This window comes from Eublepharis macularius, chromosome 3 (genome assembly GCF_028583425.1).
Source record: "Eublepharis macularius isolate TG4126 chromosome 3, MPM_Emac_v1.0, whole genome shotgun sequence".
Classification (NCBI taxonomy): Eukaryota; Metazoa; Chordata; class Lepidosauria; order Squamata; family Eublepharidae; genus Eublepharis; species Eublepharis macularius.
The window spans coordinates 77,578,975-78,732,407 of NC_072792.1; the positions used below are offsets into that span (position 1 = coordinate 77,578,975).

Below are 1,153,433 nucleotides of genomic sequence, written 5' to 3' on the forward strand. Positions count from 1 at the left end.
TGTTACCCATATCATAGAGAATAATTTGTTTTTTTTTTTTAAATCACTTGTGATTCAAATCATACTTGTATAGACTGAATTTCTTTTTTTTTTTTGTAAAATTTTTATTGGGTTAGAACATTAATATTTTTACATTACATTGCATTCAATTATCCCCTAATTTTTCGTTTCTAACCCCCTCCCTTTCCCCCCCTTTTGTTGACTTCCAACAGCTTTCCCACCCTCTGTCCCTTTTCCCTTACTTCTATTAATTTCCTCTATCTAAAACAAATATATATTCTCCATTATATTAAGCAGTACATCTTTACCTCTTTTACTTACTATACATCCAAACTATACTTCTTTAGATAAACAATTTATCCCATTTTCCAGTTTTGAATATTTCTGTATATCATAAACCATAAAAATTTCCCACATTTAAATCAAACAATTTGATTTGTTCTCTCTATATTAATCATTTCTTCTTTTTATAATATTTCTATATAACTCATCACATAGTCAGTCATTTTAACTCTTCTATACATTCAGTTTGGTGCATATAAGTCTTATCAAGTAAAAAAAAATATTGTTAATTACTCAATCCTCATATTTAAACCGTTAATTATTCTCTATCAATATTCTATCAATTAACCTTTACATATCTATATATATCTCAATCAATTAATTAATCTAACTGCTTATAAATTCACATTTCTCTTCCTCCCCCGGTAAAGTCACCCCTCTCTTTTATACTTTTATTGTACTTCAGTAGTTCTCAAACTGCCACAGTTTTCCTCCCACCTCCCACTTCTTCTCCAGATATTGTTTCAGCTTCTCCCAATCTGTGTTAAACTGCCCTGAGTCCAGATCTCTCAGTTTTCTTGTCATCTTGTCCATTTCAGCCATATACAGCAATTTGTAGATCCAATCTTCAATAGTTGGCACTTCTTGTACTTTCCATTTCTGCGCATACAAAAGTCTAGCTGCTGCAGTCATATAAAATATCAACGTCCTATGGTGGGCTGGGATTCCCTCCATTCCCAAGTTTAGCAGCAGGAGTTCTGGGTTCTTATTTATTTGAAACTGTAAAATTTCACTCATTTCTCTTATTATTTCCCCCCAGAACTGCCTAGCTACCTCACACGACCACCACATATGATAGAGGGAGCCCTCATGCTTTCTACATTTCCAGCATTTATTAGAAGTGTTCAAGTTTCCTAGCGCGATCTTCTTTGGTGTCATGTACCAACGATAAATCATTTTGAAAATGTTCTCTTTAATATTAATACATGTCGTTGTCTTCATTGTAGTTTTCCACAAGTATTCCCATGCCTCCATTGTTATTTCTTTATTAAAATTTATAGCCCATTTCACCATTTGTGTTTTAACTGTCTCATCCTCGGTATACCATTTCAACAGTACTTGGTATACCTTGGATATTCTTTTCTTGTCCTCTTTAAAAAGGGTCTGCTCTAGTTCCGAATTCTCTGTTCGTATACCTCCCTTTACAGAGTCCGAGTTATACAAATCTCTGATCTGTCTATACTGGAACCAATCGTAGTTCGGTGATAGTTCCTCTTGCGTCTTTATTCTAAGTTTAGACACTTCAGTTTTAGTTATTTCTTTGTACGTTAAACATTGTTGTTCATTATCAACAGCTCTCGGATCTATCACCTCGTATGGAACCACCCACAAAGGGGTTCCTTCTTGTAGGTAAATTCTGTACTTCTTCCAGATTGTATATAAACTTCTCCTTACAAAATGATGCAGGAACATCGAGTTGACCTTTACTTTGTCATGCCATAGGTATGCGTGCCATCCAAAAATTTTTTTATATCCCTCTAGGGCTAATAGTTTCTTATTCTTTAATGTCATCCACTCTTTTAACCAAACTAGGCAGATTGCATCATGGTAAAGTCTCAGGTTGGGCAGTTGCATTCCGCCTCTTTCCTTTGCATCTTGTAAAACTTTTACTTTCACTCGAGGCTTCTTGCCTGCCCAAACAAAATCTGATATTTTCCTCTGCCATTTTTCAAATTGTTTAGAGTCTCTGATGATTGGTATTGTCTGTAGCAAAAACATTACTCTTGGTAACACATTCATCTTAACTGCTGCAATCCTGCCCAACCATGACAAATTCAGTCTATTCCATTTGATCAAGTCTCTCTCTATCTGAGTCCATAATTTTTCATAATTATTCTTGAACAAATCTATATTTTTTGCAGTCAGCTCAACTCCCAAATATTTCACCTTACTAGTTACTTCACAGTCCGTTGTTTCCATTAACAATTGTTGTTTCTGCTTAGTCATGTTTTTACATAATATCTTTGACTTCTTTTTGTTAATGAAGAAACCTGCCAAATCACCAAACTCCTTGATCTTGTCTATCACTTTTGGCATGTTCTCCAATGGATCTTCTACAATTAACATTATGTCATCTGCAAATGCTCTAACCTTGTATGAATAGTCCTTTATTTTTATTCCTCGTATTTCCTCGTCTTGTCGTATTTGTATCATCAGAATCTCCAATACTAAAATGAACAACAATGGAGATAACGGGCAACCTTGTCTTGTTCCTTTACTAATCGTCAATTTCTTGGTCAGTTCATCATTCACTACAATTGCTGCAGTCTGGTCTCTATAAATTTCTTTAATTGCTCTGATGAATCTTTCTCCCAATTGTAGCTTTTCCATAGTGGCAAACAAAAAATCCCAGTTTAAATTGTCAAACGCTTTTTCAGCGTCTACAAAGAAGAAACCAACCTCTTTGTCACAACGCTTGTCATAATATTCAATAGCATTAATCACTGTCCTTAAATTGTCTCTTATTTGTCTATCTGGCAAAAAGCCTGCTTGTTCCTCCTCTATGACTTCCGAGAGCCACCCCTTCAGTCTCTCCGCCAATATCTTCGTAAAAATTTTATAATCATTGTTAAGTAGTGATATAGGTCTGTAATTTTTCACGTTAGTCAGATCTTGGCCCTCTTTTGGGATCAATGATATATTCGCTTCGCTCCAAGTGTCTGGAATTCTTTGATCCCTAAAAACTCCGTTCATCACCTCTTTTAGGAATGGTGCCAGTTCGTTGGCCATTGTCTTATAAAATTTAGCCGTAAGTCCATCTGGCCCTGGCGCCTTTCCTAGATTTGCGGATTGTATTGCCTTACTTATTTCCTCATCAGTTACTTCACTATTCAACTTATTTCTCCAAGCTTCCGAGATCTCTGGAAGTTTGGTTTTCTCCAAATATGATGCTATTGATTCTTTGGTTACTTCTTTTTTATTATACAGCTTAGCATAAAATTTATAAAAGGCTCTACTAATGGTAGTCTGCTCCAGGTACGTTTTATTTTCTTCACAGATTTTATTTATTATTTTCTTTTCCCTTTTCTTCTTCAATTGCCATGCCAAATATTTCCCAGGTTTATTAGCACCCTCAAAAGCTTTTTGATTCAGTCTTTTAAGGTTCCACTCCAATTCTTTATTACTCATTGCTGTTAACTGTTCTTGAAGAATTTTAATTTCCTGATGTATTTTCTTTTTCCCTGGTCTCTTTTTTAACTGTATTTCTTTGGCCTTTATTTTCTCCTCAATCTCTTGTCTTTTCTCCTCTTTCTTTTTCCTTGCTCTGCCATTTAAGTCCATTAGTATGCCCCTTACAACCGCCTTGTACGCGTCCCAAACTTTACTGGTTGGTACTTCTTTATTCACGTTATATTGTATAAAAAACTTTGTCTCTCTTCTCAATATTTCCATATTTTCACTTTCCTGTAGCAAGTCCTCATTTATTCTCCAGGCTTTCCTTTTTCTCCTTTTTCCAAATTTCCACATAATTGGATTGTGATCTGAGCCTACCATCGGCATTATTTCTACCTCCTTAGTCCATAACGCTAAGTCCTTTGAGGCCCAGATCATATCAATTCTTGATAATGTAAGATGCCTTGCAGAATAAAAAGTAAACTGTTTGGTTTTAGGATATTCTCTCCTCCATACATCTTCGAGAGTCTCTTGTTGAATCAACTCAAAAAAAAGCTTTGGCAATAGTCCTCTTTTCTTTTGTGCTGTTGTAGTCTTTTTATCTAGTTCCAAATCTGTCACTCCATTAAAATCTCCAGCAAGAATTATCTGGTCATATACAAGATCGTCTAAATGCTTCCTTAAATCCTCAAAGAAGCTTTCCTTTGCACCGTTAGGTGCATAAAGTCCGACTACCAACACTCTCTTTAAATTCCAATTACATTCCACCGCTACAAATCTAGCTTCCACATCTCTCATAACAAATTTTGGCTGCAGCTCCTCTTTTATATACAACACCACTCCTCTTTTTTTCTTGTTAGAGGCCGCTACAAATTCTTTGCCCAATTTTCCAGATTTTAAATATTTTACATCCTGTTTTCTAATATGGGTCTCCTGCAAACAAACAATATCACATTTTTGTTTTAGTAGCCAATGAAAAATATTTTTCCTCTTATTCGGTGAGTTTAGTCCATTTACATTCCAAGATAATACATTACACTCCATATTCATGGTTTTGTTGGTAAGTCTTTTTCATTGTCCTTGATAAATCTCTCCATCTCCCGCTCAGATCTGATGCGTTTTTTTGCCCCTCCAAACTCAAAGGACACTCCTTCCGGTAACTCCCATCTGTATCTGATATTCATGTCCTTCAAAGTTTGAATTAGCACTCTATATTTTTTCCTGTCCAGTAACACTGATCTGGGCAGTTCCTTCATTATGATAATCGTCTTGCCATCAATCTCCAATGGATCTTGAAATTGTTTTGTCACAATCCTCTCTTTCATGTTCCTAGTTGTAAACTGCACAATCACATCCCTTGGTAGTTTCCTCTGGGTTGCAATTCTCGAGTTCACACGGTACGCCACATCTAGGATAGCCACAATTTCCTCCTCCTCCTTCCCCAGGTAATCAGCCAACACCTCAGTCATCTGTTCTTGCGCTGACTTCCCTTCCACTTCTGGCAGACCACGAAAACGAAGCTGCTTCTCCATGTGTTTAGTTTCTGCAACTGACATCCTCCCCTTCACCAGTCTCATCTCTGTTTGTTGCGTTTCTATTAAATTCTCCATCGCGTCTTCTACTGTTTTAACTCTCTGCTGCGTTCCTTGTAATTCACTACTAATCGTTTCCACGCCTTTTTTCACTTCTGACAGTTCCGACTTTACTGTCTGTGTAACTTCTTTGACCTCTTTAATAAGCTCCAATTTCGTGTCCTTAAGTTCTTTCATCATGTCTATAAGCTTTTTGTCCAAATTTTCTATTGCCGATTGCCACTCTTTTTTCGACATCGTGGGGCTTGCTTTAGCTCGCTCCCACGAATCTGCTCTCTTCCTTAGCTCCGTGGCGTATGTTTAAACGTTTTCCTTTTTTTTCAAATGTCCCAATCTTTGCCAAAATTAATTTTTTGTATCCAAAATGTCGGGCGTCTTTTCTCTATGGTTTCTCTATGTTATTGTAATCCAAGATGGCCTACTTCCTCTTCCGCTGAAGCCGCGACCCTTCCCTTTTCAAAAATGGCGATTCCCTACTTCCTGTCCGTCGGCAAGGGCCGCTTCCCTCCAGCCACTCTATTGTTGTTACGCACTTCCTGTCTCCCGTCTTCCCACAGCAGGTCTCGCGATGGTGTCTTTTTCCCACAGCTCCAAAACCACAGGTATTCAAAACAATAGTCCGATTTTTGCAATAACTTCTTTAAATTTAGTCTCTTTTAAAATACAACTCCTGCCGAGTCTTCACCTCCTTTTCACTAATCTGTTGCAGTTTAAAAATCTACTTTCTTTCCTCTCTGTTTTTATCAATCCGTCCCGTTTCAAGAGATAGCGATCTTTACCTTCTCTTCAACTTTCTCGGGTTGTAATCGCTGTTTCGATCTTAAATTCTCCTCTCGACTTCCCTCCCCGATCGAAGCTTGGGTATGTAGGTCTTATGCCAGCCGAATTGGCCCCAGAACTGCCGCAGAGATTATAGCCGACCCGTCGCAAGGTGGGACCTCAAGGATTGGGGGGGAGACTCCTTGAGTAGAGCCCCCCCTCATCCGAGATCTAGCTCACCCTAGGGTCTTGAGCGTTCTTTGCCTGCTCCCCGCCTGAGAGCAGTCGGCCGCGGGTTATTTTCACCCCTCCGGCCGGTTAAAACGGCAGTCCGGTCAGCTCCGCAAATGGAGCTGCGTTAGACCTCCATGAATCCCAAACCGGAAGTCGTATAGACTGAATTTCTGCTATGTTCACAGAAGACTGTGTCACATTCCCTGAATGAGCAGGAATTCTAGTTACAGGTCCCATCACTAACTTATGCTTGGTAAATAGACTGTGGAAATAGAACCTACGTGCTTCCAGAGTGCACATTTAGTCTTGTCCATGCAACTGGTGATCCCCCTTTCTGCCAGTGTGCATCGGCAACAGTATTTCTTTAGAGAAACAACATCTGTAAAATTAAAGACAAATATTTGTAACTGGAAGAGGAAAAACATTCTTTTTTGTGCATAGATTGGGGTAGTATTTTTCTGTTTTGCAGGAGCACATCAGCATTCATGGAATAAGACGAATTAAAGCATGTATACCTCACCTTTCTCCCTGGCACACACATCCAAATTTAAAACATACGCAACACAGTCAAACCCTAAATAACTGTGCCTCCCCTCCTAAAAAAATGCCTGCAGCTTATATCCTATTAAAAGTCCTCACTAACAAAATGGCCTTGCTGTCCTGCTGAGGTCCAGGAGTCAAAGAGTCCAGGAGTCAAGGCAGAGTCAAGTTATTGCAGAGGGAGCCAACAGTGGATCATGGATTTTATTCCAGTATGGTTTTGAATGTACAACTTCCATACATACTCAGTTCTTTGCTAGTGAGGAGAAGAGATGGTAAGTTCTTCTTTTCACCAGTTCAAGCGGGAGTGCATCCTTGGCTCAGTTCTCTTCTGGTGTGTGCGTACCACCCAGGGAGGCAATCAAGAGGAGTGAGTCTTAGCTGCCTTAAAAGAGGCCTGGGTTATCCCACACCAACAAAACCCAAAGACATGGACAATGGTGTGTGTGGGGGGGACTGAGTCCCCTGCCCTGAGTCCCCAGTCTCAATCCTCCACTGCCCTTGCCTGTTCTGGATTTCCTCCAGCAACAGCATGTGCACACTGCGAGCTTCCAGTCTCCACCAGTCTTTGGAGAAAGAAGAGGGTGGTTGGAGCTGGTCCTCTCCAGTCCACCAAAGATGGGGTTGAAAAGTGAAGAAGTAGCATGGCTTCTCTTTTCTTTCCCTCCTCCTGGTTGCTTGGAAGTATGTTATGGTAAGATGGGGGGGGGGGGCTTCAAATCTCAGAGAAAATGATCCACTGCTGCAATACATTAATTGTATAAATAACAAGCCTAGCATTTGTATTCCTAGGTTAGGCTGTGGTTTACAGAATCAATTCTATTGTTGCTGTGTGATTATTCACTGGTGTTGCCAGGGCTCATTTCGAGGGGGAACATGCAAGAATGCAGTTCCAGCAGTTCCCCAAAGGGGTCACATGTCAGGTGACCCTGCCCACCTGACTCTCAGTTAGTTTGGGCCTGTTTCAGCCTGGATTGGGGCTGAAACGGCTCGGATTGCACCTCTGATGGGTGGTGGATCACTCTCTCTCTCAGTAGTGGCCCAATCCTGACCATTTTGGGCCCCTTTTTGGCCATTTTCAGCTCCTTTTTGCCATTTTGGGCCCAATTTCGGCCCTGAATGGCCAAAATTGGGCCCAAAACAGCCAGGACAGGTGATGTCAGGGGGTGTGGCATATGCAAATCAGTTATGCTAATGACACACTTCTGGTTATCTCAAGGGGTATGGCATATGCTAATGAGTTATGCTACTGAGTTCCTCCATCTCTTTTTCTACGAAATGACCCCTGGGTGTTACTGAACATGAGGAAGTATACCATTCATTCTGTCAGGATGGGAGAAATGTTATACTTTTTATGCGGTTTTTTTTTTGCAAAGCATTTTAAAAGGGTTATGCCTTGTGGATAGATAGGGAGGGGCTGGTGACTACCATAGGCATGAATGATTTCAAGATGCACAGCAAGAGAAGTGATGGCAGAAAGCTACTTGCTTCATTCCACTCGTGCTGAATGAGATCCAGGACAAGGATTCTCATACCCCACTCCTCAATTCATGGCTATGACTTAGTTGCAGAGTATCTACTTTGCTTGTAGGTTCAGTTCCAGCACCTCCACAGTGAAAAAGAAGACCTCTATCCATACTGGAGGCCCACTGTCTCTGTCTGAGTAGACAATAGGAAGAAGAAATGGCACAATATCGTTTCTGGCTGGAAAACTGGAAATAACGTTACCTTGCCTCACAATACAATTGGGAAGCTCCCAAACTCTGTTGCAAAAATCATAGAGATTGGGAGGATTTCCTATAACATAGTGTAGCATTTTGTCACTCATCTGGTTTTTAGCCAGAAATAATGTAGCAGCATTGCGCCACACCAATTCTGCAGATCTCTGCCCCCATCCTGATCTTCTTACTGAGGCTGGAAACCCTAGCTCTAGTTAATGCCAGGCAGGGGAACTCTAATTAATGGCATCAACAGGGGCACAACCAATAGGTGATAGCCAGAAGACCATAATTGGTGCACAAAGACACATGGAAAGTTGGGCTGCCTGTCTCCCAATGGGAGCAGGGGATCCCCTGTTCCCAGACTTCCCCCTTGCCACCATTCACCTGGCCGGCATAGGGGAAGGTGTGGGGAATGGTCCCAGGAGGCAAAATAGCTCCTGTCAAGCCTGCAACGCATGTGCTTCCAGCAGGGTGCAATGAAATAACTTCTAGAAGTTATATCATTATGCTGGGCATGGGAATACTCCTGTACTTTGCTTCGGGGCAATCCTTAAAGAATTGATCTGGAGTGAGGCTTGAGAGCATTCCTGTGGCCAATGCAATGACATCACTCCTGGAAGTGATATAATTGCATTGGCACTGGGAGTGCACATGCACTATGTACACGTGCAAAGATTACTGGGGAGACCCCCTCTCCCGTCTGAAGGATAAGAGGACCTGGCAACCCTAATGGGAAGAGATGGTCCCTTTGATAGGTTTCAAGCCATAAAGCTTTCAAAGTTATAATCAGCACATTGAGTTGAACTTGGAACCAAACTGGGAGCCTATTCAACTGTTTTAAAAGAGGCAATATATTAAACTATCTTCCAGATTGTTTTCAAGGGCAGTCCGACATATTTATTTTATTTTATTTTACTTTTATTTTATTTTATTTATAGTCCACTCTCCCTGCAAGCAGGCTCAGAGCAGATTCACAACATGTAAATACATATAATAAAAACATATGATAAAACATTGGTAGTAATCATATAAAACTGCACTAAAATACTGTGCTAAATCATCTACGGCGGCCACATTGCACTCCACATCTCGAAACATCCTCAAGGTATACACGGCAGGGTGGCTAGGATTACTAGATGTGAGCCCTCAGCCGAGGTGCCCACTGAGCTTGGCCCCAGAGCCTGGCAGCAGCCCTGGAATCGGATGCTGAGGTTAGAGCCCTAGCCCAGCACACCCAGAAGCCTGACCACCAGATCAGGCATTGATATTGATACTAATAATAATCAGTGTGAACCCTCAGCCAAGGTGCCCACAGAGCTTGGCCTCAGAGCCTGGCAGCAGCCCTGGAACCAGAGGCTGGGGCTAGAGCCCTAGCCCAGCACACCCAGAAGTCTGACCAGACCAGGCACTGATACCAATAATAGTAATAGTAAGGGTGAGCCCTCAGCCGAGGTGCCCACTGAGGTTGGCCCCAGGGCCTGGCAGCAGCCCTGGAACTGGAGACTGAGGCTAGAGCCCTAGCCCAGCACACCCAGAAGTCTGACCAGACCAGGCACTGATACCAATAATAGTAATAGTAAGGGTGAGCCCTCAGCCGAGGTGCCCACTGAGGTTGGCCCCAGGGCCTGGCAGCAGCCCTGGAACCAGAGGGGATAGCTCCCTATCCCACCCACCACACACAGAAAAAAGCCCCGCTCCAATGCACTTTCCCTCTCTCTTTCCCAAAAGGCTATCAAGAGCTCTGTTCCACTCCACTGCTTGCTGAAAGCGAAAGCCAGAACTGGGAGTGCAGTGCCCTTTTAAAAAGCAGAGGTCTGATTGAGAAACACAGGAGGTCTGTGGTTGGCAGTCAGAACTGCCTAACAGGGTTTGCAGGGATGAGATTGGAGTTCCCATGGCCTCAGAACACCCCCCTCCCTCCCCCCTGATGTCTGCTCCCATGTTACTGATTGTAACCGATTTTGCAGCTGCATGCTTGGAAGGAAGACCTGCCCATCAAGCTAAGTTGGGCTTTGATTGGGGTGTCTGGGGTGATAGAGGGAGTGCAGACAGCGTTCAGGCAGTCCTTCCCTCCGTTGCCGAGGCAATTGATTGAAGGGGCCTGAATGTCTAGTTTCCCAAACGGCGGCCGAGCACAACGAACAAGGCTTACAACTGGTGCCTCACGAACAGCCCATTCGCGAGCAGCTGAGCGGCCTGTTCGTGGTTTTTTTCTGTTCATAATACTGTTCATGCCCATGTCTACTCATGAACAGCTTGTTTGCGAACAGCAGATTGGGCTGTTCGTGGCTTTTTTTTGTCTGTATTGCTGTTCGTGCCCATCTCTAGTTATCACTAACAATTAAACCAACATACGTACAATATGAATGCTCTGAAGTGGTCTTTACTCCGAAAAAGGGTTTTCCCAGTATCCAGGATTCTGTTATGCTTTAAGCGCTACTCCATTGTTCTTCTGGCAAGCATGGTGAGCATTGGAATGCTAGTAATGGATTAGGCCATGCATTTAAAAGTTAAACCGTTTTCCCTGGACAAAAAAAAAATGGTTGTTGTTATATCTTTCATTACAGGCATAAAGTAATATTTTAAGAATAGCTTGGATCCTATGGATTGGATCCAGGCTAAATTTTCAATCAGCTAAATGGAATTTCCTGCCTTCCAACTCCCAATGGAGCTCACTGATCTCCATACAATGCTGCTCCTGGGGGATAGGAGACCCTGAGGAAACATAGGAATAGTTTTTTAAAAAATTGAGGAAAACCCCAAAGAAAGAAACATTTTTCTTACAATGAAACTAACCTGGCCATGCTTCATGGTTGGATTCCTATAATGTTGTGCTAGGGCTTTTTCAGTCCTGGCCCCTACCTTGCGGAACTCTCTGCCTGTGAAAGCCCAGTCTCAGCAAGATCTGTTATCATTTCACCAGCCCTGTAAGATGGAGATGCTCTGCCAGGCTTATGGTGGTTGAGACAGACAAATCTCCCAAGCAGCCCCTCCCAGCAGAGGAGGGGGAGATATGCCCCAACTATATCATTATTATTAGTGCCTGATCTTGTCAGGTATCTGGAAGTGCTGCTGGGCTAGGGCTCTACCCACTCCCTCTGGTTCCAGGGCTGCTGCCAGACCCTAGGGCCAAGCTCAGTGGGCACCATGGCTGAGGGCTCACATTATTATCACTGCCTGATCTGGTCAGGTCTCTGGGAGTGCTGGGCTAGTGCTCTACCCCTCCCTCTGGTTACAGGGCTGCTGCCAGGCCCTGGGGCCAAGCTCACTGGGCACTCACAGTGTTCTCTCCTTTTCTGTCCTCCTTAATTCTAGTTTCGTGGCACAATGAGTCTTCCGGTTGTGGTGACCACCACGCGTGGTCGTGGGGTGAAGTGCAAAGGCAGTCTTCCTGGTTTACTTGTGGAAAGCAGTACTGGGTGTGACTCGGGGGCAGCAGAGAGTACTCCCATTCCCCCAGATTCATCTGTGGGGGCTGTGGAGAAGGCCAAAGATGTCTTTCTGCTGGGAGGAGAAGATCTCTCAACATTTTGAGGAGGGGGTGGGTGACGGATCCCTGGTTTGTGTTTTATGCAACATCCCTCCCATCCTCATCCCAAACTCTCAGTGGTGTCCCCACCTGCAGTGCACCCCTCACTCCGTTGTCCGTGGCCAGCTCTGCAGCACAGCCTGTAACCGTTCGTCCTCCTTCCCCTGGGACAGTTAGTGGTCCACATTTCAATGCCTCCATATGGAGGCCCTTTTGGGCCCTTCCTAATGACCCCTGTGTGGTGCAGTGCCGTGCCTGTGATGTCCTGGTGCGCAGGGGCAAAAACCCGAAGCACCTGTCATTGACAGCCCTCAGCAGGCACCTGAAGACGCACGACCCGAGCCTGTGGTCTCTGTCCTCACCCAGCAAAACATCCATTGGGGGGAGAAAGGGGATGACCAGCTCTTCTGAGCGGGCATCAGTGGGAGGGTCACCGGAATCCACCCCACGCAAGAATCCTTGCCCTGAGGGTGACGCTGGTGGGAGCGGAGTGCTCAGGCAGGCTGCGCTTGCGGACGTTGTCCCCTCGGGGTCTGGGACAGCGTAGCTTAGAACGGTGAAGTTGAGGTCTCAGGTTGTGGGCCTTCGCATCTTGGCAGAGATGATTGCCCTATGTGGCTTGTTCATATCCATTGTGGAGTGCGTCAGCTTCCCCAGGCTACTAAAGCATCTTGCCCCTTGGTTCTCCATGCTGTCGCCATGCACCCTTGCCCGTTGAGTCCTGTGGGTATCTTGAATGAGGGCTGGCACATTTGGGTCAGGTTTAGCCAGGCCCTCTCCCACTGCTAACAGGCTTCTGAGGCCTTGCTAGGCCTTACTGGCACAGCCAGATCATCATGAAACTTCCTTTCTGCCAAGGCAGGAAAGTGGGTGATGCTGGTAGAAGCCTCCTTTGGGCACTTGTGCAACAGCTCAGGAGCTGTTGCACATGTAATTGAGCTGCATGGTGGCCCTATCCATTGCAAACACTGTGCCCTCTGAGCAGAGGGGAATGGGTCCCTTGACTCATGTCCTTTCCTCAAAGGCAGGAAGGTGGCCAATGTCAGCTGCTGCTGCTGCCCCGTTTCTTTCTCTCCCTCCCTGGAACCACTCTGAACCGTCTAAGCAACCTCTCCTGTCCCATCCATCCCCTCCTTTCTGCGAAGGCAGGAAGGCAGTTGGTGTCTGGCGGTGCCGCCCAAACTGTTATGAGTAGTGCCCATATTGCCTGCACAGGTGAGGTGTCTCGGAACGGTGTGGAACTGCTCTGGCCTGCCTCATTTCTTGGGGCTGCTGGTCCCTCTTTCTTCCTCTCACTCAGTGGAAACATTCTGACCCTTATGAATGACCTCTCCTGTCCTGCCCATCCCTTTCTTTTCACGAAGGTAGGATGGTGGGTCATGTCAGCTGCCGCTTCACAAGGGTCTATTATGTTACTCCTTGGTCACAAGGGACCATTCAGCTGTGATTGCACAGCTGAGCCTGCCAGGCCCAGCGGCCGCAGGCATCAACCACCTTGCTGCGTAATGGATAATCTGTCCACCTTCAACCCGGAGGCCTGGTGGGTGGGCACATAGGGGGTGCCACTGGAGAGTGGCCAGACCTCCCACCCCCTGAGGGGAGGCAGCCCGCCACGTCCTCCCCAAGTCCACCTGGCCCAGTAGCCACAGGTTGCTGTGTAAGCGGATAATCTGTCCGTCTCCAACCCTGAGGCCTGACGGGCGGGCACATGGGGGGGTCCCACTGGCGAGCAGCCAGACACCCAGCCCCTGAGAGGGGAGGTGGCCCACCACCACTTCTGCGAGGCCGCCAGGTCCGGCAGCCACAGTCCTCACCCACCTTGCTGCGTAAGCGGATAATCTGTCCACCTCCAACCCAGAAGCCTGGTGGGTGGGCACAAGGGGGGTGCCACTGGAGAGTGGCCAGACCCCCCACCCCCTGAGGGGAGGCAGCCTGCCACTGCCTCCCCAAGTCCACCAGGCCCAGTAGCCGCAGGTTGCTGTGTAAGCAGATAATCTGTCCGTCTCCAGCCCTGAGGCCTGACGGGCGGGCACATGGGGGGTCCCACTGGCGAGCAGCCAGACACCCAGCCCCTGAGAGGGGAGGCAGCCCACCACCGCCTCCCTGAGCCCACTAGGCCTAGCGGTCGCAGTCATTAAATACCTTGCTGCATAAGCAGATAATCTGTCCACTTCCTACCTGGAGGTCTAGTGGGCAGGCACATGGGGGTGCCGCTGGTGAGTGGCCAGACCCCCCACCCCTGAGAGAGGAGGCAGCCTTCCACTGCCTCCCTGAGCCCGCCAGGCCCGGGAGCCGCAGTCATCAACCACCTTGCTGCATAAGTGGTAAGTGTCCACCTCCAACTCAGAGGTCTGGCGGGCATGAGATGGGAGGTGGCGCACCTTCAGGACCACTGCACAGGGCCAGTGAACTGGGGAGGGTGGCACCATTTGTGTTGAACGGGACTTTCCTGGGGGGCGTCAAATTTGGGAATGTATAACTCTGACAGCCATATTGCAATCTTGACCAAATTTGGGTGATGGCTGGAGAAGAGCCTGCTGCACATTCGCTGTGAATATGGGCTCTCTAAGTGCTAAGGGGGCCACTCTGGTGCCGTTTGTTAACAAGTTTGTTAACGGGACATGTTCGGTCCCATTCTTCTGTTCGTGTTCATCATCGGGAACGAACGACGAACAGCCTGTTCAGGGTTTTTTTCCTGTTCGTGCCCATGTCTCTTCGTGAGGCCCCATTCTAAATGAACAGGTGGTTGTTGCAAGCCTCGTTTGTTGCTCTTCGTTGCTGTTCGTCAAACCAGACTGTCTGGTATCTGTAATCAATTCCCTTGGCAACTTAGGCAGGGATTGTCTGAACTCTGTCTGAACTTCTGCTGTTGCCCTGGAAACCCCAATCTAAGCCCAATTTTGCGTGATAGGCAGATCTTCCTTTCAAGTGTGGAACACCAAATTTGTTACAAGGGAGCAAAGAGCAGGGGGAGGAGGGCTCTCACCTCTGGCTTAGTTTGCAGACAGTGGAGAGGGAGAGAGTTGCTGTTGGTATTTTGATAGAGTGCATTGGAGCTTGAATTTTCTTTTTGTGTGTTGGGATAGGAACTTACCCCTTCAATTTCCAGGGCTGCTGCCAGGCTCTGGGCCAAGCTATTATTTATTATTGGTACTTTTCCTGCTGCTTGCTCAGGTAAGGTTTCTGGGAGTGGTGCGGTAGGGATCTACCCCTTCAAGTTCCAGGGCTGCTGCCAGGCTCTGCTGCCAAGCTATTATTTATGATTGGTACCTTTCCTGGTGCCTGCTCAGGTCCGGTTTCTCGAAGTGGTGCAGTAGGGATCTTGACTTGGATGATGGCTGGAGGAGAGCCTGCTGGCCCCATGAACAGCCAACCACAAACATGTTCGTGAACAGGGTCATGTTCATGGTTGTTCGCAAGGCCCTGTTCGTGGATGGCAACAAACAACGAACATCATGTTTGTTTGTTTTTTCTGTTCATGCCCATCTCTAGTGATAACACACTTCATTTTTTCTTATCACAAATTGTACCTGTTGTTTTGCTTCTTAGATAGGAGCAATAAAAGCACACAGTAATCACTCATGGAAAGCAAATACTTCTTTTTGTTTTCCAAGAATGAACTACATCTGTAGTCTGAAATACTGTATTTGTCTAGGCTGTATTTCACCAAGGCCTCTTGCTGAGAATTGGCTATGGTATATGAAGAAAAAAAAACCCCTGATGATCATTTTCTCTGCTCTGAGCTTTTAGTTTTTCCTTTATTTTCACCAGTTCAAAATATCCCTTTGGCTTTTGTGTAGTAAAAGCATTAAATAGGAAAAAAGTACTCTCCTCTTATTAAAGTTTATTTAAACAATTATATATTTGGGTTCTCAAGGAGCACTATCACATATTTGATTTTTTATTCAAGTTTCCTTAAAATAGCAGCAGTTGGGTTTACTCTAAGGAGGAACAAGGTGTGAAGAGCAGTCCCCTCTACACTTTTCACTTCCCCAAACTTTCAGTGACAGTATGTTAAGGCCCTTTTTGATGCAACCGTTTTTACACTGCAAAGGGTTTAAGCAGCTGCTTTAAATCTTCCTCTCCATCCCTGCAAAAAGCAGGAACTAGTGCTGCTTCTTTTCACTAAGAATTGGATCTTGTCCTTGTTAAACTTTAATCTCTTTATTGTATTATGTCAAGAACACATTTCAAAATAGCTTTGCTGCAATGATCATGCCGTCTGCAATGTTTAGGAATGCCAGGCTTCTTTCGATAGTGGAAGGCTGGTGTCCCTTCTGGGAACACGGGGAGTAATACCAGAATGTTGCTGGCAAGTCCCCCTCCCACAGCAAGGTAAGTCTTTCTGTAGTTGCCAAAGGGACTGGAAATCCTATGCCCCCCCCCCACATAACTTCACCCACAGCCTCCTAGCAACAATAACAATGATGGTAACACCTACATTGTCACCAAAGCATTTGTGATTCTTTTGTTAAAATGTTTCATTTGCTGGCCAAATACCAAAAGGAAGTCTATTTATTTATTTATTTATTTATTTATTTATTTATTTATTTATTTATTTATTTATTTATTTATTTATTTATTTATTTATTTATTATCACATATCTAGACCGCCCTCCCCATCAGATGGGCTCAGGGCGGTTTAACAGCAGCTTAAAACAATAAAAACATTATAAAAACATTAAAACATCATATCAAACAATTAAAATTGGTGGGTATAAAATATTAAAATACAGCATTGTCCTGCATGGGTGGTAGAAGGTCTTCAGTGGTATGGCCGGCGAGAGGACAGCCTAGCCCCCACCAAATGCCTGGTGGAACATCTCCGTCTTGCAGGCCCGGCGGAAAGATAAGAAATCCTGCCGGGCCCTAGTTTCCTCAGACAGAGTTCCACCAGGTCGGAGCCAGAACTGAGAAGGCCCAGGCTCTGGCAGAGGCCAGGCGGATCTCCCTGGGGCCAGGGACCATCAGCAAGTTCTTAGTAGCTGATTGAAGCCGCCTCCGGGGAACATATGGGGAGAGGCGGTCCCGAAGGTATGCTGGGCCCAGTCCGCATAGGGCTTTATAGGTCAACACCAAAACCTTGAACCGGACCCGGTACTCAACCGGTAACCAGTGCAGCTGACGGAGGATAGGTGGTTATATGAGCCATGATTGGTGCTCTGGCAACCACCCGTGCAGCTGCATTCTGAACCAGCTGCAGTTTCCGGATCAAGCCCAAGGGAAGCCCTGCATAGAGTGAGTTGCAGTAGTCTAATCTGGAGGTGACTGTTGCCTGGATCATTGTTGTAATGTCATGGGTCGATAAGTAAGGGACAAGTTGTCGAGCCTGTCTTAAATAGAAGAAAGAGAATCTAACAACCGCTGCGACCTGTGCCTCCATAGACAGGGAAGCATCCAGGACCACCCCCAGGCTCCTCACTCTCGACACCAGTGTAAGTGGCGCTCCGTCGAGAGCAGGGAGCCAGAGTCCTGCACCCATGGACTTTAGACCCACATGCAGGACCTCCGTCTTCAAGGGATTCAATCTCAGCCGACTCTGCTTCAACCATCCAGTCACAGCTCCGAAGGCACGTTCCAGGACATCTGGGGCAGAGCCAGGCCGGCCGTCCATCATCAGATACAGTTGGGTGTCATCTGCGTATTGATGGCACCCAAGTCCAAAACTCCGTACCAGCTGGGCTAGGGGGCACATATATACGGTAAATAGCAGGGGGGAGAGTATTGCCCTTTGAGGGACACTGCACACCAACGGGTGGCGGGATGACAACTTCTCCCCTAGTGCCACCCTCTGTCCCCGACCATGGAGAAAAGAGACAAACCACTGCAGAGCTGTCCCTCGAATCCCCACATCGGCAAGGCGGTGGACCAACAGGTCATGATCGACAGTGTCGAATGCTGCTGATAGATCTAACAATATCAGCAGCGCCGACCTGCCTTGATCCAGCTGTCTACGGAGATCGTCCATCAGGGCAACCAGCAATGTCTCTGTCCCATGTCCCAGACGGAAGCCCGACTGGAAAGGATCTAGGGATGAGGAATCATTCAGGAAGACCTGCAGCTGCTCTACCACCACCCGTTCAATCACCTTACCCAAGAATGGGAGGTTCGAAACTGAGCGGTAACTGACCGGGTCGGTAGGGTCCAAAGATGGTTTTTTCAGGAGAAGCCTAACCACAGCTTCCTTCAATGCTTCCGGGAAGATCCCGGAGCTCAGAGACATGTTGACAATGGCCTCCAGGGCATCCCGTAGCCCATCTACGCTGGCCTTCACCGGCCACGAAGGGCACGGGTCCAAGGAGCATGTGGTAGGCCTAACTGCTCGCAGGATCCTGTCAATCTCATCCCCAGAGAGTGGACTGAAATGGTCTAATATCATCACAGAAGGCGGCCATGGGGCCTCCAGTTCACACACTGTATCAACTGTGGCTGGGAGATCACGGCAGAGAGACAAGATTTTATCAGCAAAAAAGCTCCCAAAAGCCTCACAGTTAATATTCGAATTTGAATTTTGATGTTCCCCTCCTGATAAGGAGACCAAAGACCGAACCACATTGAACAGTTTTGCTGGGCGTGAGCTAGCTGATGCAATGGAGGCTGCATAGAACTTTTTCTTTGTAGCCTTCACTGCCATCTCATAGGCCTTCATAAACATCCTATAAGATGCTCTTGCCTCTTCGTCACGAGTTCGCCGCCACACTCGCTCTAGACGTCTCACCTCTTGCTTCTTCCGATGTAGCTCTTCTGTATACCAGGGAGCTAGTTTGGTACGGGGGCGGAGAAGGCGACGGGGGGTGATTTCATCGATGGCTTCGGAAAGACGGACTTGCCAGTCTTCCACCAGCTCATCCAATGAGCTGCCAGGGAGCATCGTATCCCGCAGAACATTCTGGAAACCAATTGGATCCATAAGTCTCCACGGGCGAGCATAAATAAGCTCACCGCCCTTGCATGGGGGAGGTGATATCTGCTCCATGAGGCATTAAAAGTGCATGCTTCTGCTAATTTTCCATTTACCTGCTAGTAGCCATCTTTTTCATCAAGAATGGTAAGCCACCTATTCCCCGCCAAACTCTTCATGACGTCCTCAGCAGTGGGAATTGAGACAAGTTGCTTCATCACTGTTTTATCAAGATCATGTGGATTAAGGGAAATTTGTAGTGATCTGTTTTTCTTTTGTGTGATCATTAGGCTGCTGACACAAGGAGTGGGCCGTGAGGGGTTTTAGAGTCAGCAGGACAGCTTCGAGACGGGATTTATTTATTTATTTATTTTATCATATTTATATTCCGCCCTCCCCGCAAGCAGGCTCAGGGCGGATAACAGCATTAAAAACATTTAAAACATTTCATTAAACATTATCAAAAACATTAAAAGCATTATATAAAGATATTAAAAATAGCAGCATTTTTTTTTTGGCGATTACAGAAAGTGCAGCAGTGCAATTGAAACATGGCAGCAGCTTCAGAACAGTGGTGGGCAGCTCTCATAGGGAGGGGAGTAGATGTTATATCCTCCAGCCAGTGGAAGCCTAGCCTCAGCCATAAGCCTGGCGGAACAACTCTGTCTTACAGGCCCGGCGGAAAGATAGTAAATCCTGCCAGGCCCTGGTCTCCGTAGATTGGATAAACATATGGAGCAGAGGTCCATCAGTGGCTATTAGCCATAAGGTATAGATGGAACTCTCTGTCTAGGGCAGTGATGCTTTGTATTCTTGGTGCTTGGAGGGGCAATTAGTGGGAGGGTTTCTAGTGTCCCTTCACCACTAGCAGACCTCCTGATGACACTTGGTTTTTTGGCCACTGTGTGACAGAGAGTATTGGACTGCATGGGCCATTGGCCTGATCCAACATGGCTTCTCTTATGTTCTTATGTTCTTAAACCTTGCTTACAGTTATATGGTTCTCTTACTATAACATTGTGTTTGTAATATGGTGGCTAAACTATCAGACTAAACTGGAGAGACCTGGATTCATGTTCCTGCTCTGCCATCAAACTCATTTTGTAGCCTTGGCCTAGATATTGTCCCTTAGCTCTCGATCTAACTTGCTTCATGGGGTTGCTGTCAAGATAAATTTAAGGGAAGAAAGTAGAGCCATGTGAACTCCTCTGAACGCACTGGATGAATGGTGGTATAAAAGTGTGAAAGAGATAATGTAATATAGTTCAGTTAAGTAGGCTCTGAATATGAATATGAATTTCATTTTAAATTCTTTTGGTAGGGTTGCCAGCTCCAGGTTGGGAAATTCCTGGAGATTTGGTGGGTGGAGTCTGGAAAGGATGGGGTTTGGGGAGGACAGTATGTAATACCATAGAGTTCACCCATTCTGTGTATAATGCCATAGAGTCCACCCTTCAAAGCAGCCATTTTCTCCAGGGGAACTCCTCTCTGTGGCCTGGAGATCAATGATAATTCCAGGAGCTCTCTAGCCATCACCTGGTGTTTGGCAATCATATCTTTTGATGTAAAATGTGTTTTATTCAGGAATATTTAAAATAGTTTTGATATGTAGAGTGTGTGCGTGGAACACATTTTCATTTTTTAAGTTGTCTGTCATTCCCTAATACTATATTTTAATCGTGTCTATTGGACTTCTATTTAACATTTTTGAGGTAAATTTCTGAATTATTTAGTAGTGGTGTTGACTGTAATTCCATTAAAAATGTGCTTCTACTTAAGAACATCTCATCTATGGAACATGGGCATAATTTTAGACAGGAAAGAGTACCCAAAGCTTCTGAATAGTATCTGAAGTACTTTTGGAATAAAATGTTTAAACAGCTAGAAAGCCCAGATTCTTATTTAATGTATGTGATAGTCCTCTCTATTTATATGTCTCTATATATGCATCATTCTTCTTTGTTATATTTTGATGAATTCAGGATCATGTACCATATTTATAATGTCTAAATATTGGATTTTGTCGTATGCTACGTTGAACTAGAGCCACTGACCTAAAACACTGACTTTCCTGGGATATTCCATCTAATAAAAGTTTAGGCTTTGCAACAAATTAAAAAAAAAACCTAACATCATCCTTGTGAGTAGAATATTCCATTATAATCCTCTAAATCTAAACTGTCCATGCATAACTTCAAGTCCTTTGGTTCTTGTTTAAAATTGATAGCTCCTGTATTAGTAGTTTTAATGGATTAGGATAAAGTTTGACATTGTGTGGTATGATTTACTAAAGAAAGAACAAGTACATATACAATCCAACCTGAGTTATTCAAAACTCTTAGTGAACTTTATCGGTTTTACATTCATTTTACAGTCCAGAATCAGTGTTAGAATGTAAATATTCAATTTTCACCCTGCATGCACCAATCTCTATATAATAAATATGAACATAACCACATCATATTGTGATTTCTCTTTAAACAGCTTTTCATTAAAATTATTGGTATTCTGAAAGCTTACCTATTGTCAGATTTTACTATGATATAGATCTATTAATAATTTTTATTAATACAACTTTTAAGTGATAAACATGTTGGTTACTGTAGAATGCGGCTCTCCCAGCGCGGCAGAATGCCGTTGAAGCTGGGAGCCGCCGTTTGAAGCCCCGCCCAGTGGAATGGAGACGGTCTCCCTTCCCAGGCATCCGGGGCTTTGCTGGGGGGCGGAGCCAGGAGCCGTTTGCTGGCTGCTCCGCCCTTCCCCAGCTCCAGTCTCTTCGATCACTTGGTGAAACAAGAGCTCTTTGCTCTGCCTTCCTTTGAGTGGTGAAGCTGAAGGGAGGAATGTGCTGAACAAGCATTGATGGCGGCAGTGGAGGCAGTTGGAAAGTGGCGATAGCAGTCAGCTCTTGGAGGCTGTCGGAGGCAGCTGGCACCTGCAGCTGCAGTGCACAATACTGGCCAGGGCTTCAGGGCCTTTTGGGGCTAGAGTAATTGAGCGGTTTAATTGAATAGGCTGGTTGGGCACTGGGGTGGCGGGCAGCTAGGCTGTATCAGAGGGACTTTGGCCCAACTTGGGTGTGGTCGCTCCCCTTAATAGTTGTCTTGGAGAGAGTGGGTGGTGAGAGCCCTCTCCCCCCTGCCCCCACTTACACATAAACCACTCTTCCTGCCATAAGCCTGTTTGTTTCCATTTAGCCTCCCCTCTGACCCCCGGCAAGAAGTAAAATAAAGTAACTTAAAAACAGAGCCTGTGTTCTTCACTTTGGCTTACTGGTAAAGCGGCACCTAAGCCTATATTCTTGTGGGCCATAAAAGAGGGCCTGGTGGCCTGTCTCTGCCTGACAGCCATTCTGGTAGCAGTCAGATTTGCTCAGGGCTGTGCTCAGCACCATCTTGTGGTGGAGAATTACTGGTGGCCTGTCTCTGCCTGGCAGCCATTCTGTTGGCAGGCAGATTTGCTCAGGGCTGTGCTCGGTGCCATCTTGTGGTGGAGAATTACTGGTGGCCTGTCTCTGCCTGACAGCCATTCTGTTGGCAGGCAGATTTTCTCGGGGCCGTGCTCGGTGCCATCTTGTGTGGCAGCTTGGTACTGCTCCTTGCAATTGCTACTTTTGCAGGGGCTTAGTGCTACTTGTCAGGGCTAGCATTAACAGTTGGTTAAGGGGTAAAGCTGTGAGCCAGTCCAACACGTTATTAACGGCTGCTGTGTCATCATTTGGGAATGTTTATGCCGCCAAGAAAAGGGGGTGGCCCATCAATGGGGAAGTGGCCTGTAAAAAGGCCAGTGCCGCGGAACCCTACTCGGGCTCTGTCTTCCTCAGACGAGGATGATGGCCCAAGCAGGCAGGAACTTATGGAGCTCTTGAGAGGGCTAGGAGTGGTACAGCATCAGCTGTTGCACCGTTCAGCCACGCAAGGGTGCTAAAACAATTACAAGGGCTGATTTTAATAAGGATTTTGCCTCTTGTCTTTCTGCCCTGGATGGAGTATCAAGAGTGGTGGCAAGTGATGGAGGCAGCAGCCAGGACCATCCAACATCAACTGAGAGTGTAGCTGACATTGATCAGGAATGGTCAGCTGACAGTGGGCAAGTTGCCATAGCAGTGGAACAACCCATGCCTGATGGTAAAGATCCTTTGCCCAAGCGGAGTGCCACTTGGCCCTGGGGTTCTTTGGAGCAGGTAGCTGCTACCGGCGCTCCTGCATCTTCTGTTTTGGAGACATGTCCCATGCTTGGTTGGCCTTCTGCAGGCCCAACTATTTGGCCTAGTTATGCCAGTGGCTCCTTGCACCTGCAGCAGGCGCAAGTACTGCCTGTATCGGGCTGTGCTACCAGTTGGGATGGATAGGCCTTCCCTCTGTCTGTGACTGGGTGGCCTTTTGGTTATGGCAAGCAGATGGGCCTGGCCCCTTATGGACCCCAGGGATATGGCACGGTTCCTTATAGGACACTTTCCCCGGGAGATATGGCATTGCCTGCAGGGGCGGGGGGAGAATCTACAAAGGGGTAGTACGTGGATGTCTTTACCCTTCTCTTCAGGGAACTGGAGAAGAAGGATATAGATGATCTGTATGATAGGGATAAGGAGAAGATCCACTGCAGGCAGATTGACAGGAACTGGACTCATTGGTTGTCTGGGTTCCTGTTTTATGCAGGGGTATTGGCTAGGGCACAGCCAGGTAGGGCTCTCCCCCTTTTCCAATACATGAATATTATATACAGGGGGTACACGGACTTTGAGGGGACGGCTTGGTTGATACAGCTGTGGGTGCAGGTCATGGCCCTTGCCAAGTCCAACCTCAGAAATAGGAGCGAGAGTGGTCATATGATTATTCTGCCCTCTCAGGGTTCAAGTTCCCGCACTTCTGCGGTGCAGCAGGTTTAATTACGGCTGCTTTGTTGGGACTTCACGTCCGAGGAGCTTTGCAACAAGAAAGTGGGCAAGTATATGCATGACTGCCCTGCACGCATGGGAACCCACCCATAATCTGCCTGCCCCAAAGGAAGACAGAGCAGGAAACACTTTGGGGGCAGTGGTGGCCAACAAGGGCCTGGAAAAGGGGCCCAGCCCAGTAAAGCTGAGGGTACTTGAATGGTTTCTTCAGGTCACCCCAAGGCACAGGGATGCTGACTATTTGTCCATTGTTTAGACGACTTTATGATGTCTGGGCCAGGTGGCTTGGGGCAGTGTGCCAGGCTTTTGGCAGGGTTCATGGGGTTTTCTGAGGAACTGGGGGTTCCTTTAACTCATGAGACAACCGAGAGACCATCTGTTGTCATAACGTTCTTGGGAATAGAACTAGACACAGTTCAACAGACCTTAAGGTTGCGCTTAGAGACGGTGGTAGATCTTGGGATCGATTGGAGGGCTGCTTGAGTGGAGCCAAGATATCTCTCCTTGAGTTGCAGCAATTAGTTGGCCATTTAAACTTTGCCTGTAAGGCAGTTGTGCCTGGGAGGGCTTTCCTCAGGTGGCTGTGCGATGCTATGAGGGCCTTATGGTTGCCCCATCAGCGTTTAAGAATTAATAAGGGCATGCGGGATGACCTGTTGGTGGGGAAGGAATTCCTTGACACCTTTAATGGAGTGACTTTTTGGAGGTAGGAGCTTTTGCTAGAAGCCGAACTTCAAGTCACCTCTGATGCCTCCTGGTCTACAGGCTTTGGAGTCGTTTTTAGGGGGCGTTGGTGTGCTGACCAATGGCCCGCAGATTGGGTAGCCCAGGGATTGTCCAAAGACCTTACGTTTTTGGAGTTTTTTCCCTTGTTAATGGCTGTGTGGCTTTGGGGATTACAATTGGCGGACCAAGCTGTCCACTTTTGGTGTGACAACTTGGCTGTAGTGCACGTGGTTAACACCATGGCATCTAGATCCCCCAGGGTGATGAGGCTGGTAAGGGCCTTTACTTTGAAATGTTTGCAGATGAACATTTTGTTCAGGGCCAGACACGTTCCAGGTGTTAACAATGGTGTGGCAGACGCTTTGTCTCGCCAACAGATGGAACGATTCTGGCAGCTTGCCCCCTGGGCTGACAGGCAGCCAGCAAGAATGCCCCTGGAGCTGTGGGAGCTTGGACGGCGAAAGTAAATAGAGCAATCCAGCTGTCCATTGCCCCCAGTACACGCCGGGCCTATGACCGTGCAGTAGGGCAGCGTTATCAGTTTAGGGTGTCGGTGGGGCTCCAGCAGTCGTGGCCCATCCCGCCTGAGCACCTGATGCACTTTTGTGTAGTGCAACGGGGACGGGGTCTTGCTGTCAAGTCTATCAGGGGACAGCTGGCCGCTTTGGCCTTTGCCAGCAAAGCACGTGGCTTACCTGAATTCACGGGTGTTTTCAGGATTTGTAAGATGCTGGAAGGCTGGGCCAGGGAAATAAAAATGCCAAGTGACCCGAGGCAGCCCATCTCCCCATCAGTGCTGAAGGGGCTGGGGTCAGCGTGGGCGGAAGTCTGCACATCCGTTTTTGAATGGAAGCTTTTCCACGCTGCTGCCTTAACGGCATTTTTTGGGGCCCTACGAGTAAGTGAGCTGGTGGCCTCATCACGTACAGATGCATCTGGACGGGCCTTGAAGGCCTAGGACATTAAATTTGTGGGGGACAAAGTCTCTATTGGGATCAGACGATCCAAATCAGACCAGCGGCAGCAGGGGACCACCTTGGTTTTGGGCCCCTGCTCTGAGCAGGAGCTGTGCCCTGTTAAGGCCCTCAAGGAATATGTCACGCTTCGTGGGGATGCCCAAGGGGGCTTGTTCCTCCACGAAGATCAAGCCCCTTTGACTAAATATCAATTCTGGGCTGTGACGGAGAGGGTGCTTAAGAAAATTGGTTTGTCAGGGGTCAAATTTGGCACCCACTTCTTCCGGATTGGGGCGGCCTTGACAGCAGCTGCTATGGGATACCCTCAGCAGGCGATCCAGAGAGTGAGCAGGTGGTGGTCAAGGGCGTTTCGGTCCTATGTCCGGCCCCTGCCTCAGTTTTAAATGGCAAACTACTTGTTCTTTCCTCAGGTGCCGTGTCGGGCCATGAGAGGAAGAGAATCCTGATTTGTGGCCACAGCATGGTGTTCTGGGTAGCCAATCAAGCCAAGAGAATGCCGGTTGGATCCCAGCTGGGCCTGAGCGCTGTGGCCACTGTGGAGTGGCAGGGCAGGCATGGTCTCAGATGGCCCGGCCTGCTGCCTCTCCTGTTTAGGGGACGGATAAAGCCTCCCCCACACATTGTGGTCATTCACCTGGGGGGTAATGACCTTGGGCTGGTACAGGGCACGGCCCTGTCGATGCAGATAGCTGAGGACCTTGAATACATAAGCAGCCGATGGCTGGGTGTGCTTATAGTATGGTCAGAGATGCTACAATGACGGGTTTGGCGGGAGGCCTTTGACACCAGGGCAATAGAGAGGGCCCGACGTAAGGCTAACCATGCCATTAAGAGGTCTTTGGGGCAAGGCTTGGGGATTTATTTGCCACATCCCAAGATTAGGGCTGAGTTTGCCCACCTCTACAGAGGCGACGGTGTCCACCTGGCACCTGAGGGCAATGATATTTTCCTAGATGACCTGCGGCAAGGGCTTCGAGTGGCTCTAGGCCCCCTGTGGGGCGCAAGGGTCTAAGCAGAGGTTTTACCCTTGCGGTGGCAGGAGATTTTGGGAATAGGGTGCGGGCCGGTGAGATCCTGTGGCATTTCCCCATGCGTGGGGTGCAGGGTCTGCCCGGACGGCGGGATGCTTTTGACGGCTCTTTGCTAGGAGGGCAGGTGCCTGAGGGGATCCCCAGGAGCAAGGCCTAACCTCATGCTAGTTGGCCGGGGCATAAAGGGTGCTTGAGGGGGGATCCAAGGCCTGGCCGCCGGGTTCTAGCCATTCATGAGATGGCCTATACCTGGGGCAGTGGGGCTCGCCCAGACAGGCAAGGTGGTGGTCAGTGGTATGACCCCAGGGCTTGACCTGTACTGCTTAGTTAGCTCTTGCTGTGCATTACATTTATGGTCATTTTAATAAACGGCCCTTTATTCCAAGCCTGTTTCTGTCTCTTCCTTCCGTCTGGGGTTTCAAAGGGTGTTTGCAAAAGAAAACAGTGTTTTTTCTGTAGCTTTGTGTTTGATTTCTACAGCCAAAGTCCTCTTATGCTTCACGTTAGGGAACCTAGCAGCCCCACCTTATTCAGACAGATGCCCTTGACTGTTCTGGTTTTACCAGCAACATTTTGTACATGGATGACAGGCAGGAGGGGCCAGATGCTAGATTCTTTAATGCAGAGTTGGCCAAACTACAACCCATAGGCCACTGCCAGCTTGTGTATATCTTTTCATTTATTGTATGAAGAGATTTAAAAAATGCAAGTAAACTAGATACTGCAGTAGTCGGTGTCAGCTCTGTGACTCTGACCACACACTCTGAAGCAAACAGAACTGTTTGAAGTGAGGAGCCAGTGTCATGCATGCCTAGGATTGCTAGCCCAGTGCTGGCAACCTGTAGGATTTTTAGCGGATTGTAAGATGCAAATAGGTGTTGCTCCAATGCTGTGAAGCCACCTCTATTTCAAACCCAGAAGTGATGTCATCACATCAGTGTGACACTTTAGGATTCCCATGAAACTCCATGGTAAAACCATGGTAAAACTTCTAGGTTCATGCTGGTTCATTCTAGTGTTGAAGCACTAGAACAACACCTGTTCCTTCCCTTTTCCCCACCACCAATCTACTGAATGGCACTAGACAACCAGGGCTGCCAGGTGTGGGAGGTTTCTCTTTGTAGTGGGAGACAGGATTTCCAACCTCCAGGTGGGGCCTGGGGTTTGACCAGAATTACACTTGATATCCAGACTACAGAGATCAGTTCCCTAGAAAGAATGGCTGCTTTGGAGGGTGGGTTGTATAGCAATATACCCTGCTGAGATCCCTCCTCAGACTATGCTCCCAGATCTCTGAAATTTCTCAACCTGGAGTTGGCAATCCTAATGGGAGACCTGGCAGCCCTTTGCATGTCCCAAATGCTTGTCTTCAAAGGGAAGACTCCCTTTACAGGACTCAGAGCAGCTAAAAAATGAGAAGCTATTTCTCTTTGATTTCTCTTTATGGGTAAATCAATGCACCTTTCTTGTACTTTCAGCTTTGGCAGTTGTTTTATATTATTCACTACAGGATGGCACTCTAGCAGGAGGTCAAGAAGGTTTGGGAAGACCAGGCCTTTTTTCCTGCCGGAATGCGCCAGAACAGAGTTCTTGCAGCTCTGCAAAGTAGCCACATGTTCAGGTGGCCCTGACCGGCTTGTGAAGGAAAGGAGCTCTTTCACCTCACTTTTCAGGTGGTTGGGGGAAGTTCCCCCCACTAGCTAAAGAGCAAGGGGTTCAAAGAGCTCCTTTCTGCTTGGCAAGCGGTGGCAAAGGAGCTCTTTAATCCCCACTCTTCAGCTGGTCAGGGGAAGCCCCAAATGGGCTTTAAACTTCAGTTGCGAGGAGGACAATTTCCATCCTTCCAGCTGAAGCCAGGGAAGCCCCAAATGGGCTTTGAACTTCTGCTGAAAGGAGAGGGATTACCTCCTCCCAGCTGAAGCCTTCCTTCCTCCCTCCTTTCCTTCATTTCTCTTTCCGTCTTTCCATGTCTTTCCTTCTTTCTTTCCCTTCCTTTCCTTCTTTCTTCCTTTCCTTCTTTCTTTCCTTCCTTCTTTCCATGTCTTTCCTTCCTTCTTCCCTCCTCCCTCCTTCCTTCCCTCCCTCCCTCCCTTTCTTTCTAGGGGATCCCTCATTCCCAGCTTCTTCTTTCTACCATCACTCACCTGGCCAGCAGGCAGAAAAACACAGGGAATGGGCACAGGAACTCCAGAGCATGCTCCTGCATGCGCCAGAACACTTCCTTGTTGCACTGAGAATGATGTCTTTCCCAGCATGACAAGGAAATGAAGGGCTCCAAGTGAAGTTTATTTGAGGAAAGGTAAGTTCCCCCTGTGGGCCTGTTACCAGAACTGCTTTTTGTTATAAGGGGAAATTAGCTTTAGCAGTCTGTAACTAAAATTAGCGCGGATCTGACCTATATATACCGAGGTCCCGATTCCAGACACTCTAGTGACAAAGAGGCAGACTACAAATAGGTTCAAACACGTATATTCGCTAACAATGTGGCGTAAGCCTAAACTTGCACAAGCATACAAGAGAACATACAAGATCTAAGAAATACAGAGTGGGAAATACAGAGACTTTCGCATTAGCTGGTTCCCAACGATGGTGGGGAATACTCACAATCCTCGAGCGAAGCAGAGACACAACAGCGAGGGGGGCCCAATGCCAGCACTGGGACCACAGACGGACAGCAAGGGATTCTGGATAGGATGGCACGCGCCTGGCTGGGACAGGACGGGAATGGCACGAGCACCATGCGGTCTGCGAGACCGGCTCAAATACCCCAAAACGTACCCTGGGGCTGGTGCTGTACTTGGTGGTTCTCACAGATTAAAACAAAGGCTCTAATGGGTTACTGAATGGCTTGGATGGGCCACTTTGGTAATCTGATTGTGATAAGTGACACCTCAGGAAGAGGGGACAAAAGAGGGAGGGGGAAATCCGAGTGGGCTGAATGGATGTTCCAGCGGACAGGGCTTGTCCAGATGTCATCAGCTCTGGAATGCGGAGGTTTCTTTGAGATGCATTCTCTAAGTGCTTGGGATGGTCGGCACTTAGTTCCTTCTCCGGGGCGGCTCCTAAGATATGCAGAGCGGGGCGAGGTACTCTCGCTGCGGACGTGGTGTGCCCGCTTCACCGAAATGGCTTCCCAAAGCAGTCTTTTCCTCTGGGTCTTCTGGCTGCCTAAGAACATGGATGCCGGCTGGGCATAGCTGGGGCTGGATAGCAGGCTGCCCGGTAGTGAGGGCAAGCTCGGGGACCGGCCCGCGGGAGGCTCCAGGCGGGAACTGACCAGGGAGCGCCTAGCCAGGCTCGCTGGAGGTTTCCCCGGCAGGCGCCCAGCTGCTAGCAGCGGCTTGGGCCCATACAAGGCAGGCTTCCATGGAGGCAGCGGGAACAGCACGTAAAACACAGTCCAAAGCAGGGAACAGGCACGGTCCGTGGTAGATGGTCATGCAGGCACGGGGCACACTTGTAATAAAGTCCAAACACACACTGGGAAGTCCAGATATGAGTCTGGGCAGGGTTGCCCAGGAAAAGAGTCCTTTGTGCAGTTAACCAAACATGGAGTCAGGGAACTACACAGTCTATTGCAGCAGCAAGGTAATTAACACACAGGCAGGAAACTGACACGTGTAACAGAACACACGTGCAGGGCAATCTTTGTGTAGTAGTAAAACAGCAATGCAGGAAACTTTAACACAGTTCATGGCAGGCCTTAAAGCAGGAGAGGGGGCCTACTTGGCAACAGGCCCCTCCACAACCTCCCTGTCCCCCAGTTTGGGCTCCAGGGTATCTCACAACCCTAAGCTTGATTCATTTCTGGTTTTGATTGCAAAATGTTTATTTTAGATTAGATTATTTTTAGATTAGTTTCCTTTTTTAAAAAAAATAATCCAAATTTAATACAAGAAATGATAAAACTGTACTGTACAAACAAGAAAGGGATTAAAACTAAGCCATAAAAGACATTATCAAAACCACTCTTGGCAAATTGTTAAAAACCCAAGAATTACAATAAACGAGCATTTAAACTTTGTTGCATTGGGGTTGCTATGGCAGGAATTAATCTAGATAGATGATTAAGGGAAATACATGAGCAGGAAATGGTACAGCTCTAGTATTTTGTTTCCTTTTTGAAAGCCAGCTCACTACCTCAAATGGCTCTCTTAGGGCCAAGCTACAAGTGACGAAGGACACTTGAACAGCAAGTGTATTTTTCCCTGTTCACTTGCCCTCCACTCAATCCACTTGCTGTTCAAGTGTCATTTGTCACTTGTAGCTTGGCCCCAAGCCACCTTCTGAGAATGGTAGAATATTCTCTGAAACTTGAAATTTTGGATAATGCACGTTGCTCTTTTCCTACCTCTTGGGATCCCATTCCTGTGGTGGGCCTGGGGGATCCCCTGCTCCTAGCCTCCACCCTCCACCTCTCACTTGGTTGGTGGTGGGGGGGGAAGGCACAGGAATAGATTGAACATTTCCCACCCCCCTGAATGTGCTCCCACATGTTCTGGATTGCTTCCACACTGTGCTGAGAAAGATGTCATTCCTAGCATGGCACAGAAGTGTAGGGTTGTGCTTAGGCCTGACTGGGTAAAAATCAGCCCCCAACACTATATTGGGGGTCAATTTTTACCCAATCAGCTACTGGTATTCCCAGCATGCCACCTCCCAGCGATCTTTCCCATCCCCCAGTTTGCTCTAGGCAACTTGGCAATCCTACCTACCTCTATCATTGCCCTGCTAGGATTTAGACTGGCTATGAACATTATTGCCATCTTGTGAAAGGTCCACATCAGGTTGCCAGCTCTGGGATCGGAAATTCCTGGAGATTTGGAGGGTGGAACACGAGAAGGGTGGAGTTTGGGGAGGGACCTCAGCAGTATATAATGCCATAGAGCCCATCTTCCAAAACAACCATTTCCTCCAGGCGAATTAATCTCTGTGGCCTGGAGATTAGTTGCAATTCCAGTTCTCCAGCCAGCACTGGAGGTCGGCAAACCTAGTCCACATGTATATATTGTAGATGTTCAAAAGGACAGAAAATCAATAAAATGTTCCTGAAAAATGTGTACTGTTGAATTTTCTGTATAATGTGAAAATTTTATCAGCTCACTTATAGAAGAGTTGGCTATCTTGTAGATATTTTGTTTCCATTGAGAGGCATACATGGTCATGCCAAGGAAAGCAGTTGAGATTTTAGAACCAAAGTGGGAGCATTTCATTAATAATTATATCTAGCAGAACCACTCAGGCTGACTTGCAATGCAATTCTTACCCAGGGCATCTTCCCTCAGTCATGGAATGAAGCCTCGGTCATTGTGATCCCCAAAAAAGGTAAAGATGTCACCCTCCCATCATCCTATCATCCAATTTCTTTGCTGAATCAGGATGCTAAAATCTTTACAGCTATATTGGCCAACAGATTAAACAAAATCATTAATCATTACGTTCACCCTGACCAAACCGGCTTCATTCCACACAGAAACATGGCAGACAATGTGCGTAAATCTCTTAATATAATCAATCATTGCATTACCTATCAAATGGAGGCTCTCTTGTTGTCACTTGATGCAGAAAAAGCATTTGACAGCTTGGAAACTAATTACCTTCTGAGACTCCTGTCAAAAATGGGTTTTGGCCAAACTTTTATATGATCAATCAGCTTACTTTATGCCAACCCTACGGCCCAGTTAAAAATAAATGGTATAAATTCAAAGGATATTAAACTTACAAGAGGGACCAGGCAGGGCTGCCCCTTGTCACCACTACTGTTCGCCCTTGCCATAGAACCTCTGGCGGAATCCATAAGACAATCAGCTGAGATCAAAGGCATTAGAATAAAAAGTCATGAATATAAAATTTCTCTCTTTGCTGATGATATGGTTCTGTATATCTCTCACCCTTCTGCTTCATTACCTCCCTTGGAAGACAAGTTACATACCTTTGGACAACTATCAGGTCTTAAAATTAATAAATCTAAATCTGAAATTTACCCTATTAATTTAGCCCCAGACAAACAAGCTCAGATAGCCTCCAATTATGAATACCAATGGATCAGCAAGAACTGGGTTTATTTAGGAATCACGATCCCTGTCAACCTAGCAAATTTAAAGGAAGCTAATTTTAAAACCCTAGAACTCAAAGTTATAGGTGAATTTAAAGAATGGAGCAAGTTGACTTTATCCTGGGCTGAAAGAATACAACTGGTCAAAACCATGATTTTACCACTTTTCTTATTTAATTTTTGTATGCTGCCTATTAATCTCACTGATCAAGATATCCGAAAGTGGCAATCTCTTATAAATAAATTTATTTGGGCTAATAAACGTCCTAGAATTAATTTTTCAACCATGAAACGTTCAACCAAAAAGGGTGGCTTGGCTATTCCAGACCTAAAATGTTATTATATGGCAGCGCAGCTAGCAAACATAGTGCTTCTTTTGCATTCCTCAGATAGTTCAGACTGCACATATGCTGAAACTGCACATATTCTTCCCTATGATATAAAGGATATAATTTGGACAGCCCCTAAACACAGGCCTACCCAAACTCTTGCCAATCCATTTTTGAAATCTACTATATCTGTATGGGACAGGGTAAGAAACTATCTAGCTCCTACACCCTCACCCCTATCATCCTTCCTGGACCAATCATGGTTTCTACCAGGTCAGGATTTAATTTCATTTCAGCAATGGAAGGTAATTAAGAAATCTAGGATCATTGACATCACCAAACATGGGGCCATCCTAACTAAGGAGCAAATAGAAGAGGATACAGAGGTTGTGGTCCCTTGGTATCAATACTTACAATTATCTCACCTTATAGGCAGCAAACTATTTGTCGACTCCTTGAAACGGGAGTTAACAGATTTTGAACGTTTATTTAAAAAAATACAACCTCATCGTAAAGGCCTCATAGCTAGCATCTATGCTAATTTAAACTCACAGAATGATCAATCCTCATTAAGGTACCAATTGAAATGGAATAGGGACTGCAGTACCCCCTTAACAGAGGAGCAATGGTCCACAATATGGTCTGGCAAGCCCCTAAATTCAAACGCAATCAACATCAAAATGTCTTCTTTTAAATTGTTGTCGAGATGGTACATGACTCCTCAATTGCTACACCAAATTAATCCCAATTTAACACCGCTCTGTTGGAAAAAGTGCGGTCAAATTGGTGACTATATCCATTTGTGGTGGTCTTGCCCCAAGATCCAATCATTCTGGGACTTAATTTCAAGGAAAATTAAGGAGATTACAGATTATGAACTGCTCATGACTCCAGAATCAATTTTGCTGGGTCTTTGGGAAGATCCTGTCATACCAAAGGTGCGGAAAAATTTAATATTTATGTTACTTGCTGCTGAAAAAATGCTTCTAGCAGCACACTGGAAATCAGACAAGCTTCCGAAGCTACAACAGTGGGTTCAGAAAGTATGGGATATTTTTATTATGGAAAAAATAGCAGACCACCTTCATTCTATTGATAAACCACAGTATCAGTCATCATTCTTTACGCAATGGTTGCCCTTTTTGAATTACTTACACAATACTAATCAACTGCCTAATGCTGACATCAATACTTTTAGCTTCTTAGCTATATTATGAGAATATCTCCTCACTGTTCCCCCTTGCACTGTTTTTGTAGTCTATTACATTGGCTTTGTTATAGTTATTGGCCATTCCAAGGTTTGTTTCTTGTGTTATTGTTATGTGTATTTATGAATATTGTAAATTGTAAAATGAAAAATAAATAGTTAAAATAATAATAATAAATATATCAAGGTTGTTGTGTTTTCTGATAATGTTTGATGCTGATAGAATGCCTCCTGAGCATCTCTTTTTCCCTAGAGCCAGCTGTAAACTTCCAGGCTGCCTGAAAGTAGCCTTCATGGTCTATGCCATATCAACTATTCTGCACATTTATGCTACGATTGGAAATGGAAATAATTCTGAATGGAACAGTGAACTCATACTTTAACAATATCATCCACTTGATACAAAGGCTTCCTGACTCATACCAATGCTGATTTCTCAACACCCACCACCCCTCTGCATACCCCACCCCGTTCAATCATGCATGTCTTTGTCATTCACCAGCTATTATCATTTGGCTTCTATAATCACTCCACTTTCCATGATATAAGGACAGATGGGCTCACAGTCTTGCTGTATCTGAAGAAGTGAGCTGTGGCTCACAAAAGCTCTACTCTATCACATTTTTGTTTAGTCTTACAAGTGCTATTGGACTCTTCCAGATTGGAGAGTTAGTAAAGTGGATGAACAATGTATACCACTCAATACAATTTACATGCAAGCAGAATGGGATGCAGATTAACTTCCTAGTATTTAGAACAACTTTCGGAACGTTATTAGTTAAAGCTTCTACCAAGAGCACTGACAAGAATTCCCTCTTGTATTTTCATTCATACCAACCTAAAAAATTGAGGTGTAGTCTCCCTTATAGTCAGTTTCAACAGATTAAGAGGCATTCCACCTTTGGAATAGATTATAAGAGAGACAATCATATATTGTTTAACCAGTTTAAAAATTGGGGATACCTGCAAGATGTTGTCAGCAGCGTGGTGGATCGTGGTTCCCACATAAATGTTTATTTATTTATTTATTTAATCGTATTTATATTCCGCCCTCCCCACAAGCAGGCTCAGGGCGGATAACAACATTAAAACATTTAAAACATTTCATAAAAAACATTTAAAACATTGTACAAATATATTAAAATAGCAGCACTCTTTTCTTGATGGCGGCAATACCGTTGATTACAAAAAGTGCAACAGTGCAGTTGAACATAGCAGCAGCTTAAGAACAGTGGTGAGCAGCTCTCATAGCATAAATAACAATAGAGATAGTGGGCTGGGCAGCACAGGCAGGATAGTCTAGGTCCGGTCCGAGGTCAGTGCATGAGTTCAAAGCCCAGTAGGAGTTCCAAGGCCAATGTCCAGAATCCAAAAGCTGAGTGAAGGCACGGTCCAGAGGTCATATAGTATGGCAAGGCAAGGCAAGGCAAGGCAAGGCAAGACAGAGTGGGGCACGGCACGGCAAGGCAAGGCAAGGCAAGTGGTCACAGTCAGAGCAGAATGCTGACATGTTGCTTCCACGTTCCCTGGTTGTCTGTGGTAGGCTTTTATAGATAGGCTGGGCTCCTGGAGGACGGGGGATGTGCCACAAGATTGGAGAAGAGCAAATGTTATCCCAAACTTTAAGAAAGGGAAGAAGAATGACCTGGGAAACTACAGGCTGGTCAGTCTGACTTCTGTTGCTGGGAAGATATTAGAAAAGATTTTAAAGGGATCCATCTGTAAGCATCTGAAGGACCGCTCAGTGATCCGGGGAAGTCAGCATGGTTTTGTCCCTAACAGATCTTGCCAGACTAACCTGGTTTCCTTCTTTGATTGAGTGTCCAGCTTACTGGATCGGGGGGACTCTGTTGACGTGATTTATCTGGATTTCAATAAAGCTTTTGATAAGGTACCCCATGACATTCTGATGGGCAAACTGGAAGACTGTGGACTGGACTATAGGACAGTTCGGTGGATAGGGAACTGGTTAGAGGACCGCACTCAAAGAGTGGTGGTCAACGGCATTTCATCAGATTGGAGGGAGGTGTCCAGTGGGGTGCTGCAGGGCTCGGTTTTGGACCCGGTACTTTTCAATATTTTTATCAATCATCTGGATGAAGGAGTGGAAGGGCTGCTCATTAAATTTGCTGATGATACCAAATTGGGAGGAGTAGCAAACACCTAAGAAGATAGAATTAAAATTCAATAAGACCTGAATACTCTGGAGAAGTGGGCAGCTGTGAATAGGATGCAATTCAAGTGCACAGTATTACATCTGGGCCACAAAAATGGGAAGCACAAATACTGGATGGGGGATACAATTCTGGGCAGTAGTATATGTGAAAGGGATCTTGGGGTAAGAGTGGGCTGTAAACTAAATATGAGAAGTCAGTGTGATGCAGTGGCAAAAAAGCCTAATCCAATCTTGGGTTGTATCAAAGGGGCCATAGCATCGAAATCGCAGGAGGTCATAGTCCCTCTCTATACTGCCTTGGTCAGACTGCACCTGGAGTATTGTGTGCAGTTCTGGAGGCCTCACTTCAAAAAGGATGTGGACAAAATCAAGGGATCTGGAGACTGAGCCCTACGATGAAGGCTGAGGGCCTTGGGAATGTTCAGTATGGAGAAGAGGAGATTGAAGGGGGACATGATTGCTCTCTTTAAATATTTGAAAGGCTGTCATTTGGAGGAGGGCAAGGAGCTGTTCCAGTTGGCAGCAGAGGGTAGGACCTGAAGCAATGGGCTCAAATTACATGCACAAAGGTACCGGCTGGATATTAAGAAAAACTTTTTCACGGTCAGAGTAGTTCAAAAGTGGAATCAGCTGCCTAGGGACGTGGTGAGCTCTCCTTAACTGGCAGTTTTCAAGAAGAGGCTGGATGAATATTTGTCAGAGATGCTTTAGGCTGATCCTGCACTGGGCAGGGGGTTGGACTGGATGGTCTGTATGGTCCCTTCCAACTCTATGATTCTATGATTCTATGATAGAACAAAAACTTAGTCATACACAACTTCTTTTATTTCTGTGAAAACAGACTAATGTAGCTGCCCCCAGGGCTCATTTCAAGGGGGAATGCACAAGAACATAGTTCCGGCAGTTCCCCAAAGAGGTCATATATCAGGTGGCCCTGCCCACCTGACTCTTGGCCATTTTGGGCCCATTTCACCATGGATTGGGGCTGAAATGGCCCGGATCGGGCCTGTGATGGGTGGTGGATCACTCTCCCGCTTATCAGTGGCCTGATTCTGACCATTTTGGGCCCCCTTTCAGCCCTTTTCAGCCCCTTTTTGCCATTTTGGGTCCAATTTCAGCCCTGAATGGTCAGGATTGGGTCCAAAACAGGCAGAATAGGTGATGTCAGGGTTGTGGCATATGCAAATCAGTTATACTAATGACACACTTCTGGCGATGCAAGAGGCGTGGCATATGCTAATGAGTTATGCTAATGAGTTATACTAATGAATTCCACCAGCTCTTGTTCTACAAAATGAACCCTGGATGCCCCTCTATAATATTTTATTGTAATTGCATTAAACTGATACTGTTTTATATTGTTATTTCTGCCAAGGCTAGTTTAATCTAATCTTCCTTTTAATAAATTTTAAAACTCTTAACTAAATCATTACATATTTTGAGAGAACAGGTCACCTTGACATTTTATTTTCCATAATCCCTATATCCAGTGAACATGGTTTTGTATTTTTGTTCTCTTAAAGGGAAAGCTGCATTCGTTGTTACTTTAGATTGGTTTTTACTGTGGTTTGGAAGAGGTTCTAATATTTTATTATGGTAAAATGTGCCTGAGAGACTTCTAGTGAGGGGTAGGATATAATGTTTAAATAAAACCCAAAGCTTCTACAATCAATTGCACAAACACTCATGGAATACTTTATACAGTATAATAATAAATATATTCTATAGCAGTTATTATGCTTATATAAGAAAATGCACATGCTGTTGCACAAGGAGAACAATATAGAATCATTTTGGTATATTGTTTCTTTTTATGTAAAAATAAAGTAGCATTGTATCTCAAAAGATGATCTAAACAAAAAAATAAATGGATGTTTTAAATGTTTGTTGTGAGATAGTTCAGAACTCAAGAACACAAAAACTTTATTCATACAATAAAAGTTCTGTAATGTTCCATTTTAATAAAACTGTTCATTAACTGATCAAAAACTTCTTCAAATGGACTGTTTCGTAAAAGCAATTTTAGCACCTCTTTATTATCCCGCATTCCCCTGCATTTTCCACAAATGCTATTCTTTTGGGGGAGTTTCTCCTGAACAATATGCCTTATAGTACAGGGAGTTGCAGAAAGAAAAGGGTTTGGGTGAAATTATCACCTTAGTTATGTGAACTGAGCTTTAGCTCATAATGCTTGTTCTATTCATGCAAGAGAATTGTTGGGGTAATTGGGTAGTTCCCCTTCTTAGTACAGCTTTCTCTGACAAATGGTATAGCGCCCAATAGGGGTGTGCAAGGAAAAAACTTTCGGCTTTCTTGTTTCGGGATTACCCGAAACAAGATTCTCTACCGTCATTAGCCGAAAGCCGAAACAAGAATCTCTTTCGGGATTCGGGATTCGGCATTATTTCGGCATTCTTTCGGGATTCTTTCGGGTTTTTTTGCTGGGAAAATGCCTCCGTCTTTCAGGACGCCTGGAGGAGGCATTTTCCCACCAAATAAGCCCAAAATTGGTGGGGACCTTCCTCTAACCCTTCTCTAACAACTACCCAAGTTTCAGACAGATTGGACTTTGGGGGGCCATGTTATGGCCCCCCAAAGCAGGTCCCCCCATCCTCCCCATAAGAAAGCAAAGGAGCAGCATATTGTTAGCATGCTGCTGCTGATCTCTCTTCATTATTTCCTATGGGGAAAAAATGAAGAGGCAGGCTTCCTTTGCCAGGGGTGGCATTTTGCATGCAAAATGCCCCCCAGCCCTCAGGGGCCCTTCTACCACCCCTCCTCCCACCCCCCACCAAGGCTCAGCCTGCTCCCACTTGGGGGGGCCATTTCATGGCCTCCCCAAGTAGGTGCTCTAATCTCTACCACTGACAGCTGGGGGAGGCTTGTGTTGCCAGGGGTGGCATTTTGCATGCAAAATTTCAGAAAAAGATGGCAAAGGAGGGCCAGCAACTGATAGAGGCATGGAAGCCCACACCAGGACAGTAGCAGGGGCCTACTTGGGCACAAGGGACAACCAGTGCTCTCATCCCCCATAGTCCACTCCTTACAGCCCCACACAAACCCAGTTCCCCCACCCCAGCTGCCACACACAGACCCAAATCCTCCACTCAGCCCGTCTCAGAACCAAAACCACCCTCAGCTGCCCCACACCCAGTACCCCAGGAACAGGCTGGCCAGCCTGCCCCATTGTTCCCTATGCTGGGAACCAACCTCCCATCAAAGAAGGGAACACAGACACACAATCATTAAGTTTAAAAAACCTTTATTTTCTCATTTTCAAATTACAAGTGGTCAACAAATCACAACATATTACACTTATTGTCCCTCATAGCACAACACAACACAATTAACTACACATCAGAGAATCTTAAACACAATTTTTCTTTTGAAATGGACAAACAGTAAAGTTTTGAACATTACAGCAGGTTACATAGTGAGCGGGCACAACAGGGCATGGAAACAGAAGATGATCATAACTACCAGCCTAATACAACTCTCCCTCCATAACATGACTAAATGGGGGGGGAACCACTGCAACAGGGTCCAGCAGAACCTATGTCATTTCCTGTGGCTGTGCTTTCAGTTCAGACACACAAAGCTGAACTGGGCACTTCCAAGGCACTGGACAATGGTATTTCTGGAGCAGTTCTGCAGAGGTCTCCCCCCACCCCCACACCAGCCTCAGAATTTACCTGGGAACATCTGTGAGAGATCATCATTGGCCGGTGCCCATCCACCACTCTACCCGCAACCCCCAACCATGCAAACCCAACATTAACATCAAATTTTTTTTTTTTAAACATGAACATTCAATCAACTTTTAAAAAACATAATCACAACATTTTTTTTTGGTTTTTTTTTCCTTTTTTTTACATGAACAGAACATCAACTTTTAAAAAACATAATCACAACATTTTTTTGGGTTTTTTTTTTTCATGAACATTCAATCAACTTTTAAAAAACATAATCACAACATTTTTTTTTGGTTTTTTTTCCTTTTTTTTACATGAACGGAACATCAACTTTCAAAAAACAGTACAACAATTCTTCTACAATTTTTTTTACAAGGAGTTCATCTGATAAAAACACCTAAGCAATCCCTATCTAACCTGTTTCTCCCTCCAGTAGCAATCCATGTTTCTGGGGCATTATTTCTCATAATAAATTTGGTCCCACAGGGTATGTCTCAGTGATGGGAGATGTTTTGAATACCCTGGGGGGGGGCTTTCAAATTGCTGGGTGTTTTCCCTTTGCCACTGGTTCCTAACCACCCTCCCTCTACTGGCCGGTTTTAACTGTATATACAGGGTTTTATACAGGGGAGAGCGCGATTCCAAAGGATTGGACTCATAGAGGATGCAGGCCACAAGTTGGGCTCACCTCAGTCACTCTGGAAGTCCAGTCCTGAGAAATCGAAGAGGCGAGAGTTGACCTTCAGGAAGGTCAACTGCTCGACTCTCCATGGGAGAAGGCGAGTGCGATGTGGGCCGACAATGTCGCCCGCATGTGAAAAGACGCGCTCGCTCTCCACGCTCGTCGGAGGGCATGAGAGCAGCCGCTGCGCCTCGAGGGAGAGGTCCGGCCAGACCGACTCCTTCCTGGCCCAGTAGCTGAGCGGATCGGTGGAGAGCGACTCGCAGGGCTCCGCGAGGTAGTCCCTGACCATCGCCTCCGCCGGATCCTCTCTCACGGTCCTCACGACCCCAGAGGGGACGAGGGCCCACCGGAGCATCTCCATCTCCATCGGCACTCCGGTGGTGGCCTCGGGGGGGGCCTGCGCAGAGGGGGCGTCAGAGGGACCCGCACGGCAGGGCCCCTCTTGCGTCCCCCCTGTCGACAGGCGTCCCCTCTTGGCCTGCCTGCGCCTCACCCAAGAGCAGAGCCCGTCTCTGGCTTGGGTGAGGTTCCCGTCCCGCTCGGCGAAAGTGCCCTTTATGCGCGGGTCACACATGGTCGCCAACATGTATGACTCTTCCTTAGTGAGAGGAGTTAGCCTGGCAGCTATGCCCTGCTGCAGCCTTCTCACTAATGCGCGCACCGCTGGAACAAGGTCAGCACGGGGCGCGACCCGGTCTGCAAGGGTGGCCAGATTCCTCTGGAGCGTGTGTACCAGGGGAATGACCAGACCGAGGGTCGCCGTGTCTGACGAGACCGCCACAGTGAAGTCCTTGAAGGGCTTCAGGACCTCCACTGTCTGGGTGATGGTGAGCCAATCCTCCCGGTTGAACTCACCCACCTGACTCGCACCGCGGTGCTCGGAGAGCCACGCGTGGAGTGCGGCCTGCTGCTCCACCAAGCGCTCAAGCATGGCGCAGGTGGAGTTCCAGCGAGTGCTGACGTCAGTGATCAGAGCGTGCTCTGGCACACCTGTCCTGACCTGTGTCTGGCGCAGTTCGTGCGTGGCCTTCACGCTGCGCGAGAAGTGACCCGTGAGCCTCCGACATTTCTGGACAAGTAACTGGAGTTCACGGGTCCGGGTATCCACGGGTTCCTTCGAGGAGCCCAACCCCAGCGCATCTCTCACCACTAGGTGAAGCTTGTGAGCGGCACAGTAGACGCTCTCTCGGCTCACTAGATGCGCCGCTGCCCTCATGTTCTTGCCACCGTCCGTCACCATGCATCCCACGGTGGCGGGTCCCTGGCCTATCCACTCGTCCAACTGTCTCCTTAAGGTGGCAGCGATGTTCTCCGCCGTGTGGGACACGTCGAGCACCTCGGCGTGAAGCAAGGCCTTGCAGTAGCCGGCCTGGCGGTCTCGCATCCTTCCCTGTCTAGCTGTGCTAGGCACCTCCCCCCGGCCCCCACCCAGAACCGACTCGGGTTCCCACCAGTGAGCAGTAAGCGAGAGGTACGCTTGCTGCACACTTGGGCAGGTCCAGATGTCCGATGTGAAGTGCACAGTTCTCCCGGCAACCCGGGACAGCTGTGCCTTCACATGATCCCTGGCAGCCCTGTAAAACGAGGGCACCACCGATCTGCTCAACGACGTGCGAGCAGGGACGGCGTACCAGGGAAAGCAATCTTGGAGCAGCCCTGAGAAGCCGAAGTCTTCAACTACGGAATACGGTTGCCCATCCACTGCTATCATGTTGACGATGTGGCGCGTGATGCGCCTGCTCGCCCTCCGGATCCCCTCTCTGGGCACACTAGCGCCCTGCATACCAAGCATCTCCGGGAGAGAGGCTTGGCGTCCCTTTCCTGCAGGTACCCTTGGGGGGAGAGCACCAGAGGAGCCTGCCTCCTTCTGGCTAGCTGGCGGCCGTGCGGCGCCACTCGAACCCTCCTCCCGAAGAAGCACCGCCTGGTGGTGCCTCTTCATATGGTACCTCATCCCAGACGTGGAGAGATGCCACACATCTTTGCCACGGCTGACGCGCTGCCTACAATGCAGGCACAGGGCTGCTCGGGGATCCTCCGTTGTCTGGAAGTGCTTCCAGATTTCGGAGGAAAAGGGCATCCCACGCTTCCCAGGAGAAGCGCGTTCGGGACCACCCTGCGGCACCTCCTGTGAGGTGCTCTGGCCGGACACACCGTGTCCCACTCTCGGCCGGGCAGGTGGGGATGGACGAGGCTGAAGGGGCAGAGATGTGGGCTCTTCCACCACAGTCTCTGCCTCTTCCTCCCGCGTCCTCTCCTCCTGCACAGCCGCGAGAGGCCTGCTGCTGGCCTCAGAGGAAACTGGGGTGGACCGCCCCAGGGGGGGTCTCACGGGCAGTTCCTCCAACATCCTCCGGGTTCCTGGGGTGAGCGGGAGCGCAGGGAAAGTCATGTGCTCCGCGCCCATCCCAGGAGACACCACATGCTGCCCCTCCTCCAGCAGCTGGCTCGCAACCACTGGAGGAGGAGGAGCCTCAGCAGCAGGCCCCTGCCCAGTGCCAGCCCCTGCCTCACGCACCCGGGTTGGGGGTGGCCCTCCAGCAGCTGCCTCAGGAAAGAGAGTCTTGCGAACCCTCTTCCTGTCACCAGAAGCCAGGCTGGTGAACGGCAGCAGCGCAGGGGAGGGCCTCCTCCGCTCAGATGGAGGGGCTGCCGCAGCAGTCCCCCTCCCCCTCCCCTCCTCCCCTCTAGATTTCTCCCTAGCCTTTCCCCCGGGGCCCCTCTCTGCTTTCCTCTCTGACATACTTTCCCCTCCCAAATTCAACCCTAACTAATCAGAAAAGATTTAGAAAACAAAGGTCAACTTTGTTTTCAAGACCTAACTAACCTGCTATAAATCTGTGCTTCTAGTGGCTCTGAGACTTGGAGATGAACAATCAAGTGCCTTTTTAAGCAACCCTATTTATGTCAGGGAACCTGAGCCTGCCAATCAGCTGAATTCCTCTGGAATTGAGCTGGCCCTAAACCCCAATAACAGGTGACAAAGCCTTAAACACTCACACACTAGTATGCCCGGGCCGGCCTGGCACCACCACGGGTGCCAGAGATGGGCAGTGGAACCCTAGTTATGGGGGCACTAATGGGAAGCCTATTGACAGCTATTACAAATTTTTATATATATATATATATATATATATAGAATTCAAACCTAACACTCACTCACTAATGCTTTCCCTGCTGAGTCCCTATTTAGTTTTTTAAAAAAAACTAGGCTCGGTTTCCCTAATAATTATGTTGAGGGCAATTATCCACTGATCACCTACCAACTGGCCTACCTACCTAAGAGACACTATTTAGCGGGACCGATGTATCTGTGGTATGTCGGTGTGGGGTGTGGATGTGGTGTTTTGAAGATGAGCCTCCCCCCTCCCAAGCTAGCAAGAACCCACCCCCAAGGCCACCCAAATGTGAACCCGGACTCGCTCACAGTAACACCAGTCCTGCAGTCCAGCGATGTTCTGGCGGTCTTGCAGCTGGTCCTCCTCTCCTCCACGATGCTGTCAAGAAAATTGGAAATGTTAGCAGAGTCAACACCACACGCCGCACACGCAACCCCAAAATTCAAGGCCCCGTTGCACAAGCCAAGTCAGCCCCCCCCTTAAAGGCTAGGGCCAACCAGCAGCAAAACAAAACACATCCACCCAGCAGAGCTTCTGGCCTGTGCAGGCCAGAAGCTGGCACACTCATTTTTTAGTCCTGTGAAACAGCAGTTCATGCCCACCCCACACTCAAACTTGAAAAATGAAACATGAAAGAAAGCAGGCACTGCGATCAATGCTGGCCCCCCTAACCCCCAAACAATATCCTCTTGCCCAACCAGAAAATGCCCCCCCCCCGGCCCAAGCCATAAAGACAGAGCCAAAGCATATGCTCGCAGGTAGGCACAGCAGCAGACATAAGCTCAAAAACCAAATTTAACAACAACCCTACCAGTCCACCAGTGCAGATGTCCAGCAATGTTGATCCCCCACGCAGAGATCTGCAGGCCGATGTCCACCAAGTGCAGTCCAGTCCAGAAGAGGTCCACCAACGATAAACAACCTGAATGTGAAGCAAAACAGTGAGTGCCAGGCCAGCAAACGGGAAGGGTTACCAAAGCCGGAGCAGCAGGCCTGTGTGTGGGCCGAAGGCTGGCACAGTTGATCAGGACGGAGCCTGTTGGGAATCCTTGCAAGCAGGGGACCAGACACAGAAACGCAAGCCACACCATTCCAGATTGTGGAGCACAACTGTGAGTGCCAGGCCAGCAACCAAAAAGGGTTACCTTGGCCAAAGCAGCATACCTGTGTGTGGCCCACAGGCTGGCACAGTTGATCAGGACGGAGCCTGTTGGGAATCCTTGCAAGCAGGGGACCAGACACAGAAAAGCAAGCCACACCATTCCAGATTGTGAAGCACAACTGTGAGAGCCAGCCAGAAGAAAGGCTTCTGGCCTGTGTAGGCCCGAAGCTGGCACACTCTGGTTTTAATCTTAAAACAGTGGATCAAGCTTAAAGAAGGCAAGCACAACAACCAATGCTGACCCCCCCCCCCCCACCATCAAACATTGTCTGCCCAACCTGTCCCCCAGGCCATACCTGTGTGTGGCCCACAGGCTGGCACAGTTGATCAGGACGGAGCCTGTTGGGAATCCTTGCAAGCAGGGGACCAGACACAGAAAAGCAAGCCACACCATTCCAGATTGTGAAGCACAACTGTGAGAGCCAGCCAGAAGAAAGGCTTCTGGCCTGTGTAGGCCCGAAGCTGGCACACTCTGGTTTTAATCTTAAAACAGTGGATCAAGCTTAAAGAAGGCAAGCACAACAACCAATGCTGAACCCCCCCCCCCCACCATCAAACATTGTCTGCCCAACCTGTCCCCCAGGCCATACCTGTGTGTGGTCCACAGGCTGGCACAGTTGATCAGGACGGAGCCTGTTGGGAATCCTTGCAAGCAGGGGACCAGACACAGAAAAGCAAGCCACACCATTCCAGATTGTGAAGCACAACTGTGAGAGCCAGCCAGAAGAAAGGCTTCTGGCCTGTGTAGGCCCAAAGCTGGCACACTCTTGTTTTAATCTTAAAACAGTGGATCAAGCTTAAAGAAGGCAAGCACAACAACCAATGCTGAACCCCCCCCCCCCCACCATCAAACATTGTCTGCCCAACCTGTCCCCCAGGCCATACCTGTGTGTGGCCCACAGGCTGGCACAGTTGATCAGGACGGAGCCTGTTGGGAATCCTTGCAAGCAGGGGACCAGACACAGAAAAGCAAGCCACACCATTCCAGATTGTGAAGCACAACTGTGAGAGCCAGCCAGAAGAAAGGCTTCTGGCCTGTGTAGGCCCGAAGCTGGCACACTCTGGTTTTAATCTTAAAACAGTGGATCAAGCTTAAAGAAGGCAAGCACAACAACCAATGCTGAACCCCCCCACCCCACCATCAAACATTGTCTGCCCAACCTGTCCCCCAGGCCATACCTGTGTGTGGCCCACAGGCTGGCACAGTTGATCAGGACGGAGCCTGTTGGGAATCCTTGCAAGCAGGGGACCAGACACAGAAAAGCAAGCCACACCATTCCAGATTGTGAAGCACAACTGTGAGAGCCAGCCAGAAGAAAGGCTTCTGGCCTGTGTAGGCCCGAAGCTGGCACACTCTGGTTTTAATCTTAAAACAGTGGATCAAGCTTAAAGAAGGCAAGCACAACAACCAATGCTGAACCCCCCCACCCCACCATCAAACATTGTCTGCCCAACCTGTCCCCCAGGCCATACCTGTGTGTGGCCCACAGGCTGGCACAGTTGATCAGGACGGAGCCTGTTGGGAATCCTTGCAAGCAGGGGACCAGACACAGAAAAGCAAGCCACACCATTCCAGATTGTGAAGCACAACTGTGAGAGCCAGCCAGAAGAAAGGCTTCTGGCCTGTGTAGGCCCAAAGCTGGCACACTCTTGTTTTAATCTTAAAACAGTGGATCAAGCTTAAAGAAGGCAAGCACAACAACCAATGCTGAACCCCCCCCCCCACCATCAAACATTGTCTGCCCAACCTGTCCCCCAGGCCATACCTGTGTGTGGCCCACAGGCTGGCACAGTTGATCAGGACGGAGCCTGTTGGGAATCCTTGCAAGCAGGGGACCAGACACAGAAAGGCAAGCCACACCATTCCAGATTGTGAAGCACAACTGTGAGAGCCAGCCAGAAGAAAGGCTTCTGGCCTGTGTAGGCCCAAAGCTGGCACACTCTTGTTTTAATCTTAAAACAGTGGATCAAGCTTAAAGAAGGCAAGCACAACAACCAATGCTGAACCCCCCCCCCCCCACCATCAAACATTGTCTGCCCAACCTGTCCCCCAGGCCATACCTGTGTGTGGCCCACAGGCTGGCACAGTTGATCAGGACGGAGCCTGTTGGGAATCCTTGCAAGCAGGGGACCAGACACAGAAAGGCAAGCCACACCATTCCAGATTGTGAAGCACAACTGTGAGAGCCAGCCAGAAGAAAGGCTTCTGGCCTGTGTAGGCCCAAAGCTGGCACACTCTTGTTTTAATCTTAAAACAGTGGATCAAGCTTAAAGAAGGCAAGCACAACAACCAATGCTGAAACCCCCCCCCCCACCATCAAACATTGTCTGCCCAACCTGTCCCCCAGGCCATACCTGTGTGTGGCCCACAGGCTGGCACAGTTGATCAGGACGGAGCCTGTTGGGAATCCTTGCAAGCAGGGGACCAGACACAGAAAGGCAAGCCACACCATTCCAGATTGTGAAGCACAACTGTGAGAGCCAGCCAGAAGAAAGGCTTCTGGCCTGTGTAGGCCCAAAGCTGGCACACTCTTGTTTTAATCTTAAAACAGTGGATCAAGCTTAAAGAAGGCAAGCACAACAACCAATGCTGAACCCCCCCCCCCCACCATCAAACATTGTCTGCCCAACCTGTCCCCCAGGCCATACCTGTGTGTGGCCCACAGGCTGGCACAGTTGATCAGGACGGAGCCTGTTGGGAATCCTTGCAAGCAGGGGACCAGACACAGAAAGGCAAGCCACACCATTCCAGATTGTGAAGCACAACTGTGAGAGCCAGCCAGAAGAAAGGCTTCTGGCCTGTGTAGGCCCAAAGCTGGCACACTCTTGTTTTAATCTTAAAACAGTGGATCAAGCTTAAAGAAGGCAAGCACAACAACCAATGCTGAACCCCCCCCCCCCACCATCAAACATTGTCTGCCCAACCTGTCCCCCAGGCCATACCTGTGTGTGGCCCACAGGCTGGCACAGTTGATCAGGACGGAGCCTGTTGGGAATCCTTGCAAGCAGGGGACCAGACACAGAAAAGCAAGCCACACCATTCCAGATTGTGAAGCACAACTGTGAGAGCCAGCCAGAAGAAAGGCTTCTGGCCTGTGTAGGCCCAAAGCTGGCACACTCTGGTTTTAATCTTAAAACAGTGGATCAAGCTTAAAGAAGGCAAGCACAACAACCAATGCTGAACCCCCCCCCCCCACCATCAAACATTGTCTGCCCAACCTGTCCCCCAGGCCATACCTGTGTGTGGCCCACAGGCTGGCACAGTTGATCAGGACGGAGCCTGTTGGGAATCCTTGCAAGCAGGGGACCAGACACAGAAAAGCAAGCCACACCATTCCAGATTGTGGAGCACAACTGTGAGAGCCAGCCAGAAGAAAGGCTTCTGGCCTGTGTAGGCCCAAAGCTGGCACACTCTTGTTTTAATCTTAAAACAGTGGATCAAGCTTAAAGAAGGCAAGCACAACAACCAATGCTGAAACCCCCACCCCACCATCAAACATTGTCTGCCCAACCTGTCCCCCAGGCCATGCCAAGAATAAACTGCAACACCTTTTTGCAGAGGCAGGCCACAGCAGCACATTGCCCAGCATCAAAAAAATTTACAAAAATTTTAAAAAGGCCTACCAGGTGTCCTCTCAGGATGTCCAGCACAGTTGATCCTCCAGGCAGATGTCCTCCAGGCTCCAGGTGCAGTCTCTCTTCTTCTCCTCTCTCGGTCACAGCTCAGCAGCAGCAGCAACAGAAGTGTTCCAGACAGTCTTGCTCCAAATTTAAATCCCCTGCTGCAGCCTCAGCCAAAGATTTAAATCTATTGGCTGGCATGAGAATGCAGCAGTGGGATTGGTGACTCCTAAAGTCCCCAGTCCCCTGCCTTTCCCCACCCACACTCCAAGAGCCACCCTCCTCCTGCTCCCCTTCCCCTACCTGTTAGTTTTGGCGGGAATCTCTGCTGCTTTGCAAATGCAAAGTGCAATGCAATGCTTGCACCTTGCATTTGCAAGGCAAAGCAGGATTCCCTATCCTCCTTTGCAAGAGGGGTGGGGGGTGACAGAAGGAGTGAGTGATTCACTCCTTCTCCCCCCCTCCCCTCTTCTAAGAGCCTGCAGGAAGCCTTTGCTTCCAGCAGGATTTTGCTAGCCGCTTGCTAAGGCAAACGGCTAGCAAAATCAAAATGGCGATTCTCGAATGCCGAAAGAATGCCGAAAGAATCCCGAAACGTTTCGGGTTTTTCTTTCGGCAATCCCGAAACGTTTCGGCATTCCCCGAAACGTTTCGGGATTCTTGAAGAATGCCGAAACACTTTTGTTTCGGCATTCTTTCGGCATTCTGAATGCCGAAACGCACATCCCTAGCGCCCAATACTCACTGGTGGCTTTTCTGAGATTCTCAGGCAATTCTGGATGGAAGGGAAGCCATTAAAACTCATATCTGTGATTTTGCTGCATGGAAGGCTTGAGTCCAACTCATTGTTTTAATTAACACTACTATAGGAGAAACTCTCATATCTGGAGGGGTGACAGGGCACACAGCCCTCTTTCCTAGTCAGGGCATACAGATGGGGGCACATACAGTCATTGTGTCAGTCTTTGAAACTGCTGTGTTCCTTGATTAAATAAAATGTGGTGGAATGAGTGGGATGTGGGCACAGGCAGCATCTATGGCCTAGTGCAATGCCTTCTTGCATTTTGTAGGTCAGAAGAGCATTCTGTTAGTCTTTTAAGGATCTCATGTGGTTTCTGTGCCTGTAGCATCCTAAATTTTAAAAGAAACAAGAATGAACACGTGTTCTTGCATACCAATAATAAATATATCTAATTGTAAACATGGCCAAATCCATGGATACTTAAATCCAGAGACTGGAGACATGAACAGACCTGACAAATCTGAAACACGCCACAGGTGTGCAGAAAAATCATTAATAAATGAATGTCCTCTGCAGTGGCCATTGTGTATGTTGCAATTACAACAACATTGCTAGCCTTCAAGCTTTGGTTTCTGTCAGTAAAAGGTAGGCCCCTTCCAGGTTCCTTTGGCCTTTGAAGGGGCACTTTGAGGCCAGGTCGGCAGGCCAGTGTGATATGGTGGTAGAACGTCAGACTAGGACTTCTCCCCCCTGTGCTTCCACCCAGCAGCCAAACCGCTGCTGGAAAGCACAAAAGCACAGGCCGTTCCTAAGCAGAGTGAAGCTCAGGTTCTGCTTCCTTGCCTCCCCCACACCCCAATTTCCACCCAGCAGCTAGTCTCCTCAGCCAGCATCACATTCTCCACCTCAAGGCAGCAGTGCGCTTACTCAAATTCCCGTGCAATCTCTTTCCCTCTTGCAATTGTCCTCCTTTTCAAGTTAACAGCCAGAGTGAGAGATGGAGCCTGCCTGAGCTGGATAAATGACAGAGGTAGGATGGGAATGCATGTTGATATCCTTCAACTCTCACTTTCTCCTTAATCAGCACAAGAAGATCCAGACAGGTTCCACCCCTGCTAAATCTCCATATGGGAGAATTATTAAAAGTTCAAAACATGAACACCTTTCCTGAAGGCAGTAGGGGTGTGCGCTTTGGGTATCCAATTCGGGTAAAATACCTGAATCGAGCCAGATTCGGAAATACCAAATCAAAGCTCCCCGAAGCATTTGTAATGCTTCGGGAAGCTTCGGGGAGCGGGGGTTAAGTTTAAAGGGCCCTTTGGCAAGTGGCAGGGCCGTTTAAACTTTTCCATTCCCCACTCTTAGCTTCCCACCCCCACTTACCTGGCACCAGCTGGAGAAGGAGGCCCTCCTGCCTCCCTGTTGGCCTCTAGTGGCGGTGGCGGCCCTCTCTGCCAGCCAGCCATGCTGGCTACGGCTGTGCGGCTGTGACAACAGCAGGGAAGGCCCTCTCTGCTGGCCAACTGACAGCCACGTCTGTGTGGCGATGGCGGCAAGGAAGGCCCTCTCTGCCAGGCAGCTGCACCAGCCATGGCTGCATGGCAGCAGCAGGGGAGGCCTTCTCTGCTTGCCAGCTGGCCAGCACGGCATTGGCAGTTAGATCCTGACCAGGTAAGTGGAGTTGGGGTGGGGGATGGGGTTAAAGGGTGGGGTGGGAGTTTAAGGGTGGGGGTGGGCCTCCCCCTCCCCCACCTGTGAATATGCAGGCTTAGGGTTATGCTCTGTAAGTTTGTGTGGGGAAAATGCTGTTTTGGGCTAATTTTGACCCCCACTGACCCCAGGAGGGAAGAAGTGGTGGTGGGAAGATTTTCTGGTGGGACATCTCCCACCACAATGCTATAGAGACTTGGCGACCCTCAAAGAAGAGAAGGAAACAGAAGGGAAAAGAGAGAGTCTAGGTAGACTTCCAGGAAATGGAAAGAAGAAGTAGTGCAAAAGAGGAAAATTAGATGCCCGGATAAGTCCTTGTGGGTTCCTTGCTTGTAACAATACTAAAAGTATTATCTAAAATTACAAAACAACTTCCATTAATCAGCAAGCTGTCACCCCCACCCTTCCTTGTTCATTATAAAGATGATTTGACTGTGCTTTAAACGTGTGGTTTGCTTTTCTGTGACTGCTCTACTGGGATGGTCTGTTTGCTTTCCTTGTCTTCTCTTTTGCTCAGTGACTCTAGCTACTTGGAAGCAAGAGCAGTTCTCAAACACTGCAGTTTTCTTTGATTTTGATTTGTATTATAAAAAGAATGTTTTCAAGTCAAAGAGAAGGGGAAAAGATGTGTAATATAATTCATGTGATGTATTTAGTTTGGATTTTATTTCTGCTTGCTAATGTGAGTTTTGTTCAATTGTTGTTGTGAGTTTAAATGCAGACCTCTGAGAGCCAAGCTACAAGTGACACCTGAAACAGGTTGGACACTTGTCAGCTTCCCTCAAGTTTTGATGGGAAATGTAGGTGTCCTGGTCTTGCAGCTGTAATGGAGAGCCAAGCTGTAAAACCAGGACGCCTACATTTCCCATCAAAACTTAAGGGAAGCTGACAAGTGTCCAACCTGTGTCAGGCATCACTTGTAGCTTGGCTCTGAGAAGAGAAGGAAGGGGGCTGGATGGGTGAATGGAATCTGCTGTGCCCTAGGGGGCAGAGTGAACTGTAGTTTTTAGAAAGTGTGCTGAGAGAAAGTTTTTCAGTCCTCTTGTATATTTTAGAGAGAGGTTATTTGAGGTAGGTCAGGCAACCTATGTGTAGCTTGAACTGTCTGTGTGCCCCTGAGAGAGTCTGTCTGTTTCTCAGAGAAAGGATTCTGGCTAAATCAAGCAAGCAGAGTGGTTGCTTGGGAGTCTAATTCTGTCTAAGTCAGCCAAACTGTGTGTGCATCTTGGGTAGTCTGTATATCTGAGAGAGAAATTATTCTATATGTGTGTGCCTGTATATCTGAGTGAGAGATTGATCTATCTAGTTCAGGCAAGCTGTGTGGGAAGGCCTGAGTGAATCTATATCTCTGTGGACTATAAATCTGTGGACTATAAATCGAATGTTATTATTATTTATTATTAGATGAAAATTTGTTCTATTAGTGAAGATCTGTGTAGAAAATTAATCTGTATGACTGAACATAAATATATAACTGTCTTTGTAACCACCAAGCTTAAGAACTATTCTGAATACGCTTGCAACCATCACACTGGTGTACTTACAAACAAATTCTACTTTTTTAAAAAGTTCCTTTTTTTACCTCCCAACCACTATCATGTGCTGAGCTGACCATTGTGTCAAACTACCACCTATAACAAAGCCTTCCTGTAGTACTAGCTGAGCAGAAAAGTTCTACGGCGAAAGCCTTTGGTCACAATGAAAATCTTTTGAGGAGGCAGCAATATATAGGTCACATAGACAGAAATGGGAAGGTTTTCTTGAGGTATAAATCTGGGTAAAGTAGAGAACACCTGAAGCTTTGTGTGAGTGGAAATAAAAAAGAGTGTTGATTGTGACCAGGGCCCTTCTAAGGTATAAATTTAAGGTAATGCAAGGCAAGGCAAGGTAAGGAGCAGCTATACTAAGGTTCAAAGGCAAAGGTTTAAAACAGTTGTATGGTTTAAAAAAGTATACAATACTAAGAAAACCATTACAAGACATAGAGCAAAATGTGTGAAATGTAGCTTCCAATTTGACATCTAATGCATTATGAGGAGGACAAGAGAGGTTCCATAGTTTCCCCCTGCACCAAATATGGAAACATTTTTGATGATACAGGACTGTCAGGCTCAGGCGTGCCCCGCCCCTCACACGTCTCTTTCTGCCATGGTGGTGCTCACTCGCTGCCTGCCTGACTTCTACTTCTTGGCCTTTGGGTCTACTCCACCACTGTTGGCCCACTAGCCCCTCTTAGCTGCAGGGATATTGTCTCCTGAAGGTTTCAGAAGCAGGGTGATTGGGCCCTGGGTACTTCCCAGGGGCCTCTCTACAACCCTGAGTAGACTAACCTCCACTCAAACAAACAAACAAACAAACAAACAAACAAACAAACAAACAAACAAACAAACAAACAAACAAACAAACAAACAAACAAACAAACAAACAAACAAACAAACATCCGCCCCTTGTGGGTGGACCTCCCTTTTATCCCCTCACCATTCCCAGGCACCACCTCCTAGCCCCACCCCCAACAGCTTAGCTGCTGCCCTGGCTGCCTTAGGTAGCCACAGCTGTGCCTGTTTTACCCCCAGCCTCTCCTGGCCCCTTTCCATCCCCTCTAGCCTGTTTGCTGGGTTGTTGGGCTGTAGTTCTTCCCATGCCTGCCACTGGGTTGGGGTGCGGCCCTGTGCCACCGGTGCTGCCCATGATCTGCTGCCTGTGGTGGCGTGGGCTGACCATCTCTGCCCCACGTGCCCTCTTTCTCCAGCTAGGCTGAGCTGCTCTAAGGGCCTGGATGGGAAGCGGGCAGTGGCTAGGACCCAGGAGCTGCCATCTAGCTTGCCTCCTGCTGACAAGTGCTCATCAGCACCTGGGCCATCTTTGGCATCCCAGTTCTCTGTTCGTGCCTTTGCTGCCTCTCTCCTCCTTGCTGCTGCTTGTTAACTCCTTGTCGGGTGAGTGCCAAGGGTGGCAAGGCTGGATGGTGGGGCTGCCAGTCTGGGTTCTGGGTGTGGCTCTGGGAGGTTTCCCAAGTCCGGCCTGGTTGCCGGACAAGGACAAATAATGTTTGAGTCCATGAACTCAGCTGTAAGCAGTCTGTGTGCTAAGCTGATATATATATATAACAGCAGCATTACAGATTCTTTGGAAAGTACAACAGGACAGATATCATTGCACACACAGAAATTCAAGGAGGGAGGCCCCATGGAAATAAGGAGCAAAAATGAAAGGCAAGGATAATCATAGGCCATGGTTAGAGCAGATGAATATATCTGAAAAAGACTGAAGGAAAACTAAAGAAAAGTAAGAAAATGGAGGGTAGGAATAGCCAAGCTGACATGCAAGTGTGTGGGTTTATGAGCAGATACTTTAAATATATATGATGGTTGATTACATTTCAAAATGAACAAACTCAAGGTTATATTAAAATAAATGACTGATGCTTATAAGGAACATCTATAAACTGCATGGCAAGTAATATAAGCCATGCATTTAAATGTTTATTTTGAGGAGAATTCAACAAAGAAGTATACAAAGTTAGTAATCATAAATAAAAAGGTGGTTATTCTTTTAGACCAACTATAAGTAATTTATCATGTAAGTATCTTAATACAAAAGTAAAGCAGTAATATTGTGGGAACACTGTCGAAGTGATTTACCTGGATTTCAGTAAAACTTTTGATAAGGTTCCCCATGACATTCCAATGGGTAAACTGGAAGACTGAGGACTGGACTATAGGACAGTTCAGTGGATAGGGAACAGGTTAGAGGACTGCACCCAGAGGGGTGGTCAATGGCGTTTCATCAGATTGGAGGGAGGTGTCCAGTCAGGTGCCACAGAGCTCAGTTTTGGGCCTGGTAGTTTTCAATATTTTTAACAATGATCTGGATGAAGGGGTAAACAGGCTACTCATTAAATCTGCTGATGATACCAAATTGGGAGGAGTGGCAAGAAGATAGAATTAAAATTCAACAAGATCTGAATACTCTGGAGAAGTGGGTGGTTGTGAACAGGATGCAATTCAACATAGATAAGTTCACATAGTATTACATCTGGGCCACAAAAATGTGAAGCACAAATACAGGATGGGGGATACACTTCTGGGTAGTAGTGTATACGAAAGAGATCTTGGGGTAAGAGTAGACTGTAAACTAAATATGAGCAGTCAGTGTGATACAGTGGCAAAAAAGGCAAACTCAGTCTTGGGTTGTATCAAAAGGGTCATTGCATCAAAATTGCAGGAGGTTATAGTCCCTCTCTATACTGCCTTGGTCAGGCTGCACCTGGAGTACTGTGTGCAGTTCTGGAGGCCTCACTTCAAAAAGGATGTGGACAAAATCAAGAGGGTGCAGAAGAGACTGATTAGGCTGATTAGGAGTCTGGAGGTTGAGCCCTACGAGGAAAGGCTTAGGGCCTTGGGAATGTTCAGTTTGGAGAAGAGGAGATTGAGGGGGGACATGATTGCTCTCTTTAAATATTTGAAAGGCTGTCATTTGGAGGAGGGCAAGGAGCTGTTCCAGTTGGCAGCAGAGGATAGGACTCGAAGCAAGGGGCTTAAATTACATGCAGAAAGGTACCAGCTGGATATTAGGAAAAACTTTTTCATGGTCAGAGTAGTTCAAAGGTGGAATCAGCTTCCTAGGAAGGTGGTGTGAGCTCCCCTTCACTAGCAGTTTACCAGATGAGGCTGGATGAATATTTGTTAGGGATGCTTTAGGCTTATCCTGCATTGGGCAGGGGGTCTGGATGGCTCCTTCCAACTCTGTGATTCTGTGAACTTTTTGTGGTTCTAAGAATTCTTAGTAGAAACTTATTTTAAAGTTTGCAGAATAAGTATTTTAATATTTGATTGTCACCTTTTATTTATGGTGCTTTCAGTGAGCTAGATGAAATGCACTGTCAGGAAGATTAGTTTTATTTAGCATCAGTAGATCTTTCAAGATGAATATGAATTATAAAGAGGCTGAATAAAATGTTGATCCCACACACTCTCGATTTTCCCTGCTTCACTATGCTTTTTACAATCATGATCTGGTTTTTTTTTTATCCCCAAGTTCACAGAAAAAGTTGCCTTCTGTCCTTTTGATTCACATATATATTTTAGTCATTTTGTTTGGAGTATTGCAATCATACTAATATTCAGTTCATCTCTCTGAGCCACCATATAGATGATACTGTCCTTGCAAGGTATTAATCCTCCCTCCAGTACAATGTCATCTGTCAAAGTTGCTTGAATATTTGTTTTCCATGTGTACATATGCTTGTAAGCTAACACAGCTTCAAATAATATATATAAAAGGCAAACTAGTAGGGTTGCCAGCCTCCAGGTGGTGGTTGAAAATCTCCCAGAATTACAACTGGTCTCCAGCTGATGGAGATCAGCTCCCCTGGAGAAAATGGCAGTCTTGGAAGGCGGACTCTATGGCATTATAGCCAGCTGAAGTTCTTCTCCCTCCCAAACCCTGCCCACTCCAGGCTCCCCCCTCCCCCCCAAATCTCCAGGAATTTCCCAATCAGGAGCTGGCAACACTACAAACCAGAGATACAAATTTTAGACAGTATCAGTTTTCACTATCAACACAGTGGATAGATAGGATTCTTCCTGTGAATGGAAGATGTGTTAAATAATTCCTCTGATGTTTCATATGGTGCAATACAATTAATACAACCTTTATTTGTAGCTTTTTCCTACCTTTGAAACATCAAAGGTGAGGAACAAATAATTTTAGGTGTAAATCATTTTGCAAATATTAATGGGGATAGGTATGAAACTTGAATTTGTTTCTTCTCATTCAGTGCATAAATCAATGCATCCTGCCAGCTAGAACATTAGCTAGGTTAGACTTTCCACTCTCAAAATATTTGTACAGCTGTGTAATACTCTGAGCAAGCTACTGCATATTTCATCTACAATTAAACCAGGATCTGACATTTACAGTGTTCATGTTTCCTCTGTGAGTTCCCAGATCCCTCTGCAACATACACTGGGCATCTCTAGCTGCTAATAAAATGCATTTTCCCCGTGATGGGTAAGGGGCGGGAGGATATTTGTTTATTTCATTCCCTTCTAGTCTTTCTTTAAGGCAGCAATAGGAGGCTAGGTGTTTTTACAAAGCAAGACCACAAAGCATCATATGAATGTTTCTGTGCTCCCTGAATATATTTACATTGATATGTAGTGTGACATTAATTTTGTATGTGTATATAAATGAATTAGTCATTCCTATAGCGTCTGGAGGCATCTCATGCTTCTCTGTTCCATAACAAGTAGCTTGCTGACAGTAATGAATGTCAGTGTCCCCAATTTAATTTTATGCATTTTGAAAACAGGAGTTTAAACAGACTCACTCGCACATGGTAGCTCTGGAGTGATTTATTGTCACACTCTGCTGAATGACTTGTATACCATTGCCCCTTTAAGTATTTGGCAAGAGGCATAAATGACCTAGATATTTCAGACCTAGGCCTGTTGTGAATGGGAGTAATTAGAGCACTGTATCTTCTCCCAGACCTTACAATATTGTTCTGTATTGCTGCATGTCAGTCATTCAGTTTACAAAGTCATTGTGAAGTTGGGGTGCATGAGTTTCCATTTTCCTGAAGGGAAGCTGGATTACAATCACAAGACACACATACACAAAAAGAAGGTTAAATTGCAAAGGAATAAAATTTAAAAGTAGAAACTCCCTGTCAATAGGGGGGGCAGGGGAGGAATCCATCAACAGCTACCATAATTGATGGTGTCAATTTTAAACTTTCCACATTTCTTAGCAGTTTAACGTAAGTTATATTGAATCCTGCTCATGTGAATTCTTGTCATTACATTTGCTTGTCCGAGTCATTTTGATAATTGCCTGAAAGTAGAGATCCCATTCCTTCGGTGGGGATGGAAGATCCTCCATTTTCACCCTCCACCTTCCTCCTCCGCTTACTTGGCCAGTGGGGGAGGAAAGCACAGGAACGGGCCTTCCAGACACACACCTGGGGCAGCACAACGACATCACTGACATCATCGCATCACCCTGAGAGCGCTCCTGCACTTCTCCGCAGTCAAAATTGGGCCCCAAATTGGCGTACTGAGAAGTGCAGGAGCACTCCTGCATCTGCGTGGTGACATCACCGGAAATGATGTCACTACACAGCCACAGAATCATGTGCAACATTCCAAGGCAAAGAAGGAGATAAGAGCCAGGGCTCCCCTCTCCCACCAGGAGGGAAAGGGTACATGTAACCCTACCTGAAAGGAAAAAGTTAGAGAATATGCTTTCCATGAAAACGAACAAGAAATTTTTTCCTCCTATTTCTCAGATTGAAGTGATTTTGTCTAACTTTAGGTAGAGTAGGTTCACATGTTAAACATTTAGATTAGAGCTGGGCATGGACTGAAAAACGGACCAAAATTTGACACAGACTGGTCCACTTTGGGGTTCGCTAACAGGTGGGTCATGGGATGTACATTTTTCATCGATGCGATGACTTTTGGGCCGGTACATCTATCTGTTGGTCTGTGAAACCAGACATCCCAGTGCCAAGGAATCAGTTCCCTAGGCAACATTGGGGATTGGCCTGCAGACCTTGCGCTGCCTTTGGAACACACCAATCTTAGCCGTGAAAATCTTGATAGGCAGCTCTGGCTGCCAACCAGAGAGCTCCCATTATTCTCTATTAGAGCAAGCAGTATATATAACACCCAGCACTGACCTGCATTTCACTTTCCAGCTGGTTACTGAGGAAGGAACTACTTGTTGCGGGAGGGTTTTTTGGGGGGTGGGGATTGCACAAGAGGGAAGCTTGGTGCTTGTGCTGCAGCAGGGCTCTGGGAGCAAGCTTACTGGGTTTCCTCAGCTGATGGCTCACTTTTCTGTCTCATTTTTTTCTTTCAATTGTTATTTGATTGTGGGGTGGTGGGCTAGGACTCTGCCCCAACCCAGTCTCAGGGCTGCAGTCAAGCTCTGGGACCAAGCTTATTGGGCTCCTTGAGGGCTCACTCTTCTGTCTCATTTTTTCCCCTTACAATTCTTATTTGATTGTGGGGTATCGGGCTAGCTGCAAGCCAATGCAAGTCAATTGGCATTTGTGGCTCCTATTCTATCTACTGGAAGTTTCCTCGGGGTGGCTGCTTTGGGGGTCTGTAACTCAGACCTCCGAAATGCAATCTTGGCCAAACTTGGAGGGTGGCTGGAGGAGAGCCTGCTGAAGACTCGCTACATATCTGAGTGCAAAAGTGGCAGTCCTAGGGGCCCCAGAAGTGACAGACCACTGACTGACGAACCAGCTTGCGAACAGGAGTGGGTCTGTGAAAAGTTTGTGGTCCATGGTCTGTAAAATGCGATGGACAACGGATCGACAGTCTGATGTTTTTCCTGGTACATGCCCATGTCCAAGTTAGATAGTACAGTACGTGTACCATAGCAAATCCTATAAGGCTGAGATAGCTATCTATCCCTTTTGGACTTACATGACATGACTTACATGACAGACTTACATACATGGAGCAGAGATCAGGGTGCATAGAACTGCAGCCTCAATCCATTAATCAATTAACACTTAAGTAATTAATTTACTGATTTCTTAAAAATTGTCTAGGGCTGTCAACCTCCAGACTGGGTCTGGAGATCTCCCAGAATTACAGCTGATCCTCATACTACATAAATCAGTTTCCATGGAGAAAATGGCTACCTTGGAGGGTAAATTCTACGGCATTATGCCCTGATGAGATCTCTTGCCTTCAGAAACCTCACTCTCTCTAGACTCCACCCCCCCCCCCCAACCTCCAGGAATTCTCCAACCTGGAGTTGACAGCCCTAGTAATAGCCCTAGTTTATCTCTTTTGGCTACGTTAGGTTACCTTTAATTAGCAGTTGAATCAGCTATTCAGAGAGGTCAGCAGGCTAGATTCTGTGGACTATGCTGTTAAGTCTGATCTAAACAGGAAGACCTTTAGCACTAATGCATTTGAGAACATTCCAAAGATAGAGTGATGTTTCATGGGAGAAATTTCACATGGGTTTATGACAATAGCAGACCTTTCACTGACTCAGATGTCATTTCCATTAACCATACATGTTCAGCATGTGGTGTTATGGGCACACAGTATTTGTGTCTTTGGAGCCCTGTAGGAGTTATCTATCATTCTAGGTAAGCAAATACATGGTGGAAGAATTTTATTGATGATGTTGACTGCTAGCTTGTACCTATATATTTTTCAAAATGTATGCATAAAATTAACCCAGTAATACTCGTACAATGACAAACATTTGGACGTTATTATATAGACCAGTGATAAATAGTTTAAGGAAAAATAAAATGTAGTATTTTCATTATCACGGAGAGCAAAGAAACAGACACACAGACCTTTGTTAAGGTCTATTTAAACATAAGCAAAGATATGGCATCGGCTGTGAGAAATGAGCTGTAATCTGAAAGTAAAGTAAAATAAATGATCGAGCCACTGACTTGATTTTCCTGTTTATTTGGAAACTAACCTTTGAAAGTAAATAATAGTTTATGACTAGGCTACATGCCAAATACCTTCCTGTCAAAGAACTTTCCAAGTGGTCTATTATTCTTACATAGTGAGAAAAATGATCATGGGATCTGGTAAGCCCATTATAGGGTGTGCACAAAATTTATTACAACATATATTAGGCATTATCCTTGGGTTGCAAGTGGAAATGCAGACTATTGTATTCTATCAGTCTATTGCAACTCAACTATTTATTGGAGTATGTTGGTCAAAAGTTTAAAGCCTTTATGATTTAGTACTTTCCTACAAACACAGAGTATGAAAAGAGTCTCAACTATCAGTAAAGAAAGATTTTCAGTAGTATATTTTGTGCAATTCTGAGATCCGGGTTAATACAGGTAAGGCAAAGGTGATAGAAGTGGATGAGATTTTGTGAACAAGGAAGAGGAAGTGTGGATGCATTCAAATATTTGGATGTTGCCAGTATGCTATGGCGGATTAAAAAAAAAAAAAAGCACTAAGAGGAAAATCTGCAATTGGACAGACTGGCAGCCCAGATGTTTTCTTGGTGGTAAGTTAAACAGAGTTTACTGGGACTCAGCCTGAGCAGTCTGTCATCTTGACCTTTAGGTATTGACTTCCTACATAAGGGATTTCTCTTACTTACATTGACTGAAGACACTATGAAGGAATTAGGGTTGTCAGGTCCCCTTACCCTCCCAGCAGGAGAGGGGGGGGGGGAACCTGGCATTTGCTTTGAGTCAACTATCTCATGCGCACATTCCTTGCCGGTGTGATGATGTCACTCCTGGAATTGACTTAAGGATAAGCCATTGTTGCAGCTGGCAGGAGTGTACCCGCTGCATGCTGGCCTGTGAGGTTTTTTGTCTCCTGGGCCCATTCTCTGGGCCTTCCCCCCCACCAGCCAGGTGAGTGGCAGTGAGGGGGCAGAGGCTGGGAGCAGGGAAACCAAATATTATTGTTTAATGGACAGTGATTGTTCTATTCTATTAAGTAGCCTGTCATAAAATTATAATTTGCTCATAGATTTCTCCTTAGAAATTTAAAATTAGTGGTTTTATGAGCTCAGTGAAGGTCATGGAGAAAAAAACCCTTACGATAAACTGTTGCATTGACTTCATTGTATCTGACTTCTACTAAGTGTGTGCCCCCCCCCATCATAAGCAATCAGTTGTTCAAAGGTACTCTCACTATGTAAGCACTAAAAATCGCAATGCTTTCTACATTCAGCATGCATTAAAAGATGAAAGTTTACACCATCATTTAATTATAAGAAAATAAACTTTTTGTATTCAGATGCATACTTCGAAGTAGAATCTTGTTTAGAACTAGAGTGACAGTAGCCATCCCACGCAGTACATTAAGCATGCTAGACTGATTAATATCTATTGGTTAATGGTAGCAAAGAGACGAAAGGGGAACCACAGTAATCAGTATCTACAGTGTGCCAGTTATGCATTTTATAGCATAAATGCCTTGCTGTATACTTTGTAAAGAATCAGATTTGAAAGATCCTTATGTATTATTTAAACAAGAGTCTTTTACTGCAAATCTAACGCAAGTCAGAGTATTCAGGAGAAACAAAAATCCATACATAGTAAAGAAAAATCTAGAGTAGCCGCTTCCTAATATATTCCCAAGCGGCCCAATTAACTTCATAGGATGGCACTAGACTTTCTTCCCTATCAATACATATGTTGGTATATTCTGAATTACACAGCAACCTTGTTTATATCAAAATCCTCAAACATAATAACAATTCCTTGTCATACAGGTCATGTTAATAGTTCAAAGAGAAAATCATCATCAACCAAATATAACACTGACTTTTAAGTAATGCATAAAATGAAACATAGGTCAAAGCATTTTTATCTTTGATTAACTTGTGTGCTTTGTGGAATTTGTATAGTCATAGAATGTCAATATGTGATTTGCTGGTTGACATATGTTTGAAAAAGAGAGCAAGAGACAGATAAAAGTTCATTTGTGTTTTGACAGGGCAAATTTCAATACAAGAATCCTCCACCATTAACAAAATACTTTTTAGAGGGATTCCTAGGGGCATTATCCTTAGTACTAAATAGAGCCTTGTCCTGTTGATGTATGTATGGCAGGTTCATACCAAGGAACATCTTTTTTATAGGAAGAATCAAATATGGCAGATCATATATGGTCTCTGCTCTTTAAGTTGTCTAACCCTTATTTAAGTGTCTTCCACACTGGGACAGAATGTAGTGGTTTCCCCATTGTTGGTGTGGCTGCAGATAAAATACAGCAGCAATGGGGTTCCACATGGCAGGTTTCCCCACAGTCTCCCTGCCTCAGTTCCCCAGATGTGGCACCAATATATCATTGGACTTATAGATGTAGCAGGGTCTATGAATTCCAAGCTTTTTTTAAAAAAAAAAACTCTAGCCCCTTCTCCTACAGAAATACATCTTTTCTGTTATGTCTCCTCAAGGAAAGGGCTAGAGACTTACTTAAATAAAATGTAAGTTGGGAATTCAGAGAAACTACTACAACTATTGATACTATCTGGGTGATGGTGGGAGGTGGGCATTGCCTCCTGCCTCGCTCCTGATCCCAGCTGGGTGAAGGCAGGTGACAGGCATTGCTCCCTGCTCCATGCCTGATCCCAGCTGGATGGAGATGGGGCGGGCATTGCCACCAGCTCCAGTCCTGATCCCAGCTGGGTGCTCCATGCCTGCTCCTGGCCTGGGTTTCCTGCCATGATGTGCTCTTCTGAGCTGCCTCTGCTGGGCTTCCCTCCATGGCAGAGCCCTCTGGAGGTGCACCAGAGTAGGGAGTTGTCTAGAACATGGTTAGCCTTTTATACAGTAGGATGTGATAGCAATAAATTCCTGTTATAATTATTGGCTAATCTGCTTGGTTAGTCTGTCTGCACAAACTGTTGTGTGGGATGTGATACTCCAATACAACACATCTGATCTTTGCAAGCCATATACCATATGCTTAAAATATCAGCATATATTTTATTCCCCAAATACTGTTTTTGTATGTTAGTAGTCGAGTTCATTGCCAATCAGCTATTTGACTGAGAATGTTCTATGGGTCAGCTGAGCAGTAGCTAAACTGATTAAGACAATCTGAGAGATAATGACACAAAGGACTGGGGATGTAATCAAGGAAGAAAGGTACAGAAGCACCTTTTGAATCCACTGCATCTAGAACACAATGTAGGACTGAAAAAACCTTAAAATCATTCCTGAAGAATTTCCCCCTCTCCAAACCCCTCTTAATACTTGTTTCAAATTCTTAGTCATATCCAGCTGGAAGAAGCATTCTGGTGAACTTGGGAGTTCGCACAGTGTTGTGCCATTGGTTGGTCCTGCGAAAAGATGTTACATGTTGTGTTCTTAGTTCTGGTGATTTTACTATTTCTGGACAAGCATGACTGTAAACAATTTCTTTCTAATTGTATGATACCTAATTCAGCCAATAAAGAACAGTAAAAGAGCCATACTTAGAGAAGTGGAGGACTGAAATTTGACCATTGCTGAAATGGTTGTGCATAACTAGCCTGTTATCACATGTGCTCTCTTTCATGTGCAGACACTTTAATTTGGATTTGGATCACTAACCCAGAGCTGTGACCAATTTGGGGGAATTTAAGCTCAATATCGGGGAAAACTACTTCCTGTTTCTGCAGACCAGCTAGCTTAAAAATTGGCACACTCACCAATTGGAAGAACAGAATGTGTAGTTCATCGACATTCTTCTGTGCAGTCCCACATGGTACTGCGCATGCGTGCAGGCCAGCTGCTCAGAAAAATCTTTATAGCTTTTTAAAAGCTCCTTTAGGGGCTTCTTCTCCTGACTCACGCAGCAACCCATTTTCCTGCCAAAATGGGCATGTGATGAAGGAGGAGCGACCCCTCTTCCCTCCAATTCTCCTCTGAATCGCCGCGAGGAGAGGATCTTAGCTTTTGTGCTCCGTTTGTTTCTTGGTTTACCTGACTGTTTTTCGGCTTCTTGCACTTTGGATCATTTACTAACTTCTCTTTCTGTTTCTGGACTTGATTTTTGTGAGTTTTTGGCATTGATTATTATTGGATCAGCTTGACTTCTCTTACGGATTGCGGACTAAACTTGGCATTTTTGTTCCTGGCTTTTCGAGTCTCCTCCTAGGCCACTATGGTGGAGGCAAAGGCTCTATTTAAAACATGTGTTTGATGTGGCACTAAAATGATGCCTTCTGACCTGCATGACTTCTGCCTTCTCTGCCTCAGTGAAGGGCATAATGTGGCAGTGTGCTCTGTTTGCTGCCAATTTACACCTATGGTGTGCAACAAAAGATCGGTCCATCTCAAAGCAGCACTATGGCAGAAGGTTTTTGCTGCTAAAATACTGCTCCTATCTGAGCAGCTGTCTTAAACTTTGGCTGAAGGTAATAGTCCATCTTCAACTCCTGATCATGTTTGAGGGCAGGGCTGATCTCCTCCATTGCATCTGTGGAACGGTTGGAACCAGTAAGGGCGAAGCCTCCAGAAAAAAACGTGCCAGAGGCACTGAGCAGACCCTCAGGTCCGCCCGCAAAGAAGCTAAAGAAATCCAAGCATCTGACCTGAAGTCAAGGTTGAAGGACTGTTCTCAATCAGAGTTGAAGTCTCACTCGGAGTCAAGCAAGTCGGAGGTGAGGGAACATTCTAAGTCTAGCAAATTGGCAACACCCTTGGAACCAAGAGCAGCCTCAGAGTCAAGGGGACCTCAATTCTCCAGCAATACAGAAGTTATCCTGATTCTTCCAAGGATGCCTTCACCACATCTCCAGTCTCTGGAGAGATCAATGTCGGAGGGTGAATGCCAAGATGTCCAACCCATTGCAACCCATCGGTGGGAGTCGAGTAGGGAACTGATGCCCCAGCCCCAGTTTAGACACTCCCATTCTGACTCCTCGATCCCATCTGATTGGAGTCAACATGGTTCTGACAGTAGATGCCCTAGGGAACCATGTATGTTGACGGCAGAGAAACACAGGCATGCCTACTGCATCCCTCTACCTTATCACTGTTATTGATTGGAGGCTTTGCATTTCTTGGATCCGAAACCGTCAACCTCTGTGGGGAGATCCTGGCTGCCCCCACTGTCTCCAGTTCAACTAGGAGCCGACTATGACTCTGAAGACAAAGATGATCTGAGACCCACCTTGTCAGAGGTCAGTTCTGATGTTGCACCAGCAGCGGATTCCCCCTTTGAGGATCTTCACATCTATGTGGAGCAGATGGCTCACATGGCAACTGCACTGGAACTAGATGTGTCAACAGCTACATCAGTGACTAAGGGCAAATTGTTAAGCAGGCTCAATAATGACACCCCTGCATCTGTGGCTTTCCCCATTTTGGAGAGCCTAGATCAAATCATTTTGAAAGTTTGTAAGAGATCTGCTGAGTTGCCAACCACCTCAAAAAGAGTTGAATCCATGTACAAAATTAAGCAAGATACATGGCTTTCTCTATTCAAACATCCTCAGCCATTCTTGCTGGTAACTGAGGCGGTCCAGCACAACAAAGCAACCACACATTCAGTGCTCCCAGATAAGGAGGGCAAGAAAATTTATGCACTTGGCAGGAGGCAATACCATCTCAGCTTTGAATCTAAGAATTGGCAACTATCAGACCATTATGGGAGGCTACCAGCTGTACCTATGGGAAAAGTTGACTGACTATATCAGAGAAATTCCTCAAGATAAGAAAATGATGATAGAGCTACTCCAAACTGAGGCTATCGGGTTGTCCAAGCAGCAAATGAATACTGGAAGACATTCTGTAGAGACATCTGTCAAGGGCATGGGTGGCACTGTTCTCATTCATCGCTACTGTTGGCTTCGATCCACTAGGTTGCCTCCTGAGACCAAAACCAAGGTGGAAGAGATGCGCTTTGAGGGAACTTCCCTATTTGCTTCTATGACTGATGAGTTTTTCTCACAGAAGAAGAAAAATCGACAGACTTGCTAAGTCACTAGGAATCTTACCTGCTGACCTTCAGTTCAAGCCCAGGTACTTCCCTCGTCACCAGTACCAGCACTACCAGCCCTATGACAGATCCTATTAACCAGCACAGCAATATCACGGGTCAGCAGAAAAGACGACCATCTTACAAGTCAAAAAAGCAACAACAACATCAGAGGAAGGGCAATCAGGGTCCTTCCAAGCAGTTCTGACATTTTGCTGCCACCTCTAAGCCCAATCATTTCTTCACTGATCATCTGTCCCCATACTTGAAGGAGTGGAAGTCAATAACAACTGACTCTTGGGTCTTAGCCATAGTTGAATTTGGCTATGGGTTAGAGTTCATGGCACCTCCTAATTGCATTCTGCCCTCGGCAGCTGTCAACAATGTCTTGCTTGAACTGCAAATTGCTCTCCTTAGCAAAGGAGTGATTGTACAGACGGAAGAGGCAGACCTCTCCCCAGGGTTTTTCTCAAGTTCTTCCTGGTTCCCAAAAAAGATGGAAGCCTCAGACCTTTTCTTGATCTGAGGGGTGTTTGAGGACAGCAAAATTTAAAATGGTGACAGTAGGGGCAGTCCTAGCCCTATTGAACCCTGGTGAGTGGTTTGCAGTCCTTGATCTCAAGGATGCCTACTTCCATGTGGCTATCAGAAAGGAGCATAGGAAGTATCTTTCAAATACTTGAATAGAGTCTACCAATACACAGTATTGCTATTTGGGCTATCTACTGTGCCTCGGGTATTTACAAAATGTGTGGCACCTGTTGTAACCTATCTCAGAGAACAGGGTTGCTCTATTTTTCTATACTTTCATGATTGGCTTATTTCAGCATCATCAAGGGAGGAGCTACAAAGAGATGTTTCCCTGGTAGTAGATACCTGCTCACAATTGGGATACATTATTAACTTTGACAAATCAAGATTGGAACCATGTCAATGGGTAAATTACATTGGAGCAGTCCAATTACATTGGAGCAGTCCAATTCAAGGGACGCCAGGGCTTACTTGCTGCCTGATGGGGCTCAGACTATCAAGGCTTTGGTGTCTATGTTTTCTAAGACTCATTTTCAACCAGCATGGAGGATTCAAAGATCGTTGGGTCACATGGTGGCATCTACAGCTGTGGTACCCTATGCATGACTGAATATGTGCACCTTGCAAAATTGGTTTGTAAGGAGGTATCAGGCCACCTTACACTCCCCCAGTCGTAATTCTCTATACCCAGACAGGTAGTCAGATTTTTGGGATGGTGGTCCCTTGATTCCAATCTAGTGCAGGGTATGCCATTCAGCACATCTCCTTATCAGGCGTCAATAACTACTGATGCCTCCTCATAAGGTTGGGGAGCACATTGTGGATCTGTGTCTATACAGGATTTCTGGTCCCCTGAGGATGAAACACTACATTTCAATGTCTTGAAACTCAGTCATCACTTTGCTCTTGTCTCTTTTACAGTGATGCTGCATGGCAAGAATGTCCATATTCATACTGACAATACAACAGCCATGTACTACATAAACAAGCAAGGAGGGACTGCTTCCCGGGCTTGGTGTGCAAAGGCTACAGAGGTCTGGAAATGGGCAATTGCCATCAAGGTCTTGCTCCATGCTATCCATATTGTAGGATCAGACAACACTAGAGTGGATGCTTTGAGCAGGGCCTTAGACACCAATCATGATTGGATGCTGAATGATTCGTGTCTCAGACACATTTTTGCCCAATGGGGTGTACCGGAGGTGGATTTGTTTGCCTTGTTCTATTCCAGAGCTGGAAGTGACCCCCTGTCTCTGGGAGACACCAGATTACTTGTTTGGACAAACTGTTTTACCTTTTCCTACCCATTCCTCTGATTCCCAGGGTACTCAGAAAAATCCTGTCAGACAAGATGGATTATATACTAATAGCCCCCTTTTAGCCCAGACAGATCTGGTTCCCAAGGTTGTTGAGTCTAGCAGGGTAGAATTACATATGCCTGCCAGTGACACAGGACATCTTGACTTATGGGGAGTTGTACCACCACAAACCCAGGTCCCTGCATCTGATGGTGTGGCGCATCCATGCAGGGATCTAATGCTATAATTAGAGGTACAGAGGGTATTGTTTAATGCCAGGAGGCCTTCTACTAGGAGGTCATATAAGGCTGAATGTAAGCATTTTTGCTGTTGGGCTCAATCTCAAAATTTATCACCCATTAACTGTTCTCTGAACAGTGTTATGGAATACTTCTGTGGGTTGAAATATGAGGGTTTAGCTGTTATTTCATTGAAAGTTCACCTGGTGGCCATCTCTGCTTTCCATGCCCCTATAGAGGGCAAAACTGTCTTTTCACTTGGAACTAGTCGACAGTTCCTTAAGGAGATGTATAATCTGTATCCCCCTATATCAGATCAGTCCCACAGTGGTTATCATCATTGGTATTAGCTCAGTTAATGTTACCACCTTTTGAGCCATTGGCAACGTGCTCATTGGAACTACTATCACTTAAGGTGAGCTTTCTAGTAGCCGTAACTTCTGCCAGGTATGTGAGCGAACTGGCTGCACTAAGATTGGATCCCCCATTCTTAAAGTTCCATGGTACAAAGGCGATTCTTTGACCTAGCATACACTTTCTACCCAAAGTCATATCACCTTTCCATTTGAATCAGAAAATCTCTCTGCCTGTTTTCTTTTCTAAACCCAAGACAAGGGCAGAAAGAGCACTTCACTCCCTAGATTTAAGGAGAGCTTTGGCTTTTTACTTACACAGAATACAAGACTTTTGCATTGACAATAGTTTATTTATTTGTTATGGGGATCTAAGAAGGGCAAGGCTGCTTCTTTACAGACGATTGTAAAGTGGATTGTATTGGCAATCAGAAGGGCATATCAGCAAACTAGTGTACAATGCCCTTTACAGATTAAGGCCCATTCCACTAGGGCTCAAGCTTCTTCCGCAGCATTTCTAAGGAGAGTACCAGTGTCCCAGATCTGTAAGGCAGCCACATAGTCCTCTTCAGATAATTTTGTACAGCACTACACTGTTGATGTAGACACAACACGAGATGTGGCAGTGGCTCAAGCTGTATTGCAATCTTTGTTCACCTGAGAACATAGAACAGTAGAATCACTCCCTTCTTAGGAAGTTGAATACTTACAATGTATTTATGTGTATAGTTTTTGATTGACTATACCAGTTTATGCTTATACAGAAAGATGCATGAAGGTGCATATATATATGGGTAATCTCCCATGTGGAACTGCACAGAACAACAATGAAAACAGGGTTGTACATACCTGTAAGTTAACTATTGTTCATTGAGTTCTTCTGTGCAGGCACACATACCCCCCCTTGTGCCCTGCTGTGAACTCTCTGGTACTAGTCAGTTGTATCTTGCAGCGGCTCAGGAGAACTGGAGGGAAGAGGGTCGCTCCTCCTTTATCATGTGCCCATTTTGGCAGGAAAATGTGTTGCTACATGAATCGGGAGAAGCAGCTTCTGAAGGAGTTTTATAAAAGCTATAAAGATTTTTCCGAGCAGCTGGCCTGTGCGCATGCGCAGTCCCATGTGGGACTCCACAGAAGAACTTGATGAACAATAGTTACAGGTATGAACAACCCTGTTTTGGGGGATCTTTCCATGGATAGACACTAGCAAGATCCAAGTGTCTCTGTTTGGCTACCAGTAACCATGAAACAACCAAGTCTTTTTCAAAAACAAGGTTTATGTTATTTAAGGAAATATAGGGGTAGAGGAATTGAAAGTCACTTAGATGTAAGAATAATAAAATGGTTGTGTCCAGAAGAACCTTTGTCTGAAGAGTTAAAGGGAAGAAGAGAAAGAGAAAGCTGAGCCACTGGCTGAGCAGGATTTCTGTGTCAGAAAATAATCATGAGGAGGCAGGGGAGAGCAGGAGAATTTAAAGAAGGGGAAAGGAAAGAGACAGAGTTTTGAGAGATAAGAAATGAAAAGCTCATGCCAACAAAAAAAGGAGTTTACCTATCCTGTCTGCTGAGCTGGGTCTGTTTAACCAAAGGGCAGTGATGCAGAATCTGAACCTCAGTGAGATCTAACAGCACCCATGAAGGCTGCCACAGGGGAGGGGGGTGAGCTGCTAGATTGTTCTGGAGGGTAGCAGTTCTGTCCAGAGAAAACAAAAGAGTAGAAAGGAACTTGCCCTGACCTGGATAGTCCAAGTGAGCCTGATCTTGTCAGATCTCAGAAGCTAAGCAGGGTAGGCCTTGGTTAGTAATTGGATGGAAGACCTCCAACGAAGACCAGGATTGCAGAGGCAGGCAATGGCAAACCACCTCTGTTAGTCTCTTGCCATGAAAATCCCACCAGGGGTCACCACAAGTCAGCTATGATGTGAGGGCCCTCTCCGCCACCAGTAAGGATCTTACTCAGAGTTCCCAAAGGTCCCAAGAAAATATTGAAAGAAGATGTTTCTTCATGGCAAGAAAACATCCCAAAGTTCCCAAAGAAAAATTGGTTGGCAGCCTCTGAGCAAGCAGAGGGGGTGAGACTACCAAAATTTTGGTTGGCAGAGTAGTGATAGTTCTAGGAGCTAGCATATTTATTAAAAAAAACCAAAACAAATCCAGTTACCTATGTATATGTTGCATTTTTATCTAAGGAGCTCAGGGTAGTTTTTATGGTTTCTACCCCTCTTCCCTGTTTTCTTCTTATTGCACCCCTGTGGTAACATATTAGGCTGGGAGAAAATGACTCACTCAAGGTCACCAAATGAGCTTTATAGCTAAGCAAGGGTTTAAACATAGGTCTTCCTGGTCATAGTCCAACCATCTAATTGACTTTCTACTCACTGCACAAATTATCACAACACACAAAATATGAGCAGCCCTATTTTAAAGAGCTCTCTTCCTTGCCTCTTTTATTTACTATATAATACCCCAAGACTCATATTGTATAAGGTAACAGAATCCAAGTCACCCTTTGCTGTCTTTTATGATTACTGATGAATAGAATGTCACAAAGTTATGGCTGTTGTTTCCCTTTAGTGACTGGAAGTTTTCCTGTATGAAAAAGCATAAGTATATTCTATAAGGGAGCATTCCTTCAAATAAGCAGAAAGGTGGTGCTGTGTGTGAACATTATGCATTTCTTCTTAGAACCCAGGGAGAAAAGTGGATTTTATGTGGTTTCAACAAGTAATATGTCTCCATGACAAGTCCATAGCAAGAAATCAAGCAAATGAAAATGTCAGTTTGCAGAAACTGTCAAAACTGGTGTCACCTCATTTAGATTTTTTGCTTATTTAATAAACCATAGGTAACCCTATGATGTAGGATCACATCAATCTAACAGGGAAAAGGTTCATTTAGTATTCATTCAGTGTTGGCAGACATCCTAGAACATCATAATGGGAAGATGACACAAATTAGACATCGTGGAGTTGGTGGAGTAATTTCTAGTGACCATACAAGAGGTATTGAACTTCCTCTGGGTACATCCTTCCTCTGGGTACATCCTTCCATGGTGAAACATAATAGCCCTGTTCACCATTTACAGTGAACATGTATACAATATGTGTATAATGTACATTTAACTTTTTAAAATATGTGTGCATTGAGCAAGTCTCATATTACATTCAATGAATGTACAAAAGAACATGTGATACAAACCTCACATTTATTCAGGTACTGGTCCCTGGTTTCGACTGCAAAGTGAATACATTGGCTCTTTTTTACAGACAGACAGATATATGCACATGCAGAATCTTCATGCATTCATTGTAACATGGGAACAGGTCTACTGTGTACAGTGTTTAGACACGGATGTCAGGGGCAGTTCCTAAGTTATGAATGGCACTTTCTCTAATAGCTGTGCTAAGAGGAATGATTCCTGACGAGATGGGCACAAACAGCAATACGAACAAAAAAAAGCCACAAACAGCCCAATCTGCTGTTCGTGAACAAGCTGTTCATAAGACCCCATTCTAAATGAACAGGTTGTCGTTGCAAGCCTTGTTCGTTGCTGTTCATTGCCGTTTGTGAAGCCAGACTGTCTGGCACCTTGCAATCAATTCCCTTAGCAACTTAGGCAGGGATCGACTGAACTCTGTCTGAACTCCTGCTGTTGCCCTGGAAACCCCAATCTAACGCCAATTTCGTTTGATAGGCAGGTCTTCCTTTCAAGTGTGGAGCTCCAAATTTGTTACAAGGGAGCAAAGAGCAAGGGGAGGGGGGCTCCCAGCTCTGGCTTAGTTTGCAGACAGTGGAGAGGGAGAGAGTTGCTGTTGCCATTTTGATAGAGAGAGTGCATTGGAGCTTGAATTTTTGTGTGTGGTGGGATAGGGATCTACCCCTTCAATTTCCAGGGCTGCTGCAAGGCTCTGGGCCAAGCTATTATTTATTATTGGTACCTTTCCTGGTGCCTGCTCAGGTCAGGTTTCTGGGAGTGGTGCAGTAGGGATCTTGACTTGGATGATGGCTGGAGGAGAGCTTGCTGGCCCTCACAAACAGCCAACCATGAACAAGTTTGTGAACAGGGCCATGTTCGTGGTTGTTCATGAGTCCCTGTTCATGGATGGCAACGAACATCATTTTTCTGTTCGTGCTCATCTGTACTCCTGACTACTGTGACTGTCCATTTATTTATTATTATTTTATTGGCCAGTTTGTCCCAGGATTGCATACGTTGGAGTAGTTAAAACTGTGAGTGCGCGCAAACACACACACACACACACATAGAAGAGACAAGACACCACAGATCTGTGACTGGACACATCTGACACATCCTCAACAATATGGGGCCATGGTGGTATAAATCTTTCTCCCACCTAACTTCCCTGAGAGAAATCAGCAAATCAGGAGAGCCAGTTTCTCTTTGGGAAACAGTTAGAGCCTAGTGCTGCAGTACAGTGGCCTCCTTTTAAATCACTCTATACAACTAAAGAAAGGTTGATAATCTGTAGATTGATGGTTACTCATCAGCATCATGTCTAGTTGTGTCCTCAATCTACCACTATCCTCCTAACAATCTGGTAGCCAGATTAGTTAACTTTTTTTTGCCTGCTGGATTTCCCTCAGTGGGAATCCTCAGTGGATTTGCTGACCATATCCTGAAGGTGAGAGAGTTTCTTCCCAAGTTCATACTAACTTAATACCCTCTTGCTTGAAAGCATTACCTCAGGATCATCAATCTCCATGGTTTTTGCCAGAGATAGAGAAATATGGTTGTCCTTCTATCTCCTGAAGCCATATCTGTGTTTAAATTCTATATATTTGAAGTAGAAACCATGTTGTTATATATTACTGAAAGAGACTAATCGGAGTTCATACTTATTGATTGTGCAAGCAAGTCTATGTTGTTACTGACAGAGCTTTATCTTTGTGTAGTTTATTTCTTTGGTTCACTAAATAAGGGTTATTGGGGGTTTTGACTTTAGTTATGACTTTTTGAATGCTCAGGTGTTTTGTTATTTTTGTTGCTTTGTTTTATTTTTACTATTTGAATTAAATTATCTGGTCAATAATTCACAGCTATTTCAATATGAATGGGATCTGATCTGAACGTTTTAACATTTGGACCAACAGAAAGGTCCACTATTTCTAATATGGATGTTTTTTCCTTAATGGATGTTAACAAAAAGGGAAATAAATGGAAATGCTTTATATATATAAAGTTTAATTATGACTTCCTCCTTATTTGTGTTCGAGTGTACCTTAAGCCTGCATGTAACAAATATTTGGGATGTTTTAGAAATCTTTATATATATATATATATATATGAATGAATATATTTTTTTAAAAAAAGAAATCATCTTTAAATGTTTACCTGTTGACTAAAGTAAATCATAAATATGGCAAATTTTAATTAATTTTTACGAAGGATTTAACCTGAAAATTTAATTTTTGTTAGTGAAGTGTGAAATAGAGTAGTAGTTATTATTGCATTAAGTATAAGCCTTTAAATTTCACTGACACTTCACTTTGTGATATAGTGCAGCCAGTTGTGTAATCCCTGCTTGAAAAGTCTTTCTGTGGCTTTGCTAACTCCATGGGGAGCCATTTGTCTGTTTTGGCTGAGAATGTGAAAGTAGTTTACTCACTTGATGATCTGAGGGCCAAGCTACAAGTGACAAATGACACTTGAACGGCAAGTGTATTTCTCCCTGTTCACTTGCCCTCCACTCAATCCACTTGCCAGGCAAGTGTCTTTCGTCATGTGTAGCTTGGCCCTGAGAGTACAAAGAACTATCCCATGATTATACCCCTCCCCCCGTAATCACATTATGCTATTCAATTATATTATATTAAAGTAGTGCTCATACAATGAGTAGTTCTCTCTTTCCATTATTCTGTTTATTCTGTTTCTTAAAGGTTCACAGAAGTGGGTGACATAAATCTAGCAACTTAAACATGCAGTTCTAGCAAGTTAAACATGCATAACACTCTGGCCATAAACTGAGAGAGGATTTCAGCCTCTGTTGCCACAGCAAACATAGTAGATGGAATTTATGTGCATGCTTCCTTTTTACTGTTAGTCCAAGCTTTAAAAAATAAAGCACAAATTGTAGACAAGCTTAAGTTTAGTGGGTAAATCTGCTTTCATGTATATATTATATATGCTTGGTAGTTCAATATTTTTCAATACAAAATAATCATTTGGGGAACACTCATGTGGTTTGAAGAGCCATACCTACTACTTCACAAGCTGCTGTTTTTTTTCTGATGCCATTTTGAAGGGCATGATACTAGCATATGTGCATAGAGTAAAGTCACTATGACTCCCACTGTTCTTTGCATGCACACTGTAAACAAGAGCAGGATGGTATGATGAGGATACAGTGGTGGTGAAATTTTTCCTTGTCTCTGTACCTCACTATAGTGTGCTTTCTGGTACTTGTCTTGTGCTTTCTACTCTAGCTTTCCTAGTCTGCTATGCATGGTTGTGACCTTCATATCAGTGAAGCCCTAACTCTGAGTCCCACTCATGCTATCACATGACTCTGTTTGCAGCTCAGTGAACTCCTACGTCTGTAATGTTGTTGTTTTTTTAGAAAATTTTTATTAGGTGAAAATATTAATATACAACTTTCAAATAGCATCTCATTATCCTTTCCCTCACCCTTTCCCTCCCCCCCTTTTCCAAGACTTCCAACAGCTTTCCAACCCTATAGCCTAATCTATTCCCAATCTTTCCCCTTTTTCTATAACTCCTTATCTCATGTTTACTTACTCTTTTATTCAACTAAGCCCTATCTATTAACTTCAAAAATATTGTTATAAACTTAAAATCTATTATCTATTACTTTATATTAGCTCCACATATATTTAAATTTAAACTAACTAACAGTCGGATAAAATATCTACTTTAGTAATTCTAACAATATCTGTTAACTCTAAGTCCACTTACATTTGGGCTAACAATTAGCTAATACTTCACTTCATATGGTAAAGACTCCATCTCTTCTAATAACAAATCCATTCTAATAATTTTCAAATTGCCATAATTCCCCCTTTACGTCCCACTTCTTTTCTAAATATGTTTTCAATCTTCCCCAGTCCGTAAAAAATTCCGCTGGATTCTGATCTCTCAGCTTCCTTGTCATTTTATCCATTTCCGCCATGTACAGCAATTTATGCATCCAATCTTCAATAGTTGGTATTTCTTGCACCTTCCATTTTTGCGCATATAAAAGTCTTGCTGCTGTCGTCATATAACGTCTGTAATGGTTGACGACCAGTACCCTAAAGGAATCTCATAAAAATGTAGGAACACCTATTGAACATGTGCAGCTTGCCAGACAACATTGTCTGGGGAATATTGTCTGAAAGAGTGTTAGCTTGTCCAGTCTGACATAGGTCCTTTCCACATGGTCATTTTGCAGCACTCCAATTTCCATTCTGTTTCCCATTATCTCCACAGTTCCACATATGCAAGGCAGTCATAGGACGCAGAATCGAATATTGTTCGTCTTTCCCCCAAGTTTTCTCCTTGCAGACATACAACGACTTTTTCTTGAAGCTGCCTCTAAGTTGTTGCTGATGCCTCCAATGTGTGTGCAAAAGTCTTAGTCCCTAACTGTATCACTCCCTTCCCTTTCTTTTCCTGGGCACTGATTGGTTGGCTGACTGCTGGTAACCACTCCCACTCTTCTCAGCTCTCTGAACTCCTTTTCTGCCATTTTTATCCTTAAAGCAAGGTAAGATTTGTAACGCCTCTGCTTTGTTTGCTCCCCCCCCGGGTGTGCATTCTATTTTTATTTTTTAAAAAACTGTGAAAGAACTGTAATGTTGCGGCTTCATTTGCTTCCTCCCTCCTGGCTTTAAAAGCCAGGAAAGGGTTAAACGGCTGATGATCTGTTTGCTTCCTCCCTCCCAGCTATACACACTCATTTTTTTTAAGCCAGGAAAGAGCCCTAACACTGTTGCTTCATTAGCTTCCTCTCTTGTGGCTTTAAAAGTGTTAGCTTCCTCCCTCCCAGCTATGCACACACTGGCATATTTCAGGATTCTCCTAATGCCAAAGAGAAAAAAACAAAGATATGTGTGAATAGCCAGAGAGGGAGAGAGCATTTTGCACAGCCATTTGACAAATGAAGCAGGGTAGCACTCTTCCCTAGCTTTAAAAAAAATGAGAAAGTGTGTTTATAGCGGGTCAGAGGAAGCCAAGCAGCCTTTTAACCCTCTCCTTGTTTTTAAAACCAGGAGAGAGGAAATAAGTGAAGCATCAACCTTTTAACCCTTTTAAAGCTAGGAGGGAGGATGAAAATGAAGCAGCAATATTACAACTCTTTCCTGGCCTTAAAAAAAATGAGAGTGGAGCAAACTAGACATGGGCACGATCCAAAAAAAAATTCCGATCTAGCCGTTCATGGATCTAGGCTGCCACCGAACACAGGTTCCCGGTTCTAACCGATTAAGTCTCGTTTCCAATCTGAAATCGGGAAGCGGGGAGGCCAGCGCCCAGAGCAACCATAGTCAGGCTGTTGAGCGCGCGCACGTGCACACGCTCTGAGTCCTGAGTCGCCCCTGCCCACACAGCAAGCCAGCTGTCCTGGTGCACTGCGGAGCTGGCAGCAGCGCAAGTGGCTCGGAGGCTGCCCACACCATTCACCTGCCCCGCAAGACAAGGGGCAGCCAGCTTGCCCGCACTCGTCTTGTCCTGGCGAAAGGCGAACGGCACAGGAGGCCTCCCAGCCTCCCGCACTGCCTTTTGCCTTTCCCCAGGACAAGGGGCGGCTGGCTTGCCCACGCACCCCTTGTCCTGGGGAAAGACGAATGGCGCAGGTGGCCTCTCAGCCTCCTGCGCTGCCTTTTGCCTTTCCCCAGGACAAGGGGTGGCTGGCTTGCCCACGCGCCCCTTGTCCTGGGGAAAGGCGAATGGCGTAGGTGGCCTCCCAGCCACCCACACTGCCTTTTGCCTTTCCTTTGTGCCCACCCCCTTCCCCCTCCCTCCCCTGGGTTGCTGCTCCGTGTTTGGAAGGAAGCCTGCTAATCAAGGAAAGCTGGGCTTCCATTCGTGTTTTGAGGGCGACAGAAGGAGGGCAAACATAGCTCATTTCCTGACTCCATTGCCCCGGGAATTAATTACTAGTGCCAGAGTGTCTGCAATTCTGAACAGAATCTGACCCATCCGATCAAGTCCCGAACTAGCAAACTCCCGACGGCTGGATTGGTTGCCATGGACAGAACCGATTAGCTGAGTCACGATGGCGAAAATGCCAAAATTGGGGTTTTTTTGAAATCGTAATTCAGATCATGCCCATCTCTAGAGCAAACACAAAAAGTAGAAGTCCACCACCAATTGCCTCTACAGTGGGAATGGGACAGCCCAAACAGCAAATACAGGGGTAGGGAGGACAGATAATGGGCTCCAACATTGCAACATTATGACACATGCACACATTTATTTTTTAAAAAGTGGTGTTGGCTCCAGCCCCCCAAATGCAGCAGTTTGAAACAGACACATCTCAACTGGTCAGTAGGCACCAAATTGTCTTGAGGTCATGCAGTGCAGAATGCTGAGAGCCCAAGCTGATTCCATGCAGATCAGTGTGAATATATAGAGGTGATGGCTTAAAGTGTGCTGTGCGGAAAGGGCCATAGTTCCTAAAGTGTTGGATTAGAGGGTTGGTTAGAGTGGAACAGTCATCTTAGAATCCCTGCTCTGCCATGGATCCAGGTGACCTTGGGCTTATGACTCTTTTCTCAGCCTAACTTCCCTCAATGGGTTGTTCTTTTGAGGACAGAGTGAAGGAGGGGAGAGTGATGTGATAAGCCACTTTTCAACTCCATTAGGGATAAAAACAAGATATAAACAAAATAAATAAATATTCCAGGCAGTGGTCAGAAATGGGAAGAGAAAGATGGAGGTGAGGGCTGGTAGCAGCCTTTTTTAACATGCTGCTGGATTTACTAGACATTGATTGAAAAGAAAAATAAAATTAGCAATGTATCTTAAATTTTCTCCTTATCAATGTCCAGTTTGGTATTGTGGTCAGAATTTTAGAGTTTGGATCTATCTGAACCCAAACCCAGAACTTAGAGCCAGTCCTGGCCTGAGAAGCAACTTCCAAAAGCTCTCACTTTGGTTCATGTATGTCTATTCTCTGTGAGAGCTGGCAGAAGTCTGCAAGAGCCCCCTTTTTACACAAACCAGGCAGGGGCCATAAAAGAACATTAAATTGAGGAAAAGTATTCAGCTTTGACACATAAGACTGACAGAAAGAGGCCCAAGCCATGATATAAGGGCTAAAGTTCCCCTTTAACCTATTTGGCCACTCATAACAGGACATTTTTCAGGCTTCATGAGGTATGCTGAATCATGCTGACTCTTCAATAAGAGCATCTATACAGTGAAAGTCATGTGGGCAGAGACTGGCTCAAAAACAAGGGCTATTCTAGGCACAAGGACAAGGAACACCTGAAGATCCAAAAGAGAGCAAAAGTACTGTTGGGCCATATATGGCAGCAGGATCACGGCACCACCCATGTCAGAGTGTTACTAACCAATCAGCTGTCAGAATGCTATTAACCAATCAGCCATCAACCAATCAGAAAGCTGAGGACTACTCTATAAAAAGTCTGACCAAGGAGCTAGTCCTCGCCACTCCTTGGGAAGACACAAGTCTTTTGTGTCTGCTAACTGGTGGCCATTGAACTTCCCCTTGGGAACCCACAGAGACCCACTTTGGTCCAGGGGTTTTCCAGGAGGTAAGTCAGAAAGGCTTTTCTGTAGGGATTTAGTTACTTTGCTATAAGGTTTTAATGTACTATTTGCTTCTAAGTTAAAGATTTATAAATGAATACATAAGTATAGGTTAAGGATTAAGCAGTTAGGATTTTAAGGGGATTTATACTATAGAATTGATAGAAGATTTGCTTAAAGGGTTTATATTATAAAAGTTAAGTACTCTGTTAATTCTCTATATATAGGATAAGGTCCATAGGTTAAGATTTTGTTAACTGCACGCTTGTATTTCTGTACAATTATTGGTCTGGCTCTATTTCTGTAACATTCAAGGGCAGATAGACCCGATGCGACTGGTCTTGAGACTAGATGTACCATTTGTCAGTCAAAATAAACCTTGATGCCTGTTGAAATCTTCCCTGTTCAGAGGTGATTATTTATGTCACTAGGACAGACTAGCAAGAGGGAAAGCGGGGCTAGACTAAGGGTTATTCCATCCACACCTTATAAGCCTTGGTAAGTGGCTCATCAGAACAAACGAACCGAGGCGTTGTTGAGGGGGAGACCCAGCAGGAGAGAGAAGGAGGGCTTCTCCCCCCATTCTCATAACAGGTATCTTTCTGGGAATGGGGAAGCATTAATGTTTTACACAATGAATAGGCAATGAAGAATCACAGGGGAAGTACTGAATTATTTCATGATACAGTGAAAGTTTCTTTATGAACTCTATTAGTGCTATATGAATTCGAATAATGCAAAGCTTTGACACAAAACATTATTTCCATTTAAGAGAGTAACATAAATATTCTGTTTAGTGATGCTGAATAATTTAACAGTAGTAAGGTAGTATTTCTTGCAGATAAATCAGAGGAGAAAAAGCAGGGTTGACAGCTTTTCTGAGAAAATTATGAAAATTGAGCTAATCATTCCAGAGTTAGAATGGGGGCTTGAAAGCACAAGAGAAGCTTGTATAATTGTAATGTTAATTAGAAACTGGCTTCACATTTTAAAATATTACAAATATTTCCAATTTCATGATTTCAATGCATTTTTGAATACTAGGGTTATAGATTTGCAGTCCTGTCTCAAGGCTTTTAAATTAAAAGTTTGCATTAAATACAAAGCATGTTTCTGTGTATCCATTAACTGACCTAGATTATACTTTTTTTTTTCAAATAGAATTGTTCAGAAGGGCATTTTTATAAAGAAGATATATTATAACGGAAAGGTTCAGGAGATAAAGAAGATATATTATAACGGAAAGGTTCAGGAGATGTTTAAATGAAGACAACAAGTCTGTAGTTTACTACTCTGCATAATGTATGCTATTTTATTTATTTAATTAATTTTATTTACACCATTTATTATCTATCTTTCTCACTGACACTCAAGATGGATCACACAGTGTGAGTTAATACATTCAGTTTCAAGGATATTTCAATAAAAACGTAATGAGTATATAAATACAAATTTGCAAAGATTTAACCAGCAGAAAGACAACACATAGAGCTGAAGAAATGCTTAACAGAGCATTAGCAGTTCTAGGACTGAAATATTAAACAGTATTAAATTACTGAATAGGACTATACAAAGCAACAGCTAGTACATAGTAGCACGTAGTAGTATAGTCTATGGTCCCTATCTCATTACTGGTCCATCTCTTTTAAACCACTACCTTACAGAACAGCCCTCTTATCTGAGTAAAAGGTTATCTGTTGCTGTACTCATCATCTTGTTCTCAATGCATTGTTTTTATACTGATATAATACTATGTAATATATAGCAGCAGGTAGTCCTTTAAGTATCCTGGTACCAAAATATTTACAGCTTTAAAATTAATTAATTTATTTGACTCATGATCAAAAAATAATTAGGGGCCATTGTAACTTAAATGCATTAGAAGTAGTTATCCCCCCTGTGCTCTTCCACAACAGCTTCACTCTTCTGAACAGGGTCTTCTGCAGGTGCCACCCTGCACATGGGTAAAATCAACAGCAGCCTGTACATGGATTTTCTCTGTGGTGGTTCTTACACTGTGGAAAGACCTGCCTGAGGAGGTCAGGAGAGCCCCCACTCTCCCGACTTTCTGCAAACAATACAAAACCGAATTATTCAAAAAGGGTTTTTTTTACTCAGGAGGGCTGTATTGTAGGGAGGGTGTTCAGCTAATCAGTTAGGAACCATAGACCTCACCACTATGTTGCACTGGATTCCTGCTAATGCTATGTCTTTGTGAACTTGTATCTGTTTACCCTATGGCATTGTTTATGGAAATGTTTTTGATATCAACTGTACTAATCTCACACTGTGTAATCCACCTTGAGTCTCAGTGAGAAAGATGGACTGTAAATGACATAAATAAAATAAATTTGGTAGCTGAATCACCCAGTAAAAAGATATTTTTTCTCAATATATAATAATTAATCCTTAGGCAATTAAATTGTAAAAAATATAAAATTTACAGTTTATTGAGGTAGATTCCATTCACAACAATATGATGGAGGGGAGGGGGGGAGTCCTGGTCTAAAACATTACGAGCCCTAAACCATGGCCAACTAATTCAGTATTAAGGCTGCAAGCAGGTGTGTGGATGAGGCCTTCAGGGTAAGAGCTCTGAGAAGTGCATGCTTTCCTTTCGAAGGCCGTGAGGCAAGAAAGACACTATTTCAAAAGAAACAGAGAAAGAGGAGGAGTCAGAACAAAGAGAAGCAGCTTACTTAACAAGAGAGTGACATACATGCAGAAAGACATGCAATGTCCTCTATTAGAGTTGTCAATCCCCCAGAGGGGGTGAGGAATAGCCTGTTCCCAGCCTGCTTCCCCAACCACCACTCACTTGGCCAGCGGTGGGAAAAGGCAGGGGAATGGGCTTCCCAAGATGCGCTCCTAGCATGACAAGATGATGTCACTCCCAGGAGTTACATCACTGCACAGGTCCTGGGAGCACTCTTGTGCTTCACACTGGGCCACTTTAGGCCCCCAACAGACCAATTCTTTAATGATCAGCCCCAGCGCAAAGCACAGGAGTGCTCCCAGCACTTGCATGATGACATCAGTCCTGGAAGTGACATCACTTCCAGGACTGGGTCGTGGAGCGATCGAGCTGGGGACCCAGCTCCCAGCCCTTGATGGGATACAATTGAAACCTTCGCCGATGATGAGGAGCCTGGGTGTGACCTTGGATGCCATACTTTCAATGGAGGCCCAGGTCACGACCGTTGCCAGGTCTGCCTTTTTTCATCTTCAACAGGCCAGGCAACTGGTGCCCTATCTTTCACCCTGGTACCTGGCCACAGTAATCCACGCAATGGTCACCTCCAGGCTAGACTACTGCAACTCACTCTACACTGGGCTGCCCTTGGGCCTGACCCAGAAGTTACAGCTGGTCCAGAATGCAGCGGCATGTGTCCTTACTGGAACGCCAATCTGAGCGTGCATTCATCCTGTGCTGTGCCAGCTGCACTAGCTGCCAGTGGATTTCTGGATATGGTTCAAGGTGTTAACCTTGGTGTTTAAAGCCCTTCATGGACTGGGACCTGCATACCTGTGGGACCGCCTCTTCCATTACATCCCCTGCAGGGTGTTGTGCTCTGCAGACAAGCAACTCCTGGTGGTCCCCAGCCCGAAGGACATCCATCTGGCCTCAACCAGGGCCAGGGCTTTTTCTTTCCTGGCTCCAGCCTGGTGGAACGCTCTCCTGCTGGAGATCCAGGCCCTGCAGGACCTGTTACAGTTCTGCAGGGCCTGTAAAACAGAGATGTTCCGCTGGGCCTTTGGCTGAGTACCAGCGGGTGTCCTCCTCCTTCCATCTAAGACCACCACTTTTTCTGGGGCTGCCCTCGGCCATCTGCTATGCCCGTATACAGACTCCCAATATTTGTTTAAATAGCCTGCTCCTGGACTATTTTAATGACTTTTAAAAAATTATTATTGATTTTATGTTTTTGTGACGTTTAATGTATTTTTTTAATGTTGTTAGCTGCCCTGAGCCCGTGGGGAGGGCGGGGTATAAATCAAACAAACAAATAAATAAATTACTGTGCTGCACCAGGAGTGCAAGCATGCTATGCGCATGCATGAGGATGTCCAAAAAGTGACTGCTGGTCCCCCCCTCCCACAAGAGGATACGGGAACCTGGCAACCTTACCCCCCATTATCCAAGGCATGCCTATTGTGACAAAATGGACTGAAGGAACAGGTGAAAGAAAGGCCTCTGCTGGGACTAGGAGAAGTTCTTATCTTGGAGGAATGTGGAAAAATCCCTACTGTAAGTAAAAATGCAAAAATGGCTAGTGAAGGTGGCCAAATAGTGTTAACATTAAAAGGTGAAATCACTGATAATAGTATTGTTTAGAGAAAAAGTGGGGAGGTGGTAGTGATAGACATTTCCCTTGTTGCTATTTTAATTTTAACTCAAGACACCTGACACATTTCCTTACTATTATTATATTCCATACTCAATACAGAAGGAGAATTACTACCTGGCAATATAATAATGTATTACTTTATCTCATTTTATCTCATTACTGCTGACAGCTCTACATATTATTGCATTTTTTCTTGTTCATCCTTTCCTTACAGCATATACCAGTTATGGTGCAATTTTCTAATTACCAAGAATTTGGTAAAGCTTATTCTCCTTCAGTTAAGAGTAAACCATTTATTACCTGATGGCAATTATAAGGAACAGCAGAGAAAGCATTAAAAAGGCAGGATAATTTTCTTTTGCTATTACTTTTACTCAGCTTAGAATGGGGGGAAAATCTTGTATCAAATTGACAGAACTATGTAATAGAAAATTAAGGTAACCCTCAGTTTGTATTTGAAATCTTAGAACATACTTAGTATGAGCACAGTGGAGTGTTGGCTGTAGGAATTCAACTCCTGGCCTTCCCCAGCACCTTACAGTCTTCTGTTCTGTTCCAGAAACAACACTGTAGTGAAGGCCTGCATTGGGAAGGCGGGGATATATAGTTGCCAATTGTTACTTGGGAAATTCCTGGAGATTTGGGGATGGAACCTGGGAAGGACAGGGTTTAAGGAGGGGAGAGATCTCAGGAAATTACAATGCCACAGAGCCAAGCCTCCAAAGCAACCATTTTTTTCCAGGGTAACTGATCTTTGTAATGTGGAGATCAGATGTATCCCAGGAGATCTCCAGACCCTTCTAGGAGGTTGGCAACCTTAGTAGAGAGAACCAGTGAAAATGCCACCAGTGGGTGGAAGTTCTATTCACCAGCATAAAACATAATTAAGATTCAAATGTCTGATTTTGGATTTCTAATCAAACATAGAAAAACTAGGTTGTGATTTCTATGTTTTAAAATCCTTTTTAAAAGACAACTTTTTCAATAAAAAATCGTTTCAGTGTTGCTTTGCAAGAAAGATCTGTAAAATTTCTTTGTTTCTTAATACATTCATTGATTCAGAACAGAATGTACAAAAAAAGTTACCTCTTTTCCTATGTTCAGCCATGGCAGCCTCACTCATCTGAATATGACTTTCTGCAGATGCCACCCTGCAAATGGGCAAAATCAACAGCTGCCCACACACATGCATTCTATGTAGTGACCCTCACCTTATGTAAATGCCTTCTTGAAGAGTTCAGGAATGGTTCTAGTCTCCTGGCTTTCTGCAAACTGTGCTAAACCAAATCATTCAGAAAGGCTTTCTTACACCGGAAATAGGGTGTGCTGTAAGGAAATCATTCAAAGAGATGCTTCCTTAAAGGAATAAATAGTGTTGACTTTAGTCTGTTACTATTGTTTATTATGTCATGTCAAATTGCTTATGTTTGTTTCAACGTTGTTTCAGGACTGTGCCTGATTTCTGCTTGTTTTCAAGTTTCTGCAATCTTCTGCAAACTTTGCTGTATTGTTTATTGAATGCCCCAGCTGTTGATCATATTGTATTACACTGTGTAATCTGCCATGAGTCTCAGTGAGAAAGGTGGACTATAAATAATGCAGACAAACAAAATTTGAAGGCTCTGAGCCTTCATATGGATGTCTACATGTGTGTGCATTGTTCAAACCACAGCAACTACAGCATAGGCTAGTTCTAAATTTGTATCCTGTTACATGTGCAGGAGAACATATCTGTTTAAAAATTTGCAACGAGATTTAGAATGCTGAAGATCTGATAATGGCAAACAGTTGGGTCAAGATGGAAAAGAGACTGAGTTGTTTGCATGCAACCAAATACCCAGTAATTAAGAACATTATTCCATTGCTGATGCGGACATGCTTCTGGAAATACATGTAGAGTAATTTAATAGAAACCCTGGTATGGAAGTTCCACATTTAGCACCTCCATATGAGTGCCATACAAGCCCACTAGTGATCTCTGCATGCTTCCAAGTAGCTCAACGGAGCTGCCATAAAATATATATTTAGGGAAATGTGGAAACTACTGAGAAATTCTATTTTTATTAGTTCTGCTCATTGTCCTTTCCTTGACATTCATCTAGTGTATTAAGAAGGAATCTCCAGTTTGGTCTTGAAACTTAATTTCAGATGCATTTTTTGACAACACTAACTATAGAACATACATAGGAGTTGGTTCCTCATAACTTCCCTAACAGCAGCCTCTATTAATCCCAGGAAGCACTGTCAGAAAACTCCTGTATATGAAACACACTAGCCCTGTACATATGATTCCTCCACATGTTAGGTGAATGTGCCAAGAAGGAGTGTGGGCAGAAATGCACTGGCCCTCCATCCCACCTCTGATCACTGGCTTGCACTACACAAGCCAGGAGATGTCTGCATGTGTGCTTCCTCCCCATGACTGGTAACCTCCAAATCACATCACAAGATCATGAGAAGGGAGCGGTCAAGTGTAAAGGGCTTATGTAACACTGGAGGGGTATAAGAAAGAGTGGTAATGCGCTTTGTTTGCCAGCAGATCCTCTTCAGGTGAAAGAGAAGTAGATGATGCTTCCTGGTGATGATCTGCTTAATCAACTGTAATCCATATACTTGATTTTAAAGTACAAATTAAATGTGCTGTGGTGTTTTTTTTAACAGCAATATTTCTGATTTCCCTTAGCAGTTTATTTAAACTGCTTCTTTGTTTAGGACTTTAGTTTCATCAGTGTTAATAAAATGCATCGTATTTTTATAGAATTCAGAAAGCAGACACTGCATTAATTTTTTTCTGACCATTTGGTAGAATTTTGTGGAAACAAAATAGAAAAATGTGTTTAAAATACTAATACCAGAGCCTTTCAATAACACCTGCATATTTCATCTGTTGTTTGTGTCAGCACTGAAGGTTTGGCTGCCATCCAGGAGTTTAATTAGCACTTATTTGCCTAATCTTCTATAACAGATAATATTATTACTGAATTCAGGGGCTCTGAATCCCATTAAACACAAAATAGGCTTAATAATGAGTACCACCTAGTATTGTATAAGGTTTGCCTATATCTCCCGTATAATATTTATTCTGTTGCAGAATAGAAAAAAACAAGAGTTCAGAGTGAAATTCCCGCAGTGGCTCAGTATTTAGAAGGGCGGCGGGGGGGGGGGAGGAATGATGTAAGAATGTAAAATAAAATGAAATTGAAATGGGGATTAAAGGAAAAAACAGAGAGAAGAGCACAAAAGCAATTTTCTGGACAGATGTTAATTTATTAGGCAAAATATATTGGACTAGTAACAAAGTCTATTGTAGGAAAAAATACAATGGGCTCTAGAAAAGGGAGGGTAGGCAGGTGGGCATTGTCTCCTCCTCTGCTCCTGATCCTAGCTGGGTGAAGGTGGTCGAGAATTGACACCTGCTCCACTCCAGATCCCAGCCAGCTGAAGGGGGTGGGGGTGGGAATTGCCACCCTGCTCTGCACCTAATTCCGGCCACGCCTGATTCCAGCAGGGAAAAATGGGTGGCCATTGCCACCTGCTTCACTCCTGATCCTGGGAGGGTGAAAGGAGGCTGGGCATTGCCTCTTTCTCTATGCCTCATCCGAAACAGGTGAAGGTGAGGGGTGGGCAATGCTGCCTGCTCTGCTCCCGATCCTCGCAGGGTGAAGAGGTGTTGGACATTGCCTTCTGCTCAATGCCTAATCCCGGCTGGGTGAAGGCAGGGCGGCAGGCATTGGCACCTGCTCCGCTCCTGATCCCGGCCGAGTGAAGATGGGGGGCATGCATTGCCACCTGCTCTGTGCCGGATCGCAGCCAGGTGAAGGGGGCAGGCATTGCCACCTGCTCTGCTCTTTTTCCCAGCTGAATGAAGGGGGAACAGGCATTATCTCCTGCTCTGCGCCTGGTTCAATCCGGGTGAACAGGGAGGGGGACATTGCTGCCTGCTCTACGTCGGATCTCGTCAAGGTGAAGGCATTTCTGCCTGCTCCACTCCTGATCCCAGCAAGATGAAGAGGGGTTGAACATTGCCACTTGCACCTTGCCTGATTCCAGCTAGGTGAAGCTGAGGGGGTGGACATTGCTACCTGCTCTGCTCCTGATCCCAGCTTGGCGAAGGCAGTGGAGCGGACATTGCCACCAACTCCTCACCTGATCCCAGCTGAGTGAAGGCAGGGGGCAGGAATCAGCACCTGCTCTGCTCTTGATCCCAGCTAGGTGAAGCTTCACTTTGTATCTAGGTACCTATTATGGTTGGTTACTGCTAAATACTTTATTGATTGAGAAACTGGAGATGGAGAATTTTGCTGTCTCAGAATGCTCTTGAAAAAGCTTCTTGACACAGAACTGCTAGCCCCTGTTGAGTGATTCTTAGTGGCCTTGGACCTTCTCCTCCTTTTGACTTCGTTGCCCTTCAGCATTCTCCCAGAGAGCTTCACTGTCTCCAAGTGTAGATTGTGCACCTAGAAAGGAAGAAGAATAGATTACATCATATAAATTGTGTTGATACATAAAGGATTCACTTCAGGACACCAAGTCTTTAATGTTGTATTATCAGCACTTACGGCTGGGCAGTAGAAGAGCAATTCCTGACTGCATCATCTGTGTATATTATTGTATATTATTATGAATTGTTGTTGTGACTGAAGATATTATTGGACACGAACCATATATTACTGAGAATTATTTATTTATTGTTATTTATTGCACCTTGCACTTTATAATTGCATATATAAATATAAAAACACTGAATATTATTGTTTTTGCACAGTGCACTTTTGTTGAAAAGGTTGTAAGTTCTTGCAGCAGGAGATCTGTGCTCCTCTTTCCTGTGCTTTCTGCAGTGTTTCCCCCTGTTTGTTTTTCTTGGATCTACTCTTGATCCCAGCTGGGTGAAGGCAGGGGGCAGGCATTGCCACCTGCTCCACTTCTGATCACCAGGTGATGATGGGGAGGGTGAGCATCGACACCTGCTCTGCTCCTAAGGTTGCCAGGCCCCCTCGATCTCCCAGCAGGAGATTGAGACCTGGCTCTTACCTGGAGGGGGGGGTTGCACGCACGCGGAGTGCGGATCGGGTGTTTGGGTGCGGATCGGGCCCGTTGTGGGCTCCTGCGGAGCGCAGGAACCCCGATCCAGGCCAAAACAGGCCTGATCCTGGCGGTTGCTGTGCGCGGAGGCACGCAGCACCGCAGGGGGGCGTGCATCGAAGATGCGCACCCCCCCCCGCTGGCCAGGTAGGGAGGGGCAGGGGTGGCAGGGTGGGGGTGGGGGATCCCCCGCCCCCACCGGGGGTCTGGAAGCCCTATCTGCTCCTGATCCCAGTTTGGCGAAAGCAGGGGGAAGACATTGCCACCTGCTCCACACCTGATCCCAGCTGGGTGAGGGTGGGTGCATCTGCTTCTGATCTCAGCTGGGTGGTGGTGGGATGAACATTGCCACCTGCTCTGCTCCTGATCCCGGCTGGGTGAAGGTGGGGAGCAGGCATTGTCACCTGCTCAGCACCTGGTCCCGGCCTGGACTTCCTTCTGCGGCATACTCTAGGAGGGATGGGCTGCCACTTCAGGGCTTCCCTCCACAGCAGCACCCTCTAGATGCACATCAGGGTAGAAAGTGAGTTGTCTGGAACACAGCCTTTTATATAGTAGGATATTTTTACATTTTACCAATTTTATTTTGTTTGAACAAAGTACTCATATCTATGGCACAATTCCAAAGTCAATAGGTCTATGGTGGACTAAAAGCATTGAAGAATTACTATGGTAGTTCTTAGTGTTTTCTGTTTCTTTGGATTTTTGTTATTTATTAGAGGGGCCAAATTATGATCACAAAAGGCCATTGAAGAGATGATTGAGTGGTAGAGGTGAGAGATGAACTGACTATAACCTAGAAGATATGCTTCAACCATCTGATAATTGTGGCTTCAAGCTCTGTTGTGTATTTCACATAGGTGATTGCTTGTATTACACGGTGAACTTAATTTCATCAGTGGAATGGAACTTCATTATATCCCATTCCTTATTGCCCAAAATTTATCACTGCAATGTTGCTCTTGAAGGGATAGCATAAGGGGTGGGCCTAGAGGGCTACAGTAGGAAAGGGCTACAGTAGGAAACATTCTCCCTTATGTTAGTAAAATTTTTCACAATATTCGAATCCCAGGTGTACTCAGTATTGTCAATGATAAATAATGATAACTAATAAGTAGCTAATTATCATGTAATTCATAGAAAGTATGTATCTATCTAGACATATTACTGCATTTTTATTCTGTTCTTCTTCTAAGAAGTTCAATGTAGCATACATGAAGTGTAGTAAATTAGGCTGGAGAGACTCCTGGCCTAAGCCAAGAACTCAGTGAGCATTATAGATGTGTAATAATTTGAACCTCAGTCTTCCCAGTTACCTTGCAGCAATATAACTTCTATACTACACTAATTCTTAAGGTTGTTGGGGAGATGGCTGTGATGGCTTTGACTATAAGCACAAGTAGTGGAATGCTTAGGAATGTGGTTTGATAATTCACATTCTGAACAGCTGTTTAAATTAGCCATATTTGTGGCACATGTAATGCACCATCCGCAAATGTTTGAACAAACAGATTTCTCACATCCACAGTGTTGGAGGAATTACGTTTGTTCTTATAAATATCCCTAATCATGTTTGAACACAGGTCCTTTTGAAAGTATCATTTAGTGATGCTACAAATACAGTAATTGTATTTGAAATATGTTGCTTTCCCAAAGTATTACTTACATTACCAGAAATATGCCATATGTTTTCATTAGTCAAAAGGAATAGAACATACATAACAATATAGCCGGAATGTGTTTTCATGAGCAGCTGAGATTAATGAAATGTAGTCATTTTCTAATGATTCTCACACAACAAAAGAACTAAATTAACTAAAGTTAAATTAATCACAAGGTTATTTATTCAGTTATAATACTTTGTACAATCTAGGAATATAACCATACCCTATGACAATTTGGTTTAAACTTGATTGAAAACATAGTCCAATATTCTAAGTCCTGGGGGATCTATTTATAGGATGAATTATATGTCCCTGTACAAAAGCAAAGGGCCATTTTTAAACTAACCTAGCGTTACACTCTCAGACATTTTAGAGGAAATAACAAAGTGATAATAAGCTACCATCATTCCAAATGTTTAAAAAAATGTACCTCCAAGCATTTGTAAGTGATTCACATGTATTCCTCCCTGTTCACTTGCCATTCACTTGCTCTCTACTTGATCAAGTGGAGAGCAAGTGAATGGCAAGTGAACAGGGAGTAATATACGTGAGGACCAAGCTGCAAGTGACGAATGACACTTGAACAGCAAGTGTATTTCTCCCTGTTCACTTGCCCTCCACTCAATCCACTTGCTGTTCAAGTGTCATTCGTCACTTATAGCTTGGCCCTGAGTCTATTCACTTGCCAGGCAAGTGTAATTTGTCACTTGTAGCTTGGCTTCTAGTTTACCAGTCGAGTGTAACACAACAGTGTATTTAAGTATATGACTTCCCATATAGAACTTTTGAATCCAGTGATATATTAGTACAGATTTATTTTTGTTTACTTCATTTATACCCTATCTTTATTCCCAATGGGACTCAAAGTGGCTTGCATTGTTTTCTTGTCCTCCATTTTATCCTCACAACATTACTGTGATATAGGTTAGGTTGAGAGCATGTGACTAGTTCAATGTTTTATGCAATTTTCCATGGCAGAGGAGGGATTCAAACCTGGATCTTCAATTGTAGAGTGACACTCTAACCACTACACCACACCAATACTGTTTTTAGTAACGAAATCAGATGATTTGGAATACAAGTAGAATGCAAAGCTCTTCTACTACATGGGAATATTTGAGTTATAGACATTTAAGTTGCTTGAGTTACAAATATATAAGACTGAATTCCATCTCCAGGAAATAGGAGGCAGGCAGACATTTTCTGTTTCTCAAAGCACATGTCTGACTGATGGGGAAAAAAATCAAACAAGACAATGTTAGCTAGCTATGAAGAAGAACGTGCTATCAAGTTGCAAGTGACTCATGGTGACCCCAACCACTGGACATTCCAGTCAAGAAGAGAACAGAAGTGGTTTGCCACTGCAGACTGGATGCAAGTCGACCTGGAGACCAGAAAGTTACCAAGTCAAGAGTCATAGGGGATGACTGACTGAACGGCCTCCAAGCCCCAGAGAGAAGCGGAGATAACAAGCCTTTCTGAGGAGATTCCCAGCTTAATCCCATCAATGCCCTTCCATGCTTCCCCCTCACCCTACCTAACCTAACCTATCCAAAACTCACCAGGTCATCAAACTATATTTTTACCTATAGCACACCCCAAGATTGTCATATCACATCTCTCTCAATTTATTGTATTACTTCCAGACAAGCCATTAAGGTATTTTTTCTGGAAGCAAGGTGTCAGCTTTTTCCCAGGGCATGTTTTGCCCTATAACTGGCCTGTCCAGCCACATGCTTAGTGTGTGTGTGTTGGTACCTACTCATGCACCTTCACTCCATTGGGCTTCTTTTCTCTGTGAAACATTGGTTGTTTTGCTGCTCCTCTGCCAACTTCCTCCCACTTTCCTCTGAGACTGGTAAATATCACCCTTTACCTGAAACTGCTTTCCTATTTCCTCACTGTTTTATTAGTTAGCTCTGTGTGTATGCTGTGTGTGTTTTCTTTATGTTTGCCTTTTTATTGCTCTCTTAATAAAGAAACCTTTGCGCCCCCCCCCCCCCAGTTGGAATAAGAGGCAGACACAAGGCTTGGGTAATAAAGGGCCACTTTTATTTAGGCAACAACATGAACTGCAACAGCTAAAAAACCCTGGCAAGGGCCTAACCAGCGGTATAGGTCAAGCCCTAGAATCAGTCCCCTGGACCCCGCCTTGACCTGTCTGGGTGAGACCCGCTGCCCTGGATGCGAGCCATCCGCATGCATGACTGGGATCTGGCTGGCCTGGCAGATGGTTTCTTCCTTAAAGCTCCAAGCACCTCAACCACGGAGCTTGAGGGAAGGACTTGTCCAGGAGATCCCACCAGGCAGCATGCCCTCTCAACTGGCCACCACCAAGCATGCCAGCCGATCCTGACAGGCCCCTAATATCCCCACCAATGGGGATGTGCCAAGGGTACTCACCATCCCGCTAACATCCCCCCAACTAAATCCCGCCAATGCTAAGGCCGAGCCTCTGCTCGGTACAACATATATATACATGTTGTTGCCCTCCACTGAAAGGTGGCCCCCATTGCCTCGGTAGAGGTTGGCCAAGTGGGCCTTAATCCTGAGATGGGGAAGATAAATGCCCAACACATTCCCCCAGCTAACTAAACATCTCCAACCAAATAGGTAAGATGCTAGGCCACTGCTTGTTAATCCACGGTAAGTCAGCCTGTGCCTGCAAAGCAAGGGCCATACCGTTTACAAGCCCAGGTCATTACCTCCCAGGTGAATAACCAATATGACAGGTGCAGGACCACTCTTCCCTTCAAACAGCAAAGGCAGAAGCTGCAGCCACCGTAGGCCCCAGCGGCCCTGCCACTCAACCGTGGCCCACTTGCTTAGCCCAAGCTGGGACCCGATGGCCGTCCTCTTGGCTTGGTGGGCCACCCAAAAAACCATGTTGTGTCCGTATATAAGGATCTGCAGCCTTCCCAGCGAAACACAGCACCTACAGAAAAAACAAGTCAGTTGAAGTTCCCAGCACCCAGTGGGCGAATGTAGACCAATAAGCCTTGAACCTCCACTGGCCCACCCACTGAATAACCTAATAACACATGGCTGCAGCTATCAAGGCTGCCCTAGTCCGGAAGGAATGGGTGCCACTTTTAATGTTCTGCAGACTCAATCCTGTCAGAGCTCATTCAATGACTGCTCCACACTGGTGCCTAGTCAAGGTGGGGGGGGGGCCTCCATCAATGTGACAAAACTATAACTCCCTGTCTTCCCCTCAAAGTGCAATATACTACTTCAGTGCTGACACTGGGCACCACTCTATATCTGCACATGGTGGAGATCCCAATTACCCCCCTCATTGTGTCTCCTTGAATGCTAATTCCCCCAACTCGCAAAGAGACATCCCATTTGGGATAAATTGCAGCAGCAATGGGACTTCCACATGGCAGGTCTCCCCACAGTCTAGCCAGGAAGTAAGAAAGCCCTTAAACTTAGATTTGAATTAAATCTGAAAAGTATGCTCTTAAATAGCCTACCAACTAATGTTAGAAAAGAACAGGGAGACTTTTTTGATTACACGGTGATGGTAGCAAAGGTACTGTTTGCAGCAAAATGGAAAACAGATATCTGCCCTGATGTGTTAGAGTGGAGACATAAGATTTATGAATATGCATCAAAGGCTAAATTGAGTGCCTAATTACATAATAGACTGATAGCTGAATTTTGGAGAAAATAGAAGGACTTTTTAAATTATTTAGGCAGAAATTAATTGATATAGAAGTTTGCATAACTAAAACTAGCCAAGAAGAGGGAAGGACGGAAGGAAAGGGAAGGAGAATTATGATGTATCTATGCTTAGATATAATCAATTTAAAATATTTTTTGTTTATTAGGTCAATGTAACTTTAAATGTATCGCTTGTCTAACTTTTAAAACCATTCTATAGATACGGTTTTTACAAAATAGTACAAGTCTCAACACAATTTCCAATCTAGTTTCTGTATAATTTTTTATTAGCACTTTTTATTTTTACATCTTATCTTTTTAAATAAGGAAACGTAATATAAAGATAAAACAGGGAACTGATTAATCAAAAAGTTGATAATATAGTTTGTGTAAGTATAAGTAACCAAGGAGTGGGAAGGAGAGCCATTATACAATGATATTTAGTTATGACAAATTCTGAATGTATTTTTATATTAGTTCAATCTAATTTTAAAGCAGTACTTGTATAAGTCTTAAATGAATTCCAAATGTACTGTTTACACAAGTTTGTATAAGTGTCAATTCAGTTTCAGATGTAGTCTTTGTATAATCTTTAACTATGTACTGTCTATTTTCATATCTTTTTTTAAAATAAAATTTCTATCAAAAAAGAAAGAAAGAAAAAGAAACAAAGCCCTTAACAGACTGGGGCCAACAATACTGCACTACAGGACCACCTTTCCCACTATGTCCCCACAGGACATAGTGGTCTGCAGATAAACAATTACTTGTACACTGAAGATAAACAATTACTGGTCATCCCTGGCCCGAGGGACGTTCATCTGGCCTCAGCCAGGGCCAGGGCCTTCTTGGCTCTGACCCTGGCCTGGTGGAACGCACTCCTGTTGGCAATCTGGGCCTTGCGGAATTTGTTACATTTCTCCAGAGCCTGTAAGACAGAGTTGTTCCACTGGGCCTTTGGTTGGGAGCCAATGTTCTGACCCCTCTTTTGACCATCACACCTCTCTCTGTCCTGCATGCTCTACCATGACTGTAGTCTGTAGTTTTATACTTATTTATAGTGGCTAGTGTAATTGTTGATGACATTGACTAGAATTGGATTACAAGTTTTCTGTTTCCTTTATGTGTTTTAACTATATTTATTGTTATTTAATGTTGTTGTTAGCTGCTCTGAGCCTGTTCATGGGGAGGGCAGAAAATAAATAAATAAATATGTCTCTGTGTGTATGTGCCGTCAAGTCACCTCCAACCTATGGTGGCCCTATGAATGAAAGACTTCCAGAATGTCCTATCATTAACAGACTTGCTCAGATCTTGCAAACTGGAGGACATCGCTTCTTTTATTGAGTCAAGCCATCTTGTTTTAGGTCTTCCTCTTTTCCTACTGCCTTCTACTTTTCCTAGCATTATTGACTTTTCCAGAGAATCTTGTCTTCTCATAATGTGACCAACGTACGATAGCCTTAGTTTTGTTAATTTAGCTTCTATGGAGAATTCAGGCTTGATTTGATCTAGTACCCACTTAGTTGTCTTTTTGGCTGTTCATGGAATCCTCAGAACTCTCCTCCAGCACCACATTTCAAATGAATCAGTTTCCTTCCTGTCAGCTTTCTTCACTGTTCAACTTTCATATTCATACATCGTAATGGAGAATACCATTGTTTGAATTATCTTGATCTTGGTTTCCAGAGAGACATCTTTATCTTTAGAGATCTTATCTAGTTCCCTCATAGCTGCTCTTCCAAGTCTCAATCTCCTTCTGATTTCCTCATTGCCGTCTCCCTGTTGATTGATAATTGAGGCAAGGAATAGAAAATATTGGACAATTTCAATTTCCTCATTGTCAACTTTAAAATTCTGTAACTCCTCAGTAGTCATTACTTTTGTCTTCTTGAAGTTGAGAAGTAATCCTGCTTTTGCGCTTTCTCTTTTAACCTTCATCAGTAGTTGTTTCAAGTCTTCACTATTTTCTGCCAGTAACGTAGTGTCATCTGCATATCTCAAATTGTTAATTTTTATTCCCTCTTCTTCTAGATATAATCCAGCTTTCCTTATGATATGCTCTGCATAGAGTTAGAACAGGTGGGGAGATAATATGCATCCTTGTCTGACACCTTTGCCAATTGGAAATCATTCTGTTTCCCAGTATTCTGTCCTGACAGTAGCCTCTTGTCCAGAGTACAGGTTGTGCATCAAAACAATGAGATGTTTTGGCACCCCCATTTCTTTTAACACTTTTCATAGCTTTTCATGATCCACACGATCAAAAACTTTGCTGTGATCTATAAAGCATGCTGATTTTCTTCTGAAATTCCCTAAATGTTCCAAAAATGGTAAGAGTCTATGCTGTAGAATCTTGATCATCACTTTGCTTGCAAGAGGAATTAATGCAATAGTCTGATAGTTGCTGCACTCTTTGGCATCTCCTTTTTTTGGAATTGGAATGTAGACTGAGCATTTCTAGTCTGAGGGCCATTGTTTTGTTTTCAATATTTGTTGACAGATTCTTGATGGACTCCATTTCTGTAGCTTGAAATAGCTCTGTTGGTATTCCGTCTACTCCAAGTGCTTTGTTTCTCCCAGTTGCTTTGAGTGCAGCTTTTACTTCACTTTCTAAGATTTCTGGTTCTTCCTCAAAGCACTCTTCTTCAAAAATATCTATCATCCTTCCATTTCTTCTGTATAGTTCTTCAGTGTATTGTTTCCATCTTTCCTTTATTTTGTCCTGATCAGATACTGTATTTCTGTGTTGATCTTTCAGCATCTCAAGCCATGGCTTGAATTTCTCTTTGACTTCCCAGATCTTGTGGAACAGATCTCTTATTCTTCCTTTTTTGTTGTTCTCTTCTGTTTCTTTGCACTGGTTATTATAATAGATTTCTTTGTCTCTGCGTGTAGATTGCTGAAAAGCTGCATTTAGAATTCTGACTCTATTTTTGTCACCTTTTCCTTTTGCTTCTTGTCTATCTTTAGCAATTTTAAGAGTTTCCTCAGTTGTCCATTTAGGCTTCTCCTTTCTTTTGGCTACATTCTTCACACATTCTTCTTCTTATTATTATTTATATTTATATTCTGCCATCCCCACAAGTGGGCTTAGGGTGGGTTACAACAGAAGATAAAATATACAAGATAAAATCACAGCTTTCTAATAAAACACCTGCTCACCGTATAAAAACCATATAACATCTGATGGAGGTGGAGGTGCGGCTTAACCGTGCGTGGTTGCTCATATATGGGGGTAGATGGCCAAAACTCCCTACAGACATAGAGGAGACCAAGAGAGAGGTTCATTTGGTGGAAACCCTGATGGCCTCAACCATATGCCTGGTGGAACATCTCTGTCTTACAGGCCTGCCTGAAGGAGACAAGATCTTTGTGGGCCTAGGTGTCCTCAGACAGAGAGTTCCACCAGGTCGGGGCCAGAACTGAAAAGGCCCTGGCCCTGGTTGAGGCCAATCAAGCCTCCCTGGGGCCAGGGACCACCAGTAGGTGTTTACCGGCTGATCTCAGCACCCTCTGGGGAGTGTATGGGAAGGGAGTGTATGGGAAGAGACGTTCCCTCAGGTATGCTCGTCCCAGTCCGTTTAGGGCTTTATAGGTTAATACCAAAACTTTGAACCTGATCCAGAACTCCACAGGAAGCCAGTGTAGCTGCTGCAGAACTGGAGTTACATATGTCCTGAAAGGCACACCCATCAAGACATGGGCAGCAGCGTTCTGGACCCACTGTAATTTCCGGGTCAGACTCAAGGGAAGCCCTGAATAGAGCAAGTTACAGTAATCCAATCTGGAGCTGACCATTGCATGGATCACTGTTTCCAGGTCATGAGTCAAGAGCTAGGGAGCAAGCTGCCAGGCCTGCCAAAGATGGAAAAAAGCAGACCAGGCAACTGCTGCGACCTGGTTCTCCATTGATAAAGAGGAGTCCAGCATCACACCAAGACTTCTGACTGGTGAAACGGGCACAAGTGGTGCACCATCGAAGGCTGGAAGCTGGATTCCCCCCTCCAATGCCCCATGACCTAAGTAAAGGACCTCCGTCTTCGTGGAATTTAACTTCAGTCTGCTGTGCTTCATCCAATCAGACACGGCATCCAAAGCTCTAATCAGGGCTTCTAGAGCCAAGCCAGGCCAGCCATCCAACAACAGATAAAACTGGGTGTCATCAGCATACTGGTGGCAACCCAGTCTGAAACTCCGTGCCAGCTGGGCAAGGGGGAGCATATACAGATTGAACAACAATGGGGAGAGACTCACCCCTTGGAGGATGCCACATACCAATGGTTGGCATGCGGACACCCTCTCCCCTAGCGCCACCCTATGTCCCCGACTGTGGAGAAAAGAGACAAGCCACTTTAAGGCAGTCCCTCGTATCCCTACATCAGCAAGGTGGTGGGTCAACAATTTATAGTCAACCATGTTGAATGCCGCTGAATGATCCAATAACACCAGCAGCGCCGACCCGCCTCGATCCAGATGTCTACGAAGAACGTCTGTGAGGGTGACCAACACTGTCTCAGTCTCATGGCCCGGGTAGAAGCCAGACTGGAATGGGTCCAGGACTGATGCATCTTCCAAGAAAGCCTGCAGCTGCTCCACCACCGCCCGTTCAATCACCTTACCCAGAAATGGGAGGTTCAAGTATGGACGGTAACTGAACGGGTCAGTGGGTCCAAAGTTGTTTTTTTCAGGAGAGGTTTCACCATGGCCTCCTTTAACGCCCGGGGAAAAAACCCAGAGCTCAAAGATAAGTTGATAATGGCCTCCAGCCCTCAGTCCATCCACGCTGGCTTTCACCAGCCATGAAGGGCAAGGGTCCAAGGAGCATGTAGTGGGCCTCACCCACTGCAGGATCCTGCCAACATCCTCCTGGGAGATCAGACTGAAGTGATCTAAGATCGGCTCAGCCAAGGGGTCTCCAGTTCCCTTACTGTATCAACCTTGATAGTATCTCTTGTTTCAGCCCATAGTTCTTCTAGTTCATGATCAATTAAATTTAATATTGCAAATCTATTTTTACCTGGAATTTGAATTCTTCGGGAATATCCTTTAGATTGTATTTTGGCACTATGATTCATTTAGTGTTTCTCTTCAGGTTTATTCTAATTTTTGATATTAGCAACTCATGATCTGTACCACACTCAGCTTCTGGTCTTGTTTTAGCAGACAGAGTATAATTTCTTCATCTTCTGCTTCCAATTATGTAATCTCTTTGGTTCTTGCATTGGTTACCCCGTGATTTCCACATGTACAATCATCTGTTTGGCTGCCTGAAGCATGTGTTAGCAATGAACAGGTTGTTGCCTTCACAAAAATTTTTGAGCCACTCTCCTGCTTCCTTTCGTAATCCTAGTCCAAATTTTTCACAATGTTTCATTCTGCCTTGTCTCCAACTTTAGAATTCCTATCAACTATGATTATCACTATATCTTGTTTAGGTGTGTGATCAATTTCATCTTGTACACTTTGTAAGGATGCCAAGCAACTCTCGATTAAGGACTTCACTTTGAATAGTAAAAGTTCTTTATTGATAAGCTGCCAGTGTCATACACTTACGCCACCTTTGCCAGGAATAATAGTTATATGAAAACATCAAGCAATTATAGGTTCAAAAGCATGGTTAACTTCCAAGCCCCCTCCCCCCAGTCTAACATCATCTAGCAGACATTGGGAACACAGTTAGGCAGGAAAGTCAGAGGAAGGAGGGATGGGGGTTTCCAAGGTTGTGCCAGTGTCTTTCCCAGGTTAAGGCGAGAAGTTTAGAGAACTAGACAGATAACACCAAGAGTAAACACTCCCCTCACATACTTTCCCATCGTTGGTCCTAGAAGCAAGGTTAAGAGCTTTTGACAAGTCAAACAACTGAGTCATAACATAAAGTACAGGAATCATTAAACCACAAGCACAGTCACAGGCGGGACTAAGTCTGACCATGATAGGTGATGCCAGGCACCTGACATCCTGCCCCCCTGAAACTCACCCCCCCCCAGCTTCTCAGGATATTTTTTTTATGGAAGGCCCAAACCAATTTGCCAGCCCGAACCTCAGTAAATTCAACCCACTTTGAAAAAGTGGCTTTTTAAAAAATATTTCCATTGAATCAGATAATACAAAAAAACCCTCTTCCACTTAGAGTCCAGGATCAATTCCACTATGGGGCTGCTCTTTGACCATAATTGGAGGGGGGTTGCCGGCTCTGGGTGCCACTTGTCCAGTCCAGGAGCTCTCTTGAGGAGACTAAAGCAGAACACAGGATGCACATTTTTTAGATTTTTAGGTAAATCAAGTTCTACAGTTATCAGACGTGTTACTTTAAAAGACCCGAAGTATTTCCAACCCAGCTTTTTACTTGACTGCTCCCTCTTCAAGTTTTTTGTGGAGACATAAACAGCATAGGCAGGAGAGGCAACCAAAGCAGCACAGAGCCACGCCCCAGTCTGCAGGCCAGCTAGAAGGCAGTAGCCTGGTTTCAAATTCCAAAGGGGGGGGATTTCTTGTCTTCCTGACTCTTATAATCCAGTTTGGCTTTTTTCCAGCATTTGCCTCACCAGTTCCCATTGAGTTATAATTTTAGTCCACCAATGCTTCAACTCTCACCCCTCCAGTTTAGACCCAGTGTCAAGCAATGGCATCGCTTTTCCCTCAAAGCCTTGTGTCACTTGGAATGGGGAGGCTCCAAAGGAAGCATATGGCAGGAAGTCGACCCAGTCATCTTGTTGATAGTTAATATAGCACCTCAGGAATTGCTCCAATATCTGATTTGTACGTTCTGTTTGTCAATCAGTTTCTGGATGGTACCCAGAACTAAGCCCCTGCTCGATCCCTGTCACTTTCATAAGCTCCAGAAGTTGGCAACGAACTGGCTGCCCTTGTCTGATATTATCTTATTTGGAAAACCACATTTTGCATGAAGAGATTATGCATTTTGCATGAACTGAGCTTGCTTAGAAAACAAATCCACACCCACAAGGATAACAGTTTTCCCCTTGCTAGGGGGAAGGTCAGTGATAAAGCCCATTGAAATTGTAGACCAGGGGTGAGTGGAGTTTCCAATGGCTGCAGCAACCCAGTCCCCCCTTCTTTCCCACTAAGTAGACTTGGCAAGTGGTCATATATTGGGAAATGTCTTCTCATACCTGGCCACCAAAACTGCCTCTGGGTTAAGCGTAAAGTCTTTAAAAATCCAAAGTGACCTGCCAATTTGTTATCATGGCATTTCTCCAAGACTTCTCCATGAAGGGCTTCTGGAACATACAGTTTACCATTTCTGTACCAACACCGATCTTCCCCCTTCACAAGGGATTCATGTGAAGTTCCTTCCCCCTCCTTTTCTGGTTCCACTTTAACTTTATCCGGCTAGGGATTGGATGGGGTGGAGTGGAGCTCTTGTGCTTGCCATTGCATCATTATTGCCCCGCCCGGTTGGGCTGGTGTGAATATAGTGTCAATAACTTCCTCCCTCTGACTTTCATGTTGTGAGAGGCGGGATAAAGTGTCGGCAAGAAAGTTTGATTTCCCTGGGAGGTGCTTCAGTGTGAATTGAAACTTTGAGGAAAAACTCTGCCCACCGGAGTTGCTTTGCTCCCAGCTTTTGGGGCAATTGGAGAGCCTCTAGGTTTTTATGATCAGCCCACACCTCAAAAGGTACCTTAGCCCCCTCCAACTAGTGATGCCAAGTGGAAAGTGCCAGTTAGATGGATGCCACTTCCTTGTCCCATACTGACCAGTGTCTCTCAATCTCTGAAAACTTTCGGAAGCCATAAGTGCAGGGGTGCAGTTTCCCTTCTGAGTCTTCTTGTAGGATCACCCTTTCCATTGCTATGTCACTGGCATCTACTTGCAAAATGAACTTTTAATTCTCTCCAGGGTGTCTCAAAATAGGTTCAGAAGTAAATAGAGCTTTTAATCTCTCAAAAGCCTGTTGACATTCATCAATCCAAGTTATTTTAGTACTTGGTTTCACCCCTCAGATCAGTTAATGGCAGTGCAGTCTGGGCAAAATTCTTAATGAATGGTCTGTAGAAGTTTGCAAGCCCAAGAATGATTGCAGTTAATGCTGCATTTTTGGGGCTTCCTACCCCAATATGTCTCAGACTTACTCCAAGACCCTTCTGTTACCTGAATTGGTCTCCTTGTGAGTAAGAGAGCGAGGAGGGAATTAGCAGCAAAGTAGATGGCTATACAAGAGGGGTAACTGCAGGACATACTCCATCAATGTTTGCGGGGTCCTTTCCTCAAAATAGCAGACAAGACTGGTGCTTTTAGGTTCAAAGAGCAATATTTTATTAAAGAGGAAAATGCACACAGAGAGAAGCAATAATAAAATGGTTACACACACACAGAGAGAGAGAGTCCTAGGAAGCTAGGCAGAAGGTGCAATAGAGTGAGGGAAGAGGAAGTATATTTACTGATCAGAGGAGCAGCATGGTCCACAGAGGAAGAGAATTGCTTCAAATGTCCCGCATTCTTGGCCAGGAGAGAGAGGTTTAGAGAAGTGACCCCAAGGGTACAACACTCAGATCTGGAGGTGCAGTGTGCACAGTTTGAATGGGGTAAGAGCCCTGGTTCTTATAGGGCAAAACGTGCCCTGAGGCTGGGGAGTCCCTCAGTCTGCAGAACAAAGACCGTAAAGGTCAGTCTTTGGGAATTACAAAGGTTTGATTACCTTGACTGTTCGCTGCCAGGGTGTATGAAAGAAAATGCAAAGTCTCTCCTGCTGCCTCACAAAAGGGGCAGTTTGCTAATAAAGACCACCAGAGCTAAATTGATGAATGTAGGTATTATGAGTATAGGGTCCCAGAGAGAAATAAACTTATCAGTTGAGTGATTCTTGATCTTAGGGCGGGAATGTAATCATGGAAGGAGGGTACTGGAATGTGCTAAGTATGATGACTCAACGAGACCCTGTCTTATCACAGCTCACATCCATAGCTGGGAAGGCAGTAAATCAAATCACCCCAGTGCTCTGCATTCAGCATGAATATTCCTTCCATGCTTGAACTCCCAGGCAGGTCTCAGCAACTCTCTTGCTAGAATTCCCCTGCTGCAGATCAAGCTGCATTTAATCCAGCTTAATACACAGGCCTATGATTTTATATCATAGGCCTGTGTATTAAATATGGCAGAGGCTGGAGCCGATTGCTTATACTTCCTTGAGACTCTATAACCCAGAAAGTCCAAGTCTTCTTTGTGAAACTCACACTTAGATAATTTGGCATACATCCTGTTCTTATAAAGGGTGCTTCACATGTGAGTCATAATCATTAGAATAAATCAACATGTCATCAAGATAAATAACCACCCCTTTGTATAGGTATTTATGCAAAACTTCAACCAGATTCATGAAGACTCCAGGTGCCCCCTGGCAGCCAAACTGCATGACTAGGTATTCAAACTGTCCCAAAGGAGTGTTAACAGTCTTCCACTCATCCCCCTCCTTAATATGTACTTGGGAATAAGCATCTGTCAGATCCAGCTTGGTAAAGATTTCCCCTTAGCTACTACTCCAAGTAGGTCTCGACCGAGGGGGTGGGGGTAAACATTCATCATGGAGCCTGCATTGATTCTTTGATAGTCTATGCAGAGATGTAAGCCCCCATCTTGTGGGTGGTAAGTCATCCTGAAGGGAGGTATATAAATGGAATATTGTTGTTGTTGTTGTTATTGTTATCTTTTTGCAAAACAGGACTGGGGCAGCATGGGGGGAGCTCACTGGTTGAATGAAACCTCTCTTCAGGTTTTTGTCAATAAACTTGTGAAGCTCTACCCTTTCAGCTGGGCTAGAGCCAAAACCCTTGGGAAGGGTTTACCTGGGGATCATCTCAGTGGCACAGTGAGGGGGGAGTTCATCAGCCTCCTTTTCCTCACCCTACTCAAATCCTGATTCTCAGGGGGGATTTCTTTGATTTCCTCCCTTGCAAGACACACAGTTTCAGGCATGGGGGGGGGGGGTTCCCCGCTTCAAGTCCCACACATGTTTCTGACACTCTTCCACTGGGAAACACAGTCAGCCCATCTTCCACTGTATGTATGGGTTGTGATCATAGAGCCAACGGACCCCCAGTACCACTGGGAACTTCAAGGTGGGGCTTACTATAAAAGCTCTCTCCTCCTAGTGGCTCCCCATCCCCATTGGTGTTAACTCAGTCTCATAATTGAGGGGTGTCCCTTTTATGAGGGATCCGTCCATTTGCTCAAACCTGAGAGGCTCTGGCAGCTTCGTCAGGTCAAGCTCCAAACCATTTACTAAAGCTGGGGCTATTAAATCTTGGCTGCATCCAGAGTCAATTAAGGCTCTAACTCTGATTTTCCCTTGAGGAGTCCTTCCCCCAGGAACAGACTGTCTACACAGTTGTTTCCACCGACAATCACACATTTCTTTCCCCCTCTTGGCTGATGCCATTTGAGGGGTCCATCCAAGCAGGGCATCCTCCAGCCAGTCTATATAACTGGCATCCCATCTGGGAAAACTGATGTGGGATCACACCCCCTCCTCAACCAATGTGTGCATGTCGGGCCCATGCAGGTGTGCAGGGTCTTCAAATTTTTCCTCGGGCTTCACAATAGCATCAGTCTCCTGGTTCCCATCTGCTGCCATGGCATGGGGTCAGGGTTCTACGGTTCCTCAGGTCTGAGGAGAGATGATTCCTGGCAATCTGTAAGGATGCCAAGCAACTATCAAATAAGGACTTCATTTTGAGTAGTAAAAGTTCTTTATTGATAAGCTGCCAGTATTGTACACTTACACCATCTTTGCCAGGAATAATGGTTATATGAAAACATCAAGCAATTATAGGTTCAAAAGCATGGTTAACTTCCAAGGCCACTCCCCGCAGTCTAATGTCATCTAGCAGGTATTGGGAATGCTGTTACGCAGGAAAGTCAGAGGAAGGAGGGATGGAGCTTTTCAAGGTCATACCAGTATCTTTCCCAGACTAAGGCAAGAGGTTCAAAGGAGTAGACAGATAACATTGAGAGTAAACTCCCTTTGCATACTTTCCCATCATGGGAAAGTATGCGAGTCTGAGAGCGGAACTACAAGTGACAAAAGGCACAGGTTGGACACTTGTCAGCTTCTCTCAAATTTTGATGGGAAATGTAGGCATCCTAGTCTTGCAGCTTGGCTCTCTGACTGCTGTCCAATGGACTTTTCAACTGTCACGTGTCCAACATTCCGCCAAGCTGCCTACATTTCCCATCAAAACTTGAGGGAAGCTGACAAGTGTCCAATCTGTGCCTTTTGTCACTTGTAGTTCCACTCTGAGCATGATAGGTGATGTCAGGCACCTGACACACTTGCATAAATGTTTTCTATTTCTTCCTCCTCAGCACCTGTAGTTGGAGCATAAACTTGGATGATGTTTATGTTAACAGGCCTTCCCTGAAGTCTGATTGATATTACTCAGTCAGACTTTGTGTTGTAGTGCTTGACTGCTTGTGCTATGTCTCACCTCAGTATTACAGCACCACCATTTCTTTTGAGTTTGTCATTTCTGCAGTAAAACACTTTGTGGTTTTCTGACTGAAATTGTCCTGAGTCAGTCCATATTAGTTCACTCACACCCAGGATTGCAATGTCTAACCGTTCCATTTCTTGTTTTACTATTTCTAGCTTACCTGGCTGCATACTTCACACAATAGGAACTCCATGTTCCTATTGTATGTGTCGGACATCTGTGGACATTCCTTTTGCATCTAAATAAATAAATAAATAAATAAATAAATAAATAAATAAATAAATAAATAAATAAATAAATAAATAAATAAATAAATAAATAAATAAATAAATAAATAAAATCCACTGGACCACTTCAGGATGTTTAACTGTGACTAGGCTCTTGCTGTGTATGCCATTCAGAATTGAAAGGAAATCTAGTATATATATATATAGAGAGAGAGAGAGAGAGATCAGCTTAATTTCTCCATCTTAAAAAATATAGTGACAATAATAAGTCCTCAATTACTGCATTGTTCTAAAACATGAAAACAACCAAACTCAGCAAATGGGATATGTTGCCAAACTCTGCTTTGAAGCTGCTCCTTCAAGTTTTCTGTTGTGTTTGATAGTTATACTAATAGCTGGGATCCGAACCAATACTGTCAAATACTGCATGTATTTTGGTCTCATATTGGCAGAAACCAAAATGAATGGGAAATAAAAGATTGCCAACGGAATGTTATCAGGAAGAAATCTTCAAAGCTATTAACAGCAAACAAGCCAAGAAATTTGATGTGGTTATGTCAAAATATGATAAGAGATTAATTTGCTGGAAGTCATAGATTATTTGAACAATATTAATTTTTCTTCAAGTTATAGAGATCTAAATGCTAATTGTGTTTTTGAGCAATATTTGACCAAATTACTATTCCATGCCTTGTGGAAGATATAAGATAATGCTGTTGGCATATTAGTATAACAAATATGTCAAGATCTCTGTGAATGAAAAGTTGGCCTTCAGTCATTAGAAGATATTGTATTTAGCACCTTAAGACTGGCTTATTGTAGGCCTGATGCCTGGACTGTCCTCTTTCAGTGATTTCAATGAGATCTACTCTTTGTTGTCAGTCAATGTAAATCAGTTAACACATTGTGTCTGAGACCCAATAAGTTAGAATAAACTTTAGAGAGCAACAGTTTTGGAGATAATGGGACCTCCTTTGTTCCAGTTTTATTGCATTTTCCTTTTCGTCAGTTCTGATGGGGAAAAGATTTTGTTGTGTTCAATTCAGTGTTCCATGTAGTAAAAAAAAATAAAAATCTTTGCTTGGAATGCTTAGAAAAGATATTGAAATCATAATACTTTTGTAATACTTTATATACCTTTCTGGTACGGCTGCATTTACAAAGTTAAGTAGATTTCTGACTGCCCCAGCCTTAAGTAGAATTGGGAAGCTGCCATGCAGAAATAGTCAAAAGAAGTAAGGGTTGGAGCTCTTTGCAACCCCAGCCGGAATGAAGAGACAGGCACAGGCTTCGAACTAAATGGCTGTTTATTAAAATGACCATTAAACATAAAATACGGCAAGGGACAACTAAGTGGTACAGGTCAAGCCATGGGGTCAACTCCGGACCTCCGCCTTGACCTGCCTGGGTGAGCCCCAAAGCCCCAAGTGTAGGCCATCCCTAGAATGGCTGCAACCCGGCCAGCCAGGCAATGGATCCCCCCATCAAGCACCTAACGCCTCAGCCGTACAGCATGAGGGAAGGCATTGTGCCTGGGGATCCCCGCAGGCTTCTGCCTGTGCTATGGTAGCCGCCACCAGTATACTGCACTAATGGCAGACCCTGTCCCCCACTCATGGGGAAGCGCCACTGGGTGCTCACCGGCCCGCACCCTATTCCCCAAATTCTCCTGCCACCACAAGGGTCAAGCCTCAGCTTAGACCCTCATGCTCCACATATGGCATAGAGCCAACCGAAGACTTTGCCGCAGGTCATCCAACAATATGTCATTGCCCTCAGTCGACAGGTGTACACCATCGCCTCTGAAGAGGTGGGCAAATTCGGCCCTAATTCTAGGATGTGGCAAATAAATGCCCAAACCATCCCCCAAGGACTTTTTAATGGGTGGTTAGCCTTATGCTGGTCCCTCTCAATTGCCCTAGGATCTAAGGCTTCCCACCAAACCCGTATTTGTAGCACCTCTGACCAAAATATAAGCACTCCTGGCCATCACCTGCTTATAACCCACAGGTTTTCAGCTACTTGCATTGACAGGGCTTTACCCTGCATTAGCCCCAGGTCATTACCACTGAGGTGGATGATCACAAGATGTGGGGGAGGACCCTTCCTTCCACTAAACAAGAACAGCAGCAGGCCTGGCCATCTAAGGCCATGCTGGCCCTGCCACTCCACAGTGGCAACAGCACTCAAACCCAGTTGGGATCCAATCGGCATTCTCCTGGCTTGGTAGGCCACCCAGAACACCATGCTGTGGCCACAAATCAGGATCCTCTTCCTCCCTTGGCCCGACACGGCACCTGAAGAAAGAGCAATTAGCATGACCATCTATAACTGAAGCAGGGGGCGGATATAGCTCTGAAACGCCCCTGACCACCACCTGCCCACTCACTGTATTGCCCAGTGAGGGTACCCCTTAGCTGCTGCCATAGAGGCAGCCCCAATCCTAAACGAATAGGTGCTGAATTTGACCCCCGACAAACCAAATTTCTTAAGTGCCCTCTCTGTCACAGCCCAAAACTGATACCAAGTTAATGGAGTCTGATCTTTGTGGCGGAATAAGACACCCTGTTCTTCCCCACAAAGTGTGACATACTCCCTAAGGGCCTTAACAGGCCACAGATCCTGCTCCATGCATGAGCCCAAAAGAAAAGTACTCCCACGCTGCGCTGATCCATTTTGGACCACCGAATACAAAGGAAGACCTTATCGCCAACAGATTTAATAACTTGGGCTGACAAGGCCCGTCCAGAAGCATCCTTACGAGACAAGGACACCAGCTCACTGACCCGCAAGGCCCCAAAGAATGCCATCAAGGAAGCACCATGAAAGAGCTTCCTTTCAAACACCGATGAGCACACATTCCCCCCATGCAGCCCCCAACCCCTTCAATACAGAAGGGGAAATGGGCTGCCTGGGGTCCCTCGGCTTCCTAACTTCCCTAGCCCAGCCCTCTAGCATCTTTCTAATCCTGAAAACACCCGTGAATTCAGGTTAGCCATGAGCTTTGCTTGCAAAGGCTAAAGCGGCCAGCTCCCCCCTAATGGGACTTTACAGAAAGACCCCTCCCACGCTGCACCACCCAAAAGTGCATCAGGTGCTCAGGCAGGATGGGCCATGCCTGCTGGAGCCCGGCCGATGCCCTAAACTCATAGAGCTGCCCTACCGCACGGTCGTAGGCTCTGTGTGTGCTGGAGGCAATGGACAGTTGGATCACTCTATTCACTTCTGCCGTCCAAGCAGCCAAAGCTCCTGGGGCATCCTTGCCAGCTGCCTGTCAGCCCAAGGGGCAAGTTGCCAGAATCATTCCATCTGTTGGTGAGACAAGGTATCTGCCACTCCATTATTAACACCTGGAACATGTCTGGCCCTAAATAAAATGTTTAATTGTAAACATTTCAAAGTAAAAGCCCTTACTAGCCTCATCACCCTTGGGGATCTAGAGGACAGACTGTTGACCACATGCACCACCACCAAGTTGTCACACCAAAAGTGGACAGCCTGTTTAGCCAATTGTGGTCCCCAAAGCCATATGGCCACTACCAAGGGAAAGAACTCCAAAAACATAAGGTCTTTGGACAATCCCTGGGCTACCCAATCTGCTGGTCCTTGGTCAGCACACCAATGCCCCCTAAAAAATACTCCGAAGCCAGTAGACCCAGAGGTATCCAAGGTGACTTGGAGCTCTGCTTCTAACAACAGATCCTCCCTCCAAAAAGTCACCCCATTAAAGGTGTCCAAGAATTCCTTCCACACCAATAAGTCTTCCCGCATACCTTTATTAATTCATAACCGATGATGGGGCAACCTCAGGGTCCCCATAGCATCACACAACTGCCTAAGAAAAGTCCTCCCAGGGGCAACCACCTTACAGTCAAAATTCAAATGGCTACCTAATTGCTGCAACTCAAGAAGAGATACCTTGTCTCTACTCAAGCAGTCCTCTAACCAGGACCAAGATCTACCACTTTCTCTAAGGGTAGCCTTAAGGTCTGCTGTACCATGTCCAGTTCTATTCTTAAGAACGTTAGGACAACAGACGGTCCCTCAGTTTTTTCATGAGCTAAAGGAACCCCCAGTTCCTCAGCCAGCTCCATGAACCCTGCCAATAGCCTGGCACACTGCCCAGTGCCAGCTGGCCCAGACATCATAAAGTCATCTAAATAATGGACGGTGTCAGGGCAAGCACAGCATCGACGCAACTCCCATTCCAAAAAGGAACTGAAGTGCTCAAATGCCGAGCAAGATATGGAGCACCCCATGGGAAGGGCCCTGTCCATATAGAACTTGACCTCAGATGAAAACCCCAGGAGCTCAAAGTCTTCTGGGTGAACAGGGAGCAGGCGAAAGGCAGACTTAATATCACACTTTGCCATCTCAGCTCCCACCCCACACCGGTGCACAACCTTGACCGCTTGGTCAAAGGAAGTGTACTGCACTGTGCAGAGTTCATCAGAAATGCCATCATTCACCGATCCCCCTTTGTGGAAAGACAAGTGGTGGATGAGGCGAAACTCTCCAGGCACCTTTTTTGGCACCACCCAAAAGGGGAGACCTTCAGGGAAGGGACAGGAGGGGCGTCAAATGGCCCCAAGACCCTGTCCTTGGCACATTCCTTTGAAATTTTTTGCTGGATGACCTCTTCCATGCCAGCCACCGATTTAAGGTTGGCTGCCATGAAAGGTGTCCGGGGGCCCTGAAAAGGGATCCTAAACCCAAACTTAAAACCTGAAAGTAAATAGTCAGCATCCCTGTGCTCAAGTACCCTCAGCTTTACTGGACTGGGCTTCTTTACTAGCCCCTTTATGGCCGCCTCCCCCCCCCCCAAATCGTTTTCTACCCTGCTTTGCTTTGGGGAAAGCTGAATATGGGTGGGTTCCAGCACATGCAGGACACTCGTGCCTATACTTGCATGCTTCTCTGTTGCAAACCCCTTTAGACGTGAAGTCCCAAAAGAGCAGCCATAATTGAACCAGCTGCCCCGCAGAGGTGCGGGAACCTGACTCCTGAGAGGGGCAGAATATCATATGACCACTGTCAGTCCTGTCCCCAAGGTTGGATTTGGCAGGAGCCATGACCTGCACCCATAGCTGTATAAGAATTTGATCCCAGGGGAGGCTTGGATTCAAGGCTGCATGCATGCGGAACTCCTCGTCATACCGCAGCCACACTGCCCCCTCAAAATCAGTGTAGCCCCTATAGATGATGTTCATGTATTGGAAAAGGGGGAGAGCCCTATCTGTCTGCACCCTAGCCAATACCCCTGCATAAACCAGGACTCCGGGCAACCAATGGTCCCCATGTCCTATCAATCCACTTGCGGTGAATCTTTTCCTTGTCCCTATCATCTAGGTCATCTTTATCCTTCTTCTCCAACTCCCTGAAGAGAACGGTAAAGACGTCCACATATTTGCCTTTTATAATCTTAGCCCAGGTGGCCTGCGTTAAGTGGTCGTCCAAAGGCAACGCCATGTCCCCCGGGGGCAATGCCCTATATGGAACCGTGCCATATACAGATAATCCAAAAGGGGCTGAACCCAGCTGAGAGCCATACCCATGGTTTTACCATAGAATTTCTGGCAATTCCTAGCTCTTACCTGTTGTTACTTCTGGTAATAACCTCCAGTAATGAGACTGCATTTTTAAATTAAAAAAATGCTTCTCCTGCTGTCCCCCCAATCATAAAGAGATACAACATATTTCTCCAGTAGGGTTGCCAGCCTCCGGGTAGTGGCTGGAGATCTCCCAGAATTACAACCAATCTCCAGGTCACAAAGATCAGTTCACCTGGAGAAAATGGCTACTTTGGGGGGTGGACTCTATGGAATTATGCCATGCCAAGGTCCTCCCCGCACCCCCAACTGCACTTTCTCCAGGTTTCTCCAGGTTTCAACCCTCATATCTCCAGGAATTTCCCAACTTGGAGCTGGTAACCCTAGTTGCTCAGAAGCCTCAACAGCCCCCTATGTATTATTGGTTGGGAAGTTCCTATTGATAAAGCCTAATGAAGGCCTAAGTAGCCCCTTCATGCCTATCTCCATATCACAGCAGCTGGAAAAAATGGGTCAAATAGAAAGAGATGGAGGAAAACAGGCCTAAAGATGGGCCTAAAAATATTTATGATTTTTCTAAGGGATTTGGCTCAATTTAAAATAAATTTGTTGTTTTGGATGTCCTTCCCTTGAAACTTTCCAGCATGGCTAACAAGAAATATGGGGGAAAGTAATGACACTGATTGACAGTAGAGGGAGCTCATTGCCAGTAGTTGGCATGAAACGAGAATAAATGTATTAATTGAATATAGGTCAATCAATAGTGAAATGCACTCTTACCCCACCTTCAGTGTTGTTATCCCTTTGAAGACCAGTTCATGGAAGCAAGAAAACAGTTGGGGACAGCTGTTTTCTTAATAATTTGTGAAGTTCTTGGAACCATAGGGCTTGCCATTGTTGGAACTCGATTTGCTACAAGATAGAGCTGCAAGGGTAGGATGAAACCTAATTCACAAATAAACATTACACTTGTGAAAGCTAAATATTCCAAAGAATGCAGACTGTACATTGCTTATTCTTTTATTTATTATTAAGCTTAATGGTGAATAATGATCACTCAAAATTTAAGAGAGAGAAAAGCTTAACTGCCAAGACCACCTGAGTTTTGTTGCTGTTGTTGTTTACTGTGGTAAATTTGCAAATGACAAGCTGAACAATTCAAAATGGCAAAGGTTATCTTGTATGAGATGTAGCAAGACCTTTTCCTTCCCCTTTTGAATTTTTGTGATCATTTGATTTGTGAGAGAGGGGGGAAATGAGATACTTTGATAGAGAAAAAATATATCATAAAGGTATAAAGCATAAGTGTGTTTCCCCTATAGACAGTAATGAATATTTTACCAAAAGTAACATGGGAAATTTAGTTGTGTTCTGAGAAGTTGTGTTAAATCTGAAAAATAGATTCAATCAATGGTGAAATAGAAGGATTTTAAATCTGTTTGAAGTGCAAATCTCAGTGCGACCCTAGCTATCCAGTCTCTTACTAAGTCTTTGTAATATAAAATGTCACGTCATCCAAGAAACACTGATAATCATGTGAAAAACTGTAAAAAAATATTAAACCTCCAATTAATGTTGAACTTAAAAGTCTCATAATCACAAAAGAACACAGCCCTGTCCTAGTTCCTACACAATCCTTAATGGAGCCAAGTTTGAAAAACTGAAAATAGGAACATTCTTGGAGAAAGTGATTCTTGGAATCATATGATTAAACTAATGGGCCACAAACTATTTGTCTACTATATGCATGAAATAATCCACAGTGAACTTTAATCCCATGAGAGTTTCATGCAGTGTAGCACACAGAATATTTTTCTCTCTAAATACCCTACCTTTACTTGGTGTGCTTTGCAAGTAAATCGGTTGCTTGCCTTATTTTTTTCCATTTTGTATGAAGTTTGAACCAAGACCTATGAAAGCAAAATGCCAAAGATAACAGCCAAAGAAAATTCTATACAAAAGTAAATATTTACAATTTCTTTGGTATATAGATACCATTTGATTTAGTACCTATTCTTGTGTGCCCCAAATAAATGCTCCTTCTACCTCTTCTTTCTTTCACTGCTAATATTATAACCTCTCTTTTCTTTTGAACTTTGCTAAGAAAATGCCATTGTTGTTAGTATTCCTGACTGCTTCATCCCACTTTCCATCTGTCTCTCCTTCCTCTCTTTACCTATCATGGTAAGCTTATCCTTTGTCATATAGCTGAAAGAGGAAGGCATTCATTTTATGGTTGCTAAGCAACTCGAATATGATTTATAATCATTACTTTTGCGTTAACATAGCACTCTTCCAAAATGCAAATAGTTGTACACAAAGCTTTGCAAATCACGTATGCTTTCTGCTTATTCAAGATTTGCTCAGACTTCTTGACCAAGATACACCCTTGATGATCCATCCTACACTTCTTGACCCCCCTCTCAACTCTCAGGAGTAGCTTTATAGTCATTGTGGAAGGTCTTTTGCACTCTGCAAAAGACAAAGAAGCTGGACGATAACTTGCAATTCTTAAGATCCTGTCTTTTATCTCTAATCTTTAGAACCACCTGCACTGTAAGGCATTGATATTATATTCATATAACTGAATGTATTGTAGGAAAAGATGTAAACTAAGATTGAAATATAGCAGCTAGCCTGAAGCCACTGAATTAATTCCCAGCTATCTCAAGGTAATCAGCATAGAAAATTTATTACCTTATGAGGCTGACTACCAACCTAAATTTTAGGATTTCCAGGCAGGGTTGCCTGGCAACTAGGGGTGGAACCACATGAGACACATGGGTGTGTGTTGGATCCTACAAGGATCCCTGTGAAATGTAGTCTTTAAAAAAAAACAAAAACAGCCAGTGTGATTCTCAGTCGGGGAGAATCGTGTTCTCTCTCTCTCTCTCTCTCTCTCTCTCTCTCTCAGAAATCCTCTGAGAGCTCAGAATGGGGGTGGGGTGGGGAATGACATAACAAGAGGCAGTGTGAGAGAATCACAGTCCCTCCCATTCTTCTTCTCCCAGCAGGGAATCGCCTTACAGATTCCTCCCCCCGCCCCCCGGCTCTGAGCTACTGAAGGAAAATCTAAGTGAGTGGATTTTTAAAAGAGAGAATCTCTCCAGTCAAGTGACTGTTCTTTGTAAGAAAATCCACTTGGCTCAGTTTTCCTCCAGGAGCTTGGAGAGGGGAGAAGGTAAGACTAGCATGAGAGTTGTAGAGGCAACCTCATGTACTTACAGGAAGTTTTTACTGGAAGTTTTTACCAGAAGTGACAAAGGGTAGCTCTAGCAATTGCTATAAACTGTATGGTAAGACAATATTATTTCTGATAATTCCTAGAGTCCCCCCAGTAGGGTAGCGCTAGGAATTACTGGAAACTATGGTAAAAATATAGAGTTTTCAGATTCCTAGTGGAACCCTTGATCACTTCAAGTAAGAACTTTTGGTAAATACATGGGGCTTCATTAAAACAAACAAACAAACAAAAAACACCTTTCTCCCACCACTGCTGTGAGCCATGGGGGGCAATGTGACCTGGGAGGGATTCCCCCCACCACTACCAAGTGCGTGGAAGCCCTAATGAATGCTCTAATCTGTCCTGTCTTAGACCAATGTTAAAGCTATAGTATTAGAACTATGAGAAGGCCTTAGGAACATTGTTAAAGGACACAAAACTCCAAAAGTTGATCAACTGGGATGGCAAGGAGGATGACCAGACTGTGTATACACCATCTCAATTAATATGGCAGGGTATAAATATATAATATATTTATATTATATATTTTATATCCTTTATATATTATATATATAAAGGATATAAAATATATTATATATTATATATATAAAGGATATATTTTATATATCCTTTATATATATAATATATAATATTATATATTTATATCCTTTATATCATTATCCCATTAGTATTCCTTCAATTAACCATCACAAGTATCTAGAGAAGATGGGAGGACCAGTCCTTTACTGCCCTACCATCTTCAAGCCAGTTTGGTGTAGTGGTTAAGAGTGCTGGACTTTAATCTGGAGAACCAGGTTTGATTCCCCACTCCTCCACTTGAAGCTAGCTGGGTGACCTTGGGTCAGTCACACCTTCTAGGAGCTTTCTCACCCCCACCTTATTGTGGGGATAATAATAGCATACTTTGTAAACCACTCTGAGTGGGCATTAAGTTGTCCTGAAGGGCAGTATATAAATCGAATGTTGTTATTATTATTATTAAGCACAACAAATTACTTTTTAGTTGTTATGTTTCAGTCATTATATGCATACAGAATAAATATGCCACACACAATCTTCTCTGTTCACTCAATAACCATTTCTTCGGAAAGGGACAACACATAATAATTATAATAACAACAATATTTGACTTATATACCGCTCTTCAGGACAAATTAATGCCCCACACAGAGCAGTTTACAAAGTATGTTATTATTATCCCCACAACAAACATCCTGTGAGGTAGGTGGGGCTGAGAGAGCTCCTAGAAGCTGTGACTGACCCAAGGTCACTCAGCTGGCTTCAAGTGGAGGAGTGGGGAATCAAACCTGGTTCTCCAGATTAGAGGCCTGTCGCTCTTAACCACTATACCAAACTGGCTCTCATGGATTTTCAGTTTTAGTACACACATGCCAGACCCTATTGGTACATGTGTACTGAGCTGAAAACCCACACATTGCCACTTTCAGAAGAAATGGCATGTTCATCCCATATGCATGGTCAACATAATGACTGAAAAAGGCTACTGGGGTTTGCCATTTATGACAAAAATCAGTGGCTCATTTCCATAGATGGAGTTCTGAATACTGGGTAGGTTTGTATAGCAAGTGGTATATTCTGGTTCCATTCATGATTCAAACTCCTTGCACAGTATAAGAATAGTATCAAAATAAGAAAAAAGCCAATGATGTTGTATGCTTGCATGTTTTTCGTTCATTTGATTCAACATATTTCTATCTAATGATAGAGAAGAATAATCAGAAGCAGGAATATTTATTCATGTGTTTAGAGGTTAAGTGGTTGGGATGTGAAATGGTACTCTGCTGGTTCAAATCCCAATATTGCCATGAGCTCTGCAGGTGACCTTGGGTAAACTACTCCTCTCAGCCCCACTTCCCCAGCTATATTGTGGCAATAATAACAACACTGATCTTGTTCACTGCTCTGAGTGGAGCACTAATCTGTTTGGAAGAGCAGCTTATAAGCCCAGTTGTTATTATTATATTATTGCTGGGCTTTATGACATATTTGAAGGACCTTGTTGTGACTATCTTTGTGGATAACATCTTTATTTTCACACATCTCCTCCCATATTATAAGATGAGGAACTCTGAAATGGGAGACCTTACCCAAGACCTTTTCCCTATACAAAGTATATAACAAAAATACATATTTTAACAATGTATAATAATGCAGAGAGTAGAAAAGCTATGGGGAAACAGGTTCACAAGCTCATCCCCCAAGGACAGTATAAATAATCACAGTTCAAAAGCTGTTTCAGTCCTCTGGTTTAACATTAAAATATATATTGCACATTCTTTACCTTAGTGCCTGTGAGGTATTGTAAAGGTACACAGAGATCAAGCAGAATGAAGCATCATTCTGTAACATTCCCTCTCAAAGGAACACCCAGGTTATAAGGTTGTTCTACTAACAGTTCTAACTTCATTGGCATCCTTTATAAAATGACTGTACAAGGCCATCTATAATAGCTTTATTGTTAGACTTTCTGTAGAAGTGCCAGCTTTAATAGCATCTGGCTTCAGTTTGTCTTGACACAGCTTCTCCAGACAGGTGCTCAATATACTGATTATGTGGCATGCCAATGGGTGACAGAGATGAACAGCCAAAGATATAGGAGTCCACATTATTTATTATTTATTTATTTAGAATATTACTATGCTGCCTCTTCAGAGTCCTGCCTGAGGTAGCTTTCTACGGTATATAAAAAGGCCATTAAAATATGTCATTAGACATAAACAATATAAAAACTGTTCATAAAACAGAAGTAGACCATTACATTGCTATTAAGATAGAACCTCTAATTAATAGTCGGGGTAAAAAGATTTGTTTTAGCCTAGTGCCTAAAAGAAAAGAAAATAGGTGACAAGCGAGCTTCCAAAGATCGCACGATTGTGACCCGGCGGATTGTGGCCAGCCATGGCCAACAAACCAGCGGTCGGGAGAGGCCTGGTTCAGGGCATTCAGGCTCGGTTTGGGAAGCCAGACACTCAGGCGCCAGCAATCTATTCCCCTGGCAAGGGAGCCAGGGGAATGCCAGAGCTCTGTCTGCCCTCCTTCTGTCGCCCTGGAAACCCAAATGGAAGCCCAGCTTTCCTTGATCAGCAGGGCTTCCTTCCAACCACGGAGCTGCGAAGCAGTTACAAGTTGGAAGAAAACACCCAGGGGAGGGAGGGGGAAGGGGGTTTTCTGTAGCCACGGGCACTCCAATCTCATCCCTGCAAACCCTGATAGGCAGCTCTGATGGCCTTGGGACCCTTGCTTATAAATAGCCATGGTCTCCCAGGCTGGGTTTCACTTTCTGCGAGCAGTGGAGTGGGACAGAGCTCTTGCTTGCCACTTGCTAGCCTTTGGGGAGAGAGACTGAGAGTACAATTGAGCAGGGCTTTGGGGGATAGGGATCTATCTCCTCTGGTTCCAAGGCTGCTGCCTGGCTCTGGGGCCAAGCTCAGTGGGCACCTCAGCTAAGGGCTCACAATAGTGCCTGATCTGGTCAGGTCTGTGGGAGCGGTGGGCTAGGGCTCTAGTCCCCCCTTCCCTCTGGTGCCAGGGCTGCTGCCAGGCCCTGGGGCCAAGCTCGGTGGGTAACTTGGCTGAGGGCTCACCAAATGATTCATATCATTATCACAATCCTAATCATTTTAATTATGATTCTTATTATTGCTATTATTATTCTTGGTCACTGTACCTCTTCTGCCCAGGCATCTTGGTGTGCTGGGCTATGGCTGTAGCCCCAGCCTCTGGTTCCAGTGCTTCTGCCAGACCCTGTTGCCAAGCTCGGTGAACACTTCAGCTGAGGGCTCACATTGATTATTATTAATCAGTGCCTGATCTGTTCAGGTCTGTGGGAGCGGTGGGCTACGGCTATAGTCCCTCCTTCCCTCTGGTGCCAGGGCTGCTGCCAGGCCCTGGGGCCAAGCTCGGTGATCACTGCGGCAGAGGGCACACAGGGTCATCTCCTTTCCTGTCCTCCTTAATTCTAGTTTTGTGGCACAATGAGTCTTCCTCTTGTGTTGGCTGCCAAGGGTGGTTGTGGGGTGAAGTGCAAAGGCAGTCCTCCTGGTTCAGTTGTGGAAAGCAGTATTGGGTGTGGCTCGGGGGACGCAGGGAGTCCTCACGCTCCCACCAATTCTCCTATGCGGGCTGTGGAGGCCCAAGAGGTCTTTGCGCAGGGGGAAGAGAATCTCTCTCAACATTTTGAGGAGGGGTGGGTGGGCAATGTACCCCTGCAGGAATGATATGTGTGTTATGAAAGATCCCTCCCGTTCCCATCCCAAACTCTCGGTGGTGTCCCCTCTTGCAGTCCACCCCTCATGCCGTCGTCTGTGTCCAGCCCCGCAGCACAGCCTGTAACCATTTGTCCTCCTTCCCCTGGGACAGTTAGCGGTCAACGTTACAACTCCTCTGTATGGAGGCACTTTCGGGCCCTTCCTGATGACCGTGTGGTGCGGTGCCGTGCCTGTGATGTCCTGGTGCACAGGGGCAAAAACCCGAAGCACCTGTTTTCGACAGCCTTAAGAGGCACCAGAAGAGGCACCACTCGAGCCTGTCTCTCTCCTCACCCAGTGAAACATCCATTGGGGGGAGAAAGGGTGCCACCAGCTCTTGTGAGTGGGTCAGTGGGAGGATCAGTTTGCCCTGAGGGTGATGCTGGTGAGAGCAGAGCGCTCCGGCAGACCGCGCTGGCGGAGGTTGTCCCCTCGGGGTCTGGGACAGCGCCACTTACAACCTTGAGGTTGATGGCTCAGGAGGCGGCTGCTGCCACACTGTTCCTCAGTGGGAACCTTGGGTGAGGACCCGCAGCGGCTGGGGGATCAGGCCAACTCCCCTTGCCTGCCAGGCCTGGCAGCCGCTGGCAGTACCCACCTTTCTGGCATCGCAGGGAATATCAGCGCGCTCCTTTTCGGCCTGGCTGGTGGACACATGGGGGATACCACTGGCAAGCGTCCAGACCCCCCACCCCCTGAGGGGAGGCAGCTCTCCACCACCTCACCGTGCCCTCCAGGCCCGGCAGCTGCTGGCAGTACCCACTGTTCCTTTCTTGCTGGGAATACCAGTGCTCTCCACATTGGCCTGGTGGGCGGGCACATGTGGGGTGCCGCTGGCGAGCAGCCAGACCCCCTGCCCCCTGAGGGGAGGCAGTTCATCACCGTCTCCCCATGCCCTCCAGGCTCGGTGGCCGCCGGCAGTACCCACCGTTCCTTTCTCGCTGGGAATACCAGCGCGCTCCACTTTGGCCTGGTGGGCAGGCACATGGGGGGTGCCGTCGTCAAGCAGCCAGACCCCTTGATGTCTCCTCATGCCCCTCAGGACCGGCGGCCGCCAGCATCAGCCACCATTTGTGTATCGCTGGGAATAGCAATGCGCCGCATCATGCCCTCCCCAAACCATGAACCACAATCCAGTTCGGCAACGGGAGATGGTCGTTGCGGTTCTCTAACTCGGGATCGTCATCCACACCGAACAACGATCCGCTGGTTCATTATTTTTCGGTTCATGCCCATGTCTAATGCCAAGCAACATCCACTGACGGCATCTAGTTAAAGGTGCAGGTATTCCTTTTACCATTTTGCATTTTTTTTTACATTCCCCAATGCATTTTTTCCAGGTGTGTAGAAAGAATTTTCTTGTCCATTCATGGTTCAAGTCTCCAGATTTATGTATCCACAGATAAGGACCACTTGGCTATTAGTATACAAGATAATTTCCACTATAAGCAAATGTTTTCTGAAAATGTCGAGGCACAGAACAAGGTCTTCCCAAGCATACAGCAGCAAGCAATAGAAATCAAAGACATAGACCAGAGCAGCCCTGAAATGGAGTAAAAGTTGCAGGTCTAATTTTTATTCTCTTTGCCCACATTCAGACAGCTCACCCCTGTCTCCCATGGCCAGGGAAATTTGTAAAACTGAATTAAAAATATGACTGGGATCCTTAAAATGCCAGCCCCAAATATTCCTGAAGAGTTCCAGAATTTTTGGAGACCTGATTGCCGTTATTCCTGAAAACCTGAATAATGTTCCATATGCCAGAATATATCTGAAAAAAACATTTCTGGACATATATTTGGATCAGAAATATCCAGAGTGCACACCCTTGCATTTACATTTACACCATACAATGTAATAACTCAATAACTGGCAGTTGTTTTGAATTTCAAAAGATTTCTTTTTTTAAAAAACCCGAGAGCATATATAAATAAATGTCATTGGTCAAGAGATGGCCTGAAGGCTTTGGGTGCACTAGAGTGGCCGTGCCAAGCACCCCCACCAACTGGGTCATAGAAGTGTTTACCCAGAACCACTAACCAGCTAGCTCCACAAGTACACCCAGAGCCACTAACAACCTAGTGATACTGAGATGTTAGCTGGCCAGGTGGCAGGGTTACCAGGTCGCTTAAGTCCCCTGGTGGGACACTGGGATGCTGGCACATACCCTGCACCAGCTTCTGAGTTCTCTGTTCCATGCACATGCTGTGTGCGCATGCTCCCAGCATGCGTGATGATATCACTTCTGGGAAGTGATGCCATCATGCGGGTCAAAGGGTGGCCCAGGAGTGCGCACGTGCTCCCCAAATGGCTGAATCACCCCCTCCCCGTGGGCCCAATTCATCCTGAAACTGGCCCATTGCAGGGTGCGGGAGAGCACCGTGATGGGGCACAGGGGCACACCACACTGCCCAGGGATGCACCCCCACTGGACAGGTAAGTAGGGGTGGGGGAGGAGGTGGGAGCAGGGGATCCCCTGCCCCCAGCAGGGGAATGGCAAGCCTATCAGATGGGCATGCTCTGAGTCGCTGGCTTGTCAGTGAACAAGTTCACATTTAGCTGGAGCTGCTAACAAGGATTGCCAAATGTCTGGTTTTTTTATGGACAGTCCAGTATTTTTCTTGGACTGTCTGGAGGAAATGGACTCAAAATACTGGACACCCGATGGAGAGGAAGGAGAAGAGGAGGAAGGGAAGGGAAAGATGAAAAAGAGGAGGGACTTGCATCAAGTGCAGGAATCTGGCCCACTTGCACTGTGGAACAGGTGGAACTTGTCCTGGGGGGCACTACTTGCAGGATGGGCTCACAGTGTCCCTGTCTCTTTGCTCCCCGTCAAGGTGCATGCCCCCAAGCCAGCTCCCCTGCCCCCACCAGCTCCCGTCTACATGGCCTCACTGCTGAGAGACTTGGGGGTTGGGGCCTGCGTGGCCTGGCGTGATGACGTCACTTCCGGAAGTCATATCATTGTGCTTGGCCAAGGAGCATGTGTGCATGATGAATTCTATTACAGTGAATTTCAGGGGCTCCTGTGTCCAATATTTTTTGTGAAACCATCTGGCAACTTTACTGCTAGCTACCCAGGTGACCCAGCAGTGGTACTCTGGGGCTACCTACTTTTGGTGCCCTGGTGCTCTTTTCCCTCTGTGTCCATGCCACAAAAGTGTCATCAGAGGCAGTGCATTAAGAAAAAAAAACACCTTTGCTTAGTGAAACCATTGTCTATTGTGAAACAATACATAGTACATAGTGTAGAATGGAATAGTTTGATTTAAAATACTATTACATAACTCAAGGGTCTGAGGGAGGCAGGAATTTTTTGGCCTGGGTCTAAGGTTACCAGATCCACACTGGGAAATATCTTGAGATTTTAGGGGTAGAGACTGGAGAAGGTGAGGTTTGGGAAGGGGAAAGACCTCAGTTGTTAATGATGCCATACAGTCTATACTCCAAAGCAACCTTTTTCTCCAAGGGAACTGATCTCTGGAGTCTGAAGATCAGTTGCAATTCCAGGAGATTTCCAGGCCTCAAGTTCAAAAGGGTCTTTCTTTCTTTCTTTCTTTCTTTCTTTCTTTCTTTCTTTCTTTCTTTCTTTCTTTCTTTCTTTCTTTCTTTCTTTCTTTCTTTCTTTCAATTATTCAAATTGTCTCAATTTTATGCCTTTTAAAAAGTTGCCATTTAAATTATTTTGTTATGACTAAGAGTCTTTATGGTCTCTTCAAGGACCTGATTAGTATTGTCTCTATCATCCTCTCATGTAAAAAACTTGAAATCTCAACCAATTAAAATAGAAGTTAAAAAACCATCTGTCTACACAATATTTAAAAGAAACAGTCATATAAAGTATGTCTTAAAGGTATATATATATAAACATGTATCAAGTATGCCATTTATTTCTCAAAGTTTGTTAAATTCTCCAAATCTGTGCTTTAACTTCAATCTAATAAGAATTTATTCATGACAGCTATTTTTGAGTCCTATTTGAGTACTAGAGTATTTCTATCCAGTCCCTACAAAAATGCCACTCAGAAGTCACATGTTTTATGAAACGCCTTGTATCTCAAAATGGCGTATGCTGCCACTGGCAAACCACAGCCCATCAAACCTTCACAATGTGGGAAACGGTCCAGTTTATTCATGTACATAACAATTTCACATGATCTTCACAGCTGTATAGGACCCGTTTGTAGCTGTGAGAAATGAGCAACCCATCTCCAGTGTTATTAAATTTGCAAGTCCTCATTTCTCTGTTAAAACTCAGTTGTCCCACTTTCCATTTCCTGGTTAATTATGAACAAACCTCAACTAACTTAATATTATTTTTCTAATATTTCTTTGAGGGGAAGAAAAATGTTATATCTAGACATCTTATTGAATTCTTACTATATGTGTAAGGGATGCACGAGCTTAATAATTCTGTAGTTTGCTTTCTTTTAGCAGAGTAAGAGATAATTGTCTGGATTTGTCAGGTCTCAAATACATTAGGCCTGGGAATTTTAGAGGAGCCAAAAGGAGTTTTGCATCTAATTTCCACTAGTCTTCTTGATGATGTTTCAGTACTGAACTCCATTAACCTCTTTGAAAATCCAAGCCCAATTTTCAGATGCTCTGTTTATAACCAAACCATTTTTACTATGCATTACAGTATGTTTTGATTGAAACAGCAAGTCTTATAATTTGTTTCTTGTAAAGATAAAGCATTTATCATTAACTCCATCTGTTGAGGTTACTTTACCAATTCACTGTATTTACCCCATGGCATGTAGTTTATGAGTCAACTGTGTAAAATTATCCACAAACACAGAACACTTTTGTTAGGACAGACAATACAATGATTGTTAAAAGAGAAGGGAGGGAAACGGCACAGATTTAACAAGGGTTGTCAGCCTACACGTGGTGCCTGGAGATCTCCCGGAACTACAACTCATTTCCAGACTGCAGAGGTCAGTTCCTCTGGAGGAAATGGCAGTTTTGAAGGATGCATTTTGAACCTGAATAAATTGTTTTGAAACCTGAGTAAACTGTTTAAATGATGCTTTGCTAGAATTGCATTATTGTGGTTCAGCTCCTTTTTCTTGGCCTTTAGAAGTTAAATATTTGAAAGGGATAGTTATCATGGGCTGATTTATTATTTTATTGATTTAAAACATTTATTAACTGCCTTTCTACCTTGGAGGAACTTGAGACAGCTTATAAATAAATAAAATAACAACAATAATAAATAAAACAAAGTTTATTTCCATCTTGCCTCTAAAATATAAGCTTGTAAATGCATAGACACACAAGCACAGAAGTGTCATTCTTTTCATTTTGTTTGCCAATGAAGCTTATTTTAAATTGTTGACAATAAATAGATTCTAGAACAATGAGTATTTCTAGTGTATAAGAAACATGTCCCTTCTTGGCTTTATAATAGTGGCTGTGGGGGCTTGTGTTTCAGCTGGTAAAGCTTGTATGAAATAGAAATATGTGCAAGTCTGTCTTTGTTTTTATCTATGAAATGGTAGAAAGTACACCATCCATCATCAGCTCTGTGCTAGGCCTTGTATTTGTTACCTTGATTTTGTTTTACTCCTTAGACAAGAGTTCCCCAGTATGGTACCTGTGGGTGCCATGTCATTTGCCAGCACTTTCCTGGCAGCTCCCAAGTGATTTAGAATATGAGTAGGACCAGGTGGGGCTTCTCCCCAGCAGGGATTTTGATTGGCCATTAGAGAACTGATTGGCTGTGCAGATTTTTTTTAAACTGCTTTGGCAGCAGCTGTCATCAGAGCACAAGGATCTTTAGATGACCGAATATAAAGCTGTAAGTATGCAAGAAAATATTTTTAAATAATATGTTCATTTTAAAAGGCATCCTGTAAGCAGAGCTTCCGCTGGAAATTTTGAAGAGTTACTACTAATTAGTCATTATCACTCAACTCCCCAACATTTTGTGCTTACTTCCTCATCCTATGACAGCTATTTTGTGGTTGGCTCTTTTGACAGCCATTTTGAGGTTGTGCCAAAATTCCAAAGATGTGGTTTTTATTTATTTATTTATTTATTTATTTATTTATTTATTTTGACTTATATCCAGCTCTCTCCACGAATGGGCTCAGGGTGGCTCACATCATCATTAAAACACAATAAATTAATAGTCAAATTTAAAAACAGATTTAAAAACTTATATTAAAGTACTCTGGCGCCATAATACATAGGTTACTTTGGATACTAATAAAAGACCTGCATAGGTCATAGCTGTGGGTAAAACGCACAGCTGAGGGCAGTCATAGAAGAGGTAGCAATCTTAAATAGGATAAGGGGGGACACCCGCTGGTCCTCAACCAAAGGCCTGGCAGAACATCTCCGTTTTACAGGCCTTGCAGAACTGTAATAGGTCCCGCAGGGCCTGGATCTCCAGCGGGAGAGTGTTCCACCAGGCTGGGGTCAGGGCAGAAAAGGCCCTGGCCCTGGTGGAGGCCAGCCGAATGTCCCTAGGGCCGGGGACCACCGGGAGTTGTTTATCTGCAGAGCGTGTGAGAATTCCAGAGATTCCCACAAGTCCAAAAAGGAAAGGGACTTCTTCAAAGCATCAGGCTTTGTTCCTTCTTTGCACATCCCCTCTCTTGTCCTGAGCTTCCTAAGCAGAAAAAAAGTGTTTGCCATCTACAGCTCATGCTTCACTAAAGTGCTGCCCTTGTTTGTCCTTGCTAGATCTTTGCAGATCATTTGAGGGTTGGGGCAAAGACACGTTGTGGGGGGAGGACATGATGGTAGGAAAATCCATACCAGATGTCTGGTAGCTCTAGGAATCACCAGAGTTTCCGGCAATTTCTAGAGCTACATACTATCACTTTTGACTATTCTCTGGAAGTTATGACATTACACCCTCAGTGCCACAGTCCCTTCCCCCACTTCTGCTCCAGGTAGCAATGGGCAACAGTAGTTCCCCACCCCGACTGGGGATTTGGCAACCATACTTGAAGGGCTTGCAGTTAGTTTTGTGAAATGAAGGGTTGCCAGGTCTGGGTTGGGAAATTCCTAGAGATTTGGGGGTGGGAGTTATCTTAACTATTATTTCTTTGAGTGGCAGATTTTCCTTTTTTTTCTTTTATGGAGCAACACTACGTTTTTCTTTGGTGACCATGCTTATCACATTGAAAAGCATACTGGTACTTATGGTTCTGAAAGTTGTCCAGTTCCTTCTGGATTTTTCCTATTACTTTTGTCATATCTCATTAGGCTGAATGCATTCAGATTGTCTGGCTAAAATCTTCTCAATGCTAGGACCTTTACATAGTTGCAAATAGAGATGTATTAACTGTGGTATGTTTCTCACAATGAAATTGTACTGATGCAGAATGAAGAGAAAAACTTGGGGAGGGGGAGGTTAGGGGGGAATACCCTTCAACCTTTTCCCTGGTTCTGAGTAGCTGAAGTTGAAGAGTGATGGTAGTGGCTTCTTCAATAACTCATTTTTTTGACACAATATGTACTCAAGCAAAATGGCTGAAGCAGGAGTGGATGAGAAGCAAAAATAGCCCTGGAGGAAGTCACGTTGAGAGGCCTCTGTGGTGCAAAAGCTAGCACTGCATAGGTCACTCAGCTCAGTGGTGCAAACAATGGGCAGTAGCTCACCCACTGCTTCCTTCTGAAAACGAACAGCAGAAAAACCCAACTGGTGATTTAATACCAATTAACCATTGCTTGATGAAGGGTCTAAATTGTGCAACCCCTGAGGTGTTGGTTGAAGCTTGGTTCTGCTTGCTCTTGGCTGTCAGGGGCCCCATAGGGCAGTGGCCCATCAAGACATTTCCCTATAAATGAAATGGCCAATTCACTCCTGGGCTGCAGCTACCAGCCACCATCTCCCAAAAGAAGCTTCTTTTCTCAAAGAAAACTAAGCCTTTTCCAGGCTGTAGTCCCATACTCACATGCTTGAAAGTGAATTCTATTGATTACCGAAGGGCTTCTGGTTAAATTATTTATTTATTCTTTTTTTAAAAAATATATCCCACCTTTCTATATTAAAAAAAAAACAGCCAAAGGAGCTAGAAAATACAAAACATCCCAACAGAAGACAAGCTATCAGTTATAAACAAAAGTAGTCAGTTGGCAACAAAACGTTTGGCAAATTAGGAATAGGATACTTGCTCTTATTCCTGCTGTTATACTTACTAAGCAGAGATGGATGTGTTCAAAACAGCATCCATTTATTAATGAGAAGTTACAGGGGTGGAAGTGATGGGGATAATAAGGAAGCTCATGTATAGATATGGGTACAAAACGGAAAAAAAACAAAATGAGAGTTTTGTGTTTCATCGTGATCTACGAATTGCAAATCATTAAATTTCATGAAAATGACATGTTTGCCAAAATGATTCATTAGTTTCGTGATTCATCAGAACCCGGGGCATTTTAATGGCCCCTTTCATACCCGGAGATGCCAAACTCACAGGGAGACTTCAGCAGGCTCTCCTCCACCTACTCTCCTATTTTGCAATACATTGATCGGGAAGGTCAACGGGAACAGTGGGAAGTTAAGTGCTGCCAGAGTGCATGACTGAAACGGGGTCCAGGAGTTGCTGGATTGGAGGAGGACAAAGGACTGGCCATGGTGTGGAGCCCCAGATAATGGCTGTATAGGGCAGAATGGAAGCTCTCCAGATAGCCAGGAGAGCTGCCAATCAAGGGTAAGTGGACTATGATTGAGGTTTCCAATGGCAACAAAAAGTCTGGGCCCATTGTTGCCTAGAGAATCAATGGATCAGCTCCACCCTGTCTGCAATTACAAATCGTTCATGAAGCTAACGACACAAACCAAAAAGTCATGAACTTTGTGATAATTTCGTGATAACTACAGCCCCACAAAACACTGTTTCGCAATACATGAAACGGCCCATTTCGTGACGAAATTTGCTTCGGATTTCAATGCATGCCCATGTCTACTCATGTAGTCTACAGTTATAACTAACAAACAAAACTAAGGAGCAGGGACTCTACCCCATGAGACCAAGTCAAGACACTCAAACATTGGAGAGGAAACAGACTAGTCCATTGTAAGGTATGCATTAAATAGACTGCCTCTCTTGTGCATCTGAGGGGAGCATAGAGTTGAGCAGTGGAAAAGTTCAGTCCTTCATGGCAAGTTCTCCTAGGTGGGAAAAAATGCATAGGCTTGGAAAATAAATGCACTCTGCTCATTCACTCAATTATTTTGGTACCAAAGCTTCTTAAAAAATGTTACCTTCTGAATGGTGAAGGAATGCTTTCCCATTATAAACCAAAGACCTCCTGGCATGTGTTACTTTATAACATGGGAAATGAATTCTTGAGCTGGGTGCTTAGTGAGATCTGGATCAAACTTGGACCTGCTGTGATCATATCCTCCTTTCTCTCATAAGCTTTAGTCATTTGACTAAGGTGTTTAGTAGTGAGTTTCTGGAGGGACACATGTGGAAGGTGTTTGGCCTACAGGGGATATGTTTACAGTTGGAAACACAGTTGGAAAAGGAGAAGTTGCATTAAGTTGGCACCTGCATAGGGATCAGTGTTCCCATTTTATACTACTGGAAAAATGTTTTTAGAATTTTTTCCAGATGTTGCTGTTTTCAGCAATGTTGCAAGGGAAGAAGGTGAGGTCAAAATAAGAATTGACTCAACCTACTGTTGATTCAGGGTCCAGCTACTTTTCACCACCTTGGGAAGGAATGGCTTGAATACTAAGCAGCAGCAAAAATCTTTAGTTGTCTGTACAGTGTGTTAGGGGAAGGTGATGAAGCTGAGCACACATTAATAATAATAACAACAACAATGACGACAACACTCAATTTATATACTGTTCTTCAGGACAACTTAACACCCATTCAGAGCGGTTTACAAAGTATGTCATTATTATCCCCACAACAATAATCATCCTGTGAGGTGGGTGGGGCTGAGAGAGCTCCTATAAGCTGTGACTGACTTACGGTCACCCAGCTGGCTTCAAGTGGAGGAGCAGGGAATCAAACCAAGTTCTCCAGATTAGAGTCCCATGCTCTTAACCACTACACCAAACTGGTTCTCAGTTACCAATATTAATGAACACTGTGAGGATAAACAAAGCCAGCAATAAATTGTTGGCTATGTTTGGAGCCAGAGTGGTATTGTCTGAAACTATGGTAGCTTCATTTTTTTTTAAAGTGTGTCTCTTAGGAAAATAAATCATGGTGTTTATCAGCTGTGTAAATAAACAAGTTAAAACTCATTTGGTTGTCCTGTGTTTTAGCTCCAAACTGTGTGTGATATTTTTTAAAAAATTTCCTTTTTCTGAAGTCGCACAGAAAAGACATTTTTTAAAGTTCCCAGGAGCCTAGTTGGATGTGGGGCAATGGCACAGGGAGAGGGAAATTCCTACCTATCTACTCCTCACCATTTTCTAAAGCTGAAACAGCAGGGGGGGAGTAATTTGCCCACTATGCACAGAATCCACCATGTGCAGTGGGACTGGGTAACCCAACTAATTAAAAAAGAAATATGCAGTTTGGGTCTTACTTGGGAGTAGGGCCTTATTTGGGAGTCTCCCAGGCACCTGGTGGGGAGAGGGCAGTACTCACTGTTGTTCTTTCCTTTGGGTGCGAATGCTCCCAGCCTGCTCATGATGACATCACACTGACTGCAGGACTACTCTTGTGTTTTGCTGGACCAAAACCAGCCCTGCACCCCTGCAGCTAGTGTGATGATGTCACTTCCAGAAGTGACATTGTTGCTCCCAGCTGGGTGCATACTCACCACACATTTGTCCTGGTTGCCTGCTGGTAGCAGGAGATCACTGGCCAGCTTGCCACCTCCTGCTGATGATCAGCGGGCATGGGAATAAACCACCAGGAGTTTGTCCACCATGAGCAGGCACCTGGGAACTCTATTAGGGACAAGTGCTGGTACAAAATGCTTTTCTATGCATGTTCTTCTTAGTTCATTCTCATCATTTTAATTCTGTTTTTCCAGCTTAACAGAACATATTTTAGCAATAATATTAGACATAGCCATATGAATTATCATTTTTCCAATTACAAGAAATATGTATTTTTTGTTGTTTTCGGGAAACTAAAAAAACAAAACAAAACAAAACATGTTATTTGGAGTAATCGTTTCAGTGTTTTTCATGTGATAGTACTCCTGCATCAGTACTTGTTTATTCACAAGATCTCTTGAATCTCTTGCTTCATTTATTTCATTTTTCAAGGAGATTGTTCTTATTAAATCTGAACTTGTCAAAATCATTTCCCCCCTTCACAGAGTGTCTATCACCTTCCTATTCTCTACATTTCTTTCCTGTTGGTCAGCAGATCACAATCTAAAAAAGATTAACCTTACCCGTCTCCTCAACCTTTCTCTTCAACATTCAAGACCAGAACTATGCTCCTTATCCATAACAAGAACTTGTAGTTCACCTGTTTTTTTTTACAATATAACCCTTCAAACAAGTACTAAGATATTTGAAGTTTCACATTTTCAGCTGTGTTAGTTTTCGACCTCTTGCCCTTCTTTGCTCCAAACTACCTTTCTGATTTGATAGTCTATAGTCATCCACACTCATACAATGTTATTATGTTTGACCTTCCTGTTTTCCCTACCATACGATAATAGGAATTGCCACAACCCCCTTCATTCAGTGAAACTGACTGCCAGTATGGTTTTCTCTTGTCTTTTTATATACTCTTCTTTCAGTAACAATAGTTTTGGCTGTTACACAGAAGCAGGAGAAACACAGCAGATTTCCCTTGCATTTTTCTTTACCTTGCTTCTGTATAATATACAGAATTGCCCTGCTTTATTGCTTACATTCTGCTGAAGAATTGTATTACCTGTTATTTGGTAATGCCAGCACATAATGTGTATGTACACGTGCATGCACGCACGCACACACGCACACACACACACACACACACACACACACACCATGATGGATTCAATTCTTCAAGTCTTCAGAAGGAGATTTCCCCTATCTTTTATTTTCACTGCAACCTCTTGTGATCTCCAAAACTACGTTCCCTATAGTTGGGTGACACCTATAGTGAAATGTCACTTGGGGCAATTTTAGTGCAAGTATTGTCAGGTTATGATTTTGAAGCTTTTAGCACTGAACTACCCGTGGTGCAGAGGGGTAAGCTGCAGTATTGCAGCCCAAGTTCTGCTCACGACCTGAGTTCGATCTTGGCGGAAGCCAGGTTCAGGTAGCCAGCTCAAGGTTGACTCAGCCTTCCATCCTTCTGAGGTTGGTAAAATGAGTACCCAGTTTCTTGAGGGTAAAGTGTAGATGACTGGGTAAGGCAATGGCAAACCACCCCGTAACAAAAGTCTGCTAAGAAAACATTGTGATGTAATTGCCCCCCCCCCATGGGTCAGTAATGACTCGGTGCTTGCACAGGGGACTACCTTTACCTATAGCACTGAACTACTGACAGAATGTGTCATAAAAGGTTATTGACTCTATATAATACATTTTTAGAATTACAGTAGTTTATTAAGTTATTTTTGGCATTAATGAATGTTGTGTTATTGCTGCAGGTGTAATTGTAAGCTTCCTTATGAAATACAGTGCCCTGTTTCTGCCACAGTTAAATTCCCTTTAGAATTTATAAATACTCAACATTGTCATCATGGAAAATGAAAAAAATCATCTTGTATATTTGGGATGCCCTGATCTATTTGGGATGCCCAGACAAGCCCAGTCTTGTCAGATCTCAGAAGCTAAGCAGCATTAGCCTTGGTTAGTAACTGGATGGGAGACCAACAGTGAAGACCAGGGTTGCAAGGACAGGCAATGACAAACCACTTCCATTGGTCTGTTGCCATGAAAACTCCAGCAGGGGTGGCCATGAGTCAGCGGTTACTTGATAGTACTTCCACCACCATATTTTGAGCACTTCCCTTAAATACACACAGAGCAGTTAATACATCATAAAAGATGTCATGTAATGTTTGTAGTTTCCTGGCAACCACCATACAGTAAATCTGACAAAGAGAGAAACCATTTTGGCATTAAATGAACACACTTATGTATTTGTTGAAGGTTACTCCATCCTTATAAATGTTTGAGTGTTGTGAATGGTGCAAGTATGGTCAGTGCACAAGTGCAATCCTGGTGTGCACTCCATTTCCTCTCCCATAACTTGTGGCACCTGCGGGCAAAGGAGCAGGATGCATCCCTGTCTATCAATGTTCCACTGACATGACTGGTTCTCCCACATTTTTGACAGTTGCCAGATGAAGGTTTACATGTAATGGGAAAAACGGGAGAAACATCAGTTCTTAAATGAATAGTGCTTTTTAAGGCAAAGGATTTTGCATTGCTGCACTTTTAAAACCATTTCAACATTAGGCCTTCAGCCAATTTCAACTTTCATTTTTACTAGAGGCTTCTGTGCTTCAGAAGCAGTGTCTCTAAACATTCAACTTATCTTTGGGTGTTTGTACTTCTTCCGTCTTTCCTCTCCTGACACAGAGAGACAGCACACTATGCACCTTAGATAAATTAGTATTTTATATTATCATTGACCCTTTTAGTTCCTAGCTTTGACCACCCAGATCTGTCCTTGGTTTCATAAACTCCATACCACAGAACCCCACCCTCTCCACTGATCCCACCTTCAATTAGGTCTTTCCTTTATTAGTTTCTCTGCCCCTTGGTGGGGTATACCCATTTCCTGATTTCTGCTTTCCAAAAACTGGCAACTAAATACAAACACTTTACATTGATATCAGAGACAGCAGGAACCATACTAGATGCTAGTAGGATTGATAGGCTCAATATATATGTTACCAGATGTACCATGCAACTCCAATCTAAAGCTTTCAAAAAGTCATATACAGTCATATAATGATTAGTACCATCACAGAAGATGATGTTCAAATATCATGAGAGAGTAGTGCAGTTATAACCTTTGCCTTTGTAGGCTCTATGAGCTCACTGAGAAACAGCGAGACAATGAAAGTTAAATAAAATTAACAACAGCCCCCAACACACAGAACTATATAAGATTTATAGAGCTAAACAATGGTATAACAGTGAACAGAAATCTGTGAGTGTTTTCTTTTAGTCCACATTGAAGACAACAGGAACCCAGTGGCACCTCAAGAGTGAATATAATTTATTTCAGCATATACTGTGGTGAATCAGAGTTCTGATGAAGCGAGTTCTAGCTCACATGAAAGCTTTATGCTGGAATAAATGTTACATATCTGAGGAGCTACTGTTTTGTTTTGGGGCTGCAGATTTCACATGGCAACCCATCTCAAATAGAGATGGGCATGAAATGGGAAAAAACAAAACTAGCGTTTTGTGTTTCGTTGCATTCCATGAATCACAAATCATGAACTTTCACAAAATTGTCCTGTTTCATAAAACAATTTGTTAGTTTTGTGATTCATCACAACCCAGGGCACTTCAATGGCCCCCTTCATACCCAGAGATGTCAAACTCGCAGGGAGACTTCAGCAGGCTCTCCTCCACCCACCCTCACCCAACAAGCCAGCGAGAACAAATGCTCTAAATAAGAAAAGAAACAAAGAAAATTAAAGGAAAAAAGGTAGGCCTCAGTAAAGCTAGCCCCCAGAGCTGGACAGTGCTCTGAGACTGGGATTGGTGGGGTGGAGGAAAGAAGGCACCCTCACCCAACGACCTTCTCAGCAAGGCCAAGAGCTGAAAATAAAGCTTTTCAGCCTCTTTTAAAGCAGGAGCAAATCCAGCCAAAAGCTTCCAATTCCACTCTCTCCAAATCCCAGCACCAGGTCCTCTCTCCCCCTCTGTCTACTGGAACTGAAAAGCATGAGGCAGAGTGATGTGCCTTATATAAGAAGTGCTCACATAGAGCAGAACAGGAGATCTCTGGCTGGCAGACAGACCTGCCTAACAGGGTTTGGAGGGATGAGATTGGTGTTCCCATAGCTACAGAAGGCCCATCTCCTCAGTTGCCTAGGGAATTAACCCCCCACTCCTGCTCCTTGCTGTATAGGGCAGAATGGAAGCTCTCCAGTTGGCAGGAAGAACTGCCTATCAAGGTTATGAGAGCTAAGATTGGGGTTTCCAGTGGCAACAAAATGTCTGCAGACGTTCTGGGCCTATTTTGCCTAGGGAATTAATGGATTGGTGCCAGCCTGTCTGGCATCATAAATGACTCACGAATCAAACAAATCGGCCCCAAAAGTCATGAACTTCATGAAAACTGCAGCCCACAAAACACGTTTTGTGAAAATCAGTCCAATTCATCACAAAATTTGTTTCGTATTTCAATTCGTGTCCATGTCTAATCTGGAATTAGCACTTTTAGTTTCTGACTGAAAAGGTGGGGAGGCTCCACTACCCTTATGCTGGGAAAGAGCCACCCTGTCAGGAAACTGGCAGTTGATCCTGAGGCATGCCTCTCTGCTCAAAGGAACAAACTTAACACCACGGAAACCCGGCTTCAATTTGCAATCTGAAAAATATAACTCTGCAATAACAATATGATTCAAATAAGAATACTAGTCAAAATAAATTTGATCCTTTCCTCCTTTTAGCAATTAACTCACATACAGAGTTTTATGTGGTAGTGGAGAGTGCCTTCAAGTCATAGCTGACTTATGGTGACCCTGGCAAGAGGCTAACTGAGGTGGTTTGCCACTGCCTGCCTTTGCAACCTTGGTCTTCGCTGGAGGTCTTCCATTCATTTCCTAACCAAGGCTAACCTTGCTGAGCAGCTGAGATCTGAGAAGATCAGGCTTACCTGGGCTTCAATTTGCAATCTGATAAGGTGATAAAATAGGGATCACATTCCCCTGGTGAGGGAGGGTGATCCCCCATTCCTAGTCCCCATCCCCTGCCACCTCTCACCTGGCTGGTAGGGAAGAGGCACAGGAATAGGTCAGGAAACCTTGGGAGCCATTTCTGGCATTATGTGGAAACACAGGTCCATGCCAGGACTGATTTGATAAAAACACTAGGTAAGTACTCCCATCACCCCCCCCCCACACACACACACACACAACCTCCATCCCCCTGGTTTGAGCCCTGGAGGACCTGGCAACCCTATAATAAGAGTCCAGGAAATCTTATGCTGCTCCTCAGCAGACTCCTTTTGCTGCTAACCTCCATTCATAGACTCCTCTCCTCCTGGGCTAAACCATGTCATTCCTTAGGGTTACACTATACACCCCTGGGAGTTTATTTATTTATTCTAAGATCTAGGCTTGTGGCCTAAAATCCTAAGCAGTTCCATCATCAAAAAATTGCCCTGTCTGTCTGGTGTCCTGTCTTTGGAAGAAATGTAGAAACCAGAATAGTCAATGTGTGGGGAGATCAGAAAACACTAGTTTGTTGCAGAGAAGTACAGCTGTAGAAATGCAGCTGGGCATGGCCTAGAGGAGCCCCAGAGCGTAGAAAGGAAGAGATTGTCGTGGCTGCCAGATCGACTTCAGCTGGAGGTAGGGACTTGGCTTCCAAGTTCCTTAGGCCTCAAATGTGGACAAAAGGTGGCAGTTGACATCCTTGTCTTCCAGCCTAAGTACTCCCTAAGGTGTGGCCTTGTGGGTCAGCTGGGATCTGGGGAAAGATCCAGTGCTGCTGTGTCCCACAGGCACATTCTGGCCATTGGCAGGATTTTTTTTCATTGAACAACACTGCTTTTGAAATTCTCCCACATTTCAAAAGGAACTTGTTATGTGACACCGAGCATGGCTCTTTGTGCGTGGATGTTTTAATGGTGGTATTGGAGGAGAGTGCCCTCAAGTCAGAGGTGACTTATGGCAACCCCTCATGGAGTTTTCATGGCAAGAGACTAACAAACTATCCTGGATTATCCAGGTCAGAGCAGATGGTTTAATACTCACTGAATAATTAATGTTAAACATATGGAATTGTAGTTTACTCTTTAGCTGTGGATGCCTTGATCAATATATAGAGGACAAGTACCTTAGGAAATAATGCATGTCCATCTGTTGCTTGAAAATTGTGCCTTCTGATTGTCTTCTTAATTTTAAATGGGGTTGGATCCAATCAGATTTCCCATGGCTAAAAAGGGAGGACCACCCAAAAAGGCTATGCTGGAGAATATGGGACTGCCATAGACAACAACCATGTGAGACGAATGCTGTAGTAAGGAGAAAAATTGGACAAGATTTCTGTATTTTATATAAAAGATATTTATGCATGTTTATTTCAGTAACTGGACAGCCTCTTTCAAGATCTGACCTTGTCCAAGCAGATCAAACTGAAGTATCTTGAGTAACAGTGGAGAACGTTAGTTTCAGCCTGTCTACCAAGGAATGTAAGAGATCGTGCAGAGCAAATCTGTGTATGTATAAACATGCTTATTGCTGTATATGCGCGCATTCACAATCAGCAAACCATAAACATTTTTAACCTAAAAAAAATAAAACTAGGTGAGTAGTAGGGTTGTCAACTCTAGGCTGGGGGATTCCTGGAGATTTGGGGGTGGAGCCTGGAAAGAGTAGGGTTCAGGGAGGAGACCTCAGCAGAGATTAGTGGCATAGAGTCTACTTTCCAAAGCAGCCCTTTTCTCCAAGGGAACTAATCTATGTAATTTGGAAATCAGACGTAATTTCAGAAGAACTCCAGGCCCTACCAGGAGGTTGGCAACCTTACTCAATACATCAACCCTTCTTGATCTCCAGACCTGCATGAAAACTGTGCTGATATTGTATTCATGTTGACAGATACAAAGTGGTGACTTTTTAAAAGCGTATATCAATAATGTATCCATTCAGTTCACACTGTGAACCATGTAAGCAGATAACAAGTAGGATGGCATACATGAGAAAATGACATTGACCATCTATTAAACTTTTCCATAAAATATATTCACACAATATATGTAGGATATCAATTCAATTAACTTCTTCATGAATGCCTAAATATTTAATTAGTTTTATTTCAGAATAATTTAAGATATTTAATAATTTAAGAATATTTAAGATCATAGCTTTTACCCCAAATACCCAGAGGGTATCATCTTTCTTCTGTCTGATCCCAATCATGAAGAAATAGAAAGTTTTCTTATCTTGAATTTTCCCATACATCAAGACCAAACACAATAATTTGCAGGAAGCTTTTTCCACAATAGCTGACATTGAACGGTAGAGCATGCTTTTTCTGCAATCTCACTAAGGGTTTTGTTGTTGTTGTTATTGTTGTTGTTGTTGTTGCATTTTAAGTACAGTTTGATTGCCCAGGGACAAATATGTTTTATTTTGATTTGTTGCTTTGTGACATGCCACAAAACTTTGGGATAGTGGAGGCCATCTGTCTAAATGAATAAATAAGAAGATTTGACATTCCATGTTGAGTATAGTTCATTCATACAATGCATCCTTTGTCCCAAATGTTGTCTCTAGCTAAGACAAAAGGGATAGGAAATAGTTTTCCTAAGATCGTGGAAAAGGAAGGCCCTCAAAATACAGCATAACTAAAAAAACAAAATAGGAAGCCTAAACATAATAAATGGGATCCCACACTATGTTGATTTCCCCCCAGCCAAAATTCCTTAAAACAGTCTCTGCAAGCAAGCATCATGACTTTGATTTTAGCCTTGACAAGCACAAGCAGTTAATGTAGTTCCTGGAAAGTTAGTTAAGAATCTCCTTGGTAGTGGTGGAAAGTGCCATCAAGTTGTAGTTGACTTATGGCAACCCTTGCTGGGGCTTTCAAGGCAAGAGACTAACAGAGGTGGCTTGCCATTGCCTGCCTCTGCATCCTTGATCTTGTCTGGAGGTCTCCCATCCAATTACTAACCGAGGTTGACCCTGCTTATCTTCTGAGGCGTGATGAGATGAGGCTTGCTTGGGCTATCTAGATAGGGGCAAATATCTCCTTGCCTTTCTGCATTTATCAGACAACAGTATTTCACTTTAGCTGAAGGGAGAATGCAGACCACCAAGATCTTTAAGCTGAGCTAGAGAGGAGATGAGGAAAGAGTCCTTAATCATCTCTACTTTAGCTGATGATGGTATAACTTCTCCTTCTAATGTTGTTATGGGGAATGGAATTTCCTTTTCTGAAGTTCTCCTTTTTTTAGATAAAACTGCTGATTCTTCTTATTGTCTTTTTCTCTTTCAAAAGAAGAATTGCTGTTTGATTTTTCTTTCTAGTTTTCTGTTACACCTCTATGCACCCTTTTGTAAGTTGCAGGGTTTTTTTATGTTACACATCACACAGTGGTCTAGTAGGAAGGTAGGAAAGTTTGGAAAGATATTGCCTGCCTCTGAGCATCTGCAGAATGAAATTATGAAATTTTACTCTCTTTGAATTTCTCTTTTTCAAAACAATATACTAAAAGTACCATTCTCCTTAGTAGCCAGACTTTTCTAGTAGTTGTTTGGGACAAAACACATAGCTTTGTTAAAATCAACCAAACAGAGACTTGCTGAGGAGCAGGCATGTTGTTCAGGTTGTCACTGTAACAAATGGAGGGAATAATTCACTATGGCAACAGTCTCTTCCCATCAGCTGCTACTGTGGAGGCTGTTGTTTGTGGAAGTATTAATTAGGGAAATGTATGATTTCTCTGCATAAAAAATAATATCTTTTTCATTTAGCAGTTTTTTAGAGATTGCAAATAGAGTGAGCAAAATTTTTACTTCTCCAGCAATCATTAGCCTGTATCCTACCTAGGGATCCCAGATCCCTGGTGGGGGATCCCCCGCCCCTGCTTCCCACACCCTGTCCCCACTTACCAGAGCAGCGGGGGGGCACACACCTTCCTTGTGTACTCCCCCGCAGTGCGGTGCGCTCTTGTGCACCGCAGCCACCGGGATCGGGCCCGTTTTGGCACAGATCGGGTCCACTGTGGAGCACGGGAGCACTCCTGTGCTCTGCAGCTCTCAAAATGGGCCCGATCTATGGCAAATTGGGCCCATTTTCAGCAGCTGCAGAGCACAGGACTGCTCTTGCGCTCTGCATTGCCCCCAAACAGGCCCATTTTGATGCAGATCTGGCCTGTTTTGAGGCGCTGCAGAGTGCAGGAATGCTCCTGCACTCAGCAGTGCCCAAAATGGGCCCATTCTGCCACGGATCTGGCCCATTTTGAGGTGCTGCCGAGTGCAGGAACGCTCCTGCGCTCCGCGGCACCCCAAATGGGCCTGTTCTGCCAGGCCTGTTTCAGTGTGGATTGGGCTCGTTTTGAGGTGCTGTGGAGTGCAGGAATGCTCCTGCATTCAGCTGCACCCAAAATGGGCTCGTTCTGCTGAGGATCTGGCCCATTTTGAGGTGCTGTGGAGTGCAGGAATGCTCCTGTGCTCCACAGCACCTCAAAAACAGCTCTGCGGCTCTGCGCACACTCACCCCCTCTCTCCAAAAGTAAGTGCTGGGCCCCTGTCCCCCGCCGGGAGATTGAGGGGGCCTGACAACCCTAATCCAACCACACCTCTAAGCAAATCACCATCAGGAGCAAGGCAGAGAATGCATATTACTTCCATTCTGGAAGTAATATCTCTCTATTGGCTGCCCTTCAGTTACTGGGCTCAGTTCAAAGTTTTGGCTATCACATTCAAAGCCCTTCATGGCCTTGGCCCCTCATATCTGTGGGACCACCTCTCTCTCTATGCTCCACCACAGCAAGTTCACTCATCTAAACAGGGCTTTCTGAAGATGCAAATGGGCAAAATCAGTTGTTGCCCATACATGTACATTCTTTGTGGTGGCCCCCAGCTTATGGAATGGCTTGCCTGAAGAAGACAGGAAAGCTCCTACTCTCTCATCTTTCTGCAAAGTATGCAAAACTGAATTAGTTAGAAGGGCTTTTCACTTAGGTAAAATAGGCCTATGCTGTAAGAAATGGATCAAACTAATGTTTTGGTAAAGGGATAGGGCATGTAGACTATACTACTGGTTACTATCTGTTGATGTAGATATGCTCCTAGTGGGAGTTTCTGCATCATGTCAAATTACTTATGTTTTGTTTCTGTAGTGTTTCATATCTGTATATCTGTTGTTCTAAGCTAGTTTGCCATACCCTATTGTTTTCTTTGTTGTTGATCGTATTGACTTACTCTGTGTTACCCTCCTTGGGTTTCAATGAGAAAGGCAGACTATAAACAACATAAAATAAATAAATAAATAAATTTTGGAACCTTCTAATAACTTCAATGACTCGTCCTCCAATGGAAGAGCCACTTACTTCTTCTTACTGGCAGAAAAACTTTGGAGTAGAGCATAACAAAGAGTCAAAATAAGCAATTGGTAAGGCCGTGAAGAAGCGGTTGTGGCAAAATTGGAAAAACCAAGGCTAGCGAACCCATTCAGGAAAAACCAAGGCTAGCGAACCCGTTGCCAATCTCCCACTGGGAGCTCCCTTCGGGGCAGCACGGCAGGACGATTTCACTGCATAATGTGTCATGGGTTGAATGTTTACCCTGAAAATAAGAAGAATAAAGATGGATTGAAAAGAATGAAGATGTGGATTCTTTAAGTGTACATTGATTTGGATAATCCTTGCCTGTGGCATAAGCAGTTTTGCAACAATTGGGTCTGTTTGGGAGTTGTCCCCTTCGTTTGGCATTTACATACAGACCTCCCCCTGATATACTGTGTCCTAGGAAATGATAGCCAGAAGCATGGGAATAGAGCAAGAGGGAGTAATTAGATCTACCTATCCTGGAGAATGGGTCCAGTCTGTAGGAGAGAAATGTCAAACGTCCTGTGTCGTCAGCCCAGAGAGAGAGAGAGAGAGAGAGAGAGAGAGAGAGAGAGAGAGAGAGAGAGATGCGGAACAGCACTTGTGGATCCAGGAAAGAGAGCATGAAGAGAGATTTGGGGGGGGGGGGGTGACCCTAAGGGAGAAGCCTGGAAGCTTGCACGACTTGAATGGGGCCAGGACCCTACCTTTATAGGTAAAATGTGCCCTAAGACACAGGAGAGTTCTCCTGGCAGTTAGGACAAAGAATCTAATGGTCGGTTCCTGGGTGTAACAAAGGATTCAAGTCCTTTGGTTGATGGCTGTCAGGGTGCATGCAAGCAGATGCAAAACTAGTTCCAGCACTGCACAAAAGGGACAGTTTTCTTGATGAAGTACCAGAGCCAGGTTAAGTGTTTTTAGGGAGGGGATACAATATGCCAGGAACGACTGTACATGCTTATGAATGCCAATTGATTAATTCCTCGATCACGGATAGGAAATCTCATCATGGGAAGAGGGACAGGAATGTGTTAAGTGGGGGTGACTCAGCGAGACCTTTATTGCTCTGGACCTTCTGGCGCATAGGTGGACAGCGAGACCAGTCTCATCACAATGCTTCTGCATTCCAATGTGGCATTCCGTACACACCTGGTTCTCCAGGGCAGGATCTGGCAACGACAGGGGCTCTCTGATTGGCAGTGCTGCAGCCATTTTAAACCCCAGAGGCTTGTATACTTTTAATATCATGAGCAGTCATATAAAAACTGCTATTAAAATGGCGGAGGCCAGGCTGACTGCTCACAGTGGGGGACAGTGAGGTACTTATTCCCTGTGCGTGTGCATAGTGTGTGCATGCTCCTGCACTCCCCAGTCTTAGAGAAATCAGGGTATGTCTGAAACAGAGCTGAGTGAAAACTGCCCCTTTGAAGGGTAGTTTTCACTTTCAGCACACAGTCACCATGACTCTGTATTGGGAAATGAGAGAGACATAGGTGGAACAGTGACTCCTCCCTCCTCCGTTGTGCTCATTTTCCAATGGGGCAAAGCAAGGGTTCATGGTGCATGCATGCTGAAAATGAAAACTTCTCCCCAGGGGCTGTTTTCACTCAGCTCTGTTTCTGTGTGCACCAGAATTTCTCTGTGAAGGGGGAGCAAATGCATATGCTTCTCCCTACCCCTGTGTCTCCCCCCTCCAGTGGCCAAGTGAGTGGATCCAGATGTGGCAGGTTGGGACAGGGGGACAGCAAACCTAGTTCCAAGGTCATACTTTGCCTAGGGTGCCAGAAAATTTTGGGCTGACCCTGTATGGGTCATGGCACCAAATAAATTTACATGTTGTGGTTCACCATTAAGGTTGCCAGGTCCCTTTAGTCCCCCAGTAGGGGACTGGGAACCCGGCACTCACCCTCTGTGGTGATTGGCATCCCTTCTTGTGTACACACACGCTCCCAGTGTGGGTGATGACATCACTTTTGGGAAGTGACATCATCATGCTGGTCAAAGGGCAGCTTGGCAGGCGCTCCTGCACTCACCAAAGGGCTGAATTCCCCCCCCCCCCAGCAATTCATGAACAGGTAAGTAGGGTCAGGGGGGAGAAGGTGAGAACAGGAGATCCTCTGCCCTGGGCAGGGGATTGGTAGCCCTATTCACCATATCCAAAAGGTTGGAAACCACTTGCTTAATACATGGCAGAAGTTCCGTTGGGGAGTATGATCTGACATCAAATTTTTCAACTTCTCTATTTTCTGTTCAGTTGTATGTGTATGTGATGGTTGTATGGTGGCAAATTAACTCCTTGATCTCTTTCTAGATTTTTAACCCTATCCTAGCTCCCTAGAAAGGGCAAAATAAAAGGAATTTAGATGTCCTGTATCTTAATGGAAACTCTGAGATTCTTGTTAGCTTCTTAGCTTACTGATTCCAGAAACTGAACAGTCGCTTGATTATTGGGACAGATTGCAGCAACAGACCCAGGAGTTAATAGCTCAATTTTCTACTTCTCTGAAACAAAATTTCCCTTGAAAACAGTGTATGAATTTCTGAAGAATGGCAGAGTCCCTCAGAATGGTTAAATATTTGGTTCACTGGGTCCTATCAGCAGGTACAGCCTGCAGGGAGCTTGTTTATCCAGCAGAACGATCTCATTATGAGGACAGTGATGTACTGTGGGGTTTACTTCATCCCCTGAAGCTATTCAGGGAAACAAATGGGCAAATGATATTCATCTTATTCTTTGCTTTGTGCTATTATCAATTGCAATAACTGGTTGCATATTAAAATGGAGATTACACTACAGCCACTTTATTGAGTGTAGCTGTGAAGCTTTATGCTTTTGAATAATTCAAGTGTTTTTGCCAGTTTTTAAAAAATAAAAAGAAAGTATGATCGACAGCAAGAAGGCATGGTAATGGAAACCTACACACAGAGAGGTCCGATACTGGGAAATGTATTATTTTGTCATCATTGTGACTATTTATTCCATGAATGAAACTAGGATAGAGGTGGGGGGGGGGGTGAAACTACTTTAAAAAAAGAAGACAGAGCTTTAACTGCTACTTTACCTGGTAGGGTTTTGTTATTGTTGTTGCTTATATGTACTTATATCCTTTCCATCTCAGTTATTAATGAGCATATTGAACTGTACTAGATGTAGCAGTGATCACCAAAGAATGGTTTCCATTCTTCTGTTAATTCATGTATTATTATACTTTGAGCACTGTTTTTCTGCTAGAAACAATGTCTGGGGAAAACAGATTTTTCGAAAAGAAATCTCAAGCAATCTTACTTTGCAGATGCATTATCAAGTAGCACCAATTAGACAGAATCAAGTTAGAGACCCACAAAAAAGCCTGAGAGGCCTAAACAAACGTGTTCTTTCTTACATTCCACTCCAATACATTCTATGCCTTTTCCCAATGGCAATCTTCAGAATTCTCACAGTCAGAGATTGACAGTTCAGTACTTTTTCTATGCTGATGACTAGTCTACAAGTAGAAGAGAAGACTAGAAACAAGCAGGAGTGGTACAATGTTTCAGAATCTGGATTTATCAAAGACTAGCTGCAGGTTTTTTAGAGAAAAACCACGAGCCCTTCCATCACAGTTTCTATTCCTTTTTTCAGTTGCAGCCACTTGTTTTCATCGCCCAGTTGTGGTTTTACATGGTCTCCCATCCAACGAATTAAAGGAATAGCCAATTTTCTGTTAATTGTGACAAGAAATAGAAAATGGATGTGAGATTCTTCCCTGTAGACTTGAACAAATAAAAAGTAAAAGGTATTGCTATTACCAGGGGGATAGATACTGGTTGCTTGTGCTTGTGGCAGGTAAGAGTTTTTGTTTTTATAGGCAGGCTCTAATTTATGGGAACAGTTCATCACAAGTGCATTGCTGTCTTGTATATCCAAAGATGTTCTAAAGGAGTAGGATGTGAAATTGTCTTGATTATGAACTTTTCACATGTTTTCAGCCCAAATCTCCTATGGTTATATGGATTGTTCCTTAGTCTTATAATGGAAAAGATAATACTATATATTTCTTTTAAAAAATGCTGGATTAAAATTCCAGTCCTTAGGGAAAAAAATCACCACTCCTAAGGCCATATTGTAACTCCTGTCACTTAAGTGACAAAGGCACAGGTAGCCTGACTTTGCGCAAGCCTGGTTTACAGAGGAGACTTGACAAGCCTCATCATTCCTATATTCTTGAGGCTCTGTTAGTTAACAGTTCTTCTAATCCAGGAGAATTTTGTAGTCACCAGAGGGTGTTCCAGCTCTTTCATGTTGCATAGTGAAACCCATTAATCTCCTACTTCTCCTACTTTACAATGGTTATTTTTTCTTAATTCATCATTTCTCATCCTGCATTGGACCCCTACAACTTATGATTGTGCTGTTTAACTGGCCATATGTAATTGTGATGAATCACCTTCCTACAGCTTTTCATGCTAATTATATCATTTGCAATTGATCAGAAATACCATGAAAGAAATCTGAGATTTTGTGGGATTCCAGAAATATTTGGGGACTTGGTCTTAGAGAACAGATTTTGAAAGTTAATACAAAATTATTTGAAAGTACAAGGTGACTTGCTGGAGATTGAGCAAATTTTTAAAATTAATTCTTAGTACAGTAGTCAGAATAAGGTACCTCAAGATATATTGGTCACTAAACTTTTCTGCAGCCTTTCATGCTAACTATATTGTTTGCAAATGGTCAAAAGTACCATGAAAGAGACTTATTTCCTTCTTTAATTCCAACTACCACAGAAATTTTCTTGTTGCACTGCCAGTTCAAACTGGTGAGATATTGCCTAGAAAACACACACCAGTGTTTGCTCTTAAGAAGCTGTCAGTTAACATATCAAAGCCACACATCACTTGGCTGAACTATGATGTTAAGTTATAAGGTGGCCAACTTGGGCTTGGTAAATTCCTGGAGAGTCAGGGAGGGTGCCTGGGGAGTAGGGGTGCCATTCCCCACTCAGGGCAGGGGATCCCCTGCTCCCATCCTTCCCCCCATGCCCACTTACTTGGTCGGCAGGGGGACATGCTCCCCAAGGCGCCCCCCAGGTGGCGCAGCACACTCCCACACTCCCAGCAGCAAGATTTGGGCTGAAACACGCCCATCAGGGGCCTGTTTGGGGCTTAATTGTGCCCTGCAGCAGGCTGATCTGGCCCCTTGATGAGCACGGGAGTGCGTCCGGGCTGCCCTTTGACCCACATAATGACATCACTTCCCGTGCTTATCAAGGGGCCAGATCAGCTTGCTGCGGGGCACGATTAAGCCACATGAAGTGATGTCATTGCACAAGCCGGGAGCATGCATGCAATGACCTGGTCCCACAGTGAAGTAGGTGCCAGGCTCACAGTCTCCTGCCAGGGAAGTTAAGGGACCTGGCAACCCTACAGGGGAGGCTGGAGTTTGGGGAGAGGAGGGAGCCAAATGGGAGATATGATGCCTTAGAGTCCATCTTCCAAAGCTGCCATTTCCTGCAGGGGAACTGATCTCTGTAGTCTGGAGATGCTGGTAACCCTAGCTACTGTGCATATGAGCAACCCCAATTGTTCCTCCTTTATGTGAGAACAATTACATTAATACTCATCCTTGTCTATATTTAATTGCTTCAAAACAGTTACAGTTAAAATCTCTTTTAAGAGAAATACTAGACTCCATTTTGACCCCACATTAGTTTGTAAGAACTCTCCTCACCTTAAGATCTAACCTAAAGTTACCAGTCTTAGGTAACAAGACTTGCTTTCTACTGTAACAGCCTCTGAGGCAGGGTAATTCTTTAATTTATCTTTAATATATTTAATTAATGCCATTCAATGATTATTATACCTTCTAATGTAGTTGGTCTATATTTTACAGGCATTTTAATCAAATATTTAAAAATAACTCATCTAAAAGTAGTAAAGCGCAGAATTAATTCTATACTTATTACTGAAATTAAGTAGGTAAGGCCATTCTACAGTTAGGGTCATTTAGGGTTGCCTACTCAGAGGGGGGGCATTCCTGGAGATTTTGGGGGGGGGTTAGGGTTAGGGTTAGGGGGGAGGTTAAGGAGTACAAGGTACAATGCCATGAAGCCCACCCTCCAAAGCAATAATTTTCTCCAGAGGAACTGATTTCTGTCATCTGGATATCAGTTAAATATTTTTATGTGGAGCATGGGGTACGAATGTTTTAAAGAAAGTAAATATTTAATAAAAGCAGTATGAAGTATGTTGTTTTTAATCAATACCTCTAGCATAGAGACTTCAAAAGCAGAATTCCAGAATTTAAACAATGACTGCGCTCTGCATTCAGCAGTGTGCAACTCTGTAACCTATTTCTTCTTTTCTTTTCTCTTTTAGCTGATGGATGCACTGATTGGTCAGTGGATTACAAGAAATATCAAGTCTTAGTAGGAGAACCTGTTCGTATAAAATGTGCATTGTTTTATGGATATATAAGAGCAAATTACACCTTAGCACAAAGTGCTGGACTCAGTTTGATGTGGTATAAAAGCTCTGGACCTGGAGACTTTGAAGAACCTATAGCTTTTGATGGAAATAGAATGAGCAAAGAGGAAGATGCCATTTGGTTTCGTCCAACAGTAGCACAAGACAGTGGACTTTATGCATGTGTCATAAGGTATGTGGTTTAATTTGTTTTGGTAAAGAGAATCTATGTAAATATACTACAACATGCAATGAATTCAGTCATGGAACAGTGTCTTCATTTTAATCTCGATTTCTGAAAGTTTTGTGAATAACCAATGTTTTTATTCATATTTGATTTGTAGTTTGAGTGAAAATAATTTTATATAAGTATCAAAACACTTACTGTTAACCAGTACTATTGTTTTTTATTAAAGCCTCCCACTGTGCTAACAAGGAATTTGCTTTGAGTATATTATCTTTGAAAGGTTATCTTTCTGAGAAGTCATATAGCCGAATTCATGGCTCTCCTGTCCACCAAGGAACTAAAGACTTTGTACTTTATTGCTCTGCCTCCTGAATATGTTGCCCTTGTTTAGATAGCCCAAGCAAGCCTGATCTTGTTGAGTTGCAGAAACTAAGCAGGGTCTGTCTTGGTTAGTAATTGGTATGGGAAACCTTCAAAGAAAACCTGGGTTGTAGAAGCAAGCACTGGCAAACAACCTCTGTTAGTCTCTTGCTTTGAAAACCCCAGGAGGAGATTGCCAAAATTCAGCTATGCCTTGATTGCATTTTCAGCCACCATCACTGGATATGTTTTAGCACATTTTGATTTTTCTTTCTACAAGTATTCTACTGTTATTTTATTTGAGTGCTGCAATAATAGCCAAATACGACATAAGAGTATGTATGGAAAAGATGCCACAAGGAAAGTCTGGCTAAAGGAAGCAATTTGTTTCAGTCCTGCTTAGCTCAAGCTCATTAGAGGGTCAGCCATGATTAGTACTTGAATGGGAGACCACCAAGGAAGGCTGGTGTTGCTACACAGAGGAAGGCAATGGCAAGCCACCTCTGCTTGTCTCTTGACTGACATACCCTGTAGATTGGGTTGTAGGGTTGCCAGCCTCCCAGGGAGTGGGGTGGGGCTTAAGATCTCCTGGAATTGCAGCTCATCTCCAGCCAACAGAGATCAATTTCCCTGGAGGATAGACTCTATGTCATTATAACCTGTTGAGGTCTTTCCCTTCCACAAACTGAATTGTCTTCAGGCTCCAGCCCCAAATCACCAGGCATTTCCCAAGCATGTGTTGGCACTTGTGATTTGATGGCATATTCTTCTTCTTATATCATTTTCCAGATGAATCCTGCAAAAGGCTCTGAAATTAATTTAGGACCTTTCTATATTTCACAAATACTCCCAAACTCCCGTACAGCACATCACTTCTCACAGTTCTTGCTTTTGAAATGCATATTCCTCTATTTCACTTGCTTCTGTATAAGTAAAATGATTCATACTTAAATATACTTTCCTGCCTATGGAGAAAACAGAGACCATCTGGACTCTCACTTAGATTTTGAAAATTACCAGAGAATATAGAATTAAATTTAGAGAGAGGTTAAATGATGCAAATACAAAATGCAGGAAGTGCCTTGCAGAGAAAATGCACAGTTTATTGCTAAATGGGATGTAACATTTTGTTTATTGCCCTATGCAGAAAGAATGTTAAAGCTCTGATAGCTCTTCATCGATATCTAGCTGAAAATATGTTTCAGTTACCTGCATTCTGCAGGAACCGTAATAAATTTCAGCCTTGCAAGTGTGACTGGGAAGTCAGCACACTTGTTTTGAAGATAGCTTATTTCATAACTAGAGAAAGTCCACACAGGCCAGGCAATGACTTTAACACATTAGTGAAATGATTGCCACAATTTCATTTTTCTATGCAGCTTCCTATTCCCAGTAGCAATCTGTGCTTTATCATGGATTCCATTTTTATAGTGATAAGTATTTTTTCTTGTTATTATATTCACTTCCAAATAAAGAATATACATGAATGGACTCTAAAGGTGAATAAAGTCAAGTACACATCCTAATGGCATAGACTGGAGTTATGTTAAAAGAACAGCATTTAGAACCAATTTATGCACAGTGTTATCTGTGATCTCACAATTTGTTCCCTCTGCTGAAAGTGCTGCCTAATGCAGACAATACATGTAACAATCTGTAGTAATTTTAGATAAATACTTGAGCTTTTCCATCAACCACTGTGACATTAACAGCTTCAGGCTTTTTTGCTTATGTAATTCAAGCTTTCAGCCAATGCATTGTCTGTGAACTACCAGATTATCAATAGTGGGATTGCAAGACATAATTAAGGAAATTAACATGTTGAGTGAGCTGTATTAGTAGTTACTGTTATGGATATACTGAACTGCTGGCCTCTCTGCATTTTTAAGCTACTTGTATTTACTGGCCATAAGCTGGCAACTAAGCTCTTCTCTAGAGCATTATAGGAATTGTAAATTACCCAGATATCTTCCCTCTAACATTAGTGATGTTTTAGGTGGCTTTGTCATGCCTGCCAGTCTGATCACTTTGCAAGAGAGTCTAACAATTTGAAATACAACAGTCTCCCAGTCACTGTCTGCAATATATGTACTACATAGTGGCTCGGCATGTGTGTGTGTGTGTGTGTGTGTGTGTGTGTGTGTGTGTGTGTGGCTGCAATATCTATTTCACTGGGTTTGTATGTTGGAAGCATCACCTAACATTCCTGCTCAAGGAATAAGATCCGATAAGGTTGCAGTATTATTGAAATTGATGCTGTACATTTGGTGATGTGGAGATGTCAAGAAACATGGCCTCTACCCTTATTTTTTCCTCCCACTGACTTTCCAGCATTCCTCTCATTGGGGAGGGAGAAATTAGCCTCCTCAAGTCACTGAGGGCCAAACCACCATGAGACAAAGTGCACTTGAATTACACTTGAATTACACTCAAATACACTTGAATTACAAAATACACTTGAATTACCCGTGTAATTCGAGCATATTTTGTCTCATGCGGTAAGACCCTGAGATTTTAGAGAATCCTGGATCAGAAGGTTACATGGGATGAAATTTCCAAATTGTTTCTCCTCTTATAATTTCTTATGGGTTCTCAGTTTATAGTGTGGATCTCTAGGTTTCAATCTGCCAACCATAGCTCCAAATGTGTAGCAATGCTTATACAGCCATGAGTCCTCTCATTGCTGTATCGTTTGTCTGGTGCCGTGTGTATAACAAAGATGTGCTTTGGAATTAGTGTAGCCCTAATCTTCTTTGCCATAAATGCTGTAAAAATCTTTCTAGCAGGCAACAAATCCTGGATTTATGACTGAGACTGAGTGCTAGCAATCAAAAAGAGGAAGCAGCATTATGAGGACTGTAACTTTCCCTAATAACCCTTACAGCATTGACTTTGAGGAGACTGCAAAGTGTTCACATTCACTGTGAAAACCATTTATTTTTACGAGTCTTTTCTTTGTATGAAATAATCGAGATAAACAGTTTTTCATATATTGAAGTATGTTTGCATTAGCAAATTGTACATTACAACCTTGAGAAGATCATATTTGAAAATAAAGGCTTGTGTGCATTCAGTTTGACTAAATAAAATACTGCTAAATAAACATATTTCCCTAGGAATTTTTAGGTTGCTTGAACAACCTTTTATGTTTTCAGTATGCTTCTAGCATCATATTTTATTTTCAATCTCACAAACTTTTAAAAAATAGATAGATATAACAACTCATCAGTTCTTTGCTGTTAAGGAAAAATAAACTTTCCTGAAGCTAGACAATCACCCTCGGTAAAGTCATGATCAGTGCATTCTTAAGCAGAGTTACTCCAGTCTAAGCCCACTGAAATCAATGCAGTGTATATTTCCTGGATACTCATGCTTGAAGTGGGCATGCTTCACTATGCAGGACTATGTATCATTCAGTTTAAGCAATGGTCTTCATAAAATCATGATTAATTTCTACCTGTAGCAATCAACTTTGCCTCATTTCTCTTGCTTTCTGAGAATATTTGCTGCCATTAGCATGGAATTAAGTAGTGGTGTTAGAAATTGTTTTGGGACAGAGGGTTAGATCCAGCACAAGGACTGTACAAGGATTGCTAAATTTCCTAGCTTCCCCCCACCTAGCTTCCCCCCACGCAGGATATTACATCACATAGGTCCTGTGTTTCCATAAATCAACTTTCTTGGGATCGGACATAGGAGGGGGAGGCTGGGTAGATTAGCAACTATTAGGATCTTCAACTGATGTATCATGTGATCCAGCTCAGAAAGCATAATGGGTTCTCAAGAGAATGTGTGTCATAAAAAAGGAAAATTGCAAGGAAGTTCATTCAGCAGTTCAGGAAGTTCATTCAAGCCACAGCTACCCACATTTATGGACAAGGGCACTTTACCTATAGGATGGCATCCAGTGTCTACTCAAAGATTTAAGTGAGACATTCTTGAAGCATTTTTGGTTGGTTGAGAAATTACTATGTTAATATCTTCACATCTGTATTAAATTTTAGCATTAAAGTACCAAGTACTAAGTACTAAATACTAAACAACTAACAGTGCAATCCTAAACAGAGTTAGACCCATTTACTTCAATTATTTACAAGGGTATAATTCTGTTTTGGATTGTGCTGTAAAGCATCTTTAGTACTGATGTACTAAAATGTTTCAGATTACATTTATTCATTGTAGGGATACTATTTTCACACTAAGGTTATATGTATATATTTATTATTTATATATGTGTATATATTTATTATTTATATTCCACTTTTCTCCCCAGTGTAAACCCAAAGTAGGCTTGTATCATCATTCTCCCCTCCTCCATTTTATCCTCACAACAATTTAAAATTTAATATTAATTGTAATTAACTGTGTTGGACCGGAACCATCGGGTTAAAAATAAACAAAAAGAGTTTTCTGCTAAACATTAGGAAAAATATTTAGTTCCAGTGATTCCTCATAGTTAGAGTGGTTCCTCAGTGGAACAAGCTTCTCCTTCTTTGAAGGTTTTTATGAAGAGACTAGATGGCGATCTGTCAGCAATGCTGATTCTATGACTCAGTGTGAATTTAGGCAGATTGTAAGAGGGAGGGCAGGAAGGAATGAGCCAGTTCTTGGCCATTGTGCCCCTTTCTTATATGCCAGGGTATTGTCTATTGAATATTTATCAGAGATGCTTTAGGCTGATCCTGCACTGGGCAGGGGGTTGGACTAGATGGTCTGTATGGCCCGTTCCAACTCTATGATTCTATGATTCTAATCTTAAAAATTCTCCCTGATGCCTAGCAGGACATCACAAAACCATGGTTTAATTAATTAAACTATGGTTACAGTAATTATCTGAATGCAGGCTACTTCACTAAATGGCTACAGTACATCTTGGTGTAGTGGTTAAGAGTGCAGGACTCTAATTTGGAGAACCAGGTTTGATCCCCCACTCCTCCACTTGAAGCCAGCTGGGTGACCTTGGGTCAGTCACAGCTTCTAGGAGCTCTCTCAGCCCCACCCACCTCATAGGGTGTTTTGTTGTGGGGATAATAATGACATACTTTGTAAACCGTTCTGAGTGGGTGTTAAGTCATCCTGTATATAAATCAAATGTTATTATTGTGGTGGTGGTGGTGGTGGTGGTTATTAAGCAGAGCTATATATTTCAAAGACCATTGATTTCAGTAGACTAAGAAGGGTGTACAGGATTGCTGTTGTTTTGAGTGTGTCAGACCAGGATCTCAAGTTAATTTATTAGCACAGTTAGCCTTAATTGCTATATATACATGAATATATCTGAATATAAAAATTCTGGTTTAATTAATTAATTAATTTTGGTTGTTATGTGGTAATGCTCTATCAGACTACAGAGAGGAGGCTGTAAAACCAGCATTTGTTGATGCAAATCAGGATTTAAGTGATTGTCTGTATGATGAATCTTGGTTTCATAAAGTAACCATAATTTCTTGTACTGTCTGAACTTTCTCTAGCCTTGTTTAGGCATTCATCTGAACATTTGAGAATGGCTAACCTCCATGAATTCAATATTCACATTTGGTATGCATACATGTATACTGTGGTCAAACAAGTTCAGCTGAAGGGGGGGGGGGCGGAGCAGGCTTATATGCCTTAAGCTCCACCCACCCCAGCAATTCCTGGATGCCAGGGAATGGCACAATCTGCCTTCTCTTCTAACAGGACTGCAAATGCAGTCCCCGTCCAAGCCGCTCTGTTTCTAACTGGGAAGGGGCCATCTTATTTTCATAAAGTGTTCACTTTATAGGTTCTCTACAGTTTTATAATATAAAAATAGCAGAGATGTAACAGATGTCATGAGCTTCTCAGAAAAATTTTAACTCATGAGATTTCGATATTTTATCTATGCATCTGTCTTTTTTATGCGAAACAAAGCATGAATGTAAAATTTTAAAGGATCCGGGAAATTATAGGCCAGTCAGTCTAACATCAATACCCAGTAAGTTGGTGGAAATCATTATTAAAGAGAGAATTAGTAGGCACATTGATGAACAAAAGCTATTGCGGAAGACTCAGCATGGGTTCTGTAAGGGAAGATCTTGTCTCACAAACCTGTTAAGAGTTCTTTTGAGGGAGTGAACAAACATGTGGACAAAGGGGAACCAATAGATGTTGTCTACCTTGACTTCCAGAAAGCTTTTGATAAAGTTTCTCGTCAAAGGCTGCTAAGTAAGCTCAATAGTCATGGGGTAAAAGGACAAGCCCTCTTGTGAATCAAAAACTGGCTAATGAACAGGAAACAGAGAGTGGATATAAATGGGCAATATTCACAGTGGAGGGTGGTGAGCAGTGGGGTACTGCAGGGCTCAGTATAGGGTCCAGTGCTTTTTAACTTGTTCATTAATGATTTGGAGTTGGGAGTAAGATGTAAAGTGGCAAAGTTTGCAGATGACACTAACCAGGGAGGATTGTGAGTAGAGATGGGCACGAACCGAAATACAAATCAAAATTAAGCACGAACCAGGCCAGTTCATGGTTCATCAGATTCCATTTCTGACGAACCGTCATGAACTTTAGGCTGGTTCATTTGGTTCATTTTTTTGGTTCGTCACTGCAGACAGCCTGGTGCCAATCAATCAGTTTCCTAGGCAACAGGGGATGAACTTCCTGCAGACCTTCTGCTGACATGGAAGTGAACTTCTGCTGGCCTGGAAGTGAACTTCTGCTGACTCAGAAGTGATGATTTTCTGACCTGGATGTGACGTTTTCACGAACCAAACGAACTGGTTCGCGAACCAGGGGAAGGTTCATGAAAGTTCATGGTTCGTGAAATTTGATGAACCACAAACCACATGGTTCGTTTTTTTCCAGTTTGTCAGGGCTTGCTGCGGCTGCCACTGGGCGTGGCACTGGGCAGTCTGCTCCTGACGTCACAGGGGGGCCAGGGACTCTGCAGGACCCTGCTCTGTGGAAGGAGGGGCGGTATACCTCACCCAGACTCCCTCTCAGTCCACTCGCTGGCCTGCTCAACCTGGCCTGCTTACCCTCTGCATCCTCCTTCATCTCCTCCTTCCAGAACTCTCCTCCAAGCCACCACCCTTGCATCCTACTGCTCTCACTCCACATCATCACTCCTCACTCACACCCACCACCTCAGAGCTCTTCCTAGCCACCTTATATAGGGCTTCCTTTCCCCGCCCTGCCCTCCTTCTAGGCTTGTTCCCTCTCCTGACTTGGCCCAGCTGTGCCTTCCCTCAGGTGTTTCCCTCCTACCACTAATCCCTTCTTGGCTTCCTTGCCTTGCTGGCAGGGTGGGGTTGAATGCGAGCCATCCCCAGCTGAGGTCTCCTTGGCCTTGCTCACGAGGAGCTGCCCCAGCCGGCTTCTGTGCTGCTGAGCCTGCCTGGCCTTGCTCGCGAGGAGCTGCCCTGGCCAGCTTGTGTGCTGCTGAGCCAGTTTGGCCTTGCTCGCGAGGAGCTGCCCTGGCCAGCTTCTGTGCTGCCTGTTCATTGATGCTGGGAGGGGTTACCCATCTCCTCCCCCAGAATGCCTGTGGCAGCTCCACCTGGAGGGGCTTGGCTCCTAGCACCTCCTGAGCCAGGCTGCTGTCCTCTAGCCAGGGTGTGGCTCTGGGCTGTGGTGGCTGCTTCTCCTCCTTGGAAGGTAAGGGCTCTGTCTGGGCTGTTGCTGTGTCCCTGTTCCCCTTGCCTTGGCCCTTTTCCTCTAGCCTGCTTAGCCCCCTTTCTCCCCCATGGTGGGTGGGACTAGCTGGCTTCTCCCTGCTCCCTCCAGCCTTCTGAGGCTTTGGCCTTTTGCCCCTTCCCCCTGGAGTAGGCAGGGTCTGGCTCTGTTTGCCAGACAGAGCAGCTGAACTGCTGTCTCCCGGCTGCCCCCTGCCGCTGTCTGCCAGCAAGTCCGGGGGCTGGGCTGCTGACCCCGGACACAGTTCATGCCCATCTCTAATTGTGAGGCCATCCAAAGGGCTTCAAGCATAGACAGCTTCAATAGGGGATTGGGTAAACATATGGAGCAGAGGTCCATCAGTGTCTATCAGCCACAAGGTATAGATGGAACTCTCTGTCTAGGGCAGTGATGCTCTGTATTCTTGTTGTTGGTGGGGGGGAGCAAGTGTCCCTTCCCCACTGGCAGACATCCTGATGACACCTGATTTTTTGGCTACTGTGTGACACAGAGTGTTGGAGTGGATGGGCCATCAGCCTGATCCAACATGACTTCTCTTATGTTCTTATGTTATTAGTTGATATCTTAGTATCCTTGTCTAATGGAAAAGCACTTTAGAATGGTAAAACTTTGAGAGAATTTTGTATCTAGGGCTTTAAGGCAATGTGATCCATTTATTTTTCTTTGCCAATTTAATAGGTGGTAAATACCAGCATGATGAAGGTGGAACTGGGAGATGATGGCAGCAAGGATCAAGGTGGTATAGACCTGATTAGAAAGCTTTAAAGTGGGGATGGCAAAGCTCCTAAGACTTGCCTCAGTGATATTTGATTCTTCCCAGATTTATTGAACACTTCTCTTATTAAAGTGCAGTATTTTTGAGCTTTTTCCAAGAAAGAATAAAGAAGCCAAGCCCAAGAAGATCTCCTGTTAGCCTCATCCTTTCTCAGAATAACAAACACCTGGGTAGTGTGGGGAAACTGGTGAGAAGGCTGGCTGGAGACATTTGAACCCTTGAAGTCCATATTCTTAAGGAATATAATAAATCATTCATATTTAAGGCCTGGAGAGTGTTGGATTTTGTAGTCTCTAATGGCTCTGAGTTAATGAATAACACAGGGAATATAAAATACTATAAGCAAATTATATTCCTTGGCATGTTCAAGAGCACTGAAACTAAGAACAAGGCCTATAAGGCTGTTCCAGTGTCAGACAGCCCTCACCAGTACCGGTTACTCCCTTGCAAATGTTTGAGAGGACATAATTGTGGTGATAGAAACCCCATTCCAGGCTGGGCTGAGCTTCTGGGAGAGTGGAATTTGCCTTACTTTGCAAGCAGTCCAGGGTGTCTGAACTCAAGTGGTCCATTTTCACACTTACAGTTTTGAAATTTGTGCCATTGCTATTGTAAAAGAAGATTTGCTAGCAACATATGAAGCAGTTTTATCAGGATTCAGCAACCAGAAATTTAGAAAATTTATGCTAGACAGTATAACTCACTCAGATATTTGATGCCTAGTGAAAGACCACACTCTGCCATACACATAAGGTGTTGCAGTTGCTTTGCACTTGCTACCATACACGTGTAATTTACATGGTGTTCTGTTTTGAACAGAAACAATTAAGTAAGGTCTTTTCCACATGGGACTTTTTCATCGGTTCTGGCCCCATACTATATCGATTTATCTCCAGAGTGGAGATACCCCAATTCAGTCTCCAAACTGCTTCCCAGACTTTTTTGCATTCTACATGGAGAAAGGCTGCAACTGCTGCAGAACTGATCTATCTTGGCTTTTCTGCAGCTTTTCTCCCTCCACACATACCCCAATGTTTGTTTTTTCCCAGCAAAGTCAAACTGGGGCTTATTTGAAGTGCAGAATACTTTCTTCAGTGTGAGGCCTGGACTGGCCATACCCTTCCACCTCTCTTTTATTCTTCTGCATCCTGATTGGTTAAACAGCAACTAATTAAGTTTTTTTCTTGTTTTTCAAAAAATTAAATGGCAATGTTGCAATGTTGATACCATTAAAAAAGCCAAAAAAAAAAAGTCCCTTTGTTAGTTTCCTCAACAATTAACTGAAGAAACCTAGGAGTCCTCAGCCCATGGACTCAGGAAACTAACAATGGACTGAGGAAACTGATGAGTCCTCAGAGCCTGAAGCAGAAAGCATTTTTCGAGTGCAGAAATAAAAAACAGACACCAGTTCAGTTCAGCTTCCTCAAAGTGTAAAATTAAAGGATCAAAGCAATATGGGACCAGAACTGATGAATAAAGCGGATCCAATCCTCATGCGGTGAATATGCAGAAAGCCTGTTGTAAAGTTCACCGTGTGGAAAAGGCCTACATCAAAACTACAGTTTTGTGTTTAAAGCCCTCTGATTACATAAATCCAATGAGCAAAATAGAAGGTTTTGCACAACACACACACAACAACAATTCCCAGAAACACTTTAATAAACAGAGACATGTTGGGAATCATATGTGATCTGAACATGAACTGTTCAGTATTAAACAAAGAGAACTGATATCTGTTTAGACGTTAACCATAATCTTGCAATAATGTGGGTCCAATATATGTTAAACAAATATACAACCCTGAAGTAGTTGTGGCCATTGTCTGGAGGTGCTTCTGTATCTTAACTTCTGCACTGTTGACCACTTTGCTGTCTAATCTCACTTTTAAATACCTCTTCTTTAGAGAACAAAGTTGAGATGTTTGCTGTTAAAAGAACAGGAAAAAAATAAAACAAGTCCTCTACGTAGTGGTATGAAAGGTTATGTAGCTTCTCTGCTACATAGTTAATTGCAGGAATTGATTCTAGTGAGTCATGAGAAGTTATTTTAAATAGGCAATTAGCAACTTCCTTTTAAAACTGCTCCATCTGTTAATAAGAGTTTTTTTTTAAATCCTTAAAAGTAAGAAAAGAAAAACAATATTACTTGTTTTTGATGTAATAGAAACTATCACAGCTTTATGAAGTAAAAAAAAAAAACCTAAGCAGCAGGTTTATAGTCCCCCCCAACAAAAATATTACTTGGGATGTTTTAGCTAATTGCTTATCTGAGGGTATGACATTCCCTTGTCCTTAAACCACAGAAATGGCATCAGAGACATGTTTGAAACTTTGAAAATAACTAGTTAGTTTATTTATATTAGAGAGGATAGGTTAGGTGAAGTCAGGAGTTGAAACTTTTTGAGGTAAAATTCAACAAATATATATCTAGTTTACTGAGGCAAAGTTCAGAACATGAACAGTCTTCAGTAGTAGGCCATCGCCGAGAGAGGGAGGAGAGCTAGGAGGCAAGGCAACAAAATACACCAGAAAACCATAACGGAGTTAAAAGAGGCCACAACTTTATTGATTTTCAGCTCACGGAGCATTGGTGCTGCGTATAGCACTGATCCGAACATCGGCTGACCCCCCATGCCGCTCAGGCACCAGCTGAGAAGGGGAAACCATGGGATGACAGTTAGTGGGATACCACATGGGTGTGCACCCGTGTGGATCCCCTGACACCTGGGAGTGAGGCAGACTTGATAGAAAGCTGGGGCCCAGTGCAGGCTCTGCAGAGGTTTAGCTGCTTTGAGTTCATTTTGCTTTCTTTTCATCCCTCTGTGAGTGTGTGTGTGTGAGAAAGAGAGAGAGAGAGATCTGGGGTTCAGCACGGGCTCTACAGAGGAGGTTTAGCTGCTTTGAGTTAATTCTGCTTTCTTTTCATTCCTCTGTGAGAGAGAAAGAGAGAGAGCAAGCTGGGGCCCAGCGCGGGTTCTGCAGAGGAGGGTAAGCTGCTTTGAGTTCATTCTGCTTTCACTTCATTCAGGGGTTTCTGTGTATGTGTGTGCTGCTTTGAGTTCATTCTGTTTTATTTTCATTTGGTGTGGGTGAGGCTGTGTGTGTATGTGTGCTGCTTTGAGTTAATTCTGCTTTCTTTTCATGGGGGAGGGGAGCTGTGTGTGTGTGCTGCTTTGAATTCATTCTGCTTTCTGTTCATGGGAGTGTGGGGGGCTGTGTGTGTGCTGCTTTGAGTTCATTCTTTCTTTTCATGGGGGTGGGTGGGGCTGTGCATATGTGTGTGTCTTGCTTTCATTCTTTTGTTGACTGAAGTTGACATTGTTATGGTTCCCACAGCTTTTGAATGCAGATTGCTTCTGTGTTAGTTAAATATATCAGTTATGGCTATTTGTATTAATTAAAATATCAGTTATGGTTTTTCCAGTTTTATGCTAGAATCACTGTGTCCAAGTCACACAAGGCTTTCATCAATATATTCATCAGCATATAGGTATTCTTATGTCTTAACAGCTGTAACTCAAATGGTTCTCCCCACTCTCAGCTGATTAACATCACTGAAATTGCAGTGGACATATGGGAGTTAAGGAAGTTTTTATGAATATTGTTTGTCTGGGACGTTGGGATATTTATGAGCATTTCACAATGTTACAACAGCTTAGCCATTAGTAAGGTAGAGTTGGCAGGCAACAAGGGAAAAAAGCCATTTTAAACAAAGTATAAATCTAATGCAGCTAAAGTTGAGTATCTAATGTTGAATTGCTCTAGTAAAGCAAAACCCTCCCTGAAAATTTGAAAATTCAATATTCATTAGATTAGGAATTTCAGACTGTGGAATTTTGAGAAAAAATTTTGAAGTTTTTTTTCTATGCTGACAAAGGGAATCTGTTAGAATTTAGATGTATGAGATGGGTTTTGGATTTTTAGAGGACCCCTCCTTCTTGCATATTTTAAAATATGATTCCAAAGAAATGAAATGTTTGGGAAAGGGAATGGAAGATTTCACTTTTGGTAGTGGATACAGAAAGGAAAAAAAACCTTTTCTCATAATAGTGTAATTCCCCAAGCTTACTAACATTTATCTTATCGTAATGCATTGTGCTGGGTTCCAGGAAGTGGCATCACTTCCAGGAGTGATGTCATCACACATTTCTGGGAGTGTGCACATGCGCTTTGCATGCATACATGTGATAATAGAGAGTTCCACCACCTCTTTTCCCAGAAAAAAGCCCTGGTTAACTGTGTGTACTTTCTGGTTAAAAGGATTTCAAATCTACCATTTTTATATACTAGATATGTGCTTCTTATGTTGCAAAAGAAATTGTGTTCTCCTGTGTTTCCTGGTCAAGAAGCTGCTTAGTTTATTACAATGTTTTTAAATCTGATTTTTGGTAACAATGAGAAATCCTGTTCTTTCACTCAGATAGTTTAGTTTACCTCTGTTAAGTATTGCAATGCCTTATCTAAAATGGCTCTGTTGATGGTGTTGGCAAAACAAGTAATACAGAGCTTTTTCTTTAGCTTTTCTCAACCGATCTTTAGTTGACATTTCAGTTATTTCAGAAATAATTCCAAGCAGAATGAACATTTTTTTACTATATTCTGAGAGCCCATTGAATTAAAAATTGCATCAAAGTTCCAGTTCTAGTACGTATTGCCAACCATCTTATTTCTGGTTCTGCTATTAGTGAATTCTCTCTGTTGCTATTTGAAAGAATGGAGATTCTTCCCTTCAAGGACCTGACCAATTTGAATGTTTTGACTATAGTAAAATAAGCCCTCTTTTTACCCCTAAGTGGTATTTACTCAGCTGGACCAGGCATTAAACTGCTAGACCTCAATGAGGAGTTCACCTTTTTATTCCATACCCCTACCATGTATAAGGATTATTTTTCACTATGGCTAATAGATTGGGCGCCAGAGTTCTTCCATGGTAACCTTCAACACAGCCTCTCTGTTTCAATCTCTTAAATTACTTGTTCTAAATTAAGGATCTTGTACGTATATAGATGAAAACCTTGGACACCTCACATATTAGAGAGTAATTCAGACCCAGGCAGACATCTCTCTGCCTTCCCTCTGTACTGGGGTAGTTGTAGAGATTCTGGGGCCCTGGTCAAAATTCAAGAAACACTGAGCAGGAAGTGCAAACAGACTGTGCTGCTGCTGTGACTCCCAAGCCTCTAGAACCATAGCAACCCCCACAGCTAATCCCCCATGGCAGATTCCTGAATCACTGCTAGTTCTACTGGTGTGCCAACTGGAGTTCCACAACCTTCTTGTGCAGAATAAAATATTAACCAAATGGGCTTAATCCATCCTCAGTTAAATATCGCTGTTCTCTTTCTTTCAGTGGGATTACAGGGGTTTGTGAGCTCATTTCGGGCCAAAATAGGCCTGCTACAAAGTGGAGGAGCACTCTCAGGGTGTCAGGACAATGTCACTCCCAGTAGTGACATTGTCATGCTGCTCCAGTAGCATGCCTGGAAGGCCCATTCCCAGGCCTTCCTCCTCAGCCGGCCAGGTAAGTGGAGGTAGGGGGTGGAGGGTGAAAGCGGAAGAGCCCCTACTCCCACTGGGGATGGGATCCCTACTCTTACCTGACCTGTCTCCTCTTTCTGCCATGTTTTCCTAATAAGGGCACAAAGCTGCATTCCTTGGTACCTATTTTTATGAACCAAAGGAACAGATAGGACCCAGAGTATTATTATCCAATTGCTCTTTTATCCATTATTGGATAGGATAAGGTTAAAGTTGAAATAATGGATAAAAAAGTCAGAAATTTTGAGGGAAGAACAAGGTGGGTTTTCTCAAGGAAACTCGGCAGTAGACCATTGTTTGGTTTTATCCCACATGATAGAGAAGTAGATTACTTCTGTAAATAATCATTTGTATGTAGCTTTTATGGACCTACATTCAGCCTTTGACAGGATTTGGTGGACTCAGTTGTGGCAGAAATTGAAGGAAAGTATGATCAGTAGACGTTCATTATGGCTACTGATCAGATTATATCAACGTACTAAAGTTAAAATAAGATGCAATATGGAAGGCCAGACTAGGGACTCTATTCAGTAGATTTCAGTAGATTTGTAGGTTGTTCTGTAGGAATTCCTTTTGGTGCTTTTGAAACATGAGGAAGAGAGGTACTCTGGCTCACATGGTTCTTAAATGCTCTCTATTTAGTGAAGAGAGAGACAGATGGATAACTCTGTTGTTAGACAAGGATGAGTTTATGAATAATTACAAAAGGTTATCTTTTATTTTGTGAAATATTTACACAAATATTACTAAGTACTTGGATTCCTAGTTGTCAGTAACCCAGCATAAAATAAAAGTTTATAACTTTATAATTAGGATAGGCTTTGAAGTAACCCTACCACCAAATCAGTGTTAGGTTAAGGCCAACAAAGCTGTAACAGAGAGGAAAGGAACAGTTAGGCTTAAATGTTAATAGAAATTAGCTGTTTACAATTATTTGAGTTTCAGCTATTTTTACTCTATAACTCTTCATTCTCTAGCAATAGATGCATCAATGGGATTAGTTTTGCATACACTCATTGTCAATTATATTTTGCAATAAAGCCCTGAAAGGATCGTTTGCAATAGGTTCTCCAGTGTTCAATGTCACCCCCCCCAAAAAATATAATATAGTCCTAATTTTACGACATTAACTATTATAAAATTAACTATTATAAAATTAACTATTATAAAATTAACTATTTTAACAACTCTTTCAGCATAAGCAATACATTCAGTTGGTTTCTTTTGTAGGAATTGGGACCTTCAGATTTGTAGGAGTGGAGATGAAATGAGGAAAACCTATTCTTTGCAGTAATTCTTACAGCTGTAGCACAGACCCATCAACTGCCATTGTCAAAGTAGTCCTTCTCAATCATTGCACGGCGTTCATGAGAAAAAGCTGTGAGGAATGTCAAGATGAAAAGGAATTTTGATTCCTCAACTTAGCTTCAGTTTAGTACCCAGGAAAGATTGTTAGAAATTTCTGATGGCTTTGAATGTCTCTGTTTGCAGTTTAAACAAACTGTTGTGTTTGGGCTCTTCAGAAGATAAGAAGGAAATCAGAGCAGAGATTTTTGAGAACTGAAACTTAATGTGAAAGAGAAAAGTGTTTTGTAAAGATCTGATAATGGGATAGTGATGACTTTTGTAGACAAAGAGGATGGTTTCAACAGCAGTTAAGATATCTTTGTAACGTGAAGAAAAAAGTTAAGAGGAAAACTTGTAGTATATGTCAAGGTTGGTGTGAAAAAGGAATCCTTTGACAATGGATGGAAAAGATTAGATTGACAATGCTGTAGCTTGTAGAAGAAGCACTCAACAGCAAATTTTAGGGATAAGCAGAGATATTTTTCTTGGTTTCAGATTCAATTTGTTTTATATATTAATTCTTTTGATCAGATGTTTAAAATTTTAACACCATGCATTCAGAATATCATACCAGAATTCCCTTCCTAACCACAGTGGAATGATTTCACCAGCCAGTAACTTCTATAGCTATGGTTTGCAACTGAAAAGTGGATTGCAGCTCTTCTGTACATGGGTTGCAAGGAAGAAAAGGATACAATCCTTTTTGGAGAGAGATACTAGTAATGAGTAGAGATGGGCACGAACAGAATAAAAACCCCAATATGATGTTAGTTGTTCGTTGCCATCCATGAACAGGGACTCACGAACAACCACGAACATGGCCCTGTTCACAAACATGTTCGTTGTTGGCTGTTCCTGGGGGCCAGCAGGCTGTCCTCCAGCCATCATCCAAGTCAAGATGCACCACTCCCAGAAACCTTACCTGAGCAGGCACCAGGAAAGGTACCAATAATAAATAATAGCTTGGCCCAGAGCCTGGCAGCGGCCCTGGAACTTGAAGGGGTAGTTTCCTATCACACCACACACAAAGAAAATTCAAGCTCCAATGCACTCTATCAAAATGCCAACAGCAACTGTCTCTCCATTGTTTGCAAAGTCAGAGCTGGGAGCCCCCCTCTCCCCTGGTCTTTGCTTCCTTGTTTGGAGCTCCACACTTGAAAGGAAGACTTGCCTATCAAGCTAAATTGGGCTTAGATTGGAGTTTCCAGGGCAACAGCAGGAGTTCAGAGTTCAGACAATCCCTGCCTAAGTTGCCAAGGGAATTGATTGCAGGTTCCAGACTGTCTGGCTTGACGAACAGCAACGAACGAGTCTTGCAATGACCATCTGTTCGTTTAGAATGGGGCCTCACAAACAGATTGTTCGCAAACAGCAGATTGGGCTGTTCGTGGCTTTTTTTAGTTCGTATTGCTGTTTGTGCCCATCTCTAGTAATGAGTAAGCTATCTGCTGGCACTGAGCAATTTGTGAACTGTTTGATTGGTGTTCTAAGTATTCTATAGTGATATAAATGATAGTATAGAGACATTTCATTATATTTATCAGTGTTAGGGAATTGGTACTTTGAAGACTTACTCTAAAATCACTTGACCTTAGTTCTAGAACAGGAAGTTTTAATGATGTCTTACTTGCTGTATTATTAAAATTGTTTTAAGCTGTTCCTCATGCTGGTAATGCTTATCTGTACACCCAGAAATATTACACATCCCAACATTCCAGAGGAATCAGGAAGGTGTGACTTCCATAAAAATTTCACAGCGAGTCATTCCACCTGAAGGCGTTAAAAATGTTCATCAGTGTTGTTACATTTTTTTTTAATTTTTGTGACATTCTACGAGAACTTTTTTTTAGTTGAAATGTGCATAATGAATTAAATAGTATAATACTGGTATTGAGAAGGTGACTGGGAAATTAAGGAAAATGTGTATTTTGAAGAAATAATTTTATAGTTGAAATACATTCATGTATTCAGGTAGTAGCATCACTGTTTAGACATTTCTTGTGTGGAGCTATAAAGGGAAAATGTCCATTATTATTATATTATTATATCCATTATTCTTATAATGATTGTCCATTAATAAATCTGAGTTTAATCCATATGCTGTTACCTCACATCTTCAATAACATGGTTTTACAAAGATAGTAGGTGTCTTTGGTGTCTTGGAACATTGGTGTCTTGGAAAAATAAGAGGCTGTGTGGCTGGTTACTGCTATAGAGCTGATTAATTGCTAGTTTTTAGATTTTTCAGGGAAAACTGGCCATTTTTCCTTCTCTGTCCTAATAGCCTTCTGTAAATCTATTCTGTCCACAGCACCATCTAATGCAATTAAGTCTGCAGCATGCTGAAAACTATAGATTTTTTTCATCATACCATTCCCTCCCATCTCTCTCTCTCTCTCTCTCTCTCTCTCTCTCTCTGAATTAGTTTATCCAATCTGATAATAATTTGGGGGAAATTATGATGCTTGCACACTGATTTGTAACAATTTAGGGTCTGATTAGACCTTATGTTATGCACCATCCCAACTCATGTTTAACATGTAACCTGGGAATCACTTTAAAAATAATGTGTATTTGAGTATTTAGGGGGAGAGATTTTCTTCTGTGTGTGGTGGGGAAGCAGGAGGGGCTTCATCATTCCCCCCTTTGACCCTGTGGGCTTTCGCTAGCATAAAAGAGCTTGGAGGGGGCAAGGCTGTTTATCTCACTGCCAATTTCATGTGTCTTCCCAGGAGACATGTGAAACCAGCACTGAGACAAACAGTCCACCCCACAGCTCTTTTCTGCTAGCAAAAATGCACAAGGTGGAAGGAAGGGAATGATGAACCCTTCCTGCTGCAGTGCTGTGTTCAGGAGACAATTTAGCCCTCACATTTTTAAGGTGAGTACCGGATCACAAATTAAACGTGTTTAACATATCATCTCATCAGACTTTTGCTTTACCCTTCTGAAATAGTATTATATTTCTTTGTTTTAGAAAAGTTGTCCAGAATATTCAAGATTTTAAAACTTTCATTGAATTTATTACCATTCTGCTGGCCTAGTTGTTGAATAAAATGAGCTGGCAAGAGAAACAGCCTTCATGGGCCACTACCCACTGGATCCAGAATTTATAACATTAATAATCAAAACCTTCTGCAGCTGCATCCTCCTCACTGCATTGACAGAGCAGAATAAACGGGGGACTGGTCATCTTGTCTTTGTGAAAGTCATTTAAATTCCTGTGAGGTTGGAAGTCATTTTTTGGCTGAAAAGCAGAATAAAAATATAATAATAAAAGGCTACAGAGAATCAGACTTGTTAACCAGGAGAATTGCTGATAAGGCAACAAATGTTTGTTTGTTTTCCCCCAAAATGTGTAATTGTTATTACAGTTAAGAGGTGGACTCACTGAGGATGAAACACTTTGTTCTGTACTGAACACAGTGGTGCCCTGCAGCTACTAGGTTTCCATAAGCAGTAGGGACAGTGCGGATCAGCTTCTTTCTTCACTCAGATGCAGCGTATGAAACAAAACTGACACCTGTAGTTGCAAAGAAAAGCCTTCATTTGCCACATACTGACAGTAGTAGTAACTTGGCAGTCAAACCACATTGTCTTTGGAGCAACCAGTCTCCCTGTAATACAGCTTCAGTTATTGCCTTCTTTGTTTCAGGGTCCTTTGCTGCTGATTTTGACTCATTTTAATAGCTATTGCCCCCAGTTTTTATAGTCCAGGGACTAAGAATGATGGAATTAGCCCTTCTCTTTTACAGTTGGATAAGTACATTTGAAGTGGTTATTTAATATTTAATGTTAGTATTTTGTAATATGGACAGATTTTTAATCCAGCTCCTTTTAAAGACTTTTCTAAGACTCAAGGTACTTAAATGACCATACAAGAAGCTTTGAAGCTTTCTGATTTTTCCCCCTCATTCATTCTGCCAAATCTCCATGTAGGATCCATAGGCTCTAACCCCCTAGGCTGTAACAAGCTACTACATGATTTAATGCAGTACGAATGTTGCTTGATCTTCAAACTGCAGAGTGTGCATCCAAAAAATAATATATTTCTAAGAAAAATGTTTTCCTTTTTCAGTCTGTGAACTGTGGCAGGTCCGTGAAAAGTTCATGGTCTGTGGTCGATGAAATGCAATGGATCATGGACCAATGGTCCGTGGTTTTTTTCCTAGTCCGTTCCCACCTCTAATCATGAGTACTGGCTCCTTTTTTTTTTAAAGAAACAAAGTACTAGCAGTGGATAGATCAAGGGTTATATTGGGTAGGAAAGTGAAATGGATGAGCAGAAAACATTCTCTGTCTGGACAATAAGAAGGCTTTTGTGATTTCATGCTTGTGGTGCTAAAAGAAGATCCAGGTGCAGAATATCCTACTGGGAAGTGTGCTGCAAATTCAGCAGATGACAGGGATTGGAGGCAGAACCTACTATCAAAAGTGGAAAGCTTGAGATATGCTTTTTATGTGTTATTGCATGAACTTCAGTGATGGAATTTTGTTATTGTCCAAATTATTTAGAAGTTTAGGATCTGAAATGTGGTTGGGTCAGGAGTGGAAGATCTTGTTTATCATTAGTAGTTTTGAATTTGCAGTAAGTGGAGGATGACATGTACCTACAGGAAATTCCATATATGGGCATGCCAGATAAAGTCACTGAGAACAACAGAAAGACCTAGGTGGGTGACTAACAGTGCAGTCCTAAGAAGAGTTACTCCAGCCTACGCCAATTAAAATCGATGGTCTTAGACTGGAGTAACTTTCTTTAGGATTGCACTATAAATTAGCTGTGTGGCAAGCTGGCTAGTTCTAGTGTGATGAAAGCTGAAGAGTGGCTTGATGGCCTTACTCGGGGTTATGATTAAATTGCTAGAGAAAACTGATTTGTGAAGGAAGCTCTAGAAACTCAGATTAATGTCCTGCAAACTTGATTCATTGCTTAAAGCCATGGAGACCACAGCTTAAACAAAGGGACAGTGACTGCTGTTCTCCTGGGATGTTCAGAAACTTAAGAGAAGAGTGCATTATGAAATTCCGGAGCAGAAAATAAACACAAAAATCGCTGGTTCAAGTCATTTACATGATTTTCTGAAATGGTAACAAATCTGGGATTCTTGAGAATCCCCTTGTGATATATGTCCCCTTCTTTCTCCCCTCTCTCCCCTCCTCTTCTGTATTTGACCAGTTCGGATCATGCATCTGACGAAGAGAACTTGATTCTCGAAAGCTTATGCTACAATAAAATTGGTTAGTCTTAAAGGTGCTACTGGACTCTTTTTAATTGAGAATTATGAAAAATCCATATTTTTTCATGAGAGCCAGTTTAACGTGCTGGTGAAGAGTGGCAGAACTCCAATTTGAAGAACCAGGTTTGATTCCCCACTCCTCTGCTTGAAGCCAGCTGGATGACCTTGGGTCAGTCACAGCTTCTTGGAGCTCTCTCAGAGTCTCTCTAAACAAGACAAAGTACACATGGAGGCTCAAGTGAAGAGAAGTGCAATGCTAGCCAGGAAACGTAGGCGTTTAAAAGATGGAGGCGAAGGCTTTGTCAATTTTCCTCTCTACAGAGCCAACAAAGAAGATCACTGCTCAGAGGGGTTGTTTATTTCCTCTCCACCTCCCTGAAGGGGTTCTTTACATTAGAGGGAAGGAAGACTATGTACTGTGTAAATTTGGTACCATTCTTTGTAAACAGCTGTGCAGACCCTCATGTACATTCTCCATTGAAAATAATACCCTCTGACTCTGGAACCCCCCAAACCCACATGGATTTGAATCTTGAATTGGTAATGTCCTGCCCAGAGATAACCAATCATGGCAAAAGATTCATCCTGAAGCCCTGATCCAAAATTATAATATTTTTTTTCCTCAGCACACAGCCCTAGCACTTAGGCAATTCTGTTTTAGGGGCCCCTGAGAAGAATTCCTATCTTGCAGAGATACCTTGATGGATTTTATTCCTGCACCTCTGAAGCCTGGGGCCAGGAAATCTTGGGGCACATGTGGAGCAAATCACAAAGATGGAGTACAAGCTCTTTTCCCCTGCTGGGCAGTAGTTCATCATGTTGTGAATGCTTATACCACATTTATTATGGTAATGGAAGTTCAACTCTAAAGGAAGATTAGAATCTAAAAGAAAGCATGTTTGCTTTCAACTTTTGTTGAATTATTGAAAAAATGAGAATGCTAATTGGAGTAATAAAAATAATCCAGTTCCTGGAATGTGCATACAAAAGCCTGATACAATCTGGGTTGGACCATACAGAGGATATCTGCAGGGCTTGATAAAACCAACCAGCTACCACTTACTTTTATGAGGGCTACATAACAGGCATTGCAGGGATATCTGTGCTTCCTTTCCATATCCCTAAGTTCTTCCTGACTGGTCCCTGTATAACTCTCCTGCTGCAAGCCTAGTGCCTTGAGAAATTATGGTGCATTGGGAAATGGGCATATGTGGATATGGAAGGAATGTTCCTGCAATGGCCTCTCACACTTCCTGTGCACACATAGATGGAAGAGCGAAACAGAACACAATATGTGGGAAACTTCCATGCATAGAAGTTATGCTTGTAGTCAAATTAGATCAAGTCCAATGTAATTAAACAATCCTATAAAGTTATTTGAAGTTTTGACATGCAAACATTTATAAAAAAATGACCCGAATAAGACAAATTTTTTCCAGTTAATTTATATATAGTGCACAATGATATACATTCAGTAATAGTTCCATTTCTATAGAACAATCTGATATATTTTGCGAAGCTTACAAGCCTTTTTTGAGTTTCTGACAAAATGAATCACACTGACAGAATCAGGTCAAAGATTCTTCTTTTAATGTTACTTTTTTTGTTACTCTTGTGGCCATAATAACCGTGCCGCAATTGCTTTTTGCAATTTTGCCTTACTTAAAAAGAAAGTGTTTTTAGTGGCATTCCTCCTGAGGCTTCTTAAAGCTTTTGCATTTTTGTTTACATATTGCCACATATGAATGAATTTGATAACTAATTTAAGTGCAGTTGTTTCCTTGAGTTCATGTTTACATTGTAAGAATTGTTTTCCTTTTCCTTTTTCTGTAGTTTCAAGTACTATTTTGCCAAGGTTATTTACTTTTGGATCCCTGATTTCTACTATGTTTAGACTGTCAAAGTTGGATTAGTAGATAATGGTGTCCTTAACAAGTTTTCTCAGGAATAATTAAGTTGAATATTTGTTTTGAAAAAGACATTATTTTATAAAATAATTGTTTTGAGAATTGTTTCTGAAAATGAATATTAATTTTAGAGTCCTTGATGGGTAAATACTAGGGGTGTGCGCTTCATGTTTCCAATTTGAATAAAATACCCGAATTGGACCCTATTTGTAAAGATTCGGGATTCGCTAATCGGGGCCAACATGGTGGCCTTGATTTGGAAATCCCGAATCAAAGCTTCCCCGAAGCATTCAGGTTGCTTCAGGAAGCTTTGGGGTGAGTTTAAAGGGCCCCTTTCCTGCCACTTGCAAGTGGTAGATCCCTTTAAACTATCAGCTGGCAGGCAGCAGGGGGGATCCCCCCGGCACCTGCCAGCTGATAGTTTAAAGGGCCCTTTCCTGCTGCATGCAAGAGCAGGGCCCTTTAAACACCCCAAACCCCGAGCCCCCCCCCACTTCCCTTGTCTCTGCTGCTGTGGTGGTGGAGGCCGCAGCCCGGCAGCAGTGGCTCTGGCATTCTCTGTGACTCTGTGGGGCCATGCGGTGGTGGAGGAGGCTGAAAAGGCTCTTCCTGCCCCTCAAATGGAAGAGGAGCCTTCTCTGCCACCCTGCAGGCCCATGTGGCCTTCTCTGCTACTCTACAGGCCTGTGCGGTGGAGGAGGAGGCTGAAAAAGCCCTTCCTGCCCCTCAAATGGCCACCACAGTGGCCATTTGAGGGGCAGGAAGGGCCGGAGGAGGAGGCTCTGGCCTTCTCCACCACCCTGCAGGCCTGTGCAGCAGTAGAGGAGGCTGAAAAGGCCTTCCCCACTGCCCTGTGGTGCTGTGAACTGACAGATCTGGCCTTCCCGGCCACCCTGTGGGCTGCTGCAGGCCCAGAAGAGGCAGCACAGCAGTGGCAATGGTGGCAGCTCTAGCCCTCCCTGCAGCTGCTCTGGGCCCGGAGGAGGTGGCACGGAGGAGGCAGCAGCTCTGGCCTTTTCCACCCGGCCAGGTAAGTGAGTTGGCGGGGATGGGGGGGGCTTAGTGGGGAGTGAGGGAGTGGGGGTGAGTGGGGGTGCTGTGAGAAAACCCAGCCGCCTGAATCACTTTGTAATACTCTGAATCTTTACGGTGCATTCCAAAGTGATTCAAGTACCTGAATCCGAAGCAGCTTGCCGCTTCAGGTTTTGGATATTTCGGAACATTTTTCCTGTTTTGGGTAAACCTGAAGCAGGAAATCTGAATATTTTCAGGGTGCACACACCTAGTAAATACTGCAAATGGTCACAAATGTAATTTTGCATTTTTTTTCTCAGCCAGTCATCTTAATCTTGTGTCCTTGTTTCCTTAATCAGAGAAATGCAACATATAAATGTTTGAAGGAATAAATAAACCAGTTGCCGAGCCCATCAGAAAATGTTTTCCTCCAGCTAAAATCCACTAATTCACGTCATTAGTGTTAAATTTGTCAGCATCCTTTGCTCCATATTCTGAAATGGAAACACTAGACAAAATTCATGGGTTTATTCATTACAGTATATCGGTAACAATATGAACTGTGCATTAAACTCAACCCCTCCCCCATTCTGCTAGCTGCCTAACAGGGTGCTCATTGGATTTGCCAGCAACTGGGCAGCCCACTATGGCTCCATGCTAGACATGCCCACAGGCCATGCTGGCTTTTTTTCATCTGCACCAAACTTGTTTAGAGATGTTTGTAATTAAGCCCCTCACTCCACACTGTAAATTGAAAAGGTTCAATCACTTATGTATAGCACCAAGGGATTAACCCCTACCAGACATTTGGCACCAGGCATCTGTGGATCATTTGGCTGCCTCCTCCTTGGATGCCTCATGTTGCTTGTCAGCCTAATTAAGCAACAAGAACCTCACCTGCACTTCTGCCAACACCAGTTAAGGCCTCACCATCTCTGCAGGATAAGGCCTGTTCATAAAACCCAACCCCATGGCAAGAAATGTGAAGCAAGTGGGAAAAGGACCCTTCTACCAGCCAATCGGATAGTGACCCTAAAATAGTCCTGCTTGACCCCAGAATGGCCAGCTAATCCCATATTGTTGCTGCAGAGAGGCAACAAAAAAACATAGCAAACTATGGGGGAACAGCTTTAAGTAGCCCTCTGTTTTCAGCCCTTTCATAGGCTATATTGCACGAGGCAGCCTTTCCTTTTTCCCTAACCAACGTGTCTGGTTAGGGAAATATACTGAGGAGGAGTTACTGTCCGTTTCTTGATGTCCATTTTATTTGCAGCACTGTTGAGATTCATTTAACAACTCAAAGTGTGAAATATGAAACAAAATTAGGCATTAATACACCTGCAAATTACTGTTTTGTTTCACTAAATCAGCTTCTGGAACAGTGAACCAAATCCAGGAAACCAAATTGTAATGACACCATCATACCAAAAAGTTTGTATGTTTCATTTTGTTTAGGTTCTTACTTCTCAGCAATGGCAGCAGTAGGCAAGCACTGGACCCAGGTAGCAGCATCTTATTTTCCTTAATGGCATTCACTGATCAGATCCCAAGAAAAGAGAGCCCTTATGTTGCTAATTCACTCTGTGAGTAAGAAGGGGGAATGAGCATAATGTGCATGAGTGCATCTTCCCCCCCACCCCATCACTTCCCGGGAAATGGCACTGTCTCCTTGCCAATCAGGTCCTCACAACAGGGGAGACCCCTCCCCACCTATCAGCTTTGAAAACGTTTGGAAGGGGAAATGTGCAGACTTCAATCACAGGCTGCAGTTCTAAAGACATTTCTCTGGGAGTAAGCTCTATTGAATAACATGAGACTTACATTTGAGCAGACTTGTTTATAATTGCTTCTCTCCCATCCTGCAAGCCATTTGCCTACTTGGCCCTTTCAAAACCAACAATGCCTGCCCACAGCAGAAGGAAAACTTAAGGAAAATACACAGGTCTGTTTAGGGGCGTGGGTGGGATTCAGACAATCATGCTGCCTGCTTGACAGCACTTGGGTAAGGGGATTGGTGGTGATTAATACAAGAATACCCCCTCATTGACAGAACAAAACTGCAAAGCACAAGAAAACATGGCACCAACATGCCAGAGAAGGATGCAAAGATAATAATTTATTGGCACTACAGAAAAAGAAAAAAAGGAATGTCCAGGGAAGCAGACCCCCCTCCCCCTGGACTTAATCAATTTATATGCCACCCTTCAGGACAACTTAATGCCCCCTCAGAGTAGTTTACAAAGTATGTTATTATTACCCCACAACAATCACTGTGTGGTGGGTGGGGTTAAGAGAGCTCCAGAGAACTGTGACTAGCCCAAGGTCACCCAGCTGGCTTCAAGTGGAGGAGTGGGGAATCAAACCCAGCTCTCCAGATTAGAGTCCTGTGCTCTTAACCACTACACCAAACTGGCATTTGCAAACGGCCAGAAAAGTGCTGCTTGCTTTCAAACTTCCCGCCCTACTGCTTTTTTCCCCCAATGGGAGGAGGAAGGTTCCCTCCTCCCCCTCCGATAGTGGGAAAAAACAGTGAGTGAGACGTTTGAAAGCCACCCGTTTTCATGCTGTTTGCAAGCAACATCGAAAGGGGCACTTTCAAACCCCACACCACTTGCTTCAGCTGATGGCAGGGGAGCCCCCCTCATCAGCTGAAGCAAGCAGTGAGAAACTTAAAGTGCCCCTTTTCATGTTGCTTGCATGAAAAGGTTTGAAACTTAAAGCCACCCTTTTTGTGCTGCTTGCAAGCGGCTCAAAAAGGGTGGCTTTCAAATGCTTCACTGCTTTCTTCACCTATCAGGAGAAAAAAAACATGGGGTGGCAGGGTAGGAAGTCTAAAGATTCCATGTGCTCCCAAATCTTTACAGAGCATACCAAGGTGATCTAAACACCCGAATCCCGAAGCAGGAAACCTGAATATTTGGGGGGTGCACACCCCTAGTTATAACCATGCCATAGGATCAGGAGCATCACACTTATGTTCAAAAATGGAGGAAATGGGGGTCAGGACCCATCCCATTACATCTCTTTCTGTTATATATTTTGTTTCAGCTAGATAATTTCCATCCTAGCTGCACAGAAACATTTTGTCTATAGCTGTAATTGTCTTATGTCTTAATAATTTCTTCTTGAGGAATGGAATGGAACTGTGCAGGTTTTATGACAAATATCTTGATTATTTGAATCATAATTATGATAGCCATGTGTTAGAGGTTTATAATAGCTGGAATTGCGATTTAACATCATCGTTATCATAAAGTAATTAAACCGCTTGTGCCTCATCAGTCTCTAAAGTATAGTTTGTACCGTTGTCTTTTCTCCATATCTGATCTTTTTTTCACAACTAGTCTTACTTGTCCACATTAAACTTCTTGGTATGATGTTTCAAATGTTAAAAACAAAGAAGGAAGTTTCTTTTACCCTGATTTTTAAAAAAATATTATTAAATCTTTTTAATAATTGTATATTTTATATCTATTTTATATATAATATTATATATTATTATATCTATTTTTATAGAAAACATAACAAATAGGCAAGGAGCACTTATCCCTGTCCTCCCTGTCTCTTTACCTTGTGATGTTTTATTGTTCGAAGATTTTTAAAAATCCAGCTATGACTCTTATTCTGGAAGCTAAATGCTACCAACAATGTAACTTAATGAAGTAAGGAAAGTATAGTAAAATAGTAAAGAGTTAACTGGAACCTAATTATGGGATGGAGGAAAATTCCACCCCCTAGACTGTTTTCTTACTTTCTTCTTCTCGGTTGGTTCATTGTTGGTTGAGAATAAAGCAGAGTGTTACACTCAGCAGTTCCTGTGATTAAAGCAATTTATTGTATTACCACGGAGAAAAAGATGGGTTTGTATACTTCACCCATACACCCCCCCAAGATAGATCCATTTCCAATTTACACACAAATAGGAAGATATATAACTGAAAACACTGCCTTTTCATCTAGTTTGTCTCTTAAAGCAATTCTCAAGAATTAAAGAGAAATATACTCCTAGAAAGAACAAGTCCCAACAGCTAGATAACCAAGAATTGGAATTTTATTTATCCCATCCATCCTCCAAGGAGCTTAGGGTGATGTATCTGCATTTCCTTTCTTCTTTTTTAATCCTTGCAACATCCCTTTGAGGTAACTTAGACTGAGAGCCTCTCTAAATGAGACAAATTACACAAGGATGCTCAAGTGAAGCGAGGTGCAATGTTAGCTTGGAACCCAAGTTCTTAAAAGGACAGATTGGAAGGCTTTGTCAATTTCCCTCTCTACAGAGCCTGCAAATATCACTCCTCAGAGGGTTTGTTTATTTCCTCTTTAGCTCCCCTAAGGCTCTATCAGTTTCACCTCCCATTCTGGGAGCTGAAGAAGAAATAAACAAACCCCCAAGAGGAGCGATATTTGCAGGCTCTTTAGAGAGAGAAATTGACAAAGCCTTTTGATCTGTCCCTTTAACTACTTGGCTTCCCAGGTAACATTGTGCCTTGCTTCGCTTGAGCATCCTCTTGTAATTCATCTCATTTAGAGAGGCTCTGAGAAGAATCATCTGGACCACAATTACCCAGTAGGCTTTATGACTGAATGGGGATTTGAACCCTAGTCCCTTTGGTCCCAGTCTAACACTCTAACTGCCATGCCAGATTTTCAGCAAAAAACTAGGAGACAAACTTGTTTTAAAAGTTACTGTTTTTCCCTTCTAAACCTGATGTAAATCTCCCTAGTGCTCCCCTGATTGGTGATATTGTCAAAAGAAATAAATGACAGGAAAAGGGAAAATTCTCAACAGTCTAGGCTCAGCTAGAGACACAAAGCCTGGATCCTGGCTACAATCCTCACCCCCTGCAACACAACTATAGATGGGAGAAGGGCACCTGGAGAAAGCACTTTCATACTGTCTACTGCCACTGCTGTGGCATGTCTGTGGGCTTCACAGCCAAAGTGAATGTGAAGATGATTTGAAGATGAATCGCTTGAAGCCTGACTGTTTTGCACAGGTTGAAAAACCTTGAATTGTTGGCAGCAACTATCTATATTGAAGCAGGAACTTCCTGGCAAATTTTATTAGATAAAACTATGTTGAAAGGGCATAAATTGAAGGAGGAGAATTAGAGAGAGGATATAAAGCTTATCAAGATTCAGGGAAGAGTTAGCTACCCAGAATTTCCAGTGATCATGTGACAATATAATAAGAAACATCTTAATTCCTATCTATTGTAGGAACTTGAGAAAAAAGTCATATTAACATAAGTCCGCATCAAGTTTTCAAAATGTAAGCAAAAGGAACGTAGATGCATACTTTAAAAAAAATTAATATCTTGTGAGAACATTTGTCGTGTCAACAACAACAAAAATGGTTTTACACCCAGGGAAAATAGCTCCTTTAACCTATAACTTAAGCTGCTGAAACTGAGCCATTTGTCATCTTTTTTAAAAAAGCTGTAAAAGCTTGTATCAATCACCCAAGAGATCATCCATACCAAATGTCATAGCACTAGGACAAATTGTCTTGATTTTATAAGGGATGAGATTTTGTTTGGTTTTAACTGCAAATGCAACATGACTTAAATGTAGAGGTGTTCCTGCAGCTCTGTAATAAAGGGTGAAATGATCTGCATACTTGGTAAGCTCATTTGAGCACAATGCATTTTAATAAGGGCAAATGTGAGATCATGTATCTGAAAACAAAGATTAATTACAAGATAGAGGGGCTTTATCTATCCTTGAAAGCCACTACTCTAAAACGGATTCATAAGTCATGGTAGATAACCGATTAAACATGACCTTCTTGTAAGTTGTTATAGCTATGGTTAAAATAATCCATAAAATAGAATCAGCAAACAGAAGTAAGGCAGTATCACCTTTACATGGAACCATCAAACAGCTGCCAATGGAATAAACTCTCAAATTCTCTTTTTAATAAGTTTTTGTAAAGGTTCTAGGGAAAGAGATCTATGCTGGAATAGTTTTAAATAAGTGTGTATGTAAAAGGGAGAAAAAATGTAAAGTAGGCAAGAGCAGACCCAAAGTGGAAAAAAGGTTGTATGGCCAACTTTTGCAAAGGGAGTAGATTTATACTACTGGAAGAGATTTAATATTTATTGGACTGTTAAAACCATAATAGTGATTTTTGGTGTGACATGTATTGTCGAAGGCTTTCACGGCCGGAGAACGATGGTTGAAAGACGGATATGTGAGCCGCACTTTCTCAATGAGGAAATTAATAATCTAAACCACGCACTTCAGGCAAATGGCTACTCCAGAAATGAAATCCGAAGAGCAATCAAACCCAGGATGAATCAAACAACCAAAGAAAAACAGTCTCCCACAGGAAAAGTGTTTTTGCCATATATCAAAGGAATTACTGATCAGATGGGAAAGCTTATGAAAAAGCATAACCTTCAAGCAGTATTCAGACCCACCCGAAAAATACAACAGATGCTACGATCAGCAAAAGACAGTAGAGACCCCCTAACCTCTGCAGGAGTATACCGTATACCCTGCAGCTGTGGACAAGTTTACATCGGGACCACAAAGTGTAGCATCCAGACAAGAATAAAAGAACATGAAAGACACTGCAGACTTGGACAACCTGAAAAATCAGCAGTGGCTGAACATAGCCTAACTCAAACAGGGCACAGTATCTTATTCCAGGACACCAAAATACTGGACAACACTTCCAACTACTTTGTCAGACTGCACAGGGAAGCCATTGAAATTCACAAGCATAAGCAAAACTTCAACAGGAAAGAAGAATGAACCGAGCATGGTTGCCAGTTCTGAAAAACACCAGGCTAACAAAACACTACACCCGACAATAGTCCTGCAGATAAGATTAGCACATCAAGTACCAATCCATATGCAAAAGAACCTCCTCAGGATACAGTGAAGCCTCCCGCCATTAGCATTCCACACCCTGGGAAACTCTTACAGGATGACTCAGCTCAACCCCACCCCTCCTGAGTAGATACAAATAACCTACATCTTTTCCACACTGTGACACTGAGAGATCTCTGTCTTTTGGTGCTACACCTCTGAAGATGCCAGCCACAGCTGCTGGCGAAACGTCAGGAACTACAATGCCAAGACCACGGCAATACAGCCCGGAAAACCCACAACAACCATTTGGTGTGACAGTTAAGAAACTTAAATATTTTTCCCCAATCAGATTAATTAAAAATCCTGAAAATATTTTTTGAATTAGAAAATTGGCGACTTGCTAAAGAGAACAATATAGACAAATACTGAAGCTTGCCTTTTTGGTGTCATCCTTACAAGTTGTCAATTACACAGACCCCAATTTCTTGATAACCCTTCTTCATTTCAGTGATACCTGAAATATCAGCATGATTAGAATGAGACTGCTAAAATGGAATTGCACAAGTCCAAGAATAGATGATGGTTCCAACATCAAAAGGGAAGAGACATTTCTGGCAACATTTCTGATTACGTGAAAAGTTCAAGTGTGAATTAAGTAATATAACATTTGTATAGGTTTTTAGTTTTTATAGTTTTAAAATTTATTTCAAATAATAAACACAAACAAGACGTTTTCTTACTGTCTTTTGCCACCAATAGACGCCCCTATTTCCTGGAAATTACTAAACAATACCCAAGATCTAGCTCTTTATTGTTGAAATTTTGTTTAATTTACCAATCTTCAGTATACAATATATTCAGCCTGCCAGAGTTTTTTTTTTCTGGCAGTACATGGCAGTATGCAGTACCAGCACCTCTTTTAGCCAGCAGACTTGGATGCCCAAGGCAGTGAACATCATTAGTACCAGCAACTCTTTGGGGGGGGGGCGAGGGGACTCAAACACAGCAGACTTCAAAATACAGTTATAAGGGGGAACCCACAAGGACTTGCTAGGGGCACCTCATTTCCCCCATATCTCTGTCCTCATGCTAATTTCTCTTTGCCACCTCCTGGCAAACCAAATATCCTCACTCTTCCTTTTCTCCTCCCCACCCACTCACCAATCTCTTATCTGCTCCTCCATCTTCTACAATTTTATTTATTTACTTCATTTATACACCACTTTCTCCAAAATGGGGATCCAAAAAGTTTACATCATTTTAAAAAAATTATTTAAAACATTAATTAGCCATGTTTCACCAAAAAGGAGCTCAAGGCTGCTTAAAATATAAAACATAAACAAACAAATATATTTTTAAAAAACTATTAAAAGCACAGATTAAGAAACACAGAAAAAACATTATAAAGTGTTAATAAAACATTCTTCAGCTGCCTCCTGAAGATAGAAAGTGAGGGGGCCAAACTCACCTCCCTGTGGAGTTAGTTCTACAACTGTAGGACTGATTAGGGTGCAGAAGCTCCCGGGTTTAATCCTCAGCATGTTCAGTTAAAAGGATCAGTTAATGGGTGATAGACAGACCTCTATCCAAGTCCCTAAAGAGCTGCTGCCAGTCTGGGTAGACAGTAATGACCTTGATGGACCAAGGTCTGGTTCAGTATAAGGCAGCTTCATCAATATTCATATTTGTACTCCTAGATTGCCATCAGTTTTCTTTAGGAGTAAGAAGAGATGTTCCTGCTGAGCTGGTTAGAGCTAGATAGTAGTTAATATTGTAAAGAAACAAATGTCACTTTAACTGATATTTTCCTTTGTTGTATAGCCTTAAGATGGGCCAAGCACACCTCTCTGAGGAGATTGTTCCACAAACAATCGGAAAAGACCCTCTCCTCTATATCTACCAATTGAGCTTCTTTGGGTGATGGGACAGTCAGGAGAGACTCTCCCTGTCATCTGAACTCCTGAGCAAGAACATACAGGAGGATATACTCCTTCATTACCTTGGTCCCAAGCCATGTATGGCTTTAAAGGATAAAACCAACGGCTTGAATTGGGCTCAGATCAGGAGCCAATGTAGTTTTTGTAATATTGTGATCATATGTTCTCGGCAGCTGGACCAGACCACCTGTCCAGCAGCAGCATTCTGCAGTAGCTGCAGCTTTCAAAAGGTCTTTAAGGGTAGCCCCAAATAGAATCCCTTTGGTTAGATCTGACTGAGCCAGGATGAGGTACAGCTGACACATTTGCCGAAGCTGGGCAAAAAAATCTGAGTCATCACAACCTTCTTTTTAAGGTGACTGCTGTGTCAAGCGGTACTCCTAAGCAGCAGATCTGATTTTTTCAGGAGGAGTGTAATCCCATCCAAGATAGGAAAGATAGCAGGTAGCTGGTCTCACCTGTGCAAAGATCTTGTCTACATCCTTGGGCTCCACAAGCTGAAAGGTATCCATATACATTGGATAAACCAATAGCAGAGATGCATCACATGACTATGATCTAACTCAGAGTGGAGCTTGGTGATTTTGTCTACAAAATAAGCAGCAAATTGATCACAGCAAGCCATCATGCAGTAAGAGTTCAGTTCTGTGGGGCCATAATATAAAAGTCCAGAGAAATATTGCCTTTTTCCTACCATCACTGCCATATAATAGGTTTAGACTGTAATAAGCTGTGTTTAATCAGTCTCACTCTGAGTTTTCAGCCAGCAGTACTCTAGTGATCGCCCCTCCTATTTCATTGCTGTCAGTTTCCCTGTGAACCAAGGAGAGTGCTTGGGTCTCTTTGGGGGGAAAGGACATTTAGCAGGATTGTGTCAATAGCCCAGGCCACTTCCCTATTCCAGGGAGTGATCAGAAGCCAGGGTACAGAAATCCCTAAGTGCAGACAGGAAGGCATCAGGATCCATCAAGTGCCTAGGCAGACCAACCTAATAGGTCCACCGCCCCTCCATTTTATCCTCAGAACAACCCTGTGAGCAGAGGTAGACTGGGAGTAAAAGGCCCCTCCCTCAGCCCACCATAGCCCCACTCCTAAAGGAGGAGGGGAAAGAAAAAGAGACAGTCTGCCTGACCAATTAACTGGGCACCTCTTTCCTCACCTAGCATGGGGCTTGGGTGGACTGGGAGCTAAGGGCCAAGCTACACGTGACGAATGACACTTGAACAGCAAGTGTATTTCTCCCTGTTCACTTGCCCTCCACTCAATCCACTTGCCGTTCAAGTGTCATTCGTCATGTATAGCTTGGCCCTAATTCTCTTACCTTGAGCAAGCCAGATCTCACATCCCTTATTTCATGTCAGTGTATGGTGGGCCAGACATCACTTCATGCAGGCTCAGGTGGGCCATACCAGTGTGGCCTTCCTAGCCTAGCCAACCTTGCATGGGCCGAGTCAGGTGCTGTTATGCCAGAGAAATGTAAAATGCCTTTAATTAGGCATCAGGATTTCCCATCAAAACGTGAGGGAAGCTGACAAGTGTCCAACCTGTGTCAGGCGTCACTTGTAGCTTGGCTCTCAATGCATGAGCACACATGGACTCACAGGGTTAGGAGTGAACAGTGAGTTTCCATGGCAGAATGATGATTTGAGGTCCTAGTATGAAACTCTAATCACTATACCACACTGGCTTTTGTGAGGTGGCAGCTATTGAACAGTAGCAAACAGCCAGGACTCCTTAGTGGGTCATGAAAGTTGGGTGGTAGCATATCACCTGGTCTGGCCTCAGTGAGTCCTCCCTCAAAGGTCACAACAGCCCTGGAAAAGGTCCCCCCAATCTGGCAAAATTATTCTGGTTGCCTAGCAACAGTAGTTGAAGGTAGCTGTTTCTTTAAGTTACAGGGTCTCCTTTTATCATTTTGGGTTTTTTTAAAACACACACACACAAACATATCACATTTTTCTGCAAACCTGTCTTGTTAGTTCATGGCTCCAGTCTCCAGATTTGAGTATCCTAAAATTTGGCTAATTTGAGAATTAGATATATTGATGTTTATTATGATTATTGAACTTGAATATCTATGAAACATTTGCCTATACTTCCAGGTATTTAATGCTTACATTTTGATTCATGCACTGTAATTATCCTCTAACTCAAAAATCTCAAGTCTTTGCAAAGATGGAGTATTTTGTACTACAGAGATTAATGTCAATATAGTAGACTCATGTGAACATTATTTAAAACTACAGTCTTCGTCATCTAAATAGTGCACAATGGGATATCTATAGCTCTCAGACAGTCTCCTATCCATATTTCATACAGTGTTAGACATTATTTGCTTTAGCAGTAGAACAAGTGATAGGTGAATTCCCTTCTGCTTGACTTGTTTTCTTTCATCCTCCTGTTCTTAGACCAAGGTTTTGAACAATAAAACTAGAAAGCTAAATAAAGCCCATATCTACAAACACCTCCTTTCGACACTTCTCTGCAGTCTGTAGAAATCCAGCAACAAAATAAGTATGTTTAGGATCAGAAAGAATCCTCAAGGAGGAATTGAACCTTTTGCTCTAGTGTATCTAGAGGAAACATAGTCCATTTATCAAGGCATGGCATAATCCATTTTAGCCTAAACTCAATCACATAAGGACATTGCAAGAGAATATGTACAAGAGAGTCAACTGAATGGAGGCGGGGGGAAGGAATCTTTAACAGGCGACCTAGCAATACCATTGAAAAAGGGCAGTTGAATCATGACTCAGAACTGGCATTTTTTAAATGAGCTTTTTCAAAAAGTATTTTAAAACGATTATTTCCCAAATTTCCCTCTGGGTATGTAATTACAATGGTGACACGTACAAGTGGATATGCATATTGGTCCCATAACTTTACAGTTGGACTGTATCTGCCCAGTATCGACCTTACTGCACTAGTGAATGTCAGAGAGCTACTTGGAAATTTAACAACCCTGATTTTGAAATAAATACACATTGGAACAAGTGAGATTTTTATTTTTTTTTATTTTAAACATTTTTAGGCCTCCTTTCCACCCAGCTTAGAGTCCCCAAGGAGGTGAACAATAAAAACATCAAAACAAGTGCAAAACACATACAGAACAAATAAAAACATAAGACACATGAACAGGAATGTCAGTGAGAATCAGCGAGGGAATGCCAAACAAAACAGTGAAGTCTTCACTCACTGGTGGAAGACAATCTCCTTGGGGAGAGAATTTGATAGTTTTGGTGCCATGATCAAGAAGGCCCTTTCTCAGGTTGCCACCCATCTAGCAAGGCACTGGAAGCAGGACTCTCAAAATGAATGTAGTGGTCAGAAAGGTTCATAGGAAAGTAGGCAGTCTTGAGGGTCTGCTGGTCTCAAGTTGTATAAGGCTTAACTAGCCCACAAGTAAATTGAGAGCCAGTGTAGGTGGAACAAGATGAAAATGAAATGGTCCTTACAACCTACCCTGGCCACAGCATCCAGCAACAATTGTAGCTTCCAGCCCCACACAGGGCACACAACAGTAGTTTAGTCTGTAGGTTACCAGCACATGTACTACAATAGCAAGAACTTTTTTGCCCAGGAAAGACTACAGGTGGCTCAACAATTGAAGCTGGTGAGACAACTGAAAGCTGGTGAAGCTGGCCATCACTGCAAACAGCAGGAAGTCCGGATACAGCAATACTCAGCTGTGAAACTACTCCTTAAGGGAGAGTGCAAGCACATACAGAACAGGAGACTCCTCAGTTCCTGGGTCAATCCTTTCTCCCACCAATGGCACCTTCATTTTGTAAGGATTATGTTTCAGTTTGTTAGCTGTCATTCATAACAAAACTGCCTCCAGGCATTGGCTCATGGCTCCCCTGGAATGTGTTGCAAGTGACAGATAAGCCTGAGTATTATCCACATTGGGATGAAAACCGATCCCAGCTCTCCAGATGACCCTTACAAGCACCTTCATGTAGATGTTAAAAAGCATGTGAGACAAAATGGAATCTTGCAGGACCCCAGAGGCCAAAAGGCTGAGTAGCAGTCCCCCAGCATTACCATCTTAAACCTACCTTCTAGGTAGGTTCAAAACCACTGCAGAATGGAACCTCCCAGTCCTAACCCTGAAAGTTGGTCTAGAATGATATTATAATCAATAGTATGAAAAGCCACTATGAGTTCTATAGGAATCAACGGGGTTCTGTTCCCACCTCCATCTCCCACCAGGGTGACTACAGCTATTTCAGTCCCATAGGCAGGCCTAAAACTAAGCTTAGAAGTATCCAAACAATCTGCTTCATCCAGGAATCATTGGAACTGTGGATGAGTCAACAGCTACAGAAAACCATTTTGCAAGAAACAACCGAAATCAAAATACTGAATACTCATAATGCAAAGGATTCCTTGGTTGGGCTGTGTAATAATGTAATCACTGAGATTATTAGAACCTGTCTTCATCACTAGCTTTGAGAGTAAGGAATTAACATAAAACAACTTCTTCACATGCACTTTTTAAAAAACTGGTTTTGGGTCCTTACTAATGTGCAGAATACTGACCACAGTTGCACAAAAACTTGTTTTACATATTTGAGACTTGCTATGCACTGTGCATCACTATATTTGGCAAATAGAGGGGACAATCCTGTCCCTTTTGACCCACTCCACTGAGCTAAATCTAATGAGCTTTATCCAGTCTAAAGAATTTTCCATTGCAGGCAGACTTACTAAGAGCCAAGCTACAAGTGACGCCTTACACAGGTTGGACACTTGTCAGCTTCCCTCAAGTTTTGATGGGAAATGTAGGCGTCCTGGTTTTACAGCTTGGCTCTCCATACACACACACACACACACACAGACACACATATACATATATATACATATATATATTTATATATTTTATATATATTGTATATATATATACAATATATATATATATATATATATTTGTATTCTGCCCTCCCCACACCAGCAGGCTCAGGGTGGATCACATTTATATGCATTAAAATTACAGCCACAGTTTAAAGCATAATAAATACCGTATAAAATATTTAAAACAACCACAAGTGGCACAAACAGTTCATTAATCCATTTCCAACCATCATTGAGAGATAATTTAAGAGGAAGGAAACTTCTTTTCTGGAGGTGGATGTTCTAATAGGGAGGGCTCCGTTCTACCCTATTTCGACTGGCGGGGGCCCTACCCAGCATCAACCAAATGCCTGCCTGGTGGAACAGCTCTGTCTTACAGGTCTGGTGGAATGATAATAAATTGGGCCAGGCGCTGGTCTCGTTAGACAGAGCATTCTTCCAGGTTGGAGCCAGGACCGAAAAGGCCCTGCCTCTGGTCGATGCTAGGCGGGCCTCCCTAGGGCCAGGGATCACTACTAGTTGTTTATCACTAGACCAAAGCATCCTCTGAGGCACATATGAAGGGAGGCGGTCCCAAAGATACGCAGGTCCCAGTCTGCATAGGGCTTTATAGGTTAATACCAAAACCTTGAATCTGATTTGGTACTCTACAGGTAACCAATGCAGCTGGCACAATAGCGGTGCAATGTGTGCACTTCTCAGCACTCTGGTGATGACATGCACCACTGCATTTTGGATCAGCTGCAACTGCTGGATCAGATTTAGGGGAAGCTCTGCATAGAGCATGTTACAGTAGTCTAATCTAGAGGTGACCATTGCCTGAATCACTGTAGTGAAGTCATGGGTTGAGAGATAAGGGGCATCACTACTGGCTTTCACCAGCCACGACAGACACAGTTTCAGGATGCATGTGGTGGGCCTCACTACCTGCAGAATCCTGTCCACCTCCTCCCCCGAGAGTGTGCTGAAATGATCGAATATTGGCCAAGGGGCTTCTAGTTCACATACCGTATCAACTGTGGCTGGCAAGTTGTGACGGAGAGACAAGATGTTGTCAACAAAAACACTCGCAAAAGCCTCATAGCTAATGTCTGGACTCGAATTTTGATGGTCTCCCCCTGATAGGGAGACCAATGAGCGTACCACATTAAACAGTTTTGCTGGGCATGAGCTAGCTGATGAAATGGAAGCTGAGTAAAATTCCTTTTTCACAGCTTTCACTACCACCTCATAGGATTTCATAAACAACCTATAGGATGTCCTTGCCTCCTCATCCCGAAATTGTCGCCACACGCTGAAGCCATCTTAGCTCCCATTTTTTCTGCCTCAGCTCCTCTGTATACCAAGGGGCTCAGTAACTATGGGGCCAAAGAGGGTGACGGGGTGATTTCATCAATGGCTTCAGAGAGCTGGACTTACCAGTCCTCCACCAGCTCATCCAACAAACTGCCATGGAGCATCAGATCCCACAGAGCATTCTGGAAGCCAATCGAATCCGTAAGTTTCCGCGGGCAAGCATAAATTTGCTCGCTGCCCTTACAGGGGGGTGGCATGCCTAAACGAGCCTTCAGGACAAAGTGGTCTGACCATGGCACTGACTCTACCACATCCAGAACCACACCCAGCCCTGCCCCGAAGATCAGATCCAGCATGTGGTCTGCTTTATGCATAGTGGACGATACAAATTGGGTAATTCCTAATGTTTACATGGCCGACACCAGGTCCACAGCCTGAATGGAGGTAGCATTGTCAACATGGACACTGAAGTCCCCCAGCACAATCAGCCTGGGATGCTCCAAGGCCCACCCCTCCACCACCTCCAACAGGTGTGACAGGGTATCTGCTGGTGTGCTGGGCAGTCAGTACACCAAGCAGATAGCCAAACTTTCCTCGGCACTCCACACCAGTCCCATACAATCAACGCCAGGTATCTCAGGGGCAGGGAGCGGGCTGAAGGAGAAAGCATCTCAAGTAAGGATTGCCACCCCTCCCCCGACCTCCTGTTTGAGATTAATGGAGGACCAAGTACCCTGGGGGGGGTCAGTTCTCCCAGAGCAACCGTTTCACCTTCCCTCACCCAGGTCTCAGTCACGCACACCAGGTCCATATCAGCTGCTGCAAAAATATCTTGCAGAATTTCAGTCTTATTATTACGGACCTGGTGTTGCACAACATCAGTGTCGAAGGGGGACTTAATTTCCTAGCTCCAATGCCTGCGTGTCTCAGGATGGAATGTAGGTTAGAAAGGCACCGAGCCTCTCCATATCTCCATGACTTTCTCCACTTAAATTTAAACTGCATCCCACCGCTGTATCTCCCACGGCCCCAGATAACTATTGTCATTATTATGACAATAATGACAATTACTAAGTATAAGCCTGGCTGGATAAGTGAAGCCTGCTCATCCAGTGATGTTGATAAAATGTTTGCTAGACAGTATTGTAACATTGCATCCAGGTGTTCTGAAGACCATGAACTTTTATGGAAGAGAAAAACTAAATTCTTTTGCTGAAGAGGATCCCATTCCCTACTCAGCCTTGGTCACAAGTGATTAATTTGAAATAAAATAATAATATGTTTTGTAAAAATTTCCATGAGCATTATTTAAATTATTATTCAGAATAACCACTGGTCTCTTTGCTCTACTGTTGGCACAACAGTGTATGAGAAGGTACTAGATTCTGATTTAAACAGGATTACTTCAATCTCTTGACTAGAGCCCAGTGGGTACACAAAGACACATCACTGAAAACAAGCTACAGCATCGGAACTGAGCTGTCCTATATTACTTTGTTAGCTATACTTCCTTTGGGTTTCATAGGAGAAGAATATTAATTGTTTTTCAGTCATAATCTCATGTGGAAACCATTTTATTAAATGTTAAAGTGTAATGGCATCTCCACAAATTTTCACAGAAATTGCCTTAGCACAGATAATGAGGATACATAGGGCAACCCCATAAGTAATTAATACACATTGTTGCAATATTTTTGTTTATATCATCATTTTGATATTCAGAATATGCATGGCAGGAGAATTTGTGTTTGTTTTGATAAAAACCTTGACCTGACTTCTACAAATAATGAAGTTTGAATCTATACTGAATCTATCTATAAAAAAAGAAGCCAGAAGGCAAGAAATTTTATGCAAATACAAAGGAGTACAAGAGGGGCAGCTGTTGCCTAATTTGTTATTATAGCTGCAACAGTTTGCACTGTCAAAGAGAAGTCAATTTTCTCCACATATGTAGTGGAGACAACTACCGCAATAGGGAAAAAATGGGGGGGGGGGAATTGGGAAAACAATTGGGAAAAAAATTCAGTTGGTGGAAGTATATTAAAAACCTGTTTGTGCTACCACAGAATAAATATGCCCCCTAAAGTATCCATTTCTTGACAAATTGAGTAAATCTGGCCTAAATTCCCCTTAAGAAAAAAGTACTGCTAAACTGTAACTACTATATGATTCACAGGATATATTAATAGGGGTAAAAAATGAATTATTGGACAAAATGGCCAGCAGGGGAAGGGTTAAGCTATATTTCCTCAGCTTCTGGTAGTTGAGTTAACATTCCATAGTCCTTGGGTCAGAAAATGTTTTGCATTGTACATGATGCCCTTTAAAAGCCTGGCTCTTACTCTGCCTGTTTGTTCTTTTCTTTTTAGTGTACATTTTTTTAGTTGTTTGTGATACACGATCATCATTAACCTTTTTCTTCTGAGGATTCTGTTTCTCCCTTGACTCGTTTTCTAGAAATATGAAATTCTGTTTAACCTGTTGTTTTATTTGTGGGCACAGAGGAATAGAATAACAAATGCATGTAGATAGTTCAGTAAAGAGATCTGATTCTGACCTCTTGACTCTGAACAAACATTTTATCATCATGGGCAAAGGTTCCAAGGCAAAGGTACATGCTAAGCACTTTAATGCTGAAACTCAATATTAATCAAGTAAGATCTATACCAGTTATACAGTCCCAATTGTATTGAGAGATACAACAAACATGATTCCATAAAGGAATGCATGCATACTTATCCTCTCAACTAGAGGATAAAGATAAAAAATAGATAACGGCAGTTTTCATTCAGCTGTTCACAGTATGTTGAATGTGTTCATGACACCCAAGCAGAAACAACAAGGGTTTTTTCCAGCAGGATCTCCCTGGATCTGAGATCCGGCACTTCTGAAAAAAGATTAAGTGACTGGTGGCCCCGCCCCCAGTGCCCAAGACCCATGGGCTGCCTCCCTGGGTGGAGCTTCTCCTGGGCTGCCTGCTTCCCCGAACTTTCCCTCTCTCTCTCCCTCCCTCTTTCTTTCCTTCTTTCCTTGCTTCTTTCTTTCTTTCCCTCCCTCCCTTTCTCTATCCATATTTTTTCTTCTTCCCTTTCTTTACCTTCCTTCCTGAGGTGCCACCACCACCTGGCTGGCTGAAAGGCAGGGTGGGGGGAGAATAAAGGAAGAGAAAGCTGCCCTCCTGCTGCTCTTCCTGCCGCTGCTGTGCCAAGCAAGGGGCGAGAGAAGGAAGGAGGTGTGTGGCTGGCTGGAGGTGGCAGTGAAGGAGCAGTTTGGTGGGCCACTCCCTCCTCAGCCGCCCTGCAGGGAAAGGGCCCCCATCCTGCCCCCCAACTTCATGGTGGTGCTAGTGGAGGTGCCTGCTGAGGGGAAAAGGAGGAGCGCCCGAGGGGACAACCGCTGCTGCCACCCCTGGTGGAGCCAGGCAAAGAGCCCAGCAGTGGGAGCCACAGCAGGTGAGGCAGCAGCACACCAATAACAGCTGCATAGAGTGAGACAGTGGTAAAGGTGAGTCTCAGGGCTTCTTCGCTACCTGCACGGGGCAGGTGAGGCAGCCACCTGGGCTGGCCCTAGTCGAGGTTAACAGGGCAGACAGCCACTTCCCTCCTTCTCCCTGGCCCAGTCTTTGGGGGTGAAGGAGCCCCTCAGAAGGCTCCCGTGTAGAGGCCAGTGGTGAGCCATGGCACTGCAGCTCACGGCCGGATCTTGTTTGTCCAGCCAGCTGATCCCACAGGGGAAGGAGGGGGTTGTTCTATGAGCCTCCCTCTTCCAAAGAGATCTGTGAGCCCCCATCTTCTTGGTATAGGGGGTTGTTCTATGAGCCCCCCTCTTGGGGTGGTGGGGTTTTAGGAGAGAGGACGTAAGAGAACAAATGGTCACAAATTAGACATTAAAAGTGAAAACACTCAGAAACCTGGAATTAAAAAGGATGAAATGTTTCAGCAGAGATCAGTTCATCAGAGATCAGAGATCAGAGCTGGTGTCAACCTCTCTAAGTGTGGAGCTTCACTGGTCAAAGGGAGGTGCTTTTAAAAGATCTTTACTTCCCGGCTTGTTTTTTTTTTTTTTTGGTATTCTGCTGACTCTTTTTCTTCCATGCAGTCTTTTGCATAGCATGACTTAAATGGTCAAGAGACTGACAGTATGTCATGTTAAATTGCTTCTGTTTTGTTTTGGCTGTGTATCAGCTTTCTGCATGTTTTCAAATTTATGCAGTCCATACCCTATTGTATTATTGAATGTCCCAGCCGTAGATCATATTGACTTACACTGTAATCCGCCTTGAGTCTCAGTGAGAAAAGCATACCATAAATAACATAAATAAGCAAATAAACTGGACATTACCTAGTCCCACAAACCTAGGAAAACAGAAGAATCTGGATTTCAGACTGTTTAATGCCACTGCTTTAAACAGTGGACTTCTACCCCACCCCATCCCCAAAGCAGGGTAGCTTGCAATACTTTAATTATCACTCTCATTTATCTACCAGCAAAACCGCAGCACCGGAAAAGCAATCATAAGCAAAACCTACTTCGCTTCTGAGATCTAAGATCAGGCTAGCCTGGCTATATACTGCCCCAGTTAAATCTTATAACTGTTAATAGATCTTTCATCCACACATTTCTCTAATCATTTTTAAAGTCCTTAAGGACTCTCTAGCAGTTTCCACTTCATGTGGCAGTGAACTCCATATACTACAGATGCACTCTTTAATATCTAGAGGCGTTAGCCGTGTTAGTCTGTAGTTGCAAAATAGTAAAGAGTCCAGTAGCACCTTTAAGACTAACCAACTGTATTGAGGCATAAGCTTTTGAGAACCACATGCATAAGTGGGTGTCATTAAAATATTGATGGCACCCAATGCCAATGCCTCAGACAATCTAATTAAAAACTCTTTTAATCAAATGGAGTCTGGTTTTGGAAAAGGCATGACTAAACTTGCAATTTGCTGCTCACAAAGTAGATTTCTGTCTCACAACATTGCACTGCTTAGAGGAAATATTGCTTCCAGGTAAGAGGTGGGGAAGCAAGCAGGCCTGAATTGAGGGAGCACTTGGGGGGGGGGTGTTGCACCCTGCACGAGGTCACTTCCAGGAAGCGAGGTCATAGTGTGTTTCGGGCGGCACGTGCATGCTTTATGTGCGCACATATGATAACAGAGAGATCCACCACCTCTTTTCTCAGAAAAAAAGCCCTGAAAAAAACTAATGAGGCATAGTAACTATAGGAGTGAGAGAACCACAGATTCAAATCTCTGCTCTGTTACCTAGTTCACTGAATAGCAATGGTCAAAATAACTATGAGTCTTACCCTACTGATGGGCAAGTAGAAGCAGCTACCACAAGATAATCTTTCCTCCCTTTCCCAATCAGTTTCTACCTCTGCTAAGATTCAAAGGACTGTCATGGACAAAGATGTATCATCTTGCTGTTATGCAAAGATATTACTATGAACTAATTTATTATTATGAGAGATTGTAAGGTATTGCAATGATTGTAGGAATGTAAAGCATGATACTTCACTTTAAATAATAACCATCTTGTATTGACACTAACTAATGAATCCCTTTATATTTGAGTTGAAACTTGGCTGTGTGATTCTATAATCCAATCAATGGTACATGTTTGGAAACATAATGGGAATCCCCTGAGTATATAGAATCCCCTGTCTTGTCTGCAAATGACCTGATTTGTACTGTTCATGATCTGTTCAAGCCACCCAGTTTACTATTAGATATACTTACTTATATTACCTTCATCACATTGCCACAGAAGCACTACTTATGAGCTAAACATTTTTATAAACCTAGATGTTCTTATTGTAGAAGAAACCATGACAGTCATTCTCATGTTATCATCAAACAATATGTAGATTTGGTGATACAGACATGGTTTATTTTTTGCTTCTGTTCTTTACGTTGTTGCTATGTTATAGCTATAAATATGATCACTACATAATCTCTGGTAATATCACTTACTGTAACACGTACGACTTCTGCACATACCCAGGGGCCACTTTGCAGCGTGGAGTGGAGGTGAGACAATCTGGAGGGGTTGCACCCCACTCACCTCAAGGCCATTCTGACTGTTCAGTGGCTCACAGAGAGCCTTGGAAGGCATGCTCTTCCACCCATGCTTATTGCCATGGCTGTGGTGTGTTCAGGGCTTTCAGCCAGTTCCCTCAGTTTCACCCAGGTTCCCAGTCATTGGCTTTCCTGGAGAGGTGGGAGGGCAGAGATGACTAGTGTTCAGACTGGCCTGTGCTCAAGCCTGGGGCTTAGTCAGCTGTGACTTCTCCACCCTCCATTTATCTTTTGGAGCACACGAGTGCAAAACATTTCTGCTCGGTTTACTGGTTAATTGCACAACTTTTTTTGTGGGCAGCTTGAGACACTGGACCAGATCTATTTGGGAGATAGTGTCTGCAGGCTGTCTCATCCCATTTTGGGGGTTCCCTTAAGGGATCTTGGGGAGAAGCCAATTGGGAATGTGCCTTGCTTGGGGACCATTGTTTCACTTTACTTCCAAGTGACAGGGGAACCACAGAATAGCTTTCACCTAGGTGGGATCACATCTCCTACAATCCTGTGGTTGTCTCCCAGCAAGCAGGCTGGGAAGCATGCCATTAGATGCCAGTAGGTTGTTCATTGCTTGGATCCATGCCCTATGCTGTGCCAATGCTCCAATGACTATAATCAATAAAGTTGTGGCCATGTTTCATTCCAATACTGTGTGGTGGTTGTTTTCTTCTCCTTTACCTCCTGCCTCCCCTCCCCCACACCACCCTTGGGACCACAAAGGACATAGTGTCAAGCCAAGCTTCATTACAGCCACTTCCACAGTATTGTATATATTGTCAGACAACAGATCGATGTATCAGTTTTAGTTCTCCAGTATCTTCCTTAGCATTGATTTATCAGGTTAGTGCAATCATTACCATTTTGAGAATAGGTTGGCAACTCCTCCTGCCTTTTAACATATAATAAGTTTGACAGATTGTTTCATTGTAATCCTTACTAACGAAGGAGTATAGCACTACCAGCTTTTCATATACATGTACATGTATTGTCGAAGGCTTTCACGGCCGGAGAACGATGGTTGTTGTGGGTTTTCCAGGCTATATTGCTGTGGTCTTGGCATTGTAGTTCCTGACGTTTCGCCAGCAGCTGTGGCTGGCATCTTCAGAGGTGTAGCACCAAAAGACAGAGATCTCTCAGTGTCACAGTGTGGAAAAGATGTAGGTCATTTGTATCTACTCAGGAGGGGTGGGGTTGAGCTGAGTCATCCTGTAAGAGTTTCCCAGGGTGTGGAATGCTAATGGTGGGAGGCTTCACTGTATCCTGAGGAGGTTCTTTCGCATATGGATTGGTGCTTAATGTGCTAATCTTCTCTGCAGGGCTATTGTCGGGTATAGAGTGTTTTGTTAGCCTGGTGTTTTTCAGAACTGGAAACCATGCTCTGTTCATTCTTAAGGTTTCTTCTTTCCTGTTGAAGTTTTGCTTATGCTTGTGAATTTCAATGGCTTCTTTTTGCAGTCTGACAAAGTAGTTGGAAGTGTTGTCCAGTATTTTGGTGTCCTGGAATAAGATACTGTGCCCTGTTTGAGTTAGGCTATGTTCAGCCACTGCTGATTTTTCAGGTTGTCCAAGTCTGCAGTGTCTTTCATGTTCTTTTATTCTTGTCTGGATGCTACGCTTTGTGGTCCCGATGTAAACTTGTCCACAGCTGCAGGGTATACGGTATACTCCTGCAGAGGTGAGGGGGTCTCTACTGTCTTTTGCTGATCGTAGCATCTGTTGTATTTTTCGGGTGGGTCTGAATACTGCTTGAAGGTTATGCTTTTTCATAAGCTTTCCCATCTGATCAGTAATTCCTTTGATATATGGCAAAAACACTTTTCCTGTAGGAGACTGTTTTTCCTTGGTTGTTTGATTCATCCTGGGTTTGATTGCTCTTCAAATTTCATTTCTGGGGTAGCCATTTGCCTGAAGTGCGTGGTTTAGATGATTAATTTCCTTTTTTTTTAATAAAATGTTTTTATTGGATTAGATTATAATATCATTCAACACATACATTACCCCCTTGTAAGTCTATTTCTAACCCCCTCCCTTTCCTCCCCCCTTTTTAGTTGACTTCCAACAGTTTTCCAACCCTTAGTCTATCTTATTACTTAATTACTTAGTATCTCATATATTCTATTAAACACACACTTAATACTCTTTTCTCTAAGCTTGTTAAATCTCTACTAAAAATATCTCTGTAATACAAGTTTCCCTTTAAATACCTCAGTTAAACCATATATTCTACAAGATAATGCTAGCATAATAATATATATTAGCAATCAAGATATTAAAAATATAACATTATATCCATTTTACTTTCCTTTTACTTAAACTCTTTACTTTCCACGATCATCCTGATTCTGATATTGGCTTAGACTCTAATATTCTATTACACACCCATCTTTTACTATTTCTTATTCTAAGCTTATTTTAAGTCTATAAGGTAAGTGTTATACTCAAATATCCATTATATACTCTTTACTTAAGCTATATATTGTAAATAATATCTAACTAGCTTAATCTTATATATCCATAGTAAAACATCTATTATTTAATACTCTATAATTTTTAATTTTATCATAACCCCAATGGTAGCTTAGATTTTAATAATTAAATTCCCCCTTTCCCGGTAAAGTCACTTCTCTCTTCTTCTATTACATTTCAGTAATTCTCGATCTGCCACAGTTCCCCTTTCATGTCCCATTTTTTTTCTAGATATTGTTTCAATTTCTCCCAATCTGCATTAAATTGTCCTGGATCAAGATCTTTAAGTTTTCTTGTCATTTTGTCCATCTCCGCTATTTCATCTTCCTCTTTCCCCAGGTATCCAGCCAAAACTTCTGTAATTTGTTCTTGGGCAGATTTTCCCTCAATTTCCGGCAAACCACGAAATCTCAGTTGTTTCTCCATATGTTTACTTTCTGCAACAGCCATTCTGCCTCTCATCGCCCTCATCTCAGTTCGTTGCGTGTCTGCTAAGGTATCCATTGCATTTTCTACTACATTAACCCTTTGCTGTGTGGCTTGCAAGTCGTTTTGTATTTTTTCCATACCTTTCGTCAGTTCCGCCAGTTCCTTCTTAAGTGTCTCTTTAAACTCTTTCGCCATCTCTTGTATCATATCTTTAACTTCTTTGTTTCCTTCTGAAACTTTTTTATCCAAACTTTCAATTGCTGCTTGCCACTCCTTTTTCGACATTGTGGGGCTAGCTTTACCTCGCTCCCACGAGTTCGCTCTTTTTCTTAACTCCGTGGTGTTTAACTTTATATACTTTTACTTTTGAAAGTCCCGAATTTAATTTATTTCTTAAAAAACACGTTTACACAGTCCAAAATGTCGGGCGTCTTTTCTCTATAGTTGAAATATACTTCTAATCCAAGATGGCCTACTTCCTCTTCCGCTGAAGTCACGACCTTTCCCTTCTTCAAAATGGTGTTCATCTACTTCCTGTCACATAGAAAAGGCCGCTTCTCTCCAGCTTCTCTATCGTTCTGATGTACTTCCTGTTCCTCTGCCACACACAGCAATTCTCGCGATGTTGAGACTTTCCCACAGTCCACTATCTCTTTCTCTCCGCAGGTATGTAAACAATAATCAACTTTCTCTACTAACTCCGTTATGCATAGTCCTTTTTAAAAAAATTTTCTTGCCGGAATTTCCCCTCCTTGTAATCAATCTGTGGCAGTTTTTAAATTCGCTTTAGTACTTTATTTCTTAAAGTAATCTGTCCCGTTTCAAGAGATAGTAATCTTTACCTTCTTAGTCGTTTTCATGGGTTGTAATCACTGTTTCTGTATTCAATTCACTTCAAGTCCCCTTGTCCCTGTATGAAGCTTGGGCATGCAGGTCTTATGCCAACCAAATTGGCTCCAAAACTGCTGTAGAGATCTTGGCAAAACCTTTCTTCAGGTGGGACTTCAAGGGACGGGAGAGAGTCCGTTGCGCAGGACCCCCCCTCACCCGAGATCAATGCGCCCTCAGGTTCTTGAGCGTTCTACGCCTGTTCTCCGCCTGAGAACAGTTGGCTACAGGCAAATCCTCGCCCCTCTAGCCTCCAAAACAGCAGCCCGGACAGCTCAGCTCTTAGAGCTGCGTTAGACCTTCATGGATCCCAAACCGGAAGAGATGATTAATTTCCTCATTGAGAAAGTGCGGCTCACATATCCGTCTTGCACGATCCACTAATGTTTTCATTATGCCTCTTTTCTGTCGGGGGTGGTGATTGCAGTTTTTGTGTAAGTACCGATCAGTGTGAGTTGGTTTCCTGTAGACCTTGTGACCTAACTGAAAGTTTGCTTTGCGGATGACCCAGGTATCCAGGAATGGGAGTTTTCCCTCCATTTCTTTCTCCATTGTGAATTGTATGTTCAGGTGGATGTTGTTGAGATGATTCAAAACCCCCATCAATTCTTCCTCCCCATGGCTCCAAATGATAAATGTATCATCCACAAACCAAAACCATACACTAGGTTTGTGGTGTGCTGATTCTAGAGCTGTTTTTTCAAAATGTTCCATGTAGAAGTTTGCTATAACTGGGCTGAGAGGGCTCCCTATGGCCACCCCATCCATCTGTTCATAGAATTCGTTATCCCATTGGAAGTAACTGGTTGTCAGACAATGATGGAATAAGGCTGTTACATCCTCTGGGAAAATCTGATTAATAAGTGCAATAGTGTCTTTTACTGGAACCTTGGTAAACAGAGATACAACATCAAAACTGACAAGTATGTCTTGTGGACTGAGTTTCAGAGAACTGATTTTGTTGATGAAATCTTCTGAATCTTTGATGTAAGACGAGGTTTTCCCGATGTGGTCCTGCAGGAGATCGGCCAGATGTCTAGCCACCCAGCCCCTCTACCAATTCCAAGCTCCTTGTGCACCAGAGATGGGGAGCCTTGGACTAAAGTCACAAACTGGGGTCCAAGTTTCTTGCACACACCCAGGAGGGAAGCCTTGGGCCCAAAACAAAAAGTTCTACCTTCCCGCAACCACAGGCAGGGAAGACTTGTGCACCTAGGCACACAGGCCGTGGGCCCAAAACAAAACTTACCACCTCCTGCAACACAGGCAAGGTGGTCTGTGCACCCAGGCACTTCAGGCTGTGGGCCCAAAACAAAACTGGCAAGGCGGTCTGCACTCCCAGGCACTGCAGGCCGTGGGCCCAAAACAAACTTACCAGCTCCTGCAACACAGGCAAGGCGGTCTGCACTCCCAGGCACTGCAGGCCGTGGGTCCAAAACAAACTTACCAGCTCCTGCAACACAGGCAAGGTGGTCTGTGCACCCAGGAACCTCAGGCTGTGGGCCCAAAACAAAACTTACCACCTCCTGCAACACAGGCAAGGCAGTCTGCGCACCCAGGCACTTCAGGCCATGGTCCCAAAACAAAACCTCCAAGCTTCTTGCACACACTTGGTGGGGAAGCCTTGGAGTAAGTACATGTGGGGTCCCAAGCTTCTTGCACAAACTTGGTGTGGAATCCTTGAGCCCTGCCTCAAATTCCAACTTCCTGCACCACAGGCAAGGAAGACTTGCACTCCCAGGCACAAGTCCTTGGGGCCAAAACAAAACAATTCCAAGCTTCTTTGCACACACTTGGTGGGGAAGCATTGGATCAAATACCATGGAAATGCATAGGACCACTTAGCCTCTGAAGTACATGCTGTGTGTAAGCTGTAGGTCCTATCCTGCAACAATGGTAAACCAACAAAATCTCATTAGTATCCGGTGAGAGCTGGATAGGCCATTCATCCCATATCACGGGTCATCGCCAACCCCAACAACTGCACCTAAAAAGAAAAAAACACAACCAGTAACTGCCTTAAACAATCAGGCCATAAATCTTAAACAATAACAGTCCACTCCATCATTGCGGCAAAGGCTCTTTGCCTGCCTGTGGCTGGATATCCCCAGTGCCAACTGTACTGCACCTTGTGCCCTGACCTAAATGCCTACATGCTGTGAAGGTGTGAGGATCTGCACAAACTGGGCACACATGGAGAAACGTGCAAATCTTCCCAGAGCAGGTCCCCTGTGAGGCGAACTCCCACCAGAGTGTCCGTGGCTATGCTGACTGCTCACTTGGCCATGCCCTGTGAACCAAGGTCATAACCACGTGGTGAATGACCAGGACATGAGGTGGAGGACCACACCTCCCCTCAAACCATCAGGCCACCACTTGCCTGGGCACCACTACTTGCCTGGGTGCTGCAAGCCTGTGTGAGCCTGTAAGGAAAAGGGTCATGCCCTGTGAAACAAGGTCATACCACCCAGATGAATGACCTGAATGTGAGGTGGGGGATGCTCCTCCCCTCCAGCTCATGAGGCCACCTTGCCTTTGTGTGCAAGGCTGCGTGCGTCTACATCAAAAGGGCCATGCCCCGCAGCCAAGGTCATTACTGCACAGATGAAATACCAGAACGTGAGGCGGAGGATTGCTCCTTCCTTCAAGCACACTGGGCCACCACTGGGCCATGCCCTTGAGAAGTCCAGCTCATTACCCCCAGGTGAAGGACCAGGAGTGAGGCAAAGGACCCCACTTCCCATCAAACAGTAGTAGCAGCCCAGCCATAATTCCTACAGAACAATCCAGCCTAGTGACTGCTGGCCAGTTGATCATAGGTTCACTGTGTGCTGGGGGCAATGATGCCCGGTTGCAAAGCAACCATTGCCCTCCCCGCAAGCATAGGTCAGAGAAAATCCAAGGGACAAGCTGCACCATTTCCTCTGCAGGTGAGACCGGGCGCTGCCTAGAAACATAATCGCCAGGACCAGTCTCCAGGACCAGTCTCAAAACCTATGCCGCTTGGATGAAAGAGGGTTAGGTATGAGCTCCACTACCTAATCGTCCACATGAAGTGGGCTGAGGGGTCATCTAGTTCCCTCCCCCACAATCCACCTGCCACGAGGATTGGAAAATTCCAAGCATATACAGTCTATAGTAAGACCCCCATTCTGACTAGTCAGTGGGCCACTGCTCAGCCCACCAGCACCCTTGAACTGAACCCAGAAGCCACTGGGCCCCAAGGCAGTGGAAACTCCAAGAAAACTCCCACTTCTATGAGCCAACACCCTGGAGACCAGATTCGATGCCCTGCCAGCTGCTGTAGCTCCCATAAAGTAGGCCAGCTAGCAGCCGCCTGGCCCAGGAGCTGTAAACCTTCTTAAGTCTCACTTAGTAGTTTCTTTCCTCAAGTCTGTCTCATCCTTCTTTTCCACTTCCTGAAGAGGAGGGTTAACCCCCAACATACTGCTCCCTTTATGACTGTGCCCCTGATGCTTAGCCAAGTAATAACCCAGTGGCCAAACTGCAAAACCCAAAGGCTAGACCCAAGATGATATAATCCAGGAGTCTAATCATGGGAGCCTAGACACTGTTGCCTGACTCCCAGAGCCCCCATAGACAAGCTTTTGTTCAAATAAAACTTTCAAACCTTTAAACATGGTGTGCTGATGGAATTATCACACTGGCAACGAGGATAAAGCTACTGTGACCATGGCAATGTATGGTGTTGTTGCCAAGTAGCCCCGCTCTCCTGCATCAAGGCCTGCCATGAACTGTGTTTGAGTTTCCTGCGGTGCTGTCTTTCTGCTACACTACAGACTGCTACACTACAGACTGCTACACTTACAGACTTTTAATACACGTGTCTATTCCCTGCCTGTTTGGACTCTGCTTCACGTATCAGTTTCCTGCCTGTTTATTATCTACCACGGACTGTGCCTGTATCCTATCTCTGCAATGGACTGGGTTGTACATGCTGTTTCCTGCCTCCATGGAAGCCTACCTCACCTGGGCTCCAAGCCACGCTGTTAGCAGCCAGGTGCCACCCCCTGGCCAGTTCCCATCTGGAGACTCCCGCAGGCCGGTCACCCAGCTTGCCCTCGCTACCGGGCAGCCTGCTAGCAAGCCCCAGCTATGCCCAGCCGGCAGCCATGTTCCCAGGCAGCCAGAAGACCCAGAGAAGCAGCCTGCTGAGAGAAGCCATTCCAGAGAAGCGAGCAGACCACGTCTGGAGCGGCGAACCTCGCCCTGCTCTGCATATCTTAACAGCCGCCCCGGAGAAGAAGCTAAGTGCTGACCATCACAAGCACTTAGAGAATGCATCTCAAAGCAGCCTCTGCATTCCAGAGCTGATGACGTCGGGACAAGCCCTGTCCGTTGGAACATCCATTCAACATGCCCGGATCTCCGCCTCCCTCCTTTGTCCCCTCATCCCAAGGTGTCACAATAATATAATCAGATTCCTAAAGTGGCCCATCTAGGGTAGTTGTAGAGCCATTAAAACCTTTGTTTCGCCTGTGAGAACCATTAGAAACTGCACCAGCCCCAGGGTATGTTTTGGGGTATTTAAGCTGGTCTCCCAGGCCACATGGTGCACATGCCATTCCTCTCCTGATCCCAGCCAGGCGCGTGCCATTCCTATCCAGACTCCTTGCTGTCACTCTACTTCGGATCTAGTGCAGGCATTAGACCACCTCGCTGCTACGTCTTTGCTCTTCTTCAGGATGGTGAGTATACCCAACTTCATCGCTCGCAAGTGGGCTACCCCGCTAATGCAACCGTCTCTATTTTCCTACTCTGTTTTCCTAGCTCTTGTGTGTAACCTTGTATGCGTGTGCTAGTTCAGGCATATGCCACATTATTTAGAAAACACGTTGTATCTTTATTTAGTCTGCCTCTTTATTGCATGAGCATCTGTAGAGGGACCCTGGTATATATTGGTTAAAAGATCCACACTAAATTTAGTTCCAGACTGCTAGCTAATTCCCCATTCAAAAAGAGCAGTTCTGGTAACAGTGTGATGCTGGAGTTTGATGGAGTCAGTGACTGGTCTGAGTATGTGGAGAGGCTGGAACACTATTTTCTGGCAAATAAGATTGAAAATACAGACCAGCAGCAATCTAACTTTTTGACTGTTCGTGGCCAAAAGACCTATTCTCTGCTGAGGAAGTTGCTGGCACCACAAAAGTCAGGTGAGAAAACTTTAAAAGAATTATGCAGTTTGGTACAGCAGCATGTAAGCCCACAGCCTTCACCAGTGGTACAGACCCTTAGGTTCCATAGGCTCCAACAGAAACCTGGAGAAACAATTGCTGACTTTGTGGCAGAATTGCGTCTTCTAGCAGAATTCTGTGAGTTTGGAAATGTCCTTGATCAAATGCTACGTAATCGTCTTGTGGTAGGAGTACATGATCAGGCAATACAAGTACACCTCTTAGAGAAAAAGACCTTGATTTTAAGGCAGCAGTGGACATTGCTTTGGCCGTGGAAATGGCATCCCACTGAGCTCAGGAGTTACAGAAGAATGGGAAAGAGGATACAGCCAACCTGCATCGAGTAGCTGCACGCGGCTCCAGGATTTCACTAAAATCATGGCTTCACTTCCCAGCTAGGGGCCAGCAACAGGAAGTCTCTACCCCAAACACTACAGAGTGCTGTTTTCGTTATGATACCCTACATAACCCTGACCATTGTCAGTTTCGGGACACAATTTGCTGGCAATGCCATTGCAGAGGGCATTTAACATGTTGCTGCACAACTCAGCTGCAGCCCCATAGCCTACCAAGGTGGCAGAAGTTTCAACAGAGGACTGGCAACCTTGAGGAACTATGACAGGAGGAAGGTGAGGAAGACACCGATGGAATTTATGCTGTGTATACCTTGGGAGCTGGTTGCTCACCAACAATACGGGTCCAAATAACCATTACAAGTCGTATTCTTGACATGGAAGTGGACACTGGGGCAGCATTCTCCATAATCGGGCCGGATGCCTTTGCTAGCTTATGGGCGCCAGCCACCCCACCACCTTTACAACCAGCCAGAGTGAGGCTCCAAACATATGCAGGAGAGGCTGCATGTGGTATTGCAAAGACGCAGGAAAGTGGGACTTAAACTACATAGGTGTTCTTTTATGGACTCCTCTATACAGTACTTAGGACATATTATTGATGCAGAAGGCCTCCACCCAGTCAGTGATAAAGTGCAGGCAATTGCAGAGGCCCCCAAACCGACATCTGTTTCAGAGCTGAAAGCATTTGGGGGCCTTTTAAACTATTATCATAGATTTTTGCCCAACTTGTCCACAGTATTGGCCCCTTTGCATGAGTTGTTATAGAAGAATGTTCCATGGAAGTGGGCAAGGGCTCAAGACATAGCATTTCAAACTTCAAAGACTTTGCTGTAAACTCCAGAGTTCTAACACATTTTGATCCTAGATTACTGATCATGTTGGCTTGTGATGCCTCCCAGTATGGAGTGTGGGAAGTTTTGTCACATGTATACCCAGACCCATTGGGTTTGCATCCCGCACCATGTTTCCAGTGGAAAAAAAATTATTCTCAGCTCGACAAAGAGGCTTTAGGAGTTGTTTTTGGAGTAAAAAAAGTTCCACCACTATTTGTATGGCCAGGCGTTCACCATCCTTACAGACCATAAACCATTACTCACATTTTTGGGTGAACACAAACCAATCCCTGCAATAGCCTCCAGCAAGTTGCAGCGGTGGGCTCTAACATTATTGGGCTACCAGCATGAGATTCAATTTCAGCAGGGTGGACTACATTCTAATGCTGATGCATACAGTAGACTTCCCTTACCTGATTTCCCAGCACAGGTACCTGACCCAGAAGATATGATCCTGCTTTTAGATGTGTTCAGTGGCACGCCTGTGATGGCAGAGCACATCAGCTGTGAAACCCATAGAGATGTGCAGTTAGCACCTATTGTGGATTGGGTGCAGCATGGTTGGCCTACCCACATCCGGGAGGAGACCTTGCAGCCATTTTTTCAAAGATGATTGGAACTAGGATTTCATGCTAGATGCCTCATGTGGGGAGCAGGGTGGTAGTTCCCTGTAAACTGAGAGGGCAAGTTTTGAACCAGCTTCATGACACACACACTGATATTTCCAGGATGAAAGGAGTTGTCCGTGGGTTGGTTTGGTGGCCCGGCCTGGATTGGGACATTAGCATTTGGTGGGATCCTGTACTCATCAGGACAGTCGTCCAGTCCTACCAGCTGCACCAATCCATCCTTGGCAATGGCTAGTTCAACCCTGGGCTAGGCTACATGTTGACTTTGAGGGCCCGATTAGGGGCAAAATGCTGATGGTGGTGGTGGACACCCATACTAAATGGTTGGAGGTACAAGTAATGTCTTCCATCACGGCTGAGGCCACAGTGGTACAGCTGAGACAAATATTTGCCACTTTTGGCTTACCAGAAATCTTAGTCACTGACAATGCCCTGACTTTCACAGGAGCCACATTCAGGAAGTTTATGGAATGCAATGGTATTCAGCACGTCCGCACTGCCCCCTATCATCCCTCTTCTAATGGGTTGGCAGAACGAGCAGTGCAGTCAGTGAAACTGGGATTGCAACGCATGGGGCACGTACCTTTAGGAACTCAGCTAGCCAGATTCCTCTTGCGGTACCGAGTAACTCCCCACACCACAACTAGGGTCTCCCCAGCAGAGCTTATGTTTGGTCGGTCCCTCCACTCACATTTAGATTTTTTGTGACCAACAGTAGGCACTAAAGTGTGTCATGGCCAAGCGTCTATGCATCATGGATGGCCCCCTTGACCTCTTCCCTGCGCTTTTCAGCTGGGAGACCATGTCTGGGTATTGGCTTTTGGGAAACGGAGCCGATGGGAGTCAGGGGTGATAAGGGGGCAAACAGGGCCAGTATCCTTTCAAGTAGAGCTGGCTTCAGGACAGATAATTAAAAGACACCTGGATCAGATCCACAGAATATCATCACAGCATCAGGAACACCAGGGGGTGGCAGTAGCAATGCAGGATGGACCAACATGGAGGGGCGGTGGGGAGGTCTCAGACGTAGCAGAGGAAGGGACAAATCCACCACAGGGAATTATCAACAATCACCAGCAGTTGCAGAAGAGCCTCAAACATCAGGAGTGACTGAGGATCAGCCCCCCCAGGTGAGAGAGGTCAAGAACTGCCACAGACAAACTCTGAGATGACTGGCCCCAGGAGGTCTTGGAGATTACAAAGAAAACCAGATAGATTAACGTTTTAGATTGAGTCTTAAAGGTAGAGGGGTGTTATATCGTGGAAGGATGTGAATTTGGTGATGTTCCCTTATTGAACTGTTTTCCCTTATTGAACTGTTTAGTATTTTTCCCCTGATCCCTCAAGGCCGAAAAGCCTGTGTAGTCATTTGGTTTCATTTTCCATTCATGTTGTGAGCTGTTTGTTCTCTACTAGCAGCGGCCAGGGAAGGCCCTGCTTTTGTTCAAATAAAACTTTCAAACCTTTAAACATGGTGTGCTGATGGAATTATCACACAATGTACTATAAAATGACTGTTTTTAAAACTTCAAAGCCCATTTCATCATCCTCAAAGGATGAGTCTTGCCCTTAGCAGAGCTACTACCACCCATTTTTTTGGGGGGGGGGAGGTGGCATGATAGAAATATACAGTAATGTAATGTAATGTAAAATGACTGTTTTTAAAGCTTCAAAGCCCAATAGGAATACAGCACCCCCAAAATGGCAGTCCAAACACTGTAGGCTGCAGAGGCCTCTATAAAATGGCTGCCAGTGCCAGTAGGCTAAGCAGCCCACTGTGTGATACACTCAAAATGGCCACTCCCAGCACAGGATAAGCTGCAAAAGCCCCACTAAAATGGCCACTACTGCCAGTAAGCAGGAAGCAAATCAGGCCACACAAAACCCACACTCAAAATGGCCACCACTGGAGCTGTGCATATTGTAGATACCTTCACAACATGGCCACCATTGCCAGGAGGCTAAGCAGGCCATCAGGTGCTATTAAATAGTGGGTTCAGACACGAGGTGATTCAATAGCTCTTTATTTAGCAGGAACACAACACACACTGACAGACTGAACAGAAGTCCTCAATATATATACAGCAGCTCCACCCCCAGAATAACTGATAGCCAATGAGAATACATATTTTAGAATACCATCATCTGCATAAACTATATACACTGTTTGAAGTAGACAGGCCACTGATTGGTCTTTATTATAGAGGACCGATTGGCTGCTGTCATGAGAAAGTAACCAGTGATATTGCAGGGATTATGGACCAATGAGAATGCAGGCTTTGGGAGCCTTGACTGAACCTCAAGCTCAACACAGTATAGTGCATTACAATCAATACAGTAACTACTTTAGAGGCCTTGCTCGGCCCAGTACACAACAGGTGCCCCTCTCAAAATGGCCACCCCCAGCACAGGATAAGCTGCAAAAGCCTCACAAAAATAGCTCCTACTTCCAGTAAGCAGGAGGCGAATCAGGCCACACAAATTCCACATTCAAAATGGTCACCCTCAGAGCTGTGCATATTGTAGATGCCTTCACAACATGGCAGTCACTGTCAGGAGGCTAAGCAGGCCACCAAGTGCCACTCTCAAAATGGCCACACCCGGCTGAATAAACTGCCAAGCTCTCCCACAAAATGGCCCCTGCTGCCTGAAGGCCTTAGGCTGAGCTATTGCTGCTAGAAATACTTCTTCCCAAGTAAGTGTAAATGGGGGGGGGGGGCTACCAACATCCACACAGCTAGGCCAGTAGCAATAGTGTATGAAGAAATCCTCCCCTTAGATGGCTGCAATTCACCCCTGCGGCCTACAGCAAAGGCCTTGCTGCTGCTGCTGGAAGTACTCCTCTCAACTCCTTCGGGCCAGGGATCACCAGCAAATTCTTATCTGCTGAATGAAGCACTCTATGGGGTACATACGGGGAGAGATGGTCCCTCAGATATGCTGGCCCCAGTCCATTTCGGGCTTTAAAGGTCAACACCAACACCTTGAAACGGACCCGGAACTCAACGGGAAGCCAGTGAAGCTGCTGCAAAACTGGTGTAATATGTGTCCTGAGTGGAATGTCCATCAGGATCCGAACAGCAGCATTCTGGACCCATTGTAGTTTCCGGGTCAGACCCAAGGGTAGCCCTGCATAGAGGGAGTTATAGTAATCTAGCCTAGAGGTGACCATTGCGTGGATCACTGTGGTTAGGTCCTGGACTGAAAGATAGGAGGCAAGTTGCCTAGCCTGCCGTAATTGTAAAAAAGCAGTCCGGGCTGCAGACATGACCTGAGCCTCCATAGATAAGGAGGAATCCAGGATCATGCCAAGACTCCTGACTGACGAGACGGGCACCAACAGGGGCCCCTCAGAGGCGGGAAGACAAATCCTCATAGTAGAGAGAACTTAATGTGGCTTTGTAGAGAGGGACTTTCTTTTGGGACGTGTACTCCCCTTTGTTCTTAGGAGTTATTTAGATTAGAGGAAGGACTGTGTTTCTGTGCAATTTCAGTGCCTTTAAGTGCAAAAACAGCTGTCCTAGATCCTTCAATTGCCTCCCCCCCTTGATTGAAAATAGGCTACAAAAATCAGGAGAACAGAAAAAAAACTAAAACATTTTGACTGCGACCCAGCAATGCCCCAACAGAAAATTAACCAATACCAATAAAAATTTCACTCAACAGCCCCAAATACAAAAACACAATGAAAATTTTCTAGATGCTTGCTCCTAATACATACCACAGAAACATGCAATGTTGTAGTGGAGAAGAGTGTCTCCTGGGGAAGAAGGATGTCAGTAATGAATGTTCCTAATGTTAGGAGTATACTATAAGTTCCACTGTGGAATCCTGTGTAACCTTGTTGTTACTCTGAAAATGCATACTGTCTGTCAGACAACAGAAGCTCTCCTTGTGCAGATCAAGAATTTACATTACTGTTTTCTGTCTCAAAAATAAAAATTACCTTAAATATCCTTGTTAGAATCCTCAGTTGAGCAATACTAGTTTTGAATTTCTTTTGAATTTGTCCCTAGCTTACTCTTTTTTAAGAAGGGTTATCAAGTAATGAGAAGGCAAATCAAACTGTTTTTAGGCTGTATGAATGCCCTTGATCTTTGTCAGTGCACTTTCTGGTTCAAGTGCTTTATTAGCATGGATGGAGCTTGCTATATGAAGAAACTCTTCATTGCAAGGAGGAAAGGCCAACTGTTCCTTACCCTTCCTTATGTTATCTAAATTATATAGCATACACTTTCCAAATATGTAACAAAAATTAGACAAATCTGAGAAAGTATAAAGCTGTGGTAAGAGTCCTGTTTTCATAGTTTTATTTTACCCATGTAAAAGCAAACCTAGGAACTTACTGCTGTATTTTGAATATCATGTAAGTAGTTTTAGTCGTTTTTTCTCTCATATATTTGAAATAGTGGAGCTCCATCCCAACATAGTTTTTCATGCCTTCTGTAGACAGAACACTGACTTCTGCAAACCATGGTTTGCAAACTAGGAGCCAGTCTTTGACTACATCCACAAATCATTGGATATTGTACTATAGCAATTGGCTTTTGTTCTGTGGGAAAGTCAGTTCTATTGAGAATTATTACTACAATGAAGTGATAGTGAAATAACTAATGTGTGTGGATGCAGCCATTGACTGGTGCTCTTTTTTCACCTCTCCATGCTAAAATCCCTCACCTTTTTTTTGGTCAAACTTAACCATGGTGTAACACAGTATCTGCCCCAATGCGAACAAATGTTGCAACTGTATTGGCATGTGTGAAGCTAGTGTTCCAGGCAAATAAGATACTTAGACATGTATTTTGGGAGAAAATTGGCCACAACTTTATTGATTACAGCCATTGGACCATTGGTGCAGCGTAGGTCATGAATCCACAGCATTGAATGACCTGCCTGCCATTCAATGGTATTCCTCCTGGCCCACCTGCAGGACATCATAGTATGGCAGGTGGTGTAGTGCATGACCCAGGCTCAGCCATAGTGATTCCCTTCTACCTAAGGTGAAACTTTCCAACAGCTCCTGAGCTGAGAACATAAATTTTGGATTCATTCAGATTCCTTTAGAGTACTCTGAAATGGGTGAAAATCCACCCCAGTGCCTTGAAACCTGCCCAGAAAATTGTGGGAAGCATACCCTAGCCAAAGCTGGCAACCATGTGCTAATCTCAAGCCCAGCAGTCAGGCTGTGTCTCCCCACTGTCAAGGAACAAACCTTGCCTGGTCTGTTTCTTGGCTTTCCAAACTTTTGATTCAAATTTCTAGGTCTGGTTAAGCATAGAAGTCTGTCTCTGAAAAAGTGCAATCAGCATGACTGGCAGTTTTCAGAGGTGGAACCAAAACACGCAGGTGCAAAATGAAGCCTGTTGCTACAAAATGATGTCAATACATGTTCAGTTGTGCTCTGGATTTGACTACCAAAACAGGTGTCGGGCCAGGACTTTACTTTTGGACTTTGGGCTTTGGAGTTCTGTTTGTACTTTGTGCTTTTTAACCTGACAAGGTAACAGATGTGTCAGAGGACCAAAGTCTGTCTAGTACTTTAGGACAGTTATCTTCCTTTCCTAGGACTGTTATTTTCCTTTCCTGTTTGCACACTTGTATGTTTGTAATCTTTTCCACTTTTCATAATAAACCTTACTGAATGGTGTTCTTTTGGAGTCTAAGGGCCAAGCTACACATGACGAATGACACTTGAACGGCAAGAGGATTGAGTGGAGGGCAAGTGAACAGGGAGAAATACACTTGCCATTCAAGTGTCATTTGTCATGTGTAGCTTGGCCCTGAGTGCTTCAACCTCAGTACCTTGGCCTATTTCCCATAGCTACCCAAGTAATTCTTTTGTGGAACTCAAGGCTGACTTCTTGTTTAACAGTGGTAGGGCTTGAGATTTGTCTCTTGGTCGCATGCTGAGAGTTAACCAGAGACACTAGTGATAGTGACCATTACCCTGGATAGTGAGAATACACTCCCTAGTTTTAAGAGCTTCTGACCTCACGCTCAGGCTACTTGTGAATACAGAGGGACGTGACTAGAGGTGGGCAGCAACAGGAAAAAAATGAACATGATGTTCATTGTTCGTTCCCATCCATGAACAGGGAATCATGAACAACCACGAACATGACCCTGTTCACGAACATGTTTGTGGTTGGCTGTTCATGGGAGGGAGGGGGGAGACTTGGAAGGGAAGAAGGTTCCCATGCCGTTTGCAAATGGTGTGGGGAACCTCCTTCCCTTCAAAGTCTCCCTCATTCCAGCCGATTGGAGGGGGTGGGGGGAGACTTGGAAGGGAAGAAAGTTCCCCATGCCATTTGCAAACGGTGTGGGGATCCTGCTTCCCTTAAAGTCTCCCTCCTTACAGATGGCTAGAGGGAGGGGGGAGAATCTGAAGGGAAGAAGGTTCCTCATGACTTTTGCAAACTGCATGGGGAACCTCCTTCCCTTCAAAGCCTCCCTCCTTCCAGATGGCTAGAGGGAGGGAGAGGAGACTCTGAAGGGAAGAAGGTTCCCCATGCCATTTGCAAACGGCATGGGGAACCTTCTTCCCTTCAAAGTCTCCCTCCTTCCAGCTGGCTAGAGAGAGGGGGCAGCAGGGAGCAGGGCATTTTACCCTGCTGTGTAGCAGCAGAGAGGAAGGCATTTTACCCTGGTAGGCTGCATTCAGCCACTTGTCAGGGGTTTCCCTGACAAGCAACTGAGTGGGAGATTTAAATGTCCCTCTTCCTGTGCTGCGCAGCAGCAGGGAGAGGGAAATTTAAACCACGGCAGGCTGCACTCAGCTGCTTGTCAGGGGTTTCCCCTGTGTAGCAGCAGGGAGAAGGGCATTCCACCCTGGCAGGCTGCACTCAGCCACTTGTCAGGGGTTTCCCTGACAAGCAGCTGAGTGGGGGATTTAAATGTCCCTCTTCCTGTGCTGCGCAGCAGCAGGGAGAGGGAAATTTAAACCCCAGCAGGCTGCAATCAGCTGCTTGTCAGGGGTTTCCCTGACAAGCAGCTGAGTGGGGGATTTAAATGTCCCTCTTCCTGCACTGCAGAGCAGCAGGGAGAGGGAAATTTAAACCCCAGCAGGCTGCAATCAGCCCTTGTCTGAGTTTTCCCTGACAAGCGGCTGAGTTGGGGGTGCCCCTGGGCTTAGATTGGGGTTTCCAGGGCAACAGGAGTTCAGACAGAGCTCAGAAAGTCCATGCCTACTGTTGCCAAGGGAATTGATTGAAAGGCACCAGTCTGTCTGGCTTGACAAATGGCTGATGGACACCACGAACAGGGCTTGGAACGAACACATGTTCATTGGGAACAGGGCCTCACGAACAGCTTGCTCACAGCTGATTGGGCTGTTTGTGGCTTTTTTTTTGGTTTGTATTGCTGCTCGTGCCCACCTCTAGCCTTGACACCCCCAACACCATGCACCCTGATAGGGTGCTTGGCAGAGCATGGAGGTCTGGGAGACCTCCCTGCCTTGCTTCCTATAATGTCTGCCACCAAACTGCTAAGGCAGTCAGCCCTCCACTTCTCCTTGTCTCCCAGCTGCAATGTGGCCTGCTGGTGAGTCAGGCGAGCCCTCTCTATTGCTAAGGAAAGCACTGTATGGTATATATATGTGTGTATGTAATTAACTGTGTACAGGCTACATACATATGGAAGAGCAAGATGCAACCCCCTCCCCCGTGTGTAGACTATACACAGTTGTATAACAAGTGTACACTCTTCAAATTTTCTTTCAACCATGGTTTGAAAACTGTTTTCAAATGTTAATTTACAAGTAAACCATGGCTAAGATTAACCATGGTTACTGCTAGTGTACATAAAACAAATGTTTTATAGAAAGATAAACATAAATAGGTATTGTGAAATTCTGAATAATTCACATGGAACATATTTAATGGTAGTCTGGTCTATATCCAAGTCATGTTACGTAAGTCTGAAGAATTTAAGTAAGGTAGCCAATTCAATTAATACCTGTGACCCAGTAATCAGATAGCATGGGAAACATTTTAAAAGGATCTTTTAATATCCATCCATATTTCATGGCATTTCCCCCCTGGTTTCACTGTTAGTTTGTGACCGCAATACTTGCAACACTGTTGAAAATATTTCTTTTTTATGGTCAAAGTTTCTCATAAAATATGTCATAGTACTGAAGTGCGAGCTAGCCCCTTTCAAATGATTTGGTTTCAACATAGCAAAAATATATCCTCTTAAAAATTGTGATTTAGGAGGTAAATCACTTTTGCAAGTGTATCACCTGTTTCTGGATTTGGCAATGGCTTGTTATTGTAGATAAAGCCCAAAAATGCAATCCTGATTCTTCAAAAGAAAGTCCTACCTCACCAACCTGAATTCTTTGAGAATGTTAACAAGCACGTGGATGAAGATAATCATTAAGTCAAATCTGTGAGTCTTCTGCTAATAGATCTGGATCTTTCTCTTTTTCCCCTCCACCAAGCAGTCATTTCTGACCCTGAGAAAGTTGATTCTCAGATCAATTACTTTTTCTTTTACAGAGTGCTAATATTGTAGCAGCAGAGGTGTGATGGTTGAGCAGCTGCCATCTAAGTGTGCAAAACTGTAATTGTACAAACTAGACACATCCAAACAGCTTGCTGAACAAGCAGACCATGAGCTGAGGTAGTGTGAGTGTTCAAATGTGTCTAATTAGGATCATTGTTTGGATTTGTTTATAAAAGATCTGTAATAGAGGATGAGTCAAGAAAGCCAAGTTTGCCAATGTGACCAAATTAGCCAGGATGGTGGAAACCAAAGCTGATTATGAATCTCTGCACTGGTGTGAATGAACAATGTAAGACAGATAAGCTTCAGTGGTTTGTGTCCAACTAACTGCCATCATAACACACAAAATTTCCCTTTGTTCCATTCATTCCAGAAGACCCCTGTCCTCACTGGAAAGGTGATACCTGGAGTTGGGGAATCCATGAGAACAAAAACAAAATATGGGTGGAGTGTGTGTGTGTGGATACAATAAGAATGGGCATGAAAACAAAAACAAAAAAATTATTCTTGTTCCATACATTTCAATGGTGCTATGTATAGTTTTAATTATACATTTGTGCAGATGTTAAAATGCGTGTTTTATTCTCAGAGCCATTATTGTATCCTATATCATCTCATTTATACATAATATATAATAATTATAATAGTAACATTGATTTATATACCACCCTTCAGGACAACTTAATGCCCAATCAGAGCGGTTTACAAAGTATGCTATTATTATCCCCACAACAAACACCCTGTGAGGTGGGTGGGGCTGAGACACCCAAGGTCACCCAGCTGACTTCAAGTGGAGGAGTGGGAAATCAAACCCGGTTCTCCAGATTAGAGTCTTGCGCTCTTAATCACTATACCAAACTGGTGTATATGACTTCACATAAGTGTTTCTGTGTAGTAATTTCCAAGATGTCTATTTTGTTTGAATCTCTTACAATGTCATCACTGCTACAATCCAACACAGAGGTAAGCATTCTTTAATCTATTTAAATCAATGGGCTTAAATACACCTCTCTGACGGATTGTGGCTCATATATTTCAAAGATAGCAGTAAGTTTACTGTCTTATGGAATGTGGTCGAACTATTCTGTTTAATGTCATGTGGTGGACAGCTAGTTTCAATTTTTAACCTTAAATTTAAATCAAATGGTAAATGGAACAAAGATCTTCCTTTGTCTTCTGTGATATTGTTGGATGGCTGCAATGATTGTATATGTAGAGCTTTTCTGTTTTTGTTTTTGTTTTTAATCTAGGGTTTTTCCTCACTAGTGTTTGTTCTGTTTTAGCAGCACTATTGCTTAGCTGAGTTTTCATAGTCTTCCTCCCTCTATAGTTTTCCACCCACCACATTGGTTTATTTTCTTACAGATGTGCAATTTGATTGGGTTTTCTGAGTGAGGATGCTGTCTTTACCAGTTGTGGCACAAAACCACTCCCTTTTTCATTTCTTTTTTTTTAATGTGCATGTGCTGTATCAATATAAGGACCTGCCACTATTAGAGGGGCTAGGCCTTGCCCACGTTCTTGCTATGCCTGTGTGAGAATTGCCATATAGTTCCTGTGGAGGAACACCTTCCACTCTAAGGTTCAACCCCATATTTGGGTGTTGGGGCTGCAAGCTGGTTTAAAAATATTTTCTGTTGAAAAATGGCAGGCAAACAGAGAAGAATCAATTGCTCACCTATCTTCTCAATTGCTTTCAAGTAGTGGTTACTAGGAGTGTGACCATGGATCCAGGTTTCAAGGATACAAAAAAAAAATGGTATCCCTGAAATCCAGGTCTGATTCTCTAATCTAATTAGTGTATCCTGAATTTATCTGGCCATTATTCTTTATGGGGAAAACTATCTGGGAAGGAAAGGGGTGTCATTTTTCAAGCAAACTCCATCAAATTTTCAGGGAACCTACTCCTTCCTGTCCACTAAAGACCTCCCTTCAAGTTTCAGGAAGATTGGACCCTATGATCCAATTCTTTGGGCTTCTGAATAAGCTGTCCCCAGCCACTTGACATTTTTTTTTCCAATGGAGGAAACATTTCCAAGACTTTCCAGGCAAAGAGAAACCTTAACTAAAGGCAGCTGCTGGCCAAAAGCCAGTCTCAAATGCAAGTCTCACTCTCATGAAAGCTGAACCAACAAAGCCCAACAGAACCAAAGTGAAAGAGGGGAATGAATGTCCAGCCCAATGTCCCAAATCCCAATGTCAAACCAGGGAATCCCAAAGTAAAATAAGAGAATCCCAAAGTGGAGCAAGGGGAGGGGTGAGGCTCACTGGAACCATGAAGTTTTACAAGGGCTGGTGATGGCTTGAAGGGCTCTTTTGCAGCTCTGGCAGGGGTGGAGGGGTGAGATGGTATGGGAATCCACTCTGCCTGCTGCCTCCTACCCCCTGGCAGCCTTATGCTGCTCTGCCACGGTACGGAGTTTGCCTCCACTTTACACTGCTTTACATTCACTTTTGTCTCTTCCCTCTTGCTTGCTGCCGCTCTGCCTCTGCTGTGGATACCAAATAATCCAGCCCAGATGAGTTTGACTCCCTGGATCTGATCTGGGATTCTCCAATGTGATTGAGCGTAGCCATATTATGCCGTATCAGCATATATCTATCTATTTAGCCAGATCACAAATCCCAGATCACACACCCCTAGTGGGCATGTAATGTTTAGTCATGTAAATGTCTCTAGCAGACAAAGAACAATGAAGTAGGCCAGTGGGCTGTCCTGCTACAGCCCCCACCAGAATTGAAAGTAATAACAAACCCGGCTCCAAATCTATAAAATATAAACTTGACATTAAAAAGAAACATAGTAAGGAGGGGGGAGCTGTATATCAAGGCACAGGCACATCTTATAGATATATATATCACTATCAGGGAGCATTTAAAAATAAAATTCAAAGATTTGCCTACAGAAGGGAAAAAATTCTTTATTCCATGTGGGGAAAGGGGGTGGTTGGCACATATGAAGAGACTCAAGCACAAAGGGAAAGAGCAAAGGCTGGATGGCCTGAAACAGCAATGAGCACTTCTGTGCCTTCTCATATATATCGCCTGCTTTTGTTTTGGTTTCTATTGAAGGAAACCTGTAAGTGCAAGGAAGACAATATATGGATTTATATGAATTGTTGTTTTAATGTGTTTTTATTCTGTAATTTATATTATGTTTTATGTAATGTTTGGTATTGTTGTAATCCACCCAGAGCCTGCTTGCGGGGAGGGAGGACTATAAATTGAAATAAATAAATAAATAGTCATGGCAAATATATATTTTTTTTCAAGGTACAGAAAGAAAAAGATACCAATTGCCACAAGCACATAAGAAGAGTAATGATTTACTTCTGTGCCTTCTTATAGAGATATTTTGCTTTCAAGCAAGTCTTTAAAAAAATCATTACTTGCAAATTTGTCTGCACAAGGGATAAAATTCTTTACTATTGAAACATGGGAAAAGAAAGCATAGTATGGGGTTGTTCCAGTTCAGTCAGTGGAAAGTGGGCAGGAAGTGGAAGGAATCAACAAAAGCACTGGAAACATCACACATGGGAGTAAACTCAAAATCAGTTGTTAGAAAAAGATGAGGATACAAGCGGTCCCTAATGACCCAGAAAAGAAAGGATAAATGTGAGGCAAAAACTAATGGCTAAAGAGAATATGTGGAAGCAGGGATGTCCTGAAGCAATTTGGGAACAGTACCAATGCAGTAATGCCATGTGTATGACTTTGTTGTGATTTTATATTTATATCAGTTTAAGTGGCTTAGAAACACGACTAATATACATGATTCATAATAAAACATTCCCTGTATTTGTTATATTTATAAATGCCTTTAAAATTTACATTTTAAGTGTTTGAAATTTATATCAAGGCATCTGAGTTCTGCTGTTTTCTTTTTGGTGTTTATGCATGTGTGTGCAATTTAAAACTCTGGCCCATCAAGGAATCTTGTTCAATGTAGTCTCTAGTTGGGTATTCTGGTGGACAGGTCAATTGGAATTCTTTGCGTAATGGAAAACAGGAACACAGGAACCTGTTTTATATTTATAACAGTGCAAGACTTAGACATAAAGCAGCTGATAGTATGGTTGGCCATGGTCTCCTTAAAAGGTTGTGGTATATTAATAATTCTTATGCATTTAGATATCCCATATTTCCATTTAAAATTTGATATAACCTGAATATTAACAATGAAAGAGCTATAAATGATTTGTTAGCTAAAGAATAGCTAAAGAATGAAAACCTATAATTTTGAAAGTTGGCCATGTTTTAGAATCTACTTTCATAATTCAATATGGGGGCCCATCTGGAGCTTCCAGGGTCTTCCCCTGCCCCTGCCACTTCTTTTGGTCCTTTAGGGCAGCCCTGCAGGGTGGGACTAGCCAACCCCCTCCAGCTGGCATAACCTGGTCACCGCACTTGTGTCTCCCTCAGCATACCTGTGACCAGGCTGCATCCTTGGCTGTCAAGAAGGGTGGCCACCTGCTCCACCAGAAGTGGGGAAGTGCCTGAAGCAGCTGTGGTGTGACAGCAGCGCTTGGGGCCCTGCTCACCAGCTGCTCCACTGTTCCCACCTCCAGTGATGGTAGAGAAGTTTTCCAGGGAGCTGTGGCCTGGCCACGACACCTGGGGCTCTGCTCGCCAGCTGGTTCCCCAGCCTCCTTCCCAAGCCTCAGCCTTACTTTGGTGGCATTGCCAGGGCCTCTGGGGCTGCGCCTATCAGCTGCACACACTGCCACTGCCACCTGCCTGAGCTCCTGCACCATTGCCTACTGCAGCTCTGGCTCCATCATCCCAGTGGAGGCCCCCAACATAAGCAGCAGTAAGTCTGGGTGTGGGGCAGGTCCTGTGTCTCCAGGCAATACATTGAATCATGTTTTTTTTTCTTTCATAAAGGGCCTGAATTCTGAAACATATACTAAAATATATATATATATAAGTTGTTTAAACTAATTGCTCACATTAGGATAGATATATCAGGAAATCTCCTACCAGCAATATGCTTCCCACTGCTGTTCCTTTGGGTGGTGGGAGAAAATTTTAAAAAATCATTATTGTCACATGTGGCATGAGATCATATCACTCTAGGAATAGCCAAAAACTATGGTTTTGCCCTAGATATTGCAGTGACTTTTAGAGTGAAACTCTGAACTATGGAAAAAATTTATTCCTCAGCTAGCCATATTTAATACTTCTGTTATTAACAATCCATATACCACTATAAATATGAAGGGACTTCCTAGCTACAACCACATGAGATAGGTTACATCTGTTTGCAATATACAAATGAAACTCAATTACTTAGCCCAAATCCAATAAGTAAGGTGAGACTTCAGCTTTGACACCTTGAATCACAAGTCCAACATTCTGCATATGGATATTTATTACCATTGTTTGCAAATCTCTGCTGATTGATGATGCTAGAATTGAATTTGGTTTTTGTTGCTAGCTATTAATTGTTTCAGTGATGACTGTTCATCACTGTTGGCTGTTTTATTGTTTATGTAAAGGATACTGGAAGTCTTTGGGCTGAGAATGGTTGCAGCATACATAGTTTTTGAATTAATAAAACAGATAATTAATAAATCCTGACACACAATGGTATTGTACAGAGATGATTTTGATATTTTAATCCTCTTAACCAAGCTGGTTTTGGAGAATCATTTGGAGCTGTAAGGTGCAGAGGTGTTAGCTGGCCAAGTGGGATGGAAGAGTCCACAGTCAAACTAAAATAGGTAGGCAGAGGATCAAAAGTAGACAATGAATTTATAGGGTATGACAGAAGTGTAAGGATTGGGCATTGGCGAGGTCAAATAGACAGAAGCAAGGGCCATTAGAACTGGTAGACTTAATTCAATGTTCAGACTGAAAGCTCATTCTGGAGGCAGTAGCTTTATGCCTTTATTTTATTGAATATTTTAGTCATCTGTTTCCAGCATTCTTATTGGATCTTTTTAGGCAGAAGGTGTTTTCCCTGTTGGCTCTCTTAAGTGATGTGCTGTGGTATGGATGAGGTTGTGCCAGCAGATCTCAAAGACTGACAGCTCAGAGAAAGACTCTCTCGGTCAAATTCTAAAGTTTCAAGGCCTGCAACATGTAAAACTGAATTTAGTTTCCCTCACTGGTGTGTTATGGTTTTGTTTAGAAATAGAACATGTCCTGCTTTCTTTGTAGGAGATTGCTTATCTTTTTCCCCTTCCAAGGCAAATAATAGCTGGGGGCATGTAATTTGCATTGAGGCAAAGAAAGACTATGTTTTGTAAAATGATCCTACATCAATGTTTTTTTTCTCATAAAGAAAAACAATCCTTTCTCATCAGTGATATGTTTTATTTTACCCCATTTGGGGAATGTGTGTGCCTTTACCTTTTGGAGGTGAAGTTTTAACCTCTGGCTCTGTCTTTTCTAGACTGCAAAGCAGCTTGTCTACCTATAGGAAGGCCTGGACTTCTGCCTGCACAATCCCCCTCCTCTAATCTAAAGAGCCCCTGAGTTTCAAGCAGATTGAACAAAGAGGTTTAATTTTACAGATTCCTGAAGTAGGTGCCTCTTGTCAAAGGCACACTTTTCTCTACTGATTCCTATAGGGGAGAATGGTAGTCAATAAGCAGCCTAGCAGGAGAGCTCCAGCAGCCAGCAACATAAAAAAAAAACTTGTCAGTATTCATTATATTTTCCTATTCTTAAGTGTTTGACTGGTGATGTTTCCCCCCCTGAAAACTATGTGTTTGCCATCCTTCCTTGTTGTTGTCTGTTGTTTCTTTTCTTTCACAAAGTGAGGAAGGCTTCCTATGCAGGGAAGTACATCTGGAATTATTCATGAAAAAAATTCCAGTACAGTTTTGGTTTGGTTATTTTGTAATGCACATCCCTACTATTCAGCTACCTTTAAATATACATATGTATCTGATGCCTTGGGGACTGTATTTGGGTGTAAAGGTGGCATATAAGTTTTGAATGAATTTGAACAAATGAAGAAACGACATCTGCTTAGTCCCTCACACACATCAGAATGTATTTGTTCTTTTGCATATTCCAGAACATGTGTGTGCATTAGACCCCAATGAAATTTTTTCAGTATTGTATATTTGATATTTTAAAATTCTTACTTCCTCTTCCCTTTGACAAACATCCATTAACATTCTGAAGAGTCTCAATTTCTGTTTGTCTTTCAAAATACATGGCTGCTTTTTAATAAAAAAAATCAAAAGCACTACTTGGCATGCACTTCATAGATGCAAACCCATATGTATAAGGTAAAGGCCTTGGTCACCTTTAAATAAGAATACAAATAGTCATAAGAGGAAGTAAACACACTTTGTTATATTTAACAGTGTCCAGTTAGCTTAGTATTTGCAAATAGTGTCTCCCCTCTCAGTCAGGCAATCATTTAAAACAATCATTCAAAATTCAAACAGTGTTCATTTTTCCTCTCATATTAAACCAGGAATGTCTTTCAAATGTTATTGCTTCTTCAGCACTTGTGATGGAATTATAATAGATAATAATTCCTTGTGCATTTAGCATGCAAACACATGCATATTTTCAATGCAGACACGCTGATGTCACATAAAATTTATTCAAAGTATAACAGAAGTATATAGATCATTTAACAAATATATTACTTGCTGACTTTAATGCACTTTCATATGAGTCTGTGTTATAAAATTGGGGATGACATTTGCATTTTTGTTTAATTGCTATTGAGTGAACATAAAAAGACAAGGGAGCCAAGAGAGCTTATTAAAAAGGGAATGAGAGTAAGTGATAAAGCCACAATATTATTGCAGAGGTACAATCATAAGTCTGTTACCCTTTCCATCACAAACCCTTATTTCTCAGCACTTTCATAAATGCTATAGGAGTATTCTAGACTAGAACCTACTAAAATCTTGTTTTTCAGGTACTATACTTAAACTACTCCTTCAGTGTTTCATGTTACTGTATGTGTAAAAGGGAACAAAACAAAACAAAAAACCCAAGATGCTAAAAGGAGCACCTGTAGCTTTAACAAGATGCCCTCAATGACTGTTGCTAGGCAACCATAACAGGTATTATTGGTTTGGTTTCTGTCAGTAAAAGGCAGGGGGAAGGAGCAGGGTCCTTTCTGTGGCTGTCTTGGCTTTTGAGGGAGGACCCACTAGGGCCAGACCGAGTAGTAACCACTAGGCAATTTGTTGCTGTGATTTACCCAGACCTGGCTGCTTGCTACTGTTCAACAGTAACCCCCCCCCCCAAGTATAGTGTAGTGGTTAGAGTTTCAGAGTATGATATGGGAGACACAGGTTTGAACCACCATTCTGTGGTGGAAGCTTAAAAGGAGACTTTGATCCAGTCACTCATTCTCAGCCTAACCTGTCTCTCAGTGTTGTTGTGAGAATAGTATGAAGGCAAGGAGATTTATGTAAGCTGCTTTGGGTCCCCTTTGTGGAGAAAGGCAGTATATAAATGAAGAAAATTAATGAATATAAATGAAGATGTGAGGTAGATAAAAGGTAAGTTGTTTAGTGGGTTTGAAGGACAGAAAGACGTAGGAAAAGGATGTAGGAGGCTACCAGGAGGAAAGAAAGAGGAAATAGTGTAGTAGAGAAGATACATGGAAAAATGAATTATCCTCCCCTCATGTCCTTATAACAACAACAACATTCAATTTATATACCACCCTTCAGGATGACTTAACACCCACTCAGAGCAGTTTACAAAGTATGTTATTATTATCCCCACAACAAAACACCCTGTGAGGTGGGTGTGGCTGAGAGAGCTAGAAGCTGTGACTAACCCAAGGTCACCCAGCTGTCTTCAAGTGGAGGAGTGAAGAATCAAACCTGGGTCACCTTGCAGGTTCCTTACCAAGCAACTGGGACAAGCTCAGCTGGAACCATACAATTGGGCCATATGGCAGAGGCTGCCGGGGGTAGGGGGAGAGGAAAGGTGAAGATGGGAGGGCAGACTGCTGAGGGCACAGGAAGGATGAGTATAAAATGGAGGAGAGGAGAATGATGTACATTGCTTTGGGTCCCCTTTATGGAGAAAGGCAGGGTATAAATGCAGTCAGTAAATATCGCTTAATAATAATAGTAATAACATTTGATTTACATACCGCCCTTCAGGACAACTTCATGCCCACTCAGAGCGGTTTACAAAGTATGCCATTATTATCCCCACAACAAAACACCCTGTGAGGTGGGTGGGGCTGAGAGAGCTCCAGAGAGCCATGACTAACCCAAGGTCACCCAGCTGGCTTCAAGTGGAGGAGTGGGGAATCAAACCTGGCTCTCCAGATTAGAGTCACGTGCTGTTAAGAGCAGGCAGATAAAAGGTTGGTTAGTGAAGTGGGTGGGAAACAGAAAAAGAAGCAGGGAAAGGTGAGGATATGGGACTGCCAGGAGGAGGGAAAGAGAAAATAGTGTGGAGACAATGATGCAGGGAAAACTGAGGTGCCCCTCACAAGTCCATGCAAGTTTCTCAACACACAACTGGGCTTGACCTGGCAGCTAGCACTGTGCATGTTGGCTCGACTTTTTCAAGGGAGAGGCCTGCCCTGGGGGTGAAGGTGGGGGAAAGGAGTGAAAACTGAAAACTGAAGGAGGGGAGATGAAGGTAGGTTGGCTAGTGGATGAGAAGGAGAAAAAGAAGCAGGAAAAGTTAGAGGCTATGGGGGCTTTCATGGAAATAGTGAGGAAGAAGAAAATGAGAAGCCCCCCACAATCTTTGTGGGTCCCCCACGTGTCAGTGTATAAACTTGAAATATAGCTTGTATAAGTGATACATGCCCTGCCTCTGATAATGCAAGTAATTCTATAAATTCTGAGCAAGTGCCAACAGCATTGACCGGCTGCCTAGTGTGATGATGAATATTTAAAACTGTGCAAATGCAAAAGTGGTGTATAATCTTGACATACAGTTAATTTTAAATTGTAACCATATCAATAATTTGACAGTATAGGGAACCAAGTCAAAAGAAAAATGGGCATTAGGAGCAGGTTAAGCTAAATTTCCAAGCATGATGTTTGCAAGGATTGCAGCATCACTTCTGCTAATATTATTAGCAAAGCATTGAAATTATAGAATCCCATAAACAAAAGAGTACAATCCAGAGAAAGGTGAGCGCTCATAGGTTTTGCTCATGCATGCTACTACATTTCTTTGCTATGGGGGAAACTTGCACTATGCAGAAATATAAAGGTGGATCTTTGTTTCTTCTGTTGAAATGAATATGGAAGCCATTATACGTAATAAAGGTGTCCATGCAGCAGAACTTCCATGTCAGGAGATATTTGCTGTATTGGGATGTAATTCTTGTAGGAGCATATACTTTTATTCTGTCTCAGAAGAAGAATTTCAGGAAAAGGGAAGTACTGACATATAAGATTTGCATTTTTCATGAATAATTCCAGACCTCCTTAGTTACTTTCATATACATAATGAATATCTTCTCATTGCAGGTCAGTTTAACATATCTGCTGATAGAGATTTTTGATGGGGAACAAATTAAAACACTTAAATGTATCAAATATGTTAACTCCTCAAAACATTTGCTTTGCTCTGATTATAAAACTGGTGAGATATCTGTATGCCCCTCTTTTTGTTACTGCTCCCTCCTTTGTATTATTTAACAAGAGCAATTTGATTTTAAAATGGTTTTCTTTAAATATAGATAGAGCAGCTTAACTCCACAGCCAATTTCTGTCATGCTGAATCATTGTCAGTATAATGTAGCTCTTCCCCTGAGATATGTCTATATGAAATGCTTTGTGTCCTTTAAAAAACTACATATATGCAGATCTTTTTGATATCTATTTCTTATTCCTAAACCTATCAATAACAAACCACTTAATCACTCATCACTATTATAATTATGGCTTTTTAAAATAAAGACCATTTGTATCTTCTCCTGGAATGCTAGAATACCAAATTAATACATTATTGTATCTAAGGAAGATTAATTTTATGCGTTCAGATGCACATATTTGTCAGGCACTAAACTAGAGATGGGCATGAACCAGAAAAAACCAAACCATCAAATTTCACGAACCACGAACTTTCACGAACCTACCCCTGGTTCATGAACTGATTTGTTTGGTTCGTGAAAACGTCATATCCAGGTCAGAAAACCATCACTTCTGGGTCAGCAGAAAGTTACTTCCGGGCCAGCAGAAGTTCACTTCCAGGTCAGCAGAAAGTCTGCAGGAAGTCCATCTCCTGTTGCCTATGAAAGTGATTGAGTGGCACTGGGCTGTCTGCAGTGACGAACCAAAAAATGAACCAAACGAACCAGCCTAAAAGTTCGTCGTTGTTCATCAGCAATGGGATCTGACGAACCGTGGTTCACGAACCACAAATCGGCCTGGTTCGTACTTAATTTTGGTTCGTATTTCAGTTCATGTCCATCTCTACAGTAAACTGTACCTGTGGCCCCTTGACCTCATACCCCAAGATCGATCAGACCCTAAAATAATCTTATTCACACTTTTCATTCACCCAAGGTTTGCCAAATCTGTTAGCTACATGCAAAGACTGCCAGCATAGAGAGCTCTGTTGATGATGGAAATTAGCACTTTACACAGCCCATCTCTTGCCCCCTCCTGTGTAGAGCTGATGATGCCATGGTGTTTCTGGCCCTTCTCCCTCTGAGGCGGACATCTTGAGTTTGGAAAGAGTGATTCCCACCATCCAATCAGGGAGGCAGGAACAAATTTTTCTTCCTCTTCCTGTTTGGCGTGTGGGACACCGTCTCTTCAGTTCTCTGCCTGCCTCCAGGGAGAGCAGTCTAGAAGCAGGCTTGCTCTGCTACATTCTAACTGCTATGACAGCTTTTCTCTTCAGTCTTAAATATTCATTTTGATTTTTTCCCCAACCTTTGTTTTTTGCTTCCTCTAATTTCTTCCTTTTGTATTTCTGACTCTGTTGACTTAAACCTTCATCTTTCCTCCGTATCTTCTTGCTGTCCTCTCCTGTCTCTTAAAACTCTCCCTGGCCAAATGAGATGATCATGGCAGCCATTTGGAGCAGCTGATGGATGCCAGGAATTCCAAGGACAGCTTCCTAGATGATGGAGAGGAATGCTACCCAGCAGTTGCATCAAATGCAGCAGGGATTGATGGATCTGGTGCCAACATGCCTCCATGGATTGTACATGCTCCTGGCAACAAGTTGAGACCAACATGCTTTCATGGCTTGTGCTATCTCCCAGCTACAAGTCAGTCTTAGGGCCGCAGAAGAGCTTCAAACGGCCCATCCCACTGAGTGGGAACTGGAAGCAACTGGGTGCTCCTGCTCTGCAGCTGGATCAGTGTTTAACCTCAGCTCATGCTTTTGGCAGGAAAAGACGCCAGGAATCTCCTCAGGTCCAGCGCGACAGTGAATACGCCCATGCCAATCTCTTTGCTGGAGATGCCACACCAGGCTATTTCCCTTCAGATCTAGCCCTGCCTTTATAACATGATCCTCCCCATTGTATGGGTAATGTACAAAGGACACAAACCTGCCTGTGTCTATTGAATCTTTTAACTTACTAAGACTAACCATGAGGGAGGAAATATATAATCTCTGCTGGGCTAAAACCTCTATTAATAGTGGTGTGACATTTACTTCCTCCTCTCCTTCCTCCACACCCAGAATGAATGTGAGGCAACATTAAAGGGGGGGGGCACTGACTGGCCATCTCTCATCATCTGAGAGATAATCCTCAGTCATTTCATTTGCAACACACTCTACTAAGGGCCAGACAGGATTCCAAGTGACTATCCTGAGGTTACTCTAGATAGCCCTTTAATAAGGGTAGTTCTTTCTCCCAAGATCAAACAGACAGTTCTCCACAAACGGAGAGAGAACTGACCTTGATACCAAGATCTCTAAGGACAACTACTTCTTTACCATCAAGCCTGGGTCAACACACGAACGGACACCTGGACCTTAGAAATAGTCTCACAAGGCTATTCCATACAATGCAAAAGCTACCCACCAGAACATTTTCATCATCTCTCCTCTACACAAAATCATAGCCCAAAAGGCAATCCAACACTTTCTGGGCATTCAAGCAGTGGAGCATGTTCCCCACAACAAAAGAGGACATGGGTGTCTAAATCTACTTCACAGTCCCCCAAAAAGAATGAGGACTGGAGGGTGTTATTTACACCTCAAGTTTTTGAACACGTTTATCTAATTACATCACTTTCAGATGGAGACTGTGCTCAGTCACAGAGGCCATTCAACCAGAAGAATACATGACATCTACAGATCTCATGGAGATGTATCTCCATTTACCAATTCTGGCAGCCCATCAACAATACTTAAGATTTTGCATGAGTAAAAATCAATCAGCTGTTCTGAGCGGTCCTTGTTGGCCTGTCCACTGCACCAAGAATGTTCACAAAGCTCCTGATCAACATCATATGTCTCAGAGAGAAAAGTATTTATTTTCACTTGTACCTAGATGATCACCTGATCAGTTCAAGCTCAAGAGAAAATCTCACCACAACACTCAATTCACCATTCAGTTCCTATGTGGTGGAACACTTGGGTACGATCATAGTCACCAAAAGGACTTTATCTATCTCTCACCTAAGAAAAGATCAGGAAGACCAAACAGCTGGCCGAGACCATCATCAAAGTGTGAAATCAATTCCCAGAACACTGCCCAAACTGATGAGTTTACTAATGGCCAGCAATGATGCAATACCTTGGGGTCATCTGCATGCAAGACCACTTCAGACTTTCCTCAGACCTCAGAGACCCAGTTTGGTGTAGTAGATAAGACCAGCAGGACTCTTATCTGGAGAACTGGGTTTGATTCCCCACTCATCCACTTGTAGCCAGCTGGGTGACTTTGGGTCAGTCACAGCTCTCCAGAGCTCTCTCAGCACCACCCACCTCACCTCACAGGGTGATTGTTATGCGGATAGTAATGACATACTTTGTAAACCGCTCTGAGTGGGTGTTAAGTGGTCCTGAAGGGTGGTGTATAAATCTAATGTTGTTTTATTGTTATCATCGTTGTCATCATCATCGTCGTCATTGTTATTGTTATATTGTCATAGACAAGGCATATAAGCAAGGGGGATCCAAGTCCTCAACGTGGTACAAGGGCGCAGCAAGAGTACTTACCTGGGAGGAAGGTCAACTAGCCTCAATCAAAACTGAACACATCAAAGGCATATCCCATGTCCAGGCAGACTGACTGAGTAGGTAGACCATTCGACAGGGGAAATAGTCCCTCAAGAAAGATCTCATCCAGTGGATAACGTCGCACTTCGCAACACCTCTCGTGGACCTGTTTGCACCCCAACACAGCCATTAACTATCAAGGTACATGACAAGGTTTTTCCAACCACAAGCAGAAGGGACAGATGCCTTAACATTGCAATGGCCATCAGGCCTCCTCTGTGCATTACCACCCTTACCAATAATATCCAAACTCCTGAGAAAGATCAGGGAACAGGAAGTGAAGTACTAGTGATTGCCTCATGGTGGCCCCGCAGACCATGCTTTTCCACACTCCAACAGATAGCAATATCTCCATCCTACTGACCTCTCCAGTCATGTTACAGCAGGGACCAATTTGGCACTCTCATCTAGACTAGGGCCGATTCCAGATGGCCCTCTGCAATCCGAAACGTTGCGCGTTGTCGCGCGTCATCGCGCGGAAAACGCGAAATATCACGTTTTCTCGCGTGAGTTTTGCGCGACCTCGCGCGAGGTCGCGCAAAACTCGCACGAGAAAACGTGATATTTCGCGTTTTCCACGCGATGACGCGCGACAACGCGCGACAACGCGCAACGTTTTGGATTGCAGAGGGCCGTCTGGAATCGGCCTAGCTCTGATTAACCATGTGGAAATAAGATGGGATATTCCCCAGAGGTAACTGACACTCTCCTAGCATCCAGAAAACAGTTCACAGTCAGAAAGCCCTCACTCAGAGGGGCAGGAGGAAAGCACTGGAAATTTTACACCTTTGTTGAATTCGATGCTAGGATTCTGCCAAAATGGACTTATGACCAGTCTCAAACTAGCTACACTTAAGAAACAGGTTGCAGCTCCAACTGCCTCTAACAGAAAGACTAAAGCTATCTAACCATCTGTATGTCAAGTGTTTTCTCAGAGGAGCAACACTTAAGAGTCTCCCTCCAGTCCTCTGTCTCCCCATGTGGAGACCACACTGTTTTATCAGCCCTGACCAAATATCTATTTGAACTGGTCAAGGACATTCCCCGAGAAGCCTGAGAATGAAGACCATCTTCCTCATTGCAGTCGTGTCTGCCAGAAGAAACTTGGGAGGTCTTTAGATGACATTCTGGAGTAGGTCCCATGAATATTTGGAGGATCTTGCTTACAAAATGCTACCCCAGCCCCCTGGATAGCCCCCCAGAAGGTTTTCTCATAGAGAATACTGGAGATTGGAGGGCGCTTGGGGCACCTTTGGGGGGGTAGGGAGGGGCTTGGCCTACACAGAGAGGGTTTAGAACTTCATGTGTGCCATATCAATCTGTTCCAGGGCCAGGGAGTATATCCTTGAGCTCTGGTATAGATGTTGCATTTGCACACATTCCCTGCATACAGTTGTAAGCATTCTCTCTCTTGAAATATGGCTTAGGATATTTCAGGCTAAAGTTGCTGACTACAGAGAAAGTTTCAGGAACAGTTGCAGCTTCAAGTTCTTGATCCTGTAGACCTAGTTGAAGATCTATAAGCATTTACTTAAACACAATTTACTAGCAACCAGTATTAGATAAGGTTGCCAACCTCAAGGTTGTGGCTGAAGATCTCCAACAATAACAACTGTTCTCCAGGCCACAGAGATCAGGTCCCCTGGAGAAAATGACTGTTTTGGAGGGTGGACTTTATGGCATTATACCCTATTAAGGCCCTTCCCCTCTCCAAACGCTGCCCTCTCCAGGTTCCACACCCCAAATAATCAGGAATTTCCCAACCCAGAGCTGGCATCTCTAGTATTAGATATTAAATGTATATTTCATATTTGACATACTTACCTGTTCAATATCTTGAAGAGAATAGGAAGATTGGCCTTCAGCAGAATGATTAGCCTTGTAGCTAAGGAAATCTTGAGACAATTTTATTTCATGCCCCTAGGTTCTCAGTTTCAACAATGTGCTTCTTTAAAGTAATACACTGGAGTGTTCATCTTATCAAAAATGAGATTGGCCAAGACCACAGAAAGTTGTGATCACTTTCATCTTCAGCACACACTAGCAATGTGCACAGGGGAAAGAAAAATCAGTAAATCCAACTGGAAAAAATACTGAACCAAATTGATTCTCCGATTCAGTATTAGAGAACAAATTTGGTAACTGTTTGCTATAGGAAACTCAATTCAATTTTTTCTGGTGGCCTGGGGGGTATTTTTGACCATATTTCACCACATTTTCAGGGGCCCTACTCCTGACTCCTCTAAAGACACTAGGAGTTTCAAGGAGATTGGCCCTCAGGGGGTGCTTTTTATAGCCCTCCTAAAAGGTGCCCCAGCCACCTCCAATCTCCAGTATTCTTTATGGGAAAACTATCTTGGGGGCTATCCAGGGGGCTGGAGGTAGCATTTTGTAAGCAAAATCCTCCAGATATTCATGAGACCTACTCCTAAATGTCATCTAAAGACCTCCCAAGTTTCAAGAAGATTGGACCCTGGGGTCCAAGTCTGTGGGCCCCTAAACAAGGAGTCTCCAGCCACTCCATTTGTTCCTATTGTGGGGGGAAAGTCCAAGCTGACTGCCACTACAGAAACACATGGTGGAAGGCTGCTATGGTCAGAGGCACACTCCCAAATACAAGCTCCACACCAGACAGTCAACAGAATCAAAATGAGCCCCCCTCAAAAAAAACTATGGCACCACCTGAGCAGGCTGACCAGCTACTCTCCATTGTTCCCAATGATGAGAACTTTTACAAGTTCTTTCCCAGGGGCACAGCCGAGGGGGGAAAGTCCAAGCTGACTCCCACTGCAGAAACACATGGAGCAAGGGTGCTATGGTCAGAGGCACACCAAGTAGTACCCAGCTACAAGCACAAGGCAATAGCAAGCAAGTACAGTTGTATAAGATGGATTCCACACTTATGGCCTCAGGCTGAAAGTGATAGTGAGGTACTTGAGAAACCCAAGTAATCCTCTCTCTGCAGCAGCCTTCATCATTGGCCCCCTCTCACCTCTCCAATGAGGAAAGTTAACATTAGAACAACACATTAAATACATTCTATTACACAACAGCATTATGTAGTTTCATTTTGGGTGTTTCCATGGGTTTCCTTCTGTGACACATGGTGTATCATACTCTACTTTCCCTAACATTCCTCTACTTTCCTCTTACTCTTTTCACCCCAGTGGCAAGGGAACAACATTTCTGGGTGGTGCAGTTGCCTCAGGAAAGAGGGCCTTGAGATTGCCTCCCCAGAAGAACAGCAAAATGAACACTAACTATAATAATTAAAAGTCAAATCAAAGCACCCCTCACACAAAAGCCAAAACAAACTGCACCCTCTGAAACACAGCAATCCCCCAGCTTTTAAAATGCAAACTGAATTTTTTCCCCCTTCCTCCCCATCCTTCCTAGACACAAAGCCAATCCCCTGCCCCCAAAGACAGAATAAACCCAGTGAGTCAATGACTCTCAAAGCAGGCAGCATCAGAAGGTTTATAGGTGCAGAAGTCCTCCAGGTGCAGCAGCAGAAATCCACTCACTGGGCAGCAGGATCGAGTCATAGTTCATGTAGAGTTCAAAGCAGGTCAGACCACAGAAAGTGCATTCATAGCAAGCAGCAGGCAGGGACTCAGATCTCTCCAGGCAGCCAGAGCACACAAAATAGAGGCAGCTCTGAGGCAAACCTGCCTTAACTCCTTGCATGGCAGTTTTAAAAAAGTACTTTCCTTCTAGGAAATTTCATTGGCGAAAGAAGGAGAGCTCCTGCAAAGATTGGCCACTCCCTCCCTCCTCCCTTCCTCTTTTCCTCTTCCTTCTGCCTCTGCCTCACTCCCCCCTCCCTTCTCCCCCCTCTCATCTGGTAAAAATAGGCAGAAAACAGTGTTTATTTTCTATTCCTTGGCAAAGGAACAGCCCAGCCACTACTGATGTTTACCAAATTAAACCAAATTAATTGGGTAAACTTGAGTTTGGGAATACCGAATCTGATTCAATATTCCTGTTTGAGTTCGGTAACACCGAATTTTACCAAATCAGATAAAATTTATTTTTAAAGGAATACCAAACTTTAATTGCACATCCCTAATATATAAACATTCCAGATATTTGTTTGGTGGAACTCAGATGAAAACCAACAGTGGCACAAACCTTCAAGTAATGTAAACTAAAGTAATTTGTTTCAGAAGCAAGAAGCATATTCCCAAATTATTCACAATTCAAACAGTTCACTTGATGTTCCTATTAACAAACAGCAGGCTAGGCAGCTACAAGGGTCGGAGAGAGAGAGATACCTCACATCTATATGTGACTCATTTTGAAATGTAAATGTTTTATTTGGCAAAAACACATGTATTTAATAAATAATAAATAATATGCTGTTAAATCTACCTTTTATCATTATTTAATGTACCATTTTATTAATGTGTTTTTATCTGTATGTTGTAATCTGCCCTGAGCCCGTCCACAGGGAGGGTGGACTATAAATTTAATAAACAGTAATAATAATAATAATAGAGAGGACAGGTGGCAGCAGCAGTGGAAGGGGGAAGTTGCTAGAAAGTATTTGGGAAGAAGCATGCACAGTCAACTTTTTTTGCATGATCAAAGTCATATGTGAATTGTTCAAATACAAACAAACTCTATTTTGAACTTTGTGGATTGCAATGTGCAGACAGCCTGTAAACTGAACCATGTGTGTAACTGAATCTCTTTCTTCCTGTTTGCATGCTTTCTACACAAAAAGGCTATGACTAGTTTCTATAATCCTCTGTGAAATCATGTGTAGGTAGTAGATCAAAAATAGATTTATCCCATGGAAGTGGAAGATCCTTAGTTATGGTATTTATGATTCTTCAGAAAAAAACTGTGAGACTGAACAGAATAAAAATTACTTTGCTTGTGTGAGGTATTGAATCATCCTAACCTTAATTTATACTTGGGAGCAGATTAAAAATCAAGCTTATATTATAAAAATTGCTAGTGACAAGATAAATTTAAAAGGATGGATTCTCAGTAAAATATTATCATACTGTGAATGTTATTGTCCCTTTTGCTTAAATCTCAATGCATTTTCTCATAGACCAAAAGCAGGACCCTGTGGACGTGTTTGTTATTTCAAGTGAGGTCCCCCTCCCCACATTTCTGGCAGTGAAAAGGGACCTTAGTGCAAATGAAAATTTGTTCCTGTAAAATAAAAACAACAGCTCAGAGGCAGAACATCACATACTATTTGTCATTAGAACTGAATATTGTCATAACTAAAGCAAATGTTGACTAAGCCATAAGTGCATTTCCCTATTTCTTTTCAGCAAGAGCTAATGAAAACTTCAGGTTTGCATTAAGTTTTCAGTTTCTTCACTGTAACTTTCAGATTACCATTTAAAACTGATTAGAGCAATTGTCAGAAGTCTGTGCATACATTAGATAAGCATAACAAAACATTTTTTAAAGAGAGAGGAATATCTCCATCCCTCAATAAATGTCTTCTTTTCCATTTATCAGACATTAACTGCTTGGATTTCAACAAGCCCTGTGAAACCATTTATCATAGGGAAATTACTGGTTACGTTTCAGCCAACCAGTACAGGAACTTTGAGTTTTAGAGTGGTTCTAGATGATGGACATGCACTCATTTGTGCCCTGCTTATCTGCCATGTGTGCCTATTATATTCTGTATTATATTCTGGACCTCTAAGAATGTGTAAAGAAATATCCCTGTAGCTGTCTAACTGTGTAGCTGTGAATCTCTTATCTTGCAGGTGGCTACTTTCATTTTCTCGACTGGCATGGGAAAGTGTCCTTGAAGTGCTGGTCGGAGCCATATCTCCCTGAGACATGAAATGAGCTCATCCTTGTCTTCCCCTCCCTTACCCCATCCAATCTTCTAGGCCCTGCATGCCTAAATTCTAACAGTCCTTATCCCAGGGCAGGAACCTTGCCCTATAACTAACATTGCTTTTCCCCTTTACATCACTTCTGCAAATGCTGTTGTCTGAGTGGACTGATACTGATGGATCTCTAATAAAGAAACTTTAACTGGACTCTTGAAATGTCTGCAGTGAAGTAACTGGGGATCTAACTGGCAGAGCCTGACATTGCTCTTCACAGTCACCCAGCAGCTGAGGGAAATGGCTTCTTGTTTTTAAAAGGACAGCTTTTAAAAAAAGGAGTGCATGGAGAAGAGTTATTTTGCAAGTTTTGCTGCATCATGTGGAGCAGCAAAATCAACAAAATAATTCCTCCATGCTGTTTTTGTGCAGGAAAATGGCTTGGGGGGTGGGGGGGAGCAGGGGTTCTCCCTCCCCTCCTAGTACTTTTCTGAGTTTTCCTTTTTTTAAAAGAAGCTGTTTCCCTCAGCTGCTGTATGATTGCTCTGAGTACATTAAAATGAGTGCATGCCCATGCAGAAACACATAATCTACAGCCACCCTTAGATTACCTGTCTACCACCAAAACAGGAGACCTGTCTAATAGGGCAAGGAAGACAAATTTTAGGAAACAGCAGGGGTCCAACTAAATTACTTAAGGCAAAATTCAAGAAGCCCATTGAAAGAGCTGTTGCAGCCACAAAGTCCAAGTACACACTAAAGATCTTCATATGGCTGGCCCTGTAGCTCCATCATTTCTTGGTGCAGTAGTGGGGGCCATTCCTGGTTATACTTAATTACAAGACCTAGGCTTTTCTCAGAAGTTGTCTGTGCTAGAACTGGAAGGTCTGTTACTGCCAGACAGCACACTCCCACTTAGGATCATTGCTATCTTTGTTGCTGTGGGCTTAGGAGGTGACTTTGGGAAGCCCTGTTTTTATGGGCAAACTGAAACATGGGATAGTGAGTGCTGTGTACCTGGATCTCAGCAGGGTTGACTGGTATGACTACTCCCCCTAAAGTTGTGAGCCCCATATTTGGCCTAGAGTACTGGTACATGTAGATGTGTGTAACTCCACAGCTCCACATTCAGGGTTCTTTTTGGAATGCAAAAATGACTCAACCTCCTCTTCTAAATGTGTCCTTTGTCAGGGACTCCAGGCTGCTTTACATGCAGTACATGGACTAGCTGAAGGAGCCAGTTTGAGAAGGGCAGGAGATTCCCAAGTGGACAAGCATGTCTGTCTATAGAAACTTAGCTCTATATTTAGCACAGCTGGCTGCATACCACCAAGAGCCACAGATAACCAGGCTTCCTGTTGCCCAGCAACTAGCCTTAATGCTTTCAGCTCACATGAGTGGGAGGGAACAGGAGGCCAGACTTATTGCTGGATTGATGGGGTGAAACCAGAAGCCCTTTCCGGGAATCTAGAGGGAGAGTGGGTGTATAGTTGTAAGGCCTAATTAAGACCTCTCTTGCCATCACTAAAAGCCAAAACAAGAAAGAAAGCTGACAGTCAGGTGAGCAGTACATCAGGAAGGAGGAGAAGCTGGGTGTAAAACCTCTGTTCCCTTCACTGCTGAGTCCCAAAGGTGGAGCCATGCTATTTGGGAATATCTTAGCCATGTTATAGCAGGAAGAGAAATGTGATATCTTGATTTCATTAAGACTTTTTATAAGATTCCACATGATATTCTGGTTGACAAGTTGGTAAAATGTGGCTTAGATCCTATTAGGTGGATTTATAACTGGTTGACAGATTGTACTGAAAGAATGGTTGTAAATAGTTCCTCATCCTCATGGAGAGGAGTGACAAGTGGAGAGCCTCAGGGATCTGTCCTGGGCCCTCTGTTGTTCAACATCTTTATAAATGAGTTGGATGGAGTGGAGATGATGCTCATTAGATTTGTAGATGATACTAAATTGGGAGGGGTCGCAAACATAGTACAAGATAGAATCAAGATTCAAGGTGATCTTGACAGGCTGGAAAACTGGGCTAAACCTAACAAAATGAAATGTAAATTAACAAGATAAATGTAAAGTTCTGCATTTAGGTAGGAAACATCAAAGGCATAGGATGGGGGAGACCAGTCTTGGTGGTACTACATGCGAAAAGGTGATGGTATTGCTTTACTCTTCTCTGATTAGACCTCACTTGGAGTACTGTGTTTTGGGCACCACACTTTAAGAAGAATGTTGACAAGTTTAAATGTGTTCAAAGGAAGGCAACAAAGATGCTGAGAGGTTTGGAGACCAAGTCATGAGGAAAGGTTGAAGAAGCTGGGTATTTTTAGCCTGGAGAAGAGGCAACTGTGAGGTGATATGATAGCCATCTTCAGATATTTGAAGCGTTTTCACATAGAGTATGGATTGGAGTTGTTTTCTGTTGCCCCAGAGGATTGGACCAGAAACAATGGGTTAAAATTAAAGCAAAGGAGGTTTTGGTTGAACATTAGGAAGAACTTCCTGACAGAGCAGTTCCTCAGTGGAAAGGCTTCCCTGGGAAATGGTGGGTTCTCCTTTCTTGGAGATATTTAAGAAGAGGCTAGATGATCCCCTGACAGTTATGATGATTCTCTGACTTAATATGAATGAACACAGATCAGGAGAGGGATACCTTTAATAATTGGGATGGTTGTGAACTCGCTGACACAATGGTTGCCGAAAAATAACATTTCTTTGCTGCTTTCATTTCCACTTAATAGGTCCTCCAGTGGGTTCTGTAGCATGCCCTATATGTTTCCACGTGAGTTTTTCACCAGTGTCTTTCTAGACATCTTCCAACCCTCTCTAAGTCAGCCAGCTTCATGGTAAACTATGGGGCTGGCTTCCATCCCAAGGGCCGGAGCAGTTGGTAAGAAGCAATTGAGACAATAGCTTCAAGGAGCTTCATGTTCCACACTCCTATAGCAGCTTCTGTGGAGCATGTATCTGGAATTCTAAAATCCCCCAAGGCATTTTGGAATCTAGAAGGGTCCATAAGCATTTGTGGGCAAATCATTTTTAACAATAACAACAAACAACAACAACAACATTCAATTTATATACCACCCTTCAGGATGACTTAACACCCACTCAGAGCAGTTTACAAAGTATGTTACTATTCTCCCCACAACAAAACACCCTGTGATGTGGGTGGGGCTGAGAGAATGCCAGAGAGCAGTGACTAGCCCAAGGTCACCCAGCTGGCTTCAAGTGGAGGAGTGGGGAATCAAACCCGGTTCTCCAGATTAAAGTCTTGCGCTCTTAACCACTACACCAAACTGGCCCCTATTAACAGGAACCCCCCCCCTCCATTTGGGGGGTGTTGGGGCTATATTCACTTTTGCCTTTAGCAGATGATGGTCTGACCATGGTTCAGGCCAACTCTTCAATATTGAAGCAAGATTTTTCCTTAAAAGCTCAGTGCAAAATAAGGTGTGGCCTCTTTCATGTGTAGGACCTTTCACAATTTGAGAGAGGCCCAGGGTTACCAGGGAAGCTATAAATCCCTGAGCTGGACCTGACTTTGAACATTCTCCCAGAACAATAAGTCTAGGTATTTCCAACACCATGTCTGCTAGCAGCTCTGCCAACTCAGAGTGGGTGCTTAGTGGGGAGCTGGGTGGTCTATACACAAACAGGATACCCAATTTATCTTTAATTCCCAGAAACAGGAACATACAGTCAATATCAGCTGTAGCTTGTACTGGAGATCTGTGGAAGTTGAAGGATTCATTGAGGATAACATCAACCCCTCCTCCCTGGCTACTATAGCAAGGTTGGTATAGGATCGCATACAGGGCCAGTGCCAGAGTTTCTGGCGCCTGATGCCAGGGGCAGCTTCAGGGCTGTTGCTTCCCCAACATGCACAGAAAGCACACAAATGCTCGCACCCAGACTGCATGATGACGTCACTGCGTGTGATGTCATCACGCAGCATGCAGCTGTGAGCCGGCCCGATTGGCATGGCAGGTAGCGGGGATGGCACATGGGTGGCCTCCCAGCCCTCCCGCTCAGTTGCCCCGTGCTGCCCCAGCCGTCTGCTGAGCCTGGCCCACAGCTGCGTGCAGGTGGGGGTGGTGGCAGCATGAGACAACTGAGCAGAAGGGCTGGGAGGCTGCCCACTCAGACTGCCCTGCACTGCCGCTGCCAGCACACGCTGCTAGCCGGCCGCAGCAGCTGCTGGCCGGGTGTGACAGGTGCCCGGGGCAGCATGTGGGCTGCTTCCCAGACCTTCCACTCAGCCACCAGCGCTGCTGCCACCAGCTCCATGGCACATGCTCCTGCCCCTGGTCCCCTCTCTGGCACCTCTGTGCTCAAGGTGGCTGCCGCACCTGCCTCCGACGCACCAGCCCTGATCGCATAGCCAGGGGAAGTTAGTTTGGACAGATGCACCTTATCATTTTCCTGCAGCCATATCTCTGTTAAGCAAGCTAAATCAATATTCTCTTCCTGCAACATCCCAGCAATGCATGCAACCTTGTTCCTAACAGATCTGGTATTGCATAGGATTAGTGTAGCAGAGTGGGTGGATATAACCCCATTGTCAGCAGGTGGAATCCTAGAGAGGTTGGATAAGCAGCGAGCATTACTGCTTGATGCTGGGCACCTTTGGTAAGTCCCACTCCCATATCTACTAGGTCCCAACTGCACTTGAATAGTAAATTTGCCAGACATTTTCTACTAAGCAAGAAAATACTAAGAAAGAAATTCAGGATTACACTCCAGAACCATATATTGGAATATTAAACATACTGGTGGTCTCAACTCAGACAACAGTCTAGGGCTGCAATCATGGTATATTTAGACAAGCAGTGTTGATCAGTGGTTACAACCATCCAAGAAGCAGTTCATAGTATAGTGAAGTTCTCCTCGTGTCTTCTTTTGTCCTGCAACTTGTGTAGCCGATGACTGCTCCCCCAGCTTGGTTTAGCCATGAGATGTCTGTTTTCCATTTTGCTGCAAATAATACTCTTGCTGCTGTCACTATGTAACAGAAAAGATCTCCCTGGTTTTCTTAACATTAATTGGTAGGATATTTAAGAGCATATTTTTTGGATTTAATTCAAACCTAAATTTGAGAATCTTCTGCATCTCTTCATGTATCTTTATCCAACATTTTTGCATTTTCTTGCAGGTCCACCACATATAAAATGTTGCATCCATGCTCTGACATTTCCAACAGTCTCCACTGTAACTCTTACTAATTCTTGTAATGTCTTTGGGATTAGTGTACCATCTAAAGAACATTTTATACCAATTTTCTCTCAGTAACTGACAGTCTGTAAATTTTATGTCCTTAGTCCATACATTTTCCCATATGTTCAGTGGGATAGTTTTTCTGAAGTTTTCAGAATTTTTTGGATGTTGTTGAAATGTTGTTGAAATCCCCCAAAGCTATTTGCCACTAAAACATTTTTGATGACAATCTGTTTTGGAAATTGTTCTCTTCTTCAGTATGAAAAACAGGGCGTACACTTACTCTGCATAACTTGGTTTCAGTTATACTCAGGGCTTTTTTTCTGGGAAAAGAGATGGTGGAATTCTCTATGAGTTCATGTCCACGTGCAAAGCATGTGCTGCCCAAAACACACAATGATGTCACTTCCGGGAAGTGACATCACTCCCCGGAAGTGCCCCCCTCTCCCTGGAAGTGCCGGCTCTTCCTCTCACTGCCACAGTGAAGAGGGCTGAGGGAGTTCATAGATGTCTTAAACCTTTTCAGAAACCACTCCTTCTAAAGTGGCTACCAACCCTCACAAAGGATCACAAAACGAGCAGAATCCAGGTCACCCACTGACATCTCAGGGCCTTATCCATACTTGGGAATACCAAGCATTTTGGAAAAGAAAACTCTGAATTGATTGACGAGGCCTGAAAATGCTTTAGGAGGAAGGACTTTAGAGAGTTAGTTAGGTAAGAGTGACAGAGTTGCAGATTTTAACTTTAAATCTTTGTTTAGGAAGTTTTGTCACAGTAGGCCTGACAATTTTCTTTTTAGGTTATTTTGTAGATCTGCAAACATGCATTTTTACACTGCTGTTTTCAGCCTTGAAGGATAATTTGTGAATGGAGTGGAGAGTGCCATCAAGTCATAGCCAACTTATGGCAACCCCTGGCAGCAAGAGACTAACAGAGGTGGTTTGCCATTGCCTGCCTCTGCAAGCCTGGTCTTCATTTGAAGTCTCCTGTCCAATTACTAACCAAGGCTGACCCTGCTTAGCTTCTGAGTTCTTGAATTTGCTATCATTCAAAGAAGGGGAAAGGAGGAAAGGTGTTGTTGTTTTAAGGTTGGTTAAAGCAAAAGAGACCAAAAAAAAGTTCTTCTGCAATTACATCAGTTCCTAGATGTTATTCTAAGACTTTCATTTCTCAGATTCTAATGTGTATCATAGCTTTGTCAGGTGGACTCTATGGTATACCATGGACTCTTCCTTTCAAAGCTGCCTTTTTCTCCAGGGGAACTGATCTTTAGTAGTCTGGATACCAGTTATAATTCTGAGAGAACTCCAGGCCCAACCTTGATATTGATAAACCTACTGGGGTTGCCAACCTTCAGGTGGGGCCAGGAGATCTCCTGTAATTACAACTGAGTTTCCAGATGACAGATATCAGCTCCCATGGAGAAAATAGCTGCTTTGGAGGGTAGACTGTATGGCATTTTATCCTACTGAGTTCTCTCCAAGACCTTCCCTCTCTAGCTTCACCCTCCCAAATCTGCAGGAATTTCCCATCCAAGAGTTGGCAACCCTACTCTACATGAAACTGTTTCTAAGAGGCTCACAGATTTTAAAATCACAATGCCCAACATGTTCAGTGCACATTGCTTCAAAACTTCAGGGATTAGCAGGGAAAGGATGGGATGGATGTGAATGAATGCCATCTGGAATTACTATGTTTGCATGCAAATTCTAGAAGATGGAAAACCATGAGAGGCAGAGCCTCTATTCCTTATTTTACCCTGATTTAAAACTAAAATGATCTCAATCAGTTAAGGTGCAGTTCTTAACTGGTTGGTTCTTATAAAGCAATTTCATGTGCTAGAACAGTAGCACCTTTAAGACTAACCAATTTTATTGTAGCATAAGCTTTCGAGAATCACTGTTCTCTTCGTCAGATGCATGGAGGGCCAACAGAAACTGGCCAAATATATAGTAGCAAAATCAAAAAGAGTCCAGCAGCACCTCCAAGACCAACCAATTCCACTGCAGCTACTACAGACTAACACGGCAAACTCCTTTGAACCTTTACAGAAGCAAACTGATCCCCACATCAAAAGGAGCTGTTTGCATCTCCATATCAAAGGAGTTGTTTGCATCTCCCCTCTCCTCCCCCCTCCCCTTTCCTCCTCTATATTTGACCAGTTTCTTCTTGCCCTCCATGCATCTGACGAAGAGAACTGTGATTCTCGAAAGCTTATGCTACAATAAAATTGGTTAGTCTTAAAGGTGCTACTGGACTCTTTTTGATTTCCCTACTACAGACTAACACGGCTAACTCCTCTGGATCTATGTGCTAGAACCACATTGTTGCTGCTGCAGGTCTCCCTGACTTTGGCTGTCTTCTGACAAAGCATATGTTACTCTTTCAGCAAACATATTTCTCTTCTCCAAAGTTCCTCTGCTCTTTCAGGTGGCTTGGTTTTCTAAATTTTAAACCTCCCTCCCCGCCTCCAAGCCATCAAATGGGACTTCTTTGGGCTAGCTAAAGCTAGGCTGCCCGAAGTTCCTCTGCTCTTTCAGGTGGCTTGGTTTTTTAAATTTTAACGCCCCCCCCCCGCCAGCCAATAGGACTACTCCAGGCTAGCTAAAGCAGGCCTGCCTGAAGCTCCTCTGCCATGGAAAGGCTGTTCTTTAAAGAAGTTAAGGGCGGACTCATTTTTGGCTTCCCCGGGAATTCTCTTGCTGCTTTGCTGCCCTGCTACAGGCTGAGTTATCAAAGAAGGAAGAAGCAGCTACTCCCTGGCAAACTACTGCACAGGGCCTACTGCTGTTTTTTTCACCAGGAGGCAAAAAGAGCCTGAGCTGCACAGGGGGAGGAAGCAGAATGAGGTGGGTGGGGTTACCAGACACGTGATCTCTTTGGAGATCACGTGATCTCTTTGAAGAACTCCTGGAATGGCGTTCTGGAGCATTCCTGCTCAAAAAAAGGCCTGGTTATACTAAATTAACCAGGAGTTTTTTTTAAAAGTATTTGAATTGAACCCTGATCCAAAAACACCAATTCACATATACACTCTGACAGTACTTTGCTATACACTTGGGGATAACTAAAACAGTGCATCCTGTTATATTTGCAGACTTGTACCATTTATAGAAAAGCTTTCACAGAACATCTGTGCAGTAGTTCAGAGAAACTCCATGTACTTTAAGGAACTGGAATTGTTGCTTCAGGACTTTTATAATAAGCCTTGCTTTTTCTTTTAATGCATGGCCAGGATATTATATAACTTCATTTTATTCATTTGAGCCTCAGGCAAGCGCTGCTACTTAGTACAGTATGTTGTCATAAACTGCTCTAGCATTTCCTTTATTGAAAAGCTTGAATTGGATTAAGACATGGGAACATGCCAATGCAATATTGATTTTCAGGTTTGATTCTGATTTTAATGAGATCTAAAATGAGACAGAGTTATGTAATACTGAGGCAAAACTCTCTTTCCTGGCTTATTTAGTTGGTAAGATTCTCCTTCCTTCACATTCACAGTATGATCTATTATTCCTCATCTATGAAAAGGCTCATTTTCTTTTCAAATATGTCAGCTGAATCACAGACAAATAGGACTTTTAAAGGCAAGCAACTAATTCTAAATAGTTACTCCAGTCTGAGCCCACTGAAGTCAATCGTCAGACTAAAGTAACTCTGCTTAGGATTTCACTTTAAAAGGAGAAATGTAAGTTAGTTGATGGGCACGGCTTGGCTACCAGTAACAAGTCCTGTGGGAGATGACAGAGTTTAAACATTCCATCCCCTTCACATGCTGTGTAGCCAGGTCAATCTGGGACTCATAAAGTATGCTCATTTTGTTTGAATGAAATATACAATTTAAAAGTTACTGCTTATGAGAACTGAAGAATGCAGTGAACTAGATCTCTGTTTTCTAGCACAATTTATTTGGATAAGCTAATTAAAAAAAGTATCTTGTGGAATGTTTATGTGCTATTGTAAGTACAGTGTTAATGGAATATATTTTCTTGCACTATGCATCTTTTTCTTAAAAAAATGATTTACCTGTAAATGGGGAAAAAAACTAAATAAGTCCCTTTATCTCATAGAATAAGCAAATAGTTTAAACAATCAGTTATCCTGGAGTCATCATAGTAATTATTTTATTTATTTATATTTTTTCATTCAGCTATATGATAAATCTGAAGAAGAAAAATCTGAAGTTAGATGGTATCTGAAGAAGTAAGCTGTGGCTCACAAAAGCTCATACCATACCACAAATTTTGTTAATCTTATAGGTGCTACAGGACTCTTGCTCTTTTCTACTGCTACAGACAGACTAACACAGCTAGCCATCATGATAAATTCAGTAATTGAATATTATTAACAGTTCTAAAAGGTTTTTATGTGACTCCAAAAGCTATCAGCATAGGCAGCAGGTAGACAACTGGCTTGGTCAAGCAGTTGAAGTGTTGGACTAGGATCTGGGAGACCCCCGATCTCCCCCATGCCATGAAGTTCTCCTTGGGCCAGTCACTTTATCTCGGCCTAATCCATTTCATAGGGTTGTTGTGAGGGTCACAGACCAACGTGGTCTTCTGAATGCCTTCAAGAGAGGGTGGAATGAAAATGTACTCAGTGAATAAATAACATATATGACTTCACAGAAAACCACATTTCTTGTAGCTTTCTCACCTCATATCTGTAGGTGGAGACAACCACAGTTTGGTTTCCAACTAAGGAAGGGTTGTTGAATCTTGTAATCAGAGGTCAATGAAATCAGACTTTTCCTTGGATCCTATATGCATTTGATTGGATTTTGTAGTCATTTGTATCCTGCAGAATGCTATAACACACCTATGTACATTGTAGCTCACCTCCATGTGACCTTTTGGGCACCTTTTGAAATAGAACATAGAAAACTTTTGAATATGTAATTATTGTTTCAGAAATCAAATGTGCTGTATTCAAATTGTTTAACATTGGTTGGAGTTCTTAATTACAAAAATTAAGTTTTATCAATACTGGACTTTGTGTATTGTGCACTGATAAAGAATAGATACTGTGTCATGGTAATCCAAATTCTGCAATTTGTATAGAGCAAATAAATAGGGTGTGCAATGAGAAAATTTCCATCTAAGCTTTGAACCCAGGGTTATTGTTTTTTTCTGGATGAAGAGTTGCTGGTTTGGATATAATAATTTGAAGTGGGTTTTTGATGTTGTCCTTGCTATGAGTTTTTGACCAGTTCTTTGCAATGAGGGCTTCCACCCTTCTTTACGGCAGCTGTTTTGCAGTTAATGATACCAAAATTGCACAGAACACAGTCCTCCCTCTAAACCATTTACCTTCTACTTTGAGCACACGTAACAATAGTGTTTGGTGTTTATGGACTCTGAATAATGCTTTGGGGGGGGGTCGGCTAACTGTTTGGTTTGGATGAAGGAATGGATACTGTTAAAAATAGATGATTACTGGACCTGGAAGGGCATGATCTAAAATTTGGGTGGCATGGGTATCTATGGTATGACAAAGTTAAAGCCAATGCAGAGTATGGTGCGACAAAGTTAAAGCCAATGCAATCATTATGTAAGGTGTGCAATCCTGAGAGTATGGAATAAATACAAACTTAGGTTTTGTTCGAAAATACCTCTCTGGCTGTCGTCACAAGAAGCTCATTTTAGAAGGGAAATTGTTAGTCCACCTAAATGATTAACTTAGCAGGATTTATTGGAATTCTCTCAGGACCAAGCTAAAATTAAATCAAGAAAGGACTTAGCAGCAGAGGGGCTTGCCTGTCAGTGGTTTCCATATATACAAATTCTGGAGAGATTTAAATTAGACAAGAGTCATTATGATTCTGAGAAATCTAAAACTGAATTTGAAATAGCCCTTTGTACAAATGATGAACATGTTATTTCTAAAATGTATAAACTTTTGTTGAGGTTTGAGATGGAAGAAGAGCCGGTAAAAGAATGTATGATTAAATGGGCGAAAAATTATGGACACAATATATTAATGGAGCAATGGGAAAATATGTGGACAAGAGTGCTGAAATTTACATTAAGCTCCAGTATTAAAGAACATTTTTACAAAATGATGTATCATTGGTATATGACTCCTGAAAAATTGGCTAGAATGTATAAGGGAGCGTCAAATGTATGTTGGAAATGTGCCAAACAAGAAGGGACATTTTTTCATATGTGGTGGACATGTGGGAAACAAGACTCTTGAGCAGTTATTTTCACTCTTAACCCAAAATCACATTGACTATTACCCCCCACACACCCAAACAATCAATCCACTTAGTTTTTCCTCAGTTACATTACACACACACACACACACAATGACAACAGGCACTGAAGAAGGCAAATGTTGACGGGTTCACACTATAGTGGAAAACTGGCTGGCAAAGTGGTAGCAGAGCAATGATGGCATTAAAAATAATTCTGCTTCATATTCATATTTTTCTTAAGTTATGATAATGAGAACAAATTATTACATTTGCATCTTGTTGCTGCTATATTTCCTTGAGCTGTTTCATTTCCTTTTGATGCTCAGCATAGTGCTGAAAAATGGAATATTCTCGCATTAATTGCAACCAATCTCCATTGACCAAGTGCAGGGGGGCAGGTATGATTGTCTGACCCTCTCCTCCTACCCTCTAAACAGACCTGTGTTTTTTCCATAAGTTTTCCCTTTGTGGTGGACAGGCAGGACTGTTTTTTAAAGAGCAGAATAAGCCAATGGCTGTAAGGGTTCTTGACTTAAGCTTGATACGGAGAATTTGTTTTTAAATAATGTTTTGGCAGATGCTGGATAGGGGGAATCAATCCTAAACAGGTCTACTCAGATATAAGTTCCATTTTATTAAATAGCACTTAGTCCCAGGGAAGTCTCTTTAGAACTGCAGTCTATGGTTTAAGTCTTTCAGGGCTTTTATCAAGTTTGATTGACTGAACAGACCACTTGTACCTTCCAGCGGAACGTTTCCTCACAGTGACTGTCTATCCAAGTGCCCAGATTTGTGAGGGGGAGACCACCACCTGGGCAGCACCACACACACAAAAAATGCATTCATGAGCACATTCCCCTTTCATATCCAATGGAGTTAATTAGATAAGGGCTTTCTCCCCTTAGGATCCAATTGGTAGAACTCTGTTAAGGAAAACAAGATACTGTCCCCCCACCCCCAGAGGCTGCTTGCCTGCTGCCACCACTGTACAATATGAACCAAAATGAAATGGAAGAGCTTTTTGGTGGAAGGTTGCCTTTATAACTTGATTTCCTGGATTTGGTTCACCATTCCAGAAGCTTCTTTATTGAAACAAAACAGCAATTTCCAGGTGTATTTCTGGCTGATTTGCTTTGTTTTGCATACCCCTACAAGCAAATTAGCAAAATGTCTAGTATTTTGGATTATTCTCATTATGTTATTCAGTAGGAAGAGCAAGGAGCCATGCTGGACATTGAGATCATCCCCTATCTGCTCCCCAATATTATATAGCTACAACTGGTTTCAAAGATTTCAGCAACCACTACTACAATTTATGTATATCATCAAAACCATAAGTAATGAGATATCCATGAAGATTATATCTGTCTTCAGCACTATATTGTATGTTTTTTTCTCTTCACTTCTATAGAAGCAATTTATACAGACCTTCATAAAAGCATACAATTATTTAAAACCTGAGACTATAAAGAGAGCTAGGTTTTGGTGTTATGTAGATAATATGCAACTGGATTTCTATGCTTTTAGATGATGATTATTGCATGCATATACATTTTTAAAAAATAATTAATGGAAGTTTATTCTAGCAGCAATAATGTCAATAAAAGACCAGTTCCAACAAAACATTTCCCCCTACATCTAGTCTATGTGCAAATACTCCTGACAACTCATGCATGTGGATGCACCAAGAATATGTTAACAACTCACATACCACCAGCAGCAATTTCAACAACTGAAGTTGCTGTTTGCCCCATACCGACAATGAAGATCTGATACAATGGCTTTTGTTCAACTAAGTTAGTTGTATTAATAAATCTGCACATTTAACTCCATATTAAGTTGTTTCACCAAACCTACTCCATGCTGATTAACCAGTCTCAGGTGAGATATAGAAATTTGTTTCCTTTTCTCCTCCTTACAAGTACCCCCCCTCACTGACTCAAGTACAGTAGTTATACAGTGTACCATATTCACTGCTTGCCCTGATTTTAATATACTGAGAAAATTCAGGCAGCTCCGCCCTTTTGGGCAGAGTCTTAGAGGATAGTAAGTGAAAATTGCTCAGTCCAGACCAGTATGTAATATGAGATTAGATTTGAGGCCCAACATCAAGGGGGTGAGGGATGAGAGCAAGGCAATAGAAGACACAAGACAACTTGTTGGAATTAAACAGACCATAACTTTATTCGTTTACAGCTTATGCAGCCTTGATACTGCATAGAGCATGCCAGCCGATTATCTCATCACCCTCTTAGCCCACCTGTGAGGGGGGCACTGTGAGATGACAGTAGGCGGCATTCCACATGAGCACACACCTCTGCATGGAGCCCCTGCCACTGGGGGCTCTAACAGCCTGTCAGGTGCTTAGCATCACCTATCATACCCAGCAACATTCCGCTGCTATAACTGTAGTCTAATGCTTTATGTTATGGTTATGGTTAAATGCTGAGGCTATTCTTTGACTGGGCTACAAATGTTACTTTTGGACCCACAATGTGAAACTATGCAAGGGAGGTGTTTGTTCCTGCTGTTATCTGTATGCTTCTCAGAACTGCACCAGGTCCCTCTCTCCTGGGAAGAGGCACCTGCACAGACACCATGGCCATACATCATTTCTGCTGTTTTCCCGCTTAGATGTTTTTGCGCTGAGCTTAACTAACCATTAGACTGGGGGAGGGGGGGATTTTAGAATTTGCCTGCGCTTTGGAAGCCTATATATATTTGATGCTTGCAGGTAAACATTATTCTTGGCAAAGATGGAATAAGCTCATGATACTAGCAGCTTTTTAATAAAGTTCTTTTACTGCCTTCAGTGAAGTCTTTGAGAGTTGTTTGGCAGATCATTACACAGCCCCTGACTGGCCATGTCCCTGCTGTGCATCACCTCCAAGAACCCTTAAGGGGATCCCCATTTATGAGGAAATGGGGCTTGGAGGTGTGTTCCCCCCCTAAAGGATTCATGCCCAATGCCAAAACTGCCACAAGACCCACAAAATGACTGCCACTAATGCTCCTAAAGCTGTAACAAATGCCCAAGCCTGTCCTGAATGTCCCATAACTCTAACCATGTTCCTAGCTAGACAGATGCACTCTGTTGAGATGGAAATGCCATCAGCCTATATGAAGCATCTGGATGATGGATCATGGTGCCCCCAACTGCTTCCAGAGCACCCTACAGACTTGGCCACCTTTTCCTGGGCTACATCCAACCCATCTGGGCAAGCTGCCCCAGCCCTGGCACATCTCTCAGCAATCTGACTACAAGAGTTCCATCCCTGTGATGCTTCCAAGAAGAGACTCCTTGTCAACCAACACAGATTGTGTTAAGCCCAATTCCTGCCAGTGGCCCAAGCCATTCTCCCCCAGCTGGATAACCACAGCATCTGTGGGGAGGGAGGAGACTGTCAAGCATGATGAAGAATCATCAGCATCAAAAAGTTCTAGAGCATCCTTTGATGTCGAGCCATGACATGGTGATGGCATCTTCCCATCCCAGATGTCCCAGGAAATTGTGGGGGGGGGGGGTCTGGTGTGTGGTTCATGTCAGAGGGCCAGGCAGACAAACTTCTCCAACTGGAAACGGAGGCATCTATGATGCTCTGATGCTTGCTACATGTCAGGCTAAAATGAGACGTCAGCAGACAAACAGACCAACCCATATGAGGCGTGCGTAATTAAAATAGCAGGTGAGCCAGTAATATTACAATGATTGACTCAGTTTTAGCAAGCAAAATGATCCGCCACAACAATCCCTAGTATATGGTTGGCTTCATGCTATTGCCTTCTAAGAATGCTGCTGCCTATGGCTGTTTAGTGTGGAAACACACCATGCTTTATTGCCTCATTGCTATTGAAACAGACCCTAGAAGGCCCCTCAGACTTGATCCCCCCCCCACCCCTTTACTGCTCAGGAATTGAAAATCAGGAAGACTGCATCAAACCCCAGCTGGGCATCTCATTTAACCTTTATAGTATGTTCTCCCAACCACAGACTAGGATCCCAAACTAAGACTAACTGTGCAATCTGAGGAATACTTTCCTGGGAGTAAGCCTCATTGAATAGGCCCAAGTAGACTTTTTAGTTTGTTTCCAGATGTTGGTCCGGAATCCCAATCTGCTTGCTGTTCCATCCAGTTCCAATGAAACAAGGAATTTTGAGTTGTTGGGAATTTGAAAATACTCAAGTAAGAAGCATTGGAAGAAGATCTTGTTAGTTCAGCTCCTTCCATGGCTAGCTCCCATAATTTCAAGCCATGCTTTGATTTACATCTGAATACCCCAAAATGAAATAGTATGCATGAAGTTCTCCACTGGCCACAGGAGAAACAGGGGGATGCCCAATGCCATGCAGCTGTGCATACTCATTCACTGTTTGATATACAGTTCCATCCTTCAGATGAAACATCTGCCATTCTTGATACAGTTACGGAAATTACACAATGCTTTAACAGCAATGACATACCCATGACAACAAATATTGTCAAGACAGAAGAAAATTCCCAGAGTGAGGACATAATTTGGTGGGTGCTGAAGGACACTGTAAGGCCTAACTGTCCAGAATTGTGATAAGGATCCTAAGCATTCACCACCTACAACTTTTGGGAAGTGCAACTGGTACTTAAATGTTTCTTATTCACCAAGTCCCTTGCAGCTGGAGAATCCCCTACAGGAACAGCTATTTAAAGCATGTTGATGAATTGCCCACCGACTCACTTACAGAAATATTCTTCAGTGAATGAGAATGTGCTTCAAGTGACTCTGAATCTTAAACCGAACTGGCCTCATAAGTAGTATAAAAGCTCCCACAGACAATGATGGTGAAAATCAATTTGACCCCCTACTCTCACAAAAGGTTATTGAAACTAAGTTGATAAATAACCAACAGTAGAGGGAAAGGCATAGAACCTAGGCTGTGTTCTCAATAGCAAGGAGCCAGAACACACTGCCATCCATGCATTGGCAATATATTGTAGCTTAAGGTGAACTTCAATTGTTGTAAACCACTTTGGGAGTCAGTTGGAGCTAACTGAGTATCATGCATCCCTCGCTGTGTGTACTAGCCAACCTGCCAATAGCTACTGGGAGCTAATACAGCATATGAAATAATATTTCGTTGAGTTGTACCACTGCCTCAGAGAGGACAGACCAACAAACACCAAGGTTGACCTACAAAACAAGATTTGTTAGCCATGCCTGGCAGGCTAGCTAAAAGGTTTCTATGCAAGCTACAGTTTTATGACTGGCTTGCCAACCTCCAGGTGGTGGCTGGAGAGTTCCCAGAATGACCACTGATCTCCAGACCACAGTATTGCCCCCCCCCGATAAAATGGCTGCTTTGGAGGTTGGGTTCTATGACATTATACCCTGCTGATGTTTCCCTTCTCCAGCCTCTGTCACCCAAATCTTCAGGAATTTGCCAATTGTGAGCTGGCAACATGATTTCTGGCATGACTCTCCAATGGGTAATCAGATGAGTTCCTGGGAGCCCACCAGTATCAAATAGGAGACCTAGGAAAAGATTGGGGTGGAGGAGTGGAGAAAATCTGTCCTACCTTTAACGTTCTGTTCCAGGACAGAATAAAACTAGATAAGTACCCAGAAGGGAGATAGTGCATGGTTGGGATATTTTGCATAGTTCAGAAGCTTCTTAAAAGAGAGGATTGGTGACCTCTGCCCCAAAGGGATGCTGGAATGCAACCAAGCCATAAATCTCCTGAAGAGGACAGCAGGCGCAGCCCTTTCCTTCCACTAAACTCGCTGCTCACAGTGGCACTCCAGAGACCAAATGACAAGGGCACTTGGAACTGAGAGCCCATAAACATCCCCAAGACTGTGGGTGCCACAATGGGCCACTTCCATGGTCTTTCCCTTGCCTCCTTTGCTCATACTCCTGGATTCCCATGCGGCCACCTGATACGGCCAGCCCTGAAGTTTTCCTCAGCAAAGACTGCCCCCCCTCATGGTGCCTCATTCCTCCATGTGCCGAAGCAGCCACTTTCCCATTCAAAGCTAGCCTGCTCTGCCCTTTCATGATTTTGCCTCCTCTGGGGCCATTAGGCAGGGCACCCCAAGCCAAAAATGTGCCCCTGGCTGGCTCTTCCTACGGGCATCTTCCACTGAACTCACGCCTTCCTTCTGCCTTGCTTCACTTGCCTCCACCAACTAGAAGGTAGGTTGCTCAGGCCCTGATAAGAAGCAGAGCCTCCCCCCACCCCCCACTGGACCAACTGCTAGTGCAGTGGCACCAAGCCTGCCTCTCCACCAGATGGACCTCTGCTCACAACGGTCTCCATGGGTCAAGGCAGCCAATGCCACCTGTGATAGGACTGGAGCAAATCTGGGATGGAAGGGGAGGGAGAAAGAGAGGGAGGGAGAAAGAGAGGGAGGGAGCAAGCAAGAAAGAGGGAGTGAGCACACAAGCATGGAAACTGGCTGAGAGCAAAATGCTGAGGAGGGCTCAGCTGGACCCTGAATATAGACCTAGCCAGAGGACCAGTGGGAAAATTACACCTTCCTGGTCCACCAGCTGAAGAGTGCTTTCCAGTACAAGCCCTAAAAGCCTGGTGCTGATTGGCTGGCTGGGCATTTGACTCACTGGCCATCTGTGAGGTCTCGAGGGAGCTGCTGAGAGCTCACAGGCCCCATAGTATAATGGCTGCTGCCAGGCTCCATACCCCATCACCCCCATGAACTAGGCCTCAGGGTTTTAATAAGTACTTTACTCACTGTTATCTGATCTACACTGTGCCCATTGGATGCAAACTAATTAGGAGCTAACCTATATAATTAAATCAAATGTCTAACCCAACTCATCCCCCCAAAAGTTGCAGTGCAAAGTAGGAAAATAAAAAAATTTCCAAGGTATATTCACTAATCAAAACTGAAATTCCTGCTCAACTCCCGAAGGCATAATTATTCACCCACTATTCATTCACTGTGCAGTATTCAAGGAGGGGCAAGATGGGAGCTCTGTTCACAAATTACAATCCACGTACAATCTATATTGCGTGAAAAAAACACTTGATTGTTTTTTGAATGCATGTTGAATAATTCTCATGTTACAAACCACACATGTACAGCTGAATATGTAATACAAACCCCACATGTATCCACATACTGGTCTCCAGTTTTATTCATAAAGTGAATACATAACTCTTACAAGGAGATATACATATGTCCTTGCAGGATTTATGTGTGTTCATTGTATCATGTAAACAAGGCTAGCATAGCAATGCATAGACACTATGGAAGATAGAGCACTGTGCCACATAATTACGCATCTACCACCTTATTATTGAAAGGGTTGCCAATCTACAGGTGGGGTCTGGAAATCTGTCAGGCTCCCCCAGGCCCACCTCTCCAACCTGCTGCTCCACTGTGTTGCTCCTGCTACTCACCCCAGGGGGTCACTTCTTTTGGCCTCAGAGCAAGGGTAGAGTAGTTGGTTGTGTCAATGAGTTCCCCTTCCTACCTGGGTTGTGCGTGCCTGTCTGCAATCTGGGCCACTCCAACACTCTTCATCCCCGGCCTCGTGAGCTCCTTTATACCCCCCTTGAGTCCTTTCCCCTCCCTCTCTCACCTATCCCCTCCATGTGCCTGTTGGCTGCCCCCCCGCCCCCTGGCCGCCCTGAGGGGCCCACAGGGGCTTTTTGCTCAATGGTCAGCTTGGCTGCTTCTCTCTCCCTTCTGTGTCCTGCTTCCTCGCTTGGCTCCAAGATGTGGTCCTCAGGCTGTGCACCAATGCCAAGTCACCATCCCAGGTGGGCTCGGCTCATCCTCAAGGCCACTGGACTCCTCGGTGGTTGATTCACTGCATCTCTGGTGGTGGTGTCTTCAGGGCGGCTCCAACCCCTTCTCATTGGTGTTGGGCTGTTACCAGCATCTATGGGCCATCTCCCGCCTCCTCAAGCATTGCATTCACGGGGCTGACACTGCCTGTCTCTTTGGTGACTTTGGTCACCCTGCTCAGGTTGTTCAGTACCCAGCATGGTCTCCCATGCTCAGCCATGGCAGCGGCCTGGCTGGTAAGCAGGAAGGGTGGATCGGGTTTTGATGGGTGGAGGGCATCCTGGTCGAGTCTGGTGCAGGCCACCACGTCGGACAAAATGTAACAGAGCTACAATTAATCTCCAGACCAGAGTTGAGTTCCCCTGGTGGAAAATGGAAGCTTTGGAAGATGGATTCCATGGCATTATGCTCCACTGAGATAAATCCCCTCCCAAAAACCTGCCCTCATCAGGCTTTATCCCCAAACCTCCAGGGATTTCCCAGCCCAGAGTTATCAACGCTAGTTATTGTCTGGGCCTTCAAATAATTCCTGCATTAACTTTAATATCTCATTTCTTCAAAGGAGACATATGCAAATTTGCCTACATGCCTGTGAGAGGGAAATTACGTTTCTTTTAGCCATTGTGATTATGGGAACTTCTGCTAATGGAATGCCAGTGGTATACATGAAGGCATATTGTATTCTGTTGCAGTCGTGTTCCTGAGCAAATTCTGGACTGTTGGAAAAATAGAGATTCTATCAATCTGGTCCCCCTCCCCCCATTATTTCAGTTAATGCAGATAGACATTAAACTAGAGAGAACAACACCTGGGCGCTTTTTCTTTTCACTGACTCAGATTTTGTATTTTTGAGTTAAATTCAAAATCTTCACTTAATACTCCTTTAACATAATCTCCCTCAGAATCCTAGAAGTAAAACAAGCACGAAGTATATGTCGGAGCATCGCCTAACATTATAGATACCATTCTGAGACAACTTGTCTTCATTATCCTTCCATAACTTTAATGAACTAAGGTTTGTCCGGATTAATTGCTCTCTCTAATTTATAAACATGGGAAGTTAATAGGCTTGTTGAGCTGCTGCTGCATTAGTAATAGTAAAATATTGAAAAGGGCACTGGCTGTGAGGTTAGCACCAGTTTTGTGGGACACAATGAAAATCCCACAGGGAAATTCCATTTCAGTTTTAGCCACTTGAATTAGAACCTCCAATTTGCAGAAAGAAAATTACTCATAATGATTCTTAATTTATTAAACGCTACATGTTATAACCATGCGAGTCACAAAACTGAGCAAATAGCACAGAGAATAGTGCTCATATCTTTCACTCTTCCTTTCAGGAATCTTTTGTAGCATTTTGACATGATATGAACATTACATGTTAGGATGGACTTACAAAGGTGTAATGTTTAGAGATTTGGATACAGTAGACTCCACTGTATATGTAGAAGTACTTCCACTCATGGAGAAGGATGTAGCAATTTCCCCCCACCTGTACTTCCAAATAATCCCAACATGTTCCACACGATTGGGAATTCTCCCAGAACAGCCTTTTTAAGCGTAGGAAAAAGTGGCAAAATCAGTGACTCTCCATGCTTAAGCATCCTGTTGTTTCACAAGGTTTCCTGCCTTTTCATTTCCATATTACTATCAACATTATGCTTCTCAATCTGTTTGCTTTTGACCTTCATTATTGGAACTCCATTGATCTCCACCAGAGGTGGGCATGTACCGAATTGTGAACCAAAGTTTGTCATGAACTGGGACAGTTTGCGGTTTGCAAACCAGTGGTTTGTGGGAGCTCATTTCTCATGAACTCTGATGAATTTTAGCGCAGTTCATTTGGTTCATATTTTGGTTCGTCACTGCAGACATACTGGCACCAATCAATCAGTTTCCTAGGCAACGGGAAGGTGGATTTTCTACAGACCTTCTCCTGATCTGGAAGTGATGTTTTCATGAACCAAACGAACCATTGCCTACTGTGTTGACTGTATCAAAAATATTTCCTTTCTTGTATTGCTCTATGGCAGCAGTTAAGGAAACAGAATACAGTTCAATGGCAGAGTATATGTTTTGCCTACAGAAACTTCTGGTTTAGTCTCTGGCATCTCCAGAATGCCAAATATCTGCCCAAGTCCCTGGAGAGCCGCTGCTAGTCAGAGCAGATTATAATAAGCTATACTGGGTCAATGGTATAAGGTTATATTCACGTGGTCAACAAATGATAGTGAACTCCTAATGTTATCCTGGAAGGTTCAATAACATCCTGATGAGTTCAGAAAGACATAATTGATCCTTAAAATTGATTCATTAAAGTATGTGAAGATTAGCTCATCATGACAATGTTTGCATGCTCATTCCAAAATCCAAAGAATTCCATTTGTGTATAGAACCTGCTTTGAGGAGTTCTATTGAGAAGGTAATCTATAATTATTGAAATAAATACACACTGTCTAAGCCTTTTCAGGACAGTCTAAGTTGATGAAAAATGGTCTGTTGACAAATATAGGCTTAGATCGTAATCTCCTTTTCCATTAGCACTAGGTAATTCTGGGAGGGCAATTTTTGATTAATTCCGCTCACTGCAGCCTCCATCTTGACCTCCATAGTGTTCCTGAGGTTCATAAGGTACACTTTCAGGGGCTGTAGAAGACTGCAGTGGGAGAGGGGAAAGCTGTCATTTGTGCTGCATAAGATCCAAGCCATAATTTTTGTTTAATAAAATCTAAATATATATTTTTGAAGGGCATAGATGCTTCAAAATTTAAAGACATTATTATTTTTGAAAGAACTTAGTAAAAGTCCACCTGATGAGATTTATATTAGATAGTTATGAATATATGAGCAAATTTCTTATTTATTCAACATTGGAAATATGATCTTCTAATTTTGCAAAAGATTTTTAATTTTTTTTCACCTAAATTCCTCTTGTGTGTAGATAGGCTTCCCATCTCCACACCAGAGATGGGGGAAAACCCACCCTCACCTGCTGCCCCCCTCATCCCTGCTCACCTGTCCAGCAAGGGGGAAAGACACTGGGGGAAGAAGTGTGCTAACAGAATGTAAGTACTCTATTGCCCCACCCCAAGCCCTCTAGATCCCTGCTTTGGCTCCTGGGACCTTTGACAACTCTGTGTGGATTTCATTACTACTAAATGAGTGTACACAGGTATATTTTCAGGGTTTTTTTTAATAAAGAAGAAAAAGATTTAATACAAGGAATGATAAAACCATAAAATATAAACAAGAAAGGGATTAAAATTAAACCATAAAAGAAATGATCAAAACAACTTTTGGCAAATTGTTTAAAACCCAAGAATTACAATAAACAAGCATTTAAACTTTGTTGCATTGGGGGGATTACTTCTTTGGCATTTAAACGTCTAAAACTGGTTTCCATTTTTCATCATATTCAAATAAAGGGACTACCATATGCAAGTTCCCAAAAAAACAGATTGTACATTATCCTTCAGTTTTTTTTCAAAAACTGGGAATGGGGGAATACTTGTTCCTTAATTTTCAAACCTGTCTGGAAGAGGACAGCATGATTATGGATATAAATCATAGCTGCTAGTCATGATCAACTTTCATGTCAGCATGTGGATACCTAAGACTTCTCATCTGCAAAAGTTTTTTCAGTGCATAAGTCAGACAGAAAGCAGATGCATCACAGGACTGCAAAACCTCCGGGGAGGTGGGGGGGAACTCAGTGGGAAAATATTGCTCACTCTTTCTTTGGTTCAAGTACAAGAAGTGGATTATGTGTCTGAAATTAAGCAATATTGTATGCATAGAGGGCTGATACACATACTTCTTAAAAAGTTTAAGACCCAGCGGGAGAATTTGGACAGCAGGAAAAAAGTTCTTTGGCATTGTGCTAATGCATGATGTCATTTCCAGTGCAAAACTAGAATGGCATACTTTGTAAACCGCTTTGAGTGGGTGTTAAGTCATCCTGAAGGGTGGTATATAAATCAAATATTATTATTATTAAAATTGGAAATAACATAATCAGTAGGGCAATGCTCTAGAATTCACCCAAAATTCCACGCTTAAATCATAAATCTCTCATCCCCTCCCCCAGTCTGTTCAACAGCATTGGGGACCTGCTCCTCCAGTCTAAGATGCATGGTACACTAGTATAAACATCCACATTTGCTGTACCCCACATTTCACATCCTTCAATTTATTTTTAAGGATTTACGTAAAATCCCACTACTGATACAGTGTTACAGGATTTTGTACATATGAACTGCTCATAAATATCTCATTGTCATTTAGGTAAACTAAGCATTTAGTGCTTTTATAAACAAAAGTTAATACATATTTTAAAAGTATTAAGCTTGCACTATATTTGTGTATTTTAGTTGAATTAGTTGTTGAGAATAAAATGCTACTACCTGGGAAAAAAGCAGTTGCTGAGCATTCTTTTTCCAAGATATGTCTGCTGAAGAGAAATTGCCTCAGGTAGTCTCTGTCACTGTGCAGTGCTCATGCTCATCTTCAGAATCCGACTTCAGTACTGATTTCCTTTTAATGGGAAGAAGTATTGATAGTTTATGAGAGAAAGTTGGACCACCACAAAATAGACAGCAAAATATGGGAAAATAACATTGTCCTGAAAATGTCATGGTGTGTCGCTCACTTCCATGCAGTAATTTCATGCTCAGTAAAATCCTGAAAAGTAAAATATGTACTTCAGCATCTGTTGCAGTTGCAACAGAAACGTTGTGACCTGAATAATATTTCTCAAATTTAGCATTGCAATGTGCTTCACATATTAGCATATGAAGTATGCACTATAGCATTTTAAGACATTTGAATGTAGATTATTCTTCCTGGCAACAGTCTTTTATGGACATCTTCAGACATTTTCAAACTTTTTTAAAAGAACGAATACATTGTCAAACTGAAATAATTTCCTCTTCGCTTATATGAAAAGTGGAGGTACATCAAATTCTGCTAAATGCTTCTTATGGGATGTGAAGGTAGAATTTTTTTTAAAAAAATATTTCACCAGGAAAAAAATGCACACACAACACAACTAGTATACCAGGTGTCCAGTGTCAGGAACCCCCTCCTGCCCAGACTCACCTGGAGGGCCCCTTCTGGGGGCCAAAGAGACATCCTCCAAGGGGTCCAGAGCTGCTGGAGATGGGTTTGCCAAGGCTGCGGGAGCCAGGAAGCAGGTGGGGCTGAACGGAGGCCAGTCCACCGGGCCCGACACGCTCCCAGGAGAAGGGAGCTGGTGGCAAGAGTCTCAGCCCACCTGGCAGCCAGCCGGGAGCAGGAGGTGGCAGGCACAGCAGCACGAGGCCTCACACATGCCGGGCCATGGGAGGCAGCACGGGAGGTGGACCTAGAGTGGCTGAGGGACCAAGCAGCCCGCCATCTAACCCAGGACCAAAAGCAACAAAAGGATGAACGGAGGCCAGCCCACGGGGCCCGACACACTCCTAGGAGAAGGGGAGCTGGTGGCAAGAGTCCCAGCCTGCCCAGTGGCTAGCTGGGAGCAGGAGGTGGCGGGCACAGTGATGTGAGGCCTCATGCAGCCGGGCCACAGGAGACAGCACGGGAGGTAGCCCCAGCTGGCGGACTGAGGCAGGCAGGGCCAAGCCAGCTGACACCTATTTGGCTGAGAAGAGAGCCTGCCCCCCTGACACAGCCCAAGGGAAGCCCCGACGCAGTACCAAGTGGCTCAGGGGCAGCCAAGCCAGCAAGAGGAACATGGGGCTGACAGCGGACACCCCAGCCAGCCGAGATGGGAGGCCTGGAGCCACATGTGCTGCAGCAACACCAGGTGACTTATTGCCGCTGGCTAGGCCCCACCAGCCCGACACTACAGGAGGGTGGGGCCAGGCAAGGGAGGGATCATGGGACAGGAGAGGATAAGGGCAGCTCTCCCAGTGGCGGGGGCCGTCCATCACACAAGGAGGGAGGCAACAGGGCAGGGCATAGGGCAGAACCAGGAGGGGGTGGGGCGAGCAATGAGGGTGGCCCCATATAAGCGGGCAAGGCAGGAGGTCCAGGCTGATTCCGACGCCTCCAAAGACAAATCCCACACTGGGTTTGATGAATCACTCTTTGATTTTATTATTCATCAGATGCTTGAGGGACCTTATAATGAGCCAGACTTTCTGTACAGCACATTTAAAATACCACCCAGATGTCTTTCTCAGACTTAGTTCAGAAATAATTCTAGTTGGTTGAACCTGTATCCTTATTTAGACATGATTATCAGGCCGAACTATGCTTACTCCCTCTCATTTACTGCACAAACCCACAATACTTAGAATTTATAGTTGATCCCTAAAACAGAATGTACAATGCATTAGACAAACACTCATTTTTTCTCTCTGGACTGGTTCTGAGTTTTGGGGCCTTTGGCAAAATGTCTATGATGCCTCTTCCATTATGTGCCTCATTCCTCACCACATCCACTACCCACCATTTGTAGGGAATCTCTCATCAGCCAGTTATTTGTTTTCCCCAATGTGAGGGGCAGGCACTTTTGCCCCTTTCTGCTAAGCAAGCAAGCAGCAGGGTCCAGGAGCTTCTCTCAGATCCCAGAGGGAGACAGCAGGGAAGCAAGGAGAGGTGTTGTTGTAGTTTGCTGTCCAGCCAAGAGGATGAATGAGAGTCAGTGGGGAGCAGAGGCTTACCTGAGATGGGAAAAAGATGATGGCCAGAGTGTGTGATTCCCCAGATAGTGTGTAGAGGACAATGTGATGCTCATGGAGTAGTGGCTGATAGAAGAGTGGGCAAAAAGATGAATGACTGGTGCTAGCCAGGTGTCATCAGGCACAGTAGCTTTTTTATTTATTTATAACAACAACAACAACAACAACAACATTCGATTTATATACCACCCTTCAGGATAATTTAATGCCCAGTCAGATTGGTTTGCAAAGTATGTCATTCATTCATTCATTCATTCATTCATTCATTCATTCATTCATTCATTCATTCATTCATTTATATCCCGCCTCCCCATGAACAGGCTCAGGGCAGCTAACAGCATCAGTAAACAACAATAAATACAAGGTTAAAACACATACTATTATAAAAGTGAATCACAACCACTGTAATTCAATTTCCAGTTTCAGACATTGTCAATAATTACACAGGCCACTATAAAAGGGTATAAAAACTACAGATTTCAACCATGGTATAGCATCCAGGGCAGGACAGAGCAAGGGGTGGTGGTCAAAGAGGGGACAAAACATCAGCTCTTAACCAAAGCCCCCATGGAACAATTGTGTCTTACAGGCCCTGTCTGTCCTTTCCCCCTAGTGGCATATAGAGAAGAGTAGGAGCTTCATGAGCCAGGGAAAGGGTGGGACAGAGAAGTCCCAGTCATCCAAAGGGACCCAATTGTTGGCACTTCCCAGAAGGAGAGATTGGTTTCCTCTCTTACAATATGAAAGTGATAGAGGCAGTGAGCCAGGGTCAATGTAGGAATGAATAATTCCTGGAGATTTGAGAGGTGGAGACGGGAAAATTGGTTTGAGAAAGGGAGGGACTGCAGTGGGATATAATGTCAGAGAATCCACCACAAATGTCTGTGATTAGGAAGCTATGATTTCAGAAGACCAGGTGAGCTTGAGGTAAGTTTTATTTCTCCTGTTTCAACTTTCCACAACACATGCATTTACGTCAAAAGTGCCTTGGAGAATACAAAATTGGCAAATAAAGGTATGCATGAAGGCCCCTAGAGGGAGAGAGTCCTGAGAACCCTTAATGCTCCCCCCTCCCCAGAACACTGTCATACATACAACTGTTAAGCCAAACTGTCCATTGTCCTCAGCAAGAGTGTTGGAACAGTATGCTGAATAGATTGGTGCAAGATCACATTACTGGTTCATTTTAAAACAAGACATTTCTTATTTCTGGAGAGGAAGTTCTGTTGTTCTATATTTCAGTTTAAATGACAAACTGTAGAACAAGTTATATGTGGAAATCTAGGGGAACTTTCTCTGTGCACACTCCTACAACAAACAGATGTTAATTACCAGTATCTGAAAGGGCAAGTAACAGAATAAATTCTGTGTTCACTGCAAGAGACACTTCTATCAGATTGGAGGTCAAAAGGCACTATCAGGGGCGGTGCGCCTATTGAGGCCAGGTAGGCGGTGGCCGCAGGCGCGGGGTGCCGGAGGGAGCACTGGAAGAGGCGCGGGGGGGGAGAGCGCGCCCCCCAAAGCAGAAGCCTCCTATTCCTCCCACCCCGCGCCGCCGCCGCCACCAGCACAAGCCCCCGGTCAGGAGCAGCCACCGCGGGCAGGCATCTGCTGCGGCGGAGGCAACCGAGTGGGAGAGCTCGGAGGCCGCCCGCCACAGCGATCGGGCCGGCGGTGGCGTGTGCGCTCCCGTGATGATGTCACGCATGATGTCATCACACAGGCAGGTGCGTGCGTGCTCGTGCGCACGGGGGGGGGGGCGCTTGGCCGGCCAGCCGCGAGTGCGGCAAACCCTAGTGCCGCCCCTGGGCACTATACCAATGTATTCTTGAGGATGAACAACCTGCTGTTGTACCCGCACAAATAAAAGAAAACCAAAACTGAAAAATACTTTCCTGTGTATATTTTCTATTTTTAAGACATCAACAGCACAGAACTAAGAGAAGCAGGATTATCTTTTCCAGTTTTAGGTGCTTTTGCCTGGAGCATTTGGAAATTCAAACCTCAGGGTACAATGCTTAAATAGTTGAACAGTATTTTGTTTTCACATGCAGGTATAGGGAGAGTAAGGCTACTATTCATACTTAATAAATCTCACTAGATTTGGTCCTACAGATCCTGAATGTAGGACACAAGTGGAAGCAGTTCTCTCCCTGTCTTCCCTTTTCCACCGCAGCCTGCTAAGGCTTATGAAATGACCTTGCCAGAAGTTGGGAAACTCTTGTGGACAAAAAGGAGTACATGGGGAGCTGTAGTGAGAAAGACTTGAAGCAACAGAAACTCCACTGGTGACGGAGCTGATTCTCCTCTCTGCAGCTCCTGTCCATGCCATGTGGGGTTTTGTCCATGAAAGTTCCAAAATTTCCAGAAGTGCTTTATAAAAAAACATAGGAGGCTGCTCTGGAAATGGGATGATGGGAAACCCCCAGCCTATTGTACTTAATGGGACCTACTTGAATGTAAACATGGAGAGGATTGATCTACATTGCATTCCTATGCATACATTCTTATGTGAAAACCATATTGAAACTTATGGGATTTATCTCCAAGTAAATGTGCATAAGATCAGGCTGTACAGTGAACAACCTAATGGCCTTGGTCTCTAAAAATGCTGCAATTAAATGGCATCCAAAGAACTAAAAAGCTCTAGACTGATTTGAATTAAATACTATAGGAGAAGATCTTTTCAATTACAGTTCTGTTTGAAAAACTTTAAATCTGACAAAGAGCTTCGTTAATGCTCCAGTTCATGGTGTGATGCTTCAGATTCCCGTTTGGAGCTAGAATATTTTGCACTAACCGGAATCATTCAGCCCTGGGAGCAGCTGTAATAGCATTTGTCAGCAGGATGGTTATGGGTTTTTCTTGTTAATGCATGCAGCTCTTAACAATGATACTGCCTTTGCAGGAAGCTGTTCTCCCATGCAAAAGAAATATGGGAATTCTAAGGCAGGATGTTACTAGCTGATAATGAGGAATAAAAAAATAATTAAATGACTGCAAATGATCTGTAATACAAGGATAGATCTACTTCCTTTTTATTCTACCTAAGATTCTTGTGAAAGTTAGAAAGCATTTACTTTGCTGGCTTTACTAAACCATTGTCTGTATTTGTTGTATTGCAGAAACTCTACTTACTGTATGAAAGTATCCATTTCACTGACAGTGGGTGAAAATGACACTGGCCTCTGCTACAATTCGAAGATGAAATACTTTGAAAAAGCTGAACTTAGTAAAACCAAGGAAATCTCATGCCCTGACATACAGGATTTTTTAATACCATACAGGGATCCTGAAATCCTGTGGTATAAGGTAAGAAATATGAAAGGCTTTGGTTTGTCTCCAACAAAATATTATGGTCATGTTTGACCATATTTTCAGTCATTGGAATGTTTTCCTTGAATATTATATATAACAGTGAGATTTAAAATACTGTAATAAGAAAAGGCTAGCATGATACATGACAGAGGAAAGCAATAGAATATTAACTGGGGAAAGACCTATGTTAGGTAATGATTAAAAAGTGAAATTGACCCCCACCATATACACACTTTCATATACCTTCAGTTTTATAAAGAGTTGCTGTTTATATTTTACAGAAACTTAGTGAACCACTCGTATCTTCACATATGTAATGATATATAAAGTAGTAAGAATGACACTTTTGGCTGGCTCTCTACAGTGAGTAAAGTAGATTGTTTAATCTAGACATCAATGTGCTGAGCTGTATGTAAGTCAATGAAAGTTCTCCTGTATTTGAGAAATTTAATATAAGATAGAGCCCAGGTACTATCTGCAGAGAGCTATGTTATAGTGGCCTTGGCCTGCAGAATAGCCCTTCATGCATCCTAGTTGTAGCCTAGAGCTTTGCAATTGGGACTTTTTGAATAATGAAGTTTTGCAGTTCAGTTTGATCCAACCTCAATGCAAGCAGTAACCAGACCTTACTTGAAAGCTGAACTTACTGTGAAATAAGCATGATTTTGTGATTACATGCAAATGCAAACATGAGCTGCATTTATAGTTCTTATTGCAATTGAATCCTGCTGCAAGCATGTTCACAACAACATCCAAGTCTAAAGCCCAGGTTGCCTCACAAACACTCCTCACCACTGTGGGCCTTAATGGGAGCAATGTCTAAAGACGGCTTGGACATCACAAGTAAAAGTTTAGTTCCTTTTTAATCAGGCTCATCCAGAATAGTGATTGCAATCTTTTTTCATAAGCACTATCTGTAATGACAAAAATGACACATTAGACAATTTTGTAACTTTTTCTGCTTATTTATGTAGGAAATTCATAGGCTATGTCTCCAGAGGCTAACAAATTAAAAATCACAGAACATAAAACAGAATCATTTCAAACATCAATAAAGGTCATATAACAGAAGGACCATATAACAGCATAAACAGAGGTTAAAACCAGTTCTCATAACACAGTGATCGTCATAAAAGCAGCAGGCTATAAAACCAAACCAGCTAAAGTTAAAGTCTAGATAAATAAATGTTTTGGTCTGGAATTAAATGCCAGTATAGTAGGAAGCAGATAAGTTTCAAAGAGAGAGAGTTTTCCAAAGTGAGGCACCAGCACTGAGAAGCCACTGGCCCCAATTCAAAGGGGCCTGAGTTTGCGGGTCACTCACGAGCAAAGGGAAGGCAGTTTGATTCCTTCCCTTTCCCGGCTGCTGTCCCCAACGCAGCTCTCAGGGCTGCGCGGGGAACAGTTTAATTTAAAAGAACCCAGCCAGCCAATCAGAATGGCTGGCTGGGTAAGGGAGGGCAGGGATTCAGTCCCCAACTTAAGAGAAGAGGTTTTCTCTTAGGTCCTCCCTTTTTGCTTTTAAAGGGGAGCAGCTGGGCAAGAGGCAGTTGGGCACCGAACGGTGATCCCTCCTACCCACCACGTTTTGTTAGGTTTTGAATAGTGTTCATGTTATAATTACAGTTGTTAATTCAAGCTGTTGAATAAAGGCCCTGGCTTGTGATAAGCTGTATTCATGTCACAACTTTGGGTGATAGTGGGTTAATTGTTGGAACACTTGTTATGCTGTGGTTGGTTTCTGTAATTATGCCTTGTCATAACCTTCTTTGTGGTTTGGGCATTGGGCATAGATCCCCTTTAGGGAAACGGCCTGCATGCACAGTTTCCCCATAGATGGGGGTCCCCGTGAGGGATCTTCAACCAGGCATGGACAGTGGCAAGCCCAGCTTGGAGGCTGCCAGAGCATGCCTGCTTCCAGGTGGCAGGGGAATCATGCAGAGGCTGCCGCCCTTTTTGAGGGTCCCAATAACTGTCATCCCATGGTTTCCCTTTCAGCAGGCAGGCTGAAGGGTGACGAGTCATTGGCTGGCAGGCAGGTCAGCTCATGCTGGGATCTGCGCCCTACACTGGGCCAATGTTCCTGTCACTGTAACCAATAAAGTTGTGGCCTTTTTTTCTTCCACACAATGTATTGTGTGTATATGTTAACTGCCAAGCACCCTAAGCCCTTAGAGCTGGCCCCGCAAAGCCTTATCTCATCCTTGTGGGCAGGAATACAGAGACCCAGGCTTAGGGGTACCTCCTGCCCCCAGCTCCTGTTGCCTTTTGTTGATCTGGCAGCTGGCAGGAGGAAAAAAAATGTTGTTGCTGTGACATCATGACATCAGTTCTGGAGAAAAACTAGAAGAGATGTCACACAGTTCTTGGAATTCCTGAAAACTCTGGTTTTATAGTAAAGATTCTGGGAATTCTTAGAACATTATGGCATCACTTCCAGGTTTTCCCCAGAAGCACAGACTGTTCCCCCTCCACATGTCTCATCTGCTAGATGGCAATTCTAGCAGGGCTTGAGAGGAAGATAGGCTGGATAATATGGGGAAAGGTAGCCTTTCAATTTCCCTATTCTCAAGGATACAAATAGGAATCAACATTTTTAATTTTGTGTGTAAAGAAACGGGCCTCCAGCACAGGTCTTTCAGTCCATAGGTGATATGATCCCTGTATATAACCCCTGATAACAGCATAGCCATCACCTTTTGGACCAGTTAAGTTTCCATGCAATTTTCTTCTCCTCAGCATCCAGTTCAGAAGTTTTTCTCTGTTCAGCTCATGCTACCCAATCAGATTCCTTAGAGTAACCTGTCAGTCAAAAGCTCTCTGTTTAACCCTTCACAGTCCTTCAGCTGTTTGTACAGCACTTCTAAGCTTTTAAAAATTGCAGTCCGTCACACTGGCATATCAGCTATAGCAGTTAATAGGTCCAACGTGCCACTGAGGAAACCCGACCCTATGAACTAAGGCCAGGATCTAGCAGCACTTCCAAACTACAAACATGTTCTTTCTTTTCTGCATATTTCTGGTGGTGGTAGTATTTCCCATGATTGTCCCTGGCCCAGAAAAAAAAAAGAAATTACAGCTGTTGGGACAAGCTGTTCATGAGGCGTCATTGTAAACGAACAAGTGGTCGTCACAAGCCTTGTTCATTGCGTTCATCTGCTGTTTGTGAAGCCAGACAGTCGGGCACCTTCAATCAATTCCCTTGGCAATGGAGGCAGGGACTGCCTGAACTCTGTCTGCATTCCTTCTGTTGCCCTGGAAACCCCAATCAAAGCCCAACTTAGCTTGATGGGCAGGTCTTCCTTCCAAGTGTTGAGCTCCAAATTGGTTATAATTGGTTACATGGGAGCAGAGATCAGGGAGGAGGGAGGGGACAGGGTGTATTCTGTAGCCATAGGCACTCCAATCTCATCCCTGCAAACCCTATTAGACAGTTCTGACTGCCAACCACAGACCTCCTGCTTTTCTTTATGGGACCTCTGGTTATAAAAGGAAGCGTGCTCCAAGCTCTGGCTTTCAGTTTCAGCAAGCAGTGGAGTGGGAGAGAGCTGTTGCTAGCATTTTGGGAGAAAGACAAGGAGAGTGCATTGGAGCTTGAATTTTTTTGTGTGTGGTGGGATAGGGATCTATCTCCTCTATTTCCCGGGGGGGGGGGGCTGCCAAGCCCTGGGGCCAAGCTCAGTGGGCACCTCAGCTGAGGGCTCATTCTGATTACTATCAGTGCCTGATCTGGTCAGGTTCCTGGGAGTGCTGGGCTAGGGCTCTACCCCCTCCTTCTCATTCCAGGCTGCTGCCAGGCCCTGGGGTTAAGCTCAATGGGCACCTCGGCTGAGGGCTCACAATGATTACTATCAATGCCTGATCTGGTCAGGTTTCTGGGAGTGCCGAGCTAGGGAACTACCCCCTTCCTCTGGTTCCAGGGCTGCTGCCTGGCTCTGGGGCTAAGCTCAACAGGCCCCTCATGTTAGGGCTCACACTGATTACTATCAGTGCGTGATCTGGTCAGGTTTGGGGGAGTGCCGGGCTAGGACTCTACCCCCTGCCTCTGGTTCCAGGGCTGCTGCCTAGCTCTGGGGCCACGCTCAATGGGCACCTCGGCTGAGGGCTCACACTGATTACTATCAGTGCCTGATCTGGTCAGGTTTCTGGGAGTGCTTGGCTAGGGCTCTACCCCATCCCTCTGGTTTCAGGGCAGCTGCTTGGCTCTGGGGCCAAACTCAGTGGGCACCTTGGCTGAGGGCTCACATTGATTACTATCAGTGCCTGATCTGGTCAGATTTCTGGGAGTGCTGGGGTAGTGCTCTGGGAGCGCTGGGGTAGTACCTGAACTGTACTATCACACTGATTACTATCAGTACCTGAACTGGTCAGGTTTCTGGGAGTGCCGAGCTAGAGCTCTACTCCCACCCTCTGGTTCCAGGGCTGCTGCCAGGCTCTGGGGCCAAACTCAGTGGGCACCTCGGCTGAGGGTTCACACTGATTACTATCAGTGCCTGATCTGGTCAGGTTTCTGGGAGTGCCGGGCTAGGGCTCTATCCTGTCCCTCTTGTTCTAGGGCTGCTTCCAGACCCTGGGCCCAAGCTCAGTGGGCACCTCGGTTAAGGGCTCACACTGATTACTATCAGTGCCTAATCTGGTCAGGTTTCTGGGAGTACCGGGCTAGGGAACTACCCTCTTCCTCTGGTTCCAGGGCTGCTGCCTGGCTCTGGGGCCAAGCTCAACAGGCACCTCACCTGAGGGCCTACAGTTTCTCTCCATCTCATTCCTCCTTAATTCTTGTTTGCTTGCACAACAATGCTTCAGGTGGGGTCCAAGGGTGGTCAAGGGGGGAAGTGCAAAGATTGTCCCCGTTGCCACTTGGGAAGCAGTACTGGGCAGGGCTTGGGGGCAGCAGAACCTCCTGCTCCCCAAGATGCAGCTGTGGGGGCTCTGGAGGAGGCTGAAGAGCTCTTGCTGCTGGGAGAAGAGGCTATCCTTAAACATTTTGAGAAGGAGGAGGTCCAGGGGTCCATGGAGGAATGGTTTGGGTTTGATGAAACATCCATCCCGTCCCCATCCCAAAATCTCGGTGCTGTCCCTGCCTGCAGTCCATCCCTCACTCCATCTTCTAGTGCCAGCTCTGCAGTGCAGCCTGTAACCCTTCGTCTTCCTCCCCCTGGAAGTTAGTGGGCCATGATTCAAGCTCTCTGTATGGAGGCACTTTGTGGCCCTTCCAAATGACCCCTATGTGGTGCAGGGCCGTGCCTGTGATGGGCTGGTGCACAGGGGCAATGACCCAAAGTTCCTGGCATCAATGGTCCTGAGTAGGCACCTGAAGTTGCACCACCTGAGCCTGTGGTCTCCGTCCTCGGCCAGCGAAACATCTGGTGAGAGTAGAAAGAGGACTGCCAGCTCTTCTGACCAGGGATCAGTGGGAGGGTCACCAGAATCCACTGCAAGCAAGAAGCCTTGCCCCGAGGGTGCTGCTGGTGGGAGCGGAATGGTCAGGCAGGCCAGCCTTACGGAGGTGGTTCCCTTGGGGTCGGGGACAGTGATACTGAAAAGGGTGAGGTTGAGGGCTCAGGAGGCGGGCATTCATGACATGGCAGAGATGATTGCCCTACAAGGATTCCCCCTATCCATTGTGGAGGGCATGGCCTTCCACAGGCTGCTTCAGCATTTTGCCCCATGGTTCTCCATGCCGTCACAGTGCACCGTTGGGTGTTGTATCCTGCCTGCCCTCTACCAGTCTGTGCGAGGCATGGTGCTCAGGGAGTTGTTAGCTGCCAAAGGCCATACTGTACACTTCACGGCAAACCTCTGGAGTGGCTGCCATCATGGCTACATCATGGCTACAGTGATGCATCTTGGCATCACTGCCCACTGGTGGCAACCAGAGGACCTCTGCTACCCCAGTCCAAGAACTGGCACCTGAAAACAGATGGCATTCTTGACACCGGGATACAGGGTAGTTCTTCTCCAGGACTGGGGGATGGATGATGTTCATACTGGGAAGAAGATTGCGGAGCCCACCGAGCCCCCCCCATTCCAACCCCTTGGAGTATTGGGTGAGTAAACCTGCCGTATGGCCGGACCTGTCCATCATGGCAACCAGCATCCTGTCCTGCCCTCCCACCAGCATGCAGAGCAAGTGGGTGTTCTTCCACCTGGGAGACCTCTGTCCCCGCTGCGCTCATCTGCACCTGGACCTGGTGGACATGTTGACCTTCATTAAGGTCAACCTCAACCTGCTGGGATATCTGTCTGTGGACCTTGACGTAGCTGGGCTCTGAGCCACCATGGTCTACTGTGGTTCTAGGCCAAGCCCCTCTGCTGTGTGCTCAAGATCTGTGTCCCACTGCCTGGCTCCAGGGCCAAAGCTACTTGTTGATATGACCTATCCCGCGACAGCTCAGGTCAGGTATTTGTGAGTGGTGAGATACTGCTCTAGCCCTCCTCAGTTCTTGGGGCTGCTTCCAAGGTCCAGTGCCAAGCTCTGTGGGTTTCTTGGCTCATGGCTCGCAAATGAAGGGGTCTTCCCAGTCCTGCTCATCGATGTGGCCGGTAACCCTTTGTCCTCCTCTCCCTGACAAATTCCTGGTCCCTCTTTCAACCTCTCCCTGTCCGGAACCACTCAGATACCTCCCAACCTCTCCTGTCCTGCCTATCCCATCCTTTCCATGAAGGCAGGAAGGTTGGTCATGTCAGCTGCTGCCACTGTTCCGCAACTCAGTGGGGTCTCAGCTCATGGTTTGCAAATGAAGGGGTCTTCCCAGTCGTGCTCCGCAATTTGGCTGGTAACCCTTTATCTTCGTCTCCCTGACAAGTTCCCAGTCCCTCTTTTAACCTCTCCCTCTCTGGATGGTGCCAAAATGACCCTTCCCCACGACTTGTCCTGCCCATCGCATCCTCTCCCTGACAAGTTCCTGGTCCTTCTTTCAACCTTGCCCTCTCTTGATGGAACCACTACGACCCTTCTCCTGCCCATCCTGCCCTTTCCGCAAAGGCAGGAAGGTGGGTCATGTCTGCAGCTGCCACTTTTTAGTACTAGCCCCCCTTAGTTCTTGGGGCTTCTGGTCCCTCTTTCAACCTCTCCCTGTCCAGAACCACTCCTACCCTTCCCAAACTTTCCTGTCCTGCCCATCCTGCCCTTTCTGTGAAGGCAGGAGGTGGGTCATGTCTGCAGCCACCACTTTTGGGCATGAGGGACAGCTCAAAAGCTGTTGCAGATATGGTTGTGCCACATAGTGCCCCCTATCCAGGACACCTGCTGTCCCCTCTGAGCAGGGGCGAATGGGTCCCAGCCACAATTCCCGTCCTTTCCACAAAGGCAGGAAGGTGGGTGCTGCTGGTGGCAGCCTACACTACTTTTTAGTAGTGTCTGTACTGCCTACACAGGTAAGGTGTCTCTGAGTGGTGTGGATTCTATGGAACTGCCATCTTCTGTAGGGTGCAGAATAGACTGCCACGTCTGTGATGGCAGGCTGGTTGGTGATGCAGGGGAGAGCCCACAGCTCCCCACATGGGCACCTACCTGTCTGCCCACAATCCCCTTTCCTTGGGAAACCACTGCTTTCCCCACTACGGGGCGGGGGAGGGGAAGGCATTCTCCACTGCCTCAATGGCCAGTATGTGAGCCTCCACTTCTACATGTTAGGGGCGAGCTTCACCTCCCACCCTCGGTTCTTTCCTTCCAAATTTCTAATGACAGGATAAACCAGATATTTATTCAATCCACCTGTCTCCCCAATATCCCTGTACACTTTATCTGTCTCTCCTATCAATCCAATAGATGCACTCCTCTATCCTATACACCTATCCCATACAGCTATACACCTGTCCATCGAGAAACCTATCTATCCCATGTACCTAACTATCCAATACTCCATGTCCAGCTGGTGTGTTTGGGCGGCAACAGCCTCTGCACTACGTGAGGCGTGGAGAACAACACTGGCCCCAATGCCATGATGTCCCCATCTGGTGGATGTATGTTGGTGTCTCTGACCCACCAGGGTGTGTGTTTGTGTGTGCAAGGCCTCTGCATATGACATCATGTCTTGCTGGATGGTTTTCTTTGCAGACTGTTGCTGGGTCATTTGGTTATGCGGTGGCCGCCGACATGACCCACCTTAATGCCTTGACATCACACATCTCCCTGGCGTCCAGAAAGTAGCTTCTTTGAGGCCTGGCGGATGGGCACATAGGGGATGCTGCCAGCGAGTGGCCAATCCCTTTGCCCCCTAGAGTGGAGGCAGCCCACCACCACCTCTCAGAGCCTGCCAGGCCCGGTGGCTGCCAACATAGCCCATGTTAATGCCTTGGCAGAAAGTAGTTTCTGGGAGGCCTGGCAGGTGGGCACATATTTGATGCTGCCGGCGAGCAGCCAAACCCCCCACCCACTAGAGGGGAGGCTGCCTGCCACCGCCTCCCCAAACCCACCAGGCCCAGCAGCCACTGACATAATCCACATTAATGCCTTGGCAGAAAGTAGCCTCTGGGAGGCCTGATGGGTGGGCACATGGGGGGTGCTGTCAGTGAGTGACCAACCCCCCACCCCCTAGAGGGGAGACAGCCTGCCACCACCTCCCCGAGCCCACCAGGCCCAGCGGCCGCCAACCTGACCCAATTTACTTCCATCCAAAAAGTAGCCTCTGGGAGGCCTGGCCGGCAGGCACGTAAGGGATCATGGAGCAAGTGGCCAAACCCCCCTCCCCCTAGAGGGGAGGTGGCCCACCTTCAAATCCACCACTTGTACATGGGGCCAAAGTCAACTGGTGGCTCCAATTGTATCAAATGGGAGTTTCCTGGGGGCGTCAGATTTGGGAATGTATAACTCCATGATCCATATTGCAATCTTGACCAAACTGGGGTGATGGCTGGAGGAGAGCCTTCTGAACACTGAAAATGGGCTCTGTAAGTCTGAAGGGGGCTGTTTTTGGGAGCAAAAATGGGAAGGAGAAGCCAGCCAGCTTTATAATAGTTTTAACTTTTTAAAATATTAAAGTGATTTAATATTCTTATTTATATACAAAGGCTGAGTGTGATTTCCAATATTTTTGTAATGTCATAACATTGTATTAAATTTATGACATCTAGCATTTTGCAGGATATATATTATGGCATATTGTCCGTTATACGGAATTTACAAATTAAATTATGACAATTAAATACTTTTCCACTGGATTCTTTTGCTTCTTTTCTCCACATTACTTATATCTTTCATTTGTTCTCCTTAGCAATTGCTACTAATACTGCTACTTTCCCCTCTTGGAATACTGCATCTTTCGTTAACAGCTCCATAATTAACAGACATTCATCCGGTGACTTTTTCTTACTGATGACAGGGAAAACTTCAACAGTTGAATTTTTTGCTTGCCAAGTAGCAAAGGGACAGGGAAAGTAATTGTCATTACTAATGTTCAATACATTTTAAAGTGTAATCCTTTCTTTTTTAATACCGAAGCTCAAGTGCAATGTTAATGTACAAGTAACTTTCCAATGTCTCAAGGGAATGAAAGCTCTGACTAGTATCTAAGCAGTTGTCATGGGAATGAATTGGTTGAGGTTTTTCTATCTAATGCAAAAACAATTGAACTTTATGGTGTCTCAGCATATCTTAGAATCCATTAGTATTGCAAGGTATTTCCTAAGACATTTTCAAACCTTACATAATAAGCCAAGTTAGGAGAGCTCCATCAGAGAAAGAGCTGCCAAAGCTAATTTCACAATGCTTTTGAACACTTGCTCCTTACTTAATCTGCATTTCTGTTTTATGGGGTGCCTTTCCATAGGCCACTAGCTATCCTTCCCATGTTTATCAAACTACTTAGGGCCCAGTATCAGAATGATATGAGAAAATTTGAAAACATCTGTCTCTACTTTTTGGTCATGCTTGTTCTTCATGGAGTTCAGGGTGGTATTCATGGTTCTCCACATTTTGGCCTCACAAAGGTAGGTCAGACTGAGAGAAGATTACCATGACCAGTCCAGGGTCATCTGGTGAGCTTCATGGCTGCATCAGTCTCCCAGAGCCTAGCCTGACATATTTACCACTATATCACACTGTCTACTTTCTCACCATATGCATGTTGGGGAAGATCTGCATATAATAAATGTGTGAGACAAAATTTGCTCCATAATTCTTCTTATATATGAGCTTCCCTCATATATAATACTATTCTACTACTATATAATACTATTCTACTACTCATATATAATACTATTCTAATACTATTTGCTGTGGCTATTTGAACATTAAGCAAATACATCATTGTGCTCATTAGAGATTTATTTTTATGTGCAGCCACATGAGAACCAAATGCTTTCAGCATATGTGAAGATGACCCCAAATAGCTTTTTCTAGACATATAATGATATTTATCCTGACTTAAAAGTCCTTAAGATTAGTAAGACTAATAGAGCTCAGAGGCACCCTAGTAGGTGGCTGAAGACCATGAAGCAGCAGGGAAAATGGGTAGAGTTGCCACATCTCCAGCTATTGTGGGAGACTTCACACCAGAAACCTGTGCTTCCTGCTGCTGCTTCCTTGGGTGGCAGGAGAAAATAGTTTTAAAATCACTGTTGTTGTGCATGATGTGACATCACTTCCAGGGAAAACCTTGAAGTGACATCACATTGGTCTAGGAATCACTGGAAAATCGACAGTAAAATTACTGAGTTTCTGTGATACCTAGAGTGCGATGACAGCCCTTCCCATGTCTCTACCCACCCTGCCTATTTCCTGACGAGTACCAGCCATCACCTGGCAACCGTAACTATGTATAGAATGTAAGCAAAGAAAAACTTGAGCTGAGTGTGATCAAACACAGGGTAGAGGATTTATATGATGTGACCTAGTGATACAGTAGACTAGTTCAAAGTTTAATAATGTCACATTGAGATGGCCAAGTCTATATTTATGGGAAACCAGAGAGTTACCTAAATGTATTTTAAAAATAACCTCAGAATTGAGTGACAAATAGAATTTTACTGAAGGAACTAAAATTGCCATTTAAAAAAAAAACACTTAGGATGAGATGTTTGTAAATTTATTTAATTGTAGCATGGATACCTTTTCTCCATTGCAGAACTGAGGTGATTGTTTGGAATTATAAACTGGTGAATTGATTTAGTGTTAGGAACTTGGTGGAAAGATACATATTGAAGGCAAAGTAACAAACCCAGTTAACTAAAAGTGAAGCTTGTTCTGTGCCTGTGGTGAAAAATGAAATTTCTGTCTGTATGGTGCCTTCGCAGTGTCATTTAATAGAGGTGTTCTGAATAGTGTGCAGTCTGCTTCAGACAGAGCCCCAAAGAGACCTTATGGAACCTTCAGTGACCTGCTGTGATTTATTTGCTAAGCACTTTGTGGATAATGTCACTTGTGTTTGCCTCTCCTTAGATGTTATTTTAGATACAGCACCATTGCTAGATGTTACTGGGGAATTATATTGCCCTATTGCTTGAATAAATTTCAAGCATTGTTACCTAAGAATGTCAATAGAGTGCTTGGAGAGACATAGCCTACCACTTGCCTGCCTAACTCTTGCTCTTTTTGGTTTATAGTATTTTACAGGAGGGAGAATGGAATGTAGTTACTCATTAGGTTCATGAGGTGCATAGGCAGTAAGATTGGGTTTGGCTGCCTTGCTAACAGCCTTCTCCTTCTGGATGATACTCATGGTCAGGAATCTACTCCAGAGTAGGTTTTACCCTCAGTTTTAGATAGAGTCCAACTTTCTTTGACAGGCACCATGAAAAGCATGCTGTAATACTGTAGAAATGAGTGTCATCAGGGACAACTACATTTGGCCTGTAAACTGGTGGAAAATGGGACAAATGAGTCTCCAGGGTGACCACGCTACAGAGTTTAGGTCCCATAAATGAAAATACCCTCTCCCAAATTGCTACTAGTTTGATCTCAGAAGGCATGGACACCCAAAGTAGGGCCTCAGAAGATTACCATAGTGGTTGGGTAATAGGGTTGCCAGTCCCCACTGGGGACAGGAGATCCTCCCTCCCACCCTCCACCCTCTGCCCCCGCTTACCTGGCCAGTGGAGGAAAAGGCAGGGGAACACACTTCCTGTGGTGCATTCCAAGGCTGCGTGGCACACTCCCACACACTACAGTGGGCCAATTTCAGCCTGTTTGGGATGAAACAGGCCCATTTGGGGCCTAAACTGGCCTGCTGTGAAGCATAGAAGCTCTCTAGGGCCCTCCCAGCAGCACTCCCATGCTCTGCAGTGGACTGAATCAGGTCCATTTGGGGCTGAAATTGGCCCACTGCAAAGTGCGGGAGCACTCCAGGGCCCGTTGTGCCGCCTTGCAGTGCTCTGTGCTCTGCAGTGGGCCAATTTTGGCCCCAAACAGGCCCAATTCAGCCCACTGTGGAGCGTGGGGGCACTGCTGGGAGGGCCCTGGAGAGCTCCTGAACTTCACAGCAGGCTAATTCAATTCTTTCTTTATCACTGTCAATGGCCAGAGAAAAATTGGATGAAAAACAACTAGACTATAACATATAAAATATAACAAAAATATAACAAATCTAGATGCTGATACACAACCTTAAAACAAACACTAACTTACAAAATTAAAAGAAGTCCACCAGGACCAATCAGAACTAAAAACGTAATAGTGCAATGCTAACCAAAAGGCCAGTGTATGCCAACTAACATCTTGCATTTAGATCACGACTTACAATACTGCATGCCAATTTAGGTCCAAACAGGCTTGATTCAGCTCTAAACAGGCCGAAATCAGCCCACTGTGGAGTGCTCCCAGGGGTAGCACGAGGTCCCTGCATGATGACATCACTTCCACAAAGGTGCATGCTAGGTCTCCTGCCTCCCGCTCAGATGGTATGGGGACCTGGCAACTCTATTGGGTCAGTTCATAAAGGAGTAGGTACTTCTTATAAGTTGGTTCCAAACCTTATAGGGCTTTAAAAGGTCAACACCAGTACCTTGAATTGTACCTGGAAACCTATTGGGAGCCAGTGCAGATAGGCCAATACTAGAGTGATATGGTATATTGCCCATGGCTCAAAAGGATTCCAACAAGCAATATCTGTGAACAAAAAGATGCAGCTTTATTCAGCAACTAATAATAACAAAAATACTACTAACAATCCTCCACCTACTCAATAACCTCCATAAGGAGTCTCAACAACCAGTCCTCTCCTCAGGATGTGGGTGTGAGCTTCAAAAACCAGGCAGTCTTCCAAGTAGGCAGGCCAGTCTTCAGCCAGGCTACTCTCCTTTGAAAGAAAGAAAGAAAGCCAGCTTTCTCTGTCTGTCTCAAGTTTTTCACCCTTATGTAGCCACCTTTACTATCACCAGGTGATTGCAATTTACAATGCTGTGAAGAAGTTGCCCTGAGACTGCTATTCATGTGGAGAAGGGCTGCGTAGCTCACCACCTATCTCCTCGTTATCGCAATGGTCTTCCAGCATTTTCCGCTACATATGGCCAGTCTCTATAATCCACTCTAGTCAACATATTGGCTGCAGTGTTATGTGCCACTTGAAGTTTCTGAACACTTTTCATAGCAGTAATATCTATTTTTGATGTATCTAGTGCATGCACTCCAGTGGCCAGATCTTTTCTGCACAGGAAAGGCCACAGCAAGCTAACCAGTTGAAACTTGAAAAGGCGCTCCAGGTACCTCTTCCGTTTCTGAGAGAAAACAGGTCATGACTGTTATGACATATTATTCTTAGATATACTCACCCTGCACCTACTCTGTTTTCTTCTAGGCAACTAGGTTAAGGTTATTCTGTCCTCACTTTTTAATGATAGATTTGCCATGTTGATGTTAGCTGATCCTGTTATTTTGTTGTCATCATGTGCTTTCATCCCTGCTGGTATGGCTTTGTATATTGGTGCTATTGCTAGAAGTTTGGTTTTTTTTAAGTTAGCAAACTTGAAGGTTTAACTGTAATGTTGAGTAAAATGTTTAAAACGAATAATGTCTTGGGTTAAATTGCTAAGTGTTGGATTTAATCACAATGAATTAGTCACTGACATGTTGTAATTGTCTTTACACAGGAATGCCAAGTGAGAACCTGGAGACCAAGTATTCTGTTCAAAAAGGACACTCTTATTATGCGGGAGGTCAGAGAAGATGATATTGGAAATTATACTTGTGAATTAAAGTATGGACTGTTTGTTGTCAGAAGAACTACAGAATTAACAGTTACAGGTAATCACTGGTTTCCTGCATATTTTTTCAAATGATAAAAAAAAAATCACTGGGTACTTGCCTCATGGATGGTCAAATGTTATGTGCTGTTTTCTTTGTGGTGGATGTGCCAAAATAATGGTTTCATTTCAAATGGTGATTCTGCAACTTTCTAAATCACATTTGGACTTGCATGTTTTTAAGACTAGCAATTAGGTCACTATCTAATGTGAAGTAAAGGGACTTTAGGATCAATGTGTTTGTGTATGAGAAGTGAAGTAGAACTGAAACCTTCTATAATAGGCATTATGGAGGAATACTGTGTGTTTTAAACATTTGCCTCCTATTAACAAAATTGAGCATTGGAGAAATGGGGAATAGCTTAAAAGTTTTGTTTCTGGAGAACCAGAAGAAATTACCCTTAAAAAAAAATATAACATTATTTATAGTCTGCCTTTCTCACTCAAACTCAAGGCAGATTGCACAGCGTAGTCAATATAATCAGACATTTAAAAAACCACTGCAATAGGATATGGTTCAGTACCCAGCATGAGGTGCTTTGGATTTCACTGACTTGATAATATATTACTAGTGGGGGACCTACAAGGACAGGGTATCTCATTTTCTCCTCTATCACTATTTGCTTTCCCCCTTCCTGAAAGCTCCCATGGCTTCTCCCCTTTTCTGTTTATTTCTCCCCTTCCCACCCACCAGCCAACCTACTTATGTCTCTCCCCTCACCCCCAACACAGTCTTTCCTTCCTTCCTTCACCCTGGTGGCCACTATTCATAAAAACTGGCCCAATTGCGTGGTGCCAACCACCAGGCTGGCCCCAGTTGCACCAACTGCCAGGCAAGGTCTAGTTTTACGGGTACTAAACTAAGCCTACCTTTATAAGTGAGCAGTGTATATCCTAAGCATCCGCAACTTTCGATGTGGATGTAATTGAACTTTTGATGCAGATGCAATTGTAGTTGTGTTTGTGTGTTTTCTTGCATTTTCTTGCACTGTTTTTTGGGGTGGGGGAGGGGCAGTTTTTCAGCACTGTTTTGCAATGCTCTGAGCAAGACATACAATGCTTTTTAAAATCAGTAGCCATTGCTGTTTTATCTCAAAAATTCAGGTCTGTGCTAGGCCTAAAGAGAAACCTGGAAATAGATGCATGTTTTGCTAAATTTTGCCTGAATCTTCCAGATAAGTTTTTATGACCACAGTTTCCATAAACCAATAGAGCTGCTTGTTCCATATAATCAGCATTTAATTTCAATTGACCTGCAACTAGAACAGTGGCAGCATTAGCAAAAAAAACGTAGGGGAAGAAAGAGAGGTAGCAAAGTCATTCTAAGACAATGACCTCCATTCACATCTTTACTAATGTATGGATTGCAGGAATCTGACTACAAGCAGAAGCCAATACAGAGCTGAAGGCAATGCTGAAACAAAGCATTGCCTTTCATCACGGCATATTAAACGACACAAAACTATTCAGTAGGTACACAATAGTATAGTCACACATTCCCTGTCCCAGCATCACTCTACTGCCCTCTTATCTGTGTGACATTACTACTGCATTTACAACATTTGTACATCAGCAACACTACATCAGTAAATTCCTCTTGCTTGCCAATATCACAATTATATCTGACCTAAGTTTTTCATCCTGTAAAGAAACTGAAACCTACTCTGATATGTAAGAGAAAAGCAATTTCCATAGAACATTTACTTACTTATACTTTTCTCAACATCTCTCTCCTCATATCTCTATTGCAAGGTAACTTTTAATTAAAAGACCAGTAACATCCAGGGCTTTTTTTCTGCCTGAACAAGCCAGAACTCCATTCCAGCAGTTCTCCAAAGGGATCACGTGATCATGTTCTCTCCCTCTCAACCAGCCTTCACCCTGCGTGTTCATGAATGATGCTGTGTCTTCTGCTGCATATCGTCCCTTTGAACTCTCCCCAGTAGTTATTTTAAATCTCCTGTAATTCTCCTCTTTTAATTTTCATACCTCTTTATTGACTTAATTAAAAAGGATGTATAGTCTCCACAGGCCAGATGAAGGGGTGGGGAGTGTTAAAATGTAAAGAGCCCTTTCTCTGTAAGATCTGAATTGACTGGAGCTTTGTGGCACAAAGTAGCACATGGGCAATAAAGGGGTTAACGATGTAGTTGGACCTGTGCAGTATGGGAGTCATAGGCAATAAGGATTCTGGGAGGTGTAGTAAAACACTGTGCAGTTTCCTGTAATGGCTGGTCCCCAACTGAGGAGCTGCTTTTAAAAATATATTTTTAGTTTGTTTAAAAATACACAGGTCAGTTCTGCCCTTCTTTTTTCCCCCTTTCCTATATTCACTTTCTTGAATTCTAGTACACTAGCAAATAAGCTTTCCTGCTGGGTGAAGTTCTTGTGTTCTTTATATTTTGCAGAAGTAATTGCATGCTTGTGACATTTTTACTATTCCTTCCATTACTCTTTACTGGTGTTGGTAGATTTGTAATGACTAATTTTTCATATGTGTACCAAGTGAAATTACAAGTGCAGACTTGAAAATTCATTGGGGTGTTATTTCTTGTTTAAGTTTAGGCTTCATTGAGGGACATTCAGTTTTATTTTGTGTACAGTTCCAGAGGCATTATATTTGCCTTTTTAAAAAACCAATCTGTTCATGGTGTTTATTTCATTTCCATGGTCAGTCATTTTGCATACTCCAAGTCTTGTTTGTCACCATGTTTTTGCACCATCAAAATGTTAACATAAATGTTTTTAAGGCAAGAGATGTGGTTTGCCATTCCATGCCTTTATGAAACAACCCTGGAGGGATCACCTACTTAGCTTCCGAGATCTAAGATTAGGCTAGCCTGGGTTGTCCTAGCCTGGGCTCAGGTGGTATACTGCCCCACTTAACTCTTATGATCTCAAGCCTATGCTTGGTCTCCCCTTGCTCATCCCTGATTTAGATTGGGGTTGTGCAGGGAGAAGAAAGAGTTCTGGCCCTTCTAGCCCAGTTTGCTTTCGCGAATCGAAGCTGTGTTCCCTGTGCTGTGGTAGCATTTTAAAAGAAAAAAGATGCTTCGTTTTCCCTTTAAAATGCTTAAAACAGTACAAGAAGCCCAGTTACAAGAAGTGTGAATATACCTTTCATCCACACATTTCTCTAATCATTTTTAAAGTCCATAACACCCTCTAACAGTTGCCACTTCATGTGGCAGTGAATTCCATATATTACAGATGCACTCTTTAATATCCAGAGGAGTTAGCCATGTTAGTCTGTAGTTGCAAAATAGTAAAAACTCCAGTAGCACCTTTAAGACTAACCAACTTTATTGAGGCATAAGCTTTTAAGAACCACATACATAAGTGGGTGTCATCAAAATATTGATGGCACCCAATACCAATGCCTCAGACAATCTAATTCAAATCAAATGGATTCTGGTTTTGGAAAAGGCGTGCTCAAAACTTGCAAGTTGCTGCTCACAAAGTAGATTTCTGGCTCACAACACTGCACTGCTTAGAGGAAACATTGCTGGCAGGTAAGGGGCGGGGAGGCAAGCAGGCCCAAACCAAAGGGGTGCTCCTGGGGGTGGCTCTACCCTGCACAATGACATCACTTCCTGGAAGTGATGTCATCGTGTGGTCCCACAAGCGCATGTGATCCCAGTGAGTTCCACCACTTCTTTTCCCAGAAAAAAAGCCCTGATACCACAGACTACTAGATCCCCATTTTACGAGAAATACTTCGGATATTGTAGGCTACTGGTCCAAATCAATAGGTATCATGCACGTGCAGAGCAAAGATCAAGCCAATAGACTGACCTTGGGCCCCCAGAGCAACACTCCTCTCAGGAATGTTGTTCCTCATCAGGGCCCTTCTCAGTGGCCCTTTCTTCTATTATTATTATTTCTTCTATTATTTATAAAGCTGGAGAAAAAAATGTAGGGACAGTGGAACACTGAAGCATGATATGACCCTGTGCTGGCAATTCTCCAAGCTTTGAGCAGACTAACCATCATTTCAGCGTGCCTTAAGCATGATTGTTCAGCAGTTTGCAATTAATGTACAGATTTGTACAGCAGTGAAATAACCTAGGACTGTTCTCAGTACCGGTGTGCAATGAGCTAAACTAGTGACAGTGATCAGTTTTGCTGAAATACTTGGAAATAAAGAACAATTAGTTAGTTGTTTTATTTTTTCAGGGTTCCAGAATTGCTATGTATAATGATATAAATGAAACGTTTCTTTTGTTTTTGTTTTATGTAAAATGGCACAGAGTATGTTTAAATTCTTTGCCACAGCTTAAAGGGATACATATCTCTTCTTGTTTATCTTCACAACCTTTTCAATTAGGTACCATGGTTCCTGTTTTATTAACGAGTCAGGAGAATGTGTCACACATTTTCTTAAGCTAGGTCTCCTTTTTCTGAATCCCATATTTTATTAATTTAACTATCTGTGTATGATGTATAGGTGTATGTGTGAAAAATTTATCATCCAGGCTTTCCAATACAGGTAGAGACTGTGTCAAGACAGCTCAACCTGGAATTCCTTGTAAGAAGCCTAACTCTTGCAATTGCAGCTTCTTTGATGCCTATAGGTAGACATGGGCACGAACCGCATTACGAACTTCAAAACCCCATGAAATTGGTGATCACGCGATTGTGATCCAGCAGATCGTGATTGTCCATGGCCAACGAACCAGCATTCGGAAGAAGCCTGGTTGGGTGCATTTGGCCGTGGTTCGGGAAGCCAGACAGTCAGATGCCATCAATCAATTCCCCTGGAAACGGAGCCGGGGAATGCATGAACTCTGTCTGTGCTCCTTCTGTCGCCCTGGAAACCCGAATGGAAGCCCAGCTTACCTTGATCAGTAGGTCTTCCTTCCAACCATGGAGCTGCAAAGTGGTTACAAGTTGGGAGAAGAAACCCATGGGAGGGAGGGGGGAGGGGTGTTCTGTAGCCACGGGCACTCCAATCTCATCCCTGCAAACCCTGAGAGGCAGCTCCGACGGCCAAACACAGACCTCCTGCATTGCTCTATGGGACCTCAGCTTATAAAAAGCACTGCGATCACAGTTCTGGTTTCACTTTCAGTGAGCAGTGGAGTGGGACGGAGCTCTTGCTTGCTACTTGCTAGCCTTTGGGGAGAGACAGAGAGAGTATAATTGAGCTGGGATTTTTCGGATAGGCATCTATCTCCTCTGGTGCCAGGGCTGCTGCCAGGCCCTGGGGCCAAGCTCAGTGGGCACCTTGGCTGAGGGCTCACCGTATTATTACTAGTGCCTGATTGGGTCAGGCCTCTGGGAGTGGTGGACTAGGGCTCTAGTCCCTCCCTCTGGCGCCAGGGCTGCTGCCAGGCCCTGGGGCCAAGCTCAGTGGGCACCTCGGCTGAGGGCTCACCAAATTATTATTATTATTATCACAATAATCATTTTAATTATTATTATTACTATTATTATTATTATTAGTGTCTGTGCCTGTTCTGTCCAGGCATCTTGGTGTGCTGGGCTATGGCTGTAGCCCCAGCCTCTGGTTCCAGTGCTGCTGCCAGGCCCTGGGTCCAAGCTCAGTGGGCACCTCAGCTGAGGGCTCACACAGTATTATTAGTGCCTGATCTGGTCAGGTCTGTGGGAGTGGTGGGCTAGGGCTCTAGTCCCTCCCTCCCTCTGGTGCCAGGGCTGCTGCCTGGTTCTGGGGCCAAGCTCAGTGGGCACCTCGGCGCAGGGCTCACAATATTATTTCCAGTGCTTGATCTGGTGGTCAGGCATCTTGGTGTGCTGAACTAGGGCTCTAGCCTCAGCCTCTGGTTCCAGGGCTGCTGCCAGGCCCTGGGGCCAAGTTCAGTGGGCACTGCAGCGGACGGCACACAGAGTCATCTCCTTTCCTGTCCTCCTTAATTCTAGTTTGGTGGCACAATGAGTCTTCCTCTTGTGTTGGCCGGGGTGACGTGCGATGGCAGTCCTCCTGGTTCACTTGTGGAAAGCAGTATTGGGTGTGGCTCAGGGGCAGCGGAGAGTCCTCCTACTCCCCCCAATACAACTGTGGGGGCTGTGGAGGAGGCCAAAGAGGTCTTTCCACAGGGGGAGAGAATCTCTCTCAACATTTTGAGGAGGGGTGGGTGGGCAATGGATCCCTGGAGGAATGGTTTGTGTGTTATGAAATATCCCTCCCGTCCCCATCCCAAACTCTCAGTGGTGTCCCCGCCTGCAATCCACCCCTCACCCCATCATCTGTGGCCATCTCTGCAGTGCAACCTGTAACCATTTGTCCTCCTTCCCCTGGGACAGTTAGCGGTCCACATTTCAACGCCTCCGTATGGAGGCACTTTTGGGCCCTTCCTGATAACCCCCGTGTGGTGCGGTGCCATGCCTGTGATGTCATGGTGTGCATGGGCAAAAAACCAAAGCACTGTCTTCAACGGCCCTGACTTGGCACCTGAAGAAGCACCACCCAAGCCTGTCTCCCTCCTCACCCAGTGAAACATCCGTTGGGGGGAGAAAGGGGGCGAACAGCTCTTCTGAGCGGGGGTCAGTGGGAGGGTAACTTTGCCCTGAGGGTGATGCTGGTGGGAGCAGAGTGCCCCGTCAGGTCGTGCTCATGGAGGTTGTCCCCTCGGGGTCTGGGACAGTGCCACTTAGAACCTTGAGGCTGATGGGTCAGGAGGCAGGCCTTCACATCTTGGCAGAGATGATTGCCCTACATGGCTTGCCCCTATCCATCATGGAGTGCATGGGCTTCTGCAGGCTACTAAAACATTTCACCCGTTGGTTCTCCATGCTGTTGCCATGCACCCTTGCCCATCGAGTCCTGTGGGTATCTTGAATGAGGGCTGGCACATTTGGGTCAGATTTAGCCAGGTCCAGTCCCACTGCTAACAGGCTTCTGAGACCTTGATAGGTCTTCCTGGCACAGCCTGATCATCATGTCACCTCCTTTCTGCGAAGGCAGGAAAGTGGGTGATGCTGGAGGCAGTCTCCTTTGGGCACTTATGCAACAGCTCAGCTGTTGCTCATATAGTTGAGCCGCATGGTGCCCCTATCCATCACAAACACTATGCCCTCTGAGCAGGGGGGAATGGGTCCCTCGACTCATGTCGTTCCCACAAAGGCAGGAAGGTGGCTGATGTCAGCTGCTGCTGCTGCTGTCCCGTTTCTGTCTCCCCCTCTCTGGAACCACTCTGACCCGTCCAAGCAATGTCTCCTGTCCTGCCCATCCCCTACTTTTCACGAAGGCAGGACGGCGGGTCATGTCAGCTGCTGCTTCATGAGGGACTATCCTGTTACTGCTCCCTCCTTGGTTACACAGCTTAGTTGTGATCACACAGCCAATTGTATCATATAGGGATACAGTCGGTTGCACAGCGTGGCAGCTCCCTGTCAGTGGGACTGATGGGACCCTTTCAGCTGGGTGGGAATGTTTCCCGCAACTCCCATCCTTTCCGTCAAGGCAGGAAGGTGGGTGCTGTTGGCTGCTGCCATATTACTACTCAGTGGGACCCTTGAGTAAGGACCTGAGACTGCTGGGGGATCTTCCCCCTCCCCCTCCTCATGTCAGACAAAACAAGACAGAGAGACAGATAGAAAGATGTATTGAAAAACAAAAACAAAACCATTGGAAAAAGTGGACACAAGCATACATATAGATGAAGATAGAGAAAGGAATGTAGAAAACAATATAGTTATAGAAAGAGAAAAAAAGACAGCTAGAGATGGAAAGAAATAGTAAAGGGCAGATATACGTAGAAAGAGATATATTCAGATAAATAGTAGTGGAATCACATAGGAAGAAACAGAGAGAGACAGAAAGTTGCAAATAGACAGTGAGAGGGAGATACAGAGAAACAGATAGAAAGGGGCACACAGATGTCAACTGTTCTAGAACTAGAACCAGAATGCAAATGCAACAAAGAGATATAGAATCGAACAGAACACGACACATGTATGGAGAAAAGGATTGAAAATCAAAATCAGAGAAAGAGACAAAAGTTTCAGAATGTATAAGTAGAATGAACAGTACACTAGAATATATGCGTACACCGTAGAGAATGTCTATTAACAGTGAGAGAATGGTATATATTGGGAGAATTGTATGTAGAAAACGATAGAGATTGAAATAGAAAGAGAGGGGACATCACCCCCCGCCCCCGGCCATCGGTGGGAATAAATGCGTGTTCCTGTGAGGCCAAGCGGCTGCTGGGGGATCTTCCCACTCCCCCTCCACATGACATGTCCTCTCACTCCCATCCTTTCTGGCAAGGCAGGAAGGTGGGTGCTGTTGGCTGCTGCCATATTACTACTCAGTGGGACCCTCGGCTGAGGACCCGCGGCTGCTGGGGGATCTTCCCACTCCCCCTTCAAATAGAAGGAAATAGGAAGGGGCAGATATACATAGAAAGATATAGATTCTTTCCATAGATAGTGGTGGAAACACATAGGAAGAAACAGAGAGATAGAAAGTTGCAAATAGTGAAAGGGAGATACAGAGAAACAGATAGAAAGCGGTACACAAATATCAACCGTTCTAGAAGCAGAAATACAATGCGAATGCATCAAGGAGATATAGAATTGAACAGAACATGCCACATCCATGGAGAAAAGGATTGAAAATCAAAAACAGAGAAAGAGACAAACATTACAGAATGTATAAGTATAATGAAAAATACACTAGAATGTATGTAAAAACATTAGTGTATGCTAACAGTTAGAGAATGGTATATGGTTGGAGAACTGTATGTAGAAACAGATAGAGATTGAAATAGAAAGAGAGGGGATTTCACCTGCCTTCCGGCCCTCGCCGGGAATAAACGCGTGCTCCTGTGAGGCCATGCGGTTACAGGGGGATCTTCCCACTTACCCCCCACATGACATGTTCTGTCCCTCCCATCCTTTCCGGCAAGGCAGGAAGGTGGGTACTCTCAGCTGCTGCAGCACTGTTCCTCAGTGGGACCCTCAGGTAAGGACCTGTGGTTGCTGGGGGATCAAGCCTCCGTCCGAATGACATGTCCTCTTCCTCCCACGCCAGCGTGCTCCTCTTTGGCCTGGCAGGTGGGCACATGGGGGGTGCCACAGGCAAACGGCCAGACCTCCTGCCCCCTAAAGGGGAGGTGGCTCATCGCTGCCTCACCATTCCCGCCAGGCCCAGTGGCCTCTGTCATCACCCTCCTTCCGGCCTGCGCCGGGAATACCAGTGCACTCCTGCGAGACCAGGCGGTTGCAGGGGGATCTTCCCACTTACCCCCCACATGACAGGTCCTCTCCCATCCTTTCCGGCAAGGCAGGAAGGTGGGCATTGTCGGCTGCTGCCACACTGTTCCTTAGTGGGACCCTCGGGTGAGGACCCGCGGTTACGGGGGGATCAGGCACCTGTTTGAATGACATGTCCTCTCCCTCCCACACCGGGAATACCAGCACGCTGCTCTTTGGCCTGGCAGGCGGGTACATGGGGGGTGCCACCAGTGAATGGCCAGACCCCCCGCCCCCTGAGGTGAGGTGGCTTGTCTCCACCTCCTCGTGCCCGCCAGGCCCAGTGGCTTCCGGCAGTACCCACCGTCCAGCCTGCACCAGGAATAACAGTGCGCTCCTCTTTGGCCTGGCGTGCGGGCACATGGGGGATGCCACCAGTGAGCGGCAAGACCCCTGCCCCCTATAGGGGAGATGGCTCATCACCGCCTCCCCGAGCCCGCCAGGCCCGGCAGCTGCTGTCAGCATCCACCTTCTGTACACTGGGCCGACGTCAACCGGTGGCTCTAATTGTATCGAGTGGGAGTTTCCTGGGGGCCTTGGATTGGAGAGGGTATAACTCCAAGATCCCTTTTGCAATCTTGTCCAAACTTGGGTGATGGCTGTAGGGGAGCCTGCAAAACAGTCCCTGGGAATATGGGCTCTCTAAGTGCAACGGGGGCTGTTATGAGCCCCGCAAACCAGTTCGGCAACAGAAAATGTTCGTTGCGGTTCGCAATGTCTACCTATAAGTCTTTTCTTTGTTGTTCAAACCGGCTTCTAGAAACTTGAACTGATTGACTCCTGTATGTCAGACATCTGGCTTGCTACTTACTTGTAGAATAAACCATTTCACATTAATTCCTAGGCTTCTATACTTTCCATGTTGTTGGGTCATATAAAGTAGTTGTTTCTAGGCAACTAAGATAAATTCAAAAGGGAATTGGCTAGGTTTTTTAAATTGTTGATGAATTTATGGTAATTAAATTAAACTTGAATGTTTACAGACAGTATGCATCTGAATACCATATGCTGGAGAAAAAAAATAAGGAGAAGCCATCACTTTCATGAACTGCTTGTGAACCTTCAAGAGACATATGGCTTGCAATTAGGGTTGCCAATCCAAGTTGGAAAATTCCTGGTGATTTGGGAGAGGAGTTTGGGGAGAAGAAAGACCTCAGCATGGTATAATGCCATAGATTCCACCCTCCAAAACAGCCATTTTCTCCAGGAGACTGATCTCTGTAGCCTGGAGATCAGTTGTAATTCTGGATCTTCAGGCCCCACCTGGAGGGTGGTAACTCTATTTGCAATGGTTGGAAATTACTGCATTAAAAGAGGCTATTGTCTTATCAAGCAGATCTCGAGTTCTCATAACTCTGAAGGGATAATTCATTCTTCTATATAATTGCAGTCTGAGTAATATAAGTGGTTAGAGTATGACAAATATATTTACACTAGCAACCAAGTCCATTGTATAAACAATGGGCTCTAGAAAATCTGGTGTCATGGCTACATGCTCGACCTTCCATGCTGAGATTTCCGTTGCCCCTGCCCCTGCTTAGGCCAGCGTCTGCAGCAGGGAGGGTGATGGCGTGGCAAAGGCAGCTGTTCCCTCAGCCGCTGCCTCCCTCAGGGTGGCCTGTGCTGTCCCTGGCGCTGTGTAGGCTGGCATCTGAGGCCCCAGAGAGACCAGCGTGGCTCCCCTGGCTGCTCCAGCAGCCCCTCAGGTCAGCGCATCTTCTCCCTGCACCTGGACTGGCAGCCAAGGCCCAGGAGGGACCAGCACAGCTCCATTGGCTGTTCCAGTGGTGGCCCATGCTCGAGCATCTTCCCACTGTGCCCTGGCTGAGTCCCTGGGTGTGGACTCTATCTCTGGGTTCTCACAGCCAGGTAAGTCCGTTGCCGATGACTAACTTTTTATCCCTGCGAGTGCGCCTGTTCGGGGATAAAAATGTAAGTTGTTGTTGGCAACACGGATTGCCTTTTATATCTTAGGATATAGCAATAATATAATAATTAAGTGCTGTCAAGTTATAGCTGACTTATGGCAACCCCTCATGGTGTTTCCAAAGCAAGAAGTGATCAGAGCTGGTTTGCCATTGCCTTCCTCTGCAAAGCAACCCTAGTCTTCCTCAGTAGTCTCCTATTCAAGTATTAACCATGACTGACCCTGCTTTGCTTCTAGGCTCTGCTGAGCTCATGCTATATTTTAGGCTGCTATATTGTTCTACAACAGGATAAATGGGGGGCTGAGCATTGATGTAAATATATTTTTAAAGAAACATCTCCACAACAAACCATCATTTTCTTTCATTAAAACCACCTATTGTTTATATTCTTTTCTTATTGTCTAATTTCAGTTTCGTCTTTAAAAAAATAGGTCAAATGCCTGTCTCATAGTGTTCTTGGGTATATGGCTAAATTCAGAATGCTGTACAGTGTATTAACATATCTTTGGTGCAGGAAAAATGGTATCCAATTCTCCCAGTGATAATACGTTGCTACTCATCTGCAGCAGCACACTATGAAGGCATCTTTAATGTAAATATATTGAAAGCATAATAAAATTCAGATTGCCTTGAAATCTTCTTAGCTGATAATAAATTACACTATTAGGGCAGAGGAATATTGCTTTCTCACTAAAGAAACAGTAGTCATAACTGTAAATGGGAAAGATAAAGTGTGATGACTTGTAACAATATGACTTCAGCTAGATACAGTTGTATTTAACTTGTATGAGTTTTAAAGGATCACTTTCCATTTATTACACATTATGTTGTCTAAATGCTCTGCATTAAATGTCATAGAAGTTTACACACTTTCATAAAGGAAACAGAAAAACTGTAAATCCCGGTCTTGTGAAAAGAAATCTCTCTTTTCTATAACAATAGCATTTTCTACATAGCTATCAAATAATGCTATTAATTGAAAAGTATTTATGTGGTTATGTGGTAACTTAATTCTATATTTCTAATTACATATTGTGAGTGCATGACACTTATTTGCAGGCTAAGTTACAAACATTATACTCAGGTTGAAAAATATAATAGTAATGAAAGTGATGTAGCAGGATAGCCAAAATCATCACCCATGTTTCTGCCCCCAACCACCCCTGTGTGCCACCCACCCACCCACCCCCACTGGTTGGCATGGCCTGGCAACCCTAATTTAATCTGAAAACATGGTTTTCATCTGGGTTCTAGTTGTGATTAGAGACATCTCTCATATTTTGCACAATAAAGGATCAAAGTGTCCCTCTCCCCTTAGCAACAGCTCACTGCAAGAGCGCACTGATTCTCCCTGGCCTTGGTTAATTAAAGTTTCCTGGTCTGGCTGACAATTTTAGCCTTCGCCTAACCTCTAGGAGTGTGCATAATGGAATGAAAATTCTCAGCTCAAAATAGTTGTTGTGAGACTATACCATGATTCTTCAGAACAGTAACACGAATCTGGAATTCTTAGGCACTACAAAAAACACCTGAAAAAATCCATGTTTTTCCATCTTTGGGTACTGACCATCAGGCACCTTATTTTTCTTTGATTCTTTTGAATTTTCCAGGCAGTGGCATTTTTCTCTTCTGTTCAGATCCTTGCAAGGGATCAAGGTGAGTGCTCTCAGCCAACCACGTTTGAAGATAATCCCCTAAGAACAAATTTCCTTGGAATTCAGCACAAACTATTCCACATACTGCTCCAAATTTGCAACAAATATGGAAAACAAAACAATGGTCCACAGACTGAAAACTCTCAGTCTACATTCCAATTTCAAAAAAGGAGGGATGCCAAAGAGTGCAGCAACTATTGAACTATTATGTTAATTTCCCATGCAAGCAAAATGATGCTCAGAATTCTACAGCAAAGACTCTTACCATATATGGAATAAGAAATGCCAGGTCTTCAAGCTGGATTCAGGAAAAGAAGAGGCACTAGAGATCGCATCACAAATTTATGGTGGCTAATGGAGCGTACCAGGGAATTTCAGAAAAAAAATCAGCCTGTGTTTTATAGATTACAGCAAAGCTTTTGATTGTGTGGATCATGAAACCCTATGGATAGTATTAAAGAAATGAGGGTGCTACAACCTCTGATTGTTTGATGCGCAACCTGTGCTCTGTACAAGAGGCTACTGTCAGGACAGAATATGGGGAAACAGAATGGTTTCCAATTGGCAAAGGTGTCAGACAAGGATGAATATTATCTCCCTACCTGTTCAACCTCTCTGCATAGCATATCATAAGGAAAGCTGGATTAGATCTAGAAGAAGTTGAAGTAAAAATTGGCAGAAAGAACATTAACAATTTGAGATATGCAGATGACACCATGTTACTGACAGGTAATAGTGAAGACTCGAAACAACTACTGATGTTCACTTGCCCTCCACTCAATCCACTTGCCGTTCAAGTGTCATTCGTCATGTGTAGCTTGGCCCTGAGACTTGGAAGGAGCTAAATAAGATCCTTAAAGATAAAGATATCTCTCTGGAACCAAGATCAACATAATCCAAACAATGGTATTCTCCATTATGATGTATGGATATGAAAGTTGAACAGTGAAGAAAGCTGACAGGAAGAAAATTGATTCTTTTGAAATGTGGTGCTGGAGAAAAATTTTGCAGATACCATGAACAGCCAAAAAGAAAACTAAGTGATACTAGATCAAATCAAGCCTGATTTCTCCCTAGAGGCTAAAATAACAAAACTGAGGCTATTGTACTCTGGTCACCTTATGAGAAGACAAGATTCTTTAGAAAGGTCAATGCTAGTAAAAGTAGAAGGCAGTAGGAAAAGAGGAAGATTTAAAATGAGATGACTTGACTTAATAAAAGAAGTGACATCCTCCAGTTTGTAAGATCTGAGCAAGTCTGTTAATGATAGGATGTTTTGGAAGTCTTTCATTCATGAGTTGCCATTGGTCAGAGGCCACTTGATGACACATAGCACACACACAACTTCCTACTTTTTTTTTACCATCAGGAAAAAGGCTGAGGGGAACAAGAGCCCCCTGTTCCTCTACCCATGCCACCACTAATCAGCAAAATTATTTTCTATGGCCTTTAAAGCAACAGTTTTGGAGCTGACATGTGACTCTAATACAAGCAGAGAATCCAGAGACAACTCATAAAAAACTCATGTCGCTTACCCCTCAGGTTCCTCCCCCCCTTGCCACTGCATCTTCGTCCACCTTCTTCTCCTCCAGGCATCCCTTAAATAGGCATATTACTAATTACTAATTAAGGTACCCTTACAGTGATGCCTAGCATGAAGACATGTGTCTTACAACAACCAGATAATTGATTCATCACATGCAATCACACATGCACTCACAAAACCTGTTCTATTTTTTTTCTTAAATGTGAACTATTTTTAAAGATTGTAGGGATGAGACAGAGCAGGGAGGAAGGGAGGTTTTCTGCAAAGGGTTGTAAAAGAAAAATAAACATTAACAAGGAAGGATGGTAAAGAGAGTTTTCAATGGAGAGGTAAAATTTTATTGTCAGTCAGTGACTGTTACATGAAAAAATGGATGTGCACATGAATGTTTTTTAAAATGCTGTTGGCTGGTGCACCCCCTTCAGATAGGAATCAGTGGAGAAAAGTGACCCTGAATCAAAAGGCACCTGTTTCATTGAGCTGTAAAGTCAAACTCCATGATCCATTCTGCTTGAAATTTATCACATTGTTAGATTAGAGGGAGAACTGTGTTATGTGCAGTGCCATTATATTTTAAACGACTTCCCCAGACCCTTAAATTGGTTCCCCATTGAAAATAATGGTCCCGAAAATCTGGAAACTGCCCAAACTGGTTTGAATTTCAAAAACATGAATTTGAAACCCAAACCACTAATGTCATAACCAAAAAATCAGCAGCCACAGTTAAGGTTCCCTCCCAATCCTAAATCCAAAATTATAACCTTAGATCCAAAGTTATAATGAAATTTTTCTCAATGTACACTCCCCAGTAACCTATCTAGTTCCTTTCTTCCTGAACCCAGCCTGCTTTTCTCTGCCCATTTGCTGCCACCTTGAAGTCTGGTTATTATTCTCTTAATTTTTTACCTATCCAGCAATATCTCTTTTTGAGGTGCCCCTTTCTGCACTTCACTTTGACAAACACCTAGTAATCCTGTAGGTTCTCTGTTCACAAGGTGCTCATTCTGCTTCTTCTTTGGCAGCCTATAGCTATGCATTGATAGAAATGAAACATGGCTATTGTCACTAGTGCTTGTAAGGTCACATTACTTGTTATTTTTATTTATTTAGAAAATGTGTGTGTTGCCTCTCTGGCCCTGGTTGAGGCAGCTCTAGAACTAGGGTTCTACCAAAAGTTCATTTGCAAACATTTTCTGCAAGGAAGAAGATTTTTTAGTGACAAAATATGTACCAGCCTGCCCTGAATGTGCACTACTTGTTTTTATATTGATTTGTTAGTCTTTCAATCCGCTGCTCCATGACACCATTTGTGTTATTTTGTTTTGTTTTTGTCTCCTCTTCCTAGGAGATACAGTGATGTAATTGTGTACTCAGTGAGGTGTGAGTTCATGACAACATCACTGGGGGCAAACAAAGCTACAGCAGAATGTAATTACATTAATTTACTCTCATGCTAGATTGAAATGTTATTGGATATTGTGCTATTATAATAATTAATCTCGTAGAATTTCCTGAATTGCTTGGTCAAAAATTCCATCCTTTAAAGTCTTCTTGCTTTTAAGGCTTTCTTGGATTTGCTGATTAACCACACTGGAATCATCTTAGACCTGGAAGTACTTTCTCCAATTTGTACTATACATTCTACTGGGGTTTCCATTATTATGGATTTTAATTAATTTTCAACCATCCTGAAGGGATCTGACCCCTTTCCCCTCCCCTTTCACTCCCTTTTCCCCTCCCCTTTCTCTTCTGGGCCTAGTATTTCCACAACTGGAAATTCTGGGATGGAGTACAGACATAATGGCAGTTCTAACTTCTGTCCAAAAATATACTTTCTCTTGTTTACCATAAAATTTGCTTTCTGTCTTCTTTTATTTATTCCTACCTCTCAGATGACAACATTTAAAGATACTTTTGTTATGATAGTATAGGGTACAGCTGTTTGAAATTCTTACTCAAGTATTAGGTATACTTGTAGAAATTAAATATATTTATAACTTTTAAATTCCACAAATATGCCAAGTAGTACTTTTGAAATGCAAAACAAATTATAAACAATGCTTTCATGAATCAAAGCTCACTTTATCAGAAGGTGCTGGTTGACTTGAATTTTGTTCTACAACTGCAGACTAGAATGGTTACCCACTGGAAATGCTATTCTTTCAGAAAATTTTGTGTCAGAACTGAGTAGCCATCATGTACTAATATTCTCTGTGAATAGAATGTCAAAAAGTCAAGTCAGAAATTATTGAGATGGGATCCTGAGGTTAAAGCTAATAATTCATGTGTGTAATGCACATGGTAACCTTTAAAAATAAAAACTGTTATTTGTATACCACTCTTCTGGAGATGTTAGTGCCCATTCAGAGCAGTGAACTAAGTCAGTGTTAAGATCTCCACAATGCATCTGGGGAACTGGGGCTGAGAGGAGTGGCTTACCCGAGGCTACCAGGTGAGTTCATGGCAGTAGTGAGATTTGAACCAACAAAGTCATAAGGGCCATCAAGATGGCTAACATTAAATTATACATAATAAAAACCACATTTTAAAACAATAAAAAAATCAACAGTTAAACTAAAGTTAAAAACTAGAGGTGGGCATGGAACAAGAAAAAACCATGGACCATTGGTCCGTGGTCATTTGTGTTTCACAGACCACGAACCACGAACTTTTCACAGACCCACTCCTGTTCACGGATGGTTTGTCAATCCATGGTCCATCACTACCAGGGGCCCTAGGGTGGTCCCCTTCACATGCAGAGATGCCAAACTCAAGAGTCTTCAGCAGGCTCTCCTCCAGCAACCTTCCAATTCTGGTGAAGATTGGATTTCAGATGTCTGAGTTATAGACATCAAAACAGCTGCTTTCAGGAAAGTTCCATTAGATAGAATAGGAGCTGCAAATTCCAATTAATTGCATTGGCTCCATTGAGATATATTATAGCACCAAAAAGTTGCAATGAAAACGTAGAATGGAGTTAGAGAATCTTCCTCTGAGAATGGAAAGTGCTCTGTAGAGGTGCTGTTCTCTGTTATTTCAGCACAAGCTTAGATGCACTGCTCTGCTTTGGGCCTGGTATGAAGGCCCCCAGAGTGGAATGACAGTCCTTGGGAGCAGCTAAACTGCTCTGGAGCTGGAATGCCAGCCATTAAACCAGATTGGAATGACAGTCTCTGGGAACAGATCAAAGGGAATGGGTAAAAGTTGGATCCAGATGATTTTAAATGGATCCTCGTGAATTCATATGATTTTTATAATGAAACAAAACATGTCCTAGTCTACAGACAGCACCAAAACAATCATGCACCCACTGATCTGTGGTGCCGCCACAACACAAAACATGCTTCAAAAGCAAAGATCCTCATGGATCCTCTTGATTTTTTCATGGGGCAACCCAAAATCCACCACACAATCCCGTATCATGTCTATTGCCACAAATTGCGCCCCCAAAAACCATGCACTCGCCATTTCATTGCACCACCACAGCGCATAAACATGCTTCAAAACCACAGATTCTCATGGTCTAATGACAAGGAATTCCCAAAGGGGGGGGGGTTCAGATCCTCCTGGAATGAACCCAGCTATGCATAATGGGTCCCTCTGCTGGGACTAGGGGACGGGAGAACCCATGAGAAAGGAGGTTAAAATTCCCCTTTTGTTGGGGGTGCGTTCTCACTTGGCAAGGACAGGGGGTGGTCCAGAGCCCTGACCCACCCAGGCACCTTCCCAGCCAGGGCATGTGCTCTAAATAATGATACTGTTAATAAGTATAATATATAAAAATATTCTATGAGTCCTCACAGGCTTCGCCCCTGAGCCTGGCTGTGGAACAGAAGCAGCCAGAATCTCAAGCAAAAGCTTCAAATACCTCCCTCTGTGACTGAAAAATCCACCCTGCAGTTTCTCTTGGTATTACTGCCTGTTGGAAACTGAAACCACTTGCCTGAGAGGTGGGGGAGGATTTACTCTTTCTGCTCTCATAAAGAAGATCAAGAGCTCTTTGTTTGACAACCAGAGAAGGTCTGTGGACATCCCCTCCATTGTCTAGGGAATTGATTGATTGCGTCCAGGAAGTCTGGATTCACGGACCACTGGACCACTCAAAAAGCCATCATGAAAAATGCACGTCCTACAAGCTGCCTGTTCCCAAATGCCAAACCAGGCCAGTGTATATCAAATTTTGGTCTATTTTTCAGTCTGTGCCCACCTCTGCTAAAAACACATGAAGATATTAAACAACAATTAAACCAGTTAAACCAGTTAAAAACTTTGGGCATGAAGAAGGGATCAGTACGGGAATGCCAAACAACAAAATCATTATCCACTGGTGGAAAATGGCAACAGAAGCAAAATCTTCATGGGAACAGAGTTCCAGAGTTTTAGTGCCATAATTGAGAAGACCCTCTCCTGGGTCACCACCCACCTAATCTCAGAAAGTGAGGGTATCTGAAGCACAGCCTCTAAATATGACCACAGTAGCCACATAGGTTCATAAAGGTGTAGGCGGTCCATCAGGTATGTTGGTCCCAAACCAAATAGTGAAGTTACAAATGGGTGCACTGATTTCTCTTCAAAGATAAATCAAAGAAAATGAAAGAGAAATCGATCTTTAAAAAAGGTAAAAAGAGAATAACTGGATCAATGGCTGTATGTACAGAAATGAATTTTGGTTCCATCCACAGAGGGTGAGGATGAAAGAGGGGCCATCTGGGAACTTGTCAGGGAGAGGACGCGATGGGAAGGACAGGTCTTGGGGAAGGGTCGTATTGGTGCCATCCAGAGAGAGAGGGAGAGGTTGAAAGAGGGACTGTCCGGGAACTTGTCAGGGAGAGGAAGCGATGGGCAGGTCAAGTTGTGATGGAGCGTTGTATTGGTTCCATCCAGAGAGGGAGAGGTTGAAAGAGGGAAGGGGAACTTGTCTGGGAGAGGAGGACAAAGGGGTTACCAGCCGTGGAAGAAGCCCCGAGAACTGAGGGGGGCTAGAGGAGCCCTCTGTAGAGGAGCTTGGCTTAAAACCACAGTAGATTTGGGGTGGCTCAGAGACCAGGTGGGTCCAGGTCCACGGAGGAATACCCAAGTAGGTTGAGGTTGACCTTCAAAAAGGTCACCATGCCCACCAGGTCCGGGTACAAATGTGCGCGTCGGGGACAGAGGAGGGCTCCCAGGTGGGAGAACATCCACGTGCTCTGCATGCTGGTGGGAGGGCAGGACAGGATGATGGTTGCCACAATGGACAGGTCTTGCCATACAGCAGATTTATTTGCCCAATACTCCAAGGGGTTGGAGTGGGGTGGGCTCCGTGGGCTTCGTGAGGTAGTCTCGCACAATAGCCCCCGCCGAGTCCTCCACTGCGAGAGACGCGCCCAGTGTGCTGCAGCCAACCACACAGCCCAATGAAGTGGCCCAGAGATCAAGTGAGGCTGTTCGGGTGGGTCTCTCCTGCCATGGCTCTCTTCCCACCTCCTCCTCTTTCTCCGCTGCCTGCCTCTCGCCCCTGCCTGGTTCCCTCTGTCCTTCCGTCTCTTTCTGGAAATGGAGCACTGCTGTGCAGAGTTCCTCTTTCCAGTGCTGCATCAGACCCGCCCGCATGGCAATGCTGCCCTTGATCCAGGGGTCACAGAGGGAGGCCATTTGATACAGCACCTCATGCCACACAGAATGCAAGCGCTCGGTCATGCATGCCTGCATCCTCCTCACAAACTCCTGGACCCTGGGGAGCAGCTTTTTCTCATGCTCGAGCTCCTTGTCCAGGAACTGGTCAAGCCGGTGGATCAGGGGGATGACCTGACCAGGGTGGCCTCATATGAGCCCAAGAGCTTGGTGGCCTCCTTAAAGGGTTTCAGCATCTGGGACATCTGGGCAAGGACTCTTCATTCCATGGAGCTGAGACTGAGCTCCTCTCCCCTCCTCAGAATGTCTGTAGATGACAGGATGTCCTGCAACGGGCCCTTCTGCTCTACCAGACAACTTATCATGTCATAGGGCAGTGATGGTGAACCTTTTTGAGCCTGAGTGCCCAAACTGCCAACACAAAACCAACTTGTTTATTTCAAAGTGCCAGCACTGCAATTAAACCTAGATACTGAGGTTTTAGTTAAGAAAAAACTCATACAGTTGTCCCAACTAAATAGCATCTCTCTCTCTCTCTCTCTCTCTCTCTCTCGCGCGCGCTCTCACTCTCTCGCTCTCGCTCTCGCTCACTCAGGAGCCACGAATGAAAGTAAAGCAAGTTAAATCAAAGCAGTTTGCCCTTCTTTAGACCAGAAGCCCTGCTTGCAAGCACTCTCTCTCTCTCCCTCACTCAAGAGCCACGACTGAAAGTAAAGCAAGTTAAATCAAAGCAGTTTGCCCTTCTTTAGACCAGAAGCCCTGCTTGCAAGCACTCTCTCTCTCTCCCTCACTCAAGAGCCACGACTGAAAGTAAAGCAAGTTAAATCAAAGCAGTTTGCCCTTCTTTAGACCAGCAGCCCTGCTTGCAAGCAGTCTCTCTCTCCCTCTCTCTCTCACTCACTCAAGAGCTATGACTGAAAGTAAAGCAAATTAAATCAAAGCAGTTTGACCTTCTTTAGACCAGCAGCCCTGCTTGCAAGCAATCTCTCTCTCTCTCTTTCTCTCTCTCTCACTCACTCACTCACTCCCTCAAGAGCCACGACTGAAAGTAAAACAAGTTAAATCAAAGCAGCTTACTCTTATTTAGAAAGCCAGCCCCAGCAGCCTCGCTGCTGCCTCCACTTCTTGCTGCTAAAGAGACGGGCAGCAGGGAGGCAGCCTTGAGGAAAAGGAATCATGTGGGCAGGGCCAAAACCCATGTGATCTCTGCTCAGAGCTAGTGGAACACCATTCCAGGCATTCCCCCTTCAAATGAGCCCTGGACCTAGCGATCGGCAACTTGGCTCGCGTGCCCACAGAGAGGACTCTGTGTGCCAGCTGTGGAACACATGCCATAGGTTCACCATCGCTGTCCTAGGGGGAGTTCCAGCGGGTGGGCAGGTCCTGAAAGAGTTGGTGCTCGGGGTACCCCTCCCCCTGCCTCTGGAACAGCTTGTGGGAAGAGTTAATGCTGCAGGAGAAGTGGGAAGTGATGTGGTGGAAGCTGTCCAGCAGATTGCGCATCTACAACATTCCCTTGTCCCAGCTGTCCCTTGGCTTGCTCCCCATTCCGAGCATGTCATCACCAGGTGCAGCTTGTGCACCATGGGAGGTGCCTCTTTCAGGGCTGCCAACATGTTGCTTCCCGCATCCATCACCATGAAGCCATGGACAAACCCTTCCCCCCCGGCCATCCACTCCCTCAGTACCACCTTTATGGTGGTGGCAATGTTCTTCCCAGTATGAACCTCATCCATCCCCCAGGCCTGGAGAAGAACTGCCCTGTAGCCCAGTGTCAAGCATGGCACCTTTTTGCAGTGCCAGTTCTTGGCCTGGGGCCGTGGAGGTCCTCTGGTTGCTACCAATGGGCGGTGATGGCAAGATAGCTATGATGGCAGCCACTCCAGAGGGCAGACGTGAAGTGTATTGTATGGCCTTTGTCGGCCGACAGCTCCCTGAGCACCATGACTCGCACAGACTGGTAGAGGGCAGGCAGGACTTGATGTCCAATGGTGCGCCGTGATGGCATGGAGAACCATGGGGGAAAGTGCTGAAGCAGCCTTTGGAAGCACACGCTCTCCACAATGGATAAGGGGAATCCTTGCAGGGCAATCATCTCTGTCACGACATGAATGCCCGCCTCTTGACCCCTTGACCTCACCCTTTTCAACGGCAGTATACCCGGCTCCGATGGAACAACCTCCCCAAGGGCAGCCTGCCTGACCATTCTGCAACCAGCAGCAGCACCCTCAGGGTAAAGGTTCTTGCTTGGGGTGGATTACGGTGACCCTCCCACTGATCCTGGCTCAGAGGAGCTGGTAGCCCTCTGTCAACCCTCGCCAGATGTTTCGCTGGCCAAAGATCAAATGGTGCGTCTTCAGGTGCTTAGTCAGAACCGTCGATGACAGGTGCTTTGGGTCATTGCCCCTGCACACTAGGCCATCATAGACCCAGTACCGCACCACACGGGGGTCATTCGGGCCCGAATGTGCCTCCATTCAGAGAGTTTGAACCGTGGCCCCCTAACTGTTCCAGGGGAGAGGATGAAGGGTTACTCACTACGTTGCTGAGCTGGCAATGGAAGGCTGAGTGAGGGGTGGACTGCAGGCAGGGACAGCACTGTGAGTTTTTGATGGGGACGGGATGGATGTTTCGTTGAACCCCAACCATTCTTCCATGGATCCCTCCTCTTCCTCCTCCTCTTCAAACAGTTTAAAGAGTTCCTCTTCCCCCGGCAGCAAGAACTGTTTGGCCTCCTGCACTGCACCCACAGGTGATTTTTGGGGAGTGGGAGTCTCTACTGCCCCAGAGTCCTGCCCAGTACTGCTTCCCATGGGATAACTGGGACAATCTTTGCACTTCCCCCCACAACCACCCTTGGCCCCTGCCCGAAGCCTCATTGTGCCAGCAAACAAGAATTAAGGAGAGGAAAAAAAGAAGAGAACACTGTGAGCCCTCAGCCGAGGTGCCCACTGAGCTTGGCCCCAGGACCGGGCAGCAGCCCTGGAACCAGAAGGAGGGGCTAGAGCCCTAACACAGCACTCTCAGATATCTGACCAGATCAAGCACTAATCATAATGTGAGCCCTCAGCCGAGATGCCCACTGAGCTCCTGGCAGCAGCCCTGGAACCAGAGGGAGGGGCTAGAGCCCTAGCCCAAGCACTCCCAGAGACCTGAACAGATCAGGCACTGATAATAATAATAATAATCAATGTGAGCCCTCAGCTGAGGTGTCCACTGAGCTTGGCCCCAGGGCCTTGCAGCAGCCGTGGAACCAAGGGGGATAGATCCCTGTCCCACCCACCACACACAGATAAAATCCAAACTCCAACGCACTCTCCCTGTCTCTCTCCCAAAAGGGTAGCAACAGCTCTGAAACTGAAAGCCAAAACTGGGAGCACAGTGCCCTTTTATAACCAGAGGTCTCATAGAGAAAAGCAGGAGGTCTGTGGTTGGCTGTCAGAACTGCCTAACAGGGTTTGCAGGGATGAGATTGGAGTGCCCATGGCTACAGAACACCCCTGTCCCCCCTCCCTCCCCCCTGGTCTCTGCTCCCATGTAACCAATTATAACCAATTTGGAGCTCCACACTTGGAAGGAAGACCTGCCCATCAAGCTAAGTTGGGCTTAGATTGGGGTTTCCAGGGCAACAGGAGGAGTGCAGACAGAGTTTAGGCAGTCCCTGCCTGCATTGCCAAGGGAATTGATTGAAGGCGCCTGACTGTCTAGCTTCACGAACAGCGGATGAATGCAAGAAACCAGGCTTGTGATGACCACTTGATTGTTTACAATGGTGCCTCACGAACGGTTTGTTCACGAACAGATGAATGGGCTGTTCATGGGGTTTTTTTGTTCATATTGCTGTTCATGCTCATGTCTACTTACGACAGCAAATTGCATAGAGGAGAGCAAGTCCAAACCAACAGCAAAGTGTTTCCTATTGCTGTAATTTTTCATCATTTAGTAAACATCTACTGATCATTATTAGTATTGCCACCCACCCACCCCCAATCTTGCTAAAGTCTTTGTTAGTGGGTGGTGAAGCCAAAATATTCTGGTCAATGGCAACTTAAAAAAAAAAGATTTATATGAAAAAAATGAGATAGCATAGTTTGTCTCTTTAGAGAGAGAATATCCTAAGCAATTTTTCTAGTTGTTGAATCTCTATGATCTGTCATTTTTATTTCCTAATTTGCAGTCACTTAGAAAACATTGTCCAATAGAAAACCAAGGTATGATCACCAGAAGTCAGGTGAGGGAAAAAGTGACTTAAGAGAAGTATGTAGTTGGATATTACTGAACCAATAAAATGTCCAATTTTTCCATTATTGGTTTGGAAAATTAGCTATGTCTGACGTAGCAAAAGGCTTCCCAATAGTTTTCTAACTCCAATAACTTTCATGGGGTAGGTCAGCAAAATCTGGAACCAAGATGGGAGGCTTATTCTCAGTTCTCTGCCAACAGTTTGATCATTTCAGGTGGGTAGCTTTGTTTGCCTGTAGTAGAAAAGAAAGATTCGAGTCCAGTAGCACCTTAAAGACCAACTAGATTTCCAGGGTATGAGCTTTGGGAGTCACAGGTCCTTGACAACTACTGTACTGGAATCTTGTTAGCGGTTTGTTTTTGATCCCTGTGAAATGGGAGGGAGGGAGGAAACAGAGGCTAGTCTCCCTGCCAGCCTGTTCAAACGAAGGGATTAGGAGAACTGCCCTTAGCCACTCAGGCTTTCTTATGCAGCAGTTTCCCTCCAAATTCTCCTCCTTTGCTGCTGGCTGCAAAAAAAAGTCTTGGGTTGCTTTGGAGGGCCCTGCCTATACCTTGGTGCAATCCTTGGCCTGGAAATTGGATTCCTGTACTGGACCCTTGGCTGGACTACAGATTGGTTTGATTAATTTTCATTGTTAGTAGCTAGTAGTATTCTCTGGGGTGGGGGAAGGTAAGTAGCATCATAGAAATCATAGGGTTGGAAGGAATTTCTAGGATCATCAACCACCTGCACAATGCAGGAAATTCACAAATACAAAAGTAGCTTTGTTTGTTGTTCATATTTCTATTGTTCTAATTTTAACTGTTGTTCATTTATTATGCCCAATAGGAAACAATGAGAGGAGTATGGTTAGGAACATCTTTTCAGGAGTTATACAACCCTTTTTTTCCAATTCATTTGAAAGATGGGGAATTATTAGTAGACAGGGAGGACTAGGATTCCTGAAATTTCAGTGCCATTTGGTAGGGGGGGGGGGAAGCACTCTGGAAAACCCTTCATTTCCCTCCTTTTCATCCCATAGGAAGAAATGTCTGACCCTGATTTAATATTAATGAAAATTTTCTCCCACATGATTCTCCAACATAATGAAAACAGTCCCAACATTTGATTAAAACAATAGTTATTCTCTTTCTGAAATTAGGATATGGAATTAAAATGGTAATTTTTCAAGCACACACTCCTATTACTTAATCTCAAAAGAATAGGCAACAATTTGGTGAGTAGTCTACCTAGTTGGATAGGAGGACTCCTATGGGGATTATAAGCAGGAGGAAGGGATTCAGGACTCTGTGGGACCAGCCTAGCGGCAGTCCCAAAACACAAACCTGTGAGACAGGCATGGTCTTGCACTAGCCAGTTGGAGAGAGGCCACTCAGCATTTGGAGCTGTGACTTGGGGCAATAGGGTGCCACTAGAGATATATAGTGGGACTGCCCAGATAGTGGAGTGGGCTTTAAAAGCAGGAGCCTACTGGGGATGGGGACAAAGGCTTGAGGCGAGAGATGCAGGGCATAGGGTTGCCAGGTCCCTAGGGGGGCAAACTGGGGGAAGGGGTCATGAGGGGGAGTTGTACAGGGGTATGTACCTCACATATGCACACATTGCATGTGTGCATGCTGCGGAGTGCCCTACATCATGTTTGTGCTCTGGAGTGCTTTACGTCGTTCCTGGTTTTATGTGGGCACATGTGGGGACGCTCTGGAACTCATGGGAGCCCGTTTTGTTCCCAGCATGGCGTTCTCACACTTTCTTCCCTCTTCTGGCCAGGTAAGAGGCGGCTTGGAAAAGAGGCTGGGGGCAGGGGATCCCCATCTCCACCAGGGGAATGGTAAGCCTAGCAGAGCATGGGTGGTATAATTGCAAGGAGTAAAATGGCTTTTGTTGGAAACTTGCTGACATCCAGTGCATTACTGGGGAAGTTCTAGAGGACATGAACCTACTGCCCTCCCACAAACAGGCATTAATATTTATGTCTAGGTTTTCTGTTGAAGGTTATCTTAAATTAAGCATACTTAGCACCTGAAAATGAATAGCTCTATTTAAAGAGTGGCCACAATTCTGTGCTTATAAAAAACCTCCACAAACCATGAGAGTTCATGTCAGACCAACGAATGTGAGAAATTATTTTAAATCCCTAATTTAGGGTTTGTGTATGATAAGGGTAATAGTTATTTATGTTATCTATTAAGATAATTTTAAGCTAAGGGTTATAGTTAATGTCTTGTGCTTATTTATTTATGGTCAATGTTCAATTGATGGGTATTATATATTAGAATTGTTTAATGTTATCGGAAGTTTAGGAGTATTTTATGTTACAATATTTTCAGTTATGGTTAGGGTATATTTTGTGTGTTACACCTGTGTGTGCGTGTGCTGTCAAGTTGCAATCAACTTATGTGACCTCTGTAAGGAGCTTCCAAGGCAAGTAAGAATCAGAGATGGTTTGCCGGTGCCTTTCTCTGCAGAGTCTTCCTTGATGGTCACCCATCCATGTATTAACTCTGTTTAACTTCTGAAATCTGACAAAATCAGACTATACCATCCACCTTCCCTCCCGTGTTACACCTAAGGCTATAATATGTTAGTGTTATTTTATCAGCTAGTATTAGAACTATTTCATGTTATGTGTAATGACTCTTATGCGTTGTGGGTTATTGCAGAGATTCTCAAGCTAGGACTGGGATCCCTGGGGTTTTGTGAACTTAGAGGTCTGCAAGTCCTTTATAAGCAAAGAGAGAGAGGTCTTCTTCTTAGCTATCTGGCTAATGTAAAAATAGAACTCAATTTTCTAGGAACAAGAACCTGGCTGCCTAGTTAAGGAGTAGGACTGCTACTCTTCTTTTAAAGGATGGTGGCTCCTAAAACTATTGTTTTTTGCAGTTACCTAGGTTGCAAACCATTTTACAGCCAGGACAAACAAAGTACTGATTTCTGGGATCTATTAGTTCAGCCCTAGGAATTTTAACTGGTTTAGCACCCCCAAGGAGGTACAATTGCCATGCAGTCATCATAGTTACTTCTGGCTTTAAAAGTTAAAATCATAGCTGCCTGTTGTGAAGAGTGCATGATTTCTCCATGGCAAATCTCAACAGAAAATCTAGCCTGAAGGAAATCTGGGTCTGAAGGAAATCTACCCTAGGGGAAATCTGGACCACTATTGGCTTTCTGTGATAGTTTCAGGGACTCAGACACTACCTTATCTGAGAATGATTAAAAAATCAAAGTTAATTTGTACAAGAAATCAGTCTGTCATTGCTAATTACCTCAGGAAGGTAGCCAAATTGCCATTTCTGATGGCTTAGCTAGGAGATATCTTACAATGTCTGTTGATGCCTCACAAACACTGTACGCTGACCATGCTATCATCTGGGAAGCAAAACTCCAGGTAGGATTTCATATCTCACAAGATACTTTCCAGTCTTTACCTCATGGAATTTTATCTGGCTTTAATCTCCTTGAATAATATGCTCTGTGCCTGATTTAATATGTAGTCCTTCTTCAAAACGTTTTACTCATTCTCTGGGTTTACAAAGGATTGGGGGGGGGGGGCACAGTTCTATTTTCTCCTATATTCTATGGTGTCATATGACCCCAGACTTCTAGAGGGGAGGGGTCTTGTATAATATTTTCATGTATAAGATCAGTACAGTAAACCCAGGACAGCAATCATCGTGTTTCTCTTCTCCCTTTAAAACTGGTGTAGCTTTACACATCCATTCCCATCTGTGATCTAGCATTTAGTATTGTTTTTTACATTCCACTCTCCGGCTTCTATAACTCTCCCTTTGTTTCTCCATTCCTAGGAGCATTGTTCTTGGAGAAAGTTGTTTCCCTTTCCCCACCCCCATGAGTAGCCTTACAATGGCCATTTCAAAAGCTTTCTTTTGAAAAAGACACTCTTCACTCCAGATATTCCAATGGGGTTAGATACCGTACAAGCAGATTTGTGCCATCTTTATCTACAATGTTTAATCCCATCTCAGGGACTGGAAACGTGATGTAATGGAAATAGTAATAAACGTCTCTCAGACAATGTATCAAACAAATATGCGTTATATAGTTACACCCAACAGAAAGGTCCAGTGGACTTGCATAATTGGTTTTTCACTAAATGAACACTGTTTTTCATAATGTGAATGTCTTATTCACTCCTTGCAATACTGACACTATGAAGTCGATGAAAGTTAAGAATATTTTTAACAAGTAATTATCTTCTACCTTGTAACTCATTTTTAGCAAGAGATTTAGGCTTTTTTTTCTTCCTTGTTTGACAGATAAGTGAGAAAACTGGAAAAGCATTTACTTGTGATCTTGCCTAAATATTCTTTGTATGAAAGGGAGGGGAAGTTATGCCAACTTATCCTCATGCTAGGAATGCCATCTCCCCACCAGGATGGAGGATCCTCTGTTCCCAGCCTCTGCCTCCACTTACCTGGCTGGTGGGGGAGAAAGCATCGGAGGGGAAGACATGCATGTAAAGCATGCATACACTTCTGCATCATACCTAAATTTCTGACATTAAACTATGGGTTGTGCTGGGGGCCAATTTTTAGTACCCATGGTGCCACCCATGACTTCTGCATCATGCTGGAAAATGATGTAATTTTCTGCTGCAATGGGTAGGTGCAGGAGTGTGCATATGCAAAGTGCATGCACAAGGGGTAGGTACCACAGAACACTCCCTTTTTATTATTTACTAGTCCCCTGATGTCTGAGTGTAGGAGAATAAGAAGAAGGGCATCTGATACAGACCTCATGGATTAGGCAGGTTTATATGGAGGAGGCAATCTTTAAGCACCCTCATCGCAAGCCATTCAGAAACCACACCATTGCAGCCATAGGATTATGGCCATGACATTTAAGCCTGAGACTAAATAGTTCACTGGCCTAACATTGCTGAAATACCCGTACCATTTATTTATTTATTTATTTATTTATTTATTTATTTTTGTTTGTTTGTTTGTTTGTTTGTTTGTTTGTTTGTTTTTTGCTTCATTTATTATTTGCTTCACTTTTTCCTCTAGTGGGGACCTGAAGTGGCTTACAACATTTTCCCCTTCTCCATTTATCTACATAATAACCTGTTAGGTAGGGTAGGCTGAGAGTGTGTGACTGGCACAAGGTCACCTAGCAATCTTCCACAGTAGCGTGGTAATTTGAACATGGCTCTCCCTGACACTCTAACCATGACACCTCACTGGATCTTTGTAGAGGATTTTAGGACTCAGCTGTTAATACATCATTTTATATAATGAGTTCTGAATCAATATACATTTGCAATGATTCTGAAATGTCAATACGTTTGAGGGAATTCCTTGCTTCAGTGTCAGGAGAGTATTGCATGTATATAGTTCCTTAATTGTACATATCTCAGATTATGGTTTTCCACTAGCACTCCATTTAATGATTTATATGCTCCTATAATACCTATAGCAGTTTAGTGTGATATGAGATTAGGGTTGCCAACTTCCAGGTGGTGGCTGGAGATCTGGAATTCGACTGCTTTCCAGGCTACACAGATAAATTCCCCTGGAGAAAATGGTAGCTTTGGAGGCTGGACTCTATGGCATTATATGTTGCTGAGTTCCCTCCCACCCACAAACCCCTCCTTCCCCAGGCTCTACTCCTCAAATCTCCAGGAATTTCTCAACCCAGAGCTGTAGTTGGTACAATCTGAAGACAACTTGTAGAGGAGCAGAAATCCCACAATGAGCTACATTTCTTCCTCTTTGTCTTTCTCCCCATCACTACCTCTTCCACCTCTTTTCCCTCCCCCATTACTTCTCTCTCCCTAACCCTATTTTCTTCTTACCACCTCCCTTGCCATTACTTCCTCTCTCTTATCTTACAACTGCCTCCTCCAACTGTACCATCCTCCTATTGCTGTTTCCTATCTGTCAGTATCACCTTTCTCCCTCATCTCTTTTCCTAACACTATTACTGGCACTTTCTTCTCTCTCCTGTCACTTTATGCTGCCACATTGTTGGAGTTACTTGGTATTGCCTTCAGACTAGTGGTGGAGATCATGCAACATATCATTGAGATTTTCACCCTTCAGATTTCTTTGCAAACTTTGGCGTTCCCTCCGGATTGTATAGTAATCTGTTCTACATGGCCCTGTTGTGCAGATTTTTCACCTGTACTTGGGGGGAGGCATGTTCAGAATTAGAATTATAGATTCATTCCACAGATGGGATGAGGATAGTAGATTGCTGAAGCTGTTTATTGTACAGCCAAGTGTTGCAAAATACTATATATATATATAGTATAGTATAGTATAGTATAGTATAGTATAGTATAGTATAGTATAGTATCGTATCGTATCGTATCGTATCGTATCGTATCGTATCGTATCGTATCGTATCGTATCGTATCGTATCGTATCGTATCGTATCGTATCGTATCGTATCGTATCTTTGGCTAATAACCTGGCTAACAACCTGTTCATTGAGCAAAATTCTCAAAATATTAAATAAATCCCGTCTTAAGGTACCCAGGATGCTTATTAACTAACCTTCATAAATGTAGTTAAATGACATTTGATGTTAATGGTTCCTATTATAGCAGCAGAATTAGAAAATTTTATTTTAGTTTTATGTTTCTCTAGAGTATATTAAACGCAACAGCAGTGTCCTTTCAGGATCATTTATTATTTCCCCTCCCCTTTGTAGAAAACTTCAGATAATTGGTTTATACAGAGTGCAGACTGTTCCTAAGAGAGTAATAGGACTCAGTATTCTAATAAACAAAGTATGTAACATGAGCTCATCCGAAGATTAGTCTTTACTTTTTGCATTGTTGCTTAGCATATACTTTTGTTCTGCAAACCTGAAAGGAGAATATGCCATAAATATGCAAATGCATGGATTAAACAAACTTCTAAATCTTAGAAGATAGATAAAGTTGAACAATATGAAAGCATGATTAAATGCATTCATTAAGTTTTGTACTTACGCTCTAGCACAAATGAAAGTGTTAGATGTATTGTCAAAGGCTTTCACGGCCGGAGAACGATGGATGTTGTGGGTTTTCCGGGCTGTATTGCCGTGGTCTTGACATTGTAGTTCCTGACGTTTCGCCAGCAGCTGTGGCTGGCATCTTCAGAGGTGTAGCACCAAAAGACAGAGATCTCTCAGTGTCACAGTGTGGAAAAGATGTAGGTCATTTGTACCTACTCAGGAGGGGTGGGGTTGAGCTGAGTCATCCTGTAAGAGTTTCCCAGGGTGTGGAATGCTAATGGCGGGAGGCTTCACTGTACCCTGAGGAGGTTCTTTTGCATATGGATTGGTACTTGATGTGCTAATCTTCTCTGCAGGGCTATTGTTGGGGATAGAATGTTTTGTTAGCCTGGTGTTTTTCAGAACTGGAAACCATGCTCTGTTCATTCTTAAGGTTTCTTCTTTCTTGTTGAAGTTTTGCTTATGCTTGTGAATTTCAATGGCTTCCCTGTGCAGTCTGACAAAGTAGTTGGAAGTGTTGTCCAGTATTTTGGTGTCCTGGAATAAGATACTGTGCCCTGTTTGCGTTAGGCTATGTTCAGCCACTGCTGATTTTTCAGGTTGTCCAAGTCTGCAGTGTCTTTCATGTTCTTTTATTCTTGTCTGGATGCTATGCTTTGTGGTCCCGATGTAAACTTGTCCACAGCTGCAGGGTATACGGTATACTCCTGCAGAGGTGAGGGGGTCTCTACTGTCTTTTGCTGATCGTAGCATCTGTTGTATTTTTCGGGTGGGTCTGAATACTGCTTGAAGGTTATGCTTTTTCATAAGCTTTCCCATCTGATCAGTAATTCCTTTGATATATGGCAAAAACACTTTTCCTGTAGGAGACTGTTTTTCCTTGGTTGTTTGATTCATCCTGGATTTGATTGCTCTTCGGATTTCATTTCTGGAGTAGCCATTTGCCTGAAGTGCGTGGTTTAGATGATTAATTTCCTCATTGAGAAAGTGCGGCTCACATATCCGTCTTGCACGATCCACTAATGTTTTCATTATGCCTCTTTTCTGTAGGGGGTGGTGATTGGAGTTTTTGTGTAAGTACCGATCAGTGTGAGTTGGTTTCCTGTAGACCTTGTGACCTAACTGAAAGTTTGCTTTGCGGATGACCCAGGTATCCAGGAATGGGAGTTTTCCCTCGATTTCTTTCTCCATGGTGAATTGTATGTTCAGGTGGATGTTGTTGAGATGATTCAAAAACCCCATCAATTCTTCCTCCCCATGGCTCCAAATGATAAATGTATCATCCACAAACCGGAACCATACACTAGGTTTGTGGTGTGCTGATTCTAGAGCTGTTTTTTCAAAATGTTCCATGTAGAAGTTTGCTATAACTGGGCTGAGTGGGCTCCCCATGACCACCCCATCCATCTGTTCATAGAATTCGTTGTCTCATTGGAAGTAACTGGTTGTCAGACAATGGTGGAATAAGGCTGTTACATCCTCTGGGAAAATCTGATTAATAAGTGCAATAGTGTCTTTTACTGGAACCTTGGTAAACAGGGATACAACATCAAAACTGACAAGTATGTCTTGTGGATTGAGTTTCAGAGAACCTTTTGAATATAAAGACTTTAAAAAGCCCAAAATTTGGAGATCTGATGCAGCATCACGAGGTTTTATTCAGACACAACATGAGGATCTTTCCAAATGTATTAGTGTTACTTAATGAAATTAAAATAGCACTGCTATCCCTGTTTCACTGACATAGCTAAGGTATATTAGACCAATTTGCTAATTAAAAATAGTACTTTAGGGAGGTTTAGCCAAACTTGAAATGCATAACTGACTTGCAGAATCCATTGCTAGAGAATGTTGTAGAAGACACTAGCATATGGTTGTAAAAAACAGCAAACAAATGTGTATTCTAAAGTCAGCTAATGAGACTTCTTTCTTACTAATTAATATCAGAAAACTAAGACTGGGAGTTCCGTATTAGAGCCCATGTACTGTTACCAGATTACAAACAAGCTATCTTCTCCATAATAACAAATAAATTTGTGGCACCTAAAGATTAACACCTTTATTGTGGCGTAAGATGTCAAAGACCACCTTAACAGATGCATGGACTACTTTGTTCAGTGTGTAGAGATTGTACTCATCACTCGTTGCTGGCAGATAGTGTAGAGGGCCAAGGAATAATTACCTTAATGAGTTCAGTGAGGCATAATTTAGAGGGTGGGAGAGATTTCCTCAGAACTAGCGTGAGCTGAGAGAAACAACACAGTTAACCTAAATCAGAAAGGAAGTCACCTAGTGATCTATAGACAACTAGAACATTTAAAAAAAATAAGATATCCTTATTCATTTGTTCTCTGAAATGTTCTGGAACACACACACACACTGAATATACATGCATCAGAGAAAGTAGTATCTGGCTTATGATGCGTATGCTTCATAACTTTCTTAGTTTTTAAGGTAGGGCTGCAAAGGGGGGTAAGCAGGGGGACTGGCACTTAAAAAAAAAAAGCACTGCCAACAGCATCAAAGCCAAGGCAGATAACCCATGTGGAAGTCATTAGACACTTGATACTTTACTACATTTAGCCTGAGGTAAACCCTTGCCTATCCTGAGATACTGCTAAGCCCATCAACTAAGCCACCATTGGAGCAAGGCAAGACCCTCACCCTTATTTTCAAGCTTTGGTCTAATTTCTTCTCATCCTTCCTTGGCTGACAAGTTAGTATTAGAACAACAAATCACTGTTAATATTATCAACAAGCAATTTAATATTTCCCAGTGATTTATCAGAGTAGTGAAAGGGTGATTTTTCCCTCCCTCCAACCTTTAAATGTGTGTGGTGATGTATATTATTCTTTATTAGTAGCTATAAATGTGGAATCGTGATTCCAAACAAACAATACTGTAGCTTATGTGTGTGACTGTAAATTGCATTTGTGATTTTTAATAGAACTGGCTTTACACAGTTAAACTCTCCGCCCTATAATTGGAAGTGATTTAATTACATTTTAAACACTGTTCTAGCTCTCTGTTTTGGGATGTGTGATATTTGGCCTTTTGTAAGGTCAACTTTGCTACTGCAGGCATTAAGCTCCATGTTATATGACCAACAACCTAATCTTCTAAAAAGACGTGTCAGTAAAATCAATACTAGTGATCTCAGAGTTTCCCCCCCTCAGAACCACTGTACAAACAATGCCCTGTTTTGCTTCCTGTTTTGTGCTACTTAAAGGTATAAGTGTAAACTGAGATAGATTTCTTATTAATTGCCCCAGACTTACCTGGGGCCCAGTTTGCATCAGATCTGCAGGGTGGGGGCATCATGGCACATGGCAGCCTTCATTGTTGACCACAGTCTGGCAGCTCTTGGGAGCCCCTGTAAGGCTGCTTTGGCATACTAGTGTTTGAAATGCTTGGCTGTCCAATGAGAGTTGGGGCAGCTGGGCTTGGGGATGAGACACTGCCAGCAAACTGAGAGAGCAAAGGCTTTCCTCTAGTCCACCAGCTGATATTGGGCCCAGATCCTTTTGGGAGAAACAGGCCCTGTGAGCCCACTGTTCTAATGCATCTGATGAAGAGAGCTGCGGCTTTCAAAAGCATATGCTACAATAAAGTTAGTCATACAGGTGCTACTGGACTCTTTACTATTTTGCTACTACAGACTAACATGGCTAACTCCTCTGGATCACTGTTCTCATACTGGAGGTCCTTTTAAAGGAGCCTCGGTGGTCAGGCATTGCAGTGACAAGCCCAGCTTGAGGGCTGTCAGGGCATTCTCACTCTCAGGTGGTGGGGAACCTCTGTAGAGGTTTACACCCATGAGGAATTCTACATCCTGCCACCCTGATATCCCCCTTCAGCAAGTAGGCTTGGGGGGGGGTCATCAGTCATCATATGGGCCAGCTGATGCTTGGATCCACACCCTATGCTGCTCCAAGGCTCCATAAACCAATAAAGTGATGATCTTTTCATTTTCTAACAGTTCAGTCTCTGGATCTTGTTTTGTCACCTTGTCCTTGCCTCTCCCTTCGCCATAATACTTAATATTGTGAAATTAAGTTTTTGTGAACTAGAATTCACTTCATCAGCTGTAAGAAACATATCCTATATATATAAATATATATATATATATATATAAATACAAAATAACAAAATTAGATACATAGCTCTAAGAAAAAAGTTTAGAGGCACAGGCTGTGCAGAGTGGATGCTATAGTGGGAATTTCCAGGGGCTCGTACAAAGAATAGAGAGGAGTTTCCATAAACTTTCATAGATAAAAGAGGAGGGCATTTTTGGTAGGATTAGCTGGAAAAATATTAGGAAAGCTGCCCCTGTTTTTTCTACACAATTATGAAGGCTTGTATAGATAAGCTGTATCAATGCAGAGGTTTATAAACTAGTGAATGATATTAAGAAAATGAAGAGTGGGGGTTTTATTTCTGCCTCACTACTATAGTTCATCCATAGTGGATTTGATTGGCAGTAGGTTCAGCCAAAAGGAAGCACTACATCACATGCTGCGTGGTTAATTTATTTAATAAACTGCTATAGGAGGTGACCATTCACAAAATCTCAGTTGACGTCTGAATCCCAGTTGTTGTGAGCATCTGTGAGGGGGTGGCTGTAGCCTTTATTTTCTGCTGATAGAATTTCCAGAAACCTCTGACTGGCCAGTGTGGAAAACAGGACATTGGACAGCACTTTGTTTTGATCCAACCAGCTCTTATTTTATTCTTTTGAAAGTTATGGTGTATGTGACAAAGGAAGCTTTGACATACTAGGGGTGTGCATAACAAGGGGGAAAAAGAGCCAAAAATACACACAGAACTCACTCCTTGGCTTGTTAAAGCAGCTTTCAGAATGGTTGTTGGGGGTTTTCCGGGCTGTATTGCCGTGGTCTTGGCATTGTAGTTCCTGACGTTTCGCCAGCAGCTGTGGCTGGCATCTTCATCTCTGAAGATGCCAGCCACAGCTGCTGGCGAAACGTCAGGAACTACAATGCCAAGACCACGGCAATACAGCCCGGAAAACCCCCAACAACCATCGTTCTCCGGCCGTGAAAGCCTTCGACAATACAGCTTTCAGAATGCTGAACCAAATCCGGGAAACTAAATTCTAACTAGTCCCTCCTGCCAAAAAGTTTGTGTGTTGCATTTTGGTAGGCACTATACTTTCTTCTCTGAGCAGCCTCTTGTTTTTCCAAACAGCATTCACCAATCAGATCTCAAAAGGAGAGATACCTGTTGATGGGAAGGGGGAATGAGACCAGTGCGGTGAGAGTGCATCTCCCCAACCACTCCCTGGAGTTACCCAGGAAATGGCTTTCTCTTCCTCCTTGCCAATTGGGTCCTCACGAGGGGACACCCCTCCTCTCAGCTTTGGAAACATTTGGAATGAAGACTGCAACCATAGGCTGCAATTTGAAAGACACTTCCCTGGGAGTAAGCACTATTGAATAATATGGGACTTACATCTGAGTAGACCTGTTCCATAGTCTTTCAGTGCTCTCTTGCTTTTTCTGAATCAAATAGCAAATGGGTACCTATTCCCCTCTTTCAAAAAAAAAATCCTGCCTGCCCCCATAGCAAAAGGAAAACTTATGGAGGAAAACATAGGTGTGTGTGTGTGGGGGGGGGGGGATTCAGCCAATAATTCTGCCTGCCTTGCCTGCACTTGCGTGATAGAGAAAATTGGCAGTTAGAATGCCCTGTTTTGCAGTGGAACAAAACTACAAAGAACAAGGAAACACGAAACCAACAGGCAACAGAAGAATGCAATAAGTTCTTGGAACTACAGAAAAAGAAAAATGTGAATATGTAGAAAGACGTTTGTAATGTTATTGCATTGCACTGCTTGGAGTGCTTTTATACTTGGGAACGCCCTGCGCCCGCTGCTGCACCCTTCAGTGCTCACCTTCTATGGGTCTGTTGTTGTTGTTGTTGTTGTGTGTGAGTGTGTGTTATTGTACTTGAGTAAAATCTCAGTTGATCAATGGTTTAGACTAGAGAAGAACTAACAGTTGATGTTGTTTTTGATTAAGCATGAAAACAGCTGCCCTAGAGTCCAACACCCCCCCCCCCAACTAAAACGGAAATGGAAACTTTTTTTGGTGCACACCAATAGTTCATACCCTTGAAATCTAGTTGGTCTCTAAGGTGCTACTGGACCTAAATCTTGCTCTTCTACTGTAGACCAACATGGCTACTCACCTGAAACTAGTGAATGTAGTAGTTGCCTTATCTCCATTTTTATAGAGGCATTACAAATACCATTCAGTGATCCATACTTCCTCTGCACCTTCAAATATGCTACTGAATTATTAAAGTGTGCAGAAAGAAAGGAGACTGCAGTTTTCCTGGTATTCTGTACTTATCCAGAAGCAGTTTGCTTCCGGGTCTCAGCCTGTGCTGGAAACAAACAGTTGGGCTAAGCCCTAGTGAAATTTTGCCACAAACTGAATAAATTGGTGTGAAGGTTCACAGTCATACAGAAATATTCTAGAGGTGTGTAGCCATGTTAGTCTGTTGTGACAAAACCAAAAAGGAATCTTGTGCTGCCATAACAGATAACACTATCATCTGCTAATGTGCCTCCTCTGCATGAAGGATACAAACCAACGAAAATTTTCCTTCCCCATTAATCACCTTTATGTTGTTCAGAGCTTGTTTTTGGGTGAGTAGAAATATTTTAAAGTGTTTTTTCTGTTGAGTACTTTTTGAGACATACTGATGTTAATTTATAGTGCACTTCAGTATTCCAACTAGGTCCCTCAGCTGAGGAGTCTTTCCGATTCTGCTTGCTCTTTTTTGCTTGTTTGTTTTTTGTACTGTATCCTATTGCAATTTGCACACTGTATATTTGTATCCTAACACAAATTGTGTATCCTAACACAATTTGTTAGTCTTATAGGTGCTGCTGGACTCTTGATCTTTTCTACTCATAAATTAAGTAAAATCTATTCTTTAATAAATCTCTCTCTTTCCCTTTACCATTTCTTACCTAATGAGCAATTATTCTATTAATGGTGTCAGGAAGCCAAGCAATCTGCTTTGGTATGATAGTTGGTTTGAATCAGGGTTATGGAAGGGACTAGATGTCAGCTCCGCCCCTGGGGCACGGGATTCCCCACCCCCCACCTGCGATCCCTGACCCTGATTACCAGACCAGTAGGAGGAAAAGCACTGGGGTGGAGGGGAGCACGTGCACTTCTGTATTCCCCTGTCACACTGGAAAGTGATGCCATTTTCTGTCACAATATGGGAGCTGCAGGGAACACCAAAGCCCCCTCCCCTAGCTTTAGCCCATGAAGGACCTGGCAACCCTAGGGCAGATGGAATCTTTGTTCAGGAAGCAATGATGGCTCTTGGCAACCTTGTTTTAAGGTGCCACAGGGCTCTTCTGATTTTGGCTTCAATATACTCAGACCTAGTGTGTATAATATATTTTTCAGGTTATGTGTGCAGTAGTTGCTTGACAAGTTTGTGTACACTTCTTTCTGCCTTGACATTTTGAGCATTGCAATGCAGCCACAATTTTTAAAAGTCACTTTTCACTGGTGTGTTTTTCCTGATGTCTGGTGTTTTTTTCATATGTGACTTGTTAAGTTAATCAATCAAACTAGCAATCAAGTTGTTAATGCCCTGTTGTTCTATAGTTTTCTCAATGGTTTGATACTCAGAGACCATGCAGAACCAAATTGACAGCATGAATTGCTATTCTGTAATTTGTACTCAGGGACAATATGTGGCCCTAGCTTTGTACCACATCCAAATGTTTGACATAAAAAATCAAAGAATGGTCAGCCTCATATAAAAAAACTGGTAGTTAGTATCAGTTAAACAAGTGAACAATTAAATCACACAAAGGAAGAGTCTATATGATTTTCATGGCATTGGCAGTGTGATTACCAAATAGTTCCCTGTTGTGCTTAGAAATGTCACCTGGATGATACAGAGTGCTGTCTATATAGCTTATTGGTTTTACTTAGCTTGTCCTTGTGATAATCCTTATGTTTTTATTTTATGAATCAAGTATCATAATCATATTACCAGCATTTTAGTTGCATATGGTAATTATAATAATCAGGGTGTGTAAAGACAATATTAAATAAGGGTAAGTACATTATTTAAAGAAAATATGCAAATATTTCCAGCACAATCCTAAAAACACTTTCCTGGAAATAATCATCACTGAATAGACATGAGTAGGATTCTAACTAACTCTGTAACCTTAAAGAATCACACTCTTCTAAACCCATTGACTTTAGTGGACTTAGCAGGGCTTAATGCTGCTTAGCACAGCAGTGTAAGTAGACTTCCTTAGGATGATGTTGTAGATTTATTTAATGGTTTAACTTCCCTTTTCTTTTTTTTTCTCTAAATGTAAATGTAGGGAAGTCCATCCCCCCCCCCCCCGAGTGTTCTTTCTTTTCTTTCTTTTTTTAAGGAAAAAGACCTTTCAGGAAAGTATTTTGAGAAATAATTTAATATTTTACAAATGTATTCTGATATTTCATTTTTGGTGTCCTGAGTATAGGATAACAAAACAATATCACCATATTATTTTGCTTGTCCTCTGTTTGGTGGTTGATAACATGATAATTGTTTGAATACAGAAAGAAATTGGAACCAACAGTGGCATTTTTCATTCCCATTGTATATTTTTTTCTTTATTTGGTATATTTAATTCATATAAATAACTGCATTAATTTTAAAATATGAGATATTAAATCATGAAAACAAGACTGGAGAGTGGTAGACATCAATGGATTTCGTCATATTGTTTTGCCTTTTTCATGGGTATCAGAAATGAGAGCTGAAATATAAAACTCTGTCAATTTCTTTTTTGTCAAAACCTCTACCCTGTCCCCTGCAGTTCACTATCACTTTTAAATAAGGTAATGGAATGTATGTGTTGATTCAGAGGGAAAATACAGACAAAATGAACTCTTTAAGAGATGAAAATGGCAAGTTATACAAGCTTTTGTATAACAATAAATGCAGCACAAGTTTTGTTATATTGCATGTTAGTATTTATGTTTTATTGTTACCCTTCTCAGCTTTATGACTAGATCAGCCAATCTAGTGCACAGAACATTTAATTTGAAATGGTAACACCTGAATGTGCATAAATGAACAGCCATATTCCTTCTCCAGGATGCCTACCAGGGAAAATCCTTGGGTCGAAGTCTGGTCAATGATAGGATTGTTGCTGAAGGGGACTCTGGAGAAGCCCTATACTGTGGGCTGTTTGTCAGCAGTGAAACTCCTGCTGCTACTCTCAATAACTACCAGGCATTTGAAGGGTTTGTGTGAAGAAACACAAGTTGATTGAATTTTTAAATAATGAATTTATAGTGTCAAATATTCCTGCATACTAGCAGAAAGTCTAACGTGATTTAACATCAAACCCTACATGGAAAAATTACACCTTGGTTTTGATCACCACACACTAAGTGGATACCTTGCTTTTATAAATTAGTTTATTTTATAGAAACTACATATTTCTACTCATAAAAATGGGATGTATTCTGTTAAATTAGATGCTAAATTACACTTACTCTTTTAAAAACATTATAAAACCTGGGCATCAAAAATGTTAGATATTTATTAAGAATATTTTAGTTCTTTCCTCGTGCTTCAGTCAAGGCTTTTATGTGATTTATAGTGGTTTGTTTTGTTCCCTGGAGATTTAGTTGTCTCTCATCTGGATATGGAAATTAACTTTCATTTTCAAAATGTAAAAAAAAATCCATGAGATATGAAGCATTTCAATGTCCAGTGATACATAAGAACAATCATGCAAATAGCACAACAACTGGTGGCTTTTAAATGACAGTTTACAACTGGGTCCATAGACCAAATTTTTGCAGAACAGGAGAGCCATTATGTTACATCTTGGATATAATATACCTTAAGAACACAGAATATTCTGTCGAAGGCAAATGTATCTTTCTCACAGTTTTGCATTGTCAACTTTTGTTTTTATTTTAGCAAGATATTATTTAGTAATATATTGGATTAGTACAGGGCTTTTTTTCTGGGAAAAGAGGTGGTGGAACTCAGTGGGTTGCCAGCACAGGGGGCAACTCCTGGTGAGAAGTGGTGCCCCCGGTACCACATGCGCACGTGCAAATTGTGCGCACGCTCCCAGGACTGCACAATGACATCCCTTTGGGTCAGCTGGAACAAGGGGAGTTTTTTAAAGTTTAAATCGCCCTCGGTGAAAATGGTCACATGGTCGATGGCCCCGCCCCCTGAACTCCAGACAGAGGGGAGTTTAGATTGCCCTCCATGCCGCTGCAGCACAGAGGGCAATCCAAACTGCCCTCTGTCTGGAGATCAGGGGGTGGGGCCATCGGCCATGTGACCATTTTCAAAAAAGCCCTGGATTAGCAGAATGTAAGCCCAAGCATAGGCTACATAAAAGCTAAACTTTTACATGTTATAGCTGAACAATGAGGGGGAGGGAAAGGAAGGGAGAGCAGGGAAATTATAAACTATGGATGATGATTAACAATATACATTTATAGACTTCCGGTTTGGGATTCATGGAGGTCTAACGCAGCTCCACTTGCGGAGCTGACCGGACTGCCGTTTTAACCGGCCGGTGGGGTGAAAATAGCCCGCGGCCGACTGCTCTCAGGCGGGGAGCAGGCAAAGAACGCTCAAGACCCTAGGGTGAGCTAGATCTCGGACGAGGGGGGGCTCTACACAACGGGTCCCCTCCCGATCCTTGAGGTCCCACCTTGCGACGGGTCGGCTATAATCTCTGCGGCAGTTTTGGGGCCAATTCGGCTGGCATAAGACCTACATACCCAAGCTTTGATTGGGGGAAGAAGCTGAGAGGAGAACTTAAAATCGAAACAGCGATTACAACCCGAGAAAAGTGAAGAGAAGGTAAAGATCATTATCTTCTGATACGGGACAGATTGATAAAAACAGAGAGGAAAAAAAGTAGATCTTTAAACTGCAACAGACTAGTGAAAAGGAGGGGAAGACTCGGCAGGAATTGTATTTGAAAAGAGACTAAGCTTAAAGAAGTTATTAAAGAAATTGGACTATTGTTTTGAATACCAGTGGCTTTGGAGCTGTGAGAAAAAGACACCATCGCGAGATCTGCTGTGGGAAGACGGGAGACAGGAAGTGCGTAATAACAATAGAGTGGCTGGAGAGAAGCGGCCCTTGCTGGAGGGCAGCAAGTAGGGAATCGCCATTTTTGAAAGGGGAAGGGTCGCGGCTTCAGCGGAAGAGGAAGTAGGCCATCTTGGATTACAAAATCATAGAGAAACCATAGAGAAAAGACGCCCGACATTTTGGACTCTTTAAAATTTAATTTTTACAAGAGGACCGGGATATTTAAAATAGAAAAACGTTAAATTTTACGCCACGGAGTTAAGGAAGAGAGCGGATTCGTGGGAGCGAGCTAAAGCAAGCCCCACGATGTCAAAAAAAGAGTGGCAATCGGCAATAGAAAACCTGGATAAAAACTTGGACAAAAAACTCTTAGATATGATTAAAGAACTCAAGGACACGAAATTGGAGCTGATAAAAGAGGTTAAAGAGGTTACACAGACAGTAAAATCGGAGCTGTCAGAAGTGAAAAAAGGTATGGAAACAATACGAAGTGAATTACAAGGAACGCAGCAGAGAGTTAAAACAGTAGAAGACGCGATGGAGAATTTAGCAGACACGCAACAAACAGAGATGAGATTGGTGAAGGGGAGAATGTCAGTTGCAGAAACTAAACATATGGAGAAGCAGCTACGTTTTCGTTGACAAGAAAACTGAGAGATCTGGACTCAGGGCAGTTCAACACAGACTGGGAGAAGCTGAAACAATACCTGGAGAAGAAATGGGAGGTGGGAGGAAAACTGTGGCAGTTTGAGAACTACTGAAGCATTGAAGTAGAGGGGGGAGACTTTACCGGGGGGAGAAGAGATAAATGCGAATTAATAAGCAGTCAGATTAATAGATTGATATATATATAGATATATATAGGTTAACAAACAGAACATAGAGAAAATAATTAACTATAAGGACTAAATATAAGGATTGATTAATTAACAATATTTTCCTTCTTTCTGGTACCAAACTGAATGTCTGAAGATATAGATGGGTCAAATTGATTGACTATGTGAGGAGAGATATACAGAATTATTATAAAAAGATAGGATGAGTAATATATAGAGAATAAGTCAAATTGTTTGATATAAACGAATGTATGATCTATATGGTTTATGATATATAGAAATATTTGAAATTGAAAAATGGGATAAATTGTTTATCTAAGATGGAAACAAAGACTTACAGTTTGGGCATACAATGTTAAAAATAGTTAAGGATGTACTGCTTAGAATAGTGGAGAATATATATTTGTTTTAGATAGAGGAAGCTAATAAAAGTAAGGGAAAGGGGACAAAGGGTTGGAAAGCTGTTGGAAGTCAACAAAAAGGGGGGGAAAGGGAGGGGGTTAGAGATGAAAAAATTGGGGAAAATTGAATGTAAATGTGAAAATAATTGATTCTAACCCAATAAAAATTTTTCAAAAAAAAAAAACAATATACATTTATAGTCATTTACTTTTAATTATTGTATTTGTATCTTGTCTTTCTTCCAAGGAACTCAACTAGTATACATTGTTCTCCTCTCCTCCAATAATCCTCACAACAATCCTGTGAGGTGGGTGAGGTTGAAGAGAGTGACTTAGTTTCATTCAGGTGGTACTGAAGGGAACTTCATAGTACTGAGGGGATTAGAACGTAGATCTCCCCGATCTTAGTCCAACTCCATAACCACTACAGCATGCAGCTGTAGTGTATATCATGCAATGTATAGGAAGAGTTACGAGAGTGCCAAATAAGGCACATATAACACCGATCTTACGCGAGCTCCATTGGTTGCCAGTGGAGTACCAGATCAGATTCAAGGTTCTGGTATTGACCTATAAGGCCCTGTGCGGACTGGGTCCAGTATATCTACAGGACCATCTCTCCCCATATATTCCCTGCAGAACACTCTGATCAGGGGACAAACAGCTGTTGGTGGCCTGTCTAGGGTTGCCAGGCTCCCTCAATCTCCCAGCGGGAGATTGGGGCCTGGCTCTTACCTGTGGGGGGGGGGTGCATGCACAAAGCGCACATGTGTGCGCTCCTCCAAGCGTGATGACGTCACTTTGAAGTGACGTCATCACGCAGCCCCCTGGCTTGCACCGTTGGGGGCTGCTGCAGAGCGCAGGAATGCTCCTGCACTTCGCAGCAGCCCAAAACAGGCCCGATCCGCACCAAAATAGGCACAGATTGGGCCCATTTTGGTGCAGATCGGGCCCGTTGTGGGCCCCTGCGGAGCACAGGAACGCTCCTGCGCTCCACAGGGGCCCACAATGGGCCCAATCCGCACCAAAATGGTTGCGGCTCGGGCCCGTTTTTGCGTGGATTGGGTCCATTTTGGTGCGGATTGGGCCCGTTGTGGGCCCCTGCGGAGCGCAGGAACACTCCCATGCTCCGCAGTGGCCCCGATCCAGGCCAAAATAGGCATCCTGGCAGCGGCTGTGCGCGGGGGTGCACAGCACCGCAGGGGGGCACGCATGGAAGGTGCACCTCCCCCCCGCTGGCCAGGTAAGTAGGGGCAGGGGTGGGAGGGTCTGGCAGCCCTAGGCCTGCCTAGCCTCAACTAGAGCCAGGGCCTTTTTGGTCCTGGCTCCCACTTGGTGGAAAGCTCTGTCTGCCGAGATCAGGGCCTGGCAGGACCTACTATCCTTCCGCTGGGCCTGCAAGACAGAGTTGTTCCACCAGGCATATGGCTGAGGCTGGGCCTCTGCCAGCCGAAAAAGGGGTGTATAAAATCTTAAATCCTCCCTGTGAAGGCTTGTCCACCATCCTGTTTTAAATGTGTATTAATAGAAATACACTGCTGTTTTAATGATGTTTTAATGTAGATGAATTTTTATTGTATTTTAATATGTTGTTATCCGCCCTGAGTCTGCCCGCGGGGAGGGCAGAATAGAAATTGGAAATAAATAAATAAATAAATTCACTCATAATTATCCTTGCCCTTGTTACCATTATGTTGAAATGCTTTAGTTTCATAGATTGTTGAACATACCCAATATGGTTTGCAGACTCAGAAGGGAAAAAAAGAATTTGATTAACAGGAAAAAAAAACCTTACCAGGCATAGATCATTGGTTCATAACTGATCCTAGTTGATAGTGACCAAAAGTGCAGACAAAGCAGGCAGAACTTTCACCATTGCTTTCTAGTTAGCTCTGAATATGTGCTGTGTGTGTTTTGTATGCTGTTGATCTTTGTTATTTTCAATAAAACTTCCCTTTTTGGTTGAAACATCTGTCTGGTCATTGAAAGAGTTCTCTAGCTGGGACAATCCTCATATACATTTGTGGAAATCCCTCAGTTACTCCCTCTTGCTGCGTTCTACTTGCGCAAATTCCTACCAACTCGCAATGATACTTTCCCTTTGGGTAACAATGCCTATGGGGGAGGGCCCAGACCAGATATCCAGTGTTTGGGGGCTTTCCTGAACTGTCCCCCAATATACCGGACGGTCCGGACAAAAACTGGACACCTAGCAACCGAATTCTGGACCCAGGTATTGTCAGGCTTCTTGCCTGACAATGAGAATTTCTGTTCTTTTCCCTGGAGGCTCATTTGTCATTGTAAATCAGGAACTACTTTACACAGTTCATTTTGAGGCATGCTTTCAAACTGAGCCCGAGTACTGTATGTAGTCAACCAGTTGAATTTTCATGTGGCAAATGGGTCCTTTGGATGCAAACATTGAAACAAAACCATTCAGACATTTAAAATACAAATATATAAAAATATTTAAAACAATTAGATAAAACAGCCCTTCAGTAATCTAATCTAGATATTACCAGAGCATGCCATCACTGTAGCAAGATCTTTGGTGGTAAAAAGTGTCCCTGGCCATCGCTACCAGCTGTTTATACAGCAGAAGGCCTGGGTCCAGCAGCACCCCATCTGTTCCTTTAGGGGAAATGCCACTATAACCCCAACAGGAGATGTTTCTGTTCCAGGGTCAGAGCTTCCTCCCACCAGTAGCACCTTCATTTTGTTTGGATTAAGCATCTCTGCCATGTAATCTTGCATTCTGACTAGTACATCAACAAGCCCATGATCAGTCCCACCCATGCTGTTGGAATATACATACCAATATTTGGGATAGATAAGTGGCTCCCATGTAACTCATTGCATACTTTGGCATCTAATTACGCAGTTAATTCAGTTTAACCCTGACTTGTATCTTAGGGAGGAAAGTATCATATGGTTTCAGTGACTAATATTCAATAGGCAAAACTCAGTTCTCCGTTCCTTCCTAAACTTACTGTGACCTACTTATCTGTTTCTGTAGTAAAAGCATAGCATAGCTGAACTAGTTACTGGGTTTTATTTAGTTTTTTTAGTTTGAAAAAGACCTTTTCTACCTTTTCTAGTCCCCACCCCCAACCATAATGATGAACAAGTAATAATCATCTATTTTTGTTTATACAGATCCCCTTCTTTCTGAGATAAAGAATATGAAAATGATTTGGCCTCTGAATTCTTATAGTTGAGGACATAAGCCCAACACATGTTGGGTCACAGTTAAAGCACCAGACTTGTAGTCGGATATGCATTGGGGGAACGCACCTTAAAAAGAGCTTGTATGGTACTAAGAGAGAACTCTGCAAGGGGGGAGAAGCGGATCCCGGTTTCCCTCCTACCCTGCTTTCACCAGTGGAAAGGGGGGGGGGAGGTTGACTCTTCCCTCTGGCCTCATGTGTCATTGCTAGGGCACATGCACATAGAGCTAGAGAAAGGGGGCAAAAGCCCCCCCTTATGTTGGTTGAAGTGGAATGGGAAAGGAAACAGAAGTTCCTTCTTCTCCCTCAGAATACTCTCTCATGTTGTCAAGTCAAAAAGAGTCCAGTAGCACCTTTAAGACTAACCAATTTTATTGTAGCATAAGCTTTCAAGAATCAAGTTCTCTTCCACAGTCTACCACAGACTAACACAGCTAACTCCTCTGCATCTATGACCATGTTGTCAAGTGAATAAGTTATTTTAAAGTCAAATTTCCATAATGTATGTCTGACCTAGAATCTAGCCATGCACCCATGACACAAGTCGTGTCAGGTGCATCGTTTAATTTGGCTCTCGGTGTTTTGCATACAGAAAGCTCCATGTTCAGTCCCTGGTATTTACACTTAAAAAGTCTTTGGTAACAGATGTTGGGAAAGATTTTCTGTGCCTAGAGAAACTCTGGAGAGATGCTATCAGTCATAGTAAACTATTCTGAGTCAGATGGTCTCATGTTATAAGGCAGCTTCCTATGTTCAAAATGTCTAAATATCACTATAGTATGGAGTACATAAACATATTGATCAAAGTGAAGAGGTGTATATATGCAATGTTAAGACTATTTTTCAGTTAGCCTGCTGAGCTTAGAATAATTAAAGGCTGAAATTGAAGAACCGCTCATTAAACAAGCAGATCCTACTTATAGTCTCTCCCATTGGTAATTGGCACCAATTTGCTTTTAAACTTTCCCCCCTTATGTTCAAGTAAAGGATGCAAACAGGTGTCAAGGTTAATTACTGTGGTCAGCACGCAGTACTCAAAAGAAGAAAGTCTTATTGTGGCTAAAATGCACGGACGTTTATTCAGTCTGTGCTACTTGCATTATTAAACTTTTGCAGTTTCAATATAGGCAGTTTTAAAAGTAATACACTATTGCTAATTTTTTTTTAAAAAAATCTGAGAAACATTTAGCATAGTCTGTGATTAATGCTGATTTTGACAGTGATTTCAAGGCATATCAAAATGCAGCTTAATAAACTGGATATGCTTTCAATAAACTTGCATGTGCCACTAAATTACCTTAGAACAAACTGAGCTGAGAAGATCCTGGGATTGATTTTGTTTGAAAAGTTAAAGCAGCACATATGCTGATAGTACAGTTGGATGGTAGGCGGATGGCTGTATCTGTTCCTGAATTTTCTGGGTAGATGGAGCCCAACTATCCACCCACCCTAGCTGTGATACTGCTTTATGTTTCAGTAATACTGATAATGTTTGTTTTATGACATTCCTTGTACAGATTTTTAATGCAACTATTTTCAAGTTCTGCTGCAACACCCCCTTCTCCTCAGTATCTTCAAGTAACTTGAAGTGCTGCAATGGAGAGCTCTTTTCAACATGCTTAAGTGTCTAAATATAAAGGCCATTTAGAAACAGAAACTAAGGAGTTTCACCAATTGGTTTCATCCAAACAAGGGTGTATAGAAAATATTGCCCTTTGCAATATTATAAAACAGATGGACATTTCAGCTGAAAAAGATTTGGCTGATTCCCATCAATTGGGAATGGCATCCAGCGGACATTGGATTATACTTCCTTATTATATGAGATCAGGAAGATTAGAAGATGGCATTGGCATTTAGTCAGCTCCATCCAGGGATGTGAGAACCTATCCTCTATAGTCCACAGGCGTACCTGCGTTGCGTTGGTACATTTTGACTATAGAAGAAGGGAGATGACCCCTGATAGACCTATTGAACATTATCCTTGTGCACGCTGTAGTATTTGCTGTTTGGCAGCTGCAGGAAGTGTATTCAGATGTACAGACACAGGCACTCAATTTAAACTAAAATCCTTTCCCACCTGTAGTACACAGGGAGTTGTATATGTACTGAAACGTGGATGCCCAAAATTATATGTGGGGAGTGCCATCAGACCCATACAGGCAAGGATACAGGAACACATACCTTAAATTAAAAATTTAAGGTATTAAAAATTAAAAATAAGGTGCTCCAATGGTAACACATTTTGTTGAGCACCACTCTAGGGGAACAAATTTAGATATACAGTCCTTGAAGTAGTGAGATCTGGTCCCAAATAAGCTGTACAGCAATATTTACTTCAGAAAGAAGCACAATGGATTTTCCAGAATGCACTCCTACCTCCTGAATAATGAACTGGATTTTGCCAGTTTTATATAATAATAAGAGAGTCTAGTCAGCATTATATCTTTAACAACAGGTATATTTGGAGCTATGTCTTTAAGAGTAGTCTGTGGCTAATTGGGAAGACATTTAAATGTTGCACTATTAGTCATATTAGTTCTTGCTGGAGATTCATGAGTGTGAGACCATTTGGGTCGGGATGAGTAAATGGACATATTTATAATGCAATGTCATTCTTGATATGGTGGACAAGCAGTAAGTGTTGTTGCTATATATTTACTTTATTATTACAGGATGTGTACTGTTCCAGCAGCAAGCTGGCTATATTAATCAATATGTACCAGACTAGAATGTATGCCTATAGTTTTAAGAGAAGTGCATCTGGGGAGTTTTAGTGCCTTACCCCACAGGTTCAGTTCCTGGGGCATTCAAAGCCCACCAAAACTTGTTAAGGCCATTTCCTCTTTTGTTCATTCACACCTCAGCAGGGAGAGGAGCAAGTCATCTCTCTTTTTTCACCACATTCATTGGGTCTACAAAGCTCCATCAAGTGCCTTTATGCATGAAAGATGCATTCTCTCCTTTCATTATTTAGAAGAATAGTGAGTAGAGATTCCTTATTGTATGAAGAAGTTAAATAAAACCATTTAAGTTTGTAACCAGTGCGTATGCATTGACACTTGATGACAAAGGGTTGGGATTCCCTCCTCGCGTCAGAATAGGATGTATATATACTCTTTTTGCCCTTGAAAAAGTGAAATTGATTGAACAGGTTAAGTGAGCTGGCGTCCCTGTTGGGCACTTAGGGGGTCCGTCCCCCTGGGATGCAGTATCTGACGTGTCAAAAGACAAACACAAAAAAGGACATTAGCAACTACTATGAATTTAATGTACTTACCTGGCTTGTCCAAACTTTATCTGCACTCATCACTTTAAGATCTTATCCTGATGACTCTACAAGAGATAAAGAAGATGGACTATTACAATCAGTTTCCTTTAATGCAGGGGGTGGCTGCTCTTTGCTTATTGCTATTTCCAGAGGTGCCTCTCCTTCTTTTTATGCTTCTTGGGCCTTTTCCTTTGACCTTTTCCAAGGTGCAGTCTGTTACCTGAGCCATGTTTCCCTTCTGAGGTATGTGTCAGGTCTGCAAGGTTTTGAGGCTTCTGTTGGTGCACTTCAAGGCATGGCCTCACCCTTGCTTCTTTCCCTAAAGGGATGTTAATAGTGATGACATAGCTAACAAATCAAATCCAAGGGCAGGAGATGAAGGTAGATATATGCATGCACATTTGTGCAAAATTGTACGAGTTTGCCAGTTTATGTGAATTGTGGTTGGAAAAGAGCACATAGTTTAAACATCAAAGGTATATAAATCCCTTGAATATGGTTCAGTCAGTTCTCCTTAACTGTGTGTGAAACATGTGAAATTCACAGGAGAAATTCTATTTTCAAATCCATTTTTTCAGTACATAACAGTGGATTTTTGTGCAAAATTGATATTCTTGTTAGATTTATGTCACTTGCACGGCTATTCCCTCAATAATACATTGTCCATGTAAAAAAGAACCCTCTGGATCTTTCGAACCATGCTCATTTGAAGAAAACTTGCACTACCTCAGAGCTTTTCTGCCAGAGGTGGCCCAACTATATATGCCACTAGGTAACCAGCATATATCCCACTAGGTATCCATATATTCCATTAGAGCATAGGGCTCACCAGGGCCAACAAAAAGGCTGGAACTCAGCTACTCTTTGCTGAGCTACTCGTCCTTGAGCTATGGTGCAGCCAAACCATGCTGCTGCTGCCGCCGCTGCCATGGACATGTAATCCTATGGTGCTAGCTTTGCTTGTGCATCTTGATGTGCCACAGTCTATTTCTTTTGGAATCAGGAGGAAGGACAAACATATAGAAAAGAAGAAGCTGAAGAAAAATCTTCCAATAACAAGCTGGATGGAGAACCAGGAAGCTGGTTGCTGCCTTCATACCAGATAAGAGTGGGAGCAGGTGCCAGAGAGAGAGAGAGAGAGAGAGAGAGACTGGTGGCTGGACAGAAGAGGGCTCTTGATACCTAGCTGAGGCCTGCATTGGCAGCATGAGGAAAGAGGGAGGCCAAGGGCAGATAGGTTCCTGCCACTGCGTCTGTTGTTTCGATTGGAGAACAGAACATACCCTGGGTCCATTCTGTGTTCTGAATATTTTTTCATGCATTTCATCAAAAAGGTTCTTGTGACACCTGAATAAATCAATGTGGTGTAGATTAATGTGGTATAGATTCAATTCAGCTGACCTACCTCACAGGGTTGTTGATGATGATGTAAGGTACATTTTGTCCCCATTGGAGAAAAAGGTAGGGTATAAATAGGGCTGCCAGGCCAAGTCCAGCAACCAATGGGAAGGTGGGGGAGGGACAGCATAAAATATTTTTAAAGGATCAAGCTTAGTTGACAGCATGTCACTTCTGGGATACATCCAAGAAGTGACTATGGGTAGCTCTAGGTTTGCCACAGAGTTTCTGGCAATTCCTAGAGCTACCATTGTTGGAAATGACGTGCTGGTGACTAGGCCAAAGCCTTTTTTAAATTTATTTTTCTCCTCCAGATGCTTGGAGCAGTGGGTAATATAAAAATTACTTGGAGATTGTCTTCCATAAGCAATCAAATGGTAAGCATAGGTATATATGAAGTAATAAATAAATACTAGACCAATGGCCATTTCCTCCAGAGAAATTGTAGTCTGGATATCTGATGTAATTCCAGGAGAATGCCAAGTCCTACCTTGATATTGGTAACTGTGATTCACCTCCCTTCCCTGTGCCCCTTCTATAAATTCCAGCAATTTGTCTCAGCTTTGCATGATGGATAGAGAATTTCTGCTGCTTCCACTGGAACAGAACGTTCTCTGAGTCCATTGTATAATCTGAATATCTTTTCAGTGAAATGTCATGCACTTCACTTACATCAAGAAGACTCCTGTGACATCTGGATAAATTAGATTCAATTGAAAATTGCATATTTTGGGGAACAGGCCAGGCTCAGAATACTATTCCAACTTTAATGGAACTGCAGATTTTGAACCTAGTGCAGCAGCAAACCAACCTTCAACTAGTCCCTGTAACAGACAACTTTGAATATTCCCACAGAGACGGGAATTTCATGAACGGGCTCAAAATTTAAATTATATCAGATGCTCACAAAAAGCTTTGGCGTGTTCTTATGTTAAGGAAATTTAAAGCACTAAATGGAATACATGCCTTTCTTCTAAGTACATTTTTAATTATGTCAAGCAAGAAAGAGCAAGTCCTGTCTTCTTCTCTTTTTTTGCTGTGTTACTGGCAGCCTGTTTTAACTAATGTCACGAATCATCAATAGTATCAAAAGGTGAATAATTAACATTTAACTGCCATATAAAAGGTAAGATCTAGAGAAAGAAAAGAACTGTATTACAAGTTTTACAAGTGATTATAAAAGCATTTCTTATTCAGCTGGAGATATTCTTTGTTGTTCAAAGAATTAATAATTTTTGACTATCATAATTCAAAGATAGATTGTTTTTTTAAAAAATCAGTAATAATGAAGAACCATGTTCCAGAAATATACCAGCAGCATGTACCATGTTATCTAAAGTCTAACAAACATTCTGTAACATGAGCTTCAATAAGCAAAGATGCTTCAGATGTGTGCATACATGGATCTACCACCTGCTTAAAAAAAGGCAGGAACTATTATACAAAGTGAGATTTTTTAAAAAATAAAGAACACTAAATAGAAACAACATTGAACTTAAATAACTATCCTTTTTTTTAATAATTTTTTTTATTTTTCATAACTACAAAACACTACACAGCACTACACAAGACTATCACAAGGAAAGGGGAGAGGGAAGGGACAAAGGGGGGTGGAAGAAGAAAAAAAGAAAAAGGGGGGGGAATGAACTACAAACACTAAACACTACACTTCGATGTTTCCCTTCATACTGTCATAATACAAAAATAGCTCCATAGGATAATGATGGAGTGGTTAATCATACAGAGAATAAACATTTCAAATTCTGATTAAACTTTCCTCCCCCTTCTAGGTCCCGGACGCAGTTCTCTCTGTGCAACCGCTGTTGCGGTGCTCTCCTCCTCCTCCCCCCCCTCCGGCTCCTCCTTTTCTTCGTTCTCGGTGCAGCAGAGTTCTGGGTTTTTATTCTCAAAATCCTTTAGTTGATCTTCTGATAATATCTTATAGGCCTGATCTTTATATCTGAACCATATTCCTTCCGGGAATAACCATTTGTACTTTATTCCATGGTCCCTCAGAAGAGCTGCAAACTTTTTATATTTAAAACGCCGTTTCCGGACTAGAAATGGAACGTCCTTCAAAATCTTGACTTTCAAACCCATAAAGTCCAAATCCGCATTGTATGAGTTATATAGGATGGTGTCCCGAATCTTTTTAAATGAAAAGTCAATAATGATCTCACGAGGCAACTGTCGCTTTGTTGCATATTTTGAAGAAGCCCGACGGACCTCCAAAATGGCGCTTTTAACCTCTTCTTTAGTCGTCCTCGCGGGTATCGCCAATAGTTCCGAGACCACCTCCCACAGATCCTCTTTTTCCTCCTCTTTCACGTTTTGGAGACGCAAAATTGTCTGCGTTCGTTCCATCTGTAGCCCGATCAGCTGGTTCTCAACCAGCTTCAGCTCCTTTTTTGTAGCCTTCACAAGTGACGCACTTTCCAGAGCAGACTTCTCTGCCCCCCCCGCTGCTGCCTTAATGGTTTTCACTTCGCTTTCAATTAAGCCCACCCTTTGATCAGTTTCGTTCAGCTTGTCAACAAAGGGTTTTATGGCTTCCACCACTGCCCTGCGCACCAACTCTTCGAGCGACTCCCCCTTCAAGGTAGCCGAGATTGACTTACCGAGAGCGGGACTTTGCTTCTTTGCTGCCATTTGGGGGGGGGGGCGCCAACAAAATTCTGGAACTCAACGAAGGGGAAGAACGAGTCTTCTTCAGATCAACCTCTCCTTCACAAACGCTTGTAGAACAGAAGGGATTCGCTTGTTTACAGGCTTCCGCCTGTTTCTTTTATTTGCCGTTTCTCGTTGCCCGGCGGCACTCGAGGCGCCGCGCACGTCTGCCGGCCTCCATAGGGACAAACGGGCAATTCCCCCCCGCATTGATTTCGGGGAGTTCTTCCCGCCGCGTCCCGGACCCTGGCTCCCTCCCTGGGAGTCCTGGGGGCTAATCCTTGCGGATCAGCCGCCCGGTCAGGGTGCCCGGTCGTTTCCTCCCGGACCAGCCGAGAGGAGCGTCCGGCATGGCTGAGAAAACGAAACCGAATCTGAGAAAACGAAACCGAATCGAACTTAAATAACTATCCCATAGACACAGACCCATCGACTGGGGCTCAAGTTGCATTAACCACATCTGAGATACTTAAAAGTTTTTAGTGATTTAATTAGACTGAGTCATCAAAAGAAATTATGTCACATCTGCTGATGAACCCCAGTTCAACAGCCTCATACTCCATCAACCTTATAGACATATTTTGCTAGGCTAGTATATAACAATGTTTCTTTCCCCTGCCATATTACACATAGGGGACTTTGAATTTTGCCTGGAAACAAATGGGCAGCTAGTGAGATCTTTCAGCACAAGGGTGATACAAGTATCCAGCTCTTAATAATAACCAGACTGCTGCATTTTGGAACAATTGTTCTGACATATTTTCAAAGTAAACACCATGTAAAACTCATTGCAGTAATCTAACCTTAATGTGGTGACAGAGCATGGATCATGGTGGCCAAATATCACTTTTCATGGAAGAGCTGTTGCTGGCATATCAGCTGAAGCTGGTAATAGATGCTGCATGCCTCAGAGGAAACTTGAACCTCCAACTGTAGGCACGCCAGGAGGATACAATAGCACCCCCCATCTACAAACTTGCTATTTCAGGGGGATTGTAGCACACTCCAGGGCAGGCTGTCTCCATAATCCTCAAGCAGCTTCGTCTCGCATCCATAGGACCTCAGTATTAATTGGATTCAGCTTCAGTTTAATGGCCTTCATTCATCCTTTCTCCAACCACCTTCCTTCCTTCCACACCCAAGTCAGCTGTCAAGAAGAAATAGCACTGGATGTTATCTGTATATTGGTTACACCTCACTCCAAATCCCCCGGTGATCTCTCCCAGCAGTTTCATGTTCAGCATCAGTGGGGACGTGATGGATCCCTGAGTTTTCAGATATATATGCACAGGTATCACACCTAATAAAGGCTCGCAAGCCTCTTTTTGATTTTTTGAAACTATTTTTATGCTATACCCTATTGATTATATCCAAATCTTATTTTTAATCAACTTCACCATCGTTGCGAAAGTACAGAAGTCATGCCCTTCACCTACAGTATTTCAAAACCGATGTTTTGCAGTGAGTGAAAGTACAAAGTGCAGATTTGTATTCACTGGCTCATTTTAACTGGTTAGTAAAACCATGGCTTCTCTTAGCCCAGACCATTATTTTTCCCACAGACAACCAATAAATCCTGTCTTAAATGCTGTCATTTGTTCCCCCTCCTCCTCACTAGAGATTTTGCTGCTTTAGATCCTCCCTTGAGAATCCAAGAGATTCCTAAGGAGAAGCCTAGCTGCATCACCAACCCACTTACCAGCAACTAGTAAGGTTAGGGAAGTTTCTCTTGAGAAGGTTAGCTGCTCTTAGAATGGCAATTGGCTTATGCTGCTTGGAGGCTAGCCAATGAAACTGCAAGTCTTTACCTCTTTCATCTTAAAAAATGAGGAAAGAACCTCCTGTTGATGACAGTACAACATGAAAGGTGGCCATGGAGCAAAGAGTATGTTCATTTTTAGCCACTTGCCAGGAGGCTGTTAATACATATAAACACAGAGTATTGTTGGTTGTTGTGGGTTTTCCGGGCTGTATTGCCATGGTCTTGGCATTGTAGTTCCTGACGTTTCGCCAGCAGCTGTGGCTGGCATCTTCAGAGGTGTAGCACCAAAAGACAGAGATCTCTCAGTGTCTCAGTCACTGAGAGATCTCTGTCTTTTGGTGCTACACCTCTGAAGATGCCAGCCACTGCTGCTGGCGAAACGTCAGGAACTACAATGCCAAGACCACAGCAATACAGCCCAGAAAACCCACAACAACCATTGTTCTCCGGCCGTGAAAGCCTTCGACAATACACAGAGTATTGTGTTTATATGTATTGTGAAACCATAGTTAAGACTAATTGTGGTTGATCAACTAACTTTGTATCTTGACTTCACATTCTGGTTTGAGATACCTGAATAGTTAGTATGATGGTGAGAGTTTAGTCAGTTAACAATAAATAGTTTAATTAAACTATGATTTCATACTATGCCTGAACCCCAAGTTGTTGTCTTTAATTGAAATAACTGACAATTTTCATGACAATAATTTAAGAAAAGTACACTAAAATGTGTACTAAAATGTACTGTCCAGATTGCAGACTCACACTGGCAGCAGGCATGGGACAACTCCCAAGTTGTCTGAGCAGGGCAAAGCACAGTTCCAAAGTTCAGGCACCAATTGGGCAACACTCACAGCTTCAAGTCCAAAGGGGTATTTCAGAAACACATCCACATGAACAGGCCAAGGTCAGAGACAAGAGACTCAGTTCCAAACAGCAGCAAGGTCAGCAGTAAGCAGACTCGTTGCTTCCACACAGCCACTCCCTCTTCGGCTGCTTTTAAGCCTCACAGTGCTCAGCTGCTTGTGCTATAGTAAGCACCTGCCAGCTGTCTCAGTCCTGCTCCTGCGAGCACTCATCATCACTAATGATGCTGGGCTGGTGCTGTGCTGCTAGCCTGGCACTGCACCTTCAGGCTTGGAGGGCTCTCCTAGCCATCCTCTGACCGCGTTCCCAAGGCTCTGGTGATGGAGGGGGAGAGCTGGCCTGCACCTGGCTCTCTGCTGCTGGCCCAGGGCTGGGAAGCTGAGGAACCGATGTGCTGGGACCTGGCTGTGGATCTATGTCTGAGCCTTCAGAGACTGCCTCCTCCTGCAGTGCCTCTGCCCCTGGCTGTGGATCTGGGTCAGGTTCGCCAGCTGCCTCTCCCTCAGAAGAGTCCTCTGAGTCTCTCTGCTCCGCTGGGCCAGGTTGGTCCATGACATGTACACAATGAATATATTATTTTATCCAGTATAAAGCGATGTCATGAGTGAATAAACTAGGGAGAGGTTTTGTTTTTTAATTAAAGCCTGATACAGATTTTTACAACATTGACCATCTGAAAAGATTATGATTAAAATTGGAGAGTGATGCTAAAATTTATACCCTAGTCAAGTCATTAAGAAGAAATATACTACCGCTGAATCTCAAATGTTTTTTAAACACTAGACTTCATTAAACAGTATGAACAATGCTTCATATTTAGAAAGTAGAGAGCAATGAAGTCTTGGGCCTCGTGTCTTGTCGCCTCAGCCCAAGACAGATATTGCTTGTAAAACCAGAATAGGCTTAGAAGCCTCCTTTCTGTGATGTGGAATGTTCACTTTGCACCCTATTGGAGACCCGTGCTAGAGATGCAAGTGGTACATAAAAAGGGAAGTTGTTTCTCATAGAGGACAGAGAAAACGTCCTTGGCATTTGTTCCCAGGTTTTTTTTGAAGTTTTAGATTGTACACATATAACATATTCTGTACAGTATCTTTTCTCGTGTATCTGACACTATCTTATGGAGAATTAATGCTGATAATTAATATTCATATTTCCAATCTGGTGTGATCTTATTGTTTTCTCTTTCCTATAGGTAAAGGCATCTGTGAGGCATTACAGAATAAATGTTAAACCTTGAATTTAATTTGGAAAATGAATCTTTGCCTCTCCTTTTCCATTTGTCACTCCCTCTCCCAAGCTCTGAGTATACACCTTCTAAACTTCTCATGCAAGGTATTCTGGATAATCATTGCTGCTCAAATGGAGTTGATACATTTAAAACTCCCCACTCCACACTTTGGACTTCTTATATGAATTAGAGTATAAAGATATGAATAATTGTTTTAATGAAAATTTCACTTCTCACCACTTTTCTGAGAGTTCATTGTGGATGTAATTAGTCTGCCACAGTCATCTCCCTGTGAGCCTGTAGATAAGGCATAAAAATATTTCTTTCACTATAATCCTTCTGCACAAAGATGATAGGGAAAGCACAAATGAATTTAATACCATTAATGTTCTCTGTGAACTGGAACCTTTTTAAATCATAAACTATCATATACCTGTCTTAGTCAAATGTTGATGCTGTTTCACAATACGTAAATGTATTTTTTAAAAGCTACAGATACCTAATAGAAGCCCCTAGAGAGAAAAATTGTAGGTTTTATAGGAGTCATCCCTTTCCATAGCATTAACTTGAAGAAGCTATTTCTAGCTAGTTTCGTGTAGTGGTTAAGAGCTCAGGACTCTAATCTGGAGAACCAGGTTTGATTCCCCACTCCTCCACTTGAAGCCAGCTGGATGACCTTGGGTCAGTCACAGCTTCTAGGACCTCTCTCAGCCCCATCCACCTCACAGGGTGTTTTGTTGTGGGGATAATAATAACATACTTTGTAAACTGCTCTGAGTGGGTGTTAAGTCATCCTGAATGATGGTATATAAATCAAATGTTATTATTCTTTAACCTTTTTGTAAAATCTAGCATCAAATAAAATGGTAGTTTCTCTTTCCATGATTCTCTTTCCATACATAATGTCTAGGAGTTCAGGTGGGGAAACTCCTTCAAATTTTGTACCTTTGAGTTCATATTTCAGCAAAAACATGCACAGAATCTTTCATATTCTGTCTGGTTAACCTGTTGTGTACCTCCATTGTTTTGTGTGCATTTATTATTTTAAATGCTTCCTGACAGCTTATTTTCTGGAGTAGCATTTTGCCATAGGATTGGATCATATGTAGCATGAGCTCAAGATGTTCACAAAGGCAGATCTTTACCTCCCTCCTTCTTCCCCTGGTAACCCCCTAAAATCCCTGACTAGACAAGACCCTTGTACCATTTTGTCCATGAGTTTATCCTCTCGCAAGGTATTGGTGAGGTCCAGTGGAAGATGCTAGAGAAGGAGAAGTCTTCTTGAACACATTGCACTCATATTTTCATAGTGTTCAAGCCACAGTATTTTTCAGTGGCTGCTTGGATATGCATGTGACCAGGTTCCCAACCATCTCACTAGCATTTTGACTTTTCAGAAGCACATATGGAGTAGTTTGGAGTTTGATTTATATACCATCATTCAGGATGACTTAACACCCACTCAGTGTTAGCATGGTATTTTTTAGCAATATTGAATATTTAAGTAAGATAACCTTCTTTGTTACTATTCTAAAAATGTGCTACACAACTACTAACATTTGCTTAATCTTTTTGATATTTTGAGATGATAGATCTAACTAAACACAACATGTAGGGCTGTTTGCGGGCAGGCACCACAGAGAGGCAGCATGAGAACACAATAATGCATCAAGTGAGTGTTTGAAAATAGTAATTTGCGTGCCTTGTCAAGAAATAAGTAATGGCTATTGACTTAGAATGAAAGTCAATCTTACGACGAGGGAGCAATAGTATGAGCATTGAGGCTGTCATTACTATCCAAATCGAATATGGGATGGCAGTTCGCTTTCCAACAAAATACATAATTTTCCTGTTGTTGGAGTTGTTGTCACCAGTTTTGAGAACAGTCAGAAAGCCAGGCTGCTTATGTTTTTAGCTAGCATTAATGTTACCTGCTAGCTATTTTCCCAGGTAGGTGTTAACACTAATATGCTTTCAAGAAGGCAATAAGAAAATTCAGTGATTGTACTCTATTTCTCCTGGTAAAAATTCATATGTGCAAAAGTGAGGCTTTTGCTAAAACGGGTGATTCAGTGTTTCTTTTATTATAGGCAAACAATGCAGATAAAGTATAGTGATGGAATATACCAGCACTATGGAAGAACTTTTACAATGGCTGTACTACAGAATAGCATAGCCTTCCAGTACTTTCACACCTGCTTCCCAAATTATTGGACTGAAGCCTGCTGCAGCTGGTGTTGTTTGATATGAGGAAGGGTTTTCTAAAGATCTGTTAATAACTATGTTTGCTGCATTTAATGGATGTGACTGACTCAGATACAGCCCTGATCTTCACAAAAGCAATATTATTTGGCACAACTATGCTCAAATCATTACAAAAAGTGTGTTATACAAGAATCTGAATTTGATAATTCAGTTAATAGTCAAATATTTTCATCTGGAGTGGATATTGTATCTCTAGGTGTTAGTTCTCAGTTTTAGGCAGTCTTTTATACAGTGGATGAGACTGCATTATTTTCTTTGGTTTCCCTTTTTATACAGGTTCTGCTGCTAAATTTTGGCATTCTTTTGGCAAACAAAAACATAGACAAACAATACCATGTGCTTAATGTTATACAGTTTAAGAATACAAGCTTTGATGTTTCTTTTCATACTTGTAATTTTAAAGATTTGTATTTAGAACAAAACTATGACTATGTTGCCTGAATATTTTTCTGTGACCTATTGTATTTTCATCCAAAGAATCAAAAAAGCAAACTGTGAAATTTTCACTAAACAGAACTTATTTTGTGTCAGGCTATGGATGACAGGATATGGTAAACAGGTCTCTGTACCATTGCAACAAGAAGTCCAGCTCTTGGTTAAATGGTTTATATTCAGAAATCCAATCTTTCCATATATATGTCCATAGAATTACTCAGAGGCAAGAAAACATCCAAGCAGTACATGCTTCCTTGATAGGAATAGAAACTTGAGAAAAGTACAGCTCTAAATACTCAAATATTTCCCCCCTCCCAAACCACAGCTTCACGTGGGAAAGAGTCTGGAAACTTCTGCTGGAGTTTATACATCAAGCTAGACAAGACAAAGAGGCAAAAAAGATAAGCAACATTTCAGACAGTACAAGGTCACTTCAGTGAGCTTTGAAGAAAGAGATAATACAGCTGTTTTCTCAGGCTGCCAGAGAGAAAAACGAAAGTGATGGTTAGAGCATCTGCAAAATGAAATCAAGGCACAGTATTAGCAGTGATTCACCACATAGAGCAATGGAATGAATGTAGGGTTACAGTCATGACATTTTGATAATCATTCCTATATAACAAATATAACCCAGTTGCTGGAATCAAGAGTGAGTTCATGGTGTAGAGTGTCCTTTCTTAAAGTACCCCACTTTGTACTCACACATCTTGGTATAAGCAAAACTGTATTTATTGTAACAGATAAACAGGAATTGTAATTCTAGATATAGAACCCCCCTCTCCCTGGAAAGGCCCAGAGTCCCAATATTAATGATGAGCTATCAAGCCAGGGCCTTACTAAGGCTATCAGTTCCCCTGTGGGGGCAAGGGAATCCCCCACTCCCAGCCTGTTCCCCCTGCCGTCACTCACCTGGCTGGGGGGGGAGGCCAGGAAAGTGCCTAGGAGGAAGAAACCTCCCGGGACAGTGCGGAGCAGGCATGCTCCTGCCAGGCACAACAATGTCACTTCCTCAAGTGATGTTCTCACTCCTAGTGGGCATGCTTCTACTCTTTACAGGGGCCCCAATTGGTCCCTGTGAAGCATGGAAGCAAGCTTGCTGCTGGGCACAATGATGATACATGTAGAAGTAATGTCATCAAACCCCACTGGAAGTATATGTGCATGAGAAGATTCACAAGATAAGTGCCAGGTCCCCCACATCCTGCTTGGAGGGTAAGGAAATCTGGCAACCCTAGGCCTTACTCACAGTCTCCTAAGAGTGCTGATCTCACATAATGTCCATGGTTACCCTGCAGCTTCTTCTTGCAGAATCTGTAATGCATAGGGTTGACAGTCCTCCGCTGGGGGTGGGGAATCCCCCGCTCCCCTGCTCCCACCCTCCACCCCCTGCCCCCACTTACCGGGCTGGCAGGAGAGACATGAGCCACCCGGGCACACTCCTGGGCAATGCAGTACACTCCTGTGGGCCCAATCCAGCCCAGATCAGGCATGAATCAGGCCCAAATCGGCCTGGAATGGGCCACTGTGGAGTGTGAGAGTGCTCCTGTGTGCCGGAGCGGCCCAGATTGGGCACACACTCCACACCAGCCTGTTCCAGGCTGATTCAGGCCCAATCCCGGGGCAGCCATGGCCCAGGCAATGATGTCACTTTCCGGAAGTGATGTCATTGTGCAGGCCTGGGAGATAGGTACTGAGGTCCCCACCTCCCGATGGGAGTACAGGGGCACCTGGCTACCCTGTGTACAACAGTTCCAAGCCACACATTTTAAAAGATCTCAGGGCCAGTTTCCTCCCAAGGAGTGAGTTCAGCCAGCAGGAGAGCCCGCACCAGAAACAAGCTGAATTCTTTTAAAAGGCAATCTGAGAGCCTTTTCCCTGTCCAGGAAGTATATTCAGCAAAGAGAGACCTGGAGAGTAGGCCTGCACTAGGAAAAATAGGATCAGCTCCAAAGTCTTGAATGAGAGTACAGTAGAACTTTCTTTCATTGTAGCTCCTGCCTGCAGCTTCTTCGAGGCCATACCAGCAATATAACAGTTAATTGAAGCAAACACAAGGGCTTCTGAAAGGCTCCCCTGCTCTCCTTTCCCAGTTCAAAATAAAGAGACCTCATGCTCCACAACCCAACAAGGTTACCATGAACAAAGTAGCTACACACATACACACATACACTATTCACAGCATCTAAATTAAATAGTTGCTTTTCTCCATGCAATAGCCTACATTCCCTAAGCTCTACAGAGGGGTACATCCTGGTGAATTGTGATCAGCATCCACCCAGCAGAATTATTTCATCAAACCTTCTAGTAAAAGGGCAATTATTTTAAATGCTGGTCTATATCTGCTTGTTTAACTAAGCTGTCCCTTTTGAGGGTGGGCTACGCTAGGCAACCACTTCAGGTGCTTACCTGCCAGATCCACCCTGGCTGCAAATTCAGCAGGTGGTTATTTACTAGCCTTGTTTTCCCCAGCCTACATAGTCCTTCTGTGCCGAGGGGTGCCAAGCTTCATCCACCTTCCCTGATAGAGCTTCAGGCACTTACTATGTTTGAGCATTGCCACTTAGCGCCCAGGGCACTGCCACCCAACATGTTCAGAAGACACCCCCATTACTGATGTTTGCCGATTAACCTTACTTATCCTGAGCAACTTACCCTATTCCTGCCCCACCTACTTGTGGCCAAACAGTATTTAAACCAGGCCTATTTAAGTGACCCCAACAAGGTGGCAGCACAGAGCAGATGAAAATACCAATATATCATGGACAACCATGAGGACCCAAAAAATCCCTGCTTGGTCCCTAAAGGTAGCCATGCTGTGACAAACTAACTAATCAAAGCAATATCTACACAATAAAGAGAACCTTTCAATTACAATCTAAGTGGTTTTTATTCATATGTAAATAACAAACTCTAGAGCTCATATGATAAGCATGAGGCATGCAAAATAGCAATTTTCCAAGGGCAAAACAAAGTCTTAACAGTAGAGCAGGCACTGTGATGTATGTTATATATTTTACATATGTTATACATATGTTATACAAATAATAACTAAATTTCAAGTGCAAAGTGCTTGTAAATATCATAAGTTTAGTGCTTGTAAACATCATAACAAGTTGTAGATATACATCTACAATGTACAAAGTGCCAGTGCCTGTTCATAAAATGACCATGCCTCTCAGTATTATGCAAAAGTATACAGCATATAGGTAATATAACCATAATATATAATACACATTATACAATCAAAGAGGTATATATCAATGGAAAAATAATTTGTCAATGAAATATTCCATCAGGGATATGTCCTTCATAGTCCTTCTGATTGTAACTGCTATGGGTGAGCTCCCAAAGTCTTCCCCAAATACACATTGTGACCACTATTGGGAATAGCTCCAGCTATGTCATATCTCTCAAGAGACTGTCAATCTTCCAGTCTTGAGGCCAGCAGTGTGCAACTACTGTTCTTAAAAAGCCATGCCCTTTAGCTGTGTCAGATTGAACCTGAATGTCCTGTCCTAGCAGCCTCCTTTCCCTCCAAATAGAATTTGGCTCACCCGGCTGCAGCGGCCTTTGGAGCCAGCCTTTGCAGCCCCACCCGGAGGGAGAGACAGGCTTCCTTCCCGGGCATACGGGGCTTTGGCCGGGGGTGCAGCCAGGAGCCTTTTACAGGCAGCTCTGCTTTCCCTGGCCGCAGTTGCTTCGCACGCTCGGCCTGAGCAAAGCACATCTCAAGCTTTCTCAGCCAAGCTCCTCTGGGGCTGGTTTTACTGAAGGCCCTCAGGGCTCGGCAGTAGTAGCTGCCTTGGAGAAGCTGTGAATTTCCCCTGCTTGCTACCTTCAAACTTCAAGAGGAGAGCCAGGGCCTGGCACCAGGCTCACTGGTTTGACAGAGACTTTTTCATATTTACATTTTGGGCCTGTTGTCAGGAGGGCTAAAGCAGAGTTATACACAGCCCTTGCAGGCCTCTGGCCTACCAAGGCTCCTCTCCCCCCAACACTGTTTTCTTTGTTGGGAGAGAATACTTCAGCAGCAGCAATAGGCTTTGCTGTAGGCCACAGGGGTGAGTTGCAGCCATCTGAGAGGTGGATTAATTCATACTTTATTGCTACTGGCCTAGCAGGGTGGATGCTGGTAGCCACCCGCCTTCCTCCCATCTAGGCTTTTCCCTCCCTCGCCGTTTACACTTACTTGGGAGGGAGTATTTCTAGCAGCAATAGCTCGGCCTCGACCTTCAGGCAGCTGTTACCGGAAATGGTCTCCTTGCAATAAATATGATTTATGGTGGAATTAGCTAACAAGGAAGATGGCTATACGAGAGGCGGTAACTGGGATCTGTCAACTTTGTATACCAGGTCCCTTCCTAAATTAGAACAAGTGAGTCTGGTGCTTAATATCAAACAATAACTTTTTATTGAACACAAGAACTTCATACACACCAATTACTGGGGGAAATAATTACACACACAGAGTCTTAGGAAATGTAGCCAGAAATTGGGGATAGCGAGAGGGAGTAAATATATCTACCTATCCTGGAGAAGGGGGTCCAGTCCACAGTGAGGAGAGATAGACAGAAGCTTTAAATGTCCAGCATCCTCGGCAAGGCAAGAGGCTTAGAGCAAACCTCAAGGGAAGAGCGCTTGTTGATCTGGAAACATGTTCAATTTGCATGGCGTCAGAGCTCTACCTTTATAGGTAAAATGTGCCCTGAGGTGGAGGAGAGTCCTCCTAGCAGTTGGGACAAAGACTCCAATGGTCAGTTCCTAGATTAAACAAAAGGCTTGAGTACTTTGATTGATGGCTGCCGGTGTGTGTGACTGCAGATGCAAAAACTAGTTCCAGCGCTGCACAAAAAGGACAGTTTTCCTGATGCAGTACACCGGAGCTAGATTGAGTGTTTTTTTCAGGAGGGGATACATTGTGCCAGGAATGACTGTCTATACTTATGAATGTCATTTGATTAGCTCCTCAATCATGGACAGGAGATCTCATCACAGAAGGAGGGAAAGGAATGTACTCAGTGGGGGTGACTCTGCGAGTCCTTTGTTGCTCTGGGCACCAGTGGGGCCGGAGAGATAGTAAATCCAATCAAGCTGCAATCACTCCACATTCCAGGGCAGCATTACTTGCATGCCTGGTTCTCCTGGGTGGGATGTAGCAACGGCAGAGGTTCTCTGGTGGCTATACAGTAGCCATTTTAAACTCCAGAGGCTTGTACACTTTTAATATTACACACAGCTATATGAAAACTGCTGTACAACTGGCGAAGGCTGGGCTGACTGCTTACACAGCAGGGACTATTTTGCAGGAGGGCTTGGCAGCTTATTCAGTTGGATGCAGCCATTCTGAGAGTGGCACCCAGTGACCTTAGCCTCCTGGCAGTACAGCCATGTTGTGAAGGCATCTGCAATATGCACAGCACCAAGAGCAGCCATTTTGAGTGTGGCATTTGTGTGGCCTGATTTGCCTCCTGACAATAGCAGTCATTTTGGTGGGGTTTGTGTAGCTACCTGCAGACTAGGGTTGCCAGTCTCCAGGTGGTGACTGGAGATCTTCTGGAATTACACTTGATCTCCAGGTGACAGAGATCAGTTCACCTGGAGAAAATGGCTGCTTTGCAGGATGGACTCTATGGCATTATACCCACTGAGGCCCCTCCCTTCTCTATATCAGACCTCTCTAGGCTCCACCCCCCAAATCTTCAGGAATTTCCCAACCCACACCTGGCAACCCTATTGCAGACTCATCCTTTGAGGATGATAAAGAGGCCAAAGGGATGAAAAAAATACTGGGCTATCCATTTCTATCAGTTGGGATGGCTGAAGCAGGGTTAGGCCCAGCCCCTGCAGGCCTCCAGCCTATCTAAGCCTCCTTCACCCCATTGTTTCACTTTATTTAGAGAGAGTACTTACGACAACAGCAGCGAAGGCCTGTCTGAGGCCGGGGGGTGGGGGGGAGGCTTGCAGTCATCTGAAGGGTGGCTTGCTTCACAGATTATTGCTACTGGCTTAGCAAGGATTTACAGTCCCAGGGTCGTGGCTGGTTAAACCACCTGCCCCCCCACTCAATTTTGCAGCATTTGTAGGCCAAAAGGGTTGCTTTTAGTTTTTGTCACTCTCGCCACTCACGCCACCTAATGGCATGCTGTGTTATTGCATCTGCTGAAACCTGCAAAGCTGTCATGCAGGGCACAGTAGTCTAAGATGTGACCTGATCTTTCTACCAGATTCACACAATTGATGGCCGGTAGTGGATCTGGCCTAGGCTGCTGTAATCCGGTCATGTTCAGGTGACAGTGGACCTGACTGACAAGATTACCAGGTCATCAAGAGAGGTGGTGGGTGATGGCAGCAGTAGCCATGTGCCAATGGCATCAACTGAGGGAGTTGTGGATGTTGAGCAGGAGTGGCCAAGGGACAGTGAGCAGGTTGCTATAGCAGTCAAACCGGCAGTATCTCTGGGTAAGTCAGCTCTGCCGCAGCCAGTTTGCAACTGGCCTTGAGGTCTGGGTTTGCAGCTTCTACATCTTTATTCTCATCTCCCATGCAGGGTTGACCCTCAGCGGGTCTACCTGCTTGACTTGGTTTCACCACTGAGTCACCAACATGCCCAGGTCACACATGTCAGACAGTGGCTTGCTAAAAGTTGCAGTCCAGACTACCTCTTGCAATGAGACAAGGATCCATTGATTTCAAAAGATTTACTGAATATAAACAACCATTATAGTCCACTATCCAAGATACTAGGATCTTGGCTGATACACGAGTATTGTTACGAATGACAGGCAAAGGCTAAGGTACAGAATAGCAAACCCCTGTAGGCCTCATCCTCCCCCACAGTTCTCAAAACAAACGGCCCAAGGCTGAGAAAATGAAAGCTTCCCAAGACTGGAAAGATTGTAGTCATAACATTCCTCTTCTCTAAGATATCTTCTACTGAACTGCTTGTCACCTGCAAAAGAAGCACTTAAAACACAGGCAGGACTAAAATGGAGTCTCTTTGGTTTGAACATACATGAAACACAGTCAGAACATGACATTCTGCCCCCTCTAAAATGTCCCTCCCCCAGGTTTGAGAGGGTACAGGGTGTGAAATGCTTTTAACAATCTAGGAGCATGAACATGAATAGATTTCACCCATTCATCATACCCAGAGTCAAAGTCTTTCCATCTGATAAGGTAAAACAACTTATTGCGTTTGACTTTAGAGTCCAAAATTTGTTGTACTTCGTAATGAATTTGATCATCAATTAAGGTAGGTATGGGAGGAGCGCGGGTGTGGCAATGATTTGCTGGGGGGACCTTTTTCAATAAGCTGATGTGGAAAGTAGGATGGACATGACGTAGATTCTTTGGTAAATCAAGTGCTACAGTCACTTTGTTGATTACTTTACGATCAGGGAAAGGTCCTAAAAATTTTAACGCCAATTTACGGCTTGTCTGTGCAATTTTCAAATTTTTAGTGGACAAATAGACAAGATCTCCAGGATGCAATTCCCACTCAGCCACACGATGGCGATCGGCGTATTTCTTATAATCCTGCTTAGCTCTGTCAAGATGTTTTTGAATAAGAGTCCATTGCTGTGCTGCCTCCCCCCACCATTCTGAAACATCTTTAGAAGCTGTAGCGGGGGGAAGAGCTTCAAAAGGAAATGGTTTAAAGTCATAGCCATAAACTACTTTGAAAGGTGTTTCTCCGGTAGAAGTATGCACACTGTTGTAGGAAAATTCTGCTAAAGGCAATAAGTCAATCCAATTGTCTTGTTGGAAATTGATGTAGCAGCAGAGAAATTGTTCTAATATTTGATTAGTTTTTTCCAATTGCCCGTCGGTTTGCGGATGATGGACAGAGCTTAAACCTTGTTCAATGCCCATAAGTTGAAGAAGCTCCCGCCAGAAGTTGGCAACGAACTGTCCGCCGCGGTCTGATATCACCTTCGATGGAAAAGAATGGAGTTTTACAATATATTTCAAAAAAATGTCTGCTAACTTTTTTGCTGAAGGCATAGTGGTACAAGGAATGAAATGGGCTTGCTTTGAAAACAGATCCACTACAACCAAAATGCAGGTGTGATTTTTGGAGGGGGGAAGATCTGTGATGAAATCCATAGAAATGATTTCCCACGGTCTATGTGGGGTTTCAAGGGGTTGTAAAAGTCCAGGAGGCTTGCCTTTTCGTGTTTTGGCGCTGAGGCAAATGGGGCAGGAAGCCACATATTGTGAAACGTCTTTGCGCAAGCCTGGCCACCAAAATTGCCTTTGTACTAAATGGAACGTTTTTAAATATCCGTAATGGCCGGCGGTTGGGGCATCATTACAGCGTTGCAACACTTCTTTTTTTAAACTGGCTGGTACATAAAATCGATCACCCCAAAGCCATTCCCCTTGCACAGATTGAATTAGTTTCTCTTTGGGCACATTCTCTCCCCCCTTTTCCACTTCACTTTTCAGTTTTTGTCTCCACCCCTGATCTGATTGAGGAGGTTGCGTTGTGCGGCTGTGCGTCATGACCACTCCTCCTAATTGCGTAGGTGAGAAGATGGTGTCCACTGTCTCCTCCCTCCTGCTTCTGAGTTGGGGCATGCGCGATAGGGCGTCCGCAAGGAAATTCATTTTACTGGGCAGGAATTTGAGGGTGAAATTGAATTTTGAAAAGTATTCCGCCCATCTCAATTGTTTGGCATTTAATCTCCGAGGACTACGTAAAGCTTCTAAATTTTTGTGATCAGTCCAAACTTCAAAAGGATGGCGAGCCCCTTCTAGCCAATGTCTCCAAGAGGAGAGCGCCGCCTTTACAGCAAAAGCTTCCTTTTCCCAAACATTCCAATTTCTCTCTGATTCAGAAAATTTTCAAGAAAGATAAGCACAAGGTCTAAGAATATTGTCCTCCCCCCGCTGTAGGAGGACACCCCCAATCGCCTCATCGCTGGCGTCCACCTGTACTATGAATGGGCGATTTTCATTGGGGTGTTGCAGCACTGGTTCGGATATGAATTGCTGCCTTAAGAGATCAAAAGCTAATTGCCATTGTGGTGTCCACAGTAGTTTAGCGTGTGGCTTTTTTGCTTGTTCCCCTTTGTTTTTTGTTTTTAATACTTCCGTGAGGGGAAGAGTTATTTGGGCAAAGTTTTGTATAAATTCTCTGTAGAAGTTGGCAAACCCCAGAAAGGATTGCAGTTCTTTATGGTTTGTGGGGGTTTGCCATTCTTGGACTGCTTTCACTTTGCCCGGATCCATTTTTAGCCCATCTTTTGAAATGCAGTATCCTAAATAATTGAGTTTTCCATTCAGCCCCCTCCCTTATACGAACGTGGAAGTAGGCATCTTTTAAGTCCAATTTTGTGAAGATCTTACCTTGTGCCACGACGTTGAGTAGATCTCTGATGAGAGGTATGGGATAGGCGTTTGTGGAGGAGACTGCATTCAGTCCTCTGAAGTCGGTGCACAGTCTTAATCCTCCATCTTTCTTTTTTACAAATAGTACTGGAGCGGCATGAGGACTATTTGCTGGTCGGATGAATCCTCTTTGTAGATTAGTGTCAATGAATTTGCGGAGCTCCTCTCTTTCTATTGGGCTCATTGGATATAGTCTGCCTTTGGGTAAGGTGGCTCCAGGAATGATTTCTACTGCACAATCTGTCCTCCTATGTGGAGGTAAAGTGTTAGCCTCCTCTTCTGTGAAGGCTTGCAAATAAGCTTTGTATTCCTTAGGTATTTGATTAATTTCTTCTTGGGTTAAGAATGCTTGTTCCATAAGGGTAGGATTGTTACCCCAATTTTGGTTCCAACGATGATTTTTGTAGCTATCGTGTTTAAAAATAATGCTTCCAGCTGTCCAGTCTATGTCTGGGTTGTGGTCCCACAACCATCTGCTCCCCAAAATCAGAGGGTACTTAGCTGTAGAGCTAATTACAAATGATCTTGTTTCCCAATGCTGACCCATGCCTGTGATTACAGGTATTGTTTCAGTGGTGACTGGGTTCATATTAGTACCATCCATTTGTTCAAAAATAACTGGAGTTTCGAGTTCTTTCATTGGGAGTACTAATCCATTTACTAGAGCAGGGGCAATAATGTCTCTGGAGCATCCAGAATCAATGAGAGCTTGTACAAAAATATGAGTTTTTCTTTCAGGATTAACCAAGGTAACAGGCATGGATAATATGGACCCTCGAGGTCTTTCCACTGTGGGAACTGATTGGGGCTTGATCTGCCGTTTGGGTCCGTTTACGACAGATCCATCTCGTTTCCCGAACTGGGGCTCTCGGGCCCTTCTTTGCTGATTTGAGCAGTTGGATCAAGGTCCATAATTTCTTCCAGTTCTAATTCTTTTTCGGGAGGATTTCTTTGGGAAGCACCTTGCCCCCTTGTAGTCCGTAGAGTTGGCATTGGGCGGTATGGCAGGGGAGGGGTGGTAGAGGCTGTTCGCCGTGGTGGGAACGGAGTTCTTTGCACAGGCCTGAGTGGGCATTGTGCAGTGAAGTGACTGCCTTGGCCACAATGTAGGCATAGTCCTTGTTGCCATCTAGCATCTCTCGCTTCTCTGGCTGCGTATCCTGTTCCCCTTCCCCCTCTTACAATTATTGGAGTCTGCCGGTGCCCTGTCGCTTGCTGTTGCTCTACGAGCCGTACTTCCTGCATGCACTTTTCTACCTCACATGCCAATGGAATCCAACCCAAGAGTGTAGGGGGATTATCTTGCATAAGCGCTCGGTCCAGCAATTTGGAATTCATGCCTTGTTTGAACAAAATTATTTTGGTAGATTCCTCACACCTTGGACATTTGGCGGCTAGTTGTCGGAATTTAGTAACATAGTCTCTGGCTGACATACTGCCTTGTCTAATGGTTTGTAATTCCGTTCGAGCTCTGCTCTCCTCTAAGGGATCCTCATATTGGGCTCAGAGTGCGGCTACCAATCCCTGTAAGGAATCTAATTCTGGGGCCCCCAATTCATACAATGCTACATACCATTCCTCCGCCTTTCCTTGCAGCCGGGACCCCAGGTGTTCAATTTGACTAGCTTTGTCCTCAAACAAGTGTCCCCAACGATTGAAGAATTGTAGCGCTTGTACGAGAAAAAATCCCAACTTCGCAGGGTCCCCATCGAATGTAGCTTCTAGCTTTACGCATCCCATCGGTAACTCTTGAGGTCTAGCGACTGGTGACGGGAGTGGGTAGTACGGTAAAGGTGCTGGCCCCTGTCTCGGCTGTAGATCAGGTCTGCGCGGGATGGGTTGCATTGGAAGTTGTTGGGGTCTTGGCTGTGGGGGCCTCTGTGGTCTCAGAGGCGGAGGACCCTGTGGCCTTGGCAATGGTCCTTGCGGTCTCGGGGCCGGAGGACCTCGTGGAAGTGGAGGAGGGCCTTGCAGACGCAAAGGTGGAGGACTTTGCGGTACTTGTCCTGGCACTGGACCTCGTGGAAGAGGTTGAAGAGGCGGCTGTTCTTGTGGTTGAAGAGGTTGAAGAGGCGGTTCCCTGTGGCTGCAGAGGTTGGCGGTTCCTGTGGCTGGAGAGGAGTTTGATCTGGCAGACCTCCTCCTCCTTCGTCTCCCAGTGGGCCTTCTGGTACCTCTTCTTGGAGATCCTGGGGTTGTTCAGGTGGTGGTATCACTGGTTCTTGCTGATCATCAGCTGGCAAGACCGGTTGCTCTTCCTGAGGGGGAATCGGGTCTGGTGCTGGATGCATTCCAGGTAAAAGTCTTTGAAGAGCTGCCACCCCTCGACTGATCGAAACTCTGGTGTGCTCTTCTTGCAGGGGCTCTTCTCCCGAGCCTTTTACGACCAGCACTGACAACAAATGAACCGCATGTGCTAAACTCTCTTCCATGCTACTGATTCTTTCTTCCAGTCTTTGCACATGTCTTGGAGCGGAGGTATCCACATCCTCCTCTGGTGAATCCCAGGGCTGTTCGGTTGGAAATTGTGTAGTCTCTATATATTCCGCACAGGAAGCGGCAGCTCGTGGCCACGGCCGAACCTCTCCCATTCCGGTGGCCCCTTCTCCTTCCTCCGATATGCTTGCCAGGATTCCTTTCGCTAGTCCCATTATTGCTGAAATTCCAGCATCCACAGCTAAAGTTCAGCTTTGTAACTGCTGCCAACTTTGATCACTCGATTTGTGTTGCCCCGTCCACGGGGTGACTTCTGCGTAGTCCCAACTCATCAGATCGCGACGGGAAGTTTCCCATACTTGAGTACTTTCAGAACCTCTTAGGTCCCACTGTATTTGGTCGGATTCTCTATTCCAGTAATACCACGGTTGACTACTGGACACTTCCACTGACGAACCGACCACTCGATTCCCATCCATTTGCGATCTGGAAAACACCGTACTCACTCTCCTCTCCCTCGTCTCTCTCAGCCTCGAACCCCACTGCCTCGGTGTAGGTAGCGATATCAGGGGTTCCGCCGCCACCCTTGGTCGAGCTCCCGCTCCTTCAGGCACGAGGGTATACACCGTTGTATGGCTTGACACCATTCCCCCTGGAACGGGTTGATTTGTAGGTTCCAGTCCTTCCGAGTTGGAGGCATAAGAATCAAACAAAGGGTCCCTGTTGGACGCGGCCTTGGTATCCGTCTCCCCCGGCTTAGGCATTGGAACAGATGTGATTCGTAACAAAATGATGTGCCCAAGGGGGTTGTACTAGTGGGGATAGCCAGGCCTACCCTTTTTCTGCAGTAAGGTGGCCTTATGCTTATGCCCCTCAATGGGGCCCTGTTCCTTATGGTTCCCCCATGTATGGCATGGTTCCATATAGGGCATTGCTGTTTGGGGACACGGTGTTTCCTATGGGGGATCACTTAACACAGGCAACCTGGGACAAGATTATAAAATGGAATATGTGGACATCTTCACTCTTCTCTTAAGGGAGCTGGAGAAGAAGGATAAAGATGATCTGGATAAGAGGGACAAGGAAAAGATTAGGCGGAGATGGATTGACTGGACTTGGTCCCATTGGTTGCCCAGCTTTCTTATTTATGCAGGGGTATTGGCGAGGGTGCAGCCCTGGAGGGTTCTCCCCCTCTTCCAGTACATGAACATCATTTACAGGGGATAAACTGATTTTGAAGGGGTGGCTTGGCTGCAGTATGATGAAGAATTTCGCATGTGGGTGGCCTTGAACCCAAGCCTTCCAGGAGACCAAATCCACCAGTAGCTGTGGCTACAGGTGATGGTCCCTGCCAAATCTAATCTTGGTGATAGGTTGGACAGTGGTCACCTGATTTTCTGGGCTTCACAAGCATCAGGTACTCGCACTCCTGCGGGGCAGCAGTTTCAATTCCGGCTGTTTTGTGGGGACTTTACGTCCAAGGGGGTATGCAACAGGAAGGCCTGTAAATACAAGCATGAGTGCCCTTCCTGTGCTGGTGTGCACCCGTATCCAGCTTGCCCCAAGGCCAAGCAGGGCAGTAGACGCTCTGGGGGTGGTGGCGGTCAGCAGTCAGCTGGAAAAGGGCTCAGCCCAGTACAGCTGAGGGTATTTGAGCGCTTGCTGCAAGCTTCCCCAAGGCATCGTGATGCCACATTCATTTTTTAGTTTTAAGTTTGGCTTCCATATTCCCTTTTAGGGCCCTAGGACACCTTTCATGGCAGCCAACCTTCGATCGGTGGCTGGCATGGAAGAGGTGGTACGGACTAAAATCCTAAAGGAATTCTTTTGGCTACAAGAATAGTCTTTGCACATTCTTCCTTGATAATATGTCTGGTTTCAGCCCATAGTTCTTCTGGTTCGTGATCAATTAAACTTAGTATTGTAAATCTATTCCTTACATGGGCCATTTCCACATGCTGTTAGAGACAGCCCACTCACTGAACTCTGGCCTTTTTTCCCCTCATATGTCTCTGATTCCAAAGTGGAAGTAGGCAATTTGGCTTCTGTTTCTTTCGGTGTCTCTTCTGAGAACAGAATTTCCCACAGTCTCCTGTGCCAGCTAAAAGACACCAGAGTTCAGTGAGTGGGCCATCTCTTTAACAGCGTGTGGAAATGGCCATTGACTTTACATTCTTCAGGAATATCCTTTAAATTGTATTTCGGTACTTTGGTCACATTATGAGAAGACAAGTTTCTCTGGAAAAGACAATAATGCTAGAAAAAGTAGAAGGCAGTAGGGAAAAATGAAGACCTAAAATGAGATGGCTTGATTCAATAAAAGAAGTGACACCCTCCAGTTTGCAAGATCTGAGCAAGTCTGTTAATGATAGGCTGTTTTGGAGGTCTTTCATTCATAGGGTTGCCATAGGTCAGAGGTGACTTGATGGCACATAACACACAGACACACACAACACATAAATGGCATTTTACAGTGTAAGTTCATATTGCAAGGAACCTATAAATTGGGGTAGAGGGTAAAGATTAGTATAAGCAGATGTAGTTCTGTTCTTATACTCTTTTAGCAACAGAGTCTAATGGGAAAGATTTATATATGTGTTTAACCACCCCAGTTTTAATCAATGGGGATTCAAAAGTGCTTAACTTTAGTTGGATTATGCTCATTGCAATTAAATGTGTTCACAGTCAAGAGTATTTTGTTTTAGCATCATACTTTTCCTAAACATCTGGAGCACTGACAACCATATGGCTGTTCAGAGCTACAGCAACTATCCAACTGCTGTTTCTACAGCGGCTAATTTTAAATATTTTAGAAGAATTTTGTCTTCAACGGGCTTTTTGCAATGTTTTATTCTATTTGAATAAGGTTTTATTATTCTCCACATAAAATGATTAATGCATACTGTAATTCCTTTTCCTTTAACAAAAGCTAGGTATTTCTGCAATGTTTAACTACATAGATCAATATTGGTATATGAATTATTGCATTAATCATAAAGTATTATAATAGAGAGTGCTCTGTATTAGTCTACTCATTAATTTTAGAAATATACTTCATTAATGCTTTTTGTTAAATGCCTCTTTTGTATCTGCAAAAGTGCACTGGGTGGAAAGCAGGGATGGACAAAGCCTCTTCTTCCTCTGAGAACATGTTCACAAACCTATCCTTTCCCCACAAAAAAAAAAAAACAATTTTGAAGGTGAGTCACACTTAAAATGTGAATTCTGTTGGGGCCTGCCTATTAACATGTGTTTAGTGCACGTGTATCAAGTTTTGGGAGTGTTCTCCCTGATCATTATATAAACTAATAAATAACCGTTGGCTATCTCAAGCATAGCTTACAAAAGACAGAACATTACATTTTGAGAGCTAACATAAATGCCAGAAGAGAGAGACTGGGTTTTTTAAGTGGTTTTGCTTGTGTTCTAACCTGTATTTTCATGTGGAGATTATTTGGGTGCTTACACTTAACAGTGCCATCTTAAGCAAAATTACACACTTCTAAGTTCACTGAAGCCAACAAGTTTAAAAAAGTGTAACTCGGCTTAGCTAGGATGGTACTGTTGGTATTTTATCACTTCCTTGAACAGGCAAGTTTGTATGCATTTCTCCAACCATAAGTTTGTTCATACGCATGAAAACAAACAATATTACTGTAGCCTATTCCACTGGTATTTATTTTTGTCTCTTTGTTTAAGGTATTTTTATCCCATCTCTCAAGGCAGCTAGCAATGTAAAGCAATGTATATGAATCAGGCAGTTTCAATTCCCATTGATTTTAAGCATTTTCATAAATCTTCTTTTGAAGCTAATGTGATTTAAGAGTGCTTGTTCGACCAGCTGTAACATGTAGGGGAGTATATAACAGGAAAAAATGAGCAGAAATTGCTTGCAGAACTCCCAGGTTTTTCTCTTTAAAGTAGCTTCCAGACTTCTGAACCAAAACCAGGAAACTAAATTGAAATGAGTCCCTCCAACTAAAAAGTTTGTATATTTTGTTTTGTTTCATACTTTCCAGCAGCAAGTAGGAACTGGGCAGGCTGGACTTGGAATCATTCTACTTGCCTGCCTGCATTTGTGCAATGGAGAAGATGCCAAAATAAATAAGTTAGGTTACTTTGAACACGGCATGCTTGCCTCTGTTTTAGAGACTCGAATAGGGAGCAGATGGAATGAAGGAGGCTGGTTCATCACTGGTGATACTGTTGACTGGCTACTGATTTTCAAAATGGTTCCACTGTTCTGCTGCATCTGGAAGCCAGCCTCTTTCACTGACCTTGATAAGTTTCATGGTGAGAAACTGAATTAGCACCTTTTGATAAATGTGAGCTACTTCGGCAGACAATTACTGTATAAAATATGAGATATAAGCATAGTAAAGAATAGAATTAATTTACCACATCATCAACCCAAGAAAAGCTGTTTTTTTACCCCTCTTATAAAGAAGGCAGGAGAAATCAATCTAGGTAGATAAATAAATTGAAGGCAAATTGGTTTGGCACTGGATCTTCATAGGAAATTCACAGATTGTCTGTCTGTAAAATGTCTGTTTTATTGAGATCCAGAGTAAATGATTTGTGCTTAGGGGGCTCAATTCACACCTCTGTGGTTTTACCTTTTGTGAAACAGATGTTTAGCTAAATAGTAAAAATTCCAGTAGCACCTTTAAGACTAACCAACTTTATTGTAGCATAAGCTTTCGAGAAGCACAGTTCTCTTTGTCAGATGCAGATGAACTGTGGTTCTCAAAAGCTTATGCTACAAAAAAGTTGGTTAGTCTTAAAGGTGCTACTGGACTCTTTACTATTTTGCGACGACAGACTAACACGACTAACTCTTATAGATGTTTTGCTGGAAATGTAAATAATAAGTGGTTTGTAGTTTGGAGGCTTGAACACTAGCTCTAGCTGTTGACTCTGTTAAGCATTTTGTAACAGTGGCCCTCCAATTTTTTATACAAATAGCTAGACTCAAATTATTCTTTATATACACCGTGTGACCACCACAGGGCCTCCATGGAACAGCTGCAAATTCCTTAAGGAAATTCAATTTGGAAGCACCACAGCAACGCTATTTGGATTGGTACTATGGCATAGGACTTTAATCTGGAGAACTGGGTTTGATTCCCCACTCCTCCACTTGAAGCCAGCTGGGCAACCTTGGGTCAGTCACAGCTTCTTGGAGCTCTCTCAGCCCTGCCTACATCACAGGGTGATTGTTATGAGGATAATAATAACATACTTTGTAAACCGCTCTGAGTGGTATTAAATTATCTTGAAGGGTGGTATATACATTGAATGTTGTTGTTGCTGTTGTCATTATTCAGAGGGAGGAGGCTTTCCTGCCTTTCTCTTGCACAACATCTTTACCCAAAACAGGCCCAGGGGTGTTTGCACAAGTGGGGGGCTGCATATGTACTGAATGCTTGATGTAAGCCCATGATCTAGTTCTTTAAGCCTTAAGGATTACTTGGGTTCCTGAGCAGGTCATTTCATCTTATGACTTTTTCACCATTGTGAAGATAAATATGACAAAATCCTTTGCACAAAAATGTTATAAAATGTTATCTATTCTAATAATGTGGGGGGGGGGGTGACTACTATCTCCTTTGGGAGCCATTATCATGGAAATGTCCCACCTAAAGATCTTAAATGGGAGATTTTCTAGCTTGAGGGTTATTTTTCTGTAATGACAGATCTTTCTAGGAACTTCCACTATGGAAATGATCTTCAGGATGCAACAGTTGTCACTACCACAGGAGGCTAACTACATGATAGTAACATCTATTGTGACTATTGCTTATCATACTAAGTGAAGAAAGTTAGGTAAGAGGCTTCATAATCATGTGTTCTCTTCGAGTAAAGGCTGTTGCACTTTGCTTTTTATATACTATAAAAATATAATGGGTTTAAGAAGACATGTAAGGCAGAAGAAAAGAGTGGATAATATTTGCATTTTATAGATGGATTTAAATTCAGCTAGGAAATATATTTCTGAATCAGAATTTTAGACCTAGTTCTCAAAAATGTTACCTGAGATTATAAACTGGTGTCTGGACCATGCTGTTCTATACTCCCATTGGGGGCTCATAGGCTAGTATTGTTTTATGAAAAAAACAATCTCTGCACATAGCAAAAAAGGAGAAAAATGTTAGTCTGCCATTGGCTTTAGCAAATAAGTTTCCATCTTCATTCTGAAACAGAACTCCATGCACAGTTTTATGTTTCAACTCCATTCTGTAAGAACTAGGAAAATTCTAGAGTTCTGAGTTCCTGATGTAATCACTAGATTCTTTCCCCCCAGTCAGAACTTGGAATACAAATAGCTTCAGTTCTTCTGTATCAGTGTCTTGTTCATGCTTCTGTCTTGATTGCTTGTGAAGGCAAGGATTCTTTTCTCTTAACCAGATATTGGGTCACAGGGTCATGATAGAAAGTCATTTTGTATCTTCTATGTGAGAGAGACTGTTTTTGCAGGTTAGTGATAAATTGTTCCTCTTGTTACTTAAATCATAGATATATAGCATTAAAGTGCTGTATAGCTTACCATTCAACTGAGCACCTGGAGGGTCCATTAAATGTAAACACAATGGAACAAAAAACCCTGATGTATTTTGCAGTAGCAGATCTATCAAAGCTACCAATTTTTGACATTTCATCCACCATGGATAGAATTAGGAACAGGGGAAATAGCTTAGCCATTCCAGCTGATCTTTGCTCACACTTATATCTATCCAGCCATATACTTCTTACTGTATCACTGTAGCTTAAGGGAGATATAGCAGTAACAATTTCTCATTGTTCTACAGTTACTCATAGCAATAGTTATGGTAGTTCCAATCAAGTAGGTGAAGGTAGTTGTAAGCAAAGATGGCAAAACGAAGGCATGCTGAGTAGAAATGGGCACGAACAGCAATATGAACAAAAAAAGGCCACGAATAGCCCAATCTGCTGTTCACGAACAAGCTGTTCGTGAGGCCCCATTCTAAACGATCAGGTGGTCGTTGCAAGCCTTGTTCGTTGCTGTTCATCAAGCCAGACAGTCTGGCACCTGCAATCAATTCCCTTGGCAACTTAGGCAGGGATTGTCTGAACTCTGTCTGAACTCCTGTTGTTGCCCTGGAAACCCTAATCTAAGCCCAATTTAGCTTGATAGGCAGGTCTTCTTTTCAAGTGTGGAGCTCCAAATTTGTTACAACAAGGGAGCAAAGACCAGGGGGGAGGGGGACTCCCAGCTCTGACTTTGCAGAGAGTAGAGAGGGAGAGAGACAGTCGCTGTTGGCATTTTGATAGAGAGAGTGCATCAGAGCTTGAATTTTCTTTGTGTGTGGTGGGATAGGGATCTATCCCTTCAAGTTCCAGGGCTGCTACTGGGCTCTGGGCCAAGCGATTATTTATTATTGGTACCTTTCCTGCTGCCTGCTCAGGTAAGGTTTCTGGGAGTGGTGTGGTAGGGATCTACCTCTTCAAGTTCCAGGGCTGCTGCCATGCTCTGGGGCCGAGCTATTATTTATTATTGGTACCTTTCCTGGTGCATGCTCAGGTAAGGTTTCTGGGAGTGGTGCAGTAGGGATCTTGACTTGGATGATGGCTGGAGGAGAGCCTGCTGGCCCCCATGAACAACCAACCGCAAATATGTTCGTGAACAGGGCCATGTTCATGGTTATTCGTGAGTCCCTGTTTGTGGATGGCAACGAACAACAAACATCATGTTCGGTTTTTTTTCTTCTGTCCTTGCCCATCTCTAATGCTGAGTTCTGAGATATAATGGAAACGGATACCAGAAAATTTTCTTTTGTTGGTTTCTGCCCCCCCTCCCACTTTTAGAAATGATCACTTTTACCCTTTGTGAGTTGCTCCCATATCAACTCTGCTTTTAGAATCTAATTGCTTCTGCTTGCAGAGAGAATGATAGCTGGAAGTTTTGGGGTCACATCTACTTGAACTTTCAGTTGAACTCCTGAGTTCTTTTTGTAGGAAGTGCTTTAGTAGTGGTTGTAATGATTTATTTCCAGAACACCTTCACATAGTGAAAAGTATTGATCCCGTGCTTAGTGGCATATATTAACATCTCCTTGAAATCATACATGGTGTATGTTTCTTTTAACACTGTGTATTTCATATGAGCTAACAGGCTGTTTTTCTCCCCTCAGGATTTTAGACTGTTAAACAGGTCTTGTGACCTTCACTTCTGGTCCTGATTTGCAGTAAACAGTTTATTGAGTGTTGTTAAGAGAAATTTTTGTAATTCCTCTTTATTCAGTTTTTCCCTGAAATCCAACGATTTGTTTCTTCCCTAGTTTTCAGTAATTTGGAGTCTGTCTCTAATCAGTTCTATCTTGATCAGAGTTTTGAAGAGAAGTGAGGCAGTAAGGGAAGTTCTGCAAAAATTGAGAACTTTACTCTGTAGATGCTCAGAGGCAGTTATGTCTCCCCAAACCTTCCTGTCTTCCAGCTAGAGCACCACCCTGTGATGGGTAATATAACATAATTGCATAATTGATTTCTCTTCAAAGAGAAATGAAAGAGAAATCCCTCTTTTAAAAGAGAAAATAAGAGGACAAGAGGACTCAGTGGCTTATACAAAGTGAATTTTGGAAAAAGCAATTCCCCTCCTCATAACAAAGCTAATTTTATTCCTATCCACAATGAGAAACAGTGTATATACCATGTTGTTGATGGATTTATTAAAACAAATATATTAATTAATTAATTCATTCATTCATACTCTGCCTTTCTCCCCAGTAGGAACCCAAAGCAGTTATATTTTTCTTCTCTCCTTCATTTTATCTTCGCATCAACCCTGTGATGTAGGTTAGGCTAAGGTCACCCAGCAATCTTTCATGGCAGAGTGGGGATTTGAACCCAAGTCTCCTTGTCTTGTGCTCTAACCACTATATCACCCTAGCTCTCAGGAACAGTAATAAAATAGCCTCATGAAAATCATAAATGGCTATAATCTGAAGCTGAAAATACAGACAGCAGCAATAGAGAGGCTTCAAATCTCAGTTCATTGAGATGAAACCTGGAATTTATTTTAGTTTACTTATAAGTTATTTTAGAAGAGAATAAAATATGGGCATTGACTTCCTATATTGCCAGTACAAAAGGTTATAGTTGTGTCTAGGCTTTAGCTCTTTTATAAATGGATAAAAACTAGACATAGATCCTTCCCTGTGAATTCTTAACCTGTGAAAATAATACAAGGCAGTTATATACTCACTACTGAACAGGACAGAAGTATTTAATTAAATGCACATATTAAATTCTTAATAATAATTTTTGTTCATTAATACCACTTTTCTAAAGCCTCTGCTGGAATTAATCAAAGCTGGATTAACCGATTTGCCTCCCTGCCTCTGCCCAAATATATTATTCCATATCCATTTCCATACATGTGGTGAAAAATGAACTGATTTGTTTTTTAATGACCTTGGCATTTGATTTTTACCTTGAAATATATTCCACTTGTGAAGATGATTCAAACTGTGCTACATCAACCTTTCTGGCTTCTAGGGAGTAAACAGTCATTTCCATTGCGAATAGAAAGACAACCCTTGATAGCTGGGATGTTAACCTCCTTTTGTTTTGTAAAGGAGAGGATATTTTCTGCCCCACTTGTCTATGCTGTCTCCATCTTCCTGGCTTCTAGCAAGTAAAATGTTGCTTCCATTGCGAATAGCACAAGGATGTTCTGGAGATATCTGGGCCAGAATGTTCTGATTCCCTTCATTTTGGCAGTGCAGTTCCCATGATCATCCTGAAACTAGTGGCCCATTTTGAAACTCCTAGCTTTATTTTCTGATTACTTATATTACCTGCAACAAACAGACACATATCTTTTTATTATTATAGATGCCTTCTGCAGCACACTGAATGAGGTATAACTATGCAAATACCTGCTTTGCTGGGAATGTGCATCCGTGGAAACTCCATACAAGTCAAGCAAATGACATAATGTTTTAAATGTTACAGTCACAATATGGTACACTGATGTGGGAAGGAGTCCGTTGAGATATGCATTTAAGAGGCATAGATAGCAAATTGCATCTCTAGAATTAGACTCCTAGTTCTTCTAGATAATTCCTTTTTTCTAATACATGTTGGCTGTTCATTAGATTTTCAATAGTGAAGGTGTTCAGTTTAACAGTCATTATAATGTATTCATGTATAGACCAGTATTGAACTTAATTTATACATTACAGCTACTAAGAATGGGAGTAGCATTCACTAAACACAGGTGGCTTTTGTTAACAGCTATTCAAACTTCCTATTGTTCCACAAATAGAAGGCAAAATTCCATTCTAATTAGAATAGTAAGCATACTAAAGGGTGTTGAACCATCACTACTTCTGCTAATGTTAGAGGTGCTGTGTGAATTAGCCTTATAAGGTTTCTACTTTTGTTGAGAGAAGCATAGATAAATATTTGGGTCAGGAGAATAGTCTTCCTCCTTTCCAAGTGCTTACGATCTTCTGTAGGGCATTATTGTACTCCCCTTTCTTCAAGGAACTCAAGGTTCTCCTTGTCCCATAGTATTCTCACAACAACCCTATGGTGTAGGTGAGGCTGAGTCAGAATGTCTAGCCAAGGTCACCCAATTAGCTTCATAGCAGGATGTACGATTTCAGCCTAGCTTCCTTAGATGCTAATTCAATACTCTTACCTAGAGATGGGCATGATCGGCATTACGATAGAAAAATACCCACGATAATGGAGCTCGCGCGATCGGGACCCGGCGGATCGGTTCCGTTCACAGTGACGGATCCAGTGTTCGGGGGGGGGGGGGCTTCATCAGGGCTTTATTGGGGCCATCGGAATCTGATTGGGGATCCAGGCACTCAGGTGCCAGTAATCTATTCCCGGGGAAACGGAGCCAGGGGAATGCCTGAGCTGTGTTTGCCCTCTTTCTGTCGCCCTGGAAACCCGAATGGAAGCCCAGCTTTCCTTGATCAGCAGGGCTTCCTTCCAACCATGGAGCAGGAACGCACTCACCAGTTGGGAGAAGAGACCCAGGGGAGGGAGGGGGAAGGGGGTGCTCTGTAGCCATGGGAACTCCAATTTCATCCCTGCAAACCATGATAGGCAGCTCTGACAGCCAAACACAGTCCTCCTGCCCGCCCTATCCTTATCTGTCTTGTTTGTCAAAACAAACTATGGGGATCCTGATGTTTGTGTGAGTGTGCGTATAGGAAAGAACAGAAAAGGGGGAGGTGGCACGATGAGAGTCGAGCCGCCTTCCGTCCCAGATTTGTACTAATTTTGCACTTGGTGAAGGGATTTCTTTGTTTTGTTTTGGTTTTTGGTTTTGAATCCACATCCATAACACACACACACCCCAATTCCTTATCCCTCCCCTTTGTCTTGGCACAGAATTTTTGTTTTGCTTATTAATATATGTGTAAAAAGGAGAAATGGTCTGAGGAGAGACCAGGTCTAAGGAGTAAAAGAAGGTGTTTATGTAATTAAGGAGGAGAGAAACTTGTTTTGTGATTTGGAATAGGGAAAATCAGGGGTTAAAAAAACTTTGTGTCTCAGTACTTGTTGCTTGAGCTAGGGAGAGAAACGGGCAGCGTGCAGTCTGGAAAGCACATGGAAGTTTCATACTGCAGCTTGAGGTTAACTTTTTAGCAAAAGAAATTTAAGGCAAGAAACTTGATAATATTTCCCCTAGGAAGGAAAAGCAAATAGTTGTGAGTGAAAAGGTGCCTCCCTGAGAAAAATATAAGCAAAGTGATTGGGAGAGGAAGGGGTTAAGAGAGAGAGAAAACAAAAACCCCTGGCTTTGAGAACGGCTATCACCTGAAGCTGTTTTGCGCTCCTCTCTGAGTGAATTCAGTGCATTGAAAGAGTTAACACTGAAAAGAGAGATCTCTCTCCTCCTCGCTTCTCAGCCCAGCGACTGCATCCCTTTTGCAAGCAGTTGAGAATGAGAAGGGGGAGAAGTTAATGTGCAAAAGAAAATACAGCCGTCTTTAAACTCTTAGCTGGTTGGAACTCTAATTAGACAGGTGGTACAAATGATTTGGCTTTTTCATGACTAGAAGGGTAATAGTTGGTAAATAGAGGGCTCAGAGGAGCTGAGCAGGATTGTTTGCACGCGCCCGGTGGCCGCCGCCACCCACCTTCCCACATAGCTGGGAATAGCAGAGCGCCCCGCTTTGGCCTCCCCGATCCCCGATCCACGGATCAGAAACGGGAGATGACCGGTGTGGATCGGTGATTTGGGGTCATCGCCGGCGCAGATCCACGATCAGCTTTTGTTATTTTTTTTTTGGATCGTGCCCACCTCTACTCTTACCCCATTACACAACACTCCCCATATCTCTTGGTTTTAAATTTAAGCAAAGGAGAGAGTTTTTTCAAGCAGTCTCTTAAATTTTCAAGAGTTTTTTTCTGCATTGTTCGTAATATCCTAGATAGTTTACTGTTCTCCTTGTTCTCTAATTTTGTAATCTTAGTTCTATTGCATTGTTCATTGGTTGTCTTATTGTGTCTCATTGTGGTTTTTTATATCATGTAATCCACCTTAAATCTCAGTAACAAAAAGGAGTATAAGTATTTTGTTTAAGTTCCTTATAAAACTTTAATTATATCACTACACTTAAGTTAAAGTGCTGGCCTCTATGCAGATAGTGAAATCCATGAAATTGTGCCAGCCACAAAGGGGAAGAAGATTCCACATATCTGGGGAACCTCCAAGTACAAAGGAAAAAAAAAGACTTTTCCTCCTGCCCTCAAGTTGTCCATAGATGAAATGAGAGATGGGATACTACTGAATTTGCTAAGCTGATGCTTTCTAATAATCAACAAGATCTCACTTCTTTGAAGCCCATTTCAAAAATAATGGAACTTGAATTCCACTATGGAATTTTACTAGATTTCAGATTTATGGCAAATGTTTGAGTTCTGTTTCATACACATTGTTGTTAATTTTTCCTGCAATGCTTGTTGGATGCCTGCTGTCACAATACAGATCAGAACTTTGAAAAACTTAAGGTGACGGTTGGAAACATTGAAGGCTAGATTCCATAGTTCATTTGGCTCATCTACTACTGTCTGACAGGAAAAGGGGTGGTGTGGTGGAGGAAGAAATGTTACAAGAGAAAGATGGAATAGTATAACAATGTGGTACTTTTTGTGGTACAACTCCTCTCAATTAGCCCATGCCAAATAAATGGTGTGAAAAAGGATTGCTTACATGGTTACTGTCTGTAGTAAAAATATACAGGATTATTAAATGCCAGATGTGAATTGTTGGACACATTTTAGACACTTCATATTTCAGTGTTGCAGATAACAGGAATCTGAAACCCTTGGGAAACAAATGACAATAACAAGTGATATAAAACCACCATTCTTCAGGAACTCAGGCAAGCTATTTTTATCTTTCTGTCAGTAAATAAATTTGAAAAGTGTTGTATTCTCTTACTTGCCTGCTATAGGTATAAAACGGGTAATATTTCTGAGGGTAGCCAAGGTTTGTGGCTAAAAATGCGACCCAGAATCCCTCTTGGTTGAGTTTGCAATACATGGATACTATTAAGGGTCTAATGGAGAGAAGGCCTCAGATTTAGGTATTCCCTCCTTTGATATCTTCCAGGAATGAGTAAACCTGGAAGTCTTGTGTTAATTTAAGTAATATATTACTTACTTTTTACGCAAAAGGAAGGAGAAAGTAAGCCTAAATTCTGTTGTCAGCTTCAGCTATGTAGAATCCTAGCATCTTTTAGGGCTGCCAATCCCCTGGTTGGAATGGGGAATCCCTCGCTCCCAGACTCCACCCTTTGTCACCAATCACCTGGCCAGCAGGGGGAAAAGACATGGGGAATGGGCCCAGGAGCTCTGGAGAGTGGTCCTGCACACTACGTAGCCTTCCTTGTTGTTGCACTGAGAATGACATCATTTCCGGCATGACAAAGGAAGTGAAGGCTTCTGCACAGGGCTATTTTACTTAAATGACATCATTGCTGGCACAACAAGGAAGGCTCTGGAGCACATGCTACACATGTGTGCGAGGTAAGGACTAGAGATGGACACGATCTGCATTATGATTGAAAAAAACCCACGATAATGGTGATCATGCAATCGTGACCCAGCGGATCATGATCGTCCATGGCCAACGATCCAGTGATCGGTAGGGGGGCTGGATCGGGGCTGGATCGTGCTCGCATTGGGAAGCCAGACACTCAGGTGCCAGTAATCTATTCCCAGGGCAACAGAGCCAGGGGAATGCCTGAGCTCTGTTTGCCCTCCTTCTGTCGCCCTGGAAACCCGAATGGAAGCCCAGCTTTCCTTGATCAGCAGGGCTTCCTTCCAACCATGGAGCAGCCAAGCAGTCACCAGTTGGGAGAAAACACCCAGGGGAGGGAGGGGGAAGGGGTTGTTCTGTAGCCATGGGCACTCCAATCTCATCCCTGCATCCCTGATAGGCAGCTCTGATGGCCAAACACAGACCTGTGTTGCTGAATGGGACCTTAGGGGAGGCGGCTCGTCACCACCACCCCGTGCCTGCCAGGCCCGGTGGCCACCGCCACCACCCACCTTCCCACATAGCTGGGAATAGCAGCGCGGCCCGCTTTGGCCTCCACAATCCACGATCCATGATCCACGGCTCAGGAACGGGAGATGATCGGTGTGGATCGTTAATTCGGGATCGTCGCTGGCGCCAATCCATGATCAGCTGGATTGTTAATTTTTTTGGGATCGTGCCCATCTCTAGTAAGGACTCTGGGAATGTCCCCCCCCCCCCACCCACAAATTTCCATCCCCTAGTTTTAAGGCTGGGCAACATGGCAACCCTAGCATTTTTATAGAAATATTTATTAAGTATTTTAAGACAATATATACATCTGTAGTATGCATGAAAACAATAATAGTATATATAGTTCAAATACTCAAATTCAGTGTTAAAATATGTAATTATGGTTATCTTTGATAAGCAAATAGGTCTTATAGCTTTTTCTTAACCATTCAATTTTCCATAGAGCAGAACTTGCTTTCCAAACATTAGCAGGAGTCTGTTTTGCTGCAACTAAGCATATAGTATTGAACTGTGAAAAGGTATAGGATATATAGTTTTTATGTGGTTCAGCAAAAACATGGTAAAATTTAAAAGATAAGTGAATGTTAGCCCAATAGGGACCCTTGTATGTATAGACCAATAATACATATGAAGGGACTGAGTCTGGAAGGAAAAGCAAACCTTTAATGCAATAAAGTGGGGAGAAACATTACAAGTTTTTCTCGAAAAAGCTGGGTTACACACAAGGTTTATATATGTTTTGAGGTTCTGCTGGAGTGTATCAGAGAAGCTAATGATTACATGATTTTCCTATTCAGTGGTTAATAGTTCAACTACAAAGTATTGTTCCATTGCTTTGAAAATACATTAACTATGAGGTTTACAAAGTCCTATTAATACATCAACTGCAAGGTCTCGCTTCATTGGTCTGGAGGAAAAACATTTTATAAAAACTTGCTATTCCCTTTTATCTATGACTTTTCATATGAAGGTCAATCTGAACCTGCCATGGACCAATTAGCACATTTCTTCTATCCAGATGCCTTTATACCTTTTATAGAACCAAACTCATATCCATCATGAACATCTACCCTTTCAATAACAATTTCTGGTTTTTAGTAGAATTTTACTGTATTGCATTATCACTACACATATGAATAGCCCTTAGTTCTCACTGCCCAGAGCCCCTGAGGACGGTCGGTTTATAAATAATAATAATAATAATAATAATAATAATAATAATAATAATAATAATAATAATAATAATAATAGTTCAAAACCAGCATTTTGCATTGTTAGCTTTATGTATAGGTGAGGTGAAAGAAATGCTTAATACACCATCAAGTCCACTTATGTGACCCAATGTGACTCAATTACAGTGACGGACATTGACATGATCCTGGTATCTGTGAAGGCAGCTACTTGTGCACTGTATCCTTGCCCATCTTGACTGCTAAAATCATGTAAGGACTGTATCCTTGCCCATCTTGGCTGCTAAAATTGTAAGTGAGCCCTTGATGTCTATCATAAATCAGACACTAACTCAAGGCATCTTCACTTGACTACTCAAAGAGGTGGTTATCCGCCCACTTCTTAAGAAAACCATTCCCAGATAAAAATGATATGGCCAGCTATCACCCAGTCTCTAATCTGCCCTTCTTGGGTAAAGTGATTAAGAGAGCCCTTGCTAACCAACACCAGGTCTTCTTGAATAACTCTTGTGCTCTGGACCTTTTCCAGTCTGGATTCAGCCTGGGCTATGGGACAGAGACAGCTCTGGTGGTTTTAGTTGATGACCTCCATCTGAAAGTATCCAAAACAATGGTTCTTTATTCATTCTCCTGGATCTATCTGCAGTCTTTGATATGGTGGATTATACCATATCATAGGCATAGGAGGAAAAAGTAAACATCAGGGGATGCGTCTTTGACTGCTTCATGCCATTCCTCATGGAAGGGATTCGAAGGGTTGCTGTTGGAGAACAGCTATCTTCAGTCTGTAAATTATCTTACGTGATTCCACAGGCAATTCTCATTCTTTTTGTTATTCAACTCTGTGTAAATACTTTAGGAGAAATCAATTGTAGTTATGGAACTGCAGATGACACCCAGCTCTATATCTCACTATCTAAATCCCCTGGTTATGCAGTAGAGATCTTGAATCTCTGCCTGACTGCTGTCGTCAAATGGCTGAAGGCAAAAAACTTGAAATTGAAACCAGACAAGATGGAAGTAATGCTAGTTGGGAGAGTAGGGATGTCCCAATCTCTAACAAGCTTCCATTAAAAGATACTACTTTCCCTCAAAGCATACTCTTTTTATTCTGCAGCTATTTTAAATAACTACCAATTCTATTTCCAGTCATGAATATAGATCCCTATTCTTCACTAATTTTAATTATGTAGAAATCAGGATGGATTAAATAACAACACTGCTAGGAAAGAAAAGGGCATAAAAGAACCTGAAGGAAGAGAAAGAGATGGGGCTACATGGGGATAAGATAAAGGAAGAGGGGTTAAGATAAAGGAGATAACAGAGGAGAGGGCAAAGGGGACAAATACAGCTGGTAGACAAACAAGAAGCTATGTATGTTGTGAAGAAAGCACATGGATCCTGGTAGCAGTACAGAAAAGAAAAACTCAGCTCATTGAAAAACTAAGAGAGGGGGCTAGCCTAGAATAGCTTTGCCATACATAAGCTCCAGAAAGTGCTGGAAATACTCTACCTTATTCTAAGCTTCTGTGCCCACTACCTGACTGGTGCAGACTCACATCAGTACCCCTAGGCAGGTATAAGCCTTGCTTACCAAAACATGTCTTCTAGCTGCCTGCGTGCCTGAAACTTAAATCAGAGATGCCATTCATGTTAATCGGGGCTACTGCACTGCCTGATAGCATTTTTCAGCACAGAAGTGCATTTACATGAAAGCTTAGATACAATTTTTGCAAGGCAGCATGAACATGATTCATGAAGCTCTAAAGCTGACTTGGGCCTGTGAATTTGATCTCCCCTCCTTTGGTGGCACTGCCATTTAATATTTGTTAGACCAAGCAATGACCTTTGGAATAGGGTGATCAATACACTGAAACTAATCAGCTCTATATTGTTAGCAGTCAGACCCTCCCTCATACTGAAAGGGCAGTTTATGAATATGGCAATATCATAAACCCCATCTCCTCATGTGCCATGAGCACAAGACATGCTGCCTGGCTAAACAGAACAATTCCCAACCCAGCGGAGTTGGAAAATTAATGAAACGTGAGTCATGAAGCAAGACTGGCTAGCTGACCCACACTCTGGAGATGTGCAGAGTCTTAAGACAAAAGAGGTCTTCCATGAGTTCCTGGGTTAATCTCATCCACGCCCTTCTGATCTTCCCCCTTCCCCCTTCCTAATCAGAATTATTCAGGGACCTGATAACTCTTCCCTTCCACTAATCATAGGTAATCAATCACTTTTTACCTGTAGTTCTGCCCAGATATGCTCAATCAAGCCTTTCCCAAATTATTGTCTCATCTCTGGAGACAGCCATTAAGCCATTGTTCTTGGGGCAGAAGACATGATCCTACCTCAGAGTAAGTTTCACAGTATAATTGGACTGCCCTGCCATGTGCTCAGTGTGTGTCCTGGGATGCTGTGCACACCCTCAGACAAGTGTCTGAGCCTTCTTCTTCTTGCCATGAAGCACTGGTCACTCAAGCTGGTACTTTCTACGGATGTCCTGTATCTGCTAGTCTGGTAAATATCGCCCAATCCTGAATCTCTCTCTTCCCTCCTATTTTCTTAGCTCTGTGTGTATGCTCTGTGTTTCTCCTGTGTATTTGCTTTCTACTGCCCCTTTAATAAAAACCATTCCTGTTGAACACCTGCTATTAGAGAGTCCTCTAAGGGAATGATCATGGTATACATTGGTGGAGATCCTGCTAGTTACCCCTTCTTGCTGCTGCCCCTTGTCTGCTAATTCCTCCAATTTACAAGGAGATCCCGATTTATGTTAACAATATCACTTTAATTAAGCATCCATAAACCATCATCTCTGTTTTAGGCCATTGTCTGGATGCAGTACTCAAGAGGATAAGGGATAACAAGCTGAAATTGATTCCAGATAACACAGTGGCAGTGATGGTTATGCAAACTGATAGTCTGAAGGAGCTCTGCTCCCAGTGTTGGATGGAGTAATCCTGTCTGTGGCAAATCACATGAAAAGTTAAGAGGTATTATCAGACTCAGAACTGATGATGAGTAGACTAAACATTGCTGTTGCCAAGAATACCTGCTATCATTTACAGTAGGTATGCAATTTTACTCCTTTTTTACCTGTCAGCCAACCTAGCTGTAGTGACCCATGCCTTCAGAGACCTTTTTCCTCAGTGGAAACCTGATGCATTTACACCAGCCCTCCCCTCACCCTGAGTAGTTGGGAATGAAAACTAGCAGGAGACCTGGCAACGCGACCCTAAATCTTTTTGTTAGTCTTCTTTCTTTTACATTAGTGACTGTAGCGCACACACAGTATTGAAAAAATGACTACAGATGCTGGCTGGTATTTGAGAAGGAAAATTTTGAAATGCTACTGTTAAGAGCTGTTTTATATATCAGTCATCAACTACATCAAAGTGATGTAGAATCAGCAAGACATGGAATGGAAAAATATACAAAATCCAGTAACAGAAACTTGTGTTCGAACAAAGTTAGAACAAATTTGTTCTAACTTGTGTTAGAACAAATATATTCCAAAAGGAATATATTTCTAAGTTTAACATTTAGAAATATATGAGGGATACAGACTGAAAAGTTTCCATTTCAGTTTCGAATTTGGGGTTTCCAAATGAACTATGTTCTGTTTTTTTCCAGATGAGGCATTACTTGCTTGGATCTAATATGTTTGGGTTTTTTTGTTATCATGAGTTTCAACTAGAGATGGGCACAAACAGAAAAAAAAACGAACATGATGTTCGTTCTTCATTGCCATCCATGAACAGGGACTCACAAACAACCATGAACATGGCCCTGTTCACGAACATGTTCGTGGTTGGCTGTTCATGGGGGCCAGCAGGCTCTCCTCCAGCCATCATCCAAGTCAAGATCCCTACCGCACCACTCCCAGAAATCTTACCTCAGCAGGCAGCAGGAAAGGTGCCAATAATAAATAATAGCTTGGCCCAGAGCCAGGCAGCAGCCCTGGAACTTGAAGGGGTAGATCCCTATCCACCACACACAAAGAAAATTCAAGCTCCAATGCACTCTATCAAAATGCCGACAGCAACTGTCTCTCCACTGTCTGCGAAGTCAGAGCTGGGAGCCCCCCTCCCCCCTGATCTTTGCTCCTTTGTTGTAACAAATTTGGAGCTCCACTCCTGAAAGGAAGACCTGCCTATCAAGCTAAATTGGGCTTAGATAGGGGTTTCCAAGGCAACAGCAGGAGTTCAGACAGAGTTCAGACAATCCCTGCCTAAGTTGCCAAGGGAATTGATTGCAGGTGCCAGACTGACTGGCTTGACGAACAGCAACGAATGAGGCTTTCAATGACCACCTGTTTGTTTAGAATGGGGCCTCACAAACAGCTTGTTCGTGAAGAGCAGATTGGGCTGTTCGTGGCTTTTTTTGGTTTGTATTGCTGTTCATGCCCATCTCTAGTTTCAACCATGTTCTTTGCAATGAGGGCTTCCAGGCAGCTGTATTTGCACTTAACAGCACCATAATTGCACAGAATACAGACTCCCTCTAAACCAATGATTACTGAGTTTTTCCTTAGTTATGATACACACACAACAATGGACCCTGAAGAAAGTGAGTATTGGCAAGTATACACTGTGGTGGGAAACTGGCTGGCAAAAGGATAGTGGGATGGTGGCAGCATGTTTACTTTTTTCTTTTCCTGTGGTACCTGTAAATTATTACCTTTGCATCCTGCTGTATTGTGTTGGTGTTGTTTCCTTGTGTTATTTCCACTTCTATCACAATGGGAGGCAAATCTTTCCTTTCGACACTCAGCATTCCACTGTAAATTGGAGTGTTCTCGCATTAATCACCATTAGTCCACCATCCAAGTGCAGGCAGGCAACATTATTATCTGACACCCCCTTCACACACACCTAAACAGGCCTATGTTTTTTTCCATAAGTTTTCTTTTTGCTGTTAGCAGGCAGGGTTGTTTTTGAAAGGGGAAAGTAGGCAAATGACGCATAGGCTGCTTGACTTATGCTTGACAATGGAATATTTGTTTTTAAATACTGTTTTAGTAAATGCTGATTGGGAGGCAAAACAATCCTAAACAGTTCTACTCAGATGCAATTCCTATGCTAGTCAGTAATGTTTACTCCCAGGAAAGTGTCTTTAGAATTGCAGCCTATGAGTGAAGTCTTCCAGGGCTTTTATCAAGTTTGATTTATTTGACAGACCACTTGCACCACTTGCAGCACTTTTACTCATAGCAACCAACTGTCCAAGTGCCATGATGGGGGTGGGAGAAACAGATCAGTACCTGGGTAGCACTGCACAACAAACCAAGATGCACTGGCCAAATAGGTGTACTCTGATGTAAATCTCATGTTATTCAATAGTGCTTAAACTCAGGGAATTGTATTTAGAATTGCAGCCTATGATTGTAGTCTGCACATAACCCCATTCCAAGCATTTCCAAAGCTGATAGGCAGGGAGTGGTCTCCCCTTGTGAGAACCTATTTGGCAAGGAGACAATGCCATTTCCTGGGTAGCATTGGGAAAAAGATGCACTCATGCGCATTGTACACATTCCTCATTCTCATCAACAGAGTTCATTAATAAAGTAAGGGATTTCTCCCCTTGGGATCCAACTGGTGAATGTTGTTAAGGAAAACAAGATGCTGTCCTGCAAGCCCAGTGCCTGCCTACTTCTGCTGCCACTGTGAAGTAAAAGCCAAAACAAAACACACAAATGTTTTGGTAGGAAGGTATCATTATAATTTGGTTTCCCAGAATTGGTTCATCATTCCAGAAGCTGCGTTAACGAAATAAAACAGTAATTTCTGGGTGTATTTTCACTTTGTTTCTTTTGCACACACCTACATTGTACTGCTACAGAAAATTATGTTAACCTCTGTCTCACAATAAAGTTTTATTCTGCAGTTCCACAACCTTTATAAAAAGCTGAGTTCTCTGCTTACCTCAGGAGGTAAGATTGTTCAAAGACAGAGACCACAATGTGAGCTCACTGAGTTATGGAAATATATAACTTAGGAAAATTTTCTTGTTTGATCGCTGACTGACAACTGAAGTCTCTTTGAATCTCTGCTGGTTTCCAAAAATTTGCTTGCTATTTCATGAACTCTCTGATACCTAATAATAATGGCTTATGAGTGTTAGCATTTGTTGATGTATCACATCTCATGGAGAAAGATATTTTCTGTTGAGCTGAAGACTGCTCTTCTGAATGCAGTTTAGTTTACTGCAGCGAAGATATCACTAACAATGTTCTTTTGTTGTTAGATTTATTAGTGATAGGCAATGCTCAAATGTTTTGACTGTTGTCTTCAGAAGAACATACATATTTGTCTCATATCAAAAACAATCAACCCTGCTTGTCACACTTGAAAACAGCTAATTTAAATATCTATTTTTAAATCTTTTCCTTTCTCTCTTTCCATTCTTCCTCATCTTAACACTAATGCATATATTATAGCTGCTGAAAGCTCCATTTTACACAGTTCCATGTAGCAGCTGTCATATTGTGGTAAGCAATTAGTGTGTAAGTGTTCTTTACACAGATTGAGCACTTGGTTTAGAACAAACAAAATGAAGTACTACTTCATGCAAATTCAAAGGCAATACTTATATCACTATATTTGACAGTGAGTGGCTAGCTTCTGTGAAAATAATGAAACCTGCACAATTGGGCCTGCCCTGACTACTGCTTAGGGTTTTATATGGGGGGGAAATCTGAAATTGGGGAAAAAGGCGTTAATCTCCCCCCATGTGTAGTTGTTGCATTTTCCCATACAAATTTTCTCTTATACACTCCTTGTCTTGTACTTCTGCCTAGTCTGAATCTTTGGAGGAAATAGTCAGCTCAAAAGAGAGGAAGAGAAAGAGAGAGTGTTTGAAGTGGTTGTTGTGTGATTGTTAGAGGGGAGAGAGGAAAACGGGAATGGCTAGTCTTCTCTGATCCTCCATTAATCAAGTACTATTAGTCAACTAATATTTCATTTATCTATTTAAAGAATTTTTATGCTGCTTTTCCACCAAAGTAGAATTCACAAGGCAATGAATGTAAAAAAAATTGAACATTAAAACAGCCAATAACAGTTATTGTGGATGTAAAGAAACTCATTTACTCAATTTGTTTCTTTTTTAGTTTAAACGTTTTGGTTGAGGCTTTTGAGACTTTTTTCTTTGGGGAAACAAAGGCTGGTTGGCGCTGTCTTTTCCTGCTGGATAAGAGACTTTGAGCCACAGGTGCAATCATATAACAGCTTTCAAGGACAATGCTTGATGGAGCCTGGCACCAGCTTCCTGGCTTGCTAGTACATAGCATTATGGGGGTGGGGTGATGAGTTCTTTCCCTCCTCCCTTACCTGCGAGGACAGGCTATGGCTGGGCTTGTCATCAGAGGGTTTAGGTCCTTTTGATTGGCTAAGAGTTTAGGCTGGCTGCAGGAGGTTGGTCTTGAAAAGAGTTGTTTCTCAGTCCAATCCCACCTTCTCCTGCCCTTTGGGAATACACCTTCCTGAAGAACCTTTTTGCTTCTGCTCCTGAATGCTATGCAACTTGTGGATTCCTACGCTAGCAACTTTTGTGATTTTGTCTTTTGGATTTCTGGACTTAAAAACTAAAGCTTCCATTTGGACTCTGAAACTTGCTGCAGGTGACATCTGTAACAAGTTTAGGGATTTATAGTATATGTAGCCTAACTAAACAACCTGTTATCGATATTTTCTTTGCTTCTCTATACACTTATATGTTTTAATAATTTTAATAATAATAATAATAATAATAATAATAATAGCATTCAATTTATGTACCACTCTTCAAGACAACTTAATGCCCACTCAGAGTGGTTTACAAAGTGTGTTATTATCATCCTCATGACAACGCTGTGAGGTGGGTGGGGCTGAGAGAGCTCTGAGAGAGCTGTGACTGACCCAAGGTCACCCAGCTGGCTTCAATGGAGGAGTGAGGAATCAGACCCAGTTCTCCAGTTTAGAGTCCTGTCACTCTTAATCGCTACATCAAACTGGGTTTTTTGTTTGCTGTTGCAATTTACTTTAATAAATGTCTTTTTCTATATCAGTGTGATTAAGAGTTGTGGCTTCGATGTATTGTCAAAGGCTTTCACGGCCGGAGAACGATGGCTGTTGTGGGTTTTCCGGGCTGAATTGCCATTACAAATGACCTTGAAAGATCATAAGTGAGCAGTTCCCCTCCCTTTTTTTTTTGTTCAGGAGAAATCTGATGAATCAACCTAATTAAAACCAAGCCATGAATTAACTATCCATTTTTATGCCACCAATTATGCTCTATGCTTATCCCTCCCTTTATCTCCATTAAAATCACCAGAGATGTTGTTAAAAGGAGGGAGGATGTGTGTGTTTTGCCTCTAGTTGCCAGCTCTATCCTTTCTGTTTCATTGCCCCTCTGTTCCAGGATCTAAATTGCTTTAGACAGGAAATGTAATGGGTTCCTTTTAAGCAAGAGGTCGCAATAGCGCAATTAACATATTTTTTTTAAAAAAATGAGGGAAACTTTTGACAGGAGTCTGCAGAGGTTTGCAGGATTCCGGTTTGTGGGTGGGAACAACTGTTCTCAGGAAGCACCAACCAAGAAAGGAGGAGTGGCTGAGTGGGCATTCTTCAAAGAAGTGTTTCTAAGCATTCTCATGCATACAAAAATAGCGCGAAAGAAGCTTTTCCAAGCAGGAAAAGCATTAAAAAGCCATTCTTAATTGAAGCACAACAATGATGAGAGAATGATGGGATTGAATGGAACAATTGTGAGAACATGTAAACAGCGGGGAGTATAGCGCCACAGTAGTGATATAGTGGCAATAATATAAGGATATGTGGATTCATCCCAGGAATTACATGGTTCCTAAAACCTACTCCAGTCAACATTCTGGCCACAATATTCTGTAGCAACTATAAGTTCAGGAAGTCTCCAATTACAGCGACATGCAGAGCATACTATTAGCCCCTACAGCTAAAAAGATCTGCCAATTTCCAGAAGAAATTCTGAACTCCATTATTTGAAGAAAAGGATTTTAAATTTTAAAAAAGATAAGATAAGGGTAAAAGAAAACAAAAAAATTGAAAGGTTGGTATCTTGTAAGATTTCTTTATAAGATCTCAGCAGTCATTTTAGATTGCCTAGGGAACTCTGTTAAATGCATAATGGCTGCAGCAACTTCACTTTAACATATCAAGATAGCTTGTGGAGAAATTTTGACTTGTGGATAAGATTCTCTGCACAAATTGTTCACTTCCTTTCATGCTGCATGGCATACTGTTCCTAAGGATCCCCTGACCTTAAATAGTAACTGTGCGGTGGGGATGATTTGGGAACAGGCTGAGGGAGGTATGACAGAGAGTAGCATTACAGCATACTTGCCAGGCATTGAGATGGAACTAGGGTCATGGATCAGCCTATGAGCACAGTGAGCTTCCATAAGAGAGTTATCATTAATTAAAAATATTAAGGGGAACCTATGAATGGTGATTTGTCCCAGGTCAGCATATACACACTCTTAGGGACAGCTCCGCTGAACAATGTTCCACTTGTGTGTACATAAATAGCAAAAACATAGCAGCTGAACCCTTGGAGTTTTGGGGAATGGGGTAGGCGACATGCAATGCCCCAACATCACTTCTAGTCATGTAACTGGAAGTGATGTCATATTGCTATAATGTTCTAACAAGCACCCAAATCAAGATTTGCAGATTGCTAGAGCATTGCAGTGATGCGTGATAACACTTTAATTGCAACGTTGTAGTGGTAGCACTTCCTTCCCCTATTTTCCCCCCACTGCTGCAATGGACAGCTGCAGTCAGCTGTAAGCAGGAAGGACATGGTCCTTCTTCTCAGGTGCCCAATCTTCTTAGTAATAGTGGAGTAACATTTGAGTTGCAAGCATTTTTTTAAAAGTTGAATGAATTAAATAAGATAGAAATGGTCTCCATTGGGGAACTCATAGGTAGTCATGCCATAGCAACAAACCCAATTTGGCTGGAGGTCCGTTCTGTAGTTTTTCATCCACTGCTGTATTTGTGTATATTTATGTTTGAATGCATATTTTATATAAAATGCATATTTTAAAATTCAAGAACATTTTTACATTACTTCAGAGGACAAAATATCAAAAGTAGGTCAAGCCATTTTCTGGAAAATATTGTTATTCTACTATAGAACTTCATACCAATATGCATGTATTTTGAAACTAATGTTATTTTTGTTGTATTAGTCTGCCAGGAAACGCCACATTCGAAGCAGACCTACTGCTGTAACAGTATTAAGTCTTAGTCACAGGAAAAACTGTTGTCCTTTCAGAGTTCTATAGGCCCATGGAGCATTGTTAAAACAAGCAAATGTTATATGTTAATCTTTATTGGCCTGTGAATTTAATCATGCATAACCATGAAGAGTTGTTGTTTAATTAAGTGGCTCCCTGTCCGTTACTTATAATTTTCTCAAAGGAGCAGCAGTAAAAAGGTCAACATCTTCTGACAGTCTTGCTGTCTGTTCAGTTTAGCACATTCACTGATTGTAGATGCATGTTGTGCTAAATGTAAACATGTCTGCATGTTGAAGACGAGACTGGCAACCTGAAAGACTAAACCAACATATAGTAAGATAGTATTTCACTTCAAAATACCCTGGGTGTACTCCATTAGAAACCCTTTCCCACTGTAGTTGCTTGCTACACTAGCCTGAGGCATCTGATTATGCTTCTATTGGGTAAACAGAAGCTCTATGAAGGAGTTTGGGGATTGTTAAGAAAGTAGTCTTTTACTTTCTAGCATTAATTTAACCTTGTACCAGTCAAGAATTTGCCATAAGAGTATTTCCTCATGTATAGAAGCAGAACCAAGTACACTGGATCCATTCATTATTGAAGACATTTACTGCATCATGGTAGCCACTTGGTACAGGTCCTCATTGCATCATTAATGTATGGCAGTTTTGAACATGTGTGGTCGTCATCCTCTTTTTACATCCTTTCTCTATACTCTGGAGTAGAGATGGGCACGATCCGCATTACAATCCAAAAAAACCCACGATAATGGCAATCGCACGATCATGACTCAGCGGATCATGATCGGCCATGGCCAACGATCCAGTGATCGGTAGGGGGGCTGGATCGGGGCTGGATCGTGCTCACATCGGGAAGCCAGACACTCAGGCGCCAGTAATCTATTCCCGGGGCAACGGAGCCAGGGGAATGCCTGAGCTGTGTTTCCCCTCCTTCTGTTGCCCTGGAAACCCGAATGGAAGCCCAGCTTTCCTTGATCAGCAGGGCTTCCTTCCAACCACGGAGCAGCCAAGCAGTCACTAGTTGGGAGAAGACACCCAGGGGAGGGAGGGGGAAGGGAGTGTTCTGTAGCCATGGGCACTCCAATCTCATCCCTGCAAACCCTGATAGGCAGCTCTGACGGCCAAACACAAACATAGATGCCGCCGGCATCACCCACCGTTCTTTTCTCGCCAGCACGCTCCTTTTTGGCCTGGCGACCGGGCACATGGGGGGTGCTGCTGGCGAGCGGCCAGACCCCCTGCCCCCTGAGGGGAGGCGACTCGTCGCCATCTCCCCGTGCCCGCTGGGCCCGGTGGCCCCCGCCAACACCCACCTTCCCACATAGCTGGGAATAGCAGTGCGCCCCGCTTTGGCCTCCACAATCCACGGATCAGGAACGGGAGATGATCGGTGTGGATTGTTTAGTTGGGATCGTCACCGGCGCCGATCCACGATCAGCTGGATCGGCAATTTTTTTGGGATCGTGCCCATCTCTACTCTGGAGGCTGAGTACTGCTGACATAGGAAGTGTGGGGCCATTCTAGGTGATCTCTGCTGTCAGGCAGATACGCATGGAAGCAAGGATTATAACAGAAAAATAATCTGTACACACTTACCTGGGAGCAAGCCCTATGAACACAGTGCGAATTACTGAATAAACAATCACAGGGATCCATAGAGAATTTAGAACCCTAACGTAATTGTAACTTCTCTCAGTGTACAATTTTACTCAGATTTCAAATTTATAACAATAATTAGTGATTTAAAATGTGCATGCATTACTTGTGATCAATGTAGATAATTGTCAGGGTAGGGGGCATTCCTATTAATTCAGTGTCATTTTGTCTAGATTACACTGTCACATTGGCTATATTTTTAATGGGAAAATTCAGATGCCAGTTTTTCTATTTTTTTATTAACAGACCTTAGAAAGATACAGTTTTTCTGTCTCTCTAACATACTTTACCTGTCCTCAGAAAGTAGAAACTTTGGAGAAGGAACAGATAACTTGGTAGAGAATGTTTAGCCTTAAATCCAGAAGGCAGAGAAGCCTTTAAAGCCCCAGTAATATATCTATATAAGTGCTGTGCTGCTCTGATGACTCCTGAAGGATGGGGTTTACAGTTTGATTACTCTCAGCCATTAAAAAGGAGCAGCTGTAGTGCTGAATAGCAATGTGCTAATGAAGCTTTCAAAGTGGTGATCAAAACTAGATTCTGCTGTTTAAATTGTGTCCTTCTTTGGAGATAACTAAGTGTGCTGGTTCAGCAAAATGTGCATATTAAAGCAGATGAATTACACGTTCCAGCAGACTCTTTAGGACCTTTTCAAAATGTTACACTAGCTAATCTTCATCACATATGGCTTGTCAGTGGTGAAATGTCAGTAAGTAATTAAACTGTATTTTTTTACCCTGATTGATGTAGTTAAGCTAGCTTCTGCATGTCAGAGATTGTCTCTATAGAGATGTGTGCAACTTACACACACACACATATATATATATATATTCTTAGAAGACTATGACCAATGGAAAGTTATACAGTATGGTAGATCTGTGTCAAGGGACAATTACCTAAACCAAAAATTTGAAACATTCAGTGTCTTGTCTGACCTTTTTGGTAGAGAAAGTTTACAGATATAAGCATTCATGTCTGTCAGAATTTAGACGTCACTGTTTCGGTAGAACAATCTTAGGGTCACTCCAGTTATCAGAGCGGTGAGACATTTCAGGGGTTAATGCTTACCAGGATTGGTTCCCTTGAATGGATGGTGTGTTGTATTCTTCAGGTTATATGGTATTACCACATGTGCTCCCTTTCACATGTTTCCCTAGATACGTGTGGACACTCTAACTTGGGTTTAGGACACTCACCAAGAACTACCACCAATTTGGGGGAATTAGGTGTCAGGGGGAAACCTCTTTCTGCTTCTTTCTCCTTGCTAGCTTGACATGACACACTTGTCAGTTAGGAGGATAACATGTGATTTAGGGATCTTTCACCTGGATAGTGGGCAAGCAAGCTCAAAGTGCCTCTAATAGGCTACCAGTAACCACAAAACAACTAGATCTTTTCCAAAGCAAGGTTTAAAATTTGAATGAGCTAGGAAGGGGGTTTCCCAGAAATTTAACAAAAAGGTGATTGCCTCTAGGTAGAATGGTCAAAAAGGCTGGCAGGGTGGAAGCTTCACCCATGCCTGTAATAGGTCAATAGGAGACATTCAGACAGGGTCAGTACAAGTAATCAAGCCCATCTGGATGCTTGATAGTAATCAGATTTTGTGCCCAGGACGACTTATCCTTGTAGATGAGATTAAATTGATATATCTAGATGGGTACAAGCCCCTGTAGCAATGGGTAGGCATGTAGATGCCCCATCAGTGAATCAGTCTTCCACCCAAAGTTATAGCCATTCATTAGCATAGGCTGAGGAGAGCCTTGGCCTTACCTTCTCCAAAGTATGGCATTGGTAGATCCTGAAATGGCTGCCACAATTATGGCATTGCTAGATCCTGAAATGGCTGCTGTGGAGGGGGGGGGGGTTAAACTATTCCCTCATGTGAACGCAGATGCTGCTGCCACACTTATTATTATGGTATGGATTTGCTCTGGTAACACCACTGTGTGATACACTAAACTTTTGCTATGTGCTGCTTTAAAAAAAAAAAATTAAATTATTTACATGTAATAGATGTAGATGAGATGATTGTGTTTTTTAAGGTGTTTTTAATGATGTGTATATTTGTATTCTGTTATCTGCCCTGAGCCTGCAAAAGCGGAGAGGGCGGAATATAAATACAATAAATTAAATTAAATTAAAATTAATCTAGCCAAGATGGAGTCAGAGCAAATAGGACACATCTTGGTAAGGGTATCCCTGTAACAATGAGTGTGACTATTTAAATTTAGTTTTTTCATTAAAAAAAGCAGTTGCTACTGGCCAGGTTTCACAACCCAGAAGTTTATATGTGATCTGATACTGCAGTGAGAAAGTAAAAGCCTTTTATGTAAATAAAGGTATATTAAAATGATTGCATAGACAATGAAAAAAGGAGAGTCAAAAATGCAGCAGTACATTCTGATGTACATACTGGTGAGTGGACAGATCAAATTCAGTGACAGAGAATTATGTAAGTTCCATGCATTTGATGAAGTGAGCTCTGGCTGGTACTGCTACATTTTACCAGTATCCCTTAACAAAGACATGAGATGCGAGTATGTTAGTTACATAGCTTATTAATGGCTGCTGTACATCAGTTAATCATCCCTGAATTAGTGCACATTGGCGCTAAAAGGAAAATACCATAGCTACCAGCATTTTGGGCAAACTCACCCCGGTACAAATTTAGCTTGCTTCACCTACATGCAACACAGTACAAAGAGGTACTAACCCTCATTCCCCACCCTCTATGATCCTGTGGGAAAATTGGTTTCATCTCCAGTGTAGATGCACAAGCAGTTTATATAGCAGAAGGAAACCAAGACAAATGATGGACTATCTTGAGAGGAGTCTAGGGCTGCCAGGTTCCCCAGTGGGGGCAGGAGATCCCCCTGTTCAAGCCTCTGCCCCCATTATCACTCACCTAGCCAGTGCAGGGGGTGGCGGGAAAGGCCTAGGAAACAAGCTTGGGAGGCAAAAACCCTCCTGGGCCAGCATGCAGTTTCCAAATTGGCCCCTGTGAAGCATGGGAGCATGCCCACCAATGGGCACAACGGCATCACTTCTGGAAGTGATGTCATCACGCCTGCTGGGAGTGTGTGTATGATTTGTGTGCACATGAGGAAATCAACCAGGGCAAGTGTCAGGTCCCTAAGAGGACCTGGCAACCCTAGAGGATTCCCCACCACCTTACCTTCCATCCTTAGACAGCTTGGGACGCTTGCCAGTCATTCCTATTATATATTGTAGCAACTCATACCATTCTTGCCAAAACAAGTTATGGTCTAACCAGCCCAAAGGCATTTAGAAAATACCACCACTCCTGTAGAAAATGTGGAACAGTTTAAAGGGGGGGGGAACCCCTCCCCAGGCCATTTGAAGGTGGTCCAAAATTTCCTGCTTGGCCCCTCAAAAGATGACCAGTTATTCCCACATTATCTACAAGGAGGCTGAGCAGGCAAGTTTACAGCAAAGGCCCCCAGGGTGAGGATACTAGCTTCTCCAGCAGCACCTTTATGATTGGCTACTCCACATAAGGCAGGAAATGGCTCATCAGAAGCCAAAAGTGCTCTCGTGCCTTATTTAAAAGTGAGAGTAGCACAAAGTAGTGCTGCAGCATATAGGGTGGGAACTAAATTCTGTCCGTTTCTAAGGGGTTTAATTGTTTTTTTTATAGAATTAGTTCTCTGAATTAAACTAGATGAGTTCCTAAAATTAATTCTAGAATTGTGGTATGCACAATTTGCTTGAGCTTGGAGTTAATGAAGAAATTCAAAATCTGGGAAAGAAATTCAGATTATTTATTTGCTATTTAAAAGTATTTTGAATTTTCCAAATGCCTAAAAGAATAGAAAAGGAATGAGTATCATGGAGAAAATAATACTCCTTGTAATTGTTTGAGAAGAAATCATAGAAAACAGGTCAGTAGGAAGAATGTGCATTAGCACTCCCTCCCCATTTTTACTATATTTCTCATGTCATATATTTCTTTAATCATCTTAGTTCCAATTCTCTGCAACCCTGATGATTAAAAGCCTTGCTGTACAGCAATAATCTTCTTCCCAAAGTTGGTATTGTTTTACTCGCAAACAATAATACCATGGAACCAGGAGAGTAGAGATAGGAGGAGAATGTTAAACAAAGATAAAGTCTCCAATCCATTTACCATTTGTAAAAAAAAAAATGTCTCATTATTTCTCCTCTCTTTGTTCCATGGCAGGGTAAAAGCTAAGTGTAAAAGGCTATCCATTAGCCACTGCAGTTACTTAGCTGATCCTACTAGGCTGGCTCTAGCAGTACCTTTTACTTACGTCATAAAAGTCATGGCCCTCTCTTAAGCAAGTTGAACTACTCTGCCACTCCTGAAACTCTGCCCTAATTCTCCCTACACCTACCAAACACATATATAAATAATATAAAATTCAACAATTAATATGAAATATTTAATAACAGCCACAAGGACTTAACTTGCAGGAAGTCACTTGATTTTCCCATTTCCCCTTCCCCACTCTTTATTCTCTCTTGCTTCGCTGGGCTATCCCCATATCCCCTTTCCTTGCTTCCCTCTCTCTACTTCCAGCCAAGCTTTCTTTTATCTGTTCCCAGTTTTTAGCTTTATTTATTTAGGGTTGCCAACTCTGGGTTTGGAAATTCCTGAAGATTCGGGGGGAGGGGACCTGCAGAGGGCAAGGTTTGGGGAAGAAGGAGACCTTAGCAGAGTATAATACCATAGAATCCACCCTCTAAACCAGCCACATTTTCCAGGGGAATTGATCCATGTTACCTGGAAAACAGTAAGATATAGAGCTAGGTGACATCCATCCAATTCCAAAGCTTTAAGGTTTGGTTAAATAACATAGGGAAGAAAATTTCCAGTTTGAGTGGTAGGACTCCAATCTGAAGAACCAGGTTTGATTCCCCACTCCTCTGCTTGAAGCCAGCTGGGTGACCTTGGGTCAGTCACAGCTTCTTGGAGCTCTCACAGCCTCACCCACCTCATAGGGTAATTGTTGTGGGGATAATAATAACACACTTTGTAAACTGCTCTGAGTGGGCACTAAGTTGTCCTGAAGGATGGTATATAAATTGAATATCATCATTATTATTATTGCTCCATGTGGAACCCTACAAGGTAATTCCCATCCTGAAGTTTCCAACAGCAACTTTATGAGTATGTTCCATGAGTGATGGTTTAAGCCAGTCCAAGGAACATCCCTTGAAGCATTACTTATGCCTCCAAACTTGTTAACAAGATGGCATGATCTACCATGTCAAAGGCTGCAGATAGATCCTGGAGGAGGAACAAAGAACAATGGCCTTTGTCTACAATCAGAGGTCATCCACTAAAGCCACCACAGCCTTCTCTGTCCCATAGACCGCCTGAAACCAGACTGAAATGGGTTCATAGCACAAGAGTTAACCAAGAAGACCGGGAGTTGGTCTGTTACAACTCTCTCAGTGCCTAGAATTGCAGATTAGAGACTGGCAATAATTGGCCACATCATTTTTGTCTAGGGACTTTTTTAAAGTAGTGGGCAGATAGACATCTCTTTGAGCAGGATCTTGTCAATGTCCATCACTGCAATGGTCAAAATGGTCCATAAGCAGACCAGATGCTGTATTGAGCCTCAATTTTGCCTCACCTCTATTATAGCTATGCATGTAAGCAAAAAAATGTATACAAAATCAACCAGATGCCTTCGATCCTTCTACACAGCTCTTGTCTACAAAGAGTCATTTTGTGTGACACAACTGCTAGTTCAAAACAGTAAGGTGTATTTAAAGCAGGTAGCCAAACATAAAACGTATATATTAGTTGATGGATCTATAGTTACTGAAGTCCTGAAATGGGGGGTTATACTTACAGTATCATATATCTAATTCCCAACTGGATCAAATGTGCGGTCACTTAAATCAGCATGTTGGGGACACTTGAGAACAAAACGGATGTTTCTGGAAACTTGGGAGACCATCAGCGTATGCAGAAAAATCTGAAAACCATCAAGAATATATTAAGAGGTTTAAACTCCCCCCCTCAACCCCCCCCCACACTGCCTTCTCTGAACATGCATGGCTTACCTCCATCATTGCTGCCCACAGAGAGTCTGCTGAGATTTTATGAGGCTTCTGGGTTTTGGAGGGAGAAGGCAAGTGCCTAAGCACCCCCCCCCCCAAACCTAGGCAGCATCAGGTCACCCCTGCAGGCCCTCCCTGAAAAGAAAATGGCTGGGGCACAGGAAAGTTCTGGGAGTGGTGTGGCCCGCTCTGTCTGCCAGCTGTGAGCCACAGGAGGAGGCTGGCAGGCAGAGAAATATGAAGCTGCTGTTGTGCAACTATCATAGGGCTGGCCAGGCAGCTGCTGTGATGCAGCAACCTAGGGGCAGGTCCAGCCAGGAAACCAGCAAATATAAGTAAAAGGGAAGGGTGAGGGGGAAAGAGTAAAAGGGGAAAGTAGGTGGTTGAGTGAGGGGAGAAAGAGTAACAGAGAAGGGTGGAAGGCTAGGTGGAAGGGAGGAAAGTGTTACAAGGCAAGTGCAGGTAGGAGAAGCCACCACTGTGGCATAGCTAAAGTGGGCTGGAGGATTAGAATAACTGAAATAGGGAAGAACACTGATGGTGGGGGGACAGAGAGCCTGGTGAGGCTTCCTCAGACTTCTCCCCTCTGGATATTGTAATCCCCCCATGAATAATATTTGTATTTATTTACAAAATGTATATATTAGTTGATGGATCTACAGCTATTGAAGTAGTATATCGTGAAGTGGAAGATTATATTTTTGAATACTCTCCTGTATAAATATAAAACCACTACAGTATGGAGAAAGCTGGGCTAGGACCTTTCTCCCTCATGTTAGTTTTCACCTTGGAGGGAACTTAATGCTAGAAACCATTAAAAAAGGCATCTCACCTTACAGTTAGGTATGCATGAATGCCTATCATTTCTGCTTGTGTCCTGCTCATTGGTGCAAGCAGGGATCCAATTTTGCTTTGAGCAGTTCAGCTGTTTTTTAGTAGCTTGAGCCTCTTTGGTTATCTTTTGTACGGAACAATGCAGTGGGTGGTATAGTATTTCATGCATTCCCACTCACATCCTAATGGAAGTCTTATCCCACATAGACCTATCATTGTTGGTCATTGCCCAGCAGCCAAGAGTATAAACAGTGAGCAAGTTAATCAGTCAGCAAGTGTTGTTGTTTTTTAAAGTCTTATGGTTTGACATTTAACTCTGTTATTGCTGAGGATATTTCACACATGCACATTTTTGTACAGCCTATGAAATTCGTAATCCTTGTGTCATTTAATTACCTGATTCAAGCATCTATAACTCTAGGGAAGAATTGATTTTATCTACTGTGCAGATGCAAAAACAGTTTGCAAAGCAGAAGGAAATACACTAAAATATACTACAGCCTACTGCACCACCACAAAGCTGTTGGGCAGCTGCTAGAGGCAGATGGTGGTGAAGTGAGCCAACTTTTGGCTCACAAGTTTGCCTGCCCAAGCTGTTTGCTGCAAAGTTCTGGTATCCCTACTTAGAGACTGATGTTAACTTATCTCTGCTCTCTCAGGCCTGTAATATTTTATGCCATAATTCTTGTAGATTTTTGCCTCTGATGCTCATGTGAATATGGAAACAAGTTGAATTGCTGATATTATGACATGAAGAAATATTCCTAACTCTGTGTTAATTGTGGCACACAAGACAGTTTCCTTTCAACCCATATCTAGTTGCTATGTGTGATGTGGCAATCAACCCCCGAGTTTCACTTTTCTCCAGGGCTTTGAACCAATCCTGGTAAATTTGCCCTAAGGAAAGCTCCAGAGACTGGTCAGTCAATCAGAGCCCTGCATGAGAGAGGGTGAGCCAGCTCTCTTCAGGTAAGGAGGATTGATACTTCTTTATCTCAGCTAGGAAGTTTGTAGCCTGGGATGAAGACATAAGGTGACTCGTGCTTTTCTTTTTTGTTCAGTTAGGATTGGTGGGGCAAAGTAGGGTAAGATCCTTGATTAAATGAAGTAAACGAGCGCCCTTTTTGAAGTGCCCACTAAATTCTAACTGTTTTGTACTGCTTTTGAGGCCAGGTTATATAACAGTTATTAGAGCTGCCTTGAACCTGAGTAGAAGTCACTGTCAGCAATAATTTTTCACTGAGGAGCCCTATCTGGAAGTAAAGGAATTATTGACTTCCCTCAGAGAGAGAGACAGAGAGACAGAGAAAGAGAGAGAGAACTTATGCACAGGATCAACTAGTAACTTCCTAGTAGAGAAAACATAACCTTTGGGGAGGGAAGCTGAGAGTAGACATGGGCATGAAGCAAAAAAAAATTAATGAACCTGTGGTTCATGGTTCAGTGCCACTGACGAACCTGAACAAACGAACCGTAACAAACAGTTCCCGTTACTGAACTGGTTCGCGGTTCATGGTTCGTGGGCATTGGAACAGCCCCTGTTGTGCTTAGAGAGCCCATATTCACAGGGAGTGTTTAGCAGGTTCTCCTCCAGCCAGCAGCCAAGATTGGTCAAGTTTGCAATAGGGATCTTGGAATTATACCCTCTTCAATCCGAGGCCCCCAGGAAACTCCCACTCGATACAATTAGAGCCACCAGTTGACGTTGACCCAGTGTACAAGGGGTTGGCCGTCAGAACTGCCTATCAGGGTTTGCAGGGATGAGATTGGAGTGCCCATGGCTGCAGAACACCCCCCTTCCCCCTCCCTCCCCCTGGGTGTCTTCTCCCATGTAACCAATTGTAAGCAATTTGCAGCTCCATGGTTGGAAGGAAGGCCTGCCGATCAAGGTAAGCTGGGCTTTGATTCATGTTTCCAGGGTGACAGAAGGAGTGCAGACAGAGTTCGGGCATTCCCCCAGCTCTGTTTCCAAGGGAATTGATTAATGGTGCCTGACTGTCTGGCTTCACAAACCGCGGGCAAACGCAACGAACCGGGCTTCCAATGAATACTGGTTCATTGGCCATGGACCCTCATGAACTGCCAGATCGTGAACAGACGATCAGGCGGTTTGTGGGTTTTTTGGTTCGTGATGCAGTTCGTGCCTATGTCTAGCTGACAGCCAGTTGAACATCTGTATTTATTATTCATTCTGCATGGTATCTTGAACATAATTTTAGGTGGGTAGCCCAGGTTGGTCTGCAGTAGAACAGCAAAATTATACTTCAGAATAGAGCTCTGACTCTCAAAAACTTACACCTGGAAAATCTTGTTTGTTTCTAGATGCCACTGGAGTCAAATCCTGCTGTATCTGAAACAGTTTCTATAACTTTTTTTCTGTAAATATATATTTGCTAGTTTTGTGTGGTAAAAATAATTATGGGGAAAAGGTTTCTAATTAATTCACTATCAAGTATTGTATTATTGGGATCAGAAATAAAATACTTTTAGGGAACACAAAGCTACAGTCTACCATCCAGTAAACAAAGGCTTGTGTCCCCTTTAATTGATATTTCAGCATTGGAGATTTGGCCTGAACTGTGGTCAAATCATCATCTACTGAAGGCAGACGTGGAGATTGCCCCCAAACCCCACAAAATTTGGGGGAGGGGGGTCCAGTAAAAATGATTTGCCCACAAAGGTTCATGAATCCTTCTAGATTTCAAAATGTCTTGGGGAAATTCCAGACTCATGGTCTATAGAAGCTGCTGTAAGAGCATGGAACAATAATCTCCTTGAAGCTATTGACACCATTAGAGGTGTGCTATTCAGGTTTCCAATTCGGGATAAATACCCAAATTGGACATGATTTGTAAAGATTTGGGACTTTCAAATCGGGCCCAGCATTGTGGGCCCAATTTGGGAATCACAAGTCAAAGCTTTCCAAAGCTATTTGAGTTGCTTTGGAAAGCTTTGGGCACATTTAAACCCCACACCAGTGCTCCACCAGTCAGCTGGAGCAAGAGTGAGAGGTTTAAACTTTAAAGCACCCCCCTGGCTTCTTGCAAGTGGTGTGGGGGTGCTTTAAGTTTGCGCCCTTGCTCCAGCTGACTGGTGGACTCTGTCAGTCAACTGGAGCAAGGGCAGGGGATTAAACTTGCAAGCAGTGTGAGGGGTGCTTTAAAGTTTGTGACCTTACTCCAGCTGACTGACTGGTGGGCTCTGCCAGTCAGCTGGAGCAAGGGCAGGGGTTTAAAGTTTAAAGTGCCACTTGCAAGCAGTGCCTGCGGCAGCCTCCTCCACTGCTCAGCTTGTTGTCATGATGGCAGTGGTGGGCCCTCCCACTGCCCAGCTGGTTGTCTTGGTGGTGGTGCCTACAGCAGCCTCCTCCACTGCCCAGCTGGTCCTCTCAGGGCTCCCAGCTGCCTCCCGGCTTGCCAGCCAGGTAAATCACAGGGGTTAGGTTGGGTGGGGTGGGGTGGGGAGCTGGGCTGAGACAAAACTTCCCCTGGCTTTTTCCGTTCAGTAAACCCGAATCGGGGAACCCGTACACCCCCCCTAGACTCCATTTCTGCTTATCGCCCCCTCTGGTCCTTGGGGTGGAAGCCAGCCCCGTAGTTTACCATGCATCTGGGTAATTTTAAAAAGGTTGGAAGATACCTAGAAAGATGCTGGATGAAAACTTGCCCAGAAACTGATAGAGCATACTACAGAACCCATTGGAGGACCTATGAAGTGGAAATGAAAGCAGCAAAGAAATGTTATTTCTCAGTAACCATTGAATTAGCTTGTTCACAATCATTCCAATTCCTGGGGAGGATTCTTGAATGATATATGTAATATAAGATATATGTAATATATGTAATATAAGTTATATGTAATAACTTATATGTAATATAAGTTATCTTATGTAATATAAGATATATGTAATATAAGTTATATGCTGACACTTGTAAAACGAAGATAAAAATTGGCTGAAATATTGTGATATGTGATATTAAAAGAATGATTATGTATATGTAATAATTGTTTTCCCGTTGGTCTTAGGACCTATATTTCTGGAAGTGTTACATCGGGAAAAGCCAGTTTTTTTCACTGATCTAGATACTAGCTGTAATATAGACGAGATGGTAGAAATGCTTAATACACCATCTGGCTCATATATGGACTGCCTTGAACCAGGTACAATGACAGAGTTTAACAGGGTCTTGACATCTATGAAAGCCACTACTTGTGTGCTGGTTCCCTGACCATCTTGGCTGTTAAAATCAAATAAGAACTACATAAGTGAACCACTGATGTTTAAAGTAAATCAATCACTAATTCAGGGCATCATCCCCCAGCCGGTAAAACAGATGGTTATCTGCCCACTAATTAAAAACCCATTCCTAGATAAAAATGATGTGGCCAATTATCATCCATTCTCTAATCTGCCCTTTCTGGGCAAAGTGATTGAGAGAGCAGTAGCTGACCAACTCCAAGCCTTCTTGTATAACTCTAGCACTCTGGACCCTTTTCAGTCTGGACTCAGACCAGGTCATGGGACAGAGACAGCACAAGTAGCTTTAGTGGATGATCTCTGTCTGAATATAGATAATGCCGTGCCTTCTTATTGCTCCTCCTGGATTTATCTGCAGCCTTTGACACAGTAGATCATGCTATCCTGTTGAGGTATTTTGAGGCAGAAGTGGATATCAAAGGATGTGTCTTGGACTAGTTTAAATCATTTCACATGGAACAGATTTAAAGGGTTGCCACTGGAGATCAGCAAACTCCAGAATGGGAATTAACTTGTGGGGTTTTGCAGGGCATAAGTCTATCTCCCATGTTATTCAACCTCTATGTAAAGCCTTTAGAAGATATAATTTGCAGCTATGGAGTGGAATGTCATCAATTTGCAGATGACACCGAACTCTATATCTTACTATCCAAGTCCTCACAGGATGCTGTAGAAATCTTGGATTGCTGCCTGACAGCTGTGGTCAAATGGCTGATTGAGATTAAACACAGACAAAATGGAAGTGATGCTCGTGGGGAAGGCAGAGATCTTGAAGGACATTGTACTTCCCACTTTTGATACAGATTGTCTGACCCTTGCAGACTTGCTTAAGAGTTAGTGGTTATACTGAATCCAGCACTACTACTAGAAAATCAATTTAAGGCAGCCACAAAAAATGCTTTCTATAACCTCACTCTAGACTGGAAGATGGCTTCCTACAATGACATGACCAATCTGGCCACCTGGATCCATGCTATGATAACCTCAAGACTTGACTGTTGTTATATATATACGTCTCCCATCTAAGTTAACTAGGAGACTCCAGTTGGTACAAAATGCTACAGCTCGGTTGTTATCAGGAGTGAGCAGGAGTGTGAATATCACTCCCATCCTGAAGTCACTCCAATGGTTAACTATCAATTACCATGCTCAGTTCAAAGTACTGGCTATCATATACAATGTTCTTCATGGCCTTGGTCTGGCATACCTACGGGGGTCACCTGTATCCCTATGTTCCTCCATGGCAGCTTTGCTTATCTGAACAGGGTCTCCTACACATGGGCAAAATCAACAGCTGCCCGTACACATGCATTCTCTGTTGTGGCCCCTGCACTATGGAATGGCCTACCTGGGGAAGTCGGAAGAGCCCCCACTTTCCTGGCTTTCTGCAAATGATGCAAAACTGAATTATGTAAAAGGGGTTTTTACTTAGATAGGAGGGATGTATTGTACAGAAGAGGTCTCAAAGAGATACTTCACTAATGAGTTAGGGAACATAGACTTCACCACTATGTTGCCTTACATATTATCGGTTGCTTTTAGTATGACACTCCTGGGCGGTTCTATATCATCTATTGTCCTAGAATTGTTTATGCTCTGTTTTAGCATTTCTTCAACTCTGTATCAGATTTTTGCTAATGTTATGTTTTTTGTAAACTTGCATTTATTTACCCTGTGGCATTGTTTATGGAAATGTCCTTGATACTGATTGTACTAATCTCACACTGTGTAATCTGCCTTGAGTCTCAGTGAGAAAGGTGTACTATAAATTACATATATAAATAACTAACTAAATAAAATTCTGGTGGCTGGGGGTACACAGAAGGAGGAAAGGCAAGAACACAGGAATAATAAGGCTGCATTCAGTTTAAAGAGGAAGTTTACCTCAGAGGTCTCCCCATTCAGTTCTCCTCCTTCTCTTTCCTTAATCAAAACAGGGCAACACCGTAGAATAAAAATCAGTGGCATCCCAAGCTGCACGGTCACAGTATACCACAAAAGAAGTGACAGCCAGGTGATAACCATTGTAGTTGACTCCCACGTGGATCAAACAAATCTGCACAACAGTGGCACCCAGTATGGTTGCCAACTCCGGGAACAAAAATTCCTGGAGATTTGGGAATGGATCATGAGAAGAACAGGTTTTGGGGAGCAGAGGGCCCTCAGCAGGGTATAATGCCCCTCTCTAATGCAGCCATTTTCTCCAGTGGAACTGATTTCTTAGTTTGGAAAGCAGTGGTAAATCCAGGAGATCTCCAGGCCCCACCTGGAGGTTGGCAACAGTAGCTCCCAGCACTAGGTTGTAAATGTCTGCAAAATACAAAAAAGATAAAGTGACATCTTGGTTAAAAATAAAAGTTCCAAAAGCAAAGAGATATGTCTTGTATGTGAAAAAAGTAGTTTGGGCAGCATTTTGATTTGCTAAAGCAGCAAAAAAAGCTCCAGAAAAAGAGTAGCACCAACCAATAGCACAATTAAAAAGGTAAAGTCAAGAGAAATGGACTGGAAGAAAAATGGAAACAACTGGGTAGGGGATATAGAACATGGCAGTGAGGCGATAGGAGGGGAAGAGAAAACAAAGGCAGAGACAGTGTAGAGGGAATGGGCTAAGTGTAAAATGCGGGCCGTTTTCACATGGCCAAATATAGCACAAATTTTATGGAATGAATCGCTTACCTGCAATCCGCCTCATTGTGCCTCGTTGTGCTCCCAGCAGTTCACACTTGCTTCAGAAATCGCACAACAGTGGGCAGTACTTGTTCATGTCGCAGTTGATGTCAGAGCCATACTGCCTGCTTTCTCCGCCTTTTTTAAAAAAAAAAAAGTAACAAAGATTTGCGCTATTTCGAAAATTCATTAGGCAAGTTCTGAGCACTCTCGTCCTTCCGCACCACAGTGCTTCCTGGAGATGTCTGCCTGCTCCCTTCCAATGGCTGCAGCGGGCAGAGGCTCCCCCCTGCCTGGTGACCTCCTTCCCCTGCCAGCACATCCCACTCTGCTCTGGCTCCATGCCGTCCTGTTCATAGATCTCCCAGCAGCTGCCTGCCAGCCCTGCAAGATATTTTTTCTGGCTTGTAAGTGCTCCTAACCTCCCTCATTTGCATGGCTAATGCAAATTTTGATGGAGGGTAATCACAGATACAGCCACACCACAGTGCTTCCTGGAGATGTCCACTTGCTCCCTTCCCACCCCCAATGGCTGCAGTGGGCAGGCTGGCCAGAGGCTCTCCCCCACCTGGTGACCTTCTCCTTCCCCTGCCAGCACATCCCATTCTGCTCCGGCTCCATGCCGTCCTGTTCAGAGCTCTCCCAGCAGCTGCCCACCAGCCCCACAGCCCTGACTCCCTTGAACAATCACAACAGCACAAATCACTTCCCTTTAAAAAAAAAAAACCTGGTCAGCTTTGTTTGTTCAGAGAAACATCACAATAGCACAACTGGTTTACCTTTTCTTTTAAAAGAAAAAAGAAAAAAAAGAGGACGTCGCTGGGAGTCCGCAAAGGCTAGGGGGACCACTGGACTTGTGCAGGAAAATCTCTCTCAGTGGTTCTGGACAAGAAAACGGGGGAAGGACTAAGTGGGAAGTCTCTGATGAAGCATTTCCAATAGCTTTTAATGGTCTTCAGTCGTTCCCACAAACAGCTAAAAAAGCATCATGAAACAGAATAAAGGGAACTCCACGATTGCAGGATGATTCAGGTATTCACGGGTTTTAGCAGAAGAATAGTGAAAGTACGCACGAGTTTTGCACTACAATAAGGCTGTGTGGAAATGGCCATGGCTGCAAAGAGACAATTTCAAAAAGAGATGTGATAGCAGAAAGGAGGTTAGGGGAAACAGGAAACAGTGACAGGATACAGCAAGGGTGGGGGCAGGGATGAGTCCTGCCATGAGGGAATGATGCAATTTCCCCTGTATGCAATTTCTCATCAGCCTCCACTTATGTTTTCATTCAGATCTGATTCAATTTACATGCAACAATCTGTTTCCCTTGTTTTGAAGAAGTCTCTCTCAAACTTTTTGAAAAAATAAGTAATTTCTGAGTTTGTACTTCCAATAATTTATTTTATTGATTAAAAAAATTGCTTTCAGATCAACAGTACATTATGTTTTTAAAGATAGCTGTTGGAAGTCTTAACTGGTAAATGAAGAGACTAAGTTGTTTATCAGAGCATTGTTCTGTTCAAAATCCTTTACAAAATATAACTATTGTATTCTTGTATAGGTTAACAAAAAGAATTGTTCACTTTTTGTTCAAGATTTAAAGATTTCTACTGTCCTCTGAGATAAATAGAAAGGCATGTTTTGCACTTTTATAGTTTATAAATTTAATAAAATTCTTCTTCTTCCATAACTATAAATAAATAACCATTTACAATTATTACTAGAGCATACCAGAGAATTTCAGAAGAAAATCAGTTTGCATTTTATGAATTATAGCAAACGTTTAAAAGTGTGGCTCATGAAAAGTTATGGATAGTTGTAAAAGAAATGGGCATGACACAACATCTGATTGTTTTGATATGCAACCTGTACCCTGGACTAGAGGCTACTGTTAGGACTGAATATGGGGAAACAGAATGGTTCTAATTGGCAAAAGTATTAGATAAGGATGTATACTATCTCCCTATCTGTCCAATCTATATCACAAAGAAAGCTGGATTAGATTTAGGTGAAGGCAGAGTGAAAATTGGTGAAATGAACATTAACAAGTTGGTATATTCAAATGAAACCCATTACTGGCAAAAATTGTAAAGAACTGATTACCAATGAAAGTTAAAGAAGAAAATGCCAAAGCAGGATTACAGATGAACATCAAGAAGACAAAAGTAATGATTATTGATGATTTACACAATTTTAAGACTGACAATGAAGAAATTGAAATTATTGCAGTTTTTCTATTCCTCGACTCAAACAAAGATACCCTGCACACAAGAAATCAGAAGAAGATTCTGATACTACCCCCATCTTGCAACACATATGATTTTCAAAGGTTAATATATATTCTACTAATAAAGGACTGATAATGTAGGAATGGGAGAGTGTTTCAAATATTTGCTGGTTTAATTTAAACTTTGATGAGTCATGTGGGTTTTTCAGTGGAGGGATGAAATTTTGGTTGCCAAACATGTTTAATTTACAGATGGAGTTTAACAGAAAATATAGACTTCTTTAATATTTAGTGTTTGGTTATTAAGTACCTGTTTTTTCATATCAGCATATCAGGACAAATAATAACTCAGCATTATCAGTCTTGAAGTGATTATGAATTTAGGACATGAACTACAAGAATTGAAATGATTCAGTTTAGACAGAATTGCAGTTATCTTGGGATTTGCTATCCTCTAAATAATTCATTGTTATCTGCAAGCATTACTGTTGTTTTACCGGACTCTTATTTCACAAACGCTGTGTGTTCTAGGTAAGGGAATGTTGGGGCCATTATTCTTTTTGAACGCTTTGAACATTCACCAAGCATAATTTTTTAAAAGTTGCTTGTTTTCTTCTAACCAGGAGCCTGTGTTATTATTATTCTTTTGTTATGTTGATGACATATAATGTCAATGGATGACTCAAACTCTAGTGGGTGCTAATCGTTAATATTGCCTAGTAACACACTCTCCTTCCTAAGACCAGAGCAGTGAAAATGTGTTTCAAAGGCAGGCACAAGACAATTAAATTTGAATCATCTAAAAGTTGGTGAAACTGATGAACTCATTTTAAAAAACAGTTAAGTGGGAAGAATTGTATATTACCTGAACAGAGGGGAATCATAAAAGAAGTTAAAATATATTGGTGTGTGTATCTCTAGTTACAGGTATTATTTTCACATCACAGAAGGTCCCTCCCCACAAGTTGCATGTTCTCCCTGGTATCTGTGAATTAGAACCAACTGTGAACTAGAACCCAATAGATTTGCAGAATGGTGCAATACCTTCCTATACTAGCTTCATCAGCCCGCATACAGGATCAGCTTCAGCACAAAAAGTAAACTACGTTGTATCATTAGTCCACATAGTTCTTAATTAATTGCTTTCCTGGAATGTGTGACTATGGGGAAGTGACTTCCATTCCACAAAGAGAACTGGGCCTACCTGACAGTATGTTGATATATGAAGTTCTAATAGCCTGGCAGTGTTACTGTGGAGGGCTTGTCCTTTGGTATGTCTCCCTCCACCTTGCTTTTGGCCACTTTTATGGTTGGTTCAAAGGAATCAATATGCTGCTGTGTGCTTTAGTCAGAGGCAAACAGCTTGTGTTGTGATGTTTACAAACATGAAATAATCAATTTGCAATTATCTAGCAATGAAAAGTTCTATTTCTTAATTTTTATGTCATGAAAAACAATCACTATTGCTGCTTCTTGAGTAAGAAAAAGGGCTATTTGCCAGCTTTTCAGTGGTGTGATATTCTGTTATCAGAAGAAAATGCACACTTTGAACATAATCGCACTTGTAGTTTTATGCAAAGAAATCCAGGAAGTAGAGCACAACAGTGATAGACCATGAGATATGAATCAAACTGCATCAGCTCCTTCCTTGATGTTCTGTAGCAGTACGCACTCCCACATTCTAAACCATATGAAATTCACAGTGAATATTTCATTGTTACTACATGTAGCTACTTTTTCTGTCTTGCTCCAGTTCCCTGTCCTTGGGACAGAAATGCTTCTCACTAGAGGTGGGTACAGACCAAATAACAGACCTAATTTTTACACGAATTTGCCCTATTCGGCATCGATGAACAGGCGGGCTGTGGGATACACATTTTTCATGGAAGGGTGGCTGAAGGAGAGCCTGCTGAAGACATGCGGTGAGTTTGGCATCTCTGTATGTGAAGGGACATTCCCATGGCCCCTGGAAGTGATGGACCACGGGCAGATGAACTGGTCCATGAACAAGGCAGTCTGTGGAAAAGTTCATGGGCTGTGGTCCATGAAACGCGACAGAACACAGGCTGATGGTCTGTGGATTTTTCCTAGTCCATGCCTATCTCAACTTCTCACAATCCTATTCTTACTGTCAAAATGGCTTTTACATTTCCTGTGCAGTTACCCTGCTTAGCAGTTTGATCTTTATTGAATATGACATTAAGACTTTTACCCTATAATTTCATTTAGGTCCCTCGTTCCTCTTTATATTTACAGCTCACCTTCCCTTTACAACTGCTTCATAACACTCTTCAGGCATAAAGTAATGAGCAGCTTTGACTTTGTAGCACAGGAAAGGTGAATAGGTTTTCACTGTGGCTGCCTTGTCCCTCTTTGGCTGGTAATTCTGTGTGTAACTGTGTGTGTATGAGAGAGAACAAAAACATTTTAAAGTACCATTGTAAATCTTCTCCTTTCAAGTAGCCTTATCTTTTTCTGTCTTTGCATTAGTTCCCATTGAATATGACTCTTTGGATTCTTGAATTATGCTTTGACATTTAAGTTTTAAAAAATATTTCCCAACAAGTATTTCATTTAAAATATGTTGTCAGAATTTATTGATTTACTGAAATTTCCACTGGCACATGATCAATAATGTCAGAGAAGTACATACTAATCGCACTGTGGTTGGTATATAGGATTCTTTCTCTTTTCTCAATGATCAATAGCACAATGAGTCGATTTAAGTTTGTGTTTTCTACTATAAGTTACTCACAAGGGTCCATGAATAAAATTGATATGAATGGTTTCTTGATTCATTTGGAGACAGGGAGAAGAGAAATTCTTTTATGACATCTGCAAAATTTATACAAAAGTATAGTTTAACCAGACTGAATATACAATTCTTAGTAACCTTTTCATACATTTTCACTCCATTGTTTTGATGGCCTTATTCAAAAACAAACTAATTATGTTGAAACCTACAGACAACAAAAACGTGATGGCCTGCTGGGAGGATGTAATGCTGTGGATGGGGCAGGCAGATAAGTGAATTGAGGACTATGCAGTAGTTCATTTTTAGAACTTTAGATAGTACACTGAGGGATGTAGAAATAAGATTAATGCTTACCATTTGGGGTCTAGGTTATGGATGAGCAGGTGGATCTGCCCAGGCTAGAGATGGGGCTTGTTTTACCCTTTCTAAGCAGGTAAAGATCCCTGGATGCACTTCTCAACTAGAGATGGGCACAAACCAAAATACGAACCAAAATTCATGACGAACCAGGCTGGTTCCTGGTTTATGGACCAGCAGTTCGTCAGATCCTATTTCTGCGAACTGCCATGAACTTTAGGCTGGTTCGTTTGGTTCATTTTTCAGTTCATTACTGCAGACAGCCTGGTGCTGATCAGTTTCCTAGACAACAAGGGATGGACTTCCTGCAGACCTTCTGCTGACCTTCTGCTGACCTGAAAGTGACCTTCTACTGACCCGGAAGTGACATTTTCACAAACCAAAACAAACCAATTCATGAACTGGGACAGGTTTGTGAAAGTTCGTGAAAAGTGAAACGTGATGAACCATGAACCACATGGTTTGGTTTTTTTCTTGTTCGTGCCCATCTCTATTCTCAACCCACATGACGTTTTGAGAAGCAGGCTGCCACTGTGATCAAGAAAACTTTCTATCACAGGTTTTTCCATTCGAAGTGTATTATGACAAATTAGCTAGCAGCCATAGCATTGCCAGATTTTGAACTGAACAGTCTGATAGTTGAGCTTTCTGTGTGGAAAATGAATTGAGAAAATACAGGATGTATAAATGTCCAATGTTTTCTAATTACTTTCTTAATAGGAAGGGTTGCTATAGTCAGTCACATGTTGACCTACAGTTTATTTTCAATGCCAATTACTCTCCAAGAGATGCCTAGTTTGGAGGAACCAAAGAGGGTTTGAGAGCACATATAAGGGAGTTCTGCTCAGGCCACTGGTATAGCATCTACCAGGCTTGAGTTCCATATTTGCAAATACTGGTTGATTGCTAATAATAATAACATTCGATTTAAATACTGCCCTTCAGGACAAGTTAATGCCCACTCAGAGTGGTTTACAAAGTATGTCGTTATTATCCCCACAACAAAACACCCTGTGAGGAGGGTGGGGCTGAGAGAGCTCTAGAAAGCTGTGACTAGCCCAAGGTCACTCCGCTGGCTTCAAGTGGAGGAGTGGGGAATCAAACCCGGCTCTCCAGATTAGAGTCCTGTGCTCTTAACCACTACACCAAACTGGCTCTAATAATTGCTAATTGGTTATAGCTTCAAAATACAGGAATTAATGAGAGGATCATGGTTTTGCTGCATTAGGAAGAAAAGAAAGGCACCAAGTATCAATAGTGAAGGGTGGAGAATCTGCTGAGACAAGGGTTATTTCTGTTCTCCACTTTATAAATGTTCAGGTCATTAAATATATAATAAATTCTGGAATGAGTACTTTTATTTGTTATGTTGGGGCCTGAGATGAAGATCAGCAGTAAAAAAGAATATATATAATTTTAAAGATTTAAAACACCTTGTGAAATAAGGAAGTTGGCTTACAAAAAAGGATAGAGAAAATGTGAGAGGTGGTACTCTGCTTTATATATTGGTACTGCAGAGAACAAAAGGATTGTAAAAGCAGGATTCCCAGACTTATCCGGGAGCCAGTTTGCAGGCTGCTGGAGGGGGTGCACTCCCATCCCCTCCTTGTGGCAAATCTTGTTCGCCATGGCATACAGTAAGCCTCAAGCATGGGATCTTCCACCTGCATTTGTTACTGCCACTGCACATTGAAGGGCTTCTGGCCAGTTCCTGCAGGTTTCATTCAGGTGCTTAATCATGGGCTGTCCTGGTGAGGTGGTGGTGCAGAGCTGGCCGGCACTCAGATGGGCCTGCTGTTGAACCTGGGACCACTTTGGTTGTAACACATACCTGTTCTAAATACTGCTGGTATATTTTCTGTTTGCCTGATTGCACAGGTATGCTTTTATCAGGAGGTTTGTTCTGAAAATCTTTCCTATTTTTTTCTCTCATAGTATATAATAATTTTCTCTCACAATGTATAATAATTTGTATTTGCATATGTCACTTTCCACATCAGAGTGTTTTTAAGCTAACGTTGCATATGTAAGGTAAAATATTATATAGAGTAAAATATTTCCACTGGAGATGGATTGTTATCGTGTGTACAAAAACATTATTCATGAAGTGTTTTTGAAAGGATGGGTCCCCCCCCCCCCATTTTTTACTCTAGGTTACCTTTTGAGAAATATTATACTGGATCCAGCACTGCTGATAGAGAACCAAGTAAACGTAGCTACAAAACAAACAAACAAACCCCCACCTTTTCCAACATAGACTAGACTGGAAGATGGCCTTGACATAGTTGATCTGGCCACCTGGATTCACACCATGTTATCATCAAGACTAAACTACTGTAATACACTTTACATAGGTCTCCCTTCTAAGTCAACTCCAGCTGGTGCAGAATGCTGTACCATGCTCAATTATTATCAGGAGCTAGGTGGAGCATGGAATTATTCCCATTCAGCAGCCACTGTATTGGCTACCCATCAGTTACTGGACTTAGTTCAAGACTTTGGCCATCACATACAAAATCCTTGATGATCTCGGCCCCTCATAGCTGCAGGACCACCTCTTCCCCTATGGTCTACCATGGCGGCTTTGCTCATCTGAACAGGGCCTTCTGCAGGTATAATCCTGGGCAAAATCAACAGCTGCCTGCAAACACACATTCTCTGTAGTGGCCCCACCTGTAAATGAGTTGTCTGTAGATCAGAAAATCTTCTGCTGGAATTAAATTGTGTTAATTTTTAAGGTACCACAAACTCCTGGTGGTTTTTCTCTTATGTAGTGTTTGAGAGACGGTTCTTTGCAACTTAATGTTCCACTTTGTTTTTTCTAAAGAGCTAAAATTTGCACCCTTATCATGTTTGCTTTTTAAGACTGTTTGAGGCATATGAGACAGTAGACTGGGCTACGTCCAGTTTTGCATTGAGACTCATTGGTTTGTAAGATTATCCATGTCCATACCTTTGTGAAATATTCATCAGAGCCTTGAAAAGGATCACTAAATCAGTATTTCCCAACCAGGGTTTCTTTGGACATCATCGGGGGTTCCCCAAGAATCCCTTCCCCTCCCCTTGTAAGTTTGGTGCTTTGGCCCCCAATGCTCAGTTCACTTAGCTTTGGGTAAGGCAGTGTGCTGCTACTGTCCAACTCCCGAGTTGTATTACACCAACTTGCTACAGAATTCCAGTGAATAAAATTCCTGCAAATCTGTCCTCGGAGTTCATGTTTGAGAAATGAGTCTAGGAATTTTGTGCATGTGTGTGTGAGAGAGAGAGTGAGTGAGTGATAGAGAAAGAAAAAGAACTGATCAAAAGCAGCAAGGAAAAAAATTCTAGTATTTCTTCAAGTTCTACTCTTCACTTCTCACCCACGAAATTCAACATCATCCCTCCTCTATCCCACAAGATTCCAGCTCCATAGCAAGAAATCATGAAAGCAGTCTCTGTTTGTTTGAGTGTGGTGGAAACAGCTGTAAAGCTTCCCCAAAGCCAAGCCTGTGGCAACTTACCACAGGACACATGGTTTTATACATTTCTAGATTTCTCTATCTCTGCGTTTGCTCAGTTTTGCTAGTATTGTCTTTGACTTCAGCTTCACAGTAAGGGGGTGGAACCAGGCAAGCTCAGTGTTTTAAAATATTGGAACTTGGGACTGTAAGGTTTAGTTTAATTGATATACAAAAACTCTATGCAGCTATAATTGTACCTTATACAGTTGTGGAGAGGATACAAGATTGATTTTCTTCCCTTGGGGTAGTGCATGTTTAACTGCATTTTATCCTTAGTGTTATTCTCCGGTAAAAGCAATACTACAAATGGCTTAATATCATTTATCTCCATGAACCTTGGTCCATTTGTGTTAAGTATCGATGAGGGAATGAAAGTCTATAAAATTTAAAAAGACCAAGATCCATAAAATTCAAGAACCCCAAATAACTACATTTATTTAGCTAGTTATTTAAATATTTATACCCTGCCCATGTGGTAAATAGGGTAACTGGCACATGGATATCCACTATGCTTTGTGGCTGAATTAGGGGTGTGCAGTGGGAAAATATTTGGAAAACAATCCAGAATAACCCCAAACCCGAAGCGGCAAGCTGCTTCAAGTTCGCGTTGTTGGAAGTTGCTTCAGTATGCTTCGAAATGATTTGGAGCATACCGAAGTGAGATTCCCACCTCCTCCCTGAGCTCCCCTTCCCCCTTCCCCCAACCCCACTTACCTTCCAAAGGCTGGAGCAGGCCTTCTGCCACTGGCAGCAGAGAAGGCTGCAGCTGATGCCTGTACCACCCATGCTAGTGTTCAGCCTCTGTGGTGGGCCTCTGTGGTGGCTGGCAGGGCGGCAGTGAACGCTGGCACCTGCGCCACCAGAAGGATGGTCCAGGTAAGTGGCATGGTGGTGGGAAGGCAGGAGGGTGGGCACCCTTTAAAAAGGCCCTGAAGCTTCCCAATTTGCTTTGGGAAGCTTTGATCTGGTATTTCCAAATCAGGCCATCATACTGGCCCTGATTCGGAAATACCAAATCTTTATTAATCGAGCCCAGTTAGGGTTTTTTTTCCCAAACCAGGAACCTGAAGCACACACCCCTAGGCTGAATGTAACTTTGAATTTGAGTCTGCCCAGTTCCTGTCTGGCATTTTATGCACTACTATACTAACAGTCATAAATTTAAGAATAGTGGAGGTAGCCTGATAGCACTATTGTTGCATTCAGAATAAACATTGGCATGGACCAGGAAAAAACCATGGACTGTCAGTCCATGGTCCATCAATTTACATAGCTCATGGACCATTCACGGAACCGCCCCAGTTCACAGACTGGTTTGTCAGTCCATGTTCCATCACTTCTGGGGGCCCTGGGACTGCCCCCTTCACACTCACAGATGCCAAACTTGCAGTGAGTCTTCAGTAGGCTCTCCTCCAGCCACCCTCCAAGTTTGCAGTACAACACAAGAGGGGAAAGTCACGGAGTGAGCAAAACAGAAAAGATCAGAAATGATAGCAATTGCTATAAATCTTAAAGTGCACCATGCAAAAACAAAAGAATCAGTGGCATACATTTATACTAATAAAGTATATACTAATAAAGTATATCAGGGTGCATAATATACAGAAGGTGACAATTCAATATGCAATTCACATCCAACAATAATTATGTAATACAATTACAAAATCCTGAGAACAGATCACGTTGCCGAGAAGTACTCTTTTACTACTCTGCTGAAAATGAGGCTGGAACATCCACAATAGTTTCTCAATCAGAATTATCGTATCACAAGTAGTCCTTTTCTCTTCTCTATTGGTAAGTGTAACATTGCAACTCCCAAATGGGAGAATGCAGGAGGACCATCCAGCAAAGAGGAGAAGGGGTCTGCACCTGCTGATAATCACTCGACAGGGGGCTAGCTGCTCTCTTGTTTTGGCAATCTTTCTCAACAGCATTCAGAAACAGCAAGAATCTCTCTACAATATGTAATTCATAAGATCATCACACGATCTGATAATGTCATTCATAAATAAAACATAAACATCGTTACTTACGTCTCCAGTTAGTCAGTTGGCAACTTTCTACAGTGAACAACCATAATAGGCTCCCAGATACAGTCAAGAGGCAAGGGCTACATACAAGGAGCACTTAAATGCATAATTAGTGATTCCACAATCAAGTGCATTGACAAATTTAAAGATACAATTCTACAGACCGGCACAGTGACCAATTGAAAGGTATAGTGAATGTTCACAGATAACAAGACAGATCTAAAGATAGATTCAAACCTCTGGGGGTGACTATATTGAGTTCCAGATCCAGAAAGACTCCCTTCTCACAAGTTCGCAAGATAGAGAGCCAGTTTTGTGTAGTGGTTAAGAGTGTGGGACTCTAATCTGGAGAACCAGGTTTTATTATCACAACAACAAAACACCCTGTGAGGTGGGTGGGGCTCAGAGAGCTCCTAGAAGCTGTGACTGACCCAAGGTCACCCAGCTGGCTTCAAGTGGAGGAGTGGGGAATCAAACTCGGTTCTTCAGATTAGAGTCCCGCGCTCCTGACCACTACGCCAAAGTGGCTGTTATACTGTTCTGAATGAGGGAGGCCTTCTCCACCCAAGGGGGAAGGAGAGTTTGGTTGCCTTTGTGGGAGGAGCGGTGTGTGCCTGACTACAGCCCTGAGACTGAGTTCTGGCAGAGGCCTATCCCAATGCCACAAATAAGAATTGAAAGAGGGGAAAGGAAACAGAAGAGTGAGCCATCAGCTGAAAAAATCCAACAAGCTTTGTCCCAGAGCCTGACTGCAGCCCTGAGACTGGGTTGGGGCAGAGCCCTAACCCAACACCACAAATAAGAGTTGAACAGGGAAAAAAGATACAGAAGAGTGAGCCCTTAGCCGAGGAAACCCAATAAGCTTGGTCCCAGAGCCTGACTGCAGCCCTGAGACTGGGTTGGGGCAGAGCCCTGTCTCAATACCACAAATAAGAATTGAAAGGGAGGGGGAAGGAGACAGAAGAGTCTTCCTCAGCCAAGGAAACCCTATAAGCTTGGTTCCAGAGCCTGACTGCAGCCCTGAAACTGGAGTAGGGCAGAGCCCTTAAAGAGTTAGAATGTTTATAATACTGTTCTGAATGTTTATTATGTAACTATTTAATACTGCCAACCGTGCCTGGGGCTCGCCCTTTTTAGGCAGGTGGCAGCCCTCTGCCCCGCTGAAGGGATGGAGGCAGAGTCCTTCCCCCCCTCATCCGGGGTTCAGCCTCGTGGGCGGAGTCTTGCAGCGTTTGCTGGCTCCTCTGCCCTTGTCGGCTTCAGTTGCGCCTCATGCTCGGCCCACCCACCTCACCCTAGCAGTGCGGGTCTAGCTGGCCGCCAATTTTGGAGCCAGGTAGGAATTTTCTCTCTCTCAGCCCCTGATTGGCCCTGGGGCTAGAGTTTTTTCACCTACCTCGTACTGTGTGGTTGGAGTTAATTGGCCTGGGGGGCTGAGTTAATGTCACGGGTGGCAGGATGTTAGTTAGGGAACAATCTGTAGCGGGCCGGTGAGCACCCTTGGCACCTCCCCATTGGTGGGGAATTGGGGTCTGCCAGAAGTGGCTGGCTGCCGTACGGCCCAGTTGCGTGGTTGGACGCCCTGGGTGGGGAACCCCTGTACAAGCCAGTCTCCCCCCGCTGCCGTATGGCTGGGTGGGGGAGCTTTGCAGGGGTGAACCACTTCGCCTGGCCAGTCCGGGTCCCAGCCACTTAATGATGGCTCACACCCGGGACAGCGGGTGTCTCGCCCAGACAGGTCAGGGTGGGGTACGGAGCGACCCCAGGGCCTGACCTGTACCTCTAGTTAGGCCCTTGCCATAATTGAAGTTTGCTTGTTGTTCATTTAAATAAAGCGGCCCATTTTTATTACCCAAGATACTGTCTCTGTCTCTTATTCCCAATAGTGGGGCAAATTGTAACTATAGAATTTTGTAACTTTACAATTTTGTATTGTACAGGAATGAAGTTTGTAAGTAGAAAGGTTTGTAAAAAATAAAAATCTATTTTCCTTAAAAAAAAATTCCTAAGATTTTCCTATACCACCCCACAATCCAATAAGAATTAAAAGGGGGGGGGGAAGGAGACAGAAGAGTGAGCCCTCAAGGAGCCCAATGAGCTTGCATCCAGAGCCTGACTGTAGCTCTGAGACCAGATTGGGACACAGCACTTGGCTATCCCACCGCCCCATAAGCAAATAAGAATTGAAAAAAAAGGAGAAACACGAGTGAGCCCTCAGCTGAGTAAAACCAATAAGCTTGCACCCAGAGCCTGACTACAGCTCTGAGACTGGGTTGGGGTACAGCCCTAGGCTAACCCACCACTCCACAAGCAAATAAGAATTGAAAGAAAAAAAGTAGAAACCAAAATGAGCCCTCAGCTGAGGAAAACCAATAAGCTTGCTCCCACTCAGAGCCTTGCTGCAACACAAGCCCTAAGCCTCCCTCTGGAGTATTCTGAAAAAAAATCCCGCAACAAGCCGTTCTTCCAAGCTGGTAACCAACTGGAAAGTGAAACCGTGGCTCCATGCTGTGTCTTATATACTAAACGCTCACATAGAGAATAATGGGAGTTTTCTAGTTGGGAGCCAGAGCTGCCTATCAAGGTTTTCAGGATAAGATTGGTGTGTTTCAACAGCAGCAGAAGGTCTGCAGGTGGCTCCTACATTGCCTAGGGAATTGATTTCTCTGCACCGGGATATCTGGTTTCATGTACCAACAGACAAATGGACTGGCCAAAGATCACGTCCATGAAAAAAGGCGCATCCCACAACCTGCCGGGTCACAAACACCGAACTGGCCCTGTCTGTGTAAAATTTTGGTACATTTTTCAGTCCGTGTCCACCTCTAATTCAGAATAATGCAATTTTTTTTTTCTTGGGCAGGGGGGCAAAAGACAGGAAAAATGCTTCACCTTTTTCTTATAATATAAGTTGACTTATGTGTGTATATGTGAATACCAGCTTTTTACAAATATTTTTTTCTTGATGATAATTTAGCAGTAATTGAATCAACTTTTTCTAGTCTGTAGATGTTTTCAAAGGTAGGAGTTCTTCAAGATTTGAAAAATTAATTTAGAGATCCCTCCAAGGGGATCTTCTAAATTTAGAAACATTGGTCTAAAACATCTAATAGGGTTATTTTTATACAATTGTAAGATATAAGGTGAAACATTCCCTGTATAAGGATTATTTACTTCACTACTACACATTCGTGCTATGATTTTCAGGCTTTTACCCAGCACCTTGTTTAACATGGGCCCTCAGCCCATGGGTTGATTGTGATCTTTTTTTTTATTGTTCAACCTCTACACAAGAAAACTGTCTCTATTTTCTAAGAGAACAGCATTTTGTGAAAGCCTGTCTATGTATGTTATACTCAGATTTGATATTAACCATTTCCCAATTAACTTTTTCTTGTGAAAATATCAAGTAAATAGTTCGTCTAGATGTGTTTCTGATTAAGACAATTCTAATTTTGAATCTGCTTGCTTCATAAACATTTCCATTGTTACCATGGTTATGTGTGGGCATTTGACTAGCTTCTCAGCAAGATCCATCAAATGAAAATGCCTGAAGGTATTATGAATTTGCACTGAGGACATAGCAATGTCACTATATTGTAGAACAGTTTAATGGCTGTTATTTACTCTACCAGAAGGATATATAATTAGCACAAGATAAATTAGAGAGAAACTTGAAAAATTGCAGCTGATGTCAATATATGAAATGTATGCCTTAGAAAGTTTCTTCAGCCAAGGCTGACCCTGCTTAGTTTCCAAGATCTGACAAGATCAGGCTTGCCTGGGCTATCCAGGTCATAGTTTCTGGATACTTCCGTGCAATATAAATGTTATAAAAGGATTCTCTTGTTATATAACATTTATATTGCACGGAAGTATCCAGAAACTATGACCTGGATAGCCCAGGCAAGCCTGATCTTGACAGATCTTGGAAACTAAGCAGGGTCAGCCTTGGCTGGTAATTGGATGGCAGACCTTCCAAAGAAGACTAACCATTGTCTGCCTCTGCATAACCATTGTTATGCAGAGGCAGGCAATGGTAAACCACCGGTTTTAGTCTCTTGCCTTGAAAACCTCAAGAGGAGTTGCTATAAGTCAGCTATGACTTGACAGCACTTTCCACCACCATAAACTGCTTAAGCTATTTCTCTCTGCAAATTTTCTTTTATCCTCATTTCCTAGGCATGCACACTTCCAGATGAAATTTTTTAAGTGAGAATAGTAGGGTATGAGCTTTTGTAAGTCACAGCCTAAGTCCATTATTTTATTGTTTCAGTATATATATGCTACACTCATTGTAAAAAGGCAATTCTATTTGCATGTCTCTTCAGCCAATGGACTCTTGAGAGGAAAGAAACTGAAAATGTATTGTACTGAAGAACAAGCATAAATGTGGTGATTTAGGCTTTTGCCTACAAAGAGCAAAAGACATTAGACTCCAGAGTATATTTTAATTCAATGGCTTCAGTCAAGATATGGCGACAAAGCTATGGCTAAAAGCAGGCATAGAGAATTAGGATCTGAAGAATTTCTAAATCAAAATCTAGGGAACAAATAGCAGAGTTTCAACCAATTTGGATAAAACGTTCCGAAGAAAAGTTTTCTAACACAACTCAATTTTTTCAACATAACTAAAGAAGCAGGGAAACTACATGGAATAGACAGAATACATTGATATATTGTACATTATTACCTTAAAATTAATCAAGAAGACTTAAATTATTCATCAATCATTTTTGTTCTAGCTATACTGAACATATAGTACAGCCCAGGAAAGACCTGGATCAAGTGTAACATTGCTAAAGCTCTGCCTGTTTTATCCTGTGATATTGCATAATCTGGATTTTAACATTTTGGAATATAGTTCAACACATCAAATGTATATGCTGACCCAATGAATCTCATGGATCTGTGGGCCAAGCTACAAGTGACGAATAACACTTGAATGGCAAGTGGATTGAGTGGAGGGCAAGTGAACAGGGAGAAATACACTTGCCGTTCAAGTGTCATTCGTCACTTGTAGCTTGGCCCTCAGTTGTATCCTTCTTGTCTGCTTTTCCAGAAAACTCTTGTTTATTGTGTTCTTTATCTTATGTTTCTTCTGCTTATAACAAGAGTATTCGTATTTATTTATTTATTTCAAATTTCTATTCCACCCTCCCTGCGAGCAGGCTCAGGGTGAATAACAACATATTAAAATACAATAAAAAATTCACCTACATTAAAACAATAGTGTATTAATACACATTTAAAACAGGATGGTGGACAGCCTTCACAGGGAGGGTTAAAATTTTATACACCCCTTTTTTCAGGCTAGCAGAGGCCCAGCCGCAGCCATATGCCTGGCGAAACAACTCTGTCTTGCAGGCCCGGCAAAAGGATAGTAGGTCCTGCTGGGCCCTGATTTCAGCAGACAGAATGTTCCACCAGGTGGGAGCCAGGACCGAAAAGGCCCTGGCTCTAGTTGAGGCTAGGCAGGCCTCCTTGGGGCTAGGGACCACCAACAGCTGTTTGCCCCCTGATCAGTGTCCTCCGGGGAATACATGGGGAGAGACGGTCCCGTTGATATGCTGGTCCCAGTCCGCACAGGGCCTTATAGGTCAATACTAGAACCTTGAATCTGATCCAGTACTCCGTTGGCAACCAATGCAGCTTGCATAAGAATGGTGTTATGTGTGCCTTATTTGGCACTCTCATAATAACATGCACCGCTGCATTTTGTACCAGCTGTAGTCTCCAGGTCAGGCTCAAGGGCAGCCCCTCGTAGAGTGAGTTACAGTAATCTAGCCTAGAGATGACCATTGCTTGGATCACTGTAGTTAAGTCACGGGTTGACAGGTAAGGGACAAGTTGCCTGGTCTGCTGCAGATGGAAAAGAGGACCTGACAACCACTGTGACCTGTGCTTCCATTTTCAGGGAGGCATCCAAGATCACCCCCAGACTCTTAACCCTCGGAACTGGCACTAATGATGCCCCATCAAGGGCCGGGAGCCAGAGTCCTGAACCTAATCCCCGCAGCTCAAGTACAGGACCACCATCTTTGTCGGGTTCAGTTTCAGCCGGCTCGGCTTCAACCAACCAGTCACGGTTGCAAAAGCATATTCCAGGACATCTGCGGCTGAGTCGGGCCGGCTATCCATCATCGGATAAACTGGGTGTCATCTGCATATTGATGACACCCAAGTCCGAAACTTCGCACCAACTGGGCAAGGGGATGCATATAGATGTTAAACAATAATGGGGAGAGTATTGCTCCCTGTGGGACCCCGCACACCACCCTCTGATCCCAACCGTGGAGAAAAGAGACAAACCACTGTAAGGCAGTCCCTCGTATCCCCACATCAGTGAGGCTGTGAGTCAGAAGATCGTAGTCGACTGTATTGAATGCTGCCAACATATCCAATAATATCAGCAGCGCCAAGCCACCTTGATCCAGATGTCTACAAAGATTGTCTGTGAGGGCAACCAGCAACTTCTCTGTCCTATGTCCTGGATGGAACCCAGACTGGAAGGGGTCTAGGGCTGAGACATCCTTCAGGAAGCCTAGCAGCTGTTCCACCACCGCCTGCTCAATCACCTTTCCCAGAAATAGGAGGTTCGAAACCGGGCAGTAATTGACCAGTTCAGTGGGGTCCAGCGATGGTTTCTTTAAAAGAGGCCTCACCACAGCTTCTTTTAATGGCCCAGAAAACCCCCCAGAGCCTAAGGATAGGTTAACTATGGCCTCCAGCAAGGACTGCAGCCCCTTGGCACTGGCCTTTACCAGCCATGATGGGCATGGGTCCAAGGGACATGTGGTGGGCCTAACTGATCGCAGGGTCCTGTCAATCTCCTCCCCAAAGAGTGGGCTGAAATGATCAAATATTGGCCCCGAAGGCAGCCAAGGGGTCTCTAGCTCATTCACTGAATCAACTGTGGCTGGCAAGTCACGGTGGAGAGACAAGAGTTTATCAGCAAAAAAGCTCCCAAAAGCCTCACAGCTAATATCTGAATTCAAAATTTGATGGCCTCCCTCTGGCAAAGAGACCAATGACTGAACCACATTAAACAATTTTGCCGGGTGTGAGCTAGCTGACGGGATGGAGACTGCATAAAACTCTTTCTTCACAGCCTTCACTGCCACCTCATAGGGTTTCATAAATGTCCCATAAGATGATCTTGCCTCTTCGTCCCAAGATCGTCGCTGCACTAGCTCAAGTCATCTTAGCTCCCGCTTCTTCTGTCAGAGCTCCTCTGTATACCAGGGAGCCCATCTTGCACGGGGGCAAAGAGGGCAATGGGGGGCAATTTCAGCGATGGCTTCAGAGAGCCGGCACTGCCAGTCCTCCACCAGCTCATCTAATGAACCGCCATGGAGCACTGGATCCTGCAAAGTATTCTGGAACCCAATTGGGTCCATAATTCTCCGCGGGCAAGCATAAATCAGCTCACCGCCCTTGCGAGGGGGGGGTATCCCCAGCCGAGCCTTCAGGACCAAGTGGTCTGACCATGGCACCGGTCATGGTGTGTGTGTGCGCGCACACGCACGTAAATGACAAACAGTACCTATATTCTATAAAACCAGGTGAGCTAAACTTCCAGTAAATAGTAAAAGCCAATACTGGACGAGCTAATCTTCCAATAGGCAGCAAAAGGCACAATTATTTTTAAATCCCCAACTTGGACATCTTCATGCTCAAGTGTAAATTCTACAGAGATCATGTTGGCACTGGCCTCTTATTTAACCATCATATTTCATATATTGACACATTTCTTATGTTATGGAAACAACATGGTCACCAGCTTCACTGTTACTTGTTTGTTTTTTTTGCAAAATATAGGGCACTGGTTGTTACCTTTAAAGCACTTTATGAGCTGTGACTCACATATCTTATGGACCACCTTCCTGATATCATCCCATGCATCAATTCATTTTATGGTGTCCTCTGTATGCTCATCAGGGCCAGGGCCAGCAGCAACCATCAGACAACTTGCTACAACACAACTTGCATGACTCACCCTCGACTAGCTGCTTGCTACTGTTCAACTTAAAGAAACAGCAATAAGCTAGAGATATGATCAACATTTTTCTATTATAAATATAGATTCTCTGTGATTTAAAGTGACTCAGTGCACAAAATATTAATGAATACAAACATTTATACAACATATACAATACAACATATACAATACAGTGGTTTTTCCACTGTAGATTTTGAATACTGATACTAAGGGTGCTTCTCCCTTTTTTCTGTGCTACTGTTCAGCAGCAGCTGTACCACAACAGCAAGTGCTGTATAGCGGTTAGAGGATCAGGGTAAGAACCTGAACCTCCATTCTGCCCCAGAAACTCAGTGGGAAACTCAGCTGGCTGGCTTGACGCCTACCCGAGACAAGGGTGGCAGCACTCAGCCAATTGGTTAGGCAGGCTGTCTCTGCCTTCCACCTGCTTCCCTCCCCCTTTGGAAGGGAAGGTCAAGGTCAAGCAGACTGCCTCTTCCTTCTCTCCCTCCTTCCTTTGGGAAATGGGGGCAGGGTGAGCTGAGGGGAGCAGAAAAACCTTTTTCCAGGATTTTTCACTCCCAGTTCACCACTGATCACAGGGTTGTTTCCAGGAAAAAATGGAGGATAAGAGAATGATATAAGCAGCTTTGAGTATCCATTGTGGAGAAGACAGTATATAAATGAAGTAAACAAATATAAAGATGGGGTATGGATAAAAGATAGGTGGATGGGTGAGTGGGGAAGAAGAAAAGGGAAATATGATAATATGCTTTTTGCCATAAAGTAGGAAAGGAGAGCAACATGGGGAAGGGATAGAAGGGGGAATGAAGTGCCCCTCACATATTCTTGCAGGTTCCCCTGATAACCCATAGAACATTATACCGCATCAGAAGGACATCTATTCTTGGGGAAGCAAAATTACTCCCTCCTCCCAAAAAAAAGAGCAAGTGAGTCTGGCCCAGTAACTGCCACTGACACCTGGACAATAGTTTTCCCAGAAAGAAGCTGCCAGGGAGAGGGGAGAAGGAAAACAGAAGATGGGTGAGGGGAAGAGTTAAAGGTAGGTTGGCTCGCAGGCAGGAAGGATGCTGAAAAACGGGAGAAGCTATGAGGACTTTTAGGGAAGGGAAAGAAGAAAATAGTGGAAGAGGGGAATTGAGATGCCCCCTGCCAGTCCTTGTAGATTCTTGTAAATATACAATGCCCATTTTATTCAAATAAGGAAGAACTGTGGCTCAGTGGTAGAGCTTCTGCTTGGCATGCAGAAGTTTCAGTCCCCAGCAGCTCCAGCAAAAAGAATCAGGTGGGAAGTGGGAGGTAATGCACAAGCGCTTAGCAAGCCTCTATCAATCTGAATAGACGATACTGACCTTGATGGAACAATGGCCTGATTCAGTATTAGGCAGCTTCATGTGTTCAAATAATGCCAAGCATTTAACTTGCTTTTCTGGAAAACAGCAAGCTCTAAACACCTGTTTCTTTTTCAGTCTCTTGTTATGTTATGCATATTTTCAGCCAAAGAGAAAGATTAATGTCTATGAATATTAGCTTTATTGTGCCTTCCTGGCATTTGGCTTGTAAGTTAAATACATTTTCCCTCTCTTTGCCCATTTACTTATTTAAGAGATTGCCATCTGATCATAAATATATTCCTATAACACCTTTTCAAGTCACAGATAAGCTGATAAAGCAATTACCACATTCTAATCATTTATCATTTTGGGGGGACTCAGAGGAAAATTAATTATTTAAAACATGGGTCATCTTTACAGAACATCAGAGAAGTAATTGTAAATTGTGTTCTGGGTTGTGTGAATGAGTCATGTATTTTTTTCCCCAAAAAACACATTTTCTTTGAGAAATACTTTGTATTCCACATACAATTTCTGAAGGCGGAAGGGATTTCTGTTGTGGAGGTTCTCCCCTCCTGTTGCATCTCCCTTCCTGCTGCATCCCAAAATGTGTCTCAAATGTGTCTGTTGGGAAGGGGGGGGCAGGAGTACCTTGGTGGAGAGTTGGAAGACTGATGTGGGAGGGAAAATGGAAGAAATCACCACCCTCTGTTCATAGAAATTTTGAGCAGAATGCAAGCTAGACATTCCAGCAACCTGTATTTGAGCAATACAGTTATTTGGCATGATGGTCCTGAATAATAACCAGTAACATGATTGCAACAGAAAGATACTTTCTGTATTGCTAAGATTTTGCCTCCATTGGACAGAATTGATGCTTGTGAAAATTCTTCTTCTTCTTCTTCTTCTTCTTCTTCTTCTTCAAGTAGAACAAGAACAATATTTTGAAACCTGGATTTAATTTAGATTGCAGACTAAAATGTGCAGTGTCTCCTCTGTACATTCAGGGCACTTGGAAGTACCCATTGATTTCAATGAGATTTTTAAAAACCCATGGAAATCTCTTTCTTGAAATCAATGGGATTTCAAAGTGCTTTAGTTTTGCTGGATCATTCCTTTAATGTTTATTTAAAGGCAGCAAGTGTCCTTTCATACCATTGTTTTTCATTTAAATAAACCGTTTTGTGTAATTGCTTCCAATCACTGCTCTCATGGATAGAAATGAAAACAAATGTGGTGTGAATGTTTAATTGGGCAGCCACTTTTTTTGGACAAGATAGCTGTTTCCAGGAATAAAATCTTGTTTAATTAAATTCTAGAATCAGGCATGTGTTTACATAAATTGCTTTATGCACAATTTTTAACCTGAATTGATTTCTCCCCTTCTCTTCTAATTCTTTTGTTTTGAAAAAGAAATTGCTAACACAAAGATTAGAAGAAACAGGCTTGAATTGTTTTAATGGTTTGGGCCACAATTCTCCTTCAAAATTAAATTATTTTATCTCCACCTTTGTTGATATTGACATCTTTGTAAATGACAAAATGAAATAAACTTCTTTCACTTTGATTTGTGTACTATAATATGGCCACCATAGAATCACAGGTACCTCCAGTGTCATCTAGACAAACCCTTGCATAACGCTGGAAATTCACAACTACCTCTCCTCCCACACACCCCCAGTGATCCCAGCTCCATGACCAGAAGATGGCAAAACACCATCAGGATTCCAGCCAACCTGGCCTGAAGAAAATTGTGGTGATCAGCATTACCCTGGGCATGTAAGAAGGGGCCATGAGACCTAAACACTGGTGTAACCCTTCCTTCCTTCTCTCTCATGATCTGCCTAAGTTCACAGAATCAGTATTTCTGTCAGATGGCCATATAGCCTCTGCTTAAAAATCTCCAAAGAAGGAGAGCCCACCACCTCCCAAGGAAGTCTGTTCTACTGAGGGACTGCTCTAACTGTCAGGAAGTTCTTTCTAATGTTTAGCCTAAAACTCTTTTGATTTAATTTCTGGTCCGACCTTCTGTGGCAATGAAAAAAACCACAACTCCACACCATCCTCTATATGACAGCCCTTCAAGTACTTGAAGATGGTTATATCATCTCTCAGTTGTCTTCTCTCCAGGCTAAACATACCCAGCTCCTTCAACCTTTCCTCAGAGGACTTGGTCTCCAGACTTCTCACCATCTTCGTTTCCCTCCTCTGTACATGTTCCAGCTTGTCTATGTTCCTTCTGAAATTGTGGTGCCCAAAATGAACACAATACTCTAGGTGAGGTCTAACCATAGTAGAGTTGAGCGATACCATCACGTCGCATGATCTAGTCATCTGTTGATACAGCCCAAAATCGCATTTGCCTTTTTAGCTACCACATTGCTGACTCATGATCAGTGTATGGTCTATAATAATAATAATATTTGGTTTATATATCGCCCTTCAGGACAACTTAACGCTGACTCAGAGTGGTTTACACAATAATTCTGTAGTATTTTACTATTCCTTAAAAAGAACACACTGAATGAAAAGCCACCAGCGTCTGTCTTAGATTACTCTCTGTCTATGGTTCCAAACAAAATGAGTTTGAAAGAAGGGCTTGCAAGGCTGTCTTTTATGTAAACCAAAATATTTTAATTAAGCCACTTGTATTAAAGACTAAAAGCATAAAATTGCCCCAAAGCAGGTCAGCTGCCTTAAATGCCTGTTTGCATGACCAGCGGATGCAATAGTTATCAAGTGAATAACACATTATTGAGAAGTACATTATTCTAGATGATCCTGGAAAAGCCTGCTTTAGGTATAGGTATGCATTTAAGAAGCTATAAGTGTCTAGCTGGCTTTTAAATATCTCATCATTAAACTTCTGGTGAGAGGTACACCTCTGACATTTTAGGTTCAGTACCGGGGTGGTGGTGGAAAATGCCATCAAATCATAAATGACTTAAGGCAATCTCCTGTTGAGGTTTTCAAGGCAAAAAACTAACAGAGGCGATTTGTCATTGCCTGCTTTGCATAGCAACCCCAGTCTTCTTTGGAAGTCTCCCATCCAATTACTATCCAAAGCCACTTCTATGATCCAACAAGATCAGATTTGCCTGGGCTATCCAGGTTAGGCCACCAGGTACTGTACACAAATAAATACAATTACAGAATCTCTACTTCCATTTTAAGCCTTTATTAAAACCTGATTATTCATTATTCTTATTATTAGCTCAATCATCGGAAAATCATACCATCCATTATAACAACATACATCATTAAAGGAGAGCAATTACATGAGTCCAAGAAAGTACCTTACCCAAAGATAAGCAGGTCATGGACAAAGAACCCTTTCTAGGGTTGCCAGTCCCACAGTGGGGGGATCCCTGGCTCCCAGCCTCTGCCCCCACCACCACTTACCTGGCCAGCAGGGGCAAAAGATGGGGGAATGGGCCTCCCAGGGCATGCTTCTGGTGTGGCATGATGACATAATTCCCATGAGTGACATCATTGTACAGGCCCCAAGAGCACTCCCACACTTCTCACCGGGCCAATTTGGGCCTGGTGTGAGGAAATTCCGAAGGTGAGTGCCGGAGGGTAAGGGGACCCATCCTGCCAGGAGGGTAAAGGGACCTGGCAATCCTACCGCCTTCTAAGAAGCTCCCGATCAATTCAGCTTCTCATAGTATTTTTAAAAATGTTCATTTTTGCAACATTTTATCTTAACAAAGTCTAAGTAAAATGAGTGATTACAAGCTTTACAGACCTACAAATATCTTTTGGCCCTCAACCAATACACCCTTCCCTGAATTATATATTTACTTCTGTGATGTTGGACATTCTTGTAATTCTCAAGACACTGTCTGAACCTGGGCTGCAAAAAATAATATCTGTTGATTTGGGTTAGATGGCTCACCTAATCTACACAAGGTCATACAACTGTATTACTTTTTTCCATGTCTTGCTCCAAGGTTGTTCTGTTCTAGGCCTCCAGACTCCTTTCTTGGCATGTCTATCTAAAGGGCCAGGATAGCCCTGTTTTTATCTATAAAGATATCTTCTGTGATTTTCTTGATCAAATTCAGTAACAGTCCCCCTATATTTCTAGCTATATCTGTAACAGCATATTTTACTGATGGCTATGAGTATTGAGAATATATTTGTCCAGAAAAATTGACCTGTAATAAAACTTTCATGTTAAACTGCTACTGATAGAGATCCTTATGATATGAAAAATATGGTTGTGTGAGAATCTGTTCTACAGTTAAGATTAAATACTAGTCTTTTGATGGTTTGAGTTCCTTAATAGATTCTGCTTTCTGCCCCTGTCTTAGCACTGCTTACCTTCCAACTCTCCCCCTCTCTGTGCAGGAAAAGGAGTTACTTTGGTAGTGGCTATAGGGTTACTTCAGAGACACCTATGTATGATAAACACATATCATACAAAATTAGTGACAAGTCTTAGTTTCCATGTACTCTCCATCGTTCATAAAATGCAGCGATTATCTCACAACTTACTGTTTGTGGATAGCTATAATCTCTCCCAGTGTTTTTGTAAACCTCAACTTGTTATAGGATATGCAGCAGGCATGATGGTGTCACTTTGGGGTAGACAGAACCTCTCTGCACCAAACAGTGAGTTGAGCAAGCTAATGATAGATTTACTAAAAGGGGGAAAAAAGCATGATTCTCATTTAAGTATCTCCTCATGGTTTATCACCACATCTGAAGCACTAATAGTTTGATTGCATTTTCTCTGAATTCGTCAATTCTGTCTCTGTTGCCCATTGAAATATAAATTGTTTACTAGGATAGCTAGGTTGGATATTATGTTAGTTATTCCTGAACAAATGGAAATCAATACCCTTAGCTGACAGGATAGCTTATATAACCATTCAAAATTAAAGACAAATGTCATTTCTTTGTTTTCTGTCACTCTCAGTTAAATTCTTTTAAACTCTGAATTTTATTTTGGTTTCTTTTATTGATTCAACTTCTGTTGCTTTGTTTACAAAATATTTCTCTAAGGGCTTTTATTTCTATGTTATACACTTCAGTTCCTTTTAAAGGCATGGTTTTTACATGTTGAGTTTCAAATGATTATTCCTTGAAGGAAGAAGGGAAGTTAATACCAATATTGTGTAGTGGTTAGAGTGTCAGACTAGGATCTGGGATACACAGTTTTGAATCCACTCTGCCATGGAAGGTTGCTGGCCAGTCATGCACTGTCAGCCTAACCTACCTCAAAGTGTTGTGAGGATAAAATGTAGGGGAGAATGAGGTAATCCACTTGGATCACTATTGGGGAGAAAGGTACAGTATAAATGAATTGATTAAATAAATGAAGTAATTCAAAGTATTTTTGGCTCTTTCTCTTCAGACAAAATGCATGATGGATTTTGAAGGAAGTCAGCTTAGAAGAGTAAGAAAAAAAACGTAGGAGGTTAGGCACATTTCTTTGGACTTTTCATTTTTACATTTTTAGAAACAAACAAACATCCAAATAGAAGATGCCCTATATGGCTTGGCTTCTCGATTTTGGGACTGGCTTCTCGATTTTGGGATTGAATGAGAACTGCAACTCAAAGCCCAAGTTATTGTCACAGCAATGTGCAATGGGGGATGGAATTTTTCCTGTCTGTTATTGGGATGTGGTATACCATATTGCGTTAGATCACTAGATTAGATGGCTGATGTTCCATGTATGAATAGCCACCCAAAACTGTTGTAAATTTATATGAAATATTGAAATCAATATGGTTACAACTATTATCAATTGATAACGACCTCTAATTTGCAACATGTGCAGAACAGACATTTCATAAGGAATTATGAAATTTCACAAACAACTTTATTTTGCGACCCATTAGTAATGTTATGTGTGAGCATGTTTTCCCATATACAATTCAAGGATTTATTGTTTAACTGTCATGCACAAGAGAAATTGTACAATTATAGCATTTTGTTAGCCTGTCATATAGGAAAAAAGAGGGTTTCAACTCAATTATTACTGTTAAATGGCCAGACAAAGTACATGGGGGTGGGGGCAGGGATTAATCTGAGTCCTGACATGCTAATGTTGTCAGGTCAGCAAACACTTTGCCTTTAGATAAAGAGAAAAATAGAGCCATTTCATTGTTTCAAAAGATAACAAAAATACTTTTTAACAGCCAACCCGCTGAGACTAACTGGATCATTTGTTTAAATGGTTCTATTAATATGCCTTTATATGGTGCCATAGAAAAATCATAGTGAGTTCCTTTTGAAGCGCTGGAATAAGCAATTGCTGAAGTAACTCTTTAAGATTGCACTGTGAGAGTTGTCTACAGTGGACCCATAAACCTCAAGAGGAGGAAAGAAGCAGGCCTCAAGAGACAGTTTTCAGCATAAACTTCTGTTATTCAGTGCTTCAGTCTTGAGTTACAGTGCAATCAATGCACTGGCAGACATATAAGCAGAATGTCCCATCCCCATTGTTATGTTAACAAAATGACTCTTAATTATACAGCAGAAACAAAATTATACAGATACACAAACCCCATTGATACGAATGCTTTCCATCATTGTTCCTCTGTGCAGTGACTGGAGTTGTCGGCTGCCACTATAGCAACAGGCCTAGACAGATGCATTCATTCTTATGGTTGGCATGGTTACAAACAGGTAGGAAAGGAGTGAGAAGGGAACTTAAGGCTGCAAAAGAGCAAGGAAGAGCGCAAAGTGACTATTTGTGATTGGAGGGAAAGTAGAGCTAAGACAAAATGAAGGGCGAGACAAATTTGACCACCAATGTGCCAAATGAATATTAGAGACACTGAAACAGGAACAAAGAGATATGTTGTAAGTTTCCCTCATATTTCAGTACATGCTGATATTAAAAAAATGTAAAAAACTGCTTTGATTTTCCAGGATACATGCAGATGTTTTTAATTTGATTATTCCTTTCCTAAACATGTTTGTGGTTGTTTGCTACTTTGCTTTCTGGAAAATGAAGATACTCTTATTTTTAATTCAAGTGTGTTGCTAATATATTATGCTGACTGTGACCTAGCATTTACATAGCATTTACCTCATGACACATTTCTCATAATCCTACAAATGACAGGCATCAGCTTCTTGTGACAGTTAAAGCTGCATTTGCACACAATGTTAGATGATTATAAAGCCAGCTTAAAGCTGACGAAAACTGGCCAGATTTAACTAAATTAAGAGGTGCCCCAAATATGTTTAGAAAGAAATGTATACACTCCAAAGCTACGCAGTTTGTTCATTTGAATTTTTGCAATTGATACCTCACAAATACTTGGAAAAACAGTAGCAAAATAAAAACATTATAGTTCATTTTTAAATGTTAGAAAAACATTTGTTCAAACTTTTATTGAAGATGGGAGGTTGGGCTAACATGAGTCAGGGTGTTTCAGCGACCCAAAGTGTGAATTTATGGTTTCAGTGTTGCATGGCTGTGCGTTTTTCCATCTATGATATATTTTGGTGTCTAAGGTAACTGATGATACTGTTCTGTCATCTTATGTGAACTTGTGCTTAGTGTTTCTAAGCAGCTCTTCTCTATGAGGAAATTGCCAGTTTTGTTTGCATTTGTCTTGGGCTGGTCCAGTAGCATGGTCAGAGTCCATTCCAAAGTCCAAATAGCAAGGTCAGACAATCCAAAGATTGGCTATCAGCAAGGTTCAAGTGCTCAGCAAAGACAGAGTCAAGGCATGGTCCAAAGGTCACAAGAGGAAGGCACAGTTCAAGGGCATGGTCACAGCACTAGCAGGATTCTAACACATTGCTTCCACTCCTCCTGGTCTTCGGTGGCTGGGTTTTATAGTGAGGCTGGGCTTGTAGCCAGCTGCTTGGGTGCTATCCTGTGGTCACTCCTCATCACTCTCCACAAGCAGCTGGCATCTGGCCAGGAGGCGTGCGCTTTGCCACCTTTCCTGCAGCCTTTGTCTGCGGCGCTCTCTGGGTGAAGCTGGGGGTTTGGACATCCTTGACTGTGCTTCACCAGTGGTGTTGGAGCTAGAGGGTGTTGGTGCTTCTGGTTCAGCTGCTGGTTGTGGATGCTGATCAGCCAGCAGCTGTTCTTCCTGATCCCTATGCTCTGCTGAGTCAGGGCTAGCTATACAAGGATCCTCTCCTCTTGATAAGTCACAGCTGGCTATACAGGGCTCTCCTCCTGAGGAGTCCTCACTATCACTAAGCCCCATGACCGCTTTGCATGCAAACACGTTTTTCTTCTTTTTGACATATACAAGGGTTGGAGATAAAAAAAATATTTAGTCTATGGAATCCTATGAAATATGTAAAAGTAAAGCCTGTTGAATTTTTGGGGGGTGTAAACTGCAAAATGATATTAAGGAAAATCAGGTTTGGAAGGAGTGGGTGAGGACACACAAGAAAATTCTATGAAAATATCTACCCTTGGATTTGGGGCATAAATCTACAGCAATTGGAAGAGGTGGAGTTTTGCTAAATCAGACACTTAGTGGAGCTTGTTGAGTTCCTGTTGTAGCACTCTTTGTCTACAGGGTTTTAGGTATGAATGTTAATTGATGACAAATTAGGTTTTGTATGCTGTGGCCTAGCATGAATTTAGCTTGCCTGATTGTTTGCTGTGACAGGCAGTCTTCTGCGTTTGTCCTCAGGCTCCCACCACAACTCTTTACTACAGTGGGAACAAAAATGATCGGTGGTGATTTTGTAATGTCATTTCTGATAATACCAGGAACTGAAGTCACAATGCACTAGGAATCTTTCAAATCTCTACGGCTTTTACCATAGAGATTTGGAGATCACTAGAGCACCATGATGCCATTTCTGCTTCCACTGGAGTGAAGAATCTGGCTAGCAACCCTAGATGGATTGCATCTTCCCTGCTGCCTCCTTGGAGTCATCTGAGCCACAAAAAGATACAGATGACTCTGTGGTGAGAAAGACTTCAGGGAGAATCTAATCCACATGGAGCAGGTTTTAGGTTTTGGTGAAGGTAAATCACACCACTAGCACGTGTCTAGGTATAAATGTTTATGTACACGCTAAGATTGCATAGGGAACTGGACTTCCGGTTTGGGATCCATGGAGGTCTAACGCAGCTCTAAGTGCAGAGCTGACCAGGCTGCCATTTCAGCGGCCGGAGGGGCACAAATAGCCCCCAGCCACCTGCTCTCAGGCGGAGAACAGGCAAAGAACGCTCAAAGACCTCAGGGCGCGTCGATCTCGGGCAAGGGGGGGTTCTGCGCTAAGGATTCTCTCTCGTCCCTTGAGGTCCCACCCTAAGACAGGTCGGCTAAAATCTCTGCGGCAGAACCGGGGCCAGTGCGGCTGGCATAAGACCTACATGCCCAAGCTTCAACAGGGGAAAAGTAGGTGGAAAAGAAATTGAGATCGAAGCAGTGATTACAACCCAGAAAGACGCTTGAAAAGGTAAAGATCACTATCTCTCGAATTGGGATGGATTGCTTAAAGTAACGAACTTTTAAAGTGAAATGTTAAACTGCAACAGACGGAATATAATGAGGGGAAGACTCGGCAAGAAATAGTTTAGAAAAAGGACTAAGTTAAATGAAGCTATTAAAGAAACTGGACAATTGTTTTTCATACCTGGGGTCAGAGAGTGATAGCAGGCTGTGAGAAAATTTCTATCATCGCGAGAGCTGCAGTGGAGAGACGGGAAACAGGAAGTGCGTCACAGTGATAGAGCTGCTGGAGAGAGACGGCCCTTATTGGAGACAGGAAGAAGGGAATCGCCATTTTTGAAAAGGGAAGGACTTTGACTTCAACAGGAGAGGAAGTAGGACATCTTGGATTGCAAAAAGACTACAGAAAAACCATAGAGAAAAGACGCCCGACATTTTGGACTTCTTGAAACATCCTTTGCTTTTTTTAAGAATCGGGACAGTCAAATTAATTTAGAGGGACATAAATTTAAACGCCACGGAGCTAAGGAAACGTGCAGACTCGTGGGAGCGAGGTAAATCAAGCCCCACGATGTTGAAAAAAGAGTGGCAAACGGCTATTGAGAACCTGGATAAAAAATTTCTGGAAATGTTAAAGGAATTGAAGGAGACAAAACAGGAGTTGGTGAGGGAAGTCAAAGATGTTAAAGAGACAGTAAAAAATGAATTGGCAGAAGTAAAGAAGGGAATGGAAACAATACAAAATGACTTGCAAGCAGCGCAGCAAAAAGTCAATGCAGTCGAGAAGGTGGTGGAGAATCTTACAGAGACGCAACGAACGGATATGAGAGCGATGAGGGGAAGGATGGCAGTTGCGGAGAGTAAGTACATGGAGAAGCAGCTGAGGTTTCGAGGTTTGCCGGAAATAGATGGAAAGACAGCACAAGAACAGGTTACAGAGGTGTTAGCTGAATACCTGGGAAAGGAGGAGGAGGAGGTTGTAGCTATCCTTGATGTGGTGTATCGAATAAATTCCAGATTGGCGACCCAGAGGAAACTACCAAGGGATGTGATTGTGCAATTTACGACAAGGAATTCAAGAGAAATGATAGTGAGTAAGCAGTTTCAAGATCCATTGATAGTTGATGGCAAGACGGTTATCATCATGAAAGAGTTACCCAGATCGGTGCTGCTTGATCGGAAAAAATATAAAGTCTTAGTTCAGAATTTGAAGGACATGAAAGTAAGATACAGATGGGAATTACCGGAGGGGATATCCTTCGAATTCGGAGGAGTGAAAAAGCGCATCAGATCTGAATTTGAGATGGAAAAGTTTATGAGAGACAATGAAAAAGACTTACCAACAACAAGGCTATGAATATGGAGTGTAAAGTACTATCTTGGAATGTAAATGGACTTAATTCACCTAATAAGAGAAAAAGTATTTTCCACTGGCTATTAAAACAAAAATGTGATATTGTGTGCTTGCAAGAGACCCATATTAGAAATCAGGATGTAAAATATCTTAAATTGGGCAAGTTGGGCAATGAGTTTGTAGCGGCCTCAAAAAAGAAAAAAAGGGGAGTGGTATTATACATAAGAGAGGAGCTACAGCCAAAGCTAATGATTAGAGATGCGGAAGCCAGATTTATAGCAGTGGAATGTACATGGAATTTAAAGAAAGTGTTGGTGATTGGAATTTATGCACCAAATGGAGCAAAAGAGAGCTTCTTTGAGGATTTAAGGAAGCATTTAGATGAACTCTCTTATGATCAGATAATCCTTGCAGGAGACTTCAATGGAGTTACAAATTTAGAACAAGACAAAAAATCAGTAACTGCACAAAAGAAAAGAGGACTATTACCAAAGACTTTCTTTGCATTAATGCAACAGGAAACTCTGGAAGATGTGTGGAGAATGCAGAATCCCACAGGTAGACATTATACATTTTTCTCCGCAAGGCATTCTACCCTATCACGAATCGATATGATCTGGGCCTCAAAGGACTTAGTGCTTTGGACTAAGGATGTAGAAATAATGCCCATGGTAGGCTCAGATCATAACCCAGTAATGTGGAAGTTTGGAAAAAGAATTAAGAGGAAAGGATGGAGAATAAATGAGGACTTGTTACAAGAGGGAGAAAATATGGAGATGTTGAGAAGGGAAACTAAATTCTTCATACAGCATAACATGAATCGAGAAGTACCAACTAACAAGGTATGGGATACATATAAAGCAGTAATTAGAGGCATACTAATGGAATTAAATGGAAAAGCTCGAAAGAAAAGAGAGGAGAAGAGGCAGGAGATTATGGAAAAAATAAAAGCAAAAGAAATACAATTAAAGAAAAGACCAGGGAAAAAGAAAATCTATCAAGATATTAAAATCCTTCAAGAGCAGTTGACGGCAATGAATAATAAAGAATTGGAATGGAATCTTAAAAGAATGAATCAAAAGTCGTTTGAAGGTGCAAATAAACCTGGGAAATATTTGGCATGGCAATTGAAGAAGAGAAAGGAGAAAAAGACAATTAATAAAATATGTGAGGACAATAAAGTGCATCTGGAACAGATTGCTATAAGTAGAGCTTTCTATAAATTTTATGCTAAATTGTATGACAAAAAAGAAGTGAATAAAGATTCAATAGCGACATATTTGGGGAAAATTAAGCTTCCAGTAATTTCGGACAATTGGAAAGCTAAATTGAACAGTGAAGTAACAGAGGAAGAGATAAGGAAAGCAATACAGTCAACAAATTTGGGGAAGGCGCCGGGACCTGATGGACTTACAGCTAAATTTTACAAGGTAATGGTCAATGAGCTGGCATCATTTCTAAAAGAAGTGATCAATGGTGTTTTGAGAGATCAAAGAATTCCAGATACCTGGAGTGAAGCTAATATATCATTGATCCCTAAAGAAGGACAGGACTTGACTAATGTTAAAAACTATAGACCTATTTCCTTACTTAACAATGACTACAAGATCTTTGCTAAGGTCTTGGCAGAGAGACTAAAGGGATGGCTATCCAAAGTTATTGGGGAAGAACAAGCAGGTTTTTTACCAAACAGACAAATCAGAGACAACCTAAGGACAGTTATAAATGCTATTGAATACTACGATAGGCGTTGTGATAAGGAGGTTGGTTTCTTCTTTGTAGATGCTGAAAAAGCATTTGACAATTTGAACTGGGACTTTATGTTTGCCACTATGGAACAGCTACAAATGGGAGAAAGATTCATAAGAGCAGTGAAAGAAATTTACAGAGACCAGAGTGCAGCAATTGTGGTGAATGACGAGTTGACTAAAAAACTGACTATTGGCAAAGGTACTAGACAAGGTTGCCTGTTGTCTCCACTGTTGTTTATTTTGGTTTTGGAAATTTTAATGATACAGATTCGAGAAGACAATGCAATCCGTGGAATAAAGATAAAAGACTTTTCCTACAAGGTCAGAGCATTTGCAGATGATATAATGTTAATTGTGGAAGATCCAATTGAAAACATGCCTAAGGTAATAGAAAAAATTAAAGAATGTGGAGACTTGGCAGGTTTTTATGTAAACAAAAAGAAATCAAAGATATTATGCAAAAATATGACTAAGTTAAAACAGCAGCAATTGATGGAACTAATAGACTGTGAAGTAACAAATAAGGTGAAATATCTGGGAGTTGAACTGACTGCAAAAAATATAGATCTATTCAAGAATAATTATGAGAAATTATGGACTCAAATAGAGCAGGATTTGATTAAATGGAATAGATTGAACTTGTCATGGTTGGGAAGAATTGCAGTAGTTAAGATGAATGTGTTGCCAAGAGTGATGTTTCTGTTACAGACAATAACAATCATTAGGGACTCTAAGCAGTTTGACAAATGGCAGAGGAAAATATCGGAGTTTGTGTGGGCAGGCAGGAAGCCTCGAGTGAAAATGAAAGTATTACAGGATGCAAAGGAAAGAGGTGGAATGCAATTGCCCAATTTGAGACTTTACTACGATGCAATTTGTTTGGTATGGTTGAAAGATTGGATGAAGCTGAAAAATCGCAAACTGCTGGCCTTAGAGGGATATAAAAAATTATTTGGATGGCATGAATATTTATGGTATGACAAAGTAAAAGCAGATTCTATGTTTTTGCACCATTACATTCGGAGAAGCCTCTTCTCAACTTGGAAGAAGTACAAAGACTACTTGCAAGAAGGAATCCTCTCCTGGGTGGTTCCATATGAAGTAATAGATCCGAGAACGGTTGATAATGAACAACAGTGCTTAACGTACAAGGAGATAACGCGAATAGAACTTTCTAAAATAAGAATAAGGACGCAAGAAGAGTTGTCTCCAAATTATGACTGGTTTCAATATAGACAAGTTAGAGATCTTTACTACTCGGACTGTGTGAAGGGAGGGATAAGAATGGAGAACTCAGATTTAGAGAAAGCAATTCTACAAGAAGAAAAAAAGGAAATCTCTAAGATATACAAAGTACTGTTAAAATGGTATACGGAAGATGAAGTAGTTAAAGTGCAAATGGTGAAGTGGGCTATAAATTTTAATAAAGAAATAACAATGGAGGGGTGGGAATATTTGTGGGAAAATACATTGAAGATTACGACATGCACCAGTATCAAAGAGAATCTCTACAAAATGATTTATCGTTGGTATTTGACACCAAAGAAAATTGCGCTAGGGAACTTGAATACATCTAATAAATGCTGGAAATGTAAAAAGCATGAGGGATCTCTGTATCACATGTGGTGGACTTGTGAGGTAGCTAGGCAGTACTGGGGGGAAATAATAAGAGTAATGAGTGAGATTTTACAATTTCAAGTTAATAAGAACCCAGAACTCCTGCTACTGAACTTGGGAATGGAAGATATTCCAGCACAACACAGGACATTGTTATTTTACATGACAGCAGCAGCTAGACTCTTATATGCGCAGAAATGGAAAGTACAAGAAGTGCCAACTATCGAGGACTGGATTTACAAATTGCTGTACATGGCGGAGATGGATAAAATGACAAGAAAATTGAGAGACCTTGACCCGGGACAGTTTAACACGGACTGGGAGAGGCTGAAACGATATTTGGTGAAAAAATGGGAGGTGGGAGGACTGTGGCAGTTTGATAATTACTGAAATATAACAAAAGGAGAGGGGAGTGACTATACCGGGGGGAGAGAGTAAGGTGAAAAAATTCTAAGCAATTATTTTATTTGATTAGTATGAATAGTTGGGTATTAATAGTGTTACTATTATAAGGATTATAAGGATAGAACTTAATTAATTTTTTTAAAGTAAGCAGATAACTGTACAATGGAGAATTAATATACATTAGCATACATAATATAGGTCTAATTGATAGACTTTTGTTGAATGTGTACATGAATGGTTTGTTGTGTAGTATTATAATGGAGAAATTAATTAATCAAAAAGGACAAGACATGCAAAAGAAAGTAAAGAGTAACACAGAGTATAAGTCACATTGATTGATTTATAATAAATGTATGCAATGTTTATAGAAGTATGTGAAGTTATGCATAAAGAGGGACAAATTGTTTGTCCCATTTTGAAGTACTTAGAAAGAGTAAGATAGAGTACAGAATACCAAAATGATTATTATTATTATTATTGAAAAAGATAAGTTAAGATTGTCATACTTTTACCCATTTGGGAAGGAAATTAGAGATAGCACTATGTTACTATAGAAAAGCTTAGAAGAGTTTGAAAGTATATTATAATAAGTACAATAAGTTTGAAATGAGTAGAGGAAGAATAGACAAGGGGTTGGAAAACTGTTGGAAGTCAACAAAAGGGGGGGAAGGGAGGGGGTTAGAATTGGAAAATTTAAGGGAATGTGATTGTAATAAATTTTATATGTGTCTAATCCAATAAAAAATTTTATAAAAAAAAAAAGATTGCATAGGGAACTAGGGGAACTGAGCTGGATCCAAATAGAAACTGTCATGGAATTTGGAAAGTTAACCCTTTTCTAAGAATCTTACAGGCCCTATATGGCTCACAAATGGAGTATCTGAAGGACTGTCTTCTCCCATGGATTCCTGCCTGAGAGTTAAGATCACAAGAAAAGGCCTTCTTGACTGTCCCATCAGCCAAAGAAGCTTATTTATGCCCCCAAGTTTCAAGTGAATTGGATCAACAGGCCCCCAGACTAGGTGCTCCTAGCCAGCCTTTTTGACTTCATTGCTTCCTATGGGGAGGAAATGTCAAGCTTTCTCCTTGGCAAAACCACCCCTCCAATTGCCAAATGCATATGAGCAACCACTGGCCAAAAACCTCCAAATGCAAACACAACCAACAAGCTCAAGAAAACCAATGTCACACCAGAGAATTCGAGCTGAACCTTAAGCTTATGTAGCAAGCCCAACACAGCCAATGCCAAATCAGAGAATCCAAGGCCCTCCCCGCAATGTAAGCAAGTAGCAATCCGAACAGAACTGATATCAAACTACAGAAGCCGAATCCACAGCCAATGTAGCAAGCCCAACAGAGCCAATGTCAAACCAGAGAATCTAAACCAAGCCAACCTGGCAAGCCAGTACTAAGGTAGCCAGCCACACCTGGCAAGAAACTGACACACATGCACATGTACACACACTAACATCACTTCCCTAAGAAAGACCTCTGAAAGCAAGAGAAAGGGGGTTGCAGTACCTGAGGTCTCCCAACTCTGCAGTCTGCAGCCTATACTATCACTGGCTGCAGGAAAAGCCTCAGGAGCAGCAGTTGCCCTTCATCACTGGCGCTCCTGTTCCACCTCTATAAAAAAGAAACACAACACCAAGAAATCATTCATGAGCTTCATTTTAGGCACTTCTATGGGTTCTGCTTGTTTTAATTGACATACTTGTCTACTTTCTTAGCAATTATGTTTGTGGATTTATTTTGTTTTTTAGACAACAAAAATATTTTTGACTGTGTACTTATTTTTTCTGCACAGAATCGTGCTGAGAGGTGGTGAGGCCCACCAACATCCCCCCTATAAGACGCAGCAACAATTGATTCAATTGAGATTTTATATACTACCAATCAAATTAGGTAACTTCCTTACACTTCCCTTCTACCTCTGAAAGCGGGATCACAAGTGACACCTGACACAGGTTGGACACTAGTCAACTTCCCTCAAGTTTTGATGGGAAATGTAGGCATCCTAGTCTTGCAGCTTGGCTCTCTGACTGCTGTCCAATGGACTTTTCAACTGTCACTTGTCCAACATTCTGCCAAGCTGCCTACATTTCCCATCAAAACTTGAGGGAAGCTGGCAAGTGTCCAACCTGTGTCAGGCGTCACTTGTGGTCCCGCTCTGAGTTTTAAGTATTTGGAATATCATTTTCCCCCAGCTCCTCAACACAGACTGAGATAATGCAGCACAAAGACATGGTCACTTCATTCACTCTCAAAAGACAAAGCTGTGTAGCAGAGTAGCAAGTTGACCTTCAGGAAGACCAATTGCTCAACACTCCAGAGAAGCAGATAGGAATGGCACAAGATGACAATGTCACCAAGGACTTTCTTCCTCCACATTCATCTCAAAAGACAGCTCAGACTGCTCCTCCTCCTCCAGATCCTGCCCAGTGCCGGCACCCATTTCAGATTCCTCTGCAGTCTCAATGAAAAAAGGTGTTGTGAGGCCTCCATTACAGCACCCTAACCAGAGGAGGCCTTTACACAGGTAGAGGAAAGCCACAGCCCCCAGGGTCTCACTGCACTCAGCTCCTATCGCGTATTCTGTCCCCCTGGACTAGTTCACCAAAGTAAGGTAGATGGTACATTAGGCTGCTCTGCACTATGAGCACTAACCAACCTGCTCTTGAACCTGATTCATTAACCTGTTGCCCTTGACTCTTTTCCTCTTCAGCACTAACCTAAAATTGCCTTCTCCCCCCCCCCCCAAATAAAACCATCTAGCTTTTCTTAAAACTACACCTAGGCTTGCTTCAATTGAAATCTTTTAAAATACCTACTTCTGGCTAGGGGTATGCACCAAAAAAAGATGTGGGTTTTGCACTTTGGGTTTCCTGAAGCAGGAAAAAAATGTTGGGAAAACCTGAATCCGCCACTTCGGCTTCAAGTAATTAAACTTCAGTATTATTAGGTAAGATTTGACCATTATTTCCAATGGGAAACACCATTCCCTGATATCTGGGGGCCTGGGAGGGCATTTTCTTAACTAATAATACCAAACTTGCTGGGGACTGTCTCCTAACTCTCCTCTCACAACCACCCAAGTTTCAGAAATATTATTCTCTATGGGGAAAACTAGGAAGGCTTTCTAGGTGGCTGGGGGTAGCATTTTGCAAGCAAAATGCACCAATTTTGCAGGGAACCTACTACTACCTGTCCTCCCCAAGCTTCAGAAATATTGGACTCTGGGGGGCATGTTATGCCCCCCCAAAGAAGGTGCCTCTATCCAACTTCCCTCCAAAAAGAAAAAAAAAACCCTGCAAGTTTAGTGACTCTCCTACCAGTCTCCAGGTGCAGGTCCAGAAGTCAGCACAGCAGGTCCAGTAGTATGTCCAGACAGGACAGCTAAGTCACAGCCCAGACCACAGAGACAGAGGCAAGATGGCAGGAAGCAGACACCAGTCTCATATCTTCAGGCCAGGGCAAAATGGAGGCTGGCTAAAAGGCAAGCCTCCAATTTAAATCGCTGCAGCTTTTCCAAAAAGGCAACCTCCTTCAAGAGAGAATCCCAGAGAAGGAGAGCTGCTGCAGGGATTGGACACTTTCTGCCTCCCCCCTCCTTTCCCTGATCCCCCTCCCTCCTCCCCTTCTGCCTCTCTCTCTCTCATAAGAACATAAACAAAGCCATGTTGGATCAGGCCAGTGGCCCATCCAGTCCAACATTCTGTCACACACAGTGGCTAGAAATCCAGTGCCATCTAAAGGACTGTCAGTGAGGCCAGGACACCAGAAGCCCTCCCACTGCCTTCCTTCTAGCACCAAGACAACAGAGCACCACCTCCCCACAAAGAGAATACCATCTATCTCCTGTGGCTAATAGCCACTGATGGACCTCTGCTCCATATATTTGTCCAGTCCCCTCTTGAAGCTGGCAATGCTTGTAGCTGCCACCACCTCCTGTGGCAATGAATTCCATGTGTTTATCACCCTTTGTGTAAAGTAGTATTTTCTTCTATCTGTTCTAACCCGACTGCTCAATAATTTCATAGAGTGCCCACGAGTTCTTGTATTGTGAGAAAGGGAGAAAAACATCTTTCTCTACCTTCTCTAACCCGTGCATTATCTTGTAAACCTCTATCATGTCTCCCCTCAGTCGTCTTTTCTCCAGGCTAAAGAGCCCCAAGCGCCTCAATCTTTCCTCATAGGGAAAGTGTTCCAACCCTTTAATCATTTTAGTTGCCCTTCTCTGTACTTTTTCCAGTGCTATGATATCTTTTTTAAGGTGTGGCGACCAGAACTGTACACAGTACTCCAAATGAGGCCTCACCATCGATTTATACAGAGGCATTATGATACCGGCTGATTTGTTTTCAATCCTCTCTCTCTCTCTCACACACACACACACACACACACACTCACTCACTCAGAGCCAAGATACAAGTGGCGCCTGACATGAGTTGGACATGTGTCAGTTTCCCTCAAATTTTATTGAAATCTTTTATAGAGTGTAATCTGCCCTGAACCTGCCTGTGCAGGGAGGGCAGAATAGAAATTTAAACAAACAAACAAATTTTGATAGGAAGTGTAGGCATCCTGGTCTTGCAGCTTGGCTCTCTGCGTAAAAGCCAATTAAATTGAAGTTTGCAGAGTGGTCAGTCTAACACAATTGGAATGGGAAGGAGTGCAGACATCAGGCCCTCAGCGGGCATCCCTCTTCCCCTCTGCTGAATGGGGGATGGTTTCAGCACCCCATGCCCCCCCAAACCAGGGCAGCACAGCAGCTGGCTAGAGCGTTCACCCCTTGCTCCCCCCTCCCTCTCTGCACTGTGGCTCCTGGCCCAGCTCAGCCTGGTTGGAGCAGCACTGCCTCTTCCCCCACACCACCACTTGCCTGGCCCCCTTGCACAGGACATGCCTAGTCTCCATGGCATGGTGTGGTTTCATGCCACAGCCTGGCAACCACCTTGCCCTACCAGGCCAAGAGATACTGGAAGCACTGCCAGGCCATGGCCTGAAGCTGCATCGCTCTGCGGGGGCCAGGCTGGGGGAGATGGTGATGCACCAGCCTGCCCTGTCCACCGCAGCGCGGCCCGGAGCAGCCAGGTGCACCTGTTTGGCCAGGCTGAGCTGGACCCAGAGCCGTGTTATGGGGAGGGTGGGGAGTGCAAGGGGTGAACACTCTGGCTAGCTGCTGCACTGCCCTGGAATAGCCAGGCATGCATGCTCAGCCAGGTGGTGGGGAAGGGAAGCACTAACCCCAACCCAGCCATCAGCAGCACTGGGAATGCAGCCCTGATTAAACATGAGGAAAATAGACTCAAAGTCAGCTTCCAGAAAAAGATTAGGATAAAAGTGGTCTCAAAAGAAGCAGAACAAAATCAAAAGGATACCAAAAAGCCTAAAGTGAAAACTAAAGGGGGGAAATATATGCAGAAATCAGGGGATAAATCAAAGCAGTATGGTGACAGAACCAATGGAAAAAACCTGTGCAGAAAACCCCACAGTATGTCCAAGGAAGCATCGTGCATTCTTGACAGATGGTGCTGCTGGTGTGAAAATCTTCCATCTATTAGGGAAGATGCCTGTGACAAGCACCTTTCAAAGATATCCATGTGGAGCTGCTGCCATGTGAAAGTATTTCTTAGCTGCCTTAACATTTGAAGTAGCTCTTTGTTTAAAGAATTGTTCTCTCCATAATGTTTCTTTGTTATTTTACAGTTGGCTCCCTTGCCTCTCTTCACCTCACAAATTCTGATTAATTTTTGCACACCTGCTACCATAGTGACACATTCTGCCTACCAGTCTATCACTGGTGATGGCTCCCTGCCTTTGTCAGCTAATTGCCTATAAAATGGCATGATGGGAGCACCTCAGCTAAATGAGCAAGATGCATCTTATTTAATAATAGCTTGACTGATAGAATTGTCTTCCATCAAAAAATGAAAGCGTTTTTGCAGTCAAGATTTCTAGATTTTTAAATGAGAAAGGCTTAAAAAACTGAAGGAGCAATGGAGGTTTAACAATAAAATTGTATAACTTCTAGGAAGTAAAAAAAAATCAGCATATCAACAGGAGACCAAAGTTAAAGCTCTTAATTTTCCAGATCAATAGTTTCAAGAAGTTTAACTCTCCTCCCTTCGTACACATAACACCTTCTTATCCTTGAAACATGAGTCTCTTCTCCTGTGCATTGCCTGTCCTCAATTGCATGTAATATTATTAAGTTGTATCACAGTTGAATTATTAACCCCTCAAGCTGTGGATGTTGCCTTGGGGAAGATTACACAAAAGGCACAGGGGAAAAGATGAGGAGAAAGTCTTTGAGCTCCTGGCTCTATGTTTGTGTGTGTGCATGAGTTCCATGTCAGACAGAGTAAATCTCAAATATTTTTCCATGTTTTGTTTAAAACTATGATTCAACGTTCTGAATGTAATGGGATTTAATTATAAGTTATGAACTCATTGTGTGCCTTTTATATTATGTATCATGAAGAGGAGTCCGCATAGAATGTTCATAACCATCAGATGACTTTACTGTAACCACAAAGGTATGTTAGGGGAAAACCTTTAGTTGAACTGCTAGGAAGAATGAGACTGAACTGGAACTGGAAAGTGAAACTGTTCTTGCTGAGAGGCTGAATTCCAGCACTTCATAACAGGGATGTGCACTTCAGGTCCAGGATTTGGCTTTTTAACCTGGATTGTGCCTGATTCGGGAAGTTTCGGCATTCCCAAATCAGCCTCAGCATTGCTGAAGCAATTCGGGAATGCCAAAGTGAAGCTTACCAAAGTACTTTGAGACCACATCCCTGCACATATGTGACCATGCATGTTCAAACTGACTGGGATTAGCTTGCTTGCTTGTACAGGGAGTGGGAATAGGGATCTTTGCCTAATGGGGTGGCAGTAAGTAACTATGAGGAACATGATTCAGTAGGAAAAGGACAACTGTAACATTTAAAGGTTTAAAGATAAATATGGAGTTTATTATTGGGTACAATATTAGGAAGGGGGAAGGGAGGAACTTATCCTGAGATATTAAAACAAAGTATAAGCAAGAGCACATTTCCTAACAACACCCAGAAAATATCAAACAGAGATATTCCAGTTTGGAGTAAGAATTACCTTTAAGCTTAATGTGTAAATGTGGGGGGTGGGGTGGAAATGGGGAACAGAAGAGAAATGAGTGTCAAGTATTTATAACTAGTAGAGAGAAGTAGAATGCCAGCTCTCTCTGTGGATCAGTATGAATTGGAAAATAAGGGGAGACATAAGATAGGGAGCAAAGATATACCTTTCCTATTCTGCATAGAAATCAGGAGGAAGAAGGAAGGATCCACTGCTTTGTAGCTTGTTGCAGTCTCTAGGAGGCCCAGAGGAAAAGTAAATGATTTCAGCAAGAGTAGATCAACTGTGAGATGGGGTAGCATGTAGAATCTAGAAACCAAAGTTTGGGGACTGAGAGGTGGTTTCTATGCACCTTTAGTTGCATTGAGAAAGGAGGACAGTGTCCTTGCTGTGCTAGGATTGGGTCCAGGCTAGAAACTTTGAATCAGATTGGAAGATTTGAATTTTAGGGGAGTGGGTAGGTAGAGAGATCTCCAAATATGGGCATGATTTGAAAGTATGGAAAAGTCAGCCTGGAGTGATTAGCTTACCTGGCGGGTGGCCAGCTCAGGCCTGTTGGACAAAGGCTAGGTAGTGGCTGGATTGATTCACCTGAGTAGCAAGCCTGATTAACAAAGGCTAGGTGTTGGCTGATGCCCTGGCCTCACTTATGATTAGGTTTTCAGGGAGCTCTGCATTATAAGGCAGATTCCTGAATGGTCCTAGGAGTTTAATTATTGCCAGCAAACTCTAATCTTTAAACATGGCCTGAATTTTGATGATCCTCAGGAAGACAAAGAATAGAACTATTGTTAAGGGAATGTCCAGTTCCACAGATGATCCCAGCTGCATTCCTGTTAGTGAATCAGCTTTTCTGTTCCTGCAGCCTGTTCTTAATGTCTCAGTTTGATATCAAACATAACGGTACTCCCGGAGCACGTGCAGCATGCTTATCCAGGTGATGCCATTTGCCTCCCTGCATGGAGGAAGAGAAGGCTGCCGTGTTCCCGAGCATCCGGGTAATTTTAGTGGGGTGGGGCCTGGTCCTATATAGGCCAGCTCCACCTTCCACTCCTCAGCAGTCGCTGATGAAAGCTCGACCCATCCACTTCACCCTTCTTTGCAGTACAGGATTAGCTGGTCACTGTTTTTACAGGGCCAGGTAGGAATTTTTTCACCCCTTTCCTGATTGGCTCCATAGGGATGGGTGTTTTCGCCTACCTTGTTCTGCTATTTAGAGAATTTGTACTATTTTTGTTGAAGCAGTTGTTGAGGTTCCTGGCAGGTTAGTTTGGGTAGGCAGAGCGGGCCGGTGAACACCCGGTGGCACCTCCCCATTGGTGGGGAATGGGGGTCTGTCTCGGATCAGCTGGCGAGCTGTACGGCAGCCAGCTGAGAGGGCAGACTGCCCATGGGACCCCCTGTACAAGTCCTTCCCTCAGGCTTCATGGCTTGGGGTGTATGGAGCTTTAAAGAGGGAACCATTTATCTGGCCGGCCGGGTTACAGCCATGCACTTGGATGGCTCATGCCTGGGGCAGTGGGTACTCGTCCAGGCAGGTTGAGGAGGAGGCCTAGTTGACCCCTTGGCTCAACCTGTACTGCTAGTTATACCCCTTGCCATTCTTAAGTTATTGTTGGTCAATAAATGGCCGTTTTCACCCAAGCCTTGTGTCCATCTCTTCATTCTGAATTCAATTCAATAATCCATCACACTGAATCAATACAGGAAACAATGTTGTTTCCTGTATTGATTCAGTGTGATGGATTTTTGAATTGTATATATGTATATATTTGAATTTTGTAATTCATTGAGCACTTCTTATAAAACTGATTGTGAAATTATTGATTGTTTATTAGGCATTATTAGGTATCATTAGGATCATTTCCCCATATGTGTGTTTTGTATTTTCTTTAGCTCTTCCTGGGGAAGCCTCTTGGTTGTTTTTTAGCCTGCAGAAGAGGCAACTGAGAGGTAATATAATAACCCTCTTCATAGAGGATGGAGAAGAGTTATTTTCTGTTTCCCCAGAGGGTTGGACCAGAAACAATGGGTTGAAATTAAAGCAGAAGAACTTTTTAGCTAAACATTAGAAAGAACTTTCTGACAGAGTGATTCCTTAGTGGAACAGGGTTCCTTAGGACATGCTGGGCTCTCCTTCCTTGGAGATATTTAACAAGAGGCTCAATGGCCACATAATGGCTATGATGATTCTATGACTTACTATAAATTTAGGCAACTCGTGAGAGGGAAGGCATGAAGGGATAAGCTAGTGTTAGGCTCTCATGGCCCTTTCTTTTATATCCAGAGTAACACTGATCACCACTTTGGGGTCAAGAAGCTATTTTCCTCCAGGCCTCCAGGCCTCCTGGAGGCTTTTTGGTTTGTCTGGGCATAGAACGTGGGTCACTGGGGGAGGTGAGGGGGAATAGCTGTGAATTTCCTGCATTGTACAGGGGGTTGGACTAGATGAATCTTGGTATACCTTCCAGCTCGATGTTTCTATGATTGCCAGATAATACAGTGGAAGAGCAAGAGACCAGTAGCACCTATAAGACTAACAAAATTAGTGGTAGGGTGTGTGCTTTCATGAGCCACAGTTCACTTCTTCAGATACCAGATAATACAGGGAGAGGATTCTTTGTCTTCCAACCTGGTGGAGCTTGATTTAATTAGTCCTGATTTGCACCTTGCCCTTTCCAATTTCTCTTGCAAAAACACAAAGTAAGAAAACTGTCTTCCAGTTTTCATACTGGCACTGGATAGAGCTAGCACAAAGCAATGCTTAAGAATATCGTTGGGGAACTGTGTTCTGCTGCACGAAAAGATCATGTACATTAATTTGATCAGCTAATGTTACTTGCATTTCCAACTACTTTTGAAAGTGTGTTCATGAGATTGTTCAAGAGAAACTGAACACATAACCTGAGAAAGTATGTCTGGTATTTTAAGGAGCTATAATGTTTTTATTGTATAGTGCTTATCATTCCACCAGTACATCTTATGTTTTACAATTTTCACAACTTTCAAAATGAGAGATGCTTTATAGGCATATTAATATTTTATGAAAATCTCTATTTGTCTTTATAAAAACATTATACAGGATACATGCAGGATATTCATAGTTCTCAAAGGACCTATATTCAGTGGTTCTATAGAATTTACAGTACTCAAAGTTACAAGAAAATTGCCTCCTTTTAGTTTTATTTTAGAGTCTAACACTCATCTGTAGTATTTTCCTTCTTTAGATCAGTGAAATAATCTTTTTAAACTTATCTTTTTTTCAGAAAGGGCTTCCCTTTAAACTTTGTTTTCTTTTAATTTACCTTTCATCACTTTGTATAATTCATAAGATAATATGGACCTTATATGAAGTCCACAAACTTTAAGAACATAAGAACTTTTTTATTCCATCTTGGACAGCGACCATTAAATGTTCCAGGGAAACTAACAAATAGTAAGAACGTGAGATAGCATTCTGTATGTTTTTCCTTAACCAATTGATACTCAGGGCCAAGCTACAAGTGACGAATGACACTTGAACGGCAAGTGGATTGAGTGGAGGGCAAGTGAACAGGGAGAAATACACTTGCCGTTCAAGTGTCATTCATCACTTGTAGCTTGGCCCTCAGAGATATACTACTTCCAGACATGGAGTTTCTATTCTTTGCTAGTTTGCTATAATGATAATGTTTTGCATTGTATTTTAAAAGTGGCAAGATATCCTGGGAGCTAAATAAATAAATAAAATATAGTAGACAATCATAAATATATAATAGCTGTGAAATTGTCCAATGCATTTTTTTTTACATTTTTAAGCTGTATTCAACTATTTGGAAAGGTTGGGTATAAATGTTTTAAAGAATTAAGAAAAATAAATCTTTGCTAGTACAAACATTAAACATCATATGACAATGAACTTCCACATTAGCTGCTCAAGAAAATTCATTCTTCCTTATGAGGAGATGTATGACAGTTCAGTAAAACAATTATATTAAAAACTACTTCTTAAAAATAGCTAAAACTATATTTTTTCAAAGTGGAGCTTGAATAAAATAATCTCATGATAAAAGAAGCAAAATTAAAAGAACTGAGAATACACTGATAGAAAAAGAGCCTTAGAAAGTGAAAAGTTCTTCCCCAGGTGTGTAAAAAGGTACATTTTGGACTTTCCCAAGCATACCATTCCTTAGAAGGTATGCCACATTATGAAATGACCTGCTCTTTTGTCTGGTAGAACTTACTGTGCAAAGCATAAGAATATAACCTCACATTGCAACTTCGAAGGAAGTTGATTTTGGAGCAGGCCCTTCCTGCGGTAGGCTAGGAATAGACTTCAGTGGCTTTCAGAGTAATGACTAGTATTTTAAATTGGGTACAGAAAGAAATAGGTAACTTTTGCTGCTGTTATGATGATTCTCCCTGTAATCAGTCTTGTAACTAGATGGGTGACAGGATTCTGCGCTAGACTCAGGGCCAAGCTACACATGACGAATGACACTTGAATGGCAAGTGTATTTCTCCCTGTTCACTTGCCCTCCACTCAATCCACTTGCCGTTCAACTGTCATTCGTCATGTGTAGCTTGGCCCACAGTTACTTCCAGAATACAAGCAAAACAGCAGTTTTAGAATGTGTGCCTAGTATTCAATGAGAGTGTGATTTTTTTTGTCTTTATATCACATAGACTACCAAGCAACATAATTTATTGTTATTCTTTACACAGAACCATCAACCGGTAATTTACAGAGTACAAGAAGACAGGTTTCTGCTGCAAGGATTTTAAAGTTGATATAATGAAGTTCTTGCAGTCACACATGCTTAGATGGTATTTCATTAGGAAAGGGAGAGTAAAAGTTTGTGCCAAAGGATTCATGGGAAATGTGAGTTTTAAGAATGAAGGAAGAAAGAGAAGTCATATTTATGTCTTGTTTGGGTTAAGTCATCCCCATTTAGCCTTGTCATTTTCCTTTTTGTTTCTCTGAACAAGGCATTGTAATCTGCTTAATTGATTATTCCAAAGTTCCTGTGTTTGGTAGTAAGGATAAAAGATTTCTCTCTGTTCAATTTCTCTGCAGTATAGATCAAAGAAAGGAATATTCTTAGTGTAATCGTTGTTAAGAAAGTAAAGCACACTTTGCTGTAACAAAGGAAGTGCCATGTAGGTGGGAAGAAGAGACAAACTTCTGTCACACCTTTGTTTGCTTAAGAAAAATCACCATTAATATGTACAGTAGTAACTTCCATTTTGTTGAAATACAAATGGCAGTGGGTAGCTATATTAAATTTACAGTCAAAGGATCTCATGCTTTTCTTGCATACAGACTGTTGTAAAAAATAATCAGCATTTTGTGATGTGAAGATGCCATTTGAGTTCAGCTGTTTGTTTTCTTTCCGTGAACAAGAAATTGTTGGTAGGAGATTTCTTGTATCAGTTACGATCTCTCAAACAAACCAATGACTAATGATAAACATTTAGACATTTTTTGTCCAATTGCTGCCAGCACAAAATATCTGAGTAAGATTAATTGATTAGAGTTGTGACATTTCTTCTGGAATATTTCTCATAAAATAATGGTCAGTCACATGGCTCAGATTTTGTGCCACTAAAAATAATATTGCTGTAGTGAGGATGACCGGACTCAAGCTACAGAGGAAGGAGGTAATTTAGAAGGCAATACCTCCAGCTTTGTCTTGGGTTGGGACCATATCTAGTTGGGCCATAGTAATTAGGAAGTGGAGATGTTTTGCTCACTGTAATAATGAGAAAAAATGAGCTGGATTGGACAGTTTAGTATTCCTCTGCTCTGGGTTTCTCACAGTGCAATCCTAAGCAGAGTTACACCTTTCTAGTTTTACTGCATGTCTTTTATCGCATCTGCCACGAAAATTACCTCCCTGCTAGATTTTGTTTCTAGAAAGTAAGTGGTGTACACAAACAATAGGCTCAGGCAGTGCATCATCAAAGAATTGTGGGACAGTGAAGCTTTTGAGTATTTCCCCAAGTGAGCTTGTCATGCACTGTAGAGGGGCCTCCATAGTCATTGTTGCAGCCAACTTGGATCATTGCCATTGCATTCATGCATTATGTGCATATGTGTATTCAGAAATAGTCTGTCCCTGTTTCCATATAGTCAAATCTTAGTTCTGTTATAAGTTCAGGTGGCACAGGTTCATATTCAGGCTCTGGATTAGAAAGGTTCTTGTTTATCTGATAGAGAGGTACTGCAGTGCAGTTAAGTAACCTTGGTTGCTAGATTAAATGGCTTTAGCGGGATCCCACACCCACTCAGCCACTCCCACTCACCCACCCACCCACCTATGACACACGCTTTGAATGCAAAGCTACATCTTGCTTTTAGGAATGCATAAACTGTCTATAGGTGTGACAGACTCTTCACTTCCTGGGGAGGTATGGTTGATCAGCAAATAGTATCTCGGTATGTCTTCAGATGATGAGTTGGCATAGGAAATTAAACAGGGTCTCTGCTTTCTTTTACTAGGTTCACAGAAATATGGTTCATATTGAGGAGAAATGTCACATCTGAAGTGTGAATTATACTTCCTTGACTGAGCAAGGATATCCTGTTCACATTGGACTCTTAAGCTTCCCAAGTATTCTCTGGTGCTTAGCAATGCTATAGAAAGCAAAGGGGCTGTTGCTATATTACCACTTAATGTTATTGTCTTTAGAGCATCATCAAACCAGCACCCCAGAATGCACAGGGTTTTGTTTTTTTTCATCACTAACTCCAGATCTAGTTCAGAACATTTCTTCCAAATGGGTCTCAAATGGTTTTCCTACTTAAACATTTTCAAAATACAATTACTGTGATCTATCTAAATTATGGCCAGTTACTCAGAAGCGGAAACTATGTTAGTGCCCCAACCCCACCCCACTCCTAATTTCTAGGTTATCTGGATTTCAGGGATCTCCCAAAAAAATCTGGGATCCCTGAAATCTAGGTAAGATTCTCTAGTCTGGTTCAGCAAGATTAGAAAATCTCAAAATTATTAAGCCATTATTCCATATGGGGAAAATTGTCAAGGTAGATATGGGACATTTTTCAAGAAAATTCCACCAAATTTGCAGGGAACCTGATTCTGATTGTCCTCTAAAGATATGCCAAGTTTCAGGAACATTGGACCCTGGAGTCCAATTCTGTGGGCCCCTGAAGAAGGTGCCTGCAGCCACTCTCCATTGTTTCCTACAGTGGGGAAAAAAAACCTAAGCTGGCTCTCAGGCAGAAACATACAGAGATAAGGCTGCCAGTGGCCAAAGGTACACTATCAAATGTAACCTCAACCCAGTAGAACCAAAGTGAAGCAAAAGGGCCAACATCAAACTAGAGAATCTTGTCAAGCCAGTGAATTCCACCAAAACTAAACTGAAGCAAGGGGTACTGTTGCAACTTAGCCCAAAAGAACCAGTGTCACTCTCAGAATCCAGGCAGAACAATCGGCAAATAAACGAACAGCAACTGTCTAGAACACTAACACCAAAGTTCAAACAAACAGTTTGGCAAAAGCCAAAGCACAACTCCCAACAACAGCAGTTTTTAAAATATTAACAGTAAGACAAAACTTGTCCCTCCCCCCCCACTTCCTACCCTCTTTTCTCTCACATACCAAACCAACCCCCCTCCCCCAAAAGGCAGGAAAAAACAGTGTACCACTCTCAAACCTGTTCAGCACGTAGCAAAGGTCTCTTAGCAGCACAACATAAGACAGGCAGCAAATCCACTGGTAAATCCATTCCCAAAGTCAAAGAGAAGTGAGTAAGGCAGGCAAGATAGCCAGCAGCACTCAGTAGCAGTCTCTCTCCAAGACCAAACCACACAAAATATAGGTGGTTTTCTGCTAGCATAAGGCAGTTCCACCAGTGGAAGGGAGACAACTCTTACCAATTCCCCTCTTGTGCAGACCCTCACATTGTCCCAGAGAGTCCCCAGGAAGCCCTAAGTACTGCAATGGGATATGTTGTTCCATTAATGATTCTTTTCTGGCAGTATTTTGGATCCAATATCCTTTTTCTTCACCATTTGCAACATTGTGGTCAAACTACTACAAGGTAAACTCACCAAACGTTACAGAGGCTGACAGTATGCAAACATTTTCTTCCATGTTCATTTATGGAATGAAAAAACTCTACCAATTACCATGATTATCACTGGTGTCAAGTATTCAAGCTGTACTCTTTTCAAAATGAAACAAATGCCTTTTTCATACAACTGGGGGATGTTAGTTATTAATTTGTTTACATACCTAAATATTGAGGGAGTTCAGGAATTCAGGTCATTTTAGAGTGCCTGTTGAAGACTACATCAACACTTAATCCAATGCTTATAAACAAAATTATTTTGCAGAATGCCGTAGTTATATTACCTGTTTACAATATACTGCTGTATTACTTGACACAGTTCAGTAACAGAATCCAAACATCTCATGATGTAAAACAGCCAGCCCTCAAGTACATCATAACTTATCTTTAATATTAGTTCAACTTCTAAAGGGCAATATTAATTAATGTCTAGTTGTTACACTGCTCTGTTTAATTAACTGTTAGTATGTTTTAAATCTAAGGCTCAATCTGCATGTGCAGCAGAATAAGGTGGTAAAATGAATTGTACTACTTCAGAGCACAGTTGGGGCAGGTTATTTTTGAAAACTTTGCATTTCAAAATGCAATTTGTTCCTTTACTCTGCAGTAGGACCAACCATTCTAACAACCCAAGAGTCCTCCTCATTATTCTGTGGAGTGTGTAGACCCAAATATGTCTTGAAATAGCCCAGAAGAAAGCCAAGCTGAGCATTTCATTCCCATTGTTGCCATCACTAGCTGAATCTGAACTGAGCAGCCTGGTCTGTGAGCACCAATAGGACTCAACTTGGCTTGCTCCTGGCTGCCTGAAGCTGACCAGGACAGCATCCCACTGGGAACTTTTCCAGTAAATTGAAGGTCTAATCTGTCAGTGTACATGTGTGTGTGTGTGTATACCCACATATCTACACACACACACACACACACACACACACACACATGCATACATACTTACATACATACACACATAAAAGGTAAATGTTCCCTTTACCTGTGCAAGCACCGAGTCATTACTGACCCATGGGGGACGTCGAATCACGACGTTTTCTTGGCAGACTTTTTATGGGGTGGTTTGCCATTGCCTTCCCCAGTCATCTACACTTTACCCCCAGGAAACTGGGTACTCATTTTACCGACCTCACAAGGATGGAAGGCTGAGTCGACCTTCAGCCAGCTACCTGAACCCAGCTTCCACCAGGATCAAACTCAGGTCATGAGCAGAGCTCGGGCTGTGGTACTGCAGCTTACCACTCTGTGCCACAGGGCTGCTACATACACACATACATGCCATATATTGAATCAGACCACTAGTCCATAAAGGTAAGTATTGTCTACTCAGACTGGCAGCTGCTCTTTAAGGTCTCAGGCAAGTGGTCTTTCACATAATCTGCTATATGATCCTTTTAACTGGAGATGCCAGAGAATGAATCTGGGACCTTCTGCATGCTGAGCACATGCTCACCACTGAGCCACCAGGAGTGTACAAAACAAAACAAACAAGTCAGAAATACACCCAGAAATCGCTGTTACATTTCAGCAGCTTCTGAAAAGGTGACCTAAATCTGGAGAACAAAATTATAATGACACTCTCCTCTCCAAAAGTTTGTGTGCTTCATTTCATTTCAGTTCTTACCTCTCATTGGCGGCGGCGGCAGCAGCAGGCAAGCAGTGAGCTTGCCTTGCATAGCAGCTGTTGTATCTTGAACACCATGACACACTAGCTCTATATACAATAAACAGGTTTTTATTCAGCTTCTACTCTGGCTCAGCCTGCATTTTTAGTCAGCCTCTCAGTCAAGCCTCAGTAGCCACCTATTTGTTGCAAGAGCCCTGAAGTGCCAAGACTGAAGAACATGAAAAGCAGAAAGCTATCCCCTAGAGGTGACTTGTACATATTACAACAACCCCCATAAGTTTTTATTGAACTCCCAAACCAGAATACTCTAATGACAATATTAACAACAATAACAACATTTGATTTATATACCGCCCTTCAGGACAACTTAATGCCCACTCAGAGCAGTTTACAAAGTATGCTATTATTATCCCCACAACAAAACAACCTGTGAGGTGAGTGGGGCTGAGAGAGCTCCAGAGAACTGTGACTAGCCCAAGGTCACCCAGCTGGCTTCAAGTGGAGGAGTGGGGAATCATACCCAGCTCTCCAGATTAGAGTCCCATGCTCTTAACTACTACACCAAACATGAAGAACTTTATACAACATCATAATCCCTTAAATACGTAGGAACAACTGTCTGATGTGTAGAACTTTGCATTGGCCTCTGAACAGGTGTTGTTGTTCCCAATGGGTCTGCAGTTGTGGGAGACAGAATGATCAGAGTCTTCCTCGTTCTGTACAACAGGAGACACATTTTAGTTTGAATTCTCAGTGTTAATTGCCAGGCTCCCAAAGAGATGTGCAGTTGGACTTCCTAAGTCCAAAAGAGACACTGGATAGTTTGGGCCCCTGGCTTGCTGTTTGGATGCAATGTTAGGGACAACTGAGGACAAGAGAACTCGACTCCACAATTGATCTGCATGTCTTTGCACTATCTATCCTTCTTGTAAGGTGACAGAATAGGTCACTGGGCATGTCACTGTTTGTACTGTAGCAGGTATCCACAGTGGACCCAAGCCAAAGTTTTTAACAGAAACTGCATCTCCCATCAGAAAAACAGTCCCCTCACTTGTCTATCATGTTGGCATTTCTGTTATTGTTTTTGATATTGTGTCCTGTTTTATACCAGTGTAACATATCAAACCTGGACCTCAATTTCTGTGACATCAACATTTCAGTTTCAGATAGATTTGTAGTAGAATGTGGTGAAATCCTATAATTGAACAAATAATGAGCAAGCTTGCAACCAGTATTCTGGAAATGCCCTCCTTAAAGGACTGCATTGCACATTCCACTAGTCTATTTGATGCTGGGTGATATGGTGCAGATGTAACATGCTGAATGCTATTTTATTCCATAAATCTTTAGAATTGTTGACTAGTAAAGGAACTTGCACTATCCATTACAAGCATTTCAGGCAGTCCATCCATAACTGCTCAATGGTAGCTTCGCTAGTTGATGTAGATATAGGATACATCTCCACCCATTTAGAATGCGCATCCACCAATATAAGGAACATCTTACCATGAATGAGAACAGCATAGTCTATATGTAATTGCCTCCAAGGTTCATCAGGGCACTCCCAAGGATGAAGGGGAACCACAGTAGGCATTTTATGGCTTTATTAGCACAGCTCATATGCCTGTACCATACATTCAGTTCATTTATCCATTCCTGGCCACCACAGGTAAACTTCTAGCTAAACTGTTCATCTTTGTGATTCCAGGATGAGCCTGGTGCAGATCTCATAATATGGTCTCCTGTCCCAGTTTTTGAATTGTTACACAGGCACCACACATTACTCATCCATCATACACGCTCAATTCATATCAATGTTGGTAGAATAATATATGTCCTTTGTCTTTCAAAATATGTGGATATCTCCTCAAAATAAATTCCCTGACTTTGGCTAATATGGAATCTGTATCAGTCCATGTCTCTATCTGTCTGACTGTCACAGGCAGAGAGGCAAGCCAAAATATGAGTAAGAAACAATCATCATACTTTACAGTTATAGGCACTTCAAGTAATCTTAGGAGGCTCAAAGCATGTGCTTGGCCCAGTTTTTTTCTAGCTGCCTACATAAATTCAAATTCAAATTGATTATATGGTCAAAGACCAGCATAAAAGAAATACTACAAAATCACAGAGTTAATACATATTACATTCATGGGCTCGCAAAGTGACAGCCCAATTTTGGATCCTTGGCAAAGGCATCTATGGTTCTACTTTTATCTCATTAGGTAAGGAAATTAGAGGTTTGTGGTCCATGCAAAGTGTAAAATTTCACCCATAAATATATCTATGGAATTTTTGAATTCCAAACATAACAGCTAACCTTTCTGGATCCACCTGTCAATAATAGTGCTCAGCCGGGGACGAATTTTGTAAATGTCCATGTGTTGTGGTCCTTGTGGTTAATATGTCATCCAAGTGAACTACATGAAGAATCCCTTGAAGTAATCCTTCCATGATCCTTTGAAAGTTCGGTGGAGCAGAAGAGACTCCAAAAGGTAAGCGATAATACCTGTAGAGAGCTTTGTGTGTATTGATTGCAACATATTCCTTCGAGTCTTCATCTAGAACAAGTTATTGATAGGCATGAGTCATATCTAATGTTGTAAACAACCGACCTCCTATTAATGCTGTAAAAAGATCTTCTGTTTTGGGACCAGGATATTGTTACAGCTGTGCTACCCTGTTAACAGTCAATTTGTAATCTCCACATAAACACATTGAGCCATCTGGTTTTAACACAGGTAAAATCAGAGCTTCGTATTCTGAAAACTTTACAGGCTCTTTAATACCTGTTTTTAATAATATTTCCAATTAAATTCCTACTTTTTGTCTCTTTGCAAAAAGAACCAATCTAAGTTCAAAATAACAAGGCGTACTGTTTGGTTTTATATATATATTCTTGCCACCATGTCTTTCATAGTATCTAATTCTTTCAGGAAAACCTCTTGGTACATAGATAAAATATTTTCCAAGAAAAATCTTTTCTCCAGATTGAAAACCTGGTCCTCAAAGCTTAAACTGAGATCAGCTAACCATTCATTTTCTAGTAAACTGTGGCCACTGCCTGAAACCACTGCCAGTGGTTACAATTTTATGTTACTTTTATAGGACATAATGACCTCAATATCACTTAGTAACTTAAGTGTTTCTCTTCTATATGTTTTCAATTTAATTGTACTAGGTTTCAGTAATGGTGTCTCCCCCTCCTGCAATAAATACCTCAAATGATGGTTGAATCATAAGAAAAAGCTGATGGGGTCTGAAAGCAGCTTTTTTCAGCTGATGGAAGGGGAATCTTCCTCCTGTCAACTGAAAATAGCTGCAGCCTTTGAAAGCAAGAACAGTTTTCTTGTGCGGCAAGAAAAGTGTTGCTGCTTTCAAACGCCCCCTTTTTTCATCTGAGGGAACGGGGAGGAGGGAGTCCCTCCTCCCCCTCCCCTCAAGCAGCAACACTTTTTTGCTGCACAAGAAAAGTGTTTCTGCTTTCAAATCCCAGCAGCTTTTTTCAGCTGATGGGGGACCCCCCCTCCCATCAGCTTTAAATGGCAGGTGTTTGAAAGGAACACTTTTCTTGCCACTTTCAAGTGGCAAGAAAAGTGTTGCTCCTTCCCCAAAACTTCCTGAAGTGATACAAATTGCTTTGGGAAGCTTTGCTTCAGGATTCCCAAATCGGCTCAGAAATGCTGGCACCGATTCGAGAACCCTGGATCTTTCCAAGGGCCCAATTTGGGTTAAAAACACAAATCAGAAACCTGAAGCACACACCCCTACATATGAGGTATTTCCCCCCCCCCATCACTTTTGCAATTGCATTGTCTCTATGCCATGCAGGTCTTCACAAGGGGAGACCCTCCTATCATCTTTGGAAACATTTGGAAGAGAGAATGTGCAGATGTCAGTCATAAGCTGATATTCTAAAGCTATTGAGTAACATGAGACTTACATTTAAGTAGACATTTTTAGGATCTCAGGATCTCTTCCTCTCTATCTTGCAAGCCATTTGGCTACTCAGCCCTTTCAAAAACAATCTTTCCTGCCCACACAGGAAGAACACAGCTCTGTTTAGACAGGAGGTGGGGGAGTTTAGACAATCATACTGCTTGCCTGCCCACCTGCCTGCCTGCACTTGGGTGATGGAGATTGGTGACAATTAATGTGAGAACATCCCCTCATATGGAAACAAAATGGCAAAGAACAGAGAAACAGAAACAGAAACAAAAAATAGCAAAACGCAAAGATAATAATTTATTAGTACTTTAGAAAAAGAATGGAGAAATCAAAAGAATATCACAAAGACCTCTATATTTGCTTTATTGCTTTATTGACTATGCCAAAGCCTTCGATTGTGTCAATCATAGCAAGCTCTGGCTTGCATTGAAGCAGATTGGAGTACCAGCCCATATCATCAGACTGATAAGATCACTGTACACTGACCAAGAAGCGACAGTACGAACTAGATATGGAGACACAGATTGGTTTAAGATCAGAAAAGGCACCAGACAAGGCTGTGTTCTCTCCCCATTCCTCTTCAACTTATACGCAGAAGTAATCATGAGGAAGCTCAACCTGAATGAGATGAACATTGGGGTAAAGGTTGGTGGCAGAACAATCAGCAACCTGCGATATGCAGATGACACTACACTGCTAGCAGAGAAGGTTAAAGTTCTGAAGACTTTGATTATGAAACTAAAGACAACAAGTGAAGTATTGGGGCTTCAGCTGAACATCAAAAAACCAAAGATCATGATCAACACTAACAAACGAGTCCATATCAAGATAAACAATGATGAGATCGACGTGGTTGACAACTTTGTCTTCCTAGGTTCACAAATCAATAACAGGGGTGACTGGACACCTGAAGTAAAACGGTGAATCACACTTGGACGCTCAGCAATGGTCAGCATGGATTCAATCTGGAAATGCAAAGATGTCACAATAAGCACCAAGCACCGACTGGTCACAGCCATTGTGTTTCCTATAACAACCTACGGATGTGAGACATGGACCTTAACAAAAATGGACAGGAGAAAAATTGACTCATTCAAACTGTGGTGTTGGAGACGACTCCTGAGGATCCCTTGGACAGCAAAAGAAACAAACCAAGCTGTCTTGGAACGCATAAAACCTGACATGTCTCTGGAGGGGGAGATTACAAAGCAGAAGCTCAGCTATTTCGGGCATGTAATGTGGGCCAACTCACTAGAAACATCAATGATGCTAGGAATGGTGAGTGGAATGAGGAAGAGAGGAAGACCAAAAACCCGCTGGCTGGATACTATCATGAAAGACACTGGATTGAACATGAAGGAATTGAAAGAAGCAGTCAGAGATAGAAAGGCCTGGAGGGATACGATCTACAGAGTAGCCAAGGATCGGACACGATTAAATGGCTAGGATTGGATTGGATAGAAGAAAAAGAAGGGAACATAAAGCAGGATTGTTTTTAATGTCTCTGCTGCCTACTACCCCTTTGCCTGCCAGTTTCCCACCGTATAGTGTGTATTTGCTGACATGTGCCATCTTCAGGGATTGTTTTGTGTGTAGTGTAACAGGAAAAACTTGGTGGTTCTATGGTTTAGAAAGAAGATTGTGTTCTGTACAATTTTCTTGAAATTGAGTGTAAAAATAGCCTTCCCAAAGAGACTGGAAGCCCTCGTTGCAAAGAATAGGGCCAATAATCATGATAATGAAAAAAACAAATGGATTAGATCTGTGCTTGCAATGCCCTGCCTGGAAAAATGCAATAACAGGACATAGTTCCTTTGGAAATCCCGGCTCTAAAACTGAAATGCAATTTTTTTTTCAACACACATCCCTGTGAGCCACAGCCCCTCCCTAAGCCTAATTAATTTTCACTAGAAAAAGACTACAGTGATTGAGAGAGAGCCTCCCTTCTTTATGTTTATAGGTCTTATCCACCCCTTTTCATAGTGTCTTTTCCCCATATTAAGTAGTTTAATCCTCTTTAGGAAGCAAAGCAGTCAACAGTGTGGGTTTACAAGGAATCCCAAGAATCTACAGCATAAAAGAGACTATGGTGTGTCTTGTAGTTATTGGATTTCATTCTTCTGTGATACAAAATTAAGAAGTTCTCTCCTGTAAATTGGAGTTTTGTCAATCCGGTAGACTAAAACATCTTTGGTGTAATTCCTACAAAAGTATTTATGACGGCTTGCCTTACCTGGAAATATATTCCACTGAAACTCCCTGAGGTTTGCTTCTAAGTAATCTGTTCTGGACTAGGGTGCTTGGTGGCATTTTTGGAAGGTTTTTTTTTCTTTATAGTTTCTTGTTTAAGTCCTAAATATATATGTTGACATGAAGGGACTATCTTTTGTTTCCATGGAAACAAACAGCCATTGGCTATTATATGAGGAGCTCTTAGTATCATAACCATAGAGACCAATCTCTGAGGGAGGACATGATAAAGACCTTCAGTTCATCTTTCAGTTTTGTTTTTGCAAAGCCCATTTATAAGGTGCTTTATCTACAGCTCAGAATTTCTTTATATTATTCTATTCATTTATTGCCTGTCACAAAGACCATATAAGGTTGCTGACATTTAATGATGTTACAAAATGAATGTAATCTGCTCATAATCTATTTCAGAAACTCTGAAGCCAATCAAGCAAATTGTATTTAAAATATGTGTTATTGTATTCCTTTCCAACCTGTTGATGAATGAATGACAGTATTATGCTCTCTTGCTTTCTGATGAGGGCATAATCATCTGAAGTATGTCTCATCTAGTTAAAACTATTCAGCTCATCTGCTTAACCTTTTAAAAGTTTAATACAGTGTGACTGGTGATAAGAAATCAATCCTCTAACTCAAGATGAGATCTGACAGTTTAAAACATTTAACAAGATGCCTAAGGCCTCTATATTCAAATGTCTCTTTGAGCACCTTCAGACAATGTTCTTCATAGGTATGAAAGGCATTTTAACAGACCTTATATAGAGAAAGTAGAGTCATGCTTTCCTAAGTGCCTAGGTTATATGGCAGGTTACACATTCATATTGTAAGTCTGCAAGTGAACTGGAAGATAATGTGAAATGCTGGCAGGAAGATTAGTTTCGAACTGATTTTAAAAACTTTCGGTCATGGGAATGGTCCAGTAAGAAAAGCAGTGAAATATATCCAAGCTGCCATAAGATTTCCAAGAATTAGAAAATAACAGATTTCTGCAGCTTTGGAAGCTAATGACTAGAAAACTTGCATTAAATAATTGCTTTCAGTTGTTTTATTTTTAGTTCCTTTTTCAGCTCTTGTGAAAAGCTTTTTTTCCCCTCCCTGAGAGATGACAGGCTTGAGATCCCCCCTCCTATGCCCTACTGCTATGGTGACAAATGAAAACTTAGAGGTATGACTGTTTTGGAAATGATCAAGCAGCAAGATTTCATTAGAAACTACTGTAGTTGGTCTTAAGAATGAGGGGAATCAGCAGGACCACTAATTGTTGTCAGACGTTAAACAAACCGCTCTCAGTGATGTTCGTGAGCTATCCTGCCTAGTTCCTGCCATCCTCCTCGCTTCTGTGGAGTGTAATGGAAAACTGTTTATTTTTGGAAGCCAGAATCAGGCTCTAATTTGGGGTGACTATTAAATATAGACAAAATGGAGTTGGTTTTTTCAATTTAAAATCCTAGCTTATGGGGATTTTGGCTATTTGCTATAGTGATTAAAAGGAACCTTCGCATCCAGAGGCAGGGGTCTTGTCTGTTAGCTCTCCAGAACAACTAGTTGGCCACTTTGTGATAAAGGATGCAGGAGTAGATGGATCACTATTGAGGGGAGGGGATGTGGCTCAGTGGTAGTGTTGTAAATTTTAAGTTTAAACCAATGCTTGGGACAAAGTTCAGAGTTTGGTTTTAGGTTTTTGGGTAAACCTTAAAAAAATACATTTTTTTATTGTTCTGACTAACATAGTTTTCAGCCTTTTAAATGCAGGCTAGGTAGGATAAGTGATGCCTTGCATACTTTTTATTTATAAGCTCATGTTATTTATAATCTCATTATTCTAGTGTTTCCAGCATAATTGTGGTTCTTGTTTATTTAATCTGCTCAATGATAGTTAGTTATTTTAAATAAAGTTCTTAAAATACAGCATTGAGTGATCATTGACTGTGATACAAAGTTTTCACCAGGACTTGGAGTAAATAAACTTATGATTTCTTTTCAGTCAGAAGACTGGTACCTATACAGAATGATCATTGATGAGACTGACCATTCTGCACATGGCATCACTGTTTAGTGGGAAGTAAGTTGCTTTAAACAGTCAAAGAGACTTTTAGTTTCCATCTGCCCATTTTAAGTAATGCCCCCCATGGGTGGGAGTAACTCTAACAGTAGATAATCTGCTTGGCATGCAGAGGATCCCAGGTTCAACCCCCATAATCACCAGTTAAAAGGCTCAAGTAATAGGCAATGTGAAAGACCTCTGCCTGAGACTTGAGAGGGACACTATCAGTCTGAGTAAACAGTAGTGACCTTGATGAACTAGGGGTGTGCACCCGAAAAATATTCAGGTTTCCCACTTCAGGTTTAACTGAAGCAGGAAAACAATCCGGAATGACCCAAATCCCGAAGCAGCAAGCTGCTTCGGGATGCAGGTGTTTAAAAGTTTCGATATGCTCCATAAAGATTTAGAGCACACTGAAGCTTAAAGTCACCCTTCTCATGCCATTCAGAGTGGCAGGAAATGAGAGACTTTCAAATGCCCCATGCTGGTTTCACCTGATGTGCTTCAGCTGACAGGCGGGGAATCCCCATCTGTCAGCTGAAGTAATGCCCCAGGGGGAAGTGCCAGTTTCCATGCTGCTCACAAGCAATTGACACAGAAATGGGCGCTTTAAACTTGCTTCAGCTGACAGGTGGAGAAGCACCGCCCATCAGCTGAAGTAGCATTCAGGGGAAGCACCTGTTTCCATGCCACTTGCAAGTGAGTGACGCGGAAACAGGCACTTTAAACTTGCTTCAGCTGGCAGGTGGGGAAGCTCCACCTGTCAGTTGAAGCAGCACCCCAGGGGAAGCACCTGTTTTCTTGTCACTCACAAGTGAGCGACATGGAAACAAGTTCTTTAAACTTGCTTCAGCTGACAGACAGGGAAGCTTCACCTGTCAACTGAAGCAAGCCCCACAGGAAGTGCCCGTTTCTCTGCTCCCCCTTGACCTGAAGCTTCTTGAAGTGATCCGAATTACTTCTGAAAGCTTTGATTCAGTATTTCTGAATCGGGCCCGCAATGCTGGGGCTGATTGGGAAATCCCGAATCTTTACAGATTTAGCCTGATTTGGGTGTTTATTCCAAATCAGAATACTGAATCGCACAGCCCTATGATGAACCAATGATCTGATTCAGTATAAGGCAGCTTCATGAGTTCATGTGATCCAACAGGGCTCTCTGTATCTTCTTAAACCATGGCCAGATTTTTTTTGTGATATCTGAATATGGCTTATCTTTGTTCTGCCTGCCATTGTTTTCTGCTGTGAGCTTTACTGTCTTCTGGTTTCATTAAATATGTTGTATATTTGATAAACATTTATTGTTTTAATTACTGTTGTGAGCTATTTTGAGAGTTTTACAGTAGAGCAGTATATATTTTAAGTAAATAAGCATTATGTACTAAATTTCACAGTCCATGAATCCATGTATATTTTAATATACCAGGAAGCTTAGAAAAAGGCAATAGTAAAGGGATATTAACATTGGCGTATAATAATTGCCCTAAGTTTTAGATGTAAAATAATCATAAACATAACCATTGTGCTGTGTTGTGATTCTCTAAGAATTATGTACTATACTTTTTCAGCACCAAATGTTTGACAACTTCAGCTTGCTGGCAGTAAATAGATAAGTGACTAATTATATTACATCCAGTGCATCTGTAATGTGTTACAACATGAACTGGAAGACTAGTTCCTGGCAATGCATTTTGGCTTCCAGAACCAGGTCACTAGAAGTCAGTGGATGGATAGAGAAAGAAGGGCAATAGTATTTAATTGACTGAACTTGAATTTTGCTGAAAAAAATTAAGCCTTTTATCTAGAGGAAAGATGCTAGGGTAATAAGCTACAGTAGATCTGTCATGATTAATCAAGGAGTTGTAGAGGGAAAGTATGGGAATGATTGCATGTTCTTTTTAAAATGGTTTATTAAATCTCATATTAAAAATACTAAACAAAAATTACATGTTACATATACCCATATTCAGCAGTCATAAAACCATAGTACTGAGAAAACAGGAGATTGATATCATCTTTACATCATTGTCTACATATTTAAATATTTTCATAATATGGCAATCTCTATTTTGCTGCAATTATTAAATTAATGAACATTTCCACATCTAATTCCCTAGAAGATTTCTCCAGATAGCCAAAAGTTACTAATTCATTAATATAAAGATTAACATATTTTCAAAGCAAAGCTTCAAACTGTTGTAGTTATTTTATTATTTCTAGCTCCTTAAAATCTAACAAAAATGCTAAAGGCAATATAATAAAAATAAACTTGGATTGAAAATGGGTGTTTAAACACCCATTTTCATTTATCGTGGTGAACATTAGAAAGCCTCAGTATGTACAACAACAACAACAACAAAAAGCACATGGGAATTATCCATCTGTTTTTAGCTTGCTTCTTAAGTTAAACTGTTAAATCATGATGGTTGTTGGGGGTTTTCCGGGCTGTATTGCCGTGGTCTTGGCATTGTAGTTCCTGACGTTTCGCCAGCAGCTGTGGCTGGCATCTTCAGAGGTGTAGCACCAAAAGATAGAGATCTCTCAGTGTCACAGTGTGAAAAAGATGTAGGTCATTTGTATCTACTCAGGAGGGGTGGGGTTGAGCTGAGTCATTCTGTAAGAGTTTCCCAGGGTGTGGAATGCTAATGGCGGGAGGCTTCACTGAATCCTGAGGAGGTTCTTTTGCATATGGATTGGTGCTTGATGTGCTAATCTTCTCTGCAGGGCTATTGTCGGGTGTGGAGTGTTTTGTTGGCCTGGTGTTTTTCAGAACTGGAGCCCATGCTCTGTTCATTCTTAAGGTTTCTTCTTTCCTGTTGAAGTTTTGCTTATGCTTGTGAATTTCAATGGCTTCCCTGTGCAGTCTGACAAAGTAGTTGGAAGTGTTGTCCAGTATTTTGGTGTCCTGGAATAAGATACTGTGCCCTGTTTGAGTTAGGCTATGTTCAGCCACTGCTGATTTTTCAGGCTGTCCAAGTCTGCAGTGTCTTTCATGTTCTTTTATCCTTGTCTGGATGCTACGCTTTGTGGTCCCGATGTAAACTTGTCCACAGCTGCAGGGTATACGGTATACTCCTGCAGAGGTGAGGGGGTCTCTGCTGTCTTTTGCTGATCGTAGCATCTGTTGTATTTTTCGGGTGGGTCTGAATACTGCTTGAAGGTTATGCTTTTCCATAAGCTTTCCCATCTGATCAGTAATTCCTTTGATATATGGCAAAAACACTTTTCCTGTAGGTGACTGTTTTTCCTTGGTTGTTTGATTCATCCTGGGTTTGATTGCTCTTCGGATTTCATTTCTGGAGTAGCCATTTGCCTGAAGTGCGTGGTTTAGATGATTAATTTCCTCATTGAGAAAGCGCGGCTCACATATCCGTCTTGCACGATCCACTAATGTTTTCATTATGCCTCTTTTCTGTCGGGGGTGGTGATTGGAGTTTTTGTGTAAGTAACGATCAGTGTGAGTTGGTTTCCTGTAGACCTTGTGACCTAACTGAAAGTTTGCTTTGCGGATGACCAAGGTATCCAGGAATGAGAGTTTTCCCTCAGGAGTATACCGTATACCCTGCAGCTGTGGACAAGTTTACATCGGGACCACAAAGCGTAGCATCCAGACAAGGATAAAAGAACATGAAAGACACTGCAGACTTGGACAGCCTGAAAAATCAGCAGTGGCTGAACATAGCCTAACTCAAACAGGGCACAGTATCTTATTCCAGGACACCAAAATACTGGACAACACTTCCAACTACTTTGTCAGACTGCACAGGGAAGCCATTGAAATTCACAAGCATAAGCAAAACTTCAACAGGAAAGAAGAAACCTTAAGAATGAACAGAGCATGGGCTCCAGTTCTGAAAAACACCAGGCCAACAAAACACTCCACACCCGACAATAGCCCTGCAGAGAAGATTAGCACATCAAGCACCAATCCATATGCAAAAGAACCTCCTCAGGATTCAGTGAAGCCTCCCGCCATTAGCATTCCACACCCTGGGAAACTCTTACAGAATGACTCAGCTCAACCCCACCCCTCCTGAGTAGATACAAATGACCTACATCTTTTTCACACTGTGACACTGAGAGATCTCTATCTTTTGGTGCTACACCTCTGAAGATGCCAGCCACAGCTGCTGGCGAAACGTCAGGAACTACAATGCCAAGACCACGGCAATACAGCCCGGAAAACCCCCAACAACCATCGTTCTCCGGCCGGGAAAGCCTTCGACAATACATGTTAAATCATGGTTGTTAAAAATGTGCCTTAATTGTCTGAACTTGTACAGTGACAAGAGTATTACAGGCATCAGATTGTGACCTTTAACTAAACAAGCATTTCTTGTAATTGTAATTGCCTTGGGCTAGTGGATTCTACTATTACATTCATTTCCACAATAATTGTACACCTACTTGAAAGGACATGTCATGCATCATGAGTATCCACTTAAAATAGATCAGTACGAATATAGCTAATTAAATCACACGGAAAAGTGCATTCAAATAAAGTTGAGCATTTAAATAGACTACAAAATCCTTGAAATACACAGTAGTGTATTGTACTGTAGATCCAAATGTAGTGCAAATTTAAACTTTTTTGCACATTTAAGTATCTTATTTTTTTTAAAAAAAACCCTATTATTCTTAAGAAAAGTTGGACCCTTCCTCACCTCCCTTCATCCAGAATTTTTGCAACAACTGCATCAAACATCAAAAACATAGTCTAAGAGAACTGAGCTTGTGACAGTTGTGGAGACTATCAGGTTTTCTAGTTTGTTTGTGGAAAACAGTAAAGGAAGTCTGGAAGGGCGTTCTTGACATTTGTCCAGGGCCCCAAAATATGTATTACAATATCACCCCTGGTTTCAGTGGACATAGAAGACACAACTGTCAGAATTTTTCCCAATCTTGTTGAGCCTGTGAGGACTTTTGGACTTGCCAAGCCCAAATAACTGCCATAGGTTATTGATACCTGTGAGTAGTGAGGGATGTAGAAGGCTTGGGAGTGTCTCTTTCTTCATGCTCTCACCTTTTGTTGCTGCAATAACCACAGGCCACTAGGTGTAGTTGTAGCACTGTTTAATTCACAGGCCAACTCTGTTTACTGCAAAGATCTTCCACCCAAAATAAAACAGCCTGTTGAGGTTATTGACTGTGAGCCCCTCCCATCTTGCTAAAGCCTCTTTTATTTGTTACCTGCCCCCTGGCCAAGACTGCCTTCTTCCTCAATAACCTCATTCAATTGATTTATTTCATTTTCCTGATTTTTAGACCCCCTTGAAATGAAGCTCAAATTGGTTTACGACATTAAAATCACAATAAATATTATATATTAAAAACTAACCCCCCCCCCACAATTAAGGGTGGGGGGCCACAAATAGTAACTCAACCATGATACATCACAGCTGGTTAAAGACCTGGTTAAAGACTGCTGAAACAGTTCTGCCTTGTATGCCCTGTGGAACCTAGAGAGGTCAGTTATTCCACAGAGGGGCAACTATTCCCTCATTGCCCCAGAGAATCCTTTCTTGCCTTATTCTGGCTCCCTAGCTAATGGTTAGATTTCATTAGCTCTGGAGCATGGATTAATTCTTTAGGCTCTCTTACTGATATAAATCTCCCCCCCTTGCAAGGTCGGTTTCCGGTTGGAGTTGTGGTGGCTTCACTTCTGACTCATTTCTCTTGCCCATCAGGATCTCCCCGCCCCCCCCCCCAGGGCCAATCACGGAATGCTGAGAAAGCATCTTCTTACAATGAATTTAAGCAGCTTTTTCTGAATGGGTGCTCTTGACAGACACAAAAGTAACGCCTCCCAGGTTTTTATGATGCACCTCCTACTCTAATGAGAAGTGGCTCTTTGCCAATCTGGTTATTGTGGTAATACACTTTATCAAAGAAGCAAATGGGAACCAGGAAGCCCATTGATAGGTGCCATAGCTCCTATTGATGCCACTTTGGAGATTACGGTTTTGTAGCTTTAAATGAACAACTGTGAAGCTTCTTCACGATCTACTCTCTCTTTAGCCCCCTTCTTGCTTCAGCTTCTTCTCTCCTCTACCATTTCTTTGCCCTCAAGTTCCACTTTCTCACTGTACTCTTGTACCCTTATTTTAGCTTCTCCCTGACCCTTAGTGGCTCTATATCCTAGGGGCTATTTCCCAGTCCTTAGCCTACCTACTGTGGAGGTTTTAATCCCAAATTCCCATTCCTTTGGAGAAGGAAGCCTCCCTGAGCAACTGCACATTCTGTGCCACTACACCAGCCCAGCCAATCAGAGGCTTTACTGATGTACGCAGATTATAAAGCTGATAAATTATATCAATCACTTGAGTTGCATTTATCTGCTTGAGAGACAAGATTGCAGCCAAGTCCTGTGCAGAGGTAGTGGAGGATCTTGGGTTGGTGTTTATGGTCCGAAGTGGAATACTTGTAAGGATTATGAACAGAACTGTATTAGCTCTGAAACAATGTTTATCTTCATTCTTGAGTGTTTCTACAAAATGCTCTTTCTCTAGAGGTCCCACAATCAATGACACCTTGAGTGCATTCTAAGTATATATGCCATGAAGCCATGACACATGCGCTACCACCTGAGATATGGGTTTCCTGGTTTGAGTTTGTATCGAACTGGGGGGGGGGGGCACAGCGATTAGCTACAGATGTAGTACCCTAAGTTGCACCATGGAAGGAAGTATGTGAAGGGATATTTATTTTTCATTACCATTGAGTTCAGTGAAAGAGTTTCACTCCTTTGGAATGCCCAGTTCAGGCTCCTGTGCCAGCACAGAAATGCCAGTGGTTTATACAGATGTGACATCAGTGAGGTATCATGCAATATATCTCCACATTTAATTGGTGGTGTGGATTAGTGCCATCCTAAACTGTTTCAAAAATGGCCTTATTATTGTATTCTTAAGGATATTGACAGAATTTTAATAGGTACTGAGGTTTCACTTGTAGCAATATATTCTATTGGTTTAGAGAATTTATATGCTGCCTCCCCAGAGACCTGGTCTATTTAAGTACATAGATATGAATGCATCTAAATTTTTTTTGTACCTATATTCTTTTGGTACTTTACTTTCACAATGATGAAGCAGTGGAAACTGTTGGAAATACAATGTCTTGTGTACAGAGAAGGCAGAAGACCCAGAATACCTGCAGGGGGCAGCAAATCTGACAGATAGACAGCAAAATAAGATCCTTCTTTCCCCCTCTCCTCTGTCCTTCTTGCATGTCTCCAGATTGATATTCTTAGGCCACTTCCTGCTTCTTCCTGGAAGTCCCTCTCTCCCAGTTTACTAAGGTAGGTAGTATCTCTTCTGTGTCTCTGCTTTTTATCAAAGTTTTAGTTCTTGGATAAACTCTCTTCATTCACTCCTTAATCAGACTCAAGATCATTCCTAAGATATACCAGAGCCTACAGAAACCACAGAAAGCAGGGTGTGAGTAAAGAGCAATATAAAAATCAATTAATATTTAGTTTTCCTTACCAACCTAGTACTTAAATTAACCTTTTGAAAGTTACTAGTTCCAATTTGGGCATTCATTAATTCTTTTCTTGCTAAATTAGTTCTGAGTGTATTTTACCCCAGTAATTCACCAGAAGTAGCTTGTTCCATTTTTCTGTTTTCTTTGTTTGGCTGCAATCATCAATAAGCCATATGTCTTGAAGGGAGTCTGAGTAATGGTTAAATGATATGAAGCTGGTGCCTATGAAAATGTATAAATTTCTTGTGTCTTGCTACCACAAATATAAAATAAATGTTAAGGTAGAGGTAGAATTCAGATATGCTGTAGACATTTGAAACACATAAAAGCTAATTTCAGTGACAACATGTTAATGAAATGTCGGTGGCTCCTTTTGCTTTCTCCGAGGAAATTAAAGTATGTTTTTTATCCCCTTCGGATACGTGATTCCTTTGAAAATATCAAGAATATGTTGAAATTTGATTTTTGAAGCGGTCTTTTCTTACCTTCTGTTCCTTGCTTTGCTTACTACTACCATTTACCATCCTTGGAAGCATGTCAGATGGTGGTTGGACTATTCAGTTATTATTTAAAGTTACTTTAATGTGCTGTGCTCTATTTAGGGTTGCCAGGTCCCCTTACTCTCTGGGCAGGAGGCTGGAGACCTGGCACTTACCTTTTTAGAAATCTTTGCGTGTGTGCAAAGTGCACATGTGCGTTCACAAGCTGTGCAATGACATCACTTTTGGGAAGTGATGTCATTGTGCAAGACACATGCTGCCCCTGGGAGTGCTCCTGTGGTCTGCAGCAGGCCAATTTTGGCCCATTTTGGGCCGAGTCAGACCTGTTTGGGGCTGAATTTGATCTGTTGTGGAATGCAGGAGCACTGCTGGGGCAGTGCGGCAGGCCGTGGAATGCTCCTGCACTCCGCAGCAGGCCGATTTTGGCCTGTTTGGGGCTGAATCAGGCCCATTTGGGACAAAAATCAGCCTGATGCAGAGTGCAGGAATGCTGCTGGGGTAGCCTTCAATGGCTCCTGTGCAAACTGAAGTACTATTGTTTGTTACATTTCAGATTATTCTGTCACTTGATGGTAACTCTGCACATTTATTTGAGCATTTGTTTTTAAGTGAAATATGTAGAAATTGTGCTGAAATTTCAATGTGGTTAATAGGGCAATACAATGGCAAAAGGTAGGATGGGAACAGGCCTTGCTGGGGCTGGATGTAGGCTTACAAGTTGTAGCATTTAAAGCCTCAGGTTTCTCCAGCTCCCCTTTTACTGATCAATGAGTTGCATTCTGTTCCTTTTCCTGCACAGCTGTGTATCTCTTTCTGTAACATCTCCCTTATACAGAAAAGGCATCAATAGTAACACAAGGAAAGGGTTTCTTTTCCTTTCTTGTCCTGTAATACTGAAGGAGTCTATCAAAGCAAGTGGAGTAGTAATTAATTGACAGGTAGGAATAAAGAAAAATAAGGAAAAATCTTTATTACACAAATTTGCTTCTCTCTCTCTCTCTCTCTCTCTCTCTCTCTCGGTGTCTCAGCTGAGTCACTTCCTGTAGCTATTCCCTCTGTGTCCCTGAGTTATTCCCCCTAACTCACTGAGGGCCAAGCTACACATGACGAATGACACTTGAACAGCAAGTGTATTTCTCCCTGTTCACTTGCCCTCCACTCAATCCACTTGCCATTCAAGTGTCATTCGTCATGTGTAGCTTGGCCCTGAGTTCCACATATATTGATACCATATTGATTACCCCCATGTCATGGGACTGAAAGATTGTTTAAGATCCTTCAAGAAAACAAGAAAGACATTTCAATGAAATGAAATATAGGGAATGATGTCAGGAGTTGTGTGTGTCAGGTGCCTCATCCTTTTTGTCTCTTCCGCATCAAACTCAAATAAAAAAAAATGCATTTGCACATCACTCAGGTACATGAGACTATCCAGTAGCCTTTCTGTATCTTTTAAATTTGGTGGGTAACTAAATATAGATGCTATACTAGGATCTGGTATACTTGTTGTAATGCTAATATGGGGACAGCAACATGAAATAGGAGTGCTCATCTCCTGTCTGTTAAGTAGCCCAGAAATAGATCATGCAAATTATGCTGATGCTGCAGCTCATACCCACACTACATTAAAACATCAAGTTTTCCCAAGACTGATACTAATGTGGGAGGAGCCTAGGGTTGCTAGCCCCCTGCCCCCAGCCCATGTCCCCTGCTGCCACTCAGCTGGTTGGTGGAGGAAGAAATGGCAAGAAGTGGGGGGACTTATCAGCTGCAGGATGCACTTGCTGGCAATGTAATAACATCACTGGTGACATGCTTACATCACTTCCTGTGTACCCAGAAGTGATGCCATCACCTCTCCTTATGAAATACTAGTATTTGGGCAAAAGCTATGGAGTTTTCACCCAAATGCCAAGGCAGTTCTGGTGGGGCAGTGACATAATGATGTCACTTCTAGATGTGACATCAGCATGTTGCTGATGGCATCATTATGTCACCAACAAGTGCACCATGCAGCTGGTAAGTCCCACCCCCCATCCCTGCAGTTGTCCCCTGCCATTTGTCCGGAGGTACCTGACAACCCTAGAGGAGCTGCAAGGTAGACTGCTTCTTAGTTTACCTCAACAGTACAAAAAGATATAACATAGCATTAATTCTCATGCCAGCCAGGTAACATGAGTATCAACTGTAAATGGGAAATCATTTTTTAGGATTATTCATGATTAAAATGACTTAAGGGTTTAAGCAGATTCCACTGTTCGGGAGAGAATGGGTCAGGGTTTAGCAACAGCTAAAGGTGAATAAATACACATGTGCCCTGATGATTGTTCATGCTGGCACTCAGTATGTACTCAGAGGATCACCAGGGCTAATCTGCTGGTGAAAGGAAAGCCTGAAAAATCAGTATAGTGGTGGCAGTAACTGAAGAAGATATAGTCAAGGGGAAAGGGAAGTGTGCCCTTTATTTATATCCCACATACATTAAACGATGGATAGTCAACTAAATTGCCTTATATTTCAGGAAACTTGTGGAGGACATCTCATTTTCCCCTCCTCCACTATTCCCTTGTTCATTTCCCTGAAAGTCCCTCCTGCCAATCCTCTTCAGTCTTCCCTCCAACAGCCAGCCTCTCCTTAGGAAAATGGTCTTGTGGTGTGTAGTTTATAATTTAAATAAAGAAAATTTTAGAAAAAAAGAAAAGAAAACGGGCCAAGCTGCACAGTACTGTCTGAGACTAGTCCAGTTACACAGTGGAGAACTCTCAAGGACTTGTGGATGGTACTTCACTTCCCATTGTAACCACTCCCACACTCTTTCTTTCCTCCTGGCAGCCCCATGTCCTCACCTTTCCCTGCTTCCTTTTCTCCCCCACCCAACCAATCTACATTTTCTCTACCTTCATCTTCAGCTATATTTATTATTTATTTACTTCATTTATATATGAATGCAGATTACATCATTCTTCTCTCCTATGAGTGTGTGTGTGACTTGCCCAAAGTCACCCAACAATCTTCCACAGCAGAGTGGGAAGTCTATTCTGAAACTCTAACCACTACCTTGGCTTTTATGTGGTGGCTGCTATTTAACAGAAGGAAGCAGTTGGGCCTAGGTGTATAATGTAAGTCACATGGTAGCAAGTCATCCAGTGGGACAGGCCTTGCACCGATGAATCCTCTCTCAAACGCCAAAACAATACTAGGAAGGGCCTATCTCTAGCTGCCTGCCTTTTCCAGGAAAACCAAGGCTTGAATACTGTTGAGGTTGCCTAGCAACAGGCAATGCCTGTTTTATTAAAACTACAGGCACTCCTTTTAACATGGGGAGGGTAACACCCCCATAAATTTTCCCCTTAGATTTCAGATTTTTCAGCAAACCTAGGCTTTTCTCAGGTTTTTAGAAAGATATACCTTATTTGTTTGTGGCTCCAGTTTCCAGATTTAAGTATCTTCAGATACGGCTGAATTAGATAGATTGAATAATAATGAGTGTGCATACTATCATAGGTAGTAGTATTATATCCCACTCTTCTCAAGCCTTTTCCTCGGCTTTTACATTTTCTTTTCTTTCCCCTTTCCCTTTTTTGTTCTAAATTTTCTCATTGATATTATATTGGTTAAATACATCAAATTATTTCTCAAATCCAGTATAACATTAATTTTGTACTTGTTACATATTTATGGATTTTTTTTAAAGAGAGAGCAAGTTCCAGTGTTGTATAGTTGTTAGAATGCCAAACTGGCATCCAAGCTCAAACCCGTACTCTCTTATGAAGCTCCCTGGGTGTCCTTAGGCAAATAACTTTCCTTTTGCCTAGCCTATTTCACAGGGTAGTGGTGGTGAAAAAATTATGGTTGGGAGAACATGTATGCTGCCCTGAGTTCCTCGAAGAAAGGATGAGATTAATTTAAGATAAAGAGACTCTCTTCAACTTCCCCTTTTTCACAGCCTCACCAGATGAATGCTGATTTACAAAAAGACACAGAGGATAAATGGAACTTCATGTAACATATAGTTTGATTGTATCCCATTGATATAAGCAGGACCTACTTTTGAATAAACATATTGAAGATAAGATTGAGACTGTCTTTTTGCTCATGGGAACCCTCTAGACTACACTGAGTTGGGTTAACTCCCTGACAAATACATTTCTATCTACATTTTCAATAGAATCAAGATTTATTCTATTCAGACTGTTAAATACAGATGCATCTCTGGGGCCAAGTTCTTTTAGACAGATGCTTGTAGAAAAAAGATTAAAATCATCCATGTGGAAATGCTCTTGTATTCATCATATTTACTTATATTCTTTCACCTACACAAAAGCCTTTTCTCCTAATAATCCAATAGCCAGGTCCCAAAGCTGTCTTCTGACTTACGATTTACTGCTTCTATCAATGCCCATCTCAGAAACTATCAAGCAAATATCCCCAAGGAACAACCTGTATAGCAGCCATAGTATGACAGGTTCCTATGATAACAGAACCTTTCAGATTCCCTCAGCAACAACCTTATTTCAGTGGCTGGCATACATAAAGGCAGTGAGATGTGTAGTACAGCCCATTTTTAAGAACTAAAACTTTTAAAAAACATTATTAGAGAGTTTTTATTAAACCAATGGAACTTTATACTGTGTTTTAGTTTTCAAGGTTTTTAAAAACAGATCCGGGGCAGCGGGTCTCGCCTAGACAGGTCAAGGCAGGGTCCAGGGGTGACCCCAGGAATTGAACTGTACTGCTAGTTAGGCCTTTGCCAAGTTTGGTTCGTTTACATTTAATGTTGTTGCCAAAATAAAAAGTGACCCTTTAGTACCCAAGACTCATGTCTGCCTCTTTATTCTGACTTGTGGGGGGGGACCTGTTTAGGATTGTACTGTAACAATGCAATCCAACACATTATAATTTCTTCTTTATAAATTATATGCATTTGGTATTTACTTCTATTACCACCACACCAACCGTGTCACCCAGTTTACAAACAGTAGATATAGCCACCACTAACTTACATGGGACATAGATCATAAAATCAGTCTGCCCTTAATCCAGATGATGTAAACTCCCTTTCCTCTGTGCCATTTTATGCTTGAAAGTTGATTACATGATGTAAGCATTGGTTAATTTGGGGAAATGGTCATTGCCTTGTTGACTGTATGGTTACATTTCTAAGTGAGAGCTTGCATACGTTTCCTAAATAATATTGCAGTCATGAATCTTCCTTCTCTGTAACTGTTAGAGATATCTGGCTGTACAGTTCATTTCTTTGATCTTGGCAGGAAGACAGATACTGGATATGACTGGAAAGCAGAAATAGAGAAGAAAATTTAGCAGCAGAAGCTTTATTGGGATTTCTCAAGAGCTGCAAGCGCTTGCTTGCCAGATGAAGTGGATTAATTGGGATGAATATCACAATTAATTCAGACCTCTGAACATTTTCAGGCTTATCAACAGAATTGTCAAGGTTTCTAAGTAATTAACTTCATCACACCAGCTTACAAAAAGAGGTCACGTTGGGACAAAACACACACTGTAGTCAAGTCCTTTAACAAATACTAGCAGCCTGAATGAAATAACAGGTGAAAGGATATCCAACCATTGATCTAATTGACAGTGCAATAGTAAACATGTAAGCTCCATTTTATTCAGTGGAGCTTACTCTAAGGTAAGTATGGTTGGATCAAAGCCTAAGATTCATTGAAAATGCCCAGAGCTGTTTATTTTGATATTGTTTCTTATAAAGAAAATAACTATTCTGAGACTTGTAAGTGGTAAATGTTAAGACTACATTACACCGATTGCAGTTTAAAAGAGGGAAATTCTCCCATCACAATCATGATCTTTGGCTATAGAGATTTTGAAGGGTATTTCTTACAGAGGTTCAAATAGTTCCTTGAAAAGCTGGAACCATCTCCCAGAGACATAATGCTGATGCTGTAGAACACTACATGTGTGTCTATCTATGTGAGTGTTTAAAAAAGAATCAGAAAGAGGCTCTACTGGAAAGTGCATATGTTTCCCTTTCTCCATGTAGGGGGGACTTTGAAACCCTTTTTTAACTAGATCAATGTTTTCAAGTAGGGTTGCTGTTCCCCTGGTGGAGTGGGGGAACCACTGTTCCCAGCGTCCCCCCCTCACCTGGCCAGCAGAGGAACAGGTGTGGAAATGGGCCTCCTGCTCACAGCATGGTACAATGACATCACTCCCGGGAGTGATGTCATTGTGCAGTACCTAGGAATGCTCCCAGGATTCGTGCTGGATCTGTTTGACCCAGCATGACGCCCGGAAGCATTTCTGGGGCTTGCATTTTATTTATTTTATTCAATTTATACCCTGCCCTCCCCACAGATGGGCTCAGGGCGACTAACAGCATTAAAAATACATTAAAATCACAAAAAACATAAAACCAATACTAATTTTAAAAAGATCATTAAATGATAATGTCACTCTTGGAAAGTGTTCTGGGAGTGCACACGTGCGCAAGTGAGAAGTGAGAAGGTGCAGGTAAGTGCCAGGTCTCCCCCCCCCCCGCATTGGGTGGGTAAAGGGACCTGGCAACCCTATTCCCAACCAATGTGTCAGGATCCAAAAGTGGGTTGTGAAGCCTCTGAAAGTGGACCCCAAGCCAGCTATCCCTAATGATGGCTCCAGCCCTTTGCACGCTTCTCACCTCTCCTTTTCTAGCATCTCACAATCTTGCCTTTGCACATTAATGGGTGGGAGGTTACCTGGAAACTAGTAACATTATGATAGTGTGTGAAAGAAGAGGGGGAAGGATGGAAGGTAGTTGGAGTTGTCCAGTCCATGGGAAACTGAGAGGAGGAGAGAAAGAGGAGCGTGGAAGCATAGGCTCTACCTTGACATTGCTCCTTAGAAGCCCAACCTCTTTCCCCACCCCCTAAATAGTCTCACTGCCCTCTACCTACTGTGGGAGATATACTGCACTGATCCACTTGCCACCCTCCACTTCGCCGACATCTTCCCACATTTCCTCAACTGGGCATCACTCACCAGGCTCCTTCTTGGGCCAGCCCTGGATGGGTCAAAATTTAAAGTAAATTTGGACTTGTGGGTTACAGCAATACAAACAAAAAAAAAGCCATGAACAGCCCAATCTGCTGTTCAAGAACAAGCTGTTTGGAGGCCCCATTCTAAACGAACAGGTGGTCATTGCAAGCCTCATTCATTGCTGTTCATCAAGCCAGACAGTCTGGCACCTGTAATCAATTCCCTTGGCAACTTAGGCAGGGATTGTCTGAACTCCTGCTGTTGCCCTGGAAATGCCAATCTAAGCCCAATTTAGCTTGATAGGTAGGTCTTCCTTTCAAGTGTGGAGCTCCAAATGTGATGCAAGGGAACAAAGACCAGGGGGAGGGGGGCTCCCAGCTCTGGTCTTGGAGAGGGAGAGACACCTGCTGTTGGCATTTTGATGGAGCTTGAATTTTCTTTGTGTGTGGTGGGACAGGGATCTGCCCCTTCAATTTCCAGGGCTGCTGTCAGGTTCTGGGTCAAGATATTATTTATTATTGGTACCTTTCCTGCTGCCTGCTCAGGTAAGGTTTCTGGGAGTGATGCGGTAGGGATCTACCCCTTCAAGTTCCAGGGCTGCTGCCAGGCTCTGGGCCAAGCTATTATTTATTATTGGTACCTTTCCTGGTGCCTGCTCAGGTCAGGTTTCTGGGAGTGGTGCAGTAGGGATCTTGACTTGGATGATGGCTGGAGGAGAGCCTGCTGGCCCCCACGAACAGCCAACCATGAACAAGTTTGTGAACAGGGCCATGTTCGTGGTTGCTCGTGAGTCCCTATTCGTGGATGGCAATGAACAAAGAACACCATGTTCGGGGTTTTTTTTCTGTTCGTGCCCATCTCTAGTTACTATACCAAAAAAGTTGGGAATCACTGAGATAGATGAAACTATAATTTCTTGTGTGCGTATCCATATAGGTACACACTATTTTAAAGAGAAAAATAATTCTGCTATTTTAAATCCCTTTTTCTTTAAATAGTATTTGCAACAAATCCTTGCTTTGCTTCTGCTTCATCTCCCTCCTCCTGATTCTTTCTCCAGCAAGCCAAAAACTCTCACCCCATTTAACTCTATGATTCTATGAAAGACTGTTGGAAAAAAGACAACAGAAACAGGAGAACAAACGGCAGAAAAAAAGATGGAATGGAATGATGATAGTCATAGAATAGAAATATATGCTCCCCCTCAGACTTCAAAAGTAATTGACAGGTTTGGCTGTTTTTCTTCTGTACAATAGTACAAAAGAAACAATTCAAAACCCTGCAGTTCAAGTCAAGCAGACAAACCTGGAATTTCTTTTGTGTCTCTAAAACAGAGCTTCTGTCAACAAGAACTTCCTTAAGACATTTTAGGGATAGGAATGTTTGGAATGCAAATAGAAAGCGAAACATTATTTAATATATTCATTTTCTATTAACTATTGTGTTTTTCTGTTAGCACTTTGTCTACTGTGAAGCTTTGTTTTTCTCTAAAAAAACCAATTCAAAGCTGTAATTTCAGTGTTTGAGACTTGACCTTTTGTGTATTTTTAAATCATATTAATATTGTTTTCTTTAGAACCGCAAGGACTTTTCAGTGCAATTGGGAATAAATTGGTGATTGTATAACCACCAGTTCCGGTAGTATTTTTGCAGAACAGAGCAAGTGCTTATAGTTCATAATCTTTTCCTGTTGCCAAGTAACTGCAGAAGGAGATGCACATACAATGAAAGTAGATTAAAAGCATTCTCCATATTGATTGGATTTCTATAGCTGATAGCTTTTAAAGGGAGCCAATCTCTATTGCTATTGGCAACATTCCCCTTTCCCCCTCCCTTTGGGGATTTCCATTTTGTAGTAACAGTTCTTTTTAAAAAAACACTACATTGGATTTCTTCTTCATACACCACTCTTACAATAGAGAAGTACAGAGAGGCGCTGAAAGCAACTATTCCCAATGGACTGAGATGTCAAACATGTTTTGATAAAGATTGTAGAGGGTTAAAGTCTCCTTTGATTGGCCGACCATTTTGATAAACCATGTGGGTATGCTTTGGGGGGTATAAAATAGCCCATGTGGAGGGCCCATGCTTATTATAAATGTTGAGGGGCATGTGATGCAATTTATCGTGTATCTTGATCAACTAGTTGCAAAGGAGTAGCTCATCTGTTTCTCCTGGGATTTATGCTAACTTTCCAGGATTGGACACAGAAAATTGGTGCCTTGTTTTGATGCTTGGATGCTTAAAAAAAGAAGCCTGTCAGCTAACTATATGATTTTTTTTCATTATCTGCTTCTTAAGTAGACTGTCAACCTTCTACCTGCCTGCCTTTGTTTCTATGGCTAATAACTGCACACTACAAGTCTCCACAATGACTCTGATTTGCTGAATTGTGGCAAAATATGGACATTCGCAGGCAGCATAGTTAATCAGCTTTACTGTGTGTAGAACTGTAATTGTGGTCTGTAGGCAGTATTTATGCAACTGATCAGAAGTTGATCATGAGCCTTATAACTTCAGATTCTTCAGTTGCTGTGTTTTGGGTCACACTGAGAGCTATCAAAGCAGCTACGCCCATGGCAACGAAAGATGCTGCTGCTAAATGTCTGTGAGTGAAGAGGGAGGTCTGGCAGAGCTCATAACTAGGAATATACCAACTCTGTATCTAAGGATGATAATCAGTAGGTCAGCCTTGATGGTGAGTGAGATATTAAAGTAATTAATACTAGACTCAGCCACCTTAAAATATGCAGTAAGTATTCGCTGAGGGATATAAGGATTTTTTTGGTCAGGTCTGTTATGTGTCACTACTAGAGAATTTCTTCTCATAATTTGCTTTATACACAGTTGACAGAAATAACAGTCTTCCTTACTGAAGCTAACCAGGTGCTGTTTAAATAAAGACTATGTCATGATAATGATAATTAGAATCATTCATTGTGGCCATTAACACTTTAAGGAACATTCAAAAGTTTTCTTTTTATCTAGGTGGAGAACGTATTAGTGATGCTGTTCTATCTTGGCTTCAAATGGGGTGTAGAGAACAGAGGAGCTTCAGGCTTTCCTCCCACAACATTCTTGCCCATGGAAATAGTGCCAATGGGCTCTGTTTACTCTTCTGCTGGCACCATGTGTCCATTCTGTCGCCAGATGAAGAGTCAAACAAATCCTCCCCCAGCACTTTTTTTAAAATAAACAACTTTTATTAATTATAAACAGAAACAATAACAATAAACATTAAATTGCAAATACATGGAGTAATATATTGGTTATACAAACTTGCAGGTTTTGAAGAAAAACATTTAAAACACTTGCTTACTATAATTTGTAGTTCATATACCACAAGAATAAGTCACAGTATATTGGTATAGTTGGTTTAGTTCATAGTGCTAGACTTTCAATATATCTTGGTATAGATGGTTGGGAGGAAGTGTTTCAGTTTCGTCAATGAAATTTAAGAAAGACCACCATTTTTCATAATAGTTAGATGTCGAGGAATTAGCTGATAAGCTGTCTGTTATTTTATCTATAATGAGCTGATTCCACAATCTGGAGTACCAGTGGTTCAAGGATGGTGGAGACTGGTTTTTCCAAAAATATGCTATTGATGATTTTGCTATGGCAAGTAGATTAGTAATTAAATCTCGTTGAGGCATTGGCACGTTTACCCCTTGCCATAGATTCAAAAAAATTAATTGGGGCTCCAGGGGTATGTCGTAGTTCGTTATTAATTTTATTTGCTTTAATATCTCCTCCCAGAATGTTTTGATTTTGGGGCACTGCCACCAAAGGTGGGCAAATGTGCCTATACTTCCGCATTTTTTCCAACACGGGTGAGTATTTTGATGTGATGACAGATAGCTTTTTAGGGGTTAGGTACCAATGTGTTAAAATTTTAAATGATTGTAATTTTATATTTATTGCTTTTGAGTTTAGAGTGGGAGATGGCCAGATTTCTTTCCATTGATATTGAGAGATTTGCAAATCACAATCCTGTTGCCAGTTTTTTTGATATGCATATTGTTTTGGCTTGTGAAGCTGTATAATGATTTTATATATTTTTGAGATCAGCCCTCTTTTATGGTGAATATTCGTGTCTAAAAGTTCTTCAAAATGTGTTTTTGGAGCCAGTGTTGTCTTTTAGGTGTATTTTTAAAATCATGTTGGTTAGTTGTAGGTATGTAAACTAGGGGATGGAAGTGTTCGGTTTCTTTTCTAGGTCAGTTTTTGTTACAAGGCCCATGGTTGATGTTATGTCTAAAAGGCGTATATTTCTTAAGAATGCCCATTGCTTACTATTTAGAAAGTTGCATCCTGGTGGAAACCATTCTTGGAAGAGAATAGTCGAGTACCGTGACACTGGTGGGAACAGTTTGTCTTTGTAATGATCCCATAATTTTAATAGGCCTGTCCAAAATGTGTTATTGTCAGTTTGAATAGGTCTGAGGCGCTTTTTGCACCATAATATTTTGTGGATCGACAAAGGGGAGTGTACTGTTTCTAATACTTGTGACCAGATTGTTTCCTCCTTAGATCTTAGAATTTGTAGTATGATGGAAAGGTGGATTGAGAGTACATACAATTCAATGTCTGGATATTTAAAACCTCCATTATGAGGGCATTGTCGCGGTATATGGAAAGCAATTCTGGGTCGCTTGTGATTCCATAAAATGTTATTAAAGGTTGTTTGCCATTGTCTCAGCGTTTTTTGTGGTATCGATACAGGGATGGTGCGAAATAGAAAAATCATTTTGGGAAGTAAAAAAGATTTGATCAAGTGATATCTGGAGTCCCAATTATGCTGTTGTTTACTCCATGTCTGTATTAGTTTCTTTATTTCTTGAATTGTTTGCATATGGTTATATTTCAGTAGGTGGTCCAAATTAGCTGGGATGTTAGTTCCCAAATAAGGAAGAAATTTAGTGTTCCATTGGAATTTGAAGTTTGAAGAGAGCTTGATTTTATTTGCTTGCGAGAGATTGATTAGCATAAGCATTGATTTTTGTATGTTGACCGTCAAGCCTGAGATATGTGAAAATGCATCAAGAGTTTTTTGTAACTGTGGTAATGAAGTATCTGGTTGTGTGATGTAAAGAAGCATATCGTCTGCAAACATGCTTAGTTTGTATGATTTAGATGCAATTTTGACACCATGAATTAGTGGATCATTTCGTATTTCGTTAGCCAAAGGCTCTAGTGCTGTCGCAAATAAAAGTGGCGACAGTGGGCACCCTTGTCTAGTTCCCCTTGTAAGATTTATTTCCAACGATGATGTATTATTTACCTGTACTTTAGCTGTAGCTTGTGAATAAATGACTTGAAGGGCTTGGCAGAATCTGGGACCGAAGTTCATATGTTGCAGCAAGTAGTGTAGGTATGTTGTTTCCAGGGTATCGAAGGCTTTTTCTATGTCCAATGATGCTAGTATTAAATCTGATTTTTTGTGTTTATAAGTAGAAATTATGTTTAGGGTTTTGTGGATATTGTCCGTTATGTCTCTCCCGGTGATAAAACCGGACTGATCCGGATGAATATAATCTTTTATTATTGAGTTGAGTCGTTGGGTCATAACGGCTGTAAAAAATTTATAATCTTGATTGAGAAGTGAAATGGGACGGTATGAAGCTGGATTAATGTGGTTCCTACCTGGTTTCGGAATAACGATTATATTTACTTCTTTCCATGAGGAGGGTTGATTGTTGGTATTTAATAGATAATTGCATGCTTCAGTTAACGGTTGGATTATGGTTGTGCAAATTTTTTTATAAAATTCCGGGGGGAAACCATCGGGACCTGCTGATTTGTTGTTTTTTAAACCCTTAATGGTTGATTGTAATTCCATGTGAGAAATTGGGTTATTTAACAGATGACGGTGTTCTTCTTTTAGTTGTTTGACATGCTTTGAGTTAGCTAAGAATTTTTGTATTTCATTAATAGGGGGGTTAGATAAGGTATACAGTTTAGCGGAGAAATCCTTAAAGCAACGTGTAATGTCTGTTGATTTGTGAAATATGTTTCCTTTTTTGTCTTGAATTGCTTTAATAATGTTAGATGTCTTTTTATCTTTTACTTTTCATGCTAGTAGTTTTAGCTGTTTATGTGAATGAAACCAAAATTTTTGTTTTAGGTACAATAAATTTTTTTTGGATTTGGTTAGTTTCTATGATCTCTAGAAGTTTGCGTTCGTGTAATAATTTGCGGTAAATCTTGTTGCTTCCTGTTTTTTTTGTGTTGTTTTTCCAGAGAAGAGATATTGTCCAATATTGACTTTTTTGTAGTTGTTTTGCTTTGTTTACATGGGCTGAAATGGATATCAATTGCCCTCTTAGGACTGCTTTGAGAGCATCCCATCTAATGTGGGGGAGTATCTCCAGTGAGTTGTTAATTTGTAGTTAGTCTGTAATAGACTTTTCAATTTCCTTGAAGGTGAGTTCTTTTTGTAATAGTGATTTGTTAAATGTCCAATGTCTTTCAGGCCTGGTTTGGGGGTTTAAAGAGAGTACGCATGAAATCCAAGTGTGGTCTGAAGTAGTGATATTGCCAATTTGTGTACTAATTACATTGTTTTTTATGTTTTCAGTTGTTAAAATGTAGTCAATTCTTGTGTATGTTCTGTGTCTAGATGAGTAATAGGTATACTCTTTTTCAGTTGGATGCATTGTGCGCCAAATATCCAGTAAGTGGTATTTTTTCAGTATAGATGGTAATTTTGTGTCCTGTTTTTTCCCACTTTTTAGATGTTTATAGTTTGATTTATCTAACTTGTAATTGCTGACATAATTAAAGTCCCCTCCTATAATTGTTTCTCCCTGTTGGAATGTGGTCAGTTTAGTAAGAGTATCTTCAAGAAATTCTAATTGATTGGAGTTTGGGGCGTATATTGAGCCTAGGGTTATTGGTTGGTTATCAATTGTGCCTTTTATGAATATGAATCTTCCCACAGGGTCTATTAAAGTAGATTCATGTTGATAGTTAACTGATTTAGATATTATTATCAAAACTCCCTGGGATTTTGATGATCCTTTGGCATTGTGTTGTTGTTGGATCCATTTTGCTTTTAATAATGTATTATTAGAAGAATGGAAGTGGGTTTCTTGAAAGAGAGCTATATTGACTTTTTGCTGTGCCAAAACATTCAAGATTTTCTTTCGTTTAATATTGTTGTTAAGGCCTCTTACGTTGTAAGATAGTATTTTAATATTGGTTTGCATAATTAGATGAAGTAATTTCAATATATATTATAATATACCTTGATTATATAAATTTAGGTTTCGTCTGACAGATACAAATTTGTTTAAAGAGATGTAGGTGGCTTTCTTTTTCTTTGTTTGTGGTTGGGTTTGTGCAAAGAAATAGGATGCTAGATCTTAGCACTTACAATTGTTAGTATTAAATGAACTTATGTTGCTTAATGACACACAGGGTATTTCAAAAATGCTTTAGAAAACTCAAAACTATTAACTTTGTATATAGTAGTTAACAGTAGTTATAAACTAACAATGTATATATGTATATAAGTTATAAGATCAAAGTACACATTCTATAATTAAAAATAACTATATATCAACTCAATATATGGATAACAATCTCCAATCTTAATATTATGTTTGTATAGTATATAGTTATTTAGCACTTTGTTATAACACTCCTCAAATAACAGTAAACCTTAATTCAGCAAGTAAACTTAATAGAATAAAGATAACAGTTACAAAGCTGTTCAAAAATGCTGGGGAAAACTCAAACTGATAGTATTAACTTTGTATGTTTACCATTTTTATAGATTTATAATTTTTATCAAAGTAAATATATATGTGTGTGTGTAGTATATATATATATATATTGTTTTTTGTTTTATTTAATTTTTATTATTATTATTTTCTTTTTTGTCACAAGGCTTTAAATTAATATATAAGTAACATTTTATAATATATATGTTACACTATTATTTAATGCAATGTAATACTCCACTGATAACAATAAACCTTTAACTCAACAAATAAACTTAATGAAATATGTTATTTATTATTACTTTTTATATTGATAAACTATATTTTTTCTTGTTTCCCCTCTTTCCCACCCTCTACCCCCACTCCCTTCTCCCCCAAAGACAAAGACTATTATATAATGCTATTAAATTCTTGATACAAACTAATTAAACCTCCCCATACCCTCCCACCACCCCCTCTCCTTCTCCTTCCCCTTCCCCTTCCCCTTCCTCTCTTTTAAAATCCCTCACTATTATTTAATTAAGGATATTCTTTTAACTAAGGCTTCACAACGTGTAATACAGAAAGTGAAATCAACTATTGTAACTTCTAACAGATAAATTGAACAGTTTAATATGTGCTGCCCCAGCTCCTATAGTTGGTGTGTTAAACTTCACTCACCAACTATTGGAGTTCTACCCCAAAACAAGCAGGAGCTGGGCTTAAATATATTGCTTTTTATCTTAGCAAGCTCTATAAATAAGTCTTGAAAATGAAAGGCTAAACTAAAGAGGGCACAGTTCCCCCTTTCCCTAAAACCTGGCATAGAACGCTAACAAAAATTATAGTAACTAGCATAACATTTCTAGTGATGCAGAAGAAGTTTATATAAAAGTTCTTCTTTTCCTTTTATTTTTTCAGTTGTACCTAACAGGAATTTTGCTTCCTTTGCTTGGTGAAAATTCCTGTGGCATCTTCCTTTTTTGTGATGTCTTATCTATATCCATGGAGATTTCCAATTTCAGATCAAGCAAGAGGGAAGATCCTGAGTCTGAATCTGTTGCAGTATAATGTTTTCCTTGATAGTAGACAGACAGCTTGGTGTAGTTTATCCATCTATATTGAATCTTTGCTTTCTGAAGAGCTTCAGTTGTTGTTTTAAGCTCTTTTCTTTTGTTCAAGACTTCTCCAGGTAAGTCAGTAAAGACTTGTATCGGTTTGTTATTAAGCAGGATGAAGCCTTTATTTTTTGCTTCTAGTAATATCTTTTTACAGATTTTTTGGTCAGCAAACTCTGCTAAAATATCTTTAGGTTTTGATCTTTGCTTCTTTGAGCCCACACGCTAGGCCTTGACAATTAGCGGAGCTTCTCCCTCCTCAGAGGCAATAGCATTTGCTAGCCATGAAGCTAGCCATGATGTTAGGTTTTCATTTAAAGTTAATGATTCTTCTATGCCCCTGAAACGGAGGTTTCGCTGCCGAGAGTTGATCTCAAGAAGCAGAACTCTCTCTTGGAGGTTTGTGTTTGCATTTTGCAGCTCTTTTATATTGCTGCAAGCTGAGTTGCAAAGTTCCAGTGCTTCCTCCGCTTTACTGTTTGTGTTTCTTGTGTTTCTTGCTTGATTTCTGATAGCTGATCGTTTATAGGACGTAGGAGGAGATCTATTTCATCAAGCATACTGATTTTAAGAATTTTTAGTTGTGGAGAAAGATCTATTTCTGGGTGGCAAGAATCAGCATTAGTGTTTCTATTTGTTCCGTCTGCCATTTTGGCACCTTCTTTGTCTGCTGCTTCTTGTAAGGTTGTTTGGCTTGGATACAAAAAGAATTCTTGCAGTTTTTTAGCTGGTTTACTTGATTGCTTTTTGTCTGAGTCTTGCTTGCCCATAATTTCTAGGATTGAGATAAAGTTATGCTGCTTACCGCCAGGAAGTTGGGCTAGGGAGGATTGAAGCTCTCTAGAATATACCCGACTCCATTACTGCCAAAGCCATGCCCCTCCAGCACCTTTTTCAGTGATGAAAATGCCACAGGAAAGCTCAAAGTTCTCCGTCCCCTACATCCTATTTCCAGCCAAATGGGCAAACAAAGAGCTTTTTAAAGGTAAGACTCCTCTAGAATGTATAATCATGCAACCAGTTGAGACATGTGAATTTTGTATCAGGAATATTAGTCCTGAATCAGTTCCTATCCTGGCTAGAGAAGCACTGATAGGCAAATCTGAGGCTTTTACTGCTTGGAGCAATCTGTGAGTTTTTAAAGGAGGAGAAAGTTTTGGATGGTGCCACATCTGCTGATGATCTGATCATGAGTTTTTCCCAATAGCAATTAAAAATGGTTCTACTGTTGCTGCTTGTTATCATTAAATCTAATGATACTGCTTATATTTGGAGAATTGAATGAAAAATGTATGAAGAAATGTATCATCCAGCATATCTAAGAAATAGGATTAAATCCTGGAAACCTACACAAGCACATGTTCCTTATTGGAGACCATCATATTTACAGTAAGTTTCAAGTGAATAACCATGGTAGCCTGTAATAGGATTACAAAATTTGAGGCCAGAAGCACCAACAAAATTTTCCCAGATTATCACTTCATAAAATACAAAGTTTATCTTTTAAGGTACTACTGAACAAAAATGTTGTTATATTTATTATTAGAATCAGATTTGGAAGTGACATCTCTCCCTGAAAGCCAGAGCTGGGAGCTCCCCTCCCCCTTGGTCTTTTCCTCTTGTAACAAATTGGAGCTCCAGTCCACACTTGGAAGGAAGACCTGCCTATCGAGCTAAATTGGGCTTAGATTGGGGTTTCCAGGGCAACAGCAGGAGTTCAGACAGAGTTCAGACAATACCTGCCTGAGTTGCCATGGGAATTGATTGCAGGTTCCAGACTGTCTGGCTTGACGAACAGCAATGAACAGCAATGAACGAGGCTTGCAATGACCACCTGTTCATTTAGAATGGGGTCTCATGAACAGCTTGTTCGCGAACAGCAGGTTGGGCTGTTTGTGGTTTTTTTAAAATTCATATTGCTGTTTGTGCCCATCTCTAATCAGGAGGTTACAGGATGATCTTAACAGGCTGGAAAACTGGGCTAAAACAAACAAAATGAATCTCAACATTGATAAATACAAAGTTCTGCATTTAGGTAGGAAAAATCAAATGCATAATTATAGGATGGAGGAGACTTGTCTTGGCAGTAGTATTTGCTAAAAGGATCTAGAGTTCTTAATAGACCATATGCTGAACATGAGTCAGCAGTGTGATGTGGTAGCCAAAAAGGCAAATGCGATTTGGGGCATTATCAACACAAGCATAATGTCCAGGTCGCTCAACTCTGCTCTGGTTAGATCTTACCTAGAGTAATGTGTTCAGTTTTGGGCACCACAATTTCAGAAGGATATATACAAGTTGGGACATGTCCAGAGGAGGGCAATGAAGATGGTGAAGGGTCTGGAGATCAAGTCTTATGAGGAAAAGTTGAAGGAGCTTGGTATGTTTAGCTTGGAGAGGAGACAACTGAGAAGTGATATGATAACCATCTTCAAGTACTTGAAGGGCTGTCATATAGAGGTTGGCAGAGTTGTTTTCCACTGCCCCAGAAGGTCAGACCAGAACCAATGAGTTGAAATTAAATCAAAAGAGGTTTTGGCTAAACATTAAGAAGAACTTCCTGACCGTTAGAACAGTCCCTCAGTGGAACAGGCTTCCTCGGGAGGTGGTGGGCTCTCATTCTTTGGAGGATTTTAAGCAGAGGCTAGATGGCCATCTGACTGCAATGCTTATTCTGTGAACCTAGGCAGATCATGAGAGGGAGGCAGATCATGAGAGGGAGCGCTTAGGTATTATGGCCCCTTCTAACATGCTTGGGAACGGACTTCAACGTTGGGGTCAGTTAGCAATTTTCCCCAGTCTAGTTTGGCTAGGGATCCTGATGGAGTTTTGCCATCTTCTAGGCATGGAGTAAGGGTCACTGCGCAGGGGAGGTATTTGGGAATATTCTGCATTTTGCAGGGGGTTCGAATAGATGGCTCTACAGGTCCCTTTCAACCCTGTGATTCTATGATTCTATGAGGTCCAATCCCAGAGAAACCTACCAGACCTATCTATATAAGTAAATAGGGTGACTAAACAGGCAACCACTTATAAACCAATTAACAATCAACTAGTTACATTTCTAAAAAAAATGTATGTACAGTAGTTATAGAAGGCTGAAATAGAAAATTGCCTGCTTTCTTTCATTCCTCCAACAATCTGATTCAAAGTAGTTAGACATTAATTATTTCTCAGTCAGTTTCATTTTAAATGTACCAAAACTGATATATACTAGGGATGCTTGTACACCTGCCAGTTTGGATCACATTCAGTTTTGCCAATAGCAATCAAACAACCAATGGGCTGTTTGGAAGTTTGCAACTAGCTGTTCGCAGCCATTAAAAACTGACTCTCAGCTGAAGAGGAATCAGCTTCCTATCAGCTTCCAATCTCCAGGTGAATTTTTTTTCCTGTGTACTCAACAAGGTTTTTAGGGGGAGGGTCATGGCAATCTTCTGATCGCCCATTTTGGTAAAATTGCTGCATTTCGGACTTGCTGAGAGAGCAGATTTAGTGGGTGGGGGATCAGAAATTCAGATTCTTTCCCTTCGCTTCTCTCATCCCAAACTGTCAGCTTGTACTGTCAAGAAAAGGAGGAGATCACTGGTGAAGGACATTGGAGTGGGAGGCTTGAAAGGAAAGAGAGAGAAAGAGACGTTGCATACCGCTGTCAGCCATAGATGGCAATGATGAGGGAAAGAGTGAGTTCTTCCCAAGTTTGGCTATCCAATGTGGACCAAAGAATTCAGAGCAAACACTGTAATACTGTATACTATATCAAAGGTTATAATTATGAGGTGCCAAAATTCATATTTCTGACCTCAGATGCACAAACTCAGCCAAGTATCTCTAACCCCTAAGAAACAGATTTTTTTGGTTACTGATGTAAGGAGCATATTGCAGTGAAACTTTAAAGAACTGCCTTTTCTCTGTTGTATAAAGAAACACTCCATGCTCTTTATACTCGAATTTTAACTGTCCATGTCTGTGTAAATTGCAGAAGTCCTTGTGGGCTCTGCATGGTCCCACAACCCTCACTCAAAATTATATAGTCCAGCAAGAGAAGTGTTCATCTGTTTTTCTCTGCACTGCAGTCATGCTTTAGTGTAGCAATTCGACATGCAGCTCTGCTACTTCCATTTAATCCTGTTGTTGCTAGTCAGTGATAGAAAGCAAGATACACAATAAATCCAGAAGAAACAGAAAGAGCCAAGTGTTTCACTCACAGACATTTCACGGATAAGAATTTACAACAGGCAGATAAGCAAAAAGGCAACCCAAAGCTCCAGCTAAGAATAAGGTGTATGGAAAGGCCTTTGCTTTCAACAGTGATTGATGTGAGTATTTTGTACCCACTCCAGACTTTTTTATGTATCAATGCAGTAGAGAGGCATGATCTTGGCTTTTAAAGCAGGTTTCTGTTAGAGAAATACAGTCTGCTACAGTGTCCTTGTAGCAGACCCAAGACCAAAGAATGTGGCTGGTTTCAAAGGAAAGTTGAACTCTAATTCCACAGTTACGTTGTTGATTACCCTTTTTATTGGGAAGGGCCCTAGGTACTTTAGTCCTAATTTTTTTTTAGGACTAAAGTACCTAGGGCCCTTCCCAATAAAAGGACGGCAAGAGTCCCAGAGGTAGGCGGGCCAGGCATCTCTGAAGTGCCTGCGACCCAGCCTTTGACGATTCCCGTCACAGCAAGCATTTTGTATTGCAGCACTTGGGTCTGATTTTGGAGGGCACTCCAACGCTCCAAACCCACCGGGGCCTCTAAGTCACTGCCCCAGGTTCCAACCAAACCTGCATCGGCATAGTCCCAGCTCATTAACTCCGTCCGGGGTGCAGTCCAATCCAGCCACATTCTTTGGTCTTGGGTCTGCTACAAGGACACCGTAGCAGACTGTATTTCTCTAACAGAAACCTGCTTTAAAAGCCAAGATCATGCCTCTCTACTGCATTGATACATAAAAAAGTCTGGAGTGGGTACAAAATACTCACATCAATCACTGTTGAAAGCAGGCGGGGAACACTCCACCAAACAACCCGCAGCCTCATCCCAGCAATATTGGGGAAGGGTGCTGATTCTTGCAGCTCCCACGGTGAAAGTGGATGCCTGGCCGGTTTCCCAAACCGGAGTTTCTGTTGTCCCCAGGTTTTCCAACACTGGGGCTAGACTCGCATCAATCATGGAGCGGGAAAACATGGTTCCACGACGTCTTTCCCTGCTGTCTCGGGGTTGTGGACCCCACTGCTGAGGCGTTGGCACAGATGTCAAGGGGGCGAAGCCTCGTCCCGCGCTGACTCTTTGTCCTGCTCCTTCCCGGCTCGCTCTTGCCTGCTCAGTCCCATCGTCAGGCAGCGTTATGGGCCCCACACCCTCCATTCCAGGATCAGATGGGTCTGTCAGAGTAAATCCGGTATCCATCATTCCTAGGTGAGGGGTCGGGGGAGTAGGGATTCTCAACAAAAGAGAGAGAAAACCTGGGGACAACAGAAACTCCGGTTTGGGAAACCAGCCAGGTGTCCACTTTCACCGCGGGATGAGGCTGCGGGTTGTTTGGTGGAGTGTTCCCTGCCTGGAGAGGGGGGTAGTTTCCAGGATTGGACTGCACCCCGGATGGAGCTAATGAGCTGGGACTATGCCGATGTAGGTTCGGTTGGAACCTGGGGCAGTGACTTAGGGGCCCCGGTGGGTGAGGAGCGTTGGAGTGCCCTCCAAGATCAGGCCCAAGTGCTGCAATACGAAATGCTTGCTGTGACGGGAATTGTCAAAGGCTGGGTCGCATGCGCTTCAGAGATGCCTGGCCCGCCCGCCTCTGGGACTCTTGCTACAACGGGCCCACAGGTTGCGGGCACCGGCTTTACAGAAGAAGAGGTGGAGTGGGCCGAGTGTGGGCAATGAGCTTGGGAGGAAAGTTTGCTCCAGCAAGCAGGATGGGATGCTGAAGAAGACCTGAGAGGTCAGGAGGAATCCTGCTACCAGGCGTTGGAGGCTCAAATGGAAGTGATGTTTGAAGACCTGGTGCAGGCCACCTATCTCATAGGTCTGATGGTCCAGGGGCCTACGGGAGATGCGAATGCAACACAAGGAGACACCGCAGGGACGACGGGCCCTCAAGGCCCTGCCGATACGGCCAGTCCGGCGCCCATCAGGGCACCAGCAGCTCCCCGCCCACTCCTCGCCCTGCCGGCCCCGCCGGTACCCATCCCGCCACCCGCCCTGCAGGCGCCCATTCCACTGCCACCTCCACCTAGCCTCATCGCTCCTGCCACTCCCGCACCAGCAGTTCCTGCCGGGCCAGCAGGCCCTGCAGTTCCGCCCGCAGGCCCTGCTGTCCCAGCACTGTGTGGGCCGATAATTCCAGCAGGAGCTGTAGCACCAGCTGCGCCAGTGAGCCCTCGCCCTGCCGCGCCAGCTGCTCCAGTGCAACCAGCCCCTCAACTTCCTGCACCTCGCCAGCAGCAGCCAAGGGCTCAACTTCCACCTGGGGGAGTGGGGCCACTGATGCCGGCCCTCTGAGGACTCCCAGGGCCCCGGCCTCAGGCCCCGCTCAGACCTCAACCTCAGCCCCAGCCACTACCTGGCCCCCGGGGATTGCCGCAGAGACCCGCGCCGAGAGCGGGAGCGCCCTTCCAACCACACCAGCCTGCTCTGCCATGGGCTCGGGGCCCAGCGCCACAACTGCCACCTCGTCAACCGGCCCAACCCCTCGAAGCGCTAGCCATGGGGGGGGGTGGAGCTGCCCCTAGGATGGATAAAGCTGGAAGCTACGTTTAACGGAGAGCCTCATAAGCTGGGATTTTTTGTAGTGCAGGCCTTGCAGTTCTTCAATCAGTGGGGACACCTGTTCCCTATGGAGGAAAGCCGAGTAGCCCACTTAGCGGCCTGCTTGGAGGGGATAGTGGCAGAGTGGTATGTGACTCTCTATGATAGGGAGCCCCTGGAACTGAGAAATTTACAAGCCTTCATTGCAGCGCTGAGAACACAGTCCAAAGACCCACTGGAAAGCGAGTGGGCCCGCACCGAACTCCACACCTTTCGGCAAGGATCGCAGTCTGTGAGAGAGAGAGTATGTGGCCAAATTCCAACAACTAGCTGCAAAGTGCCTGCATTACGAGGAAGGGGTGAAAGTGGAACTATTCCATAATGGAATGAACCCTAGACTGTTAGACGGGGCGCTAATGCAGGACAACCCTCCAACGCTCCTAGGCTGGATTCAACTGGTGTGTGAGGTGGAAAACTGCACCAAGGTAGTCCGCCTGGTTGAGCAACAGCAGGCCACAGGTTCTCGCCATCCCCCTCAAACCCCAGGAAGAGGACAGGGTGCCACCGCGAAGAGGGGGGCCAGAGAGACGAGATGGAGACAAGGACTGTGTTTGCAATGCTGTAGCAGTGGACATTTTGCCGCACAGTGCCCCCTTCGAGCTTTCGTTCAGCCAAGGGCCTCTACGGCCTTTGGAATATGGACACCTGTATCCTGAGCATAGTCTTTCAATAAACCTTTTTGAATCAAGAGACCTTGTGCTTCTTGCAGAAGCGGGGGAGACAAACTCAGATAACTGGGTTTCCATAGTTTGACAATTACTTTGTGAAAAAAAATATTTTATCACTATCGCCATCTCCTTTGTGGCCTGCTGCATCTATTTTGTCTACGAGGCTCAAAAGGTTGTCTTCAAGACATGGACAGATTATCCCAATGGAAGACATAAGTTTGAATAGAACTGATGTTGTGTAGGCTTGTAAAAAGCCACTCACCTGGTAGTGTGCAGGGGGAATGAGCATCATGTCCATAACAACAACAGCAACATCAATATTTGGTTTATATACCACCCTTCAGGACAACTTAACGCCCACTCAGAGTGGTTTACAAAGTATGTTATTATTATCCTCACAACAAAACACCCTGTGAAGTGGGTGGGGCTGAGAGCGCTCCTAGAAGCTGTGACTGACCCAAGGACACTTAGCTGGCTTCAAGTGGAGGAGTGGGGAATCAAACACAGTTCTCTAGATTAGAGTCCCTCGCTCTTAACTACCAAACCAAACTGGCTCCATAGAAAATGATCAGGCAGAGAAAACTTTCTAAATTGTTGGTTGGTTGGTTGGTTGGTTGGTTGGTTGGTTGGTTGGTTGGTTGGTTGGTTGGTTGGTTGGTTGGTTGGTTGGTTTATAGTCTGCCTTTCTCATTGAGACTCAAGATGGACAACACAGTGTCAGTCAATGTGATAAATGGCTGGAAAAAATCAATAAACAATACAATAGGGTATACATGTCAGAAATTTGAAAAACAAGCAGAAATTTGCTACAGAAATCTGAAACAATGCTGAAACAAACATAGGCAACTTACCATGACATATTAAATGTTGTGGGAACTTCCCAATAGGAGTATGATTGCAGCAACAGACAGTAAATAGTAGTATACCCTACAGTTCCTGTCTCTTTACCAAAGTACATCTCTGAACCACTTCCTTACAGCCCAGTCCTATTACCTGTGTAAAAAAGCCTCCTGAATAATTCAGTTTTGCATTGTTTGTGGAAAGCAAAGACAGTGGGAGCTGCCTGACTTCTTCAGGCAGGCCATTCCATAAAGCGGGGGCCACTACAGATAATGTGCATGTACGGGCAGCTATACAGAAGGCTCTGATTATCTCATTTTTTTAAAAAAAGTAGGTTATTTCTCTCACAATTAATACCTATATGAATGATTAAGCAGGTTACTAAACTAGTCACCATTGTGGATTCATTATATTTGCAAGTTAGACTTATGCCAGAGAGACAGCTTGGTGTGTGTGTGTGTGGTGGGGGGGGGCGTTAATGATAAGTTTGCTTACATTCTGACTGATCTTGTTGAATGCTTTAACCCAGACTGAAAATGTGTTTCTAAAAATAATATTTCCTAGTACTAATATAGTTTTCTAGATGATTATATACTAGCAAAAGAAAACTACGCTACAGAAAAAGAAAAAGAAAAAAATAGAACTGCTGCTTTTCATTTAGATAAAACAAAATAGTTTGTAATCCAATTTAGGTTCTTCATGACAGAAAAAAAGATGCATGTAATACTTTGCAACCATCATTCCCTGTATTAGTATGTAGATAGCAAAAATGTGTAATGGACAGGAAGGAGAGAGTATCCACCAAATGTAATACCCCTTAATCTGCAGAATATTAGGATCAGAACACACTCTTATCCCAAACAAACAGGGGCCAAAGGCCTGCATCCCTTGTGGTTTTTTAGGGAATACTGGGCATTCAGTGGCACAGGTTGGCCAGGGCTGGGAGACAGATGAGATGAAAGTGGTCTCACATTCAACCTGTGTGGGAAACAAAGTGGGTCTGATCTCTGCAGCATTGAGGGAGACTTCCCTGACATTGCTGAAAGGATCTGGGGGCTGCTTCACAAAATATATAATTATTTTTCCCTCCCAAGGATCTTATAGACTGTAAAAGAGATTCATCCCATTGCAGTTTAAAAGATTACAAGGTATGGGGAAATTGACCATGGTGGAGTCGACCATATAGCTAAACTAGATGGTTGCCTACTGTGTCAGACATTGTTTTGTTGTTGCCATCAAGTCACAGGCTACTTATGGTGCTCTTGTAGGGTTTTCAAAGCAAGAGACATTCAGAGGTGTCTGTCTCTGTCTGCCTCTGCATAGCAACCATGGCCTTCTTTGGTGGTCTCTCATCCAAATACTGACCAGGACCACCCTGATGAGATGGGGCTACCTGCACTATCCAGGTCAGTGCCAGGCTTTAAGAGATGGCAGATTAGAAGGAAATAAATTTATTCTCTTTATTAAAATATATGACTATTTTCTCTTATACATGAAAGTATCAAATATTATACCTGTAAAACAGTGCATTGTTGCCATATCAGAAGCTGTTACATGATTTATTTCATATAGTAGAGCATGGCTATGTATGTAAATACAGTTTAAAAGTGTTACAGCATAACTTCATTCTTTGTATTGAATGCTGGGGATGTCATAGTTCACCTAGGTTCCAAAAACCTTTAAGCATGCCTTGAAGTTGTTCTTGGAGGTCATTCACCACATATGCCCATTGCAGTTTAAAAGATCACAAGGTAAGAATTGCTTTGGGAATGACACGTCTCTTTCCTGTCAGGAACTTTTATGGAAAGGATGTTCTCTTCATGGCTTCAAAGAATTCACTGGTGAATTTTTCTCAAGTCTTAGCTTGTTTGGACCGAATAAAAAGTTGAGATTTTAATAGAGTTCAATATAGGATTATGAGTATGTGGCTCACTGTATTGTGTAAAACTTTCAGAAATGGGAGATTGTAAACTGAGAAACTGTTCTGGATGACTCCAATTATACCTGATTCAGATATAGGCAAGCAGGAAAAGCTCTGAGCATCTAATTAGCTTCCCTGCATCAAATCATTTCACTCTTGGTCAGAGGTAAACCATAGATAACATCTTTGGTTAGTTACTGGGTATAGTACACAAATAATACAATTATGGAGACTCTTATTCCTTTTTATTCTTTTATTATTGCAACATGCTTTCTTAGTATACGTAAAGATAAAAGGGTCACAGGCAAGGAGCCCCTTCAAAGAAGAAACTATCAGTTTATATGTATAGATATATTGTCGAAGGCTTTCACGGCCAGAGAACCATGGTTGTTGTGGATTTTCCGGGCTGTATAGCCGTGGTCTTGGCATTGTAGTTCCTGACATTTTGCCAGCAGCTGTGGCTGGCATCTTCAGAGGTGTAGCACCAAAAGACAGTGTGGAAAAGATGTTGGCAGGTCATTTATATCTACTCAGGAGGGGTGGGGTTGACCCTCTTCAAGATTGTTTTATTCTAGGCCTCTGTCTAGACTCTCTTTATGGCTTGTCTAGTTATGGCGCCAGGCTAGCCCTGTTTCTGTATGTGTTGGTGTCTTGAACAACTTCCTTGGTCATATCCAGCAGCTGCTCCCCTATAATTCTAGCCATTTATTTTATTATATTTTATTTTATTTATTTCCACCCTGGCCCTGGTTGAGGCAATGTGAACCTCCTTGGTGCTAGGGATCACCAGTACCTGTTTATTTGCTGATTGGATCAGCCTCCAAGGAATATAGGGTGAGAGATGGTCCCATAGGTATGTTGGTCCCTGTCTACTCAGGGCTTTGAAGGTCAAAACCAGAACCTTGAACCTGACCCGGAATTCCACTGGGAGCCTGTGTAGCTAGTGCAGAGCAGGTGTAATATGTGACTGGAATGGAGTTCCAGTAATATGTGACTGGAATGTGGTGGTCAAGACACGCGCCACCACATTCTGGACCTGCTGTAATTTCCAGAACAGGCACAAGGGTAGTCAAGCATAGAGCGAGTTACAGTAATCCAATCTGGAGGTAACTGTTGCATGGATCACTGTTGCTTGATCACTGGCCAACAGATAGGGGTCAAGCTTCCTGGCCTGACAAAGGTAAAAGAGCGCAGACCTAGAAACTACCGTAAGCTGGGCCTCCATTGACAAGGAGGTATCCAGAATCATACCCAGACTCCTTACCATTGGTGCTGGCTCAAGAAGTGCTCAACTGAGGCCTGGGAGCCGGATCTCCATTTCTGACGGCCTGTGGCCCAGATGCAGGACCTCCATCTTTGTAGGATTCAACTTCAGCTGACTCTGTTTTAACCACCCAGTCATGGCCTCCAAAGCCCTGGACAGATTATCTAGGGTGGAGTCTGGTCATCTGGCCATCAACAGACAAAGCTGGGCATTGTCAGCATACTGATGACAGCCCAACCTGAAACTCTGCACCAGCTGGGTGAGGGGGCACATATAGATGTTAAACACCATCAGGGAGTGTATTGCCCCCTGACGGATGCCACACACCAAAGGATGGCATGGTGATAACTGCTCCCCAAGCAATAATGTCTGTCTCCGACTGTGGAGAAAGTAGACTAGCCACTGCAAGGCTGTCCCTTGTGTTCTCACATCGGTGATGCGGTGGGTCAGAAGATTGTAATCGACCACGTCGAATACTGCTCTGAGGTCCAGCAGTTCAAGCAGAGCCAACCTGCATCGATCCAGGTGTCTGTGGAGATCGTCTGTGATGGCAACCAATGCCATCTCTGTTTCATTATGAGGGCAGGACCAGACTGGAATGGATCTAGGATAGAGGAATCCTTCAGGAATACCTGCAGTTGTTCCGCCACTGTCTGCTCCATCACCTTACCCAGAAATGGGAGGCTAGGAACTGGGAAGTAACTGACTGGGACAGTGGGATCCAAAGATGGTTTCTTCAAGAGAGGCCTCACCACCACTTCCTTTAATATCAGATCAACAGCTGACCTGCCCTAGCTTACATGGCCAGTCCTCCGCCGCGTTCCTCACTCTGGCCCCAAGCCTCTGGCTGCAGATTCCAGACCTCTCACCTCTGGTCTCCAGCTCAGCCCAACAGCCAACCCACCCCAGCTCACTCCAGCATGGCCTCCCACCAGCCTGCCAGCAATGGGTCCTGCTGCCTTGCCGCGTCCAGCCACCCAAGCCCCAAAGCTACCAAAGAACCCTTGGGAAGCTCCGGCATCAGACAACCGTGGCGGTGGATAAGGTCTCAGTCTGTGTTTGCGTCTAGGCTGATAAGTAGCGTCTGTGTCAGAATAGAGTTGAAGCAGAATGGGGTTGAAACGCCATGCAGCTGACTCAGAAGCTGAAACCTGTCGTCAGCTGGTGCAGTTCCAATAACAGCTGCTGTGTTTAGTATAGTAGATAAACACCAAGAGATTCCACAGTTCCACAGTTTCAAACACTGGCAGTTCACACAGTTCTTAATAGATGGTAGTCAGATGACAATCATCAATCTGTGTGCTGATATAAAATTGATGTAAAGTTGATATAGGGCAATAAAATCAATTTGAATGGTCAGAGCAGCTTACTAACACTCCCTCCTGCTCTGCCATCTTCCTGGCAACCTCTCCTGGCCACCATCCTCTTCAGTGCTTCAGATCACCAGCTCCCAAACCTCTAGTACAGCATGAAAGGGTCCCTGGCCTCCAGCATCTGGCCAGTTGGGTAACCAGCAGCAGCCAGCACCAGGACCATCTCCCCACCCCACAGTGCGTTCAATCCTTCCACTCCTCAGAGCAGGTAGGAAAATTCCCCTCTTATCTTCATTTACTTTCTTAGCAATACTGCAAACTTGGCTCATGACAATAGGCTGCATTCATATGAAGATAAAAGAAGAGCATGAGGTACTTGTATGGGGATTTCTTGAGAAAGAATTAGGCACATGAATTTTAATATGTGGAATATGTAATACTGTTTTTCCTCCCAAAGTATCACATTCAATGAAGTCATGAAAGAATTTTGCAGAGTTCATCTTGGTTCTGTTTCCTACAGTGGAAGTAGCCATTCTTTCTGTAACAGACAGAAGCATTTGGGTAAAGGGAAGAATAGAACTGGTTTGCACCAACTTAAAGTGAACAATTAGGCATCATTGCTCCAGAACCATCCCTAGAATATAGTGGACCAGGGTGACTGTTCTGCACCTTGTGCTGTCGGGAGCCTCACTGTTTCCTGAAGAAACTGCCATTAATCTAAGCAGAAGGATCTGTGCAGGATCCACTGCCTAGGTGACTGACATTTGTTTGCTTGGGGCTGCATCCATCCCCTGGGGTCAGGCCCCACATGAACCTCACACCCAGATAACTGGTGGTGAGTGACTTGGGACCTGAAAGAGACCTGAAAACCATATGAGGCTGGGGAGCCAGTGGGTGATAGGTGACTAGTGATAGCTACTAAAGACAAGCAAGTGTATGAAGGGCAGGCTTTCTACTGCTAAGCAAATAAATGCTGAGTTAGATTGTCAGGTTTGTATTACAGTATACGAGTCGATGCTATCCAAGAATGCTGTAGAACCAGCCTAACATAGAAAGCTATGCGATATATAATCACGAAGAAAAGATATGGAATGGAATAGAAAAGAATAAAGTGGTGGAACACCAATGATATTGGGCACAATAGATATTGTAAGGTTAAGGATGGGCCTTGAACAGAGTACCATGGTGATACATGGGGTACCCTGTGCCAGTTGTCTTTGCTTGTATAAAACAGGAATAAGACCTGCTTTACAAATCAATGTGATTGATAATGGTCACTCTTTCAGGTGAGAATGACAAAAGTTGCCTCACCAACCTTTTGGAGTTCTTTGTGAAAGTGAACAAGCACATAGATAACAGTCATCTGGTAGCCATTATATACTTTCAAAAAGCTTTTGACAAGGTATCTCTGCAAAGACTTCTTGATAAGCTTAGCAGTCATGGAATAAAAGGATGGGTTCTCCTATGAATTACAAATTGATTAAATCACAGGAATATATGGACAGAGAGTAGGAATAAATAGACAGTTCTCACAATGGAAGGGACTAAGCAGTGGGGTCCCACATTAATTCTCCCTCCTGAATAATTTGGTTTTGCACAGTTTGCAGAAAGTCAGGAGACTGAGACCTTTCCTGACCTCCTCATGGAGGCCATTCCATAAGGTGAATGCACATGTATGAACAGCTGTTGATTTTGCCCAACTGCAGGATGGCACCAGCAGAAGACCCTGTTCAGATGAGGAAAGTTGCCATAGTGGAGCATAGGAAGAGAGACAGTATTGTAGATGTGAGGGACCAAGGCTATGAAGGGCTTCCTATGTGACAGCCAAAACCTTGACTTGAACCCAGTAATTGATAGGTAGCCAATGATGTGACTGCAGAATAGCAGTAACATGCATACTTCATCTAGCCCCTGATAATGACTGAGCTATGGCACTCTGTACCAACTGAAGTCTCTGAGCTGACCTTGAGGGAAGACCTATGTAGTGTGGATTACAGCAGTCAAGTCCTGATCGTAACATGTTATGGATCCAGGTGGCCAGATCAGCTGTGGTAGGGGGCCATCTTCTGGGTTAGGCTTAATTGTAGAAGGCAGTTTTTGCATCTACATTAACTTGCTTTTCTTTTTTCATTTAAAAAATGTTATTAATATTATATACACAATGACAAATACTACACAAGAAAACAAAACAAAACACAATCATCTGATAACTTCTTATCCAATCAATAGTTAATGTTATGTAATTAATATTATGTAATTGTTTCTGAGCACACACACAAAGGAAAAGGGGGGGACAAAGAAAGGGGAGAGGGGGAGCTTCCATACAACTGGCTATCAATTAACATAAAATCATTCCCATCTGTTTCTGAATGATAATATCCTCTAATATAGTTATTCTGTCCCTTAGGCAAATGTTCAAATAAGAGTTTTCATCCAATTAGAGAACATTTTTAAAAGAGCTATATTTTGGAAATTCCATTAAATAAACTATGAAGCTATTCCAAATTATCTTGAAATCATCTTTCTTTTTTCTCCCCTGAATTATTCTAATTTTGTTTGTTAATTTTTCAAGTCCTGCTATATTTCTTAATTTAGCACACCACCTAGCCAAGGAAATCTCTTCAGCATTTTCCCAACACTGAGCAATAAGTATCCTAGTTGTCACTGAGAAAATTAGTAAGTGTCTTTTGTTTACATTGGGTGTTTTCATTGGCAAATAAATTGACCAGACCTAATTCAACGGTAGGTTTTATTTGTTCCCAGGTTATTTTAACAATATCTGTAAATATTTAATTTCCAAAAGTTTACTATAACTGAACAGGACCACCACATATTTAAAAACATGCCTAATTCACCACAACTCCAGCAATTTTCTGTTTTCATTAAATGGGCTATCCTAACTGGGGTCAAATACCACCTTCTAGACACTTTTAATTCATTTTCTTGTAAACCTCTGGAAATTGATTTATAGGGAAATCATTGAAATATTTTATTCCAATCCTTGTTAGCAATTTAGTATTCAGTTCTGATTCTCCATTATTTTTAATCATCTGCATTGGAATTTGTTCCTGATTTAATAATATCCTATATATTTTAATAATTAATATCCCCTCCTCATCTATATTTTGAATTAATTCTTTAAATTCATTTTGTATCATCTAAAATTTGCCTCAGTTAGAAGTTTTGATTCATGGTGTAGAGACTTTTCTCGATGCAATAACCTTAAGGAATGCAAATATGAAACTGTTAAACAATAGCAGGCAATTCTGGACTGAAGGAAGGATTCCAGAAGGGATAAAATGGCTGCTGAAACATCAAATGTTTTCTCCAAAAGAGAGAAGTTAAAGATCAATTAACTTGCTTTTCTAACTGGTTCTAGTATAATCCCTAGTCTGCAAGGATCAACTGAACCCTATTGAAAGTGGACAGCGCAATGTCCTTCAAGATCACCATCTTCCCAACCAGCATCATTTATATCTTGACTGGGTTCATTTCAATTTGTTAGATTTCATCCAATTTACCACAGCTGTAAGGCTGCTACTGAGGGTTATTATTGCATCACCAGGGGATTTGGACAGAATATTGATGACATCCAACTTGATAGCTATGAATAATTTCTCTTAAAGTTGTTACGAAAAGGTCAAATAACATGGGGCCTAACATTCTGCCTTGTGGAACCCCACAAGGTAATCCTCATTTTGAAGATAACTGGTCTCCAATAGCAACTCTTTGAACCGTTCCATGAAGAATTATTTAAACCAATGCAAGGCACATATTTGATACTTCTGCCTCCAAACACCTCAATAGGATGGCATGATCTACTGTGTCAAAGGCTGCAGACAGATCCAGGATGATCAACAGAGAAGCAATGCCTTTGTCAACATTCAGATGATGGTCATCTACTAAAGCCACCAGTGCTGTCTCCTTCCCATAGCCTGGCCTGACCCATACTGAAAAGGGTCTAGAGCACCAAAGTTATTCTAGGAGATCTGTAGTTGCTCTGCTTCTGCTTTCTCAACAGCTTTGCCTGGAAATGGCAGAGTAGAGACTGGGAAAATGGGCCATGTCATTTTTCTCTAGAGATTTTTTTAAAAAACAGCAGACAGATAACTGCTTCTTTGAGTGGTCAAGGGAAAATGCCTTGAATTAGTGATGGATTTATGATAGACGTTAAGGGCTGATTTATGGAGCGTTTAAATGATTTTAGTAGCTAAGATGGGCAAGGATCCAGAGCAGAAGTAGTGGCCTTCACAAATACCAGGATCCTGTCAATATTCATCACAGTAACTAAGTCAAAATAGTGTGTAAGCAGCCAAGACGGTATATTAAGCATTTCTTTTGCCTCTCCTAAACTGCATCGAGCATCCAGATCAGAGCTTAGTTAAGCTAATTTGTCAGTGAAAAACTTTGCAAAGATGTAATAGCTAATTGTCTGTTCTTAAGAGAATAAAGGTTCAGATTTAGGACAAATTAGGAGTCAGAAGGTGCTGAGATACCTTAAACAGTTGACATGGTTGTGAAGCAGTCAATGCAATGGTTACAAAGTAATATATTTCTTTGCCACTATCACCAAAGGGCTGTATAGTATACTCTATACAGTATGAATTTTCTACCAGTGTCTTTCTAGATGTCTTCTAGCCCTTTTTTGGTCATCCAGCTATGTGGTGAACCATCTCATGTGTGGGAGAAGTCAATAAGGAGCAATTTTTGTCACTAGCTTTGAGGAGCCTCATGTTCCAAGCTCCTATAGCAGCTTCAACAGGAAATATGTTTGGATTGAATTCTAAAATCTCCTGGAGCATTTTGGACTCAAGAAGGATCCATGAATCTTTTAATAACTCTTGCAAGCTGTTGGGGCCATATTTACCTTTGTTTTCAGTAGATAATGGTCAGATCATGGTTTAGGTCAAATCTCCAATCCAGAAAGAAGATCATATGATCTGGAAATGGGGTTGAGCAGCTTTGTGGCCAAGTTTACTGATGAGACAGAATGATTTCCGATGGTGAAAACCGTGACCGTGAAGAGCTCCAGGAGAAGCTTCACAAATTGTGTGTAAAGGCAACAATGTGTCAAATGAAGTTCAATGTTAATAAGTGTAAGGAGAGGAACATTGGAACAAAAAAATCCCAACTTCAAGTATATACTGATGGGGGTCTGAACTTAATGAGACTGATAGGGAAATAGACCTTGAGGTCAATAGTACATAGTTGAATGCAAATATCAACCCAGAGTGCTGCAGCAGTTAAAAAAACTGCTTGGAATTATTAGGAAAGGGATTGAAAATAAAAAAGTCAATATTATAATAGCCCTGTACATAACTATGGTACCTCCTCATTTGGAATAGTGTGTGCAGTTCTGGTCACCATATATCAAAAGTACACAGCTGGAAAAAGTACAGTACAGGGTAACCAAGAGGATTAGTGGATTGTACCTAGGGGTGTGCAAAACAAAACAAGCAAACCAAAAATATAGTAAGAAATTACTGATACCTTTAGTTAAAGCAGCTTCTGGAATGGTGAACCAAAGTCAGAAAACCAAATTGTAATGACAGCCTCCCACCAAAAACTTTACGAGTTTCATATCAGTTCTTATCTTACAGTGGCGATAGCAGCAGGCAGGTACTGGGCCTACTTGGCAGTCTCTTATTTTCCTTAACAGCATTCACCAATCGGCTCCCAAGAGGAGAGAGCCCTTACATTATTAATTAGAATTAATTAATAATGTAAGGGCTCTCTCCTCTTGGGAGCCGATTGGGACAGAAAAGGAGAATGTGTGCAATGAGCAATAGTGCATCTCTTTTTTTCCATTACTGCTCTGGCAATGGTATTGTCTCCCTGCCAATCAGGTCTTCTCAAGGGATGGTCAAACTTAAATACTTCTTTACATAGCAAGTGACTAAAATGTAGAGTCCAGTAGCACCTTTAAGACTAACCAACTTCATTGTAGCATAAGCTTTCGGGAGCCACAGCTGTCTTTGTCAGATGCATCTTACTATTTTGCTACTAGTACAGACTAACATGGCTAACTCCTCTGGATCTATGATTAAAATGTGGAATTTGCTACCAGGGGATGTAATGATGGCCACAGACAAAAACAGATTTAAAAAGGGATTAGACAGATTCATGGAGGATAATTCTATTAGTGGCTACTAGCTGTGGTGACTAATAGGAGCCTTCACATTCAGAGGCAATGAACCTCTGAATATCAGCTCCAGGAGGCAACATCAGGGGAAGATCTTGGTCTCTATGCTCAGTTGTTGACCTTCCAGAGTAACTGGTTGGCCACTGTATGAGGCAGGATGCTAGACTAGATGGTCCACTGGTCTGGTCTTGTAGGGCTCTTATATAAGATGCAGATTGCTGCCACACTAGCCATTTTGCCTGGAATTGCAATCATTTGTTCACTTGGTTTTGATAGAAAAACAGATGATTTTATTGTCAAGCCCTTGCTTTCCAGTATTTCCTGTTGTACTGCTGGGTTTTTCAGACTACTTTTGTAACAATTATTTAAATTTTAGTCAGATTTGCGGCACCAATACCTAATTAGTCTGGAGAGTCAAAACATTTTTAGGGTTTCTCAGGGCTTTTGCTTCTTTAAATGTTTCGCCTTTCTGCTTCTAGCTTAATTATTTATTTAACCATAATTTTGTAATCACACTGTAATGAATTTAACAAAATAAAAATAAAATAATAGTGACCCTTGTCTGTGGAGATGGATTTTTATAGAAAATATAATACTTTATTGAGAGCTACATGGAATGACAATTTCACGTCTGCTTGCAACTGATTGTAGAAAAGGAGTGACTGAACAGCACAAAATTGTACCGGTGTGGAAGCAGTCCCATTTTGCAAATATAAATAGTAATATGTTTACTTTGCATTGAATATTTTATATCAAATAATCTAAAATTATTTCTTTTTGCAATGGCACTATTTTAATTACTGTATTTTTAAAAGTTTTTTTCTATCAGGGAGGACTGGGAATTGCTGTGAATGTTCGAGAAGACTAATATGGAAAAAAAAGCAATATATGCTGTTCTCCTTTAGTTACTAGGCAAACTCAAATGTCATGTCAGCTTCAATTAGAGATGAGCAGATAATGAAGAATCTCAACATCTGTTTGCACATGTGTTCTCCACCCCAAATATTCCCAACAAGCCCACGGTCATTAGGGGCCATATTGTTTTGAAACTTTGTGAACAGTATTTGGAAACAGTTTTGCCAACACTCATTTTTATATTTGTCATGCATTCCTTTTTCCAGGTTTACTGCTAAGACATTTACATAACAACAGGGTCTTTGTTTCTTAGTGGTTCATCTGATCCCATGGCTTATTTCCTACCTAATATCTCCTATTTGCAACATTACAACTCTTATTGCCGAAGTTATTTGTGATGTCAAGAAGACGGGATCATGACATCAGGTGGGCAAGGGAAACAGTGGGAACAGCTGAAGAACTGAAAAATTTGAGCACATATTCAGATCCTCTTCATATTCTCAACATGGCAACAAAAAGTGGTTCTTTGTAACATGCAGGCACTGAGACTGCATCTGGAATTATTTCTGATTAGGAAGGTTTTTATAGCTTTTCAAGAAATGTTAGCAAATTTCAGAAAGATGTTTCCTTAGTCAATTCAGTAGATATCCCTGTCCTGTACTGTTAGATACCATCTTACTGTGTTTCAGAAATGCTTGATTTAGCTTTTGGCCCAAAGCTCTGCACAATACTTTATCAAATTCATGCCCTAGCACTGTCATTAATTTTTAAGGGGTGTTAAACTGAAAGAAGAGCAAATTGCACTGTGCTGTGCCCTCTTGACACATCATTATGCACATGATTGCTGCTGTTAAACTGAGTTATGTGCTTTCGTTGTGTACTATTCCCTCTATTCAAATTAATGTATTGTTTTTTACACTAACCTTTCTCTCTTTTAAGCAACACTTTATCTAAGCCTTATTGGCACTCTAATACTGACCTCGTTGTTTAGAGGTAAATTCCAATTATTTCAGTTGATCTTGCTTGGAAAATGACATTTAAAAATTACCTTTAGTGGTGTGTCTCTTCCATGCATTGCTCACTAACACTGAAAAGATGAATGGCTCCTTCTCAGAGGAATACTGTCTCTCTTGGGAATTGAAGCAATAGTAGCATGGAATGAGAGCTATGATGTTAGCTTCTTCCTCTTGTTCTACATCTTCCAAAGTATGGAAGGGCATACTTCCAACAGTTTTCCAACCCTTTGTCCCTTTTCCCTTACTCCTTTTAAATTCCTCTATCTAACAAATGTATATTCTCCCTTTATTCTAAGCAATACTTCTTTAACTATTTTTAATACTCTGTACCCAAACTATGAGTCCTTATTTCCATATTGGATAGACAATTTATCCCATTTTTCATAATTCCAATTTCAAATATTTCTATAGATCATAAACCATATAAATCATACATTCATATAAATCAAACAATTTGACTTATACTCTATATGTTACTCATTCTATCTTCTTCTTTCTATTTTAGTTATATTTAATTACATTAATATTTCTATTCCCCTTCAATAGTAAATCTATATAACTATCATCATATAATCAATCAATTTGACTCATATATATCTTCAAATAAACATATTCAGTTTGGTACATTATACAAATCTTACCAGAAAGAAAATATTATTAGTTAATCAGTCCTTATAGTTAACCCTTATGGTTAGTTATTTTCTATCAATATTCTATTTGTTATTCTATGTATATCAATCTATTAACCTAACTGCTTAGAGATTCACGTTTACCTCTTCTCCCCCCCGGTAAAGTCACCCCCCTCTACATTTTATTGTACTTCAATAGTTCTTAAACTGCCACAGTTCTCCTCCCACCTCCCATTTCTTCTCCAAATATTGTTTCAGCTTCTCCCAGTTTGTGTTAAACTGCCCTGAGTCCAGATTTCTCAGTTTTCTTGTCATCTTGTCCATTTCTGCCATATACAGCAATTTGTAGATCCAATCTTCAATAGTTGGCACTTCTTGTACTTTCCATTTTTGCGCATACAAAAGTCTAGCTGCTGCCGTCATGTAAAATATCAACGTCCTATGATGGGCTGGAATTCCCTCCATTCCCAAGTTTAGTAGCAGGAGTTCTGGGTTCTTATTTACTTGAAATTGCAAAATTTCACTCATTTCTCTTATTATTTCCCCCCAGTACTGCCTAGCTACCTCACACGACCACCACATATGATAGAGGGAGCCCTCATGCTTCCTGCATTTCCAGCATTTATTAGAAGTGTTCAAATTCCCTAGCGCAATCTTCTTTGGTGTCATGTACCAACGATAGATCATTTTGTAAATGTTCTCTTTAATGCTAGTACATGTCGTTGTCTTCATTGTAGTCTTCCACAAGTATTCCCATGCCTCCATTGTTATTTCTTTATTGAAATTTATAGCCCATTTCACCATTTGTGTTTTAACTATCTCATCCTCAGTATACCATTTCAACAGTACTTGGTATACCTTAGATATTCTTTTCTTGTCCTCTTTAAGAAGGGTCTGCTCTAGTTCCGAATTCTCTGTTCGTATACCTCCCTTTACAGAGTCCGAATTATATAAATCTCTAATCTGTCTGTACTGGAACCAGTCATAATAAGGTGATAGTTCCTCCTGCGTCTTTATTCTAAGTTTAGATGCTTCAGTTCTAGTTATTTCTTTGTAAGTTAAACATTGTTGCTCATTATCAACAGCTCTCGGATCTATCACCTCATATGGAACTACCCACAAAGGGGTTCCTTCTTGTAGATAAATTCTGTACTTCTTCCAGATTGTATATAAACTTCTCCGTATATAATGATGCAGGAACATCGAGTTCACCTTTACTTTATCATGCCATAGGTATGCGTGCCATCGGAATATTTTTTTGTATCCCTCTAGGGCTAGTAATTTCTTGTTCTTTAACGTCATCCACTCTTTCAACCACACTAGGCAGATTGCGTCATGGTAAAGTCTCAGATTGGGCAGTTGCATTCCGCCTCTTTCTTTTGCGTCTTGTAGAACTTTCATTTTCACTCGAGGCTTCTTGCCTGCCCATACAAAATCTGATATTTTCCTCTGCCATTTTTCGAATTGCTTAGAGTCTCTGATGATTGGTATTATCTGTAGCAAAAACATTACTCTTGGTAACACATTCATCTTAACTGCTGCAATCCTACACAACCATGACAGATTCAGCCTATTCCATTTAATCAAATCTCTCTCTATCTGAGTCCATAGTTTTTCATAGTTGTTTTTAAATAAGTCTATATTCTTTGCAGTCAGTTCAATTCCCAAATATTTCACCTTTTTTATTACTTCACAGTCCGTTATTTCCGTTAACAATTGTTGTTTCTGCTTAGTCATATTTTTGCATAATATCTTTGACTTCTTTTTATTAATATAAAAACCTGCCAAGTCTCCAAACTCCTTAATCTTATCTATCACTTTTGGCATGTTCTCCAATGGGTCCTCTACAATTAACATTATATCATCCGCAAATGCTCTGACCTTGTATGAATAGTCCTTTATTTTTATTCCTCGAATTTCTTCGTCTTGTCGTATTTGTATCATCAGGATCTCCAATACTAAAATGAACAACAGTGGAGACAGCGGGCAACCTTGTCTTGTTCCTTTACTTATAGTCAATTTCTTAGTCACTTCATCGTTCACCACAATTGCTACAGTCTGGTCTCTGTAAATTTCCTTAATTGCTCTGATGAATCTTTCTCCCAATTGTAGCTTTTCCATAGTGGCAAACATAAAGTCCCAGTTTAAATTGTCAAACGCCTTTTCAGCATCAACAAAGAAGAAACCAACCTCTTTGTCACAACGCTTGTCATAATATTCAATAGCATTAATCACTGTCCTTAAATTGTCTCTGATTTGTCTGTCTGGCAAAAAGCCTGCTTGTTCCTCCTCTATAACTTCCGAGAGCCACCCCTTCAGTCTCTCCGCCAGTCTCTTCGCAAAGATTTTATAGTCGTTGTTAAGTAACGATATAGGTCTGTAGTTTTTCACATTAGTCAAGTCTTGGCCCTCTTTTGGGATCAATGATATATTCGCTTCATTCCAGGTATCTGGAATCCTTTGATCCCTTAGAACTCCATTAATCACCTCTTTTAGGAATGGTGCCAGTTCATTGGCCATTGTCTTATAAAATTTAGCCGTAAGTCCATCTGACCCTGGCGCCTTTCCTAGATTTGCAGATTGTATTGCCTTACTTACTTCCTCCTCCGTTACTTCACTGTTCAATTTATCTCTCCAAACTTCTGAGATTACTGGGAGTTTCGTTTTCTCCAAATATGACGCTATTGATTCTTTATTTACCTCTTTCTTATTGTACAGCTTAGCGTAGAATTTATAAAAGGCTCTACTAATGGTAGTCTGTTCCAAATACGTTTTATTATCTTCACAAATTTTATTTATTATTTTCTTTTCCCTTCTCTTCTTCAATTGCCATGCCAGGTACTTCCCAGGTTTATTTGCGCCTTCAAACGCTTTCTGATTCAGTCTTTTAAGGTTCCACTCCAATTGTTTGTTACTCATTGCTGTTAACTGTTGTTGAAGTATTTTAATTTCCTGATATAATTTCTTTTTCCCTGGTCTCTTTTTTAACTGTATTTCTTTGGCTTTTATTTTCTACTCAATCTCTTGTCTTTTCTCCTCTTTCTTTTTTCTTGCTCTACCATTTAAGTCCATTAGTATGCCCCTTATAACCGCCTTATAAGCATCCCAAACTTTATCAGTTGGTACTTCTTTATTCACGTTGTATTGTATGAAGAACTTTGTCTCTCTTCTCAGCATCTCCATATTCTCTCCTTCCTGTAGCAAGTCCTCATTTATTCTCCATGCTTTCCTTTTTCTCCTTTTCCCTAATTTCCACATAATTGGATTGTGATCTGAGCCTACCATCGGCATTATTTCTACCTCCTTAGTCCATAACGCTAAGTCTTTTGAGGCCCAGATCATATCAATTCTTGATAATGTCGAGTGCCTTGCAGAATAAAAAATAAACTGTCTGCTTTTGGGATATTCTCTTCTCCATACATCTTCTAGAGTCTCCTGTTGTATCAGCTCAAAAAAGAGCTTTGGTAATAGTCCTCTTTTCTTTTGTGCCGTTATTGTCTTTTTATCTAGTTCCAAATTTGTCACTCCATTGAAGTCTCCAGCAAGAATTATCTGGTCATATGAAAGATCGTCTAGTTGCTTCCTCAAATCCTCAAAGAAGCTTTCTTTTGCACCGTTAGGTGCATAGACTCCGACTACCAACACTCTCTTTAAATTCCAAGTACATTCCACTGCTATAAATCTGGCTTCCACATCTTTCATTACGAATTTTGGCTGTAGCTCCTCTTTTATATACAACACCACTCCTCTTTTTTTCTTATTTGAGGCCGCTACAAATTCCTTGCCCAATTTTCCCAATTTTAAATATTTTACATCCTGCTTTCGAATATGGGTCTCTTGCAAACAAACAATGTCACATTTTTGTTTTAATAGCCAGTGGAAAATATTTTTTCTCTTATTCGGTGAATTTAGTCCATTTACATTCCAAGATAAAACTTTACACTCCATACTCATAGTCTTGTTGGTAAGTCTTTTTCATTGTCCCTTATAAATCGCTCCATCTCTCGCTCAGATCTAATGCGCTTTTTGGCCCCTCCAAATTCAAAGGACAAACCTTCTGGAAGCTCCCATCTGTACCTGATTTTCATGTCCTTCAACATCTGGATTAGCACTTTATATTTTTTCCGATCTAGTAACACTGATCTGGGTAATTCCTTCATTATGATAATTGTCTTGCCATCAATCTTCAATGGGTCTTGAAACTGTTTAGTCACAATCTTCTCTTTCATGTTTCGTGTCGTAAATTGCACAATCACATCTCTTGGTAATTTCCTCTGGGTTGCAATTCTCGAGTTTACGCGATATGCCACATCAAGGATAGCCACAACTTCCTCCTCCTCCTTCCCCAGGTATTCAGCTAACACCTCAGTCATCTGTTCTTGCGCTGTCTTTCCTTCCATCTCCGGCAGGCCGCGAAATCTCAGCTGCTTCTCCATGTGTCTACTTTCCGCAACCGCCATTCTTCCCCTCATCAGTCTCATCTCTGTTTGTTGCGTGTCTGCTAGATTCTCCATCGCTCCTTCTACTGCTTTAACTCTCTGCTGCGTTCCTTGTAATTCATTTTGTATTGTTTCCATACCTTTCTTCACTTCTGACAGCTCCGATTTTACTGTCTGTTTAACCTCTTTGATCAGCTCCAATTTCGTGTCTTTAAGTTCTTTAATCACATCTAAAAGTTTTTTATCCAGGTTTTCTATTGCCGATTGCCACTCTTTTTTCGACATCGTGGGGCTTGCTTTAGCTCGCTCCCACGAGTCCGCTCTCTTCCTTAACTCCGTGGCGTAAAATTTAATGCCTTTTTTGTTTCAAATGTCCCGGTCTTCTTGCATAAATTAATTTTTAAAGAGTCCAAAATGTCGGGCGTCTTTTCTCTATGGTCTCTCTATGATTTTGTAATCCAAAATGGCCTACTTCCTTTTCCGCTGAAGCCGCGACCCTTCCCCTTTCAAAGATGGCGATTCCCTTCTTCCTGCCCTCCAGCAAGGGCCGCTTCTCTCCAGCCACTCTATTGTTATTACGCACTTCCTGTCTCCCGACTTCCCACAGCAGATCTCGCGATGGTGTCTTTTTCTCACAGCTCCATAACCGCAGGTATTCAAAACAATAGTCCAGTTTCTTTAATAACTTCTTTAAACTTAGTCTCTTTTCAAATACAACTCTTGCCGAATCTTCCCCTCCTTTTCATTAGCCTGTTGCAGTTTAAAAATCTACTTTTATTCCTCTCTGCTTTTATCAATCTGTCCCGTATCGGAAGATAGTGATCTTTACCTTCTCATTCACTTTTCTCGGGTTGTAATCGCTGTTTCGATTTTAGCTTCTCCTCTCCACTTCTTCCCCCAATCGAAGCTTGGGTATGTAGGTCTTATGCCAGCCGAATTGGCCCCAGAACTGCCGCAGAGATTGTAGCCGACCTGTCGCAGGGTGGGACCTCAAGGATCGGGAGGGGACCCGTTGTGTAGAGCCCCCCCTCGTCCGAGATCTAACTCACCCTAGGGTCTTGAGCGTTCTTTGCCTGCTCTCCGCCTGAGAGCAGTCGGCCGCGGGCTATTTTCACCCCGCCGGCCGCTTAAAATGGCAGTCCGGTCAGCTCCGCAAATGGAGCTGCTTCAGACCTCCATAAATCCCAAACCGGAAGTCCCCATGTCTACTTTCTATAGTCCTAATTGTGGAATCTCCCATTACCAAAAGCTCATCTCCCTCCAACCCCAGAGGGGTATTCTTGGTATGAGAGAATATTGGTTCATTTTGCAAAGAAGGGATACCTCTTTGAATGGATTAATTGTGTCCTTCAACCTTGAGACCATCATTCTCGATTAATGCAGAGGAGCTATCAGCACCGGAGGAGGTCTCATCCATATGCCTCTCTGTTCTCTCAGTTTCTCCTAGCCTCAAGGAAATAAACTTGTTCCCTGAGAGCCAAGAGCATACATATATCAAACACACACCCATGAGTAAATAATCATGCATGTGGCACTCCTTGCAAAATAGTGGATAGCTCCCATCTTCCTGCCAGCATTCTAACTTTATAGCTGGTTTAGTAAGGTTAAGAAAAGGTTCTTATATGATACTATACAGAATCCTGTATCAAGAAAGTTCCTGTGTTGTAGTTAAACTTCCTCACCCAACACTGAAAATATTCAGCAGTACTATTTGTTCTTTTTAAAAGAAGCTTTGCGTTAATCTCTTGTTCAGGCTCAAACTGCCCCCTGAACTTCCATATTTATCTCCCTCTGTTATCAGCTCTGATCACAAGCTATATTTGCATGCTCCATAAGCAAGTCTTAGACATGCTTTACTCTTTTGGTAAGTCTTTTCATCAATCAGTGTAGCTGAAACTTCTGTATGTATTTCCATAAATGCAGGTTGATTACTTAGCTCTGTTCCTGTAAGGCTTCACTTTTTAAAAAACGGTTTAAGGACTATCTCCTCTTTTCTTTCCCCCTTCTTTAGACAGCAGGCCTTCTACTCCCTTCCTTTTTCTTGAGTGTGGTGTGAATCACTCAGATGTCCTTGTATTGTTTGGTAGCCCTCTCTGCACTTTCTGACTGTATCTCCCAATTTTAAGCATTCATGGTACTATGTTGCATGTTTACAAACTGAAGCAGAATGAACTCCTTCACAACACACCTTTCTAGGGCCTGAAAATTTTGTTGTAGGCTTTGTATTTTATTTATGAAGACCATTTCAGTTTCCTTGTGACTGAATGTAAATCCTTTAAAGTTAGCATTGCTGCCTCCATGGCTGTTGGCAGTTCTACAAATTCACCCAGGTAAGGTTTACTTCTGACAATACCTGCTTTTGAATTTTCTCATCCTTTACTCCACAAACAAATTAATGGCCATTTTCACACATCTTTACATTGTGCAAAACTCACAAAATGAGGGCGTCTTTATGGCACGATTTCTGATGTCATCTCACCATGAAAATGGAATCATGACAGGGTGACATCAGTAATCACGTCATGAAGACACCCTCGTTCCGTGAGTTTTATGTGATGTAAAAACGTGGAAACAGCCAATGGCTGAATCTACATGTATAGCCCTAAACTGTCGGAATGCCAGTGTCTTCCTGGCGCAATTTCCGATGTCATCGCACCATGAGAGTGGCATCATGGTGCAATGACATCAGAAATTGCACTCGAAAGACGCTGGCATTCTGACAGTTTAGCGCTATGCCGGTATGTGGGTATTCAACCAATGTCTTAATATATCTTGTATGATATTGGCAAATGTGCCGTTTATTTATTAAACGTTATTTGTTTAAAACTTTTATAAAGACTATGTTTCTACCACATAATTGACCTAAGGCACATAACCTGTTAAACTTTGAACTCATCTACATTTTTTAATATGGCCTTTCCTTCTAGTGAAATGTAAGGAGTTTAGAATAGCCCATAATAATATTTGAGTATGAAGTCTGTTAAAATGTTTTGCAAATCTGTTAGACTTTTGTTTCCTTATTCCTGAGACTGCAACAGAGTTCTTAAGATAAGTGTGTTTTTACTGCTACAAACACTAAAAGACTGCTTTTTGTTTGTTCTCATCTGTGATCTCATTTGGTAGAAAATAGTGTCCCTGACTTTCAACATATTGTTGCCAATCTTCTTTTACCAGATTAAACCACTCAGTTTTCCCATAGGATGCAATAATGATATTTCCTTGTTGCTACATTTGTATATAGAGTCCCTGGATTCACAAACAAATTGACTGCATTTGCTTTTATTGCTGGTCAACTACCAAACTGCTGTATCACTGGATATAACACTCAAATAGAAAGTGAAAGGAATAAGAAATAAAAGTCCAAAGCTGGAGTTTAGCATTCAGCATGGGTTGGTTTATTTACTGTAGTCCTGATGACGAGGTGCTTTGTGCCTCAATTGTTGAGTTTTTTAAAACCAAAAATGGCAATACAGATATAATAGCATTTTTATAACGTACATCTGTATCTGTAGTTTTATTTGAATAGATACAGCAAAACCCAATTAAGCATTTGATTAGATATGTGGGGTTATAAAAAGGACAGGGTACCATAGTTGTTTTTAGGCTCTGCTTACTTAATCCAGGATAAAAGATGTTTAAAAAGTTATTGTAAACATGCATTGAAAACATAGGGAAGAAATCATGTCAATAAACACATAGAAGTAACCCAGTTAGGGAAATCAGGAGGGAATAAAGTTTTAAAGCCTCTTGACTGATCCTTGGCTTTGCGACCTACACTATGTGCTTCTAGCAGGTGGGCTTGAGACCATACAAACAGTGCCTCAGTCGTTTAGTTCATACAGCATTATGCTTCACAATGGAATGGCTGTTGTCAGACAGACTGATGCTATAGATAAGTTTTACCACACACACCAAAAGGGAATTGTGAGGCTAACGTCCTTAAACCCTGTGCAGTTAAAAAGACTTATTATTTTCCTCACAGAAAGCTACCACCTGAGGTCTAAGGCCACAGGTAAGTAATGTATCCGTTTGTTAAATAAATGGAATTTGTTGTTCCCTATCCTGTAGCCCTTTGTACTAGGATTACTCTAGCAATTGTGATACCTTTTAGAGACTGCAAGAGAACTTTGTCTGCTTTGAAGCAAGTTAAAAGATTTAGAACAACAGTGCTGAAGAAATATTATCTGATCAGGGGTAATTTCACTGAGCTTGACAAAAAAGGCAAATCTAAATATAAATGGAATAGTAGACACTTTTGAAAGATAAATAATACTTTGAGTCTTTAAAAAGAAGTTACAAAGAAGTAATTATAAGGTAGCAGTTAAATTAATGTGAAATGTTTAAGAAAAATCTCATGAAGGTAAATCATATCCAGTTAAAAAAAATAACCCATTTTTTTTCAACTCCCAGCTACTCATTATCCAAATAAACTGCTCAGTAGTCCTTTATGGATGGTCTTGCAATATATGAATGAAGAGAAGCAAAATTCTACAGACTTACAAATGGTGGAACATAGGCAATAAATGTAAACTGTATATGCAAAGAGCTGGTTTTTGGTAGAAAAGAGGACCTATAAGACTAACAAAATTTGTGGTATCTGAAGAAGTAAGCTGTGACTAGAGATGGGCATGATCTGGATTATGATAAAAAAACCCCACGATAATGGCAATCTCCCAATCATGACCTGGAGGATCGTTGTCTTCCACGGCAAACGATCCAGCAGTCGGGACTCCGGGGCGATTGTGATAGGACCGGGAAGCTAGACATTCAGGCACCAACAATCTATTCCCCTGGCAACGGAGGCAGGGGAATGCCTGAGCTCTGTTTGAAACTTGATAATATTTCCCCTAGCGAGGAAAAGCAAACAGTTGAGTGAAAAGGTGGCTTCCTGAGAAAAATATAAGCAAAGTGATTGGGAGAGGAATGGGTTAAGAGAGAGAGAAAACTTTGAGTGCAGCTATCAGTGCCATTGAAAGAGTTAAGAAGAGATCTCTTCTCAGTGTTAACTCTTTCAAAAACCCCTTGCTTTGAGAGCAGCTATCAAGCTGTTTTGCACTCCTCTCCTGAGTTCGTTCAGTGCTGAAAGAATTAACTGAAAAGAGATATCTCTCTCCTCCTGGCTTCTCAGCCCAGTGCCTGATTTTGCAAAAAGGTGGTATGTGATTTGATGTTTCATTTGTGTTTTTCCTATTTAAAAAGACATAGGATCCGCAAGGATCTGTGTGGATCCTTGTTTTACTTCCTTCCTGTTTAAAATATGCTTTTGGGAGACTGGCTGCTTGCTTTTAAAATCGGGTGGGATGGAGGATTCTATCCCTGCTTTTTTTAAAAAGCTGGCTGAAACTTGTTGACGGAGTGTCTCTCTCTCTCTATATTTAGAGAGGCAGGGACAGGTTAAAAACTCCCCCCCTGCTCTAAGTGCGTGCGTGCGTGCGTGTGTGTGAGAAAACGCCGGGTTAAAAAAATTCCCCCCCTCTGCTCTAAGTGCGTGCGTGTGTGTGAGAGAGAAAACGTCCCCTCCCTGAGGGGAGGCGGCTCGTCGCAGGGTTAAAAACTTCCCCACCCTCTGCTCTAAGTGCGTGTATGTGTGTGTGTGAGAAAACATCCCCTCCCTGAGGGGAGGCGGCTCGTCGCTGGGTTAAAAACTTTCCCCACCATCTGCTCTAAGTGTGTGTGTGGGGGGGCGCTCTTCCAATTCCAGATCCCAGATCGGAAACGGGACTTGATCGGAGTGAATCAGTGATCTGGGGTCGTCACCAGCATGGATCCACGAACAGCTTGATCGATATTTTTTTTTGGATCATGCCCATGTCTAGCTGTGACTCATTAAAGCTCATACTCTACCACAAATTTTGTTAGTCTTATATGTGCTACTACCCTTGCTCTTTTGTACTGCTACAGACAAACTAACACAGCTACCCATCTTGATCTGTTTTTTGGTGTGGAGAAAGCCCAGTAAGTGCACCTTATCTCTGTTTGTTCCCACTTTCATTGAATGTGTGGAGGTCAGGAGGAGTACAGACAATGCATGTGAGCCTTTTTCCATATTCCACATGATAACAAAATGCTAATAATAAGAGGAAGAAGGATTAGTGATGTTTTCATGTAGGAATGTGCCAGTAGGTACAGCAAGGTAAACTAGAGATGATGGTGGTGGGGGAGTGAATCAGTGCTGAAAGCAAGATAAATAAAATGTAGAAAATGGCTAAAATGTAGTTGTGTGTCACTTCTGTCATATTCATCCTAACAACATGATCACTGGACTTAACAACAGCAGCCATATCATCTCAGGTTCATTCACTTATTCATCTTCCAATGTTATATATGCCATCAAGTGTTAATAATGCCCTTCTATGTCTATATTGGACAAAGTGTTCAGTTTCTACACAAAAGAATAAATGGATATAAATTTAACATGGAAAATCACAGGATTTATGTGGCACCTTAGAGATCAACAAGATTTTCAGGGTATAAGCTTTTGAGAGTTAGAGCTCCATTTTTAGATATCTTCTTCAGCTCTGACCTCAAATCCTGCTGCTCTACTGCAGACCAACATGACTACCCACCTAAAATTAAAAATTGCAATACTAAAAAACCTGTGGGAGAATATTTTAATCTTCCAATCCAATACATTGTTGACCCAGAACTGACAATCCTGAAGCAGAGAAGCTTCAAGGGAAGATTACAGTACAATATTGGTGAATTTGACTTCATTCATAAATTCATGGGTACTCCTACCGGAACTAAATTAGGAACAGAAATTTTATCTCGCTATGGGTGGTAATTTTCTGCATTTCCTACCTCTAAGCATTTCTTTACTGTTCTAATCAAGCAGATTACATTTTGAATTGTATCTTTACATCCTGTCTCCCTTTATCATCCCTCCCACCTTCTTAATAGGATGAAAGGGCTCAGGGATCTTCATTCCTACTTGAATCTGATGAAAGGAGCTTTGATTTATACTATGGAAATCTTGCTGGTTTTTAAGGTGCTACGGGAATCAAATTAGTTCTTCTACTGCACACCAACACAGGCACCGCCCCCCAAACTGACATCTTTATTCATACAGCTGACACCTACATTGAGTGTCTTTGTGTATATCTAATTTATATATTGGGATATTGTATTTGTATGAATATTTTTTAGAAATATATAAGTATTTATAAGCACTATGCACTTTGTACTTGGATACACTTTATATTTATAGATATTGATTTCTTCTTTTTCCTCCATTTGTGGTTTATCCACCGAGTTGTTTGGTTCCAGATACTGGAGGTGTCTTCTGTTTGGTCCCCTGGTGGTGACAGGGGATCCCTCACTCCCAGCCTCTTCCTCACATTCATGTGGCTGGTGGGGATAAAGGTGTGGAAATAGGTCTCCCAGGGTGCACTGCCAGCATGGCACAATGATGCCATTCCCAGGAGTGATGTCATCATGTAGGCCCCAAATGGGCCCAGAGCAAAGCTCAGGAGCACTCCCAGGGCTTGCACAATGATGTTACTTCTGGAAGTGTCGTTGCTCTGAGCTCCACCCACCTCAGCAAAGCCCTGGATGCCGGGGAAAGGCAGGGTCTGCCTTTCCTTCTGATGGGGCTGCAAAATGCAGCCCCCGACCAAGCCACTCTGCGTCCAGCCGAGAAGGGGCCGTCTTGTGAAAAATGGATGGAATATACATAACAGAGCTGCAGAAAGATTTCAGAGTTAAGACAGGCCATGCCTCATGCTCATTAAAGATTTTTCATATGGGTTGTCATGTGAAATTATAAAGCATGTAAAAGTTTTCTTCTACATGTGAATGAAAGTATTTCTTTTGCATCTTTAATCTTAACAGTATTTGCACATCAGCATTCAGAAAGAATAGAATTTTGTTTTAGAACTGCCATATTTTTTTCATCTATTAAATATCTCTCATTGTATTAAATCTATTGATGGATGGAGAGTATGAATGAGCTGGAAAAGCTAATTAAGATCACAATCTGAAAGCCACTAAGGTTTGAGTAATTTGGTTTAAGTTGATTTAGAACTGCTTCATTCATTACAGAAAAGCCAATAAAATGGAAGTACAAGTGACTTATTCATCTGCTCCTCCAAATTCTACTGTATAGTAAAAAGCCATGAGGCTAATTGATAATAATCCCATTCTGTACCTTACTGCAGAAGCGGAACCTTTCTTCCGTGCTAGTGTTCTGGTTTGGAAACCATGAATACAAGATCCTTGAATGTAGGCAGGGAGCCATCATCATTGGATAACCATAGCCTTCTGTGCAGATAATACAAAAGGTGCCAGTAATGGATTCAAACCTTTTCCAGTTCATGCCCTGCTACTCTCATATAACCACATGCCTCTTTAGCTACACTCTATCTACTGTTCAGGGCTCAGCTGTCTAGGTCCCAGCACATGATCCAAGAAGTGAGTCACATATAAGGATACCATACCCCCGGTGGGGGTGGGGATTCCCCCACCCCCACCCCTCACACCCTGCCCCCACTTACCTGGCCAACGGGGGGGCGCACACCTTCTGTGTGCATTCCCTTGTGGTGCTGCATGCTCCTGTGCACAGCAGCCACCTGGATCGGCCTACTTTGGCCCGGATTGGGGCTGCTGCAGAGCATGGGAGCGCTCCTGCACTCTGCAGTGGCTCAAAACGGGCCCAATCCGCACCAAAATGAGTGCACCAAAATTGGTGCAGATTTGGCCTGTTTTGGGTCACTGCAAAGGGCAGGAGCGCTCTGCGCTCCACAGTGGCTCAAAATGGGCCTGATCTGTGCCAAAACAGGCCTGAAACTAACCCATTTTGGTGCGGATCGGGCCCATTTGGGGCTGCTGCGGAGGGCAGGAGTGCTCCTGCCCACCACAGCAGCCCCGCTCCAAGCTCCTGCGAAGCGTGTATGCAATTCCTGGAAGTGACATCATCACGCTTGTGGGAGCGCACACACGTGCACCTCCCCAGAATGGTGAGTGCCAGGCCCCAATCCCCCCACCGGGAGGTTGAGGGGGCCTGGCAACCCTAGTCACATAGCCTAATGCATTATGAAGTTGTTCCTGTTAGTTCAATCAATTTGTTATACTATGAAGACCTGGGCCGTCGTCACACGGGCATCTCTTCCGTTAAATTTACAGCATATAGCGTCCTACCTGTTATCGGCACAGTAACATTTCTTTGGGTCACCTAACGGCTCTTCGCGCCATCAGCTGTCCACACCGAAGCACTCTGTTCTGTTCTCTCTAACCACGCAGAAGCAGCTCCTCCCCCTTTTTTTTTAATTATTCTGGCGTTTAATTCTGCTATAACGGAATAACAGCATATAAACATTTCGTTAGAGCAAAACATTACAACCCTTTTGTTTTTCCAACTTTGAAATTATATAAATAGCCCTTTGCCCGCAGAAAACTCCCTGTCTGACGTGATCCCCATCGCTGAAGACTCTGCCATGGCGATTGAGTCATTTTTACTTCAGCAGAAAGTTTGCATTGTGCTATGTCGTTATGGCGTTATAAGGACATAATAAAATTTAAAAAAGGGGAGTCGCAGGAAGAAATGGATTCTGGGATTGAAGGGAGGGCATAGGACGTTGCGAGGCGAAATACATCGATGTGAGGCATTCACACTGAGGCACAAAATAGCGCAACTATCAAGCACAAAGCAGAAGAGAGAAAATCACTACAGTGTTGGAATAAGGTGGGTGTTTGCCGGGAAAGAGTGCTATTTTAGCGCTAAATAAAAGCCCGTGTGACGACGGCCCTGGCCCAGTCTAAGGGCTGACTCTTGCACATAGGACTACTCACTTGGACTTCTGACCTTTAGCGTGATCTTGATCTGCTTTATGCCAATGTTCCAGAATCCAGACTCCTGGCATCTCAACCACGTAAGGTGTTATGTGCTGTCAAGTTGCTTCCAACTTACTAAAGAGAACATTTACAAAATGATCTATCGTTGGTACATGACACCAAAGAAGATTGCGCTAGGGAATTTGAACACTTCTAATAAATGCTGGAAATGTAAGAAGCATGAGGGCTCCCTCTATCATATGTGGTGGTCATGTGAGGTAGCCAGGCAGTACTGGGGGGAAATAATAAGAGAAATGAGTGAAATTTTACAGTTTCAAATAAATAAGAACCCAGAACTCCTGCTACTAAACTTGGGAATGGAGGGAATTCCAGCCCATCATAGGACGTTAATATTTTATATGACAGCAGCAGCTAGACTTTTGTATGCGCAAAAATGGAAAGTACGAGAAGTGCCAACTATTGAAGATTGGATCTACAAATTGCTGTACATGGCCGAAATGGAAAAGATGTCAAGAAAACTGAGAAATCTGGACTCAGGGCAGTTTAACACAGACTGGGAGAAGCTGAAACAATATTGGAGAAGAAATGGGAGGTGGGAGGAAAACTGTGGCAGTTTGAGAACTACTGAAGTATAATAAAATGTAGAGGGGGGTGACTTTACCGGGGGAGGAAGAGATAAATGTGAATTTATAAGCAGTTAGATTAACAGATTGATATATATATAGATATATATAGGTTAATAGATAGAACATTGATAGAAAATAATTAATGACAAGGTTTAAATATAAGGATTGAGTAACCAACAGTATTTTCTTTCTTTGATAAGATCTATATAATGCACCAAACTGAATATACAGAAGAGTCAAATTGATTGACTATGTGATGAGCTATATAGAATTACCATAAAAAGATAGAATGAGTAATATATAGAGAAGAAGTCAAATTGTTTGATTTGAATGTAAGATTTTTATGGTTTATGATATATAGGTTTATGATATATAGAAATATTTAAAAATGGAAAATGGGATAAATTGTTTATCCAAGATGGAAACAAAGACTTACAGTTTGGGTATATAACAAGAAAAGTAGTTAAGGATGTACTGCTTAATATAATGGAGAATGTATATCTGTTTTAGATAGAGGAAATTAATAGAAGTAAGGGAAAAGGGACAAAGGGTGGGAAAGCTGTTGGAAGTCAACAAAAGGGGGGGAAAGGGAGGGGGTTAGAAATGAAATATTTGGGAAAAACTGAATGTAAATGTAAAAATAACGGATTCTAACCCAATAAAAATTTTTTTCAAAAAAAAAAAGTTGCTTCCAACTTACAAATACATATGCCCATAATGCCCCGTCATTGGCAGCCTTGCAAACTGAAGGAGGTGGAGACCATATGAAGATTAGATCCATTAATAATACTGTTCCAGAAAATACTAGGGAAGCTAAGTTACTCATGTAGTACAGGCTTTGGATAGTGCTTTAAGAATAGTCACTATCCTGTTTATTTAAAGCATGTTTTTGTTATATGTCAAATAAAAAAAATATGCTTAAAAAAATGAACATGCTTTTTCCTTCTTTTGCAGCTCCACTGACAGAAAAACCACCAAAGCTTTTGTACCCTTCAGAGACCAAACTGACAATTCAAGAGACACAGCTAGGTAAGTGACATTCAGGAAGTGCTGATTTTATTGGTGACTTAATGTTTGGTGAGTGCATTAACACTTATTTAAAATTAAAAGAGTGGAAATGGCAGTATAGTGTGTATTTCTGCAGAGATGCTTGAAGTTTGCTGGAACTATGCTGCTGTACAAATGAAGATGACGCTTCTCTTTAATGTTGTTGCTTTCCCCTCCTCTGTCCTTGCCTGTAAATAATATAATTGCATTTTTGAAGAGATACATTGGAAGTAGATGAATGGATGGATTAGGGACATTGCATGTACAAATAAAACAAATGTTTCCAGCTGTTTTGCTTATTCTCTGAAATTCCATAGTTACAGTGCAGTCCTCAGCAGAGTTACTTCAGTCTAAACTAGGGATGTGCGTTTCGGCATTCAGAATGCCGAAAGAATGCCGAAACAAAAGTGTTTCGGCTTCTTTCGGGGAATGCCGAAACGTTTCGGGGAATGCCGAAACGTTTCGGGTAGCCGAAAGAAAAAAGCCGAAACGTTTCGGGATTCTTTCGGCTTTCTTTCGGCTTTTCTATGGGAAAATGCCTCCGTCTTCCAGGACGTCTGGAGGAGGCATTTTCCCACCGAATAAGCCCAAAATTGGTGGGGACCTTCCTCTAACCCTTCTCTAACAACCACCCAAGTTTCAGACAGATTGGACTTTGGGGGGCCATGTTATGGCCCCCCAAAGCAGGTCCCCCCATCCTCCCATAAGAAAGCGAAGGAGCAGCATATTGTTAGCATGCTGCTGCTGATCTTTCTTCATTATTTCCTATGGGGAAAAAATGAAGAGGCAGGCTTCCTTTGCCAGGGGTGGCATTTTGCATGCAAAATGCCCCCCAGCCCTCAGGGGCCCTTCTCCCACCCCTCCTCCCACCCCCCACCAAGGCTCAGCCTGCTCCCACTTGGGGGGGCCATTTCATGGCCTCCCCAAGTAGGTGCTCTAATCTCTACCACTGACAGCTGGGGGAGGCTTGTGTTGCCAGGGGTGGCATTTTGCATGCAAAATGCCCCCCAACCCTCTGGGGCCCTTCTCCCACCCCTCCTCCCACCCCCCACCAAGGCTCAGCCTGCTCCCACTTGGGGGGGCATTTCATGGCCTCCCCAAGTAGGTGCTCTGCTCTCATCTCTACCACTGACAGCTGGGGGAGGCTTGTGTTGCCAGGGGTGGCATTTTGCATGCAAAATGCCCCCCAGCCCTCTGGGGCCCTTCTCCCACCCTTCCTCCCACCCCCCCACCAAGGCTCAGACTGCTCCCACTTGTGGGGGCCATTTCATGGCCTCCCCAAGTAGGTCCTCTCAGCCCCTAAAGTCCACCCCTTACAGCCCCACACAAACCCAATTCCCCCCCAGCTGCCACACACAGACCCAAATCCCCACATTAGCCCCTCACAGACCCAAATCCACCCCCACCTGCCCCACACCCATAACCCCAGGAACAGGCTGGCAAAGGCCAGCCCTCTCCCTTTGTTCCCTATGCTGGGAACTTCTAAACTCTCTTTCCCTAGGCAATTCTGCACAGCCCAGGGGTGCCACAATGGTGGGCACACTTCTGAGTGCCAGCTGGTCCCTGTGAAAGAGCACCTGAACCACAGACACCCTCCCTCAAATTCCCCCACCACCTACAGAGATGGCTGGCCAGCCAGCCCCATTGTTCCCTATGATGGGAACCAACTGCACAACAAAGAATAAAACAAGAACAACACAAAATAAAGTTTTAAAAAAATTATATTCTCCCTTCCAAAGTACAAGTAGGCAAAGCATTATGACACATTACACCAGCAGTCCCCCACACAGAAAAATTAAAACAAAACTCACTTAACATCAGAGAATCACAAAGCATGATTCCTATCAAAAACACTTTATTTCTTGAACAGCTTTAGGTTACACAGCAGGGGGAACACCAAAGGGCATGGCAGCACTATCTTACACAAAAATAACACAACTCACTTCACATCAGAGAATCACAAAGCACAATTCCTGTTAAAAACACTTTATTTCTTGAACAGCTTTAGGTTACACAGCAGGGGGGAACACCAAAGGGCATGGCAGCACTATCTTACACAAAAATAACACAACTCACTTAACATCAGAGAATCACAAAAACACAATTCCTGGCAAAAACACTTTATTTCTTGAACAGCTTTAGGTTACACAGTAGGAGGGCACAACAGGGCATGATAGCAATGTACTGCAAAAAATAATACAACCCACTTCACCGTTTTTGACAGCAATTGTGTTTGTGTGATTCTCTGATGTGAAGTGAGTTGTGTTATTTTTGTGTAGTACACTGCTTTCCTGCTCTGTGGTGCCTTCCTAAAGCAGTTACAGAAATAAAGTGCTTTTGACAGCAATTTTTTGGGGTGATTCTTTAATGTGAAGCGAGTTGTGTTATTTTTGTGTAAGATAGTGCTGCCATGCCCTTTGGTGTTCCCCCCTGCTGTGTAACCTAAAGCTGTTCAAGAAATAAAGTGTTTTTGACAGGAATCATGCTTTGTGATTCTCTGATGTTAAGTGAGTTTTGTTTTAATTTTTCTGTGTGGGGGACTGCTGGTGTAATGTGTCATAATGCTTTGCCTACTTGTACTTTGGAAGGGAGAATATAATTTTTTTAAAACTTTATTTTGTGTTGTTCTTGTTTTATTCTTTGTTGTGCAGTTGGTTCCCATCATAGGGAACAATGGGGCTGGCTGGCCAGCCATCTCTGTAGGTGGTGGGGGAATTTGAGGGAGGGTGTCTGTGGTTCAGGTGCTCTTTCACAGGGACCAGCTGGCACTCAGAAGTGTGCCCACCATTGTGGCACCCCTGGGCTGTGCAGAATTGCCCAGGGAAAGAGAGTTTAGAAGTTCCCAGCATAGGGAACAAAGGGAGAGGGCTGGCCTTTGCCAGCCTGTTCCTGGGGTTATGGGTGTAGGGCAGGTGGGGGTGGATTTGGGTCTGTGAGGGGCTAATGTGGGGATTTGGGTCTGTGTGTGGCAGCTGGGGGGGAATTGGGTTTGTGTGGGGCTGTAAGGGGTGGACTTTAGGGGCTGAGAGGACCTACTTGGGGAGGCCATGAAATGGCCCCCCCAAGTGGGAGCAGTCTGAGCCTTGGTGGGGGGTGGGAGGAAGGGTGGGAGAAGGGCCCCAGAGGGCTGGGGGGCATTTTGCATGCAAAATGCCACCCCTGGCAACACAAGCCTCCCCCAGCTGTCAGTGGTAGAGATGAGAGCAGAGCATCTACTTGGGGAGGCCATGAAATGCCCCCCCAAGTGGGAGCAGGCTGAGCCTTGGTGGGGGGTGGGAGGAGGGGTGGGAGAAGGGCCCCAGAGGGTTGGGGGGCATTTTGCATGCAAAATGCCACCCCTGGCAACACAAGCCTCCCCCAGCTGTCAGTGGTAGAGATTAGAGCACCTACTTGGGGAGGCCATGAAATGGCCCCCCCAAGTGGGAGCAGGCTGAGCCTTGGTGGGGGGTGGGAGGAGGGGTGGGAGAAGGGCCCCTGAGGGTAGGGGGGCATTTTGCATGCAAAATGCCACCCCTGGCAAAGGAAGCCTGCCTCTTCATTTTTTCCCCATAGGAAATAATGAAGAAAGATCAGCAGCAGCATGCTAACAATATGCTGCTCCTTCGCTTTCTTATGGGAGGATGGGGGGACCTGCTTTGGGGGGCCATAACATGGCCCCCCAAAGTCCAATCTGTCTGAAACTTGGGTGGTTGTTAGAGAAGGGTTAGAGGAAGGTCCCCACCAATTTTGGGCTTATTCGGTGGGAAAATGCCTCCTCCAGACGTCCTGAAAGACGGAGGCATTTTCCCAAAAAAAACCCCGAAAGAATGCCGAAAGAATGCCGAAAGAATCCCGAATCCCGAAAGAGATTCTTGTTTCGGCTTTCGGCTTTAACGGTAGAGAATCTTGTTTCGGGTAATCCCGAAACAAGAAAGCCGAAAGTTTTTTCCTTGCACACCCCTAGTCTAAACCCATGGGCTTAGACTGGAGTAACTCTTTCTACGATTACATTGTTATTGAGATATAGGAGTAAATATTGCAAGTATGGAAGCCACTGTCCTCCTGATGACTGTACTTTATACAGTTGTGCCCAGTGTAAATTGACTTGAAGCCTGGTGTAGTGAAACAAATGTTTTATTCTTGTGCTAGGATCATTAAAATTTTGTTAAAGGGTTTTTTTACATTTCTAGAGCAGTACCTACAATTGTCAGATTGCAGCTGAAGGTTCCCTGTGTGAAGGTTCCCTCCTAACTCTTTAGTGACTGTTGGATATATCTTATTTTGAATATCATTTTTAGCTGTTGTGGCTGGTCTATTTTGATGACAATTGAAGGTTCATGAAACTGTTTTCATTTGCTTTTTTAAATCAATTGTTGCCTTGGAAATTCTTGATTTTCAGTGTGTGTGTCTCTTCTCTAATTATGTGATACCTTTGACAACATCAAGACCATGTTATATCTCATATTCACTTCTATAGTTAAAGCAATGTTAGTAAAATGCAGCTACAATATGATTTAGTAAAATAATATAAATTCTATTTTAATTAATACTGGAAAAATATCAGTACACAGACTGAATGAAAATAGTAATGTTGTCCGTTCCAAAATCACAAAATAAAATTCAAACATAATTTTTGAAGTATCTACAGGCAGCTGGAGATGAGAAGGAGAGGAAGTATTTCTCAGTTTCAGTACATGGCGCACCTGGCCTCCAGATTCTGAAGAGCAAATCTACTACACATTGAAAACAATGGCCTGTTAAATAGTGCTGTTCAAATACTGATGTTTAAAGAGCTGAGGTACCACAGACCAACTTCTTCCATGAAGATATCAGATTTACTCCACTAGACTTTAACATTTAAAAGAGGTTCAAAGGGCTGTGGCTCCCTGTGGCCCAGCTTGGAAGCACTTTCTCTCCTATTACTTCTTACCGCTTCTACTGCTTTGAGAGGACAGCTAGTCTCAGCCTTTTAAATGCTAAAGGGCCTAGTACTTCAGAGTATAATGTTATTACTGTCTATGTTTAGATATACCCTTATTTTAAGGGCATGTGAGATATATCAATATCTCTTCTTTAAAAGAATACACAGCAGCTTCTGGGTGCTGATTTTTTTAAAAAAAATTGTGCAATTTAATTTAATTTTTTTAAAATTTGGCACAATTCAGCCAAAGTTATGCTGTGACTCATTCAGTGAGAGAAAGTTAAAAATGAGTTTAAATCTCTCCAGTTAGAATCAGATGGAATATTACTATGCATAACTTTGGCTGGATGCTAACTAAAAGTATTCACAATATTCTAAAGTTATATTGTTGCTAATGATATGTGAAGAGGTCTTAAATATAAACTATTAAAGCTAGGTAAGGGTGCAGTCTATTGCCCGATGAAACCAGTGGCAGAATTCCAATTGATTGTAATAGGTCTAGATTGTTAGAAAAAGTACCAGTGTATGAGAAGAGGATGGGAAGACAACAGTCTTATATTATTATATTTGTTGCTCTATATGTTACTCTAGAACTTTATAATGTTTTTAAGTGTTTTTTACTACAAAAAGATAAATATATATCTAGTAATTTGTTCAGATAAATTTTTATCTTGAGCTCTTAGTGCACCAGATATCCACATACATACTGTAGTGTAAGGAAATAGATGTACCGGTAAAGGATAGGGACTGTAGACAATACTACTGTGTACTTTCTGTTGATCTAAGCATGTTCTTTTTGGGTAGTTCCTGCATTGTTTAATATGTCATATTTAATTGCTTATGCTCTGATTCATCATTGTATTAGCTCTGTAGTGAATTTATGCTTGTTTTCAAATCTCTGCAAATTTGCATTTGCATCGTTTATTGAATGTCTGAGGTGTTGATTGAATTACTTTAGACAGTGTAATCTGCCTTGAGTCTCAATGAGAAGGGCAGAGTATAGATAATGTAATAAATAAATTGATATAAGATTGGTGGCAAGCTGAGTATAGTCCATTTTTAAAGGATGTTAAAGATAAGGGAAAATTCTGGAATTCATCAGAGAACAGCATACAATAAAGGGCAATGTAACACAGATTTTATGTTTACAGCATCAGGTACTAAGAATCTTATAACTGATGGCAATTTAAAATAAATCTGCCTAGAATAATCAGGATTGTGTTACAGAATGAACTTACTCTAAACAGAATCCAAATCATGGTAAGAAAGCTTATGGAGCTAAAACAGTTTTGAGTTTCATTTGAATTACTGAATGAGTAAATGAGTAACATTTGAATTTGTTAATAATGCACTTAGGGTTTGACTGGCTTTCCGTCTTTGGGACATTTTAATTGTACATATTAAAACTTAGAACCAGTGTTACTTTAGTGATTCTACGAGAAAAAGACAGAGACAGAATTTAAAGATGCCAGCACATCTCATAAAATCTAAACTGTGTTAGAAGAATTTATTGTACATTTGGGGGAACAGAGTGGTGGTAGAGATGTAGCTTTCTTCAGTCTCTTTTGCTGGAGGCAGAATTATAGGTCAAATCTGTTAGTTGTCGTAGGCCAACACAGACTCCCCAATGGCCATGCAGTTTATAGAAACAAAAAGGCAAGTTTCCTGTGGCAGGAGTTTTGCTTCAGTGCTCAAGACAAAATAGTACAAAGATGTCACCATCTTTTAGGAAATAGCCTGTCTTGCTTCAGAAAGAGGTGCCTATTGCCTAAGAACCATTTCTGAAAACAGAGCAGACAGAGAAAATTAGGGTCATTTTCTAACAGATTTCAGGAGAGAACCTTGGGCACAATCCATTTCCTTTCATATTTCACCCTACTGGAAGGAAGGGTTGGGGCTGTGCTCTTTGTCATGGTTCAGGCTGCTTAAAGCTTTCTCAGGAAAGCAATCTGAAATCTGCTCAACTGAACTGAACAGGGCAAAGTAAGGGACAGCATTATTCTAAGTTCATTAAGTTTTCAAGCTTCAAATCCTACCCACAGTCTCCTCCGTCTACTATGACACTTAGGGGAGGCTACCTCATCTAGCATCAGAGGCAGTCACTAAAGCCGTCTCTAACTGAAATATGCCTTCACGTACTCAAACATGGTACTATAGAAGATATTATCATATTTTAATATTTTACTCTGCTTTTGTTAGAATGTCACTGAAGTTAATTATTACCTAGTTCAGAATATGATCTTTTAAATGACTCACCAAACAATCTCCATAACAAGTTATTTAGCTTGCGTAGGTTTGTGCACAGATGCCCTTTTATAGATAGGAGAATTAAACCAAAGCAGGCTTTTAAATTTTGGTTCATTTTTGTGTTGTCAAAAAGCACATTTGTTTTTGTGGAATTTTAAGCTGCTCTTAAATGTCATGAAGAGAGCAGACTTGTAGTACTTAATAAAGTAATATCTGCTGCAATCCAGAAGAGAGAGATCACTTAAAATCCCATGGATTTCCAAAGGAGAAAATTAACTTGCCTAGCTTCCCATACAGAAAGAAACCAAAGTAAAAGAGCATAACCAGTCCTTTCACTCTTCTCAGAAGTAGAAAGGATTTTAAAAGCATCTTTACACAAGAGAACTAATTTTAATTGATAAAAAACACAAATGGTTTAAAAATATTCTGTAAAAAAGTAAAACAAGCAAGCTAGTGTAGAAGGATAATTGATATAGAGTTTGGGGAAAAGATTATAGGAAAGGATGATGGAAGGCTCCTCAAACATAAAAGAATCCTAAAAATATCTAAAATATACAGGATTGATCATCTTTAAGTAAAGTAGATGGAATTTTTAAGAGCTGTGAAAGGACTGGCATTATGCTTTTTTGCAGAGCAAAAGGAAATAGTATTAGTAGCCATCGCCAATACCACTTGCCTTTTATATAGTAGGACTAAAAACAGGGTCTAGAAAACAACTCAGGAATGCACCCTGGGCAGCATGAGGGGTCCTGGAGTGCTCCTGTGCTCCACAGCGAGCCAATTTCAGCCCCATACAAGCCTGATTTGGCCTCAAATGGGGCAAAATTGGACTGCTGCTGAGCGCAGAGCACTCCAGGACTTGTTGTGCCACTCTAGCAGCACTCCTGCACTCTGCAGCAGCCTAATTGAGACCGAGTTGGGCTCATTTGGACCTGGAGGGACATGTTGCTGCACCTGTCCTTCCTGCCATGGTAGGCTCCAAAGGGATGGGCTGCCTCAACTTGCCTTCCTGCTGCAGCAGCCTCTGGAAGGATGGGGCACCTTGCCTGGGCTTCCTGCCGCGATGGCCTCCAGAGGGACGTGCTGCTTTGCCTGGCCTTTTCACCACGGCAGCCTCTGGAGAGATGGGCTGCCTTGCCTGGCCTTCCTACGTGGTGGCCTCCAGAGGCTGTGTTGCCGATGACTCAGTTTTTATTCTGATGCTCCTGTGCAGGCTCACCAGGACAAAAAATGAGTCATTGGTGATACGGATTGCCTTTTATATAATAGGATTCCAAGCACAGAGTTAGTATGCATGTGGCAGTAGCGTACTGCCACATGTTCACCAAGGGAGAATATATTGTAAGAACGTCCACAGACAATGCTACTGTTTTCCACTGCATTTTCCATCATCATGGTGTACTTTTCATTGCAGTTACAGAAGCTGTGGTTATAATTATGAAAAGCTTGCTTTATTTGCATGGAGAATCTATGTTCAACTTTACAGTATTTTGAAGTAACAGAATTTATCATGTGAAGTGGCTTGTAAATATATATGCTTTTTTGGTGTGCAGCAAGTGTTCTTGCATAGCTTGCTGTCCCAAATCCTACAGTTTTTATGCAGTGATCCCTAAGAACTTTTATATACAGTTACTTCAATAGCCAAATCATGGTTAGAGAGGCTTTGAAAGCTATATTTTGGGCCTCCAATGCCAGAACATTCACTTTTTGTGGACTTTACTATCTGCTTATGATAGACATTGTTTTGTCACTGTAGCCTTTGAAACCTTATTTCTCTTGCTATCAAGACTTTTGTATTCCTTTCTTTGCCTTTCTTCTTGTGTTAATTGGTCACATAAATCACTGAAAATATTGCTGCCATAGTATTTTTAATTCACCAGCCTAATTTTTTTTTAAAGATACTATGTGTGAACTGTCTCTCATGTCATGGAAGAAATGCCGTGAAGATTAAAAAAATGGGGAGGAGGGGGGTACAAACATAGACATGTAATTCCTCATATTTGAAGATTTGAATGTATGGGAACCATGGGGATGGATATTTCAGATGCTATTTACCATGGTAGCTATTAGCAAGACTTCTGGTGACATCCAACCATTGGCAAGAATGATGGCAGTTAGCATTTGATTGTTAGCAGAATTAGTTTATTTGCCATACTTCCTAATGAACTTTAACAGCTTAACTTCAAAAGCAAAATTTGTATGGTAATGAAGAAATTCCTGTATCTCATATAGCCAGCACTGATAAGGAATGTAATAACGCTTTAAACAGTTGCTTTTGCTTATTGAAGTACCTTGTGCCTTACTTATTATTGATAATAGGAATCTACTCTCCTTAAAGTTTTGTATACAGAATTTTAGTATGCAAAATGTCAGCAGTTTTCCAATAGAATCTATAGTTTTGGTCACAGCCTCTGGCAAGTTTTTATCACCTTGAAGTTACCTTCAACTCGCATCATTTCAAGATTCACTGGAAAAGACAATAATGCTAGGAAAAGCTGAAGAAAGTAGGAAGAGGAAGACCTAGCAGGAGATGGATTGAGTCAATAAAGGAAGCCATGACCATCAGTTTGCAAGAGCTGAGCAAGGCTGCTAATGAAAGGATGTTTTGGAAATCATTAGTTCATAGGGTCATCAAGTTGGAAGTGATTTGATGGCACATAACACAGACACCAGTATTTAAGTAGAGATCGTTATTAGACTTCTGTATTTCTTTCATTATTAATTACAATAATTATGAATAATTATGTAATTAATGGAAAAGAAACAAATCCCCTATCTAAACAGCCTATAACGGGGGCAGGGGCGGGGCTATGATTTTTTTCATTTTGTTTGAGCGACTTCAGTCACTTTCTGACCTGACTTATCTCCTTTCTCTGCTGTTTTCTCCTAAAGCTATGCTCCTTAGTGAGGGGGGGGAGTCTTTATTGATTGCAGACTGTAGCCACTAAGGTTACATGTAAGTGTGAGGTAGTCCAATCCTAAAGCGTATGGGGTGGGAGTTTGAATCAATAAGAGTTGGTTTCACATTTGGGAGAGCCTGTTTGTATAGAATCAACTCAGAGAGAGAGAAATCGGTTGAAGTTTTCTTGTGCCAAAGTACAGTATAGTATTTAATAAATATTATTCTTTTCTTAAATTCCTTAGCTTTCTTCTTGAATATAGTTTTCGTTTTATGTGTACTGTGTGTGTTGTCTCCTTTCTAAAGCATTTTACTTTCCCCCACCTTTTCTTCCCTTCTTTATTATTTACCTTGATTTCTATCTTGCTTTCTTCTGCTGCTTCTAGCTGTTTGGAAGCCACTTTTTATTTTAATCCCCCTTCAGTCTTATTTGCTTCATTGGTTCTTTATCAGTGTATGACTGTTTGTGTTGCCTGAGTGTTTCTGAGTATGTACCAAACCCTTTTGATTTTTAATTGTGCTTCCCCCCAAAAAACTGCTGTGGTTCTTTGGGAATTACATTTAATTTGGGATTTGTCTTGTCTTGTGTAACTCAGTCTGTGTCTACCATACTACTTTTATTTTATTCATTTATTTTATCACACATAGCCCAATAATAAAATTACATACATTTCATACACACATTAGAGTATCTTATCTGACATCTGTGCACGAAAACAGCACATTATAATTGGCAGGGAAATCTTCTGACTCTGGTGGGAAAAATGTGCAGCATGGTGGAGACTAGGGTTGCTGTTCCTCCAATGTGGGGGAACTACTCACCTGGCCAGTGAGGAGGGAGGGAGGAACAGACCTCCAGGATGCACTTCTGGGGCAGCTCGATGACTTCACTCCTGGGAGTAACATCATCATACTGCCCTGAGAGCACTCTCATACTTTGCACAAGGCCGATTTGGGCCTCAAGGGCTGAATTGCACCTGTTTGCGGCCCAAATTGGCTCTATGCAGGAAAGGGTACCTGGCAATCCTAATGGAGTCAGACATGGCTGAGGGAGAGGAAGGGGTGAATATGAAAAAGCAGCAGCAGCCAACAATAGTAGCAGTCCACCTGACACTGGAAGTGCCCCCTGGAAGCTCAAGCTACTGTTTTTCAAGTGAAGTGGCTGCAGAGCCAACTCCTCAAACTGCTTTTTGTATTACTGTTTCCTATCAATTCTTCCATAGACTTTAATGTTAAATAGGGACTCAGCCACCTTTCCTCAAAAAGGGAGACCTCCTTATTCTGTTTTACATTTGGCAGTGTAGATGCCTTAGTGGAGTAGTCCCTCTTAGATTTGTCCTGTTCAGATAGAAAACCAGAAAGGTACAGACACAAGAAGGGGAGGGGGGTACTCCATTGAAACCAATGAGAAATAATAAAACAGAATTATGAAAATGAAAAAATAACAAAAAATAATGAAATAAAACTATACACAATGACCGAATGACAAAACAGTCCCTTTGGAAATTAATAATAAAAGTGGAAGAAATGAAATCAATTCCCAGGCACAAGTCTAGTCACTATCAGTATGAATCATGTATGTTGTATTAAATGTTTGGCAGGATTAAATTAACTGAGAACATATTTGTACATGGTATTCTGAGGGATCTGCTCATAAAAGTACTGAAAAAAGAAAAAGAATATCCAGTAAGTACAACTGCTGTCATCTAGTTTTGTTATTACTAAAGCTTCCTGCCCTGTTTCTAACCATGACTTAATTCATGATTCTGTATGTTGGAGGAGAATGGTACATTTCCATTGTTAAATCACTTCATTATATAAACTTCATTATATAAACTATAAATGCTGAGAAATCCAAAGTAGTTGTCTTTGCAAGAGGATGCCGCCTGAAGAAAAAGGACTGGAGGATGGCAGATACCAACACTGAACAAGTAACAACATTTAGATATTTAGGCATTACATTCTCCCAAGACCTATCTTGGAAAAATCAGTTCCAATCTATCTCCTACAAGGTAACACCATATTTAAATGCCTTGACACATTTCTTTCACACAGAAGGAGGGAAGTATTACCCAGCAGCTATAAAGACTTTTGGGGGTAAAATTAATCAAATAATACTTTATGGTGCCAGAGTGTGGGATGAAGGTATATCCGAGACTATTGATTCCTTTTTGTCACCTATGTGCTATGTCAGACTGCATAGAGGCTATGGATCACACCAGACACTTGCTTGGGTTAGAAATGGCCACAACTGTATTGATTACAGCTGGATGGAGCATTGGCCTAGCATCTGGGCACGGATCCCTGTCAGCATCATAGGCCTGGCTGCCGACCGATGCATCACCTTGGCACATGTTGTTCCGTCGCTGGCCTTAGCATATTAGAACGGAACTACTTTAAATTTGCAGACAGATACTATTACCAGACCAAAGGGGTGGCAATGGGGTGCCCGGTGGCACCCAGCATTGCCAACCTCTACATGGCGGACCTGGAAGAAAAATGGATTTTTAATAATCATAATCCATATAAAAATCATATATTATTGTTCCTGTGCTTTATAGATGATGTTCTGGTTATTCTGGAGAATGGACAGATAGCGGAACAGTTTGGTGTATGGATGAACTCGCTTAACCCGAACGTTAAATTTATATGGCAGGGTAGTGACACTTGCATTAATTTTTTGGATGTCACTATTTCCAAACAAAATAACAATCATTTAGAAGTTCGTCCCTTTAGGAAAGTGACTGATAGGAACTCCTACCTTCACTATACATCCTTTCACACAGGACATTTAAAAAGAAATATTCCATACGGGCAATTTTTGAGAATTAGAAGGAACTCCACAGACATAAGGGACTTTTATACCAACAGCTTAGAAATGAGTGCAGCCTTTGCCTCCAGGGGGTATCCCCAATCTTGCATACAAACTGCCCGGGTGAGAGCTTTAGATAGACCAAGAGAGGAATTATTGCAGCCACGTGAGCGCCCCAAAAAAGAAGGCATAGCATGGGCACTTGATAACACACCGCTGGCAGCTTCTATCTGTAATATTGTTAGGGAACACTGGCACCTCCTCTCTGAGATTCCAGGCTGTAAAGAGGCACCGGCAATTGGTCTGCGTCGAACTAGATCTCTAAAAGATTTCCTTGTACATTCAGAGTTTAAAAACATCGGAAGGCAATTACATATGCCGACTGGACATCACCCATGTGGTGGGTGTAATGTTTGCCAGTATATGGAAAAAATCGAAAATATGAAGATCACTTACCGTATGAAACCTCCCTTTTCTAATTGTAAGACCCCTAATGTAGTTTATATCATAAAATGTACCTGTGATTTATGTTATGTAGGAAGTACCTCCCGTCCACTAAAGATCCGAATACAGGAACACCTTTCTTGCCTCCGCCATGGGGTGAAGGAAGCTCCGTTAGTATCACACTTCTTAAAGAAACACCAGGATTACAAACAATTTAGAGTTTCAGTACTGGAAGTGGTGCAGGAACAAAATTTGGCAGATAACTTTAAGAAACTTTTACAAATTGAGTCTAGATGGATATTTCACCTTAAGACTTTAGTGCCACATGGGCTTAATAATGAATTAGACCTGTCTTGCTTTATTGGTCATTAGAACAGGAGCAGTTAGCTGTGCACGCGATCCCAGATAAATGAGGTGTGTCTCCTCGCAAAACTTAAACAGCAATTAAATGGTTAAGTAAGAGATGGTAGGCAGTTGAGTCATATACCACACACCCCTTCGCTACTTGATAGAGCACAGAGGGAGCTGAAGCGCAGGCGACCATTGTGTGAGTAATTATTCAATGTTTATTTGGGAGATGATTATATATTACATAGTATGTATGAGTTATGTAAACAGTTATGTAAACATATGTGTACCCACTCAGACCACGAAATATTTGCCCGGAGATGAAGATTTTCGAAACGGGAATTTGATAAAGTTGCTCTGCATCACCATCCTGTTGGCAAATGGCTCAAAAGCATTAGAACCCCTCTTCTTGGGACTGGTGTTTGTCTATACCGGAGGTCACCGCTCTGCGCTCCTCATGCTCTAGTGGTGGACTCTGTTTACAAAATTAGTTCATGAAAATTACAAACTGTATTGGATGACTTTGTATTGTGTGGCTTGCGGATATTTGTAAAATTTGAATATTTATTCTGTATTTATTAGCACATTATTTATTAACACTATTGCACTCTGGCACTTTAATATATATAAAAAGTGTAAATTATTGCCTTGAGCATTTATTGCTTTTCCCGGTCTGTACATTGTTCTTCTCAGCACTGTAGGCCTGGCTGCCGACCGATGCATCACCTCGGCACATGTTGTTCCGTCGCCGGCCTTGCCTGGCGATCCTTGCTTCCCGATCCGTCGGGGTGAGCAGTCCCAAAGGTCCAATCACCCTATTGGGATCCGGCCCAATGCCAATGCTGGCCCAACCCATGGGCCAGGCCGTGACCATGCCGCCACAGCCAGCGCAACCCCTTACCACCCAGAGCGTAAGTGTGCCAGGCCTGGCAAGGCCTGCAAGGCCCGGTGGCTGCGCCGCACGCCATGGCGCCCGCCCCAGCATTGGACCAGGCAGGCCCCGCCTGCGCCACCACCGCGGAAGTCCCCTGGGCACAGTGGCCACGGTGCAGGCCAGATGCTGGAGGCCCCGCCGCCCGCCCAACCCGCAGGCGCAGACCAGGAACCGGAGGTTTTACTGCTCGGCCGACCCGTGGGCCAGGCTGTGACCATGCCACCACGGCTGGCACAGCTCCGGGCTGCCCAGATGGAGCAGGGGCCACATCAGGCCACACTGTCCCTGGCTGGGGTGAACATGCGGTGGGCCATGGGCGGCCGTCGCACGCCCCTCAGCCACCCTGTGCCTCTGGCCCTTCCACCCCGCCCCCCAGTTGTGGTAAAGAAAGATCGAGCCAAAAAAATCCTTTCTTCTTTTTTTTTTAAAGAAGGGCCCCACCCCACCCTGAGGGGGGGCGAAGGGGGCCCAAAGCATGCTCCCTCCCCCTACTGACTGCCAGGAGGGGGGATCCCCCACCCGAGCATCTGCCCTCACCTGAGGTAGGCTGTGACCAGCTGCTCCTGTGATGCTCGAGTAGAATGGCACTGACCATGTGGCTGGTCCAGCGCAGGATGGACACTCCTCCTCTTTTTAACCCCACCTCCACTCTGTCTTGCACTCGGTACCAACCCAGCTCGCCGGTAAGTCATCAGCTTCCTTTATTAAAATTCCTGAGAAAAATTACAGGGTTACCAAAGTGTGTATCCAGTATAGCTATCCACCAAGAATTTACAATCTCTTCATTAGAATCACTAGCTTGGCTGGATGCATTTAGACTTCGAATCAAGATCCTCTTTAACTACAGATCTAAACTCCTTTTTAGATTAAGAGGAGATCCCTTCCAGAGCAAATGGAAGAGGCTGGTTGACCAGAGACTGGAACAATTAGACTTTACTCCAATTTTACTACTTTCTGAAAGAAATGAGAAAACCGCATTCCAAAGGGTCAAAAAGCAGTTATTGCTGCTAGATTTCAAAAGCACAAATCAACAAGCAAGAAGGGTCTGTTCCTTTGCCTACAATGGATTCAAACCTCCAGATACTTTACCAGCATATTTAAAGGCCATGATGATACCTTGATACTGAGATATTTTCTTGGTTGTTAGATTGAACGCTGTACTCCAGAAATGAAAGGTCACTTTTTGAAAATTCCCTTTTCAGAACGTAAGAATTTCTGTAATACAGGGAAGATAGGCACCTTTGCTCATCTAGTAATTGATTCCCCAAATTTCAGTGAGGAGAGACTGAAAGATGAATTACTTTGATACTTGAGAAGAATGAGCTCACAAATATTAATCAGAACCTTTCTTTTCTTTTATAAGATAAGGACCCATATATTACCAGGTCACTGGCAACCTACCTTTTAGTAATCCAGCCTAAAAGTAGGATTTTTTTGTGATTGGATAGTGATTTTATCACTATTATTGTTAATAGTAATTTTAGTATTTTGGTCTTTGTTTGTTAATGCGGGATGACATTTAAGGCTATGGCCAAAAGAGCTGTACCAGGAAAGGAAAGAAAGGAAAGGATATAAACTTTAGCATGGATGATTTACATATCAGGTTTCTAGAAATCTAAAGAAAATCTTGATGGTTGTTGTAAATATTATTTATCTTGAATTTTTGGGCAGGAAAGCTATCTCAGCAAATATAAGCATTACTAGTAGCTATATTTTTTTTAAAGAAGCAAGCTTAAATGCCAGAGAAATGCAATAGTTCAATAAGTGCTCTGTACTTTGATGAGGGGCTTTGCATTTGACCTTATACCAGCTTTAGCGTTTCTGTATCCTTTCAGCTTAACTATTCATTGTCAGTTTTAAGCTTATTACTGTCATGTAGGATTTGTGAACATGGCATCTCATGACTAAGGTATGCTATAGAACATGATTGGTATTTCCCCCATGAAATTCAACAACCTCTATAGCAGGATCACAGCTTGCACACTAAGCCTTCTGCTGCCGTAACATTTTTGTGATCACTGCTGTGCACAAGGGCTTAGTGCAAGCTATGATCCTGCTACAAAGGTTGTTGATCTAAGTTGTTGGGGATGAGCTGGTTTTCCTCTGGTCCAGGCTTCTTATGCTTCCTGATTTTCAGTTTTCTAAATTTTTCCTTCCCATGAAGGAAGACACAAATACAAACAAGCATATAGGTGAAAGCTTCAGCCAGTGCACATAAATGTGTAAGTGTATCCATATGACTTACATTTGTACTTACAGCAAATATGGGCTAGAGTAGATGAGATGTTGAAGGACTGTGATCAGTTCTCATGCCTCTTCACATTTCTTGAAAAATAGTTGCATGGCAGGGAATTGAATTTGTGTTGAAGTACTATGAGAAAGGAGTGTTAGCATACTGTTTTCATGAAGCAATACATCACCTCCACCACAAAGCTGTTCCACTGGGGGAAAATTGCAGGTATCAATATGTTTACTACAGTAGGACAATTATCAGCTATCATCTTCAGCAGACCAAAGAAGTTTTATTGGGGAACTGTCTTGAGAGAAAGGCTTAACAATGCTTCTTAACCCAACACTCAAGTGCCATTCCAGATCTCACCCACTCCCAATAACAGAACTATAGAATCACAGAGTTGGAAGGGGCCATACAGACCTTCTAGTCCTACCTTCTGCCCAATGCAGGATAAGCCTAAAGCATCCCTGACAAATATTCATCCAGCCTCTTCTTGAAAACTGCCAGTGAGGGGGAGCTCACCACCTCCCTAGGCAGCTGATTCCACCTTTAAACTACTCTGATTGTGAAAAAGTTTTTCCTAATATCCAGCCAATACCTTTCTGCATGTAATTTAAGACTGTTGCTTTGAGTCCTATCCTCTGCTGCCAATCGGAACTGCTCTGTGCCCTCCTCCAAATGACAGCCTTTCAAATATTTAAAGAGAGCAATCATGTCCTCCCTCAATCTCCTCCAAACAAAACATTCCCAAGGCCCTCAGCCTTTCTTCGTAGGGCTCAGTCTCCAAACCCCTGATCATCCTCGTCGCTTTCCTCTGCACCCACTCAATTTTGTCCACATCCTTTTCGTAGTCAGGCCTCCAGAACTGCACACAGTACTCCAGGTGCAGCCTGACTAAGGCAGTATAGAGAGGGACTATGACCTGCGATTTCAATATAATGGCCCTTTTGATACAACTCAAGACTGAGTTTGCCTTTTTTGTCACCACATCACACTGACTGCTCATATTTATTTTACAGTCCACTCTTACCTCAAGATCTCTTTTGGATACACTACTACCCAGAAGTGTATCCTACAGCCTGTATTTGTGCTTCACATTTTTGTGGTATCATCAGCAAATTTAATGAGTAGCCAGTTTACCCCTTCATCCAGATCATTGATAAAAATATTGAAAAGTACTGGGCCCAAAACTGAGCCTTGTGGCACCCCACTGGACAGTACTCTCCAATATGATGAAACACCATTGACCACCACTCTTTGGTGGTGATTTTAAAAGAAATGTAGACAACTGAGATCTTATCATGAAACTCCCAATTTCTCAGCTAGTTTAATGTGGGGAATGTATGTTGTTTCCACAGTTGTTTTTAGGAAGTCCATGAGTAGGACATGAATGTAACAACCCCTCTCCTATTGTATGGTTTGAAGATTTAATATTCAAGATTTAATATTTACTATCCTTCCACCGGGCCTGTAAGACAGAGATGTTCCGCCAGGCATATGGTTGAGGCAAGTCTCGGCCTCCTCCAGCCTGGATGGAGAAGGGAAGACTGTATCCCTCCCTATTAGAGCCTTCCACCATCCAGTTTTAAAGTAGCAGATTGACTTCCTCCAATTATCTGATTGCTGCTGTATATCTCAACTACATATTGTATTTTTGTATTTTTGTGCTGCTCATTAGTTTTAACTGTTTTTAAGATGTAAATTATTATAAATGTTTTTATTTGATGTAATCTGCCCTGGGCCTGCTTGTGCAGGGAGGGTGGAATAAAAACAAACAAACAGTTACTTCACCTCTGCTCATGGAGATTCAAAATAGCTATCATGATAGCTGTTTGCTTCATGATGGAAAAAGTACAGGTGGTATCAGGAGGTGATTTAAATCATGGAAAATTCTGTCTCCTAGTATATGGTCCCAATACTTGTGGTGCTTGGTGCAATCAGATGATTCTTCTGCTCCAAATAGACTATGAATCTTTCCCATTTTTTTGCATTACTCTCAGGTTGAGTTTAATCTACAGGCCAAATTTAGAACTAATGCTGAATATTGAAATGAGAAATAAAACTATAATTTGTTCTAAAACTTAAATACTCCAAATTTTAACTTTTCAGAAATCCAGATCTTCCAACTGATACGTGTGTATAACCTAGTTTTAAAACTAGAGAAACCAGATTTAGAAGCTAAATTAAGAACTCTTTCTGTACTCATTCATAGTAAAGTTTTAGAATAAGCTTCAGCACTTTAAAATGGTTTTAAAGTTTTATTACTATTTGAAGGAATGAAATACTACAACTTTAGTCTATTTTATACTGTCTATGCAGGAAACTTACATCTATAGTTAATTTTGTAAACTTAGCTTAAATGTTACCTCCATTACTGAAGGTGTTATTTTTGATTTACCTTTCAGCATAAGTAGATTTTAAATGTTCAGGTCTGCAACATTAGAATTCCCTCTTGAGAGTGAGACTCTTCCTACATAGCACACAGCTTTCATCCCAGAAGTCAAACTCTCACATTGCCTAATTAGCAAACTCTCACATTAGTATTCTCTTCTCATTTTATAAGAAATAAAATTATTTGTACCTGAAGAAAATACACAGCAAGATGGTTTGTTCTGGCCAGCTGCCTTGGTCTCCTGGCTGATCGGGTTGGAAGGCAGCCTGCATCATATCTTGGATATTGTCCATGAAGGCGTGCATGTCACACCTCAGCTCCCCCATCTCAGCCCATAGCCCTTGCACCACATCAGCGGAGGTCGCCCCCAATGATTCCTCATTCTGGTTCCTTGTAATCTTCATCCTCCCTCTTGAGGAGTCCTTCTCCCAGGAACAGACTCTCTCTGCACAGTCAGCTCTGCTGACAATCCCGCATTTTGATCTCCCTCCTGGCCAATGCCACGCGAGGGGTCCATCCCAGCAGAGTGTCTTCCAGCCAGTCTCTGTAGCCGGCATCCCATTGGGGAAAACTGGTTGGAGCCACGCTTCAGCTTCAACTAGGGTTGCCAGCTCCAAGTTGAGAAATTCCTGGAGATCTAGGGGGTGAAACCTGGAGAAATCTGGAGAAAGTGGGGTTTGGAGAGGGAAAGGACCTTGGCATGGCATAATTCCATAGAGTCCACCCCCCAAAGTAGCCATTTTCTCCAGGTGAACTGATTTCTGTGGCCTGGAGACCAGTTATAATTCCAGGAGATCTCCAGCCACTACCTGGAGGCTGGCAACCCTAGTATGTTGGGCCCATGCATGTTCACGGGGTCTTCAAGTTTTTCCTTGGTCTTCTCTGTAGCACCAGTATCCTTGTCCCCTTTGGCTGCCATAGCACGGGTGTCAGGATTCTGCAGTTGCTCAGGTCTGAGGAGAAGTGAAGTCCAGTTGTCACTTGTACAGCCTTTCTACTAGATAAAACACATGAACAATTAGGTTGGGGTGCTTTATTTATTTAAGATACTTTGGTATCCCTTTCCTACATGCTCAAAAAAAAATTACATCTAAAAACAAATCACAGTGTCCAATAACAATCTAAAATCAGAGCATCCATATAAAGTTAATTGGAGGCTCAGAATAAAGTCATAACATGAATAAAAGACCTTTGTAAACTGCTCTGCTTTAGAAACTCTACTAAACACTAAAAAAAAAATTGCATTACATACATAGCTTTCACTTTACTGGGCACCCCATTCCACAGTGATGAGGTTGCCACAATGATGAAGTTGCCACAGGCTGAAGTTGCCTTTGTTCAGGCTGGAACCAGGGTTGCCAGATCCTCATGTCATTGCCAATGGCTGCCCCCACTTCCATGTCCCTGTCCTCCTGGTGTACTGCCAGTTGCCAGATTGAGTATCATTTTAAAGGAAAGGTATGTTTTCACATGCATCTCTCATCCGTTCCAACAGGAAGCAGGAAATTAGTGATGAGTACAGGCTTGAGTGACACTCTGAGTTAAACAGGTGGTAGCACATTCTTTTCCAGCATGATTATACTAAATTATGATAAAATATAGTCTATAAGACAGCAAGGTGAATCTGATGCCAATACAGGCAGTTGACAGGAGTAGGCCTAGATCTCCTTAACCTTAAGTAGAGACCTTCTCAGTCGCAGATCTGGATGGGAACCTAAAGTTGCCTGGCAATCCTAGCTGAGGGCCAAGCTACACATGATGAATGACACTTGAACGGCAAGTGGATTGAGTGGAGGGCAAGTGAACAGGGAGAAATACACTTGCTGTTCAAGTGTCATTCGTCATGTGTAGCTTGGCCCTGAGACAGTCCTACATTTACTCAAGAAAGGATGGAGGAATTAAACAGTCTCATGAGCTCTTACAGGGAGAGATGGTCCTTCATATATGTATGCCCCAGGCCATGAAGAGGATTAAAGGTCAAAACCAGAACCTTGAATTGTAACTGAGGGCCAAGCTACACATGACGAATGACACTTGAACGGCAAGTGGATTGAGTGGAGGGCAAGTGAACAGGGAGAAATACACTTGCCGTTCAAGTGTCATTCGTCATGTGTAGCTTGGCCCTGACAGGGCCGACTAGTTTCAGTCAATATTTCTTTACCTTTACCTTTTTTACTTCTGCTGCCACATTTTGCACTTATCTTCAAGGGTATCCCTGCATAAAATGAATTGCAGTAATATAGTCTTGAGGTTACTGTAGCATGGATTAGCATGGTCAGATTGCCTGTATTCAGGAGATACAGCTTTTGCAACAACATAAACTGGATTATCCATATGCAGAGTCGATCCCAGGAATACCCCTATGGCTGTTACTTGAACCCATTTAAAGTGAGTAATGAACTTTCCCTTCATGGTATCTGTATTTCTGACTAGCATCCTCTGCGTATTCTCCACATTCAGTTTTAGCTAGTTCACCCTTATCCACTTGTGGGACTCCCAGCTCAGGAAAAGCTTTCAAGGAGCTGTATGTATGTTAATATGAACAATGTCTGTAATTGTACTTCCACATGGTGAGAAGTGATGTACTAGATTTTCTAGGATTTTTTCTAGCACATTTAGTAGTTTTTCATGATACATTATTTTTCAGCTTGCACTGCTTGAGATGAATTCTAACAATTTACTGTTGAGATTGACAAGATAAAATCATTTTGTAGTGATTGTGCAACATCAAGAATAATGTGAGGAAACAGTCTGAAAAAGAAGTCGGATTTTATTTATTTATTTAAAATATTTTTACTCCCATTTTATCTCCACAAACTTAGTGCTTAGCAAAACAAGGCTTTGCTAATGTCAGTTAGTTTTCTTGTTGTTTAGCGAGGCTGGAACATTTGACCTCTTTCATCATCCATTATTACAGGGAATCACAACTGAGGGATTCACAACAGGATTCACACCAAGTTTTTCTCTGTTGCCATTTCCTCTCCCCCCCCTCCCCTTCTGTAATTATCCTTATAAAAATGTGGGGAATGATTTCTTTTTCTTAGTGTCTGAAGAACTGAGCTCTGATTCATGAAAACTCATATTGGAATAAATGTAATTTAAGTGCCATTGGAATTCTCTTTTATTTTGCTACAATAAACTAACGGAGCTACCTCTCTGGAATTAGTTCTTCCCAGCCCCTAAGCTCTGGTGAAACCAGCCCACCAAATTCAGACTAGTCATCCTGGCACAGAAGCAAGTTAGGGCGAATCCAGACTCACTCTCAATACTTTCTCGAGCTGATGTCTGGAGCTACAGCAGCAGTTCAGCCCAGCAAGTTGATTATTTTCTGTTTTTCTTGTGTTGCCTCCCTTTCCTTCCAGTTATTATGCCTTTTTCTCTATTTCCCAGCAATGTCAATTACTTTATCTTTATTTTTGCTGAATTAAAATTGTCTTTATTTTTGTACTAATACACCAAATTTTTCCTCAAATGGGGACCTAAAGTGTTTTACATTGTTTTCCTCTATTCCATTTATTCTCATAATAACCCTCTGAGATAGGTTAGGCTGAGTCTGTGTGACTGGCTTAAGGTCAGCCAGCAAGCTTCCAAGCAGAGTGAGCATTTAAACCTGGATGTCCCAAATTGTAGTCAGATACTCTAACTATGATATCACACTGACAACCCTCCTTTAATTTCTGCTACTGCTAGGCTGTCTCATTTGAACTGTTAGGCTATACACTTTGATCTGTAACTATGAAGGATTTTTCAAGGGTCATTTTTTATTCCCAGTCTGTCATGGATAACTAGCACTTCGAACTGAGCCAAGAAGCAGATAGGCAACCAATGCAGTTGATACATCACTGGCATTATATTTTCCAAGCAGCTGAGTCTCACTGACTCATTCTGCACAAGCTGAAGTACCATTTATGGCTGGTAGATTAACCCCAGCTAAGCATTCTGTTTTACTAACCAGTATCACTTCTCTCTTGTCTGGATTAAGTTTCAGTTTCAACATTGATTGGTATCAATCTACCAAAATATTGTGGTATCATATCAAATTTTGCTTATAGGTCAAGCAGTTATTTATTGCTTTTATCCAAGTGCAGCTGGAGCTCATCCATCAAGGCCAACAGGGCTGAAGCTGGATAGAAATGAGTCACAGGTAGATGTCTCATCCAGAAATGCCTGCAGTTGCTCTGACACAGGTCAATCATTGCCCACATTCCTCTTATCCAAAGATAATTTCTTTAGAAAAGGTCTAATCACAGCTTCTTTCAGCTGTGAAGGAAACTCCCCTTGAAGGAAGGACATGTTAATAATCTTTCCCAAGGGAGGTATAACTTACTCCCTGCATGATTTAAATGGCCCAGATGGACAGGAATCTAATTTGCAAGAAGTGGCCTTCACAACCCAAAGCGCTCTGTCAGCAGCAGTCAAGAAGACCAATCTGAAACAATCCATAGAATTCTGACAAGAGGTTCCCACTAATCACCCAGCACAGGATCTACCCTCAAACTAGCAGCAAAGTCGGACCAGATGATACAAATTTTATTAGCAAAAATTAAATTTTCAGAACAAATTTCCAGCTCAGAAACAAGAGAATTAGGCTCTGATGACACTAGGCCCAAAACTACCCTAAATAATTTTCCTGGATGTGATTTTAAATAATTTTGCTGGATGTGATCCTGCCAATACAATGCTAGTGGAAAAGAAAGCCTTCTTTGCCACTATCATCATCACCTGATTGGTCTTAAAAACACACACACAATTAGTATGGATTAGCTAGGCCCTTTTTTCTTTTTTTGGTAGAATTCAGAGAAACAATGTTTGACAGCCTTTCCCTCTTAGCTTATTGTCACTTGTGCAGTAGTAAACAAAGTTTTCAAAGTGTGGCAATTCCGCTTACAGTTTACTTTCTGTTAAAAAGGGGGTGCTGAGGGTCCCAAGGAGCAACCTTGTTGAGAGAACCCTGCAAGCCAACATTCCATGCTGATACAATGACGTTTACAAAGAGACAGACTCTCAAAATTCCTTAGGGTTGACTGAAAAACAGTTGGATCCATCAGTTTTTGAGGATGAACCATCCTAACTGGTCCCCACTCTTACACAGGTCCATACTAAAACAAGGAAAAAGAAAACAGCTAGGTAGACACTTTCCCCTGTTTTCCCTCAATCTCCTCATTAGTATAATTGCTTGCCACAGGCTCTGGGTCCACTATTCAATCAAAATCTTAGGTACATTAATTTCAACTGAGGCTTCCCTCTAAATTCTTTTTCTGCTCTTCACCTCACTACTTACAAATTAACCTTTACTCCAACAATTTTACCATGTCCACCTATGTCCAGCACACTACCTCAATACAGTGTGGACTACCCAGACTCAACAAGACAGCACAGCTATATTTTCTTCCTATTTGGTTGCTGATGATTGAAAAAGGAGACACACAGTTTGTCAGGGTGAACATTCAAATCAGAGATACTATTGGGGTTTCCAAGTCTCCCTGGAAACCAGCAGGAAGGGAGGTCCCAGTATTTACCAGGCATCTTCCCCTATACTTGCACATGTTCCTGGCTGGGCACAACAATATCATTTCGTGAAGTGACTTCATTGCACCAGACATGTGAGAGCACCTGCACCTCACAGGGATTGATTTTTTAAAAGAATTGGCCTGTTTGAGGCTGAAATGGGCCTTGCGTGAAGTGCAGAAGCACTCTTGCAGTCAGCCTAATGATGTCACTTTCAGAATTCATGTTGTCATGTCTGACCAGGAATGCGTGTACTGCATGTTTGCCCAGGTTGCCTGCCAGTGGCAGATGATCACCAGGTGGCTTGCCACCTCCCACAGATTGCCAACAATTGGTAGGCAGAGGCACATACCACTGGTAGGCACTTGGGAACCATAGATACTATTATAACTATTTGCTATTCATAAAATGTGTCTGGCCCACAGCTTTTCACGGTTTTATTAATTATATAAACAGAAATTGACAGAGCTCTTCATACATAGTGAAGTACAGAAGGAAGGCTTTAACAGAGCCCTGTCTTCTTTCCTGGTGGTACATCTCACTCCATTTTGTAATGCCCTAGCTACAATTCATTGAAATGATCAACTGAATAACTGCAATTTATAAGGAAACATGATAAGTCCCAAGGACCTGGCTGAATATATTGCTTTTGATTAATGCTGATAACTTATATGTTTTTAGTCATGAAAATTCCTTTAAGGTGTCTCTCCTGGGAAGATTTTTTCTGAAATCTCTGCTTTTTTCTGGCTAGAAAAGAGAAAAACAAGACTTATTTGTTCATAACCACCCATGATTTCTAGTCAAATACAGGAGAGAGGCGAGGTGACATGTTAAATCCTACAACAGTGTGTACTTTGTCAAAGGAAATTTTAAAGGCAATTATTAAAAGAGAATTTATCCAATATACGTCTTTTGGAAGCTTCTATTATTTTATTAGAACAGTGACTTGGAGTAGGCAGTATTTGTATTGGCTGTTTATGCTTTCATACAGAAGCATATTTAAGAAATGCATTCCTTTGCTTGGCTGTGTCTGCAACGAAATAATCCCTGTTGTGGCTACATCTTTTTAAAAAAAATTGCTCTGGTCTTCCAGACCTCATAAAAAATAACATAGTATTCAGAAGGTGCCTAGCAGTGGTTTAAAAACCTAATATTTATACTGCTAGTTTCCCCAACAACTGGACAGGTGTAAAATGTTACCAACATTTGTACTGATACATTTCTTCCATTATATGCAAAGAACTACACTGAATAAAATCCATTAATATGCCATAGACAATTGACAAATTAGACTAAACTGGCTATAATAAAATTTCAACCGACAGGCAGCATCATATTCTGGATGTGTTCATTTGAAACATCTAGGATGACATTGTGTTTGGACCAGCATAAGTATTCCACTGAGACCTATGTGGATCTGTAGAACTGGAGTGCTCAAATACCAGGTCATAAGAAAGCATCCCTTCAGGTCTGCACATTTACTTTACAGGACTATCAGGAAATTGACCATATCTAGCTATGTCAGAAAAGCTTTGTTCAATGTCATTAACATCTGTTAAATGCTAATTTGTTGAAATAATAAAAAAAAACCAAGAACAGTTATTATCATATCATGCTATTATGAGAGATTTCCTGGATATTTTAAATGCCACTTAAAAAGAAATAAAGAGTATCACCACAACTATCAATCAAAACAAACTCCCTGTGGCTTTATACTGTAGTCTTCAATTACGTAACATTATTGTCCTAAAGCATCTTCCTTTTGCAGGTTCTTTTGGTGTTCTCAGTGCATGAAAATAAATGAAAAATTAATTTAAAAGCCATGAGGCTGAATGCAATATTAATGAAAAAGGAAACTAAAGTGGAAGTTGTGTGCACTGATCTGTTTCTTCATTGCAAGAAATACTGGAGAAATTGAATGCATTTATAGAAGACTAGTTTGTGCCATTTTTTATTACCTCAGCTTGTTTGATGCAAAAGCCTAAAGAGTTCAGTAGACAGTCAATGTGGTACATTGGCCAGTGTGTCAAGGAATCCAAGTTAAAAATTCCCCCTATGCCATGAAGCTCACTTAGAAAATCTTGGACCATTCACTATCTCTCAGTCTAACCTATCTTATGTTGTTGTAAGAATAAAATTGGTGGGGGGGGGGCGTACTGCAGAAGCTGCTATGAGCTTGCTGAAGGAAAGGTGGGATTTTTTAAAGAGTCCATATTCTGTATTCATGGAAAACATACACAATGAAGGTCTTTGTTAAGTTATAAAGACAACCTTCTAAGAGTGTTTCTTGTTGCCCATGTGACAAATTTATGCTGCACAGCACAGCAATCTTTTGATTTTGGGGATATGTTCTGCTGCTATCCATTCACAGGCAGGCTGCCCCAATCATGTGCAACAGCATTAGAAGGTCTGTGTCTCTGCTGGAATTTCAGAGGGTCTGTAAGGCAGTTGTCTTATTTCTCTGCTACTTCTGTAGGAAAATAACACAGCAATGAAGTACTGAGCTTTTCTCATACAAGGGAGAAGTAAAATTAAAATGGAGATATTAGGGTGAAAATGTCGGGGATAGGAAATATGAAATTGTCCTAGAAAAATGCAGAGAAAGGAAATCATGCCACAGTTCCATTGCTGAACATATATCACTCAGCCTCTAATCTGCCTTTCCTAGGCAAAGAGATTTTTTCCTGTCAGACCAACTCCAGGTCTTTTGGGATAACTTTGGTGCTTTGAACCCTTTTCCAGGCTTGTTTAAGGCCAGGCTAAGGGACAGCGATGGCTCTGGTGGCTTTCATTGATGACAAAGGCCATGACTCTTTGTTGCTTTTCCTGGATTTATCTCAGCCTTTGATACAGTTGATCATGCCATCGTATTAAGGCATTTGGAGGCAAAAGTAATTTTCAGTGGATGTGCCTAGGATTGGTTTAAGTAATTCCTTGTGCTGGAATGCAGGCAGGGAGTCTGCCTCAAGCTTCTCTAAGAGTCCGGAGTACAACCAAGCCAACAAGGGAGCAAGCAGGGACCGTAGTCCAGGGAGCCGAATTCAAAGGTCAGAGCCAAGAGAGCAGTCAGAGCAGAACTGGGTCGCAGTAGAACCAGGCAGGTCTGTGCGCAGGTGCGCCTGCAATGAGGGGAAGGGCATCCCGGCTTAAGAGCAATCACCTCCAGGGCAGTGCTGCATCCTGCTAAGACTCAAGGTCACTATGAGTGCCTGAAGCCTTGCACTTCATCTCCTTTCCTGTGCAGCAAGACGCTGCCGCACCCTACGCTGCCTTTCAGGCTCAGGGGAGCTTGGTGGGGATGTTGCCCTGGTCTCAACTGCTGGTGCAGGTAGGGGAACAGCCTCTGTTTCTGAGTCTGCCCTGGATACCTCAGCCTGCTCTGGCAAGGGTTCCTGCTGTTCCCCTCCCTGCTGGTCTTCCAAGCAGCTGACTCTGGAGGGGCTTGGCATACTCTCTCCCCTGTCATCCTCCCTGAGGTCTTCATCCTCTCAGGACTCAGAGCCCACGACATTCCTCATGGAATGGGTTCAAAGGGGAGACCAGCTATCTTCAGTGTGGGAACTAGGCTGCAGTCTTATCTCCCATGCTATTTGTATGCTGTATATAAAGCCTTTAGGAGAAATCATTCATAGCTTTGAAACTGAATGTCATCAATATGTGGATGGCACCATCTCACTATCCTAATCACCAGGTGATACCAAAGAAGTCTTAAGCTGCTGCCTGACAGCAGACATTTCCACACTGTCTATAAATCGCGAGACTCATGGATGTTTGCCGGCTTCCTCGTGCGATTTTTAACACCATCCGATTACAAACCGCCATAAATCACTGTTTGTGGTGTTTTGTAAACAGATGGCGTCAAAAATCGCACGAGAAAGCCGGCAGCCTTCCGTGAGTGAAAACGTCCACTGTTTGTCAGATGGCTTAAAGCAAACAAATTGAAACTGAACCTAGACAAGATAGAAGTGGTAGTGGTTGGGAAGGTGGAGATATTAAAAGATATTTTTCTTCCCACTTTTGATGGGGTTCAGTTGACCCTTGTAGACTTGGGGTTAATACTGGATCTGGCATTGCTACTAGAGAAGCAAGTTAACATAGTTTTTAAAAAAGCCTTCTTCAAATTCAGTTTAGCCCAGAAGATGGACCCCTACCTTGACACAGCTGATCTGGCCCACTGAATCTGTGCCATGATGACTTTGAGACTAGACTGCTGTAATGCACTCCACATGGGTCTTCATTCAAAATTTACTTAGCAGCTAATTAGCAGCTAATATGGACCTGGCATGCATGACTGAGACTTGGGTGAGGGAAGGTGAAACAGTTGCTCTGGTTGAGCTGACCCCCCCGGGATACTCGGTCCTTCCTCAGTCATGAACAGGGGGTTGGGGGGGAGGTGTGGCAATCCTCATCTGGGAGGGATTCTCCTTCAGGCTGCTTCCCATCCCGAAGATCTTTGGCATTGATTGTGTGGGCCTGGTGTGGAATGCCGAGGAAAATTTGGCACACCAGCAGATGCCTTGCCGCGCCTGTTGGAGGTGGTGGCGGAGTGGGCCTTGGAATACCCCAGACTGATAGTGCTGGGGGATTTCAACATCCATGCTAATGATGCCGCCTCTGTACAGGCTGCGAATCTGGTGTCAGCCATGGCAACACTGGGACTTTCCCAGTTTGTATCAGCACCCACACATGAAGTGTGCCACATGCTAGATTTGATCTTCGGGATGGGATTGGATGTGGTTCTGGATAGAATAGAGCTAGTGCCATGTTCAGACCATGTGGTCCTGGAGGCTCGGCTGGGTGTGTCACCCCCCCCCCCCCGCAAGGGCAGTGATCAAATTTGTGCTCACCCGTGGAGACTTATGGATCCAATTGGTTTCCTGTGGGAACCGATGCTCCATGGTGGTTCATTAGATGAGCTAGTGGAGGACTGGCAAGTCCGGCTCTCTGAGGCCATTGATGAAATCGCTCCCCGTCGTCCTCTTCGTTGCCAAAATCACCGAGCTCCTTGGTATACGGTGGAGCTACAGTGACAGAAATGGGAACTAAGGCGACTTGAGCACTTGTGGCGGCAATCTCATGACAAGGAAGCAAGAACATCTTATAGGTTGTTTATAGATCCTATGAGATGGCGGTGAAAGCTGTGAAAAAGGAATACTATGCGGCTTCCATTGCATCAGCTAGCTCACGCACGGCTAAATTGTTTAATGTGGTTCGCTCATTGGTCTTCCAGTTAGGAGGAGACCACCAAAATTCGAATTCAGAGATAAGCTGTGAGGCTTTTGCAAGCTTTTTTGCTGATAAGATCTTGTCTCTCCACTACGATTTACTAGCCACAGTTGATACGGTATGTGAACTAGAGGCCTCTTGGCCATCTTCGGGGTGCATATTTGATCATTTCAGCCCCCTTTTCGGGGAAGAGGTAGACTGGATCCTGCAGGTGGTATGGCCTACCACATGCCTCCTGGACCCGTGTCCGTCATGGCTGGTAAAAGCCAGTGTTGATGGACTATGGGATTCCTTGTCCTTAAGCTCTGGAGTTTTTCCTAGGGCACTAAAGGAGGCTGTGGCACGGCCTTTTTTGAAGAAACCATCATTAGACCCCGCCGATCCGCTCAGTTACTGCCTGGTCTCGAACATCCTGTTTCTGGGTAAGCAGGCGGCGGACAAGCAACCTCGGGCCTAGATCCCTTCCAGTCTGGTTTCCGCCCAGGATATGGGGTCGAGACACTGCTGGTCGCCCTTACAGGTGATCTCCACAGGCATCTGGATCGGGGCGGATTGGCACTGCTGATTTTATTGGATATGTCAGCAGCGTTCGATACAGTCGATTATGATCTTTTGACCCACCACCTTGCCGATGTGGGGATACAGGGGACAGCATTGCAGTGGCTAATCTCCTTTCTCCATGATTGGGGACAGAGGGTGGCGCTTGGGGAGAGGTTATCGCCCCATAGGCCACTAGTATGTGGTGTGCCGCAGGGAGCAATACTCTCCCCATTATTATTTAATATCTATATGCACCCCCTTGCCCAGCTGGTGCGGAGTTTTGGGCTTGGGTGTCACCAATATGAGGATGACACCCAGCTTTATCTGTTGTTGGACGGCCAACCTGGATCGACACCGGGTGTCCTGGAGTGTGCTTTTGAGGCTGTGGCTGGATGGTTGAGACAAAGTTGGCTGAAACTGAACCCTACGAAGACGGAGATCATGTACTTGAGTCATGGAGGGATGGTTTTGGGACCCCGGCTTTCTACACTCGATGGGGCAGTGCTTACACTGGCCCTGAGAGTTAGGAGCCTGGGGGTGATTTTTGACCAGCACTGCAACTGATGCTGCTATGGAAATTGAACAATTGTCCAAGGAAAGACTACATTATAGTCTTGAAATTGATTTGAAGCTTCTTGAAAGAATCTATCCTTTGTGCTTTCTATCACTTGAGTGTAGGATATTCAGATATAGTGATTGGGCTTCTATGCAGGTTTGCAAAATTTTGTTTGTTTGTTTGTTTATGCTTCTATTCCTCTCTCACTGTAAAACAGGCTCAGAGCTGATTACATCAAAAGTATAAAACAAAATAGCACAATAGATAAAAACAATTCCAATGAGCATAACACAGCAGCATTCAAATTGCACAATCCCTCCACATCCAAACCCGTGAGGTGGGTGGTGAGCTGTTAGATGTTTGACAGAACAGAGAGAATATCCCCTTCCTGGCAGGAGGCCAATCTGGGGGAGGTGTCCACTTACCTCAACCTCCATATGCCTGGCAGTACATTTCTGCCTTACAGACCCAGCGAAAAGATAATAAATCTTGCCGGGCTCATGTCTGTATGAATACAGACTTCCACCAGGCTGGTGTCAGGGCTGAAAAGGCCCTGGCCCTTGTCAAGGTGAGATGAACCTCCCTGTGGCTGGGAACCACCAGCAGATATTGGTATGCTGAATTAAGGGCCCTCTGGGGAACATATGGTGAGAGGCAGTCCCACAGGTATGCTAGCCCCAGTCTGCTAGCCCCAGGCTTTAAAGGTCAAAACAAAACCTTGAACCTAATCTGGAATTTCACTGTGAGCTAATGCAGCTGGCACAATATCGGTGTTATATGTGTCTGGAACAAAGTTCCAGTCAGGAGACGTGCCATCGCATGCTGGACCAGTTGCAGCTCCTGGAGCAGGCCCAAGGGCAGCCCATTGTAGAATGAGTTTCAAGAGTCTAGTCTGGAGGTGATTGTTGCATGGATTACTGCAGTTAGGTCGACGGCTGAAAGGTAAGGGACAAATTGCCTGATCTGACGGAGGTGGAAAAATATACACCTGGAAAATGCTGTGACCTGGTCCTTCATTGACAGGGAGGCACCTGAGGCCACTCCCAAATTTTTCACCACCTGCACTGGTGCAAGAAGCTCCACATCAAGGACTAGGAGTCAGATCCCAGAGACTTAGAGCCCGCAACCCAGGTGCAGGACCTCCATCTTCGTAGGATTCAACTTCAATTGACTCGGTTTCAACCATCCAGTCACAGCATCCAAATTCCATCTGCAATTATTAGACTGTTGTTTGCATAGGAGATTCCTATTATATAAACGTACTTTTAAAATGCTTTATAGTTCCAGACCATCTCTGGAGGCACTCATATCTGTCTATAGGAGAATAAAAGCACACTAAAGTAAATACAGACTTCCTCTTCTTTAAATAATTTTTGAAAAAATTTCCAGAATTGCCTGGATTGAAGCCCCCCCCCCTTCCCCTTCATCCAATGTCTGTAATTTTTTCAGGATAGTTTTGAGAAAGAGAAACAATAAAAGTCTCAAAGGATATGAACATAGGAATTTCATTTGAGATCTTTTCTATTTAGAACTTATCATTCTGCGGTTAGAATGTTAAAAATAACTTCAAACAATGTGTAGGCAAATTGGAACATTGAAATTTGTTAGATTTGAAACACAATACATTGCCCTCTCTAAGATCTGTAAGTTCTAGAAGCAAACATCACACATTCTGGTGTTGACTTGCTTTGTCAAAGAACATTGTGAGAGTTAGATTATTTTGGGGGGTTTCAAAAAGCAACAGCTTGATTTCAGAGATGTACAAGAAGAAACATAAATGGATTTAACCCAGTTCTGTTTGTGCAAGATCTTGGGCAGCACCAAGCATTTTCCTCCATATATATTTACCATGCCCATAGTATGATTGCATGAGATCTTGTGCAAGTGGAAATGCAAGTGGGGATATAACAAGTTTAATTTAGCACGTGGGCTTCCTCAGTCTTTTCCCTGCATTTCCGCTTGCATAAAAGCTGTAGCACAAGTATGACTTTTGCGCTGGATGCAACCCAAGCTGCACTAGGAAGAGGGATGTTTAACAGCAGGTTTGGGCTGTGACTGGTTGGTTGAGACAGAGTTGGCTGAAGCTGAACCCGACAAAGATGGAAGTCCTGTATTTGAGCCAGGGGGGACTAGGTTTGAGACTCCAGCTCCCAGCCCTTGATTGGGCACAGCTTGTGCCAGTTCCGAGGGTCAAGAGCCTGGGGGTGATCCTGGATGCCTCCTTAAAAATGGAGGCACAGGTCACAGCAGTTGTTAGGTCCTCTTTTTTCCATTTGTGGCAAACCAAGCAACTTGTCCCTTGCCTGTCAACCTGTGACTTAAGTACAGTGATCCAGCCAATGGTAATCTCGAGGCTGGACTTTTTTCTACCAGTGGATGAAGACTTCTTGTTTAGTTTGATGTTCCCTCACTAACTTTAATTGGCCTTCCTCCCTGTTTGTGTGTCTATGTGTTTTATTTAATTGGTTTAAATATTTTATTTATATGTTTGTATTGTAAGTGCTTTTTAATGTGTGAAAAGTTCATCAACTTTGAAACTCTGAATTAGGTGTTAAGGTGATATAGAAATGTTTTAAATAAAAAAGACTGGGGAAATATCATGAGGAAACAGAAAACATACATAATAAAAAAACAGTGCAATTTGCACAAGGAGAAAGCAAAATCAAATGGGGACATTCAAATAGAATCAGCAAGATTACAAAATATGATTGCATCTCTGTGTTTGTGATATTCTGTATTGGAATCAGGGCTTTTTTTCAGCAGGAACGCAGTGGAATGGAGTTCTGGAACCTCTTGAAAATGGTCACATGGCTGGTGGCCCCGCCCCCTGATCTCCGGACAGAGGGGAGTTTAGATTGCCTTCCGCGCCGCTCAGCTCTCCGAGGGCAACCCATTGAGTTCCACCACCTCTTTTCCCAGAAAAAAAGCCCTGATTGGAATTTTCACTATCATAATGTGAGGATAGAAAGACTTTTTTTGTAAAAAAAATAATATCAAACTAAAAAAAACTTTATAAGATCCATTTATGGCTTTTTCACGTAATATGTAGTTAGGCACATAAATAAAAACAGACTGTTCCCTCAGTAAACTCTACTTTATTTCTGAACAGCAAAGTAACCTAGTTTAAAGGAAGTAACAGGACCCTTGTCTCTTCATATCGAAACAATAGTAAGTATGGAGGGTCCCCCCCCCCCAATGTGGTGTGTCAAGGTCCTAGGGCTGATAATGCCCTGGTCTGTTTTAGTGAAAATACAGTAAACACAATAACTATGCAATTAGTATTTAATTCCATTAGGGGCAATATCAATAGGAAAAATTATATTACTTGGCAAATAGCTTTCATAACTCCACAAAAAACCACAGAGAGAGATTTGCACATACGTATACCCATATGCTTCTTTGGGAAGGCAAATAGATTGAATTCAAAAGCCATGCCTCTTCAGAAACATGTTTTATTTGTAAAAGATAACTGATTATACATTTTAAGTAGGCTAATTAATTCTGGGTTATATTTATGAGCTAATGTGATTACTCCCTTTATGATTCACGCACTTTCACTTTCTAAACACAATGTTAATTTTATCTAAACTATCTTATTGCTTCTGCACAATAGGATGTCTGGTCATAATAGAAGGTTAGCACAAATAATTCTGCAGTCCTTGACCCTCTTTGTAGTTGCTTGAAAAATTCAAAGTAAGTTTTCCCAAGGAATTATTGCAGTTCTCTAGTCCTACCCTTACATATATTTTTCAAGGATTTTCTGTGCTAAGAAATAGGTTTCTACAATGCCTTGTCTTTGGTTTGGAAATAGACAGGTCTGGCACGGAAGGATCTTTATATAGTCAGTTTGCAACACTAGCAAAATGTTGCAAGTTCTCATGTTGTGCTGCTGACATGAAAGTTGTTGCACCCATATTCACTGGATTACAGCTGAGTATGTATATCATAACAGAAAATATAATATGCAGGTGAATCAGCTTTTTATGGTATGACTGATAAGAGAAAGAGAGAAAGAGAGAATTGCATTTGGTTGTTGTTTTGCCAGCACCCCTGTATTTGTTTAGGGCCTCAGACCACTCTAGAAAATAGAAAAGGGGGCAGCTAAAAGCCCTCTCTCCTTGCTTTCATACCCAGAGATGCCAGAATGCCAGGAGGAAAGAATAAGCTTCAGAAGAAATAATTGCCCAAATTCATTAAAATGCAAAATGAAGTTTCCAGGTACCCTTCTGCAAGATAGCACATCCCAAAAGCAAACTATCTTGACTTGTTAAGATCTTTCAAGTTTCGGCTTCAAGGAATCGTCAGTGTTTCTGTCAATAAAGAACATGTTACAGAAGACATAAAGGGATTTTCTTAAGCTAAATGTCTAACACATCCAAGAGGAACCTATCTATAAGCAATCATTGTTTTTGAGTCAATCATGATATCAGCACAATCTCAAGTCACAGTTAGCTTTGTCTCAAACAAATTTGGGCAAAAGAAAGTATTAATCAGTAATAACTGCTTATGTACCACTTTTCTCAATAGATTAGTGCCCCACTCAGAGCTGTGAACAAAGTCAGTGTTGTTATTATCCCCATAATACAGCTGGGGAGCTGGGGCTGAGAAGAGCAGTTTACTCAAGGCCACCTACTATGCTCATAGCAGAAGTGGGATTTGAACCAGCAGAGTACTGATTTGCAGCCCATCCACTTAACCACTATGTACAGGAGCTCAGTAGTAATTGTTGAGTTAGGCTTTACCAAAGTAGATATTTGATTGCCAACTGCCTTTTAAATTTCCTTTGTCTTGCCTTCAATCCATTCCTTGGTAGTTAATAAAAGTTAACCTTTTTAAAACGCTGGTGTCATCATTGTGCACCAGTATTCAATTTGTGTATACAAAGGCTCAGGTCCCAAGAGGCCCAGAATTGGATGTTCATGTGTAAAGATCTGAAACTAACATTTCCCCATTAATTCTCTTTGCTTTCTTGTACCTGTAAAAATAAATCCTATGTTACAAAACATTTATTTACTACCCACACATGTTTCTTAAACTTCATACATTTGAGATCTGAGCTTACTATTTCAGTGTATGAGTAAACAATGGAATAGTTGGTTTATTCACTTCTTATACATGTTATTAGTTACTGACTTACTTAAGTACATTTGGAGGATAGGTCATTTCATTTCCTGTCTTCTGGGCCTTCTTTACTCGTGGGATACTCATAGCAAAATTGTTTCAGTGTTCCTTGTTTTTAAAAAAAATCTTGGAGACACCTGATTATTTTTAGTTGTATAAAAATTAAACTGTGGCCATACCATTAAATTAATCTACTTTGAATATTAGGTATTTTTTCAGATGCCAGTTATGTCATCACTGCAAAAGTTTTGATGTCCAAAATGGGCATGGAAGATACTGTGCTCTGTCAAGTAGCAGATATTATCCTGATCTGTAATTTCTAATCGGGAAAAGTGCATGGAAAGGGAATTATTCACTAAGAACTGTTAGAACTGGCTACGTAGTACTCATTCACTGAGCAATATAGCCCATTAAGATAACTAATCTTAGTATGGTGTAAAAGAATCACCTCATAATGAATTGGTGACTGATGGATTAATTCAAAGGCATGAGAGAGGAGTTTGTCTCCCAATCAGAGAAATGTTCATGTTCTTTAAAAAATCAGATTTTTCATACTCTGTATGGGAAAATGTATACTATGTATAAAGCAGAATCCAATCCACTATGCCCTCTTCATACTGTGAAAATACCCAACACTTCTATTAAAATAATCACAAGGTAAAATCCTCCTTGTGTTATATATCCTCAAACAAGTTTCCAGTTACAGTCTTATTTTGTTATAATGTGTTAAACACTGCTACAAGGTAACTGTTATGGACCACAGTTGCACAATAGCAACTGGGAAATTTTTCAACATATGCTAGAAGTCTAAATGAATTTTCCAAGTTGCTTTACACAATGAGCTGGAATGAAAGACCACCAGCTTGTAATGGTATTGTGAACCATAGGAGTTGCTATATCATATCAGATGGTTAATCTTGCATTCTCTCCCAGATACAATGAGCAGGACCAGATGTTTCAGAGAAAGACTCTTGGTCCCTGCAGTTCCTAATTGTGCAGTAAGCAGACCATGCCATGAAAGCATATCGTTTCTTTCTCATATCAGTATATCAAGTTGGAAATGCTTCCAATTACTTTGTATGCCTTTGGATCTGACAATTAGAGTCATAGTACACAATTAAAATCAACAATCACAATTAAAAGAGACTCCCCATGAACATACAAGAACGTATCCATATGGATACACCTCATGAACCACGACCAGGAACATTCTACCTATTACCCAAAATCCACAAATCAGGTCACCCAGGATGCCCCATTGTTTCAGGAATTGGCACTATCACAGTAGGAGTCTCAGGATATATGGACTCTATCTTCAGGCCCTATGCCACCAGTACATCCAGCTATTTATGGGACACCACTGACTTTCTCAAGAAAATACAGTCCATTGACAACCTACCAGATGACACCATCCTAGCCACCATGGATGTGGAGGTTCTGTACACCAATATCCCACATGCAGATGGACTGCAAGCCATTAGGAATATTATCCCAGACAAAACCACAGCACACCTTGCCACTGAACTTTGCCACTTTGTACTCACTCACAATTACTTCAGATTTGGTGACAGCTTATATCTACAGGTTAATGGCAAAGCCATGGGCACATGTATGGCACCACAATATGCTAACATATTTTGTCAAAGGCTTTCACGGCCGGAGAGCGATGGTTGTTGTGGGTTTTCTGGGCTGTATTGCCGTGGTCTTGGCATTGTAGTTCCTGACGTTTTACCAGCAGCTGTGGCTGGTATCTTCAGAGGTGTAGCACCAAAAGACAGGGATCTCTCAGTGTCACAGTGCGGAAAAGATGTTGGCAGGCCATTTATATCTACTCAGGAGGGGTGGGGTTGAGCTGAGTCATCCTGAAAGAGTTTCCCAGGGTGAGGAATGCTAATGGAAAATCACCAGGCTAACAAAATCAAAAAGAGTCCAGTAGCACCTTTAAGACTAACCAATTTTATTGTAGCATAAGCTTTCGAGAATCAAGTTCTCTTTGTCAGATGCCTGATACAGAGACTGGTCAAATACAGAAGAGGAGGAGAGAGAAGAGGCAATTAGGGGGAGGAAGGGGGAGGGTGCAATCAAAACATTCCTTTGCTAGTATATGTAAACATCTCCTTTTAGTGTGTGTATCAGTTGGCTTCAAAGGAGTTTTCCCTGTTAGTTTGTAGCAGCCAAACAGCTAGACCATCCAATTCCAATGCAGTATGAGCCTTCGACAACCACAGCTCTCCCTGCCAGATAACTCATTTATCTCTGTTTCATAAGCATGTTCTGTATTCTGAGTCATGAGAGTAAAGAAAAGTAAAAAGTAAAGTAAAAAGTAAAAGTAAAAAGTAGCAATACAAAACCTGTCATGTTCCTGTTTTTATTGGAATGAAAGAACGAATGGTTTCCAAATTTCACTCTTACTAAGAATGTCCTCCTTTTATACCAAGTCATATTACTCTTTATCCTTCCATTACACATGGTCCTCTAATTAAAAGGTAGCTGTGAAAGCTTTTCACCCTAGTGTCATTGGCTCCTGCACACACAGAGACAAAATTATAGTTTGTTCTTTCTTTCTTCTGATGCCATTGTTTCTTTTCAATACCCTCCATTTATAAACTTCAGAAACATAATGTGGGTAGTAGTAATATGTTGTAGTAGATTGTCTCACAGTATTTCATCCTTTCTGAGGGCTGCATGCTACAGTATTTACTGTCAGAGCATTTATACTGGAGCTCAATATTAAGTCATGCCAAAGTTTTCCATTAGTCAGTGACAAGCTTCAGGGCAAAAGCAGTGTCCTTTGAATGACACTTGTTTTTCTGCATCTAGTGGTACTTATTATGAAGACACACGTGAGGAAGGAAAACTGAAGCAGACAAAATGAAAAGGGTCAAAGAGTTTGATCATCCAGGCTCAAGGTGAAATACTGTGTCAAATCATAAATGCAAAAAAGCTTGATAGTCTCAAAGTAGAGCACTGGTGAGAGCCGGGCTTGACTCCACTGACAAGGTTCTCAATATGAAAAAAAAAACCTGGTGCCCAGCCTTCCCTTATAGCTTGTCACATTTTTGCTCTGTATTTCTTCAACTCTATTGCCCACTTCTAATCTGGAGTTCAGTATAGCCAACTTTCAATTTCTCTCAGTGCAACATGGATTCTTAAGTAAGCGTATGCTCTCTCACTCTCACTACACAAATACTTATACAGACACAGACACAAACATCCAAGGCTTCCAACACAAATTTGTCTGCCTGTGACTTTCTTGGGTAAACCTGCCTTATAACTATGGTTGACTATTAGTAGGTAAAATAATAGAGAGTCTTGTGACACCTTGAAAAACAAAAACAAAACAAAATATTATGGGACAAGCTTTCAAGAGCTCGATCCTATCCTGTCGGATTATGAGTTGTTACATTTGAGACTTATTTTGGCCTCAGCAATCCCTCTGGAATTTATCAGCATATAAAAAATCACTTGGATTGGGAATGATGGATAGAGCTAGAAAATGAGGCTGTACAGTGGTACAGCTGCTGTTTGGGGCTGTAAATGTAGTGGCAATATCTTTGATTAAATGCTGAAGAGATGGACTCCAACTAGGTTTGCCATCCCCCCCCCCACTTGCTGCCACCTAGTGAGGGAAAGGCTTGGGGGAAGCACATGCACATGCTCCTGTGCTCCCCTGTCACACTGGCAATGGAGGGATTCCAGTGTCAGCTCCACTTCAACACTTACAGCAATTCCTTCTCCATCATGCTTATTTTCCAACACAATAAAGGAGTTGCATGGTATGCATGCTGACACCGTGCTGAGTGAAAACTGCCTCTAAAGGGATTCTTCCATGGTACTGGAAAGTGATGTCATTTTCTGGTGTGACGGGAGCGCAGGAGTGTGTACGCACTACGCAGATGCATGGGAGGTGAGTACCGCACTGTTCCTGCCCCTAGCTCTCTGCACTCCCAATTTGACCCCTGGGGCTCCTGGCAACCCTAACTCGAACAAAATGTTTATCAGTTGTTAAGTAAGTGTATTCATCTTCCAGGCTGAGCTGGTAACCCTTGCCCATTGCATGGAGGGAAATAGTACATAGGAGCTGCCTATTTCTTTCTATAGATCTGCATTTCTTTCCTAGCTACCATCCGGGCATACATTCCTTTCCATTTATTCAAAGATTGTGTATCAACTCTCTGAAAGGTCACATAAGGTTGCAGGTTGGCCTCCATTTATGATTCTGTCATGGTAAATCTTTGAGTTTGGGATCTGGTGAGGAAATTCTCTAGACACCTTTGGAGGGGGGGTATTGTTAAACCTGGGGAATTCCTTTTTTCTTAGTGTCATTTGCCTCTTTAATTTCACTTACTTTAAAATTTTCTCCTTGTGTCTGGATGTTTAATTGCCATATTGGAAGAAGGATAGCTACCTAATTGTCTCTAACTAACATCGGATTGCCAGTTCTTTGCTAGCAACTGGCGGAATATTGGGGCAGAGACTGGTGTCATGAAATCTTGAGAAATTTACCCTGATCTCTAACAGTAAAAAACAAAGAGATAAGAGAAATTTCCTAGTTCATTGTGCGACATGGTGACATTGCTTCCTGGTACCAACTATCCTAATTTTCACCCAGAAATGACACTGAGGCATCATGTGATGCCATCCCCCCCCCCGTTCCTTTTTTCTCCCTCTGCTCATTTGAACAGTGGCAGGGGCTGAAGGTCACAGCCAGAAGTTTGGCAAGCCTAAGCTAACATGTGGAGATCAGAGTACTAATCCTGAATTTGCACATTTTGTATTCTCATTGATTAGAAAGGGAGGGTTACAAAACCTTTAGCCACTTTTTTCGGGTTTTTTGCAAAAATAATTTTCTATTTTTGCATTTTGTCACCCCCTTATCCCACACCGGCTGAAAGTGCCAAGGGGTGGCAACGTATGACTTACCATTCGTGGCTGTCATACGGCTAAGTGTGTTGTGTTGGGGAAAGCAATGGTGAACTACCCTGTAAAAACTTCACTGTGAGACTCTGCGGATCTCTCTCGACACGCTATAGGACAGAAAGGCCTGGAGGGGGACGATCTACGGAGTAGCCGAGGGTCGGACGCGACTGTGTGGCTTGAATCGGATCGGCATTTTGTCAGTGTCCTTAAACCGTTTCTTCTGAAATACTTCTGAGGTCAGAATCATATCATTAATGTACTACTTGTGAATTACAATTACAACTACAACAACAATTACTGAAGGAAAAAGAATGCATGGAAGCAGAGCCAGTGGGCACAATCCTGATTCTCTTACTTCTATATTTTCATTCTCTGTTGTCATCTAGTTATGTTTACCTCTTATGCATTGATGTATGGTAGCAGAATTATAGATTAACTGATATCTGAGAGCCCTGTATATCACTTCTTTTATCTATTGACAATACTGAAAGGTGAGTACCTCTATATTCATCAAAAGCATTGAAAACGTACAATCAGACAATCTTGCTACATACAATCAGACAATCTTGCTAATCTCTATTGTCAAGGATACCAGAGCTTGAAGGAGGAAATTTGCTCCTAACTGTGATTTCCATTGTTTGTCTTTAGGCTTCCAATTTCAGTGGATTCTGATGCACAGTATATTATTGTGCCTCTGCAGATAGTCACTGGGCAACCACTGGTGTCTCTGTTTGCTTGGCCTATAATTAGTCATTATTCTTTCTGGCATCTGCCCCTTGAATCTTACCTTTTTGTGCCTGCAGGTAGGCCATTGCCACCCCAGTCAGAAAAAGAGACGGACACCAAGCTGGATCTAAGGGCCACTTTATTAACTTTATACAATCAAACAAGCCAAACAGCAGCAAGGACCTAAAGCGGTACAGGTCAAGCCACGGGCTCCCACCATGGACCACCGCCCTGACCTGTCTGGACGAGCCCTGAAGCCCCAGGTGGGACCCATTCGATGGATGGGGCGGACCCAGCCGGCCAGGCAATTTGGTCACCCCCCTTTAAGCTCCTGAACACCTCAGCCGTCTAGCAGTGAGGGAAGGACTTGCAGGCTGGGGTTCCCGAAGGCAGTCTGCCTCTGCATCTGGCAGCCATCACAGCAGTACCAGCCCTTTAGGCAGGCCCCTCTTCCCACACCAGGGAAGCGCCAAGGGTGCTCACCGGCCCGTACCCTACTCCTACTTAAACCAGCCAGGAGACTCCTAACAGCCACCACCCTCAGCCAATCACCTCAATCCTCCGACATCGGTGCAAGGTAGGTGAAAAAAAAACCCCTTATCCCCAGCCAATTCGGAAAGGGAGGAGAAAAATTCCTACCGGGCTCCGTAAAGTCAGCCGGCTAATCCTGCACCAATACAGGGAAATCCGGGTGAGCTGAGCGACTAGCTGCAATGAGGCTGGGAAGGGCACAGCTGCCGCAACAGTCGCTTGTTCCACCCTCCCAGCCACTCCTTATTAGGAAAGAGGGGGTGGTGCCGTCTTCCCCTCTGGCGTGGCAATAAATGGCCCCTGGCTCAGCAGCGTAGCTGCATGCCAGGAAGGGGCTGGATTGCCACCCCAGTCAGAATAAGAGACAGACACCAAGCCGGATCTAAGGGCCACTTTATTAACTTTATACAATCAAACAAGCCAAACAGCAGCAAGGACCTAAAGCGGTACAGGTCAAGCCATGGGCTCCCACCATGGACCACCGCCCTGACCTGTCTGGGTGAGCCCCGAAGCCCCAGGTGGGACCCATTCGATGGATGGGACGGACCCAGCCGGCCAGGCAATTTGGTCACCCCCCTTTAAGCTCCTGAACACCTCAGCCGTCTAGCAGTGAGGGAAGGACTTGCAGGCTGGGGTTCCCGAAGGCAGCCTGCTTCTGCATCTGGCAGCCATCACAGCAGTACCAGCCCTTTAGGCAGTCCCCTCTTCCCACACTAGGGAAGCACCAAAGGTGCTCACCAGCCTGCACCCTACTCCTACTCAAACCAGCCAATGCCAGGACCAGGCCTCTGCTTAGGTCATGGTGCCCCACTGGTAGCCTAAGGCCAACCTAAGTCCACAACAACCACCAACCTAAGTCCTTACCACAAATTGTCTAGCAAAATATTATTGCCTGCTACAGACAAGTGCACCCTATCACCTCGGTAGAGGTCGGGAGATTTGGCCCTGATCCTGGGGTGAGGCAGATAGATGCCCACCCCCACCCCCAAACCTTTTTGGATGGACCTATTGGCCTTCATCCTGGCCCTTTCGATGGCCTGGTGATCTTCAGCCTCCCTCCAAATCCGCCGAGGGATCATAGCTGACCACATAATCAGCACCCCTGGACAACGTGCCGCAATAAGGCGCATGTCAGACAGCGCCTGAGAAGACAAGGCCTTGCCTTGCATGAGACCAAGATCATTTCCCCCTAAATGAATAACAAGGATGTGTGGTGGCGCCCCATGCCCCACTCCAAACAACAAAGGCAACAGGCCCGGCCACCTAAGGCCACGCCGGCCCAGCCACTCAACAGTAGCCTGGTCACTTAGTCCAAGCTGGGACCCAGTTGGCGATCGGCGTGCTTGGTGGGCCGCCCAAAAAACATAGCTGTGCCCACATATCAGGATATGCTGACGTCCCAACCGCGACGCTGGACCTAAGAAAAAACAGTAATGCTTAAAATTGCAACAAGGGACGCACATAGGTGCGGTAAGCAGAAGACCACCACCTGCCAACCCTCTGAATAACTTGGCCAGAATAGCCCATGGCAGCTGCCGTTGAGGCAGCCCCAATACGAAAGGAATGCGTTCCAAAACTCACCCCTTGCAACCCCATCCTAGACAGAGCCAGCTTGGTCACTACCCAAAACTGATAATGGGTTAAAGGGGAGCCATCTCGGTGTCTAAATAGGCAGCCCTGCTCATCACCCCGCACTTGCCAATATCTCTTTAAAGCCCTGACTGGACACAATTCAGCTTCAGCACAAGATCCCAAACAAATGCCAGCCCCCTTATGCTTCTGGTCCGTCTTGGACCAACGAATCGTAAGCAAGATCGTGTCTCCCTCAAATTTCAGGTCATTTGCCATGAGTGCCCGGCCAGAAGTATCCTTCCCGGATGCCACCACAAGCTCACCAACCCGAAGAGCACCAAAGAATGCAGTCAAAGCAGCCGCATGAAAAAGCCTGGCTTCATAGCTGGACTTGCAAATCACTTTCCAAACTGCAACGAGACCCTTGAGTACAGCCGGTGAAATGGGCTCGCGTGGGTCCGGGCGGACCACACTCTTCCTAGACCATCCTTCGAGCATCTTCCTAACCCGGAAATCACCTGTGGCCTCAGGAAATCCCCGGGCCTTGCTAATAAAGGCCAAGGCAGCGAGTTGCCCCCTAATGGACTTTACCGCCAACCCATGGTCCTTCTGCCTAATGCAAAACTGAAGAATATGCTCAACTGGAATGGGCCAGATCCTACCAATACCAGCTTCCCTTATGAACTCTTCTAACTGGCCTACCGCTCTCCAATATGCCCTCCGTGTGCTGAGTGCAATGGCTAACTGGATGGCACGCCACGATTCAGCCTCCCAAGCTGCCACAGTTCTGGGGGCATCACTGTCGGACGAAGATCTGCCTCCTGTGCTAGCTGCCAGAAACGCTCCATCTGTTGGTGAGACAAAGTGTCTGCCACACCATTGCTAATACCAGGAATGTGTCTGGCCCTAAAAAATATATTGCACCGCAATCACAACAATGTAAATGCCCTAACCAACCACATAACCTTGGGGGACCTGGAAGTCAAGGAGTTAACCACATGCACCACTGCTAGATTGTCACACCAAAAGTGGACAGTGTGGTTGGCCAGCTCCTTGCCCCATAGGTGGACTGCCACCAAAATGGGAAAAAACTCTAGAAAAGTAAGATCCCTAACTAAGTCTGAGGCCATCCATTCAGGAGGCCACTGCTCAGCGCACCAGTGTTTCTGAAAATAAATTCCGAATCCCATGGAACCAGAGGCATCAGATGTAACTTGCAACTCGGCCTCGAGCAACAAGTCATCCCGCCAGAGCATAATACCATTAAACTCCTCAAGGAACATAATCCAAACCTCCAAGTCTGCGCGCATGCCACTCGTCACCCGTAACCAGTGATGGGGTGCACGCAAATGAGTCATAGTGTCACATAATTGACGCAAAAAAGCCCTGCCCGGTGCCACGGCCTTACATGCGAAATTAAGGTGACCCACAAGCTGCTGCAACTCGACCAGGGATGCCTTACGCTTATCTGCAGACGAGCTCTAAGGTCCTCAACCTTGTCTAAAGGCAATCTCATGGATTGCTGAACCGTGTCTAACTCAATTCCCAAAAAGGTAAGCACCGTAGAAGGCCCCTCCGTCTTCTCGTGAGCCAACGGGACCCCCAGCTCCTCTGCCAGCTCAATAAAAGTGGCCAAAAGCCTGGCACATTGAGAAGACTGTGCCCGCCCAACAAACAAAACATCATCTAAATAGGCAGAGTCAGTACTGACTGCACGTCGCCTTAACTCCCACTCAAGAAAGGCACTGAAGTGCTCAAAGGCCGCGCAGGAAACTTAGCAACGCATCGGTAGGGCACGATCCATATAATACGTGCCCTCAAAGGCAAACCCTAAGAGCTCGAAATCCTTGGGGTGGACGGGAAGAAGGCGAAATGCAGACTTAATATCGCATTTCGCCAACTCCGCGCCCACCCCACACCTACGCACCACCTTGACCGCTTGGTCAAAGGAGGTGTACCTCACTGAAAATAAATGCCCCGGGATGGCGTCATTGACTGAATCACCTTTGGGGTAAGACAGATGGTGAATGAGGCGGAACTCGCCGGCCGCCTTCTCTGGCACCACCCCCAAAGGTGAAACCCTGAAGTCAGGGGTTGGAGGGGCTGAAAATGGCCCCCAAACCCTCCCCTCTGCGCATTCCTTCCAATTTTTTTGCCTCACTATGTCCTCTTTGCCCTGAACTGAACGTAAGTTTTCAGCCATGAACGGGGCCCTAGGTCCCTGAACAGGGATTTTAAAACCATCCCTAAAACCTTCAAACAAATAAACTGCATCCTCCCTAAGAGGGTAAGCATGCAACAGGCATTCAAGGACCCTCAGCCTTACTGGGCTAGGGCCCTTTTCCAGGGGGCTAATGCCCCCCAGAGCCACTCCCACCCTGCCTTCTACCGCTCCATCCTTGTCGGGCTTTGCCACATGCATTGTATGGGTGAGGGCCCGCACAAGAGGGACACTCATGTTTAAAGCGGCAGGGCTTTCTGACACAAGTGCCCTTGTACGCGAACTCCCAGCAGAGCAGCCGGGGTTGAACCTGCTGCCCCGCTCCACCGCGGGTACTGGTCGATTGAGAGTTGTGATGAACCACATGGCCGCTATCTGACCGATCCCCTAAATTAGGCTTACCAGGGGACATCACCGACAGCCACAGTTGCTGGTGAATGCGGTCCCACTGGAGGCCAGGGTTCATAGCCGCCCACATATGGAACTCCTCGTCATACTGGATTCATGCAGCACCTGAGAAGCCCGTGTAACCCTTCAAAATGATGTCCAAATATTGAAACAGAGACGCAGCCCGATTGGGCTGCGCCCTGGCAATTACCCTGGCATAAATTAGGAAGCCAGGCAGCCAATTGTTCCAAGTCCTATCCACCCGCCTTCTCCATAAACGCTCCTTATCTCTATCATCCATATCCTCTTTGTCCTTTTTCTCTAACTCACGGTAGAGAAGGGAAAAGATGTCAACGTACTCCCCACGCAAAATTTTATCCCTCGTAGCCTGTGCCAAATGGTCTCCTAATGGCAGAGCCGTATCACCAAAAGGCATTGCATTGAAAGGAACCTGACCATAAGCCAAGGAAGGGTAAGGATAACAGCCCCAAGGGCTGGCAGGAAAACCAGGCCAACCAAAAGGTGGGCCTATATAAGCAGCTGTCCCCAGAGCTCCCCATACCTGGGGGGCAACGACTTGCTGCTGCTGAGTTGAAAGCGGAAAACCCTGACAAGGAGTGGGCTGCACCCCACTGGCAAAGGAAGATGCTTGGTTAGAAGGGGTCTCCTGGGCTACACCTGTTGACCCTCCAGCGTTACCCAGTGCCCACAGCCCCCACGGCCATCGGTAGGTGTAATGTGGTGCATTATCCTTACCACTGACGTCCACTGGATCAACGGCCACCGCAACAGGGGGCGACTCCTCAGGCCAATCCTGCTCCACTTCCACCGCTGGTTCCTGGGCTTCTGAAACTGCCGCCACCTGTCCACCACTGCTTCCAGCTGCCGAGGATCCAGTAGTCAGACAAAGCAGAGAGGCAGCTCCAGAGCAAAACCGCAAGACAAAGCTGGAGATAGCAGGGAGCTGACGAAGTGTAACAAATATACAGTCACATTTAATAAATCAGAACAACCATATTCTTCTTAAACACTGAAGATAAAGTAATAAAGATATACAGTTAACTCGAATGCAATCAACACACATCCACAGTGGGAACCGCGTCCCTCACCAGTCCTATTCAGTGTCCAATATGTTTGTTCCAAACTGCTCAAAGGTTTAATATTTCAGTTCACTGAAAGAATGGACCTATCCGGTCCTGGTGGTGAGGCACCAAAAAGAATTCCGTGTTGGGAACCAGTGTTATGCTCCACAGAGGTGGATGCCCAATGTAAAGGCGAAAGGTGGAATACAACAACGGAGTTCCACGAACAGGGTTCTCCGCCGCTCTCTATGTGCGCTGAAGCTAGGCACAAGAATTAATGACACACAGAAGGTTGGGACTTGTGACTGTGGTGTGATACAGACCGTCCCCTGATGAAGTGGATTTGCTGTGAAACCAGATCTGAATCCGGACTCTTGTAGGGCGGCGGAGAACCCTGTTCGTGGAACTCCGTTGTTGTTGTATTCCATTCAGGCTGAACTGGGCACTTCCCTTCTCATCACAGGGGTTGCCTGGGGGAGCAGGGGCAAGTCATTAGCCTGTAAGAAACAGTCCCAGTGGCCAATCCACTTCTGGTTTCAGTCTTTGTCCTGTGCAATGTTCTAGACTCTTTGTCCAGCCAGTCCAATTAGAGTAGAGAGATAATTAATAGTGTCTAATAATAACATAATAACACACAATTTATATACCACCCTTTAGAACAACTTAATGCCCACTCAGAGCAGGGTGTTATTATCCTCACAACAATGTGAGATGGGAAGGGCTAAGAGAGCTTTGAGAAGCTGTGACTGACCCAAGGTCACCCAGCTTCAAGCGGAAAAGCGGGGAATGAAACAGTTCTCCAGATTAGAGTCCTGTTGCTCTTAACCTCTACACCAAAGTGGGTCTACTTTTCAAAAGTTAAAATTTGTATCTTTATTATTTTATAACAATGATTTTTTACATTAGATGAGACTGAAATAATGCAAAGACATTTACCTGGGTGTTTGATGTTAAACTTTACAATAGTAGAATATACGATTGCCAGCTCCAGGTAGGCAAATTCCTGGAGAATTTGGAGGTGGAGCCTGGAGAGGGCGGGATTTGGAGAGGGTAAGCACTTCAATGGGGTATAATACCATAGAGTCAGCCTTCCAAGGCAGCTATTTTTTCCAGGGGAACTAACCTTTATCACCTGGAGATCAGTTGAAATTCTGGTGGACCTCCAGCAACCCATAGTCTGACACAACCACCTGGGGGTTGGCAATTCTAGTGGAACGAACACCAACTAGCATCATCAATTAATACAACAAAACTAGTTCTAAAACAGTATATTTCATTCATGTGCCAGTCAACCCAAAAGATCTTAGTGCATTCGATATCAGTAACTAATAGGGAAGGCATTTGATAAATTCCTTTGTGATTCACATATTAAAATAAATAGGATACATAAGATTGTCATAGGCAATGATTCTAGTTGTATTTGTTTGTATTTGTGAGTTAATTGCTAAGCTGACATAATTGCTAAGTTATTTGGCATAATAATAATTAGTGATGGGTGCATCTGTAGTTATGTAATCGGGTTAATTTTAAAAAATAGCTTTCCTGTTGGTTTTTAAAATGTGTGGGTTTAGTTTTAAGTGCATAAGTGACTTTTATCCACTTACAATGAAGATCTTACTTGAATAAATGCTTAATTTAGTTTTCTCAAACACACTACCATGCTCACAGTCATAATAGCTAAATGGAATTCTTTTCAAGGTCACTGAATAATCTTAATAATCTTTTAAAAAATCCTCCAGCAATGATGTCATTCCTGGTGAGAGCAGGGGTCTGCCTGTAGTCATTTTTAGGGGTTTCCGACAGCAGTATAGGGATGCAAGCATATTCTCTGTTCTGTGCCTGTTAATTTCTTTCAAGTGATTATCAGAGGGATTTAATAAATTTATTTTCCTTCAACATGTGTGTGTTTGTTGACACACATTGAGATGTACATATGTTGAATGTTACACTAGAATTACTCGTGTATAAAGAAAAATCAAGTGGACACAGAACATTAATTGTACATACATTTCCTGTATCTTATGAACAAGACTCTAGTCTAAATCATTGTCTATCTTTTAACACTGTAGAGTTTTGTTACTAGTTCTTACATGATATATGTGGCACAGTTATGACAACATAATACATGAACTGTGAATAAAATAACTCTGCCGTCATACTTTAGTGTTCCCTAACAAAAGAACATTAGCTCTACAGGGTCAAAAGTGGACATTAGCCACTTTTTAGAACTGTTAGAATTGACATCCGAAGCAGAAAGATGACAAAATAAGTGTGGCTTTCCCAAGACATTACTTTCTCTCTTTCTCTCTTTCTCTCTTTCTCTCTTTCTTTCTTTCTTTCTTTCTTTCTTTCTTTCTTTCTTTCTTTCTTTCTTTCTTTCTTTCTTTCTTTCTTTCTTTCTTTAATTGATCGATCGATCGATCGATCGATCGATCGATCGATTAAAATGTTCTTTATTTAAAATATAAACTACACACCACAACACAATAAACAACATAGAGAACAAGAAAAAACACACAATTCTAAACATAAAACACTAACAATACATATATCTATAAAATTAAGAGGAAAAGAAAAAGAAAACAAAAAAAACACTTAAATTACACTATAAGTTGATTTCCGATTTTCTCCGCAACAAGTATATATCATTTCTAGAGTCCCACTTATTCTAAGTTAGTCACAAAACCCCTCTTTTTCCTATTGTTCCTGTTTCTTAATCCATAAATCCAGATGTCATCAAATCCTTGTTATCCATTTCATGCAAAAAGTCTATTAACGGTTACATTCAGTCAAGAAGTTAACTAATGTCCTTTCTCTAATTAATGCAGTAAGTTTTGCATTTAACGCAAACTCCAAAACTTTTGTCAACCATTCCTCTACTGTGGGCAATGTTGTCGTTTTCCACTTTTGTGCATAAAGTACTCTTGCTGCTGTAATAAAGTATAAATACAGTGTTTTAAAACTTTTTTCCAACTGGCTGTCCATTATTCCCAACAGAAAAGTCTCTGATTTCAGCAGAAGTTTAATCTTCAAAATCTTCTGAATCGATGATTGTATCTGCAACCAAAACTCTTTGCTTTCTTACATGTCCACCACATATGAAAAAATGTCCCTTCTTGTTTAGCACATTTCCAACATATATTTAACACCCCCTTATACATTCTAGCCAATTTTTCAGGAGTCATATACCAAAGATACATCATTTTGTAAAAATGTTCTTTAATACTGGAGCTTAATGTAAATTTCAGCCCTCTTGTCCACATATTTTCCCGTTGCTCCATTAATATATCATGTCCACATTTTTTTGCCCATTTACTCATACATTCTTTTACTTGCTTTTCCTCCATCTCAAATCTCAACAAAAGTTTATAAATTTTAGAAAAAACATGTTCATCATTTGTACAAAGGGCTATTTCAAATTCAGTTTTAGATTTCTCAGAGTCATAATGACTCTTGTCTAGTTTGAATCTCTCCAAAATTTGCATATATGGAAACCACTGACAGGCGTGCCCTTCTGCTGCTAAGTCCTCTCTTGATTTAACTTGGTCCTGAGAGAATTCCAATAAATCCTGATAAATTAACCATTTAGGTGGACTAACCATTTCTCTTCTAAAATGAGTTTCTTGCGATGACAGCCAGAGAGGTATTTTCCAACAAAACCTAACTTTGTATTTATTCCATACTCTCAGGATTGCATGCCTTACATAATGATTATTAAACTCTGTGCTGGGTTTAACTTTGTCATACCATAGATACCCATGCCACCCAAATTTTAGATCATGCCCTTCCAGGTCCAGTAATCTTCTATTTTTAGCAGTATCCATTCCTTCATCCAAACCAAACAATTAGCCGCAAAATATAATCTCAAATCTGGCAGGCCCAAACCTCCTCTTTCTTTTGCCTCCTGTAGAACCTTAAATTTAACTCTTGGCTTTTTGCCTTGCCATATAAATCTTGATATATCCTTCTGCCATTGCGTAAATGGAGTCTCTGTTGTCAATATAGGAATTATCTGAAATAGGAATAACATTCTAGGTAAGACATTCATTTTAATTGTAGCTATTCTTCCCAACAGCAATAATTGAATTTTATTCCATTTTAGCATATCCCTTTTAATTTCTGTCCAAGTCTTAATATAATTATTTTGGAATAACATACAGTTCATATTTGACAAAGTAACACCCAAGTATTTTACCTTTTTCTCAACTTTAAGCCCTGTTATGCTCTCAAGTTTCATTTGATCTTGTATTTTCATATTTTTAGTTAATACTTTGGTTTTCTGCTTATTAACCTTAAAACCAGCCACTACACCAAATTCTTTCAATTTCGTCTTTCTTTCAATTGAAATTCTTTCAATTCCTTTCAAAGGGTACTCCAAAATCAACACCAAATCATCTGAAAAGGCTCTCAGTTTGTAGTTCTCCTGTTTCACCTTAACACCTCGAATTCTCTCATTTTGTCCTATGTCCCTATTCAAAACTTCAAGCATCAGTATAAATAACAAAGGTGACAATGGGCAGCCTTGTCTTGTGCCTCTTTATATTCCACATGGTTTGGTTAACTCCCCGTTCATGACTATCCGTGCAGTCTGGGTTGTATAGATTGACTTAGTCCATTTAATAAAATTGTCCCCAAATTCCATATCTTCCAATATCTTAAACAAAAATTTCCAGTTTAAGTTGTCAAAAGCCTTCTCGGTATCTAGGAAAATCAAAGCAACTTGTCTTTCATTATGTTTTTCTAAATATTCCAGAATATCCAATACTGATCTTATATTGCCCTTTAGATTTCTCTTAGGTAGGAATCCACTTTGGTCTTCATGAATAATGTCCCGTAGGATACTTTTAAGTCTTCCTGCCAAGATTGATGCAAACAGCTTATAGTCATTATTTAATAGTGATATTGGCCTGTAGTTTCTTGTCAATGTGTGATCTTGTCCCTCTTTTGGAATAAGTGTTATGTTGGCCTCCTTCCATGAGTCTGGCATTTTCCCTCCCTCTAAAATAGAGTTCATCATCTTTTGTAAAGGCTGAAGAAGTTCATCCTCAAAACACTTAAAGTAGCTACTTGGGAGGCCATCTGGTCCAGGAGCTTTTCCCAACTTACTCTTTTTTATGGCTTCTCCCACTTCTCTTCCTGTTATAGATCCATTCACAATTGGTCTTTGTTGTTCCATGATCTTAGGTAACTTCTATTTATTAATATATTCATCTATTTTTTCCACTGACACATCACAACTCATACAGATTTGTATAGTACTGATAAAATGCCTTTGGTATATCTGCAGTGTCTGTTAATGCCTTATCCACCTCTTGTATTTTCAGTATCATTCTCTCTTCTCTCTCCTTTCTCAATTTATAAGCCAACCATTTTCCTGGCTTATTTGCATATAATGGACTCCCTTGAGAAACAAATAGACAAAAGGATTTTTGCTTTGAGAGATCAAATGATAGAGCAAGTTCAAAAATTGGACCTGTCTATGAAACAAGTCTCTGTAGAAGTGAATCAAATTAAGGAGAAATTGGAGACAATACAAAACAAAGTAGATTCTCATGATAGTCTGATTGAAAAACAATTAAACAACCTGGCACTGTTAGAAATGCAAGAAAAATAATTTGCCCTGAGGTTTAGATCCATCCCAGAAGAAGATGGTGAGGATAGTGTAGACAAAATGACTGTGGCTTTGGTGGAGTTTTTGGAATGGGACCAGGCTGCAATGCAAATGGAAATTGATCACATATATAGAGTTAACTCTAAATTTGCAAAAAATGAGAAAACTCCCAAGGGATGTGCTGGTCTACTTTGTAAGAAGAAGAGTGAAGGAGCAAATTCTACAACAGCACTATACCACAAAATTAATAATTGGTGGTGCCCAGATTATAGTTTTGAAAGCAATTCCCATCCGATTTCTGAGTAAATGCAAAGAGTATAGCTTTCTGGTGGAAAAGCTAAAACAGAAAAATACTGCTTTTTGATGGGATACTCCAGAAGGTGTGGTTTTTACATTTCAAGGGCAAAGATTTAGACTGAACTCAGTACATAAAGCCAATGACTTCTTTGAAAAATATAGGCATCAATTGGAGCAGAGTAAAGAGGAGGAGGAAGTAGAGGCCCATATTTATCTCTGCTCTTTACTTTTCCATATATTGGGATCCCCCCCCGCCATTTTATGAAATTTTAAAATTTCATGGCACTATGGATTACAAAAGTTTAACATGGAATATCTTTTTAAAAAATTTTTTTTTTATTTTTCAGTATACTACACAACACTACAATAACACTACACAAGACTATCACAGGGGAAGGGAAAGGATGAAGAGAAAGGGAAGGGGCGGGGAAAAGGGGACATAAAGGGAAGGATAAACTACATTCAACACTACACTTCAATGTTTTCCCTTCATACTGCCATAATAGAAAAAAAATAGCTCAATAAAATGATGATGGGGTGGTTAATCATACAGAATACACATTTCAAATTCTAATTAATCTTTCCTCCCCCTTCTGGGTCCCAGACGCAATTCTCTCTGTGCAACCGCAGCTGCGGTGCTCTCCTCCTCCTCCCCCCCCCCCCCTCAGGCTTCTCCTTTTCTTCGTTCTTGGTACACTGGAATTCCGGGTTTTTATCCTCAAAATCCTTTAGTTGATCTTCTGATAGTATCTTATAGGCTTGATCTTTATGTCTAAACCATATTCCTTCCAGAAGTAACCATTTATACTTTATTCCATGGTCCCTCAGAAGAGCTGCAAACTTTTTGTACTTAAAACGTCTTTTCCGGACTAGAAATAGAACGTCCTTTAAAATCTTGACTTTAAGACCCATAAAGTCCAAATCCGCATTGTATGAGTTATATAGGATAGTGTCCCGAATCTTTTTAAATGAAAAGTCAATAATGATCTCGCGAGGCAGCTGTCGCTTTGTTGCATATTTTGAAGAAGCCCGACGGACCTCCAAAATGGCGCTTTTAACCTCTTCTTTAGTTGTCCTCGCGGGTGTCGCCAGTAGTTCCGAGACCAAATCCCACAGATCCTCATTTTCCTCCTCTTTCACATTTTGGAGACGCAAAATTGTCTGCGTTCGTTCCACCTGTAGCCCGATCAGCTGGTTCTCCACCAACTTCAGCTCTTTTTTCGTAGCCTTCACAAGTGACGCACTTTCCAGAGCAGACTTCTCTGCCCCCCCCCCCGCTACTTCCTTGATGGTTTTCACTTCGCTTTCAATTGAGCCCACCCTTTGATCAGTTTCGTTCAGCTTGTCAACAAAGGGTTTTATGGCTTCCACCACCGCCCTGCGCACCAACTCTTCGAGCGACTCTCCCTTCTGCAAGGTAGCCGAGATTGACTTACCGAGAGCGGGACTTTGCTTCTTTGCTGCCATTTGGGGGGGGTGCCGCCAGCCAAATTGTGGAACTCACCGAAGGGGAAGAGCGAGTCTTCTTCAGATCAACCTCTCCTTCACAAACGCTTGTAGAACAGAAGGGATTCGCTTGTTTACAGGCTTCCGCCTGTTTCTTTTATTTGCCGTTTCTCGTTGCCCGGCGGCACTCAAGGCGCCGCGCACGTCTGCCGGCCTCCATAGGGACAAACGGGCAATTCCCCCACGCATTGATTTTGGGGGGTTCTTCCCGCAGCGTCCCGGACCCTGCCTCCCTGACTGGGAGTCCTGGGGGCTAATCCTTGCAGATCAGCCGCCCGGTCAGGGTGCCCGGTCACTTCCTCCCGGACCCGCCGAGAGGAGCATCCAGCATGGCTGAGAAAGCGAAACCGAATCAGTTTAACATGGAATATCAATGGAGCAAATTCAGCCCAAAAAGGAAGAAAATTTTTCACTACTTAAAGAAACTAAAATATGATATGATTTGTTTGCAAGAAACCCATATTAGGAGAAAAGATATAAAATTTCTGACGTATAAAAGTTTGGGTGAAGAATTTATAGATATCAAAAAGAAGAATGGAATTGCTTTATACATTAAGCCACATTTAAAGATTAAATTGTGTGATGAGCATGGAAGATATGTGACAGTAGAAATTGATGTACAAGGGACAAAAAGATTGGTGGTGGGTCTTTACGCTCCAAATGAGAAAACTGGATTTTATAAAAATCCATATGAAAACTATTGTTTGATTGGGGATTGGAATGGAGTGATTGATCCAAAGATAGATAGGTGCTCTGAGAAACATTTAGATGAACCAGGGTAAACAACCTAAAGCCTTTTTTGATCTAATGGACAATTTGGATCTGATTGATTTGTGGAGACAGAAAAATGGTAATGCAAGAGAGTATACTTTTTTTCCAGAAAGACATAGATTTTTCTCAAGAATAGATATGATTTTGACATCAAGGGACATTGCCAGCAAGGTAGTTAAAATAGAGGTCCTACCTAAGACATTTTCAGACCATAACTCAGTATCCATGACTTATAGGGGGAAAAGGGGTACCTTTAGGTGGAGATGAAATGAAGCTCTATTACAAAATGAAGGGACTATCAAAGACTTTAAAAATAAACTAAAAGAATATTTTGAATTAAACTTAAACAAAGGTACAGATATGACAATGCTCTGGGATGCAAGTAAAGCATATATTAAGAGGTTACCTAATTCAATATAATGCCCAACTGAGAACAAAGAACCAAGAGAAAAAGCAACGTATTTTGATAAAGAGCAAAGAAGAACTCAAGAGAGTTCCTGGAAATACTAATATATTGCAGCATATTAAGATCTTACAACAACAACTATCGATGTTAATGTCAAGAGAAATGGAAATTAAATTGAATTATGCTAAACAAAGATTTGAATATGCAAATAACCCAAGACATTTCTAAATAGAAATAATATTAGGTACTTTCCAGATTTTAAAGCACATGATAGCTCATACAACAATTTGCATATTCTATTTTAATGTTTTACTCATCATTCTACCTGTTGTCCTAGTTGGCATGTGGCTGCTGAGGCCAACAGGTACAGGTGTTTTGAATATTAATATTTTGTGATATGTCTGTTTTACCAAATCCAGTTTAATAGTTCTGTCTTCTAGGGTTGCCAGGTTCCCTGACCCTCCCGACAGGAGTAGGGGGGAACAGCACCTTTTTGAAGTCCTTGCACTCCTGTGAAGTGCAGGAGTGCTCCGTCCTAGGCCCTGCGTGATGTCACGCCACCCCGGGAGTGTGCCCAGGAGGCCTATTCCACCGACTCCCATCCAGATGAATGGTAGCAGGGGTGGAGGATGTAGGCAGGGGATCCCCACAGCCACCATGGGGCCTGACAGTCCTACTGACTTCTATTAGTTCAGTAAGTATGCAAAATATTGTCAGGTAAATAGTAGTTCCCTTGAGTCAGTGGCAGAGCATCTGCTTTGCATGCAGATATCCCCATGTATCAAGTTAAAAGAATCAGGTAGTAGATGATGTGAAAGACCTATAAGACCCTAGAAGCTGCTGCTAGTCAGAGTAGACCATACTGTCTTTGATAGACCAAGGGCATGATGGTATAAGGCTGCTTCATGAGTTCATTGAGCTAGACATTCCCTAGTATAGTCACTGTTTTGCCCTCTTCTTCAGTATTCTGCATAATGAAATCTAGGGGGGTGGGGGTGGCAATAAATCTGGCAAGTACTTGTATTAAATTACTAAAGGTTCTCTTTCTGTTTCATCTAAAGGCACAGAATAATATTTTTCTCTAAATATATTTTATTGCAATAAATGATTCCAGGTACCATCAGATTTCAAATTATATGATTATTACCTAATAATTCTACTGAGCAGAATCTGGGATTTTAGCCAATGATAAGGAAATTCATAGAAGTCACTGAATATTAAACTGTGGCTCGCTTGCCTCTTTCAGGGCAGCTTGGCTTTAATTACACACTGTAAATAAAGCAATGAGTTTTTCAGACTCTAATAGATATGGCACATGAGCAAGTGAGTTCTGTCTTGGGATATCTAAGGATGTTCTTGACATCTACATCTTTAGGACTAAGTATTGGGAACAAGCCTATCAGGAAACAGGAACCTTCCTATTCCAATCAGCTTACACCTGGGCCGTTTCCAGATGGCTTACCTGCACCCGGGACATCGCGCCACGTTTCGGATCATGCCAGGGAAAATGCGATATTTCGGCACGATCTGAAACGTGGTGCGACGTCCCGGGTGCAGGTAAGCCGTCTGGAAACGGCCCTGCTTCACTTCAGCATACTTGCATCACTAAAGAACTTGAAGAAAATATATCTTAGTCAGGTCTAGGAGAATGATGACTGATAAAATAGTTCATTACAACTGTGACCAATGTTCCCTCTAAGTGGTGCAGTCTTGTAAGCCAGAAATCTGCTTTGTGAGCAGCAACTTGCATTAAAGTTTTGAGCGCGCCTTTTCCAAAACCAAAATCCATTCGATTAAAAGATGTTTGAATGGTCTGAGGCATTGGTATCAGGTGCCATCAATATGTTGATAACATCCACTTATGTATATCTTTAAATAAGTCTCCTAGGCTATAATCTCCACATTGGGCCAATGCATGGTAACTGTGGCCAAGAGATAGAGGGAAAACAAGGGGAAACTGAATCCAGACAAGGCAAAGGTGATGTTGGTTAGAGAGGTTGATATATTGGAGGAGCCTGCAGTTACCTGCATTGAATGTGGGTGGATGTGTTTTGACATACTCCATTAAATATTTAAATTTATTAGCTTCTAGCAATCCAGTGAAAATGCATGACTGTATACATTTTTCTGCATGTTAGATAAATTTATCTGAATTTTGCCATATCTTCCAATTAGAAACTGTGGTCATTTTTGCTGCAGTAGTCAAGCTTAACACCAATTTTATATCCAAAGTGAAATATATCTTTTAAATAAATCTAATAGAATCACTTTTGGATCAAAAGGAATCTGACATCCTAGCATCTTATTAATGAATGAAACCACATAATGTCAGAAATGCAGACATGCATTTTCACCAAAAGGCTAGGATCTAATAAAACTCACAAACATTTAATGAAGTGTGTCAAAACAGAACCACCCCCATTCAACACAGGTTAATGTAGTCTCTTCCAATCTAATATACTGAATTCACTGTCACATGATGTGGCAAGTGCTAAAGGGTACTAGGGACTTTGAAAATGATTAGCCAGGGGCAAAGCTCTCCCATTCAGGCAGAGGACCTTCTCTATCTCCTGGCCCAGCACCCGTTCCTTGTGTGGCAGAAGGGGCATCTCCTGAACCAGCTCCCCCTCGACGGACTTCTACCTCTCCCCGTTCCTCCACGCCAGGACTTCTGGGTGGGCCTGCCAAAGGGAAGGAAACAGGGAAGGTGGGGCTCAGGGCACTTCTCCATGCACTTCAGCTGAGAAGCTGAGTACTGAGAGGTAAAAATTCATGTGTAGTTGCACACTAGTGTACGTTAGCAGGAACACTGACTATGACACCCTTTCTGTTGTAGCAATTGTCGGGATAAATTGAAGCATTCAAAGGATATCAATTTTGATGATAAATAAAAAATAAAAAAGTAGAAAAGGAGGCAAAAGGGAGTTATTGCCTTAGCTTGTACCATGTGCTGCTAACTTGTCCCATGTGCTGTGTATTCTAACCACTGGATGAAGTTCTCAGACAAAATCAAATGCAGAGTCTGTGCATATTCCCTCTTGGGCTTAGCATGCCCCTGCTAGTGGTCATAAATCGCCTCTGGTACAAGCTGCAAAACGTTGATCACTGGGTTTTGAACATTTATACAGCATGTTGCAAATGCATCTGGGAATAATTTGATGCAGAACTATGACTACTACACACTGAAAGTGGTCATGAGCATAGTCCTAAACAAGATTGACAAATGTTTGTTGAATTATGAACAAATCCTCTTCCTTCTGTTAAAAGTTCTTTTGCTTAGAACTCAAGCCAATTGGGGTGTCAGGAGAGCCATTTGGCCTGAGCCTTAAGATCAGGGAATCTCTCATATTTAGATTCCTGTTAATTTTTTGGCATTCAATACATTTTGCAATTTGTTTCACTCTTTTTAATGCTTTATTTGATTTTCATGTGTCATTTAAATCCTTAAACCCCAAGGAACGGCCTGTCTGAGGAGGTCAGGAAAGCCCCCAGTCTCCTAGCTTTCCACAAACAATGCAAAAACAAATCATTCAAAAAGGCTTTTGTATTGTGGGAAGGGGCTCTTAGATGCTTCGTTAATGAGTTAAGGACCATAGACTTCATCACTATTTTACCTTACGTAGTACTTGTTGTCTCAAATATGTGCTCCTATGAGCTACTTGTGCTTCTTGTGGTCTCTTGTCATCCATAAAATTGCTCATGTTCTGTTTCAGCTTTTCTTCAACTCTGTATTGGATTCTTACTAATGCTATGCCTTTGTAAAATTGTGTTTATTTACCCTATGGCATTGTTTATGGAAATGTCCTTGAAATTGACTGTACTAATCTCACACTGTGTAATCCGCTTTGAGTCTCAGTGAGAAAGGCAGACTATAAATGATATAAATAAATAAAATTATGGCTAAGAGCCTCAAAAGGTGGAAGTGGCCCAGGAATCTCTGAATCTTGGAAAGGGCCAAGTTATTTGGTGGCCTGTTTTATGTAAAGTTTTTACCATTGGTTTTCAAAGTGCTCTTTAATTACAGCTACAAAACCAAGTTCCTTGAAGCTGTCATTATTAGTGGTTCTCCTTTCTCATATAGTACAGAATACTAATACCAATGAATGGACAACTCCCCAGATTCAAGACAGTGGAAAAGAGAGCCAAGCTACAAGTGACGCCTGACACAGGTTGGACACTTGTCAGCTTCCCTCAAGTTCTGATGGGAAATGTAGGCGTCCTGGTTTTACAGCTTGGCTCTCCATTACAGCTGCAAGAGCAGGATGCCTACATTTCCCATCAAAACTTGAGGGAAGCTGACAGGTGTCCAACCTGTGTCAGGCGTCACTTGTAGCTTGGCTCAGAGTCACTTTCTCTCCTATCAATGTTTCTGTTTTTTTCCTTTTTCATATTTTCATTCCCACTGCCTAGGTGCTTTTTTGTATTTTTCTGCCATCATTTACCACTTCCCTGGGAACCATTTCAAAAGTCAATAGAGACTATGTTCCCTTGCTCAAAATAGCATGTGTATTATCTGCTGCTAACTGACAGCATATAGACCATAGAGCCGAGGAATGAATAGCCACCTACAATCCTGCCACTTCCTCAGACCAGAAGATTTATTATATGATACCACCAATATAGCAGATGTGGCCAGTTCTCAGCAATAAAGTTAGGGAACAAAGTGTATTTGGGTCCTGGTTCTGAAGCATAGGGCATTGTACTAGGGGACACTATATCTTTAAACCAGGGCTTTTTTCTGGAGATACATTTTCCACAGTATCAGCACCTCTTCTAGCTGGAGGGCTCAGGCCTTCAAGGCAGCAAACATCATGAGTACCAGCAACTCTTTTTTTTCAAAAAAAGAAAAAAGCAATTCTTTAAACTTATAAAATTCAGCATAGTTAAGTTGTGCACAGAAATTAACTTTTAATGGAATGGAAACATTGGATCCAACTAATAGCATTTTTTCCACAGCATACTACATAATTTTTTTTTCAATTACTGTTCAATCTAAGAGCCTTTCCGGGCTTTTTTTCTCTAACAAGTGTAAAATATAATAATTAATTTTGTCATATTTAGCATTACTTGGTTACTGTTACCTTGAAAGAAATGGCCAACTTAAAGTCAGGGAGGAAGAAGCAAGACCTCAAATACAGCATTAGTTATGTAAATTGATGGAGGATGTTTTGATTATGCTGCTCATTTAAATTCCACAAATCATATGAATACTCTAATGTGTAAAATAAAGTAAATGAGGTTTTTCTATTTTTTTTATTTTAAAACATTTATTATGAAGATTTTCTATTCACTAACTTTGCAGGATAATGCAGCCATCTGTTTCAATTAGAAAAATAAAACAGATCATAAATTAATAAATAGCTAAACATATTTTTCATGTAATTATATGGGACAGTACTCATTAATAGGTCATATTCACAAAAAGGAAATTTTCATCAATAACTATTTGTTGTGAGTCATTTTAAAACTGTAGCTGTCACAAATGCAATTGAAATGAAAATTATGTAATTTTAAGATAAATGGCTTATTGTTTTAGAGGCATAGGCTTAATTCCTAAGTTCCCTTTCTGCTTATGGTAGGCGGTTCTGCTCATGGAAGAAGGAAAGGGTGATTTTAATTGACCCCCTCACTTTAACATGCATGATGTTCTGGAGGGAAGGGGGCAACTGACGCACGATTTACAAATTGGGGCATAGATGGCTGCAGCAGAAAAAGTTGGGAAATTCACCATTATGCCATGCATCTTTGTTTAGTTGCATAGGATCAAAGACCAAATCATTCTAAACATTGCATTTAGGAGTCAGCAATGATGAACCAGTGCAGGCAGTTGCTGCTCAAGCAAAGTCCCAGACAGACTCAGATACCTTTATAACCTTCCACTCCAAGGATAGACATTGGGCGGACTAGGTGGTCTGAGGCACTCCACGGCTTAGCAGCATTTTACATCCTAGGGAGCTCTTCAACCTGCAAATTTGATGACAAACTGCACAGGGTAGTAAAAGTGCAAGACATGATCTGTGCTGAAGAAATTATACATTAGGTTCTGATTCCCCCTTGCTGCCTGCCTGCTGAAAGTTTAAAGGGCCCCGTCCTGCCACTTGCAAGTGGCAGGGCCCCTTAAACACCCTACAACCCCCAGCCCCCAGCCCAGCACCGCCGGGCTGCTGCTGCCCGGTGCGAGAGGAGTGGGGAGAGTCTCCCCGTCCCTCTCGCACCGGGACAGCGGGCGGTGCAGGGCTGCTGCACCTGGTGCCAGAGAGACAGGGAGATTCTCCCCGTGCCTATTGCACCAGGTTAGTGGGTGGTGCCGGGCTTCTGCACCCAGTGCCAGAGGGGCGGGGAGAATCTCCCCATCCCTCTTGCATTGGGACAGCGGGCGCCGCTGGGCTGCGCACCAGAAGGGCAGGGAGAATCTCCTTGTCCCTCTCGCACCGGGACAGGAGGCACCACCAGGCTGCTGCACCCGATGCCAGAGGGGTGGGGAGAATCTCCTCGTCCCTCTCGCACCGGGACAGCAGGCGCCACTGGGCTGCTGCACCCAGTGCGAGAGGGGCGGGGAAAATCTCCTCGTCCCTCCCGCACCGGGACAGCAGGCGCAGCCTGCCTGTGGCACCCGGTGCCAGAGGGGCGGGGAAAATCTCCTCGTCCCTCCCGCACCGGGACAGCAGGCGCAGCCTGCCTGTGGCACCCGGTGCCAGAGGGGCGGGGAGAATCTCCCCATCCTTCTTGCACTGGGACAGCAGGCGCTGTTGGGCTGCTGCACCCAGTGCCAGAGGCAGTTTTTTTTTTAACGTTAAAGGCTTTAAAACAATCTAAGCAGTAAAACCAACATCTGTGTATGTAAAGGTGTTTCAGGGAATAAAATTTCAGGTAGAATTTTGGGTTGTTCTAGCAGAGAAGGAAGAGGAGAAACTGGAATAGAATTTCTCCTCCCTGAAGTCCTTGCAAGACCACCTGGCTTGTACAACAAAAACAACAGTACGGCAACAATAATAAATATAATGTAATTGCACTTTGTTCACAGTGCTTCACAGGTATTATCTTATAACCCTGGCATCAACACTATATGGTAAATTAGAATTATTATCCTGATATTGCAGATGCGGTAGTGTGAACTAGGGGTGTGAACCTGTAAAAAATTCAGGTTTCCTGCTTTAGGTATGCTCTAGTATTACTTGAAACCCAAAGCAGCAATCCGCTTTGGATACGGGTACTTAAATTGGTTTAGTGTGCTCCATACAGATTTGGAGTATATCGAAGTGAGGGGGGAAGCTTTGCCAAGCCCCCACCCTGATCCCAACTTAGCCCCCACCTCCCCCCACACACACTTACCAGGCCTAGAAGCAGCCAGGACGACCAGCTGGGCAGCAAGATGACAAGCTGGGTGGCAGGAGGGCATACTGCTGCCATTTCTGCTGCTGCACTTGCCAACTGGGAGATGGAAAGGCCTGGAGCTGCTGCCTCTGCCAGCGCTGTGGCCAACTGGGTGGTGGAAAGACCCAGAGCTGCTGCCTCCACTGTCACAGTGGCCAGCAAGGAGGCGGGGAAGGCCCAGAGCTGCCATTTCCGCCAACACTATGGTGAGCTGAAAGGTGGAAAGACCTGAAGCCACAGTCTTTGCCAGCACTGCAGCCAATAGGGAGGCAGAAAGGCCCGGAACTGCTGCCTCTGCCAGCACTGCAGCCAATGGGGAGGTGGAAAGGCCAGGAGCTGCCTCCTCTGTCAGCGCTGCAGCCAGCTGAGAGTCAGAAAAGTCTGGAGCCACTGTCTCTGCCACTGCAGTGGCCAGCAGGGAGGTGAGGAAGGCCAGAGCTACCATGTCTGCACCACTGCCTCCACAGCGGCCAGCTGGGCAGCGAGGAAGGCCACAGCCACCACCTCTTCCACTGTGGCAGCCAGCTGGGCAGCGGGGAAGGCTGCAGTGACCGCCTCCACTGCCATGCCACCACTGCCACCACTGCAGTGGCCAGCAGGAAACCCCAGGTAAGTGGGGTGGAACTTGGTGGGGTGGTGGGAACTTGGTGAGGTAAGTGGAGTGGTGAGAACTTCAGCTGGCCCGCAGGGGGGAATCCCCCCACAGGCCAGTTGAAGCCCAGGAAGGGTCCCATAGCTTCCCAAAGTGACCCAAATCACTCCAGGAAGCTTTGATTCAGGATTTCCGAATCAGGGTCAGCATGCTGTCCCCGATTTGGAATTCCCAAATCTTTACAAATCAGGTCCGATTTGGGCATTTTTCCTGAATCAGAAATTTGAAGCACATATCCATAGTATGAACATTGAAGTTAGAGAGAAATGATGAAGGGGTATGTGTGTGTGTTGTACTTCTGGCACTGCTATATCTCAGGATAGGTTTCAGAGCACTTAGCTAAAAATGAAAAGGTATAGTTTGGGACAGAATACTAGAATGCAGTGCCAATTCCATTCCTGAAGGCATTCAGATTAATGAAGTGTAATCATACCAACAGCTTCATTTGTCTGCAATGTGGATCTTCTTGTTGACCTTCTTGCTGTGAAGGAAACTCCTCAATGCAGGTGTACATTGACTCAAAGCTGATATACCAACAATCCCTGAAAAAGTAAAGGTAAAACTTCACCTTCCCAGCTCCACAATTTTAACAGCCCAGGAAGCTATGATCTGCTCTTTCAATTGAGCACCTACATGGGATCATTTTGGTCTGTGGAGCTGTATGGATCAGTACATCAGTTTGCAACCTCTTTAAGTCCATCACTTGCATTCTCACTTTTCTTCCTATACTTGTTGTTTAAAAGTGACTTTCATAGAGGCATTTTTTAAAGATGCAGCAATGATACGTTTGTTGGGAGAAGTTGTTGAGAAGTCATCAGCTATCCAACTATTTATTAACCAATACAGTGGTTAGATGTTGAATAATAAGAATAATTATTCCTACAGCAGAATTCTGTGCATGTTTGTATAGAAGTGAGTTTCACTGATTTCATGTAGGAGTAGAGTGCTCAGCAGATTTTCACCCTTTTTAAATTCATTGCAAGGCTACAATATCCTAAGCTTTTGAGCTTGCACCTGTGAGGCCTAGCTGACATTAGCTGTCAATTTATCATTCATTGCCCCTATTTGCAGTTGGAGGAGAGGGTGGCCTACAGCAGAGCCATGTCCCAATTGGAACACGGAAACCTGTCTAATGGAACACTACCTTGTGCTTCATGGTCCTCTATCACTGTGCCTCCACAAATGGAAGCAGCAACTTCACACAAGTATTTATGAGGTGTGTGCAAAACAAGACAAATCATCTGGAAATACACCAAGAAATCCTTGTTTCATTTTGTTAAAGCAGCTTCCAGAATGGTGAACCAAATCCAGGCAACTGAATTGTAACAACACCCTCCCATCAAAAATTTCGTTTCATTTTGTTTTGGTTCTTACCTTGCAGTTGGGGTGGCATCAGGTAGGCACTGGGCCTGCATGGCAGCATCTTATTTTCCTTAACGACATTCCTCAATTGGATCTCAAGGGGAGAGAGCCCTTACTTTATTAATTAACTCATTGTGGGATCAAACCTGCAAAGCACATGGCACATACAGAAAACAGTAAGATGAAAAAATAATAATTTATTGGCACTATAGAATAAGAAAAAAGTGAACATAAAGCAGGTTTGTTTTCAATGCCACCACCCTGCTACTCCTTTGCCAATCAGTTTCCCACCATACTGTGCACCCACCAACACTCAGCTTCTTCAGGGATCATCATTGTGTGTGTGTAGTGAAACTGAGGAAAAACTCAGTGGATTGATGGTTTAGAGGGAGAACTGTGAGATGCTGCTGGTGTTGTTAATTGCAAAAATAGCTACCCCAAAGTACTTGAAATTTCATTTCAAAGAATGCTACCAAATCTCATGATAACTAAAAAAACGAATGAATTAGATCCAAGCTAGCAACGTTCCATCTGAAAACACTGTAACAGTACATAACTCCTTCAGAAACCTTAGATCTGAAACTGAAATGGATTTTTTTTCAGTGCACACCCCTAGTATTTATATCTTCAGATGATTTTTGAGCAAACGTTTATTTTCCTTTATAGGAAAAAATACTGTAACTCCAAATAAATTATTTTATGCAAATATGTGTAATTGCTTTTGCATTTGCCCCTTGTTGCTATTTATGAATATCATTTTCACACCCTTTCCCTCTTCTCGGTTTGATATTTCTTTAAAAGGCAGTAAACATTGTTCACTTAGATGCATAAAGGCTGATTGTAGGAGCCTTGCATATTTCAAATTCAAATTATAGCAAGACATTACTTAAGTGAAGTAATAATTGTGGGCCTTGACCATTTTGACACTGCATGCCTGCTGGGAGCAGAGTCCAATCTGCTACTAAATAGCTGGGTGCCATCTCATTCTCTGACATTTGTTCTGAACATGCATTGCTATTAGGAGGTCTTATTTCTTCTGCTTGAATGATAAAGTATATATAAATAATGCTACATGCAGGAATATTTTTTTCTGCTTGATGGGAGGAAAAAACCCTAGGAGGTACAGCTAATTACACAAAACCCAAATTAACTGACCACTCATGGCCTACGTTTCCTGTAGATTTGAATTAGTTATTTTTCACTGATCAAAATAATTTCAGTAGAGTTTTGCATATATTTAAATGTGACTCCTTTGCTGGCTCACTTTAAAAGAAGGAGCGATAGAGAACCCAAGATCCCATGATATTTTGAATGTTAATCCTCCTCTTTAAACGAAACGAAACCATCTCTTTACTGTCAGTTGCAGTCCTTTTAGGACAAATAATCTGTGTACTTTGCACAGGAAAAAAGCAATCAAAAGGCAGGCATGATGAAATGTTTTGAAAGATTTCAGTTACAATCCTGATGCAGAAGCTCTTCTGAGACAAAATGGGTAAAAAAATTCTTTTTAACTGAAGTATAGCTGTCCCTGGAGAGCTGCTTGTGTCTAGATTATGATCAGAAAGTGTATTTAACTGCATCAAGTCCAGATTGAAACTTATTAAATGAACTAGCATAAACAATCCACTCCATCTAATGACAAAGATTTATTGGAGCGGAAGTCACTAACGGAGCTACAGAAATTTAGCCGATCGGACAGTGTTTCTTGGTTTCTAGTTCTGTTAGTATTTCATCAGGGTCTCAGAATCCAGTCCCTACAATATTTCATAATGCTATAGCATAAAATGCTACATGTGGAACATACAAAGTTGTAGTGATGCAAGATCGTGTGCCCCTTACAAACTGTACCATAAAGGCTGTCTAACTGCCCTGGATTTTTGTTATCTACCTCTACTAGGGAGCAATCCTAAGCAGGTGTACTCAATAGTAAGTCTCATTTTATTTAGTGAGGCTTACTTCCAAGAAAGTGCTTTTAGCATTGCATCCTTAGAGCCAAGCTACAAGTGACACCTGACACAAGTTGGACACGTGTCAGTTTCCCTCAAGTTTTGATGGGAAGTGTACGCATCCTGGTCTTGCAGCTTGGCTCTCCTTAAGCCCATTTAACTGAAGTTTGCAGAGCGGCAGTCTATGGGAGGGAGAACATGTGGTTGGGAGGGGAGTGCATGTGTCGGGCTCTCACCGGGCACCCCCCTTCCCCTCCGCTGGGTGTGTGTGGGGTTTTCAGGGCCCCTCTCCTGCCCCCCACCAAACCAGGGCCGCATTCCCAGTGCCGCCAATGGCAAAGGGGAGTGCTTCCCCTTCCCCGCTAGGGCAGTGCATCAGCCAGGAGGAGCATTCACCCCTTGCTCCCCCCTCCCTCCCTGCACTGCGGCTTTGGGACCAGCTCAGCCTGGTCGAGCAGGCACACCTGGCCACTCTGGGCCATGCTGTGGTGGACAGGGTGGGCCGGAGTGTCACCGCCTCCCCCTCAACTCCCCGGTCAACCCTCACCGAGCAACATAGCTGGAGTGTTGCTGCTGCTTCCTCCCTGCTCCCCTGGCCTCTGCCTGAATCCATGTTGCAGAAGCCACATGTGCACCTGGGCCACTCTGGGGCAGCATGGTGGCAGGCCGTAGTGTCACTGCCTCTTCTCACATGCTTGCCTGGCCCCTGCCAGGCGATGCAACTCTGGGCTGTGGCCTAGCCTAGCTGCTACATGCATAGACCACACCTGGCTTAGGGCAGAGGCTGGGTGAGCAGAGGAGAAGAGGCAGCAATGCTCCAGCCCTCCAACGTGTTGCCCCAGAGTGGCCTAGGCACACACGTGGCCAGGCCAGGCCACAGCCTGAAGCCATGTTGTTCTGCAGGGTCCAGGCTGGGGAGGGGAGGGGGAGGCGGCAATGCCCCAGCCTGCCCTGTCTGATGTAGCATGGCCCGGAGAGGCCAGGCATGCCTGTTCAGCCAGGCTGAGCTGGTCCTGAAGCTGCAGTGTGGGGGGGGAGGGGGAGCAAGGGGCAAATGCCCCTGCTGGCTGATGCACTGCCCTGGTGGGGAAGGGGAAGTGCTCCCCCCTGCCATCAGCAGCACTGTGAATGCAGCCCTGGTTTGGCAGGGGGGCAGGAGAGGGGCATGAAACCCCGCCACACAAACAGTGTGTGCCCGGTGAGAGCCTGACACCTGCACTCCCCTCCTGAATGCATGTTCTCCCTCCCATAGATTGCTGCTCTGCAAACTTCAGTTAAATGGGCTTAAGGAGAGCCAAGCTGCAAGACTAGGACACCTTCACTTCCCATCAAAACTTGAGGGAAACTGACACGTGTCTAACTTGTGTCAGGTGTCACTTGTAGCTTGGCTCTCAGTCTTGCTAAGACTGCAGTGCTTAAGGTGGAAGATCATCATGTTGCAGTGGGAATGGCTGATGTTGCTGTGTGCTGAATCCAGAAGATTAAATAAATCAGTATGTTTCCAATTCAGGTTCAATTATGACTGAAGTTTTTCCAGCTTGGTTCTTGATCAGACTACTCTCAGTTTGGAAGTAGTTTAACATAATCAACTGTTTTCAAACTAGTTCACATAATAAAACTAATAGACTGCTTTGCTACATTCTTTGCTTTGCTACATTCTGAGTATCAAGGTGGGTAGAGTTGCTAGCCCCCCGGCCTAGGTGAGTAATCCCTGCTATGCCTCTCCTGCCACTGCTTGTAGCTACAGGGGGAGAAATTTATTTTTTGAAAGTCTATCAAGCTGACAGTGTGATAGCACTTTGGAGCAAACCCCATGAGTCCTCTCTAGGAATCACGAGAAATTTGATTCCTAGAGAGGCTTAATGTCACATCCAGATTTTCCCAGAAAAAATGTCACAGCATTTCCAGGGCTCTCCCTGCCCACCCTCCCTCCCTCCCAGTCTCATGCTGGTGCCAGGCCCTTCCTGGATTCCTGGGTTAGAGTTGTCTATTTACCATCTGGCCAAAGACACTTCTGCTGATCGTGGAGGAAGTTGTTTGTTGCTGATTCCCCATCTCACTGCAGATTTCCCCTCATAATACATGCAGACATCTTCCTGGAATCTTCTGAATAATAACAATAATAATAATAACAGCAACAATCGATTTATATACCGCCCTTCAGGACAATTTAATGCCCACTCAGAGCGGTTTACAAAGTATGTCATTATTATCCCCACAACAAAACACCCTGTGAGGTGGATGGGGCTGAGAGAGCTCCAGAGAACTGTGACTAGCCCAAGGTCACTCAGCTGGCTTCAAGTGGAGGAGTGGGGAATCAAACGCAGCTGTCCAGATTAGAGTCCCGTGCTCTTAACCACTACACTAAACTGGCTCTCTGAATACCATTTCACAAGCAGAGTTCCACTCATATATCTTTGGATCCAACTTCTTATGATTAAATAAACTAGTTAGAAAGGCCTACAACTTGTACAATAAATTAGAATACAGTGTACTAGTTAGAATTTTAAACTAGGACTGAGGAGCGCCAGCTTCAGAGTCCTATTTGGCCATGATTCTCACTGGGTTACCTTGAGGATATAATGGAAGAGGGGAGAACAATATATCTGACAAAAGGAGCTCAGACTCCCGAAAGCTCATACCTTGGAAATCTAGTTAGTCTTTCAGGTGCTCCTGAACTCAAAAACACGCTGCCGTGATCTCCATGGAGGAAAATGCAATAAATATGTTAAAGAAAGTAGAAAAAGCAAGGAAAATTGTAAGCTTTTGCAGGTTATTATTTATTCATGCATTCACAGAGAATGGACATCCTTATACCCAGATTCCACATCCTAGCTTTTTGAAGCTATCTACCTTGAAGTTGGGTAGAATTTTTCTATTCTGTTCTTGTTCCATAATTTTGCCACTCAAGGCTAATCTAGACAAATAAGAGGAGCTGTCCGAGTGTAGAACACTCTCAAACAAATTACAAACCTCGAAGGTTATATTGATATATTTAATATATTTTTTATTTTTTTATTTTTAATTCAAACAAAAGTGCAAGTGCACCAATGTGATAAATATTCTACAATAAATATCTAAAACCTACATCTACTAAATATTCATAAATAATCATAAATATTCAATGGTTCGCCGGCTCCTTCATTTTCCAGGAAATGAGTGTGGTGGTGTTGGAGTGATTTGTATGTTGATTTGAGCCTTTGAAAAAGACGTTGTTGAAATGGGAAAGTAGGCTGGCGACACCCGTCAGGCTCTTACAGCCCAATTTTTTGATGGTTTCAGCTGTAAACACTAGGAAATGTTGTTGTTTGAAGATATTCCGTATGGATATGAACAGTTCTGAAACTTTGAACAGATATTAACAGTTTTGAAATAGCACAAAGAACAAGCTAATACAGGCTTTCATAGCCCAATTTTGGAGAGTTTCAGCTGTAACCACTAGGCAATGTTGTCATCTGGGGATACTCCACACAGATATTCATAGCTTTCAAGCTCCACACAGATATTAACAGCTTTGAAATAGAACAAGAACAAAGAAAATACAGTTTACCACTCTGGAAATTGAAATTGATTATTCAAAGTGGACTGGAAAGATTGGACGCTTGATGAATATTTATGAATATTTATGATTATTTATGAATATTTAGTAGTTGTAGATTTTAGATATTTATTGTAGAATATTTATCACATTTGAGCACTTGCACTTTTGTATGAATTAAGAATATAAAAATTTACAAAATATATTAAATATATCAATATAACCTTCGAGGTCTGTAATTTGTTCGAGAGTACTCAGGGCTAATCTGGCAAGCTAGTGTTATATAAGCAGCAAACTTCTTTGTGGGGAAGCATTTTGACACATGAACTCCTTCCTGTGGTCTGAAATGTTATAGCCTGGACAGGATTACCAGAGAGAACAAAACTGTGTGCCTCTACTTAACATGAAAATTATTTGCTTTTTTCTCTATAGCTAAAAAGTGATAACACTGAGGTTCAGAAATGGTAGGCTCATAATACAGAATTTATGAATCCTCAGCCCAGAGCCCCAAATCAGTCAAAGTTGGTTTGATTGTTTCATCATCTTTCTTTATTACAGTCAGCGACCAGAGAGGAATGAGATAAAAGCGACCAGAATATAGCATATATAAAATACAGCAAGAGTGTAACAAGTCTATATGTGGATACATAATTTCACAGCAAACACTAACTTCCAAAATTAAAAGAAGTCCATCAGGACCAATCAAAAACTAAAACATACTAGTGCAATGCTACTAAAACGCCAGAATATGCCAACTATTTGATAGTTGTTGATTCCCCATCCCACTACAGATTTCCCTTCATAATACATGACCCCAAATAAGTTTTCCAGCAGATTGAAGCAGGCTTTCCATCATAATTTGTAGCTTTTTTGTAACCTTAACATAGCAAGCTCTTTCTGCCTAATGCACCCCATACCCTTAAAATGGAACAAGTATACACAAGCACAGAATGGTTCCTGTTGGGCCGAGAGAATTATACCCCCACAAATGTGTGTGTGTGTGTGTGTGTGTGTGTGTGTGTGAGTGAGTGAGTGAATGTTTTTAGTGGAATCCTAACTTTAAAACAGCAATTTGAGGGGTGTGTGTGTGTTTTTTTAATTCTGCTCTTGATTAGTTTCAACACAGGCTTTAAAATAATAATTGAGTTCCAATAAAAGACTGATTTTTTGTTTGAAGCTTAAGTTTACTTTTACTCCCTGACTAAATCATAGGGTGCATATGGGACAGATCCAGGCTGGTAATACTTGAAGCAAGCATCATCTATGTCTTAGCACCCATACTGCATGCTGTATGCTAAAAAGAGTATTAGCATCCGGAAAATGATCAATGATTCTCAGATTTGTGACATTTCTCTGTAGAGATTCTTGGCCACAGCTGCTTAACTGGGATCAGGTAATTACTCCAAAGGCTGTCCTGAGTGCAAGACTACTCCTGGCTGTCAGTCGTGCATACCTTGTTATACTAGCATACTTTGTCAAGAAAGTATCACCAGAAATGACATCTTTCAGAGGGAAAATAACCTCTATGCTGTTAGTAAAGTCCAAGTCTGAAAATAATGAGGGAAGTCTGTTGACACGAATAGCTTTTTCCCCCTCCTATGACTGGATTGGGTTATTACAGGACTGTTGGCTTCAGTTTTAAATAAAATAGCATCCTGTGGTTCTTAATGGCTTTGCTTAAATGTCTTCATGTATGCACAGTGAATATTATACTGCAAAGGTTTCTGTATATATTTCTATATAAACAATGATGGAAAAGATGGATGAATAGTTTTTATATTACACTTATAGTACTTACTGTGTAGTCTTTCTCGTGAAGCCTGTAACTACAGTTTGCATTTATTTTATTCTGTTTTGAGTCAGTCTACTGAATTATGCAGCTGTTTGTCACACCACCCGGGAGCAAACCCCGGGAGGCACGTCCTCCTGCCTTTTCCACAGTGACGCAGGTAAGCAGGAGCAGGGGGTAGAGGGTGGGCATGGGGCATCCCCCACTCCCAGCAGGGGATTGGCAACCCTAAGTGTCAGTATTTTCTAGTATTTGAGAAATTATTGGGTAGATCATAGTTATGTCAGATTCCTGTATACTTGTCTACAAAGTTCATCTGAAAATACTGATTTCAGTTCCTGCACCTTGACTTGACCAATAATAGTTACTATCTGCATGGATGCTGTTTTGCATCCTTCAATATATCCTAATGTTATATGTAATTCCCCGAGTCATTAAACAATGCAAAATGAACAGGCTAGCTTAACTCTGCTATGCTTTAGTGTACATACTGAGGATGAAGTTCGGCAGAGCAGTTGAGCCAAAACAAGGCCACTAAATGGTATTAAGTCCTCTTGAAGTGGTACTTGCTTCTGAATAAAAATGTACAGGATTTAGGGATACCTCCCAGCCTCCTTCTCTGGACAAAACTATTGTTTTGTCTGAATCCTAAAACTCTGTCTGAATCCTAGAGCTGACAACCGTGATAGGATTTAACTGCAGATATATTTTCTAGTCCTCATTTCCAAAACCAGAGCATTCTTCTGTTCTCTGCTCCTTCCTACCTATTTTTTTTCTGACAATACATTTCAATGTGAAGCTACAGAGCAGAGGAAATAAATCTCTGACATGAAGTTTTGGTTCTTTAGCTTTACAGCAGCTTTTTTCGGTTTGTTTCTTTTATGCAGGTATAACACATTCCTCAATTGTTTTTAAGGTGTAGTGTTAATAGCAGTAATTACATAGTTCTTTATCAACATTTTCTTAATTGTCACTCACTGTTATTTACATGTGAATATAGAAACAGCCCTTTACTGGCTGCCAGGCAGCTGCAAAGATGTCACCCGCATAATTTATACAATGACTAATTAAAATGAATGAGCTTTGTATAATGTCCTCAGCGCTGTTTGCTGAATGAAGGTTGTTAAAATATTCATTGCAGAAACAATAAACTCTTTATACAAAGTATTAATAACAGCATGTTTAATTTGGTGTTAATCTGTTTCTTGGCAAAGTTGAAGTAATTTAAAAACTGCTTATATCAGTACATGATCTGGGTTCTCTGAATTAAATGTTATATATAAAAATTCTTGGTTTGGGAAATGAAGTTAGCACTTACAGGCTGTACATTTCTTTCCCACATTTTATCCTATAGGAGCAATGTTTTTTCCTTCTGCGTGGGGAAATAATGCTGAAAGGTGGCCTGTATGGTTTATTCTCTGGTCTTTTCTCCCCCACCCACCCCCTTAAAGATAACCACGCTCTGTTGCTAAATTCTGCTGTAGTGCTGTTTCCCTCACTATACTAAGCATTGCCATAGTGTCATCTAGTACCCAAACACAACCCTTACAACACCAGCGACAGGAATTGAAAAACCCACATATTAAAACCCATAGAAGCACATCAAAAATGGATAGCGCATGAGCGTGTGCATACACACACAAACACACAAACACAAAAATTCTGCTCTCAAACCTAGTGATCTCAGATCTTTTCATAAAGGCTTTAGAATGTGCGTTGTGTTCTAAAGGAAAACATTTTATTTAAAGGATTCACACACCTAAAGGATAAAGCAAACAACCTCCACTCCCCCAGCTTTGGCAAACCTAGAAATTAAAGCTTTGTTAGCTGCAAAAGAGCAAAGTTTTACCCTTAACGTATGTAACGTACCCTTAAAAAATCTTTTCCTTCAGAAGCCAAAGTTGATGAAAAACCGTATGAAAGGGACCTTAGAATGATAGCACCTCCTGTTGTCTGCAGACTGTTCCTAAATCTCTTTCTCATCTTTTATTGTTATTTTTATTTATTATTTTTATTTATGTCATTTATAGTCCACCTTTCTCACTGAGACTCAAGGCAGATTACACAGTGTGTGATTAGTGCGTTCCATAGACAGTGCCATAGGGTAAATAAACACAATTTTACAAAGACATAGCATTAGTAAGAATCCAATACAGAGTTGAAGAAATGCTGAAACAGAGCATAAGCATTTCTAGGGCTGACTTTAGACCACATGAAGCACAAGTAGCTCATAGGAGCACATATTTAAGACAACAGGTAGTATGTAAGGCAACATAGTGGTGAAGTCTAGGGTCCTCAACTCTTTAGCAAAGCATCTGCGAGTCCCTCCCTACAATACAAAAGCCTTTTTGAATAATTAGGTTGTGCATTGTTTATGGAAAGCCAGGAGACTGGGGGCTCTCCTGACCTCAGATAGGCCATTTCACACGGTAGGGGCCACCACTGTTGATTTCATGCATGTATAGAGCAGCACCTGAAGGAGACCCTGTTCATATAAACGAAGCTGCCCTAGAGGAAAATGGGGAGGAAATTGGTCCCATAGGTATTACTGGCCAAGGCTGGAAGATCTTTGTATGTGATAACTAATACCTTGAACTGAGCATGGTAGCTGATAGGTAGCCAGTGGAGTGACTGTAGAGTGGGAGTGATGTTCATTAGGAGTGTGTGCTTCAGCTTTCCAATTTGGGTAAAATACCCGAATCATATCCGATCTGTAAAGCATGCTGGCCCCGATTCGGAAATCCCAAATCAAGCTTCCCCGAAGCATTCAGGTTGCTTTGTGAAGCTGCAGGGCCAAAGTTTAAAGGGCCCTTTCCCTGCCTCTTGCAAATGGCAGGTCCTTTTAAACTTCAGCTGGCAGGCAGGGGGGATTCCTCCGCATGACAGCTGAAGTTTAAAGGGCCCTTTAAGCATCTCACCCCAAACCCCAGCCCCAGCCCCAGCCCTTCACTCCCACCCCACCCCTGCACTTACCTTGACCCTGCTGCTTGCAGGCAGCAGGTCTCTTTAAACATGCCACGCCATGCCAAACCCTAAGCCCAGCCCCAGCCCCCCTCACTTACCTTGGCCCTGTCACTTGCTGCAGGCCGCTGCAGCTGTGGAAACAGCATGGCGGCATGGCAGCGGTGGCTTCGGCCTTCCCCACTGCCCTGTGGGCTGCACACCACCAGATCTGGCCTTCCTGGCCACCGCCGTGGCCCCAGAGGAGGTGACATGGCAGTGGCGGCATCTCCAGCCCTCCCCACAGCTCTGTGGGCCCATGCTGCAGCAGAGGAGGCCGAAAAATGTAGGCAAATTAGCAGAGATTATGCAGAATTGTGCATTGGAAGTAATGAGAGTTGACACAGACTCCAGTGTAGCTCTGTAAAAATACTTTACTGAGAGGATAGAAATTAGGTTACTTTGGAAGAAAATAATAAATTACTAATAGACTATATCTTGCTAGATAAGACTAGATAGACATGGTACACAAGAGAGTGAGAAAGTGAAAGAGTGAACAAAGAGCAATAAAACTTCAGTATATAGCATCACTTAATTGCCCCCCCAATTAACAAGTTGCCCAACAGGAAATCCTAATTCTACTTCATTATTCATAGAGACTCCCCTTTCTATGGTGAGAATCTTTACTCGAAGCCCTAATGGTTACATGCAAAGTAAGCTTACTAATTAAGTAACACTGAAATGGAAACATTTGCTGCAATCCCAACAAAAAGGCCCTTCCTGCCCTTCAAATGGCAGCGTGGTGGCAGCAGCAGCAGCTCCAGCCCGATGGGTAAACCTGAAGCAGGAAACCCGAATATTTTCGGGGTGCACAGCTCTAATGTTCATGCTCCTGTTCACTCCTGATAGCAGTCGTGCCACAGCATTTGCACCAATTGGAGTTTCCTAGTTAATTTGGATGGGAGATCTATGTATAGTGCATTACGGTAGTCAAGTTTTGATGTTACCATTGCATGGATCCAGTGGCCAGGACGGCTAGGTCGAGGTAAGAAGCCATCTTCCAGGCTAGAGTGAGGTTGTAATAGACATTTTTTGCAGCTACTTTAACTTGGATCCAATATAACCCCATGGCTCTTAACCGCGTCTGCAAGGGTCAGACAAACGCCATCGAAAGTGGGGAGTACAGTGTCCTTCAAGATCTCTACCTTCCCAGCAATCATCACTTCAGTCTTGTGTGGGTTCAATTTCAATTTGTCCATTTTTAGCCATTTCACTACAGCTGTCAGGCAGGGATCCAAGATTTCTACTGCGTCCTGAGGGGACCTGAATAGCGAGATATAGAGTTGGGTGTCATCGGTTTATTGGTGACATTCAACTCCATAGCTGTGAATGAGTTCTCCTAAAGGCTTTACATAGAGGTTGAATAACATAGGGGATAAGATTGTGCCCTGAGGAACCCTGCAAGATAGCTCCCATTCTGGAGACAGCTGATCTCCAACAGCAACCCTTTGAGTCCATCTCATGAGAAATTATTTAAACCAGTCCAAAGCACATCCTTTGAAGCCCACTTCTGTCTCTAGATGCCTGAACAGGATTTCAAAGGCTGCAGACAGATCCAGGAGGAGCAATAAGGAGGCATGGCCTTTGTGTATATTTAGCCGGAGATCATCCACTAATGCTACTAGTCAGGGGTCATTTCCTAGAAAAAGAACTACATGAACTCATTAGCATAACTCATTAGCATATCTCATTAGCATATGCCACACCCCCTGACATCACCGGAAGTGTGTCAGAAGGCAACATCCACCCCTCAGGCCCCTTTCCCCAAAAATCTCCAGGTATTTCCTTAAAGCAGAATGAACTCAAAGCAGCTTACCCTCCTCTTTTTTTACAGGCCCAGTTTGGCCTGACACCCTAGGAGTGGAATATGCAGCTCAGTAATTAATTACTGAGGTTGGTGACCCCCCCTGGACAAGCCCCACCTGGCTTGCACTCAGTCACTCACTCACTCACTCACTCACTCACTCACTCACTCACTCACTCACTCACTCACTCACTCACTCACTCACTCACTCACTCACTCACTCTCACGAGTCACAAATGAAAATAAAGTAGCAGAGCAGAATGAATGCAAAGCAGCTTACGTTCCTTTGGAGCCCAGCCCGGCTTACACTCATTCACTCATTCTCTCTCTCTCTCTCTCTCTCTCTCTCCCTCCCTCCCTCCCTCTCACAAGTCACAAATGAAAATGAAGCAGCAGAGCAGAATGAATTCAAAGCAGCTTACGTTCCTTTGGAGAGCCCTCACCACTTACAGGCCTCAAGGATGACCCCTGCCCCCCCCCCCCCCGGTTCTTACCAGGGAAACCAGGAGATGGTGCTGCTGTTGCTGCAGCTGCTGCTGCCTGCTGCTAAAGACAAGGACAGCCAGGAGGAAAAGGAATCACGTGGACAGGGCCAAAATCTACGTGACCTCTTTTCAGATTTACTGGAACGCTGTTCCGGTGCATTCTGCCTCCAAATGAGCCCTGTTACTAGTGCTGTCTCTGTCCTATGCCCTGGTTTGAATCCAGATTGGAAAGGGTCTAGAGTGCTAGTGTTTTCCAAGAAGATCTGGAGTTGTCAGCTACTGCTCTTTTAATTTCTTTGCCCAGAAATGGCAGATTAGAGACTGGGCAATAACTGGCCATATCATTTTTGTCTAGAGATGGTTTTTTAATTTGTGGATGGATAACCGTTTTTTTGAGCAGCTGGGGGAAGATGACCCGAGTTAGTGATTGTTTTACAATAGAAGTCAGTGATTCACTTATGTGGTCCTTACTTGATTTTAACAGCCAAGATGGGCAAAGATTGAGTACACAAGTAGTGGCTTTCATAGATGTCAGGATCTGTTAATATCTGTCATTGTAATTGGTTCAAGGCAGTCCAAATGCAAGACAGATAGTGCATTAAGCATTTCTTCCATCTCATCTGCATTGCAGCTAGCATCTAGATCAGAGCGTATTCATGCTATTTGATCAGCAAAACACTTAGCAAAGGCCTTGCAACTGATTATCTGTTCATGTTCTCCTCTTTGAGTCAATTGTTTGTAAACTTTAAGAAGGTAATACAGTACCTCAGAAGGTTTAGACATGGCTACTTGGCATTGGACATGTGTCAATAAACCTAGTTCCTTATGTTACTTTTTTTCTTCTGGTTGCATGGATATGATCCCAAACAATTTTTATCCCATCAAACTGGCAGGAATGGGTATGCTATGGTGCTATTCCCTTATGAAACCCATTCCCATATTGACTTGACTGATAATTGAGCTCATCATCAGAGGTCTTACTGTATCTATTTCCACCACCATAAGTGAGATGGGTATGTAACAGTGACAGGGCCTTTTATGAGCTGGTGCTTCATAACAGCATACTTTGTAAACCGGTCTGTGTGTGTATTAAGTTGTCCTGAAGGGTGGTATATAAATCGAATGTTGTTGTTGTTGTTATTGAATTCCACCCCTGTAACAATTTGCCTAGTGCATGGACCCCCAACCTTTTCAAGCCTGTGAGCACCTTTGGAATTCTGATTCAGAGTAGTGGGCTCAATCACAAAATGGATGCCTTAGGAAGTAAAACCAACCACAAAATGTCACAGAGTGAGGTCATGCTAGGGCTGCCAGGTCCACCAGGGGCCAAGTGTTTATTCTTACGAATTTTACAGAGCAGTTGTATGCGGAGTTACTCCAATCTAAACTAACTGAATTCAAGTGACTTTAGACTGGACTGCCTATGAATATGATTGCACTGCTTGGTATCAAAGCCTTATTTTCCCACATTTTTAATGACAGCAAATTATCATTATAGGCATTGCTGCTTTTTTACCTCTTCTGTTGTTGTTTTTCATCATTCTGTTGCAGTCTAATTGATTTTATTTTCTTTTGGTAATTGATGTATTTATGTTCTAGTTGTTTTACACTATTTATGTGTTTTTATTGTTATGGTGTAACTTGATTTATTGTATTTATTGAATCAATTGTAAACTTAGCAGAGAACTACAGTTTGAGGATACTTGGGAGCAAAACAGTTTCTGTGCCCCATAGTACACAAGCAAATGGGTACTGTGAACAAATCCTCCCTGCTAGGGTTAGGACCTGAAGATTAGGGGGTGGAGCCTGTGGAGAGCAGGGTCCTCAGTGACATATAATGCCATTGAGTCCACCTTCCCAGGCAGCCATTTTCTCCCAGGGAACTGATCTCTGTTGTCTGGAGATCAGTTGTAATTCTGGGATATCTCCAGGCTCCAACCTTATTTCTCCTCTCATTAACTCATGTCTTTATTTACAAGTAAGATTACTGGATGAGTCTATTCAGAATAGTTACTTATTTAAAACATTTGCTAACCACTTTTCTACTTTATGACAGCCAAGACAGCTTATAGGCAACAGAATAATTTAAAAACCCTCAATTTAAAATTAATAAATAAAACTATCAGTAAGTAGTAAAATTAATTGAATGTAGTTATAAATAAAACTGTCTTCAGCTGTCTCCTACAGATCAAGAACATGGAGACTAGGCACACTTCCCTGGGGAACTTATTCCACAATCTTGGGGCTTCCACTGAAAAGACCCTCTCTTGTATACCCACCAACCAAGTTTCTTTGGTTGCTGGGACAGAGTGGAGCACCTCTCTCTGTGATCTTAACTTCCAGGCAGGAATATATGGGAAAAGATGGTCCTTTAGATGCTCCAGTCCCAAGCCATGTAGGGGGTTAAAGGTGATAACCAACAACTTGAATTGGGCTTGGGAGTGGATTGGCAGCCTATGTAGTTGCTGTAATATCAGGGTCACATGCTCTCTGTAGCTGGCTGTAGCTAGCAGTCTAGATGCAGCATCATGTGTTAGCTGCAGTTTCTGAACACTCTTTTTAAGTGTAGCCCCGTGCCCTCGTAGAGCACATTGCAATAATCCAGTCTAACTAAGGCATGCATCATTGTGGCTAGATCTGTCTGAACCAAGAATGGTGATAGCTGATGCATCAGTAGAATTTGGACAGTTTCTGAGCAACAGCAGTGACCTGGTTTTCTAAGGTGACTGTGCTGTCAAACAGTACTCCTAAACTACTAACTTGACTTTTCAAGTGGAGTATAATCCCATGCAAGATGAGAGATCTTACATTGCTGCTTATCCTTTCTACTAACCCTGACAACTTCTGTCTTGTAAGGATTAAGCTTCTGCTTGTTCACTCTCATCCAGGCCATTACTGATCCAAAGCACCAGTTCAGTATCACCAGAATTAAATGGGGAAAAGGTACATATTTGTAACACTGCAACCCAGACCACCTGATGATCTCTCCAGTGACTTTACGTAAATATTATATAACATGGAAGAAAAAAAATCAAACCCTGGAGAACTCCATAGACCAGGAGTAGAGCAGGCGTTCTCCAGCACCACCTTCTGAGACCAATCCCCCAGACAGGACTTGAACCACCATAACATGATGCCCCTTTGTCCCAGCATTGAGAGGAGACTCAGTAGAATACCATGGTTGATGGTATCAAAGGCTGCTACGAGATACAGCATAACTAGTAGGGTCACCCCCCCCATCTAATTCTTGTTAAAGGTCATCATCCAAGGCAACTAATGTAGTCTCTATTCCAAATCCAGGTCTGAAGCATGGTTGAAATGGATCCAGAAAATCAGTATCTTCCAATAACCCTTGGAGCTGAGAAATAACCACCTGCTCTAATATCTTGCTCAAAAATGGAAGATTGGAGACAGGCCAAAAGTTCTCCAACTTAGCACAAGTCTGATTACTGCCTTCTTGAGCACAGGTGGTACAACTCCGGCTCTCAAGAAAGCATCTACCACTCCCCTTATTCACTCAGCCAGTCCTCCTGAAAGCTTTTATCAGCCAAGGAGGTCAAGGGTAGAGAACACAACTGGTAGGTCTCACCAATGCAAGTATCTTGTCCACATCCTCAGGCTCCACAAACTGACAAGTGTCCATATAAATTGGACTAGCAGATGCTGGTCTGACCATACATCCACACCGTACCTAACTCAGAACTTGGTGATTTTGTCTGCAAAATTAATCACAGTAGGCTGTTGCATGGTCTGAATTCAATTTCATAGAGCCATGCAGACACAACAGTGGTGGACAAATATTGCCTTTTTGTCACCATCACCATCACAAAATAGGCTCTAATATGGGATCTGTGCTGTGTTTGATCAGTCTTGCTCCAAGTTTTCTACCAGCTACGCTCTAGCTGTTGTCCCTCTCATTTCATCATCATCAGCTCCCCTGTGAATCAAGGGGGCTGCTTGGCTCTGTTTAGGGAGATCCGATGCTTAGGGTCAATTGTGTCAATAGCCTGGCCCATTTCCCTATTCCAGTGAGTAGTCATAGCCTCAATAGAATCAGCAGCAGCTGAGATGGGGAAATCCCCAAGTGCAAATAGAGAGCCATCAGGATCCATCCGGGACATTGGGTGGACAGTCTTAATGATTGAGTAAGCTTTAACTCTCCCACCTCCAGATCACCATTCCCATCAGTATAATAAACCAAACTGAGTGTGTGCCCTGCTAAATGCATGGGGTCAGTAATTACTTGGGATAGTTCCATGATTGTCATGGAAACATGGAATCCGAGCCACTCCTAACAGCTTGGTCTCAGCATGGAGGTTAAAGTTACCCAAGACCACAAGTCTTGGCATCTCCACCAAAACAACATCTCCATCAACACATCCGAGACCAGCTCAGCTGGGCAGTGGAGGTAATGGTACACTACCAGAATCCTTGCCCTAATTTGGTCAACTACTTTCAGGATCACATATTCAAAACCAGTAGACTGTTGGAGGAAGCACCTTGGTAAATGGATGGAATCATGAAAGATCACAGCAACCCCACCCCTCTAACCCCCTGGGCTAGCTTGCTGTTGAAAAGAAAAATTTGGAGGGAAGAACTGGGTCAGATTTACACCCCCAGTCTCATCCAGCTAGGTCTCCATAGTGCATGTCTGGTCCATTTGCCTGTCTAGGATTAAATCATTGATGGCAGTAGTTTTTCCGTTTGCTGATCTGACATTTAGCAGTAGGACCTTAAGGCTGAGAAATCCAAACTCAGTACAACCAGTTTCATGTTGCTTGAGAAACACACTTGAAGGAGGAGTGGCCAAACTGCAGGCAGGCCTTATTCTCCCTGGAACAGCCAGGCTACATCCCACCACCATATCTCCCTTTTCCCAGGACCAGCAACCGTTTGCTCAGGACACATACCAGCTATACCTCCAAATATGTGGCAGCTGAGAACCAGCATTCCTTCAACAATCTAGCAAGCCCTTTAGTACCCCCTAGTATCCCTATCCCTACAAACAAAGAAACAGACCCTCACCCTCATAACTCCTTGAAGTGGCTCCCCAAAGTGGCAACCCTCTTTGGTGTCACCTCTTTCGATGGTGACCTTGCCCCCACAGGAGTCCAAGCTTTATCCCAGAATCCCCAGGGAGGATGGTGATGCAAGTCTGTCCAAGAACACAGCAGACTCAAGGGCTTGTTCCATTAAAGAGTCACAGATTCAAGCAGGACTCCCATTGGTGAGGTCCCAGGCAGCATCAGGAGTCAGGAACGATGGATGATCTGCTTTACCCTCCCATCAGCAGGCAGGATATCCAGCCTTCAGATATCCAGCCTACAATTACATTCACTTTCTGCATTTCTCAGAATTTTTTTCTATCCTACAGAAAACAGCCAAATTTTTAAAGGGTTTAGTCCATGCCCAGGAGTTTTTAAAACTGGTGTGTGTTTATATTATTCTTTTGGATACACACCGTAACATGGTGAGGAGGTTTAAGTGTCTCAGTGAAACTGAGAGTGATACCATCAGGAGTTTAGACTCCATCAAGAGTCTGAAATCCTGGCAGAGTCACTCAGAGCCAAGCTACAAGTGACAAGTTACACTTGCCTGGCAAGTGAACAGACTCACATGCATTCCTCCCTGTTCACTTGCCATTCACTTGCTCTCCACTTGAACAAATGGAGCGCAAGTGAATGGCAAGTGAACAGGGAGGAATGCGCGTGAGTCTGTTCACTTGCCAGGCAAATGTAATTTGTCACTTGTAGCTTGGCTTTCAAGGTGGAATGATCAGAGTTGGGATGCAAGATTGAGATATAGTTCAGGAATCAACAGTCATATCAGCTGGGAAGCGATAGTTCCAATAGTGATAGGGGTAGAGAAATCTTTGAAGGGTACCTACTGGACAGCAGAAGCAGTGGAAGGTGACACAGTTGGAGAATCTTTCACAAACAATGGCAGTGACTCTTCAGCTAACCCTGGTTAGTGTTGCATAGAAAAGGGTAATGGTGAACCTCTTTTGATCATTTCTTACCTCAAAATACCTATGATGAGACAACCCAAAACAAAGGAAGATATAGTGCTGGAAGACATGTCCCCCAGGTCAGATGGCACTCAATTGGGTACTGGGAAAGAGCAGATGATAAACATGAATAATGCTGTTCTTAATGACAGGATGGGATTAAAACAGAAAGAATGACCAGTTGCTGATGTGAATTGGAGCAAAAGTCCAAAGGTTTGTGTGACACATGTAAAAGGAACAGGGAATGTGAGAAGTATGAATCAAGGTATGCTCAAAATCTAAAAACAAGGAATGGAACATATGAAACATATTGACGTTTCATATGAATTACAATAACTGAGAATGAATTACAGGTATCAGGTCATATTATCAGAACCAATTAAACATATTAAGTTTAAGCTAACACAACAATCTGCAACTGAGATATGAGCAGTAACATTCTATTAATGATGTCAGTGGGGGATTCCGCATGATCAATTTTGATTGGACTTTCTGAGCAGTCATGCCGCGGTGGAGTCCTACGAATCCACTTCTCCCTGATTCCACATTAGGCTTTTGTTTTGCACATTTCATCGGCTCAAAGTCCATCATGCGGAATTTTTGACAGGATAAAAATCGATTCCTCATCGCTTTTTCTGGGAGAATGATGTCGAATGATGCACATCTTCATTCCCCCCCCCAAAAAACGTTGCTACACATAAACGTTGCATCAAAACAACACATTAGAAAAAAAATTCTCACAAAAAACGTTGCTACACATAAACGTTGCATCAAATAAACATATTGGATAGGCCAGAGCACTTCCCGCCGATATTGTGGAAGAGTATTGGCTATTGACATTTGGAGGGGAAATTGTTACCAATGACCCCACGTCTATCTTTCCCGCTTTCTTCGTGAGCAGTGTGGTTTAGTGATAGGTGTTGTGTTGAGGACGGTCTCTTTCTCCCTCCATGAAATGCCTAGACCACTAGTTGAACGCTGAAGTCCCTCCATCACACTTTCACTCTACCTCAGAAGCTGTCAGCTGTCAGCGAGCAACAAGTAACAAATTTGGCGTGTTGTAAAATGGACCCGTTATTGGTCAGCTGTTGTCATGTGACACAGGATATGTTTCTGCATAGATTTGTAGAAACGTTGCAACTTTTTTAACATTTTTTTTTAAAAAAAGAGGGGAAGGGAAAGGGTAGTGGGTGTAGCTTAGAAAACATGATTGGCCAATCAAATTAAGTTGATTCGAAGGGCGAGAGAAAAGGGCAAGGGTGGGGAGAACATCGGATAAAGAATTCCACATGATTAAAATCCCTAATCTGCTGCGCATGGACAAATAAGTTGGGGAAAAGCAGGATGGAAAAAAACCGGACAAAACGTGCAGTGACTTCGAATCTGCTGCTAGGATTGCCTTCCCACGTGTGGAAACACAAGAAAAAATCAAGGTCATTTAGAAGCTGAAGCAGGGAAAACCATTCGTGTGGAATCACCCAGTATGTACTCCACAGCTGAACATTGCTCATAACAGAGAGTAACTTTAGATATCTTATACTGTTAAGATAGCTAAATTTTATGGATATAGGAGATTCAGATTGAGTTTGGGGGTAGGATAGCCTCTTTGGTAATGTGCTCAAGAAATGGGAGCCATTTCTCAATGAACCCATTTGTTTTAGGGTAGATTTCAGATGTTCTTCTTCAATCTGAAATTTACCCTAAAACAAATTTCAGATTGAAGAAGACCATCTGAAATCTTTTCCATTATCAGATGATCCCATATTTTCAAATACCATGTGGATATAGTCGGAGCAGATTGTGACTTCCATTTTAGAGCAATTGCTGTTATTGCTGCCACTGAGAGGCTGATGATTAATCCACATCTAATTTTTAGTATAGAGATATCTTGCCACTGATTTAGAAAAATAAGCCCAGGAAGCAATGGAATTGTATGTCCTGTTATCTGAGTTATTTGTGAAAGAACCTCGTTCCAGAATGCTTTGATATTCGTACAGCTCCACCAACAGTGTGCATAGCAACCTACCTCTCCACAATTCTTCCAACAAAGAGGTGACTGTGAAGAAGTAATTATTGTTCGTTTCTTGGGAGTAAGGTACCACCTTGTCAGTATTTTGTAAGCTTGTAGTTTGGTGCTTATGACAAAGGAATTGAACAACGTGGAGGACCATATAGTTGTCCACTGGTCTTCTGTTAGAGTGATGTTGCAATCATGTTGCCACTTCAGCTGATAAAGATTTTGGGTTTTTTATGGAATAATATATCATATATCTTTGTGATTAACACTTTGCGCTTAGATTCTGAATTATTCAGTTATTGTTCGAAGTCTGATTCAGGAGTACTCAGAAGTTCTGGGATTCATAGATAGTTTATCATATGACTAAGCTGTAAGTAGAAGTACTACAGAATTTTCTGTTCCAATTCAGCTTTTGCAAAAATACCCTCCTTTGAGGAAATATCAATCAAGTGTGTGATCTTAGCTCGTTACCATATGGTGGATACAGCAGATTCTTTGCCCTCAGGAAACCATTCTTGGAATAAGAATGATGAAAATCATGGCATTTTCAGGGGGCCATTTGGACCTAAGTGAGTCCGACACCCTGAGCATGTCTTTAAGAAAAATGTTCTGTTCAATCAAGATTGGATGAGACTGTTCCATATCACTTCTTGAATGGTCATGGGAGTGATGAGTGGATGTAGAGTCTTTATGTAGTCATCTAGATTTCCTATTTGCAACATTTGTACTATGTCCTATTTGCAACATTTGTACTATGTTTTATAGTAGGAGGAAATATCAGGATAATTTAAACTCCCCTGTGCTTTGCGTAGACTGAAGCCAAATCTTAGTCTTTTATGATGCCACAGGAATTTATTGAAGCCAATTCTCAGTCTTTTGTGATGCCACGGAAAATTATTAATTGTGGATTGCCAATGTTTCAGTGTTTTGGAGGGTATGGCAATGGAATAGAAACAGTATTTTAGGAAGAACAAAAGATTTGATCAGAAGAAACCTGTCTGACCAAGAAAGCAATTGTTTGGCCCATTTTTGTAGATCCATTTTTTATCTCTTGGAATTTCCTAAAATGGTTGACTTTTTGCAGGTAGTTGAGATTTGGAGGAATGTGTATCCCAAGATAGGAGAGATGTGTGTTCATCTATTCAAAGTTATATTGTTGATGTAATTGTGCTTCAGAGATAGAAGATAAGTTGACAGGTAAAAGGCAGGATTTGGACTGATTAATTTTCAAACCTAAGCTCTGACTAAAAGCTGTGATTTTTTGTTTTTTGCAGATGGGAAAGAGATTGTTCCATTTTTGTGATGTAAAGAAGCATATCATTCACAAATATGCTAAGTTTGAAGATATGAGAGGCTATGTTCATGTATTTGGGAGTTCTCTCGTATAGCCAAAGCTAGAGGTTCCAAGGCAACAGCAAAAAGTATAGGCGATAGAGGGCATCCTTGTCTAGTCCCTCTATGTAGTGTGATAGGTTCTGAAGCTACAGCATTTACTGTAGCTTTTTGTGCTGTTGGGCAAGAGTAGATGGTTTTCACTAAACGAAGGATATTCTCTCCAAAGCCATTATGTTGAAGTAGAGTCTGTAAGTATGATGTTGCTTGTGAATCAAAGGCTTTCTCGATATCTAGTGAGAGGAAGATTGCCTTGGTGTGCATGTGTTTACATGAGGAAAGGACATTCAATGCTTTATAGATGTTGTTTGTTGGGTCCCTTCCTGGTATGACTCCTGCTTGATCTTGATGTACATATTCCGTCATGAATGAGTTTAGATGTTTAGCAATGATGGCTGTAAAAATTTTATAATCCTGGTTCAGAAGTGATATTGGATGAAAGAATGCTGGGTTTGTAAAGTCTTTACCCTGTTTGGCGATGGCCACTATAGATGCGGAGCTCTATGAAGGTGGGGTGGTGGTGGTTCCTGCCTCTAGAATTTTATTACATGTTTCTGCTAGTAGTCATGCCAGGATAGAAGCATATTTTTTTTGTAGAATTCAGGAGGATATCCATCCAGACCTGCTGATTTGTTGTCTTTTAATTTTTTAATAATTTCCAGGACCTCTTGAGATTCAGTGTGTTTTTCTAGAGCCCCTAGAAACCCCCTGAGACTCAGGTGAAGCGTGGAAGAGCCTTTTCCAGCTGGCTGGAGAAAGCAGTGCGGGGAAGCTTCTTCCCTTCAAACTCTCCCCCTTTCCAGCTGGCTGAAGGAAGTGGGGGAGAGTTTGAAGGGCAGAATGTTCCCTGCACCGCTTGCAAGCCTTCTTCCCTTCAAACTCTCTGCCTTTCCAGCTGCCCTGGGTGGAAGGAGAATGAGTGCTGTCAGTTTGACAGACCCCGTGCCAGCTTCAGCCCATGGGCTGAACCCTGCACGGGGTGTGTGAAGCTGTCAGCCCCCTTCTCCTGCCTCCTGGATGGCAGAAGAATGGGGCTGTCAGTTTCACAGACCCCGCACCGTGTTCAGCCCATGGGCTGAAGCCCATGTGGAACGAGTGAAGCTGACAGCTCCCTTCTCCTGCCACCTGAGCAGCAGGAGAAGGGGGCTGTCAGTTTCACAGACCCCTTGCCGGGTTCAGCCAATGGGCTGAAGCCTGCACTAGGTAAGTGATGCTTACAGCCCTGTTCTCCTGCCGATGGTGCTGTCAACTTCACACCCTCTGCACTGGTTTCAGCTGATGGGCTGAAGCCGGCTTGGGATGTGTGATAGTGACAGCCCCATTCACCTGCCACCGCAAGCAGCTGGAGAAGGGGGCTGTCTGTTTCAAACGCCTGGCACCGGCTTCAGCAGCCAGCGCCGGGCATTTGAAATTCCACGAACCGATTCGTGACCTGGGAAAAGGTCATGGAAGTTCATGGTTTCTGGTTCGTGGAATGCGACGAACCACGAATCACGTGGTTCAGGGTTTTTTGGGTTCATGCCCATGTCTAACCTGTACTCTCAGCTCAAGGCTACTGTTCTATGTCAAATTAAGCTTGAATTCTCACAAGAAGCTAAAATGATGAAGCAGAGGCTATTGTACTTTGGTCACATCATTAGAAGACAAGACGCACTGGAAAAGACAATAAAGCTTGGAAGGGTAGAAGGCAATAGAAAAGAAAGAATACCCAAAATAAGATGGTTTGACTTGACAAGGGAAGCCATGTACTCCACTTTGTATGATGTGAGCAAGGCTGTTAAAGATAGTATGTTTTGGAGGTTGTTAAATCTAATGGTCGCCATAAATCTGAAGCGACTTGATGGTACATAACATACATTCACACATGATGGCAAGGATCTCTCGCTCTCGCTCTCTTATTATTCACCTCAGCTGCTTTTTCAGATATGAACAAAAAACCTTTCTTTAACTTGCTTTCTTCCAATATCATCCATATCATTTGACTTTTGCGAAGTCTTCCTTATGGATTTCAGCCTTTCACTCCCAAGCCAAGACATAGGTGACTGCTGAGGGAAGGATAGGGGATATATCCAGACTACATTAGCACCAATTGCTACTGATTCCTCCTTCCTGCTGCAGGCCCATGTCATTCCTCAGCATCCCCTGTCTCCCAGGAGCAGCATTACATGGAGATCAGTGGGCTGCCGTGGGAGGGAGGAGGCAGGAAAGTTCCATTCTGCTATTGGAAAATTTAGTCTGGATCCTACCCTGTGGAAAAACCTCTGTGTGTGAGAAGGGAACTTGCTGAGCCCATTGTCTATATCTCAGAGTATAGCTTAGGTATGAAACTGAAGGAGCGTTCTGCAGAATATGCTGTTAACTTTGGGAAGGAGAAGAACTCTGTGTCAGTGTCTCAGCTTGTATGGGAATGGATTGGTGGAGAAAGCCAGGATTGCTGCAATCCTGCCAACCCTTGCTGAATTCAGAATTGGCTTCTGTTTTAAAAAATAGTTGCCTACTAGAGTCCTATACACGATGTTAAATCCATATTCATGCATCCTAATGCATTGAACTGGTATATTTTCTTGTTACCTTGGTTACCAGCTGGTAACAAGGAAGTTATTAATTTCAGCTCCACAGCTTAGACAGCCTTGTAGCTGTCACCATTTACTATGTGTTCCAATATTATTTTAAACACCTTTCCACAAAGAGATGTGGGTTACTTTGGGGAAGCTACTATAATGATTTCTGTCAGTACAGTATATGAATCACCACAGAAAATGTATTGCCCTCCTTTGTCACAGTCAGTGATGAGGGCAGAAAGATCAAAGTAGCTGACAGAAGTCCCATCACCATCAGGCCTGAAAGGTTACATTTTAATAAGTGTCTCTTGTTTCAAATCCTCTAAATATATGCTGCTGCTGTGTGATCCGTTTTGGTAGTACAAAGCACCAAAATAATTAGCAACATCGCAGATGCAAATGATGCTGTTCATTTTAAAGAACTTTGCATAATGCCCCTATGATTAGTAAGGCAATTACAATATCAGTTGCATGTCATTATTAATCATTTTAATAACTTCTATATACTAAATTTAGCTCAATTGAAACTTCTAAATCAAAACATTCCTTTCCGTTATAGTCATCAGCTCTTCAGATTTTCCTTTTTTCTTGTGATTCTTCATCTTTACTAAGTTTCTGTTGCTGAATAGGTTAAGCCACATCATTGTTTTAAAACTTAGGCTGTTTATCAGTTGCACTTGGTAACTGAGAAATTATTAATGTATTGTGTATTTTTTGAAAAAATTAACCATCTTCTGATTATTTATTAATTGTGATATTAGGATTATTTTAGCCATAAATTTCTCTTAGTGAGTTTTAAATGAAAAAGGAAGATGCTATGTTTTTTTTTTAAAATAATGAGATGAAATGCTAGATTTTCTTCTGTTCTTGCAGTGATAACATTTAAACTTCAAATAGCTGTATAACAGTGCTAAACTAGAGTTACACCCTTCTAAGTAAGTTGACGTAATTGGGTTTAAAGGGTGTAACTCTCCTAAGGATTGCACTGTTAGTGGTTCAAACTCTTGTTTGTCTCACCAGAAAACAACTGAGACCCCAGATTTCTGAGACAAATGCACCTCAATGCTATGTCTTGAGTACTACATCCAGACAGACAAAATCTATTTACCCAGAGCGCTGTAGGGAAAGACATCCAGGATGACATAGTATGAACAGGCTTTTCAGTGAACTGTGTGCGTAGTTTCTTCTATGCTCTGCATATTAATCAGCTTAACTTACTGATTTTCTTTCGACACTTCAGAAACATAAAATGAATGCCATCTTTCAGGGGCCAGGAGCACCATGGCATTCTTCATTCCTTTTTTCTTCATATCCTCCATCTGCATGACCCTTGGATCCTGTTCAAAGATGAAAAGAAAAAGGCAAAGATACTGCATCTGAAGAGGCTTTGTTGGTGCAAAGGGTGAATCCTTTTGTGGGTTGCTTCAACTGTCCTGCCAACCGTCAACCTTGTGCGCAATCTGAAGCTGAAGTATTTGGTTTTAAGTTGATGTAAAACCATTGGAGTTGGTGGGGAAACATTCTTAAATTGTTTCTAGAGTAGATTGTGTAACAGGTTGAGGAGTAAACTTCTTTTCATGCATGCGAGCTGTCTCCCTATTTTCAAAATGTTTTATCTGTATCAGAACCAGACAACAGTGCAAATCAGCAAAAAACAACAAATCCTAAAAAGCAAAACAGCACAGTCCAAAGGTATCTTTTTCATATATGAAATTTTAAATTTTCATATATGAAATTTAAAAAGTTTAAATGAGAAATACAAACTGTAAGAGATGTTTACAGTATGTGTGTGTGTTTGTGTGACAGAGAGAGAGAACAAAAAAATAACAGGAGTACATTAGCCTCCCTCTTATGCTAGGAGGCAACTTCTGAGGAAAACTTTGACATCTATGCCCTCTTTGTTGGCCCTCCAGGGCAACAGGTAGAACACTATGTGAAAAGGATTTTGAAATGGATGGACCACTGGTCTAATCCAGCTGTGCATTTCTTATGTTTTTGTAGACCAGGAATCCCTAACCTTGTTGAATTTATGGTCACATTTGAAATTTTGAGAGCTGGTAGTGAAAACTATAACAAAATGTCTTCCATTTTCCTGAGTTTTTCACACTCAGTCCACAACTTTTCACAGGGTTGTTCTGAGGATAAAATGGAGGAGACGAGAATTATGTAAGCTGCTTGGGGTCCCCATTGTGGAGAAAGGCAGAGCATAAATGAAGTAAATAAACAATAAATGTGGCTGAAGATGGGGGAGGTAGGTTGGTTTGTAGATGGGAAGAAGAGAATGAAGCCAGGAAAGGTGAGGATATAAGGGTTTCCAGGAGAAGGGAAAGAGAAAATAGTATGTGGAAAGTAATAAAGGGGGAAGTGAGGTTCTGCTTACAAGTCCTTATGTGTTCCCCTCTATGCAACTGAGCCTGGCCCAGTGGCTTGCACTGGGCCATAGTTTTCCCGGTTTCTCACTGTGCAATTGGGCCCTGAGTGGTAACTGTCACTGGGCAAGTGGGTCATATTTTGTTGTGTAGAGAAGGAAGAAAAACAGAAGACTGCTTAGTAGGAAGGAGAGGAAGAAGCAGAAAAGGAGGGAAGGTTATGTGGGCTTTAAGAGAAGTGAAAGAGGAAGTAGTATAGGAGAGAATAGTTGTGGATTGAATCTAAGAGGAGCAGTCAAGATGGCAGTGAAATAGCATCATCTCTAAGTAGCTCTGCGGTTTACTGTTTATACAGAATTTAATTCCAGAGTTTAACTCCTTTAAAGAATTCAGATTGGCTCCATTTGGAATAATCAGAAGAATAACTCAAGCTTCACATTTAATTATTGGCTGAATGCCCAGCTTCTGATAATACAGTAAATATAACCTTGGAAGCATCAAGAGAAACTTAACTATGCCTCACCTAACATGCTTTAATCCATCAATGGGGAAGAAATAAAGAAGCAGGCCTCTAGATTTCTACTCTTTTTCAAAATCAGCTAAGCAGCTACATATTGGTGATCTTCGATCAAAAGAAATAGTAAGTGAAATTTCTGCTTACTCATCTCCAAACCCATTTGGCATCCTGAGTGCAGAGGAGAATGCAAAGGAGGAGTTCCTATTACAGTTAGACCCAGATAACTTCCTTCAGGATGGGGCAAATAGAGATAAACTCTCAAACACAATAGAGATAACCGAAGAGTCACCTTCCCTGGCGATATTTTCCTAAGGAACGGCTGCCACTCAGGGCTGAGGAACATGATATTCAATTACAATCACAAAAAGACTTCTTGATGAAGTTTATAGGGGACCACTGGCTACTTACAAGGGAAATGGTAATAGCCATCTTCCACGGGCTAAATGTTATTTCTAACAAGCTTGACACACCCAACAACATGGTCAATGCTTTCAATGAAAAGATAAGGTTTCCCTTACTAAGGAGTGAAGCTCCTAAAACTTTCAAGCCATGCTCCCAGCCCCTCAACTTAACCCCTAATAGGTTTTTAAGGTTAAAAGTCAATTGAAGAATTAGTAAATTAGGATAATGTGAATAAGGGAAATGTAATGTATAGTTAACTAGGTAATTGATACTAAATAAATTTATATATAAAATGGTAGAAGGAATTAAGAGGAAGGTAAAATTGTTAATAGTTTTTTTATTGTTTGTCTATTTGTAGAATTGGGATGTATGATGCAAATGAAATGTTGTGAGCTAAATGAAGAAATTAGCAAATTAAGACAAATGGAAAAATTGGGAAATGTAATGGAAAGTTAACTATGCAAATTGATACTAAGCAAATTTACATATAACTGTAGAAGAAACTAAGAGAAAGGTTAAATTGTTAATTTTAATCTATAGTGCTATTTGGGAAAATATTAAGCTAAATGTATTTAGATTAAAAAAAATGGGTATTATAAATGAATGGTTTGAAGAAATGTATATGAGCAAAAGAAATATGTTCTGATGGCTTTTTAATAGCTTATTAATAGTTACAGAATTGTATTAAGTAATGGTAAGTTAGGATTTTACCTCTAATTAGTAGGGATAAAGGAAAAGTAATATAGAACAAATGATAAGAAAATACGGGACCGTGGTGCTGTCGGGAGTCTGCACAGAAAAGGGGGGAGGGGGAGGGGGAGGGGTTGGGATGCATTTAGGGACAAAGGGGGAAATGTATTTGTAAGATATGAATGAATTGTATGTCAACCCATCCAATAAAATTGTTTTTTTAAAAAAAACTTAACCCCTAATAGAAAGAACTGTCCAACACTGTTTTTCCCACAAGGAGAAGGTGGTGCATGAAAAATAAAAACAATGCACGCTCCACCCTGTGTCTTCAAACAAACAAAATAGTCCTGCATATTTCTTTTAATCACCTAAATCTTGGTCAATGGGATAACAAACATGGCATTCTCCATTCCTTGAATCAACTCCTATGAACTGAGATACATTTTACTGATCTCACAAAATTTGATACGACTACCTAGTAACCTCCATGGGCCTGGATTACACTTAACCTTTGCTTTTCCAACAATTCCTTTGATGCTGCAGAGAATGTAAAGATGCCTTGCCTCTTTTGGTATTGCAGCTTGCAGCGTATTTATAGATGGGAGACTTCGCCTTCTACTGTCAACAAGCTCTTCAGATTCATCCCATTCTCCTGAGCCAGCACCTCTGCTCTGTGCATGTGTTAAATCAACATCCTCCCAGGGCCTTTTCCATAATTGTTCCTTTGTAAAAGAGACCTTGCAAGAAGAGCAAGTGCATATTACCTCTTCTCTGGATAATCTGAAAAATTCTGTAAGTAAGCTGTGAGCGTTTGTGAAACCTCTTAAACCATGCTCTTCAGAGGAAGACAGTGAGGAAGAAGTTGTCCTCCCATCTACATATCAATGCTAGGGCCAGCTGTAGAGTAACACATAATAACAATGTATTTCAGTTCTCCAGTGTTACAAAGACAGCCACTAAAGCAGTTCTTAACAGGACCATAAGGCAAATTCCTTTAACCAACCAAGAACAGTCGTCATCCAAATCAAAGTCAAAGTCAAAGCTAAAGTCTAGGACAAGATCAATAACAAATAAAATGCCTAAAGATACTACTTCTATGGAAAAGTTGCCAGTCCAGAATGCATTAACTGACTTAACATATTTTATAGAAGTGATGACTTATTCTATTCCCCTAAACAACGAAGAAACGGAGGATTTATTCTCATTTTTTAAGACATCTCTAAATCAGGAGACATGTCTCTAAGAGTACAGAATTTGGAATCTGAGAATCTTTATCTCTTTAACAAGATGCCAACTGGTCTTTCTATGCAGAATCTATTATCAGCTGGAGATGAAGCAATCCCATTCACTGAACATAGGAAGAGCATTGGGAACTCCTAAGAGTAACCAGATCTGGTGCATGGAAATGTCCAAATTTTGTTTTGGAACATTATGGGTTGGCAATCCAAGAGATGTGACCCTTCATTTCTGAGCTCTCTCTCCTTGTTTGATATTGTCCTTCTTCAGGAAACCTGGTCACAAGCATCTTTGCTGATTGAAATTTCCTTATACCTACTTTCTGGTAGCTGGCAATGTTAATGCTAGAACTGGTTGTTCTGCTGAGTCTTTGTGCTCAACACTGCCTCTCTTCCCAAGGCATTCCAAAGATGTTTAATCAGAGGGAATGTGCATACCAAAACTAGATAATGGTTGACCCATTAGCTTGCTTAGCATGGTGAGAAAACTGTACACTAGACATCTGTTTTGGAAACTTTGGGACTGAATAGGCAGGGAAAACATATTAGCAGAAAAATAAACTGGATTTAGAAGTGGCTGCTCTACAATGGACCAATTCTGCGACATCTAGTAGAGAAATATACAGCTAGGCCACCACAAGCCTTGTACACAGCTTTTGTTGACTACAAAATGGCGTTTGATAGCATCTCGCGCAATAGACTCTGGTTAAAACTTGAAGAGTCTACAATAGATCGTAGATTGCTGGCCCTCATACCCACCCTTTATCAGGATAACCAACTATAAGTAAGATGCAACCTGCAAGAGCACCTGTCTCATAAGGTGCCAGTTAGGAGGGGTGTGAAACAAGGCTGCATACTCACTCCCTTGTTGTTTAATTTCTATATTAATTCTATGGTACAGTTAGGGTTGCCAGCCTCCAGATAGTGAAATACACAAGGAGGGAAAACCCCACGGGTAACTAACAAAACTTACGGTTCACACCAATTACTTAATCAAGTGAAAAATTCTTTAAAGTGCAAGTGCAAGTGCTACTATGACCATTCAATAAATACTTTAAATACTTACAGTTCATTCACATACAACTATATCAACAACACTTATTATGCGATACATTGAACTCTACAATTACAATAGGTACTACATTGACAGAGTACGTCAGGTACAACCGAAGATCATGAAGACACAACAGTTCTTATAATCGTATTTCTCCAATTTCTCAGACTGTAAATTTCTCCAATTTCTCAGATAGCACTCCTTCAGTATATCATCCTCTTCATTCAGATGAGAATGGATGTGCAGGTAAGGAACAAGCCCTTCCTCACGCTCAATCTGGGGCCGGCTGCAAACATCAGATTTCGTGCCCACTTCATCAGGAGCGTGTTTCCTAATAAGGATAGAGGTACATCAACTCCCCGGTTCCATAACATTAATACCTTAAGTTTTACAAAATTCCCCTATTATACTTACACATCACATCAGAGGTACATTTTCATAATACAAATTAGCAAACAGTTGACCCGAAGAAAGGCGGCCGTGCATTCTCTGGCGCGCCCACTAGTCATGTCAATTGCACTCTTATCATGACTGGCTAATTAACTATCTTCCTCGTAAAAGCTACAGACCCCCACTACACCAACCCTCACTGAGGCAATCTTATTTCATAAATAGCAGTTAAGTAATAATTCGTTGTTCAGACCCCTTGGTTTAACGGAGTCGAGCTTAAAGATCCAGTAAGCCTCCCGACGAAGGAGCCAAGATTGGACCCCCTCTCGCTCTCCCCTATTGGCTACTTCCAAAATCATCACCTTAAGGTTATTCTCCTGGTGATTCTGTTCCTTAAAATGTTGAGTGAGTGGTGCCTCTATCACGTTATTGCGAATACGTGAAATATGCTCAAGCACCCTCACTTTGATGGGTCTCAGAGTACAGCCAACATAAATCAAGTCACAAGGGCACTCAAGGGCATATACAACCCCCTTCGTTTGGCAATTTGCGAAGTGGTCAATGATATGTCTGTATCCCTTGATGGAGATCTCCTTGCCTTCATATAGCATCACACAAATCTGACATTGCCCACATTTAAAGTTCCCCTTTGGTAATCGTTGTGTTTGGCTACCCCTACTGACATCAGCTCTTACTAATATATCTTTGAGGCTTTTAGTCTTGCGAAAACCAACCCTAGGTTTCATTTCGCATCCCGTTATACTTTCCATCAGATTCCAGTGTTGAGAAACTATCTTTCTGATCTGATTTGCTCTTGGTGTGAAGTCTAATGCCCACACTATTCTGTTGTTCTGTTCCTTCGTCTTAGGCTCAAAAAGGGAATTCCTATCCACCCGTCCCGCCCTGTGCCAAGCTTTATGAACCACACTTTCTGGGTAGTTTCTCCTAATGAACTGTTTACATAACAGCCTACCATCTTTTTCAAAATCCGATGTACATGATGAATTACGTTTAATTCTAAGCAACTGCCCAAAAGGGATATTCTCCCTTAAGTGGCGCGGGTGGAAAGATTGAAAATCCAAATAGGAGTTCCTATCTGTCTCCTTACTATAAGTCTTTATTCCAATCTTATTATCCCTCCCTCTGTAAGTAATGACATCCAAATAATTAATTTTCTGTTTGCTGTACTGCCAAGTGAATTTGACATCAGGATCCCTGCTATTAAGCCAGCCACAGAAGTCTTCTACACCTTCAATATCCTCATACACAAAGTAAAGGTCATCTATGAATCGAAAATATTTGACTATATTTATCCCGAATGGGTTAGATGGGTGTAAGATGAATTGATTCTCCCATCTACTCATAAACAGATTAGCTATATTAGGTGCCGCTGGGCTACCCATCGCTACTCCCCTAAGCTGATAATAGAAATCCTCCTCAAATCGAAAATAGTTCTTTTCAAGCACCAAGTCTAACAGTTGGAGCAAAAATTCTTTCGGAAGCTGACAGTCCTGATTAGTAGTCAAAGCTTCCTCCACGACCATGCGTGCCGATTCATGTGGGATGATGGTGTACAATGAGCACACGTCCATAGTAAGAAACCCTGCTCTTTCTCTAATGTGGACCCCTTCTATGCGCTTAATAAAATCTCTGGTGTCCTGTAATAGAGGTTGTATACCAGCCACCACTGGTCTGAGAACAGAATCGATAAGAATTGCAAGCGGTTCCAAAAGGGACCCACAACCCGAAATGATTGGGCGACCCGGGGGAGGGAAGACCTTTTTATGTATTTTTGGAAGGATATAAAATAACGGTGTTCGGGGGCTCTGGGTCTGTAAGGATTTATACAACATTTCATCAATATCACCTGCTTCTCTAGCCTCGCACAGGACCACCCTGATGATGTTTTTAATATGGTCTGTAGGATCCGACGGCATTTTTAAATAACTAGATGTATCACCCAGCTGTCTTCGAGCCTCCCCTAAGTATACCTCCCGATCTAGAACAACAACTCCCCCTCCTTTATCTGCTTGTTTTATTATGATGTTATTATCTTCCTTTAATGATCTGATCGCTCTAAATTCCGCCCCAGTTAGATTATTCCAAGGTTGTTGAGGTTTACTCTCCAATCTCATCACATCTCTCAGGACCATATATTCGAATGTATCGATTCTGTGGTCAGAGACCGGGGGAATAAATGTGGATTTATGCTTAAGTCGCTTGGGGACATCAAACCCCCGAATTTCTCTTTCCTTCTCCGATTTACTGAAATATGCTTTAAGTTTAATTTGTCGAATTAATTTGAAAAGATCCAATCGAGTTTGGAAGGGATAATAACCTGGTGTGGGAACATATCCAAGACCTTTATTTAGTACTGATTCTTCTGTCAGGGACAATTGGCGGCCAGATAAATTAATAACTAAATTGTTTACCTTGGTTTGTGGAAGGTTCTCCTTTTGCCCTTGCCTAAAAAAGTTGGTCTATTGTTAGAGTAGACTGTCCTACTGCGAAGATGACGGCCACTAGGACCCTCATCTCCTGAACTATCAGAAAGACCTGACGTCTCCAGGTCTGAAAAGGATCTAATGGGTTCTGCCCATGTGACCCTACGTTGACTATCCTTGGCGGTGTTGGAACTATCCCACCAGTAGTATACTTTATTATTGGCATAGTCAAGAGTGTCCCTCTTATACTTCTTAATTTTAGTCTCCCTAGTTCGGGCTTCGAACGCCTTTACTTCCTGTTCTATCTCTTTTAATTGCTTCTCAAAATCTGCTAGCGGTAGGGGTGCACGAACTGCCTCCGTTGTTTTCTCGATGTCCTTAACCAATTCTACACACTCTTTCTTACTTCTTCTGATAATGAGCAACATCAAATCCAAACTGCATTTGTTCAGAATCGCAGCCCAATCCGATTTAAACTCTTCATCAAATGCAAACATTCCCGGGGGCTTCTGGATCCTCAGCCCCCGTGGAATGCGTGAGGTCTGTACATAATCAAACAAGGTTGCCGCGTGTAGTTCAAATTTGATCCTTTTACACTTCAAAAATTTTAAGGATTCCCAATCGTCTTTGGGGGTACTGTCAGAATCACTCATAATTGAGGAAACGCCAGCCAACATTTGTTCCCTATCCTCCGTAGAGAAAGCTAACACTTCTTTATATGAAGCCATAATGAGTTCAGGATACTGGCAATAATGGCTATACCCGTAATCACTACGCGAAATACACAAGGAGGGAAAACCCCACGGGTAACTAACAAAACTTACGGTTCACACCAATTACTTAATCAAGTGAAAAATTCTTTAAAGTGCAAGTGCAAGTGCTACTATGACCATTCAATAAATACTTTAAATACTTACAGTTCATTCACATACAACTATATCAACAACACTTATTATGCGATACATTGAACTCTACAATTACAATAGGTACTACATTGACAGAGTACGTCAGGTACAACCGAAGATCATGAAGACACAACAGTTCTTATAATCGTATTTCTCCAATTTCTCAGACTGTAAATTTCTCCAATTTCTCAGATAGCACTCCTTCAGTATATCATCCTCTTCATTCAGATGAGAATGGATGTGCAGGTAAGGAACAAGCCCTTCCTCACGCTCAATCTGGGGCCGGCTACAAACATCAGATTTCGTGCCCACTTCATCAGGAGCGTGTTTCCTAATAAGGATAGAGGTACATCAACTCCCCGGTTCCATAACATTAATACCTTAAGTTTTACAAAATTCCCCTATTATACTTACACATCACATCAGAGGTACATTTTCATAATACAAATTAGCAAACAGTTGACCCGAAGAAAGGCGGCCGTGCATTCTCTGGCGCGCCCACTAGTCATGTCAATTGCACTCTTATCATGACTGGCTAATTAACTATCTTCCTCGTAAAAGCTACAGACCCCCACTACACCAACCCTCACTGAGGCAATCTTATTTCATAAATAGCAGTTAAGTAATAATTCGTTGTTCAGACCCCTTGGTTTAACGGAGTCAAGCTTAAAGATCCAGTAAGCCTCCCGACGAAGGAGCCAAGATTGGACCCCCTCTCGCTCTCCCCTATTGGCTACTTCCAAAATCATCACCTTAAAGTTATTCTCCTGGTGATTCTGTTCCTTAAAATGTTGAGTGAGTGGTGCCTCTATCACGTTATTGCGAATACGTGAAATATGCTCAAGCACCCTCACTTTGATGGGTCTCAGAGTACAGCCAACATAAATCAAGTCACAAGGGCACTCAAGGGCATATACAACCCCCTTCGTTTGGCAATTTGCGAAGTGGTCAATGATATGTCTGTATCCCTTGATGGAGATCTCCTTGCCTTCATATAGCATCGCACAAATCTGACATTGCCCACATTTAAAGTTCCCCTTTGGTAATCGTTGTGTTTGGCTACCCCTACTGACATCAGCTCTTACTAATATATCTTTGAGGCTTTTAGTCTTGCGAAAACCAACCCTAGGTTTCATTTCGCATCCCGTTATACTTTCCACCAGATTCCAGTGTTGAGAAACTATCTTTCTGATCTGATTTGCTCTTGGTGTGAAGTCTAATGCCCACACTATTCTGTTGTTCTGTTCCTTCGTCTTAGGCTCAAAAAGGGAATTCCTATCCACCCGTCCCGCCCTGTGCCAAGCTTTATGAACCACACTTTCTGGGTAGTTTCTCCTAATGAACTGTTTACATAACAGCCTACCATCTTTTTCAAAATCCGATGTACATGATGAATTACGTTTAATTCTAAGCAACTGCCCAAAAGGGATATTCTCCCTTAAGTGGCGCGGGTGGAAAGATTGAAAATCCAAATAGGAGTTCCTATCTGTCTCCTTACTATAAGTCTTTATTCCAATCTTATTATCCCTCCCTCTGTAAGTAATGACATCCAAATAATTAATTTTCTGTTTGCTGTACTGCCAAGTGAATTTGACATCAGGATCCCTGCTATTAAGCCAGCCACAGAAGTCTTCTACACCTTCAATATCCTCATACACAAAGTAAAGGTCATCTATGAATCGAAAATATTTGACTATATTTATCCCGAATGGGTTAGATGGGTGTAAAATGAATTGATTCTCCCATCTACTCATAAACAGATTAGCTATATTAGGTGCCGCTGGGCTACCCATCGCTACTCCCCTAAGCTGATAATAGAAATCCTCCTCAAATCGAAAATAGTTCTTTTCAAGCACCAAGTCTAACAGTTGGAGCAAAAATTCTTTCGGAAGCTGACAGTCCTGATTAGTAGTCAAAGCTTCCTCCACGACCATGCGTGCCGATTCATGTGGGATGATGGTGTACAATGAGCACACGTCCATAGTAAGAAACCCTGCTCTTTCTCTAATGTGGACCCCTTCTATGCGCTTAATAAAATCTCTGGTGTCCTGTAATAGAGGTTGTATACCAGCCACCACTGGTCTGAGAACAGAATCGATAAGAATTGCAAGCGGTTCCAAAAGGGACCCACAACCCGAAATGATTGGGCGACCCGGGGGAGGGAAGACCTTTTTATGTATTTTTGGAAGGATATAAAATAACGGTGTTCGGGGGCTCTGGGTCTGTAAGGATTTATACAACATTTCATCAATATCACCTGCTTCTCTAGCCTCGCACAGGACCACCCTGATGATGTTTTTAATATGGTCTGTAGGATCCGACGGCATTTTTAAATAACTAGATGTATCACCCAGCTGTCTTCGAGCCTCCCCTAAGTATACCTCCCGATCTAGAACAACAACTCCCCCTCCTTTATCTGCTTGTTTTATTATGATGTTATTATCTTCCTTTAATGATCTGATCGCTCTAAATTCCGCCCCAGTTAGATTATTCCAAGGTTGTTGAGGTTTACTCTCCAATCTCATCACATCTCTCAGGACCATATATTCGAATGTATCGATTCTGTGGTCAGAGACCGGGGGAATAAATGTGGATTTATGCTTAAGTCGCTTGGGGACATCAAACCCCCGAATTTCTCTTTCCTTCTCCGATTTACTGAAATATGCTTTAAGTTTAATTTGTCGAATTAATTTGAAAAGATCCAATCGGCACGCATGGTCGTGGAGGAAGCTTTGACTACTAATCAGGACTGTCAGCTTCCGAAAGAATTTTTGCTCCAACTGTTAGACTTGGTGCTTGAAAAGAACTATTTTCGATTTGAGGAGGATTTCTATTATCAGCTTAGGGGAGTAGCGATGGGTAGCCCAGCGGCACCTAATATAGCTAATCTGTTTATGAGTAGATGGGAGAATCAATTCATCTTACACCCATCTAACCCATTCGGGATAAATATAGTCAAATATTTTCGATTCATAGATGACCTTTACTTTGTGTATGAGGATATTGAAGGTGTAGAAGACTTCTGTGGCTGGCTTAATAGCAGGGATCCTGATGTCAAATTCACTTGGCAGTACAGCAAACAGAAAATTAATTATTTGGATGTCATTACTTACAGAGGGAGGGATAATAAGATTGGAATAAAGACTTATAGTAAGGAGACAGATAGGAACTCCTATTTGGATTTTCAATCTTTCCACCCGCGCCACTTAAGGGAGAATATCCCTTTTGGGCAGTTGCTTAGAATTAAACGTAATTCATCATGTACATCGGATTTTGAAAAAGATGGTAGGCTGTTATGTAAACAGTTCATTAGGAGAAACTACCCAGAAAGTGTGGTTCATAAAGCTTGGCACAGGGCGGGACGGGTGGATAGGAATTCCCTTTTTGAGCCTAAGACGAAGGAACAGAACAACAGAATAGTGTGGGCATTAGACTTCACACCAAGAGCAAATCAGATCAGAAAGATAGTTTCTCAACACTGGAATCTGGTGGAAAGTATAACGGGATGCGAAATGAAACCTAGGGTTGGTTTTCGCAAGACTAAAAGCCTCAAAGATATATTAGTAAGAGCTGATGTCAGTAGGGGTAGCCAAACACAACGATTACCAAAGGGGAACTTTAAATGTGGGCAATGTCAGATTTGTGCGATGCTATATGAAGGCAAGGAGATCTCCATCAAGGGATACAGACATATCATTGACCACTTCGCAAATTGCCAAACGAAGGGGGTTGTATATGCCCTTGAGTGCCCTTGTGACTTGATTTATGTTGGCTGTACTCTGAGACCCATCAAAGTGAGGGTGCTTGAGCATATTTCACGTATTCGCAATAACGTGATAGAGGCACCACTCACTCAACATTTTAAGGAACAGAATCACCAGGAGAATAACTTTAAGGTGATGATTTTGGAAGTAGCCAATAGGGGAGAGCGAGAGGGGGTCCAATCTTGGCTCCTTCGTCGGGAGGCTTACTGGATCTTTAAGCTCGACTCCGTTAAACCAAGGGGTCTGAACAACGAATTATTACTTAACTGCTATTTATGAAATAAGATTGCCTCAGTGAGGGTTGGTGTAGTGGGGGTCTGTAGCTTTTACGAGGAAGATAGTTAATTAGCCAGTCATGATAAGAGTGCAATTGACATGACTAGTGGGCGCGCCAGAGAATGCACGGCCGCCTTTCTTCGGGTCAACTGTTTGCTAATTTGTATTATGAAAATGTACCTCTGATGTGATGTGTAAGTATAATAGGGGAATTTTGTAAAACTTAAGGTATTAATGTTATGGAACCGGGGAGTTGATGTACCTCTATCCTTATTAGGAAACACGCTCCTGATGAAGTGGGCACGAAATCTGATGTTTGTAGCCGGCCCCAGATTGAGCGTGAGGAAGGGCTTGTTCCTTACCTGCACATCCATTCTCATCTGAATGAAGAGGATGATATACTGAAGGAGTGCTATCTGAGAAATTGGAGAAATTTACAGTCTGAGAAATTGGAGAAATACGATTATAAGAACTGTTGTGTCTTCATGATCTTCGGTTGTACCTGACGTACTCTGTCAATGTAGTACCTATTGTAATTGTAGAGTTCAATGTATCGCATAATAAGTGTTGTTGATATAGTTGTATGTGAATGAACTGTAAGTATTTAAAGTATTTATTGAATGGTCATAGTAGCACTTGCACTTTAAAGAATTTTTCACTTGATTAAGTAATTGGTGTGAACCGTAAGTTTTGTTAGTTACCCGTGGGGTTTTCCCTCCTTGTGTATTTCGCGTAGTGATTACGGGTATAGCCATTATTGCCAGTAGCCTCCAGATAGTGGCTGGAGATCTCCCGGAATTACAAGTGGTTTCCAGGCCACAGAGATCAGTTCACCTGGAGAAAATGGCTACTTTGGGGGGTGGACTCTATGGAATTATGCCATGCCAAGGTCCTTTTCCTCTCCAAACCTCACTTTCTCTAGGTTTCTCCAGTTTTCACCCCCCAGATCTCCAGGAATTTCCCAACTTGGAGCTGGCAACCCTATGTACAGTCCTTATCTAAACTGGATTTCCATCCTCCAACTATTACAAATATATCCATCTCCATGCTCCTATATGCAGACGACATGGCTCTTATGTCATATACTGAGGTAGGGCTGAGAAGAACCCTCTGAGCACTTTTGTCCTGTTGCAGTGAGGAACATCACATTATAAAGTTTACTAAAACCAAAGTACTTGTCTTTGCTAAAGACCCACGATACACAGGTGGCAAATAGATGGACAAAAGATTGAGCAAGTCAAAGTGTTTAGATATTTGGGAGTTGCATTTCAGTACTCAGGTTCATGGGCTGCACACCTTTCCCAGGCCATGAAATCGCCCAAACAACAGCTTTAGCAATGTTGAGATTTTTTTCACACAAAAGGTAGAGCTTACATTCCATATGACCTGAAGGTCTTTCAGTGCAAGTCGATACTCCAGTTTATGTACGATGTGCAGGTATACCTGTACAAAGATTACTCCAAACTTGAAGTAATCCCATCAGATTATTAAAGATCTTTATTAGGGGTACCAAGATGCATTCACAATGCTTTGCTCAGACTAAAGGCTGAATTAATTTAATTGGAAACCCGGGCCTGGTTCCATGCCATCTGTCTATGGCTCAAGATAACATTTTCTCCTTCAAGTTTAATTCCTTTAATTCTCTTAGGTAGTTTCTGCTCAAACTGAGTCTCAATAATAGAATGCAAATTGTTACTACTGGTTTTTTCCAGTACAGCTCTCCTGAACCTTGGCTATCAAGGAGCCAGAATAATTATTAAACAGAGATTATGGGATGCTTCTTTATGAGTAGATAGAGCATAAACTTTGTATGACCCAGCAGTGGGGAATAGAAAACAAAATCTTGTTCCACCAATTTATCTTTTTTCATTGGAATTTCTGAAACACCACAGAGCTTATACTTCAGCACATCTTAATGCTCTTTCCTCTGCTCTTTTTGAGGGGAGATACAGTCATATCCCATATGCAAATCGTCTCTGCCCCTGCCAATCTGGACTGGTAGAAACAATAGAGTGCATTTTTTTAATATTGTCAGTATTATCAGGGGACTCAAACAAAGCACATTTTACCAATTATCACTGCCTACCGAGGCAGATCTAATCAATTTTATTCTGCTCTCCTTCTAGATGATTGCTGCAATGAAATTACTGCCAAGATAGCAAGATTCTGCATCCTGGCTAGTTCAATCAAACATAACATTATAACTTCTTTTAAGAAATCTTGATTATCTTTTAATGATTTTATTCATTTTTAGTATATAGTTGTATTTAATCCTTAGACATGTTTAGACTTGGAATTAATGTATTTGATATATATGACTGTATATGCCAATCTGAGTTTTAATCTTGGATCTTAATAATAAAGCTAAACTGAACTGAATAGTTGTGGAAGGGAAAAATGAGATACCATCCACAAATCCTTGCTGGGCCAGTTACATATTCCCAACCATAGGATTGTTGTGAGGATAAAATTGAGGAGAGGAGATTAACATAAGCTGCCTTGGATCTTCATTGTGGACAAAGGACGGGTATAAATGAAGTGATGGATATGGCTGAAAATGGGGGGAAGAGACAGAAGGTTGGTTGTTGGTGGGTTGGAAGCAGAGAAGGAAGCAGGGAAATGTGAGGATTTGTTTGCCAGGAGGAGGGAAAAGGCAATAGTGTGTGTGTGGGGGGGGGGATACAGCCTGCAGTGAAGTTTCCATTGCTATTCCTTGTGTATTCCCCACCATGCAACTGCCCTGGTCCAGGAGCCTATATTAAACTGGGCCAGGGTTTTCCTGGGGAAAGGGGAAGGGAAGGAAAGCTGAAGACAGGGGAGCAGGTAAAGGTGAGTTTGCTGGTAGGTGGGAAGGAGAGAAGGAAATAGGAAAAGGGTTGAAGCTATAAGGGCTTTCAGGGAAAGGAAAAATAGCAAGGGAGAGGGAAATGAGATTCTCCCCACAATTCATTGCAGGTCATCCACTTGTACTTACAGTTGAAAACATCCATTAATTAATTATAATTACCAAAACAGTACCAGATTTCAATTTTTTTTTAAACAAGCAGTCAGCGAAGGGGTATATATTCTTAGACTTGGATGGCAACTTCTCCCAAGGTGTAAGGCAGCATCAAATTGCAGCTCTTTTTCAAGGCTTGAGAAAGCAGGCAGTGAGGATGAGCGGATGGAAAAACTCACCCTAGACAGTAAGTCCTTCAAGATGAAAGGTAGGACTGGGCTGCAGCTTCTTTTCCCAAGGTGTAAGAAGTAAGAGAGCTAAGCCAAGAAGTTGGAAAAGTCAGCTCTGGATGGCAAGTTTACCTGAGTCTTCCCTTCTGGAACTTCTGCTCGTATGAGGTGAGGAAAAGACAGGATGGGCTATTGGGTTTAATGAGGAGATGCTTTGGGCGTAATGCCACTGAATAAATATGGAACATGCATAGATTCTTATGTAGAATTCTGATAATTTTTTTTTTAGAAAAAAGGAGATGAGAAATGTATAGAAAGACTATGATTAGAAACCTAGTGTACCATTTTATGAAAAGAAGCTAAACAACGGAGGCATTTTAATTTAGGGGGCCAAATGCTTGGGGATGTAACAGAGACTTACACAGTTATTAATGGTTAGTGAGAACAGGTAGAAAGAAAAAAAACCCATTTCTCAGTGCTAGAACATGTGGACATGTAGAGAAGCTGACTGAAAGTGTGTGAAGGATCAGGATTAACAAAATTAAGCTTTTTTCATATTCCATCATTAAGTTATAGAACTACAAGATACAATGATCACTGCTAGCAAAAATGGCTTTTTTAAAAAAAGGCAAAGCCTTTCTGTAGACTTGCATTATATTAGCCATGTAGGTAAATGGAAATCTATATTCAGCCTTGGCAAATAACCTTTGATAGACCTGTCCTTCGAGAATTTCTCTAATCCTTCCTAATGGGATCCTAACTAGAGATGGGCACGAACAGCAATATGAACTAAAAAACCCACGAACAGCCCAATCTGCTGTTCGCAAACAAGCTGTTCATGAGGCCCCATTCTAAACGAACAGGTGGTCGTTGCAAGCCTCGTTCATTGCTGTTCGTTGCTGTTCATCAAGCCAGACAGTCTGAAACCTGCAATCAATTCCCATGGCAACTCAGGCAGGGATTGTCTGAACTCTGTCTGAACTCCTGCTGTTGCCCTGGAAACCCCAATCTAAGCCCAATTTAGCTTGATAGGCAAGTCTTCCTTCCAGGTGTGGACTGGAGCTCCAAATTTGTTACAAGAGGAAAAGACCAGGGGGGAGGGGGGCTTCCAGCTCTGGCTTTCAGGGAGAGACAGCTGCTGTTAGAGAGACAGGGTGAGCACATTGGAGCTTGAATTTTGTGTGTGGTGGGATAGGGATCTATCCCTTCAGGTTCCAGGGCTGCTGCCAGGCTCTGGGGCCAAGCTATTATTTATTATTGGTACCTTTCCTGCTGCCTGCTCAGGTAGGGTATCTGGGAGTGGTGCAGTAGGGATCTTGATGGCTGGAGGAGATCCTGCTGGCCCCCATTAACAATGAACAATGAACGTTTGTGACCGGATCATGTTCGTCAGTGTTCGTTGTTCATTGTGCGTGGATGGCAATGAACAACGAACACCATGTTTGGGTGATTTTCTGTTCGTGCCCATGTCTAGTCCTAACACCACAGGATGGTAAACTTTCATACCTTGTTCATTAGCAAGCATATAGCTAACTGTTTCCGCTGAAAAGATAATGGCTTTCACAAGTTTAATCTAATCTAGAGAGACAATTTTTGTTTCATATTTTCACTTTTGTCATTGCTTAGTAAACATTTACTTTGATCAGAGTTTCCACAGCATATTGTGGACTTTCCTGCAATCAGACTTACATAGTTGTGAAAAATCACAATGTAAAAAATAAGTAGTACTGTCAAATGTTCCAATTCAAACAACTTCTTAGTGAACAAACTTTGGGAGAATTTAGAAATCTATTTTCAAGAAATTTCTCATATTCAGTTGCCTGTGGAAAACTGCCATGTTAGACTTTTTTTCCTTTTCTGTCAGTGTGCTTCACTTTTGATCTTAGTAGCAGAAAGTACACCTTTTTTAAAGCTACTAGTTATTATATTTGCAAGCAAAAATATAGTAAATTTATCACCATGGTTTTAAAAACAAACAAAGTCATGAGTCGGAAAGAGTTACAGATACGTTAAAATGGTCATGGTTAAATAATGGTTAAATAATGGTTAAATAAATCATGTTTTAGATATTCAGAGATGTTGCCAGCATTGTCAAACCAACAGCCAGGTGAATTCTGTGTCACATTGAGAAGTAAGAATGCAATTGTTAAAACTTATTTTTATAAAAGCAGATGATAGTTTTGGGTACAGGGAGGAAAAACTACTTCATAATTAGCCTCCAAAATAGGAACCTGTTATTTATGTCATTCAGGAAGTCTCTCAAGCATTAGTGAAATAAAACAAGACCTACTTTAACAAGAACAATAAAATACTTTTAAAAACTTCTTCTTACTAGGACTGTGCACGTCAAATAAAAGTCATATACATTTCATTTCAGGAGGGCATTCTTTACACTATTGTGAATTTTCAGGAGCATACTTAATGATTCTATTTTGGATAATTGTTTGGAGTCTTGAATTTTTGAACTATTATTTTTGCTTTTCATTTCCACTTGTAAGAGGAATTGAGAGGAAAGGAGGAAAAACATGTTTAACACTCCCCCACCCCACACACACATGTCTAACACCCTCCCACACACCTTTAAAATGTAAATAGTACAAGGACCATCAAACAGTTGGGTGTAATGGCTGGCAGGCCTGGTCTCTGGAGGCCAGGTCTACCATCCCTTGACAATAATGTCACTTTAAATGAGTATTATTTTCAATGAGAGGAAGACCTTCCTTTGACTATGGAAAATAATCTCCTTGTAAAGTTTAAAGAGACATTATAAAGAGATAATATATAATATTTAAAGGATCACTATTTTGAATGTCTGCAAACAGCCCAGCCTCAGTAAGAAGAGTGTCATTCAGGACCGCCTCTCCCTGTACGTTCCCCGGAGATCGCTCCGATCAGCGAATAAATATTATTATTTGTATTATTATTTGTATACTGATTTTAGTTTTTGTTTTTATCGATTTTAACTGTTTACCGCCCAGAGCCCCTGAGGATGGGTGGTATATAAATTGAATAAATAATAATAATAATAATAATAATAATAATAATAATAATAATATACCTGAGCCAAAATTAAACCCCAGCTGTGGGGTTTCTCCCTCTCCCCTCTCATAGGCAGCAGGAATTATGAGAAGGCCATGCAAATTAAGTTCCCTTTAAATATTAAAGGAATATTATTTTCAAGGGGTGGTGGGGGCCTCTGTAGGCCAGATCCACTATCCCTCCCCCAGATCCACCCCAACACCAATTTGCTGGTACATGTGCCTTTTAAATGATGAAAGGCCAGTATTTTCTACAGAGGTAGATCTGACCTGTGAAGTTCAGAGCTAGGCCTTCTTATAGAAAATAATGGCCCTTTAACATTTAAAGGGCACAAGCACCAAACAGCTCTTTGCTAGTGTTGCTTCTTCTCCTTTTCAGTTCCATCGCATTCTGGAACACTTCCAAAATTTCAGGATTGTTACAAAATTGTAGGTCATTTCAGATATCCCCAAGCTGACCATGGAACACCTAATGTTTGGGTTTAATTTTGGCTCAGGTTTATCCAAATGACACTCTTACTTCTTGCTGGGGCTCAGCTTAAAATGTAGACTGCCTCCTGACAGATAGATATGGATGATGAAAATTGCATCAGTCTGGATGATGAAAAATAGGTGCCAGTAATAAAATAACAATGTGCAAAGAAATAAAAAGTATTTCCAGTTCCAGCTTTATTTTTAGGCTTAATTCAGTCCTGATGGCAACAATACCTACAGCTTGAAAGCAATTGTGTGTATTTCTGATGCAGTGTTATAAAACTGCTATAAAGCTGATGCAAGCTAGGTATCTAGATCAGATATGCCTTAGCAAATGGAAGTGTCCTTTGAATGTAAAGCATAGCAAGTGGAGAATCTGCAAGACCCCTCCTTGCCTAGTTTCCCTCCTGCCTGCTGCCTACCACCTCCACCTGGCCTTACTCTTCACCTGCCCACCTGCTGGGACCTACAGCAGCAGCTATGGCTCTCCCCTCCTCCTGCTGCTCATACGTTAATGGCGCTTCCCACTAGAGATGGGCACGATCGGCATTATGATAGAAAAATACCCATGATAATGGCGTTTGCGTGATCGGGACCCGCAGGATTGGTGCCGTCCACGGCAACCAATCCAGCGGTCTGGGGGGGGGGGGCTTCGTCAGGGCTTGATCAGGGTGATCGGTATCTGATCGGAGATCCAGTCACTCAGGCGCCAGTAATCTATTCCCCTGGCAATGGAGCCAGGGAAATGCCTGAGCTGAGTTTGCCCTCCTTCTGTCACCCTGGAAACCCGAATGGAAGCCCAGCTTGCCTTGATCAGCAGGGCTTCCTTCCAACCATGGAGCGGAAATGCACTCACTAGTTGGAAGACAGCCAGGGGAGGGAGGGGGAAGGGAGTGTTCTGTAGCCATGGGCACTCCAAACGTTTTTTGCTTTTTAAAAAAACAGGGCATTGTAGGAGGAATGGCTGTTTTTCTGTCTGTCCCTCTCTGTTTTTAACCTGCTTTTAAAACACTGTATTTTGTGGGAAAACCTCATTCATGGCTCTGTGTGTGTGTTTAAAATATGCTTTTGGAAGACTGGCTGCTTGCTTTTAAAATTGGGTGGGGAGGAATGGAGGATTCTGTCCCTGCTTTTTTTCAAAAGCTGGCTGAAACAGGTTGACGGGGTGTCTCTCTCTCTCTATTTGGAGAGGCAGGGATGGATTAAAAACTTCCCCCCCTCTGCTCTAAGTGTGTGTGTGTGTGACTGTCCCCTCCCTGAGGGGAGGCGGCTCGTCGCCGGGTTAAACCCCCCCTGCTCTAAGTGTGTGTGTGTGTGTGTGTGTGTGAACGTCCCCTCCCTAAGGGGAGGCAGCTCATTGCTGGGTTAAAAACTCCCCCCCCCTCTGCTCTGTGTGTGAACTTCCCCTATCTGAGGGGAGGCGGCTCTTCGCCAGGTTAAAAACTCCCCCCTCTGCTCTAAGTGTGTGTGTGTGTGTGTGTGTGTGTGTGTGTGTGTGTGTGTGTGTGAACGTCCTCTCCCATGCCCGCTGGACCCAGCGGTCGCTGCCACCATCCACCTGGGAACAGCGGGGTGCCCCTCCGCTTTGGCCTCCCCGATCCACAGATCGGAAACGGGAGATTACCGGTGTGGATCGGTGATTTGGGGTTGTTGTCGGCGCCGATCCCCGATCAGCTTGATCAGTAATTTTTTTTGGATCGTGCCCACCTCTACTTCCCACCCACCTAGCTTAGGCAGTGTCTGTGGCTTCTCCTCTGTCCACCTCACAACACAAACATAGACAACTTTCCTGTGTTTGGGGAGGGATTTAAATTTCCCTCCTTTTTTAGTTTCTACATTTGCCTGCAAACCAGAGGGATTCCCAATATCTGCAGAACCTGCCTGAACCTGACCCTATTCTCTGGGTTTTTTCTATCTGTGGGTAAGGGAGCAAGTTCTTAATTAGATATATAATCTTTATAGCCATATAAAGAAGTATAAGTAGGCTATATATGGACCACAGCATATATTTATAACATAACTAATTATTACTTTTTTTTAGTCTCTAGAAAAATATTAAACTACATAAAGGGATGCACCAGGGTGGTGTCAAGGGACACCATGGTTGGGCAACTGCCAAGCCTGGCAGAGGATCAACCACTGACTAGACATTTAGCCCACTAGTGACAAAGATGCCACTGGAAGGAACCGCCATTTCCTTACATCTGCCTTTTAGTCTTGCCAAAGCTGACAGAGCTTAAGTGAGTGTGAAGGTGATGCTCTCTAGTTGCTCCTATAGGAAAGTATATGTGCATTGCATGCACCTACGTACACATGGGTGCAGTGTCTTAGTGGAGGGTTACTAGAGGACATTTTGTTCAGGGCCTCCTTTAACCTAGAGCCAGCCTAAAACTATCTGCTAGCATACACTGAAATCTTTATGCTGCTGAATGAAATAACTTGCATTGACTTCCAGGAGTTACAATTTGATTTAATGGTTCCATTTATTTCAATCTGTCACACATTTAAATTTAGGCTAGCTTTCAAGCTGCCTATTCTCTATTTCTGTATTGGAGTCTGTCTAGCCAAAAAAAAAAGTTTTAAAATGCTCACCCTTCACATTCAAGTCATTATTCCTTCCCAGATTGATCCCTTGTGCAAATCAACAAAGAACCAAGAAATATTACAGATTTATCTTTTTCAGACAGCAGTAAAATACTGTTTGGAAAAAAATGCTAGGATGGCAACCATCTGTTGTTTAAGCCACTGAACTGTATTTAATTGTAACTTCTTTCTTGAATAACTGTGCCTTTGCACAACAAACATATGTACCATTTGTCAATGGAAAATACTTTAATTCCCTCCAAAACCAATACAATATATTTGTTGTAGTGTTGTTCTTAATACAAAAGTGTAGCATCCCTCCAGTCATTCTTCACATTTTATGTTTGTCACTCTGTCATGCTATTATGATTTTTTTTAACTTTACTATAGCAGAGTAAAGATTGCCCATAGAGACTGAAATACCAATCAACAAATACTTACATCAGTGAACGATCTAGTACATGTTTCAGGAAAAAGTTGCTGAGACAGGCATCATCTTAAACAGGCACAGAAGAATACCTTTATTTAAATATTTGCCTAAAATGCAGAAAGCAAGCTTCCATGGAATTTTTTATCCAACTGTATTCAGCAGAAACAATATTGCTTTGCCCTGCCTTTGGAATTACCCAACCTTGTCAGGTCATGGTACTTGCCAGTCAAATATATCTTACCAACATTTCTACTTGATCTCCCCTAAAATTCTCATTATCTTTGTTCCATGTGGCTTTTGTCGATGTAAGTCTACAATCCTCAGAATAGTCTTTGGTGGTGACTTCTTACTTTCACCAGTGTAAAAGGTGATAGGATCCAACATCATGGCTTCAGAAGTATTAGTGATAAGTGAGAGGAGATAAATGAGGTATAGGCTTAGTTTGCAACAGCCTACATTAATAAGGTTTTGGATTACCTAAAGGATCTCTATGTGCTTTCGAATCACACAAAAATGTTCCTCAGACTGGATTTTTTTAACATCATTTATTGTCTGCCTTTCTCACTGGGACTCAAGGCATATTTCATAGTGTAAGTCACTATGATCAATGGTTGGGGACATTCAGTAAATCATACATTCAATAACCAATACAATAGATATTTGAAAACAAGCAGAAATCCAATACAGAGCTGAAGTAATGCTGAAACAAAAAGTGAATACATTGACATAATATATTTAAAGATGTGGAGAAACTATCCAGTAGGATCATAACTGCAGCAAAAGACAGTACACTGTCCCTATGCTTTTACCAATACATTGCTCTGAACCATTTCTTTACAGCACAGTCCTATTGCTTATGAAAAAAGCTCTTCTGAATAATTCAGTTTTGCATTGTTTGCAAAAAGGAAGGAGAATGGAAGCTATCCTGATTGCATCAGGCAGGCTATTCCATAAGGGGGGAGCCATCAAAGAGAATGTGCATGTATGGTCAGCTGTTGATTTCGCCCATTTGTAGGGTAGCACCTGCAGAAGGCCCTGTTGAGATGAGGGAAGCTGCAGTGGTGAGTCATAGGTAGAGAGATGGTCCTGTAGATATAAGGGACCAAGGGCATGAAGGGCTTTATAGCTAAAACCTTGAATTGAGCCTGGTAACTGATGTGAAGTCGATGGAGTAACTGCAGAATAGAAACAGTATGCACACTTTGCACAGCTTCTGATAATAACTGAACTGAGTTTCCAAGTTAACTTCGAAAAGAGACCTATATAGACTGCATTACAGTAGTCTAGTCCTGAAGTCACTATGGTGTGGATCCAGGTGGCCAGATCAGCTGTGTAAAAGTAGGGGACCATCTTCCAGGCTTAACTTTGTTTGAAGAAGGCATTTTTGCAGCTGTATTAATTTGTTTCTCTAGCAATGCCAAATCCAGCATATCCCCAGGCCTCTTATCCAAGTCTACAAGGGTCAACTGAAAGGGGGGAGTACAATATCTCTTCTGTCCTAACTAGCATCACTTCTGTCTTGTATGGATTCCGTTTAAATTTGTTCCCTTTCAGCAATTTACCACCACTGTCAAGCAGTGGCTTAAGACATCTACTGCATCACCAGAGGATTTAGATACTGAGATACAGAGCCTGGCCTGAAATCAGACTGAAAAGAGTCCAAAGCACCAGAATTATCCAAGATGACCTGGAGCTGGTCTCCTACTGCTCTCTCAATTTCTTTTTCCAGAAAGGGCAGAATAATAATAATAATAATAATAATAATAATAATAATAATAATAATAATAGATTGATATACCGCCCTTCAGGACAACTTAATGCCCACTCACAGCGGTTTACAAAGTATGTCATTATTATCCCCACAACAAAACACCCTGTGAGGTGGGTGGGGCTAAGAGAGCTCCAGAGAACTGTGACTAGCCCAAGGTCAGCCAGCTGGCTTCAAGTGGAGAAGTGGGGAATCAAACCCAGCTCTCCAGATTCGAGTCCTGTGCTCTTAACCACTACACCACACTGGTGATAATTGGCCATATCATTTTTTTAAAGTAGTGGGCAGTTGACTGCCTCTTTGAGTGGCTGAGGGAAGGTGCCTTGAGTTAGTAACCTTGAGTTAGTAACTGATTTATGGTAGACATCAAGGGTTCATTTAAATGATCATTACATGATTTTAGCAGCCAAGATGTGCCAGGATCTAGTGCACAAGTAGTGGCCTTCAAAGATGTCAAGATCCTGTCAAGGTCCATCACAGAACTGGGTAAAAATGGTTCATAAGTGGACCAGGCAGTTTATTAAACATTTCTTTTATCTCATATAAATTACAAGTGGTGTCCAATATATTCAAAGCAGGGGAAGGAACAATATAGTTAACAATATAGCCAGCTATATAGGTCCTTACTTAGCTCTGTTGGTATAATTATCAAGGAAGATTTATCATGGCAAATTGCTGGAAAGAATAAGTTAGTTACCTTAAAAGGAGTATTCATGCACAATGAAGTTACTCGTGATATAAATGTACAACCTGAAATTGTGTTTTCGGCTACACTGTGCCTAAAGGAATAAGGTGGTGTGACAGACTGCATGTTTTAAAAAGCCTGGAAGTGCTGTACACAAAGCTGCAAGACTGTTAAGAGTTAACCCCTTACTGAATCAGAGAGCTTTGAGTGACAGGCTACTCCAAGAGATCTGATTGGGTAGTATGAGCTGGAAAGAGAAGGGTCTATTTTTCAGTCCTAGCAGAGAAGAATCAAATGTGAAGAGCTGGGAGACGGAATCCCTACAGAGAGCAGTTTTAACACCAGCAGAAGAACTGGGCAAGGAGGTTTGGGAAGCAGGTGCAGACTCCCAAACAGGCCAAAGAAAGTGATGGATCTTCTAAGGAGAAGATCTATCCACTCCCAGTCAAACAGGGAAGTGGCTCTGTAGAGTGAAGAGATCCCTGGTTGGGCTTGGTTGGAACTGTCTGTGCAGATTCAGTTAATGACTAAAAGAAAACACTGATGTGTGAAGAGGATTAAGGTACTAGAAAGTGGGTACTAGCTTTCCTAACTCCAGAAAAGAAAGAATATTAAAAGAAAGTATACTAGAGTGCTTGGGGAAATACAAAGGAAACAAAGCCTCAAAACAGAAGCATTTAAGTATCTGTGAAGAATATAAGAACTGAATATAAATATATATATATTTAATTACTTGATTCCACCTCTAAATTAAATAGTTTGAATTGTATTGTTATTGTTGGAATTTTATTGTTATTGTTTGAATTTTAAAAATGCCTCTGGTGCCATTGCTGCTGTTTAAGGACGAGGGACATCATAGGCAGTATATAAATATTTTAAATAAATAAATCTTTCATAAAATACTTTTATTCCTCAAGATAGTTTCATGTGTGTGTTGGTCAGTAGTTAGAAGAGCAAGATTCAAGTCCAGTAGCACCTTAAAGACCAACTAGATTTTCAATCTTTAAGGTGCTACTGGACCCAAATCTTGCTTTTCATACCTCAAGTTTGTGATAGTATATAGCCACAGAAAACCATCAAATTTTCATTGTAGTTTATGGAAACAAGACCTAATCAGAGTTCAGACATAACAGGACAATAAGTGCATGCAACCAGCTTGAATTGTCAATAATTGCTTTAAAACGTTTCCCTAGGACTGTTTTTTGTGTATCAACTATTCAGGTACATTTGTATGTGCTTCTTGATGTTCTGACTACCCTCATTTCAGAATTTTGCCAGTATCTGTTCAAAAGTAATTTGGGTAGGCTTTTTTTTTTTTTGGTAAGATATGGAAGACAGTTACTAGCACTTTGAAAATTCTACATTTGTACTAAAAAGAAGGAAAAGTATTTCTCTTCCAGATTGATTGACAGCATTAGAACCATAAATCCACAAAATGTGTGGAGTGAATTGGGGTTGTATGAAATTGTGTGATTTACTGTAGTAAATGTGAGTTGGTAAAACTGCTATTACATTTTGTTCAGCTTTTTGAATGCTTCTGCTGTAAAATGCAAAAAAACAAAATTAACATAACAAACCTTTTAGATAATTGTACTTGCCAAGCTCCTATGCGTAGGCAAAGATTGCTCGTTAATGAAGATTCTCAAAAGATAATTAGATCATATCTTTCTAAAATGTACTGTTGGTATTAATCATCTTTTACTTTCAGAATTGCTCCCAAGTATGCAGATGTTTCCTTTGTGTATTAATTTACTAGATCTGGTTTGTCTTTTATAATAGCTGCATTCAGCTGTCACTGTGGATATTTATGGTTGGTTTAAACTAGTTTTTTGTAACAACTTGGTTAGCTGACTTACCCAATAGACCACAGTTTGTTCATAAATCCCACCACGGCCAGATCGGTGGGGGGCAGGGGGGGTAGTCTGCCCCCAGCGCCGCCAAAGAGGGGGCACCAAGTGCAGCTGCCAGCCACTGGGAGCGCACCAGTGGCAGCGCAGGCAGCTGAGTGGAGGGCTGGAAGGCCACCCGCACCATTCACCTGCCCCGCAGGACAGGGAGTGCACGGCAAGCTGGCCACCCCTTCAGCGGGGCAGGTGAATGGCACGGGCGTTCTCCCAGCTGCCCGCACTGCCACCACCAGCTCCATGGCGCACCATGCACCAGGGCAGCTGGCTTGCCGTGCTGGCAGCAAGCTCCGCCCCTGCGTGATGATGCAGGGCAACTTGGGTTGCCCTGGGCGCCAGCAACCCTAGATCCGGCCCTGAGTGTCTCTTGGTGCTTCTTTACCCATTATCTTAGGCTGACCTCTGCAGTCATAGTTGGCTACTTACGTGGCACCTATGCAAAGGACAACAGCATAAGGGCACAGATGGGTAACCCAGGCCACACATACCTGTGTCCTCTTCAATGTGGCTCTCCTTTAATAATTGTTTATTATTTTTAATTTTCTCCCTAATTTGCATAGCATGAGCTTTTGTGGCAGCTGGGCACTTGGAGGTTGGAGGAGACCTCTCTCGCACAAATCTGCTAAGAACCTTTTCTCCTGTTCTTTAATCCAGTGTTAACAATTTTAATCAGAAGAGCCCAGAAAATACAAAAGTCATTCTGGGCAGGGTACAGTTCCTCCTGGTGCTCCTTGACCTATTATTTTCAGAGGACTTCTTTACTCACAATAGTGACAGGTAAGTAAAAGACAGAAGCAGCAGAAGGTCAATTTCAATTCAATTCAAATACCTTTAATGTCATATAAAGATCTAAGACAGCAAATAAGTCACTATAAAATTACATAAAATATCAGAAGTCAATATATTTATACAAAATTTGTATGAATCTTAAGCACACCCACTAAAAACCCACTTTAGAAATCGCTGTATCATTATCCTTTGACAGAAAACGACAAAAGGATAAATTGTCCTGGTGTTCAATACGTTTTGGCAACCTCTCAAACAGCATTCTCCACAATTTATCATATAAATGGCATTCCAAAATTATCTGCTGGATGGTATCTGGGCAGTTGGCTCCAAACAATGGAGGCAGCAGAAGGTCACTATTGGGCAACCTGGTACAGATGCCTGAGTCCTCCTCGGTGCAGCTCTCCTTTAATAATTGTTTATTATTTCCAGTTTTTACCTTAATCTGCATAACATCAACCTTTGCAGCAGCTGGGCATTCAGAAGCTAGACGAGATCCCTCCTTCCTCAAACCTGCATGTACATGTCTGAATGGAAGTTGCTTGCTTGCTGGCCTTGTCTTGCATTGTGAGTACAAGCACACAGAAAAGGATTGGATGCGATGCTGATGCTGCACTTCTGTCTGCTGCTCCCCTCCTCAATGCAAAGCAACTCTTTTGCGAGCTATATTAGAATTTTGTGGTTGACTCTGCCTTTTGTGGTAGCTGTTTTGTGGTCACTCCCTCTTCCACAGCAGCCATTTTGTAGTTGCATGCAGCACCCAGTATCTGAATTCCAAAACTCAAAAAGTTGGGGACACCTGGTATAGCATTAGCATTAAGTGTTGCTATGAGCCAAGCTACAAGTGATGCCTTACACAGGTTGGACACTTGTCAGCTTATCTCAAGTTTTGATGGGAAATGTAGGCATCCTGGTTTTATAGCTTGGCTCTCCATTACAGCTGCAAGACCAGGACGCCTACATTTCCCATAAAAACTTAAGGGAAGCTGACAAGTGTCCAACCTGTGTAAGGCATCACTTGTAGCTTGTCTCTATGTCTGATGCTATTTTTGACACACATTGCTCTGAACTTTATAAAATATTATTCATTTAAAAACCAAACCCATTCATTTAAACAATTGACTAACAGTGCAATCCTAACGGGGGCGGGGAAAGTGAATAGGAACTGAACTAAGGCTTGCAACGATGCAGCTGGCTCTTACGTGTGCATAAATGGCCTTCCGTCGGCGGTGGCATGAGGCGCTGCACCGCTGGCGGGCTGATGCCATCGCAAGCAAGAGGCAGCCGGGTGGAGGCGGAGAAGCAGTGTAGAGCCCCGCATCGGCGCAGGAGGGGGCGGGGAGGAGGGCAGGGCTGGAGTTAGTTTACTCCCTAAGCCCTTCCAGAAGCGGGAACGCCCACAGTGGCGCAAAAGAGCTACGCCATGAAAGAACAAGGCGTAGCCCATAGGCGCCCATTGAACGGCGAAAACTCGGCCCCCTCTCTGAGTGCCCAGCCCCTCCCCCGTGGCTTGAAAGAGCATAGGATGGGAACTATCCTGGGGATCAATCAGCGTGCACCCCTGGTATGGATGAGCCCTCCTCCCCGCACCCAATCACCCGCAAAAGCACCCTATAAAACATCTGGCCAGTGCCATCCACACTCTTCAGGTAAGTGAGCACATGGCGGGAAGCTCTGCCCGTTTGCTGTGTGCCGTGGCCACTTTGAACACGAGGGGGGGAGAGGGTGCTCACGGTGGCAGGCACTGAGTGCACTTTGGGGACTCTGTGAGAAAAGTGGGAGAACTGTGCACTCGCTGAAGGGAAGAAGGGCAAAGTCCAGAATGTCTGGCTAACTAACAACAGCCACTTCTATTTCCTTGCAGGTGTCCTGACTCTGAAGTTCCAGCTCGGTAAGGAACGAGGGAGTGCTGACAGGTAAGGAGGAGATGAGGTGACTGCGAACCCGTCCCGCTGATTAGTGCTAACCTCCCCGTCCCCTGAACCCATCTGACCACTAGCCTCTTAAGGTGAGGCTCAGCAGGGGAGGGGGCGATGGTGGCACTCCCTGCCCACCCCAGAGGCAGTTGCCTCGAAAACTACTCTTGACCAGGTGTTTGTAACTACCAGCTCGTTTCCTCCCTTAAAGGTAAAAGCACCACAAGGCAGAGTGCATCCTCGCCAGACAGTCTCACATCAGCTGGTCGCTGCCGCTGCTGCTCTCTACTATGTGCATCTTTTCAGATGTTGGAGTGTGGGGTTTGCCTTGGCTGTGGACCGAGGCAAAGCCCACATGTGTGTCTTTTTCTTGCAGGCACGTCCTGAGCATGTCCGCTCCTCCCCGCCCCACCCCCCAATCCTCTGAGAGTGACATGCGGATCCAGCCCAGGAAGCAATATCTCACCGCAGTCCGCATCTCAGCCTCGTCCCTGGGAGGAAGAAGGAGGGCTGTGCGAAACGCCTTGGCTCCCTTTCCAGCCTAGAAACAAGGGCACTTTTTCCAGTTTAATAAAACGAGTTGCAAAACAACAAACTTCTGTGTTTGCATGCTTGACTTTGTCCTTAGCTCCTCCCCCAACACCCCCATCACACATTTCCACTCGCACATCCCCACAAATGTATCAAGCAGACCCCATTCAGCCTCCCCGCCCCCTTCCTCCCCCCAATGTAACATCAGGCAGAGGGGTGGGAACTGAACCATGGCCCATAAATGCCTGCAGGGAGGGGGGAGGCACTGAGGACTTTCATTCTCTGATAGGCTGAGTGGCTGGCATCTGATAAGCCAGGAAGACGGGGTGCAGGTGGAAAGCTGCTGCCAGGGGGTGGGGGGGAGTTTGCGGAGGCAGGGATGGGCTTGGCATGGGGAGGGTCTCTCTGTTCACTCTGGGGGGGCATCTCCCCAGTACTGGGACATGGCTGTCAAGGTCCAGCCCCCACTCTCGCTTTGTAGAGATGCAGTGATGTGTTCCCGTTGCACGGCAGCAAGTCTGAACGTGCGTATCATTCCCCTCATTTCCAAATGGCCTCACGGCCTCCCACGTGGTTCCCAATGGGCGTTCCTGTCTTGCTTCTCCGGAACTTGCTTCTCTGGAACCTGGGGACTGATTAGGGTTGCCGGTCTCCAGGTGGTAGCTGGAGATCTCCTGTAAGTACAACTGCTCTCCAAGCAACAGAGATCAGCTCCCTACTGTCTGGCACTACTTTTCAGGGGGGGGGGAACCTTTTTCTTTTGGTGATGGCAGTGGAAGTGGGTATGTGCAGGCGCACTGAGCTGTGGCTACCGGCCTGGCCCTCATCAGAAATGGGGGCTGGATGGGCGAGGGGGGGGTGTTTGATCTGGACCTTCGCTGTCACCTCTGCCCCCTCTCTGGCAGGGATGCCTGCCCTCTGACGGGGGCCTATTGGCGGCGGCAGTGGCGGCGGGGGGGATCGCGGCCTCCCCATTGGCTGTGCCACTGCTGTTCTCTCACCTGGATGTGAGGGAAGGGGTGTGGCCATTGGCTGGTGTGAGTGGGGTTGTCAGGGGAACGGTGGGCGGGACCTCCCAGGGGGCTGCTGCATTTCACCTTGCCACGCTCGGGCGCTGGTGGGACTATCCTGCGAAAGTCATTAGGGTGCCATCCAGCGCCGCCCCATTTACAGTGGCGCACGAGCGACGGCGCAGCCTGGGGGGTTAGGATTGCACTGTAAAAAGAGTTAGGAAACTGAGTGCATCACATCAGGTTTCTCATTTATATTCTCATTTACTAGATCGTTGTCTATTTACTTGCTGCAAGCACAACGCATGAGCTTAACATAAGCAACATAATTTGCTTATATTGTGGGACACTCAAACAGATCTGTTTTTACACTGCGGATTTATATACCCAATTTATCTTACAATGCTTACATTCAGATATCCTGATACATCAGTTAATAAATCATAGTTTGATTAAATTCAAGTTTTATATTTGACAGATGCAGACTGCCCTATCAACTTTTGTTTATTATTGATAAATGTAAACTGGGATTCCAGTTGGTTCTAGATTCCAAGTCATGGCATGCAATGGATTTTTAACTGTAGTTCATACTACTTCTTTGTAGAGTTGCTATTTCCCCAGTGGAGGTGGAGGTTCTCCTCTTCCAGCATCCTCCTTCTCCTCTTGTCACTATTTATCTGGCTGGTGGGGGGAAAAGGAATTACATCATTGCACAGGTCTCAGGAATGCTCCCAGGTTTCACGCTGGGCCGATTTGGCCTGTGGGGGGGGGGGCGAATTGGCTCAGCGTGAAGCTTAAGAGCACTTCAGCGGCTTGCATGATGACGTCACTCTTAGAAATAACATCATCGTGCTGCAAGGGGAAAAAAGCATTAAGTGACACTCATGGCAATCCTACTTCTTTGTTATTTATTTGAATACTAAATCTATCTAAATACTAATTCTCTTAAGCTTTACATGTTGAGAGTAGAGATGGGCACGATTGGCATTACGATAGAAAAATACCCACGATAATGGCGTTCGCGAGACACTGAGAGACTTCTGTCTTTTGGTGCTACACCTCTGAAGATGCCAGCCACAGCTGCTGGCGAAACGTCAGGAACTACAATGCCAAGACCATGGCAATACAGCCCGGAAAACCCACAACAGCCATCGTTCTCTGGCCGTGAAAGCCTTCGACAATACATCGATTCTGTCCCTGCTTTTTTTTCTCTCTCTCTCTATTTGGAGAGGCAGAGACGGGTTAAAAACTCCCCCCCCCTGCTCTAAGTGTGTGTGTGTGTGTGTGTGTGTCCGTCCCCTCCCTGAGGGGAAGCAGCTCGTCGCTGGGTTAAAAACTCTCCCCTTCTCTAAGTGTGTGTGTGTGTGTGTGTGTGTGTGTGTGTGTGTGTGTGTGTGTGTGTGTGTGTGTGTGTGAACGTCCCCTCCCTGAGGGGAGGTGGCTCATTGCCGGGTTAAAAACTCCCCCCCTGCTCTAAGTGTGTGTGAACTTCCCCTCCCTGAGGGGAGGCAGTTCGTCGCTGGGTTAAAAACTCCCCCCCTGCTCTAAGTGTGTGTGTGTGTGTGTGAACGTCCCCTCCCTGAGGGGAGGTGGCTCATTGCCGCCTCCCCGTGCCCACCATGCCTGGCGGTTGCCGCCACCACCCACCTTCCCACATCGCTGGGAACAGCAGGGCGCCCCTCCACTTTGGCCTCCCCAATCCGATCCACGGATCGGAAACGGGAGATGATCGGTGTGGATCGGTTATTTGGGGTCGTTGCCAGTGCCTATCCCCGATCACCTTGATCAGTAATTTTTTTTTGGATCGTGCCCACCTCTAGTTGAGAGGAAAGCAGAGAATGAGGCCACCCTGGTTGCATTCAGTTATGGATGCTGCTTTCAAAGGATCTAGTCTCTTTCTTTGCCATTTTTTCACATCCTTTCTTCTTGCTATGGATGACTCATTAAGCAAAAGTGTGCTTCAGCCACTCTTCAGGCTGGAGAGATGGGACTGTAAAACAACTAACAACTATCTTATTTCAGAGGATAGTTTAGGGGATGCATCAAAGTGGCTGAATCAAAAGAGTTAGGAAAAGCATAGCTGACACTTGACATGAGAAAAACAGGATGAGGCCTGTAAAAGGCATATTTTGTCCAAGAAATTAAACATAGAATTAATTTATAATAATCTCAAATTCAGAAATTCAATTAAGGAATTAGACAGAAAGGAGGGAGGAAACAGCAAATACTTAACCAAGGCAAGGCTTGGTTTGCCCTAAGCTTTTTATCCTGCCCTCCCTTCCTCTTTTAGTTACTACATCTAGCCAATAGCAAATGAACTAGATATGCAGCACCCCAGCAATAAAAGGGAGCTTAGAATAGCATGGGGGAATTGTGCTTGGAAATGGGGAGGGATGTAAGCAGCAGATTACCTGGGATTCAGGGCCGGATCTAGGGTTGCCAGCACCCAGGGCAACCCAAGTTTGGCCGCCTGCACACACGTACAGCGTGCGTGGTCCTGGCGCTGCGTGTTGACATCACTTCTGTGATGTCATCACACAGGGGCGGAGCATGCTGTCCGCACAGCAAGCCGGCTGCCCTGGCACACGATGCGCCACGGAGCTGGTGGCGGCAGTGCGGGCAGCTGGGAGGCTGTCCATGCCATTCGGCTGCCCCGCTGAGGGGGCGGCCAGCTTGCTGCGCACTCCCTGTCCTGCAGGGCAGGCGAATGGCACAGGTGGCCTCCCAACCCTCCCAGTGGCTGGCAGCTGCACCCAGCGCCCCCTCTTTGGCAACTCCAGAGGCAGACTACCCCCCTGCCCCCCCCCCGGTCGATCTGGCTCTAGAGACACTTCATCTTGCCCAGAAAAGACTTCTTTGTCTTTTCTGGGCCCTGATTAAAACTTTTAACCCAGTGTTAAATGAGTGGAGATAACAGGGCTGTGCACAGTTCCATGCAGATAGTGAAGTCTTTCCAAATCAGACTGTGGACTGGTCTGGTTTAAGACTGGGCTCCTTTCATTTTCTTTATTGAGACTGTGGCTTTGACTTCAGTTTAATTTCTTTTTCCTTCAATTCTGGGTTGTTTTAGTTGAAAAATGAAGACTAGTAAAAAAAGAGAGAAAAGAAAGAGGATCATCTCTCATTCCCTCAATGTCCTATTAACAAAGCCAAAGGGATCCCCTCCCCCATTTTCAGTCTCAGTGTGGTGGACATTTTTAGGAAGGAGAGGAATCACTGGTGTAAGAGGCTCTCAGTGAAAAATAACACAGATTCCTATGTTGACAGCATGGTCTCTCTCTCACACTCACACACACATTTCTCTGCCAGTGCTCGATCATATTTTGGGTATGGTGAGAAAAAACATTATGGCCCAATGTTCAGACAAGATAGATCAAGGACCAAATACAAATGATCATGGTAATATATGATCTACTTTATGATCTACTCTGGTCAAAAAACAGTACCTTTTGAAGAACAACAGGTGCGCAGAGGAAAGCCTCCACTGTGGCAAGAAATCTGATGCTAGGATAAAGGCCTTTATTGGGAACACTTCACTCTTATTTTTGAAGCCTGAGAATAGTTCTACAATGCTCTTCCTGGGTTTCTCAGTTCCGGATATCAGAGATCAGAGGTAAGGATGGAGTTTGGTCAGATCCATCGCATCCACTCTGATGGGCAGCTCCTTCTGAGCTTCTAAAGGAAGGATTCACCCTCATCATAGGAATGAAACTACTGTTTTTAAATCTTTGCAAATTTGCTTCTATATACCCTATTACATGTTTCATGCAATATCTTTGAAATTGCCTGTACTGACTCACACAGTACAGGCAATCTTAATGAGAAAGGAGGACTATAAATAATGAAAATAAATAAAAAATAAATAAAAATCAACAGACAACAGCAGGTAATTTCTTGGCATTATCATAAAGCAGAATCTTGTGTCAGGGTCCATAAACAATAAAGCCCATTGTTGTGTTTGTGCTCAAACTTAGTGGGTCAATGATTTTGAGGGCGGATTCTGTGCAATTTTGCTGCCATTAAGTGCAAAAAATGCTGTCCCAAAGCCTTGTTTCCCCAGCCCCCCTTGAAAAGAGCAAGGGACATGTGCAGCCAACACCTACCTTCCACACATGCACAACAGGCTGAAACTCATGATAAAAAACCCAAATGGGTAAGATCCACTGACCCATAAACCACTAATAGAGAGGAGGTCATTTGGAAGCCCCGGATCTGAAAATAAAGTAAAAGACACTACAATTTTATTTTCATGTGACAGAGGCCATAATGTTTGAAAGCATCTCATCACATAAATCACTTGACTGCATAGGCATTTTGAACCCAGTACTGAATAAATAATAAACTTCACATAGAACACAGGAACATCACTGAGTGTATAATCCAGCCAAATAAAATAATATTTTAAAGAAAACATTTCTAAAATTAGCAGTGTGAACAATGGAAGTATCAGCTATGCAATCACATACAGCTGTGGTGCATGTGTGAGTCCATTTGGTTTCCATAGTAACTATAAGTAGTTAATTATGGTGCTTTCATAAGATGTTATTTCCTTTTCAGATATGACAACAGATGCAGATAGTTTCTGCTGTGAACAAGTTAAATAATCTATGGTGTGCACTTGCAATTAGAATAATTAGGGGAATATTTAATGTCAATCATGCACAAATATTTATATAAATGTACATTTATATACAATCATGCAAGCACATATGTAGATAATTTGTGCGTGTGTGTGTGTGTAATTACTGTTCTTATATGCTGCTGTTCTAGACAGATTAGTGCCCGATTCAGAACAGTGAATAAAGTCAGTATTATTATTATCCCCAAAATACAGCTGGGCGCTGGGCCTGACAGAAGTGGCTTGCCCAAGGCCACCTGCTGAGCTCATAGCAGTAGTGGGATTTGAACCATCAGAGTGCTGATTCTCTCAAACCAACCACTTAACCATTCTGCTACAGCAGCTCTCACTCTAGATATATTATATACAAACAATTATCTTGATTTCATATTAACCTACACTATAAAAGTGCATACTGCTAACGTGATTGATGTGTGTCAAATGTTGTAATCGTAATATTTAATGCCTGCAAGTTATTGTTAAACATTTAAACATCAAAATTATAATAACTAGCCCTGTTCACAAGTTACAGTGACTGCATGTACAGTCTGTGAACAGTATATACTTGATTTATCTTTACATGTGTGTTGACTTGAACATAGAACACAGAAAGATAGAGCTGGAATTGACACCAAGGGTCATCTTGTCCAATCCCCTATACAATGCAGGAAATTCACAACTATCTACTCCCTACTCCCCAGTGACCCCTCCTCTATACCCAGAGGAAGGCATAAACCCTCCAGGATCCCTGGCCAATCTGGCCTGAGGGAAATTCCTTCCTGACCCCAAAGAAGAGATCAGCATTACCCTAGGCATAAAAGAAAAGGCCATGAGAGCCTACCACTTGCTGACCCCTTCCTACCCTCCCTCTCACAATCTGCCTAAATTCGTATTGAGTCATAGAATTAGGATGGTCAGATGGCCATCAAGCCTCTTCTAAAAACTTAAAAAGAAGGTGAGACCGCCACCTCCTGAGGAAGACTGTTCCACTGAAGAACCACTCCTTGTTGGCATTTCTAATTAAAACAGGATTTCATGTTTAGATTGTTTCCACTTCATTTGCTGTCTTCAGAACAAAAATAAGTCAAAACTGCCAGGCCATATCCAAAATGTTGTGATCCAATCCTTGTCTGTAATACTGCTTGTGTTTATAACTTGGAGATCATGTAGTTAATGATATGAGCTTAATAGATTACTTCATATAAATTTTCACACTGTCAAAACATTTTCCTCCATCACTCCTGTCCTGAACACAATTAGGACTCTTTTTCTAAACATGGTTTATTGATAGGAACAACTTCAGTTCTCCTCAGGAGATGCTCAGCAGATTACCAGCCATAACATCAAGGAAAAACAATGTTCCTAATTTGCAGCATTTTCCTGAAGAGAGTGTTTGTGTTGTCAGCCAAATTACCACCCACCCACTCTACCCTCCTTTATCTATTTTATTCAGCATTCAAATTCATAATTAATCTGAAATGAAATATAGGGTACCTGGTTGCTTTTTAAAACTATCATAAGGGTTCTATTAACATTCGTAAAGTCACTGCTGGCAATTATGAATGTCTCTGTGGTGAGGACTTTCACAGCCCCAATATGACATGAAATACGTCAGTTTAAAAAGCTGAAGTGTCTCTCACTTGGTGCTAGGCAGGAGATATACTCTGCCTCTTCCCTAGTGGAGAAGGGCAATCTCCTTTCCATTGGGATTTGAAAGCACTTGGTGCTTTGAAATCTTTCTGAATGACTATAAAGCCCAGTATTAAGCGCAACCCTTCTTTTCTCAAACCAGAAAACTTGGGAGAAGGACAAGGTCTGATTCCCTGTACAATACAGAATCATGAGCATTCAAACAGCTTAAGGAGTGGCAATGTTGAGATGAAAAGTAATAGCTAGTAGGGATGTGCATTTAGAAAATTACCATTCTGTTCTCAAATGGCTGCTTAGTGAAATGTCTATCATGATTGGGTGGTTTTCCTGTGGGGCATTACCGGGTCAAACTTGAAATTGCTTAGTTTTCTTTCATGCTCACGGATTTCAGGACTGTTCTTTTTAATGGGGATATGGAGAGGGGACCAATTTGAGATTCTGGAGCAACTGTTTTTGCATTCAGCAGTACTGAAATTGCAGAGAATACAGCCCTTCCTCTGAACCATCAACTCACCAAGTTTCCAGCACACACAAACAAGAAGGCTGGTGTTAATAGACCCTGAAGTAGGCAAGTGGCAGTAGCACAGTCATCGTTTCATTGATTCCTATTACAGGAAACTGCAAGCAAGTCATTAACAGCAGGCCAGTGTCCAAGCAGGAGAGCAGAACAGCACCACCAGCTTGTGCTAGCCAGCAATATTTAGAAAATAAATTTTGCTTTATGTTTACTTTTTTCTTTTTCTTGTATTTGATAAGGGGAATAAAATGATTAAGTAATTAGTAGTGTCCTGTTGTTGAGGTCCTTTTAAGAAGGCAGGAAAAAAAGTTCCTATGTGCCATTCTTGCATGTGATGAGATGCAGTATCTAATTATATTCAATGTTCAATGTTCTGCACCAAACAATTGATTGGCTAGTACTGCTCTGGGATCATGGATCCAGTTGGAAGGAAGAAATACAGCTGGTGGTCCAGGAACTCAGAACATAAAAACAATGTGTGCTTTGTCTTCCATATCCACCTAAGGTTGTGGTTATTGGCTGGCCCAGCTCCTGTGCTGATAAATGCTGCCAGTTGCCCAGAATAAACCATGGAAAAACAACTTGTCTTCCACTTGTTCTCCCTGGGGCTTTGCTGATTGGCTGAGACAGCTCTGTGCTCTGTTGGAAGGAATAAATGTGGTTGGTTGGCTGGAGAAAAGAAAATTGAGAGAAAAAACCCAGAGATAACCAAGAAGTGTCTGTGTGCTGCTGTGAGGTAGCACAGTCAAAAGCTCTCAAAATTGAAAAATATCATGAAATATTTGGCAGAGGAGTTCCCGTGACTACCAAGCAGCCCCGGCCGGCATCTCTGTTCTGGAGAGATGGAAGCTGTAGGCTGTGATATATCTTAGGAATGATCTTGAGTCTGATTAGGAGTGAATGAAGAGAGTTTATTCAGGAACTAAAACTTTTGACAGAAAGGAGAGAAACAGAAGAGATAACTACTTTACTAAACTGGGAGATAGGGACTTCCGGGAAGAACCAGGAAGAAGCCTAAGAATACCAATCTGGAGACATGCAAGGAGGGAAGGAGGATCCCACTCTGCCATCTATCTAACTGTCAGACCCGCTGCCCCTTGAAGGTATTCTGTGTCTTCTGCCTTCTCTGTACACAAGACATTGTATTTCCAACAGAAGTAAGGCTCAAAAACAGGTTTTTTCATGATTTTTACAGCTTAAGAATTTTGTTACACATACCCCTAAAAGCTAGTGCCGAGGGCCTTCAAAAGTTGGAGGACTCTAATCATAAACACACCTAAATGTAATCACAGTGGTTAATATAGCAAAGATTCTGTAAAGTATACTACATCTGTTGATCTCAACTTGATTTTTTTGCTAAAAGATATACTCCTATGGGGGGGGGGTCTATTTTAAACAGTATTCTTATAGCCAAGCTGTCTACTAGAAACCAGCAGGGTCTTCTTCATACTTTCATAGATTCCCTCAAGTATGTGATACTATCAAATTGTCCTGGGATTCTCAGTTGTGGACTGTTACCAAGGCTGTTTCAAAAAGGCAGCTCTTTATTCTCAAGAGAGAGAACTTCTTGAAAGCAACTGAATTGCCTGTTTACCAGATTTTTTATTCAGAGATCCATGGCATTGGTATGAAGCATTACCTGTAGCTCTTTTCAGTCATTAAAAAGGGTTTCATGTCGTGTGCTCTGTTCAGATGAAATAGTAGCTGCACAATTTAAGATAATTGTGGATAATGTTCATTCCTGGTACATGTAATAACTGAAGAGGGTTAGAGACATCAAGCAAAGGCTGCCAAAATTATTAAACTCACAATCTCAAGCAGCTTGTTTCAGTGGACATTAATAAGGCTGCACAGAATACTCTGGAAGAATATTGGGTCTCAGGTGACATCCTCCTCAATCCTCCAAGTAGAAGTAAAGGACTGGAGAGATACAAGATGGAGTCTAGTTGTGGCACACATGTGCATGTATGCCCATTCACTAAAAGCTTAATTTTCCTCTCATCAGTATGTTACTGATATGAACAAATTATATTAGAAAATTACTGGCTTCTTCACCTACTATTGACATCTCCTTGTGAAAAAGAAATTGATAAATACATGATTTGGTTAAGGGTTATAGGGTGGAAGCAGGAAGAGGAAATAATCTGATTTCCCATATATTTTCAAAAGGGGAGCTGGGAATGGACTGAGGCCCTTGAAGAGGACAAAATTTTATTATATCTGTGACAAAGCAATCTGTCGTGAGAAGTCAAAGAAACATGCAGCATTGTGCTTCCCATCATTACACGCCTTACAGAGCAAGCTTTCATGTTCATACTGGGAGTGACGTCATCATGCTCCCCCGGGAGCATGCCTGGGATCCCTAATAAGGTAGTTTTCATGTGAGTGCCATAAAATGGTCCAAGAATAGTTTGTGTGGGAACTCTGTATGAATATCAATTTTGTTCAATTTTGTTACATATTCAGCTTAGATCGAATGCCACAGAACTAAATGAGCGCGATATGAAGCCCTGTGGATACAGTGGCTTCAATTCTTATCTGTAAGGAAGTGCTCTATCCATATACAGGCATTTCAGTTTCATGTAGAATATGTTAGTAGTTGATGATGGCTTTTCCACCAACTGATAGTATATTCTATAATACAAAGCTTTACACTGGACCTAATGGCTGTAATTCACTTCTACAAGTCTACTATCACACAGTGATTCTTTTGATCAAGCTCCAGTTCATGAATCAATACAAATGTAATATGGTGGTGAAAAGTGCTGTCAAGCCATAGGTGACTTATGGTGATCCCTGCTGAGGTTTTCAAGGCAAAAGAATAACAAAGGTGGTTTGTCATTGGCTGCCTCTGCAGAGCAATCCTTGGAGGTCTCCCAGCCAATGCTGGGGCTGATTTGGGAATCCTGAATCTTTCCAAATCAGGCCTGATTCGGGTTAAACCCCTAGAAACCTGAAGCTCACATCTCTACACTCTATATTTGTAGGTATTGCTTTGACTCTAAAAACCTTCACTTGCAAGACTATTTAAATAATGCAAAGTAGCTCGTTGAGTATATAGATAAATTGTGGTTTGTGATCAGTGGAATAGTTAACAAATCCCAACTTCCCACTTAAAAGGGTTCAGCTTTACCCAGGAATATTGAATATATTCTGCCATTATTCCTTATGGGAAAAAGTATTTTGGGGGCTGGGGGGCATTTTTCAAGCAAACTTCACCAAATTCTCAAGGAACCCAGTCCTATTTGTCCACTTAATGCTACCTAAGTTTCAGGAATATTGGTTCCAGGGTCCAGTTCTACGGGTCCCTGAATGAAGTGCCCCCAGTCACTCTCCATTGTTTCCTATACCGGAAACATCTCCAAGGCTTTCTAGGTAAAAATAAACCTTAAGCAATGGGCCAATCCTTGACCAAAAGCCACTTACCAATGCATGTCCCAATGCAAGCTGAATCAATAAAGCCTAACAGAACCAAACTGAAGCAAGAGAAACAAACAAACCAGAAACAAACTGAAGCAAGGGGACCAGCATTATACCCCCCCCAAAAAACTTACCAGAACCAATGTAAAATCAGTGAATACTACCAAAAGTGAGGTGAACCAGCACCACAGCAAAGAATCCCACCAGAACAACATCAAACCAGAGAATCTAACCAGAACTGAGACAAAAGGAACCAGCATCATACCAGAGAATCCCACTAGAACAATGTGAAAACACAGAATCCCAACAGAATTGATATCAAAAACCAAACTGAACCAAACTGAAGCAAGGAAGGACAGTGTTGTAAGTCCAAAAGAACAAACTAACAACATCAAAGCATTGCCAGACAAGGCTGGGGATCTTGCAAAGGGGGGACACCTCACTCATTCACTCACTCTCTTCCCTCTTACTTCACCGCCCCCTCCTCTGGGATGAAAAGCTCAGGAAAACCATGGAAAATTGGAGGGGGGTGAGAAAACAATAGCTAGCCAGCTTTAAAAAGACTGTAGCTGTGTTTTCCGGATGAACTCAAATACATTTGGGTTTATCCAGCATGGATTTAATCTGTATCCCAGTTTTATTGGAGATTCTCTAATGTTATACCCCAATAATACTGAACCAGCAATTATTTGGTACATATTTGGTATACAAATTGCACACCCCTATTCAGTTTCTGGGCCTTCCTGGTATGCTTTCAATATTAATTTCCTTAGCAAATGATGACCTAATTTCATCTTCCTGCATGTATCAAGTCTTCGATGTCCTGAATCTCAACTCCCACGTGTCTACTATTGTCAGATACCAGCGTGTATTCCATGTTTTACCTCTTACTCTTATGCACTGTGCTGTTGGCAATGTTTTCTTCTTCAAAGTGCCACAGTGTTCTGTTTGTTGTCATTTAGATTCCTCTCCCAAGTGACAGATCCTTGTAAAAATACCTCTAACCAAAAAAAGAAATATATTATAATGGCAAAATAATATATTTCAATATGAAGTTGGGGATAAGAAAGAGACTGTTCTGCTTTGTAATATTTGTATTTAAGGGATATTGAAATGATTAAGGATCGTCCATGCCTTTCTGCAGCTTACAGGCCTTTCTCATTATCTTTGTTTTTAAAGTCTGATAGTGGGATTTCCAGCAGAGAGAAACAGTTGAGAAAAACATTTTGCTACAGTTAGTTAATTCTTCCCTACATGTGCTATATTCAATGTATCAATTTTAAAAGCAAATGAGGCATCTTTCTCTCTCTCTCCTTGCATCCCCAGCAAATACTAGCTGTGCCAATTTTAGATTACATTTCTCTCTGTGGGAATATGATTTTCTAATCTTGATTAAAATTAAGAAGAATAAAAAGTTGGAAAATAGGCCAACATTGGACAGTAAGCAGGCTTGAGAAACTCAGGTTTTTTTCTGTTACACTTAAGGACAAACCAGGAAAGCCAAATAATGTTGGCATTATTTTATCCTTTTTAGTGAATATGCTAGCATCTGGAAAGTTGTAGGGTTTTTAAGTTAGATCTATGAATTAAGTCAAGGCACAGTAAAACAATCAGTGTCTACAGTGCTTGCAATCTATTTGGAGTTACTACATGATACATTTTTGTTCTTATAGCAAATACCATCTCCAAATATAATTTGGGCCCAATGTGTACAATTTTAAGAATTGTACAACTGTGCTTGATCTAAAGCCATCACCATAATCATAGCACAAAAATGTACACATCGAATGTGTTTTTTATTCATCCCACCTGCTACTCAAATCAAAAGAACTGCACCATAATAGTGCATTTTGCAATTGCCACTTTTTCATCATGCTTTGTGATACATTTAGATCTGTTTAATGCTTGAAATCAGTAGATTACATCTTGGGAGATAAAGTATTTCTGAACAGTTATCCAGCATTTCCAAATGGAAATCCCTTTCCACTGGCATTATACGAACACTGTAAAATGCATATGTTTCATTTTAAATTTTCTCTGTGGCTCATTCCATTGGTTTATTAGTTAATGATGAACTAACGGTGACCTATATTAGTACTGGATAGGCACTTTAAAAAATGAATACTTTTTTGGATTTGGGTTTCAGGTATGGGTTCCATATCAGTATTCTAGGGGCCCCCCCATAAAGTTTTGGCATTCAAATTCTGGGAGGGGGGGCTGGAAGTCCAAAAATTGGGGCTCCATTGTCCCTCATGGGAGACTATTTCTAGGGGACTGGAGTGTCTGTTTTTCAAACAAATTACTCCAAAAATTAAGGGAACCTAATCCCACCTATCCACTAAAGACCCTACAAGTTTCAAGAGAATTGCATCAAGGGATCCAGTTGTACAGGACCCTGAACAAAGTGCCTCCCAGCCATCCTTGGGATCAGATGTTTAGTGTGATGTGTGACTGTCTGCATGTTTAAAGAAAGCATGGAAGGACAGAACACACAAATTTGAAGGACTGTTAAGAGTTAATCCATCTCAGAATCAGAGAAATGTGAGTGGCAGGCTGCTCCAGGGCCTCTGATTGGGTAGCTGAGAGCCAAGCTACAAGTGATGCCGGAGATGAAGCGGACACGAGTCAGGTTCCTGAAAGTTTTGATGGGAAGTGTAGGTGTCTTTTCTGACTACCACAGCTCATCTCCTTCCCAGTCACAGGGGCTGGAGTTTACCAAAGGAATCCACATAATTAACAATATAACACTCGCCCAACTTGCAGAGTTGGAGGAAGAGTGCCTGCATAGAGATTGCTAGTATTTACAATATATGTTTATTACAAGCAAAGCCCGCTGGTGGTGGGGTACAGGGAGCTCACCTTCTGCCAGCCAAAGGGAGCCCTTGGCAGTTGCTGCTGCTCCAAGCCCCCTTATGCGATTTCACCAGCAGCTGGCAAAGCTGCCGGTAGCCGGGACAGTTGGGAGTGCTCCCGCTAGCGGCAGTGCAGGAAGCTTCCTGTGCCTCACGTGCCCTGTGCCTGCTTCACCTGCTGGGAGGGTCCAGAGAGCCAGGCACTAGCAAAAAGAGGTGGGTGGGTGGATGGCAGGAGAGGTGCTGGAGAGCCGAGGGCATGCAAAGTGCGGGAAGCTTTCTGAGCCGCCTTGCCTCCTGCTGGATCTTGCATGACTCTCCAGTCTGACCTCTGTGGCTCCCCTCCTGCCTTACCTCAGAGCCTACCACCTCCTGAGGAAACCTGTTCCACTGAAGGACTGCTCTGTCAGGAAGTTCTTCCTAACGTTTAGCCAAAAACTCTTTTGACTTAATTTCAATCTGTTGGTTCTGTCCTGACATTCTGGGGCAGTGGAAAACAAATCCGCGCCATCCTCTATATGACAGCCCTTCAAGTACTTGAAGATGAGTTATCATATCACCTTTCAGTCGTCTCCTCTTTAGGCTAAACATTCTGAGCTCCTTCAACTTTTCCTCATAGGACTTGGTCTCCAGACCCCTCACCTCTTCAATGGATTTAGTTCTTGAAACACACATGTCTGGTCACTATTGCTTTGACAAACCATTCCTTGCTGTTGGTTTTCCAATTGCATTTGGTGGTGATGGGAGGGAAAGACAGCATGGTATAGCCCGATCCCATCAGATCTCAGAAGCTAAGCAGTGTGAGTACTTGGATGGGCAACCACTAAAGAAGGCAATGGCAAACCAGCTCTGCTTCTCACCTGCCTTGAAAGCCCCTTGCTGGGTTTGCCATAAGTCAAATGCAACTTGCTGGCATGTATTCATGCAATGATGATGAGGAGGAGAATTTGTTTTAAGGTCCTCTTTGTTGATTCCTCTTTATGGTATAACTGGAACAAATCATGCTATATACTGCTTATAATTGTCTTACTGGGGCTGAAGAAATGTAAATCAGATAAAGTCCAGAATTATTTTATTCTTTGCAAGTTGGTCTAGTGAAAGTTTTCCTGCACTTATTCAATCTAAAACCAAGACTAAGGTCTTGATCTTCTCTTATATGTCAATTCCCATCTAAAACCTATTTTCTCTCAGAAATGACCAAAAACTAGAGTTGTCTTCCTTCCCTAAACTTCTCAAAGTCCTTGTCAAGAAAGCACTATAGGAGACTAGATAATGTAGTCAACTTTAATGTGAAAGAAGAAGAAGAAGGGATGATAGCTGTGTTATATAGTTGCTTCCTCCTAAGACTTAGAAAACATTAAACTCAGCGTCTGAAAGAGACCTCTGATTTCACGTTGTTGTTAAACACAGACAACCCATGCTTTAACATACCTAGCCTCTACTTTTACTAGAAAATGTTGAACAAAAATGATGTGGCCAAAAATTGCCCTTCTAGGCAAAGTTAATGAGAGAGAGAGAGCAGTAGTAGACCAACTCTAGATCTTCTTCGATAACACTGGTGTTCTGGGCCTATTTCAGTCTGGTATTATGCTGGGCCATTGAAAGGAGATGGCTCTATTAGCTTTAGTTGAGGACCTCTATCTAAATGTTGACAAAGGCCATGCTTCTCTGTTGCTCTCCTGGATCTATCTGTAGCCTTTTACACAGCAGATCATGCCATCCTGTTGAGGCATTTGGAGGCAGAACTGGGTATCAGTGGCTGTGCCTTGGATTGTAGAGTGTTTCTCATGAAATAGATACTAATGGTTGCTCTTGAAGAACTTCAGTGTGGGAAATATCTTGCAGGGGTCCACAGGGTGCAACCTTATTCCCCCATTTTATTCAACCTGTATATAAAGCCTTTAGAAGAGATCATTTGTAAGTCTCTACAAATGATCTCTCTTTAGGAAAGATCTATATCTCTTAATCCAAATTTCCTGGTGATGCAATAGATGCCATGTCACCCTGCAAAATCAACAGCTGCCTGTACATGGGCATTCTCTGCTGTGGCTCCCACCATATGGAATGGCCTGCCGGAAGAGGTCAGGAAAGCTCCCACTTCCCTGGTTTTCTGCAATCTATGCAAAACTGAATTATTTAGAGGGCTTTTCTATACAGGTAATAGGTAAGGAAATCATTCAGAGAGATGCTAGAAGATACCTATGTGAGGAGATTCAGCCTTTCTTCTTATTTCACAAGCCAAAACAGCCACGAATGGCCTATGCCCCACTATGGGAGGCCATTTGCTGCAGTCAGTACACTGGGATCTAAAAAGCTTCCTCTGTGAGAGGCAAGTCAAGGGTCCAGAAAAGGGGGAGCCAGCCCAGCAGAGGCCTGAGGAGTCCTTGTTCCTGCTCTGTGGCGTTTCAGACACCAGGCTTGGAGGACTCAGCTGAGGGGCCCCAGCACACCCACAGATGGAGGTAGCATGGGTGGAACAAGAGGTGACAGACCATGAGACATAGTGGAAGCCTCCTGAAGTAAGAACGGTACTCTAACACTGAGGCCTTTGGGGGATGTCGCATCAAGATTTTTTTAAAAAATACAAGGGATATAAAGATTGCAGATGCTTATGCATATTATGAACTAAACTATGACAAGTGTCTGGCAAAAATATCCCCCTCTGCTAATAAGATTCCTGGATGATTATATAACAGTTAAACAGTCCTTTATCAAAAAGATGCATACACGTGGACTATGTTTTTGGGGGTTTTTTAAAATCAGACTGAATTCAATAGTATTTGAGAAAATGGTTCAAGGATACAAACCTCTAATGTCTGGAAGGTAGATTGGAGAAAAAAACATGTTTTACACTACTTTTTAGTTTATGATAACAAGAAGCTATGGAATCAGTCCTACACTCCTCTCCAAACTGCAGCAACCTGAGCGTAGACCCAAGGCAATCATTCATCCTCTCCATAAGGACAGTCCTATTTTGATCTGATCAGTTTCCCATGCAGTACTAGTATGTCACCAGTGGCTTTAAATCTGGCCATATGGGGAGGCAGCAAAATGAATCAAGGCTACAGTTCTGTGAACAGTTATCTGGGACTAAGCCTCTTTGAACATAGGAGAATTTACTTTTATCTAGAACTGTATGGGATTGTGCAGCAAGACTGACCCTTGGCCTATGGTTGGGCCATTCATGGCAATGCAGCCACATTTTCTCCACCCTTTTAGCCTCTGATTCATTTCTGCTTTCTTAATAGTCTGCCTGCCGCATAGATTCTTCACATCATCATTATCAATCTTTATTGCACTAGCAAAAAAGCCATAGCAAAAATACAAGAGAAAATTACATGTCCATCAAGTTAAAATTTAAAAATAAAATAAAATTTCTGGACATTTTCACTAAGAAGATTAAAATACAGAATCACCATTTAAATATCTGATAATAAAAACACCATACAATCCAAAGATGACCCACCAGAGTAGAGCAATTAGGGGTCAACAATGCTTTGGTCAGCATGTGGACTTCATATCCAAACTCCCCACCAAACATCATAGCCCTCATTTCCACTTTTCTTTCTTTATTCCCTCCTTTATTCTTAATTCCCATCAGTGGCCACACTAAGTGGGTCACTCACTGTACATTATCTGCACTGGTTTATAAAAAGCGAGGCAGAGTCTGTAGAACAATAGCATTCTGAGATATGTAACATCCATTATTTACTATGATGCTATGTTTATCAGCAATAAAGAACAATCCAAGAGGAGGAGAGAGGAGATAACCCTAGAAAGAAAAGTCTTTAGCTACCCTCGTTAGCACAAATGTGTCTCTTGAAAATTCAGATTTATATGGTGCAAAATGAATCACACTTATTTGATCTACTGAAAATAATAGGACCTACTTCCAAATGCACTTATTTTGAATTAGAATATGTATGTTTGTGTGTGTTGTTTTGCCTGTGCCTCTAAGGAAAGGAAATGGAAGGCACATGTATTATGACTGAATGCTCTCTCCAGCTAAAACTACAGAACTTAATCTCTGTGGCTGTGGAAGGAAAAGTTCACAAAAAGAATAAGACTTCTAGGATTTTTTGTTGGACATGTCTGTTTTGTAGATTCATCCTGTTCTGTAAATTCATCCTGCAATTCCTATTTATGCTTCATTACTGAGTGACTCTTATTTCTTTTGGGTAAATGTGCATAGATGTTCAGAGTTTGAGAGTCAAAGCTCCCTTCTTCATATCTGAAGAAGGGAGCTTTGACTCTCAAAAGCGTATACTATGAAAATCTTGTTGATCTCCAAGGTGTCACTGAACACAAATCCTGGCATTAAAATTCCGATGCTCATCTGAGTAATGTCTTTATCTTGTTTCCAGAAAACTTCACCATGTAAGAAATAAGAAGGGAATTTATTTATCTCCATCCATCTCATAAAAGGGTACCACATTGGTTGCTGATTTTCAGATAGGACTTTATCGGTTCTGGATTCAAATGTATGTAATTTTTCAGGCTCCAGAGTTTCAGGACCATTATTTTCAATGGGGAATGTATCTGAGGGTCTTACATAGCTGTTTATAAAGATAATGACACCAAATTTGCACAAAACATAATCCTCCCTTGGATTTAAAGATCAAACAGATTGAACAAAGAGGTTCAGTTTTACAGACCCCTGAAGTAGGTGCCTCTTGGCACAGGCATATATCTATGTACCATTTCCTATAGGACAGAGTGGAGGTCAAGCAGCAGCCTAGCAGAAGAGCACTGACTAGTCATCGGCAATTTTTTTTAAAAGGTCTGTGTTCATTTCATTTTCCTACTCTTACAGTACTTGACTGACAATAAAAAGTACATTTTTGCTGAAGCCACTGCATTTGCCATCCTTCCTTGTGATCTGTTTGTATCCTTTCACAAATAAAGAAGGAGGGATGGAAAGTGAACTGCAATACTGCTGTTATTCCCTGTGATGCAGCTGTACCTTCATTCTACTCAGGGTTAATGTGAATGCTAACTGGCCTATTCAGGTTAAAGGTCCACCAGGCCTGAGGACTCTTGTTCCTAATTAGCCTTATCTCTTCCAACATCAAATATCTTCAAGAACCAGCCTGAGTGATTTAAGAGTTAGGAGGGGGAAAAGAAAGACCAGCAACTAGTATCTTCTGAGAATTCCTAAAAGTAGAAAGTTTCATTGGTTGCCGTTGGTCATCTGATTACATAGGCCCAGTTCTATAATTAAGTGTATAGATTAGTCCAGCTATTCCCAAATCCCCATATCTTCACACTTGCTTACTTACTATTACACAATGTATATCTACCTGTTATTATTTCGGCTATTCACCTCTTTGCTTATGCTTGTATGCTGACTAGTGAGAAAGCCCATGCTACAATTCCGATATTTGCTCTGTGCCTAGAAGAGAAACAGTATCTGTACTACAAATATCTCTTGTATTATGTAAAAAGTTAGTTTTATAGTTTTCTTGCTATTTGACCTGCTTGAGACTGTACTGGAATTTTAATAAGTTTATTCTTTCCTGTTTGCTAATCAAACATCTTTATATTTTTAAAGAAGTGTGGTTATTTGTAAGCTAGTTCACCTTATAACCCAGGAAAGGTATTTTGCCATTTGTGCCAGGTTTGAGGGAGGTTGTTCAGGATTCCATGTCTTGGAGCTGGGAAAAACACTCTTGACATTCCCTGTGAGGGTCATTTTCAAAGGGGATGAAGTGCCTGTTTTTCAACCCAATGACACCAAAACTGCAGGGGAGTTAGTGCTGCCTAAACAACACCCTAGTTTCAAGCAAATGGAGCCACGGGGCCAAATTTTTTAGGCCTTTGTACAAGATGCCCCAACCATCCTACTTGAGTAGGAAAAAGGGGCCCCGCCACCACAAAGAAGGGAGGGTAGGAGAAGGGATTAGCTAGAATCACAGTTCTGCCAGGCCTTGCAGCTGGCTGGCTGCTGCTGGTTGATAGCTATCTTCTCCAGGTCACTGCCTGGGAAATTTGGAAAATCAAAGAAAAACAAGCTAGCTATATTTATTATGTATTTACTTCATTTATATCCTTTCTTTCTCCACAATGTGAACCCAAAGCAACTTCCACCATTCTCCTCTCCTCCATTTTATCCTCAGAACAACCCTGTGAGGCTGTGTGTAACTATCCCAAGGCCACCCTGCCGGGTTCCATGTCAGAGTAGAGATTTGAACCTGGGTCTCCCAGATCCTAGTCTGAAACACTAACCACTAAATCACACTGGCTTTTATGGGGTGGCTGCTGTTGAACTAGGGTTACCAGATCCCCTGACACCCCATGTGGGAGGTCCAAGACCTGGCACCTACTTTTCAGCTTTCCCTTTGCTCACATGCTCCCGGCCCGTGTGATGACATCACTTCCATGAAGTGACATCATCATGTAGGTCACGTGCCTCCCTGGGTGCACTCCCGCACTCTGCAGGGGGGCCAATCTGTCCGGACTCAGGCCACTGCAGTATGCAGAAGTATGCCGTACAACCCAAGAGCACCCTGCTCCACCTGGGAGTGCACTCCAGGAGGTGCATTCTCCCCGCCAGCCAGGTTACTGGGGGTGGAGGGTGGGAGCAGGGGATTCCCCACCACCAGTGGGGACCGGCAACCCTATGTTGAACAGTAGCAAGCAACTTGAATAGAAATATCAGCCAGTGGTTGCTTCCAGGCCTGGCCCAGATGAGTCCTCCCTTAAAGGCCAAAACAGCCCTGGAAAGGCCCTGCCTTTTACAGACAGAAACCCAGGTCTGAAGGCTGTTAATACAGTTGTGATTGCTTAGCAATGGCCCCTGTTTTCATTTGTTTCTTAAAGCTATAGGTGTAGCTTCTGTTATTCGCAAGGGACGTTAACCCCACTAAGTATCTTCTTATTTTTTAGATTTCAGACTTTTCTGCAAACTTGGAGCAGTTTTTTCAGGTTTGTAGAAAGATTGATGGAATCTGGACCAGATATTCTTGATGTCTTAGAGACATCAACAAATTAATTTTTTGCCCGAGGCTTAAAAAAAGAAAAGATCAGAAGCCTGCAGTGTTCTTACATATACCCACTTTAATAATACTTGAATAGTTTGTACCAAATGGATTGAGGAACTTACCACTGATGTCCTACCCAAACAATGGAAAACAATTGTTTTGTCAGTTCTTCTATGTCAGAAATTAACTGAACAAAACACAAAGTTTATAAACTTCTGGATCTATATTTATTTATTTAAAATATTCCTGGCCCACTTACAAAAGTCCTCAGGGGTTTAGAAAAATCATGAAATCAGTTTAATACAACAAATAACAAGACTCAACAATAAGCAAGACCAAACAAACCCAGAAAATCATCAATATAAAAGAATAAAAAACCAAAGACCAACAGAATTCAGTTTTATGCTTGATGCCTGAGACAAGCCAGATAATACTGACACTGAACAGAAGTCACTGGTAAAAACTTTCCTGAGGTGAAGCACCATAACCAAAATACCTTATTTTGAGTTGCCACTGGTAACCTTTGAAGGTGGACACTCAGAGAAGGTATAGATGACCTGCATTCCAGATCAATGGGAGAAAACAGTCTGTCAGGAATCCTGGTCTGAAGTTACGCCAAACTCAGATGAAACATGTTTACTGCAGAGGAATCCTATTGCCACCCCAGACTGAAAGAAGAGACAGACACAAGTGTTGGGAACTAATGGGCCATATTTATTTGGCAACAACATATCATTGAACATTTATACACGGCAAGGGCCTAACTAGCGGTACACTTCAGGCCCTGGGGTCACCCTGGACCTTTGCCATGACCTGTCTGGGTTAGCCCCTCTGCCCTGGGCACGAGCCATCCACACGCATGGTTGGGACCCGGCCGGCCAGGCAAATGGTTCCCCAATCCAAGCCTATAGCACTTCGCCGTATAGCAGGAGGGCTGTATTTGTCTAGGGGATCCACACGTTTGGCTGAGAAGTTGTCTGTCAGCTCTTCTTCCTATGGGGAGGCAAAAGGCGGCCCCCAGCCTTAAGCAGCTACACTGCTGGCTGGGTGGGCCGAATTATTTGCTACTATGTTCTGGACTAGTTGAAGTTCCTGAAGACTGCTCAGAGAAATTGCCACCTCTACCCCATTTATGCACTAAAGTAAGCTAATTAACCTTAAAAATACAGATAGGTAGCAGTGTTGGACTGCCGTAGAACAGCAGGAAAAGGGTAGCTTTGACTCTTGAAAGCTTATACCCTGAACAATTTTGTTGGTCTCTAAGGTGCCAATGGATTCAAATCCTCAAAATACAAAAAAAAAACACACCATGAATTACTATTAGGAATTTGTTATTATCCAGAAAAGGGAACAGTAAAGGGACAAAATTACTAAAAGTAATTTTGAAGATACACCAGAGGCTATGATTATATGCATGTTATGATGTTGCCCTCATGTTTCTTTCAAGATTACTACTAAAAGCCAAATAGATTAGTATTGCTATCCTGAAAGTCACGATAGACTGGCAGTTGGGCAAGCTTGATTTAGCCCTATGAGAGGGTAATATACTGCAAATGAGGGTCTGAGAGAAGAGTTGTCAACCTCCAAGTGGGGCCTGGAGATCTGCCAGGATTACACCTGAACTTCAGACTACAGAGATCAGTTCTCCTGGAGAAAATGGCTGCTCAGGAGGGTGGACTGTATGGCATTATATCCCACTGAGGTGTCCCCCCCTCCCCAGACCCCAACTTCCCCAGGCTCTAACCTGTATCTCCAGAATTTTTCAAAACTGGAGTTGGCAACCCTGGATGTGAGAAATCTTTTGAGAAACCAACATTAACATATAAGAATATATTAGTCCCTATTTTTCTTTGAGCCCCCTTTTTGCTCTCTCTCTCTTTTGCAATTTAATCCTAATGTTAGGATTGAGAAAATATTGAGTTTGGGGAAATAAAGAAATGTGATAGTCTGTGTTTTTGTTCTGTTGCTTCCACTGATCAAGAATGCCTTTGCAATGAATTATACAAAGCAGTAACTGGAATCCTACCAACCAGCTTGTGGTTTTCTCTACAGTAACTTCTGCTGGAACTTTCTGTTTGGGTGACAAACTATCATTTCCCTTCAGATAAAGTGATACTTTATCTGAAATACAGAAAACACCAGCAGTGGTAATTGCTGAGATTCAACTTTTTTCTCTGAATTGGCTTCAGCATATAGACAGAAACCTTGTTATCTCCTTTCTACACCCATACTCCTATTACTTAAACACAGTTTGGATGTATAATGATAAATATTTATATCTTAATGTGTTCTGCTTTGGGACAGCCTCAAGAGATATATATCTCATTTTCCAAGAAGTTTCACAGAATCAGCAGTCAAGCAATAGAGCAAGCTTTCTGTGTCAGTGGCATGAAGTGAACTATATTAAGGGCACCTTATGTGAATGGCAAGTAACATTGTCTCATTCTTCACACAACTCAGTATTGTTTTTAACACCTATGTGTCCCTTCAAGATAAAATATAAAGCAGTTGTTAAAAAGACAGTGTTAATGTCTATAAGCATTGATGCATATGTGAATTTGTTTGGAATGAAAGCATAGCTACGATAAGACTTGAAGTAGTTTACATTTATATATTAATGCTTAATAGTTAAAATGGTTTCCACACTGGATATCAGTAGTTTGTAACATTTTAAAAAGCTGATAATACTTACTAGGATTTATTCTGAGCCACTTCCGACTGACATACTGCCATCTCTAAATGTCAAGGCTTTTATGCTTAGTTCATGAAAACAGAGCTTATCCTCAGGGACAGTATTACTTTATATAGAATACCTTTAAAAGTCTTTAAAAATCAGTTCAGTAACCTAGAGTCACCTTTTTTCATTAAACATTTCCTGGACACCCAGTGAACTTAAAGAATTAATGTCTGCTTTCTTTTTCCACCACCCTGAGAATTGTTTTACACATTACGTCTTTACTTATGTTGATCACCTCAGTGCAGCAAGAAAAAGACACAAACCAATAGGCATGTATGTGGCCATTGATGAAAAATTCACAAGGTTCTATTTTCTGCAATTATCTGTATGTAGAAACTGCTACCCTGCATACTCCACTTAATGTCACCTGCAAAAACCTTAATATCTACACATCTGGAACTCACACCCTTTGTATAAATAACTCAGAATCACCTAGAATCACCTTTAAGACTAACCAACTTTATTGTAGCATAAGCTTTCGAGAATCACAGTTCTCTTCATCAGATGCATATGACGAAGAGAACTGTGATTCTCGAAAGCTTATGCTACAATAAAGTTGGTTAGTCTTAAAGGTGCTACTGGACTCTTTTTGATTTTGCTACTACAGACTAACACAGCTAACTCCTCTGGATCAGAATCACCTATAGACTTGAATATATGAAGCTGCCTTATACTGAATCAGACCATTGTCCATCAGGGTCAGTATTATCTACTCAGACTGGCAGCAACTTCCAATATTTCCAGTAGTGGTCTTTCGCATCACCAACAACCCAATCCATTTTAAATGGAGATGCCATAGAATGAATCAACATGCCAAGCAGATGCACTACCACTGACCCACAGCCCCCTCCCAACTACACAGATGTCACTCACAAACAGTTCTGATATACACCTGTATGCATCTATAGAAAAGTAGAGCTCCCAGGCTTACCTGGGGACCAGTTTTCAGCTTGGAGGTGAAAGTGGGATGATGGAGAGATATCCCTACTTCCTCCTCTTTGTACTCCCTTCACTGATGTGGTGTGCTGGGTCTTGGGGCCAAACTCTCCTGCTCATGTCATTGCTGTTGCAGTGGCACAGGGGGAGCATCCAGGCTAGTTCCTGTGGCTGTGCCCAGTTGCCCAATCCCAGGCAGTGCTAGTGAGATACAGGTGAGGCAGTGGAGGGGAGAGCATGTATTTGAGCATGAGGTGCTAGAGACAATCTGCTTCTGCTTCCTCTACCTCACTCCCTTTATCTAGCATGGCACACAGGTGTTTGAATTCCCACTTGCTATCACAATTTTTCAGGGGACGGTTTTGGGGCACTGGGCCAGATGAATCTGGGGAGAAAATGTTCCTACAGGCTGTCTCTTCCATTTGGGTCAACCTCTTAAGGGACCTTGAGGGGTAGCCATGAGGGGACATTCCATTCCCAGGTGTCAGGGAAACCACAGAGTAGCTTGAGCCCAGGAGGGGTCACATCACCTATAATCTTGTGGTTGGCTCTCAACAAGTGGATTTGGAAGGTGCTATAGAATGGCAGTTGAGTTGTTCAATGCTTGGATCCCTGACCTATACTGATTGCTTCAATGGCTGTAATCAATAAAAGTTGTGTCCCATTTAACTCCACTCTTGTGTGTTGGTCATTTTGTACTCTGTTGCCTCCCATCTCACCCCCACTAGCAATGGGACAGGAAGCCATATTTTGATAACTGGCAATAGAAAGATACACATCATCCTTTTGTCAAAACTGGTTGCCATGTGGATTAGCTCCGACAGGGCTGCACTCAATAGAACTATCCCGTTGCTGTTTGTTAATGAGAAATGAGTCTAAAGACATGTTGAATTGAATGAATGTGACTTGGGCCCTTTCTGGATTGCCCGAATTTACTGCAGTTCCCCCACCTTGAAGCAGTTTCTTATCAAGTTGCAGTGACAACTCATCTTCCATATGCCTACATGTGTGTTTTATGGATGTTCGGGTTGCTCCAAACACAACATAAAATGTGTTTTTCCCCATGGTTCTCCTGTGCTTTTGTCACCATTGATGAAAGGGCATTCCCGCCCACCATTCCCCCTTTTTTTTTCTGGCACGTGGAATTGTGCTATAATGCTGGACACGAGTTTTTGGTGCCTCGAGTTCCATTAGACCTCTTTCTAAAAAGGCAGTGATTGGCTGTTCATATTTCAGCACTGTGCAGTGATTAGAAGATTGGTGGAGAGGCAGGGTTTACACGCTGGTAGATTTGATAGAAGCTGTGCATGCACCGTTCAGCATACGAGACTGTTATGTTCCCGTGCAAAATACTACCATTGACACTTACAAGCAGTTAAAAGGATTCTAGTTTTTTGTACATCAATTGTGGATTTAAAAATATGCATAAAATGCAACAAATGATGCAACATAACACAGTAAAATCCTTCAAATGTTTTATTATTTCCATTACAATCGTATCTTTGGCTTTACTGTGAACTAATATTACAGCTGACCATAAATCATCCTCAAACTCTTTGTGCCCCTGAAACTTGACTTTGGCTAAACTTTTGCACTGAAGTGAAAATAGTCCTTGACACAGCCACCTTTAAATTTCTGTTCCATCCTTAATAATCATCTTCTCATGATAAAAAGTTACTTTTCAGGATTGATTTATTTCTCATTCAATTGGAAATGAAACTTCCATAGTCTTACATGCATTCTTGCTTCATAATAGACATAAAATTATATAGGAATATATTTTTTAAAAAAATCTAACTTTTGCCACACAGTTTTATGTTATCTTTAAAAAAAAATTCTAATATTTATGTGAAGAAAATCTTCACATTTATTAAAAAAACCCTTTAAAAATAGATTTGAACTATTCAGTCTTTCTTGGAGTGTGACAAGGTTACATTGTAATGTTTGACATGTTCATTATTAAAATTTTGTCATTCCCTTCCTTTTTCTGAACCAAGGGAGATGAATTCATTAGAGATGTGTAAATAAAAAAAGTGATTTTCTTTCTAAATTAATATAATGACACACTTTCATGATGAATTTTCTAAATCATTTCCAGGTTGTACTTTCCTCTCCATGGGTTCAATTATCTTTGTCATAAAAAAGAGCTTTTTCATAGACAACCTTTACCCATTTTTCAAAGCCTAATTTAACTATAAAGCTGTTAATATCACATTTTAAAGGAGATGATGGATTGCCTTTTAACCTATTTGAATTTTTCCAGATTAGATACTATAATATTCATAGATATAACCTTACCAATTATGAGGAGGAAAATTTGAAAACACAAATATGGCTTTAACCTTGAAAGCTCATATAAGTTTGGATGAGACAGAAGCTGTCTTTAAAGGAGACCAGTTCTTTCCTCTGCTCAGGAGGAAGTCTGTGTGTTTCTTTTGCCTTCAATTGGTCAGACTGGCTTTTGGAAACTTTGTTTAAATGTAAAGCCCTTAAACAAAGAGGGGCATGCAGGGAGAATTGTACATGTCTGGAACTGGTTGGCTTGCTGCTTTTATCACAGCAGTATCAATCTCAAATGGATAACAAGCAATCCTTTCTCTATGTCACTAAAATAAAAAAGCAAAATGCTGGCTGTACTTCTTGTTCTCTTCCAAGCACTTATGTGCCTTCTTTAAATCCTGGCCAAGGTATCGGTGTTTTGCCTCCACAGGACTAATTTTATTTTGTATTTGACTTCATACAAAGTTCTTCATTCTGTTTCTTTGTTATCTGCAAAAGTATTAAAAATGGTTTAAAAAATCCAAGTGATTTTGTGACTCATAATATATGTTAATGTAATGTTATTTGTTAGAAATAGTCATAATTATATCTAATGTATTGAACAGCGCACATTTAAGAAACCTGGGTCTGTTTCTTACACCAGATTTCTGTTGTTTCAGTCAACTGAAGTAGAAAACAATTTTGTTATAGAAGACCACATGAATAACTCCTGCACATCTTAGAGAGACAGTCTACAACTTCTATTATACAGGTTTTAGTTGTATGCCATTTTCATAAATGCCAAGCTACAACTGAACTAGAAGTCCAGGGGACAAAATATCAGATATGTTGGACCTGAAGATCTTGGCTGGACTGCTATACTCTTGCTAGGAAGCTTTGCTTCACCATTTGTGAATGGATACTTTACACATTAAAACTACAGTAGTTGTATTTCGTACCTGAAAATTCTTTTTGTAGTCTGTAGGCACAGATGCATATTTTAAGTTGCCAGCACCAAAGCTAATTCAAGTTTGTGAAAAAGAAATTGGTACTACTTCAGGTCAAAGTGCCATTCCATGATGAGTGATACTGCTCTACTGACCTTTACTTATCTACTGATCTCAGAGATGCTTAGTATTCAAGGCCTACATTTTGGGCTCCCTCTGCTAATTCTTCATTCCTTGTATGAAGTAATTTGAATCAGCTGTCAGACCTGTTCCAGTATTACTGAGGGACATGGAAAAACTGCAGGGTGGCTCCTTCTTGCACTGTTGCAGTAGTATCAAAGTCTTGGGCCACAGGAGAGAAATCAATTAAGTAATTCCTTCCCTCTCCTATGTCCTCCCAACTTCAGGACAAGAACATTATTTTTCTAAAAATATTCATCTCATGAGGATGAAACTTTAAACAGTTTTTGGATAAATCTTCTGTTGCAAAATAATGAGCTGTTTTTTTAATTAGGTACCTTTTGGTTGCTAAACTATTTTCAGTTTTCTCTAGGCTGTACATAACATTTGCAGCCAAACAATTTTGCTGCTAAAGAGAGATTTCTGACAGGGCCAAAATGCCTCCTCAGTATTTGGATCTTTCCCCCACAATTTGTCATCTTTGCACACCTTGCTGGCTTTTGCTTCACCAATATTTTTTGTAGATTTCTTTTCTTTTTTTCTTTTTCTTTTTTTTCCTTTTTTTTCTTTTTTAAATTTTAATAATTATTTATTAATAATAATAACAAAACAACATAGTTGTACAATAACGATGTAACGATACACAACTATTCCATTCACAAAGAACAAGGATCTTCAACATTTCATGTTATTCACAATAACGAATGATAAACCCAGTTTAACATCATTTGAATAATTAACATCCTCATTAGGTTATTTAGATTCCACAATATATATCCATAAGATACTAGTCATGGTGTTGAACCTGAGAGTAAGATAAGAGTAAGCTAGTGCTGACCTCACTAAATCAATTGTCAAAGATAGATTGATATAAGTGGTTAGGTGCCTGCAATTCATGTTCTTCTATATACTCATAGAACAGCATCCACTTCTCATAAAAGCCTGAACTGCTGTTAAGGTTCTTCATGTTATGCAGATTGCAAGTAATTTTTTCCATGATAATGAAATCCCAGACTTTTAGCAACCATTGTTTCGTGGAAGGTTGGCGCTGCTTATTCCAGTTTAGTGTAATTAAATTCTGTGTGACTGTCAGAAGTGTCATGATTAATTCTCTAGTTGGTGTTGAGATTTTGACCCCTTGCCAGCAGTGGAGAAATACAATTTCTGGCCTAACAGGTATCCTTATTTTCGTGATTAAGAATATGTGGTGAAAAATTTCTTCTCAAAATTGTTTAATGACGGGACAATGCCACCAGCAATGAAAATAAGTGCCTACAAAACTACACTTTCTCCAACAATAGGGGGAGTATGTAGGAATAATTGCTGCAAGTTTCTTTGGAGTGTAGTACCACCTAGTGAGTATTTTGTAATTTAGTAGTTTAGTATTTATTTACGATGAAGACCTCCATACATGGTCCCATTCCTCAGTTGTGATTTGGTCGTTGCAATCTGAGTTCCATTTTAAATACAAATTAGTGGCATTATTTTTCTCAGTGTGGAGAATATTATACATTTTGGAAATGAGACCCTTCCTTGGTGTATCTGCTAGCTGACCAAGGATCGTTTCAAAATCCGTTTTAGGAGTGCTTAAAATTTTTGCCAAGTCTATTTTAGCAGCCATATGTGAGAGTTGTAAGTAGAGAAACCATGGTATAGCAGAGTTGGTTTTTGCCTCTAACTCAATCTTTGGTAATAAGCCCCTATTAGATGAGATATCTATTAGGGTAGTAATGTCTAGCTTTCTCCAGAAGTTGCGCATGCTTACGTCATTTCCTGGAGGGAACCATTCTTGTGTTAAAAAGGATGTATACCTAGAGATTTTGGGGAGAATTTTAGCCCTACATTTAAGCCAGACTCTGATGATTTCTGTGACAAATGCGTTTACCTGTAGTTTACTCAGGGCGCAATGAGGGCCCCATAGTACTTCTTGTATCTTTATGGGGGCAATTTGAGAATGTAGCATTTTTATCCAGGCAGGTTAGTTGTCCTTCATGAGAATTTGGCATGAATTCGTTAGACGGGTGGCCAAGGCATATATATCCAAGTCTGGATAATTAAAAAACCCTTTCTGTGATTTTTGCCTGAGGGTTTTAAATGCTATTCTGGGACGCCTGTAATTCCAGAGGAAGCTATTTAAAGTGAATTGCCATAATTTTAGTTTTCCTGGTGGAATGGTGTATGGTATAGCCCGGAACATATACAGAAATTTAGGCAATATAAATGCTTTTATAAGATTAAATCTGTCTATCCAAGAGAGATGTTGTTTATTCCAGGATAGGATTTCATTTTTAAGAGTTTTGAATTTCAAGTCATGATTATATTTTAGAATCGAACCCAACTGAGAGGGGATGTTAATGCCTAAGTATGGAATGTATTTTATTGCCCAGGTGTATTTAAATTTGGTCTGAATTGCCTCTCTAGTTTGCTGTACTACCTTAATGGCCAATATTGTTGATTTGGAGATATTAACTGTTAAGCCTGTGATTTGAGCGAAGTTGTTTAGTGATTCTTGCAAAGAGCAGAGTGATTCCATAGGATTTGTGATATAAAGCAGCATATCGTCAGCAAATAGGCTGAACTTGAAGGTGTTTTTCCCCACAGTTATGCCCTTGATGTTGTGTTGTTCACATATGCTTGCTGCCAATGGCTCCAACGCGATTGCGAATAATAAAGGAGAGAGGGGGCAGCCCTGTCTCGTCCCTCTTGATAAAAAAATATCATCTGAGGTTTTGCCCTTGATCTTTAAGTCAGCTCTAGCCTGTGAGTAAATTGCTTTAATAGATTTAATAAATTTTTGTCCAAATCCCATGAAGTCTAGTAAATGATATAGGTAATTTGTTTCCACCGAGTCAAACGCTTTTTCTATATCGAGAGAAAGCAGGAGTGTGTCTTGTTTGAGATGTTTGCTTGCCTCCATTATGTAAAAAGTTTTAAAGATGTTGTCTGTGATATCATGATTTGGAATAAAGCCTGTTTGATCGGGGTGTATGTAGTGGCCAATAAACTTACTCAGGTGTTTTGTAAGAATCGATGCAAAGACTTTATAATCTTGGTTGAGCAGTGATATTGGCCTGTAAGAGGCTGGCAATTGATGGTTTTTGTTCTGTTTTGGTAGTAAAATTACTGTGGCTTTGTACCATGAAGGGGGTAAAATTCCAGTTTCTAAAATTTGATTGCAAGTATCCGTCAACATTTGAACAATCGTGGGGCCAATTTTTTTGTAGAATTCTGCCGGATAACCGTCAGGCCCTGCTGCTTTATTGTTTTTGAGATTTTTTATGACTGCTAGAGTTTCCTCTATTGTGATAGGTGCATCCAGTAGTGAGCTATGTGTGTTATCAATTTTCTTGATGTGCTTGTGTGATGATAGAAAATCTAGAATCATGTGGTCTTTTGGCTTTTTTTCCTATCTAGAATGGCTGTTTTCTGCTCCCTTCTTTTTTTGTTAAGGTATGCAGAAGTTGAAATTAGGTGTCCCCTTATTACTGTTTTTAAGGCATCCCATTGGATCTGAGTTGAGGTTTCCTCTGATATATTTTCTTTCATATACTCTTTAATTTTGTTTTCCAATTCCTTACAAACCTTGTCCTCAACAAGCAACCTTTTGTCTAATGTCCAGTGTCTTTCTGGGGTGTTTTGAGTGAGGGGCCTCAATACACAGCTAACCCAAGCATGGTCTGACCATGTTATTGTGCCAATGTTTTATTCTATAGTGCGAGTCGTGAGATTAGGAGTTGTGAGAATATAATCAATTCTCGTGTGTGAGTTATGCGGCGTATGCATAACTCAGTTAAGTACCGTAGCCGGCAGGGCCTTGGGGGAGCAAAAGCCGCTGCTGCTGTGAGCCTGCACAGCACCACTCGTCCTCCGCAGGCCTGCTCTTGTCGGAAGGCCAGCTTTCCTCTCTTGCCGCCGAGGCGCCGCCGCTGGGGCCTGCCTGCCTAGCTGTGGCCTGGCTGCCCTTCTACTTGGCCCCAGCACGTCTTGCTTCCTTGCCGCCATGGCCCAAGTGCTGAAGGGGCGGGGGCCAGCTTCCCAGGCCTGGGGCTGCACCAGATGAACCTGGGCATGACCCCTGGCCTTTCCCCGCCCCTCCACAACATGGCGGCCACCATGCCATCTCCCCACTCACCTCCCCCGCAACGCCCGCAATCCAGTCCCCCAGGTGAGTCTGGGAGCCGTTGCTTCTCGTGTGTGAGTTATGACATGTTGAGAAGTATGTGTAGTCTTTTACCTGTGCATTCATTTGTCTCCATATGTCATGCAGGCCTGTGTTTTTAATTATTTGTGCTAATTTGGAGTTTTGTTTTTTCTGTAGTTTATTTGGGTCCTTAAACTGGGATCTGTCGAGATTATAATTCATTATGTAGTTTAAGTCTGCTCCTACCATGGTTTCACCTTCCTGGAATGACTCAAGTTTTTTAAGTGTCTCCTCAATGAATTCTAGTTGGTTCTCATTTGGGGCATAGATTGATGTCAGAGTCATTTGTTCCTCATCAATTGTTCCCTTAAGAAAAATATATCTGCCTCTAGGGTCTTTACAAATTGATTTGAGAGTGAAATTAGTGTTTTTAGTGATTATAATTGACACACCTCTTGATTTGGAGGTTCCGTATGCATCAAATTGGTGCTTGATCCAATTAGGCTTTGAGCTCCTTGTTTTGTTTGGATGGAAGTGCGTTTCCTGGAGAAAAATAATATTAGCATTTTGTTGAGCTAAGTTTGTATATACTCTTTTTCTCTTTATTACATTGCCAAGTCCACGTACATTATAAGAGATTGCTTTTAGACTAGGTTGCATTGTGTTTTTTAGGTCTGAAGGTAGGTGGCCAAATTAAGAAGGGGTGGCAAACTAATAGGTTCTAATAAGCCTATTATTTTAGTTGCTTTAGATTGGTTGTTAACTATTGACTTGGATTCCCTTCTTTGGGATCTAATTCACTTAAGCTGGATGGAAAGCTTGTGTGAACCTTGGTTCAAATCAAAAAGAAAATGATCTGTAGTGCAACTGACTGGAATATTAAGCGGATAGGATGCAGGACCTTATAGATTTCTGATATATTCTATGCAAATAAGTACAATAAACGTTGATAATAAACCCTCTTATAGATCACTTCAAATTTTAACACTAAGCACTTTAAAAACTATAACTTTTAAATAAGCAATAATGAACTATCAGCTGAAGCAAAGCTTTTTTTTTTAATTAAAGATGGAACTATTGAATAAACCTGATCAGTCTTATTTCCCGATAGTGTGCACTCTCCTTGTCTTACTTGTGATTACCTTAACAGTATCAGAATCCTAGTAGTTCTATATACCAAAGAGGAATATGATAAGTCCAATTTTACAGCAAATCTTATCACTCTCCACTGACTTACCAACGATTAATAATCTGACTGAGTCAGTTAAACTATAGATAGAAAATTCCCTTCTTTATATTTAATCCCCTTCCTTGATCCCTCCCTACCCAACAAGCATTCCCTCCCTTCCCACCCTCAATAGGTTCAACTAATCCCACTAATAATACCCAATTTTTTTTCTTTTGAATATATATTTATATTTATCTTATTATTATTTATTTTATTTTATTTTTTATTTAATTCCCCCCCTTTTTTGAAGATTTTTAATTATGTATTTTTTTAACTTTTTTGCTTTTAAGCTTTTAACCCCCCCACCCACAGACAATAATGAATTCCCAAACTTGTACTAATAATGGTTAAACAGTTCACTATAGTCAGCAAGTTTCTTCACTCACCAACTATTGGCAAAATGCCAATTCTGAGGAACTGTTATAAATAACTTAGGGGCAAACAAAGCTGAGTCCGCCTCCCCCTCCCCAAAGGCCCATACATATCCAAGATGAATAAAAGTATACTTTATATTAGAATACTATCTATGTCTTAGCTTAAGCATATATCTCATGACAAGCAGGTAGATTTAGACTAGTCTTCAAGTGTCCTTGACCGGGATCTTGCTTCCCTTGTGAGGGGAGAAAGACTGTGCCATTTTTCTCTTCAGGAGGCTTCTTTCCCATTCCATCTCTGGCACAGTGCATAGATTTAATTTCCTGAGCATAGAGTCCCCTGAGGAGTGATCAGACGCAATATAGGTGGTGCCTTGATGATTAACAAGTAGCTTGCAAAAGTTAAGCCATTTATAAGGAATGTTAGCTTCCCTCAGGGATTGTGCAGTGGAACGTAGATCTCTTCTCGGTAGAAGTACTTCATGAGGGAGATCGGTGAAAACAGCAATTTTTTTGTCTTCACAGGTAAGGGAGCCTTGATTTCTCGTGATTTCCAGGATCTGTAGCCTTGCCTCTTGGTCACTAAATTCAACGATAATGTCCCTGGGAGTGTTCCTGTCATTTCTTTTCCTGAATCCTATCCTGTAGGCCTTCCTGATAATCGGTGGTGCATTTTCGGCCCTCTGCAGCACATTGTCAAAGATTGCTGATAGCAGTGATATTAGGTCCTCTTTTGGCTGGAAAGTCTCCTCCACTCCGCGTATTTTCAAATTCCGTTGACGTGAAAGTATTTCTAATGACATTATTCTATCCTGCATATTGCTGTTCTCTTGTTGAAGATCCATTACTTCACCTTGTAGTCTCGTTCCTATTTCTAACGCCTGGTCTGCTTTGAAGGATGCTTTTTGCAGATCTAGTCTGATTTCTTTAAGTTGTGCTGCTATCAGTTGGATTAGGCTAGCCATTTCTGCTGAAAGATTTTTTTGCAGCTTTGCCAGTTGCGGGTCTAAGCCTTCAGCGTCAGAAATAGCTTGGCTTGTTGCAACGTTGTGAGCCTCGCTGACTGCCATATTTTCCTGTAGCTGACTGGTGTCTTGTATTGATGTCTGTTGACCCGCAGATCTAGGATACGATTTCTGTTTGTCCACCTCTTGTTTTCCCATATTAAAGTTGATTAAAAGTATACAGTGATATTTGGCGGGCTTTTTAGGAGAGGGGGAGACAGAGCTCAAGACTTACGCGTCCTTCTCCATCGAGCTCCAGGCCACACACCCCCTTTTCTTTTTTTCTAGGAATGAACAGCATCTTCACACAACTAATATGTTTGTTATTATTTTTTTGTCTTCAGTAATGTCATTATATAGTCAAATTTTATTGATATCATAATGTTGTTTCTCAGGAAAATCTTAGTTTTGAAAAAGTAGCATCAAAACAGTCTGCAACTCATCAAGCCCACAGAAAAGGTTGTCTTGGAGAACCACCATTCCATTTACGTGCATGGGGAAATACTATAGAAGTATGTGTTTGGGAAACACAGAGGACACAGTCATGCAGCTACACTTTGAAAACTTTTGCCCTTTGAGTCCTTCCCTGAAGAATTGCTCAAAGTGAAGTGGATGATCCGTCTGTGCCTTTAGCAGACAGCTCAGGATTGTCTGTGATGACTAGCAACACTTCTCAGGCATAGAAAAGTCTTTGAAAGTAGACACCAGTATCTAAACCTGAACGTATCACATGAAAAGTATGTGCTTTTTTATCGTGCCACCACCTTGCCTGTTCTATGAAAGCTTTGGCAAAGAAGCAGATGTCACCAAAACAATTGTCTCAGCTTTACCCCAGTAATTTTGCATTTGGAAAGTGATGAAATATTTTTAAATAAATTAAGACATCATTGAGTACATCTCACTGCAATTGCATATCAACATCACCCTTGTTCATAAGTTATAATGAAAGCATGTACAATCTATGCACAGTGTACATTTGTTCTTTCCTTATAGGAAGAATTTTGATTGTATTTAAACCTGAACATGTGATCGAAACTACACATATATCTATGTATTGGTTCCTGGTTTGTTTCTAAAATGAATACACATTGGCTCTAGGATCATCAGGTCCCCTATAGCCCAAACCAGGGAGATGAGGGGTTGTGAGGGACATCTGTCTGGGGAACTTATCTTGCACATGTGCCTTGCATATGCATGCTCTGGAGGTCTTCGTTGTCATGCTGGGAATGATGTCATTCCTTGTGTGACAAGAAAGAGCTCTGAAGTTCTTGGGCCCATTCCCTGCACTTCCCTCTCCCACTGGTCAGGTGAATGGTGGTAGCAGTTGAAAGCTGAGAGTGAGAGATTCCCCCTCTCCCACTAGGGAATTGGTAAACTTAGTTGGCTGTGTTGTGTGCTGCCTCTTTAAGAGGCTATCCCAGTAGGCTTCAGTGCAAGCAGGAGAGTAGAGGGGGGGGGGGACACAGCGTCATTTCCCTGGCTAGAAGTCTGTAGGAGTGCAGGTGCTACCAAGAACTCTTCAAAACCAGGCTAGGACAACCTGTATGGATATTTTACAAAAACTCCACTGGTTAGTTTAATGAAGATTTATTATAAAAATACAGTTCAAGGTATAACGAAGACTTTGTTAGGAATGACACATTATCAACAAACAGTAGTACATGTAGTAAAAGTACTGACCCCCCCCCCCTTTCTGGGGGTTGGACATTCAGCCTGAGAGAACCTAGGCACTCAAGGTCAGCTTGTCAGCACTCCCAGCGCTCCCGGCTAAACATCCTCTGAAAGGGAAAAGCAACTGCAGCTGTCTCATCCTCCTGGAAGGAGGGGGGAGGAAGGTAGATTCCAACCTCCTGACATTTTCTGCCACCCTGAAAATTAGCCTCCTCCCCCCCCCCGGCTTTTGTTGGTATTTCTTGTGAAAATCTCTTAAGAGCCTGGGGGCTCTAATGCCTGTGGCTTTGACCCACTCATCTTGATTCTTAGGAAAATATTTCCATTGCACGAGATAATAAAGTACTCCTCTTGTCAACTTAGAATCTAAGATTAAATCAGTTTCATAATGTGGTTGCCCATCTATCATTAGAGGAGGGGGCTGGGCTGGTGTAGGGTGCCACTTGTTTTCTCCAGAATCTTTCTTTAGCAGACTGGAATGAAATACTGGATGAACTTTTTTTGACTTTCTGGGAGATCTAGTTCCACTGTTACTGCATTTATTACTTTCAGCACCTTAAAGGGGCCTATATATTTTCAACCGAGTTTTTTGCTTGGCTGGGTGCCCTTTAGATTCTTTGTAGACACATACACCTTGTCCCCTACTTTCAAATCCCATAGGGGCGATCTGTGCTTCCAAAGTTTCCTTTATGACTTTCCACTGACTGCTGACATCAGACCACCATTGTTGTAAGTCCCCCCCACCCACCCACCCATGGTTAACTGTATCCTGCTCTAGTAAAGGCATGGGTTTTCCTTCAAAACCCTGAGTGACCTTGAAGGGGGTGGCTCCAATAGAACTGTGTATACTGTTACTGTAACAATACTCTTGTTTATAATTGGTATAGCATCTTAAAAACTGTTTTAATATATGATTTGTTCTTTCACTTTGGCCATCACTCTGTGGGTGATGACTTGAACTCAGACCCTGTTCAATTCCAGTGACCTTGAGCAACTCCTGTCAAAAGGTGGCAACGAACTAGGGGGCCTCTGTCGGAGATGACCTTGATTGGGAAAGAATGCAAATGTACCACATGTTGCATAAAGAGGTTTGTTAGTTTTCTTGCAGTGGGGATTTTTGAGCAGGGCACAAAATGTGCTGGTTTTGAAAACAAGTCCACAATCACCAGAATAACAGTTTTTTCCATAGATGGGGGAAGATCTGTGATGAAATCCATTGAAATGGTTTCCCAGGGCTGGGAAACATATATTTCCATCTTTCCACTGTATGTAGGGATCATGGTCAAAAAGCCATTTCTCTCCTAGGACCAATGGGAATTTTGCCACGGGGATTATAACAAAAACTCTCTCTTCCCAATGGTTACCGATTACCATAGGTGTTAGCTCAGTCTCATACATGCATGGGTCCCCTTTCATAGGGGATCCATCCATTTGGTCAAATTGGACCAGTTCAGTCAGTTTCTTTAAGCTTAGCCCCAACCCAGTTGCTAAAGCAGGAGCAAGGAGATCTCTGCTGCATTCCGAATCAATAAGGGCTCTAACTCTTATATGAGTTCCTCTCTGGGGATGCACTAAGGTGATAGGAATAAAAAATAAGGCCCTTTTGGGTCTCACCATGGAAGTTGCCACCAATGTTTTCTTAACCTGCCGGTGGACGCCTTTTACAACAGGTCTTCATTGTTTCCTGTCACCTTGTCCTCCTCCTCTGCTGCCTCCTTATTGCTTTCACTGCCTGTGGTTTGTAAATTTTTCCGCTCTCCACTCATTGCTGCTACTGCATTCCTCTCGGGCACCGTGGGCTCATCTCCTCTCCTGACAGGACATCTCTGGCTTTGAGGTGTGGGATGTACTGTCATTTGTGTTCTTCCACTGGGACACTCAGCTGCAAAATGACCACCACCACCACCACCATACCACACTTTAAACAGCGCCCATGTGCCCACCACCTCTTCTTCTCAGTTAAGGGGAGATTGTCTCTCCTCCCCTGCTTGTAATCCTCTTCATGCGCCATCCCAGCACGGCTTCTCCCAGCTCTCCACAGCTGTCCTGCCTGGTGCTGAAGACAAAGCAGCTTGACCATTTGCTCTTGGTTCTCGATTTCACAGGCCAATTGGATCCATCCCAGCAGAGTTCTTGGATCATCCTGGATCATTGCTTTGGCCACTAAATCTAGGTTTAGCCCAGCACGGAAAAATTCCACTCTTACTGATTCCACCCACTCTGGGACTTTAGCAGCGCAGGCTTTGAATTTGGCCACATATTCTCTTATTGGCCTCTTTCCTTGATGCAAGCATTTCATTTTAGTCCTTGCTCTCTCCCCTTCCAGGGGATCTTCATACTGCATACACAGGGCATGGAGAAAATCCCTCACATTCCTTAGCCCTGGGGCTTGTACTGAGTAGAGTGTGACATACCACATCACTGCCTCTCCCCACAGCCTGGAACCCACGTAACTCACCCAGCTTTCTTCGTCCGGGAAAGAGGTGCCCAACTCATGCAGAAACTCAGTCGTTTGCACCAGAAAATACCCCAAATTCTCTGGGTCTCTGTCAAAACATGCTTCTAATTTCCTTCTTCCCCAAACTTGCTGGGGCAGCATTCCTGGTTGCCCAGGAGGCTGCAAAGGTCCAGGTATAAGTGGCTATCCCAACGGCACATGTCCCCGTGGCTGAAATTGTCCATCAGGAGCTCCCTGCCTATCAAGAGGAGGAGGTGGCTGCTGCTGATCCTCTGCGACCCCTGGTTGCTCTGGTTGGAGGGCTGCTTGAAACAACTCCTGCACCTCATGCATGAAGGTGTGCATATCCCTTCTCAGCTCCCCAATCTCCACATGAAGCTGGTGTACCGTGCCTTCAGCCTTATCCCTCTCCCCTTCCTTTTCATCCAATTGAAAGTCCACCATCTCTTCCATCAGATAACTTGTTCTGTGCAGTTGAGCCCTCCAACAATCTTTCCATTCCAGTCCCCTTACGACAGAAGATGATCTGGGGGCCCATTGCACAGGAATTCCTTCCATCAAAGTTTTATAGTCCAAAGGCTGCCAGACAGATCCTGGTAGTGGCCTCACTACGTTTCAGCATTGGGCCAACGTTCTGTGGGGGGTCTTTAAGTTCCAACTGGCCCTCTGGCAGTCCCTCATTCCCGGCATCCGCTCCTATTCCAGCCATCGCTCAGGCAGCAGGATTCAACAGGCCATGAGTTTCATGTACACAGAGTTGGAGATGGAAAAGAGTGATTCCTAACAAACTGTAGGGACCCTGCCAGGATATTTTACAAAAAACTCCACTGGTTGGTTTAATGAAGATTTATTATAAAAATCCAGTTGAAAGTATAACAAAGACTTTGTTAGGAATGACACATTATCAACAAACAGTAGTACATGTAGTTCAAAGTACTGACCCCCCTTTCTGGAGGTTGGACATTCAGCCTGCGAAAACCTAGGCACTCAAGGTAGACTTGTCAGCGCACCCAGCTAAACATCCTCTGAAAGGGAAAAGCAACTGCAGCTGTCTCATCCCCCTGGAAGGAGGGCGGGGAGGAAGGTAGATACCAACCTCCTGACACAACCCTGAGTCTAGTGGACAAGCAGAGCTTTTAGTTAAGTATTGTTATATCTTTATTTCCAAGTCAAATTATCTGTCCTACAGTTAGTGCTAATAAAGGAAACTTCAAGTTGAAAGGAAACTGGGTGTTTTGTTGTTTTATCCACTATGCAACAGGCTCTTTCTTACAAACAGATGTATGCACATACATGCAAGATGTGTATGTTCACTGCAATGGATGTAAATAGGGCTACCAACAGGTGTCATCAAACTATCGTCTCAATTGCCAGCTCATACCAAGATGGTATTTGGGGCTAAACACATAGTAGCATTTCAGAGCTGGTTAATGTTTATTTTATTCTGTTTTAATACCCTGTTTTATTCTGTTTTAATACCCTGGCTTAATGGCTTGTTTGTTGTTTTGATGATTCTACAATATTGTTTTTACTTGCAAATTGCCCTGAGCAGGTCTCTGGAGAGGTGGCATATAAATTCTCTAAATAAATATAAATAAATTATTATTTAAATTACTGTTTTTAAAACCTCACATCTGGGCAGGTTTCTCATAAGACTGAAAAGTGTGTTAAAGTGATGAAGTTATTATGTGACAACAATGACTACTAGGGGGAGGAAGAAAATGGTGACTGACTGAAAGCACTCAATCCTATGTGCTCTCATGCCCACTCTGCGTTCTGGTCTTAACTACCAGACAGGCTTGGATAATCAACCCCAGCCTCTCTCTTTTTATCTGAAAGATGCTTCAGCTGTTGTTTGGAGGAAGATCAGAGGAGTTAGGGACCTTTTTAATTAGAGGACTGCAAGATCTTCTGTCTCCTTGGAAGTGGACAACAACCAGCAGTTATGGAGTGAGGCTAGCCAGAAAGCCGTCAGCTATTTGGAAGCTTTGTTGATATATTAGTTGGATCTTGTTTAGACTATCTCTAGATTCTTCTCCATCTAAGAAATTTTGATTTAACTATAAGCTACAGGTTGCATTTTATTTTTCTGGCTCTGTTCCATATGATTGAAGAAAGCTAACAAGATCATCAGCTCTCCTTTAAATGCAAGTATTTACTTTTTATTTGGATACTTGGCTTCAAAAATATTATTTTGATAATTGACTTCATAATTATCCATACTGTATTTTAGTTTTCAAACTGTGTGTCTACAAAAGTTTACAGAGTTTAATTGAACACAGAACTCAACACAGAGATAAGCTGCCATTCTATTTCATTTTACTTCAGCAACTTTATTGACTATTACAAGAATATTTTATAAATAAGGGTCCAAACATACTTAATTACATCCTGCTTGATAGGATGTGAGAGTGACTAAGGCTGATGGTGATGTAATTAAAGTGGATTGTGTTCCTGCCCCTGAGGAAGTCTGAGGATGAAATCTGTGTGTTAATAACTGGCCCTTGGTACAGCCAGCCAGACATTTATTTTCATCATCCCTGATGGTCACAACTCCACCTGAAAAAAGAAATAAAGAGAGAAAAAAACAATTAATACAGCATGTTTGTGTATACCAGTTACCTTACCTTTGAACATCTTCCCTAGAGCCTCTTCACCTAGCACCTCTGAAGAAGAATGTTTCATTGCTCATGATGTGTGAGTGCTGAGTGACTGTATAACTTATTGCTGCTGTTATTACACAGAATTATTTTTTTACAGATTTTCTATGTATATCTTTTATATGCCATCTATTTATTGTGCCATGATTTATTGTTGTGAACATATTGAATAAAGAATAGCCAAATTGAAGAAAATGGCTGCAGGTACAAGAAAGGCAAAAGCTGAGCTAAGCTCCGAAGACATCACAGACATAATATCTTAGAAAATAATGTAATCCCTTTCAAGAAAAATCTAAACTTTGTTCACAGAATTGAAGCAATAAAACAAAATGCTTTAACCAAACTGCAGAAAACTGACAGTAAGACTTAAGAAGTTGTAGATGAAATAAGACAAGAAAAGTATTAACCCATTTACAGCAAATAAACTAGACTACACAAGAAACCTTCACTGGAATAAGACATACAGAAGCTAAGGACTAAGTTATCTTGCGGATTACAAGAAATAAGTCAGAAAACCCAAGAAAATAAACAAGATATTCAAAAAATCAAGATGCAGCAAAAAGAACTCAGAGGGACACAAGAAAAAAAATTGAATTAGGACAACAATTACAAGAAAGCTCCTTGACAGAAGCAGACCAGAGAATAGAAATTTTAGACATGAAACTCATAAGCAAAAATCTAAAGTTCCATGGAATTCCAGAAACTTTGGGTGACTTGGATTTACAGCAAATTTTAAAAGCAAATACAAGGCAATTTTCCAGAAACTGAGCAAATTTTTAGACTCAATTCAAAGTACACAAGTTGAAACAATGTACCTCAAGACATATTAGTTAATTTTGCCCATAAAAATCAAAGGAGACAATCTTATCTCAACATAGAAAAGAACTGCCAAAAGTTGAAGGAAAAGAAATACAAATATGTCAAGATATACCACTAAATATAATAAATAAATGAAAAGAATTCAGAAACTTGAAGCGAGTGTTGCAGCAGAAGCAAATAAGATCCCACTGGAAAATTCCAATCACCCTAAAGTGCTCCTGACTAGAGATGGGCACGAACAGAAAAAAAAATGAACATGATGTTTGTTGTTCGTTGACATCCACAAACAGGGACTCATGAACAACCATGAACATGGCCCTGTTCACAAACATGTTCATGGTTGGCTGTTCGTGGGGGCCAGCAGGCTCTCCTCCAGCCATCATCCAAGTCAAGATCCCTACTGCACCACTCCCAGAAACCTGACCTGAGCAGACAGCAGGAAAGGTACCAATAATAAATAATAGCTTGGCCCAGAGCCCGGCAGCAGCCCTGGAACTTGAAGGGGTAGATCCCTATCCCACCACAAAGAAAATTCAAGCTCCAATGCACTCTCTGTATCAAAATGCCAACAGCAACTCTCTCTCTCCCTCTCCACTGTCTGCAAAGTCAGAGCTGGGCGCCCCCTCCCCCTTGCTCTTTGCTCCCTTGTTGTAACAAATTTGGAGCTCCACACTTGAAAGGAAGACCTGCCTATCAAGCTAAATTGGGTTTAGATTGGGGTTTCCAGGGCAACAGCAGGAGTTCAGACAGAGTTCAGACAATCCCTGCCTAAGTTGCCAAGGGAATTGATTGCAGGTGCCAGACAGTCTAGCTTGATGAACAGCAAGACGAACAGCAACGAATGAGGCTTGCAACGACCACCTGTTTGTTTAGAATGGGGCCTCATGAACAGCTTGTTTGCGAACAGCAGTTTGGGCTGTTCGTGGCTTTTTTTGGTTCATATTGGTGTTCGTGCCCATCTCTACTCCTGGCACAGGGCAAGAAAACAGTGTTAACAGGGGAGCAAGCTGAAGTACTTTCACATGATTTGGAAGCAAAGGATAGTGATCAAAGTTTGAGTTCAGAAGATGTGGGTCCTTCTTTCAGAGAAGAGAAAGGAGCAATCAGTAAAAGAAAGGAGAAAAAAGGGGATAAAAATGAATGGACAAAAAAATTTCAGTGAAGTTGAATGGTTTAAATTCGCCCTCCAAGGGATTAAGAATTTTCAATTAGTTGAAGAAATCAAAAGCAGATATTTTATATATTGAAGAGACTCATATGTAAAAAGATCCAGAATATTTACTAAATTGTAAACAATTGGGCAAGGTTTATTATGTAGCATCATCACAATCGAAGGAAAAAGGTACAGCAATATATATGAACAACTAATGTTTGGAAGTTCTCAAAGAATATTATGGAAGTTCTCATAATAGAAGATATCTGATTTTAAAGGTTGAATTACCAGAAGGACAAGTATGGACATTATCAACAATATATACTCCAAACAATATTAATTTATCAGATACGGTTAGAATTTCAAGAAGGATACATTTTAGTCCTTGGAGATATGAATGGAGTGCTAGATTTCCAAAAAAGACAGATCAAAAAATCCAGGAGGAATACTTCCAAAATATGTATTTAATTACATGCTTATCCTAGAACTTGAAGCTGTTTGGAGATTACTGCACCCAAAAGAAAGAGCCTATACATATTTCTCTGACAGACAACAATTATATTCTAAAATAGACATGTTGAGATTCAAAAGCCCTAATCACAGTAACTGAAAAAGCAGCGATTCTTCCAAAGATTTTAGCAGATTACAATCCAATAGAGCTAATTTGGAAGAATGGAAGTAAGAAATAAAGAAGACGGAGACTTTGAGTAATCCATTCTTAAACAACATATACTATATTTCTCTAAATAACGTTATGCTATGGGTTAAAAGAAGCCCGAAGAAAATCAAGGCCCACTTCCCTCTCAGTTGCTATTCTTCAGAATTTAAAATGTTTGTTTTTCTGTGTTATGTTTCTCTGGCCTTTGCTGATGTAAATCAATTTTTCTCACTGCCTGCCATCTACCACCATCCCCAGTCTGTTCAAAATTCCACTGTTAATATTATGTCCTTTTCTTCTACAATCACGTCACTACTATTTTGAATCCCTTTATTGACATACTGTCTTATTCATATCATGTTAAAACCATGTACTTCTAACTGGAAAGCTAAATAATATTGCACCTTTTGTAGCTCTGTTCCTTTCCATCTGTGATTTCTTTGGTTCATGCCACTCCTGCTATTTTTTGCCTTTTCTTCACTCTTTGATTTTTGCAGTTGATCCTTGCCTTTACAAAGGTTTATTGTCTACTTCAGCCTTACAAATTACTGGGTTAATCATGCTTTATCTTTTAGAATGCTTGCTTGGGCACTGAAAAAGAACACTGGGCTGGATCTGCTCTATTAACAACAATGCTTTTTTTCTGGAGCTAGGGGACAGGTGAGGGAACAGTCAAGTACAAAATGGTTGAAAGCTGTCTTAAGATTGGACCATTCTAAAAATTGCTCATTATTTTTTAACTAAGCACCACAAGAGATGGGTTGATATAGAAATAGAATAAATGTGTAAATATAGGTATAATAAATATACTGTTTTTAGGGCTGGAGGAAATACAACAGAAACAGGGAAGTTTTGCATGAAGTAAATGACAGTTTTATCTCATCTTTCATTACAGCATGTGTGTAACATGATAGAACGAATATAACACTGACGTTTAATAAATAGAAAAACTTATAAAAATAAATGTATTCAGTTTTATCACATAATATTTTCAGTTAATCAAAACAAAGCTTTACCATATAGTTACTGTTGTTATTCTGGAAAATCCCATCCAAGATGTTTTTCAGTGGTTCTTCTATCTAGTGACAGGAGCAGATGGGGTACAAGAATGTCCAAAGTTCTCTGGAGTATTCTATCTCAGATCTCATTCTTTATTCTTGTGCTTTCTTAGAGTTGTCTTGGTTTTACCAAGAATTTGAGGGAACATGATCAGATTAAATTAAATTAAGTTTTAAATACTTTTACAAATAATTCAGTTTTTTGTCTCACCTGAATGCTAATATGGTAGATGTTTCTCTCACACTTTGAGAAAGGCTGTTTCAAAGCCCAGGGAGTGCAACAGAAAAGACTCAAGAAGAATACCAGCCATATACTTCTAGTGTTTGCCACATGTATTGTTCATCAGAACTTACTAAAGTTCACTCCCATCACACTCCTACCTGACAGTCATATTATCCTTAAATATAAATTATCAGGAACTTTCATTTTATAGATGTATAGTTTTCTGTGTACTATTCTGTGCTGGAGAAACTCAAGCATACTGTCTTTAGCTATATTTATTTATTTAGAAATTCTATATCTCACCTTTCAACCCAAGAAGGATCACTTATATAATAATCTACAGTTGCATTAATCAATTCACTGTTTCTTTCTTGTCCTTGTGCAAGTACTGCAAAATCTACAAATCTAACAGTGCCTAACAGCAATACAGTTACTGTCATGCAATTTTAGAGGAGAATCCAAAACTAGTTAAGTGAATACATCTTCCAAGCAAAGCACGTTTTGTGGTTTCTCTTAATTAAATCGACTCATGGCTTATTTTTCTTTTTAAACTTTAAAAATAACTTGTGAAACTTGCTGTCTGAGGGCAAGGTCTTCAACTGGGAATCTAACATTAAATTACTACAGTCAGTTGTCATTAAAACTATCCTCTCACATGCTATACCATCCTTCTTATCACAGCATGTTTTCTCTGACTAATATTTCATTTATTTTACAATGTAAAATTAACTTTTTAGTCTTAGAAATACACATAAAAGTTGTAAAACTTATACAAGAGCATAATGATATTATAGGAAAAGAGCCAATTTACTTGTTCATTTGCCATGTGTTTATGGTATTCTGGGCTTGGAACTTGGGAAAACGTGTGAAAGACTCAGATCTGCTGCACACAAAAGGAACATGGCTTCCCTTAATTCATCCTATAATCATTTTATATTAATTTTATCAGGAAAGTGGTAGTAAACCATTGTTAACATTGTGAAAAGTAGTAGATACAACTGCATATTATATTATAAGAAGAGACAATTACAGAAAGGGTAGAAGATGAAGTACCTGCTCACAAAGCTGCAATTCTAACTGGCAATTAAACTCAAGTGTTTCGTTTTCCCAGTCAGCTCATCAGTGACACTAGAAAATAAATGATCTGAAAGTGAAATCCACTGGGGGAAACAATAGTAATTAATTACATTTCTTAAGGGAAAAAATACTCCGAAATCTTGTTTCTGGGCAACCTCTTGAGCAACAAACATGGTGTGGTACAGATGTAGGTAGACGGAAGAAAGAGAAAAGCTGGAAAGAAAGATAATTTAATCTGAATATTCATGAAGGCCTCAGCATAGTTGAGGCTTTAAATCTGCCACTGTTTCTTGTTTTCTAACAAATTGAAAATTCAATATATGGATTAGTTGGTTTTAAATACCTCCTAAAATAATTTGTCTTGCAGCAGCCTCTTACAAAGACGAGAAGATCAGATTCCATTGAGATTTGCTGTAGTTTTTTTTTTTTTAGTACTCATAGAGAGGTTAATTTTGAGGTTAATAGATGAGAAAGGCCTCATAGAAATAATGGAGAATCCACAGCAGTGCATGATTTGTCCCCAGAGAGCACTCAGCTCTTCTTTTGCCAGGCCAGTTTTAAATTAGTGCATTGAAAGTATTTCCTCTAGTGTTCCATGACAATGAAAAGATCTCATTTTTATGTTTTCCCCATATGCTTGATATCCATTTTTCCTCTGTGTAAAATCATCTAATTAGCTCAATTGATTTTTTGAAAAAACTGCCTTGCATTTTGTAGCTGATTTTGACGCCTATAACTATGAATAAAGAAAGGATGGTAACATAAGTGTTATAGAAGTGGTGGTAGTGGTTTGTGAGACATCATGGCTTTGGACCTGAAGTCATGATGGGTAAAATGTGTGGGGTATTTGCCACCCAAGTCGGAATGAAGAGGCAGACACAACGCTTGGGTACTAAAGGGCCACTTTAGCAACAACATAAACAGTTAATGCTGCAAAGGGGGCCTAACTAACAGTACAAGTCAAGCCAGCAGTCACACTGGGACCTCCTCCTTGAACCTGTCTGGGCAAGACCCACTGCCTCAGGTGCAAGTCATCCATGAGGCATGGCTTGGGCCCAGCCCGCAGATGAAATGGTTCCCCCCTTAAAACTCCAAACACCTCAAGCCATGGAGCCTGAGGGAAGGAATTGTCCAAGAGGTCCCATCAGGCAGTCTGCCCTCACAGCTGGGCCATGAAGCCACAGCTACTCCTGACAGACCCCAATTCCCCACCAATGGGGAGATGCCAAGGATGCTCTCATTTCCCCAACTCTAACCTGCCACCACCAAGGCCAAGCCTCTGCTTAGGCCTAGGTGTCCCATAGGAGGCATATAGCCTCCTGAAGCCCCAGCCACAAGTCAGTTATAAAATTGCTGTTGCCCTTCATCACTAGATGATCTCCATTGCTTCTGTAGAGGTCGGCAAATTCAGCCTCATCCTTCCCCCAAAGCCTTCTACAGGGCTTTATTGGCCTTACACTGTGCTCTCTCGTCACCTGTGTAGAAGTCAGCAAATTTGACCTTTAAGCAGGGGCGCAGCAGAGACCCAGACCCTCCCCCAAAGCTTTCTGTAGGGCTCTGCTGGCCGTACGCCTAGCCCTCTCAAGGCTGTTGGCTGTACACCTAGCCCTCTCAAGGCCTAGTGGGACCCAACCTTCCCACCACACATGATGCAGAAGTGTTGCGGGCCAAGGTCATTACCATCCAGGTAAATGACCAGAATGTGAGGCAGAGGACCGCACCTCCCCTCAAACCATCAGGCCACTACTTGCCTGGGCACTGCAAGCCTGTGTGAGCCTGTGACGAAAGGGCTACACTGTGACCAGCCAAGGTCATTACTTCCCATGTAAGTGACGAGGAGGCGAGGTAGAGAACTACATCTCCCCTCCAGCCACCAATCCACTACTTGCCAGGCAAACTTGGGCACCAAGCTGAGGGGGTACCATCGACATCAGAAGAATGGCCACATCCTATCTCTGGCCTCCATGTACCACCCAAGGGGACCCCTGGGCATGGCTCCCAACCTCCCTAGGGCCCAATAGCTTCCTAAGCCCCACTGCCTTTGGCCCATTTGGAACCATGTCACCTATAAGATTCATGTTGTGAACCATAAAGGCTCCTCATGACCCATCCTTAACGGATTAGGCCATAACAAAGTGGAGCAGCCGAAAGAAACAGTGTCACATCAAAGCTGGGAGGCGCACTAAACCAAAGCCTCCATGCTTCTTCTTCACATAAACAGACGTACACCACAATCAAAAGCCTGTTGAGTGCTGGATAAAATGGCAAACTTGATTGCCCTGTACACCATCTACTTTCCAAGTTGGAAAAAATCCTGAGGAACCCAGGCCAGGGATCAGCTGGCCTCAAGGGTAAGCTAACTATTGCCACCATCAAAAGACCCTCAAGCAGGCATCGGAGAAGGCCTAAAGCACACTAACTAGCAACAGGCCTCCCGCCATAAAGTGACTCCATTAAAGGAGTTGAGAAACTCCTATACTTGGAGGTCCTCCTGCATGCCTGCTGTAATCCTAAGCCTGAGATATGGAAACTGTGGGAGAATCGTGGCCTTGTTACAGCTGTGGGTGAGTGTTACATGCTGCCTCAAGAAAAGAGCTGAAGCAGTCAAAGGTCACACCTGAGACAGAGCACCCGGTTGGCAAAGCCCTGACCATGTAGGGATGGCCCTTGAATGACAACCCAACAGCAAAGAGTCCTCAGGCAGAACCCGGAGGAGGCAAAATGCCAATTCAGTGTCACCCTTCTATGTCAACTGTGCACCACTGAACAACCTGATGGCCCAGTCGAAGCATGTGTGTGCACAGGCATAATTTACTGGTCTTCGCTGGGTGGGAAGGGTGATGAATGGAATGAACTACATCAGACTGTCTGGTACCTAACCAAAAAGTGGGGGAGACCAGCCAGAAAGGAGGAAGCTTCCCATCCATCAGAACATTCTTCTGCAAAACAAGGGATTGGCATGCTTGGTAAGATGTTCCATGCTGCCAAAGTACCTTCAGCTGTATAGGGTTGGGTCCCCTTACCCGACTACTGCTGGGGTTCCCACAGACACACCAACACCTGCCACCCAAACTTTGTCACCTAGGGCAGGATATGGTGGAGTGAAGCCATCCCTGAGGGACCTAGATAGGCATGACATAGTCAGTCAGGGCTTCAAAGAAGGGTGTGTGTGTGTGCTGATAGGAACTTGAGTGGACGGCACCCCACTATATAGGCCCATTCACATTACCAATGGGCATTAACCCCAGTATGTGCTAGCCTGGCCATGTTGGACGGGAAGATCCATGGGGCGAGGAAGCAGGGACTAGCCCACAAGGCCCCCATGGCCAGGTATACCCCAGCCAGGGCCAAATGGACCTACCATCACTGACCACCTCACAGCCATGCACTCTATAGTCTGGAATCCACTTCCCTCACCACCAGCATGGCAGATGCACCCATAACCTCCTTATCAGGTGGTTGCACTGCCACTGCTACCAGCTCAGGCTCCAACAACCAGCCTCCTTCAGCCATATCTATGTCAGTTTCCACCGTCACGCCCTCTGAAGGTTGTTCGCCAGACTCATCACAGCCAAGGGTGCTGAACAATCCTCCCAGGCCAGATGGACCCAACTTTGTCAATCAGTTCCACTGCCATGCAACAGGACGGGATTAAGGCAGACCAGATCAGACCAGATCAGCTACCATCCATCAGTTGCACTAACCTGTCAGAAAGCTCAGATAACATCTCAGACTTCTGTGCCCCGTGTGTCAGCTTTGCATGTTTCTGCACTTCCCCCAGAAGATTTCCCACCTAGCCTCCTCTTCTGGGCCTGGGCCTTTCCTGGCATCTAGATGTGCTACTAGGCCCCTGATGCCACTTGTACTCCGAAGATGAAGAAACTTGCCTCAGGGGTTTCCTGGTTGTGGGGCACATACATGATCCCCCTTTCTTTGGGCTAGCTTTTGGATAGCTTTCTTTGGCAGCATTCCACCATGCTCTTACAGCAACTCACAAAGCCTGACACCTAGTAACTATGATGATTGTCCAATATCAGTTTGTTCTGTTTCTTGTAAATTACATGCTATTCATCAAATCCCACACAGTGCCAATCAAATGGTTAAATTCTCACCCCTTCTGTGCCTCTTTTTCTTTGCACAAAAACCCAGTACTTGCTAAAACAGATGCAATAACACAATATGCCATCAGGTGGTGTTCGAGAGAAAGCCTAATAGCAATTCTTAGACCTAAAAAAATAGAAAAAGAAAAAAGGGCAGCAAAATTGAGCAGGGGGGGAGAACAGTGGAGGGGCTTACCAGCATCCACACTGGGAATGCTAAACCCTGCTAGGCCAGTAGCAATAATGTGTGATACCAGCCTAGATGTGAAGCAATCCACCCCTAAGATGGATGCAATCCACATCTGCAGCCTACAGCAAGGCCTTACTGTTGCTGTCGTAAGTACTCCCTCCCAACAAAATGAAAACAGTGGTGTGTGTGTGTAGAGGGAAGCCTACCCCCGGAGCTGTGCATATTGTAGATGCCTTCACAACATGGCTGCACTGCCAGGAGGCTAAGAAGGCCACTGGGTGCCACTCTCAAAATGGCTGTACCCAACTGAATAAATTGCCACACCCTCCTGCAAAATGGCCTCTGCTGCCAGAAGGCCTTAGGCTGAGCTATTGCTGCTGGAAATACTCCTTCCCCCGTAAGTGTAAATGGCGAGGGAGGGAAAAGCATAGACGGGGGGGGGGCGGGGTGCAGTAGCAATTATGTATGAATTAATCCACCCCTCAGATGGCTGCAATTCACTCCTTCAGGCTACAGTAAAGCCTGTTGCTGCTGCTGATGGAAGTACTCCCTCCCAGCAAAATAAAAACAGTGGGGGAGGGGGGACAGGATCCTAGGTAGGCCAAAGGTCTGCAAGGGCTGGGTATAACCCTGCTTTAGCTCCCCTGACTGATAGATAACAGGTCCCAAATGTAAATAAGAAAAAGTCTCTGCCAAACCACTGAGCCTGGTGCTGGGCCCGGGCTCTCATCCTGGAGTTTGAAGGTAGCAGCCAGGGGAACAGCACAGCATCTCCAAGGCAGCTACTGCTGCCTAGTCCTGAGGAACCTCAGTAAAAGCAGCCTTGGAGGAGCTTGGCAGAGAGAGCTTGAAATATGCTCTGCTCAATCCAAGCACAAGGCACAGACTGAGAGTGCTGGGGGGGGGGGAGTGGAGCCACCTTATAAAGCATCTGGCTCCGCCCTCTCTCACAATGCCTGGTTGCCTAGGAAGAAGAGGCTGCCCCTTCTCCTTCCAGGGTGGCTGGGGTTGCCACATTATCACAGTTCTTGGTCTCACACAAAGCTACCCACAATGCCCAATGTGTGTATTAAAATCAGGTTCTAACTTACCTGCTTACTAAGTACTCAGTGGTATCTTGTTGCATTTTTCAACACTATGCTGCATGGCAAAATGTTCAGTGCTACCATTACTGACTTTAAACATCTTTATAGCAATATTACACCCTCCAGTTTCCTGGGGCTGTGCTGCTTTTACCTGTTCTATTATAGGAATCTCACTATTGTGGCAAAGTCAAGTTTCCCTGTTTTTTAAACATTTTTAACATGGGAAGAGGGGCCATAAAGAAAATTATGGTTGATAATGCCATGCTACTCAATTTTGACTAGCATCAGCTGCCAAAACTGAGACTATTTTTGTATGTATTACCGTTCAGAGCTGGATCAAGATGGGTAGCCATGCTAGTCTGACTGTAACAGTAAAAAAGAGGAAGAGTCCCATAGCACCTAAAATTTGTGGTAGGATATGAGCTTTCGTGAGTCACAGCTCACTTCTTCAGATATTTGAAGAAATGAACTGTAACTCATGAAAGCTCATATCCTACCACAAATTTTGTTAGTCTTATAGGTGCTACTGGACTCTTCCTCTTTCATAGATTCAGAGCTAGTACACCTAGTACAGTTACATTGTGAGGCAACCATCATGTGGCTCTTTCCATTTTGAACCAGGCCTAATGTTGTTAACTGTGTTCTTCCTTTGTTCAGTTACTGCAATGACCAATCTTCTTGATGTTTAAAATATATTTTCAATTATTATAACTATCAAGGTCAAACATTATGATGGTACTCTGTGTGTGCATGCTTGTGTGTAAGTGAACACTTGCATACTACAATGAGATACACAGGCCCACATGGGATCCCTGTTAGTGTAAGCTAAGGCACCACCAAAGTTGGTGAATAGATTTTCTTGTACCACAACAATACTTTTGATAAAGCTTTTACCTTTCATCCTGTGGAGATCTAGCAGCTTATCACTATGATGAGCAATGGGAACCGAACCTGCTTCTGACCCTGGTGACCTCTTTGATGGTCACCTTTAAGACTCTAATTTGCTTCCAGTGCTGTCCTTTCATCAGTATCATTCCATTTTGGATGACTGATTCTCTGAGAGCCAGTTTGGTGTGGTGGTTAAGAGCAGCAGGACTCTTATCTGGAGAACCAGATTTGATTCCTATTCCTCTGCTTGAAGCCAGCTGTGTGACCTTGGATCAGTCAGCTTCTAGGAGCTCTCTCAGCCCCACCCACCTCAGGGTGTTTGTTGTGGGGATAATAATAACATACTTTGTAAACTGCTCTGAGGGGCATTAAGATGTCCTGAAGTGTGGTATGTAAATTGAATGCCTGTTGAATGGACCTGTTGAATGGACCTGTTCCTATGCAGTTTTGAAGATGAAAAGTCACAGCAACAGACTGCTGTCATAGCAAATCTACCCTGTTTATGCAGTTCTTAAGCTGAATGGAACTCTGAGGTTCTATACTAAAGTGATGTAGATTCCCACTAAAACTCTTGGCATTTTACACTTACGCGCCACCCCCCACCCCACTCCCCACACAACACTCAAATTAGCAAAATGGACTGTAATTCAGATCCTTCTCAAAAGCATTGCTAATCTACTGCCCCCAAAGTAACTTACCTGAATTTTAAGTTTCTTGTGTAGAAAGAGGTTTACACTGGAGACATAAGTAGCCATCACCCCTCTCAAAAAGTTGAGAATTATAGTTCTATGATAGAGGCAAGAGTTTTCTTATCCTCATCAAACCACAATCTCCATTATTCTAAAGGAAGCCATTACAATATACACTCAGTATATGATTATAGTGTAGATATGCACATGCTGTTAGATGAAAACTTATCTGTAGCAGGTCTGCAATTTTGGATGTTAGACGTAGGTTGTCAATCTCCAGGTGAGGCCTACAGTTCTTCTGGAATTACAAATGATCTCCAGACTACAGATATCAGTTCCTTTGGAGGAAGCAAAGTTAATGTTACCAACTTCCAGTTGGTGGCTGGAGATCTCCTTGAATTACAACTGATTTCCAGTCAACAGACATCAGTTCCCCTAGAGCAGGGGTGGCCAAACTGTGGCTCGGGAGCCACATGTGGCTCTTCTATACATATTGTGTGGCTCCCAGAGGTCTCTGAGTATTGCCGTGGCCATACATTTTATTTTTAGTTTATTTCCCTCCCTTCCCTTCTTTCTTTCCATGCCTTTCCCTTCCACCCTTTCTTTCTTTCCATGTCTTTCCCTCCCTTTTCCTTTTTTCTTTCCCTCCTTCTTTCTTTCCATGACTTTCATATTTTCAATAAAAATATTGGGGTTGCCAGGTCTGACTCAGAAAATACCTGGGGACTTTGGGGGTGAAGCCTATCAAGGACGTGACATCATTTTTGTGATGTCACTTCCAGCATACTGCACCAAAACCCCACCCCTTCCTGTGATGTCACTTTCAGGACACTCCCCCAAACCCACCTCTTCATCTGAAGTCACTTCAATGCATCATGTCTTGCGGCTCTCAAACATCTAATGTTTATTCGATGTGGCTCTTACATTAAGCATGTTTGGCCACCCCTGCCCTAGAGAAAGGGGCTACTTTGGAATGTAGACTGTATGGCACTGTATCCTGATGTGTAACCTCCGCTCCCCAAACCCTGCCTTCCCCAGGCCCCACCCCCCAAATCTCCAGGAATTTTCCTACCCAGAGCTGGCAACCTTACATAGTGAATAGGAGAAATGGAAGGCCTAGAGTGGCTACAGATAATAGATGTTCTAGAACTTCCATTTTTTCTATGGTATACCTGGAGGGATGGGACTAGGCTGGTGTCTTCCTATGAATATTCAGACTAAATTATTCTCCTTAACCCTGAGAAAAACCTGAAGAAAATTTTGAGAAGCAGGAAATTTAAATTTTAAATTTTGTTGGGAGGAAGTGACCTCACAGGAAAGGGAGAGGTTGGAGGAACTGACCTTTGACCTGGATGAGACAGCATGATGTGACATCACATCATCACTGAACTCTCTACACAAATTCCATCCTCCCTAGTCACTATCCCCAAATTTCCAGGATTTCCCAAGCTCGCAACTCTAGTAAGCAGAACATTTACATGAGCCACAAAGAAATGATCAGAGGAACAGGACTTGATGTTGAAAGTTAAGCCTTTTGCTACCATTCTTTAAAGTTGCACCAACTGTTTTTAGAATTCAAAAGTCCAAGTTAAAATAGTTAGCTTTCCACTGGAGAACTGTATGACATAAATTAGCATATAGCTGTTGCCAGCATTTTGCTGCATTTGCAGCATGTTTTGAATTTAATGTGAAAAATGGAAATGGGATAGAATGAAACATTAAAATGCACAGGAGCCAGTGGCAGCTTTATTCTCTGTGAAATGAAGTGTTCTATTTTATAACCAATGACTCAGATGTTACTAAGCAGTGTTTGGAGCCAAATATGCAGAGAAATAGAAGGGGAAATATTTGGTAGTAAGCTTTTCCTGAAAATTAAAGATGTGCTTAATGGGGAATTGTGTTATTATGGAGCTAACTGCATTACTATGTCACATCATTTAATTTGTCCCTTATGATTTTTGACTTTTACTTTAGTACCATCATTACTTCTACATCTATGCATGTGTATGTATATGGTTTTGCCATCTTTATGAGATTTGTATTATACAGCCTCTCAGTCTTTCTTACTGTTTCCTTAAATTTTTGCTGTCACTATCACCTTAGTTATTTCTCAGTTTGAGTTATAGTTAGGAAGGCTTAGTTATACGCCGTAGAATGACAGAACAGTCTGCCTGTGGGGGTATCTGTGAGGTAAAAAGGGATCCTTTATGCTAGATGGAACAACTGTTTTGCTTAATCAGAAATTGAGTTTATTATAAGGACATATATGTAATGTTTTCAGAGTAATTTGGTTTTAGATTAGTTCATAATGATTGTTTCAAGATAGCTACAGAACTTCAGATATTCAGAACTCAGCCATAAAGACGTTTTTCTCCAGTTGCCAATTAGGCTGATTTCATCCACAAAGTAATACACAGACTTTTTCTCTCAGCAGTTCTTCACAGAATATCTCTCTCTTCTGTCACACAGACACTGGCTAGGTTACCAGGTCCTCCTAGCCTCCTGGCAGGAGGCAGGAGACTGTTGCTTACCTATATGGCCTTCCCATGATCTTCCTTGTGCATACACTTTTCTGTGGGCCATTTTCAGCCTCAAACAGGCCAAAACGGGCCTGTTTGGGGCAAAATTGGTCCATGGCAAAGTACTAGAACACTCTTCAGACAGCATACAGAGTAACGTTGTCGTGCCGCCCTTAGAGTTTGCCTGGGAGGCCCATTCCCATGCCTTTCCTCCCTGCCAGCCAGGTGAGTGATGGCGGGGAAGAAGGTGAAAGCAGGGATTCCCCACCCCACACGGGGGAATGGGATCCCTAACACTGACTGACTCCACTGTTTCCCTCAGAACACTCGAAAAGGTTGAAGTTCACTCTGTCCCTTAGGGTACAGCTAATCACACACACTTCATTTTAACTTATAAAGGCCTATGGATATATACAATAAAATTGTGTGTCTGTCACAACACACTTCACTCACCCATCCAGCCCCACTCCTTCTTTAGAGGCCTGCATTTTTAATAACAATAAACCTCACCTAGCTAGCTGAAATAAACCACACAAAAATATTTTCATGGCAAAACATTACAGTAACATTTCTTTTTTTGATGGTTGTTGTGGGTTTTCCGGGCTGTATTGCCGTGGTCTTGGCATTGTAGTTCCTGACGTTTCACCAGCAGCTGTGGCTGGCATCTTCAGAGGTGTAGCACCAAACGACAGAGATCTCTCAGTGTCACAGTGTGGAAAAGATGTTGGCAGGTCATTTATATCTACTCAGGAGGGGTGGGGTTGAGCTGAGTCATCCTGTAAGAGTTTCCCAGGGTGTGGAATGCTAATGGCGGGAGGCTTCACTGTATCCTGAGGAGGTTCTTTTGCATATGGATTGGTGCTTGATGTGCTAATCTTCTCTGCAGGGCTATTGTCGGGTATAGAGTGTTTTGTTAGCCTGGTGTTTTTTAGAACTGGAAACCATGCTCTGTTCATTCTTAAGGTTTCTTCTTTCCTGTTGAAGTTCTGCTTATGCTTGTGAATTTCAATGGCTTCCCTGTGCAGTCTGACAAAGTAGTTGGAAGTGTTGTTCAGTATTTTGGTGTCCTGGAATAAATACTGTGCCCTGTTTGAGTTAGGCTATGTTCAGCCACTGCTGATTTTTCAGGTTGTCCAAGTCTGCAGTGTCTTTCATGTTCTTTTATTCTTGTCTGGATGCTACGCTTTGTGGTCCCGATGTAAACTTGTCCACAGCTGCAGGATATACGGTATAATCCTGCAGAGGTGAGGGGGTCTCTACTGTCTTTTGCTGATCGTAGCATCTGTTGTATTTTTCGGGTGGGTCTGAATACTGCTTGAAGGTTATGCTTTTTCATAAGCTTTCCCATCTGATCAGTAATTCCTTTGATATATGGCAAAAACACTTTTCCTGTAAGAGACTGTTTTTCCTTGGTTGTTTGATTCATCCTGGGTTTGATTTCTCTTCGGATTTCATTTCTGGAGTAGCCATTTGCCTGAAGTGCGTGGTTTAGATGATTAATTTCCTCATTGAGAAAGTGCAGCTCCAATCCATATGCAAAAGAACTTCCTCAGGATACAGTGAAGCCTCCTGCCATTAGCATTCCACACCCTGGGAAACTCTTACAGGATGACTCAGCTCAACCCCACCCCTCCTGAGTAGATATAAATGACCTGCCAACATCTTTTCCACACTGTGACACTGAGAGATCTCTGTCTTTTGGTGCTACACCTCTGAAGATGCCAGCCACAGCTGCTGGTGAAACGTCAGGAACTACAATGCCAAGATCACGGCAATACAGCCCGGAAAACCCACAACAACCATCGTTCTCCAGCTGTGAAAGCCTTCGACAATACATTTCTTTTTTTGTTGCACACTGTCCCTGATTTTTAAACTGTGGATTTTCTTCCTTCTACCAATCTTCATTTATTCTTTTTTTTATAGTATAATGCTTCTTTTGTAGTTGCACACCATGAGTTCATAAAAGTGAACACACTTATAGTATACACACACTATCTACACATACCATCATGGGTTTCTAATATAAGCTTTTATAAAATTACAAGCAGAGGACCCACAAGCCCCCCCCCCCCCGGTTTTCTCTTTTCCTTCTCCTGAAAGTCCCTATAGCCTTTCCCTTACTTAAAGCTACAGGTGCTTCTTCTCCCATGTATTATTTTTTATGCTTCCATTTTTTATGTATAATTCAGATTTTTCAGGTTTGTTGAAACCTATATAGTCTGTTCATGGCTCCAATCTCCAGATATAAGTATCCACAAATTAGACCATGTAGAGAATTAGATATATTGACAAGCAGAAACTGCCAAGAACTTGCAGGTGGCATTTCATTTCCACCTCCTGCTCTATTTCTTCTTTCCCTTCTGTGAAAATTCTCCATACCTCTCCCCTTTTCCTGCCTGCCGCCTGTCTTCCATTTTCTCCTCTTCCCTACTCCTAGCTGCCTCTATCCAGGAAAGGTCTGACCTGGTTGTACAATGCAGGTCACCAAGACTTGTTCCAGCTGGATAGTGGGGAATCAGTTTGGTGTAGTGGTTAAGAGCACGGGAGTCTAATCTGGAGAACCGGGTTTGATTCCCCACTCCTCCGATTGAACCTGGCTAGGTGACCGGGTGTTTTGTTATGGGGATAATAATAGCATACTTTGTAAACACCTCTGAGTGGGCATTAAGTTGTCCTGAAGGACAGTATATAAATCGAATGTTGTTGCTGTTGTTGTTATTGTTATTATAACCTACAAAGATTTGTAAGCACACCTCATTTTCACCTCTGTCATCTTACCAACACTTTTCCCTCTCTCACTCCTCCTTGGTAGTGGTGGAAAACGCTGTCAAGTTATAGTTGATTTATGGCAACCCCTGCTGGAGTTGTCAAAGCAAGAGATAGTTTGTGGTAGATAGTTTGTGGCAAGAGAAAGCAGTGGTAGTTTGACATCACCTGCCTCTGCAACCCTGGTCATCTTTGAAGATTTCCTATCCAATTACTAACCAAGGCCAACCCTGATTACCTTCCAAGAGCTGTTGAGATTGGTCTTGCCTGGGCTATCCAGGTCCAAGCCTCTTCTCTTTGCAACTTCCATATCATCACCTTTTCCTTCTTTTTTCTCTTCTTCCCACCCAACCACCTATTTTTTAGCTGTGCCCCCATCTTCAGGTATCTTATTTATTTAATTTATACCTACCTTTCTTCCCAATGGGGATTGAAAGCAGCTTACATCCTCCTCTCTTCCATTTTATCCTCAGAAAAAGCCTGTGAACTGGGGCGGACTGTATCTGGGAGATACAGCTCTGGCTTTCATAGGGTGGCTGATTTTGAACAAGAGCAAGCAGCTAGGCCTAAGTGACTCATGCAAATCAGGCAGTAGCAACTAGAGATGGGCACAAACAGCAATACGAACAAAAAAAAAGCAATGAACAGCTCAATATGCTGTTCACAAACAAGCTGTTCATGGGGGATTCCACATGATCGATTTTGATCGGACTTTCTGAGCAGTCGTGCTGCAGTGGAATCATATGAATCCACCGCTCCCCGATTCCACATTAAGGCTTTTGTTTCGCATTGACATTTCATTTCATCATGCTCAAAGTCCATCGTGAGGAATTTGCCAGTATAAAAATCGATTCCTCATTGCTTTTTCCAGGGGGAGTATCGACAGAGGTGCGTCTTCTTCATTTAAATCCCCCCCCAAAAACATTGCTACATATAAACATTGCATCAAATAAATACATCTGATAGGTCAGAGCATTTCCCACCGATATTGTGGAATGAGTATTGGTTATTGACATTTGGAGGGAAAATTGTTACCCCTGCTTTCCCTCTGCCTCAGAAGCTGTCAGCTGTCAGTGAGCAACAAGTAACAAATTTGGCACGTTGTAAAACGGACCCGTTATTGGTCAGCTGTTGTTACATGACACAGGATATGTTTCTGCATAGACTTGTAGAAATGTTGCAATGTTTTTTATAATTTAAAAAAAACAAGAGGGAAAGGTAGTGGGTGTGGCTTAGAAAACATGATTGGTCAATCAAATTAAGTTGATTTGAAGGGCAAGAGAAAAGAGCAAGGGTGGGGAGAAGATCAGATAAAGAATCTTGCATGATTAAAATCCCAAATCTGCTGCGAATTGACAGATAAGTTGGGGGAAAGCAGAATGGAAGAAAAAACGGACAAAACCTACAGTGACTTCGAAGCTGCTGCTAGGATTGCTTTCCCACGTGTGGAAACACAAAGAAAAATTGAGGTCATTTGGAAGCTGAACAGCGGAAAACTGCTAGTGTGGAATCACCCCATGAGGCCCCATTCTAAACGAACAGGTGGTCATTGCAAGCCTCGTTCGTTGCTGTTCCTTGCTGTTCATCAAGCCAGACAGTCTGGCACCTGCAATCAATTCCCTTGGCAACTTAGGCAGGGATTGTCTGAACTCTGTCTGAACTCCTGCTGTTGCCCTGGAAACCCCAATCTAAGCCCAATTAGCTTGATAGGCAAGTCTTCCTTTCAAGTGTGGAGCTCCAAATTTGTTACAAGGGAGCAAAGAACAGGGAGGAGGGGGGCTCCCAGCTCTGGCTTAATTTGCAGACAGTGGAGAGGGAGAGATAGCTGCTGTTGGCATTTTGATAGAGAGATTGCATTTGAGCTTGAATTTTCTTTGTGTGTGGTGGGATAGGGATCTAATTTTTTTGTGGTATTGCCTTGGCAACAGGTTACAGGAAATAATATTTAAAAATTACATCAGACTGAGGTATATTGGATATTTAAATTGAACAGTGTTGCCCCTAACAGCCTAAATAATGAGATGGACTTTGCTGTATTTTTGTAAATATATTTTTGTATTCTTGTAAAATTCCCAATGATTGTAAAGTACCCTTTCCCCTTTAAGTGGTAATTGGCTAATACCTGCTGAATAGGCATCAGCTGCTAGGGCACGTACCTGACAAGAAATTGGAGTGCTACTATGTGGTATGGAATCATTGAATTGAATGGATACTGTAAGTTCATTTAAGTTTGTAGCTTTTATTAGGTTTATATTTAATTATGCTTATGGTGGAAATGCTTGATGACTGAAATTTTGTTCATAGAAAGACTGGCTGTGACAAAGATATCTCAAAACGAGCATTAATGCAAGCTGGCAGGCTCGTAGCCAACCGACGGGAGCTTCTGCTACCTAAGGGGACAGAGCTCCAACATTAACATCCACCTGAAATTAAAGGACAGAAATTATATACGGATTACACCTCTTACGAACTAATTATTCTAACCGTTCATCTTGCTACTGTATTTTCCAGGGACCTAGATTCTATGGACTCACTTTGTCAAAGGATGACGTGGAATTAATTTTGTTTGAATGAATTAATTTTGTTTAAATGTGAATAAGACTCTGTTGTATAAATTGTTCAATAGTTTGACACCAGGTAGTGTCTTGGGTCTCCTCGCAATTTGTGGTATTGCCTTGGCAACAGGTTTCCCAGTGGAGACTCCCCCCTTTTTGTTGTGTTTGTGAGATTTTTCTGTAAACCTGGAACATTTTCCAGGTTTGTAGAAAGATCTGTCTTGTTCATTCAGGCTCCATTTTCCAGATTTAAGTATTCTCTGATATGTGCACATTGAAAATTAGATATATTGACAAGTAGGGGACCAACAAAGACTTGTGATGAGCATCTCATTTTTTTCTCCCTCATTTCTTCCTCTTTCTCCTTCCTTAAATTTTCCATAATCATCTCTAAGGGTGTGCACCAAGAAAATTTCTATTTTCGTTTTCATTCTGAGGGTTCCAGAATCATTCCATTCCATTACTGGTTTGTGCTGGCTTGGATCTAATCTTTTTTCCAACACAGAGTTTCAGCCTATTGTGCACAAACACATGCTGTTCTATGAGTGCCTGCCTCCTGCCGGAAGGTGCGAACCAAAAATAAATGCACACTTTTTGGAGGGAAGGACTCATTACAATTTCATTTTCCAGATTTCTTTCAGCATTCCAGAAGCTGCTTTAACAAGTTGAACCAGTGATTTCTTTCTGTATTTTTGGCTAATTTTTTCCCATTATGCACACCACTGATCTTCCCTTTTCTGCTTCTTTCTCTCCTTCCTCCCTACCAGCGAACATATCTTTTTCTTCACCCTATCTTCAGATTTCCTTCTTCCCTCCCCCCATGACCTTTCCTCAAAAGTCTGGCCCAGTTGTTCAATTTTTCCTTGTAGCTTCCATATCCTCAACTTTCCCTGTTTCCTTCCCTACTTCCCACCCACAAATGAAGCTACTTTTTTACTGCTCCCATCTTTAGCTATATTATTTATGGACTTTTTTATACTTCACTATTGTCTCCAGTTGGGACCTAAAGCAGCTTACATTTTATTCACGTCTCCATTTTACCATTACAACAATCCATTTAGGTAATTTAGACTGAAAGTGAGCGACTGGCCAAAAGTCTCCCATTGACCTTCCAAAGGACAGTACGGATTTGAACCTGGATCTTCCAGATCCTAATTCAAAACTCTAACAACTACAAAACACTGAATTTCATGGGATGGCTCTATTGAACAGTAGCAAGCAGCCAGCCTTGGGTGAGTTAGGCAAGTCAAGTGGTATAAAGTCACCCAGTAATTGCTACTGGGCCTGCTCCCAATGAGTCCTCCCTCAAAGGACAAGACATCATTCCTTGTCTTTTACTGACCAAAACCAAGGCTTGAAGGCTGACAATACTGTTGTGGTTGCCTAACAAAGGTTGCTGAGGGCATTTGTTTCTCAAAGCTTAAAGCTACCAGTGTGGTTTCTGTTATTTGGGGGATTTTATTATTTAGATTTCAGAATTTTCTGCAAATCTGGGACTCTCAGGTTTGTAGAAAGATTTTTCTTTGTCTGTGGCCCCAATCTGTGGATTTAAGTATCCATTGTTGGGCCAGGTTCAGAATCAGATACATTGATAAAGCCAACAAACTGAACATATCATTTAAATTACTCATTTGAACTACAATAAAAATGTAGGTGATAGCAGCTTGGGTTTATTTATTTTGTGACTATCAACAGAGTGCTAAATACTTTTCAAAGTATAAAGGTGATTAGTTGCAGAAGATGTAGTAATTCTGTGAGCAATTCTGAGTGAATATGCATGAGTCATGTTTTATTCTTACAGTTCCAATTGTTGAGTCCCTTGAGTGTTTATCTGAGTGTATCTGAGATGTCTCATCATCATGATCCATAGATATCATTGTCTATGAAATAAAATTACACATTACTTTATACAGGAAAGCTCAGAAACCCTTTACTCCAAAGGTGCACACAAGTTGCATAGAAATAAAGTCTGATTATTTTTAATTACAGCTATTTTCATTTATGTTCCCCTAAGCAAGATTAAAGGAAGATAGTACATTTACATTTAACAATATTAATGCATGTTAGTCACAGTTCTGATGCACTCTTTATCATTTTTTTATTGATTTATAGAATAGCTATGGTAAAACACATTTCAAAGTGTCATGAATAGAATAATGAGAAAAATAGCAGGCAGCCAGATTAACCACATTATGAAAGGAAAGGATGACAAACAAATCACAAAACTATAATAGCTGTAGTACGGGACTGTGGTTTATTGAATTTGGAAGGTGCCAAGGTAATGCTTGGTAAAGATATATCAAATGGAGTCGTAAACAAAATACTGTCTGTGTAGCTGGTATAAAGTTTGACATCTTGTTACAGAAGTGGATACATGACATAAGTAAAAACCAGAGAATTGTTTTCAAACAAGGGCATGAGCAAGTGCAAAGCTCTAGTTAATAAAAAATGCAAGGTACAAATAATGAAACATCTGTATTTAATGTTGTAACAAGGTCAAAAATGTACTTAACTTTGAATGTCAGAATGTAGCTGGGGAGTAGTACAGTTTTCAGCACTCCGTCTGTATTTCACATAGATTATCAAACCATCTTTGGGGTTAGATATCAGGAATAGGTAAAAAAAAACAGATAGTGTAGTAAATGTTTGCAAGTATGTAGTGAATGTTTGGAGATTAAACTTAAACTACTTTCCTGACGAGACAAAATTGTTGCATGATGTCTGCTAGGTCAGTAGGAAACAATTCACATTAGTATGAGACAGCTAAACAAAGTAAGGAACTTTTTCTGTGACTCTATGTCCTATTCTTTCATGGTCTCCATGACAACCCTGGGCTGTTCTCAGGTAATAACTGATCCTACACACTGAGTAGGTCACACTCTTCATATGGTATTTTGTTCTGGGTGGGAGGAATGAGGGCTAGTGAAGGAGGCAAAGAAACAACACTTTCCCATCATTATTAGGCTTCTCTCACAAGAACAAAAGTCTCTCTCAAGCCCAGGAGGGGCAAAGGGGGATGGGGGGGGAGAATGATGCTGTCTTTAGGATTGGCTGGGAATGCTCTTTCCTCCTCCCTTGCAACAATCTGATCAGAAGGGAGAAATTCAATATACAGATTCAAATGAAATGCATGCCCATGCTGACTTGCTGGTAAATGTCATAAGTTAACTTCGGGGGGGGGGATCCTGAATTTTGTGACGGAGCATTTCTATAATTATAGAGATGCACCAAGCATCTCTGTTCCAGACAGCCAGAGTTATTTTCATGATTTTTGCAGTTTGGAGTTTTGTTTATGTACATCCTTTTAATGCCCCCTTGAGAGAAGAGCTGATAGCCCCAGTCATGAAAGAGGCTGTGATGCACCCACTTCGAAAGAACCCTAGCTTCCAATAGCTATCGACCAATCTCAAAGGGACTTTTGATACCATTGGATACCATAATTGTATCCTTCTGACCATCTTTCTGGGCTTGGATTGGAAGGCACCATCTTTTGATGGTTCTGGTCCTACATAGAGGGTAAGTTTTATAAAGTAGTTCAGAAGGACTACTGTTCAGCCATGTGGCCTTTGGTCTGTGGGGTTCCATAAAATTCTATCTTGTCCCCTATGGTCTTTAACATCTACATAAAGCTGCAGGGGTACTTCATCGGGATATTTGGGCTGTGTTGCCACCAATATGCATAAGTCACTCAACTCTGTATCACATTCTGGCTTATCCCAGGGAAGCTGTAGTAACCCTGAAGTAGTTCCTGGAGGCAGTTTTGCAGTGGATGTGGGCTAATAAACTGAAGCTTCATCCTGACAAAACAGAAATGCTACTTCTGGGTGGGAGGTCTCTCCTGGGAATTAAAGGGTTATCTGTTTTGGATGGGGTTGCATGTCTCTTGAAGGAACAGGCACATAGTTTGTGGGTGCTCTTGGACCCAGACCTTCTGCTGGATAAGATCATGACAGTTGTGTCCAGGAGTGCCTTTTACCAGTTTCTTCAGGGTAGCCAGTTGTGGCCTTTCCTGAGCAGAAGAGTTCTAGTCAGCATGGTACATTCCCTTACTACATCTAGATTAGACATGGGCATGAACCAAAAAAACCCCAAACCATGAGGTTCATGGTTCATGGATTTTCACGAACCAGGAATCACAAACTAGCATGGAACTGGGTCCAGTTACAAATCAGTTCGTGGTTCGTAGTTTGTGGGGTTTAAATACCCATTTCCGGCCGCTTAGCAGCAGCAGGGAAAGGGGCATTTAACAGTTTAAAGGGACCTTTTCTGCCTTGCAAGCAGCAGTTCCCTTTAAACTATCAGCTGGCAGGCGGCGGGGGATCCCCCCTCACTGCCTGCCAGCTGATAGTTTAAAGGGACCATCTGGTGGCAGGGCCCTTTAAACTTCCCAAACCCCGCCCACCCCCTCCCTCATCTCCATCCTCCACTCCCCCAGCCCCGGCCACAGCCCCAGCCACAGCCCCACACTTAACCTTCTCCTATGGCACGCGGCATCCTCCCTTCCCGTGAGGGGCAGGAAGTTTGTGGACCATTTAAAGGGCCCTGCTGCTTGTAAGCGGAAGGTCCCTTTAAACTATCAGCTGGCAGGCAGCAAGGGGGGATCCCCCCCTGCTGCCTACCAGCTGATAGTTTAAAGGGACCTGCCTCTTGCAAGCTGCAGGAAAAGTTTAAATGGCCATTTCCTTGGGAAAATGGCCATTTAAACTGTCCCTTTCCCAATATGACCCAAATGAACCCAAACTAGTAACCAGTTCATGGAAGTTCGTAGAAAGGAGCTTCCACGAACCGTGGTTTGCAAACCACAAACCAGCCTGGTTCGTGGGTTTTTTGGGTTGTAATTGGATTCGTGCCCTAGATAAGATTACTGTAATGGGCTGTATGTGGGGCAGTCCTTGAGAAGTGTTTGAAAACTTCAATTGGGGCAGAATGCTGCAGCTAAGATGTTGACTGGAGTGGGTCACAAGGATCATATCACTCCAGTCCTGGCCCATCTACACTTACTACCAATCTGTTTCAAGACACAATTCAAAATGATGGTTCTGACTTTTAAAGCCCTAAATGATTTCAGAGCAACATAGCTGAAGGACTACCTTCTCTTTATGAACCTACCCAACAATTACAGTCATCTTGAAAGACTCCTCTTTGTCTACACTGCCTTCTGTGATTAGGTAGGAAGCAACCTGGGATAGGGCCTTCTTATTTGTGACACAAAAACTCCTGAACTCTCTCTCCAGGGAGACTCCTCTGCCCTTTTCTATTGCCATCTTCTGACCTCAGGTGAAGTCTTTTTTGTTTCATTTAATTTTACCTCAGTGATTTCTCCTTCCTGCCCAATGTTTTGTTGTTGTTTATGCTTTTGTGTGTATTTTAGTTCTGGTTTTAATTGTTTAAATATATATTTTTCTTGGTTTAAAATGTGATTTTATTTAGAGGTGTTCACTGAGAAAATTTCCATTTCAGTTTTGGAACTGGGGCTTCCAAATAAACTCTATCCTGTTATTGGTTTATTCAGAGTGAGTTGGTACCAGCTTGGTTCTAATCCATTTGGTTCATTCTATTTTCATGAGTTTCAGCCCATTGATTGCATATAAGGTGGGTGTTGGCTGTGCATGCACTCGTGTATGCTGTTCTTTTAAGGGGAGGTTGGGGAAATGAGGCTGTTTTTGCACTTAATGGCACAAAACCTTCACAGAACGGAGTCCTCCCTCCAAATCATCAACCAACTGAGTTTCAGCACACACACAACAATGGAGGTCAGTGTATATGGAAGAGATGTGCAATTTGGGTTTGGGATTCATTGTGTGGGGGGGAGGCTGAATTTTTGCTGATTCAGGAAAGTGTGGCTTTCCTGGATTTGATGTGGGCACCTGAATTTTTAACACAAGTAAATTTGGGTTAATTCGGGTAAATTCAGGAATCACTAATGAGCTGTTTCTTTTGATGTTTGCCAGCAAACAATCAGCATTTTCTATCCTTTTTGCGGGAGGGGGGGTATCCTTTTTCAACCAAACTCCACCAAATTTGCAGAAAACCTACTCCTGATTGTACTCTAAAGCTCCCCTCTCAAGTTTCAGGTAGATTGAACCCCCCCCCCGATCCAATTCTATGGGCCCTCAAAGAAGGTGCATACAACCGCTCCATTGTTTCCTATGAGAAAAACATCAAAGCTGGCTCCCAGTACAGAAACACACTGGGGAAAGGCTGCCATGGTGAAGGCATACTCCTAAATGCAAGCTCCACACACAGAAATCCCAACAGAACCAAACTGAAGCCCTCCCCCCGCACTTCCTATGTGCTCCTGAACAAGATGCCACAGCTGTTGCCCATTCTTCCCTATGATGAGAACATTTTGAAGTTGTTTCTCAGGGCACAAACACGCAAGGACAATGAAGACAATGGCCAGAAGCATACTTCCAATGCAAGCTCATACTTGGGAAAGCCCCACAGAGCCAAACTGAAGAATAGGAACAGAATCAGCAATTTGTTGTTTTGTAGTTTAACTACTTAAGGCAAAATTTTCATGTTTTTTGGAGGTTTTTATAGACCTTTGCCTTTGCTGTACTTTCCCAATACATCACAACTCAAGTGGTGGAAGTGATATTTCCATATTAAAAATAAGTTGAACTGTGAGTCAACACAATATTATGCATGTAAATTAAACTTTATTCAGTATCTTAAAATAGGTTTTGTTACCTGTTGAGGTATTTAAAAACAGAAGTGGGCATCAAAGAATGTGCCCTGGACTGGTTTAAATTGTTTCTCCTTGAATGGACTCAAAGGGTGGTCATTGGACATCAGCTATCTCCAGAATGGAAACTATCTTGAGGGGTCCTGTAGGGCGCAATCTTATCTCCCATGTTATTCAACTTATACATAAAGCCTTTAGGAGAACTAATTTGCAGCTATTGAGTTGCATGTCATCAATATGCAGATGACATTCAACTCTATATCTCACTATCCAGGTCCCCACAGGATGAATAGAAATCTTAGATCACTGCCTGACAGCCATGGTGAAATAGCTGAGAAATAACAAATTGAAACTGAACCCAGACAAGACTGAAGTGCTGCTTGTTGAGAAGGCAGAGGTCTTGAAGAACATTGTACTACCCAGTTAAGGCAGCTGCAAAAAATACTTTCTACAACCTCACTTTAGCCTGGAAGATGGCTTCTTGCCTTAATATGGCTGACCTGCTATGGTAACATTAAAACTTGAATATTGTCATGCACTATACATAGGTCTCCCATCTAAGTTAACTAGGAAGCTCCAATTGGTGTAAAATGCTGCAGCTCGACTGTTATCAGGAGTGAGCAGAAGCACAAACATCACTCCCATTCTGCAGTCACTCCATTGACTAACTATCAGTTACATTGCTCAGTTCAAGGTATTGGTTATCACAAATAAAGCTCTTCACGGCCTTGTTCCAGCAGACCTATGGGACCGTCTCCCTCCTTATGTTCCTCCACAACAGCTTCACTCATCTAAACAGGGTCTCCTGCAGGTACCAGCCTGCACATGGGCAAAATCAATAGCAGCCCAAAAATGGGCTTTCTCTGTGGTGGCCCCTACCATGTAGAATGACCTGCCTGAGGAGGTCAAGAAATACCCCACTTTTCTGGCTTTCTACAAACGATGGAAAACTGAATTATTCAAAAAGGCTTTTTACTTAGATTGGAGGGTTGTATTGTAGGGAGGTGGTCTCAGATGCTTTCCTAATGATTTAGGGACCATAGACCTTACTACTATGTTGCCTTACATATCATCTGTTGCTTTAAAGTACTCTTATATACTACCTGTGCTTCATGTTGTCTGATGTCAGTCCTAGAACTTAATATGTTCCATTTCAACATTTCTTCACTTCTGTATTGGATCCTTGCTAATGCTATATCTTTGTAAACTTGTGTTTATTTACCCTATGGCATTGTTTATGGAAATGTCCTTGATACTGATTGTACTAATCTCACACTGTGTAATCTGCCTTGAGTCTCAGTGAGAAAGGCAGACTATAAATGACATAAATAAATAAAAATAAAGGAATGCTCTGCAAAAGCTGAGAAATGGACGCAATGAACACAGGGAAAGAATATGCTGCTTTTTCTGAATCCATTTTATGAACTGATTACTAAATGTGGTTGACACTGAAGGAAATCATGTCCAGAACAAATATTTCTGCTTAAGTTTACAGAATAGCACGTAGAAATGTTTGCTGTTCAAAAGGAATTTAACTATAATGTTCATGAGAACACATAAAATGGGTATGAACATTTTTTAAAAAATAGCTTCAGGTTTTGCAGGATAAATGTAATTGGGAAAAGTACTTCATAAAAATTGCTTGTGGATGCAAGATACTTTCAATTAGACATGAGATTAACGGAACAGAACAATATATTGCTTAAAAACCTGAAGGTTCTATTAATGTATTCATTTAATAAGTCCTGGTGTTCATGTAGCTTGATAATTGAGAATACATATTTTTCAGATTTTACTATAAAATGAAATAATACAACATATTGTGCAAGCAGAGCGAGTGAGAGAGAATTATTTAGGGGGTGAAGAAAGTGTTCATCCTTGTCTATCCTGAAAATGTGCCAGCTCCTTGGTGTATGAAATGGAAAGCTACAGTAGGTTATAAAAATGTGATGGATGATTTAGGTGGCCATATTCAGCAGTAAGCAATAAATGCTGAGCTCTGCAAAAATGACTAAAGGCAAAATGCAAGTGATTTACTAGCAATTTAAAGCACATGAGATTTGTAATGCATGAGGCCCTCAGGCCCATCACTTCTCTTCACTTATGGGAAACAATATTTTGATGGAAAATAGCACGTTTATTTTCATCTTTGTGATTTAAACCAGAACAGCACCCCAGTTTGAAAACTTTGCCTTGTTCAGCAGGTATATACCTTATTTACCAGTAAATAACCAATATGCTTTATTTTTTATTGCTTGTGGGTTTGTCTCTTGGGCCCTTGACATGTTATCATCATCATCATAGGTTTCAAGTCTATGAGAATGGTCCTCTCAGGAGATCATGGAATTTTTAATGTTTCAGCTGAGCGATAGGATGAACCCACAGGAAAGAGACCTATGTGTTGTGGGGGGTTAGTTTTCCTGTTTCTGCTGTCTCACGTACACAAAAAAACTCCATGTGGAGCAGACAAATCGGAAAACACTCCCTCCCTCTCATTGTTTTTGCACAGGGGGGAAAGTTTGGAAGAAAGGTCTAGAGTGTTACACAGATGAGAACTTGAAAAGAATTCATTTACTTGTAGGTTGTCAAGATTTCATACCAGCCAGGTATAGGTAAATATGCCTCTTCATAAAGCCAGCCCAAATTCCTTTTCTAGGGTTGCCAATCTCCAAGTGGGGCCTGGAGACCTGGAATTACAAGTGATCTCCAGACTGCAGAGATCAGTTCCCTTGGAGAAAATGTCAATTTTGGAGCATGCACATCATGACATTACTAGCAACCCAGCCTGTTGTGTAAACAACAGGCTTGGGAGGAGCGTATCACTACGGTGGGCTTCTCCGTCGAGGCTGCCACAGCAATGGAGAAGGCTGGTGCACCAGGCCTCCCCGCTGACTCTGTCATCGCTGTGAGGCCTTCCAGCCACCTCCATGGCTTCTCCGTTGCTGTACTGCCAACAACTCACTGCACCTGCACCAGGATAAAAAGTGAGTCATTTAGCATGTCTTATAATTGTAATCATTATTTCATTGCGTTCACATAAAGTATATTAGAGTTTCTGCACAAATTGTGTGTGTATGTGAAGTGAAACAGTACATGTGCAACCACCACATGAGACAATTTGCACATGCTTTTACTTTTTTTTTTGAAATGCATAATGTGGGTGTGATTTCAGTAGTTCTTATCTGTTTTTATGCTCTTTCATATGCATATTTCTTTGCATCATGTGATCCTAGTATTTAATTCATCACTGACAATTTCTATGTTAATAGGAATTAAAGCAGAACCTCTTAACTTCCTTTCCCATAGCAACAAGCACTTCATAACTGCTCATAACTTTTTACTCCAGGACTTCTCAGCGCTTTGTAAGTCCTTCCCTGCATCTGTTCCTTAGCCTTGTCATCAGCTCGTTATTTAAGAAGGATTTAGGCTGCACCTCTTTTTTTCCTTAATAGAAAAGATGTTTGCTCAATGGCTGCTGAAATAATTCTGTATGAAATAATAATGTCATTGACTGAATAAAACAAACAGATAAACAGAACATCTATCGTTGGCTGAAAATACAATTCCAGCCATAGGCAACAAAGAAACAATATTTGTATTTTGGTGGAATCTTTTTGTTGTAGTAGCTTTTTATCCAAATACTGAAATGAGGAAGTCTCCTGGTTTCTTTGTCATGACTTTAACCAACTATGAAAAGAGAGATTTCTGGATAAAGATCATATAGAGTTCATAGCTCAGCAATGCAATAGAAAAGGAGATGAACTTAAAGTTAACTTAATACGTTCCTTCTATCCTATCTTTTCTGAACTATAGCACAAAGCAAGGCTTTGTAAATATGGTATATATTAACATGGGGCATGAGCTCCTCCACTGCTTATGTGAGCAGAAGTAAAACTGTGCAGGCTTTCATACATGACAAGGAGTTCTACGGGTCTTCTGGTTCAAGACTGTCTACATCCACATCCAGCAACTTGTACTGTTATCTGAATATCTACCCAGGTTTGTTGCCTGGCCTCTAGAGGAATCCCTCTGTATGTGTCCAAAGTACAAACCAAACAATACCAATTGGGCTAACATATCCTTGGGAGTTTTGTCTTGTGTATACTGAAGTCCCATAGGATTTCTATGTCTCATTGCTGAGGGGGAGGGGGGGCGCATACCTTGCTGGGAAAGAACTCTCCATATTCCAGTGTTACAGCATGATCTAATGGGGAAAACATCACCTGGCCAATCTCAAAGCAACCACTGAGCTGATTCCTTTATTTGATTGTAAAAAAGGATTTATTAACATGAGATAGACATACAATGAAATAGCAAGAGAAGCAATGATCAATGCCCAGACTACTACAATCGCTGAGGAGAAGGAGAAGTTGGGCTTATATCTCCTATGGGCAAGGCAGAGGTGGATGCTCTAACCTTCAAGATTTAACATGAAACTCTGTCAAAAAGAAAAGAAACAGTAACTAAGGCAAACACTAGAAAAGCTATAACAAAGAAGACATATGCAGTAAGAAGATTGTTGATAAGCACACATTCCATAAGAAAAAATTGTTTCTGCAATATACTAATGAGACTAAGTTAAAATGGTGCTATAGGTGGTGGGTCTTTCTATGGTGTGTGCAAGAGAAAATCATACGACCTGTCCAGAAAGAAAAGGCAGTTGGGATACTCTTCCCTGCAAGCCTCAAGAAAAGGTCTTCAAGTGTGGTAGCCTGGATCAAGATGACCAGAGCAGTTTCAAAGGGTGGCATGTGAAAGGCAAATGTGTGCCCACGGGTTCCCATTTTACCCATGCAAGCCATATATCATGTAAATTAAGCCCCCTAGGATGTGTTTATGTATCCTCTGGGTCTCCTGTGATAATCTGGGCTAAGATTGGAAGCTGGAGTGTTTTAGTATGCAGTGGGGAAAGGGGGAGAATATAACTGATGAGCCATTGAAATTGATTGGAGATGAGTCTGTGCACCTGGAGTACAAAGTTTAGAACTTCCTGTCTCCTAAGACCTTAGGAGCCAACACTGGAATACAGAAAGGATGTAATATCCAGAGAAAACTCTTAAGAGTATAAGGCTCACATCCAAACATTATTAACATATTGGGAAAATCATAGCTACACACGAGATCTTAACACTGATCATTATCATCTGTGGTGCTATTTTATTTGTGCTATTACCTTCCCATTGGGTCCATTTAAAGTCGCTGAGGCTGTAACTGCAAAGACTCTTCCCTGATGATTTCGGAGGAGTTAATTATCCTTTATCAGTACATTATCATAGCAAAGAGTAGTGACGTGCTCTGAAAAAAAATCAGGTTTGGATCCGGGATTTCTGAAGGAACCATGTACCATTACTGTTGTTTTCTAGATGGGGCATTGCCAGCTTGGATCTATTCCATTTGAGATTTTTCATTATCATGAATTTTGTCCTTGTTCCTTGCAATGAAGGCTTCCATGCTCTTTTAAGCAGCTGTTTTTGCATTTAATGGCACCAAAATCACACAGTATACAGTCCTACCTTTAAGTCATCAATCATAAATCACCTGTGACACTGAGAGACCTCTGTCTTTTGGTGCTACACCTCTGAAGATGCAAGTCACAGCTGCTGGCGAAATGTCAGGAACTACAATGCCATGACCACGGCGATACAGCCCGGAAAATCCACAACAACCATTGTTCTCCAGCCGTGAAAGCCTTCGATAACACATTAAGTTATTGTTTTGGGGCAGAGACATAAGTTTGCCCCAAGGTATCTTTTGCACTATAACTAGGTTGTCTAACAATATGCTCAGTGTGTGTCTTTTGGTACCTATTCACATACACACTCCACTCATTTGGGCTCCTTCTCTTCATGAAATAATGATAATTTTGCTGCTCCTCTGCGGATCTCCTCTTTCCCTCTGAGACTGCTTTCTTGAACTGTTTTCTTAGTCAGCTCTATGTGTATGCTGTGTGTTTTTTTTTACAGTTTAGGTAGAACTGCACATTGCATGCATAATCTAGGGGAAAGCAACTTTAGTAGAGGGATTTAGAGCAAAAGCAATAGACCCTCTCCATTTGCAGGGGATTCATTCTCTGGATCATCACAAATAATCTCTCCCACAGAAGATGTAATGATTATAATGATGGAATAGTGGGGGTAAAAACAGGGTGGAGACTATCAGAGCAATCCTAAGCAGAGTTACACCGGTCTAAGCCCATTGAAATGAATGGGCTTAGACTGGTGTAACTCTGCTTAGGATTGCACTGTATGTCTCATGATCAAATCTCTGACCACAAAGTGAAATAGTGTGTTACAAATGGCAAGAGTCTACAGTAATGGCTTGAGGGAGATTCCTTCACCAATGTCTTCTCTATGCTCTTTTGTACCTTCCAGTTCTCTGATCTACATCGGCACATTTTTTCTTACAGCCAGCACAGCCATGAGTTTCCTAATACTACTAAAAATAACATTTCTTGCGTACATGTACAAAAGCTCATCTTCTGCAATGGTTGATGAACAGGTATCCTGTCAAGTGAGAAGCACCATTGTGGGTTCTTGTTTTAATTCTGAATGCAAGCAGTAGTTGATGGTTTGGAGGAGGTTTAACAAGGTCACAGCACTAGACAGAATGATAAACACTTCCATGAATACTGATTTAAAAATCTTCTGTAGCACTTTAAAAAATCAGCTGCATATTAAATCCCTCAGATTATCACAAATATTAAGAATACTTTAAATGGGTTAAAAAAACTTCATGGGAGAGCATTTGATGATCCTTATATAAAAACTGAAAGACTCAAACTGCCCTATGAGCTTCAGAAGATGCCTAATGGAAGTGCTGGAGTACAGGTTCAATACCTGGATGAAGAGAGATCATTTTCAATTGAATAGGTTACAGGCGTGTTGTTGGTCAAACTTAAAGAGACATTAGAAAGTGTACTTAAAAAACCTGTAGCTGACTGTGTAATTTCAATCTCAAGGTTTTTTTCCTGATGCTGAAAGAAGATCAGTAGAGGTGGGCACGGACATCATAATGGACCTAATTTCCCCACGGATTTACTTTGTTTGTGAACACACGGGCCATGGGTGCGTGTTCTTTTCACAAAAGTGCTGAACATTGGGGCGTTCTGTCCGTCTGTCCGTTGGCCCGTTATGCCAGGATTCCCGCTGTCACCGCTCCTAGGCAACAGTGTGGAGTCACCTTCCCCTTTTGGAACACACCAATCTCAGCCCAGGAAACCTTGATTGGCAGCTCTGTCAGTCAAACAGAGAACGCCTACAAGTGTTTCCTATATAAGAGAAAGTGCGCAAAGCACAGCTTCAGTTTGTGGGCAGGAGCGCGAGTTAGCAACTGCTTGCTGTGGAAGTTTTTCTTTTGCATTGCATGTTGCGAGAGCAGCTTGTGCCTTAGCAAGGGGCTTTGGGGCTTAGGGGCTTTGGTTGCAAGAGGGCTAACTCTTCCCTCCATTCCTGTTTAATTTTTTTCGCCTTTCAATTCTTCCTTGCTTAGTGAGAGCACTTTTTTTTTTAATCCTTCTACTGTGCTATCGGGTTACTTTGATTTCTTTTTCCTTTCAAATCCTTGGGTTCTTGGGCTTGGTTTTTTTTCAAACTCTTACTTGCTTTTGGGTTCCTGGTGGGTTCTATTGTGCTCTGATCCCAACCCACTCACAGACCCACAGTGGGTGCAAAGTAGCTTATGGGTCTTTTTGCTTGAGTTCTTTCTTTCTTTCCACTTTCTTCCCACTTTCTTTCCTGGCTTTTGAGGTGACTGGGAGGGGGGCTGCTATTGGGCTCTGTGAAACACCCACTCTCAGACGACCTGCAGTAAGCTTTTGAGGCTGCTTGCTTAAGTTCTTTCAAAACCTTTCTTTCCCCAAACAGTGTGCCCCTCTTGGGGTGCTTCCTTTCCTGACTTTTGAGGTCCTGGTGAGAGCTATTGGGCTCTCTGTGGTCCGATGAGGAGATTTCTGTCCCCCCTGGGAGACTCTCCTTCCCCGCAGAATCACTTCTGTTCTATCATGTCGAGGGCTGTTCCTGTGTGCCCAAAGAAATCCACTCCCTCCCCCGCATTTAACCTCCTCTCCAAGATTGTCTCATGTCCTTTCCAAGAGGCTTCCTCCTGCTGCCTCCCCCCAAAAACATCTCCTTGACTGTCCCCTCAAAGAGTCCTCCTTTCCCTCCCCATTCCAGCCCCAGAGCCGGTTTTCTGCTGCCAGGAAGCGTAGGTACTAAAACGAATGACAGGATTGCCCATTGGAAATCATGGGAGGAAGGAATGCCAAGTTACTTGCACAGGCTCCATTGAAATACATTACAGCAAAAAAAGGGGGGCAAAGAAAATGTGGAATGGATTTTCCAGAAAGGTCTCTAGGCCCCGATAAACTATACAGGGACTGGAAAGACAGGCCCCACAGTGCAATGACAGCCCCTGGAAATAGCAGAAGGGCTCTGGGACTGGAATGACAGCCCCCTGAGTGGAGTGACAGCCGCTGAGTGATGCTCTGTATTCTTGGTGTTTGGGGGGGCAATCAGTGGGAGGGCTTCTAGTGTCCTCCACTGGCAGACCTCCTGATGACACCTGGATTTTTTGGCCACTGTGTGACAGAGTGTTGGACTGGATGGGTCATTGGCCTGATCCAACATGGCTTTTTTATGTTCATATGTTCAAAAACTGGGACTGGAATGGCATGCCTCTGAGTAAAAAGAGAATCCCTGGGAGTAACAGAAGGCCTCTGGGAGTTGAATGCCAGGCCCCTGAATGGAATGATGGTCCCTGGGAGTATCAAAAGGGCTTTGACACTGGAATGACAGAAGCCTAAGTGGAATGACCATCCCTGTGAGTATCAGAAGGGCTCTGGGACTGGGGTGACAGGCCCCTGAGTGGAATGACAGTCCCTGCGAGTATCAGAAGGGCTCTGGGACTGGGGTGACAGGCCCCTGAGTGGAATGACATTCCCTGGGAGTATCAGAAGGGCTCTGGGATTGGAAAGACAGGCCCCTGAGTGGAATGATGGTCCCTAGGTAGAGGAGAACTGTTTTGGGACTAGAATGACAGGCCTCAGAGTGGGATTACACCCCCTGTGTGTAGCAGAAGCATTGTGGAACTGAAACGACAGGTTCCAGAGTGGAATGGCAGCCCCTAGGTGTAGCAGAAATATTCCGAGTGTTGAATGACAGGCCCCAGTATGGAATGACAGCCCCTGGATGTAGCAGATGTGTTTTGGGACTAGAATGATGGGTGTCAGAGTAGGATGACACCCCCTAGGTGTAACAGAAATGCTCTTGAACTTAAACTACAGGTTCTAGGGTAGCATGAAAGCACCAAGGTATAGAAGGATTCTGGGAGTTGAATGAAAGGCCTCTGGGTGTAGCAGAAGTGTCCTGGGACTGGAATGACAGACCTAAGAGCGGAATGACAGCCCCTCGGTGTAGCAGCTGTGTGTTTGCTGCTGGCTTTTCCCCTCCCTTCCTCCCATCCTGATGCACATTTGATCTAAAGTGGCAGGGAAGCTGCTGAGAGAGAATGAAGCACCAGCATTTTAACACTTTCCTAGTTTCACTAAAAAAAAAATGAGAGTACAACAGGCTTAAAAAGTACATGTTTTTCCCCAGAACGCCGCTACCAATTGCCTCTCCAGTGGGCAAGGGACAGTACAAACAGCAAATACTGGAGGGTGGTGTAGGTTCCATCATTGCAATATTGCCACATTTGTGAAATTATTTTTTAAAAAACTGACGTCAGCTCCAGCCCCCACAAAATGCAGCTCCAAACAGACACATCTGAACTCATCAGCAGTCACCAACTTGTCTTGAGGTTGTGCAGTGCAGAATGATGCTACCCCAAGCTGTTTCAGCACCAATAGACATGAATGCTCAGCATCATCAGCTTAAAATGTGCCATGCATAATGGACCATGGTGCTTGTGGGCACTAAAGCACCACGTAACATTTTCAGGTACCCATCAAGTGTTTTAAGAAAGAGAAGGGCCAGGTGGGACTTTTGCCCAGCAAGGCTACTGATCAGCTGTGTGGATTTTTAAAATCATTCCTTTGGTAGAAGCAGCCACCACATTAGAAGAATCTTCACTGTGTGTGTGAAGGTACACTGTGGCCATTCTTTCCTGGCTGGCTCACCTGTGTCTGCACCCACCTTGGTGTGTCAAAATTACAAAGGGGACTGCAGGCTCGAAACGTTGAGGAGTCCTGAACTATTTATTTGTTAATGTTATTAGATTTATAGTCCACTCTCCCTATAAGTGGGATCAGAGCATATAATAACAAACTAAATACATAAAGAGATATAATAGTGATACCATAAAACAAGATAAAAGCATCAATACACTTTGTTAATGTTTTCTAAACTAGAGTTTGAGATGGGATTTTTCACAGAGAGTCTAAGGAGGGTACTTTGGGTCAGGGGTGAACACTGAGCAAAAGTAAGCAAAGAACTCAGGCAGGGTGTAACACGTAATGGGAACAGGAAGGTCTGGAAGGCTGCAGAACTGGAAAGGATAACAGGAAGGGTGGCAAGGGTAGGATTTTTGCTTGAAAATAGAGGAGGTGGCTCATATCAACCTCATGAAAGCGTAAGCAAACAGAGGAGCTGTAATGAAGGATAAATATACAGATGGAACTGATTTGGCGATAGCTACACATCTTCTAGAAATAATTAAAATGTAAAGTATTTAATTCCACTATCTCTACTCCCAGGGGCTGTCATTGCACTCATGGGGCTGTCATGCCAGTCTCACAGACCTTCTCCTACCCCTAGGGTCTGTCATTCCACTCAGGGGCCTGCCATTCCAGTGCTACAGCCCTTCTGCAACACCTTGAGGCTGTCCTTGGAATCAGGGGCCTATCATTCCTCTATCAGAGCCCTTCTGCTACACTTAGGGGCCCACATTCCATTCAGGGGCCTGTCATTTCTGTCCTAGAGCCCTATGGCTGCACCTAGGGGCCATCATTCCACTCGGGTCTGTCATTCCAGTCCCAAAGCCCTATGGCTGCACCTAGGGGCTGTTACTCCACTCAGAGGCCTTTCATTCCAGTCTCAGAGCACTTCTGCTTCATTCAGGAGTCGTCATTCCACTCAGGAGCTTGTCATTCCTGTCCCAGAGCACTTCTGTTAGACCCAGGGGCTGTCACTCCACTCAGGGGCCTGTCATTCCACTCCCAGAGCCCTTCTGCTACACCCAGGGGCCATTACTTCACTCGGGCCTGTCATCCCACTCTCGGAGCCCTTCTGTTACTCCCAGGGATCATCTTTTTTATTCAGAGGCATGTCATTCCAGTCCCAGAGCACGTTTGCTACACCCAGGGGCTGTCACTCCACTCAGGGGGCTGTCATTCCAGTCCCAGAGCCCTTCTGCTATTTCCAGGGGCTGTCATTGCACTGTGGGGCCTGTCTTTCCAGTCCCTGTATAGTCTATCTGGGCCCAGAGATCTTCCTGGAAAATCCATTCCACATCTTCTTTGCCCCCCCCTTTTTTTGCTGTAATGTATTTCAATGGAGCCCATGCAAGTAAATTGGCATTCTTGTTTCCCATAATTTACAATGGGCCTTCCAGCCTCTCCCATTATCCCATCAGGGAGCATTATTCCCCTCTGAGGGCCGACCTTCCATTCTCAGAGGAAGATTCTCCTACTCCATCCCAGGTTTTCATTACAACTTTTGGGTGCTGCGAGGCAATGCCAGCCAGTTGGCTTTTGCGGCTCCTATTCTCTGTTCTGGAAGTTTCCTCGGGGTGGCCGCTTTGGGGGCCTGTAACTCAGACATCCGAAATGCAATCTTAACCAAACTTTGAGGGTGGATGGAGGAGAGGCTTCTGAAGATTCTATGTGAGTTTGGGCTGCCTGGGTGCAAAGAGGGCAGAGTCAGGGACCCCAGAATTGATGTGACTGGTTCACAAACCTGGTTCGCGAACCAGGCTGGTCCCTTTAAAAGTTCGTGGTCCGTGGTCAGTGGAAATCAATGTACCACAGACCAGCAGTCCATGCCCTCTCCCAGGTCCATGTCCACCTCTAAAGATCAGTAATGGCAGCTGCACAAGTAGTAGGCTTAAACTGCCTTCAGCTAATGAATGAAACTACAGCAGTTGCACTGGCCTATGGAATTTATAAACAAGATTTACCAACTTTGGAGTTGGACCAAGGAATGTGATTTTTGTAGATATAGGACATTCTGCTTATCAAGTTTCCATTTGTGCTTTTAACGAAGGAAAATTAAAGGTATTAGCCACTACAAGACCCATTTTTAGGTGGCAGAAACTTTGATGAGGCTTTGGTAGATTACTTCTGCGACAAGTTCAAAGTTAAATATAAATTGAATGTGAAGGATAATGCTAGGGCACTGCTGAGGCTGTATCAAGAGTGTGAAAAACTGAAGAAGCTTATGAGTGTCAATGCTTCTGATCTGCCCATGAACATAGAGTGTTTCATGAATGACATTAATGTCTCTAGTAAAATGAACAGAGCTCAGTTTGAACAAATGTGTGCATCTCTTCTGGCCAGAGTGGAACCTCCTTTGAGAGCAGTGATGGCTCAAGCTAAACTACAGCATGATGATATATATAGTATAGAAATAGTAGGTGGAGCAACTCGAATCCCAGTAGTGAAGGAGCAGATTTGTAAATTCTCCGGCAAAGATATAAGTACCACATTAAATGCAGATGAAGCTGTGTCAAGGGGTTGTGCATTACCATGTGCAGTTCTTTCATCAGCATTTAAAGTGCGAGAATTTTTCATCACAGATGTTGTTCCGTACTCAATTACTTTGAGGTGGCAGTCATTTTACAAGGAAGGAACTGGTGAATGTGAAGTCTTCAGCAAAAACCATGCTGCATCATTTTCAAAAGTTATTACTTTCCACAAGAAGGAACCTTTTGAGCTGGAAGCATTTTACACCCATCCATATGATGTTCCTTATCCTGATACAAGAATAGGGCACTTTGTTATTCAGAATATTGGACCCCAGCATGATGGCAACAATCCGAAAGTTAAAGTGTGTGTTAATGTTCATGGTATCTTCAGTGTGGCTAATGTATCCATAATAGAAAAACAAAATATAGAGGATGATTCCAATGATGTACCCATAGATACAGAATTGTCCTGCAAGAATCAAAGCAAGGATGACCTGGCTAAAATGCAGGTTGATCAAGATGACGGCAATCACAGAAACCAAACTGAGCAACACAGTTAAGCTGATGAGGAAAAAGGTCATCTTGGGGCAGAGGGAAGGACTGCTTCAGAAGATAAGCTTGATAATACAGTTCAGTCTGGAAAAGGAAAGACAAAGATCAACAGTATTGATCAACCGATTCAGGCTAACCTGAACAGGCCGGTGGAACAGGACATTAACTGCTGCATTGAAAATGAGGGAAAGATGATGATGCAAGACAAGCTGGAGAAAGAGAAGAACGATGTCAAAAATGCTGTTGAAGAGACAAGCTGTGTGGTGTCTGAAAAATTCATTACTGAAGATGATTAAAGGAAAATAACATTGATGTTGGAGGATACAGAGAATTGGCTTTATGAAGATGGAGAGGACCAGTCAAAACATGTATATGTGGAAAAACTTCAGGAAATGAAGAAATTTGGTGATCCAATTAATGAAAGACAAATGGAACATGAAGAGAGGCCAAAAGCTTTAAAAGGACTGGAAAGAAACTTCAGCTGCTTAGGAAAGCTGTAGCGGGATACAAAAATAAGGATGAAAAATATGAGCACATTGATCCTGTTGATGTGGAAAAAGTAGAATAAACATACCACTGAGGCCATGCATTGGCTGAACTAAAAAATGAATACATGGAACAGGTTGAGTAACACAGGATCCTGTTCTGAAAGTGGCAGAAATAATAGCGAAGTATAAGGAACCGGACAATTTATGTAACCCCATTATTTACAAGCCTAAGTCCAAGGTGGAACCACAGTTGGAATGTCAAGCAAAATCTAATGAACACAATGGACCAATGAATGGACAAAGCGGTACTGACAAAATCAGAGGACAGTTGCCAGCAGATGAAATCATCTGAAGAAATGGATAGGGACTAAGTTTTACATTTCTTTCAGTCCATTAAACACAGTGCAAGTAATCAGAGGGCCCATCTTTACTTTTATGCCTGATACACATTACAGATGTTCAATTTCTTAAACAACTTTCTGTTCTTTGTTCTTTACAGTAGATTTGAAAGTGTTTTTCTATTGAGTGCATTCCCATTGTTCATTCCATTGAGGCTGCTTACGTGGAGCTTTAGTTGAATATAGATTGTAAAAGTCAGTTGAAGTTTCCCCGATATATTTTATATCAGATAGGCAGAATTGATATATAAATGACAACAATCTACCTTATTTAAAGCTTTTATTGTGGGTAAGCCTCTGCTCCTTCATTCAGGAAAGGCCACTATATTGCACTACTGATGCTGAAGTGTAGATCTTTGCATCTTTATCTTGGAAGCTATTGGGTTTGATGTGGCTTTACCATTGTCACTTGAAGCACTGAGCTTTTTCTAGTTATTGTACTGTTCTAATTTAAATATTAAAATAGAGGTTAGCTGGAGGATTAGTTCATCTTGTTAATGTACCATGAAAACTGTAAGAATGTGTAAACAAAACATCAAAGGCTTGAAAGGAGCCCATACCAGCAGCATTCTGTGTCATCAGACTAGCAACATGACTGACAATAAAGCTCATGGTCTCCATAAAAAAAAAATCCCTCTTGAAATGCTATTGTTAGTTGGTGTCTACTGAAGTATGAGTTCATATGTCTTTCTCCTACATTATATAGGTTCATAGGTTTTCCTCCTCCATATCTATTGATATTCAAATCAAATATTGCTCATCGCTTACTACACTTGGTTAGGTCTTTTGGAGCATAAACCTTTTTGGAGTTAACATACTTAAAGCAAATTATTTGACGACAGCTTTATCCAGCACTGTAACCATTTTTCACCAAACCATTCTGGAATTGGGCATCACAAGCCTGACTTATTTCATTGTGACCTGCAGTAGCAGATTTGTGATGTAAGGACTGAATTCTCATTTTTTAAGAAGTTTGTCTTTAATGAACTTTGAGAGTTAGCCTTCTGCAAACCTTTTGCAACAGTGAAAATAGACCAATTTATTCGTTTTCTTGGTTTTCTGACCCTTTGGCCACTTTTTGCTAGAATACATATTCATGCCTAAAAGCATACAAATTATTTTGTAAAGACTTCTTGTTATAATTTTATGAAAATCTGTCTAAATACCTACATAGTTCACATCAACTAGTACTCTTTTATGGAGCAAATCAAGCCATTCACCTCTTATACCTGGTCTAAGAAGATTTCATTTTTTCCCATAAAGGTACCAGTTGCAATTACATTTTTTTTTTGGCTTTTCATATACTGTGGTAAAAAGCTCACCTGTATTTTCTACTGTGATTTCTTCCTCACATCAGCAAGTTTACATGTTCACTGATACATAAAAATATAGATTTTTAAGTTTCTCAAGACCCTTATGTATAAAATGCCACGTCAACCTTTTTCTTCTGTCTTTTTTGACAAATGTTCTTTTCAGATGTAAAAGTCTATCCTCAATTTGAAGTGTGCAATATATGTTAGCTGTATTTAACCGTATTCATTCAATTTAAGGGATATTCAAATTAGTGCTGTGGAATTCAGGTTAGGGAACCAGGTAAAAATGCCAGATTTTTGACAATCATGCTAAATCTGGCTTTCCTGGCTAAAATTAGAGGATTTTGGTTCCAATCTGGGCCCTGGATGAAAACCCCCAGACAAATCTGTGCCAATCTGGGTCAGTCCAGGAAACCAGATTTACCTCTTGGCTGGCTGTCTCCCTGTCTTCTCCTGCATCTTTTTTGAGAGAGGAGGGGGAAGGAGTGAGGCAGAGAGCGGGGAGTGAGTGGCCAGTCCATGCAGCAGCTCTCCTTGTCTGACTGGCTTATGTGAATGACACTGGTTCAATTGGGCTAATTTGCAACAATATCCCTTTGGTTTGGGTGGACTTGATTCTCTGGTTTGACTTGATTCTCTGGTTTGATGGTCCCCTTGCTTCACATTGATTCTGGGTGGATTCCATTCCCTGGCTTCAGTTTGGTTCTGTTGGGCTTTCTCTGAGTTGAACTTGCATTTGGGAGTGTGCCTTTGGCCAGTGGCAGCCTTGCCTCTGCGTCTTTCTGTCTCAGAACCAGCTTGCAAACTTTCCTACCACAGGAGACAATAGAGGGTGACTGTGCACCTTCTTCAGGGGGCACCTGGCTTTTGAGGGGACTTCAGCTTGGTTCTGTTGGCCTTTCTCTGTGCTGAATTTGTACTTTGGAGTGTTCCTCTGGCCTTTCCTCTTGGAAATGGGTTTTCCTTAGAAAACAATGATGAGTGATTAGAGGTACCTTGTTCAGGAGTCCATAGAAACGCTTCCTGAAACTGGGCGGGGGGGGGGGGCTTTAGTAGACAGCTAGGAGTAGATTCCCTGAAAATTTTGTGGCTTGCTTGAAAAATGCCTCCCCACCCCCTGGATAGTTTTCCCCATAGGGAATAATAACCGGATAAATCTGCAATTCTCTAATCTTCCCAAAATGTATTAGAGAATTTTTCTGGATTTCAGGAATCTCAGACTGTCATGAGTCAGCCAGGGCTCAGCGATAGTGAGGACTAGACATGGGCATGAACCAAAAAACAAACAAACTGGGAGGTTTGAGGTTCGTACAGTTTCATGAACCATGAATTTGCATGAACTTTCCCTGGTTCCTGAACTGGTTCGTGTGGTTTCTGAAAATATCACTTCCGGGGCAGCAGAAGATCTGCAGAATAGGGGTGTGAGCTTCTGGTTTCTCCCTTATAAAAGCCAGCCACTTTTCAGCTGATGGGAGGGGAATCCCCATCAACTGAAAAAGCTGCTGGCTGTTCTGCTTCCCATGTTTGCAGAAGTTTGCTTATTCCCTGCTGGCTTTAAAAGCCAGGAAAGGGCTAAGTGGGTGATTTTCCCTTCCTCCTTTGGGGTATGCACACACTCTCTCTCTTTTTTTCCAAAGGCAAAAAAGTGTAGCAACGTTGTAACAGTGTAGCATTGCAACATTGTAACATTACTGTACTTTCCTCCTGGCTTTAAAAGCCAGGAAAGGATTAAATAGTTGCTTTTCCCTCCCATGAGGGAAAAGCATGGGTTTTTTCTCTTTGCAAAACCTGAAACATGCCTTGGAGGGAGGGGAAAGCAGCTGTTTAATCCTTTGGAGAGAGCCTTTAAGGCTAAGGGGCAGCCCCCAGCCTGTTGATGTGAAATATTTACCATTCCAGTGCATAATGCTTTGCCTACAGATCTATAGCAATTTGAGGCAATGTGCTGCAACTAGAAAAATAGTATGTTGGCAGACAGGATCTGGCATCAGCTGGATGTAAGATTTAGAAGTGGAATACCACCACCTGCTGATTATAGTATACACAGTTCAGGCAAGCCCAGCTCAGCCATGGTGATAATGGCCCTGATTCTGAAGGAATGTTCCCTGTATTTGTCTGATGGAAGCCCAAGGGCTGCCAGACTGGTGCAAAAGACCACCATCAACTGAAACATGGTGAGAGGGACCAGCAGGAATGTTGATGGGCACAGGACCAGGGTGTTGAAGGCAGATAGCAACGAAGCTTGTGGTAGTACAAACTGAGCATGGATAAGAGCCACAAAGGTAGATATTGGCCTCATGCCCACACCTGTCAGTCTTATTCCTTCTGATAAACAGATGCACATTGTGCCCCTGGAGTATGATATTAGTCAGCCCTATAGCCCTCCTGGAGCAATCCCTCTGAGAATTGGAAACCAGCTCCCTTAACCCAAGTGCCCCCAAAAGGCCAGCATAAACACAGTCTCAAAAACATGATCTTAAAGTCAGACTGATGAACTGTTGCAAGTTGCCACATTAACTTGGACAACAAGGGGAAGATTACAGGCCTCCTGGAGTCAGGTGGGATTGAAGACATCCTATACCAACCTTCCAAGGCCTTACAGGGTACAAACGATATGCAAGTGCCCCACAATGCAGGGTACAAAGTGGGGGGAGGGCAGTACTGTGCTTACTATAACAGTGTACATTATAGGCAACAGAAACACTGCTTGTGACTGTACGAAGCAAGGCAGCACAGGCTGAGTTGGAGGAGATAAAGGCTACATTTGAAATCAACATGCATAGATGGGACCTGGGCATGAGCACACTGGCTCCTCCATGCAGTCACTAGGTTGTGAGCTCAAAGCTTGTGTGTCTAGGAAGCATGCACAGGCGAGTTCCATCCTTGTGACTGGGAACATTAAAAAACAGCTTCCCTAATCATTGGGTTAGAGCCTGTGTACTACAAATTGGTTGTGTGAGCTGCAGTTTATAGCTCACCAAAATATGCAATGTATAATATTTTCTAAAAATTAGAGGGAAAACTACAGGGAATATTTATGACAACAGTCAAATATGAAATTACTGTAGAAGACGTATAGAAAGTATTTGTTCATCCTGTCTTGTGACAAATGGACAAAGAATAGTGGACTTGAGTTATAGGGCATCTTTATTTTACAGAGCTTTACCTGCACATTATGGTCAGTTTGGTACAAATATAGAGCAGGCAGCCAGGAGAGGTTATGAAATCTCCATCTTCAGAAGTATGCAGAAAGACGTTGGATAGGCTTCTGTTATTTTGCCCTGTACACGAATTGGATTAACCACCAGGTTGCTAGTTTCTTTCCAGCTCAGAATTTAAAAGTGTAAACATGTGAACAATGGTTTTACTAGTGTGCTAAGGCCATTATGCAGATAATCTTTCAATAAAACCAAAGTGATGAAAAAGAAGATCTTTCTACAAATTTGGGACAATCACCAAATTTTCAAACAAAAAATTAAAACTAAGGGGAAAGGTGACAGGGACTTAATAATTCTGAAACTTTTCATGAGATCTCAGGTGGCATCTTGGCTGTTGCCAAGAAGTTGCCTTGGCTGGGAGAGACTGCTGGGGGAGAAAAAGGCAGCTGAGGAAGGCAAATGCTTAGTGCTGGTGACACTTGGATTATCAGTACTGTCCTTCGTTTCTTCAGCACCTCCATCTATTCATACACATCCTTTCTCCTGCTAAGAGAGAAAGAAGAGTGTTCTGTAGAAAGCGGTCAGTGAGAACCAGCAGTATTTGGGCTGCCACTCTTGCTGTCCCCTTCTTGTGCTTGATCTTTCCCACCACTGCCTTCTCCTAGATGCCAGGAAGGGAAGGTGGCCACAGATGGCAGTCGCTGAGCACCAGGGATGTGAGGCCTGGAAAGAACTCCAGGTGTCCAATGTTCTACCATTCTCTTCCTCACCATCTTGAGGCAGATGAGTGCTGACAGTTTTGGGGCTGTGAGCCTGCAGTTGTGAGGACTCCTCAGCCTAAATTCTGCCAGCAGCAGCATCCAGCTCTCCCAGCTGCTCTCTTCTTTTTCTCCTAGCAGCAGTGGGGAAATCTCCCTGTGAATTTCTCATGGGTCCCCAATTATGCAGTTCTGATTTTGATGACAGCCATGTTGTTCTGGAAACATCTCTAATGGGCTTGGTTGTGAATACATGTTCAAAATATTGTTAAGCTAACCAGGAGGAGACAGACTTCAGGAGTTGGTGATGTAACGAGATCACTGGTGACATCATCAACAATGCTCCAGCATTCAGCCAAATCTCTATGATTTAACCATAGAGATTTGACTGAATGCTAGAGCATTGCTGGGGATGTGATGACATCACCCAGTCACCCTGGAAGTGACATTATCTTGTCAGGGTATTTGTTGGAATTCACTGTCTCCATTTCCCTCCATTTTTCTCCCATTGCTCAACTGAGCAGCAACAGGAAATACTAGCCAGGGGCAAGTGATCTTCCACCTGATACAGGAAGCCAGCAACTCTTATGTTAAACCCTACCCTGAGTTTCATCTGTTGTCTGAATGCTTATGTCAGGTTTCCATCCCCAACTTGAACATGCTCTCTTTGCAGATCAACAGCACCAACTTCTTTCAAAAGGTCTGTTGACTTTATATCAAACATGCAGTCAGGACAATATAGTTTTTCAATTTAATCTGCACCAATCTTAGAAAATGTCCTTTAGGATTATTCAGCTCAAGTTAATATTAGCCCTTCTGCCTGTCATGTTTTTCACTATATTTTACTTTGTAAAACATATGGTTATAGAAAAATGCAGAATTTCTCAGTCTTTAGTTCAGCGCTATCTGAAGCACATAGGCTCATAAATCACTCTGCATGCAAAGCCAGACAAATTGCAGGCAGTCTGTAAACTGCCACTACAATTATCATATACATAGCACTTCCATCTTTTGCAATATGTAATCTTTCCGTATTCATTAACACAATAGCACTGTGAGATTATTATTCCTGCTTTATGGATTTATTTATTTATTTAATATGGTTCTGTGCTGCCTTTCCACCTCATTCAGGATTCCCAGGGTGATGAATATGAAAAAATAAACAAAATATTAAAATATTTGAGACATGAAAACATATTTAAAGAAACACACACACACACACACACATATATATACACAAATAAAATATTTAAACACATTAACTATAATACAATGCAATAGAAACACAGAAAAACATAAACATGGACCAGGGATTATAAGAGGTAGAGATGGAACGTCAAACAAAACAAAAAAGTCTTCACCTACAGGTGAAAGAAAATGATTGAGGGAGACAGACGAATTTTCCTTGTGATGGAGTTGCAAAGTTTTGTACCATGACTGCCCTCTCTTAAGTTGCCACTCATCCAGATTCAACTGATGGGGACACCCGAAACAGGACCTCTGCAGATGACCAGAGAGGTTGGGTATATGGGAATGTGGAACTGAAGCTGAAAGCTTTGCCCTGAACTGTTAAGTGAGAGGGGACATGAACCTCAGTCTCTGAGTTTTACATCCAGAAATTATTATTGCTGGTTTGAGATGGAGCTCTGTGGTAGATTTAAAAACCACATGCCCCCTTTCCAGGGGCGGCGGGCCTATAGAGGCCAGGTAGGCGGTGGCCGCAGGCGCGGGGTGCCGGAGGGAGCGCTGGAGGAGGCTCGGCGGGCGGGAGCGCGCGCCACAAAGCACCAGCCTCCTATCCCTCCCACCCCGCGCCGCTGCTGCCGCCAGCACAAGCCCCTGGCCAGGCGCAGCCACCGCGGGCAGGCATCTGCGGCGGCGCACGCAACCGAGCGGGAGAGCTCGGAGGCCGCCCGCCGCAGCAATTGGGCCGGCGGCGGCGCGTGCGCTCCCATGATAACGTCATGCGTGATGTCATCACGCAGGCCGGTGTGCGCGCGCGCATGCGCGCGCGCGCTCGTGGGGGCGCTCGGCCGGCCGGCCAGCCGCAAGCGAGGTAAACCCTTGCTCCGCCCCTGCCCCTTTCAAATCATGACCTTACTACATATGATTTTTCCCTCTTCACTGCTTGCATGTGTGAAACTCCATTGCCAATTGCTTGACACAGGGTGGAAGCTTCAAACAAATTTTTCAGTGCAATCTTAAACAGAGTTACTCCAGTCTAAGCCCATTGATTTCAATGTGCATAGACTAGAGTAATTCTGTTTAGGATTACACTGTATGTGGAACCTGACCATATATTGAATCCGACCACTTATCCATCAAGGTCAATACTGTCTTCTCAGATTGTCAGTAGCTCTCCAGGGTGTCAATTACATCCTGATCTGTTTAACTGGACGTATCAGCAATTAAACCTGGGCTGTTTTCACATGCCTTGGCATAGTGCTAAACTCACAGAACAAGGGCGTTTTCATGGCATGTTTTCTGATGTCATTGCGCCACCAAAATGGAATCATGTCGCAATGATATCAGAAATCGCGCCATGAAGAGGCCCTCATTTCATGAGTTTACCACTATGCTGAGACATGTGAAAATGGTCCTGGGACCTTCTACACGCCAAGCTGATGCTGTACCACTAAGCCTCTTCTATATGATAAATATTGTAAATCCCCCCTTCATGGGATGTTAGTAAGAACAGTAGATACACAGTGCTGTTCTAACTTGGTCAACTCAGAATTCTACTCAGGCCTATTCGATGAACTGGCATTGTGTCTTCAAAGATGGATGTAGCTAGTATTAAAAAGTGTCTTTCATTAGCTGTTTTCATTTCTGATGGTGAAGGGCCTGTTAAAATGGCTAGAAGTCATTTTTTAAAAAAACTTACCCTAAGAGAATTGCTCTCAATGCAACAATAAAGAAATAATTCCTATCCAGCAAATTCTGGAAAGCATGAAGTGACACATTCTCTTCAGTAACAGAATATGTTGGGGTTTAACCACTGGAGTTTATGCACTCCAGTAACTTGTGTGTGAATTGATGTGTTAAGCTGTTTCTTATGAAACATTGGTATCTTTGCTTAATATGATTCTGTACAAGTAAGTTGCTGGTTGCTTTTCCTCCAGGTATTTTGAGGTTCAAATGTGCTATTTATCATCCTTTAGAAGCCAGGATAAACTTTGAATTTACCTTCATTTTGGTGTATCTCAAAGTAAACCTGTGTAAGCATCTCATCTGTAGCAATTGTAGTGATTTTAGTACAGGAAGTTCTATAGTTATGTAGCAGCTGACAGAGATGGAGAGAGGGGAGGTTCACAGTAGACATGGGCATGAATCGAAATACGAAGCAATTTTCATCACGAAATGGGCTGTTTCATGTATCACGAAACTGCGTTTTGTGGGGCTGCAGTTTTTACAAAATTCACAACTTTTTGGCCTGTTTCATTAGCTTTGTGAACAATTCGTAATTTCAGACAGACTGGCGCCGATCCATTGATTCCCTGGGCAACAGTGGGCCCAGACCTTTGTAACCATTGGAAACTCCAGTTGTAGCCCACTTACCCTTGATAGGCAGCTCTCCTAGCCATCTGGAGAGCTTCCATTCAGCCCTATATAGCCAGGAGCAGGCAGTTAATCCCCTAGGCAACCAAGGAGGTGGGCCTTCTGTAGCCATGGGCACAACAATCTCACCCCTCCAAACCCTGTTAGGCAGGTCTGTCAGCCAACCACAGAACTCCTGTTCTGTTCTATGTCAGCATTTGTTATAAAAGGCACCTCCCTGCCTCGTGCTTTTTCAGTCCCAGTAGACAGAGGGAGAGGGAGGACCTGTTGCTGGTACTGAAGTGAGAGAGAGTGTGGATTGGAATTGTGCTTTTGGCTGCTGCTGCTAGTTTAAAAGAGACTGAAAGAAGCCTCTTATTTCTAGTTCTTGACCTTGCTGTGGGAAGGCCTTTGGGTGAGGGTGCCATTTTTTTCTCCACCCCACTGTAGTCTCAGGCCTTTGCCTGGCTCTGGGGCCTAGGCCTTCCCCTTTTTAAATTTGCTTTTCTTTGTTTCTTCTCAGTTCTTTCTCTGCTCTTTTGAGGGCCTCACTCTTTTTTTTTTATTAAAAAATTTTATTAGGTGAGAATATTAATACATACAACTTTCAAATAACATTTCAATATCATTTTCCCCCACCCTTCCCCTCCCCTCCTTTTTCAGGACTTCCAACAGCTTTCCAACCCTATATCTTAATCTATTCCTAATCTATCCCCCTTTTCTGTAACTCATTATATCATGTTTACATTCTGCTTTGTTAAAGTAAGCCCTATCTGTTAGCTTCAGATCTATTATTATTAACTTAAAATCTATTATCTATTACTATCTGTTAACTTCAAATATATTTAAATTTAAGCTAACGATTAAATAAAATATCTACTTTATTAATTTTACCAATGTCTATTAACTCCAAATCCACTTAAATTTAGGCTAACAATTAGCTAATACTACCCTTCATATGGTAAAGATTCTGTCTCTTCTAATTAAAAAAACAACATTCTAATAATTTTCAAATTGCCATAATTCCCCTTTCATGTCCCACTTCTTTTCTAAATATGTTTTCAATCTTCCCCAATCAGTAAAAAATTCTGCTAAATTCTGATCTCTCAGCTTTCTTGTCATTTTATCCATTCCCGCCATGTACAGCAATTTATGTATCCAATCTTCAATAGTTGGTATTTCTTGCACCTTCCATTTCTGCGCATATAAAAGTCTTGCTGCCGTCGTCATGTAAAATAGTAATGTTCTGTATTGCATAGGAACATCTTCCATACTTAAATTCAGTAGCAATAGCTCTGGGTTCTTCTTTATTTGGATCTGCAAAATCTCATTTATTACTTCTATAATATCTCCCCAGAACTGTCTGGCTACTTCACACGTCCACCACATATGATACAATGATCCTTCATGCTTTTTACATTTCCAGCATTTATCTGACATGTTTGCATTTCCAAGCGCAATTTTCTTAGGTGTTAAATACCATCTATAGATCATCTTATAAACATTCTCTTTGATACTGGTACAAGTTGAAATCTTCAATGTAGTTTTCCATAAATATTCCCATGACTCCATTGTTATTTCTTTGTGACAGTTAATTGCCCACTTCACCATCTGTACTTTGACCGTCTCATCCTCTGTATACCACTTCAAAAGTATTTTATACATTTTAGATATCTTCTTTTTACTTTCTTGTAGTATAGTCTCTTCCAACTGAGTTTTTCCATTTGATTCCTCCTTTTGAACAATCCGAGTTGTAAAGGTCTCTAATCTGTCTATATTGGAACCATCCATAACAAGAAGATAATTCTTCTTCTGTTTTGATTCTTATCGTTTTTTGTTCCATAATCAGTATCTCGTTGTATGGTAGACATTGTTCTTCATTATAGATAGCTCTCGGATCAATCACTTCAAATGGTACCACCCAAGAGGGGATACCTTCACCCAGATATTTTTTATATTTTTTCCAAATCGTGAAGAGGCTCCTTCTGATATAGTGGTGCAAAAACATAGAATCAGCTTTTATTCTATCCTGCCACAAGTAGGCATGCCATCCAAACAACTTCTTATAACCTTCCAATGTTAAGAGTTTGCGATCTTTCAGTGACATCCACTCTTTTAGCCAAACTAAACATATTGCTTCATGATTGAGGGCCAAGCTACAAGTGACGAATGACACTTGAACGGCAAGTGGATCGAGTGGAGGGCAAGTGAACAGGGAGAAATACACTTGCCGTTCAAGTGTCATTTGTCACTTGTAGCTTGGCCTATAGTCTAATATTTGGCAACTGCAGTCCACCTCTTTCTTTAGCATCACACAAGACTTACATTTTTACTCGAGGTTTCTTGCCTGCCCACACAAAGTCAGAGATCTTCCTCTGCCATTTTTCAAATTGTTTAGTGTCTCTAATAATTGGAATTGTTCGTAGTAGAAACATGATCCGTGGTAACACATTCATCTTAACTGCCGCTATTCTTCCCAGCCATGACAGATTCAATTTATTCCATTTAATCAAGTCTCTATCAATCGGTTGCCATAGCTTTTCATAGTTATTCTTGAATAAATCGATATTTTTCGCAGTTAGCTCAATTCCAAGATATTTAACTTTATGTGTTACTTCACAATCAGTAATTTCCATTAATTCTTGTTGCTTTTGTTTGGTCATATTCTTGCATAGTATCTTTGATTTCTTCTTATTAACATAAAATCCAGCCAGATCTCCGAACTCTTTTATCTTGTCAAGCAACTTCGGCATATTTTGTATTGGATCTTCCACTATGACCATCACATCATCCGCAAAAGCTCTAACCTTGTAGGTAAATACTTTAATCTTTATGCCTCTTATAGTATCATCTTCTCGTATTTGAATCAATAACAATTCCAAAATCAAAATGAACAACAATGGAGATAATGGGCACCCCTGTCTTGTACCCTTTCTAGGGCCTCACTCTTTTCTGTTTGCTTTCTCTCTCTTGTTGTGCACTTGTCTGGTACCGCTCACTCTTGTTTTGTGCTCCCACTGTGTGCATCTCATTTTTATTTTGAGCATCTCTCCATGTCTGCGGTGTTTAGGGCTCCCCCCCTAAGCCCAGTCTCCCCCCCCCAAGCCACTGCTTGGCTCTGGGGCCCAGCTTTGAGTGGGTTCCTCCCCTGAGGGCCTGACTCTTCTGTTTGCCTCCTCTCTTTATTTCTGTGCACTTGTTTGGTGCAGCTCACTCTTGTTTTGTGCACTCACTGTGTGCATCTCATTTTTATTTTGAGCACCTCTCCCGCCTAGGCAGGTGTCTCTGCGCTTTGGGGGCTCTCCACCAAAGCCCAGTCTCAGGGCCACTGCCTGGCCCTGGGGCACAGCTTTGAGTTGGTTCCTCCTCTGAGGGCCTGACTCTTCTGTTTTCAGCCTCTCTATTTCTGTGCACTTGTTTGGTGCAGCTCACTCTTGCTTTGAGCACCCACTGTGTGCATCTCATTTTTATTTTGAGCACCTCTCCCACCTGGGCAGGTGTCTCTGCAGTGTTTGGGGGTTCAGCCCCCAAGCCCAGTCTCAGGGCCACTGCCTGGCTCTGGGGCCCAGCTTGGTGTGGGTTCCTTGCCTGAAGTCTCACACTCTATTTTATTTTCTTTTAATTTGAGCACCTGTGCCACCTGGCCAGGTGTCTGTGTGACAGATTAGGGCTCACCCCCCAAGCCCAGTCTCAGGGTCACTGCCTGGCTCTGGGCCCCAGCTTGGTGTGGGTTCCTCGCCTGAGGTCTCACACTCTCTTTTATTTTCTTTTAATTTGAGCACCTGTGCCACCTGGCCAGGTGTCTGTGTGGCAGATTATGGCTCTCCCTCCCACCCTAGTCTCCAGGCCACTGCTTGGCTCTGGGGCCCAGCTTGGTGTGGGTTCCTCGCCTGAGGGCTACAACTATTCTTGTTTGTTTTTGTTATTCTTGTTTTGTGCAGCACTATGAAGCGTAGTAGAATGGAGGGCAAGGGTGGTCATGGGGGGAAGAAGTGCAAAGCTTGTCCAGGTTGCCCATCAGGTTGACCAGCAATACTGGGGGGGCGGGGCCTTGGAGGCACCAGAGACTCCTACTGTACATCTTCCTGCAGGGGCTGTGGAGGAGGCAGAAGAGGTTGAGTCCCCACTGGTAGGAGTGGATATCCTCAAAATTTTTGAGGAAGACAATGAGGGGGATCTCAAGATGAATGGTGGGTTTTGCAGTAACATCCAGCCCCTCCACAGCCCAAACTCTTGGGACTGTCCCTGCCGGCAGTCCACCCCTCACTCTGTCTTCCCGGCCAAGATCCACACCATGGCTATTAATCCTTCATCCTCCTCCTGAGTCTGACCTAGCAAATCCTGGTCCCCATTTCAGTCAAGCACCCTGGGAGCATTTGCCTCCTGGTCAACATATTGCAATCTTGGCCAAACGGGGAGGGTGGGTGGAGGAGAATCTGCTGAAGTCCCCCTGCGAGTTTGGCATCTCTGGGTGAAGGGGGCCATTAAAATATCCCTGGTTCAGACGAATCACAAAACTGATGAATCGATTCACAAAACGGGTCAATTTCATGAAAATTCATGACTCACGATTCATGAAACATAACGAAACACGAAACTCTCATTTTGATTTTTTCCCATTTTGCGCCCATGTCTAGTTCACAGTGCCAGGAAAGAAGAGGAATTAGGGATCACAACAGAGCCCCTAAGGCCAAGACAATTTATGTTTTATTTTACTGGGAGAGATGCTGATCCTTTTTTTGGAAAATGTTAAACCATTCTTTTATAACTACTACAGGGAAAAGAGAAAACAATGTATAAAATAGGACATGGATGTTGTTAGCCTGTTTTATTATAAAGCTGACCTTAGTTATGGGTGGACTGGTATTTTGATATTAGCCAAGTGGTTCCTTGGTGCAGCACAATAATATATGAGACGTTCCACTTCCAAGAGATGTCAGTTGTCACTAAATGCTCTTTACCTAGTGGTAATTTAGCGGTATCTCAGGCCCATTTCACACCACATACCTGCTTCCAGAACATCGCGAAATGCAGTGCAAGAAACACAGAAGATAGTGTCTTCTCGCAAGAGTTTTGTGCGACATTGTGCAAAACTCTCGCGAGAAGATGCTATCTTCCGCATTTTTTGCACCGTGTTTTGCGATGTTCTGGAAGCAGGTATGTAGTGTGAAAAGGGCTTCAGAGTTTTTCACTTAAAGATCTAGAATATATGCCTAAAGTTGATATGCTTAAAACATACTCCACAACAAGATTGAGAAAAAAATCCCTATCTGTTGCTATGTTGGAAGAGGAGGATTCAGCACTGTCCCTTTCCTCAGGTTTCAGAGGGGGATAAACCAAAGAGTTAGAAAAATAGAGAGGTCAGGGCACTCTGTTTACTGTTTACTGCTCTGACTATTCTTTGATATGTAGATTGCTATTCTCAGGATTTCATCCTCCTGACATCCTTCCTCTCACTTCTTCTCTTCCTAGCATTGTTCCAGGCAACATCTCTCTCCACCTCTCTATTTTGGCAGCATAGAGGCAGGACTTGTCCTAGCATCCATGTCCATTCTTAGACTAGATAGGTAGTTAGGATCTGTCTCTCCTTTCCTATCAGAGTATGGAGTTCCTACAATAAAGAACTCTTATTTCTTTTCTAAATATAAGCAAGTGTATGCTTTTGTTATTTTTCTCTCCTGCACACACAGCAGCCAGAAGAACCAGCTCTCAAACACCTATAATCACACTTCCTATGCCAAATGATAGCCTCTGCTAATGGTCCAAACATGAAATCCTTTAATTGGGTTTCAGGGGCCTGCATAATGCTTTATTTTTCAGCTAGTATGCTGTTTGAAAAATGAGTGGGTGGCGGAGACTGAAAGATTAGTGGAAGTGGGTGGAACTGGATCAGTTAACAAAAGGAGAAGGGAATTCTGAAGTATATGGGCAGTCTTGTAAATTTTCTCATGATGAGAACAAAAGATTGGCAAAGCAAGTCTGGGCAATACGTACAGCAAGGCAGAGAACAGCAAAAGTGTTATCTCACACATTGCTCTGAGGTCCCATTTTCTGTCTTGTCAGAATAGACTGCTGTTAGGGAAACAAGAAATATAATCAGAGAACGATTTGGGTGACCATTTGTGCTTACATGCTGTGTATAGCTCCTGGAAGAAAATAATTTTAGAGGTTATACCATGAAATGCTATCTTTCTGTCACCAAGTGTTGAAGCATTTTGTGTTAAGCCTACAGCCCTGTTGCAGTTGCCAGGTCTCTCTGACAACTGTTGGAAAATCAGGAGGATGGGGAGGCTTGTGGGCTTCAGCACTTATCCCTGCATACACAAGTCCCACCTACATCCACCCCCTGCCATGATGACATCACTTCTGGAAGTGGCATCATCATATGAGGGCAGAAGCACATGTGTTTCCTTAAGAATCAGCCCAGAATGCTATATATTGGGTTGGGCAGAAAGCACATGTACTTTCCCACCCCGCCCCCTCCATGCAGCAACATCACTTCCAGAAGTGATATCATCATAGTGGAGCATGAAGGCTCATGCCCATTTGCCTAGACACCTTCTGGTGGTGGGTGATCACCGGAGTGGCTTGCCTTCTCCCACCAATTGCTGGAAATCAGTGGGCAGAGGTATCCTCAAGTCCTTCCTATACATTCCTGTGATGATGGCTTATATCTAACAAGAACTATGATTGGGGTGGAGCTCATGAAACAAGATTTTTCCTCCTCCCACTATAGCCCCTCTTAGATCAAAAGAGATTAAATGAGCCAATTAGCTGTACTCATTACAACATGGTAGCCTGAGAGGAGATAATTACCCTCCTCTCCATGTCACATGTCCTTCCAATGATCGAAAACAGGTATTCGGTACAAGCCTAAATGTCAGTGAACTCAGTGATGCTTACTTCCACTTCATCATACACATTTTCAGATTGGCTGATAGAAGTCTTGCAATGTATATCCTTAAAATTCCAGAATGGAATCTATCTACAAGTTTCTGGAAATCTGCTCTCCCTACACACATATCACAAATTTTACCTTTTATCACTGACCTACTTCCACGGCCAGCATACTCTAAAAATAGTACACATGCAGCCTGTTTTAACACCAAAGATATATATTTTTATTTTTAAAAACTTTCTCAGCAAAAACTTATTTTTGACTTGATACTGTAGAGGGGTTTGCAAAATGAAACAAATGAGTCAGGAATACACCTGGAATTCACTGTTCCATTTCATAAAAGTAGCTTATGGAATGGTGAACCCAATTCTAGAATAGAGGCTGTAAGCCTCCCCCCCCCCCCACTAAAAGGTCTGTGTGTTTTGTTTTGGTTTGTACCTCTCAGCAGCAACTCAGGCGGGCACTGGGCTGGTTTTAGCATCTTAATGAAAAGTCTACCAACCAATCAGATTTCAGTGGGAGAGACTTTGCCCTTAGTGTTATATCAATTAACTCCATTGGTGGGAAGAAGAATGTGTGCACAGCACATGAGAGCATTTTTTGTTCAGTGCTTCCTTGGCAATAGCATTGTCTCTCTGTCAATCGGCTATTGAAAAGGCAAGGGCACCAGCTCCCCCTCACCCATCAGCTTTCGAAATGTTTGTTCAATTTAACTCCATTGGAGGGGAGGGGGAAGTGCGGGTTTTTTTGGCACTACCCTAGCAACTGCATTTTCTCCCTGCCAATCAGAGAAGCACTGCCATTGACTCACCCTGCCTGTCAGATTTGGAATTGTGTCTTTAATTTTACTCCATAGAGTAAAGGCATATCTTGTTTTTTAAAACTTCATGGTGGGAAGATGTGTCTTGTTTTTGGGTGGGAGTGTTACCCAAGCAGCTGCATAGTCATGCTGCCAATTGGGTCCTAGGGGCATGACCTCTTCTCAGGTATCAGCTTTGGAATGCAGGGATACGTAAAAGTAGGATTTTTATTGAATGCCATCACTGTGCTATGCTGGTTGGAGTGCTCTCCTGCTTGGGTACCGCAATGCCACTGCCACAACACCGCTATCACTTTGCCAACCAGTTTCCTGCCATAGTGTGTACCCACTAATACTTTCCTTCTTCAAGCTCCATTGTTGTATGTGGGGGCAGTATACTTGATGGAATACTTAGTGAGTCAATGGTTTAGAAGGAGAACAGTGTTCTGTGCAATTGTGGTGCTGTTAAAAACCTTGACTTAGAGCTTCATTTCCCCACCCACCCACCCACCCAGAAAAGAACAGCATACGTTTGCGAATGTGCCACCAACACTTTCCTTGAATGCACAATGGGACTTATTTCCTGGATAATGGCATTTTCTCCTACTGATCAGATCCTTGCAAGGAAGGCATACAGAGTAAACCCATTCAATCCTAAAATGCAGGGAATTGCCATTATCCTTCCCTTTTCCTTGTGGGGTGAAGACAGATTTTTTTTCTCTTCGAAAGTAGAAGGCCTGAGTTTGTTGAGGGGCCTATAGAATTCAACCCTTTGTCAAATTTGGATGAAACATGGGGTTGTTGGTTGGACAGGCAGAAGAAGCTTTGCAGCAATTTTGGTAACATTTGGTGGGAAAACAACAATTCCAGACCCCTTGAAAAAGTCCCCCACAGGGAATAATGAAGTGCAATTATGATAGTGAGGGGGGGACTTGTTCAGGTTTCCATAGAATTTAAATTGTTTGCCCAATTTGCTTGAACCTGGGGAGTCCTTTGTTGGACAGGCAGAAGATGCTTTGTTGCAAATGTAATGTTTGCTTGAAAAACAACAATTTCAACCCCATGGTCCTCCATAGGTAATAATGGCAGACCAAGGGTGGGGGGTCTAAAAAGGAAGCCTCCCTCACTCTGTGAAAACTAACAGAAGACAACAACAAAAAATGGACAAATACAGAATTTTCAGCAGAAATGTAAACAAAATTATTGTCGATCAGGCATTGTAAAAGTAGGAAAATGAAAGCAATGCAACCGTTTTTTTTAATGCTAGTGACCAGCAGGAGCTCTCCTGTTGTCTGTTGTTTGGTAGCCATTTTAGGTACAAGAAGAGAGAATTTAGTGCAGCTTCAGAGAAAGTTCAATTTTGGGTGTCTGTAAAATTGATCCCCTTTGTCTAATTTGCTTGAAACTTGGGGGGGGGGAGGTGTTAGACAGACAAAAGAAGCTGTAATTTGGTTGGGAAACAGTGCCTTTAATCCCCCTCAAATAATGGAAGACTAATGGGACATGAGGGAGGGAATGACTGCAACAGAAACCTTCCTCAGTTTCTGAAAGGAAATAACAAACCAGAACAAGGCAGCATGGCTGGCTGGAGCTCTCCTGCTAGCTGCTGCTTGATGGCCATTTTAGGAATTAGAACTTAGTGTGGATGTGCAGAGAAGGGCCTACTTTGGGAGTCTGTAAAATTGGCCCGCTTAGGCAGACTTTAGATTAGAGGGAGAACTGTGTTCCATTCAAATTTGGTATCATTATCTTTATAAACAACTGCCCAAGACCCTTGTATACACTCCACATTAAAAATAGTGTCCCTATCTGAAAAAACACAGAGATATTAATCCAAACTGGTAATATCCTTACCAAAAATAAGCAATCATGGTTGAAACACCTCTATCCCCTCCCCCCTAAAGCCTGGATCCAAATTTTTCTCAGTGTATATCCCTACTACCAAGTTCTTCAGATTAGTTACAATAAATTCTCCTAAGTCAGGAAGAAAGTATTCACCAGCCCAGGAGTCCCAGCATGGTGCATGTAGGCACCACTGTGCCTGCTGGCACCGTTCCTGATGCCCACCAAGTGTTTTTAGAAAGTGGGAGTGGCCAGGTGGGGCTTTTGCTAAGCATGGCTTCTGATAGACCATTGGAGATTTGTTTGGCTGTGCAGATTTTGAAAAACATTGCTTTGGCAGAAGCTGTTTCTGGAGCACAAGGATCTTCACTATGGGACTGAAAGTAAACTGCAGCAGCCATGTTGTGGCCGGTTCTGCCTCCTGTGTCACCCATTTTATTGCTGCCCCCACCTCTCTATACCAGAATTCCAAATGTGCCCACAGGCTCAAAAAGCTTAGGGATCCCTGTACTAGTCTATGCTGCTGAATGCTACAGCAATGCCTGTGTGCATAGCACCATATGAGGATGGGCTTTGTACATGCCGTTAGGAACCCTGCAAAAAGCAAGGGCTTGATCATGTGTAGAGATGGGCACGAACAGCAATATGAACAAAAAATGCCACAAACAGCCCAATCTGTTGTTCATGAACAAGCGGTTTGTAAGGGCCCATTCTAAATGAACAGGTGGTTGTTGCAAGCCTCGTTCATTGCTCTTTGTCAAGGCAGGCAGGGATTGTCTGAACTCTGTCTGAACTCCTGCTGTTGCCCTGGAAACTCCAATCTAAGCCCAATTTAGCTTGATAGGCAGGTCTTCCTTTCAAGTGTGGAGCTCCAAATTTGTTACAAGAAAGCAAAGACCATGGGGGAGGGGGGCTCCCAGCTCTGGCTAGTCTTTGCAGACAGTGGAGAGGCAGAGACAGCTGTTATTGACATTTTGATAGAGAGACAGGGAGAGTGCATTGGAGCTTGAATTTTCTTTGTGTGTGGTGGGATATAGATGTACCCCTTCAGGTTCCAGGGCTGCTGCCAGGCTCTGGGGCCAAGCTATTATTTACTATTGGTACCTTTCTTGCTGCCTGCTCAGGTCAGGTTTCTGGGAGTGGTGCAGTAGGGATCGTGACCAAACTTGGATGATGGCTGGAGGAGAGCCTGCTGGCCCCCACGAACATCCATCCATGAACATGTTCATGAACAGGTCGTGCTTGTAAGTGTTTGTGAGTCCCTGTTCATGGATGACAATGAACAACCAACATCATGTATTGTCGAAGGCTTACACGGCCGGAGAACGATCGTTGTTGTGGGTTTTCCGGGCTGTATTGCCATGGTCTTGGCATTGTAGTTCCTGACGTTTCGCCAGCAGCTGTGGCTGGCATCTTCAGAGGTGTAGCACCAAAAGATAGAGATCTCTCAGTGTCACAGTGTGGAAAAGATGTTGGCAGGTCATTTATATCTACTCAGGAGGGGTGGGGTTGAGCTGAGTCATCCTATAAGAGTTTCCCAGGGTGTGGAATGCTAATGGCGGGAGGCTTCACTGTATCCTTAGGAGGTTCTTTTGCATATGGATTGGTGCTTAATGTGCTAATCTTCTCTGCAGGGCTATTGTCGGGTGTAGAGTGTTTTGTTAGCCTGGTGTTTTTCAGAACTGGAAACCATGCTCTGTTCATTCTTAAGGTTTCTTCTTTCCTGTTGAAGTTCTGCTTATGCTTGTGAATTTCAATGACTTCCCTGTGCAGTCTGACAAAGTAGTTGGAAGTGTTGTCCAGTATTTTGGTGTCCTGGAATAAGATACTGTGCCCTGTTTGAGTTAGGCTATGTTCAGCCACTGCTGATTTTTCAGGTTGTCCAAGTCTGCAGTGTCTTTCATGTTCTTTTATTCTTGTCTGGATGCTACACTTTGTGGTCCCGATGTACACTTGTCCACAGCTGCAGGGTATACAGTATAATCCTGCAGAGGTGAGGGGGTCTCTACTGTCTTTTGCTGATCGTAGCATCTGTTGTATTTTTCAGGTGGGTCTGAATACTGCTTGAAGGTTATGCTTTTTCATAAGCTTTCCCATCTGATCAGTAGTTCCTTTGATATATGGCAAAAACACTTTTCCTGTAGGAGACTGTTTTTCCTTGGTTGTTTGATTCATCCTGGGTTTGATTGCTCTTCGGATTTCATTTCTGGAGTAGCCATTTGCCTGAAGTGCGTGGTTTAGATGATTAATTTCCTCATTGAGAAAGCGCGGCTCACATATCCGTCTTGCACGATCCACTAATGTTTTCATTATGCCTCTTTTCTGTCGGGGGTGGTGATTGGAGTTTTTGTGTAAGTACCGATCAGTGTGAGTTGGTTTCCTGTAGAGCTTGTGACCTAACTGAAAGTTTGCTTTGCGGATGACCAAGGTATCCAGGAATGGGAGTTTTCCCTCGATTTCTTTCTCCATTGTGAATTGTATGTTCAGGTGGATGTTGTTGAGATGATTCAAAACCCCCATCAATTCTTCCTCCCCATGGCTCCAAATGATAAATGTATCATCCACAAACCGAAACCATACACTAGGTTTGTGGTGTGCTGATTCTAGAGCTGTTTTTTCAAAATGTTCCATGTAGAAGTTTGCTATAACTGGGCTGAGAGGGCTCCCCATGGCCACCCCATCCATCTGTTCATAGAATTCGTTATCCCATTGGAAGTAACTGGTTGTCAGACAATGATGGAATAAGGCTGTTACATCCTCTGGTAAAATCTGATTAATAAGTGCAATAGTGTCTTTTACTGGAACCTTGGTAAACAGGGATACAACATCAAAACTGACAAGTATGTCTTGTGGATTGAGTTTCAGAGAACTGATTTTGTTGATGAAATCTTCTGAATCTTTGATGTAAGACGAGGTTTTCCCGATGTGGTCCTGCAGGAGATCGGCCAGATGTCTAGTTAATTCATTTCGGTGAACCAATGGCACTCACAATGGGTCGGAGTGGGACTGAATCCTTATGTATTTTAGGGAGTCCATATAGTCTAGGTGGCTGTGCTTCTGTTTTGCATAGTTTCTGTGTGTGTCGGGATGTAGTGAGGAATTCTTGATCAGCGCATTTGTTAGCCTGGTGATTTTGCAGGTGGGATCTCGTTTTAGTTTTTTGTAGGTGGAGGGGTCCAGGAGTTCCTTAATCTTCTTTTTGTATTCCTCTGTTCCTTTTTTGTATTCCTCCTGAGTAGATATAAATGACCTGCCAACATCTTTTCCACACTGTGACACTGAGAGATCTCTGTCTTTTGGTGCTACACCTCTGAAGATGCCAGCCACAGCAGCTGGCGAAACGTCAGGAACTACAAGACCACGGCAATACAGCCTGGAAAACCCACAACAACCAACCAACATCATGTTTGTTTGTTTTTCTGTTCGTGCCCATCTCTAATCACGTGTACAAATTGCTGGAAATGTCTACAAGACTCCTCACCTCTATCTACATAAAGTGCACACACTTTTGAACAAAAAAACAGGGCAAAAGTAGGTTTATTTGATAGGGAGGCTACTGTTTGCTTGCGTGAGTATTGACTAAACTGTTGTTCTGGGTTGCTGCAAAGGATCACTAGGACAACTGGTATCAATATTTTAACAGTCCATTGATTACTTTGTCTAATTTTGCACTATAATGCATGAATTTAAAATGATATAAAACAGAGACTAGAAAAACAAGCTGCATACCAGGATAAGAACAGTGGGTTAATGCAAGTTTCATTAACCTGCAGAAAATTATCACTTTAAGAAGTATATCATTTCTGATTAGTGCGGAGTCATTTTGGTCTGGAAACCAAACAAGAATGCCTACCTTAAAAGATAGTGTTTTTCAACAGTTATCTCACAAGGGGTTTTGACAGGTTTGTTTGTTTTGTCACTGGAAAGAAAAGTGCACTATCTTCAGCGTCTGGGTGGAAGCTGTTAGTAAATGTTGACATTTTAATGATATCCATTGAATATGATGTGGAATATGTGCCTGGAGTGAATTAATTAGCCTGATGCCGGTGACTAGCCTCAGGAAAGAAAGAAAGCATGTGGATTTGTTAATTTTTTTATTGTTCCTGCCTTGCTATTTCATTTAAAATGAAGTTGCTAAGAAAAGCATTACAGAACAGTGATATTATTTGACAACAACCTATAGTCAGCCTACAGCCTACCTACCTCTTTTATTATTATCCTTAAACCTGGTTTCATCAAAATATTGATTTGTCTTCTCACACACTGGTGCTGTCAAATACGTTACCTTTGTCCTATTTGTTATTGTTAAAGGGGTATCTTCATCCTGAGAAATTAGAATCCTAAGCAATTCTACTCAGAAACCTACTCAGTTCTGTTCAAAGGGGTTTACTCTGAAGAAAGTATTCTAAGGATTGCATTGTTTCCTAGGAGCAAGCCCTACTGAATAAACCTGAAAAGGATTTTGCATAGACCTCTTAGTGTTTTAATTTCCAAATTTTATTTCAGAAGAATATTTTAGAAAATTTAAGGTCTTGTCACTGTAGCCCTGTGTAGGTGGCCTTTATTATAGTGCCCTATGCATGAATGAGGTATTTTTCTTGCAACTGATAATCACGGGCATGAACATAAATAAGTATTAAATAAAATGTTCATAATGCACATTTACAGGGACTAATTTACAAACTTTTATAATTATGTAATGCAGCGTGATCTAGCAAAACTATTTTGTAGCTTTGAAAATTTTAAGTGCCAGTCTCGTTGAAATAACATTTTACATTCTAGTGACTTTAAGCTTTCAGATTCTTCTTTTTTTAGCATTATTCATAAAGTTGAGAAGGAGAAAATTTTTGTCAAACTAGTTGTCAATAGTGTGCATTGCTTTAGTTTTTCTTCTTCTAATCCTTCTTTAGAGCTATTAATTCTCCAGTTTGTATGATGTGTTTTATATATCAGCATTAGAATTGCTGCTGAAATTTGAAATACTAAATATGGAATACATATTCTGCTTCTACCAGTTCCATCTTCAGGTGACCATTTTAAAATCTGTCAAGCTTTTGATAACCTATACTTCTATGAATGAAAATTATGCATTATAATGGTACGTATAACTATGGCATAGGTACAAAAACCGTCATTTAACACAAGGAAGTCTTTGGATCCAACCCAATATGCTCATCTGGTACACAGTCTTTCTAGATTTAGATGCCGAGTTCCCTTGTTATTAACATTGTTGTGTTTGTGGCTTTGAATTTCTTTTCCTCTGTTATGACTAGGCATGACAGTTGCTAGTTCACAGTAGCTAACATTGCATTCCCCACCACCACCACTTCCCATGAGAAAAATGGAGGGGGGGAATAATGTTGCAAACGTCATCCATCACTTCTGGATTATCACCTGGAACTGACATCACTGTGTCTGCACCGCTCTAGGAATTTCTCCGATGTCTATAATCTTTGGCATAGAGATTGGGGAAAATCCTAGAGCATCAGAAATGCTCTGAAGTCTTCTCTAGGTAATAAGCCAGACATGCCATCACAAAGTTTGCAATGTTCCTGCCTCCCAAGGTTCTCAGGGGATATAGCCATAGGGCTGGCAAACCTGTTACTGATTTTTTCCCTGCTGATTTTTAGGAAATTTTAAGCTCTCCATCTCTTTGTCAGTTTTGGAGGAGAAATAACACAAAATGTTTGGTTCATCTGTGCTAGTGTTTTTAGCACTCCAACTTTGAAGGGCAATCTCTTAGATTCTGATTTAAATGTGTTGTTTTGCTGGCTATATGATTGTCACTCTTCAATGTTTTAATAAGATAGGGGTTGTATTGTTGTTACCCACTTTGGAGCCTAGTTTCCTGTGAGAAAGATGCTTTATAAAATGCTTTATAAAATATAAACCTCCTGGAAGTTTGGCTTACAGGCATTAAAGTTTCAATACATTTTTAAAAATTGCATGATGGTAATCCATGTTCTGACCAAATTCAGAGTGGATTACAGAAATGTGCTCAGAAGAGGGCTGTTCTTGAAATTTCAGATGCTTCAGACATGACATTTCTAGGCACTGTTCCAAGTGCCCCTCCTTCCATTTTTGTTTTACATTTGAAATTGAAAACAGTTTGGATTGGATTCAGGTATTTGCAAGAGACAACCTATCCCCTTATGAGCCTTTCTGGCTGTAAGTATATTCTGCAGGGGATGATGTCTGCCCCTCCCCCCGCCCCATTTTTCTCATACTGCTCTATGCATGCCCCCCCCCTCCACATCTAAAGTAAGGTCCATGATTACTTGGGACAGGACTTTTTATGCAGTGGCTTTTTGTAATGCCGTCTTCACAGCAGTCACTCTGCTGTCAAACTTAGAAAGTAAGGATCTAGACAAAAACCATTTTCTTCTGTGCATGTTGCCTTGAACTGCTTTGAGCTACAGCAGAATACAAATGTGATAAAATGATTGTTTATTCAGCCTTAGGAGGACTACAAGACATATGATGCAATGTGAACACTAGTAAGGCAGCCATAGACGCACGAAAAAGATCTAACGGTACTGAAGTAATAAAGGAACTGCAGTGCAAAGAGACTGAACCAAAATGTAAACAGGCATGTAGATATTTATATGAAAACATACTTCTGGGAGGAGGAGTTAAACAGCTCAGACCAGTAGACCTTTCACACTCATACTTTACAGCATTTCCACACTGTTTCATGTCCCATGTTTGCAGAGGTTTCACACTTGAAAGCTAGTCATGGGACGCAGTGCCGCTGTTTGTTCGCGTTATCCCCAATTTTTCCCCCTGTGGACATACTGCAATTTTATTTTGAAGCAGCTGCCAACTTGAAGCTGACCCGATTAATGCCAGTGTGAACACTTTTGCAGTGTTCCTTTTCCCTGGGAGCTGTGTGGAATTAACCGCACCCACCCAAGTCAGCTGTCTGAACTCTTTTTCCACTTTTTTTTTTTGGCCACTCTGCAGCCCTCTCGGGCAAGTGGAGTGGGCTTGCCACAGCTCAGCTGGGGCAGCAGCTCTTATCTGCAGCCCTCCTGTCAACCACCCACCCCCACCCCACTGCTCCCAGTGGTAAGGCAGGACTTCCGTTTGCACATCACCTTTTTTTAACTTTGGGCATGCGTAGTAATGTTTCAATGTTACTACATTTTCTGACTGACAAGGCTCCCCCTATGCCCATCCTTCAGCCACCCACCACCACCCAACTTTTCTTAGGGGTAAGGCAGGACTTCCCTTTGCACGGTGAGGGGAAGCAGACTTATACCCAGACCCAGCTCACTGAGTACGAGTTGAGGATCAGCTGGGGCAGCTGCTTTCCTGCTCCGCAGCTGCGGCTCGCTGTGCACTCAGCTGAGATGCGCTGAGCCAGGACTCAGCTGAGGCAGTCGCTCTCCTGCTCTGCAGCCCTCCTGGGGTCAGATACAGTGCTTCAAACTGTAAGTGTGAAAGGGGTCCAGGAAAGCAGAACTGAAATTGCATCTGCAGGTCTGGACATGTACATTCAGCATGGTTGAAGGCTATTGTTTTGGCTAGCATTGATTGTTTTGTTTGTTTTGTCAGATTGGATGGGTCCTGTGATACTGAAGTTTGTTGTGAGAAGGAATCTTGTTTGAAGGAATTATATACCTAAAGAAACAGAGGATTACAAAGTTGTCCTGTTCTTTAAACTGTGTAGCAATAACAGCTTCAGTCTTCTTTCCAGTGCAAAGAAAGCTAAGGGCAGCTTTGGTTTCATAAGAATTTGTCAGCTAGGAAATACTTAACATGTTGGTTTATCTTTTTACAATAAAACCCTGAGGAGGTACTGGGAGTTTTCTCAATGATTAACACTGAAGGCAAGTAAGTCAATTTTAAAATTACTAAATTAATTAGAATGTTTCTTATATGTCTAAACAAATATATCAGTGATGTTACAAGATAGATCTAAATCCTTGTTTTTATTTTTCAAACAAGCTACTTTGGGAAAGTAGGTCAATTCCCCCCCACCATTGGTTATTCTGCTTTTGTTGTTACATCTGACTATTGTTTCCACTGTCAGATTTCACCCTGGCCCAATACATGTGACCTCTCTGTGCATTGACTGAGTATATAGGGAGGAAAAGCAGGCATGAGCACATGGCCCTGACCCCTGCCTCTGCATGATCACCAGGTCATCTCTGAGGTGTGAATATGTGGAAGAATTGTCTGTGCATACATTCCTTCCCTGTGACAGAAACACCACTTTCCCAAAGTTGCTTATCACAAGAAGGGAACATATGAGCTGACACTTTCATTATGCATTCATGCTATGCTGCTCATGGCAGACAAATGGAGGCAGGGGGCAGGGCCAGTGCACTCATCTCTTCCCCACACAGTCAACTTGCAGGGGTGTCATGTTGAGGGCTACTGTCTTTCAGGATGTGTGTGTGTGGTGTAGAAGAACTTCCATCCCACAAAAACTGTTTGTGTTGATAGAAGGAAGAAAAGATCCCTTCATTTCAGAGTCCCAGGCTCTTATCTCCGCTTGAATTGTTCCAGAAGACAGTTTTCTTGGGTATTGTTTAGTTTGGTTGGAAATAAAGACCCAAAGTGGACACAGAAAACATGATTTTTATATCCAATCAGTTTCAGAACATGTGTCTCATTCCGATGCACTCTTTGCTTTGTTCTAATTCTTTTATTTAGGTTTTTTTCCACAATATTTCTAAATAATTATCACTGTGATAATCTAAGGGTGCCTGACCACAGGAAGCATCATGGTTTTTTCCCCTGTCCCCAATAACACAACACAGAGGTAAGTGTTAGCATCTCTTCTTTAGAGTCTTCTCTTTTCTGCCATACTGCCTCTAAAACCATTAAAAGTAGTATCTATATTATTTTTTCATCGGATAGTAGTGATTTTGCTTTTTTATAGCAAGACAAATCCCCTGAGCTGCATACCTTTCAATGTAACTAATTCTCAACATGGCCCCATCTGTGGATACTTAAATCCAGAGACTGGAGCCAAGAACAGAAAAGATAGCTCTTTCTAAAAGAGCTTCAAGATATTTTTTTCTACAAACCTGAAAAAAATAGACTTGCAGAAAAATCTGAAATCTTGAAAAACACATTTGGAGGCTGAAACATCTCCCACCTACTAAAAGCAGCTCCTGTAGCTTAAAGAAAAAAGAGCTCTGGCCATTGTGGAGGTTGAAAAATAACAATAATGCCAGTCTTCACATTTGGTTTCTGTCAGTAAAAGGTAAGGGAGGGCACTTTTCAAGCCTAGCTTGACTTCCCAGTCCACTCCTGCTCCTTTTCCTCCTACCTGGAGGAGGACTCATCAGAGCCAGGCCGAGCAGCAAATACCAGGCAACTATCTATCATGCAATTTGCACTACTCACCCAGGTGCAGCGGTGGCAACAACTTGATGCCACATGATATGCCTGGGCCTAGCAGCAGCCTCTGTACAATTTGGCTGGGCCCAGCAGTGGCCCCCATATAGGGTTGCCAGGTCCCCCTATCCCCAGGCAGGAGGTGGGAGGCCCAGCACTTACCTTGTTGTCTCTGTTTGCGCGCGTGTAAAGCGTGCACATGTGCTCCCAGCCTGTCACTCTCACCCTAATTTAATTTAAAGGCTTGTTGTGAGGATAAAGTGGAGAAAAGGAGAATGGTGTAAGCTGCTCTTGGTCCCCACTGGTTTAAATGAAGTAAATAAATAATAAATAAAGCTGTAGACTGGGGGTGGGCAGATAAAAGAAAGGTTGGGAGGGAGAGAAGAAAGCAGGCAAAGGGGAGAGGATCTGGGTGCTGCCAAGAGAAGAGAAAGAGGAATAGTACAGAGAAGAGAGTACAAGGAGAAATGAAGTGACTTTCGCAAGTCCATGCAAGTGGGGCGTTTCCCATGTTTAGTATCCTGTTCCTTGTTCTGGATCTTGGTCTTGTGCTTAGGTGAACTGTATTGGGGGAAGGGTTGCCAGTCCCCTGGTGCAGGCAGGGGATCCCCTGCTCCCACCCTCCATCCCCACTTATCTGGCCAGTTGTGTGTGTGGGGGGGATGTGCCTTCTGGGGTGTGAGCCTGGGTCATGTGGCATGCTCCCAGGCCCCAATGGGGGCTGAATCGGGCTTTTGGCCTGTGTGTTTTATTCCTTATACTTATGTATAGTACACCTCTAAATTTGTATAACTACCAATTTAAAGAAAGCAGAATTTGTTTCTGAACATTCCTGGGACAATACCAGTTGCATCATCCATTAACACTGAAGAAACTAGTTTTAAATCCAACAACCAATTGTACAGCTGCAAAGTTAATAGAATTGTTTTTGGATTTAAGGATAGTATTTTTGATATTAATAGTTGGCACAAGACTAAACTTTTGTTGGGTTGGGAGGATTTGGTGAAGAGAGAATTAATATGGGGTAACTCTGAGTGAAGGAGCATTTCTTTATGTATAAGGAAAGGAAAGTGTTTAGGTCAGATAGATAAGTGAAGTTTGTGGCAGGCACTAGTACGTCTATATAACTATATAGTTATATACTATACAACTATACTTACAACTATACTATACAGCTATACATACAACTATAGACTATGTCTATAGTTAACATCACCAGTGGCCGCCAGTAAAATATGGTTTAAACTGAGAAATATTAACTGTGTATATATGCCTGGTTTTCAAAGTTTTTGTTTATTCTTATATATATATATACAAACAATTGCTGTTTGTAGCTTATGTTGGAACTAGATGTTTTGGAGCAAGCATGCAGTTTCCATCCCTGTGTTTGCTTATAGATTCAATAAGGTAAGAAGAGGTGCTTAACTACTCCAGTTCATTAGTTCTACAGTGTTTCCCCCATAGCTGTGTTTTTGTTCCTGTTCTCATTCCTGCCAAATGTAAGACTGGAAAGATGTTCAGGCATTAAAGAGAATTTCCTGGGGGAGGTAAATGAAGATAATCAGCAGAGGGGGGAGAGTTTAAGTTCCCCCAATTGCCAGTTCTACATAGCCAAGGTAACATGTTTCTGCCTTTAGCTAAACCATTCGGGCAGCCCTCATGTTGGCTGATAGTTTTTAAAATCCTTTTTTTTAACATTTATTTTCCTTCAGTACCGGAGAAAGGAAAATACAGAGGGTAAAGAAAGTGAGCAAATGTGTAGGAGAGAAAGGTTTTTAATTCTGTCAGTGTTGATAGAATCCCTTTATACAATCTAGTATATTTATTAAAATGAACATCCAGCTTCCTTCGGTATCTGTCACCTGTGTGTATGGTGATACATTGGCTTGTATTACCAAATGATACATTCTTCTGTTTTTTGAGTTCCTCTGAAATAAAACCTAGACCTAAATAAAAATGCCGGATATTGAAAGGTCTCTATGGGAAGCTTATTTAAACTGCGCTGTGAACTAGATATTTTACTGATTATCACTTCCCACAGAAACAGAACGCTTCAGCAATGACTCTTCTCAAGCAAGAGACTAACCTGTATGCCATAGCAGCCTATTCTAACATGTGACTAACTGGAACAAATGTAATTTAAGCTGTCCACACAAGATACTTTACTAAGGTGCAAAGCATTCACTGTTTGATAATTGCAAACAGCAGTTTATTTGAATGTTGATGTTTTTAATTTGAGTTTATAAAACCAGGCAATTCTTTGGATTAAAAAGGAATGGCTCTGGCCTTAGACAGATAGACAGTGTCCTCTAGTGGAGAAAAGGAAGTGTGGCAATGGCTAGAAAATACCCAGCACTTCACTAATTAGCGTTGAGACCAAATGTTGTCACTGCTGATGCTATTGGCTGTCTTCAAGTGAATACGTTTTGCTGCTGCAAGGCCCTCCTCACATTCTGTTTGCTTTGAAACCAGGACACATAACAAGGATGGCTCCCATTTTAGACACCAGAGATGTTTTGATTAATTTCAAAGAGCTTCTGCCTGGTTCCAATTTGTTAGAGCTGAAAGTCCATCTTTTACCAGAGGAACCTTGTAAAGTTATTTTGTCCTGTGCATTCTGATTTGCACAAAAATAGATAAAATAGCTTCTTTATCGGTAGAATACATCTTTAAAGTTAAGATTTTATGTACTCAGGTAAATAATGACATCTTTGGAGAAACAGAAAACTTCTTTTTACTATCCCTGTCTCTCTTCGTATTTCAGAAATACTTCTAGACAACAGTCTTATTTAAAGAATGTCTAATCTTACTTTAAAATATCAGTAAAGAATAGACTAGGAAGTAACTGCTGTAAATCCAAGTAGTATCCTGAGATTTCATACCATGATGCTGCAAATAATATAGAGAGAAAGAGGAGAGAAGGGAAAAATTGAATACCCTTGTTTAGCAAATGTAAAGTTAAGCTCTTTATGAGAATGGATATGTACACTGTAATAACTTTACATCTCAAGAAAAGATAAATGAGGTTGTTCAGAGGAGCCATAATGTGCCCAGACATTGCCCAAATTGCATCATTTTAGACCAGATATTCAAAGCTTAACTCAAAAGTGCATTTATGAAGCAGTAATTGCTTAAGGCTGTCTCTGAATTACCTACCATTTACAAAGCTGAGATAAAGTATAAAGGATCAAATCTGCTAGAGTTCTTTGATCTTCATTGCAGGAAGAAACTAAAAGATTGTCTGACCTAACACACAGCATAGAGGTAAGGTTCCCAATAACCAACTAGTCTTAGATCATTATTCTCTCTCTCCTGGAGTAAAATCTGCCCATAGCTTCATTGAACCAACCTGGATAAAGAGCAAAGAATTACATTGTAATGCATTTTTCATACTGAGGTTCAAGGGAAAACATTATATCCATTTTGATATGTTTAGCAAATGTTTATTAGTTGCATCTACACTGAATGTGGTAGATGTCCAGTAGCTGCAACATGACTGTGGTTTCCAAGCTTGTGTCCACATTGCAGAATAGGCTCTCTCTTTTTTTGGCAATAACCTTATGTCATCTTATCTTACCTCTGGATCCGAGAAAAACAAAACAAGTAAACTGTTCTGCACGGTACAGGGAAAGGTGGATGATAATTTAAATAATAATCCGAATTCTCAAGAACATTGAGCAGAGGGAAATTCCTTTCAAAACACTCAAAATGCTGTGCCTGCACTAACCCACTTGGGGATGGGCTTTACATTAGAAATGCTGACATTCAAATGATTCTTTTAGCCTTTGCATAGCAGACAGGTATATTTGCTGTATTGCACTGAGATAGGAACATGCTGAGGTTGTTCAGCAATCAGCACTATACCATTCTCAATCTGAGGTACAATGGTTACTGCAAAAACTGGGAGGGGATGATGTACATTTTGAGAAAATTTTCACCAAAATGTAATTGTCTGTTGATGACATTGGAAATTGCCAATTGGGCCATTTGAATGAAGATGGGTATAGGGCAAAAAAGGCAACACAACTTCAACTCTGTATAGCAAGCTAGAAGAAAATAAATTAAGTTATTTGCTCTAGGGAAAATCTTACTTGTTCTAACTTGTTAAAAGTAGAAGACTGTTCTACGTGTGTTTTTTTAAAAACTTACAGCCAGGACAAAGGCCTACAATTTACAGTTTTTGTATCTTTTTATATAAATATGGTCACCAGCCTGTCTATATTAGGGCTGCCAAGACCCCTGGAAGGGGCCAGGGATCCCCCACTTCCAGCCTCTGCTCTCCCCCCCTCACTTGGTCAGCAGGTAGAAAAGGCCTGGAGAAAGGACCCAAGAGGCAAAAAAAAAAAACCCTCCCAGGCCAGCAGACAATAAGGGTGCTCCTGTTGTCCATGACAGCATCACATCCTTAAGTGATGTCATTGCGCCTGGTGGCAGGTATGCTTCCATGCTTCATGAGACCCAAATTGCCCCCACTGACGTGTGGGAGCATGCCCACTGGGTGTGATGACATAACTTCTGGAAGTGATGTCTTCTGGAAGTGATGTCAGTAGCGCATATGGGCAAGAAGATCATCAATGTAAGTATCAGGTTCCCCACCACCACTAGGTGATCCCTTTATCAGAAATAATTACCATTTATCAGTACATTTGCTTGGTGCAAATGCACATGCAGGACACAAGAAACAAGCAAGCATCTTTCTTAAGTTAAGGAGAAACTACCCCACCCCCCGTTCCATTTGCCATTTCTTAAACTATCAAGTCATTATAACAATATAAGATAGTGAGGAAGAACCTTTCCAAGATCTTCTAATGTTACTACTGATAGTTTATTATGTAGCTCAATCAAGCTGGGAAATATAGATTATAAGGCATCCAGGGCCTCCAAATTAATTTATAGGTGAACACTTGGCATATTAATGGCCCTTGCTCAGCAGTAATCTGTATAGTATTGCTGAGAGATGGTGCTTCTTTCTTAAATTTATTTCCAATGTGTAAATATTTTACATTGAACAGAAACGTTGGATTCTATGTTTAAAAATATGCTTAAATATTTTGTTCAGAAGGAGAAAGTCCCTAATAATTTAATGAGTAGAGAGTCTCCCTTTTTTTAGATGTTTTCCTTTTTGACATTTCCTTTCCTCTCCTCTCTTTTTTCCTTCTCTTTCAGTAGTTCTTAATGATTTTTTAAAAATCAGCAGACATACACACACATTAATATGCACCTGTAATGATTGATGGGTCCTTATTAGACATGGGCATGAATGGAAAAAAACCGAACATGCTGTTTGTTGTTTGTTGCCATCCATGAACAACGAACATAGATGAACCTGACCTGTTACTGAACATGCTTGTTGTTCGTTGTTCGTGGCCCTTTAAACTATCAGCTGGCAGGCGGCAGGGGGGAATCCATGTGGCCCTTTCCTGCCACTTGCTGCTGCTGCCCAGTGTGAGAGGGGTGGGTAGATTCTCCCCGTCCCTCTCGCACCAGGACAGCTGGCACCACCAGGCTGCTGCTGCCTGGTGCAAGAGGGGCAGGGAGATTCTCTCCATCCCCCTGGCACCAGGAGAGCCGGTGCCACTGGACTGCTGCTGCTCAGTGCGAGAGGGGCGGAGAGATTATTTCTGTCCCCCTGGCACTGGGAGAGCCGGTGCCGGTGGGCTGCTGCTGCCCGGTGCAAGAGGGGCAGAGAGTTCTCTCCTTCCCCCTCGCACCAGGAGAGCCGGCGCCGCCGGGCTGCTGTGGCCAGATGCGAAAGGGGCTGAGAGATTCTCTCCAACCCTCTGGCACCGGGAGAGCCGGTACCGCCAGGCTGCTGCTGCTCGGTGCGAGACAGGCAGAGAGATTCTCTCTGTCCCCCTTGCACTGGGAGAGCCAGCATCACCGGGCTGCTGCTGCCCAGTGCAAGAGGGCCAGGAGAGATTCTCCCTGTCCCTCTCACACTGGGAGAGCCGGTGCTGCCAGGCTGCTGCTGCCCTGTGTGAGAGGGGCAGAGAGATTCTCTCCATCCCCCTGGCACCGGGCGAGCCGGCGCTGCTGGGCTGCTGCTGCCCGGTGCGAGAGTGGTGGAGAGATTCTCTCCATCCCCCTGGTACTGGGAGAGCAGGCGCTGCTGGGTTGCGGCTGCCTGGTGCAAGAGGAACAGAGAGATTCTCTCCATCCCCCTCAGACCAGGGGAGCTGGCACTGCCGGGCTGCTGCTGCCCGGAGCGAGACGGGCAGGAAGATTCTCCATGAGATCCATGGGTCCCTCCCTTTCCTGTCATTTTCTTTTCACATTGGAAAAAACTGGACTGTCTGCTGGAAGCTACTCTGAGGGGTTAACTTGCAGCCAGAAGGAAAGCCAGAAGGAGTTCAGAGTTCAGTCCATGCCTATGTTGCCAGGGGAATTGAATGAAAGGCTCCAGACTGTCTGGCTTGACCAACGGCTGACAAATGCAACGAGCAATTCTTGCAAGAAACACTTGTTCGTTTAGAATGGGGCCTCACAAACAGCCTGTTTGCAGACAGTAGATTGGGTTGTTTGTGGCTTTTTTGTTGTTGTTCGTATTGCTGTTCGTGCCCATCTCTAGTCCCTATACAGTGAGAAGATCATCTCTCTGTGGCTTCATTCTGGTTGAAGACACTCAGGGGGCTTTCACAGCTCAGTGCTCTAGGAATATGATATTGATTATTGAGGGATTGCTTGGCTTAGAGCCAGAAAAACTATAGATGCATTAGATCTCATGAGCTGAAACAGGCGGAGCTGAAAGAACTCCAGGGAATACAGCAAAAACAGTGGCATGGGGCAATCTTCTGAAGCATGCTTATTATGAAGGTAAGTTTTATTTGTAAAGGTAACACTCAGGGACATTTTAGTCATTACCTGGAAGCAATCCAAAGGCTATCATCAGGGAATTGTTGCCAATCCAGCTTCCTAAAAGAAAAGCATACATATATGTTGCACATTGAACATGTGTTTTTCACATTCATATTTTACATTGTTAGATATACACTTGAAATAGCTCAAGTATGAACCTAGCTATTATCATGGAGACTGAGTATATAGCATCTAATGGCTTCCTTGCAAAGATTTCATTTTCTTTGGAACAAAAACTAGGGGGGTTGTATTTAAAATTGGATTTCCAGTTTAGCCAAGCATTTAATTTTTCAGTGTTATGTACACACTTTCAGTTCCCACTCTATTCCATGCATACAATATTTTTAGATTTTGAGGGCTTTTACTGCTCAGGCAGTTTTTGGGTGTACTTTACATTATTTAACCTGCTGCTTGTTTCATCTTTGATTTGGTGGTTTTCCAGTCCCAGTGATACTTTTCTACTGTACTGGATGTTCAAAATGGTAGTTCAATTTCTGGCTGCTTTGCACAATGTGTATTAAAGCCAATCTTTTGATTCATGCACATAAACTGATTTCACATATGATTTATAACAATTTTCAGCCCTGCATATATGTTTTATTATTTATAATACAGCCATTGCAGTGAAATATAATGTGTTAAGTAACCAATTAATGTTGTGGGAAAATAACATGGTGCTCTGACAGGCAGAGTTGGGGGGGGATAATGTGCAGACATCTAAAACAAAATAATAGATGTTGAATTTATTTTTATGGATATTAAGACTATTTTTGGCTTGATTTAGTTGCAGTATAGTGCAGCAAGTGTTGTTTAAATATGTTATCCATAATTGCTTTGCCTAATTTATTTATTTAATTGAACTTATATTCTGCTTTCCCTGCAAGTGGGCTCAGAGCTGATCACAACAGTATTATAATAAATACAATAATAAAAACAGGGAAGCAGAAAATATAACGTATCTTGGCAGAACTTCTTAAGTAGTTAGTTGCCAATATCTTACTCTTTATCTCATTCAAATTTCATTGTCTAATGTCATTGACAACTTAATCCCTGTAAAATGAAATTCTTTACTTGAAAAGGAACTTCATTTGCAGTCAAACTAGGCCCTAATTTATTTGAGAACTTAGTGCAGTTAAATGAATTGGCAGATGACTAGAGAGCAAGTAGAGGATACTTCATGTCTAACAGGATCAAGCAGAGCTAGAAGATGCAAAGTAGTGCTAGTAGTAAATCTGCAAAGTACCAGTATTTCTTGGTCACTTTTGTGTGAACAAAGTGGAGCAGTTCCAAGTAACTTTTTAAGGATGACTTTTTACCCTGCCTCTACCACCATGGATACCAACTTGTATAAATACAAACTCATTGTTTGTGGATGAGGAGCAGCCCCCACTTTCCTCCAGCATTTGCAAAGGCTAGCAGTGCCCTTTTTGTTAAAATAGGGCTAGCTATCACTGTGCCCTTCAACTACCACAGCAATATAGCAACAGTTTCAAAAAGGGAAAAAGCCATCTATCAGAGCAGGAACAGGGGAAATGCCAAGTGCAAAGAGAGACCTAGGAATAACACAGAGAATATTCCCCATGTTGCCACAGATGCAGCTATATTTGCAGCATGGGGAAACTTTGTGTGGAAGCAGCCCATTACACCTCTCTACGTCTACTGAAGTTAATGCACTTCAGGAGGGTTTTCACTGTTTAGGACTGAAGTGTTAAAGAAACATCTGCTCCCACACATACCTGCACATCACTTACAGCACCAAAAGAAACCCTGTTCTGCTTGGAGTTAGGTGGCCAGATACCAGAGGCATGGACCTTTCATTGGCTGCATGTTGTCTGTCAAACTTCTACTGCATAGCAACTTGCTAAGCACCTGGCTTGAGTAGCTTTAGGCTCTGAATGAAGACCTTCTTATTTGCCCAGGCTTTTCATTGATTATTTCTGTTGTTGTCTGGAAATGATGGTATTAATTTCTGGCTATTTGTGATTTTGTGATAGGTTCTAGCATTTTATTGTTACTTTGTTATAAATTACAATACTTGTTTTAATCCCTCCTCAGAAGTGTATATTGGAAAATAGAGATGGGCACGAACAGGAAAAAAATAAACGTGATGTTTGTTATTTGTTGCCTTCCATGAACAGGGACTCATGAACAACCATGAACATGGCCCTGTTCACGAACATGTTCGTGGTTGGCTGTTTGTGGGGGCCAGCAGGCTCTCCTCCAGCCATCATCCAAGTTTGGTCAAGATCCCTACTGCACCACTCCCAGAAACCTGACCTGAGCAGGCAGCAGGAAAGGTACCAATAATAAATAATATCTTGGACCCAGAGCCTGGCAGCAGTCCTGGAACTTGAAGGGGTAGATCCCTATCCCACCACACACAAAGAAAATTCAAGCTCCAATGCACTCTATCAAAATACCAACAGCAGCTATCTCTCCCTCTCCAAAGCCATAGCTGGGAGCCCCCCTCCTCGCTGCTCTTTGCTCCCTTGTTGTAACAAATTTGAATCTCCACACTTGAAAGGAAGACCTGCCTATCAAGCTAAATTGGGCTGAGATTGGGGTTTCCAGGGCAACAACAGGAGTTCAGACAGAGTTCAGACAATCCCTGCCTAAGCTGCCAAGGGAATTGATTGCAGGTGCCAGACTGTCTGGCTTGACGAACAGCAAGACAAACAGCAACGAATGAGGCGTGCAATGACTGTCTGTTCATTTAGAATGGGGCCTCACGAACAGCTTGTTCTTGAACAGCATATTGGGCTGTTCGTAGCTTTTTTTTTTTGTTCGTACTGCTGTTCGTGCCCTTCTCTATTGGAAAATATGTAGTATATTTTTTCAATAAATATATAATATAAGTTCTGTACTCTTTGCTTACTCTACATGCACAGTTCTTCTAGGGGAAACAGATGGAAGGGGATGTGCAAAAGAAGAGGTGATGAGCTGGGCATTTCCCATTAGGGATGTCAGAGAACTGACATGGAATGTAAGAAACTATGGCTGAGCATTAGCAGAAATAACTGCTGGGATAGGTATTGTGGTTAAAAATGGATGGCTACTTTCAAAGTTAGCTAAAGATAAGAAAACTTAAGCCAATTTTATTTCAATAGAAGATTTAAAAGTGTGTTTAACTTCCTGAACTTGAAATAAATCAGTAGGTCTTCAAAAGCACATCTCAGCCATAGTTAAGCATTGTTATAGCATCTGCCTATAAAATTTAAATATGCATAGGGAAGCTGCTGGCAAATGACCTTGATATTGTATCTTCACTGATTGGTGCAACTCCCAGAAACCTGCCTACCAATCACATTTGTTTATTTACTTGTTTGTTTAAAACATTTCTATGTTGCCTTTCCCTCAAATAGGGAGGGAGTGAGGGTCCCCAAGGTGGGGGACATGAAAACATTTAAAACATTAACTCAGGACAAAGAAAGGATATATGAAATATTTAAACAATTACAGTAAAGCATATAGATATGCAAACATGCATAATACCACAACCAGGAAAGAAGTCAAATCAGAATTACTGAGGTTATGTCCAATAAAAAGAAAAAGTCTTCAAGTGCTGATAGAAGACAATGGTAGAGGGAGACAGACAATTCCTCCAGGGAGAAAGTTGCAAACTTTCAGGGCCATGAGTGAGAAGGCCTTTCTCAGGTTGCTACCCATCTAGCTTCAGAGCAGGGTCTGGAGTGGACTGGATGACTGGAGAGGGCAGGTATGTTCAGAGGGGAGAAAATAGTCCTTCAGGTGTGCTGGCCCCAAGCCATATAAGGCTTTAAGGTCAATACCAGAACCTTGAATTAAGAATAATGAAATGAATTAAGCATACTGAAAGCATATGGGAAGCCAGGGCAGATGGGACAAGACTGGAGAGATATGGTGCCTATGATCCACTTCAGTCAACTTTCTGGCCACAGCATTCTGTACTAACTGTAGCTTCCAGATAGTTTTCAAGGGTAGCTCCATATAAATAAAACTAGACGTTATCAGGGCATGCTCCACAGAGGCAAGATCTTTCCTACCCAGGAAGCGCTGCACCTGGCTTACCAGTTGAAGCAGGTAAAAGACACTCTGGCCACTACTGCCACCTTTTCATCCAACATGAATCCCAGACTCAGCAGCACCCCCAAATTACAAACCTGCTTCTTGGCAGTGAGACAAGTTTTGACCCCCATGCAGAACACGGGGGTCGAGATATCCCAATTCCCAGGTAAAGCCGTCTCCCCACCAGTAGCATCTCCATTTTGTATGGATTAAGTTCCTGCTTGTTAGTCCCCATCCATCCTAAAACTGCCTTCATGGATTTATTTATGGTTTCTGCAGCTTCCCTGCAATCTGCTGGAAGTGTGAGAAATTCCTAATATCATCCACAAATCGGTGGCAACTCAGCCTGAATAAACTCTCTCAGCAGCTTCAACTAGATGTTGAAAAGCATGGGGGACAAGATGGAACCTTTTAGGACCATGCAGGCCAGAGGCCCAGGGGTGCAGCAGCAGTCCTCCCATTTAGGATCATATTTCACAGTTTATTTCATATGTTACATGGGCCTGTAGTCACACAATGTAAGAATAAAGGAAAGATAAAGAGATGTCTGAAAATAGAAGATGAATAGTGCAAACCTATGCAGAGTTTTGTCTAATCCCACTGGTTTCAGTAGGCTTAGACTAGAGTAATTCTGCGCACCAAAGCACTGCCGAGATGGAAAGTCACAGAACACAGTAAATTCAGAGATGGAAGTCACAGCCAGGAGATCAGCAGGTGTATGAATGAAGGAGTCTAAGCTGATTCTAAGAACAATGCAGTAGGTTCCAGGCTATAATTGGATTTGGAAATACAGCAGCTTAGCCTAGCCACAGATGTCCAAAAAAGCATATTGCACATGAAGGAAATCATTGGCTACTGTTCTATATACATAACATTCAGTAAAAAGGGATTTCAGCTTTTGATTTTAAAAATACTGATTTCCTGGCTAAGTCAGGGCTCAACCTGGAAAAGTGGAAATGGGTCAGGAAGCTAACCAATCATGGATGCAGCCAGAACAGAATCTGTTTTGAGCACAAGATGTTACTGCTTAAGTAACAGAACATAGTTTTTCTAGTCAAACCTGTAAAATTCTGGTTCTTTGGTGAACATGCGCTTAAGAAATCAGGTTAGGTATGTAGTGCAGTCAAGTCACAGTTGATTTATGGTGACAGTGAGGCAACTTCATAAGGTATTACCAAAACAATAATCAGAGAGTGCTGTGTTTTTCTGGAGCATGGAATAAATGAGCTCAAAGATAGTCAAACTGCACAATGGGTATATAGAACATTCTCCCCTCTAATGACTTGAATGCAATTTCAGGTTCTATCACAAAAGGTGTAAGATATGAAAATCATTATCATCATATTGCCCCCCTAGTCGGAATGAGAGACAGACACAAAGTTTTGGGTTCTAAAATGGGCCGCTTTATTAAAATAACAACAGCAAGCATAAACTATGGCAAAGGCCTAACTAGCGGTACAGGCCAGGCCCTGGGGTCACTCCTGGACCCCGCCCTGACCTGTCTGGGCGAGCACCTGCTGCCCCAGGTGCGAGCTATCCAACAAATGGCTGGGACCCGGCCTGGCCAGGCGGAGTGGTTCACCCCTGTAAAGCTCCCCCACCCGGCCGAACGGCAGCGGGGAGAGACTGGCTTGTCCAAGGGTTCCCCACCCAGGGTGTCTGACCTCGCAGCTGGGACGTACGGCAGTCAGCCGCTCCTGACAGACCCCAATTCCCCACCAATGGGGAGGTGCCAAGGGTACTCACCGGCCCACTACAGATTTTTCCTAACAGAAATCTTGCTCCCCGGGACATTAGCTCAGACCCACCTACCCAATTAACCCCACCGGTCTCACAGTGTGAGGTAGGCAAAAAAACTCCCCTCCCGATGCCAATTAGGGATGGAGAGATAAAAAATTCCTACCTGGCCCCAACAAAGGCGACCGGCTAGTCCAGCACTGAAATAGGGTGAGGAGGGTGGGCCAAGCACGAGGCTGCCACCTGCCTAAGTGGCTTGTGCCACTGGCTAGGATGGCAGGAATATCTAACTCCTTTATGAGACATCTACTTGCCTCTCAATATTAGCTTATCTTTTCCATTGTTCTTTGTGGTGGTCCTGATTTTCAATACGACATATGACATGCTTGATTGTCTGCAAGAGTTTAAGGAATACCTGTAATGCTATAATGTGCAAGTACAGTGGGAAATTAACTTTGATTGACTGACACTAACCTGGTTGCCAGACAACTGTATTAAGGATTACCCTAGCATATTTTATGTAAAAGTTAATGTTAATTGCACACTTACTGAGTTTTGTGAGTTGTAGAGGCCAGTGTATGAATTCTTATCCCCAATCTGAAAAACTGAAGCTTTGATGGAAACTTACTTAGAGATTGGTAAACTCTTCCCCCTATTTGATTTGGAAAAGGTTTGTGGTCAAGATGTGCCTTGACAACATAGCTTCTCTTCCCTTGAGGCTTTAGAGCTAGAGAACCTTACAAGTGAATCTAAAGGGTGTTAATTCTGTTCTGTCTGAGCTTTGCACCTAGGATTTTGTATAGAAATATATTAAAACAAAAATATCCTGCTTATCACTGGAATCTTGTTTTGTAAATTCTGTAATCTCCCCAAACATTACAAGCTATGCAAATTTGTATTCAAAGCCAGCTAACTATGAATTCAGCAACATCTCTAAAAATAATTCACTTTATGAAACTGGACTGGAGCTTATTCTAGATGATTTTTTTCCCTCTTCCACAGGACATGTGCCAAACAGTGGTGTGAAATAAACATTGCTTCTATAACCATTTTAAAACTTGCTTCTATATAATGCTTTCTTTGATTTGCTTGAGAAAACATTACTTAGCAGGTGATCATAACTTGAAACATTTTTGCAGGTTTTGAAATAACATATTTTCATTATTAATTCTCTTCAACAGGCCATTCTGCTAATCTTACCTGCCGAGCATTCTTTGGATACAGCGGAGAAGTCAGTCCTTTAATGTATTGGATGAAAGGCGAAAAGTTTATTGAGGATTTGGATGAAAATCGTGTTTGGGAAAGTGATATAAGGTAAAAAAAATCTATACATTTTGTAAAGACTAATCTCTAGTTCTCTGTATAAAGTAAAAAACTGTATAAGGGAAACAACAGACGTTCATTACTAGAAAGTACATTGAAACACCATATGGTTGCTTTCCCTCTAACTGCTCAAGGGTATGAATATCTAACTGCACCAGAAAATTATTATTTTGTCTATATTTTTTAGATTAAGATTAGTGATTCCTAAACTATACAAAACTCTAGAGATCTAAATTATTAAAACAAGTATTTGAGAAAATCACAAAGGGTTGTATTTTACCACTCTGATCAGCTATATATCCCTCTGGTTCAAGAGGCCAGTTTCTAGCTGAAGACTTTTTTCATCAGAAGTTTCCTAGAGCTGAAGGAATATACCACTGTTACATAATACAATGTTGAATATTTACTGCATGTTACAGGCATTGCCCAGGCATTATTAGGTAGACATATACACTAAAAGAATAACAATCATTATGTAGTTACAGCATACTTCTCCTACCCAAACTCCCACCTCTGCTTCCTCTGTCAGCCCAGGACCTCAGTTAAGATAGTTCTACATAAAAAGAGAAGTAATGGACTACCAAGAGTCTGAGAACGGGAGAATTTCTTTCTCTGGAATATTTTAAAAGGCCCACTGGCAGAGATTTTTACTGATAAAGAGGAAAAATACCAAGAGATTTTCTTCTATTCCCTGCAAAGGAAATGACCATTTAGTGGTGTCCTCAGATACTGAAGCATTCTCTACAAAAATCATTTCAGCTCTACGGCCCTCACCTTCATACTCCCCATCTCACCACTGGTTGGAAGGACAATCAGAGAGTCAAAGATATAATGAGATCAAGGGTCTGTCCTTCCTATCTATTATCTTGATGCTGTCCTTTGAAGTGCAGATTGTATTCTCAAGGACTCTTCCTTCTTGTACTATATCTTCATCTCTTTGTCTTTCTTTTCCATCTTGGCACCATGGATATAGATCATGCCATCCTGAACCAATCAGCATCTCAGACTAGATAGCTAGAAAGAATTCTGTTTCTACCTTTTTCTAGCCTAAGTGGAGTTCCAGCAATAAATGGACTTTGATTTCTTTTTCTTCTTTTTTTAAAAAAGTTATTTTTATTTTATTAATAGAAATAAAAGCCCTTAGGATGGGCAGAGAAAAAGAATAAAGAAAAAAGGGGAGAAGAAAAATAGTAAAGAAAGTTTACAAGAAAGAGAAAAAAGAAAAAGAACAAAGAAGAGAAAAATAAAATAGAACTTAGAACTTAGAAAAGAAAAAGAACAATAATACATATTTCATTTCCATTCTTCTCTACAGCACTTATTTTAACAAAGTTACAATCTCTCCAAAATTTTCTTTTCCGCTACTGCCTCCCTTCTATTTGTCTTATATTCCCCAATTATCTTCTTAATTATCAAAACCACAAACCATCAAGTCACTATTCCTCATTTTGGGCAGAAAGTCAATAAAGGGTTTCCAGTTAGTCAAAAAGGTAGACAATGTTTTGCCACCCCAGATGGAATCAAGAGACATATGCCAGTGTTGGGACTAAATGAGCCATCTTTATTTTGGAAACAGCAAATAACCAAACATATATATACACGGCAAGGGCCTAACTAGCAATACAGGTCAGGCCCTGGGGTCACCCTGGACCTCTGCCCTGACCTGTCTGGGTGAGCCCCGCTACCCCAGGTGTGAGCCATCCACATGCATGGCTGGGACCCGGCCGTCCAGGCAATTGGTTCCCCACTCCAAGCCTATAGCATCTTGCCATATAGCAGGAAGGCCGTACTTGTCTAGGGATCCACACGGCAGTCTGCCCTCTCAGTTGGCAGCCATGCAGCAGTACCAGTGATCCTGACAGATCCCAATTCCCCCCCAAATGGGCATGTGCCAAAGGTGCTCACTGTCCCGCTCATTTCTCCCCTCCTAATCCTGCCACCACTGGGGCCAAGCCTCTGCTTAGGCCCCTGCACCCCACAGCTGGCCTATTGCCAGCCGAAGCCTTTGCCTATGTCCTCAAGAAAAATGCTGTTGCCCACCAAAAGGTGGACCCCATCCCCTTGGTAGAGGTCAGCAAACTCAGCCCAAATTTGCGAATGGAGCAGATAAACACCCAAGCCACCGTCCTAAGACTTATATATGGCACTATTGGCCTTCTGCCTAGCCCGATCGATAGCCCTCATGTCCAAAGCTTCCCACTAAACACGACACGGAAGCATAGCAGAACACATAATTAGAACCCCAGGCCACTGCTTGCCTATCAACTGCAAGTCAGCACTGGCCTGTACCATCAGGGCTTTACCCCGCACCAAACCCAAATCATTTCCCCCAAGGTGGATAAGCAAAATATGAGGCAGAGGAGCCGTCCTCCACTCAAAAAGCAATGGCAACAGGCCGGGCCATCTCAAGCCATGTTGGCCCTGCCATTCCACAGTAGCCCACTCACTAAGTCCAAGTTGGGACCCAATCTGCATCCTCTTGGCCTAGTGGGCAGCCCAGAAAATCATGCTGTGGCCGCAGATGAGGATCCGAAGCCTCTCACAGAGAAACACAGCGTCTAAGAAAAAACAAATTATTAATGCGTTCCCAAATGCAAAGGATGAACGTTGACTGGTAGGCCGCTGGCCGCCACCTACCAACCCTCTGGATATCAGGCCCTGAAAACCCCATGGCTTCTGCCATCAAAGCAGCCCCAATCCTGAAGGAATGGGTGCCGAACTTAACACCAGCTAGTGAGGGCATGGCCCATAACTGCCCAAAACTGATACTTGGTGAGCAGGGCACCATCAACATTACAAAAAAAACAACCCCTCACCGTCACCCCTGGCTTCCACATACCTATGCAGAGCCCATACTGAGCACAATTCCTGTTCACTACAAGGGCCCAATTCCAAAATGGCACCCCTACCTCTCTGATCTGTCTTCGAGCTCTGTATTCTAATCGAGACCCTGTCTCTGACAAACTTCACATCCTGCACAGACAAAGCACTCCCAGACCCGTCCTTAAGGGACTGAGCCACCAACTCGCTAACCCGGAGAGCTCCGAAAAAGGCTGTCAAAGATGCTGCGTGAAACAAAAGTTCCTCAAAACCCGATCCGCACACCTTACTCCACAGCATCCCCAGCCCATGAAGGATATCAGGGGAAATGGGTTGCCTACTATCCCTGGGGTGTCCACACTCACAAGACCACCCTTCCAACATTTTCTTAAGCCTAAAATCTCCCATGAACTCCCTCATACCTCAGGCTTTGCTTGCAAAAGCTCATGCTGCAAGCTGGGTCCTTCACCGATAAGCCTCTACGTCTGCTGTCCACACAGAAGCTGGGTCCTTCACCGATAAGCCTCTACCTCTGCTGTCCACAGAGAACTGCATCATGTGTTCCACTGGAATTGGCCATGTTTCCTTCAGTCCCACCACCCTCCTGAAGTCTGAGAACTGACGGACCATGCAATCATATGACCTGTGGGTGCTTGGAGCAATGGCTAAATGCATCACCCTGTACGCTTCTGTCTTCCAAGTGTCCACAGCTTCTGAGGCATCCAAGCTGGCTACAAGTCAGCCTCAGGGGCAAGCTGTTGAAAACGCTCTATCTGTTGGCGAGATAATGTATTCGCCACTCCATTGTCAATCCCTGGAATGTGCCTGGCTTTGAACCATATGTTCAACAGCAGGCAATGGAGCGTAAACGGTCTAACCAACCCCATAACCCGTGGTGACCTAGAGGAGAGAGAGTTGATCACATGAACCACCGCCAAGTTGTCACACCAAAAGTGGACACAGTGGTTGACCAACTCATCCCCCCATAGGTAAACTGCCACCAGAATAGGGAAAAATGCTAAGGTCAAATCAGTAGTCAAGCCCTCACTAATCCTCTCTACCGGCCACTGGTCAGCACACCAGTGTCCCCTAAAGTATATACCAAAACCAGTAGACCCAGAGGCATCCGACGTTACCTGAAGCTCTGCCTCAAACAGCAAGTCCTCCCTCCAGAAGGAGGGAACAAATTCCTCCCAAACCCATGCCACTATTAATTCACAATCTGTGATGTGGCAGCTGCAGTTGCCCCATATTTATTTGTTTGTTTACTTATTTTTAACTTGCCCTCCCCACAAGCGGACTCAGGGTGAGGTACAACATTGGTTAAAATACAAATATATAGCATCACAAAGCCACATTAAAAAGGCTCTCCCAGGTGCAACGACCCAGCAAGCAAAGTTTAAATGTCCCACCAACTGCTGCAACTCCAAAAGGGAGACTTTGTCCTTTCCTTTAACCATAGCAAGGGGATCTCTAAGATCAGCCAGTTTATCAGCTGGTTAACATGATGCCTGCCGAACTCTATCAAGCTCAATACCCAAGAAAGTCAAGACGGCTGCTGGGCCTTCTGTCTTTTCGTGGACCAAAGGAACAACTAACTCATAAGCCAATTTCACAAAGCAATCCAAAAGTCTGGCACATTGACCACTTGCAGCGGGCCCCACCAGGAGAAAATCATCAAGATAATGAGCGGTGTCCAGGCAACATAGCCGATGACGCAGTGCCCACTCAAGAGCTGAAGCGTTCAAAAGCAACACAGGAAATGGAACACCCCATAGGGAGTGCCCTGTCCATGTAAAACTGCTCTTCAAAAGAGAATCCCAACAGCTTGAAGTCCTCGGGAAGCACTGGTAAAAGACGAAATGGAGACTTGATGTCGCATTTGGCCAATTCCGCTCCAAACCCACAGCGCCGTACCACCATAACAGCCTGATCAAAAGAAGTGTAGTGAACAGAGCACATATGCTCCGGGACCCCCTCTGGAATAAGACAGAAGGTAAATTAAACAAAATTCACCAGCCACCTTTTTGGGCACAACTCCCAAAGGGGAGATTCGCAAGTTAGGAACTGGAGGAGATGCAAAAGGGCCTAACACCCGGCCCTCAGCACATTCCTTCGCAATCTTTTTCCTCACAACCGCTTCCATGCCCACCACAGAACGCAGGTTATCAGCCATGAAAGGAGTCCTGGGACCCTGAAAAGGGATCCCAAATCCCTTAGTAAACCCCTCCCACAAATATTTAGCATCGTCACATTTGAGATATAAATCTAGCAGCCACTTAATTTCCTTCATACAAAACAACAAGCCCAATATCCTGTTGGAACCAGAAAAGCACAAAGTAGAAAACCACCCGGATATTCACAAAAATAGTCTCAACATTTATGCAAAGTTATAGCAGTGTTATATACAAATTTGTCCAATGTGCAAACAGTGCTATGAATGTATCAGTCCCAGTCATCCCACCCTTCAGGGGTTGGACAGGGGGGTTCAGTCTTGCCTGCTCAGGGGACGTTGGGCCCTTGGTATTCATTCCCATGGATGGGTTGGTCATTGCCTCAGTATGGCCAGGCCTTTTATGGGGCAGTCCCATTCAGGGCTTTGCCCTTTGGGGATACTGCTTTGCCCTTGCGTGATCATCTCACCCAAACCACTCGGGACAAGATCCTCCATGGCGAGTATGTTGATATATTCACCCTTCTCTTCAGGGAGCTGGAGAACAAGGATAAGGAGGACTTAGATGACAGGGATAAAGTGCATTTAAAGTGCAGGAAAGTTGATTGTACTTGGGTCGGTTGACTGCCTGGGTTCTTTATATATGCTGGTGTTATTGCTAGGGTTCAGCCGCTACGGGCAGCAGCCCTTTTCCAATATGAGAACATCATTTACAGGGCATATAGGGACTTCGGTGGGGCTGCTTGGCTCCAGTATGATGAGAAGTTCCGAATGAGGGGTGGCCCTCAATCCATATTTGTCATGGGATCAAATTCACCAGCAGCTTTGGCTGCAGGTGATGTCACCTTCCAAGCCTAATACAGGTGATCAATCTGACAGTGGTCACCTGATTCAAAGGGTGTTCCATCCTGTAGCCCCTCAGCAGTCAGCACCCCACACTCCTGCGGGGCAGCTGGTTCAACCCCAGCTGCTCTCCTAGGAGTTTGCATATCAGGGGGTCTGCTCTAGGAAGTTTTACAAGTTTGGGCATGAATGTCCAGTGTGTAAGGGCCCACATTCCTTCCTGGCCTGCAAGAAGCAACACTAGAAGGGAGGTGGGGTGGTGGTGGTTCCCAGCAAACTGGAAAAGGGTCCCAGTCCCATAAAGCTGAGGGAACTTAAGCCTTTAGGAATAGAGGCTATCCTGAAAGAATTGTGCATAGGGCCAGGATTAGGGTGGACCAGACTTCTAGACAGGGTCTTTTTGAGCAGAGAAAGAGGACTGAGAAGGGCAGGCATTATTGGTCAGTGGATTTTACACCTCTGTCTAAATCTCTGCATAATATAAACCGGAGGCACTGGAGTCTCGTATCAGACATAGAAGGATGTGAGATTCCACCCTGTGTCAGTTATAGACGCACCAGAAATCTCAAGGAAATGGTGTCACATTCGGATATAACTAGAAGGGCTGTGGAGTCCAATCTGCCTAAGGGCAATTATAGATGTGGTCATTGTGCAATTTGCCCATTGATCTTAGAGGGCAATGTGCTGGAGATACCAACCTCCAATAAGAAGATACATATTAAACACTTTGCCACCTGTCAAACACCTGCAGTAGTATATCTCCTTATCTGCCCCTGTAACAAACTTTACGTGGGCAACACCATCAGACTTTTAAAGGTGACGGTCCTGGAACACATTTCCAGGATTAGAAACAAGGTGCTGGAGGCACCTTTAACAGAACATTTTTTAGAGACACATCATACCACAGAAATTAAGGTAGCTGTATTATTTGTGGCACAGTCAATCCCTTCTCGTTGTACCAACAGAGAGTTATTGAGACGTGAAACAGAATGGATTTTCATGTTAAACACCTTAAAACCTCAGGGGTTAAACAGTGATATTTCTTTCCAGTGTTTTCTGGGTTAGAAGAAGAAAACCTTTCTGATGTTACTGCACCTTTAAATCAACATGGTTTTCTTAAGTGTTAGGAGGCAGAAGCCTATATATACAGATTATTAACACCTGGAGAGTCACGCGGACCTGGGATTCTGCGTCACTCTGGGTTTTCTGGAATGAGTCAGCTTTCAGGGTAAGCAACCCAGGGTGGGGTCATTTAGTAAATAATGAAAAACAAGATGCTTGTGGAATTCAAATCTTTATGGGCAAGTGCATGAATTAGTGTGTATATGCTCTTCATTGTGTTTGTGTAGTGATCCACCAGCCCCTGAGCAAGTCGTACTGACAAAATCTGCCGCTTAGCCAGCTGCAGTTAGGGCTGCATGCGGTTGGACTCCTTGTACAACATCTTTATGAACATCGTGTGAGGCACCTGCAAGGATAAAAAGACAAAAGCAGATGGATTTTGTTTTGACTCATACTTACCATTCTTCTTCATCCATGGAGATCTTGCCTTGTTCATAGAAGAAACGGAACGGGGCACGCAGTTCCCTGCGGCAATTGGACTATTGGGAAATGATAAATGTATTTTGCATGCAATAAGCTAACATAATTGCAATGTTTGCACATTGGACAAATTTGTATATAACACTGCTATAACTTTGCATAAATGTTGAGACTTAAGTTCCCTCAGCTTTATGGGACTGGGACCCTTTTCCAGTTTGCTGGGAACCACCACCACCCCACCTCCCTTCTAGTATTGCTTCTTGCAGGCCAGGAAGGAATGTGGGCCCTTACACACTGGATATTCATGCCCAAACTTGTAAAACTTCCTAGAGCAGACCCCCTGATATGCAAACTCCCAGGAGAGCAGCTGGGGTTGAACCAGCTGCCCCGCAGGAGTGTGGGGTGCTGACTGCTGAGGGGCTACAGGATGGAACACCCTTTGAATCAGGTGACCACTGTCAGATTGATCACCTGTATTAGGCTTGGAAGGTGACATCACCTGCAGCCAAAGCTGCTGGTGAATTTGATCCCATGACAAATATGGATTGAGGGCCACCCCTCATTCGGAACTTCTCATCATACTGGAGCCAAGCAGCCCCACCGAAGTCCCTATATGCCCTGTAAATGATGTTCGCATATTGGAAAAGGGCTGCTGCCTGTAGCGGCTGAACCCTAGCAATAACACCAGCATATATAAAGAACCCAGGCAGTCAACCGACCCAAGTACAATCAACTTTCCTGCACTTTAAATGCTCTTTATCCCTGTCATCTAAGTCCTCCTTATCCTTGTTCTCCAGCTCCCTGAAGAGAAGGGTGAATATATCAACATACTCGCCATGGAGGATCTTGTCCCGAGTGGTTTGGGTGAGATGATCACGCAAGGGCAAAGCAGTATCCCCAAAGGGCAAAGCCCTGAATGGGACTGCCCCATAAAAGGCCTGGCCATACTGAGGCAATGACCAACCCATCCATGGGAATGAATACCAAGGGCCCAACGTCCCCTGTGCAGGCAAGACTGAACCCCCCTGTCCAACCCCTGAAGGGTGGGATGACTGGGACTGAGATACATTCATAGCACTGCCATTTGGGCTACCCAAGGGCACCTGGCCCCACTGAGGCCAACAGGTGAATGAGTAATGCCCTGCGATTTACTAGCTTGTGGCTCAGAGCAGTCAAGTGTGCTGAACTGGAAGGCCCCTGAGCAGAAAACTGCCCCTAAGGTCCCCAAGGCCATGCTTGTCCCTGTTGAGACCAGCAAGCCTTACCTTCAACATCACCTTGTTCCACAGCAACCGCAATGGGTGCAGGTTCAACCACCTCATCCAGGACTTCTGCCGATGGTGCATGTTCCTTCTGGCCTCCTCCGGCGCTTCCAGTCCCACCAGATGCACTTTCCAGTGCTGAAAGACGAGATAAGATGTCACACTGGAAGGTTAATGTAGAAGTGGGCTTAGTGGCCCTCTGCCACTGCTTGCTACCTGACCCAGATGCTGCAATTCCCTTGGCCTGTTCCAATGCAGCAATCGAATCCAAAATTTCTTGTCTGCTAGAAACGTCCTCATCATCCGATGAAGACAAGGCAGGAACAGCTCACATAGGAGCAGGCCATTTAACTGGCCGCTTTCCTTTGGATTTACCACCTCCTTTCTTTTGAGGCATGGCTAGAAAGCACGAAAGCTAATCACTCCCTTTATTGAACAGATGTCCTAAAATGGCTGCCACTATAGAACAATAAGATGGCTGCCCCTATAGAGGCCAATATCCTAAAGCCTCCTAAGATGGCCACTCAAGCCCACACTTAAAATGACCTCCCAACTCCCTGAACAAAGATGTCTGCCTCTGCTTGCCTAGAACCACGGCTAAGACTATTAATCACTGGTGCCCAAAACAAAGATGGCTGCTACTAAGCCCCGCAAGGCCTGCGTGAAGCAGGACCAGCCCAACCCAGCACAACTGAGGCAAGCTTCCCAATCCAACCACAGTCCCACAGTGAAGGAAAAATTAGCGCCCAAGACCCAGTGAACAAGCCAGATGCCCCCAAGGACAGAAAACAGCCACGCTATTTCCAACCGGGCCCGCCCCACGTCCAGGCTAAGGCCAGAACCAAGTCCCAGAGCAGCACCAACCATGGATCTGGATGCCACTACCACCCGCCTAACATATGCAGCCCCAGCTGCCGCATGACTGCCCCGGGTGCAAGAGCTGGCACAAGACACCCTGGCTTACCCCCAACCAGCCAGTGTGGGACCGCTCCTGAAACCACTGGAACGGTGGGCAACGCCCACCACCACCCAATCAACCCACGCCATGCAAAAGCAGAGAGCTAGAGCTGGCACGGGCCTGCCTGATTTTTTAAAAAAGGAGAAGGCCCTGGGTGCCCCGGGCCACTGCCACCCGCTTGGAGCAGCACCTATCAGCCCTCAACAACCGGAGCCTGACACTACCAAAGGCGGAACTCCGCCCCCTAAAATCCCATGCCAGGCACTTCTCTCCGCCACTCTCCGCTGCAGTGAGCTCCGCAAGCATCGCTTGAAGGATGAGCAAAACACACTCAGCACCCTCTGATATAGAAATAAAACCCCATGTTGGTTTCCCAACTGTTTACCCATTAGTCCCAACAAAAAGGCTTCTGGTTTAAAATGTACAGTAGTCTTTAGTATTTTTTGTATTACCATATGAATCTGGGTCCAAATTTTTTTAGTTTTATGGCAAGTCCACCAGAGATGATAAAATGTTCCTTCTTGTTTCTCACATTTCCAACACTTATTTGACATGCCTTTACTCATTTTGGCTAATCTATCAGGAGATATACACCACCGATACATCATTTTATAAAAATTTTCTTTTTAAGTTTAACACGGAACGTAAATCTAAGCCCCTTTACCCACATATTTTCCCATTGATCCATCATTATATTATACCCAAAATTTTGGCCCGTTTTACCATACAATCTTTCACAGATTATTCATCCATTTCAAATTTCAGTAACAATTTATACATTTTGGAAATAACATGTTCATCATTTGAACAAAGCTCTTTTTCAAACTCTGCCTTTTCCTGCTCAAAGCTCCATAGTTTTTAATCTAATTTAAGTCTTTGTAAAAGCTGAGCATGTGCAAACCATTGGCATTTATAACCTTTAGCTATTAAATCCTCCCTTGTCTTCAATTTGCAATCTTCTTGTGAAAATTCTAATAAATCTCCACGTCGACCATCCCTGTTTGAAAGTCTTCTCCATTCTGTATAATGCTTCCTGTGTTGAAAACCAAAGTGGTGTCTTCTGTGTTAGTCTCAATTTATATTTATTCCAAATTTTCAAAATAGCTGTCCTAATACAATGATTTTTAAAGTCTGCATTGACCTTTACTTTGTCATACCACAAATAGGCGTGCCATCCAAATCTCAGGTCATGACCTTCCAATGTCAAGAGTTTCTTATTTCTCAAAAGCATCCATTCCTTCATCCACATTAGACATGCAGAGGCATAATATTTTCAGTTCTGGTAAACCAAGTCCGCTTCTCTCCTTCGCATCCTGTAAAATTTTATATTTGACCCTCGGTTTTTTCCCTTGCCATGTAAATGCTGAAATATCCTTTTTCCACTGCTTAAATGATACATCTGAAGTTAACACAGGTATTGTCTGGAAAAGGAATAACATTCTAGGTAAAACATTTATCTTAATAACTGATATTCTTCCCAACAAGTACAACTGCACTTCATCCCATCTTATCATATCTTTTTAAAATTCTTTCCATGACTTAACATAATTGTTTGAGATAGGATACAGATCATCCTTGTCTTTTTCTAAAGGTTAAGGCTAGGATAGTCATTGGCTTAGAATATTTTAAAAGGGCATTCTCTTTTGGGGTTGTGTGTGTGTGATGAGATGCATGAAGAAATATCAAACATATTGTCTTTTTTCACTCTTTATTTTAAATTTTTCATAACATTCTTCAGTATAGTTTAAGAAACAGTAATTACATCACTCAATCACAATACAAGATGTTTCAATATAGCAAGAGATTTAGAATTTTACCATGTCAATCAAATGTACCATACACACACACAAACACAAACGTATATGAATTTATGAATCTCTGTCTTTTATGTGCAACTCTCATATAAAAATGGGCATCCATTTTCTACATAATTATTTATATAAAAGGAATTTGGTGCAGCTCTTGTGTCAACTTTTATTTTTTTCCATTTCATGTAACCGATGTCAAGCAAACATAAAAGTACTTCTATATTAGCATGAGCACATAATCACTTTCTTCAAACTTGTTCTATATTGCATAATTACAACAAATCTTTAAAAAGATTTTCAAGAACATGTAAACCTTTGCCAACATTTTGTGCAGAACCCCAGTATCTTATCAGGATGTGCTTAAGGCCACCAAATTAATTGCAGCTCTTATTAGTGTCTAGTGATCTAAACATACTCATTAACAGTAAGAAAGAAAATGGCATTACATAACTTAATTAAGATTAACAGTACACTACAGCCAATTTGAAACCAGAGTGTTTCTATTTGTGAGAAACATTATACCAAGCTTTTTACTTTGATATTCTGTAAATAATGTTGTATGTGAATAATTTGATTTTTCTTGCACCAGAGTTCTTAAGGAACATCTTGGAGAACAAGAAGTTTCCATCTCGTTAATCCTGGATTCAGTGGAAGAAGGAGACCTCGGAAATTACTCGTGTTATGTTGAAAATGGATATGGCCGCAGACACGCCACCGTTATTCTACTTAAAAGGGGTGAATTTATATATATATATATATATATATATATAATGCAGATGATTTGCACTCTAATAAGTGTATGTTTTATAAAGCTACTGATTTTTTCCTTAGCTCTTCTGGTCCTTGGTATGCTGAGAGCAAATGCTAGTTATTCTTTCCTGCTGTATGGGAACAGGATTTTAAAGAAATAAATAAGAAAAATACCATCATTAAAATAGTTGTCTGTTGAAAAAAATAGTTAAATATACTGTTTAATAATGTTTATATAGAAGATGACTTTAACAACCAAGGACTATGGGAACTAATAAAAATTTACTAGAGCTAGCTGGCAAGAAGCTATTGGTGATAGAAGTTTAATCGTTTTCTGTAAAAAAAATAAGTCTAAATAATACAGTAGATAGGTAGGTAAAGGTAGTCCCCTGTGCAAGCACTGAGTCATTACTGACCCATGGGGGGATGTCGCATCACAACATTTTCTTGGCAGACTTTTGTTACGGGTTGGTTTACCATTGCCTTCCCCAAAAATAATACAATAGCAAGGTTCAAACCTGTCATGGAAGGAAAAGTGAGGAAACTTGCTATGCAATGAATTCTAGTTTGCTCAGTTTTGTTGGGTTCTTGAAAGGTCTGACATTCATTCCCTGCTAAAATTTAGAAACTGGGTAGTGGAAACTCATATATACTGTCTTGTGCCATATGTAGCTGCTTGGAAGTTAAGGTCACAGGGAGAGGCGCTCATGACTGTCCCACTGACCACTGGTTGGTGGGTACATGGAAGAGGGCATTTTTAATTATAGTTCCATGCTTGCGCAACAATCTTCCCAGCAAGGTGTGTCTGCAGGAGGCAGCTGAAAACTATTTTATTCAGGATAGCTTTTTAGATGTATTTTAAACAGTGTTATTAACCTCTGTTTTTAACTGTTTTGATTGTTTATATCTAAATTTTTATTTGTTTTATATTGTAAAAATTGTTTGTTTTGTTTGTTTATGTTTTATACTATAAGCCTCTTTGAGCTCCTTTTTGGTGGAAAGGTGGCTAATAAATATTTTAAATAAATAAATAAATACACACTAAGAGAACTCCAATGTATGGGTCCTGTTTGCACCCAGGTATCTAGGCACCTACTGTACCCCTTTCAAAGGCTGGTGCTATGTGACTAGGCTGCCACTGCTGAGTGGCAGAAACTTGTAAACCAGGAATCCCCAACCTCTTTGAGCCTATAGGCACCTTTGGAATTCTTACACAGGGTGAGAGGTGCAACAACAAAATGGCTGCCACAGGAGGCAGAACCAAGTACAAAATGTCAGGGAGCAAGGTTATGCATAACTTTCATGGTAACTCTTCAAAATTTCAGGCAGAAGACAGATCCAACATGGCAGCTGATTGAGAGAGTCATCTCTGTGCTCTGTCATGCTGGTTCTGTTTTCTGGGCTTTATTGCCAGGCATGGTTGGGAATTACAACCTGAGCCTGTCTCCTTATTGATAGAAGATATACCAACATGTGATGCCGGATAGATCTGGGGGTTTATTTGGCTCTTTTTAATTAGAGAGCTGAAAAGCTCCCCAGTGTTCCAAGGACGGGAAGCATCAACAGAAGCAGAACTGAGGTGGCAAAAGTCAGGTAAATCTGCTGGGATCATTTGTATATACTAACAGATATCCTTCTGACTGTGTTAGGACTTCTGTTTTCTTTTTTCCCCCTCCTCTTCTTTTATAAGAACTCTCATAAGATTCCAAGAGGGAAACTACAAGCTGTGCTTTATTTTGCTGTCTGAAAGAAGGGGCCTGTAAAAGCTGCACTTCTCTACGTATAGACTTTGGGCTTCTAAAAATAATTGGAACTCTGACTTTAAAAGTATTATATTTAATTTTGGGGAGAGATAAAAGATCCTAACTAAGAACAGAATCTACTGGAAAGATTCTTCACAGAAGAATTGTTTACAGTTTTGCTTCATCGTTTTGTTTACAGTTTCACTTTGACATTTATCCCAAACATACCCAGCAACCAAGCCGATATTTGGGCATCATTTTTTTTCAGCATCATCCTTTTCCTCGCTCCTCTCTGTAGCTTTAATTTTGTGCCCTGGTTGTTTTGCCTTTTTTTTTCTTCAAAAGGAAATAAAGACACAACAGCCGATTTTAAACTGGCTCACTGGACTAACTTTGGATTACAAATTATTTATGTCGAGGAAGGACTTAAAGTTATAGTTATAAAGCCCATTCTTCAATCAAAATTCAATTCCTAGCTCATCATTTAAATGCATATTGTTGACTTAGAAGTCTTGTTACTATAATGCTTTTTGATTGTATTATGTGGATTTAAGTGAGGGTGAAAATGGCCGAACATTGAATATTTTGGCTCTGATGTCATCGATTATACTGCCACCTCTGGCTTGAAGAATGAACTGATATTCAACATCTAATTATCTTCCTTTTTCATATAGTCTAAGTTTGGAGAAGGAATTACAGCCATATAATCACTACCTACTGGCTTGAAAAATGAACTTACCTTTTTTTCCTTTTTTCTTACTAATCTATTCTAAGGATAGGCCCTTTCAGGTATTTAGATGAAGAAGGAGACAAGTCAAATTGAAGAAAATGGCAGCAGCTATGAAAAAGGCTAAAGCTGAACTAAGTTCAGAAGATGTCATAGATATAATATCTCAAAAAATAATCCCTCTTTTTCAAGTCAAATTAAAATTTTGTTTACAGAATTAAAGCAAGAATACAAAAATGCTTTAACCCAGAAGCAGCAAACTGATAATGAGACTCAAGAAGTAGTGGTGAAAAACAAGGCATCATTAACCCAACTGCAGCAGATGGACCAGACTACTCAAGGATTTTTCACTGGAATAAGGGAAAATTTTCAGAAGTTAAGAACTGAATCACTCTCTGGATTACAAGAAATAAATCAGAAAATTCAAGAAAACTATCAAGACATTCAAGAAATTAAGATACAACAGAAAGAATTCAGAGACATACAAGGAAAAATTGAATCACTGTAAGCACTATTAGCAAGCCCATCAATAAGAGCAGACCAGAGAATGGAAATTTTGGAAATGGAATTCATAAGCAATAATCTGGGGTTTCGCAAAATTTGAAAATCTTTGGATGATTTGGATTTAGAGAGTGCATTTGGGGGCGTAATATGAGACTATTTGAAAGTGCAAGGTGATTTGGGTCCAGGAGTCCCCTTGCAATGAGACGATCCAGTGAATATATGGCTTTTCAGAAACTGAGCAAACTACTAGAATCAAGGCATGCAAGTTGGAAGAAGGCACGAAGGAAGGAAGTACAAATGGAGATGGAGGGGAGTTGCATTTTAGAACTTGTACATTCTGTTATTTACAATTATTGTTGATTTACAAAACTGTTATAGAATATTTTTATTTCTTTTTTAATATCATTCTTATTGCTGTTCATTTTCATGAGTGGATTATTTTTTTTATAGAGAGAACAGATCAATTCATCAAATTTAGAACGTATAATTAATATTAAAATAGAGTAATTGTTAAGATAAATAGTTAAATTTATAAGCCAAAATACTAAATATTATGAGACTTTTTAAATATAGACTTTTTTAATAGGTAGCAGAAAATTAAGAAAACCCAAGAATGGCTATTGTTGAAATAGAACAACTGTAAAATTAAAATTTGAAAATGTTGAATATAAAATGCTGTTAAATTGTATGAATATGCCTCTATGGCTAAATTAACCTCTTATATGCATAACAGATCAACACAGGAATTTCTGGAAAAATAGATTTTTTTTAAAGCTGGAAATTTAATTGAGGACAGGGAGAGGAGCAATATTATGAAATTTAGCAGTGTTGTTATATATCTTGCTTATATTTTTTAGTGTAACTTAAATCTATTATTTTATTCTTGTTCAAGATCTTTTATGCACCATCGAATGTCTCCTTTTTCTTTTAAATAAAGTGTATAAACATTTTTTAAAAACATTTCAAGCAGACGTTCTGTTTAGTAGGATGTCTTTTAATCTGCATAGCCAACCATATTGCCAGTGGCCAGTCAGAAGCCCTGCTGGTCAAAAGCCTCACAGGTCCAGCTCACTTTCTAAAAATCACTTGACAGGCTCCAGGAAAGGTGTTGATGAGTGACATGGTGTCTGTGGGCACCATATTGGGGACCTTTGTGGTAGAAAATGCTCTCCATGGACAAATGGTATAAAAGGAGTAGAACCACCCAGTCTAGTAATTTAAATGCAGCCTAGTTGGTTCTGTACAGGTAGTTTTAGTGGTTTGGGCTACCCAGCCAACTGTTAAAAGTGTCTGTACAGATTTCATGGGGACAGGAGCCAGCCCTGTTGACGGGTCACAGTGAACACCTTTATAACCTGCATGTATGTGTGTGTCCCTGTATGTAAGAAAGAGCCAACATATGTTCACCTGGTCAACAGGGATTGAACAGGCATTCAGTGTAACTTATAAACAGGGCTATTGCCACTGCTCTGCCAGTGGTCAGTGCACTGGCAGATGCTGAGTGACCATCTCCTTATCAACAACAATTACTGTCTAATAACACTATGTAAATTTCTGTACAAACTCTTATTGCTGCATATAGAGTACGTGCGTATATCTGATTTATGGTGACCCCATCAAAGTCTTCCTCTGCAAAGTGTTCTTTGGTGGTCCCCCATCCAAGTACTGACCCTGTTTAGCTGCTAAGATCTGACTAGATGGGGCTATACCATGCTGATTTCCCTCCTGTGTATATGGAGTAGTACTGGAACATCTTGCATGCCTTGGCAAATCTATGGAAAGCCACTCATTTGTTTCCATCACCATCTAGTAAGTGCACTTTCCCCACACTAACAGTAGAGTCAATAATGTTTTTGTTAGCAACCTTCTTGCTAGCTACTTGAGCCTATATTGCTGTGAATTTAAAATTAGGAACTAACCTGAGCTTACAATCAATACACAAAATATATTTCTGTGCTGTGATGGTTCTGTGTTATTATACCTTAACTAGCTGATTTTTACATTAATTGTATCAGAGAATACATTTATGCTTTCTCAACTTGATACCAGAGATTTCTGCTGGTATCTCACAAAGTCATACTTACTTTTTTACAGCTTTTCTTTGCATTATCAAGGGCTGTTTGGACAAATGGTTCATGATGCCTTAGGTCCTCCCCATTTCCCTGCCCTCTCCTAATTTGATCAGTTCTTTAAAAATTGTTTTTAATATGTTTGTCCGTATCCATGTATTCACCAACCTTCGTGAGTAGTCTTTTTTCTGACTTCTCCAACTTTACAACCTATTCCAAGGGAAAAGAAGAATAGAGCTATTCCTTGCACTAAAGTTGTATTGCTCAGGGGCAATCCACATCAGAGGCTTACAATGCTCTGAGTCCATTGCTTAATATGGCACTGTGACTACCTGTATATAACAGTCTTGCAGCAACATACTGAATTAAGGTGATCACTACGAGCCAAAACACACGTTAAGAAATACCTAGGTTCAGCACGTGTTCTCTTACCTCAAGGTTTGCCGGGATCTGTAGGCGTCCTGGAAGCATAAAGTTTAGCATTTACAGAGCAGCAGGGAGGGGAAGGGAAATACAGGCGCCTGTATTTCCCTTCCCCTTTCTGCTGCTCTGTAAATGCTAAACTTGTTCTCTTACCTCAAGGTTTGCCGGGATCTGTAGGCATCCTGGAAGCTTAAAGTTTAGCATTTACAGAGCAGCAGGAAGGGGAAGGGAAATACAGGCGCGTGTATTTCCCTTCCTGCTGCTCTGTAAATGCTAAACTTTAAGCTTCCAGGACGCCTACAGATCCTGGCAAACCTTGAGGTAAGAGAACACGTGCTGAACCTAGGTATTTCTTAACGTGTGTTTTGGCTCTGAATCACCTAAAATCCCATGCAGCAAAATATTTAATTTTATATTGTGTCTTCCCCTCTCCCAATAGACAAATTTGACCTATTAACTGATCTAATGCATACTTGAAATGTACTATGGATGGAATGTGTATTTGCACTACAAATGCCTCTTCTCATTTTAAGGTTCCTGTATGAAAACCCTCTGTGAATGTTTTTAATCTAATCACGTTGTTGAGCTTTGCACTGCTATTTGTTCCAGTTCTGACCATTTAAGAGCCCTCACTACTAAAATGCAATCTGATTGTAGCAAGAGGTTACCCAAGGACATGGTTACTCAGTGGAATTATGAAATTTGAAAACAAAAAACAGAAATAGAAAAGGAAGTTGTCAGGAAAAAAATAGGATTTGAATTGTTTGAGAAGCTACTAGATTGTGTCTGTAAGATGTGAAACATACCTGATGCATGTAGTCAGCATATTTTGCATTTTGACAATTTTTTGAGTAAGATGAGAAATTAGCTGTGACAGATTTTTTAAAAATTGCTCTCTAACTTTCTAACTGGAGAACTCTACATAGCTACTAAGCTCTTATTCCTCACCATGGCAACATTTTAATAAGATTTCCTTGCTTAGACCTACATCTTGCTATGCAGCAGTGTGCGTTATGTTAATGCTGAATTATTTGCTTATGTACTATAAAAAGTAAGTTACAGCTTACGATCTTACCAATTTGGTAATTATTGTCATTTGGAAGCATTGCAATATATGGAATATGTATTAAAACGGCATGTCATATGGACTATTTTATTCATTTAATGTAGTATCCAGTTTTAATGTATTTTTAAATTTCTATGCCATTTATAAATGTCTATGCCGTTTAAATGTCTATGCCATTTTTGTGCTTTAAAACACAAAAATAAAACCACACAATACAGAGACAATCTTAAAATTAAAAAAATAAGCCAGTAATGCATTTTAAGAAACTATGTAACAATCCAACCCAATTTTACATCCCATGGAATAAAAGAACCCTAACTCCTTCTATGCCCTGACCTGAACACCCCAGGTGAGCTTAATCTCATTAGATCTCAGAAGCGAAGCGGGTCAGCCTTGGTCAGTAAATGGATAGGAGACCTCCAAAGAAGACCAGGGTTGCAGAGGCAGGCAATGGCAAACCACCTCTGTTACTCTCTTGCCATGAAAACCCTGCCAAGGGTCACCATAACTCAGCTATGACTTGAGGGCACTCTCTACGACCAGTAATTCCTTCTATGCAAAAAAGAAAATCAGCCTCATAAGTTTTCCTGAAGAGTTCTAAGAAAAGCACAACAGTAGAGTCCATCAATGTCCCTCAGATGGTTGTAAGTTTATTAAGATTTTTATTCCACAGTTCCTCTAAGGAATGGCATAGTAGATTATTTATGTACATAGTTCCCCTCTAAAACAACTGTCTGGTATTTTAAACTAGGACAGAGAAGAATTTGTCCTGAAACTTGCTGGGTGACTGTGGACTAGTCATCCTCTTTCAGCTGAATGCCAACCATTCATATGCCAACCATATCACACAGTAGTTCACTGAATACCCAAATGCATATTCCTATTGAATAGAATTATAAATGTCGATATACCAAATGTTTATGATATAACATCACCATGTTTTCTGTCCTTTCCTAATGATATGTCACTATGAGCTTGATTTGCTGTGGCCTGGATTGCTCATGCTACCCTGAAGTTAAGATCTTAGAAGTTAAATAGGATCAGGCCTGATTAGTACTTGAATGAGAGAGCACCGTGGAAGTCCCGGGATGTTATGCAGAGGCATGCAATGGCAAACTACCTCTGAACGTCTCATGCCTTGAAATCCTTACAGGGTCATCATAAGTCACCTGCGACTTGATGGCACTTTCCGCCACATTTTCCCAATAATGAGTCATTATGAACTTGATTTCTATTATTTTTCAGTGAGTTTGCTATTATGGTTCTCAAGGTCTCTTTCAGTAGTCTCAAGGACTTTTCCCTTCCTCTGTTATTTTTCCCTGCCCCAAGTCCCTATAGCATCTCCCATTTTCCTGCCTTCTCTCTCTCTCTTTTTTTTAATTAAGTAATATTTTTATTAACATATTAAAATCAGTGAACAGAGTTAACAAAGAACAACAAAGTAATAGTTAACTATATACAATTATGTACAGGAATACTTAATCACGATTGGTTATAGCTTCGAACAAGAAACAAGGATAACAGATAATAGTCAATAAGTCAGCTTTGTTAAGGTTCATATAACTAGGGCCGATTCCAGACGGCCCTCCCCATGCCGAAACGTCACGCGTTGTCGCGCGGAAAACGCAAAATATCACGTTTTCTCGTGCGAGTTTTGCGCGACGTCGTGCAAAACTCGTGTGAGAAAACATGATATTTCGCGTTTTCCGCGCGACGTTTCGGCAATGGGGAGGGCCGTCTGGAATCGGCCCTGATCTTCTTTGGGAGCTATTACTTCAATCTTGAGTAACAAAAAGTAAATGTTTGGGAGGATGCTGATCTGTGATAGAAATAAATTCAATAAATGGTTGCCATTTTGCCATAAAATCAGTTTCCCTTGGGTAATGTTCAGTTTGATATAATTTATCATATATTTTTTCTTGTACATAGTGATCCCAAATTTTTCTAACCATTTATCTTTTGTGGGGATTATTTTGGATTTCCAATATAAAGCCAGCAAGTTCTTTGCCACAACCAAGAGATTGCCAATGAGGTCTTTTCTGATTTGTGGGATTTCAATTGTATCCCATAAATTTAAAAAAATGATCTTCGGGTCTAAAGGAATTGTATAACCTGTTATTTCTTTAATATAATCTAAAATTTCATTCCAAAAAGATTCTATTTTAGGGCATCCCCACCAGCAATGTTTGAACGTTCCTATTTCACCGCACTCTTTCCAACAAAGTGGGGAGTTTGTTTTGGTTATAAGTGAAAGTTTTCTTGGCGTTAAATGCCACCTGTGAATTATTTTGTAATTTTGAATTCGAGATGTAATCGTTTTGGTGTTTAATGTATTTGAAGTCCAAATTTCCCCCCATTGTTCTTGTGTTAAATCTATGTTGCAATCTGAGTGCCAGTTTGTTTGATATTTTAAAGTGTCAGTTGGGTTGCCACTGGTATTGCTCGTAAGAAAAAGAGTAATTTTGGTAGGGCGAATGATTTAACCAGATGGTAACGTTCAAACCATGAGTAGGCAATTTTCCCCCATTTTTGTAAGTCTGCTTTGATTTGGTTGATTGCTTTAATATGATTTTGATCTATTAGGTGTTTAAGATCATTTGGAATGGTTTTTCCTAAATATGACATTTGCTTATTATTCCAGTGGTATTGGCTGATTTGTTTGATGTTTGTTATAGTGTTTGGGTTGACAAATATTGGAAAGAGCTGTGATTTTAATTGATTAACTGTAAGACCTGAAGTTGAGCCGAATTTCGTTAATTTGTTTTGGAGTGAGTATAAAGAAGTTATAGGATCTGTAATATAAACAATCATATCGTCCGCAAAAAGACTTAATTTATGTTGCTTGTTTCCTATGTTAATCCCTTGAATTTTTGGGTCTTCTCTAATAGCTATGGCTAGTGGCTCTATAGCCAACGCAAATAAAGTTGGCGAAAGGGGGTACCCTTGCCTTGTGCCTCTTTGGATCAGTATTTTATTGGATGTTTGGTTATAGATGATTATCTGGGCTGTTGCTTGTGAGTATATAGAATTTATGATTTTTAAAAATGTTTCACCAAATCCCATGTGATGTAAGACTTGTTTTAAATATGGTATTTCTATGGAATCAAATGCTTTCTCTATGTCCAGAGATAAAATAATTGATTCTAATTGTTTCTTTTGACTGTATGAAATTAAATTGAGTGTTTTATAAATGTTGTTGATTATGTCCCTGTGTGGAATGAAGCCTGATTGATCTTGATGTATGTAGTGTGAAATGAATGAATTCAACCTTTTAGTTAAGATAGCTGTGAAGATTTTATAATCTTGATTTAATAACGAGATAGGTCTGTAAGAGGTGGTTTTTGATATATCTTTGCCTGGTTTGGGGATTACTATAATTGATGCTGTAAGCCAGGATGGGGGTATTTGACCAGTGTTTAGGACTGTATTACAAGCTTGCATCAATGGATTAATGAGTAATGTAGCGAACTTTTTACAGAATTCTGATGGGTAGCCATCTGGACCTGGTGTTTTATTGTTTTTAAGAGATTTGATTACTGCTAGTATTTCTTGTTGTGTGATAGGGCTGTTTAATATTATGCGATGTTTATCTTCCAATCTATTTAAGCTTTTAAGTGATTTTAAAAAGAGTGTGATTCTCTCTTCGTTTGGTGTTTTAGACGAATAGAGTTGTTTATAATATTGTACAAAAGTGTCGAGAATTTCTTTTGTTTTAAATTGTAATTTCCCTTTTGCATCATATATCTGTTTAATGATTTTGGATGATTTTTTCTCTTTTATTTTATGGGATAACAACTTAAGTGATTTGGGGTTATTGAACCAATAGTTTTGCTTGACATATTGAAGGTTCTTCAAAATTCTGTTGGTTTCCAGAGATTCCAACAATTTACGTTGAATCAATAAGTTTTATATGCCTTTTTACTACCAGTTTTTTTGTGCTTGAGTTCTAGCAATTTGATGTTATCAATTAATTCTTGTTTTATAGCATTTCTTTTCTTATTTAATTGTGATGATAAGAAAATTATATGACCTCTAGTAACAGTTTTAATAGTATCCCAAATGATGCATGGATTTACATCATTTGTTGTGTTTTCTTTTATAGCCAATTTAATGTTGTTACTGATCTCTTTAATGGCGCTTTGGTTATTTATGAGTGTTTTATTTAATAACCAGTGCCTTTGCCTCAATGATTCTTGGGAAGACATTAGATCGCAGCTAACCCAGGCATGGTCTGATATTGCTATGTTACCTATTTCAGATGAAAGTAACCTGTTTGTTGTTGTATTTGAGACTAGGATATAGTCTATTCTAGTATAAACATCATATTTAGGTGAGTAGTATGTGAAATCCTTTTCAGTTCCATGTAAATGTCTCCATGTGTCTGTTAGAAAGTTATTATCCAAAATTTCTGCTAATTTAGTATTTTTCCCCTTCTTATATTTTTTGTTTTTGGGTTTGGAACGATCTAAATTAGGATTTATTATGTAATTCAGGTCCCCCCCCCAGATCAATTCTCCTTCCTGAAAGTTAGCTAATTTATTCAGACTGTCTTCTAGGAAGGGTATTTGGTCTGAATTTGGGGCGTATATTGAAGCTAGAGTGTAAGTTTGTGTGCCTATTATGCCCTTTACAAAAATAAATCTTCCTTTAGGATCACTCAAAGTGTTTTGATGCTGGAAAGTAATGGATTTAGCGATTAATATAGCCACTCCTCTTGCCTTAGAGGTGCCTTTTGCATGATATTGGAGATGAATCCAATTTGATTTTAGGTTTTGACTGTTTGTGGGATGGAGGTGAGTTTCTTGCAGAAATATGATATCTGATCTTGTTTTAGCCAGATTTGTAAGGATGCGTTTTCTTTTGATGGGGTTACCCAAACCACGAACATTATAAGATGTAAATTTAATATTTGATGACATACTTGCTCTAATTAATTAAACCAATGGATTTCTTAATTATTTATGTTGATTAACTGTTTGTTTGTTAGTAGTGCTGTCTCAGAATAAATTAATACAATCAGGATTAAGAGCTTTTATTTTTTTTCTTTTATTGGGGGGGATGCCAATTTATGAATTGTTATTAATATAATCAGCTGTAACTAAATGGTAGTGTTGTGTTTCTCCTAATCAATTTCCCTCTGATTTGATTATTAATTTGCAAATAATGCTCTTGAATTATTTAATGGATTTCTAATTTTATGACAGAACTTGCTAGCTTTATGAAATGGATTTTTATAATCAAGGATGGACTGTAAATATTAAATATTACAAGTTGGATAAAGTAGCAGTCCTCAGTTCGAATATATTTTAGTACAATAAGTTTTATATATAGTCTTTCTCTTCCAACATTGGCTGGAGAGGTCACAGATTGTTGCAGTAATAGCTATTTGAATAGAATAGGTTTTGGGTTTTCCTTAAATACAAGTATCAAGTATGCTTAAACGAATCAAAACTATATAGGTTTCTTTGTTTTCAACTAGTGAAAATTTAATTAACTTGAATAATGAAGTTAGCTTTATATAACTTAACAATTTCCCTTGTTCTTTTCCAAAGTTCCCCTTATCTCTCTTCCTCTCTATTTTCTGCTTGTAGATTCAGCCAAAACAGAGTAAGAGAGAAGGTTCTGCTACTGAAGTGTTTTATTCACACTTCAAATATTAGTAGAAAATAAAAGAATATATATGAAAATAGTAGGATAAGTATATATTTATATGTTTGTATGTATGGGTCTACTTATAGTGTTAAAGCTTCACACCAAGTAGCTTAAATAAATTATAAAAGGGTTTGTCCAATTTCTCTATCTGCCTTCCCCTTTTCTCTTCCCCCTTGTTCCTTTACTGTTTCCTTTTGTCGTTAGCTTAATCAAATTAACTAAATCTGTTTATTTTTCCCTTTTTCCCTTCCTATCTCTTTCCCTCCCTTCCCTTCTTTCCCCTCCTCCTCCCTAACCCACTACACTTTCCCCTCAAAATCTTAGGTAACTATATAAGTAAGTTTTAGAAATTACACCCTCCCTCTAATTGCGATCTTCCCCCTTCCCTTAATATAATCTGCTTTTCCCTCTCACAGAGTTCTTGGCTACGAAGGTGCTATATGCACTGAAATAAAAATTAATTCCAAAGTCTCCCCCTCCCACAATCCCTCCCAGCTAATTAATACAAACTGCACAAAGTTGAAGAATAAATTCCCCTAAGCCCCTTTAGCTAGTGTGTTTAATTCACACACTAGTTTGGTATGCACCAAAACTTACCGGGCTTAACTAATGGGAGTTACATTGAAAGGACCGAACTTCCCCCTTCCCTTTCTTACCCCGCTATTAGTTTTTAACAAGAAAATATTATGATAGCGCTTCCATGAGCTTATTATTTCAGTTAATTTTCTGAGTCAATTGTCCCTTATTGGTATCTTACTTCCCTTCTGGGGAGATGAAGCTGATGACGGAGGAAATTTCCGTTTTTGAGAAGGTTTGCTTGTTTCCATCGGTTCTTCTAAGTTTAGTTCATTCAGCATTAAGGCTGCAGAGTCTAGATCTAAAGCAATGAGGCGTCGACCTTTGTGGAAGACCAGTAGTTTCGTGTGGTTCCACCATTTGTATTGGATGTTGGCTCTTCTTAAGGCTTCTGCTGTTGGTTTTAGCTCTTTTCTTTTCTGGAGAACTTCAGTGGGTAGATCGTTGTATACGTGAACTGGAGTGTCATTAAATAGTAAAGAGCCTTTTGATCTTGCTTCGCTGATTATTTTTTTTCTAATGATGGGATCTGGCACCTCAATTATGATGTCTCTCGGCGTGCTCTTTTTTTTATGCTGGATTGCGGATCCAATGCGATAAGCTTTAGTTACAAATTGAGATGGTCCTTCTTTAATGCCCAGTAGTTTAGATAGCCAAGAATTTAGTGTTTTGGCTATATTCTCGTTTTCCATAGCAGACTCTGCAATTCCACGAAGCTTGAGATTTTTATAACGAGCTGACACCTCCAGGTAAATAATTCTTTCCTCCTGGCGTTCTAGTTTGCTGCAAATGTCTCTCACATCTCTTTGAGACATGATGCTGAGTTCCTTAGCATTTTCGGCTGTTTGGTTTGTCTTTAGCAGTTCCAATTTGATTTCAGCTAGCTGTGTAGTCAGTGGCTGAATGAGCAGTGTCATTTGTTTGAGCAGATTTTGTTCCAGTTTTGCAAACTGTGCTTCTAAAGAGTGATCAGTGGGTTTTGCTGCTGCATTTGCTTCCAAAAGTTTTCCGTCGGCCATTTTAAGTAGCTCGGCCTTGCTGTGTTCTTGGAGCTCAATCTGTGCTGTGCTGCGAAAAAACTGGAGATTTTTTGCTGATTTAGGGTAGTTCTTCTTTTTCCCCTGCATCTGCTTTCTCATAATATATTAAAAGGTAAGCGTTATCAGCTGTTTTCGGGGTAAAAAGGGAGGGAGAAGAGGGAGATCTTTCAATGTGTGTCCATACCCAAAGACTCCGATGCCACGCCCCCCTGCCTTCTCTCTTTCCCACTCACCAGCTAACCTACCTTTATCTGCCTTCTTCTCTCTCCCTTGGAAAACATGTTCTTCTGGTCACCAGGCTGGGCTGGATCCAGTAGCACTTTTTTTAAGAACCCACAAGGATTGGAAGAGTACCTCACTTTTCCTTGTATCCCCCCTTCCTACACTAGTTCCGCTTTTCTTTCTACTGGCTACCCCTAGATCCTGACCGTTATCTGTTTCTTTTTCACCCTACCACCCACCCACCCACCAATATTTTATCTCCCTCCCATCTTCAGCTATATTTGCTATATTTATTATTTATTTACTTCATTTCTATTTCCCCTTTTACCGCAATGGGGTCTCAAAGAGGCTTATATCCTCTTCTCCTCCATTTTATCCTTACGATAATCCTGTGGGGTAGATTAGGCTGAGAGAGAGAGAGTGGCCCTAAGTCATAGAATAGAAACATAGGATTAGAAGGTAACTCTAGGGTCATCTAGTCCAACCCCCTGCACAATGCAGGAAATTCACAATCCCCCCCGACTGCCCCAGTGATCCCTGCTCCTTGCCCAGCAGATGGCAAAACTCCTCCAGGATCCCTAGCCAAACTGGCCTGGGAAAAATTACTACCTGACCCCAAGTGGCTAGTCTCTTTTCTCCATGATCGGGGACAGAGGGTGGCGCTGGGGGAGAAGTTATCATTCCATAGGCCTCTAATACGCGGTATGCCACAGGGGGTGATTTATTTAGATATTATTTAATATCTATATGCACCCCCTTGCCCAGTTGGTGTGAAGTTTTAGGCTTGGGTGTCACCAATATGCAGATGACACCCAACTGTATCTGTTGTTGGACGGATGGCCTGGATCAGCCCCGGTTGTCCTGGAGTGTGCTTTTGAAGCTGTAGCTGGATGGTTGAGGCAAAGTCAGCTTAAATTAAACCCTGCAAAGACGGAGATCCTGTACTTGAGTCATAGAAATATGGATTCGGGACTCCAGCTTCCTACACTCAATGGGGTGGTGCTTACACTGGCTCCGAGAGTTAGGAGCCTTGGGGTGATCCTGGATCCCTCCTTGACGATGGAGGACCAGGTCACTGTGGTTTCCAGGTCTTCTTTTTTTATATCTTTGACTGACCAGGCAGCTTGCCCCTTATCTCTCGTCCCAGGACTTGACTACAGTGGTCCAAGCAATGGTCACCTCTAGTCTGGACTACTATAATGTACTCTATGCTGGGCTTCCCTTGAATCTGATCCAACAATTACAGCTGGTACAGAATGCGGCAGCGTGGGTCATCACCGGAACGCCAATGTGTGTGCATATAATGCTGGTATTTTGCCAGCTGCACTAGTTGCTGGTGGAGTACCTAATCAGGTTCAAGGTTTGGGTACTAACCTATAAAGCCCTATGCAGACTGGGACTGGCGTATCTGCAGGACCGCGTCTCCCCATATGAACCCCAGAGGACTTTTTGCTCCAGCGATAATCTATTAAAGATCCCTGGCCCTAAGGAGGCCCACTTGGCATTGACCAGGGCCAGGGCCTTTTCAGTCCTGGCCCCAGCCTGATGGAACGCTCTGTCCAATGAGACCAGGTCCTGGCAGGATTTGTTAGCTTTCCACCGGGCTTGTAAGACAGAGCTGTTCTGCCAGGCATATGGTTGATGCGAGGCAGTGCCCCCTAGCCAGGAAAGAATGGCACATGCCCTCCCTACTAGTGACATCTTCCATCTCTGACATATTTTCCTGCCAAAATGCTCTGGAGATAGCTAAAAAAAGGTGGTTGTCTTGATTATTGTGCTGCTGTGTCTATATATATATAGATATATATGTATTTTAATCTAGGGTATTTAAATGTTTTATGGTTTTAAATCATATACATTGCGAAATGTGATTTTAAATTCTGGTTGTAATCTGCCCTGAGCCTGCTTATGTGGGGAGGGTGGAATATAAATTGAATTAAAAGTTAGTGATCAGCATTACCCTAGGTATGTTAGAAGGGCATGTAAGACACCCAGTAAGCTTTCATGTCAGAGTGGGAATTTGAACATGGGTCTCCCAGATTCTTGTTTGAAACTCTAACCAATACACAAGACTGACTTTTGTGGCTCCTGTTGAACAGTAGTAAGCATCTAGGCCTGGGTCAGTCATGCAAATTGGGTGTCAGCATGTCACTTGCTACTGAGTCTACCCTCAAAGGCCAAAATATGCTTGGATAGGGCTCCAGCCTCCTCCCTCTGTCTTTACTGACAGAAAGTAAGGTTTCAAGGCTGGTAGTACTGTTCTGATTGCCTAGCAACAACCCCTGAGAACATTGGTTTCTTATTTATTTTTATTCATGTAATTTACAGTCCACCTTTCTCACTGAAACTCAAAGTTGATTACACAGTGTGCTGGTACAGTCAATTTCAAAGACATTTCAATAAACAATGTAATAAGACATATTTGCAGAGACTTAAAGCCAGCAAAAATCCAGTATAGAGTTGAAGAAATACTGAAATAGAAGTCTAAGCAAGTCTAAGATTGACCTATTAATCAACTTAGAAACTACTCAGTAGGATCTTACAGCAACAAAAAGTACATAGTAGTAAAGGCTATAGTCCTTATCTCTTTACTAATGCACCTCTTTGAGATCAGTTCCTTACGATGCAGCCCTCCTGAGTAAAAAACATTTAGAATAATTCAGTTTTGCATAGCTTGCAGAAAGCCAGGAGAGTAGGAGCTTTCCTGACCTCTTCAAGTAAGCTGTTCCATAAAGTGGAGGCTACATAAAGTGCAGAATACATGTATACGGGTAGCTGTTGATTTTGTCCATGTGCATGGTGGCACCTGCAGAAGGCCCTGTTCATTTGAGAAAAACTGCCGTGGTAGAACATAGGGTGAAAGGCAGTCCCATAGATATGATGGACAGAGGCAATGAAGAGTTTTGTATGTCATAGCCAATACCTTAAATTGAGCCTGGTGACTGATAGGAGTGACTGCTAAATGCAAAAAATATTCATGTGTCTCTTAGTTCCCAATAATTACCGAACTGCAACGTTCTGCACCAACAGAAGTCTCTGAGTTAACTTATAGGGGAGACAGTGGTCAGGTCTGGATGTTACCATGGCATGGATCCAAATGGCCAGATTGGCTGTGTTGAAGAGCAGAGGTCCATGGAAGCAGCAAAATGATCACTGTTTCATAGAGAGAAGATCAGATGTGTGGATGGATCCCAGAACACACACACAGCACATGGTTGAGAAGCCCAATTATCTGGCAAAACTTTCCCTGGGGCAAGATAATGTCTTGCTCCAAAAACAATGGCTTAATAGTTTGTCCGGAGGTAGAACAATAAGTGGGGCAAGGTTAGATGGTTCCTATCTGGGACAGAGCACAGGTGAGAATATTGCTTGATAACCTGGTAAGCACTGGATAGGAAGAGCTATCAGGTAAGCTGAATAGTTTTGATTAGGGTAAATAGGTGAAAGCAGGTATAGGAAGGTTTTGTGAGATTAAACAGGCATTTTCTCAGGAAGCCTCATTATCTCTGTGTTTTCAAGATTCTTGCCCAGTTGGCATTCACTCTGCCTTGGGCCAGGCAGTGCCTTGGATTTACGGCATATGCAGAAAGGCTTTGTGCCTTCTTAGCATAATAAGGGTTCTGACAACTATCTTCCAGGCTAGTCTGAGTTTGTAGAAAGCACTTTTTGCAGCTGCCTTAACTTCCTTTTCTAGCAGTAGCACTGGATCCAGTATAACTCCTAGTCTCTAAACTGACCCTGCACTGGTCAGATAAACTCCATCTAAAGTGGAGAGTACAGAAGCTTTCAAGATCTCTGCCTTCCCAACCAGCATCACTTCTGTCTTATCTTGGTTCTGTTTCAATTTGTTTGCTTTCAGCCATTTGACCACAGCTGTCAGGCAGCAATCCAAGATCTCTACTAATTTGAATAGTGAGATTTAGAGCTGAGTGTCATCTGCTTATTGATGGCATTCTCTTCCATAGCTACAAATTAGTTCTCCTAAAGGTTTTACATAGAGATTGAAGAACATATGGGGAAAAATTGTGCCCTGTGAACCCCACAAGATAATTCCCACTTCTGCCTCCAAACTCCTCAGCAAGATTGCATAGTCTACTTTATCGAATGCTGCAGATAGATTCAGGTGGAGCAACAAAGAAGTGTGGCCTTTGTTTATGTTCAGACAGAAATCATCAACAAGAGCCTCCAGTGCTGTCTCTGTCCCATAGCCTGGCCTGAATCCAGACAGAAAAAGGTTCAAAGTGCCAGAGTTATCCAAGAAGACCTGGGATTTGTCAGCTACTGCTTTCCTCAATCACTTTGGACAGAAAGGGCAGATTGGAAACTGGGCAATAATTGGATATATTTTTAAAAAATTAGCAGGTGGGTAACTGCCTCTTTGAGTGGCTGAGGGAAGGTCCCCTGGGTTAGTTACTGATTTATGATAAACCTCAAAGGCTCACTTATGTGGTCTTTAACAACAAAGATGACAAGGACCCAGTGCACAAGTAGTGGCCTTCACAGATGCAAGGATCCTGTCAATATCCATCATTGCAACTAGATCAAAGTGGTGAAACAGATGATGTATTAAGCATTTCTTCTACCTCACCTATACTACAACTGGCATCTGTATCAATCCATATTTGTGCTATTTTATTGACAAAAATTCTGCAAAAGTATCACAGCTTTGTCTGTTCTTGAGTCTGTAAAGGTTCAGATTTAGGAATTAGAAGTTGTTGAGATACCTTGAACAACAGGTGTGGTCATGAACTAGCTGATGCAATGTTTGCAGAGAAATAACATCTCTTTGCTGTTCTCATCACCATTTCATAGGTCTTCTAAGGTACACTCCATCAAATTCAGTGTGAGTTTTCTACCAGCATCTTTTCAGACATCTACCAACTGTCTTTAGATCACCCAGCTAAATGGTAAAGCACAGGGCTGGCTTCCATCAAAAGAGTCAGAGAGATTAGCAAGGAGCAATGTTGCAAATAGCTTTGAGGAGTTTCACATTCCAAATTCCTGCTGCAGCCTCAATAGAACATGTGTTTTGAATGCTACATTCTTAATTATAATTCTTTCATTTTTAATTTTAATTCTTAAAGCTACAGGAGTGGCTTCTATTATTTGGGGAGATTAACCGTTGTTGTTTTTTCACCATTTTAGATTTTTTTCCTGCAACCTGAGAATTTTTTCAGGTTTGTAGAAAGATCTGCCTGGTCTGTTGATAGATGCAGTTTCTGGATTTAAATATCCTCATATTTGATGTTGTTCAAAATTAGATATATTAACTAGTTGCAGACCCACAAGAACTTGCAGGAGCCCTCTCATTTCTACTCCACCAATATCTCCTGTTTCACTTCCCTGGCATTCCCCTAAAGCTTTCCACCCATTTCCTGCTTCCTTTTTGCATTTCCATAAACCATCCATTGTACCTTTATCTGCCCCCTGCTCTGTTTGCTTGCTACCCTGGAAAACTTTGGCTGAGAGCCAAGCTACAAGTGACACCTGACACAAGGAGGACACTTATCAGTTTCCCACAAGTTTTGACAGGAAGTGTAGGCATCTTGTCAGACTGCTATTGCCAGCTCAACCTGGGACTTTGGGGGGGGGGTTGTAGAAAGATATGTGTTGTCTGTCCATGGTTTCAGCCTCTTGATTTAAGTAGCCACAGATTTGGCCATGTTGGGAATTAAGTATATTAATGTAAAGACAGTCCCAATCTATTCTGAATCACTCTGTATTTAATTTAAGTTGCTAGTGCATAGATTGGGTAATTCTCCATAGGATTGCACTGTCAAGTTGAAATGATCCTTTGGTGTTTGTAGGTTGCTTGAATAATTTAGTCCCATCTGCAGACTTAGGTATCTCACAGCACTTGCTCATTTATGAAAAATAACATATATAGCAATGTTCCAAGAGAGATTCTTGAGAAGGACAGAGAGAAAAGGGACACCTTTTATTTCCTCCATAATGGACATTTTTCCTGATCTGCTTCCTGCCTTTAAACCAGATGATTATCTGTAACACCCTGCTGTCTTAGCTAAATTTCCTTAGGAAGCTTTTCTAAAGGGCCTTGTTAAAGATTTTTTTAAAAAATCTGAACATACATTAGCCAACAGATCACCCTTGAGTGCACACTTGTTGGCGCCCTTAAAGAATTCTAAAATGTTAGTTAGTCAAGACATGTTTGAAGAAATAACATAGATTCTTTTCCAGTAAACCATTTTCTGTCTTAAAAAATAAGATGACCCAATGGTCTTGGACAGCTTAAATCACAGTAACAATTCCACCCTCACCTTGAAGCCAGAGCAGTCAGAAATTTTGTCACAGCCAGCATCATACCAAAATCAGTATCAGCTAGCAAAAATCTGGGGAAATAAAAGAAGGACCAGAAGAAATTATTGGCTGAACCCAGAAATCTCTCAAAGGGGTCACCAGTACACACTCAAAGAAAATATGAGTCAGCATTTTAATTGTGCCATATCTACAAGGACACAGTCTATCCAGCTACTTCTTAGAATCTGCCTAGCAAAATAACAGAAGCCAGAAGAAAACCCTTCAATATTTAGGGATTGTCAGTTGACAAAAGTAAGATGGTAAAGAGAAGGAGGCACAATACTGAAAAATAATATTGTTATCCTTATTTTACTGCCCAGGGCAGTGGGGCTCGCCCAGACAGCTCACGGTGGAGGTCCAGGGTGACCCCAGGGCATGACCTGTAGCGCTAGTTAGGCCCTTGCTGTGTATATATGTTCAATGATAGGTTGTTGCCAAATAAATATGGCCCATTAGTTCCCAACACTTGTGTCTGTCTCTTCTTTCCGTCTGGGGTGGCAAAAGGAGGCACAATACTGAAAAATAATATTGTTATCATTATTTTACTGATGATGTGCTCTATCAAGAAATATCCTTGCAGTCAAAAAGCCAATAGATAATAGAAAGGCAGATGACAGCCCCAATATATGGAGTTTATATTCAAAGTTGAGTTGCCATTGTGAAACCGAGTACAGAAATGGAAGGAAACTCGACACTTAACTAGAAAACAAAACCTTTGGGTAAAGGTAGAAAGCCAGCTTCTAAGGCTGGCATTCCACTCATCCAAGACCCAATTCCTGTTGAAGGACCGCAATGTTTTCTATTATATGTTTAATTGTACTACTCTTTTTCAGTCCCTCCCTAGCATTAGAATTTTTATGTTAAAACCACTGAAAATACCAATGATTTCCTGGAATTATGAGGCAGGGGGAGAACTGATTCCATACTATTTTCTTTTTCAAAGTCAACAATATATTTATTGGAAACTACAAAAACACACTGGAATATTAAAGCATTCAGCCCACCAAACAAAAAGAGACATTGAACTTATAGAAATAAACATGATGACTGTTAAACACCACATTGTTATACTTCCATGGGATTTAAATGGTAGCAGGCAGGAAAGCTCATAGTTTATAAATACAATAGCTCTTGATAGTGCAATATAATATAATTATAAATGGAGATGAAACCTACATTCAGTGGCATATTTAAAATATGAGGCTTTCTCTCATCATGGAACTAACCTCCTGCAGTCTTATTTAATTACACTGTAACTTGGAATTGTAAAGTAGCCTTTAATTGCCTAATTACTTCTTGGAATTTTTGAACTTTTTAAAGCCTATAAGAAATGTCCTCCTTCCAGTTTTGTGCAGAAGTCCCCTACATACATTGACTGAACATGGGGAGAGCTTGGACTTCTTGTTGCAATGGTGCACGGACCTGTCTACCATATCCTGTCATTCATAGCCTGACACATGAGCATGTTGGTGCTGTCCTCCACCTCCGCATGAGCGCTGGCTTATGAGCACAGCACTTACGCACTGAAGAAATATCAGCATGTGTACTCCCTCCCTGTGAGTGGCAATGTTCAGGAAGCAGCCTCTCCAATCACAGGGGGGAAGAATACACCTGGAAATTTCCTCCATGCCTTTACAATGTACAAGTGAGCCAGCGATCTTACAGAAGCAGGGACGGGGCAGTACAATCATGCTTACTATTCCTCCACACAGGTTCAGTTAGCATGTCTAGGGGTTATGCACAATGGGCTCTCAATATCCCACATTGAAAAGTTGTTCTTCCTTTGGATGACGCTGAAAAACCGCAAATTACTGGCCTTAGAGGGATATAAAAAAATATTTGGATGGCATGCATATCTGTGGTATAATAAAGTAAAAGCAGACTCTATGTTTTTACACCATTATATTCGGAGAAGCCTCTTCACAATTTGGAAGAAGTACAGAGATTACCTACAGGAAGGAATTCCCTCCTGGGTGGTTCCTTATGAAGTAATAGATCCAAGAACTGTCGATAATCAACAACAGCGTTTAACGTACAAAGAGATAACACGAACAGAATTTTCCAAATTAAGAATAAAGACGCAAGATGAGCTGTCTCCATGTTACAATTGGTTTCAATACAGACAGATTAGAGATCTTTATAACTCGGACTGTGCGAAGGGAGGGATAAGAATGGAGAATTCGGAATTAGAGGAGGTAATCCTACAAGAGGATAAAAAGGAAATCTCTAAGGCTTATAAAGTGTTGTTGAAATGGTACACTGAAGATGAGACAGTTAAAGTGCAAATGGTGAAGTGGGCTATAAACTTTAATAAAGAAATAACAATGGAGGCGTGGGAATACTTGTGGAAGAATACGTTGAAGATCACGACATGTACTAATATCAAAGAGAATGTCTATAAAATGATCTACCGTTGGTATTTGACACCAAAGAAAATTGCGCTAGGGAATTCGAACACGTCTAATAAATGCTGGAAATGTAAAAAGCATGAAGGATCTTTGTATCACATGTGGTGGACTTGTGAGGTAGCTAGGCAGTACTGGGGGGAAATAATAAGAGTGATAAGTGAGATTTTACAATTTCAAATAAATAAGAACCCAGAACTCCTGCTACTGAACTTGGGAATGGAGGGCATTCCAGCACAATATAGGACATTGTTATTTTACATGACAGCAGCGGCCAGGCTTTTGTATGCGCAAAAGTGGAAAGTGCAAGAAGTGCCAACTATCGAGGACTGGATTTACAAATTGCTGTACATGGCGGAAATGGACAAAATGACAAGGAAACTGAGAGACCTTGATCCTGGACAGTTTAACACGGATTGGGAGAAGCTGAAACAATATTTGCTGAAAAAATGGGAAGTGGGAGGAGAACTGTGGCAGTTTGAAAATTACTGAAACACAATAAAAGAAGAGGGAGGTGACTTTACCGGGGACTGGAGAGTTAAATGAGAATTTCTAAGCAATTATTTTAGTTGACTATTATATTTAGTATTAAGTAATAGGGGTGGTATTACAAGAATTATAAGGATGGAAACTAACTAATTTCATTTCTGACAGATAATTGTATAATGGAGAAATAATATAATTAAAATAGAATGAATATAAGTAAGGTGGAAAGAAATATATAGTAACATATAGAAGATAAGTTAAATTGATTGACTTATACTGAAAGTATATTGTGTTTACAGCAGCATTTAGAAATGTGCAGATTATGGGTCAAATTGATTGACCATTTTTGGTAGATAGCTGTATAATGGAGAAATTATATAATTAAGATAGTATGAAGATAAGATATGTAGAAGGAAGTAATGAGTAACATATAGAGTATAAGTTAAATTGATTGACTTATAATGAATGTATACAATGTTTATAGAAGTATTTAGAGTTAGGTGGAATGAGGGACAAATTGTTTGTCCCATAAGGAAGACGAGAATAGAAGGAGTAAGACAGAGTACAGAGTATTAAAATTAGACAAATGATGATTATTATTAAAGAATATATGCCAGAAATGTAATATTTAGTTGATATAGACAAGCTTAGAAGAGAGTGAAAGTATATGTATAATAGATAAAATAAGTTTGAAATGAGTAGGGGAAAAACGGACAAGGGGTTGGAAAACTGTTGGAAGTCAACAAAAGGGGGGGGGAAGGGAGGGGTTAGAACAGGAACATTGAAAGGAAACTGATTGTATTGATTATATTGATTTCTAATCCAATCAAAACTTTAAAAAAAAAAAGAAGAAAAGTTGTTCTTCCTGTGCCTCACTAGGTAATTGGTACACTATTAAATAAAAACCCCAAGTAAACATCAATATCTCTGGGTCAAATTAAACAAGATGCTAGGCGAACGGAGATGTGTTTATCCCCCAAGATGCCATGGTAGGGAGACAATGAAAGGGCAAGCAATAGTTTTTTTCTGTTATATTGTTGAAGGCTTTCACGGCCGGAGAACAATGGTTGTTGTGGATTTTTCCGGGCTGTATAGCCGTGGTCTTGGCATTGTAGTTCCTGACGTTTTGCCAGTAGTTGTGACTGGCATCTTCAGAGGTGTCTTTGGTGCTACACCTCTGAAGATGCCAGTCACAGCTGCTAGCGAAACGTCAGGAACTACAATGCCAAGACCACGGCTATACAGCCCGGAAAATCCACAACAATCAATAGTTTTTTCTTTTCTCTATTTTCTTGACCTCAAATAACCTCCTGCAACTGCTGTTTCTTGAGGAGAACTGTAAAGGTTTCCTATCAGTTTACCTCAGTGAAGCAAATAGCAGAAAGGCTATTTAAAGAAGGAAAATTGTAGAGGGGAAACCCTTCTTCCTCTAAACTGCAAGCCTCCCAAAGCAGCTATTTTGCAATTTAAAAAATTCCCCCACGCCTTGCCTATTTGGTCCCTAGTGTATGCACACATGTCAGCTATTGTCCCTTGGCACATACATTATCTGACTTTTCCATTCTAATCCTTAATATAATTTCTTTTAGTTGTATGGCAGTATTTGTACAATATGATGATATCTCTGTATCATTAAGCCATTTTTTTGTCTTTTGTGATAAACGGCAGACTTTTTGTATTCATCATTATTCTTTTGGTGTCATTTTCCCCTCTCACTATTACAAAATCTACAAGTGAGAGTTTGTGGTTTTTTAATTTGATTTTTTCGGTTATTTGCTTTAAAGGCAGATCACAATGTGAGATTGCTGAAGCCGAATTGAGTTCAGTTGCAAGTTTAGAATAAAGGACCCCCCCCCCCCGGGGGGGCGCTGAATAGAGACATAGGATTCTTAATTCATGCAGATGCAAATTTCTGCTCTAATCCAGCTGAATTGTACCATAACATCCTGACTTCTTTTGTTTCATCCCTTTCACTGCCAGACTGGGATATAAAGGCTTGAGGATCTCCACTCCTCCCTTTATCTAAAGAAGAAAGCTTTGACTCTCAAAAGCTTATATCCTGAGAACGTTATTTGTTTCACTGGACTCACACTGTGCTGTTCCATGAATTCCAATAGATTTATATGTACTCAACACAGTTTTGTATTGCGCTCCTTGCATCTTTGTTTTGGCACACATTACCAAAGAAACTATTCAGGTTTAAATAATAATATAATTTTGGTTAAAATATTTTTGATGTTTTTCATTTTACTGGTCGTTGCAAGTATTAAAACTTCATTTTTAAAATGAAGTAGCATAAATGTTAAGATGTAATTCAAAACTCCTGAACAATAGATTAATAAAGTCCATTAGTATTGAAAACTCCTGAACAATAAGTTAATAAAGTCCATTAGCATTCTGGTCCAGCCAGAACCCTGAAGAAATCTGTACCATAAATCTATAAATTTAGTACTACTCAAATTGTTTTGGTTTGATGACACTTCACACCAGCTACCTCCAAATGTAGGAGAGTCTTAACAAAGCAAATACACTTTAACATAACCTCCTGTGGCACATGACCAAGATCATGTTTTTTATCGAAGGAGTCAAGGCTCAGTTGATAGCCCTAACATTTTTACCTGAAGAATTTGTAAATGAGACCAATTTTAGAACAATGGAGTCTTGATAAGAGATTTGATTTTCCAGTCTTTAAGAGATCTGGCATGGGCAGTGCAATCCCCAGGGCTCCCATAGCGGAGGTCTCTAACCACCAGTGTAACCATGGTGCCACTAGTCTGCTTTCCATGGATATTCCACAGAGGGGAAACAACAATACAACCCCCTCCCCCTGACCAGGCACAGAGAGCATAGCAACAGCTTCAGACTCTGTAGCAAGCCAGTAACATTGGCAATGGCAGCCCATGACAGCCCCACGAGTGGCACAAACCGGCACTGCCAGTCACGAGCTGCCAATCTATCCACTGCCCCCCAAACCACTCCCTCTATGGAGAGGCAGCAGACAGGAAGGAAAGACCTAGTAACAGAAGCACATGGTATGAGAGGCCTCTCTCCAGCCCAGAGGAAACACCCATCTCCTACAACAGACAGGATGCCCGCCACCTCCCTGGCAAGGGCCTGGCTGGCAGCAAAAGTGCTGCCCATTTGCAAACATCCACACACCTCCCTGGACAAATAAAAATAGAAATGCAAGGGGGTGGCTCAAACACACAGCCCTTGACACCCCAGACCAGCCCCCTAACCTCCTTGACTGGAGGGGAGGTTTCATAGAAACATGCTAGCAGGTAGTAGGTGCCCACTGCAGTCCTGACATCACCACCAGCATCATGGAGCCAGGCAGGGATTATTGCAGACTGGTATGGCTCAGTGGAAAGACACTGGGATAGCAAGGCTAGAATTCCTGGTTCAATCCTCACATGGGGTGAGGTGAGAGACAGACAAAAACCCTGACACTCCCCCCCCCCCCCCCATGCACAAACAGGGATCTGGACAGCCTAGCCAATGGATTACATCAGAGAGCCATCATTTTGGCTTGGATGCTGCCCCACCACTTTCCCTCAGCTGCACCCATTTCAGTGGGTCCCTTGCAGCCATCACACCTTCCCTGCCCATGCACTAATAATCTGTATGCTTATCAGATGGCAGGAGTTCTGCAGGAGACTGTGGGTCTCAGAGAACCCCCCTCTCCAGAGTGGTCAAGCATCATCTTTGACCACCCACACATGTATCCTGTGCAAGCTGCACATAGCACCAAGCAGAATGTGGGGGGAAATGAGTGGACTAAGTGTGGGATCAGCCTCCATGGTGCCCTGGATCCCTGCTGTGTTTTGCAGCAGAGCAAAACAGAAGTCCTGTGGCACCCGAAAACCAACCCACTCACCCCAGCATGGCAACCCCTAAGTCAGAGCCGACTCTCTTGAACATATGAAAGGAAATTACAGATGGGGGAAGGAGGTGGTGCAAGGAGACAAGTGAAGCTAGTCTCATCCTCTCATGAATAAAATGACAGGGACACAGTTGTGAAACAACCTAGACTTTATTAAACTGTAAATTGCGAAGGGGTCTGTTGGCTAAAGTTGTCAACTTTCTCTCTGTGAGGTAAGGCACCTGTGCCTGTGACAACTGCTCCCAGGCACCATGAGAAAGGAGGTGAGACATCACTAGTGCAGCATCCTTGTGAGTGGAGCAGACTCCTAGGTCAAAAAGCTATTTGAGGTGGGATGCTCCAGGAAGCAGGCTGGACCTGGAGACTGAACAGAGGGGTAGGAACAATAATGGCTGTTGTCTGAGTTGTCACCTTGTTGAGTTTTCATTTCCATGAGAGCAAAACAGAAACATGCACAATGGGGGCAAACAATACAGATGCAGGGACAGGCACAGCTAGGCTCCACAATTATATACCTGGGGAGGCAGGGTTGCTAGGAAACCCCTCTGAGGTAGATGCCATTTCCATCCAAATGACTGTTACCCATCTTGTATAGATGTGCACAGTGGCTGTAAATGAGTGATTTACTGCTTCCGCTGCTGCAGAGGGCTCTGATCCTGCAAGGGAATGGGTCGCAATGTTGCTTGGCCAGCTGACCCACGCAGTACAATGGAGCACAGAGTAGTGTTCCATCCTCCTGCCAAGGAGGGACTCTAGTCAAGGCAGCATGCTAACAGCCCAGGGTGCTGCTGTAAGCATCCTTGCTCCTTCACCAGAGACAGTTCTCCTGGGCCCACTTTCCTGGGAGCTTTCTCCATTGCATGGCATGGGGTACAGTGCCTGGAGAGTCAGGCTCAGGCCACCCCCACCCCCCACAGCATGCCACTAGATTTGGTTGAGGATGGAGACATTATAAGGGTGATGCCTAGCCTTAGGCAAAGGGAATGGGGGTGGATATGGATGCCTGGGCTAGGGAAGTTGGATTCCAAACTCTTGTTTTCCTGTTAGTGCCCTCTCATCCCTTTGAGCAGAGCCTCCAGAGATGGGTACCTATTATGGGTCTGCAGTGATGTAGGTCAGCCACACAGTACAGACATTGCCATCTCCCTGAGGCGTTAGTGCTAATTGCTCACCCGGTATTGCTAAGTGTCTACTTTGTGCTTTTCCTACCACCAAAGTGTCGCTTGCTCTAAGTTCACACTGCAGGGAGCTCTGAGACAGATGCCATAATATGTTCCCTACTTAATGCGTTATGAGGCATCTAGGCTGAGGTTTATGTATGGTAGGGGGGCCATGATTGGGTGCTGAGGAGGAGGTTTAGCTATGCAGGGGTGGGAGACAATTGTAGCTATAGTCAGCACCCTGTGCTCCTCTGAGCCTTTTGAGGAGGGCTGTGTCAGCAGCTGGCGTAGTTGGAATTTTGGTTTGCATGGGCGCCTATAGGCTATACTGTCTTTTTTGAAGGTGTAGCTTTCAACCAGGAAGTGTTCCTGTGCTAGAGCACTTTGAGGAGCTAACTAACCCAGGTCTCATTCCACAGATTCACCCTTTCCCTCACTGGTATATATGCCAGTGTCCCACCAGCAAGAGGTGGTGGCCAGCTGAGCTAGCAGCCACATGGCAGTGTTGGGGCACTGTGAACTTGAGCTTATGTTGGCATCAGTGGAAGATATGTCAGTGTTAGGGCTAGCTGTGGGCTTGCCAGGCCCCCTTAAGGGGGCATGCTCCCACACTTCACAGAGGCCAGTTTTTCAGAATTGACATCATCACACCCTTGAGGAGCATGCCCACTGTGTGCTGGCCTGGGAGGTTCTTCCCAGGCTCATTCCCTGGGGCCTTTTCTCGCTGCTCGTCAGGTGAGTGGAGGCAGGGGCCAGAGGCTGGGAGTGGGGGATTTCCCACCCCCACCAGGAGATCTGGCAGCCCTAGCTAGTTGGCTCCCTAAATGATCCCCCCACTTAAGACTGTCTTGCAAATCTACAAACACTGTCCTCTTTATCTCTGAAGAAATTGTTTGAAATGTCTTTTGCTGTAGTTACAAATTCCATTGAGCACAAGTTAGAAATTTACCTTAGACATAATGTAAAAAAAACATGTTACCGTATTGAATTTGTTTTCATCTGTGTACCGTTCAGGGATTATTCCTAATATGCAGATAACACTAAGAACACGACTGATACGCATTCACCAGTGTGTACAGGAGAACTTTTAGAATTTTGTCATCAGTGTATCTATGTACAACATCCTTCAGAGCAAAGTGTCAAAAGGTATGACTTCTATAAAAATAACCAATTTCACAAAATACTAACATTGTGGATTAAATAAGAAGGCTTGTTCTTGATGAGATTGGAGACATGAACAAACAAAACACACCTTTCTGAAAACTTGAAGAATTTCCCAGGTTTGCCGAAAGATCTGAAATCTAGAAGTAGTACCTGTAGCTTTAAGAAATGAATGCCCCTTCAGTGGCTGTTACTAGGCAATTACCACTGCATCTCCAGCCTTAAAGTTTTGTTTCTGTCAGTAAAAGGCGGGGAGAGGGGAGTTAGGCCCTTTCCAGGGCTGATTTGGCCTTTAAGGAAAGACTAATTGGAGCAAGGCCCAGCGGCCACTACCAAGCAACATTAGGGCTGCCAGACCCCTGATGGGAGATCCCCCGCCCCCACCCTCCCACCCCCGCCCCTACTTACCTGGCCAGCAGGGGGCGCACCTTCCATGCGCGCCCTCCTACAGTAATGTGCACCCCCGCGCACAGCAGCCGCCAGATCAGGCCTGTTTTGGCCTGGATCGGGGCCCCTGTGGAGCGCGGGAGCATTCCTGCGCTCTGCAGGGGCCCACAACGGACCCGATCCGCATCAAAACGGGCTCAATCCACACCAAAAAGGGCACGGATCGGGCCCGTTTTGGCACAAATTGGGCCCGTTGTGGGCCCCTGCGGAGCACAGGAACGCTCCTGTGCTCCACAGGGGCCCCAAATGGGCCCAATCCACGCCAAAACAGGCACAGATCGGCCCCGTTTTGGCACAGATCAGGCCCGTTGTGGGCCCCTGCGAAGCGCAGGAATGCTCCTGCGCTCCGAAGGAGCCCAAAACGGGCCCGATCCTTGCCCGTTTTGGAGCAGATAGGGCCCGTTTTGGGCTGCTGCGAAGTGCAGGAGCATTCCTGCACACCGCAGCAGCCCCCAACGGTGCAATCCAGGGGATGCGTGATGACGTCACTTCATAGAAGTGACATCATCACGCTTCCAGGAGCGCACGCACGCCTTGCGCGCGTGCGCACACACCCCTCTCCAGGTAAGAGCCAGGTCCCAATCTCCCGCTGGGAGATTGAGGGGGCCTGGCAACACTAGGCAACATGCTACCATGCAACTTGTACGTCTCACCTAGGCCAAACTGCTTGCTATTATTCAACAGCAGCCACTCCACAAAAGCCAGTGTTGTATAGTCATTAAAGTTTCAGACTAGAATCTGGGAGACCCATTTTCAGATTCCCACTCTGCCTTGGAAGTTCACTGTGTGACTTTAAGCCAGTCACATTCTCAGCCTAGCCTACATTACAATCTAGTTGTAAGGATAAAATGAAGAGAGGAAAATGATGTGAGCTGTTTTGAGTTCACACTGGGAAGAAGGGCAGGGTATAAATGTAGTAAGTAAATAATAAATATAACTAAGTGGGGGTGCATAAAAGTTAGGTAAGTTGGTGGGTGGAGAAAGAAGAAATGAAAGGTAAAGATATGGAGCCTATCAGGAAAAGGGAAACAGGCAATAGTGTGGATAAAACCATACGGGAAATGAGAGTTGAACCTCACAAATCTTTGCAGGTCACATGTCATCACTACTTAGTCTTAATAGGGTCATATGTCCAGACTTAAATGGATCAGAACTTGTATCCTTTCAGTGGGACTCCCAAACCAAATATATTCCCTTCCTCTTTTTTTAGATTTCCAGCATTCATAGCTTGTTGAAAGTAGTTACACTAATTAATCACCTATAAACCAAACATTAGTCTACAGTTTAATACAATTAACCATACAAATGTTTCCTGTACTTGCCAAACAAAACAGCAAATAAGATTGATTGATGGGTGCTTTCCCCCAAATGTATTCATACAAACCGAGTCATAACATTGGGGGGGGGGGGTGTTAGCTTTTCTAGGGTTAACTTGTTGGTGACAAAAAGAACAACTTAACCCACAAGTACATTCCAACATGCACATTAACCCCTGCAACAAAAACTTTTCCTTGGGTACTCTTTCTAGAACAGCTTTCTACCTTAGAGGGCATAGTTATTCCTAGCTTTTTATGTCTTATGAATGTTAGGGAGAAGAAGATGTCCTATTCTCTTTGATAACAGATGAACTCTTAAAAGTTTTATATTGTTAGAACTTCAGAAGCATAATTCTGTATACAATGCAAAAACAGAAATGCACAGTCTCTCTCAAACAGGAGGTTCAACTTGTGAGTCTTTTCCTGTAATTAGACTCACAAATTGGCCCTGCTGCATGCTTACTTATGAATTGTCACTGGGAACTAGCAGCTGCAATATAGCTGCAAGTCGTGGAGGCTAACTCAAGCAGTTTATAATATCTAGTTAGGCTTTCAGTACAAGAAGGGCAAATGAAATAAATTTTATATAAAACTGATCATAGAAAATATGCTACACATTAGGATTTTAGTTGGTGTCTACTTTCATGTCCCCTTTTACCACCACTCCACTTTTTAGAGTATTTCAGTCACTACTATTCCCTTTATTTATTTTATTTATTTATGTCATTTATAGTCCACCTTTCTCACTGAGACTCAAGGCAGATTACATAGTGTGAGATTAGTACAATCAGTGTCAAGGATGTATTGTCGAAGGCTTTCATGGCCGGAGAACGATGGTTGTTGTGGGTTTTCCGGGCTGTATTGCCATGGTCTTGGCATTGTAGTTCCTGACGTTTTGCCAGCAGCTGTGGCTGGCATCTTCAGAGGTGTAGCACCAGAGACACTGAGAGATCTCTGTCTTTTGGTGCTACACCTCTGAAGATGCCAGCCACAGCTGCTGGCGAAACATCAGGAACTACAATGCCAAGACCACGGCAATACAGCCCGGAAAACCCACAACAACCAATGTCAAGGATATTTCCATAAACAATATCATAGGATTTTACGAAGTCACAACATTAGCAAGGATCCAATACAGAGTTGAAGAATTGCTGAAACAGCACCTGAAACAGGGAGGGTTACAGAGAGAGCAGAGAGCCAGTCTGATGTAGTGGTTGAGAGTGGCAAGACTCTAACCTGGAGAACTGAGTTTGATTCCCCACTCCTCCAGAAACTAGACCTTGGATCAGTCACAGCTTTTCGAAGCTCTTTCAGCCTCACCCATCTCACAGGGGAGATAATAATAACATACTTTGTGAGGATGATAATAACACACTTTACAAACTGCTCTGAGTGGGTCTTCAGTTGTCCTTAACAGTGGTATATTAATTGAATGTTGTTGTTGTTAAACAGTCTGTCTTCTTTGCTGGCATGTCCTGGTTTTAATGTGTCCTCCTGTCTACCTTACGTGGATGGAAGCTAGGAGAAAAAGAAGCAGCTGGTGCATTTGAAGGAGAACCTTTTACCAAAGAGCAGAGGATATCATTTGCATTTTTCTGATTCTCCTCCACATACTACATACCAACAATAATGTAGAGTCTTGCCAAAGGCTTATGTATATGATGCCCGGTAACTCTGGGTTTATCACTAGAATGGTGTGCAAGGAAACTAAAACTAAATTAAAATCTTTCTACTTATGCAAAAAACTTCTTGAACAAATGGAAAGCCATTTTTTAATTTAGTTAAAGTTTCCTTGCACATCGTTGTAGCAACTTAAGAGTTACCTAATATCTTATATAGCACTGTTATAGCAATGAGTGACCTCATATGTTTGTTTGTTATTAGTCCTTAGACCAAACATACAAAAAGAAACACATAATTGAAACATTACATATTTTAGATTAAAAGTTTTAAAACAGTTTAAAATTGGATTTGTATCCAGATATCATAAAATGTTCTTATTCTGAGTATTGCCATACAAAAGCTGGCTACTTGATATGTGATCTTTGCATCTTTATCAGATAAAAGAAACTATAGTTTAGCTTTTTTGGAGAGGTCCAGATTTCCCAATAACAGTGGAATAATAAACTTTAGGGATGTGCAGGGCCAGGGTGATTACCCAAATTGGGGAAAAGATTTGGAATAAAGGGAATTCTGAAGCGGCGAGCCACTTCAGAATACCCGATTCAGAAGGATTTGGGTTTGCTTCGTAAAGATTCGACTGTTATTTTGAATGGGGAACATGCTCCCGGCTTTCCAGGAGCCGGCGGGGGGGGGGGGGGCGTTTTCTTTACGAAGCAAACCAAACTTGGTGGGAACCTTCTCCTAACTCTCCTCTAACTAACCCCCAAGTTTCAGAAGGATTGCCCCCCCAAAGAAGGAACCCCCATCCTCCTCCACTCTCCAGTATTCCCTAAGGGGGAAAAAAAAGTGATCTTTCTAGGTGGCTTGGGGTGGCATTTTGAAAGCAAAATGCACCCAATTTTCAGGGCACCTGCTCCTACCTCTCTCCCCTCCCCTCCTCAGGGAAATTGCCTTTGAGGGGCCATTGTATGGCCTCGCAAAGAAGGTGCCCCATCCTCCTCCAATTTCCATTATACCCTGTGGGAAAAAAGGGGGCTTTCTAGGTGGCTTGGGGTGGCATTTTGCATGCAAAATGCACCAAATGTTAGGAGACCTGCTCCTACCTGTCCTACCATGCCCTCCCCAAGTTTCAGGGAAATTTGACTTTGGGGGGGCCATGTCACACAGCAGAAACACATGGATTGGGGCTGCCAATGGCCACAGCCACAGTCCAGCTACACTACCCCATCAGAACCACCACCCCCTGAAAAAAACCCTATCCACCCTTGCAGTAACTGGCCAGCCACTTTCCATTGGTTCCTGTTATGGGAAAATCTAGACTCCCACAGCAGGAGCACATGGAATGTGGCATCCATGGCCACAGGCATAATCCCCCTTTCAATCTACCCCCCAACATCTGCACAGACCCAAAGATGCACCCCCCAAGTTCCCCACTACCCCCAGAGAAGGCTGGACAGCCACTCCCATTGTTCCCTATGATGAGAACTTTTAAACTGTCTTTCCCAAGGCAATTATGCACAGGCCAGGTGTGCCACAGTGGAGGGAACACTCCTGAGTGCAAGCTTGTCCCTGGGAAAGCACACCTGAACCACAGGCACACACCCTCAAGTTCCCCACCACCCCCAGAGCAGGCTGGCCACCCACTCCCCATTGTTCCCTATGATGTGAACTAACCTTCACACCAGAGAATAACACACAAACACACATTGAATCAAGTTCAATTTTTTTATTTTTTAGCTTTCAGTTACAGCATTAAAGGCACATGACATGACACTAGTGTGACACATCACAACAGTCTCCTAGATAATAGTACCACAGCTAACTTCAAACCAGAGAATCACAAATATACAATTACTTACAAAAACATTTTATTTATTTCTTGGCTTCAAGTTTCACAGCATGAAGGCACAGCACAACACATTACAAGAGTCTCCTAGATAATAGTACCACAGCTAACTTCAAACCAGAGAATCACAAATACACAATTACTTGCAAAAACACTTACTTTCTTGGCTTTAAGTTTCACAGCATGAAGGCACAGTACAACGCACCAGTCTCCTATATAATAGTACTGCAGCTAACTTCAAACCAGAGAATCACAGAAACACACACACACACACACAATTGCTTGCAAAAAACATTTTATTCCTTGGCTTTAAGTTTCACAGCATGAAGACAAACAGCCATTCCTCCCAAACCAAAATGAACTGGGGGACACTCTTGCAACTTAGTCCAACAGAACCATTGACATTTCCTGCACCCGGGCTCTGAGTTCAGCCAGTGGGGAAACACCACAGAGCAGAACAGCACCTGGCCACAAGCACAACACAATGGAATTTGCAGAGCACGGTTGCAGAGCCTTCCCCCCCCCCCCACACACCACAGCTTCAGGCTGAACTGGAAAACACCTGTGAGGTAGTGTTGGGATGTAGCCTTCATCATCAGCTGGCCCCCACCCACACCATATCTACCTGCCCCACTCCTCCCCCACCCCTTAAACATGAACATTTTAAATTTAACATCAATAACAGTTTACCACATTTTACAATAGCTAACAACATTAAACAACAGTCTCCTCATCAGTAGCTTAGTTTGGCTGCTATTCTGAGTGTCCTACTGTGAAAGTCCCTAGCCTAACCTGTCTCTCCCTCCAGTGGCAATCAACATTTCTGGGGCCTGTTTCCTTAAATATCAGAATAAATTTGTGCCCACAGTGACTGTGACAGTTTTGGAGTGGTTTTTTTCCCTTGTTGGGGAGGAGAGCCAAATTGCAGGGTGCATTCCCTTTGCCACTGAGACCCACCCTCCTGCTGCTGTATTTCTACTGTAGGGAAGAGCATGATTCCCCAGGTTCTAGACTCACAGAGGATGCAGGCCACAAGGAGGGCTCACCTCAATCACTCTGGAAGTCTACTCCTGAGAAATTGAAGAGCTGAGAGTTGACCTTCAGGAAGACCAACTGCTCAACTCTCCATGGGAGAAGGCAAGTGCGATGTGGGCTGACAATGTCGCCCACATAGGAAAAGATGTGCTTGCTCTCCATGCTCGTCAGAGGGCATGAGAGGAGCTGCTGTGCCTCGAGGGAGAGGTCCAGCCAGACTGCCTTCTTCTTGGCCCAGTAGCTCAGTGGATTGCAGCTCCCAGGGCTCTGCAAGGTAGTCCCTGACTACTGCCTCTGCTAAATCCTCTCTCACATGACTCACGATCCCAGATGGGCCAAGGGCCCACCGGAGAATCTCCATCTCCATGGGATATTCTGATGGTGGCTGCGAGAGGAGCCTGCTCAGAAGGGGCCCAAGAGTGACCTGCAGCACTGGGTCCCCCGCCCATCTCCTCTGATGACAGGTGGCCCCTCTTGGCCTGCCTATGCCTCACCTGCACACAGAGGGCATCTCTGGCTTGGGTGAGGTTCCTGTCCTGCTCGGCGAAAGTGCCCTTAATGCACAGGTCACTCATGGTCACCAACATGTACGACTCCTGAGAGAGAGAGGCGTTAGCCTTTTATAGATATATAAAATTTGAACAGAACCTAACTCTAACTAATTCTTTTCCTACAGAAGCCTATTTATTGGGGGAAACTACCCTTGGTTTCCTATCAAATATTCAGTGAAGGCCTACAACTAGCCTACCTTTTAAAAACACTATTTATAAGTAAAACTATTATGGGAAACCCAAAGTAGAATCAAACACAGCTAAAACAACAAACAGCACTAATTTTAACACTTAAAAACTTTAACTCCCCCCGCAACAATTGAAATCAAGCCCCAACAGTAACTTTAAATTCCCTACCCTTCCCCCACCCAGACAAGCAAAAACCCACCACCTCCCCCCCCAATAGAAAACCCAGTGAGTCACTGACTGACTCTCTCACCAGTCCTGCAGTCAAGTGATGGTCAGGCTGGCAGGCAGGCAGGAATCCTCCAGGTGAAGTCCTCTGCTCCTCAGTGGCAGCCAAACTGGAGACTACCAGTCCCAGCAGCAGTGGGAGTCTCTCTAGGCAAGGAACAGAATGGAAGCAGGTTAATTTGGATAACTAATACTATTAACCTTTAACTCCTCCCGCAACAACTGAAAAAAATCAAGTCTCTAACCCTTTAAACCTTTAAGGCCCCCGCCCAACAGCAACTGGAAAATAAAAGCCCTATAAACCCTTAAAACAAGACCAGCCTCCCCCTCCAAACAAATGCTCCAGCCAGCAGCCACTCAAAGAAAAAAAAGGCCACCACAAACATACACACACACACACACACACACACAAAAGAATCCACCCTCACAAAAAATAAAGAGTAATTACAGTGAAAAGCTTCAAATTAAATTCCATTCCCTCCCCCCCTCCCAAACAAGCAAAAACCTACCACTTCCCCCTAAATAGAAAAGCCAGTAAGTCACTGACTGACCCTCCTACTAGTTTCCTGAAGTCCAGTGCTGAGTCAGTCAGTTCCTCGCAGAAGTCCAGGAGAGGCCACAATACAGAGACAGAGAGAAACAGGCACTCAAAGTCTCTCTCTAGGCCAGCAGGAACACAATGGAAGCTGCCCCAAAGGCCAGCCTCTAATGTAAATCCCCTGCTGCATGTCCTTCCAGAGATTCCATTGGCTGGAAGGAGAATGCAGCAGTGGGATTGGACACTCCTAACTCCCCCTCCCCTCCCTGATCCCCCTCCCTCCTCCCCCTTGTACTCCTAGTCTAGTCACTCACCTCTCCTCATCCCTCCGAACCTATAAATTAGGCGGGAATCTCTGAGTTTGATGGCTGCTTGCATTGCATTGCATTGTATTGCATTGCAAACAGCCAGCAAAGCAAAGCTTCCTGCCTTTTTTTGCAAGATGGGAGGGGGTTAGGAGGAGGTAGTGAGTCACTCACTCCTTCTCCCCCCTCCCCTCTTCTAAGAAAGCACAGGAAGCTTGATCTTCCTGCAGAACTTTGCTGGCTGTTTGCAAATGCCACCACAACAAATGCAAACAGACAGCAAAGGACCGCTGCCAGCTAACCCGAAGGCTTCCGAAGTGATCTGAATCGCTTCAGAAATCTTTGCTTCGGTATTTCCAAATTAGGCCCAATTGCGGGGGGGGGGTTCAAATCGGATACCCGAAGCGCACATCTCTAATAAACTTATTGCGTGCCAGCTTATAATACGGACATAAGAAAAACATATGTTCCAGAGTCTCAACCTCCCTTGTTTGGCAAGTACAGAGCCTTTCGGTAAAGGGAATGTTCTTGTACTTGCCTTCAAGTACGGCAGAGGGAAGAGGAGAGCACCTAGCAAGAGTGAATGCTCTTCTGAACCCTTTTACTTCCAATGATGTTAAATAGTTTGCCAGTTCCACAAAGTAATGTTTACCCCAACGTAACCTCATATGAAAACCCTCATGCAACCTCTTATCCAGGGGGTTTACTAAACAGTGCTAAAAACTGTTTCTTGCCTGATTATGGTTGAACCTTTTGTTTCTGACCTAGCCTGTTGTTTATTAAAAGTCCCTATTCTACAATTTCACATTTTGAGAAAAAAGCCAAAAGCACACTGAAAACCAGATGAACTTTTTTTATACCAAAAAAAAGTGAAAATGAGCATCAAAAACTGTTCGGAATCAGGTCTACAGGCAACCAAGGCAGTCCATCTTGGCACTGGCCTGCCTGAGGTCTATTTCTTACAGAATCTTAAAGAAGGTTATGACCTGGCTATAATCAAGCTTATATCATACATTGTGTTTCAGAATCCTTTGGGGAAGTTGCCTTTAAAAACAAATGATATTTTGTCTAATTTGCTAATTTCTTGTCACCGCAATTTGAATGTTGTGTGGAGATGTTTATGTAATTTTGAAAGTGCTTGCCTGTGGACAAGACATTTAAAAAACCCTAATTGGATTTTCATAGTGTGTTTTGTTAATAGAAATAACCACACAGGGACTCTAATTTTAGTTTAGAAACTTGTAGGTAAAGAGAGGTTTTTCTACCACATTTTTTCACCAACTTTATCTTTTTGTTTTGCAAGGAAATAAGATAGGTACCCATTGGCTTTTTAAATTAAAGATTAATAATTGCAGAGAAGGTCTATTTCAATTATATACTAGAACCTTTCTTGCTACCATGGTCTCAATCCCTTGTGGCCCCTATGCCAGAAAATACTTTAATAGGCATTAAAAATTCAGATTCAGGTGCCTTATAAAACAGATACATAAATTGAGAATTGCACACTCAAATGCACTTATCCATCAAAAATGCATTATGGTGTTTGATACAACAGTATTGCTATGTATTATGAAGTTAGGGATATTATCGCAGGCCATTATGTGTAAAGCCTCTCAGGAAGATAAGTAAGTGGTAGATGTAATGTTCTGAGAGCACTTTTTCATTTATTTACTTCTCTGTGCAAGTGCAGCTAATGATAAGTAAATTACCTCTGTGACATTGCTGAGAAGGTTTATCGAAAATTAAAACCAGGTGCAGATCAAAGATACATCCCAGAAGTGCATGTGATAATTATGGTAGGATTAGTGTAAAATGAATGCATTTATTACCCATGATATCATTCAATATGTCTAGAGAATATTGGTACTTTATTTTAATTAGCAGTTTTCTTTCACTGTGTTGCTTGGTCAAACCATCCCAATAAGAAAAAAAGTTTACTCACTGGTCAAAATGCTTGTATCAAATCTTGTTTCAATTTATTTTTTTTAAAAAAAAATCTCTACAGCTGCAATAGTAATCAATGGTTTTTCCCTTAGAGTAGGTCTCAGTTTGCGCTACAGAACAACTATTGTTAATTGCCTGTAACTAAATGATCTGTGGACTTATGGACTAATGGACTGATTTCCAGCTCAAGCAGGACGCTTTTCTCCCACCTCTGCGTACTCTCTGTCCACCAGTTGAGACTATATATTGAATTGTTGTGATTAATTATTTACTGACAGACTACCCCTGAATGCTTGTAACTCATGCACTTTGTATTGATTCTGTATACACTTGCACTTTAGCACTTTGCACATGTAAAATATATATATATATATATTAATTGTTCTTGATAGTTTACTGTTATAGTTCCCCGGATTCTTGTCCTTTGAATTGTAACTAAATGATTGCCTGGCCCTCAAATGTTACTCTTTGGCACTCATTCATGTGCTGTTTTTAACAGAATTCAGCCATCCCGGCCAGTGACAACAGCCACTCAGGCCGGTGGCTGCTCTTTGCCTCCTTGGAAGGAGGAAAGCAGAAGGCACACCCTGGCATCCAGGGCTTAGCATTGGGGGCAGAGTCTGTAGCCTTAGCTGGCTTCTTCGCCCCATTGCCTTCAGTTGTGCCTTGTGCTCGGCCCACCCACCTCACCCTATTGCAGTGCAGGATTAGCCGGTCGCCTTTTGGGGCCAGGTAGGAATTTTTCTCTCCCTGTCCCTGATTGGCACTTGGGAATGGAGTTTTTTCCGCCTACCTTGCACTGTGAGAAGAGGAAGGTAATTGGCATGGTGGGACTGAGGTAATTCCCTCAGGATTTAAGTTAGGGGGATATTTGAGCGGGCCGGTGAGCACCCTTAGCACCTCCCCATTGGTGGGGAATTGGAGTTTGTCAGGAGCGGCTGGCTGCCGTAAGGCCCAGTTGCGAGGTCAGACGCCCTGGGTGGGGAACCCCTGGACAAGCCAGTCTCCCCCCGCTGCCGTATGGCCGGGTGGGGGAACTTTACAGGGGTGAACCACTTCACCTGGCCAGGCTGGGTCCCAGCCATACCATGGATGGCTCGCACCCGGGGCAGCGGGTGTCTCGCCTAGACAGGTCAGGGCGGGGTCCAGGAGTGATCCCAGGGCCTGATCTGTACCGCTAGTTAGGCCCTTGCCATAGTTTATGTTTAATTGTTGTAATTGTAATAAAGCGGCCCATTTTAGAACCCAAATACTGTGTCTGCCTTTCATTCCGACTGAGGGGACAATGCCATTTCCCCTAAGAAATGCCGAGTAACTTTCCTCTGAAGTTTTTAAAAGGACACAGTCTGTAATTTAAACACAAAGGCTAGACATATCTGAAACAACTTGCACTTTTTGTAAATATTCATACTGATATTAACAAACAAATAATGAAACAAAAATCTGTTTTACCTAATGTTATTATTTCAAAAATTAATTTAAATTTTTCCACTGACAGAAGTACCTTTCCTTCTGTGTATGGGGGAGTTGCTTTTTGCTGTTTCTCTCCTCACACTGTTCATAAGGATCTCTATGCTGTAGGAGTAATATTTGGGGGGGAGGTCAGTAGTCTACAGCAGCAGGGGTCTTTGAACTTCCTATCAAAAGAGGACTGAGCAATAGATTTTCATAATGTTTTCATCAATGATATTACAGGCTGTTTGACTAAGGATTTTCTTTTAATAAGCACAAATGTTTTGTTCGTGATCCCTGAACCACCAACCCATATTGCATACTTGGCAACCCAAGTGAGGCAGAATAGAGACAAATGCCTGGCATTTGATAGGAATGTTCCCTTGGGTGAGAGGAATACAATCCATATGAATTTTGGAGAAAAAAAGTTACAGCTGAAAGTATATTTTTCCTTTACTGCCTATGCTTTCTCCTAAGTATATCAAATTTGGCCAGTTAAATCCTGCAAGTGACATATACCATTCCTAAAAGTAACAATTTTAATGGAAAGTAATGCTTTTTCAAAATGAAAGCAAAATCAAATACAGGTTTTGTGCACAATATTGGGAGCTCAATAACATACTTTGTAATAACATACTTTGTAAACCGCTCTGAGTGGGCATTAAGTTGTCCTGAAGGGCAGTATATAAATCAAATGTTGTTGTTGTTGTTGTTGTTATTTTCTCTATGGCGTGCTTCACATGCTAAAAGTAGACATTGGCACAAATTGAAATACGAAGCAAATTTTTTCACGAAATGGGCCGTTTTGTGTGTTGCAAAACAGCGTTTTGTGGGGCCGCGGTTATCACGAAATTACCACGAAATTCACAACTTTTTGGGCTGTTTCATTAGCTTCATGAACGATTTGTAATTACAGACAGGCTGGCGCAGATCCATTGGTTCCTTAGGCAACAATGGGCCCAGACCTTTTGTTGCCATTGGAAACCCCAATCCTAGCCCACTTACCCTTGATTAACAGCTCTCCTAGCCATCTGGAGAGCTTCCATTCTACTCTATACAGCCAGGAGCTGGGGGTCAATCCCCTAGGGAACCAAGGAGGTGGGCCTTCTGTAGCCATGGGCACACCAATCTCACCCCTCCAACCCTGTTAGGCAGGTCTATCAGCCAACCACAGACCTCTTGTTCTGCTCTGTCAGCATTTTTTATAAAAGGTACCTCTCTCTGCCTCATGTTTTCAGTCCCAGTAGACAGAGGGAGAGGGAGGAGGACCTGTTGCTGGGATTGGAGTGGGAGAGTGTGTGGAAGAATTAGTGCTTTTGGCGGTGGCTGCTTTAAAAGGAGACTGAAAGAAGCCTCTTATTTCCAGCTCTTGGTCTTGCTGTGGGAAGGTCTTTGGGTGAGGGTGCTTTTTTTCTCCACCCTCCCTCACCCTAGTCTCAGGCATTAGCCTAGCTCTGGGGCTTAGGCTTCCCCTTTTTTATTTTCTTGTCTTTGTTTCTTCTCAGTTCTTTTTCTGCTCTTTTGAGGGCTCACACTCTTGCTGCTTCCTTTGGTTTTGGTTTAGAGCCTCTCCCTGCTGAAGTCTCCCTGTGAGTTTGGCATCTCTGGGTATGAAGGGGGCCATTGAAATGCCCCGGGTTCTGACGAATCACGAAACTAACGAATTGTTTCAGCAAACATGTCAATTTCATGAAGTTTTATGATTCGTGATTCATGGATCATGACAAACATGAAACTCTCATTTCAGGCTTTTTCCGTTTCATGCCCAAGTCTAGCTAAAATTAGTATAGATGCCTCAGGTATATGGCAGCATTTCACAAAATAGAGGTAGTCCCAACAAACCTGTAAGGTCCAAAAACATTAATCAAGAGACATTCTGTGATTCCAAAGGAAATGGTACAGTAGCATAACCATTCAACAACATGCACAATTGTTTAAGAGAAAAAAAAACCATGAAATCCTTTGAGTTCAATCTGATATTTCTAGGCTTCTTTTTCTATGTTAGTATTAACCCATACCTTAATGTATCATCATTATAGCAGGCACACAAATGGTATATTTTACACCTAGCAGCACAGCATATTAAATCCTCTTCTTCTGGTTACCACTGAACAGCTGCATCACATGTGGCATAAAATGATAAACAGGGCTCTGGTGAGCCAGTGCCATGTGATTTTCATTTCCATTTATTTCCTAAACTGTTTTATTACTATTCTAATGAAACTGTTGTAGGGGTTATTTATTTGAAGAAAACAAACTTTTTTGCTTACGGATAAGAAATTTCCAATAGGCCGACAGTCTTGATCTTAAAATTGTAGGTTATGAAGATGTTTCCATTATACCCATGAACCGAGTGGTGTGGAAAAATGAACGTTTTGTTCGAAAAACAAAACCATATTTTAATTACATTTTCTTTTCTTTTAGAGAGCATTGACATTTTTATAATGGCACTGTGCATCACAGTAACAAAAGTGTAAACATACTTAGGTAGTAAAATATTGTTCATGTTTTTCCGCTCTAGCTCCTTATTTAATTGAATATATGATATTGTATAGTTAAAGCAGAACAGTGTAAAGAAAATTCATATGCAATCTTAGAAATAAAATTCCCTAATGTTAGTGGGAAGCCAGTGATGATCAGGATTCTTGAGGTATCAAATGAACCTCACTGCCTTCTGTGTGGTTCTAGTGGTTCCGGGGCCCTGGGCAAAAGTCTAGAATAGGGCCCCAGACACTGCTGCCATTACCCCACTGGGGCAATACTTTCCCCCAAGCAAGGGGCAGTCTGAACCCTCATGCAGGTAGGTGTGAGCTCTCCCCACAAGCAGGTGCTTGCAACCAGTGTGACAAATGGGGTGCTTGCTGCCAGCCTGGGAAGCAAGGAGGGTGGCGCACTCAGCATGGAAAGTGGGCAGCTGGGTGGAGGGCATGCCTCTGGAGCAGTAAACAGGTAGCAGGGCACTCATTGTAGGCACACAAGTCAGCCACTCCAGCACCATGGAAGCCTGCTTACCTTCTCCTCTACATTGGGAGGTGTGGCTAGAGTGAGCTGGGAAGCCAAATGGTTTTCAGAGCCATTTGTGCCACCTAGTCAATGTCTGTATGGTGAGGTGGCTTCACAGCAAGCAATCAGCTATGCAGCCATCAGACGTCTGCCTTGAAGAGACCGTTCAAGAGTTTTGGTGTTGCAACTGAGAAGGCCCACTCCTGGGTTGTCACCCAGCTAATATCAGAAGGCAGGGCTACTTGAAGTATGGTATCCAAATATAACCATAGTGGTCTGGTAGATTCATAAGGGAACAGTCATTCCTTTAGATACATTGATTCCCAAACCATATAAGGCTTTAAAGGTCAGCACCAGCACCTTGAATTATGCCCTGAAACAGTATAGATAGGCCAAGACTGAAGTGATATGGTCCCTATGACCCACTCCAGTCAACATCCTGGCTGCAGCATTCTGCACCAATTAAAGAGTCTGAACACTTCTCAAGAGCAGTTCCATGCAGAGTGAATTGCAGTAATCTAATCTAGATGTAACCAGGGTGTCTACCACAATGGCCCAGTCTTTTCTGCTTAGGAAAGGTTGCAGCTGGCTAACCAGATAAAACTGGTAGAAGGCATTCCTGGCCACAGCTGCCATCTGCTTATCCAGGAGTGGGCCTGGGTCCAAGAGCACCATAAATTGCAGATCTGTTCCTTCAGGGGGAGTACAACCCCATCTACAATGCCCGACACCTTAAATCCTGGGTCAGACCTTCCATTCACCAAAAGTAGTTCCATCTTGTTTGGATTAAGCTTCAGTTTGCTGGCCCACATCCACTTCAAAACTGCCTCCAAGCACCAGTTCATGGTTTCTACAGCCTGCCTAGTATCAGCTGGAAACACAAGATAGAGCTAATTGTTATCCACGTATTGGTGACCACCCAGCCCAAAGTTCCAGATGATCCCACCCTATGGTTTTATGTAGATATTAAAAAGTACAGGGGATAGTTTATTGCTTTGGTTGCTGCTCTAAAGTTGCTGCTCTGCCAACTGCAACTCCAAAGACCAGCAACAGCAGTACTGTGGCAGCTGTGTGGTTGGGGCTTTCCATGGGGGATCCCCAAAGCCCAGGGGAGCTGCCCCCATTGCCCTGTGGCTATGTCCACCCCTGTCTGTAATTAAAACAAAGGCACTCTATTTGTTGCATAAGTTCCTTGAACCAATGAGACTTAAGCTTATTTCATAGATATAAGGGATCCCTAATAATTTTTGTATGAGTACAGTAAAGCATGAGGGCAGTGTAACTCCATGATCTTCCAATATGTTTGCAAAAAAAGCCAGCAACAATTGTAACATTCAACCCACATAAAATTTGTAGTAATGGAACTAGGTACAAGTTCATAGTGTCACCATAACCATAGCTGTGACTTGATGGCACTTTTGCCACCATTGTAAAGACAGGCTTTTAAAAATTTACCTAGTCAGTTATTACTGCATTCACAGCACAATTAAAAAAAAACTTTTGCATTCTCTTTCAATTTGTATTTTGATCTGTCACGCCCTCTTTTATATCAGTTCTTGATTCCAGCCAAAGCCATTTTTTAAAAGCTAGAAATAATACAACCTATAACTTGTTTTTAGGAGAGAAAGAAAATGACAGATGATTTTTGCCTCTTATTTCAATACATCCTATAAAAAATACAAGAACCTTATGACATTTCGTAGTATATCACTCATATCTTTTATGTGCAATTTCTTGACCAATATGAGGGCAATGGGCAAAGATGATGATGGCTGCTTATAGTTATTATCTGATAAGTAAAATGACTAAGGAGATTACTGTTGATGAGAGATACAACTGCATTTGTTTAAGCCATTTTTATCCTTGGAAACTGACAGTGATCTCAGTCCATCATGTAATCAACAGTGGAACAAGGTAGCACAAGAAAGTGGTCACGTTCCAAGTTGAAATGTCAGAAATGACAAATTGGGATGATTTGCAACATCTAAAACAAAAAGGCAAGCCTGTTTATGGAGAGCTGAATGGGAAGATGAATTGCATATCAACAGGGAATGGTGCCAAGGATATTAACACACAGCCAAACCAGGAGATTCTGGGAGACGTGGAATAATTTGTCTTCACATATTTACATTCATGAAAGGAAAAAAAGGATGTCTTTAGCTTTACCCTGCATGATTGACATAAATGTATTGAGGAATGCAGTCTCACAGGTGAATTGCTCTGTTTGTCCCATATGCCTGCTTTGTCAATGTTTACTTGAACAAAAGATAACATTAGTGATTGTTTATGACACTATAATATATCTGTGCAAACCAAACAGAGAAGCACATGCCCTACTTGCATAAAGGAAAGCCAGATATATTGATTTGAGTCAAATATATTATATTTGAAGGGTTTGTTTTAGACATTTATATAAATAACTTCCTTTAGTTCACAATGTAGTTGTGATTATGTTTTATAATTCTTTGCAGAGCTAATGTATACCGTTGAGCTTGCTGGTGGACTTGGTGCTATTCTGCTGCTACTTGTTTGTTTAGTGACCATCTACAAATGCTACAAGATTGAGATTATGCTGTTCTACCGGAATCATTTTGGTGCTGAAGAATTAGATGGAGGTAAGCAAGCAAGCTACTTTTTAGATTCCCCACCTTTTTACAGAAATTATTTCCTTTTCTTTACTTAGGTGATAATTTTTGATATTATAATTTTTTAAAAAATAATTGAGGCAGCAGACTTGTATTGTATTGTTTGGTTCTGGACAGGATGTTATTTTACTATAGGGGGAACACACACCCTATAAAAATAAAAAATAAATACCCCAACCATGTTTAACAATTATTTTTAAAAATTTGCTCTACCTGTGGTTTAACTAAGTTTATGCCAAATGAAACTCAAAAACATAACAATATAAATAGTTTGGGAAAAATCATGTCAAGTTTATACTATACTATACTATACTATACTATACTATACTATACTATACTATACTATACTATACTATACTATACTATACTATACTATACTATACTATAGTAACCATGAATATTACAGAAAGAATCACAGAATGTGGCGATGAGGTACAATGCCCATTTTTATATTCAGTCCCAAATGAAATCCACCTGTAGTAAACCTGATTTAATTTCCTCTAGCAAAGAATTCACATACACAATGATTTGGAGAGTTTGGAAGTTATGATTAACCCTAAGGACATAATAAAATGAAAAATTCATCTCTAGAAACCTATCTTGTAGAACAAAAGTTATCATATAATTACTGACTTGTACTAATTTGTCTGGAGTGGTTCACCCCGACTTGGGGCTACTACCAATTTCCTGGCCAGTGGAGAACATAGGGGAACTCCACCACCACACCTGGTCCTCGCAGACTCATCATCAGTCTCCGGGCCACTGAGGAGCCTGTTGAAGGAGCAGGAGGGCCAGGCACAGCAGGAGGAGGCCAGCAGAGAACTGAGGACTTTAGCAGAGCAACAGCAGCTCACGCCACCACTGCAGTAGCTGCAGCAGCCCAGGCGTGTTGGCTGGAGTCACTGCTGAGGCCGCCCAAGTGGCAGCGCTCCAGCCAGTTGTGGGATGCTCGTGGGACCTTCCACCACCACCACCACCACCACAGCTCCCTACAAGGACAGGAAGCAGGGAGCTGGGCTTTGCAAGCAGCAAGGTGCTGTGGCCCTTCTTTTTTAAAAAACAATTTTTTTAATTAGTTTTCAAATAAGTAGCAAATAAAGGGAAGGGAAAGGGGGAAAAGCAAAGCAAAGCAAAAGCAGAAAAAGAGTATAGTTAGGAAAAGGAGAAAGGAAAAGTAAATATATCCATAATATTCTGCTTACAGCAATGCTCAATATATCATTAAACATTCTTAGTAATAAGATATACTATTATTAATAAGACATTTGAGTCCTTTTACATTCTTGGCAAATTCAAGTCTTTGTGTTTATTTGAAATCCAGTTGTAGAATGGTATGCAGGATCCGGCGGACTCTTCTTCCATTTTCCCTTTTAATATCATTGTCAATTTATCCATCTCCGCTGTTTCCATAAACTTTCCCACTAGTTCTTCTTGAGTTGGTATTATTTGTTGTTTCCAAAAAAATGCTAATAGAATTCTAGCTGCTGTCTATATATTATAAAATGTTTTAGATCTTTGTTAAATTTGTCTCGGATGCAGTTCAATAGGAACAATTCTGGCTTAAAAGGTATTGGTGTCTGTAAATTTGTATGGAGTACTGTATGTGTCATTATTATCCAAAATCTACGTACAACTTTACAAATCCACTACATATGATAAAAAGTTCCTGTACATTTTCCACATTTCCAGCATTTACTTGGAGTATTTTTGTACATTTTAGCTAATCTATCTGGAGTTAGATACCATCTATAAAACATTTTTTATATATTCTCTTTAAAATGTACCAGTTTAGTTATTTTCATATTAACCTTCCCTACTTTATTCCATCGTTCTGAATCAATCTCATATCCCAACTTTTGTGCCCATTTAATCTTAAAACCTTTTGCCACCTCATTTTCCTTCTTTATTCGCATTAAAATATATACATTTTTAAGCAGCTTTTCATCAGAAGCTTTTCAAACTCAGTTTGCTCCATATAACCCCCTCCCTGCCATTTTTTTATCTTTTTGATATCTGGACTCAATCTGTACTCTTGACCACCAATCTAGATTGATATCTTGGTTCATCAATTCTTCTTTTGTTTTTAAAGACCCTTTATCATCCAATAATTCTTTATATCTAAAAATTTTCTCTGTTGAGATTATGTTCAGCTGAGTAAAAGCTTCCAAGGGGGAGACCCATTGTGGCATTTTAGTATATATTAATGGTACATTTTCCCATACTGAAATAATAGATTTCTTTATTATTTGATTTTTAAAAAATTTATAGACAGTAGCTCTACCGTACCAAACAAATACGTGCCAACCTAACTTTAAATCATGGTCTTCAATTGCCAACAGTCTTATCTAACATAATCCACTCTTTCATCCACACCAAACAACATGCTCTGTAATACGTTTGCCAATCTGGGAGTGAAAAGCCTGCATTTTCTTTAAAATCTTGAAGTGCTTTCAATTTAATTCTCGTTTTTTTCCCTTGCCAGATGAATTTTGAGATTAGCTTATTCAGCTCTTTCAAAAAGGATTAATTGATGTAGATGGGAATAGTTTGAAATAAAAACATGAGGCGTGGAAGAGTATTTATTTTGAGGGCCGCAGTCCTTACCATAAACTATATTTGAAGATGTCGCCATCTCTCTAGATCTTTCTTGATCTCTTGTTGTAGTTTCGCGTAGTTATCTTTCATCAAAGAACTACTTTTTGCAGATATATATACTCCCAAATATTTTACTTTCTTTTCTGATTGGAATCCTGTCGATTTAATTAATTCCATTTCTTGTATTGAAGTCATGTTTTTTGTAATAACTTTTGTCTTTTGATCGTTCCCTTTCATTCCTGTCATTGCACCATACTCTTTAATATGGTGCATTAATTGCTTTATGAAGTCCATTGGATCTTTTAATATGAACATTAAATCATCAGCAAATGTCCTTTAACTGTTGCTCCCTTAATTATAGGGTCCTTTCTAATAGCTCTTGTCAATACTTCCAATGTCAATATGAAAATCAAAGGTGAGAGTGGACACCCTTGTCTTGTCCCTTTTCCTATCCAGATTGTATCAGTCAATAATGATTTTAGCCTTTTGTGTTTTTATATATAGCTTCTATTGCTCTTATGAAATTTACTCCAAAATCCATTTCTTTCATTTGCACTATAAACAATTGCCAACTGACGTTATCAAAAGCTTTTTCAGCATCCAAAAATATCATAGCCATCACTTTTTTGGAGTATACTTCATAGTATTCCAGTAAATTAAGCGTAGTTCTAATATTATTTCTCATTTGTCTTTTAGGGAGAAATCCAGTTTAGTATTTCCTGCAGTATTTCCTGTATTATTTCCTGCAGTATTTTTTAAGCCTCGTAGCTAGTATTGAAAAAAACATTTTATAATTGCAATTTAATAAAGCTATCAGTCTATAATTCTTAATTTTTTTAAGTCCATGCATTCTTTATGAATCAACGAAATAGTGGCATCTATCCAAGATTCTGGTACAGTCCCTTCTTCAATCACTGTAGCAATTGTATTCTTATAGGGTAGTAGAATAACATCTTCCATCGATTTATAATACTCTGCTGGTAATCCATCTGGTCCCAGAGTTTTCCCAATATTTTGCTTGTGTAAAGCCTTCGTTACTTCCATCACTGTCACAGGGTTGTTAAGAATTCTCTTATTCTCCTCTGAAAGTTTAGGGAGGTATTGCTTATGTAAAAAGTGCTTTTGATCCTCTATTGGTATCTCTACCTTCCCATATTATTGTTTATAAAGACTCCACTATTTTCTTCAGATCTTCCATTTGTGTCCTCTCTATCTTTGTAGCATCATATAGTCCATGTATCATTCTCTTTTCTCTTTCTTTCCTGAGTTTATAAGCAAGCCATCGTCCGAGTTTATTTGCATATTCAAAGTAATTCCGTTTAGCGAATTTAACATTTTTAGCAATTTTTTCAGCTAATAATAAATTAACTTGATTTTGTAATATCTTAATATTAGGTTTTAAATGCAAATTTCAGGGATCTCTTTTTAAGCCTCTCTCATTTTTCTCCAGGTAATCTATAATCTCTTGATATTTTTGTTTTCTTCCCCTTTTCTGCTTGGTCACATATCTTATTGCTAGTCCTCTAAACAAGGCTTTACTTGCATCCCAAACAATTTACATATGTGTTTCTGGATTTATGTTTTGTTGAAAATAATATTTCATTTCTTCCTTTGCCTCTTGTACAAATTACCTGTTTTTCAACAATTGTACATTTAATCTCCATCTAAATTTCTTAGTATCATCGTTTATTTTAAGCAATATCGGATACTGGTCAGCAAATGTTCTTGGCAGTATATCAAAATCTTTAACTTCCTGTATTAAAGTTGCAGAGAGCCAGCGCATATCAATTCTAGACCAGGACGTGTGGCTATCAGAATAAAATGTATAGTCCCTTCCCGTAGGATTCCTCAATCTCCAAACATCGATCAATTTAAATTCTTCCACTAGTTTTAGAAAGGATCTCGGTAGGAGGCCTATTTCTCTTTTTTACTGGACTTTCTATCTGTCTTGATCAAAAACAGCATTAAAATCGCCAATCAAACAAATATCTGCATAGTCAAAGGATGCCAAAACTCCATTTAATGAATTATAAAATTTTTCTTGTTGATCATTTGGTGCATAAATCATTTCTTTCCTCCTGTAGAAATCTCTACCAATAAGTATCTACTGTCATCCGCTGAACAAACTAAGGTTCCAATTCTGGCTTTATATAAACTACTATGCCTCTTTTCTTAACCAAGTCCATTGATGCAAACATATGACCTAATTTTTTATGTAACAAGTAATGCTGATTTTTCCTTCTTATGTGTGTTTCTTGTAGACAAATGATATCTGCATTTAAAGTTTTTAATTGTTTAAAAGTTCTCCTCCTCTTCTCTGCCAAATTTAGACCATTAATATTGGTTGAAAAAAATTATAGTCTTTCCCTCCATTAAGGATGTCCCTTCTTCCTACCATCGTTATTCTTTCTCAGCATTCTCTGTGTTTTAGGTCCACTTGTTGAAGCTCTCGTCAGTTCACTTTCCAGCTCTTCTTCCAATGCTGTGTAGTGTGGAGTAGAGATGGGCACGAACCTAAATACAAACCCAAAAAACCCATGAACCAGCCTGGTTCGGGGTTCGCGACCTAGGGTTCGTGGAAGCTTGTTTCCATGAACTTCCACGAACTGGACTACTGGTTCATTTGGTTCATATTAAAGAGCCAGTTTAAATGGCCATTTTCCCAGGGGAGGCAGCAGGGGGTAGGCGGCAGAGAGGATCCCCCCTCACCGACTTCTAGCTGATAGTTTAAAGGGACCTGCCACTTGCAAGCAGCAGAGCCCTTTAAACAGTCCAAGCCCCAGCCCCCAGTCCCCCAGCCCCTCACCCCCTCCCAAGCCCCAGCCCCCCCACTTACCTTCCATCTGATGCTGGGGTGGTGGAGGTCTCCTCCACTGCCCTGCTGGCCCGCGTGACAGCAGAGGATACAAAAACGTGCCCTCCCGCCCCTCAAATGGCAGCCCTGCTGGAAAGGGGCATTTAAACCCCACGAACTGGTTTGTTACTGGGCCAGTTCTGTGCCAGTTTGTGGTTCGTGGAAATCCCATGAACCACGAACCCCATGGTCCAATTTTTTTCTAGTTCTTGCCCATGTCTAGTCCTGAGTAGAGATTTCTGGTTCTTTTTCTAGTTTGCAATCTGTTTTGGATTTCTTTTTCTTGTAGGCCCATTCATTCAGTTTTGATCCATGTCTTTCCATAAAGTCTTCCTCTTTAAATACTGAATCAATCTTGTATCTCTGGCTTTCAAAGGTAAAAAGGACACCTTCTGGAGTTAACCATCTAAAAGAAATTGAATTCTGGTTGAGACTTTGAGATAAGGATGCATATTCTCTCCTTCTTTGTCTTATCTTCCACGGGATATCTTTCAAAATTCTAATCTCTCTTCCCTGCATCTTAAGTGGGTTTTCACATGTTATTTTTAGAATGTGGTCCCTAATTGAGTGTCTTGTAAATTTAATATGAACTTCCCTTGGCAAATTATTCTTCTTTGCATATTCTGAATTGACTCTATATATCAGGTTCATTTCTTTCATAATTCCTTGGGCTTCCTCTTTCATCCCTTCCACCAGAAGCTCTGCCATCACCCTCTTCAAATACTCTCTTCGTTTTTCTGGTATATTCTGCAATCTTAATACTTATGCTAATACTTAAATCTTATGCTGATCTTTCCATCTCAAGCATACTTACAGAGTTTCAGGAAACTCTTTGCTGTGAGTCTATTGCATCTAATCTTTGTGTGCCAGACTGTGCCTTCAAATCTACTGCTTACTTTTGTTCAATCATATCCTGTGTTGCCTGTTTATTTTCAACAAGCTGGGATTGAAAGTCATTCATTTTACGAAGGTTATTACTGGACAAACTTCCAGCAGCTGAAAGAAAAATTTCTCTGAAGGAGTACTGGGGTTTCCATCATATTCTGGTGCTGGATTACAATTTATACTGGCAATTTTTGTTGTGACTACGATGAATGGAGTATAGATAAAGATTTTACTATTTTTCAACAACTGTCTGAAACATATTTTAAGCTTTCTTTCCTTAAGAATTTTTTTTCAGACATTAATTTTGTTTCTCAAATGCTTTTCTTCTATTTTATTATGAAGTAAATTTTGGATATAATTTTTTGTCTTCTTTTATCTTGCACTTTATATCACTTTAAACTCACTAGTGTCTGTCTGGGAAAGCTGAAGCCATGTTGATAAATTCTGAAACTAATTTAGGAAATGTTTTTGCAATTGCATATAATGAATTTGAGTAATCCCATGTTTCTTTGATTTATAACTAACATTACCTACCATGTAGCTTTGAGAAGGAGAACTTGTATGTTAGATTTAACCTGAGTAAAAAGGTATTAGTTGCAGCAGGTGGAGGTCTCATAGTTATCAATTAAAACAGAAGCAAATTTATCTATAATTGGTTACATACAAAACAAAATATTAACTACAGATTACTATTGGAACATAAGGTTAGCAAAACAATTTGTATATAAAGCAATTGACATCAAAATATTACTGCAGTTTTAATCTATTATTAATTTAACCTTGTGTGTGATGTAAACCACTGCTGTTCAAAGTGGTGGTCTGAACAGTGGTGTCAATCCATGAACCCTCAGCTGCCAATCTGCAACAAGTTCAGGAAAAAAAGAAACAACAGCATAATTTTAAAAGTGCACCACAATTCAACAGGTCAATAAAGTTGACAATATTTAATAAAATGTTTTCAGCTACACATAATAATTGATAATTGTGCCATAGCACTACAATACTTGGATATTTACATATGTATCACATTAATCCCTCCCCAAAACGTAAGCATTTTCTGCGAATGCACAGAAAATGCACCTTTTTCTTTCCATCTAGTGCTACGAAGTGAGTTGCATTGGGGCCACCCAGCACTGCAGCTCAGTGAGCCAAGCCACCCCAGGCCCAGGCACTGCCATGGTAAGGCAACCTGCCCCAGGCCACCCAGTGCTATGGTGAGGTGAGGCAACCAACCCCGGAGCCACCCCATACTATGGTGTGGCCTGGGCAGTGCAAGCCATGAAGGGACTACTCTTGGAAAAGGTAAGGAACAAGGAAGAGGTATTTCAGAGGAAGAGGACAATGGGTGTTTGGGAGGAAGGGGGAAAGGGTATAAAAAGGCAAGTGGGGGGACAGTAACAGGGAAGGTTGGCTGGGATAACTATGGAGGCAATTGCCTACACAATTCGTAACATTTTGTTGTGGCATCATGCTTGTACAAATCTGTCATTTCATATTATCTGTACAGATACACAGCTGTTCAGTCAGTCTTCAATGTATTTAAATGGGAACATCTCTGTGAGTTTGCTACACTTGGTATACCCATTGCCCTTCTAATTAATACAGTGAAGAATGTTAGTTTTTCTGACCTGATGTGTTACATGCCTATGCAAATATGATAATAGTATGGCACAAATGTTGTACTAGTCCCTGGCACAATCGAAAAAAATTGCCAGTCCACCGCATCATATAGTTTAGTGTAACCTCTTTTTATGGGTTCTATGGGGCTTAGAAAGCAACTTTCACAAAATTTTTAGAAATATTTTTTTTTCTTTTAAACTTTTTAACAATTAATAAAATACAACTTTAACAAAAATTAACTCTTAAGTGCAACCATACAAAAAAACCCTCCAAATCAACAATGTCCTTGAAAAGTCAAACAGTTCAACATCCAAGAAGTGATGAGTCCTCTCTCATCCATTTGAAGCAGCTGTACCCCAGGCTTCTGTCTTCTTGTTGGGAATTATAGCCCTTATTCAAGGCGATAAGAGCTTATAATTTATTAAGCTCCCCAGCAAACAGCCTCCTCCTCAGCAGCCTGCCTCTAGCTTCTGACTCCACCCCACTGGGCTAAACCAATTAACCTCACAGGGGTTACATTCTCCCCTGCTAACTTGCTCTCGTCTCAGCAGCATTTCTTTTCTTTTTCTTCAAAATTAAAGCGTATAAAGTTAACAGAATATTAGCATGCAGTATATCATTACTGGTTTAAGATTTAGGTTTCTTGAGACTGCTGAAAAATTCAGGACATAGTCATTTAACTTAGCAGGTTTGGTTCTAACTCTTTGAGGCCTAGGAGGTAATGCAATGAATTGCTCCAGGTCTGCAAACGTTTCTTCAGTGCGGGCTGCGCTTGCTGTAAGAGACTCCTGGGGCACAATTTCTGTTGTTCCTTCAATCACTGTCTCAGTAGTAGAGTAACTTCCTTCTGCAATGAACTTGGAGTGAACTCCCCTGCTAAAGGGTTGAGATCTGAAAGAGGGATAGGTTCTCCTGAGTTTTCTTCCTCATCCTCTGTTGGGACTGCCACATCAGCTGTTTTCTGCCTAGTCCTGCTGCTGATAGGATCTTCTTGAATCTGCACATCAGACACTTCTTCAGAAGGGGAAATAAATCCACACGGCCTCAGCATATCTCAGTGTAGAGTTCGAATGGGACCCTTACCATCTTCAGATTGGACCTGGTAAACAGGAAGATTTGATTTACAACTATGTGTATATCAGGTTCCCATCTATCAGCCAATTTTTGTGTTCCACGGGGACTTAAGTTACGCACTAACACTCTGTCTCCTGGTTCAATAGTAGACCTCACCACTTTAGCATCCCATCTTTCTTTTGTTGGCTTGCTGATGCTTTTCTGACTCATGGGTAGCCAAATCATATGCATAACGTAGTCTACGTTTTAAGTCTTTGACATATTCCTGATGTGTTACCTTTGTTTGTCCCTTGGGGTTTATTCCAAAACATAGATCAATAGGTAGTAATGGTTGCCTTCCAAACATTAGGAAGTAGGGGGATTCTCCTGAAGTATCATTCTTAGTACAGTTATAAGCATGAACCAAAGGTTTTATATACTTTCTCCAGTTACTTTCTGATTCAAAACTTGGGCCTTGGTCACTGTGGAATCTCCTGAGAAATCCATAATGACTTATAAAATTTTCCCAAAGTGTTGTAGCAACAGTTCTTGCGGTCTGATCTCTAGTGGGATATGCTTGTGCATATTTGGTGAAGTGATCAGTAACTACTAGAATATTTTTAAGGCCTGTTGTATCTGGTTCAAGAGTCAAAAAGTCTATACAGATTAATTCTAAAGGAGCATAAGCTTTTATATTGATTAATTCAGCAGCCCTTTCCACTCTAGCCTTTCTCTTTATGCAGTGTTCACAGTTGCGGCATTTCTATTCTATTGCCTGTGTCATCCTGGGCCAGAAGAATCTATCTTGGGCCAAATCCAATGTTCTTTCTACTCCAAAGTGACCCATTTCATCATGAATGCCTTCTAAGGCCTTTTTTCAATGGGTATATGGTATCAGTAGTTGCTCCATATCAACTCCTTTACGCTGTACCTTCCTATAAAGAACTTCACCCTGCAAGAAAAGTCTAGGCCACTCTCTCAGATACAGTCTAGTTTCGTATTGTTCCTTCTTTTCTTCATCTGAGGTGGGTCTATGGTTTTGTTCCAAATACTTTATTATTCTGGCTATATACTTATCTTTTCTCTGCATCTTTTTCCAATCAGGAGGACAAGTATCTTGAAAAAGTTCAATTTGACACCCTTGATTTTCAAATTCTGTTGGAACACTATTATCTGAGGAAGGTAACAATTCAATAAGGCTGCTGTCCCCAGAAGACTCTGGAATTGCTGTATGCACTTGAATGACTGCCTTGCAAGTATCAACATTCCATGAATTCCAAGATTTTGGGTCCTGTTGACTTTTTGAAATCATTTTAGCAATTCTTTCCATTTGCCTGGCCCCTTCTTCATCTTCTGTAGGGGCATAATCCTGCATCCTAGAGAGGAAATCAGCATCCACATTAGCTTTTCCAGATCTATAAACAATTTCAAAATTGTACAAGGATAATGCTGACACCCACCTCTGCCCTGCAGCATCTAGTTTAGCTGAAGTTAATACATACGTTAGTGGATTGTTATCTGTCATCACTTTAAATTCTGTTCCGTAGAGGAAATCATGAAATTTGTCACAGACTGCCCATTTCAATGCCAGGAATTCCAATTTGTGCACTGGATAATTACATTCGCTGCGACTCAAGCTTCTGCTTGCATAAGCAATGACACGGAGACTGTCATTCTGAATCTGGTACAAGACTGCTCCTAAGCCAGCAGTACTGGCATCAGTGTGTAATATATATGGTAGTTTCCAGTCAGCAAAACCCAGTACTGGTGCTGTGGTCAGCTTCAGCTTCAGTGTCTCAAAAGCCTCTTGACAACAAGTCTCCCATTTGTGTTTCAGAGACTGATTCCCACTATTCTTACTCCCTTTCAGACTACCTACTAGAAGTGAGTTTAATGGCTTCGCTATAACTGAATATCCTTGTACAAACCTCCTATAATATCCAGCAAACCCAAGAAACCTCCGATGCTCTCTAATGGTGGTAGGCCCTGGCCAGGTGGTAATGGCATCTGTTTTTTCTTTATCTGGCTCTATACCTGATGCTGATATTATATGGCCAAGGTATTTCACAGAGAGTTGGAATAACTTGCATTTAGAAGGAACCAACTTTAATCCATATTTCTGAAGTCTTTTCAGTACTTTGAGAAGACGTTCCTCATGCTCTTCTTTAGTAGCTGAGACTATGATTAAATTGTCCAGGAAGGCAACTGTTTCTGTTAAATTTAAACCATGCATCACATGTTCCATAATTCGCTGAAAAGTTGCTGGGGCATTTGTCAATCCTTGGGGCATCATTTTAAATTGCCAGTTTCCAAATGGAGTGGTAAAAGCTGTCTTCTGGCGATCTGCAGGTTCCACTGGCACTTGATAATAACCACTCTTCGGATCCAGAACAGAAAACCATTTAGAACCTGCAAGTAGCGCAAAAGTCTCTTCTATTCTAGGTAAAGGATAGGCATCTTTCTTTGTCAAATTATTTAGCTTCCTGTAATTCACCACCATCCTAACAGCACCAGTCTTTTTTCTCACAAGTACTATGGGAGATGCATATGGGCTACTAGTTTCTTCAATTACACCTAAAGCAGCTAGCTCCCACAAATGTTGCCGTAAATCCTCAAAATCTGCAGGTGAAACTCGCCTAGTTCTTTCTCTGAAGGGCACATCGCTGGTTAGACCAATCCTGTGAGTCACATCCAAGATTCTGCCAAGGTCTAAATCATGTGCTGCAAAAACTCCTGGTGTTTCTCTTGATATTAGCTGAGAAATCCTCTTTTGTTCTGATGCACTCAAAATTTAAAATTGGTAATTGATTTTCTTTTGTATTTGCAGTGGGCAAAACAGGCATGGACAAGGCTTTCGCCCATTCTATCTCACAAGCCTTTGCAACTACAGTGTGAGGATTCAACACAATATCCCTTTGTGTCAAGTTCTTAATGCGCAGCCCTATTCTCATGTTAGTTACAGTGAGTTTCACTATTTGTGGGAAGACAGCCAATTCTCCTGGCCCAGCAATAACTTCTGGATCTTCAAAAAGAACTGCAGTCCCCACTCTCTGTCCTGACATCTGCAACATACCTGTTACTGTGCAAGATCCTCCAGCTGAAATACTGACAGGTCTTCCCCGCTGCATTCGTATTTCATTCCCATCTTCAGCTTCCTTTTTTTTTCTCTGACTCTCTAGGTGATATCTGCAAGCTTCCTTCCAGTGACGTGGCCAACCCATCCTATTCAAAGAACTAGATCCATCTTGATTAGTGTTGGCATCCGTGATGCACTTAAATACATTTGTTCCAACAATAGCTGAGACTTCTTGATTCATGTGCTGATCAGGACACACAAGTGCTAAAATCTCCAATTTATCCTCCATCCCTTTCACATCATGCGGGATCTGCAATTCCAAGACTACATATCCCAAATAAGGCACAGTCTGTCCTCCAGCTCCTTCTAGTTCTAGTATATTCTCAACAGGTTGCAACTTTCGATGAGATAATTGAGTTTTATAAAAGGTTTCACATACACAGGTCACTTGTGAACCAGTGTCTATTAAACATGTGCATTTTAGACCATCCAAATACACATAACCATTACATGCAGGTCCTACCAAATCTTGCAATATTTCTTTTTCACCCAGAGCTGAAATCTTCTTTCTGGATGCCCACTGACTAACTTTTACTCTCAGTTGTTTCCTGTGAACCAGTTTGCTCTTGGGTCTCTACGGTTCTCATCAAAATTTTATGTACTAATGTTGGATTTGGCTGATTGACACAATCACGTTTAAAATGTCCTTTCAATCCACAATTAAAGCACCATAATGCTTGGTTATTCCTCCTAGGTGCTAATGATTGTTCTTCCCTATATCTTTGAGGAAAAGGTGGGATTGAAGACTTAAGTTCCTGTGCTTGCTGAACAGTTAACTTCAGCTTAGCCATCTCTCTTTCAGATTCAAAGTATTTGGCTTTCCAATTTATTTCTCTGTCATCATAGCTCTTTGGAGCTTTCTCTGGCATTTTTTCAATAGGCCCTTTGCGTTTACTTAAAAATCTTTCCCTTTCATGTATCTCCTGTTTAAGTTTTCTTTCCTCTTTATCAAAAATTTCACTCTGCAAAGATCTCACAGCATAAAGGAGCTCTCCATACCGGGCACCCTTTGGCTTATTACCAGCTCCTATTCCTTTTATTCTAAGAGCAGTTAACAGTGCTTTATGCCAGCACCCTCTGAAGAACTGCTGTTGTACATACAAGTTAAACTCCTTCTCTGTTATTCCCCTTTCTGCTAAAATTTGCATAGCCAGAGCATGTAAATGATTTAAATACTCTGAAGGGGCTTCTTTGGTATGCTGGTAAGTTTCATAAAACTTTGCTTTCAGTTCAGATACAGGGACAATACTGCCATATGCAGTTTCTAGTATTGCAAAACATTATTCTGCAGTAGCTTTCTTTCCTGCTCCTAAAGCTACATGCAAGGCTGGTGGAAGCAAACTCTCTATAATTTTTCTCCTTTTTATATTTGCAGGAATGTTTTCATCTTCTAATAACTCTCTTGTATATACTCTCCAAAAGAATAATCTATCTTTCCAATAGGTTTGGGTGTAACTCCTGAAAAATTCTTTAGTTGCACTCTTAGGTCTGCTGGTGCACTCTTGGTTTCACTTTCAGCCTGCAACAGCCTGATTAACAATTGCTGTTGCAAATCAGGGCAGAGGTTTACAGCAGGAGTAGAGGTTGCAATTAGAGCTCTTTCCTCCCTATAACTTCCACTTAGCATTCCTTTACTTTCCTGTACCACATCATTTGCTTCTTTGCTAAGCAATGCTGTAACTTCTACATCTGCAGGAATTACCTCCCACTTTCCATGCAATTTGTGCTTCCAGCATTCCCTCCCTATTCTCCAAACAGCACTGGGAGTCTGGAATTCACACAGTAACATTTCATTGTCTTGCCCCTTTAGCCTTTGCATTTTAGCAATTGCACCAAACAGTTCTACAGCATTTTTTATCTCTGCATTTACATCAGTGAAATCTATATCACTTAACAGAATAGTCCTATGCACGTCAAACCCCAGCTTTTTGCACACATCCATTTCAGCAATTTGTTTGTTTGCAAGTTTACTTCCAAGCCCCACGCTAGTTGGGCGCCACTTTTGTAACTTCTCTTTTTATGAGTTCTATGGGGCTTAGAAAGCAACTTTCACAAAATTTTAAGAAATAACTTTTTTTTCTTTTAAACTTTTTAACAATTAATAAAATACAACTTTAACAAAAATTAACTCTTAAGTGCAACCATACAAAAAAAAACTCCAAATCAACAATGTCCTTGAAAAGTCAAACAGTTCAACATCCAAGAAGTGATGAGTCCTCTCTCATCCATTTGAAGCAGCTGTACCCCAGGCTTTTGCCTTCTTGTTGGGAATTATAGCCCTTATTCAAGGTGATAAGAGCTTATAATTTATTAAGCTCCCCAGCAAACAGCCTCCTCCTCAGCAGCCTGCCTCTAGCTTCTGACTCCACCCCACTGGGCTAAACCAATTAACCTCACAGGGGTTACATTAGCACATTGGAAAATTGCCAGTCCACCACATCATATAGTTTGAGAAGCACCAATTGTAAACACCAACGTCAACAATAGTGTTTAAATACAAAACATCAACATGGTTCTTGTATTTCATATAGAAAAATTTAAAGACTACTCTTTCAATATTTAGAATATGGAATTATTTAGTTAGTTGCATATACTGTAGGCTTCTGTTCACCATCCAATGGAAAGATTGAATTTTGTGAGCTGTAATGCAAGTCAGTAATATTGACTTCTTTACAGCAACATTCACTTTATTCTTTAGCCTACATAAATACTCAGTCTCTGAAGGCTAGCCATTGCTGCTTTGGCAAAAGGGAAAAAATTTGCCAATTCCCTCTTTTCACTGCAGCTCTACTATTCTGTTGTTTCCCCTGCCATTCATCAGAATTTCAGTGGGGATATACAAAGCTGCACAGAGAACTTCCAAACCATTGTTTCTTTTGACATATCAGTTATCTGAGATGATTTGTACATAATTTTAACAATAAGATAGAAATGAATTACACTGCCATCCTAAGCAGTTACACCTTCTAAGTCCATGGAGCTAAATGTTTGAGATTTCATAGGCACTTTTCTGTTTGGAAGTTCTGGTATTAAGGCTGGAGTCTTTGAATCAGCACTTTCTTAAGTGAACTCAGAAAATCATACTACAAGGTTCTCAATCCTTAGGAACCCATAGCACTGTATCACCACCTGGATCCAATCCCAGGGAAAGTTGTGACTATGCTTAAATATGTCCACTTTCACTTTTTTCCTGTTTTTGAATGTGACCATGATCCTTTATTGATCCACCAATTATTATTACTATTAATTTTAACAGTAATAGCTTTGCTATGAATTTTGGAGAACCCATGTCAGAAATTATCATGTTTGAATCAAAACTATGTGTGCATGAAATTTAGTGATACACAATAGCAGTATTACTAGGGGGCTAGGATTTCCAACAGACCTAGATGAAAAATGTCCTGTCCCTTTTACACAGATACAGTACAATCCTTACTTCATCCTAAGCCCATTGAAATCAATGATCGTAGACTAGAATCTTCTTCTTAAGATTATACTGTCACTGTGTGAAAATGGTCTGTGTGGTCTGTTGAAGCATTTCATGGCAGGAAGGTGAATAACATTACCTAGTAAACAATAGTCTATTAAACATCTATTAAAGTGACAGAACATTTTTTCTATATAATAATAATAATAATGTCATACTGTTGCATTCCAGTCGGCCTGCTTCTGCCCTCCTCCCTTCTGCAAGACGACAGAGTCTCTTGATTTCAAAAGGTTTATTTAGGAAGACAGCATACAGGGTCTGGGTCCACATTCCAGAACTTTAGACAGTCCTGGCTGATCACAGACTTTGCTAAGAATGAGGTACCTGATGAAAGCAATTACATTTCAACGCTTGGGTTCCCATCCTCCCCCCTCAGAGTTCCCAGCGCTGAGAGCGCGGAGACGAGGAAGCGGGAACCTCAATGTCGGAGCTGCAGACATAAGATAAACTTGCCTTCTCTCCCATGGAAGGAGCCGCCCGGCAATGCCTGGAGGGAAGGAGAGGCTAACAACTAACACAGTAACCTGGCGTAACTGTTGTTCAGTACTCAAAACATGGAAAGGGATAAACTAGATGGTTATACAGTTTAACATAGCAAATCCTAAACATGATGTATAAGAAAGACACCACATTGTTCAAGTGAAGAACTCTGCCAATGAGATCCTGACAAATAATATTTCATTTATATACTGCCCTTCAGTACAATTTAATGCTCACTCAGAGCAGTTTACAAGTATGTTATTATTATCCCCACAGCAAAGCACCCTGTGAGGTGAGTGGGGCTGAGAGAGCTCCAGAGAGCTGTGACTAGCCCAAGGTCACCCAGCTGGCTTGGGCTAGTCACAGTTGATAACATTATGTGGGGCCAAAAAAAGGATAATACAGATGCCTTTTGGCACCAGTGAAGAAGGATCAAACTCAGGAGTGTGTAGTAACCTAACAAATTCCTTTAAAAGGCATATCATGCTATTGATAACACAATGATTCAAGCTATCATTTAAACTGTACAAATGAGCACATAAAATTGGTCCATTCTGCCTTGTGCTGGTGCTGGTCTATTCTGCCCCTGAACTTTGGTCTTTCTCTGTTGCATTTACAGTAATGACTAAGATATCCATTCATTTGCAGATGACATTTGGCAATATTTGTGTCTTGTATTCATGGAAATTGCTTGGAAAACTCTAATGCTACAAACTTTCTTCCTTTAATGGCTATAGCATTGGATTCACTTCTGTGTAAATAGCAATGCACTTTTGCTATGTGTCAGTGTAAACTTTAGCAATATTATAAAATAAATAGGATGGTCTCCATTTGGCATAGATTAATGCTTTGTTTGTTCTGACCAGGGGTATTGCATGTCCTTCATTTATTTTTGCTTTTTTTTACAAGACCATTTTTATCCCATCAACTTTATCCCATCTATTTTCTTTGGCAAAAATTTGAATTTTGTTTGCTTATTTGTTTAATGGCACTCTTACAGCAATTGATGCAAAATTGTTAGCAGTCAGACTCCTTATGCTGAAAAGGGCAATTTATGGATAAAACATATTAAGCTTCTTCCTATAATGCCTAGAAAGGCAGAATGGATGCCAGACTAGCAGGAGCTGGAAAATTACCAAAATGTGAGTCATAGGTGGACTAATTGACTGACTGCCCCTGCACACCCTGGAGAACCACTTAAGTTAAAAAAAAAGAGGTCTCCCAAGGAGCTCCTGATTATCTTATTAATGCCCTTCCATGCTCCTTTCATCTATCCTAATCAAGCTATTTAGCACATCTGCTAGCCTTCCTGCCCAGTACTTACTAGGTCATCAAGCAATATTTCTACCTATAGTCCATCCCAGATAGCTATACGAAGCCTTTCAATTTATTGTCCTACTTCTGGACCAGTCATTAAGTTGTTGTTTTTGAAAGCAAGAAGTCAGTTTTGCCTCAGGATACGTTTTGCTCTATAACTGGGCTGCCAGCCATGTGCTGTGTGTGCATATTCTGGACCCTTACATGCAGACATGCATTCCAACGGATCGCCGCCTCAGGCCTTGGGTTATCCGAACGGTTTGTGAACCGCAAATGTCCTTCACCAAGAGGTGAGGGGGGTCGTGAGCGCCCCCCCCTGTCAGAGCCAAGTTCGAAGGCTAGGCTATTGGATCTTTGATCTAATCCGGCCCGGGCATTGCCTCACGAAATTCAACCATAAAGGAGTGCAATGGTGAGAGTCCCGTTCCCACGTGGAATAGGGTCTCTCTCCCACCCTGCTGCCAACTGTCTAGCAGCAGGGCTATGTGGGATTTCGGAGGCGCCCATGGACATGTCGTGGCATCACTGCCCCTGCCCTTGCTTGCGAGCCTACCGCCACAGTCATGGTGGGCGTCAAGTGGACCCCCCAATCTACTCATCCATCCCCCCTCTCAAAACAGTGGGGAGCAGCCAACAGGGAAAGAATGTGCATCGCGTGCCTGCATTTCCCCAGGTCAGGGCCAAACGTTTGCATCTGCCCGCTCCGCCGGGAAAATTTGCATGCGAAAAGACTCCTGCTGAAGGCCCTCGGGTCGGAGGAAACGCACGAGCGCCTTCAGGCAGCTGCGGCGGCACGTGAGAGCGCGCACACACTAATGCAAATATCGTCCTCCGCCCAGGGACGCCGAACGCCAACCCATTGCATTGTTGAGGGGTCTCTCCGGACAAAAATGTGGGCAAAACAAGTCGCCCTTGACCAAGCCCAGGGGAGCGCCGCGGAGATCCGGTGTCCACCCGTGACCTTGACGACCACCAGACACCCTGAGTTAGAGGCTGTCATGGGCGTGAACTTTTCCTCAACCGAACAATAGTTATTCCCGCGTCATTCCAGCAAACCGGGGCCCCTCCCCATTCCCTGCTATCCCTGCTTGGCGTGGAACCCATGAACATACGAATCGGACATGCGTTGCCGGGAGCAGTGGAATGTGGCCTTCCCGGGGCGCTTACCGTCAGGCCAGGCCTCGATAAGCAATCGAGGCCTGGCCCCACTCCACCCCCAGAACTTCCCCACCGGGGCCAATCCCGTGTGCTGCATCGAACAGTGTCTGCGCTCTTCCTTTAGTTACTGTGGTGTTGGGCACCCGAGGGGGCCCTGTTTGTAGGTTTGTCTCAGCAGGAGCTGAGTTCATGGGGGAGCCGATGACAGCGAACCCCCCCCAAAACGCTCCTCACAAGCTGAGAAACCCTTTTCCACGTGGAAGCAGGGCTCTCACCAACCCACCACATAGCGCAGCGGTTGAGCTTGGCTCTGAGGGCTGCTGCCACAGCCGCCCATTCAAGCCTGATTTTCTCGGCCACAGGCTGCCCCTCTGCAGGCAGGCGGTTAGGTCATGGTGTCTTGAATCGGCAAGGCGGGTGTGGAATCGGGAGAACATGGCGGCCAGAGGAACGGCTGCTTATGGGGAGAAAATAGCGTCCAAAATCATTTTTGTCGCTGCGCCCCTGAGCAAAAATTGCCAACGCGCGCATAAGCGGATTCGAGTAGGCGCCGCAAGGGCTTAGCAAATCTGCATATTGGATCCTCCCCGGGGACTCCGGAGCCCCTCCCCGCTCGCGCCTGCTGGCGCCTGAGGAGCAACTCCAGCCGGCATCCCCGACCACCGCAGAAGAAATTCTCGGCGGGGGGGAGCAGGTGCACAGGACGACCGGCTGCTTTCCCCTCTTCTTCTAACGCACACCTGTCCTTCACCCCCCCCAAGCTCTCATGCCAGGTGGCCCTTTTCTGGCCTCGCTGCCGCCCCCCTGCCCCACTCTTCTCCAGTCCCATGCTAGAGGCAGAGTCCAGCGCGACGGGCGGGGTGGCGCTGTAATCGTCCGCACCATGTCTTGCCTTTCCCCCGCCCCCCCATCCCCCCATGTCTTTAACCACTTTTAAGCTGGTACCTCATTCACAATCACAATCGGTACTTATTAGGAACCTTCAAATGTTACTTCCTCAACCTACAATCAGTTCTGTCTCAGCAGCTGTGTTCAGGCTGCAGTCTTCACCTGGGTGGGGGAAAGACAGTGTCCAATGATAAGCCTGAACACAACCATTACAAAGAGCCATTTTTTATCAGTCTGCTGCTCTGTGACGCGTGTTGAAGGCAATGCTAGATTTCCAGCCCTGTTCTCAACTTCGAGCATATGTGTGCGGCCCGTAATTTAGGTGCCGTTTTTTGAACCCCTTTTTTTCGAGAACCTAGTACACACTCCGAAGAAGCAGTCATTTGGAATAGTCTGACTGTACTCTGTGTCAACCCTGACTCTGTGCACTCTCAGCAAACATGTAAGCAGTGTGTCCCATCTCACAGATAAGAGCCTCTTCCCAGGCTGCCCCAACACCTATATTTAAAGATAGAACAGCCCCAGGCAGCAGTGTGATCAGGCAGGGCCCAGCGCCACTGTGCTCAGGTAGGCCTAAGAGCAAAAAAGAGCAAACATGTAAGCAGTGTGTCCCATCTCCAAAATAAGAGCTCTTCCCAGGCTGCCCCAACACCTATATTTAAAGATAGAACAGGCCCAGGCAACGGTGTGATCCTGCAGGGCCCTGCACCGCTGTGCAGAGGTAGGCCTCAGAGCAAAACAGAGCGAACATGCGATAAGTTTGTCCCCTCTCCCGGATCCAAGCTCTGACCGTGCTGCCCTGGCCACAACTGGCAACGAAAACAAGGTCCAGGCATCATTGTGTCACGGAAGGGCCCCTGGCCACTGTGCACAGATGGGCCTTGGTGCAAAACAGAGCAGACATGCAAGCTGTGTGTCCCATTGCCCAGACAAGAGCCAGGCTGCCCAAGCACCTACAGTTAGAAATGAAACAGCCCCAGGCAGTGGTGTGATCGGGCAGGGCCCAGCGCCACTGGGCACAGGTAGGCCTCAGAGCAAAAAAGAGCACACATGTAAGCAGTGTGTCCCATCTCCCAGATAAGAGCCTCTTCCCAGGCTGCCCCAGCATCTAAATTTAAAAATAGAACAGGGCCAGGCAGTGGTGTGATCCGGCAGGTCCCGGCGCCACTATGCTCAGGTAGGCCTCCGAGCAAAACAGAACAAACATGCTTGCATTGTGTCCCAGTGTTGGTTAAGAACAAGGCCAGACTTCTGGCCCTGTTTTCAACTAAAATCATATGAATGCAGCCTGGAGTTTCCGCCCTCTCTGCTTAACTTCTTTTTATATACAACCTTGCGCTCATGCATAATGGAATTCTTCTTTCACCGCGCCAGTCGAACCCTGGACCCCGATTTTGCCGCTGCCTTGTGTGGGCATGGTCTGGGCGGGCCCCCGCCCCCACTGGTCTCCATCCATTCTGGCGCCCCCCCCGCAACCAATATGGATAGCAGCGGTGGAGACACATAAGGTTCCCCCCCCAATGGACTCTGACCATTCTGGTGCCCCTCCCTAACCAAATTTAGATAGAAGCGGCGGAGACATATCACAGTCAGGTTGATTAGTGGACACGGAGCCGGTCGAGTTTTAACAAAGATTTATTAAGGGGCCTATCCGTAACCTGACCTCAGACAGGGAACACAACAGCAGACGGGGACACCAGGGGAAAAAAGTCGGGAAAGACACATTAGGGAGATGGAAAAGAATAGACAAACGCACACGCACACTCCTCTGTCACACCGCAACCCGCTCAACTGTCCGTGGAGCCAGACGTTCCCCCTCTTCCACAGCCCAGAATCTGTGCAAAGCTTGGAACACGCGAGAATGCCCTGACTCGTTTCGGCGAGGGGGGACGCGGGCTCGATGTCCCAGGGACTTCTGGACGTGGCTCGGGTGCGTGCGGTCTTCCTCGCTGGCTCGCCTCGTGAAAGGCAGAAAGAGACATCTCACCATCCATCAGGTCGATCTCCTCCTCCTCCTCCTCCTCTTCCCTCCCCGTGGCAGGGCTTGCTGGAGGGAAAGCCATTGGACAGCAATAAGCATTCTTTCCCCAGATGAACCATGTCACTGAGCATTCTCGAAACCCACGCACCGACCACACTCCCCATCGAGCCACCCTTTCTAGCTCACCCTGTGGCCTTGCAGTGCCCATAGATCCACCCCTAAGGGGGGGGTGGCGTGGCGAGAGAGGACTGTACGGGCAGGTGTGCCATCAGGCAAGGCTCCCCGCTCACCTCCCGAAAGCCCTTGACCCCACCACCTACCGCCCAGCACACGCCCGCCCATGGCAGAAGTTGCCCCCCTTGCCCCCATTCCCCAATCAAGCTCCCACCAGCCGGGATGCCCGTGGTGAAATGACTAGCAGCCACTTACTCCAGAACTGATCCCGGCGTGCCTGGATCCTCTCGTGGGCCAACCCCACAGCCTCGTTCCGTCGCTCTGTGTCAGAGGCTGAAAGAAAAGCAGTTTAAAGAGTTAGATAATTTCTTGAATCAGATGTCCGTTGACAAAGATCAATTCCCACCGTCGGAAAGCTCCGCTCTGCGAAGATGGGGGTGTCCTTAACAGTCCACACTTCGTGGACTTCCCATGCAAGGAGTCTCCGCAGACCGCGAAGGGGCCATGAAGCCTCATGGCGGCACGGAGCTTTGAAAGTGAAGTACTGCGTGGCTCACCGCCACCCTGAATCCTGACCTTGCCCTGTGGGAAAATAAATGGCATGCCCAAGGATTGGCTGGCAGGTTAATTGTCATCAATTTATACCCTTGTGTCTTCCCTGAGGTGACCCAAACAAGCTCATGTCATGCTCTTTCTCTTCAACCCTGTCCTCCAAACCAACCCGCGTGGTGGGTTCGGCGGGGAGGGTGTGCTTGCAACCCCCCCCCCCACACACACACCCATGCACGGCCTAATGCGCCCCGGTATCACGGTGCAACGAGCATTCGCCGAGGAAGCTTTTGCGGGAACCGGCCGAGAGAGCCGCTCCCCCCCCCATATGCGCGTTCCAGCAAACAGCCAGTGAGGCACAACTGCCGGGGGCCGCAAGGCGGCATCCCGAGGGGGGTGGGGCGAGCGCACTTACTTCGCGGTCGTTCGCCCAGGAACTCCTTTTTTACCATGTTGACCTCGATCTCATCCACCACCGCGGTCATGTTCTTGTGGACCATGTGTGCAAGATCGACACGGTCAGGGAAGAGCGACTCCAGGCGGAACGGCACCATGGTATCCTCTGCCGCGTCCCGCTCGTGCTCCGTCAGCCCCTTTTCCTCCATGGCCGTGGCTGCCTGCTCTGCCCACTCCTCCCGCCAGTTGCTCGGCACCCACTCCGCCATGCTTTGCAGCGATGCCACAGGCACGTGCGGTCGACGAGGGAAGCCTTGGGCGTTGCGCGCGGGCAAACCAACTTAATAGCCAATCACGTGGCGCCACGCGGAGGCCGAAAGCTGGTTGGTCACAGCTTCTGAGACCGCGGAGATCGAAGACATCGATCAGGTCAACGTGCACCGCTGAGAGCCGAGCATGCCTCCCCAAATCTCCCAGGCCCAGTACTGCAAAAGTAAACGCAACCGTGATGGGAGACCAGCCGGAAGCACCAGGGGCATTGCACCCCAGGATTTTGGGAACCAAATGTTTTTTCACACCCAGGTTTCAGGCTACCCCATGTACAAGCCATGACCAACCAAAACTGGAAAGCCAAAAATAAAAATTGACGGAGCCACGGGGGCATGAGGGCATGGTTGCGCAGACACGTGATGAATGTGAACAGATGGTTGTTGTGGGTTTTCCGGGCTGTATTGCTGTGGTGTTTGCATTGAAGTACCTGACGGTTCGCCAGCAGCTGTGGCGGGTGCAGTACCAAAAGACAGAGATGTCTCTGTGACACCGTGACCCGGCGGCCAGAACACCGCTAAGACGGCGAGGGACAGCGAACACCCCCCCTACTTTGCAGACCTCAGTAGGCCGCAGCTGGGTGAGATCCCGGAGTGGGGGGGACCCCCGGGGGGCCGCCTCTGACACGAACCAAAACATTCAGCCAATCGTTGCAGGCCCACGGACTAGGGCATTGCGCCCTGTGAGGCTGCGGCCTGCGTCGCCTGGTCACTTGCAAGATGCAGGCAATAGCGCCATCTAGCAGTCAGCAAGATGTCCACAAGCCCTGGAATGGATAAAGAGCCGCTCAGTGCTGGGAACTCGCTGGTCGTGAAGAGGGGCACGTACAGACGCGGACACACAATCACAGGTTCGGTGGGGGCAGGACACGCGCAAAACTTCTGGAACGGGCACGGGCGGGCAGAAACAGACAGGAGCGCTGACACTCGCGCAACCACGTGTAATTCTTAACGTGTGTTTCGGCTCTAAGCAAATGTCTAACATGAATAATAGATCATTTAATTTGGTACTATGGTTCAGATCTGACAGCTGTGGAGGAAGGTCTGGGAAAAAACAATAAAAACATTTTATTGTTGTGCTTAAAAATGATAGCATGCTAGACATATTGTACTTAAATTGTTACTTACTCTATATTATTCTGGGTTTTAATGCAATATAAGAAGATTTGAAGAATTCATTTTTAATAATTTTGTATCAAAACATCATAGAAATGTTAGAATTTAATTATTCATCATGTGGCTGAGACTTCTAAACATTAAGGCATAATGAATTCATATGAAGACAGCTAGAGATAAAACTTGCTGTATTCCCTGGTGCATTTATATGGTATCAGTTAACTTGTAAAGCCAAAGGAAATCTTCCATTTCAAGGGCACTCAGAGTCAGGAATATGCTAGGAGGGTCTAAAAACTAGCTAATAACCACATATTCTCTAGAATTTAAAGTTCATTGATGCCTCAGGATAGGATTTTCTTGTGAATTCCCTAGGAAGGAAGTTAGTTGTTGTGCAAGTGCATTAATGTGCAAGTAGGTATTTATTAAATGTTACACATTACAAACAGCAGAAACAGAGGCCAACAGATTAATGTTTTAAGAGTGGGCAGCTGGGCTTTTTATTCAAGAATAATTATTTTAAGAAACTATTTTATAGTCTTTTCATAACTTAAATCTTGGCCTTTCTCTCATTTCTAGATCTTAAACCACTTATATTTATTTTAAGGAAGAATTGCCCGCTCCAATGTAACCTCATATAAAATGTGCACAACTACTAGACAATCAAGGCACCCATCTTCTATTCATTCCTTGTGCCCTGGGCCCTTCTTAAGCTTTGCTGCTTGAGGAGGCTCTCCCTAGACCTTTGTAGTAAGCAGTTAATTAGTCATTTGCTTTTTTAACAAGAAACTCTCAGTCGGATAATGAATGATCCACTTACAGGCTATTCTCCAATTTACCTGATCGCTCAGATCCGGGAGGGTCTGGACTCTGACTGGGTGGGTATAGATGGGGGGACAGAGGTGGGTCGTGTGAATGTCATCTGGGAAGAGTTTGACCCTGTGACTCCCGAGGACATGGACAGGATACTGGGTAGGCTTAGCGCTGCTACTTGTTTATTGGACCCATGTCCCTCCTGGCTGGTGGTGGCCTCCCGGGAGGTCACACGAGGCTGGCTCCAGGGAATTATTAATGCTTCTCTGCAAGAGGGTTTCTTCCCAGCGGCCCTAAAAGAGGCGTTGGTGAAGCCCCTCCTCAAGAAGCCTTCCCTGGATCCGGCTGTATTAGCGAACTATCGTCCAGTCTCCAACCTTCGTTTTGTGGCGAAGGTTGTCGAGAGTGTGGTGGCGCAACAACTTCCCCAGCACCTGGAGGAAGATGTCTATCTGGATCCGTATCAGTCGGGCTTCAGGCCTGGACATAGTATGGAAACGGCATTGGTCACATTGGTTGATGATCTCTGGAGGGCTCGGGAGAGGGGTTGCTCCTCTGTTCTGGTCCTATTAGACCTCTCAGCGGCTTTTGACACCATCGACCATGGTGTCATGCTGCGGCGGTTGGAGGGGCTGGGAGTGGGGGGCACTGTGTTGCGATGGTTCTCCTCCTTCCTCTCCGACTGCTCGCAGTTTGTGCTGACAGGGGGGCAGAGGTCAACCCGGAGGCACCTCACTTGTGGGGTGCCGCAGGGGTCGGTCCTCTCGCCCCTTCTGTTTAACATCTATGTGAAGCCGCTGGGTGAGATCATCCGTGGTTTTGGGGTAAAGTACCATCAGTATGCTGATGATACTCAGTTGTACATCTCTACCCTGGATCACCCCAATGATGCCCTTAACGTGATGTCCCGGTGCCTGGAGGCCGTGCGGATCTGGATGGGGAGAAGCAGGCTCAGACTCAACCCTTCCAAGACTGAGTGGCTGTGGTTTCCGGCGCCCCATTATAGCCAGCTGGTTCCATCGCTGTCTATTGGGGGCGAGATTTTGGCCCCCACAGAGAGGGTTCGCAACTTGGGTGTCCTCCTGGATGCACGGCTGTCGTTAGAAGATCATGTGTCGGCCGTGGCCAGGGGGGCTTTTTATCGTGTTCGCCTGGTTCACCAGTTGCGTCCTTTTCTGGATCGGGACGCCTTGCGCACAGTTACCCATGCCCTTTTTTCCTCCCGTCTGGACTACTGTAATGCTCTCTATATGGGGCTCCCCCTGAGGACCTCCCGGAGGCTGCAATTAGTGCAGAATGTGGCTGCGTGGGTGATTATCGGAGCGACACGGCGTGCCCATGTAACACCTCTCCTGTGCAAGCTACACTGGCTTCCGGTGGTCTTCCGGGTGCGCTTCAAGGTGCTGGTTACCATCTTCAGAGCGTTCCATGGCTTAGGGCCTAGGTATTTGCGAGACCGCTTGCTGCTACCGATAGCCTCCCACAGGCCGGTACGCTCCCACAGAGAGGGCCTCCTCAGGGTGCCGTCGGTCAGACAATGTCGGCTGGTGACCCCCAGGGGGAGCGCCTTCTCTGTCGGGGCACCTGCCCTCTGGAATGAATTGCCCCCGGAGATACGTATGGTCCCTGACCTACACACCTTTCGCCATGCCCTTAAGACGTTATTATTCCAACAAGCGGGGCTGGCCTAAATGTGTTTTAACTGAACTGTCCTGTTTTGAGTTAAATTATTTAATATGTTTATTTCATATACTTAGTGTTTTATATTTGTATGTTTTACTTTTGCTGTACACCGCCCTGAGTCCTTCGGGAGATGGGCGGTATAAAAATTCAATTAAAGTAAAGTAAAGTAAAGTACCTTCTGAGGAAGGTGATACAGCATGTGGTGCTGGACCAGCTCCAGGGGTTTCTAGATGACACATCTGCTCTTGACCCATTTCAATCTTGCTTCAATCCTGGGTTTGGAACTTAGATGGCTTTAGTTGCACTGGTGGAACTAAAAAAAAAACCATCAGTATCTCTGAAATCTGAATCAAATTCTCTAACCTGATTCGGTAAGATTAGAAAATCCCAGATTTATCAGGCCATTATTCCTTATGGGGAAAATATCGAGGGAGCTGGGGGGGGGCTGTTTTTCTTAAATTTTTGTATAGTTTTGTGCCAAGGTACAAGAGTGTTATAGCTGGGTTGATATTTCAAGGCTGGGGGTTCCAAACTGGAGAGTGCATTTTATAGTGAGCCAACTGGATCAAGTGTCCTGCTAATTTACTACTAAAACTTGACTTTGGGAAGAATGAATTTTCCCACCTGTCCAACATAGACTGATAGAGGATGCAGGCCAGAAGGTATTCTCACTTCACTCACACTGAAAGCCCAGAGCTAGGAAATTGAAGAGTTCAACTTCAAGGAGACCAGCTGCTCAACTCACCAGGGGATCCAATGAGTGTAATGAGGGCTGAAGACACACCTTTTCTACACACTTGTCAGAGAGCATGAGAGGACCTTCTGAGTCTCAAGACAAAGATCAGGCCAGCCCACCTCTTTCTTGGCTCAGTAGCTCAAAGGAAATGTAGAAAGCAACTTATAGGGGTCTGCAACATAATCCTTGACTATTGCCTCTGCCAAATTCTGGCTTATACCCCTGATGTTCCCAGAGAGTCTGATTGCATTCCCAATAGTATCCATCTTCAGGGACATCTCAGGAGTGGCCATGGGGAAAACCTGCTGGCAGGATGCCCCTCTTGGCCAGCATAAACTGCACGCACTGAGAGAGCTTGTCTGTCAAGATGGTGAGCTTCCCAGCCTGTTGAACAATGTTCCCCTTGAACATTGTCATACATGGTTACCAAAATGTATGGCTCCTTCTCAGTAAGAGGTTACAGGTGGGATACAATGCTCTCTTGCAGCCTTATCACAAGCACACACACTGCTGGAACAAGGTCTGCAGGTCCTGTGTCTGAGTCCTGGAAGAATTTGGACCAGAGGAATGACCAGGCAAAAGTTGCTATGTCAGATGAGTCCATGATACTGAAGCCCTTGAAGGGTCTGAGGACGTCTGTCATCTGTAAGATGGTCAGCCACTCCTCTTGGCTGAACTGACTCTTCCTCTTCCAAGTGTTTCTCTCTGAGAGGCACATCATGAGGGCAGCCTACTGCTCCACCAAAAACTTGAGCATGGCATGGGTGGAGTTTCAGTGAGTGCTAACATCACCAGTCAAGTGACAATCCAGCAAGCCTCTCAGGACCTGCTTTTGATGTTGTTGTTGAGTTGCTTTCACTCTGATAGAGAAATGACCCCTGATGTTGCAGTGTCCAGTCCAGGTTCCTCAGAAGAACCCAGAATCTGAGCATCCCTGTTACAACCCTCTTTATTTTCCATCACACAGATATACATAAACTTTCTCAGGTGCACACATAGTTTACCTGTCTAAACAAGAATCAATATTTTTCTCATAAATGCATAGACACCCTCAGGCTGTACACAGCTTGCCTGTCTAAACCAGAAAGCGGAATGAACCTTTTCTCTCCACTCAGTAACTAAAAACTGCAGTTTACTCCACTCACACTCTCAGTCATCAACCAATCACCTCACTCACTCATCCCTCTTTTTCACCCTCTTCATCTGCACCACACCAAGCATTTAAAGACACACACACACACACACACTTAAAATCATTACAGACCCTCACCACAAAATGAAGTTTGCGGGCTGCACCACAGTACTCTACAGAGGGCAAGCAGAGGGCACATGCTAATGACAGACTTCTGGGAGCAGTCTGAGGAAGCTGATATCTTTGACCATGGAAAAGGGATGTCTACATATAGCAATCATTTCGGCAATTTTCTGAGTGACCCGCTTTGTTGCCCTCTGGATCCCACTTCTGGCACACCAGTGCCACTCCCACCAAACATCTGTCAGAGATGGTGGCTTGCTGGTGACCTTGTGGCACCAGCCTCTTTCTCCTCCTGAAGAAGCACTGCCTGATGGTGCATCTTCAAGTGGTTGCTGAAATTGGTAGTTCAGAGATGACAGGGTTTTTTTTTCAATTGACACAGGCTCTGCAGTGCTGGCATTGTGCATACCACCAGTCCTCCATCCTCTGGAAGTGCTCCCAGATGTTGGAGGTAATTAAAATCAATTAAAAATGGTGTCAATAGAAATAGGTTTAAAACCCGGGGAAGCTGTCGCTTTTATCTTGGCAGTAATATACATCACATGGACTCATTGTATGAGCTGAGAAAGGGTGAACTCTAATGGTAATGTTTCTATCTCAGAAAAGTAGTTGTATTTAGAGGTGTGAAACAATTTGGGTTTCTTGCTTCGGAATTTCCAAAGCAGGAAAAAGAATTGGAAATAAGCGATTTCCGAAGCAGCAAGCCACTTTGGAAATCGCTTATTAACTCTGTTTAGTGTGCTCCATAAAGATTTGGAGCACACCGACAAAATTCCCACCCTGCCACAGGCAGGGACTTTCCCTCCTGCCAGCTGAAGCAAGCTGCAGGGTTTAAAAACTACCACCCGCTGCTTATTTCACTCAATGGGATGGAGAGGAGGGGGTTTCCTGCCTGTCACCTGGAGTTTAAAGTGTCCCTTTCCATGCCACTGGCAAGCGGCACAGAAAGGGGCACTTTAAACCCCGCAGCTTGCTTCAGCTGGCAGCAGGGGAAGTCCCTGCCTGTCAGCTGAAGCTGGGTGTATGGCTCCACTGGACTCAGCCCTGTTGCCACCTGCCTAGCCCAGGAGCTCCTCTCCAATGGGCCACCCTCTGATGGCTTGGTTCACCATGAAGGGGGCAGGCCCACGGCTGGGTGAGGGTGAACAGCAGCCGGAGAAGCATCTGGCCTGGAGCATGCAGGGCCAGAGGAAAGCATCTTGCACTGCCATTCAGCTGAATTTTGGGGCAGCACTGCAGCAAACTCCACAGTGGCTACAGATGTGGCCAACAGAAGCCCCGATGCCGGCTCTCTCAGCACAGGAAAAACAGATGGCTACTCCCCTCCAATCACAGGTACAACAAAGGACCAAGTCCACGGGAAGTAAAATGCAATACTCAACAGTAAATTTACAAAAGGTATATTCAAAGTGCAAGTGCTATAAATAGTGAAAATTCATACACATTGTGAATTCATACCCATACATTCATTCCATAATCATCACAGATTTGTAAGGGAAGATACATCCATATACATTGAACAGTAGGGCTATAACTCCATAGGTCTTTTCATGAATTCTTATACAAGGTATTGAGCAAAGACTAGCAGTCCTGAGTCCTTCCAGATCAATGAGGAGCGACACAGTTGGAAATGAAAAGCAAAGTTCCAAACCACGCCCAATCTGGGGCCGGCTTCACACTGCAGATTTCGTGATTCCTTCATCAGGAGCGTGCAGTTCACTCCATCAGGTCAGGACAGAGCACAATCCAATGTTATTTCATCACCAACACTCTTGAAAGCCCATAACACGGCGGCTGTGCTTGTTCTCTTGCGCACAGCTGAGCACAGCTGGTGACAACTCAGCACAGCGGGACCTGTTGAATTGGGCACCCTCAACTGGCCCGGATTCCCAACCCCAGCAGAAGAGGCCGCACCTGGCTGAAGAGGGGCATGCCTGGCTGGGGAGGCAAGAAAAGCAGAGGAGGGAGACCAAGGGATAGCTCCAGAGGCAGGAGGTGACCACTGAATGGATGGAGGAGACAAAGGGTGGGGCAGAGTTGGTACAGGGTCAGGCCATTGGGAGGAGGGAAGGGGCACTGGGGGAAGAGGAGGAAGCCAGGATTGGCTGTGGTGGTGGGGGGAAACAAATAAAAGGGATGCTCCCAATGAAGCTGGCAAACAACACAGTGCTTTAAACCCCGTGGCTTGCTTCAGCTGGCAGGCAGGAAAGTCCCCGCCTGTCAGCTGAAGCCGGGGTTTAAAGCATCACTTTCCTTGCCGCTTGCCAGTGGCATGGAAACAGGCGCTTTAAACACCTTGACTCAAAGCTCCCAAAGCGATCTGAATCACTTCAGAAAGTTTTGATTCGGAATTCCTAAACTGGGCCCACAATGCTGGGGCTGATTAGGAAATCCTGAATTTTTACAAATCGGGCCTGATTTGGTTGTTTATTCTGAATCAGAAACCCAAATTTCACACCCCTAGTTGTATCCATGTTGCTTTATTCCACCCTTAGTTTGAGCCTCCCCCCACCACCCCATTGAAGTAGTATTAGTTATTCTTTCAGCTCCAATTGTGAAAGTTTTTCTGGAATGATTGTAGTAACTGAATTTACTTGGTATTGCACAATCTTGTTGCACATCTCATGCTGACAAATGCTACTGGAACAACTCCAGATAACAGTGAAAGGCTTTTGGATAAATAGTTCTTTTAAAAAGACAGAGATTTCAGAAAGAAGTTTTGTTTTCTTTAATCTCTTACCAGCTCAGAAGGGTCTAGTAAACATTTTCAGCATCCTAGGTTTTATGTACTAAATAACAGGTGGTGTTTTTCTTCCTAAGCAGAGAAAAAGGGGCAATGTGTTTATCACTAAAGCACAGCGCCCTGACAAAAAGCAGATCTTTCAAATGGCATAATCTATAGTTAAAGCCAAAGTGCAAGCAACAAATCGATCACATTTTCATTTGGAAGATGCATTGGTAGAAGGTCTGAGATGCACTTTTGTCATACTTTTGAGAACAAATTCGGAAGTTATCTTGAAAGAGGAGACAGAAGGTTCACATTTTCTTCTGATTGCTTACTGAGTTTTAACACTGTATTTTGATCCTAAACCTTGGAGAACTCAAGAACCAGTGCTTTCATGAAATTTCATGAGATTAGTGTGTAGCATACTATTTTATTTTTCAGAAAAGATATGCTTTTACCAAAAGTGCTAATAAAATTTTATATAAAACTCCTGGTGAATGGACACAGTAATTTGAGACAAAGGATGCACAGTAGAGCCAGATCTTATGCTAAGAACATAAAGTGGATCTACATTTCAGTTAATATTCTGGGTTAAAATTGTGTGTGTCAATAATCCTAACACTTACTTGTAATCAGTTTGCTTTTGCTATTATGGAAAGATACTTTTGGCTTCCAATTGGTCCTAATGTAATTCATTTGTCTCCTGAGGCTATTCAAATCTAAATCTAGTCAATATTTCTTTTATAGATATGGCAACAGTCTAGACATGCACTTATTGGTATTTTATGGGCACGTTTCGGATATTTGGATGGTATTCAGAATTTTTGGAAATACTGGTATCCAGGTTCTGAATAGTTCCAGAAATATTCAGGATATGCAGGAATATCTGGGGCTGGATCCCATGCCTGATCTTTAACCATGTAACAGGTTTCCTGGGCAATGGGCTTGAGGGAGATGGAGGTATCTTTCCTATACAAATGGGATCACACAGGGAGCGCACTGGAACTATCTTCCCAATCATGACTATTCTCTCATATTCTCTTATGGCTCTGTGAGCATGGGCAAAGAAGATATAAAGTTGGCCTGCCTGCAGCTTGACTCCATTTCAGGGTGACATTTTTGATGTTGATTTGCCTTGGCTGCTCTGGTATATCTGTGCCTTGGATTAATTCTGCTGTCTGCTTTGGCCTGCCCAGGAAGACTCTCTGCTTATTTGGTGCCAGGATAGGTTTGCACTTTTAAAAAAAGTTTTTCTGTATTTTTTTGTTTTTCTTTGGTTGGTTGAAGTTGCATGGGGAAGGAACCCCTTTTGTTTTCCTTATTGTTTCTTTAAAATAGTTACGTTTGGGTTTGTGCTGTTTGGGGTTTAAAAGGCTTGTGCTGTTTTGCTGTGGTCTCTTATCTTCACAGGGCACGTGTTCACTTGCCTCATTGGTGAGATGATCACTCTAGATGGGCAGCCCTTGTCTATTGTTGAAGCTGCCAATTTCTGAAGGCTCCTCCAAGAAGCCTATCTGTGGTACACAATCCCAGCTTGCACCACACTGAGCAGGACTATGGTGCCCTTCTTGTTTATGACTTCCAGGACCTGGGTTTGTGGGAGAGCTGTGCACTTCACATCTGACATCTGTACCTACCCTCAATCACAGCATGCATACCTCTGGCAATGGCAATACCACTTTGCAGTGGTGGCAAACTTAGGATGCTCTGGGTAGGAGTGGAGCAACCAGTGCTAAGCAGGGTGAGAGAGGCCACTGCACAAGCAATTGCCAGGATGTGCTCCACATAAAGATACTGAACAAGGAGCACACTGCAACCAACAACTCTGCTGCGATCAAGAAGCAATTAGTAGCATGGATATGCCAAGAAACAGTTAGTGGCATGGTGCAGGCCATGAAGCACATGCAACATGGGAGAGGAGGGGGAAAGCTGCTCCCACAACCTCCTCTTCCTGGCAGGGTCCCTCCATGGCCATTCCCAATGTGCCCATGGTTATGGAGGCCATTAGAGAGGCAGTCAGCACTAATGGGAATATGAAGCACATAAGCCTGGCTTTGGCATATGCAATGGTAAAGGACTACTTATCTAAACACTATGAGTCGGGTTCCACCAATCCAGTGAGCTACGGACCAGGAAAGAGATAGTCTAGTGGGGATCTCTGTCTTGTGGCTGAGAAGCTCATTGAGCCCGCTGACAAGCATGCAGAATGTGATTTTTCCCCAGGTGGGCAACATTGTCAGCCTGCACTGCTCACATCTGCTCCACTGGAGGTCTGAGGGCCAAGCTACACATGACGAATAACACTTGAACAGAAAGTGTATTTCTCCCTGTTCACTTGCCCTCCACTCAATCCACTTGCTGTTCAAGTGTCATTCGTCATGTGTAGCTTGGCCCTGAGTAATTGGTCTTCCTGAAGTTCAATTTGCCACTCTACAACTATCCAACACTGGACTTTGAGAATGAGTGACGTGGGTGTGTACTTGTGCCTGTATCTTTTCAGGGATTGTTGGGGAATGAAGGAAAACACTTCCCCCCAAATTTAAAACTCAGAAGTAGAAAGAAACAGAAAAGGAGTTACCAATTTGATTAGTACTATATAAAACCCACGTTCCAAATTATGTTCTAAAAATACTTTTTTTAAAACCCTCAACTGAACTCTAATTGTTGTTTGCATTTGGAGACTTTTAGCCAGAAGTTGCATTGGCTTCTCTGCCCTGGAGAAAGCATGGGATTTTTTCCCCCATAGGAAACGATGGAAACAATTATGATGGCTGTGGGGGGGGGCACTTCATTCAGAGCCCATGGACTTTTGAAACTTGGAGTGGGGGGGTCATTAGGGGACAGGCAGGATGAATTCCCTGCAATTATGGTTTTATTTGCTTGAAAAAAAACACTCTAGCCCCCTGAAAAGAATCACCCCTAGGGAATAATGAACCCCAAAATTTTGGAATCCTGAAAAAAAAACCCAAATGCCAAAATGGTATTGGGGGATTTGAATAACCTTGAATACTAGTATTTATGCTCTTCCCAAAATTTCTCCACAGTATTTTCACAATAACCCTGAGAGGTAGGTTAGACTGTGTGTGTGTGACTGGAGCAAAGTCACTCAGTGAGCTTCCACAGCAGTGTGGTTATTTAAGCCTGGGTCTCCCAGAGCCTTCTCTGAAACTCTAACCACTATACCACTTTAGTTTTTGTTAAGTGGCTGCTGTTGAACAGTAGCAAGTGGATGGGCCTGGGTGAGTTACACAAGTCACGTGGTATCAAGCTGTGTGGTAGCTTATTAAGTAGTAGTTTTAGTAAGTAATAGTTTATTGTTGAAACCATAGGCCAAAACATTCCAGCATATGCACCATATAACAATCAAAAGAGTTAAGACATGATTACATGTTTATATGGCAAGATAAAACTTAAATTTAAAAATAAAATGATAAAAAATAGAAATGGCTAAAGGAAGCAAATCCCTCCCCAAAATTTCATAAAATCACAGTATGACTAAAATTTTTACACACTTAGCATACACTAATTTCTTTCTTGTATTTGTTGAGTAAAATAAAAATAGTCACTTCAAGAATTATAAGAGGGAAAACATCAGCCATTAAAAAATTAATACATTCCTCATCTGAGCCAGAAAAATTTACAAGAAAATGGTTGTTGGGGGTTTTCCGGGCTGTATTGCCGTCGTCTTGGCATTGTAGTTCCTGACGTTTCGCCAGCAGCTGTGGCTGGCATCTTCAGAGGTGTAGCACCAAAAGACAGAGATCTCTCAGTGATCTCTCTCTGAGAGATCTCTGTCTTTTGGTGCTACACCTCTGAAGATGCCAGCCACAGCTGCTGGCGAAACGTCAGGAACTACAATGCCAAGACCACGGCAATACAGCCCGGAAAACCCCCAACAACCATCGTTCTCCGGCCGTGAAAGCCTTCGACATTACAAGAAAATGGTTCAGCAGTTTATTCCAGATGCACCTGTAGAAGGAGCAATATAAAACATAGTGTATAATGTCCTCCACCTGATTGAGACCACATGGGCAGAGGCTAGGCTTGCCATTCCCCTGACGGGGCCAGGGGATCCCCTGCTCCCACCTCCTCCCCCACCCCCACTTACCTGGCCAGCAGGGGACGTGCCCCCCCGGGCGCCTCCTGGCAGCACAGGTGCATCCCTGGGGGCACACCTGCGCCACATCCCCAGGCAGCACGGCGCACCCCCATACCCTGCTGCAGTGTGCCCCCACACCCCGCAACGGGCCCATTTGGGGCCGAATTGGGCCCACGGGGGGTTAATTCAGCCCTTTGGGGGGCACGTGCACACTCCTAGGCCGCCCTTTGACCTGCGTGATGATGTCACTTCCCAGAAGTGATGTCATCATGCATGCCAGGAGTGCACATGCACAAGAACAGAGAAGCAGCAGCAGGGTGAGTGCCAGCATCCCATTCTCCCGCCGGGGAACTTAAGGGACCTGGCAACCCTAGCAGAGGCATTGTTCCACTGCTATTTTTTAAAATATGCCCTGTAAATTGGCATTCTTTGGAAGTAAGCACTAGTAAAAGCCTTACTTAATGTTACATTAGAAAGGTCAACTGGGTAGTGAGAGAAGAATTTATTTTTCTTAATCTGAGGAAACCACATGGAATTTAGATCGTTGAACCAGACCAGTATCACAAAGGGTATCTTTTTCAAAGAGCCAAATATGAATTTTGCTTGAGTCCCAAAGCTTTAAAGCCTCTAAAGAAGGCAAAGAGTATAACTACAAAATAGGGGACAGCAGATTAAACCACTGATTCCCTTCCTTGTAGTACCAGAAACAATAGTTTACCCAATGGTTTTTGGAAGTACTGTGGCAGTTGCTTCTGGGCACAGCCTTGAGTTCTCATCAAAGGCCAAAATACCCTGAAAGGCCCCTGCCACTCCCCCACCTTTTATTGGCAGAAGCCAAGCCTGAAATACTGACTGTTACTGTCGCCTAGTAACAGTCTCTGAGGGCATCTTGTTAAAGCTACAGGCACTCCTTTTATCATTTTTTTTTAAAAACCCTGGAATATATATATTTTAATAGTTTTTTTTAGATTTCATATTTTTCTGCAAACTTGGGGCATTTTTCAGGTATGTAGGAAGATCTGTCTTGTCCATTCATGGCTCCAATTTCCAGACTTAAGTATTCAGATCAGGATCACTTGATTATTGGTATATTTGATTGTAGCTTCCAGAAAGTCTTCAACTGCAGCCCCATATAGAGTTTTTTGCAGTAATCTAATCTTGATGTTACCAAGACATGCACAACAGTGACAAAATCTGTCAGGGAGTCCAGAACTGGTTTAAGACATATAACTTTTACTATTCACTAGTAATGTTTTCCTACTGCTGCATACATTTTCTTGGTGGTGTACTATTTATTGGTTGCAAAACTAGTAAGTATGCTGAGGTGATAGGGGAAGATTCAAGGGCTGACCTTTGACTCCAGTGAAAGTGTTTGAAGTTATATGACTTCTTTTGCTGGGGTAAAATTCCATTCAGCTGGGAAACAGCACTGGATTCTGACCAACAATGCCATCCTAAGCATGAATTTGGAATAATGTCTGCTTAGGATGACACTAATAACCTACCATATTACCACCATGGTCCCAACTCCTAGTTCCCCCCTCCCCTTTTGGCTAGCTGGATCTCACTGGCATATATGCTTGTATGCTTATGTTTGCGGGGCCAGCTAAAAGGCAAGGGTCCTAGCACAGGAGAACAAATACACAATTTTGTTGGAGAAAAATTAGGCCACAATTTTATTGGTTACAAAAGAAAAAGGAGCATTAGCTGCATAGGGTATGGGTCCCAGCATCGGGTCTGCCAGCCAATGACACCCTCACCCCTTCAGCCCACCTGCTGAAGGGGGACACCACGGGATGATGGTTGAGGGATCCACACTGGGCGGTAGCCTCTGTGTGGGTCCCCCGTCACCTGGAAGCAGGCATGCCCTGGCAGCCCCCCGAGCTGGGCTTGCCGCTGCCATGCCTGGTCCAAAATCCCTTATGGGGATCCCCATCTATGGGGAAACAATGCCCATAGTACCTGTTTCCCCGCAAGGGATCGGTGCCCAATGCCCAAACCACCACTGGAGCCACAAAATGGCTCCCTGCCAAAGCTCCTAACTCTGCAACCACCACAATAAACTATCCCGGATATCCTGCAGCCAAATGTCGTGTCCCCATCTGGATAGGTGCCCACCATCCGGGCAGTACAAGGCAGTAATCCTGAAAGAAATATCAGGATGACATATAAACAAGCCCCCATTATTCAGGACAAAATTTCCCACCGCTTTGGAAAGCCTCCTCCAGGCCAAGTCCACCCTGACGTTATCCTTTGCCCCCCGCCAGGTACAGCATTCCAGCAATGCCAACCAAAAAGTCTTCATGTCCGAATAACAAACATTAAACCAACCCAAGTCCTGTAACATGTCCTGCAATACCGACAGCTTGGTTCTTCTGTGCAGGTCGTTCTCTCCAAGCTGCAAAACAACCACGTCCGGGAGTCCCTCACGTTCTGCAAGACGTCGAAAGCAAGGCAATAACATGTTCCAGGTCATCCTGCTTGATCCAATCCACTTGATGGTAACATAGTCCCCAAGCCCCAAGTCACGGCCCCAGCCAGACGCTCTTGCATAGCGGGCTGCCCAGAAAACAATGCTGTCCCCCATCATCCAGACCCATTTGTGGTGACCTGAAAGAGCTAAACAGAAGGTAGATTAAGCACCAACTCTGGCATAATGTATGCTTTATAACAGCTGGAGTGCCAACTGCCGATAGCTCGCACACGACCTGGGGACAAGCCAATATAAGAGGCTTCAGTAGTAGCCCCTATCTGAAATGAATGAGCCCCAAAAGTCTCGAACTGGCAAACCTTCAGCTGTCAAGGCCAAGCGGAGAACACTAACAAACTGGAAACAGGAAAGAGGATCCCCATCCCGGTGTACAAAGAAGACCCCCCCCCCGACCTTATGGCGTATGGCCATATAAGCTGGCAGTGCCTGAAAGGGGCACGGTCCAGAGTCGGTAATGCCCAAGGAAATCTGGGTCCCCCTTTCCCCACTGATCCGTCTTGGAATAATGGATATTAACACCCTTAGTGAGCATGGAGACATCCCCGAACATAATAGCTCGACCCACTACTGCCTGATGGGAGCCCGCCACTAGCTCCCCCACCTGGAATGTGCCAAAAAAGGCCAAGGTGAATGGGGCCTCAAATAGAATTGCTTCGAAGGCCGAATGGCAGACACCCAGAAGGTGTAAAAGGAGCTGCATGAGGATGGCGTATGTAATGGACTGATGAGAATCCAGAGGGGGAGGGGCAATGTATCTCCACCCTTCAATTGCTCTATGAGCTGCAAAAAAGGAGCATGGGTCGGGAAGGCCACGTGCCTTACTAAAAAAGGAAATGGCTGCTAAGTGGCATTTCATGGTTCTGGGGGTGAAGCCTCACTCATGGAGGTGGGCAAGATAGCGAAGCACCAAAACCTCAGACACAGGGAGTCTACCCGACCCTCCCCACTGTACAGAAATGGTCAGGAAACTGGACAGGGCTCTATGATACGCCTTCAGTGAAGATGGAGCAACAGATGCTAATACTCCCTGCACTATGGAATGTTCCCAAGGTTCCAGAGGTCCTCTGGGAATGGATCCCGATGTGCTTCCGGTGCCAAGGCAAAGAACCGCTCTGTCTGGAAGCAAGATAATGCGTCTGCGATGCCATTGTCTGTTCCTGCTATGTGTTTTACAGAGAAAAATATGTTACTTTCCAGGCATGCCAGTACGAACCTGCACACCAGACGCATAACCCGCTCAGAGCGCAAGGATTGCTTATTCAAGACCTTGACAATGGCTAAGTTGTCACACCAGAATACCACCCGCTTATACCTGAACTGCTCTACCCAGATGATGACGGCAACCAGAATAGGGAAAAGCTCTAGGAACATGAGGTCATGCAGTAAACCAGACCAGCTCCATTAGGAAGGCCAAGGCTGGGCATACCAGCAGCCATTAAGATAGATCCCAAAGCCCCTGCTGCCGGCAGCATCAGAATGAACCTGCAGATCAGGGAAAGCAATCCAAGTGTCTTGCCAAAAGGACACCCTATTGTACTGGGATAAGAAGTCCAGCCAAACCCGAAGATCTTCCTTCATGACCTTAGCAACCCTGATGTGGTGCCAGGGGGAGGAAGCCCCACTCATCGCCTGAGCCAAGCGAGCACAGAAGGGGCGACCCAGGGAAACTCCCCAACAGGCAAAATTAAGATGACCCAAGAGCGACTGCAGCCCTTTCAATGTGGTTTTAGTCCGATCTAGCATACCAAGAATAAGCTCTTGCAACACAAGGAGTTTATCTTGGGGAAGCCTGGAGCATCCCGCCACAGAGTCCAGCTCAATCCCCGATAGGTGAGCCAGGAGGCAGGACCCTCCATCTTTCCCCCTGCCAATGGGACCCCTAGCTCCAAGGCGAGAGCCTGGAAACCTGCGAGCCTGTCAGCACATGCTTGACCCCCCCCAATGGCCTCACCAGGATGGCCCCATCAAGGTAGTGCGTGACCTGAGGGCAACCCAGGTGACCCTTAGCATCCCATTCAAGGAATGTACTAAAAGTGTCAAAGGTGGCACATGCAACAGAACAACCCATGGGCATGGCTTTGTCCACATACCAAAATCCCTCAGTCTTGAAGCCTAACAAGCAATAGTCGTCAGGGTGAACAGGCAACAACCAGAAGGTGGACTGAATGTTGCACTTAGCCATAAGGGCACCGGGGCCACAATACCGGACCAAGCTCACGGCATGATCGAAGGATGTGTAGCGCACAGAACAGAGCTCAGGTGGAATGGCATCATTAACAGAGGAACCCTTTGTGTAAGAAAGATGGTGAATCAGGCGGTATTCACCCGGGGCTTTCTTTGGGACCACCCCCAAAGGTGACACCCAGAAATTAGACAAGGGGGACATCTTAAAGGGACCTGCCAGACACCCAGCTCTAATTTCCTTGGCCAGCTTAGCAGCTACAACATTGGGCATATCCCTGGCAGACTTTAGATTGCCAGAAGTAGTGGGTACCCTAGGACTCGTGAAGGGATATGAAAACCTGAAGTAATCCCCGCCCACAAGTAATTGGCTACTGGTCTGTTAGGGTAGCGTTCTAAGAGGGGGCATAGGGCCTCCTTCCAAATGGAAGAGGGAGCAAGAGTTAACCCTAATGATGCCATGCTACTTTCCACTGGCCAGGGGCTGATAGGCGGTGCTGTTGGAGCCAGCAGAACCTCCCTCCTTTCGAGCACCTGCATTGGAGGTCCGGCCCCCATGAAAGGGCTGATTGGAACCCAGTTGAGAACAAGAGGAATGAGGGTGTGGCCCATAGCAATGTTCACAAAAATGCTCAAACTTGCAGTGAGTGCACCGGCACTTGCCCTGATTATATTCCCAACAGACAGCTCTCCTACCCCTCCTAACACCCCAGCGCTCTTGGCGAGAAGAATCTGCCTTGCTCCACATGCTCGGACCGACCAACCATAACCATAACTTTTGATTGATCAGATCCCACTGCCTCCAGGCATTATGCGAAGCCCTCTTACGAAAGGCTTCATCATATTCTATCACTGCCCCTTCCCCAGCCTGGGCCCTGGCCTGCAGTACATTAGACATATGGTTAGATAAGTGCCAGCCCCTATCCGGGTAAGCCAGCTGGACAACCCCCATGAGGACCATGAAGCCCTCCATGAAATTGGTGAAAGTTTTTTTCAACCTCCCCTTTCTTTTCCTTTTCCTGGAAGGAGGGCGGGATAGACCTTCCTCAGCCTCTGGACGGATAAGTGAAAAAACATCCACGTAATATCCATCCAAAATGCACCTATGCATCTTACGAGATAAATGGGCCCCAGGTGGGTTCTCCTCTTCCCTGCGGCTCTTAACAGGATAACCCGCACCCTTGGCATGATCTTCCCCCCAAACTGGGCTCAATTTACCTGACCTCTTACCAGAGTGACCAGAGCGCCACTGGGCAGCCCAGGGTGGAATAGCAGAAACATGAACAGCCACTTCCCAATAGTCCCAATCAGAATCCCTCTCTTCCTCCCCCATGGATGACTCACTTGAGGACGAAGTTGTATCCGAGTCGTCCTTGTGCCACAATGTCCTCCAGGTCTTTCGCATCTTTCTCCTCCTTTTTGCAGCTTGCTGCTTCCGGACCTCTGGGCTGGAGGAACCATCACTTGATGTGGACCAAGCCTGATGGCCCCTCCGGGAAGAACTCTTCCAAGCAGAACTTGTACATGCCCCTTGGCTCAATGAGCCCTCCACCTCAGTGGCAACCTCTTCTGAGAAGGCGGACTCCCGCATCAAATCTACCTTCTCTTGCAGCTGTTGTAGTGCTTTAGAAATGCCTTGCAGAGAAGAACCCTTCTGGGATGGAGCATGTGGCATCAATGGCCCAGTAGGGCTGGCCTCCCTCACCACCCTGGGATTACTAGAATGCTCAGCTACTCTTTGTTGTGGCCTGGCCGCCCTAGCCCTCAATGGCACATGATTGTGCCTTATGGTCCCTGTGGCAAGCCTGGTGGCACATCATTCCCTGCTCCCTGAGGTGCTTGCCACCCTAGTCACCCTGGGCACAGCACTGCACAGAGCCCTGCCTCATGGGGTGCTGGCCCTGCCCCTGCCACTGGCTGGTAAGTCATGTTCCCTGGCAGCCGCAGACCCACGTAGGGGCGTGTCCCTCTGTTGCCTGCACTCCACTCCATGTGCCCTGCCTCATGCTGCGGCCGGAGAAGTAGCCCTAGGCCCATCCTGAGCCCTACCCCCATGTTGGGGCCGCCCCTTGGCACTGCCCTTGCCCTTCTGTTGGGGGTGCCCCTCCCCCTTGGGAACCGTCGCTGCCCTCTTTAAGGGCATATTAGAGCCGGGCTGCAAAGCATAGGGGGAAATGTAGTCCCCCCCAGGCCCTGGGGCTAATGTAGCTCACCCCAGGTGCAGTTACGGCACCTGCAATCTGTGCCCGACCATGCACACGGGCCCGCCACTGCCCCAAATGCCACTGAGTTGCCCGCTGTCATTCGGGGAAAATTCCCTGCTTCTGGCCAACTCTGAGCCACCGGGGTAAGGCGCGGGTGCATGGAGGCAGCCAGCAAGGCTCCACGCTAGCCGGGAGTCCAGAGCAGTGAACCGTTGCGTCTGCTCCGATTGCTGCTCCAAAGCCAACTGAAGAGCTCGCTTGCCAGCCCTGGCTTAAATAGAAAGTGGGAGGACCTGAGGGAAAACCTCTTCCCTTGGGTCCAGCAACAGCTCCCATTTTCAAACACTCAGCCAGCCACACTGATGTTCCTCCTAGTCCTGAATTTTTGCTACACTTGTGTAGCTTTGCGCTCTGCCTGAGCAAAAGGTTTAGCAGAAACTTCTTCCCACCGCAGGTGTTGTAACACCCATGCGCACAAGAATTCTTTTAAAGAATTCACATGTTTCACATGCTTTGGAAAGGGGTCAGTTCATATGGAAGTGATTCTTGAAATGCCAACCTGTTGCTTTTCATACAGGCCAATCCACCATACTAATTAACCTGGTGTGTATTTTTTTAAAAACAGCTGTGGCTAAAGTACTAACATGAGTCAAAGATGTACTGTTAGTAAACAGCTGAATATATTTCATTTAACTTTTTAAAATTATGCTGCCTCAGTACTTAGTTTGAATTTAAATTTTTTGCAGATCCTTAAAATACAGCAATAAAACAGCCAATGCAGTAAAATAAATACAGCCAGTAACCTCTTACTGCCCAAGTAACTAATATCTACATAACAAGAACTCTTGCTGCAAATGCTCTGCTTCAGCACTAAATCTCTATAGTATTACTTACAGCACACAGTGGAATATTCTATCAGGCTTCTTTTACAAGAGGTTGATATTCTCTAGAGCTTGTGCATAATACTGTCTGGAGTGATAGATGGATGTAACATTTCATTACTCCTGCCATTGATTTCTCTCTACTTTTTCACAACAAAAGTAAAAATGTGACCTCTTATTCCACTGAATTAGTTTCAGAGCACTTGGCATTATTGACCTCTTAATGAAAATTAATGATAACTTCTTTCATTCAATCTTACCAGTAGGCACAGAGAATTCATATAAAGTAATGGAGTCATTTATTTCTCTTTTAAAAAGAAATAACATTATATTAAAAACAAAATTCAGTTTTAATGCAAAATATTACGTTCATTTAAACATAAAACCAAGTAAATAAAAATGATGGTTTTCACTGTAACACCTACTGCCTTGGTACTCCTATGCCCCCACTTCCATTCAAATTATTTTGAGGCTAGAACAAAATGATAAAATAATTCTTAAGAAATGTCTCCTTACTCAAAGCTGCTTGCAAAAATTCAAATATATAATTCCGACATACAATTTAAAAACATTTTCAAGTAGTTGATACTGTTAGATTTCAGTTTGTTTTTTTTAAGGAAGAAAATTAGCATTTTATCAAAAAATGCTTCTGTCTTCTGCTGTATAGTTCCATCCATTTCTATGACTTTTACTTTCTGTACGTAGCCCCATCCTCAAAATTTCCTTTCCCATTAGATAGCCTTGTGGAACGGCTACACATGCACATATTGTGTCTATGAGAAGGAGAATATCAGGACAGGCCTTGTTTGCTAAAACTCCCAATTTAATTAATGGAATGTTATCAGTTTGCAAGTGTGTGAAATTTTATGAAGATTTTGAAGGTATGTGAAGGTTTTGAATTGCATTTTACAGTCTTGGACATGACTGTAAAATGCGTAGAATATGCATGATAGTATATAATCTTGAAATTACAGGTTTTCACTAGAAATCCGCTAGTTTTACCCCAAAGCAAGCAGCTATACGATTAGGATTATCTGTGAGCTTTTCCCATGTGATATGCCTGTTCATAAAAATCTTCAGGTGGTGAAAACATGAGGTGTTTGCACTACACTATGGCATTAATGCATAATTTGTTCATACAGGCAAAGTTTCTTATTTAGAAACTGATAAGCAACAAGTTGAAACTTGGGGGAAATACTGTGACCTACTTCAAAGCATTTAAATACTTCAAACAGTTTAAAAAGTAGATTGAAGGCTGTGTGGTTTTTAACCAGAAAATTCTGCTAAAACTAAGATGCACAGGGAACACGCCAAAAGCTTGGGTCATAGCCAAAAGATTTGAAATATTTATCTTTTTTCCTATACACCAGTTGTGTGTGTATGTGTGTACCATCAAGTCACAACTGACTTATGGTGACCCAGCAGGGTTTTCAAGGCAAGAGATGTTCAGAGAAGGTTTGCCACTGCCTGCCTCTGGATGCCCCTGGCCCCGAACGTACCTGGACCAGCATTTGCTGGCCTGCGCAGTGAGGGAAAGGGAGCAGGAATGGCTTTTTTCCGGCCCAGCACAGCTCCAGGCTGGGAGCGCAGTTCGAATTTTCCCAGCTGCCCAATCACGGCAGCCGGCTGGGATTTGAAGAAGGAGAGCTGTTGCCTGACCTGATTTCTATTTAAGCTGGGCTGGCTCCCCATCCCCACATTAGGCTCTGGAATGGCGATCCCCACCCACCCTTTGCATAATTCAAGTTTTGGGGATTTGCATTGTGAAGTTAAGCAAATTATTAGGTTAGTAATTGATCTGTTAGACTAGTCGGGATATTGCATGGTTGTTTACACGTGTTTCTATGATTTTATATGTTGGGACATACAAAAGCCTATCAAGTCTTTGGCTACATTTTGTCACAATTTTAGGTGGGCAGTTTGGGTGTTGGGCACCGATCCCTTGGAGGGGGGAACAGGGCCTGCATGCACTGCTTCCCTTATGGGATCCCCATAAGGGATCTAGGACCAAGCTTGGCAGTGGTAAGCTGAGCTCGGGGGCTGACAGAGAATGTCTGCGTCCAGGTGACAGAGGAACCACGCAGAAGCTACCGCCCAGTGTGGTCCCTGCAACTGCCATCCCACAGCTTCCCCTTTCAGCAGGCGGGCTGAAGGGGTGAGGGGTCATTGGCTGGCAGGCGAGTCAGCCGATGCTGGGATCCCTGCCCTACGCAGCCATTGCTCTTCTTTTCTGTAACCAATAAAGTTGTGGCCTGTTTTTCTTCAGAGAAGCGTCAGCATGGTTATTTCCTGCTCAGTGAACCCCTGGCCGCATTAGGCTGGTCCCGCAAAGCAACCCTGGCCTTTTTTGGCAGTCTTCCATTCAAATACTGACCAAGGCTAACCCTGCTTAACTTCTGAGCTCTAATACGATCAGGATACCTGGACCATCCAGGTCAGGTCACCTCCATTTTTAACTAGTGTGTCAAATCTTGATATATTACCAAGAATGATGTCATTCTTTTCCAAGTATGTGCTATCTGGTGTACAACTTTTAGTTTTGTTAAGACACAAAATGAGAGAGAAAAACACAGTTCCAACTGATTAGCAACTGATGGCATACTTTCCCATTTTCAATGGCATAATAGTTAGCAGAAGAATCAAGCAAGCAGGCAGTCATGAGGTGGAGGAGACCAGAATGGTGAAAGGGGCTGCCTATGTAACTGGGAAGTTATATACAAGGCTGCAGATTACCTTTATGTCTAAGTAACAAAAAGAATCTGTGAAAAACCTATGTGACAAACAAGTCTGTAAACTTTTGCCCGTCTCTTTTCCCCTTTCCCCTACTATTTATAGATAACAAAGACTATGATGCATATCTGTCATACACCAAAGTGGATCCTGACCAGTGGAATCAGGAAACTGGGGAAGAAGAACGATTTGCTCTAGAGATCTTACCAGATATGCTTGAAAAGCACTATGGGTACAAGTTGTTTATTCCAGATAGAGATCTGATTCCAACTGGAAGTAAGTTTCAACTTCTTTGCACCTATATAATGTATATTCTGTACTGCAGTACTATTCAGTTCTGTTTCTCAATACTAGGGTTGACTAGGAGCAAGTGGTCAAGATGATTTAGGCTCTGCATACAAAATTCAGTTGGATGTATTCTGCTCCTCCACTCAGCAGAACTGAGCCTTCTTCCAGCCTAAGGAGGGTTCCTGTAACTTGTGATTCATCTAACACAGGCTGCAGGAAGTCTTTGAATGTTGCCAAGTGCAGTGGTAGGATACATGCCAATGTATATTACTTAGTAATAGCTTAAACTGAAGGTAGAAAGATCTCCAGAAAAGAATGAGTATTGAAAAGGCTGATGGAATGAATATATGATATGGCAGTTGCCTACAAAGTACATAATGAGATCTTGATTACATCCTCTATCTTTAATTTGCAATACTAGTTCTTAGAAAGATTTAATATCAGAATTGTAGGAACTGAATCTGTTATTAATATTATGTGTTTAAAAGTTTAGGAATAGGATATAACATGTTATTCTAGTAATGATTAGCAAACTGCCCTCTGCACATTTTGGAAGCAGTTTGGTAGTTAAAAGCTTAATCAGAGAACTCTTGGAAAAACTTGCCTTTTCTCTAGGATTTTTTGCCAGCGCATGTCAGCAGTAACCTATGATTGGATACAGTGGTCATTCCAATGACCTTTAGAATTTTTGCTTAATTCATGGACACTCATCACCAGTTAAAGCTGATTTTGGGGGGCTATAAGAAAAATCCAACAACAAAGGGGTCAATGTAATCTTTGACCAAGTATATATAAGCTCTTCAGCCCAAAGAAACAACATTTTGCAACACAAAAGTCTCTTAAAATTTTTAGTAAGACCTCTATTTGTCTCCCCCCCTTTTTTATAGCTTATAATGAGACCAGAAACTTTCCTCTTCTCCCTCTCACCATTCTCAGTCAAGGAAAAACTATCTCCCACCCTGACTAAGCACAGGCAGGGTTGGACTAGGATATGAGAGGAGCACATACATTTCCTGTTCTCTACAATATCTGTGCAGACTTCTTGCATACATGCCAAAGGGAAAAGAAGGAAAAGAGAATTATGATAAACCCTACTTGTACAAGGTTAATAAAGTATATATTATTCAGCTGTAACTTTATGTAGATAAAAACATTAACATATCACTCCTATATTTCCAAAAATTATAAAGGCGGGGGTGGGGGTGGGGGTTGGAATAGGTTTTTACCATTTTTTTCCTCCAGAAAAAAAGTGGAAATTTGGGGAGAAATTTAAATATATGCAATACTTACTTTCCCAACAACCCTAAACTTCTTTTACTGATATAACCACTTTCTTCATGTATACTAAGCATATTAAATTGTGCTATTTGGCATATTTATAGAATTTAAAAATAAATAACTTCTTTTTCTATAAGAAATATTTTAAATTGATGTATTGTCGAAGGCTTTCACGGCCGGAGAACGATGGTTGTTGTGTTTTCCGGGCTGTATAGCCATGGTCTTGGCATTGTAGTTCCTGACGTTTCGCCAGCAGCTGTGACTGGCATCTTCAGAGGTGTAGCACCAAAAGTGTCACTGTGACACTGAGAGATTTCTGTCTTTTGGTGTTACACCTCTGAAGATGCCAGTCACAGCTGCTGGCGAAACGTCAGGAACTACAATGCCAAGACCACAGCTATACAGCCCGGAAAATCTACAATAACCAATATTTTAAATTATTAATAAAGACTTAAAAACGGCTATACCCTGTGCTGTCATAGCACACGTATCTTTAATTTTTGCAGTCTGAGAGGTAGGGAAAAATAAAAATTGAAGGTAGAAAACAAATTCTGTAGTAAACAGAAGAAAGTCTATTATTTGAACAGAAACTGTCATAGAGGCACAATAATGCTAGCTTGCTTGAATATTAACACTGAAAACAATGGATTCTTTAAAAATGTATTTTTGTTAAACACATAGCCTATTAATAGTTGCCAAAATTATTTACATTTAAACAAAAAAAATCTTGAAGTTAAGAGTTATTTTTCTAGTGCTCTCCAAAATGCCCGTTTTCCCACTGGAAAAATTAACTAAGTGTTCAATATTCATGCTTTACATTTGAAATGAGTGAAATGCTCTGTAAGATAAGGATTATCTCACTAAAAAGTTAAAAGGATTCAGGTGCATAGCTGTGATTTGGTCTGCAGTAAAAGAGAAATATTTTACAGATTTTTTTAGTGCCCCCCCACCCCTCACACACCTAATTTCCATTGGAAAAAATTGAGGAGGGAAGTCCTTGAGAAAAAAAGACGGGCTTTTTTCAGATTTTCCTGGGATCCCCCCCCCCCCAGGACTTAACATCTCTGTTCCCATTCACAGTAGTATTTGTGCAAACAATAATGTAATTGTCATGACTTTTTAAAAAGTTTATGGTCCTTCTTTAAAGTATCAACTACAATTATAAATATATATTCAGGTAGGATAAACCATTGGCCTTTTATATTTATGGAACAGATTAGGCAGTAATTCACTGATTATTAACAGTCCTTCCCTTTTCTTGGTCTAGAGCCAATTATTATGCCTGGAATCTAGCTCCTGATTTTCAGGGTATGAAAAGCATACAGTCTTGTGAGTTTTCACCTACCAGCTTTACTATCTAGTCTAAAATAGTGGAGGAGGCAAAATGCCTCTGAAGTAATACCCTGGGATTTGTTTGACTCTTTTTTATTGGTCTGAAAATAAACAACTTTATTATAAAAAAAGAAAGTTCATTTAAACTGCCATTATGAGAAACTGATCTTAAAAGTTATATCAATTTTATCCAAAATGTGTATGCACCAGAAGTAGGTCTTTAATACAAATCCATTTGGGGGATTCCCCTACACCACCATATTAATATAAATAGCACATAAAGTTATGTGCTATTTATATTAATATGGTGGGGAATCCCTAGTGAAACTCCCTAATGAAATCATATTAGTATTCTATGTTATGATATATTGAAATGTATAGAACTGTGTACAAGTATGTTCTGTTTGCATACAAGTGAAACTGTTTGCATGCAAGTTTGTGAAAAGACTGTAGGAAGAAAAATATTAGGAGAAAAATAAAATGGTCTCACTTGGAAACTCCAACAGAGCACCTTTCTACCAACTGTAGGCAAATGTTTGGATCCAATGAAGGTTCTGATGAATGTAGATCTTCCTCTTGTTCCTTTCCCCATGACAGTTCATTCAAGTCCCAGGGAAAGTTGTGCTATCCACATGCATATGGCAGGCTGTATACTAAACAGAGCAAAAGGGAAACAGGCTTGTGTCCAGATGTCACTGAATCCAGCTCAAGGTCTCACTTCCAATTCTACTTCTTAATTGCAGTTTCCAAGTAAGAGTTTTTTCCCCCTCGTGTGGAGCAACAAACAGAAAGCCTGCTTCACAGGAGGAATATTTTAAAGACTGCCTAGAGGCTACCTGTGGGATAAAGAGAGGATCAGGGTGTTCTAGATTGCTACCCATTGCATGAAGTTCTTCACTTTTTTCCAGGAAAAGGATGAGAATGTTCTGTGCAGAATACAATTTCTCTTCCTTTCAAGAAGTTAGCAGGCCCTTGAGCATTTCCAATTTAAAGAAGTAATCTGGATTCTAAAGATAATACACAATCCTAGAAGAGGATAGTTTTCACAAAACCGCCCCAACCCAACGGTTGGAATAAAGAGGGAATGTTAGGTCAAGTGATTATTTACAACCATGATTTGAACAATTATAATGATTTTACTCCATGGATTAAAATGGGCTTGCTTATTAACCCTTTACATTGTATACATTTTTGACTGATCTTGTGCCTCTCTCTTTGCAGCATACATTGAGGATGTGGCAAGATGTGTAGACCAAAGCAAGCGATTGATCATTGTCATGACTCCAAATTATGTAGTAAGAAGAGGATGGAGTATCTTTGAACTGGAAACAAGACTTCGAAACATGTTAGTTACTGGAGAAATTAAAGTGATACTGATTGAATGCAGTGAACTCCGAGGAATTATGAACTACCAGGAAGTTGAGGCCCTGAAACATACCATCAAGCTCCTTACTGTTATTAAATGGCATGGACCAAAATGCAACAAGTTGAATTCCAAATTCTGGAAACGTTTACAATATGAAATGCCTTTTAAGAGGATAGAACCCATCACACATGAGCAGGTTTTAGATGTCAGTGAACAGGGACCTTTTGGGGAACTGCAGACAGTCTCAGCAATTTCCATGGCTGCTGCTACCTCCACTGCTCTGGCCACTGCCCATCCTGACCTGCGCTCCACCTTTCACAATACATATCATTCCCAGATGCGCCAGAAACACTATTATCGAAGCTATGAATACGATGTACCTCCTACTGGCACCCTGCCTCTTACCTCAATAGGTAACCAGCATACCTACTGCAACATCCCTATGACACTTATTAATGGGCAGCGGCCACAGACTAAAACTAACAGAGAGCAGAATCCCGACGAGGCTCATACAAACAGTGCGATACTGCCACTCTTACCACGGGAAACCAGTATATCAAGTGTCATTTGGTGACAGAAATGGAAGGGGGAATTCAGCCCCCTGAAGTAGAAGCAAAGTCTGCAGTCTGGTGCCTGGAACTACATCCTCGACTGCTGCTGTTAATCATGCATTACAATCTAAGAAATATGAGGAAAAACAGGGTCTTGTACATATGTTTTTGCAAATTTCTTTGTAGCATCAGTCTTCCTGTTTTATCCATGTATCTTGCCATTCACATTTTGACTTTGTTTTATATGTCATTGGAATTTGTATATTTACATTTTTAAAAAAGAAGAATGAAGAGACTACTGTATAGATATGAGAATCCTTTTTGCTTCATTAGTATAGTTTATGTGTTATTTTTTAACATTTCTTGGGAATGCTTGGAGAAAGTTCTGTTGAGTCCAGAGCATTATCTGTTTTGTTAGTCTGCCCAGCCTGATACCCAAAGGTCATGCTTGCAGCAGCTCACCAGTGTGTGCACATGTGAGTGCGTGTGTGAGTGTGTGTGAACACTTGTTCTTAGGAGGACCCCACAAATGATTCACAGCCCTGTTCATTATACCACTGTTACATCCCCCCTTCCATCCTGACCCTTTTTAAAGCACCACACTGGATGAAATTATAGATGGTCTAATTGTCTAACATTTCACATAGTAAAATAGTTGTGAAACAATAAAAACCCAGTTTATATCACATGCTTCACCATAACCACTATGACCACTATAATGTATGTAGAAAGAAAAGTAGAAGGGTTTTTTTTTTGCTTTTTTATGAGTTGATTGTATTCCTTTTATAGATAACATGCCGTCTGTAATTTACTCACTTCCTGAGAAAGTGTTGGATGTGTTTGTGAAACCTCCCCCCGCCCCAACTTTTGGGTTAAGATTCAGTGGTTTTCTTTTGCTTTGAATTCTTCAAATGAGATTATTTACATTTGTCAGGCAAATAAGGCAATAGGCACTGAAGTGCACTAAATCCCCCAGAGATTTACAGCGACAGCTTCCAAACCAAAGGAGAGCAGAAGGACAATAGCAAATATGGTTTGTCACATTGTATAACAAAAATGCTGTCTTTTAAAAAGTACTGAGAAAAATGCTTTGGCAGCTGATTTTCGGAGTCCCAACGCATACATTGAAAAGTTTTTTCTCTTTTTTTTCACTTATTCCGAATTCAGCATTTTTAATCCATTCTTCTCTCTTCTTAAAAAAAAAACACTTGTAATAATAATTTAGAAGGTTTTTTTCTATTCCAAGGTTGTTTAAAGGAGATCTCAGGAGGTTGCAAAAGAAAATGCCAACAAACATCAATATTTTATACAAGATTAATATTTAAATCAGACCAAGAAATGATGGAAACAATTAATGTTATTGAATAAAATAAACTAGTTTTATTTTAAATGTATGCTTTCATCTTTAAAAAATGGAAGAAAAAAACATGCATCTTTGGCTCTGGGAAATATTTTCTATATAAACTTCAGGACTGAATCTTGCCTATCTAGAAATCAAAAGTGTTTGTTCTACACAAGGATAGAAACCAGAATTTAATTCCACAATCACCCAGTCTGACACAATCAATAGTAATATACATATTTCCACACACTGATGCAACAGCCACTTTTCATGTAAGACAAACTTGGGGGAATGTGATAAAATATTTTATTAAATAGCACTAGACTATGGGAGCACATTTCTAATAGTGTAAATTGATGCGTTAGAGAGCTACTGTTGGGTTAATTTACACAGAGAGAGAATGTACATTTTTTTCTTTCACTCAAAATGCAACAAATGAATTGCTGCAAAACAATTTTTGAAACTGTTGAATTGCCTGTCCTTTGGAGAGAGTTTTCCTTAACAGCTGACTGGTCATAGCCAATGTTGTACATGTTTGTTCTATCATCATCATTTTTTAAAAAAAAATCCAAATTCTATTTTGGTTTGGATAGGATGCAGTATGGTAAAACAATATGTAGCCTGCAGTTTAGAAACGTCTGTGAGTTTTGACTGTGAAACAACCAGTATCATGCTGAAACTGGCAAGGAAGTATCTCAAAGCCAAGTTCAGGGAGCTCTAAAATGGACATTGACATTTACTTTGACACAAATTATTCATTTCTGTGACAGTTCACTCAGGTCTTTTTCTAATAATCTGCTATTTTTTTAGAACATGCCTCCCCCACCTACTCCCAGAACTCTGGAGATGTGCCAAATAAATTCCAACAAGCAAATAAAGCTGCCAGAGAAGATAAAGTATAAAAGCAGCTTTGCACATTTTGTTCTTTGAACATTTAAGATGGCTATTATTTATTATAGACACCTGCCAGCTACTGATGTAATTTAATGGCCTTTGACAGGATTCCAAATTTCAGTCTCTCCTACCTGCTCCAAATACCCAACAAAAGGTACATCAGTGCAACTGCCTTTTCCTTTATATTTTTTTAAACCTTAAATCTGGTGTGTGAAGTAAATATGGAGCATAGCAATCTGACTGCAATCTGACTGTAGGTATTAGCCGGATTGTTTCTTTTCTTTTTTTAAAAAAAGGAATACTTTTTTCTTCTATTTTTAATGTAGATTAAAGCACTTTGAATAGCATGATTCAGGGATTGATGGATACTATTTGATATTCACACTACTTAGGAAAAGATTTTCTTATAATTCTTTGTCATATTATTAAATAGAAACCAATAAGAAAGAGTACATGTGTGAGAAAGACAAATAGACCGAATAAAGAAGCCATTTCTGGCATTAGAAACATTCCACACAAGTATTCCTCTTCTATAAAAACAGCTGTGTGTGCGAAACAGTAAAGGAACTGTTGGGTCATATGTTCACATGCTCAATGTTTGACTAAAGTTCTGTTAGAACACAAAATAAAAGAAAAAATTATTTGCCCTAATTCTTGGGCTGTATCTTTTTTATTGGGGAAGAAGATGGGCGGGAGAGATGTTTCAATGAGCTGAAGTGTTCAAACAACAGCCAAGATTAAGGGTTATCTCAAAAACCTGACACTACCCTGCACTTTGACTCCTAATCCAAAGCAAAGATAACCAGGCATAACATCAATTACTTCAAATCTGTGTTTTATCTTACAACAAAGTGAGTGGGCAAAGATGGTTTATTCTGCTCAAGACCGTCACTAATTTTAGATCACATGTAATTATTCTCAACAACTTTGTTTAAATTTTTTTTTGCAACATTTGTTTTTCTGAAGCCATTTTCTGCAACCTAGGATATGTACTATCATTACAGGATTTTTTGTTATTTTTGCAACTGTCATTGTCAAAAATTTGTGAGTAGTACTAAATGTATTACTAAAGGGACAGTTCACCCAACCATTTTTTAGACTCACCATTAATATTGTGAAAAATTTCACGTTTTCTAGCATGGTTGTCAGGGTATCATAATTTGCAATATCACTGCAACATTTTTCTATGTAAAAATAGACATGGAAACTCTCTCACTTAAAAATGGAAATGTGAATTATCTATTGGATTCCTAGATTCTGGGATTTGTGCAAGTCAACTTCTCAGGCTAAAATGCAAATACATTGCAGATGAAATCAAGCAAAGGTCATGAAGACAACTGAACCTTTTCGATCATTAGACCTGTTGCATTTGTCTTATATTATTTGAGAACTGCCAATTAAATTGTGTTTGCACCCAAGAGATGGGAGAATGAAACTGATGAAGTCTTTGTGTCTTTTCTTCTGTTTCTTTTAAAAGAAGTTTTATTCAGATTTTATTCAGATTACAGGAATTATTTAAAGAGCACAAGAAATATAGGCATATTAAAAATGCTACTGAGAAAATAAAAGACCTCTGAGCCAAGCCATTCTTGGTTAAAATAGAATAAGACAGCACTCTTCTGATGGCAATTGATAGGTAATATCAGATGGATCAGAAGAGCCATTAATAGCCTCCTGCCCATCCAGGCCACACCTACTCGTTTGGATACCTTCTGCTTACGTAAGGGCTCAGAGGAGATGCTAGGGAATGATTCCTAAGTGTTAATACCACCCATTTGGTAATTTAGTATAACTTCTTTCATTTTTTACCTGCTGCCCCTTCACAACTGAATGAACAGATTTGTAATTCAAAATGTGTTTCCAAGTTCTCCAGCACTTTAGTGTTACAAAAGCTCTTTATTACTGAAATAGCAAAGGAAATGACTCCTCACATGTCATGTTGATAGTATTAAGAGGGGCTTTGTTTAAACTTCAAAATGTTATGTTTTAGTCTTTGGAAGAGCATACCTACACAATAAGAACATAAGGCATGTTTGCAACTTCACAGTTATCTATGAAAATTTTCTACAAACCTTGAGAAAAACAGAAGTTTCTCCATCCATTGTAATTTTGTATCTGTAATTTTTCTTAAACTCAATTTGTATATTATTGATCATTTATTTTTAATCATGCTAAGTTGCCATGGTCAGAGAGAAATATAGCTGCAAAGCAAGCCCTTTGGGGTGATGAACTGAAAAAAAAAACAGCTTTAAAAGACAGCTTTATGTTGTTAGTGCTTGGATATAGATACCTAAAGTTTACCTATTAGCTACAATCTTGTGTTAATACTTATAAACAGTGCTTATTAATAACAGTAGGTAAGTCCATGCTTACATATAAAGAGCTTTAAACAATTAAAATACCATAAATGATGCTGTCTAAAAACATTGGTAATATGAAAATATATGCTCCGCTCAAACCAGTGGCTCTCAAAGCGACAATAGGCACAGTTACTTCAGTTGTCTCCCTGAGTTTCAAAAGCAATTTCCCATTTGGCATGCTAAAAATTGCAACATTAACATGGTGCAACATTGATGTTGATCAAACTTCTTCAGCTACAGCCACATTCTGGATCAGATTATCTGGATAGTTTTTGTTGAAACCCTTAAACATTATGCTGACCGGCCTATTGTGCCTATGCAGTGGTGACTTATTATTATTGCCTTGTTGCACCACAAACTTGCCTAAATATCTTTTAAATTACTAAAGTTATGTACATATATTGTCTGTTTTTTGCATCTGAGAAATCAGTGGCATCTATTAATGAAATAATTGCAAGAAATGATTGCCAGATAAGGTGGCACACCCAGCTGCATGTGAGACATGCTTAGGCTGGGAGCCACTGGGCGGGCAGCTGCAACTTTCTCAGCTTTCTCCAGAGCATCCCCCCCCCCCCGAGTAAGACGATTTGCAAAGTTGCAGCTGCCCACCCCCAAAGATCATTGAGAGCAGGCTTGTGACTGGAAGAACGATTTGCAAAAGCAGGCTTTCTCTGACTTTTCAGGCAGCAATTCTAACAGTTCTAACAGAGAAGGGAAGGACTTCACTGACATGTCAGCTTTCTCCAGAGCATCCCCCACCCCCCAGCAAGACGATTTGCAAAAGCTGCTGTTGCCGTAGGCTTTCTCCGTCTCTTCAGGCAGCCATTCTAACAGAGGGGAAGGAACAGAAGGAAAAGGGGTGGGGGAGAGGGACTTCAGTTCCCAGGAAGACTTGCGAAAATGATCAAATGCCGTTCGCGTGTAAAATGTCACTTGTAGCGAGGCTCTCAGTCAGCTTTGAAAGCTCAGCCTGAGCAGAGCATAGATCAAGCTCTTTCAGTGGAGCTCCTCTGAGACCAGTTTTATTGAAGGCCCTTGGGGCTAGGTGGCTATAGCTGCCTTGGAGAAAGCTGTGATATTCCCCTGCTTGCTACCTTCAAATGTCATGAGGAGAGCCAAGGCCCAGCGCCAGGCTCAGGGGTTTGGCAGAGATGATGATGATGATGATGATGATGATGATGATGATGATTCCCCTTCATGTTTACATTTGGGGACTGTTGTTTATCAGTCAAGAGGGCTAAAGCAGGGTTATACCCAGTTCTTGCAGGCCTTTGGCCTAATTAGGCTCTTCTTCCCTCCCCCTTATTTTGTTGGGAGGGAGTACTTTCAGCAGAAACAGCAATAGGCTTTGTTGTAGGCCACAGGGGTGAATTTCAGCCACCTGGGTGGTGGATTACATTATGGCTACTGGCCTAGCAGGGTGGATGCCAGTAGGCCTCCCCCTCTCTGTCTAGGCTTTTCCCTCCCCCCCCCCACATTTATACTTACTTAGGAGGGAGTATTTCTAGCAGCGATAGCTTGGTTTAAGGCCTTCAAGCAGCAGGGTGGCATTTTGCGAAAGGGCTTGGCAGTTTATTCAGTTGGGTGCAGCCATTTTGAGTGTGGCACCAGTGGCCTGCCTAGCCTCTTGGCAGTGCGGCTTTATTGAGAAGGCATCTACAATATGCACAGCTCCAGCAGTGGCTATTTTGAGTGTGGGTTTTATATGGTCTGATTTGCCTCCTGCTTACCGGCATTTTGGTGGGGCTTTTACAGCTTATGCTGTGCTGGAGTGGCCATTTTGAGTGTGTCACCCTGTGGCCTGCTTAGCTTCCCAGCACTGGCAGCCATTTTATAGGCCTCTGCAGCTTACACAGTGTTTGGGCTGCCATTTGGGGGGTACATGTTACTACAGTACATTACATTACTGTACATTTCCATCATGCTACCCTTCAAAAAAAAAAGTAGTAGCTCTGCTAAGGGCAAACAGCCAGCCCCCTGCAGGCCTCCAGCCTATCTAGGCTCCCCCCCCCCCAATGTTTTCACTGTATTTGGAGAGAGTACTTACAGCAATAGCAGCGAGGGCCTGGCTGAGGCCAGGGGGGCTTGTAGTCATCTGAAGGACAGATTGCTTCACATATTATTGCTATTGGCTTAGCAAGGATTTATAGGCTCAGGGTGGTAGCTTGTTAAACCCCTTCCCCTGCTCAGTTTTGCATCCTTGACACAATTGATGGCTGGTAGCAGAGCTCGCTGAGGCTGCTGTAACTTAGACATGTTGAGGTGACAGTGAACCTGACTGGCAGATAGGTAAGTCCACTGGCCCCTAGTGCATGGCTGTGGGAGCCCCCGGGGTCAGGCGACAGTCTCCAGGCTCCCATGTTTAGACTCCTGGGTTGTATTGTCTTGGATGTTGCCTTTGGGTTTTATAGCCTGGCCTCTGAGTTATTACTTGATTCAGTTATAAGAGGACAGTCATAAAGGGAGCAGCAGGTTGGGGGGTTAACCCTCTTCTTCAGGAAGCAGAGGAGAAGGATGAGGTGGACCTCAGGAGGGAGCCACTGAATTAGATTTAAAGTGGTTTACTGCACATGGACCAGGCAGCTGCCAGCTGGCCTCCTTTATGGGAGCTCCAGCAGCTGGCTGGGCACCAAGCCTTGTCTCCAGGGTGTTGGCACCTAGAAGTGGAGTTTCCCTGGAGTTTCTGCTGCCTTGGGGCCCAATGGCTCTGAGTTTAGTTCAGGGGCACGGGCGGGCTGAGCAGTGGCCCATTGACCAGTCAGAACAGGGGCCTTACTATCAACCATATATGCTTGGAATTTCCCAATCCTCCTGGCAGTTGGTGTGGGGGAGAGACCTCAGCCCACTTCACATGGACAATTAGGCAATGGTGCCCATACCTATCCCTTTCATCCAAGTTGTATAGGATTTTGAGATGGGTTCTGGAGACTGGTCCTGGCATTTATGTTTCAAGGCAACACCCGGTCTCACCTGCAGGTGGAACAGGGCAGCTTGTCCCTCAGATTTCCTCTGACCTATGCCTTCAGGGATGGCTGTGGTTGTTTGGCAACCAGATAACATAGACCCCAGCACGTGGTGTGCCTATGTCTAAGTGGCTAGCAGTCTTTAGGCTGGGGCATAGGTTGGTCTGTAGGAGTTATGGCTAATGGATATCTCCCACAGTTATGGGGGTTGTGTGGAAAATCAAAGGGCTCACCTTGTACCCAGTGGCAGCCATCAGGCATCGTATGCACCTTTAGCGTATGCACCAGTAAACCTCCCAGTTTGATGTTGGCCTGGGCATTTTCCGGGGGCCACATGACATTAATGGTTGGCATGAGAGTTAGATCTTGAGCATTTGTGCAGTGATGACCCAAGACCTTAAGGAAGGGTCTGGTTGACTCTGCACTTAGCCACAAGTAACGTGATGGCCAGCTGTTACTTCTGTTTGTTGGGACGTGGGGATCTTTAACTCACTCCTGGTCATTCACCTGGGGGTAGTGAGCTGGAATTCCCAAGGGCACAGCCATTCCGTTACAGGCCACTGAGATGTGCATGTATAGGCAAGGTGGCCAAGTGTGTTTGAGAGGAGGAGCAGTCCTCTGCCTCACATACTGTCATTCACATGGGCAGTAATTACCTGGGCTGTGAGGCATGGCACTTCCAATATAGGCACACACAGACTTGCATGCATAGGCAGGGTGGCCTTGTGAGCTGGAGGGGAGGAATGGCCTCCATTTCACATTCAGTTCTTTCACCTGGGTGGTATGACCTTGGTTCATAGAGCATGGACCTTTACTTACAGGCTCACACTGACCTGCAGCCGGGGTTTAGGCTCTGTTTGGGAAAAAAAGTTGTACCTATCAGGATATGAGTCTGCACTATTTCATCATGTAATGTCACTGATGGCCTTCTGCGGAGCTCTTAGAGGAGTGAGCTGGTGGCCCAATCCCTCACAGATCTGTCTGGGTGTGCACTGAGGGCACAAGACCTGAAGTCTGAGGCTGATTCAGTGACCCTCCATATTAGGCAGATCAGTGGCAGCGGGGGCACAGTTGTTCAGGTGGGCCCTTGCGATGAGTCCGAGCTGTGCTCTGTCTAGGCCCTATGCCTATATCTGAAAGCCAGGGGCAGTGGTGATGGAAATCTGTTCCAGTACAGTGACGGGGCACCCCTCACCTGATACCAATTTTGGACGGTGACAGAAAGGGCCTTAGTTAACTTAGGCCTGGTGGGTGTCAAGTCCGGCACCCACTCATTTTGTTTTGGGGCAGCCTTCACAGCATCTGCAATGGGCTATCCTGTGTCGACATTCCAGAGAGTACACCAGTGATAGTAGGCAGTGTATTGGGCATACGCGTACCACTACCGACACTTTAAATTGCTGTGTCTAATTATTCCTTTTTTTCTTAGGTGCTGTGGTTCGCTGCAGGAGGTGTTTAATCCCCATATGTGGACACAGCATAATTTTCTGGGTGGCCCTTCAGGCCAAGAGAATGCCGATCGGGTCCCAGCTTGAGCTTCGCTGATGGGCCACTGTAGAGTGACAGGGCCTCCGGGTGCGATCCTCCACCTCACATGCTGGTCATTCACTGTGTGGTAATGACCTTGGCTCACAGGGCATGGCCATATCCTTTCAGGCTCACACAGGCTTGCAGCACCCAGGCAAGAAGTGGCCTGATGGTTGAGGGGAGGTGCGGGCCTCCGCCTCACATTATTGTCATTCACCGCATGATGCTGACCTTGCCGTATATAGGCCATATCCTTTCAGGCTCACACAGGCTTGCAGCACCCAGGCAAGAAGTGGCCTGATGGTTGAGGGGAGGTGCGGGCCTCCGCCTCACATTATTGTCATTCACCGCATGATGCTGACCTTGCCGTATATAGGCCATATTCTTTCAGGCTCACACAGGCTTGCAGCGCCCAAGCAAGTAGTGGCCGGATGTTTTGAGGGGAGATGCGGACCTCCGCCTCACATCCTGGTCATTCACCGTGTGGTGTTGACCTTGTCTCGCAGGGCATGGCCATATCCTTTCAGGCTCACACAGGCTTGCAGCGCCCAGGCAAGAAGTGGCCTGATGGTTGAGGGGAGGTGCGGGCCTCTGCCTCACATTCTTGTCATTCACCGCGTGGTGCTGACCTTGCCATACAGGGCATGGCCCCTTTTGTTTCAGGCTCACTCACGCTTGCAGCACCCAGGCAAGTAGCGGCCTGAGGGTTGAGGGGAGATGTGGTCCTCTTCCTCACATGCTGGTCATTCGCCACATGGTGTTGACCTTGGCTTAATGGACATGGCCTCTTTCCTTTCAGGTTCACACAGGCTTGCAGCGCCCAGGCAAGTAGTGGCCTGAGGGTTGAGGGGAGGTGTGGTCCTCCTCCTCACTTGCTGGTCATTTGCCGCGTGGTGTTGACCTTGTCTTGCAGGGCATGGCCCTTTCCTTTCAGGCTCACACAGGCTTCCAGTGCCCAGGCAAGTAGTGGCCTGAGGTTTTGAGGGGAGATGCGGACCTCTGCCTCACATCCTGGTCATTCACTGCGTGATGTTGACCTTGTCTCACAGGGCATGGCCCTTTCCTTACAGGCTCACACAGGCTTGCAGCGCTCAGGCAAGTAGTGGCCTGATGGTTTGAGGGGAGGTGTGGACCTCCACCTCACATCCTGGTCATTCACCTGGGTGGTGATGACCTTGGTCTACAATGCTTCCCTGTCATGGTAGCAGGAAGGGTCATTCACCTGGGTGGTGATGACCTTGGTCTGCAATGCTTCTGCGTCATGGTGGCGGGAAGATTGAGACCCGCTAGGTGATGGGTTTGGCGTATAGACAACAGAGCCCTAGAGAAAGCTGTCAAGAGGGACTGAGCATCTATTTGCCGCACCCCTGCATAAAGGGTAAATTTTCCTACCTCTACAGAGGTGATGAGAGGGCGTAGCATAAGACCAAAATGGCCCTTTAAAAGGCTTTGGGAGCAGGAGGGATATTTATTTTCCCTTTTCTGGCATTAAGGCCAAAGTTGCCGACCTCTACAGAGGTGTCGGTGTTCACCTGTTGGTGAAGGGCAACACAATATTCTGTGGTAACTGACGGCAAGGGTGGTGGTTGGCACTAGGCCAACTGTGGGGTGCAAGGGCCTACGCAGTGGCTTGGCCCTAGCTGTGGCAGGTTAGATTTGGGTAGACAGAGCGGGCCGGTGAGCACCTGGTGGCACCTCCCCATTGGTGGGGAATAGGGGACTGTCAGGGATTGGCTGGCGGCCTGTACGGCTGCCAGCTGAGAGGGCAGACTGCCTGTGGGACCCCAGGTACAAGTCCTTCCCTCAGGCTCCATGGCTTGGGGTGCTTGGAGCTTTAAGAGGAGAACCAGTCGCCTGGCTGGCCGGGTTACAGCCATTCGCATGGATGGCTTGCACCTGGGGCAGGGGTGACTTGCCCAGACAGGTCGGGGAGGAGGTCTGGGGTGATCCCTTGGTCCTGACCTGTACCGCTAGTGATGCCCTTGCTGTTGTTAAGTTTTATGCTGGTCAATAAATGGCCCAAATTTATATCCAAGCCTTGTGTCTGTCTCTTCATTCCAAATTGGGGGAGAGGGGGCAAGATGGCATGTGAAACATGCTTAGGCTGGGGGCCACTTTTGCCTCACCACATGGAGGAAGAGGCAGCCTTACATTCCTGGGCATCCAGGCTTTGGGAGGTGGGGCCTGGGGCTCAGTCAGCTTTGAAAGCTCGGCCCACCCACCGTGCCCTATGGCAGTACAGGATTAGCTGGTTGCTGATTAACAGGGTCAGGTAGGATTTTTTTCTCCTTTTCCCTATTTGGCTCAGGGAAGAGGTGTTTTTCACCTACCTTGTACTGCCTTGTAGGAATAGTATTTGGAGTGGTGGAACTTTAACCTAAGTCTCTGGCAGGTTAGATTTGGGTAGACAGAGCAAGCCAGTGAGCACCCGGTGGCACCTCCTCATTGGTGGGGAATAGGGATCTGTCAGGGGTCGGCTGGCGGGCTGTATGGCTGCCAGCTGAGAGGGCAGACTGCCTGTGGGACCCCATGTACAAGTCCTTCCCTCAGGCTCCATGGCTTGGGGTGCTTGGAGCTTTAAGGGAGGAACCATTCACCTGGCTGGCTGGGTTACAGCCATTCACATAGATGGCTCACACCTGGGGCACGGGTGACTCGCCCAGACAGGTTGGGGAGGAGGTCCAGGGTGATCCCTTGGTCCTCCTGACCTGTACCGCTACTGATGCCCTTGCCGTTATTAAGTTTAATGTTGGTCAATAAATGGCCCAAATTTATACCCAAGCCTTGTGTCTGCCTCTTCATTCCGAATGGGGAGGTAAACAGTTTTGTGGGCAGAGATTGAAGGCACACAGAAACATCTAAGAAATAAGTCTCTACTCAAAAATCTCAAAATGAATAGTGTTTTCTTTTGACTGTGTGTACCTTCTAATAATTAGATGCATCAGCAGATAAGTGGGGGAAGCCAGCTGTTCAGTGAACAGTCTAATCATACAAATGGATAAAAACCAAGTTGCTAGGATGCATTATAAAAAGCTTGGTAAAGAATCCACTTCCTGATCAGGGTGGAAGCTGAACCAACAACTCTGTGGGGCACAGAAGAGTTGCTGTTCCAGAAGATAAAGATGGAGCTAATCACATGGTTTTATGTATTGTGGTTTATTATCAGTTGCCTCTAGGCTTGGGTTATATATTTTTCTAAACTTTGTGAAGCCAGTTTTGAATACGTTATAAAATAAACAATCCCTTTCAAATTAGGAAGTCTGGTTTTTTGCTTTTTGTAAATTAGGCATGGGGCCTGATTAAAAGAACTGTGAATGAAACAGAAGGTGGTACACAAGTACTCTCTTTAAAGTTGTAAACTAGAAGCATCTTCTTAGTAAGAGTCAGCTGCCAGTTAAGGAAGAACAAAGTGAAAAGGAGACTGCAATGAATTTTGGATACCTTGTTTAGTGTTCTTCCACCTTTCCAGATTGTAGCTTGATGTTATGGCATGCTCTGACAGTACCAATAACCTAGTGGGAAGAAGATGGAGATTTAGATGCATGTGAGTGTTCTTCTTCACTGGATCTGATTTTTACTAAAAAACTGAGTCTCTCTTCATGAGACATCTGACATGGGAAGAACATGCATTGGGAGATGTAATGGTAGCCAGGAAGGGTAGTTTTAAAAGACAAAGCCTGTGGTAGGGCAAAGGCCTGGAGCTGTGTGAAGGGGCTCTGAAATGCCAGAAGGGAAACTTCAGCCCATTATAACCTCTCCAGGTCCAACCCTGGTTTTGGAAGGCAGCTCCAGCTCATTTTCATTCCTCACTGCCCTCTGGTTGCAATCCCACACAATTTTAGACTGGAGAGGTAAAACTGACAGAGCCTTCGGGGAGGTGAAGAAGAAATTAACAAACCCTCTGAGGAGTGATCACCACCGGCTCTGTCTTTTTAAACTATGTTCCCCAGCTAACATTGCATCTCCCTACACTTGAGGAACACATGCTGAGGCATCTTGTGTAGAAAGTCTCTGTGAACAGAGGATTACCAGAACAGCAATGCCTTTATCCTTCACTACTATAAAGCTGCTTTGGTCTCTGATGGCTCTGGGGTTGTCACGCTTACTAAGGCTGAGGAGAATCATGGTTTACGTTTTAAATAGATATACTAGAATTATGGAATTTTTGCTTGTCTTTAGTGGAACCCTTTTTAATATGTTGATTATCATCAATATATCTCATTCTCAATGTGGCTTCATCTGTGGATACTTAAAATTAGAGACTGGGGCCACGGACAGACGAAACAGAACTTTTTACAAACCTGAGAAAACCTAGATTTGTAGAAAAATCTGAAATGTAACAAAAGACAGCAGGATACTCACTGACTGGCATCATTGTGTATATCTGAATATGCTTCTCTTTCTAACCAACATGCAGTGGATTAGTAGTTGTTACAAGGGAGAGTAGTACTTCATCTGGTACTTTCCCCTGTAATTCTCTATACCAACTGTTTTATTTTTCTATCACATGTAATTTTCATCAGTTTAATTATGGCTTTATGTGAAAGTTATTTATTTTAATAATTTACAGATCACCTTTTGGCTATATAGTAACAGGCAGTCTAGGTGGGTAATACGGGTGTATATGTAGAAATCTTCCTTTTCAGTTTTGGATCTGAGGGTTACAGAACAATTGTGTCTCATTACCGGTTTGTTCTGGCTTGGTGAGGTGCTGGCTTGGAACTAATCCTTTTGAGTTTTTTTGTTTCATGAGTTTTCGGCCCCTTGCCGCATATGCGCAAATGCACTCTTCTTTTCAAGGGAGCAAGATTCTGAGGCAGCTATTTTTACATGCAACAGCACTAAAATTACACAGAAAACATAGTCCTCCCTCGAAACCATCAACCTACTGAGTCTGAGTGCATGCAACAACGGAGTTCTGTGTTTATGGTCTGTAAGGAATGCGGAAGGCTCACGTCAAGGTAAGTGTTTGACAGCTGAGCATGCACACACACAATGTTCTTTTTGCATTGTTCCCAAATTGATCAATCCAATTAATTTGTCTTCAAGCACATGAAAACTCACATAACACTGGACCCCAAAGAAGGCAAGTGTTAGCAGTGGCTGTGCGCATCAGCATGACATGCAAAAAGGAGAGCACTCCAATAAAATCTCAATATGAGAACACTCCATAATGATTCAGAAAAAGCTGTTAGCTATAATCTCAGGAAGCTACTGAAGCTACTGGGGCCTTTGCCCCTGAGATAGTAATTAATACAATCTATCACAAACATAATGCGTGCAAAGTCTTTAGAATGTGCTTTCTCACTCACGCCATGTCCAGTACATATAAGATATTGGTTTTATTGCTAAGCTGTGGCTTCTATACACAGAGAAGGATGATTGTCTCAAATTCTGTATGCAGGGGAAGCATTTTATTGTTTCTCTAATGGGTAAATGACAGAGGAATTTTTTAGGGCCATCCTTCATAACAAGCATAAACAGGTGAACAGCATTGCACTTACATGTTTGCCAAAAGTTCTGTTCTCTGGTGAATGGTTCAGCAGTAACTGTAATTATGTTCTTAGGGACACTTAAAAAGACACTTAAAACAATTAGTATTATATGTATAACAAGTACCACATTTTAATATACATTTATCTTCTTAACATCCAGAAAACATCAAATGGGGAGAATTACACAAGGCTAATATTCATACAATTCTCTTATTTTTAAAAAGTTTTGGCCAGCATCCTGCAAAGAAGTATTATTCTCAGAGACCTGTTCTAGATCTAGACTGGGATTTAAAAACTATTAATATAGGTAAATACAAGCTTCTGAGTTTCCCAGAGCTCTTAATTCAATTATTTAGGTATTTCTATTCTGCCAGTAATTGGGCTGTCTGTGTTTGATCACAAGCTACCATATTGTAATTGTTGTCTAGTAGAAACTCCTGTGATTCCCCAAGACTGAAAAATATGTCTCTGGGAACACAGAAGTTATAATTTATAAACTCTTATACTGCTTCACATTCAGAAATATATAGATGGAAAAAGAAATTTATACATTGGTCTTTATTAACATATCCAGTTTTTTATTTATTTGAGGAAGGAAACTGTATTAGATCATAATTTTATGAACTACAAAAAATAATCAAAATTGAGATGAAAAGAATTTTACCCTTCTCTGAGAACTGCATATAAGACATTGCACAAATGATCTATTATCCATTGCAAATGGCAAAACTACCTGCTTTGTTCTCTATCACATCTAAGCACCTATGTGAATTTCTATATCCTCATATATTCCTTCCAGAATTTAAATGGTGTTTCCATTGTTTAATGCTATATCTTGCATACCAACTAGTTTAAATTCATATATTTTTAACATTCTTTTTCTATCTGCTAAGTGACAATGGACCTGATTTATTGCATGGTGGAGACAGAATAGTAATTAAAAGTGGCTAGACATTTAGCCCAGTTGCAGACTACTCTACACGCTGAGTACCATCATCTGTAACATGGAAGCCATATACTGACCCTTGGAAAAATCATTCAGTAATTTTGAAAATATCCTTATGTTTTCTTTATTTTTAATTCACTCACACAATACTACTTATAGTCTCTAATTTGCTCAGAATGTTTATCCCTTCCACTCTGCCTTATCATAGGATGCATCTGTCAGACTGTGGCATTCCAGTCGGCTAGCTACTGCCTTCTTCCCTTCTGCAAGGCGACAGAGTCTCTTGATTTCAAAAGGTTTATTAGAAAACAGCATACAGGCCCTGGGTCCACATTCCAGAACTTAGACCATTCTGGCCGACCATAGACTTTGCTAGGAATGAGGTACCTGATGAAAGCAATTACATTTCAACCCTTGGGTTCCCATCCTCCCCCCTCATAGTTCCCAGCGCTGAGAGTGTGGAGACGAGGGAGCAGGAACCTCAAGGTCGGAGCTGCAGACATAAGATAAACTTGCATTCTCTCCCACGGAAGGAGCTGTCCGGCAATGCCTGGAAGGAAGGAGAGGCTAACAACGAATGCATTAACATGGTGTAACTGTCGTTCAGTACTCAAAACATGGAAAGGAATAAACTAGACGGCTATACAGTTTAACATAGCAAATTCTAGACATGATGTATAAGAAAGACACCACAGTGTTCAGGTGAAGAACTCTGCCAATGAGATCCTGACAGCATCCCTCTGGTGAACAGCATTTTTCTCTGTGGAGGAGCAGACTATGATTTCTGCCAATTTCCCTTCCATTATAGAGCCCCCGCCTCACACACATACACAGTTTGCCCTCCACAGTGTTCATTAAGGCCTACTGACAGCCGGGAATAAAATTTGGAAGAGCAACCAGAAATACAGTTTGGAAGGTGCATCAGTGCTTGTTCCAGGGTGAAATTGGATTGGCCTCACCTGCCTGGTGAGGGATGCTCCTGGCCCATACTCACTTGCCCAGCACAGCAATGGATACACCTAACTCAGGATTGCCTTCCCACCAAGATAAGGAACACCTCTAGCAAAGGATGCAGCCAGCCTAGGCTCATTTCACTGGTGCCACAAAGGATAGCCTTGCCTTGTCTTATCTGGTCAGGGATGCAGCCAACCTGACCTCACTTACTATTAGAGTTCCTCTTCCCAGATATGTGCTGTCTGCTCTGACTCCATTTTGGCTAGATTAATGGTAGCAGCCATTTCAGGAGCTAGCGATGTCATACTTTGGAGAAGCAAAATAACAACAGAGAGGCTCCCTCACAACAAAGATCAATTATATGAGCAGTATAAACCGCATGTGAAGGACAGAAATAAATTTAATGGTAAATTAAACATTAATATAAGAAGTGAAACTGTAGTTGATTCAAAGTTCAATGAAGTGCACAAGAAAGTCAATCTATTAGCCAACCAGTAAATACGTATAAGGAGCACAATAAAGCAACCATATCTAGAATCAAAGTTGCTGGTATGAAGTAGTAAATTCTTAGTCCTTATGGTTGTATAATTCAGCTGGTGCAGAGTCCAACAAGCAGCCCAGATAAGGAAACATCCAGTTAGTACGTAAACATAAATCCAGTCACTGAGCAAAATATTGTAATTCCTTTTCTTCTGGAGGTGGTATTGATGAAGTCAGGACACCAGAACGGACGTTACCCACCTGCCCTACTATCAGGGCCGGCTGAGGTACCAGATGTTTCATGGAACGGAACAACGGGCTTTGTTAGTAGTCCTGAATAATTTGGTATTATCCACAAACTTGGCTGCTCACTCCCAATTTCATATCATTTGTGAATAAATTAAATAGTATCAATTTCAATAATGATTCTCCTGGGACCCCATTCTTCACTATCCTCCACTGAGAGAATTGTCATCTGGTGGGGCAGGGAGGACTGTGGTTATCAAGAGCTTGTGCTGCAGTGCTGCTGAACTCTTTTTGATTTTGCTACTACAGACTAACAAGGCAAACTCCTTTGAATCTTTACACAAGCAAACTGATCCCCACACCAAAAGGAGCTGTCTGCATCTCCATATCAAAGGAGTTGTTTACATCCCCCCTCCCCCCCGCCTCTATATTTGGCCAGTTTCCTTCTGCCCTCCATGCATCTGATGAAGAGAACGTGATTCTCGAAAGCTTATGCTACAATAAAATTGGTTAGTCTTAAAGGTGCTACTGGACTCTTTTTGATTTTGCTACTACAGACTAACATGGCTCACTCCTCTGGATCTGTTATTTAACCAACTTTTAATTCAGAAAAGGGCCTGTTTTCTTAGCCTATGATTGCTAAGCTTATTCAGGAGTCTTTGGTGAAGTTACTTTTCAAACACCTTTTTTGAAGTCTAAGTATATAACATCTACCTGATCTCCCTTAACCACATATTTGTTAACCTGCTCAAAGAACTCAAAAAGGTTGGCGAGGTAGGGCTTCCCTTTGCAGAAGCTTGGATGAGTTTCCTTCAGCAATAGATGTATGTAAAATATCCTTTCTGGCTGAATTTACTTATTTGTCTTCATGTATTTAAAAAAAGATGAAAAATCAGTGTACAAAAGCACATTTTCCCCTCAGTGATCCTTATAAGCATTATAATGTTAATTAATTTATCAATGTAACATGTTGTTTTAATACTCAAGTTATATGCTAAAAAAACTTAAGCTTAAATTCTTGTATAGGTTTTTTGTTGTGTCAGTAATGTGGCTTGATGTTTAAAAAGAAATATAGTAGTTGCCTAAAATCATATAATTATATTTTACAGATATTTTTTTAAAAGCTTTCCCCCCTAAAAATTATGGCATGTATAATTTTAGAACAAATGAACAGGGCATGTGGCCAAGGTGTAAATATGCTTTCTTTTCAAGATGACTTGTTCATTGTCAAAATACAAGGTTAAGACCTCATGATTTCCCCACTGTGAACCAAGGAAAAAACAAAACAGTATAAACACAGTTTTTAAAAACCTAAATTGCTTCCAGTTCTAATCTCATTTTTACAGGCTGCTTTTAACAAATGTTATACAGTGTATTGTAGTCTTAATTTTTTTTTCTAATATAGACCTTATACAATTGTCATGACTAAAACAGTCAGTCAATGTAATGGTGTTGGAGAGTTCACTCAAGTCATTGCTGACTTATGGCAACCCCTGGTGGAGTTTTCATGGCCAGAAACTAACAGAAGTAGTTTCCCATTGCCTGCCTTTGCAACCCTGGTCTTTGTTGGAGGTCTCCCATCTAATTACTAATCAAGGATGACCCTGCTTAGCTTCTGAGATCTGACAAGCTCATACTCACCTGGGCTATCCAGTTCAGGTCAATGTAATGGTAGATCATCCCTAACTCAGGTCTATGGTCAGGTTTATCTTCCAGAGTACAAGGTAAATTCAGAACCTGTGCATGATAAATTATAAAAGAACATTACCATCCTTAACTTGCCAGGATGTTGACAGCCTGAAAATAGGAAGGTGGGTTGGAAGGGGATGCTGTATACCATTCCAGACAAAGATGCTAAAGAACACAATGACCACATGCATATTACTTATGCAAGATGTTATGTGGAAAACATTTTATCATATGTTATCCCCCTCCCCCTCAATTCTATCCAGAACTGAATTATTGGCTTGATCTGCAACTAATGGAGTAGCAAGGGAACCAATGTAGTGAACCAATGTGTAAGAAACCTCAGACTACCTTCAAAAATTCCCTGATGCAACTCTTTCCTACGCCAGTGCTGCTATAGGTTTAGGAGTGGTGATATTTGGATTCCTTTCACATAATCGAACAAAGCAAAGACTTGCCCTAAAGCAAGATTTGTGGGGATCAATTGCACTTGGATAATGTCAGAAGAAGGGCTCTGCATGCGGGTGTTCTAATTGTGGGCTAGGTTTTAATGTGGTGCAGAAAGGGGTTCTGAAGATAGCTTCCATTGAAAGAATATTCTTGGTCAGTAATAAAAAAGCAGTGAGTGGGTTAATATTGGTAATGAGAAAGTGGCTAGGGTAGAAAGCATCATAGGAAGAAAGGCATGGAGGGAACTGATAAGATCACTCTAGAGATATTCATGTGAAATAGTGAGGTAGACATGCCAGGGAGGATGAGGCCATGGCTCAGTGGAAGATCTGCTTTGTATACAGAAGTTGGCAGGTCTCATCCCTAGCATCTCCCTTCGAAAAGAATGGGTATTATGCAGCTGAGACCCTGGTGAGCTAGGGCAGACAATACCAACCTTGATTGACCAATGGTCCAACTCATCCCTATACACATAATAATAATAATAACAACATTCGATTTATATACCACCCTTCAGGACAACTTAATGCCCACTCAGAGCAGTTTACAAAGTATGTCATTATTATCCCCACAACAAAACACCCTGTGACCCCTTTGCACTTTCAATGACTGAACAAAGAGGGAGAGTGGACACAAGAGTGCTGACCCCCCCCTTCTCACGATTAGAGATGGGCACGAACAGCAATATGAACTAAAAGAAGCCATGAACAGCCCAATCAGCTGTTCACGAACAAGCTGTTCATAAGGCCCCATTCTAAATGAACAGGTGGTCGTTGCAAGCCTCGTTCATTGCTGTTCGTTGCTGTTCATCAAGCCAGACAATCTGGCACTTGCAATCAATTCCCTTGGCAACCGGAGGCAGGGACTGCCTGTCTGAACTCCTGCTGTTGCCCTGGAAACCCCAATCTAAGCCCAATTTAGCTTGATAGGCAGGTCTTCCTTTCAAGTGTGGAGCTCCAAATTTGTTACAAGGAAGCAAAGAGCAGGGGGGAGAGGGGCTCCTAGCTCTGGTTCTGCAGACAGTGAGGGAGAGACAGTTGCTGCTGGCATTTTGAGACAGAAACAGGGAGAGTGCATTGGAGCTTGAATTTTCTTTGTGTGTGGTGGGATATGGATCTACCTCTTCAAGTTCCAGGGCTGCTGCCAGGCTCTGGGCCAAGCTATTATTTATTACTGGTACCTTTCCTGCTGCCTGCTCAGGTAGGGTTTCTGGGAGTGGTGTGGTAGGGATCTTGATGGCTGGAGGAGAGCCTGCTGGCCCCCACTAACAATGAACAATGAACATGTTCATGAACAGGTCATGTTCGTCAATGTTTGTTGTTCGTTGTTCATGGATGGTAACAAACAACGAACACCATGTTCATTTTTTTCTATTCGTGCCCATGTCTACTCACGATCACTGGTTTGGTAGCCCATGATCAACCATGTTTGGAAAGCAGCATCCATATCACGGTCTTCCTTTCTGAGAGTTCAGTCAATATGTGGAGAGGTCATGTGGAGAGGGCTCAGATAAAGGTTCTTCATGTGTTCTCTACTGTACACTGCTGTTTCCATCACCTACCTACCAATCAAGTAATGAGATACACCAACATTTAAAAGAGAAACTGGATTCAGTCCCTATCTGCATCCATGCAAAAGATGATCATAGCTATCAAAATGTACAGAATGAACTGTGCATGCAACCTCACTACAAGATGCAATGATCCAACCCTGGGAACCAAGCACACAGTATTTCTGGATTCATAGACCTGTTTTCATGCAAATGCCACTATCAATAAAATGACATCCTCTTCCTATGTAGGGTAATAATTTTCACTTCGTAGTAGAAGACACCATCTGATGCTACTTAAACGTAATGTCCATATGTAACAAGACCTTTCAAAACCCAGTAGGTATTCAATAAATAGCCCCTTCATTAAACTCAGAGCTGAGATGATTAAATACTATAAAGCAATAGAATTCAATCTGCGCCTTTGATTGCCAGCATAATTTTTTTTTGCTTTATTGCGCAAGTTTCAAGTAAGAAGTATTGATAATCTCTACAAAGCTTAGAGAATATTGCTTAGCAACCTCTAGAAATATAACAATATGAGAAATGTAGACATTTAATTTAAATAAATCTTCTTTCCAATAAATATATTTTATGGCTGGAAAAGTTAAAAAGTGTATAGTTTACCACTTCATTTTATTTATTTGCTCCTGCCTGGGAGATTGATTGTTCAAATATAATTTGCAATCATTCTACCTGGATGGTATCATTTTGATCTGAAGGATAGGTATACAAGGATAGATATACAAACAGTCCCTATATTACCCCTCCCAAAACACCTCCTTGCAAACTAGCATGCTAGCATGTGAGAAAGTAGAGCCTTAGATAACCTTTTGGAGTACATGTTTTACATGTATACAGTTTTTCATGAGGAAACAAAATGTGATTCTTACCTGCAACTGTAAGTGATACTGTCAAGACTTGATTTTTTCAGTCCAATAATCCTAGCAGCAGCATTGTTAAGGTTGTTAAAAGGTTATTAATTCACATTGAGCATTTAGCATAAGCACATGACTTTAGGAATAACAATGTATATACTACATTGAAAAATGCGGTATTCCTAAAATTTCACTGGGACTATTGCACTGATACACAGAATGGCCAAATACATGATTTTTAATTTGGTATGACTAATTGTCATATTACAATAAGGCCTCCTGCCAGCAGCTTTAGTTGCCTGCCACTGCTCCAAGTAGCACAGGGAGAAAATATTTTTAAAATCTGATGACCTTGCCATGTCACTTACAGGAAGTGATGTGGGGTAGCTGTAGAAATCACTGGAAACTCTATGGTAAAACCATGAATTTCCAGCAATTCCTAGGTGATGTAAAACCACAGAGTTTTTCCCATTCCTAGAACTACCCTTGTCACTTCTATGTTTTCCCAGAATCATCTCTCTCTATATATATAGCATACCTATACTATATATCTATCTATAGCATAGCTATACTAAAACTCAGATCAGTTTTATGACATTCAAACTTAATGGATCCATCAATGAACTCTGGGAACTATACTGTGGTGAAGATCCACTGACAATTGGGGGTGGGCAGGAGGACCATTTGGCATGGAGTTAGACATTTGTTAACATTTTGGTATTGAATAAGTTTTTCAGCTTTTTTTATATGCAGCATTTGTCATTCCAATGAAAAGATAAGAGTTATTCAATTAATTTTCATCTTTAAGTCAGATATGTCCTAGATTTGTGTGTGTATGTGTGTGAGAGAGAGAGAGAGACAGACAGACAGACAGAGGTCTCACCTAGCCTTTTGTGAATTCCTTAATACATTTTTCCTCTTTTAAGACCTCAACAGAATCCTGTGAATTTTTCAACAATTCATGACCACATGTTCAAAGATATAACAGCTTGAAAACTCATAAACCCACTCTATATTACATTGTTCAAGCAACCCCTCCCAAGAGGTTCTTTCTGTAATATAAAGTTTTTCATTCATTTTTTATTGTGTTTTAAAGGACATCAACAATTCCTTTTTAAATTATTGTAGTTTCCCCAATAATCTATGGTGCAAAACAAGCCATTGCTGGATGTGTTTGTCAAAAGCCATAACTAGTTCTACTGCATGTGTGTCACATTTTTTCTCCTATCAGCAGCATTTGAAGTGCAAAATGCTTTGCAAGTTGCAACAAGTACTTCCAGGACAACCTCTGCATCCTAAGTTTCTCTTTTAAAAATAGTGACTGAGGGGAAAATCAATAACATCTAAACTGAACATCAGAATACACATTTGCCTTGTTGCTTTCATGTGTGTGTATGTGTGTGTGTGTAAGGTGCCATCAAGTTGTAGCTGACTTATGGGGACCTCATATCAAGGCAAGAGTCTTCAGAGGTGGTTTGCCATTGCCTGACTCTGCATAGCAACCATGGGCTTCCTTGGTGATCTCCCATCCAATTACTAACCAGGGCCAGCCTTGCTTAGCAGCTGAGATATGATGAAATTGGGCAGCCTGGGCCATCCAGGTTAGGGCTGTTGCTTTCATAAGCTACTGGAATTCTTCATTTTCATACAACATGCAAGAGAACTACTGTGTAATCTTCACTGAAATATGTTAGCATTTCTGAATAAAAGACAAGACTATAAGTTTGGAAGCAACATGGGGTTGCATAAGACAAATATGAACAATCAGCAAGAGATGTTTAGAGAGAGTAACATGCACTACTCCACCCACCCACTCCCATTAGCATCCTTCTTCTTTTAAAACAGCATCTCATATTATATACCTAACTAACGAAATTACCATAGAGGATATTATCAATAGATCCACAAAATGGAGCTAGACACAGATGGGGGCATTTCTCTACAAACCTGAAACAAATATCAAGTTTGCAGAAAAGTATGAAATCCCTGTTCCAGAATTTGGGGGATTAAAACTTCCCAAAATAATAGAAACAATGCAAGCAACTTTAAGAAAAGAATTCCCACTGAGTCATCAGCGACCATTTTGGAGCTTTCTCGGAAATTATAAAAATATTGCTAAGCCTTCCAGCATTTACTTCTGTAAAACAGAGCTGTGATAGGAGGGTTACCGAATCTCCCCTATATAAAAATGGGGTTATGGGAGTGACAGATTCTTACCTGTGCATAGCTGTGAAGCATGCACGTGCACCCTCATCCCTTAGTGATTATGTCATTTCTGGCACCAACCAGAAGCAATTGGTTGTACCAGGGCTAAGTTAATAAAAATGGCCCCAAACATAAGAGTTTTTGCTATGTTTTGGCCCAATTTTTACTGAATCAACTTCTGGGTCATGCTAAAAATGGTATCATCGGCTGGGGATGCAGACATGAGTGCACCCATTTCCTTGGACTGTGTCCTGGCCTTCCTCTGCTGTTTCCTCCCTTCTGGTTGAGTGAGCAGCAGCAGGGAGCAGAGGCTGGAGGTGGGGAACCCCCCTCCATAGTAGGGATCTGGCCTTCATGACAGGGAGCAAGAATGAACCTGGAGGCCAAAGTAGTCTCAGTTCTTCTCTCATATCATGTCCCCAGATGCAGTTGGATTTACAAGCCCCAGGCCCAGCAGTGACCACCAGAGACTCATTAACCATGCATCTTGTCCCAACTCACATTAATAGTCATCATGCAGCAGTGCCTGGCTGGGCCTGGCAGCAGGACCAATGGTTGCCACAAATAAAATACTACTATCATCAACAAACTGCTGAGAATTTCCATCTCTTTTTACTGCTAAGAACTGATGCTGAAAACAAAAGCTACTAGTGTTTCTTTTTTTGACTTGGATATGGAAATCAAGTTAGTTTCTGTTTAAGTATCTGTCTTTCTTTTTTAGAGACACATCAGGTTTGTATTAAAAAAGTTCAAACCCTTGAATCTGGGGTGAACTTACATGTATAAAGAAGCTTATATGCATGTACCCTGATATTGGCCTCCTTTTGGTAGCAAAATATGTCCCCTCTGTTATACAGTGATTTTAATTTTCATAAATGATTTAGTAACTACAAAAATAGTTTAATAACCTAACAATGAAGATGCAACATTTGATACAAGCTAATGATGATTAAATGAGACAAATTTTAGATGAAAAATTATGGCCTGATAGTAAGAGAAAACATGGAAAAATTGAATGTAAATATGATTAAATGTAATCATATTTGGCTTCAAAATTACAGGTGAGACTTACACACACACACACACTCGATGCTATCAGTAACACTTCCATTCATTTCATTACATGTGGATTCTACTCAGTAGTGTTACAGCATAAGAGGAATGCCATTTAATAACCCTCACAGGGATTATTCATTGTATATCACTGCCAGGGTTGATGCCAGGGTTTCTGGCACCTGAAGCCGGGGGCATCTTCAGGGCTGTTGCTTTTCCTCAAGTGCACGTGCAAAGCACACAAAGCGCACATACACCCAGACTGCATGATGATGTCACTTCCCCGTCCGCCTGCCGCACCTGCCGCACCTGGCCCACAGCTGTGTGCAGGTGGTGGCAGCAGCACAGGGCAACTGAGCAGGAGGGCTGGGAGGCTGCCTGCTCAGATTGCCTCACACTGCCGCCATCAGCACGCTCTCCCAGCTGGGTGCAGCAGCTGCGGGCCAGGCACAGCAAGCAGCCAGGGCAGTGCACGGGCAGCTTCCCAGCCCTCCCGCTCAGCCATAGTGCTGCTGCCGCCAGCTCTGCAGTGCATGCCCCCACCCCCAGTGCCCCCTCCTCCACCTCAGCGCTCAAGGTGGCTGCTGGACCCGCCTCCATGGCACTGATCACAGCAGAGATAAAGCAATATCTCAGCCTATAGCCTACATCTTAACTTATGACTTCTACCTTCATTGTGCTGGTCCAGTGTGATCCTTGCTCTGGTTCTTGCACTGTCCAGTTGTACAATCAACACAACTAGACAACAGACACTATTAGTAGAATTGATGTAACACTATGTTGTTTCTTGAGAATAAGAAAAGAGAATGATAGAATGAAACTGCAAATATCTCCAGACTTTCACAACTGATGTGATATTGTGGCATGCATCTAAGGACTTGTGTGTGTATTTCAATACCATGGTGTAATGGGCAGAGTGTTGGATTAGATTCTGGAAGACTCTGGTTCAAATTACCTGTCTGCTATGGAAGCTGGCTGGGTGACCTTGGGCCAGTAACACCCTCTCAGCCCAACCTACTCCACAGTGCTGTTTATGTGGGGATAAAAGCGAGGAGAGGAGAATAATGTAAAGGACTTCCGGTTCGGGATCCATGAAGGTCTAAAGCATCTCTAAGAGCTGAGCTGTCCATGCCACTGTTTGTGGAGGCTGGAGGGGCACAGATTGTCCGCGGCCCCCTGTTCTCAGGCGGAGAACAGGCAAGTACGCACTGCATCTGAGGGCGCGTCAATCTCGGGTGGTGGGGGGCTCTAAGCAACGAGCTCCCTCCCGCCCTGGAGATCCCACCCGAAGACAGGTTTGCCAAGATCTCTGCAGCGGCTCTGGAGTCAATTGTATTGGCATAAGACCTGCATGCCCAAGCTTCGTTAAGCAGCAAGGGAAACGGATTAGTTTGATTAAAAGAAGCAGCGATTACAACCCAAGAAAAGACGCTTAAGAAGGTAAAGATTGCTATCTCTCAAACCGGGACAGATTTAAGCAAGTAATAAAGTTTAAAACTGGACTTAAAAACTGCAACAGACTGATTAAGTGAAGGGGAAGATTCCAGCAAGGGAAAATCTAAAAAGCGATATTTTAAACAGTAGTTAAGGCGGAAAATTGGATATTGTTTACATACCTGAAGTGGGAAGAGATACTGGACTGTGGGAAAGCTTGAATATCGCGAGAACTGCTGCAAACATTAAAGAAACAGGAAGTACGTCAGGACCATAAAGAGACTGGCAAGAGGCATTCTATGTTAATACAGGAAGTGGAAGTTCGCTATTTCGGAGAAGGGCAAAGTTTTGGCTTCAAGGAAACAGGAAGTAGGACATCTTGGAAGAAGGTAAGGGCGTTTGCTTCAAGTTAAAACCATAGAGAAAAAACGCCCGACATTTTGGACTGAGCAAAACAACTTTTAACAAAAACTGAGTAAATTGGGACTTTTAAAAGCAATTGGAAGTAATAAATCAGCGCCACGGATTTAAGGAAAAGGGCAGACTCGTGGGAGCATGGTAAATCTAGCCCCACGATGTCGAAGAAGGAGTGGCAAGCTGCGATGGAGAATCTGGATAAAAAAGTTTCTGAAGTTACAGAAGGCAATAAAGAGCTCAAAGGTATGATACAGGAGATGGCAAAAGACTTTAGAGACTTTAAAGAGACACTTAAATCGGAAATGGCAGAGCTGGTAAAAGACGTATCAGATACGCAGCAGAGAGTGAAGGTAGTAGAAAACACGATGGATCTGCAGAGGACAGAGATGAGAGGACTGAAAGCGAGAGTGACCATCGCGGAAAGTAAACAAATGGAAAAACAGCTAAGATTTCGTTCGATCCTGGAAACAGAGGAAAAGACCGCCCGAGAGCAGATTAGAGAAATTTTGGCAGAGTACCTGGGGAAGGAGGAAGAGGAAATTGCAGCTCTCCTAGACGTGGTGTACAGAATTAATTCAAAATTTGCGTCTCAGAGGAAGTTACCAAGGGATATGATTGTGCAATTTACGACAAGAAATACAAGAGAACTAATTCTGACCAAACAGTTTCAGGATCCATTAGAAGTTGATGGAAAGGTGGTAAGAATTATGAAAGAACTGCCCAGATCGGTGTTGTTGGAAAGAAAGAAATACAGAGAGCTAGTCCAGATGTTAAAAGAAATGAAAGTAAAATACCGATGGGAAATACCAGAGGGACTGACATTTGAGTTTGGTGGAGTAAGAAAGAGCATCAGATCTGGCCAGGAAATGGAGGGTTTTATTAGTAAAAATGAAAAGGACTTACCAAAACCCACAAAACCTTGATCATGGAGTGTAAAATTATATCTTGGAATGTAAATGGACTAAACTCACCTTGTAAACGTAAGGTTATTTTCCACTGGCTTGTAAAACAGAAATGTAAAATTGTATGCCTACAAGAGACACATATTAGAAAGCAAGATGTAAAATATTTGAAAATGGCAAAACTTGGAAAAGAATTTATAGCTGCCTCCAAACAGAAAAAGAGGGGTGTTGTGTTGTATATAAAGGAGGAACTACAGCCTAAAGTGGTGTTCAGTGATGTTGAAGCTCGATATTTGGCGGTGGAAATAATTTGGAATTCAAAAAAAGACATTGGTGATTGGAATTTATGCGCCTAATGGTGCAAAAGAAAAAAATTTTACGGACTTACAAAAACAGTTAGATGAACTGTCTTATGACCAAATAATATTGGCAGGCGATTTTAATGGAGTTACAAACTTGGAGGAAGACAAGACATCTAAGACTACACAAAAAAAAAAGAGGACTATTACCAAAGACATTTTTTGCAATCACGAAACAGGAAAGTTTAGAGGATGTATGGAGGAGACAGTATCCCAAGAATAGACAATATACATATTACTCTGCAAGACACTCTACACTATCAAGAATTGATATGATCTGGGCCTCCAAAGAACTGTCGCTCTGGACTAAAGAGGTGGAAATAATGCCAAAGGTAGGCTCAGATCATAATCCAATTGTGTGGAAATACTAAAAGAAGGGGATGGAGAATAAATGAAGACCTGTTACAAATGGAAGAGAACATTGCGTTGCTGCGAAGAGAGACCAAGTTCTTTTTGCAATATAATTAGAATAAAGAAGTATCGACAAATAAGGTTTGGGACACATATAAGGCCGTGATCAGAGCGATACTAATGGACTTGAATGCGAGAGACAGGAGGAAAAAGGAGGAGAAAAGACAAGAAATTATGGAAAAAATTAAAGCCAAAGAGATTCAGCTCAAAAAGAGACCAGGCAAAAAGAAAATATATCAGGATATAAAAATATTGCAAGAACAGTTATCGGCAATGAACAATAAAGAATTGGAGTGGAATTTAAAGAGGATGAATCAGAGGTCGTTTGAAGGTGCAAATAAACCTGGGAAATATTTGGCATGGCAACTAAAAAAGAGGAAGGAGAAGAAAATTATCAGTACGATATGAGAAGATGATAAGCTATTAAGTGATCAAGTCGCTATTAGTAGAGCCTTTTTTAAATTTTATGCAAAATTATACCAAAAAAAAGAGGTGAACAAAGATTCAATAGCGGAATATTTAGATAAGATGAAACTTCCGACACTCTCTGAAGAATGGAAAGAGAAATTGAATAAGGAAGTGACAGAAGAAGAAATAAAAGAAGCTATTCAATCAACGAAATTGGGGAAGGCGCCAGGCCCGGATGGACTAACGGTAAAATTTTATAAAATAATGGGCCAAGAATTGGCACCTCTCCTGAAAGAGGTGATGAATGGTGTTATGCAGGATCAAGAGATTCCTGATTCTTGGAAGGAGGCTAACATATCATTCATTCCAAAAGAAGGACAAGATTTGACTAATGTTAAAAATTATAGACCAATTTCATTGTTGAACAATGATTATAAAATATTTGCAAAGGTGTTGGCGGAAAGAGTTAAAGGATGGATGTCGGAATTTATTGCAGATGAACAAGCGGGATTTTTACCTAATAGACAAATTAAAGACAATCTGAGAACAGTAATAAATGCTATTGAATATTATGATAAGCATTGTGATAAGGAGGTTGGTTTCTTTTTCGTAGACGCAGAAAAAGCATTTGACAATTTGAACTGGGACTTTATGTTCACCACCATGGAAAAGCTGCAAATGGGAGAAAAGTTCATACAAGCAGTTAAAGGAATTTATAAAGACCAAAGTGCAGCGATTGTAGTGAATGACGATTTGACAAAAAAACTGAAAATAAGCAAAGGCACAAGGCAAGGCTGCCCATTGTCTCCATTGCTGTTCATATTGATTTTGGAGATATTGATGATTCAGATACGAGAGGATGACACAATCCGAGGTATAAAGATAAGAGAGTTTACCTACAAGGTCAGAGCATTTGCGGACGACATAATGTTGATTGTAGAGGATCCAATTGACAATATGCCAAAGGTAATAAAGAAGATAAAGGAATTTGGAGATCTGGCTGGTTTTTTTGTAAATAAAAAGAAGTCGAAGATACTATGCAAAAATATGACCAAACAGAAACAACAAGAACTGATGGAATTAACGGACTGCGAGGTAACAAACAAAGTAAAGTATTTGGGAATTGAACTAACCGCAAAAAATATAGACTTATTTAAGAACAACTATGAGAAATTGTGGATACAAATAGAGAGAGATTTGATAAAGTGGAACAAGTTGAATTTATCATGGCTGGGCAGAATCGCGACAATAAAAATGAATGTTCTACCTCGTGTAATGTATCTGTTACAAATGATTCCGATTATTCGAGACTCTAAACAATTTGAAAAATGGCAAAGAAAAATTTCGAATTTTGTGTGGGCAGGCAAGAAACCACGTGTTAAAATGAAAGTGTTACAGGATGCGAAAGAAAGAGGTGGCTTGCAACTGCCCAACTTAAGACTGTATTATGAAGCAATTTGTTTGACATGGATAAAGGATTGGATAACGTTGAAAAATCGCAAACTTCTGGCATTGGAAGGTTATAAGAAAATATTTGGATGGCATGCATACCTATGGTACGATAAAATAAAAGCGGACTCTCTGTTTCTGCATCACTATATTAGAAGAAGCCTCTTCACAATCTGGAAGAAATATAAGATGTATCTGGAAGATCAAATCCCCTCTTGGGTGGTCCCATATGAAGTAATAGACCCGAGAACTGTCGAGAACGAACAGCAACGTTTAACTTATAAGGAGATAACACAAATACAATATTCAACATTAAGAATAAAGTCACAAGAAGAATTGTCTCCTTACTATAGTTGGTTTCAATACAGACAGATAAGGGATCTTTATAAATCGGACTGTTCAAGGGGAGGAATAAGAATGGAAAATACAGAATTGGAAGAAGTAATGCTACAAGAAGGCAAGAAACAAATCTCAAAGATCTATAAGATACTTCTAAAATGGTACACTGAGGATGAAACAGTGAAAGTACAGATGGTGAAGTGGGCAATAAATTTTCATAAAGAAATAGCAATGGAGGCATGGGAGCACTTGTGGAAGAATACAATTAAGATTACAACATGTACGAATATTAAAGAAAATGTATACAAGATGATATACAGATGGTACCTAACACCGAAGAAAATTGCGCTGGGGAACGCTAAAATGTCAGATAAGTGCTGGAAATGCAAAAAGCACGAAGGATCATTATACCATATGTGGTGGACTTGTGAAGTAGCGAAGCAGTACTGGGGAGATATAATAGAAGTAATTAATGAGGTGTTACAAACCCAAATAAATAAGAACCCAGAACTGCTGCTACTAAACTTGGGAATGGAGAATGTTCCAGTGCAAAATAGAACATTGTTATTTTATATGACAGCTGCAGCAAGATTACTGTATGCGCAGAAATGGAAAGTGCAAGAAGTACCTACTGTAGAGGACTGGATTTACAAATTGCTGTACATGGCAGAGATGGATAAAATGACAAGAAAACTTAAAGACCTAGATCTGGGACAGTATTTGGCGGACTGGGCGAAACTGAAACAATTTTTGGAAAAAAAATGGGATGTGAAAGGAGAACTGTGGCAGTTTGAGAACTTTTGAAACAAGACATTTTAAACAGAAGAGAGAAGTGACTTTACCATTAAGAATTTATATCTATTTTAATCTAAACTTGGATTATAATATAGCAGAAGAGGGATGAAATTTAGAACTGATTTTTTAAAGAATAAGATAGGGAGGTTATGATAAGTAATACCTTTATCAGAGTATATGAATAAGGGAATAGTTAAACAAATATACTGATGGGGCATACTATATATACTATTATGTTGGTAGATTAGATTGTATATTATATAATGAATGTGCAGTATGGTGCTGTGTGCGGTGCCACATTGGTGGCAGGGTGCACAGTAGGGGTGTTAATACATATTATAATGACAATAGTATATTTGATAGAATATATGTTTAAAAGAAATAGAATATGTTTAAACTAAGACTTTTGTTATATATTATATTATATCATACTGGTCTATATTGAGGGGTATAAGATTTATACTATATTGATAGTATAATTGATAGATGTATATTATACTGATAGAATATTTGATAGTATAATTGATAGAAGCATGCTATATTGATAGGGTATTTGATATATATGATAGAATACCTGGGAAAAAAATTAGAATGTGCTTAGACTAAGGGAATTATCAAGTAATAAGAGGGGGTAAGGTTTGGAAAGCTGTTGGAAGTCAATAGAGAGGGGGGAGGAAAAGGGTGGGGGATAGGGTTAGTTAGATATTGAGGGAATGTATGTATTGAATTTGAAAGGTATACTCACCAATAAAATTTTCTAAAAAAAAAAAGTAGAATAATGTAAACCATTTTGGATCTCCACTGGGAAGAAAGGATGGGAATAAATAAATAAATGGATATCTGTTCTACAGGTAAACATTTAACAGTAGTTCCTATCCAGAAAACTATAAAGTTATGAACCAGCTGGGTTATTTGTTAGAGAAAATGATTGAAACCCACACTAAATTACAACTTTCAGGATTCTTTGAAGAAAGCAACTGTTACAAAAACCAGTCTATGTTAGCCGTGTTGGTATAGTCTTATTTAGATTATTGTTTTATTGGCCATGCTCAGTTGCATTATGATCTGAAAAATAAATAAAAGCATGAAAGACTCAACTTTCAATTCTATGCATATTTAATTTGGGAAATATCTTGGAGCTCTGCAAGATATATTTCTGAGAAAGCATACATGATAGCCTGTAAGATTAATAAAGGAATATTCCATAGAAGTAAATGCAGTATGTGAACAAGGAACATAAAGACAGTGATAAATATTAGTGTTTATTTCCTATTTTACACCCATAATGGTGCTACCCAAACTAGTGCTCATATGTATGACCTTCAACATTTGGAGCATTCTCCTTGTATGTCAAGCCCACACAAGTGCATTTCTGGATAAATTTTATTCATGGATCACTGCCTGGTGTATACTGGGATCCCAGTCTTCAGACAGCACATCATATGGAGAGATTCCCAGAAATAAACAGAGGGAAATAGAACAATTAAAATTGTTAGTAGGCAAATATAGTATAGGAGAACAGCAAGAGGCACTCTTAAGATTTGAACATGTACTCAAATATGCATGCACCTGCTTACACATCCACACACAAACTTAACTTGTAAACAGGCAGCACAATCTTGAGGAGTGACATGGTGGCATAACTATATTGGCACTAGTCCACTTCCTAAAGGGTTTTGTCAAAGGCTGGGAGGCTAGATGGGCCATGACCACGCTGCTATCCACAGTAACCATGCTCCTGCAGCTTGAGACATCATGTAGCTGTGAGGGACAGGGCATAAAAGTCTACCCACTAACCAGAGCAATGAGCACATAGCCTCCAACCCCCCCCCCTCCCCAGAGGCAGAGGTGTAATGGGGCCCGTGATTTACATCTTATCGTCTTAAAGGCACAGGCTGCAGTCAAGCAAAAATGGAGCACCAGACAGATGGCTCAGGTGAAAAGGGTTCCTTGTCTCTCTCTCTTTGTGTGTGTGTGTGTGTGAGCAATACCAACCACAACTGCCCCAGTGCAATCCTTAGGAGGTGGCAAAGGACACAGACACCAGGGCAGTGGCTCTGGGAAAGGAAAAGTGCACACCCAGCCACAGCTGCTCTGCTCTTTTCTGTGGGGTGCCTCCTGATGGGCCACTTTCCCCATCTAGAGCAGCCTTGCAGGGAACCCTGGGCCACTACCTCCAATGGTGTGGGGGGGCAGTGGGATGGAGTGTGGTGCTGGGCCATGAGACTCAGCCACTAGCTCCTCAAACATCCCTTCAATGCATGCCTGGGTATCCTGAGCTACAGCCATCGGATCCTCCAGGAAAGTGGTGGCTGTCACCACAGATGCTGAAAGCCCTGCCATGCACTCATATCCCTGCCTTACATCCTTCCACTCACAGCAGGTCTCCAGCCACTCTTGCTCAATCACAGCCACATGGAAGAGATGATAGGGGATGTGCTGACCTGGCTGTGGGCTCTGTGCATGAGGAATTTGGCAAGGGCTCTGAGTGTCCCACATCCCTCTGATCTGTGAAGGCTGCTGTACTTGGTTTCCAGCCTCCTGCCCTGTCAACCTGCTAGCCCCATCCCCACTTCCTGCAGCCTTCACCCTGCCACTTGCTGCATCAGATCTCCTGCGATGCCCAGCATCCAGAGGACAACCATCCTTGATGCCATGGCCCATCTTGATGGAATCAGGGCACAAAGATGCTCCATCAAACTAGCAGAGAATACAGGCATCTGGAGGGACAAATGTGTCAGAAGCCTCCAGCTGTGCCCACATCCAGACCCTCTTCCCACAGACTCCTCTCCTCCTTCTCTCTCAGCCTCTGTTTCTAGGGTATTGGGTGCTCTTTCCCTTTGCTGACCTACATTTCCTCCTGGTTTACCATCTTGGTATGGGCAGGGGGACACTTGGCATCAGGGCCTTGAGAGAGCACCCAGATGAGGGACTCACAATACCTCCTTCCTCCTCCTTCAACCCTTTGGCAATTTGTGAACTCCCTAGATCACCTGCTGCCCCTGCCACTTCCTTGCCATAACGCTTGATGGCTCAAGAACAGCACCCCCTGCACAGAAGATGGGTGGATGAGAGCAGGAGGCAAGAGGGGCTAATGCCAGTGGTTCTGGTCACCAAGCCCCACCCCCTGGTTGTGATGTGATCACAGGGTCACACATTCACCAGACAAGAAGACCTCTGTGCCACGGCCACCCATCACAACAAGTGGGATTATAGCTGACATGATGGCCTCTTCCCCAGGAAGAATGTCCTCCAATGCCTGCTTATAAGGGATGCCCAGGTCAATGAAGGCATGCACACACTTCCAATCTGGGAGTCATTCCTGTGCTTCAGAGGAGACATCTAGGTGGCATGACCAAGGATAGACACCTGCTCAGCTGCCGTGTGCCAGAAGGCTCGGCAGTGAGCAGTAGCCAAGCTGCCCCAAAGGTGGCAAGGGCCGTGCTGGCATGCTCCACCACTAGGCTGTACAACAGTGCCTTCTCAGCTTTGGTCCAGTTTGTCTGCCAATAACCACCCCATCCACCAGAGCCTTCTGCAGCCACAACACTAACACACAGGGGAATGTGGAGATGGGACCACACACCAGGGGAACCTCTTGAGAGTGGAATGCTCCCTGACCCATTTGGCTAGACACAGTATGGACCCAAGGCAGCAGAGGTAGCAGAAACCAGAACAAGGACCTCAGGTCACAGGACCAGAAAAAGGGGATAGTGACTGCGGCTCCAGGGTAGTAGGATGCAGGGAGCTATTACCATGCGGAGGGTGTCACTTACTACACCTTGCCCTGCATACAAGACACAGGGAGTTGACGACCTGTGTGCAGGGATCTCCTTCATATGCCCTTGACATTCTGGTCCCTGCTGCCTCCAGCGGTTCCTCATATGGCACCTGTGCCTGTGCATACTACATCACTACATCACTTTGTCATGACTTTGGAGAGAGCAGGTGGTGTGGGCATTGTGCACCGATCCGTTTGGGGGGAAACAGAGCTTGTGAGCTCAGTTTCCTTATTATGAGGATCCCCTTAAAGGATCTGGGGAGTGTGGCATGACAAGAACATGCCCAGCTTGGAGGCTGTCAGGTCTGCCTCACTTGCAGGTAGCAGGGGATTTACACAGGGGTGCACACCAAAGCCCGATCTAGGGATGCCAGCACCCAGGGCATCCCAAGTCCAGAGATGCCCTGCCACTGTGCACGCAGAAAGAGTGTGCATGCTCCCAGGAGTGCGAGATGATGTCACTTCCATGACATCATCAAGTACGGCGCCCTCCAGGAGCGTGCCGCTTGCACTGCTGCTGGAGGGCTGGGAGTGCACGGTAAGCCGGCCGCCCCGTCAGCACTGCAGGTGCATGGTGTGGGCGGCTTCCGAGCCCTACCATGCATCCACCTGCACAGCTGAGGCAAGCAAGCTGTCCCATCAGCCCTGTAGGCACATGATGCAGTTTCCCAGCCCTCCCAAGCCACCACCTGCACTGCCGCCAGAGGGCTGGGAACACATGTTCCCAGCCCGCCACCACTTGGCACCCTCTGTTCATCAGCACTAGGGGCAGGTGACTCCCCTGCTCCTCATAGATCCGGCCCTGGTGCACACTTGTGTGGTATTGCCTTCCCCTGGGGTCTGAGGAGGTGTAGTGGTCATCAACTGGCAGGCAGGCCAGCTGCTGTTCAGGTCAGTGCCTTATGCAGCCCCAATGCCCTATGTGCTGTAAATCAATGAAATTGTGGCCTCTTTTAACTCCATTATGGTTGTCCAGGGTATTTTGTCACCTTGCCTCCTAGCTCGCCTCTCGGTGCTGGCCTGCAATTGTCTTCTTCCAGGGCCATTAAATTAATATCCTTATACTCTTCCTGAGGTCATTTATAGATATAGAATGCCTCTGGTACAAAACAGGAAAGGCTATTTTATGGTGAGTCAACATGTGAGGAAAGCTTCAAAAGAATCATGTATATGGCCATCACCTTAATTGGGACAGGTTTGCCCTATTCACATTTTCAAGATTCTTTCTGAAGATATGAAAATAAGCAATGTGATTAATGAGTACAAACATTTTCTTTTTCAGGTCTATAATATATGTTAGATGATAGTAGCAAACAAAAGGATAAAAGCTACAAAATTTTTGCATTTATTTGTTTGTTTGTTTGTTTGTTTATTAGATTTTTATTCCGCCCTCCCCACCAGGTGGGCTCAAGGTGGAGTACAACATTTCGATGTACATAAATAACAGTTAAAAACAGATAAAACTTTATACAAATAACATTAAAACAACGTTATACAATAAATACAATACAGCTTCTCTTCGGATGGCGACAATAAAATACTACATTTCTTCACTACTACATTTCTACATGTTCTTCACCAGTAGTATGAACTACTATCAAACATATCTCTAGTCTATAATTAATTGCCTTATGAAACACTTTCAGATTTGTATAGCAAGCGAGATTATAATTTGGTCCTCTTACAGAGAATTCTAACCCTACTATTCTCAATTTGAAATAAACCCAGAACTAATATGTACAGGAAAAGATTTTGGAGAATACTTGGAGGTGGGTGGGACAGTAGGGAGGAAATATTATACACTGATTATACTGTGTGTCAGATTTTCAAAGATCAGTATGTTCTGTTAGCTTAATTATATAGTCTCTAAAATATATTTATAGAAGAAAATGTGAACAACATTAATTACAGTGCTTCTTACCATGTCTATCAAATGCCAAACACACCTGTGATGCTATAGAAATCATAATAAATAATCAAAAGTTATACTTAGTATTAGACATAATGATGGCCCCAGCTTCCAAGAATTTAATTTTCTAAATTTTAAGTTAAATCTGAAAGCAAGTGGTAAAGTGATGAACTTCCAGCATTTATGATGCTGGGGCTTCTTCTGGACTACATTTGTTTTATTTTAGTTTATTGTGATTGTCAACTATCTTTCTGAAAAATACAGACTCCTGTCTTAAAAACTCTCAAGGGCTTCAAAAAAAGTAATCTCTGTATTTTAGTAATATTTAGGGATGCTGAAACAGCAACTGGCTCCGGTCACATCCTGTCTACCTGTTGCAAAGAGGGAGCTGATTTTCTAGTGGACTGTTCATCTGTTTATTGACTCATCATCCATGTTTGTTCAGAAGTTTGCTTCAACCATCCCCTCCTAACAGAACAATACTGCGTGCTTGTTTTTTCATGACTGCATATTATAAAACAGTTTGATGTTCTGCTCCCCGACTTTGCTACATAATGGTTCCTTTCATCAGGCAATTGTTTAGACAGTTAAATTGGTCACAAATCATGTGTATCAGTCATACTTTTTAAAAAAAAATCCTTATAATTCAGTGTTTATCTAAGTAATTCTTAGTGACTGTAATGTCTTCCAATCTGTTTAGACTGGCAGGATTTTTGCAAAAATCCAATGCAAACCTGTGTGGCCAGTGATTGAGTCCATCTGAATTTAACAGACTGAGTGATCTCACATCTGATCAACACAACAAATCTGATTATCAAACACATTTGGGGCAAACTTTATCTGGTAATAACACTCGAACAGTAGTATTCACTCTGGCTCACGTAATTACATTTGTAATTACCTTCCACCAAAAGAGTGACACTGTATACCCTGTGTATTGCCCCATCAAACACGAACATATAATATAAAATATAACTATTTATATGATGTAGGTAGCTACAAGTGTTTAAGTTACCAGCATACCTCTGAGGGCATCGGTTGCCTCTCCCACCACTGATGAACCATAGATCCTGTATATCTGGAGAGGGAAAAGGCTTCCCTCTCTGCCTTTCCATTTGTTCTTCACCATGGGGCACAGCAAGTTAGACAAAAGAATGTGACTGACAAGGCACCTGGAGGAAAGCAAGCTGGTCATAGAGAAAGGGGAGCAAAACCACCATAACCCCACTGTGGCTAGCTTGTTCTTTCCTTTGGTGGCTGTCATGGTGGTGGTTTTACTCTCTCTTCTTTTATTGCCATCTTGCTAATCATGGTAGTTGCCTGGGTGCAGATCGTGCCAAAAGGGTGATGGGTTATTGTAGAGAACAGGCCTCTTACTTCCATCCATGACACAAGGCCTGCATCTCAGAGAGGCGCTCTTAGCTTACCCCCTCTCCAGTCCCTTTGCAAGTTGCTCTTTTAAGGTGCAAACCAACTGCCCACTGTAAGGCAATGGCCTTACCCATATTCCTAAAACACAAGACAGATGCCATATTGGGGAAAGGTCCTTAAAAGACTCACATGTTACTCCTGAGCCCACTGACCGAGTATCAGTGCTCTTGATATTCATATTGCTCTAGTAAACTATAAGCATAGTCTTAATCTTGTGTTTTAACTATACATAAACCATTGGGATTCAGATGACTTATTAAGAATTGGAGGGAAAATGAAATTATAACAAGTCCCTCCTGCCAAAAAGATTGTTTCATTTAGTACCTTCCAGCAGCAGGCAGTCACTGGGAGTGCCTTTCAGGGCAGCAGCTTGTATTCCTGAACGACGCCAATCAGATCTCTAGGGGAAAGAGACCATAGGTTATTAATTAACTCTGGTGATGGAAGGGGAATGAGACCAATGCACATGAGTGCATCACTACCAGAAAAAATTATATTTTCTCCTTCCCTGTCAACCAGGTCCTCACAAGGGGAAACCCTCTACCCTACCCTCCTATCAGGAAAACTTCAATCATAGGCTGTAATTCAAACAACATTTCCCTGAAAGCCTTATTAAATAATATGGGATTTGCATCTGAGTAGACCAATTTAGGATTGCTTCCATAGTCTTTCAGATTCTCTTTTTCTAAGTCAAATGGCAAATGGCATATTCTAAGTCAAATGGCAGATTAAGCACATTTCATCAACAAAATCAGTTCTCTGAAACTCAATCCACAGGACATACTCGTCAGTTTTGATGTTGTATCCCTGTTTACTAAGGTTCCAGTAAAAGACACTATTGCACTTATTAATCAGATTTTCCCAGAGGATGTAACAGCCTTATTCCACCATTGTCTGACAACCAGTTACTTCCAATGGGATAACGAATTCTATGAACAGATGGATGGGGTGGCCATGGGGAGCCCTCTCAGCCCAGTTATAGCAAACTTCTACATGGAACATTTTGACAAAACAGCTCTAGAATCAGCACCCCACAAACCTAGTATATGGTTTCGGTTTGTGGATGATACATTTATCATTTGGAGCCATGGGGAGGAAGAATTCATGGGGTTTTTGATTCATCTCAACAACATCCACCTGAACATACAATTCACAATGGAGAAAGAAATCGAGGGAAAACTCCCATTTCTGGATACCTAGGGGCCAAGCTACACATGACGAATGACACTTGAACAGCAAGTGTATTTCTCCCTGTTCACTTTCCCTCCACTCAATCCACTTGCCGTTCAAGTGTCATTCGTCATGTGTAGCTTGGCCCTTGGTCATCCGCAAAGCAAACTTTCAGTTAGGTCACAAGGTCTACAGGAAACCAACTCACACTGATCGGTACTTACACAAAAACTCCAATCACCACCCCCAACAGAAAAGAGTCATAATGAAAACATTAGTAGACCGTGCAAGACAGATATGTGAACCGCACTTTCTCAATGAGGAAATTAATCATCTAAACCATGCACTTCAAGCAACTGGCTACTCCAGAAATGAAATCAGAAGAGTGATTAAACCAAGGATAAATCAAACAACTAAGGAAAAACAGTCTCCCACAGGAAAAGTGTTTTTGCCATATATCAAAGGAATCACTGATCAGATGGGAAAGCTTATGAAAAAACACAACCTACAAACAGTATTCAAACCCACCAGAAAAATACAACAGATGCTACGATCAGCAAAAGACAGTAGAGACCCCCTCACCTCTGCAGGAGTATACCGCATACCCTGCAGCTGTGGACATGTTTACATCGGGACCACACAGCGTAGCATCCAGACAAGAATAAAAGAACATGAAAGACACTGCAGACTTGGCCATCCTGAAAAATCAGCAGTGGCTGAACATAGCCTAACTCAAACAGGACACAGTATCCTATTCCAGGACACTAAAATACTGGACAACACTTCCAACTACTTTGTCAGGTTGCACAGGGAAGCCATTGAAATTCATAAGCATAAGCACAATTTCAACAGGAAAGAAGAGACTTTAAGAATGAATAGAGCATGGTTTCCAGTCCTGAAAAACACCAGGCTAACAAAACACTCTACATCCTACAATAGCCCTGCAGAGAAGATTAGCATATCAAGCACCAATCCATATGCTAAAGTACCTCCTCAGGATACAGTGAAGCCTCCCTCCATTAGCATTCCACACCCTGGGAAATTCTTACAGGATGACTCAGCCCAAACCCACCTGCCTGAGTAGATATAAATGACCTGCCAACATCTTTTCCACACTGTGACACTGAGAGATCTCTGTCTTTTGGTGCTACACCTCTGAAGATGCCAGCCACAGCTGCTGGCAAAACATCAGGAACTACAATGCCAAGACCACGGCTATACAGCCCGGAAAATCCACAACAACCATCCTTCTCCAGCCGTGAAAACCTTCGACAATATGTTTTTAAACTGATTTGCAAATGGTTTTATATATACTGGTCGCAGACTGTAATAATAAACTTGACTTGACTTGACAGTATAAAAAGTAAAAGAAATAAATGGAACAAAACAACAACAACAGTGGTTTTGATCCTAGAAACTTTGTGCCTTGTTCTCACTTCCTGAGTCTTGCCAAAGGCATTAATCCCACAGACAGAAAGTCATGCAGGATGAATGCTGCTTGGAAAGCAGACTGGACAAAATTACTCTCTCTCTCCTTTCATTAGAGGATCATCATTTGGATCACTTGTCCTACATTTTTCTGTTTCTTAATCTAATGAAACATTTGTCATTTTTCTAAAAAGGAAGTAGTTATATAAGATATGCCTTCCTGCAGTGATTTAAAATGAGCAGCTTTAATGATCAACAATACCTGCCAAGAATGCTTCCTATTTTCTTCTACAGTTGGAACAATATAAAGATCCCAGAGGTTTTTTAGCTATTGTCAGTGTCTGGGGGTGGCGGCCTCCTTGCAGTCCCCAGCCTCCCAGCAACCCTGGGGCCCATTCTCCCCGCTGGCCCTGGGGGTCGTGCCAGGCAGAGGTCACGGTTCCTGCCACCCCCGGACGGTCAGCTTTTCAATAATCAACAGATTACCTACAGCTCTCTCTGTTTAGGTGCTAATACTATGAAGAAACCAAATAAAATAAAGAAGTATTTGGAACAGTAATAATAATAATAACAACAATGTGCTTATATACCACCCTTCTGGACAGATTAGTGACACACTCAGGGCCAAGCTACAAGTGGCGAATGACACTTGAACGGCAAGTGGATTGAGTGGAGGAGCGCAAGCGAACAGGGAGAAATACACTTGCCGTTCAAGTGTCATTCATCACTTGTAGCTTCGCCCTCAGATCAGTGAACAAAGTCAGTGTTATTGTTTTCCCCACAATACAGCTGGGGAGCTGAGAATGAAAGGAGAGGCTTACCCAAGGCCACCTGCAGAGTTCATGGCAGTAGTGGGAGTTGAACTAGCAGAGTGCTGATTGGTAGCCCAGCCACTTAGCCACTGTGCTACAGCAGCTCTCTATATAGCCAGTTATGTTTAATTTTTTTAGCACTCCAAACGCTGCCTTATCTTTATTGCAATTTAGCAAAAGAGAGGAACCTACTAATCAACAATAAACAAGGAAGGTGCAAGCACAAAAGTAGGCATAAGCAATGAATCAGTTACAAAGTATCAAATATGTTCTGTTGGAGTACCAACACTCTCAAGTATATCAAGAAATAACATTCAACAGTGAACACAAAAACAGTTAATTGACCAGTGTACAAAGAATCAAAATAAGTACAATGGTTAGAGAATTCCAAGGAAGAAATTGGGTCCAAAAACGGTAAGTCCAACAGAGTAAATATTTCTTTTCAAATAAACTTCCTTTCTTCCAGGTAGAAAAGGGAACCAAAGGGCTGCTGAATAGCTGCCTGCTGCACCCGCCAGCTGAATACTGCTGTTTCGTGATGTTTCGTGATGTTTGTATTTGTTATCCGCCCTGAGCCTGCGAAAGCAGGGAGGGCGGAATATAAATATAATAAATTAAATTAAATTAAATTAAATTAAATTCACGCCATCAGGGGCGAAATTCACCAGTGAAAAGTAAATTCTTACAGACTGCACATGAAGTCAAACAGTCAAAGATTTGCCCCCCTAGTTGGAATGAGAGACAGACACCAGTGTTTGGATAAACGGGCCGCTTTATTAAACAGAACAGGAAACAAGAAATACGGCAAGGAGCCTAACTAGCGGTACAGGTCAGGCCCTGGGGTCATTCACTGGGACCCCGCCCTGACCCGTCTGGGCGAGCACCCGCTGCCCCCGGGTGCGATCCATCCCATGAATGGCTGCAACCCGTCCTGGCCAGGCGGAGTGTATCGCCCCTGGAGAGCTCCCCCACCCGGCCGAACGGCAGCGGGGGGAGACCGGCTTGTCCAGGGGTTCCTCACCCAAGGGCGTCTGACCTCGCAGCTGGGCCGAACGGCAGCCAGCCGCTCCTGAAAGACCCCTGTTCCCCACCAATGGGGAGGTGCCAAGGGTGCTCACCGGCCCGCCATAGATATAGCCCTAACTAAATCCTGCCACCGCAGAGACCAAGCCTCTGCTTAGGCCTCAGCGCCTCACAAATGGCGTAAAGCCAACCTGAGCCCCTGCCGTAAGTCGTCCAGAAAAATGCTGTTGCCTCTGAAAGAGAGGTGCACCCCATCCCCTCTGTAGAGGGCAACAGACTCGGCCTGAATCTGCGGATGGGGCAAATAAATCCCCAACCCACCCGTCATTATTTTAAACAGGGCTCTGTTGGCCATTTGCCTAGCCCTTTCAATTGCTCTGTGGTCCAATGCCTCCCGCCACACACGGCGCGGAAGGATGGCTGACCAAAATATCAGGACGCCGGGCCACCGCTTCCTGATCTCCAGGAAGTCATCCCGCGCCTGCCAAGAGAGGGCTACCCCTTTCATTAGCCCCAGATCATTACCCCCCAAGTGCACTACCAAAATATGAGGAGGAGGGGTGGACCTCCCCTCAAACAAGAGTGGCAGCAGCCCCGCCCAATGTAGGCCTCTTCTGCCCTGCCACTCGATGTCAGCCCATCGGCTGAGTCCAAGCTGGGACCTGATCCAGGACCTTCTCGCTTGGTGCGCCGCCCAGAAGATCATACTGTGGCCGCAGATGAGGATCCGGACCCTCTCCTGACGACCCACAGCACCTGCAAAAACACAATTCAACATGATTTACCTTGTCCAAGCGGCCTGACGTATGACGCATAAGCCCCTGAACGCCAACGTCCTACCCTCTGGATGTCAGGGCCCGAGAAGCCCATGGCAGCAGCAGTAGATGCCGCCCCAATACGAAATGAATGGGTCCCGAATTTGACCCCTTCTAGACCTAACTTATGAAGAGCCCTGCCCGTGACTGTCCAAAATTGGTACTTAGTCAACGGGGCGCCATCACTGTGACAAAAAAGGACCCCTGAATGGTCACCACGCACCTTTAGGTAACCCCTCAAGGCTGCTATAGGACACAACTCGGTGATGGAACAATGGCCAAGGGCCAGGTCCACCCCTTTGTGATGCTGGTCAGTCTTGGAGTGTCTAATCCTAATGACCAGCTGCTCCCCCACGAACTTCATGTCCTCAGCCACGAGGGCCCAGCCAGAGGTGTCCGTCAGGGACTGCTGCACCAGCTCGCTAACCCTGAGAGCGCCAAAGAAGGCAAATAAAGATGCGGCGTGAAACAGCTGCTCCTCAAAAGGAGAGCTGCAGACCTGTGACCATACAGCCTGCAATCCCCTAAGGATGCCAGGAGAGATGGGCTGCCTATCATCCCTGGGAGTGGCGGACTCCCTTGACCACCCTTCCAGCATTTTCCGAATGCGAAAGTCACCCGTGGTATCAGTAAACCCTCGGGCCTTTGCAGCGAAACCTAAGGCCGCAATCTGGCTGTGAATATACTTCACACCCTGTCCCTTACCTCTTTGAGCCACGCAAAATTGCGCCAAATGCTCGACTGGAAGGGGCCATACCCGGCGGAGACCTGCACTCTGCCTGAAGACGTCGAAATTCCTTACCGCCCTGTCGTATGCCCTACCGGTGCTAGGGGCAATGGCTAACTGGATGGCCCTGGAGGCTCCCACTTGCCAATCCTCCACAGCTCCTGAGGCACCAGAGCTGGCACCAAATCGGCCTCGGGGGCAAGCTGTCAAAACCGGTCCATCTGCAGACGAGACAGGGCGTCTGCCACCTCATTGTTGACACCAGGTATGTGCCTGGCTGAAAACAATATGTTAAGGTGCAAGCACCTCAATGTAAAGGCGCGGACCAAAATCATAACCCGGGGCGATTTAGAGGTAAGAGAGTTCACCACTTGAACCACTGCCATATTATCGCACCAAAAGTGCACGGAGTGGTTTGCAAACTCCACTCCCCAAAGGTAAACCGCCACCAATATTGGGAAAAACTCCAAATAGGTTAAATCCCTACACCGTCCGTCTGCAACCCCATCCTCGGGCCAAGTGGTGGCACACCAGTGCCGCCTAAAATAAATCCCCAGCCCAATGGACCCTGACGCGTCCGAAGACACTTGCAGCTCCCCTTCTAAAAGGAGCTCGTGCCTCCAAAAGGACACCCCATTGAAACCCAGCAAAAACTGGAGCCAGACCCCTAGGTCCTCCTGCATGCCATCAGACAGGCGTATCTTGTGATGAGGGAGTCGGAGGGTCCCCATGGCGTCACAAAGGCGCCGCAGAAAGGCCCTACCGGGGGCCACTGCCTTACAGGCAAAGTTAAGGTGGCCCACTACTTGCTGGAGCTCTAATAAGGAAACTTTGCGCTTCACCAGCATGGTGCGCAATCGCTCCTTCAAATCCAACAGCTTCTCAACTGGAAGCCTCGAAGACTGTTGCACCGTATCTAACTCGATGCCTAAGAAGGTCAGGACAGTAGATGGGCCCTCTGTTTTTTCATGCGCCAGTGGAACGCCTAGCTCCTCAGTTAGGCTGACGAAGTCAGCCAAAAGGTGCGCACACTGACCCGTCCCCGGGGGCCCAACCAGGATAAAGTCATCCAAATAGTGGGCGGAGTCACGGCAGCGCTGCCTATGATGCAATGCCCACTCCAGAAAGGTGCTAAAGCGCTCAAATACTGCGCAGGAGATAGAACACCCCATGGGGAGGGCCCTGTCCATATAGTATTGACCCTCAAAGGCAAACCCGAGGAGCTCAAAGTCCTCCGGATGCACGGGGAGAAGACGGAATGCCGACTTAATGTCGCATTTTGCCATCTCAGCTCCCCGTCCACAACGCCTGACCACCTTAACGGCTTGGTCAAATGATGTGTAACGCACCGAGCACAAGTGCTCAGGAATCGCATCATTTACCGACCCACCCCTGGGGTAAGACAAGTGATGAATTAGCCGGAATTCACCAGGAGCCTTTTTAGGGACAACTCCCAGGGGGGAAACCCTCAAATTGGGTACCGGGGTGTTGGGAAGAGGCCCAAAACCCGACCCTCCGCACATTCTTTAGCTATTTTGGACCTGACGACGTCCTCCATGCCCTGCACAGAACGCAGGTTGCTGGACATGAAGGAAGAATGTGGCCCTTGAAAGGGAATATGAAAACCTACAGAAAACCCATCCAACAAAAATTGGGCATCCGCCCGCCTGGGGTAATTTGGCAACATGGCTCTAAGGGCCCTCAGGTTTATTGGACTGGGGCCCTTTTCCAGCACTGGGCTGTCCGCCGGGTCCACCACCCCTCTTCCCAAAGGGCTTCTGCCTCTTACACATGGTAATAGCATGTGGCCCCCAGCAGATGGGGCACTCATGGCCAAAGCGGCACAATTTTCTGCTGCAGGTCCCTCGCGATGTAAATTCAAAACAGAGCAGCCAGGACTGAACCGACTGCCCCGCAGACCCGCGGGGACCATAAGTGGCAGCAGATGCTGTAGTCGTACCGGAACCAAAACGTTGCACCATATGCCCGCTATCGGACCTATCACCTGACCCGAATTTAGTTGGGGTCATAAGCTGGATCCAGAGATGATGGTGTACCTGGTCCCATGGCAGAGAGGGGTTCAGGGCTGCCCGCATCCTAAACTCCTCATCATATTGGAGCCAGGCAGCCCCGCCAAAGTCAGTATGTGCACGGTATATTATATCTAAATACTGAAAGAGCGGGGCAGCCCTCCAAGGCTGGACTCTCGCGATCACCCCAGCATAAATTAGGAACCCAGGTAGCCAATTAGCCCAGGTCCTATCTATCTTGCGGCGCTTAATACGTTCTTTGTCCCTCTCCTCCAAGTCCTCTTTATCCCTCTTCTCCAGTTCCCTGAAGAGAAGGGTAAAGACGTCTACATACTCTCCCCGCAAAATCTTCTCGCGTGTCGCTGGGGTCAGGTGATCACCCAGTGGCATGGCGGTGTCACCCACTGGCAAGGCGCGGTAGGGCACCGGTCCATAGTTAGGCCACGGGCTACCCAAATAACTGCCCCAGGAGGAGCCCGGTCCCGGACCCGCAGAGGGTTGGGCGGAGGCCGCAGTCCAGCCTGAAAACCCAGGCCTCGAGTTGGGCATGGGGGGTTGGGCCCAATGGGCCCAATCGGAACTAGCCCCTCCCCCAAAAGCTCCCATAGAGGCTGCTCCGTGTATGGAATCAGTGTGCTGTGCTGTCTGTAGTGTCTGGGCCCAGGGCCAAGTACTGGCCTGCTGGGGCCAAGAACACTTACCCTCCGCTTCCGGGGGCTGCACCACCAACGCCAGCTGCCCGGCCTCCTCTGGCCAACTCGCATCAATCTCCGTGGCCGCAGACTCAACGACTGCTCCTTCCTTGACAGCCTGGTTGCCTGCAGAAGATGAGGGTCCCTCCAAGGCAGACAAGCGAGAAAGAATATCAGCCATGGATGCAGCCCACGCCGCAGCCCGTACAGGCCTTTTAGCCACACTCCCCACCCACCCCCAACCGGGTGGTGCCCTGGCCTGCTCAAGAGCAGCAATCCTAGACATGATCTCCCATCTTAAGGATCCGTCCTCTTCCTCATCTGAGGACAGCGCGACAGCAGGCCGCTTGGGGGGGTGGGGAGTGGGCTGCTTGCCCTTGGAAACACCCCCACCCTTTTTAGGACCCACACTGTTAGATAAAACGACTAATAGTTAATAATACACCCCCGAAGCCGGGCAAAAGATGGCTAAACAAGCCCAGCCACAAAGGCAGCAAACCAGCAGGGATATTGCCAAAGATGGCCGCCGCTGCAAAGTCTGCCCAACAAGCAAAATGGCCCCCAAGCAGCTTTAATGTGGCCGCCAAAAAGCAGCCCCAAGATGGCTGCCACCCCAGGAAACCAAGAGGAAATGGGCGCCAAAACACTCCATCCCAGAGTCAAACACCCTACCCGCAAAGGCCAAGCAACACGCTTGTGCCCAGAGCGGCGTAGCCGCACCAAGAGGACGCCTCCGACGGCATGAGCCGTGAGCGGGTGGTGGCTGCTGGGGGGGGAACTGAAAAACAGTTCACTCCGGATTCGGTTTCGTTTTCTCAGCCATGCCGGACGCTCCTCTCGGCTGGTCTGGGAGGAAACGACCGGGCACCCTGACCGGGCGGCTGACCCGCAAGGATTAGCCCCCAGGACTCCCAGGGAGGGAGCCAGGGTCCAGGACGCGGCGGGAAGAACTCCCCGAAATCAATGCGGGGGGGGAATTGCCCGTTTGTCCCTATGGAGGCCGGCAGATGTGCGCGGCGCCTCGAGTGCCGCCGGGCAACGAGAAACGGCAAGTAAAAGAAACAGGCGGAAGCCTGTAAACAAGCGAATCCCTTCTGTTCTACAAGCGTTTGTGAAGGAGAGGTTGATCTGAAGAAGACTCGCTCTTCCCCTTCGTTGAGTTCCAGAATTTTGTTGGCGCCCCCCCCCAAATGGCAGCAAAGAGGCAAAGTCCCGCTCTCGGTAAGTCAATCTCGGCTACCTTGCAGAAGGGGGAGTCGCTCGAAGAGTTGGTACGCAGGGCGGTGGTGGAAGCTATAAAACCCTTTGTTGACAAGCTGAACGAAACTGATCAAAGGGTGGGCTTAATTGAAAGCGAGGTGAAAACCATTAAGGCAGCAGCGGGGGGGGCAGAAAAGTCTGCTCTGGAAAGTGCGTCACTTGTGAAGGCTACAAAAAAGGACCTGAAGTTGGTGGAGAACCAGCTGATCGGGCTACAGGTGGAACGAACGCAGACAATTTTGCGTCTCCAAAACGTGAAAGAGGAGGAAAATGAGGATCTGTGGGATTTGGTCTCGGAATTACTGGCGACACCCGCGAGGACGACTAAAGAAGAGGTTAAAAGCGCCATTTTGGAGGTCCGTCGGGCTTCTTCAAAATATGCAACAAAGCGACAGTTGCCTCGTGAGATCATTATTGACTTTTCATCTAAAAAGATTCGGGACACCATCCTATATAACTCATACAATGCGGATTTGGACTTTATGGGTTTGAAAGTCAAGATTTTGAAGGACGTTCCATTTCTAGTCCGGAAACGGCGTTTTAAATATAAAAAGTTTGTAGCACTTCTGAGGGACCATGGAATAAAGTACAAATGGTTATTCCCGGAAGGAATATGGTTCAGATATAAAGATCAGGCCTATAAGATATTATCAGAAGATCAACTAAAGGATTTTGAGAATAAAAACCCAGAACTCTGCTGCACCAAGAACGAAGAAAAGGAGGAGCCGGAGGGGGGGGGGAGGAGGAGAGCATCGCAACAGCAGTTGCACAGAGAGAATTGCGTCCGGGACCTAGAAGGGGGAGGAAAGTTTAACCAGAATTTGAAATGTTTATTCTCTGTATGATTAACCACTCCATCATTATTTTATGGAGCTATTTTTGTATTGACAGTATGAAGGGAAACATTGAAGTGTAGTGTTTAGTGTTTGTAGTTCATTCCCCCCCTTTTCTTTTTCCACCCCCCCCCTTTGTCCCTTCCCTCTCCCCTTTCCTTGTGATAGTTTTGTGTAGTGTTTTGTAGCTATGAAAAATAAAAAAAAAAAAAAAAGAAAAACAGTTCACTCCAAGCCGCAGAAACGGCCGGAGCAAGGCGCCAACGGCGGGGCAAGTAAAAGCCCAAGCCGCAGAAGCGTTGGAGCAAACGGTGCCGCGCGCCACAGAAGTGGCCGCAGCAGGCGTCGATGCCGGGTGCCGCAAACTCAGGCCGCGATCCGCGAAAAGCGGCCGGGACGTGCAGCGACTCCGCGCCGAGGCAGCGGCAGGGAAGCAGGCCCCGGCGCTAAAGGGGGGCAAGGGACGGGCCTGGAAGCCGGCCAACGTCCCTAGCCTCCTCAAAAGCTCGCCCAAAACTCCGCAGACAGCCTCGCGAGCGAAAGAAAATGGACCCAAGGAGGGGGGAAACCAACTGAAACCCCCACCCCAGACAGAGCCCAACAAACTGAGCGGAGAGTCCGGCGAGGCAGCACAGCGTCGGCTGGGTCACCGGTGAAAACAAACCGCTCCCTTGCGCACACGGAGGCCTCGTGCCGGAGAAGCGACCAAGACGGTCCTGCGCTCTCTGAGCACGAGGCGAGACTGAGCCCGAGAGGGCGGAGCGGCTGGAGACAGCCCTTTAGCTCCGCCCTCCCTGAAGCTATGCCCGTACTGCAGGGCAAGGCACGTCTGCCTCCCTCCTGCCAGGGCGGCAAATGTCTGCCACCATCCCAAGGGGCTTAAGCCCCAGCGCTGGAATGGCAGCCGAGTCTCAGCAAGTATCATATGGCATAGTAGCCAGTAGTTTGTTTAATTTTTTTAGCACTCCAAACGCTGCCTTATCTTTATTGCAAAGCATGCAAGAAATCTAAATCTTTACAGTACATTTCTAAGATTGTCCTGATGCAGTAAACTATGTAACTTGCAATTTTGCATATATATATGCACAGCTTTTACAATAAAATCCTAAGTAGTGTTACATCCTCCTTAAAACCAATGAAATCAATGGGATTAGAAAGATGTATCTCTGAGGACTGCTAATTGTATAGATGTGTACTTCTTTCTGTAAGATTTTACAGAGCCCGCTGGCGGGGAGGGCGGAATACAAATATGATATAAATAAATAAAATAAAATAAATAAAGTTATTCCACATCATTGCATTAACAACAAATCTAAAATAAATTTTACATATGTATATGGGACATACAAAGATACATATCCTACTTCGGTTTCCTGCAAAATGTTAGAAATTTGACTGAAATCCTTTGTAAGTCATTTTGCTATTAGACTTTCAGACTTACTCAATATTCATTTCATTATGTCTTTAAATGTTATTAAAAGTTTGTTTGCAAATATTTAACAAACTTAAGATTCTTTTTGTAAGCCCCCTTAGTTTTTTAAAAAATTGATGACTCCAGTTTGTTTTTAAAACTGAGGAATCATTTAATATCCTGTATTTCCCATGTAGAAAAGTTACTTTCTTGTCACCCAAAAATACTTATAAAAATACTAACTATATCAATATATATTGCTGTAGCATTATTTATTTGTTATGTTATGACACTTTTCACATCATATCTATAATGATTTGATTTAAGAAGAGTGAAAGGCATCCTGGGTTTATGATTAAATCTTCTCGGAAGCTATATTACAAGAAAGATTCTGGGAGTCTTGATTATTATTATCCTGAAAACTTGAATCATTACTCACGGGCATCTGTGTGAGGAGTTTCAGAGGGTCACACAAAAAAACTCTTGATTAATGTTCCCCTGTAGCATCCAGGCAACCAGGTCACTTCCTCTTGAAAGCACATTGAGAATTACCTGAGTCTGAAAGGCCAGAGGACCTCAGTGTGTAAAAAAAGGTGCTCAAAAAGGTATCAGTGAGTGGGGTGGGGGCTAGGGAATGGGTGCTGAAATGAGGATAAGGAATTCTATAAAATTATGCCCAACTCATTCCATTGGCAAAGGAATTGAAGCAAATCAAACATTTTGTCTGCTAAAGAGAGAGGAAGGATGATTTCTTCCCCTTTATTGCAGTTCTTCATATTGTATATTTTGTCCACACCTAGAGGTGTGCACTGAAAAATATTGTTTCAGTTTTGAATCCAGGGGTTCCAACCAACTATGCACAGTTATTCGTTTTTTCTGTGTGGGAGATATTGTTGTTATCATGAGTTTCACCTCTCTTTTTGCAATGAGGGCTTCCAGACAACTTGTGGCAGCTGTTTTGCACTTAATGGTACCAAAATCACACAGAACACCGTCCTCTCTCTAAGCCATAAATCCACCCAGTATTTCCTCAGTTTTTTACATGCACAACAACGGATCACTTCCCACCTTCCCACCAACAGATAATTAATAATATAAGGGCTCTCTCCTCTTGGGATCAGATTGGTGAATGCCATTAAATAAAACACAATACTGCCCTGCAAAGCAAGCTCAGTGCAAGCCTGCTGGTGCTGGTACTGCTGGTGCTGCAAAGTATAAATCGAAACAAAGCACACAAACTTTTCAGTGGGTGGGACTTGTTACAATTTAGTTTCCCGGATTGGTTCAGAGTTCTGGAAGCTACTTTTACACAATGAAACAGTAATTTCTAGGTTTATTTCCAGCTCATTTGTTTCATTTACACACTCCTAATACTCCCTAGATCCTCAGTTTCATTTTGGGCAATGTGGTCAGAGAGGGATGTTGAAAAGAATAGGCAAGAAATCTACAAGCACACTTCGTGCTCCCATTTCATTCAAACCAAGCTATTTATATTATTGATATATGAACAAAAATGAAGATATATGGGGTGAAGGTAGGCACTGTCTTTGTCATGTAGGACTGCAACGTAAAATGAAGTGGCTCTCTTACTTACTCTACTTATTTCAAGTTGCTATGTATTTCACAGGGCCCATTGGCCCTTTGTAAGAAAGAGTTTTCAATAAGTTTCAACAATTATATCTGGAGAGGTAGAAACCCAAAATTAGTAGACATATCCTATAGAAATCTATAAAATGAAAACTTTCCCCGTGCATGAAAATTTTACTCTGCTGGTTATAATCTATTTTTAAACAGGTCATTGTAAATATGAGATAAATGGCAAGAAGTCCCATCACCTGACATTTCGTTAACCTCATTGTTTCATTGACATCTATTTGTACCATATGATTTCAGATTGTAGCTGTCTTAGTCTGTAGAGGCATAATAAAACAACAGTACAGTGGCACCTTAAATGCTAAAAATATTTACCCCCCATGTAAGCTGTGGTGGCTCTGATCTGGATAGCCCAGGCAAACCTGATCTCATCTGATCTTGGAAGCTAAGTAAGGTTAGCCTTGGTTAGTAATTGAATGGGAGACCTCCAAAGAAGACAAGGGTCGCAGTGCAGAGGCAGGCAATGGCAAACCACTTCTATTAGTCTCGTGCCTTGAAAGGGGTCACCATAAGTATGATTTATGACTTGACGGCACTCTCCACCACCACTAAGCTTTGGTGAGTCAGACCTCACTTAATTAGATGCATTATCTTTACCCATTTTTTTCTATGATTCTCTAATCATTCTAATTACACGGCCTATTTAAACAGCAGAGGGATTTTTTCCATCTGATGAAATGAGATCTGAGTCACAAAATCCTGTGCTGGAATAGATTTTGTTACTCTTTAAGGTGGCCAATTGATTCTTGCTTTGTTTGTACAAGTTAAGCTTAGACTTGGTTCCTAGAGTTGGAAGAAGATGTAGTAGAGCAAGCCTAGATACTATCATTCATTAACTGCCCCAGTTTCTTTTCCATTGTATGCTGCACTGTTGCCAATATCTGCAGCTACAATCTTTTCTATACAAGATGAATAAAGATAAAATAAAAAGAGAACTCAGAGTTTTGAACAAATAATTCATTCTAACCACCTTTTACAAATGGTTTGGTATTGCACATTTATACAATTTGGCAGGCATTACCAAGATAATATAGCACTAGCATGCTAATTTGGAGTTGTAGAAAATCATATACTTGGCATGAATTTTAGAAAACTGGTCCAGCAGTAAAGAAATACATAAATTTCTGGCCTGCTAAAGCTCTAATATATAAGTAAAATATGCTCACTAAGTATTTAGGAATTTGCAGGGAAATGGAGTTGTCTTCCAGTCTTGGAAGGTAGAATGTGGGATGTTCAAAACCACCAGACCCAACCGGAGAATGTGGATCATATGAAATCGCACAATTCTACATCCAAACACTTTAAGTATGAAGTGGGCTTGGAGTTGATATTCGGATGCGAGACCGCCAAGGAAGACTACAGTTGCTATGCAAAGAAAGGCAATGGCAAACCACCTCTGCTCATCTCTCACCTTGAAAACCCCATGAGGTAGAAATTCACGAAGTTCCCATGGGTCAGTTTTGACTGCACAAGCACCACAATTTACTTGTTAAAAGCAGAAAAGAGAATATCAATGCAGTCCTCAACACACCTCTCAAAGCTCACTGAGAATGAAAGAAAGGATATAACTCTTCTTAGGACTACACTGTAAAATACTTCAAAAGAAAGGAAGAAGAAAAGGAAGATTTGAAAGTGACAGAAGGAAAAGATAACCTATATCATAATGCGAACAGTAAAGTAGAATATGTCCCAAAAAAAGAAGGAAGGAGAATACAGCAGAGTGAACTGTTTAAGAGGAAATTATCCAAATCTCAATGAAAGCCAAGCAAAGGTATCAAGACTGCAATACGATAGAGAAGCGTGGATTTATTAGCCGAAAAGTAACAGTTTCACAGTCCACAGATAAATAACACAGCAGAAGAAATCATCTGGATATTATTTAGAGAAGAAGAAACAAATTGAGTGGGCAGGGATGGGGCATGGGAGAGAGAAATCTGGCTGTCAATTTCTCCAAATATAGGTCAGTTTCAACCTGGAAGAAAAATATGGCAGACTAACTGCAGACTTACTGTGAAAAGTTTTTACAGATCTAGAGGCATGAAAACATCAGTATTCTGATCAAATCCTCATCTTCATAGGCAGTAAATTTAATCAGTTTTTAAAAATATTTGCTTAATTCAGCATCTCACTTAAAGGGTTCCTGAACTTCATTCACTCACTAAAATTCATAGTAGACAATAGGAGAGATTATTATGATTAGAAATGGATTGCTAAATGTTCTTTGATTTCTGCGGTTGTCATACATCCTAGAAAAAAAAAATGGGGATTCACAAGAACTTGTGGAGGGGAGAATCTCATTTTCTCTTTTCCCACTATGGTCTCTTTCCCTTCCCTGTCCCCATAGCCTTTCTCCCTTTTCCTACTTTCTTCTCTCCTTCCTAGCCACCTTGCCTGTCCCTTGTCTTCACTTTTCCCACTTTCCCCAGTTGCATGTTATGGCAGAGCTGGGCCCAATTGCATGGTCAGGAACCTGCAAGCACCTGTGGATGGTATTCCGCTTCTCCATGTCTCCCATTCCCCACACTATTCCCTCTTTCCCTCCTCCTGGCAGCCTCCATATTCTCACATTTCCCTATGTCCTTCTCTCCTTCAAACCAACTTTTTATTGTCCCCCATCTTCATCTATATACTGTTTATTTACTTCATTTATATACTGCCTTTCTCCACAATGGGGACCCAAAGTACCATACATCATTCTCTTTGCCTCATTATTCTCCCAACAACCCTGAAAGGTACGATAGGCTGAGAGTGTCTGTGTCATCCTGTAAGCTTCCACAGCAGAAGGGGGATTCAAACCTGGGTCTTCCAAATCCTACTCTGAAACTCTAACTGCTAGACTACACTAGCTGTTGAAGGGTGGGGCTGCAGTAGCAAGCAGCCAGGCCTGGGTGAGTTATGTAAGTCATGTGGTATCAAGTTGCTTCTTGGCCCCAATGAGTACTCTCTTAAAGGCCAAAACAGCTCTGCAGAGGACCCTGAACCCCCTGCTTTTTCTTGACAGAAACCAAACCTGGAAATAGCAACTGAACTGTTATACTAGCCTTTCAGCAGCCACTGAGGCCATCTAGTTAAAGCTACAGGCACCCCATTTATATTTTGAGGTTTTTTAAAAAAACACTCATTGTATTATTATTTTTTATTTTAGATTTTTCTGCAAACTTAGGGCATTTTTCCAAGAGTGTAGGAAGATCTGTCTTGCTCATTCATGGTTTCTTTTTTCTTTCTCTTTTTTAAAATAAATTTTTATTCACATTCCCAACGTATTTGTAAAACATACAATAAAATAAATAAAAAATAAAAATAAAGAACAAAAAAGGAAAAGAAATAAAGAAACTAAAAAACAGAAGAGCAAATGAAAAACTAAAATAAAAGAAATAGAAAGGAAATAAAGAGCATCTAAATAGTAGGAATATATACCAATTTTCCATTTGAAGCAATCAAAAGATGATACTTATTCTATACTAACTTAAACATTTAACTGTCCCTTCCTTCTTCCTAATATTCAAAATCACATCATTAATTCTTCTCGATCTGTTTTGAGCAAAAAGTCAATAAGAGGTTGCCGAATGATTAAGTATTTGCCCCCCCCCCAGTTTGGAATGAAGAGACAGACACAAGTGTTGGGAATTAAAGGTCTGCTTTATTAATATTATAACAACATATCTGTCAACACGGCAAGGGCCTAACTAGAAGTACAGGTCAGGCCTGGACCTCCGCCCTGACCTGTTTGGGCGATCCACAATCTGCCCCGGGGGCAAGCCATCCATTGTATGGCTGTGACCCGTCCGGCCTGGCAAGGTGGTTCACCCCCTTAAAGCTCCCCCACCCAGCCATAAAGCTGCAAGGGAGAACCAGCTTGTCCAGGGGTTCCCCACCAGGGACCCCATGGCTATGCCTTCCCCTGCTGGGGCCATGACTCACTTTGGCTCTCTCACTTGGTTGAATTGCCAGCAGTTGCAAAACTCTCACAGCCAACTCCAGAACACTCCTAGACAGCTAGCAGCTACAAAACTCTCACAGCTGACTTCAGAACCCTCCTGGGCAGCAATTTCGGGTTTTGCTCAAATGCTACCACACCTCCAATTACCCAGAAGCCCACCTGAGACAGCTCCACCAGGACCAATGGACCCTCGAGGGCAGCAAGGCAAAACAACGTTTAAAGGCAGGCCCAAACCAAGCTGAACAGGCCTCTTCCTCATTGTTCTCCCAAGGCCGAACTTTCCGTGGACTTCAGCCATTCAAAGACCACCAGCCATAATAAATTTTTGTGCTGGGTAAGCCCCAAGGCTACTGGAGCCTACTGGGAAAAGTACTCCTCAGTAGTCGTTTGCCCTTAGAGGGCCCAGCTCCCATCTGGGGGCGGGGGCATTGCTAGCTCATGCGCATACATGCAGCTTAATACTCAGCAAGCCAGCAATAATAACTGAGCTTATATATACTGCTCTTCTAGACAACTTAGTGCCAACCAGAGCAATGATATGTAGTCTAATGGCCCCAAGCAGACAGCAAAGCCAATAAATGGGAATATAGATAGCTGAAGAACACATACAGCGTATTTGCTGCCCAAGCCAATAGTGTCACCCAGAAAGGGGCAATAAATCTAATAGCCACCAGCCCTGTATGGGCAAAGATATCATGCAGTGACCTGCAGGTACCCACCACACACACAGTTGGCCCTGGCTTTCCGAAATGGACACCAGAGTGACTGAGCTTATATACCACTTCTCTAATAACTGCTAATATACTGCTCTTATAGGCAGATTGGTGCATCTCCAGAACAGTGAACAAGTTAGTGTTATTATTATCTCCACAACACAGCTAGGGAGCTGGCTGGGACTGAGAGGAGTGACCAAAGGTCACCTCCTGAGCTCATGACAATGGTGGGATGTGAACCAGAAGAGCGCCAATTCACAGCCAAACCACTTAACACCGTGTTATAGCAGTTAGTCACTTAACCACTGTGCTACAGCAGCCTAGACAAATTAGTGCCACCTAGGTGGTGCAAATGTAATGGCCTTGAACTCTGTATGTGTCAGGCCTGCTAACCACAGTACTGCCATATTGTTTGTAACTGCTGTATTTTCCAGTTTTGTTTGTTTGCAGGTTCACAGAGACAGCTGTGTTCCCAGGACGGCCTTATCTAGCACGGCTAGCCACAGACCTTGGAGGAGTCTGAGGGCCAAGCTACAAGTGACGAATGACACTTGAATGGCAAATGGATTGAGTGGAGGGCAAGTGAACAGGGAGAGATACACTTGCCGTTCAAGTGTCATTCGTCACTTGTAGCTTGGCCGTTACTTTCACATTCCCAAACCTCTGCTTTCTCTAGACTATGTGGGGGGGGGCATTAGAAAGGAGGGTTTGATATATTGCAACATGTAACTAACACGTCATTCTCAAAAAAGCTTTGTGTTCAGCCAGAAGCTTTCTTGCCTTTGGATTTATTATGGACACCTGTACTTTGAATATAATCTTTCAATAAAGACCCTTTTGACTCAAGAGACCTTGGAGTTCTTGCAGCAAGGGGTGGGAGATGAAATCAGAGTAACTTGAATTCCATAGACTGACAGTATGAGTGAAATCAATCTGGCAGTGGCCTGATTGTACCCCACTGCACACCCAAGCAGCCAGGGATCCCAAAACGGCAGCCAGAGCTGCCAAAATGGCTGCTTGCCCCACTACAGGGTGGCCCAGGATCCCAGACATTGAAAACCTGCCAAAATGGCTGCCGGCCTCAATAAGTTGGCCTGGGTAAAACTATAGTGTCAACAAGGGCTTATAACCCTTGACTAAGTGGAGAAGAGCATAAAACGAAAACCGGAGTGAATGGGGGAGGGGGGGAAGCAACTGCCCTGCCCCATAGTAATGGGAGAAATCATATGTAGGGCCCAATGACTTGCCCATCTAAAGCCCCCTGAGCTATTAAGGGCAAGCCTGCCCAACAGCCCTGTTGCAGAAATCCAACCCCCGCACATACACACACATCACCGTGAGAGCCTAGTCTCTCACCCAATTCCTGCCCTGATGCTTGCCTGCCCACACAAGCAAGGCTCAGGCCGAGGGAGGCAGACGTGCCACACTCGCATGAATGCTGCGGAGCAAAATGCCACTCGCCAGGAGAGGCGGTGAGGGATTAAATGCTCTATGCCTTGGGAGCTGCTTGTGCCCAGCCGGCCCCTAATGTTGTAAAGGAGGGGGGAATACAGTCGACCACCTGAATGGGAGGGCTGAAGCCGTGCCAGGGAAGAACCTGTAGCCCACAGCAAAGGCGGGCATCTGCAGCAAGCGCAGCGAGAGAGAAAGCCCCGCAGCTGGAGAAGGAGCTACATGCAGGGATCACTAATCAGCTGGACTGATGAGCCAGTGCTGAGGTAGTGGGAGCTGGCGCCTCAAGGCCCTCAGAGCTCGGAGCAACAAGAAAAGCTCCCTGCTGCTCCGAGTAGGAGGTGCAACTGAGACACCGAGGAGCAGAGCAGCCTTATAAGGCCTCGGGTTCTGCCCCTCACAGCGTCTGGATGGCAGGAAAGCACCGCTGCAGCCTCCTCCTCCTCCTCCTCCTCCAGGGAGTCAAATCATGGGCCTCAGCCGCAGTGCCTGTTGCCACCGGCCAGGAGTGCCGCATTATCCAAAGTCTTTTCTCTAATCAAAGATGTTAATTTAGCCAGCACAGCATAGCCCATCATTTTCTCCAGCCATTCTTCTACTGTAGGTAACACTGAAGTTTTCCATTTTTGAGCATATAGCAATCTCACTGCTGTTGTCATGTACAAAACCAATGTGCCATATATACTTTCCAACTGTTTGTCCATTAAGCCTAACAGAAATATCTCTGGTTTCATTTGTATATTAATCTTTAAAAACTTCTGAACAGTTATATGAATTTGTTTCCCAAATTTCTTGACTTTATTACATGTCCACCATAAATGATAAAATGTCCCTTCATATTGTTCACACTTCCAACACGTGTTCAAAACATTCCTATACATTTTGGCTAGTTTCTCTGGTGATATATATCATCTATACATCATTTTATAAAAGTTCTCTTTCAAACTTGAACTTAAAGTAAATTTAAGCTTCAACCACATATTCTCCCGTTGTTCAATATGGATACTATACCTACTTTGCCCATTTTATCATACATACTTTAACTTGTTCTGCTTCTGTATCCAATCACAACAAAAATTTATACATTTTAGCTAAAATTGCTAATCTGTTCATGGTTTCAATCTCCAGATTTAAATCAATATCAGGCACTTGGCTATTAGTATATAAGATACCACAAACCAATAAAAATATATTTTTTTAATTAAGAACATAAGCATAAGAACATAAGCAAAGCCATGTTGGATCAGGCCAGTGGCCCATCCAGTCCAACATTCTGTCACACACAGTGGCTAGAAATCCAGTGCCATCTAAAGGACTGTCAGTGAGGCCAGGACACCAGAAGCCCTCCCACTGCCTTCCTTCCAGCACCAAGACAACAGAGCACCACCTCCCCACAAAGAGAATACCATCTATCTCCTGTGGCTAATAGCCACTGATGGACCTCTGCTCCATATATTTGTCCAGTCCCCTCTTGAAGCTGGCAATGCTTGTAGCTGCCACCACCTCCTGTGGCAACGAATTCCATGTGTTTATCACCCTTTGTGTAAAGTAGTAGTAATTCCTTAACTGTATTGAATAAAATAATGGATGGTTACTTTAGCACTTGAGAAAATGTTTAGAAGACAGGCTAGATACAAGATATAAAACAGATGTAATACCTGCAGAATTTTACAACAACACTATATTTATTAGAGTTTATACCACAGCAAAAAAAATCTATATAAAGAACAATTACAATTCAATAGAAAAGTTCTCAATGAAGGAAATTCTCTACTGGACGAGGATCCATGCATGATGGAAGACTGTACGGCTGTCAATGTCTCTTTTTCTTAGGGCCTCAGGAATGGCAGTTATTAGCTTGCATTTTAACAGCCAACCTTATATTAATGAGAGCCTACCGGAAAAGCTGCAAAATAGGCACATAAGCAGACAAAGTCAGGGTTCCACATAATAAGGAGATGTCCTACATATGCAGAAAATATTTATTTGTAAAATGTTTAAAAAGACAAGCCTTTCTTTCAAAACACACTTTGATGAAACTCATTGAGAATATTTGTAAGACAGGATAGGGGAAGGAGACCGACAACAGAGGAAGACTTGGAAACTGGATTGGTCAACACCATGTGAGCTTTTTCTTGCATCATTTGAAAATCAGGATGTAAATTAAGTGATGAGCATCACTGAGCTTGTTTAAGATTGTGCCCACACTTTTTGTGAGTAGTTTCAGGTAGGTAGGTCTATAGTAAAATAGCAAGATTTGGGTCTAGTAGCACCTTAAACGTCAACTAGATTTCCAGGTTATGAGCTTTCAAGAGTCAAAGCTCCCTTCTTCATATGTGATCTTACTTTTCTGTGAGTAGTTTACAAACTTCAGTGTGAGGGAGCATAACCCATATATGCCGGACTCCTGTCAAGCGGGGAATGCAGCTCCTTCCTCCCAATTGTCTGCTGACTCACCTAATGTATATGCCATCACCCATACCATGGGATGTACTAGACAGGTTTGAGATATGGGTGGCTGTAACAAGCTACTGTCTTCTTGCACTGATTTTTATGTTTTACTAGCTTGATACTCGTGCTTCGCTATGGTATTTAACTACTTTAAATCCAGTTATAATACTTATGGGTATGTAACATTTTTTGGTTTGTGGGGTTTTTTAAAGTTGGTTTTGTAGTATAAGAGCATAGCACCCAAGCTTCACAAAGGTGTTTGAATAAAGCAAAGTGTGTTGATGCCGAAAACTGATGAAGTGAACTTTGAAATGTAACATTTATTGAAGAAATGTTAAAAAGAAAAGATTGTACTACAATAAATAAAGTGAAAAATACACACAACCATTTTTTCTACTGAAGAACCTTTTTGTAGATCACATTGGTGGTTTTCCCCTCAGGTGCTAGGATCACCAGGTTGCTGGTTGAGCTCATGCTGGAGCAGGCCACATAGAACTGCCCATGTGAGAAGCAGTCCTCCCTCAAGTTAATTCCTGCCACCTTCAGTATCTGACCCTGGAACTTGTTGATCGTCATAGCAAAGCAAACCTTGAGGGGGAATTGCAGTCTCTTTAACTCAAAGAGGTTATCTGATGGTACGCCCCCCCCCCCCCACAAGCACTGCCGGTGAACAATGTGGCCTTGATGATGTTCCTGTGGAGGGTTTTCACTCAGTCTTGTGCCATTGCAGAGTTTGGGTGGGTTGAAGTTCTGGATCAACATCACTGGAGCCCTCACTTTGAGGAGAAGCTTGCGGGCTGGGAAGCCAGGAGGGTTGAGCATGTTGAGGTAGTGGACCGCGTCATCCATTTGCACCACTGAGTCTGCAGGAGTACGATGTGCATATTTATTTGCCACATCTCTAAGTTGCTTCCTCCTTTTAGCGTTGGTGTGTGCATGGGAGGCCCGTTCCTCACCTTTCCCCCTGCCAGCCAGGTAAGCGGGGGTGTGTGTGTGTGCAAAAGGTGGGAGCAGGGAATCTCCCGCCACCACCAGGTGAATGGAATCCCTTTTGGCACTGGTGTGTCTCTCTGTGTCACTATGAAATAAGGAGAAAAACCAATCAGTAAACTTGACATTAATGACTAAATTTCTTTAACACTATATTCTCCACAGTAGACCACACAGGCTTACTGGAGACAGTGCAGTGCCACTCGTTAACCCACTAGCTACTCCTTTCTTACAGGGTTGTTGTTAGAGGAAGATGGAGGGGGATAAAAATGAGATGGATCCAGGGAGGTGCATTTTAGGTGAAAAAGAAAAGAATAGGACCTGTTAGGGAATAACAGCCCTTTGTACCTATTATGAGTTCCCTGTGCAATGCAGCTCACTGAATAAAACAAAGCTAGTATTTTGGAAGACTTTTAACACTATTAGAAATTAAATGCAAAGCAGTTGTCAATGAAATGTTAGGTCCTTAGTGAGAGGAGCCAGTGGTGTGAACCTACAGATAAGTGTTGTTAAAGTGTGGGAGTTGGGCAAGGTAAAAACCACTGTATCTTGAGGTACATCTTGAGGCACCAGGGAACATTTCTGGTGGCATTGTATTAACTCCTCCAGTTTTACCCATCGGATCACCATTAAGACCAAGACGCTGTGGTATGCATCAGTTACAGATAATGTTGGAACTCATCGCTTGGTACCAGACACAGAGATGAACTAAGTCTGTCTTGCATTTGCATTGGATGAAAAAGAGCAGGAAGGCACTATAACTTACTTCCCAGTTGCTGGTGGTTCAGCAGCATCTGCCAAACCACTGGCTGCACCAACTGCACTGCCATCTTCTGGTTGTGCAAAAAAGAATACAGTGTGGTTAGCACAGGGAGCAGAAGAGTGGCGGGCTAGTGCAGTACCTCACTAATTAATCACATTTGCCCAGTGCCATAAAACCTCTGTGTTCTTGTGAACCAACATACAATTCACAGATAACTCTTTCACTTGAGGACACTCAGTAGCCCTCAAAACTCATTCTTAGCCTTCCTCACAGGGATGTTGTGGGACTATATTTTGGGAAACATGACAGGTTTGGAGCACCCCACCTCCACCTTCACTTGATCAAGGAATTGGGAAACAAAGTTAAGCACACTTGGGAAAAAATTAGTGTAGAGAATGAGGCCTTATGTTTCCTTATGTTACCCAATGCCATTGTTCTCTAAGCAATAAATCCTAGCATACAGTGAGGACAGGGTAAAATACCTTCCACCCCACCTCTTTTTAAAGTATACAAGAAAATTCTCCCCACCTGTCCCTCATTCAACTATTTAACCATGCAAGCATTCCCTGAAAGTCCCCCCCCCCAATAAAACAATAAAGATTTTTAAGTTTACAGGCACAGATACAGAAAGGATCCTCCTTCACTGCCCACACAGCCTCCTGGTCTAAGGGAATGAAGGAGTCTAAGAATCTTTTCATGGCTCAGCATGCCGCTTTCCTGCCCAGCTAAAACTGCTCCAGGAAGAAGCCATCTGAGTCTGTAGGAGGAGTTTGAATCAGACTCCCTCACTCCAACTCTCACCATGTTTTCCACCTTCCTCCTCATCTAGAGGACTACATGGAAGAGAATTCCAATATGCCATGGTTCATTGCTGCCAAACATCTTTAGAAGATCGTGAGGTGTCTGAAGACCAAATCCTATTAGGAAATGTTAAATCATCTGGGTAAGTTTAACCAGGAAAGGAGATAACTGAGAGGTAATATGATAGTGCTCCTCAAGTATTTGAATGACTGTCACGTAGAAGATGGAGTGGAGTTGTTTTCTGTTGCCACAGAGGGTCAGAGCAGAAATACCCAGTTAAAATTAAAGCAAGAATTTTTGGTTAACCATTAAGAAGAATTTCCTGATGATTAGAGCAGTTCTTCAGTGGATCAGGAGGTAGTGGGCTCTCCTTCCTTGGAGGTATTTATGGAAAGGCTAGATGGCCCCCTGACAGCTGTAATGATTCTATTACTCAATATGAATGTATGCATATTGGGAGTGGGAGGGCAAGAAGGCATTAGCTGGTGCTGGGCTCTTGTGGCCTTCCTTATATGCCCAAGGTAATCCAGATCACCACTCAGGGGTCAGGAAGGAATTTTTCTCCAAGCCAGATTGACTGGATATCCTGGAGGGTTTTTTTACCTTCTTCTGGGCTTAGAGCAAAAATCACTACAAGTTACCTTTTTCACATGGAGAACACTTGATTGTTTTCGCAAGTTTTCCTGGGAACTGAAATCCGAGTGTCCTTCCCCTCTCTGTTAGAATTGCTGCCTGAAGAGCCAGAGAAAGCCGGTGGCGGCAGCAGCTTTTGCAAATAGTTCCTCCAGTCACAAGCCTTCTGGACTAGAGGGCTCTCAACAATCATTTGGGAGAGGGCAGCTGCTACTTTCTCCCTGGGCGTGCTGCTCCCAGGGAGCTTCACTGACATGGCAGCTTTATCCAGAGCAGCAGGCTTGTGACTGGAGGAATGATTTGCAAAAGCTGCTGCTGCTGCCGGCTTTCTCTGGCTCTTCAGGCAGCAATTCTAATGAAGAGGGGAAGGACACTCGGACTTCACTTCCCGGAAAACTTGTGAAAACAATCAAGTGTTCTCCACGTGCAAAAAGTCACTTGTAGCTTGGCTCTCGATAACACTTGGTATCTCTTCCCGCTCTATGTTTCTATGAATGAGAGATCCCATCTACATAGTATTATTAATGAGTAATAATTAATAATAATAACATTTGATTTATATACTGCCCTTCAGGACAACTTAATGCCACACTCAGAGCAGTTTACAAAGTGTATTATCATCCTCATGGCAGTCACCTTGTGAGGTGGGTGGGGCTGAGAGAGCTGTGACTGACCCAAGGTAACCCAGCTGGCTTCAAGTAGAGGAGTTCCTCAGGTAGTCCAAGCAGGCAGCACAGTAATTCAAAAGGTGCAGAATCCCAAAGGCAGTGGTTATTCAAAGGGCAAACTCCCAGAACAGAGGCTAAGATCACTCAGAAATAGGGTTGGCAGTACCCCTTACCTCCCATCAGGATGTTGGAGTCCTTGGCACTTTCCTTGTGCGCTGCATGAGGTCCTCTTAGCACACATGCATACATACTGGAGCCAGTGTAATGACATCACTTCTGGAAGTGCCATCACCATGCCGACCATGCAAGTACTCCCGAAATCCTCACAGGGCCAGTTCAGCCCATTTGGGGCCCAAATCAACCTTAAACAAAGTGCAGGAATGCTCCTGAGAGTGGCATGACAACATCACTTCCGGAAGTGATGTTGCCACTCCAGCTGTACAATTGCTCCCATGCTTAGCATGGGGCCAATTTGACCCGTTTGGAGCCCAAATTGGCCCCAAATGAAGTGCTGGAATGCTCCCATAGGCAGCACAATGACATCACTTCCGGAAGTGACATCACCATGCTGATTGGGAGCGTGTGCATGGGTATATTAAATATACTCGTAATACCAGTAAGGTATTATTCAGGTATATATTTGGCTTGGGAATACCAAATTGCATACTCCTATTGCCCAGTTAAGGGATCTCAATTAGGAAGATCTCTCTGAAAAGCCAATGCTGGGGTAACTGGACAAATTGACCAGTTCAGCATAAAGGCAGCCCCTATGCTCACACTGTAAGCCACAGGGATAATGATGGTCTATATATTTTATTTCATTTCCCTATTTTTAATAAGGAAAATATGTTGCATAACTTTTTATATTTCTTTTTTTCCATTTTCTTCCAGTGGCTAAGGGCTGTCTATCTGCAGTTAAATAAAATAGGATTTCACTTTAAGACTTAATCAAAAGCTAAATCTGACTGTGACTCATTAGCAAAGCAATTTATTTTATTTAAAAAGTCAATAATTCTTCACATTTGTCATTAATATCTATAACAATATCTACCAATTAAAAATGCATCCTAGAAAGCTATTATTAATTAAATAGTATTATTTAAAGGCAAAAATATATGGATGGTTAGAAAGCTGGAAAGGTGAAGGCAATTTAAAAATCTTTATAATGCTGCCGACTTAATGATTTATTGTAGATGTCTTCTTGATTAAAAAAGTAATGATACTATTTGTACTAAGTTTCTCGTCTCTGGCTCCTGCTGTTTTCCTGCTGTGAAAATGCTTTCTATTTCATTTTTTTATATATCTCTTGGTGACAAAATGATAGCATGCTTGTCATCCATCATTTCTAGGGCATTCAAGAAGTCATAAATAAGCTTGAAGTCTTTCTTGGCATCCAACTGGTATGCAGTATTGGGAAACTCTGTGCTGCAATCAAAAGTACGGTTCTGCAAAGTGACTTTTTGGAGTACATATTTTATTCTGTGGCATCTATTTCTAAGTTTTTAGGTCAGTACAGTTCTTTCTCAAACTACAGGCAGCTCCAGGCTTGACCAAGTGTCTGCAGTAGACACTTTGCTCTGTCTGCATCTTTATATCATCAGCCATAATCAGAATTTAGCAGTAATGTCAATGATGCACGGTATCAGCTAGCATTCTTTTTTGCTTTTCTCAGGTCTCCTTTGTGTTCACTGTATTAGTGAGTTAACTGGAAAACTTGCTTCAGTTGTAGCCAATTCTCAGAAAACAGGGGGATTCAGGAAACCAAGTGGACATTTTTCACTGTGTTACAGAATCTGTCATGGTTTTTCTTGGTAAAATTTCTAATAAAAATAATAAAGTATCTTTCCTTTTTTGTAATCAATATTATTTATTAAAAGAACCATGCAATAAATTTATTAAACCTCTAAGATCACATGACACATGTTTCTGGATGTGTATGGTCCATTGCTATTCCTAACATTTAAAGGGACTAAATGAGCATTACAAAATATGGCAACATACACATCCTCATTAACTGCATGGAGGTATCCTTTGCAGTTACGCAGCATAGATTTTTAAAAGTTCAGATTTGGGCTGCTTTGAAAAGAGACAAAAACCATTGCAAGTATCTTGTTTTGGTCAATTGTTCAAATCTTTTTGTTGACATTATGTTTTGTTATTGATGAATGTAGCAAGCCTTTTCTTTTGAGGAATGGTCTGAGTTCTCTTCAGTGCTTGCAGTTACAAACAGGCTTTCACTGCCTAGCCACTAGGTTGGATCCTTTCACACACAACAGGATTCCACCCACACCAGCCTGCCCTTTCCCAAGAGTCAGACTAAAGGGTACAAGAGCTGCTTATCACTAGAGACAATCCTCACAACTCTGTCCTGTCCCTGGGTAGAGTTAAACAACTCTGCCATAATACCAGATGGAGCTATATGTGCAACTGACTGCTTTCTCCCTGAAATAATCTTGGAACTGCTGCTAGTTTTTTTCCCCTCCAACACTCCATTTCCCCTCTGAACGGTAATTGGATGCTGGGGCAGCACTCCCATAGGCTGAGGGATGAAACAGCTGAGTTTTTACCTTTCCAGGGGAGGACAGCCTCCTTTCCATCACAATGATCATGAATGCATGTTACTGCATGCCATCCCAGGACTGATACAGCAAGTTCACAGTGGAACAAGAGTGTTTATGTTATGTTGCCTGGTGGATAATAAGTGATCATAAATTTTAGAGGGGGCACCACCAGGTACTGGTTTTGGTCTAAAGTGGTACTTGAGGGTAGAGAATGGAGGTCATTTAGCATAGAGCTCCCTGCTTGGAAAAAGCTACTTTTGTGAGGCATAGCTTATAACATAATCTAAGTAGGGACATCCTTCAAGACATCCCAGAAACTGCAATTAATCTAGAATGCAGCAGCCTGATATAGGCTAGACAAAGAGAACACATCTTGCCTATTCTGAAACATATCTTGGCTGCCACTTTCCTCCCAAATTCATTTCCAAGTGCTGGGCTGCTGGCTATGACCTTTAAAGCCCTTCATAGACTAAACCCCACACCTTTCTCATATGCCAGTCACAATCCTCTTGTTGATACCTTGTGGTCTTCCCTTGCTTAGTATTTACCAGAACCTAGTCCTTTTCAATAGTAGCTCCCACCTTCTGAAATGGGTGAAGGATACACTATCCTTAGGGATGCTGTATTGCTGTTTCACTTTCTATATGTTTGAAATGAAGTTATTTTAAGAGGGAGGTGCATTATTGCATGATTTTAACTTGGGATTTTTAACTACTTTGAGCCACAAAGATGGGGTAAAAATATTTCAATACACATAAACATACATATTCCAAGTTGAATTTTATTTAGTCAGAAAATTTCTGTTCTACCTCTCCAGAGAACCTGATCGAGGCAGCTTTCAAAATAAAACATGATGGAAACATAGAAGAACATAAAGTCATTAAAACCAATGAACAGCTACAAACCCAGCATTAAAAATACTCAGCATGAACATAAAAACACAAAACATTTCCCTGTTCATAAAACAGTTCCAAGACTATCCAGCCTATTTTTCCAGAGCCCATAGATGTTTCCTATTTCACTTTTAAATTTTTCACTGCTAGGGTCTCACTCGCAGTCTCCTTCTGCATTCTCCCCACCCTCTCTTCCCTGTTTGATTTAAATTTCACCTCTGTCTTCTACCCCTCTAATGCAAAAAAAAAAGTTGAGTGCCTCATAATCTTTTTGTCTCTTCCTCCCTTGCTTATTTCATAGATCCTTCTTCAAAGTTCACCCATTTTATCCCTGTTTCCTCTGTTGCATCCATTTCTTCATTCTCTGGTGGATATTTCCACTTACTTGTAACCTGTTCCAACTTCCCTGCCACTTAGCTGAAGTCTCTGGGCTCTTACAGTCTGGCTACTGCAGAAGTAGCAGTTCAAGCTAAGTTGATCAGTTGACTATTAGAGGTTGGTGCTTCATGTGCAATATCACCCCAATACATATATGTAGTTAGTTATTTCAGTGAGGTGGAGAGAAGATTAGGTAATTAAGATTTATGAACAGTGATTATGTAGCATTAGGCTAATAAAGTTTTCTTATTATGATAGTGTGAGATTCTGCGATCTCAGGGAGGGGTGGTTGGGGGCTGGCACGTGCTTCAGAGTAGAGATGGGCACGAACAGCAATACGAACTAAAAAAAGCCACGAACAGCCCAATCTGCTGATCGCAAACAAGCTGTTCATGAGGCCCCATTCTAAATGAACAGGTGGTCGTTGCAAGCCTCGTTCCTTGCTGTTCCTTGCTGTTCATCAAGCCAGACTGTCTGGCATCTGCAATCAATTCCCTTGGCAATTTAGGCAGGGATTGTCTGAACTGTGTCTGAACTCCTGCTGTTGTCAGACTGTGGCTTATTAAAAGTTGCAATCCAGACTATCTCTTGCAATTAGACATGAGTCCATTGGTTTCAAAAGACTTTACTGAATATAAACAACCATTATAGTCCACTGGCCAAGATTCAATATCTTGGCTGGTACACGGATGTTGTTACGAATGAAGGTAAAGGTTAGGATACAGAATAGCATAGCCCAGCAAATCCCATCCTCCCCCCATAGTTCTCAAAACACGCGGCTTGAAGCTGAGAGAATAAAACTTTCCCAAGGCTGGAAGGGCTGTAGTCAAAACATTTCTCTTCTTTGAGATAAGTGTTGCTGAACTGCTTGTCACCTGCAAAAGAAGAGCTTAAAACACTGACAGGATTAAAATGGAGTCTCTCTGCTTAGAACACACAAGAAACATATGTCAGACCTGACATTTCTGCCCCCTCTAAAATGCCCTTCCCCCTGGTTTGAGAGGGTAGAGATTGTGAAAGGATTTAATCAATCTAGGGGCATGAGCATGAACATCCTCCACCCACTCGTCAAACCCAGAATCAAAGTCCTTCCACCTGATGAGGTAAAACAGTCTATTACGCTTGATTTTAGAGTCCAAAATTTGCTGTACTTCATAATGGACTTGGTCATCAATTAGAGTTGGTATGGGAGGAGCACGGGTGTGCCATTGGTCTGCTGGAGGGACCTTTTTCAATAAGCTGATGTGGAAAGTCGGATGGACGTGGCGAAGGTTTTTTGGCAAATCGAGTGCTACCGTCACTTTATTGATGATTTTACGGATTGGAAATGGTCCCAGGTATTTCAGTGCCAATTTACGGCTGGTTTGGGTGACTTTCAAATTCTTTGTAGACAAATAAATGAGGTCTCCGGGTTGTAATTCCCAGTCGGCCGATGGCGATCAGCATATTTTTTATAGTCCTGCTTAGCTTTGTTAAGATGCTGTTGAATAAGAGTCCATTGTTGAGCTGCCTCCCCCCACCATTCTGAAACATCACGGGTGGCTGTTGCAGGGGGATGAGCTTCAAAAGGAAACAGTTTAAAATGGTAGCCATACACTACTTAGAAGGGTGTTTCTCCGGTAGATGCATGTACACTATTGTTGTAAGAAAATTCAGCTAAGGGCAACAAATCAATCCAATTGTCTTGTTGGAAATTGATATAGCAACGGAGAAACTGTTCTAATAATTGATTAGTTTTTTCGGACTGTCCGTCGGTTCGCGGATGATGTGAGGAACTTAAACCTTGCTCAATTCCCATTAGTTGCATAAGCTCCCGCCAGAAGTTGGCAACGAATTGTCCGCCGCGGTCGGATATTACCTTAGATGGAAAAGAATGGAGTTTTACAACGTATTTCAGAAAAATATCCGCCAATCTTTTTGCTGAAGGCATTGCAGTACAAGGAATGAAGTGGGCTTGCTTAGAAAACAGATCCACGACTACTTAAATAAAGGTGTGATTTTTGGAGGGGGGAAGATCTGTGATGAAATCCATAGAAATAATTTCCCATGGTCTACTTGGAGTTTCAAGGGGTTGTAAAAGTCCAGGAGGTTTGCCCTTACGTGTTTTGGCACTGAGGCAAATGGGGCATGAAGCTACATATTGTGAAATGTCTTTGCGCATGCCTGGCCACCAAAATTGCCTCTGAACCAGATGTAGAGTTTTTAAATATCCATAATGGCCAGCTGTTGGGGCATCATGACAGCGGTGTAGTACTTCTTTTCTCAAAGTCTTTGGTACATAGAATCGATTACCCCAAAGCCATTCCCCCTGTTTGGATTGAACTAATTTGTCTTTGGGTATATTATCCCCCTCCTTCTCGACTTCGCTTTTTAGTTTTTGTCTCCACCCATTGTCTGCCTGAGGGGGTTGTGCCGTGCGACTGCACGTAGTAACCACACCCCCTTGTTGGGTAGGCAAAAACACTGTGTCTATTGTCTCCTCCCGCTTGCTTTTATGTTGGGGCATGCGCGAAAGTGCATCCGCTAGGAAATTGGTTTTGCCCGGTAGGAATTGGAGGGTGAAGTGGAATTTTGAAAAGTATTCCACCCATCTTAACTGTTTGGCATTGAGTCTCCAAGGACTGTGTAACGCTTCTAAATTTTTATGATCCGTCCAAACTTCAAACAGATGACGTGCCCCTTCTAGCCAATGTCTCCAAGTGGAGAGCGCCGCTTTTACAGCAAATGCCTCCTTCTCCCACACATTCCAATTTCTTTCCGCTTCAGTAAATTTACGGGAGAGGTATGCACAGGGTTTGAGGATATTGTCTGTTCCCCGCTGGAGAAGGACGCCTCCAATCGCCGTATCGCTGGCATCCACCTGCACTATGAACGAGCGATTTTCATTGGGGTGCTGCAGCACTGGTTCGGATACGAATTGCTGCTTTAATTGATTAAAGGCTAATTGGCATTGTGGCGTCCAATTCAGTTTAGCTTTTGTTTTTTTAGCTTGCTCCCCTTTGTCTTTGGTTTATAGAAGTTCAGTAAGGGGGAGAGTTATTTGGGCAAAGTTTTGTATAAATTGGCAAACCCCAGGAAGGATTGCAGTTCTTTACGAATTGTGGGGGTTTGCCAGTCTTGAACAGCTTTTACTTTGCCCGGATTCATTTTTAACCCATCTTTTGAGATGCAATATCCCAAGTAGGTAAGTTCAGTTTTGTGGAATTCACATTTAGACAGTTTGATGGGTAAATTATTATACATGAGGGTAGTCAATACTTGCTGCACTAGGCGAATATGTTCTTCTTCACAATCAGAGTAAATTAACACATTGTCTAGATAAACAACTACTCCCTTGTACAAGAATTTGTGCAATACTTCATTGATCATGGACATGAAAACTGAAGGGGCCCCAGACAAGCCAAAAGGCATAACTAAATATTCATACTGTCCCAATGGCGTATTGAACGCGGTTTTCCACTCATCCCCCTCTCGTATACGAATGTGGAAATAAGCATCTTTTAAGTCCAATTTTGTGAAGATCTTACCTTGGGCCACGACGTTGAGTAGATCCCTGATGAGAGGAATGGGATAGGCGTTTGTGGAGGAGACTGCATTAAGTCCTCTGAAGTCAGTGCACAGTCTCAATCCCCCATCTTTCTTTTTAACAAACAGTACTGGAGCAGCATGGGGGCTGTTCGCTGGTCGAATGAATCCCCTTTGAAGATTAGTGTCAATGAATTTCCGGAGCTCCTCTCATTTGGGCTCATGGGATAAAGTCTACCTTTATGTAAGGTGGCTCCTGGGATGAGTTCCACTGCGCAATCGGTTCTTCTATGGGGAGGTAAGGTGTTGGCCTCTTCTTTGGTGAAAACTTGTAAATAGGCTCTGTACTGTTTGGGTATTTGGTGTTGCCAAGTAGGCCCCCTCTCCTGCTTTAAGGCCTGCCATGGACTGTGTTAAAGTTTCCTGCATTGCTGTTTTACTGCTACACAAAGATTGCCCTGCACGTGTGTGTTCCAATACACATGTCAGTTTCCTGTCTGCTGTTTAATTACTTTGCTGCTGCAATAGACTGTGTTAGTTTCCTGACACCATGCCTGGGTAAACTGCACGAAGGACCTTATTCCTGGGCAGCCCTGCCCAGACCTGTATCTGGACTTCCCAGTGTGTGTTTGGACTCTGTTACAAGTGTGCCCCGTGCCTGCATTGCCATCTGCCACGGACCGTGCCTGTTCCCTGCTTTGGACTGTGTTTTACGTGCTGTTCCCCCTGCCTCCATGGAAGCCAGCCTCATCTGGGCCCAAGCCGCTGCTAGCAGCTGGGCGCCTGCCGGGGAAACCTCCAGCGAGCCGGGTTAGGCGCTCCCTGGTCAGTTCCCGCCTGGAGCCTCCCACGGGCCGATCCCTGAGCTTGCCCTCGCTACCGGGCAACCTGCTAACCAGCCCCAGCTATGCCCAGCCAGCAACCATGTTCTTAGGCAGCTAGAAGACCCAGGGAAGAAGACTGCTTTGAGAAGCCATTTCAGCGAAGTGGGCACACCACGTCCGCAGCGAGAGTACCTCGCCCCGCTCTGCATATCTTAGGAGCCGCCCCGGAGAAGGAACTAAGTGCCGACCATCCCAAGCACTTAGAGAATGCATCTCAAAGAAACCTCCGCATTCCAGAGCTGATGACATCAGGACAAGCCCTGTCCGCTGGAACATCCATTCAGCCCACTCAGATTTCCCCCTCCCTCTTTTGTCCCCTCTTCCTGAGGTGTCACTTATCACAATCAGATTACCAAAGTGGCCCATCCAAGCCATTCAGTAACCCATTAGAACCTTTGTTTTAATCTGTGAGAACTACCAAGTACAGCACCAGCCCCAGGGTACGTTTTGGGGTATTTAAGTCGGTCTCTCAGAACGCATGGTGCTTAGGCCATTCCCTATCCAGACCCCCTTGCTGTCTGTCTTTGGATCCATTGCTGGCATTGGACCACCTCGCTGTTGTGTCTCTGCTCCACTTCAGGATAAGTGAGTATTTCCCTTACCATCGTTGGGAACCTGCTAATGCGAACGTCTCTATATTTCTTACTCTGTGTTTCCTAGTCCTTGTATGCTCTCTTGTGTGTATGTGTAAGTTCAGGCTTACGCCACACTACTAGTAAAGACACGTGTTTGTTGAACCTATTTGTAGTCTGCCTCTTTATCGCCAGAGTGTCTGGAATCGGGACCTCTGTAAACACAGGTTAGATCCGCGCTAATTTTAGTTACAGACTGCTAAAGCTAATTTCCCCATTATAAAAAGCAGTTCTGGTAACATTGGTTAATTTCCTCCTGGGTCAGGAGGGCTTGTTCTATAAGGGTAGGATTCTTACCCCAATTCTGGTCCCAACGATGAGACTTGCAAGTATCTCTTTTGAAGGTGACACTTCCAGCTGCCCAATTAATGTCCAGGTTTTGATCCCACAACCATCTGCTTCCCAAAATTAACGGGTATTTTGCTGTAGAACTAATTACAAATGATCTTGTCTCCCAGTGTTGTCCCATGCCTGTAATGACTGGTACTGTTTCGGTAGTGACTGGATTCATATTAGTGCCATCCATTTGTTCAAAAATGACTGGATTTTCAAGTTCTCTTATTGGGAGCACTAATCCATTCACTAAAGCTGGTGCAATTATATCTCTGGAGCATCCAGAGTCGATGAGCGCTTGCACCCGAATATGAGTCTGTCTTTCAGGATTAACTAATGTAACAGGCATGAATAGTATGGACCCTTGAGGTCTATCCACTATGGGAACTGACTGAGTGTTGATCTGCCGTTTGGGTCCGCTTACGACAGATCCATCTCGTTTCCCGAACTGGGACTTTCAGGCGCCTCTTCGCCGATTAGAGCGGTTGGGTCAAAGTCCATAACTTCCTCCAGCTCTAATCCCTTTTCAGGAGGATTTCTTCTGAATGTACCTCTCCCTCGCGAAGTTCGCGGAGCGGGCGTTGGGCAAGACGGCTGAGAAAGGGTGGTAGGGGCTGGACGCCTTGGCGGGAACGGAGTTCTTTGCACAGGCCGGAAGGGACATTGCGCTGCGAAGTGGCCGCTTTGACCACACTGTAGACACAATCCTTGTTGCCATCTAGCATCTCTCGCTCCTCTAGTTGTGTATCCTGCCCCTCTGCCCCCTCTGACAATTATGGAGGTTTGCCGGTGGCCGCCCGATTGCTGTTGCTCAACCAGACGCACTTCTCGCATCCGGTTTTCTACTTCACAAGCCAACTGAATCCAACCCAAGAGTGTGGGGGGATTATCTTGCATGAGGGCTCGATCTAACAGTCTAGGATTCATGCCTTGCTTAAACATGATTATTTTGGTGGTTTCCTCAAACCTTGGGCATTTGGCAGCCAGTTGTCGGAATTTTGTAACATAGTCTCTAGCCGACATGCTACCTTGCCTGATCAATTGTAATTCCGTTCGGGCTCTCCTCTCCTCTAGTGGGTCTTCGTATTGCGCTCGGAGTGCATTCACTAACCCTTGTAGGGAATCTAATTCTGGAGCCCCCAAATCGTATAATGCTACATACCATTCCGTGCCTTTTCCTTGCAATCGGGATCCCAAATGCTCGATTTGACTAGCTTCGTCTTCGAACAAGTGTCCCCAACGATTAAAAAATTGCAGGGCTTGTACTAGAAAAAATCCCAACTTCGAGGGATCCCCATCGAAAGTAGCTTCCAACTTCACCCCTCCGATTGGTAACTCCTGAGGTCTGGGAGCTGGTGCTGGGAGTGGGTAATATGGTACAGGCACCAATTCCTGCCTTGGCTGCCAGTCAGGTTGGTGCAGGAACGGTTGCCTTGGTGGGAATTGGGGTCTTGGCTGCGGGATCCCTTGGGGTCTCGGTATAGGAGAAGCTTGTAGCCTTGGCAGAGGCCTCAGCGGTCGTGGAGCTGGAGGGCCTTGAGGAGGCGGACCTCTCGGTCTAAGCGGCAGAGGGAGTCTAGTCCCTGGAAACCGTGGCTGCCCCCATGGCGGTGGCGGGAGTACCGGAGCCTCCTCTTGCAGCTGTATTGGGCGGACCGGAAGCTCCTGAGGCTGTTCTTGTGGTTGCTCCGCCGGCAATTCTTGGGGTTGTTCCTGAGGATGTTCTTGGGGATGCTCCTGCGGTAGCTCTTGAGGCTGTTCTAACGGTGCCTCTTCCTTGTCATCTCGAGGTCCTCCTGGCTCCTCCAGGGGAAGTTCCTCCGGTCTCTCATCTGCCGGCCCCTGAGGTTGATCCGGTGGTTGTACTGGCTGTTGCTGGTCGTCAAGAAGTATTAGCGGTTGTCCCCTCGGGACCATAGCTTGCAGGGCAGCCAAATTTTGTTCTACAACTCAGCTGGGAGCACCTTCCAGTTGGGTTGGGGCTTCCTCAGATCCTCCTACAACAAATACGGAGAGTAGATGAACCGCATGTGCTAAGCTCTCCTCCATAGTACAGAGTCTTTCTTCTAGTATTTGTACCCGTTCTGGGGCTGCCGTTGCTCCCGATTCAGCATACTCTTGGAGAGTTTCTCTGGGAACTTGTGTAGTTTCCATATACTCTGTATAAGACGCTGTAGCTCGAGGCCAAGGCCGAATTTCTCCCATGCCCTGAGCCCCGTTACCTTGTTCTATTTCCGATTTCCCCACCAATATTCCTTTGGCCAATCCAGTTACCGCCGAAATTCCAGCATCAACCGCCAAAGTTCGGCTTTGTAGTTGTATCCAACTCTGTTCGGTTGGCTCGCGTTGCCCCATCCATGGGGTACTCTCTGCATAATCCCAACTCATTACATCACGACGGGAGGTTTCCCACATCTGGGTACTTTCTTCAGCTCTTCGGTTCCACTTGAGTTGATCGGCTTCTCGATTCCAGTGATACCACGGTTAGCTACCTGGATGCTCGGGGATAGAGCCGATACTTTGTTTCCCGTCCATTTGCGACTTGGTAAACACTGCACTTGTCCTCCTTTCCCTCGTCTCGCGCGGCCTCGAGCCCCACTGCCTCGGCATAGGCAGAGATATCAGAGGTTCTGCCGCCGCCCTGGGCCTACCTTCGGCTCTATCAGGTGCGAGGGTAGTCAGCACAGTACGTCTGGGCTCCATTCCTCCCTGGACAGGTCCCATAGGTTCCAGTCCTTCTGAACCAGGGGAGTCGTAGGGATCAAACAAAGGGTCCCTGTTGGGAGCGCCCTTGGAATCCGTCTGCCCCGGTTTAGGCATTGGAACAGATGTGATTCGTAACAAAATGTCAGACTGTGGCTTATTAAAAGTTGCAATCCAGACTATCTCTTGCAATTAGACATGAGTCCATTGGTTTCAAAAGACTTTACTGAATATAAACAACCATTATAGTCCACTGGCCAAGATTCAATATCTTGGCTGGTACACGGATGTTGTTACGAATGAAGGTAAAGGTTAGGATACAGAATAGCATAGCCCAGCAAATCCCATCCTCCCCCCACAGTTCTCAAAACACGCGGCTTGAAGCTGAGAGAATAAAACTTTTCCCAAGGCTGGAAGTGCTATAGTCAAAACATTTCTCTTCTTTGAGATAAGTGTTGCTGGACTGCTTGTCACCTGCAAAAGAAGAGCTTAAAACACTGACAGGATTAAAATGGAGTCTCTCTGGTTAGAACACACAAGAAACATATGTCAGACCTGACAGCTGTTGCCCTGGAAACCCCAATCTAAGCCCAATTTAGCTTGATAGGCAGGTCTCCCTTTCAAGTGTGGAGCTCCAAATTTGTTACAAGGGAGCAAAGAGCAGGGGGGAGGGGAGCTCCCAGCTCTGGTTTAGTTGGCAGACAGTGGAGAGGGAGAGAGTTGCTGTTGACATTTTGATAGAGAGAGTACATTGGAGCTTGAATTTTCTTTGTGTGTGGTGGGATAGGTATCTACCCCTTCAAGTTCCAGGGCTGCTGCCAGGCTCTGGGCCAAGCTATTATTTATTATTGGTACCTTTCCTGGTGCCTGCTCAGGTCAGGTTTCTGGGAGTGGTCCAGTAGGGATCTTGACTTGGATGATGGCTGGAAGAGAGCATACTGGCTCCAACGAACAGCCAACCACGAACATGTTTGTGAACAGGGCCATGTTCGTGGTTGTTCATGAGTCCCTGTTCGTGAATGACAATGAACAATGAACATCATGTTTCATTTTTTTTTCTGTTCATGCCCATCTCTGCTCCAGAACCAGTCCTGTGTAAGGCCTTATCAGGCCTTAGTCAAGGGAGGGGAAGGGGTTAATGCCGTCCACTTCTTCATCTTCCTTATTCAGAGCTCCCTCTTTCTCTCTGAGCTTTTCCAAGGAGCCAGAAGCTGTTCATCTTGGCTTTCTTCTTTTAAAGCTGGCTCCTTTGAAAACACCCCTCCTTGCCCTTTCCCAGCCATCCCAGGGAGGGGGGTTGGTTCAAAAGGCTGCTAAGAGGCATGTTCCTGGCCCAAGCATAACAGCTTCTCTGGTGGGCTCAACCTAGAGGCAGCTGCTTCTCAAATGACTCCATCTGTGGCCCTGCCCCTTCAGCCAGTTTCCAGCAACAGGCTGCTTGTTTGGGGATGATGCAGCCTCCTTGGAGACTCTTGATGGCTGGATATGCTGCTGAAGTCCAGGACCAGTGGCACATGTGCATTCAATGGCCTCCTGCTCCCCTTCCCCCCATTCTCAGAAGATTGTTTACAGAGATTTTGAATGGTAGATTAAGAATATTTCAAAAGCATGCTCTGCTCCACAAGGTAAGTTACTGGATGTATTTGAAACTCTTGTGGTGGTTAATGAATACCAAGTTATATGATCTAAGGTAAACTGAGTCTCTTGAATCATTTTTCCTCCTCCAATGACAGCAATTAACCAATCATATTTATACAAAAGAATTCATCATTTGTTTTTTGTCTTTGGGAATAGGGTTACAAATGGGAAGCTTCTGGAACTAACTTACTCTTGGTCATCATGGCTTTGGTCCTTATCACTTAATTGGAACAAGTCTGCTATTCCAGAAAGCATCTGGTTATTTCATGTAATTAGTTGCAACGCCATAAAAAAGCTGTACAATCACCTTCAGTCCCTGTGAAATGTTCATCTACTAGTACTTCCATACTAGTATTTCTATACACTCTTCATGCCATCTCTTGAAATTTGTACAACAGAAATCCAAAACAGAATTAGTTTGATGACTTACAGTGCCATCCTAAGCAGAGTTGCTCTCTTCTAAATCCAAGGGCTCGGACAAATATAATTCTGCTTGGGATAGCATTGCTGCTGTGACATAAAAAAGCTTTTTGCATAGTTACACCCCTTGAACTTAGGAGGGTATAACTCTGCTGAGAGTTAAACAGGTAAACTAATTGTTTAGCTTCCTCCTATATTTCAGCTGCCAAAAAGATAGAAATCATACAGTGTTAAATTTGTTCTTGGCTCGACATGGAAACCTCAGTGGCAATAATGAATACTCCCATTTCCACCATTGCCTTTCTTTTCTCTTCACAAATCAAACAAGATCTATGAAACAGACATGATAATAATCTCTAACTTGAACTGCATGCAAGTATCAACATCAATCATCATCTGTCTATACTAACATGATTGCACTGAAATAAAGAAGTATACTCATGAAATTAGAGTGATTGAGCATTGTTCCAAGATGCACAGAGCTAGCACTTATTAAAAGAATGGGATTATAGTTGATAGCTGCATGTATTATATCCACCAGAAAATACAGCCGATTACATGAATTATATTTGTGCTGAAAGCAGCAGACATCAACCACTTGTAAAAGCTACATTTCCCATGTTAGGATCATTTGAAAACCGGCTCTCCTTATGAAAGTCATTTCCTTTTTGAAAAGAAAATATATGTGCAACATAGAGTGATGTGGAATAAAAACCACTGACACTGCAAAATTTGAGAGAGCCACATGTTACTACTTTCATCTAATTTATAAAATTGTCAAATGGAAGGCTGCAAAGAACAGAGAGCCCCAAAGTCATTGAGATTTTTGGAGTACACTTGTGGTGAATGTGCCATGAAGAGTATTACAGAATATTTTATTCTTTAACTTTGGGTCGAAGTTTTTCTAAGGTTGCAAAAACATTTAGTTATTGTTTTATTGGCTAATTATGAACGCTACCATGAGTACCTATATAACTCCCCCGCCCCACACACACACACACACAAGCAGTTTGGTTTATATGTTTAAGACTAGCATTGTCCTCTTCTAAAAATTTAAAATGTTTACATTCAGTTACATAACTTAATTTTTTGTTAGCTCATATTATTTATATGCTGTGTACAAACCACTTACAGTGCAATTCTAAGCAGATTTACTTCAGTCTAAATTCATTGAAATCAGTGCTAGTGGATTAATTCTGCTTAAGATTTCATAGTGCTACTCTCTGCAAATAGTTGTGATATTTTGGTTCAAATTTTTTCAGTTGCATTTAATATTTGGGTTGATTTAAGACATGGAAATAGAAATCATCTCATGTTGATCAATGTTTTCTTTTCAGTAAAACCAGTTAATTTATTATCAAAAAAAGGAACAGAACTTTTGCTTAGAAAAATAATCAGTTCACTGACCTAATTGAGATGTCTAACTGATAGCCGCTTTCATGGAGTTTAACATTTTGATCTTTTCCATCTCACAGCTACAGCAGCAATTTCACTCCACTAAGACTGAAAAAATCCTGATAGCAAACACAACTTAAGAAACAAAAGTTCAGGAGGTTTATACTTAATGTCCATGTGTGTGTGTTATGTGCTGCCAAGTTGCCTCCAACCTATGGCAACCCTATGAAAAAAAGGCCTCCAAAATGTCCTATCATTAACAGACTTGCTCAGATCCTGCAAACTAGAAGATGTGGCTTCTTTTATTGAGTCAAGCAATCTTTTACTGAGTCAAGCCATTTTTCCTCATATGCACACAAAATTTACCACCAAGGATTTAAACAAATTAACTTAATTTTCTCATAGACATGTCCTCAACATGATACCAATATTCACAAAGCAAAACTTTTTTGTTTTAACATGTTTATTATATTTTTTTCTGCTTATAAGACAAGCTAGTAGCTTACAAAGATAAAATCTGAATTGCAATTTAAAATTTTGAGGATACCTGAAGAACAATCTCCTCTCATGCTTTCCAGGCCATCAGCTAAGATTTTCCTCACAAGTCCTGCACTCTGTGCCCATCTTGGAAGATGAGGCAGGTGGCAGCTAGTGACAGGGCATTGTCAGTGGTAGCACCTCACCTTTGCTATGTCTTCTTCCTCGATGCTTTCCTGGTACATACTATACAGTCATTTAAGTAAAATAAAAAGATTTTACTGAATATAAACAACCATTATAGTCCACTGGCCAAGATGCAATATCTTGGCTGGTACATGTGTATTGTTACGAATGAAGGAAAAGGTTAAGGTACAGAATAGCATAGCCCAGCAAATCCCATCCTCCCCCCACAGTTCTCAAAACAAACGGCTTGAAGCTGAGAGAGTGAAACTTTCCCAAGGCTGGAAAGACTGTAGTCAAAACATTCCTCTTCTTTGAGGTAACTGTTACTGGACTGCTTGCCACCTGCAAAAGAAGAGCTTAAAACACTGACAGGATTAAAATGGAGTCTCTCTGGTTAGAACACACAAGGAACCAATGTCAGACCTGACACTATATACCAGTGTTTAAATTATATCTATAGCTTCAATGTAATCTTATTTACTCCTGGAACTTCTAGTGAAGTGAAAAGTGACTCGCGGGGGCACTTAGTGCTATGTATACATAGTGCTGTGTATAAGTATTTGTGACTCGATAGGCGGTGCCGTGTCGCAGCGGCACCTTTAATTAATTGATTAATGATCTCCACCTGGCTATATAAGTTTGAATTCAGGCGGTTACACATCACCCCGATGCAACTGACATTGTTCCTCTATAGATTATGCAAGTGTATTGAATATTATGGGCGGTAATTGTAAGTATATTATCTTGGTCTGTACGTTTTATTATACTTTTGGTGTTGATTTTGATATGTAGGTTTATGGCACTGCGGTTTATTATAGGTGTAATGGCCTGAGGAAAGAGACAAGTCTGAAACGAGTGCGAAAAAGAAGCCAGCAAGGCTCGTCGCCTTCTCCCTACAGGGTTGCAGCTTTCCATCCGGAGTTTTGCAACCATTATTGCTTAGCAACTCAGAACTTGACAGCTTGCTCGCAGACGCCAGCCTGAATATAGGGCGGCTTTTCGTCTACACCAAACTGCTTCTGAACTGTTCTTGAATCTTTGAAATTGTATTTTGCTGGGACTATACAAGTCCAAGAATTGTTATTGTCACTACATTATTTGTGGTCTGAATGGAAATATACCTTATGCTGATATACTACACCCAGTAGCGCTTTCTGGTGTGCTTCCTTGAGCCCTGGGCTCTCTCATGATCTAATATCCGTTAGAGGAAGTGGTTCCCTGATTTCTGTCTTGATTCCAGTTAGAGGCCTGTCATTCCAGTCCGAGAGCCCATCTGATACACCTAGGGGAAGTCATTCCAATCAGAGGTCTGTCATCCCAGTCCCAGAACCCTTCTGATACACCCAGTGGCTGTCATTCCACTCAGCGGCCTGTCATTCCAGTCCCATAACTCTTCTGATACACCCAGCACCTGTCATTCTACTAAGGGGCCTGTTATTCCAGTCCCAGAGCCCTTCTGTCACACCCAGGGGCTGTCATTCCAGTTAGGGGCCTGTCGTTCCAGTCCCAGTGTCCTTCTGATACAGCCAGGGGCCATCCTTCCAGTTAGGGGCTGTCATTCCAGTCCCGGAATAGTCTATCTGGGCCCTGATACCTTTTTTCAAAATCCAGTCCACATTTTCTTTGCAACTTTTTTTTGCTATAATGTGTTTCAATGGAGTCCATGCAAGTAAATGGGCATTCCTGGTTCCCATTATTTCCAATGGGTCTTCAAGCTTCTCCCATTATTTTCAATGGGCAATCCTGTCATTCCTTTTAGTACATTCTGTGAAAACATGCAATTCTTTCATCATACACTCTGTACTTCTCCTAAACAATACTGAGTACTTCTTGAAGCTGCAGCATTTAAAAGTCCTTAGTTCCTAGAGTTGGAACTTCTCTCCATTGTTCTTGGCCATGTGGACAAGATGGAATCCCTAAACAAAGGGTTTGTCCCTCATGGCTGCCCCCACCCAAATAAAAGAATAAGATGGAACAGAGCCTCTTCTTGTCCTAAGAATTTATAATTCCCCCTCCCCCCTAAGAGTGTATCTCCTATAGGGTCATTCCCACTTGTCCTGATTAAGAGGAAGAAAACAGAGAAAGGAAAAGGAAAGTGTCAGATGGTAAACTGTTCATCTTTCCTTTGTCTAAACCCATTTGCATCTGTAATCAATAATGCACTGGGTGCTCAGAAAAGGCTTAAATCATTTCACTATATTTTTCCTTTGTGCTAGATACCGATTTGCAGAAAGGCTCTTGTAACATGGATACAGTCTAAACCCAATTATTGAAATATAAATGTGTTCTTTTGGGTAGAGGGCATTTCTCCACAAGGCGCAAGAAAAATCAGCATTATGATTTGTCTACCATGAATGCTAAAGTTCATGTAGGCATACTGTTCTATTGTAGGATACAATTTGACCAAGCAAGATTGCTTGTTTTAGAACAGAAAAGCATTTTCATCAAGTTGACTTATGCTAATAGGTAATGTAACAATTTCTTCAGAGGTTTTTGACCAGAGACCAATTATCTTGAATACAAGTGGTTGAAATACAAATGACTCAAAAGAATCAATGTAAACTACTTACGAATAGGAAGACTGCTATAAAATTCATTTTCACTGCTTGGCTTTTTCCACATAACCTTTTAAAAACTTCTAAAACTACAATATATAGCCAAGCCATGCTGTAGAAGCAGAGTGTGTAAAAATTGCATCAGTGTATTTTCCCCATCATTTTCTAGCATTGTAAGATTTGACATAAAGACTTAAATCACACACAGCAAGAAAGGAACACCAATAAAAAGAGGCAAAAGGGACTTCCAGAAATAAAGCTTTAAACTGTAGAGTAAGAAAAATCAATGGAGTATTTTAAATACTTTTTTTATCTGAAAGGAGTAATGGAGATCACCAGATACTGCAGTTTCAGCCCAAACCCAGAACTTGTATCACCAGTGTTAGATTCGAAATAGTGGCAACTAAGATCTTGCCAACCTGATCCATTGAGAATAATGCGTACAAGGAGACAAGCTTCTGCAGCTGTCTCCCTTGGTGGATTAGAAAACTTTATTTATTTTTTGGATCATTTATTGTCTGCCTTTTTCACTGAGACTCAAGGTGGATTAAACAACACAATACAATTTAAACCAACAGGAATGGAACATGTAATAGATAATACAATAGAGGTTTGGAGTACAGAAATCTGAAAATGAGAAGATACCTGATAACAGAACTGAAACAAAGCATAAGACTCAGGTTACTTTGGGATACTTTCTAGCATATTTAGTCTGAGGATGTGAACAAATCCTTAGAGGTATGAGGCCTACCACCTGCAAGTATGATCCTTTCCCTTCCCCTAAAACTGCTGGTGGTGAGATGAGATGGATGACCGGGTCTATGAGATAAATAATGGCCTCTTGATAGAAAGGGTAGTCACCCCAGCCTTGAAACAGACTGTGATACATCCATTTCTAAAGCCTAATTAGGACTCTGGAGTTCTTGATAACTATCAACATCAAATGTTCCATTCTTGAGCAAGGTGATTGAACAAATTCTCTACATTCAGAAGGAGGTAATCAACTAAGGCCACCAGCACCCCATTTCTGCCCCATAGCCCATCCTGAAACAAGACTGAAAAGGGTTCAGAACATGTGAGTTACCCACGAGGACCTGGAACTGCTCCACTACTGCTCTCTCAATCACTTTCCCCAAGAAAAGCAGATTAGAGACAGGGTGATAATTGGCTACATAACTGTACTGTAGGAATTTTTTTTAGTAGTAAATGGTTATCCATCTTTTAGACTGGTTAAATTATTTATACGTGAACTGTAATTTTAAAATGCTTTTATGAAATTGTGAATTTTTGTCATTTGCTGATTTTGTGTTTTAACTGATGTAATCCTCCCTGAGCCCGTTTGCAGGGAGGGCGGAATAGAAATATAATGAAATAAATAGAGTCATCTAGAACACACTTACCCTTTTATATAGTAGGATTTATACCCTGCTTTTCACCCCAATGGGAACCCAAAGTGGCTTACATCATTCCCTTCTACTCCATTTTTTCTCAAACACCCCTGTGAGGTAGGTTAGGCTGAGAGTATGTGACTAGCCCAAGGTCACCCAGTGAGCTTCCATGGCAGAGCAGGAAATTGAACTTGGGGCACCCAGATCCTAGTCCATGACTCCAGCCACTATACCACACTGTCCTTCAAATCTGTATATATAAAGACAAGTGTCCTGACTGACTCATCAACGCCCAGCCCAAACCTCTGGACCTAGAAACATGAAATTTGGGGAGAACATTTCTTTCATGATGTAAACACCCACTAAGAAGGGACTTTAAGAAATTTACCTCCTAAGGGGGTAAAAAGTGGTAAAATATGTTTTCCCAAAGGGATATAGCTTCCCTGTGTGGCTGGCAGGCTGCTGCCTGTTTGTGCCCCCGCCCACTGCCAGTTCAGCCACTCTTCCCTGATTGGGCCAGCCTTTCAAGGTTATTTGCATATGTGGGCTGTGTCAGGTCCAGTGTATATCTAAACTGTACTGACTCCATTTTCTAATGCCTCTAGTGTTTAAGTGCTTTCTTCCCAGGTGCACCAGTTCCCAGGCAGCATTCCCACCGGAGGAGACTGTTTTGTCTAACACCGTTCCACCAAGCATTGGCCTTGAAGGAGAGCAGCTTCCCAGGACTGAGAGATGTTGTTTTGAGAACTGTGGGGGGAGGCTGATCCAGATGGGTATTGTTACTCTGTGTCCTATGCTTGCTCTTCATTGGTAACAATGATCATGTACCATCCTGAGTCTCCTATTCAGGACAGTGGACTATAATGGACCTTTTCTGCAGTAAAGTTTCCTTTCTCAAACAATGGACTTGTGTTTGCTTCTAAAGGGAACACTGTAGTGAGAGCCTTATTTAGCCACAGTCTGACATTTTGTTACCAATCATGTCTGAGTCGGGCCCAGCGGAATCCAAGGTTGTCCCGGACAGGGATCCTTTGTTTGATCCGTATGCGTCTCCCGACAATCAACCTGTGCAAGCCCAAGACTCCCAGGAACTGGGAGCAGCCGGGAACGGAACCGGAGCTTCCACTTCCACCCCGCCTCTCATCGACCTCAGTACTCGGGACGAGACCGAAGGCGACCTCGGGGCAAGGCCGAAAGCAACCGCTCTCCCCTTGATCTCGGTACCCACCCCGTCGGAGTGGGGAGCCAGACCCCGAGAAACGAGAGAGCGCCGGGCAGGTGGACTCCATCCACGAGTTTCGATGGACGGGCGCCGAAGCCTAGAAACCGTCCCGGAGCTAGATAGCAGCCAACCATGGCGATATTGGAACAGGACGTTTGAGCAGACGGAGGGGGACACGTCTCGCCGCGGCGCCCTGAGTTGGGATTATTCCGAACTTGCTCCGTGGAAAGAGCCAACGGAAGTCCCTGAACAAAGTTGGGAGCAGATACAAGGTCGCGCCTATGCGGTAGATACCAGCATCTCGGCCGTGACAGGTATGGCCAAGGGAATTCTAGCCGCGAGGTCGCGAGTCGTCCAAGGGGACCCTCCTCCTTGGGGCCCTTTCTCCCCGGTGAGTACAACGAATGAAGGTTCCATGAGTGAACAACCGGGGCCAAGTCGAATGCAACAGTTAGAAGCTAAGCTGATGGATATGGAAGAAAGTTTGGCTCATGCCATTCATTTAATTTCCTCAATGGGAGCAGGAGAAAGACTGTCTCCTGAAGAGATGGCGATACAGATAGCTACCCTCCAAAGTGTCATCTCCTATCCAGTGGAGGAAGTTCAGCAGCGGTCGTCACCTACAGGCGAGGGGGACACCTATCCTGGCGAATCGGGAGAACAACCCAAGGAACTTCCCACACAGCAGGAAATTCCACCGAGAAGGGATAACCCGGTTGAGCCACCCGGAGAGACTCCCACCGAACCTCCTAATGCGGGAGGGGATGTGCCGCCAGACGAGACTCCCGTTGAGAGGCCTACGGAAGGGGAGGAAAAGCCAAGTGATACACCGGTGATACCCCCCCATACTTCTCCTATAACGGTCCGGCCGGACCAAGCGGGAGCACACGCGGCTCCATCCGAGGGGGGAGCCCCTGGTCAACCGCGAGAAACTGTTCCCGTCGGGCAACCTTCGGGAGATGGTCTACCAGCGCCACGAGGCCAGCCGTTGCTTCCCAGAATAACAACGCCTGGAGGGGCAAGCCCGCGCGGCCTTCCGCCCGTTCGACCCTCGCCGCTGCGGCCCCTCTCACCTCGACCGCAGCTCATACCGTTGCAGCAGCCCCAGGACCAGCCCGTCTTACCACCTCCGAATCAACCGGGAAGGCCTGCACCACTACGGCACCTCCAACCCCCTCCTCAGCGGCCGATCTCCACTCAACCACACCAGCCTCCTCCACCTCGACAGCTGCCGCCAACGCCTCCCGTGTTACCAGCCAGGCCAAGACTGCCGCCACCTGCTCGCCCGCCACTGCAGCCTCCGGCCCAACCGAGACTACCCCCGGCAGCTCAACCACGGCAACCTCCGCCGGCACTGCCGGTTCAACCGCCGCCAGTACAGCCGCCACCGTTGCCCCGACCGAGGCTCCAGTTACCTCCTCCCGCGCCCCAGGCGCAATTAAGACTGCCGATGGACTTCTACCCAGCGCCTGCTCCGAGACAAGAACTCCCGATGGGCTGGGTGAAGCTGGAAGCCACTTTCGATGGGGATCCCTCCAAACTGGGATTTTTCTTGGTGCAAGTGGTACAGTTTTTCAACCGGTGGGGGCACCTTTTCGGCAGTGAGGCTAGCCAAATTGAACATCTTGGATCTCGTTTACAGGGCAAGGCAGCAGATTGGTATGTAGGACTATACAATGTTGGGGCCCCGGAACTCGATACTCTCCAGGGGTTAGTGGATGCTATCCGAGCACAATATGAAGACCCCTTAGAAGAAACCCGGGCCCGAACAGAATTGCAAGCCATCAAACAAGGCAGCATGTCAGCAAGAGACTATGTCACAAAATTCCGGCAATTAGCAGCCAAGTGCCCTAGGTGTGAGGAGTCCACCAAGATTATTCTGTTCAAACAAGGACTTAACCCGAGACTTTTGGACAGAGCCCTCATGCAAGACAATCCCCCTACACTGTTAGGTTGGATCCAACTTGTTTGCGAAGTGGAGAATCGCATTTTGGAAGTCCGTTTGGTTGAACAACAACAACAAACGGGACAAAGAAGACCATTGACCTTACAGAGGGGAGCACGGGGAGCTGGCTACGCCACCCGTGGAGCGAGAGATGCTAGATGGCAACAAGGGCTGTGTTTGCAATGCGGACAGGCTGGTCACTTTGCAGCACAATGCCCCTACCGGCCTGTGCAAAGACCTCCGCTTCAACTACGGCGTCCAACCCTTGCTCCATTTCCTACTCTCCAACGCCCGATTCCCGCGCCACGCGCGAACAGAGGCCGCGGCGCTTCCCAAAGGCCCGCCTCAGAAAGAGGACTGGAAGCGGAAGAAGTTATAGAATACGACCCCGCTTCCCCAAACGCAGAGGTAAATCCAGAAAGCCCCCAGTCGGGAAACGAGATGGATCTGTCGTAAAAGGGCCCAAACGACAGATCCACCCCAAGCCCGTCCCTGCACGGAACCAGCCACCTGGGTCCATCTTATTCATGCCAGTGACTTTACTTAACCCGGAGAGGAACATGCACATCCGAGTGCAAGCCCTCATCGACTCGGGTTGCTCAAGAGATATTATCGCCCCGGCCCTAGTCAACGGACTAGTTCTACCAACTCGTGAATTGCAAAATCCAGTGATTTTTGAACAAATGGATGGCACCAATATGAACCCTGTTACCACTGAAACCATCCCAATAATCACCGGCATGGGCCAACACTGGGAGAAAAGGTCATTTGTCATCAGCTCCACTGCCAAATACCCGTTAATTTTAGGCAGCAAGTGGCTATGTGATCACAATCCCTACATAAATTGGGCAGAAGGGTGCATCACCTTCAGTCACTCCAACTGTAAAAACCATCGCTGGAACCAAAACTGGGGTAGTGATCCAACTCACACCGAGAAGGCTCTTCTCACCCAAGAAGAAATAAACCAAATTCCCGAACCGTACTGGCCCTTTCTGAATGCCTTCTCCGAAGAAGAAGCTGATACTCTACCCCCGCACCAACGAACTGACTGTGCGGTGGAAATTGTACCTGGAGCCTCACTGCCCAAAGGACGACTCTATCCCATGAGTCTCCATGAACGAGAGGAGCTCCGAAAATTCATCGACACCAATCTCCAAAGAGGGTTCATCCGCCCAGCCAATAGCCCCCATGCCGCTCCGGTACTCTTCGTGAAGAAAAAAGATGGGGGACTTCGATTGTGCACGGACTTTAGAGGACTTAATGCTGTGTCTACCAACAACGCCTATCCCATCCCACTCATCCGAGATCTTCTCAACGTCGTGGCCCAAGGTAAGATCTTTACAAAATTAGACTTAAAAGATGCTTACTTCCACGTTCGTATCAGGGCAGGGGATGAGTGGAAAACCGCATTTAATACACGCCTCGGACAGTATGAATATTTAGTTATGCCCTTTGGATTGGCGGGAGCCCCATCTGTATTCATGTCCATGATAAATGAAGTTCTACACGAATTCCTCTATAAAGGTGTAGTGGTGTACCTTGATGATGTATTAATTTATTCAGACTCGGAGGAGGAACATGTTCAAATGGTGCAAAAAGTCCTGTCCATTTTGATGAACAATAAACTTCCCATTAAGCTGTCCAAATGTGAATTCCACAAAACTGAACTCACTTACCTTGGGTACTGTATCTCCCAAGAGGGGTTAAAAATGGATCCAGCCAAAATACAAGCGATCCAAGAATGGCAAACTCCCACCACCCGCAAAGAAGTGCAGTCTTTCCTGGGCTTTGCCAACTTCTATAGAGACTTTATAGCGAACTTTGCTCAAATCACGCTCCCCTTAACCGAATTGTTAAGGACAAAAAATAAAGGGGACCAGGCTAAAAAACCCTCCTCCAAAATACAATGGACATCCGATTGCCAAACTGCTTTCGAATGCCTAAAGGAACAATTTGTAACGGAACCCATCCTCTGCCACCCCAACGAAAATTACCCTTTCGTAGTGCAAGTTGACGCCAGCGATGCGGCGATAGGAGGGGTATTATTGCAGAAGGGGGAGGATGGGAAACTACGGCCTTGTGCATTCCTGTCAAGGAAATTTTCAGAAGCAGAAAGGAATTGGAATGTGTGGGAGAAGGAAGCTTTTGCAGTGAAAGCGGCCCTCACTAACTGGAGACATTGGCTGGAGGGGGCGCGATATCCCTTCGAGGTCTGGACAGATCATAAAAATTTGGAGGCCCTTCGCAGCCCTCGCAGACTGAATGCCAAACAATTGCGATGGGCAGAATTCTTTTCCAAATTCAACTTCACTTTAAATTACCTCCCGGGCAAAACTAACTTTCTTGCAGACGCCCTATCGCGCATGCCCCAACACAAGAGCAAACGGGAGGAGACTGTAGACACGGTCTTCTCCCCTACGCAATTGGGAGGCGTGGTAACTACCCGCAGCCGCGCGAGACAGCCCCTCCCGCAGAACCAGGAGTGGAAATCGAAACTTAAAGCTGAGGTGGAAAAGGAGGGGGGTAAAGCGCCTAAAAGTAAACTGGCTCAATCCCCACAGGGGGACTGGCTAGCTGGAAGCAAATTTTATGTCCCAGACAGCCTCTGACGGGAGGTATTACGACGATGTCACGATGCCCCCACTGCTGGTCATTATGGGTATCTGAAAACGTTGCATCTAATACAACGGCAATTCTGGTGGCCGGGCATGCGCAAAGACATTTCCCAATATGTTAGCTCCTGCCCCATTTGCCTCAGCGCCAAAACCCGGAAAGGGAAACCTCCAGGCCTCCTACAACCATTGGAGACGCCTGACAGACCGTGGGAAATAATATCTATGGACTTTATCACTGATTTACCCCTTTCGAAAGGACATAATTGCATTTTAGTCGTGGTAGATCTGTTCTCCAAACAAGCTCATTTTATTCCATGTACTGCTATACCCACCGCTCGAAAACTGGCAGATTTATTCTTGAAACACATCGTAAAATTACATTCTTTTCCGTCTAAGGTGATTTTGGATCGCGGCGGACAGTTCGTTGCCAACTTCTGGCGGGAGCTTTTGCGAATGTTGAATATTGAGCAAGGAATCAGTTCAAGCCACCACCCACAAACCGACGGACAATCCGAAAAAACTAATCAGATTTTAGAACAGTTCCTTCGTTGCTACATTAATTTCCAACAAGATAATTGGGTGGACCTTCTTCCTTTAGCCGAGTTTTCATACAACAACAGTGTACATGCTTCCACTGGGGAGGCCCCTTTCAAAATTATATATGGAACTCACTTCAATCCCTTCCCGTTGGACACTCCCCCCCACAGTTCCTCTAATTCGCCTGATGTGTCTTCCTGGTGGGGGGAGGCCAAGCAGCAATGGACTCTTATTAAAAAACACCTCGAGAAAGCCAAACTGGATTACAAAAAGTACGCAGATCGCCATCGTGTGGCCGAATGGAATTTACAACCTGGAGATCATGTTTATATTTCCACCAAGAACCTGAAATTAGCTCAGACAAGCCGCAAACTAGCATTAAAGTTCCTTGGGCCTTTCCCTGTGCGCAAAGTAATTAATAAAGTGACTGTTGCTATAAATTTACCCAAGAACTTGCGCCATGTTCATGATACATTTCATGTCAGTCTCCTTAAAAGAGCTCCCACCGACGACAAGTGGCACCTCAAAGCTCCACCCATTCCAACTTTAATAGACGATCAAATACACTACGAAGTGCAACAAATTTTGGACTCTAAGATCAAACGGAATCAGCTTTTTTACCTCATTAGGTGGAAAGACTTTGATTCTGGATACGATGAATGGGTGAACTCTGTACATGTTCATGCTCCTAGATTAACCAAAGCTTTTCATACTCGTTATCCATATAAGCCAGGGGGGGATCTATTTTAAGGGGGGCAGAATGTCAGGTCCAGTGTATATTTAAACTGTACTGACTCCATTTTCTAATGTTTCTAGTGTCTAAGTGCTTTCCCCGCAGGTGCACCAGTTCCCAGGCAGCTTTCCCACCGGAGGAGACTGTTTTGTCTAACACCGTTCCACCAGGCATTGGCCTTGAAGGAGAGCAGCTTCCCAAGACTGAAAGATGTTGTTTTGAAAACTGTGGGGGGAGGCTGATGCAGATGGGAACTGTTACTCTGTACCTCATGCTTTGCCCTTCATTGGTAACAATGACTGTGTACCATCCTGAGTCTCCTATTCAGGACAGTGGACTATAATGGACCTTTTCTGCAGTAAAGTTTCCTTATTCAATCAATGGACTCTTGTTTGCTTTTGAAAGGGAACCTGTAGGAAGAGCCTTATCTAGCCACAAGCTGACACTCCCCATCAGACGGGCTCAGGGCAGTGTAACAACCAACAATTCACAACATACAATTTAAAACAATAAAACATCATGAATAAACAATTAAAACATTTAAAACATTTCCCCGTATACAACAAAATATAAAACACATCCTGAAGAGTATGTCTTACCTACCAGTTGCTCCCCACCCCCCAAGTCGGCATAAAAGGCAGAGACCAAGTTTGGGTATAACAAGGGCCACTTAATTAACTATAATATAACACAATCTGTCATTGCAGCAAGGGAACTAACTGTGGTACTGGTCACACCCTGGGGTTCCCCTGGACCTCCTCCTTGACCTGTCTGGGCGAGCCCCCTCTGGTACAGGGGTGTTCTATCCAATGGATGGCTGGGAGCCAGCGGCCAGGCAAGTGGTTCCCCTGGCAAGCCCCTGGCAACTTCCAACCCCCACAGCCGTGAAGCCTGGGGGTGGCCTTGCCCAGGTTCCCCACCAGGCAGTCTTCCCCTGCAGCTGTCAGCCACACAGCCTCACCAGCCACTCCTGACAGACCCCAATTCCCAACTAATGGGAATGTCCCAAGGGGTCACCGGCCCACTCATTTTGATCCTATCCTGCCAGTGGCCAAACTATATACAGCACCACCACACCTAATTAAATAACAACTCCCACAGTGCAAGGTAGGTGAAAAACAACTCACCCGTAGAGCCAATTAGGTGAGAAGAAAAAAATCCTACCAGGCAGTAAACAGCAACCGGCTAATCCTGCACTGCAACAAAGGAGAGGTGGGTGGGCTGAGCTCAACACAGCAACTGAGAAGCCGGGGAGCAGAGCCAGCGTAAATGCCCCAAGTCTCCATCCCCCAGCCAATCCCTGGATGCCTGGGAAGAAGTAAGCAGCCTTTTCCCCTCTGTTGAGGCAAACTCGGCCCCCAGCCTCAGCAGCCAAGTCTGCTGGCCGGGAGGGCCATATTCCTGACTATTAAACTATATGTAAGAAAACTTCTTTAGCCTTTCAGATAAAAATGAAAACAGTACAAATATTTTAAGTAAATACGGTCCTGTTGAAAACAGAGCTGTCAAGAATCAGTGCTGTTTTTCTATCTCTTGCATACAAGATGTCACATTTCATTCTTTGCCATTTTCTCTCTCAAAAATAGAGCGGATGATTCAGCAAAAGCTGGACCCATGCTGATTTCAGTGAGTCAGTTAAGTATTTCTCCCATTGAAATCAATGGAACTCAAATGTAATTAGCTATGACTAGATCATGCCCACATGGATTCAGTTTTAGCTCTGGGAAGATCCATCTTTACAAACTGCATGTCACCAGGATGTCTGAGAATATGAACTTCCTATTATCTGCTGCCATGGCTGATATGATTACTAGGAGTGTGGGTTCCAGAATAATTCTGTTTCATTATTAGTTTGTTCTGTGTCACCCGATACTGGCTTGAAACTGATCCTTTCCCCCCGCCATTTCAGTCCATTGCACACATATTGGCTGTAAGTGTGTAAATGCACGCTGTTCTTTTAAAGAATGGGTGTGGGGATATGAGGCTCTGAGGCAGCTGTTTTTACACTTAATCAAAAACTGCATCAAACATTAGTCCTACTCCTAGTCTAAACCATTGATCCGCCGAGTTTTTCTTCAAACATAATAACACACACAACAATAACAACAGATCCATAAAAGGTGAGTGTCAGCAGGTAAAGCAGCAGCAGCAGCAGGGCATTTCCAAGTAGAAAAGTGCTCCAACCAGTGCCGTGCAGCAACATTAAAAACAAACCTGCATCGAGACTTCAGGTTTGGGATCCATGGAGGTCTAATGCAGTTCAGGGAGCTGAGCTGTCCATGCTGCTGTTTGTAGGGGCTGGAGGGGCACAAATTGCCCATAGCCCCCTGTTCTCAGGCGGAGAACAAGCAAGTACACTCAAGACCTCAAGAGTGTGTTGATCTCGGGTGTGAGGGGGGGTCTACGCAATGATCGCCCATCCACCCTTGAGGTCCCACTCGCAGACAGGCAGCCAAGATCTCTGCAGCTGCTCTGGAGTCAATTTTTGACATAAGACCCTCATACCCAAGCTTCAGCAACACAAAGAAGTACTTTGAATCAATTGGATAATTGAAGCAGTGATTACAACCCAAGAGAAACGTTTAAGAAGGTAAAGATTGCTATCTCTCAGTACGGGACAGATTACAATAAGAAATAAAGTGATAAAGAGAATTAGGCAACTGTGATAGACATAATATATAACTGAGAAAGTTCCGGCATAAAAATTGCTAAGAAGTGACTTTTTAAAGAGAAGTTAGAGCAGAAAAATGAATATTGTTTACATACCTGCGGCTTGGAGGAGATAGTGGACTGTGAGAAAGTTTCAGTATCGCGAGAGCTGCTGTGCAACGGAGAGGAACAGGAAGTGCATCACAACCATAAAGAGACGGGCGAGAAGCGGCTTGTAACCAACAGAAGTGGAATATCACCATTTTGAAGAAGGGCAGAGTTTTGACTTCAAGGAAAATGGAAGTAGGACATCTTGGATAAGGGTAAAGGCGGTTGCCTCAAATAAGATCATAGAGAAAAGACGCCCGGTATTTTGGATTTCGTAAACACTAATTTTTGGAACTCGGACTTTTAAAAATAAAAGAAAAAATAAACTTGCGCCATGGAGTTAAGGAAAAGAGCGGACTCGTGGGAGTGAAGTAAAGCTAGCCCCACGATGTCGAAAAAGGACTGGCAGACAATGCTGGAAAATTTGGATTAAAAAGTTACAGAGGGAAATAAAGAGATGGAGAAAAAAGTTATGGAAGGAAATAAAGAGCTTAAGGATATGATGCAAGAGATGGCGAAAAATTTGAAGGACTTTAAAGAGGCATTTAAATCGGAGATGGCAGAACTATCCAAGAATATGGATCAAGTCCAAAAAGACTTACAAGTCACACAGCAGAGAGTTAACGCAGTAGAAAATGCAGCTGACACCTTGGCAGATGTGCATAGAACGGAGATGAGAGGAGTGAAGGGAAGAATGGCTGTAGCTGAATGTAAACAAATGGAAAAACAACTTAGATTTCGTGGGATCCTGGAAGTTTTGGAAAAATCAACCCAAGAGCATATTACAGAAATTCTGGCAGGCTACCTGGACAAAGAGGAAGTGGAAATAGCAGCTCTTCTGGGTGTGGCATACAGGATTAATTCAAAATTTGCGGCTCAAAAGAAGCTACCAAGAGATATAATTGTGCAATTTACAACTAGAAGCATCAGAGAGTCAATTGTGAGTAAACAATTCCAGGACCCATTAGAAGTCGATGGGAAAGCGGTGAGAATCATGAAAGAGCTGCCCATAGATCGGTGTTGTGGGAGAGGAAAAGTATAGAGAGCTGGTCCAGATGTTAAAAGATTTGAAAATTAGATACAGATGGGAAATACCTGAAGGACTGGCTTTCGAATTTGGTGGAGTTAGGAGGAATATCAGATCTGGTCAGGAGATGGAAATGTTTATTAAAGACAATGAAAAAGACTTACCAAAGAGAGCTAAAATTTGACCATGGAGTGTAAAATCATATCTTGGAATGAAATGGACTAAATTCACCTTCTAAACGTAAGATTATATTCCACTGGCTTTTAAAGCAAAAATGTAATATAGTGTGTTTGCAAGAGACACATATCAAAAAACACGATGTAAAATATTTAAAACTTGCAAAACTTGGAAATGAATTTGCAGCGGCTTCCAAAAAGAAGAAGAGAGAAGTTATATTGTATATAAAGGAAGAGCTGAAGCCTAAATTAGTTTTATGTGATACAGAAGCCAGATATATAGCAGTGGAAATAATTTGGAACTCAAAGAAGACTTTGGTGATTGGAATTTATGCACCTAATGGTGCGAAAGAAAATTTTTTCAAGGATTTACAGAAACAGCTAGATGAACTGACCTATGATCAAATAATTCTCGCAGGCGACTTCAATGGAGTTACAAACTTGGAAGAAGACAAGAAATCTAAAAGTGCACAGAAAAAAAGAGGACTTTTCTCAAAATCTTTTTTTGTGATTAAGGAACAAAAAAGTCTGGAAGATGTATGGAGGAGACAAAACCCCAAAAATAGACAATACACATTTTATTCAGCAAGACATTTCACACTATCAAGAATTGACATGATCTGGGCCTCCAAAGAATTGATGGTATGGACTAAAGATGTGGAGATAGTACTTAGGGTAGGCTCAGATCATAATCTGATTATGTGGAGATTTGGGGAAAATACTAAAAGAAGAGGATGGAGGATAAATGATGATTTGCTGCAGATAGAAGAAAATATTGCATTGCTACGGAGAGAGACTAAATTTTTTATACAATACAATATGAATAAGGATGTACCAACCTACAAGGTATGGGACACCTATAAAGCTGTGACAAGAGGAATATTAATGGACTTGAATGCAAGGTACAGAAGGAGAAAGGAAGAAAAGAGACATGAAATTATGGAGAAAATTAAAGCCAAAAGAGATACAACTTAAGAGAAGACCAGGGAAGAAGAAAATACATCAGGATATAAAAATTCTGCAGGAACAATTGACGGCAATGAATAATAAAGAATTGGAGTGGAATTTGAAAAAAATGAATCAAAAGTCATTTGAGGGTACAAATAAACCTGGGAAATATCTAGCGTGGCAATTAAAAAAGAAAAAGAGAAGAAAACCATAATTAAGATCCGAGAAGAGGATAAAATACTGTTGGATCAACCAGCTATCAGTAAAGCTTTTTTTAAATTTTATGCAAAACTGTACCAAAAAAAGGAGGTGAATAGAGATTCAATAGCGGAATATTTGGAGAAAACGAAGCTTCCAATAACTTCAGAGGAATGGAAAGAAAAGTTAAACAGGGAAGTGACAGAGGAAGAAATAAAAGAAGCTATACAATCAACTAAATTGGGGAAAGCACTGGGTCTGGATGGAATAATGGCAAAGTTCTATAAAATAATGGCTAATGAATTGGCACCTTTTTAAAGAGAGGTAATGAATGAAATTTTGCAAGGCCAAAGGAGTCCTGATTCATGGAACGAAGCCAACATACCGTTGATTCCGAAAGACGGACAAGATTTGACCAATGTTAAAAACTATCGGCCAATTTCGTTGTTGAATAATGACTACAAGATTTTTGCAAAAATTTTGGCGGAAAGGTTAAAGGGATGGCTGTTGGAATGTATTGCAGAAGAACAGGCTGGATTTCTACCTAATAGACAAATTAAGGATAACCTAAGGACAGTAATAAACACTATTGAATACTATGATAAGCATTGTGATAAGGAAGTTGGTTTCTTTTTCGTGGATGCGGAAAAAGCATTTGACAATCTGAATTGGGATTTTATGTTTGCCACTATGGAAAAGCTGCAAATGGGAGAAAAGTTCATACAAGCAGTCAAAGAAATTTATAAAGACCAGTGTGCAGCGATTGTAGTGAATGAGGATTTGACCAAAAAATTGAAAATAAGCAAAGGTACAAGACAGGGCTGCCCATTGTCTCCATTGTTGTTTATTTTGATCTTGGAAATATTGTTGATTCAAATACGAGAGGACGATACAATTCAAGGCATAAAAATAAAGGAATTTTCCTACAAAGTCAGAGCATTTGCGGATGATGTAATGTTAATAGTCGAAGATCCAATATGCAATATGCCAAAAATAATAGATAAAATAAAGGAATTTGGAGTATTGGCTGGATTCTATGTGAATAAAAAGATGTCAAAGATATTGTGTAAGAACATGACAAAGCAAAAACAGCAAGAACTAATGGAGATAACGGACTGTGAGGTAACTAATAAAGTGAAATATCTAGGCATTGAGCTGACTGCAAAAAATATAGACTTATTTAAAAATAATTATGAAAAACTATGGCTACAAATAGAAAGAGATTTGATAAAATGGAACAAATTAAACTTGTCATGGTTGGGAAGAATAGCAGCGGTGAAGATGAATGTGTTACCACGTGTGATGTTTTTGCTGCAAACAATCCCAATTATCCGAGACTTCAAACAATTTGATAAATGGCAAAGGAAAATCTCAGACTTTGTGTGGGCAGGCAAGAAACCCCGCGTGAAAATGAAAGTATTACCAGATTCGAAAGAAAGAGGTGGACTGCAACTGCCAAATTTAAGATTATATTATGAAGCAATTTGTTTGGTCTGGTTAAAAGATTGGATAATGTTAAAAGACCGTAAACTGCTGGCTCTGGAGGGGCATAAAAAATTGTTTGGATGGCATGCCTACTTGTGGTACGATAAAGTAAAAGCGGACTCTGTTTTTGCATCACTACATTAGAAGAAGCCTTTTCACAATCTGGAAGAAATACAAGGACTATATGGAAGATGGTATCCCCTCATGGGTGGTACCATATGAAGTAATAGATCCGAGAGCTGTCTATAATGAACAACAATGTATAACTTACAAAGAGATAATATTAATGGAACATAAAATGTTAAAAATAAAAACGGAAGAAGAGTTATCTCTCCACTATGGATGGTTTCAATATAGGCAAATCATAGATCTTTACAACTCGGACTGTTTAAAAGGAGGAATAAGATTGAAAAATTCGGAACTAGAAGAAGTGATTTTACAAGAAGGTAAAAAAGAAATCTCGAAAATTTATAAAATACTTCTAAAACGGCACACGGAAGATGAAACAGTTAAAGTCCAGATGGTGAAATGGGCAATAAATTTTCACAAAGAAATAACAATGGAATCCTGGGAGCATTTGTGGAAAAATACACTGAAGATTTCAACTTGTACTAATATTAAAAAGAATGTATATAAAATGATGTATAGGTGGTATTTAACACCGAAGAAAATTGCGCTAGGAAATGCTAATATGTCAGATAGATGCTGGAAATGTAAAAAGCATGAAGGATCATTATATCATATGTGGTGGACTTGTGAGGTAGCTAAGCAATACTGGGGAGATATAATTGAAGTAATTAATGAGGTTTTGCAAACCCAAATAAATAAGAACCCAGAACTGTTGCTACTGAACTTGGGAATGGAAGATGCTCCAATGCAGTACAGAACATTGTTATTTTACATGACTACAGCAGCAAGACTTTTATACGCGCAGAAATGGAAAGTGCAAGAAATACCAACTATAGAAGATTGGATTTACAAATTGCTGTACATGGCAGAAATGGACAAAATGACAAGAAAATTGAAAGATCTTGATCCAGGAGAATACATTGCAGATTGGGGAAAATTGAAACAATATTTAGGAAAAAAATGGGATGTGAAGGGAGGATTGTGGCAGTTTGAGAACTATTAATTTGTGATTTTAAAAATAGAAGAGAGAAGTAACTTTACCATTAATGTGAAAATGTTAGCTATTAATTAATCTAAGCTAGTATTATTATTAAGGAGACTTTATTAAAAATTTACAGTTCAAATAGTGACGTAGAGATGGATATATTAATGGATTTGATATAGTATGTATAAAAGAATTTGAATATGCTTAGAATAAGAGATATAATATGCATATGATTTAGTAGAATATAGTTGAAAATAAGTTAAGTAATAAGATAGGTTAAGGGTTGGAAAGCTGTTGGAAGTCTACAAGGAGGGGGGAGGGAAAGGGTGGGGGTTGATATAAATTAGGTGAGATGGGGAATGTGTGTATTAATTATGTACTCACCAATAAAAATTTTTATTAAAAAAAAAGCCTGCATCATGTTCACTTTTGTCTTTTTCTATAGTGCCAATAACTTACTACATTTGCATGCTGCTGTTACCTGTTGGTTTCATGTTTTGTCATTCTTTGAAGTTTTTTTCCGACAATGAGAGGCAAATCCAAGTTCTTCCTTTAGAGGCTCAGCATTCCATTATAAAATGGGCTGTTCTCATTCTCAATCTTCTCCATTGCCCAAGTGCAGGCAGGCAAGCTGAGTGAATGATTGGCTTAATGTCCCTCCCTCTCCCCAAACAGCCCTATGTTTTCCCCATATGTTTTCTGTTTACTGTGGGGCAGGAAGGATTGCTTTTGAAAGGGGTTTGCCATTTGACTCAGAAAAAGAGAGAGCCCTGGAGGATTATGGGAGCAATCCTAAACAGGTCTACTCAGATATAAATCTCATGTTATTCAATAGTACTTACTTCCAGGGAAATGTCTGTCAAATTGCAGCCTTCCAAACATTTCATAGCTAATAGGAGGGGAGGGGTCTCTCCTTGCAAGGACCTGATTGAGAGGGAGGCAGAGAATGTCATTTCCTTGGATATCACAGAATCACAGAGTTGGAAGGGGCCATACAGACCTTCTAGTCCAACCCCCTGCCCAATGCAGGATAAGCCTAAAGCATCCCTGACAAATATTCATTCAACCTCTTCTTGAAAACTGCCAATAAAGGGGAGCTCACCACCTCCCTAGGCAGCTGATTCCACCTTTGAACTCCTCTGACCATGAAAAACTTTTTCCTAATGTCCAGCCGGTACCTTTCTACATGTAATTTAAGCCCTTGCTTAAATTAAATCCTGTCCTCTGCTGCCAACCGGAAGAGCTCCTTGCCCTCCTCCAAATGACAGCCTTTCAAATTTAAAGAGAGAAATCATGTCCCCCCTCAATCTCCTCTTCTCCAAACTGAACATTCCCAAGGCCCTCAGCCTTTCCTTGTAGGGCTCAGTCTCCAGACTCCTGATCATCCTCGTCACTCTCTTCTGCACCCTCGTGATTTTGTCCACATCCTTTTTGTAGTGAGGCCTCCAGAACTGCATACAGTACTCCAGGTGCGGCCTAACCAGGGCAGTATAGAGAGGGACTATGACCTCCTGCGATTTCAATGCAATGGCCCTTTTGATACAACCCAAGACTGAGTTTGCCTTTTTTGCCACCACATCACACTGACTGCTCATATTTAGTTAACAGTCCACTCTTACCCTAAGATCTCTTTCGCATACAGTACTACCCAGAAGTGTATCCCCCATCCAGTATTTGTGCTTCACGTTTTTGTGGCCCAGATGTAATACTGTGCACTTATCTATGTTGAACTGCATCCTCTTCACAACCGCCCACTTCTCCAGAGTATTCAGGTCTTGTTGAATTTTAACTCTATCTTCTTGGGTGTTTGCCACGCCTCCCAATTTGATATCCAGCAAATTTAATGAGTAGCCCATTTACCCCTTCATCCAGATCATTGATAAAAATATTGGAAAGTACCGGGCCCAAAACTGAGTCCTGCGGCACCCCACTGGACACCTCCCTCCAATCTGATGAAATGTCATTGACCACCACTCATTGGGTGTGGTCCTCTAACCAGTTCCCTATATACTGAACTGTCCTATAGTCCAGTCCACAGTCTTCCAGTTTACCAATTAGAATGTCATGGGGAACCTTATCAAAAGCTTTACTGAAATCTAGGGTAGCTATGGGGTGATGTGAGATGATGCGGTCATGCACATTGTCTCATTTCCCCTTCCTGCCAACAGAGTTAATTAATAATGTAAGGTCTCTCATCCTTTGGTATCTGATTGGCACTGTTCAGGAAAACAAGCTGTTGCTCTGTGAGGCGAGCCCAATGCCTGCCTGCTACGATTCAAAAAGAAACAAACACAATTTTTGGTGGGAGGGACCCATTACAATTTATAATTTACTTTCCCAGATTTGATTCAGCGTTCTGGAAGCTTCTTTAACAAGCAGAACCAACAATTTCTATGTGTATTTTTGGCTCTTTTCCACACCCCTAGTGGCTCTTATGCACACCCCTAGTGATTATATCACTTGAAACATAATTTTAAGTAGTCTCTTGATTACTCTGCAATACAAGGGCCTTACAGTGCAATCCTTAGCAGAGTTACACCCTTCTAAGTCCATTGTGGCTCATTTTAGGATTGCACTGTTAGTGAAAGTTTCTGGGATAAAGGCCATTTCTGCACATCCTTAAAGGGACAACCCACTCACCGAACACTGGCGGCTTTTCTACTTCTTTCCAGATGTCTGCGTTTTCAAAATAGTTGCAGGCTGTTTGGCTTCTGATTTTTCTGCACCTTTTCTGGCATCATGGGAAAGTGTGATTCCAGAAAAGGCACTGAAAAATATGGAAGCCAAACAGCCAGAAACTATTTTGAAAATGTAGACATCTGGAATGAAGTGGAAAAGCTGCCCACGTTTGGTGAGTGGGCCATCCCTCTAAGGACACGAGGCAATGGCCTAACACTAATATAAAATATTACATGGGAGATGCCATGATACGGCACACAGGTAGGAGTAATTTACAGGAAAGCAGCTGTGAGAAGACAGGCACTTCATTTTGTAGAGGTGTCCAAGTCTATTTGTGTTCAGTTGGGACCTGTCCCACTAATATAGAGTCTGTACCAATGGATTAGGCTGCTAATGCTCATCTAATTTTTGATCGGAAGCAGCAACAGACTTGTAGACACAAACAGGTTAGCAGTTTACACTGTGATTTTCAAGTGATGAAACAAAGGGAACAGAAAAAGAGTTAAAATATTTCTCTCTACAAAAACATCAGTTATTACTTAGAAACAAATATAACGTTTTGTAACATTGTGATTAGTTTATAATTGGCCTCTGTTTGTAATGTCTTCTCACTCCCACCTTTCTGTTTCTGCTTGAAACTTTAGATACAAGTATGTCTTTTATGGACGTACATTCCATGTATCTGATGAAGGGAGCTCTTGCTCATTAAAGCTTATCCTGGAATATGGCTTCATAGCCTTTAAGGTGGACTCTGTTTAATTGTACTGCAACAGGCTAACATAGCAAGCCCCACCCCCCGGGAAATGTGATAAAAACAGAAAAATATATGTATACCATATTTTCGCACTTGTAATTCTTTTGTCATCATCATCATAATCTTTATTATGATAGCTCACAGCCTGAACAATTGAGCCTCAACAGCCTTAACAATTGTTTAATTCTTTTGTACTGCTCACCACTTGATAAAATCCTAAAACCATAGATGAGGAGGCTCCTATATATTTGAGGTCATAACTGACCTAAGCATTTTTCTCTAACTTTCTATTTATTTTCTTACTGAAAGCATGTCATTTCAAACCTGGTTGTTTGGTTGGAGTTAAAACCCTTTGCAGCCGCCATGCAACCCCCTTAATCGATGTGATGCCAACTGGGCAGTGTGCTGCAGTGACCGAACTCCCGAGCTCAGTTGATCCCTCCGGCCTCAGCCTCCCCTGAAGACTAAGGTTACAGGTGTGCACCACCACTGCTTGGCTTGGTTGTAGTTTTTAAAAGATTGTTACTAAAAGTACATTATGACCAATTAATAAATGGGGTAGGAGCCCTGTGGTGCAGAGTGGTAAGCAGTAGTACTGCAGCCCAAGTTCTGCTCACGACTTGAGTTTGATCCTAGCAGAAGCTGGGTTCACGTAGCCGGAAGGTTGACTCAGCCTTCCATCCGAGGTCGGTAAAATGAGTGCCCAGTTTCCTGGGGGTAAAGTGTAGATGACTGGGAAAGGCAGTGGCAAACCACCCCATAACAAAAAGTCTGCCAAGAAAATGTTGTGATGCAACGTCCCCCCCATGGGTCAGTAGTGACTCGATGTTTGCACAGGGGACTACCTTTACCTTTTAATAAATGGGGTGGGGGTAAGACAGTCAAGAGAGGGAGGTAATAAACACTATGTTCACAACAACACAGTTGGGAGGTGCTATAGTGACATCCCAGCAGGCCTGTAAACTTTTGGTAAACCTGCTGGACTCCTGGTTAGAAAAAGTCAGAGAAGAGCAAGGAAAGGAAGGTGGGGTGGGATCCCAAGATCCTCTGATGGACGAGAAGGAGGGGTGCTGGTACAGAAATGGCAAACTATATATACCAGAAACCATATGTGGAGAAGTTCTAAAAAAATATCACAATGACAAGTTGGCTGTCATTTTGGATTTGTTAAAACTTTAAATTTGGCCCAAAGACAGTTTTGGTGGCCAGAAATACGAAGGGATGTGTCCCAGTACATGAAGTCTTGCCCAACCTGCTTAATAAGGAAAAAAGAGGGGGAAGCCCCCAGGACTATTGCAACCAATAGAAATCCCTTGTAGACCCTGGTCTACGATTTCTATGGACTTTAATACAGACCTTCCCCCTAGTAAGGGAAAACCTGTGATTCTGGTGGTAGTGGACTTATTCTCAAAACAAACTCACTTTGTACCATGCTCTAAGCTGCCTACAGCAAAAAAACTGGCTACCCTGTTTATGCAAAATAGAGTACGTCTGCATTCGTTTCCTGATGAGATAATGTCAGATAGAGGGAGCCAGTTCGTGGCCAAGTTCTGGTGGGAGCTCCTCAAAGTAATGGGTACTGAGCAAGGCCTTAGCTCCTCCCACCACCCAAAGACAGATGGACAATCAGAATGAGTTAATCAGATCTTAGAACAGTTCCTGAGGTGCTACATTAATCATCAGCAAGATAATTGCGTTGACTATCTGCCATATGCAGAGTATTGCTACAACTACAGTATCCATAGCTCGATTGGTGCATCCCCCTTTCAGATAACTCAAGGGTTTGAAGGCAAGCCAGTGCCTATGCTTGAAAATGAATCCTCAGCTGAGGGAGGGGATTTGAGAGAGTGGTTGAGTAAAATAACCGATCAATGCAAGCTAGGGAAACAAACACTAGAAAAAGCTAAGCACCTTTAAGACTAACCAATTTTATTTTATTGTAGCATAAGCTTTCGAGAATCAAGTTCTCTTCATCAGATGCCTGATCCGAACTGGTCAAATACAGAAGAGGAGGGGACGGGAAAGAAGGGGACATATATCACAACAGGACATGGTGCAATTAGTGTGAAGGCAATCAAAACATTGCTTTGCTTGTAAATGTAAACATCTCCTTTTGGTGTGGAGTCAGTTTGCCGTGTTAGTTAACCGCAGTGAAGGTATCCAATTCCTATGCAGTATAAGCCCTTGATAACCACAGCTCTCCCTGCCAGCTGCATCTGACAAAGAGAACTGTGGTCCCCGAAAGCCCACACGTACTCAGGCTGAGATAATTGACAAACAAAGCCCACACCAGGCGTCTCTGGGCTCCCCCAGACCACGCCGCTGTAAAGGAAATCTGTTACCTGTGATAATGTGATAACCATTCATAGTCTCTATTCAGTCCCAGCTTGACAGAGTCAAATTTGCATATGAATTCCAATTCAGCAGCCTCCCATTGGATTTTGTTTTTGAAGGGTTTCTGTTGAACCACAGCGACTTTTAAGTCTTTGGTGGAATGTCCCGGTAGATTGAAGTGTTCTCCCACTGGTTTTTGGACGTTTCCATTTCTAATGTCAGATTTCTGTCCATTTATTCTTTTGCGTAGAGGTTGGCTGGTTTGTCCAATGTACAGAGCAGAAGGACATTGTTGGCACATGAGGGCATATATCAGATTGGAGGATGAGCAGCTGTAAGAGCCAGAGACAGTGTAGTTGATGCCATTGGGTCCTGTAATTGTATTCCCTGGGTAGATATAGGGGCAGAGCTGGCATCTGGGTCTGTTGCAGGGCCTGGTACCTGTGCTGGTGCCTCTGCTGGCCGATTCATGATTGTAAGTGAGAAGTCGTTTAAGATTGGGGCACAGATTTAGAGCAGGTAAATTAGGTCTCGAAAACAAAGTTGACCTTTGTTTTCCCAAGGTTTTCTGATTAGTTAGGGTAGATTTCAGGAGGGGAAAGTATGTCGGAGAGGAAAGCAGAGAGGGTCCCTGGGGGAAAGGCTAGGGAGAAATCTAGACAGGAGGAGGGGAGGGAGAGGGGGACTGCTGCAGCAGCCCCCCCCCATCTGAGCGGAGGAGGCCCTCCCCTGCGCTGCTGCCATTCACCAGCCTGGCTTCTGGTGACAGGAAGAGGGTTCACAAGGCTCTCTTTCCTGAGGCAGCTGCTGGAGGGCCACCCCCAACCCGGGTGCATGAGGCAGGGGCTAGCACTGGGCAGGGGCCTGTTGCCGAGGCTCCTCCTCCTCCAGTGGTTGCGAGCCAGCTGCTGGAGGAGGGGCAGCATGTGGTGTCTCCTGGGATGGAAGTGGGGCATGTGACTTTTCCATCCCTCACGATCACCCCAGGAACCCGGAAGATGTTGGAGGAACTGCCCGTGAGACCCCCCCTGGGGCGGTCCACCCCAGTTTCCTCTGAGGCCAGCAGCAGGCATCTCGCGGCTGTGCAGGAGGGGAGGATGCAGGAGGAAGAGGCAGAGACTGTGGTGGAAGAGCCCACATCTCTGCCCCTTCAGCCTCATCCATCCCCACCTGCCCAGCCGAGAGTGGGACACAGTGTGTCCAGCCAGAGCACCTCACAGGAGGTGCCTCAGGGTGGGCCCAAAAGCGCTTCTCCTGTGAAGCGTGGGCCGTCCTGTTACTCCGAAATCTGGAAGCAATTCCAGACAACGGAGGATCCCCGAGCAGCCCAGTGCCTGCATTGTAGGCAGCGCGTCAGCCGTGGCAGAGATGTGCTGCATCTCTCCTCGTCTGGGATGAAGTACCATATGAAGAGGCACCACCAGAGGGTGCTTCTTCGGGAGGAGAGTTCAAGTGGCGCCGCACAGCCGCCAGCTAGCCAGAAGGAGGCAGGCTCCTCTGGTGCTCTCCCCTCAAGGGTTCCTGTAGGGAAGGGACGCCAAGCCTCTCTCCCGGAGATGCTTGGTACGCAGGGCCCTAGTGTGCCCAGAGAGGGGATCCGGAGGGCAAGCCAGCGCCTCACGCACCACATCGTCAACATGGTAGCGGTGGATGGGAGACCGTTTTCCATAGTAGAAGACTTCGGCTTCTCAGGGCTGCTCCACGATTTCTTTCCCTGGTAAGCTGTCCCTGCTCGCACGACGTTGAGCAGATCGGTGGTGCCCTCATTTTACAGGGCTGCCAGGGACCATGTGAAGGCACAGCTGTCCTGGGTTGCCGGGAGAACTGTGCACTTCACACCCGACATCTGGACCTGCCCAAGTGTGCAGCAAGCGTACCTCTCACTTACTGCTCACTGGTGGGAACCTGAGGCAGTTGTGGGTGGGGGCTGGGGGGAGGTGCCTAGCACGGCTAGCCAGGGAAGGATGGGAGACCACCGGGCCGGCTACTGCAAGGCCTTGCTTCACGCCGAGGTGCTCGACATGTCCCACACGGTGGAGAACATCGCTGCCACCTTGAGGAGACAGTTGGAAGAGTGGGTAGGCCAGGGAGCCGCCACCGTGGGATGCATGGTGACAGACGGTGGCAAGAACATGAGGGCAGCGGTGCATCTAGTGAGCCGAGAGTGCGTCTACTGTGCGGCTCACAAGCTTCACCTAGTGGTGAGAGATGTGCTGGTGTTGGGCTCCTCAAAGGAACCCCTTGATACCCGGACTCGTGAACTCCAGTTACTGATCCAGAAATGTCGGAGGCTCACGGGTCACTTCTCACGCAGCGTGAAAGCCACACACGAACTGCACCAGACACAGGTCAGGACAGGTGTGCCAGAGCACACTCTGATCACTGACGTAAGCACTTGCTGGAACTCCACCTGCGCCATGCTTGAGTGCTTGGTGGAGCAGCAGGCCGCACTTCACGCGTGGTTCTCTGAGAACCGCCGTGCGAGTCAGGTGGGTGAGTTCAGCCGAGAGGATTGGCTCACCGTCACCCAGACAGTGGAGGTCCTGAAGCCCTTCAAGGAATTCACTGTGGCGGTCTCGTCAGACACGGCGACCCTCAGTCTGGTCATTCCCCTGGTGCACACGCTCCAGAGGAATCTGGCCACCCTTGCAGACTGGGTCGCACCGCGTGCTGACCTTGTTCCAGCAGTGTGCGCACTGGTGAGAAGGCTGCAGCATGGCATAGCTGCCAGGCTAACTCCTCTCACGAAGGACAAGTCATACATGTTGGCGACCATGTGTGACCTGCGCATAAAGGGCACTTTCGCCGAGCGGGACGGGAACCTCACCCAAGCCAGAGACGGGCTCTGCTCTTGGGTGAGGCACAGGCAGGCCACGAGGGGACACCTGTCGACAGGGGGGACGCGAGAGGGGCCCTGCCGTGCGGGTCCCTCTGACGCCCCCTCTGCGCAGGCCCCCCCCGCAGCCACCACCGGAGTGCCGATGGAGATGGAGCTGCTCCGGTGGGCCCTTGTCCCCTCTGGGGTCATGAGGACCATGAGAGAGGATCCGGTGCAGGCAATGGTCAGGGACTACCTCGCGGAGCCCTGCGAGTTGCTCTCCACCAATCCGCTCAGCTACTGGGCCAAGAAGGAGTTGGTCTGGCTGGACCTCTCCCTCGAGGCGCAGTGGCTGCTCTCATGCCCTCCAATGAGCGTGGAGAGCGAGCACGTCTTTTCTCATGCGGGCGACATTGTCGGCCCACATCGTAATCATCTTCTCCCATGGAGAGTTGAGCAACTCTCTCCTCTTCGATTTCTCAGGACTGGACTTCCAGAGTGACTGAGGTGAGCCCAACTTGTGGCCTGCATCCTCTGCGAGGCAATCCTTTGGAATCGCGCTCTCCCCTGCATAAAACCCTGTAGATGCAGTTAAAACCGGCCAGTAGAGGGAGGGTGGTTAGGAACCAGTGGCAAAGGGAATCCACCCAGCAACTTGAAAGCCCCCCCCCCAAGGGAATTCAAAACATCTCCCAGCACTGAGACAGACCCTGTGGGACCAAATTTATTCTGAAAAATAATGCCCCAGAAACATGGATTGCCACTGGAGTGAGAAATAGGTTAGATAGGGATTGCTTAGGTGGGGATTAGGGAATGGGAAAATGTCAGATCCTGCTGTTTTGAATGTTTAAAATGTTTTTCAAAGTTGATGAAATGTTCATGTATAAAAAAAAAAACCAAAAAAAGTTGTAATAATGTTTTTTCAAAGTTGATGAAATGTTCATGTTAAAAAAAAAATCCAAAAAAGTTGTAATAATGTTTTTTCAAAGTTGATGCAATGTTCATGTATAAAAAAAAACCCAAAAAAATTGTAATACTGTTTTTTCAAAGTTGCTGCAATGTTCATGTTAAAAACAAAAACAAAAAAAAGTTGTTATAATGTTTTTTCAAAGTTGATGAAATGTTCATGTAAAAAAAAAAACCCAAAAAAGTTGAAAAATGTTACTGTTTGGTTTGCTGGGGCGGGGGGGGGGGGCGGAATGCAGGAAGAGTTGGGGATGGGCACCAGCCAATGATGATCTCTCGCAGATGTTTCCAGGTAAATGCTGAGGCTGGGGTGGGGGGAAACCTGTGCAACACTGCTCCAGAAATACCACTGTGCAGTGCCTTGGCAGTGCCCAGTCCAGCTTATTGTGGCTGAACTGAAAGCATAGCCGCAGGAAATGACATTGGTTCTGCTGGACCTTGTTGCAGTGGTTTCCCCTCATTAAGTTTGGTTATGGAGGGATGGTTGTATGAAGCTAGTAGTTGTGTTAATCTTGTCTAGTGGGCTTCTTTTTCCATGCCCTGTTGTGCCCTCCTACTATGTAACCTGAATCTGTTCAAAAATTTGGAGTTTGTTAAAAAAAATTTTTTTTTAAGATTCTCTGATGTGTAGTGAATTGTGTGGTCCTTTTGTGTGGGGGACGGTTAGTGTGATTTGATGTGATGTGTTGACCTATTGTACTTTGAAAGTGAGAAAATAAAGTTTTTTAAACTTGAATCATTGTGTGTGTGTGTGCTTCATTCTTTGATGTGAGGTTGGTTCCCAGCATTGGGAACAATGGGGCAGCCTGGCCAGCCTTCTCTGTAAGTGGGGGGGGGGGGTGTCAGGGGGTGGTTGTCTGTGTGTCAGGTGCTCTTTCCCAGGGACAAGTTGGCACTCAGGAGTGTGCCCACCATTGTGGCACCCCTGGGCTGTGCGGAATTGCCCTGGGAAAGAGAGTTTAGAAGTTCCCAAAGGGGGAGGACTGGCCAGCCTGTTCCTGGGGTCATGGTGGGTGTGGGGCTGCTGGGGGTGGATTTGGGTCTGTGAGGGGCTAATGTGGGGATTTGGGTCTGTGTGTGGCAGCTGGGGGGGAATTGGGTTTGTGTGGGGCAATAGGGGGTGGACTTTGGGGGCTGAGAGCACCTACTTGGGGACTTTATTCCCTGGTAGTCCTTTGTTCCCAAGTAGGCCCCGGCTACTGTCTTGGTGAGGGCTTCCATGTCTCTATCAGTTGCTGGCCCTCCTTTGCCAGCTTTCTCTGGAATAGGCCTAGGGTTGCCAACCTCCAGGTAGGGCCTGGAGATCTCCTGGACTCACAACCCATCTTCAGGTTACAGAGAGTAGTTCCCTGGAGAAAATGGCAGCTTCCAAGGGCAAACTCTTTAGAGGGCAAAAGTTGACCATGGATTCTAGGGGAAATCCCTACTCAGATTTCCCTTTCCACAAGTCCCACCCCCAAATTGCCAGGAACTTCCAAGGCCAGAGTTTGCAACCCTACAGAGATCCCATTTCTGTGCTCATAGCCTTGGCATGGTAGGTGTAGCCCTCATGGAACACTTTCAGGTTCCTGTTTCCAAGTTCAGTGATGCCAATGTAAGTCAATCTATCAGCATAAATGGGTTTGAAACAGCAGTGGCATTGGGCTGTATTTTATTCAGTTACTTGTTTAGTTACTTATGCCCTGGTTTTCTCCCCCCTGGAAGCCTATAGTGGTTTACAGTATTGTCCTCCCTTGCTTTGTTTTACCCTCATAACAAACAGGCTATAACAATAGACAGCTGCTCCAGGCCCCACATTGGGAGTGACTTCATCCACCAATGGCCTACTTACTAGTTGAAGGAGGTGGAGGGGGGGGAGACAACACACTCCTGCCTACTCTATCTGGGGCCTAGGCAACAAACTGGAAATGGTGGCAGCAGGAGCTCCTGCCCACTCCACATAGGGCAAGGGCCACCCATTGCTTGGCCTTGGCAAGGAGCCAGTGGTGGGGCGGCACTGATTGGCAAGGAGCCAGTGGTGGGGCGGCACTGGCAAGGAGCCAGTGGTGGGGCGGCACTGAATGTCCTGAACATTTGCCCAGGGCCCCAGAATCACTAAGACTGCCTCTGATAACAACAACCCTATGCGTTACATTAGCTGAGCCAAGATCGTCCAGCAAGCCTCCAAGCCACAGGATCAGAGTCTCCCAGATTCTAGTCCAACACTCTAGCCATTGCACTACGCTGGATATCTTTAAATGGGTATACCCCACCACCTTAACCATTCTTCTCCAAAAAGCACACAACTTGGCTGTGGCTCACAAATGAATATGATGCATAGGCCAGTCACTGCAAACTGGTTCTAAGGCTCAGGTCGGGGGGGGGAGGGGCATTGTTCTAAAGCTGCCCTGGCTTTGGAAGGGGACTGTAAAGTAGATGCAATAATCTTGGTTCAGTGCCTCCCTCCTTCTCTGTCTCTCTCTCTATATAATGTGTGTGAAAACATTGTTAACATTACTACACCATTACTGAAGCCTAGAGGATCCTTAGGGTCTGTTCACACATGCATGATCATTTCATGGCCCTGCACTGGCATGATGATGTCTCTTCTAGGAAGTGATGTCATCACACAAGGCTGGGGAGCACACATACTTCACAGCAGGCTGATTTGGGCCACAAATGATCCTGTTTCACCCTGTTTAGGGCCCAAATCAGCCCGCTGCAAAGCACAGGAATACTCTCAGGGCATTACGATGACATCAGTGACATCATCGCATCAGCCCCAGGAGCGTACCCAGAAGGCTCATTCCCTGCCTTTCCTCCTTCCAGCCAGGTAAGCAGTGACAGGGGGCGAAAGGTGGGAGTGGGGGATCCCCCACCAGGGGGGGGATCCCCCACCAGTAGTAGAGAAAAGAGCACCTACTTGGGGAGGCCATGCGATGCCCCCCCCCAAGTGGGAGCAGGCTGAGCCTTGGTGGGGGGTGGGAGTAGAAGTGGGAGAAGGGCCCCAGAGGGTTGGGGGGCATTTTGTTGCAGTGGATCCCCCCCATTAAGTTTGGTTATGGAGGGAGGGTTGTATGAAGCTAGTAGTTATGTTAATCTTGTCTAGTGGGCTTCTTTTTCCATGCCCTGTTGTGCCTTCCTACTATGTAACTTGAATCTGTTCAAAAATTTAGAGTTTGTTAAAAAAAATTTATTTTAAGATTCTCTGATGTGTAGTGAATTCTGTTGTCCTTTCGTGTGGGAGACGGTTAGTGTAATTTGATGTGATTTGTTGACCTATTGTAATTTGAAAGTGAGAAAATAACGTTTTTTCAAACTTGAATCATTGTGTGTGTGTTCCCTTCTTTGATGTGAGGTTGGTTCCCAGCATTGAGAACAATGGGGCAGGCTGGCCAGCCTTCTCTGTAGGTGGGGTGTGTGTGTGTGTCAGGGGGTGGTTGTCTGTGTGTCAGGTGCTCTTTCCCAGGGACAAGTTGGCACTCAGGAGTGTTCCCATTGTGGCACCCCTGGGCTGTGCAGATTTGCCCTGGGAAAGAGAGTTTAGAAGTTCCCAAAGGGGGAGGGCTGGCCAGCCTGTTCCTGGGGTCATGGTGGGTGTGGGGCTGCTGGGGGTGGATTTGGGTCTGTGAGGGGCTAATGTGGGGATTTGGGTCTGTGTGTGGCAGCTGGGGGGGAATTGGGTTTGTGTGGGGCAGTAGGGGGTGGACTTTGGGGGCTGAGAGCACCTACTTGGGGAGGCCATGAAATGCCCCCCCAAGTGGGAGCATGCTGAGCCTTGGTGGGGGGTGGGAGGAAAGGTGGGAGAAGGGCCCCTGAGGGTTGGGGGGCATTTTGCATGCAAAATGCCACCCCTGACAAGACAAGCCTCCCCCAGCTGTAAGTAGTAGAGAAAATAGCACCTACTTGGGGAGGCCATGAAATGCCCCCCCCAAGTGGGAGCAGACTGAACCTTGGTGGGGGGTGGGAGGAAGGGTGGGAGAAGGGCCCCAGAGGGTTGGGGGGCATTTTGCATGCAAAATGCCACCCCTGGCAAAGGAAGCCTGCCTCTTCATTTTTTCCCCATAGGAAATAGTGAAGAAGATGAGCAGCAGCAAGCTAACAATATGCTCACCCTTCCCTTTCTTATGCGAGGATAGGGGGACCTGGCTTGGGGGGCCATAACATGGCCCCCCAAAGTCCAATCGGTCTGAAACTTGAGGAGTTGTTAGAGAGGAGTTAGAGGAAGGCCCCTACCAATTTTGGGTTGATTCGGTGGGAAAATGCCTCCCCCAGGCGTCCGGGAAGACGGAGGCATTTTCCCATTGAAAAAACCCGAAACAACTCGAAACAACCTGAAACAAACCTGAAACGCTAAACCCGAAACGGCTAGGCGTTTCGGGTTTTGCTGTTTCTGAAACAGATTCTTGTTTCGGGTAAACCCGCAACAAGAAACATGAAACGGTGTGCCTTTGCACACCCCTAGTTGTCACTGAAACATTTGTAGTTATTAACATTGGAAGGATACAATAAATTATTTGGATGGCATGCATATCTATGGTATGATAAAGTAAAAGCAGATTCTATGTTTCTACATCATTATATAAGAAGAAGTTTGTTTGTTGTATGGACTAAATACAAGAAATATATGGAAGAGACTATACCAATGTGGATTATCCCTGTGGAAGTAGTAAACCCAAGAACAGAATATGCAGGGGAAGACTGTTTGACATATAAAGAGATTCTTGAGATAAAGCAGAACAACTATTTGCTTAAAGGCAATGATGAATTGCCATTCCAATATGGATGGTTTCAATATATGCAAATAAAAGACCTGTATGAGAAATACAAAAGGAAAAATGGTTTTAGATTACAAAACTCTGAGATTGTGAATTGTTTGCTTCAGGGGGGGAAGAAAATAATTTCTAAAATATATAAGATATTATTGAAATGGTTTACAGAGGAGGAGGTCATTAAAGTTCAGATGGTTAAATGGGCAATAAACTGTAATAGGGAAATTCCAATGGAAGCTTGGGAAAAGGTATGGAAAAATACAGTTAAAATTTCAGCATGTACCACGGTGCGAGAAAATGTTTATAAAATGATGTATAGATGGTATTTAACACCGAAGAAGTTGGCCAATGGTAATAGTCAGATGTCTGATAAATGTTGGAAATGTAAACAACATGAAGGTTCATTCTATCATATGTGGTGGACTTGTGATAAGGCAAGGCAGTTCTGGGGGGATATAGTAAAAGTTATGTCGGATATTTTACAAAGGAATATAAATAAAACCCCGGAATTATTATGCATGAACCTAGAAGATTTTGATAAAATGGACAGAGTTATGGTGTTTTATATGATCACGGCGGCCAGAATGTGTTATGCACAGTTGTGGAAGACTCAGGAGATACCATCTATGGAAGATTGGATTTTGAAAGTTCTGAATATGGCAGAAATGGACAAGTTAACAAGGAAGTTGAAAGAACAAGAAGAAATGGACTATACATCAAGCTGGGCAAAATTTAAGAAATATGTGGAGAAAAAGTGGAACATGAAGGGGAAATTGTGGTCTTTGGAAAATTAAAGGGGAGATAGAAACTTACTTAAGGTCAAAAGGGGGTATATTTTACTGTATTCTATTGGATTAGTATAGAGTTATAGTATTATAGTATTAAAAGGGTAAGAGTAAGAAAGTATATTCATAGGGGAAAGTATAAGATTGAATAATAAGGTTGAATAGGTTATAGGGAGTATATATGATATTTTAGTGATGTAATAGAAAGATTAGATCTATAATATAGATAATAGGTATCTAAGGAATAGTATATTGCACATATATATGTACCTTTTTTTTAGTTAGTATATGTACTTACTATATACTTATATGATTTTTATACTTTTAATTAAGATAAGTAGTATATTAAGGGTAGATAGTTAAGATAAGTAAATAGATTAGATTAGTATGTATAACACAGATATATATTATAGACTTTAAGAATTTATATGATATATTCTTTAGTTTAAATTGGGTATGGAAAACTGCTGGGAGTCACCAGAAAAGGGGGGGGGGAGGATGGGGAAAATGCAATGGGGTGGAAAATGATAACGATTTTTATGTTTATGTTTGTAAAACCCATCAAATAAAAATTTTAAAAAAAAGATTCTAATTTTAAACCCCTGGAGGTAAGGGTTAAAAATAAGTTTAAGGATTGGGACAAGTTAAATTTGTCCTGGGCTGAAAAAATACTGCTAGTCAAATCCATGATTTTACCTCTTTTCTTATTTAACTTTCGTATGCTGCCTATTCATCTCACGGATCAAGATATCCAGTCATGGCAAAGTCTCATAAATAAATTTATCTGGGCTAACAAATGCCCTAGAATCAACTTCTCAACCATGAAACGTGCCTCCAATAGAGGTGGATTGGCTATACCTGCTTTAAAACATTATTACATGGCTGCTCAATTAGCTAATATAGTGCTTTTGTTAAATCCTACAGGAAATTTAGACTGGAGCTATGCTGAAACAACACACATTTCCCCACATGACATAAAAGATATAATCTGGACAGATCATAAAAGCAGACCAGTTCAAACATTTACCAATCCTTTTCTGAAATCTACGCTAATAACTTGGGACAGGGTAAGGCAGTATCTAGCCCCCACTCCTTCTACGTTATCATCCTTCCTGGACCAATCTTGGTTTCCACCTGGAAAGGACTTAATCTCATTCCAGAAATGGAAGATACTTAAGAAAAGTAGAATTATGGATATAACCAAACAAGGGGCCATCCTAAGTAAAGGGCAAATTGAAAAAGATGCAGCTGATACCTTGCCATGGTACCAATACTTACAACTGTCACACCTTATAAGCAGCCAACCAATTGCAAATGCTTTGAAACGTGAGCTAACAGACTTTGAGTTCCTGCTAAAACAAATATCATCTCAATGTAAGGGACTTATAGCAAGAATTTATTCCATTTTAAACCTAAAAAAATGAACATCCACCCTTAAAATACCAAATGAAATAGAATAGGGATTGCAAGAACATACTAACGGTCAACCAATGGGCCCTGATTTGGTCAGGCAGACACCTAAAAACTAAAGCAATCAATATTAAAATGTCATCTTTTAAAATAATGTCGAGATGGTACGTGACACCTAGTTCCCTCCATCACCTTAATCCTACTATAGCCCCGCTTTGTTGGAAGCAATGCGGCCAAATTGGAGATTATATTCATCTCTGGTGGACGTGCCCTAAAATCCAGTCATTCTGGGACTTAATCTTGAGGTCTGTTTCAGAAATCACAGGCTATGATGTACCTAAAAATCCTGAGACAATCCTGCTGGGTCTCTGGGAAGACCCAACAGTACCAACGATCAGGAGAAACTGAATACTCTTGTTATTAGCTGCAGCGAAAATGCTTCTTGCGTTATACTGGAAACAAGACAGACTTTCAAAATTGCAGCAGTGGTACCAGAAAGTGTGGGATATCTTCACCATGGAGAAAATAGCGGATTATCTTCACTCTACTGATAATTCACAGCATCATTCAACGTTCTTTACACAATGGATGCCTTTTTTGAACCATCTTCATGCTACTAATCAACTGCCGAATGCAGATATGAACACTTTCAGCTTTTTGGCAATCTTATGAGTCTTCTCTAGTATTGTACCTTCTTTAACAATAACGTACTTTTCAGTGATAGCTGATCTCTTATTGACTGTTCCAAGGTTCACTGTTTATGTTTTTTGAATGTTATGTGTAAATTTTTTGTTTAAATTGTTATGTATTCCAGAAAATCAGAAAATAAAAAGTTCAAAAAAAAAAAAAAAAGAACAGCAGACAGCAGAGTTTTCTGCAGTGGCTCGGGGCTTTATGTGCACCCAGATCAGGTTTTCAAACCCCCTCCCCATTGTCTGGAGTTAGCCTGGGGCTTAAAATATGGGTTCAAGCCAACACCGGTTGCCTGGCTGGAAGCTCCAACAAACAATCAAAAAGAGATGTCCTATCTATCTATCTATCTATCTATCTATCTATCTATCTATCTATCTATCTATCTATCTATCTATCTATCTATCTATCTATCTATCTATCTATCTATCTATCTATCTATCTATCTAAAGACAAGTGTCCTGACTGACTCATCAATGCCCAGCCCAAACCCCTGAACCTAAAAGCATGAAATTTGGGGAGAATGTTCCTTTTGTGGTATAGAGGCTCACTAAGAAGGGATTTTAAGAAATTTGGCCCCTAAGGAGGTAAAAAGGGGTAAAATGTGTTTTCCCATAGGGATACAGCTTCCCTGTGTGGCTGGGAGGCTGCTCATCCCACTCCCCCTGCCAACTGCCAACTCAGCCGCTGGGCCCTGAGGTCATTTGCATATGTGGCCTTGATTGATCATCATCCCAACATTCTAAACAGTACTCAGGACATATTCAATGACTCCCTGTGGAGTTCCTCAACATGCTCAACCCTCCTGACTTCCAAGCCCACAAGCTTCTCCTCAAAGTGGGGGCTCCAAAGTGGGAGAAAACCACCAATGAGGTTTATAAAGAGGTCCTTCAGTAGAAAAATAAGGTTGTATGTATTTTTCACTTTATTTCTTGCACTACAATCTTTTCCTTTTAAAAATCTCTTCAATAAATGTTACATTTCGAAATTCACTTCATCAGTTTTAGGCATCAACACGCTTCGCTTTATTCAAACACTTTTGTGAAGCTCAGGTACTATGCTATTATACTACAAAACCAACTCAACCTGCCCCCCCCAAAACCAAAAATGTTACTTACCCATAAATATTATAACTGGATTTTAAGTAGTTAAATACCATAGCGAAGCATGGGCATCAAGCTAGTTAATATATATAATCAACCAAACAAAGGAAACTGCTTCTCCATAGATCAATTCAGCCAGTGGGTCAAAATGAAGGTGAATGCAACAATAATGGAAAGGGGCTGTGTGTGAACAATGAACAGTGGATGAATGTGAACAAAACTTGGCGACATGTCGGTCAGAAAGCTGCACAAAGCATGGGTATTTGGAGAGGGATTTGACTAAAGCGTCAGTAAGTGCATGGAGAGATGATTCAAGCATATAGAGGAGAACAGCAGAGCTGATTTGAAGAGCGGGAGACTGGATAAGATTGCCAACCTCCAGATGGGGCCTAGAGTTCTCCTTGAATTACAGCTGATCTTGGGGTTCAGATGGAACGTAAGTTAAATATGAGCAGCCAGTGTGATGCAGTGACAAAAAAATTTATATTGGAACAGATATTAAACACGTCTGTATGCAAGCATCTGATGGACAACATAGTGATATGCGGAAATCAGCATGGATTTGTCCTCAATGGGTCCTGCTAGATCAACCTCATCTCCTTCTATGATCAAGTGACAGGCTTACTGGATCGTGAGAATTGATGTAGTTTATCTGGATTTCAGTAAAGCTTTTGGCAAGGTTCCTCATGATGTTCTGATGGGTAAACTAGAGGACTGTGGACTGGACTCTAGGATAGTTAGGTGGATAGGGAACTGGTTGGAGAACCGCACTCAAAGAGTAGATGTCAATGCATTTCATCTGAACGGAGGAAGATGCCCAGTGGGGTGCCACAGGGCTCGGTCCTGGGCCTGGTACTTTTCAATATTTTTATAAATGATCTGGATGAGGGTATGGAGGGGCTATGCATTAAATTTGCAGATGACATCGAATTGGGAGAAGCAGCAAACAAAATCAGTAGATAGGGATAGAATTCAATGATATCGGAACACATTGGAAAAGTGGGTGGATGTGAACAAGATGCAATTTAACAAGGATAAGTGCCAAGTTCTACATCTGGGTAGCAAAACTGAGGAACACACATACTGGATGGGGGATACACTTCTGGTTAGCAATGTGTGTGAACAAGATCTTGGGGTTCAGATGGAACGTAAGTTAAATATGAGCAGCCAGTGTGATGAAGTGACAAAAAAGGTGAGTGCGAACTTGGGGTCTATCAACAGAGGCATAACATCCAAATTGCATGATGTCATAGGGGGACATGATTGCTCTCTTTAAGTATTTGAAGGGCTGTCACGTAGAGGAGGGCAGGGAGCTGTTCCTGTTGGCAGCAGAGGATAGAGTTTAAATTATGGGCTAGATGATACCAGCTGGATATTAGGAAGCACAGTAAGATGGGCTTCGGAGGGGTATAATGCCACAGGCACTGACCTCCAATGACACCACTGTCTCCAAGAGAGATAACGTCACCATATGGAGTTCAGTTGTAACGGAAACAGATCTCCAGGCGGGTTGGCAACTACTGTAAGGAGGTGCTTCAGACACCCCAGTTGCCAATACCCAATACCACCATTGTCTCCAATTTAGGTAAAATAGGACATACGGAGTTCAGCTGAAATGGAAGGAGATCTCCAGGTACGGCAATCATAATATGGAGGGTCCTCAGTGGGGTATAATTCCACAGAAGCCACACTCCAAAGCCACCATTCCATTTGAGATCATTAAAACTTGTCATTTGAAAGTCATTTGTAACTCTCGGAGTTCTCTAGGTGGGTTGGCATCAATTGTCAGGTAGTACCTATGTGGGGTATAATTCCACATAGGCCAGCCTAAGAAGCCTCCATGACTCGGAGAATGTTAAAATCTGTCATTTGGAGACCAGTTGTAATTTGTGGGGATCTCCAGGAGGGTTGGCAACCACAGTGTCATCAAGCCAGGCAGCCTTAGCATGGACCTGCCTGCTGCCAGACCTGCCACTGTCTCCCAAAGAACCCCAGGAGCAGCGAAGGCTGAGGGTAAGGGCAGAAGCATGGACCAAGCACAGGAGCGCATGCCTGGCAACCCACGGCCTTCCCCCTGCTGAGGAAATGTCAGAAGAGCCAGTACAGGATCTGATCTACTCCTCCTGAGTAGCAGAGATGAGCCAGCTTGGAGAAAGAAGCTTAATGAACCCAGCCTCACCTGTAGGAGAAACTCCCTTTATAAGGCTGCAGCTAACATGGGATTAGCTAGTCACAATTGTGGTATTCTGCACTTGGCTGTTGGTGAGCTCTTAGGTTCTGGCTGCCTGAGCTTTGGTGGGTCACAGTCTTTGATTTTGGAATCTGTTACTTGGCCATGGAGTTTGACCTGAGAATCTTTGTTGTTGGCCCTGTTGTCGTCAGAACTTGCCTCCAACATAGTGAGCAGGATACTTTCAATCCTTCTGTTTCTATACGTTGCTTTTCATTATACTCTTAGATTATGTTGCTGCTGTTTCTGTGGGTTTGTCATGAAAATATGATTTAGAGCACATTATACTAAGTGATACATGTGTATTCTAATGAACTTTGTTTTAGAATTTCATTAGGCTGTCTTGGTTTGGGGCATAAATTGAGCCAAATGTGTAAGTTTGGTTTTCTATAGTGCCTTTAATAAATATGAATCTGCCTTTCAGATCTCTTAGTGTATCTTTACGTTGGAAGGGTAAATATTTTTACTTTACCCTTCCAACATAAATTTTAAATTTCAGGCATGGGAGAGACGGAGCTCTTTCAATGTGCTATCATTCTCTTCAACACCAACACCACACCCTCTGCTTTTCTCCATTTCTCAGCTTCTTCTGGTGGTAGCTAGGATAATTCATCCCATGAAGTAGGTTCAGGTATTTCTGCTGTTCTTAGTGCAGAGGTAGTCAAGTCAAGTTTATTATTACAGTTTGCGACAAGTACGTATAAAACCATTTGCAAATCAGTTTTAAAACAGTTGAGACTGGATACAGGGGAAGAACGATGAATAAATATAAGAGTAAAAAAATAAGATCATTTACATTGCTTGTAGACCTGGGCACAGAATCTTGCTACTTGATGTGTTGTCTGGTGATTCCAATCAGACAAAAGATAATCAAGTTTGATTTTATTTGAACTTTCAGGGAATCTTTCTACTAATGGACTGATGGTTTCCGCTCTAATTTTACTATGACTTGGGCAGTTAAAGAAGATGTGCTCCATTGAGTCAATTTCTCTTAGGGGATAGGAGCAAAGCCTAAGAGAGTAATGGACAGCTTTAAACTTTCCTTCCAGAACGGCAGAGGGTAGAGTTGAACTTCTAGCTAAACTAAATGCCCTTCTGAAGTTACTGGATTCAAGAAAGTAAAAATAGGCTGCAGGAGCGGCAATATATTTAGTAATATCTGAAGAAATAAAACCTGGTGCTCTAAATAAATCTGTTTGTCTTTCAATGTCTGTCACTCTCTGCTTAATGAGTGATTTTGCTCGGTCTAACCCCATGACTAGCAAACTTTGAGGGGAAAGACCCAATTTTCCCAGGGATTTCAGAGTCGCCTTTTGCCAATTAGATTGAAATTTGTCTTGGAATAACAGAGGGAGCAGACCTTGCGGGTTTAGACGTCCTGACAGCCATTTGAAAATTGAAAGGATGGTGATTCTGGCCTCTACCCTTAACATTCCTGTTTCCAGTCTAACCCATGAGTTAGGCATGCATTTGGGCACTTGTAATAGGGCTCTAAGGAATTTGGACTGCACTCTCTGAAGTTGAGAGAAAGAGGAGGATGGCAGCCCCAAGAATGATCCGTATACTAATTGGGCCAATGGTTTGGCTTTAAACAATCTGAGTGCAGCCGGTACATACTGCCCCCCTTGTGATCGATAGAATTTCAGTATACCGTGTGCTGTTTTTTCTCCCACATCAGCAATGAAGCTGCTATGTGTTGTTTTGGTACCTGAGGCTTGCAAAACTACACCCAAATATTTGAAGCTGGTAACTTGTTCTAACTGTTGCCCCTGAAGCTCCCATCGTCTGATCTTTGGATTTTTACCGAAAGCCAGGATCTTAGTTTTTTGGTAATTAGTTAGAAGGTGTTCATTATCACAGAACTGGGAGGATTTTTTTAGGGCTCGTTTCAGCCCTATGGGAGTCCTAGAAAGTAATACAGCATCATCTGCATAGAGCAGTATGTGAATGTGCGTATTTGCTAATTTGGGAGGGTGCAATCCAGGGTCATTCAAAAGGTTTACCAAATTGTTAATGTAGAAGATAAACAGAAAGGGGGCTAGAAGGCACACCTGCCTGTAAGTTTGAATGGGGTCAGTCAAATGCCCAATTCGGCAGCACCTTACTCAGGGCAGTTTGCTTGTGCATAGCCCCAAAAAGGAACAGCAGTCGCCTATCAATAGAGGAGGCCTGCAGTTTCCTCCAAAGTCTATTTCTAGAGACTGTGTCAAAAGCTGCTTTTAAATCAACAAATGTCCGGTAAAGTGATGCTTGGTCTCCTGTAGCGTATTTCTCTACAAGGTGTTGCATTACTAGGCAGTGATCTATTGTTGACCTGCCAGCTCTAAACCCAGCTTGCTCATCAGCAATTATATCCTCCTGTTCTAGCCAGTCTAAAAATTTCTTCAGCAGATGTTTTGTAGACAACTTGCTTACAATGCTTAGTAAGCTGATTGGTCTATAATTGGATGGATCCTCCTTTCCCTTCTTATGGAAGGGGACTACTATAGCCATTCCCCAATCATTGGGGATGTAGCCGGTTTCATCAATATAAGTAAATAGGGAGGCTAGGAAAGTTGCCCACCAGTCCTTATTTGTTTTTAGTAATTCTGGAGATATTCCATCAAGCCCAGGGGCTTTTGCATTCTTTAACTGGCTAATATAAGCTTTTACGTCTTCGGCATGAACTGGGGGGCATTTGGCCAGATTTTCTATTGTTAGGGCAGGAGGGGGTTGAATAGGATCATCGTACATTTTTTGGAAAAAAGAAGTCCATTTATCTGGGGGGATAAAGGAAGCCAGGGGGGAGGCGGCTGTGGAGGCACAGTTTGACACTAGTTTCCAGAACACCACTGAGTTTTTGCTCGTAGCTGCTTCAATTATATTGGCCCACAGTTTTCTGGTATGTTCTTTCTTACAGCGGGCAACCAGTGATTTATATTTCTTTTTTAAAAATGAAAGAGAACGATATGCATCTTGTCTGGTCTTTTCATCAGCTCTCAGTGCTAGCTTATAGGCATAGATTAAAGCATTTTTAGCACAAATACAGCTTTGATCAAACCAAGATTTAGATGACAAATTGGTCTTGACCAGTTTTCCCTCTCGAGCACCTACCAAAAGTGGACTTAAGGATTGGACGAGGTCATCATAACTCTTTAAAGCATTTTCATATTTTGAGGAAACCTTAAAAGCTTGACTATATAGTTGTAGGTTCTAGTGCAGAGGTATTTTTCCCTGCACTTGTTCCTCTGCAGCAAGTATGCTCTGTGCATTGCTACAGCAGAATTTCCCTACTTTCCTCCCTTTTATTGCAGCCATGAAGCTGACTTTCTGCCCATTTCTTTCCAGACACAGCAGAATAGCTGTGAAGATTTTAGTGTTTTCCACTCTGCCTCTTCTCTTGGTGTTGCTGGGATACAGTTTGCTCTATGAAGTGAGGTTTTTTCTTAGCTCTGGAGGCAGTTTCCCACCCTTTCCCTTTTGTTTTCCTTCTCACTTCTTGCTTGGCTTCCTCAAGTTGCTGAAAAGTTTCTTTTTCTAGCATTGGAAGCTATTTCCCCACCTTTTTCCTGGCTGGCACAACAGAGTGTCTTCTACTCCCACCCCCTTCTCATGTTTGCTGTGAGACAATGAGAGAGAGAATTATGTTGTACTTGAAAAGGAGATACTTTTGTCTGCAGTTACTTAGTTTATTTGCTTTCTTCTTTTTAGCTGGCTCTCTGGAGAGCTAAAAAGGAGTATTTTTAGTAAGGATTGTTCCTCTCAAGTTGACTGAGACTTCTGAGATAACTTTGAGTCTCCTAGACTATTTTGAGATGCAGCAATGACTGGCAGTATTATCTGAAAGCAGGATGATATAACTCATAAGGTTTGCCTTTTTTGAGAGTTAATGATCTCATATTACCTATCCAAAGCCATACCATACTACTGTTATTCAAAGAACAATATACATGAATCGCTAGCATCTTTTTCACCTTAATAATTACTTCAACTGGCCAACTTTGTTGGGGGGAAAGGTTAAAAAATAGCTTTTCTTCAGAGGTGCAATGGATCTTGAATCAATAGAGTCAGCACACGAGTTTAGCTTTTAAAATCATTTACTTCTAAAGGAAAAAAGGTTAACAGGATTGCCTACAAAATAACAAATGCCTGGAGCTACATTCTCACTAATGGTTACAAACAAAGAGCTGGGATAACTGAATGGAGAATCTTCTTCTTCCTCTGTCTTCTTGACCCTGAAAGAAAATCACCTGACCTGTTGACCAATAACAGTTTACAAACACTCACAAGTTTCCGGGGCTTGCAGATTATTGGCTTTGAGCCAGGTTCCCCTTCCAGGTCAATCTAAACAATAGCATGGTAGGTAAACACATTAACCCCATAATGACTGAATCTCAGATCTTGCAACACACATATATTTCAACACATTTATGGTACAGGTTTCTCATATTTGTTTTACATATTGGGAATGTCTTGTTGGGGTAGTGGTGCTCATTTGAGAGTCTTTCTCCATCAGGCTGCTTCCCTTGCCAAAGATTGCTGGCATTGATTGTGTAGGCCTGGTGTGGGATGCCGAGGAGAGTATAGCCATCTGTCTGGTGTACCGATCGCCCAGCACACCAGCAGATGCTGTGCCTGGCCTGTTAGAGGCGGTGGCTAGCTGGGCCTTGGAGTACCCCAGGCTTCTGGTCTTAGGGGACATCAATGTCCATGCCGATGATGCTACCTCCTCACAGGCCATGGACATGATAGCCTCCATGGCAGCATTAGGACTCTCCCAGTTTGTATCAATGCCCACACATCGAGTAGGACACACACTGGATTTGATCTTTGGGTTCGGGATACAGGTGGATCTGGATGAAGCTATTGCAGTGCCATGGTCAGACCACCTCATCCTGAGGGCTTGTCTGGGCACCATGACCCCCTCCTGCTTGGGCAATGAGCTGATTTATGCTCACCTGTGGATTCAAATGGATCCAATTGAATTGCAGAACGCTCTGCAGGATCTGATACCCCCTGGTGGCTCATTGGATGAGCTGATAGAGGACTGGAATGCCCGTTTCTCTGAAGCTATTGATGAGATCGCTCCCCGTCACTCTCTCCACCCCCGAACTAGAGTAGCTCCTTGGTATACTGATGAGCTACGACAAATCAAATGGGAGCTGCGACGGCTAGAGCGAGTGTGGTGGCAACTCCATGATGAAGTGACAAGAACGTCTTATAGGATGTTTATGAAGGCCTATGAGATGGCACTGAAAGCTGCAAAGAGAGACTACTATGAAGCTTCCACTGCGTCCACTAGTTCTCACCCAGCACAACTTTCTAGAGTGATTTGGTCTTTAACATCCCTCACACATGGGACAAATCAAAATGTAAATTCGGTAATAAGCTGTGAGGCTTTTGGAGACTATTTTGCGGATAAGATCTTGTCACTTCGTTGGGATCTGTCCACCACAGTTGATGCAGTATGTGTACTGGAGGCCCCTTGGTTGTCCTCAGAGTTGATATTAGATCAATTCAGGCCACTCTCCCAGGAGGAGGTGGAAAATCATTGGAGTCAGTGCATATTTGATTTCTTGCCTTTGCTCCCATTACATCTCTTCCTAATATTACTGGTATTTTCTGCTACAGGAAAATATTCTTCTTTCCCTCTCCAGTTAATTTTTAGCTGGGCTAGTGGCACTCTTTTAGAATTTCCCCACACACCTTGCAAGGATATTTGCTTATCTGGAATCAGGTTTTTCTTATCAACAAAATCCCCCCTGACCAGTGTTACTGAGGCTCCTGTGTCTAGAATGGCTAAAGTATCTCTCCCATTTATTTGTACCACCTCTCTCAGTTCAGTATCCTGAGCGACCTTCTCTATCTTTACCCCACACAAGTAGACTGTTTCTTCAGTGTTTATGGGTAAGGTAGTGTTTTTACTGGGTGATTCATTTGTGTTTGTTGAGCTTTTGGAGTTTTTATCATCTTCATCACTCTGATCATCTGAGTCAGTTCTAGTGACCCTCCTTACATGCTTAAGTGTTGTTTGTTTGGGTTGGTTCTTTCGACATTTGTAAGCTAAATGTCCTTTCAGACCACATACAAAACATCTTTTATCATTCCAGTATCCGTCTTGGTTTCTCTCTATATTTTTATCCCGACCTTTTATAATCTGAGCTCTCTCATATGTTCTTTTACTTGATTTAAACTCCGGTTTGTAGGAATAGTCTTTCTTTTCACGGCGATCCCAACCTCCTCTATTAAGTGTTAATCTATCTGTCCACTCTGATGCTTGGTTGATATTCTCTGGAAGTTTATCTTTAACTAGAAGTCTGATCTCTGAAGGAAGTTGAAATAAAAACTGATCCAAAATCGTTAGATCCTTTATTCTCTCTTTAGAGTTAGCTTTGGCAGATGAAATCCATTTATCAAAATAGTCTGTCAGTTTGGCACTAAAAGACTTAAATGACTTCTCTTTCTGAGGCACTAGGTTTCTAAACTTCTTTCTGAAGTAATTCGGCCCCCACCTGGCCGGCAGCCAAGGGCTTGAGGCCAGGGGCTGCATTTGCCGCTGCGGAGGATAAATGGCAGCATTTCCCCGGCCTCTCAGGGTCACATGGGAAGGGGGTGGGGCTAAGTGCCTTAACAGGATAGCCCTGCCTCTGCATCAGCACTTGTTGCCTCATGCTTGGGTTCATTATGTGGAGGCCTTTTTTTCCTTTTCGAGGGGCCTTCACTTGCCCCCTCAAGCATATATCAAGCTCTCTCAGCCGAGCTCCTCTGAAGCCATTTTTACTGAAGGCCTTCAGGGCTAGGTGGCTATAGCTGCCGTGGGGAAAGCTGTGATGTTCCGCTGCTTGATACCTTCAAACAACTGGAGGAGAGCCAGGGCTCAGCGCCAGGCTCAGTGGTTTGGCAGAGATTTTTTATTATTATTATTATTATCCCCTTCTAATTAACATTTGGGGAATGTTGTCTATCAGTCTGGAGGGCTAAAGCAGGGTTATATTCAGTCCTTGCAGGCCTCTGGCCTAATTAGGCTCTTCCCCCCCCCCTTATTTTGTTGGAAGGGAATACTTTCAGCAGACACAGCAATAGGCTTTTCTGTAGGCCGCAGGGGTGAATTGCAGCCATCTGAGGGGTGGATTACATTACAACTACTGGCTTAGCAGGGTGACTGCTGGTAGGCCTCGTCTCTGTCTAGGCTTCCCCGCCACCCCCCACCCCTGTTTATACTTACTTAGGAGGGAGTATTTCTAGTAGCAGTAGCTTAGCTTAAGGCCTTTAGGCATATTTCTAGTAGCAATAGCTCAGCTTAAGGCCTTCAGGCAGCAGGGGATGCATTTTGTGAAAAGGCTTGGCAGTTTATTCAGTTGGGTGCAACCATTTTGAGTGTGGCACCAGTGGCCTGCTTTGCCTCCTGGCAGTGCAGCCTTACTGAGAAGGCATCTACAATATGCACAGCTCCAACAGCGGCCAGTTTGAATGTGGGTTTTATATGGTCTGATTTGCCTCCTGCTTACTGGCAGTGGAGGCCATTTTGGTGGGGCTTTTACAGCTTCTGCTGTGCTAGGGTGTGTCACCCTGTGCTAGAGTGTGTCACCCTGTGGCCTGCTTAGCCTCCTAGCACTGGCAGCCATTTTATAGAGGCCTCTGCAACTTACATCATGCCACTATTAAAAAAAAAAGGCTAGCAGCTCTGCTAAGGGCAAATAGCCACCCAATACATATCCTGCAAAGCAGCCTTACCTGCATAGTTAACCTTTGAGGATGATGAAGTGGCCATAGGGAGTAAGGAAATACTGGGCTATCAGTGTCTATGGCTATGGTTTGTAAGGTGGCATTATTCAAAGGCTTGATGAAACAATACAGGTTGGTAAGATGCAGCTGTTTAGAAATATAATTCATCATTAATTTGTTATTTGGCTAAAATGACTTTCCTTCATAATGCATCTCTAAACCAATGTGCGTTTTAAAAGAGTGACATGATGAGGGTACTAGAAAGTCACAGAGTGTTCTTTGATTAGAAGTGACAATGCAAAATGATGTTCTGGTTATTCTCCCTTTCAGATAACAAGGGCCGTTTCCAGACGGCTTACCTGCATCCGCTCCATGCCGCAACGTCGCGGATCTTGCCGGGGAAAACGCGAAATATCGCGTTTTCTCGCGCGAGTTTTGCGCGACGTCGCGCAAAACTCGCGCGAGAAAACGCGATATTTCGCGTTTTCCCCCGGCAAGATCCGCGACGTTGCGGCATGGAGCGGATGCAGGTAAGCCGTCTGGAAACGGCCTAGATTGCAACTTGGCAGAGGTAGCAATCTAGGTAGCATTTTTAGCAATGTGGTTACTCAAGCTACAATCAAAAGGAGTGATCCCTTTCTTCACATGCAGCAGCATTAATGGTTTGAATAGGTGATCTTACCAATAATAATAAGAGTATAGTAATAGTAATACTAATAACAACAATACTTGTTCTTGATATTATTATTAAGACAAAATAAATACGTAACCATGCCTCCCATTGAGTGGTCTGCCCCTGCCAAAGGAAGACAACCAGCTAAGAGGCCCTGCCTAAGAGGCCTCCACCCACTTTGTCATCTTTAGACAAGGATGAAAGCGCTAGTCACCAGGCTATTTTGAGCCACATTGCGGCCTTGGAGCAAGCAAAGCATGGTAGGCCTGTTCAGCTGACGTCAGCTGCTGCTTTTCAGGCTGAGGTTCTTAACCGGCTTTCTGCCCTTGAGGGGCCTTCTGTTTCAACAGACACTGTGATGGCTGAGAACCAAAACAAGGAGGACGGTGGGCAGTTTTGAACCTTCAAGTGGCGATCCAGGCTGGATGGCTGATGTTGAACCTGTGGTGGTGGCTGTGACCTGGTGTGGGATGGTAAGTCTTCTCTTACGCAGCAGGGTGATGGCTGGCTATGGGGACCCCAGTTTATGGGGCTGTGCCAGCTCAGAGTAAGAGTAATCAGGCATGGGGTGCTCAGTATGCTGCTGCTGACCCAGGTGTTAAAGGACAGATGAGCAGGGCTAGGTGGCAGGGTTTGGAGGGTCAGTCACTGCATGGCCCATCATCTGCCTGGTCCAGTTAGGCTCCTTGGGTTCCTGATTTATGTGGGAATAATAGTAGGGCACAGCCCTGGAGGGCTGATCTCTTTTACAGTACCTGGACATAATATACAAAGGGTACTCAGACTTCGTCGGGGATGCAGTTCAATGAAGAATTTCGGATGCAGGCGGCAATGAAACCTGATTTGCCGTGGGATAAGATTCTGCAGCAACCTTGGCTGCAGATTCTGCAGCAACCTTGGCTGCAGGTGATGGCTCTGCTAAGGCTAATCTTACTGACTGCTCTGACAGCAGCCATTTAGTACAGTGGTTCTCCACCACACCCAGTTGTGCTGGGACTTGGTGAACCAGGGAACATGCACAAGGAAACCTTGCAGGTACAAGCATGAATGCCCAACATGTGGGGGCTCCCACTCCTTTAACTTTTGCCCTAGGTGCCATAGAGGAGGTTGGGGTAAGCGTGTGGGTGGGGCCGGTGGTAACTTCTCACAGCAAGCTAGATAAGGACCCAGCCCAATAAAACTGAGGGAACTTAAATACCTCTTGGATGGCTATCCTAAGCGTGAAGACGCTTTGTTCATGTCCAGTGGGTTTAACTGTGGGCTCAGGATTCCTTTCCAGGGACCTTGGACTCCTTTCATGGCAGCCAATCTTCAATCAGTGGCAAGTATGGAAGGGATTGTTAGGGAAAAGGTTGTTTGGACACTGTTCATTATCTGGGTGCCGTTTTCCTTTTCAAGGGGGCTTCATTAATCTAGCAGGGCAATTGGTGATCCACTTGGCCCAGGGCCCTGCTGAGTTGGACACGGTCCACAAAACCTCCAGGCTGCCACTGGGAAAGCTAGCCAACCTCAGGGTGTGGCTTGCCTCATTTAATGAGTGGAATAGAGTATCTCTGATTGAGTTGCAGCAGCTTGTAGGACACTTAAACTTTGTTTTTAGAGTGGTGGTTCCTGAACGGGCTTTCTTAAGGTGCCTCTGTGATGCCATGGACAAATTAAGGCTTCCCCATCACAGGTTCAGGATGGATGTTCAGGATAGATGCTAGATTCAGGGAGGAACTTGGGAGGAACTTATCGTTTGGGAGGAATTTTACAGGAATTTAATGGCATTTCCTTTTGAGGGGTGATCTTTTGCTGGAAGCAGAGTTGCATGGGCACTCTGATGCCTCCTGCTCTCTTGGATTTGGGGTGTTCTTCTGAGGGCACTGGTGTGCCAAGCAGTGGCCATCAGATTGGGTTGAGTAGGGCCTCAGGGGACGAGACCTTGCCAAGTATACCGTGCCACATTGTGTTCTTGGCCAAGCACATCCCAGGGTGGGATAGCACCTAGGCAGTCGTGTTCGGCTGCGGGCTAGGGGCTTAGCGGTAACTGTATTAGGTAACAGCTGGCAGCATTAGCAATGCATTTACCAGCAGAGCCCACGGGTTTGCAGTAACCATTGGGAATGTCCGCATTAGTGAAGAAGTTAGAGGGTTGGTCCCAAGAGGCAGCCAGGCCAGACCAAGGGATAATAGCCAGACCCCGAGAGGCAGCCAGACCAAGGCATAATAGGGAGCCTATTACTCTAGCCATCCAGTGCACTGCTCTGGTCCTGGGGTTGGCTCTAGTTTAGGCAGCTACGCGGACAGCCTTTTTTCGGGGTACTTAGGATAAGTGAATGGGTGGCCCATCCTCTCAAGGCTGAGTCAGGTAGGGCCTTACTGGCCTAGAACATAAAAAGTGTGTGAATGATAATGCTACTTTAAGGATTAGATGTTATAGGATTAGACGTTCTAGGATGGATCACTTACAGCTGGGGTATGGTATCCAGCTGGGTCTATGGGCAGATATAGAGTGGTGCCTGGTGTCGGCTCTGAAGTAGTATATTGTTCTATGAGGGGTATATTTGAGTATATTGCGCTTTGAGGGGAGCCTAGGGGAAGACAGGGGTTCTAGTTTTGTCACATCGATGGAGCCCCCCCCCTTGACTAGGCACCAGTGTGGGACAGTCATTGGACGGCCTCTGACAAGATTGAGTCTGCAGAACATTAAAAGTGGCACCCATTCCTTCCTGACTAGGGCAGCCTTGATAGCTGCCATGTGTTATTAGGTTATTCAGCGGGTGGGCTGGTGGAGGTCCAAGGCTTATCGGTTTACATTCGCCCACTGGGTGCTGGGAACCTCAACTGACTTGTTTTTTCTTCAGGTGCTGTGTTTCGCCAGGAAGGCTGCAGATCATTATATGTGGACACAGCATGGTTTTGGGTGGCCCACCAAGCCAAGAGGATGGCCATCGGGTCCCAACTTGGGCTAAGCGAGTGGGCCACGGTTGAGTGGCAGGGCTGATCAGGCCTAAGGTGGCTAGGGCTGCTGCCTTTGCTGTTTGAGGGGAGGAGTGGTCCTCTGCCTGACATATTGGTCATTCACCTGTGAGGTAATGACCTGGGCTTGTAAAGGGTATGGCCCCTTGTTTTGCAGCTGCAGGCTGACTTGCAGTGGATTAGCAAGTTGTGGCCTGGCATCTTAACTATTTGGTTGGAGATAGTTCAGTTAGCTTGGGGGAATGGGTTGGTCATTTATCTCCGCCATCTCAGGATTAAGACCCGCTTGGCCAACCTCTACCGAGGCAATGGGGACCACCTTTTGGTGATGGGCAACAACATGTATATATATATAGTTAGATGACCTGAGGCAAGGGCTATGGCTTACAGTAAGTCACCTGTGGGGTGAGAAGGCCTGAGCAGGGGCTCGGCCTTAGCGTTGGCAGGATTTAGTTGGGGGGATGTTAGCGGGACAGTGAGTACCCTTGGCACATCCCCATTGGTGGGGATATTGGGGGCCTGTCAGGATCGGCTGGCATGCTTTGTGGTGGCCAGTTGAGAGGGCAGGCTGCCTGGTGGGATCTCTTGGACACGTCCTTCCCTCATGCTCTGCGGCGGAGGTGCTTCGAGCTTTAAGGGGGAAACCATCCGCCAGGCCGGCCGGATCCCAGCCACGCATATGGATGGCTCGCATCCGGGGCAGCGGTTCTCGCCCAGACAGGTCAAGGCGGGGTCGAGGGGAGTGACCCCAGGGCTTGACCTGTACCACTGGTTAGGCTCTTGCCAGGGTTTTTTAGTTGTTGCAGTTCATGTTGTTGCCTAAATAAAAGTGGCCCTTTATTACCCAAGCCTTGTGTCTGCCTCTTATTCCGACAGGGGGGGCAATTCATCCCCCACCCGGCCAGCAGCCAAGGGCTTGAGGCCGGGGGCCGCATTTGCCGCTGCGGAGGATAAATGGCAGCGTTTCCCCGGCCTCTCAGGGTCACATGGGAAGGGGGCAGAGCTAAGTGCATTAACAGGACAGTCCTGCCTCTGCATCAGCACTTGTTGCCTCGTGCTTGGCCCCCCCGCCCCCCCAGTAGCAGTGCAGGTTTTTGACCGGTTGCCTTTTGTGGGGCCAGGTAGGAATTTTTCCTTTCTTTCCATGATTGGCCTTGGGGAAGGAAGTTTTTTGCCTACCTTGTACTGCTTGCTGGAGCTGTGGCTATTGGACTATGGTGGTGCTGTATAGGCCATCAATAGCAGGATTTAGTTGGGGGGATGTTAGCGGGATGGTGAGTACCCTTGGCACATCCTCATTGGTGGGGATATTGGGGGCCTGTCAGGATCGGCTAGCATGCTTTGCGGCGGCCAGTTGAGAGGGCAGGCTGCCTGGTGGGATCTCCTGGACAAGTCCTTCTCTCATGCTCTGCGGCGGAGGTGCTTGGAGCTTTAAGGGGGAAACCATCCGCCAGGCCGGCCGGATCCCAGCCATGCATGTGGATGGCTCGCATCCGGGGCAGTGGGTCTCGCCCAGACAGGGCAAGGCGGGGTCCAGGGGAGTGACCCAAGGGCTTGACCTGTATCACTGGTTAGGCCCTTGCCAGGGTTCTTTAGTTGTTGCAGTTCATGTTGTTGCCTAAATAAAAGTGGCCCTTTATTAGCCAAGCCTTGTGTCTGCCTCTTATTCCAACTGGGGGGGCAATCAGCACCTAGCCTAAATCTGTCATATACTGCCTCTTTGTATTCAGCATAAACAACAGGCTTATCTGAAGGAAATGTGTTGTGGATCTCAGCCAATTCCCCTCTAATTAAGCTGGGTAAATACTTCATATATTGTGTATCTGGTATTTCCCAGTTCTGAGCAGATTGCTCAAAAGTGGACAGGAAAATTAGTGGATCTTTTCCTGACACATACACCATGAAATCTTTTGGGGTAACTCGAGGTAAATCAGCTCTGGGTTCAGAGTTTCCCTCCTTTTTGTCCCCATTCTTAAGTCGCTCTCTTTCTAATTGTAATCTTTCTGCTTCCAAACTGGTGTGTCTTTCCATCTCTTGAACTCTAAGTTCCGTTTCAGCTTTCCACTTTTGCCTCTCAAACTGTTATTGTTCTATTTCAGCTTCCCTTTCAGATTCCCTTTCCCTTTGTTTTTGTCTTTCTCGAGTTCTAAGTTCTGCTTCAACTTTCAACTTTTCCCTCAGAAATTCTAAATATTCTGGACTAGGGTTGTACATTCCCTCAGGGTTTCTCTCCTCTGCAGTTCTACTTGGCTCCACACTGCTTTGTATTAGTATAACTCTCAGTTCTTCTACACTTTTCCCCTCATGAGGTAAATTTAACTCATTGCACTTCTGAATCAGAGCCTCCTTTTTCATCTCCATAAACTCTGCCATTTTCTCTTTTACTTGCATTTCCTTCTACAATTTTACTAAACTTCTCTCTTATAAATCCTACTAGTTCTTCTGTGTCTTTCCTTTATAACAGTTCTATATTCCTCATAGGATTTAACTGAACACTCGGTCTCTTTGGCTATCTGTCCCCTCAGAATGCTTTTCTCTCAGAATGTTCCCCCCTCCCAGGCTATTATATCCCACTTAAATATTTTCTTCTCAGGATGTTTGAGATCCCACCACTATGCCTCCACTTGTTATGACTTTTACTTTCTTTAGGGTAGATTTTTCTTTTAATCTATCCCTTAACCCTCTGGGTAGTCTGCTGCCACCAGGAATATTTTATTCCAAGATATTTTACTTAAATTTTCCCTTTGGTAACGTTCCTAGGCATCAGGCTCCTTTGTGGTTCTATGTGGCCCTGAAGATAGGAATGGGATATAGCAATGACAGCTACACTGGGATATAACAAAACAAAAATAAACTTTTATTTAGTCCAGAAGCATATCGGTTTCATAAACGTAGTTCTCGGTTCTTAAAGTTACTTCATTTACTCTCATTCACACAGCTGGCCTCTCTTTCCCTGACTGAGTGTCCTTTCACAAACATGCTCAGTTCAGGTTCCACACAGGTTATATTTCTCTCATAAACACTTCAACATATTCAGGCAGCACACAGCTAGTCTGCTTTCTTCTGACTAAAAATTTTCTCTCTTCTCTCAGTCTCAAACTGCCTTCACTCCACCCACCCTGTCCTCAGCCAATCATATCACTCACTCATCCATCTCCTTCACCCCCCACTCTTCATCTATCTCATCAAGCATTTAAAGATACATGCACACATTTACTTGGAATCATTACAGATGGCCAGTCCGATCTTGCTTTGGATTCCTTGGTCAAGGGTCTTGAGGCTGTGATGGTATGGTTACATCAGAGTCACCTGAAATTGAATTGCCTGAAGACAGAGGTTCTGTGTCTGGATCATGGGACTATCGAGCTGGGAAGTGGCTCCCAGCCCTCAATGGGGTACAATTGAAACCTTCACTGATGGTGAGGAGTCTGGGTGTGACCTTGGATGCCACACTTTCAGTGGAGGCCCAGGTCATGACTGTTGCCAGGTCTGCCTTTTTTCATCTTCGACAGGGCAGGCAACTGGCACCCTATCTTTCACCCCAGGACCTGGCCACAGTAATCCATGCAATGGTCACCTCCAGGCTAGACTACTGCAACTCACTCTATCCTGGTCTGCCCTTGGGCCTGACCCGGAAGTTACAGCTGATCCAGAATGCAGCAGCACACGTCCTTACCGGAATGCCCATCCAAGCGCACATTCATCATGTGCTGTGCCAACAGCACTGGCTTCCAGTGGAGTTCCAGATCCGGTTCAAGGTGTTAACCTTGGTATTTAAAGCCCTTCATGGACTGGGACCTCCATACCTGCGGGACCACCTCTTTCACTACGTCCCCTGCAGGGTGTTGCACTCTGCAGACAAGCAACTCCTGGTGGTCCCTGGCCCAAAGGACATCTATCTGGCCTCAACCAGGGTGAGGGCTTTTTCTGCCCTGGCCCTGGCCTGGTGGAATGCTCTCCTGCTGGAGATCTGGGCCCTGTGAGACCTGTTACAGTTTTGCAGGGCTTGTAAAACAGATGTTCTGCTGGGCCTTTGGCTGAGTGCCAGCGAGTGTCCTTCTTCCATCTAAGACCACCATTTCTTCCGGAGCTGCCCTCAGTCATCTGCCATGCCTTTATACGGACTCCCAATATTTGTTTAAATAGCCTGCTCCTGGACTATTTTAATCATTTAAAAAAATATTATTGATTTTATGTTTCTGTGATTTTAATGTATTTTTAATGTTGTTAGCCACCCTTAGCCCATCTATGGGGAGGGAAGGGTATAAATCAAATAAATAAATAAATAAAAATGTTATGGTGAGCTTTTAAGCTGCTTGATGTCTGTGGACAGGAACATTTAGAGGGTGCTCAATAGGTTTTCTCAGTTGCATTTTTTTCAAGAAAGTAATCTGTATAAAACTATGCCCCTCTTGAGGCTGCCTAGTTGGTCTAATGGTAGTACCGGCCCTGTCTATAGTTATGGCAAACAGAAATGGGGAAAGGGGACAGCCTTGTCTAGTTCCCCTTGCTATATGGATATCTATTAAATGTACATTGTTAGTCCTAACTGTAGCTTTTGGAGAAAGATAAAGAGCCTTAATGACATTTTAGAATTGGTTGCCCATTTTTTGAAGTAAAAGTTTTAGATATGGTATTTCCACTTAATCAAATGCCTTCTCTATATCAAAATCCAGAAGTAACGCAGGGGTTTTGTATACTTCACAGAAATTAATTATAGTTAAAGTGTTACATGTATTGTCAAAAAGATTCCTTATTGGCATAAAGCATTCCTTATTGGCATAAAGTCAAGGTGAATGTAGTTGGTTATTTAAATTTAGACAATCTTTTGGCAAATATGCTTGTAAAGATCTTTTGGTCTTGATTCAGTAAGGGTATTGGTTGAGAAGATTTAGTATTTGTAATATTGTTGTCCTTTTTTGGAGTAACTACTATTTCAGCCTCTGACCAAGATAGAGGGATGCTACCTCCTATCATAACAGAGCTGCATGTGTCACTTAGTGGAGGTGAAAGTAGGTGAATGTATTTTTTTGTAAAAATTTGGCAGGGAATCCATCCCTGTCTGAAGCTTTGTTATTTTTTTCAAGGATTTGATAGTGACTGTAACATCTTCTGTTGTGACTGGCTGGTCTAGATATTGTTTATGTTCTTGTGAGTTTTTTTCCAAATTTCCTGTGATGATAAAAAAATTAAAATATATTTAGTGTCAGGATTGTCTGATGTACAAATGGTTTGGTAGTATTCAGCAAATACATTGGCTAATTTAACAGAATTAGTTTGGGTTTTTCCTGGGTGCCTTTAATAGCTTGTATAGAATGTGAGGAGGTTTTTCCCTCTAATTTTATGCTAGTAAGTTTATAGATTGGGTGGCCTTTTTTGTGTTCATATTCTAGTTTTCTTATTCTAGATATCATTTCATTTCTAATGTTTTCTTTTTGCTCTTCATGACAGGAGGCAATGGAGATTAATTTCCCTCTAAGTACCACTTCCATAGCATCCTACACATGGATTTGAGGAATGCCACATAGTTTGTTTCTATTGTTTAATTTCTAAAGAGACTTCAGAAGAAATTTATTTGTTAAATAAAAGTGATTTATTTAGTTTCCAATTTGTTTGTCATTTATTCTCAGTGTACATTCTGTCCAAGCATAGTCTGTCCACAACTTGTCACCAATCCTTGATGTAAGAGTTTGACTAATTAATTTAGGAGATAAGAATATGTCATTTAAATATGTAATTTAGAAGATAAGAATATGTAATCAATCCTTGTGTATATATTGTGGATAGAAGAGAAGTATGTATAGTCTGCTACCAGTGGGTTTTGAAGATGTCACTAGATCAATAAATAAAGCCTAAGAGCTATTAATTGATCTTAGCAGCTTAGTAACTGTATTGTTAATTTTAATTGCTTTGACATGATAGGCAGTAAAATTTAAAAGGTCATTCAGAGAGGAGTGATACTAATGTTTACTGCTGACACATTGATTTACCCATGCTGAACAAAAGCAGAATTGAAAGCCAAGAGAATCAAGTGCACTCTACATGAAGACAGCTCGCCAGGTTGTTTTGATCTACAAGCAGCTCTCCACACTGAAAGCAGTGAAAGCAGCTTTCTCAGTAATCATGCTTTGCGGTATTATCCAATACAATTTTTAAAGTTTGTATATGTACACTCACACATTATGCAATGCATTTATATTTTGTATCACTTTCATATTTATCAAAATACTTAATTTCACAGGTCAAGGGATGGTGTCATGGAAATATAAATAATAACAATAACTGTGCTTATATACCACTCTTTTACACATATTAGCGCCTCACCCAGAGCAGTGAACAAGTTAGTGTTATTCTTATCCCCACAATGGAGCTGGGGCTGAGAGGAGTGGCTGACCCAAGGCCACCTACTGAGCTCATGTCAGTAGTGGGATTCAAACCAGTAGACTGCTGATTATGGTTTAGAACACATACTTAGTGAAACATATGCATTCTAAATAACGCTGTATGAACTTCACTGTAGTTCTTTTTCTAGTATGGTGTATAACTGGTGCTTCTTTATCTTTGACGGCCAATTAAAAATAGTGAACAGTATCAAATACATGTTCTTTAATTGTTAGCAGAGACCAAGGATGATCTGGTCATGTAACTTTTCCTGTCATTTTTACTATCCATATCTCTTATCTTGCAGCTGGGCATAGTGGTACTTTTGGCTAGGTAGAATGTCACATGATTGAAAATAGTAAATAGTGGTTTGATATTTATCTATGTTATCATATGAAAAGATGTTAGATTTCTGCATAAGATAATATATAAAAATGGTAATCAAAATAGCAGATCAGGGTTTTGGCCAAAAGAAATCTCATGAAGATCCAGGCAGGAAACTTACCCTTGTAATATGTGCTACGGTAACGTGAATGCATTTCATCGTTAATCTGACTGAGTTAGATTTCATTAAGAAATGTTAGGAAACTTAATTCTTGTTGTGTTCATCTGTTCTATTTTTCTATTTCATTTAAATGAACATTTATATTTTGATACCTCACTTAATGAAAACAACTAGTGTTTGTTAATGAAAGAAGCCATTAAACTCTTAGGAGCAGTCTGTCTCCTGGTTGGGAGAGTGCAACAAAAACATACATCCCATATATTTTGTACTGAAAAACAGTTTCTATAAAACAGAGAAATGTGTTTTCAGTTCTCAGTTGAAGGTTTCAAGCTGTTCAGGATTTAAGATAAAACCTTCAACCCATCTCTACCGAGTATTTAATACATTTACTTAATGTTTAAAAGTTATGTTTAATATTTATGCCTAATATGATTATAGAAGAAATACTGTTTGAATTATCAATATACTTACTTGAGATGGATTGTTAGTAAATTTACAATTTTATGAAGTTTTTACCATTTTATACCATTACAACTTTGTACCACAAAAGTTTTGCTTGTAGAAGAGGCTGCCAAAAATAAAATCCTCCATGCGAGGGGCGAGGGGCGAGGGGCGAGGGGCGAGGGGCGAGGGGCGAGGGGCGAGGGGCGAGGGGCGAGGGGCGAGGGGCGAGGGGCGAGGGGCGAGGGGCGAGGGGCGAGGGGCGAGGGGCGAGGGGCGAGGGGCGAGGGGCGAGGGGCGAGGGGCGAGGGGCCGACGCCGACGCCGACGCCGACGCCGACGCCGACGCCGACGCCGACGCCGACGCCGACGCCGACGCCGACGCCGACGCCGACGCCGACGCCGACGCCGACGCCGACGCCGACGCCGACGCCGACGCCGACGCCGACGCCGACGCCGACGCCGACGCCGACGCCGACGCCGACGCCGACGCCGACGCCGACGCCGACGCCGACGCCGACGCCGACGCCGACGCCGACGCCGACGCCGACGCCGACGAAGACGAAGACGAAGACGAAGACGAAGACGAAGACGAAGACGAAGACGAAGACGAAGACGAAGACGAAGACGAAGACGAAGACGAAGACGAAGACGAAGACGAAGACGAAGACGAAGACGAAGACGAAGACGAAGACGAAGACGAAGACGAAGACGAAGACGAAGACGAAGACGAAGACGAAGACGAAGACGAAGACGAAGACGAAGACGAAGACGAAGACGAAGACGAAGACGAAGACGAAGACGAAGACGAAGACGAAGACGAAGACGAAGACGAAGACGAAGACGAAGACGAAGACGAAGACAAAGACAAAGACAAAGACAAAGACAAAGACAAAGACAAAGACAAAGACAAAGACAAAGACAAAGACAAAGACAAAGACAAAGACAAAGACAAAGACAAAGACAAAGACAAAGACAAAGACAAAGACAAAGACAAAGACAAAGACAAAGACAAAGACAAAGACAAAGACAAAGACAAAGACAAAGACAAAGACAAAGACAAAGACAAAGACAAAGACAAAGACAAAGACAAAGACAAAGACAAAGACAAAGACAAAGACAAAGACAAAGACAAAGACAAAGACAAAGACAAAGACAAAGACAAAGACAAAGACAAAGACAAAGACAAAGACAAAGACAAAGACAAAGACAAAGACAAAGACAAAGACAAAGACAAAGACAAAGACAAAGACAAAGACAAAGACAAAGACAAAGACAAAGACAAAGACAAAGACAAAGACAAAGACAAAGACAAAGACAAAGACAAAGACAAAGACAAAGACAAAGACAAAGACAAAGACAAAGACAAAGACAAAGACAAAGACAAAGACAAAGACAAAGACAAAGACAAAGACAAAGACAAAGACAAAGACAAAGACAAAGACAAAGACAAAGACAAAGACAAAGACAAAGACAAAGACAAAGACAAAGACAAAGACAAAGACAAAGACAAAGACAAAGACAAAGACAAAGACAAAGACAAAGACAAAGACAAAGACAAAGACAAAGACAAAGACAAAGACAAAGACAAAGACAAAGACAAAGACAAAGACAAAGACAAAGACAAAGACAAAGACAAAGACAAAGACAAAGACAAAGACAAAGACAAAGACAAAGACAAAGACAAAGACAAAGACAAAGACAAAGACAAAGACAAAGACAAAGACAAAGACAAAGACAAAGACAAAGACAAAGACAGCCGGGCCCCCGGGGGTCGCGGCTGCGCCGCTCCCCCCGACGCCCCCCGCCCCGCCTCCGGCGGGCCGGGGGCCCCCGGGGGTCGCGGCTGCGCCGCTCCCCCCGACGCCCCCCGCCCCGCCTCCGGCGGGCCGGGGGCCCCCGGGGGTCGCGGCTGCGCCGCTCCCCCCGACGCCCCCCGCCCCGCCTCCGGCGGGCCGGGGGCCCCCGGGGGTCGCGGCTGCGCCGCTCCCCCCGACGCCCCCCGCCCCGCCTCCGGCGGGCCGGGGGCCCCCGGGGGTCGCGGCTGCGCCGCTCCCCCCGACGCCCCCCGCCCCGCCTCCGGCGGGCCGGGGGCCCCCGGGGGTCGCGGCTGCGCCGCTCCCCCCGACGCCCCCCGCCCCGCCTCCGGCGGGCCGGGGGCCCCCGGGGGTCGCGGCTGCGCCGCTCCCCCCCGACGCCCCCCGCCCCGCCTCCGGCGGGCCGGGGGCCCCCGGGGGTCGCGGCTGCGCCGCTCCCCCCGACGCCCCCCGCCCCGCCTCCGGCGGGCCGGGGGCCCCCGGGGGTCGCGGCTGCGCCGCTCCCCCCGACGCCCCCCCGCCCCGCCTCCGGCGGGCCGGGGGCCCCCGGGGGTCGCGGCTGCGCCGCTCCCCCCGACGCCCCCCGCCCCGCCTCCGGCGGGCCGGGGGCCCCCGGGGGTCGCGGCTGCGCCGCTCCCCCCGACGCCCCCCCGCCCCGCCTCCGGCGGGCCGGGGGCCCCCGGGGGTCGCGGCTGCGCCGCTCCCCCCGACGCCCCCCGCCCCGCCTCCGGCGGGCCGGGGGCCCCCGGGGGTCGCGGCTGCGCCGCTCCCCCCGACGCCCCCCGCCCCGCCTCCGGCGGGCCGGGGGCCCCCGGGGGTCGCGGCTGCGCCGCTCCCCCCGACGCCCCCCGCCCCGCCTCCGGCGGGCCGGGGGCCCCCGGGGGTCGCGGCTGCGCTAAGCCCTCTGCACTCGCTTTGCACAGAGCAGCTCTTAAGGTTTCCCCCCTCATAGTTGATGAAAACACTAAATCATAATCCTGCCCCTTTATTTGGGAGTATCCCTTTGCCTCAAGGCGAGCCTTGCGCTTAAAACCTCCGTTAGGGTTATATTTCACTTTATACAACCACTTACAGCCCACTGGGCTTTTCCCTTCTGGCATTTCAGACAGAGAGAACACTTGGTGATCTACGAGGGACTCATATTCCTGTCGCATAGCAGCGAACCAAGCCTCTCTCTCAGACCCATCTAGCCGCAAAACTTCTTGATAGTCATCCAGTTCTGGCACCCACACAAAATTTACTTGCAGCAGATCTGGCTCAAAGCCATATCTCACAGGAGGCACTTCTTTTGTGGAGCGTTGTGACACTCTTGGAATTCTCATACCAGGACTCTGAGACTGTGTTCTAGGAGATTTCTCTTCCCTTTTAACCTCCTGCTCATGAATCACACTCTGTGGCTGACTGTTGCCACTCTGAGCCTCTTTGTGCTCTGTTAATGGCAGAAACACCTGTGATTTCTCCTCCTTACCATGGAGTCTTTCCCAGCCATTGTGCTCATTAAAGCTTGCAGATCTGCTAAAACAAACCTTTCGGTCTGCTGTGACAAACCTGTAGGATTTCATACCAGACTGATATCCGACAAACACATGTTGAATTGCTCTGACGGATCCCTTTCTCCTCTGCTTTAGAGGTACATTCACCCAAGCTTTAACCCCAAACACTCTTAGATACCCGACCTTTGGGTCCTTTTTGTACAACACTCTGTAGGGAATATCATTTATTGCCCTACTCCAAACCCTGTTGCTGACACAACAGGCTGCTCCCAATGCCTCAGCCCAATAAGATACCAGCAAGTCTGCATCTGTCAGCATGGTTGTTCGGACTTTATTGTTTGGACTTTTCCACCACTGCGTTCTACCACGCCATTTTCACTTGGAACCCCTGAGTTTGCCATTCTATGAACAATTCCCTTTTTATTCAACCATCTAGAGAATTCATTTGTCTGGAACTCTCCACCCATGTTGGTGTGAATGGCATGAAGCATTTCACCCAGCTGCAACTCAGCTCTTTTGTGCCAGTACTTCACTGCTTGAAACGTGTCTGACTTGTGTGTCAGCACATAGGCCCACAGATAACGACTCTTATCATCACAGATAATCGAAGCATATCATTTCCCTGAATGGCTTTGAGGGTACAGCCCTATCAGATCCATGTGGACCAGTTCTAAGGGCTTATTTGACACACGGCTACTGGACTTAGCCACAAGATTAGCATGACTCTTTACCTGTTTGCAGACCTGGCAGTCTAGCAAATGCTTACATGGTTTTACACTTTCCCCTGGTATTAGTGCTTCATACCCGATATGACCAAGCCTGCAGTGTAAAATATGAACACACCCCTCATGGACACAACTTGTGCCCCTACTTTAACATTCTCAATGGAATAGACATCATTACGCAATTCACCTTGCATCAGAGGCTTTCCCTCTTTAGAGATCGTGCACCCACTCTGGGAAAAAGATACGTTAAACCCTACTCTGGTTAGAGCACACACACTCAACAGGTTGCTTTCTAATGAGGGTACACATAATACATCCCTGAAGGTGTGTCCTAAGGAAGGAAAAGTTAGTTTGCCCTGGCAAGTCACCTTTGCACAACTCCTGTCTGCTAGCCTGACGTGACGCAGTGTTGACTCATGGACGTCCTCCATCACGGACTCCTCCTGGCAAATTATCTGAGAAGCGCCCGAATCGACAAGCCAGCAGCTTCAAGCGACAGCAGACACCACCAGCCTTGCTTCTCCACTTCTGGAATCACCTCGGCTGTTGCTGGCTTCCGGCCTCCTTCCTTTCCTTCGATGTGGGCACTCTCTACGAAAATGGGATTTGTTTCCACAGGTCCAACACTTTCTGGTTGCCAGCAAAACTGGAGACATCGGAACACCTTGCCTGTTGTCTCTCTGTAGTTTGCTGTCGGTCCCCTCAGAACACGCTGTAGACTTGGCTGCGTTCCCAGATTTGGCTGCATGCCCAGACTTGGATGCACGCCCAGACTCAGTTAACAGCTTGTCTCTTTGCCTCCTTTCATAATGAAGCAGTTTAGCTATGACATAGCTCCATGTTAAATCGTCTGCTTGCACCATCTCCAAAGTTGTCAGGAGAATATCATACTCAAGTGCTACGCTGGAGAGCAAAATATATACCCGGTCCGGCTCTGAGAAAGTCTTTCCTCTTAGCTCCAGGTCCCTGAAGCTCTGCATCAATGCGGCTATGTGTTCTTGCACTGGTTCTCCAGGCTTCTGAACCCTTCGGTACAGGGCTCTTGTCAAGGCTATCAAGACTCCTGCTGACTCACGCAGGTGCACGACCTTGAGTGCCTTCCAAGCCGCCTGAGCTGTGTTTTCGTGAGCTACATAGTTTAGCTGGCTGTCGGCTATGCTTAACACAATTACAGCCAGTGCCCTTTCATCTTTCACCACCTCTGGCAGCATGGGTCGTCTGAAGGGTTGGCAACACAGATCCAAAGACTTTCCCTCTTAAGGTAATGCTGCATTCGGATGGACCATACCTGGTAGTTCTCATCCGTGAGCTTCTCCACCGGCAGGGCTGTTTGGATTTGTGCCATCTCTGGTATCTGGACTGGCTCCGGGAGAACGTCTTCCTTCTCCTCCTCCTCCGCACTGCTTCCCTGTGAGGACAGCTATCCAGCTGCTGTTTTTCCTCATCAGCGCAGAACAGTCACTCCTGGACTTCACTGTCCACAGCCTTCAGCTCCAAGCCCCTTGAGACTTCACCGCTCACAGTTCCTCAAAACTTCAATGCCCGCCATGTGGTTCTGGGCCCATAACCCTGTTGGTGCAGCATGGTTTGAACTGTAGCTGAGCTATAAATAAGGCTTCCACACACTTGTAGTAGTAAAAGTGTATGTACATTTATTTTACAGTGACTTATATACAGGACTTTGTTCTCAGTGTCAAAGTTCTTCGCCAAGCACTTAATGGAACAAGCTCCACACTTACACCAGACACAGCTGGCTTATATACATCCATAGCACTCCCCCCCCCCCCAGTGTCCAATCCCAGCACATCAGGTGAGGTGTCAAAGGCTGTTTCTTCGCTCTTGCATCATCCAAGGACCTGTCAAATAGATCTTTTACATCAGTTATGACAGACAGACCTAAACAGCAAGATGCACACATGCTTCTTGGCTCATTGTCAACAGGCAGATCAGGGCTGACTCATGACATGCAATTTTTCAGACATGGAGAAACACTGGTCTGTATGGGACAAGGAAGCAGCTACCGTTAAATTAGCCCTGTTGACTTGGAGGCAGTGACTTGAAGAGGCAAAGGTACCATTTGAGGTATGGACAGACCACAAGAACTTGGAAGCCCTCAGGAAACCCCAACGGTAAGGTGCAAAACAATTCTGATGGGCGGAGTTCTTTTCAAAGTTTCAATTTATACTCAAACACCTCCCCGGCACATCAAATTTCCTAGCAGATGCCACCCACAACATGAAAGCCAACAGAAAGAGATTGTAGACACTATGTTAACACAACTAGGAGGGGCTGTAGTGACACGACAGCAGGCATGAAAACTCCTTTTAACGGTGTCTAACCTCTGGTTAGAAAATGTCAAAGAGGAGCTGAGAAAAGAAGGGGGGCAGGCTCCCAAGATCCTCTCATGGAAAAGAAGGATGGATGCTGATACAGAAATGGCAATCTATATATACTGGAAAGCCTTCATGGTGAAGTACTATGAAAATGTCATGATGATAAACTGTCCAGTCATTTTGGGTTCATCAAGACCTTAATTTTAGTTCAGAGACAAATTTGGTGGCCAGGGATGAAGAAAGATATTTCTCAGTATGTGATGACTTGCCCAATTTGCTTAACAGGGAAAAAATGGGGGGGGGGGCGTGAAGGGACCTCCAGGACTATTGCAACTGCTAGAAACCCCTTCCAGATCCTAGTCTATAGTTTCTATGGACTTTTTTACTGACCTTCCGCCTAGAAAGGAGAAGACTGTGATCCTGGTGTTGGCGGATTTTCAAAGCAAGCCCACTTTATGCCATGTTCTAAGCTGCCCACAGTAAAAAAGCTGGCTACTCTGTTCATGAAAAATGTGGTGTGACTGTATGCTTTCCCTGATAAGATGATCTCAGATAGAGGAAGTCAATTTGTTGCCAAGTTTTGGCAGGAGCTTCTGAAAGTGACCAGAATTGAGCAAGGACTTAGCTCCTCCTAGCACCAAGAAACTGATGGACAGTCAGAACGCACTAAGACCTTGGAACAGTTCCTGAAGAGCTATATTAACCATCAGAAAGATGATTGGGTAGACTACCTGCTGTATACAGAGTATTGTTATAACAAGAGTATTCACAGCTCTGATCAATGGGGGCTGGAGAAACAAGCCTTGGAGAAGGCTAAGCAGACCTATAAGATCCAGGTGGATAAAATGTTTCGCCCTCTGGGAGCTGAAACCTGGCGACACCATGTATGTGTTGACTAAGAACTTTAGGGGAGAACAACTATGCAAGAAGCTAGGTTGGAAGTATTTAGGACCTTTTAGGGTGAACAGATTAATTAATGATGTGACAGTGGAACTCGACCTGGAAGTATTTAGGACCTTATAGGGTGACCAGATTAATTAATGATGTGACAGTAGAACTGTACCTGCCAAAGAACCTAAAGTATATATTGTTGAAGGCTTTCACGGCCGGAGAACAATGGTTGTTGTGGGTTTTCCGGGCTGTATTGCAGTGGTCTTCGCATTGTAGTTCCTGACGTTTCGCCAGCAGCTGTGGTGAAACAACCAACCTAAAGTATGTTCATCCAGTGCTCCATTTTAGCCTCCTTCATGTTTCTCACATTTCCAACATTTGTTTGACATACCTTTACTAATTTGTGCTAATTAATCAGGAGACATACACCACCAATACGTCATTTTATAGAAATTTTCTTAAAGTGTGGAACTCTAAGTGAATTTGAGCCCCTTTACCCACATATTTTCCCACTAGTATATTATACTCAAAGTTTTTAGCCCGTTTCGTCATATAATCTTTCACAGATTCTTCTTCCATTCCAAATGTCAACAAAAGTTTATACTTTTTGGAAATAACATGTTTGTCCTTTGTACAAAGCTCTTTTTCAAACGTTGTCTTTTTGTAATCAAAGCCCCATAATTTTTTTAACTGGTTTAAACCTTTCTAGAAGTTGAGCATAGAAAAACTATTGACATTTATAACCTTTAGCTATTAAATCTTCCCTTGTCTTCAATTTACAGTCTCCTTGTGAGAATTCTAGTAAGTCTCCATAAGTCAGCCATCCCTGTCTAGTAGTCATTTCACCTCTATAAAACACTTCCTGTGTTTAATCCAAAGCAATGTCTTCTGTGATAATCTCAGTTTGTATTTATTCCAAATTCTCAACATGGCTCTCCTAATATAATGATTTTTGAAGTCTACACTGACCTTTACTTTATCATACCACAAATAAACATTTCTTTAGTGCTCATTCTGGCCTGCTTTGTTTATTTATTTATTTATTTATTTTCAATTTCTATTCTGCCTTCCCCAAACTGGCTGGCTCAGGGCTGATTACATTTTGTAAAACAGCACACTAAAAAGCTCACATTTTACAATTTTAAAACAGTAATACACAACAGTGCAATACAAATATTTAAAAGGTCTGGGAGTGTTTTGGCAGGGCAAGGGTCAATAAAAGCATGATATTCCCATGTTTTCATTTATAGAATATTGTTCTCTTGTGTCTTTAAAGCTTTCCACTGTTTTTGTGGTACTAGCATAAGGTTTCTTGGTACCAGCACAAGGTTTCTTGCTTTCAAAAGGTTTATTGGAAGATTATGCTCAGGATACAGGTGTCCACAATCCAAGGGTTTGAGACCCTTGGGTGAATGAAAGCTTTGTTGAGAATGACACATGAAATGAAAGTAACCACTTTTCAAACATCTATTCCCAGCCTCCCCCCTTAGTCCTGTGTGTGAAGACATGGGAAGACGAGGATGTCAAGGTCGTTGGCTGGAACGGGCTGATAAAAACTCTTTGCTCCCATGGATATATGTGGCCTGGTCACCACCTGGGCCTAGAGGGAGAAAGCTAACCAACTATGAATTATAGCAAGTTAACATGGCATAACTCTGGCTAGAGAACTGACAATTAAACAGACACTCTGATACATTCATTTAGTGCTCATTCTGGCCTGTTTCGTTCTGTTCTGGGAGCAGGAAGGGTTAATAAAAGCATGATATTTCCATGTTTTCATTTCTAAAATCTTATTCTGCAGATTCTTTAATACTTCCCACAGTTTTTTGTTGTACTAACATTCCTTTAGTGCCCATTCTGACCTGTTCCGTGCTATTCCAGGAGCATTTGGGCAGGGAAAAGGTTAATAAAAGGATGATATCTCCATGTTTTCATTTCTAAAATACTGTTTTTCAATGTCTTTAACACATCCCACTGTTCTTTCTGGTACCACTATTTCTTTAATGCCCATTCCGGCCCATTCCAACTTTTACCCCATCCAATAAATACATATCCATAATAATTAAATAATAAACCCGATTACATTTGTATATCGATTGTTCTTTATGTCTGGTAATACCATCCTAGGGTTGCCAGGTCCCTTAAGTTACCTGGCGGAAGACTGGGACGCTAGCTCTTATGCTGTGGCTTCTCCGGAGGGCCTGTCCGTGCATGCTCCCAGCATGTGTGACAATGTCATTTCTGGGAGTGACATCATCACGCACGATCAAAGGGTGCCCTGCGAGATGATGTCACACATGCCGGGAAGGGACAGAGAGAGCAGGCAGCTCGCTCTCTCACCCCTGCCATGCCCCTTGTCCCTGCTGGCGCAGGCTGCACAGGGGCAGGGGCAGCGGCAGCGGTCACAGCAAGGGAGCAGGTTGCAGCAGTCACAGCAGTGAGAGCGGCCTGCTCTTGCCACTGCTGCTGGCTCTCTGCCACCACTGCTGCTGCCCGCTCTCATGGCACGGGAGCGTGCCCCCCAGCGGGGACGCACCGCAATCCCCAGGGAGTGGGCACCCTGGGGGCATGCTCCCCTGCCGCCCAGGTGAGTGGAAACAGGGGAAAGGGTGGGATCGGGGGATCCCCCGCCCCAGGCAGGGGGATGGCAACCCTATGCCAGCCTCCTGTCCACCCCTCCCACCAGCCTTGCAGCAGCAGGCACCTTCAGGCCCTGCAGCACCGTCTCTGGCAGTACCTCAGCTGCAGGTGCCTCTACAGAGCTCCAGGCCTCCTTCACCATTAGGCCTCCAGCAGCCAACACCAAGGAACAACCCTGAGGAACAGCCTGCAGCCACCCAGCTGACTCACCCTTCTCCTGCAGTTGCCCAGGCAGCTCAACCTCAGCCAGGCCCACAGGAGATTGTTAGCAGCACAAGCCTGGTGGGCATAGGCCCCAAGCTGCCAAGGAAGCCGCCGGAGAGGCTCCAGAAGCAGTAGGGGTGAGCCAGGCAGACCAAATGCCCCACCCTAGGCTGGGGATGGAGTGGGTGGGGCCAAGAGGCTGCAGAGTCTACCCAGCTCTCCCATCAGATATGATGAAAGAAAGACCACTCAGGAAGGCTGGGTGAAGACTAGGAGAAGATCCAGAGAGGTGGGGTAAGGAGAGTCCAGTTCCTTTGAATGCTAAGGAGGAATTGCAGGGAGAGGCAGCTGGAGTGTGCTGTCATTCCCAGGGCAGGAGATGGAACAAGGTGCTGCAACTCCCTTCTCTGCCCATCTGAGGCTGGAGGACACCTGCCTGGGGAGCTGGCAGGATGACAGACGGTGAGGGTGCCAGTAAGGGGGGACCCTCACTTTACCAGATCACCCTAAGAACAGACGACATGTCATAGCAGACTTAGAAAAGTGAACATCTAGCTGGGCCTTTGAATCCAAATTTCAAGTCATCATGAAAGAAGATAGCAAGGAAGTAAGTGCAATCACTTCAGAATCAGGCATTTCTTTCACTCTAGTCCTATTCAGGCTGGATTATGACTGAATGACTTTCCACTCAACTTAATTCATCCTCTACAATCCTCATAACATTTTTCAGCATTCTGTTTGATTGTTTTTTTTAGGTTGTATAGTACTTGCACATATCATTTTCCTGTGCTTTCTTTATGGCACAACTTATCCAGAGTTTAGGTTGCTTCTTTCATGTTGTCATCATCAGTGAATTTAACAGTTCAAATGTGGCAAGGTTTTTTCTGGCCTGCTTCAATCCTTTTTCATAATTTTATCTGAGTAAGGAAGCATTAGCACTTTCCTTAGCTGTGACATACCATTGCTGCTCTTTAAAGTATTCTGTTTCCCATTAGAAGACACATTTCTCTCTCTACCCACAGTTTACTCCTGCTGCATTCTAAACTTCTGAAGTCATGCTACAGCATCTTTTCAGGGACTGCTCCAAGAGCTTTCCTAAGCTCCAGACCAATTGCCAGATGTGCTGTCTTTGTCAGTCATTCTCATAAGACCCCTTCTGCCTTCCCTGGAGAAGCTTGTGTTTTTGTGTGCACGCATGCATGCACTGGATGGTTCATACCCATCTCATAGATTTGCTGTTTTATTGTTTGTAAGTGACTAATGTACTATGTTATAAATTTGTAAAGGAATGCAATTTCTGTATGAGCTAAGTACATTTTGGAGTTTCTTCATTTAGATATTTTTCTCCTCCATTTCCATTTGAGAGCATCAAGCAACTTGAACAATACAATGTCTGCATATTTAATAAGGGGAGACAAACAGAGGAGAAGGGAGGGCAAGAAATAAAAAAATGCAGGTCTTCTTGACTACAGTTCCAGCTCCTCTGCAGATCAGAAAATTATTTTAAACTGGGCTTTTGTGCCACAGACATGAGCTCACCAGATGCAGAGTGGCTCTTTGGTGGCTCTAAGAGCCACTTTGGTATTCAAATATTGATGAAGTAGACAATTTTCAAGTTACAACCATTTTCTTCTAAGAAGGAGCAATACTTCAACTCTCCGTGAGGGTGCCTAATAAAACAAGAGAGAGAGAAAGCGATCGAGATTTTACAGTTTTAGCAAAAGGACATTTGTTCTAGATATTTCACATTGCCAGTGGGCTAGGTTTCCCAAGTTAGTGAGTGCTCCTTATGTGTTAGCGCAGTATGAATTCCCTCTTAACCTTGCAAGACTTTGGATGCAATCCAGTTGTAACACAGGTCCCATTTTAACAGAAGTCATAAATATACAATTTCTCTGAGTACATTTGCCCGTATGTTGCAATGAACATCTCTAATATGCTGCTTTAGTGGTTTCCCTAGTAGGAATACAGTCTGCTAAAATTCAGAAATTGATAACTTATTAACGGGGATATGGACTAAATACAAGAAGGACAGAGAATTTGCATATATATTTTCTAGAGGTCTGGTGCATAAATTAAGCAAACAGATAGTATGATGCTCTGTGGGGACATAGTATATAAGAGACAGAGCTCTTTGCTTTAAACTAGGATGGCAATTGTTTCAGTGATGGAGTTCCTATATTTTTAATATTTGCATAGATAAGGGACTTGTCTTTAGGGCAACTTGCCATGTCACACATTTCTAAAGCTGTACCAGACAAAATTTATCTCATCTACAGTTGACTAAAGATTCTGGAACCCAAATTTGGAAATAGCAGCCAAACAGACAGTAATACAAGTCAGCATTAGACATGGGCACGAACGGGGGAAAAAACCAGAACAGGCTGTTGAGTATTTGTTCCCGACGACAAACACCGGACCCAAACATATCCCGTTCCCGAACGTGTTTGGTGTTTGCTGTTCAGAGTTTGTCAACAAACAAATAATTCCGGGAATATATGTTCAATTATCAATTTTTTATATATATTTAGTGCATAAGTGCAAAGTGCAAAGTGTAATTACATAAATATATACATTAATAAATATACAATAAATACTATAAAAATATCTGATATCTCTGTCTCAACATGCAATAAATACAATAAAAGTCAAAAATTGTGTCCTGGTTGTTATAAAAAAGATTTTTGAAAATAATTTTTGGAAGTCAATGTCCATAGGCTATATGTGGTGAAAATATAGCAGCATACAAAATTCCATATAGAGAGTTCCGGTGTAGGTGCTGGGAGGCTCCAGTCCAAACTGAAAATTATTCCAAAGGTGCCGACGGGATTATGCGTGCATATTTATACAATTCCCGTTTCATATATAACATACTTCTTCATGGGCACAATTAAATATGGACTGTGAACAAGAGTAAAACATGATCAATAACCAATTTAACATACATAGAAGGATTTTTAATACTATATATATTCATTCCATCTACTCACCGGCCCCCAATTCACTGGTAACTCAAATATTGCTGCTTATGCCATTCTAATTCAACTTCAGTACACAACACGCATGGATTGACAGACAGAAATCATACACAGAAAGGACTCCCTTAATCACAGAACATTAATAGAATAATTGGCCCAATTACAGCAATAAAGAAAACACAATTACAACAATTACATCACAGCACAGACAGCAACACCACTTAGATCATTTTGTAACCTTAAAGAGACACATCAACCAAATTAACAACATTCATCAATTTCATAATCAGTGAGACAATGTAATTAACACGTCTCTGTACATCTCCAAAGGGAGACTAATGAATGAAACAAATCATGAGGCGAACAGCAACGACGGGCATCCATTATCCCAAAAAGCATGAATAATCCATTTCACTATTAAGACCTCCTGGTGCCAAACTCCGTATTTTAAAGATCCACCTTGACTCCAGTTGCAACAATTTCCTGGGACCATCCTGAAGACCTTCCTGAATCATATCAACAACTGTTATCCTGAGATCTCTAGGATTGTGCTGAAAGCTTAAATAATGTTGGACCAATGGTGCCTCTCTTACCTGATTTCGAATTCTAGATATATGTTCCTGCACCCTAATTTTAAGGGGTCGTGTTGTGCTGCCCACATAAATTAAAGGGCAGCTGAACCACTGTGCACACCCCTACAGATTACTTATATATTTGCATATGTATGAAAGAGTTTAAGACCAGGTAAGGAACTATTATTTTCGAGGTATTCAAAGAAAGGAAACCATTTCTCAATAAAGTTGGTTGTTCTTGGAAAATTTTCTCATATAACTTTTCTGATATATAATGGTCCCAGATTTTTTTGTGCCAATTATCAATAAGGGGTGTAGACTTGGATTTCCAAAAGGTAGCTATTGCGCTCTTTGCGGCTACTAGTAGGGCGGCTATTAGGTCTCTTCTTATTGTTGAAATTTGGTCTTGGTATTGGTCCCATTGGTCCAATAGAATATTTTCTGGCATCAGGGGGATTTCATATCCTGTTATTTTCTGAATTTCCTTTAGCACTGCTTTCCAAAATGATTCAATATGTTTACATCTCCACCAACAATGGGCAAAGTTCCCTTCCTCCCCACAATTTTTCCAGCAGTTAGGTGGAGATGTGGAAGAAATCTTGGAAAGTTTCTTTGGTGTTATATACCATCTGTTAATTAATTCATAAGTTTGTATTTTGGTAACAATAGATTTTGAAGTATTAATGTTGGATGACCATATTCGATTCTATCTATCAGTGGATTTTTCAATTTGGCAATCTTGAAACCATTGGTCCTGATACTTCTATGTTCTAGTTGTTTGGGTAGATAGTATTATATGTTTTAGATATCATTCCCTTGCTATGATTCAAAGCTGAATCTATTAGATTCTCAAATTCTGATTTGGGAGTGTCAAGTAATCTATTCAGGTCAATGTGGTCAGCTAGATTCTGTAATTGAAGGTATCTAAACCAGTGAATTTTTAAATTCATTATGCATTCTATTTCTGATTTTTCCAATAAACCTCTATGAGATGAGATATCTACTAATCTAGATAGCTCTACTCTACTCCAGAATGCATTGAAGGATTTGTCTAGTCCTAGTGGAGACCAGTATTGATATGTGAAGGTAGAATACCTTGATATCTTTGGTACTAGATTTTTCCTGTTCTTGTCCCATATTTTCAGCAGAGAGGTTAAATAGATGTTATGTCGTATTGTTTTGGGACGGTCCTTTGGTCTATTCCAGATTACTTTGCTAATTGTAAATTGTTTTAGGAGTGGTTTGAATATATTTTCCCAGATTGGAGGTTCTGGGTGGTGCAACAATTGTAGTAAATTAACTAGTCTGGCCGCAGTATGGTAAAGAAAAAGATCTGGGTAATTAAGACCACCATTCTTATTTTTTTGGCGGAGTATATCAAATGCTATCCTCGGTTTCTTGTTCTCCCAAAGAAATTTGTTTAGTACTCCTTGCCATTGCTGTAGTAACTTACACGGAATATCAATTGGAATGGTTCTCAGGATATAGAGTATTTTAGGGAAGGCAAATTATTTCACTAGATGGAATCTATCATACCATGATAGGTGCATACTGGCCCAGTCTTTAAAAATTGATTTAATTTGTTCCATTGTTTTCGTATGGTTTAGATTGATAAGTGAAGATGTATTAGGCGTATTTAAGTATTTAATTTGTCACTCAGCAATTTGATATTTGTGTTTCTTAGATAATTGCTTGCATGTTTTTTTCTCTAAGTTAATTGGAAAAATATGAGATTTTGAAGTATTAATTTTTAGGCCAGCAATATTTTCGAATTTTGCTAGAAGTTGCTGTAAGTGCTCGAGAGACGATTGTGGGTTAGTGAGATATATTAACATATCGTCAGCGAACAGACTAATCTTATATGAGTTGGATCCAATAGTGATACCATTTATATGTTGATGATCCCTAATTGCTGCTGCTAATGGTTCGATAGCAATAGCAAACAAAGTAGGTGACAAAGGGCATCCTTGTCTGGTACCTCTTTTTATCTCAAAGGCTTCCGATAAATGCCCATTCACTTTAATATTGGCTAAGGAATGCAAATAGATTGATTTAATTGTTGTGTGGAAATTATTTCCAAAATCCATATGTTGAAGTATCGATTGTAAATATATTGGTTCTAGTGAGTCGAAGGCCTTTTCAACATCCAGGGATAGGAAAGCTGCTTTTATTTTGTTTGAATTGCAGTGAGATATGAGGTTTAATGTTTTAAAGATATTTTCTGTTATATCTCGGCCTGGAATAAACCCAGATTGGTCTACATGGATATATTGTGTGATAAAGGTGTTTATTCTTTTAGTTAAGATTGTGGTGAAAATTTTATAATCATGATTCAATAGGGAGATGGGCCTATACGAAGCAGGGTTCATTGTGTCTTTACCTTGTTTTGGAATTACTATAATATTAGCACTAGTCCATGATGGAGGGATGTGGCCTGTCTCCATTATTGCATTGCAGGCGTCTCTGAGAGGGTTTAACAACAATGTATTGTATTTTTTGTAGAACTCAGAGGGAAAACCGTCTGGTCCAGGGGCTTTTCTATTTTTCATTTGTTTAATTGCATTAATTATTTCTTGGTAAGTTATTTTGCTATCCAATAATATGCGATGCTCATTTTCTAGTTGCCTGATGTTATTCAGTTCATTCCAAAAGTTGGAAATCTCCTGAGGGTCTGGACTTCGGGAGGTATACAATTTTTTGTAATATTCGAGAAATACTTTATTTATTTCTGATGATTTTGAGAGTAAGTTATTATTTTGGTCTCTTATAAGATTTATATAGTTTGCGGACCTTTTCTTTTCAACTCTGAATGCTAATAGTCTTAATGTTTTAGGCGAGTTGAACCAATATCTTTGTTTGGTATATAGCATGTACTTTTGAATTTTGTTAATTTCCAAAGATTCCAGCACTTTTCGTTCCACTATTAGCTTCTGATATATCTTTTTACTTCCTGTTTTCTTGTGTTGTTCCTCGAGATATTTAATATTTTTTAGTAATTCTGATTTTGGGGCACTTTTTTCTTTGTTGATTTTAGCTGAGAGGGATATAATGTGCCCACGAGCGACAACCTTTATTGTGTCCCATAAGATATGGGGTCTGACGTCATTAGTTAGATTGTCAGCTATTATTGATTTAAGTGCTTTTTCAATTTCCTTAGAAGCATACTGTGAGGTGAGTAATGCTTTTGGTAAACACCATTGTTTCAATTCCTGCTCTGTTCTTTCCAGACTAAGAGTTATATTAATAGGTGTATGATCTGAGATTGAAAGGGCATCAATATTTGACTCTATAACTTTTTCTACCAGTGAATTCGAGATTAAAATATAATCTATTCTTGTGTAAACTTTAAAGCGTGGTGAGTAGTATGTGTAATCTCTTTCCCTTCTATGCAAGTGTCTCCATATGTCCACAAACTGATTTTTATCAATGATAGAGGCAAGTCTCGTTGTGTTATTGCCTCCTTTCTTCTTTCTTCTCTTGTTTTTCTTATTAGGTTTAGATTTATCTAATTTATAATTTATTATATAGTTTAGGTCACTCCCAACAATCACCTCTCCTTCTTGAAATTGTGAGAGTTCTTCTAGGGTCTCAATAAAACTTAGTTGATTGGAATTTGGTGCATAAAGCGATACTATCATGTAAGTTTTGCCCTCAATTATGCCTGTTAAGAAGATGTATCGTCCTCTAGGATCCTTTTTTACTTTTTTATACTGAAAAGGAATGTTTTTTGAAATTAAAATAGAGACCCTTCTAGACTTTGACGTGCCTATGGCATGAAATTGGGCTTGTATCCAATGAGCTTTCAGTTCAATTTTGTGATGTGGGCTAAAGTGAGTTTCCTGTAAAGAAATGATTTGTGATTTAGATTTGGCTAATTGAGTGAGGATACGTTTAATCAGATTACCCTGACCTCTTACATTGTAGGAGGCAAATTTGAGTGTCGTACACATACTTACCTGTAGACAAGTTGAGAAATAGTTTCCTGCACTTCACCAAGCCTCTAAGAGGTTCTAAAGTTCGAACCTATATAGTAAGCTTCTAATAAGTATAATAAATATGTACAGATGTCTGCCAATTTTTTTTCACTTCTAATACTCTATTTGAATTCCCACCTTTCTCCCACCAAATATGCAACTATGTTGTTCTAGCCCCAACTTGTTTGTAGTTATATTATAAATGTTAGAATATAGCAATAGATCACTCCTTTCTCCTCCCCTTCTTAATACCCAAGTGAATAAGAGAGATTTGCACCACTATCTCTCCCTTTTTACTTTAATACTACTGAATTATCCCTTTAAACCTAGATTTATAAACAATTGTTAAACTTATACTATCCTTGGATAGAGATTGTGTTGCAACTTATTCCGTAGGCAATTTTAATTAGTCTCTAACCTGCACTTTGCAATACTAAAGAGCAGTATACCTAGGTAAAGTATTAACAATGCACAATGAATTTAATTAATCAAAGACCTATTATTTGTATTTATTTCAATTAACTATATCTAGATTTATAGATTTGAAAAACTAATCAAGTACCCCTCTCTTGATGGTTGTTATGGGTTTTCCGGGCTGTATTGCCGTGGTCTTGGCATTGTAGTTCCTGACGTTTCGCCAGCAGCTGTGGCTGGCATCTTCAGAGGTGTAGCACCAAAAGACAGCGATCTCTCAGTGTCTCAGTGTCACAGTGTCACGAAACGTCAGGAACTACAATGCCAAGACCACGGCAATACAGCCCAGAAAACCCACAACAACCATCGTTCTCTGGCTGTGAAAGCCTTTGACAATACCCCTCTCTTCTCTACTTCTATTAATTAATTAAGAGCCTGTAGCAATTTAACACCCCTTGTACCTTAGCAGTAATGAGATTTCAATATCTAAATTACCTAAAAATATTTTTAAATGAATTTACTATGTAAAATTAGGATTATTATTAACTACTAGACCTATTTTAGGATTAAAAAGAACTAGTTCACTCTCCTTTCTTACTTTATAACCCAGTTAATTATAGTCTTATATTGTTATATCACTTTCTGATATAACTTTCTGAAAGTTCTGATATAACTTTCTTGATATTGATGAGAGCTCAAAATTCAGATAGGAGTATATAAAGATAGATTTGGTGTGTAAAAATAAAGTTTTATACAGTTAATAATTTTATTCTACTCTTAAATAAGTAATATATATTCCTAATGTTATATGCAACTTACTGTTATACTACTGTATTGGTAATTGTCCCCCCCTTCCCTCCCTGATTCCCCAATTAGTTTAACCTGAACAACCCTTTGTACTTAACCCTAAAAATTAATCTAATCTAATATTAATTGGGGGGGGGCACTTCTAATGGATCCCTGGTTTTTTTAGTTGCCTGAAGTCCCAGAAATAATTATTTAGAAAAGAACTCTATTTATACTTTTTTTCATAGAAATCATGGCTCAAGTGAGGGTAGCAGACTTGAAGGAAAGCAAATAGGACATATCATTTCCATTCAAGGCTCCCTGTTGCCCTGCCTTTGGGTAAAATAATGTTGCCAATAGTAATGATACTTGGAGGGAGGGGTGAATGTTGGTACTTTGGGTGTTGCTGAATGTAGAGTGCACAGCAGGAGGGTGGTTTCGTCATGTTTGGTGTGAAGAAACTGTGTGGGGAAAAATACTGCTGTTAACAAAATTTATCTTGTGGTGAGACAAACTGTTCCCTTTCATCTCAATTTTAGGTGGAACGATAAGTTATTTTAGGATCATCCTCATAAAGCACATGTTAAATAGAGAAGCATGGGCCCCATAGAAGCATTGAACAGAACTAAGTGAGAAACCAGAAATCCCAGGTCCCTGCTGGTCCCTGTTTCCTTTCCATCTGATTACTACTGCCTCCTTCTCCTTCTCTCCTTCCATGTACTGTCTTCCTCCTTTTCTACTGCCTCTTGTCCTCCTCCCCCAACACAGTCTTACTCTCCTCTGCCATTTTCTCCCCCTTCCCTTAAGAGTTATTTTTTAAAGTCCCAACTTCTATGGTGTTTCTAGGCTGCTCCACAATGCTGACTGTGATTTTAGAAGATCTTTGGGGTTTTGTTTTTGTTTTAAGTTATGTGTGTGCAATGTTGCCAGCTGCCTAGAGGGAAAATGTCCTGATCCTTTAAAACAAGTCTCTTTGCCAGGTGATGTTACTTACCTCCATGGCATGAAAACGGTCCGATGCTTATTTCCAGACATTAATCCTCTATTTAAAGGATGGGACAATTTTCCTCCAGGCCTGTTGGCAACTGTGTATATTTACAGGCACACAGAGATCTTTTCACTTTGGGTTTTTTTCTCTGGAATTGTCAAAATATCTCTTCTGTCTGTCTCTGGCACGGTTGGCTGACTGACTAATATATTCTGACTATATATTAGTCAGAATATTTACAGAAATTAGTATATTAGTATATTATATATTATATAGTATATTATATTAGTATATATATTAGTCAGAAATTTACAGAGACCAGACTGCAGCAATTGTGGTGAATGATGAATTGACCAAGAAATTGACTATAAGCAAAGGAACAAGACAAGGTTGCCCGTTGTCTCCACTGTTGTTCATTTTAGTATTGGAGATTCTGATGATACAAATACGACAAGACGAGGAAATTCGAGGAATAAAAATAAAGGACTATTCATACAAGGTCAGAGCATTTGCGGATGACATAATGTTAATTGTAGAGGACCCACTGGAGAACATGCCAAAAGTGATAGATAAGATCAAGGAGTTTGGAGACTTGGCAGGTTTCTTCATTAACAAAAAGAAGTCAAAGATACTATGCAAAAACATGACTAAGCAGAAACAACAATTGTTAATGGAAACAACGGATTGTGAAGTAACAAGTAAGGTGAAATATTTGGGAATTGAACTGACTGCAAAGAATATAGATTTGTTCAAGAATAATTATGAAAAATTGTGGATTCAGATTGAGAGAGACTTGATTAAATGGAATAGGCTCAATCTGTCATGGTTGGGTAGGATTGCAGCGGTTAAAATGAATGTGTTACCAAGAGTGATGTTTTTGCTACAGACAATACCAATCATCAGAGACTCTAAACAATTTGAAAAATGGCAGAGGAAAATATCAGATTTTGTATGGGCAGGCAAGAAGCCTCGAGTGAAAATGAAAGTTTTACAAGATGCAAAGGAAAGAGGCGGAATGCAACTGCCCAACCTGAGACTTTACCACGATGCAATCTGCCTAGTTTGGTTGAAAGAGTGGATGACATTAAAGAACAAGAAACTATTAGCCCTAGAGGGATATAAAAAAATATTTGGATGGCATGCATACCTATGGCATGACAAAGTAAAGGTCAACTCGATGTTCCTGCACCATTTTGTACGGAGAAGTCTATACACAATCTGGAAGAAGTACAGAATTTACCTACAAGAAGGAACTCCTTGGTGGGTGGTTCCATATGAGGTGATAGACCCGAGAGCTGTTGATAACGAAAGACAATGTTTGACTTATAAAGAAATAACTAAAATAGAAGCATCTAAACTTAGAATAAAGACGCAAGAGGAACTATCACCGAACTACGATTGGTTCCAGTATAGACAGATCAGAGATTTGTATAACTCGGACTCTGTAAAGGGAGGTATACGAATAGAGAACTCGGAACTAGAGCAGACCCTTCTTAAAGAGGACAAGAAAAGAATATCCAAGGTATACCAAGTACTGTTGAAATGGTATACTGAGGATGAGACAGTTAAAACACAAATGGTGAAATGGGCTATAAATTTTAACAAAGAGATAACAATGGAGGCATGGGAATACTTGTGGAAGACTACAATGAAGACAACGACATGTACAAATATTAAAGAGAATATCTACAAAATGATCTATCGTTGGTACATGACACCAAAGAAGATTGCGCTAGGGAATTTGAACACTTCTAATAAATGCTGGAAATGTAGGAAGCATGAGGGCTCCCTCTATCATATGTGGTGGTCGTGTGAGGTAGCTAGGCAGTACTGGGGGGAAATAATAAGAGAAATGAGTGAAATTTTACAATTTCAAATAAATAAGAACCCAGAACTCCTGCTACTAAACTTGGGAATGGAGGGAATTCCAGCCCATCATAGGACGTTGATATTTTATATGACAGCAGCAGCTAGACTTTTGTATGCGCAAAAATGGAAAGTACAAGAAGTGCCAACTATTGAAGATTGGACCTACAAATTGCTGTACATGGCAGAAATGGACAAGATGACAAGAAAACTGAGAAATCTGGACTCAGGGCAGTTTAACACAGATTGGGAGAAGCTGAAACAATATCTGGAGAAGAAATGGGAGATGGGAGGAAAACTGTGGCAGTTTGAGAACTACTGAAGTATAATAAAATGTAGAGGGGGGTGACTTTACCGGGGGGGAAGAGATAAATGTGAATTTATAAGCAGTTAGATTAACAGATTGATATATATATAGATATATATTGGTTAATAAATAGAATATTGATAGAAAATAATTAAGGATAAGGATTAAATATACGGATTGAGTAACCAACAATATTTTCTTTCTTTGATAAGATTTGTATAATGCACCAAACTGAATGTATAGATGAGTCAAATTGATTGACTATGTGACGAGAGTTATATAGAATTACAATTAAAAGATAGAATGAGTAATACATAGAGAATAAGTCAAATTGTTTGATTTAAATGTGTAAGATTTTTATGGTTTATGATATATAGGTTTATGATATAGAAATATAGAAATATTTAAAATTGGAAAAAGGGATAAATTGTTTATCTAAGATGGAAACAAAGACTTACAGTTTGGGTATATAATAAGAAAAGTAGTTAAGGATGTACTGCTTAGTATAATGGAGAATATGTATTTGTTTTAGATAGAGAAATTTAATAGAAGTAAGGGAAAAGGGACAAAGGGTTGGAAAACTGTTGGAAGTCAACAAAAGGGGGGGAAAGGGAGGGGGTTAGAAATGAAAAATTTGGGGAAAATTGAATGTAAATGTAAAAATAACGGACTCTAACCCAATAAAAAATTTTTCAAAAAAAAATATATATATTCTGACTATATACTGGAGTAAAAGATACTAGGAAATACAATAGATGCTATATCTTTGATTGAAAAAGTGTTTAGACACAATTAGAACAGGTAATTGCAAGAAATTTCTTCTCTGCATTCTGGTGTGCATGTCCACATCCAGAAAGCAGCAATCTACAGTGGCTAGGTCATTTTTCTATATAATTGCTGTAATTAACTCTTTTCAGCTGATTATAGTTTTAATAAAAATATCATCATTAATAATCATTTTAAGAATAAATACATGACCTTATTAGGCTGAAAGTATTGTAATGCATTGGTGTTAGTAATTTCACTGCTATTAAACTGTCTTCCTTTATCCCAGTGATTTCTTTGTTTAATGCTATTACTACACAAATATTTGCAGAGTGTAACATGACTAATTCCATGATTGTTAACTAGTCACAGCAATTGTAGTTAATTCTGTTTAGCATTGTAATAGCAATTCTCCTTCATTATTCAATAATTTCAACTGTGCAAAAGCCTTTATCAATAAAACAAGAACCATGAGATCACTCTTTATGTTAGCATGCTTACAGTGCCATTTAACAGTTTCACCCTTCTAAGCCCGTTGCATTAAATGGCCTTAGAAGGATGTAATCTGTTTGGGATGGCACTGTTTCTTACCTTACAGTAACACTAACAGTTGTTTCCAGTGAATTAGTCTGCTTTTTCCTTCCAAATTGTCCCTTAATCAAAATTGTTAGAAGTTAGACCCCTTCTCACACTACAAGGACAGTTTAAAGATATGGAATAAGTCATCGGCACTGCCTAACCCCAGGAAGAGCAGATGCCAGCTGGCCTAGAGACTGGAAAGTTACTAAGCCATGAGTCATAGAGGGAATGATTGATTGACAGCCTTCTATGCTCCAGAGAGCAGCAAAGATATTGCGACTTCCTGAGAAAACTCCCTGCCTAATCTCATCAACACCTTTCTCTACCTCCCCTTTCCCACTTATTTGATAGTTTTCCCGCCTGATACTTACCAGGTCATCAAGCAATATTTTCACAAATAGTTCACCCCAGATAGTCACTTCAAACCTCTCCCAACTCCTTTTTCCACCTTCAGAGACAGCCATTAAGTTATTGTTTTGAGGAGCAAGGGATCAGCATTGCCCCAGGGAATGTTTTGCCCTATAATTGGGCTTCCCAGCAATATGCTCTGTATGCATGTGTTCTGGATCCATACACTCACTCACAGGTTCACTTGAGCCTTCTCCTCCCTATGAAATGCTGGTTGTTTTGCTGCTGCTCCCATGGACTCCTTCAGGGCTGGTATTTTTGCCCTCCCTAACTACTTTCTCCTCTTTTCCTCCCTGTTTTTCCCAGTTAGCCTTGTATTCATGATATGTGTGTGATTTTCTGTTTGCCTTTCATTTTTCTTTAATTTAGAAAACCTTTCTTGTTGAACAACTGTCTGATTTATTTGAGGGTTCTCTAAGAGAACAATCTCTGTAGACATAGGTGCAGACTCACAATTACCCCCTCTTGATGTCTTAATGCTAATTCCTGGCTGCTCTTAGAGCCACAAGGGGGAAAGAAAGTACCAAAGAAAGCATATCCTATCTAGTTTGGCAATATCTGGTGCATAAAAAATAAAATTTCTAATATTAGTCTATTCCATTAAACCAGTGCTTCAGCTTGTAATATATGAGGGTGGGTTTTGCATGGCTTATGCCCTTGTTCACCCCCATCCAAAGCATGTTTTGAGGTGAGCAACTGGATTGTTCCCATTTAATTTCAGTTTCATAGAATATTCTGTGTTTGTATCCCCATTATATATATGAAAAATGAAATAAATGATGATGCCTTTGCTTGCAAGAGTTTAGTGTACATCAGAGCTGTGAATGAAAATTTAATGAAAATTAAATTTTTTAATGTTGTTTCTTCTCCCACTCACCTTCTATCTCTTACGTTCTTTCTATACCTATCACAGTTATTGTTCCATTCTTATATATTAGAATCCAAGAGTTTTCACTTGTGTAATGACACTTTTGGTCTTCTTAATGAATATATGTAATTTTCTGCATAATAACTCTTTCTCAGAGGTATGTGCACTGTTATTCCTCTTCTGAAGTATTTTCAGATGGTCTTTTGGCCAAGACTGTGCTTTAAGTTTTATTATCTGCCCTACAACCTCACACTGGCCACTTATTCATTTTTTTTAAAGCTACTGTCTAAATGTTTGCTACCATTTTCAATCAAGAAGGAACTGGCCTTTGATACTTTACTAGATATCATATGCTTTGGCAGTAACAAGCAGAGATGGCATAGTTAAAAAGCTAAAGAAGTTGCCCTATGAAAAAAGAAGTTCCCTGTTAAAAAATAGGACTTGGAATGAAAACCAACAAAGGAAAAAATAGACAAATAGGCTTTTTGCTAAATTAAAACAGAATTTTAAGTAAAAAATGCTAGAGTATCAGAGCTTCTGAAAGAGTATCATGGATAGACATGGGCACGAACAGGAAAAAAACCCAAACAGGCTGTTCATTGTTTGTTTCCAACGACAAACATGAACAGCCGAATGGAAACGAACGTGTCCCGTTAACTCACGTGTTTGGTGTTCATTGTTCATCAGTGCCAGAGCAGCCTCCTTAGCACTCAGAGAGCCCATATTCACAGGGAATGAGCAGCAGGCTCTCCTCCAGCCATCACCCAAGTTTGGTCAAGATTGAAGTATGGATCTCAGAGTTATACATTCCCAAATTTGACGCCCCCAAGAAACTCGCATTCAATACAAATGGAGCCAACTTCCCTCTCCAGTTCACTTTGGCCCTGTACAGTGGACTTGGAGGCAGGCCAGCTCCCTTCTCAGAGGGGTCTTGCTGCTGGCCGGCAGCACACCTATGTGCCCCCCCGCCAGGCCTCCTGGAGAGTACCTTCCAGAGGTTCAGCAAGGTGGCTGATGTCTGCGTCCGCCGGGCCTGGTGGGCTCGGGGAGGTGGCATGGAGCCGCCTCCCATCTCTGGGGTGGGGGGTCTGGCTGCTGGCCAGCATCACCCCCCATGTGCCTGCCCACCAGGCCAAATGCTTATCATTCCTGGCGGAGGCTGGAACGTGGATCATGACAGCGGCTGTTGGGCCTGTCAAGCTAGGGGAGGCGGCATGTGGCCACCTCCCCCAGAGAGGGCAGGGGGTCTGGCTGCTCACCATCAGCACCCCCCAGGTGCCCAACTGCCAGGCCTAACTGCTTGTCATTCCCAGCGGAGGGTGGAAGGTGGGTGATGAGTGCAGCTGCCAGGCCAAGCAGGCTAGGGGAAGTGGCATGTGACCACCACCCCAAGAAGGGGCAGGGATTCTGGCCACTCACTGGCAGCACCCCCTTTGTGCCCACCTGCCAGGCCTAACTACTTGTTTTTCCCGGCGGGGGCTGGAAGGTGGGACATGTCAACAACTGCCAGGCTTAGAGAGCTAGGGGAGGCAGAGTGGGGCCACTTCCCCCAGAGGGGGCAGGGGGGCTGGCCACTTGCTGGCAACACCCCATGTGCCCACCCACAAGGCCTAACTGCTTGTTATTCCTAGGGGAGACCGGACGTTGGGTTATGTCGGTGGCCGCCGGGCCTGGCAGGCTAGGGGCAGCGGTGTGGGCCTGCATCTCCTGGAGGGGGTGGGGGGTCTTTCCACTCTCTGGCAGCACTCCCCATGTGCCCACCCATCAGGGCTAACCATTCATTATTCCTGGCGGATGGCAGAAACTGGGTCATGTTGGAGGCTGCTGGGCCTGGCAGGCTAGGGGAGGCAGCATAGGGCCACCTCCCCTGGAGGGGTGGGTGGTTTGGCCACTTGCCAGTGGCACCCCATGTGCCTGCCCACCAGGTCTAACCGCTCATTATTCTCAGCAGAGCCCGAGAGGTGTGTCATGTCGGTAGAAAGGATGGTGTTGTGGGACCCATTCCCCCTTCCTTGGCGGAAACAGCAGGTGCCATTGATTGGGGCCACCATGCAGGATAACTGCATGTGCCACAGTTCCTGAGCTGCCCTTTGTGCCTGAACCCATCATCTGTGGACATGAACCACCTTCCTGCCTTCATGGAAAGGATGTGAGTCGTGGTGGGACCCATTCCCTCTGGTCAGAGGGGAGAGCCAGTAGCATGGACAGGGGGCACTGTCTTGCGCTACCATCTGCAAAACAGCAGCTGAGCTGGGCCTGTTGCTGAGAAGCGGCAGCGGCAGACACCAACCACCTTCCTGCCTCTGCAGATAGGAGGGGATGGGGCAGGACAAGTCATTGGGAAGGGTCATGGCAGTTGCTGAGAGGGAGAGGAGGAAAGAGGGAAGATTAGGTGTTCTGGGAGAGGGGGCCAAGGGGTTCTGGCTGCAGTAAGGAACCAGACTCGGAAGTCCCATTGACAGGAATGGGAGGACCCCGATCCAAAAGCGGCTGCTGACATGACCCACCTTTCTGAGTGAGCAGAATGGATGGGATGGACAGGACAGGAGAGGTAGTTGGGAGGGGTCAGAGGGGTCCCAGAGAGGGAGAGGAAGAAACGGGGCAGTGGTAGCAGCTGCCATCGCCCACCCTCCTGCCTTTGCGGAAAGAATGGTAGTCATTGGACACGTTCCACCCCCCCCCCCCGGCTCAAAGGGGTCCAGTCAGTCCCGTTGACAGTGGAGCCACCATGCTGTGCAACCATGCTGTACCACTATACTATGTCAGGCTATGGCATTCCAGTTGGCTAGAGTCTGTCTTCCTCCCTTCTGCAATAAGACAAGGTCTTTTGATTTCAAAAGGTTTTATTAGAAAGACAGCATTCAGGCCCAGGTGTCCATATTCCAGGACCAAGCAGATCCTGGCTGAGCAAAGCTTTGTTAGGAATGAGTTACAAAATGAAAGTTGCTACACTTCAAACTCCCAGATCCCAGCCTCCCCCCAGAGTTCACATAGCAGGAAGCCTCTCTGTGGGAACGCTGGTTCCTCAAGGTCGACTACGAACAAAACAGATAAGATGCAGCATCCTCTCCCATGGAAACACGGTCCTGGCACTTGAAGGGACCTGGAGGGAGAGAAAGACTAAACAACTACAAGAATTAATATGGTGTTACACAGGTTACATTCTCTCAGCATGGCAGACTCTGACATACTGTACAATTATATGTGCTATCTCAGCAGAGCTGCCCCTCATGACCAAGGAGGTAGCATTAACATGGTAGTCCCTTGTGAAGTGGCAGCTGATATGACTCACCATCCTGCCTTCGCAGAAAGGAGGGGTTGGGCAGGACAGGAGAGGTCATTTAGAAGGTTTGGAGTGGTTCCACAGAGGGAGAGGTAGAAAGAGGGACCAGCAACCCCGAGAACTGAGAGGGGACAGAGCAGTTCCACACCACTCCGAGACACCTCACCTGAGCAGGCAGTATGGGCACTACTCATAACAGTTTGAGCAGCATCGCCAGGCACCAGTCACCTTCCTGCCCTCACAGAAAGGATGGGATGGGTTGTACAGCAGAGGTCTCCCAAGGGTTCATCGAAGGAGAAATGGGGACCGTGTGAGTGATGAAATGTACAGACATGAACCACCTTCCTGCTTTTGTGGAAAGGACAGAGTTGCAGGACCCATTCCCCATTGCTGGGCGAGGACAGCAGGAGCCTTGGATAGGGGGCACCGTGACGTTCAACCTTATGTGCAACAGCAGCTGAGCTGTTCCTCGTGGTCCAAAGCAGCAGCAGCCAACATCACCTACCTTCCTGCCATTGCAGAAAGGAGGGAATGGGTGGTACAGGAGAGGTTGTAGGGAAGGGTCGGAGTGTTTCCATCCGGAGAGAGAGAGGTAGACAGAGTGACGTGGAACCTTTCAGGGAGAGGAGGATGAAGCGTTATCCAGTGGAACAGGAAGGATCAAGAAGACCCAAACCTATGAGAGCCCTCAACCAAGAAACCCACTGAGCTTGCCTCTGGACCTTTGCAGCCCAAGGATCTAAGGGGGCTAGAGCACGACACCAACTCTCCCAGATACCTGACCAGCTCAGGCACTAATAATTATCTAGGTGAGCCCTTAGCAGAGGTGCCCCCCCCCCAGCTTGGCCCCTGGCCTGGGAAGCCGTGGTGGTACAAATGGATGTGTCTTCATGAGTCCTCTTGAGCCCTCAACCTCACCGTTCTAAATGGCACTGTCCCTGACCCCAAGGGAACAACCTCCGCAGGGGTGGCCTGCCTGACCATGCCACTCCCACCTGACCCAAATGTGCCAGCCCTCACTCAAGATACCCGCTGGACTTGACGGGCAAGGGTGCATATCGACGGCATGGAGAACCAAGGGGCAAGATGCTTTAGTAGCCTGTGAAAGCTCACGCACTCCCTGATGGATAGGGGCAAGCCATGTAGGGCAATCGTCTCTGCCAAGACGTGGAGGCCTGCCTCCAGAGCCCTCAATCTCACCGTTCTAAGTGGTGCTGTCCCAGACCCCAAGGGAATAACCTCTGCAAGTGTGGCCTGCCTGAGCGCTCCGCTCCCACCAGAATCACCCTCAGGGCAAGGATTCTTGCTTGTGGTAGATTCCAGTGACCCTCCCACTGATCCCTCTTCAGAGGAGCTTGTATCTCCCTTTCTCCCCCCAATGGATGTTTCGCTGGGCGAGGACGGAGACCACAGGCTCAGGTGGTGCCTCTTCAGGTGCCTAGTCAGGGCTGTTGATGACAGGTGCTTCGGGTTATTGCCCCTGCACACCAGGACATCAGAGGCACAGCACCACACCACACGGGGGTCATTAGGAAGGGCCCGAAAGTTCCTCCATATGGAGGCATTGAAATGTGGACCACTAACTGACCCAGGGGAAAGAGGATGAACAGTTATAGGCTGCGCTGTGGAGCTGGCCACAGACAATGGAGTGAGGGGTGGACTGCAGGCAGGGACACCACCGAGAGTTTGGAATAGGGACGGGAGGGATGTTTCATAAAACACAAACCTTCAGGGATCCCTCACCTACCTCCTCCTCAAAATGTTGAGAGATCCTCTCCCCCCAGCGGAAAGACCTCTTTGGCCTCGTCCACAGCCCTCACAGGTGAATCTGGTGGAGTGGGAGTACTCTTTGCTGACCCTGAGCCACACCCAGTACTGCTTACCATGAGGAAACCAGGAGGACTACCTTTGCACTTCCCCCCATGACCACCCGTGGCCACCACAACATGAAGACTCATTGTGCCACCAAACTAGAATCAAGGAGGACAGAAAAGGAGAGAACACTGTGAACCCTCAGCCCACAAAGTGTGCCCCAGAGCCTGGCAGCAGCCCTGGAACTGGAGGCTGAGGACAGAGCCCTAGCTCAGCACACCTAGAAGCCTAATACCAGATCAGGCACTGATAATCATCATCATCATCATCAATGTGAGCCCTCAGCCAAGGTGCCCACAGAGCTTGGCCCCACAGCTTGGCAGTAGCCCTGGAACCAGAGGGTTGGGCTAGAGCCCTAACACAGCACTCCCAGATACCTGACCAGGTTAGGCACTGACACTGATAATATTAATAGTTATGGTGAGCCCTCAGCTGAGGTGCCCACTAAGCTTGGCCCCAGGGCCTTGAAGCAGACCTAGAACCGGAGGCTGGGGCTAGAGCCCTAGCCCAGCACACCCAAAAGCCTGACCGCTAGATCAGCAAAAAAAGAGAGTAAGGAGTGGTATTTACAAAGTAGGTATAGCAGCAATGACCACGTACTAGCCTTGCTAACAGTCACAATGTATTTACTAATACAATACATAAACTCAATACACAGTAAAATACATGTACAATGAACAATTATCAATACAATAAACAATACAATTAATTCTACACTTCACATGTGGAAAACCATTCATACAATTGCTAAAATGCAGGCACCTCAAGATAAAGTGCTGGTGCTACCAATTGCTACATGAATTCATTGCACATATAACTATTAAAGTGCAAGTGCATAGTAACAACCCAGCATATTTCTATTCCACAGGTCCTGGATAGCAAAAGTCCAATTAGTGAGTGAGAATGTCCAATAAAATGTCGACAGCAATTATTAAATGGTTTTTGTGAAGAAGTATCTTTGAATAAGATTAATGAATTTTTAACCTCTGTGTGCTCTTTGACAAAGATTATATGAAACGGGTCACATGAGGATCTAGATAACCCGTTGGAGGACCAGACCTTTGTTTTTGGATTCCACACAGCAAGTATATACAACAAGGATTGACATTGTTGTTCATGTGCAATGAATTCATGTAGCAAGGCTGTTAGCAAGGCTGTTAGCAAGGCTAGTATGGATGACCACCAGATCAGGCACTGATAATCATCATCATCATCATCATCATCATCATCAATGTGAGCCCTCAGCCGAGGTTCCCACAGAGTTTGGCCCCAGGGCCTGGCAGCAGCCCTGGAACCAGAGAGGATAGATCCCTATCCCACCCACCACACACAGAAAAAATCCCAGCTCCAATGCACTCTCCCTGTCTCTCTCCCAAAAGGGTATCAACAGCTCTGTCCAGAGCTTGCTGAAAATGAAAGCCAGAACTGGGAGTGCAGTGCCCTTTTATAAGCAGAGGTCTCATTGAGAAACGCAGAAGGTCTGCAGTTGGCAGTCAGAACTACCTAACAGGGTTTGCAGGGATGAGATTGAAGTCCCCATGGGCACAGAACACCCCCTTCCTCCCTCCCTCCCTCCCCGCTGGTGTCTGCTCCCACGTTACCGATTGTAACCAATTTGCAGCTCCACACTTGGAAGGAAGACCTGCCCATCAAGCTAAGTTGGGCTTTGATTGGGGTGTCCTGGGGAGACAAAGGGAGTGCAGACAGAGTTCAGGCAGTCCCTCCCTCCATTGCTGAGGCAACTGATTGAAGGCGCCTGAGTGTCTGGCTTCCCAAACAGCGGCCAAATGCAACGAACGAGGCTTGCGATGACCACCTGTTAGTCTGGAATGGCCCATTCGCGAACAGACGAATGGCCTGTTCATGGGTTCTTTCTGTTCGTAATGCTGTTCGTGCCCACGTCTAATCATCGATACATGTTATAATGAGTGTGTGTATATCCTGTATATACTTTTGTTTGAAATAAAAAAGTCATTTGAAATATAAAACCAGGGACCAGTACTCAGATAAATGTGAGAATACATGTTTTTTCCCGAAGTTCCAGCATTTACCAGCAAGGCAGCATGAGTGTGTATTTCATTTCAGGCTGTATACTGAATTTCTCACAATCTGATCATTGTAAAGAGCACTCCCAGTCAGTCCTAAAGAGAATGGCCATTCTCCTTTCCTCCCTCTTTCCCTCTTTACTCCTGCTTGTGGGCTGGAGAGAGACTTATTTTTCTTGTGAAAGTGAGAATTCTAATGGCAGGGGTGTGGCTTGCTCAGGGGTCCGTAGAGTTCAAATGCTTTGCCCAATTTGCTTAAAACTTGGGGATTCTTGGAAGGACAGGCAGTAGACAACCGGCTCCAATTTTGGTAATATTTGATTGAAAAGCAATTACTCCATCCCACCCAGAGAAAATAATAGAGATTAATGATGGTGGATGTTTGCTCAGGAGCCCTTAGAATTTGGACACTTTGCCCAAGTTGCTTGAAACTTGGGGATTCTTTCAAGGACAGGCAGAAGTCACACTGTACCAATTTTTGAGAAATCTGGTTGAAAAACAACAACTCTGGTTTCCACATAGAAAATAATGAGAGTGTAAAGATGGCTGCAGGGAAGAGTTGCAAAAGAAGCCTTTCTCATTTTCTGAAATGAACAACAACATGAAAGTTATGAAGACAGAGAAAAAAACTGATGAATTGCGAGTCTGACCCAACAGAGCCCACCACAAAACTACCCGATTACTATAAGCATTTCACTCAATAGCTACACATTCAAAAACACCATGAAAATGTTCAAACTGTACACCTCTAGCCAGGACTAGCATTTATATTCTGGAGATTCACAAATAAAGCTTGAAAACGGAGAGGGAGATGATTTTTTAATTTAAAACAAACTAAGACAACCACTTCTGAGAAATATTTTATATTGGATAAAGTCTCTAAAGTGGGGTGAGGGCCAGCAAAGTAGGATTGGAAAATTTTTATATAGACTACCTGTTGTGTCAACGTGACATAATGAGAATTCTACTATACCTGAAGTACATAAAGGGGGCGTGGTGTCGACGGCAGGAGAGATGGACGCCTAAAGAGCGGGCTCCGTCTCAACCCCACCACAAAGCCCATAAAAATACCCTCAATCACGATCCAAATGATCTATTATGAAGGGTAAGAACAGACAAAACAACAAGAAGCAGTATCAAAGGTCAGTAAAGAACTTACAAAGCTACTTTGCAGCGTCGCAGCAAGAAGCAGATATTGAGGCAGAGGGGGTAGCTGAAGCAAAAATGGCGACCGCGGGAAACGCTAGTGCACCTACCTCAGACTCAACGATTAAAACGATGCTAAAAGAGCTGGAATTAAGCATTGTAGATCGAATGTCAGAACTGATGAAGCCATTAACTGACCAAATTTCAGAGCTCAAAGCAACTATGGACAATGTAGTTAAAAAAAACGGATAATGTTGTTGAGCTCAATGCAGCAATGCAAGGTGATATCCGAGTGTTGCAAACAGAAAATGATCGTGTACAAACTAGAATTTTAAACCTGGAACTTCAAGTGCGCAGTCATAATCTGAAATTTAGAGGAATGGAAGAGACTATGATGGTTAAAGGAGACCTTTCTAACCTTCTATCATTATGGTTAAAAGAATTATTACAGCTGGAAGCTGAGGCTCCGATAATAACCAAAGCATATAGGATCGGCCCTATCAACTCTGATAAGCAAAGACGACCAAGGGACATTATAGCAGTCTTTTCTGATTGGAAAATAAGGAAAAGGAAACGGCCTGAAAGCAGAAATCTCTCAAATATAAAGAAATGTTGGTAGCTGTGTTTACAGATATTCCTAAAGAGATTTTGGAAAAACGGAGACAATTTAAGCAGATAACTGAAGAGCTGCAAAGAGCAAAAATAGAATACAGATGGACAAATCATAGCACATTACGAATACATTCTAATGGAAAAGTATATCATGCATCTGACTTGGACACGGGCTTCAATATCCTACAAAAATTGGGCATATCACCTCCTATGGACGTTGACTTTTCCTCTCAGAGCAGGAAACGGAGTATGCCCATAACTCCACAAAAGAACAGCAAAATCCCGGTCCGTAACTGAAGCCCGAAGCTACGCAGAGGGACTGCAACTGATGGCAATATTCTATTTATGGAACGTGATTTTATGCTTATGTGATTGAATCTAGAGGGCGGGAGGGTGGGGTTGGGACGCTAAAGCCTTCCAAACAGCCCTAGATTGAGACGGTCCTTTATAGTGTATTTTATGGTAGCCCAAGTGAAAAGTTAACTTTGGGCTACTAAGGACTGTTTAGCGATTGTACTTTTTAGGCAGTTTATTAGATAATATAACTTTAAAATAGTTAATTATTTAGATATTAATAGATAAAATTCAATAGTTAAATAGATAAGAATTATATAAAAAGTTACAAAGTTATCTTGAAAAATTTATGATATAGTTAATTTATTAGGATTAGGCTAGGAAATTGTTTATATAAGTTGATAGAGTGTTATTTTAGAGATTTAGTAATTAGTAGTTGTTCATATAGTTGTGAAGTAACAATTGATTAGTATATGTTGCTAATATACATATCTATGGGTTTGGATTAATGTTATATATATACTGCAGTAAAATTGATTAAACTTTAAATAGTAATTGTGTATTAGAATATACTAAGAGAAGGAAAAAAGTTAAAAGGTTGATTGATTATACATATTGGAAAATTGATATATATATATATATATATATAGGATAACTCTACTGTATTTCATTTTGAATCAGCTGTGTTAGGACACAACGGCATTACAAGCAAGTTTGAACATACTTTCTCAAAATGTTTGTGGTCTTAACAACGTAGTCAAACGAAAAAGAGTTATGTCTACCCTAGCAAAACTTAATCTAGATATTGTAATGCCACAGGAGACGCACCTTCATGCATTACAGGAAGCAGAACTTAAAGCATCATGGGTGTTGTACCAATTTCATGTTAAGGGATCTTCTAAATCTAGACGGGTGGCGATCTTACTGTCAAAAAAGGTTCAGTTCTCACTAAAATCTGCACTAAGAGATCCAAGGGGAAGGTACCTATTTATTAAAGGACAACTTAATGGTCGTACATACACTTTAGCTTCTGTATATGCGCCTAATTACAACCAATTGGCTTTCATAGAAGAAGTGATGCAAAAACTTCAAAAATTTCAGGAAGGCTCTGTAGTAATTGGGGGTGATTTGAACTATATAGCAAATTATAACTTAGACAAATCCCACTTTACTAGCAGTAAACAAGTTAAGAAAGTTAAACATGACACTGAATTGCCTGCACTGTTTAAACAGTTTCACTTGGTAGATATTTGGAGAGAGAAAAATGGAAAAGACAAGGACTTTACATATTTTTCACCACGCCATAATATATACACAAGGATTGACTACATTTTAGTATCAGATAATTTGATTGACCACACCCAACAAGCTACAATTGGTAATATAGAATATTCAGACCACGCATGGGTTAAGTGTGTCTTAGCAACAGAGTCAGAAAACAAAAAGGAGAGACATTGGACACTTGATAAAAATTTGATATTTAATGAATGCAATGTCAAAACAATAGTGCAGCATATTAGCCAGTACCTTGCAGAAAATCAAACAGAGTCAGTTTCCCCCCAGATGATTTGGGATGCGTTAAAAGCTGTGTTAAGGGGCCAATTAATATCATTGTCGGCATATTTATACAAGCTAAAAAAATCCCAGAAACAAAATATTCAGGATAAAATTCGTAATCTAGAATGTTTACATAAAGAAAAAGGCAGCAAGAAAATTTATCGACAACTTTTGAATGAACGTAAATTATTGGAATCGTTAGAAACCCAGCAAATTCAAAAAAATCTTCTCTTTTTAAAACAAAAATATTGGAACCACTCTCCCAGAACGCTACGTAATATTTCCTGGAAGGTAAAAGAAAAAAAGATAAATAAACACGTTAGAATTATACAAGATGTAAATGGGAAATCATATACTAAGACTGCGGAAATAATACAGGTATTTAAAAAATTTTACTTTAAATTGTATTCCTCTAATAACCCTGACAGAAGGAAAATCTTAGAATATATCCACAATCACAAAGAGATAAAACAACTTACTGTGGCACATCGTCAATTAATGGATAATCCAATTACTGTCTCTGAAATATTATCCTCTATTAAAAATTTGAAAAATAATAAAGCATCAGGACCAGATGGGTACCCTGCAGAGTTTTATAAGAAATTTGCTGCTATTTTGGCCCCCCCACTTCTACTTGCCTGTAATAATGTCTTTGAGACAGGGACGCACCCACCATCTTGGGCAGAAGCGGCAATAACCATGATCCCTAAACAAGGAAAAAACATTTCTAACCCAGGCTCATACGGGCTGATATCTTTATTGAATGTGGACTATAAAATTTTTACGTCAATCCTTGCTAAACGTCTCAGCTTGTTTATAGGAAACTATATACATACAGATCAAGTGGGTTTTATACCTAACAGGGACTTATCAGACAATATCTTTAAGGCTTTAAATATTATAGCTTTTAGTAATCACCATCAATTGCAAACGGTATTTTTATCACTAGATATTGAAAAAGCCTTTGATTCGTTAGAAATTTCTTTTTTGCAAATACTTCTCACCAAGATGAATTTTGGCAATAACTTTATGCAGGCTATAAAAGCGATATATGCCAATCCAAAGGCTAAAATTAAAATTAACGACGTGCTATCAAATTCCATCGAACTACAACGGGGCACACGCCAGGGCTGCCCTTTATCTCCAATACTTTTTGCTCTTGCTATAGAGCCATTGGCCGAAGCAATATGGAAAAATACCTATATTCAAGGTATAACGGTTAATAAAAAAGAATTTAAGTTAAGCTTATTTGCAGATGATATTTTGTTATATGTAACGCACCCAGAAACATCTCTTCAACCTCTGCATGAGGAGCTTATGAAATTTGGTCAAGTCTCGGGACTGCAGATTAATCAAAGCAAATCTAATTTATTATCGATTAACTTATCAGAGTCAGTATCTAAAATTATTCAACAAAGATATAAATATCATTGGGTCCAGGACTTACTCTATTTAGGTATTTCAATTTCATCTAATTTGGCCAGGTTACTCCAACTTAACCATCTACAAAAAATAAAAGAGATTAAGAATATGCTTTATAAATGGAATAAGCTATGCTTATCATGGTATGAAAGGTATAACTTAGTAAAAACATTTATTCTCCCCAAATTAGTCTTTTTATTTAGAACAATTCCGATTAACATCCCTTTGAAAATTCTAAAACAGTGGCAATCACTTTTTAATAAATTTTTGTGGCAATATAAGCGGCCCAGAATCGCCTTTAAGATATTGAGGAAACAACTGCAGCGTGGTGGACTAAAATACCCGGATTTGGAAATTTATAATGTTGCTTCTAGGTTATCCAACGTTATTCAGATATTGCATCAAGGTGATCAGACAGATTGGATTGAGATACTAAACCCATTTCATAAATCTAAGACAATCCAAGAAGTATTTTGGCTCTCACAGGATCTCCGTCCACCCTTAGTGGTTCAAAATCCATTTTTGAAGACTTTACTCACAATATGGGAAAGATATAAAGTATCTAGATATTCAGTAATTTCAGCTCATAAAAATTTTCCATGTCAATATAATGCAATAGATTCCAAAAATTGGAGACATATAAAAAACCAAAAGTTACAGGACATTGCAACAAAAAAAGGTATATTAGAAAAAAACCAAAATAGAACAAAAATTAAATCAAGAAATACCTTGGTTTTTCTACTTTCAATTAACATATCTTCTAAACAAATTAAAGGTTAAAGATATAATGAACAAATCTAAAATGGAATTTGAATTATTATTAGATTCCCCAGGATATATTAGAAAAGGCTTAATAGCAAAAATTTATGATATTTTATTGTCTGTTAAGGACCTACAAAATGTAAACCTACAATACAAATGGCAGCAGGACTGTGAACTTGACCTAACTGAGGAAGATTGGATTCAGGTTTGGTCATCTAAAATGGTCAAATCTCCTGTAATAAAGTATAAGATTGCAATCGTATAAGATCTTTCAGAGGTGGTATCTTACACCTCAGAGATTGGCACAGATTTACCCAAACAGGACACCACTCTGTTGGAAACAGTGTGGTGAGCAAGGTTCATATTCACACTGTTGGTGGAAATGCAAGTATGTGGAAAAATTTTGGCAAACTATTTTACATCAAATTCTTTTAATAACAACATATACTGTACCTTTAAAACCTGAGATAATCTTCCTTGATATTTGGAAAGAGCAAAATATTTCTCGCTATCGTAAAGATTTAATAGTGTCATTACTAGCAGCTGCCAAGAACGCTATAGCCTCAAAATGGAAATCACACTATCCCCCAAACCTAGATATATGGTATTCCAAGGTGTGGGAACAACTTATTATGGAAAAGATTTCAGAAAGGATGCAACTAGCACTGGATCCAAACAGCACAACTTATTTTTATGAAAAATGGCACCCTTTTTTAGATTTTCTTACAAAAAATGATCTCTTACTTACAAAGCTACCTTACTACACGATCATTAATCCAGAGACTTGAATGCACATTTTTGTTTAAAATATCTAGTAATTGAAGAGCTACTAATGAACATACCTGCTGTGGAATTGGAAATTCATAATGATCCATGTTTGTACTATTCAATTAGTCGTGAAATTTATTGGCAATATTGTACTTTACGAACTGTTAAAACTTAAGGTTTGTTTTAGTTAGTTGTATTTTGTGATGTTACTATTTTTGAAAAAGTTAATAAAAGTTAATTAAAAAAAAGTACATAAAGGAAATTGTTGGGTAAAACATGTTCATTCAGTGATGTGACGGATTCATTAGCTAGCCAACATAAGTTCTATGGGGAAACTATTAAAAACAGAAAAGCCATGACACCAATGCCAAGACTTGAATGGTTACTACCTTATGAAGTAGTGGAATGGGGTCCCAAAGTGGTTTACAACATCGGTCTCTCCTCTGTTTTATCCTCACACCAACAAACCTATGAGGTAGTGAGGTTGAGAGTGTGTGACTGGCACAGCCAGTTTACATGGCAGAGCAGAGATTCAAACACAGATTTCCAGGACCTAGTCTGATACTCAACCACTAAACCATCCTGTCTCACAAATGAGTATAGGAATATTATACAAACATGAAAAAATATATTAAAAAATCCTCATCATGTATTACCATGCATGTATAATATCTATGCCAAAGGAAAACTGATCAAATTTTTCTTTAAATTTCCTTTACACATTTTAAAATTATGTATCTGTATTCAAGTCCTTATGAAGATTAAATTTACTTGTTTATATATATGTATAAACAAGTAAATTTATAGTAGAAGCAAAATTTACTTCTCACACTTCGCTGTATCAGAACTAGGGATCCCATTTCCCAGGTCGCTTACTCCCAGCCTCCACCCCCGCCATGTCTCACCTGACCAGCAGGAGCAAAAATAATGGGAAATGGGCCTAGGAGCCCCACAGCACAGTCCCATGCTCCAGAACACTTCCTTGCCACACCAGGAATGACATCATTCCTGGCTTGAAAGGAAGTGAAGGCCCCCTGCTTGGGGCTGATTTGATAAAATCAACATCCTCCCAATGTGTGTTCCCCATCTCCCCAACCCCCAGTTTGGGCTCCAGGGGACCTAGCAACCCTAATGAGAACCAAGGTCTTACATAAGCAGTATTATTTTGTAAATACGTCAATTAAGCTCCATAGTTCCTCTGTGCTCCTAAAGTTAAATGGGATCCCATTCATAGTGATCATCTTTCAGTGCTGACAGGGTTTTACAATACTGGCATGCTTTAAAATGAGTAAATTCTTCTGAGCAGAAGCAAAGACCAATTTTAGTAGTTAATTTGTGCAATTGTGTTGTGACAGTATTAAAGCTTTCAAGACAGCCATAAACCTTGACTCAAAATCTCTGCCTGCTAGTCTTAAATACATAAGGGAAAAGGCTAACTGTGGCTGCTCTGGGCCAAACAAAATATGATGGCAAACTTGAAGCAGCCAGAGGTTCACCATCACCATTTTAAAGTGATTTTAAAATACCATGAGGGCCCAATCCTAGTTAGGTGCAGAACTCATTCCCACCACCTCACACCTTTTCAAATGCCAAAATAGCTGCAGAGGGAGGCTGGGATACACATGATGATGATGATGATGATGATGATGATGATGATGATGATAAAGGTATGGGGGAAGGAACTCAGTGCCACAGGCCTGATCAGGATTGGGCCTTCAAAACATCATTTTAAAACTGTGACAGGAAACCCATGATGGCCACTAGTTGACTGTCATATTTAGTTTGGCTCTCAGTTAGAAAAGGAAGGCAGTCTGCAGAGTAACTCTCTAGCGAGACAATACATGTACAGGCAAAATAGTGACTCAAGCTCCTTGTCATTCAAGATCCTGCTTTTGTGTTCCAACAAACTTTAAGACACATGTTCTGAAATGAACATTTTTGTCATGATAGCTGTAAAACTGATCTGCATACAAAACTAACTAGAAGGTATGCACTGCTGCTTCTGATGAAGTTTACAAAAAAAATTCTACATTCCAGGCTCTCTCTGCAAAGCAGTAGTAGATACATGAAGAACTGCCGCGAGTTGGGGATGGAACGTTTTTCTTTTGCAAAATATACCATTGCAATAGAAAAAGAGAAAGAGTCCAGTAACACCTATAAAACTAACCTATAATGGTACCACAAAATACCCAGCCACAAATTTTGTTAGTCTTATAAGTGCTACTAGACTCTTGCTCTTTTCTACTGCTACAGACAGACTAACATGGCTACCTATCTTGATATAAGACCACTGCAAGTACATTGATGGCCCACTGTTCATGTTCTAGGACTGCTCTGCTTCCAAACCTATGAGGTGGCTGTGAAGGCGACAAAGAAGGAATAGTTTCCCGCCTCCATAGCATCTGCAAGCTCACGCCCAGCAAAATTGTTCCAGGTAGTTCAGTCCTTGGTTTCCCTATTGCAGGGAGACCGTCAAATTGGAAATTCAGCTATTAGCTGTGAGGCTTTGGGGAGCTTTTTTGCAGATAAATTCTCGTCCCTTTGTTGTGATCTGCCAGCCACGATTGATACAGTAAGGGAACTGGAGGCCCCTTGGCCGTCTTCTGGTGTTTTTTTAGATCACTTCAGCCTGGTCTCCCAGGAGGAGGTGGACAGGATCTGCGGCTGGTGAGGCCCACTACGTGCTCCCTGGACCCCTGCCCGTTGTGGCTGGTGAAAGCCAGTGCTGATGGGTTGGGGGCCCAGTTGGAGGTCATTACTAATACATCATTGAGCTCCAGGGGTTTTCCTAGGGCACTAAAGGAAGCCATAGTGAGGCCTCTTTTGAAAAAAAAACATCTTTGGACTCCACTGACCCGTCCAGTTACCGCCCGGTATTGAACCTCCTGTTCTTGGGAAAGGTGATTGAGCGGACGGTGGGGGATCAGCTACAGGTGTTCCTGGAAGAGACCTCTGTCCTGGACCCATACCAGTCTGGGTTCTGTACGGGCCATGGAGCGGAGACAGTGTTGGTTGCCCTCACAGATGATCTCCGTAGGCACCTGGATTGGGGCTGGTCAGTGCTGCTCATCTTGTTAGACCTTTCAGCAGCGTTTGACACAGTCGACCGTGAATTGTTGGCCCACCACCTCGACGATGTGGGGATTCATGGGATGACCTTGCTGTGGCTTGTCCCTTTTCTCCACAGTCAGGGACAGAGGGTGGTGCTGGGGGAGAGACAGTCCACACGCCAACCGTTGGAGTGCGGTATCCCACAGGGGGTGACAATCTCTCCCCTGTTATTCAATCTTTATATGCGCCCCCTCATCCTGTTAGAGTAAGGTTTCAGACTGGGTTGTCATCTATATGCAGATGACACCCAGTTGTATCTGTTGATGGGTGGCCGACCTGACTCTGCCCCTGACACCCTGTTGAGAGCTCTGGAAGCCGTGTCAGGTGCGTAGAACAGAGCAGGCTGTAGTTGAATCCCGCGAAGACGGAGGTCCTGTACTTGGGCCGTGGACTGTCGGAGGCAGGGATCCTTCTCCCGACCTTTGGGGGGGCACCACTTGTGCCCATACCATCGGTTAGGAGTTTGGGCATGATTCTGGATTCCTCCTTGTCTATGGAGGGCCAGATCGTGGCTGTGGCTCGGGTGGCCTTTTTCCACCTTCGGTAGGCCTGGCAACTGGCACCCTACCTCTTGGCCCAGGACCTAACGACAGTGATCCATGTGATGGTCACCTCCAGGTTCAACTACTGTAACTGGCTGTACACAGGGCTGCCCTTGGGCTTGATCCAGAAACTTCAATGGGTCCAGAATGCTGCTGCACGTGTCCTAACTGGAGCTTCATGTAGGACACACATTATGCCTATCTTGTAGCAGCAATTCTACCCAGTAGAATTCCAGATCCGGTTCAAGGTGTTGGTTTTGACCTATAAAGCCCTAAACGGACTGGGACCTGCATACCTAAGGGACCGTCTCTCCCTGGATGTGCCCCAGAGAGCACTTCGTTCAACTGGAAAACATCTACTGGTGGTCCTTGGCCCTAGGGAGGCTCGGCTGGCCTCTACCAGGGCTGCTCATCTTGTTAGCATCACAACCTGGTGGAATTCTCTGTCTGAGGACACTCGGGCCCACCAGGATCTTGTACCGTTTAGGTGGCCCTATAAGACAGAGATGTTCCACCAGGCATATGGTGGAGGCTACTTTTTAGCCCATCATTGCTGAGCCTTCCACCAGTCTCCCTCTACAAGGGGTATGGAGAGTCCACTCCCGCTGGTTGCCCCCAAAGGGGCACAGTATTTTATCTGTTTTTAATTGATTTTAAGTTGTATTTTAACCAATGTTGTACCTTGCCTTGAGCCAGCTTGTGGGGAGGGCGGGTTAAAAACAAACAAACAAATAAATAAATAAGGCTGAGACTTCACTCAAATTAAGACCTTGGTAACACAAGTGTTACAATTGCTTAAATTTGTGTTGAATCCTATCGGCATTTGTGCGGTTAGTATGTGGTCATTCTGTAAATGCTAAAGATGTCTACTGATGTAACTTAGAACTAGGTGAATTTAAGAAATGTTAGACCTATTTCACATGCTGAAGCATGAAAAAGTTGAGGCACTCTGCTGTTCTTGACTATTATAAAAAGTGAATACATTGAAAGAAGAAATATTCATTTATTTGGAACTGCTTGAGCCTTTGAGATCATTTTATCCACTAAGCTTATCTCCCACTCTCATTGTTCTTCTCCTCAAAATTCAAATCAGTTGTTCTCAAGAATATGCATACAGAACAGCACTGATAGATAGAGACACTGCATAAGTGGGTAGAAAGGATATTGTTTGTAAATGGCTGATAAAAGTGTTTTCTCATGTCAAGCTTAAATCAACTTTCCCTTGTATGTGAGTCTTTCTTTTTAAGTCAGTCTGTAACGTGAATGCAAAACCTTCATTAGCAAGAATGTTCTGCAAGACTGTAACCATTTTTCCTAACTGTATGTTTACTAATGATTGGTTGATTTTTTCCAAATTGTCTTTAAAAGTTTGGCAGATGCTATTAGTTTGAACACATCTACTTATAGGTTGTAGCAAAGCAATTATTGTTTCATTGTTCATTGTTCCATTGTTAAGTACTCTGAGAATACAGCCCTCCCAGCTAGCAGGCACCAGTTGCTAGAGCCAGGGGCTGTCTTTGCCGCTCCAGAAGGGGAAAGTGGCAAAGTCCTCCTGGCCATCCAGGTACTTGGAATAGGGGATGGAGCCTGGTGCCTTACAAGTTGGCTCTGCCCTCTAGTTTGGCAGTAGGGTTGCCAGGTCCTTCTATCCTTCTGCCAGGAGGGTTGGGAACTCAGCACTTACCTTGTGCAGGCAGCATGTTGATCTTTGCGAGTGTACTCTGGAGCCAGCGTGATGACATCACTTCTGGAAGTGATGTCATCGAGCAGGCTGTGCAAGTGCTGCTGGCCGAGTGCAAGAGCACAGGGCCGATTCAGCCTGTTTGGGGCCCAAATCAGCCCCAAACAAAGCATGGGAATGCTCCCACAGCCAGCACAGTGACATCACTTCTGGAAGTGACATTGCCATGCCAATTAGGAGCGCATGTGTGGAGGTGTCTGCAGGTGGTGGGCAATCTCCAGGAACTTGCCCCCTCCCACCAATCACCCAGCAATTGGCAGACAAAAGGACAAATCCCCAGGAGTTTGCTCACCACCAACGGGCACCTGTGAACCCTACTTGGTAGTCACACCTCGTGGAGCGGAGCTTGCCCAGACAGGCCAAAGTTGAGGTACAGGGGTGACCCCATGGCTTAACCTGTACCGCTAGTTAGGCCCTTGCTGTGTTTGCAGTTATGTTTGCAGTTAATGTTGTTGCCTAATAAAAGTGCCCCATTAGAACCCAGGCCTTGAGTCTGCTTATTTATTCCAATGAGGGGGCAATAGGTCCCCTTTACAAGCAACTCCCACCTCCTCCTTTGACTCTTCCATCTCATCTTACCAATCTATTTAATCCTGAGAATAGGAAAGCATTTACCAAAGCACAGTTGGAGAGCCAGTTTGGTGTAGTGGTTAAGAGCATGGGATTCTAATTGGAAGAGCCAAGTTTGATTCCCCACTCCTCTACTTGAAGCCAGCTGGGTGACCTTGGGTCAGTCACAGCTTCTAGTAGCTCTCTCAGCCCCACCCACCTCACAGGGTGTTTGCTGTTGTGGGGATAATAATGACATACTTAGTAAACTGCTCTGAGTGGATGTTAAGTCATCCTGAAGGGTGGTATATAGATTATTATTATTATTATTATTATTATTATTATTATTATTATTATTATTATTATTATTATTATAACTGAAGATGGTAAGAGGACATTATAACACAATCCCATATAAAGAGTGTGTCCATATTTGCAATCAGAATTCTATCTAAGACTTAGGCCGTGTGGTCTTCTATTGCCCAAGATTTGCATTGGTATGTGAAAGCTACTTTGGGGACATCTTATTACAATATCCTGGGAGAGCAGATAATGATAGATTAACTATACAAATTGCTGACAAAAATAAATGGATAATGATGCAAATGGCAAAGTTTGTTGCAAGGATGATAAAGGCCTTATCAAAATCATCTACTGCTATTGTAGCTGATGGATAAACATATATATCTTGTCGACTATCTGACTGAATTGGTTGAATTGATGCTGTTTTAATTTAAACGTGTTGTGATTTTAAAGATTGTTATAAAATTGTAAGGTATATTCGAGTTTTTACTGTTACAGTGATTGTTGTATTATAATCCTGATGTTCTTGATATCAATTGCTAAGCCTGTGAGCTATCTCAATAAAGTTTATTATGATGATGATTTTCTTATAGGGTGGAACCTCAGACAGATGTCCTGCATAGTGAGTATATAACAGGAAAGAAGCAGTCTCCAGTTAGAAAAAAAAATAGTATAGAAAACAAGGTCAGATTCTTAAGGGCATAAAAGAAGTCAGAGCAATGTTCTATCTAGCACAGCATCCTCTTCAGAACAGAGCTAGCCAGATGCTTCCAGAAAGCCCATACATAAAACATGAAAGCAACAATCCGCTTGCTCTGTTTGCTCCCCAGCAACTGGTACTTTGAACTTCTGTGATTCTACTTTGATCTCATGGCTCTGTGTGTGTTAAATGCCATCAAGTAGCTTTCAACCTATGTTGACCTTACAAATGAAAGACTTCCAAAACATTCTGTCCTTAACAGATTTGCTAAGATCTTGGAAACAGATGGACACAGGTTCCTTTATAGAGTCAAGCCATCTCGTTTGATGTCTTCCTCTTTTCCTACTGCCTTCTACTTTTCCTAGCATTATTGTCTTTTCCAGTCCTGTCTTCTCATAGTTTGATCAAAATACAATAGCCTCAGTTTTGTAATTTTAGCTTTTAGGGAGAATTCAGACCTGATTTTATCTAAAACTCACTTATTTCTCTTTTGGGCTGTCCATGGTATCCGCAAAACTCTCCCCCAGCACTACATTTCAAATGAATCCAGTTTCTTCCTGTCAGCTTTCTTCATTGTCCAACTTTCACATTCATACATAATAATGCGGAATACCATAGTTTGGATTAACTTGATCTTGGTCCCCAGAGAGACATCTTTTTCTTTAAGGATCTTTTCTAGTTTCCTCACAGCAGCTCTTCAAAGTCTGTTTTTTAATTTGTTTTTATTTATATTGTGGAAAAGTTAAAAGATAGAGCAAAAGAAGAAAAATAGGACATAACAATAACACAAGTACAAGAGCCAACAGTGGCCTACACATCAACCTACTACAAAGAAGTAAAAAAAGCAAAAAGCATAACAAGGATATTGTTAATCTGTTACAGTTTTTTCCCCTACGACACTTCTTCCTTTAGTTTCAATCAGCTTGTGGTCTAATTAATATCTTTTTTTAAATATCTCATCTTCTTAATATCCCAGATCCGTATTGTTAAAAATCAAAGCCACAAATCATTAATTCATTTTTCTGGAGGCCTCACTTCAAAAAGGATGTGGACAAATTTGAGAGGGTGCAGAAGAGAGCAACAAGAATGATCAGGGGTCTGGAGACTGAGCCCTACGAGGAAAGGCTGAGGGCCTTGGGAATGTTTAGTTTGGAGAAGAGGAGATTGAGGGGGAACATGATTGCTCTCTTTAAATATTTGAAAGGCTGTCGTTTGGAGGAGGGCAAGGAGCTGTTCCAGTTGGCAGCAGAGGATAGGACTCGAAGCAACGGGCTTATGTGCAGAAAGATACTGGTTGAATATTAGGAAAAACTTTTTGACGGTCAGAGTAGTTCAAAGGTGGAATCAGCTGCATAGGGAGGTGGTGAGCTCCCCTTCACTGGCAGTTTTCAAGAAGAGGCTGGATAAATATTTGTCAGAGATGCTTTAGGCTCATCTTGCATTGGGCAGGGGGTTGGACTAGAAGGTCTGTATGGCCTCTTCCAACTCTGTGATTCTATGATTCTTTGATGATATCGTGTAGTTTTTCACCAATGTTAAGTCTTGATCCTCTTTGGGTATTAGTGTGATATTAGCTTCTTTCAAAGTTTCTGGCATCTTTCCTCCCTGTAGAATCGAATTCATTCTGATCTGTAATGGCTGTAGAATCTCATCTTTGAAACATTTATAGTACTTAGTTGTCAAACAGTCTAGGCCTGCAAATTTTCCTATTTTCATCTTTTTGATTGCTTCAACCACTTCTCAAATTGTAATTGGACTATTCATCATTTTCTGTTATTCATCTGAAATTTTAGGTAGATTCTGTTTTCCAATATATTCATCTAGTTTTTTCAAGGAGATAGCTTGACCCCTGTACAGATTTGAATAATATTTGCCGGGGGGGGGGAAATCCCTTAAATTTCTCCATCACCATTTAGCATTGTATTCCCATTATACCTTTTCAGTATCATTTTCTTCTCTCTTTCTCTCCTCAGTTTATATGCCAATGATCTGTTCAGATTATTCACAAATTCAAAGTTGCTTTGCCTCACGTAATTCAAATTCTTCTCCAGTTTACTTGTTGATAACATAGATAACTGTGATTGCAGATATTTTATCTCTTGTAAAATCTTTTTGTTACCTGGGCCTTTTGCTATTCTTTCTTTTTGAAAAATTTCCTTCAAGATCTCTTGCATTTTCTCTTGCTTCTTTTTTCTCCATTCTACATTAATCAGCATGAAATGGCCTCTTATAAAAACTTTATTTGCTTCCCAAACCATTCTCACATCTGTACCTTTATTCAAATTTAATTCAAAGAATTCTCTTATCTTTTTCTTACACACTTTCACAATTTCAGCTTTCTTTAATATGCCTTCATTCAATCTCCACCTAAATGTATTAGATTTACTCCTAAATTTCACTTTTATGGGGTTATGCTCTGAAAAGGTTTTTGGTAATATCTCTACTTTTGACATTTTTGTCACTAAATTTCCTGTTTTCCATACCATATCAATACGTGAGAAAGATTTGTGTATCTCTGAATAAAATGTATATTCTTTTGAGTCCCTTTTTTGGTCTCTAGACATCAACCAGGCCCATATTGCTGACCATATCAAAAAGATCTTTGGTAATTTACCTTGTGTACTCTTACTGTTTTTCTCTGAGCTTCTATCTGTTTTTGGAGAAACTACCCCATTCCAGTTACTCATTATACAACAATGTTCATAAGACAAATCTGCCAACTTTTCTCACTACATTCTGCAACAGTAAATTTTATAAATTAATTACACATAGTAGTTAGTAATAGATTCAGTGCCAGCCCTGAATCTATTGCCAGTCAACTTCACTGGTTAGTTAGAGAAGATAAAAAAACTATCCATTTTCTTCAAATATGCATAAATGCATAATCTCTATCATGTCCCACATAGTTATCTATTTTCTAAAGAGTTTCACATTTTAGGTTGTAAATCTGAGATCATTTGGATTGCCCTTCTCTGTATCTAATCTGTTGCTACAGTATCATTTTCTGAGCTGGTATGACTAGAAGTATATATATTATTCCAAATGCTGCTGTACCACAGATTTATACACAAACATTATGATGCTGGCAGTTTTATTGAAACCCCAGCCGGAAGGAAGAGACAGACACAGGCTTGGAATAAAGGGCCGTTTATTAAAATGACCATAAATGCAATGCACGGCAAGAGCTAACTAAGCGGTACAGGTCAAGCCCTGGGGTCATACCACTGACCACCGCCTTGCCTGTCTGGGCGAGCCCCACTGCCCCGGGTATAGGCCATCTCCTGAATGGCTGGAACCCAGCAGCCAGGCCTTGGATCCCCCCTCAAGCACCCTTTACGCCCCAGCCGACTAGCATGAGGTTAGGCCTTGCTCCTGGGGATCCCCTCAGGCGCCTGCCCTCTTAGCAAGGAGCCGTCAAAAGCATCCTGCCGTCCTGGCAGCCCTGCACCTCACGCATGGGGAAATGCCAGAGGGGCTCACCGGCCCGCACCCTATTCCCAAAATCTCCTGCCACCGCAAGGGTCAAGCCTCTGCTTAGACCCTCGTGCCCCACAGGTGGCCTAGAGCCACCCGAAGCCCTTGCCGCAGGTCATCTAGAAAAATATCATTGCCCTCAGGTGCCAGGTGGACACCGTCGCCTTTATAGAGGTGGGCAAATTCGGCCCTAACCTTGGGGTGTGGCAAATAAATACCCAAGCCTTGCCCCAAAGACCTCTTAATGGCGTGGTTAGCCTTGCATCGGGCCCTCTCTATCGCCCTGGTGTCAAAGGCCTCCTGCCAAACCCATCGCTGTAGCATCTCTGACCATACTATAAGCACACCTGTCCATTGGCTGCTTATGTATTCAAGGTCCTCAGCTACCTGCATTGACAGGGCTTTGCCCTGTACCAGCCCAAGGTCATTACCACCCACGTGAATGACCACAATGTGTGGGGGAGGACCTTTCCGTCCCCTAAACAGGAGAGGCAGCAGGCCAGGCCATCTGAGACCACACCTGCCCTGCCAATCCACTGTGGCCACAGCGCTCAGGCCCAGCTGGGATCCAAACTGTGTTCTCTTGGCTTGATTGGCCGCCCAGAACACCATGCTGTGGCCAAAAATCAGGATTCTCTTCCTCTCCTGGCCCGACACGGCACCTGAGGAAAGAACAAGTAGTTTGCCATTTAAAACTGCTGCAGGGGCTGGACATAGGACTGAAACGCCCTTGACCACCACCTGCCCACTCTCTGAATCGCCTGCTGTGGGTATCCCATAGCAGCTGCTGTGGAGGCCGCACCAATCTGGAAGGAGTGGGTTCCGAATTTGACCCCCGACAAGCCAATTGTCTTAAGTGCCCTCTCTGTCACTGCCCCAAACTGATATTTAGTCAGTGGGGCCTGATCTTCGTGGTGGAATAAGACCCCTTGGTCATCCCCACGAAGCGTGACATATTCCTTGAGGGCCTTAACAGGGCACAGCTCCTGCTCAGAGCAGGGGCCCAAAAGCAAGGTGCTTCCCCACTGCCGCTGGTCAGTCTGGGTTCCAAACATGACTCCTGACAAGCCAAGATTCTTAAGGGCCCTCTCTGTCACTGCCCAAACTGATATTTAGTCAGTGGGGCCCCATCTTCGTGGTGGAATAAAACCCCTTGGTCATCCCCACGAAGCGTGACATATTCCTTGAGGGCCTTAACAGGGCACAGCTCCTGCTCAGAGCAGGGGCCCAAAAGCAAGGGGCTCCCCTGCTGTCGCTGTTCAGTCTTGGACCGTCTGATCCCAATGGAGACTTTATCCCCAACAAATTTAATGTCCCGGGCATTCAGTGCCTGGCCAGACACATCTGTACGCGATGAGGCCATCAGCTCACTAACTCGCAGAGCTCCAAAAAATGCCATTAAGGCGGAAGCGTGGAAAAGCTTCCGTTCAAACGCTGACCAACAGACTTCTGCCCATGCGGTCCCAAGTCCCTTAAGAACTGATGGGGAGATGGGCTGCCTCGGGTCACGTGGCATTTTTATCTCCCTGGCCCAGCCTTCCAGCATCTTTCTAATCCTGAAGACACCCGTGAATTCAGGTAAGCCACGTGCTTTGCTGGCGAAGGCTAAAGCGGCCAACTGACCCCTGATGGACCTCACTGCAAGGTCCCAGCCCCGCTGCACTACACAAAGTGCATCAAGTGCTCAGGTGGGATGAGCCACAACTGCTGGAGCCCCGCCAACACCCTGAACTGGTAAAGCTGCCAGACCGCACGGTCATAGGCCTGGCGTGTACTGGGGGCAATGGACAGCTGGATTGCTCTATTTACTTCCACCGTCCAAGCTCGCATAGCTCCTGGGGCATCCTCGCTGGTTGCCTGTCAGCCCAGGGGGCAAGCTGCCAGAATCATTCCATCTGTTGGCAAGACAAAGTGTCTGCCACACCGTTATTAACACCTAGAACATGCCTAGCCCTGAACAAAATGTTCATCTGCACACATTTCAATGTAAAGGCCCTTACCAGCCTCATGTCAGGTTCAGAATGCTCTCATGTATGTCCTTGCCTAACCGACTCCATCTTTAATCCTTTCAGTGTTTAAGTGCTTTCTTCACAGGTGCCAAGGTTCCCAGATAGCTATCTCACAGAGAAGGATTGTTTTGGCTACCGCTGTTCCACCAAGAACCAGCCTTGAAGGACTTTCGCTTTCCTAGCTTCAAAGGGATTGTTTTGAGAACTATGGGGGGAGGTTGGGCCTGCTGGGATCTGTTACTTTGTACCTCATGCTTTGCCTGTCATTGGTAACAATTCACATGTACCATCCTGAATATTGTATTCAGACTCATGGACTATAATGAACTATTTCTTCAGTAAACTCTTTGAAAACAACGGACTTTTGTCTGATTGCAGAAGGTAGTCTGGAGTAAGGACATTATCTAGCCACAGGTCTGACACCTCATCACCCTGGGGGATCTAGATGCCATGGTTTTGACCACGTGCATGTCAGCCAAGTTGTCAGACCAAAAGTGTGTGATCCCCAAAGCCACACAGCCACTAACAAGGGAAAGGACTCCAAAAACGTAAGTTCTTTGGACAATCCCTGGGCTACACAATCAGCGGGCCATTGGTCAGCACACCAACGCCCCCTAAAAACGACTCCAAAGCCTGTAGACCAGGAGGCATCAGAGGTGACTTGAAGTTCGGCTTCTAGCAAAAGCTCCTACCTCCAAAAAGTCACCTCATTAGAGGTGTAAAGGAATTCCTTCCACACCAAAAGGTCATCCTGCATGCCCTTATTAATTCTCAAACGCTGATGGGGCAACCGTAAGGCCCTCATAGCATCACACAGCCACCTGAGGAAAGCCCTCCCAGGCACAACTGCCTTACAGGCAAAGTTTAAATGGCCAACTAATTGCCGCAACTCAAGGAGAGATATCTAGGCTCCACTCAAGCAGCCCTCCAATCGAGCCCAAGATCTACCACCGTCTCTAAGGGCAACCTTAAGGTCTGTTGTACTGTGTCCAGTTCTATTCCCAAGAATGCTATGACAACAAATGGTCTCTCGGTTTTCTCATGAGCTAAAGGAACCTCCAGTTCCTCTGAACACTCCATGACCCCTGCCAAAAGCCTGGCACACTGCCCCATGCCAGCTGGCCCAGACATCAAAAAGTAATCTAAACAATGGACGAATAGTCAGCACCCTGCGCCTTGGGGAGACCTGAAGAAACCGTTCAAGTACCCTCAGCTTTACTGGACTGGGCCCCTTTGCCAGGCCCTTGTTGGCCACCACTGCCCCCAAAGCATTCCCCATCTTGTCTTCCTTTGGGGCAGGCAGATTATGGGTGGGTTCCCATGCATGCAGGGCAGTGATGCATATAGTTGCCCACTTTTTTTGTTGCAAAGTTCCTCGGACGTCAAGTCCCAACAAAGCAGCCGTATTTAAACCTGCTGCCCTGCAGAAGTGCGGGAAACTGAACCCTGAGAGGGCAGAATAATCATATGACCACTCTCGCTCCTATTTCTGAGGTTGGACTTGGCAAGGGCCATGACCTGCACCCACAGCTGTATCAACCAAGCCACCCCCTCAAAGTCCATGTACCCCCTGTATATAATATTCATGTATTGGAAAAGGGGGAGAGCCCTACCTGGCTGTGCCCTAGCCAATACCCCTGCATAAACCAGGAACCCAGACAACCAATGAGTCCAGTTCCTGACAATCTGCCTACAGCGGATCTTCTCCTTATTCCTATCATACAGATCATCTATATCCTTCTTCTCTAGTTCCCTGAAGAGAAGGGTAAAGTCATCCATGTACTAACCCTTTGTATATTCTCCCCGCCCCCGCTGGCAATGCCATATCTCCCGGGGGAAGTGTCCTATAAGGAGCCATGCCATATCCCTGGGGTCCATAAGGGGCCAGGCCCATCTGCTTGCCATAACCAAAAGGCCACCCAGTCACAGACAGAGGGAAGGCCTATCCATCCCAACTGGTAGCACAGCCCGATACAGGCAGTACTTGCACCTGCTGGAGGTGCAAGGAGCGTCTGGCATAACTAGGCCAAATAGTTGGGCCTGCAGAAGGCCAACCAAGCATGGGATATGTCTCCAAAACAGAAGATGCAGGAGCGCCGGTAGCAGCTACCTGCCCCAAAGAGCCCCAGGGCCAAGTGGCACTCTGCTTGGGCAAAGGATCCGTACCGTCAGGCATGGGTCGTTCCACTGCTATGGCAACTTGCCCACTGTCAGCTGACCATTCCTGGTCATGTCAGCCACACTCTCAGTTGATGTTGGATGGTCCTGGCTGCTGCCTCCATCACTTGCCACCACTCCTGATACTCCCTCCAGGGCAGAAAGACAAGAGGCAAAATCCTTATTAAAAGCAGCAATTGTAATTCTTTTAGCACCCTTGTGTGGCTGAACAGGTGCAATAGCTGATGCTGTACCACTCCTAGCCCTCTCAAGAGCAACAATGCGCTCCATAAGTTCCTGCCTGCCTGGGCCATCATCCTCGTCTGAGGGAGACAGAGCCCGAATAGGGTTCCGCGGCACTGGCCGTTTACAGGCCACTTCCCCATTGATGGGACACCCCCTTTTCTGGGCAGCATAAACATTCCCAAATGATGACACAGCAGCCGTTAATAATGTGTTGGACTGGCTCACAGCTTTACCCCTTAACCAACTGTTGACGCTAGCCCTGACAGGTAGCACTAAGCCCCAGCAAAAGTAGCAATTGCCAGGAGCAGTACCAAGCTGCCACACAAGATGGTGCCGAGCACAGTCCTGAGCAAATCTGCCTGCCAACAGAATGGCTGTCAGGCAGAAACAGGCCACCAGTAATTCTCCACCAAAAGATGGCGCTGAGCACAGTCCTGAGCAAATCTGCCTGCCAACAGAATGGCTGTCAGGCAGAAACAGGCCACCAGTAATTCTCCACCAAAAGATGGCGCTGAGCACAGCCCTGAGCAAATCTGCCTGCTAACAGAATGGCTATCCGGCAGAGACAGGCCCTCTTTTATGGCCCACAAGAATATAGGCTTAGGTGCCGCTTTACCAGTAAGCCAAAGTGAAGAACACCGGCTCTGTATTTTAAGTTACTTTATTTTACTTCTTGCCGGTGTGTGTGGGGGGGAGGCTAAATGGAAACAAACAGGCTTATGGCAGGAAGAGAGGTTTATGTGTGAGTGGCGGGGGGAGAGGGCTCCCACCACCCACTCTCTCCAAGACAACTATTAAGGGGAACGACCACACCCAAGTTGGGCCAAAGTCCCTCCAATACAGCCCTGCTGCCTGCCACCCCAGTGCCCCACCAGCCTGCTCAATTAAACTGCTCAATTACTCTAGCCCCAACAGGCCCTGAAGCCCTGGCCTGTATTGTGCACTGCAGCTGCAGCCGCCAGCCGCCTCCGACAGCCTCCAGCTGATTGCTATCGCTGCTCCAAGGCCCTCCTGACGAGCAGCTGTTGCTGCGGAGGGCCTACCCTTCGACGCTCGGGGAAGCCTGGAGCAAAAAGCCTCCTGCCTCTCCGAGCGATCGAAGAGACTGGAGCTGGGGAAGGGCGGAGCAGCCAGCAAATGGCTCCTGGCTCCGCCCCCCCCCCAGCAAAGCCCCGGATGCCCAGGAAGGGAGACTGTCTCTGTTCCACCGGGCGGGGCTTCAAAGGATGGCTCCCAGCTCCAGCGGCATTCTGCTGCGCTGGAAGAGCCGCATTCTCAATCTTTTTCTTTTTAATCACTCACATGGCAAGATGCTGAAGTTTGTTTTAACCTGCCTTAAAATATGAACCTGGTGCATTTATAGTACTTGGCAGTATTACACACTGAGTCACATGCCCCTAATTTATTTTCAGACTCCAACTGTAATCCAAGTCAATGCTTCTTTACCCTTTAACCTTTTTTGCCTTAAATGGTTAAGCAAAGACAGCATCCTATGCCTGAAGGATAGTGAGAAAAGTAAATTTCCAGGATGCGCAAATATGGGTATCAAGTGTGATAGAAGCTATGTTTCTCTAGGCTCCATGTACCCCTGACATAAAAGCCAGCAACCCACTGATGAAAGATATGGTTGGGCAGAATTAAGAAAGTATTTGTACTTTAAAAAAATATATATTGGATGGGTTAACAAACATAAACATGATAATCATTATCATTTTCCACCCCATTGCATTTTCTCCATCCTTTCCCCCCTCCCTTATCTAGTGACTCCCAACAGTTTTCCATACCCAACTTAACCTAAAGAATATATACTCTAAATTCTTAAAATCTATAATAGTATACATAATATATATCTATATAATACATACTAATCTAGTCTATTTAATTGTATTAACTATATTAATATAATACTTATCTAAATTAAGAGTATAAAAATATATAGGTATAATAGGTACATAAACTAACTAACTAACTAACTAACTAACTAACTAACTAACTAACTAACTAACTATATATATATATATATATATATATATATATATATAATATACTAATCCTTAAATACCTATTATCTATATTATAAATCTATTGCTTCTATTACCTCACTAAAATATTATATATACTCCCTATTACCTATATAACCTTATTGTTCAACCTTATTACTTCCCATATGAATACACTGTCTTACTCTTAACTTTATAATACTATAATACTATAACTCTATACTAATCCAATAAAATATAATAAAATATACCCCCTTTTAACCTTAAGTAAGTTTCTATCTCCCCTTTAACAACTATCTAAAGACCACAATTTCCCCTACATGTCCCACTTTTTGTCCACATATTTCTTGAATTTTTCCCAACTTAATGTATATTCCAATACTTCTTGCTCTTTCAATTTCCTCATTAGTTTGTCCATTTCTGCCATGTTCAGAACTTTCAAGATCCAGTCTTCCATAGATGGTATCTCCTGAGTCTTCCACAACTGTGCATATCACATTCTGGCCGCTGTAATCATATAAAATATCATAACTCTGTCCATTTTATCAAAGTCTTCTAGGTTCATACATAATAACAACAATTCCGGGGTTTTAATTATATTCCTTTGTAAAATATCCGACATAACCTTTACTATATCCCCCCAGAACTGTTTTGCCTTGTCACAAGACCACCACATATGATAAAATGAACCTTCATGTTGTTTACATTTCCAACATTTATCAGACATCTGACTATTACCATTGGCCAACTTCTTCGGTGTTAAATACCATCTATACATCATTTTATAAACATTTTCTTGCACCGTGGTACATGCTGAAATTTTAACTGTATTTTTCCATACCTTTTCCCAAGCTTCCATTGAAATTTCCCTATTACAGTTTATTGCCCATTTAACCATCTGAACTTTAACAACCTCCTCCTCTGTAAACCATTTCAATAATATCTTGTATATTTTAGAAATCATTTTCTTCCCCCCCCCCGAAGCAAGCAGTTCTCAATCTCAGAATTTTGTAGCCTAAAACCATTTTTCCTTTTGTCCTTCTCATACAAATCTTTTATCTGCATATATTGAAACCATCCATATTGGAATGGCAATTCGTCATTGTCTTTAAGCTAATAATTGTTCTGTTTTATCTCAAGAATTTCTTTGTATGTCAGCCACTCTTCCCCTGCATATTCTGTTCTTGGATTTACTACTTCAGCAGGAATAATCCACATTGGTATAGTCTCTTCCATATATTTCTTGTATTTGGTCCATACAGCAAATAAGCTTCTTCTTACATAATGATGTAAAAACATAGAGTCTGCTTTTAGTTTGTCATACCATAGATATGCATGCCATCCAAATAGTTTATTATAGCCTTCCAACACTAAAAGCTTCAAATGCTTCAATGTCAACCATTCCTTTATCCAGTCCAAACATACCGCCTCATGATATAATTTAAAGTTTGGTAATTGTAAACCTCCTCTTTCTTTTGCATCATACAGTACCTTCATTTTAACTCTGGGTTTCTTTCCAGCCCAAACAAAGTTTAATATCGTTCTCTGCCACTTTTCAAATTGTTTACTATCTTTAACAATAGGTATTGTCTGTAGTAGAAACATCATTCTTGGAAGAACATTCATCTTAATTACTGCAATATGGCCTAACCATGACAAATTCATTTTGTTCCATTTAATCATATCTTTATCTATTTGTTGCCATAACTTGTCATAATTATTCTTATATAAATCGATATTTTTCGCTGTCACTTCCACTCCTAAATATTTAACTTCGTTCATTACTTCACATTCTACCTTGTCCATCAACTCCTTTTGCTGTTGTTTAGTCATATTTTTACACAATATTTTGGACTTCACCTTATTTATAACAAATCCAGCTAAATCTCCAAAGTCTTTCATTTTCTTCATCAATTTAGGCATGCACTCTACTGGATCCTCCACTGTCACCATTATATCGTCGGCAAAAGCTCTGACTTTATATGCAAATCCTTTTGTCCTCAGTCCTCTTATTGAATTGTCTTCTCTTATTTGCCTAAGTAAAATCTCCAATACCATTACAAACAGAAATGGGGACAGCGGACACCTTTGTCTTGTTCCTTTTCTTACTTCCAACTTTTTTGTTACATCCGAATTAACAATTATATTTGCAGATTGATTTTTATATATTGCTTTTATTGCTTGTATAAATTTCTCTCCCAACTGCATCTTCTCCATTGTTGCAAACATAAAATGCCAGTTCAAATTGTCAAAAGCTTTCTCCGCATCCACAAAAAAAAACCCAACCTGCTTCCCTGGGTTTTTATCATAGTACTCAATGGCATTCAACAATACTCGTAGGTTATTTTTTATTTGTCTTTCTGGTAAGAAACCAGCTTGATCTTCTTCTATAAATTCCACTAGCCACACCTTAAGTCTTTCCGCTAATATCTTAGCAAATATTTTGTAGTCATTATTAGTTAGAGATATTGGTCTATAATTCTTAACATTACTTAAATCTAATGTCTCCTTCGGTATCAATGTAATATTAGCCTCATTCCATGTATCTGGCATCTCTGCCCCCTCCAATATCTCATTCATCACTTTTTGCATCAATTGTTTTAAATCTTCTACCATCACTTTGTAAAATTTTGCTGTAATTCCATCCGGTCCCGGAGCTTTACCAACTGTAGTAGCTTGTATTGCTTGCACCACTTCCATTGTTGTTATTTCAGCACCAAGCTTCCCTTTCAGCTTCTCTGGCACCTTAGGTAAATCAATCATGTCAAAATAGTCTCTTATCTTTTCATAGTCCACTATTTTCTTCTGATATAGTCTTGCATAGTATTTATAGAATGCTCTCTCAATCAGTCCTTGATCATATAATTCCTTCCCCTCTTCCATAATTTTACTTATTGTTCTTTTTTCTCTCTTTTTCTTCAATTGCCATGCCAAATATCTCCCTGGTTTATTGGCTCCTTCAAATGATTTTTGCTTCATTTTCTTCAATTCCCACTCCACTTCCTTATTTTCCATAACCCTAATTTGTTCTTGCAATAACTTTATTTCATACAACAATTTCTTTTTACCTGGCCTCTTTTTCAATTGCTGTTCTACTTGAATAATTTTTTCCTGAATCTCTTTTAACTTCATTTCTTTTTTCTTTTTGTCTCTACCATTTAAATCCATCAACACACCTCTAATTACTGTTTTATATGTATCCCAGACCTTATGTGTTGACACTCCTTTAGCAACATTACATTGAATAAAAATTTTTGTTTCTTTTTTAAGCACCTCCACACATTCTTGGTCTCCCAAAAGATCCTCATTAACTCTCCATCTCTGTTTCTTATTTCTCATTCCAAATCTCCACATCACAGGATTATGATCTGAGCTAATTTTCGGTAAAATATCAGTCTCTTTAGTAAATACTGCCAATTCTTTAGACGCCCAGATCATATCTATTCTAGAAAAGGATTGATGACTAGTTGAGAAGAAAGTATATTGCTTCGATTTAGGGTTGTATTTTCTCCAAATATCCTCTAAATGTTCTTGTTCCTGAATTTCAAAAAATGACTTTGGTAATTTCCCTGCCCTTACTTTACTTGATGATGAGCTTTTATCCAACTGTAAATCCACAACTCCATTCATATCTCCAGCTACAATTATATGATCGTAAGTCCATTGTTCCATTTGCTCTCTTGAAAGTATTTGTACTTTTAAGTCCTTATTTGTGCTCCCAGTAGTGAGCCCAATTCTGAATGAAATACAACAAGTTGATTCATCTTCAGAATAGCTTATTTTTATATGGTTCGAAATGCTAGCTTTAGCAATGCTTTCTGCAAATTTACCAAGGACATATGTCCTAAGAAAACTATAATTTCTCATTTTCCTTTAAGATCATTTTTTTAAAAAAAATTGTTAAATTTATTCTTATGGTATTCTATTATGGAGACCAATTTTAGTAACATTTTTGTTTGTAGATTGTCAATTATACATTTGAGGTCTTTAACCAGGCTGTGATTATGTCATCTGGATATATTAGCCTTGAAACTTCACATATTATTTATACTATGTTAATGATGTATATGGAAATATCATTGTAGGTATAGATATAAACACAGTATAATCACAGTTGGATAGCCTTCCCCTGCTTCTGAATGGCTTGTGGGCCGTAATAAAAACTTACTGACTAGTACCTCTTCTTCAAACAAATTCCAAGCATAATCTCTCTGTCAGGCCATTATAAAGATCTACCAAAGAATCTTCAGTGGATTCCACCACACATAGAGACACAAAGAGCAATGTTTATCTAATGCAACATTAGAATATCCACCAACATGATAGTAAGCTTGTCACTACCTTCCTAAGAAAGGGTAAGATTGAAAACTATGCCTGGCAACAGTGATCAAATGTCATACTGTCTCAAGATATGAGTAGATTAAATACAAATTAAGAGCACTGTTGCCACAAATAACATTTTCAACTATGCAGCATGATTCAAGTTCAGTAGCACCTTAAAGATCAACAAGATTTCCAGGGTATGAGCTTTTGAATGTCAAAGATCCCTTCAGGGTATCTATCAGAGGAAATTTTGACTCTCAAAAGCTTATATCCTGAAAATCATGTTGGTCATTAAGAGACCAACTTAGACTCTAATTAGACTCCAATTTTTCTATTCTACTTAGGGTTGCCAGCTCCTGGATGGGAAATCCCTGAAGATTTGGGGGATATAGCCTGAAGAGGGCAAGGTTTGGGGAGGGGAGAGAGCTCAGCAAGGTATAACAGTCCACCTTCTCCAGGGGAACTTATCTGTGTCACCTGGAGACAAGTTGTAATTCAAAGAGATCTCCAGCCACCACCTGGAGGTTGGGAACTCTAGTTCTACTGCAGACCAACATGGCTGCCCACCTGAAACTATTTTTATCTATGATTAAGCAAGCTCCCTCACTCAAACAAACATTGTTTATATAAAGCACAACTTTAGAACCACCAGACAACTAACACAAACATAAGCACTAGTAGATAATCACTGATACATACATTCAGTTCATAACAGAGAAGAGATGCCTCTGTCATCAGGAAGACATACCCAAAGAGAGGACTAATAGAGTGTTCAGTAATTGATTTTGTAAGACTTCAACATCTTGATTCCTCCTAATTCCCCAGAGCTGCGCTCTATACAATATTTCCACTTTCTTCCCTCTAACAATCTTTACTGTGTGGCCATCCAAAACCCATCACAATCTCTTCTACGGAAAATATGAATATGTAGTTGCTACCAGTTTGCTAGAAAGGAAATACAATTTTCAAGATGTGGACAAGCTGAAAAGGATTGCAAATTGTTTTAATTTGTTCAAAGTCATAGCCACTATTTGAAAGGTAACTTTGGACATCTACCCAAACCCATAATTGTTGAATTATTAATAGAAAAACTGTTTAGAACAATAAGCCCCAATTTTTAAATAGCCTTTCTATGCCAGTTCAGATAACTGAAATTAGTGCTATGTCACTGGCATTTAGGAAGGGCAGAATGGGAAATTTATTTGATTATTTCTCACATGTAAAAGTGTTAGCAAAAAGGATTTCTTAATACCTCACCAAGTTTCTGTTATATCAGACAGAAGCCCACTGATGCCCATTTGCATCACATAAAGTCCTTATTAACAACAACAACCTTTTGTCCATATTAGTATTTTGCTGTTTGTCTCAAAACCAGTGCCTTTTTTTTTACTACAGCTTTCAATCTCTTTGTAAAGGTCATGATATATTTAACTATTAAGTAGGCACGAATAAAACACTAGTCTATCATACTACTACTCTTCCTGTAAATGTCTGTTCTTCAACAATAATTTGATTATCCTCAGTCCAGCATTACAGCTTAAGAATTAATGGCTGTATATTTTGGACATTCAGTACACTGTTACCCTTCTTATTTATTGTAATAATAATCTGTTATCCTTCTTATTTATTGGAATAATAAACATACTTGATGTTAGGTATGGAGTTAATACAAGTAACTAATACGGCCAATGAAGACACCAGAAATCAATATTAAATCTGAATAGCTCAGGAGCAACATAGGTACTGCCTGAATTCTCCCTAAAAGCCAAAATAACAAAACTGAGACTATCATACTTTGGTCACATCATGAGAAGACAAGATTCTCCGAAAAAGTCAATAATGCTAGGAAAAGTAGAAGGCAGTAAAACATTGCTTAGCAATTAAAATGAAATTGGCCCTATTTCTGCAGAGGCCTTGGAAGGCTCTAAATAGTTCAAAGTTATCTCATGTTCTTTCTGCTACATGTGTGTGGTGGGGGAGATGTTATCTGGTGATCAGTCAGTAAGAGGGAGAACTTAGTCATAGTTAGTCATAGCCATAGAAAACTAGCCAACACTTCCCTTCCAATCCCTCTTTCTATTTGCCACTCTCTTAATTAACTCAAAAATTTGAAATAAAATGTGGAAATAAAATGGGATGAGCCCAGTTTTATACGAGTTTCTTAGCAGAAGGGTAAGACAAATAATTAATTTAATTTATTGCATTTCTAGTCTGCCCTCCCTGTGAGTGGGCTCCAGATGAGTAACAACATTAATAATATTATAATGACATAAAATTTTTACTTGGGAACTATTTGGCACCACCTATGCTGGTGGTAAGGAACCTGGATATGGTCCTGGATGCTTCCTTGTCAATGGAGGCCCAGGTCATGGCCACTGCCAGCGCCAGGGTTTCTGGCGCCCACGGCCAACCCCCCCGCACGCGTGCAGTGCACACGTGCGCGCCCCTGGATTGTGTGATGATGTCATCACGTGATGACGTCATCATGCAGCAAAGCTGGGCCTATTGTGCAGCAGTTGGCTAGGGCAGTGCACGGAGGCTGCCTGCGTACCAAACGCCGCTCCAGCTGCCTGCCGTGTCTGGCCCACGGCTGCTGCGCCCAGCCAGGGGCGTGTGGGCTGGCCCGCTGTAGCAGCAGCAGGCCAGCCATGCCAGCTCCATGGCGCACGCCTCCACCCCGGCACCCCCTCCGGTGCCCCAGTGCCCCAGCACCCGCAGCGTCTGCCTCACTGCCTCAGTGGTGGCACCAACCCTGGTCATGACAGTTGCCAGATTTGCATTTTTCTACTTTCAGCAGATCAGGCATTTTGTGCAGCATTTTTAGGGGCTTCTCATGTTGGGTTTTAATAAGAATGTGATAATCTTATTGTCTTATCAGTGGATAAATGGTTCTTAATGAAAGGAAATCACCACAAAACTGCAGCAGGTAGCAGTAGCAGCAGAAATAGTAATAAGTTTTTATACCACTTATCTGGTTTTTATACCACTTATCAGAGTGGTGAACAAGGTTGGTGTTATTATTATCAGTTTAAAGGGCCCTGTGGCTTGCAAGTGGCAGGTCCCTTTAAATTATCAGCTGGCAGGCGGCAAGGGGGGATCCCCCCCTGCCAGCTGCCAACTGACAGTTTAAAGGGACCTGCCACTTGCAAGCCGCAGTAAAAGTTTATATGGCCATTTCCCTGGGGAAATCATCATTTAAACTGCCCCTCTACAACCCAAATGAACCAGTAGAACAGTTCATGGAAGTTCGTGGAAACGAGCTTTCACTAACCACTGGTTTGCGAACCATGAACCGACCTGGTTCGTGCATTTTTTGGGGTTGTAATTCAATTCCTGCCCATCTCTATTTGACTGGGAGATGGGGAGTTGGCATACTGTTTCCTTGCCCAATTAAGAGAGATATATAAGTGTAAAAACAGTAACTTGTACTTGTCCTTCCCCAAGGAGGAAATGCACCTGTGTCCTACCTGCCACTTTGAAAACCAGTGTTGTAATCACTACACTAGAACACAAAATATACAGAAACAGGATAGAGCTTAGTTGTGGCAATATTAAGTTCATAAATCAAACTACAAATGCTACTGTCCAGAGTTAAGTCTAGTATGCTGGGTTTGAAGAGCATGGATTACTCAAGTTTCATTTCATTGCTTTGTTGGCATTTAAACTATTCTAACTTTATGCTTAACCTTGCTCTTAATAGAAGTTTCTTTGCCATTGAATTCATATTTATAGTCACTGACCAAAAAAATACCCCAAACTCCCAGTCTTAATTCCAGTCAGTATAGTAATGATTGCCAATAAAGAAAAGATAAAATTATATGACCTTATGTTGTCCTTTCCTCATTGGCAGGCACCTAGCAGAATATTACAGAAATCTTAGCAAAATTAAGGGTATTTTAAAAGGTTATGTGCAGAGAACATGAAATCTGTTGTTTGGCTGTGTAATATTATCTAATAGAATTCAAAGAAGAGTCATGAGGTTAAAGCATAATCCTTTGATATTTGTTTCTTTGAATAGCTAGTAAAATGTAGGCTGAAGCTGATACAAAGATGACACCCAAAGAAGGAGTTTCTGACAAGGCAAGATTTGCTTGCTCAGTTTCCACCTGTTTGGCAAGTATCACTTTCTGCAAACCTCCTGTAGGCTAGGATACACCTGACAAGTTCTTTTTTTAATCAGCAGTGAAGCTGACAAAACCACAAGCTTAATATCTTCCCACAGCTTCCAACAACAAGATCTATCAGGGTGAATTCTTAAGACCAAAGAGCTGTGGCTCAGCCATGACTGCATAGCAAATAAACTCACTAGCGGAATAAGAACATCAGAAAAGAGCTGGCAAGTTACTTATGCTGGCATAGGAAATTGCTCTGTGTGGATCACTCTGCTACCGAGTTGGTGCCATACCTATACATTTGGCTGGTTTAGATTTGGCATTTAAAAGTTAAATAAAACTGTGTGCATGCACACCAACCTACAAGTCCTTCACAGAATAGGATTTTCGCACCCTCCTGCTGCAGTCCACTGAGTTTCTAAGTTTGTGTTTTTGCAGATCCGCAGACCTTCAGGAACAGCACTGGGGCAAAGTGAGCATCTGCATCAAATTCAATGGTACCCTGATATATTGCTTGGTATGGAACCCTTGAAGAACTTCTGTATTCGTTGTTTAATCTTTATTCTGCTGAGTGTAGAAGAAGAGAGCCTGGCATCGCAACTCTATCCACAACCGGGTCTTCAGGACCTCCTATACCTGTGCAGGTATGCCACAGAATTCTACTGCTGTTGTGACCTCAAGCTGTAGGCCAGCCATACTTCATCTGGTTGATTATGAATATATTCGATAGCTGTGGATATTTTAGTGGTTACCCAAAACTGCATTAGAGACTTCATTTCCCAGATCAATGACATAGTTTGACATAAGTACTGATGCCAAGTTTATTTAATAACATTGGTGGCAATGGAAACTGGCTAAATTATTGCAGTCTAATGACATTGTGGATCAAAGAGTAATCATACAGAAGACTGATCATCATAGCAGCTACCAGTTCTTAGGTCATTTTCACTTCATCCCTTTCTCCTGCCTAGGTATGACTGAGAATGTACACTTTAGGCTCTTCAAAGTGTACAGAAAGACATTGATAAATTTGGGGGGGGGGGGATGCAGAGATAGGAGAGTAAAATGAGTAAATGCAAAGAAAGAAGAGAAAAATGATAAGTAAGATTTAAAAACTTAATATGAACAGTTTAGAGAAAAGGTGACAAAGAGCAGAAAAGATAACAATGTTTAAGTACCAGAGGAGGTAACACAAATGATCAGGAGAAATTATTTAAGGTAGACAAACATGATATAAAAATGAGTAATAGCGCAGAATTTGAAGGACGTTAAAATATTTCTCTGATGCTTAACCTACATTTAATATGCAAGGCTAATTAAACCAAGCCAAAGATAAGTTATTAAGACACCATCAATGCAGTTTCTAAGCACAGGACTTACAGATCCAAGAATGAGCAGTCACTGAGCAAATAAGGTTCTCTCACATAAGAGAGCCAGTCCATGCAGTATAAGTATGAACTGTCTTTAACAGTTATGTAAAACAAACAAAATCTTCAGCTCACCTGCCATAGTTGAAATATTAGGACATTGATCAACTCAATACAGGCTATGCCCCCGCCCCCAGAATGGGTTGGCATAAATCTCAATGAAGTCCTTTTCATTCCATGCTGTCTAAGCTATGTACACAGTGGTTCATGACTCATGAGCACCACACTACACCAAACCAAACGTAATCTCTTGTGTATACATTTGGTTGGATCCAGACTAATTTTTACATCAGTGGAACAGAACATCCCTGCCTCCATTCTCCTACTGCAAACTATATATGTCCACAAAATGCAGCTCCTGGGGGACATGGGACCTTGAGGAATAAGGTGAGAAGGGTCTACAGCAGGAAGGGCATATCAGTGGAAACTGCCTATTTAGTCTGGATCCAGCTCTCTCCAATTCTCTTTTCCATGAGGCCCACATGAAAAACAATAATGGGCAGGGCTGCACTGCAAATGCAACATGCTTGTGGATGCAGATCTTCTATGACTTCCTTTTGTCTCAGCATCCCTTGTGACCCTGAGTTAATGCTGGGGGTTGGAGTCATGGCAAAATACTAAGTGGTACAGAAGTCTGCAATGAGAAGGAGGAAATGAGCAAGATCGCCCCTCCTCCTCTGTTCTGCTGGCAGAAGAAGCTCAATATAGGCCGTTTTCACACGTCTTTCCTATCATGCAAAATTGCCCCAAACACAGAACGACAGCGTCTTCATGGTGTGGTTAACTGTCTTGATTCCATTTCATAGCGCAATTTTTGATGTCATATCGCTATGAAATGGAAGCAAGATGGGAAATCAAGCCATGAAAATGGCATCATTCCATGAGTTTTGCGTGTAAAAATGGCCATAGTTTATTCCCTAAGTACACTACTTAAATCAACAAAAGACTCATAGCATGATTATAAGCAAATCACTTTATTTGTTTATTTACATTATTTATAGTCCACCTTTCTCATTCATACTCAAGGAGGATTATACACTGTGAGTCACTACTAGACATGGGCACAAACAGCAAGACCAATGAAAAAAAAAACACGAACTGCCCAGCCCGTTCATCTGTTCATGAACAAGCTGTTCATGAGGCGTTATTGTAAATGAACAAGTGGTCGTCGCAAGTCTTGTTCATTGTGTTCGTCTGCTGTTCGTGAAGCCAGACAGTCAGGCACCTTCAATCAATTGCCTTGGCAATGCAGGCAGGGACTGCCTGAACTCTGTCTGCACTCCTTCTGTTGCCCTGGAAACCCCAATCAATGTCCAACTTAGCTTGATAGGCAGGTCTTCTTTCCAAGTGTGGAGCTCGAAATTGGTTACAATTGGTTACATGGAACCAGAGATATGGGGGGAGGGAGGGGGAGGGGTGTTCTGTAGCCATGGGCACTCCAATCTCATCCCTGCAAACCCTGTTAGGCAGTTCTGACTGCCAACCACAGACCTCCTGCTTTTCTCTATAAGACCTCTGGTTACAAAAGGAAGCGTGCTCCAAGCTCTGGCATTTCAGTTTCAGCAGGCAGTGCAGTGGGACAGAGCTGTTGCTAGCATTTTGGGAGAGAGAACGGGAGAGTGCATTGGAGCTGGGATTTTTTTCTGTGTGTGGTGGGTGGGATAGGGATCTATCCCCTCTGGTTCCAGGGCTGCTGCCAGGCTCTGGGGCCAAGCTCAGTGGGCACCTCAAATGAGGGCTCACATTATTATTAGTGCCTGATCTGGTCAGGTCTCTGGGAGTGCTGGGCTAGGGCTCTAGCCCCTCCCTCTGGTTCCAGGGCTGCTGCCATGCCCTGGGGCCAAGCTCAGTGGGCACCTTGGCTGAGGGCTCACATTATTATTAGTGTTTGATCTGGTCAGGTATCTGGGAGTGCTTGGATAGGGCTCTACACCCCCTCCCTTTGGTTCCAGGGCTACTGCTTGTTTGCTGGCACAATGAAACTTTGGTTAGGGGCCAAGGGTGGTCATGGGGGGAAGTGCAAATACTGTCCCAGTTGCCCTGCAGGAAGCAGTACTGGGCAGGGATCTTGGGCAGCAGAGACTCCTTCTCTCCAAAAATCACCTGTGGGGGCTGTGGAGGAGGCTGAAGAGCTCTTGCTGCCAGGGGAAGAGGAACTCTTTAAACTGTTTGAGCAGGAGGAGGAGAGCAAGGGATCCATGGAGGAATGGTTGGGGTTTGTTGAAACATCCATCCCATCCCCATCCCAAACTCCTGGTGCTGTCCCTGCCTGCAGTCCACCCCTCACTCCATCTTCCATTGCCAGCTCTGCAGCACAGCCAGTAACCCTTCGTCCTCCTTCCCCTGGAACAATAATTGGGCCATGTTTCAAACTCTCTGTATGGAGGCATTTTCGGGCCCTTCCAAATAACCCTTGTGTAGTGCGGTTCCATGTCTGTGATGGCCTGGTGCGCAGGGGCAATGACCCAAAGCACCTGTCATCAACGGTCCTGACCAGGCACCTGAAGATGTGCCACCTAAGCCTGTGGTTTTGGTCCTTGGCCAGCGGGGGGAGATAGAAGGTTACCAGCTCATCTGAGCCAGGATCAGTGGGAGGGTCACCAGAATCCATCCCAAGCAAGAAGCCTTGCCCTGAGGGAGCTGCGAGTGGCCAGACCCTCCCTAGCCCCCCAGGCCCAGCGGCCACCAACATCACCTAGCTGATTTCCATCCAGAAAGTAGCCTCTGGGAGGCCTAGCAGGTGGGCACATGGGGGGGTGCCACTGGCAAGTGGCCAGACTCCCTGCCCCCTAGAGGGGAGGCAACCCACCACTGCCTCCCCCAGCCCGTCAGGCCTGGTGGCCACCAACATCACCTACCTGATTTCCATCCAGAAAGTAGCCTTTGGGAGGCCTGGCAGGTGGGCACATGAGGCATGCCACCAGCGAGCAGCCAAAGCCCCCACCCTTTACAATTCACCGCTTGTATATGGAGCAAAAATCAACTGGTGGCTCCCATTGTGTCGAATGGGAGTTTCCTGGGGGTGTTGGATTTGGGAATGTATAACTCCAAGATCCATATTGGAATCTTGACCAAACTTGGTTGATGGCTGGAGGAGAGCCGGCTGAACGCTCTCTGTGAATATGGGCTCTTTAAGTCCAACAGGGGGCATTCTGGCCCCCACGAACAACAAACACTCAACATGTTTGTTAACGAGACATGTTCATTACTGTTCATCTGTTTGTGTTTGTTGTCGGCAATGAACAATGAACAGCGTGTTTGATGTTTTTTTTCCCATTCATGCCCATGTTTAGTCACTGCAGTCAATTTCAAAGATATTTCCATAGAGTATATGCATACAAACTTGCAAAGATTTAAAACCAGCATAAATCCCATACAGAGTTGAAGAAATGCTGAAAGAGAACATAAGCATACTAAGACTGACATATTAAATAACATAGGAACTATCCAGTAGGACTATACATACTGTAATAGTAGCAGTCTATACAGCAATAGTAGTAGAGACTATAATCACTTCCTGTCCTGTTACTGATGCATCACTTTGAGACTGTATCTTTATATTAAAACCTTTGCATCTGAGTAAAAAGTCCTCTTGAATAATTTAGTTTTAATAATTCTGGAGCAAGGAAGCTTCCCTAACCTCTTCAGTTAGGCCTTCCATAAAGTGAGGGTCCCACCCAATGACTCTTAGGGTTTAGCATGATAGGAATATGGCCATGCTACTCCTCCCCAATGTATTTTTATGCATTTTTATGCATACCATACAGTTTCTGGCTGCAAGCCCATTCTCCTACCTCCTACCTGCATTTTTCTTCTGGGTTCTGAGTTTTTTGCCTCCCTCCTTCCATGTCTCTTCTTAGTTTCCAGTCCCCAGTCTTTCTGACAGGGCAATCATGTCCCTAAAATGTTTTTCCATCAGTCAATCTGATGTGCATTTTCCACATAAACATCAGACTGGCAGTGTACTGTTGCTTACAACTTCATTCTCTGAGCCCTTGGAGCAGGCCTTACTGTCAAAGGTAAAATATAGTCTTGAATTAACATTCAAAGAATATATTGAGCATTTGGCATAATACAAACAGTGCAGTAGTACTTGGGAAACTATTGGACTGTAGCTATTTCAAGTAAAGCAAGTTCATACATCACTGATGAGGCCACATCAATTTAAATGCCACTCCCCTGGCATAACCTGAGATCTGTTGCCTTTATCTAAATACCATGAAAATCAATGTCATTGCCAGCAGGAGAAAATATAGGAAAGTCATACAGAGAAGGGCAAATTCTCTAGAGTCAAGTTAGCATTTCCAGACTGTGTGTGACAGGTGGTATTGTTACATCTTTGTATGTTATTTTAATTGTTCCATGATCATCTTAAAATGTTCACCCAAGCTAAAATACCAGCCAATGATATTAATCTATATTAATATACTTCAGGTTGTGTCTTTTTATTTTTAGGGATTTGTGCTCTTTGATTTATAGTTCTGCAGAAGTAGTTGAGATTTTTTTAATTGAAGCATGTATTCTGTTTATGTGAAATCCTCCTACACAACATTCTTTTAAGATTTGTGGGTCCTTTGATGAGGCATCTGAGAGAATTTTGTCATTTTCTCCATACTAATAGTTCCAGTATCCCAAACTGTAATGATAGTTTACCACTATCTTTAGAGTCTGCTGGTCTTCACATTATTTTCTTGCAAAGTACAAGGAAGGTTAAACAATCCCTCAAGGCAGCATGTTCTCAAACTGAAATAATATTTACTAAGTTTACATCCTACTTAACTGACCTCAAAAGACTAGTTCTTGTTAACTCTTCAAGCTGAGTCCTTTTTATTGGTCATAAGATAGGGTTGTCAACAGGCCTGGATAATAGTGTCCTATCTCTTTTATAGAGGTTTAATGTGGGTAAAATAAGTGACGGAAGGTTTTTTTTTTTTTAAGCATGGATATGTATAACAGTCCCTGGTAAATAAGCCTCTTTTTAAAGAGACGGGACTTTTTTCTCTAGGTAGTTGACAACATTACCATAATGTTAAGAAAAATTGACCTCTGCAATCTGCAAAATAATCTCTGCAAAATAATCCACAAAATGCTATTAACCCACATTTCCTGTGGGACCTGGATTTAAATCCTGTGGGACCTGGATTTAATCAGACTTCATAAATATATGGTAGGATGCTGTCAAATAGTTGAGATCTACTTTACTGTATTTTGGATAATGCAGTCTGCAAACTCTATGCTAAACAATAAATTATAGCTGGTCATTATACTGACAGTTTCAAGGAGAAGAGACCACTTCATAAACACTGGCAAGCATGGCATCTTGGCCTTGCTTCAACTCTTAAAGAAAGTTATTCTCAGTTACCAGTTTTACAGCCAATATGTAGCCAAATCATCATGAGAGAGCTTTAGTCTGAAGTTAACCAAAGTTAAACAAATCCACGCTCCCTGTATTCTATAGTATATCTTCTGCCAATAAATCAGAAATGGGCTTGGAAGGATCAAAATTAGCTCCTATCTGGTTAATAGATTTCAGATAGAGTACAGACTTAAAGGAATAGGGAAACATAATCAGGAAAATGAAACTGATGGGAAACCTTTCCAATCAGCTGAGTAAAACAGATCTTGCAGCAAAAGATATTTTCCTGATAAGTAGTTCACACTAGTGTTTCTACCAATCATAGGAGACCAGGGGACATCATTCTTGATTTCATGTAGCAACTACACATCCTTCCTCTATTATTATGTAAGTGTTAAGCTTAGGAATGCATTGGTTTTCACTACAAATTAGTTTGTTATACTAATTTACATAATTGATGGTGGTGATTCTGGTGAGCTTATTCCAGTATTAATTGGAATGTTGTGGCAAACATCCCAGACTTCTTCCAAACTTGCTGCTAGAAAGCAGTGGTGGCTAAACACAAATGACTTGAATGGGCTCTACTAATTACATTGAAGTACTGCAAAGGTGCAAATAAAATGAGGGAAAAATTACAAAACCCAAATGAAATAAATAACACAATAACGTTAGATTTATATACTGACCTTCAGGACAACTTAATGACCACTCAGAGTGGTTTACAAAGTGTGTTGTTGTTATTATCCTTACGAAAATCACCCTGTGAGGTGGGTGGAGCTGAGAGAGCTTTGAAAGACCTGTGATTGAACCAAGGTCACCCAGCTGGCTTCAAGTAGAGGAGTGGGGAATCAAACCCAGCTCTCCAGATTAGAGTCCTGCCACTCATTATAAAAATAGACTGAAAATGGACGGAGTGGAAGTAGCAGTTATGAAATATTACACATTTTTAACTGATAAGCTGAAACAGAAGAATATCCCATTCAGATAGGACAAATTGGAAGGAGTGATTGTCACCTTCAAGCAACAGATATTCAAGCTGAACTCAGTTTCAAAAGTAAGGGAGTTCTTTGAAAGATACAAGAAAGAGTGGGAAGAACCAAAGGAAGATCCATATCATTCTGAGTCAGAAGGAAAAGAAGAAGAGGAACAAGAATCGGACAGTAGAGGATCTGAGAGATAGTTAAACCCAAATATGGAATACAAATGTGTATCGTGGAATATAAATGGGGCAAATGCCCCACAAAAAAGGCAGAAATATTTAACTATTGAAAAAATTGAAAGTGGGCATTATCTGTCTACAAGGGTCTCATATAAGAAGCGATATCAAATACTTGGAATACAAATATTGCGGGGGGGGATTTTGTTTCTTCAGAAAACAAAAAGAAAAATGGTGTGGCATTGTATGTAAAGTCATCAATGAAACCAGAACTGGTATTATCTGATAGCCATGGGAGATATGTGGGGGCGGTGGTGATGTTAAATGGAACAAAAACTTTCTTAGTGGGAATTTATGCACCAAATGAAGAAAGGAGGGTGTTCTATAACCATCTGTGGGAAAAGTTGGCAGATTTGCCTTATGATAGTTGTTGTATAATGGATGACTGGAATGGGGTAGTTTCTCCAAAAACAGATAGAAGCTCTGAGAAAAACCGTAAGAGTACTCAAGGTAAATTACCAAAAATCTATTTTTGTATGTTCAATATTATGGGCCTGGTTGATGTTTGGAGACAAAATAGAATATACATATTATTCTTGCGTATTGATATGGTATGGGTAACAAGAAATTTAAAGACAAAAATTTCAAAAGTAGAGATATTACCAAAAACCTTTTCAGATCACAACCATGTAAAAGTGAACTTTAGGACTAACATTAAAACATTAAGTGGAGACTAAATGAAGCTATATTCCAGAAAGCTGAAATTATGGAGGAGTGTAAGAAAAAGAAAAGAGAATTCTTTGAATTAAATTTGAATAAAGGTACAGATGTGAGAATGGTTTGGGAAGCAAATAAAGCTTTTATAAGAGGCCATTTTATTCAGATCTATGCTGAATTGAGGGGGAAAAGCAACAGAAATTGCAAGAGATCTTGCAGGAAATTTTTTTAAAGGAAGAAGAATTGCAAAAGGCCTCAGGTAACATTAAGACATTACAGGTGATAAAATATTTACAATCAGAGTGATCTATGTTATCAACAAGGGAATTGGAGAAGAATTCGAATTATTTGAGGCAGAGAAACTTTGAATTTGCAAACAATCTGGGCAGATGGATGACATACAAACTGAGGATAGAGAGAAGAAAATGATACTGAAAATGTATGATGGGAATGCAATGTTAAATGATGATAGAGCCATTCAAAGGATTTTTTTCCAAATATTATTCAAATCTGTACAGGGGTCAAGATACATCCTTGAAAAACTAGCTGAATATATTGGAAAACAGAATTTACCTAAAATTTCAGAGGAACAACAGAAAATGATTAATGGTCCAATTATGATTTGAGAAGTGGTTGAAGCAATCAAAAAGATGAACATAGGAAAATGTCCAGGACCAGATGGTTTGACAACTAAGTACTATAAATTTTTAAAAGATGAGATTCTACAGCCATTACAGATCACAGTAAACTCGATCCTACAGGGAGGAAGGATGCCAGAAAGTTTGAAAGAAGTTAACATAACATTAATACTCAAAGAAGATCAAGACTTAACTCTGGCAAAAAATTACAGACCAATATCGTTGTTGAACAATGACTACAAGCTATTTACGACAATATTAGCAGGAAGTTTAAAGTCAGTATTTAAAGATTTAATTCATGAAGACCAAAATAGGTTTTTGCCAAAAAAACACTTGCAAGATAATGTAAGAATGGTTTTAGACACATTGGAGTATTTAGAGAAACACAATGAGAAAAACACAGCTCTTATCTTTCTTGATGCCGAGATGGCTTTTGAAAATTTGAATTGGTCTTTCTTGTTCAGAGTTTTGGAAGAGATGAATTTTGGAGAGAATTTTCTTTTTTTTCTTTTTTTTTAACAATTTTTATTGGATGGGTTGACATACAATTCATTCATATCTTACAGATACATTCCCCCATATATCCATAGATGCAGCCCACCCCTCCCCCTCCCCCCTTTTCTATGCAGACTCCCGACAGCACTATGGCCCCATAGTTTCTTATCATTTGTTCTATATTGCTTTTCATTTGTCCCTATAGCTAGAGGTAAAATCCTAACTTATCATTTCTTGATACACTTCTATAACTATTAATAAACTATCAAAAAGCCATCAATTACCCATAAATTATCCGTACTCTATTACATCCCCTCTATTTCAATATAAGTTGGTTTTTCTATCACTCATTTCCTTTCCCCCTTATACTATTATTTAAAACCTATCCCCCCCGTTATTATTGTTTCTTACATCAGTTACCTATATTTAATTAAACTCAGTTAATTAACAAGTTAAGTTAGAACTGACAATTTGTTTCTTCAAAACATTCCATTTGTAGTTCCCATTTCTTTTACACATAAATTTGCCTTAATACTTTCCCAATCCTTTAATTTAATTTATTCTCTAGTATAACACTTTAATTTAAAATTAACAATTTGACCTTTCACCTAATTCCTTCTACAATTTTATGTATAAATTTTCTTAATGTCAATTTACATAATTAACTATACATTACATTTCCCAATTATTCCATTTGTCTTAATTTACTAATTTCTTCATTTAACTTTTAACATTGCAATTACATCATACATCTTAATTCTAAAAATAAAAAACTCTTCTAGCTTTAAACTATGGCCTTAGTCTTTTAAGTAACTCCCACTTGTAACTTGATTTTTGTATTCATATTGCTTTTCTAGGCTTTCTTCTTCACTTGAATTCTTCTGTCACTTAGTAGCTACTTCTGCTTGAAATAACTGGAGATGGTTCTGTCTTTCATGCTTGTTGCTAATTCTTGCACTTGATTCTTTAAAGTTCCTAGTAGATCTTCATTCATTTCTTCTTGCAGATTCTGCACCACTTCTCCTGGCCTCTCGCATTTTTGTTGCTTGAATCCTGATGTTCTGTATTCGATTTCTGCCACACAATCTTGAGACACTTGTTCTCCATCATTTACACTTGGTGGCACCTCAGTATTTTTTTTGCTCTTCTCCTTGAATTGTCTGCCTAGTTGCTTGCACCTCGTCTCTCAATTCCATTTCTGTTTTAAATATATCCTTAATGCTTTTAATTAGGCTTCATTTCACGAATAGATTGTATCAATGCTTTGTGACCCTCTGCAACTTTTTCTCCCAGCGATTTTATAGCCGATCCCATGGCAGCCTGCCGTTCCTTCTCCACTCTCTTCAAGCTTACTCTAGATTTCTCCCCCCCCCAACATCTTTTTTATCTTTTGCTTTAAATATTCATATTGTTTTAGTCTCACCAGATATTGGGCGGAGAGTGTCTCTGATAGCTCTATGGTAGTTCAAAATGATGAATATCCTCTTCCAATTTTGGAGAGAATTTTCTGAAATGGGTGAAGTCAATCTATAACTCACAAATGGCCAAAATTGTGGTCAATGGTCTACTAACAAAACCTTGTGAGTTTCAAAAAGGAACATGTCAGGGGTGTCCACTATCACCACTTTTATTCATTATGGTTTTGGAGATTCTGAATAGAGACATCAGACAAGATGAAAGGATTTCAGAGGTAAAAATCAAGAAAGAGACATACAAACTGAGAGCCTTTGCAGATGACTCAGTCATAACTCTGAAAGACCCCTTAAGAGGAATTGAGACACTGAGTCAGAAATTGAAAGAATTTGGTTATCTACGGGCTTCAAAGTTAATGAACAAAAAACAAAGATGCTAAAAAATATATGGATATAGAAGAACAGGAAGAGTTATCAAAGAAAACAGGGTTTAAAGAGGAAAAAAGGGTAAAATATTTAGGAATTACAATGATGGGGAAGAACTGTACACTATTTCAAAATATCTATGAGAAAAAGAAATCCAAAATGAGATGGGATAGATTGCAGTTGTCTCTGTTGGGAAGGATATTGGTTATCAGGTGAATGTTCTTCCTTGAATGTTGTTTTTGTTCCAGACCAGGGCTTTTTTTCAGCTGGAACGCGGTGGAACAGAGTTCTGGAATGACTTGAAAATGATCACATGGCTGGTGGCCCCAGCCCCTGATCTCCAGACAGAGGGGAGTTTAGATCGCCCTCCACGCCGCTTGGTGTGGAGAATGATCTAAACTCCCCTCAGTCTGGAGATCAGTGGCCGGGGCCACTGGTCCTTGAAAGAATGAGCTGAAATCATCTTTCCTAGGAGAAAGCCTTAAATAAAATGGGGCATAGTTCTGAGTAGTTCTGAGTAGACCACCTTAGGCCTCTGAGTCCCCAAGGTCTGGAATGGCATCCCCATTCCAGACCTTGGGCAAAATGATGATCCATGGGACTAGAATAATTGATTTAGGACTGGAATGACGGTCTCCAGGGCGGAATGATGGCCCCTTGGAGTAGAATGAATAGGGGGCGGGGAGGGGGTAGAGCATCAGACTGGGAACTTCAACTCGAAATCCACACTCAGCCATAGGAGCATGTTGAGTGACCTTGGGCACACTCTTAGTTTAAGCTACTTCACAGAATTGAGGATAAAAGAGTCAAGGGAAGAATGCTGTAAGTCATTTTATATCCATATTGGGCAGAAGAAAAGGAGAGTGTGTGACCTTTTCAGGGCTCTTTTGGGCCTCCCAGTCTATCTCTAAGTGGGTGTACTCATATATGTTCCCTTTTATTCAGTGAACTTACTCCCAGGAGAAACTATTACAACCTCATTTAACTTACAGAGACAATATACCCATTACCTTATTCTTATTCTGTTCCTTGTTTTAAGTGAAACTACAGCCCCTATTTTCCTTTCCAAAACTGCAAAGGTTTGGATGGCATGCATATATGTGGTATGAAAAATATAAAATGGATGCAATGTTTCAGCACCACTACCTAAGAAGAAATTTATTGCTAACTTGGCTTAAATACAAGAAACTCATAGAAGAAAAGAAACCACTTTGGATTATACCAGCTGAAGTAATCAACCCAAATTTGGAATACCAGGGAAAGGAATGGCTTACCCTCAAAGAATTAACAATATTAGAAAAGGATGAGTTGAAGCTTAGACGAAATGAGGATTTGCCATTCAAATATGGCTAGTTACAATACAGGCAAATTAAAGACTTATTTGACTCAGATAAAAGGAAGATAGGCTTTAGAATTAAAAATTCGGACTTGGAAGAATTATTATTGGGAGATAATAATAAAGCAATATCTAAAATGTATAAGTTGTTATTGAAGTGGTTTACAGAAGATGAAACAGTAAAGGTTTAAATGGTAAAGTGGGCTATAAATTGTAATAAAGAAATAACCAGGGAAGCATGGGAGCAATTATGGAAAAATACCCTAAAAATATCAACTTGTATTAGTATTAAAGAGAATGGATATAAAATGTTGTATAGATGGTATTTAACACCAAAAAAACTAGCCATAGCTAACAAACAGTTATCAAACAAATGTTGGAAATGTAAGGAGCATGAAGGTTCTTTGTTTCATATGTGGTCGACTTGCCAAAAGGCTAGAGACTTCTGGTCTAAAATATGTGCTGAAATGTCTTTGATATTACAATATAATGTTGCTAAAAATCCTGAAATGTTATTATTATCTTTACACTTAGAAGAGGTTAATAGAAAGGATAAGACATTGTTATACGTTAGTAGCAGCAAGAATTCTATATGCTCATTATTGGAAAAAAGAAGAAATACCGAATGTTGAAGAATGGACAAGGAAGCTGTTCTACATGGCCGAAATGGATAAAATAACTAGAAATTTGAATGAGCAAGATCCAGAAACTTTTTTGGAGGATTGGAAGAAACTTAAGAAATATTTGGAAAAGAAATGCGATGTTAAAGGACCATTGTGGTCTTTGGAGGGATTTTAAATTTTATATAAAAAGACTTTAATGAAAGAAAAACATATTAAGATCTTTACCGTGGTAAAAATGATAGCAATATAGTGTAATAATAATAGCTATGAATAAACAGGGGGTTCGAGTGTTGATGGAAGTCAACAAAGAAAAGGGGGAGGGGAGGGGGTGGGGTATATATCTATGTAGAAGGGTTAATTTGGATAATTTTAATGTATTAATCAATTATTGTATATTGCCTCATCCAATAAAAATTATTTTTTTTAAAAAACTGCAAAGGTGTGAAAACCATGCCGAGGGGCTATGCTTGGCAATTGGTAATGGGAATAGTGCAAAAGAGAATCTACTTCGACTCATTTTGGAATATATTCAGGATAGCAGGGCTGGATCGAGGTGGGCAGGGGGGTAGTCTGTCCCCGGCGCCACCAGGGAGGGGGCGCCAAGAGCAGCTGCCAGCTGCCGGAGCGCGCAGGCGGCAGCATGGGCAGCCTTGCAGCCCCCCTGCGCTGCCTTTTGCCTGCCCCACGGGACAGGGGGCGGCCGGCTTGTCGCGCACCCCATGTCCTGCAGGGCAGGCAAAGGGCAGCACGGCCACCCACGCCATTCGTCTGCTCTGCAAGAGAGGGGGCAGCCACCCGCCCCCTGTCCTGCGGGGCAGGCGCATGGCGTGGGCGGCTCACAGCTCCCTGCACTGCCTTTTGCCTGACCTGCAGGACAGGGGGTGCGCGGCAAGCCAGCCACCCCCTGTCCCGCGGTCTAAAAAAGGGGGAGTTGAAGAAGCTAATGGTTTGGGTGGCTTCCCATCCCCGCATACTGCCTCCGGTGCCCTGCGTGATGACATCACCAAAATGACTTCATCACGCCGCGCCGGGAGCGCGCGCGAGGCCAGACTAGGATTGCCCTGGGCGCCGGCAACCCTAGATGCAGCCCTGCAGGATATATATAAATGAGATTGCAGAGAATATAATTACTCCTGTGCAGCAGCAGGAGTCTGTAAAAGACAACTTGTGTGCATAAAAGCCAAGCATGTATACATTCTGGTCTTTGCAAGTTACTACTGTATGACTGTCCTATGTGAGTGTGGTATTAATGTCCTATTTTTACTAGCATTCACAGGGGCCACCAAGGCAGCTAATAAATTCAAACATGCATAATAAAATCCCATTTTAAAATAATTATAACCAACAAAAAAATCAAGACATCATTAAAACAATTAAAACCAGAGCTAATATGCTTAAGAAAATATAAAAACAACTATTAAAACATTGGATAGGAAGGAGGGATCATTGAGGGAATGCCAAACAAAACAAAAAAAAGTTTTCTCCTGCTGGTTGAAGATGGCAACAGAAGGGTCAGACAAATCTCCTTAGGGACAGAGTTCCAGAGTTTTGGTGCTGATAACAAGAATGCCTTCTCCTGGGTTTCCACCACCCTAATTTCAGAAGGATGCCTGAAGCAGGGCCTCCAAATATGACCATAGTGATCCATAAGAACCTATATCGGGATTTCTACCAGCACCTTGAATTACACCTGGAAACAAATTGGGAGCCAGTGTAGTAGGACAGGATTGGGGAGATATAGTCCTTATGACAAATTTCAGTCAGCATCCTGGTTGCAGACACTTTCAGGATTTCACTGTTTGTAACACACACTTTGTAAACCCTGCCGCGACCCCTTACCCTTACACTTTCCCCTTACCCTTCTGTCTACCCTGCCTATACCCCTTACCCTTACCCCTTACCATTCCCCTTTCCGTTTCCCTTAACTTTACCCCTTACCCTTATGCTTACCCTCACCTTACCTCTTACCCTTTCCCTTAGCCTTACCCTTTACCCTTACTGTTACCCTTACCCTTAGCCCTTATACTTACCCTTACCCCTTAAACTTAAACTTACCCCTACAACTTACCCTTACCCTTACCCCTTACCATTGCCTTTAACTTTTCTCGTTATGCTTACGCTTACCCTCCCTTTACCCTTTATCCTTACACTCTTTCCTCTTCCCCTTCCCCCTAACACTTACCCTTACACTTACCCCTTACCCTTATGCTTACCCTCCAATTACCACTTACCCTTACCCTTAGTCTTACCACTTACTCTTACGCTTACCCTCTCCATACTCATTACCTTTAACCTAACCTGTACCACTTAACCTTACATCTTACCCTTATGCTTACCCTGCCCTTACTCTTTACTCTTATCCCTACAACTTGCACTTTCACTTACCCCTTACCTGTGCCCTTAATCTTAGCCATTACCCTTATGCTTACCCTGCCCATACCCCTTACCCCTACCCCTTACCCTTACACCTCAACCTTATGCTTACCCTGCCCTTACCCCTACCACTTATGCTTAACCTTACTGCTTATCCTTATGCTTACCCTCCCCTTACCCTCACCCTGAACTTTCCCCCACACTCCTTACCCTTACCCTTACCCTTACCCCTTACCCTGCCTTTACCCCTTACCCACACCTTACCCTTTCCTTTAACTTTACCCCTTACCTTATGCTTACCCTCCCCTTATCCCTTACCCTTTGCCCTTAACCTTACCCCTTACCCTTATGCTTACCCTCACCTAACCCCTTACCCTTACCCCTACCCCTTACCCCTACCCCTACCCAGTTCTAGCCTCCCTCAGACGTGCGAGCAAGGAGCGCCCACTTCCTGTTTCTGTTTTTTCACTTTGTTGGACTTGTTCCTGGATGGATTTTCTCCAAACTTCAACTGAAAAGGTCAGTTAAAGGGGGCCCCCACTGAACTTGATAAGAATGGAAGCCCCCCCCCTGCGGAGGGGACCCTGGAAAAGCCCCCAAAGTTTCTTCCATAGAAGATAATGGGGACATTCACTCTATGGGAACAGGAAGTGAAACTGTGCTGCAGCCTTTTCTGCTTGCAAAGGGAATGGAAGGCCAGGATCCTATTCAAGCTACTGAAGGGAACTCAGAGACATTTGAAGGAGGGAAGGAGGAACATAATGGCCTCGCCATTCAAAGCTTAGGGGGAAAGCCATCTACTGCTCAACAGCTACCACGCCCCCCCAGCTGGGGGGGACCCGAAAAAGGGAAAAGGAAGATTACAGTCTCTCTTCAGTCCTTGCAAAGGCTGAAACAGATTGTTTGCAGACAAGCACAGGCCTGCAAGGAAAAGGCAGCCTTTTGAAGCCTATTGCATCGTCAGAAAAAGAAAAAGAATTCTGCCTGGTGACTAAGGCTGGGAACCCTGTTACGTTGTTGGAAGGACAAGTCTGCCTGGCAACTAAGGTTGTTCAAGGCCTGATTAAAGCAGAAAAGCAGGAAGAAAGTATGTGAAATGAATTTTACCTTTTGTCTAATGATGCTGATGTTGTTGATGTGGAGGATGTTCTGCTAACTGACAATGTTGACCCAGATGTGCATTCCGATGTTGACCCAGATGTTGACCCAGATGTGCATCCAGATGATGGCTTTACCATTCAAAAGAGGACTATTACAGACCAAAGTGGACTTTCAACAACAGCAGATGTCAAAAAGGAGAAACATGCAACAGTCCTTATGCAAACTGGGAGCCCCCCCCCCAACAGCGCATTCTTCCACAATGCCATACAGCAGTCTGGTCTTTGCCCTTCTGAAGTGGCTGGGGTTGAATCCTTACCTACCCCCGGCTCAAACCATTACCCTCACTCTCATTCTCAACATGAGTCCTTTGACATGGGTACCCCCCAACAACAAAGAAGACCTTACAAACAATGGAACGATTTGTTTGATGTGGGAAAGGAGGAGGAGGTTTCTGGACAGTGTTTTGACCAATACCTCGAAGTGGTTATGGACCTAGGCAAGTCCCCTGTAGATTGTAGGGTGAAAGCGGAATCTGCTCGTGCTGAAATGACCGGTGAGAAAAACGTGACCTCTGCTAAGAGAGACCTGCTGCTAGAGCCTGGAACCCCAGGGACAGAAACTAATGCTGCCCGGAATGTTAGAGAGATTCAATTGATGAATGCCTGGGAGAAAATAAAATTTGGCCCCATGTCTAAGGGCCTGGACCTTTTGGTTCCAGAGGAAACTAATAAGCTTGACTTGGCCAAGTTTTGGTGTTTCCTGTTGGCTCATGTGGGACTGGTAATGGTGCCCACACCTTTGTTAACTAAGAGAAGCAAGGACTGGATGATAGATTTGCTCAATAAGCAAAAATATGTTCTGTTTACTTACCTCACTGAAGGAAAGGTGACCGGACACGAGCCACCATCACAAGAACTTCTTTATGCCAGATTTTTATCCATCAACATTGTTGATAGGCTCGTTATAGAGTGGCGGAGTCGTACTTCGATGGAGACGTACCCCTCCTGGTTGACGGAGCAGGGACTTACGAAGCTTCTCAAAGACATCTGCCGTCGTTCTGAATAAAGACCGCCAGCGGACTACACGGGAGTTCTTGATGAACCTGGCAAGAAAGCAACGGAAATGACACAAAAAGATTTGATACACTGGTGTTTCCAAGCGTTGCATGCTTTCAAAGTCCGTGCTCAACGACAAAAGGTGGAGGTGGAGGTGGAGACGTCGACTGGAAAGACCATCGATCCCGGGAGGGGAAGGAGTGGAGGGAGAACCGGGTCTAAGATGATGAAAAATAAGACTCAAGCGTTTTACCCTGTGACGATTCCATCACATGCTGAGTTAACTGCAATGATAGCAGAACAAGATGCCCGATCGTGTTGCCAGGGAGACTCTGCTTCGCAGAGCCTCCCGCAAATGGGTGAGGGTCAAGGTCGTTCCCTTTCCATAGATAAGAGGCTCTTTGCTGAAGACCAAGGGGGAAGTAGGAAGAAAGGAGAGGGGGGGATGGAAGATGAAGGGGGACGAGGAAAGGAAGGAGAGGGAGGAGATGAGGACAGTGGGGGTTTATCTGGGCTATTGGGTATAGAATCTCTCTCTAGCTCTGAGTGGGAGGGAGAAGAGGAAGGGGAAGAAGAGGTGGAGTCGGCCCCTGCTAAAGAAGATGGAAGTATCTCAGATAGGCATGCTATGAGAAAGGAAGTTACTGTTTCTGAGAAATGTGGAGGGAAGCAGCAGAGGGAAGAGAGGAGGGAATTAATACTTGGGGATAAGGCGCCCCTGTAGGGGAATCCTTCGCAAGTGGATACTGGGTCTTTGCATGTTTCTTCTCTTCCTGATACAGCACAGACCGATTTGTCCTCTGAACAGAAGGGAGAAGCTGTTAGCATGAGTTCAAAGACTATTAAAGAGACAGTTACACTGATGAAGACAGTGACACAATCGGATGAGGACTCCCTTCTGACTGCTGTGCAAGAAAACTTGCCTGGGCAAGGAGACTTACCTGTGCTGACTGAAGATGCATTGATAGTGGACTTCGCTATGCACACGGACTTGGATTTGATTCATCCGGGACTGAATACCAGACCTGTGAGTAAAGAAAATTTACGTGAGATTTTTGAGATATATGTAAATCCTTCTGCAAGAACTTCGGTGACCTTGCAGAAGGACCCTTCCAATCATGTAATGTCAGAGAGAAACGGAAATGGGGCACGTGATGCACAAGTACTGTTCTAGACTGACATGTTGGGAGAGGGAGCCAAAGTTTTAGGAATGGGAGTAGAAAATGCTGACATGCCACCTATCTCAGGAGGTGCGCCAGTGGGGATAGGTTTGGGAAACAAAGGAGACTCTAACGAAAAGAGATATCTTGTCCTACCAGGTGCACAGCCCCTCAGTGTAACTTTAATGACACCTACGTTACCTACAACTAATACTCCATCTGGCACGATGCCTAAGGTTAAGCCAGTAACTCTTAGAGAACATTTAACAACACATTCTAGTGAACCTTTACCAGCACATATACCTTCGGCTGGGAAGGGAGGAACATCTTATGCAGACATAGAATCATAGAATCATAGAGTTGGAAGGGTCCATACAGACCATCTAGTCCAACCCCCTGCCCAGTGCAGGATCAGCCTAAAGCATCTCTGAAAAGTATTCATCCAGCCTCTTCTTGAAAACTGCCAGTGAGGGGGAGCTCACCACCTCCCTAGGCAGCTGATTCCACTTTTGAACTACTCTGACCATGAAAAAGTTTTACCTAATATCCAGCCGGTACCTTTGTGCATGTAATTTAAGCCCATTGCTTCGGGTCCTACCCTCTGCTGCCAACTGGAACAGCTCCTTGCCCTCCTCCAAATGACAGCCTTTCAAATATTTAAAGAGAGCAATCATGTCCCCCCTCAACCTCCTCTTCTCCAAACTAAACATTCCCAAGGCCCTCAGCCTTACCTCATAGGGCTCAGTCTCCAGACCCCTGATCATTCTCGTCGCTCTCCTCTGCACCCTCTTGATTCTGGCCACATCCTTTTTGAAGTGAGGCCTCCAGAACTGCACACAATACTCCAGGTGTGGCCTGACCAAGGCAGTATAGAGAGGTGCTATGACCTCCTGCGATTATGACGCTATGGCCCCTTTGATACAACCCAAGATTGAATTAGCCTTTTTTGCCACCGCATCACACTGACTGCTCATATTTAGTTTACATTTTCATGAGTTTAGATAGTTTAAAGTGATAATGACGAGTTATGTCTATGTGAATTGGGTATGTTCAAGTGTACAGTTCTTATTTTGTTGGTGTTTGTATGGCTTATGGCTTCGGCCGGAAAAGCAATAAACATATTATTATTATTTAGTTTACAGTCCACTCTTACCCCAAGATCCCTTTCACATATACTACTGCCCAGAAGTGTATCCCCCATCCAGTATTTGTGCTTCCCATTTTTGTGGCCCAGATGTAATAGTGTGCACTTGTCTTTGTTGAATTGCATCCTGTTCACAGCTGCCCGCTTCTCCAGAATATACAGGTCTTGTTGAATTTTAATTCTATCTTCTTGGGTGTTTGCTACTCCTCCCAATTTGGTGTCATCAGCAAATTTAATGAGCAGCCCTTCCACTCCTTCATCCAGATCATTGATAAAAAATATTGAAAAGTACAGTGCCCAAAACCGAGCCCTGTGGAACCCCACTGGACACCTCCCTCCAATCTGATGAAATTCCATTGACCACCACTCTTTGAGTGCGGTCCTTTAACCAGTTCCCTATCCACCGAACTGTCCTATAGTCCACTCCACAGTCTTCCAGTTTGCCCATCAGAATGTCATGGGGGACCTTATCAAAAGCTTTACTGAAATCCAGATAAATCACGTCAACAGAGTTCCCCCAATCCAGTAAGCTGGTCACTCAATTAAAGAAGGAAACCAGGTTGGTCTGGCAAGATCTGTTAGAAACAAAACCATGCTGACTTCCCTGGATCATTGAGTGGTCCTTCAGATGCTTACAGATTGATCCCTTTAAAATCTGTTCTAATATCTTCCCAGCTACAGAAGTCAGACTGACCGGCCTGTAGTTTCCCGGGTCATCCTTCTTCCCTTTCTTAAAGATTGGGATAACATTAGCTCTTCTCCAATCTTGTGGCACATCCCCAGTCCTCCAGGAGGCCTTGAAGATGATGGACAGGGGTTCTGCAAGTTCTCTGGAAAGTTCTTTCAGCACTCTTGGGTGCACCCCATCCGGCCCAGGGGATTTGTATTCATCCAGTGCAGCCAGATGCCTCTCCACAACCTCTCTGTCAATGTCAATTAGCCACTCAGGTATCCTGCCACATTTTCTACTATCTCTAGATGTGCCTGAGTTCTTCAGGGAGAAAACAGAGGCAAAAAAGTCATTAAGCCTGTCTGCTTTTTCTCTGTTCTGCATCAGATTTTCTCCATCTACTCCCAACAGTGGTCCAATTGCCTCTTTTACCTTGCATTTGCTTCTCACGTATCTATAGAAGTTTTTCTTATTGTAGCAAGCCCTCCTGGCCAGACCCAGCTCGTACTGAGCTTTGGCCTCTCTGATGGCTGATCTGCAGTACCTAGTAACCCTCATATACTCCTCTTTAGAGGTCTGTCTGTCTCTCCATTTCCTGAACATTTCCTTTTTCTCCCTTAGCTTATTCTGGAGCTCTCTGTACATCCACATCGGTTTCTTGGAGCCCTTACCATGTTTCCATCTTGCTGGGATACTGAGGGCTCGAGGGGAACATGTTGAGGGGAACTAGCAGGAGACCAAGGGATCCGGGGTCACGGAGGGAAGGTGAAGCGGATGGAGAACCCCCCCCCCCTGCCGCAGGATGGATTTTGAAAGGGAGAAACTGGAGGATGAAGAATTCTTAGAGGAATTCTTCAATTTGAGAGAAGATGAAGGGGATTTTGATCCAAGACAAAGATTCGTTATTCGATTCAGATATAAAGGGTCAGATCCACAAAAGCTCACAGAAGAGTATATGATGGAAGAGGTGCTTCTGGGGATGATGTGAATTCCATGAGGAGACATACTGGCAGTTATCATGCTGCCGGGGCTGAGGGAAATTGATGTTTGTTTTGTCTCAGAACGGGGATATCAGAAGGGTTGGGGGAGGTTGAGGGAACTCATGAGGTTGACCCCAAATCCCTTCTGTGATTATGACATTATTCCCCTCTTCCGAGGGGAATCGAGAGTCCTGACGGTGGCATTCAGAATGACTAACATTCCAGAACAGGATGTAGAGCAATGGTTGGGCAGATTTCGCAAGGTGTTACTACCCCCCCCCCCGAAGGCCCTGAATGTGTGGGGTATTTGGAAGGGGGAATATAAGACGTTCGTCTCTTTGCAAAGAGATCATAGGAGTAACCTTCAGCACATTCCAAAATATTTTTTTCTGGGGGCAGATAGAGGAATCACTAGGTACAGTGGGCAACCCCCAGCATGCTTTCAATGTGGAGCGTTTGACCATATCAGGCAGCACTGTGCTACACCCTTGTGCTATGCCTGTGGGAGAAGAGGTCATGACACCACTCATTGTACTACTGGGGTGGTCGGTAACCTCTGTGGCCACCCAGGCCACACTTACCTTCTGTGTCCGGACGCCCATTATAACAAGTGGTATCCAGATGCATACTCAAAACTCGTTCGCTCTCACCCTCACTTACTTTGAACAGATGAGGATCCATCGACCGGTCAATTTTGGGGTGGTTTACTGCAAAAGGAGAGAAGGATGGAAATGAACGCTTACATGAAGAGGGTTGGCAGGAGGTAAAGAGAATGCCACACCATGTCCTTAGAGGCAGGGTAAGACGGGGAGTGTATAACCCGATACAGGCGATGGTCAGCAATTGATTTGAGGCCTTGATCTTGACAGAAGAGGAAGGGAACTCTGAGGAAGTATGCCACAGGCAAGATACCCCTTTGACCTCTTTCACTACTGGATCACGTACCTACCTGGAACAAAAAGAAAGGGATGAGATGCGGGCCAATAGAAAGACGGGATCTGAGAAACCTAAGACGAGGAAAGAGTCAAGGAAAGAGTCAAAGAAAATCACATTCTGGACATACGAAAACCTCACCGAAAAGGAACTCCAAGTAATTTCGGAAGAACTCGAAGAAAAGCTCCAAAAGGTGACCCAAAAACTCTCTGCTGCAGAAGGTGTATCTGAGGAGAAACAACTACGTTTAAGGAACAAACAGCACTACTGTAAAGATGAGGTTACTACCATAGGATGAGAACTGGCTAAAAGAAGGGACCGAGATCCAAATCCCACCGATGAATCGTTAAGTGACTCAGAGATGATGATGGTAGAAGAGACACCACAGCAGGAAGCGATGCCAAACCAAGAAGACACACTGAACCAGGAACGGATACCTGTGAATAAAGATGGACAGACACAAGAACACATTGGAGACCAAATTGTGGATATGAGCAGGAGCCCTGAAGGAGAAAGGACAGAACTGATGGAGTGGTTAAGCGGAATGCCGTTGGTGGAAAAGAACCCTGTGTTAGGGGAACGGTCTGATTCTCCTTCCGACCAGGAAAAAGTTCCCCAAGAGCACGAATATCCTCCTCCTGTTAACTTACTGGACTTAAGGGAAAACATTTTGATGCCTTGTGCATCACTTGTATGTAAGGCCACACCTCCTGAATTACAGGAGGAGGTGGAGATGACAGGTCTAGCAATTGCAGCGACAGGCGTGGAAGAAGACCTGCAATGTTTGTAGCTAAGGAACAGGGAAAGACAAAATGACAGTTAATAAATTAAACTGGTCTTTAGATGATTTACAGCTTTATTACTGCTACTTAATATTAAACTAAAAATACCCATGGAGTTGAACATACTTACGTGGAATTGTAGAGGGCTGCGGCAGCCGGTGAGGAGGGAGGATGTTTATTACCACATCAGAAGGTTAAAGACTGATGTTTTCATCCTGCAAGAAACTAACATTAGTACTCCAAGGGAGAGGAGTGCAGCGCAGAGTTCTTGGACTTGGGGACCTTCTTGTTGGTCTTTGAAAGTAGAGGAAGGAACGGGAGGTGTTGGGGTTCTCTTCTTATCTAATCCTAATCTTAAAGTTGTGAGGTCCATCGATGCTATGCCGGGCCACCTTATGGTAGTGGACTTCAATCTTGAAAACCCAACAAAAGCCTTAGAAGGCAAGTTCAGGTTGTGCGCCCTCTACGCTCCTGTTATGGCAGCTCATAGACGACAACTGTGGCAAACATTGGAGGATCATACTGGTACAAAGAGGTCTCTACTTGTGGTGGGAGATTTCAACGTTCGGTCTGAGCGAGAAGACAGAATAAATTTGAGACCTGGTGCTAGAACGGGAACATCTGCCCCTGTATTTAAGCAACTGACAATGGAGGAAAAAAGACAGAAAACCCTTCTTAAAGACCGTCTCGGCCTGATTGACGTGGGGCTACAGAATGATGGGGAATTAGATTTTCTCCCTATGCATCACTGGGCAATGTTCTGTAGTAAATTCGCAGTGACCTTAGGGTGTAAGATGACGTATTATCACCCTCTGTCAACAAGTAGACTGGACAGAATATGGGCCCCAGTGGGTCTCCCCCCTACGGGAAGTAAGATCATCTTGACGCCGTGGTCGGACCACACTATACTCCACATATCACTCGCAGGACAACCCAATAAGAGGAAATACAAGCCGGCCTGGCAACTCAGTGAGACGGACCTCCGGACCTTTCAGATGGAACCGGAAATTGTCAAGACCCTTGAATGCCAGAAACGTGTAAAGTCTGGAATGGATGTCCTCGTTTGGTGGGAAAGAATGAAAGATGGATGCCATACAATATGCTTCAGTTCGGGCCAGGAGAGTACACGGCAGTTATGAATTCTCACAATATCACAGGGCGATCCAGAACCTACTCGCATCCAGATGGAGAATGAACAAGGGCCTTGAGGTTGACAACGAATGGCTCTGACGCAATCAAGAAGTTATTAAAAACTACCGTCTTACCCAGCGTCGACGGCGGTATATGGCATGGGTGGCTAGAGTGTCGGGGCCGTTAATTGAGAAGGGAGAATGGCAAAAAGACTGCCTGCCTCAGCACAACCAGACTCTTTCTGCATTAAGAGGAGGCCCATCAGAAGAACTGCTTCAGGAACCGGTCAAGATAGCGGAAGAGGTTTCTAGATTTTATAGAGAACTCTACGCAGTCTCAGAAACCTCTCCTGATGATGCACACATCAAGTTTTATCTAGAAAGCGCCTTTGGGGAGAAACCATTACCGCCAAACAAGGAAGATCTCTGTGAGTTATCTCGGCCCTTTCTGCAAGACGAGGTAGAGCGAGCCATCCAGGCGGGCAAACGGAATTCTAAGCCAGGACCAGACGGCCTTCCGTATGGTTTCTATAAGAATTTTAAAGAACATTTTACCCCGATCTTGACAGAGGTTTTTAATTAGATGTTGCTTAGAGCAGGAGCGGGACAGAGTTTTCTACATGGATCGATGAGTCTGCTATATAAAGGAGGAGATCCCACTTTGATAGGCAACTGGAGACCCATCACGGTTAATAACACCGATTACAGGATACTGACAAGGGTCCTCAATAATAGGTTGAAAAAGCTGGCTAATGAACTGGTGCAGGTCGGACAAACCAGCTCTGTTTCTGGAAGGAGAATGGCACATACTACCTGTGTCTTTAGACAGATCTTTGACCGGTTACAGCGAGAAAAGGAACATCTGTGCTTACTGCAGCTGGATCAGAGTAAAGTGTTTGACCGGGCTGATCAAGGCTACATGTGGGCTGTCTTAAAATTCCCCCCAGTTCATTGAAGTATGACACAATTGTTTCCAATTTGCCCAAATTAATATACATCTGCTGCACAACTTTTCTTTTCCATTTATTTCCTTTATTTCTTTCATTAGTACAATGTTAATGTTAAATCAGTTAATACAGTTACTGATAGTTTTATATAGGCCTTAGGTAGATAAACTTTGATAAAAGTTTGGTAAAAGCATTGTGTGTTAAACGAATTTTTTTGGTACAGAAACAGCCTGAATGTTGATGGCTTATATTTATGTTAATACTTTAATACATAATATTAATACCTAATACTTAATGATAATGCTTAATGTGTGTTAATATGTCTGTTTGTATATAAGTAGATAGAAAAGAGAAAAGTGAAATTTAAAAAATAGCTATGTTATAGAGTTTTGGTGTACTTTTACAGGTAATCTCTGTATATTATTGTTTTAATAGTAATTTTGTATATTGGAAATTTGATGCTTACAGTTGTTTGTAGAATGGTTATTTTAAAATAAAAATCTATTTTCCTTTTTTAAAAAAATCTATTTTCCTTACCCTTACCCCTACCCCTTAACTTCACACTTACCCCATATCCTTCTGCTTATCCTGCCTTTACCCCTTACCCTTACCTCTACACCTTCCAATTACCCTTTCCCTTTCCCTTAAACTTATCCCTGACCCTTATGCTTACCCTTCCCTTATCCCTTACCCTTGCCCTTAATCTTACCCCTTACTATTGCCCTTACCCTCTCCTAAGTCCTTATCCTTACACCTACTTTCCCTTAACCTTACACCTTACCCTTATGCTTACCCTCGCCTTACCACATATCATTACCCCTTACCCTTACTCTTACCCCTTAAATTGCCCTTAATCTTTCCCCTATTTCTTATGCTTACCCTCCCCTTACAACTTACTCTTACCATTTCCCCTACCCCATATATTTACCCTTACCCCTACCCCTTACCCTTACACCTCAACTGTATTCTTACCCTTCCCTTACCCTTACCCTTACAACTTACTCTTACCATTTCCCCTATCCCATATATTTACCCTTACCCCTACCCCTTCCCCTTACACCTCAACTGTATTCTTACCCTTCCCTCACCCTTACCCTTACCCCTTTTGCTTAACCTTACTGCTTACCCTTATGCTTACCCTCCCCGTACCATGACCCTTACCCCTACCCCTTACACTTACACTTACCCTTTACTCTTTCACTTAACCTTACCCTTACCCTTATGCTTACCCTCACCTTATCCCTTACCCTTGCCCTTAACCTTACCCCTTACCCTTATGGTTGTTGTTATTATTAACTGAATTTTCTGAAAACTTCTCAGGGGCATCTCTATATAGAGTACATTGCAGTAATCAAATCTATATGTAACCAGGGCATGCACCACAGTGGCTAGATCTTTTTTCTAATACACTAATTCCTTTTCCCTTCAATATTAGTTCTAGTGTAAATTTATAAATCTACAGTCTTCATGTAAATGTGATAGTGTCAGTGTCTAAAATGCTACTGAGATATTTGCAGTGTATATGGATATTCAGTGTATAAACATATACACAAAAATAGCCCGCCTCTCTGTGTGTGTCATTTAATGTGGAACACACAATCATATGCTTCTGATTAACTAAATCTATGGGTGCTGATCTTGGGATTTTCTACCTAATTCTTTCTCTTTCAGCATAAATGCCATCAACTGTTTCACCAAGTTACTGAGAAACTGATACTAGTTCTTCAAGGGATTGTGTGAAATGGTTACAGATTGGAAATGCAGGGTTCCCAACCTCCAGTTTGGGGGGGACTGGAGTTCTTCTTAAATTACAACTGATCACCAGACTACAGAAATCTGTGTCCCTGGAAAAAAAATGAAACTTTCAAAGGTAGACTCTATGATATTACTTCCCTGTTGGGCTCCATTCTCCCCCTCAGGCTACACCCCCCTCCCAATAACATCAAGCATGATTTGAGCTTTTGAGTTCTCCAGAATATTAATCTGGCTGGATGTTTACAAAACACAAAGATGGAGGGAAGAAAGGAAAAGATTTTCAAGCCAGATTCCTGAAAATGTAGTTTTGATGGCACTAAACTACTTTCGTTTTAAGTTCCCTTGAACTTCTGCATATAAGATGGTGAGATGCATGATAGCATCCACTGTGAATATAAAAACCAGTGGTTAATTTAGTGTCTCTCTGACCCTAGATGGATCACACAGGTACCTTAAAATGCTGAAAGGAGATGGACTCAGTAAAGAGTCGAAGAAAAACAGGATAAGGTTACCTAGTTAGTACAATCTTTTCACAGTTTTCATCTCTCAAGTTGAAGAATCCCTACCTTTTTTTTTTACTACATTCAGATATCTCCAAATTAGACGGTGGTTCCAAGTGGAGATGAGCACAAACAGCAATACGAACAAAAAAAAGCCACGAACAGCCCAATCTGCTGTTTGCAAACAAGCTGTTTGTGAGGCCCCATTCTAAACAAACAAATGGTTGTTGCAAGCGTCGTTCATTGCGTTTGTCAGCCGTTTGTCAAGCCAGACAGTCTGGCACCTGCAATCAATTCACTTGGCAACCGGAGGCAGGGACTGCCTGAACTCAGTCTGAACTCCTGCTGTTGCCCTGGAAACCTCAATCTAAGCCCAATTTATATTGATAGGCAGGTCTTCCTTTCAAGTGTGGAGCTCCAAATTTGTTACAAGGGAGCAAAGACCAGGGGGAAGGGGGGTCCCAGGTCTGGCTTAGTTTGTAGACAGTGGAGAGGAACAGCTGCTGTTTGCATTTTGATAGAGAGACAGGGAGGGTGCATTGGAGCTTGAATTTTCTTTGTATATGGTGGGATAGGGATTTTCCCTTCAGGTTCCAGGGCTGCTGTCAGGTACCTTTCCTGGTGCCTGCTCAGGTCAGGTTTCTAGGAGTGGTACAGTAGGGATCTTGACCAAACTTGGATGATGGCTGGAGGAGAGCCTGCTGGCCCCCACGAACATCCAACCAAAAACATGTTCGTGAACAGGGTCATGTTTGTATTTGTTTATGAGTCTGTCTTCATGGATGGCAACGAACATCATGTTCAGTTTTTTTTCTGTTTGTGCCCATCTCTAGTTCCAAGCAGCCATGCCATCAAAACAAAAACTCTAAAACAAAATCCATAAAATAATAAGAATAACCAAACTGATAAAAACCGAGTGTGAGCTTTCAATTTCTTTAGAACTCTTCATCAGGCTGGCTGGTGAAAAACTTCAATGTAATGTTATTTGTCATTATTTTTTTGGGAAGACATTACTGAGCAAGTTTTCCCAATGGGCCCCAGGAATGCCACAGAATTTGAAATCTTCATTGTTTCATCATGATCAAAATATGTTCCTAAGAAATAGCCCAGTCCCTATTTTGTCATGCTGAAAACCCTGTTTATATTTAGTCCTATAAGAGATTGATTCTTCTTCCCGCAATTTGACAGATGTTCTATGGAGAGTATTGACACTTCACTCCTAATAAGCATCTTATATTTGATTATTTTATGTTTTACTGCCGTATTCCTACAGTTCGTCTTGCAGCATTTTGAATTATATATGAGGCATATAGGAAGGTACAGATACATTATCCAGTGTTTAGCCATAGCTAGTAAAACATAGACTCCTTTTGTCCAGACAATGCTGAGTTATATGCACTTCTATAAAAAGATTTTCAAAGGAAAGAATGAGACTTTAGCCCCTAATTCTTGCGGTAACGTCTATTCAAAATATACCCAACTTTACTCTTTTCTATAACCCTTCAGTAATTCTTGTTTATTCAGAACGTCTAAGGAAAGAAGGAGCTAATATGGCTTTCTTCCACTTCTCTGTTTTATGTGTCAAGGTGACAGTCACTCTAGTATATTTTCCACAACATTTCATATCGATCACCAGGGAGGAAAAATACCTATCCTCTTAACATAAATGGATATAACTATCATGCCTGCTACTCCTTGTCAGAATTTACTGCATTCATTGTAAGTCTTTCTCCAGATTCTGAAGGACATTTTGACCACACCTGAAGGATAGTCATGGGAACATGAATAATTATGTTAATTATAGATTCCTTTATTTCAAGCAGATGCTAAGCACTGAGACAGCAAAGGTCATTTGGGCCAATAGAGGCTGTTGTTAGCTTGGTGGTTTCTGTCACTTACTAATATATCATGCTGCATATATTGGTAAAGCACAGCCTGCTTTGAGAAACAAATATACTAAATGATAGAAAAAGCAAGCTATTTTACAAATGAGAATAAAGTTACAGATAACAATACTACTGCAGTTATGGACATTAATGTCTAAGAGATGGATTTTATATAATGATTTGAAACTGGATATTAAGCTATGCAAAATTCAGAGAGGCTGAATTTCTGTGACCAGGCAAGGTTCTGAAGGCAGCTCATTATGGGAAACTGTGTGCAAGCAGATAGTGAAAAATGCCTGATATGTGCTGATATATCTAAGGCCGATATGAATGTAGAAACGTCAAAACTCAGGTTTGACTCCAGCAGCGTTCAATAAGAAGACTGTAAAAAGTCATGTGGATCTACCTAAAACACAGATTAACCGGGTTAATGAATAATGTTCTTCTTCTTCCCGGCACAGTGGGTGTATGTAATTTTATCAAAGCCCCCAAGATGTTTCTGTTCAATTAAGAGGCTGTGGCTTCCAGAGCACAGACTGTAATAAATGGATGGGGGTGGATAAAGACAGATGACAACCAATAAGGTTGGGAAGGGCAGGGGAAAGGATAGAAAATTAATTCAAATGGCAGGCAAGTAATATGTGTTCCTTTGCCACTTCAAACTGGCTGCTGCTGTTTAGTACAAGGCTGCTGGTCTAAAAATAAAGACAAGACCTCTGTACTTTCTGTCTAAATCATAAAAAATATCCTTGATATGTATCTGTATATACAAACAGTTTGCTCATGTAGATTGGATGACAGGAACTATTTTTTTCAAAGGAACTCATATAAAGATAAGCAATTTCAGAAACCTATTTATATGACATTAAAACCTACTACTGAACAAGAAGTAATCAGTATATTGGGTTAAATTGCTTAATTCCATCAAAAACTGATTCGAAGAAATCTGTACCACCAAGCATTCCAATTTGCTTTCTGCATTAAGGAAAGCTTTCTCCTGAGCACAATGAATTCATAGTCATCTTACAATGCAATTAAACTATTTTGTCCTCTACTTGGGTGTGGATTGGCAATTTAGCTTACAGGTAAATTTCCTGGTGAGTTACAGTCCTAGAGGATTGCAGATGGCCAAGCCCAAGCAACTCTACCAGTGTCTTAGGGGGCCACTTGCCTCAAATCCTTCATTGGTAATTAATGTCAGCTCATTATTTGTCTCCTCCTGCACTCTGCCATTTTGTAGGGGGAGTAAAAGTTTGAGTCAATGTCCATTGTTGGTGCCACAGAGTTCAATGGTCCCTGGAGTGCTAGTTTGTAACACCATTGGGGTTGCTCAGCTGAGCTTGTTCCAGGGCCATAGTCCCTTCACTCCTGCCTCTGCTAGACCTACTGAACTTTTATTTGATAAGTCAGCTGTATCATATGTAAGTTATATATATATATATATGGACTTTTAGGGGTGTCACAGGATCCTGTCTTGTCCCCCATGCTATTCAACATGTATGTGAGAGGTCATCCAGAGATCTGGGCTGAGTTGTCACTGATATGCGAATGACACTCAACTCTATCTTGCACTTTCAGATCCCAGGGAGGCTGTGCAAACCCAGAACAGGTCCCTGGGGGCAGTTTTGGAGAAGGATGAGAGATAACAAACTGAAACTCAATCCTGACAAAACAAAGGTGCTACTGGTATAGGTGGGAAGCAAAGTTTTACTCAGGAATTGGGATAGCTCCTGTTCTGGAAGGGGTTGCACTCACCCTAAAGGAGTAGGTCCATAGCTTGAGGGTGCTGCTGCACCTGGGCCTTCTTTTAGATAAACAGGTGCCAGTCAATGCCAGGAGTGCCTTTCATCAGCTTTGGCTGGTAAGCCATCTATGTCCCTTACTGTGCAGGAAAGCTCAATTCAAGGTGGTGATATTGACCTTTAAAGGTCTATACAGTTTGGAACCAGCATACCTTAAGGACAGGCTTCTCCCATATAAATTCACCCGTCCACTCAGGTCATCTTTGAAGGCCCAGCTTTCAGTGCCCCTACGATCTGAGGCTAGTTGGGTAGAAACTCAAAAAAGTATCTTCACAGTTGGGGCATCAAAACTTTGAAACTCCCTCTCCAGAGAGATTAATCTATCTTCTTCAGTCGTTGAAAGTAAGTGAATACTTTGTTTTGTTTTGTTTGGCATACTTCCAATAACTGGTATTGACCCTCCTCCATAGCTGCGTTATTGTATGTTGTTTGTGTGTTTATATATTTTATTGAATTGTTTTTATATACTTTATTTTAAATGGCATTTTAATGTTGAAATATTTTAATGTTTTGATGTTCACCACTTTGGGGATCCAGCTTGGCATCATGAAATGTTTTAAATAAATAAATAAATAATTTACCCAAAAAACATGACGTTGGGGATACTGACTCTTCTCCAGTATATAAGAAGATTTATTCTGTTGTAGCATGTAGCCTTCAGGGGCCTTGTAGCCCAGTGGTTTGCCTTGTGCGACGTTTGATGAGCTTTTGAGCCCAGATGAAAACTTTTCACACAAGGTCTTTTAGACAATGTTAATTTTCTTTTTTCCTTCACGGGTTCTAGTCCCAACCTGACTGCTTCTACACAGGTTACAAAAAACAAGCCGGGGAACTTCAAAAATATGTTTTTCTTTTTTAAAGTGTGAAAAAGTGCAATAGTGCAAAAGTGCAACAATTCAATTATAATAACTTTACAATATAATTTTACAATACAAGAATACACAAACACACAGTACAGTCATTACAAAAAGTCTTCTATAGTCCGTAGAAATTATCCGGACTCCGTTAGCACCACCTGATTCATTTGCTGCCGGAGAGGGTAGACGGAGCTTGCACTACACTTGGGTCCGGTCCGAAATGTTCATGCCCAAGATGAAGTGAGTTGTTTACTCACGAAACGGGTTAATTGAAATCTGCCAGCATACTCCCGTCGGCGTTTTTGGAACTAATTTAATTTTTGGACTGTGAAAGGATATACAAGCCCATTGCCACTCTCCACCTCCGGCTTCTTATTGTAATAGGCACTTTGCACTTTAACGCAGAGGATAATTTCTATGGACTATAGAAGACTTTTTGTAATGACTGTACTGTGTGTTTGTGTATTCTTGTATTGTAAAATTATATTGTAAAGTTATTATAATTGAATTGTTGCACTTTTGCACTATTGCACTTTTTCACACTTTAAAAAAGAAAAACATATTTTTGAAGTTCCCCGGCTTGTTTTTTGTAACTATAATTGTTAGTCTGGGGTTGCCCGCAGTTTTGCCTGCTTCTACACAGGAGCAAGAAAATATGCTCCCGCCACAGCAGCAGCAGTAGCAAGTAGTGTGGGAACAATGTCCACCACCTTCCCTTCCCATATTGCTCGCTGCTGCCTGTGTCTCTCTTTTCCTAATTGTACCTGTGCAAAAGTACAGTACCCTGCCAAGATCCCCAATAATCCAAGCTACTGTCTGGCAGAGAAAGCAGGAAAAAATCCCTTTAATAGGCCAACACGAAAGGGAAATGGCAAGTTGCAACACACCATTTTGAAAGTGAAATTTAGCTCCACCATCTACGGTGGCAGCAGGAAGGGTATCCACATAGGTAGATAATCCCGCAAAATCACTCTGCAGATTCTCCTTTGAAATGAACAAAGATTAATTTTTTTCCCCTGTTTAAAGGGGAAAGACATGGGAATGGCTTGAATTGTGATCAGAATGAGCATGTCATGTGACTGTTCCCCAGAAAGAACATAGTGCCATTTGGAAAACATAATGTAATGTCCCAAATATATTTATTACCATATATTCAAAATTAGACCTTACCTTTCCAGTAACTGGCAGCTGTGTGCCAGGGGGCTAGTTCTTGATAGGCTGACCTTAGACAAGGGTCCACAATATTTTTTTTTTAAATAAATTGTAAGCATGTGTTGCTACAGCAACTGATTACTTCAGTACAGCAGACCTTGTTGCAGCTCTGACAGTGTCATCCTAAGCAGAGTTGCACCACTGTAAACCCACTGACTTCAATGGACATAAAAAGGTGTGACTTGGCTTAGGATGGCACTGTCAATCTTCCATCTGCTGTCAGAGGCTACTAGGTGTGGACTCATGGTGCTCCCAGTGGTGAGAAGGGAAAGGATGCTCTGACTTGGGAGGAATAAACCTAACAAAAGAGCAGCATTAGGCAAGTCCTCCTCCTTGCCGTATGAATGATATAGCACTGAGGAGGAAAAAGGAGGAGGAGGAGGAGAAGATGAAGGACTAGCATTTTTATGGTAGTCATGTATCTGCTTCTACCTCTAACCTCAGCCTAAGACACACCATCATGAACAATTCTGATGGGAGTGCTATCTCCATTTACTTTCTTAATGTGAATTCATACATTTTTAGAGTTCTGTAGCTTCTTAAGATATATTTTCCCATTCCATCAGTCATGGGATCTATGACCTCTCCCTAACATCTGGTTTTGCCTTTAAAAACAAATGTGACCCTGACTTTTCTTATATTTGTCAATGCATTGGAACACAGTACATGTTGGAGCTCCAATCTAAAACCATTGCTTCTTCCTCATTTTAGGGGTTTCAGTGACTTTGATAAATGGTTCATTCTCACTTCCCAACCCCATTTTCACTTGCTTAAAAGCTAATGGTGATATTCAATATTACTAGCTGGAGATGTGCCTCCTCACTCCACTTGCCAACCCTGTAGCTGGCTATACTCATGATATTTAATGGTAGTTTGAATGTTGAAGGAGCATCCTGCCAAAAGAGATACCTGTGGTACCTAGATGAAGCAACAGCCAGAGTGCAATACCCCCAATGCGATACCCCCCCCCCAAATGTGATACCCCCCCAATGGAGACTCAAAGTGGCTTACATTGTTCTCTTCCCCTCCATTTTATTCTCAAGCTATGTATTATTTAACTTATTTAAAATATTTCCATGTCGCTTTTCCATAAAGGGTCCCCAAGGCAGCCAACATCAAAACATTTCAACATAAAAACATTTAAAACATTAAAATAGCTCTTAAAGTGTGTGTGTGTGTGTGTGCGAGAGAGAGAGAGAGAGAGAGAGAGAGAGAGAGAGAATTAAAAACCCTGACCTTGATGACCCAAACTAGCACTCTCTCATCAGATCTTGGAAGCTAAGCAGGGCTGGCCATGATTAGTACTTGGATGGGAGACCTCCAAGGAAGACTAGGGTTGCCTATGTAGGGGCAGGCAATGAAAAACCACCTCTGAACATCTCTTGCCTTCAAAACCTCAGCAGGGGTCTCTATAAGTCAGTTTCTGCCACCAGCATACATAAAATATTTAAACAATGCAATAAAATGTGTGTGCATGTGTATGTGTGCGCTCAATCATGTTTGTAAACTGATATCAAGTTGTAGCCAACTTATGGTGACCCCTGTGGAGTTTCAGAGCAAGAGACTAAAAGAGGTGATTTGCCATTGCTTGAATCTACATATTAACCCTTGGTGGTCTTCCATCCAATTATTAACCAGCACTGACCCTACTTAGCTTCTTAGATATCGTGCAATCAGGATAGCCTGGGTCATCCAGGTCAGTGCAATAAAACATATGAACACCCATAATAATACATCCAAGGAGGAAGGCCAATAACTTATTGAGGGAACTGCAAACAAAACAAAAAAGTATTTGCCTGCTGGTGGAAGATGATAATATAGGGAAACAGATGAATCTCGCTATGGAGGGAATTCCAAAGTTTCAGTGATATGACCAAGAAGGCCCTTTCTCAGGTTTTCACCCATCTAGCCTCAGATGATGGGGGCACCAGAAGCAGGGCCTCCAAAAACAACTGGAGTGGATAATAATAATAATATAATAACATTCGATTTCAATACAGCCCTTCAGGATGACTTAACACTAGACATGGGCATGAACAGCATTACAAATGGGAAAAACCCACGAACAGCCCGTTCGTCTGTTTGTGAACAAGCCATTTGTGAGGCTCCATTCTAAACTAACAAGTGGTTGTTGCAAGCCTCGTTCATTGCCTTCGTCAGCCGTTTGTCAAGCCAGACAGTCTGGGGCCTTTCAATCAATTCCCCTGGCAACGGCAGAGACTGAACTCTGTCTGAACTCCTTCTGGCTTTCCCTCTGGCTTTAACCCTTCAAAGTACTTCCAGCAGAGAGTCCCATTTTCGCCACTGTGAAAAGAAAATGACAACAAGGGAAAGGACCCACGGATCATGCCTTTCACGGGGTGTAATCTCTCTGAAACTGGGGGGGGGGGTCTTCAGAGGACAGTGAGGACTATGTCCCCTGAAAATTTGGTGGGTGTTGGACATTGGGAAGATCAGTTTGTAACCCCGTAAAGTAGCTTCCACCAGAGAGTCCCAGTTTTGCCACTTAAAGAGAAAATGACAACAAAGGGAAGGACCCATGGATCATATCTTTCCTGGGGTGCAATCTCTCTGAAACTTGGGGGTTCTTCAGAGGACAGTAAGGACTATGTCCCCTGCAAATTTGGTGGGTATTGGACATTGGGAAGGTCAGTTTGTGGGGTGTTTAAAGGGCCCTGCCCCTTGCACGTGACAGGAAAGGGCCCTTTAAACTATCAGCTGGCAGGCAGCAGGGGGGAATTCGCCTGCCACCTGCCAGCTAATAGTTTAAAAGGATCTTTAAGGGGCCACGAACAACGAACAATGAACATGTTTGTGAACAGGGTCATGTTCGTTACTGTTCATTGTTCATTGTTCGTGGATGGCAACGAACAATGAACAGCTTGTTCGGTTTTTTTCCATTCATGCCCATGTCCACTTAACACCCACTCAGAATGGTTTACAAAATATGTTATTATTATCCCCACAACAAAACACCCTGTGAGGTGGGTGGGGCTGAGAGAGCTCCTAAAAGCTGTAACTGACCCAAGGTCACCCAGCTAGCTTCAAGTGGAGGAGTGAGGAATCAAACCCAGTTCTCCAGATTAGAGTCCTGCGCTCCTAACCACTACACCAAACTGGCTCTTAGGTAGGTTAGGTTGATGGGTAGGCTAGGCTGAGAATGTGCGGGTGGCCCATGATCGCCCAGAAAGATTCCATAGCAGAGGTAGGATTCGAACCCTCGTTTCCTAGATACTAGTGAGGCACTCAAACCCCTACACCATACTGGCTGTGATAGTTCAGAAAGGCTCTTAAACACTCTCCTCTCCTTCATCTTATCCTCACCATAACTGTGTGAGATTCATCTGAGAGTGTTTGACTGGCCCATGATCAGCCAGCAACCTTCAGTGACAGAGTGGGGACTCCAATCTGGCTCTGCTTGATCCTAGTCCAACATTCTAACTACTATGCTACCCTGGCTCTGATAGCTCAGGATGGTGATTACATCCCCTTTCTTTTGAAGGAGGAGGTACTTTCAACCCTCACTCTCTGTGCTGCCTTTCTCCCCAACATGGACCCAAAGCAGCTCACATCATTATCTGATCCTCCATTATATCCTCAATACAACAACCCTGTGACGTCCTTTAGTCTAAAGGGTGTCATTGTCCCAAGGTCACCCAGCAAGTTTCCATAGCAGAATGGGAATTCAAACTTGGGTCACTTAGCTCCCAGTCAAACACTCTAATTGCTATACCACACAGTCTGAGAGAGATCCTATAAACTGTTAAATCCCTGGTGTTTGGTAACAGAACTGATGTTTTCCACCCTCTCTGTCTAGGCTGCCTGCTCTTGTTGGTTTCTCATGAGCAAATCTTTGCTTCACCAGCAAATACCAGAGGGAAGTTTGGAAACTAATCTGTGCCAGGATGTTCCAATTCCTTTCATTTTTGGCACTGCAAATACTATAATCGTACTGAAGCTAGTGGCCAATTTTGGGACCCCTGCTTCATTTTCTGATGAATTATGCCTGCCACAAACAAGGAACCTTAACTTCAACGGAAAACAGCATGGACATAAGTGGGGGTTTTCTTGAGATACCATGGGCCAAGATGTTCCTATTCCTTTCGTTTTTAGTATTACAAGTCCTATCATCATCCTGAAGCTGGTCACCAAGGTTGAGATTCCTAGCTGCATTTTCTGAAGAATTGTGTCTGCCACTGTTAGAAAACCTTAACTTCCATTGCAAATGGCACGGAATGGAGTGTTCTGGAAATAATGTGGGCCAGCATGCCCCTGTTCTTTTAAATTTTGCCACTGCAACACCCACAATCATCCTGAAACTGGTGGTCAATTTTGAAAAACTTTCTGTTATATGATGAGTTATGCCTGCCATAGACAACGATAGCTTCCACTGCAAATAGCACTGAGGGAGACGGAGCTTCTAGAGATAACTTGGGCCAAGATATCCTCCTGATTCACTTAATTTTTGACACTACAACTCCCTTGACCATTCTGACACTGGCGGCCAGTATTGAGGCTGCCAGCTTCATTTTCTGGTGAATGGCATCAGTCCATGGACTGATGGACAGATCATTTTATTACTACAGATCTGTGGTAATTCCAATGTTTAGTTTGTGCTTATTGAAAAAGAAGAAGAAACCACACATACAGCAGCCACACATACAGCAGCATACACTTTTACATTTGGCTTTTAAAGACGCTGACAAGGATAGGATGCTGTGCCCCTGGGTAAATGCTATTTAAAGGCTACAGAACAAGCTGCCAGTGAACAATACTTACCTACTGCTCAGGGACCTGAGATGTGTACAGAGATATTGAGGGGTTAAGAAAACATGAGAGTGGAAGGCAGAAGGGGAAGGTGATAATTGAAAAATTAGCAGGTGAATTTTAAAACAGAGAGGAAGTTAACATTTAGTTTTCTGTTTTCTGAATGAGCCTGAGATGCTCATTCCCCAATTTTTTCTGTACAATGGTTTGTATTCTTGTTTTAATTTTTCAAACTTTTAAAACTTTTTTAAGTTTTTAAAAACTTTTAAAAACTTTTAAAAAGATGATGCAAATAGCCCTTCCTTTTTCTATATAAGGTGCCACTTTTGTTTGTTTCCAAGAAAGTTAGTGAAGGTCGCATTTCTTGAGTATGTATAAAGAACAAAAATAGGAAAAAGTAATTTATGTTAGATGACTGGGCTCATGAGAGATGCATGTTTCTGCCCAAATAGTGGCAGGGGCAGTTTTGCACACACACCCTTCAGAAAATTAGAAAATTGAAAACTGTGGGAGGAGGGGGTAGGCTGCCTCATGCAGTGCAGCCAATGAGAGGGCTCAGAAAAACAGGCCTTAAAGCTGTTCCTTTGTTGTTTAGCATGCTTTTTGCTGCAGAGCTCACCCCCATTCCCTACCTGAGGCATCTATGTGGGGATTACCTGGTTGCTTGGGAGCCAAACAGGAATTTGAGGGGTCCCTATGTGATTGGCTACCACAAGGGACCTCTTTTCACTTTCTTCACGTTTGTAATTGTGGGGTTGGGTTTTATCAACAGGCCTGATCCTGAGGTGCTGGCAAGACCCTAACTAGGGTTGGTAGGATTTGTGTGGGTGAAATGCTTGTTATGCTTGTTGCTTAATTAGATTGGCATCCAAGAATGGTGAAAGGCACCCAAACCAGCCACTGACAGTTGCACAGTTCCAGAGAGCTAGCTGGTGAGGGTTAATCCCTTGGTGCATGGTCTAAGGGGAATGAGGCTGATGGGCAGCATCCCACTGCACAAATCTGGTGAAGGCAAGGAGCCTGCTTGTGGGGAGGGCGGAATACAAATACGATAAAATAAATAAAAAATAAAAGCAGGCATGGCCTGTGGCCATGTCAAGCATGGAGCCAGGATGGGATGCTGGCAAACCAAATGGGCAGGCTCTTAAGGACCCTGCACATGAATTTAATGTGTAGTTCATATTGTAATTAATAAATCCAAGTCTGATCTATGCATTTTGTTTGGTGTCTTTATTTTGGAATATGTTCACAAGAGGAAATATTAAGCAAGTTTTGCGATGGGGACAGGGAAGTGGTCAAGAGTAGACATGGCACGAACAGAAAAAAACCGAACATGGTGTTCATTGTTCATTGCCATCCATGAACAATGAACAACGACGAACATGACCTGTTCACAAACATGTTCATTGTTCATGGGGGCCAGCAGGCTCTCCTCCAGCCATCAAGATCCCTACCTGAAGGGGTACATCCCTACTGCACCATTCCCAGAAACCTTACCTGAGCAGGCAGCAGGAAAGGTACCAGTAATAAATAATAGCTTGGCCCAGACCCTGGCAGCAGCCCTGGAACTTGAAGAGGAAGATCCCTATCCCACCACACACAAAGAAAATTCAAGCTCCAATGCACTCTCCCTGTCTCTCTCTCAAAATGCCAACAGCAACTGTCTCTCCCTCACTGTCTGCAAAGAAAGCCAGAGCTAAGAGCCCCCCTCCCCCCTGCTCTTTGCTTCCTTGTAACAAATTTGGAGCTCCGCGCCTGAAAGGAAGACCTGCCTATCAAGCTAAATTGGGCTTAGATTGAGGTTTCCAGGGCAACAGCAGAAGTTCAGACGGAGTTCAGGCAGTCCCTGCCTCCAGTTGCCAAGGGAATTGATTGCAGGTCCCAGATTGTCTGGCTTGACGAGCAGCAACGAACGAGGCTTGCAATGACTGCCTGTTCATTTAGAATGGGGCCTCACAAATAGCTTGTTCATGAACAGCTGATTGGGCTGTTCGTGGCTTTTTTAGTTCATATTGCTGTTCTCTAGTCAAGAGACTAAGTGAAAACATATGGGAAAATGTGAGTGAAAACATGTGGGATTCTTGTGTAGAAGAAATATATGAACTGGAGAAACTAAACAGGAATGTTAAAAAACTACTTAGGGTTGCAACTAACCAGCTATGGTAGTAGATGTAGTTCACTCTGTATTCCCATGGCTGCCTCTTGTGACTTCTGAAAAAGCTTTGCTAGAGTTTGCTTTTCTAATAGGGCTTGCTGTTATGGTCTTAGTCAGTTTTTAGGCACTTATGAGAAAAGATAGTCCTTCATGCATGTGTGTTGCCACTATAAATATATTTTTGCCCTCAGTTATTAACAGTTAACTTTCTGCTCCAGTCCTAATTTTTGGACTCTATGAATAATTATTTAGCAATAACAATGTGAAAGATATACTACAGCTGATTGATGCTACAGTATCCTCAAGGCTTGACTACTGTAACACACTATATATGAGGCTGCCTTTGAGGGCAACGTTGAAGCCTCAGTTGGCTCAGAATGCTGTGGCATAATTGATAACATAGGTTAAACATTTTGTTTATATAATTCCAAGTCTGGTTTTTTTACATTGTTTATGTATAAGTTCAAGGTATTGGCATTCATTTTGAAAATCATTCTTAAGGTGGGACCCTCATACCCTAGGTACTGTCATGGTCCATTTAAATTAGTTTATGCAACAATTCTACTTGATATCTCAGATTTTTTTAGTAGCTCTTTTACCCCATATGACCATTTAGGCCAAGTACAGTTCTTTAGGTTATTCCCCTGCGTAACTTCTACCACAGCTATTTTTTTTCAGTAGTGGCTACAACCGTAAAGAGTGTGGGGGACACCAACCTTAGAAGATTTTAGGGGGTACTGTGAAGCCATTATACTTGCTAGGGTTTTTAATGGTTCTTGAGCTGACATTTCACAGGGCAGTAATGGGATTTTATTGTGCTATGTATGATTTTAATTTGGAATTGTAAGTCACCTTGTACCACAAGAGAAAGGCAGGGTCCAAATATTTTAATAAGTGTATATAATAAACTGTGACTGTTACAAGTTTTTGATTACCCAAGGCTTTCAATTATTGTTCTCATATTTTCAGTCCTACATGTACAATGAGGACCATTTCTAGTTGGAAAAACAACATGGGGGAAAGCTTAACATCCTTTGTGTAAAGATTCTGATCTGAATCTGGGTCCAATATGTCCGCATTTCAAAAAATAAAATAAAAATAAAAATTGAGAGGTCTATACACAGAGCTCCCAGAAATCTGTTTCAGCTCTTGAGATTTCCAGAGTGATCCTAAGCAGATTTACATCCTAGTAAAGCCATTGAAGTCAATGGGCGTCAAATGGTGTAACTCTGCTTAGGAATGGATTCTAGTGTCAGGGACACAGAAAGGAAAATCTGTGTCAAATTTCCAGAATATTTGACAGCTCTGAATCTCCATTGAGCTCTTGATGAGACAGAAAATTCCACTTAAGTAGGACACTTCTTTATTTGATAATTTATTCCTTACTTTATTCAGTTTTCAATCAAATGTTTAAAAATCATTTTACTAAAAGACGAAAGCTGAAATCTTGTCATAGTTTCCATGTATTAGCTTTAGGAGATACGTCAAAAACTGATAATAAGATACTTTCTTGAAAGGAGAAGCAGCTGGATACTATATGGATGCATCATAAGACCCTTACCATTAAACAGAGAAGTAAATGGGGTCCTACACATTTAAAAACTATGTAGAAGAAGGAATTTGGGCAGGTGGAATTTGTTTTACAGGAACGTGAAATGGTTCTCCAGCCTCTTCTCTTCTGTTATTAAAGGAATAGAATCCTTATCCTCCTTTGCTGCTGGTCACCCTAAAGTATAGCATCATACCAGAATGACAAATGTAATATACACTGCTCTTATAATGAGCTTTGATTTTGTTTTTGTTTTTCCTTTTCAATTCTTAACTTCATGTTGAAGGCAATCTTTTCTTTCCATTCACTATCTAGGATGCACAAATAAAATATATCCCAGGGGAAACAAAATAATAATAATTTCTACAAAAAAAATAACATGTGAATGTCATATTTGGGCAAAAAAGTTTACAGTAAGTAAAGAGTGCCATCTACAGGTCACATCACTGCATCATTGGCTAACAGCAAATATCACAGTTTTCTGTTAGTGTATTATGTAACTCTTCCATTCTTTTACAGAATAAGCTGTCCATTTGATCTCTCATAACCTCCCAGTGAAATTGTAGATAACATCTTTGATGGCCAGATTTTCTTCAAGCATTAGTCCTCTTGGTGTTTAAAATCCAATTACTGAGTGATTATTTAGTTCTGACATCTGAATTTCTTGTTTAAATTAAGGAACAACAGACATCTTGCCCATTTTCTGGTATAGATCCAAAGGCTTAAGACTCTTGAAGACATAGAGATCAGAGACTTAAATAATCTCTGAAGAACTGAAACCTTTGTAGAAGATCCTAGAAGTAAAGTTCATTATTTTGTGTAAGTAATTTACATGAAAGAATACAAATCCTAGATTGGCACACCTTGAGTAGAGTTGCGAACAGAACTTTCCTTCATCAAAAGAATGTTTCACAATCCATTCTGCAGCTTTTAAAATAGATTCCATATTAAGCTCTTTTCTGTTGTTAAATTTCACCACAAGTATGGAGTGAAATGTACTACATGCAATCCTCGCAATCCATACACTCTCCATTTTGTCCAATAGGGCAACATCTATTTTTCAGCCTCAGTACATATGCACCAGAACTAGATTTTGGTTCACATGGACCAAAATTGAAAATATGTGTGCTGCCTCTTTCAAACAAAATAGCAATTGCAATCATTGTGTGTTTTCATCCAAAACAATTTACAAAAGGACCAAGAGGGTTCTATGATTCGATTTATGAATGTATTAAACTTATATATATGCAAATGTATTTATTCAAATATTTATACCCTGCCTTTCCTCTTAGTTAAAGGCAGTTTACAAATTATAATTAATTTCAGATTAAAACCAAATAAAATACCCCAAAGTCCTCCTTCCCATTAAAAGTTGCCTGCCATTCATACACCCTCAAAACCCCTGGCAAACCATCAACATTTGCAGAGCTTCCTAAAGAGCTCCAATGATGGGGCTTGCCTCACCTTTTCAGGGAGCACATTCCACAGTGAAGGAGACATGGATAAAAAAGCCCAGGTTCTGATTGATACTACGTGGACCAGCCTGAATGGGGAACTGCCAGCAAGTAGCAGCCCAAAGACCATATGGGAGATGGTCCTTCAGATATGCAGGTCCAAGGCCGTGAAAGACTTTAATGGTGAAATGCTAAACAGAGTTATTCCAGTCTAAGCCCATTGATTTCAACCAGCACCTTGAGCTGGACTCGGAAGCAAACTGGCAATCACTGTCATGGACCCCTTGTCCTGCTGGGATTTAGACTTACTGGGATAATATCAGTTCTCAAATTTTAATAAGAACTGTTCAAGACTAAAAGAGAAATCAATACATGTTTGTTGAGAAACAAATATTTTATAGTATGAGGAAAAAACAGACAGAAAATATACGGCTTAAGTATTTGTGTATGACCATGTTTGTTACCACCATGGAGTACTATGCATGAAACAGCTGTAAACCTGTAGGTGGAATAGCGGCAAAGGCACTGGAACATAAAATTAATATGCACCAAGAGGCAGCCTTGTCAGGAGCAGCTCAGGATTCCTAGGTCTCCATGACAACCATGGGCTTGTCTCAGGTAATAACAGGCCCCCACACACTGTGTTGGTCTGCTGTTCTGCTCCAGGCAGGAAGAAGGTGATCTGAAGGTGGGGTGTGTGTCCTGGACATCACTACCTGCTGGGGTTTAGACTCCAAGGGATACCAGGACTCCACAGGGGTGGGAGATCGGTTAAGATTATTTGTCTCTGTAGCTGGATAGATGTGACTGGTTTTCAGAAGGCACTGGGGTTTTCTTGTTGATATGGTGGGCACTCCTGACCATGCCCTTGTTGAACTTTGGAATGAAGAACTGACCTGAGCAATTGCTCCTCGGTGCCCTCTCTCAGGTCTAAGAGCCCAAGTAGCCATTGGTTTTCTGAGAGGTTGTGGATGATGAAAAGACTAGGGAAATGGTTAGTGTGACAGTGAAGAAAAATATGAGTTGAACACAGTACAGATAAAAATTCTTGCGTCTGTTCCAATTTGAACTCTACATTAGCAGTGATAGCATCAGATAGTCCCAGGATACCTTGTCCAGTTGTACAGGAAACCTTTCAGCTTGTGCAGTCTGAGTATATGTACTGGATTCTGGAGAGCTTGAGACCTCTCTTGCTAACTCCTATTAGCCCTCCATCTTGTTTTTGTGGTTTAATGTGTTTCTGTGTTTCATTTAATTGTTTTAAATATATATTTTATAGGATAAATTCTTTTTAATGTTTGGAACATCTTAAAGTTGGAAATGTGTTAATGTCTACTGCATGGGTGAAAAGAAGGCATGAAAATGGTTTAAATAAATAAAAATTAATGTAGCTGTTTCAGAATGGGCTAGGTATGTTCTCATCAGCTAACCAGACAACAATCGGACAGCTGCATTCTGAACTAGTTGCAGTTTCTGTGTTGTCTTCAAGGTTGGCCCAACACAGAGTACATTACAGTGGCTCAGTTGAGGTTACTAAAACACAGATCATCACAAGAAGATAAGCCAAGCCTAAGAAATGAGAGAGTTGGCGAACCAGATGCAAGTAATAGAAGGTGCTCCTTGCCACTGCACCAGCCTGCTTTTCAAACAGCAAAGCTGGGTCTATGAACACCCCAAGCTTTTAACTTGTTCTGCAAAAGCCAACTTCACTTCATCCAGGACAAGTAGATCCAGTCCTAGAACAGTGCTACTCACTTCACAGCTCATGGAGAGCCATATTTTCAGTTATTATCAGCTGAAAGAATCTCATCTCCTTTCATCCCTGGCATGAGGCCTGCAACTCAGGAAGGCTTGCAACTTATTGATTCCTTTAGTGGAAGATGTTTCAAAGTGGGTACCACCTGCCTATTGCAAAACATGGGAGGTGCCACATTGAGAAACAGTGCTCAGAAGAGCCACAGATGATGTGTCTGAGCCACATGTGTCCCTCAAGCCACTGAGTATCACTGCTCTAGGACATGAGTGTTACCTGACTAGACATGGGCACAAACAGCATTACAAACAAAAAAAAAACCATGAACAACCCAATCTGCTGTTTGCGAGCAAGCTGTTCGGGAGGTCCCATCCTAAACAAACAGGTGGTCGTTAAAAGCCTTGTTTGTTGCCTTCTGCAGCCCTTTTGCAAGCCAGACAGTCTGGTGCCTGCTGCAATCAATCCCCTTGGCAACCAGAGAGAGAGGGACTGTTTAAACTCCTTCTGGCTTTCCTTCTGGCTGTAACCCTTCAAAGTACTTCCAGCAGAGAGTCCCGTTTTTGTCACTGTGAAGAGAAAATGACAACAAAGGGGGAGACCCATGCATCATGGCTTTCCTGGGGCGCAATCTCTCTGAAACTTGGGAGGTCTTCGGAGGACAGTGAGGACTATGTCTCTGCAAATTTGGTCAGTATTGGACATTGGGAAGGTCAGTTTGTAACCCCTCAAAGCAGCTTTCACCAGAGTCCCGTTTTTGCCACTGTGAACAGAAAACGACAACAAAGCAAGCACCCATGGATCATGTCTTTTCCGGGGTGCAATCTCTCTGAAACTTGGGGGGTCATCAGAGGACAGTGAGGACTATGTCCCCTGCAAATTTGGTGGGTGTTGGACATTGAGAAGGTCAGTTTGTAACCCCTCAAAGTAGCTGCTTTCCAACAGGCAGTTCCATTTTTACCACTGTGAACAGAAAATGACAGCAAAAAGGGGGGGGACATGGATCATGCCTTTCCCAGGGTCCAGTCTCTGAAACGGGGGGGGGGGTCTTCAGAGGACAGTGAAAACGAAAGGGGGAGAGCCATGGATCATGCCTTTCCTGGGGTGCAATCTTTCTGAAACTGGGGGGGGGGTGTCTTCAGAGGACAGTGGGGACTATATCCCCTGCAAATTTGGTGGGTATTGGACATTGAGAAGATTCTCCCAGGTGAGAGAGAGATGGTGAGAATCTCCCCACCTCTCTCGCACTGGGCAGACAGCCTGGCTGTGCAACTGCTGTCTGGGCCCTTTAAACTATCAGCTGGCAGTCGGCAGGGGGAATTCCCTCCCTGCTGCCTGCCAGCTGATAGTTTAAAGGGATCTTTAAAGGGCCAGGTAAGTGGGTTTGAGGGGAGGGGGGCTAAGTGGGGTGGGTGGGGGTGGTTCTGGCCCCCACGAACAACGAACAATGAACATGTCTGGGAACAGTTCATGTTTGTCCATGTTCGTTGTTCATTGATCGTGGATGGCACCAAACATCGAACAGGGTGTTCAGGGTTTTTTTTCCATTCGTGCCCATGTCTACTCCTGACCAGCATCACCTCTGTCTTGTACATATTCAGCTTCAACTTGTTCTGCCTTAGCCACCTGAACTGGTTTCCTCTAATGAAGATAAATCCAAAACATATTTGGATTTCCAAGCTTTGTAAATAAACATTTAAATTAGGTCACCTCACATTCTAGCCTGGTATCTCAGGCCAAACAACTGCATGTTGTTGCTCCTTTATAACATTTAATGGAATCCAATAAATGTATTATTGTGTAATGTCTTTTTTCTTGTAGAACAATATGTCTATCTACGTCTTGGTTCACTGTGGATAATATCAATTTACAAATACAACATGACTGTTATGACCTTTACTTTTGGGGGGTAGATTTTTCTTTTAATCTTCCCCTTACACCCTCTGGGTAGTTAGCTGCCACCAGGAATATTATATTCCAATATGTTTTAATTAAGTTTTCCCTTTGGTAACATTCCTAAGCGTCAGGCTTCTTCGTGGTTCTATGTGGCCCTGAGGATAGGAATGGGATATAACACTGACAGCTACTCTGGGATATAACAAAACAAAATAAATGTTTATTTTTCAGGGACCCTGGGGCCAATGAAAGGGATCCTAAAACCCAAAGTAAACCCCGCCCATAGGTATTCTGCTGCAGTCCTATTGGGATACTTGTCTAAGAGGTGCCGGAGAGCTTCAGTCCAAATGGGGGAAGGGGCAAGGGCCATAACACGTGTCCCATCACTGCTTCCCTCTAGAAGCTTTAAACTGAACCAAGAGTTGTATTATTTTCTTTTCTTCCGTGAGGGTTCCCTCCAGAAGCAGGCTGGCCTGAGCTGGCGGTACCTCCATCCTTGCGGACGCCTGCATTGGTGGGCCGGCCACCTCAAAAGGGCTGCTGCGACGAGCCTTATCGAAGGCAAGATACCCAGGGATGTGGGCCAGACCAAGACTCGCAGAAATGATCGAACTTACAATGAGTCCGCTGGCACCTGCCCTGGTTATACTCCCAGCACACCAGTTTTCTGTCCTTCCAAGACCCCCATCTCCCTAGCCGTGTGGAGTCACACAGTTTTTGACTTATCAGGTCCCACCGCCTCCTGGCGCTATGAGAAGCCCTCTTCCAAAATGCCTCATCATAGTCAATGCCGCTGTATCCCCCGCCAGGGTACGAGCCCTTATAACATTGGCCAGATGATTAGAAATGTGCCAGCCTCTACCAGGGTATGCCAGCTGAACCACCCCCATGAAAACTGTATAACCTTCGAGCCAATTGGCGAAGGTCCTTTCCGCCTCAACCTTTCTGTCTTTCTCCTTCCGCCTGCGAGACGGCAGACGAGAAAGGCCATCCTCGGCTTCAGGACGGAGCAGTGCAAAGACATCTACATAATATCCGTCCAATATTCGCCTTCTCATTTTGCGCAACAGGTGTGCCCCTGGGGTGTCCTCGTCATCCCCATAACTCACCCCAGGGCAGGTACCGTCCTCCCTGGCATCCTGACCCCAAACGACCTCTGGCCCAGGTGCCCCTGCACCCCTCTTAGAGTGTCTCCGAGCAGCCCAAGCCAGAATGGGGGGTAACTGCGCAGCTGCATCCCAATAGTCCCCATCTGACCCCCTCCCTTCTTCCCCAGAAGAAGACTCACTCGACGTAGTGGACTCGGATTCAGTTCTACGCCTTGATCCCCGTCATGCCCAGCGCTTCCTGTGTTTTTTCTTTGCAACCAAACGTTGCCTGACCTCTGGGCTGGAGGAGGCACCACTGGATGGAGATGGGGGCCGCCTCCGCTTCTTGTTGGCACCCGTCCGCCTTGTCTGCCTGGCTGCAGCCCCCTCTGACGAACCCTCACTCTCAGGGGTAGAAGTACCTTCGTCCAGCTCAACCCCCAGGTCCCCCATCTTGTCCACCTTGTCTGGTAAATGCTGCAGAGCCTTGGACAGGCCCCGCAGGGAAGGGCCTTGTCTCGACCGTGCGCCCTGCCTTGCTGCCCCATTATGCGACTCACCGTGACTCCTAGGCATGCTCTGTCTTGCTGCCCCGTTAAGTGTCTGCCTAGGACTCCGTGTCCGAGGAGGTTCCTTCCTCCTCTCACCCCTGCAGGCAGCCTCCGTACCTGGAGTAATGGCGCGTCGGAGCGCCCCAGAGGCCAGCCTGGTTGCCGGCCTGCCCCTCTGGCTCGCCGTACTGGGGCCTGCGCGGGGGCCCGCCCCGTCATCCCGGGGTTCCTCATGATCCCTGGCAGGCTTTGGGTTCCCCTTGCCCTTGGATCCACTGGGCCGAGCGCCTCCAGCTGACTTATGGGGCTTCCCTCTGGCCTGTCTAGACTGGGGCGTAGATTGGCCTTTCCCCGTATTCCCTGCTACTTGCCCCTTGGTAGGCATGGTGAGTGCTTCTATAATGCCTCCCTACTATAATCTTATTACCTTTATTGTATTAATGATATATATTTGTTTACTTCCGGGCCCCTACACGCTCCCGGAATGGGAAAGGCCGCAGAAAATGGCAGCCACAGCAAGAGGCCCCGAAAGGAGCAGGCAGCCAAGATGGCGGCCGCGGCAAGAGGCCCGGTCAGGGAGAAGGCCACAGGAAAATGGCGGCCACGGCAAGCAACTCCGAAGGCAGGCGGTAATATCCGCCTAGGCAGAAGGCCCTCTACTCGGCCCCACCATTCGCCCAGCCAGCCAGGCCGCCCCTCCCTCGAACCCTGGGGAGAATGCCGCCGGGGGGGGTCAGTCCTACCTAGCCTGCTACCGCGCGCTCGGCAGCGCAGGGGCCCCTGAAAACTATCAGGGCCGCTGCAGCTGCAGAACGCCAAGCCCACCGCGCTGCCCTTCACCCGCTCTAAATGGGGAAGGCCCGACTCGCGGCAACTGGCTGGGCCGACTGCGCCGGAACAGCGATTGGCACGACTGCTCCAATTGCTGTTCTGAACCGACTGCACGGAGGAGGCTGGCCCAACAATAAGTCGTCTAAGGGAGGACCTGAGTGAAGCCCTCCCACTCAGGTCGGGCTTCGCCAGCCTCCCTCTGATTGGTCCCTTAGCTAGCCAGCCCGGCCCTCCAATTGGCCGGCGGGGATACAGGACTACATTGCCCAGCCTGCATCGGGGCCGGGCGTCTGATGCTGGGCTGGCAAGGAATGTCGTCCTGCCTTTCCCCCAGCCCTGAGAAGCCCAGCAAACAACGTCGTTGGTAAGTCCCCACCGTATGCTTTCTAATTGTAACTGAGCCATCTTGAGGTTCATACACTTCAAAGATTCAACTGTTCTGAGTTCTAAATTCTCTTTATCAATTTGTGTATTCTTTTTCTCTAAGGACTCTAGTTGAAATCTGAGGTTTCTCTGGCTAGTTAGAGTCTTTTTCGGCATTCTATTTTCTATATCCATATAAGAGTTTTCTTGCTCTGACGTATCTATTTTTTCACAAACTAGCTTTAGGTTAGTAACCGTTTTCTGTAACAACTCATTTTCCCATGCAAAAATGTTTGTTTCTGCATTCATCTTGTTCTGCCTGGCCTCCTCTCTTATGTCCTTTAACTCAGGATCCTTCATAATTTCTATTTTAAACTCCTCAGAGTTTTTATTTATGTCACCTGCTTTTTCTTGGGACATTTCAGCAGTACTACTAACAGGAGTTTGTCTCTCTCTCTTTCCCTCCTGCAGAGTATCAATTGTGTCTGTTGCTAAGATACCTAGGGGCTTGTCTTCTGCTCCCCTGGCTTCAGCTTGTAGCAAATCATTGGAGTCAGTGCATATTTGAATTCTTGCCTTTGCTCCCATTACATCTCTTCCCAATACTACTGGTATTTTCTGTTCTTTAATAACTGCTACAAGAAAATATTCTTCTTTTCCTCTCCAGTTAATTTTTAGCTGGGCTAGTGGCACTCTTTTAGAATTTCCCCACACACCTTGCAAGGATATTTGCTTATCTGGAATCAGGTTTTTCTTATCAACAAAATCCTCCCTGACCAGTGTTACTGAGGCTCCTGTGTCTAGAATGGCGAAAGTATCTGTCCCGTTTATTTGTACCACCTCTCTCAGTTCAGTACCCTGAGCAACCTTATCTGTCTTTACCCCACACAAGTAGACTGTTTCTTCAGTGTTTATGGGTAAGAGAGTGTTCTTACTGGGTGTTTCATTTGTGTTTGTTGAGCTTTTGGAGTTTCTATCATCTTCATCACTCTGATCATCTAAGTCAGTTCTAGTGACCCTCCTTACATGCTCAAGTGTTGTTTGCTTGGGTTGATTCTTTCGACATTTGTAAGCTAAATGACCTTTCAGACCACATACAAAACATCTTTTATCATTCCAGTATCCATCTTGGTTTCTTTCTATATTTTTATCCTGACTTTTTATAATCTCACCTCTCTCAGATGTTCCTTTCCTTTCTCCCTCTTGTCTTTTACTTGATTTAAACTCTGGTTTATAAGAATAGTCTTTCTTTTCATGGCAATTCCATCCTCCTCTATTAAGTGTTAATCTATCTGCCCACTCTGATGCTTGGTTGATATTCTCTGGAAGTTTATCTTTAACCAGAAGTCTAATCTCTGAAGGAAGTTGAAATAAAAACTGATCCAAAATCATTAGATCCCTTATTCCCTCTTTAGAGTTAGCTTTGGCAGATGAAATCCATTTATCAAAATAGTCTGTCAGTTTGGCACTAAAAGACCTAAATGACTTCTCTTTCTGAGGCACTAGGCTTCTAAACTTCTTTCTGAAGTAATCAGCACCTAGCCTAAATCTGTCATATACTGCCTCTTTGTATTAGGCATAAACAACAGGCTTATCTGAGGGAAATGTGTTGTAGATCTCAGCCAATTCCCCTCTAATTAAGCTGGGTAAATACTTCATATATTGTGTCTCTGGTATTTCCCAGTTCTGAGCAGATCTCTCAAAAGTGGACAGGAAAATTTGTGGATCTTCTCCTGACACATACACCATGAAATCTTTTGGGGTAACTTGAGGTAAATTAGCTCTGGGTTCAGAGTTTCCCTCCTTTTTGTCCCCATTCTTAAGTCTCTCTCTTTCTAATTGTAATCTTTCTGCTTCCAAACTGGTGTGTCTTTCCATCTCTTGAACTCTAAGTTCCATTTCAGCTTTCCACTTCTCCCTTTCAAACTGCTTTTCTTCAGCTTCAGCTTTCAATTTTTCCTTTTCAAGCTGCTTTTGTTCATTCCACTTTTCCATCTCAAACTGTTTTTGTTCTATTTCAGCTTCCCTTTCAAACTGTTTTTGTTCTATTTCAGCTTTCAACCTTTCCCTCAAAATATTCTGGACTAGGGTTGTACATTCCCTCGGTGTTTCTCTCCTCTGCAGTTCTACTTGGCTCCACACTGCTTTGTATCAGTATAACTCTCAGTTCTTCTACACTTTTCCCCTCATGAGGTAATTTTAACTCATTGCACTTCTGAATCAGAGCCTCCTTTTTCATCCCCATAAACTCTGCCATTTGTCTCTCTTTTACTTGTATTTCCTTCTACAATTTTACTAAAATTCAGCAGATTATGTTCTCATAAATCCTACTAGTTCTTCTGTGTTTTTCCTTTATAACAGTTGTATATTCCTCATAGGATTTAACTGAACACTCTGTCTCTTTGGCTATCTGTTCCTTCAGAATGCCTTTCTCTCAGAATGTTCCCTCCTCCCAGGCTGTTATATCCCACTTAAAATATTTTCTTCTCCTCAGGATGTTTGAGATCCCACCGCTATGCCTCCACTTGTTATGACCTTTACTTTTGGGGGGTAGATTTTTCTTTTAATCTTCCCCTTACACCCTCTGGGTAGTTAGCTGCCACCAGGAATATTATATTCCAATATGTTTTAATTAAGTTTTCCCTTTGGTAATGTTCCTAAGCATCAGGCTTCTTCATGGTTCTATGTGGCCCTGAGGATAGGAATGGGATACAACACTGACAGCTACTCTGGGATATAACAAAACAAAATAAATGTTTATTTTCAAGAAGCGTATTGGTTTCATAAAAGTAGTTCTTAGTTCTTAATGTTACTTCATTTAAACTCATTCACACAGATCTCTTGTAAGGCTTCACACACAGTTAGCCTCTTTCTCTAGGCTCTATATTTCTCTCACATAAAACTCCTCAGGCAGCACACAGCTAGCCTATCTTTCTCTTACTCACAGAAATATGAAACCTGCTCAAGCAGCACACAGCTGGCCTCTCTTTCCCTGACTGAGTGTCCTTTCACAAACAGTTCAGGTTCCACACAGGTTATATTTCTCCCATAAAACACTTCAACATATTCAGGCAGCACACAGCTAGCCTGCTTTCTTCTGACTGAAAACCTTTCTCCTCTCAGTCTCAAACTGCATTCACTCCGCCCACACTCTCAGTCATCAACCAATCACATCACTCACTCTTTCCTCTCTCACCCCCACTCTTCACCTAGCTCAAACCAAGCATTTAAAGACACATGCACCCATTTCTTGAATTCATTACAATGACTATTCCAGCAATAGGAGAACAGCCTGTCTCTTAATGATGGGAACTTTGCTTGTGGTGGAGGAATAGACATGTTGGTAGCAGAAGCATTTGTCACCTATGTGCTACGTTAGTCTGAGTTCCTGCAAATAACCACACAGGCACCGTCTCTTGGTTGGAATGTCCACCACTTTATTTATTACAGCTAGATGGAGCATTGGCCAGGCATATGGGCAATGGATCCTCATTGTCATTGGAAGGCCCTATTGCTGGCCAATGCATATAACTCCAGCCCCATGCTGGTGCACCACAGCAAGCGTTATTCTGCTGCCAGCCATGCTGGTCAGCCCTTGCCTCAAAATCCGCAGGGGCGAGCTGCCCAAATGCCCCACTCACCCTTTTAGGATCCGGCCCAATGCCTCAATCCTGCCAAACCCATAAAGTTGTGACAACCCCCCTGATGCCCTGAGAGAGCGGAGGGTGGGTGGGAACGTGCTGCTCCTGTCGAAGAATCACCTGGAATGGCACTGACCACCTTGCTGGTCAGGAGTAGGGCTGGCCACTCCTCCTCTTCTGTCTTGGCCAAGCCTGCACTCATCCTTGCCCTCGGTGCCAACTCAGCCCATGGTGAGTTTGCAAGCTTTTATTTTACAGTAAAAATATTAATTGCATAGATGTCACAAGGGTCCACTTCCAAGGCATGCTTTCACATCATTATATGAGTATAGCCTTGCAAACATGTGCTCATTGGAAACACTTGTGCCAGCTTCACACATCATTATATGTACTCTTTCTCACTTCACTGTAATTCTCCATGCAGGGAAAATGCTACATATTAAGAGGGTCTGAGATATGCTTGGATTCTGTAAGTAATCTGTTACTGATACCATCTTCTTTCTATTAACTTTATAGAACTCTTCAAAAGAAGCATTCTTTTGTATACTTATCAAAGATATGAAAGGTCACTGGAAATAAATATAACAATTTATACAAAAGAATGTGACAAGGATAGCAATCTCAACAGGAGATTACCAAGCATGGCACAATGAAAGAAGAATCTCTGTGCAATATTGATAATTGTTTGTGCCTGTATTTTCTACAGAGCAAGTAAATTCTGAAATAGTGACTCAGTGAGCATGACTCAGTGTTTATTTTCTTTGCATTTATAGTTTGAAACCACCATTTTCCTTCTGTCAAATATCTTGATTAATTGCCATAATTGAAAATACAATTATAGAGGTGAGATTGTTGAACTAGTAGACCCAGGTTCAAGTCCCCACTATGCCATGGAAGCTCAGTGGGTATCCTTTGGGTATTCACTCTGTCAAGCCTAAAAGGTGATGGCTGTGAGGATAAAATAGAGGAGAATAGTGTTGTAAACTTCCCTGAGTCTCCATTGGAAAGAAAAGTGGGGAATGAATGAATGAATGAACTCAGTACTCAGTACTCAGTACTCAGAATAAAATCTAGTTGGGTTCAATAGGACTTCCTCTTCAAAAAGTATGCTTAGGATAGCTGGAATATTGTCTCTATGGACAGAAAAAACAGCCCTTTGCGCCTTATAGTGGCATAGTTCAGAATCTGTCACTACCATTAATAGAGATGGGAAACAGTTCTAAAGCAGCCATGTATAGAGTATTATCATGCTCTACTATTTGAAGTCTGTTTCATCTTTTAGATCAGCAGATTTATTTCTGGAGTTATGATAATATCAGAAACTTGCTAGTGCATATGTAGGTGATTTTATCTGACTTGGTTATTGCTTTTAATCTGGATGTGTTTATCAGCAGCACATTTCAAGGATTGTCTTTGCAAGGAGATAATATATATTCTGTTCACACACTGTTTATTCACCCATAGTGGTGATTAATTATTCTCAGACACATCAGAGCAATTTAATGTACAATCTTGGTATGTATGGTGGTTGCAGACCTCTACATTTCACTTTTGAACTAAATTCACCTTTTCTACCTTTGCCGCTTCCAATGTCAAATATAGCTTAATTATTTACAATGTATTTAAAACTGAAAATTGTATTGTGAATCAAGAAATGGATCTTTATCACATTTAAGCTTCATTACATTGCTTGTTGCATTCTTTTCTTAAAGACAAAGGTTTATAGACCTACAAATGCTGGCTATGTCATTCAGAACTGAGGTGTAAATAAACAAGAGTCTAGTAGCACTTTATAGATTAACAAGATTTTATTCCAGCATATGCTTTCACAGACTAGAGCCCACTTCATCAGATGCATCTAGAGGGTCCAGCTAGAAGATGGGTTTTGATCCAAGGGATATCCATGAACTAGCTTGAGTGATATATCTAGAAGCAGAGAAAAGAAGACAGACAGGAGCTTCTCATAGCAGAGTAAGGACAACATTGTGAGCTTTAAATCTATTCCCCAGGTGTCTGATCTAATAAAGACTTTTGAAAGTTGTATGCATTTTAATGTTCATTATTTGTCACACACGACACAGATCTTCTCTTTCAGAATTTCAGATACACATTTGGAACACATCAGCAAAAGTTAAGAATGCATACCCACCAAAGAGGTAAGGTTTGAGAATGTGGATGTGCTGCTTCTTCATCAAAGAAGCAGCACATGCAGCATGGTTGGAGTTCCAATCATGCTGTCCGCTCTTAGATTAAAGAATGAAACCACTGCCCAGTCTACACAGTTTAATGGCCCAGCTTTAGCCAAGGAAGAATCTTTATATATCTGGTTCTTCACAATGTAAGCTGCCCAGCAAATTCAGCAGAAGGCCACCAAGCAGCAGCAGCTGCAGCTGCCGCCACAGCAGCACAGCAGCAGCAGGACTTCACTGAATAGCACAGTAAGGAATTTATTGAAAGTGCCCTTCACATTTGAGTATATACACCCTTTCCTGTAGGTGGCTCCAAAACAATAGCTTCATCATGAGTATATTGAAGCATCAATGAGTCTCAAGGCAGTACAGGGACCCTTAGAAAGAACCTTTCATTAATGAGCTCATGTAGAGCAGGTGCAGGTTACAAAGCCTTGACAAAAATAAAAGCTGTGCACTGCCTGAGGCACTCCTTCTGAAGAGGCAGTGTACAGAGGGTAAGAGTGTTATTCATTTCCAAGCACACAGGAATAAGCATAGATCTATCTGCAGCTTTGTTCTTTTTTTTCCCCCTCAAATTGGGACTCTTTTAAAAAGATCACTTACAGGGGAGAAATGCTGCTAATTCTAAAAGCTTAAAAGGAGGAGGATGTGTCAAATCTTCTACCTTATTTAAAACCCAGATCACTTGCATCACTGTTAACAGGCATAGGTTAATGCTACCAAATGGAAGTTTTTCCCACACACTGTGTGGTGGATTTTTGAACACACTGCCTGTGGATATGCTAACAGCCACCAGTATGATATAGTTCAAGGAACTCCAATTGCAAAGAAAATATCTTTTGTGAGAATGTGTCAGAACATTAGCCTACTCATCAGTCGGACTGATCAGGCTGAACTGTGTTTGCACCAGACACTCTTCTCCCTTTGCTTCCCCTTTCAAACACTTTCTTCCTTGCACACTGTCTTGGAATTATATTGAGCAGAACCCCACCTTCCAAAATTGCTTTTTTTTCAATTGAAAAGGGGGCTTTTAATTAAGCAAAACATACATTTCTCAAATTGCACTTTTGTGGCTCGGTTCAGTGACACACTTTTGCAGGTAAAAAAACTGAAAAGAGAAATAATTGTGAAGGAGAAAAAACAAGACAACAGCCAAGAGCCATGATATTTTATCTGTATCTTCATACAAAAACTCTTGTTCTTTTTCAAAGAATATTTGATCTTGCTCAAAGAATCCAAGAAGCTGAATATAAGATGATTAAGCATCTTCCATTGCAAGAGCTAGCAATGCAGACCATATATCACTCTGGTGTTGTAAGGTCTTTAGTAGCTGCTTGTTCATTTCTAGTTCCAATTCAAGATGACCTATAGAACCTATATATGATCTAGGACTGAAAACTGTGTGTTCCTGTAAAATTCTGCCTGGATACTGCTGTTCAGCTTAAGCCCTTTTCCATTTCCATCTTCTGAGGTGATGTAAATAGTCGCAAAGGGTAGGGCCTTTTCAGTGGCTGCCTGCACCTTTGGAATACCTCCCACCTGGAAACATTCTTGCTTTTTTTGCATCAGATGAAGACTTTTCCTTGCAGGGAGATTAGCATATGATTGCATGCAATGCTGCTGGTGCAATTTTATTACTGCTGCTGTTGTTGTTGTTAATCTGCCTTTCTCACTGAGACTCAAGGCAGATTAGATAGGGTGAGATTAGCATAGTCAATATCAAGGACATTTCCATAAAAGATACTATAGGATAAATAAAAGTAAGTTTACAAAGACATAACATTACCAAAAATCCAATACAGAGTTGAAGAAATGCTGAAACAGAGCATAAGAAATTCTAAGATTCACATTTGACAACCTAGAACTACCCATTAGGGTCATACTTAAAGCTACAGGTAGTCCATAGGAGCACATACTTAAAGCAATAGATAGTATGTATTTCAACATAGTGGTGAAGTCTAACTCATCAGTGAAGTATGCCTTTGAGATCATCTCCCTACAATATAGTCCTCCTCACTGTGTAAAAAGCCCTTTTGAATCATTCAGTTTTGCACCATTTGTGAAAGGCCAGGAGACTGGAAGCTCTTCTGACTTCCTCAGACAGGCCATTCCATAGGGCAGGAGCCACCACAGAGAATGCACGTGTACAGGAAGCTGTTGATTTCACCCATGTGCAGGGTAGCACCTGTAGGAGACCCTGTTCAGATGAGCAAAGCTGCCATGAGGGGACATAGGGAGAGAGGCGGTCCCATAGGAATGCTAGCTTGTATGTGATAGCTAATACCTTGAACTGAGCATGGTAACTAATAGGTAGTCAATGGAGTGACAGCAGAATAGAAGTGATATTCATGCTCCTGCTCACTCCTGATAACCGCTGATCAGCAGTGTTTTGTACCAACTGGAGTCTCCTAGTTAACTTAGATGAGAGACCTATGTATAGTGCATTACAATAGTCAAGTCTTGATGTTACCATAGCATGGATCCAGGTGGCCAGATCAGCCATGTTGAGATAGGAAGCCATCTATCAGGCTAGAGTGAGGTTGTACAAAGCATTTTTTGCAGATGCTTTAACTTGCTTTTCTAGCAGTAGCTTTCTGGATCCAGTATAGCCCCTAGGCTCAAGGGGTTCTGCAAGGGTCAGACCAACTCCATCAAAAATGGGGAGTACAATGTCCTTTAAGATCTCAGCTTTCCCAATGAGCATGACTTCCATCTTGTTTGGGTTCAATTTCAATTTGTTTGTTTTCAGCCATTTGACCACAGTGATCAGGCAGCGATCATGCAGTGATCAAAATTTCTACTGCAACCTGTGGGGACTTGGATAGTGAGATATAGAGTTCAGTGTCATCTGCATATTGATGACATAGTTGTGAATGAGTTCTCCTAAAGGCAGGGCTTTTTTTCAGCTGGAACGCGGTGGAACGGAGTTGATGCCCACTTCTGTCTTTAAATGCCTCAACAGGATGGCATGGTCCACTGTGTCAAAGGCTGCAGATAAATCTAGAAGGAGCAATGATGAGGCATGGCCTTTGTCTATACTCAGATGGAGATCATCCGCTAAAGCTACTAGTGCCATCTCTATCCCATGGCCTGGTCTGAATTAGAGATGGGCATGAACCACAAAAAAACCAAACCAAGATTTTCGTGGTTCGTGGATTTTCATGAACCAGGAACCACGAACTGGCATGAACTGGAGCAAGTTTACGAACCAGTTCGTGGTTCATGGGGTTTAAATGTCCCTTTTGGGCAACTTAGCAGCGGCAGGGAAAGGGGCAATTGACAGTTTAAAGGGCCCTTTCCTGCCTTGCAAGTGGCAGGTCCCTTTAAATTATCAGCTGGCAGGCGGCAGGGGGGATCCCCCCTCACCACTTGCCAGTTGATAGTTTAAAGGGACCTGCCACTTGCAAGCAGCAGGGCCCTTTAAATTGCCCAAACCCCAGCTCCTTCCCCCACCCCACTTCCAGCCCCCCAGCCACAGCCACAGCTCCCAGCCCCCAGCCCCACACCTACCTTGCCCTGCAGGCCCACAACATCCTCCCCCTTCTCTCTCGTGGGGAGAGAAGGGCATTTTTGGTCTCTTCTGCCACTGCGTGGGCCCGGAGGGTGGTGGAGGAGGCCGAAAACTGCCTTCCCGACCCTCAAATGGCGGCCATGGTGGCCATTTGAGGGGCAGGAAGGCTGTTTTCGGCGGTGGAGGAAACCAAAAATGGCCTTCCTGCCGCTCAAACAGCTGCCGCGGCCAGATGATCCACTAATGAGTTAGGGACCATAGACCTCACCACTATTTTATATTGGATTCCTACTAATGCTATGTCTGTCTATTTACTCTCTAGGGCATTTATTAACTGTACTAATCTCACACTGTGTAATATGCCTTGAGTCTCAGTGACAAAGGCGGACTATAAACAAACAAACAAGCAAGCAAGCAAGCAAGCAAGCAAGCAAGCAAGCAAGCAAGCAAGCAAGCAAGCAAAAAAACCAAATTAAGAGGAAAGAAAATTAAAAAGACTCAGTTGTTATGAAATAAAATCTGAATAGCCTGTAAATTACATCTATATATATAAAGACAAGTGTCCTGACTGACTCATCAATGCCCAGCCCAAATCCCTGGACCTAGAAATGTGAAATTTGGGTAGAATGTTCCTTTTGTGATGTAGAGGCTCACTAAGAAGGGATTTTAAGAAATTCACCCCCTAAGGGAGTGAAAAAGGGTAAAATGTGTTTTCCTATAGGGATACAGATGTCCTGCGTGGCTGGCAGGGTGCTCTCCCCACCCCGCCAACTACCACTCTTCCCTGAGGTCATTTCTTTATATGGCCTTTGTTGGTCATCATCCCAACATTCTAAACAGTATGCAGAACACATGCAGTACCTCAGGACACAGTCAATGACTCCAAGTTATTGAATGTGTCCTGAGGTAAAAATACACCTCCCAGTGTTCCCCTCTAGGGTTGCCAATCTCCCTGTGAGGCCTGGCTTTCCTGTGTGGCTGGGAGACTGATGGGTCAGCTGTGGAACTCTGTGTTCTGAAGTAAAAAGCAGGTAAAAGAAACTGCAGACAGATGAAGAAAGACAGTACAGGACTCCTGAAAAGGGATTTTATATAAAAGTCAGTATGGCAACTGAGTTTTTCATTGTTCATGGGGAGATGGTGCGTGACCTTTCTAGAAGCCATTTCAATGTGAACCTCTCACATGAACCTGCCGAGGAAATGTAGCCAATTCGCTCTGCAGCACTGTCCGCTGTAATGCAATTCAGAGTAATGAAACTTATACTGATCCCTTTATAGCCTGGGGATCAGTACTTTTAAATCTACTTTCCCCTATGCACTCTTGTCCTATTTGTGCTAAAGCCCTGTACTGATTTTTTTAACCCTCACTTGACTGCCAGCTCTAGGGTCTTTCTTGAAATTAGCTCAAAGGTAGAATCAACTCTTTGTTGAAATCAGAAGCTGGTCCTCTCAAAGGGGTGGTTAAGCCTATATTGCTAACTAGCTTGATGCCCATGCTTCGCTACAGTATTTAACTACTTTAAATCCAGTTATAATATTTAAGTGTATGTAGCATTTTTGTGAGGGTTTTTTTTAAAAAATTTGGTTTTGTAATATAATAGTTGAAAACTGATGAAGAGAATTTTGAAATGTAACATTTATTAATAATACAAACATTCCCCATCTTACCTAGATTAAATCAACCCCACCCTTTCCCTCCCCCCTCCTTGTAGACTTCCAACAGCTTTCCAACCCTTAACCTATCTTATTATTTAACTTATTTTCAACTAAATTCTTCTAAATCATATTTATTTTACACCTCTTGCTCTAAACATATTCAGATTCTTTTATATTTCAGATCCACTGTGACAACCCTAGCAGTCCTAACGGCCACAATATACCCTGATATCGCCACTATCACAGAGAAGTCTATTGACTGGCTGTGCAAGCATGCCATTCTGACCTCCAAGAACCACAAGGCTGCCATCATTAATGAAACACAACTTAAGTCCCTCAAAGGGGCAGAAATGGAGTACAGATCTGTGGACTCAGTGGTGCAAATGGATGACACAGTCCACTACCTCATGGAGTTCCTCAACCCTCCTGGCTTCCCAGCCCACAAGCTTCTCCTCAAAGTGGGGGCTTCAGTGATGCTGCTCCAGATCCTCAACCCACCCAACTCTGCAATGGCACCAGAGTGCGAGTGAAAGCCGTCCACAGGAATGTCATCGAGGCCACATTGTTCACCAGCAGTGCTCGGAGGAAGTCAGTGTTCAGACCACGGATACCATTCATACCCATCAGATAACCTCTTCGAGTTCAAGAGACTGCAATTCCCCCTCAAGGTCTGCTTTGCTATGACGATCAACAGGAGCAGATACTGAAGGTGGCAGGAATTGACTTGAGGGAGGACTGCTTCTCACATGGGCATTTCTATGTGGCTTGCTGCAGAGTGAGCTCATCCAGCAGCCTGGTGATCCTAGCACCTGAGGGGAAAACCACCTCTGTGGTCCACAAAGAGGTCATTCAGTAGGGAAAAAAAGGTTGTACATATTTTTCACTTTATTTATTGCACTACAATCTTTTCCTTTTAAAATCTCTTCAATAAATGTTACATTTCAAAATTCTCTTCATCAGTTTTCAACTATTATATTACAAAACCAAATTTTTAAAAAAAAACCCTCACAAAAATGCTACATACACTTAAATATTATAACTGGATTTAAAGTAGTTAAATACTGTAGCGAAGCATGGGCATCAAGCTAGTCAGCAATATAGGCTTAACCACCCCTTTGAGAGGACCAGCTTCTGATTTCAACAAAGAGTTGATTCTACCTTTGAGCTAATTTCAAGAAAGACCCTAGAGCTGGCAGTCAAGTGAGGGTTAAAAAAATCAGTACAGGGCTTTAGCACAAATAGGACAAGAGTGCATAGGGGAAAGTAGATTTAAAAGTACTGATCCCCAGGCTATAAAGGGATCAGTATAAGTTTCATTACTCTGAATTGCATTACAGCGGACAGTGCTGCAGAGCGAATTGGCTACATTTCCTCATCCTTATTATTCCGTCTGGAGAAAAGTCATAGCATTCTTCCATACTGCATGGCAAGTGTCATTCTCCAACTGAGAAACAACTGCCAAGTGCTTTCTAACCCATCTCAGGGCCAAGCTAGAATTGTGTGGAGCACAAGTGAACAGGGAGGAATACATGTGAGTCTGTTTACTTGCCATTCAACTGTAATTTGTCACTTCTAGCTTGGCCCTCAGTCCCCAAAGTCAGCAAAACACCTAACAGTGACTGTACAGTGGCAGCCTGCAGCATTCATTGCAACCCTTTGGTGGGAGGTGCTGAATACAGAAGAGTAAAATTATGGGCTCCTATCACAGTGGAGAGGAGCATACCACCCAGACTGCATTGCTAGTCCTGCCTATAATGCTAAGTATATTGTAGTTAATTGGAGAAGACATGTTTGCTGTTATCAAAAGGCATGAAGGAAATTAGTTATGCCTTATTAAACATCACAGCTCAGGCAGAAGCATTACTCTCTGGAGGGAGTCTCAGTAGTACTTTGATGTCAAGTATTAAACCAGTAAGAATGTGGCACCTGCTCTAGCTGCAGAATCAGACACAAGGGAGCTTAACTTTTCATTTTGTTTCTTGGTATGGTATTTCAATAGCACCTGATCAAAGCCCCACTAGAATACACAATGTTTCTCTTCAGCTTTGCAATTATCAAGCAACTTTATTTGAGTTTTTAAATAAGCAGAGATTTTAAGGATGATTACTGTGCTCAGACAGCTGGATCCAGCCAGCTTATCCACTCAAATCTTGCCCAGATATCTTGCTTAATAATTCTCCCTGTCCCAAATGGCTTTCGTCTATACAGTTCCTATAATCCCCAGCATAACTTTTTTGGATGGTCAAAGGAAACCCCTCCCCATATTTTCATTAGTGGAAAAGCTGATTGGATCCATCTCAGAATTTAGAGAGGCTTATTCTTAAATATAAGAAACACCTTGTAGCATACCTAAATGAAATGATTCCACCCAGCTCATTCAGAAGATTTTATTACTAAAATAAAGTTACCATAAAATAGGACTGATGTGCACATTACTATTTTATGAGCAAAATATGAGTCCGGTAGCACCTTAAAGACCAACAAGATTTTCAAGGTATAAGTCTTTGAGAGTTAATACTTTGTCAGATACAAGTAGGAATGGAGATTCCTGAGCCCTTTTATCTTAGTCAGAAGGTGGGAAGAGTTTTGCAAAAAAGGGAGACTGGATGTAAAAACACAATGCAAAATACAATCAGCTTGATTAGAGCAGTGGAGAAATGTTTAGGTGTTGGAAATGCAGACAATTTACATCTGTAACAAGATAAGAATCCTATGCTCCTATTCAGCCCTGGAGGTGGGTGAGGATGGGCATTGTTCTGAATTTGTTCTGAAAAGCCAAGAGAGTGGGGGCTCTCCTAACCTCCTCCGATGGGCCATTCCATGGGGTGGGGGCCATTACAGAGAAAGCCCATGTATGGGCTATTGTTGATTTAGCTGATGTGCAGGGTGGCACCTGCAAGAGCTCCTCTTCAGAAGAGCGAAGCTGCCATGGAGGAGCATAGGGAAGTAGGTGATCCCATAGATTTGCTGGACCAAGGCCGTGAAGAGCTTTGTAAGTGATAACCAATACCTTGAACTTAGCACAGTGACTGATGAGTAGCCAATGGAGCGACTGCAGGATGGGAGTGATGTTCATGCTCCTGCTCCCTCCTGATAACAGTCGGGTTGCAGCATTTTGCACCAATTGGAGTCTCCTAGTTAATTTAGATGAGAGACCTATGTATAGTGCATTACAATAGTCAAGTCTTGATGTTACCATAGCATGGATCCAGGTGGCCAGGTCAGCCAGGTCAAGGTAAGACACCATTTTCTAGGCTAGGGAGAGGTTGTAGAAAGCATTTTTTTGTGGCTGCCTTAACTTGTTTTTCTAATAATAACACCTGATCCAGTATAACCCCTCGGCTCTTAAGCAAGTCTGCAATGGTCAGACAAACTCCATTGAACGTGGGGAGTACAATGTCCTTCAGGATCTCTGCCTTTTCAACAAGCATCACTTCCATCTTGTCTGGGTTCAGTTTCAATTTGTTTGTTTTCAACCATTTCACCTTAGCTGTCAGGCAGCGATCCAAGATTTCTACTGAATCTTGTGGGGACCTGGATAACAAGATATAGAGCTGAGTGTCATCTGCATATTGATGACATTCAACTCCATAGCTGCAAATGAGTTCTGCTAAAGGATTTAAGTATAGGTTGAATAACAGAGGAGATAAAATTGCACCGTGCAGAATCCCGCAAGACAGCTCCCATTCTGGAGATACATCAAGATGGGTAGCCATGTTGGTCTGTCTGTAGCAGAACAAAAGACCAAGAGTCCAGTAGCACCTATAAGACTAACAAAATTTGTGGTAGAGTATGAGCTTCCATAAGCCACAACTCACAATACAGCTAGAATGTGAGTCCATCTTTCTTATATCTTGGAGAGTGGAGTGATTGCTGAAGTCAAATGAGATTGGCCGGTGAATGACAATGGCAGGCGTGATTTAATAGGGTGAGGTATGCAGAGGGTTAGTGCATGTGCAGAAATTAGCATTGGTAATGAGACAGGAAGTCAATGTCTCAGTTCAATCCATGTGGATGCATTGTCTTGAGCTTTGTTATCAGTTGCAATTCAGCAGTCTCTTTTTCTAATTTCCCTTTGAAATTCTTCTGTAGGATAACTACAACTTTTATGTCAGCAACTGAATATCCTGGAAGGTTAAAATGTCCCCCCACTGGTTTTTGAATGTTTTGGTTTCTGATGTCAGACTTACATCCATTAATTCTTTGTCAAAGGGTCTAGCCAGTTTGTCCAATGTAGAAAGTGGAGGGGCACTGCTGACACGTGACCAGTGGGGGAACAGGCTTTTTGTGATAGTTCTTCCATGATATAATATCTTACCCCCACAGATATACCAAGCTACATGATTGCAGACCAGCCAATCCGGAAGGAACGATTCCCAAAGCTACATCTTGGAGCTCCTAATGGAGGAAGCTATTTTTGCTGCATTTATAGATTAAAACTGAGTGGGAGCTATTTTTCAAACCACTCACTTACGAACAGTGAAATTCTTAGCAGAGTTACTCTAGTCTAAACCAATTGAAAGCAAGGGTCTTAGACTGGAGTAATTCTACTTAGGATTTCACTGTAAATCAGAATTTATATACTGGTTCTCCTTTGTTCTTGGGCACAATGGGTCATCTGCAGTATCAGATATGTGAGAAGTTGTCCAGGGCTGGATCTAGTGTGGCTGGTGCCCGGTGCAACTCTTGTTTGGTCCTCTGTGCGTGCACAGCATGCGCTCCTGGCACTGTGTGATGATGTCACTTCTATGATGTCATCACGCAGGGGTGGGAGGCATGCCGCTCACATGGCAAGCCAGCTGCCTAAGTGCCTGGTGTGCCACAGAGCTGGCAGCAGCGGTGGCGGCACGTGTGTGCGCTGGGGTGGTCAGCTTGCTGCGCAGGCAGCTGAGTGCAGGGCTAGGAGGCCCTCCATGCAGCTCGCCTTCCCCGCTGCCCCGTGCCGGCCGCGTGGCAAGCTGGCTGCCCCAGAGCCTGGTGCGCCAAAGAGCTGACACCGGCAGCACGGGCATGCACTGGGGTGGCTGGCTTCCTGCGCAGGTGGCTGAGTGCAGGGCTGGAAGGTCCTGTGCGCACAGCAAGCTGGCCGCCCCGTCAGCGGGGCAGGCGAGGGCCTCCCAACCTTGCGCTCAGCCTTCCGTGCGGCAAGCCGCAGAACGCTCCCGGTGGCTGGCAGCCACATCCAGCGCCCTTCTTTGGCGGTGCCGGGGGCAGGCTACCCCCTTGCCCCCTCTTGATCCAGCCCTGAAGTTATCAGAAATGATGACCTATAAAGTGGTTTTCGTGTTTCCCCTAACTTCCCTACAAGAAAAGCATAAGATTTTCTTGTCCATCTATTAAGTGATAATCATTGTATTCAGTGTTTATATCCCTAGCAGTTTCAGATATCAGTTCAGATAAACACTGGTTCTAATGAGACTTGTCTATTCATACCAAAAGCCAAAGACCAGGGAAAATAAGAAATGTGTTAAATGAGCTTAAGATAATGAAAACAGAGTTTTGAGATACACACACCAAATTTTTTCCATTCCCTACCATTTTGTTTTTTGAGCCCGACCTCAACGTATTCCACGGCTATACAGGTCTACAGAAGCAAAATCTCAGGAGCTGTTTACTTTAATGGGCTGTGTATGTTTCCTTTTGCCCTAGGGTAAAAGGAAACACATGAGTCTAAGAATTTCGTTATTGGGAACTGAAGATATGAACAAGCTTTGAAATATTCTGGCATATAAATATAGATATGAATCAATAGTATGCAAATAGAAGTCTTGCATTTTGAACTCATTTTAAGAACATCAATACAGCACCATTAAGGTTGCTAATTACATGCTGTCAGGTAAATCTCAATCTCTATACAGGGTTATTTTAAATGCATATTACCTACTGTCTTTGCTATTTTTATTTCCCTCTTCTTCCAAAACGCTCAGGCCAGTGTACATGGCATTTAATCTTTACAATAACCCTGTAAAGTAGGTTACTATGATAGAGAGAGTAACTGGCTCAGTGGTGACTTGAACACAAGTCTCTTGACTCCTAATCCAGCACTGTAACCACTATAAAAGGCTGCTTTTTCCACTATGGAAATGGATTAGATAAGCAAAAGAAAATTGTTATAAAGCTGTAGGGCTCTTCAGCTTGGGACTCTGGGCAGCTTGCAAGCAGAAGAAATTGCTGATTTGATCTTTGCTGCTCTGCAAATAGACAAAGAGTATAGTGTAGTTTTTCAGTCCAAGAAGCATTGAGTGGCAAAAAACATTCAGACAATAAGGCCCCTTCTGGCCTTATACACTAGCTGACTTCAGCCTGTGTAAGCAGTCAATGCAGTTATAATCTGCTGGTGTCATGGACAAGATTTTTCTTAAGGACCAAACTAGACAAAATGCTGGGAGATCTGTGCACAGGTATCTTTAGCGTGCTTAAAGGGGAAAGTTGCTGTAAATACCCTAATTTTTACCATTCTGCTCAGCCAAGAAAGAAAATATTTAATCCTTTTTCCTGTGCCATTGCACCAATCAAACCACTCCTCACTGGACTGTTATTTTTAAAAAAGAGGGCTAGCATCCTTTCTTCACTTGCATTGTTTCCATTCCAGGGGAGGAACTTTGATCTACAAAAGGCAAAATGTGGATGAGCAGTTAAGGCCCACTTTTCCCTGGTATCAAATCAGGACCCTATCCTGCTACAACTTCCCTTTCAAAATGTTGGAAAGATCTGCTCATGTATCTCCTAGAATCACATCTAGCTTGGTCCTAATAAAGGTAACAATCTTAAACAAAATGTATGAAGATATTTTATAGTTTGCTTTATTAACATTAATTCTGTTAGTCTTTTACTGAGACAAACTTACAACTACATTTTATTACAAAAATATAGATTAAATAAATATTAATTCTTGAGTTTTAATATAAAGAATTATCTAAAAGAGAAATGCAATGCTATAAAGTCAGCCTACATGTGAGTTTGTTTTTTATAGTATGAGAAACAATCAGTCAGAGAGAGTAAGTATATGGCTTAAAGAATTACGTATGTCAGTGTTTGTTATCACCATGGAGTAGCATATATGAAACAGCTTGAAATGTAGGTGAAATAGCAGCAGAGGCACTAGAGCATAAAATTAATATGTACCAAAAGGCAAAGAGGTGATCATAGGATGCTCCATAAGGTTTGTATGCATAATTCAAACAAAGCTGTTTGGCAGTTCATGAATCAAACAATGATATAAGGCTTTTATTGCTAAATTTCTTGTTAAGATGATAATGCAGGTAGTTCTTTAATCTATACATAAATCATTATGTGCAGAAGATTTTTTTTTGATCAGGAAAGGCGTACATTGTATTCATGCATCGGGACTATAGATGGTCACGAACAGCAATACAAACACAAAAAAGCCACAAACAGCCCAATCTGCTGTTCGCGGACAAGCTGTTCATGAGGCTCCATTCTAAATGATCAGGTGGTCATTGCAAGCCTCGTTCATTGCTGTTCGTCAAGCCAGACAGTCTGGCACCTGCAATCAATTCACTTGGCAACTTAGGCAGGGATTGTCTGAACTCTGTCTGAACTCCTGCTGCTGCCCTGGACACCCCAATCTAAGCTCAATTTAGCTTGATAGGCAGGTCTTCCTTTCAAGTGTGGAGCTCCAAATTTGTTACAAGGGAACAAAGATCAGGGGGGAGGGGAGTTCTCAGCTCTGGCTTTGGAGAGGGAGAGGCAGCTGCTGTTGGCATTTTGATAGAGAGAGTGCATTGGAGCTTGAATTTTCTTTGTGTGTGCTGGGATAGGGATCTACCCCTTCAAGTTCCAGGGCTGCTGCCAGGCTCTGGAGCCAAGCTATTATTTATTATTGGTACCTTTCCTGCTGCCTGCTCAGGTAAGGTTTCTGGGAGTGGTGTGGTAGGGATCTACCCCTTCAAGTTCCAGGGCTGCTGCCAGGCTCTGGGGCCAAGCTATTTTTTCTTATTGGTACCTTTCCTGGTGCCTGCTCAGGTCAGGTTTCTGGGAGTGGTGCAGTAGGGATCTTGACTTGGATGATGGCTAGAGGAAAGCCTGCTAGCCCCCACGAACAGCTAACCACGAACATGTTCGTGAACAGGGCCATGTTCGTAGTTGTTCATGAGTCCCTGTTCATGGATGGCAACGAGCAACGAACATCATGTTCGGGTTTTTTTTCTGTTCATGCCCATCTCTAATCAGGACTAGTTTGGCTTCAGAATGGATACAGATAAATCATAATTAGTCTACAAGCTTCCAGCAGAATAATGAGGAGGAGGCAATTCACCTGATTCCCCTCATCACTCCAGTGCATTTTGTTCTCAGATGTCCCCAGAGCTTCAGAAAGGGTTTTCAGTATAAGCAAAAGCCTTTCTGGAGAGAGAAAAAGACAGTAAGAGACTTAGTCCACCACCTCCTTCTAAAAGGTTTTCCACAGGATCATTCTATTTGTCCCAAAATTGAACAGAGATTTATTATCAATGAAAAAAATGATAGGGACCTAGTTTTGCAAACATTTTCCAGCACTGAAAGCAGTGCTGGAAAATCACACTAATTAGTGACTTGCAGTAGTCAACATAGATTTTTTAAAAGAGAAGCCATACCAGAATATATGAATAGTATTTCTGTACCAACAACCTTATACTTTAAAAAGATGAAAAAATGCAAGAGTTAATATGAAATACAGCAAGATTCAAGTCCAGTAACATCTTAAAGACCAACGAGATTTTCCAGTACATACACTTTTGAGAGTCAAGCTCCCTTTGTCAGATACAAGTAGGAATGGAGATAGTTTCAGGTGTGTAGGCATGTTGGTCTGTAGTAGAAGAGCAAGATTTGGATCCAATAGCACATTAAAGACTAACTAGATTTCCAGAGTATGGGCTTTCAAGAGACAGAGCTTCTTTCATCAAATCCCTGAGGCCTTATATCCCAGTCAGCAGGTGGGAGGGATGTGGTCAGGATGTAAAGGTACAATGCAAACTGTAATCAGCATTTTCTCCCCTACTATAATCAAACTGATTACATTTTGCATTGTACCATTACATCCTAACTCCCTTCTTTGCAACATCCCTCCTACCTTCTGACTGGTATTTAAAGATTCAGGTATCTTCTTTTCTACTTGTATCGGACAGAGGGAGCTTGACTCTGAAAAACTTATACCTTGAAAATCTTGGTGGTCTTTAAGGTACTACTAGACTTAAATCTTGCCCTCCTATTGTAGACTAATAGGGCTATGCATTGGAAATATGAAATAATATTGGTTTTAGTGAAATGAAGTTTCTTCAAAAATTATCTGCTTCCAGTAAGCATAGATAGTTTACTTGCTTTTTACTAAATTGAAATCTAAGTCTCTCTTCTTGGCCTATCCATCTAGCCTTTGATTTTGATGCTCCAATTTAACAAACTAGACTTATAATACAATCCTAAGAAGAGTTACTCCAGTCTAAGCCCATTGAAATCAATGGGCTTATACTGGAGTAACTTTGCTTAAGATTTCACTGCCTGTCATTGTCAACCATTTACAGAATGGGTTGTTATGCCAGTGCAGAAAAAAATTAACTGTCTTTGAGGGACCTAGCTGAATTTTTAATCCATTTTTTGGGTTAACTGCAGGTTTTTCTTCTTTCTCATTAAAACCTATGTACACATTCATATATGTGTGTGTGTGTACGTATGTACTCATACTAGATAAATATTCTTGGGGATCAGAAAGGGGAAGAAATGCTTTGCTGCTGCTAAATTCAAAAAATGTGTGTGTATTTCAAGAAAATGTTGAGACAGTCTCTTTCTCTGAAAGTAATTTGGAAGTTACTGTGCATCTATACCAACATTAAAGATGTGTACACTTGCATTAAAAGTAGGCTTTGTTTTTTTATTGTTCTGTTGCCATGCTGTTTTCATCCTACAACCCAACTCTTCTCACTCTGCACATAGTAGCCTTATTTTTTCATTATAAAGTAAGTCTTAAATATAGAATTTGAAATTATATTACTTCATTCTGCACAAGAATATGACACTACGCTTTGACAGCCAGCTCAGGTATTTTGGGAAGCCCTAGGCCCTGTGAGGAGGAATCCATGAGGGGCTGCTGAATAACCTAGTAGCATTTGCATTTCTTCAGTCTCTCCTGAGCTACAGAACGTAAGGAGTTATTTGTTAGAAAACACTCTTTTAAAAAAAGAAAAACCGAGATGACACCATATCGTGTTTCCCAGTGCTAAGGTTTTCCACATGTGGATTTGTGCAGAGCATGAGGTGGTCAATATAAGGCCAGATACCAGTTCTGACAGTTATTGACAGGGAACTGTCTGCTGCTTTACACTGCTATCCAAGGCAGACTTGCATAGGGAGACATCTTGCAGTTCACCAGCTCGTCAGCTCGTCAGCAGGGTGAGGTAGTAGGGGGAATGAGAGGGAGATTGGAGTCCCAACTCCATTACTTTACTTCTAGCACAACCTGGAAGTGAAGTCATCAAGTTGGATAATGTTCTACAATTCAACCAAAACCATAGAGTTTTGGAGAGTGCTAGAGCATTGTCTGACCTGATGACATCACTTCTGGGTTGCACCAAAAGTAATGTCACTGCAACATCACCAACAATACTTCCTCCCCGCACCCATGATGAGTCTCCTGCTGGCATTTAGCTCAAGCTGGCAGTGGATTTTGAAGGGTATAACTCTGCTTAGGATCAACTGTTAGTCTCTCTTGATTTGTTTTCTTTCTCCATTGCATGTATTCTTGTAATAAAAACTTGAGCTCTTTGTCAAGGAAAAGGTCTGCAATAATTACAGTAGCTTCTGTTATAAAGTTGTCTCCTTCAAGCAAGCAGCAATCAAGAGATTAACAGTTCTTTTTTGAGAATTCTTCTCTGCATGCTAATTTCCACTTGATCTGATGCTAGAAACTTGCTGGGATGTTTGGGTTTTTTTAATTTTTTGGAAAGAATTAACCTCAAAAGCCATGTTCAGATCAACCATTATTTTGGTGTTTTTTGCATTACAAGATGTATATCTGAAAGGAAAAACTAATAGCTATCTATCAGATGTGGACCGATTACTCTTTTGATAGCATTTGGTTGTTTTCAGTTGACATCTCTTGTAACACCCCTCCCCACTTCTGTTGTTTGCAGTGTTTAACATATATTAATTGGTGTTTAGTCATATACAATTCATGTATCTGTTGAAGTGAGCTCTGAGTCATGAAAATTTATACTGGAATAAATTTTGCTAGTCACTTCCATTGGAGCACCTCTCTTACTTGTCAATAAAATAGTGTTAAATACTATAAGTGATAAATACTATAAGATTGATAAAGCACATTGTCTAAAATAGATCAGTTATAGAACTGGCCACCCATTTAGTTATTTCCCCCTTCTCTTTTATCATTTTGAAATCTTCTTCATTAGGTAGTCCCACTTATTTTTATATCCACTTTATTATTGATTGGTTGATTGGTTGGTTGATTGATTGACTGATTGATTGATTTGTATTTACTCTACATTTCCTCATGCCTGAAGATAGCTTATCGGTAATAATTCAAATATTACAGATTAATACCAGCTAAAAGAAAATCACAAAATCTCTCTCCCCACATAAAAATAATAACATTCAATTTAATATTTGATTTATATACCACCCTAAAGGACAACTTAACAGCCACTCAGAGCAGTTTACAAAGTATGTTATTTTTATATCCACAACAAACACCCTGTGAGGTGGGTGGGGCTGAGACAGCTCTGGAAGAGCTGTAACTGACCCAAGGTCACCCAGCTGGCTTCAAGTGGAGGAGTGGGGAATCAAACCCGGTTCTCCAGATTAAAGTCCTGGCACTCTTAATCACTACACTAAATATGCCTGCTGTCAAAAGCCCTGACAGAAAAACAAGTCTTGCAGTGTTTCCTGAAGAGGGAGGTTTCCCTCACTTCTTCAGGAATCTCATTCCATAGAGTGGAAAGTATGACAGGAAAGGGTCAGGCTCTAGCAGATGCCACACAGACTACCCTAGATAGGGGAACAGCCAGGAGGTGGCAGCATGAAGATGATAGTTTATGCACTAGAACATATGGGATCAGATGGTCCTTCTGACATGGGGACTCCAGGCCCTGAAAGACTTTAAAGCATCTTGAATTGAACTTGGAAAACAAAAAGGTAGAGGAAATAGAGGGTCCTGCATTACCAGCTCTCAGGATGCTATGGAGATTGGATGGGCAGCAAATAACTTTGCCTGAGACTATCTTTGATAAATCCTACCTATGATAGTTAGCATCTGGTTGTCACCACTTTTGGTCTATATTTTTTATTACTGCACAGCTTGGGCTGCCACTATTTTTGTTTGTTTGTTTTTGTGGCATAGCCCTGATGTGATGGGGGAAGGAGGAGGGAGAGTGAAGGGAGAGACTTTTGAGACTTTAAAAGGCCTCCTGGACTGAATCCTGTCCTATTACCCATGCACTCTGGCCTCTCCTTTCTCTCTGTTTAAATCTCAGCCACCACAGTATCAATAAAGGAGGCAGACACAAGCTTTTATTAACTGGATGGCAACCTGTGTCTTTGTGTTCCCTAAAAGGCATTTATTTGTGACCCTAATGATGTGGTACTTGATAGTGAGCTGATTAGAGACCTCTTTCAGAAAGCTATTTTGACAGGACTGACAGAACACTGTTGGAACAGAACAACCAGACGTATTTATAGTAAATAACATGTAGAAACAATTACAGATTTATCATGGGATGAATAATAAGAACAAATGTATAACTGACTCACACTCCACTTCCCAGAAGGTATACTTTTTCCCATTGGGAGCTAACTGAGCCAACGTTAACAACATGAAACTGAGAAGAGAGATTAATACTTTTCCTACAGACAGGGCTCCTCAGCATTTAAGGTTCACCTCTTTACCACAGCTAACAGGCTTTACCACAGCTGACAGCTTAAGTACTAGGCTGCTCTTTTAAACTTTCAAAAAACCTGGCCTCAGTACTAGAAAAATTAGATTTTGGATGCTTAACAGGATGCTTGTTTAATTTCTTAGGTTCCTACTCTACCTTGTCCCCCAAATCCTAACTGAAAGGCTCCAAAGAAAAAGCCTAACTCAGCTTATTCCCTTATCCAGGGCTAAAATATCCCTGTCCAAAAGAAAATGTATCACTTCTCCCCTTCTAACCTGAGGACACTCCTCCCCACACAGGGAAGTTTCAGGAGTTCTGATTAGCTGACGAGTGTCTTGGCTTGCTTGAGGGCCCTGGGAGATAGACAGAACTTTGGAGCTGATTGCCACACTTTCAGTTTCCCATCTGGACTAGAATTGTGCATTCACCAACCATCCTGCTCTAGGTAGAGATTGCCCTTACAACCACAAAGGTATGCTACAAATACCTCACTGTCAACCTGCTAGGGAACACAGATAACCCAATGAAGAGCAGAATAAAATATGTACTAGACAGATAGATGTGTGTTCAGTATACAGTCAGGGCTTTCTCTGGGGAAAGAAGTGGGGAAATTCTCACTCAGGGCAACATGTGGGAGGAGGTGGTGCACCTCTCAATACATGCATGTGGGAGCAGCGTGCGTGCATGCTCCTGGGACTGCACGATGATGTCACTTTGGGAAGTGATGTCATCACGCAGGTCATGGTTGCCCCAGGAGCACTCCTGTGCTCCATGACGGGGTCCGATTCAGCCTGGATAAGGCTACATTTGGCCTGGATCGGGCCTGAATCGGCATGGAACGGGCTGCTCCGCCACAAGGAAGCACTCTCCCACCCAGCAGTGGCTGGATCTGGGCCATTTCGGACCCAAATTGGGCCAAAATGGCCCAGATCAGTCTGAAACAGGCTCTTGCCACATGGAAGAGCACTCTCCCACCCAGCAGTGCCATGAACCTGGCTGTTTAGGGCCTGATCTGGGCCGTTTGAGGCCCAAATTGGGCCAAAACAGGCCCAAAATGGCCCAGATCGGCGTGGAACGGGCTGCTGCGACACAGAAGAGCACTATCCTGCTGGGCAGTGGCCCAATCCTCGCTCTTTTGGGCCCAATCCTGGCCATTTTGGGCCCGGGTTCTAGCCATTTGGGGCCTGAATTAGGCCCCAAATGGCCAAAAGTGGCCCAAAATGGCCAGGATTGGGTGGCTGCCGGGGGGGGAGTGTTCACCCACCTGGCAGAGACCTGATCCTGGCCATTTCGGGCCTGAATTGGCCCAATTTGTTGTTAAGAGCCGAACTTATAACTCCACACTCCTATAACATTGGATGGTTACAATGTGTGAGAGCAGGCGGCCACAGCCTCTTTGTTTCCTCCCTTCAGCCTAAAAACCCTTCTCACTAACTGCCTTAACGGATTCCAGTATTTTAAAGAGGTGCTGGAATGCCGTTCCAGGGTGTTCCAGCTCAAAAAAAGCCCACCCAATTCACACAAACATAGCCCAGTGTAAGGAAATAACCTTTCTTTGATCACCCCTTTTACTTTGTGTAGGAATCTGTTGGCTTATGTTTTAACACTGGCTACAGCATTCAAATAAATCAGTTCCAAGACTTCAAGTTAAATGATGCTACTCATTTAACTTGTAGGCTTTGAGTAGTGCACACTAGTGCATAAACCAGGATGAGAAAAAAGAGTCATAATTTCTACTTGCTATGGCATATGGAAAAAAAATGCAACAGCAAAAGTAACATCTGGATCCACCCTGGCCAAAGTCTCTCTAAAATTTCTCCTAGTGATGCAGCTGTCACCCCATATAGGGACTGGGTAATCCACCCAATCTCTCATATTTGGGAGGAAAGAGACATTTTCATAAGCTATGTTCCAAACTATCAATTTTCCCAGAGGCACATAAGCATAGCCTCTCTTAGTAATATATCTTCCCATATTGACCAATCATTTCTTGAGATGGTAGAGAATTCAACCTAGCTAGAATAAATGCTCTCCTGTATTTGGTGACAGTCAATTGCTTAATATACAGTGAGAGACTTACAGAGTAAGACAATCCCAAATAAATAGGAGCACAAACTCTATGTGCTCTAAAATTAGAGTTTAAAAAGTCTAATCCATACAACTGTCCAGAATGACTGTTCTAGCTTTCTCTACTCCATGTTATTTCCCATCAGCTAACAACTTCAAGCCACCCAGGGTTAAAAAAGAAACAAGAATAATTTTGATTTACAAGGTTTATATAACACTGGAATGAATTATTCAAACACCTAGATTGTCTGTTTTTAAGAGCTGAACTTATGACTCCAAACTCCTATAACATTGGATGGTTACAGTTTATGAGAGCAGGAGTCCACAGCCTCTCTATTGCCTCCCTTCAGCCTAAAAACCTTCTCACTAACTGCCTTAACGGATTCCAGCTGACTTCAGCCTCAGCATTCTGCCAGCTCTCATTGGCTGTTCCTCAGGTGGGGTGGAGCTGGAATGAGTTCTGTCCATCACACCTGGTTTCTCCTCAGTCAGATATTATTTTTTTACATGGATTGAGGAATGCTACTATTTGACATAAAAGAGACAGGGTTATAAAAAGAACAAAATATATGTTGTTTACTATGGTAAAAGGGTTGTCTTATTTGATGGAATGCAGTTTAAATTATACAGAAATATTGTGAGTATATTGCTTTATGCTCATATGAGAGCGCTTTAATTTTGTGTGACTTGAGTATAAAGTAACGTAAAGCACTCCAGAAAGAATAAATATTATTTCTTTAATTCCAACCTGCTTGATACTTTTCCATCACTCAATATTTTCCTGTTTCACCTTTGGGAAACCTTTAAATCCACTACACACAATCTCAACTGTCTAGTTATACTGGGCCTGACAATATGAAATAGTAGCTACAGTCATGGACTAGGATCTGGGTCACCCAAGTTCTTCCATGGAAGCTTGCTGGGTGAGCTTGGACCAGTCACATACTGTCAGCCTAACCTACCTCACAGGGTTGTTTTGAGGAAAAATGGAGGAGAATGATGTAAACCACTTTGTGTTCCCATTGGGGAGAAAGGCAAAGTATAAATAAAATAAAATTAATACTGATTAAGACAACTTATTCCCAGGGAAATAACAGATTGACCCAATGGCTGTTATTATGTGTTACTAATTGTATACTAGAGGGAATCTATGTGAATGTTCACTCACAGCGATATATTCTATTCAAGAGAGGAAGCAAGATGTCAAAACATTAGGGCAAGAGTGTCAAGAGACTATAGCTATCTAAACTTGTTGAGACTCAAGTCAAGGGTCCAAACATCAACACATAAATGCTAATGTGTCAGAATCCTTCTGTGACTAAAGCAACCTGATTAAAGAGAGCTTCATAAGGTGGTTTAAAAATCTTTCCTAGGTGCTCACAGCCACCAGTTTATAATTTAAATCTTGGTAAAAATAACCGTAGTCAAAATAATCCTATAGCTTTCAAGTCATTATTTAAAACATTTAATATTTTTTCACAGCACATAATTTAAAACAAAGTTAATAATATCAGTTATTACAATCAGCAGATTAAAAATAATCAGAGTTAAACTTTCAAATTAAATTCCTCTTAAAAACTTGGGCAAAAACATTTTTTAATTGATGAATGGAATGTAGTTGTAGTTACTTGAATTTCATCAATCACTCTGTCTGTAGAGATGATGAGAGTACCACTGACCTCCATCTCCTTGAAAACATGTAGTGAAAATTATGACCTCATATTTGGCATTTCCCTGAACCAACTGAATCCATTGGCTGACACTTTCGGGGCCCAGGAATCACCAAACTTGATAGCATCATGTCATCCTATTATCATGGAGACCTGCAGAGAACATTATGTGTTTGCTGTAAGATCTAATTAGGCCTACAGTTTTAAAATCCTTGCAGAGCTCTTTAGTTTAGCATATGGGTATTAGTTTTTCATAGCCCTATTCACACAACCTCTCCATGAGCTGACACACAAGCATGCTGGACCTACCTCTGTGCGACTGCCACCTCGTATTGAAGAGGAACTCTCTCTACCCATGATCAGCAATGTTTAGCTAGCAGCATCCCAGATCAGGAGGGAACATATGTGCGAATACTTCCTGTGCATGTTCACACTGGCAGATGACCCAGAGATTGTCTGGAGGCAGGGTCTGGACAAGCATGCTCATGTCTGCTGTCCCTCATATGTAAAGTCAACACATAGAGGGATGTTATGTAAAGGGTTCAACTCTCTCTTTCTTAATGTATGTGAACCTACGCTGCCATACTCACGTCTCTTTTTGACTAAGTTGTTAAACCATATGAGGGTGTACTAGTCATCAAAATCTTGCAAGAGAAAGGTCTGGAGAGTCTCCCTATAGATGGAGCAAATCCTGAGGTATTTGGGAAAATCAGTCTCTCCCCTGACCCAGTGCATGTATGCTAAATTCATTACAGCAACCATTAGCGAAGGCGTTACATAGAAATGAGTCCCCACCCAACTTGGAAGCTGAGGTGAAGAAAAGCAAGGGGAACATCTCCTACATTTTAAAGGACCAGGTTCATGATGGATCAGCATTTGAAAGCAGCACAGTATTGTAGATAATAATAACAACATTCGATTTATATACTGCCCTTCAGGGCAACTTAATGCCCGTTCAGAGCGGTTTACAAAGTATGCTGTTATTATCCCCACAACAATAATCACCCTGTGAGCTGGGTGGGGCTGAGAGAGCTCCAAGAAGCTGTGACTGACCCAAAGTCACCCAGCTGGCTACAAGTGGAGGAGTGGGGAATCAAACCCGGTTCTCCAGATTAGAGTCCCATACTCTTAACCACTACACCAAACTGGCTCTCATATATATGTGCACACATTTGAATATGCATTCAATTTAAAGAATCTGTTTCCTGGTTGAGAAGTGATATCAGAACCAACATGAGAGCTGCTTAGTTGATTTAGGAAAGGAAGCCTGGATGTGGTGAAGGAATGTCAAAGGAAGAAAAACATGCCTCCTTTGTCCTGCCCTTGGTTGGGTGAGGATTAACAAAAACAAAGGTAGGAGCAAAATACATAACATTTTCCCCATGGGTCCACATTTGTGACAGCCATGTCTTCATAACCTCTGTCTGCTTTGTTTATTCCAAGGTTATTTTCTCTGTCTCTTTGCCACTGTTAATCACAGATGATTATCCACCTCTTATTGTGCAGCCTATACAGTAGTTTTTTAAATGTGCATTCTGGACACTACTGAAGAAAAGCTCTCTTGTATGATTTTAAACATGTGTAACATATTGTATAATTTGTTCAGTATCTCTTCCTTGAGAACTGAATTTTTTTCTGGACTTGCCGCTGTTTCTATGTTGATGACTGTATTCATTTACACATGAATCTTTATAAAAAGATTAAATGCAATCTACAGAGCAGTTTTCAGCAGCAAACGTATTTACTATAATTGCCTCTATTTCTTTTGAACTTTTGAGACATGCAAGAACATAGCAAATAATTAAGTTTCTTGGGGAAGAGGGGTGTTTTAAACATGTACTGCAATGCTTTGAATGTCCACTAGAGGAAGTACTTCCATCTTTAGACATGAAATATTGGTGCAATTTTATACTGTATTCGCCTGTGTTTCAGTTTACAGTTACTTAGTTATGCAGACACTTTTACAAAGATCTTTTTTGATCTTATAACTAAGGCTTTGGCAGTTAATAGTGTAAATAAAACTATACCCTTTAGGTATTAGAGACAATTAGAAGTTTCCAGATTTCCAAATACATGCTACTAACAAGAAAGTAGAAGGCAAGACATAAAAACCTCCAGTTTTTAACAAAACCTTTTTTAAAGAGATTTGTGTAACCTATCTAAACAGAAACTTCTATGGTTTCATGGTTTCATGTAGGATAGAGCAATTTCCAAATTGACAAACGTAATTGAAAAATATATGCAGCAGCAGTGTCCATGCAAAGAAAAAAAGCCACTAGGTTTGTTAAATAAAAATGTATATAGGTTACTTTTATCATGAGTGAGCATTGGAAAACCTGTTTTAATGGGGGAGTTCTGTATGCTGTACAAGATGTGGGGAATGCGAAAAGCCATGTGCAAACCCTGCACATTTTCCCATTAAAATTTCTCTGGATTTTTAGAGTCTGAACTTTCCCAGACCTCTTATTAAGCACAACTGGGCCAGCTTCCTACCAAAAAAGATGATTTCAATATAGCTGGACACTCTATTGAAAATACCATTTTAAAAACTATTGGAAAATAATCCAAAGAATGGAGAGCATTGCAATCAGTAGTCTAAATTTAAGCAGAACATTATTACGAACTATAAACATCTGTAAGAATTGTTACAATTGGATTTCTAGTGTGGTATTTTATAGCTGATTGTTTCATTATTCTAGCATTATATCTGGAATCTGAAAACCTTTTTATTATAACTTCATGAGACTATATCCTTGATCCAGAAAGAGTTGCATTCAGCAATACCCATAACCTGAACGTTTCTAAATTCAAGGAACTAGTGTTTTCTTAACAGCAGCATCTACTGCATCCCATTCCCATTATACCATATAGTTCATATCTTTCTGAAACTTAAAGGACATTCTTTACCCCAGGTAAAGAAGCAGATTCTCTTCTACATTGCTGATGGGGATTGAAGGTATTGGGTGAACAACCATACAAGGGACTGTATATTAATGCTTCATGATGGCTCATCACAAACCTTGGGCATATGTTGGCATCTAGCCAACATATCTGTATTTACATTACAATATACAAGCCCACTGTGATTCCCTTGCAATGCAATTTAAAAATAAAATTATTTGCATCCACCATGACTTAGACAGCACAGTTGGATAGGTTCAATCTCAGGATGTTTTTTGAAATGCAGCTGGTCTTATTTATTATGGATGACTTTCAGCTGGAGAGGCCTGATAAAGTGGACAAAGCGCTTCAAAGTATGTGACCCACAATATCCAGTCTTGGCCCTTGCCCTTCACTGTCAATAGTATTATGCTGGGCTGGGTTGGCTGACTGGGTCCAGGATTAATAGATGCCATTCTGCAGGAAAGTATAGTTCCAACCACTTTGAAAGTTGTGACACCTCTGCTGAAGATGGCGCCCTTGAATCTGGGGAGGGCAGAGTTTGGGAGGCAAGGGACATCAGCAGTGTATAATGTCATACTGTTCAGCTTCTAAAACAGCCATTTTCTCCAGGGGAACTGTCGCATGGAGATCAGTTGTAAATTACTTGAGATCTCCATCCACCTCTTGGAGGTTGGCAACCCTGGATGAACCATGTGTTTGCGTGTTAATATACAGGTTACAAAATAAAATACTAACAAAATTCTCGAGACTACCAGTAACAGAAACTGTCCCATCCCATCACTCTGCAATTGTATATAACATTTTGGAACCACCTAGGTATTATTTTTGTAAGATAGTCTTCAGTTTCAGAATATGCTGTTGTGTTTTTCATATTTAATAATACGTGCCTTTGTGTATATTTTTTAAACATTTCTTAAACTCATTATAATATTTTAAATCAGGACATCACAATTTGTAACTCATAAAATTGAACCCATCAGTATGCCAGATCCTTGAGAACTCTCCTGTTCTGCAATCCTAAGTAGGCAGAAAGAAAGAATGTTCATCAAGATCTTAATTAGTTGCAATCCATGATTGGTGGTCTACATGTGGTTTAGTGATTTAAAAATTGGGCAGCTTACCTTTCAATATTTTAACTTATTCTCAAACTATTCTTTTTAAACTTTATTCTTGCTAATTTTCACATTTCTAACAACACCCAATAAACCAATACAAATTTCAAAGGTTTACCATTTGTAATCCTGTATTCTGCGCCCCCCCTTTCCATTGTTCAAATACTGGTAAGTAAGTTTCTTTCAATATTGGACGTGAATATGAATTCCAACTGGGTATCTGTTCATCAATAGTCAACCCATCTGGAATGTATAAAAGACAATAGTACCCTACACATTCTGTATCGAATGCAGCAGCACTCACTGAAGAAGGTCTACTCTCCATTTATTACTTTCTAAACAAACTGCATCTAGTGTACCATGACATCACTCTACTTCTATGACCTAAAAGTCTTGTTCAGATGTCTGGGGAAAAAGTATTGACGTATTACATAATGTAATTAATTTCAGTTTGCATGCTTTGGTTTCTTATATTTTATCCCTTTTGTTATTACTTCTGCAAGAAGCAGCTGCCTTTATAAAGAGTGAAAAATCCTTACATCAGGTACAATTCACATAATCAGAAAACAGTCAAGCAGTAAGAAAAGAATTAAGTTGTTTATAAGACAAAGTGAGACATGCACATGTTGGACCAGATTCTAATCCTTTTAACTTATGACATTGATATAAGGGTGCTTTGTCCACAAGTATAAGTGGCCAACTCCCAAGAAAAAGAAATCAGCTGTTTGCATTTACACCTGTTCATATGACCTTGTTGCTGTTTACTGTATTCACTTGATTGAAATACTTCAAGATTCAAACATACTAAATTGAATCTCTTACAAGAAAAAACTGGTAGTATAAAATATATTCATCTTGATAAAAGCCAAAAAAAAATATTCTCGTTGAGTGAAGCTACTGTCACTCCCTTATTTTAAATATTTATACTCCACCTTCCAATGAAACAGTTTCCAAGATGGTGCCAAGAGGTTCTGATCCAAAGTCTGGTGTTCAGAGTTGGCCTTCTGTTGGTTTAAGGGGTATTGGAAGCCAGAAACAGTTTTTCTCACCCTGCAATAAGTAATGATAAAACAGTATACTGTGTTTGGTCTGCCATGTGTTTGATGAACGTAGGACAATAACTGGAATGAAAGGAAACAGAAGCTTCTATATTTGAACACAAAATGCACTGATCAATCCAAGCTTCAATGATAGGTATAAAAGAATAGTCAACTCAATTTGGAAACTAAACTTTTGATTAATTTTAAGGATACATAGATGTTTACTGAAACCTTTTCAAGGCATGTTCATTTAATAAAAATTAAGTGTTAAAGCTTAAAGAATATTTTATTATTGAATACAAAAATACTATCTATGTAAAAACAATAAGTTAGTTTATTTTACAATACTTTACACTATTCTGTTGTAGGACTCCCATGTTGCATTGTTCTATTACTTTAAATTATGTATTCTCACAAAACTTCATAACTTTGCACAAAGCATCTCCAACAGCATGTCATCCATATTCACTGTTCCAATGATGGGCCTAAAGAAAAGTTCAGCAATAACACTGGCATTGATAGATCCGAGCATGGACAGAGCTACATTCAGTTTGGCAAATCTGGCCTGGTCCCCTCTGTGAATCAATCTGACGTGTTCATTTAGGGCTTGCTGTGCTTCTTGCTGCAGTCCCTGGATATAGTGTACGCAGTGGAGCCCTGGCAAATCTGGAAGATGGGAGGAAAAAACCAAACTGAGTTATCTGTTCATTAAGACTTCGTCTGTAATATGATAACTTATTTCCCAAATTATGCCAGCTAGCAGACAGTTTATAAGCATAAAATAAAAAGAAAATCCACCTTCACAGAACTTTTAGTAGTAAAAGTAGCAGCATCCCAATACATCAACATACAGCATTGTTTAAAATGAGCATGGAAAACATTTAAATCTATAAGTTTAAATGGACCTCTGAAGTTAAGTGCTCAAAGTTATGAAAATAATACAGAGAAAAGAGGATCTGGTTGGACTGCCAATATTATTCATTTATGTACACTTCTGGCAATTGTACTTCAATACTTTCTCTCTATAGACTATAAAAGCTTCAACTTGCAATCAGGTTTTTACATTTTCAACCAGAACAACCCGTGTAATCTATTACCGTACTCAGGAACAGCTGTTTGTTTTTTTTGAGTGTGCATATTTGCCCTAAAATTTCACAGCATCCTTTCCAAAATTCTGTGCCACTTCTGAAAACCCAACGATCTGCGGAAGTTCAGATACATTTTGAAAACAGCTATTTTACATTTTCATGTAAATGATGGTCAGTATTTTATAATCCTTGAGCAAACAGCATTACTAATTCAGTCTGACAGCTGATATTAAAATGTTATATTAGATTAAATTATAGCCCTATTATACTCATCTGGAACATTTTATGTGTTACTGTTACACAGCAAGGCTGCACTGATTTTTCTTTCTTCTTTTACTGTTTTCAAGTAATAGTATTATAAACTTTGAACATAATTTATAAAATAAGGGTCCTCTAGATGATGGAGTTTGTCAAAGTTACAATTTGCTCAGAAAATGATTTTTCTTAAAATTATCAAGATGTGGTACTTCAGTAAAATTTTATTTAAAATTCACTGCAGTTATTCATTTCCCGCATTTTAATATACACAAGACAGGACTAAATGGAATTTCCCCCATCTTTGCTGCATCATAATCTACATCACCAGTTCAATGACAAAAGAAATGTATTTTTCATGCCACACATGCTTTTAAAAAAATGTTGCCACAGCTCCATAATAGAAAATGAAGCACAAACCTAAATAAAGCTTGATGTTGCTTTCAGTCTTCATTCTTAAGGTTTTTGATAAAATCCTGATGTTTTGATGAATAATAAAACAAAAAAAAAGTTCTCAGCTTTAAAGCCTAGACCCAAGCAGGTTCAACCAGAGTTTTGATGAGTTCGGTTATCTCTCTATCAAATAAGTATGCTTCTGACACCATCTTTCCTAAATATAATAGGGCTATGATTTAATCTAAACAAACTCAACCTAAGGGACTACAGAATTTTTTAAAAATTCTTATTTTTCAAGATTTAGTAAGTTGATTCAATACTGAACTATGTTTATTTAAGTCTTGACAAGTTTTGCTACTGCTTAAAGAACTTGCCAATGTAACTTTTTATGCCAAAGGTAAAACTTCCAGAGCAGAACTGATAGGTTTGTAATGCCTTTGTATCCTCTAAAGTTTGTGTGTGAGTACAGAGCTTTGTGGTACATGGTGGCCGTTTCCACACACATTAAATAATCCACTTTCAATACGCTTTAGTGCACATTTGTAACAGATTTTCCATGTGTGGAACAAAAAATCCACTTCTAAAGGATAACTAAAGTGCATTGAAAGTGCATTGTTCAATGTGTGTGGAAACTGCCGGTGACTTCATTTGGACTAAATAAACACCTTCTTAGTCCTCATTACAGAAAATAATTCCTGTCTCCAGGTTCTACTTTCCAGACGCAGCAGTTAACACCCCCCTCGCCCCTTTAAAGAGAAGGCTGAAGAAAGCAGTTGTCCACCCTAACATCCGTCCACTTCCTCCCCCTAGGGGGTATTGCTATAATCTGAGGGCAAACTCGTACGCCTCTGACAGGCAGGAGTGCAACAGGAGGTGCCTTCCCAGCATAGAGGTGCAACGACGAGAAGGAACTGCACCTGTCAAACTTCTCAATAGGTCCCCAGCCAGTCAAAAGCGGCGACTGAAATCCCCCCCCCTCCCAACCAGCCTCTGCAATGGCTCACCCGGATTGAACAGCACCGTCCCCTTCAGATAGGCGTACTCCTTGGTGCTGATATCCAAGCTCCAGCACTTGGCCAGGAAGCCTTTGATGGCTTGGATCTCCCCCACTAAGGGCAGCTGAGGGCTGCTGCTCCCGCAGGGCTGCTGCTGCTGCTGCTCCAGCGCTGTGGGGGTCTTGCGGAGGGACACGAGGGACGGTTCCTCCTCCTCTTCCTCCTCTTGCCGCTTGTTGGTCAGTATCCTGTGCAGCATGCTGGGCTCCGCGGTCTCCACCGTCTCAAAGTGCACGCGATCCTGAGCCAGCCCGAGCACGAACAGGGGAGCCCAGCAACTGCGCACCAGCACCAGCTGCTCGTCCAGGGGCAGCTCCTGAAAGCAGGGCACGTTCTTGACGAAGCGCAGCGTCTTCACCAGCACAGCCGAGGCCGCCTTACACGCCACCTGCGGGCTCTTGAGAGCCACTCGCTTCTGCGAGCCGCACGAGCAACCCAACCGAGCCGCGTGCCCTTCCGGGCCAGGCTGCGGGGCCGACTGCCCGGTTCCTGCCTGCTGCTCCTCGCTCTTCAGGATGTTGTAGAGGATGCTGCTCTGCCTCCTACTGTCCATGCAGCAGCGGCATCTGTCCACACAGGCCATGGCTGGCAGCGGGGGGAAAGAGTGGGACACCCTCCTTTTCCCTTCAGCCGAGCTCCGTGCTCGCCCTCTGCTTGGCCTTAACTTTATTTATAGCGCTCGTGCAGCCGCGCTCCGGAGAGCTGGAGTTCAAAGACACAGACGCGCATTACTGGCTCCGGAAAAGGGGGGGGGGGAGAAACTCCACCTTCTCCCTCCTTCTCCCAGGCTGCACGGAAAGAGAGAACCTATGAGGTGCGCCATGCGCTCCGCTTTCAGTTTGCCCTTGTCATCTCTCAGGCAAAATATCTACTGACAACGTGCCTTTTGCTCTTCAACCCCCCCCCCTCCCTTTAGATTGTTCAAAAGCAAAAATAATATTTTTTACTCCCTCCCTTCCCCGTCATTCACTGTTTCGATTGGGGACTTCAGGAAGTGAATTCTGCTTTCTAAAAAGCCAATAAAAGCCAGCATTTTAAGCCGAGGCTGTCAGTGACCTAAAAAAGAAAAATCACCACTGGTTTGATCCAGACCCGCTAAAGGAAGATTTTCTGGTAAAGTCGCGGGTAAACTGGGGAGATGATTTTAAGACGCCTTCCAGGCAGGGCAGTTTTCATGCTATTTTTTAAAAAAAGAAACGCTTAAATTTAAATTTTACTTTTTTATCTAAGATCCTAATGACCTTTGGCAATAAACTCAACTACTACTATTGTTTCATTTCAAATTTAAACCCCACCCCCCCTAAAAAAAGTTTTCTAAAAAGACTGGGGAGTAAACAAGGATTGTACAAATATTATTGCTGGATATTAAAAAGGGGGCAAATGCCAAATTACTCTGTTTTATTTCTTGCTTGTTAAATACAATTCAAAATTTTATATACTTATTTCTATACTGGCTATGTAGGCAAATGGTTTATACTAAAATGTAAGCAAATACATACTGTAAAA

The 1,153,433-nt window shown here is 42.8% G+C and overlaps 2 protein-coding genes and 1 pseudogene across 2 annotated transcripts; 2 read left to right on the forward strand and 1 right to left on the reverse strand.

The window, feature by feature from the left end:
* Positions 1-121,346: 121,346 nt before the first annotated feature.
* On the forward strand, positions 121,347-863,731 carry IL1RAPL1 (interleukin 1 receptor accessory protein like 1). The gene is made up of 10 exons (XM_054974391.1): positions 121,347-121,398; positions 146,448-146,727; positions 259,828-260,014; positions 274,046-274,199; positions 509,055-509,129; positions 754,233-754,365; positions 766,370-766,515; positions 812,910-813,053; positions 858,999-859,169; positions 863,013-863,731. The coding sequence occupies exons 1-10, from the start codon at positions 121,347-121,349 to the stop codon at positions 863,729-863,731; spliced, it is 2,061 nt and encodes a 686-aa protein (XP_054830366.1).
* Positions 705,393-712,713, forward strand: LOC129325642 (heat shock 70 kDa protein 4L-like; annotated as a pseudogene).
* A 285,779-nt stretch (positions 863,732-1,149,510) lies between the features above and the next one.
* On the reverse strand, positions 1,149,511-1,152,510 carry NR0B1 (nuclear receptor subfamily 0 group B member 1). Its single transcript, XM_054974796.1, has 2 exons — positions 1,151,877-1,152,510; positions 1,149,511-1,149,799 (listed from the first exon to the last, which is right to left on the reverse strand). Exons 1-2 carry the CDS (start codon positions 1,152,508-1,152,510, stop codon positions 1,149,555-1,149,557), a joined length of 879 nt encoding a protein of 292 aa, XP_054830771.1. The 3' UTR covers positions 1,149,511-1,149,554.
* Positions 1,152,511-1,153,433: the final 923 nt, after the last annotated feature.

Coding starts and splice junctions, on each gene's coding strand:
- IL1RAPL1 (XM_054974391.1), top strand. CDS start 121,347: ATGGGGCACAGGGGCACACCACACTGCCCAGGGATGCACCCCCACTGG. Junction 766,516..812,909: donor CGTTATTCTACTTAAAAGGG/GTGAATTTATAT, acceptor AATTCTTTGCAG/AGCTAATGTATACCGTTGAG. Junction 813,054..858,998: donor TGCTGAAGAATTAGATGGAG/GTAAGCAAGCAA, acceptor TACTATTTATAG/ATAACAAAGACTATGATGCA.
- NR0B1 (XM_054974796.1), bottom strand. CDS start 1,152,510: ATGGCCTGTGTGGACAGATGCCGCTGCTGCATGGACAGTAGGAGGCAG. Junction 1,149,800..1,151,876: donor GACGGTGCTGTTCAATCCGG/GTGAGCCATTGC, acceptor CCCATCTTCCAG/ATTTGCCAGGGCTCCACTGC.